This window comes from Homo sapiens, chromosome 22 (genome assembly GCF_000001405.40).
Source record: "Homo sapiens chromosome 22, GRCh38.p14 Primary Assembly".
Lineage (NCBI taxonomy): Eukaryota > Metazoa > Chordata > Mammalia > Primates > Hominidae > Homo > Homo sapiens.
In genome coordinates, this window is record NC_000022.11 from 23,723,621 (window position 1) to 24,800,064 (window position 1,076,444).

At 48.9% G+C, this 1,076,444-nt stretch overlaps 24 protein-coding genes, 11 long non-coding RNA genes and 14 pseudogenes across 186 annotated transcripts, besides 137 other annotated features; 26 read left to right on the plus strand and 23 right to left on the minus strand.

Annotated features, from left to right (window-relative positions):
- Positions 1-6,109: 6,109 nt before the first annotated feature.
- On the minus strand, positions 6,110-9,982 carry LOC124905088 (uncharacterized). The gene is made up of 2 exons (XR_007068020.1): positions 9,514-9,982; positions 6,110-8,257 (listed from the first exon to the last, which is right to left on the minus strand). It is a non-coding gene; the product is annotated as an uncharacterized LOC124905088 (long non-coding RNA).
- A 5,079-nt stretch (positions 9,983-15,061) lies between these two features.
- ZNF70 (zinc finger protein 70) lies at positions 15,062-27,492 on the minus strand. 5 transcript variants are annotated; one of them, XM_047441490.1, is made up of 2 exons: positions 27,428-27,492; positions 15,062-21,599 (listed from the first exon to the last, which is right to left on the minus strand). In XM_047441490.1, the coding sequence occupies exon 2, from the start codon at positions 21,518-21,520 to the stop codon at positions 20,180-20,182; it is 1,341 nt and encodes a 446-aa protein (XP_047297446.1). In that variant the 5' UTR covers positions 21,521-21,599; positions 27,428-27,492; the 3' UTR covers positions 15,062-20,179. The 5 variants fall into 5 exon arrangements, with proteins under 5 accessions (XP_047297446.1, XP_024308039.1, XP_024308038.1 ...); XM_024452271.2 differs by having other exon boundaries at positions 27,385-27,492; XM_024452270.2 differs by having other exon boundaries at positions 27,361-27,492.
- Positions 21,709-22,209: an enhancer, noted in NCBI's record as "H3K27ac hESC enhancer chr22:24087516-24088016 (GRCh37/hg19 assembly coordinates)". NCBI's record gives its function as "activates a minimal SCP1, AML or CMV promoter by ChIP-STARR-seq in primed H9 embryonic stem cells {active_cell/tissue: H9 hESC(primed)}" and the evidence as "EXISTENCE:reporter gene assay evidence [ECO:0000049][PMID:30033119]".
- Positions 22,210-22,710: an enhancer, noted in NCBI's record as "H3K27ac hESC enhancer chr22:24088017-24088517 (GRCh37/hg19 assembly coordinates)". NCBI's record gives its function as "activates a minimal SCP1, AML or CMV promoter by ChIP-STARR-seq in primed H9 embryonic stem cells {active_cell/tissue: H9 hESC(primed)}" and the evidence as "EXISTENCE:reporter gene assay evidence [ECO:0000049][PMID:30033119]".
- Positions 27,208-27,657: a silencer, noted in NCBI's record as "silent region_13541". NCBI's record gives its function as "represses an Ori minimal core promoter by ATAC-STARR-seq in GM12878 lymphoblastoid cells {active_cell/tissue: GM12878}" and the evidence as "EXISTENCE:reporter gene assay evidence [ECO:0000049][PMID:35858748]".
- Positions 27,208-27,925: a biological region, named in NCBI's record as "H3K27ac hESC enhancer GRCh37_chr22:24093057-24093732".
- Positions 27,250-27,925: an enhancer, noted in NCBI's record as "H3K27ac hESC enhancer chr22:24093057-24093732 (GRCh37/hg19 assembly coordinates)". NCBI's record gives its function as "activates a minimal SCP1, AML or CMV promoter by ChIP-STARR-seq in naive H9 embryonic stem cells {active_cell/tissue: H9 hESC(naive)}" and the evidence as "EXISTENCE:reporter gene assay evidence [ECO:0000049][PMID:30033119]".
- Positions 27,808-27,867: an enhancer, noted in NCBI's record as "active region_18758". NCBI's record gives its function as "activates an Ori minimal core promoter by ATAC-STARR-seq in GM12878 lymphoblastoid cells {active_cell/tissue: GM12878}" and the evidence as "EXISTENCE:reporter gene assay evidence [ECO:0000049][PMID:35858748]".
- Positions 28,708-28,767: an enhancer, noted in NCBI's record as "active region_18759". NCBI's record gives its function as "activates an Ori minimal core promoter by ATAC-STARR-seq in GM12878 lymphoblastoid cells {active_cell/tissue: GM12878}" and the evidence as "EXISTENCE:reporter gene assay evidence [ECO:0000049][PMID:35858748]".
- Positions 29,123-30,805, minus strand: VPREB3 (V-set pre-B cell surrogate light chain 3). Its single transcript, NM_013378.3, has 2 exons — positions 30,695-30,805; positions 29,123-29,578 (listed from the first exon to the last, which is right to left on the minus strand). The coding sequence occupies exons 1-2, from the start codon at positions 30,741-30,743 to the stop codon at positions 29,256-29,258; spliced, it is 372 nt and encodes a 123-aa protein (NP_037510.1). The 5' UTR covers positions 30,744-30,805; the 3' UTR covers positions 29,123-29,255.
- Positions 29,278-29,951: an enhancer, noted in NCBI's record as "H3K4me1 hESC enhancer chr22:24095085-24095758 (GRCh37/hg19 assembly coordinates)". NCBI's record gives its function as "activates a minimal SCP1, AML or CMV promoter by ChIP-STARR-seq in primed H9 embryonic stem cells {active_cell/tissue: H9 hESC(primed)}" and the evidence as "EXISTENCE:reporter gene assay evidence [ECO:0000049][PMID:30033119]".
- Positions 30,728-31,228: an enhancer, noted in NCBI's record as "H3K4me1 hESC enhancer chr22:24096535-24097035 (GRCh37/hg19 assembly coordinates)". NCBI's record gives its function as "activates a minimal SCP1, AML or CMV promoter by ChIP-STARR-seq in naive H9 embryonic stem cells {active_cell/tissue: H9 hESC(naive)}" and the evidence as "EXISTENCE:reporter gene assay evidence [ECO:0000049][PMID:30033119]".
- Positions 30,848-30,897: a silencer, noted in NCBI's record as "silent region_13542". NCBI's record gives its function as "represses an Ori minimal core promoter by ATAC-STARR-seq in GM12878 lymphoblastoid cells {active_cell/tissue: GM12878}" and the evidence as "EXISTENCE:reporter gene assay evidence [ECO:0000049][PMID:35858748]".
- Positions 39,370-42,243, plus strand: C22orf15 (chromosome 22 open reading frame 15). Of its 12 annotated transcripts, none has more exons than XM_024452160.2 (6): positions 39,370-39,711; positions 40,467-40,553; positions 40,619-40,782; positions 41,019-41,093; positions 41,173-41,282; positions 41,669-42,243. In XM_024452160.2, the coding sequence occupies exons 1-6, from the start codon at positions 39,687-39,689 to the stop codon at positions 41,937-41,939; spliced, it is 732 nt and encodes a 243-aa protein (XP_024307928.1). In that variant the 5' UTR covers positions 39,370-39,686; the 3' UTR covers positions 41,940-42,243. The 12 variants fall into 12 exon arrangements, with proteins under 12 accessions (XP_024307928.1, XP_011528210.2, NP_001363832.1 ...); XM_011529908.3 differs by having other exon boundaries at positions 40,640-40,792; positions 41,757-42,243; NM_001376903.1 differs by lacking the exon at positions 41,173-41,282 and having other exon boundaries at positions 40,640-40,792; positions 41,757-41,837; positions 42,101-42,243.
- Positions 41,890-42,689: an enhancer, noted in NCBI's record as "H3K4me1 hESC enhancer chr22:24107697-24108496 (GRCh37/hg19 assembly coordinates)". NCBI's record gives its function as "activates a minimal SCP1, AML or CMV promoter by ChIP-STARR-seq in naive H9 embryonic stem cells {active_cell/tissue: H9 hESC(naive)}" and the evidence as "EXISTENCE:reporter gene assay evidence [ECO:0000049][PMID:30033119]".
- CHCHD10 (coiled-coil-helix-coiled-coil-helix domain containing 10) lies at positions 42,214-44,352 on the minus strand. Of its 4 annotated transcripts, none has more exons than NR_125755.2 (4): positions 44,214-44,352; positions 43,754-43,920; positions 42,508-42,655; positions 42,214-42,406 (listed from the first exon to the last, which is right to left on the minus strand). NR_125755.2 is itself a non-coding variant. In NM_213720.3 (4 exons), the coding sequence occupies exons 1-4, from the start codon at positions 44,252-44,254 to the stop codon at positions 42,387-42,389; spliced, it is 429 nt and encodes a 142-aa protein (NP_998885.1). In that variant the 5' UTR covers positions 44,255-44,352; the 3' UTR covers positions 42,214-42,386. The 4 variants fall into 4 exon arrangements, 2 of the variants coding, with proteins under 2 accessions (NP_998885.1, NP_001288268.1); NM_213720.3 differs by having other exon boundaries at positions 43,754-43,973; NM_001301339.2 differs by having other exon boundaries at positions 42,508-42,676; positions 43,754-43,973.
- Positions 42,690-43,489: an enhancer, noted in NCBI's record as "H3K27ac-H3K4me1 hESC enhancer chr22:24108497-24109296 (GRCh37/hg19 assembly coordinates)". NCBI's record gives its function as "activates a minimal SCP1, AML or CMV promoter by ChIP-STARR-seq in naive H9 embryonic stem cells {active_cell/tissue: H9 hESC(naive)}" and the evidence as "EXISTENCE:reporter gene assay evidence [ECO:0000049][PMID:30033119]".
- Positions 44,606-48,757, plus strand: LOC107985577 (uncharacterized). 3 transcript variants are annotated; one of them, XR_001755453.2, is made up of 3 exons: positions 44,606-45,173; positions 47,498-47,687; positions 48,249-48,757. It is a non-coding gene; the product is annotated as an uncharacterized LOC107985577 (long non-coding RNA). The 3 variants fall into 3 exon arrangements; XR_001755454.2 differs by having other exon boundaries at positions 47,498-47,679; XR_007068022.1 differs by having other exon boundaries at positions 47,567-47,687.
- MMP11 (matrix metallopeptidase 11) lies at positions 49,229-60,696 on the plus strand. 2 transcript variants are annotated; one of them, NR_133013.2, is made up of 8 exons: positions 49,229-49,358; positions 55,567-55,748; positions 56,739-56,882; positions 56,962-57,095; positions 57,239-57,480; positions 57,573-57,789; positions 58,748-58,863; positions 59,791-60,696. NR_133013.2 is itself a non-coding variant. In NM_005940.5 (8 exons), the coding sequence occupies exons 1-8, from the start codon at positions 49,251-49,253 to the stop codon at positions 59,922-59,924; spliced, it is 1,467 nt and encodes a 488-aa protein (NP_005931.2). In that variant the 5' UTR covers positions 49,229-49,250; the 3' UTR covers positions 59,925-60,696. The 2 variants fall into 2 exon arrangements, 1 of the variants encoding a protein (NP_005931.2); NM_005940.5 differs by having other exon boundaries at positions 55,567-55,796; positions 58,606-58,863.
- Positions 57,027-58,025: an enhancer, noted in NCBI's record as "H3K4me1 hESC enhancer chr22:24122834-24123832 (GRCh37/hg19 assembly coordinates)". NCBI's record gives its function as "activates a minimal SCP1, AML or CMV promoter by ChIP-STARR-seq in naive H9 embryonic stem cells {active_cell/tissue: H9 hESC(naive)}" and the evidence as "EXISTENCE:reporter gene assay evidence [ECO:0000049][PMID:30033119]".
- SMARCB1 (SWI/SNF related BAF chromatin remodeling complex subunit B1) lies at positions 63,346-114,389 on the plus strand. 4 transcript variants are annotated; one of them, NM_001362877.2, is made up of 9 exons: positions 63,346-63,642; positions 68,136-68,274; positions 69,939-70,068; positions 77,324-77,515; positions 79,675-79,802; positions 93,150-93,316; positions 101,605-101,795; positions 109,952-110,083; positions 110,521-114,389. In NM_001362877.2, the coding sequence occupies exons 1-9, from the start codon at positions 63,550-63,552 to the stop codon at positions 110,558-110,560; spliced, it is 1,212 nt and encodes a 403-aa protein (NP_001349806.1). In that variant the 5' UTR covers positions 63,346-63,549; the 3' UTR covers positions 110,561-114,389. The 4 variants fall into 4 exon arrangements, with proteins under 4 accessions (NP_001349806.1, NP_003064.2, NP_001304875.1 ...); NM_003073.5 differs by having other exon boundaries at positions 77,324-77,461; NM_001317946.2 differs by having other exon boundaries at positions 68,136-68,247.
- Positions 68,698-69,198: an enhancer, noted in NCBI's record as "H3K4me1 hESC enhancer chr22:24134505-24135005 (GRCh37/hg19 assembly coordinates)". NCBI's record gives its function as "activates a minimal SCP1, AML or CMV promoter by ChIP-STARR-seq in naive H9 embryonic stem cells {active_cell/tissue: H9 hESC(naive)}" and the evidence as "EXISTENCE:reporter gene assay evidence [ECO:0000049][PMID:30033119]".
- Positions 79,798-80,298: an enhancer, noted in NCBI's record as "H3K4me1 hESC enhancer chr22:24145605-24146105 (GRCh37/hg19 assembly coordinates)". NCBI's record gives its function as "activates a minimal SCP1, AML or CMV promoter by ChIP-STARR-seq in naive H9 embryonic stem cells {active_cell/tissue: H9 hESC(naive)}" and the evidence as "EXISTENCE:reporter gene assay evidence [ECO:0000049][PMID:30033119]".
- Positions 92,310-92,811: an enhancer, noted in NCBI's record as "H3K4me1 hESC enhancer chr22:24158117-24158618 (GRCh37/hg19 assembly coordinates)". NCBI's record gives its function as "activates a minimal SCP1, AML or CMV promoter by ChIP-STARR-seq in primed H9 embryonic stem cells {active_cell/tissue: H9 hESC(primed)}" and the evidence as "EXISTENCE:reporter gene assay evidence [ECO:0000049][PMID:30033119]".
- Positions 92,812-93,313: an enhancer, noted in NCBI's record as "H3K4me1 hESC enhancer chr22:24158619-24159120 (GRCh37/hg19 assembly coordinates)". NCBI's record gives its function as "activates a minimal SCP1, AML or CMV promoter by ChIP-STARR-seq in primed H9 embryonic stem cells {active_cell/tissue: H9 hESC(primed)}" and the evidence as "EXISTENCE:reporter gene assay evidence [ECO:0000049][PMID:30033119]".
- Positions 101,063-101,596: an enhancer, noted in NCBI's record as "H3K4me1 hESC enhancer chr22:24166870-24167403 (GRCh37/hg19 assembly coordinates)". NCBI's record gives its function as "activates a minimal SCP1, AML or CMV promoter by ChIP-STARR-seq in naive H9 embryonic stem cells {active_cell/tissue: H9 hESC(naive)}" and the evidence as "EXISTENCE:reporter gene assay evidence [ECO:0000049][PMID:30033119]".
- Positions 101,597-102,131: an enhancer, noted in NCBI's record as "H3K27ac-H3K4me1 hESC enhancer chr22:24167404-24167938 (GRCh37/hg19 assembly coordinates)". NCBI's record gives its function as "activates a minimal SCP1, AML or CMV promoter by ChIP-STARR-seq in naive H9 embryonic stem cells {active_cell/tissue: H9 hESC(naive)}" and the evidence as "EXISTENCE:reporter gene assay evidence [ECO:0000049][PMID:30033119]".
- Positions 102,900-103,620: an enhancer, noted in NCBI's record as "H3K27ac-H3K4me1 hESC enhancer chr22:24168707-24169427 (GRCh37/hg19 assembly coordinates)". NCBI's record gives its function as "activates a minimal SCP1, AML or CMV promoter by ChIP-STARR-seq in primed H9 embryonic stem cells {active_cell/tissue: H9 hESC(primed)}" and the evidence as "EXISTENCE:reporter gene assay evidence [ECO:0000049][PMID:30033119]".
- On the minus strand, positions 110,883-115,386 carry DERL3 (derlin 3). 10 transcript variants are annotated; one of them, XM_047441596.1, is made up of 7 exons: positions 115,275-115,386; positions 115,091-115,153; positions 114,944-115,017; positions 114,732-114,825; positions 114,039-114,234; positions 113,444-113,534; positions 110,883-111,312 (listed from the first exon to the last, which is right to left on the minus strand). In XM_047441596.1, exons 1-7 carry the CDS (start codon positions 115,365-115,367, stop codon positions 111,207-111,209), a joined length of 717 nt encoding a protein of 238 aa, XP_047297552.1. In that variant the 5' UTR covers positions 115,368-115,386; the 3' UTR covers positions 110,883-111,206. The 10 variants fall into 10 exon arrangements, with proteins under 10 accessions (XP_047297552.1, XP_047297553.1, XP_011528807.1 ...); XM_047441597.1 differs by having other exon boundaries at positions 110,883-111,359; XM_011530505.4 differs by having other exon boundaries at positions 110,883-113,342.
- Positions 115,309-115,611: a silencer, noted in NCBI's record as "fragment chr22:24181116-24181418 (GRCh37/hg19 assembly coordinates)". NCBI's record gives its function as "represses an EF-1alpha promoter that drives an FKBP-Casp9 reporter gene in an ReSE screen in HepG2 liver carcinoma cells {active_cell/tissue: HepG2}" and the evidence as "EXISTENCE:reporter gene assay evidence [ECO:0000049][PMID:32094911]".
- Positions 118,590-119,147: an enhancer, noted in NCBI's record as "H3K27ac-H3K4me1 hESC enhancer chr22:24184397-24184954 (GRCh37/hg19 assembly coordinates)". NCBI's record gives its function as "activates a minimal SCP1, AML or CMV promoter by ChIP-STARR-seq in naive H9 embryonic stem cells {active_cell/tissue: H9 hESC(naive)}" and the evidence as "EXISTENCE:reporter gene assay evidence [ECO:0000049][PMID:30033119]".
- Positions 120,762-121,255: an enhancer, noted in NCBI's record as "ENSG00000099964_22:22516569-22517062 (NCBI36/hg18 genome assembly) insert fragment". NCBI's record gives its function as "drives selective reporter gene expression in differentiated C2C12 myotubes {active_cell/tissue: C2C12}" and the evidence as "EXISTENCE:reporter gene assay evidence [ECO:0000049][PMID:22144875]".
- Positions 124,158-124,915: an enhancer, noted in NCBI's record as "NANOG-H3K4me1 hESC enhancer chr22:24189965-24190722 (GRCh37/hg19 assembly coordinates)". NCBI's record gives its function as "activates a minimal SCP1, AML or CMV promoter by ChIP-STARR-seq in primed H9 embryonic stem cells {active_cell/tissue: H9 hESC(primed)}" and the evidence as "EXISTENCE:reporter gene assay evidence [ECO:0000049][PMID:30033119]".
- Positions 124,916-125,671: an enhancer, noted in NCBI's record as "NANOG-H3K27ac-H3K4me1 hESC enhancer chr22:24190723-24191478 (GRCh37/hg19 assembly coordinates)". NCBI's record gives its function as "activates a minimal SCP1, AML or CMV promoter by ChIP-STARR-seq in primed H9 embryonic stem cells {active_cell/tissue: H9 hESC(primed)}" and the evidence as "EXISTENCE:reporter gene assay evidence [ECO:0000049][PMID:30033119]".
- Positions 125,672-126,427: an enhancer, noted in NCBI's record as "H3K27ac-H3K4me1 hESC enhancer chr22:24191479-24192234 (GRCh37/hg19 assembly coordinates)". NCBI's record gives its function as "activates a minimal SCP1, AML or CMV promoter by ChIP-STARR-seq in primed H9 embryonic stem cells {active_cell/tissue: H9 hESC(primed)}" and the evidence as "EXISTENCE:reporter gene assay evidence [ECO:0000049][PMID:30033119]".
- SLC2A11 (solute carrier family 2 member 11) lies at positions 133,314-162,692 on the plus strand. Of its 6 annotated transcripts, NM_030807.5 has the most exons (13): positions 133,314-133,371; positions 133,801-133,911; positions 138,484-138,582; positions 144,861-145,021; positions 151,497-151,621; positions 153,422-153,551; positions 154,101-154,249; positions 158,839-159,026; positions 159,139-159,249; positions 160,152-160,253; positions 160,329-160,404; positions 160,682-160,809; positions 161,029-162,692. In NM_030807.5, the coding sequence occupies exons 2-13, from the start codon at positions 133,870-133,872 to the stop codon at positions 161,227-161,229; spliced, it is 1,512 nt and encodes a 503-aa protein (NP_110434.3). In that variant the 5' UTR covers positions 133,314-133,371; positions 133,801-133,869; the 3' UTR covers positions 161,230-162,692. The 6 variants fall into 6 exon arrangements, 4 of the variants coding, with proteins under 4 accessions (NP_110434.3, NP_001020109.1, NP_001269793.1 ...); NM_001024938.4 differs by lacking the exon at positions 133,801-133,911; NM_001024939.4 differs by lacking the exons at positions 133,314-133,371; positions 133,801-133,911 and adding an exon at positions 134,255-134,409.
- RN7SL268P (RNA, 7SL, cytoplasmic 268, pseudogene) lies at positions 155,873-156,170 on the minus strand (annotated as a pseudogene).
- Positions 164,742-165,036: an enhancer, noted in NCBI's record as "tiled region #10281; HepG2 Activating DNase matched - State 5:Enh, and K562 Activating DNase unmatched - State 5:Enh". NCBI's record gives its function as "activates a minimal TATA promoter and a strong SV40 promoter by Sharpr-MPRA in HepG2 cells, with weaker activation in K562 cells {active_cell/tissue: HepG2 | K562}" and the evidence as "EXISTENCE:reporter gene assay evidence [ECO:0000049][PMID:27701403]".
- Positions 170,090-175,310, minus strand: MIF-AS1 (MIF antisense RNA 1). The gene is made up of 3 exons (NR_038911.1): positions 175,224-175,310; positions 172,209-172,490; positions 170,090-171,912 (listed from the first exon to the last, which is right to left on the minus strand). It is a non-coding gene; the product is annotated as an MIF antisense RNA 1 (long non-coding RNA).
- Positions 170,438-171,245: an enhancer, noted in NCBI's record as "H3K27ac hESC enhancer chr22:24236245-24237052 (GRCh37/hg19 assembly coordinates)". NCBI's record gives its function as "activates a minimal SCP1, AML or CMV promoter by ChIP-STARR-seq in naive H9 embryonic stem cells {active_cell/tissue: H9 hESC(naive)}" and the evidence as "EXISTENCE:reporter gene assay evidence [ECO:0000049][PMID:30033119]".
- On the plus strand, positions 170,763-171,603 carry MIF (macrophage migration inhibitory factor). The gene is made up of 3 exons (NM_002415.2): positions 170,763-170,962; positions 171,152-171,324; positions 171,420-171,603. Exons 1-3 carry the CDS (start codon positions 170,855-170,857, stop codon positions 171,484-171,486), a joined length of 348 nt encoding a protein of 115 aa, NP_002406.1. The 5' UTR covers positions 170,763-170,854; the 3' UTR covers positions 171,487-171,603.
- Positions 171,246-172,053: an enhancer, noted in NCBI's record as "H3K27ac-H3K4me1 hESC enhancer chr22:24237053-24237860 (GRCh37/hg19 assembly coordinates)". NCBI's record gives its function as "activates a minimal SCP1, AML or CMV promoter by ChIP-STARR-seq in naive and primed H9 embryonic stem cells {active_cell/tissue: H9 hESC(naive and primed)}" and the evidence as "EXISTENCE:reporter gene assay evidence [ECO:0000049][PMID:30033119]".
- Positions 183,224-184,069: an enhancer, noted in NCBI's record as "NANOG-H3K27ac-H3K4me1 hESC enhancer chr22:24249031-24249876 (GRCh37/hg19 assembly coordinates)". NCBI's record gives its function as "activates a minimal SCP1, AML or CMV promoter by ChIP-STARR-seq in naive H9 embryonic stem cells {active_cell/tissue: H9 hESC(naive)}" and the evidence as "EXISTENCE:reporter gene assay evidence [ECO:0000049][PMID:30033119]".
- Positions 184,916-185,760: an enhancer, noted in NCBI's record as "H3K27ac-H3K4me1 hESC enhancer chr22:24250723-24251567 (GRCh37/hg19 assembly coordinates)". NCBI's record gives its function as "activates a minimal SCP1, AML or CMV promoter by ChIP-STARR-seq in naive H9 embryonic stem cells {active_cell/tissue: H9 hESC(naive)}" and the evidence as "EXISTENCE:reporter gene assay evidence [ECO:0000049][PMID:30033119]".
- Positions 203,103-208,461, plus strand: KLHL5P1 (KLHL5 pseudogene 1; annotated as a pseudogene).
- LOC100652871 (glutathione S-transferase theta-4-like) lies at positions 216,380-219,178 on the plus strand (annotated as a pseudogene). Its single transcript, NR_171772.1, has 3 exons — positions 216,380-216,530; positions 217,455-217,631; positions 218,981-219,178. The product of NR_171772.1 is annotated as a glutathione S-transferase theta-4-like (transcript).
- Positions 228,038-228,729: an enhancer, noted in NCBI's record as "NANOG-H3K4me1 hESC enhancer chr22:24293845-24294536 (GRCh37/hg19 assembly coordinates)". NCBI's record gives its function as "activates a minimal SCP1, AML or CMV promoter by ChIP-STARR-seq in naive H9 embryonic stem cells {active_cell/tissue: H9 hESC(naive)}" and the evidence as "EXISTENCE:reporter gene assay evidence [ECO:0000049][PMID:30033119]".
- Positions 228,730-229,421: an enhancer, noted in NCBI's record as "H3K4me1 hESC enhancer chr22:24294537-24295228 (GRCh37/hg19 assembly coordinates)". NCBI's record gives its function as "activates a minimal SCP1, AML or CMV promoter by ChIP-STARR-seq in naive H9 embryonic stem cells {active_cell/tissue: H9 hESC(naive)}" and the evidence as "EXISTENCE:reporter gene assay evidence [ECO:0000049][PMID:30033119]".
- Positions 231,656-232,263: an enhancer, noted in NCBI's record as "OCT4-NANOG-H3K27ac-H3K4me1 hESC enhancer chr22:24297463-24298070 (GRCh37/hg19 assembly coordinates)". NCBI's record gives its function as "activates a minimal SCP1, AML or CMV promoter by ChIP-STARR-seq in primed H9 embryonic stem cells {active_cell/tissue: H9 hESC(primed)}" and the evidence as "EXISTENCE:reporter gene assay evidence [ECO:0000049][PMID:30033119]".
- Positions 232,264-232,871: an enhancer, noted in NCBI's record as "OCT4-NANOG-H3K27ac hESC enhancer chr22:24298071-24298678 (GRCh37/hg19 assembly coordinates)". NCBI's record gives its function as "activates a minimal SCP1, AML or CMV promoter by ChIP-STARR-seq in naive and primed H9 embryonic stem cells {active_cell/tissue: H9 hESC(naive and primed)}" and the evidence as "EXISTENCE:reporter gene assay evidence [ECO:0000049][PMID:30033119]".
- Positions 232,872-233,479: an enhancer, noted in NCBI's record as "OCT4-NANOG-H3K27ac hESC enhancer chr22:24298679-24299286 (GRCh37/hg19 assembly coordinates)". NCBI's record gives its function as "activates a minimal SCP1, AML or CMV promoter by ChIP-STARR-seq in primed H9 embryonic stem cells {active_cell/tissue: H9 hESC(primed)}" and the evidence as "EXISTENCE:reporter gene assay evidence [ECO:0000049][PMID:30033119]".
- Positions 233,794-237,586, minus strand: GSTT2B (glutathione S-transferase theta 2B). Of its 2 annotated transcripts, none has more exons than NM_001363804.1 (5): positions 237,400-237,586; positions 236,674-236,761; positions 234,931-235,081; positions 234,707-234,838; positions 233,794-234,312 (listed from the first exon to the last, which is right to left on the minus strand). In NM_001363804.1, exons 1-5 carry the CDS (start codon positions 237,509-237,511, stop codon positions 234,103-234,105), a joined length of 693 nt encoding a protein of 230 aa, NP_001350733.1. In that variant the 5' UTR covers positions 237,512-237,586; the 3' UTR covers positions 233,794-234,102. The 2 variants fall into 2 exon arrangements, with proteins under 2 accessions (NP_001350733.1, NP_001074312.1); NM_001080843.4 differs by having other exon boundaries at positions 234,665-234,838; positions 237,400-237,575.
- Positions 235,796-236,461: an enhancer, noted in NCBI's record as "H3K27ac-H3K4me1 hESC enhancer chr22:24301603-24302268 (GRCh37/hg19 assembly coordinates)". NCBI's record gives its function as "activates a minimal SCP1, AML or CMV promoter by ChIP-STARR-seq in naive H9 embryonic stem cells {active_cell/tissue: H9 hESC(naive)}" and the evidence as "EXISTENCE:reporter gene assay evidence [ECO:0000049][PMID:30033119]".
- Positions 237,587-243,267: 5,681 nt separating the features above from the next.
- Positions 243,268-248,936, plus strand: DDTL (D-dopachrome tautomerase like). Of its 2 annotated transcripts, none has more exons than NM_001084393.2 (3): positions 243,268-243,402; positions 243,766-243,941; positions 247,666-248,936. In NM_001084393.2, exons 1-3 carry the CDS (start codon positions 243,295-243,297, stop codon positions 247,784-247,786), a joined length of 405 nt encoding a protein of 134 aa, NP_001077862.1. In that variant the 5' UTR covers positions 243,268-243,294; the 3' UTR covers positions 247,787-248,936. The 2 variants fall into 2 exon arrangements, with proteins under 2 accessions (NP_001077862.1, XP_011528118.1); XM_011529816.4 differs by lacking the exon at positions 247,666-248,936 and adding an exon at positions 244,366-246,275.
- DDT (D-dopachrome tautomerase) lies at positions 247,750-256,884 on the minus strand. 4 transcript variants are annotated; one of them, NM_001397485.1, is made up of 4 exons: positions 256,792-256,884; positions 250,687-250,819; positions 250,148-250,323; positions 247,750-248,003 (listed from the first exon to the last, which is right to left on the minus strand). In NM_001397485.1, the coding sequence occupies exons 2-4, from the start codon at positions 250,792-250,794 to the stop codon at positions 247,931-247,933; spliced, it is 357 nt and encodes a 118-aa protein (NP_001384414.1). In that variant the 5' UTR covers positions 250,795-250,819; positions 256,792-256,884; the 3' UTR covers positions 247,750-247,930. The 4 variants fall into 4 exon arrangements, with proteins under 4 accessions (NP_001384414.1, NP_001346.1, NP_001077861.1 ...); NM_001355.4 differs by lacking the exon at positions 256,792-256,884 and adding an exon at positions 256,106-256,208; NM_001084392.3 differs by lacking the exon at positions 256,792-256,884 and having other exon boundaries at positions 250,687-250,821.
- GSTT2 (glutathione S-transferase theta 2 (gene/pseudogene)) lies at positions 256,514-260,295 on the plus strand (annotated as a pseudogene). The gene is made up of 5 exons (NR_126445.2): positions 256,514-256,689; positions 257,328-257,415; positions 259,008-259,158; positions 259,251-259,424; positions 259,777-260,295. The product of NR_126445.2 is annotated as a glutathione S-transferase theta 2 (gene/pseudogene), transcript variant 1, non-coding (transcript).
- Positions 260,296-265,494: 5,199 nt separating this feature from the next.
- GSTT4 (glutathione S-transferase theta 4) lies at positions 265,495-281,833 on the minus strand. 5 transcript variants are annotated; one of them, NM_001358664.2, is made up of 5 exons: positions 281,625-281,833; positions 280,140-280,227; positions 277,555-277,705; positions 276,455-276,631; positions 274,781-275,119 (listed from the first exon to the last, which is right to left on the minus strand). In NM_001358664.2, the coding sequence occupies exons 1-5, from the start codon at positions 281,734-281,736 to the stop codon at positions 274,922-274,924; spliced, it is 726 nt and encodes a 241-aa protein (NP_001345593.1). In that variant the 5' UTR covers positions 281,737-281,833; the 3' UTR covers positions 274,781-274,921. The 5 variants fall into 5 exon arrangements, 4 of the variants coding, with proteins under 4 accessions (XP_024307970.1, NP_001345593.1, XP_024307968.1 ...); XM_024452200.2 differs by lacking the exon at positions 277,555-277,705 and adding an exon at positions 280,561-280,702 and having other exon boundaries at positions 276,455-276,713; XM_024452202.2 differs by lacking the exons at positions 274,781-275,119; positions 277,555-277,705 and adding an exon at positions 265,495-265,595 and having other exon boundaries at positions 276,455-276,713.
- Positions 281,834-281,930: 97 nt separating this feature from the next.
- LOC105372959 (uncharacterized) lies at positions 281,931-285,247 on the plus strand. The gene is made up of 2 exons (XR_001755457.1): positions 281,931-281,972; positions 282,098-285,247. It is a non-coding gene; the product is annotated as an uncharacterized LOC105372959 (long non-coding RNA).
- Positions 287,684-455,008, plus strand: CABIN1 (calcineurin binding protein 1). Of its 50 annotated transcripts, none has more exons than XM_047441218.1 (38): positions 287,684-287,747; positions 288,138-288,293; positions 311,824-311,900; positions 312,469-312,561; positions 314,728-314,841; positions 317,519-317,653; positions 319,284-319,464; positions 325,471-325,600; positions 327,205-327,354; positions 331,253-331,539; positions 332,572-332,740; positions 335,607-335,743; positions 336,304-336,521; positions 338,327-338,405; positions 339,339-339,526; positions 340,415-340,567; positions 343,367-343,561; positions 347,180-347,422; positions 348,734-348,890; positions 352,549-352,664; positions 359,608-359,769; positions 360,959-361,165; positions 361,386-361,531; positions 363,832-364,093; positions 367,963-368,223; positions 372,311-372,462; positions 374,394-374,572; positions 389,946-390,128; positions 395,747-396,078; positions 410,682-410,795; positions 440,780-440,943; positions 441,910-442,006; positions 443,019-443,693; positions 444,812-444,901; positions 448,093-448,375; positions 452,491-452,655; positions 453,884-454,197; positions 454,433-455,008. In XM_047441218.1, exons 3-38 carry the CDS (start codon positions 311,898-311,900, stop codon positions 454,574-454,576), a joined length of 6,678 nt encoding a protein of 2,225 aa, XP_047297174.1. In that variant the 5' UTR covers positions 287,684-287,747; positions 288,138-288,293; positions 311,824-311,897; the 3' UTR covers positions 454,577-455,008. The 50 variants fall into 50 exon arrangements, with proteins under 50 accessions (XP_047297174.1, XP_047297175.1, XP_047297182.1 ...); XM_047441219.1 differs by having other exon boundaries at positions 444,827-444,901; XM_047441226.1 differs by having other exon boundaries at positions 444,827-444,901; positions 453,971-454,197.
- Positions 367,655-368,156: an enhancer, noted in NCBI's record as "H3K4me1 hESC enhancer chr22:24487229-24487730 (GRCh37/hg19 assembly coordinates)". NCBI's record gives its function as "activates a minimal SCP1, AML or CMV promoter by ChIP-STARR-seq in naive H9 embryonic stem cells {active_cell/tissue: H9 hESC(naive)}" and the evidence as "EXISTENCE:reporter gene assay evidence [ECO:0000049][PMID:30033119]".
- Positions 368,157-368,656: an enhancer, noted in NCBI's record as "H3K4me1 hESC enhancer chr22:24487731-24488230 (GRCh37/hg19 assembly coordinates)". NCBI's record gives its function as "activates a minimal SCP1, AML or CMV promoter by ChIP-STARR-seq in naive H9 embryonic stem cells {active_cell/tissue: H9 hESC(naive)}" and the evidence as "EXISTENCE:reporter gene assay evidence [ECO:0000049][PMID:30033119]".
- Positions 407,430-407,931: an enhancer, noted in NCBI's record as "H3K27ac hESC enhancer chr22:24527017-24527518 (GRCh37/hg19 assembly coordinates)". NCBI's record gives its function as "activates a minimal SCP1, AML or CMV promoter by ChIP-STARR-seq in naive H9 embryonic stem cells {active_cell/tissue: H9 hESC(naive)}" and the evidence as "EXISTENCE:reporter gene assay evidence [ECO:0000049][PMID:30033119]".
- Positions 420,531-421,265: an enhancer, noted in NCBI's record as "H3K27ac-H3K4me1 hESC enhancer chr22:24540118-24540852 (GRCh37/hg19 assembly coordinates)". NCBI's record gives its function as "activates a minimal SCP1, AML or CMV promoter by ChIP-STARR-seq in primed H9 embryonic stem cells {active_cell/tissue: H9 hESC(primed)}" and the evidence as "EXISTENCE:reporter gene assay evidence [ECO:0000049][PMID:30033119]".
- Positions 421,266-422,001: an enhancer, noted in NCBI's record as "H3K27ac-H3K4me1 hESC enhancer chr22:24540853-24541588 (GRCh37/hg19 assembly coordinates)". NCBI's record gives its function as "activates a minimal SCP1, AML or CMV promoter by ChIP-STARR-seq in primed H9 embryonic stem cells {active_cell/tissue: H9 hESC(primed)}" and the evidence as "EXISTENCE:reporter gene assay evidence [ECO:0000049][PMID:30033119]".
- Positions 422,618-422,837: an enhancer, noted in NCBI's record as "active region_18760". NCBI's record gives its function as "activates an Ori minimal core promoter by ATAC-STARR-seq in GM12878 lymphoblastoid cells {active_cell/tissue: GM12878}" and the evidence as "EXISTENCE:reporter gene assay evidence [ECO:0000049][PMID:35858748]".
- Positions 422,618-422,996: a biological region, named in NCBI's record as "Sharpr-MPRA regulatory region 1007".
- Positions 422,702-422,996: an enhancer, noted in NCBI's record as "tiled region #1007; HepG2 Activating DNase unmatched - State 8:EnhW". NCBI's record gives its function as "activates a minimal TATA promoter and a strong SV40 promoter by Sharpr-MPRA in HepG2 cells {active_cell/tissue: HepG2}" and the evidence as "EXISTENCE:reporter gene assay evidence [ECO:0000049][PMID:27701403]".
- Positions 432,228-432,817: a silencer, noted in NCBI's record as "silent region_13543". NCBI's record gives its function as "represses an Ori minimal core promoter by ATAC-STARR-seq in GM12878 lymphoblastoid cells {active_cell/tissue: GM12878}" and the evidence as "EXISTENCE:reporter gene assay evidence [ECO:0000049][PMID:35858748]".
- Positions 432,998-433,067: an enhancer, noted in NCBI's record as "active region_18761". NCBI's record gives its function as "activates an Ori minimal core promoter by ATAC-STARR-seq in GM12878 lymphoblastoid cells {active_cell/tissue: GM12878}" and the evidence as "EXISTENCE:reporter gene assay evidence [ECO:0000049][PMID:35858748]".
- Positions 433,996-434,429: an enhancer, noted in NCBI's record as "ENSG00000099991_22:22883584-22884017 (NCBI36/hg18 genome assembly) insert fragment". NCBI's record gives its function as "drives selective reporter gene expression in differentiated C2C12 myotubes {active_cell/tissue: C2C12}" and the evidence as "EXISTENCE:reporter gene assay evidence [ECO:0000049][PMID:22144875]".
- Positions 451,487-452,346: an enhancer, noted in NCBI's record as "H3K27ac-H3K4me1 hESC enhancer chr22:24571075-24571934 (GRCh37/hg19 assembly coordinates)". NCBI's record gives its function as "activates a minimal SCP1, AML or CMV promoter by ChIP-STARR-seq in naive H9 embryonic stem cells {active_cell/tissue: H9 hESC(naive)}" and the evidence as "EXISTENCE:reporter gene assay evidence [ECO:0000049][PMID:30033119]".
- Positions 451,714-451,773: a silencer, noted in NCBI's record as "silent region_13544". NCBI's record gives its function as "represses an Ori minimal core promoter by ATAC-STARR-seq in GM12878 lymphoblastoid cells {active_cell/tissue: GM12878}" and the evidence as "EXISTENCE:reporter gene assay evidence [ECO:0000049][PMID:35858748]".
- Positions 457,867-465,486, plus strand: SUSD2 (sushi domain containing 2). Its single transcript, NM_019601.4, has 15 exons — positions 457,867-457,975; positions 459,437-459,647; positions 459,875-460,026; positions 460,516-460,683; positions 461,146-461,320; positions 461,474-461,675; positions 461,866-461,951; positions 462,041-462,309; positions 462,396-462,539; positions 462,637-462,795; positions 463,582-463,830; positions 463,951-464,223; positions 464,339-464,515; positions 464,605-464,707; positions 464,792-465,486. The coding sequence occupies exons 1-15, from the start codon at positions 457,900-457,902 to the stop codon at positions 464,814-464,816; spliced, it is 2,469 nt and encodes an 822-aa protein (NP_062547.1). The 5' UTR covers positions 457,867-457,899; the 3' UTR covers positions 464,817-465,486.
- Positions 459,837-459,916: an enhancer, noted in NCBI's record as "active region_18762". NCBI's record gives its function as "activates an Ori minimal core promoter by ATAC-STARR-seq in GM12878 lymphoblastoid cells {active_cell/tissue: GM12878}" and the evidence as "EXISTENCE:reporter gene assay evidence [ECO:0000049][PMID:35858748]".
- Positions 459,987-460,096: an enhancer, noted in NCBI's record as "active region_18763". NCBI's record gives its function as "activates an Ori minimal core promoter by ATAC-STARR-seq in GM12878 lymphoblastoid cells {active_cell/tissue: GM12878}" and the evidence as "EXISTENCE:reporter gene assay evidence [ECO:0000049][PMID:35858748]".
- Positions 465,953-466,594: an enhancer, noted in NCBI's record as "H3K4me1 hESC enhancer chr22:24585541-24586182 (GRCh37/hg19 assembly coordinates)". NCBI's record gives its function as "activates a minimal SCP1, AML or CMV promoter by ChIP-STARR-seq in naive H9 embryonic stem cells {active_cell/tissue: H9 hESC(naive)}" and the evidence as "EXISTENCE:reporter gene assay evidence [ECO:0000049][PMID:30033119]".
- Positions 472,168-472,368: a silencer, noted in NCBI's record as "peak4472 fragment used in MPRA reporter construct". NCBI's record gives its function as "represses an SCP1 promoter by STARR-seq MPRAs in K562 erythroleukemia cells {active_cell/tissue: K562}" and the evidence as "EXISTENCE:reporter gene assay evidence [ECO:0000049][PMID:32103011]".
- Positions 474,440-474,489: an enhancer, noted in NCBI's record as "active region_18764". NCBI's record gives its function as "activates an Ori minimal core promoter by ATAC-STARR-seq in GM12878 lymphoblastoid cells {active_cell/tissue: GM12878}" and the evidence as "EXISTENCE:reporter gene assay evidence [ECO:0000049][PMID:35858748]".
- Positions 474,620-474,739: an enhancer, noted in NCBI's record as "active region_18765". NCBI's record gives its function as "activates an Ori minimal core promoter by ATAC-STARR-seq in GM12878 lymphoblastoid cells {active_cell/tissue: GM12878}" and the evidence as "EXISTENCE:reporter gene assay evidence [ECO:0000049][PMID:35858748]".
- Positions 481,670-482,638: an enhancer, noted in NCBI's record as "H3K27ac-H3K4me1 hESC enhancer chr22:24601258-24602226 (GRCh37/hg19 assembly coordinates)". NCBI's record gives its function as "activates a minimal SCP1, AML or CMV promoter by ChIP-STARR-seq in naive and primed H9 embryonic stem cells {active_cell/tissue: H9 hESC(naive and primed)}" and the evidence as "EXISTENCE:reporter gene assay evidence [ECO:0000049][PMID:30033119]".
- LOC124905090 (uncharacterized) lies at positions 489,968-492,810 on the plus strand. Its single transcript, XR_007068023.1, has 2 exons — positions 489,968-490,109; positions 491,606-492,810. It is a non-coding gene; the product is annotated as an uncharacterized LOC124905090 (long non-coding RNA).
- Positions 490,009-490,535: an enhancer, noted in NCBI's record as "H3K27ac hESC enhancer chr22:24609597-24610123 (GRCh37/hg19 assembly coordinates)". NCBI's record gives its function as "activates a minimal SCP1, AML or CMV promoter by ChIP-STARR-seq in primed H9 embryonic stem cells {active_cell/tissue: H9 hESC(primed)}" and the evidence as "EXISTENCE:reporter gene assay evidence [ECO:0000049][PMID:30033119]".
- Positions 492,811-496,033: 3,223 nt separating the features above from the next.
- GGT5 (gamma-glutamyltransferase 5) lies at positions 496,034-521,522 on the minus strand. 18 transcript variants are annotated; one of them, XM_005261558.4, is made up of 13 exons: positions 520,933-521,522; positions 510,254-510,384; positions 509,878-509,973; positions 509,203-509,398; positions 508,431-508,588; positions 507,764-507,910; positions 503,011-503,147; positions 502,456-502,646; positions 501,926-502,032; positions 501,625-501,791; positions 501,376-501,486; positions 496,872-496,964; positions 496,034-496,496 (listed from the first exon to the last, which is right to left on the minus strand). In XM_005261558.4, the coding sequence occupies exons 1-13, from the start codon at positions 521,103-521,105 to the stop codon at positions 496,350-496,352; spliced, it is 1,854 nt and encodes a 617-aa protein (XP_005261615.1). In that variant the 5' UTR covers positions 521,106-521,522; the 3' UTR covers positions 496,034-496,349. The 18 variants fall into 18 exon arrangements, with proteins under 18 accessions (XP_005261615.1, XP_005261614.1, XP_011528435.1 ...); XM_005261557.4 differs by having other exon boundaries at positions 501,625-501,794; XM_011530133.3 differs by having other exon boundaries at positions 501,625-501,809.
- Positions 519,759-519,808: an enhancer, noted in NCBI's record as "active region_18766". NCBI's record gives its function as "activates an Ori minimal core promoter by ATAC-STARR-seq in GM12878 lymphoblastoid cells {active_cell/tissue: GM12878}" and the evidence as "EXISTENCE:reporter gene assay evidence [ECO:0000049][PMID:35858748]".
- Positions 520,243-520,798: an enhancer, noted in NCBI's record as "H3K4me1 hESC enhancer chr22:24639831-24640386 (GRCh37/hg19 assembly coordinates)". NCBI's record gives its function as "activates a minimal SCP1, AML or CMV promoter by ChIP-STARR-seq in naive H9 embryonic stem cells {active_cell/tissue: H9 hESC(naive)}" and the evidence as "EXISTENCE:reporter gene assay evidence [ECO:0000049][PMID:30033119]".
- Positions 520,799-521,354: an enhancer, noted in NCBI's record as "H3K4me1 hESC enhancer chr22:24640387-24640942 (GRCh37/hg19 assembly coordinates)". NCBI's record gives its function as "activates a minimal SCP1, AML or CMV promoter by ChIP-STARR-seq in naive H9 embryonic stem cells {active_cell/tissue: H9 hESC(naive)}" and the evidence as "EXISTENCE:reporter gene assay evidence [ECO:0000049][PMID:30033119]".
- Positions 522,467-523,022: an enhancer, noted in NCBI's record as "H3K4me1 hESC enhancer chr22:24642055-24642610 (GRCh37/hg19 assembly coordinates)". NCBI's record gives its function as "activates a minimal SCP1, AML or CMV promoter by ChIP-STARR-seq in primed H9 embryonic stem cells {active_cell/tissue: H9 hESC(primed)}" and the evidence as "EXISTENCE:reporter gene assay evidence [ECO:0000049][PMID:30033119]".
- Positions 523,961-524,255: a silencer, noted in NCBI's record as "tiled region #1554; HepG2 Repressive DNase unmatched - State 4:PromP, and K562 Repressive non-DNase unmatched - State 12:CtcfO". NCBI's record gives its function as "represses a minimal TATA promoter and a strong SV40 promoter by Sharpr-MPRA in HepG2 and K562 cells {active_cell/tissue: HepG2 | K562}" and the evidence as "EXISTENCE:reporter gene assay evidence [ECO:0000049][PMID:27701403]".
- Positions 523,961-525,153: a biological region, named in NCBI's record as "Sharpr-MPRA regulatory region 1554".
- Positions 523,996-524,065: a silencer, noted in NCBI's record as "silent region_13545". NCBI's record gives its function as "represses an Ori minimal core promoter by ATAC-STARR-seq in GM12878 lymphoblastoid cells {active_cell/tissue: GM12878}" and the evidence as "EXISTENCE:reporter gene assay evidence [ECO:0000049][PMID:35858748]".
- Positions 524,165-525,153: an enhancer, noted in NCBI's record as "H3K27ac-H3K4me1 hESC enhancer chr22:24643753-24644741 (GRCh37/hg19 assembly coordinates)". NCBI's record gives its function as "activates a minimal SCP1, AML or CMV promoter by ChIP-STARR-seq in naive and primed H9 embryonic stem cells {active_cell/tissue: H9 hESC(naive and primed)}" and the evidence as "EXISTENCE:reporter gene assay evidence [ECO:0000049][PMID:30033119]".
- GGTLC4P (gamma-glutamyltransferase light chain 4 pseudogene) lies at positions 524,328-525,880 on the minus strand (annotated as a pseudogene).
- Positions 527,961-528,461: an enhancer, noted in NCBI's record as "H3K4me1 hESC enhancer chr22:24647549-24648049 (GRCh37/hg19 assembly coordinates)". NCBI's record gives its function as "activates a minimal SCP1, AML or CMV promoter by ChIP-STARR-seq in naive H9 embryonic stem cells {active_cell/tissue: H9 hESC(naive)}" and the evidence as "EXISTENCE:reporter gene assay evidence [ECO:0000049][PMID:30033119]".
- On the plus strand, positions 528,001-541,904 carry POM121L9P (POM121 transmembrane nucleoporin like 9, pseudogene; annotated as a pseudogene). Its single transcript, NR_003714.1, has 7 exons — positions 528,001-529,778; positions 533,133-533,339; positions 534,377-534,439; positions 535,147-535,253; positions 537,288-537,416; positions 538,073-538,987; positions 539,880-541,904. The product of NR_003714.1 is annotated as a POM121 transmembrane nucleoporin like 9, pseudogene (transcript).
- Positions 532,316-533,220: an enhancer, noted in NCBI's record as "H3K4me1 hESC enhancer chr22:24651904-24652808 (GRCh37/hg19 assembly coordinates)". NCBI's record gives its function as "activates a minimal SCP1, AML or CMV promoter by ChIP-STARR-seq in naive H9 embryonic stem cells {active_cell/tissue: H9 hESC(naive)}" and the evidence as "EXISTENCE:reporter gene assay evidence [ECO:0000049][PMID:30033119]".
- On the minus strand, positions 533,780-540,145 carry BCRP1 (BCR pseudogene 1; annotated as a pseudogene).
- Positions 536,043-536,660: an enhancer, noted in NCBI's record as "H3K4me1 hESC enhancer chr22:24655631-24656248 (GRCh37/hg19 assembly coordinates)". NCBI's record gives its function as "activates a minimal SCP1, AML or CMV promoter by ChIP-STARR-seq in naive H9 embryonic stem cells {active_cell/tissue: H9 hESC(naive)}" and the evidence as "EXISTENCE:reporter gene assay evidence [ECO:0000049][PMID:30033119]".
- Positions 536,080-536,149: a silencer, noted in NCBI's record as "silent region_13546". NCBI's record gives its function as "represses an Ori minimal core promoter by ATAC-STARR-seq in GM12878 lymphoblastoid cells {active_cell/tissue: GM12878}" and the evidence as "EXISTENCE:reporter gene assay evidence [ECO:0000049][PMID:35858748]".
- Positions 540,647-541,377: an enhancer, noted in NCBI's record as "H3K4me1 hESC enhancer chr22:24660235-24660965 (GRCh37/hg19 assembly coordinates)". NCBI's record gives its function as "activates a minimal SCP1, AML or CMV promoter by ChIP-STARR-seq in naive H9 embryonic stem cells {active_cell/tissue: H9 hESC(naive)}" and the evidence as "EXISTENCE:reporter gene assay evidence [ECO:0000049][PMID:30033119]".
- On the minus strand, positions 545,674-546,568 carry RPS10P29 (ribosomal protein S10 pseudogene 29; annotated as a pseudogene).
- Positions 547,000-547,529: a silencer, noted in NCBI's record as "silent region_13547". NCBI's record gives its function as "represses an Ori minimal core promoter by ATAC-STARR-seq in GM12878 lymphoblastoid cells {active_cell/tissue: GM12878}" and the evidence as "EXISTENCE:reporter gene assay evidence [ECO:0000049][PMID:35858748]".
- Positions 547,197-718,740, plus strand: SPECC1L-ADORA2A (SPECC1L-ADORA2A readthrough (NMD candidate)). The gene is given in 20 exon segments (NR_103546.1): positions 547,197-547,363; positions 553,080-553,183; positions 578,575-578,764; positions 589,693-589,846; positions 597,668-599,298; positions 600,600-600,807; positions 605,226-605,299; positions 606,636-606,811; positions 610,790-610,953; positions 614,766-614,857; positions 619,862-619,983; positions 623,466-623,556; positions 639,641-639,724; positions 641,856-642,012; positions 645,598-645,700; positions 687,968-688,084; positions 689,028-689,087; positions 690,914-691,124; positions 709,511-710,116; positions 716,963-718,740. It is a non-coding gene; the product is annotated as an SPECC1L-ADORA2A readthrough (NMD candidate) (long non-coding RNA).
- On the plus strand, positions 547,211-694,118 carry SPECC1L (sperm antigen with calponin homology and coiled-coil domains 1 like). Of its 4 annotated transcripts, NM_015330.6 has the most exons (17): positions 547,211-547,363; positions 553,080-553,183; positions 578,575-578,764; positions 589,693-589,846; positions 597,668-599,298; positions 600,600-600,807; positions 605,226-605,299; positions 606,636-606,811; positions 610,790-610,953; positions 614,766-614,857; positions 623,466-623,556; positions 639,641-639,724; positions 641,856-642,012; positions 645,598-645,700; positions 687,968-688,084; positions 689,028-689,087; positions 690,914-694,118. In NM_015330.6, exons 3-17 carry the CDS (start codon positions 578,612-578,614, stop codon positions 691,001-691,003), a joined length of 3,354 nt encoding a protein of 1,117 aa, NP_056145.5. In that variant the 5' UTR covers positions 547,211-547,363; positions 553,080-553,183; positions 578,575-578,611; the 3' UTR covers positions 691,004-694,118. The 4 variants fall into 4 exon arrangements, with proteins under 4 accessions (NP_056145.5, NP_001138940.4, NP_001241661.3 ...); NM_001145468.4 differs by lacking the exon at positions 553,080-553,183; NM_001254732.3 differs by lacking the exons at positions 553,080-553,183; positions 687,968-688,084.
- Positions 547,590-547,669: an enhancer, noted in NCBI's record as "active region_18767". NCBI's record gives its function as "activates an Ori minimal core promoter by ATAC-STARR-seq in GM12878 lymphoblastoid cells {active_cell/tissue: GM12878}" and the evidence as "EXISTENCE:reporter gene assay evidence [ECO:0000049][PMID:35858748]".
- Positions 551,504-551,553: an enhancer, noted in NCBI's record as "active region_18768". NCBI's record gives its function as "activates an Ori minimal core promoter by ATAC-STARR-seq in GM12878 lymphoblastoid cells {active_cell/tissue: GM12878}" and the evidence as "EXISTENCE:reporter gene assay evidence [ECO:0000049][PMID:35858748]".
- Positions 560,537-561,042: an enhancer, noted in NCBI's record as "H3K27ac hESC enhancer chr22:24680125-24680630 (GRCh37/hg19 assembly coordinates)". NCBI's record gives its function as "activates a minimal SCP1, AML or CMV promoter by ChIP-STARR-seq in naive H9 embryonic stem cells {active_cell/tissue: H9 hESC(naive)}" and the evidence as "EXISTENCE:reporter gene assay evidence [ECO:0000049][PMID:30033119]".
- Positions 568,501-568,795: a silencer, noted in NCBI's record as "tiled region #3008; K562 Repressive non-DNase unmatched - State 7:EnhWF". NCBI's record gives its function as "represses a minimal TATA promoter and a strong SV40 promoter by Sharpr-MPRA in K562 cells {active_cell/tissue: K562}" and the evidence as "EXISTENCE:reporter gene assay evidence [ECO:0000049][PMID:27701403]".
- Positions 580,001-580,295: a silencer, noted in NCBI's record as "tiled region #3699; K562 Repressive non-DNase unmatched - State 15:Elon". NCBI's record gives its function as "represses a minimal TATA promoter and a strong SV40 promoter by Sharpr-MPRA in K562 cells {active_cell/tissue: K562}" and the evidence as "EXISTENCE:reporter gene assay evidence [ECO:0000049][PMID:27701403]".
- Positions 592,671-593,408: an enhancer, noted in NCBI's record as "OCT4-NANOG-H3K27ac hESC enhancer chr22:24712259-24712996 (GRCh37/hg19 assembly coordinates)". NCBI's record gives its function as "activates a minimal SCP1, AML or CMV promoter by ChIP-STARR-seq in naive H9 embryonic stem cells {active_cell/tissue: H9 hESC(naive)}" and the evidence as "EXISTENCE:reporter gene assay evidence [ECO:0000049][PMID:30033119]".
- Positions 615,353-616,048: an enhancer, noted in NCBI's record as "H3K27ac-H3K4me1 hESC enhancer chr22:24734941-24735636 (GRCh37/hg19 assembly coordinates)". NCBI's record gives its function as "activates a minimal SCP1, AML or CMV promoter by ChIP-STARR-seq in primed H9 embryonic stem cells {active_cell/tissue: H9 hESC(primed)}" and the evidence as "EXISTENCE:reporter gene assay evidence [ECO:0000049][PMID:30033119]".
- Positions 670,594-679,039, minus strand: LOC105372960 (uncharacterized). The gene is made up of 2 exons (XR_938082.3): positions 678,905-679,039; positions 670,594-670,716 (listed from the first exon to the last, which is right to left on the minus strand). It is a non-coding gene; the product is annotated as an uncharacterized LOC105372960 (long non-coding RNA).
- Positions 677,817-677,876: an enhancer, noted in NCBI's record as "active region_18769". NCBI's record gives its function as "activates an Ori minimal core promoter by ATAC-STARR-seq in GM12878 lymphoblastoid cells {active_cell/tissue: GM12878}" and the evidence as "EXISTENCE:reporter gene assay evidence [ECO:0000049][PMID:35858748]".
- Positions 684,769-685,270: an enhancer, noted in NCBI's record as "H3K4me1 hESC enhancer chr22:24804357-24804858 (GRCh37/hg19 assembly coordinates)". NCBI's record gives its function as "activates a minimal SCP1, AML or CMV promoter by ChIP-STARR-seq in naive H9 embryonic stem cells {active_cell/tissue: H9 hESC(naive)}" and the evidence as "EXISTENCE:reporter gene assay evidence [ECO:0000049][PMID:30033119]".
- Positions 685,271-685,770: an enhancer, noted in NCBI's record as "H3K4me1 hESC enhancer chr22:24804859-24805358 (GRCh37/hg19 assembly coordinates)". NCBI's record gives its function as "activates a minimal SCP1, AML or CMV promoter by ChIP-STARR-seq in naive H9 embryonic stem cells {active_cell/tissue: H9 hESC(naive)}" and the evidence as "EXISTENCE:reporter gene assay evidence [ECO:0000049][PMID:30033119]".
- Positions 694,048-694,224: a silencer, noted in NCBI's record as "fragment chr22:24813636-24813812 (GRCh37/hg19 assembly coordinates)". NCBI's record gives its function as "represses an EF-1alpha promoter that drives an FKBP-Casp9 reporter gene in an ReSE screen in phorbol 12-myristate 13-acetate-treated (for megakaryocytic differentiation) K562 erythroleukemia cells {active_cell/tissue: K562(+PMA)}" and the evidence as "EXISTENCE:reporter gene assay evidence [ECO:0000049][PMID:32094911]".
- Positions 694,735-695,344: an enhancer, noted in NCBI's record as "H3K27ac-H3K4me1 hESC enhancer chr22:24814323-24814932 (GRCh37/hg19 assembly coordinates)". NCBI's record gives its function as "activates a minimal SCP1, AML or CMV promoter by ChIP-STARR-seq in naive H9 embryonic stem cells {active_cell/tissue: H9 hESC(naive)}" and the evidence as "EXISTENCE:reporter gene assay evidence [ECO:0000049][PMID:30033119]".
- Positions 696,563-697,172: an enhancer, noted in NCBI's record as "H3K27ac-H3K4me1 hESC enhancer chr22:24816151-24816760 (GRCh37/hg19 assembly coordinates)". NCBI's record gives its function as "activates a minimal SCP1, AML or CMV promoter by ChIP-STARR-seq in naive H9 embryonic stem cells {active_cell/tissue: H9 hESC(naive)}" and the evidence as "EXISTENCE:reporter gene assay evidence [ECO:0000049][PMID:30033119]".
- Positions 697,783-698,392: an enhancer, noted in NCBI's record as "H3K4me1 hESC enhancer chr22:24817371-24817980 (GRCh37/hg19 assembly coordinates)". NCBI's record gives its function as "activates a minimal SCP1, AML or CMV promoter by ChIP-STARR-seq in primed H9 embryonic stem cells {active_cell/tissue: H9 hESC(primed)}" and the evidence as "EXISTENCE:reporter gene assay evidence [ECO:0000049][PMID:30033119]".
- Positions 699,967-700,286: a silencer, noted in NCBI's record as "silent region_13548". NCBI's record gives its function as "represses an Ori minimal core promoter by ATAC-STARR-seq in GM12878 lymphoblastoid cells {active_cell/tissue: GM12878}" and the evidence as "EXISTENCE:reporter gene assay evidence [ECO:0000049][PMID:35858748]".
- Positions 699,977-718,737, plus strand: ADORA2A (adenosine A2a receptor). 7 transcript variants are annotated; one of them, NM_001278497.2, is made up of 4 exons: positions 708,628-708,748; positions 709,001-709,106; positions 709,511-710,116; positions 716,963-718,737. In NM_001278497.2, exons 3-4 carry the CDS (start codon positions 709,785-709,787, stop codon positions 717,867-717,869), a joined length of 1,239 nt encoding a protein of 412 aa, NP_001265426.1. In that variant the 5' UTR covers positions 708,628-708,748; positions 709,001-709,106; positions 709,511-709,784; the 3' UTR covers positions 717,870-718,737. The 7 variants fall into 7 exon arrangements, 5 of the variants coding, with proteins under 5 accessions (NP_001265429.1, NP_000666.2, NP_001265428.1 ...); NM_001278500.2 differs by lacking the exons at positions 708,628-708,748; positions 709,001-709,106 and adding an exon at positions 699,977-700,008; NM_000675.6 differs by lacking the exons at positions 708,628-708,748; positions 709,001-709,106 and adding an exon at positions 703,979-704,126.
- Positions 700,297-700,736: a silencer, noted in NCBI's record as "silent region_13549". NCBI's record gives its function as "represses an Ori minimal core promoter by ATAC-STARR-seq in GM12878 lymphoblastoid cells {active_cell/tissue: GM12878}" and the evidence as "EXISTENCE:reporter gene assay evidence [ECO:0000049][PMID:35858748]".
- Positions 700,696-701,347: an enhancer, noted in NCBI's record as "H3K27ac-H3K4me1 hESC enhancer chr22:24820284-24820935 (GRCh37/hg19 assembly coordinates)". NCBI's record gives its function as "activates a minimal SCP1, AML or CMV promoter by ChIP-STARR-seq in naive H9 embryonic stem cells {active_cell/tissue: H9 hESC(naive)}" and the evidence as "EXISTENCE:reporter gene assay evidence [ECO:0000049][PMID:30033119]".
- Positions 701,348-701,998: an enhancer, noted in NCBI's record as "H3K27ac-H3K4me1 hESC enhancer chr22:24820936-24821586 (GRCh37/hg19 assembly coordinates)". NCBI's record gives its function as "activates a minimal SCP1, AML or CMV promoter by ChIP-STARR-seq in naive H9 embryonic stem cells {active_cell/tissue: H9 hESC(naive)}" and the evidence as "EXISTENCE:reporter gene assay evidence [ECO:0000049][PMID:30033119]".
- Positions 704,060-704,169: a silencer, noted in NCBI's record as "silent region_13550". NCBI's record gives its function as "represses an Ori minimal core promoter by ATAC-STARR-seq in GM12878 lymphoblastoid cells {active_cell/tissue: GM12878}" and the evidence as "EXISTENCE:reporter gene assay evidence [ECO:0000049][PMID:35858748]".
- Positions 705,586-771,454, minus strand: ADORA2A-AS1 (ADORA2A antisense RNA 1). Of its 2 annotated transcripts, NR_028483.2 has the most exons (8): positions 771,070-771,454; positions 751,363-751,533; positions 748,148-748,275; positions 736,833-737,151; positions 728,591-728,708; positions 718,372-718,520; positions 715,674-715,947; positions 714,657-715,138 (listed from the first exon to the last, which is right to left on the minus strand). It is a non-coding gene; the product is annotated as an ADORA2A antisense RNA 1 (long non-coding RNA). The 2 variants fall into 2 exon arrangements; NR_028484.3 differs by lacking the exons at positions 714,657-715,138; positions 715,674-715,947; positions 728,591-728,708; positions 736,833-737,151 and adding exons at positions 705,586-706,744; positions 707,277-707,942; positions 708,642-708,814.
- Positions 705,606-705,765: an enhancer, noted in NCBI's record as "active region_18770". NCBI's record gives its function as "activates an Ori minimal core promoter by ATAC-STARR-seq in GM12878 lymphoblastoid cells {active_cell/tissue: GM12878}" and the evidence as "EXISTENCE:reporter gene assay evidence [ECO:0000049][PMID:35858748]".
- Positions 705,840-706,801: an enhancer, noted in NCBI's record as "H3K4me1 hESC enhancer chr22:24825428-24826389 (GRCh37/hg19 assembly coordinates)". NCBI's record gives its function as "activates a minimal SCP1, AML or CMV promoter by ChIP-STARR-seq in naive H9 embryonic stem cells {active_cell/tissue: H9 hESC(naive)}" and the evidence as "EXISTENCE:reporter gene assay evidence [ECO:0000049][PMID:30033119]".
- Positions 709,777-710,326: an enhancer, noted in NCBI's record as "H3K4me1 hESC enhancer chr22:24829365-24829914 (GRCh37/hg19 assembly coordinates)". NCBI's record gives its function as "activates a minimal SCP1, AML or CMV promoter by ChIP-STARR-seq in primed H9 embryonic stem cells {active_cell/tissue: H9 hESC(primed)}" and the evidence as "EXISTENCE:reporter gene assay evidence [ECO:0000049][PMID:30033119]".
- Positions 710,747-710,876: an enhancer, noted in NCBI's record as "active region_18771". NCBI's record gives its function as "activates an Ori minimal core promoter by ATAC-STARR-seq in GM12878 lymphoblastoid cells {active_cell/tissue: GM12878}" and the evidence as "EXISTENCE:reporter gene assay evidence [ECO:0000049][PMID:35858748]".
- Positions 711,455-711,955: an enhancer, noted in NCBI's record as "H3K4me1 hESC enhancer chr22:24831043-24831543 (GRCh37/hg19 assembly coordinates)". NCBI's record gives its function as "activates a minimal SCP1, AML or CMV promoter by ChIP-STARR-seq in primed H9 embryonic stem cells {active_cell/tissue: H9 hESC(primed)}" and the evidence as "EXISTENCE:reporter gene assay evidence [ECO:0000049][PMID:30033119]".
- Positions 714,050-714,129: a silencer, noted in NCBI's record as "silent region_13551". NCBI's record gives its function as "represses an Ori minimal core promoter by ATAC-STARR-seq in GM12878 lymphoblastoid cells {active_cell/tissue: GM12878}" and the evidence as "EXISTENCE:reporter gene assay evidence [ECO:0000049][PMID:35858748]".
- Positions 721,097-721,288: a silencer, noted in NCBI's record as "fragment chr22:24840685-24840876 (GRCh37/hg19 assembly coordinates)". NCBI's record gives its function as "represses an EF-1alpha promoter that drives an FKBP-Casp9 reporter gene in an ReSE screen in phorbol 12-myristate 13-acetate-treated (for megakaryocytic differentiation) K562 erythroleukemia cells {active_cell/tissue: K562(+PMA)}" and the evidence as "EXISTENCE:reporter gene assay evidence [ECO:0000049][PMID:32094911]".
- Positions 721,933-722,052: a silencer, noted in NCBI's record as "silent region_13552". NCBI's record gives its function as "represses an Ori minimal core promoter by ATAC-STARR-seq in GM12878 lymphoblastoid cells {active_cell/tissue: GM12878}" and the evidence as "EXISTENCE:reporter gene assay evidence [ECO:0000049][PMID:35858748]".
- Positions 737,058-737,207: an enhancer, noted in NCBI's record as "active region_18772". NCBI's record gives its function as "activates an Ori minimal core promoter by ATAC-STARR-seq in GM12878 lymphoblastoid cells {active_cell/tissue: GM12878}" and the evidence as "EXISTENCE:reporter gene assay evidence [ECO:0000049][PMID:35858748]".
- Positions 737,488-737,557: an enhancer, noted in NCBI's record as "active region_18773". NCBI's record gives its function as "activates an Ori minimal core promoter by ATAC-STARR-seq in GM12878 lymphoblastoid cells {active_cell/tissue: GM12878}" and the evidence as "EXISTENCE:reporter gene assay evidence [ECO:0000049][PMID:35858748]".
- Positions 755,914-756,101: a silencer, noted in NCBI's record as "fragment chr22:24875502-24875689 (GRCh37/hg19 assembly coordinates)". NCBI's record gives its function as "represses an EF-1alpha promoter that drives an FKBP-Casp9 reporter gene in an ReSE screen in K562 erythroleukemia cells {active_cell/tissue: K562}" and the evidence as "EXISTENCE:reporter gene assay evidence [ECO:0000049][PMID:32094911]".
- UPB1 (beta-ureidopropionase 1) lies at positions 771,712-804,770 on the plus strand. 5 transcript variants are annotated; one of them, XR_001755249.2, is made up of 11 exons: positions 771,712-771,887; positions 776,487-776,658; positions 778,506-778,593; positions 779,899-779,974; positions 780,204-780,208; positions 787,129-787,223; positions 789,704-789,865; positions 796,767-796,848; positions 798,105-798,215; positions 798,366-798,408; positions 799,999-800,020. XR_001755249.2 is itself a non-coding variant. In XM_011530223.3 (11 exons), exons 1-10 carry the CDS (start codon positions 771,784-771,786, stop codon positions 798,195-798,197), a joined length of 1,047 nt encoding a protein of 348 aa, XP_011528525.1. In that variant the 5' UTR covers positions 771,712-771,783; the 3' UTR covers positions 798,198-798,215; positions 798,366-798,408. The 5 variants fall into 5 exon arrangements, 4 of the variants coding, with proteins under 4 accessions (XP_011528525.1, NP_057411.1, XP_047297360.1 ...); XM_011530223.3 differs by lacking the exon at positions 799,999-800,020 and adding an exon at positions 791,581-791,750; NM_016327.3 differs by lacking the exons at positions 779,899-779,974; positions 780,204-780,208; positions 798,105-798,215 and adding exons at positions 791,581-791,750; positions 802,091-804,770 and having other exon boundaries at positions 799,999-800,153.
- Positions 779,767-780,036: an enhancer, noted in NCBI's record as "active region_18774". NCBI's record gives its function as "activates an Ori minimal core promoter by ATAC-STARR-seq in GM12878 lymphoblastoid cells {active_cell/tissue: GM12878}" and the evidence as "EXISTENCE:reporter gene assay evidence [ECO:0000049][PMID:35858748]".
- Positions 781,906-782,444: an enhancer, noted in NCBI's record as "H3K4me1 hESC enhancer chr22:24901494-24902032 (GRCh37/hg19 assembly coordinates)". NCBI's record gives its function as "activates a minimal SCP1, AML or CMV promoter by ChIP-STARR-seq in primed H9 embryonic stem cells {active_cell/tissue: H9 hESC(primed)}" and the evidence as "EXISTENCE:reporter gene assay evidence [ECO:0000049][PMID:30033119]".
- Positions 782,445-782,981: an enhancer, noted in NCBI's record as "H3K4me1 hESC enhancer chr22:24902033-24902569 (GRCh37/hg19 assembly coordinates)". NCBI's record gives its function as "activates a minimal SCP1, AML or CMV promoter by ChIP-STARR-seq in primed H9 embryonic stem cells {active_cell/tissue: H9 hESC(primed)}" and the evidence as "EXISTENCE:reporter gene assay evidence [ECO:0000049][PMID:30033119]".
- Positions 783,196-783,285: an enhancer, noted in NCBI's record as "active region_18775". NCBI's record gives its function as "activates an Ori minimal core promoter by ATAC-STARR-seq in GM12878 lymphoblastoid cells {active_cell/tissue: GM12878}" and the evidence as "EXISTENCE:reporter gene assay evidence [ECO:0000049][PMID:35858748]".
- Positions 783,706-783,755: an enhancer, noted in NCBI's record as "active region_18776". NCBI's record gives its function as "activates an Ori minimal core promoter by ATAC-STARR-seq in GM12878 lymphoblastoid cells {active_cell/tissue: GM12878}" and the evidence as "EXISTENCE:reporter gene assay evidence [ECO:0000049][PMID:35858748]".
- Positions 785,826-786,099: a silencer, noted in NCBI's record as "fragment chr22:24905414-24905687 (GRCh37/hg19 assembly coordinates)". NCBI's record gives its function as "represses an EF-1alpha promoter that drives an FKBP-Casp9 reporter gene in an ReSE screen in phorbol 12-myristate 13-acetate-treated (for megakaryocytic differentiation) K562 erythroleukemia cells {active_cell/tissue: K562(+PMA)}" and the evidence as "EXISTENCE:reporter gene assay evidence [ECO:0000049][PMID:32094911]".
- Positions 791,073-791,122: an enhancer, noted in NCBI's record as "active region_18777". NCBI's record gives its function as "activates an Ori minimal core promoter by ATAC-STARR-seq in GM12878 lymphoblastoid cells {active_cell/tissue: GM12878}" and the evidence as "EXISTENCE:reporter gene assay evidence [ECO:0000049][PMID:35858748]".
- Positions 798,259-798,318: a silencer, noted in NCBI's record as "silent region_13553". NCBI's record gives its function as "represses an Ori minimal core promoter by ATAC-STARR-seq in GM12878 lymphoblastoid cells {active_cell/tissue: GM12878}" and the evidence as "EXISTENCE:reporter gene assay evidence [ECO:0000049][PMID:35858748]".
- Positions 802,119-802,298: an enhancer, noted in NCBI's record as "active region_18778". NCBI's record gives its function as "activates an Ori minimal core promoter by ATAC-STARR-seq in GM12878 lymphoblastoid cells {active_cell/tissue: GM12878}" and the evidence as "EXISTENCE:reporter gene assay evidence [ECO:0000049][PMID:35858748]".
- GUCD1 (guanylyl cyclase domain containing 1) lies at positions 816,818-832,274 on the minus strand. 10 transcript variants are annotated; one of them, NM_001284253.2, is made up of 6 exons: positions 831,995-832,274; positions 825,297-825,381; positions 824,288-824,453; positions 823,294-823,385; positions 820,222-820,334; positions 816,818-819,477 (listed from the first exon to the last, which is right to left on the minus strand). In NM_001284253.2, the coding sequence occupies exons 1-6, from the start codon at positions 832,203-832,205 to the stop codon at positions 819,386-819,388; spliced, it is 759 nt and encodes a 252-aa protein (NP_001271182.1). In that variant the 5' UTR covers positions 832,206-832,274; the 3' UTR covers positions 816,818-819,385. The 10 variants fall into 10 exon arrangements, 9 of the variants coding, with proteins under 9 accessions (NP_001271182.1, NP_001271181.1, NP_001271180.1 ...); NM_001284252.2 differs by having other exon boundaries at positions 820,222-820,463; NM_001284251.2 differs by having other exon boundaries at positions 816,818-819,480; positions 820,222-820,463.
- Positions 831,267-831,626: a silencer, noted in NCBI's record as "silent region_13554". NCBI's record gives its function as "represses an Ori minimal core promoter by ATAC-STARR-seq in GM12878 lymphoblastoid cells {active_cell/tissue: GM12878}" and the evidence as "EXISTENCE:reporter gene assay evidence [ECO:0000049][PMID:35858748]".
- Positions 832,030-851,351, plus strand: SNRPD3 (small nuclear ribonucleoprotein D3 polypeptide). 3 transcript variants are annotated; one of them, NM_004175.5, is made up of 4 exons: positions 832,379-832,451; positions 834,037-834,180; positions 844,364-844,556; positions 848,296-851,351. In NM_004175.5, exons 2-4 carry the CDS (start codon positions 834,055-834,057, stop codon positions 848,355-848,357), a joined length of 381 nt encoding a protein of 126 aa, NP_004166.1. In that variant the 5' UTR covers positions 832,379-832,451; positions 834,037-834,054; the 3' UTR covers positions 848,358-851,351. The 3 variants fall into 3 exon arrangements, 2 of the variants coding, with proteins under 2 accessions (NP_004166.1, NP_001265585.1); NM_001278656.2 differs by having other exon boundaries at positions 832,379-832,437; NR_103819.1 differs by lacking the exon at positions 844,364-844,556 and having other exon boundaries at positions 832,030-832,451; positions 848,296-851,344.
- Positions 832,087-832,186: an enhancer, noted in NCBI's record as "active region_18779". NCBI's record gives its function as "activates an Ori minimal core promoter by ATAC-STARR-seq in GM12878 lymphoblastoid cells {active_cell/tissue: GM12878}" and the evidence as "EXISTENCE:reporter gene assay evidence [ECO:0000049][PMID:35858748]".
- Positions 835,909-835,958: an enhancer, noted in NCBI's record as "active region_18780". NCBI's record gives its function as "activates an Ori minimal core promoter by ATAC-STARR-seq in GM12878 lymphoblastoid cells {active_cell/tissue: GM12878}" and the evidence as "EXISTENCE:reporter gene assay evidence [ECO:0000049][PMID:35858748]".
- Positions 838,293-838,794: an enhancer, noted in NCBI's record as "H3K4me1 hESC enhancer chr22:24957881-24958382 (GRCh37/hg19 assembly coordinates)". NCBI's record gives its function as "activates a minimal SCP1, AML or CMV promoter by ChIP-STARR-seq in primed H9 embryonic stem cells {active_cell/tissue: H9 hESC(primed)}" and the evidence as "EXISTENCE:reporter gene assay evidence [ECO:0000049][PMID:30033119]".
- Positions 851,352-853,058: 1,707 nt separating the features above from the next.
- On the minus strand, positions 853,059-857,586 carry LOC124905091 (uncharacterized). Its single transcript, XR_007068024.1, has 2 exons — positions 856,584-857,586; positions 853,059-853,440 (listed from the first exon to the last, which is right to left on the minus strand). It is a non-coding gene; the product is annotated as an uncharacterized LOC124905091 (long non-coding RNA).
- GGT1 (gamma-glutamyltransferase 1) lies at positions 860,130-905,376 on the plus strand. 3 transcript variants are annotated; one of them, NM_013421.3, is made up of 17 exons: positions 879,573-879,701; positions 884,334-884,403; positions 885,370-885,611; positions 886,345-886,413; positions 886,738-886,911; positions 887,455-887,625; positions 891,156-891,286; positions 891,421-891,507; positions 896,708-896,900; positions 897,293-897,450; positions 899,487-899,636; positions 900,160-900,296; positions 903,812-903,999; positions 904,232-904,359; positions 904,461-904,573; positions 904,655-904,768; positions 905,073-905,376. In NM_013421.3, the coding sequence occupies exons 6-17, from the start codon at positions 887,462-887,464 to the stop codon at positions 905,217-905,219; spliced, it is 1,710 nt and encodes a 569-aa protein (NP_038265.2). In that variant the 5' UTR covers positions 879,573-879,701; positions 884,334-884,403; positions 885,370-885,611; positions 886,345-886,413; positions 886,738-886,911; positions 887,455-887,461; the 3' UTR covers positions 905,220-905,376. The 3 variants fall into 3 exon arrangements, with proteins under 3 accessions (NP_038347.2, NP_038265.2, NP_001275762.1); NM_013430.3 differs by lacking the exons at positions 879,573-879,701; positions 885,370-885,611 and adding an exon at positions 860,130-860,188 and having other exon boundaries at positions 886,630-886,911; NM_001288833.2 differs by lacking the exon at positions 885,370-885,611 and having other exon boundaries at positions 879,573-879,907; positions 886,630-886,911.
- Positions 860,844-861,344: an enhancer, noted in NCBI's record as "H3K4me1 hESC enhancer chr22:24980432-24980932 (GRCh37/hg19 assembly coordinates)". NCBI's record gives its function as "activates a minimal SCP1, AML or CMV promoter by ChIP-STARR-seq in naive H9 embryonic stem cells {active_cell/tissue: H9 hESC(naive)}" and the evidence as "EXISTENCE:reporter gene assay evidence [ECO:0000049][PMID:30033119]".
- Positions 861,345-861,845: an enhancer, noted in NCBI's record as "H3K4me1 hESC enhancer chr22:24980933-24981433 (GRCh37/hg19 assembly coordinates)". NCBI's record gives its function as "activates a minimal SCP1, AML or CMV promoter by ChIP-STARR-seq in naive H9 embryonic stem cells {active_cell/tissue: H9 hESC(naive)}" and the evidence as "EXISTENCE:reporter gene assay evidence [ECO:0000049][PMID:30033119]".
- LRRC75B (leucine rich repeat containing 75B) lies at positions 862,015-869,453 on the minus strand. Of its 3 annotated transcripts, none has more exons than NM_207644.3 (4): positions 869,243-869,453; positions 866,201-866,329; positions 864,594-864,709; positions 862,015-862,791 (listed from the first exon to the last, which is right to left on the minus strand). In NM_207644.3, exons 1-4 carry the CDS (start codon positions 869,417-869,419, stop codon positions 862,266-862,268), a joined length of 948 nt encoding a protein of 315 aa, NP_997527.2. In that variant the 5' UTR covers positions 869,420-869,453; the 3' UTR covers positions 862,015-862,265. The 3 variants fall into 3 exon arrangements, with proteins under 3 accessions (NP_997527.2, XP_005261657.1, XP_047297316.1); XM_005261600.4 differs by lacking the exon at positions 862,015-862,791 and adding an exon at positions 865,536-865,773 and having other exon boundaries at positions 864,625-864,709; XM_047441360.1 differs by lacking the exons at positions 862,015-862,791; positions 864,594-864,709 and adding an exon at positions 865,137-865,773.
- Positions 867,880-868,873: an enhancer, noted in NCBI's record as "H3K27ac-H3K4me1 hESC enhancer chr22:24987467-24988460 (GRCh37/hg19 assembly coordinates)". NCBI's record gives its function as "activates a minimal SCP1, AML or CMV promoter by ChIP-STARR-seq in primed H9 embryonic stem cells {active_cell/tissue: H9 hESC(primed)}" and the evidence as "EXISTENCE:reporter gene assay evidence [ECO:0000049][PMID:30033119]".
- Positions 868,874-869,866: an enhancer, noted in NCBI's record as "H3K27ac-H3K4me1 hESC enhancer chr22:24988461-24989453 (GRCh37/hg19 assembly coordinates)". NCBI's record gives its function as "activates a minimal SCP1, AML or CMV promoter by ChIP-STARR-seq in primed H9 embryonic stem cells {active_cell/tissue: H9 hESC(primed)}" and the evidence as "EXISTENCE:reporter gene assay evidence [ECO:0000049][PMID:30033119]".
- Positions 869,351-869,580: a silencer, noted in NCBI's record as "silent region_13555". NCBI's record gives its function as "represses an Ori minimal core promoter by ATAC-STARR-seq in GM12878 lymphoblastoid cells {active_cell/tissue: GM12878}" and the evidence as "EXISTENCE:reporter gene assay evidence [ECO:0000049][PMID:35858748]".
- Positions 870,916-871,886: an enhancer, noted in NCBI's record as "H3K4me1 hESC enhancer chr22:24990503-24991473 (GRCh37/hg19 assembly coordinates)". NCBI's record gives its function as "activates a minimal SCP1, AML or CMV promoter by ChIP-STARR-seq in naive H9 embryonic stem cells {active_cell/tissue: H9 hESC(naive)}" and the evidence as "EXISTENCE:reporter gene assay evidence [ECO:0000049][PMID:30033119]".
- Positions 879,456-880,421: an enhancer, noted in NCBI's record as "H3K27ac-H3K4me1 hESC enhancer chr22:24999043-25000008 (GRCh37/hg19 assembly coordinates)". NCBI's record gives its function as "activates a minimal SCP1, AML or CMV promoter by ChIP-STARR-seq in primed H9 embryonic stem cells {active_cell/tissue: H9 hESC(primed)}" and the evidence as "EXISTENCE:reporter gene assay evidence [ECO:0000049][PMID:30033119]".
- Positions 880,422-881,386: an enhancer, noted in NCBI's record as "H3K27ac hESC enhancer chr22:25000009-25000973 (GRCh37/hg19 assembly coordinates)". NCBI's record gives its function as "activates a minimal SCP1, AML or CMV promoter by ChIP-STARR-seq in primed H9 embryonic stem cells {active_cell/tissue: H9 hESC(primed)}" and the evidence as "EXISTENCE:reporter gene assay evidence [ECO:0000049][PMID:30033119]".
- Positions 880,794-880,883: an enhancer, noted in NCBI's record as "active region_18781". NCBI's record gives its function as "activates an Ori minimal core promoter by ATAC-STARR-seq in GM12878 lymphoblastoid cells {active_cell/tissue: GM12878}" and the evidence as "EXISTENCE:reporter gene assay evidence [ECO:0000049][PMID:35858748]".
- Positions 884,077-884,607: an enhancer, noted in NCBI's record as "H3K27ac-H3K4me1 hESC enhancer chr22:25003664-25004194 (GRCh37/hg19 assembly coordinates)". NCBI's record gives its function as "activates a minimal SCP1, AML or CMV promoter by ChIP-STARR-seq in primed H9 embryonic stem cells {active_cell/tissue: H9 hESC(primed)}" and the evidence as "EXISTENCE:reporter gene assay evidence [ECO:0000049][PMID:30033119]".
- Positions 888,928-889,296: a silencer, noted in NCBI's record as "fragment chr22:25008515-25008883 (GRCh37/hg19 assembly coordinates)". NCBI's record gives its function as "represses an EF-1alpha promoter that drives an FKBP-Casp9 reporter gene in an ReSE screen in HepG2 liver carcinoma cells {active_cell/tissue: HepG2}" and the evidence as "EXISTENCE:reporter gene assay evidence [ECO:0000049][PMID:32094911]".
- Positions 897,176-897,676: an enhancer, noted in NCBI's record as "H3K4me1 hESC enhancer chr22:25016763-25017263 (GRCh37/hg19 assembly coordinates)". NCBI's record gives its function as "activates a minimal SCP1, AML or CMV promoter by ChIP-STARR-seq in primed H9 embryonic stem cells {active_cell/tissue: H9 hESC(primed)}" and the evidence as "EXISTENCE:reporter gene assay evidence [ECO:0000049][PMID:30033119]".
- Positions 906,229-906,777: an enhancer, noted in NCBI's record as "H3K27ac-H3K4me1 hESC enhancer chr22:25025816-25026364 (GRCh37/hg19 assembly coordinates)". NCBI's record gives its function as "activates a minimal SCP1, AML or CMV promoter by ChIP-STARR-seq in primed H9 embryonic stem cells {active_cell/tissue: H9 hESC(primed)}" and the evidence as "EXISTENCE:reporter gene assay evidence [ECO:0000049][PMID:30033119]".
- Positions 906,778-907,327: an enhancer, noted in NCBI's record as "NANOG-H3K27ac-H3K4me1 hESC enhancer chr22:25026365-25026914 (GRCh37/hg19 assembly coordinates)". NCBI's record gives its function as "activates a minimal SCP1, AML or CMV promoter by ChIP-STARR-seq in naive and primed H9 embryonic stem cells {active_cell/tissue: H9 hESC(naive and primed)}" and the evidence as "EXISTENCE:reporter gene assay evidence [ECO:0000049][PMID:30033119]".
- Positions 907,328-907,875: an enhancer, noted in NCBI's record as "NANOG-H3K27ac-H3K4me1 hESC enhancer chr22:25026915-25027462 (GRCh37/hg19 assembly coordinates)". NCBI's record gives its function as "activates a minimal SCP1, AML or CMV promoter by ChIP-STARR-seq in naive H9 embryonic stem cells {active_cell/tissue: H9 hESC(naive)}" and the evidence as "EXISTENCE:reporter gene assay evidence [ECO:0000049][PMID:30033119]".
- Positions 907,876-908,425: an enhancer, noted in NCBI's record as "H3K27ac-H3K4me1 hESC enhancer chr22:25027463-25028012 (GRCh37/hg19 assembly coordinates)". NCBI's record gives its function as "activates a minimal SCP1, AML or CMV promoter by ChIP-STARR-seq in naive H9 embryonic stem cells {active_cell/tissue: H9 hESC(naive)}" and the evidence as "EXISTENCE:reporter gene assay evidence [ECO:0000049][PMID:30033119]".
- BCRP3 (BCR pseudogene 3) lies at positions 909,295-929,740 on the plus strand (annotated as a pseudogene). The gene is made up of 7 exons (NR_024494.1): positions 909,295-909,823; positions 921,120-921,179; positions 922,016-922,125; positions 923,383-923,455; positions 924,578-924,712; positions 926,240-926,402; positions 929,386-929,740. The product of NR_024494.1 is annotated as a BCR pseudogene 3 (transcript).
- On the minus strand, positions 921,546-935,527 carry POM121L10P (POM121 transmembrane nucleoporin like 10, pseudogene; annotated as a pseudogene). Its single transcript, NR_024593.1, has 6 exons — positions 929,431-935,527; positions 928,268-928,374; positions 926,539-926,741; positions 926,105-926,233; positions 924,534-925,448; positions 921,546-923,641 (listed from the first exon to the last, which is right to left on the minus strand). The product of NR_024593.1 is annotated as a POM121 transmembrane nucleoporin like 10, pseudogene (transcript).
- Positions 927,236-928,003: an enhancer, noted in NCBI's record as "H3K4me1 hESC enhancer chr22:25046823-25047590 (GRCh37/hg19 assembly coordinates)". NCBI's record gives its function as "activates a minimal SCP1, AML or CMV promoter by ChIP-STARR-seq in primed H9 embryonic stem cells {active_cell/tissue: H9 hESC(primed)}" and the evidence as "EXISTENCE:reporter gene assay evidence [ECO:0000049][PMID:30033119]".
- Positions 933,283-933,792: an enhancer, noted in NCBI's record as "H3K4me1 hESC enhancer chr22:25052870-25053379 (GRCh37/hg19 assembly coordinates)". NCBI's record gives its function as "activates a minimal SCP1, AML or CMV promoter by ChIP-STARR-seq in primed H9 embryonic stem cells {active_cell/tissue: H9 hESC(primed)}" and the evidence as "EXISTENCE:reporter gene assay evidence [ECO:0000049][PMID:30033119]".
- On the plus strand, positions 962,285-969,567 carry ARL5AP4 (ARL5A pseudogene 4; annotated as a pseudogene).
- On the plus strand, positions 963,227-964,768 carry ACTR2P1 (ACTR2 pseudogene 1; annotated as a pseudogene).
- Positions 967,079-967,765: an enhancer, noted in NCBI's record as "OCT4-NANOG-H3K27ac hESC enhancer chr22:25086666-25087352 (GRCh37/hg19 assembly coordinates)". NCBI's record gives its function as "activates a minimal SCP1, AML or CMV promoter by ChIP-STARR-seq in naive and primed H9 embryonic stem cells {active_cell/tissue: H9 hESC(naive and primed)}" and the evidence as "EXISTENCE:reporter gene assay evidence [ECO:0000049][PMID:30033119]".
- Positions 967,502-972,413, minus strand: LOC124905092 (uncharacterized). The gene is made up of 2 exons (XR_007068025.1): positions 972,227-972,413; positions 967,502-967,941 (listed from the first exon to the last, which is right to left on the minus strand). It is a non-coding gene; the product is annotated as an uncharacterized LOC124905092 (long non-coding RNA).
- Positions 967,766-968,451: an enhancer, noted in NCBI's record as "OCT4-NANOG-H3K27ac hESC enhancer chr22:25087353-25088038 (GRCh37/hg19 assembly coordinates)". NCBI's record gives its function as "activates a minimal SCP1, AML or CMV promoter by ChIP-STARR-seq in naive and primed H9 embryonic stem cells {active_cell/tissue: H9 hESC(naive and primed)}" and the evidence as "EXISTENCE:reporter gene assay evidence [ECO:0000049][PMID:30033119]".
- Positions 972,925-973,823: an enhancer, noted in NCBI's record as "H3K27ac-H3K4me1 hESC enhancer chr22:25092512-25093410 (GRCh37/hg19 assembly coordinates)". NCBI's record gives its function as "activates a minimal SCP1, AML or CMV promoter by ChIP-STARR-seq in naive H9 embryonic stem cells {active_cell/tissue: H9 hESC(naive)}" and the evidence as "EXISTENCE:reporter gene assay evidence [ECO:0000049][PMID:30033119]".
- Positions 977,305-984,126, minus strand: LOC105372962 (uncharacterized). Its single transcript, XR_938084.3, has 3 exons — positions 983,974-984,126; positions 983,672-983,834; positions 977,305-977,677 (listed from the first exon to the last, which is right to left on the minus strand). It is a non-coding gene; the product is annotated as an uncharacterized LOC105372962 (long non-coding RNA).
- Positions 988,611-989,038, plus strand: CRIP1P4 (cysteine rich protein 1 pseudogene 4; annotated as a pseudogene).
- PIWIL3 (piwi like RNA-mediated gene silencing 3) lies at positions 995,414-1,051,100 on the minus strand. 4 transcript variants are annotated; one of them, NR_045649.2, is made up of 22 exons: positions 1,050,702-1,051,100; positions 1,038,778-1,038,901; positions 1,038,259-1,038,341; positions 1,036,249-1,036,369; positions 1,034,288-1,034,419; positions 1,032,871-1,033,085; positions 1,032,164-1,032,285; positions 1,031,164-1,031,244; positions 1,030,394-1,030,597; positions 1,027,767-1,027,878; positions 1,026,073-1,026,199; positions 1,025,784-1,025,901; positions 1,025,287-1,025,401; positions 1,012,088-1,012,272; positions 1,010,464-1,010,536; positions 1,004,557-1,004,754; positions 1,004,330-1,004,433; positions 1,001,825-1,001,895; positions 1,001,267-1,001,417; positions 999,510-999,635; positions 996,128-996,275; positions 995,414-995,968 (listed from the first exon to the last, which is right to left on the minus strand). NR_045649.2 is itself a non-coding variant. In NM_001255975.1 (21 exons), exons 2-21 carry the CDS (start codon positions 1,038,877-1,038,879, stop codon positions 995,852-995,854), a joined length of 2,622 nt encoding a protein of 873 aa, NP_001242904.1. In that variant the 5' UTR covers positions 1,038,880-1,038,901; positions 1,050,702-1,051,100; the 3' UTR covers positions 995,414-995,851. The 4 variants fall into 4 exon arrangements, 2 of the variants coding, with proteins under 2 accessions (NP_001242904.1, NP_001008496.2); NR_045648.1 differs by lacking the exon at positions 1,038,259-1,038,341 and adding an exon at positions 1,046,051-1,046,169 and having other exon boundaries at positions 1,038,687-1,038,901; NM_001255975.1 differs by lacking the exon at positions 1,038,259-1,038,341.
- Positions 1,007,145-1,007,719: an enhancer, noted in NCBI's record as "NANOG-H3K27ac hESC enhancer chr22:25126732-25127306 (GRCh37/hg19 assembly coordinates)". NCBI's record gives its function as "activates a minimal SCP1, AML or CMV promoter by ChIP-STARR-seq in primed H9 embryonic stem cells {active_cell/tissue: H9 hESC(primed)}" and the evidence as "EXISTENCE:reporter gene assay evidence [ECO:0000049][PMID:30033119]".
- Positions 1,040,881-1,042,401, plus strand: TOP1P2 (DNA topoisomerase I pseudogene 2; annotated as a pseudogene). The gene has a single exon (NR_001283.1). The product of NR_001283.1 is annotated as a DNA topoisomerase I pseudogene 2 (transcript).
- Positions 1,051,101-1,076,444: the final 25,344 nt, after the last annotated feature.

Below are 1,076,444 nucleotides of genomic sequence, written 5' to 3' on the forward strand. Positions count from 1 at the left end.
ATGGAGTTTCGCTCTGTCCCCAGGCTGGAGTGCAGTGGCACAATCTCGGCTCACTGCAAGCTCCGCCTCCCGGGTTCATGCCATTCTCCTGCCTCACCCTCCTGAGTAGCTGGGACTACAGCCGCCTGCCACCATGCCCGGCTAATTTTTTTTTTTGTATTTTTAGTAGAGACGGGGTTTCACCGTGTTAGCCAGGATGGTCTCGATGTCCTGACCCCGTGATCCACCCGCCTCGGCCTCCCAAAGTGTTGGAATTACAGGTGTGAGCCACCGCGCCTGGCCTAAAATATTTTAAATATATAAGCAAACAAACTAACTTCCACTCCTGCTCTGAAACTTACCTTGGTCTCTTTTTCTGCCTTACACACCTCAGTTGAATTCTTTCCTGAGGAGGCAAAAATTGAGGTCACTGCAAACCCACACAGATTCACTGCCTGGAACACTGATACCTTCCACCGATATCAAAGCTGCCTCATATTTTATTCCTAAATAAGATAGCAACAAAGATTTTTTTAAAAAGCTACATATGCCAGGTGCAGTGGCTCACGCCTGTGATCCCAGCACTTTGAGAGGCTAAGGTGCGCGGATCACTTGAAGTCAGAAGTTCGAGACCAGGCTGGCCAACCTGGTAAGACCCCGTCTCTACCACAAAAACAAAAATTAGCCAGACATGGTGGTGTGTGCCTGTAATCCCAGCTACTAGGGAGGCTGAGAAAGGAGAATCGCTTGAACCTGGGAGGTGGAGGTTGCAGTGAGCCAAAATCGTGCCAGGTTTTGTAATGTGTTTCCCGTCTTTATAACATTAGGGTCTGATGGACTTAGACGTCCCAGTTCCCAGGATTGGGGTAAGCAGAATACTTTCTTTTCTTTTTTTAATTATCTTTTTTTTGGCTGGGTGTAGTGGCTCATGCCTGAAATCTTACTTTGGGAGGCTGAGGTGGGCGGACTGCTTGACCTAAGGAGTTTGAAACCAGTCTAGGCAACATAGCAAAACCCCATCTCTACAAAAAATACAAAAATTAGCCAGGCATGATGGCACATACCTGTAGTCCCAGCTGCTCAGTGGGCTGACGTGGGAGGATCGCTTGAGCATGAGAGGTTGAGGCTGCAGTGAGCTGTCATCGCACCATTGCACTCCAGCCTGGGGGACAGAGCAAGACCCTGTCTCAAAAAAAAAAAAAAAAATGTGGGTAGTAGAGGAGAAATAATGTTTGAAGGCTGGGTGTGGTGGCTCATGCCTGTAATCCCAGCATTTTGGGAGGCTGAGGTGGGAGGATCACCTGAGGTCAGGAGTTCAAGACCAGCCTGGCCAACATGGCGAAACCCCAGCTCTACTAAAAACACAGAAAATTAGCCAGGCATGGTGGCACGCACCTGTAATCCCAGCTACTTGGGAGGCTGAGGCAGGGAAATCGCTTGAACCCCAGAGGCCGAGGTGGCAGTGAACTGAGATTGCACCACTGCACTCTAGCCTGGATGACCGAGCAAGACTCTGTCTCAAAAAAAAAAAAAAAAAAAAGGAAGAAAAGAAAAGAAAAAGAGAAAAAAGAAATAATGTTGGATATGTATGGACCCAGAAGCTAATGTGTGTAAAGTATTTCCAGTCATCAGAGAAGTACAATTGTAAGCGTATAATTCCATTCTTGTTGATACCTAGTCATAATATCTCATCAATCCTAACAGAATGGCCTCAATCATTTGGTATATGCAATCTCACACGTAGAGTTTTGTTTTGTTTTGTTTTGTTTGCTTGTTTTAGAGACAGGGATGTGCTCTGGCACCCAGGCTGGAGTGCAGTGGCACAATCATAGCTCACCGCAGCTGCCAACTCCTGGGCTCAAGCAACCCTCCTGCCACAGCCTCCTGAGAAGCTGGACACAGGCATGGGCTACCACACCCGGGTAACTTTTTTAACATAGAGTTTGCATTTTTATGAGAATTTTGTGCAGTAGAAGTTATTACAATTTTTGTGTTTGTAGGGTACAAACCTGTACCAGTACTATAAACAATAATAATATCTTTTCATGAAGTCACAGCCCAATGTGTCAGTTCACATTTTTTTTTTTTTTTTTGAGACGGAGTCCCACTTTATCTCCCAGGCTGGAGTGCAATGGTGCAATCTCGGCTTACTGCAACCTCCGCCTCCTGGATTCAAGCGATTCTCCTGTCTCAGCCTCCCAAGTAGCTGGGATTACAGGCACACGACACCACACATGGCTGATTTTTGTATTTTTAGTAGAGACTGTGTTTCACCATGTTGGCCAGGCTGGTCTCGAACTCCTGACCTCCAGTGATCTGCCTGCCTCAGCCTCCCAAAGTGCTGGGATTACAGGCATAAGCCACTGTGCCCAGCCTTCAGTTCACATCTTAGCACACCAGGAAGGCTATGTGGTTCTACAGCAAATAGACTAAAGAAATGCTTCAGTAATAAAACTCCCACATATATTCATCAATATATCAATGTGTGTTGAGAAAGAATAATTTGACTACATAATTATGTAGTTTAGTACCAAGTAGCGGCTTTTTGAGACAGGGTCTCACTCTGCTGCCCAGGCTGGAGTGCAATGGTACCATCATAGCTCACTGCAGCCTTGACCTCCCGGGCTCAAGTGACTCTCCTGCAGCAGCCACCTGAGCAGCTGGGACCACAAGTGCACACCATCATGCCTAGCTAATTTTTCTATTTTAAGTAGAGACGGGGTTTCACCATGTTGGCCAGGCTGGTCTTGAACTCCTGACCTCAAGTGATCCACCCGCTTCAGCCTCCCAAAGTGCTGGGATTTCAGGCGTGGGCCACTGCACCCGACCTATTTTTGTTATTATTATTATTATTATTATTTTTTGGAGACAGGGTCTCATTCTGTTTCCCAGGCTGGAGTACAGTGGCACCATCACGTCTCCCTGCAGCCTCGACCTTCTAGGCTCAAGTGATCCTCCCATCTCAGCCTCCCAGGTAGCTGGGACCACAAGCGTGTACCACCATGCTCTGCTCATTTTTAAAATTTTTGGTGACATTTTGGAGTCTCACTATGTTGTTCAGGCTGGTCTCAAACTCTTTGGCTCAAATGATACTCCCACCTCGGCCCCCCAAAGTGCTGGGATTAAAGGCTTGAACCACCATGCCCGGTCTCCTGGTGCACTTGAAATATAATTTAGACTCCTCACAATGGCCAACAAGGCTTTGTATGACCCAGCCCCTGCTGTATGACCCAGCCCTTACTCTCATTCACTGTTTTCCAAACATTCAAGCCACTTTCTGTTCCTCAAAAGCCCATTCCTGCCTTAGAGACTTCACACCCGTAGCTCTTACAATTTCTGCTTCTTTATCATTGAAGCCTCAGCTCAAATGTCACATCCTCAGTAAGCTCCCATCTGCCCACTTTTTAAATTATGGTAACTAACCATGGAAGTTCAGCAAATATTTCTTTCTCCCTCTTTTTAGACACGAAGTGGAATTGCATGTCTTTGACTTTGTCATGTGAGGGGTGACCATGTGACTTTTTTGGTCCATAAAATGTAAAGAGCAATTTTTTCTTTTTTTGAGAGACAGGGAGTGTCTCACTCTGTCACCCAGGCTGGAGTGCAGTGGCACGGTCTCAGCTCACTGCAACCTCTGCCTCCCAGGCTCAAGTAATCCTCCCAACTCAGCCTCCCAAATAGCTAAGATTACAGGCGAATGACACTGCGCTGGGGTAATTTTTTGTATTTTTTGTAGATACGGGTTTTTGCCATGTTGGCCAGGCTGCTCTCGAGCTCCTGAGCTCAAGTGATCTGCCCGCCTTGGCCTCCCAATGTGCCTGGATTACAGATGTGAGCCACCACACCCAGCCTTAAACAGCAAAAAAAAAAAAAAAAAAAAAAAAAAAAAAAAAAATTTGAGGCGGAATCTCACTCTGTCACCCAGGCTGGAGTGCAATAGCGTGATCTTGGCTCACTGCAACCTCTGCCTCCCAGGTTCAAGCAATTCTCCTGCCTCAGTCTCCTGAGTAGCTGGGACTACAGGCATGTGCCACCACATCCAGCTAATTTTTTTATTTTTAGCAGAGATGGGGTTTCACCACATTGGCCAAGCTGATCTTGAATTCCTGACCTCAGGTGATCCACCCACCTCGGCCTCTCAAAGTGCTGAGACTACAGAAGTGAGCCACCACGTCCAGCAGGCAGCAACATTTTTAAGAGCCAATGCCTGATTTTCTGCATCATCCCTTTTTCCTGTCTTGGTGATCACAGAAGCACGTGTCGAAATTGAGCACCTCTCAGTCAGGATCCCTGAGCAACTTATGGAAATCAAAGCCCCCTTTCCAACCAGTGATGGATGTGTAGGATGAATGAGAAATAAACCTTTATTGAGTCAAAAGACTGAGGTTTTGGAGTTGTTACTGCAGCTTAATTAGCCTGTCCTGACTGATACACTATGTGCCAGACCCTCATCTGGGGTCTCTACCCACATTATCTCATCTACTTCTCACAACATCCGAATAAAGTAGCTTGTCCGCTTATAAAGGAATAGCTGAGGCTGAGGCTGGGTCATTTGTCTTTTTTGTCCAAAAGAGACTTGTTTGGCTCATGGTTCTGCAGGCTGTACTAGAAGCATGGCCCCAGCATCTGTTTCTGCTGCAGGATTGGAAGCTTCCACTCATGGCAGAGGCAAAGGAGAGCTGTGTGCAGATCACATGGCAAAGGAGGAAGCGAGAGAGCAGAGGTGCCAAGCTCTTCCAACAACCAGTTCTTACAGTAACTAAGAGTGACAATTGGCCAAGTGTGGTGGCTCACATCTGTAATCCCAGCACTTTGGGAGGCCGAGGCTGGGGGATCACTTGAGGTCAGGAGTTCGAGATCAGCCTGGCCAACATGGCAAAACTCCATCTCTACTAAAAATACAAAAATCAGCCAGGCATGGTGGCAGGTGCCTGTAATCCCAGCTACTTGGGAGACTGAGGCAGAATTGCTTGAACCCAGGAGGTGGAGGTTGCAGTGAGCTGAGATCGCACCACTGCACTCCAGCCTGGGCCACAGAGCCAGACTCTGTCTCAAAAAATTTTGAAAAAGCTGGGCGCAGTGGCTCGTGCCTGTAATTTCAGCACTTTGGAAGGCTGAGGCAAATGGATCGCCTGAGGTCAGGAGTTCAAGACCAGGCTGATCAACATGGTGAAACCCTGTCTCTACTAAAAATACAAAAATTAGCTGGGCCTGGTGGCGGGTGCCTGTAATTCCAGCTACTCGGGCGGCTGAGGCAGGAGAATCGCTTGAACCCCAGAGGTGGAGGTTGTGGTGAGCTGAGATCACACCATTGCAGTCCAGCCTGTGCAACAAGAGCGAAACTTCGTCTCAAAAAAAAAAAAAAAAAAAAGAAAAGAAAAAGAAAGAAAGAAAGCATTTTGTAGTCAGGCTCTCACTATGTTGCCTAGGCTGGCCTTGAACTGTTGGCCTCAAGCAATCCTCCCAGCTCACCCTCCCAAAGTGTTGAGATTATAGGCATGAGCCACCATGCCCGGCCTCAAAGACTTTCAAATTTATGTTTGAAGAAGGAACTGACGGAGTCATGGGTTTTATTATATACTCATATATTGCAAGAAAAGAGAACTGCCAATTTTCATACTCTGGGTATATATGAATGAAATGTATAGTTTTTATTTTTTTTTACTTCATTTTATTTTATTTTATTTTTGAGATGGAGACTCGCTCTGTCACCAAGGCTGAAGTGCAATGGTGCCATCTCGGCTCACTGCAACCTCTGCCTCCTGGGTTGAAGCGATTCTCCTGCCTCAGACTCCTGAGTAGCTGGGACTACAGGCGCCCGCCATCACACCTGGCTAATTTTTTGTATTTTTGGTGGAGACAGGGTTTCACTGTGTTAGCCTGGGTGGTCTCGATCTCCAGACCTCATGATCCGCCCTCCTCGGCCTCCCAAAGTTCTGGGATTACAGGTGTGAGCCACTGTGCCCAGTCAGATTTTTTTAATAGAAATGGGGTGTTGCTACATTGACCAGGCTTGTCTCAAACTCCTGGCCTCAAGTGATCCTCCCGTCTCTGCCTCTCAAAGTGCTAGGATGACAGGTGTGAGCCACCGTGCTCGGCCCATATGTAAATAAATACAAGTGTTTATATCTTTATGTGTACAGAGATGTCATTTGATATTTTAATTGTTACTTTAATATTCTAATAGCAATATCATGACAACAATTATCAAACACAACATCCAATTAGAATAACAGGCATTTCTGATCTCCCACCTCAGCTACCTTTTGTGCGGTTTTTGAGGTTAAAGGTTTTTGGTTTCGGGGTTTTTTTTTTTGCAAGACCTAAAAATAATGTCTGAATTCTGAGTGTCTTCAAAGACCCCTTCCCTTTGTACAAATACTGCCAGGGACAGTTGTTTTATTACTTAAAATAAATGTTATTGAAGTATAGTTTACATACAATACAATGCACTTATTTTAAATGTATAGGTTTTTTTTGAGACAGGGTCTCACTTTAACTGTACAGTTTGATGAGGCTTAGCAAATAGATATATCTGAATACCCACTGCCACTATCAAGATATAGAACTTTCTGCTGGGTGCAGTGGCTCATGCCTGTAATCCCAACTTTGGGAGGCTGAATCGGGAGGATTGCTTGAGGCCAGGACTTTCAGGACAGCCTGGGCAACGTAGGAGCTACCTGGCTACAGTTTTTTTAAAAAATTAGCCAGGCATGGTGGCATGCACCTGTGGTCCCAGCTTCTCAGGAGGCTGAGGCAGGAGGATCACTTGAGCCAGGAGTTGGAGGCAGCAGTGAGCTATGACCACAATACTGCACTTCAGCCTGGGTGACAGGGCAAGATGCTGTCACAAAAAAAAAAAAAAAAAAAAAAATTAAAGCCGGGTGTGATGGCTCACACTTGTATTCCCAACACTTTGAGAAGCCAAGGTGGAAGCATTGTTTGACCCCAGGAGTTCCAGACCAGCCTGGGCAATATAGTGCTATATCATCTCTACAAAGAATATTTAAACATTTAGCCAAGCGTGTTGGCAAAGGCCTGTGGTCCCAGCTACTTGGGAGGCTGAGGTGGAAGGATCACCTAGGCCCAGGTCAGGAAGGCTGTTGTGAATTGAGGCAGCGCCACTGCACTCCAGCCTGAGCAACACAATGAGACCCTGTCTCAAAATAAAAACAAAAACAAATCAACAAAAAAGAACTTTCCCTAGGCCAGTGTGGTGGCTCATACCTGTAATCCCAGCACTTTGGGAGGCCAAGGCAGGCTGATCACCTGAGGTCAGGAGCTCAAGACCAGCCTGGACTACATGGTGAAACCCTGTCTCTACTAAAAATATAAAAATCAGTTGGGTGTCGTGGTGCATGCCTGCAATCCCAGCTACTCAGAGGCTGAGGCAGGAGAATTGCTTGAACCTGGGAGGCAGAGGTTGCAGTGAGCCGAGATCGAGCCACTGCACCCCAGCCTGGGTGATAAAGTGAGATCCTGTCTCAAAAAAAAAAAAAAAAAAAAAAAAAGAACTTTCTCATTACTCCAGGGAGTTCCCTCTGACCCCTCCCAGTCAATCCACCTTCCAGCCCTGACCCAGGCAACCACTGATCTGCTCTGTGTCACTATGGATTAGATTTGGTGTTTCCAGAATTTTATATCAATAGAAGTATACGGGGCGCTCTTTTAGATCTGGCTTCTTCCACACAGCATGTTTTTGAGATTCATCCATTTTCTGCATGTTTTAGTATCTTGTTCCCAAGTATCACTTTTAGCAACAGAAAACAGAACAAATTTCATGAGTATATCAATTACACACCTTATTCAGGCAAGATTCTTTGAATCAATTTTATGACATGAAATGGTGTCTACCACTTTGCAGCTGCTGAAAAGAGACACATCCTCTTTCTTTCTTTCTTTCTTTCTTTTTTTTTGGAGACGGAGTTTCACTCTTGTTGCCCAGGCTAGAGTGCAATGGGACGATCTCGGCTCACCACAACCTCCACCTCCTGGATTCCCGGATTCAAGCGATTCTCCTGCCACAGCCTCCTGAGTAGCTGGGATTACAGGCGTGTGCCACCACGCCCAGATAATTTTTGCATTTTTAGTAGAGACAGGGTTTCACCATGTTGACAGGCTGGTCTCGAACTCCTGACCTCAGATGATCCACACGCCTCAGCCTCCCAAAGTGCTGGGATTACAGGTGAGAGCCACTGCGCCTTGGCTCTCTTTCTTGTCTCCCTGAAATTGCTTTTCTCTCACAACATTCTCAAGCTCGATATCAGTTTTCCATAAGCTGCAAAAAAAAAAAAAAAAAAAATTAAGGCCAAGGAGCTCAAAACCTAACATATGAAAAGGGAAAAGGCAAGATGGGAATTTTAAACAGGAGGAATGAGGGGCACATAATGTGTTTCTCGGTTCCACCTGATATAAATTCTTATCTGTAGCCTGAGAGCAGCATAGCAAGATCCCATCTCTACAAAAAAATACAAAAACTAGCCAGGAGTGCTGGTGCACACCTGTGGTCCCAGCTACTTAAGAGGTTGAGGCACAAGGATCTTGAGCCCAGATTGAGGCTGCGTAAGCTGAGATCACACCACTGCACTCCAGCCTGGGTGACAGAGTGAGACCCTGTCTCTAAATAAATAAATTAGCATGTGTTCCACTCACCTTCTCACATCTCCCTGATTAATCTTTGAAATTTGGCATAATCTGAAATTACCACTGAGCAGATATGGTGGCTCACGCCTGTAATCCCAGCACTTTGGGAGGCCAAGTCTGGAGGATCACTTGAGCCTAGGAGTTTGAGAGAAGCCTGGGCAACAGAGTGGGGCCCCATCTATAATAAAAATGTCGTTAAAGGTCAGGCGCAGTGGCTTATGCCTGTAATCCCAACATTTTGGGAGGCCAAGGCGGGCGGATCACGAGGTCAGGAGATCGAGACCATCCTGGGCAACATGGTGAAACCCTGTCCCTACAGGCGTGGTGCACGCCTGTAATCCCAGCTACTGGGGAGGCTGAGGCGGGGAATTTCTTGAACCCAGGAGGCAGAGGTTGCAGTAAGCTGAGATCGCACCACTGCACTCCAGCCTGGCAACAGAGTGAGACTGTGTCTCAAAAAAAAAAAAAAAAAAGTTGTTAAAATCAGCCGGGTGGCATGTGCACATAGTCCCAGCCACCTTGGAGGCTGAGGTAGGAGGATCGTTTGACCCCAGGTGTTTGAGGCTGCAGAGAGCTATGATCGCACCGCTTCACTCCAGCCTGGGCACCAGAGTGAGACTCTCTCTCAAAATAAAAAGAAAAAAGAAACAAATTACTTTGTTTATTTCTCTGAATGCCTGTGGTCTGCAATTCTGCAGCCTTTGCCTCCCAAGTAGCTGGGACTATAGGCGTGCACCACCATGCCCAGCTAATTTTTGTATTTTCAGTAGAGACAAGGTTTCGCCATGTTGGCCAGTCTGGTCCCGAACTCCTGGGCTCAAGCAATCCTCCCACCTCAGCCTCCCAAAGTGCTGGGATTACAGGTGTGAGCAACTGGCGCCCAGCCAATACCTGAAGTTCCAGCTCATCCATATTAACTGCTGGAGTATGTTCCATGGTGTGGATTCACCACTATCCTTTTCCTGTTGAGCATTTAGGCTGTTTTCATTTTTCACTTGTTCAATCAATGCTGCCATGTACACTCCAGCAGTACACTGCAGTAGTGGCTTGTGTGAGATTTCTCCAGGTGTGTCCTAGGGTTGGAGCTGCTGGGTTGCAGGGTCTGTTCATCTCCAAGGAGGTTGTCCACACCAGGGCTTTTACCGCCAGCTGCCTCACAATAGAGAAGCATCCAGTCACCAGGGCCTCCCTTGGCCCCATGCAGGTCCGGGTGTCCACCCCAATCAACAGTTTTGCTTATTTCTGGTCCACAAAAAGGTTTCAGTTATTTTGATCTTGGCTAGACCTTTTGGGGGTCTTTTTTTTTTCCTTGAGATGTAGTTTTGCTCTTGTTGCCCAGGCTGGAGTGCAATGGTGCAACCTTGGCTCACTGCAACCTCCACATCCCGGGTTCAAGTGATTCCCTTGCCTCAGCCTCCCAAGTAGCTGGTATTACAGAGGCCCGCCACCACACTTGGCTAATTTTTTTGTATTTTTAGTAGAGACGGGGTCTCACAACGTTGGTCAGGCTGGTCTCAAACTCCTGACCTCAGGTGATCCACCCACCTTGGCCTCCCAAAGTGCTGGGATTACAGGCATGAGTCAGCGTGCTCAGCCTATTATTACTGTAATAATATTTGTCATGCTGATCTATGACCGGTGATCCTTGATGTTACTATTGTATCAGTGCAAAAGTAATTGTGGGTTTTGTCATTAAAAGTAATGGCACTAGGCTGGGCCCTGCTCAGTAGCTTATTTGGTAAGCCGGTGGGTCCTGAAAGTTTGCTTTTTTTTTTTTTTTTTTTTTGGATATGAAGTCTCATTGTCACTAGGCTGGAGTGCAGTGGTGCGATCTCGGCTCACTGCAACCTCCGTCTCCCGGGTTCAAGCAATTCTTCTGCCTCAGCCTCCTGAGTAGCTGGGACTACAGGTGTGTGCCACCACGCCCAGCTAATTTTTTTGTATTTTTATTAGAGATGGGGTTTCTCCATGTTGGTCAGGCTGGTCTCGAACTCCCGACCTCAGGTGATCCGCCTGCCTCGGCGTCGCAAAGTGCTAGGATTACAGGTGTCAGCCACCACGACCAGCCGAAAGTTTGCATTTCTAGCAAGTTCCTGGGCAATAATTATGATGGCCAAGAATGACAGTCTGAGAACGACTGCTCTGGAAGATTTTATCTGTGACCCAGAGCTTTGACCCTTTTGGGGATTTGGTGTGTCATGTCCTTACTGCTGGAGTTTGCTTTAGTTAACAAAATCTGTCATTGCTCCCAAATCACTTGGTAGGGGTTATTCATTCTTCCTTGAGTTGAGCTTCTTTATCTTTGCTGTTAATAAAATGTAAGTTTCAAACATTTCTTTTTTCTTTTAGGGACAGGGTCTTGCTCTGTTACCCAGGCTGGAGTGCAGTGGTGCCATCACAGCTCACTGCAGCCTCCCACTGCTGGGTGTGGTGGTGGGCGCCTGTAGTCGTAGCTACACAGGAGGCTGAGGCAGGAGAATCGCTTGAACCTGGGAGGCGGAGGTTGCAGTGAGCCGAGATCGTGCCACTGCACTCCAGCCTGGGCGACAGAGTGAGACTCTGTCTCAAAAAAAAAAAAAAAAGAAAGAAAGGAAGGAAGCAAGGAAGGAAACAGAAAAGAAATGAAGCCTGACTTCAAGAAGTTCCAACATAGCATGGAGGAGGAGTGCAGGGAGCACGAGGGCGTGTGGGGGGGCGTCTCTGTTGGGAACTCAGGGAAGATGTTCTTGATCTGATTAATTATTCAACCAAAATGACAGGCTGGATTCTAGGCACTGGGAGTACCCTGAAGGGGCTTCTAGTAAACCTGTCCTCTGCATTGGGTCTTGGAAGATAGGGGGAATTTGCCCAAGGAAGAAGGGGAAAAGAACATTGCAGGCAGAGGGAGAAGTCTGGACAAAAAGGGTGACTGGCCTGCTTGAAGAACAGGAAGTCATCCAAGTGGCTATAACTATAACAAAAGGTAGGGAGGAGACGTGGAAAGAGTTTGGGGGAAGGCTGTGAAGAGCTTTGAATGTCAAGAGAGGGAGTTTGATCTTGGTCCTTTAGGTCATAGGGAGCCCCAGTCAATTTTAAAATCAGAAGAGCCAAATTTATTTTATTTTATTTTTATTTATTTATTTATTTTTAGACGGAGTTTCGCTCTTGTTGCCCAGGCTGGAGTGCAATGGCATGGTCCGGGCTCACTGCAACCTCTGCCTCCCAGGTTCAAGCGATTCTCCTGCCTCAGTCTCCCAAGTAGCTGGGATTACAGGCATGCGCCACCACGCCCAGCTAATTTTGTATTTTTAGTAAAGATGGGGTTTCTCAATGTTGGTCAGGCTGGTCTCAAACTCCTGACCTCAGGTGATCCACCCCCCTCGGCCTCCTAAAGTGCTGGGATTACAGGTGTGAGCCACTGCTCCCGGCCAAAACCCCATCTTAAAAAAGAAAGAAAGGAAGGAAGGAAGATAAATCTAGCTATAGTATTGAGCTATATGGGATGGAACAGAGGGAGAAAAAGAGACCAATGGCTGGAATGTGTTGTGGTTTGACGATTTCTAGCCCTGGCTCAACTTAAGAATGGAATTACTTGGAGTTCCCAGAATGGATCCAACTGTTTCAAGCCTTCCTAAATGCTCTTCCCTGTGCCTGGGATGCCCTTCCCTCAGTGTCGGTCTTGCTACCTCCCATTCATTCATCAGTATTCTAGCCAAACATCATCAATGTCAGGTAGGCTCCCAGTTGATCCAGGTGTCCAACTCTGGGCTCCCATGTGATCCTGAGTAGTACGGGCATTTAGCGATCTTTTCCTGATTTGGGAGCACTGTAGTAGTGCCTTCTGGGCCTTCTCCACCACCCAAGTGGTAAGCTCCTTGCAAGCAAAGCTTCGTCTGACACATTTTAGTGTCCTGACTCCAAGCCCTCTCCTGTCTTCCCCCACAGAAGCCCTAGAACTGGGCTGCAGCTGACCACTGGGAAGACAGGAAAGACTGTGAGACCAACTGTATGCCATGTGGTCCTGAAAAATGCGAAAATGGAGTGGCAAGTCCTGAGAGCCACCAGCTAGTGTCTGAGGCCTGGCATCCCTTTCTGGGAGGCCTCGTGTGAAAGCCAGTGGCATTCTGCAGATGTGAGGTCGTACTTCTGAATACGCAGCAAAATCCTGGGGCCAAATGCTTTGACAGATGAATTGAGGCTAGAAAGAGAGTTGGAGAAGTGGTTTGACAGCAGGGCTGTAACCACAATACCTAACATGGGTAAGTCACCAGGTGGCAGGCTCTGAGCTAAAATTCATCTCATTGCATCTTCATGACAGTACTGTTTATACATAAAGAAACAGAAGCTGGCCGGGCATGGTGGCTCACGCCTGTAATCCCAGCACTTTGGGAGGCCGAGGCGGGTGGATCACCTGAGGTAGGGAGTTTGAGACCAGCCTGACCAACACGGAGAAACCCCGTCTCTAATAAAAATACAAAATAAGCTGGGCATGGTGGCGCATGCCTATAACCCCAGCTACTTGGGAGGCTGAGGCAAGAGAATCGCTTGAACCCGGGAGGCAGAGGTTGTGGTGAGCCGAGATCTTGCCATTGTACTCCAGCCTGGGCAACAAGAGCAAAACTCTGTCTCCAAAAAAACAAAAGAAAAAAAGAAAAAAAAAAAAAACAGAAGCTGCAAAGGGTTAGGGGTTAGAGGACATGCACACAGGCACCCAGGTAGAAGGGGACACTCAGTCTGGCTGCCCAGATGACAGAAGAGAGATTGTCAGTCCAGGTTTCTTTGCAGCAAACAGCAAGCTTGCAAGCTTGGTATGTGCGGAGGCCACGCTGTAGGTATGGGGAAGAGAACTCAGGAAGAGGAGAAAGACAGGAAAGCAGCATAAAGGCTTGCAAAAAAATTAAAAACAAATAAAAAGCAGATGAGTCAAAAGAGTCTGCAGCTGAGTCCCTGACAGTCGACACTGAAATGGACATAAGCCTTTATCCTGAGGAAGCATCCTTGGCATTAAAGACTCATAGGAGGCCCAGGCGCAGTGGCTCATGTCTGTAATCCCAGCACTTTGGGAGGCTGAGGCTGGTGGATCACCTGAGGTCAGGAGATAGAGACCGGCCTGGCGAACATGGGGAAACCATGCCTCTACTAAAAATACAAAATTAGCAGGGCATGGTGGCGCATGCCTGTTATCCCAGCTGTTATCCCAGCTACTTGGGAGGCCGAGGCAAGAGAATCGCTTGAACCTGGGAGGTGGAGGTTGCAGTGAGCTGAGATCACGCCACTGCACTCTAGCCTGGCAACAGAGTGAGACTCCGTCCCCCAAAAAAAAAAAAAAAAAATTAGCCAGGTGCAATGGCGCGTGCCTGTAATCTCAGCTACTTTGGAGGCTGAGGCAGGAGAATCGCTTGATCCTGGTTGCAGTGAGCCGAGATCGCACCACTGCACTCCAGCCTGGGCTACAGAGCAAGACTTCATCTCAAAAAAAAAAAAAAAGAAAGAAAGAAATACTTCAAAACACTAATAGTGTAATAATCAACTGCACCTGATAGTTTGCTAAGCATGTTTGCATTCCTTATACCACTGAGGCCCCCAAGGCTGTGAGTGTCATCATTCCCCCATGTTATAGCTTAGGACCCTGAAGTCAGAGGCTGTAACTTGAGGAATGGGCTCAGGGCAGATCTTGGCACTGAACCCAAATGTGACAAGAAGAGAGACAGGTGGGCCCAATGGCAGACCTCTAGTCTATCCAGAAATGACACTCCACATATGGTTAATAACTCCTAGAGATGGGAGTGAGGGGTGAGCATGGCTTTTTGAGGTTAAATTAGTTAATATATATTAAAATATTAAAATGAAAATAAATTATGCCTTGCTCAATAGTATTAATGATAGAACTTCTCGTACAAAAATAAATTACAGAAAGAACCAGAAAACAAACTCTAACAATTTGTTGTTTATGTAGATGTATAGCAAAATATATACACAAATTTAAAAAACAAAATGCTGAGCTAAACTCTACCAGGCAAATTCAAGAAAAGCAGGGGGCTTCAATTATAATATTTGGAAAAGACAAGTTTAAGCTAGAAATATTAAAAGAGGCAAAGAGGGTACTTAGCATAGTTTTTCTTTTTCTTTTTTTTTTTTTTTTTTTGAGATGGAGTCTTGCTCTGTCACCCAGGCTGGAGTGCAGTGGCACAATCTCTGCTCATTGCAACCTCCACCTCCCGGGTTCAAGTGATTCTTCTGCCCCAGCCTCCCAAGTAGCTGGGATTACAGGCACAAACCACCATGCCCAGCTAATTTTTTGTATTTTTAGTAGAGATGGGGTTTCACTATTATGGCCAAGCTCGTTTCAAACTCCTGACCTCAAGTGATCCGCCCACCTTGGCCTCCCAAAGTGCTAGGATTACAGGCATGAGCCACTGTGCCTGGCCGAGTTTTTCAATATATCACTATTAAATATATATGCCCCAAACATGATACTTATTTATTGATAATTCATACCCTGCCTATTTCTCAAAAATGACTTGAGAAAAACTGCACAACATAGCGACAATACACATACAGAAATTAAAAGTGAAACAGGAATACATAGAGATATAACACACAAACATCAAACTATGATTAGATCAGGTAAATGAGTGTTCTGAACTGCTTTGGTGTCACAGAGGCATTTAAAAATATAGTAAATACTACAGATCCTTGTCCCAGCAAAATTCCTTCAAGCACATACCCAGCTTTGTTCGATCCCTAGGGGTCTGCAACTCCTAAACCCCTACATGCTAAAGACTCCTAGGCAGGCCATGGACCCCCAGATTAAGAACTCTAAAGTAAATGAAAGTCAGAGAAAATATGGATTTGAATAAAATAATGAAAAAATTGAGTTAACAAATAGAACTGGTAGAATAAAAACACATTTTGAGATTACACAAATGCTTTTATAAAAACTGATAATATATTCAGGCCCAAAGAAGTCCTATGGACACTTAGAAATGTTGACACCACAGTACAGTAAGAAATAAGCAGCAATACCCTAAGCATTCATCACTTAGAAATTTTTTTTATATATATTTTTTTTGAGACAGAGTCTAGCTCTTTTGCCCAGGCTGGAGTGCAGTGGCACCACCTCGGCTCACTGCAAGCTCTGCCTCCCGGGTTCACACCATTCTCCTGCCTCAGCCTCCCAAGTAGCTGGGACTACAGGCGCACAGCTGCCTGTAGCCACCACGCACGGCTAATTTTTTGTATTTTTAATAGAGACAGGGTTTCATCGTGTTAGCCAGGATGGTTTCGATCTCCTGACCTCATGATCTGCCCGTCTTGGCCTCCCAAAGTGCTGGGATTACAGGCTTGAGCCACCGCTCCCGGCTATTTTTTGTTTTTGTTGTTGTTGTTTTCCCCGAGATGGAGTCTTGCCCTGTCACCCAGGCTGAAGGGTAGTGGCACAATCTTGGCTCACTGCAACCTCCGCCTCCCGGGTTCAAGCGATTCTCCTGCCTCAGCCTCCCGTGTAGCTGGGATTACAGGCACCCGCCACCATGCCCAGTTAATTTTTGTATTTTTAGTAGAGACGGGTTTTCACCATGTTGGCCAGGCTGGTCTTAAACTCCTGACCTCGTGATCCACCCACCTCGGCCTTCCAAAGTGCTGGGATTACAGGTGTGAGTCACCATGCCCGGCCCACTTAGAAATATTTTTAAATAATAACATTTGGGCAAAAGGAAATTCTTAATACTATAACAAAAAACACCACGTCAAAACTTACGGAGTGCAGACAAAGCTGTCACTCTAAGGAGAAGAAGAAATAAAAAAATGCCGAGCGCGGTGGCTCACACCTGTAATCCCAGCACTTTGGGAGGCCGAGGCGGGCGGATCACGAGCTCAGGAGATAGATACCATCTTGGCTAACACGGTGAAACCCCGTCTCTATTAAAAATACAAAAAATTAGCCGGGCGTGGTGGCGGGTGCCTGTAGTCCCAGCTACTTGGGAGGCTGAGGCAGGAGAATGGTCTGAACCTGGGAGGTAGAGCTTGCAGTAAGCCGAGATCGCCCCACTGCACTACAGCCTGGGTGACAAAGCAAGACTCCATCTCAAAAAAAGAAAAAAGAAAAAAGAAAAAAAAAGGTAGGACAACAAAAACAAAGAACAACTAAATTAAAAGATAATTGATTAAAATATTGCCAGGGATGATCTTTTATAACTTTACACTGTTTGAGAATCTAAATAGAATGAGAGAGTTTAAAAAAAAAAATCTAATAAGCTGGCTGGGCACATGGCTCACGCCTGTAATCCCAACACTTCAGGAGGCCAAGGCAGGCAGATCAGGAGGTCAGGAGTTCGAGACCAGCCTGGCCAACATGGTGAAACCCCATCTCTACTAAAAATACAAAAGTTAGCCAGGCGTGGTGGCACATGCCTGTAATCCCAGCTACTCAGGAGGCTGAGGCAGGAGAATCACTTGAACCCGGGAGGCAGAGGTTGCAGCAAGCCAAGATCGCACCACTGCACTCCAGCCTGGGTGACAGTGAGACTCTGTCTCAAAAAAAAAAAAAAAAAAAAAAAAACTAATAAAACAAGGAAAGAATTTGAACAGAGGGAATGAGGCTCTGGTCATACTTCCAAAAAAGAACCTGGTCTTACCATGTTTATCTGTTAACCCTTGGGAGAGAGGGGGGATCTTCATCTCCACGTTACACAAAAATTAGAAAGAGAGAGGGAGGGAGAGGAGGAGAAAGTGCACATTTCAAAATGCAAGAACAGCACAGAATTATGAGCTGGGAGTGATGCTGGAGTGGGCAGGGGCGGCCTGATCTCCATGCGGCTTGCTCAGAGTGGGTAAACCAGGTTGGCTGAAACGAGGGTTTACGTGCAGGAAAGCTCCTGAAAGTTGGTTTTAAGGAGAGTGGTGACTTGTGCAAAATGATGCTTTAAAAATCAATTTGGCTGGGGTGTGCAGGAAGGATGGGGAGGGAGAAACCAAAGATAGGTAACAGACATTTGCCAGATGATAACGGTGGGGAAGAGGGGCAGGTGTAAAGAGGAGGTAGATCTTTCAGGGACCCCTGCTTGATGCCGCCTGCTGTCCCCACTGCATCCTAGCATTCTCTCTTCACTCTTGATAGAGACAGGCCTGAAATGACAGGCCACTTGCAGGCAATGCCCAGGGCACCATCCAGTCAGTCCAACTGGTTACACAGAGGGTTCTGGTGGACAATGGAGTGCTGGTTAAATGTTAAATGTTTCACATACGTAGCAAAGACAGGGGCTGGACAGAGGCATGGCTGGAACTCCCACCATGACCTCTCCAGCCCATCATATCTGTCATTTGGAAATCTCTGGCCTATCAAGACCCACTTAGTAACAGTTATGGCTTTCCCATGTTTATTCATCAAAACTAGGCATAATGGCCATGCTGAGCTTCTGATCAGCTGAAATACCCAGTGTTACCATGATGAGTTCATGTTAGCCCAGCCATAAATGTTTAGGAAACTTCAAAACAGCCTAGACTGCCTCCTTCCCCACTAGCTCTGAGGAGCCCAAGGGAAGCCAGGACTAAAGAGATCCCCAAGGCCCCAGCCAAACACTTTCCAAGCGCCCAGCTGACCATCAGCCTGAGCCCATCCCTGAGGCTCCGGGTGCGGGGAGCAGGGAGTGAGGGCACTGAGACAGAATGGCCTTCAAGCTCTGCTCAGCCAAAGCCAGCAGGCTGACATTGGAAGCTGTCGAGGGATGCACAAAAACCCAGCATGGGCCAGGTGTGGAGGCTCATGCCTGTAATCCCGGCACTTTGGGAGGTCAAGGCGGGCAGATCACGAGGTCAAGAGATCGAGACCATCCTGGCCAACATGGTGAAACCCCGTCTGTACTAAAAATACAAAAAATTAGCCAGGCATGGTGGCACGCACCTGTAGTCCCAGCTACTCAGGAGGCTGAAGCAGGGGAATCGCTTGAACCCAGGAGGCAGAGCTTGCAGTAAGCCAAGATCACGCCACTGCATTCCAGCCTGGCAACAGGGCAACACTCCATCTCAAAAAAAAAAGCCCAGCACAGGGCCCACAGCCTGGCTGCACACTAGGAAGTTATAATCACCTGGGGAGCTTTAAAACATGCCACCACTGGGGCTGACTGAACTGGTCCAGGTGGGACACAAGCAATGGTACTGTTTAAACAAGCCCCACGTGAACTCCTAGTTGGCAGGCGGGGAAGACAGACAGAATGTGGAAGTGCAGAATGACACTGCTGCTACAGGAGGCTCAGGATGGCATCCTAGAGGAAGTGTCCTTGTGTGGGACACTGCATCCGCAGGCATACACAGCCCAGGCTGCAAGGGGTGGAGGGAGAGAAAGCCCTGTTCAATGAGAGGTCCCACTGCTCAGAAACCAGACGGGAACATCTCTCCAGTCCGTGGAAATGCACAGGGGTGGGGCAGGGGTCACTCTGGGTCTCTGTCCTCAGTCACCATGACTGCTCACAGTTGCCAAAGCACTTTCACAGTGGCTGTGTTCTGAATGACAGCCTGGCACCAACCCTTAGAGGCACGTGGCCAGTTCCCATTACCCCAACTCTTGGATGGGGGAATGGAGCCTGGGGAAGTTACAGGACTTGTTCAAGCTCACCCAGGTAGGAGGGGGTGGAACTAGGACTTGAACCCAGACCTTCTGATTAGAACACAGCCTCCTCCAACAAGCCACCCAGCTTCCCAGGTCCCCTGACACTGGGGCAGGAGGGCTGCATCATTGCCAGAACAGACCAGACCCAGGCCCTGCTGATGTCCAAGGCACACTGTGGTCTTGGGGACACTATGTCTCAGGGAGGGGTTATTCCTGGAGGGCAGTCATGTCCGGTGTCCAGGCTGAGTCACGGCTGGGTGTCAAACATCCTCTGGCCAACAGGATCAAATCTCTATCCTCCTGTAACAGAGCTGTCTGAGGGAAACTGCCCTAGGGCTAAGGAGAGGGTTAAGAGGCCACGCCCAGGGGCTCACCACCCTCATCCCCAATCTCAAGACCCACCCTCCAGACCTGCCTTTGCTCTGCAGACCTGTTTTGGTTGTCCCCACCAATGCCCAACGCAGTGAGAAAATTCTACTTTGCTGCTGACACATCTACTTTTGAATTCATTTTTCTTCTACTGCTTTGGACTGTGAGTGTGGTTTCTGTCTTCTAAAAGTGCCAGACTGCAGCCTGTTTTAAAGAGTTCTTCTGATATTTTCCTGGGTTTAATTCAACTTTCTCCCTCTTGGCATTTATTCTTCTAGATTCTGGGAAATGTGAAGACAGGGCAAAATGAAATCCTGTAGGCTTGGGAGTCAAATGCAAGAAGGAGAAACTGAAGGCCAGCTGTCTTTTCTGGCTGCCCTCCCTATCACCCCACCTTCCCTTCCATGCAGAAAACCTGCTGAGAGCTGGCGTGCTTGGCCCAGGGCCACACAGGGCCTTCCTGCTAGTGGGATGTTCAAGAGCGCTTAGGTGGGAAGGTTTCCATTCAGCATCAGGGAGGTAGGTGGGGTCTTGGAGACCACGCGACGTGGAATAAAGGCTCCATCTGGCACAGGCTTTCAAGCTTTGTGTGGGCTCCTCTTTCTATAGCTTCTCCCCAGAATGAATCTTCTGATGGCGAATCAGGTGCGAGCTCCCCCGGAAGGACTTGCCGCACAGATTGCACACGTAGGGCTTCTCTCTGGTGTGGGTTTTATAGTGCTCAATGAGGGCTGACCGGTGCCGGAAGGCTTTGCCACACTCGCAGGTGTAGGGCTTCTTGCCGGTGTGGATTCTCTGGTGCTGGATCAGCGCAGAGCTGTGGCAAAAGGCCTTGCCACACTGACAGCACTCGTAGGGCTTCTCACCGGTGTGGATGCGCTGGTGCTCAATGAGGGAGGAGCTCTGGCTGAAGGCTTTCCCACACTTCTGGCATTTGTAGGGCTTCTCGCCAGTGTGGGTCTTGCGGTGCTCAATGAGGTTGGAGCTCTGGCTGAAGGCCTTCCCGCACTCATCGCATTTGTATGGTTTCTTCCCAGTGTGGATCCGCTGGTGTCGGATGAGGTGTGACCTGTGACAAAAGGCTTTCCCACAGAGATCGCACTCGTGAGGTTTCTTTAGGGTGTGGATCTTCCGATGCTGGCTCAGGCCTGAGCTCTGGTTGAAGGATTTCCCACATTCCTTACACTGATAAGGTCTCTCTCCTGTATGAATTCTCTCGTGTTTTCTGAGGCTGGAGCTCCGGCTGAAATCTTTCCCGCATTCCCTGCACTCGTAGGGCCTCTTTCCGGTGTGGATCTTTTGGTGTTGCGTGAGGGCTGAGCTCTGGCGGAAGGCCTTCCCACACTCCCGGCACTCGTAGGGCTTCTCCCCGGTGTGGATGATCTGGTGCCTGAGCAGGTGGGAGCTCTGGCTGAAGGCCTTCCCGCACTCACAGCACTCATAGGGCTTCTCCCCAGTGTGGATCACCAGGTGTCGGAGCAGGTGCGAGCTCTGGCTGAAGGCCTTCCCACACTCTCGACACGCATAGGGCTTGGCTGGTTGTGGGGTTCTGTGAGGTGCGTTAGGTCCTGAGTCCCCTCTGTCTGTTTCTGCACAATCGCATGGACTGGGCTCTTCACTGTGGATTATCTGACACATGCTGAGGTCGGATTTCTGGAGGAAGGTTTGTCCGAAGAGCTCATCATCCTGGGGTCTGGTTCCTGGGGGGATACTTTGATGCTGAACAGGGCTTGAGCACAAACTGAAATTCCCCTCGTAATCATCATTTTCTTCGTCCTGCTCACCAAGAGGGATCTCCTTGTAGATCACAGCCATTTGCTCCAAACCTCTTTCCTGAAGAAAAGGGTCCCCCAGGTCCTCCCCTGGGAAAAGCCCTTGTTGTGACTCTAACCTGTTCTCAAATGCAAAGGTCTCACCAAACTTTGTTGCTGGGGGAACCTCCATTGTGAATCTGCTATCATCCCCAATGGTTGTATTTCTTTAAAAATGTTCTTCTTTGGGCCACACTTACTGTTCTCACAATCTGAAAAGAAAACAGGGAACTCTGTCAAGTCAGCAAGTCAAGCAGCTCATATGTGCCTGCTTCATATCCTAGAATCTATGGTAGAAACAAGAAAATACGCATAAGACACAATCTTGCCCTTAAGATGATCCCAAATGAGTTAGAGGCAAGTTTTGCTTACCAGAGACAATTGAAGGCAGACAGACAGACACAATCAAGTGCCACATCATGGTGTCTAGACTCAACGGGCTGAAGGTGTTCAGAAAGGTGAGCTAAAACAGGAAGTGGGGGCTGGGTGCGGTGGCTCACACCTATAATCCTAGCACTTTGGGAGGCCGAGGCAGGCAGATCACTTGAGGTCAGGAGTTCAAAACCAGCCTGGTCACATGGTGAAACCCGGTCTCCACTAAAAATACAAAACAATTAGCTGGGTGTGGTGGTGGGTGCCTGTAATCCCAGCTACTAGGGAGGCTGAGGCAGGAGACTCGCTTGAACCTGGGAGGCAGAGATTGCAGTGAGCGGAGATCAGCCCACTGCACTCCAACGTGGGCAACAAAGCGAGACTCTATCTCAAACAACAACAACAACAACAGCAACAACAACCAGGAAGTGGGGCCATTGCAGAAAAGGAGCAAGACTCCAGCTACTGGGTGACATTGGGGGCAGGTTTTGCTGGGAAAGAGAAAGAGAGCTCTTCCCTCTACCCTCCAGTCGCACTCCCTCCAGCCAGGTGCCCCAACCTGGGAGTCAGCATAACCGCTCTTATTCTCACCCGACCGGTCCCCTCTTATCTACTTCCTGAGGCTGCATGGGCAGCGTCTCTGTCTCTCAGTCCTCACTGCCACTCTGCAGCTCAGGCTTCAGAGCTACCTCCTGGGATCTTTTCAGGGCTGGCCTCCAAACTAGCTGCTGACCTCCGGCTTCCTCCTCTCCCTCTGGTGCATGCCCTACACTAACAATGGAGTCAAATATCCAAAACATAAGCCTGATTATGGTGGTTCCCTTTTTTTTTTTTTTTTTTTTTTTGAGATGGAGTTTCACTCTTTCACCCAGGCTGGAGTGCAGTGGCACGATCTTGGATCACTGCAACCTCTGCCTTCCAACTTCAAGTGATTCTCCTGCCTTGGCCTCCCGAGTAGCTGGGATTACAAGCGCCCACCACCATTCTTGGCTAATTTTTGTATTTTTAGTAGAGACCGGGATTCACCATGTTGGCCAGGCTGGTCTCAAACTTCTGATCTCAAGTGATCTGCCTGCCTTGGCCTCCCAAAGTGCTGGGATTACAGGCGTGAGCCACCATGCCTGGCCTGGTGGTTCCCTTCTTAGGATCTTGTGACAGCCCAACTCCTTCACACCTGGCCCTTCCAATCCATCTCCTGTCTGTCTGCCCCATACACCTCTTCTTTTTTATTTGAGATAGGCTCTTGCCCGTTGCCCAGGCTGGAGTATAGTGGTGTGATCTTGGCTCACTGCAACCTCTGCCTCCCAGGCTCAAGTGATCCTCCCACCTCAGCCTCCTGGGACTGCAAGTGTATGCCACCACACTCTGCTAATTTTTTTAATTCTTTCTTTTTGTAGAGATGAGGTCACACTGTATTGCCCAGGCTGGTCCCCCCAACACTTCTAATTTTCCAGCTCAATGACTAATTTGCACTGCTGTTGTCTGGTCCTAACAGGTAAGGACCATTCTCAGACTGCCACTTGCTCATCCTTCAGGACTCGTCCAAATGTCCCTTTTTCTCTGCACCCTCAGGTTCTTGACCATCTCAGGCCCCCATCGTTAGCTTGAAAATTCCCTAAGGGCAAATACTGTGCTCCTTCATTTCAGAATCCCCAGCCCCCAGCACAAAAGCACAATCCCAATGTACACAGTTGTTGAATAAATTATCAAATGGAGGAAAAGCCATTTGTTTTTCTAGAACTGTCACTTTTTTTGGTCAAAGAACACTTTAGTCAAATAAGTCAACTGTCTAGGACAGGGGTCCCCAACCCCCAGAGTGGGGGACAGGCACCAGTCTGTGGCCTGTTAGGAACCAGGCCGCATAGCAGGAGGTGAGCGGAAGGTGAGCGAGCATTACAGCCTGAACTCTGCCTCCTGTCAGATGAGCAGTGGCATTAGATTCTCATAGGAACTGGAACCCTATCGTAAACTGTGCATACGAGGGATTTGGTTGTGCACTCTTTATGAGAATCTAACACCTGATGATCTGAGGTGGAACAGTTTCATCTCAAAACCATCCCCCATGTCCCCCACCCATTCATGGAAAAATTGTCTTCTGCAAAACTGGTCCCTGATGCCAAAAAGGTTGGGGATCACTGGTCTAGGAGACATAAATAAATAAAACAGACAAGTCCGGGCGCGGTGGCTCACACCTGTAATCCCAGCACTTTGGGAAGCCGAGGTGGGCAGATCACGAGGTCACGAGATCGAGACCATCCTGGCTAACACGGTGAAACCCCATCTCTACTAGAAATACAAAAAAATTAGCCAGGCGTGGTGGCAGGTGCCTGTAGTCCCAGCTACTCGGGAGGCTGAGGCAGGAGAATGGCGTGAACTCAGGAGGCAGAGCTTGCGAGATCATGCCACTGCACACCAGCCTGGGCAACAGAGTGAGACTCCGTCTCAAAAAATAAATAAATAAATAAAAATAAAAATAAAATAAAACAGACAAAAGCAGAGCTGCTCCAGTTGAAGGAGGGCGCGTTAGCAGGGACAAGGAAGGAAGCTAGAACAGCCCACTCAGCACTCCCCCTCCCAGATGTGGCCCCTGAGGAAGCCCCAAAGAGCCCTATTCAGAAACTTCTGTGCTAGATAAAGGCAAAGTCTTCAGGTGACACAATAATGATAGCAACAGCTCATATTCACTGAGCACCTACTCTGTGCTAGGCACTAATAGGTCCTTCAAGGCACCTCATTTAATCTTCACAACTCTATACAAAGGCACAATTATCCTTATACTGCATCTAGAGAGTAACTGCCTCAGAAAAAAAAAAAAAACTAAATTAATCAGAACAGTCATAACAGAACTCATTTCTACTTGGAAAAAAAAATTTTTTTTGAGACAGGGTCTCACTCTGTCACCCAGGCTGGAGTGCAGGAGTAGAATCACAGCTCACTGCAGCCTTGACCTCCCCGGCTCAACTGATCCTCCAACCTCAGCCTCTCAAGTAGCTGGGACTACAGGGGCATATCAACACATCCAGCTAATTTTTTAATTTTTCTGTAGAGATGAGATAATATTATGTTGCCCAGGCTGGTCTTGAACTCCTGGGCTCAAGCAGTCCTCCCACCTCTGCCTCCCAAAGTGCTGGATTACAGGCATGAGCCACCATGCCCAGCAGAAATGATTTTTTTTTTTTTTTGAGGTGGAGTCTCACTCTTGTTGCCCAGCCAGGAGTGCAATGGCCCAATCTCGGCTCACTGCAACCTCTGCCTCCTGGGTTCAAGCAATTCTCCTGCCTCACCCTCCTGAATAGCTGGGATTACAGGCACCCGCCACCAGGCCCGGATAATTTTTGTATTTTTAGTAGAGATGGGGTTTCACTATGTTGGCCAGGCTGGTCTCGAACTCCTGACCTCAGGTGATCCGCCCACCTTGGCATCCCAAAGTGCTGGGATTACAGGTGTGAGCCACCACGCCCAGCCCAGAAATGATTTTTTTAAATGATTTTTCAGCCAATAGACCGACTGGATATAAAAAAAAAAGAGCACTGAACTAAAGTATTTTCTTTTTCCAGAATGGAGTGCAGTAGTGTGATTACAGCTCACTGGAACCTCTGGCTCCTGGGTTCAAGTGATTCTCCTATCTCAGCCTCTTAAGTAGCTAGGACACCATCCTGGCTAACACGGTGAAACCCTGTCTCTATTAAAAATACAAAAAAGGCCGGACGCGGTGGCTCACGCCTCTAATCCCAGCACTTTGGGAGGCCGAGGTGGGTGGATCATGAGGTCAGGAGTTCAAGACCAGCCTGGCCAAGATGGTGAAACCCCGTCTCTACTAAAATTACAAAAATTACAGCGCGTCTGTAATCCCAGCTACTCCGGGAGGCTGAGGCAGGAGAATCGCTTGAACCTGGGGGGCGGAGGTTGCAGTGAGCCGAGATCGCGCCACTGCACTCTAGCCTGGGTAACAGAGCGAGACTCCATCTCAAAAAAAAAAAAAAAAAAAAAAAAAAAAAAAAAGCCGGCCGTGGTGGCAGGTGCCTGTAGTCCCAGCTACTTGGGAGGCTGAGGCAGGAGAATGGCGTGAACCCAGGAGGCGGAGCTTGCAGTGAGCCGAGATCGCGCCACTGCACTCCAGGCTGGGCGACAGGACGAGACTCCGTCTCAAAAAAAAAAAAAAAAAAAAAAAAAAAGTAGCTGGGAATACAGGCTCTACAGGCACGTGCCACACCTGGCTAATTTTTGTATTTTTTGTAGAGATGGGTTTTCGCCATGTTGTGCAGACTGGTCTCGAATTTCTGAGCTCATGCGATCCACCCATTTTGGCCTCCGAAAGTGCTGGTATTATAGGCGTGAGCCCCCTCGCCCAGCCCTAAAGTATTTTCAAAAATTCTTTGATCACTTCAACTCCTCTCACCCTCCCCCTCCTCTTCAGCAACCCATAATCTCCAACTCTTCCAGCTCTCTCACTCAATTTGTGCTTTTCGACCTCATGAAATCCAAGCCATTTTTACTGTAGTTCTCCTTTTCTAGCTCCACCCCTTCTCCATCCAGCTTAGACTCTCCATACTATGCGCATCACTTCAACTCTCACGCTCTAGCACCATGCTCCTCACCTCCTCGTCCGGCTGCAACTAGCCGCTAAGTCCCAGTCTTCTCGGCCAGTTCCTCCTAAGTTGTTAAATGTTGCCAAGAAAAATCATACAACTATGTATGGCACCACGACAAATTTCGAGTTTCCGATTTCAGCTGGGACCTCAGCTCTGGCATTCTATGACCTCCTTATTGCCAATCCCTCTCTTCTCGGTCTTCACCTTCCCACCCCATCTGGCACTGCTCTCCAATACCTCCTTCTCAAAACCCTTCATTTCAGAGGTTGCAAATTGGCAGCCTGAAGATCCTGCTATGTTATGTTTGGCTCTCGAAGAGTTTGGCTTTTCCTGTTCATTTTCCTTAGTTACCAATATTTAAAACTCAGTAGGTTTCTGGCTTTCTCTTGAAAAACGAAGATGTGACAATATCCCTTCACCCGCCCACATTGCCTACCTAGGTGCATGAAAGCTTTGAGCTACCCCCCAACCCCATCCCCACCCTCGCTTTCTTCCCAATTTTCATGGCTTCCAAGTTCTCTTTCTTGATATCTTTAGATTGCAACTCTTCCTCCGCCCACCCATTAAGTCCTGGTGTTCTCAAACTTCCCTCCGTAGAGGTTTTCCATTCCCACTATATAGCCCCTACACCCTGAAGTCTCCACTCAGAAAAAAGTTGGCAACCCTTTATCTGTCTCCCACAACATGATAAGTGTTTTTGGACCGAAAATGCAAAGATCTGGAACTCCATGCTTCCCACCTCTGTCGGGGCCTTCTCCGGGTCCTCCTGCATCTGTCATCCCATCCTCCAGAGAGTCCCTAGGGCCTGGGCACCCTGCAAACTCTTAGTGCAGTCAAGGTTTCCTGGCTGGGGGCCCAAGAGTTGCCACGGACCCGCACACGCTGCCCAGGCGGCGACGTGGCGCCCCTACAGGCTTCCCCGCGATTGGGGACACGCACACCCAGGGCCACCGGAGGGACAGGTGGTCAGGCGGACTCAGGTCACACCGGCGGACGCGGGGCCACTCACCTGGGCCGGGGCGGGGCAGCTCACCTGGGCCGGGGCGGGGCCGCAGGCGGGCGGGGCGGGGCCGCACCTGAGCTGCTCCAACCCGCGGCCGACGCGGCCGACGCTGCCTGGCTCCACAGCAGCTGCTGACGCGGAGCCCGCGGCCGCCCGAGCACCCAGAGCCCCGCCCCCGGCCCGCGGGCACTTCCGGGACCACTCTAGGCCGCGCGGAGGTCCCGGCGTCTCGGTGGTCCCACCGCGCCGGTTGTCGCCGCGCGAAGCCGCCCGGGCCCCGGGACACAAGGACCCGAATCAGGAGAGTCTCTCCAGTCGGCATGGTGGCTCTGGCCGTCCCCGAAGCGCGTGCTGGACGTGGGGGAAACAGAGATGGGCAGGCGTTGGCAGGAGAGCAGAGGAGGAAACAGGTCCGGACGGGCGGGCCGACCTCGAGCCGCCGGCACTCGGGGCATCTGCGCTGGTGCTGGGTGCAAGCCAGAAGCCACTGAGGCAGCTGGGGTCTTCAGGGAAAGGAGAGTGGAGCCCCAGAGCTGTCGACCCTGTCACTGTCCACAGGCACCGGGGTCCTGTTAGGATCCCCCTCCCCCAACCTGCTTCAAGGGTAGCCCTGTTCCTGTCTGCCCTCCCCGCCCCCACAGAAATAGAGATGAGAAGGGGCAGGCGAAGAACTAGGAGTGTCTGCGAGACCATCCCAGGACCCTGAGCCCCCCAACTCTCTGCATCCCAGGGCTGACTTCGACATGAAGCGCCTCCTCTCAGGCGCACCGGGAGGGAAGAGGAATGTGTTCTTGAAATGGCCGCCCCCTTGGCCGGGCGCGGTGGCTCACGCCTTTAATCCCAGCATTTTGGGAGGCGGAGGCGGGTGGATCACGAGGTCAGGAGTTCGAGACTCAGCCAGACCAACATGGTGAAACCCTGTTTCTACTAAAAATTATCCGGGAGTGGTGACAAGCGCCTGTAATCCCAGCTACTGAGACAGGAGAATCGTTTGACCCTGAGAGGCGGAGGTTGCAGTGAGCCAAGATAGTGCCATTGCACTCCAGCCTGGGCGACAGAGCGAGACTCCATCTCAAAAAACAAAAAAAAAAAAAAGAAAAGGAATCTCCGCCCCCTCCTTGCTGCTGATGGCAAGACTGGCCCCTCCACCCAGTGTTCTGCCCATGACACCCCCCCCTCAGGTGCAGCTGCCCAGCTTGTGGGAGAGCTTCCCTCCGCAGACCTTGGCCCAATCACAGGACATCAGGAGAACACACTGTCCCTGGGAAAAAGGATTCTGCCCCAGCCGCCCACCTGCCTTCAGCACCCTCAGCCTTGGCGCTCGAGTGCCTCCAATGCTACCCACACACACCTGCCTTCCTGCCCCATTAATGCTCTGTCGGGCCTTGGGCACAGACTCCAAGGGGTAGGCAGTGGCTGCCCCTCCCCAAGCCAACAGCCTGAGCTCCATGGGGACCAGCCACCCTAGAGCCATAACCCTTGGACCATAACCAGCCATGCAGAGTTGGGGGCGGCAAGGGCTGGTTCCTTTTTCTCCCTCCGGCTCCTCAGGTCACAGGAAGGTCAGGCTACCAGTTTGAGCCCCCAGGGGGCCATGGTGGGGGAGTCTGGGCCATGCCCCAATAGTCTCAGGTGCTTCCTCTTTGACAACAGTCCCCAGAATCCCCATTCCCCCGCACACTGCTCCCCACCCCAGGAGTGGGTCTTCGACTCCCAGACCCACCACAGTCATTTTTCTCAGCCAGGATCTTATGACCCTCACAATAGCTGTTGTTGACATGTTGAATATTATTAACCCATTTTACAGAGGGGAAGCAAGGCTCAGAGAAAGTTTAAAAGGGACCCAAGGTCAGGGGCAGAAATGGGAGGCAGAGGGGAGGCACCCATCTCACACCCCACCCCTAGGGACTAAAGCCGTAGCCAACAGAGCAGTAGTAATCCGCGTCGTCTTCAGGCTGCACGGGACTAATGGTGAGGACACAGGCATTGTGGGCCTCATCCTTGGCTGCCGAGAATCGATCGGGGATGTCAGCAGGCCGGTGGTGATCCTCCTCCGAGCGGTAGTAGAGGAGATATCGAGGGGCACTGCCTGCCCGCTGCTGGTACCAGGACACACCGTAGTCCCTGATGGTGACGTGCTGGGGGCTGAGCGTGCAGGAGAGTTGAGCCACTTGGCCTGGGAAGACCAGCAGTGCATCCAGCTGGGCCAGGACTGTCTGGGAAACTGCGAGACACAAACCCACTCAGCCTGAGCCCCTTCCCTCCCACCCCTGCCCTGTGAAGGCTTGGTTGGACTCCATGGAGACTCCCAGTCCCAAAGGGCTCATAGCCCAGTGCTATGGGATTAGCAATGAACGGGGTGCAGGAGGCCTGGTTCTGTGTGACTTAGGGTGCCCTATCTGGACCTCCATCTCCCTTTGTGAGTGAGGGGTTTGGAGTTAGCCCCCAAATCTCCATTAGTGCCATATCCTCAAGGATCTGTGTTCAGTTAAAGGCCCAGAGCTCAGAAGGTTGGACTAGCAGCCTCTAGGTCCCTCTGCTACCCACCCACGTTTCTCTGCAGAACTGCACCCCTCTCCCCCACTTCCCCGCCCACTTCACTTCAGCTCTTCCAAACCCTGAATACAGACTAACCACCCCCAGGAACCTCCTGGGCTGTCCCACACATCAACTCAGCCTCAGGCAACTGGCTGCAGGGACCCTCTCAGGGAGGTTAGATTGCCTCAGGCCCTGTGGGGTAGGGACCAACCCACAATAGCTTCCCCTGTGAAAAACTAAGAAGGAGACCCAAAGTCAGAGTCCAGGGCTCTAGTGATCTGGTCATTCACGAATGAGAAAACCAAGGCCCACACAGGGAAGTGATTTGCCCCAGGTCAAGGGCAGAGCTGTCTGAAGCCAGGTCACCCCTCTACCTGAATACGCCTCCCAGCCAGGTGCAGTGGCTCAAGCCTGTAATCCTAGCACTTTGGGAAGCTGAGGTGGGCGGATCACCTGAGGTCAGGAGTTTGAGACCAGCCTGACCAACATGAAGAAACCTTGTCTCTACTAAAAATACAAAATTAGCCAGGCGTGGTGGCGCATGCCTGTAATCCCAGCTACTCAGGACGCTGAGGCAGAAGAATCGCTTGAACCTGGGAGGCAGAGGTGCAGTGAGCCGAGATTGCACCGTTGCACTCCAGCCTGGGCAACAAGAGCAAAACTCCGTCTCAAAAAAAAAAAAAATACCCCTCCCAGGACCTGCCCTACTGTCCCCATCGATTTGCCTCCTTGCAGGGGCCTTCTGGGGCCAGTACTGTTCCCCACCCCACACCCAGGTGACTGAGGCCCAGGAAAGATTCACCTGACAGGAAGGTCCCCATCAGAAGGAAGCTGAGGCACCGGCAGGCCATGGCCAGAGGCAGGGAGGCAGGCAAGTAGAAGTTCTGCAAGGCTATATGCTCCAGGTGCTTTGGGGCACAGGGCTGGGAAGGCCACTGGACCACAACAGAGCATGCAAATCAGCCTATTGACTGAGGAAGGAGGGGCGGTGACTGGGGCCCAATGGCCAAGCCTTTTCTTCCCAAATGTCAGGGTCCTGGCACCACAAGGCCTTCCAAGAATAGGAGCCCAGAAGTCCTCATGTGCAGTTATAGCAGGTGGAAATCTACTTTTTTATTGAGGTACAACTAGCATACAGTAAAGTGCATAAATCTTAAGTGCATAGCTTGATGATTTTATGTATATGTATGTATGCCCACAAGCATGCATGCATGCATGTGCGCGCACACGCACACGCGCGCACACACACACACACACATACACACGCACACACAGACCCCTGCAACCTCCACCCAGATCAGGATTTAGAAAATCTCGGCTGAGGGCGGTGGCTTACGCCTATAATCCCAGCACTTTGGGAGACGGAGGCAGGTGGATCACTTGAGGTCAGGAGTTTGAGACCAGCTTGGCCAACATGGTGAAACTCCATATTTTTTGTACTAAAAATACAAAAATTAGCTGGGCGTGGTGGTGCACACCTGTAGTCCCAACTACTGGAGAGGCTGAGGCAGGAAAATCGCTTGAACCCGGGAGGTGGAGGTTGCAGTAAGCCAAGATTGCTTCACTGCACTTCAGCTTGGGCGACAGAGCGAGACTATGTCTCAAAAAAAAGAAAAGAAAAAAGAACACCTCCATCTCCCCTGAAGGCCCCTCAGTTAATGACATGCACCCTCAAGGGAATCATCATTCTGACTTCTATCACCTTAGATTAGTTTGTGCCTGCTCTAGAACTTTAACTATAAGTGGAATGATAGTGTGCCCTCTTTTGTGCCTGCTTCTTTTGTTGAACATGATGGGAGTGATCCATGTGTGTGCAGCAATATTTCATTCATGCCCATAGCTGTGTGTAATCCATTGTGTGAATGCACTGTAATCAGGTTTTCCATTCTCCTATTGTTAGATATTTGGATGCTCTCCAGTCTTTGGCCATTACAAATACAACTTCTGTGAATGTCTCTGTCGATGTCTTTTGGTGTACTGGTGCACTCATTTGTGCTGGAGAGACACCCAGGAATGGAGCTGCCAGACGGCAAGGAAAGAATACATTTAGCTTTACTAGGTCTGCCAGGGTTCCTGATGTGTTTGTAACAATCTGGTCTTCCACCAGCAGAGTAAGAGAGTTTACTGTGACTTCGCATCCTCGCCAGCCCTTGACATTATCACAACCTTTAATTTGCCAGGATTCCAAGTAGCTGAGGTGGTTTTGAACTTGGGTTTGAATCCCAGCTCCTGCTTTTCTTAACTGCATGACTTCAGCCAAGTTACTTCCCCCCACTGTGCCTCGGTTTTCTCATCTGGAACATAAAGTTAAGCATAATGCCAGCCTGAGGATTGTGAAAATGCAAAGATGGGACCTATTTGCTCAGGGCTGGCCACAGTGGGTGGATTAACCATGTCATTTATTTTCTGTATTCCAGTGCTGTGTAATCTGGGCCCTTGCTGACCATTGAGGGACTAACCCTCCCAGGGTTACCCAGTCCCTATAGATAGTAAATAACTTTTTTTTTTTTTTCTGAGACGGAGTCTCACTCTGTCGCCCAGGCTGGTGTGCAGTGGCGCGATCTTGGCTCGATGCAAGCTCCGCCTCCTGGGTTCACGCCATTCTCCTGCCTCAGCCTCCCGAGTAGCTGGGACTACAGGTGCCCGCCACTGCGCCTGGCAAATTTTTTATATTTTTAGTAGAGATGGGGTTTCACCATGTTAGCCAAGATGGTCTCGATCTCCTGACCTTGTGATCTGCCCGCCTTGGCCTCCCAAAGTGCTGGGATTACAGGTGTTAGCCACCGCGCCCAGCCGATAGTAAATAACTCTTTTTCTTTTTTTTTTTTTTGAGACAGAGTCTCACTCTGTCACCCAGGCTGGAGTGCAGTGGTGCGATCTTGGCTCACTGCAAGCTCTGCCTCCGGGTTGACGCCATTCTCCTGCCTTAGCCTCCCGAGTAGCTGGGACGACAGGCGCCCACCACCATGCCCGGCTAATTTTTTGTATTTTTTAGTAGAGACGGGATTTCACCGTGTTAGCCAGGATGGTCTCAATCTCCTGACCTTGTCATCTGCCCACCTTGGCCTCCCAAAGTGCTGGGATTACAGGTGTGAGCCACTGCACCTGGCCAACTCTTTTTCTTTTTTATCAGACAGAGTCTCGTTCTGTCCCCCAGGCTGGAGTACAAAAGCACCATCTCCACTCACTGCAACCTCCGCCTCCCGGGTTCAAGCGATTTTCCTGCCTCAGCCTCCCAAGTACCTGGGATTACAGGCATGCGCCACCAGGCCCAGCTAATTCTTTTTGTATTTTTAGTAGAAATGGGATTTCACCATGTTGGCCAAGATAATTTCGGTCTCCTGACGTCAAATGGTCCACCTACTTCGGGCTCTCAAAGTGCTGGGATTACAAGCTTGAGCCACCTCACCCAGCCATGATAGTAAATAACTCTTCTGAAAGCACGCTTTTCAAATGCAAGTCAACTAATCCCAACCCCCTCAACTCCCTCCTTAATCTGCTCTTATACTCCACCTGCCCTAATCTCTCCAGGGCCACGCACCAGACAACTAGGGACAGCCCATGCCCCAGAATCCACTTTAATTATTCAGTCCTAAGCCTGCCCAGCGTTGGAAACCACAATAGAGGCCCTTGCCCACAGTTCCTCCCTCTCCCTCTGCCTGCCCATCAACTGTGGTGCTTCCTGTGTGGCCCACCTTGGTGTACTCCCTGTTTTAGGGGAACTTTGAGTAACAAGCTATCTTTTCTTTTTCTTTTTTTTTTTTTTTTTGAGACGGAGTTTCGCTGTTTGTTGCCCAGGCTGGAGTGCAATGGTGCAATCTCAGCTCACTGCAACCTCCGCCTCCCAGGTTCAAGTGATTCTCCTGCCTCAGCCTCCCAAGTAGCTGGGATTACAGGCATGAACTGCCACGCCCGGCTAATTTTTTTTGTTTTTTTTTTTAGTAGAGACGGGGTTCACCATGTTGGTCGGTTTCACCATGTTGGTCAGGCTGGTCTCGATCTCCTGACCTCATGATCTGTTCGCCTTTGCCTCACAAAGTGCTGGGATTAAAGGCGTGAGTCACTGCGCCTGGCTACAAACTATGTTTTCAATGGCACTTCCCCCCTGCCCCTCCCCTCCCCTCCCCTTCCCTTTCTTTTCTTTTCTTCTTTTCTCTTTTCTTTTCGTTTTTCTTGAGACAGAGTCTTGCTCTGTTGCCCAGGCTGGAGTGCAGTGGCGCGATGCTCAGCTCACAACCTCTGCCTCCTGGGTTCAAGCGATTCTCTTGCCTCAGCCTCCCGCGTACCTGGGACTACAGGTGCGCATCACCATGCCCAGCTAATTTTTGTATTTTTAGTATATTTTGTATTTTTGTATATTTAGGAGACGGAGTTTCACTGTTTACCTCGTGATCTGCCTGCCTCGGTCTCCCAAAGTGCTGGGATTACAGGCGTGAGCCACCGTGACCAGCCTTCTTTTTCTTTTTTCTTTTTTTTTGAGACGGAGTGTTGCTTTTTCTTTTTTCTTTGAGACAAGGTCTCATTCTGTCACCCAAGCTGAAGTACAGCGGCTTGATCATAGTTCACTGCAGCCGTGAACTCCTGGGCTCAAGCAGTCCTCCTACCTTAGCCTCCGGAATAGCTAGGATTACAGGTGCATGCCACCATGCCTGGCTAATTCTTTTATTTTTGTTTAATTGATGTACTTATTTTGAGACAAAGTCTTGCTCTGTTATCCAGGCTGGAGTAGAGTGGTGTGATCATAGCTCATTTGCAGCCTCGAACTTCTGTGCTCAAGTGATCCTCCCACCTCAGGCTCTCGAGAAGCTAGGACTACAGGTGTGAGCCACCATGCCCAGCTAATTCTTTAATTTTTTTTTTTTTTTTTTTTTTTTTGTAGAGACAGGGTCTTACTATGTTGCCCAGGCTGGTCTTGAATTCCCAGCCTCAAACGATCCTCCTGCTTCAGCCTCCCAAAGTGCTAGGATAACAGGTGTAAGCCACCGTGCCTCACAAGAGTGCACCATTTTAATCGGTTTTATTATTATTCAAGTAAGGTAAGGCTAACATCAGAAAATAACTGTGACACTGAGCACGGTGTCTCACGCCTGTTATCCTAGCACTTTGAGATGCCAAGGCAGGAAAATCGTTTGAGGCCAGCAGTTTGAGACCAGCCTGAACAACGGAGCAAGACCCTGTCTCTACAAAAAAATTTTTTTAATTGGCCAGGCGTGGTGGCTCACATCTGTAGTTTTAGCTACTTGGGAGCCTGAGGTGGGAGGATCACTTGAGCACAGGAGTTTGAGGCTGCAGTGAGCCATGTTTGTGCCACTGCACTCCAGCCTGGATGACAGAGTGAGACTCTGTCTCAAAAAATAATAATAAGGCTGGACGCAGTGGCTCATGCCTATAATCTCAGCACTTTGGGAGGCGGAGGCGGGGGGATCACTTGAGCTCAGGAATTTGAGACCAGCCTGGTCAACAGGGTAAAACCCTGTCTCTACGAAAAATACAAAAAATTAGCCAGGCGTGGTGGTGTGCACCTCTAATCACAGCTACTAGGGAGGCTGAAGCGGAAGAATCACTTGAACCTGGGAGGCTGCAGTGAGCTGAGATCGTGCCACTGCACTACAACCTGGGCGACAGAGTGAGACTCTGTCTCAAAACAAAACAAAACAAAAACAAACAAACAAAAAAAACATGGGCGGGGCTAGGTGGCCCATGCCTGTGATCCCAGCACTTTGGGAGGCTGAGGTGGGCGGATCACAAGGTCAGGAGTTCGAGACCACCCTGGCCAATGTGGTGAAACCCTGTCTCTACTAAAAATACAAACAAAATTAGCTGGGCATGGTAGTGGGCGCCTGTAATCCCAGCTACTCAGGAGGCTGAGGCAGGAGAATCACTTGAACCTGGGAGGTGGAGGTTGCAGTGAGCCAAGATCGTGCCATTGCACTCCAGCCTGGGCGACAAGAATGAAACTCTGTCTCAAAAAAGAAAAAAAAAAAAAAACATGGAGCACTTTTTCCCGGGACAGAACCATATCTGGGAATCCACGTCCCACAGAACACAGCTCAGGAGACTGTTAAGTGTGGAGCCTCCAGTGCCTGAAGCCAGAATCTGGAAGGAAAGGCCACTCCAGGCCTGGAGCCTCAGCTCTTGTAGTCACCATCTGCCATCCAAGGATCTCCTCTTCAGTGCCACCAAGGAGGGAATCAAGAGACTGTATCTTGACTGTCATGGAGATACCCTGAGGAGGTGTCAAGAATGGAGTGGTACCTGGGAAGGGGCTATGTAGCCTCCCCAAGGGAATTCTGGAGGCTGTGAGTTAAAAAAAGGGCACTGTTTTTTGTCTTTTTTTTTTAGTCAAGGTCTCACCGTGTCACCCAGGCTGAAGCGTAGTGGTGTGATTTTAATTAATTTCTGCCTTGAACTGGGCTCAAGTGATCTTCCCGCCTCAGCCTCCCGAGGAGCTGGGACTACAGGTGTGAGCCACCACGCCCAGCTAATGTTTTTATTTTTACAGAGATGAGGCCTTGCTGTGTTGCCCAGGCTGGGCAGATCCTCAGCCTCCCAAAGTGTTGGGATTACAGGCATGAGCCACTGCGCCTGGCCATCTCATGTTTAAGTAAGCTTGGGAAGTGCTACCTGTTTCTGCAATACTGATTGGAGTGCTTGCTCCATCACGGTGCTGAGCACAGAGACAGCTCTTTAAAATTTATCACACTTAATCGTCACCACAGCCCTGCTAAGTCACGGGTCATACCCCCCTTTTACAGATGGAAACACCAAGGCAGTCCAAAGGAAAGTGCTTATCCAGAGCCGGAGTCTGACAATGGCAGGCTTCATGGAAGACTCAGATTTCCTCCACCCTCACTGTCCAGAACTCTGCCTGTAAAAGGCAGGACACAGCCGAATCATGGGGGCTGGAAGCACTTCTAAAACCTTGGGGGTAAGGGAGCTGGGGAAAGGGAGGTGTTGCTCCAGGCATCCACCTGGTGCCCTGGCTGGAAAGGTCTGGTGGGGGTCATGGGGTGAGGGCAGGAGACAGAAGTGGAGAGACAGAGACAGAGGGGAGGCAGTAAGCAGGAAGGAAAGGGAAAGGATAATGAAAAGAGACATGAGAACAAAAGTCAAAGGAAGGATGAACACGGAGAGGCAAAAAAACCAATGTGAGGCTGGGACCAGTGGCTTGCACCTGTAATCCCAGCACTTTGGGAGGCCAAGGTAAGAGGATTGCTTGACCCCAAGAGTTCAAGACCAGTCTAGGCAACATAGTGAGACTCCATCTCTACAAAATTAAAAAGAAAAAAATTTCAACAGGCATGGTGGCATGCACCTGTAGACCCAGCTACTCAGGAGGCTGAAGTGGGAGGATTGCTTGAGCCCGGCAGGCCAAAGCTGCAGTGAGCTGTGATTGTGCCACTGCACTGCAGCCTGGGCAGCAGAGTAAGACCCTGTTTCAAAAAAAAAGAGAACAGAAAAGAAAGAAAAGAAGAAAGGAAGGAAGGAAAAGAAAAAGAAAGAGAGAAAAGGAAGGAAGGAAGGAAGGAGGGAAGGAAGGAAGGAAGGGCAAAAGAGCGAAAGAGCAAAAGAGCGAGAAAGCAAGCCAGCCAGCCGGGCGCAGTGGCTCACGCCTGTAATCCCAGCACTTTGGGAGGCCGAGGGGGGGCAGATCACCTGAGGTCAGGAGTTCGAGACCAGCCTGGCCAACATGGAGAAACCCTGTCTCTACTAAAAATACAAAATTAGCCAGGTGTGGTGGCACATGCCTGTAATCCCAGCTACTTGGGACGCTGGGGCAGGAGAATCGCTTGAACCCAGGAGGCGGAGGTTGCGGTGAGCTGAGATTGCACCATTGTACTCCAGCCTGGGCAACAAGAGCAAAACTCTGTCAAAAAAAGAAAGGAAGGAAGGAAGGGAGGGAGGGAGAGAGGGAGGGAGGAAGAGAAAGGAAAAAAGGGAAAGGAGGGAGGGGAGGGGAGGGGAGAGGAGGGGAGGGGAGAGAGAATGTGAAGCCTAGACAGAAAAGGAAGACGGAGAGGAGGGGAACAAGAAGGGGAGAGACTGGGAGAAGCAGACAAATACAAAAGACACGAAATGGCCGAAATGGCCGGGCACAGTGGCTCATTCCTATAATCACAGCACTTTGAGAAGCTCAGGCAGGTGGATCACCTGAGGTCAGGAGTTCGAGACCAGCCTGGCCTTCCTTATGTCTACTAAAAATACAAAAAATTAGCCAGGGGTGGTGGCTGGCGCCTGTAATACCAGCTACTCCGGAGGCTGAGGCAGGAGAATCGCTTGAACCCGAGAGGCGGAGGTTGCAGTGAGCCGAGATTGCGCCACTGCACTGCAGCATGGCTGACAGAGCGAGACTCATTCTCAAAAAAAAATAAATAGGTCAGGCTTGGTGGCTCAGCACTTTGGGAGGCCAAGATGGGCGGATCATTTGAGGTCAGGAGTTCGAGACCAATCTGACCAATATGGTGAAACTCCATCTCTATTAAAAATACAAAAAAAGGCCGGGCGCAGTGGCTCACGCCTGTAATCCTGTAATCCCAGCACTTTGGGAGGCCGAGGCGGGCAGATCACGAGGTCAGGAGATTGAGACCGTCCTGGCTAACATGGTGAAACCCCGTCTGTACTAAAAATACAAAAAAAATTAGCTGGGCGTGGTGGCGAGCGACTGTAGTCCCAGCTACTCAGGAGGCTGAGGCAGGAGAAAGGCGTGAACCCGGGAGGCGGAGCTTGCAGTGAGCCGAGGTCACACCACTGCACTCCAGCCTGGGCGAGGGAGCGAGACTCCGTCTCAAAAAAAAAAAAAAAAAAAAAAAAAACTAGCCAGGTGTAGTGGTGCACACCTGTAGTCCCAGTTACTTGGGAGGCTGAGGCAGGAGAATCGCTTGAACTCGGGAGGCGGAGGTTGCAGTGAGCCGAGATCGTACCACTGCATTCTAGCCTGGGTGACAGGGAGACTCCATCTCAAAAAATAAAAATTTAAAAAACACCAATAATAATAATAATTAATAAACTTAATAAATAAATAAATAAAAGACAGGAAATGACGGTGAGAACCGGTGTGAGGGACTAGCTAGTGGCCAGTGCTAACAAGGAGGTGCTTGTGACCTGCTATGGACCTGGAAGCGACTAGGGCTGAGTACAAAGGGGGCAAAGGAATTTGGGGGTGATGGAAATGTTCTGTATCTTGACTGTGGTGGTGGTTATATGAGAGTTGGCATAACTTTAAAACACCAGAAAGGGTGAACTTTACTGTACAAGTGGTTCACAACTGCAATCCCAGCACTTGTGGGAGGCTGGGGCTGGAGAATTGCTTGAGCCAAGTTCGAGACCAGCCTGGGCAACATAGGGAGACTGTCTCTAAAAAAAATCAATCCCAATGATGGCATTCCCCGCCTCAGGGAATGCCAGCCCCCACTTCTTCTGTCACCTCTCCCCCATGGGCCCCGTTAACGGATACAGGGAGGAAGGCATTTCCTGCCTAGATGTCTCCGCCCCCACTGCCATGGAGACCAGCTTGGAAGCTTAGGGGAGCTGCTGTGGCCCAGGGCTCAGTGGGGAGGAAGAGGAGGCCAGGAGTCTTGGACTAGCTGCAGGGTTTGAGCTAGGCTGAAGCAGCAGAACCACAGAGGTGGCTGAGCAGGGGCCTGGCCCTGGGACCCAGCCATCCACACTCACACATCCACTTCTCCCTCCAGAGCCCGGCCCTGAAGCAGGTCTCTGCTCCACGCTTTTCCTTAGTTGGGGAATCGAGAGTTGGGGGATCAAAGCCCCCCACATCTCCCTCACCCGCTGCAGCTATGTTTATCAAGGTGATGTTTGGGGGTAAGTGGGGTCCCCTGTCTTGGTAGGCGGATAGGGGGATGAGCACACTCAGAGGCGTGCTTCCTTCCGCCCTTGCGGTGGGTGGGGAGGCAATGGCGGGAAAGGGGGGTGGTGCACATGGCGGGGGTCGTCGGGGAAGCGGCTCTGTGAGGAGGCGAAGCCAGCACCTGGAGCGAGTCCCTTAAAGGGAAAACCCGAGCTGAGTCCTGCTCATTCACAAGGGTTCCTCTCGGCCAGAGACCGCCGCATTACCCTGGAGCAGGTTTTTAAGCCGCACAATCTCTTCGCCATTCAATCCGTGATCCTCAAGCTTCAGCGTGCATCAGACACCTGAAACTCTAGCCACAGTTGCAGGGTCCCCGTGCCTCTGGCTGGAGGCGGGTCGGCCCTGTGCGGTAGCGGAAGGGAAGAGAGGAGCCGGTGGGTGCGGAGGGCGGGGACTGGCTGGGTCCCGTGGGGGCGGGTCCCGGGAGGAGGCTGGGCTGGCGCCCACTTCGTGCTTTGCAGGACTCAAGAGACCAACACTTGGGAGTCACCACACATGGGAGAAAAGTCACCACACATGGGAGATGGATGGAGGGTTCTCCAAGGCAGTTTAAGCAACAGATGTTGGAGCTGTTATGCCCGGGGCACAGTCTTAGCCCATAGGCCCAGTCGCAGCTCTGGGAAAGGGAGAGATGGGAGGGAGAGACAGAGGACCCCGATTTGGAGGAAGGTAAGAGATCTCACAGGCTCACCTTTGCCCCTCTCCACAGCTGGCTGCTCGGTGCTGGTGAACACCTCTTGCAGGCTGGTGAACCTCACCGCCCACCTGAGGCAGAAAGCAGGGTTGCCCCCAGATGGTGAGGAGACAGGGAGGAGAAGGAGGGGCTGAGGGGTCCCAGGCAGGGGTGCCAGCCCTGCCCAGTCTCTCTCCATGTCCTCCCAGCGACCATTGCTCTCCTGGCTGAGGATGGCAACCTAGTGAGCCTGGAGGAGGACCTGAAGGAAGGGGCTTCCCGGGCCCAGACCATGGGCAACTCCCTACTGAAGGAGCGAGCCATATATGTCCTCGTTCGGATCATCAGTAAGGTGGCCCAAGGTTCTCTCCCCTGCAGCTATGGTAGAATGTAAGAGGGGGGCATAGCAGACCATAGACCACCCAAGGCCCTGTCCGGCCTCCCACCTCGGCTGGGGACCTAGCCCCAATCCATCCCTACCCAATGCTCTGCTCCCAGCCTGGACTAGCAAACAGTTCCAGAGTGAGAGGCAGAGTAGGGACCATTAGGCCAGTCAGGTGTCCTTCATCGTCTCTCCACATGTCACAGAGGGAGAGGACATGGCCTCCACCCGCTATGAGTCCCTATTGGAGAACCTGGATGACCATTACCCAGAGCTGGCAGGTGAGTGTCAGGGTACAGCCCAGGGGGAGGGCACACCTTCTCCCTAACCCCTACCAACAGGACTTCCTGGGCCTTCCAGAGGAACTGCGCAGGCTGTCAGGCCTCTCCTCTGTGGGCCACAACTGGAGGAAGCGTATGGGCACTCGGCGAGGCCGCCATGAGCAAAGCCCCACTTCAAGGCCCAGAAAGGTGAGCTCCCTGCCACCCAGGAGTTGCTAGCTGGGGCAGGGAGCCAGGTACAGAGCAGATTTGGACATCCACAGAGACACCCAGAGTGGGATCCCTTCCTGCAGGACAGACACATATGATGAGGGGCAGACCCTCAACACCAACTCCACGCACATATACCCCCAGATGGAACACACTGTACCCTGAGACAGGTCCCCACCACCCCACGGGAGTGCCAGCGCACTAAGGGCCGGAATGTCCTCAGGCTTCACAGATGTGGCATAGGGGCTGGCACACAGTAGGAGCTCAGTGCACAACTGCTGGATGAACTCAATGAAGGCGGCAGCATGGTGTGTGATGGCACGGCCCACACTGGGTTTGAAGGGCTTGTTCTTCCATTCTGGCAGGCTTGGGGACCTGGCACACTACTGCCAACTAGCCAAGTTGGACTCAGACCCAAGGGGGTTAGCCATGACCTCTGCCTTGTGTGATCAGGTGCAAACAGACAACAACCCAGCAGGACTCCTCTTGCAGAATCTGGAATTGCTGAGAAGTTGCATCAGCAAGAGGGGCAAGGTCAGACAGGATTTGAGGCCGCCAGGGGCACCTAAGCTGTGGGTGCAGAGAATGGGATGCAGAGGTAGAGACAAGAAGGGTAGAGGTGGCAGGTATCCCTGATAAGGGGGAGACCATGGGTTCATCCTGGGATTCCACCCTCAGAGTCAGATGCCCTTGGGATCACCGACTAATGCCTCTCCACCTCACTCTGGACTGCCCAAGGAATCTGTCCTGTGCTACCCACAGTGCAGATTGCAACAGGGCTCCTCCTCCCCACCCAGGGCCCTGATTAAGGGGATGGATTGCACACTGTAGTGAGACATCCATCCTGACCCCACCTCATCAGCCAGGGAGCTCCCTGAAGACAGGCCATCGAGAGAGGCACACAACAGGCTGTGGTCTAAAATAAACTTTTAATTGCACATTTGTGTCTTGGGTTATCTGTGGGGTGAGAAACCTCCTCACTTCCAATCCCAGCTATCTGGGTACAATCTGGTGTTGTGGTCTGGCTGTCGGCGAGGGGTAGAGGTGGGTGCAGGACTGGCCCCCGAGTCTGCACCGACCTCTTCAGGGCAGGGAGCTCAGACCTGGGAAGGGAGGGGCAGCACAGGCTGGTGGTCAGCCTGCAGGTGCAAGAGGAGGGTTGGCCTCTCCCCCTCCCCGCCTGAGTCGGGGTCCACTCACTCACCATGGTAGTACTTGCACTGCTTCAGGGCCTCGCTGAAGCCCTCACACAGGGACAGGTCACTCTGAGTGGTGGAACAGTCCAGGAACTGCCTGATCTCGTAGGCGCAGGGCCCCATCTGCAGGGGCTGGGGGGCAGCGGGGGTGGGGGCCTGGGGGTACAGTGCAAGAGGCTGCAGGATCAGCTTGGAGTTGGCACCTGGAGGTGCGTTTCAAACCTGGGGCCACCTGCCCCTCCCCACATCCCCAGCCTGGGTGTCCCAAGGGTCCTAGGCAGGCTGAGTGATCCAGCAGCAGAGGCGGCTACAGACAGCATGTTTCTGCTGCCTTTTTTTTTTTTTTTTTTTGAGACAGAGTCTCACTCTGTCACCTAGAGTGGAGTGCAGCGGCGCAGTCTCGGCTCACTGCAACCTCCGCCTCCCGGGTTCAAGTGGTTGTCCTGCCTTGGCCTCCCAAGTAGCTGGGGCTACAGGCGCCCGCCACCATGCCCAACAAATTTTTTGTATTTTTAGTAGAGAGGGGGTTTCACTATGTTGGCCAGGCTGGTATCGAACTCCTGAACTCATGATCCACCCGCCTTGGCCTCCCAAAGTGCTGGGATTACAGGCATGAGCCACTGCGCCTGGCCTCTGCTGCCTTCTAATGGGCACTTTGGGCGGGTGCAGGAGAGGGAGGAGAAGGCTCTAGGAAAGCCCAGTACTCTGCCTGTACTCTCAGAGTATGAGCCCCACCCCCACAAGTTCTAGCACCTTCCTGGCTCAGCTACACTAATCCTCATGACCCCTGACCTAGCCACAAAGCCACATTTGGCTTACGGCGGTGGGGTTCCTAGCAGGGGAAAGGTCATCAGGGAAGTGGCTCCCCTTCGCCCTTGCGCCCAGCGGCCACAGTGCCCAGACCTGGGTGTGGGGAGAACAGGGGCTCAGGAAATCCAACATCCCTCCCCTCTGCTAGGGTGAGGTGACCTTGGGCGAGTCTCTGAGCCCTCAGGGCCTGGGTTTCCCATCTTTAAAGGGCTGGTTGGTGTCTCTCCCTGGGAGCTTAGGGACCCTGGCCTCAAGGGAGAGGCCGGGAAGCCTGCCTCTAAGTGACAGTGAACTCAAGACCAGTGGACTAGGACCCTTCCCGGGCAGAGTCCTGGGCTGAAGCAATGGTGAATACACGCGGACACTCCTCACTGGACACTTGGGCAGCTCCCTGTGTGGCCTCGAGATAATCCTGCCTCAGTTTCTCTTGGACTCGCTGCTCACCTGCTGGACAGCAGGCTGGGAGGGCTCCGAGCTCCCCCCGCTGAAGGCTCCGGTCAGGGCGCTGCCCATGACGTGTCCCACAGCCGAGCCCACGGCTACCCCTGCGGCCGTGGTCGCCATCTGAGCCATGAGCCCCGGCTGGCCCGAAGGGGCGGGGGCTGGGGCGGCTGCCGAGGGCGGTGGGTGCGCGGGCGGGTGGGCAGAGGGCGCGGCTGGGCGGCTGCGGGGGTGGGAGGAAGCAGGGTTAATCCTGGCCAGACCCCAGGCTGGAGGGCTGCAGCTCCTGGAAACGACCCCCGGAGAGATGGACGACCCACGTCTCCACACGTGGGTGCTGCACCCCCACCCCTCCCCCCGCCAAGATGGCGCAGCAGCAGCCAAGGTCACTCTGCGGACGCCCTTAGGGGAGTGCCCACACTTCCCTAACCCCCTCCCCACAGGGCCCTTGTCCCCCTCACACCTGGCTGGCCGGGAGGCCGCGCTGCGGCTTCCCCGAGGCATGGTGGCGGCGGTGGGACCCGGGCGACCTTAGAGACGGCGGCAGCGGTGCTGTCGCGGGGACAAATGCCGCAGCGCTTGTCACAGCCGGCGCAAAAAAGGCGGGGCCCCGGGCGGGGCCTCAGGAACACGCCCCCAGCGGGAGGCGGCACTGCCCCCAACCCTATCCCCCTTCTCCCGTCCTCCGGACATCTCCCTTCCAGCAGCTCCGGGTCTCGGCTGGAAATGGGACCCTGCTCCCTCCCTGCGCCTGGCAGGCTGTGCGGGTTCTGGGGACAGGGGCCAGTGTCGCAAAGCGCCGAGGGCTTAAGGAGGGCGACAGTGCCTTCTGTTAGGACCACCGCAGAGGGCAGGGAGCGGAGTTGGGGGTTGTTGCGAGCCCTGGAGGGGAGAGGAGACGGGGAGGCGACGGGATGGGGCCAGCTGGGAAGGGGACGCGAGGCTCCAGGCTGGACTCCGCTCTCTGCCCCCTCCCGGACTCGGCTGTCTGTCCCCTCCCTCCAGACAGGGTCTGCTGACCACCGCGTGGCCTGGGAGTCTCCGGTGGCCTAGGGAAGTGAAGCGCGGCCCTGGGGAAGGCCTGGAGCAACCCATCCCCAGAACTCCCACGAGGGGGCGTCCCAACCCGTCTTCGACTGTTGGCCAAAATGCGCTGCCAATGCTGGCAGCCTTACGCAGTGCCCGCGGGGGATATGAGGCCCCCCGCGCGGCCCTGAACCCCACCGGATTCCCCGGGCCGGCCCGACCGCCCCCACCTAGTCCCTGGCCCCGCGAGTGCAACCCCCGACACTAACGGCCTTTACGCGACATCCGAGCAGCGTGTCTATCCCAAAGGCCTAGGAGCATTTGCCCGGCTCGGTCAAATCTAGCGCAAGTTTGAAGCCTGCGGCCTCGCAATTTTAGCAGCTTCGTTCCAGGCCAGGTGAGCTGGAGCGCGGATTTAGAATGCTTTCCTGCTCTTCGAGAACTTGAGGTTTTAATTTTACTTTTTACTTTTTTTTTTTTGACACGGAGCCTTGCTCTGTCGCCCAGGTTGGAGTGCAGTGGCGATCTCGGCTCACTGCAACCTCCACCTCCCGGATTCAAGCAATTCTCCTGCCTCAGCCTCCTGAGTAGCTGGGACTACAGGCTCGTGCCACCACACCTGGCTAATTTTTGTATTTTTAGTAGAGACGGGGTTTCACCATGTTGGCCAAACTGGTCTCCAACTCCTGAGCTCATGATCCTCCTACCTCAGCCTCCCAAAGTGCTGGGATTACAAGCATGAGCCATCGCGCCCGGCTGAGCTTGAGGTTTTTATGGTCTTTTCTGGGTGACTTTGCAGTGGTCATATTATTACTCCTAGGTGGGGGAAGGTAGGGACTGTCCCTCATCACTGCTGTGCCTGCAGAGGACTCCTGACACCGGGATTGTCGGCAGGGTGCAACCAAGAGCAAAAGCACCCAGAAGTGGGGGTGTGGGTCACCAAGTAAGAGAGGAGGCCCCTCCATAAGGAAGGAGCAGGTCAAGGGGCAAGGGGAGTGGTGGCTGGGGCGTTTGGCCCTGCCTGGCATGCTCAATTCTGTGTGTGCACAGCTGTCCCCAGCCATGCATGCTCTCCATGGAAGTCAGGTGCAGCCCTGTGTTCTCTCACACTGCAGTCCTTTCAGCCAGCCTGTGAACAGGGCCCTTCCCCGCCCTGTCTTCAGTTTCTCCTCTCTGAAGGGGGGTGACCACCCACCTTGAGGGTGGCCTCCCAGTGAGGTGAGCACACCAAGGGTGGGCCATTCTTTCCTGGCAGACTCACCAGGCCTGGTCCAGCCGCTACTCCCTTGTTCATGCAGTCCATGCCACCTGGTTCCTGTTTGCCACACCAAACAAACTGAACACTTCTCATGGTGGTCCCCGGGCCTAAACTGCAGAGAGTTGTTACTTCAGCTCCCATGGCTGATGGACTGCAGGTTCCACAAAGCATGGCCTTGCACCTCGGAGGCACCCAAGACCACTTAAGTGGGTTACACAAATGAAAATGAGGCTGAAAGGATGACACTGAAGCAGGCATTGAAATGCCAACTTTTTTTTTTTTTTTTTTTTGAAACGGAGTCTTGCTCTGTCGCTCAGGCTGGAGTGCAGTGGTATGATCTCCACTCACTGCAACTTCTGCCTCCTGGGTTCAAGCGATTCTCTTGCCTCAGCCTCCCGAGTATCTGGGACCACAGGCACATGCCACCATGCCCCGCTAATTGTTTGTTTTTTGTTGTTTTTTTGTTTTTGTTTTTGTTTTTTTAAACAGAGTCTCACTCTGTTGCCAGGCTGGAGTGCGGTGGTGTGATCTCAGCTTACTGCAACCTCCACCTCCCGGGTTCAAGTGATTCTCCTGCTTCAGCTTCCCAAGTAGCTGGGACTACAGGCACGTGCCACCATGCCCAGCTAATTTTTTTTTGTATTTTTAGTAGAGACAGGGTTTCACCATGTTGGCCAGGATGGTCTCTTGTGATCCGCCTGCCTCAGCCTCCCAAAGTGCTGGGATTACAGGCATGAGCCACCACGCCTGGCCTGAAATGCCTACTTTTTAAAAATGAGTCACTTTAGCGGGGAATAGTGGCTCATGTCTATATCCCAGAACTTTGTGAGTCCCAGGCAGGCAGATTGCTTGAGTCCAGGAGTTCGAGACCAGCCTGGCCAACATGGTGAAACCCTGTCTCTACAAAAAATACAAAAATTAGCAGGGCATAGTGATGCACACCGGTAGTCCCAGCTACTTGGGAGGCTGAGGCAGGAGGATCGTTTGAGCCTGGAAGGCGGAGGTTGCAGTGAGCCAAGATCACACCATTGAGCAAGACCCTGTCTCAAAATAATAAAAGTAAATAAAAGTGAGTGACTTTAAAGAAAAGATTGCCTTTCAGGCGCGGTGGCTCACGCCTGTAATCCCAGCACTTTGGGAGGCCGAGGCGGGTGGATCACCTGAGGTCAGGAGTTCAAGACCAGCCTGGCCAACACGGTGAAACCCCATCTCTACTAAAAATATAAAAAATTAGCTGGGCATGGTGGCGGGCGCCTGTAGTCCCAGCTACTCGGGAGACTGAGGCAGGAGAATGGCATGAACCTGGGAGGCGGAGCTTGCAGTGAGCCGAGATCGCGTCACTGCACTCCAGCCTGGGCGACAGAGAGAGACTCCGTCTCAAAAAAAAAAAAAAAAAAAAGAAAAGATTACGAACAGTGTAGGTTGTAAAAATTACTGCTGTCTTACTTCTCCTCGCCCTCTAGGAGTCTCTGTGGAGTCTTCTTGAATAAGCTGTGAAACATTTCCCCACCCGCTTCCCTTTCTTGGCCCAGGCTTCCTGACCACAGCCTCACCTTTGAGCAGCTCAGAGCCCTGCCTGCCAGGATGCGAGCCACTGCCTGGATCGTGGCTCTGCAGGGCCACCCATGATGGAACAGGTCGCCTGGTGAGGTGGTGAGGCCCTTCATCATTTCAGGGGGTGTACAGCAGTACTGGGTAACCCCGAAAATCAGGGATGAGACTGAAGGATCCCTTCCAGAATGTGGACACAACCCCTCCTTTGAGTCTCACCTCCTTTCCTTCTTTTTTTTGAGATGGAGTCTCGCTCTGTCACCCAGGCTGGAGTGCAATGGAACAATCTCGGCTCACTGCAACCTCCGCCTCCCGGGTTCAAGTGATTCTCCTGCTTCAGCCTCCTGAGTAGCTGGGCTTACAGGTGTGTGCCACCACACCTGGCTAATTTTTGTATTTTTAGTAGAGACAGGGTTTCACCATGTTGGTCAGGCTGCTCTCCAACTCCTGACCTCGTGATCCACCTGCCTCGGCCTCCCAAAGTGCTGGGATTACAGGCATGAGCCACTGCGCCCGGCCTCTCGCCTCCTTTCTTTCAAGTCTGAGGTGGCTAGCCTGGAGGGGTCCCCAGGGGCTTGTTGGGCACTGACGAGGGGACACCCTGGGGGCCCAGTACTCCACTCAGACACCTCCCACAGCCTTCTGACAGCATCCTTCCCACAGCTGACCAGCTAGAGGACCTCCTGACCCCTCCACTTGTCTGCTGGTGTGGAAAAGCCTGGACCCTCCCTCTTGGAGCCTCAGTTTCCCTATCTGTAAACTTCGGTCTATCCCAAGCTGAAGAACTGGCCAGTCCCTGCCATATGCCTCACTTTCCCCTGGGACACATTTTAATATCCCTTTCCTGGCCAGGTGCAATGGCTTCCCCATGTAATCCCAGCACTTTGGGAGGCCAAGGTGGGCAGATCACTTGAGGTCAGGAGTTCGAGACCAGCCTGGCCAACATGGTGAAACCCCATCTCTACTAAAAATACAAAAATTAGCCAGGCATGGTGGCGCACGTCTGTGGTCCCAGCTACTTGGGAGGCTGAGGTAGCAGAATCGTTTGAACCTGGGAGGCGGAGGTTGCAGTGAGTGGAGATCACACCACTGCACTCCTGCCTGGGAGACAGAGTGAGACTGTGTCTCAAAAAATAATAATAATAAAAAATAAAATAATATCCCTTTCCTCACAGGGGCTATTGTGTCATCTTCTAGAAGGATCCGTTGAGGCTCTGAGGGGTGGGGGAACTTGCTTGTGGGTAGGACCACCTGTCAGAGGTCAGAGGTCAGGCCACCAAGGAGACCCAGTGGGATGCGCCTTCCAAAGGTGGGGGTACGGATGGGACCCATGAAACCTGACTCCTCTCAGACTCTAGCCAAGTCTAAGACTTTGGACGGCCACCACCCAGAGGAGAAACTGAGACCCAGAGCGGCACGGGTTGGCCAGGGTCACCCAGCACCAGATAGGGACTTTGCCAGCCCCGGGGCAGGACCCTGTCTCCGGCCCTCGACCCCGCTGGGCCGTACCCTCCCCGTTCACCTCCCCCACCCGGGCCGCGGCTGCTAGGAGAGTTCAGAACAAAAGGCGGCGGGGGGCGGGGCCGAGGCGGGCCGGGGGTGGGGCGGAAGCTATAAGGGGCGGCGGCCCGGAGCGGCCCAGCAAGCCCAGCAGCCCCGGGGCGGATGGCTCCGGCCGCCTGGCTCCGCAGCGCGGCCGCGCGCGCCCTCCTGCCCCCGATGCTGCTGCTGCTGCTCCAGCCGCCGCCGCTGCTGGCCCGGGCTCTGCCGCCGGTGAGTGCCCGCCACTCGCCGGCCGCTCCTCGCTGAGGGGGCGCCGGGCACGCGGGCTGGGCCCAGCGGCGGATCCGGACCGAAGGGGGCGCCCCGGGTGGCCTCCAGCGCCCGGTACCCGAAACGCTTTCTGGTTCCCTCTAGGCGTGATAGACAGCGAGCTTGCAGTCCCTGGGGGTGTGAAGGGGAGCCGGCGCCGGCATCGTTCGGGCTGGTGGGACGGGACTCCACGCTGGACTCACGCTTGCTCCCAGCGTGGGGACCTGCCTCTCGCGCTCCAGCCGCGGGTGCTGGAGTGTGCGTTGAAGGAAGCAGCAGAGGGAGTGGTAACAGGGCCCCCTATTCATCGCAGGGACAAAGCCGAGCAGATCCCAGGCAGGTGTCAGCCTGCAGGTGTGTGGCCGCAGTTAGTACACCTCCAGGTGTGCGGTGGGATGAAGGATAAAGGGAGAAGGGAGGGCAGCGCTGTGCTGCGGGAAATGGGGTCTAAGCCTGGAGATGTCCCCCGCGGGCACCTGCCGGCAGCAGTTTTGGGAGGCTTGGAGCCAGGAGAACATGAGTATGAAATAGTATGAGTGCAGTGTGTGTGTGACTGAGAGGTGGCTGTCAGAAAGAAGCGGGGAGAGAAAGGAAAGGGAGAAAATGTGTGCTCAGGAGAGGAGAAGAAAGCCCAGGTAAGAGAGGACAGCAGAGTGAGGAGAGGAGGGACTGTCATGGAGTGTGTGTGACAGCTTGCATGTGTCCCAAAAGCTGCCCCTTCCCTGGGGCGCTTCCAGGCACCAGTCACAGGGCCTGGGGCCAGAGCCTGGGCCACTCCACTCCACAGCGGAGGCATCCAGACAGCTCGGGCAGGGAAGGGAGCAGGAGGGTGTGACAGGCAGGAGTCTCAGGACTGGCCTGGTGAGGAGGCAGGCCTGGCCAGGCTGGGACCCTCTGTCCAGCCACTCTGGCTCTGCTCAGGGCAGCCTTGTCCTGTGCTGGCTATGGGAGCAGAAAGGGATGGGATGGGTGGGGTAGAGTGAATGGGGGGCATCTCAGTCTGGAGTCTTGCCTCCTTCCCAGCCCCTCTTGGTTCCTAGGACTTGGGACAGAGTCAGGAATCACTGTGGGTAGACATTGAACCACAGGTCTGGAAATTGGAGAGATCTGGGTTTGAACCATGTGACCCTGGGTGAATCCTGCCATGCCTCAGAATCTCACCCACTCCATCTCTAATGGGAGTGCAGGTGGGAGGGGGCAATGGTGCCTACTGCTGTGTCCACTGTTGAGCAATGAGGTGATGCCAGGCTCACTAGAAACACTGTCACCTGTAGCTGCCACTTTGACGCTTGTGCATGGTCAGTGCTGGAGCTGGGGGCCAGCTTGGGGTGGGGTCTGAGCTGGACTGTGGTCTGTCACTCTGCAAACACGCAGGGAGCATGTGGGGTCACCTCTGATGTGTTTATCCCCCGGCTGCCTTCAGCAAGGCTGGGAGAGCTCTGTAAATATTTATCCAGCCCAGTTCCCAGCTTTCAGGGTTGATGGAAGCCCTGCAGTCCGATGGATGGGACGAAGCTACCGTCCCTCCTGGAGCCAGCAGCAGAGGGGTGAGAATAGGAAGATTAGGTGGAAGCTTGAGGGAGAAGATATCCCTGCTTGCCACCTGGCTGTGTGAGTTGGGCAGGTTGCTTGACCTCTCTGAGCCTGCATGGTGATGCTCCCGTCTTCCTCCATAGCCTAACAAGTGCCCTCCTCGAAGTCTTGCCTCCCACCGACATCAGAAGGCATAGCTATGATTAATTATACCCACTAGACCAACTGCAAACTGAGGCCCAGAAAGGGGCACAATGAGCCCAGCCTTTCGCAGTGTTTCCTGGCACCCTGGGGTCCTCCCTTATCTCCCCTCTATCTGGTGCCTCCCATTTTCTGGATTGCAAGTTGACCCCAGGGCGGGGTTGACTCCGAGTCTCTAAGCTCTGCCAGGACACTGGGTCAGCTGAGAAATTCCTTGAATGTGTCTGCAGCTGAGGTTTGGTGTCTGGCAGAAGAGGGTGGGGCTGAGTGAGCTAAGAACCCACCACAGGGCAGGCCAAGGGAGGCTACTGGCCAAGACAGAGGGAATGCACTGGAAGCAGAAATGCTTCTTGGGAAAGTGGGTTTTGGAGAAAAGCCAAGAGCTGGGGAGACAGGGGGAAGCCCTGGAGGTGGGAGGCATGAGCCCCAGGTCTAGGTCCAGCTCTTGCATGACTTGCTGTGTGACCCCGGGCAAAGTCCTTGAGCTCTCTGGGCTCTGTCTCATCCTCTGGGAAATGGGGGAGCTGCTTCTTCCTCAAGCTCCCCAGGGGTGTAGATGAGGCCAGTGGTGGCCTGTGTCTACCACCTCACCTCACTGAATCCTGAGAGTCCTGGGAAGGCCAAGCCCACCTGTCTCACAAGTAGCAAGCTGCTTCATGCCGTGCCTTGTAGTTAGGGCATCTGGCCCCAGGCCAGAAAGGACTTGGAAAGATGAAGTGTGGGAGGACAGTGAGGCAGAATGTGTGTCCTATCCCAGCCATGGGGAAACTGAGGCCAAGAGCTCATGGGCTCTAAAAAAATAATGGGCTCTAAAAACAACCTCACTAGCTAGAGGCCTCATTTCTAGCATCTCCTGCTCACTCAGTTTCTAAGAATTTAATGAACAAGACAGGGACAGGGAGAAGAGACCTTGATATGTGGGAGACCCTGCACAAGGCGCTTCTCTTTTCTAGGCCTGAAAGCTCCCTTCTAGCTGCAACTTCTGTTTTACCATTTAAAGCCTGAAGATTTTGTTGGGTAGCTAGAGGGGCGGTGGGTGATGGGAACTGTAGGGACTGGCAAGGGCAGATTCCCAAGCGTGGGAGGGGAGGGCCTACAGGGACAAGGAACAGGGCCAGGTAAGAGGTGCTTTTCTGTGCCAGAGGCTACAGCAGGCATTACAGAAGGATGTCATGTAGCCCTTTGCTGTGGCATCATTCCCATTTGACAGATAGGAAAGTTGAGGCTAAGAGAGGAAGGTGACTTGTCTAGAGTCTCCATGTCATAGAACTAGGCCTTCTGAACCTCAGTGGCTGGCTCTTTTTGTGACACTAAGACTGTCATGATCCAGGGGTTTGGGCATGGACTGGGTGCCTCATGAGGGAAGGACAGGAAGGGACAGTGGAAGGGGTGGGGGCATGCCCGTGGCTCTCCCTCCATGACTGTCTGCACCAGGACTCACTAGAGGGCAGAGGAGAGAAGAGATTTCTGACCATGGGCATAGCAGGGCTGGCAGGCTGGGCTCTGGGTTGTTTGGAGCTCCCAGGGGAGAGCACAGCTCTGCCCTTTCCAGGGAGGGTCTTCATACCCCTGCCAGGCTGGGGAAAGGAATCTGTTTCTCCTGTAAGTCAAGGGGGCAGTGTGGCGAGGAGGAGGAGGCAGGCCCCTCTGGCAGCCCACATCCTCCATGGGAGAACTTGGATATGTAGCATCTCCACCTGCCTGGTGGATATTGGAAGCCCAACGAACCTGCCTGCAAAATGCCCGGGAAATAGCAGGCGCTGAATAATTTGCACCTCACCAAGGTGAGGCCAGCCTGGGTCCCTCCTTCAGGGGAAGGGTAACTCAACCCCTGCAGAGCAGAGCAGAGGTAGCAGGGAGCTGGGTGGGCTGTGAGCACAGACAGTCCGCTGCCTGCCAGCTGTTGTCTGATCAAGCTGCTTAACTCCTCTGGGGCCCATTTCCTCATCCTGGAAATGAGGGTGATGATGGTGGAGTTGGTGAGAGGTTCCATCAGGGGCTAAGAGCAAGTCTGTGGAGCTGTTGCCAAGGTCCTAGCCTGCAACCAGTGCTAAGTACTTTTTTTTTTTTTTTTGAGATGGAGTCTCGCTCTGTCACCCAGGCTGGAGTGCTGTGGCACGATCTCGGCTCACTGCAAGCTCTGCCTCCCAGGTTCACGCCATTCTCCTGCCTCAGCCTCCCGAATAGCTGGGACTACAGGAGCCCGCCACCACGCCTGGCTAATTTTTTGTATTTTTAGTAGAGACGGGGTTTCACCGTGTTAGCCAGGATGGTCTCGATCTCCTGACCTCATGATCCGCCTGCCTCGGCCTCCCAAAGTGCTGGGATTACAGGCGTGAGCCACCAGGCCCGGCCAACCAGTGCTAAGTACTTATTAACAATAAGCCCAGGCCGGGCGCGGTGGCTCACGCCTGTAATCCCAGTACTTTGGGAGGCCGAGGCAGGTGGATCATGAGGTCAGGAGTTCAAGACCAGCCTGGCCAAGATGGATAAACCTCATCTCTACTAAAAATACAAAAATTAGCCAGGCGTGAGGCTGGGTGCGGTGGCGCATGCTTGTAATCCCAGCACTTTGGGAGGCCGAGGCAGGCGGATCACAAGGTCAGGAGATCGAGACCATCCTGGTAACATGGTGAAATCCCGTTTCTACTAAAAATACAAAAAAATTAGCCGGGCATGGCAGCAAGTGCCTGCAGTCCCAGCTACTCAGGAGGCTGAGTCAGGAGCATGGCATGAACCCGGAAGGCGGTGGTTGTAGTGAGCCCAGATCACACCACTGCACTCCAGCCTGGGCGATAGAGCGAGACTCTCTCTCAAAAAAAAAAAAAAAAAAATTAACCAGGCGTGGTGGCAGGCACCTGTAACCCCAGCTACTCGGGAGGCTGAGGCAGAGAATTGCTTGAACCCGGGAGGTGGAGGTTGTAGTGAGCCGAGATCGCGCCACTGCACTCCAGCCTGGGCAACAGAGTGAGACTCCATCTCAAAAAAACAAAACAAAAAACCAATAAGCCCAGAATCGGCCAGAACCCACAACCCAGTGAGACTGCGCTGTGCCAGGTAACCATGCAATAAGCAAGCTCGGAAATGGGGGGAAGCTGCTTCAGGGCCTCACGCCCTAAGTAGTTCCATAGCCTCCGTGTTCAGAAGGCCCCCCTTCATGGTGGGGTGTTCTTGATGCCTCAGCTCTGGGATCAGGAGCAGGGAGCGTTGGGACGCTGATCAGATCCCTGGGGTGTATGGAGCCTGGGAGAGCTGCCAAAGGCTGAGGGTGAGGTGGGGCCTGAGTGGCTGAGCTCCTACCCCAAATATGGCTGTGAGGAGGCTGCAGTTGCCCAGACCAGACAGGTGCTGAGTCTCTCAGCAAGCAGCACAGCTCCATCCCTCTCCTTCAGTGCAGGAAGGACACTTGGCTTCTGTGCGGTGTCCAGAGCCAGGCCTTAGCCTTAGGCCTGAGCCACCAGAGTCCTGGCCTGGCCTTGCCATGCCCTTGCTGGGTGACTTTGCAGGGTCTCCAACCTCTCTGAGCTTCTGCTTTTCTCATGCACAAGAACTGTAACTTCTGCCCTGGAGACTTATAGACAGGTAGCAGGATGTAGCTTAGGTCTGAATCGCCATCTGTGGTCCTGGGGCTTTGGCGAGTGGGGCTGGGCACCTGGTAATTAACTGTCCCCACCCTCCCCGCTTGAAGAAGGCAGGCAGATCACAGATCAGCTCCCACTGTACTCCTAGCCCTGGTGGGGTGTGACCAAAACCACCTCTGCTAGAAGCCAGGCCTCAGTGGCCAGGTGCCTTCCCGGGTGCTGGGCCTGTGCTAGGTGCTGTACATACCTCACCTTGTCCAGTCCACAAGTCAGTGTCACCCCCAGCAGTCAGGTTACACTGACTGAGGCCACACTGCAGGGCTACAGCCGCTCCACACTGGGGAGGAGGTGGGGGAAATCCTGGGCAGGAGAGAGGGCAGATCCTGCTCACATGACAGGGACAGGAGCATGACCCAGGTGTGTCTGAACTTAGCGGACACAGGAAGAAAGGGAGTTGGAAGCAAGTTTCTGTGGGGAGCAGGAGGAGGTTGCCTGGTGTTCCTTCGGAGGAAGCTTTTTGGGGTCCATTCCTGGAGTGTATGGCTCATAGCCAGTCCCAGTGTGCCCCCACCCCCAGACCTCATTGGCCTAAGTAGCTGGAGTAGGTGACAGGCAGCCCAGGGCCCTCCACGATGTGGGGGACAGCTTGATGCCTTGGAACAAGGTGCCAAGAAACCAGAGAGCCAGCCAGATGCCAAAGGGCCCTGCCATGTGCCGGTGCCCTTTCCCTCTCCATTTGCCCAGCCACACAGTGGGCTGGGGTTGCACGTGTGTTTGCTGACAGGCCACATCTCTAACTGTGGGCCATGTGGACCTTAGGCCTGACCAGACCCTCATGTCATCCTCCTGCCTAGGACGCCCACCACCTCCATGCCGAGAGGAGGGGGCCACAGCCCTGGCATGCAGCCCTGCCCAGTAGCCCGGCACCTGCCCCTGCCACGCAGGAAGCCCCCCGGCCTGCCAGCAGCCTCAGGCCTCCCCGCTGTGGCGTGCCCGACCCATCTGATGGGCTGAGTGCCCGCAACCGACAGAAGAGGTTCGTGCTTTCTGGCGGGCGCTGGGAGAAGACGGACCTCACCTACAGGTAGGGGCCTGGGAGCAGGACACTAGGATGCCACCTGTGTGTCCGTGGGTAAGCCAGCTGCCCTCACAGCTGCTGCTTGAGACACAGGCCAGGGTAGATCTTCGTGTCTAACAGACCTGTGTGTCCACTGAACCCCAGGGAGGTCATCTATGGGCAAACCCCCTGAAACCCCAACTTAGACACATACACATATGGAGACCCTCCCTCAGCAGAGGGGCAGAGCCTCCGTCATCATGCAAAGAGTCGCAGCACATGCCTGCGGACGGGTGTTCAGTCACTCAGGCAGCCTTTACAAGAGACCTGTGAGGACCAGGCTCTGGGACTCCACGGTGAATGAGGCAGACACAGCCCCATCCTCTGTGTCAGTCTGAGGTGGGTGTCAGCCATGTCATTGTCCAACTCTACCATCACAACTTGGGCTTCGAGCAGGTGGAGACAGTGGTAAGCGGGGAGAGGCAATAGTGGGCATCTCACTGGGTGACCTGGGAGGACCCTGGGCAGGTGATGGGGAAGCTGAGGCTCACACATCCTGCGGGTGGGGACCCAGCCTGAAGAATGGGCTGGTGTCACACAGCATTGGAGCTGAGACTGGGGTCTTTAGAATTTCCTAGGTGGGGGCCTGGGAACCAACAGGGGCTCAAGGAACCAAGGTGTCCCCACAGTAAGTGGCACTGTCAGGTCTAGGATGGGGGTCTCGGGACCCCTGGTCCTGGTTCTTTCCACTGAATTCAGACACTTGTATTTGCCTAAGTATGAGCAAACCACATACACATGTGCCCATGTGGCCAGGGAGACCAGTGCGCTGAAGCTGAGGCCCAGAGTACACCTGGCCTGTGTCCTGAGTGTTCACACACCCACCAAGCATCCAGGGGCAACTCCTGGTGCCTCAGCCATCGGGGGCTGTCCCTTCCCTGAGGCCCAGGCCCCTCCATCTCCCTCCAGGATCCTTCGGTTCCCATGGCAGTTGGTGCAGGAGCAGGTGCGGCAGACGATGGCAGAGGCCCTAAAGGTATGGAGCGATGTGACGCCACTCACCTTTACTGAGGTGCACGAGGGCCGTGCTGACATCATGATCGACTTCGCCAGGTGAATGGGCGGCCTGGGACCCCTCCGGGAACAGCCTCGCCTGCCAGCAGCCACTGACCCCGCCCCCACCCATCTGTAGGTACTGGCATGGGGACGACCTGCCGTTTGATGGGCCTGGGGGCATCCTGGCCCATGCCTTCTTCCCCAAGACTCACCGAGAAGGGGATGTCCACTTCGACTATGATGAGACCTGGACTATCGGGGATGACCAGGGTATGGGCTGGGGACCCATTTTCCAGATGGGGCAACCGAAGATCATAAAGAATGGGGACTCGCCAAGGTCACTGAGCTGGGGTCTGGAGCTGGATGTCCTGGGCAGGAGGTTCGGGGGTTGCTGAGCCACCTCCCTTTTTCAGGCACAGACCTGCTGCAGGTGGCAGCCCATGAATTTGGCCACGTGCTGGGGCTGCAGCACACAACAGCAGCCAAGGCCCTGATGTCCGCCTTCTACACCTTTCGCTACCCACTGAGTCTCAGCCCAGATGACTGCAGGGGCGTTCAACACCTATATGGCCAGCCCTGGCCCACTGTCACCTCCAGGACCCCAGCCCTGGGCCCCCAGGCTGGGATAGACACCAATGAGATTGCACCGCTGGAGGTGAGGCCCTGCCTGCCAGTCCCCCTACTCCTCTGCTGGCCACTGTGACTGCAGCATATGCCCTCAGCATGTGTCCCTCTCTCCCACCCCAGCCAGACGCCCCGCCAGATGCCTGTGAGGCCTCCTTTGACGCGGTCTCCACCATCCGAGGCGAGCTCTTTTTCTTCAAAGCGGGCTTTGTGTGGCGCCTCCGTGGGGGCCAGCTGCAGCCCGGCTACCCAGCATTGGCCTCTCGCCACTGGCAGGGACTGCCCAGCCCTGTGGACGCTGCCTTCGAGGATGCCCAGGGCCACATTTGGTTCTTCCAAGGTGAGTGGGGGTTGGGGATCTGCTCGAGAGACTTCCCAGAGCCAGGAATGTTATGGCCAAGGGCAGGAACAGACAGATGGATCCTTAGGGACACAGTGGATAGGGAGAGCTGCCCCAAAGCCTGGGGGCCGAGGGAGAGAGAGTGTGGTTTGTTCCTCAGGCACAGGTAGGAGGTTCTCGGAGGTGGCTCTTGAGATAGGAGCAGCGTGGAAGGGATTGCACGGTGGGGCCTCGTGTTGGTGCGTTCAACCCTCAGCCACCCCATGGGGCGGGGTTCTAGAGATGAGGCCTCTGGGGCCCCGAGGCAGTGAAGTGACTCACTGTGAGTGCAGCTGGGAAGAGGCAGGGCAGGGAATTGATCCAGGTCTATCATCCTAGAGCTGGGATTTCCATCCTCAACTGGCAGAGATGAGAGCCTGGAGCATTGCAGATGCCAGGGACTTCACAAATGAAGGCACAGCATGGGAAACCTGCGTGGGTTCCAGGGCAGTCCAGCCTGCAGGGGCCCAGGGAGTGGTCAGTAGGCATTTGTCACAGCCAAATGCCAGTGGAAGGAGCAGCCGCCCAGGCAGCCCTCTACTGATGAGAGTAACCTCACCCGTGCACTAGTTTACAGAGCATTCACTGCCCCAGCTTATCCCAGGCCTCCCGCTTCCCTCTGCGGGTGGGGTGCTGAGCAGGCATTATTGGCCTGCATGTTTTACTGATGAGGAAACTGAGGCTGGGAGAGTCTGTGGTAGGGGTCAAGCAGGTCCACAGTGGCGGGGCATGGCAGTGGTGGCTGGGCAGGTCCTTGCAGCCTTCCCTCTCCGGCAGGTGCTCAGTACTGGGTGTACGACGGTGAAAAGCCAGTCCTGGGCCCCGCACCCCTCACCGAGCTGGGCCTGGTGAGGTTCCCGGTCCATGCTGCCTTGGTCTGGGGTCCCGAGAAGAACAAGATCTACTTCTTCCGAGGCAGGGACTACTGGCGTTTCCACCCCAGCACCCGGCGTGTAGACAGTCCCGTGCCCCGCAGGGCCACTGACTGGAGAGGGGTGCCCTCTGAGATCGACGCTGCCTTCCAGGATGCTGATGGTGCGTTGGGGGTGAGGCAGCTGGTGGGAGGTGGGCACAGCAGCCGCTTCTCCCACCTGGTGGTGGCTGGGCTCCCACATGCCTGCCACAGGAAGTCTGGCTCTTCATCACAGGTCCTTTGTCCAGAGCCATCTGCCCTCCTCTCGGTGGCCGGCTAGTGCTACATTCCATATTGCAGATGAGGAAACTGAGGGTCAGAGAAGTGCAAGGTCTTACCCTGGTTTTTCAGCCACAGCCAGTAGAACAATAAACTGCTGTACACTGAGGGCCAACAATGCTCTAAGCTCCTTACTGGTCTCATCCAGTTCTCAGAACAGCCCTCTGATGTGACACCTGTTGTGAACCCAGTTTCCAGAGGAGCAAACAGAGGCTCAGGCAATGAGGCCCCTAACCTGGACTACCCTGGTGGTCCCTGCTCCTAACCACTGACCCACCCAGCCTCCCACAACCACAGGGGGCTAGAGCCAGTCCAGTGCTCCCTCCCCTGCTAGGCTCCTCTTCTGTGCTCTTTCTCCCACATCAGGACCCACTGGGAGAGCTATCCTAGGGTAGCCTCCAGCTCCAGGACTCCAGGGTGCCCGTCAATAGCCTGGCTAATTTAATAGATGCAGGAGAGAGTGATGTGGAGGGTGGTGGGGGCAACGGGACTTGCTTTCCTGAGAGGTGGGACTCAGGCCTCTGAGGCTCTGGGTACCTGTCAGGCTGGGTATTAGCCCAGCCCAGATTCCGGGGCAGGCAGAAGGGCTCCCTAGAGGGAAGAGAGGTTCTGAAAGGCCGGCCCTGGATCCTGCAGGACTCGAGGAACTCAGCAGTGGCCAAGGGCTTCCCACTCAGCCCTCCCTTAGTGCCCATCCCTGGGCACAGCCTGACAGGCAGGAGTAGGGCCCAGTGTCCGCTCGCCCAGGCTTGACCACCTTCTCTTCTCAGGCTATGCCTACTTCCTGCGCGGCCGCCTCTACTGGAAGTTTGACCCTGTGAAGGTGAAGGCTCTGGAAGGCTTCCCCCGTCTCGTGGGTCCTGACTTCTTTGGCTGTGCCGAGCCTGCCAACACTTTCCTCTGACCATGGCTTGGATGCCCTCAGGGGTGCTGACCCCTGCCAGGCCACGAATATCAGGCTAGAGACCCATGGCCATCTTTGTGGCTGTGGGCACCAGGCATGGGACTGAGCCCATGTCTCCTCAGGGGGATGGGGTGGGGTACAACCACCATGACAACTGCCGGGAGGGCCACGCAGGTCGTGGTCACCTGCCAGCGACTGTCTCAGACTGGGCAGGGAGGCTTTGGCATGACTTAAGAGGAAGGGCAGTCTTGGGCCCGCTATGCAGGTCCTGGCAAACCTGGCTGCCCTGTCTCCATCCCTGTCCCTCAGGGTAGCACCATGGCAGGACTGGGGGAACTGGAGTGTCCTTGCTGTATCCCTGTTGTGAGGTTCCTTCCAGGGGCTGGCACTGAAGCAAGGGTGCTGGGGCCCCATGGCCTTCAGCCCTGGCTGAGCAACTGGGCTGTAGGGCAGGGCCACTTCCTGAGGTCAGGTCTTGGTAGGTGCCTGCATCTGTCTGCCTTCTGGCTGACAATCCTGGAAATCTGTTCTCCAGAATCCAGGCCAAAAAGTTCACAGTCAAATGGGGAGGGGTATTCTTCATGCAGGAGACCCCAGGCCCTGGAGGCTGCAACATACCTCAATCCTGTCCCAGGCCGGATCCTCCTGAAGCCCTTTTCGCAGCACTGCTATCCTCCAAAGCCATTGTAAATGTGTGTACAGTGTGTATAAACCTTCTTCTTCTTTTTTTTTTTTTAAACTGAGGATTGTCATTAAACACAGTTGTTTTCTACCTGCCTGCTTGGTCTCCTTTTGTGAATGTTCAGCCAGGATGGGGAGGCCTGGCCACTGTCCAGCCCTATCCTGGGAGCCAGGGTCGAAGTCCACCACCCCCAAGCCTCTGGCCCTTGGGGCTGGGCACAGTGCTCAGGGCTCCTTCTGCTCCATTTCTACATCACATTTTGCTACAGTGGCTTCTTAACTGGCTCCCCACTTTCCTACTTGTCCCCTCTGTTCATCCTCCAGAGTGGTGGTTTATCTGCTCATGCCACAGCCCAGCCTGCCATACATAGCTGTGGTTTCTGCATCCGTAGGCTCAACTAACCTCGGGTAGAAAAAACAATGTTTAAAAAAAGGATGCGGACGGGCGCAGTGGCTCGTGCCTGTAATCCCAGTTCTTTGGGAGGCCGAGGTGTGTGGATCACCTGAGGTCAGAAGTTTGAGACCAGTCTGGCCAACATGGTGAAAACCCATCTCTACTAAATATACAAAAATTAGTTGGGTGTGGTGGCTCATGCCTGTAATCCCAGCTACTTGGGAGGCTGAGGCAGGAGAATCACTTGAACGTGGAGGCAGAGGTTACAGTGAGCTGAGATAGTGCCATTGCACTCCAGCCTGGGTGACAAGAGCAAAATTCCGTCTAAAAAAATAATAAAGTAAATAAATAGGCTGGGTGCAGTGGCTCATGCCTGTAATCCCAGCACTTTGGGAGGCTGAGGCCAGCAGATCACGAGGTCGGGAGATCGAGACCATCCTGGCTAACACCATGAAACCCCGTCTCTACTAAAAATACAAAAAATTAGCCAGGCGTGGTGGCGGGCGCCTGTAGTCCCAGCTACTCGGAAGGCTGAGGCAGGAGAATGGCGTGAACCCAGGAGGCGGTGCTTGCAGTGAGCCCAGATCATGCCACTGCACTCCAGCCTGGACGACAGAGCAAGACTCTGTCTCAATAAAATAAGTAAATAAATAAATAAATAAATAAATAAATAAGGGATGGTTACCTCTGTACTGAACATGTACGGACTTTTTTCCCTATCATTGTTCCCTAAACAATAGTATAACAACTATTTATATAACATTTGCATTGTATTAGGTAGTATAAGGAATCTAGAGATGATTTAAGGTATACAGGAAAGTGTGTGTAGGTTATATGCAAGTATGACACCATTTTATATAATGGACTTGAGCATCTGTGGACTTTATTATCTGCAGGGGGTCCTGGAACCAATTCCCATGGATACTGAGGGATGACTGTACTTTGGTTTCCCACCACTGTGAGGATACAGAACAAAGCAACTTCAGTCACTGCCCTTCCCAACTCTCCAGTGTCTCCTTGCCCTACCTTCCAGCCCCATGTGTGTCTTCGTAATAGCATAGTTGCATTTTTTTTTTTTTTAAGAGAGGCAGGGTCTCCCTTTGTTGCCCAGGCTGCAGTGCAGTGGTGCAATCAGCTCACTATAACCTTGAACTCCTGGGCTCAAGGGATCTTCCCCTCTCCACTTCCCAAGTAGCTGGGGCTACAGGTGCACACCGCCATGCCACACCCAGCTTATTTATTTTAGAATTTTTGTAGAGACAGGGTCTTGCTGTCTTGTCCAGTCTGGTCTCAAACTCCTGGCTTCAAGTGATCCTCCCTGCCTTGGCCTCCTAAAGAGTTGGGATTACAAGGCCGGGCGCAGTGGCTCACACCTGTAATCCCAGCACTTTGGGAGGCCGAGGGGGGCGGATCACGAGGTCAGGAGATCGAGACCATCCTGGCTAACATGGTGAAACCCTGTCTCTACTAAAAATACAAAAAATTAGCTGGGCGTGGTGGCGGGTGCCTGTAGTCCCAGCTACTTGGGAGGCTGAGGCAGGAGACTCCAGCCTCAAAAAAAAAAAAAAGAGTTGGGATTACAGGCATGAGCCGCTGAGCCCAGCCACAGCTGCAATTTCATTAGATTGAACGGTGTGAAATCATCAGTAGTGGGCCACTGTTTTACTCCCTGCATTATTCAATCATGATTGCTTTCAGACTTTCATTAGTTTCACTAGCTTCGCGCTGTAAGAGCCAAGAGGCAGAGCCACAGGGCTGGGCTGCCTGGTTTCACTCCCCACTGCAGGGCTCGGTTAAGCAGAGTGTAGGCTAAGAGAGGAATGGAGAAGGTGGAAGGTGTCTCTCCCTTCCAACGCTCATCTGATGCACCAGCCAAACCAAATACCACCTGGGCCTTTGAACATTGCCAAGCCTCATCCGCTGTTGTCATTTTGCCCACCTCCACAGCTGCAGGGACAGCCGTAGGCCCGGAACTGGGATATCTCTTCCTAGGGGCCTGCCTATCTGCTCAGCTGCACTGCGTTTTAGGGGTGGGGAAGCTAAGGCACGAGATTGGGGTCCCAAAGCATGCCCAGACCACCCAGGCTTCCAGATACTAGGTCCTCCTCCTTCAGGCCTCACTTCGTTGCTTTTCCCCTGGGCTCAGTTCCAGTCCTGGCTGTAAGACTGGGAAAGCCACTGCTTGAGTCAGGACCTCATTGGCTATTTTTGTCCGTGAGAAGTCCTCTACACCACGACTTGGGAGGCAGCCTGGGAGAAAGAGAAATTAGTCGTGGCTCCTTTAAGGGGTCCGCGGAGGCGCGCCCGGCCTTTTGTTTGAGCGGCGGCGCGCGCGTCAGCGTCAACGCCAGCGCCTGCGCACTGAGGGCGGCCTGGTCGTCGTCTGCGGCGGCGGCGGCGGCTGAGGAGCCCGGCTGAGGCGCCAGTACCCGGCCCGGTCCGCATTTCGCCTTCCGGCTTCGGTTTCCCTCGGCCCAGCACGCCCCGGCCCCGCCCCAGCCCTCCTGATCCCTCGCAGCCCGGCTCCGGCCGCCCGCCTCTGCCGCCGCAATGATGATGATGGCGCTGAGCAAGACCTTCGGGCAGAAGCCCGTGAAGTTCCAGCTGGAGGACGACGGCGAGTTCTACATGATCGGCTCCGAGGTAGCCCGGGGCGCGTTCTCGCCCTCCCCGGGCTCGGCCCCGCGGGAGCCCCGGGGCGGGCCCATGCGCCGAGAGCGCGCGTCTCCATTCATCGGGGCGGGCGGGCGCGCGCGCGCGCGCTCGGGGCTGTGGGGCGTGGCCTAGTGGGCGTGTCGGGTGTGGCCCCCGCCCCCTCATCGACCTGGGATTTCCTTACTTATTTCGCCGAGGTCCGCCGCCTTCAGTGCTGCCAAGATTTTGGCGCCGCGAGGGGCCCCAGTGGTTCCGCGCTGGGTTGGTTTCCAGTCAGACGCAAAGAAACGGGATATTGAGTTAGCCCCTGCGACGCTTGGGGGACTGCACTGCTGCCTTTGACCCTTTTTAGATGTCGTAAATTTCACGTGCACCCCTCCCCGTATTGCTACTTGTGGGAACCTCAAATGGCAGGCTGGAAACCCTGGACTTAGTGAGGGCTCATCCCCATTGTGTTTGTTGCCTCTTAGGTGAGCAGTGGAGGTCTTTTGACCTTTGTTTACCGGTGAAGAAACAGATTGGAGGAAGATGTTTGCTTTTGGGTGAATAAGGGCCCCATGCCTAAGCTAGATCTTTCAGCAGTTCTGAAGCGATTGACACTTTCCATATCTGTGAACTGATTCTGAATTATTACAGGGGAAAGAGCCTAAGGATGTTTAACCCTTAACTAGAGTGGCTGCATTTTGTTGCATCAACTGGATGACTGACTTCAGGAAAACTCTACTGGCCTTTGAATGGGTGTTTGTTCCAAGTCTATTAGGTTCTTGTTTTTTGTTTTTTATAGAGACAGGGTCTGGCTATGTTGCGCAGGCAGGTCTCCAACTCCTGGGCTCAAGCAGTCTGCCCGTCTGGGTCTCCCAAAGTGCTAGGATTACAGGCATGAGCCACCACACCCGGCCATATATTAGGTTTTTACAGATTGTCTCAAACTAGCCTTTTTTGCTCCAAAGGCAGTCCCCAGCTAGTATATGTTACCTTTTTAAAAAAATTATGGATATACAGTTCAGATGTACAAATGTCAAGCAGTAGAATCTCATGTAAGGAAGTAAGTGCCAATCCTGGAGAATTAAAGCTATCATGAAATGCCAAGAGTTTCTTCTCCTTATAGCAGTTTTTAGTATCATATTCCAGCATTTTATTCGTACTTTATTTTCTTTTATTTTTGAAAAAAGATCTCACTTTGTGCAGTGGTGTGATCTCGGCTCACTGCAGCCTTGACCTCCTGGGCTCAAGCGATCCTCCTGCCTCAGCCTCCCAAGTACCTGGGACTACAGGTGTGCACCACCGTGCCCGACTAATTTTTGTATTTTTTGTAGAGACAGGGTTTTGCCATGTTGCCCAGGCTGGTCTTGAACTCCTGGGCTCAAGTGATCCTTGCACCTCAGCCTCTCAAAGTGCTGGAATGACAGGTGTGAGCTACTGCACTCACACTCAGCGCATTCATACTTTTTAAACTTGTGGGTTTTATCCTTCACAATTGAGCATAGCATGAATGAATGAAGCCTCAAGATGGTCACACTGAGTCCCATGGATGAGACTAAGGTCAATAGCATCAGAACTTTAGTGTTAGCATTTTCCACCATTTTTTTTTTCTGGACGAGGTTTGACTCTATCACCCAGGCTGGAGTGTAGTGGTGTAATCTCGGCTCACTGCAACCTCCGCCTCCCAGGCTCAAGCCGTCCTCCCACCTCAGTCTCCCAAGTAGCTGGGACTACACGCACACACCACCACACCCGGCTAATTTTTATATTTTTAGTAAAGATGGGGTTTTACCATATTGTCCAGGCTGGTCTTAAACTTGTGAGCTCAAGTGATCTGCCCGCCTCGGCCTCCCAAAGTGCTCGATTATAGGCGTGAGCCACTGTGCCTGGCCTCCACTAATTTTTATAAAACAAAAAATATAGGATTCAATAAAATTTTCACGTTGTCACTTAAATTACAACTGTTCAAAGATGCCAGTGCTGGGGAGGTAGAGCCAGTGCCTGTCCATCTGCCACAGTTCAGAATGGTCCTCATTGGCCAGTAGGCACCTGCCTAACTGCAGAATGCAAAAGGTGTCAAATTTCAGCCTGTGATACTAGGCGAGTTGTTTACCTGATCTAATGGGTGTAAAAGTAATCAGTTTGGCTCTAAGTAGGTGACACTTCAAAAGAAAGCTTTCATTTATTAGTTGGAGCAAATTGAGAAGCTGTGCGTGGCCAAGTGGGAAGAACCTTGGGAGGCCTGGTTCCAGCCCTGCTCTGCCTTGCTGTCGTGTTTCTCATGTGTATAATGTGATGCTTAGACTAGATGGTCTCCAAGATCTTCCCCAAAACACATTTTAGTTTCTAGAAAGCTAATTACAGTCTTGTCTTTCAGCCCCTTGACTCCTGGGCCTCCCAGTAAGAATAATCTTCCTGAGACCCAGGCTGTAAGAGACTCAGTTGGAGAGGCAGTTTGTTCTTTTGGGCCTGACTTAATCATCAGACCTTCGGAGTTTAGGGAAGAGTTCAAGGTCAGAGCTCTATTGAAATTCAGTAGCTCCAGTGATAGTAGTGGATGGACGGTCTCAGCCCACTGCCCTGTGGAAAACAGGCACTGTATTCAGAGAGGTGGGCCAGCCATAGCAACATACCCAGTGCCTCCATGCGCCATCTGTGGAGCTGTCTTGGGAAGGCATCTGCATTTACTAAGAGTGTGTGTCACTGTTCTGCCATTAACAGACAGCTGTATTTACCAAGCCGGAGTCATGGAGCTTTGAGGACCCTAACAGATCCCCAAGTCCAGCACCTTGATTTTATATTCAGGAAACCTGGGTCCCAAGAGGGTGAAGGCTGGTTCAGAGGAAAGCCAGGAAGGCAAGCCCAGTTTCCTAAGTTCTGAAGGGGCTTTGGGGGGCATCTAGGAGACTCAGAGCCCTGCAGGGCCTGCAAGGTAGTCATAGGGGGGAGTATTGTCAATTTCTTTTAAAAAACCTAATGGAAACTCTACATTTACCATGATACTGGATGATACTGACACACAAGCCAAATAACATAGAGGGGTCTGTGCCCTCTATGTGGAAAGCGAGTGACTTGCTGTGTCTGCTCTTCTCTCAGCGTTCAGTAGCCCTGGTTGTTGATTACAGTCACTGCTGAAAATGGAGAAACATTTTATTTAATACTATGCCTGGGTCTCACACCTATAATCCTAGCACTTTGGGAGGCCCAGGCAGGAGAATCACTTGAACCCAGGAGTTTAAGACCAGCCTGGGCAACATAGTGAGACTCTTGTCTCTACAGATTTTTATTTTTATTTTTTTTAATTAGGCCGGGTATGTGGCTCACACCCGTAATCCCAGCACTTTGGGAGGCCGAGGTGGGCAGATCGCTTGAGCCCAGGAGTTTGAGACCAGCCTGGGCAACATGGTGAAACTCCGTCTCTACAAAAAATACAAAAATTAGCCGGTTGTGGTGGCAAGCAACTATAGTCCCAGCTACTCAGGAGGCTGAGGCAGGAGGATCGCTTGAGCCGAGGAGTTCGAGGCTGCAGTGAGCTATGATCGATCGCACCACTGCAATCGAGCCTGGGTGACAGAGCGAGACCCTGTCTCAAAAATAATAATAAAAATTAAAAATAAATTTAAAAATGCAAAATATATACTATGTTGCGTAGATAAAATGGGAAACATAATAGAAGTGGTCCTTCATGGGGGTGAAGTTCAGAGTTGCTGAGCATTTGGCAGATGAGTAAAGGGTACCCAGAAAATGGGAAGTGATCCCAGGTTACAGATGGAGCCAGCACCTGGCACCCAGTCTATTGGCCATCCCCTGCAATGTGACTCCGAAGTGATCATACTTGAAAAGTCAACGAGACAATAGGGTACCCTCATAAAAACTTTAGGTCTAGATTTATTTTCCTTAAGGAAGTCACACTTTCAGTATTTGCTACAAGCAAACTGAAGCCATTGTTTGAGTCAGTGATGATTTATATAGCAGTCTGGTGATTGCCTTGTAAACCTTTTGGAAAATTCCTTTGGTATCCCTGGTTTGGGTTTTGTTACTAAACAAAGCAACACAGGCCATGGGGGAAATTATCTGGCATCTGTCTAAAATTAAAAGACCTTTTTGGTGTTTATTACATTGTAAAGATATCAAAGTCTTGTCCTTAAGATAAAAGAAGGTCAAGGAGGCCTTGCATTTCTGGAAAGTGCCAGAGATCCTTAGTCCAAAATCAAAATCACCACGAACTTCTTGCTAAGCTCTGGGGGCCTCCCACTCAGGCATCTGCCCAGGCCTTTCGGAACTTGGTTCTGTTGTCAGGATGCACATATGCAGGCCAGATGTGCACTGCTGGTGAACCCTTCATATCAGCAGAATGTGTTTTAATGCTGCCGAAAGCGTGGCGCCTGGGGGCCACCTCAAGGCCTGTTTGTCTGTTGCTTGATGCAGTCTGCGCCAGGACCCTCCCCTTCCCTGTGGTGCTGCGACCCTTATAATGAGCCTTCTTGCTTTACTCATAGGTGGGAAACTACCTCCGTATGTTCCGAGGTTCTCTGTACAAGAGATACCCCTCACTCTGGAGGCGACTAGCCACTGTGGAAGAGAGGAAGAAAATAGTTGCATCGTCACATGGTAAAAAAACAAAACCTAACACTAAGGGTGCGTCTTCACGAGGGTTTGTAAACCTGTTTCAAAACCACTCGCTTATGTCATGAAGATAAAACGTTTTCACTCCAGAGTGTCTTCACTGCAGCCTTGGCCTTAGTCGGGCAGGGAGCATCCCGGGGTGGGCCGCCCTGTGAGCACTCCAGGCAAGGAAGTGGCTCCAGGGAGCCATTGGTGGTCCACTGTCAGTTATTTCCAGCAGGGCCATTGGGTATGTGAGCGGGCCGGGGCCAGGACACTAGCAGGTGCTGTGAAGACATGTTGGTCTCAAAACGTTTTAGGAATGCTGCGATGCTCTGCCATCTGTCGTGGGTGTGTCGCCATAATCATCTTCCATGCAGCCCAAGTGGCGGGTGGTGGTCCCAGCTCCCACTCCCCTCTGGGGCTTTCACTGCTTGCTTCCTGGAGCACATCCATCCCATAGCACTTCATCCTGGCAGCCAGTGTGCTAGAGCCCATGTGCATGTCCCTGCTCCTGGTGGCCTGCGTGTGCCTGGGGCTTGCTAGGTACACTAGTGAAACTAGTGGGCTTTGGGTCACGGCAGCTCTGTGCAGGGTGAAAGGGTGCTCTTCAGACACTCTGGGGGCTCTGTGGGAGACACTCCCATGGAGACATTTGGGTGTGGACACAGCATGTCCTTGGGCAGGTGGCAAAACTGCTTCCCACGTGGCAATGGCGCCTTGTAGAGAGCTGCCCTGGGCCTGGGTGTGTCTGTGAGCATGTGCGCGATGCTTCGTAGTCTGCCCTGTTTGTTTGTGTCTGTAGGTGCTGCTGTGGTTTTGTCCACTGCGGGAAAGTAGTGGTTCTTTTAATGCAGGAGCCGGAGCTTCTTTTTGATCTGCTGCTATGACATTTCCACTCACTTGCTTAAAACAGTTTCCTTTTTGTTCCCCCTCCTCCCCTAGCAGAGCATCAGTCGCTAACACAGTGAGTCCCCAGCTTTGCTTCCCCCTCCGCAAGTCCCTGGGCTAAGTCTTGGGAGATACCTTCCCCATAAGCGATTGATTTCTCCAGGAGAAGCCAGACTGGGCCCACAGACAGGTAGCTCTTGACGGAGATTCCCCGGAAGAGCTAGGGGTCGAGCTGCCTAGAATCTGTCCTGCTTCCCAGGCAGCACGTGTGGACCGGCTCGGGGATAGAAATTCGTGTTTGGTGTGAAGCAGCTCTTTCCAACTCTCTGGGCTCTTGTTTTAAAAGAAAAGTATTCTTCATCTTCCATTCCATCTCCCCACCTTGCATCGTGTTGTGGATTGTGGTGGTGTCAGACCTCTTCCCACTGGGGTGTTACTCTGGGAGCTTTCTTTTCCCCTGAGTGAGGACCAAGAGAATATGTTCTGGAGTCGAGTGTCCCCGCTGGTCGTGCTGTATTGTAGTTGCTGGTGCTGCCCTGAGCACTTCCCTCTGCCCCGAGCCAGTGCTCCTGGGGCAGATTAGTCCAAATCAGTCCCATTGGAGGCTCTACCCAGCAGGACTTGTAAGTAAAGCACTCAGTCCAGATTGCCCTTTTGGAAGAGGCCAGCATTCAGCAGTAGTAAGTTTGACACCTTGCTTTTCCCACCTCCCGCATGCGAGGACCTTGATGTGCTGCATCCACTTGGCTGGCTGCTGTGTGCCACCGCCACCAGCAGAGTGACCCAGTGATGTTTGTCTGTTACAGATCACGGATACACGACTCTAGCCACCAGTGTGACCCTGTTAAAAGCCTCGGAAGTGGAAGAGATTCTGGATGGCAACGATGAGAAGTACAAGGCTGTGTCCATCAGCACAGAGCCCCCCACCTACCTCAGGTAATGCGTTCCTGGCCAGGGCATCTCTGGGGACACCTGTGGGGTCTTTTCTGAGACTCAAGAACTGGTTGGGTTGAAGTTAAATTGAAACACTTTTTTTTTTTTTTTTTGAGATGGAATCTTGTTCTTGTCGCCCAGGCTGGAGTGCAGTGGCACGATCTTGGCTCACTGCAACCTCTGCCTCCCAGGTTCAAGCGATTCTCCTGCCTCAACCTCCCAAGTAGCTGGGATTACAGGTGCCTGCCACTATACCTGGCTAGTTTTTTTTTCTTTGAGACAGAGTTTCACTCTTGTTGCCCAGGATGGAGTGCAATGGCGTGATCTCAGCTCACTGCAACTTCTGCCTACTGGGTTCAAGTGATTCTCCTGCCTCAGCCTCCCAGATAGCTGGGATTACAGGCATGCGCCACCACGCCCAGCTAATTTTGTATTTTTGGTAGAGACGAGTCTCTCCATGTTGGTCAGGCTGGTCTCGAAACCCCACCTCAGGTGATCCGCCCGCCTTGGCATCCCAGAGTGCTGGGATTACAGGCGTGAGCCACCGCGCCCGGTCCTGATTTTTGTATTGAAACACTTTTTAACAGTTCCCTCTGTTTTTATACATTTTCTTAGCCAGGTTTCTAAGTTTCTTCTATATCATTGGAATTTCTAAGAAACGTAAGCCAAGTCCTGGATTCCGGAGAACAGTTACAAATGCTTGGAAAGTGGGACTCGTGGGGCACAGTGGCTTATGTTTGTAATCCCAGCGCTTTGGGAGGCCGAGGCATTGCTTGAGGCCAGGAGTTTAAGACCAGCCTGGGGCAACACAGCAAGACCTCATTTCTTAAAAAAACATGTAAGTGGGACCAATTTGTCAGAAAAATCAGTGGCTCACATAAACTCACAAAAGAAACAACAATAGATTTGAATGTATAAAAACTTAGAACCTGGCTGGGCACGGTGGCTCACACCTGTAATCCCAGCAGTTTGGGAGGCCGAGGTGGGCAGATCACCTGAGGTCAGGAGTTAGAGAGCAGCCTCATCCACATGGAGAAACCCCATCTCTACTAAAAATACAAAATTAGCCAGGTGTGGTGGCACATGCCTGTAATCCCAGCTACTCGGGAGCCTGAGGCAGGAGAATTGCTTGAACCCGGGAGGTGGAGATTGCAGTGAGCTGAGGTTGCACCTTTGCACTCCAGACTGGGCAACAAGAGTGAAACTCCACCTCAAAAAAAACAAAAACAAAACAAAACTTAGAACCTTTAGAAGAGTATTTATAGTAACAATTAAAAAACCAAGTAATTGGGAAGTTACGATGTTGTATCTAGAATCTATACATCTAGATTTATACAACAAACTTGGATACCCCAACAAATAGGTAAAAGATGGTCCATACCTTGAAGTACAAGGGAGTAAACAAACATGGAAAGAATTTGCCCTCATGTGTAATTTCAAAAATTCCAAGCATAAGACTGGGCATGGTAGCTTATGCCTGTAATCTCAGCACTTTGGGAAGTCAAGGCAGGAGGATCGCTTGAGCCCACGATTTGACTGTGTTGCCCAGGAGACCAGCCTGAGCAACATAGTGAGACGTTATCTCTACTGAAAGTTAAAAAAATTAGCTGAGTGTGGTGATCACACCACTGTCCTCTAGCCTAGGTAACAGAACGACACTCTTTGTCTCTTAAAAAAAATAAAAAACAGGCCGGGCACGGTGGCTCACGCCTGTAATCCCAGCACTTTGGGAGGCCGAGGCGGGCGGATCACCTGAGGTCAGGAGTTCGAGACCAGCCTGACCAACATGGTGAAGCCTCATCTCTGCTAAACGTACAAAGTTAGCCTCGCATGGTGGTGCATGCCTGTAATCCCAGCTACTCAGGAAGGCTGAGGCAGGAGAATCACTTGGACCCGGGAGGCGGAGGTTGCGGTGAGCCGAGGTTGCGCCATTGCTCTCCAGCCTGGGCAACGAGAGTGAAACTCCATCTCAAAATAATAAAATAAAATAAAAAATAAATAAATAAAAAATAAAAATAAAAATTCCAAGCATAAAACAAAAAACTGGCAACATAAGGAATTGGGGAAGGTGTGATAGAACTGCACTCATGTGTGCTGGAGGTGCTTTTTTTTTTTTTTTTTGAGATGGAGTTTTCACTCTTGTTGCCCAGGCTGGAGTACGGTGGCATGATGTCGGCTCACTGCAACCTCCGCCTCCTGGGTTCAAGCGATTCTCTTGCCTCAGCCTCTGGAGTAGCTGGGATTACTGGAATGCACCACTATGCCTGGCTAATTTTTTTGTATTTTTATTAGAGACGGGGTTTCACCATTGTGCCCAGGCTGGTCTCGAACTCCTGACCTCAGGTAATCCTCCCGCCTCGGCCTCCCAAAGTGGTGGGATTACAGGTGTGAGCCACTGTGCCCAGCCGGGAGTGCCCTTTCTGTAAAGCATCCTGACATCAAACTTTTTTGTTCTCTGGCCCATTAATACCGCCCCTGGGAATTTGTCCCAAAGAAACATTTTCAAAGAACAAAATGAATCAGTAAACCCACTATATGTACAGAGATTCTCTGTAGCATTGTGAATAATACTGGAGAATATGGAGTCGCTTAAGTATCCAGCCTTTAAGGAAAGGCTAGGTTAGTGACGGGTCAGCCACTTGAATGGACAAAGGTGTGACCCATACATGGTATAATTAAGTAGATTCTGCAGTGACCCGAGACGGGTCCTGTGGGTGAGACGTGCAGAATACAAGATTGTACCCATCTACCTTGTGCATTCAGCTCTCAACAAAGTATGCATTTCTCTGCACAAAGCCCAAGGAGCATTAAGAAAAAGGATTATTGTTCAGAGTGATGTGGTTATGGAAAATCTTTTTTATGATTCCCCTGAAAGGTGGCACGCCTCCAGGCTGGCCAGTGTTACAGACGTGTGCTTTGCAGATTCTTTTTCCCCCAAGGGATGTGGTAAGAACATAAGGATGGCTTGGCCTTCCCAGGGAAGTTGCAGAAGGAAATTGTGTACATATGGAGGGCACTTTAATTCTGCACATGTCAGCTGGGAATCTTTTATGGGGCGATAAAACAGTTTCTTGGTGATCATGTCGTGAGGAACAGCTGCAGGAGTGGAATCCCGTTGCCCTGGAGGTCAAGTCTTTAGGGGTGGGGGCTGGCAGAGGTTTGAGGGAAGTGGCTTTGGCTGGCTCCACACTACTCAGTCAGCCCAATAAGGGGACTTATGGCACCCTCCCCATCCTGTCATCGGACAATTTGAGCAGAGGCTGGGTGCCCTCTCTCAGGGATGCTGGGATTGCAATGGAAGGAAGGTTGTTTTTCTTTTTTTTTTTTTTTTTGAGACGGAGTCTCGCTGTCGCCCAGGCTGGAGTGCAGTGGCGCAATCTCGGCTCACTGCAGGCTCCGCCCCCTGGGGTTCACGCCATTCTCCTGCCTCAGCCTCCCGAGTAGCTGGGACTACAGGCGCCCGCCACCTCGCCCGGCTAATTTTTTGTGTTTTTAGTAGAGACGGGGTTTCACCGTGTTAGCCAGGATGGTCTTGATCTCCTGACCTCGTGATCCGCCCGCCTCGGCCTCCCAAAGTGCTGGGATTACAGGCGTGAGCCACCGGGCCTGGCCTGTTTTTTTTTATTATTATTATTTTTTTTGAGACGGAGTTTCGCTCTGTCGCCCAGGCTGGAGTGCAGTGGCGCCATCTTGGCTCACTGCAAGCTCCGCCTCCCAGGTTCACACCATTCTCCTGCCTCAGCCTCCCGAGTAGCTGGAACTACAGGTGTCTGTCACCACGCCCGTCTAATTTTTTTTGTATTTTTAGTAGAGATGGAGTTTTATTGTGTTAGCCAGGATGGTCTCGATTTCCTGACCTTGTGATCCGCCCACCTCGGCCTCCCAAAGTGCTGGGATTACAGACATGAGCCACTGCGCCTGGCCTTTTTTTTTTTTTTTTTTTTTTTTTTGAGATCGAGTTTCGCTCTGTCACCCAGGCTGGAGTGAAGTGGCGGGATCTCAGCTCACTGCAACCTCCCCTTCCCGGGTTCAAGTCATTCTCCTTCCTCAGCCTCCCAAGTAGCTGGGATTATAGGCACCAGGCACCACACCTAGCTAATTTTTCGTAGTTTTAGTAGAGACGGGGTTTCACCATGTTGGCCAGGCTGGTCTCGAACTCCTGACCTCAGGTGATCCGTCCGCCTCGGCCTCCCAAAGTGTCGGGGTTACAGGTGTGAACCACCACACCTGGCCAGAAGGTTGAATTTTATGGCTTAGATTTGCAGATTCTGTGTATGGCTGAGCATGTTACTCACATTCACTGTGTCTAGTGACACTTGCATTGTCCACTTGAGTTGATAGCTAGACCTGGAAATGAGAACTTGCTACTGAGATAGGGCAGGATGAGGGGGCAGGGGCTCAGCCCAGGCTCTAACGTATCCAGTCAGAAAAGAGGAGGTGGTCAAGATCTGTGGTTTGCAAATACAGGCTCAGCTACCTGGAAATCACCCGTGGAAGCTGCAAAGAACACATCTTCTTGGGCCCTTCCTCAGAGGTGGGAAGTCACTCCACCTGGGTGGGGCTCAGGAATGTGCTTCTTAAAATTTTGCATTCTGGGTTTGGGTGTTGTAGCTCACACCTGTACTCTCAGCACTTTGGGAGGCCAAGGTGGGAGGATTGCTTGAGCCCAGGAGTTTGAGACCAGCCTGGGCAACATAGTGAGACCCCACCATCTCTATAAAAATAAAAAAATTTAAAAATTGCACTCTGAGCGGCCAGGATTAGGAACTATGACCCAGATAGGTTGTAGAGGGGACCCCTGTCTTGCTGTCCCCTCTCATAGTCTCTGCCCAAGCTGATTCCATGTTCCCCAAATTGGGTACTACAAAATCCTCCCTACCCCTACCAGCGATCAAGGGGTAGTCCCAGCCTCAGCATCAGACGTGTAAGTGATTCCCACTTTAGAAGGGAAAAGAGTTAAAGGGCCCAGAGTCCAGGCAGGTCTTGGCCATTGCTTCTGCCCTCCCCCACCCTCTGGAAAGGAGAAGGACCTTTGTGCTGTCTTCCCGGGTCCCTCCTTAGAGGGAACTGTCAAACGTTTGTCGGCCGGGCGCGGTGACTGACGCTTGTAATCCCAGCACTTTGGGAGGCCGAGGCGGGCGGATCACAAGGTCAGGAGATCGAGACCATCCTGGCTAACAGGGTGAAACCCCGTCTCTACTAAAAATCAAAAAACTTAGCCGGGCGTGGTGGTGGGCGCCTGTAGTCCCAGCTACTCGGGAGGCTGAGGCAGGAGAATGGCGTGAACCCGGGAGGCAGACCTTGCATTGAGCCCAGATGGCGCCACTGTACTCCAGCCCAGGCGACAGAGCGAGACTCCATCTCAAAAAAAAAAAAAAAAAAAGTTTGTCATGACTTGCTCTGAATGGTTGAATAGTTATTGTGGAAGTGGTTGCGCAGGTGTTGGGGTTACACAGGGAAGTGACACACAGTCGCTGCCTGCTCCTGCTCACAGCCTTGCCAGGGAAAATGGAAAAGCACAGAGCACAACGGGCACCCAAATGCTCTCATCTGTTTCACCCAGCCCTGGAGCCTTAGTTTAAAACAGCTTTTGGTATTTTTTTTTTTTTTTCGAGATAGGATGTTGCTCTCTCGCCCAGGCTGGAGTGCAGTGGTTGATCCCGGCTCACTGCAACCTCCGCCTCCTGGGTTCAAGTGATTCTCATGCTTCAGCCTCCTGAGTAGCTGGATTATAGACGTGTGCCACCACGCCTGGCTAACTTTTGTATTTTTGGTAGGGTTGAGGTTTCACCATGTTGGCCAGGCTGGTTTCGAACTCACCTTTTGGTTTTTTTTTTTTTTTTTGAGATGGAGTTTCGCTCTTGTTGCCCAGGCTGGACTGCAATGGTGTAATCTCGGCTCACTGCAACTTCTGCCTCCTGGGTTCAAGTGATTCTCCTGCCTCTGCCTCCTGAGTAGCTGAGATTACAGGTTCCTGCCATCACACCTGGCTAATTTTTTTTTTTTTTTTTTTTTTTGAGACGGAGTCTTGCTCTGTCTCCCACTCTGGAGTGCAGTGGCGCAATGTTGGCTCACTGCAAGCTCTGCCTCCCGGGTTCACGCCATTCTCCTGCCTCAGCCTCCTGAGTAGCTGGGACTGCAGGCGCCTGCCACCACGCCCGGCTAATTTTTTGTATTTTTAGTAGAGACGGGCTTTCACCATGTTGGCCAGGCTGGTCTTGATCTCCTGACCTCGTGATCTGCCCGCGTCGGCCTCCCAAAGTGCTGGGATTACAGGCGTGAGCCACCGCGCCCGGCTACACCTGGCTAATTTTAGTATTTTTAGTAGAGACAGGGTTTCACCATGTTGGCCAGGCTGGTCTTGATCTCCTGACCTCAGGTGATCCATCCGCCTTGGCCTCCCAAAGTGCTGGGATTACAGGCGTGAGCCACCGCACCTGGCCTGGTTTCGAACTCTTGACCTCAGGTGGTCTGCCCATCTTGACCTTCCAAAGTGCTGGAGCTACAGGCATGAGCCACTGCACCTGGTGCTTTTGGTAAAAGCAACCTGGAATTTGGGAGAAAAGATCAAACGCTTCATGGGACATGGGTTATTTAAATTACCTTGGATGTCACCTCTGGAAGGTATTTATCAACCCATCTTCTCAACTTCTACTGCTGTGGAAGCTGAGAGGCCAGAGGCCTTGCCTAGTCCATCTCAGGATGGCTGGTATGTCTAAAATGACAGCCTGATCATGTCTCTTCCTTCAAAACCCTGGGGACTCCCAGCCACCTGCTGAGTAAAGTCATCTCACGGAGCATGTGAGACCTGTGATCGGTCCCCTCCCTGGGGACCTCCTCCCTGGACTGCCCCTCAGTCTCTCCTCCTTGCTGCTGCCCGTGCCCCTCCCCGCAGTGAACCCTGACTCAGTGTCTAAGGCTGTGCTCTATTATCCACTCCTCTGGGAAGTCTCCCCCTTGTACCACTTCCCCGCATCCAGGAAGTGCTTCCGTGGAGCCATGCCTGGCTCATAGTGCAGTACACCATGGCCGTGCTGTGTCTGGTGCCCCTACGTACCCTTGCCCTTGCCCAGGTGCCTCTAGCATCTGATGACAGCCTGGGGAGCAGGCTCCTGCAAAGTCAGGTGCACAGACAACTCCCATGGGAGCCTCGAGCCTGACAGAGGTACAGTGGGCATCCCTGGAGCATTAGTTGATTCCTGGTGGGCAGGATCAGGCTCCTATACTGACTGGGAGGACTTTTCTTGTATCTCCTCAGGGAACAGAAGGCCAAGAGGAACAGCCAGTGGGTACCCACCCTGCCCAACAGCTCCCACCACTTAGATGCCGTGCCATGCTCCACAACCATCAACAGGAACCGCATGGGCCGAGACAAGAAGAGAACCTTCCCCCTTTGGTGTGGATGCATCGCTGCACTCACCCTCCGTGCTGATTCCGCCTTAGTTCTCCAGCACGTTTCAGTTCCTTCCTCCCCAGAAAAACACTCTGCTTTGACCTTGTGCTCCCCACAACGCCACAGTACCTCCTCGCCTTTGAACTGTTGTGTTTCCCTGACTTCCAGGACATTGTCCATAGCCTCCTTGGCTCTGTCTGCTGTCACCTTGCCATGTCCTCCTCACCTCTCTGGCCCCTCAAGTGGAGTTACTCAGGGCGCGGTCCTTGGGCCCTTTCTCTGCCCTCAGTTTCACATGAGTGGGCCACAGCCAGTCTGATGGTGCAGATGCCATCCACGTGACTCCCACTGTGCCACCATTTCCCAGAGCCTGCTGGAGTAAACCACCACAAACTGGTGGCTTCGAGCAGAGCACATTTCTTCCCTCACAGTTCTGGGGCCCAGGAGCCTGGATTTAGTTTCACTAGACCAGACTCATGTGTGGACAGGGCCATGCTCCCTCCAGAGGCCATCGAGGCGATTCGGTCCTTGCTTCTTCCAGCTTTGGGGGCTGCCACGTTCCAGTCTCAGCCTCTGTGGTCACGTGGCCTTCTCTGCATGAAACTTCCCTGTCTCTCTCTTAGAAGGACACTTGGCGATGTAATTTAGGGCCCTTCTGGTTAATCTCTCAGGATCTTTCACTTAATCGTATCTTCAAAGTCTCCTTTTTTGGCCATATGAGCTGACAGTCACAGGTTTTGGGGATTAAGTTGTAGATGTCTTCGGGGTCTGTTTTTTACCTCTGTGGCCCAGACTTCCTCAGCTGCCCTCACCCCCTCAGCCTCATGCTGCCTGAAGACCTCTCCATCTCGGCGCGTGGAGATCCAGCCCTCTCCTTGCTCAGGCTGTAGGTTTCTTTCCCAAGGCCTGCCTTTTCCTCACACAGCAAGTCCAGTCTCTCCAGGTTCTCCCCTGGGACTGCCTCAGACAGCCCCCCACTGCTCTCCCTGGGGTCTCTAGCAGCCCCTACCTCCCCTCCCTGCTGCCTTCTCAGCTCTGCAGCTGGTGTGGCCTCTGCTCCAGGCAGATCATGTCACCTCTCCACGCAGAATCCTCCAGGCTCCCCATCACCCTCGGAGCAGAAGCAGGAGTTCTCACTGGGGTGCCAGGCCCAACCTGGCCTGGTGCTGCCACCGCTGCACTCTGCCCCACTCACCCTGCCTCAGGCCTGAGAACGTCCTCATTGCTGTCAGACCTCCCAGAGCTCCTGCCCTGCAGTTGCCTCTGCTGAGGTTTAGCCCCGTTCTCCCTCCTCCCCTCTTTCCTTTCCTCCTTCCTTCCTTCCATCATTCCTCCTTCCCTCCCTCCCATCCTACCCCCTCCTCCTTTTCCTTCTGTCTTCCTTCCCTCTATCTCCTCTTCCCATCCCTAGTTGACTGTCCCCTTCTCCCTTAGAGTGGCCACCCCTTTTCTGCAGCATCCCTGCCCCTTTCCCTGTCTGTTTCCCAGCGCATTCATGCCTGGCACTCAGCTCACTTTTCTCTGTCTTCCATCTACCTCCCAAGGTCACTGGGGGCCTTTCGCAGCCCTCTCCATGCTCCCAGACGCCCTTAGGTGTCCTGTGTCCTCCAGCTCCATTTCACCAACCTGCCTGCCGGACTCTTCCCTCTTTATCTTCCCAAAGTACTCCATTGCTTGGAATCCTCCTGGGACTCCCTCAGGGCAGTGGCCAGTTTGCATAGCCTGAGGGAAGAACTGTGGGTGCTTCGACACCCGCTAGCTTTGCAGCATCCCTGACCACTGCTCCTCACGGAATCTGTGCTCTGTGGTCTGTTTGTACGTCCTCAGCAGTTCCTCCATTCACCTGCCTTGGCCTTGCTAGAATATTTCCTCTTCTGGAAATGCCCTTCTCCTTTCCCATAGCCTTCCATGAAAGTCCTGCCAAATTTCAGGCTTAAATATCCCTTCACAGGATGTCTGGGTGTTGTTCCAACACTGCCCAGGTCGATTCTATTGCAGACAGACTGGTGCTTGTTATTTATGGCCCCAACTGTCCCCATTAGACCGTGGCCCCGGGACCCCTGCTAGCCTCGTCTGCTGCCTCAGCTGTTAGCTGACAAGCGGCCATCTTCCCCAGATGGGTTTGCAGAAGCCTGCTGTGCAGAGAGAGAGGCTGAAAATTTGCATACCTAGGGCTCCGGCCCCCTCGCTGACTGTTGCTTCCATTTCACTTTCAGCTTTGATGACCATGACCCAGCTGTGATCCATGAGAACGCATCTCAGCCCGAGGTGCTGGTCCCCATCCGGCTGGACATGGAGATCGATGGGCAGAAGCTGCGAGACGCCTTCACCTGGAACATGAATGGTACAAGGCAGTCGGGCTTGGCTGGGCCTGGCCCCAACCCCTGTGTGTTACGTGGGAACAGTCCCGTTTCCTGCCAGCTGCCTGTCAGGCAGATTCTGGACCTGACACGCAGGACATCGGGGCATAGTTTTGGAGGGTGTGGGCTCTGGGTTCAGTCCTGGTTCTGTTGCTGTTCACTGTGGATTGGGCCTGTGAACTTTGGACTCTTTCCCCATACTGAGGTTGGGTGGCCCAAGAGGCCTGGCATGGGAGGCGGCTGATCTGCATAGCATGGATGATGATGACAATGCCAGTCAGACCTAGTTCAGCCCCCGAGCCCTGCACACACCTGCCTTGGGTCCTGTCCACCACTCTGCTTCTGCTGTGTGAGGCTGCATGTGTGCCCCGTGCCTCTCTCCTCCTCTAACTGGTCATCTCTAGACATCCTCACTCTGTAAGTCCTGGGTCAGATGCCATCTCTTCTGGCTCTTCCTGGGCTTCCAAAGCCTGGACAGAACTCGGTCTTTGTGCAAATGTAGACAGAAAGGTTAGAAGGATATGCATCCCAGGTGTCTAGACTGCTTATCCCATCTGGGAGGGTGGATCATGCATGCATTTATTGTTTTCTCTATTTTTAAGTCTGTTAGAATGTATTTTTATTATTTTATTTTATGATTACTGTTTTTTTAGATCTTGTTGCATACCAGTTTTTTTTTTACTTAGTGTCTGTATCCTGCTGAATTTTTATAATGAACATACTATTTATATTCAGACAAAATGCAGTGAATATCATCTTTATTTTACTTATTTTTTTTTTTAAGAGACAGAGTCCCACTCTGTTGCCCAGGCTGGAGTACAGTGATACTCTCATAGCTCACTGTAATCTTGAACTGCCTGGGCTCAAGCAGTCCTCCTGCCACAGCCTCCCAAATAGCTAGGAATACAGGTGTGCACCACTGTGCCAAGCGTTACCATTTTTAAATGAGTAAATGTTTAAAATCATCAGAATCTCACCACCTGAATAATGTTTTCAGTTTTACCTTTTCTGTCAATTCCACATGCAAACATATTTAACATAGTTGTCACTATAGAGCAAGTATCGTTTTATTTTTCTTCACTTATCATAAGTATCTTTCTGGTTTCTCTTTTTTTTGGGAGGGGAGATGGAGTCTCACTCTGTCGCCCAGGCTGGAGTGCGGTGGCACGATCTCGGCTCACTGCAACCTCCGCCTCCTAAGTTCAAGCGATTCTCGTGCCTCAGCCTCCTGAGTAGCTGGAACTACAGGCGCGTGCCACCATGCCTGGCTAATTTTTGTATTTTTAGTAGAGATAGGGTTTCACCATGTTAGCCAGGCTGGTCTTGAACTGACCTCAGGTGATCCGCCTGCCGTGGCCTCTCACACTGCTGGGATTACAGGCGTGAGCCACTGCACCCAGCCTCTTTCTGATTTCTTTAATCTTCAAACAATGCAGCATTTTCTCCTGGGTCAAGGCGCCTTTGTTTGCTAAAACTCCCCCTGCTGTAGACGGCTCCACAGCAGATAACGTAGTTGCAGCATTTTTCTCTCAGAAGGGATTTCCTAAGGGAGGAGAGTATGAGTGGTTGTTGATATGTGGCTGCCTTGAGCTTTCTGAAGGATTAGGCTGCTTCCTTTGGTCATCCCCAGGCGCTCAGCATGGTAGGCCTGAGTGCTAGGCCTACCACTTGCTCACACCAGTGCCAGGCCTGAGTCCGAAGGCCTCTGCTCAGCCCTGAGAAGAAGGCCTGAGAGCCATGTGCCGGGTGCTTGTCCCGTAGGTCCCACAGGTCAGCTGGTGAGGGGGGACGCCAGTGGGAGGAGACATGGGTGAGGGAGGACACTGGCAAGAGACTCCGGGAGGTTGTATTGAGTGTAGATGGGGACAGGTACAGTTCACTGGTCATGCCCCAGAACAGGGACAGGACAGCCCATGGGGACCAGGCCACCAGTGCTGCACAATGCCTGTTATCTCTGCCAAGCTCCCCGTTTATCTCTGCTGGCCCACATCATAGTTATTTGTTAATTCTTTTCTCTCCCTCTCCATTTCAACCCTTTAAGGTCAGGGGCCTTGTTTTTCATTGCCGTTTTTCTTCTTTTTTTTGAGATGGAGTTTCACTCTTGTTGCCCAGGCTGGTGTGCAATGGCGTGATCTCAGCTCACCACAACTTCCGCCTCCCAGGTTCAAGTGATTCTCCTGCCTCAGCCTCCCGAGTAGCTGGGATTACAGGCATGCGCCACCATGCCTGGCTAATTTTGTATTTTTAGTGGAGACGGGATTTCACCATATTGGTCAAGCTGGTCTCAAACTCCTGACCTCAGGTGATCCGCCCGCCTTGGCCTCCCAAAGTGCTGGGATTACAGGCGTGAGCCACCGCGCCCGGCTGCTGTTTCTCTTAACATAGAATCTAGCCCAGCATAGGAACTTAGTGTTCCAATTGGATCAGTCCATGCTCTGTCTCGTTACCTTTCTTTGGGCAACACATAGAAAGTTCTGGTTTGTTTATACCCCCGCCCTGTTCCAGAAAGGATGCAAGGAAGCTTACCATAAGTACACTGGGCCCAAATGACTAAAGCAAATGAAAACGGAGTGGTTAGGAAAAACTGGATAAAGAGGAAATGTTCAAGTTGAAGAGGGAGCTCGTACTCAGCTTTTATTTGGTGAACATTGCTGGGAGTTGGGCGTGGCTCTGGGCCTTTTTAGAACCAGGCAGAATGAGACGTGAAAATCATTTGCATACTCAGTGTGGTCAAGGTTAGCAGCAGCCTGTGGCTCTGAAGAAGTAGAATCACACGTGGTCCTGGAATCTGAGATTTCCTACAGCCCTCAGGAAGAGGGCACAGTATAGTAAGGAAGACCAGGATCGTCCATGAACTCCACAGTGAGTTTCACTGGGCTGTTCCTCCTAGGAGTTCTAATGTAAAATATGATGCCCACTGAAAGTAATTTAGAACAAAGTCTTAACCAGTGGAGAACCAAAATAGTGTTGTTCTGCGAACTCTTCCTCAGCTCTGGGTGGTATTTGGCATTTGTAAGAGCTGTGATTCTTAATTGGTGGTTAGATGCCATGCCAAAATTGTTACTGATTTGCTTTGAAATTTCAGATCATCTTAAAGGTGGGCATGAGAGTCTTTATCACAGAGGGATTAAATATGTGAAGTAGCAGTACTTGAGTAGCACGAATGAAGTGTATGTTCAGCCCACCTTCAGAATCAGGATTGGCCAGGCGTGGTGGCTCACGCCTGTAATCCCAGCACTTTGGGAGGGTGAGGTGGGAAGATCACTTGAGGCCAGGAGTTTGAGACCAGCCTGGCCATCATGGTGAAACCCCCTCTCTACTAAAAATATAAAAATTAGTCGGATGTGGTGGCACACCTGTGGTCCCAGCAACCTGGGAGGCCGAGGCACAAGAATCGCTTGAACCTGGGAGGCAGAGGTTGCAGTTAGCTGAGATTGTGGCATTGCACTTCAACCTGGGCGACAGAGTGAGACTCTATCTCAAAAAAAAAAAAAAAAAAAAAGGAATCAGGATTTTTCTCAGGTTTCTGGTAGGTGTTGTGATGAGTTTGAGGTTATTTTCTCTGAAAAGGACTTGAAGTAGTGCTTCTCTGAATCACTGGTGATGTATGGTGTCACCTGGCTTAACAGCCTGCTGAGGGAGGGAAGTATTAAAATCCTCCAGAAAAGATGAGTTGCCTAACCAGAACACATGTGGACATAGATGCCATCTTCACCCAGAAGGGGAACAAGGGGATCCCCTCAGGAAGAGTTTTGGAATCTGTCTTGGCACACAGGCAAAGGAGTGATTAGGGCCCTGAGTGTCTACACTTGGCTACAGAAGGCAAGTTTTTAGAGATTTATATCCACATGCTTGTTTTGGGCTCTAAAAAAGTTAAATGAGGCTGAGCACAGTTGCTCACGCCTGAGGCTGAGGTGGGCAGATCACTTTACCCCGGGAGTTCAAGACCAGCCTGGGTGTCACGGTGAAACCCCATTTCTACAAAAATTCACCAGATGTGGTAGCACGTGCCTGTGATCTCAGCTACTTGGGAGGCTGAGGTGGGAGGATAGCTTGAGCCCGGGAGGTTGAGGCTTCAGTGAGCCGTGATTGAGCCACTGCACTCCAGCCTGGGCAACAGAGTGAGACCCTGTCTCAAAAACTTTTTTTTTAAAGTTAAAAAAAAAAATCAAATGATAGATTCAGGAAGCCAAGTGAAGCCCAACATGATTAACCCAAAGCAATCCATGCCAAGACACATCATAATTAAACTTCTGGAAACTCAACACAAAGAAAAAAATCTTGAGAGCAATCAGAGAAAAAGGACAACTTACCTGTAGGGAAAAGACAATAAGAATGGTGGTAGATTTCTTTTTTTTTCTTTTTTTTTTTTTTGAGATGGAGTCTTGCTCTGTCGCCCAGGCTGGAGTGCAGTGGCATGATCTCGGCTCACTGCAAGCTCCGCCTCCTGGGTTCACGCCATTCTCCTGCCTCAGTCTCCCGAGTAGCTGGGACTACAGGTGCCCACCACCACACCCGGCTAATTTTTTTTTTTTTTTTTTGAGACGGAGTCTGTCGCTCAGGCTGGAGTACAGTGGTGCGATCTCAGTTCACTGCAAGCTCCGCCTCCCGGGTTCATGCCATTCTCCTGCCTCAGCCTCCCGAGTAGCTGGGACTACAGGCGCCTACCACCAGGCCCGGCTAATTTTTTGTATTTTTTTTTTTGAAACGGAGTCTCTGTCGCCCACTCTGGAGTGCAGTGGCGCAATTTCGGCTCACTGCAAGCTCCGCCTCCCAGGTTCACGCCATTCTCCTGCCTCAGCCTCCCGAGCAGCTGGGACTACAGGTGCCCGCCGCCATGCCCGGCTAATTTTTTGTATTTTTTAGTAGAGACAGGGTTTCACCGTGTTAGCCAGGATGGTCTCGATCTCCCGACCTCGTGATCCGCCCACCTCGGCCTCCCAAAGTGTTGGGATTACAGGCGTGAGCCACGGCGCCTGGCCAATTTTTTGTATTTTTTAGTAGAGACGGGGTTTCACCGTGTTAGCCAGGATGGTCTCGATCTCCTGACCTCGTGATCTGCCCGCCTCGGCCTCCCAAAGTGCTGGGATTACAGGCGTGAGCCACTGCGCCCGGCCAAATGATGGTAGATTTCTCATGAGAAACTGGACGCTAGAGCAAGTGGCAGGATATTTTTCAAGTACTGAAAGAAAAGAACTGTTAATCTAGAATCCTGTACCCAGTGACAGTATTGTTCAGGAATGAACGATATTGGACATTCTTTTTTTTTTTTTTTTGAGACGGAGTTTCCGCTCTTGTTGCCCAGGCTGGAGTGCAGTTGCACAGTCTCAGCTCATCACAACCTCTACCTCCCGGGTTCAAGTGATTCTCCTGCCTCAGCCTCCTGAGTAGCTGGGATTACAGGCATGTGCCACCATACCCGGTTAATTTTTGTATTTTTAGTAGAGAGGGGTTTCTCCATGTTGGTCAGGCTGGCCTTGAACTCCCACCTCAGGTGATCCACCCACCCTCGGCCTCCTAAAGTGCTGGGATTACAGGCGTGAGCCACTGTGCTCGGCCAATTTTTTGTATTTTTTAGTAGAGATGGGGTTTCACCGTGTTAGCCAGGATGGTCTCGATCTCCTGACCTCATGATCTGCCCGCCTTGGCCTCCCAAAGTGCTGGGATTACAGACGTGAGCCACCGCGCCCAGCCAAATGATGGTAGATTTCTCGTGAGAAACTGGACGCTAGAGCAAGTGGCAGGATATTTTTCAAGTACTGAAAGAAAAGAACTGTTAATCTAGAATCCTGTACCCAGTGACAATATTGTTCAGGAATGAACGATATTGGACATTCTTTTTTTTTTTTTTTTTGAGACGGAGTTTCTGCTCTTGTTGCCCAGGCTGGAGTGCAATGGCACAGTCTCAGCTCACCACAACCTCTACCTCCCGGGTTCAAGTGATTCTCCTGCCTCAGTCTCCTGAGTAGCTGGGATTACAGGCATGTGCCACCATACCCGGTTAATTTTTGTATTTTTAGTAGAGAGGGGTTTCTCCATGTTGGTCAGGCTGGCCTTGAACTCCCCACCTCAGGTGATCCGCCCACCTCGGCCTCCCAAAGTGCTGGGATTACAGGCGTGAGCCACTGTGCTCGGCCAATTTTTTGTATTTTTTAGTAGAGACGGGGTTTCACTGTGTTAGCCAGGATGGTCTCGATCTCCTGACCTCGTGTTCCGCCCGCCTTGGCCTCCCAAAGTGCTGGGATTATAGGCATGAGCCACCGCGCCCAGCCGAATGATGGTAGATTTCTCATGAGAAACTGGAGGCTAGAAGAAGTGGCATGATATTTTTCAAGTACTGAAAGAAAAGAACTATTAATCTAGAATCCTGTACCCAGTGACAATATTGTTCAGGAATGAACGATATTGGACATTCTTAGTCAAGACATTCTTAGATGAAAGAAAACTAAGTGCTGGGCGGGGTGGCTCATGCCTGTAATCCCTGCACTTTGGGAGGCCGAGGCGGGCGGATCACGAGGTCAGGAATTGGAGGCCAGCCTGACCAACATGGTGAAACCCCATCTCTACTAAAAATACAAAAACAATTAGCCGGGCGTGGTGGCGCATGCCTATAATCCCAGCTACTTGGGAGGCTGAGGCAGGAGTATCACTTGAACCCGGGAGGCAGAGGTTGCAGTGAGCAGAGATTGCGCCATTGCACTCCAGCCTGGGTGACAGAGCGAGACTCCAACTCAAAAAAAAAAAAGAAAAAGTAAACTATCCCCTGCAGACCTTCCCTAAAAGAGTGGCTAAAAGAAAGGAAATGATTGCCGGCATGGTGGCTCCCACCTGTAATCCCAGCACTTTGGGAGGCCAAGGCAGGCGGATCACAAGGTCAGGAGTTTGAGACCAGCCTGACCAATATGGTGAAACCCCATCTCTACTAAAAATACAAAAACAATTAGCCAGGCATGGTGGCGCACGCCTGTAGTCCCAGCTACTCAGGAGGCTGAGGCAGAAGAGTCACTTGAACCTGGGAGGCGGAGGTTGCAGTGAGCCGAGATCACGCCACTGCACTCCAGCCTGGGCAACAGAGCAAGACTCTGTCTCAAAAAAAAAAAAAAAAAAAAGAAAGAAAGGAAAAGATTAAAGAAGAAACATTGAGACATCAGGAAGGAACAAAAGAAAGCATGATAAGAAAAAATGTAGATAAATAAAATAGACTTTCCTCTCCTCTTGGGTTTAACAAATTATGTTTGACAGTTGAAGCAAAAATTGTAACAGTATCTGATACGGTTCTAAAGGTATGTAGAAAGATTTAAGGCTTTAAGGCTGGGCATGGTGGCTTATGCCTGTAATCGCGGCATTTTGGGAGGCCGAGGCAGGCGGATCACCTGAGGTCAGGAGTTCAAGACCAGCCTGGCTAACATGGCAAAACCCTGTCTCTACTAAAAATACAAAAATTAGCTGGGTGTGGTGGCGGGCGCCTGTAATCCCAGCTACTCGGGAACGGGAAGCTGTGGCAGGGATAATTGCTTGAACCCGGGAGGTGGAGGTTGTGTTGAGCTGAGATGACACCATTGCACTCCAGCCTGGGCGACAGAGCAAGACTGTGTCTCAAAAAAAAAAAAAAAAAAGATGGATAAAGATAAAACGTTAATCAAAGGAAAGCAGGAGTGACAATGTTAGTATCAGTAAGGCAGACTTCAAAGAAAATGACCAGAGACAGAGAAGGACATTAAATAATGGTAAAAAGATAAGTTCATCAAGACATAGCAATCCTAAATATGTATGCAGCAAACGACAGAGCTGGAAAATATGTGAAACAGTATCAGATAGAAATCAGATAGAACCAAAAGGAGAAATAAACAAATTCACAATCATTGGAGACCTCAGCATTCCTCTCTCAACAACCGATGGAACTGGATGGAAAATCAGCAAAACGATGTAAGATCAAAAACACTATCGACCAACAGAATCTGATTAGCATTTATAGAACACTCCAGCACAGCCGAATGCACATTCTTTTCAAGTGCCTGAGCAACATATACCATATAATCCGTATAATGGATCATAAAACAAGTTTTAACAAATTTAAAGAATTGAAACCATACAGAGTGTGTTCTCCAACCACAATTGACTCAAATACTTGTAAGCTAAATAACAGACTTCTAAATAATCTGTGGTTCAAAGAGGAAGTCTGTAGGGAAATTTAAAAACATACACAGACCTAAATGAAAATGCAGCATATCAGAATTTGTGGGATAAAGCTAAACAGTGCAATACAGATTATCTGTAGCACCAGTGCGTACATTGGAAAACAGGAAAAGCTTTCCTCAAGTCGATAATCTAAGCTCTAATCTCAAGAACCAAGAGAAACAAAACCAAAGGAAGCAGAAGGAAGGACATTTGAAGAGCAGAAATCAATGACATTGAAAACAGAAATCAAACAATAGAGAAAATTAATGAAAACTAGCTGGTTTTTTGAAAAATTAATAAAACTGGCAATCTCTAGCAAGGCTGACAAAAAGAATGTAAATTATCAATATCAGGAATGAAATGGGATGTCACCACAGACCCTGCAGATATCAAAAGGAATACTGCAAACAATTCTATAAGTTTGACAGCTTACACAAAATGGATTAATTTCTTGCAAAACACAAAGTACCACAACTCATCCAATGTCAAATAGATAATTTGAGTTGCCCTATAACTATTAAGGAAACAGAATTTGTAATTTAAAAACCCCAAAAAATGGCCAGGCACGGTGGCTCTTACCTGTAATCCCAGCTCTTTGGGAGGCTGAGGTGGGAGGATTACTTGAGGCCAGGAGTTCAAGACCAGCCTGGGCTACATAGCAGGATCCAATCTCTAATTAAATTTTAATATAAAACATTATTTTAAAAAAGGAAAACAATTCTCCCCCCCAAAAAAATCTCTGGGCCCATATGATTTCACTGGAGAATTCTGTCTATCAAATGTTGACGAATGAGTTAACACCAATTCTACACAATCTCTTCCAGAAAATGGAAGAGGAGAACGCACTTCCTGATCAATTTTATAAAGCTCGTATTACCTAGATACCAAACCTAAAGACAGTACCAAAAAAAGAAAAATACAGACCAATATCCTTTATGACTAAAGATGCAAAATCCTTAGCAAAATATTGCGAAATAGAATTCAGCAATATATAGAAATAATTATATACTGTGACCAAGTGGGATTTATTGCAGGGATGGAAGGCTGGGTCAATATTTGAAGCTCAATCAATGTAATCCACCATATTAACACACTAATGAAGAAAAATCACAGGATCAGATCAGTTGATACAGAAAAAGCATTTTGTAGAACTCAACACCTGATGATAAAAATGCTCAGAAAAATAATAGCAGGAAACTTCCTCCATTTAGTAAAGAGCATCTATTTAGTACAAAAAGTCCTGTTGCTATTTTTTTTTTTTTTTTTTAGACGGAGTATTGCTCTGTTGTCTAGGCTGGAGTGCAGTGGCATGATCTCAGCTCACTGCAAACTCTGCCTCCTGGATTCACACCATTCTCCTGCCTCAGCCTCCCTGATAGCTGGGACTACAGGTGCCCTGCCACCACACCCAGCTAACTTTTTGTATTTTTAGTAGAGACGGGGTTTCACAGTGTTAGCCAGGAATGTCTCGAACTCCTGACCATGTGATCCACCCGCCTCGGCCTCCCAAAGTGCTGGGATTACAGGCGTGAGCCACAGAGCCTGGCCTTCTGTTGCTAGCATTTAATAGTGAAAGGTTGCATGCTTTCTGCCAGAGACCAGGAACAAGCCAAATATGTCTGCTGTCACTATTCTTATTCAACATAGTGTTGGAAGTTCTAGCTAATCCAGTAAGCTGAGAAAAGGAAATAAAAGACGTGTAGATTGGAAAGGAAGAAATAAAATCCTATTTGCAGATGACATGATTGTCCGTGTAGAAAATCCCAAGGGATCTACAGAAAACTTGGAGAACTAATAACTGAATTCCCCAGGGTCACAAGATACAAGGGATACAAGGTAAACATGCAGAAATCCATTTTATTTCTATATGCCATTAATGAGTACCTAGACACAAATTAAAAATACATTACCATTTATCATCACTCAATAAAAAAAGGAATACTTAGGTATAAATCCAACAAAACATTTACAGGACTTATATACCAAAAACTATAAAACACTGACGAAAGTAATGAAGGAAGACCTAAATAAGTAGACATATCATATTCATGGATTAAAAGACTCAAGATGATGTCAGTTTTCCCCAAATTGATATACAGATTTAATGCAATTTCTGTGAAAATCCCAGCAAGATTTTTTTTGTAGATAAGATGGTTCTAAGATTTATATGGAAAGGCAAAGAAACTAAAATAGCTAAAGCAATTTATTTATTATTATTATTATTTTTTTTTGAGATGGAGTTTTGCTCTTTTGCCCAGGCTGGAGTGCAGTGGCATGATCTCTGCTCACTGTAACCTCCACCTTCCGGTTTCAAGCGTTTCTCCTGCCTTAGTCTCCCGAGTAGGTGGGATTACAGGTGCCCGCCACCATGCCTGGCTAATTTTTGTATTTTTAGTAGAGACAGGGTATTACCATGTTGGCCAGGTTGGTCTCAAACTCCTGAGCTCAGGCAGTCCGCCTGTCTCAGCCTCCCAAAGTGCTGGGATTACAGGCATGAGCCACCACACCCGGCCAGCAATTTTGAAAAACAGTAAAGTGGGAGTAATCATTCTACCCAATCTCAAGGCTTACTATATAGCTACGATAATCAAGGCTGTGTGGTATTGGTGGAGTGACATACCGTGATGGAACAGAATTGAGAATCCAGAAACAGACCCACACAAACGTGCCCTCCTGATTTTTACAAAGATGCAAATGTGATTCAATGGAGGAAAGACAGCTCATTCAACAAAATGGCACTGGAGCAATTAGACAATCATAGGCAAGTAGGCTGGCACAGTGGCTTACGTCTGTAATCCTAGCACTTCGGGAGGCTGAGGTGGGCAGATCACCTGAGATCACGAGTTCGAGACCAGCCTGACCAAGATGGAGAAACCTCGTCTCTACTAAAAATACACAATTAGCTGGGCGTGGTGGCGCATGCCTGTAACCCCAGCTACTCGGGCGGGTGAGGCAGGAGAATCGCTTGAACCTGGAAGGCAGAGGTTGCTGTGAGCCGAGATCACGCTGTTGCAATCCATCCTGGGCAACAAGAGTGAAACTCTGTCCCAAAAAAGCAACAACAACAAAAAAGGCTGGGCACAGTGGCTCACGCCTGTAATCCCAGCACTTTGGGAGGCTGAGGTGGGCGGATCACCTGAGGTCAGGAGTTTGAGACCAGCTTGACCAACGTGGAGAAACCTCGTCTCTACTAAAAATACAAAATTAGCCGGGCATGGTGGCGCATGCCTGTAATTCCAGCTACTTGGGAGGCTGAGTCAGGAGAATTGCTTGAACCCAGGAGGCCGAGGTTGCTGTGAGCCAAGATCACGCCGTTGCGCTCCAGCCTGGGCAACAAGAGCAAAACTCCGTCTCAAAAAAAAAAAAAAAAGGCAAAAGACAGGAAGAGAAATTTCACTAAAGAAGTTATATAGGTGGCAAATAAACATTGAAAAGCTTTTCCACATTGTTAGCCTTAGGGAAATGCAGATTAAAATTACACTGTTATTCCACATCTTTAAAAAGTGGTGACAGCATCAGATGCTGGCGAGGATGTGGAGGAACTGGGTCACTCACAAGCTGCTGATGGGAATGTAAAGTGGCTGGAAAACTGCCCTAGAAAACAGTGTGGCAATTTCTGTTAAAAACTAAACATGCGGCCAGGCGTGGTGGCTCACACCTGTAATCCCAGCACTTTGGGAGGCCGAGGCGGGCGGATCACGAGGTCAGGAGATCGAGACCATCCTGGTTAACATGGTGAAACCCTGTCTCTTCTAAAAATACAAAAAATTAGCTGGGCGTGGTGGTGGCTGCTTGTAGTCCCAGCTACTCGGGAGGCTGAAGCAGGAGAATGGCGTGAACCCGGGAGGCGGAGCTTGCAGTGAGCCGATATAGCGCCACTGCACTCCATCCTGGGCGACAGAGCGAGACTCCGTCTCAAAACAAACAAAAAACTAAACATGCAACCAGTGTACCTTGAGCATTTATCCTGGAGAAATGAAGACATGTTTATACAATAGCCTACACGTGGATGTTCATAGCAGCTTTATTTATAATAGCGGGAAACTGGAAATGATCTAGATAGCCTTCAGTGAGTGAATAGTTAAAGTGAGGCCCCTTCGTACCACAGAATGTCACTTGGCAGTAAAAGGAAGTGACAATCTGGATGAATCACTGGATACAGATACAGTCCTCTATCTTGTCTTTTTTGGAGGAAACTGGGCGCAGTGTGCATGGAATTTCTCTGTGTTGTTTCTTGCATCTGTACATGAATCTACAATTACTTAAAAATTTTAAAATGCTCTGGGCAGTGTATTCACTGGGTGTTTACCCCGTGCACCTGAGGTTCCTGCTGTTGCTGCCCCGCAGGCTGTTAGGATGCTGGTCTCCAGCGTGTCTTTAGGGCAGGGAGGAGATAGTGGGGCTGTGGTCTGTTAGGCCGACCTGCTTCTTGATGATGGAATCCTACTGTCTGCTCTGAGGCAATTTTTCTTGGCTTTTTCAGCTTATTCCTGCAAGGCGTCTTGTCAGTACGGTCTGGGTGGAGCAGGGAGAGAATGTTGACTGAGAGGACCTTGCTGAGGTCTGGCTGGCCACAGATGGTCCCTGTGAGCTCCCATCTGGTACAATTCCTTTTCCAGGATCCGGGATCTGTAGGGACCTCCACGCTTGTGACCTTGTTGAGGCCCTGCTGCTGCTACTGCAGTCACAGGCCTGGAAATCGCTGTGGCTTGGCACAGTGTGTTTTGCTCACATGAGGCCTGGTATTGGGCCAGCCTCTGTGCCATCACGTCTGCCACCAGTTCAGCACAGAGGGGAGTAGAGAGATGGCACGCAAGCTTTGATGTGCCTTTGCTGGCCTCGCCTGGATCATCTCATTAGTTGGGATAATCTCATGCGCCCACCCAGCTATGAGTGGAATGAGGGAAGTGTTTATGGCCATGACCACCCCCAGGGCATGGAGCAGGAGGTCTGTGCAGGATGAGGGCTGGGGGCCTGCTAGTCATGTGCTTCCTCCTTCCACTCCCAGTTTCCAGGAAGGCCACCCCCAGTGCCCTGGTTGTCCTCTCCTGCATCCGGAGATGTTTGGCTTCAAAGAAGAAGGGGTGAGGGAGGCCGGTCCATGCCCAAGCATGGTGCAATCTCTTGGCATCCCTTCCCTCTCCTGATTTCAGAGAAGTTGATGACGCCTGAGATGTTTTCAGAAATCCTCTGTGACGATCTGGATTTGAACCCGCTGACGTTTGTGCCAGCCATCGCCTCTGCCATCAGACAGCAGATCGAGTCCTACCCCACGGACAGCATCCTGGAGGACCAGTCAGACCAGCGCGTCATCATCAAGGTAGGTGACTTCTCACCCAGCACTGGAGCCTTCCTGGCCCTCAGGGTGGGTGTCATCATGGAGCACTGAGGGTACACCAAGGCCTCAGCAGAAGCCCGTCTTTGGGTTCCATATCATCTGGAAAGTCATAACACCTGGCTTTGCTCCCTGCAATCCCCCAGGAAGGGCATAGGCTGAGTTCTCATAGTAAAGTGTTATATTCCGGACACATTCAGGGGGTGTCTCTGAGGCACTGCCAGGCTCTGAGCAAAGCCCGGAGGTCTAGAGGAGGTGAAGGCAGCTGATTGGCTGGGCCAGGCTGAGTGCTCCAGGGGGGCCTAGTAACCCAATAAGATGCTGCCTTAGTGGCCATATTACAGGTGAAGAGGTGGGCACGTGGAGAGCTGAGATCACCTGCGGAAGTTGCAAACTGGCCAGTTGAGAAATGGTGAGGCTGGCGATTGGGCGCAGGCCTGCACCCTGCAGAGCCTATAGCATAATCCTTGCTGTGCTGAGCCGCCACTGCCAGACTATGCCTTGAGGGTGAGGGGAGCTTTGAAAATAGGAAGATATGAGAAGTAGGTGAAATTGGCACATGTGATGACCCTAAAAAGGTCAGTGGTTTGGTTAGATCTGATGCTGTGCCTTTGGCTTCCATTTTAGGAAAACATTGATGTATAAAAATAAGAGCCATGTTACAAAGGGTTCCTGAAAATAGTCTTTGGGGTCGAGGAGCCTCGGGAGGGATGCCTCCTGTGACTGAGGGATGCCTCTGCCCCGTGCACCAGATGGAGCCTGGGCCGACTTCTTCCCACTGTGGTTCTCCGTGGCACTTTACTAAGATTTTGGAAAATAACGTGGGGGAATCACCAGCAACTTCCTCTGTGGTCCCCCAAGTAACAAACAACTAAATATCTTATTTAGTTAGTCAAGACAGTCTCACTGTGTCGCCCAGGCTGGAGTGCAGTGGCTCGATCTTGACTCATTGCAACCTCCACCTCCCGGGTTCAAGCAATTCTCCTGTCTCAGCCTCCTGAGTAGCTAGGATTACAGTTGCCCGCCACTAAGCCAGGCTAATTTTTGTATTTTTAGTAGAGACAGGGTTTCACCATATTTGTCAGTCTGGTCTCAAACTCCTTACCTCAGGTGATCCACCCACCTCAGCCTCCCAAAGTGCTGGGATTACAGGCATGAGCCACCGCACCTGGCCGAAATACTTTGGGTGTGTGTGTGTGTGTGTGTGTGTGTGTGTGTGTGTGTCGCAGTCTCACTCTGTCGCCCAGGCTGGCTTGCAGTGTGCGATCTCAGCTCACTGCAAGCTCCGCCTCCTGGGTTCACACCATTCTCCTACCTCAGCCTCCCAAGTAGCTGGGACTACAGGCGCTTGCCACCACGCCTGGCTAATTTTTTGTATTTTTTATAGCAGAGACTGGGTTTCACCGCGTTAGCCAGGATGGTCTCGATCTCTGGACCTCGTGATCTGCCCACCTCGACCTCCCAGAGTGCTGGGATTACAGGCATGAGCCACCACACCTGGCCAATACTTTGTTTTCTTGATTAATATTTTAAAATTGTGGTAACATTCATAACATAAAATTTACCATTTTAACCACTTAAGTGTAAATTCAGTGGCAGTATATTCACATCCATGGCTGTGTAATTATCACCACCATCCATCTCCAGAATTCTATCATCATGTAAAACTGAAACTGTCCATCAAACACTAACTCCCCATTCCCCCTCCCCCCACCCCTGGCAAGCACCATTCTGCTTTCTGTCTCTATGAATTTGACTACTCGAGGTGTCTCATTTACATTCCTAAGGGAATCATGCAGTATTTGTCCTTTTGTGACTGGCTTATTTCACTTAGCAGAATGTCTTCAAGGTTCATTTATGTTGCACCATGTCAGAATTTCCTTCCCTTTTTAAAATGTATTTATTTTTAGACAGGGTCTTACTCTGTTGCCCAGGCTGGAGTGCAGTGGCGCAGTTATGGCTCACTGCAACCTCTGCTTCCTGGGCTCAAGTGATCCACCCGGTGCAGCCTCCTGAGTAGCTGGGAAGCTAGGACTACCGGCACACTCCACCACACCCGACTGATTTTTTGTATTTTTTTTGTAGAGATGGGGTTTCGCCATGTTGCCCAGGCTGGTCTCAAACTCCTGGGCTCAAGCCATCTGCCCACCTGAGCCTCCCAAAGTGCTGGGATTACAGGCGTGAGCCACTGCGCCCAGCCTCCTTTCTTATTAAGGCTAAATAATATTCTGTTGTATGGATCTATCACATTTTTATTTATTCATCCCTAAATGGACAGACACTTGGGTTGCTTCCACATTTTGGCTATTGTGAATAATGCTGCTATGAACCTGGGTGTGCAGGTATCTGTTGGTGTCCCTGTTTTCATTTATTCATTCATTCATTCATTCATTCATTTAGATGGAGTCTCACTCTGTTGCTCAGGCTGGAGTGCAGTGGCGCGATCTTGGCTCATGGCACTCCTGCCTCCCAGGTTCAAGCAATCTCCTGCTTCAGCTTCCTGAGTAGCTGGGATTACTGGCACCCACCACCATGCCCAGCTAATTTTTTTGGATTTTTAATAGAGACCGGGTTTCACCATGTTGGCCAGCCTGGTCTCAAACTCCGCCTCAGCCTCCCAAACTCAAATGATCTGCCCACCTCGGCCTCCTAAAGTGCTGGGATTATAGGTGTGAGCCCCTGTGTCTGGCCCCTGCTTTCATTTCTTTTGGGTGTATACCTAGAAATGGAATTCCTGGATCGTACAGTAATTCCATGTTTAGTTTTTTGAGGATCCACTATACTGCCTTTCTCGGTGGCTGCACCTTTTATATTCCTACCAGCAAGGCGCAGGGGTTCCAGTTTCTCCACATCCTCACTCACACTTGTTAGTTTTTCTTTTCTTTTCTTTTTCTAGACAGAGTCTCGCTCTGTTACCCAGGCTGGAGTGCAGTGGCATGATCTTGGCTCACTGCAACTTCCACCTCCTGGATTCAAGCGATTTTCCTGCTTCAGCCTCTCGAGGAGGAGCTGGGACTACAGGCGCATGCCACCACGCCCGGCTAAATTTTGTACTTTTAGTAGAGACGGGGTCTCATCATATTGACCAGGCTGGTCTCGAACTCCCGACCACAGGTGATCCACCTGCCTTGGCCTCCCAAAGGATTATAGACGTGAGCCACTGTGCCCGGCCAGTTTGCCAGCATTTTTTTGAGGATTTTTGCATCAACATTCATAAGGGGTGTAGGTCTGTAGTTTTCCTTTCTTGTAGTATTTTTTGTCTGACTTAGGTATCAGGGCAATGAGTTAAAGAATAGTTTGAGAAGGATTGGTGTTAGCTCCTATTTAAATGTTTGGTAGATGGCCGGGTGCAGTGGCTCACGCCTGTAATCCCAGCACTTTGGGAGACCGAGGCGGGCGGATCACCTGAGGTCGGGAGTTAGAGACTACCTGACCAACATGGTGAAACCCCGTCTCTACTAAAAATACAAAAATTAGCCGGGTATGGTGGCACACACCTGTAATCCCAGCTACTCAGGAGGCTGAGGCAAGAGAATTGCTTGAGCCCGGGAGGCGGAGGTTGCAGTGAGCCGAGATGGTGCCACTGCAGTCCAGCCTGGCTGACAGCGAGACTCTGACTCAGTCAGTCAATCAGTGTTTGGTAGAATTCACCAATGAAGCCATCAGGTCTAAGGCTTTTCTTTGTCAGGAAGATTTTATTATTGATTCAGTCTCTTTACTTGTTAATACCTTTTTGAGAGGAATACAAATTTGTTTCAGTTTCACATTATGGCCAGCTAGGAGGAAAAGAAGGGACAATGGTAGGAGAGAAGTGGGGTGGGGATGGGAGTGGCAGCAAGCACCTGGCCTGTGTCCTGCATACGGTCTGCTGGCTCTGGAGGGCAGCCCTGAGGGCTCCACTCTGTGCTTCTCTTTGTCTTGTAAACATGTGGAGGATGAGGCTGTGTGGGCTAACCCACCCAGCCACGTGGTTCCAAATGACTGGGATTGGCCACACAAGGGGCCTCATGAAGCCTGACTGGTAGCTTCCCTTAACGTTTTTCTCAGAATTGAGCCCATTTTCATTGTTGTTGTCTTGACGGGGCCTGCAGAGGAGCCATACAGGAAGTTGCCCAGCAGCTGTAATCCTCCTGGGGCTGTTCCCTGCCCCACCAGAAGAGGCTTCCCCAGTGACCCTCTGACTTACCTGTGATTCCCACCTGGGGGATGGTGGCAGCTGGCAGGTTGAGAGACTGTCCCCAGCCAGGTGTCCTGCTCTGCCCTTTGGGTCAGACCAGATGTCACAGGGTGGACACAGCTGGCCCAGGGAAGCCTGTGTTATGTGGGACAGACTGCATTTTTCAGGCCAGAGGCCTCCTGGGCACCGTGACCCTGGGAACAGTGTCCTGTCTTGCCCATGAGGAATAGAAGGTCACACCCAGGGTTTCCCATCTATAATTGGGACTCAGAAGAGCTGGGTATTTCTTTCTTCCTTCCTTTTTTTTCATGGCTCACTGCAGCCTTGACCTCCTGGGTTCAAGTTATCCTGCCATCTTGGCCTCCTGAGTAGTTGGAACTATAAGCACGTACCACCATGCCTGGCTAATTTTTAAATTTTCTGTAGGAAATGGAGTCTCGGCTGGGCACCGTGGCTCATGCCTGTAATCCTAAGACTTTGGAGAGCTGAGGTGGGCAGATTGCCTGAGCTCAGGAGTTCGAGACAAGCCTGGGCAACATGGTGAAACCCTGTCTCTACTAAAAATATAAAAAATTAGCTGGGCGTGGTGGCACGTTCCTGTAATCCCAGCTACTCTGGAGGCTGAGGCATGAGAATTGCTTGAACCTGGGAGGCGGAGGTTGCAGTGAGCCAAGATTGCGCCACTACACTCCAGCCTGGGCAACAGGCTCTTCCCATCTCACTGACTCTGTCTCAAAAAAAAAAAAAAGAAAAAAGAGAAAATGGAGTCTCACTTTGTTGTCCAGGCTGGTCTCGAACTCCTGGGCTCAAGCAACTCTTCCACCTTGGCCTCCCAAACTGCTGGGATTACAGACATGAACCACTGTGCCTGGCCAGAGCTGGGTGTTTCTGTAAGGACGTCCTTTGTCTTGATCCTGGAACATGACTGAAGGAAAACAAGAATCTTTGGAGCCATGGCACATGAGGACCATCTCTCTCCTCAGAAAGAGTGCCTTAGGTTAGAGCAGCATCTTCCAGATATTCTTGGCAATGCTGGGACCAAAGCCCAGGCCTGGCTGCCCTTGCCAGGGCACCTGGCCCAAGTCGGCTTTGCCCAGTTCCAGCAGGGGTTGGGGGGCAGGGGAGGAAGCTGGGGACATGGTGCTGCTGCAGTTTGAGCCATCAGACCCTGTGGCACTGTCCAGGCCCCGTCCAGAGAGTGCATGGGGTGAGATGTGAGTCAGGGCTGGGGAGGTGGGCAGGGGCCTGGCCCTGCTGTGCACCTGCTTGGGAGTCCTGGCCCCGTCTTAGCTCTGTGAGTCCACCTGGAGTCCAGCACTCCTCACTACCCCACCAAGGCCACTGCCAGATGGCTCCCTTCCTCCCTCCCCGCCTTCCAGTAGAGGTCTCAGCATGGCAGCTCAGCCCATGTCTCTTGTCTGCCCAAAATACCGCAGAAGCTTCCCACATCCCTCTGTGGAAGCCAAGCCTGTCCAAAGGCCTCAGGGCCCTAACTGCTCTCTGCTACAGTCCCTCGCCACCCTCATCTCCTCCCTTTTCCCCTCACTGGGCAGATCCGGGTACCAGACCTTGGCTCCTCAGTCTTTTACATCTCTGTGTCCCCCACCTGGGACTGTTCTCCCCCAGGGAGCCACATTCCTGCTCCCTGGGCACATTCACTTCTTCCTAAAGGCCACCTTCCTAGAAGCCTTCCTGGCCTCCTGACTTCTGAGGCCAGCCTGGACTTTCTCCCCCTCCCTCCCTTTCCTCCCTGGCACTCCCGTGCTTTCTGGTACACCACATGCTCACTTAACCTACTTAGTGTCTGTCAGTGCCCCCACCAGCATAGCTTTTTTTTTTTTTTTTTTTTTTTTTTTTTTTTTTTTTTTTTGACACAGAGTCTCGCTGTGTTGCCCAGGCTGGACTCAAACACCTGAGCTCCAGTGATCTTCCCACCTCAGCCTCCCAAGTAACTGAGACTACAGACATGTACCACCTCACCTTTCTCAGAACAGCCTTTTGAATGTTTGTCTCTCTTGTGCCTCTCCTTGGTAGACACACAGTCTAGACTTTGGAATAAATGAATGTGTTAGTGACTGAATGGCAGGGGACAGGCAACTCCATCCATGAGCCCAGGGCAGGGAGGGCTTGCTGGGTGGGAGCCATGTGCCTATGGTCCTATGGGGTCCTGTTGGGTGGTTCCATGGGCTGTCTGCTGCTGCACGTTCTTTTTGGACCCAGCACCCACGTGGTTTGCTTGGCATTAGATTCCAGTTGGGAAGGGCCAGTGCCTCCGATTCCATTCATCATCAGGCGTGGGCGTATGTGGAGATAGCAAAGGACATGGGGGCCCGACTGCAGTCCCCATTGCCTGGCTGCATGCCGTGTACAGGACACTGCAGCTCTGCCCTCGGCTTCCTCCCTCTGCGTGAGGATTCCTTCATTCCCAGAACAAATACACCCTGCCTGTGCTAGAATTCCTGGAGGCAAATGATTCAGATTGTTTCAGACAGTCCTAAGTGCTGTGAAGAAAATAGGAGAGGTGCCAGCATGGTGGCCCGCACGTATAGTCGCAGCTACTCAGGAGACTCTCGGGGGAGGATCTTTTGAGGCCAGCCTGGGCCAACACAGAGAGGCAGCAGGGAAGCCTGCGGGGAACAGAAGGCTCAACCACAGGGTCTCTTCTCTGCCCAAAACACTTGATACATTGCCTGGGCCTTGTAGAAACCTTGTCTCTACAAAATATTAGCCAGACATGGTAGTGCATGTCCGTAGTTCCAGCTACTCAGGAGGCTGAGGCAGAAGGGTCTCTTGAGCCCAGGAGTTCAAGGCTGTAGTGAGTCATGATCATGCCATTGCACTCCAGCCTGAGTGACAGAGTGACATCCTGTCTCCAAAGGGGGAGAAAATGGAGAGAAGGGTGTGGAAAGGGGCTGATGGGAAGGGGAGCTCTCAGGAGCTGGCACTTTAGCTTAGACCAGGATGCTGAGAAGAGGCTGGTCCTGCCAGGTGAGGGGAAGAGCATTCTAGCAAGTGGGTGGTGATGTGCAGGGCTCAGAGGCACAGGGCTTTATGAACATGATCGGGGATTGGGGTACCCTAATCTCTAAAAGGAGGCAGAAGTCCCCGGAAGGGCTGGACTCCGAGGCAGTGGTGAGTTTTCCCTGCAGCTGCCCACCCTGATCCTTGACTTAAAAGCTAAGGGCCAACAATGAATGGGCAGGTGCACTGTGACCTGGTTGCCCTGTGGAGCACTGGATAGCAGTGAGGGATGACCCCAGCCCCACACTCTAATGGGAGGAGTCTTGCAAGCATGATGCAGAGTGAATGAACCTGGACCCCGAAGTGTCCATCCTATTCAGAACAGCCACACCTACTCAAGGGGTGAGAAGTCAAAATGGTGCCTCCCCAGGGGGGCAGGTGTAGGTGGGAGCCCCTGGGGTACAGTCTGTGTTCTCTCAGCTGGGTGCTGGCTTCCCAGGTGTCCACTAGTGGAAAACCCCTGACAGCACACCCGGGGCCTGGGCCCTCTGGCTGTGAGTCACGTGCTGCAGGGAGTCCTCTGGGGAATGTGGAGGAGCTGGCCCAGCACTGTGATCCCTGCAGGCTTCCCTGTCCCCTCACCGTGTTGACCCAGAGTGGGGTGCATCTGTGAACACGCTAGGCAGGGTTTTCCGAGAGGGGCAAGCTCTGTAAAGGGCATAGACATTGGCTCAAGACAGGGCTTAGGGATGCCTTAGCTGAGCCCTGCCTTTCTGGTGTAGTCACGTAAGACCGATGGCAGCAGGAGCGAAGGGCAGAAAGGAAGGTCCCCACCAGCACAGGGCACAGGGGAGATGGGATGAAGGTAAGGTGGGACTCAGGTGCCCCCGGGGTCACTTCAGGGCCTCCCGAGGGTGACTGTGCTGGGCCCTGAGCCAGAGCCCCTCATGGCAGACAGGGTTGTGGGGTCAGCCTTGTTTTGGGGATGGGGAACTGGAAGGACAAGGACCACCTGCAGTTCTCAGCTGGTGGACCCTGGTGGGCAGGGCCCACCCCAGGCCTGGCAGGGCCCCGCTCCTCGCGGCCTCCCTGGGCTGCAAAAGCTCTAACTTGTGTCCTTTGGTTGTTGCCTCAGCTGAACATCCATGTGGGAAACATTTCCCTGGTGGACCAGTTTGAGTGGGACATGTCAGAGAAGGAGAACTCACCAGAGAAGTTTGCCCTGAAGCTGTGCTCGGAGCTGGGGTTGGGCGGGGAGTTTGTCACCACCATCGCATACAGCATCCGGGGACAGCTGAGCTGGCATCAGAAGACCTACGCCTTCAGGTAGGATCATGCATGAGTCTCTCCCTCCCTCATCTCCCTGCAAAACTGTTTTGAGAAAGACTTCTCTGTGTGAGCGGTGATACCTTTGAGGCTTTCTCACGCTTCGCAGCACAATCTGGCTGGGGTCTGTGTGTTTGCTCCGTCCTCCTCCTGCCCTATGTATCTCTCCAGGGCTCCGCTGTGCCAGGTAGGGTTAGAAGCACCTAACACAATAGCTGGCAAAGACTTGGAGTTCTGTCAGGGTGAACCTCAAGTCCTTGCCTCCACGGAGCCCTGGCCTGCCCCCACCATCCACCATTCAGTTGTCCTGCCCCACACCCTCTCTCTCTGCTCTTGCCCAGACTGTTATTTTGGTCAGGGTGACCCCTGCCCAGGGTTCTTCATCTGTTGAACTTGAATTATGTCTTAAACACAAAGGCCCGCCCAGCTTTTGAGAGTCAGGGGTCCCTAGCAGCTCCTTCTTACTCTAGTATCTCTGCCTTTGGTCAGTCAGAGAGCATTTGATGAGTACCATGCTGGGCTGGACCCCATCCTGGCTGCCCTGGAAGATAGAGACAGGTCACCTTGATCCCTGCCTGTAGCATTTGGGCTGGCTGAGATGGTGGAAGTGTGAACAGAATATTCCAGTCCAGTGTCCTCTGTGGTAGGGATGGGGATGGACCCGGGAGAGGCCCTCCTGTTCCTGGCAGGAGGTGGGACTCAGAGTTAAAAGTGAGGTCAAGGCCCAGTGCGATGGCTCACACCTGCAGTCCTAGCACTTCGCGGAGCTGAGGTGGATCACCAGAACCCAGTAGTTCAAGACCAGCCTGGGAAAAACATGGTGAGACCCCACCTCTACAAAAAAAAAAAAATAGAAAAAATGAGCCGGGCATGTTGGTACATGCCTGTAGTTTCAGCTACTCAGGAAGCTGAGGTGGGAGGATCGCCTGAGCTCAAGAGGTGGAGGCTGCAGTGAGCCAAGATCACACCACTGCACTCCAGCCTGGGTGACAGAGCGAGACCCTGTCTCCAAAAAAAAAAAAAAAAATAGCGAGGTTGAACTCTCCCGGCTCAGCAGGACTCTAGGACTGGGAAGCCCCGTGGTTCCTCACCCTGTCCTCTGTGTTGGGATGGGGTGGGGGTGCAGCAAGCATCCCTACATCAAAACAGGATGTTCAGATTTAGTCTGCTCATCAGACTATCATCATCCACATCTGCAGTCATCACTCAGGGATGACAGCTTAAAATGCTACATGAGGAGCAAATAGGAAGGTCTGTTTTGCAAAGCCATGACAATTAATGGAGCTCGTTAGGTTTGTGTCTAACTTGTTTTCCCAGACATCCCAAGAGACAGCTTTCTATGACTTCCCATAAATCTGAGCAAGGAAGAAGGAATGAGAGCCACCCACGGGGCTCAAGGGCCCGGGCCTGGGAAACAGCTGAGTCCCTGCCTGAGCGCCATGGTGCTGAGATCCTGTGACCTGCCCCCCAGCAGCCCTGCCAGTCACATGGTTCTGCTTCACAGACAGGGCAGCCCAGAGAGGAGGCTGGGGGGCTGGTGTCTGATGCCTCCCTGTTCCCTCGGGGTGTTGCCTGGGAGTGCAGCTGTAGCGTGCATTCACCCTGCACAGAGCCAAGCCCTATGGCCGGAGAGCCAGTCAAGGGTGGCCTCCCTCCACCAGAGTTGACTCTGAGGCCCCGGGAGGCAGTCATGTTGCGCGCATCAACACTGAGCACCTCCTCCCGCAGAGGCTGATCCAGTCAGAACCCTCGTCTTGGGCTCACAGGTGCAGGTGGTAGGCTGGCTGCCCCCAGCATCCAGCCCCTACGGTGTTGACCTTCACCTAGTCCTGCAGCCGCTGCCAGTGCCCACAGTCCAGGGTCAGGAACTGAAGTCCCCGGGGCCTCTTGACAGGTCCTTGCAACATCCCTTCTTTCAGCCACCATGGCACCATCCCTCCTGCTCTGACCCGAAGGTGACCTGAGCCTAAATTCCTTTCCAAGTTCCGGGCCCTCTGCAGTTTGCAGAGTGGCTCCAGAGCAGACCCCCTGGGGAGTCCCTGGTGGTGGCAGGTCAGGATTTAGAGGCAGAGGCGGGCCCCTTCTTTATCTCATCGACCACTTAGTGCATTCCAGTTGCAGGGCCTGGGGGCATCACAGACCCCCTGCCCCCTGCTCTCTCTTATGCTGAGAATGCAGGTTTCAAATCTTTGGGGTTAAAGGCAAAGGCCATCCCGCTGGGACCAAGGTGAGCACACGTCCCTATCACAGCAGCCAGATGGAGAGGCGGCCTGCCTGGGGAACTGGGAAGTGTCCTGAGTGGGCTTTTAGCATCAGGAGGGCTGCGTGTGTCTTCCCAGTCCCCACACTGGAAGACAGCTGCAAGGATAGGACAGGGCCTTAGGGTTGGGCTGTCATCCCTGACTCCAACTCGCGTTCCCCCCACTGTACCACCCCACCCCATGGGATCTTAGGAGGGACTTCGTTTAACTCTGTCCCCAGGGAGACCAGTGTCAGTCCTGCCTGGCCCTGCCTGGGGAAAGGAGGCTGGGCCACTGAGTCCCCAGGTCCAGGGGCCAGTCAGCCCACAGAGAGCTAGACCAGGAGTCCTGGCCTGGTCTCTGCCACACAGAAAGCTTGGCAACTGCTGTGTCACATGACTTTTTGTTTTGTTTTGAGATGGGGTCTCGCTCTGTCGCCCAGGCTGGAGTGCAGTGGCGTGATCTCGGCTCACTGCAAGCTCTGCCTCCTGGGTTCACGCCATTCTCCTGCCTCAGGCTCCTGAGTAGATGGGACTACAGGTGCCCGCCACCACGCCCAGCTAATTTTTGTGTTTTTAGTAGAGACGGGGTTTCACCGTATTAGCTAGGATGGTCTGGATCTCCTGACCTTGTGATCCACCCATCTCGGCCTCCCAAAGTGCTGGGATTACAGGCGTGAGCCACCGCGCTCGGCCACATGACTTCTTAAGAAGGGTTTTCAGGCTAGGCATGGTGGCTCACGCCTGTAATCCCAGCACTTTGGGAGGCCGAGGTGGGCGGATCACCTGAGGTCAGGAGTTAGAGACAGGCCAACATGGCAAAACCCCGTCTCTACTAGAAGTAGAAAAATTAGCCAGGTGTGGTGGTGGGCACCCGTAATCCCAGCTACTCGGGAGGCTGAGGCAGGAGAATTGCTTGAACCCGTGAGGCGGAGATTGCAGTGAGCTGAGATTGCACCATTGTGCTCCAGCCCGACAGAGCTAGACTCCATCTCAAAAAAAAGGGTTTTCAGCTCTGGACCTAGGTCACTCCATAATGGAAGCACTCGCTGATTCCCCAAGAGCCAGTCCCTCCATCTCTCCCAGCCAGAGCTCAGTGCCTGACTTCCATACCCTCCTCGGCAGTGGGGACATTGATTGGATCCATGGTACAGTGGGGCAAGCTGCTGGCCACAGGACATGTGTGTGCAAGGCCACTATGCCCACACCTCAGGGGAACCAGGGCAGAGAACAGCCTGTTCCCTTTGGCAGTGGGACAGACAGGAGACAAGCATGAAGGGGAAACAGGGGCATGTGACAAACTGGTCAGAAGCCCTAGGCTCCTAGAGGACAGACTGGGACCAGAGTGACACAGGCGTCCCAGAGCCAGTGGAGTGGGATGAAGGGCCAGCGAAAGGAGGGAGACAGGGCTCAAGGGGAAGGAGGCTGGGCTAGGCAGAGCCTCTGAGGAGAGCTGATCCTGCAAAGTTACTGGCACCTCCCCTGGGCCAGCCCTGTGTTCCTGGCCAGGGACGGGAGGAGACAGTGCCCTGTCTGGCAGAGGAAACAGATTCATGTGCATGACTATCAGTGTGCCATGGCCACAGAAAGCACCGGAGGCTGTGGGCATGAGGAAGGGCAGTTGGGGGCATAGAACCTGGGGTGAGGATGGCCAGGGCAGGTGCTGATGGGGGACTGCAGCAGGAAGGACCGAGAGGAGACCAGGGACAGGCAGGTGCTTGAGAAGGAAGGTGGGCCCTGTGGATCAGGCAGGGTATCTGCCCCAGGGGGCTCTGCACACCAGCAGTCCTACACGTACAGGGTGGGGATGAAAAGAGACTAAGGGTCAGGGAGCTTGGTAGCTGGGCCTGCATGAGGGACAGAGAGGCAGTGTCCCTCTGATGGCACAGCATCAGGAATTAGGCTGGGGTATGTCAGGTACACGTTGGGCTGGTTGAGCGTAAGCCTCAGGTTCCTTCCGAAGCTCTGCCCGCCAGCCCTGGCCTGATGTCAGGTTTTGTTTGTTTTTTTAACAGCTTTATTGTGATATAATTCATAAACCATACAATTCACACATTTAGAGTATATAGTGCAGCGGTTTTTGATATATGCAGAGAGCTGTGTAACTATCACCACTGTCAATTTTAGGACTTTTTCATCACCCCACTGCAGGCAGTCCCGTTCCTCCCCGCTGTCTCTCAGCCCTAGGTGTCCACTCATCCACTTTCTATCTGTAGATTTGCCTATTCCGGGTACTTCATAGAAATGGAACCATCTAATATGTGGTCTTTTATGACTGGCTTGTTAGCATAATGTTTTCAAGGATTATCCATGTTGTAGCATCTTTTATCAGGACTTCATTCTTTTTTATGATTGAATATTATCTCATTGCATGGATATACCACATTTTATTCATTCATCAGCAGATTGACTTTTGGGTTGTTTCCATTTTTCAGCTATTGTGAGTACTGCTGCTGAGAACATTTGTGTATGAGTTTTTGTGTGAACATCTGTTTTCAATTTTCTTGGATATATACCCAGGAGTAGAATTGCTGGGTCACGTGACAACTCAGTGGTTAGCATTTTGAAGAATTTCTAGACTGTTTTCCAAAGTGGCTGCACCATTTTGCATTCCCACCAGAAGCGTGCGATTCCCGTTTCTCTGGATCCTGCTGGCATTTGCTGTTCTCTTTTTGATCGTAGCCGTCTGAGGAGGTGTGAAGTAATTGTGGTTTTGATTTGCATTTTTCTAATGACTGATGATATTGAGCATCTTTGCATGTATTTCTGGCTGTTTGTGTATCTTCTTTGGAGAAAGTGCTTTGCTAGTTTCTTAATTGGGTTTTATTTTATTGTTGAGTTGTAATTGTTCTTTATATATTCTACATAGAAGTCCCTCATCAGATAGATACATGATTTGAAGATATTTTCTCTCATTTGGAGGATTGCCTTTTCACTTTCTTGATAGTGTTCTTTGAAGCACAAAAGTTTTCATTTTGATGTAGTCCAATTTATCTTTTTTTTTTTTTTTTTTTTTTTTTTTTTTTTTGAGACAGTCTCGCTGTGTCACCAGGCTGGAGTGTAGTGCTGTGATCTTGGCTCACTGCATCCTCCGCCTCCTGAGTTCAAGTGATTCTCCTACCTCAGCCTCCCAAGTAGCTGGGACTACAGGCACCTGCCACCACACCCAGCTAATTTTTTGTTTTTAGTAGAGACGGGGTTTCACCATGTTGGCCAGGATGGTCTCCATCTCTTGACCTCATAATCCGCCCGCCTCGGCCTCCCAAAGTGCTGGGATTACAGGTGTGAGCCACTGCACCAGGCCTGTAATTTATATATTGTTTTAGTTTGTTGCTAGTGCTTTTGGTTTCATATCTAAGAATCCATTGTCAATCCAGAGTCATGTTGCCCCAGCACCATGTTGAAAACTGCTCTTCCTCCATTGAGTGGACTTGGCACCCTTCTAAAAATCATTTGAGGCTCCTGGCGGCCTCGGAGGTGTGAATTGCAAACATAAGGGTGACACCAAGTTTTGGCATCTCCCCTTCCTGGTCGAGTGGCTGTGGACAGGTCATTTTCCCTTGAAGTCTGTATTTTGTCATTTGTAACTTGGGGATAATACTTGTGTGTTGCATCACATGAGGTCATGAAAGTGAGATCACATTGAAAGTAAACCTCAAGATACTCGACCGGCATCAGTCCTGGCTCCCTCTGTCCCTCAGACGTGAGCATCCCCTGCCTGGGTATCTTTGTCCCCACCTGGACACTTTGGGTGGTAGGAAGGTCTGGGGTCCCTGGCGGCTTCGAAGCCCGTGAACCAGAATTCCCTGGAAGGAATGGGGAGCAGGGTGGCTCCCAGGGTCCCCAGCACTCTTTGGAACTCAGGACAGCATCTCCATGCCCACATGCCCCCAAAACCCAAGGCAGGCTAGTGCTGGCTCTAGGCCCGTTCTTACATGGTTGGTGCGAGCATTTCTTACTTTAGAACAAACCCACTGGAGTGGAATATTCCCAGCATCAAGGGGAGGTAAACAAAGGACCCTCTGGGACCCACTCGCCAGCTCTTGTTTAAGAGGAAAACATGTTTTGCTCCCCTCGTTGTGGGCTTGGTACCTTTCACGTCTGCCCTCCAAGGAAGGCTGCTGGGAGCCCTCACGGTGAGGAATGATGTTTGGGGTCTGAGGCTAGGGTGGTCCCTAGACTGCTAAACCACCCGGTGCTGGCCAGGGACCAGCTGTCAGGAGCTGCTGAGGATGGGTCAGCCCCAGAGGGTGGGGGTGCCGACATTGCCTCTGGCCCTGCCTCTGCGTCACCAGTACGAGCTTGAGCTTCTGCGACTCATGAGCATGGACCTGGTGGGCTGAGCTTCAGCTGTGAGGGGTCAGGCCTGCTGCAGGGAGAGCCAGCTGCAGCCAGTGCCCTGCGCTGTGCCCACAGTCCCTGAGACCCCAGGCTGAGGAGAGCAGCACTGAGCCCAACCTGGAACGGGCTCACGGCTACTGGAGCTGGGTGTGTGCTCACTGGTGTGGATGTGCAGAGCCGGGACTCGCTCTGCAAGCAGGCTGGTCCCACAACCTTGAGCCACCCACTACAGGGAGGCTGTGAGAAGGTCCCTGGCCCCTAGGAAGCTCCCTCAGTGGAGATGTTTTGGCTGCTTTAATAACAGTCATCCTTCCAAAGCCCTTCACAGCAATAAATGTTTCCATATTCCAGATGAGGTTTGCAGGGACCTGTCCTCTCTATCAGTGTCCACCTGGCGCCTCCCCCGAGTCCGGCCTGCCCTTGCTTCTCCCAGAGCTCATGGTGTTTTTCAGGGCCGCAGGCTGGCAGGGTGTCCTTCTCCCAGGGGACTGAGCCTAGGGAGAGCCAAGTGGAGGTGCCCAAGTGGAGGAGAAAGGAAAGGACCACAGAGAGGGGAGGGGAAGTGGGAGAGTCATGGTTAGGACCTCAGGCTGAGGCCTTCTGCCAAGCCAGGGGTCTGGTGTCACTCAACTGGGAAACACTGTCAGCACCCAAAGCTGCTCTCAGAGGTGGGGGTGACGGGACCACTGCATGTGGGAGGCACACGGGCCCTGTGGCATCCACAGCTGTGGTCTCCTTAGTGTCCTGTCACAGACTTGCAAATCAAAGCCCAGAGAGGCGGCAGCCAGCCACCCTCCCACCTCCCCAGCACTCCTGTGCCCACCCCATGCCTGTTTAGCCTCTGCCCTTGCTGCCCCCTTCCTCTGCTGTGTCCTTTTGGCAAGAGGAAGGTACCTCGGGGCAGATTTGGGTGGTCCTTGTGAGACCCAGGGCAGAGTGTGGTCCGGGGATACGGCTTCTGTCCAGCTCCCTGCCAGACAGCTGTCTGATCCTAAGCACAGACCAGCCTCTCGGGGGTTTTGTTCGGCCAGGAGGTGGGCTGAGGGGCAAGTGTGTGGAACATGCAGGAACAGGCTGTGCAGTGGCCCTCAGTAGTGGGGGGCTGGGGACTTCTGGGAGACTCCTTTGCTCCCATTCGCCATCCATCCCCTTTCCCTGATCAGTGGGCCCTGGCTCTGGACACTGAGTGGAGCAGACAGTCCTCCTGCCCCTATAGGTTCCACCTCCTGACTGGCACTGTGGCATCAGCATGGTCCAGCCCGTGCTGTCCTGTCAAGGACCACCTCCACAGCCAGTGGCCCCTTCCTCCATCTCAGAGACAGAGAGACGCTGGGCACAAAAGCCCTGTTGAAAGTTCACTTTGAAGGGAAGCCCATGGGGTCATGGCGACAACACTTGTTATGGAAAGGCCCTGGCGCCTCCAGCAGCTCCCTTGAGGTTCAGGTGACTGGAGCATCCACTGGGTGCCAGCAGTGCTGCTGGGAGGAGCAGGGCACAGACAGGGGCCAAAGCTTTCTGAGGATTCTCCATCTATAGCTGGAAAAGTCATTCCTCTCACTGCCTCCCCTCCTCGTAGCGAGAACCCTCTGCCCACAGTGGAGATTGCCATCCGGAACACGGGCGATGCGGACCAGTGGTGCCCACTGCTGGAGACTCTGACAGACGCTGAGATGGAGAAGAAGATCCGCGACCAGGACAGGAACACGAGGTACCCCTGGCCCTGTGGTCCTGGGCTCTGCCCACAGGCACCTGGCTTTCCAGGCAGAGGCAGGGCCATTGCCTTTCCCAGTCTCCCATGGTCTCTGAGACAGAGTACCTCTAGTGCTGCTAGAGGCAGGCAGGCTTCTGGGTGATAAGGCCCCATCCAAACGCCAGGGTATGTTTCCCTGCATGGAACAAACATAATTCCTCAGGCTGAGGGTCTGACCACAGCCCAGATCCAGGTTTTGGGGTCCCTGGAGTGATGAGCAGGGCCTGAGTGGCAGACAGGCGAGGCTGAGAGAAGGCTGGGTCTGACCCTGCTGGGGGCCCACATCCTGCCTCTGTTCCCACCCCTACACTTGGCTGCCCTGTAGAGCCTTGGGAAGGGCAGCGCCCAGGCTGGGAGCTGGCCCCGACTCATTGCCCTCCCCACTCCTCTTCCAGGCGGATGAGGCGTCTTGCCAACACGGCCCCGGCCTGGTAACCAGCCCATCAGCACACGGCTCCCACGGAGCATCTCAGAAGATTGGGCCGCCTCTCCTCCATCTTCTGGCAAGGACAGAGGCGAGGGGACAGCCCAGCGCCATCCTGAGGATCGGGTGGGGGTGGAGTGGGGGCTTCCAGGTGGCCCTTCCCGGCACACATTCCATTTGTTGAGCCCCAGTCCTGCCCCCCACCCCACCCTCCCTACCCCTCCCCAGTCTCTGGGGTCAGGAAGAAACCTTATTTTAGGTTGTGTTTTGTTTTTGTATAGGAGCCCCAGGCAGGGCTAGTAACAGTTTTTAAATAAAAGGCAACAGGTCATGTTCAATTTCTTCAACAGGTCATGTTCAATTTCTTCAAAGTTTTAACATAAAAATAATGAGAGCCAGGAGTGGGGCCGGGGCCTGGGGGGACGAAGGTGGTATGTGAACAAGGTTGGCACACAGGCCTCACCCTCCTCTGCCTCAGATTCCCAAGTGGGCAGGTGGGGGTGAATGGGGCTCCGGGTAGCACCTCAGCTCCTCTCAGCTCCCCTCAGCCTGTTCTCCTTCCAGACCCAGAGAGCTGAGAAGAGTAGCTGTGAGGCTCAGGGCAAGAGGCTCTCTGCCTTTCAGGAACAGCCCTAACCCTGCTCCCCTTGCTTGGCCTCAGGAAGGTGCCGCGAGCTCTCCTGCCGTCCCTGGGCCGCCCTGGCTCTGCTGTGTCCAGATGGTCAGGCTACTGCCAGCTGGGGCCTTGCTGCTCTGAAGTCCCCTGCGGAGGGCCCAGTCCTGTGTGGGCACTGCTGGGCTGTCGCCAGCCTGGGTGCAGGAGGGCTGTTCTAGCTCCAGTGGCACCCATAGCCAGGTCAGCTGGGGCCCTTTCCCACCCCAGCAGGTGCTGTGGCCTGGGCCAGCTCCTGCCTTACAAGCCAGCTGTGAGGAATATGGGAATAGCCCTCCCGGCCTGGTGCCAGCTCTTGGAGTTGACACGGTACAGGGAGGAGACACAGCCCAGGGTCCCTTCCCAGCCCTGCCTCCAAGGAGTTCATGTCCCCTCTGTTCTCATCTGTAATAGGGAGGTGTCCCCATTCTTCAGAATGGACACAGGATCTGGGAGGGCAGCAAACTGGCTCGCAGCTCCAGCCTTACTGAAGAGAATGGGCACAGATCCGGGCACAGATCCCAGCACAGACTGCTGCCACCCTCAGCTGTTGGCAGGTCCCATGCTGCCAGGGCAGGGCTAGGGTCAGAGGCTGCTGTGCTCCCTGGAAGTGGGGTAGGGCCCCATGTGGGGCAGAGGCAGAGCTCTGATTAGGGATTGGGGTTCTTGGTCGCTGAGATGTGAGAGGAGGGCTCCTTTGAGCACATGTTAGCATGGGACTCTTCCCAGGGAGTTTGCACTCAGGGCCTCTGCCCTCCATCAAAGAGTGGAACTCCCCAGAGCCCCATGCACAGCAAGGGGACAGCTGGGCCTTACTGGAAGGCCTTGAACAAAGGGGAAGATTCCCAGCCCAGCTGCTCTTAGACATGAACAGGTTTCATTGCTGAGGTGTTTGTTCTGTCCATGAGGTAGGAACCTCGGCAATGAAAGGGTGAGGCAGCCCTGTGTCTCCACAACTGGGGGGATGGAAGGAACCTTGGCTGCCTCACCCCACAGGTCGGGCAGGGCCACCTGGCTGGGAGGTGCCGGGAAGGCTGGGCCCTCACTCCTGACCGCCAGCTCACACCGCCGCAAAGCCATCTCCACAAGGTCTGGCTACAACACGGAGGGCAGACTCAACAGAGAACAGTGTTGTTACCATGAAAATGACAACCTGTCTTTGGAGGAGGCCCCGTGCCACTGAGCATCCAGAAATAAACCACAACATGGACAGGCTTAGAACAACAAGGAAAGCTGCCAGGTCAGAAGAGAAAAATGAGCCACAGGGGTCGGATAAGGCTCACACACGTCCTCAGCTAAAAAGGGCAGGAACAGAACCTTCCAGAAGTCCCTGCCTCACCCAGTCTCAGAACTCTGCTAAGGTGAAAACTTAGGCTCTGAGGTCATAGAAAGGGCAGAAGACCTAGTCCTGGCCCTCTTCTGCACCTGAATCCATGGGGCTTTGGCATCACCAGATGAAAAATGAGGCATACGCCCACCTGTCAGGGTGGCTGATGAGAGACAGGAGAGGCTAGATTGGCATCAGCCTGAAGGCACCACTGGCAGGAACATCTGTAGGCTGGTTTGGCACAACCTAGGAGACGCCTGTCCTGGCCCCAGCAGCCGAAATCTGGTGAACTTCCCCGCTGACTGGCAGGTAGCAGAGGCCTATGGTGGGCAGGACTTGCCCAAGGCCCTGGTGGGGCCAGGATGAGAACCCTGAGCCTGTCACCTGTGAGCTCAAAAGCTCTGCCTGGCAACCTGTGAGCTCAAAGCTCTGCCAGGCAACCATGGGCAGTTTCTTTGCCCTCTGTGGGCACCCCTATCCTACCACCTGCAGTTGGGCTGAGAGGCCACACTGAGTGAGGACGGGGCAGGCATAGAAGGATGTGGCCAGGTGAGATGGGGAAGCCAGTGCTGTGGGCCAAGAGACTGCAGCTCATTCTGTTTATTCAGGTGGGCCCTTGCATGGGCCCAGCCTTTAGGATGGGTTTTTTCTGCCCCAAGTAGGGGTCATGGGTAGGATGGAAGCTGCCAGAAGCCTCTTAGGCCTGGCCCTGGGTGGGGGTCACTGCTGCGGGGGTGGCAGATGGGGTCCTGGCTGTTCCTCAGGGAGGGGCAGGTAATTGGGGTCTTCTGCAGGGGCATCCAGGAGCAGCTTTCTGTGGGGAGGGGCCCGTGTTGAGCACAGGCCAGCACAGGTCCCCATCGGTGGGGATCCTTCTGAGGGTGGGGAGAGGGAGGGAGGGCTCTCAACACTCACAGGAAGCCAGGGGTCTGCAGGAGCCTCTTGCCTCCAGGCTGGTTGGGGAAGACGTCCTCCAGGAAGTAGTAGATATGGCCCACCGCAATCCCTGTGAGACAGCCACGGACTGTGGGGTCACCCTCCACAGCCCAGAGTCCTAGACCAGCAGAGCCTGCCCCAGGCCCCCATCCACAGCCTGGTGGCCCTGCAGGCCCCACAGCATGAGTGCCCCAAAGCCTTGCACAGAGTGCCAGCCCCGGGTTGGCCGTGAAGGACAAGCTTAAAAGGCCCAGAAGCAGGCAGGACCCAGGGAGGGGAGGGCCTGAGAATAGTGGAGGAGTGGGAGCCATGGGGCAGGAACCCTGACCCTCCCATCCTCACTCCCATCAGGACCGTGCAAGCATCAGTAGATCCGTCCTGACGATGCAAATTATGTGGGCCGGCTGGCTTGAGGGGCTGTAAGAGCACAGCAGCTGGGAGGGCAGGAAGATGGGGATGGAGCCAGGTGTGAGGAGAACTCCAGCAAGGATGGGAGAGGGGCCCCAGGGCATAAGCAGCGTGTCCTGAGGGGAGTGGCCAGCCTGGGGCGGACTAGATGTACCGGGAGGCTCACCCAGCAGGTCCACGAGGATGGAGTTGCCCAGCAGCAGCGAGAAGCCCATGAGCGCCCAAGGCAGGAACGGTGCCTGGAAAGTGAGCAGGCCGAAGAAGTTGACCCTCACCCGAGGGCTGCGGCGGCTCCACACGTACACCAGCATGGCCATGAGGGCCTGGCCCAGGAAGAACAGGCTGCCCAGGAGTCCCAGCAGCTGGGCCAGAGTCAAGGTGCTCCGGTGCAGGCCTCAGCCCAAGCCCAGGGCCCCTCTGACTTCCCAAGACCCTGGAATTCTTCCCCTCATCTCCCCTATGTGCTATTCCCTCATCAAGATGAGCCAGTCCAATAAAGGCGACACACTCCACGGGCTTCAGGTCCCACGAAATCTGCCCTGCACACCTACAGCCTCATCCCAGGGCCCAACCACTGCCTGTCCCTGCCCCAGTTTCTCCCGGCTACTCGCATTCAGGGCTCAGCTAGTGGCCCTGACAACCCACCTGGCTCTTTTGTGCATGGCTTTGTATTTTGCATACAGCACTGAAGATCTAGCCCTGACCCCTGCAGCTGAGCACAGAGTGGGCCCTCAACACATACTAAGCTGGAGACAGCGACTGTGTCCCTCTCTGGCATGGCTGTGTTGGCCCCAGGACCAACACAGGCTGGACGCCGAGGCGCCCTAGCCCGAGGTTCCAGAGCCTGCGGGAAGGATACGGTCATAAGGACGCCCCCGAAGAGAAACATGAAGACGAAGTCGGCCGTGCGGCCGCGGAAGGAGCCCTCTTCCAGCATGCGGCAGTAGCGGAACCTACGGCGTCGGTATAGGAAGTGCCACCAGGCGGGGCCTCAGTTTCCCCGTCCCGGCCTCTCTCCCAGCCCGGCCGGCCTGCCCTCCACCCAGCCCGTGTCCGCAGGGCGCAGGATACACGAAGAGCATGTTGAAGAAGAAGCTGAATCCCAGGGGCCCGAAGAAGAGGAAGTTGGTGACGAGCCTCCAGACCTACGGGGGACGGGCGGTCAGGTGCGGGGTGGGTGGGTCGGGCCCACAGGTGCGCGGCGCGGGGCGGCCTCACCTGGAACTTCCGGAACACAAGGTGCGGGTTGAAGTAGAGTTGAAAGGGGCTGAGGAGCTCCAGCTGCTGTGGAACCAGGGGCCAGTCAAGAGCTGCCCGGGAGCCACGCCGTAACCATGGCGACCCTCACCCCTCCCGCCAGAGGCTGTAACCAAGGCGACGTCCGGTCCGCCCGGCCGCTTACCACCGCGGCGGTGGTGAGGACACAGGCTGCGGTGTAAGCCCGCGTCACCGCCGGCACCTGCAGGAACTCGGCCGCTAGTCCCTGCCACGCCATTGAACCTTCTCAAGCACGCGTGGCCCAGCCAGCAACGCGCTCTTTAACCCGCCTCCCAGCCCCGCCTTCGGCCAATCCGCATCCGAGGCGCTGCGCGCCCCAGGCTGAAAAGAGAGCCCCTGAGCCCGACAGCCAATGGAAGGAAGAAGAGGGAAATTAGGGGCGGAAAGGGAGAGTGGGCGGGTAGAGGCTGGTGGCCAATGGGCAGGCGCCAAGGTTGAGCACGTGGCGGTTGTTGTGGCTGCGGTGGTGGCGCGGGAGAACGTGTGGCCAATGAGGAACTGGTCATTTCGCGGCTTTCTAGGAGAGGACCAGTAGCGTGGACCCACGACACCACGGGGGCGGGGCTAAGATCGTATGGGTTACAGGAGCGAAGACCCGAGCAGGCGAGGCAAAACTGGAAAGGGCGGGGCGCGTGGGCGGGGCGCGGAGTGTGGCGGCTCAGACCGTGCTGGCTCACTAACTGACGACCTAGCCACAACGTTGTCCTCGCTGCCAGCCCAAGACAGGCCCACCTAACCCACAGCAGGGAGGCATTCGGGAATGTGTCCAAACCTCCCCAAACGTCCAGGGCCCCACTCAAATGTGCCGGCCGCTGTCGGGGTTCTTCCCCGGGGGCCCAAGGAAGGAGAGGCAGGACTGCGGGATTGAGTCCAGGTGGGGCGCGAGGGTTGAGAGGCGCACCAGAGCAAGTGGACAGGCAGGAGAGGTCCTCAATATTTTGGTGGAAAATAGAAACCAACCTACCCACCTTCCTTCCCTCCTTCCCTCCCTCCCTCCCTCCCTTCCTTCCTTCCACCGTTTATTAAACAACTGTTTGCCTGACACTGTTCTAGATGTTGGGGATGTAGCATGCAATAAAAGACACTGTCTCTTAGAGTCCAGCCAGGAGGCAGTCAATACAATAAGCTAGTGCTGACACTTGATGAGAATATTGCCAAGTGAGGGGTGGGGCCACGTGGGCGTCCGCAGTGCCAGGTGGGGTGACCTGGGATACCTCTAAAGTTTGTCACTTTGCAAGCATCCCTGTGTCCATCAGGATGGTAACTGTGAAAAGCAAAACAATAAAACAAAATAAGTGTTGGCGAGGATATGGGGAAATTGGAACCCTTGGGCACCGTTGGTGGGAATATAAAATGGTGCATCCGCTGTGAAAAACAATATGATCATGACTCAAAAAATTAAAAATAGAATTACCGTATGATCCAGCAATGCTGCTTGTGGGTACACATTCAAAAGAATCAAAAGCAGGGACTTGAACAGATGTTCATACACCCATGTTCATGGCCCCATTATTCACAATGGTTCACATCAGTTCACCCACCGATGAGACAGACGAAATGTGCTGTCTACATGCAATGCAATACCATTCAACCTTAAAGGAATGAAATTCGGATACATGATGCAGCATGGATGACCCTTGAAGACATTACACCCAGTAACATAAACCAGTCACAAGGCTGGGCGCAGTGGCTCACACCTGTAATCCCAGCACTTTGGGAGGCCGAGGCGGGTGGATCACCTGAGGTCAGGAGTTCGAGACCAGCCTGGCCAACATGGTGAAACCTCGTCTCTACTAAAAATACAAAAATTAGCTGGGCGTGGTGGCGGGCACCTGTAATCCTGGCTATTCGGGAGGCTGAGGCAGGAGAATTGCTTGAATCCGGGAGATGGAGGTTGTGGTGAGCCGAGATTGCACCACTGCACTCCAGCCTGGGCAACAGAGTGAGACTCCGTCTCAAAAAAAAAAAAACCAGTCACAAAAAGACAAATACTGTATGGTTCCACTTATATGAGAGGGGATCAGGGAGTTATTGTTTAATGAGTGCAGTTCCAGTTTGGGAAAATGAAAAAGTTCTGGAGATGGATGGTGGGGAGGGTTGCATAAGAATGTTTAATACCACTGAACTGAACACTTGAAAATAGTTTGGACAAATTTTATGTTGTGTATATGTTACTAAAATTTAAAAAAAAACAACAAACCTCTGTGTTTGCTGTCAGGGTAGTGGACTGCCAGAGGAATCCTTGAGCAGGGGGAATCCTTAAGGGACAGTGATTACTTTCGGGGCTGGGAGGTGGAACCTGGAGGACAAGGAGGGGTGGGATATGGGTTTGCCTACAGACGGGACAGGGCTGAGAGGGGAGTCCAAGTGGATTCAGAGGCCTGAGCCGCAGAGTGGTTGGATGGTGGTGGTCTTTGTTGAGATGGAGGGCTCGTGGGGAGAAGGTGAGGGGCATAGAGGGTCCTGTTCTGGACTCATCGAATTTGAGGCATCTGTGTGACATCACTTGGAAAAATCTGAGTGTGGTGTTGGGGTAGGGGTTGGAGCAGACAGTCTAAATGTGGGTGCCGTCATCCAGTAGTAGATCAATGGTATTTGTAGCTTTGGGCGTGTGTGAGATGCTCAAGGGGCAAGGGTTGATGGAGAAAAGAGGCCAGGCCTGGGTAGCCTGACCTGCAGTAGCCAGGGAGGGAAGGCAGCCCCAGCTGGGGAGGCCAAGGGAGGCTGAGCCAGGAAAGGGCTTCAGGAGCCAGGCAGTGAGAATCCAGGGAGACGTGGCCCGGGAAGGGACTGTGAATTGCAGCCATGCCAAGGTTCCTGGTAACCAGGATAATGGCAGGCAGGAGGGAGAGGAAGGCACACAAATGGATGTGCCTTAACAAACAAGGGGAGTGCAGCCTTGGAGGGAAGTGTGGAAAACGAGGGATGCTCTGGACAGGGCCCTGAGGTCCCCCGAGGAGACTGGAACTGGCCAAGAGGGAGAACTGGCTGAGAAGGCTCTCAGGTGGATCCCAAGAGCGTGAGGGTCCCACAAGGGCCCTGAGAGGGGTTCCCTGGGGAGTGGGGTGAGACCAGTGCCTAATGACAGTGGGTTCAGGAGCCTTCCTCCCTGCTCTGGAGGGGACGGGGAGAGCCTGGAGTGCTGGAGGGAAGTGCATTTGCTGGAGGGATGTGAGGAGAAGGTCTGGCCTCATACAGCAGGGGTTGGACCAAGACACTGAGGGGTTGGGGGCTGGGAGCAGGGTGAGCGGACCCCCGCAGACAACCTTGGTTTTCCAGCAAAGCAGGCTAAGGTCATGTTGGAAGCATGCCAGGCAGAGCAAATCCCACCCTGGCAGCCACAGTGTGCAGCAGGGCGGGGACCCAGGGCCTCTGACGCCTGGGCGGGCGCCCGGTGGGCACAAAGGAGCCGGTGCAGGAGGTCGGGTTTCATGTCAGCGTGGGGAAGGGGAGATATTCCTCCTCCAGGCACTTAGCAGGCGCTGGCCGGCCCTCAACTCAGGGTCAGGCTGGGGCTAACAGGAGGGGATGTCATTGTCGACAGGGGCGTCTGTCTCCCCTTCGACTGGGGGCCGATAAGGCAGGCGCCCAGATTGGGGGCTGAGAAGCACATTCCTGGGAGGCCAGGAGCCTGGGGCGGGTGGGGGAGGCCAGCCAGGGCTGGGAGGGAGGACATCCAGGGAACAGCAGCTGGGTCCACTGCAGAGGCTCCCTTTCCGGAGCCCCGGGATATCCTCAGATGGGGGAACTGAGGCACGTAAGGATGCAGAACAGGGCCTGGGGCAGACCTCCATTCTTTCTTGTCCAGTCTGAGGCCCAGAACAGGCCACTCTGGAAATACTAGGTCCACTTCTCCTTGGACCCTTGAGCCCCTCCAGATAATTCTTTATAGAGGGAAGCCCTGGGCATCCCAAGTTCCCAGGGTCCTAGAGATGCAGGGTGTGCCTTACCCTAACATCAGGGTGGCAGACCTGTCGGCTGGGCCAGCCTTCTTTCTCCTGTGCTGAGGATGGTGGGTGGGTGGAGACCTGTGGTTCCTCGGCAAGGTGACAATGGGCTCTGCTCCCCATGCCACCTCCCTGGCATTGTGACGCTTCCTGCTGACTCCCAGAGGACACCTAGATCTCCTGTCCAGGCCCTCTCAGTGTCTGTAGGCAGGATAGCGCCCTCTGCATACTCTCCCCACCCAGCTTTCCCCCTCACTGGCCTCACACACTAGGAGGGGCCATCCTCAGCCCCCAAGCCTGGAGTCAGCTCTATACCCTCAGCCCCATGTTGCACTTTTTTTTTTTTTTCCTAGAGACAGGGTCTTGCTCTGTTGCCCAGACTGGAGAGTAGTGGCGTGATCACAGCTCACTGCAGCCTCAACCTCTTGGGCTCAAGTGATCCTCCCACCTCAACCTCCCAAGTAGCTGGGACAACAGGCATATGCCACCATGCCCCGCTAATTTTTTAATTTTTTTGTAGAGATGGCGTCTCACTGTGTTGCTTAGACTGGTCGCAAACCCCTGTCCTCAAGCAATCCTCCCTTGGACTCCCAAAGTGCTGGGATTACAGGCGTGAGCCACCACGCCCGGCCCCCTATGTCACACTTGATGCTCCCATGGAACTCTCTAGTCCTTTCCCTTCTCTCCTATGCCTTACCACCACCACTAACTCTTATTCAGGCCTCAGGTTCTCTCCTCTAATATTGTCCCAGCTCTCTGAACTATTCATTCTGTTAAAAAAAAAAAAAAAAAAAAGAGTAAGGCTGGGTGTGGCGGCTCACGCCTGTAGTCCTAGCACTTTGGGAGGCTGAGGAAGGCGGATTGCCTGAGCTCAGGAGTTCAACACCAGCCTGGGCAACATACAGAAACCCCATCTCTACAAAAAATACAGAAATTAGCCAGACGTGCTGGTGCATGCCTGTAGCCCCAAGTGGGAAGGGGGAGAGAGCCAGGGGGCTGAGGCTGGAGGATCGCTTGAGCCTGGGAGGTCAAGGCTGCAGTGAGCAGAGATTGCACCACTGCACTCCAGCCTGGGTGACAGAGTGAGACCCCGACTCTTAAAAATATTTTTTAAAAAATGTTTCCTGGCTGGGCACATTGGCTCATGCCTGTAATCTCAGAACCCTGGGAGGCCAAGGCCGGTGGATCACCTGAGGTCAGGAGTTGGAGACCAGCCTGGCCAACATGGTGAAACCCTGTCTCTATTAAAGATACAAAAATTAGCCAAGCAAGGTGGTATGCACCTGTAATCCCAGCTACTCAGGAGGCTGAGGCACGAGAATCACCTGAACCCCGGGGGCGGATGTTGCGGTGAGCCAAGATCGTGCCACTGCACTCCAGCCTGGGCGACAGAACAAGACTCTGTCTCAAAAATAATAAAATAATAAAATAAATATGTTTCTTAAAAGCAAAATAAATAAAATTAAAAAAATAAGAGAGGAAGAGCAGAGGGTGAAAGTGCCTCCTACTCCAGGAAGCCCTCCCTGGTCACCTTCAAAGGGACCAGAGCTCACCTACTTCTGTTAGAGTCCTGAGCACTTAATTTTTAAATATATTTTATTCTAAAGGCAGTCCATGCCTGTTGTAACTAACCACAAGAATCAAACAAACTGAACGTTTGTGTACCTGCTGGTGCAGCTGTATTTTCTTCTTGATGACACATAGTGCCTTTTGGGCCCTGAGCACTTGTCCATTGGGGGACCTCTCCCCTCTTTGAGCACGGGGCCCACCCCCTTTGAGCACAGGGACCCCTGCAATTGCTGTGAGTAGGCTTCCAGCTAGCCCCTCCCAGAAACAGCTGTGTCCCCCTTGGCCCTTCCTGTCTGGGCCACAGGCTATTTTTAGCACTGAATCCGGAACCCACATAGCAGCAGCTGCTTGTGGCCGGAGCGCAAGAACAACAAACCATCCAGGTGGGTTGTGTCAGGCTGCAGAGGGAGCGGCCTGGGCCTGGCCCTCTGAACCTGGTAGCAGAATCTGGACTTTCCAGGAATAAGCTGGTCTCTGGGTGGGATGGGGAGGGAGGAAGCAGAATGGGGCAGAGGATGGGTTGCACTAGCTAGGCCAGGATAGGGGAAGGGCCTGTGCAAAGGCCCTGAGGTAACTGGGGGAGAGGAAGGGAGCAGAGGAGAGAAGGTGAAGGAGGCAAGGAAGAAGAGTTGCTTGTGACGGGAGGGAGAAGCGGGGCCAGGCCAGGCAGAGGTGTGTCGGCCGTGGTCTCTGTCCTAATCAGATGAGCCGGGGAGGAGAGCGGTGGCCTGCAGTGGCTTGCATTAACAGCGAGGGAGTGGAAGGGTTAGGATGGCTGAAGCCACAGGCCTTAGTGAATGCTTGGTAGTGGGGGTGAAGGTAGGAGGGGTCCTGGCCTACCCAGCTTGGGGGACAGTGAGCCCCCACTGGGTGGAGACATGGGTGAATGGCCAGTAAGGGAGGGAGACCACTCGTTGAGTCAGGCAGGTGAGCTTGGGGTGCTGTGGGGTGGAAGCCCTCCCTGGCCTCTAGCCCAGTCCTCCCAGCTCCTTCCCTTCCGTGGCCCTGGTCATTCCTGCTTCATGCAGAAGGGCTGCAGTTGTCCACACAATGGCCCCTCTAGGCCTGGTTTCTGCTGCGGAGCTGGCACAGGCAGGGGCTTGGTAAACAGGGAAAAACAGGGAAACTTGTGAAGACAGAGACCTGGACTCCAGGGCTGGAAATGCAGCCTCGGGGCTGGCATTGTGACCTGAGCACTCCCTTCCCTCTCTGGCTCTGTGTCCCTCTCTGTGAGATGCGGGTCAGAAGGGTCCATGTGTAGAGTCTCTTTCAGCTCCAAGGTTGTACTCTGATCTATAATGGGGGTATCAGAGATTTCTGGGTGGAAGCCCCTTCCTGTAACAAACACAGCTGGCCTCCCCATCCAAGGCCCATCTCTGCTATGAATAAGTGAATGCTTATGAGCAAGAATGCACCAACAGAGGAAGCTGGAGGGCCCCTGCCAGTCCTCTCTGCCGGATCTGTTCCTCGCTGTCTCCTCTCAGCCAGGAGCCTTCATGGGCCTATGGTCAGGAACAGCCAGAGAGGCCTGCAGGGCTGGGGAGGGAGTCGCTGTGGGTGCCTTTTTCCTGCAGGAGCTCAGCTTCTGGCCAGGGGAGGAGACACTGAATCCCATACCAAGCAGGGAGTGGAAATGCACTGGTGAGTGGTCCAGGGCAGCCGTGGGGCAGGAGAGCTCCTGATGAGGACAGGAGGAGGAGGGGATGTGCTAGGCAGGGACAAAGGCTTAAGCAAAAGTGGGGAGGCAGGAATGGGCCCGTGTGCTGCTCATGGACTAGGCAAGGACCTGTGAAGTGCGGGAGATAATAGCTGCTCAGTGATCTATAGCCAGACTGCACCATGGCTTTTATTAAACTCACCGAACCCTCATCACCACCTGATGAAGTAGGTTACTATTACGGATGAGAAAATAGGCTCAGAGAGGTTCAGTAAACTGCCTGAGGACACACAGCTAAAGAGGCACAAAATCAGCAGTCCTGGCTTTGCCACCATAACGGGTGATGGAAGGGACCCATGCGGAGGAAGTGAGCTATCCCTGACCCCATCACTGGGGCACAGGGGAGTGAGGGACATCACCAACCAGCTAATGCTGTGCAGCCCCAGACCCTTTTCCAGCTCCGGTTTGGAGGTGAGAACTTTTTGCAGCCTCTGGGCTCCCAGGGAGCGTCTCCAACATGAGACTCCACTCCTGAGCTGCCTCCCTGCTGTCTGGGCCTCGTTTTACTGTCTCTGACCCTTCATGGCTGATGAAACTGTCTCCATTCAGCCCTCAGCTGCGGGACCTGCCTGAGCCTGTGTCCTGACTGTCATGACCCAGAGCAATTGCCAGGAATTCCCACTTCCTGCTGTGGCCGCTGCCAGAATGTCAAAGCCACCTCCGGCCAAGCACCCCAGAGCTCCAGAGCATCTGGTGGGGGCTTCCCCCTCCCCTGCCTCAGCTATTTTCAAGCTCAGCACTGTGGGCGGTGTAGGGGGAGAAGCAGATTATCTGTTTGGCAGAGTCAGCCATATGGCAGGGCCAGGGATATGAGTTCACAGAGACAAAACCTGAGACAGCTCTGTCTTTGACTTCGAAAAAGCCTGGCGGAGTGGCGTGTGGCTGTAGTCCCAGCGGAGGCAGGAGGATTGCTTGAGCCCGGGAGTTCGAGGCCAGCCTGGGCAACAGCGTGACACTCCATCTCTACGAAAACAAAACTAATCTTTAGGGACTGGGGCCACCACTCTGGAAGGCCTTGCCCAGGACTAGTGACTCAGAGCCATGGGTCTGGTGGAAGGAGAGGTTCAGAAAGGCCTGGGTTCAGCCAGGTGCGGTGGCTCACGCCTGTAATCCCAGCACTTTGGGAGGCTGAGGCTGACAGATCACCTGAGGTCGGGAGTTCTAGAGCAACCTGACTAACATGGAGAAACCCGTCTCTACTAAAAATACAAAATTAGCTGGGCATGGTGGTGCATGCCTGTAGTTCCAACTCTTTGGGGGGCTGAGGCAGGAGAATCGCTTGAACACGGGAGGCGGAGGTTGCGGTGAGCTGAGATCGTGCCACTGGACTCCAGCCTGGACAACAAGAGCGAAACTCCGTCTCAAAAAAAAAAAAAGAAAGAAAGGCCTTGGTTCACCCCACCTCCACTGGCTTGCATCCACTGATAGCCCCACCAAGCAGCCAGGCCCTGCTCCCATGAGTGAGGGGCATGCTCCCCGTGCCAGGTGATTGTCCAGCCGCTGGGATGGGAGGCTCCTAACGGTGGGCTGAGATGACAACCCAGGTGACCCATCCTTTCACAGTGACACCACCAGGGCCCCTGCCTCCACGTCCTCCTCCAAACACTCACCCAGCCCTCCAATGCCCTTCACTTTCATGAGACTGGGGGGCCTCTTTAAGAAAATGAATGCAAAACAGCCGGGCGCGGTGGCTCATGCCTGTAATCCCAACACTTTGGGAGGCCGAGGTGGGCGGATCACCTGAGGTCAGTAGTTCAAGACCAGCCTGGCCAACACGGCGAAACCCTATCTGTACTAAAAATACAAAAATTACGAAAATTAGTGGGGTGTGGTGGCAGGCTCCTGTAATAATCCCAGCTACTCGGGAGGCTGAGGCGGGAGAATTGCTTGAACACAGGTGGCGGAGGTTGCAGTGAGCTGAGATCGTGCCATTGCACTCCAGCCTGGGCAACAAGAGTGAAACTCTGTCTCAAAAAAAAAAAAAAATGCAAAACAAATGCAAGATTAGGTCGCAAAGTGAGTATTTGAAATGCAAACAAATGACCAATTTGGTTGCCCCGTTGGAGAGAAGAGAAAACCGAGGCTGCGGCACGGGGAGGGCTTCCTTGGTGAGGGCAGACGCAGGAAGGCACACCTGTCCCACTGCTTGCGCATCCCAAACCTGCAGAAGGTGGTCCAGCCACAGCGGACTGGCTGCTGTGGCATCTCCCCACCCCCTTCCAAGAGGCCCTGCTTAGAGGCCCCCTCCGCCCCAAGGAATGCAGGCATCAGTGCTTCAGACTCTGGCCTAACCACCGTCCCCACCTCCCAGGCCCCCACCCTTTCCCTCCAGATGTGGGCACAGCTGTATTTTTAGAACAGCCGACCACGAGGACATTCTTTCCTTCTAATTAAGATGGCTTCAAATCTCTCATCTGCAATCAGCCCCATTGTTCAGTCCTCAAACATCAAAGGGTGGCCAGGAGGGGCCGCCTCAGCTGGTTGTGGGGTTGGGGCTTGTTTTCTTTCTTTCTTTGTCTTTGAGCCATTACGCTGGAAATGAGACCCAGAACCGGAGTGGATGCCAGCTCTGAGGAGGAAGAAGCAGGCCTTTGGGTAGTTTGCAGGACCTGCCTGTCTGCACCCCTGCACCCTGTCGCCAACCTTGAGTGAGGTTGTCCAGCTAGGCTGCAGCCCCCCAGTGCACCCATCTGAGGTTAGGGTCTGTCTGGGACAACTGCGGGATCAAAAAAGGCCCTGTGTTGGCTGGGCGCGGTGGCTCTCGCGTGTAATCGCAGTGCTTTGGGAGGCCAAGGTGGGCAGATAACCTGAGGTCAGGAGTTCGAGACTAGCCTGGCCAACATGGTGAAACCTCGTCTCTACTAAAAATACAAAAATTAGCCGGGCATGTTGGCTCACGCCTGTAATCCCAGCAAGTCGGGAGGCTGAGGCAGGAGAATCGCTTGAACCCCGGGGGCAGAGGCTTCAGTGATCATCAGGCCTCCTGACCTCCTCCCTCTCCCCCGCAGGAGGCCCCTGGTGTAGGACAGAGATGCCCACCCACGTGGGGGCAATAGGAAAGGCTGCAGGGAGGAATGGCCTCTGGGTAGCCTTGAACCGTGTTACAGTCCTCCGTGCTACAGCGCTCTCAAGCCCACTGACAGATGAGGAAACCGAGGCTCAGAGAGGCCAACAGGCTGGCCTAGAGCTGCTCAGCCCACTAGCAGTGAGGTGCTCAGGAACGCTAGGTCCCCGCAGTCAGCCGTGCCCTGCACCCCTCACTCATCCCCAGGGATGGACCGGGCCTGCTGCTGCCTGAGCCTTGGCTCCAGGTAGGAGGCACCTGTCCCACCCCGCATGGAGCAGAGAGGAGAGCCACGCAGGCGGGCCGAGGCCGGATGGGACTGGCGTCAGGCTTCTCAGCTCCCCAGGGTCCTGGCCCACCCGGCCCCGCGCGGCTGGATGTGAGGACAGGGCAAGTGAAATCGCACCGGGGCGGGTGGCGCAGGGCAGGAGGCTGCAACTCGGTACAACGGCCAGGACTGGAGCGCCCAAGAGCTGAGGGGCAGGGAGGGCAAGGCAGAAAGGGGAGCCTCCCCAGATGAAGTGCCCCCTACCCAGCGGCGCCTGGGCGCAGGCCTCCTTTGTGTCACCGCCACCACTGAACCTTCGCGAGTCGGCGGCAATCGCTGGTGCTGGGTTCCGCAGAGCCCGGGCTCTGTCGCCCCCTCGCGGCCGGAGCCGGTCTGGGCGGCGTCGGGGAAATCCCGAAAAGCCTGCGGGGAAGAAGCTGAACGGGGGCGGGACCCGGGCGCGGTGAGCCCATTCATTCCCCGAGGGCTGGGAAAGTCTCCACCAGGAGACGGAATCCCTGGGATGTCCCCAACGCTGGGCCCTGCCTCCCTAGGCCCAGGTAACAGGCATTTTCTAAGACAGTTCAGGGACACGGAGGCACCCCGCTGGAAGAGCCGGTGGGCTCCCGGGTGGGGTACGGGCCGGGTGGGAGTCAGTATCACCAGCGGGCTTCGCTGGATTGATTGTTTTTATTTATTTATTTTTAAATATTTATTTATTTATTTTTGAGACGGAGTTTCGCTCTGTCGCTCACGCTGGAGTTCAGTGGCACGATCTTGGCTCACTGCAACCTCTGCCTCCCCGGCTCAAGCAAGCCTCCTGCCTCAGCCTCCCCAGTAGCTAAGATTACAGGCGCCCACCACACACCCGGCTAATCTTTGTATTTTTGGTAGAGATGAGGTTTCACCAGGCAGACCTCAGTTGATCCGCCTGCCTCAGCCTTCCGCAGTGCTGCGATAACAGGCAGGAGCCACCGCGCCCGGCCTGTATTGATTGTTTTTAGTTTGAGCTGCGCTCCTCCCTTGGCAATGTGAGGAAGACCAGCTCTGCCAGCCGGGCTGTAGGGCTGGTGCGGGCACCGGCTTGGCCTCACAGAGCCTCAGGGACTCCCCTCGTAAATGAGGCTGACATCCACATATGGGTGGTTGCACCTAGCACTGCACAGGACGGATGTGAGCACCAGGCTGCTACAAATACAGATATGACTTTCACATGCCCAAGGTTAAACTCCCAGTCAATGTTTGCTGAGGCGAAACCTAGAGCTTCCTGGCCAAAGGATAATAATTAATGTCTGGGGAGCCCACACATGGGGACCTGTCTCCAACGAGATGGGGGTGGCTTTAGGGCATCCAAGAGGCATTTCAAGGAGAATCAAGGGGCAGCCAGGTATTGTTAATGGTGGCCAGGTCAGGATCCAGTCTGGCAGGGTCTTGGATTCAAGGTTAAACCCAGTTCTAAATTTGGGACTTATCCCCAGGCTCGCCCCCAGGCTTTTACTATGTAGACATATATATTCCTACACACATTAGGTACGGTTTTGTATATTTCCAAACAATATACAGGCATAATAGTGTAGGCATCTTTCTGCAACTTTGTTCATGCAGCGTTGTGATTCACACATGTTGATACCGTTCCTCTAGTCTAGTCCACTGATTTTCACTGATGCATGGTATTCTATGGTATTCTACAGCTTATATCTCCTTTTTTTGCATGATTGACATTTGGATAGTTTCCAATTTTCCTATGGTACAAAAGATGCTGCATTTGTGAACAGTTCCTGAGCATGGGATTAAGAGTTTCTCCAAGGTAAACCCAGGAGTGGAATTGCTGGGTGGGAGAGGTATGTGAACTTCAACTTCCTTCATCTGCCCAAATTGCTCTCCAGAGTCATTGCACTGATTTACATTTTTCCTTCCTTCCTTCCTTCATTCCTTCCTTCCTTTTTTTGAGATAGGGTCTTAGTCTGTCACTCAGGCTGGAGTGCAGTGGTGTGAACATGGCTCACTGCAGCCTTGACCTCCTGGGCTCAAGCTTTTTTTCCCACCTCAACCTCCTAAGTAACTGGGACCACAGCTGTGTGGTGTGCCACTGTGCCCAGCTAATTAAAAAAAATAAATTATAGAGACAGGGTCTCACCACATTGCCTAGGCTGGTTTGAAACTTCAGCCTCAAATGATCCTCCTATTTTGGCCTCCTAAAGTGGTGGGATTACAGGCATGAGCCACCACACCTAGTTCCAACTGATATTTTCATCAATAGTACGTGGGTGTTCCAGCTGATCAACACCACCACTTGGTATTGCCAGAATTAAGCTGTTAGTCTGTTGAGTGGGAACCAATATGCTGATGTGGATTTAATTTGCATTTCCTGATTACTAATGTAGCTATCTTTTAATTAGGTTTTTTGGTCATTTCAGTTTCCTCTTCTGTAAATTCCTTGTTCATATCTTTTTTTTTTTTGAGACGGAGTTTCACTCTGTCGCCCAGGTTGGAGTGTAGTGGCACGATCTCGGCTCACTGCAAGTTCTGCCTCCTGGGCTCAAGTGATCCTCATGCCTCAGCCTCCTGAGTAGCTGGGACTACAGGCCAAACCACCATGCCAAGCTAATTTTTTGTATTTTTTGGTAGAGATGGGGTTTAATTTTTTGTATTTTTGGTAGAGACGGGGTTTTACCATGTTTCCCAGGCTGGTCTCGAACTCCTGAGATCAAGCGATCTGCCCCGCCTTGGCCTCCCAAGTGCTGAGATTATAGGCATGAGCCACCGTGTCAAGCCTGTTTGCCCATTTTCTTTTCCTTATTGGTATGTGGGTATTCTATATACATTCTGAATACTAATACTGTGTTGGTCATATGTTGTAGTTACCTTCTTCTACTTGGTAGCTTTAGGTTTCAACTTTTTAAAAAATGCGTATTTTTTTATTTAAAAAATCGAGATGTGGTCTCACTATGTTGTCAGGGCTGGTCTCGAACTCTTGAACTCAAGTGATCCTCCCACTTCGGCCTCCCAAAGTGCTAGGATCGCAGGCTGGAGCCACCACACCTGGCCAGGTTTCACCTTTTCATGGCGTCTTTTGTTTGTTTATTTGAGACAGGGTCTTACTCTGTTGCCCCAGTTGGAGTGCAGTGCTGTGATCACCGATTACTGCAGCCTCAACTTCCCTGGCTCAGGTAATCCTCCCTGAGCCTCAGTCTCCTGGGTAGCTGGGACCACAGGCTCAAGCCATCATGCCCGGCTAATTTTTTGTAATTTTTGTAGAGACGGGGTTTTGCCATGCTGCCCGGGCTGTTCTCAAACTCCTGGGCTCAAGCAATCCACCCACCGTGGCCTCCCAAGGTACTTGGATTACAGGCGTAAACCACTGTGCCTGGCCCATTAATGGTGTCTTTTAACACACAGATTTTTAATTTTAATAAGGTTAAATCCTCATAAGAAATCTGCGTGGTTTATCCTTGTTTAACCCGGGGTTATAAAAGTATTATATATTTCCTTTTTATTTTTATTTTTTGAGATGGAGTTTCACTCTGTCATCTAGGCTGGAGTACAGTGGCGCAATCTTGGCTCACTGCAACCTCTGTCTCCTGGGTTCAGGTGACTCTCCTGCCTCAGCCTCCTGAGTAGCTGGGATTACAGGTGCCCGCCACCACACCCAGCTAATTTTTGTATTTTTAGTAGAGACGGGGTTTCGCCATGTTGGCCAGGCTGGTCTGGAACTCCTGACCTCAGGTGATCCACCTGCCTTGGCCTCCCAAAGTGCTCGGATTACAGGCATTAGCCACCTCGCCCGGCCTTTACATTTTTTTTTATAGAGATGGGGGTCTGCCCATGTTGCCCAGGCTGGTCTTGAACTTATGCGCTCAAGTGATCCTCCTGCCTCAGTCTCCCAAAGTGCTGGGATTACAGGTGGGAGCTACTGCGTCCAGCCTAAAATGTTTGAAGTTAGGTTTTTGCATTAGGTTTGTGTGTACCTGGAATGACTTTTGTATATGAAGTGAGACAGAGGTCCACACTTTTTCCCCATATCATCAACTGTCCTAGCGCCATTTATTAGCCCGTCACTTCCCACTTATTTATTATTATTATTTTTTGAGACGGAGTCTCTCTGTCGCCCAGACGGGAGTGCAGTGGCACGACCTTGGCTCACTGCAAGCTCCGCCTCCCGGGTTCACGCCATTCTCTCGCCTCAGCCTCCCGAGTAGCTGGGACTACAGGAGCGTGCCGCCACGCCCGGCTAATTTTTTGTATTTTTAATAGAGACAGGGTTTCACCGTGTTAGCCAGGATGGTCTCGATCTCCTGACCTCGTGATCTGCCTGCCTCGGCCTCCCAAAGTGCTGGGATTACAGGCGTGAGCCACCGCACCCGGCCACTTCCCACTTATTTCTTAAGGGGGAAAAGGCAATGGTTGTTTTGAAAAAAAATTAACCTGCTCTCCCTCTCCCTCTCCCTCTCCCTCTCCCTCTCCCTCCCCCTCCCCCTCCCTCTCCCTCTCCCTCTCCCTCTCCCTCCACGGTCTCCCTCTGATGCCGAGCCAAGGCTGGACGGTACTGCTGCCATCTCGGCTCACTGCAACCTCCCTGCCTGATTCTCCTGCCTCAGCCTGCCGAGTGCCTGCGATTGCAGGCGCGCACCGCCACGCCTGACTGGTTTTCGTTTTTTTTTTGGTGGAGACGGGGTTTCGCTGTGTTGGCCGGGCTGGTCTCCAGCTCCTAGCCGCGAGTGATCCGCCAGCCTCGGCCTCCCGAGGTGCCGGGATTGCAGATGGAGTCTCGTTCACTCAGTGCTCAATGGTGCCCAGGCTGGAGTGCAGTGGCGTGATCTCGGCTCGCTGCAACCACCTCCCAGCCGCCTGCCTTGGCCTCCCGGAGAGCCGAGATTGCAGCCTCTGCCCGGCCGCCACCCCGTATGGGAAGTGAGGAGCGTCTCTGCTTGGCCACCCATCGTCTGGGATGTGAGGAGCCCCTCTGCCTGGCTGCCCAGTCTGGAAAGTGAGGAGCGTCTCTGCCCGGCCGCCATCCCATCTGGGAAGCGAGGAGCGCCTCTTCCCCGCCGCCATCCCATCTAGGAAGTGAGGAGCGTCTCTGCCCGGCCGCCCATCGTCTGAGATGTGGGGAGCACCTCTGCCCCGCCGCCCTGTCTGGGATGTGAGGAGCGCCTCTGCTGGGCCGCAGCCCTGTCTGGGAGGTGGGGAGCGTCTCTGCCCGGCTGCTCCGTCTGAGAAGTGAGGAAACCCTCTGCCTGGCAACCGCCCCGTCTGAGAAGTGAGGAGCCCCTCCGTCCGGCAACCACCCCGTCTGGGAAGTGAGGAGCGTCTCCGCCCAGCAGCCACCCCGTCCGGGAGGGAGGTGGGGGGGGTCAGCCCCCCGCCCGGCCAGCCGCCCCGTCCTGGAGGTGAGGGGCTCCTCTGCCCGGCCGCCCCTACTGGGAAGTGAGGAGCCCCTCTGCCCGGCCAGACGCCCCGTCCAGGAGGGAGGTGGGGGGGTCAGCCCCCCGCCCGGCCAGCCGCCCAGTCCGGGAGGGAGGTGGGGGGTCAGCCCCCCGCCCGGCCAGCCGCCCCGTCTGGGAGGGAGGTGGGGGGATCAGCCCCCCGCCTGGCCAGCCGCCCCATCCGGGAGGTGAGGGGCGCCTCTGCCCGGCCGCCCCTACTGGGAAGTGAGGAGCCCCTCTGCCCGGCCAGCCGCCCCGCCCGGGAGGGAGGTGGGGGGGTCATCCCCCCACCTGGCCAGCCGCCCCATCCGGGAGGGAGGTGGGGGGGTCAGCCCCCTGCCCGGCCAGCCGCCCCGTCCGGGAGGGGGGAGGGGGGGTCAGCCCCCTGCCCGGCCAGCCGCCCCGTCCGGGAGGGAGGTGGGGGGGGTCAGCCCCCCGCCTGGCCAGCCGCCCCGTCCGGGAGGGAGGTGGGGGGATCAGCCCCCCGCCTGGCCAGTCGCCCCGTCCGGGAGGTGAGGGGCGCCTCTGCCCGGCCGCCCCTACTGGAAAGTGAGGAGCCCCTCTGCCCGGCCAGCCGCCCCGTCCGGGAGGGAGGCGGGGTGGGGGGGGGGGGGTCGGCCAGCCGCCCCGTCCGGGAGGGAGGTGGGGGGGGTCAGCCCCCCTTCCGGCCGGCCGCCCCGTCCGGGAGGTGAGGGGCGCCTCTGCCCGGCCGCCCCTACTGGGAAGTGAGGACCCCTCTGCCCGGCCAGCCGCCCCGTCCGGGAGGGAGGTGGGGGGGACAGCCCCCCGCCCAGCCAGCCGCCCTATCCAGGAGGTGAGGGGCGCCTCTGCCCGGCCGTCCCTACTGGGAAGTGAGGAGCCCCTCTGCCTGGCCAGCCGCCCCGTCCGGGAGGGTGGTGGGGGGGTCAGCCCCCCGCCCGGCCAGCCGCCCCATCCGGGAGGTGAGGGGCGCTTCTGCCCGGCCGCCCCTACTGGGAAGTGAGGAGCCCCTCTGCCCGGCCACGACCCCGTCTGGGAGGTGTGCCCAGCGGCTCATTGGGGATGGGCCATGATGACAATGGCGGTTTTGTGGAATAGAAAGGCGGGAAGGGTGGGGAAAAAATTGAGAAATCGGATGGTTGCCGGGTCTCTGTGGATAGAAGTAGACATGGGAGACTTTTCATTTTGTTCTGTACTAAGAAAAATTCTTCTGCCTTGGGATCCTGTTGATCTGTGACCTTATCCCCAACCCTGTGCTCTCTGAAACATGTGCTGTGTCCACTCAGGGTTAAATGGATTAAGGGCGGTGCAAGATGTGCTTTGTTAAACAGATGCTTGAAGGCAGCATGCTCGTTAAGAGTCATCACCACTCCCTAATCTTAAGTACCCAGGGACACAAACACTGCGGAAGGCCAAGGCCGCAGGGTCCTCTGCCTAGGAAAACCAGAGACCTTTGTTCACTTGTTTATCTGCTGACCTTCCCTCCACTATTGTCCTATGACCCTGCCAAATCCCCCTCTGCGAGAAACACCCAAGAATGATCAATAAAAAAAAAATAAATAAATTAAAAAAAAAAAAGAAAAAAATTAACCTATCAAAATAAAATATCAGCAGTTGAAACTAACAATGTATTAATAACAATAATATTATGACCAAGTTGCGTCTACCCCAAGAATTCAAGAATGGTTTACCATTAGAAAGTTTATTGATGTAACTGATCTCATTAACAGATTAAAGGAGAATACCCATATGATCATCTTAATAGATGCACGAAAAGCATGCAATAAAATACCTATTTATTATAACTGCTAATATTTTGTGTTTTTCCTTAAAAATGCAGTGTTTTTAGGAATTAAAGTTCAGAGCAGCAAAAGTCAAACAAAAACCAAGTCTGAGCAATAGAGCTACTACAGTGCCCATCACAGTGTCTGCTCAGGTGACTTCTTAAGGTCATGTCCAGCTCTATGTTTCTGTGACCACAAATAGCATCTTTGGCAAGTCTAGTTTCAGTTGGTCTTTGTCCAGCTCCTGGATTCCTCCATGCAGGGCCTGAGAAGCCCTGAGGGATAAAAGATTAATCCGGTTCAGTGGACTCTGTGGTTCCTCAACTCCAAGTGCCCCCAGCATAAGTCGGACCTGCCTCTCACGCAATGGATCCCCTGGCGGCAACCCGAGACCGGTTCTCCTACCCGCATTCCGCCAAGTCTCTCGCTCTGCCCAGGACGCACAGATGAGAGCGCTCCGAAGACTGGTGGGTCTATCTTTCGGTCTTTCCTAATTTTCCCGTCCTCTGGGGAAAGGTCGGGGATACCTGAACCAAAGTGTGTGTGTGTGGGGGGGGGGGGGTGTAGGTGGGGCGTGCATAGATGTGCACAACCAAGGGCTTGGCCCTCCGGAGAACGCCCAGGGGCAGTGGCCTCCGAGGTTCTGGCGGCCGGCAGTGGCGACCGGCGCAGGGAATCGCGCAGGGTTGCGGCTGAGGTCAGACCAGCGAGAGACAGAGACCCGCAGACATTTAGTCCAGAGACTGTAGCAAAGGAGGGGGACGAGGGGCCAGAGCCGGAATTTCGGGGGAGGACTTGGGAGCGCGGCGACCAGAGTCGCTTGCTGGCACTTGCGAGGGCGAATGCAGGGGCTTGGCCGAGATGACCTTGGACCAGAGCTCCCTTCCGGCCTGCAGAGATGAGCTTGGGGCTTAGCCGAGTAAGGAGTGAGCGGCTTTTCAGCCTCAGTGCTGCGGCAGAGGCGGATGGAGGATGAACTGGAGCCGTCCTTACGGCCTCGGACGCAGGTGAGCTCCCAGCGGCGGCGACAAACCCCGCGGCGGTGACCCCAAACCCCCCCCCCGCGGCGGCGACTCCCCCCCAACACGCTGGGGCGAACTCCCCAGCACCCCCAGCCCTTCTTAAAAACGCTGAGTCCGCGCATGCGCCTCAGGCGCCCTCCGCGACACTCTAGCGGCTCTGCGCTTCACTGCGCCTGAGCTTGAGTCTCAGGCCTTAGTCCCGGCCATCGTTTAGCGTTGCGCGAACCCTCAGCTGGTGCGGCCGCTCTCAATACCCACTGCGCTTGCGCTACAGCTTCGTCTCGACGGGTTTGCTCCTCTCAAACGCTCACTGCGCGTGCGCTAGCGCCTCTTTCACCACTGGGCGCTGCGCGCTGCCCTTCCCTCCGCGCACAGGCTGCCGGCTCACCGCTTGCTAATGGCAGCCGGGGTCTCCCTGGGACAGCAAGACCTCCGCTCAGGCCCCTCTTTCGAATGCTCCACGCCCTCCTGCGATCTAGAATGGTATGAATTCTCATACTTGCCCAGACCAGGCGTTTCAGATGAGGGATTGCGGACCTGAGTGAACTGCGCAGGTGCAGCCACCTGGGAGGCTTAACTAAGTCGTCAAATGTTCAAAAATATCGTGCTTGTATGTACAGTGGCGTTAGGTGCTAGGCTCAGATGTGCATAGGCAGGTGTTTACGCCCAGGGTCGGCCTGTGGGCCAGAGCAAGGTTGCTGGACCCTGGCATCCCAGCCCCCAGAGATGCTAAATCCTCTGCCGATCAGCCCTGACCTCAGAGGCAGTAAGCCCTCCGAGCGCTGCAATCCTGACTGCTCGCCCCCTCCCGAGACTGTTTCCCACCCCCGCCTCTTTCCTCCTCATGCTCCCTCAGCTCTGACCTGACGTCCTGCCTCACAGAGGGAAAGGGCGCAGCCAGAGGAGAGCGCCCGCACTGCACTGCCCACCGCTTCTAGGGGTTCCTTCCCAATCTGGACTGATTTCTTTAGGTATTTGCATGGCACATTCCCTCACCTCCTTTGTCTTGATTTGCACTTGTATTCCTTGACAGCCTTATTTAAAATAGCACCAACTAAGGTGGGAGGATCGCCCAGGAGTTCGAAGCTGCAGGGATCTAATAGGATCTCACCACTGCACTCCAGCGTGGGCGACGTAGCGAGACCTTGTCTCTAAAAAATAAAAATAAAATAAAATAAAATAAAATAGCACCACCTGGTCCAAACACTTCCTACGCCCCTTCACTGCTTTAAGTCTCTGTAGCACCAGCTGATGTACTATATATTTTGCTTGTTCATTTTGCGATTGCTTGTCTTTCTCTGCTGGAAGGAAAGCTCTGACAGCTCATGGATTTTGTCTGTTGTTCACTGCTGTATCCCAACACCTAGAACAGTAGGATTATTGACCATAATAGGGAGGCAATAAATCTTTGTTTGCTGAATTAATGGTCCCTATCGTAGCTAATGTCTGAATGCTTACCATGACCAGGCACGGTATAGGCAATCTCCATGCATGATCTCATTGAATTCAACGATTTCCTGTAGTCTTAGAGACCTGTCAATATCTCCTGCTACATGAGCTCAGCTGCCATCAAGCACTGTGTTCGCTGCTTCCTTCACATCTGCTGTCTTAAGGGAGCTCTCACTTCCATGCGGCCCCCGTGGAGCTGTAATTTGGCCTCAATGGGACCAGATGCCAGGTTTCTCACCTGGCTTCTTCCTAAGGCTTCCAGCCTTAGAGAAAGTTACTTAGGCCTTATTGGAACTATGGGCAGCCAGGGCCCCTGTCACCAACCTGTCTCCAGACCTATGGCAAGGCCTTCAGCAGGATTCTGCCCTCCAGAGCCACTTCCTCTGCTCCCCCAGCCTCCAGTGCAGTATCTCACTGAATGGTGAAAGCACAGCTGTCTCTTTCCCAGCTGTATCTTGCCCCCCAGCACACTTCCTGGCTGAGATAAACATTCAGCATTTTTTTTTTTTTGAGATGGAGTCTCACTCTGTTGCCCAGGCAGGAGGGCAGTGGCGCGATCTGGGCTTACTGCAACCTCCGCCTCCCTCCCGGATTCAAGCAATTCTGCCTCAGCCTTCTGAGTAGCTGGGATTACAGGTGCCCACCACCAAGCCCGGCTAATTTTTGTATTTTTAGTAGAGACAGGGTTTTACCATGTTGGCCAGGCTGGTCTCGAACTCCTGACCTCAAGTGGTCTGCCCACCTCGGCCTCCCAAAGTGCAGGGATTGCAGGTGTGGGCCACGACATCCGGCCAACACTCAGTATTTGACTAATAAATGAATAAATAGTCCGTAGGTTCTGGAAACTTCAGAAAACCTTAGCCAAACATCCTTCTGTCATGAAAATTGTATCAAAGTTTTCAAAAATAATACATTTAATTCTACAGAACAATTTGCCAGAACAAGAAAGGCAGTATTTTTTGGGGGAAGATATCAACGATTCAATTTTTGTAAAGTCAACTACTTTGCAAATATCTAGGAAAATACCTGAGGGAAGGAGTTAATTGTTGTGCCTTTGGAGGAGTGGAGAACTTTCAGTATATACTGAATTTTCAAAAATCTTAACAAACGTGTCATTTTGTAATTAAAAATCACAAAAGAGTGGGCTGGGTATGGTGGCTCACGCCTGTAATCCTACCACTTTGGGAGGCCAAGGCGAGTGTATCGCTTGAGCTCAGGAGTTTGAAACCAGCCTGGGCAATATGGTGAAATCCCATCTCTACAAAAAAATTAGCCCAGCATGATGGTGTGTGCCTGTAGTCCCAGCTACTTGGGGGGCTGAGGTGGGAGGATCGCTTGAGCCCAGGAGGTTGAGGCTGCAGTGAATCAAGATTGCGACACTGCACTCCAGCCTGGGTGACAAAATGAGACCTTGTCTCAAAAAACAAAACAGAAAATCACCAAAGGAGAAAGATAAATACTTCTGTGAATCCCTAAGACGACCTCAACTACAGGTCGGGTGCGGTGGCTCACGTCTGTAATCTCAGCAATTTGGAGGCTGAGGTGGGCAGATCACTTGAGGTCAGGAGTCTCTACTAAAAATACAAAAATTAGCTGGGTGTGGTGGTGCATGCCTGCAATCCCAGCTACTCGGGAGGCTGAGGCAGGAGAATCGCTTGAACTGGGAGGCGGAGATTGCAGTGAGCCAAGATTGCGCCATTGCACTCCAGCCTGGGCGGCAGAGCAAAACTCCGTCTCTTTTTTTTTTTTGAGACGGAGTCTCACTCAACCTCCACCTCCTGGGTTCAAGCAGTTCTCTGCCTCAGCCTCCCGAGTAGCTGGGATTACAGACGCCTGCCAACACGCCCAGCTAATTTTTTTTTTTTTTTGAGACGGAGTCTCGCTCTGTCGCCCAGGCTGGAGTGCAGTGGCGCTATCTCGGCTCACTGCTAGCTCCGCCTCCCGGGTTCACACCATTCTCCTGCCTCAGCCTCCCCAGTAGCTGGGTCTACAGGTGCCCGCCACCACGCCTGGCTAATTTTTTGTATTTTTAGTAGAGGCGGGATTTCACCGTGTTAGCCAGGATGGTCTCAATCTCCTGACCTCGTGATCCGCCCGCCTCGGCCTCCCAAAGTGCTGGGATTACAGGCATGAGCCACTGCGCCCGGCCAATTTTTGTGTTTTTAGTAGAGATGGGGTTTCACCATCTTGGCCAGGTTGGTCTTAAACTTCTGACATTGTGATCCACCCGCCTCGGCCTCCCAAAGTGCTGGGATTACAGGTGTGAGCCACTGCGCCAGGCCAAGACTCAGTCTCAAAAAAAAAAAAAAAAAAAAAAAAAGAAAATCCCAACTATCCCAACTACAAAGGATGAGGCATCAGGGATGCCTTGGGGAATTCTCCCTCCATCTCTAAGGGTGTTTCACTGTCCTTTTGTGTACCAAGTGTGCATGACTCATGGGTACCCAGCCTAGAAGTAGGCTTCATTATCTGCAGGTCCAGGTAAGGAAGTCACTTAGGATGAGAAAGGAAGGGGAGAGCTGGGATAGGGACCAGGCACCTGGGCCATTTATGCTGCCTCTCTACTACTCATATGTCCCCAAGTCCTTGCACCTGCAGGTCCATGTGGCATCTTCTCTTAGCCTCATTGCAGAACATGCTGGTGGGAGGTAAGAGAGGTGGCTCAGCCCAGATTCCTGGAGCCTGGCCACTCTGTTGGAGAAGGTTTTCCTGGGGCAAGTCAGAGGCTCCTGTCCTGCTGGAGGCAGAGCCTTACTCTACTGGGGCCCCAGCTCAGGGGACTGTCTTCCCCAAACACAGCAGACGTGCTCAGGGGCAGCCCAACAAGGAGGGATGGGAACCGCTCTCCAGCTCAGGGAAATGTTGGGGCTATGGGTGGGGTGAGGGTAAAGTGGGGTCCTGGACTCAGAACAGGAGGCTTGGGTTCCTCTGCTACCTGCCAGCCATGTGACCCAGGTAACTCCTCTCTGTGCCTCACTTTCCTCATCTGCAAAGTGGAGACATCACTGCCTGATTCAAATAAATTGCAATGCTGTGATTGGCAGCTCTGGTCCAGGGAGGGGGTGGAGGCTGTTGTTGGTCACTCTGTGTTCTCTCCTCTCTCCTCAGATTCAGGGCAGGATCCTGCTCCTGACCATCTGCGCTGCCGGCATTGGTGGGACTTTTCAGTTTGGCTATAACCTCTCTATCATCAATGCCCCGACCTTGGTATGTATCCTCTCTGGGTGGAGACTGTCCCTGTCTGAGTGGGTACTGGCTAACAGCTGCCCACTGAGGGGCTTCAGCCAGGCATCCACTAGGTGGCACTTTCTGCCACAAGTTTGTCTCCATTGGGTTGGCCCACAGGTTCCTGCAGGTTCAAACTGAGCATACATCTTCCCCAAACCTGCATGTCCTCCTGAGTCCCTAATCTCAGCAGATGACTCCATCTTCCACCTAGTGATGGGGGGTCAGCCTTGACTCTTCTCTTCATCTCTTGGACACTAAGTCCTTCCTAACTACCTCTGGAATCCAGCCACTTCTCCCCATGTTTCCACCACATTCCCAGTTCTGGCCCAGCCTCCTCACTGGCCTCCTTGCCTTCAGCCTCTCCCCACCTTGATCTCTTCAAGTCACTCCCCTGCTCAGAAATTTTTTTTTTTTTTCGAGATGGAGTTTCGCTCTTGTTGCCCAGGCTGGAGTGCAATGGCATGATCTTGGCTCACCACAACCTCCGCCTACCAGGTTCAAGCGATTCTCCTGCCTCAGCCTCCCGAGTAGCTGGGATTGCAGGCATGTGCCACCATGCCCAGCTAATTTTGTATTTTTAGTAGAGACGGGGTTTCTCCCTGTTGGTCAGGCTGGTCTCAAACTCCCAACCTCATGTGATCCGCCTGCCTCAGCCTCCCAAAGTACTGGGATTATAGGCATGAGACACCGTGCCCGGTCTCATCAATGTTATTTATAAAGTAGCCAGTGGAGATTAAGTTTCCGTGTTCAGCGGTGAAGCCTTGAGCTATCACGGCCTCAGCTTCATGGAAAAAGGAAGAAGAAATTTTAAAAAGCAAGCAGGGCAGGCAGACCTGACCAAATGAACCCCTCGGTTTCACTGTCTCACACCTTCGCTCCCCCAACCCTGATACCAAAGCAAGTTAAGTATAGTTCCTCAAATACCTATGACACAGCCCTTCCTCTAAGCCTCCTTCCACGGAGGGGCCCTCTCTCTTCCACCTGTAGAAGCCCACCCCAGATACCACCACCTTCTTGAAACCTTTTTGCCTCTCCAGCCCTTGGTGCAGGCTGTCCTCTCTTAGGCTGTGTGAGGGCTGTTTTGTGTCCATCTCCTCTCTCCTGCTGGTTTGCTCTCAGCATCTGAGTCATCTTTGAATCTCTGGCCCTTGATGGTAGCCTGGCCCGAGCCAATGTTCTGTGAGTGTCTGTGGAAAGGATAGGTCTTTCAGCCCCAGTGATAGAAGCCCACCTCTAACTTGCTTAAGTAAGAAGGGCAAGTACCTAATCATGTAACTGGGAATGATGGGATGTGGGGCTTCACACAGCACTGAGGGAGAGCTGCAGGAACCAGGCCCCAGGACAGAACTGTGGCTGTCCTGCCCCTGTTTTTTCTCTCTCTCTGGTTTTTTTTTTTTTTTTTTTTTTTTTTGGGACAGAGTCTTGCTCTCTCACCCAGGCTGGAGTGCAGTGGTGCAATTTCGGTTCACTGCAACCTCCGCCCCGTCCCGAGCTCAGGCGCTCAAGCGATCCTCCTACCTCAGCCTCCCAAATAATTGGGACCACAGGCATGTACAACAAAGCCCAGCTATTTTATTTGTATTTTTTAGTAGAGATGGGGTCTCATCATGTTGCCCAGGCTGGTCTCAAACTCCTGAGCTGAAGTGGTCCGCCCACCTCGGCCTCTTGAAGTTCTAGGATTACAGGCATGAGCCACCGTGCCCAGCTTGGCCTTGTTTTCATACCCAGATGGGGAGCTGCTGTCACCAGATTCACTTCCTGCCAGCTGAGAACTCACCCCACCAACAAAAGTCTTCCAGGTTAGCTCATGTAGAAAGGCAGGGAAGAGCCTGAGGGGCTGGTTTGGATTACATGTCCACTCCCAGACCAGTAATGTGGTCAGGAGGCTGGGATGCTCAGATTGGCCAGATCTGGGCCAGGTGATCACCTTTATGGGGAACCAAGGGCTGTAGTTGACCATCGAGAGAACTTCCTCCAAAGTAATATTTGCTAGCAGAAGATAGAGGTGGGGATAGAAAGAATGATAGCAGCCCAGCCTCTTAAAGAAAGGATGAGAGTTTAGAAAGGGAGATCTGAGCTGGCTGCGTTGGTTTATTTTTTATTTATTTATTTTCTGAGACAGAGTTTTGCTCTTGTTGCCCAAGCTGGAGTGCGATGGCGTGATCTTGGCTCACTGCAACCTCCACCTCCTGGGTTCAAGCGATTCTGCCTCAGCCTCCCGAGTAGCTGGGATTACAGGCGCCCACCACCACGCCTGGCTAATTTTTTGTATTTGTAGTAGAAATGGGGTTTCACCATGTTAGCCAGGCTGGTCTCAAACTCCTGACCTCAGGCGATCCGCCTGCCTTGGACTCCCAAAGTGCTGGGATTACAGGGGTGATGCATTGGTTTATTTATTCATTAATTCATCAAGCATTTGAGCACCCACTTCAGTGCACACTCAGACTAGAGAGGGGTCCATCCCAGGCCGGGCAGGGCACTCTCAGACCTTACCTCCCACAGCCATCACCAGCCCCTACGAAGGAGACTTTCCTAGGCTCAGAGGCTTCCCCTACCCTGCTGAATGGTGTTAAGTTCTAATTGTTAAAGAAAAAGTTATTCAGGCTGGGCGTGGTGGCTCATGCCTGTAATCCCAGCACTTTGAGAGGCTGAGGCAGGCGGATCATTTGAGGTCAGGAGTTTGAGACCAGCCTGGCCAACATGATTAAACCCTGTCTCCACTAAAAATAGAAATATTAGCTGGGCATGGTGGCATGTGCCGTGATCCCAGCTCCTCCAGAGGCTGAGGCAGGAAAATTGCTTGAACCCAGGAAGCGGAAGTTGCAGTGAGCTGAGATCTCGCCACTGTGCTCCAGCCTGGGCGACAGGGAGACTCCCTCTCAAAAAAAAAAAAAAAAAAACCAGAAAACAAAACTGGGCGCAGTGGCTCACGCCTGTAATCCCAGCACTTTGGGAGTCTGAGGCAGGTGGATCCCCTGAGGTCGGGAGTTCAAGACCAGCGTGACCAACATGGAGAAACCCCGTCTCTACTAAAAATACAAAATTAACCAAGCATGGTGGCGCATGCCTATAATCGCAGCTACTTGGGAGGCTGAGGCAGGAGAATTGCTTGAACCTGGGAAGCAGAGGTTGCAGTGAGCCAAGATTGCATCATTGCACTCCAGCCTGGGCAACAAGAGCAAAACTCCATCTCAAAAACAAAAACAAAAAACTATTCAATGACACTTGTCAAAGCACAGTAATGAAGACTTTATTCAAGAGGTGGCAAGCACTAGTTGTAGGGACCGTGGCAATGGGGTCCTGCCCTGAGGCAGAAAGGTTGGACTCAACTTCAAATACAGCAATGGGCAAGTGAGAACTGATAGCCAAGGAGCAGAGTGGGGTCAGCGGGTGCACAATGACTAAGAGGATCATCAGGCATTTGTGGGGGATTCTGGTTAAATTGTCCTAACAGGATTCTTGTTGAGGGCAGGCCAGGGTAACTAGACATCATGGAGGATGGCAGAGGATAAGGAGGCCGATTAGATTTTGAGAGTGATCAGATGTGGAGGATGAGGATTCTAGCTAAACCAACTTAGCACGATACTTGCTAAAATTGAACAAGGCAGAGATGAACACAGAAGTCCAAAAGTTGAGACCTAGTTGAAAAAGAGCTCAGAAGGCCGGGTGCAGTGGTCCATGCTTCTAATCCGAACACTTTGAGAGGCCGAGGTGGGAGGATTGCTTGAGCCCCGGAGTTTGAGACCAGCCTAAGCAACACAGTGAGACCCAGTATCTACAAAAAAGTAAAAAAAATGCAACAGGGCACAATGGCATGGGCCTGTAGTTGTAGGGATCTGTGAGGCTGAGGTTGGAGGATGGCTCGAGCCCAGGAGTTCGAGGCTACAGTGAGCTATGATCATGCCACTGCACTCTAGCCTGGACAACAGAGGGAGACACTATCTTTAAAAAAAAAAAAAGAAAGAAAAAAGGAAAAAAGAGCTTAGAAAACTCTGAGGAGAATCTTTGTCAATGGTCACTCTTGAGGAGTTCCACCCAATGTCAGGGGAGGCTGGCCCTGGTCCCAGCTCCTGTGGACAGTTCCTCCCCCGAGAGGCAGCTGGTGGGCACTAGGCTGACAGTCATTGCCCTGAGCTGGGCAGGGGAGAGCTGGCCCAGCACCTGAACCCGCTGCTCTCCCTTGTGTTCTGTTCTGTCAGGAGACCTGCAAATGACATTTCATCTCTAACCAAGAGAAGGGTGTCCATGTCTTCCTCATGTCTTTCCTAACCATGTGGCTTCCCTTCACTCACCTGAGGTTTGGAGTCTGGGGAGTCCAAACTACCTGGTACAACTCTGACCTGTGGCTAACGCTGTGAGCAAGTCATTTCACCTCTCCCTGAGCCTAATCCCCAGTCTTGACAGTGACCAAGGCTGGGCATGGTTGCTCATGTCTGTAATCCCGGTGCTTTGGGAGGCTGAAGCAGGAGGATTGCTTGAGGCCAGGAATTGGAGAACAGCCTGGGCAACATAGTGAGACCCTGTCTCTACAAAAAAATTTAAAAATTAGCCTGGCATGCTGGTATGTGCCTGTTAGTTTCAGCTACTCAGGAGGCTGAGGCAGGAGGGTCGCTTGAGCCCAGGAGCTGGAGGCTGCTCTGAGCTATGACCAGTGGATGGAGAGATTACTGAAATTGGAAGGAAAGAGACATAGGTCCCCTTGAGAGGATCGCAGCCAGGCTGAGGCAACCTCCCAGGGAGGGAGCCAGGGAACAGACACTCCTACTTCTCTCTCCTGCCTCCTGATGTCCTGCTGGTGCTCACCATTGGCCAAGTTGGTCAGTAAGGGAGCCTACTGATGTGGGCTGCACAGGTGGCTCCCTGGGGCAAAAGCAGGGTGGGAGGGGACTGCAGTGGATTCCTCGGGTATGGTATAATAAGAAATATAATAGATCTTTGTCCTTGGTTCCAGGCACAGAGCTCCTAAAACTCTTGGAATTTTTTTTTTTTCAGACGTAGTTTTGCTCTTGTCACTGGAGTGCAATGGTGCAATCTTGGCTCACTGCAACCTCCACCTCCCGGGTTCAAGCAATTCTTCTGCCTCAGCCTCCCAAGTAGCTGGGATTACAGGTGCCTGCCATCACACCTGGCTAATTTTTTTTTTTTTGTATTTTTAGTAGAGATGAGGTTTCACCATGTTGGCCAGGCTGGTCTTGAATTCCTGACCTGAGGTGATACGCCCATCTCGGCCTCCCAAAGTGCTGTGATTACAGGTGTGAGCCACCGTGCCTGGCCACGGAATTTCTTGAGTGATAGGAGCATCTTTTGTTATTTGCAATGAGCCCCATTTCATCATACCTGCGCTTATGGTAATGAGATGACAGGGTAGGGCCACTAGATTGCCTCAGGATGGAGCTGGTCACCAAAAAGACCAAGAGATTAGAGGGTCCGAATGTTCAGCCCCACTCACGGAGCTCTAGGAAAGGGAGAGGAGCTGAAGATTAAGGTCTATAAAAACTCTTGAATGACAAGATTTGATGAGCTTCCAGGTTCATGAACACATTGAGGTGCTGGGAAGGTGGTGCTCCTGGAGGGGACATGGAAGCCTCTAGCAACCTACTCTCCCAGGATCAGGCCCAGTGCATCTTTCCCATCTGGCTATTCATGAGTTGTATCCTTCATAACAAACCAGTAAATGTAAGTAAAGGGCCTTCCTGAGTTTCGTGAGCCATTGTTGCAAATTATCAAACCCACAGAAAGGATCCTAGGAATCCCCAATTGATGGCCAGTTGGTCAGAAGTGCAGGAGTTGCACTTGGCATCTGAAGAGGGGACAGTCTTGTGGAATGGAGCCCTTTGACTTGTGGGATTTGATGCTAACTCCAGGTGGATAGTGTCAGAATGGGATTACATTGTAGTACACCCAGCTTGTGTCCGGAGAGTTAGAGAATTGCTTGATGTGGGAAAATATCCACACATTTGCTGTCAGGAGTATTGTGTGAGTAGAGAGAAATAGTGTTTTCGCAGAGAGGGGCAAATGGAGCGAGTCCAGTGCTAGGCTCTGAGAGATATTGCCCATGAAAGAACCAGCATGGTGCCCTGCACAAGGGAGGTGCTCAGGCGAGTTGGTTCCTGCTCCAGGGGGAGCTCAGAAGACACGGTGCCTGTTGTCATTGCCTGTTCTGCAGAGGCATGGAGCCCTGTTGGGGAGAAGGCTTGTTTCATCTAGCACCCCCACGCCACCATCCCCAGAAGGCTGACTGGCATTTCTGTCCACAGCACATTCAGGAATTCACCAATGAGACATGGCAGGCGCGTACTGGAGAGCCACTGCCCGATCACCTAGTCCTGCTTATGTGGTCCCTCATCGTGTCTCTGTATCCCCTGGGAGGCCTCTTTGGAGCACTGCTTGCAGGTCCCTTGGCCATCACGCTGGGAAGGTAAGTGCTTCCTGCATACCCCCTGAATGCCCTTTAATGAGGAGCGCTGCAGCCTGCAGGCTGAGGAATGTGGAAGAAGGAAGAGGCCCGGCAAGCTCCAGGCCCAGATCAGCTCCTCATCCAGCCTCTTACTCTGCCTGGAGTTTCACCTTGCAAGACACGTCTTCAAGGGTTTGGTAGAGCAAACAGTCCTGTGCTACAAGAGAGGGAGGACTCCTGGTTTCTAATTTCATGTCTGCCAACAAGTGCTAACTGACCTTAAACAAGTTATTTTCTTCCTGGGCCTCACTCTCCTCCTGCATATCTAATGCAGTTCTTGGATTTCAAAGAATACAAACTGACTCTGATAACAGAATCAAAAATGTAATAGCTGGAAGGATAGTGGGGCAGCTCATAGCATGAAAGAAGTTCTTAGAAGCCAGGCCTGGTGAGGCATGGTGGCTCACCCACATAATCCCAGCATTTTGGGAGGCTGAGCGGGGCAGATTGCATGGGTCCAGGAGTTTGAGAACAGTCTGGGCAATATGGTGAGACCCCATCTCTACAAAAAATTAGCTAGGAATGGGCTGGGTGCAGTGGCTCATGCCCGTAATCCCAGCACTTTGAGAGGCTGAGGCGGGTGGATCACCTAAGGTCAGGAGCTTGAGACCAGCCTGACCAACATGGTGAAAACCTATCTCTACTAAACATACAAAAATTAGCAGGGCGTGGTGGCACACGCCTGTAGTCCTGGCTACTCGGGAGGCTGAGGCAGGAGAATCGCTTGACCCCGCAAGGCAGAGGTTGCAGTGAGCCAAGATCATACCACTGCACTCCAGCCTGGGCAACAGAACAAGACTCCATCTCAAAAAAAAAAAAATTAACCAGTTATGGTGGTGCATGCCTGTAGACTCAGCTACTCGGGAGGTTGCGGCAGGAAGATCACCTGAGCCCAGGAGATCGAGGCTGCAGTGAGCCTTGATTGTGCCACTGTACTCCAGCCTGGATGACACAGTGAGCCCCTGTCTCAAAACAGCTCGCTTACTAGCAATCTTAGTCTATTTTTGTTGCCATAACAAAATAACTGAGACTGGATAATGTATAAAGAACAGAAATTTACTTTCTCACAGTTCTGGAGGCTGTGAAGTCCAAGATCAAGGCACCCAGCAGATGCAGTGTACCGTGAGGGCTACTCTTTCTGCTTCCAAGATGGTGCCTTGTCCCTGTGTCCTCACATGGCAGAAAGGGCGAATGCTGTGTCCTCATATGGTGAAAGACAAAAGGGCAAAAGGCAAAAAGAGCCTGCCTAGTTCCCTCCAGCCCTTTTATAAAGCACTAGTCCCATCAATGAAGGTGGAGTTCTCATGGCCTAATCAATCTCCCAAAGGCCCACCTCTAAATACCGTTGCATTGGAAATTAAATTTCAACCTGAATTTTGGAAGAGACACAAACCTTCAAACCATAGCACCAGCACTGGATCAGCAAGACTGGATTAGACCACTGGGCTCATATCTGCACCGTGGGGAGTAGGGGAACAGTCGCAAACAAAAGTGGGGCTCTTCCCACGAAGAAGACGGAGGTAATAACTATTGCGCGGCTATCTCATGATACCTGGTACAGTTGGCATAAGCATGAAAGGAAGAAATTAAAAATTCAAGTTTAGCATGTATGCCTATTGTAATTAAAGCAAATGTCTGTTCCCCTCCCCAGGACAGGGGGATGTAGTTCTTCCATTCAGCAGCTGACTGGAGCTCTGAAATGTGTTGCCATTGTTGGGTGCTCAGGGTTGGTTGTGTAGGGGAACACAACCATCTTGGTGACAGGAAGCCCCTATTGTTCAGCCCATGTGCATTTTCTGTCCTTGCTACCCTATTTGCTTTGTTTATCACCCAACTGAGTAAGCACCGGGATGGTCAAGGAAGGCAGTTGAATGCCATCTACAGATAGAGGGTCATATTGTCCATCTGCTTATGAAGAGCCTCTTTGTAGTGGGAGGGGGCTTCTGATAAGCAGAAATATATTTATGTATATTTTCACGTTCTGGGCTAATTTTATTTTATTTTTTATTTTTTATTTTTTATTTTTTTTGAGACGGAGTTTCGCTCTTGTTGCCCAGGCTGGAGTGCAATGGCGTGATCTCGGCTCACCGCAACCTCCGCCTCCCGGGTTCCAGTGATTTTCCTGCCTCAGCCTCCCGAGTAGTTGGAATTACAGGCGCCCACCAGCACGCCTGGCTAATTTTGTATTTTTAGTAGAGATGGGGTTTCTCCATGTTGGTCAGGCTGGTCTCGAACTCCTGACCTCAGGTGATTCACCCACCTCAGCCTCCCAAAGTGCCGGGATTACAGGCGTGAGCCACCGCGCCCAGCTATATTTTCAGGTTCTGGGCTAATTTTAAAAGATTCACCCACTTAGTGTTTCCCCGTACCTCCTTGAAACCAGTCTTCAAATTCTGCTTCATCTAAGACTTTTTGTCCAACCAAATCTTTTGAAAAAGGGACAGGCCGGGTGCAGTGGCTCCTGCCTGTAATCCCAGCACTTTGGTAGACTGAGGCGGGGGGATCACCTGAGGTCAGGAGTTCAAGACCAGCCTGGCCAACATGGTGAAACCCCATCTCTACTAAAACTACAAAAATTAGACGGGCATGGTGGTGGAGACGCCTGTAATCCCAGCTACTCGGCAGGCTGAGGCAGGAGAATCACCTGAACCCAGGAGGCAGAGGTTGCAGTGAGCCAAGATTGTGCCACTGCACTCCAGCCTGGTAGACAAGAGTGAGACTCCATCTCAAAAAAAAAAAAAAAAGGAAAGGAAAAGAGGCAAAAGAAGTCCATGCTAGACCAGGAACGGTGGCTCACGCCTGTAATCCCAGCACTTTGGGAGACCGAGGCGGGCGGATCAGGAGGTCAGGAGATCGAGACCATCCTGGCTAACATGGTGAAACCCCATCTCTACTAAAAAAATACAAAATAATTAGCCGGGCATGGTGGCGGGTGCCTGTAGTCCCAGCTACTCGGCAGACTGAGGCAGGAGAATGGCGTGAACCTGGGAGGCGGAGCTTGCGGTGAGCCGAGATCATGCCACCGCACTCCAGCCTGGGTGACAGAGCAAGACTCTGTCTCAAAAAAAAAAAAGCCCATGCTAAAAAATCTGTCTATAGGATAAGTTTAAGTCCTTCATTACCTTTTGGGTCCAAGCTGATGTGAGTGACCTATTCATGGGAAACTTTGGGGTCCACATTGGGCAAGTTTGGTTTATACCACTTCTATTCAGTGATGGAGTGCTGCAGGGGACACTCAACCTTAGTAGGAGGGTGTCATACAGCACCCAGTTATGATGAGTACATGGCCCTGTGGCATCCCGCAGCCTGGTGTTTATTCCCCACTAGGGCCTAGTGACAAGGCCAGGAGCTCTTTCTCCTTAAGAGGTTAGCAGGCTGGGCATGGTGGCTCATGCTTATAATTCCAGCACTTTAGGAGGCCAAGGCAAGAGGATCTCTTGAGCCCAGGAGTTTGAGACTAGCCTGGGCAACATAGCAGAACCCCATCTCTACAAAAAAACAAAAAATAGAAAAAATTAGCTGGGCATCGTGGCACACACCTATGGTCCCAGCTACTAAAGAGTCTGAGGTGGGAGGATCACTTGAGCCTGGGAGGTCGAGGCTGCAGTGAGCTGTTATAGCACCACTGCACTCAAGCCTAGGTGACATAGTGAGACCCTATCTCTGAATATATATATATATATGTATATGGATAGTAATTTGCTGAAGGAGAGTAGCTCAACTTAAAAAGCTTTGGTTTTGCATTGTGATCCCCTTTTAGGGTATTTTAACTGCCACTTTGAGCACCACAGGCTCTCCTAAAGCTAAAGGGTTGAGTGGCAGAGCTCTTTGAACTTGGCTTGGGGCCACGATCATGTATAGTTGCTAGTACTCTGCGATGTGAATTTGGCTTCGACCCACTAGAGAATATACTTCTCTTGCTTAGCACCACTCAAAGCTACCAGGTTTTCAAGTCACCTGATAAATGTGCCAGGTCACGACACCTGATGTGGTATTCTGCTGCCTCCAAAATGGAAAGAAGCTCTCAGAGGTTTGTCCCTCCTTCTTAGAGGAAGGGGACCAAGGTGCAGCAATTTGTCATGCACTTTGGAGAAAATACGCTGCCACCTCTTAGTCCTCTAGACCTCAGGAACTTCGTTGGAGTGGCAGCCCCCTATCTCGTTATTAATCTTCTACTCTTTGTCACACTGTGCCTTACCAAGACTTCTAGTGCACTTGCTGCTTCCTCTTCTCCAGGTCCTTTCTGTGTGAACTCATCAAAATAGTGGGACAGCAGCATGTCCTGTGGGATGCACAGCTCCCTGTGGAATGGACTGTGGCCTGCAGCTGGGCAGCTGCTATATCCTTTTTATTTTTTTTGCGACGGAGTCTCGCTCTATCACCCAGGCTAGAGTGCAATGGCATGATCTCGGCTCACTGCAACCTCCGCCTCCCGGGTTCAAGAGATTCTCCTGCCTCAGCCTCCTGAGTAGCTGGGATTACAGGCACGTGCCACCACGCCCTGCTAAATTTTGTATTTTTAGTAGAGACGGGGTTTCACTATGTTGGTCAGGCTGGTCCCGAACCCCTGACCTCAGGTGATCCACCCGCCTCGGCCCCCTCAAGCTACTGATTACAGACACGTGTGTGTGTGTGTGTGTGTGTGTGTGCACGCGTGTGTGTAGCATGGTGGGGGGAGCACAGTGCAAGACCTTGAATTTATTTATTATTTATTTATTAGACGGGTTCAAGCGATTCTCCTGCCTCAGCCTCCCCACTACCTGGGATTACAGGTGCCTGCCACCATGCCTGGCTAATTTTTGTATTTTTAGTAGAGATGGGGTTTCACCATGTTGGCCAGGCTGGTCTCGAACTTCTGACCTCGTGATCCCCCCACCTCAGCCTCCAAAAATGCTGGGATTATAGGCGTGAGCTGCTGCACCCAGCTGCTGCTATATACTTAAGGCAGATCGGAGGAGGTATATGACTGTTCCAGCAAGGTGAATGCTAAGTGTTTTTGGCAATGTCTGTGTATTGAAATGGAGCAAAATGCACTCACTAGATTGAAGTACTTAATTATTATTAATGGATTTATTAATTCCAGTGAGGAAAATGTATATTATTGTAATTATAATTATTAGTTACAATTGGAGTTACCACTGGATCGAGTTTGTTATAATCTACTGTCATTTTTCATTCTCTAGACACAAGAGACCTAAGCTTTGGCTCATATTTTATCACCAATGTGCTGGTGACTTTGAGCAGAACACTGGCCACTTCTGGTCTTCAGTTTCCCTCTCAGTACAGTGAGCTATATGATCACAGTGAGCTCTCCTGGGTGATCTGTATGGCAGCACTTCTGAGCTCAATATGAGGAGCCAAAGCTAATGCTTCATCATGATGGAGCAGGTGACATTTCCAATGTCCCCTCCTTGGGTTGGTGTCTGTCCCATTGACCAAGGCATTGAGATATACAGCCATTCTGAGTTGTGAGAAGTGACTCTGTAATACATGGAGGAAAATATAAGGAAACTCTACTTGACTATCTATACGTCTCTTCCTTCACTCTTAAAGTCCCTGTTCTTCCTCCCTGGAGTTTTATTGAATCTGAGAAATTACATATTAGTACCTTCATTGTTGCTGTTGAGACAGGGTCTCACTCTGTCACCGAGGCTGGAGTGCAGTGGCGTGATCATGGCTCACTGCAGCCTCGTACTCTTGGGCTCTAGCAATCCTCCCACCTCAGCCTCCTGAGTAGCTGAAATTACAGGCGTGCGCCATCATGCATGGCTAATTTTTTTTTTTTTTTGAGATGGAATTTTGCTCTTGTTGCCCAGGCTGGAGTGCAATGGCGCAATCTTGGCTCACCACAACCTCTACCTCTCGGGTTCAAGCGACTCTCCTGCCTCAGTCTCGAGTAGCTGGGATTACAGGCATGTGCCACCATGCCTGGCTAATTTTGTATTTTTTTTAGTAGAGACAGGGTTTCTCCATGTTGGTCAAGCTGGTCTCAAACTCCTGACCTTAGGTGATCCACCCACCTCAGCATCCCAAAGTGCTGGGATTACAGGCGTGAGCCACCGCGCCCAGCCTAATTTTTTTTGTATTTTTTGTAGAGATAGGGTTTCATCATGTTGACCTGCCTGGTCTCCTGGGATCAGGTGATCTGCCCGCTTCAACCTCCCAAAGTGTTGGGATTAAAGGCATGAGCCACCATGCCCAGCCCAATTTTTACAGATATTTTAAAAATTATGTGTTACAACAGACGTGTAAGTGTAGGAGCTCTCATCTCATTTGACAGCAAGGATACCAGGACTCAAAGTAGTTAATGGCATACTACATACATTTGTGTGTGTGTCTAATTAAGGCTTGTTACAGTTGCAAAGAGTGGTCCCCAGGGATGGTCCCGCTGGACTGAATCACAGCCTCTCTTTCTGTGTGTTTCACTTCCCCCAAGGAAGAAGTCCCTCCTGGTGAATAACATCTTTGTGGTGTCAGCAGCAATCCTGTTTGGATTCAGCCGCAAAGCAGGCTCCTTTGAGATGATCATGCTGGGAAGACTGCTCGTGGGAGTCAATGCAGGTATGGGGTGGGGGCTTCTCATCCTGCCTCTCTATGCCTATTAATTAATAAATTCATTAATTCCTTTTATTTCATTTCTTCCTTCATTTCCTCCCTTTATTCATTCATTTATTTTTTATTTATGCCTACCTTTGTCACAAAAGGATGTAGTATAGTTTATCTTAAAGGGCTCATATAACTAGATATTTAAAGTAGGTACAGAACAATGGAAAAGTTGTGTAGGGGTGGGGGAATAAGCATCTCCAAACTTAACACTAATACAGGTCCCATGTTTGAGTAACACTCTAAGCCATGAGCTTCCTGGTAGCCAACGTGTAAAGGGATATAGGATGAGTTTTCTGATCTTCTCTCAGAAGCAGAATGGCCTGTTAGGTACTCCTCGATTTCTGGGGCTTTTCATGTGAGAGAGCAGAATTTTGAGCACATCCACCTGGGTTTTTAGGGGCTCCAACCAACAAGTCATCTCTTGACGCCCTACTGTTTATACAGCCCAGTGGTGATGTTATCTATATGATGCTATCTATATTAGTTATCTATTTGTGTGAAACAAATAACCCCAAAATTAAGTGACTTAAAATAATCAACATTTATAATCTCACAGTTTCTGTGGGCCAGGAACCCAGGAATGTCTTAGGTAGGTGGCTCTGGCTTGGGGTCTCTGACGGGGCTGTGCTCAAGCTGTCAGGGCTGCAGACATCAGAAGGGTTGGCTGGGGCTGGAGGATCCACTTCCAAGATGCTCCCTCACGTGCCATTGGCAGGAGGTCTCAGCTGCCCACTTTGGGGGGCTCTCCACAGAGCTGCTTGAGGATCTTCACAACATGGCAGCTGGCTTCTTCCAGAGTGATCTGAGGGGGTGAGGAGGGGAGGGAGAGAGAGGGAGACAGGGAGACAGAGAGAGGGCATGCACAAGGAGAAGTCCAGGTGCTTTTTATGTCCTAATTCCAGAGGTCATACACCATTATTCTGCTCATTAGAAGTGAGTTACTAAGAGTAGCCCACGATCCAGGGGAAAGGAACCAGGTCAGACTTTGTCTTCATGTCCCAAGTACCCATCAGAGAAGGAATCCCCAGCTAAATGTTTGTAGGAAGAGCAGGGGCACCTCCGAGACTCCTTGGCAATCAGCATAGCTGCCTTCCTTCCAGTTATCTTTGCCCAACTCGTAGATAGAGGGGCAGGACCTTGATGGGAGAACCCCTAGGTCAGGGAGGGCATACTGCATTCCCAGGGGCGTGACACCACAACACAGTGGCCTCTTAGCTTTTGCCATTTGTCACCCTCTGGGAGGGCGCTGGGGTGCTCTCCAGCTCTCTGTTTTCCTGAGGGCAGTGTAGGTGCCAGGGTCTTCCCTGGGGGAGCCAGGGTGAGGTGAGAGCAGCTGTAGTGATCAATGAAGGAATTGACATGAGTGCTGGGACAGCTGGTAGGCATCCAGGATGTGGTCCTACCTTCCTCCTCCCACCCCCCCGCACAGCCCCGTCAGAGTCCTTCACACTCGGGTCCCAGTGATGGGACCTAGGAAGAGCCCATGAACATGTGGTACTGTGGCCAGGGACCAGGATGGGAGCGGATCTGAGAAAGCCCTCCCTCAGAAGTTCTGAAGAGTAGAGTTGGGATCCTGTTGGCCCTTCATCAGGTGAAGCAGAACCCCTGAGTGTGGGGGGTGAGGGATCAGCCCTCAGTGCCAGGATCCAGTTGAGTGGCTGGACAGTGCTGAGTGGGGCAGGGGAGACAGGCTGGGTGTCGTGGAGTGGGGGTCCCAGCTGGTGGCTGACGTGCCTCTGCTGTGCACACGTCCAGGTGTGAGCATGAACATCCAGCCCATGTACCTGGGGGAGAGCGCCCCTAAGGAGCTCCGAGGAGCTGTGGCCATGAGCTCAGCCATCTTTACGGCTCTGGGGATCGTGATGGGACAGGTGGTCGGACTCAGGTAAGCACCCCTCCCCCACATGCATTGAGTATTTCGGAGATACCAGTAAAAGCGTTTCTTCACCTAAATGTCTCCCCTACCCACTAGTAGATTAAAGCATTATTGCTTTGCATGAAGGCATCGAATCCTCTATCCACATCTCTGCTGCCAATTCACGAAATGGGTATCAGTCAACACACTGCAATGTGAATCACCTTTTCCCATCCTCTCCAGGTCAGGGAGCAAAGAACAGGTCTTCACAGAGGAGAGGGTGAAGATTTGGGCTTTCAAAGACAAACGTGTTCCAGTCATTCCAGAAAAAAGAGGAGAAGGCAGAGCCTGGACCCTTGGGAAGAGGAGTTGCTAGGGATGAGGTGGGGCAGTGGCCCTGTCCTCTCTTGGTCCCAACCTGGGTGGGAGGGATCTTGATGTTCAGACCCAGACTTGGATAGGAAGAGGCACGGGGCAATTGCAGACTCCCTGCAGGGAGGTGTGTAGGTGGGCAGGAGAGCAGGGTGGTAGGACTCTGGCAAAGAGGCATCTGGCCTGGCCTCTCCTCTGCCTCCTTAGGGAGCTCCTAGGTGGCCCTCAGGCCTGGCCCCTGCTGCTGGCCAGCTGCCTGGTGCCCGGGGCGCTCCAGCTCGCCTCCCTGCCTCTGCTCCCTGAAAGCCCGCGCTACCTCCTCATTGACTGTGGAGACACCGAGGCCTGCCTGGCAGGTGAGTCTCTGTCCTTGGGCTCCCAGACTGCCCTTGACCAAGGGATGCATCTCCCCAGAGTATACGGGTCCCCATTTCATAGGTTTCATTTATCAAGGAAAAGCTATCCCTCTCTTTGTGCCTCAATTTCATGATCTGCCTATACCTGCCTTCAATCAGAACTCTATCAAGTGGTTGTCCTAACTGCCAGGCAGCAGAATGGATCAGACCTAGCCACTGTTACTCAAGAACTCCAGAGCGGTGCGGAGAAACACACGCGCACACACACGGTGAAACACCTGTGCAAGACCTCACCTACCCAGTGCCAACTGGGTGATGGTCATCTTATATCAGTTAACTTTGGCTACAGTAAGAATGCCTAAGGAACAATCGCAACATTTCTGCTTTAAAGCAACAATTATTTACTGCTTCTTTTATTCATGTACTTGCCTGGCTGGCTGCACAGCTCTGCTGATCTCAGCTGGGCTAGTTCACAGTGTGGGGCGGGGGAGGGGGGCAGTGGTGAGGTTCAGCTGCTGGTTGGCCGGTCTAGGCTGGTCTGGACTGGAGCCATTCAGCTTTGCTGCACTTTCTGTCCTCTCACTTTTGGTACCAACGAGTTAGCCTAGGAATAGCATGGTGATGGCAGAGAAACAAGAAAGCAAATCCAGTTGCATAAGCGCTTTCCAAACCTTTGGTTCCCTCGTGCCATTAACATTCCATTGGCCAAAGCGAGTCAGTCATACTGCCAAATCCCAAGTCAAGGGATGGGAAAATTGATGGCATATCCTCTCCCATCGCAAGGGCTGTGGATTTAAGGAGGGGTGAAGACCGGGGCCCATTAGTGTACTCTTCTCTGTCACCATGGCCGCAATTATTACTTATGTCTCTCCTCTGTGCAAAATGTGTTCAGTCCCATCCCAGGATCCCCCAAAGTCTCATCCAATCATGGCATCGGGCTTGAAGTCCCAGATCTTACGCCACATTAAGTCTATATGGGCCTTTTCTTGATCCAGAAACCTAGGATCTAGAAAGATGAGTCTTCTTCCCTTCCCACACTCAGCATGCAATGGTAAAAAGTAAGATGAGGTAACCAAAATTAATGCTCTCATTTCAAAAACGAGGAAGCAAGGCAGGCACAGTGCAGTCACTAATCTATAACAATTCTGAAGCGCCCCTAGGAAAATATGGCCATGTCCCCTGCCTTGGGGGTAGGGAGTATTCTTTGTTCAAGTTCCAGCTCTGTCCCCTACCCCCTATGAAGGGCACCCCAGGCCATGGTTCTTTTATTTTTTTTATTTTTTTTATCTTTTAGAGACAGGTTCTCGCTTGTCCAGGCTGGAGTGCTGTGGCTGTTCATAGGCATGACGCCATTGTTGATCAGCACGGAAGTTTTCTTCTTTTTTGTTCTTGTTTTTTTGGTTTTGTTTGGGACAGGGTCTCACTCTGTCGCCCAGGCTGGAGTGGTGTGATCTCAGCTCACTGCAACCTCCACCTCCCAGGCCCAATCAATTCTCCCACCTCAGCCTCCTGAGTAGCTGGGACTACTGGCCCGTGCCACCACGCTTGGCTAATTTTTTTTTATTATTGTATTTTTTGTAAAGATGGAGTTTCACCTCTTTGCCTGGGCAGGTCTCAAACTCCTGAGATCAAATGATCCTCCCCCCTTGGCCTCCCAAAGTGCGTGGATTATAGGCATGAGCCATTGTATCTGGCTAGCATGGGAGTTTTGAACTGTCCCATTTCCAACCTGGGCCAGTGCATTCCTCCTTAGGCAGCCTGGTGGTCCCTGCTCCTGGGATGTCACTATATTGATGCTGAACTTAGTGCAGACACCTGATCTGCCTAGCGTACTACAACCCAGAGCTCCTGGGCCCAGGCGATCCTCCTGTCTCAGCCTCCTGAGTAGCTGGGACTCTAGGCACACACCACTATGCGTGGCTCTCCATGCTTCTTGGGTCTACCCTCTGAGATGTTTTTCCTTTTCTTTCACCTTCCTTGATTCCTTCTGAAGAGGGCGTTGCACAATGTGCTGCTTTTGATGGTTGAGCAAATTTCTCAGCCTCCTTCCTGCCTATAGAGAGTTGGGGCAGGCTGGGCGCCAGCTCACGCCTGTAATCCCAGGGAGGCTGAGGCGGGCAGATCACGAGGTCAAGACATCAAGACCAGCCTGGCCAACATGGTGAAACCCCATCTCTACTAACAATACAAAAATTAGCTGGGTATGGTGGCACGTACCTGTAGTCCCAGCTACTAGGGAGGCTGAGGCAGGAGAATTGCTTGAACCCGAGAGGCGGAGGTTGCAGTGGCAGGAGAATTGCTTGAACCCGAGAGGCGGAGGTTGCAGTGAGCCAAGATTGTGCCAGTGCACACTGCACTCCAGCCTGGTGACAGAGTGAGACTCCATCTCAAAAAAAAAAAAAAAAAAAAGAAAAGAAAAGAAAACAAAGTTGGGGCACAGAAGTCTTTATATTTCAAATTGTCCTGGTCTTTTTTTTGTCCAAACTGGCAGAGCTTTTGCCAATACAACTTTCTCAAAAATGATGTGAATTTTCTATGTATTCGAGGTTTTTTCATGTGTCAACAAACCACGCTCACAATTATTTTTGAGACAGGCTTCTCTCCCAAGGCCTAATTGCTGGTATTTAGGGTATGTCAGGCTACCGTGAATCAACGCCCTCAAGCCTCCTAAATGCCCCCTTTTCTAGTTGTGAGGGTCTGTGAGGCACTGCTTTAAGCTATACCCTTGATTTGATCTTTACTATGAGTCCATGGCTTCCTGGCAGTGCTCTGGATTTGATCTTTGCTCACAGGCTGTTACTTAATTTGGGATTCTTTTGCTAGCTGGAGAGGATAGAGGCGAGAAAACATTTTTTGTTGTTGTTTTCAACTAACCCAGTGTTTCTGAAATATGCTACGTTTAATTAAATTTTGTTGCCTCTGAATTCTGCTTGCAAACTGGCCAGTTATTTTCTGAGCTAATTCTTCATGTCTTACAGCAAGCTTAGAATATGCATCTAACAGCAACCAGTTCATGCTTTCAACATTTGGAGTTTTCTTTGCTCAAGTCCATAAGTTCACTGAGCCCATTTTCTTTCTTCCGTGTTACTGCACTATATAACATAGCTTTTCATTTCTCCAGCCTCATCGCCGTCCTCTGCCTCGTCTTGGAACTGATACCATATTTCACAGGTCTTTGTTACGGTAGCACCAACTCCTGGTGCCAATTTATTGATCAGCTTTCTATTGCTGACTAATAGATGATCATAACATCTCGGTGGTAAAGAAACAAAAAAAGCAATTATTTAGCCTAAGCCTCTAAGTCCTCTGGGCTGGGCTGATCTAGGATGGTTCTGGCTGATGGCTCTGCTGATCTTGGTCATTCCTGCAACTGCAGCTCAGCTGGGCATTGGCTGGCTGATCTAGAATAGTCCCAGTGAGGGTGGCTTAGCTGGGCCCCTTTGGCTGTCCATGTCTTGTCATCCTCCTGGCTAGCCTGGAATGTTCTCATGAAGGCAGAAGAGCAAGTAGAAGTGAGCAAGGCCTCTTAAGGCTTAGGCTGGAACATGGTACGCCCTCACTGCAGCCTCATCCTATTGGCCGAGCCCAGAGCCAGGAGCAGGGATGTAGGCAGTACTTGCCCCTTTAGTGGGAGGAACTGCAAAATCACACAGCAAGCAGTGTGGGTGCAGGGAGGGGTGAAGAATTGGGTTTGATAATGTGCTGCAATAGTCATGTCCTGTCTGATATGTCCGCAGAACCCTGCGTTTCTTTCTAAAGCCTTTTTTCATCCATGGTGGCAACACCGCAACAGCCCTGAGAAATGTCAGGGCAAGGAAGATCATCTCCATCTGACCAGGGAGGCAAACAGAGACAGAGAGATTGAGAGAGACAGAGGCAGAGAGAGAGAAACACACACACACACAGACAGACACAGAGACAGAGAGATTGAGAGAGACAGAGGCAGAGAGAGAGAGAAACACACACACACACAGACACAGAGACAGAGAGATTGAGAGAGACAGAGGCAGAGAGAGAGAAACACACACACACACAGACACAGAGACAGAGAGATTGAGAGAGACAGAGGCAGAGAGAGAGAGAAACACACACACACACACACACACAGAGACAGAGAGATTGAGAGAGACAGAGGCAGAGAGAGAGAGAAACACACACACAGACACAGAGACAGAGAGATTGAGAGGCAGAGAGAGAAACACACACACACACAGAGACACACACAGAGACAGAGAGATTGAGAAAGACAGGCAGAGAGAGAGAGAAACACACACACACAGACACAGAGACAGAGAGATTGAGAGAGACAGAGGCAGAGAGAGAGAGAAACACACACACACACACAGACACAGAGACAGAGAGATTGAGAGGCAGAGAGAGAAACACACACACACACAGAGACACACACAGAGACAGAGAGATTGAGAGAGACAGAGGCAGAGAGAGAGACACACACACACACAGACAGACTCAGAGACAGAGAGTGAGCCAAGAAGGAAAGGAATGGTGGGATGGAGGGGGGCGTCCCTGTAGGGGGACCAAAGAGGGGCTTGGGGACGGGGAGCTCAGTACCCTCCTCCCTGGCTCAGCACTACGGCGGCTCCGGGGCTCCGGGGACTTGGCAGGGGAGCTGGAGGAGCTGGAGGAGGAGCGCGCTGCCTGCCAGGGCTGCCGTGCCCGGCGCCCATGGGAGCTGTTCCAGCATCGGGCCCTGAGGAGACAGGTGACAAGCCTCGTGGTTCTGGGCAGTGCCATGGAGCTCTGCGGGAATGACTCGGTGAGACCCCTGCCCCGCCGCACACCCTGGGCCCCGGGGGCTTGGTGTTGCAGGCCGCTGGGAGCCATGGGAGGTGGAAGGGAGCCCAGGCCTGAAAGCCACCCTCTCCCAGGTGTACGCCTACGCCTCCTCCGTGTTCCGGAAGGCAGGAGTGCCGGAAGCGAAGATCCAGTACGCGATCATCGGGACTGGGAGCTGCGAGCTGCTCACGGCGGTTGTTAGTGTGAGTCTGGAGGGTGCCCTTCCTCCACCAGCCCTGTGGGGAGGGACCCCCAGGTCCTCTGCATTAAACCAGTTTACACTCCAGCTTATGGTGTTAAAATGCAGTGAGGGGCCAGGTGCGGTGGCTCATGCCTGTAAGCCCAGCACTTTGGGAGGCCGAGGTGGGTGGATCACAAGGTCAGGAGTTCGAGACCAGCCTGGCCAACACAGTGAAACCCCCGTCTCTACTAAAAAATACAAAAAATTATCCCGGCGTGGTGGCGGGCGCCTGTAATCCCAGGTACTTGGGAGGCTGAGGCAGGAGAATCGCATGAACCCAGTAGGTGGAGGTTGCAGTGAGCCGAGATGGTGCCATTGCACTCCAGCCCAGGCAATAGTGCTGAGGTGGGATCAGGAGTTGGAGACCAGCCTGGGCAACATGGTGAAACCCCGTCTCTACAAAAAATACAAAAATTAGCCAGGCGTGGTGGTCTTCGCCTGTAGTGCTAGCTACTGGCGAGGCTGAGGTGGGAGGATCACTTGAGCCTAGGAGGTTGAGACTGCAGTAAACCGAGATTGTGCCACTGCACTCCAGCGTGGGCTGGACCAGTGAGACCCTGTCTCAGCTCAGTGAGACCAGTAAGACCCTGTCTCAATCAATCAATCAATGCAGTGAGTTAGAGAGCATCTATTGAGCATCTACGGTTTGCGGGTCACTTCCAGCACCATTTTGAGATGCGGAAACTGGCTGAAGTTGGGTGATTGATTGACCAAGTTCCTTTGGGAAATTAATAAAGTCACACTGAAGCAATAAACTACCCTCACCTCCACCACCAGCTTTCTCAGGAGACCCCTTCCCATTGCCTGCCCCAGACCTCAGGGACCATGGCTGGGTGTGTGGGTCTGTGCTTTCTGCCTTTGCAGTGTGTGGTAATCGAGAGGGTGGGTCGGCGCGTGCTGCTCATCGGTGGGTACAGCCTGATGACCTGCTGGGGGAGCATCTTCACTGTGGCCCTGTGCCTGCAGGTAGCTGGGGTGGATGAGGGCTGGGGGGTCCAGGCCGGGCTGACTTCCACCTCACCCCCGCCCCGTCCACGGCAGAGCTCCTTCCCCTGGACACTCTACCTGGCCATGGCCTGCATCTTTGCCTTCATCCTCAGCTTTGGCATTGGCCCTGGTGAGTGGGCCCAAGGGGCTCTGGGCATCCATCATCACATAGAAGGAGTGATGGGTGCCTGGGTGCACAGTGGGTGGGTGTGAATGCAATGTCCCCTGCAGGCCCTCAGAGACCACCTCATGCCGGGGCTTCTGGGAGGGAATGGCAGGAGGAGAGCACTGAGGGGCCCCCCATACAGACTGGGCCTGGGCTCCCACTCCCATGTCTGGGCTGGGGTCGGGGAGAGGCAGGCAGGGAACCCTGGCCAGCAGCCCCCTGTCCCTGCCCCTCCTTCTAGCCGGAGTGACGGGGATCCTGGCCACAGAGCTGTTTGACCAGATGGCCAGGCCTGCTGCCTGCATGGTCTGCGGGGCGCTCATGTGGATCATGCTCATCCTGGTCGGCCTGGGATTTCCCTTTATCATGGTAGGCCCGCCCCTCCCGCTGGGGGCCCTGCCTTAGGCTGTGTCCCTGTCATCCTGAGAACCCCAGGGGGAGGCTTCCATCCAGGGAGACTGAGACTGAAAGGGAGGGGTCTTAGGGGAGCAAAGAGGGGGGCAAATGCCTCCTCACGACCTGTCATGGGCCTTCTGTTTAGGGGTTGATGGAGACACACCAGGTCTTGGGGTCTTTTTTAATCCGCAGGAGGCCTTGTCCCACTTCCTCTATGTCCCTTTCCTTGGTGTCTGTGTCTGTGGGGCCATCTACACTGGCCTGTTCCTTCCTGAGACCAAAGGCAAGACCTTCCAAGAGATCTCCAAGGAATTACACAGACTCAACTTCCCCAGGCGGGCCCAGGGCCCCACGTGGAGGAGCCTGGAGGTTATCCAGTCAACAGAACTCTAGTCCCAAAGGGGTGGCCAGAGCCAAAGCCAGCTACTGTCCTGTCCTCTGCTTCCTGCCAGGGCCCTGGTCCTCACTCCCTCCTGCATTCCTCATTTAAGGAGTGTTTATTGAGCACCCTTTGTGTGCAGACATGGCTCCAGGTGCTTAGCAATCAATGGTGAGCGTGGTATTCCAGGCTAAAGGTAATTAACTGACAGAAAATCAGTAACAACATAATTACAGGCTGGTTGTGGCAGCTCATGACTGTAATCCCAGCACTTTGGGAGGCCAAGGTGGGAGGATCAATTGAGGCCAGAGTTTGAAACCAGCCTAGGTAACATAGTGAGACCCCCTATCTCTACAAAAAATTTTAAACATTAGCTGGGCATGGTGGTATGTGCTAACAGCTCTAGCTACTCAGGAGGCTGAGGCAGCAGGATCACTTGAGTCCAAGAGTTCAAGGTAGCAGTAAGCTACAATCACACCACTGCATGCCAGACTGGGTGACAGAGGGAGACTTCATCTCTTTAAAACATAATAATAATAATTACAGACTCAGGAAATGCAGTGAAAGAAAAATACAGGTTGGCCAGGTGAGGTGGCTGATGCCTGTAATCCCAGCACTTTGGGAGGCCAAGATGGGAAGATTGCTTTGAGACCAGAAGTTTGAGACCAGCCTGGGCCACATAGTAAGATCCTGTTTCTACCAAAAAAAAAAAAAAAAAAAATTAGCTGGGTGTGGTGGTACATGCCTGTGGTCCCAGCTACTCAGGAGGCTGAAATGGGAGGATCACTTGAGCCTGGGAGGTCGAGGCTGCAGTGAGTCCTAATTGAGCCACTGCACTCCAGCCTGGACAACAGAAAGAGACCATGTTTCAAAAAAAATAAATACAGGTTGTAGTGGGTATGGGTATGCATACCAGGAGGCCCGACCTCGTCTGAGAGGGGAGTGGTCAGAAAAGAATTTTCTGAGGAATTGATGTTTTTAATCAACTTTATTGAGGTATAATTTATACATAACCAACTGCATCCATTTTAAGTATATATTTGGCGAGTTTTGAGTTCTAAGTATAGTTTTGGTGAGTGTATACACTTGGGAAACACCACCGTGATCAAGATGGAACCTTTACCCTACCCCAAGGCACCCACATGCCCATTTGCTATCAGTAACCCACCCCAGTCCCAGACCTGGGGAACCACTGACCTGCTTTCTGCCTCAATTGGTCAGATTTGCCTTTTTTCAGAATCTGAAGTCATTCCGTACTGTATGTACACATTTGTGTCTGGCTTGGCTCCAGATAAAGTTTTTGGGATTCATGAATGTTGTTGCACGTATTAGGAGAGACTCCTTTGTATTGCTGAGTAGTATTCCCCTCTGTGGTTAGACCATGATTTATTTATCCATCTACCTGTTGGTGAACATTTTGGCTGTTTCTAATTCTTGGCCATCATGAATAAAACTGCTGTGAATGTTCCTACAATAATAATTGTCTAAACATATGTTTTTATTTCTTTTGTGTCTTAGTCCGTCGGGCTGCTATAACTAAGAACCACAGCCTGGGTGGCTTATAAACAACAGAAATTTATTTTTCATGGTTCTGGAGGCTGGGAAGTCCAAGATCAAGGTGCCAGTGGATTCAGTGTCTGTTGAGGGCCCATGTCTTGATTCATAGATGGCGGTCTTCTTGCTGTGTTCTCCTAGACATGGCAGAAGGGGCAAGGGAGCTCTCTGGGGTCTCTTTTATAAGGGCACCAATCCCATTCATGCAGGCTCTGCCCTCATGACCTAATCACCTCCGAGGAGGCCCAAAGGCCCTACCTCCAAGTACCATCATATGAGGGATTAGGTTTCAAGGTATGAACCTGGGGAGGACATAAACAGTCAGTCTAGCTTTTTGGGTAAATGAATTGCTGGGCTTAATAATAAATGTATATTTAACTGTATAAAAATTGTTTTCCAAAGTGGTTGATTATATTGTTTCACATTCTCATTAATAATGTATGAGTTCTGGATACTCCAGATCCTCATCAGCACTTGGTATTGTCAGTCTCTTCAATTTAGCCATTCTAGTGAGTGTGTAGTGGTATCTTGTCATTTAATTGTGGTATTTCCCTAATGACTAATAATGTTTGACATCTTTTCATGTGCTCAGTATGGCCATTTGTGGGTTTTCTTTTATGAATAATTTGTTCAAATATTTTGTCTACTTTTTTTTGTTGTTGTTGTTGAGACAGGGTTCTCTGTCGCCCAGGCTGGAGGGCAGTGGAATGAACTCAGCTCATTGCAACCTCTGCCTCCTGGACTCAAGCGATCCTCCCACCTCAGCCCCCCAAGTAGGTGGGACCACAGGCGTGAGCCACCATGCCCTGCTAATTTTTGTATTTTTGGTAGAGATGGGATTTTGCCATGTTGGCCAGGCAAGTTTCAAACTCCTGACATCAAGTGATCCACCCACCTTGGCTTCCCAAAGTGCTGGGATTACAGGCATGAGCCACCGCACCCAGCCCTTATCTGCTATTTTTATCAGGTTGGTTGTCATTATTTTTTAAATGTGGGCATTTTTTATACATTCTGGAAGCTAGTACTTTGTTAAATATATAGTATTGTAAATATTTTCCTGCAGTCCGTAGCTTGCCTTTTTTATTTTCTTAATGCTACCTAAGAGCAGAATTTTTTTTTTTTTTTTTTTTTTGGAGATGGAATCTCGCTCTGTCACCCAGGCTGGAGTGCAGTGGCGCGATCTCGGCTCACTGCAGCCCTGCCTCCTGGGTTTAAGCAATTCTCCTGCCTCAACCTCCTGAGTAGCTGGGACTACAGGCACGTGCTGCCATGCTCTGCTCATTTTTTTGTATTTTTAGTAGAGACGGGGTTTCACCATGTTGGCCAGGATGGTCTTGATCTCCTGACCTCGTGACCTGCTCGCCTCGGCCTCCCAAAGTGCTGGGATTACAGGCGTGAGCCACCTGGCCCGGCCGAACAGAAATTTTTATTTTGGTAAAGTTTGATTTATCAGTTTTTGGTTTTTGTGATTCATGCTTTTTGTGCCATAAGATATCTTTGCCTATCCCAATGTTGCAAAGATTTTCTTCCAAATGTTGGATAGTTTTAGCTTTTACACTTATGTTGCTGATGATGAATTTCAAGTTAATTTTTGGGTATGGTGTGAGGGGCTGAGGTTCCTTTTTTTTGGGTGGGTGGGGGGAACAGGGTCTCACTGTGTGTTGCCTAGACTGGAGTGCAAGTGACGTGATCTCAGCTCACTGCAACCTCTACCTTCCAGACTCAAGCAATCCTCCCACCTCAGCCTCCTAAGTAGCTGGGACTACAGATGCGTGCCACCATGCCTGGCTAATTTTTTTTTTTTTTTTTTTGAGATGGAGTCTTGCTCTTTCGCCCAGGCAGGACTGCAGTGGCACTATCTCGGCTCACTGCAACCTCTGCCTCCCGGGTTCACGCCATTCTCTTGCCTCAGCCTCCCGAGTAGCTGGGACTGCAGGCGCCCGCCACCGCGCCCGGCTAGCCTGGCTAATTTTTGTTTTGTTTTGTTTTATTGTTTTTCTTTGTTTTTTTGTAGAGACAGGCTTTTGCCATGTTGTTCAGACTGTTCCTGAACTCATGGACTCAAGCCGTTCGTTTGCCAAAGTGCTGGGATTACAGGAATGAGTCACCATGACTGGCCCTTTTTTCTTTTCTTTCTTTTTTTTTGAAATGGCTATCTGGTCGTACCAGTACCATTTGCTTTAAAAAAAGCCATTTTTTCTTCATTATTTTACTTTGGTGCCTAAATAAAGAAAATCAGTGGACTATTGTTGTATAAGAAAGAATTTGGCTTTTGTCAGGAAACAGTGACTGTTAAAGAGAAGTGGTGGGGCTGTGGGTTCTCTGGGGAGAGAGAAATCTCTGGGTCAGGGTGTCAGTAGAGGTCTCAGGGAGAAGGTGACTCTGAGCTGGCTTCCTAAGGATAGGCTCAGCTGGGGGCCTTTTAAAAGCTAGAGCCTTGGTGGCATGTGCCTGTAGTCCCAGCTACTTGGGAGGCTGAGGTGGGAGGATCTCTGGAGCCCAAGAGTTGGAGATTACAGTGAGCTATGATTGCACCAGTGCACTCCAGCCTGGGCCACAGAGCGAGGCCTTGTTTCTACCAAAAAAAGAAAAAAAAAAAAAAAAAAGCTGGAGCCACTGGGAGGCAGCAGCGTTGCAGGATGGGAATGAAGCTACCGTGTCCAGTCACTGTGGAGTCTTCAGGAGGCAGGGGCAGCCCTCCCAGGAGCCCTGTGTGTGGTCACTCTGCCCCTCTGTGTCCATCCACCCTGATCCTGCCTCTGTTGACCTGCTCCCCAGCTTACCTTTGTGCTCCAAATGGCTTCCCTGGCCGCCCTGGCTGCAGACCTCCAACGTGGAGTCATGAGTAAGAATCCATTGACAAGCACCCCTGAGATCCTGGGGTACGTGCCACGAGCAGAGCAGGCATCAGGTGACACCCAGGTCCCGGCCTGCCTCGGACACACATGGTGCCCCGGTCCCCAGCCTGAGCCCTGCCCTCTCACTCACCACCCACCCAGCCGGAATTGGCTCTGGCCACTCTGGGAGGGCGGGGTGGGGGTTGCAAGTCCCTTGTTACGCAGGGAGCCCCTCAGTTAGGGAGAGGAGACAGGGTCTCAGGACAGGACCTTGAAGACAAGGAAGGGCAGTGCAGAGAGGGGTGAGAGAGCCAGACTGGGTTTCTAGGGGGTGGTCCAGGGTGGGAGCTGACCTGCCTCTGCTGAGACTGCGTTCCAGGTGTGAGCATTGATGTCTAGCCCATGTAGCTGGAGAGGAGTCACAGCCATGCTCCCCAGCTCCAGCCCACCTCCCCAGACCCCAGACCCAGTGTGGCCTCTCCCCACCTCCCAGAGCATGTGGTCAAGCCCCTCTCCTAGCCCGAATCCCTCCCTCATTTGCTAATTACCAGGACCTACATGTCCCAGCTTCCCAGGGCCAGGGGACAGGGCCCCGCCCATCTGGCAGGCTCAAGTTGGCTGCCTGGCTGCCGGGATCCAGGCGGCGCTCACAAGGATCTGGGCTTGCACAGCCTCCAAAGGGCTGTTGTCCATTCTCTTGTATTTGTTCTCATCCTCTCCTTTCTTGGACCCTCTGAGTCTCTGGTTCCCTCTTGTTGGGACCCAGATCACTCTGTGCCTCAGCTGAATCATTTTTCCCTTCAGTTTACACATATCCACCTAGGGTCCACTACATCCAGAGGCTTCCGCCTCAGTCCTTGTCCTCAGGCTGTGCCCAGGGTTGTGAGGATGGCGGTGGTCCTTACCTTGCAAAACAGTCTCCCAGTGACAACAATGTTCAGGGATAACATCTATGGAGGGCTTTCTATGTATCAGGACCATTCTGAGTATCTTCCAAGTGTTAGCTCCTTTAATCCTGGAAAGGACCCCATGAAATTAGTACTTTTATTACCCCTGTTGTACATATGAGAGACTGAGTAAAAGCCGGTGGCTTGTCCAGGGTCACACAGCTAACTGGAATGGCCAGGAGTAGACCTGGTGACCATGGACCCCAGACCTTGATCACTGCACACGCTGCGTCTGGGACCTCGCCTGGTACCTGAGGTCCGTGGCGCGCTGGTGCTGATCATTCAGAGTGCTCATGGGAAGTGTAGTCTAGAGTCTGTGTGCTTCCTGATCTCCTTGATCTCCATTTTATTGAGGAGGCCTTTAGGCCACCCGAGGGGTCCAGAGTGACCCTGTGGATTAGCAGTGGAGCTCAGCTTGAGCCAGCGCTCTTCAGGGGTCGTGTTCTGCCCCCATTCTCTGGTTCATTCTGCAGGTAGCAGGGAATCATTGAAGATTAGAGAGAATCAAACACCTGGAGAGAGATGACTCTGCCCGGGGAGCCCAGGCTCCTGTCTGGGTGCACACTCCAGGGCTAGATGGTGACTTCTCAGCTACTCTAGCTTCATAGGCTCATAGTGCATGTGAGCACTCATGTGGACACACGTGCACGCGCACACACATGGACACACACACACACACACACACCGCTGTCTTTGGAATCAGACCATGAAAATGCTTCCTCAGAGGCCTAGGGGTGAGGAAGCTGAGGTGAGTTGTGCCTCCAGCTGGATGTGCTGGGATGGGGTGGGAGATGAGGTGGCCACACCTGGGTGGCAGGAACTCTGGGGCAGTGAACCTTCTAACGAACAGATCTGGGATGCTGCCATGAGGAGGAAGAGGGAGTCAGCAGCCATGCCTGCCAATGCCTCCTAGCGCATTTGTCCATGGTTAGCGGATAATTATTGTGTCCCTATGGGTCCCAAGGTGTATTATTTTTTTTTTGCTCTTATAATAAATCAACACAAATTTTTAGCAGCTTCAAACAACACGCATTTATTATCTCACAGTTTCTGTGGGTCAGTAGTCCGGCGTGACATGACTAGGTCTTCTGTGTAAGGACTCGCATGGCCAAAGTCAAGGTATCTGAAGGGACAAGGGAAAAATCCACTTCCAAGTTCAATCTGGTTGTGAGCAGAATTCAGTTCCTTGTGGTTGTACCATGAGGTCTCTGGTCCCCTTCATCTTCAAAGCCGGTAATGGACATCGAGTGTTTCTCTTGCTTGGAATCTGGCACTCTAGCTGGAGAAAATTATCTGCTTTTAAGAGTTCATGTGATTAGATTGGGTGTACCCAGATGCTCCATGCTAATCTCCCTATTATGCACAGATGCATAATCCTAATTGCATCTGTGAAGTGCTTTTTGCCAGGTAACATGGCATACTTGTAGGTTCCAGGGATTAGTGCTTGTCCTCCCCCTGCTATTCTTTAGTGGGCAGGGGGTCATCTGCCTACCACGGAGGTAAGGGGTCAGGAGGTATGCATACAGCAATGCCCAAAAAGAGACTGTCCCCACTGGGATGGAGTTTACCGCCTAGACATGCAGTCTTAACTCAGAAATATGGAGATAGCCTCGAAGGACAGGACAGGTACTGGGCACGTGTGGGAATGGACCAAGCCAGGTGCTCCGGGGGCTTTCCCAAGGAACTAAGGCTGAGCCAAGAACTGAAGGATGAGTTGGAGTCAGATGAGGGAAAATGTGGGCAAACTGGATTTCAGAACCAACCCCCAACCCTGGAGCCAGGAGCCATGGTACTGAAGGACAGTGCGCCATAACTCAGAGAACCAGGGAGGGTTGGCGGAGGCTCACAGGGACCGGGTTACCCCAGGGCCTTGTGACAGTACTACCCCTAGTATCAGAGGAGACTGTCATTGGCATTTAGGCCACTTGGTGCTCATAACACCTCTATGTCAGGTGAACACTATTGTCATCCCCAAATTACAGATGGGGAAAGTGAGCCAAATGTCCATGCTAGTAAGAGGCAAATCATATCACTTCTTTGGGTACCCTTCTAGAAGGATGAGGCTGACTGCCACTGGAAACAGCTGGGGAGGGTACAAGGAGATGACAAGTGGCTCAGAGGCTGTCCTGGCTATAAGAATTAAAGAGGAAAGAAACACCAAGGGTGGCTCGACAGTCAACAAGGACAGGTTTATTTTGGAAAACAAACTTGAGAGGGGCTTCTGGCCAAGTTAGGTCAGAGCCACACTCTCTTACAAACTAAGGATATTTAAGGGTTTTGGAGGGGGTTCTTATCATAGGTTCTGAATGTTTCTGTGTGAGGGAAAGTTTATTGCGGGGATGGAATGTCTCTGGTCAGAAGGGAGGCTGTCTCCGGGTTGGCATGTTTCTGGTCAGAGAAGGGTTTATCTTAGGGTTGGAATGTTTCTGGTTATGCTGACATTAGCTATTAGGCTGATATTTTCGGGCTGGATTTAGGCGGCTTTTAATTAAGGGGGAACTTAGAATGGTGGTGTTTGTTCAAGATGGCAATGCTCCTGCTCCGTCACTGGCCAGGTAAGGCAACCCTTTGTTATGGTAACAACCTGAGATTGGCAGGGGCTCACCTCCAGGGGCAGCTCATGTGCTTGCTGGCGAGGCTGCACCTTGTCATTCAGGTTCACAGGGCACAGGTCAACCAGGCCCTGGCTCTTCAGTCTTCTGCCTGGAGTGACTTATGTAATTCTGCTCAGCTTTCATAGGGCACAGGGAGTCGGGGCTAACTCTGCTGCCTGGGGCTGGAAACAGACTCCTCCCTTGAGGAGCAGCAGTCCACCATAGGGAAGTCACAGTGGTCCAGGCCAAAGGGGATGCAGGTAGTGTAGACTAGGCGGTAGTTCAGGGAATGGAGAGAAGTGGGAATAAAGGGATAGTGAAAGGAAGCATATTTTACTGGCAGGTGATGAGGTGTAGGAGGACAAGTCATACATTTGGACTTTACAGAGCAGTGGACACTCAGTCAGCTGCTGTCAGCGCCTGGGACTTAGGGGAGTGCCCCTGGCTGGAGACATGGTATGGAGTGCCATCAGTTAGGGAGCCCTGGGCACAGGTAAGAGAAGGTGTGACACCAGGAGGGAAAGAGTCTGGGGCCCAGCTGCAGGAACCAATACCCATAGGCTATTTGTATAAATGGGCCATGGGGCCTCCCAGCTGGAGGCTGGCTGGTGCCACGAGGGTCCCACAGGCATGGGTGTCCTTCCTATATCACATGGCCTTCACTGAGACTGGTATATGGATTGCACCTATCAGAGACCAAGGACAGGACCTCCCTGGAAATCTCTGAGGACCTGGCCTGTGATCCAGTTGCTGCCTTGTCCTCTTCCTGCTATGTCATGGCTTATCTTCTTTCACCCATTCATTCATTCATTCATTCAGCAGTATTAGTCAATGTCTCTTGTATGCCTGGCACCTGCTAGATGGTCCCCGAGTTTACCATTAGTGGAAAAGACATTTAAGAAATTCACCAAGGGCTCTATGAGAGGCCATACACGGTGGACCTGACTAGGGTGTGGCTTCCCTGAGGAGCTGAAGTTGCCCAGAGGCCCAGAGAAGGGGAGCTGAGCACGTTTGAACCACTGAACCTGCTCTGGACCTCGCCTCCTTCCCTTCGGTGCCTCCCAGCATCCTATCCTCTTTAAAGAGCAGGGGTTCAGGGAAGTTCCCTGGATGGTGATTCGCAGGGGCAGCTCCCCTCTCACCTGCCGCGATGACTACCCCGCCCCATCTCAAACACACAAGCTCACGCATGCGGGACTGGAGCCCTTGAGGACATGTGGCCCAAAGACAGGAGGTACAGGGGCTCAGTGCGTGCAGTGGAATGAACTGGGCTTCATCTCTGGAAGGGTAAGGGGCCATCTTCCGGGTTCACCGCCGCATCCCCACCCCCGGCACAGCGCCTCCTGGCGACTAACATCGGTGACTTAGTGAAAGGACTAAGAAAGACCCGAGGCGAGGCCGGAACAGGCCGATTTCTAGCCGCCAAGTGGAGAACAGGTTGGAGCGGTGCGCCGGGCTTAGCGGCGGTTGCTGGAGGAACGGGCGGAGTCGCCCAGGGTCCTGCCCTGCGGGGGTCGAGCCGAGGCAGGCGGTGACTTCCCCACTCGGGGCGGAGCCGCAGCCTCGCGGGGGCGGGGCCTGGCGCCGGCGGTGGCGTCACAAAAGGCGGGACCACAGTGGTGTCCGAGAAGTCAGGCACGTAGCTCAGCGGCGGCCGCGGCGCGTGCGTCTGTGCCTCTGCGCGGGTCTCCTGGTCCTTCTGCCATCATGCCGATGTTCATCGTAAACACCAACGTGCCCCGCGCCTCCGTGCCGGACGGGTTCCTCTCCGAGCTCACCCAGCAGCTGGCGCAGGCCACCGGCAAGCCCCCCCAGGTTTGCCGGGAGGGGACAGGAAGAGGGGGGTGCCCACCGGACGAGGGGTTCCGCGCTGGGAGCTGGGGAGGCGACTCCTGAACGGAGCTGGGGGGCGGGGCGGGGGGAGGACGGTGGCTCGGGCCCGAAGTGGACGTTCGGGGCCCGACGAGGTCGCTGGGGCGGGCTGACCGCGCCCTTTCCTCGCAGTACATCGCGGTGCACGTGGTCCCGGACCAGCTCATGGCCTTCGGCGGCTCCAGCGAGCCGTGCGCGCTCTGCAGCCTGCACAGCATCGGCAAGATCGGCGGCGCGCAGAACCGCTCCTACAGCAAGCTGCTGTGCGGCCTGCTGGCCGAGCGCCTGCGCATCAGCCCGGACAGGTACGCGGAGTCGCGGAGGGGCGGGGGAGGGGCGGCGGCGCGCGGCCAGGCCCGGGACTGAGCCACCCGCTGAGTCCGGCCTCCTCCCCCCGCAGGGTCTACATCAACTATTACGACATGAACGCGGCCAATGTGGGCTGGAACAACTCCACCTTCGCCTAAGAGCCGCAGGGACCCACGCTGTCTGCGCTGGCTCCACCCGGGAACCCGCCGCACGCTGTGTTCTAGGCCCGCCCACCCCAACCTTCTGGTGGGGAGAAATAAACGGTTTAGAGACTAGGAGTGCCTCGGGGTTCCTTGGCTTGCGGGAGGAATTGGTGCAGAGCCGGGATATTGGGGAGCGAGGTCGGGAACGGTGTTGGGGGCGGGGGTCAGGGCCGGGTTGCTCTCCTCCGAACCTGCTGTTCGGGAGCCCTTTTGTCCAGCCTGTCCCTCCTACGCTCCTAACAGAGGAGCCCCAGTGTCTTTCCATTCTATGGCGTACGAAGGGATGAGGAGAAGTTGGCACTCTGCCCTGGGCTGCAGACTCGGGATCTAAGGCGCTCTGCCCGCCGGAATCCGTTGTACCTAGGGCCACCACGTGGGGTGCTGGAGGTGAGCCGACCACGGAAGAGGGGGAGGAGGAGTTGGAGTTGGGAGGAGTCCGAGGTCTTCTAGGCCTAGACCTTTCTCTCAGCCCCACCTTCCCCAGCCTTCTTGTTGGGCAGAGGGTAGCCAGAGGACAGAAAGATCCCACCCAGAGCCACTCACTGCCATCCACTTTGTTAGGTGACTTCAGGAGAGTTTTCAGGCGGGTGGGTGGGGGAGGTGCAGAGTTCTTGGTCATACCGCCCCGTCCACCCCCGAACCCCACGCCTTGGGTTCTGCTCCCCTCAGACACCCACCAAGCCTCCGCCACAGCAGTTCCCTGAGGAAATTGGGCGTGGGGTTTCCATTGGGACCGTTCGTGTTCTGTGGTGCCACAGACATGTCTGTAAAACCTTCAGTTATGTTTGGGCGCAGTGGCACAAGCCTGTGATCCCGGCACTTTGGGAGGTGGAGGTGAGTGGAGTGTGACTCCTCTGCTTCTCTCAGTCTCCAGCCACATCTCGTCTCCAGTCCCCTGTTCACTCGGTCATCCCGCGCAGTACTGGACAGCGAGCTCTCCTTCCAGAAGAGCAATGGGGCTGGGTGGGGTGAAGATTAGGAAGAGGAAGGAGAATAGAAGCTCCAGGGAGTCTGGAAGGGTGGCACCCATCTTGGGATGGGGCACCCCTTCCATGAAGGTCTCTAAAGCAAGGCCCTCCTCAGCTTACTCCCTGCCAGCCGAGGGCCTCAGTCTCATTGTTAACTCAGTGAGAGGGCGGTGGAGCCCCTCGTCTACCTCCCAGCTGGGGGAGACATGGGGGGCATGGGATGGCTCCAGCTGTAGCGGGAAGGTCCCACTCCTCTCAGCCTGGCTTTCAGGCTTGAGGTTTCCTTCTTGGATCTGAGTACCTGTGGTGTAACAGGCACCCTCCTCGGCCCTGGCCTTTATCACATCCCCTCAGCTCCTGGGTGCCCCCAGCCCCAGCCTCCCAAGGCCTGAGGCTGAGCTTTGCCCAGGACCCCCAGTTCCCCCCACAACAAACTCTTTCTGCCTCGGGCCCCACACCCCACCAAGCCCTGGCTGGCCCCCTGGCTCCCACCCCGCCTCAGCGGTCTTTGCTCTCGGCTGTGTCACAGATAGGGAGAGCAGGGGCGCAGTGCCCCATGAGCATCTAATGCAACTCCCTCATTTCACAGATGAGGACACTGACCCCAGGATCCAGGGCATGGTCATACACTCAATGCCATGCCCCCTGCAAGGGCCCTGTGGCCTCACATGAGCAAGTTAGACTCTGAGGGCCGAGGAGATGGGCAGGGCAGGCTGGGCACCTGCTGTGTGAGGGCAGGAGGGTTGGTGAGAGCTGTCCTCCAAAAGCAGGTGAGTGTCTGAGGTTCTGTGGCCCCCTGGGGGCATCCACAAGGTCATGGGTCCTTGGACTCCAGGAACAAAGGGGGTGTCTGTGGGTCAGGGACCTATCCGCTTGCCCTGCCCAAAGTGTTCCTAAGTCCCCTGGGACTAATAACCGGCCTGCCTGCTGGGGAGGTCAGCTGCTACATCCCACCTTCAAGCCACACCTGCCCCCATTGACCCCCATCCCATGGCCAGCTCCATTTCCTCCAAAGCACAGGCTCCACTGCCCACCAGGTGGTGGGTCTCTTCCTCAAACCCCTGTTTGACTGCCCCAGGACCTGCAGGGTCAGCCTTGGAAATGCATTTCCAAGTAACGCCACAAACTCTGAGGTACAGGACAGACAGGTGTGGGGTCCATCTGCCTGTTCTCCATCACTCTGGTGGTACTATGTCATCTGCTGAGAAAGACCCCCGGCCTACAGGGTGACCCTCACTCTCCTCAGGGCCACTGTTTGCAACAGACAGACAGCCTGGCAGGCCTTGAACCTCATTTTGTAGGTTCAAGGCCTGTCCCCCATCTGTCCACTATAAGCCTCACACACACCATTCTTCTGGGATACCTTCCCTGAGGCCACCTGGTCAACACCCACAGGCCCCTTTGCTTCAGCCCAGGTCCTGTTAGCTGAGGTTTCCATTTCTGGACATAGCTCCACCCAGTTCTGTGATCCGTTGGGCTGGTGGCACCAGGGGCCCCTCGGTACTTGTCCATTCTGGACAGCCCAGCAATGTAGGCTTTTCCCAAGACTTCCCACCCTGCATGTGTCCCACCTCATCCCCTCCAGGAATTTTGCTTTGTTGCAGAGACTCCCTCCCCACCACCCCCCACCGCCAGCCTCCAGACCCCACTCCCTTCTGGGAGCCCGATTCCAGCAAGATCAGGATCAGGCTCCCACTCTGCTCCTTCTACTGGCCTCAGTTTTTCCCATCTGTGAAATGAAGGGATTCATCAGAAGTCCTTCCCACATACTCAATCACGGAGGCATGACAGGGACATCTCACATCCTCAGAGGCACGGTTAATCCAAGGAATGCCATGGGAAGGGAGGAGACAGCAGGTGGCCTGTGCCTGCACTCAGGTCTTGATAAATTGTGAAATCTCTCCCTCACCCCTTCCTCGGAGGGCACTATTGTTCCTGATGTGCCAGCCTTGATGGCAGTGGATAGGGAGGCAGGGACAGAGACAATGAGGAAGTGTGGTTAGGTATCTACTTAGAAGTCTCCAGATGGAGCCGGGAAGTGCTAGGAGGCCAGTGAGGCCAGTCTGTGCAGCAGGGCAAACGAGTGGTATCCTGCTGGGATGCAACTCAAATGCCTTCACTGGGAACTGCTCCCCCACCAGCCCCACACTGAAGGGCTGGCTCTACCACTCACAGGAGCTGGCAGGGCAGGCAATGAGACAACCCTACTGCCTCTAATGCAGTAGATAAAATTAATGCAGGGCCAACCCTCATATCAGAGTGGTTTTTCAGTTACCTGGACAAGTGCCAAGGGAGGGGCCCCTGGGGCCACCAGCCCAAAGACCACAGAACTGAGTGGAGCTCTCTATGTGCAGGAGACACACACAGAGATCAACTGATCCTTGGAGCTTGGGAGATTTCCAGGATTTCTGGGCCACTGACACTGTTTCTATAAAGCCCTCTTTGGCCATCTCAGTTCCTTTCCAGGCTAAGCAGTGAAAGCCAAGTCTTAGTTCTCCAGGCCTGGGCCTTCCTGAGTAATTTACAGGACTGGTGTGAGGGACAATGTCAACCCACCAGCCAACTGCCCAGATTTCCCCTCCTGGCGAGTGAGGCCAAGCCACTTCATTTCTATGTTTGAAGCCCATGTAAAAGAAACAGAGATTGTCAGTTTCAGAAACCGACTCTGTCCCTTCAGTCCTGGAACCTCAGGCCTCATCTGGTGACTATGGGGTCTCAACTTACAGTTTAGCTCTCAAAACAGCCAGACAGAGCACCAAATTGAAAGGCTACAAATGAGAAGTATCGTCCCCACCGCCCCAGTGACTTGGCTTCTTGCGTACCTAGTTCTCTTCTCAGTTTAATAGGTAATAGATTTATATGGCTCAAATTCAAAGCATGCCCAGGGGCTCCAGAGAGAAGGCTCCCTCCTGTTGCCTCCCTCCACAGGGTAATCCTTTCTCAAATTCACTAGATCACTGCATCCAGACAGGGAGACACTGGATCCCTCGTTCATCATGGCTGCGTTCTTACCCCTCCCTAACTCCTTCCCAAACATAGCTACATCCCTTCCACTGTTATATAACCCTCCAATTTTGGCCGGTCAGGGAGATGGATTCAAGACTTATCTCCCATTCTCCTTGGCTGCAGCACCTGAATAAAGCCCTTCCTCCCGGCAGTGATTGGCTGTGCAGCATGCAATGGGACCCAGACAAAACCCCTGGTGTTTCAGTAACACATTCAGACTATGGAACAGATTAACCCCGGCTCCCTAGAATTTGTTTTCTGAAGAACAAACAAACAAGGCAATAATGTCTTATGAAAAGACATCAGTAACCTTAAGCCTGTAAACCCCATCCATCTGTAGGGCACCCCATCTCACAGCAAAGCATGGGTGACAGCTGTGTGCTGAGAAGAGTCGGAAAAGGAGCCATGCTTCCAAGAATGTCTCCCTCATAACATGATGAGATGAGTCCTTAGTGAATTGCCAACCAAAACAAAAAACACAGCTGCTAAAAAAGAAGGTTCCTCCTTTGGAATCCTTGTACTACCATATCAAAATATTGAGAAGGAGCATCTCTTGTATTGACAGTAAGGATGCTGATGACTATTAGTGAATAAAAAGCCAGAATGAAGGACATGAACTTACACACATTTAACATTTCGGCACAGGTCAAGTAACTACAATAACCTATATACAAGACAAACAAGACAAAGTATATTTAGAATACATGCGATGAGTATTGATGCAGAAATGGACATTTCTCAGAATAAGATATGACTTTACAGATACCATACAGAGAATATGATTTCATGCAGATGGAGAAGATGTGGTGGGAGTTGTGGGAGAGCAATAGAAAATACATTTCCTGGCTGGGTGCAGTAGCTCACATCTGTAATCCCAGCACTTTGGGATGCCAAGGCCAGGAGTTCAAGACCAGCCTGAGCAACGTGGTGAGACCCTGGTCTATATAAAATATATTTTTAAAAAGTTTCCTGTACCTAGAAACAAATCCAAGATGTACTCTACAGAGAACCTCTACAGAGAAAACTAACACCCTGAACGTTATTGGAGAACTAAATAAATGAAGAGACTGACCATGTCTCTGTGTTGGGAACAGGCCCCCCAAAATCTGGCCATAAACTGGCCCCAAAACCGGCCATAAACAATATCTCTGCAGCACTGTGACATGTTCATGATGGCCATAACACCCATGCTGGAAGGTTGTCGGTTTACCAGAATGAGGGCAAGGAACACCTGGCCCACCCAGGGCGGAAAACTGCTTAAAGGCATTCTTAAACTACAAACAATAGCATGAGTGATCTGTGCCTTAAGGACATGTTCCTGCTGCAGATAACTAGCCCAACCCATCCCTTTATTTTAGCCCATCCCTTTGTTTCCCATAAGGTATACTTTTAGTTAATCTAATATCTATCAATGCTAATGACTGGCTTGCTGTTAATAAATACGTGGGTAAATCTCTGTTTGGGGCTCTCAGCTCTGAAGGCTGTGAGACCCCTGATTTCCCACTTCACACCTCTATATTTCTGTGTGTGTGTCTTTAATTCCTCTAGCGCCGCTGGGTTAGGGTCTCCCCGATCGAGTTGGTCTCAGCATCTCTGTACTGGAGGCAATATTGTGCTCGTAACAGTTCTGTCTGGTTGATGATTCAGCACAGTCCCAATCAAAATTCTAACAGATTTTTCTATGGGAATTGACAACCTAATTCTAACATTTATATGAGACTCTAAATGACCAAGAAGAGTCAAAACATTTTCTTGTAGAAGGCAAGGTGTGAGGATTTGCTTTTTCAATGTTAAGACACATGATCAAGCTACACAATTAAGGCAAAGTGGAATCAGAACATGGCAGACAACAGACCAATGGAAAAAAGAGCAATCCAGAAACAGACCTCTCCACACACATGGACACAATATCAGACTGGGGGAGCATTGAAATCCACATGAAAAGAAGAACTCATTCAACTAGGGGTGCTGGGCAGCTGGCTACCATGTAAGGAGAAACATCAAACTGGGCTCCTATTTAACTCCCACACAAAAGTCAGTTCTACATAGATTACAGCCATAAAGAAAAGGCCACAAAGATCTTAAAAGATGGTGTAGAAGAATATCATCTTTATGATTTAAGTAAGATAAAATGAGTACATACAATAAGGAAAGATTGACACACTATTAGTGAGACACCGTAAGAATGAAAGACATGCTACAATTTCTGCAACTTATCTTAATGCAAGTGAGCCCCAAAACTGGGGCTCAGCCTGAGAGCGTTCTTGGCTTTGCACAGGAAATAATTTGAGAGTGACCCAACAGAAAAGAGTGAAAGCAAAGCAAGTTTATTAGAGCAACAGAGTACAGAAAAGTGGGTTTCATAGAGCATCCATACAGGTGGATGGGGTTTACAGGGCTACCCCATAGGCAGAGCAGCACTCCTGGACTACCAGCTATCTATATGTATAGCTACTTCTTATTATATGCTAAATAAGGGGCAGGTTATTCATGAATTTTCTAGCAAAGGGATCCGGAGTTCCTGGAACTGAGGGTTCCTCCCCCTTTTAAATCACATAAGATAACTTTTGGGTATTGCCGTGGCATGTGTAAACTGTCATGGTGCTGGTGGGAATGTCTTTTAGCATGCATTATCACTAGCATATAATGAGCAGTGAGGGACAAAAGTGAGGTCACTTTTGTTGCCATCTTGGTTCCAGCTGGTTTCAGCTGATTTCTTCACTGCATCCTGTTCCGACCAGATTCTGTTTTGATCAGCGGGATCATGACCAAGGTCTTGACCAGTGCTTGGAAAACAAGTTCTGCTGATCTCCTATCTCAACATTACATTATTAGGAAACCCTATTTAAAAAAATGAGCAAAGGACTTTAGAAGCCACTTCACAAAACAGAATATCCAATGGAAAAGTTGTTCATCGTCAGTAGAAATCAGGGAAATAAGAACCACCATGACACACCACTACTAACCTCCTCAGCTGTAACGTGCCCACAATCCCACTCCTCGATATATTTATCCCGGAGAAACTTGTATCTCGAAGCAACCCAATGTCCATCAATAATTGGATAAATTATGCTTGTTCATTCATGGAATATTCAACAGCAGTGAAATGAACAAGCTATAGGTACAAATATCACCACGGTCAAATCTCATAAACATATTGAGCAAAAGCCACAAGATATATATATATAATGCAGTTCCATTTATATAAAGTTTGAAAACAAGGACCCCCAAACTGTACTGTTCAGAGGACCACGTGTAGGTGGGAAAATTGTGATGAAAGCCAAGAAATGATTTCTATCACTGTCAGGACAGCGGTCCCACTGGCCAGGGGCATTTGGGAGGTGGCAGGGTGCTGCAGTATTTTTCTCTCTGTTCTTACAAGTGCCTATATATATTTATTAAACCTTATGCATTTATGCATTTTTCCATATCTCATACTCCCTGATACAAAAGTTAACATGCACAGTAGAAGGGAGTGAAGAGGAAGTGAAGAGCACCACCACCAGGCCGACCGTTGGGTACCGTGCCATGCAGAAGCACTGCCCAACTGCCCCATCCCACTAAGACCTTGCCAGACACTGGCCCATACGGAGGGCTGTTCCCACTTTGTTGGCCTCTTCCCCAGCCCACCCCCAGCCTCCCTGAGCTTCCCACCACAGTGTTTCTGCTGGGAGTGGGGGCCGTTCTTCCTCACCTCCTTGTTTCCCCATGAGGTGCTTATGTCCCTAAACAAGCACCTCCTTAGCGCCCCCCGTCTAGCTCAGTCTTTCTGGGCCCTGCTTTGCTGTGTGCTCCCTGCCTTCTGGCATGTGCTATGACCCTCACAACTGTGGTGGAGGCCCCAGGATTGGAATGGGAAGAAAGGCGTGTTCTATTTAAGCCCCCTTAAATCCAGCAGAGGCTTTGAGCTTTGAGTCCTCAAGTAACCACATAAAGTCTGAGGCTTTGGGGATGCCTGGTGTGTGCGCGGGGGCTTCACAGGGACCACACTGGCTTCTGGCCTTGGCAGTTCCCCACAGAGCTTTGGAGCCACGAGCTGATCCTTACAGTCTTAGGGTTGGCTTTTAACTAGTGGCCCAGGCCGGAGGTTCCATCTTGCTGGTATAAAGTAAGGTCCATGTGGGGATATGACCTTTGGCAACTCAGGGCAGTGCTTTGGGGATGGTCACAGCTCAGAGCCGTGTTCTCTGACTCCTGCACGGGCCTCCTATTAATCCAAAGAGAGACAGTGCAGAGGAGGCTACAGAAGGGTCCCAACCTCTGAGGCATGAATGGAGGAGGGCAGGCCCAGGCTTGCTGCCTTTACTGTGTTCTCAGCCAGGTCTGAGATCACCACTTCCAACTGCGAAGGCAGCAAGGGGCCGGTGCAACCTGGTATGAGTCTTGTACCACCCACAGTGGAGTTGTGCCAGATGAGCTGTCCTCAAAGCCTCCTGCCAGAACAGGGACTGGGGAGGGTCCCTCCTGAGCCCACGAAACACATCCCTAGGTCTGCTGAGTTAGTCCCCTTGTGCGGCTCAGCTTGGCTCTCGATTTGTGCCTTACATACATTTTGTTTTAATTTGTTGTTTCTTTTTAGAGACAGGGTCTCTCCCTGTTGCCCATGCTGCAATGCAGTGGTGCAATCAAGCTCACAGTAACCTTGAACTCCTGGGATTAAGCCATCTTCCCGCCACAGCTTCTTGAGTGGCTGAGACTACAGTTTTGTGCCACCATGCCCAGCTAATTATATTTTTATTTTTGTAGAGACAGGATTTCACTAGGTTCCCCAGGCTGGCCCTAAGTGATCTTCCCGCCTTGGCATCCCAGAATATTACAGGGATCACAGGTATGAGCCACCGTGCCTGGCTATTACGTACATTTTGACCCAGGAATTGGGAGACTAAAGTCGTGGCTTTGCCCACAGAAAGGTAAGAGTTTGTTAATGGACAACAGCATTAAAAGGAATCAGGGCCCTTCAGAGAATATGCTATTTTCTTGGGTTGAGATAGAGAAACAATGAAATCAATACGCATCCAAAGCTAGCAAGGGCCATACAAATGGCTTGTGCTGAGAACCGTCTGTCCCAGGGAATTGGGTTTACTTGGGAGATCCAGAAGGAACTGGAATGGTTTGAAAAACACACCACAGTCTTACCCTTAGAATGGGAGCAGTGGTGTCAGGAGGCAGGCTGTGCAGAGATGAGGGATCATGGGACCCTGGAGTGGGCCAGACCAACTTAGGGGACAGGAAAGCTCCCTGATGTGAGGGGAGGGCAGACGTTGGGAACAGACAAGGTCACCACCAGGGAACCAGGTGACCCAGAACACTCTTGAGGGGGGGCCATTCAATGCTGCAGACAGCAACTCCGTAAGAATCAGAAGCCATTCCATGAGCCAGGGCAGCCCTCAGAGGCTGTAGGGAATTTGGGCAAATTAAAGGACAGAAGATCAGCATCAAACATTGAAAATATTTTAGGTATACCTGGGGACAGCATAGTTACTGTGGGTGGGTGTCTGGGGTTGCTCAGGACCTAAGGGAATGCATTTTTTAAATGTAGGGATTAGGTGTCAAGGAGGGCTCAGTGGAGTCCTCCCTGAGGAGAGCACAGCCAGTCAGGAGAGAGGGGCTGACGGCAGGGAGGCTGATGGCCATGGCCGCCATCTCTTGGGCGCAGCTGTGGGACTGTTTCAACAGCAATTCTTGTGGCAAACCTGGGATTGCCTGGTTTTGTTTTCTGTTGCCAGGGGAGACCCCCAAGTGACAAAATCTAGAGGAACAGATCAGAAAAAGTAAATATATGGGCCGGAAAGCAAAGAGAAAGTAAAAGGAGGGAAGGCACTGGGGTTGAACACAAATGACCAGCCCTGTGTGTGAAGACTGCCAGCAGCCAGCACAACTGCCAGGGCCCCAGCTGAGCCATGCTGGGGATGCAAGCCAGCAGTCGCATGAGGAAGCACAGCTGTGGACATCTGTCCCCAACTGCTGACAACTGTGCTGCAGAAACAGTGCTGCTCAAGACTGGGAACATCCCCAGTGGAGGACAGCTAGTGTCCTGAGAGCCAGTGGGACACAGCCACTGCTCCCTGGTGCTCAGCTCAGCAACCTGCTGGGCTGTGCTGCACTGACTGGGGCAGGATCTCTTAGGACTGAAGACATCCATGCAATGGGCATACAGAGGGAAATGGAAATGATGAGATTTCACACATATGAAAAGGAGAAGGTATTATAAATAAGACCCAGGCAGGTGATGACTGCTTGTACAGATACGCTCAGGGAGGAGGACAGCAGAAATTGCTTCCTGCTCCACCCCAGCGGGGTCGCCAGGGCTAATGCTAACCCTCCACCTGGTTAGATATGCTGTGGGGTCTAGGGTTTGTCTTCCCTGTCTACTCTCTTTCCATCAGCTGCCAGGGCATTCCTGCTGGAGTACTGAGGTAGCAGGAAGAGAGGGCTACATGGGGCTGGGTCCGGGATCCTGGAGACATCTCATGGCCTGCATGCTGCTCTAAGGACTTCCCTGTGGTTGGCGAGCAGGAGGCTGAGGCTATCACCATCTGCTCATTCCTAGTAACTCTGGGTCTTTTAAAACTGGAGCACATGGCAGGCTAGTGAAAATGCTGAGATGTGGAGAGAAGGATCTCACTTTCCAGGACACCCAGCCCTCCCGTGCCTACTGGGCCACTTTGCTCACTGGGTGAGCACAGAGCCTCGGGGAGGAGGTTAACACCACTGGGCTCTGACGGATCCCTGGGCTCTCTTTGATTGCTTTGGGCTTGAATCCTTTGACCTTAAGACTTTTTTTTCCCTTTGGACTTTAACCTAAAAGGACAAGGGAACTTAATTTTTTGACTTGAATTTGACCCTAGGAAATTTATGAAAGACATTTCTAGGTTGACTTTTTATCTGGGTATCTGGCATCTTATATATCTGCAGAACCTCTGACTCAAATTTGAACTTTGAGGTTGGACCTAATTTAGGATGGGAAAGTAGGAAGAGTAGTAAAAGAATGTGTCGTCTGGAGTCCAGGCTACCCTTGGAATTAAATAGCATTGAATGATGACCCATTCCAAGTCCTGGGTGGGGGGAATCTATGCTGCCCCGAGGTCTCCAAGGGGGAGTGGATAACACAGGGGCAACTGGGCTTAGCAAGTAGCAGCAATATCGCTGACCCCTGAGTTCAGGAGCAGGGGGCAGTTTCAACTCGGCTCCTTGGGTCTTCCCTTGGGATTTGGCCACTTTGCCATGTGGGTGTCCAGCAGTGCCCTCTAATCTGGGGTGAAGCAGAGCAGCCTGCCCAACTTGTGAAGGTCTCTCTCCACCACCCCAGACCCCTAGGAACTCCCAACTGACTGCTGATATCAGACCTCCTGCCTCTGTCTGGGCCCTAAGGAAGTGGTGTCCTATGTGGTCCCCACCCTACTCTGGGACTCCTCCCTCCTTTTTATCCCCAATGCTACAGTCAGCCTTGGTATCACTCCCGATTTCCACAGGCCTGTCCCAGAACCCCTTACACCTGTTTTCTCTTCTGGAAGTGAACCCTGAGCTAACATTTTAGGTAATTTTTTTTAAGGACCCACTCTGTCCATATTGCAAGAGGCAGAATATGTTCTGATAGCGGAGGCCATGGGGAGCGGGAGAGGGAAGAGGAGAGCTTACAACAGATATCACCCACTGTCCATGCTGTGAGCCTGCGGTCCCCTGCTGCTGGGGCCTCTGCAGGGAGTTGGTGAGCCTGATCCCTGGACCTAGAGACTGAAGTGAGGCTTTGCAGTCCCTCGCTGAGTGAGACCCCTTGCTGATCCCTGCCTGGTGGGCTCCCAAGGCCCCCCTGTTGCAGCCCCTGCTGAGCATCCTCCTGCATGCACTTTCCAACCTTGGGGGACCCTTCTCCTGGTCCCCCCAGCCTTAGCTGGTTCTCTTCCCTGAAGGCCCCCGGAGGCGTAGGCTGGGCTACCCCAGCAGCGGGGGCCTGGCTATGTGGGGAAAAGAAAAAGAGATCAGATTGTCACTGTGTCTGTGTAGAAAGAAGTAGACATAGGAGGCTCCATTTTGTTCTGTACTAAGAAAAATTCTTCTGCCTTGAGATGCTGTTAATCTATGATCTTACCCCCAGCCCCGTGCTCTCTGAAACATGTGCTGTGTCCACTCAGGGTTAAATGGATTAAGGGCTGTGCAGGATGTGCTTTGTTAAACAGATGCTTGAAGGCAGCATGCTCGTTAAGCGTCATCACCACTCCCTAATCTCAAGTACCCAGGGACACAAACACTGCGGAAGGCCGCAGGGACCTCTTCCTAAGAAAGCCAGGTATTGTCCAAGGTTTATCCCCATGTGATAGTCTGAAATATGGCCTCATGGGAAGGGAAAGACCTGACCGTACCCCAGCCCGACACCCGTAAAGGGTCCGTGCTGAGGAGGATTAGTATAAGAGGAAGGCATGCCTCTTCGCAGTTGAGACAAGAGGAAGGCATCTGTCTCCTGCCCGTCCCTGGGCAATGGAATGTCTCAGTATAAAACCCGATTGTATATTCCATTTACTGAGATGGGGAAAACCGCCTTAGGGCTGGAGGTGGGACATGCGGGCAACAATACTGCTCTGTAAGGCATTGAGATGTTTATGTATATGCACATCAAAGCACAGCACTTAATTCTTTACCTTGTCTATGATGCAGAGACCTTTGTTCACGTGTTTATCTGCTGACCTTCTCTCCACTATTATCCTATGACCCTGCCACATCCCCCTCTCTGAGAAACACCCAAAAATGATCAATAAATACTAAGGGAACTCAGAGGCTGGCGGGATCCTCCATATGCTGAACGCTGGTCCCCTGGGTCCCCTTATTTCTTTCTCTATACTTTGTCTCTGTGTCTTTTTCTTTTCCAAGTCTCTCGTTCCACCTAACGAGAAACACCCACAGGTGTGGAGGGGCAACCCACCCCTTCAGGCTGCATCAGCAACTCAGTTATCCAGGCGCAGGTTCTAGGGTACCCACGTGTTGAGCTCAGTCCCTCTGACTCCCAAGCCAGGACTCTGTCTGACGGCACCTGCTTCGGTCAGGGCGTGGGAGATTGGCCTGGGCAGGCTCTTCCTCCCAAGGCAGGGTCAGTGTTGAGTAAAGGCCAGGACCATTTCCCCAGACAGGCAAGGCAGGGCCCAGGCCTGGGTCCAGGGCCTCTAAGTCCACGTCCCCACTTTGGCCACATGGGTCATGAGGGGTTTCTGTGTGAGTGGCCTTTTACACTTTCCCAAGCAATTTCCCCAGACATTATCTCATGTTATCCTCATGAGGACCACCCTGTGAGGTAGGAATTAGCAACCCTGTTTTAAAGGGGAAACTGAGGTAAGGTATGACGCTTTCCTGGCAGGGCCAGCCTCTGGCACAGCAACAGGGGGACAGTGAGGATGGCCAGATCTGGGTGCCCCTCCCCACTGCCTTCTCTTCCAAGCTACAGTCTTTTATTCAAATTCTTCTCCTCTTTTTCTCTCTCATTTCCCCTCCCCCGCTGCCATGTTTTTTATGCTTGTGGATGTCTCATGCAAGAGTGTTCAATAGCTCCTCCCAGCAGTCTTAGAAGGGAGTGTAAAGATGACCAGACACGGAACCCCGAGAGTTCACTGGGGGTTCCCAAAGGCATGTATAGGATCCAACGTGTTTTTTCTGCCTCCCACTCTGCCCCCTTTCAAGAAGTGCACCTGTGGTTCAAAGTTCAGCTTTTACTGCCGGTGCATGTGTAGGAGAGGACAGGGCAGGCTAGAGCCCTGCTAAGGGCCAGAGAATCTCATCCCACCCAGAGGAGGGTTCTTTTAGGCGGTGGGTACAAATCTCAGAACATCCCCACTGTATTGTTGAGAGGGTGAGGTGGGACATGTTGGGGGAAGAGCGAGCTGCAACCGGTGCAGCTGCGATTATTCAGAGCAGAGGTGGCTTCAGAGACAACATTAAGCTTAACCCTCAGGGGCCCTCTTTGCCTTGGGAGGAGCCCTATCAATGCTTTTGTCATGTGCTTTTGGAAAATATGTAGAAGACATTTTTACAAGTTGGTTGAGGCCTAGTGTCTCTTTTCAGTTCATATTCTCCCTCTGTCACGCGTCTGTCCTGTTGGAATGGCTGTGGCTATTTTGGATATGGCTAAGGGAGAAGGTAAAATTGGGGATCATTTTGTATGAGTTTAGTGGGACACATTTCTGGGCTTTGAAGTCACTTCTGTATCTACTAAAAATTGCTATAGTTATCTTTGTGCATAAATTACTTCTGGCTGATGTAAGCAAATCCCCGTATCGGGACTCAGCCGGGGAGGGTTTTTGGCTTTGCTCAGGAAGGAATTCAAGAGTGAGCTAACAGACAAAACTGAAAGCAAAGCAAGTTTATTAAAGCAACATTGTACAGCAAAATGGCTGCTCCACAGACAGAGCAGGGCTACCCCACAGGTAGAATAGCACTCCAGGATTGCTGGCTAGCTATATTTATACCCCCTGCTAATTATATGCTAAATAAGAGGCAGGTTATTCATAAACTAGGAACAGGAAGTTCCTGGAACCATATAAGATAATTCCTGGGTTATTGCCGTGGGATCATTTGTAAACTGTCATGGCCCTGGTGGGAGTATCTTATGCAAATGCATTTTAATTCCTATTCCGAGCTGGTTTTGGCCATTCTTTGTTATTGTTATGTTCTGTTTTGATCAGCAGGGTTTTGACAGGTGCTTGGAAAAATCCTGCTGATCTCCTCCCTCACAGGGACATGCCTACTGCCAAAGGAGAGACGGAATTATCTTTCTATTCTCCCCATAGAAAATATTACAAAATCACTGTCACACGAAAATGTGATCAAAGAGTCTGCAGCCAAGAAATATGGGGGGGACAGAGTGTTTTAAAGGCGAAGGTGTGTCTGTCACTTAGTAAAAATGTCAGGATTCTTTTTTTTCTGGAGTTTGTGGTGTTTGTCGGCTTTTCAAAATTTGTCATTCCTTTTCTTAATCTAAATAATCATTTTATAGAGAAAAAAAATTACTCATCAGTGTTGATGATGCCCTGGTTTTCTGTTCAGCTTTGTTTTCCAATCAACTCTTCACCCAAGACTCAATCCTCCACCCTCCAACTCTTCATCCAAGACTCAATTCACCCAACACTCAATCCTCCACCCTCCAACTCTTCACCCAAGACTCAATCCTCCACCCTCCAACTCTTCACCCAAGACTCAATCCTCCACCCTCCTCCAACTCTTCACCCAAGAGTCAATCCTCCCCTCCCAGTGTTTACTGATCAGCCTCCTATCAGCTATTAATGGGACCTCAAACATTCTCTATGGCTCTGTTCTCACGCAATGCAATCTGCTAATCTCTAGGAACTGCAGACCCCACTTAATGCATTTAAAGTATGTATAATGTGACCCAATAGCTTCTTTATCCCAAGCTTATTGATTCCTATAAGAATCATCATCCTCAAGTCACACATGAGGAAACTGAGGCCAAGGCCAATGCTAAGGCTGATGGAAGTGACAGATGTTGAAGATGACACAGCATGACACGAGGGATGAGGTCAAGGCTATTGATGAGGTCAAGACAGCTGTTGTGCTTTGTCCCAAGGCCATTCCAGTTGGTGACAAAATAACTATAACAGATTCCTGGCCAGGGCTTCTCCCTCACAGCAGCTGCCTCCTACTGGAGTCAGAAATGCCTTGGTTTATATAGTTTCATTCATAGGCTGTCTTAACTCTATTTAAGCAGAAAAGGGCTGAAATGTCTTGCCCAAGATCCCTCAGCTAGTAAGTGACAGATGCAGGTTTCAAATCCAGGTCGCTGGACTCAGGGCAGGGCCAGGGGGAATGAGGGCAAACAGACTGGCAGCTGATCAAACTGACACTGCCTTCCTGGTAAAGGGGACAGTGAGGAGAAATTGACAATAGCAGGAGGCTCTGACCACAACAGGCTGCCTCCAGTCTCTTCTCTCACCAGTGGCCCCCAAAGCCACGTGAGTTGGGCTTTCTGACCACACTTTATTGCATTTGCAGACCCTACATGCTTTAAACACACTTTTAGTATCTCACTGGGTCTCTAACAACCCCAGGAGTGGGCAGGGCAATAATTATTTCACAGTTGACAAAGCAGCTTCACGAAAACATTGGGAGCTCAATAACTTCCCTATTGGGATGCACCCCCAGGAGCTGTTCAGTTAATGTCATAGCAGGTTCAGGGAATGGGCTTAAACCCCAAGATATCCTACACCATTTTGTACACAGCAGGTTCTGTAGGGAGAAAACCAACAAGGTCTTCCCGGAGGGAATGGGCTTAAACCACAAGATATCCTATACCATTTTGTAAGCCTCCCTGTGATCATTTCCCATCCAAGTACTAACCAGGCCAGACCCTGCTTAGCTTCTGAGATCAGACGAGATTGGGCGTGTTCAGGGTGGTATGTGAAAGATTCTCCCCGGGGCCTGAAAGTTTGGGGGGATGAATAACTCCTCCCTTCTCAGGCCCAGTCCCAAGGCACAAGACCACTTGTGCTAGCAGCGTGTGTCAGCAAGATAGCAGAAGCAGGAAGAGAGCTGGCCAGGAGACACGTACCCCTGAAGATCAAGAGAGAGGCCATCTGGGTACCATGTAGCAGTTACATCAGACTGGGACACTTCCTGTTTACAGGAGACTATAAAACCCCTGCCCCGTCCTCACCTGGGGCTGACGCCATTTTAGGCCTCAGCCCATCTGCACCCAGGTGCTCATTAAAACAGCGTGTTGCTCCACACTGCCTTGTGTTCTTTGCTGGCAAGCTCTCGGGGTTCGAACCAACACAAGAGCCTTACAGTATGGCCGCAGATGTCTCCCAACATTTCACAGAACCTGGTCAGAATAAAACATTCCATGGGGGTTCAGGTCATAAAAAAATACTGCCTAACCACCTAACCACAGGAACATCTCTATTACATCCTGCTGGATGAAGGGCCCAAGGAACATCTTCAACATCCTGCAGGGGAGCAAGCTATACTGCCCCTTCTCCCCCGGTCCAGACCCATAACTGACAGAGCAGGAGCACTGCCATCTTGAACAAATACCACCATTCTAAGTTCCCCCTTCATTAAAAGCCGCCTAAATCCAGCCCCAAAACATCAGCCTAATGGCTAATGTCAGCATAACCAGAAATATTCCAACCCTAAGATAAACCCCTCTGACCAGAAACATGCCAACCCCGAGACAGCCTCCCTTCCGACCAGAGACATTCCAACCCCGCAATAAACTTTCCCTCACACAGAAACATTCGGAACCTACGATAAGACCCCTTCCAAAACCCTTAAATATCCTTAGTCTGTAACAGAAGTTAGTCTGAGCTAACTCGGCCAGAAGCCCCTCTCAAGTTTATTTTCTAAAATAAACCTGTCCTTGTTGACTGCCCAGCCACCCTTCGTGTTGCTTTCCTCTTCCTTATAGTAAATGTCCCAGTCTGTAAGTGGGACTCGTGCTCTGAGACTAAGCTGGTCCCCCCTCCACAGGTTTGTGCTGGCAATAAACCTGTGTTGCTGTTAAGCTGCCAACTCTTTAACCCTCACCTTCCCTTCAAAACCTAACAAAGATGAATGAGGCATGAACATGAAGACAGAGGGTCAAACCCAAAGAGCAGATTCCGTGAGAAGTCTCCCTATTGACAAGGGTTACTAAGGATGGGGTCTTCTCTGGACCCCCTAGTCTTAGACTTAGTCCACCACATCCAGAAGCCCTTGAAATAAGATTGCAGTGCTTCTGGCATAGCCAAAGACATAGACTTCTCTAAAAATCAGTGCCTAGCTCTCCCCAGGCTGGGCCCTAATTTTTAGTCCAAGCTGTATTATTTTGTAAATCTTCCTGCCATTTCATAGACCCTGGTCACAGTGAAACATTCTGCAGGGGTTTGGGCTGTAAGTAACATCCTCCCCAACTGTCTGACTTCTTTATCACATCTTGTTGGGACAAAGGTTTAAGAAATATTTTTATTAACATCCTCTTGGGCAGTAAGTCCTACCATTCCAGACCCCTCATCCAGGCCTATAATGATTCCAGCCTGTAAGTGCTAGTGGGGCTTTGGCATTAAGTTGGTCCCCACCTCTGTAGGTTGTGTTAATAAACCTGTGTTGTAGAGTGGTCAACTCTCTTGTCTTTAACCCTCGTCTTTTTTCAAAAACCTAACACTCATGTGTCCTCTCCCTCACCTTCTCCTGGCATCCCTTGCCACTGTCCCTCTGTCCCTCTTTCCCCTCCTTAACCCAAAGGGAAATCTCTCCCAAAGGTAAAAGTCTCCCAGGGGTTAAGAGGGAGCTTGAGGCACCAGAAAGAGCTATAGTCACAGCCACCTGTGAAAGCCATCTCTGAGGTCCCTTCCTGTCACAACAGCTGGGCTCCTGACTCAGACCAAGACAGCTTTTGTTTCTTTTCCTTTCTAGCCCCCCACTTCCCACCCACCTTTCTGCTTTCTCATATGGGCTCATTATGGTTTATAGGGCTGGGGAACGTTGCCTCTTCTGCCCTCCATTTCTCCCATCTCCCTTCTTTCCCCTCCACTTTTTCTGAGTCCACTTCTCTTCCCTTCTTCTTCCTTCCCTCTGGGACGCTGCACAGTTCCTTCCACCCGGCACGGCCTGGGACTCTAGACTCCCTCTGAAGGCACGGAAGTATTTCCTTCCCTCCCTCCGACCCGATCTTTCTGCCCTTGATTCAAAACAATCTGAGGTCCCTAGGCCCTTCCCTTTCCGCCTCTGCGCTCCCCATGGGGTCCGGTGTAGTTTTCCCGCCCCTTCCCTGCAGCTCCCGAGACCACCCGGACACAACGGAGCCATCCAGCGCCCTCAGAGGCCCTGGGCACACGGGCAGATGGTCACCGCCTCCTAAGGGAGCAGCGCGCGCCCGTTGCTCGCTGCCCGTTGGTTGTTGCTGGTAGCTCCGGAGGGCGGGGTTGGCGAGGAAAGTGAGTCCGTATGTCCCCAGCATGCTCCGCGCGGGGGCGGGGCTCTAAGGGGGCAGGCGAAGGCGGAACTGGCGTGGTCAAACCAACCTATCAGCCTCCAGCATGCTCCGTGTGGGAGCGGGGTTCCCGGGGGCGGGGCTTGGTTTGTGTGCCCTTCCGGCGTTTCGCCCCTGCGTTCTCTGAGATGCTCCCACGCAGATGTATGGGCCTAATTCGCTAATATCCACTCTATATCCTGTTCCATCCTCTTGTAATGGGCGTTTGGAGTGTTGCCAATTTTTTGCTGTTATAATGATTGTAATAGCATATTAAAAAACTTGAACATAGTTTGATTGTAATAACATTAAATATAGCATCTTAAACATACAGTTTGAGCGTGCCAACCTGATGGGTGTGGAATGTAATATTCATTATAACTTTGATTTTCATTTCCCTACTTTGAGTAAGTTTGAACTTCTCTTTATGTAATTATTGACTACTCTGTTTTCATGTTCTGAGAATTGCCTGTTTGTATTTTATGCCCATTTTTCTATTGGGTTGTGGTTTTTATTGATTGGTAGTTCTTTATAATTTTATGGATACCAGTCTTTTACTAGTTCAGCGCATTAATTGCAAATATTTGCTCCCACTCTGTGGCTTGCTTCCTTTCCACCCCTAATTCCTAGGGTGTCTTTTTGAAGCACAAATCTAAAATTGTAACACAGGCGACTATCAATCTTTTCCTCTATGATTTGAGCATTTTGTGTTTTGCTTAAAAACTCAGCCCTTGTCCCAAGGTCATAGAGATATTCTCCCGTATTTTCTACTGATCCATCCCCCATATTTAGGTCTTTGGTCCATCTGTATTAATGTTTATGTGTAATATGAGATAGGGATCCTACTTTATCTGTATTGTGTTAACCAAAAAATGACTGAGACAGGTGTCTCAATCAATAAAGGTTAATTTAGCCAAAGTTTGAGGACATGCCTGGGAAAAACACAAGTCTCAGTTCCTAATATTAACCGCTTGCATTTAGTAGAAATGACCTTCAAGGTTCTCTGTAGCAGAGATGTGGTTGAAAAAGGAAAGGAAGACATAGGGTTTGTAGATGGCCATAGCTTCACGGAAGAGCGAAAGAAGGGCAGGATATGTGGTTCTCTCCCTATGGAAAACCATAGAGGCCAAAAGCTTCCCTGCCCAAACTTCAGCCCCAAAGACTCAGATAATAGCCTTAACCAGAGCCCTGGCATGAAGAAAGGACAAGGCCTTGACTGTTTATACAGACTTGAGATATGTGCTCACTGTGATCCATGCCCATGGTGCAATCGGGTACGAAAGGGGACTTCTGAATGCCAATAACAAATAAATCAAATATGAAACATAAATATTGGCACTACTGCACAGTGGAAATGACTAGACAGATTGTGGGGGTCATCTAATGGGGGACTTTGAACTAATGAAGGGGAGCAACCTGGCACACACAGGGAGGGAAAGTCCCTGCTTCCTTCAGTACCTCTTTATGAATATAAACCAATAAACCAAGACACTCCCCTGGGGAATTACAGGAAGCCATGCGAGAGGGAGAGCATCAGAGTTCCCTCTCAGAGGGATGGGCCCTAAATAAGAGAGGCAGGATTTGGGTGCCCAGAAATCTGAGTTGGGCTATTATAAAGCCTGCCCATGATCTCTCAATCTATGGCAAGAAGACTATGCACACCTAGCTCCTCAGGATAATAAGGACCCCAAAAGCAAAGAAAATGATGGATAAAGTGGCTGACCAATGTGTCTATTGTCAGAGAAACAATGCTCAAAACAGACCTCCCATATCTCCCTTGGCCAAGGTGGTACAATTCAGGGGAACCATGTGAGGGGAGGACTAGCAAATTGACTCCAGTGTTATGCCTATGTCTTCTAGAGGATTTAAATATCTCCTGGTGCTTTTCTGATGCCTTTGCTGGTTGGATAGAGGCTTTTCCATGCTGGACTGAAAAGGCAGAAGCCATGAAGTCTTTACTAAAGGAATTTATCCCTCCATTCAGTCTCCCTAAGTCAGTCCAGAGTGCTAATGGACCCGCATTCATTTCTAACATAGTAGTAAAAACTTCCCAGGCCTTGGTCATACAGTGGAAGTGGCATGTAGCCTGGAGACCAAACTCCTTGGGAAAGACTGAAAGGTCCCATAGAACTCTCAAAGGTATCCTAGCCAAGTTATGCCAGGAGGCCCAAGATAATTGGTTAAAGCTGTTACCCATAGCCTTGGTCCAAGTATGGGTAGCACTCAGAGAAAGAATGAGACTTAGCTCCTTTGAAATGCTATATGGGGCTGGGCACAGTGGCTCATGCCTGTAATCCCAGCACTTTGGGTGGCTGAGGCAGGTGGATCACTTGAGGTCAGGAGTTTGAGACCAGCCTGGCCACATGGTGAAACACCATGTCTACTAAAAATACAAAAAATTAGCCGGGTGTGGCAGCATGTGCCTGTAATCCCAGCTACTCAGCAGGCTAAAGCATGAGAATCGCTTGAACCTGGGAGGCAGGGGTTGCAGTGAGCCGAGATCACGCCACTGCACTCCAGCCTGGGCGACAGAGCAAGACTCTGTCTCAAAAAAAAAAAAGAGAAAGAAATATTATATGGGGCCGGGTATGGTGACTCACACCTGTATTCCCAGCACTTTGAGAGGCCCACTGGTGAAGAGGATCACTTAAGCCCAGGAGATCGAGACCAGCCTGGGCAACAGAACAAGACTCTGTCTCAAAAAAGGAAAAAAGAAAGAAAGGAAAGGGAAGGGAAGGGGAGGGGAGGGAAGGCGAGGGGAGGGAAGGTAAGATTATATGGGGCCGGGCGTGGTGACTCACACCTGTATTCCCAGCACTTTGAGAGGCCCACCCGTGAAGAGGATCACTTAAGCCCAGGAGTTCGAGACCAGCCTGAGCAACATAGTGAGACTTCCTCCCTATTTAAAAAATAATAATAAAAACCAGGCGTGGTGGTGCGCACCTGTAATCTCAGCTACTTGAGAGGCTGAAGGAGGAACACTGCTTGAATTCAGGGAGGTCAAGGCTGCAGTGAGCTGTGATGACGCCACTGCACTCCAGCCTGGACAACAGACCCAGTCTCCAAAAAAAAAAAGAAATGTTAATATGTAAGGCCTTATCCAGGCGTGGCCAGCCCCTTCTCTTGCCCAGATGAGGAGATAGAAAGGGTGATGAAGCATATTATGTTATTCATCTGGAGTCATTTGTTGCTATTCTCAACCACCTCAGCAACCCCAGCCTCCTGGTCCCCTCTGGGGTAAAACTTCATCTGTACAACCCAGGAGACTGGGTATACCTCAGGACCCAGAAGGCTGAGTACTCCCAGGACCAGCTCAGCCCGCTATGGATGGGGCCCAACCTAACACTTTTAACCACTCATTCTTCTCTTAAACTCCAAGAAGTAACCCCTTGGATCCATCACTCAAGAGTGAAGAGGCCAGGCATGGTGGCTCACGCCTGTAATCCCAGCACTTTGGGAGGCAGATGGGGGAGGATCACTTGAGGCCAGGAATTTAAGACCAGCCTGGGCAACATGGTGAGACCTTGTCTCTACAAAAAGTAAAAGAATTAGCCAGGCACCGCTAATTGGTGGTGCACGGAGGCTGGGGCGGGAAGATCCCATGAGCTTAGGCGTTTGAGGCTGCAGTGAGCTATGATTGAACCCCTGCACTCCAGCCTGAGTGACATAGAGAGACTCTGTCTCAAAAAAAAAAAAAAAAAGAGTGAAAGCCCAGGAGCCCCCAGAAGATGCCTCCCCAGCATACATTTGTGAACCCATCTCAGACCTCAAATTGGTTTTTAGAAGAAAAGGCTCAGATAAGTCAAGTGTGCCCCTTGCCATTCTCTTGCCATAGTAGGCATCTTCTTTATCCCTGCAGGAACCCTCATGCTGTTGCCCTTTTACACTGTGGAGATGCTTAGGTGGTGGCAAATCCCTTCATAAAACACCTAAAAATGGCCCCTATGCTTTTTGGCCTTTTTTTTTTTTTTTTTTTTTTTGAGATTGAGTCTCACTCTTGTCGCCCAGGCTGGAGTGCAGTGGCGCAATCTCGGCTCACTACAACCTCTGCCTCCCAGGTTCAAGTGATTCTCCTGCCTCAGTCTCCCAAGTAGCTGGGTCTACAGATGTGCGCCACCATGCCCAGCTAATTTTTTTATTTTTAGTAGAGACGGGGTTTCACCGTGCTGGCCAGGCTGGTCTCGAACTCCTGACCTTTTGATCCGCCCACCTCAGCCTCCCAAAGTGCTAGGATTACAGGCGTGAGCCATCGCACCCAGCCTGCTTTTTGGCCCTTTTAGTTGCCTTGGCCAGTGATCTCTGGGAGGCCAATATAATAATCAAGGTCTCCTGTATCACAGCTGGTGGGAACAATCTGTTCAAATGTTGGATGTGCCATAGGCTTCCCCACACTTGGATGGGGTGACCTGTTGCTAATCCTTTGAGAGGAGTCATTAACATCACAGGGTTGTGTGGACCTCACCTGCTAAGGGCAATGTCACTAAGAGAATAGGCCAAGTTTATTTAAATTGCTCAGGAAAAGGAGAAAAGAGGCAAACATGCTACAAAAGAGTATTTGCAGTGGCTCACCCTTGTTTCGGCAATGTAATATGCCTAGGACAGTGTACTGTGGGCTTCTGGGGCCTATCAGGGTAACAGCCCATAGTGCAACCAGCCATCATAAGAGACCAAAAAAAAAAAAAAAAAAGGACGGGGGCTATTGGACAAACCATGGAAGCTGCCGGACTTGCTGTGGGGTTGGCTGCCCTTTCTTGCGGGGGGGTTGCCTGTTATGAAGTCACCCTAAGAAATTTAATCTGAATACCCAAGGCTCTGGCAGCTAAAACTGGAGAGGCTCTCTAAAATATATGTATTTCTCTAAATTCACTAGCCAATGTAGTGTCAGAAAAGCGATTGGCCTTAGACTATTTACTAGCAGAACGGGAGGGCTGTGTGTGGCACCAATACCTCCTGTTGCACTTGGGTAAATGCCTCCAGAGGAAATAGAGGCTAATGTAAAAGAAATATTCAACACTTTGGGAGGCCAAGGTGGGTGGATCACTTGAGGTCAGGAGTTCAAGACCAGCCTGGCCAACATAGTGAAACCTGGTCTCTACTAAAAATACAAAAAAATTAGCTGGGCATGGTGGTGCACGCCTGTAGTCCCAGCTACTCAGGAGGCTGAGACAGGAGATCGCTTGAACCCAAGAGACAGAGGTTGCAGTGAGCCAAGATCGTGCCACTATACTCTAGCCTGGGTGACAGAGCGAGACTCTGTCTCAAAAAAAAAAAAAAAAAAAAGAGAGAAAGGGGCCGGGTGCGGTGGCTCAAGCCTGTAAGCCCAGCACTTTGGGAGGCTGAGGCGGGTGGATCACGAGGTCAGGAGATCGAGACCATCCTGGCTAACACAGTGAAACTCCGTCTCTACTAAAAACACAAAAAGTTAGCCGGGCGTGGTGGCGGGCGCCTGTGGTCCCAGCTACTAGGGAGGCTGAGGCAGGAGAATGGTGTGAACCCGGGAGGCGGAGCTTGCAGTGAGCCGAGATCCCGCCACTGCACTCCAGCCTGGGCGACAGAGCGTGACTCATCTCAAAAAAAAGAAAGAAAGAAAAAAAAGAAAGGAAATATTTAAACAAGTAGAACAGCTGCATTCCTTCAACCAGAAGGGTAGCTCAACCAACGAGCTATCTTGGAATGCAGTGAAGTCTGCTGTACCTCACTTCACCTCGTTTCTTCCTCTGCTGTGGCCTCTAGTGGCCTCTGTTCTGTTACTTTTCGGTCCCTGTATTTTAAATTGATAGTACAGTTTGTGTCCTCATTTTGTGTAACAGCAGCAATACCAGCTCCTTTGAGCAACTTCAGATGACTAAAAAACTTATTTGAACTCAGGAGCCTGAGAATTTCACTCCTCTAACTTTAGTAGCCTCACTGTTCCCTGTCAGCATGAAGTAGACAGAGAAGAATGACCTTCATCCCTAACCGCTCAAGAATGAGGGGTGGGGTGTTTCAAGGGGGATTTGTAACTGTGTCCAACCGAATCTGGCTCAGCTTTTCTGTGTGTGTGTGTGTGTGTGTGTGCGCGTGTGTGTGATGGGGTCTTGCTCTGTCAACCAGGCTGGAGTACAATGGTGTGATCACAGCTCACTGCAGCCTTGACCTTCCAGGCTGAAGTGATCCTCCCACCTTAACCTCCCAAGTAGCTGGGACTACATGTGTGTGTCACCATGACTAGCTAATTTTTAAAATTTTTTTGTAGAAATAGGCTTTTGCCATGTTGCCCAGGCTGGTCTTGAACTCCTGGGCTCAAGCAATCCTCCCATCTCAGCCTCCCAAAGTGCTGGGATTATAGGTGTGAGCCACGGTGCCCACTGTGGCTCAACTTTTATGTAACAAAGTCAAAGTTGTGAGTTTTTTTTCAGTTGCTGTGGATCCTCAGGTTGAAGGTCACTTACCCTGACTGTGCCCAGATGAACCAGGTATGCAGCTCACAACTTTGTTACATAAAAGTTGAACCAGATTGATCTGGTATGGTTATACAACTACACTGAGAGGGAGACAGTTAACATGGACTCACACATCTCAGAGACATTGTGAGTCTCCCTCAATATTTTCCTAAGTTCTTAAAGCTGACTTAGATTCTGTAGCCTTGACCCAAGGTTCCACTCTTGCCAATATGTTGATCTTTTACTTTGAAAATATACTAAGCAGGCTAGGTGTGGTGGCTCACGCCTGTAATCCCAGCACTTTGGGAGGCCGAGGCGGGTGGATCACCTGAGGTCAGGAGATCGAGACCATCCTGGCTAACACGGTGAAACCCCATCTCTACTAAAAATACAAAAAATTAGCTGGGTGTGGTGGCGGGCGCTTATAGTCCCAGCTACTCGGGAGGCTGAGGCAGGAGAATGGCGTGAACCCGGGAAGCGGAGCTTGCAGTGAGCTGAGATCGCACCACTGCATTCCAGCCTGGATAGAGCGAGACTCTGTCTCAAAAAAAAAAAAAAAAAAAAGAAAGAAAAAGAAAAAGAAAATATACTAAGCAGGCCAGGCGTAGTGGCTCATGCCTGTAATCCCAGCACTTTGGGAGGCCGAGGCGGGCAGATCACCTGAGGTCAGGAGTTCGAGACCAGCCTGACCAACATGGCAAAACCCCATCTCTACTAAAAATACAAAAAGTAGCTGGGTATGGTGGCACATCCCTGTAGTCCCAGCTACTCAGGAGGCTGAGGCAGGAGAATCGCTTGAACCTGAAAGGCAGAGGTTGCACTGAGCCAAGATCATGCCACTGCACTCCAGCCTGGGTGATAGAGTGTGACTCTGTCTCAAAAAAAAAAAAAAGAAAGAAAGAAAAATAAAAGAAAATATACTAAGCAGGATGCTCTTACAGACTTCCTCCTTCTCCTAAAGGTGCTGGCTGAAGAAGGCCATGAAGCCTTCTAATCTAAACTCAGTGGGTACAAACAACTATTACCTACTTGGGACATGAGCTATCTCAGGGCATTCAGAAGCTCACCCCCAAATGTCTTAAGTCAATTTTGTTTATCTCTCTCCCCAAAACAAAAAAAAAAACAACTTTATACGGCTGGGCGCAGTGGTTTCATGCCTGTAGTTCCAGCACTTTGGAAGGCCAAGGTGGGAGGATTGCTTGAGCCCTGGAGGTTGAGGCTGCAATGAGCCATGATTGCACCACTGCATTCCAGCCTGGTGACAAAGCAAGACCTTGTCTCAAAAACAAACAAATAAGCCAGATGCAGTGGCTCATGCCTGTAATCCCAACACTTTGGGAGGCCGAGGCAGCGGATCACAAGGTCAAGAGATCCAGACCATCCTGGCCAACATGGTGAAACCCTCTCTCTACTAAAAATACAAAAAATTAGCTGGGCGTGGTGGCGGGCACCTGTAGTCTCAGCTACTCGGGCGGCTGAGGAAGGAGGATCGTTTGAACCCAGGAAGCGGAGTTTGCAGTGAGCTGAGATTGCACCACTGCACTCCAGCCTGGCGACAGAACGAGACTCCGTCTCAAAAAACAAACAAACAAAAACTACAAAAATTTCCAGTGACAGCTGGCTATTGTCACCAATGGATTTCTAATTTTGCTGCCCTTGCCAAACCTCTGTATGCCCTCCTTGAAGACACCATCCCAGCACCCATTTTCTGGCCCTGAGAGGCACTAACCTCCTTTGTAGCCTTAAAATTAGCATTTCCCATACCTCTGATGTTGGCTTACTGAATTTTGACTAATCTTTTCACTTCTATTACCATGAAAATAATGGAATTGCTGGAGGTATTCTATGCAACCTTTTGCCTCTCAGATATATCCTATATTTCTCATGCCAATTGAATCCTGTGGCAGCAGGCCTGCCCTCATGCCTGCATGTGATGGCTGCAGCTGACTCTGTAACTGACAAAGCCAGCACTCATGTTAGGCTTATCCATTTTCTGTTATGTTCCCCATGCTGTCCATCTTCCAAGTTCATAAGACATAGTACCTCTCCACATGGCAATAGACCTATGAACAGGTCCTATTAACCAAACCCTCCATTATCTTACATCATTGTGCCACTGTAAATCTGGCTACTCGGCTAGGCATGGTGGCTCATACCTGTAATCTCAGCACTTTGGGAGGCTGAGGCGGGTGGATCACTTGAGCCCAGGAGTTCGAGACCAGCCTGGGCAACATGGCAAAACCCTGTCTCTACACAAAATACAAAAATTAGCTGGGCATGGCGACACATGCCTGTGGTCCCAGCTACTTAGGAGGCAGAGGTGGGAGGATTGCTTGAGCCCAGAGGCAGAGGTTGCAGTGAGCTGAGATTGCATCATTGTACTCCAGTCTGGGCAACAGAGTGAGACTGTCTCAAAACAAAAACAAAAACAAAAACAATCTGGCTACTCTATTAGCCCTCCCTGATGATGGAGAACCCTACTCCATTCCACATGATTGCCTTCCAATGATAGAAATGGTCTCAAGGTCATGAGACCTGTTGTGCACCCTTTAGACAACACAGACTCACTCCTATTTTGTGATGGCTCCCATAAACGAGGTTTCTGGGGGAACACAATAACTGCTATGTCATAGTTTCCCCACAGGAAACACTTGAGGTCCTGTTTGCCCACAGTAGAGTAAACCCCAGGCTGGGGAATTTATAGCTCTTATTAGAGCTTGCGCATTGGCAGAAGGGAAAACTGCCACTATTTATACCAACTCCAGTTGGAGTCTGCTGACCATTGGTGCAATCTGGAAATCCTGAGAATTCTTTTTTTGGAGAGATGGGGGTCTCAGTATGTTGCCCAGGCTGGTCTTGAACTTCTGGCCTAGAGCAATCCTCCTGCCTCAGCCTCCCAATGTACTGGGATTACAGGCATGAGCCACCATTCATGACCAATCCTGAGAATTCTTAAACGCTACTGGTACTCCTGTTACCAATGGGCATATAATTCTTGCCCTACTACAGGCTATTCACCTCCCAAGAAAAATTGCTGTTGCTCATTGTTTAGCCCATACTAAGGAGACTGATGCTATATCTTTTTTTTCTTTTTTTTTGAGATGGAGTCTCGCTCTGTTGCCCAGGCTGGAGTGCAGTGGCACGATCTTGGCTCACTGCAACCTCCACCTCCTGGGTTCAAGCGATTCTCCTGCCTCAGCCTCCCGAGTAGCTGGGATTACAGGCACATGCCACCACACTCGGCTAATTTTTGTATTTTTAGTAGAGACGGGTTTCACCATGTTTGCCAGGATGATCTTGATTTCCTGATCCTGTGATCTGCCCACCTCAGCCTCCCAAAATGCTGAGATTACAGGCGTGAGCCACCACACCTGGCCCTGATGCTGTATCTCTAGAGAATGATAGGGCCAACAAGGCAGCGAAATACACAGCCAGAAATGGATCCCCCCACCATCCTTTTTCCATGCAATTTATCTGTGTCTTTATCCCTGACTGATATTATTGATTATTGTTAGTATTACCAGGCAAATGCCCCACAATCTGAAAAAGACAAATGAATTCAAAAGGACAGCAAATAATTACCAGACAGATGATACATTGGACCAAATAGACTTCCCGTGGCTTCCTTTCTTTTGACCTTTTGGCTTGCACTTATCAAATGGGACATATGGAGATGGAGGATAGCAAAGGAACTAAAATATAATTAGTTCTACCCTGGCATCCACAAAACTTCTGGCCACACTGTTTCCCAGTGCACAACTTATAAATCTCATGGAATCTCTGGAGGAAACCAACATTCCTCGGGGAGTCCTCCAAGGCCCACACTGCCCCTTGCAGGACTCCAGATGGATTTTGTTGATTTACTTCTGGCTTTAGGGCATTCCCACTGTTTGGTTACTGTCTGAATGTTTAGTGGATGGATTGAATGCCACCGGACTGGATGTGCTGATACCACAACACTGGTGAAGAAATTAATAACTCGGCTGGCCAGGGAGGCTCACACCTGTAATCCCAGCACTTTGGAAGGCAGAGGTGGGCAGATCATGAGGTCAGGATTTTGAAACTAGCCTGGCCAACATAGTGAAACTGTGTCTCTACTAAAAATACAAAAAAATTAGCTGGGCGTGGTGGTGGGCTCCTGTAATCCCAGCTACTTGAGGCTGAGGCAAGGAGAATTGCTTGAACGTGGGAGGTGGAGGTTGCAAAGAGCCGAGATCGCACCACTGCACTCCAGCCTGGGCAACAGTGAGAGACCATGTTGGAAAAAAAAAAAGAAATTAATAACTGAGATTATTTCTCATTTTGGCTTTCTGTTACAGATTAAGTCAGACCAAGGAACTCATTTTACAGCAGAAATAAACAATTCGATTGCAAAAAAAAAAAACTCCTTTGGGGTACTCGTTAAAATTTCACACCCCATACCACCCCCAATCCTCAGCTCAAGTGAAATGTAAAAATTTAGACATAAAAAGGACATTAGGCTGTGTAAGATACAATGAATTTCTCTGAGTTTCTCTTCAAAGATTTAGCCTGCTAACTTCCTTGTCCTTTGTTCTCAAACTTAACTTTCCTGTTCCTCCTTGCCCCTAGTTACTGTAAAACAGCTTACCCCCTTCCCACCAGCTCTAATCAATAACTCACATCCTTTCCCTTGGTTATCTGTACGCGTTGTTCCCCCAAAACTGCATGTCTTACATGCTTCACCACTGTACCTCACGTACACTTTCCCTTCCATATTTAGAACAATATTTGCAAGTAGCTAATTGGATCAGCTCAGATTGTGCAGTCCAACCCCAGCCCATGGGGGAGTGACACAGAGGTAAGGACTATGCATCAGAGATAAAAACCCCCTGCTCCCCTTTGTTTGGTGTGCTCTTGCGATCTTGATTGACGGGAGTGGCACCCTTCTGCAGAAGTAAATTGCCTTGCTGTGAAAACTTTTGCCTGAGTGCTGGTTTCACTTTGTGGCACCAAGCATTTATTCCTGGAGCATTTTTATATTCAACAGGCTGGGTGCGGGGCTCACACCTGTAATCCCAGCACTGTGGGAGGCCCAGGTGGGCAGATCACTTGAGGTCAGGAATTCAAGACCAGCCTGGCCAACATGGTGAAACCCTGTCTCTACTAAAAATACAAAAATTAGTTGGGGGTGGTGGCACACCCCTGTAATCCCAGCTACTTGGGAGGCTGAGGCAGGAGAATCACTTGAACCTGGGAGGCAGAGGTTGCAGTGAGCCAGGATTGTGCCACTGCACTCCAGCCTGGGCGACAGTGTGAGACTCTATCTCAAAAAAAAGAAAAAGAAAAAAAGACGTTAGGAAAAATCTGTCAGGAAACTGAATTGAAGGGAGGAAAAACATTACCTCTTGTTGCCTTTTACCCCTTATGAAGTTTAGAATGCTCCAAATGGGAGGCGTGGATTAACTTCTTTTGAAATAGTGCTTGGTTTCCCTTTGCCTATTGGCATCTCTAAACCTTTCATTCCTGCATTGAGTGATCCCTGGATTATGGGGACTTCTTAAGTGAACAATGTGATGCTATGACAGCTACATAAAGGAACTAACTAGTAATCTTGGAGCATATAAATCATCAACAGGTAAAAAGGGCATAGCTTCTGCCAACTAACAAGCCTTGCCATCCTTTTTGACCAGGAGATTAGGTGTAAATCAAGGCTTTTAGAAGAAAGCATGCACTGTCACCAATGTTTTGGTCAACGATGGACCGAATATACAATGGTGTCCCCATCAGATTATAATGCCGGTGAGCCACCGCACCTGTCATCCTAGCACTTTGGTAGGCAGAGGCGGGTAGATCATTGAGCCCAGGAGTTTGAGACCAGTCTGGGCAACATGGTGAAATCCTGTCTCTACAAAAAATACAAAATAAACCAGTCATGGTGATGCGCACCTGTAGTCCCAGCTACTTAGAAGGCTGAGGTGGGAGACTCACCTGAGCCCAGGAAAGTCGAGACTGCGGTGAGCCATGATCATGCTACTGCACTCCAGCCAGGGCAACAGAGTGAGATCCTGTCTCAAAAAAAAAAAAAAAAAAAAGAAAGAAAGAAAAAAAAGATTATAATACCATATTTTTACTGTAGCTTTTCTATGTTTAGATATGTTTACATACAAAAATACTTATCATTGTGTGGGCTGGGTGGGCAGCCGATTGCGCAGTGCGGGGACTGATAGGCGAGCCAGTCTGGACCCCCATCCACTCACCCACCCCTCTGGGGCTACCTGAGGACTCTGACCACCCACCCCCCACCGCCTGGTGCCACCTGATGGAGCAAGATTGTCTAGCTTGGGGCCACCAACGCCGTAGATGAGGCTGCCAGGAAGGGGTTGGGGGCACACGAGCATCCCTCTCTGCCCTCGCCTCCCCCACTCCTCCACCCTGGCCTGCTGTGACTCCCTCCGGAGCCCGACGCGGACTTCCAGTAGTAGTCAGACGTTATCATCCTGTCATATTATGGAGCCATGTTCATCATGAATTTTTCCAAGCCCTGAATTATGCCGAACAAACATTTAAAAAAATGGAAAACTGTTTGAGACATAAACAGTTGTGCGATGTAATTTTAGTTGCTGGTGATGGCAGAATTCCAGCTCACAGATTGGTGCTCTCCTCTGGCTCAGACTATTTTGCTGCCATGTTTACTAATGATGTCAGAGAAGCAAGACAAGAAGACATAAAAATGGAAGGTGTAGAACCAAATTCATCGTGGTCCTTGATCCAATATGCTTATACAACCCGCCTTGAATTAAAAGAAGATAATACTGAGTGCCTGCTATCTACAGCTTGCCTTCTTCAGCTTTCACAGGCTGTAGAAGCATGTTGTAAATTTTTGTTTGTTTGTTTGTTTTGAGACAGAGTTTCGCTCTGCCGCCCAGTGTAGATCTCAGCTCACTGCAACCTCCGCCTCCCAGGTTCAAGCAATTCTCCTACTTCAGCCTCACGAGTAGCTGGGATTATAGGCGCCTGCCACCACGACCAGGTACTTTTTTGTATTTTTAGTAGAGACGGGGTTTCACCATGTTAGCCAGGCTGGTCTTGAACTCCTGACCTCAGGTGATCCGCCTGCCCTGGCCTCCCAAAGTGCTGGGATTACAGACGTGAGCCAGGGCACCAGGCCACATGTCATAAGTTTTTAATGAAACAGCTTCACCCATCCAGCTGTCTTGGAATTTGTTCTTTTGCTGATGCCTAAGGTTGTACAGATTTGCATAAAGTGGCTCACAATTATACTATTGAGCATTTCATGAAAGTAATCAGAAACCAGGAATTTGTATTATTACCAGCCAGCAAAATTGCAAAGTTCTTGACTAGTGATGACATGAACATTCCTGATGAGACAATATTGACTCCACTTCTTACTTGGGTCTGTCATGATTTGGAACAGAGATGGAAAGATCTAAGTAAACTTTTGGCTAATATTAGGCTACCTCTTCTTTCACCACAGTTCCTGGCAGACATGGAAAATAATGTACTTTTTTGGGATAATATAGAATGTCAGAAACTCATTATGGAAGCAATGAAGTACCATGTATTACCAGAGAGATGACCCACGTTACAAAGTCCTCAGGCAAAATCTAGGAAATCAACTGTTGGTACATTATTTGCAGTTGGGAGAATGGATTCAACAAAAGGAGCAACAAGCATTGAAAAGTATGACCTCTGTACAAATACATGAACTCCAGTAGCAAATATGAATGAGAGGAGGCTACAGTTTGGTGTCGCAGTGCTAGATGACAAACCGTATGTGGTTGGAGGAAGAGATGGACTGAAGACTTTGAATACTGTAGAGTGCTACAACCCCAAAACAAAAACAGGGAGTGTGGTGCCACCTATGTCCACACATAGACATGGCCTTGGTGTGGCTGTACTGGAAGGTCCCATGTATGCCGTAGGAGGGCATGAGGGCTGGGGCCATCTGAACACAGCGGAAATTTGGGACCCTCAGGCTCGCCAGTGGAATTTTGTTGCCACTGTGTCTACTCCTAGGAGCACAGTTGGTGTGGCAGTGCTAAGTGGAAAACTTAATGCAGTTGGTGGTGGTGATGCAAGTTCTTGTCTCAAATCAGTAGAATGTTTTGATCCTCATACTAGTGAGTGGACTGTTGGTAGAAGAGCTGAGGCAGGACTGGCTTGTCTGTCATAATGTAAAAGAGTCTTGAAAGATGTCCGGGGTCCACGGCCTAAAACCCCTCATGGCCTTTGGTACACCAAGCTCTGTGCCATAGGGTGGAAGGCTGCCCTGCCGCAACACAAATCTAAGCCCAGGGCATAAAACCCCGTGTGGCTTGGATGGAACCCAGGGCTCAGGGCATAAAACTCCTCATAGCCTCTGGAATGTGCACAGACTTGTTGGTTCCTTGCTTCTTACTCGTAAACATGTCCTCCATTATCTCAAGTAGCAGAGCATATTCTACATGCATCAAAGGAAGTGCTAAGCTGTCACAGCTACGCTTAATGCACCACTAGCTTTCTATCCCCACGTTCTCATGCCCTCACCTGTTTACCCTCACATCCTCACCACCTGCTTCTTTGTTTGATCACCAATAAATAGTGTGGGCTCCCAGAGCTCGGGGCCTTTGCAGCCTTCAATCTAGTGCCGGCCCCCCGGACCCACTTTATGCACTTTTAACTTATCTTTTCACATTCCTCTGACCCCGCCAGACTTTGTAGCCCCCACGGCCTGGTGTTAGGCCTGATCACCCCAACATGGACACTGTGTGCACGGATGTCAAAAAGGAGAGGTGGCATAGGAGTAACGACCCGGAGCGGACTGCTGTATGCTATAGGGGAACATGATGCTCTCACATCCAACTTGACTTCCAGACTCTCAGATTGTGTGGAGACATCTGATCCCAAAACAGACATGTGGACTACAGTAGAATCAATGAGCATCAGCAGAGATGCAGTGGAGGTCTGTTTACTTGTTGATAAGTTTTATGCTGTTGGGAGGTATGATGGACAGGCATACCTGAATACAGTGGAGGCTCATGATCCCAGACAAAGAGTGGACCCGGGTTGCTCCACTGTGCCTAGGAAGAGCTGGAGCTTGTGCTGTGACTGTAAAATTATAATTTAGTGCTCTGTTTTCTACATGAAGACACTCTCTTCCTTTATTAATTTAGTACAATTATTCTACCATCAATGGATGCATTTTTAGTAAACATGCATTGCCACAATCCTGGGCACAAAGTACCTGATCTCAAAGCAAAGATAGTAAAACAACGGAGGAAGGAGTGGATGGACCAGGATTAATTGCTTTCAATTCTTAGTAAATGAAAACCTGCAGCTGGTGGATTGTGAACAAACATTCCTGATGTAACATATTAGGACAGATGCACTGCTCTGGAACATAGCCCAGTGCTAGCTGGGGATCTCATTTATTCAGTCAAGCACATCTTACTCATGCGGGTGGCAAGCCACCCAGGTGCCGAGGCAAGAAACCGAGGGCACGAGCTGTTCCAGTATAATAAAATATATAAAATAAGAATAGTTATACTAGATATAGATCTTAGATATGATTATATATATATCATTAATCATTAGTTTGCAGCAATTATTCTTTATTCCAATATTATAATAATTCTTGCTCTACAATCATAACCTAGGAAAAACCAGGCCATACAGAGATAGGAGCTGAGGGAACATAGTGAGAAGTGACCAGAAGACGAGTGCGAGCTTTCTGTTATGCCCGGACAGGGCCACCAGAGGGCTCCTTTGTCCAGCAGTAGCGCCAGCATCTGGGAAGATGCCCGTTGCCAAGCAGACCCTGGTCTAGCGGTAGCGTCAGTGTCAAGGAAAAACACCTGCTACTTAGCAGACCGGGAAAGGGAGTCTCCCTTTCCCCAGGGGATTTTAGAGAAGACTCTACTCCTCCACCTCTTGTGGAGGGCCTGACATCAGTCAGGCCCGCCTGCAGTTATCCGGAGGCCTAACTGTCTCCCTGTGATGCTGTGCTTCAGTGGTCATGCTCCTAGTCCACCTTCATGTTCCATCCTGTACACCTGGCTCTGCCTTTTGGATAGCAGTAGCAAATTAGTGAAAGTACTAAAAGTCTCTGATAGCAGAAATAATGGTGTAAGCTCTCTCTCTCTTTCTCCTCTCTCTCTCTCTGCCTCGGCTGCCAGGGAGGGAAGGACCCCCTGTCCAGTGGACACATGACCCACGTGACCTTACCTATTATTGGAGATGGCTCACACTCCTTACCCTACCCCTTTGTCTTGTATCCAATAAATATCAACACAGCCTGGCATTTGGGGCCACTACCGGTTTCTGCATCTTGGTGGTAGTGGTCCCCTGGGCCCAGCTGTCTTTTCTCTTATCTCTTTGTCTTGTGTCTTTATTTCTACACTCTCTCATCTCCACACATGAGGAGAAAACTCACTGACCCTGTAGGGCTGGACCCTACATACTCATATCCAGATTTATTTTCTTACAGTGCAAACACACCAGATGGAACTTCTAAAATGTTGCTTTCTATAAGTTTATCATCTATGAGTTGCAGTAATTTGTTTGTTTGCTTGTTTGTTTAACCACAATCACTATTTTAATGATATACTAAACATAATACTATTTAGTTTTTTCAGAAACATCGGCATTGTATGTGTGTTGGTTGTGGATTTTGTTTCTAAAATTGGCTTAGTCCAATAAAGAAAGAAAAGCATTAAAGACTTAAAGCAATGATAACCAAATACAACCTTGATAAAATCTTTGAAGTCTATTTAAATATTCATTCCATTACATCTAGACTCACCAAAAACTGTATGTCATGATATTCTTAAGTCGAAGTTGAAACATGATGTTTCACATTAAATTTAAGATATGCAGCTTGGCGAGGTGGCTCATGCCTGTAATCCCAGCACTTTGGGAGGCCAAGGCAGATGGATCATGAGGTCAGGAGTTGGAGACCAGCCTGGCCAACATGATGAAACCCCATCTCTACTAAAAATGTAAAAATTAGCTGGGCATGGTAGTGCACGCCTGTAATCCCAGCTATTCAGGAGGCTGAGGCAGGAGAATTTCTTGAACCCAGGAGGCAGAGGTTGCAGTGAGCTGAGATTGTGCCACTACACTCTAGCCTGGGTGACAGAGTGAGACTCCATCTCAGGAAAAAATAAAATAAAAACAAATAAATTTAAGATATGCAAATTTAAATAGAGAAAATAAACGTTATATACCCTATAATGTTATTTCACCTAATTAGTACTTAATTATATGGATTTATTTTATATTATAAAAGATGTTTTGATTTTTTCTTTTGATATTGACAACATTGTTTGGATATTCTTATGTTGTCAAGGCTGCACCTGCCTCCCCTGCCTTATTTCTTATGTTTTGCCACAGTTAACCCATTGTGCTTCTTTGTAATCAAACGGTTTGGGGAGGGGGGAGAAAGGGCTTACTGAATGTCTAAAAAAACAAGTTTAAAGTGTTTGTTACCCAAAGTTTGGTGCATTTGTAAACTCTAATTACATATGTGAATGTTAATACCCTCAGTGAATTGTTATTGTTTGCAAAAATGCACTGGGCAGTAACATTTTGTGATAAATCCTACAATGCAAGATATAAGTAAAAGAAAATACTTATCATTGTGTTACACCATGTACATTATTCAGTATACTAACATGCTGTATGGGTTTGTAGCCTAGGAGCAGGTGGGCTACACAATATAGCCTAGGTGTGTAGTAGGCTATATCATCTAGGTCTGTGTAAGTACACTCTGTGATGTCTACACAACGACAAAAGTACCTAAAGATGCATTTCTCAGAATGCATCCCTGTCATTAAGCAATGCCTGACTGCACTGCTAACCACCTACACTGCCATCAAGTTGGGGAAAAGTCCTCCTGGATTCATGTGAATTACACCAAGATAGACCCAGATCAGCACTCTGAGGACAACTGGAAGACCCTCCCTACAGGTGACCTTAAAGTAACGATTTCCCAGACTGGTTCCCAGGCCTCAGAAGCAGATGACATTTTAAAGTAGACAGCTTTCCTCAAGATCATGGATCAAGAAACTTCACTTCCACCTGTTTTCTCACATTGGGCCTCCTTGTCCAAAAAGCAAAAACCAAAAGAACCTCTTCCTTTTAATGAAGCCTCCTTTTTCTCTGGCCATTTATTAAAAAGCTGACTGGAAATTGCTTGTCTCAATCCTGTCCTCTGATTCTCCCTCTGATCCTACACTATGGGTTCTCTTTGAGGTGGTGTCTCATTCTTAGTAACCCTTACTGTTTTCTCAACAGGTCAAAAACAGAGCTGACACCCCGTTACACCAACTCTCCAAATCTTGTCCACTTTAATTAATCTGATTACTGGTTATGTCAACATCTAGATCATGCAGAAGAACTTGAACCGATTTTCATTCCTGCCAATGCCAGGACTCGGTGGGCCAACTATGAAAACTGGGTATGTGACAGGGTGTGGCATCCACAACTGAGAAAACAACATCACTTTACTTCTTCTTTTGATGGATTAATTGGACATGGACAAACCTCTATGGAAGCTCAAGGTCTGTCCTGTGCTCAGGTAGTCATTAAATGAAGGAAATTTGCTGGGTATGGTGGCTCAAGCCTGTAATCTCAACACTTTGGCAGGCAGAGGTGGGCAGATTGCTTAAGCTCAGGAGTTGAGACCAGCTTGACCAACATGGTGAAACCCTATCTCTACACAAAACACACAAAAAATTAGTAGAGTGTGGTGGTGGGCACCTGTGGTCCCAGCTACTCAGGAGGCTGAGGTGGAAGAATCGCTTGAGCCCGGGAGGTGGAGAATGCAGTGAGCTGTGATCACACCACTGCACTTCAGCCTGGGCAACAGAGCAAGACCCTATCTTAAAAAAAAAGAAAATGTTCCCTTTGTTTTAAAAACAAGTATAGTGCTGAATGATTTATAGGTGACATAGCAAGATGATATTACAGTTGAATCCTGTGATTTGGTTCCACAGGTGGCATCCTCAAGCCTCCCATGAAGGTTATAGAAGGTTCTGGCACTGACTCTTATGGTACAAACACTTGTCATATCACTGGATGTTACAGTAAGCTCACAAGCCACCCTTGTATAATATGGGGTAGCTCATCTGCTCTCTTCATTAGGCTGCCAAACACTAGACATTAAATACGGGTAGACCAAAAATCTGGACAAACTTGGTCACATAACAAAACCAAGCCACAGACATGTCAAGGCCAAACTGCAGGCCTCCTATATTAGATATTTTGCAACCCATTCTCCTACAGACTGACAAAGACACATGGAAGATGGATGTGTGCAGATGCCTACATGATAGGTGACAAGACACCAGCCCCCAACCTGGTGGGTCATGAGTTCCACTCTGAACTTATCTGTGAACAACATTGGTCTTTTTATCTTATGTGGCAACAGATTATATAAAGGTTCTCACCTAAATGGTCAGGTCAATGTAGAATTGGATACCCAACACCTTCTATCACCAGGTGTCACTTTAAATGTCAGCCAAATTACAAACTTGGGCTCTTTTATACACAAAGTAATACCACATGAACATACTAGATATGACATCAGGGAAAACCCACTTGTATGTTACAATTCTAAGTTATTTTCAGTATTGAGATCCTTTTTTCCAGGCGTTGGAAATTATGTGACAGAAAGGGCAGTTCTAAATCTTTCCATAATAATAGAACAAGAGTTCAATATTACTCTGCAAAAATTGGTAGCACTCGGCCGGGCGCGGTGGCTCACTCCTGTAATCCCAGCACTTTGGGAGGCCGAGGCAGGTGGATCATGAGGTCAGGAGATCGAGACCATCCTGGCTAACATGGTGAAACCCCGTCTCTCCTAAAAATACAAAAAATTAGCCAGGCGTGGTTGCAGGCACCTGTAGTCCCAGCTACTCGGGAGGCTGAGGTCAGAGAATGGCCTGAATCCGGGAGGTGGAGCTTGCATTGAGCTGAGATCACGCCACTGCACTCCAGACTGGGTGACAGAGTGAAACTCCATCTCAAAAAACAAACGAAAAAAAAATTGGTAGCACTCCAATTAGAAGTTAATAGTTTAGGAATTTATGGCCCAGGTAGGGGCAGTCTCTCTTGGATCAGCAAGTCCTCAGGATGTCAAAGCAGTCCGGGCGCGGTGATCCACACCTGAAATCCTAGCACCTTGGGAGACTGAGATGGGAGACTCACTTAAGGCCAGCACTGGGCAACATGGCAAGACACCAGCTCTACAACAACAACAACAAAAAATTAAAAATTAGATGGGTGTGGTGGTACATGCCTGTAGTTCCAGCTGCTCAGGAGGCTGAGGCAGGAGGATCACTAGAGCCCAGAAGGTCAAGGCTGCAGTGAGCTATAACTGCACCACTGACTCCAGCCTTGGTGACAGAGCGAGACCCTGTCTCAAAAAACAAAACAAAATGTATGAATGAACCTAGGAAATCAATCAACCATAATAAAAAGTTTAATTAAAAGTAATGGCAAATCAGGCGTTGTGGCTCACGCCTGTAATCTCAGCACTTTGGGAGGCCAAGGCAAGTGGATCACTTGAGGCCAGGAGTTCAAGACCAGCCTGGCCAACATGGTGAAATCCTGTCTTTACTAAAAATACAAAAATTAGCTGGGCATGGTGGCCTGCACCTGTACTCCCAGCTACTTGGGAGGTTAAAGCAGGAGAATCGCTTGAAGCCAGGAGGTGGAGGTTGCAGTGAGGTGAGATTGCGCCACTGCACTCCAGCCTGGGTGACAGAGTGAGACCCTGTCTCAAATAAATAAATAAATAAATAAATAAAATAAAAGTAATGGCAAAAACCATGATTACTTTTAGACCAACCTAATATAATTGCACCACTGCACTCCAGCCTGGCAGAGTGAGACCCTGTCTCTACAAAAATGTAAAATAAACTTAAAAAATGTCAAAGCGTGATAAAGTACAGGACATAAAGACCATGATTAATCTAACACCCATCACTCCAATCTTTGCCTCTGTTCTGGCATTCCCCTATGTGTCTTCGCATCACCCTCCTTCTGGGTGACTCCTTTATGTTGTATTTTTTTGTTTTGTTTGGGTTTTTTTGTTAGTTTGTTTTGAGACAGAGTCTTGCTCTGTTGCCCAGGCTGGAGTGTAGTGGTGTGATCTTGGCTCACTGTTACCTCTGCCTCCCAAGTTCGTACCTCAGCCTCCCGAGTAGTTGGGATTACAGGCATGCGCCACCATGCCCTGCTAATTTTTGTATTTTTAGTAGAGACGGGGTTTTGCCATGTTGGCCAGGCTGGTCTCAGACTCCTGGCTCAAGTGACCTGCCCACCTCAGCCTCCTAAAGTGTTGGGAATACAGGCATAAGCCACCCCGCCCGGCCACCCCACTCATTTTGAATGTAAGTAGATTACCAATTCTGAAATGGGTTTTGAGCAGTAGCAACATTGACACAAATTTATAATATTTTCAAGAAGATACTTCCTTCAATATGTAAAATGCAACAGATATCATTTGCAATCATACATATGTACATATATACATACACACATATAATATATATATCTCACCATGGAATAAGTCTGAGCTGAAACATGCATTACTTAAAAAAGAAAAAACTTACAGACAGGATCTTGCTCTGTCATCCAGGCTGAAGTACAGTGGCACGATTGTGGCTCACTGCAGCCTTGACCTCCTGGGCTCAAGTGATCCTCCCACCTCAGCCTCCCAAGTAGCTGGGACTACAGGCATCAGCTACCTCGCCTGGCCTGCATGATCTTTATGAAGAATGTCATAGAAAGTTTTTGAAAGCGATTAAAGTTGACCTAAACAAGCGGGGATCTATGCTGTATGCCATGCTATTATTGGGGAGGAAAAAAATTCTCCTCTACATTCCTAGGGTCTCTGGAGATCTGGGCCTAAGAATAAAACTAAGACAGATTAGCTCTCTCCCTCTCCCTCTCCCTCTCCCTCTCCCCATGGTCTCCCTCTCCCCATGGTCTCCCTCTCCCTCTCTTTCCACCGTCTCCCTCTCATGCCGAGCCGAAGCTGGACTATACTGCTGCCATCTCGGCTCACTGCAACCTCCCTGCCTGATTCTCCTGCCTCAGCCTGCCGAGTGCCTGCAATTGCAGGCACGCACCGCCACGCCTGACTGGTTTTCGTATTTTTTTGGTGGAGACGGGGTTTCGCTGTGTTGGCCGGGCTGGTCTCCAGCTCCTAACCACGAGTGATCCGCCAGCCTCGGCCTCCTGAGGTGCCGGGATTGCAGACGGAGTCTCGTTCACTCAGTGCTCAATGGTGCCCAGGCTGGAGTGCAATGGCGTGATCTCGGCTTGCTACAACCTCCACCTCCCAGCCGCCTGCCTTGGCCTCCCAAAGTGCCGAGATTGCAGCCTCTGCCCGGCCGCCACCCCGTCTGGGAAGTGAGGAGCGTCTCTGCCTGGCCGCCCATCGTCTGGGATGTGAGGAGCCCCTCTGCCTGGCTGCCCAGTCTGGAAAGTGAGGAGCGTCTCTGCCCTGCCGCCATCCCATCTGGGAAGTGAGGAGCGCCTCTTCCCGGCCGCCATCACATCTAGGAAGTGAGGAGCGTCTCTGCCCGGCTGCCCATCGTCTGGGATGTGGGGAGTGGCTCTGCCCCGCCGCCCCGTCTGGGATGTGAGGAGCGCCTCTGCCCGGCCGCCACCCCGTCTGGGAGGTGAGGAGAGTCTCTGCCCGGCCGCCCCATCTGAGAAGTGAGGAGACCCTCTGCCTGGCAACCGCCCCGTCTGTGAAGTGAGGAGCCCCTCTGCCCGGCAGCCGCCCCGTCCGGGAGGGAGGTGGGGGGGTCAGCCCCCCGCCCGGCCAGCCGCCCCGTCCGGGAGGTGAGGGGCACCTCTGCCCGGCCGCCCCTACTGGGAAGTGAGGAGCCCCTCTGCCCGGCCACCACCCCCTCTGGGAGGTGTGCCCAACAGCTCATTGAGAGCGGGCCAGGATGACAATGGCGGCTTTGTGGAATAGAAAGGGGGGAAAGGTGGGGAAAAGATTGAGAAGTCGGATGGTTGCCGTGTCTGTGTAGAGAGAGGTAGACATGGGAGACTTTTCATTTTGTTCTGTACTAAGAAAGGTTCTTCTGCCTTGGGATCCTGTTGATCTGTGACCTTACCCCCAACCCTGTGCTCTCTGAAACATGTGCTGTGTCCACTCAGGGTTAAATGGATTAAGGGCGGTGCAAGATGTGCTTTGTTAAACAGACGCTTGAAGGCAGCATGCTCCTTAAGAGTCATCACCACTCCCTAATCTCAAGTACCCAGGGACACAAACGCTGCGGAAGGCCGCAGGGTCCTCTGCCTAGGAAAACCAGAGACCTTTGTTCACTTGTTTATCTGCTGACCTTCCCTCCACTATTGTCCTATGACCCTGCCAAATCCCCCTCTGTGAGAAACACCCAAGAATGATCAATAATAATAAAAAAAAAAAGACAGATTAACAGAAGAAAATCATTCAAGTTTTGCTAAATTTTCAGTGTACATGGGTACTTTCACAAGAGAATGAAGGCCTAAAGAAGTCACTAAAGTAGAAAAAGTTTCTATCCTTTAAATAGAAAAACAATTTTTTTTAAGACAAGGTCGGGCACGGTGGCTCACGCCTGTAATCCCAGCACTTTGGGAGGCCAAGGCGGGCAGATCACGAGGTCAGGAGATCGAGACCACCCTGGCTAACTCGGTGAAACCCCGTCTCTACTAAAAACACAAAAAAATTAGCTGGGCGCAGTGGCGGGCACCTGTAGTCCCAGCTACTCGGGAGGCTGAGGCAGAAGAATGGCATGAACCCGGGAGGTGGAGCCTGCAGTGAGCAGAGATCGTGCCACTACACTCCAGCCTGGGTGACAGAGCAAGACTCTGCCTCAAAAAAAAAAAAAAAAAAAAAAGACAAGACAAAGCGGTTTGGATTATAGGCAGTAAATTGTGGAGAAGGGACTAGGACATACATGCGGAGCAAAATTGGAAGATAAGGATTATTTTTAGTCGTGTGTTTATACAGATCCATTGGAACCTTGATTCACAGTCACCTGTGATGACAATGTTCTTCTCTTCCTGGTAAAGGGAGGGTGCTTTCTTATGGGAAATTGTGTGGCCTATTCTTAGATAGAAAAGGGCAGGTCAGAGAGTCTTTCCTGCATGTGCTATTTCTCAAGTGCCTTCAACTCAAAATAATTAATACTCCAAAGCAGCATATTTGGGGTGACGTGTCTTTAATTCCTTCATTTCCCCTGCTGCAGACTTTCCTAGAAGTTTCAGATATTAAAAGCTGAGTTGGTGGCTATGGAGATAAGAGCCAGATTCATAACGAGGGATCTACAAATGGGGAGAAGAACATAGATAAGAATAGGAATGAATAAGCTGAAAGGAACAGGTCTGAGCACATTTCCCCTTATCCTGTTAAACACACATCCCATTGCTGGGACAAGGTCAGTACAGCAGAAGGAATGCACCTCTTTTGTTTGATGGAGAGTGTTTAGCTTGTTCTTTAACAGGTGCAGCTTAGGCACTATTTGTCCCAGTGGATTTACACAGACCAGCCTTATCCACCAATGATCACACAAACTCCTCCTTTTGAGGCTGTCAGTGTGTCCAGGGTGCAACAATTTTGGAATACAGCAGAAGCTAAGCTATTAACTTCTTTTGTTGTGGTTGCTGTTGTTGTTTTGAGACAGAATCTCACTTTGTTGAGTGCAGGCTGGAGTGCAGTGGTGCGATCATGGCTCGCTGCATCCCTGGCCTCCTGGGCTCAAGTGATCCTCCCACCTCAGCCCCCAGAGTAGCTGGAACTACTAGTACACCCTGCTAATTTTTAAACTTTTTGTAGAGACAGTCTCACTATGTTGTCCAGGCTGGCCTCGAACTTCTGGGCTCAAGTGATCCTCCCTCCTCAGCCTTCCAAAGTGCTGGGATTAGAGGCCTCAGCCACCATGCCCAGATTGCTTTGACATCTTGAGGCCTTAGTGATCCAAGAGAGACTGCCCCTCCCTGGGCCAGCTAATTCCTACAGAGAATAAATGATTTGCTTATGGTGTGCCTTCGATGGGCCAATCAACCGATTCGTATCTCCAAGATAACTTTACCAGCCACCTTCCAGCAGGTTCCTGCCCCAAATCACTCCAGGGACAGGTACCAGGTAACAAAGGACCACTCCTATAACCTAGAGCCCATCACAGTTATTGAAACTAGCCAGGCCTAAGTCTGTTTACCCTGTCTTGCCTTCTTGCAAAAAACACAGAAAACCCTTTGTCCACCTTTCGCCCTCACTCATTCTGCCACCTGACTGGCCCTGGTGCTTCCCCATGGCCCTGCATGGTGTGGCGTGTCCCCCCTATCATCTTGGGAACTGTGAGTAACAAACTGTCTTTTAAATGGCTATCACCTCTGATCTGTGGCCTCGCCATACCTGAATAAAGCCAAAATCCCGGGTACATTTTAAAACAAGTCTACAAGTCAAGGAATGCCGGGGTGGTTGACGTAGTGGCACTCAGGAAGGCAAGGGCAGTGCCCCTGACCGGCCCCTTCTGCAGCGCGGCCATCCTTTACTACCTGTGCCGCAAGTACAGCGCACCATCGCACTGGTGCCCGCCAGACCCGCACGCACGTGCCCGTGTGGATGAGTTCGTGGCTTGGCAACACACGGCCTTTCAGCTGCCCATGAAGAAGATAGTCTGGCTCAAGGTGAGCAGGGCCACTTCTGGGGCTTGGGGACACGGGCACAGGGAAGTCAGGAAGGCTGGAGGCCAGTTCTGGCCCTGCTGACTGCCGGCGACCTCAAGCAAGTCTCCCTCCCTCTCTGGGCCTCATTTCCTCAGCTCCTTCTCCTGCCCGCCTTACAGAGCCGTCAGGAGTGTGGACTGAAACAATGGGCATGAAAGAGTCTTATTAGGGCGAGGGGAAGGGCATACGGGAGGGGCTGATGTGACTCACCCAGGACAGCATTCGAGGCATTTCATTCTGAACTAGAGAATCTCAGCGTCAAAAGGCCCACAGAAGGCCGGGTACGGTGGCTCACAACTGTAATCCCAGTACTTTGGGAGGCCGAGGCGGGCGGATCACTTGAGGTCAGGAGTTCAAGACCTACCTTGCCAACATTGTGAAACACCATCTCTACTAAAAATACAAAACTATTAGCTGGGTGTGGTGATGGGCACCTGTAATCCCAGCTACTCAGGACGCTGAGGCAGGACAATTGCTTGAACCCAGGAGGTGGAGTTGGCAGTGAGCCAAGATTGTGCCACTGCACTCCAGCCTGGGCGACAGAGTGAGACTCCATCTCAAAAAACAAAAACAAAAAAGAGTAAAGGCCTATAGAAAATTGGAAGATGACAAATAACCAGTACATGTGTCTCTACTTTGAATTCTATGCCTGTGACAGACATCACTAATCAATCACAGGACTTATGCCTGCTGAGCTCCCCAAATCCTTGTGAACACATGGTTCCCGGCAACTTCCACCAATCAGAACTGCTAAAAGAGGTGAAACTGCTTTATATCCTGGGAAGTGTTCAATATCTATCCAGCAGACAAGAGTACAGAGACCTGGCAGGGCAGGTGGCCCTGGAGTGCAGCCTCCTCTTCCCTCCTCTTCCCAACCCTGGCCAGTTGCTGATCCCAAAGATAACAGGGGAGGAAGTTTCAGCTGAGAAGATGGAGCATGCAGTGGAAGAGGTGAAGAACAGCCTGCAGCTCTTCGAGGAGAAGTTTCTGCAGGATAAGATGTTCATCACCGGGAACCAAATCTCACTGGCTGACTTGGTGGCCGTGGTGGAGATGATGCAGGTGTGGAGTGGGTTGGAGGAGGGGTAGACCCTGGGCAGAGGTAGGACTCCTCTGTGACCAATGGGGCCATCACTTGAGGATAGGCTGGTGAGGTGGGAAAGGCAAGCAGAGCTGTCATGGGGGCTGCGGGAGCGAGGTCTGGGGCCCTGGACTCAATCTGGGGGCAACAGGAAGCACAGAATGTTATGAATCAGGAAGGATCACAGTTCTCCACACTTGACAAAGATTCTTCGGTGTGGGAGGACCTGGAGGGTGAGCCTGGGATAGAGAAGAACACTGCATTTCCTGCTCAATCCACCAGCATCCCAGATACCTCCTCCTCTTGCTGGACTCTCCAGGAAATGTTCACTGGCTTCCTGGGTGTCCTTCTGGCCCTGCCTGTTTCCCAGAGCTCCAGACAGACAGCTCTGGAGGACAGCTCTCGTGGCTGGGTCTGAGGGGCATCCACTGTGCATTTGGAGGCACACCTGAGTGTGGGGCATTTATGTGGCCTCTACATGCAGGGGAGGGTGACCAGTTCTGCTTGTCAAGACACTGGCCAGGGTCTCAACTGGCCATCCTGCACACCAGCTAGGGCACTGCACACTGACCAAAGAGACTAATTTGCATATCAGCCAGAGATATGCCCGAGAGGAGGGACCTGGGGTCCTGGTGGATTGACCAGAAAATGCAGTATTCTTTTCCTTATCCCAGAGATCTCTGGCTGATATGAAAATTAGTCTCCTTGGTCTGTTTGCAGGGCAGACCAGCACCAGGAAAAATCATTCTGGCCTGCCCCAAGGGTTCAGCCATATGCTTCGTCCCCACCCCTTACATTTCACCCACACACACCCATTCTTGGCCTTCCCAAAGATCTTGGGTGCAAACCAAACTACAGGGTACACTCTTAGTGAGCCAGCCAAACTGCAGGGTAGACTGCCCGCCAGGTCTCCCATCTTAGCCCCTGAGCTTGATCACAGTGGGAGGCTAAACATGGAGGAAAAAACCTGAGTTCTCTCCCTCATCCACATATACACACCTGGGATAAGGGGTTTCCCTGGAAGAAGGCAGGATTCATGCGAGATCGCAGGCTGGAGAAGTGGGAGGTGCCTGGGCCAGGAGCCCTCTCAGCATGGTTCAGAAGGCTTGGAGCAAGAAGACCGGTGACTAAGGACTCTGAGGGATTCTGGATCCTCCATCCCCACCTACATCTATTACATAGTCTGTGACCCCTTGCTCAGGCCTTGGGGGTCAGCAGCCTAATTCTTTGCATAGGTACATGTTGGGCGCATGGGCCTGAGGCTGTGGGAGAGGACACGGGTGAGGCTGGTCCCCAGACTGACCACGTCTTTGTCTTCGTCTATCCACAGCCCATGGCAGCCAACTATAATGTCTTCCTCAACAGCTCCAAGCTAGCTGAGTGGCGTATGCGGGTGGAGCTCAATATCAGCTCTGGCCTCTTTAGGGAGGCCCATGATCGACTAATGCAGTTGGCCGACTGGGACTTTTCAACACTGGATTCAATGGTCAAGGAGAATATTTCTGAGTTGCTGAAGAAGAGCAGGTGACCCTAGGCGCAGCCTGTCCCGCAGGGCCTGGCTGGCTTAGCAATCTGAGCCACCTTCCTTAAAGGAAATACTAAAACAAAAACAAAAACAAAAACAAAAAACTGTTCTTTGCCTAATAAAGAACTGGAACAACCATCACAGCTGCTGAGCAGCAGACAGTTGGCATATGCATAGGGTCTGATGTGGGAGTGGGTGGTGGTTACAGATCCTTCCAGTTTCCAAAAAGAATTTTAAAAGTAAAGGGTTAAATATGGTTACATTGTGAGTAATAATAGTTGGTGACTTCAATACTCCACTTTCAGTAATAGAAAAACTACAGAAGACCATCAAGGAAATAGGGAATTTGAAAAGCACGATTAACCAATCGCATACACTAGACATGAACAGAACGTTCCACCCGACAGGAGCAGAATAAGCATTCTTCTAAAGAGCACATGGAATATTCTCCAGTATAGAGCATATATTTGGTCCTAAGTCTCAAATTTAAGATGATTGAAATCACACAAAGTATGTTCTCTGGACACAGTGGAATAAAGTGAAAAATCAAGAACAGAAGGAAAACTAGAAAATTCACAAGCACATAGAAATTAAACAGCACACTCTTAAACAAACAATGGGTTAAAGAAGAAATCACAAGGGACATCAAAAAGTATCTTGAGCGAATAAAAATGAAAACACAACATGCCCAGATTTATAGGATGCAGCAGAAGCAGTGCTAAGAGCAAAATTTATAGCTGTAAACACATAAGTTAAAGAACAACGATCTTGAATCAATAACCTAACTTTACACCTTAAGGAACTAGAAAAATAAGAGCAAACCTAACCCAACACCAGTAGAAAACAGGAAATAATAAAGATTAGAATGGAGATAAATGAAATAGAAAATAGAAAAGCAATAAAATCAATAAAACCAAAAATTGGATCTTTGCAAAGATCAACAAAATTGGCAAACCTTTACTTAGAATAGCCAAGTGAAAAAAATAAGGGTCAAATTATTCACCAAGAAAGAAAGTGGAGGCTGGGTGCAATGGCTCACACCTGTAATCCCAGCACTTTGGAAAGCAGAGGCAGAAGGATCACTTGAGGCCAGGAGATTGAGACCAGCCTGGGTAACACAATGAGACTTTTTTCTAAAAAATATATATTTTTAAAAAATTAGCTGGGTGTGGTGGTGCATGCCTGTAGTCTTAGCTAACTGGGTGGATGAGGTGGGAGGATCACTCGCGTCCAAGAGTTCAAGGTTACACCGAGCTATGATTGCACCACTGCACTCCAGCCTGAGCAACATAGAAGAACCTTATCTCAAAAAACAAACAAAAACAAAAATGAAGAAACTAAAAGGAAACCAGAAAGAAAGAAAATGGAGACATCACATTGGTCATAGAGAAATACAAAAGTTTAGAAAGAAATACTATGAATAATTATATGTGGACAATTTAGACAACCTAGATGAAATGGGAAAATTTTAGAAACACACAATCTACCAAAACTGACTTAAGAAGGAAGATAAAATTGTAATAGACCTGTAACAAATAAAGAGATTAAAATATTAATTATTTTTAAAAATTCCACAAAGAAAAGCCCAGGACCAGATGGTTTTACTGGTGAATTCAACCAAAAGCTTGAAGAACTAACACAAAGCCTTCACAAACTCTTCCAAAAAATAGAACAGGAAGAAATATTTTTCAACTCATACTATGAGGCCAGAATTACTCTGATACCAAAGACAGAAAAAGACATTACAAGAAAATAAAGTTACAAAGCAATATCCTTATAAATATAGATGTAAAAATCCTCACAAAATATTAGCAAATCAAATCCAGCCGCATATTAAAAGGATCATACACCTTGACCAGGTAGGATTTATCCCAGGAGTACAAATGCAGTTCAACATACAAAAATCAATCAATGTAGCATACCATGTTAATAAAAAGTCACATGATCATCCTAATGCAGAGAAGGCATTTGACAAAATCTAACATCCTTTTACGATAAAATTACTCAGCAGATGAAGATGAGAAAGGAACTTCCTCAACTTGGCAAAAAGCATCTATGAAAAACCTATAACTAACACCACACTTCACTCATTGTGAAAGATGGAGCATTTCCCCCCTAAGATCAGGAACAGGACAAGAATGTTCATTCACACTACTTCTACTTATTAGGGCAATTAGGCAAGAAAAAGGAACAAGGTGGAATCTAGATCAGAAAGAAAGAAGTAAAACCATCTCTATTCACAGATGACATTATAGGAATTCTTAAGGAACTCACTTAACCATTAGAGCTAATAAACAAGTTCAAGGCTGGGCACAGTGGCTCACACCTGTAATCCCAGCACTTTGGGAGGCTGAGGCAGGCAGATCATGAGGTCAGGAGTTTGAGACCGGCCTGTCCAATATGGTGAAACCCCGTCTCTACTAAAAATACAAAAATTAGCTGGGCGTGGTGGCGCATGCCTGTAGTCCCAGCTACTCGGGAGGTGGAGACAGGAGAATCACTAGAGCCCAGGAGGTGGAGGTTGCAGTGTGCCAAGATTGTGCCACTGCTCTCCAGCCTGGGTGACCGACTGAGATTCCATCTCAATAAAATAAAATAAGTTCAGCAAGGTTGCAGGATACAAGATTAATACACAAAAATCAGTAGTATACATTTGCAATAAAGGATCAAAAACAAAATTAAAACCACACTTCCATTTATAATGGCATCAAAAAGAATAAAATAGTTAGAATAAATTTAACCAAAGAAAAGCAACACTTCAACACAGCAAACTACAATGTGCTGTTGAAAGAAATTAAAGAAGTGCCACCAAGCAATCTGACCTGAGAAAACATGCAGGTTCAACAGAATGAGTCCTGCTCTTCAGCAAGCACCCATCTTGTGTTCAAGCTGGGTCTATGAGGCAAGTTTGGCAACATAGACAAGGACATGCAACCAAATCTGTAATGTAGAAAAGGCCAAGGGAAGGTGGATCAATCATTGGAAACATTCAACAATCCATGGAAGAAATGTTAAAAATAGAATCTCAGGGTCTGATGAAGTTGGAATATCACTCTTCTATGTATTTCGGTTGGAATCTGTTGAATGATTGGATAAAGTAAAAGATAAGTATAGGGAATTATTAGGTAGCATTAAATGTGTAATAAATGTAAAGAGAGGGAGCAAGTGCATACAAGGAAGTGTGCGCTACTGGGTTTCTGTTGAATTGTTCATGGAAGACCATCAGCAGTTCAAATCCAAAAGCCTGTCTTAAAATTAGCTGAGTGTGGTGGCGTGTGCCTGTAATTCCAGCTACTTGGGAGGCTGAGGCAGGAGAATCACTTGAACCCAGGAAGCGGCGATTGCAGTGAGCCAAGATCGCACCACTGTACTCCAGCCTGGTGATAGAGCGATACTCCGACTCAAAAAAAAAAAAAACTTGTCTTGAGGGACTATGCCAGGCTTTACAGCTACAAACATCATGGAGGAAGCTGTCTGCCCATTAGAAGCCCAGAGCCCGGAGGGACAGACTAGAGCAAATCCTCTCCCTCGTTGGAGCTAGATGGGAACACAAATCTATCTGATAACTAACATGCAATTTTACATCTCTTACCTTGTTTAATCCTCACAACCACCCTGATGAGTAGTAGTATTATCCCCATTTTGTAGATGAAGAAACAAGTTCTTCAAGGGGAAGGGATCCTCAGAGTAGCATATGAATGAGAGGCAGAACCAGAGTCAGGACCTATATCTTGTCTTCTCCTTCCTAAAACTAGAAAAGTACCCACAACCAGGCAATGCTTTTGGTGCAGAAAAAGCAGTAGTGAACAAAATAGGCAAAAATGTCTGCCTTTAGTGCTCACATTGTTGTGGAGAAAGACAAACAATAAGCACAGTAGAGAAGTAAAAATTAGAATGTTTTGCTAAAAAGTCCATAAAATTGAATATTATTCAGCCATAAGAAGGGATGAAGTACCGTTATATGCTACAACATGGATGAACCTTGACACCATTATGCTAAATGAAAGAAGCCAGTCATAAAAGGTCACATATTTCATTATTCCATTTGAATGAAATCTCCAGAATAGGCAGCTACTTCCTATCCACAGAGGTAGAAAGTAGATGAATGGTAACCAGGGGCTAGGGGAAGAGGGGAATGGGGAGTGACTCTTTATTGGGTACAGAGTTTCTTTTTTGGGTGATGAAAATGATCTAGAATTAGATAACTGTGATGGTGACAAAACTTTGTTAATATACTAAAAACCACTGAATTGGCTTTAAACCAATTGAATTTTAAAGTATACTTTGAAAGGGTGGATATTATGGTATGGGAATTATATCTGATAATGAAAATATGATTACATTGTTCAAAAGCATAGGGAAGCAGCTACAAAAAATATGAATCATAAATTGTGGCTCTTTTTATTCTGAAGTGTAGAAATTGAATATTATAGCTCAAAATATAAAACAAAAACAAAGAAAGCTAAAAGCCCTTCCATTTGGCCATCTTGGAGTAAGACCTACCACAGTCCAGTGCCTTTTACTCAGCCCCACAGCCTAGCCTATTGTTTACATGAAACCCTGTAGCTTCCACTCCTGTTTGGTGGGTGTAAAGTTATGAGTGACCATATTGGGGGAAGGGAGGAAAACTCCCCATAAACGTGTATCCTGGGGGCCTAAGGAGAGACGATGGCCCAGGTATCAGAACATGATATGCCTACTTGTCCCTATCTCCTTGTCCACACATAAGGCTTGGAAGGCAGCCATGTTGTATATCACGTGATCTCCAACCAATGAGCTGATTGGCTTCTTCAACAAGAGCCCAGGTAGAGATTGGTGTCTAGAGGAGCCCATCAGATTCTAGAGAATCAGGCCTTTGGCAGTGGAAACTCCCCTGGGAGGATGTCATAGGGTCCTCAGGGTCAGACACAGAGAGAAGGAGACATTGGGACAGAGAGAAGAGGCAAGAAAAAAACATATCTTGCAGTCTGTGAGGAACAGAGTGGCCCCCAGGGGCCTCCACCTCAGGTTCTGGATCAAAGCTCCTCAAAGTTTAAGGTGCATTTGGATCACCTGAGGATCTTATGAAAATAAACTCTGTCTGATTCAGTAGGTCTGGGTTTGGGGGTGGGAGCCTGTTAGTATATTTCTAACAAGCTCCCAGGCAAGGCTGCTACTGCTGCTGATCTAATGACCACAGTTTGAGGCTGGACAGAGTGGCTCACACCTGTAATCCCAACACTTTGGGAGGACAAGGCAGGAGGGTCTCTTGAGGGTAGAACTTTGAGACCAGCCTGGGCAACACAGCAGGACCTCGTCTCTAAAAAACAAGAGAGAAGAAGAAAAAGGAAACAACAAGAAGACTCAACTAGAGTAGGAAGCAGTTAGGCCACATATCTCTTCAATGGAGAAAAGAGCTTTTTCTTGAGTAAATTGGAGTGTACCCATGTTCCTTGTCAATGATGGTAACTTTAAATGTCAAGAATGTGAGAGAGGCCAGGGGTGGTGGATCACACCTATAATCCCAGCACTGTGGGGGGCTGAGGTGGGAGGATCACTTGAGCCAAGGAATTCGGGAGCACCCTGGGAAACAAAGTGCGACCCCGTCTCTACAAAGTCAAAAAATTAGCCCAGACTGGTGGCATGCGCATGTGGTCTGAGCTACATGGGAGGGTGAGGCAGAAGGATTGTTTGAGCCCAGGTTGAGGCTGCAGTAAGCTAAGTTTGTACCACTGCACTCATTCCAGCCTGGGCAACAGCAAGACCCTGTCTCGAAAAAAAAAAAAAAAAAAGAATAGTAGAGCCCAGGGGAAGGTGTGGCCCTGGGGTAGGCGCTGGGAGACTGGAGAACAACTGTTAGTGGTCCCATCACTGCCCAGAGCAGACAGTGCCCTGTCCACCCTCATGAGATCTTTGAACTCCTTGGACAGGACTGGCTATAAATGAAAATGTGGGGACCCTTATTTTTAACTTGTTAAGAATGTTAAGATGGCAACAGCAAAGCTTTAAACCAAGTGCATGGCCCTTCTGCGTTGTAGGCCCACAAGGCCGACACTGCTATTCACATCCTTGTATGGTCCCCTACCCTGGAGCGTGGCTGGGGCCTGTGCTCTACTGCTTGGAAGCAAGGCTTATCCCTAAGCCTTATTTTCGGGAAGGTGGATTTGAGAGCTACTATCCCACATCCTTGCTTGGTGCCCTGTGAATAAATCTTTTCTCTTTTGCAAAACTCGTGTCATGGTGATTAATTTACTGTGCAATGCCAGGCACTGTTGGAAACCTCTGGATAGGCCTCACAGGGCCTCAGCCATCTCGGGGAGGCGTTAGCTAGAGTGTAACAAATATGACCCCAGCAACTGGGGAGGGACAGCTCATTCCTTCATGAGGTGTGGGGCTGGCAGCCCCGCAGGCAGTCAGCCACCCTTCCTCTCTGGCCTCCGTCCTGGGCACTGGGCCCAGGCACTGGGCAAGGAGGCTGCTGCACCTCCTTTCTCCTCTTCCTTTTTTTTTATTTTTTGAGACGGAGTATGGCTCTGCCGCCCAGGCTGGAGTGCAGTGGCGTGAGCTCGGCTCACTGCAAGCTCCGCCTCCCGGGTTCACGCCATTCTCCTGCCCCAGCCTCCCGAGTAGCTGGGACTACAGGCGCCCGCCACCCCGCCCGGCTAATTTTTTGTATTTTTAGTAGAGACGGGTTTCACCGTTTTAGCCAGTATGGTCTCGATCTCCTGACCTCGTGATCCGCCCCCCTCGGTATCCCAAAGTGCTGGGATTACAGGCGTGAGCCACCGCGCCCAGCCTCTCCTCTTCCCTTTTAGTGGGAAATATACCTGCAGCCTAGATTCCCAGAAAGGGGTGGTGAGAGAGCAGACACGCCACTGATTGACCCGAAGTTCTAGGAGCCAAGGGATGAGTGAAGAGGGCGTGGCCGGACTCGGGGCTCCTGGTGAGGTGCACCGCTGCAGGCTCGGTGACCCAGCAGTTCCTGCCCAACCCTCACCTACCCCCAGCCGTTCCTGTCCGCCGCCCCCAACCAGCCATTCCTGCCCGCAGTTCCTGTTCCCGGGCCTGTCCCCGGGTTTGTCCCCAGGGCCCGTCCCCTGGGTTTAGGTCTGCCCTCCCACGCCCCACCCCATTGCCCCCGCCATGGGTCTGCTGTCCCAGCCCTGCCGTTCAGTCTACATCTTCGCCAAGAATGGCATCCCCTTCGAGCTTCGCACAGTGGAGCTGACCAAAGCTGGGCTGGGCAGGCAGGCCCAGGGGATATTGGCCGCGGATCCCTGCCTGTCCCCGCTGCTTTGCAGTTGGGCCAAGAATGCAGACTAACACGAAGAATCAGACTCTCCGGTGTGGAAACTATTACATAATTATCTATGTTATTATTTTTACTTTTTGGAGACAGCATCTAACTCTGTCACTCAGGCTGGAGTGCAGTGGCACAATCATGGCTCACTGCAGCCTCGACCTTCCAGGCTTAAGCGATCCTCCCGCCTCAGCCCCTCAAGTAGCTGGGACTACAGGTGCCCACCGACATGCCTGGCCAATTTATTATTATTATTATTATTGAGAGGAGGTCTTGCTGTGTTTCCGAGGCTGGCCTAGAACTCCTGGGCTCAAGTGATCCTCTTGCCTTGGCCTCCCAAAGTGTTGGGATTACAAGCATGAGCCGCCATGCCCCACTGGTTGTCTATTTTAATAGAGGCTTGATCTTTGCTTGTGAATACAAAACATTCTTCAAAATACAGGTTTAGAGAGGGCACAGCAGGCACAGAACGAGGGTAGGGAAATGGAGTGGGGCAAGAATATCTTCACCCCATGTGCTTGGAAAAAACAATGAAACTGCCTCGTTGTTTCCTAAGTAAAATAGTCCCTGTCTACCCCTGCCTGTGTCTCTTCCACTTTTGTATTATTTGTTTGTTTATTTATTTATTTATTTATTTATTTATTTATTTATTTATTTATTACAGTGTCTCAATCTGCAGCCCAGGCTAGAGGGCAGTGGCATGATCCCGGCTCACTGCAGCCTTGACCTCTCAGGATCAAGTGATCCTCCCAACTTACTCCTCCTAAGTAGAATAGTTGGGACTACAGGCACGTCCCCGTGCCCAGCTACTTTTTTCTTTGGTGTGTGTAGACGCATGATTTTGCCATGTAGACCAGGCTGACCTTGAACTCCTGAGCTCAAGTGATCCTCCTGCCTCCTCCTTCTAAAGTGTTGAGATCACAGACATGCACCACCATGTCTGGCCCTGGGTCTCTTCCACTTTTATGTATTTCTTGGCATTCTTCTGCCTTTTCCTTTTCCTGCATCTGACTTGCTCTATCCCATGGGGCTTCTCACCCAGCTGAAGGGGCTACTCCTAGAGGCTAGAGGCTGGAGGGCCCTGTGGCAGGGCAGTGGGGGAGGCCAGCACCCTCACCCTGAGCTCCAGCGTTTGCTGGTCTGGCTGGCATACAGAGATGCAGCTGGAGCACAATTCAGTGGAGGAGGCAGGGCTATAACTAAGCAGTAGGGCAGAGAGCAGAGCCAGAGCCCCCTGGGCAGGCCAGAGGGAGGACCCTGCTCAGCTGACTCTTCCCAACTGCTGCCCTTGGTACAACCAGCTTGAGTCACCTGCTACAGAACAGGGGCTGGACACAGAAGCAGTCTGTGGAGGGAGAATGGGCAGGGGTGTGTATGTCCATTCAGTAGAAGGGCAAAGAGGCCCACATGTAGGCCTATGATCAGACTGGAGCCTGGCTTGACTGAGGTCCTCTGATCCAAACACCAGGCACCTAATGCGGCCTCTAGCACTGGCCTAGAGTGCTAAAGTGAGTCAGACCTGGGAACCCCCACTGGGGAGGGAGCCTTGAGAGTTTGGCATAAGAAAGCAAGAAGAGCTGAGCCACCGGAGGCTAAGTAGCTGAATGGGGCAGGGATTCCCAGCAAGAATGAGGTTGGTCTGAGGGTTGGGAACATGTTTGGCTGGGACTCTGGGGTATTGACAGGTCACCCAGCCTGGCCAGTAGGGCCTAAGTCCCCAGCTGGGATAGGAAGCTGAATCAGAGGGGGCAAGCCTAGAGCCCAGGGAGGAGGCTGGAGGGGTCTGACCTATGGATGGAACTGGCTGGGGGTGGGGTGTGAATTACAGCTCCAGGGAATTGTCCTTGAGCCATGCTTCAAGGAGCTGGACACAGGAAAGATGGCCCTCTGATGGGGTCAAGGTCTGTGACCCAGTGACTAGCAGAGAGGCTTCCTCTTCCCTGATGCCTCCCAGATAGGGGCCTCAGAAAGCTGCTGCTGGGATTTTGGGGTGGGGGTGGGCAGAGACCTCAGAGAACTCTGGGTTATCCCCACTCACCTCTCTGATCTTTCCTGCAGGCCAGCAGCACAGCGATGCCTTTGCCCAGGTGAACCCCCTGAGGAAGGTGCCGGGCCTTGAAGGATGGGGACTTCACCTTGGCTGAGAGGTAACCGGTCCGTGGGCTGCTGCCGGGCCTTGTGGGGCCAGTCGGCTGTCTGTTCACTGTTGATGGCTTGGATCATGGACTGTGGGCCCTGCACCAGCCCCAGGGTGAAGAATGGGTGGAGGCAGGCAGAGGTGCCCAGTGTTGACAAGGGTTATAGAAGTCCCCTCCTGCATTGTACAAGTGAGGAAACTGAGGCTGGAGGAGGGGAGGGACTTGCACAAGGCCACAGGGCCCAGTCTGCTTCCGGGCCTCCTCACCGCCAGCCTTCCCCTCCGAAAAAAGGAGAGTGCTAAGTTTCGAGGAGCGGCTGTACCAGGCATCTTAGTGCTACCATTTTGCCCACAAATCCTGTGGGGCAAGTGCTGTTTCCCTGGAGAGTCGAGGGACCACTCAGCGAGCTTCAGTGGCTATTTGCTAAACATCCACCAGGGCCAGACCCCATTTAAGCCCTGGGGCTTGAGCAGTGAACGTGTCTGCGTCCTTCTCCTCATGGATCTCACATTCCATTAATAGAAGGGGGAGCTGACAGTAACCCATGTAAACATGGAACATATCGGATGTTGATGGATGCCATGGAAAAAATAAACAGGGTAAGAGTGGGGGTGTGTGTCATTATGAGTAGGATGCTGAGGGAAGACTCCCTGGAGGAGGTGGCATCTGAGCAGGGAGCTGTAGGAATGTGCAAGGCATGAGGAGAAGGGTGTTCTCACTGGAGGGAAGAGTGAGGGCGAAGGCTCCAGGTGGGACAATGCATGGGGTTCAGACTGGAGAGCAACGGGCCAGGGTGGGTGCAGTGAGCAGGAAGAGCAGGAGGTCACGACAGAGGGGAGCATGGGACACTGGGAAGGCTTTGGCTCTTACCGCAGGTGGATTGAGTTGTTGGAGAGTTTTGAGCAGAGGAGAACTGTGATCTGACTTACGTCGTAAAGGATCCCCCTGGCAGGGGTGAGAAAGCCACTGCAGTCATCTGGCATGCAGCGCTGGAGCCCCAGACCAAGGTGGTGGTGGTGCAGGGTTGCGGGGGATTGTGGTCAGTTCTGACTTTTATTGAAATCTAACTGCAGGGTTTGCTGAAGGGTTGGAGGTGGGTGGGAAAAATGAAAGCCAAAACCAGCCTCCAGGTTGGTGGCCGCATGGTGGCGTCCTTTACCGAGGCCACATAGTGCCTCCTTGGTGGAGCTGGATTCACATTCAGAGCCTGGGATCACTGGATGGTCCAACACCCATAAAGGCATGATGAGCTCTGAGGGTCAGACTGCACAACCCTTCACCATAGGTGAACGGGAGTTGGGACAGGGTGGGAAGCAATGCTGCCATGTCACCTGGAAGGCTCTGTCCCTGCTGGCCTTGCTCCTGGCCCTGTCCACACTTTGGATATGTTGGGGAGATATCCAACATGCTCTCGTTCTTCAGACTCACACTGGGTGCCCCTTCCTCCTGGAAGCCTTCCCTGAGCCCCTGCTGAAGTTCATGACATTTTGTTTCTTCCTTGCTGCCCTTAGTTGAGATGACAGTCTGGCCCCGTGTAGGGCTGTGTGACCCTGGGTAGTTACCTAACCTCTCTGAGCCTCACATCCCTCCTCTGCATCATGGGGATAGTGAAAATGCCCCAGAAAACGGTTGAAGAGTGTTCAGGGCATGTCTTCTGCCCCTGCCATGTCCCCCCAGTGTGGCTAGCTTGCTCTATATGAGCTGCATGTACAAAGCACCTGACCACTGGTACCTCCAGGACCTGCAGGCCCGCGCCCATGGGGATCAGTACCTGTCATGGCAGCACATGGCCCTGCAGAGTAGCTGCTGCTGGGCCATGTGGCAGACGGTGAGCCATGGAGGGCAGGGACACCTCCCGGGATGCCCAAGGGATGCTGCTTTCACTTTACAAAATTCTGTTTAGACCTGAGACCAAATCCTGGAATGCCAGAGACTGCCTAATTCACCCAACTTGTTTCATAGGAGGGAAACCAAGGACCAGAGCCAAGGAAGGATTCCCCTAATGTGCCTTAATTCCACAGCTACCACCTGCACACTTACACTCACACACTGTTCGACACACAGCCACACTCACACACACATCCACCCACGTCCACCCACAGTCACACGATGTATCACATTCACACGTATACACCCACACACACAATCATAACATTTACACACAGTCACACAGTTAACTCCTATACACACATATACACCCACACAATCACACAACTCACTCATATTCAACAAAGTCACACAACTCACTCACATTGACACACATACACACCAACCCCACACACAATTCACATACATACACACACATATACACCCACATACACAACCACACCATTCACTGACATTAATACAAAGTCATCACACAGTTCACTCCCACACACACACATACACCTCACACACACAGGCACACAATTCACACCAACAAAATCACACAGTTCACTCATTCACACACATACACCCACATACACAAATTCACACTGCTCAGTCACATTTACACACCATTCAAATTCACACACATATACACCTACATACACACAGTTCACTCACATCACACACATATACACCCACATACACACAGTTCACTCACATCACACACATATACACCCACACATAAACACAGTCACACAATTCACTCACGTTCACACACACAGTTCACTGACATTCGCACACATACACACACACCACACACAGGCAATTCAGTCACATGGCCGAAAGCCAGTCCTTACCTTCCTATAGTTCCTTTCCCAGTGTCACCTCAGCCTTTGGCCCTCAGCGTCCCCTTCCCATGCCTGGACTGCGGAAGAGCCCTGAACACACCCCATCTTCATGCCTCCAGCGCTAGCCCGAGCCCTTCCCTCTGCCAAGAGCACTAAGTGCAACTCAAGATCACTTCTAGGGACCCTTCCCTGCCCCTGCTGCCAGGTGACCTGAGGATCCTGCTGGTCCCGCTTGACAATGATGCACAGCATGGTTAGTTCAGCTGAGGTCGCTCTCCCAGACTTACTGCCACCTACACAGCACTAGGACTGACTGTTTAACTTTATTCTTTATTTCGTGTACTTTATTGGAGTGTCTGTTGAAAGCAAAACCATCCAATAAGGAACAATCCCAAGGCAGCCAGCATGGATCAAGAAGGCACAGGCTGTGGCCGCCATCCCCAGTGCCTGATGGGGAGAGGGGGTGGTAATGGAAAAGGCCCAGGAAAGCAGGCCAGAGTGTCCCTCAAAATATGAGAAATCACTGGAAGAGAGAGCCAGAATGGGACCTAAGACAGAAGCCACCACCAGGCACCCTTAAGGCAGGACAGTTGCAATGGTTACTTGGAATACTTCCGGCTAGGAGTGGTGTTGCGGGAAGTCAGGGACCCCAAACAGAGGGACCGGCTGAAGCCATGACAGAAAAACGTGGATTGTGAAGATTTTATGGACATTTATTAGTTCCCCAAATTAATACTTTTATAATTTCTTATACCTGTCTTTACTGCAATCTCTAAACATAAATTGTAAAGATTTCATGGACACTTATCACTTCCCCAATCAATACCGTTGTGATTTCCTATGCCTGTCTTTACTTTAATCTCTTAATCCTGTCAACCAAGGAGGATGTATATGGCCTCAGGACCCTGTAATAATTGCATTAACTGCACACATTGTACAGGATGTGTGTTTGAGCAATATGAAATGTGGGCACCTTGAAAAAAGAACAGGATAACAGCAATTGTTCAGGGAATAAGAGAGATAACCTTAAACTCTGACTGCTGGTGAGCCAGGCGGAACAGAGCCACATTTCTCTTCTTTCAAAAGCAAATAGGAGAAATATCGCTGAATTCTTTTTCTCAGCATGGAACGTCCCTGAGAAAGAGAATACGCACCAGGAGGTATCAGCTTATAAACAGCACCCCTGGGCGTGGCCTGTCTCTTATGGTCGAGACTGCAGAGATGAAATATACTCCAGTCTCCCATAGCACTCCCAGGCTTATTAGGAAGAGGAAATTCCCACCTAATAAATTTTGGTGAGACCGGTTGGTCTCAAAACCCTGTCTCCTGATAAGATGTTATCAATGACAATGGTGCCCGAAACTTCATTAGCAATTTTAATTTTGCCTCGGTCCTGTGGTCCTGTGATCTTGCCCTGCCTCCACTTGCCTTGTGATATTCTATTACCCTCTTAAGTACTTGATGTCTGTCACTCACACCTGTTCGCACACTCCCTCCCCTTTTGAAAATCCCTAATAAAAACTTGCTGGTTTTTGTGGCTTGTGGGGCATCACGGATCCTACCAACGTGTGACGTCTCCCCCGGATGCCCAGCTTTACAATTTCTCTCTTTTGTACTCTCTCCCTTTATTTCTCAAGCCGGCTGACGGTTAGGAAAAATAGGAAAGAACCTACGTGATTATTGGGGCAGGTCCCCCGATAGAGTGGCACATGATGGGCACAGGGCAGGCTTGGGAAATGGGGGGCCGTAAGGCCACAAGACATGTGGGCAGGTAGCCCAGAGTGTGTCTGGAACATCCTGTTTATTGGTCGGCAGTGACATCTACTGTCACATTTGAGAACTGCATCCACAGCCACATGACCTCCTGTGAAGACCTCAGGGCAAACTGGGGAAACCTGCCCTTCTTGGAAGGTGATACTAGGGGGGATGAGCAACACCTTTCTTGGAGGTTTGAATTCTTCAGGGCCCCTCCAGCATCTTGGTCTTCCTAATTCCTCCCTTGATCCCCCAGCCCTAGGGGTGGTAGCTTCTTGCAGTGTTTACCTCCGTGTTAATCTGGATTCTCTCTGTCTTCGGAGTTCTCTAATGCCTGGTTACCAATTCTTTATATCAAGTTCTCTCCGTTAAAATCATTGTGGTGGGGTCCATCCCATGGATATACATGGAGGTCTGTGTGACAATGTATAATCTTACTATTTGCAGTTATTACAAAACTGTCCTAGAAGACATGAATGCTTGTTAAAAGAAATCTTTTAAGTTTCCTAGACTTCAAAGACCGTTGCTATGCCCTGTGAAACATCGCCTATATCCTTTAACAGTTTGCAATTCGAATTGGTTACTTACTTAACATTTTGTTGCCCTGGTGATACAATTATGTTGACTCGTTATTGTGAGGTTACTTTGTTATTAACCATGATGAGGATTACTAGCACATACTTTTACTCCATATGTATAACACAACAATGTAGTAAAACCAATAACTCTTGGTTCTCTATTCAAAGTGTTTGGAATCTTTATTCTGTTTAAAACACTGATGACATTTGCCAATTTTTGAGTGTTCTTCATGTTACTGATTTGTAGGAGCTCTTTATATATTGCAGATTTAGTCTCTTACTGGTTATGTATGCTGCACCTGAGGAGTAGCAGCACTGCCAAGGACACTGAGTGTCTTGTCTGTGCAGAGCTTCACATGAAGCTGGAGAGAAGGGACTGGGGCAAGAGGGAAAGATAAAAAGGGGCAAGTAAGTAACAGAATGAATCCTTGTTGCTAATCTCCTGGCCCCCATCCCAGACCCTTCAGGGGATCCTGGCGATTCGAAGCAGCATAGCCTGATAGGCCTCTGGTGAGGGTGTTGGGAGGGTTTTCTTGGCCGCCTGTTCCAGGATGCTCAAGATGATGCTGTGGGCCTCCTGGCATAGCTCAGCACCCAGGAAAGCCTCCACTCGTCCACGCCATGCTGCCAGTCGTGGCCGTCCCTCAAACAGTTCATAGCCGAGAGCCACCGGCTGTAGGGACAAGGATGAAAAAGTTGTGGGCATACAACTTTCCCAGTTGTCACTGCCGACCCGAATGCTGGAACCATGGGCAGAAGTATCAGAGACATGGTCCATTCCCCAGCCCCTAAGTGAATGGACCACAGGGGCCCAGGCAGTATGTTCAGCCTTAGAGCCCAAGAGCAGCCAGGGTGAGACCCCACACCCAGGCAGGAGGCAGAAGTTCAGGGTTCTGGCCCCAGATCATCCAGAGACTTGCTCTATGATTCTGGGCAAAGTTCTGGCTTTCTCCAGGCCTCAGTGTTTCTGTCTGCCTCATGGGTGTGACACGAAGAGGGACACTGCCCACAGGCTGAGCTCACACCTGCATCAGCTCCTCCAGGGCCATGAGATCAGCCAGTGTCACCTGCTGGCCAGCGAGGAAGGGCCTGTCCCCCAGGAACTTGTCCTCCAGCCATTGCAGGGCCTGGTCCATGGCAGTCCTGTTGCGTTCCACCTTCTCCTCGGGCACCTGGACCCCAATGAGTGGCCCCAACACCTGATGGGGGCAGAGAGTGGGTCAGTCTATGGCCCCGGCCTACTGCCAACTACTCCCTGATGGCCAATCACTCTCCAGATGGCTCTCCTCACCTGGACCCACAGGGGTATACCAAAGGTGCCACGGATGCAGTCGGCATGCCAGCCCAGGTACTCATGAACACGGGCACGAGCCTGCAGGTCAGATGGATACCAGTGGTCCGGCGTCTGGTACTTACAGCTCAGGTAAATCAGGATGGCCGAGCTGGGAACAAATGGGCAGTGGCTATAAGGACACTGGCACCAGGCATTTACCCCTAACTGCTCCCATCTGCCAGTGGGGCCCGGGGGCTTCTCTGCATTTGAAGGACTGCCCTCCAGCCTCGCCCTCCATCTCCAGCTCCCCAACACCACCCCCTCCTCCTACGAGTCTCCTCCTGTCTTTGTTGCCTTGGGCACCGACTCTTGGCTGGACCTTCTGCTTTGCATTTTGAGAACCTCATCTCTGTGATATGCCAGCAGCCGCCCTGTGAGGTAGACACTCCTGTTAGCCTTTTAGCACAAGAGAAAACTCAAGGTCAGAATGGTCAAGTGACTTGTCCGAGGCGGTGCAGCTCAGAATAGGCTCCCTGGACCCCTGGAACCCTGCATGGGGCTGGCACACAGTGGATGCTCCGTGGAGTCCCTTGCATGTCCACGCGCTTGGGTCAGGGATCACGAGGGGAGGAATGTCTTTGGCCCCCGTCTGACAGGCCCCCAGCCATCACTTCTGCAGCCACCTGACCTCTTGTCCTTTTCCTGCCCAGCAGCTGGACCTCACCATGAGCTGTGCCCTTGGGCCATGGCATTGGCCTCTAGGCCCGGCCTGGGTAGATTGGGTAGTCTGCAACAAGTCACTAGAGGCTCTTTTCAGCTAGCATTTGTTGAACAAATGCGCAACAGTGGAAAAATGTTCCCTTGTCTTCTCTTCTAATACCCTTCAGTCTGGGAGTGGAGAGGCCCTGCGGCTCAGAAAAGGCTGGAAGATGAGAGGTGGGGGGACATGTTCTGTCAGCCCCTGCTCATCCCGGTCACACCCCAAGCTGTACCTTCTCCCCAGATACCTCTCCTTTCTTTCTTTCCTTTTTTTTTGAGACGGAGTCTCCCTCTGTCGCCCAGGCTGGAGTGGGCTCCCTCTGTCACCCAGGCTGGAGTGCAGTGGTGCTATCTCTGCTCATTGCAAGCTCCGCCTCCTGGGTTCACGCCATTCTCCTGCCTCAGCCTCCCCAGTAGCTGGGACTACAGGCGGCCGCCACCACGCCCTGCTAATGTTTTGTATTTTTAGTAGAGACAGGGTTTCACCGTGTTACCCAGGATGGTCTCGATCTCCTGACCTCGTGATCCGCCCACCTCGGCCTCCCAAAGTGCTGGGATTACAGGCGTAAACCACCGCGCCCGGCCTTTTTGAGACGGAGTCTAGCTCTGTCGCCCAGGCTGGAGTGCAGTGGCGCGATCTCAGCACACTGCAAGCTCCGCTTCCTGGGTTCACACCATTCTCCTGCCTCAGCCTCCAGAGTAGCTGGGACTACAGACGCCCGCCACCACGCCCGGTTAATTTTTTTTCCATTTTTAGTAGAGACGGTGTTTCACGGTGTTAGCCAGGATGGTCTCGGTCTCCTGACCTCGTGATCCGCCCGCCTTGGCCTCCCGAAGTGCCGGGATGACAGGCGTGAGCCACCGCGCCCGGCCAGATCCCTCGCCTTTCCCCTCCCTCGCTGCCCCATGGGGTATGGGAGGGCCACTGGGGCCCGGGGCCAGTGGGGAGAGCCAAGGTCACATGGGCTCCGGATGCGGTGAGGGGTGAGGGAAGGAGGGCACCTTTCGGTCAAGATGAAATCACCATCCTTGAGCGTCGGCAGTTTCCCCAGGCTGTTGATCTGCAAGAACTCCTTGCTCTTGTGCTGCCCTGAAGAGGAAGAAGTCAGAAAAGGTCTTCAGAATAAAAACGCTGCACCTCTACACCCTCCCTCCTCCTCCCCAAGCGGAGCCCCACAGCCCTGAGAAACAGCAAGGTCTGGGACTAGAGGCCTGGATCAGCCTCACTCCCTGGCTGGGCCTCCCTGCCCTGCCACATTCCGGGGCAGCTGGGGGGCTTTGGTGGGTGGGGCCAGGTGCAGCAGGTGGATAAAGAGAAGTTTTCTAGCCGGACTCTGGTGGGCCAGGGGAGGGGAGGCAAACTGGGGTGGCTCATCTCTTCCCATCTCTTAATTCTCACAACAGCATGTCCTTCTTCCCAAGGTCTTCTGGGCTTTGTGAATTTATATGCGTGCATTCCACGCAAGAACTCTGTCAACTCCATTCAGTATTTTCTTTCCATCCCTACAGAGCAGAAGGTAACATTATCCTCCTTTTCAGAAGGCAAGCTAAGGTTCAGAGAGGCTGTGATCCCTCCAAGGCCACTCAGTCCACAGCATTCTCTGGTGGCAGACGCTGCAGGAGGAGGTGAGGGGGCTGTGCGGGCGGCGAGACGCTCAGGGCAGAGCAGGGCGGGGGCCTGGGGGTGCACTGGGTTTGTGGACACGCGGGGAAACGGGCTGGGCCCACCTTTGACCAAATCCACGGTGCGCAGCTCTAAGGGGATGCCATTCTTCTTGGCGAAGATGTAGACGGCGCGGCTGGGCTGGGACACCAGGTCAAGAAACAGCTCTAGGCCCATGGCGGGGGCGGCAAGGACAGCGGGGATGGCAGTGAAGGCGCTGAGCGCGGTGTGGGCAGCAGCTGTGGCAGGATCCCGGCGCGCCGGGAAATAGGGGATCAGGCCCCACCCCCTGGGGACAGCACCCAATTGGAGCGCACCACCCCCGGACCCGCCTCGCCCCTTCGGTTCCTGTCCAGTCCTGCCGGCCAAGACTCCACCACCAGATCCGTGCGTCCCTACAGGGAGGGCGGTCGCTATGAACGCACAGCTGGGAGGGTGGAGTTGGAGCTGGGGACCCTCGACTGGCAGGGAGGACGCGGATGCAGGGGGCCGACTGCAAGGGGAAGGGGAACCGGCTGGACAGGGAGAAGCAGGTCTGCTTTTCGGGATCCCGGTGCCAGGGACCCTGCCCAGTTCCAGGCGTCGCCCTGACCCAGAAACGACTGGGCGCCGCCGTCCTGGAAAGGCCCCAGCGCACGGACATCTGAGGGTTCGTTCAGAGCTCTGTTTCTCGGCGCTGCATGGTGGCGGAAGGGAGGGAGCGAATGGGATCCCCTAAAAGGGATCTTAGAGTTTCACCCAGTGGGATGTGACACTTGCAGGTGTCCCAAACTGGTGGGAACCTTGACTGGAAGGCTGGGGTTAAGGATGAACTTTCTGCCGTCCAGACTGTCCCCTGCAGAGCAGCTGCTGCCAGACAGCGGGAGCTGCCAGACAGCGGGAGCTCCCACTTCGTGCACAGGATGGGGGCAGGGAGCCCGCAGCCGCGGGAGGCAGGAATGACTGTCCGGGAACCTCCTTTCTTCTCCCTGAATCCCAGCCCTGGCATCTCACCAGGGGGCACAGTGATGGTCCAGGGCTGGGCCCGGGACTCTAGCTGAATCTTTCAGAGTATCCCATCCCTCTGGCCAGTGGCCCAAGCGAGTGAACCAGAATGCTTCCTTGGGAGTTTTGAAACTGGAACTGGAGAGAGGAGCTCCCTATGGGGAGGTAAACGGGAGCTGGGGCCACCTGTAGTGACATTTCCTGAGTTCGAGGAGTAGACGAGACTGAGAGAGAAAAGCTGACTCAGAGAAAGGGAGTGATAACAGGGCATGCTGGCCCACACCTGCAATCCCAGTTACTCTCACGGGATCTGTTTCTCTGATGTCTGGGTATGAAAGGACTTTCTAAGCCTCAGAACAGTGGGAGAACTCAACAAAGAAAAAACCAATACATATACAAGGTTACTTTGTGGAGGAAAAAATGGATTAACCTTAAGCAAAAAACTGGGAAGGATCTCGGTAAAAGATACGTCAGAAGGAAGTAATGTCCTTTAAGATGTTCTTAGAAACCCATCAGACAGGTAGGGTGTGGTGGTTCACGCCTGTAATCCCTGTACTTTGGGAGGCAGAGATGGGCGGATCAGTTGAGGTCAGGAGTTTGAGACCAGCCTGGGCAACACGGTGAAGCCCCGTCTCTACTAAAAATACAAAAATTAGCTGGGTGCGGTGGCACACTCGGGAGGCTGAGACAGGAGAATCACTTGAACCTTGGAGGCAGAGGTTTCAGTGAGCTGAGATCATACCACTGCACTCCAGCCGGGCCACTGAGCGAGACTGTCTCAAAACAAACAAACGAACAAACAAAAAGAAGAGAAACTCATCAGACGAAGACACAGGAAAAAAATGAGCGAAGGAAATCAGCAGAGGTTTCATTGAAGGACAAAGAGAAATGGTCAATACATGGATGAAAACATGTTTAACTTCAGTAATAATCAAGGAAGCACACACCAACACAACATGCACATACTGTTTTTATTTATCAAAGGCACACATATTTTTGAAATGAGTACTCCTAATTAATATGTACAGAGCACTTACCCAGTGCCCAGCACAGGGGTGGCACCCTGTGTGTGAGACAGCATGAAACAGGTAGACACGCGCCCTGCTGAAAGTAAGGGACCGCCTCTCTGGAGGATCCATCGGGCAATAAGGAGGTTTCCACACCTTAACTGTGTCTGCCTTGACCTCTGGGGCCTGGGAGCAGAGCCCCCTCCAGCTGGTGGGGAAGGAAGCGTGGTGTGTTTGAGGACAGAATGGAGAGAAGTTGAGTAGAGCAAGTGTAGACTCTTCCTATCCAAAGTGTGGTCAATGGACTGGGAGTATCAGCATCACCAGGGAGCTTGTTGGAAATGCAGAGGCTCAGGCCCCACTCTGACCTTACTGATTGGGAGCATAAACTGTAACCAGATTCCAGGGAGGATTCATACACACATTCCCGTTTGATAAGTGGGGGGTAGTAGGAGGTGAGGTGAAAAGTGGGGAGGGGATGGCTACCGCACTGGAGAAGGCTGGCTTTGTGTTGAGGCCTTTCTCATGAGGGCAGTGGGGAGCCATGGAAGGCTTTATGCAAGAGAGGGTACGGGCAGATTGAGATTACAGAAGGATCCCACTGGTTGCCTTGTGTGAGGACCCAGGGAGAAGGGGGAGGCTGTCCCTGTTTGAGTAGGAGATGAGAGCTACTGGTGGCTATGAGTGGAAAGAAGTGAGCAGAGGTGAGCAGAAATCCCAAGGACTGGTGATGATAGGATGATGGTGGGAACCAGGATGGGCTTTGGGCAGACCCTGACCCCTCTCTCTGCCTGTCGGCCCACCAGATAATAATCCCTGTGTTCCTGGGCGAGTCAGTGCCACCCGAGATGTTGGCGGCCACTTTGGCTGAGCTGGACGGATGCTTGCAGCTGCTCGAGGACAAGTTCCTGCGGGACCAGGCCTTCCTTACTGGGCCCCGTATCTCTGTGGCTGGCTTGGTGGCAATCACGGAGCTGAGGCATGAGAGTGCCATGGGGTGCGGTGGCCCGCTGGGCAGTGGTGTATCCGGGAAGGGAGCTGACATCCCAGCTCATGTTGTCTTTTCTGGCTGTGGGACCCTGTGTGAGTCACTTCTCCTTCTGAGCCTCAGTGTCCTCATCTATAAAATGGGGCTTTACAAACCCCTCACCGCAGCTATATTAAGAGGCTTCCAAGTGTCCCCAGGGAGGGGGACATCCTAGCCCATCACACACATGGTGGAGGAGGGAAAATCCAATCAGAGAACCCCTAAAGCAGGTCATGCTGCCTTACACTTGGCTATGCCCAGCCCCTCCGCTGACTCTGTCTTCCCCTAGCCCATCAGTGCTGGCTGCTGAGTCTTTGAAAGCGGACCCACGGTGGCAGCATGGTGCCCAACACGTGGAGGCTGCAGTGCGGGAGGACTTCTTCCAGGAGGCCCTCCCAGCTGTCCTGAAGGCCAAGGACCTGCCTCCAGTAGAACCTGCTGTTAAAGAGAATCTGAAGACCTTAATGCAGCTTTTCTTGCTGTGAGTGCGTGTCCCACACTTGCTGAGCCACTGAGGGGATGCTGTGTTGGTAGAATAAAGACATGGAGCTGTCCGTCTCCTTGGTTGAAGAGAAGACATATCTGCAAAGGCTCTGGTCCACAGTTCCTCCAGATATCATGCCTGCATTCCTTTTGTCTCCTACCCCATTCCATTCTAGCTTCCATGTGACCTCTGAAAAGAGCTTGGGCAAACGCTTACTTGACCCTGACCTTCTGTGTGGAACTTTGTATGGTTCCTCACTGCCCAGAAGCTAAAGTACAAGTCATTGAACTTTGCATTCAAGGCCTTGCTCCCACTCCTCCAGGTGGCCCCTTCTGCCTGCACACTCCTAACCCCTCTCTGGGCTCCCACCTTGGCCTCTTGGCCTCCGCTCATGCTGTTCCCTCCTCATCTTCGCCTGGTGCCCTTCCTGGTCTTTTGGCATTTGGCACCCTGTCTCTTCTCCAGGGAGACTTCCCTGACCTCCCCAGCCCCAGTCCAGGTCAGGCGACCTCTCTGGGCTCCTCAGCCCCAGTGTTTCCTTGCGGGGGATACCCCCGGACTGAGCATGTATCATCGATGAGGGGTGACCTGGTGGAAAGATGTCTGAATCAGGATCAGCCTTGGTCTCCTCGGTCTCTCTCCTCACTGTGGGGCGATGTTGTGTTCCACAAGTGGGGTGCAGGGCTGGTTCATGAACCTCCTTGCAGGAAGGGAAGTCCCTGGTTATTTCCTGGCCCTCTCCCATGCCTCCTCATAACCTTGACCACAGTCTTCTCTACACCCCACTCCCGGACCACTGGCTTGTCCATGCCCCACACCTGGTCCCAGACTTGCCACCTGTCCCTGCCCTCTCCCCTTAGGACTGTCATATTTACCTGTCGTGTGTCTCAGACCTTCTGATATCTGAGTCATCTAATAAACAAACTGCTAATAGGACAAGATCATGACAGACAGAGACTCTGTCGGCCTTTCAGTGGAGGCTCCTTTAAGTATGCACACTTATAGAGAATTTTATACACGTAGTTGAAATTGTACATATAAACTTGCAAATTTTTTCTTTCTTTTTTGTGGGGGAGGGGGGAGCCTGGGTCTCACTCTGTCATCTAGGGTGGAGTGCAGTGGCACAGTCATAGCTCCCTGCAGCCTAGATCTCCTGCGCTCAAGCAATCCTCCTGCCTCAGCCGCCCAGGTAGCTAGGACTACAGGCACACACCACAGCACCCAGATTTCTTTCTTTTTTTTTTTTTTTTGTAGAAAATAAAGAAGAGAATCTTGCTATGTTGCCTAGCCTGATCTTTAACTCCTGGGCTCAAGCAATCCTCCCTTCTTAGCCTCCCAAAGTGCTGAGATTACAGGTGTGAGCCACATTGCTCGACCACAACTTCAATCATATTTGTAATGTACAATTCAAGTGATTTTGCCACACTGACCACACTCATGTTTAAGCCACGCCAACAGAGTTCCATGTTTTCTGATGTTTTTTCGAGATGGAGTCTCGCTCTGTCACCCAGGCTGGAGTGCAATGGCGCGATCTCGGCTCACTGCAACCTCCACCTCCCCGGTTCAAGCGATTCTCCTGCCTCAGCCTCCCGAGCAGCTGGGATTACAACGTCTGCCACCACGCCCGGCTAATTTTTGTATCTTTAGTAGAGACGGGGTTTCGTCATGTTGGCCAGGCTGGTCTCAAACTCCTGACCTCAGGTGATCCGCCCGTCTGGACCTCGCAAAGTGCTGGGATTACAGGCGTGAGCTACCGTGCCCGGCCTTTCCATGTTTTAAAGAACATATTTTGCCACCCCCTGGTGGACAGTGGCTCACCACCGGCACAAGAGGCTACACAGGCAGATGTCAATGGGGACCAGGCAGGGACAGGTATTGTCGTGAGCCTAGCCCTACCCGCGCCCCCGCGAGTAACCACATCTCCTGACTGCCCAAGCGCAGATTTCCATACTGAACATGAAATTGCCTGACTTCGAAATGGTGGCAAATCATTCAAAAAAACTTTAAGCTCCCGTTGTATTGGTTATTAGGGTCGAGCCTGGGGAAGACCCCTATAGGTGTGTGTGTGTCCTTGTGTGTCGGGGGTGTGGTGTTCAGACCTCTAATAGGGCTAGGAACCGGGCGACCACAGCGCGGAAGCTTGAGAGGGAAACCCACCTGGCGCCAGGCAGGAGGGTCGGGGGAGACAGGGTGGGTCCACTACCGGGTTAAAGACCTGTAGTGGGTGGGGCTACACGTAGGGCGGAGACGATGGGACTTCCGGAAATCAGCCGGCACACGTGACTTTTGTTTGCAGAAGCGGGAGGTACCCTAGGCAGCCAATCGGGGAGCGCCGAGTCTCTGTCCAGCCAATGAGAAGCCAGGTTGCTGTGGCGCCTCGCCCCTCCTCCCTGGTCCGCGAGCCTTGGGTACCCCCAGCTTTTCTTCCGCCAGAGCTGTTTCCGTTCCTCTGCCCGCCATGCCGTTCCTGGAGCTGGACACGAATTTGCCCGCCAACCGAGTGCCCGCGGGGCTGGAGAAACGACTCTGCGCCGCCGCTGCCTCCATCCTGGGCAAACCTGCGGACGTAAGCGTGGGCCGGGCAGCACGGGGCGAGGGGAGGTTGGTGGGCCAGGGGTCCGGCCCTGTCCCTGCTCCGCCTCCCCGACAGTGACCCCGAATCTTTTCCCCAGGGACCACTCCCCACTCCTTTCCTCACGCCAAGCTCTGACTTTCCGTGCTCCACGATCCCGCGGCTCCCCCTCCGCACGTCTTTCCCTTGTCGCCCTCCCCAGTCATGACCCGGGCGTGACCTTCAGGGACCGCGGCCCGTATCGGGATCCCTGCCCCGCGAACACTGCGCGTTTCGGCTTTCGCGCGCTCGGGTCCCGTCCCCAGAGGTAGCCCGGCCGGCTCCAACTTCGGGCAAAACTTTTCATGTCCCCCTCAGCGCGTGAACGTGACGGTACGGCCGGGCCTGGCCATGGCGCTGAGCGGGTCCACCGAGCCCTGCGCGCAGCTGTCCATCTCCTCCATCGGCGTAGTGGGCACCGCCGAGGACAACCGCAGCCACAGCGCCCACTTCTTTGAGTTTCTCACCAAGGAGCTAGCCCTGGGCCAGGACCGGTGCGTAGGGGTAGTAGGGGATCCATGTGGGACTGCCGCAGACTGGAGCCACTGATCCTGCCTCAGGGGGAAAAACCCATTTCTTGCCCTGCCCAGTAAGGACACATCAGGGTCTGGAGCTTTGGGGCCCCCTGACCCCTTAGGTTCCTGCTGTTAGGACCATCTTCAAAGTGCGAGCAGGATTGAATGAATTTCTGGCTCTGCTCCTCAGTGTGTAAGTCTGTGAACCGGGAAGGCTCTCTTTTAACACCCCCGGGGCAGTGCAAGGGTCATGTGGGATTGTCTGTGTGCTGTACCTGCCTTGGCACCTGACAGGGTAGGTACACGTGGCTGAAGTGTGATTTTCTAGAACTTTTCCAGGCTGGTCAGAAGGAATTCTGGGTATGTTCTGAAGTTACGTATTTTGGACCTGTGTCCCAGCCAGGTTCCAGGTGAAGTTCACGGGAGACTCACAGAGTAGTGAAAGACCATTGGCCTGGATGTCTAGACATCTGCTTTCTGGGTCCTGCATAGCTGGGGGACCCCAGACAAACTTGGAAATGAACCATCTCCAGTTGGCAACCTCCTCTTCTGTGAATACAGGGGAAAAGACCTCCCTCCCCCACAAGAAGCGTCTGCAACCCAAACCTGGCGTTCTGTGACCGAGTTAAAGTTTCCTCTTGGGTAAAAGATATTCTTGAGCCACATCCATGTCTAGGAGGAAGTAAGGGCATGAGAAGCTTGAAAGGACACTGTCCAGGCACGGTGGCTCATGCCTGTAATCCCAGCACTTTGGGAGACCAAGGCGGGAGGTTCATTTGACCCAGGAGTTGTAGACCAGTCTGGGTAACATAGTGAGATGCCATCCCCCAAAACAGTTTTAAAAATTAACCGGACATGGTGGTGTGCACATGTAGTCTCACTTAGTTGGCAGGCTGAAGTGGGAGGATGGTTTCAGCCCAGGAGGTTGAGGCTGCAGTGAGCTATGATTGCGCATTGCACTCCATCCTGTGTGACAGTGAGACCTTGGCTCACAAAAAAAGACCTTCTGAAATGGAGCCTTTGTTAGTCCATGAAGGTCGATGAGGAATGGCTGATCCTGCTGGGTCCTCCCTCAAGCTACAGAGGAATAATACAGTCAGCCCCCTGTATCACTGGGTTACGCATCTGTTGATTCAAACAACCATGGATTGAAATATTAGAGGAAAAAAATTGATAATTGCATCTATACTGAAAATACGTATAGACTTTATTCCTTGTCATTATTCCCTAAACAATACAACTATTTACATAGTACGTACATTATATTAGGTATTATAAGTAACCCAGAGATTATTTAAAGTATATGAGAGGATGTGTGTAGGTTACATGCAAATATTACACCATTTTATGTAAGGGACTTGAGCAAATGTAGATTCTGGTTTCCTCTGGGGATTCTAGAACAAATCTCCCACGGATACTCAGGGAAAACTGTTACTCTAACAACAAGTGTTATACACTTACCATGTGCTAGGTCCTCTACAGGTACTTTACACTCATGATCCCATTTGATCCTTACAATCCCTATCCACTCTCCCTTTGCTCAGACAAGACATGCTATCCCCATGAGGTAGATAATCTCCATTATGCCAATTTTATGATGAGAAGACTAAGGCTCTTCATACTCCCCCGCCCTCAGCCAGGCTGTCCCAAGCTGTGGCGCTCCTCACTGAAAACTGCTGTCACCTCTGAGAGGGGCATGTTGGCTTATGGCACAGACATTAGTGGTGGGGGGGCCACCCTGTGCCCAACCTTTGAGAAAACAGGTGTCTGAGGTACTGTGTCCTTAGGGAGTCTGCAATTAGGAGGAGGCAGATTGCCCCTCAGCCCACAGACTGACAGAGATGATGGAGTGTGCAGCACACACGATGAGGCTACTGTGTTGAGTGTCTGTCCTAGGTGGGTCATGCTGATGTGCAGCCACCATTCCACACCTGAGTGTCCCACTGCCCTGCTGGGGGTTGGGGAATGCTCATTACCGGGATGAGCACTTTTGCAAAATGGGCTGAGGTGGGAGGATCACTTAAGCCCAGGAATTCAAGACCACCCTGGGAAACAAAGTGCGACCCCATCTCTACAAAGTCATACAATTAGCCCAGCATGGTGGCATGAGCCTGTGATCCAAACTACATGGGAGGCTGAGGCAGAAGGTTTGTTTAGGCCCAGGAGGTCGAGGCTGCAATAATCTGAGTTTCCACCACTGCACTCACTCCATGCTGGCTGCCTTTGGATTGTTCCTAATTGGATGGTTTTGCTTTCAACAGACACTCCAATAAAGTACACGAAATAAAGAATAAAGTTAAACAGTCAGTCCCAGTGCTGTGTAGGTGGCAGTAAGTCTGGGAGAGCGACCTCGGCTGAACTAACTGTGGTGTGCATCATTGTTAAGCAGGGCCAGCAGGATCCTCATGTCACCTGGCAGGAGGAGGGACAGGGAAGGGTCCCTAGAAGTGACCTTGAGTTGCACTTAGTGCTCTTGGCAGAGGGAAGGGCTTGGGCTAGTGCTGGAGGCATGAAGATGGGGTGTGTTCAGGGCTCTCCAGCAGTCCAGGCATGGGAAGGGGACGCTGAGGGCCAAAGGCGGAGGTGACACTGGGAAGGGAACTAGCAAGGTGAGGACTGGCTTTTGGCCATGTGACTGAATTGCCTGTGTGGTGCGTGTGTATGTGTGCGAATGTCAGTGAACTGTGTGTGAGTGAATTGTGTGTTTATGTGTGGGTGTATATGTGTGTGATGTGAGTGAACTGTGTACATGGGTGTATACGTGAATTTTAGTGAATTGTGTGTAAATGTGAGCAGTGTGAATTTGAGTATGTGGGTGGATAAGTGAATTGTGATTTTGTTGGTGTGAATTGTGTGCCTGTGTGTGACGGGGAGTATGTGTGTGTGTGAGTGAACTGTGTGATGACTATGAATGTCAGTGAATGCTGTGATTGTGTGTGTGTGTGTACGTGTGTGGGGATTTGGTCTATATGTGTGAATTTGAGTTGTGTGACTTTGTTGGATGTGAGTGAATTATGTGACTGGGTGTATATGTGTGTGTACATGAGTTAACTGTGTGTAAATGGTATGATTGTATATGTGTGTGAATGTGATGAATCGTGACTAGATGCGGGTGGATGTGTGTATGTGCATGGTGTGTCCATGAGTGTGTAAGTGTGCAGGTGGCACAGTTGCAACAGGAGAGAAGACACAGGAAGCCTTACCTGCCATTCATCCCCCCAGCTGTCCTCCCAGCCTGGGGACCCCTGGGCTGGAAAGGTTATGAAAAGTGGTGCTACTGCCAGGAAGGGGTGATGGGGCAGCTGGGAGGACGGTTTGAGTCTTGCCAAAGGGAGGGAGTCGAAGCTTGCAACCCTGGGGAGGAGGAGGGGCAGACTGGGGACCCTGCTTCTGGAAAACCAGCGACCAACCCCCAAAGGGACACAGGCAACCCCTGCCTCCACTCTACAGTGGGGAAAAGGGGAGAGTGGCGTGGCAGGCTGCCCAGCCAGTCATGGAGGGAGTAGACTTCAGGAGGAGTACAGAGGTCTGGTCCCATTTTGGGGCTGAGGACAGGAGCCTCAGGTCAGCAGTCTGCAGGAAGGCCCCAGCTGGACCAGCTGCTCACACCTTCCCACAGGCCTGCAGATGGGTGTGGAGAGCAGAGCCTCCAGGCTGAGTCTCCCAGCCCCAGATCTGAGCAGTCTAAATCATCCCCCTCCAGGTTCCCTACGGTCTTATCCACCAGCCCTGCTGCCCATGGTGGCCCCAGATGCCCAGGAGAGATAATAGAAGGTAAGAAGTCATGTTTGAATGAGGAAGCTCTCTTCATTTATTTCATATGAGGATGAAGAAGAGGATTATGTGATCACAGGAATGTTGCATGCGGGATAATCCAAAGCTGGTTATCTCCAGGCCCTCACTCTGCCAAGAGATCTCTCTGGAAGAAGCAGCCAGTTCACAGATGCCCTGGATCCCTCCGTGCCCAATCATAAAAAAGTCATGACCGTCCCTATCTTGCCAATCTGCCAGGACTCCAAGGGGAAAAAGCGGATAAGTATCCTTCAGGAGACAGAGAAAAAGATATCATCAGCTCCTTGGCTAATACCACATCTTGCAAGACCCCTGCCAGGTACTCCCACTGTGGGTACTCAGGACAGCCTGCCTCAGTCCACCAGGCATTTTGCAAACCTGCTCATCCCAATAATGATTTTCCCCAACCCCCAGCAGGGCAGTGGGACACTCAGGTGTGGGAGGTAGCCGCACATCATGACCCAGCTAGGACAGACACACAATACAGTAGCCTCGGTGTGTGTGCCGTACACTCTATCATCTCCATCAGTTTGTGTACTGAGGGGTACCCTGCCTCCTAATTGCAGGCTCCCTAAGGGCACAGTACCTCAGCCACCTGTTTTCTCAAAGGCTGAGCACAGGGTGACCCCCCACCCCACCAACCCCGCCACTAATGTCTGGGCCATAAGTGAACATGCCCCTCTCAGAGGTAACAGCAAGTTTCCAGTGAGGAAAACCAGAACTTGGGACAGCCTGGTTGGGGCGGGCGGGAGTATGAACAGCCTGTCTTCTCATCATAAAATTGGCATAATGGAGATTATCTACCTCATGGGGATAGCATGTCTTGTCTGAGCAAAGGGAGAGTGGATAGGGATTGTAAGGATCAAATGGGATCATGAGTGTAAAGTACCTGTAGAGGACCTAGCACATGGTAAGTGTATAACACTTGTTGTTAGAGTAACAGTTTTCCCTGAGTATCCGTGGGAGATTTGTTCTAGAATCCCCAGAGGAAACCAGAATCTACATTTGCTCAAGTCCCTTACATAAAATGGTGTAATATTTGCATGTAACCTACACACATCCTCTCATATACTTTAAATAATCTCTGGGTTACTTATAATACCTAATATAATGTACGTACTATGTAAATAGTTGTATTGTTTAGGGAATAATGACAAGGAATAAAGTCTATACGTATTTTCAGTATAGATGCAATTATCAATTTTTTTTCCTCTAATATTTCAATCCATGGTTGTTTGAATCAACAGATGCGTAACCCAGTGATACAGGGGGCTGACTGTATTATTCCTCTGTAGCTTGAGGGAGGACCCAGCAGGATCAGCCATTCCTCATCGACCTTCATGGACTAACAAAGGCTCCATTTCAGAAGGTCTTTTTTTGTGAGCCAAGGTCTCACTGTCACACAGGATGGAGTGCAATGCGCAATCATAGCTCACTGCAGCCTCAACCTCCTGGGCTGAAACCATCCTCCCACTTCAGCCTGCCAACTAAGTGAGACTACATGTGCACACCACCATGTCCGGTTAATTTTTAAAACTGTTTTGGGGGATGGCATCTCACTATGTTACCCAGACTGGTCTACAACTCCTGGGTCAAATGAACCTCCCGCCTTGGTCTCCCAAAGTGCTGGGATTACAGGCATGAGCCACCGTGCCTGGACAGTGTCCTTTCAAGCTTCTCATGCCCTTACTTCCTCCTAGACATGGATGTGGCTCAAGAATATCTTTTACCCAAGAGGAAACTTTAACTCGGTCACAGAACGCCAGGTTTGGGTTGCAGACGCTTCTTGTGGGGGAGGGAGGTCTTTTCCCCTGTATTCACAGAAGAGGAGGTTGCCAACTGGAGATGGTTCATTTCCAAGTTTGTCTGGGGTCCCCCAGCTATGCAGGACCCAGAAAGCAGATGTCTAGACATCCAGGCCAATGGTCTTTCACTACTCTGTGAGTCTCCCGTGAACTTCACCTGGAACCTGGCTGGGACACAGGTCCAAAATACGTAACTTCAGAACATACCCAGAATTCCTTCTGACCAGCCTGGAAAAGTTCTAGAAAATCACACTTCAGCCACGTGTACCTACCCTGTCAGGTGCCAAGGCAGGTACAGCACACAGACAATCCCACATGACCCTTGCACTGCCCCGGGGGTGTTAAAAGAGAGCCTTCCCGGTTCACAGACTTACACACTGAGGAGCAGAGCCAGAAATTCATTCAATCCTGCTCGCACTTTGAAGATGGTCCTAACAGCAGGAACCTAAGGGGTCAGGGGGCCCCAAAGCTCCAGACCCTGATGTGTCCTTACTGGGCAGGGCAAGAAATGGGTTTTTCCCCCTGAGGCAGGATCAGTGGCTCCAGTCTGCGGCAGTCCCACATGGATCCCCTACTACCCCTACGCACCGGTCCTGGCCCAGGGCTAGCTCCTTGGTGAGAAACTCAAAGAAGTGGGCGCTGTGGCTGCGGTTGTCCTCGGCGGTGCCCACTACGCCGATGGAGGAGATGGACAGCTGCGCGCAGGGCTCGGTGGACCCGCTCAGCGCCATGGCCAGGCCCGGCCGTACCGTCACGTTCACGCGCTGAGGGGGACATGAAAAGTTTTGCCCGAAGTTGGAGCCGGCCGGGCTACCTCTGGGGACGGGACCCGAGCGCGCGAAAGCCGAAACGCGCAGTGTTCGCGGGGCAGGGATCCCGATACGGGCCGCGGTCCCTGAAGGTCACGCCCGGGTCATGACTGGGGAGGGCGACAAGGGAAAGACGTGCGGAGGGGGAGCCGCGGGATCGTGGAGCACGGAAAGTCAGAGCTTGGCGTGAGGAAAGGAGTGGGGAGTGGTCCCTGGGGAAAAGATTCGGGGTCACTGTCGGGGAGGCGGAGCAGGGACAGGGCCGGACCCCTGGCCCACCAACCTCCCCTCGCCCCGTGCTGCCCGGCCCACGCTTACGTCCGCAGGTTTGCCCAGGATGGAGGCAGCGGCGGCGCAGAGTCGTTTCTCCAGCCCCGCGGGCACTCGGTTGGCGGGCAAATTCGTGTCCAGCTCCAGGAACGGCATGGCGGGCAGAGGAACGGAAACAGCTCTGGCGGAAGAAAAGCTGGGGGTACCCAAGGCTCGCGGACCAGGGAGGAGGGGCGAGGCGCCACAGCAACCTGGCTTCTCATTGGCTGGACAGAGACTCGGCGCTCCCCGATTGGCTGCCTAGGGTACCTCCCGCTTCTGCAAACAAAAGTCACGTGTGCCGGCTGATTTCCGGAAGTCCCATCGTCTCCGCCCTACGTGTAGCCCCACCCACTACAGGTCTTTAACCCGGTAGTGGACCCACCCTGTCTCCCCCGACCCTCCTGCCTGGCGCCAGGTGGGTTTCCCTCTCAAGCTTCCGCGCTGTGGTCGCCCGGTTCCTAGCCCTATTAGAGGTCTGAACACCACACCCCCGACACACAAGGACACACACACACCTATAGGGGTCTTCCCCAGGCTCGACCCTAATAACCAATACAACGGGAGCTTAAAGTTTTTTTGAATGATTTGCCACCATTTCGAAGTCAGGCAATTTCATGTTCAGTATGGAAATCTGCGCTTGGGCAGTCAGGAGATGTGGTTACTCGCGGGGGCGCGGGTAGGGCTAGGCTCACGACAATACCTGTCCCTGCCTGGTCCCCATTGACATCTGCCTGTGTAGCCTCTTGTGCCGGTGGTGAGCCACTGTCCACCAGGGGGTGGCAAAATATGTTCTTTAAAACATGGAAAGGCCGGGCACGGTAGCTCACGCCTGTAATCCCAGCACTTTGCGAGGTCCAGGCGGGCGGATCACCTGAGGTCAGGAGTTTGAGACCAGCCTGGCCAACATGACGAAACCCCGTCTCTACTAAAGATACAAAAATTAGCCGGGCGTGGTGGCAGACGTTGTAATCCCAGCTGCTCGGGAGGCTGAGGCAGGAGAATCGCTTGAACCGGGGAGGTGGAGGTTGCAGTGAGCCGAGATCGCGCCATTGCACTCCAGCCTGGGTGACAGAGCGAGACTCCATCTCGAAAAAACATCAGAAAACATGGAACTCTGTTGGCGTGGCTTAAACATGAGTGTGGTCAGTGTGGCAAAATCACTTGAATTGTACATTACAAATATGACTGAAGTTGTGGTCGAGCAATGTGGCTCACACCTGTAATCTCAGCACTTTGGGAGGCTAAGAAGGGAGGATTGCTTGAGCCCAGGAGTTAAAGATCAGGCTAGGCAACATAGCAAGATTCTCTTCTTTATTTTCTACAAAAAAAAAAAAAAAAAGAAGAAATCTGGGTGCTGTGGTGTGTGCCTGTAGTCCTAGCTACCTGGGCGGCTGAGGCAGGAGGATTGCTTGAGCGCAGGAGATCTAGGCTGCAGGGAGCTATGACTGTGCCACTGCACTCCACCCTAGATGACAGAGTGAGACCCAGGCTCCCCCCTCCCCCACAAAAAAGAAAGAAAAAATTTGCAAGTTTATATGTACAATTTCAACTACGTGTATAAAATTCTCTATAAGTGTGCATACTTAAAGGAGCCTCCACTGAAAGGCCGACAGAGTCTCTGTCTGTCATGATCTTGTCCTATTAGCAGTTTGTTTATTAGATGACTCAGATATCAGAAGGTCTGAGACACACGACAGGTAAATATGACAGTCCTAAGGGGAGAGGGCAGGGACAGGTGGCAAGTCTGGGACCAGGTGTGGGGCATGGACAAGCCAGTGGTCCGGGAGTGGGGTGTAGAGAAGACTGTGGTCAAGGTTATGAGGAGGCATGGGAGAGGGCCAGGAAATAACCAGGGACTTCCCTTCCTGCAAGGAGGTTCATGAACCAGCCCTGCACCCCACTTGTGGAACACAACATCGCCCCACAGTGAGGAGAGAGACCGAGGAGACCAAGGCTGATCCTGATTCAGACATCTTTCCACCAGGTCACCCCTCATCGATGATACATGCTCAGTCCGGGGGTATCCCCCGCAAGGAAACACTGGGGCTGAGGAGCCCAGAGAGGTCGCCTGACCTGGACTGGGGCTGGGGAGGTCAGGGAAGTCTCCCTGGAGAAGAGACAGGGTGCCAAATGCCAAAAGACCAGGAAGGGCACCAGGCGAAGATGAGGAGGGAACAGCATGAGCGGAGGCCAAGAGGCCAAGGTGGGAGCCCAGAGAGGGGTTAGGAGTGTGCAGGCAGAAGGGGCCACCTGGAGGAGTGGGAGCAAGGCCTTGAATGCAAAGTTCAATGACTTGTACTTTAGCTTCTGGGCAGTGAGGAACCATACAAAGTTCCACACAGAAGGTCAGGGTCAAGTAAGCGTTTGCCCAAGCTCTTTTCAGAGGTCACATGGAAGCTAGAATGGAATGGGGTAGGAGACAAAAGGAATGCAGGCATGATATCTGGAGGAACTGTGGACCAGAGCCTTTGCAGATATGTCTTCTCTTCAACCAAGGAGACGGACAGCTCCATGTCTTTATTCTACCAACACAGCATCCCCTCAGTGGCTCAGCAAGTGTGGGACACGCACTCACAGCAAGAAAAGCTGCATTAAGGTCTTCAGATTCTCTTTAACAGCAGGTTCTACTGGAGGCAGGTCCTTGGCCTTCAGGACAGCTGGGAGGGCCTCCTGGAAGAAGTCCTCCCGCACTGCAGCCTCCACGTGTTGGGCACCATGCTGCCACCGTGGGTCTGCTTTCAAAGACTCAGCAGCCAGCACTGATGGGCTAGGGGAAGACAGAGTCAGCGGAGGGGCTGGGCATAGCCAAGTGTAAGGCAGCATGACCTGCTTTAGGGGTTCTCTGATTGGATTTTCCCTCCTCCACCATGTGTGTGATGGGCTAGGATGTCCCCCTCCCTGGGGACACTTGGAAGCCTCTTAATATAGCTGCGGTGAGGGGTTTGTAAAGCCCCATTTTATAGATGAGGACACTGAGGCTCAGAAGGAGAAGTGACTCACACAGGGTCCCACAGCCAGAAAAGACAACATGAGCTGGGATGTCAGCTCCCTTCCCGGATACACCACTGCCCAGCGGGCCACCGCACCCCATGGCACTCTCATGCCTCAGCTCCGTGATTGCCACCAAGCCAGCCACAGAGATACGGGGCCCAGTAAGGAAGGCCTGGTCCCGCAGGAACTTGTCCTCGAGCAGCTGCAGGCATCCGTCCAGCTCAGCCAAAGTGGCCGCCAACATCTCGGGTGGCACTGACTCGCCCAGGAACACAGGGATTATTATCTGGTGGGCCGACAGGCAGAGAGAGGGGTCAGGGTCTGCCCAAAGCCCATCCTGGTTCCCACCATCATCCTATCATCACCAGTCCTTGGGATTTCTGCTCACCTCTGCTCACTTCTTTCCACTCATAGCCACCAGTAGCTCTCATCTCCTACTCAAACAGGGACAGCCTCCCCCTTCTCCCTGGGTCCTCACACAAGGCAACCAGTGGGATCCTTCTGTAATCTCAATCTGCCCGTACCCTCTCTTGCATAAAGCCTTCCATGGCTCCCCACTGCCCTCATGAGAAAGGCCTCAACACAAAGCCAGCCTTCTCCAGTGCGGTAGCCATCCCCTCCCCACTTTTCACCTCACCTCCTACTACCCCCCACTTATCAAACGGGAATGTGTGTATGAATCCTCCCTGGAATCTGGTTACAGTTTATGCTCCCAATCAGTAAGGTCAGAGTGGGGCCTGAGCCTCTGCATTTCCAACAAGCTCCCTGGTGATGCTGATACTCCCAGTCCATTGACCACACTTTGGATAGGAAGAGTCTACACTTGCTCTACTCAACTTCTCTCCATTCTGTCCTCAAACACACCACGCTTCCTTCCCCACCAGCTGGAGGGGGCTCTGCTCCCAGGCCCCAGAGGTCAAGGCAGACACAGTTAAGGTGTGGAAACCTCCTTATTGCCCGATGGATCCTCCAGAGAGGCGGTCCCTTACTTTCAGCAGGGCGCGTGTCTACCTGTTTCATGCTGTCTCACACACAGGGTGCCACCCCTGTGCTGGGCACTGGGTAAGTGCTCTGTACATATTAATTAGGAGTACTCATTTCAAAAATATGTGTGCCTTTGATAAATAAAAACAGTATGTGCATGTTGTGTTGGTGTGTGCTTCCTTGATTATTACTGAAGTTAAACATGTTTTCATCCATGTATTGACCATTTCTCTTTGTCCTTCAATGAAACCTCTGCTGATTTCCTTCGCTCATTTTTTTCCTGTGTCTTCGTCTGATGAGTTTCTCTTCTTTTTGTTTGTTCGTTTGTTTGTTTTGAGACAGTCTCGCTCAGTGGCCCGGCTGGAGTGCAGTGGTATGATCTCAGCTCACTGAAACCTCTGCCTCCAAGGTTCAAGTGATTCTCCTGTCTCAGCCTCCCGAGTGTGCCACCGCACCCAGCTAATTTTTGTATTTTTAGTAGAGACGGGGCTTCACCGTGTTGCCCAGGCTGGTCTCAAACTCCTGACCTCAACTGATCCGCCCATCTCTGCCTCCCAAAGTACAGGGATTACAGGCGTGAACCACCACACCCTACCTGTCTGATGGGTTTCTAAGAACATCTTAAAGGACATTACTTCCTTCTGACGTATCTTTTACCGAGATCCTTCCCAGTTTTTTGCTTAAGGTTAATCCATTTTTTCCTCCACAAAGTAACCTTGTATATGTATTGGTTTTTTCTTTGTTGAGTTCTCCCACTGTTCTGAGGCTTAGAAAGTCCTTTCATACCCAGACATCAGAGAAACAGATCCCGTGAGAGTAACTGGGATTGCAGGTGTGGGCCAGCATGCCCTGTTATCACTCCCTTTCTCTGAGTCAGCTTTTCTCTCTCAGTCTCGTCTACTCCTCGAACTCAGGAAATGTCACTACAGGTGGCCCCAGCTCCCGTTTACCTCCCCATAGGGAGCTCCTCTCTCCAGTTCCAGTTTCAAAACTCCCAAGGAAGCATTCTGGTTCACTCGCTTGGGCCACTGGCCAGAGGGATGGGATACTCTGAAAGATTCAGCTAGAGTCCCGGGCCCAGCCCTGGACCATCACTGTGCCCCCTGGTGAGATGCCAGGGCTGGGATTCAGGGAGAAGAAAGGAGGTTCCCGGACAGTCATTCCTGCCTCCCGCGGCTGCGGGCTCCCTGCCCCCATCCTGTGCACGAAGTGGGAGCTCCCGCTGTCTGGCAGCTCCCGCTGTCTGGCAGCAGCTGCTCTGCAGGGGACAGTCTGGACGGCAGAAAGTTCATCCTTAACCCCAGCCTTCCAGTCAAGGTTCCCACCAGTTTGGGACACCTGCAAGTGTCACATCCCACTGGGTGAAACTCTAAGATCCCTTTTAGGGGATCCCATTCGCTCCCTCCCTTCCGCCACCATGCAGCGCCGAGAAACAGAGCTCTGAACGAACCCTCAGATGTCCGTGCGCTGGGGCCTTTCCAGGACGGCGGCGCCCAGTCGTTTCTGGGTCAGGGCGACGCCTGGAACTGGGCAGGGTCCCTGGCACCGGGATCCCGAAAAGCAGACCTGCTTCTCCCTGTCCAGCCGGTTCCCCTTCCCCTTGCAGTCGGCCCCCTGCATCCGCGTCCTCCCTGCCAGTCGAGGGTCCCCAGCTCCAACTCCACCCTCCCAGCTGTGCGTTCATAGCGACCGCCCTCCCTGTAGGGACGCACGGATCTGGTGGTGGAGTCTTGGCCGGCAGGACTGGACAGGAACCGAAGGGGCGAGGCGGGTCCGGGGGTGGTGCGCTCCAATTGGGTGCTGTCCCCAGGGGGTGGGGCCTGATCCCCTATTTCCCGGCGCGCCGGGATCCTGCCACAGCTGCTGCCCACACCGCGCTCAGCGCCTTCACTGCCATCCCCGCTGTCCTTGCCGCCCCCGCCATGGGCCTAGAGCTGTTTCTTGACCTGGTGTCCCAGCCCAGCCGCGCCGTCTACATCTTCGCCAAGAAGAATGGCATCCCCTTAGAGCTGCGCACCGTGGATTTGGTCAAAGGTGGGCCCAGCCCGTTTCCCCGCGTGTCCACAAACCCAGTGCACCCCCAGGCCCCCGCCCTGCTCTGCCCTGAGCGTCTCGCCGCCCGCACAGCCCCCTCACCTCCTCCTGCAGCGTCTGCCACCAGAGAATGCTGTGGACTGAGTGGCCTTGAAGGGATCACAGCCTCTCTGAACCTTAGCTTGCCTTCTGAAAAGGAGGATAATGTTACCTTCTGCTCTGTAGGGATGGAAAGAAAATACTGAATGGAGTTGACAGAGTTCTTGCGTGGAATGCACGCATATAAATTCACAAAGCCCAGAAGACCTCGGGAAGAAGGACATACTGTTGTGAGAATTAAGAGATGGGAAGAGATGAGCCACCCCAGTTTGCCTCCCCTCCCCTGGCCCACCAGAGTCCGGCTAGAAAACTTCTCTTTATCCACCTGCTGCACCTGGCCCCACCCACCAAAACCCCCCAGCTGCCCCGGAATGTGGCAGGGCAGGGAGGCCCAGCCAGGGAGTGAGGCTGATCCAGGCCTCTAGTCCCAGACCTTGCTGTTTCTCAGGGCTGTGGGGCTCCGCTTGGGGAGGAGGAGGGAGGGTGTAGAGGTGCAGCGTTTTTACTCTGAAGACCTTTTCTGACTTCTTCTTCTTCAGGGCAGCACAAGAGCAAGGAGTTCTTGCAGATCAACAGCCTGGGGAAACTGCCGACGCTCAAGGATGGTGATTTCATCTTGACCGAAAGATGCCCTCCTTCCCTCACCCCTCACCGCATCCGGAGCCCATGTGACCTTGGCTCTCCCCACTGGCCCCGGGCCCCAATGGCCCTCCCATACCCCATGGGGCAGCGAGGGAGGGGAAAGGCGAGGGATCTGGCCGGGCGCGGTGGCTCACGCCTGTCATCCCGGCACTTCGGGAGGCCAAGGCGGGCGGATCACGAGGTCAGGAGACCGAGACCATCCTGGCTAACACCGTGAAACACCGTCTCTACTAAAAATGGAAAAAAAAATTAACCGGGCGTGGTGGCGGGCGTCTGTAGTCCCAGCTACTCTGGAGGCTGAGGCAGGAGAATGGTGTGAACCCAGGAGGCGGAGCTTGCAGTGTGCTGAGATCGCGCCACTGCACTCCAGCCTGGGCGACAGAGCTAGACTCCGTCTCAAAAAGGCCGGGCGCGGTGGTTTACGCCTGTAATCCCAGCACTTTGGGAGGCCGAGGTGGGCGGATCACGAGGTCAGGAGATCGAGACCATCCTGGCTAACACGGTGAAACCCTGTCTCTACTAAAAATACAAAACATTAGCAGGGCGTGGTGGCGGCCGCCTGTAGTCCCAGCTACTGGGGAGGCTGAGGCAGGAGAATGGCGTGAACTCAGGAGGCGGAGCTTGCAATGAGCAGAGGTCGCGCCACTGCACTCCAGCCTGGGTGACAGAGGGAGCCCACTCCAGCCTGGGCGACAGAGGGAGACTCCGTCTCAAAAAAAAAGGAAAGAAAGAAAGGAGAGGTATCTGGGGAGAAGGTACAGCTTGGGGTGTGTCCGGGATGAGCAGGGGCTGACAGAACATGTCCCCCCACCTCTCATCTTCAGCCTTTTCTGAGCCGCAGGGCCTCTCCACTCCCAGACTGAAGGGTATTAGAAGAGAAGACAAGGGAACATTTTTCCACTGTTGCGCATTTGTTCAACAAATGCTAGCTGAAAAGAGCCTCTAGTGACTTGTCGCAGACTACCCAATCTACCCAGGCCGGGCCTAGAGGCCAATGCCATGGCCCAAGGGCACAGCTCATGGTGAGGTCCAGCTGCTGGGCAGGAAAAGGACAAGAGGTCAGGTGGCTGCAGAGGTGATGGCTGGGGGCCTGTCAGACGGGGGCCAAAGACATTCCTCCCCTCGTGATCCCTGACCCAAGCGCGTGGACATGCAAGGGACTCCACGGAGCATCCACTGTGTGCCAGCCCCATGCAGGGTTCCAGGGGTCCAGGGAGCCTATTCTGAGCTGCACCGCCTCGGACAAGTCACTTGACCATTCTGACCTTGAGTTTTCTCTTGTGCTAAAAGGCTAACAGGAGTGTCTACCTCACAGGGCGGCTGCTGGCATATCACAGAGATGAGGTTCTCAAAATGCAAAGCAGAAGGTCCAGCCAAGAGTCGGTGCCCAAGGCAACAAAGACAGGAGGAGACTCGTAGGAGGAGGGGGTGGTGTTGGGGAGCTGGAGATGGAGGGCGAGGCTGGAGGGCAGTCCTTCAAATGCAGAGAAGCCCCCGGGCCCCACTGGCAGATGGGAGCAGTTAGGGGTAAATGCCTGGTGCCAGTGTCCTTATAGCCACTGCCCATTTGTTCCCAGCTCGGCCATCCTGATTTACCTGAGCTGTAAGTACCAGACGCCGGACCACTGGTATCCATCTGACCTGCAGGCTCGTGCCCGTGTTCATGAGTACCTGGGCTGGCATGCCGACTGCATCCGTGGCACCTTTGGTATACCCCTGTGGGTCCAGGTGAGGAGAGCCATCTGGAGAGTGATTGGCCATCAGGGAGTAGTTGGCAGTAGGCCGGGGCCATAGACTGACCCACTCTCTGCCCCCATCAGATGTTGGGGCCACTCATTGGGGTCCAGGTGCCCGAGGAGAAGGTGGAACGCAACAGGACTGCCATGGACCAGGCCCTGCAATGGCTGGAGGACAAGTTCCTGGGGGACAGGCCCTTCCTCGCTGGCCAGCAGGTGACACTGGCTGATCTCATGGCCCTGGAGGAGCTGATGCAGGTGTGAGCTCAGCCTGTGGGCAGTGTCCCTCTTCGTGTCACACCCATGAGGCAGACAGAAACACTGAGGCCTGGAGAAAGCCAGAACTTTGCCCAGAATCATAGAGCAAGTCTCTGGATGATCTGGGGCCAGAACCCTGAACTTCTGCCTCCTGCCTGGGTGTGGGGTCTCACCCTGGCTGCTCTTGGGCTCTAAGGCTGAACATACTGCCTGGGCCCCTGTGGTCCATTCACTTAGGGGCTGGGGAATGGACCATGTCTCTGATACTTCTGCCCATGGTTCCAGCATTCGGGTCGGCAGTGACAACTGGGAAAGTTGTATGCCCACAACTTTTTCATCCTTGTCCCTACAGCCGGTGGCTCTCGGCTATGAACTGTTTGAGGGACGGCCACGACTGGCAGCATGGCGTGGATGAGTGGAGGCTTTCCTGGGTGCTGAGCTATGCCAGGAGGCCCACAGCATCATCTTGAGCATCCTGGAACAGGCGGCCAAGAAAACCCTCCCAACACCCTCACCAGAGGCCTATCAGGCTATGCTGCTTCGAATCGCCAGGATCCCCTGAAGGGTCTGGGATGGGGGCCAGGAGATTAGCAACAAGGATTCATTCTGTTACTTACTTGCCCCTTTTTATCTTTCCCTCTTGCCCCAGTCCCTTCTCTCCAGCTTCATGTGAAGCTCTGCACAGACAAGACACTCAGTGTCCTTGGCAGTGCTGCTACTCCTCAGGTGCAGCATACATAACCAGTAAGAGACTAAATCTGCAATATATAAAGAGCTCCTACAAATCAGTAACATGAAGAACACTCAAAAATTGGCAAATGTCATCAGTGTTTTAAACAGAATAAAGATTCCAAACACTTTGAATAGAGAACCAAGAGTTATTGGTTTTACTACATTGTTGTGTTATACATATGGAGTAAAAGTATGTGCTAGTAATCCTCATCATGGTTAATAACAAAGTAACCTCACAATAACGAGTCAACATAATTGTATCACCAGGGCAACAAAATGTTAAGTAAGTAACCAATTCGAATTGCAAACTGTTAAAGGATATAGGCGATGTTTCACAGGGCATAGCAACGGTCTTTGAAGTCTAGGAAACTTAAAAGATTTCTTTTAACAAGCATTCATGTCTTCTAGGACAGTTTTGTAATAACTGCAAATAGTAAGATTATACATTGTCACACAGACCTCCATGTATATCCATGGGATGGACCCCACCACAATGATTTTAACGGAGAGAACTTGATATAAAGAATTGGTAACCAGGCATTAGAGAACTCCGAAGACAGAGAGAATCCAGATTAACACGGAGGTAAACACTGCAAGAAGCTACCACCCCTAGGGCTGGGGGATCAAGGGAGGAATTAGGAAGACCAAGATGCTGGAGGGGCCCTGAAGAATTCAAACCTCCAAGAAAGGTGTTGCTCATCCCCCCTAGCATCACCTTCCAAGAAGGGCAGGTTTCCCCAGTTTGCCCTGAGGTCTTCACAGGAGGCCATGTGGCTGTGGATGCAGTTCTCAAATGTGACAGTAGATGTCACTGCTGACCAATAAACAGGATGTTCCAGACACACACTGCGCTACCTGCCCACATGTCTTGTGGCTTTGGGGCCTATTTCCCATGCCTGACCTGTGCCCACCATGTGCCACTCTATTGGGGGACCTGCCCCAATAATCACGTAGATTGTTTCCTATTTTTCCTAAGTGTCGGCCGGCTTGAGAAATAAAGGGACAGAGTACAAAAGAGAGAAATTGTAAAGCTGTGCATCCGGGGGAGACGTCACACGTTGGTAGGATCTGTGATGCCCCACAAGCCACAAAAACCAGCAAGTTTTTATTAGGGATTTTCAAAAGGGGAGGGAGTGTGCAAATAGGTGTGAGTGACAGACATCAAGTACTTAACAGGGTAATAGAATATCACAAGGCAAGTGGAGGCAGGGCGAGATCACAGGATCACAGGACCGAGGCAAAATTAAAATTGCTAATGAAGTTTCGGGCACCATTGTCATTGATAACATCTTATCAGGAGACAGGGTTTTGAGACCAACCGGTCTCACCAAAATTTATTAGGCGGGAATTTCCTCTTCCTAATAAGCCTGGGAGCACTATGGGAGACTGGAGTCTATCTCACCTCTGCAGTCTCGACCATAAGAGAGAGGCCACGCCCGGGGGGCTGTTTATAAGCCGATACCTCCAGGTGCGTATTCTCTTTCTCAGGGACATTCCATGCTGAGAAAAAGAATTCAGCGATATTTCTCCCATTTGCTTTTGAAAGAAGAGAAATATGGCTGTGTTCTGCCCGGCTCACCGGTGGTCAGAGTTTAAGGTTATCTCTCTTATTCCCTGAACAATTGCTGTTATCCTCTTCTTTTTTCAAGGTGCTCAGATTTCATATTGCTCAAACACACATCCTGTACAATTTGTGCAGTTAATGCAATTATTAAAGGGTCCTGAGGCGACATACATCTTCCTCAGCTGACAGGATTAAGAGATTAAAGACAGGTATAGGAAATCATAAGGGTGTTGATTGGGGAAGTGATAAGTGTCCATGAAATCTTTACAATTTATGTTTAGAGATTGCAGTAAAGACAGGCATAAGAAACTATAATAGTATTAATTTGGGGAACTAATAAATGTCCATAAAATCTTCACACTCCACGTTCTTCTGTCATGGCTTCAGCCGGTCCCTCTGTTTGGGGTCACTGACTTCCTGTAACACCACTCCTAGCCGGAAGTATTCCAAGTAACCATTGCAACTGTCCTGCCTTAAGGGTGCCTGGTGATGGCTTCTGTCTTAGGTCCCATTCTGGCTCTCTCTTCCAGTGATTTCTCATACTTTGGGGGACACTCTGGCCTGCTTTCCTGGGCCTTTTCCATTACCACCCCCTCTCCCCATCAGGCACTGGGGATGGCGGCCACAGCCTATGCCTTCTTGATCCATGCTGGCTGCCTTGGGATTGTTCCTTATTGGATGGTTTTGCTTTCAACAGACACTCCAATAAAGTACACGAAATAAAGAATAAAGTTAAACAGTCAGTCCCCGTGCTGTGTAGGTGGCAGTAAGTCTGGGAGAGCGACCTCAGCTGAACTAACCATGCTGTGCATCATTGTCAAGCGGGACCAGCAGGATCCTTAGGTCACCTGGCAGGAGGAGGGGCAGGGAAGGGTCCCTAGAAGTGATCTTGAGTTGCACTTAGTGCTCTTGGCAGAGGGAAGGGCTTGGGCTAGTGCTGGAGGCATGAAGATGGGGTGTGTTCAGGGCTCTCCAGCAGTCCAGGCATGGGAAGGGGACGCTGAGGGCCAAAGGCTAAGGTGACACTGGGAAGGGAACCATAGCAAGGTGAGGAATGGCTTTCGGCCATGTGACTGAATTGCCTGTGTGTGGTGCGTGTGTACGTGTGTGAATGTCAGTGAACTGTGTGTGTGAACGTGAGTGAATTGTGTAACTTTGTTTATGTGTGGGTGTATATGTGTGTGATGTGTGTGAACTGTGTGTATGTGGGTGTATATGTGTGTGATGTGAGTGAACTGTGTGTATGTGGGTGTATATGTGTGTGGTGTGAGTGAACTGTGTGTAAGTAGGTGTATATGTGTGTGAATTTGAATGGTGTGTAAATGTGACTGAGCAGTGTGAATTTGTGTATGTGGGTGTATGTGTGTGAGTGAACTGTGTGATTTTGTTGGTGTGAATTGTGTGCCTGTGTGTGTGAGGTGTGTGTGTGTGTGTGACTGAACTGTGTGATGACTTTGTATTAATGTCAGTGAATGGTGTGGTTGTGTATGTGGGTGTATATGTGTGTGTATGTATGTGAATTGTGTGTGGGGTTGGTGTGTATGTGTGTCAATGTGAGTGAGTTGTGTGACTGTTGAATATGAGTGAATTATGTGATTGTGTGGGTGTATATGTGTGTACAGGAGTTAACTGTGTGACTGTGTGTAAATGTTATGATTGTGTGTGTGGGTGTATATGTGTGAATGTGATACATCGTGTGACTGTGGGTGGACGTGGGTGGATGTGTGTGTGAGTGTGCGTGGCTGTGTGTCGAACAGTGTGTGAGTGTAAGTGTGCAGGTGGTAGCTGTGGAATTAAGGCACATTAGGGGAATCCTTCCTTGGCTCTGGTCCTTGGTTTCCCTCCTATGAAACAAGTTGGGTGAATTAGGCAGTCTCTGGCATTCCAGGATTTGGTCTCAGGTCTAAACAGGATTTTGTAAAGTGAAAGCAGCATCCCTTGGGCATCCCGGGAGGTGTCCCTGCCCTCCATGGCTCACCTTCTGCCACATGGCCCAGCAGCAGCTACTCTGCAGGGCCATGTGCTGCCATGACAGGTACTGATCCCCATGGGCGCGGGCCTGCAGGTCCTGGAGGTACCAGTGGTCAGGTGCTTTGTACATGCAGCTCATATAGAGCAAGCTAGCCACACTGGGGGGACATGGCAGGGGCAGAAGACATGCCCTGAACACTCTTCAGCCATTTTCTGGGGCATTTTCACTATCCCCATGATGCAGAGGAGGGATGTGAGGCTCAGAGAGGTTAGGTAACTGCCCAGGGTCACACAGCCCTACACGGGGCCAGATTATCATCTCAACTAATGGCAGCAAGGAAGAAACAAAATGTCATGAACTTCAGCAGGGGCTCAGGGAAGGCTTCCAGGAGGAAGGGGCACCCAGTGTGAGTCTGAAGAATGAGAGCAAGTTGGGTATCTCCCCAACATATCCAAAGCATGGACAGGGCCAGGAGCAAGGCCAGCAGGGAGAGAGCCTTCCAGGTGACATGGCAGCATTGCTCCCCACCCCGTCCCATCTCCTGTTCACCTATGGTGAAGGGTTGTGCAGTCTGACCCCCAGAGCTCATCATGCCTCTATGGGTGTTGGACCATCCAGTGATCCCAGGCTCTGAATGTGAATCCAGCTCCACCAAGGAGGCACTATGTGGCCTCGGTAAAGGACGCCACCATGCGGCCACCAACCTGGAGGCTGGTTTTGGCTTTCATTTTTCCCACCCACCTCCAACCCTTCAGCACACCCTGCAGTTAGAGTTTCAAGAAAAGTCAGAACCGACCATCACCCCACCAACCCTGCACCACCACCACCTTGGTCTGGGGCTCCAGCGCTGCATGCCAGATGACTGCAGTGGCTTTCTCACCCCTGCCAGGGGGATCCTTTATGACGTAAGTCAGATCACAGTTCTCTGCTCAAAATACTCCAGCGACTCAATCCCCCTGCGGTAAGAGCCAAAGCCTTCCCAGTGTCCCATGCTCCCCTCTGTCGTGACCTCCTGCTCTTCCTGCTCACTACACCCACCCTGGCCCGTTGCTCTCCAGTCTGAACCCCATGCATTGTCCCACCTGGAGCCTTCGCCATCACTCTTCCCTCCAGCCAGAACACCCTTCTCCTCATGCCTTGCACATTCCTACAGCTCTCTGCTCAGATGCCACTTCCTCCAGGGAGTCTTCCCTCAACATCCTACTCACACACCCCCAATCTTACCCTGTTTATTTTTTCCATGGCATCCATCAACATCCGATATGTTCCATGTTTACATGGGTTACTGTCAGCTCCCCCTTCTATTAATGGAATGTGAGATCCATGAGGAGAAGGACGTAGACACGTTCACTGCTCAAGCCCCAGGGCTTAAATGGGGTCTGGCCCTGGTGGATGTTTAGCAAATAGCCACTGAAGCTCGCTGAGTGGTCCCTCGACTCTCCAGGGAAACAGCACTTGCCCCACAGGATTTGTGGGCAAAATGGTAGCACTAAGATGCCTGGTACAGCCGCTCCTCGAAACTTAGCACTCTCCTTTTTTCGGAGGGGAAGGCTGGCGGTGAGGAGGCCCGGAAGCAGACTGGGCCCTCTGGCCTTGTGCAAGTCCCTCCCCTCCTCCAGCCTCAGTTTCCTCACTTGTACAATGCAGGAGGGGACTTCTATAACCCTTGTCAACACTGGGTACCACTGCCTGCCTCCACCCATTCTTCACCCTGGGGCTGGTGCAGGGCCCACAGTCCATGATCCAAGCCATCAACAGTGAACAGACAGCCGACTGGCCCCACAAGGCCCGGCAGCAGCCCACGGACCGGTTACCTCTCAGCCAAGGTGAAGTCCCCATCCTTCAAGGCCCGGCACCTTCCTCAGGGGGTTCACCTGGGCAAAGGCATCGCTGTGCTGCTGGCCTGCAGGAGAGATCAGAGAGGTGAGTGGGGATAACCCAGAGTTCTCTGAGGTCTCTGCCCACCCCCACCCCAAAATCCCAGCAGCAGCTTTCTGAGGCCCCTATCTGGGAGGCATCAGGGAAGAGGAAGCCTCTCTGCTAGTCACTGGGTCACAGACCTTGACCCCATCAGAGGGCCATCTTTCCTGTGTCCAGCTCCTTGAAGCATGGCTCAAGGACAATTCCCTGGAGCTGTAATTCACACCCCACCCCCAGCCAGTTCCATCCATAGGTCAGACCCCTCCAGCCTCCTCCCTGGGCTCTAGGCTTGCCCCCTCTGATTCAGCTTCCTATCCCAGCTGGGGACTTAGGCCCTACTGGCCAGGCTGGGTGACCTGTCAATACCCCAGAGTCCCAGCCAAACATGTTCCCAACCCTCAGACCAACCTCATTCTTGCTGGGAATCCCTGCCCCATTCAGCCACTCAGCCCCCGGTGGCTCAGCTCTTCTTCCTTTCTTATGCCAAACTCTCAAGGCTCCCTCCCCACTGGGGGTTCCCAGGTCTGACTCACTTTAGCATTCTAGGCCAGTGCTAGAGGCCGCATTAGGTGCCTGGTGTTTGGATCAGAGGACCTCAGTCAAGCCAGGCTCCAGTCTGATCATAGGCCTACATGTGGGCCTCTTTGCCCTTCTACTGAATGGACATGCACACCCCTGCCCATTCTCCCTCCACAGACTGCTTCTGTGTCCAGCCCCTGTTCTGTAGCAGGTGACTCAAGCTGGTTGTACCAAGGGCAGCAGTTGGGAAGAGTCAGCTGAGCAGGGTCCTCCCTCTGGCCTGCCCAGGGGGCTCTGGCTCTGCTCTCTGCCCTACTGCTTAGTTATAGCCCTGCCTCCTCCACTGAATTGTGCTCCAGCTGCATCTCTGTATGCCAGCCAGACCAGCAAACGCTGGAGCTCAGGGTGAGGGTGCTGGCCTCCCCCACTGCCCTGCCACAGGGCCCTCCAGCCTCTAGCCTCTAGGAGTAGCCCCTTCAGCTGGGTGAGAAGCCCCATGGGATAGAGCAAGTCAGATGCAGGAAAAAGAAAAGGCAGAAGAATGCCAAGAAATACATAAAAGTGGAAGAGACCCAGGGCCAGACATGGTGGTGCATGTCTGTGATCTCAACACTTTAGAAGGAGGAGGCAGGAGGATCACTTGAGCTCAGGAGCTCAAGGTCAGCCTGGTCTACATGGCAAAATCACGCGTCTACACACACCAAAAAAAAAAAAAAAAAAAGTAGCTGGGCACGGGGACGTGCCTGTAGTCCCAACTATTCTACTTAGGAGGAGTAAGTTGGGAGGATCACTTGATCCTGAGAGGTCAAGGCTGCAGTGAGCCGGGATCATGCCACTGCCCTCTAGCCTGGGCTGCAGATTGAGACACTGTAATAAATAAATAAATAAATAAATAAATAAATAAACAAACAAACAATAAAAAAGTGGAAGAGACACAGGCAGGGGTAGACAGGGACTATTTTACTTAGGAAACAACGAGGCAGTTTGTTTTTTCCAAGCACATGGGGTGAAGATATTCTTGCCCCACTCCATTTCCCTACCCTCGTTCTGTGCCTGCTGTGCCCTCTCTAAACCTGTATTTTGAAGAATGTTTTGTATTCACAAGCAAAGATCAAGCCTCTATTAAAATAGACAACCAGTGGGGCATGGCGGCTCATGCCTGTAATCCCAACACTTTGGGAGGCCAAGGCAAGAGGATCACTTGAGCCCAGGAGTTCTAGGCCAGCCTCGGAAACACAGCAAGACCTCCTCTCAATAATAATAATAATAATAATAAATTGGCCAGGCATGTCGGTGGGCACCTGTAGTCCCAGCTACTTGAGGGGCTGAGGCGGGAGGATCGCTTAAGCCTGGAAGGTCAAGGCTGCAGTGAGCCATGATTGTGCCACTGCACTCCAGCCTGAGTGACAGAGTTAGATGCTGTCTCCAAAAAGTAAAAATAATAACATAGATAATTATGTAATAGTTTCCACACCGGAGAGTCTGATTCTTCGTGTTAGTCTGCATTCTTGGCCCGACTGCAAAGCAGCGGGGACAGGCAGGGATTCGTGGCCAATATCCCCTGGGCCTGCCTGCCCAGCCCAGCTTTGGTCAGCTCCACTGTGCGAAGCTCGAAGGGGATGCCATTCTTGGCGAAGATGTAGACTGAACGGCAGGGCTGGGACAGCAGACCCATGGCGGGGGCAATGGGGTGGGGCGTCGGAGGGCAGACCTAAACCCAGGGGACGGGCCCTGGGGACAAACCCGGGGACAGGCCCGGGAACAGGAACTGCGGGCAGGAATGGCTGGTTGGGGGCGGCGGACAGGAACGGCTGGGGGTAGGTGAGGGATGGGCAGGAACTGCTGGGTCACCGAGCCTGCAGCGGTGCACCTCACCAGGAGCCCCGAGTCCGGCCACGCCCTCTTCACTCATCCCTTGGCTCCTAGAACTTTGGGTCAATCAGTGGCGTGTCTGCTCTCTCACCACCCCTTTCTGGGAATCTAGGCTGCAGGTATATTTCCCACTAAAAGGGAAGAGGAGAGGCTGGGCGCGGTGGCTCACGCCTGTAATCCCAGCACTTTGGGAGACCGAGGGGGGTGGATCACGAGGTCAGGAGATCGAGACCATACTGGCTAAAACGGTGAAACCCGTCTCTACTAAAAATACAAAAAATTAGCCGGGCGGGGTGGCGGGCGCCTGTAGTCCCAGCTACTCGGGAGGCTGGGGCAGGAGAATGGCGTGAACCCGGGAGGCGGAGCTTGCAGTGAGCCGAGCTCACGCCACTGCACTCCAGCCTGGGCGACAGAGCCATACTCCGTCTCAAAAAAAAAAAAAAAAAAAAAGGAAGAGGAGAAAGGAGGTGCAGCAGCCTCCTTGCCCAGTGCCTGGGCCCAGTGCCCAGGACGGAGGCCAGAGAGGAAGGGTGGCTGACTGCCTGCGGGGCTGCCAGCCCCACACCTCATGAAGGAATGAGCTGTCCCTCCCCAGTTGCTGGGGTCATATTTGTTACACTCTAGCTAACGCCTCCCCGAGATGGCTGAGGCCCTGTGAGGCCTATCCAGAGGTTTCCAACAGTGCCTGGCATTGCACAGTAAATTAATCACCATGACACGAGTTTTGCAAAAGAGAAAAGATTTATTCACAGGGCACCAAGCAAGGATGTGGGATAGTAGCTCTCAAATCCACCTTCCCGAAAATAAGGCTTAGGGATAAGCCTTGCTTCCAAGCAGTAGAGCACAGGCCCCAGCCACACTCAAGGGGAGGGGACCATACAAGGATGTGAATAGCAGTGTCGGCCTTGTGGGCCTACAACGCAGAAGGGCCATGCACTTGGTTTAAAGCTTTGCTGTTGCCATCTTAACATTCTTAACAAGTTAAAAATAAGGGTCCCCACATTTTCATTTATAGCCAGTCCTGTCCAAGGAGTTCAAAGATCTCATGAGGGTGGACAGGGCACTGTCTGCTCTGGGCAGTGATGGGACCACTAACAGTTGTTCTCCAGTCTCCCAGCGCCTACCCCAGGGCCACACCTTCCCCTGGTCTCTACTATTCTTTTTTTTTTCGAGACAGGGTCTTGCTGTTGCCCAGGCTGGAATGAGTGCAGTGGTACAAACTTAGCTTACTGCAGCCTCGACCTGGGCTCAAACAATCCTTCTGCCTTACCCTCCCATGTAGCTCAGACCACATGCGCATGCCACCAATCTGGGCTAATTTTTTGACTTTGTAGAGACGGGGTCGCACTTTGTTTCCCAGGGTGCTCTTGAATTCCTTGGCTCAAGTGATCCTCCCACCTCAGCCTCCCACAGTGCTGGGATTATAGGTGTGATCCACCACCCCTGGCCTCTCTCACATTCTTGACATTTAAAGTTACCATCATTGACAAGGAACATGGGTACACTCCAATTTACTCAAGAAAAAGCTCTTTTCTCCATTGAAGACATATGTGGCCTAGCTGCTTCATATTCTAGTTGAGGTCTTCTTGTTGTTTCCTTTTTCTTCTTCTCTCTTGTTTTTTAGAGACGAGGTCCTGCTGCGTTGCCCAGGCTGGTCTCAAAGTTCTAGCCTCAAGAGACCCTCCTGCCTTGTCCTCCCAAAGTGTTGGGATTACAGGTGTGAGCCACTCTGTCCAGCCTCAAACTGTGGTCATTAGATCAGCAGCAGTAGCAGCCTTGCCTGGGAGCTTGTTAGAAATATACTAACAGGCTCCCACCCCCAAACCCAGACCTACTGAATCAGACAGAGTTTATTTTCATAAGATCCTCAGGTGATCCAAATGCACCTTAAACTTTGAGGAGCTTTGATTCAGAACCTGGGCTGGAGGCCCCTAGGGGCCACCTTGTTCCTCACAGACTGCAAGGTATGTTTTTTTCTTGCCTCTTCTCTCTGTCCCAATGTCTCCTTCTCTCTGTGTCTGACCCTGAGGACCCTGTGACATCCTCCCAGGGGAGTTTCCACTGCCAAAGGCCTGATTCTCTAGAAACTGATGGGCTCCTCTAGACACCAATCTCTACCTGGGCTCTTGTTGAAGAAGCCAATCAGCTCATTGGTTGGCGATCACGTGATATACAACATGGCTGCCTTCCAAGCCTTATGTGTGGACAAGGAGATAGGGACAAGTAGGCATATCATGTTCTGATACCTGGGCCATCGTCTCTCCTCAGGCCCCCAGGATACACGTTTATGGGGAGTTTTCCTCCCTTCCCCCAATATGGTCACTCATAACTTTACACCCAACAGTCAAACAGGGGTGGAAGCTACAGGGTTTCATGTAAACAATAGGCTAGGCTGTGGGGCTGAGTAAAAGGCACTGGACTGTGGTAGGTCTTACTCCAAGATGGCCAAATGGAAGGGCTTTTAGCTTTCTTTGTTTTTGTTTTATATTTTGAGATATAATGTTCAAATTTACACTTCAGAATAAAAAAGAGCCACAATTTATGCTTCATATTTTTTGTAGCTTCTTCCCTATGCTTTTGAACAATGTAATCATATTTTCATTATCAGATATAATTCCCATACCATAATATCCACCCTTTCAAAGTATACTTTAAAATTCAATTGGTTTAAAGCCAATTCAGTGGTTTTTAGTATATTAACAAAGTTTTGTCACCATCACAGTTATCTAATTCTAGATCATTTTCATCACCCAAAAAGAAACTCTGTACCCAATAAAGAGTCACTCCCCATTCCCCTCTTCCCCTAGCCCCTGGTTACCATTCATCTACTTTCTACCTCTGTGGATAGGAAGTAGCTGCCTATTCTGGAGATTTCATTCAAATGTAATAATGAAATATGTGGCCTTTTATGACTGGCTTCTTTCATTTAGCATAATGGTGTCAAGGTTCATCCATGTTGTAGCATATAACGGTACTTCATCCCTTCTTATGGCTGAATAATATTCAATTTTATGGACTTTTTAGCAAAACATTCTAATTTTTACTTCTCTACTGTGCTTATTGTTTGTCTTTCTCCACAACAATGTGAGCACTAAAGGCAGACATTTTTGCCTATTTTGTTCACTACTGCTTTTTCTGCACCAAACGCATTGCCTGGTTGTGGGTACTTTTCTAGTTTTAGGAAGGAGAAGACAAGATATAGGTCCTGACTCTGGTTCTGCCTCTCATTCATATGCTACCCTTCCCCTTGAAGAACTTGTTTCTTCATCTACAAAATGGGCATAATACTACTACTCATCAGGGTGGTTGTGAGGATTAAACAAGGTAAGAGATGTAAAATTGCATGTTAGTTATCAGATAGATTTGTGTTCCCATCTAGCTCCAATGAGGGAGAGGATTTGCTCTAGTCTGTCCCTCTGGGCTCTGGGCTTCTAATGGGCAGACAGCTTCCTCCATGATGTTTGTAGCTGTTAAGGCTGGCGTAGTCCCTCAAGACAAGTTTTTTTTTTGTTTGTTTGTTTTTTTTTTGAGTCAGAGTATCGCTCTGTCACCAGGCTGGAGTACAGTGGTGCGATCTTGGCTCACTGCAATCTCTGCTTCCCGGATTCAAGCGATTCTCCTGCCTCAGCCTCCTGAGTAGCTGGGATTACAGGCATACGCCACCACACCCAGCTAATTTTAAGACAAGCTTTTGGAATTGAACTGCTGATGGTCTTCCATGAACAATTCAACAGAAACCCAGTAGCGTACACTTCCTTGTATGCACTTGCACCCTCTCTTTACATTTATTACACATTTAATGCTACCTAATAATTCCCTATACTTTTACTTTATCCAATCGTTCAACAGATTCCAACCGAAATACATAGAAGAGTGATATTCCAACTTCATCAGACCCTGAGATTCTATTTTTAACATTTCTTCCATGGATTGTTGAATGTTTCCAATGATTGATCCACCTTCCCTTGGCCTTTTCTACATTACAGATTTGGTGGCATGTCCATGTCTATGTTGCCAAACTTGCCTCATAGACCCAGCTTGAACACAAGATGGGTGCTTGCTGAAGAGCAGGACTCATTCTGTTGAACCTGCATGTTTTCTCAGGTCAGATTGCTTGGTGGCGCTTCTTTAATTTCTTTCAACAGCACATTGTAGTTTGCTGTGTTGAAATGTTGCTTTTCTTTGGTTAAATTTATTCTATTTTATTCTTTTTGATGGTATTATAAATGGAAGTGTGGTTTTAATTTTGTTTTTCATCCTTTATTGCAAATGTATACTATTGATTTTTGTGTATTAATCTTGTACCCTGCAACCTTGCTGAACTTATTTTATTTTATTGAGATGGAGTCTCAGTCAGTCACCCAGGCTGGAGTGCAGTGGCTTGATCTTGGCACACTGCAACCTCCACCTCCTGGGCTCTGGTGATTCTCCTGCCTTTGCCTCCTGAGTAGCTGGGACTACAGGCATGCGCCACCACGCCCGGCTAATTTTTGTATTTTTAGTAGAGACGGGGTTTCACCATATTGGACAGGCTGGTCTCAAACTTCTGACCTCATGATCTGCCCGCCTTGGCCTCCCAAAGTGCTGGGATTACAGGTGTGAGCCACCGTGCCCAGCCTTGAACTTGTTTATTAGCTCTAATGGTTTTTAAGTGAGTTAAGAATTTCTGTAATGTCATCTGTGAATAGAGATGGTTTTACTTCTTTCTTTCTGATCTAGATTCCACCTTGTTCCTTTTTCTTGCCTAATTGCCCTAATAAGTAGAAGTAGTGTGAATGAACATTCTTGTCCTGTTCCTGATCTTAGGGGGGAAACGCTTGATCTTTCACAATGGATGAAGTATGGTGTTAGTTATAGGTTTTTCATAGATGCTTTTTGTCAAGTTGAGGAAGTTCCTTTCTCGTCTTCATCTGCTGAGTAATTTTATCGTAAAAGGATGTTAGGTTTTGTCAAATGCCTTCTGTGCATTAGGATGATCATGTGACTTTCTATTAACATGGTATGCTACACTGATTGATTTTTGTATGTTGAACTGCATTTGTACTCCTGGGATAAATCCTACCTGGTCAAGGTGTATGATCCTTTTAATATGCTGCTGGATTTGATTTGCTAATATTTTGCTGAGGATTTTTACATCTATATTTATAAGGATATTGCTTTGTAACTTTATTTTCTTGTAATGTCTTTTTCTGTCTTTGGTATCAGAGTAATTCTGGCCTCATAGTATGAGTTGAAAAATATTTCTTCCTGTTTTATTTTTTTGGAAGAGTTTGTGAAGGCTTTGTGTTAGTTCTTCAAGCTTTTGGTTGAATTCACCAGGGAAGCCATCTGGTCCTGGGCTTTTCTTTGTGGAATTTTTAAAAATAATTAATATTTTAATCTCTTTATTTGTTACAGGCCTATTAAAATTTTATCTTTCTTCTTAAGTCAGTTTTGGTAGATTGTGTGTTTCTAAAATTTTCCCATTTCATCTAGGTTGTCTAAATTGTCCACATATAGTTATTCATAGTATTTCTAAACTTTTGAATTTCTCTATGACCAATGTGATGTCTCCATTTTCTTTCTTTCTGGTTTCCATTTCATTTTTTCATTTTTGTTTTTGTTTGTTTTTTGAGATAAGGTTCTTCTATGTGCCCAGGCTGGAGTGCAGTGGTGCAATCATAGCTCGGTGTAACCTTGAACTCTTGGACTCGAGTGATCCTCCCACCTCGGCCACCCAGTTAGCTAAGACTACAGGCTTGCACCACCACACCAAGCTAATTTTTTTAAAAAATATATTTTTTAGAAAAAAGTCTCATTGTGTTACCCAGGCTGTTCTCAATCTCCTGGCCTCAAGTGATCCTTCTGCCTCTGCTTTCCAAAGTGCTGGGATTGCAGGTGTGAGCCATTGCACCCAGCCTCCACTTTCTTTCTTGGTGAATAATTTGACCCTTATTTTTTTCACTTGGCTATTCTAAGTAAAGGTTTGCCAATTTTGTTGATCTTTGCAAAGATCCAATTTTTGGTTTTATTGATTTTATTGCTTTTCTATTTTCTATTTCATTTATCTCCATTCTAATCTTTATTATTTCCTGTTTTCTAGTGGTGTTGGGTTGAGTTTGCTCTTATTTTTCTAGTTCCTTAAGGTGTAAAGTTAGGTTATTGATTCAAGATCATTCTTCTTTAACTTATGTGTTTACAGCTATAAATTTTGCTCTTAGAACTGCTTCTGCTGCATCCTATAAATCTGGGCATGTTGTGTTTTCATTTTTATTTGTTCAGGATACTTTTTGATGTCCCTTGTGATTTCTTCTTTAACCCATTTGTTGTTTAAGAGTGTGCTGTTTAATTTCTATGTGCTTGTGAGTTTTCTAGTTTTCCTTCTGTTCTTGATTTTTAACTTTATTCCACTGTGTCCAGAGAACATACTTTGTGTGATTTCAATCATCTTAAATTTGAGACTTAGGACCAAATATATGCTCTATACTGGAGAATATTCCATGTGCTCTTTAGAAGAATGCTTATTCTGCTCCTGTCGGGTGGAACGTTCTGTTCATGTCTAGTGTATGCGATTGGTTAATCGTGCTTTTCAAATTCCCTATTTCCTTGATGGTCTTCTGTAGTTTTTCTATTACTGAAAGTGGGGTATTGAAGTCACCAACTATTATTACTCACAATGTAACCATATTTAACCCTTTACTTTTAAAATTCTTTTTGGAAACTGGAAGGATCTGTAACCACCACCCACTCCCACATCAGACCCTATGCATATGCCAACTGTCTGCTGCTCAGCAGCTGTGATGGTTGTTCCAGTTCTTTATTAGGCAAAGAACAGTTGTTTTTTTGTTTTTTTGTTTTTTTTTTTTTAACATTTCCTTTAAGGAAGGTGGCTCAGATTGCTAAGCCAGCCAGGCCCTGCGGGACAGGCTGCGCCTAGGGTCACCTGCTCTTCTTCAGCAACTCAGAAATATTCTCCTTGACCATTGAATCCAATGTTGAAAAGTCCCAGTCGGCCAACTGCATTAGTCGATCATGGGCCTCCCTAAAGAGGCCAGAGCCAATATTCAGCTCCACCTGCATACGCCACTCAGCTAGCTTGGAGCTGTTGAGGAAGACATTATAGTTGGCTGCCATGGGCTGTAGATAGACGAAGACAAAGACGTGGTCAGCCTGGGGACCAGCCCCACCTGGGTCCTCTCCCACAGCCTCAGGCCCACGTCCCTAACATCTACCTATGCAAAGAATTAGGCTGCTGACCCCCAAGGCCTGAGCAAGGGGTCACAGACTATGTAATAGATGTAGGTGGGGATGGAGGATCCAGAATCCCTCAGAGTCCTCAGTCACTGGTCTTCTTGCTCCAAGCCTTCTGAACCATGCTGAGAGGGCTCCTGGCCCAGGCACTTCCCACTTCTCCAGCCTGCGACCTCGCATGAATCCTGCCTTCTTCCAGGGAGACCCCTTATCCCAGGTGTGTATATGTGGATGAGGGAGAGAACTCAGGTTTTTTCCTCCATGTTTAGCCTCCCACTGTGATCAAGCTCAGGGGCTAGGATGGGAGACCTGGCGGGCAGTCTACCCTGCAGTTTCGCTGGCTTACTAAGAGTTTGGTTTGCACCCAAGATCTTTGGGAAGCCCAAGAATGGGTGTGTGTGGGTGAAATGTAAGGGGTGGGGACGAAGCATATGGCTGAACCCTTGGGGCAGGCCAGAATGATTTTTCCTGGTGCTGGTCTGCCCTGCAAACAGACCAAGGAGACTAATTTTCATATCAGCCAGAGATCTCTGGGATAAGGAAAAGAATACTGCATTTTCTGGTCAATCCACCAGGACCCCAGGTCCCTCCTCTCGGGCATATCTCTGGCTGATATGCAAATTAGTCTCTTTGGTCAGTGTGCAGTGCCCTAGCTGGTGTGCAGGATGGCCAGTTGAGACCCTGGCCAGTGTCTTGACAAGCAGAACTGGTCACCCTCCCCTGCATGTAGAGGCCACATAAATGCCCCACACTCAGGTGTGCCTCCAAATGCACAGTGGATGCCCCTCAGACCCAGCCACGAGAGCTGTCCTCCAGAGCTGTCTGTCTGGAGCTCTGGGAAACAGGCAGGGCCAGAAGGACACCCAGGAAGCCAGTGAACATTTCCTGGAGAGTCCAGCAAGAGGAGGAGGTATCTGGGATGCCGGTGGATTGAGCAGGAAATGCAGTGTTCTTCTCTATCCCAGGCTCACCCTCCGGGTCCTCCCACACCGAAGAATCTTTGTCAAGTGTGGAGAACTGTGATCCTTCCTGATTCATAACATTCTGTGCTTCCTGTTGCCCCGATTGAGTCCAGGCCCCCAGGCCTGGTTCCCGCAGCCCCCATGGCAGCTCTGCCTGCCTTTCCCGCCTCACCAGCCTATCCTCAAGTGATGGCCCCATTGGTCACAGAGGAGTCCTACCTCTGCCCAGGGTCTAACCCTCCTCCAATCCACTCCACACCTGCATCATCTCCACCACGGCCACCAGGTCAGCCAGTGAGATTTGGTTCCCGGTGATGAACATCTTATCCTGCAGAAAATACTCCTCAAAGAGCTGCAGGCTGTTCTTCACCTCTTCCACTGCATGCTCCATCTTCTCAGCTGAAACTTCCTCCCCTGTTATCTTTGGGATCAGCAACTGGCCAGGGTTGGGAAGAGGAGGGAAGAGGAGGCTGCACTCCAGGGCCACCTGCCCTGCCAGGTCTCTGTACTCTTGTCTGCTGGATAGATATTGAACACTTCCCAGGATATAAAGCAGTTTCACCTCTTTTAGCAGTTCTGATTGGTGGAAGTTGCTGGGAACCATGTGTTCACAAGGATTTGGGGAGCTCAGCAGGCATAAGTCCTGTGATTGATTAGTGATGTCTGTCACAGGCATAGAATTCAAAGTAGAGACACATGTACTGGTTATTTGTCATCTTCTAATTTTCTATAGGCCATACTCTTTTTTGTTTTTGTTTTTTGAGATGGAGTCTCACTCTGTCGCCCAGGCTGGAGTGCAGTGGCACAATCTTGGCTCACTGCCAACTCCAACTCCTGGGTTCAAGCAATTGTCCTGCCTCAGCGTCCTGAGTAGCTGGGATTACAGGTGCCCATCACCACACCCAGCTAATAATTTTGTATTTTTAGTAGAGATGGTGTTTCACAATGTTGGCAAGGTAGGTCTTGAACTCCTGACCTCAAGTGATCTGCCCGCCTCGGCCTCCCAAAGTACTGGGATTACAGTTGTGAGCCACCGTACCCGGCCTTCTGTGGGCCTTTTGACGCTGAGATTCTCTAGTTCAGAATGAAATGCCTCGAATGCTGTCCTGGGTGAGTCACATCAGCCCCTCCCGTATGCCCTTCCCCTCGCCCTAATAAGACTCTTTCATGCCCATTGTTTCAGTCCACACTCCTGACGGCTCTGTAAGGCGGGCAGGAGAAGGAGCTGAGGAAATGAGGCCCAGAGAGGGAGGGAGACTTGCTTGAGGTCGCCGGCAGTCAGCAGGGCCAGAACTGGCCTCCAGCCTTCCTGACTTCCCTGTGCCCGTGTCCCCAAGCCCCAGAAGTGGCCCTGCTCACCTTGAGCCAGACTATCTTCTTCATGGGCAGCTGAAAGGCCGTGTGTTGCCAAGCCACGAACTCATCCACACGGGCACGTGCGTGCGGGTCTGGCGGGCACCAGTGCGATGGTGCGCTGTACTTGCGGCACAGGTAGTAAAGGATGGCCGCGCTGCAGAAGGGGCCGGTCAGGGGCACTGCCCTTGCCTTCCTGAGTGCCACTACATCAACCACCCCGGTGTGGCCTGGGCCCAACTGCTGGGGCTTCCAGAGCAAAGAGGAGCCCAAACGGCCCCGAGAAAGACCTTCACCAGAGCTGTCTGTCTGACAGTCAGTAAGGGCTGGGAAGGAGCCCTGCGGGGTGAGTAGGAGTTGGGGGCTGGTGGTATAACAAAGAGTAGGCCAGCAGGGGGAACAACACGTGTTGAATTGGGATGCTGAGGTGGGAGGATCACTTGATCCCAGGAATTTGGGGCTACTGTGAGCCAAGATCACACCACTGCACTCCAGCTTGGGTGAAAGATCAAGATCCTTTTTCAAAAACAAAAACGGGGGGGCACGATGGCTCACACCTGTAATCCCGGCACTTTGGGAGGCCAATGGGGGCAGATCCCTTGAGGCCAGGAGTTGGAGACCAGCCTGGCCAACATGGTGAAACCCTGTCTCTACTAAAATGAAAATACAAAAATTAGCTAGTTGTGGTGGCACACACCTGTAATCCCAGCTACTTGGGAAGCTGAGGCACGGGAGTCACTTGAACCTGGGAGGCAGAGGTTGTAGTGAGCCAAGATTGTGCCACTGTACTCCAGCCTGGGCCACAGAGCAAGACTCTGTCTCAAAAAACCAACAAAGAAAAACACATGCTGAAATACGAGGGTAAAGGGAGCAAGGTAAATCTGAAGAAAAGAGAGTAGGGGGTTGCAACTGGAAGAAGGGTGGGGGTGATTGGGGAGTGATGAGGCAGCCAGAGACACTGTGGAGTCCACGTAGGGTAGCCCCTGGAGGTGCAGGGAGGTTATGGACTTAATGCTTAAGATTAGGCATTATATAAGCCAGGGCATGAAAGGATCCATCTCTCTGGTGCTGGATGGAGGGTGAGCCCGAGGGGGCAGAATGGACAATGAGGGGGCCAGCAACTATCGGGAAGGTTGTGGTGTCTGGGAATGTTGGAGGCCATGGGGACAGAGGGAAGGGGATGGAGGGGAGACATGCTTCGGAGGGGATGTCCTAGGCCTTGCTGATTGATGGCTGGTGTGGGAACCTCCGCAGAACAAGGGCTCCTTTATCATCACCAGCAGCAACCATGCCAAGGTAAAAAGGTCAGGGCATGGAGAGAGCTATCGGTTAAAAAGTGGCAGGAGAGACAGCAACTGGCTGCAAGACTCAGAACTTCTTGGCTGGGCACGGTGGCTCACGCCTGTAATCCCAGCACTCTGGGAGGCCGAGGCGGGGGGATCATGGGGTCAGGAGATCGAGACCATCCTGGTTAACACAGTGAAACCCCGTCTCTACTAAAAATACAAAAAAATTAGCCAGGCATGGTGGCGGGCACCTGTAGTCCCAGCTACTCAGGAGGCTGAGGCAGGAGAATGGCGTGAACCCGGGAGGCGGAGCTTGCAGTGAGCCAAGATAGCGCCACTGCACTCCAGCCTGGGCAACAGAGCGAGACTCCGTCTCAAAAAAAAAAAAAAAAAAAACTTCTTTGGATCCTGATCCAAACAAACTGCCAAGAAAATGTTTAGGAGATAATCATAGAGTTTTGAACAGGAGCCACATATTAGATGAAATCCAGGAATTATTGTTAATTTTATGAGGTATCTTAATGGTATCGTAGTGATGCTACGCTCTATCCTAGCCCAGGCTGGAGTGCAGTGGCGCAATCAGAGTTCACTGCAGTTCTGAACTTCCTGGCCTCAAGCGATCCTCCCGTGTCAGCCTCTGGAAGTGCTGGGATTATAGGCATGAGCCACCACACCCAGCCTGTTGCTTTTTTTTTGTTTGTTTTAAGAACTCTTATCTCTGAAAAGTATGTTCCTAAACATTTATTGATTTATTTACTTATTTATTTTTATTTTTGAGATGGGATCTCACTCTGTTGCCCACGCTGAAGTGCAACGACGCAGTCTTGGCTCACTGCATCCTCTGCCTCCTGGCTCAAGCAGTCTTTCCGCCTCAGCCTCCCGAGTAGCTGGGACTACAGGTGCAGACCACCATGCTGGCTAATTTTTGTATTTTTTGTAGAGATGGGGTTTTGCCATGTTGTCTAGGCTAGGCTGGTCTTGAACACGTGAGCTCAGGCCATCCCCTCACTTCAGCCTCTCAAAGTGCTAGAATTACAGGCATGAGCTGGCTTCTAAACATTTATGAATGGAATGATGGGGTGTCTGGGAGGCAGGGGAATAGAAATGATGTAAACTGGACCCCAAGTTGGCAAGAGTCAGAGCTGGGCGATGGATTTGTGGGGTTCCTCGTGTCCCTCATTAGTTAGTATTCACTCTCCTTTAGTGCACGTGTGAGATTTTCCATGGTCAAACAGACAAATGCTTGCACTGAACCTCCCAGGAGAAGCAGAGACAGATGGTGCAAGGGCCCCAGGGAAGACTTACCTTTCACTTAAGATAAATTTCCCATCTTTGAGGCTGGGCAGCTTCCTGAGGGGGTTGATGTCAATGTATCCTTTGCTGTGGTGGTGACCTGGGAGGGGCAGGGAAGGTCTGAGGCTGTGGGACTCCAGGGGAGAGAGAACTGAGACTCCCAGAGACCCAAACGCCTCCCTCTCTATTTTCTCAAGAAGAGGGAACTGAGGCCCGGAGGGACATTGCGTCTCACCCCAGGTCACAGGGCAAGGCAGTTGCAGAACCGGACTGCGATCAGAACTGCTGGCTCCCAGCCTGCTCCACCCTAGGTTTGGTGACTCCCGTGCCTCCTACCTGTGTCCCAGGACCAGGACGACCCTTTTACCCAGAAGCTGGAGGCCTCCAGTGCCCACCCCCAAAGCTGGATCTGAAAACACAGCCTTTGAATCACCTGAAGCCCTGAGGGCCTGGGTCCCATCCGCAATCCCATCGCTCTCACTCTGTCTCCACTTTAAGGAAGCCAGGCCCAGCACACAGCTGGACATCCAAAGGGAAGCTTCTCGGACACAATCAGGGTCATCTTAACAGGGAACCTGAGGTGGGGGCAGGAACTGAAACTCTTCCTGGACCAGCCGCCTCCAGTTGGAAACATTTCTGGGGGCTCCACTCGCAGCCCGTTCATTTCCACAGCTTCCCTGTCTCTTCCTCTGTGTTCTAGAGGCTTCTGCTTTTGCAGGCTGAGCTTTTGGAGTCCCTCTGTGCTGGGGATGGAGTTGGAGCCCACCCCTCTGACCCTCACTCAGGGTTAGTGGAGCCCTGAGCCTTTCTCAACACTGGGGAGGATGGGTGTAGACGGACTGTGCACTTCTGCCCCCTTTGCCAACCTGGTGGGCAGGTGCTGAGTTCACAAGGTCCTAGAATCCCACAAGGAAGCCAGGGTGCCTGGTGGGAGCCCAGGGAGTCCCAGCTACTGTTCCTTCCCCCTTCTCCTCGAAAAGCCTGTTCATCTGTGGCGTGGGGACTGTCATTAGTGAGCACTGACTAAGGTAGGCTGGACAAGGATGCAGCCTACAAGCCGCGTGGCATCTTTTCCTTCCCTGTGGACCTCTGGGGTGATTCCCTTGTCTCTGTCTCTGCTCCTCAGAAACGCCCCTATCAGGCTGTGCGCGGTGGCTCACGCCTGTAATCCCAGCACTCTGGAGGCTGAGGTGGGCAGATCACTTGAGGTCAGGAGTTTGAGACCAGCCTGGCCAACATGGTGAAACCCCTGTTAAAAATACAAAAAATTAGCTGGGCGTGGTGGCATGCACCTCTAATCCCAGCTACTTGGGAGGCTGAGGCAGGAGACGCACTTGAACCCAGCAGAGGTTGCAGTGAGCCGAGATAGCACCACCGTACTCCATGCTGGGCAACAGAGCGAGACTCCATCAAAAAACAAGAAAAAAAGAAAAGCCGCAATCTGTGTGTCCTGCCTCCCCCCAGGACCAGGCCTGCCAGGCAGCAGTGGGAGTTGACCTTTCAGCAGATCCACAAACTGAAAGTTGAACTGGATGTCATGCTTCTTCGAGAAGATGTAGACGGCACGGCAGGGTGCTGACAGCAGGTCCATGTAGAGCTCCAGTGCCATGTTGAGACACATGCCAGGCCCCACAGCCGCAGTTGGCCAGCCACAGACCTGGGCCTATGTCTGGCCAGAGTCCCTGGCCCTGTGCCCTCTCCGATCTGGGCCCAGGATCCTGTGTTCCCCAGGGAAACCTCTTGTTTCCCTTTGTGTTGTCATAAGGCCAGGAAGCCTGCAATTCTCACAGCATCAAGGATTCTAAGGAGGCCCAGGAGTAGGCTGGGGAGAGGCCCGTGGCAAAGGTGTGGCAGCCGTGACCCTACTCTCCCCCTTCCACGTGTGCCTGTGCCCCGTGGTGCCACCTCACAGACACCAGTCTGAGAAGGGATTATGCCTGGGAATTCCCACGGCTGGATTTTCATTGCAGAACCTGACGAAAGGGGCTTTGCAGGGTCCAGAATGAAGAGGAGGCAATGAGAATTATCCCTGGAGGATTCTAGAAGTAGAGGCTGGGAGTATCCACAGGTAAATCGAGCCTGAACTATGACTAGAAAGGAATTGGGAGAAAGAGACACAGGTGAATCGAGCCTGAACTATGACTAGAAAGGAACTGGGAGAAAGAGACACAGGAAACTGTGAGCTTTGGGAGCAATGGGGACACCACCACCAGGAAGTCAGGGGGCACTCAGCCGGTGTGTGCCACACAGAGGAGCCTAGAAACTTCCTGGCCTTGGTTGGGGCTGCAGTGGCCAGACTGTGTACCTGGTGGCCAAGGAAGGTAACTAGAGCCCCACGTAGAGGACTGAGTGCCACTCACTCTATGCTGTGATCTAATAGGTCTAGGCTGAGAAATGGGACTGACCCCACTTCTGGTGACAGAGTAAGCCTGGAGACAAGCGAAGAGCATGCAGTGTGTTTATTGCAGACAGCAGGGTGCAGTGGAGTGGGCTGCACCCACTGCACCTGCTTCTGGGCCAGCTGGGGGTCCCGCCAAGCCTCACTGTGGTTCAGAGGCTGGAGTATGAGCTTGTGGGCCTCCAGCAAGAGCTCAGTACCAAGGGCAGCCGCCACACGGGCCTGCCACACTGCCAGCCGGGGCAGTCTTGGAAGAGGTCGCAGCCAACGGCAGTGGGCTGGGAAGACAGGGCAGCTGGGGTTGGGGCTCAGCCCCATGCCCAGAGTCCCCCCAGAGGGCAGGTGGGTAGGAAAGCTTCACCTGCATCACCTCCGTCAGCACCAAGTCTTCCAGGGAGATCTGCTCCATTGCCAGGAAGGGCCTGGCCACCAGCACCCCCCAATCCAGGTGCTGCAGGGCTGGCATCAGCCTCCCCAACAGCCGCTCCAGCTGTGCAGCATCTGCAGGCTGTCCGGAGAAGTGGGGCAGGAGAGACTGGGCTGGGAGGAGAGGAGCAACTTAACCCAGACTCTTGGAAGCCTCTTGGGCCTCCTCTCCATCCCTTCCCGGCTGCCACTCATTAGTGATGTCCTCTGGGGCTCTGTGTTCAGAAGGTTTCTAAGGATTCATTCAGGCTTAGGGGAAGGAGTACTGTGATAGATTAGTTATGTCTGCTGAGGACAGTGGAAGTGAAGCTAATATGTAATATGTACCAACTGGTGCCTTCCATCTCTGGGGGTCCAGGCCCCTGCCCCAGCCTGCATGACAGGGCCTAGGAAGCTCACCTTGCACAGGTAGACATTGGTGGCAGGCAGCTGGATGGTGACATGCTTCCACGCCAAGTACTCATCCACGCAGGTGCGGGCTTGCAGCTCAGGTGGGTACCAGTGTCCCCGTATCTGGTACTTTCGACTCAGGTATAAAACGATGACCATGCTGTGGGCAGGGGGTGTCAGAGATCTTTTCTCCAGCCTGTCAGGGCCAGGTGGCTTCATTGCTCATACTCAGGGTGATTTGACCAGGTTTTCTCCCCACCTTCACCTTCAGGGGAGGACCTCCCCTATACTGCAACTCCCTCCAGGCAGTATCTCCCCACGACCAAACCACTCTGTTTCTCCATTTCCAACTCTGATCCTCCCTGGGCCCATGTTTCCACCTCCCCTCCCAGTTACCATACCATCCTGCCCTCTGTGCCCAGGCCCCACTCCCTGGCATCAGGGTCCCCACTCAGAGTGCCTGCCGTGTGGGCCCTGCCCAAAAGGTCTCCAAGTTCCCTTCCTAGTGCCCCAGAACACTAGGTGCCCATTTTCTATCCTCAGGTAAGCCCTGGGAGGTGGATACATTATTCCTCCCACTCCGTTTTACAGAGGAGAAACCTGGCACACAAAGTTCTGTGATTTCCCCAAGGGCATGGATTGAGGAAGTGGTGAGCTGGGATTGAATGTGGAGTCTCCCCTGGGTCTGCCCAGCTCCTAGGACTCTGAAAGGATGAGCTGGGGACATTTGGGGAGGAGCCAGCCTCAAGCCTGGGCCTTGCCCGCTGGCTTCAGGTTGTCCAGGTTTATCCGGGTGACCTACGTCCTTTCCCCACCTGGGCAGCTCCAGCTGGCTCAGACTCTAGCCAGGTTCCAGCCTCCAGCTTTAGCCCAAAGGTGCCCCTGGGTCCAGCCTCTGCATCGGAGCTACACAGGCTGAAATGAGGAAGGGGCCTCAGTGATTTGGAAAGATCTCCAAGCCAAGGAAAGATCTCCCCTCTCGCCTCTGCCTCCCCCTACAACTCTGAGCCCCAGAACCCAGGCAGATCCTGGCTCTGACCCTGGGTGGGCACCAGGTCACCATTACCTCTTTGCTAGTAGGAAGTCGCCATCTCTGAGGGCAGGCACCTTCCCCAGGGGGTTCACCTTCAGGAACTCAGGCTTCAGGTGCTCCCTTGGTGGGCAGAAAGGAGAGAAGGCTCAGTGTAGGGCCTGGTCCTTGGCACCCACTCCATGGGGCCCAGCCCAGCCACCTGGCTCACCCCAAGCCAACTCCACCATCCACAGCTCAAAAGGGATGTCATTCTGTCTTGCAAAAGTGGATAGTGTGTCAGGTCCAGGAAGAGCTCAAGCCCCATTGCTGCTCCTCTCACCTGCCCTCCCCAGAATTCTGGACCTCCAGGAGTTGCTCAGCCCTTCTCCACTAGTTCTGAGCTGTTTCCTCTCCATAGTCTGCTGTAGTGGGCCAGAGCACAGGGCAGATTTGTCTTCAGGGACTTTCTCTGGGCATTCCTGGGCAGAGAACTTCATCTTCTCTGTTAACTCTTGCTGATAATTCTCTGTAGCTAGGCACCTTGTAAAACCCATGTCCCAGAATGCCAAACCTGGAAATGCAATGTCAGCGCCGAAACTGCATTGAAACTGAATGAATGAGGTCCCCACCCTCTTATCTAAATATCCTATCAGTCTGTTGAATGTCAAAGTATGTAGGGGTGGTGTGGGGGAGCCTATAGGGAGTCTCCATTTCTGTAGCTTTCCACATGTTCCATGCAGAATTTTCCTCTAATGACCCTTGGACACCGTGGTGGTCACTGTTTCCCTGCATAAACCTTTGATGATCCTTATCTTTAGCGTACCAGTGAAACACCAAATTCAGATTTTCAGTCTGTGCAGTCTATGTAGTTAATAAAATCAATTTCTAATGGAATATGCCTGTGCCTGGTGTGTTTGTACCTAACCACTGCTAAGGACTTTCATTGATAGCTAGACCTTGGAGTTCCTTCCCCTGGACCCCTGACCCAAGTATTTTGCACTCATTCCTCTGCCAGTGTGTTTCATGGTGTCCTGCTTCCCAGAGTGCCTCAGGGAATGCTTGCATTGGATATGAATGAATCGTTGCGGTCACCATGGATGGGATTCAGGCCTAACTCTCACCAAGACCATAAGGCCACAGTCTTTGATATAGATTCCCCATGTTAAATCTGCCATCCTCAGTGTAGTGAGAGTGATATTGAGAGAGAAAAGTTAGGTAATTAAGGTGGGTCCTTGGTAAAACTCCTTTAAACAGAGGAACAGCCTGAAAAATCAGGCTTCAGGCACAGATAAGGAAACTTGCACAAACCTCTGGCTCACTCAGATAAAGGAACAATGCCCAACACAGAAACACCTTTGATCTTTGTGCCTAAGGCATGCCCACAGCTACTTTGATAAGGGAACAAGACCCAGCATAGAAATGCCTTTGTCCTTTGTATAACCAGTGGGCTTCCAGGAAATAGTCTCTTCTCCTTTTGTGGACATGTACACGGTGGGCTACAGTGGGTTCCAGTGGGCACTTTCCTTTCTTGGACGTGCTTTAGAATGTGAGCCTCTGATTGGTCCTGGGCCAGGCTATCACTTCAGCTCCTGATTGGTCCCTCAAGGTCCAGGGGCCAAGCTGAGTAGTGCTTTCTCCAAGACCAGTCAGTACATTCCTTCCTTTCCCAGTCCATAAAACCCCCTGACCCAGCCTCATAATGGGCAACCTGCTTGGGCCCCCCGCCAGCTGCAATGAGCTTTCTTCATTTGCTTATTAAACTTTTGCTTCAACCTTACCCTTTGTGTCCACACTCCCTAATTTTCTTGGTCGTGAGACAAAGAATTCTGGGTGATACCCCACAATGAGAGACTGGTACATTGTGGTGCACGGGCAAGACTGCAACAATATGTTTTCTGCTTGCTTGTTTGGACTGGCCTCTTCCTAACTCTCCAGAGTGCTCTCTCCCCACTGTGGCCCTGAGCTTTGCCTCACGGTAACACTGTGCTGCATGACACTCCAGCATGATCTGCATGTTTCTCACCTCCGGACCTTCCCCACACAACTTTCTTGCTGCTTGGACCACCCTTCCCACCTATTTTCAACTGTTTCTCTCCAGCGCATCTTTCATGATAAGGCTTGAGTGGAAGCTGTATCCGAGGCTGAAGGTTATCCATGCAGCTTTGAAACCATCTGTTTATGCTTCTGTTTACCCCCCAAATACTGTTTACCCCAATACTCAAAGTCAAGGTTGGTGACTCAACAATTTTCAGAACTTCTAGCTTATCAGTATAGCTTTATTGTACTGAACTGAGTTTTTCACCATGCTGTTACTGTCTTTGAGGTTAAAAAGCCCCCAACATTCACTCCTATTTGAATCATCTGTGCAAGACTCAAGCAGCTATGAATTCAACCACAGTGTAAAGTTCTTCCCTACAATGCTTTATTGTTATTCTAGCTCCCAAGAGAGTACCATCTTTCAGCCCAAGACCCTTGACAGAACCCCTTCAACTCTGTCGCCTTTTTTCATCTCTGGAATTCTGACACCACCCATGACCCCTCTTCTTGTTCATTTACTAGGTTTTGTTCCTTTTTTTCCTTTTGTTTCAATATCCTATTGTATCTGTTCCTTTTGGGCTTCACATCCTTTTTGGAAAGAGAGGCACAGGTAATATAATGAATGAGGATGCTCCTCCTCCCTGGTTCCCTCTAAGTCAAGTTTCTCCAACGCGCTGGTCTGCTTGGCTTTGAATGCGGCTCAACACAAATTCATAAACTTTCTTACAACATTTTGAGATTTTTTGGTGATTTTTATTTTTATTATTTATTTATTTATTAACTTATCAGCTATCCTTAGTGTTAGTGTATTTTATGTGTGGCCCAAAACAATTCTTCCAACGTGGCCCAGGGAAACCAAAAGATTGGACACCCCGCTCTAAGTGTTCCCCAAGTTTCCACTGTTTTCAGAGCACATGTCCCAGGTAATAACACACAGCCCATCATTTAGTGACTGCTCAGGGTGCAAGCTGTGGAGAAGAGAGTCCGACTACGAGCTGGTGCTCTAAGCCTCCAGCACGCTAGGACTGACGACGGGGATCCGGAAACAACAAGCTCCACTCCCGCAACACACACACACACACACACACACACACACACACACACACACACACGCACACGCACACGCGCACGCGCGCACACACGCGCACACACGCGCGCACGCGCGCGCGCGCCGCCCAAGGGTAGCCGTCTGCAGGGCCCCAGCTAAGCAGCCCGCGGAGAGCGAGCGGCGCGTGCGCCCCCGCTGATTGGCTGGCACAACCGGCACCGGAGCCAATGGGAGCACGCCTTGTTGTCAGGCGCGCAGCCGGACGGCGCGGTGGTCGGGACAGACTGGCCGTTGCTGTGGAGACGCCTGGTGAGTTCCTGGAAGGCTGGTTTGAAGGCGGTGCCGGGGTGGGGGTGAGGCTCAGCAGAGCCCGGGGCACAGGCCGGAGGGGCTGCAGGCGCGAGGCTGGGTTACGTGAGGAAGCTGGGGGTTTCGCGGGCAGCTTTAGAGCCCCAGTCAGGGAAACCGAGGCCGGGCTTCCTGGCTGCCTCGCGAGCCTCTTCATGGCTCTCGCCGCCGCCCTGAGGTGCCTAGAATGGGTTCCGGCCTCCGGGGAGGTTCCCAGTAACCGCAGGAGCCACCATTGATTTGGCGTCTGCTGGGTGCAAAGCCCAGCGCGCTAACCCTTTACTCGCGACCTTTCGCTTCACCTTCACAGCAGCCCTGCGAGGTGAGTGTTGTTATTGGTGCCATTTACAGGGGTGGAAACTGAGGCCGCGGGTAGGTGAAATGATTTGCTCCAAGTCACCCAGTGGGTGAGCGCGACTCCAGACTGAAAATTTTGACCGTTCTGCTTCACTGCCTCCCCGCAAGAGGCGGGCCCTGGCCAGATGGAACTCACCTGGCATTCCCAAGGTATCTGCACAAGTGGCTTTGGGAGTCACTTAACTCTTCAGGACCTGGGTTATTACAGGTTATAAGTGTGGGACCGTCGGATTCCATGTGGCTAAGATTCTTTCTATGTGATTATTGTGGTTAGAAATAGAATATGCTTAGAACAGTCTCGTTCAGCGGTCGGCAAACTTTTGTTGTAAATATATCAGTGTTTACATTGTTATATTGTAAGTATAATGAGTATAATAGTATTCATAATAGTAGTTTAGGCTTGGGGGGTCCATACTCTGTCTACTTAACTGTAGCGATGTAGTGTGGATACAGCCAAAGACAATACATAACAGACTAGCTGCGTCGCAATAAAATTTTAATTATAGGGACCGAAGTTTTAATTTTATATATTGTTAATATAATTTTCACGTGTCATGATTTTTTTTCCCAAATATGAAAAAATGTAAAAACCATTCTTTGCTCGTGGGCTGTACAAAAAGGGTGGGCTGGTTAGCTTGCAGAACCCTCATCTAGTACAAAGCCTCATACATGAGGGGAAACAGACTGAGAGACTGACATCTATGTCAAGTCAGTCACACAGCCAGGGCACTGCCACCACTGAGCTTAAGACATAGGCTTCCCACCTTCCAGGCCAGGAAACATCCCCAGTTATCACTCTGGATCAGGGTGCTGAGGTCTGAAGGTGTGCTACTCTTTATCGTGTTCTGAGGCCATGGAAACTATATTCTAAGGGGTTTGGAAACTTATTAGCTTAGACTAATAAGCCTGGTGAATGTGCTGCTATCTGAGGAAATGCAGCTGCTGGGCTGGGAGTCAGAAATGAATAGATATTTTTCTTTTTCATGATTATTCAATAGCTTTTGTGTGTGTGTGTGTGACGGAGCCTTGGTCTGTCGCCCAGGCTGGAGTGCAGTGGCATGATCTCGGCTCACTGCAATCTCCGCCTCCCGGGTTCAAGCAGTTCTCCTGTCTCGGCCTCCCGAGTAGCTGGGACTACAGACACCCGCCACCATGCTTGGCTAATTTTTGTATTTTTAGTAGAGACGGGGTTTCACCGTATTGGTCAGGCTGCTCTCAAACTCCTGACCTCAGGTGATCCACCCGCCTCGGCCTCTGAAAGTGTTGGGATTACAGGCGTCAGACACCGCGCCCGGCCTCAATAGCTTTTTTTTTTTTAAAAGCTCCTTTTAGTGAGTTTCTTGGATTTATGGTGAACAATACATAAATGGTTACCATCCTCACATTGCTTACAGATGATAAATATATAATCAAAATGGTTATTTCTTTTTAAGCTTTTTTTTTTTTTTTTTTGAGATGGAGTCTCGCCTGTGGCCCAGGCTGGAGTGCAGTGGTGCGATCTCGCCTCACTGCAAGCTCCGCCGCCTGGGTTCACGCCATTCTCCTGCCTCAGCCTCCCTAGTAGCTGGGACTACAGGCGCCTCTCACCATACCCTGCTAGTTTTTTGTATTTTTTAGTAGAGACGGAGTTTCACCGTGTTAGCCAGGATGGTCTTGATCTCCTGACCTCATGATCCGCCCGCCTCGGCCTCCAAAAGTGCTGGGATTATAGGCGTGAGCCACCATGCCCGGCCTCTTTTTAAGCTTTTTAAACTAATTTTAGATTTAGAGAAAAATTGCAACAATACAAAACGCTCTGTTATGTCCTTCACCCTGCTTTCCCTAATGTTAACATCTTACATAATCATACAATTATCAAGAACAGAAATCTAGTGTTGGTACAGTATTATTAACTACATTACAGATGTGATATGAATGTTACCATTTTTTAAATTAAGGTTGTGTTTTCATTCCAGGACCCTATCCAAGATCCCATGTTGCATTTAGTTATTTCTCCTTGGTCCATAACACTTCCTTAGTCTTTTCTTGTTTTCCTTGGCTTTGATGCTTTTAAAGAGTAGTGATCAGTTATTTTGTCTAACGTCTCTCAATTTAAAGGTTTGTCCAGTGTTTTCTAATGATTGGGGTGAGATTATGCATTGTTGGCCAGAACACAAAGACACATTATCTTTGTGTCTTTCTCAGTGCATCACATGGAGTCCAAGATATTGGAATGTCTTATTACTGGTGATATTTACCTTGATCTATTGGTTTACTTGGTGTCTACCAGGTTTCTACACCATAAAATTACTATCCCTTTCTAATTAATAAGTCTCTTGGGAGAGATACATTGAGAGGACACAAATTCTCGTTCTCCACAAATTTGCTCCCTGACTTTAGCATCCATCTGCAGATCTTTGTGGTGTTTGCCTAAAGGTAATTATTTCTCTCTTTCCTTCTACATTATTAAGTCAAGTTCTACTGAAAGGAGAACTACCCTCTCTCTCTTTTATTTATTTATTTGATTATTTATGTGTCAGTGTAGGCCATGGATATGTATTATATTCTATGAGTTAAAATTCATTATCATCATTATTTTGTTGCTTACTGTTCCAGCATTGGCTATTTAGTTAGGATCTCCTTCAGGTTAGCTTCTGTGGCCTATCAACTGGCCCTCATTTTTTTTTTTTTCCTTCAAGCACTTACTTTATGGCACACCACAAGGTGTTCCAGGCTCATCTTGTGTTTTCTCTGACCCAACTCTGGAATCAGTTCTTTTTGTCTTTAGCCTATCCAGTCAAGATACCATTTTCTACAGTTACTTAGGTTAGTTCCTTTCTTCCTCATGCCTTTCAGAGTGGTTATGTTAGTTGTAATAGTTAGGTTCATTGTTAGTGTTTATATTTCATTTTGAGTTCCCCCTGCATCCTAGCTGATTTTAGTTGTTTTTGCGGTATGAATTATGACTGATTTCTGAGAGTCAGAGCTACACACAAAGGTATACTCAGAGAAGTGTCTTTCCCTTCTTATGCCTACTGCCCTGTTCCCATTCACCCCTTCTTTTCACCGCTTTCCCACCTACCCTGTATAGCTAACTTTGGTATCTGGATTATCTCGTGTTTCTTTCGCACAAGTGAACAGTTAGTTGTGTATTTTTTCACATCCTCTTCTTTCTTATACGAAGGTGACATGCTATATAGATAATTGTGTTTGCTTTTTTCACTTAATAGTATGTTTTAGGCCAGGCGTGGTGGCTCATGCCTGTAATCCCAGCACTTTAGGAGGCTGAGGTGGGCAGATTGCCTGAGGTCAGGATTTCAAGACTAGCCTGGCCAACATGGTGAAACCCCGTCTCTACTAAAAATACAAAAAAATTAGCCGGGTGTGGTGGTGGGCACCTGTAATCCCAGCCACTTGGAAGGCTGAGGCTGGAGAATCGCTTGAACCTGGGAGGCAGATGTTGCAGTGAGCCGAGATTGCACCACTGCACTCCAGCCTGGGTGACCGGCCGAGTGAGAATCCATCTCCAAAAAAAAAAAAAAAAAAAAAAAAGAATAGTGTGTCTTGAAAATCACCCCATATCTGTTCATAGAGATCTTCTTCATTCTTTTTTTTTTTTTGAGACGGAGTCTCGCTCTTTTGCCCAGGCCTGAGTGCATTGGCGCTATCTCGGCTCACTGCAAGCTCCGCCTCCCGGGTTCACGCCGTTCTGCTGCCTGAGCCTCCCGAGTAGCTGGGACTACAGGCGCCCACCACCGCGCCTGGCTAATTTTTTGTATTTTTAGTAGAGACGGGGTTTCACCGTGTTAGCCAGGATGGTCTCGATCTTCTGACCTTGTGATCCGCCCGCCTCAGCCTCCCAAAGTGCTAGGATTACAGGCATGAGCCACTGCGCCCGGCCCCTCATTAATTTTTAAAAACATCTTTATTGAGGCCAGGCATGGTGGCTCACGCCTGTAATCCCAGACTTTGGGAGGCTGAGGTGGGCAGATCATTTGAGGTCTGGAGTTTGAGGCCAGCCTGACCAACATGGTGAAACCCCTTTCTACTAAAAATACAAAAAAAATTAGCTGGGCATGGTGGTGCATGCATGTAGTCCCAGCTACCCGGGAAGCTGAGGCAGGAGTATCGCTTGAACCCGGGAGGCAGAGGTTGCAGAGAGCCGAGATCGCGCCACTGCACTCCAGCCAGGGCGACAGGGCGAGACCCGGTCTCAAGAAAACACAAACAAGCAAAAACATCTTTATTGAGATATAATTTACATACCTTACAATTGACCGATTTAAGTATACAATTGAGTGGTTTTTAGTACATACACAGTTATGCAAGCATCATCGCAATACATTTTAGAACATTTTTATCACCCTTAAAAGAAACCCTGATCCATTAGCAATTAGCAGTTACTTCCCATCCTGTCTTCCCCCAGCTCTAGGCAACCACAAATCCACTTTCTGACTTTATAAATTTGCCTGTTTTGGACATTTCATGTAAATGGGATCATACAATATGTGGTATTTTGTTACTGGCTTCTTCCACTTAGGATAATGTTTTCATGGTTCATCCATGTTGTCAGTGTTTCATTATTTTTATGGCTGAATAATATTCCATTTTATGGATATACCACCTTTTGTTTATCCATTTATCAGTTGATGGATTTTGGGTTTCTACTTATGCATTATTTTGAATTATGTTGCTATGAACATTGCCTCATTAATTTTTACAGCTGCATAGTACTTCATTACATGAATGTACCATAGTATGTACCATAGTACGTTATAATAGTTTATTCATCTACTCTCCTATCTATGGCCATTTAAGCTGCTTCCATTATCTTGCAGTTACAAACAGTGCTGCACGGTGAATAATTCTGTGCATATGTATTTTTGTATTGTTGGAGGTACATATTCAGGGTAGTTTCTAGAAGTGGAATTGCTGGGTTGAAAGGTAAATGCATATGTAGTTTTCTCAGATATAGTCAAATTTCCCTCCAGAAGGGTTGTACCAATTTCCAACAGTGTATGAGAATAGCGCCTGTTTCTCCACAACCTCGCCAACAGTGTGTGCTGTCATGCTTTAATTTTTGCAGTGAGAAATAGTGTCTAGTGTTGTTTTGTTTTAATATGCATATCTCTATGAATGATTTGAACATTTTTTCATATGTTTTAGAGCTAGTTGCGTCTTCTTTTGTGATTTATCTGTTCGTATTTTTTCTCCATTTGTCTACCAGGTTTTTGTTTTTCTGTTCTTTAGCTTTTTAAAAAAAATTGTGATAAAATATAAGCAACATACAATTTATCTTTTTTTTTTTTTTTTTTTTGAGATGGAGTCTCCCTCACCAGGCTGGAGTGCAATGGCGCGATCTCGGCTCACTGCAACCTCCACCTCTTGGGTTCAAGCAATTCTCCTGCCTCAGCCTCCCGAGTAGCTGGGACTACAGGCGCGTGCCACCATGCCCAGCCAATTTTTTTGTATTTTTAGCAGAGACAGGGTTTCACTGTGTTAGCCAGGATGGTCTCCATCTCCTGACCTCCTCATCCGCCTGCCTCAGCCTCCCAAAGTGCTGGGATTACAGGCGTGAGCCACTGCGCCTGACCCAATTTATCATTTTAACCATTTTTTAAGTGTGCCATTTTGTGCCATTAAATACATCCACATTGTTATGCAGCCATCACCACCATCCATCTCCGGAACTTTTTTCATCTTTTCAAACTGAAACTCTGTATCCATTAAACAGGAATTCCCATTCTTCCCTCCCCTAGCCCTGTGGCCACTATTCTACTTTCTGTTTCTATGAATTTGACTACTGTAGGTACGTTATATACATGGAATCGTACAATATTTGTCTTTTTATGACTGGCTTATTCGACTTACTGTAATGTCTTCAAGGTTCATCCACGTTGTAGCATATTTCGGAATTGCCTTCTTTTTTGTGACATGTGTCAGGATTACCTTCCTTTTTAAGGCTGAATAATAAATGTTTCATTGTATGTATATACTACATTTTGTTTAGCCATTCATCTGTCATGAACAGTTGGGTTGCTTTCACCATTTTTTTTTTTTTCTTAGCTTCAGCTTAAAGGAGGCCACCTTTCGACTATTGTAAGTAATGCTGTGTCCCTCAGTTGTAAAACGTTATTTATTTATTTAAAATAGTATGGTGCTCTTGTCACCCAGGCTGGAATGCAATGGCGTGATCACAGCTCACTGTAGCCTCAACCTTCTACCTCAACTGCCCTGAGTAGCTGGGACTACAGATGTGTACCACCATGCCCTGGCTAATTTTTAAATTTTTTGTAGAGATGGAGTCTCTCTGTGTTGCCCAGGCTGGTTTTGAACTCCTGGCCTCAAGCAATCCTTTCACCTCGGCTTCCCAAAGTGCTGGGACTAAAGGTGTGAGCCACCATGCCCATCCTGTTTCTCAGTTTTTAAGAGCTGTTTGTATATTAGGGGTATTAGTCCCTTGTCAGTGGTATATGTTGCAAATATTTTCTCCCAATTTGTTAGCTTTTAATTTTTTTTCTGAGTTTTTAAATTTTTTTTTGTCATGCAAAAATTTTTAAATTTTTATGTAGTTAAATGTATCACTCTTTTACTGTTTGTGAATTTTAAATCATATTTGGCCCTTCTCTACTACGTAATACTAAGTGTTAATACAAAGGTTAAAGAGGAATTCACCAGTATCTCCTTTAGTAGTTGTATGGTTTCATTTTTTATCATTTAGATTTCTAATTCATTTGCAAGTTTATTCTTGTGAGTTATCTTTTTCCAACAGTGAATACTGTTCCAGCAGTATTTAATACAAAGTTCATCTTGACTCTAGTGATTTGAGATGCCATCTTTGCCATATTTTTTATTTCCATATGTACTTGAGTCTAATTCTGGACCTCATCTTTTTGTGTACATATGCAGCAGTACCTCACTGTTTCATTATGAAGGCTTTGTACAGTAGGTTTTAATGTCTGTTATACCTATCCCCCCTTACAGTTTTTTTTTCATTGTTTTCCTAGTCTTAAATTTTTGTTTTTCCATATGAATTTTAGTATCAACTTGTCAATATTATCTTGTCAGTATTTGTATTGGGATTGCATTGAATGTATAAATTAACTTGGGAAGAACTGACATCTTTATATTTTTGAATCCTATCCAGGAACAGGGGATGTCATTTCATTTGTTCAAGTTAACTTTAGTGTCTTTTAATAGTGATTTAAACTTTTTCTTGCACAGTTTTAATTAACTTTATTCCTAAGTATTTAATGATCTTGTTGCTATTGCAAATGGGATTTTTCTCTACCATAATGTCTTCTTTTATGGTTTGTATATATGAAGGCTATTGATTTTTATGTATTAATCTTATATTGTGCAACTTCACTGAGTGTTGTTTTTTTTTTTTTTTTTTTTTTTTTTTTGAGAAGGAGTCTCACTCTGTCGCCCAGGCTGGAGTGCAGTGGGGCAATCTTGGCTCACTGCAACCTCCGCCTCCTGAGTTTAAGTGATTCTCCTGCCTCAGCCTCCTGAGTAGCTGGGATTACAGGCATGCGCCACCATGCCCGGCTGATTTTTTGTATTTTTGGTAGAGACAGGGTTTCACCATGTTGGTCAGGCTAGCCTCGAACTCCTGACTTCTTGATCCTCCTGCCTTGGCCTCCCAAAGTGCTGGGATTACAGGCGTGAGCCTGTAATTTTTGTATTTTTGGTAGAGACAGGGTTTCACCGTGTTGGCCAGGATGGTCTCGAACTGCTGACCTCAAGCAATCCACCCACCTCAGCCTCGCAGAGCACTGGGATTACAGGCATGAGCCACCATGCCCCGCCTGCTGAGTTATTATTGAATAAATTTTATCATTGATTTTGGGGTTTTCCAGGTAGTATATCATATTATCTACAATTAGTGATAGCTTTTCTTTACCCTTTTTTTTTTTTTTTTTTTTTTTTGAGACGGAGTTTCGCCCTTGTTGCCCAGGCTGGAGTGCAATGGTGCAATCTTAGCTCACCACAACCTCTGCTTCCTGGGTTCAAGCAATTCTCCTGCTTCACCCTCCCGAGTAGCTGGGATCACAGGCATGCGCCACCATGCCCAGCTAATTTTGTATTTTTAGTAGAGACGGGGTTTCTCCATGTTGGTCAGGCTGGTCTTGAACTCCCGACCTCAGATGATCCACTCACCTCAGCCTCCCAAAGTGCTGGGATTACAGGCGTGAGTCACTGTGCTTGGCCTTTACCCATTTTTATATCTCTAATTGATTTATCTCTTCTAATTTTATTGGCTAATATTGCACAGGTGGATAGTAGCAGAGATAGTGGACATTTTTGCTTTGTTCTTGATATTAATCTCTGAAATTAATGGACATGCCTCTGAAATAAGGTTTGCCCATGAAATAAGATTTTGGCTTTAGGACTAAGGTGTATTTATATATTAAAGTATCTCAATTTCTGTATTTTCCTGAGTATTTTTTATTATGAATAGATATTGAATTTTGTCAGACTTTCCCTTCTGTGGAGATAATCATGTAATTATTTTTCCCTTAGATGATTACATTGTGTTTTCACATGTGATGTGTGTTTTTTTGTTAGTATCTATTTTTTATTTTTTTATTTTTGATACGGGGTCTCACTTTGTCACCCAGGCCGGCATACAGTGGTGCAATTACTGCTTACTGCTGCCTCAACTTCTCAGGCTCAAATGATCCTCCTCCGTCAGCCTCCCAAGTAGCTGGGATTACAGGCATGTGCCACTATACCCAGCTAATTTTAAAATTTTTTTTGTAGAGATGAGGTCTCCCTATGTTGCCCAGACTGGTCTCAAACTCCTGCCTCAGCCTCCCAAAGTGCTGGGATTATAGGCAGATTACAGTCATGAGCCACCATGTCTGTCCGTTAGTATTTCTTTAAATTTCTCCAACATTTTCATTGCATTTCCTTTTATCTGGAAGTTGTTTATCAGGAGATTCTCAAATTTTTAGATAGACACACCTTTCTTCTGTTGGTGGTGATGGTCGTGTTAGTAAATTCTAGTTTTAAGCATTATGATTGGCAAGTGTTGTTTTTAGTATCTTTACTTGATGGAAGGTGTTTTCTTTGTGACATGAGCAGTTTTTGTGTGTGTGTGTGTGTGTGAATGTGCTGTGAGCACTGGAGAAGAATATATCATTTCTGTTATCAAGGTGTGGAGTTTGATATACATCTATATCATCTCCTCTGTTATGTTGTTTAGATCAATCATCTGTCTCCTCATTTTTTCTCCACTTGATTTGTCTTTAAAAAAATTTTTTTTTTTTGAGACAGGGTCTCACTGTGTATCCCAGGCTGGAATGCAGTGGTGTGATCATGGCTCACTGCAGCCTTGAACTCCTGGGTTCAAGTGATCCTCCCACTTCAGTCTGCTCAGTAGCTGGGACTACAGGTGCATATCACCATGCCTGGCTAATTTTTATTTTATTTATTTATTTATTTATTTATTTTAGAGATGGGGGTCTCACTATCTTGCCCAGGGTGGTCTCGGACTCCTGGAGTCAAAGGATCCTCCAACCCCAGCCTCCCAAAGTGCTGGGATTACAGGCATGAGCCACCAAGCCTGGCCATCATTTTAAAATATTTTTGTAGAGACAGGGTCTCACTATGTTGCCCAGGCTAGTCTCGAACTCTTGGGCTCAAGCCATCTTCCTGCCTTGGCCTGCCAAAGTGTTGGGATTACAGGTGTGAGCCACAGTGCCCGATCAATTTGTCTTTTTTAAAAAATTATTTATTTATTATTTTTTCAAGAGATGGGGTCTTGCTGTGTTGCCCAGGCTGGACTTGAACTTCTGGGCCTTAGCCTCCTGAGTAGGTGAAATTACAGGTGCACACTGCCATACTTGGTGCGTGATCTGTCTTGTTTTGAGATTGGTTTGAAGCCTCTAATTTTTAGGGTGTTACTGTTTATGTGTCCTTGCATCTCCTTTGGGTTATTCTTTGTTTTTTGTTTTTGTTTTTGTTTTTGTTTTGGAGACAGAGCCTCACTCTGTTGCCCCAGGCTGGAGTGCAGTGGCTCTGCCTCCCAGGTTCAAGCGATTCTCCTGCCTCAGCTTCCCAAGTAGCTGGGATTATAGGCACATGCCACCATGCCCAGCTATTTTTTGTATTTTTAGTAGAGATGGGGTTTCACCATGTTGGCCAGGCTGGTCTCGAATCCCCGACCTCAGGTGATCTACCCACCTTGGCCTCCCAAAGTGCTGGGATTACAGGTGTGAGCCACCGTGCCCGGCCAGCATATTCTTGACTGTCATATCATCAGTGTGAATTGTGCCTTTGTTACATTTAATACTTTTGGGCTTGAATTCTACTTTGATGTCTATCCCTGTGCTATTTTTTTTAACAAATTGTATTTCCTTTTATTAGAATTTTTTTATACTTATTATGTTTAATTAAATTATTTGACCTTTTTTGGAGTTATAGTTCTGTGACTTTTGACACATGTGTAGACTTGTTACCACCACCATCATTACCACTATCAGGATAAGGAACAGTCCATTGCTTATGGCACCCCTTTACAGACACCTTCCTTTACCCCGGGCTGCCCCTGATGTGTTCTCCATCACTATAGTTTTGTCATTTCAAGAATGTCATGTAAATAGAAATATAATAGTGTACAACCTTTTGAGACTGGCTTTTCTCACTTAGCATAATGCCTTTGAAATTCACCTCAGTTGTTTCATATATCAATTGTTTGTTCCTTCACATTAGTAGTAGTATTCCACTGTATGATATATCACAGTTTATCTACTCACCTAATGAAGGATATTTGAGTTGTTTCCAGTTTTTGGTGATTTGAGTGGAGCTGTAAACATTTTTATACAAGTTTTGTGTGAACATTTCTCTAGGATAAATAACTAGGAGTGAGATTGATGTATCATATGCTAGTGTATGTTGAGTTTTATAAGAAACTGTTTTCTAGCATGGTTGAACCATTTTCCATTCCTATCAGCAGTGTATGATTCTTCCAGTTGCTCTGTGTTGGCATTATCAGTTTTTAAAAAAATACAGCTATTTTAATAGGTGCATATGGTAGCTCATCATGGTTTTAATTCATATTTCTCTAATGATGAATGAGGTTGAGCATCTTTTAATTTATTTACTTGTCTTTGGTGAAGTATCTGTTCAAGTCTTTTGCCCATTTTTTAATTGGTCTTTTTTTATTGTGCCAAAATTTGTATAACATAAAATTTACCATTGTAACCATTTTAAGTGAACAATTCAGTGGCATAAAGAACATTCACAACATTGTATAACTGTGCCACTATCTATTTCCAAAAAATTTTTATCATACCAAACAGAAACTTTGTGTTTATTAGGCAGTAACTCTTGATTCCTCCCTTCTTGCAGGCTGTGGTACTTTCAGTCTCTAGGTACCTTGTATATCAAACAATATTTGTACTTTTGTATATGGCCTATTTTACTTAACATAGTGTTTTCAAGGTTCATTCATGTTATAGAGCATGTATCACAATTTCATTCCTTTTTGTGGCTGAATACTATTTCATTGTATTTGTATACCACATTTTGTTTATCCATCTATTGGTGGACACTTGGTTTGTTTCTACCTTTTGGCTATTGTGAATAATGCTGCAGTGAACATGGGTGAACAAGTATCTGTTCAAGTCCTGTTCTTTCAGGTAAAAACCTGAGTGGAATTGCTGGGTCATGTAGCAATTCCATGTCTGACTTTTTGAGGAACTACTAAACTGTTTTCCACAGGGGCTGGACCATTTTACATTCCTACCAGCAGTACATGAGTGTTTGAGTTTTTCTACATCCTTGCCAACACTTGTTATTTTCCATTTCCTTTCTGTTTTATTTTTTTGATAATAGCCATTCTAGTGGATGGAAATAGTATCTCACTGTAGTTTTGATTTACATTTCCTGGATGACTAATTTACAATTCCCTGATAAGCATCTTATGCACTTACAGGTGTTTTTATATCTTCTTTAGAGAAAATGTCTTTTGAAAGTCATTTACCTGTTTTTTTTTTTTTTGAGATGGAGACTTGCTCTGTCACCCAGGCTGGAGTGCAGTGGTGCGATTTTGGCTCACTGCAAACTCTGCCTCCCGGGCCCAAGCAGTTCTCATGCCTCAGCCTTCTGAGTAGCTGGATTACAGGTGCCTGCCACCATGCCCAGCTAATTTTTTTATTTTTAGTAGAGATGGGGTTTCACCATGTTGGCCAGGCTGGTCTCGAACTTCTGGCCTCAAGTGATCTGCCTGCCTCAGCCTCCCAAAGTGCTAGGATTACAGACGTGAACTACCATGCCCAGTCATTTACCCATTTTTAAATTGACTTGTTTGTCTTTTTGTTGTTGAATTGTAGGAGTTCTTTATATATTCTGGATATTAATCTCTTATTAGGTATATGATTTACAAATATTTTCTTCCATTGTGTGTGTTGTCTTTTCACTTTTTGATAGTGTCCTTTGCATAAAAGTTTTTTTTTTATTATACTTTAAGTTTTAGGGTACATGTGCACATTGTGCAGGTTAGTTACATATGTATACATGTGCTACCTTTGCATAAAAGTTTTACATTTTGATGAAGTCTAATTTATCTATTTTTCCTTTTGTTTCCTGTGCTTTTGGTGTCATGCTTAAGAGGCTATTGCCAGATCCAAGGACATGAAGATTTTTCCATATGTTTTTTCCTAAGAATTGCTTCTCTCTTGCTGCTTTCAAGATCTTCTCTTTGGTTTTGGTCTTAATAAGTTGACTATAATGTGTCTCAATGTGGATGTCTTTGAATGTGTACTTCTTAGAGTTCATTGAACTTCTTGGATATGTATGTTAATGTCTTTAATTGGATTTGAGGAGTTTTCAGCCATTATTTCTTCGAATAATTTTTCTACCCCTTTCTCTCTTCTCCCTCAGATACTCATATGATACATACGTTAGTTTTCTAGATGGTATCCCCCATATGTCCGTATGTCTCTATTCATTTTTCTTTATTCTTTTTATTTTTCTCACACTGGATAATTTCAATTGCCTTTCCTTCACATTCGCTGACCATTTATTTCGCCTGCTCACATTTGTTTTTGAATTTTCAGTTGTATTTTTAGTCTTCAGAATTTTTGTTTGATTTCTTTTTAGAATTTCTGTCTCTTTAGTGATAATCTCATCTTGTTCTTACATTATTTTCCTTATTTCCTTTATTATTTTGTTCATCTATCCTGATTTCCTTTAGTTGATTCAGTGTATTTAGGACAGTTAATATTTTTGACTAGTAATTTCAGTGTCTGGTCAGGAATATTTTCTATCAAATTCAGTTTCTCAGGGATGGTTTCTATCAAATTCCTTTTTCCTGTGAATGTGCCACATTTTCTTTTTTCTTTGTATTCTTTGTAATTTTTTTGTTTAGAATTGTACATTCTAAGTATTATAGTATGGATAATGTTGGAAGTCAGATTTCTGACTTTTTCTTGTTGAGGGCTGCAGCCATCAATTTTTGACTTTTTCAAACTATTTTTGCAAAATGTATTCCTTGTTGTTTGTGGGCACTGTAGATTCTGTTCCATTATTTCTTTGGTCAGCCAGTGACCTGACAACGATTTCCTTAAATGTCTGATTCAAAAGGGGGGAAAAGGTGTTCCATCTCTTTAAATCTTCTGATAGAAGCCACCTGTGAAAACATCGATAGCCTGAGAAGGCCAAAACCAAGGCAAGTATATACCAGTTCTACAGGGATCTGCCAGACCAACCAAAGTGCACAAACCCACATTTTTGTAGGTTTGGAACCAGCCAGCCACTTTAGGAACATGAGCTGCTATCCCTATAGCCGTGAGTGGTGGGGCCGAGGAATGGGGGATGGTAGCTGAGTCAAGTTATTCTTTTACCAAATATCAGCAGCCTCTGCTCATCAAACGCTCTGCTGGTTGTTTTAAGTGTTCAGTCAGGTTGCAAAGTTTTGTTTTGTTTTGTTTTGCTTTGTTTGAGACAGGCTCTCACTCTGTCACCCGGGCTGAAGTGCAGTGGTGCAATCTCAGCTTACTGTAGCCTCGACCTCCCAGGCTGAAGTTATCCTCCCACTCAGCCTCCCAAGTATCTGGGACTACAGGTATGTGCCACCACGCCCAGCTAATTTATTTTTTTGAGACAGGCTTTCACTCTGTTGCCCAGGCTGGAGTGCGGTGGCACAATCTCAGCTTACTGCAGCCTCAACCTCCTGGACTCAAGTGAGCCTCCCAACCTCAGCCCCCTAGTAGCTGGAACAACAGGCATGTGCCTCCACGCCCAGCTAATTTTTTTGTATTTTTTTGTAGAGACAGGTTTTCACTATGTTGCCCAGGCTGGTCTCGAACTCCTGAGCTCAAGTGATCCACCCATCTCTGTCTCCCAAAGTGCTAGGATTATAGACTTGATCCACTGGGCCTGGACTAATTTTTTTTATGTTTTGTAGAAACGAGGTCTCACTCTGTTGCCCAGGCTGGCCTCAAACTCCTGGGCTCAAGCAATCATCCTGTGTTGGCCTCCCAAAGTACTGGGATTATAGGTGTGAACCACCATGCCTGGCCAGGTTCCAGAGTTTGAAACAGTAGATTTTGATGATTATTTTCCTAGTTTACTGGTTGTTTTGGTGGAAGGACTGACCTTTTCATTCTTGTAGCAGTGTCTTTTGTAAAGCAAGAGTTTTTCAATTTGGAAGTTCAGTTTATTGAGTTTTTTGCTTATGGGTTGTGTTTTTTTGTGTTGTCTGAAGGCTTGTCTAACCCTAGGTTTCAAGGATTTTCTCCTGTGTTTTCTTTGTTTTGTATTTTATGTTTAGAAATGATCCATTTTGAGTTATTTTTTGTATTACATGTGAATTTTTGGTCAAGGTTCTTTTTCTTTTTTCTTTTTGAATATGGATGTTCAGTTGTTCCGGAACCATTTGTTGCAAAGAAGATTCTTTCTCCATTGAATTGCCTTTGCACCATAGTCAGTAATAAATTGGCCATTTTCATTTGGGTTCTTATGGACTCTGTATTTTGTTTCATTGATTTATGTGTCTGTTCATTTACTAACACTACGCTGCCTTGATTATTACAGCTTTATTGTAAGTTTTTAAATTGTGTAGTGTGATCCGTCCAATATTACTATTCTTTTCAAAACTGGGTCATTCTAGTACCTCTCTGGCCTTCCATTAAATCTTTCTGTCAGCTTATCTATAATTACAAACAGACCCTGCTGTGATGTTTATTGGGATTGCACTAAATCTGTAGGTCTGTTTGGGGGAAAATTGACATCTTTACTATGTTGAATCTTCCAGTTCTTCAACGTGGTATGTCTTTCCATTTGTTTAGGTCTACTTTGAGTTATTTCACCACTGTTTTCTTGGTTTCAGAATATAGACTTTGTACATATTTTGTTATATTTATACATAATTTTTGGAGCTATTGTAAATGATATTCTTTTTTTCAATTTTGATTTCTAGTGTTTATTGCTAGTATGCCGAAATACAGTTACTTTTATGTGTTGACCTGTACCCTATGACTTTGCTAAACACACTTAGAAGTTCTAGGGCTTTATTTTCTAGATTACTTGAGATTTTCTATGAAAGGCAATCATGCTATCTCTGAAAAGGGACAGTTTTATTTTTTTCTGTGTAATCTCTTTCCACTTAACTTATTTTTCTTGCCTTAACGTAGTAGCTAGGGCTTCCAGTATATTGTGGAATAGGACAGATGACAGTGGATATCCTTGCCTTGTTTCTTGATCTTGGAGGGAAATTAAGTATGCTGTTAGCTGTAAATACCTTTTATCAGATTGCTATGGTTTGAATGTATCCCCCACAGTTTATATGTTGGAAATGTAATCCCCGATGCAACAGTGTTGACAAGTGGAACCTTTAAGAGTTAATTAGGTCATGAGGGATCTGCCTTTATGAGTGGATTAATGTTGTTATTATGGGAATAGGTTCATTATTGCAAGGATGGGCTTGTTACAGAAGTGAGTTCATCCCCCTTTTGCTTTGTCATGCTCTCTCACCCTTCTGCCTTCCACCACGCAGTGATGCAGTAAGGCCTTTGCCAGGTACTGGCACTGGCGCCATGCTCTTTGACTCTCCAGTTTCCAGGACTGTGAGCCAATACATTACTGTTTTTTTATAAATTACCCAGGCTCAGATATTCTGTTATAGCAGCACCAAATTGACTAAGATACAGATTGAGGAGGTCTCTTCCACTTTGGGTCTACTGGCAGGTTTTTTTTTTTTTTAATCATTACAGTCATGCTTCAGAGATATTGTGGGTTTGGTTCCAGACCACTGCAATAAAGTGAATATCTATCACAATAAAGCAAGTCACACAAATTTTTTGGTTTCCCAGTACATATAAAAGTTAATGTTTATACTGTACTATAGTCTATTAAGTGTGCAGCAGCATTATATCTAAAAAAATGTACATACCTTAGTTAAGAAATACTTTATTGCTAAAAAATGCTGACACAGAAACCCAAAGTAAGCACATGCTCTTGGAAAAATGACACTTACCAACTTTCTTGACAAAGGGCTGCCACAGACTTTCAATTAATCAAAAACACAGTACCTGTGAAGCTCAATAAAGTAAAGCACAGAAAAATGAAGTGTGTCAAAAAAACGGGGACTGTTAAAGTCCTATTTCAGCTGAGATGAGAATGCTCCTCCTCGTATGGGAGTGCTACAGTCCATGGTGTTAACAGAACCATCAGTGAGCCATGTCTCTGCAGGCTGCCTCTGCATTGAGGTACTTCTGAAGCTTGCCCTGTCCTTCAAAGGTCATCCTGTGAATGATGGATGCTGGTCGTGGAGAAAGATTTGACTGAAAAGTTAAATGTGTCCTATCCTCCAGTCGTTTTTTTCCAGCCCTTGTTCTGTCTTTGTTATGGAGAGGTGCAGTTGTATGACTATTCCATCCTTAGGAATATGGTTACAGGGCTCAGCTTCCTTATGTCTAATATGAGGATGCACGTTTGTTCTGCACAGGAAGCACTTTGTTTTCTGCTTGACTTGTGGTACTTCTCCCTGTGTGGAGGGTATGACTGAATAACAGGTGAGCTGTCTAGAAACCACTCATGTACTCACTTGTCTCTTCCTTCATGGGATTTGGTACCAGATATAGTGGTACAAAGATAAATAGGACAGGATTGCTGCCTTTGGGAAGTTTACAAGGCTATTAAGAGGGACAGACCCAGAGGCAGGGTGATTTCCACTGAAGAGGTGAGGGCATGTAGAGGGGACATTTAGAAAGAACCATCTCTTGCTGTGCCAAATCAGTGTAAGATTTTTAGTTTTAAAAAGATGTTTTATTTGTATATCTTAGGAAAAATTCTTGCAGGTACTCGATATTTAAAAACTCAAGGCCAGGTACGGTGGCTCATACCTATAACAGCACTTTGGGAGGCCGAGACAGGTGGATCGCTTGAGGCCAGGAGTTTGAAACCAGCCTGGCTAACATGGTGAAACCCTGTTTCTACTAAAAATACAAAAATTAGCCAGACGTGGTGGAGCATGCCTGTAATGCCAGTTACTCAGGAGGCTGAGACATGAGAATCACTTGAACCCAGGAGTTGGAGGTTGCAGTGAGCCTCAAGCCAAGGCCTTAAGCCGAGGCGCTTGAGCTCAAGGGTTCAAGACCAACCTGGACAACATAGTGAAACCCCGTCTCTACAAAAAAACAATTAAAAATTTAGCCAGGCATGGTGCCATGCATTTGCAGTCCCAGCTACTGAGGAAGCTGAGATGGGAAGATTGCCTGAGCCCAGGAGGCTGAGGCTGCAGTGAGCTGAGGTGAGATTGTGCCACTGCACTCCAGCCTGGGCAACAGAGTGAGACCCTGTCTTAAAAAAAAAAAAATGGTAGTTGCTAGTAAAGGGGATTATACAGTACATGTTCAAAGCCCCCACAGTCTTCCCAATGTGTCCATTATTCTGGCTTCTTCTTAATTTTGCTACTGGAAATTTTGGAGTAGCTGAGGAAGAGTGGTAATGATGGAGTGGAAATAGAAGGCAGTGGGCAGAAGGGGTGCTGGTCTCATGGACCTAATGTATGTGATGAGTCTATATGAGAATCATTTTTTAGGTTTTCCTTGATGAAATGTTGTGTAGACAGTAAAACTGTATACCTACAAGTATGCCTCAGTTCAGTATGTGTCTGTGCCCAGGAGACACATTGAAAAGCAGTGCCCAGCTTAAAACTTGGGTTCTGCTGCCCACCAGCTGGGCAGCCTGAGGCAAATCACCTAACGTGGCAAGCCTGAGGTACCTCCCTATAAAATGGGAGCTGGTCTTTGTGAGTTTTTGATTAGCATGTAATACTTGGGCATTGAATAGCTTTTTGCTGGTACTTTTATTAGAGAATTGGAAATTTTGTTTTCTGCTTTATGGAGTGATGTTGATGATGCATAAGTGATGGCCCAACAGCCTGAGCAAATACAATTTATTCTATGGCCATCAGCAAACCTGTTCGGAGCTCTTGCAGGGCATCAGTTGTGGCTCTTAGCTGAAGCATAATAGCTCACAGCTGTGCATGTCCAGGGGCAGGCAGGAGACTCTTTGCTGTCACTTTTTGCTGTGCTAGAAAGAGTACTGGGCTTTGAGTCCTATTTTTGTCTCTTTTTAGCATTATGACTTTGGGCAGGTCAGCTAGTCTCCCTAAGCCTTGGTTTCCTAATCTGGAAAATGGGGATGATAATGCCTATTTTGTAAGGCTGCATTAAATTCAAGTGAGATAATGTGAATGTGCTTTGTAAATGTCTAGGATGGACTGGAGATTTGGAGAGGTGCCAAGTGCTGCTGTTTTTAGATTATGTTAAAGCCAGCACAGGTGCCCTTTTAGTGGGGAGAGTTGACTTGAGTTTTAACATAGAACAATTTTGAAAATAATTAGGAAGCCTGAAATTTGTATTTGTTCTCCTACACTGTGGACTGTTTTCAGGGTGTTTGGGTTCTGCTGATCATGGTACTCAGGGAGCTGTTGCTTCAGGGAATCCAGGTGCCTTCTTTATGGAGGAGGTGGGAGGGATTGGGCTGGGGCAGGGACTCAGACAGCATATGGGGCCAGACACCCCACTCTGGGGTTCCTCACTGTTTTTTTTCTCCAACTTGCCTAGTTATTTAGTCATTCATCTGTCCTGAGAGGCCATCTCCTGTCAGCTCTGCGATTGGACTTGCACCTACCATAGTCCTGGAGACAAAGAAGCATATGCCCCAGAGGAAGGCACAGGCACACCTGGCACCATTCTGGTAGTGGTTGGATGCGTTCCTTTGAGACATTACTTAGGAAGCAGATGAGCTTTCTTCCTTGTGGAATAGGTTGGCCTTGGCATGATGGCTGTATTGATGTTCTCCCACCCATGCACATGGACCCTGCCACCGCCACACAGAGACCTGATCCTTCAGCCATTAATGGGCCCCTCCCTTGTTTTTCCCTAGGAGGATCCAGTTGGCATCTAGGAAGACTTGCCATGACTTAGAGCTAGCACGTGTCCTGCAGAAAGTGGGTTGAGAGGCCTGTGTCTTGGCATAAGTGCCACTCTCTGATTTTTCTCCTGCCTCTGTGGGGTGGCAGGGGGCAGGAGAAAAGTCAGTGTGGGTGTGACATGGGGAATCCCAGCTAAGTCTGCTGGTCTCTGGTCAGAGGAGCTCCACGCTAGTCAAGCTATTGTCGCCATTTTATATACAAGGACACCAAGGGTTGTAAAGGATCAGGGAGTCAAGTATCTGAGACACAACTCAGCCACACTCTAAAATCTTCCTATTCCAAATCCAGTGTCCTTTCCATTTTTCCTTCTTACAACCCCAGGTCTAGGTAGGACAGCTGATTTTTACAGTAAGATAGTGGTGAAAAAAAATCGACCAATGGGTAGTTCCTGAGTGACTGCTCTGTAAGTGAAGGCAGCAGTTCAGACGGAGGCTATGTGATGCTCAGTGGGATTAGAGGTGTTTTCGGATTCAGTGCACAGAGCCCAGTGGGTGAGCAGCAGAGAGTGGCTGTGAAGTGGGGGTTTGAGAGGCTCTCCCACTTCTTCTAATCTCCAGTGGGCTCCATAGCTGGCCCCTGGGGCTATAAGTTCTGCTTACTGGGAGTCATCAGGGTGTGGCTTGAGCTGCAGGTCTGGCCATGGGCTGTCGGCCTGCCTTGAGGATGACCAGAGCCTATCTGAGACTTTATTTGGAGTAATGTCTTTGTATTTTGAAAACAAGTTCAACTTTGTTCCTAATTGGAAACTATTCTATTGATTGTTTACTTCTGGATATTTAAAGAAATGGTAAAATATGGAAACAAAATTTACCATTTTACCCACTTTTTAAGTGTACAGCTCAGTGGCATTATGTACATTCACATTGTTGTGTTACCATCACCACCATCCATCTCCAAAACTCTCTTCATCTTGAAAAGTTGAAATGCTATACCCATTAAACAGTAACTCTCTATTGCCCTCTCCCTCTCTGGCAACCACCATTCTACTTTCTGTCTGTATGAATTTTCCTATTCTATTTTCCACCTATAAGTGGAATCATATAATATTTGTTCTTTTGTGTCTGGCTTATTTTACTTAGTGTAGTTTTTAAAGTTTATTTCATGTTGTAGCATGTGCTAGAGTTTCCTGCCTTGTTAAGTTTGAATAGTATTCTGTTGTATGTATACACCACATTTTGTTCATTCATCTGTTGTTGGACACTTGGGTTGCTTCTTACCTTTTGGCTATTGTGATAATGCTGCTATGAACATGAGTGTACAAGTGTCTGTTCAAGTCCCTGCTTTCATTTATTTTGTGTATATAGCCAGATGTGGAATTTCTGGGTCATGTAGTAATTCTGTACTTAATTTTCTGAGGAACTGCCATACCTTTTTCCATAGTAGCTGCACCATTTTACATTCTCACCAGGAATGTACAAAGACTCCAGTTTCTCCAGGTCCTCATCAATACTTGTTATTTTCTGGCTTTATTTTGCTTTGATAACAGCCTAGATGGAGGGTTTTAATGCTATAGTTTCTACTTTTTTTCATATTGTATAGTGGTCCCAGTGTCCATTTTGGCATAGCTTATGATAAAGTTGCAGTTTCTGGCCAGGCATGGTGGCTCACTGTAATTCCATGCCTGTAATCCCAGCACTTTGGAAGGCCGAGGTGGGTGGATCACCTGAGGTCAGGAATTCGAGACCAGCCTGGCCAACATGGTGAAACCCTGTCTCTACTAAAAATACAAAAAATTAGCCAGGCGTGGTGGCAGATACCTGTAGTCCCAGCTACTCAGGAGGCTGAGGCAGGAGAATCACTTGAACCCGGGAGGTGGAGGTTGCAGTGAGCCGAGATCGCGCCACTGCACTCCAGCCTAGGCAACAGGGAGAGACTCCGTCTCAAAGAAACAAAAACAAACACAAAAACTGCAGTTTCCAAACTTTTGATTAGCAGTATTCTTTTTTTTCTAAATGTGGAACCCAGGAGATAAAACAGCTATCAGTCTAGGAAAGGTTTGAGTCTTCTTTGTCTGTGAGAAAGTACTTCCTTCCTTGCATGAACCCTTAAGAGAACTCAGAGCCTATTGTGAAAGCCTGTGCTAGAAGTCATTGCTGTAAGCACTGGTGACAGTGGCAGTCATTTTAAATTTATTTTATTATTATTTTTAATAGAGACAGGGTCTCACCTTATTGCCCAGGCTGGTCTCAAACTCCTGGGCTCAAGCAGTCCTTCCGCCTCAGCCTCCACAAGTGCTGGGATTACATGAGCCACTGTGTCCAGCCCCTAGCAGTTATTTTAATTGATAAAAGTGGAGCACATGTTCAATCTGTCTGTTTGAGGCTTATCCCACTGCCTGCTGGGCCCTTCCAGCCCCTTCTGCCAGCCTCTCAGCTAGGACTTTTAATGGGTCCTCCTCCTGCCCTCCCTGACGTATTTGGTAGTGTCCATATCCCCATCCCAGTTCCTCGGGCCAGCCTCCCAGGTGTCAGGTCCTGTGAGTCTACCTCCTAGTGGGATTCCCCTTCATCCCTGCTGTCACGGGTCCATCTGGGATCCTGGCATCTTTTTAAAAATAAGAGCTTTGTAATTTACATGCCATGTAGTTTCCCCTAAAGTGTACAAATTCAGTGGTTTTTAGTATATTAACAGAGTTGTGTAACCACCACCACAATCAGTTTTAGAACATTTTTGTCATCCCAGAAAGAAACCCTAAACCCCTTGGTAGTTGCTCCCCAGTTGTCCTTCTCTCCAAGCCCACTAAACCAGCGGTTCCCATCCATTTGGCACCAGGGACTGGTTTCTTGGAAGACAATTTTTCCACGGACCAGAGGCAGAGGGCAGGGATAATTTCTGGATGAAACTTTCACTTCACATCATCAGGCATTAGTTAGATTCTCATAAGGAATGCACAACCGAGATCCCTCGCATGCACAGTTCACAATAGGGTTTGTGCTCCTATGAGAATCTAATGCTGCTGCTAATCCGACAGGAGGCAGAGTTCAGGCAGTAATGCTTGCTCACCTGCCGCTCATCTCCTGTTCTGTGACCCAGTTCCTAACAGCCCATGGACCAGTACTGGTCTGTGGCCTGGGGGCTGGGGACCCCTGCACTAAACTATTTTCTATCTCTATAGATTTGCATATTCTGGACATTTCATATAATTGGAGCCAGAAGATACATGCTATTTTGTATATGACTTCTTTCATTTAGCATAATGTTTTCAAGGTTCTTCTGTGTTGTAGCATGTATCAGAAATTTATTCCTTTTTATGATTGAATAATAAATACCCCTTTATATGGACATACTTCATTTTATTTATCCATTCATCAGTTGGTGGACATTTAGGTTATTTCCACCTTTTAGCTTTTAGAAATAATGCCTCTGTGAACATTCATGAACAAGTTTTGGCGTGGACATGTTTTCATTTCTTTTGGGTAGATACACATAGGAGTGGAATTCCCTGGTCATATGCTAGCTCTGTTTAACATTTTGAGGAACTAGCAGACTGTTTTCCGCAAGGGTTGCACCAGTTTACATTCCCAGCAACAATGCATGAGATTCTAAATCTCCACATCTTTGCCAATCCTGTCATCTTTTGCAGCCTTCAGACTAGTCTGCCTATCTCTAATTATTTTTCTATTATCTTTCTAAAACATAGGCAAAACATTTTGTTCTCCCTAAAACACCCATTGATTCCCTGTTGCCTACAGGTAAAGTTCATGGCCTCTGTGTTGTCACTTGGCCCTCAACTACCTTTCCATCCTCCATTCACATCCCTGCTCTAAGGCCTTGTCTTCTAGTTTTCCCATCACACCTCGCTCTCCCTGCCTCTTTGCTTCACTGTCTTCCACTGCAGTGTATTCCATTCTTCAAGGCTTGATGCAGTAACTTACTCCTTTGCCTTCCTTAATCGCTTTGAATTGTTCTTTGCTGCCTTTAGATGTTGCCTGTGTTTCTTTTCGTATCATTCAGGTTTTGAAAAAAATAATAGGCTTGTTACCTCTGCTAGCAGTGATCCCTGGGGGCAAGGATTGTTCTCACTCTTTTGTGTGCCTGGCACCTGATGCATTGCCAGGAAATGATGAATGCTATCGTAAGGGACCAAGGAGCTCCTTGTGTGTTAGACCACACCGCTGTCCCAAGGCAGCTCTTCACTGGCCTGTCTGCATAGAGCTCAGGGAAGGACTGGTTCCTGGTGGACCTTGGCACTGTGACCTTCCTGGCTCTTCATAGGCCTTGTCTCAGTTTGTCCTATTTCCTTTCTAGGAGAGTTGTGGACTGGGGCAACCTTTGCCAGTGATGAGAAGTGATGCTCGTGGCAGTGCTGAATCTCTCTGAATATGGTAAGGACTGATGCCTGCCTATTTTGCGGACCTCAGTGTTCTTTTGTTACGTTACTCCTGGGGGCGAGGGGCATTTTCCTGTTAGATTCTGAAGGCTCTTATTATGGAGTAGCCTTCCTCCCAGGAAGGCTGTTGGCACCTTTGAGGGTGTGAGATTGCTTGCCTGGTGGTTGAAGCGGCTTGCAGGACCTTGTCACAGTTGCTGGAAAGACATAAAGTTAACATGTTTTGTTGAAATCTGTTGTTCCATTACCTGGGTCTTCTACTGTGTTGAGCTGTTGCTGGGGTGTCCCCAGTGTCTGTTGCTTTTGCAGTGGACAGTACCCAGGACATACTTTCTGCACAGATTGGCATAACCCTCCCCCCTCGGCCCCCCACCCCCCGCCCTTCTTTTTTTTTTTCTTTAGAGGATGATTTTTTTGTTCATTCCCCACATCTGAGAAGGTCATAGCTTTTCAAGGTAGAATAGATCATATGCTGGAGCAGAATTGTATTCATCTGTGGGTATTTGAAGAGATGAGTGACATCTCAAAGCAACTTGTCTCTTCCACCAAACCCCTGTTTCTAGATTCGAATTGCAGCCTTAAATGCCAGCTCCACCATTGAGGATGATCATGAAGGAAGCTTTAAAAGTCACAAAACCCAGACAAAGGAGGCTCAGGTACGTAATGCGAGGTCTTCTCTGTAGGTGGACCTTCTCATTTCTATAGAGGGAACCTCATTTTAAATACATTTAGGCATCTCCTCAGTGGGGCTTTAGGGGGAAATTCCATTTTGAAAGATGGCTAGCTCTCCATCTCCTGTTAAACCTGTTTTACTTAGCAGACGATCATATAGAGGAGAAATTATATTTATTCTATCAGTGTATGTGAAGGCCAGCTCAGCCCCCAGGCCTACTTCCATGCACCCCATTCTTTGTGCAGCCCTCAGGAGTTGGGATACCCAGGGAATGGTAGAATATTAATGGTAGATGGTGTTTCGAGGTTCCCTAGTGTATTGCCCTCACTTTACAGTGTGATGAGACTCTTGAGGGGAGCAGCCTAGACTGGGATCACCCTCCAGGTCAGTGAGGGAGCCAGGTCCAACCTCAACTCCCTAGATTGTTGGTCACTCCTCTTTCCCATGAGGCCTGGCATCTCTTCCATTTCAGCCTTCTTCTTTCCATCCATTCATCTCCATACCCTTCTCCTATCCTAGTGTAATAAGAGTTTGCTCCTGCCTTTGTTTTCCCTGAAATAAACATATGCCTTCCCTTCCACCCCGCTGCATTTTATGGTAGAAATCAGGACAGTTCCAGAGCTGTCTCAGAAGTCTACTAGTCACCTGTCCCTAGTCTGCAAGGCATGTCAGTGAGGCTCAACCTACCCAGTGCCCCCTCCCTCCCACAGGAGATTGTCATCCTCCCCAGGCAATGATCAGGCTATGGCAGAGTGGTGAGTAGAAAAACATGGAAACCAGGCCGGGTGCGGTGGCTCATGCCTGTAATCCCAGCACTTTGGGAGGCTGAGGTGAGTGGATCACTTGAGGTCAGGAGTTCGAGACCAGCCTGGCCAACATGGTGAAACCCCGTCTCTACTCAAAGTATAAAAATTAGCTGGGCGTGGTGGTGCATGTCTGTAGTCCCAGCTACTAGGGAGGCTAAGGCAGGACAATAGCTTGAGCCTGGAAGGCAGAGGTTGCAGCGAGCTGAGATCATGCCACTGCACTCCAGCCTGGGCGACAGAGTGAGACCCCGTCTCAAAAAAAAAAAAAAAAAAAGAAAAGAAAACAATGGAAACCAGCTTTTGTTTGTTTATTTAAGAGATAGGGTCTCACTCTGTTACCCAGGCTGGAGTGTAGTGGCATGGTCACAGCTCATTGTAACCTCTAACTCCTGGGCTCAAGCAGTCTTCCTGTCTCAGCCTCCTGAGTAGTTTAGGACTACAGACACCAGGCCACCATGCTCAGCTGATTTTTAAATTTTTTTGTAGAGACAGGGGTCTCTCTATGTGGCCCAGGTTGGCCATGAACTCCTCGGTTCACACCTTGGTTTCCTAAAGTGCTGGGATTACAGATGTGAGCCACTGTGCCTGGCCTGCAATGGAAACCATTCACACTGAACATTTTACTCACAACCCTTCTGATATCATATGTTTGGGGTATTTTCCCCCCATACCAATTCTCCAACTCTCCATATACCAACTGGGTGTCCTACAATTCAATTCTGACACTAGCTACACAGAGTTAGTGTCAGACTCCACAGCACTAACAGCTCATCCCACAAAACTGCCCTCACTTCAGATGCCAGTTGCAAGCGTTGAGTGCCAGGATACCTACACTTCTGTCCAGCCGGTCTGTAAAATCAGGGATTCTCACCCCCTACCCCTTTTAGATTTGATAATTTGCTAGAATGACTCACAGGACTTAGAAAAACACTTTACATTTACCAATTTATTATGAAGGATACAACTCAGGAACAGCCAAGTGGAGGAGATATTTATGGCAAGGTATGGGGTGGATTCACAGAGCTTCCGTGCCCTCTCCAGGTGCGGCACCCTCCCAGCACCTTGATGTTGTTCACCAACTTAGCAGCTTTCTGAACCCTGCCCTTTAGGGTTTTTAAACAGAGATTCCATCACATAGGCATGATTGATTAAATCATTGGTGATCAGCTCAATCTCCAGCCTCTCTTCCCTTCCTGGAAGTTGGGAGGTGGGGGAGCTGAAAGTTCCAGCTATCTAATCACATGGTTGGTTCCTCTGACTGTAGCCCCGCCTTACACACATTTTTGGCTTAAAAAAGACAGATCTTTATGCTGTATGAAAACATCTCTTGTCTTGATTTGCAGGAAGCAGAGGCTTTTGCATTGTACCACAAGGCCCTTGATCTGCAGAAACATGACCGGTTTGAGGAGTCTGCCAAAGCCTACCATGAGCTCTTGGAGGCGAGCCTGCTGCGGGAGGTGAGGCATCAGCAGGCCAGGCAGTGTGCCGTGGTGGTTAGTGCATGGGCTGTGGGGCTGGGTACTCTGGGCCTTACCTCTGCTCTCCCATTTCTTGGCTGGGGAACCTTGAAAACATTATTTCACCTCTCTGCCCCTATTTCCCCACCTCTAGGTATCTGCCTCATTGAGTTTTTATGAGGGTTGAGTAAATCCAGTGAAGCATGTAAAATGATTCCTGGTGTAAGTGCTTGTTAAAGGCCAGCTATCGTTATTACTTAATCTTCACAACCACTCTGCCCAGTAGCTGGGTTTTACAAATGTGGAAACTGAGGCTTAGTGAGGTCTTGATGGCTCAAAGCCATCCAAGTAAGTGAAGCATTCGAACCAGGTTTGGAGTCCATGGTTTGCTGATACCTAATGATCCTACTGGCAGCACATTTTAGCAAATGCCATTTGAGTAAAAGACCATGAGCTTGGGAAGTCTGTATAGACATGCCATGCAATTTTGAATATAGTCAGAAGGACTGGGGACACTGGTTACAGTAGAGAGGGGCAGGCAGAGCAAGACCTGGTCCCAGCATGGGGACTGTGGTAGTGGTGAGTGAGTTAATCCTCGAGTTGACTGGAGATGTCGACTGGAGGTTTGGGAATTGGTCCCAACCTGAAATTGATTTAGGAAGGTGTATATTTCATTAGGAGGAAAGGCGTTTGTTTTCAAGTTTTCATGTTTGTTTTCGCCCAAACATGCAGATGATGTGCATTAAGGAAGCAGATAAGCTCCATGGGTATTTACTGGACTGCACAGTCCTTGAGTTGAGCAGAGTCTCCTGTAGTGCTAGGCATGCAGACACTTATGACTCAAGCAAAAACCTTGATGGTTTTTGCTGCCGATGAGATAGAATACTGAGTTTTAATTGTGAGAAGAAAGCATCTGTTCCTTCTCTCACCCACGGTTTTTCTTTGTATTCCTAATTATATAGCTTGTCAAGATTCTTTGGTTACTGGTTACAGTGCTTTGGAATTAGTGGTATGGGACTTGTGACCTCCTCCTCTCCTGTTAGTAGGAAGTGGGTGAGGACCCAGAGAGGGAAAATTAGTTTATTCCATGTTTACTGAGCTTTGGTTATGGACCAGTTGGTGGGCATGTTGGTCTTCCCTCTCAGGACGTGGTGGAATGCCAGGTGGGCCCAGCATCCAACAGTTGCTAGGCAGAAACCTTTTACCTAAGGGCACGGTCATGTGTCAGCCTTTTAGTTGTAGGTGTGTGCATCTTTCTGTGCACAGTGTATCACTTTCAGCCTTAAAAGGTTGTTTCAGCCTTAAAAGGGACAACATGCTCATTGTAAACAATGGAGAAGTACAGAAAATACATAGAACAGTTTCTTTTTACACTCATATTGCATTGGCATACTTAATGTTAATTACATAATTACAGTTTTGCAGAAGATTGGCATAGATAGGCCCTGGACCCCAGCTGACTCCTAAGAAGCATTCACCCTGACTGGTGGGTGTCCTAGAGGGACTTGCTCGGGCAAGCCTTTCAGGGTGGATGGAGAGTGGTGCTGAATGTAGGTAGTCTGTTAGGTGGAGGTTAGTTAAAAGCATCCACTGTTATGTGCATGTCCATGTGTATTGCTGATTGTTTAGTTCGAAGTAGACTCACTTAGTCTCTGTAAATTTGTTCCCACTATTCTTTGAAGAGTTCTGTACCTGGAGGGACAGAGGTAGCTGGGATCCAGCCCTGGTCAGCTGGTTCTTGGGGGCCTTTTTGTATGATAAGTCAGATGACGGTAGAAGATAACTGAATGGGGCTTCATTTGAGCTTCTCAGTCTTAAAGAAGTTCCTTAAGACCTCCAAGGTAGGTAGATTCTTGGATTAGTCAAGGGATGCTTCCTGAGGGTGGCATGTCTTCAGATCTTACCTGTTCAGAACATGAAGAGCAATGTGTGGAAGCCACCTGCCCCAGGAAAGAGCTTCTTGGTGCCCGTGAGTTTTTCTGTTAGAAAATGTTTTAGTCTTTGTCCTGTGGTTGGAGCAATAGTTTTCTAATCAGCAGTTTCTTAGAATATAAGGTCATTAAAGCTGTAATGAAATAACTTTTCATATTAAGCATATTTGCAATTCTGATGGTCTTTCAGCTCACTTTAACTTTTGCTATTTAGGGTAGGAATTATTTTTCTTAATTACAGAGGTCAGACACTAACGTTTTAGTTAAATTAGCAATTGTCTATGCTCATGTGATGAGTTATAGAGTTGGGAGCTCAGTCTCTTGATTCCTAATCCTGGAGTGCCTGCAGTGAAGCTCTAGGCCTTCTGCCCCCAGGCAGCCTGCTGATACTTTGTCTTTTATCTTATACCTGGAGCTGCTGACTGGGTCTACCTATGCTGTAAATGTTATTCGCTAGGCTTGAACCCTCAGGCATGGCAGTAGTGGTGGGGCAGTTTCTCTCTGTTGGATGCCCAGACTCTCTGCAAACTATTAATACCTCAGGGTGGTCTGTTCTTCTCTGTGCGCTTGGAGTAGGAGTGGTCTTATAAGAACACATGGTGCAGTGCCTTCATTTTCCAGTGGTGGACAACACTAGACTGGCTCAAGGGCCTGCAGCAGAGGCCAGCCTGGAAGCCAAGTATCCTGCTGGCTGCTTGCTGAGGCTTCAAGGTCTAGTTGTCACTTCTGTTCTGTTTTGTTCACAGGCAGTTTCATCCGGTGATGAGAAAGAGGGGTTGAAACACCCTGGGCTGATACTGAAATATTCCACTTATAAGAACTTGGCCCAGCTGGCAGCCCAGCGGGAGGATCTGGAGACAGCCATGGAGTTCTACTTAGAGGTGTGGTTTTGGCAGTGCTTAGCTACCTTGGTGTTTTGAAAGCTCTTGGTGGAGGGGATGAGGTTGCGGTCTTGTGGGCCAAAAAGAAGAGTTTGTAGTGGTGGATCACCAAGCTATAGTACCCAAGGCTCTAGGGTAGGTCCATAGGTGATAACAATTAGTACTGACCAGGCCTGGAGAGCAGGGGCTGGGGCAGAGCACATGCTTGGATGCAGAGGCCTGCATGTGAATTCTTCCTTTGCTGCTCAGTGCACGTGTGGCTGTGAGTGAGTTATTCAGTCTCTTGGTATCTCTAGGTCTACACCAATATAGTGGTAATAATAAAGAAGAGCATAGTTGTGAAAGTTAAATGAGTTGGTATGCATAATAGTATCAAAAACAAAGTCTGAAACTGAGCATTCAATATATTAATACTTACAGTCATAATAGTATTGCTGTTATTTCATGTTACTATCAGTCTGTCTCTGGGCACCTCTAAAGCACCAGACACTGCGCTGTTTGCTTCCTACGCATACACTAATCCTCATGCCATCTTGCAAGGAAGGAGTCTTTATCCTCACTTTAGTGATGAGGAAATGGAGGCTCAGGATCATTCTGCTAATCAGTGTTGCAGCAGGGATGTGAACCAAGGTTTGTCTTCAAAGTACATGAGTTTTCTTGAATCCCATAAGACTCTCATTTTTTCAAATTGTTTTAAAGACAGGGTCTCAGTCTGTTGCCCATGCTGGAGTGCAGTGGCACAATCAGGGCTCACTGCAGCCTCGACTTCCCAGGCTCAAACGATCCTCCGACCTCATGCCCCCAAGTAGCTGGGACTATAGGCATGCACCACCACCACACCCAGCTAACTTTTTGTATTTTTAGTAGAGATGGAGTTTCGCCATGTTACCCAGGCTGCTCTCGAACTCTTGGACTCAAGCATTCTGCCCACCTCAGCCTCCCAAAGTGGGATTACAGGTGTGAACCACCAGGCCTGGGCATATTTTCTTTTCTTTCTTCTCCTTTTACTTATTAAATATGTAAGGAATACAGATATTCAGATTGACAAAATATATCAAGACAATGGGGAAACTGAGGCAGGAGGATCACTTGAGGCTAGGAGTTTGAGACAAGCCTGGATAACATACTAAGACCGTGTCTCTACAAAAAAATTGAAAATTAGCTAGGTGTGGTGATGTGCCTCTGTAGCCTCAGCTACTCATGGAGCTGAGGTGAGAGGATTGCTTGAGCCCAGAAGTTTGAGGATGCAGTGAGCTATGATCACACCACTGCACTCTTGCCTGGGCAGTAGAGTGAGACCCAGTCTCAAAAAAGAAAAATTTTTTTAAAAAATTCTAAGTTAAATAACTTGGTCCCTGTAACTTTTTATATGCCATTATCACTCTAGATCTTGGAAACGTGCGACTCCAGGAAAGATGAGCTGGCATTACTTGTCAGTTATAAGATAGTCATGGCACTTTTGCCATTTCCCTGGGAAGTTCAAGTGGCTGTGCCAGTGCCGTGCTCCTCCCGTCCCCGGGGTGCATATTCAAGGAGAGATCTGACTGTGTGTGTGTGTGTGTGTGTGTGTGTGTGTGTGTGTGTGTGTGTGTGTGTGTGTGTGTTTGCCCTCTGCTTGTGTCGCTTCCAGGCAGTGATGCTGGACTCCACAGATGTCAACCTCTGGTATAAGATTGGACATGTGGCCCTGAGGCTCATCCGGATCCCCCTGGCTCGCCATGCTTTTGAGGAAGGGCTGCGGTGCAATCCTGACCACTGGCCCTGTTTGGATAACCTAATCACTGTCCTGTACACCCTCAGTGATTACACAAGTGAGTCATGCTTTGATGCTTTCTTCCATGTGCCAGTGGTTTTTGGAACAGCAGAGGAAAGGCAGTTTGGGTAAACTGAAAGCCAAAGTTAACACTGAAGGGGTTTGCCAGACTGTCAGGGAGAATGGCAATGTTCTTAGATTTCTGCTTTATTCTGCATCTCTTTCTTGATTTGTTAAATGCCTTGTAGTAATAAAGTAGCATGTTTTCTGAATGATTTTACTTTTTTTTTTTTTTTTTTTTTTTGCTTTGCAAGGTTTTGTTTGCTTGACAGAAGTGGCTATCTTATTTCCTCCCTGCACTGTCCCATTTTGTGTGTCTTAGTCTGTTTGGGCTGCCATTAAAAAAAAATACCATAGATTGGGTGGCTAAAACAGCAGAAATTGTCTGGGTATGTTGGCTCACGCCTGTAATCCCAGCACTTTAGGGGGCCAAGGCAGGCAGATCACTTGAGCCCAGGAGTTTGAGACCAGCCTGGGCAACATGGTGAAACCCTGTCTCTTCAAAAAATACAAAAATTAACTGGACTTGATGGTGCGTGACTGTCATCCCAGCTACTTGGGAGGCTGAGGTGGGAGGATTGCTTCAGTCTGGGAGGTCGAGGCTGCAGTGAGTCGAGGTTGTGCAATCGCATTCCTGTCTGGGTGACACAGTGAGACCCTGTCTCAAAAACAAAACAAAACAAAAATCAATATTATCTAAATCAGATGTGGGTAAGACTTGAGGTACAATTTGTCCTGAGACAAAATTCCTCTCCAGTTGTAAACTTGTGAATACAGATAAATTAATGTGCTTCCAAAATATAATGGTGGGACAGATATAGGACAAACATTTCCATTCCAACAGGGAGAAATAGGAAAGCAGGAAAGTGTGATGGGTCCCAAAACTTAGCAAACTTAGCAAGGCAAATTTGAGGTCCTGAGGCTCAGGAATAATTCTCTTTGACCTGATGCTCCGCCCTTGATGCCCACTGAGGTGGCAACATCACCCTCATGGTACGTGGGTGGAGGGACAAGCCCCACCCTTTTGGCTGGGCAAGGGCTCTACCCCTAAGATGCTAGGTTGAGACATCCTGGCCTATGCAAACTGGAGAAGTAGCCCCACCCTTTAAGGAACTAGCCCTAGCCTCTTGGTCTGTGATGGGAGTGGCGGCTCAGATGATCTTTGAATCATCTTTGAGGGTTCTTCTTCCCTTTCCTTGAAAGATAACATATATTCTTGACTTTCTTTCATTCTTTCTCATTTTTTTTCTGTTCCCGTTAGTCCCCATTAGCAGTGTTTCTGCCAGTATAATCCCACCTTTCTGGCTTCTGAGATACCTGATTAAATCTGTGGTTCATGCCCACACTGATCTTATAAGAAAATTGTTGGTCAGTCACACTCATAGTGTTCTCAGAACAAACTTTCTCAATTTTTGCAATATGGATAGACAGAATTTTCTAAATCTTTTAAGTTCTGGTTCCTTTTTGCTTAACAATGCCCTCTTATTTTCTCTATTTTAGCATTTCACTATAAGCAGTCAGGAGGAACTGGGCTATGTCTTTAATACTTTGCTTAGAAGTCTCAGCAAAATAGCCAATTTTATTGCTCACAAGTTCTACCTTCTACCAAACACTAGAACATAGACGTAATTCAGCCAAGTGCTTTGCTACTTTATAACAAGGATCACCTTTTCTTCATTGTCCAATAGCATGTTCCTTATTTCCATTTGAGATCTCAGCAGAAATGCCCTTGATGTTTATATTTCTACCAACATTCTGTACATGATTATTTATTCTCTAGTAAGATGGAAGCCGTCTCTGTACCTCTTCTCTTCTTTCTGAGCCCTCATCAGAATCACCTTTTTTTTTTTTTTTTGAGATGGAGTCTCTGTCACCCAGGCTGGAGTGCAGTGGTGCGATCTCGGCTTATCGCAAGGTCCACCTCCCAGGTTCATGCCATTCTCCCGCCTCAGCCTCCAAAGTAGCTGGGACTACAGGCACCCACCACCAAGCCCGGCTAATTTTTTGTTTTTTATTTTTAGTAGAGACAGGGTTTCACCGTGTTAGCCAGGATGTTCTTGATCTCCTGACCTCGTGATCCGCCCGCCTTGGCCTCCCAAAGTGCTGGGCTTATAGGCGTGAGCCACTGCGCCCAGCCCAGTATCACCTTTAACAATCCTTACATACCAATATTCACTTTTTCCAGTGTACACCTCGAAACTCTTTAAGCTTATACCCAGTTCTAAAGCTCTTTCCAACACCAGGTGTGGTAGCTACAGGTAGCATGCCTGTAGTCCCAACACTCTAGGAGGCTGAGATGGGAGGATCGCTTGAGCCCAGAAGTTCAAGAACAGCCTGGGCAAGATAGTGAAACCCCATTTAAAAATACTTTTTTTTTTTTTTTCATTAACTGGGTGGGGTGGTGCACACCTGTAGTCCCAGCTACTTGGAAGGATCACCTGAACCTAGGAGCTAGAGGTTACAATGAGCCATGATTGTGCCACTGCACTCCAGCCTGGGTGACAGAGCGAGACTCTGCCTCAAAAAAAAAAAAAATTTGTTTCCACATATTTAGGTATTTGTTACAACAGCAGCCCACTTGTTGGTACCACTTTCTGTCTTAGTTAGTTCATGCTGCTATAATAAAATATGATAGATTGGGTAGCTTAAACAAGAATTTATTTCTCTCAGCTCTGGAGGCTGGAGAGTCTTTTTTTCTCTTCCTTTTAAAAAGACAAATAGGAACAGGATAGAATGTGTTGAGATAGATGAGGCCTTGCTCAACCTTCTCACCTCCAGTTCTTGTTCTCCATAACCACTTTTTAAATCTTTTTAATTGAGGCAAAACATACATACAATAAGGTACATAAATCTGAGACCTGTCAGTTTGTATATGTGAAAACATGTCAAGATACAGAACATGTGCAGCGCCCCAGAAGGCAGGTTACTTTGGGTCCCTTCCACTTTTTACAACCTCCTAAGGCAACCTTGATTTCTCCTTTTTGTCACCAAAGATGAACTTTGCCTGTTGTTGAACTTTCCCTAGGTAGAGTCAGGAAGCGTGTAGCGTGTGCTTTCCTCAGGCTGGCCCCTTCTGCTTGTCATCCTGTCGGTGAGCGCACCCATGTGGGGCACAGCAGTCTCTATGTCTTGTTATTTTGTGTGGTCTATTATGTGCATTTGCACAATGTAGCCATTCTGTACATGGGCATTTGGGTTATTTCCAGATTTGTGTTCTTAGTCATAACCTGCTATGAACATTCTTGTATATGTCTTTTAGTGAACATATGCACTCGTTCTGTAGGTTGCCCCTCATTTCACTCCCACCAGCAGAATATGATAGTTGTACAGGGCTGTGTTTTGACTCTAGCAGTTTCTTCTTCTGGAGGCTTTGAGTCTCTTCTTGGGTGCTCCTCCCACAGTTTGGGACCATCTTTGGGGTTCAGCCTTCCTTCCTCAACTGACTTCTTTAGTTCTTTGCACCCCTCTCTCATTGTAGAAGAAGTTATGCTTGGTAAACTCAAGTCTTTGTGGGAAGATTTAGGTTGGAGTATTGTATTAGGGTTCTCCAGAGAAACAGAACCAATAGGATGTATGTACATATATAGAAAGAGATTTATTGTAAGGAATTGGCTCATGTGGTATTGGTAGCTGACAAGTTCCAAGATTTACAGGGTGAGTCAGCAAGCTGCAGACCCAGGAGTGATGGTGTATAGTTCTAGTCCAAGTCCAAAGGCCTGAGGACCAGGAGAATTGATGGTATAGTTTCAGTCTGTAGGCTGGCAGGCCCAGGAAGAGCTGATGTCTTGGTTTTAGTGAGAAGGTAGAAAACCCCCCCCACCGCAATGTCCCAGTTCAAAGGTAGTCAGGCAGAAAAATTCTCTTATGCGGGGGAAGGTCAGCCTTTTTGTTCTGTTCAGGCCTTCAACTGATTGGATGAGGCCCCCCCACATTAGGGAGGGCGATCTGCTTTACTCAGTCTACTGATTTAAATGTTAATCTCATGCAAAGACACCCTCACAGACACACCCAAAATAATATTTGGCCAAAGTCTGGATATGCTGTAGCCCAGTCAAATAGACACATACAATTAATCATAACAGGGACTGAACTGATACATACACCTGTGAGAGCCCTGATAGATTTGACAGTCATTTAAAACAAAAAATTAAAGCAGCATGTTAAATTGACTCTCAGTGGCATTTTATGTATTTGATATGAGTAGGGAGGGATGCTGCTGGGTTAAGGCCTGCGGACTGCCTCTTGTTCTGAGATTTCCCAGGCCTTCCCTCTGCAGGACTGTAGGGTGGCTAGTGAGTTTAGCTTAATGCAGCTAATGTGCCTACTGAGAACCAGCATCATCCAAGTGCTCAGTGCCTTCTGGGTTTTCTCTCTGGAAGTCACTGATGGCTACCCTTCAGGTTTCATGTGGTCTCAGAGAAACCATGTCCCTTATTTGTCTGATGCAGGCACCTTTGGACCATCTATTGAGCAGCGTGGACTGTGCTGGGATTGTACAGACCTCTCCTTGCTCACAGGCTGCACAGCCTTTGTGCACCTTGGGGCGTGTGGCCCTGCTGAGCATTGTGGCCAGTCTCTGCTCTCTCCTCCCAAGCACACTAGGAGCGCATCACTTTCTCCTCTCCCAAGGCTTCCATGCGCAGATTTCTACTTCTGCTCTGGTTTTCCTCTGTGTGTTGCTTCTCACTCCTAGGTGCTTCATTTTCTAGTTATTCTTGATAGGAGTGACTTGCAGTCTACCTGCACCAAACTGAGAAGCTGGGCAGGGCATGATAGTGGTCCCAGTGCCCAGGCAGAGCTGGCACCCTGCTGCAGTGTTGTGTTTCTCTGTGTGTTCACTGGTGAGACCTGGACTGTTCCCAATTACAAGTGCTGAAAGCTTTTGTAATTTATATCATAGTTCTGCTTTGTGAATCCATGCCATCCCATTTTTTTCTGTGTGTTTACCTGTTACTGTCTCCATTCCTGGAGGAGCTGGAGTTGGCACAGGCTTTCCAGATCAATAACTTGAGGATGCTCATTATGACATTAACTTGAGTGATGTACATGTCTTAAATTGTAGGCAGTAGCTTTAATAATAGGTTTTTTTTTTAAAAAAAGGAGGAAAATTGGAAAATACAGGTAAACAAAATTCAATAAGTTTTATGTGTATAATGGAGTCACACTATGTGACCTCTTTTGTCTCCTGCTTCTTCCCAGTACTGTATCTTGGCCTTCTTTCTGGTCAGTAAGCACACTCCTTGACCATCTATGTAGTGGCTGCTTGGCAACCTATTGTGTGGAATTGGACATACTTTATTTAACCAGGTGCCATGGTGGGACAGAGTGGTTTTGAGATTTTTTTTTTTCCTTGAAACAGGGTCTCACTCTATTGCCCAGGCTAGAGTACGGTGGTATGATCACAGCTCACTGCAGCCTCTACCTCCTGGGCTCAAACGATTCTCCCACATCAGCCTCCTGAGTAGCTGAGACTGCAGGTGCACACCAACATGCCTGACTAATTTTTGTATTTTTTGTAGAGATGGGGTTTCATCATGGTGCCCAGGCTGGTCTCCAACTCCTGGGCTCAAGCAATCTGCCCAACTCGGCCTCTAGAGTGTTGGGATTATAGGCGTGAGCCCTGTGCCTGGCTATTTCCAGATTTTTTGAAGGCTGTTTTCCAATTAGCCAATAGATAATCACTGTGAGCCCTGTTGGATTTTTGCAGTAGTTTCTAGAGGTGGGATTCCCAGGTCATCGAGGATCTGTGTGTAATTGCCTATGGTCCTCCAAAAAGATCCTACGGTCTGTCCTCTGCCAGAATCTTTGGGTCTGCTCACCTTGCAGTGCCCAGTCTACTCTGGGTCTTATTACTAACCTGACTGAATTAGTTAAAGTGGTATCTCATTATTTTTTACCAGGCATTTCTTTGATTCTAGGAGCAGGATTTTCCTGATGTTAACTGGCAAGGCCAGAGCTTCTGAGTGCGGTCTCAGAAGTCATAAACTGTCTCTTTCCCCGCCAGCATGTCTGTACTTCATCTGCAAAGCTTTGGAGAAGGATTGCCGGTACAGCAAAGGGCTGGTCCTCAAGGAGAAGATTTTTGAGGAGCAGCCTTGTCTCCGGAAGGACTCTCTCAGAATGTTCCTCAAATGGTAAGTCCTGCCTCTTCCCATGCCATGTGTGCACGCTTACTGTGTGGCTGGTGAAGGTCAGGAGCACACCACATTCTCCCCTCAGGTCCCATGGATGGAGCCCCTGTGCTCTGGGGCTTCATGCCCTGCCGCAGCCCCTGATCTAGTGAACTGACCTTGGACTGCCTTGTTGATCACCCACCTCTACCTAATCTTGGCAAGGCCTCCTCAGGCTGCCTGCTGCCCGCCTCTCCTGCTGTCCTGCCAGCTTTCAGTGTTCGCTAGCTGTCCTCTGGATGCTTGGGGCAGCCTGCTGCCCAGCTTGCCTCCTGCCTTTCCCCTTCCCAGGGTTTTGTTCTCAGTGCTGCCCGAGTTCAGTGTCCCAAACATGCCTCTGATCATGTGCCACCCCTGCCTTGCCTCCAGGACATAGCCCATGCTCAGTTGCATTACCAAAGAGGTTCTTTGCAGCCTGACCCCATAGTTCTCCCACGTCACCTCCTGCTTTTCCCTCCCAGGCTCCTTTTGTTAAGACTGCCCCAAGTCCCTTGCAGTTTCCAGGCGTGGTACCATTGTGTGGCATCCTGTCTTCTCAACCTGGCTCCCACTATGCTCTAAACTCTCATGCCATCTTCCCACCTCTCCACCTGTCCCGCCATTGCCCCTCCTTTGCCAGGTGTCTTCCCACAGACACACTTCTGAGGTGACCCAAGAATACCTGCCCCTCCTGCCCAGACTGTCCTGATGCCTGCCAGCAGGGCCACACCTCAGAGCTGCTCACTTACAAACTTATCTGTTTCTCAGGTCACCTCTCTGTTGCTTTCTGAGCTCTAGCTGCCCTTCCCCACAGCCCTCCAGCCCAGCCAACTCCTTTTGCCCTCTGGTCTTCCTTGGCCCTGGAACACACCTGTAGGGGTTGATTAGTAGTGATTTATCTTGGCGTCTATCCCCTGTGAGCCTGTCCCTCTCCTGAAGGAACTACCTGTTGGCAGAGATAGGAACTGAGGGAACATCTGTCATGAGGGAGCTAACCTTGAGGGAGACAGATAAGAAGCACATGAAACAGATAAATTCATGAGTAGCTCTGAGGTGTAACCCTGCTGGGAAGCACCAGGACAGTCTGGGCAGGAGGGCAGGTGAGGTTAGGTCGCCTCAGAAGTGTGTCTGTGAGAGGACACGTAGGGCCTCCAAGCCCCTGCCCTTTCTGTATTTTTGGGTCGTGATACACTTTGGTGAGCTTCACTTTTCCGATGACTTTTTGTTGGCATGGGCAGTATAGGATAGTTACATTCTTTTAAGATTTTCTAATAATAATTGAGAGAAAGATTTTATTTTTCTGTGGCTTTTCAGATATTATTGTGATAGTGTTAATACATATGAAAACTCTTTCTCTGCCCAGTTTTGAATTGTCAAAGGAACAAAGAATATTAGTCATTTCTAGTGTATGTGGGTATTAAGAAGGCTATTTACTGCCCTACCCAGGCCAGACTGAAGTGGTTATTTTATTTATAGGAAGAAAAATACACATTAAAAGGTATTAACCTAAATGCATTTTTGTGTGTAAAATTTCAGCCTCAGTTTTAGTTTGTAACATGATAATTTCTCCCTGTCTCACATGCTTTTAGTGACATGTCGATTCACGATGTTTCGGTGAGTGCAGCTGAGACACAGGCGATTGTAGATGAGGCCTTGGGGCTGCGAAAAAAGAGGCAAGCGCTGATTGTGCGGGAGAAGGAGCCGGACCTGAAACTTGTGCAGCCCATTCCTTTCTTCACGTAGGTTGTCTAGCGTCTCTGGGAGTGCTGGGTCGGCCAGTAGGCCCTGTTGTGGGATGCTGCCCTGCACAGGAGGGAGAGACCTTGAGGCTTGATCCTGGGTTGGTGGTATGAATGGGGGCTGGGTGCACAGTGGCCAAATGGTTGGAGGTGCATGCTTACTTGATTACTAAGAAGCAGGTCAGCTCTCTCTCAAGTACCTCCAGTCTCAGTCCCTTTTTGCTGTTGCTGTTCTTGACCCCAGCCACCTGCCACATTCCTGTAAGGCCCTTCTCAGCCTGCCCTATCTAGAGGGCGAATGGAAACTAACATTTGCCAAGCACTTGCCAGGAGGAAACTGATGTTCAGAGTACTTAAATGGGGAGCCCAGAGACAGTCCCGGGTCTGGGCTTCTCCGCTCTCAAGTCCATGTTTTCTCTCTAGGGCCACGTGGGGAGCCCTGCGAGATGGGCCTCAATATAGTCCTTGCCAGCCCCATGATGTGAGAGTCTCTCTCTCTCCAGGAAGGGCAAATTGGTATCGGCGGTTCCCTGGAGTTGGGATAGTTTAGTCCCTTAGCGAGCTCTGGAATTCAATTTCTGTATTTAAAATTCTGACATTGAATCTTTAAGTTTAGCATGACTTAGCAGTAGCATTCCATTTCTACTCCCCACCCCCTACCTCCACCCCTGTCTGCCTACTCTGAGGGAGCTCTGGCCTGGATCAGACTGACCTGACCTGGGTCCAATCCTGGCACTCCTAATGCTGTGAATTGGATGACTCTGGGGACATTAGGAGCCACTCCCTAGCAACGGGGAGAGCAACATCTCTCTCATAGGGTTGTCATGATAATGACAAAACATGTAGGGCTAGCACAGAGGCAGCACATAGCACCCACTCAGGAAGGGCTGGCTCTGATCCGTATTATTATGACTGGCTGTGAGTTTCAGCATGTAGAATTTCCCAGAAATATTTCCATACCCGAGCACCGAGATGGCCAGGAAGAAAGGGCTGTTCTTCAGGCTGCTCTAGGACTCCTGTCTGGTGCCCTTTCTTGTATTTTGTCAGCTGGATTAGAGTCCTTCTCCCATCTGAGTGTGTGCTCCCCAACTACAGAGGGTTGGGGTTTTGGAAGGGCCCTGGGGTGCCTCCCTGTTACAGTGAAGGAGGAAAAGGCCTGAGAACACTAGAAGGGATTGTGGTGATGTGACTGGAGAACAGAGGGCTGGGAACTGGTGCCGTGGCCACCCTCCATGGTGTAGGGGGAGGGCTAAGTAGAAGCAGGAGGGAGAAGTAGAAGCAAGAGGGAGTTAGGCTCAGTAGTTAAATTTGGGATTTGGTCATTAAAGGAAGAGTGTAGATTCCCTCTCTGGTAGCAGAGGACATGATGCTTTTATAGTAATCTCCATCTATTCCGGGGGTCAGCAAAACTTTTCCTTTAAAGAGCCAGAGAGTAAACATACTAGCCTTTGTGGGCCATGTACAATTTATGTTGTATATTTTCTTCTTTTTCTTTCTTTTTTTTTTTAAACAATGCTTTAAAAATGTGTAAACTAGCTGGGCATGGTGGCTAACGCCTATAATCCCAGTACTTTGGGAGGCTGAGGCAGGAGGATCACTTGAGTCAAGAGTTCAAGACCAGCCTGGGCAGCATAGTGAGACCTCATATCTACAAAAAATAAACAAAATTAGCCAGATATGGTGGCACACACCTGTAGTTCCAGCTACTTGGGAGGCTGAGGGGGAGGATTGCTTGAGCCGGGGAAGTCAAGGCTACAGTGAGCTGTGATGGCACCACTGCATTCCAGCCTGGGTGACAGAGCAAGACCCCCATCTCAAAAAAAAAAAAAAAATTAAAAAATAAAATTTGCTGCAGGGCACAGTTTACCACCCCTGGTTTCCTCAGTGCCTAGTAGGCATGAGCAAGAGCAAGGCACGAGTAAGGGAAATGGTGTATTTAAGGCATTTGACACAACCCAGCCAGTAAGCAAATTCTTCCTGTCTAAATGTAACACTAACTGAAGGCAGGAAAAAGATAGAAGAAATTCCTTCTAGCCCTGGGAGCCTCCATCATTTAGATTCTGGAATTTGAAGCACTGTCCTTTTTTTTCTTTTTTCTTTTTTCTTTTTTTTTTTTTTTTTGAGACAGAGTCTCACTCTGTCGCCCAGGCTGAAGTGCAGTGGCACAATCTCGGCTCACTGCAAGCTCTGCCTCCTGGGTTCACGCCATTCTTCTGCCTCAGACTCCCAAGTAGCTGAGACTACAGGTGCCCACCACCACGCCCGGCTAATTTTTTTATTTTTAGTAGAGATGGGGTTTCACCGTGTTAGCCAGGATGGTCTCGATCTCCTGACCTTGTGATCTGCCCGCCTCGGCCTCCCAAAGTACTGGGATTACAGGCGTGAGCCACCGCACCCAGCCAGCACTGTCCTTTTTTTCTTGAGACAGGGTCTCACTCTGTTGCCCAGGCTGGAGTGCAGTGGTGCGATCTTGGCTCACTGCAACCTCCACCTCCCAGGTTCAAGCGATTCTCCTGCCTCAGCCTCCCAAGTAATTAGAATTACAGACATGCGCCACCACCCCTGGCTAATTTTTGGTATTTCTAGTAGAAACAGGGTTTCACCATGTTGGTCAGGCAGGTCTCGAACTCCTGACCTTAGGTGATCTACCCGCCTCGGCCTCTCAAAGCGTTGGGAGTACAAGCATGAGTCACCGTGCCCAGCCTGAAGCACTGTTCTTTTATTCCTTTCTCAACACTTCCTGGATGCTGGCTCTGTGCAGGGGACTGTGCTCTGTGCTAGGGGCGCAGTGTGGCAGGGCCTGGTCCCTTGCTACAAGTGATACCAGGGGTAATCAGTCACCCAGAGAAAGCAGCACATGCCTCAAGCTGATGGGGGCTGTGAGGAGAGAAGCGCAGTGCTGGAAGGCCTCTGAACAAGGTTCCTGCTGCTCTAGGGGTTGGGGAAGGCTGGGTGGTGGAGCTGGGGTCTGACTGAGGCACAGGCATTGGCTAGGCAGAGGGCTATGCTGTGGGAGGGGACGTTGCATCTGGGCAGAAGGAAGCCAGCCCAAAGGCCCAGTGGCATGTGAGAGTGTGATTTTGTTTAAGGAACTGAAAGAGAGCTAATGTAGCAGGATTGCAGGGGGTGGTGTGAGAGGAGGCTGTGCAGCACCATGAGGCCAGGCTGAGCAGTTGGTCTTTAGCCTGAGGCATTAGAAGCAATTAAGGGATGGATAAATGGATACATTGTAGCATACCACGCAGCATAGTAGACAACACACAACCTTGAACCCAACACAACACACAACACGGAATGTGAAATACAAAACAATAGACAGCACACAATATAACACACCACACCATACCACAACAAAACACACAACAGTCTCCTGTTGCCATCCAGCAGGCTCCAGCCCATTTGGTAATCCACTGAGGTGCTGCTCCCCATAGGCCCTGCCCATGGTCCAAGTTCTTATAGACCATGTCCCTGTTGGCAGTCCCCCACAGGCTCTCCGCATAAAACAGATTCGTGGCAGCAGGGGAGTTCCACAAGTGTTTTAAAGACTTGACCTTCCTGAGGAGGAGTTTTTGAAGTGAGTCAATGGATTTCATACATACCTACTTGAGTCTGAAAGTGCCTCAGGCCAAGATGCTTATGGGGCTTCTGCTGCAGTGAGGGGCAGGTGGATGCCAGGTCCCTGGTCCAGCTTTGGCTGCCGCATCTTCAGTTCAGCTGTGTTAGACAAGATTTCATCAGTTGTGCCAGTGATGAAACCTTGATCACCTCCCCCACCCCCATGGACATGGCAGCTCCAGGAGCAGCTCTGCCGCCTCTGTGCAGGCAGGCCATTTTCCACTATGCTTGGAGTATTCCTCTGACAGGGTGGTGATCAGGTGTTGTGGCCCTCTCCCTTTAGCTGGAAGTGCCTCGGAGAGAGCTTGCTGGCCATGTACAATCATCTCACCACCTGTGAGCCCCCACGTCCCAGCCTTGGCAAAAGGATTGATTTGTCGGACTACCAGGACCCCAGCCAGCCTCTTGAGTCCTCCATGGTGGTGACGCCAGTTAACGTGATCCAGCCAAGCACTGTCAGCACCAACCCAGCTGTGGCTGTCGCCGAGCCTGTGGTCTCCTACACCTCTGTGGCTACAACCAGCTTCCCACTGCACAGTCCTGGTCTGTTGGAGACAGGCGCTCCTGTGGGTAAGCAGGCCCCCTGAATTTGGCTTCCGGGGAGACCCCGTTCACTGAGCCCAGCAGGAATGAGACTGCTGGGGAGCCCTGCCTCCCTAGACAGAAGGGTCATGCTGATGCTCATGACTCAAGTGGAAGTGGGAGCCCCCAGCCCTAGAGGAGCCTCTCAGCCTGCTCACAGTGCCACTGCCCGTCAGGGCCATTTCAGCTCTGAAGCCCTGCAGCTAGGAGGACGGGGGATCAGGGATGCAGCTCCTGGTCCTTGACAGTTCCCCCAGGACCATTTAGTGCCTGGCAGCCACATTCTGGCACGAAGGTTGCTCTTAACCACTTGTAATGTGGAAGCTGGCAGAGGTCCCCTCTTCTGGTCCTGCTCTCTTGCTGACTGTGTACATCCTGAGTTCTTTGATCTTAGAAAACAGTCAGCAAAGTTACCAACCACCATATGTTTTATTGATTTTTATTATTGCTAGAGTTGTCAAAAATTTTTGACAAAAGCTCCCGAGCCTTTTCTTGATTTCTGTGTCACTGAAAAAAAGAATATCTGGCAGATATAGAAGTTTCTGAATAAACATGTACATGGTTGTCTCTTTTTTACTTAATCATACATGACATTCTTCTATTGTCCATATAGTTCACACTGTTCTTTTGCTCTTATCATATTGCTGAGTGCTCAGAGGGTACTGGGTAGGGTCATAGCCACTCACTCTGTCCGTTCTGGGTAACAGAGTGAGACTCCGAAGTTCAGCCGACCAGTGAGGGGATGGGAGGGTAAGGGTGTTGCTTGCTTTGTAGCTGTGGAAAGTAATCTTGAAATCTGGCTTGTGGGTCCTGTGAAGTCAAGAAAGGTGTGAGAGTTAAGGGGTTTCAAATTAATTTTACTCAGGATTCTTTGTTGTTGAAGAAGAGATGGAAGATTTTTTGAATGTCAAAGAGTTTAATGCTAGTAGATTTATAAAAGAGGGAGATTGATGTGTCTGTGTGGTGCATTTTTTTCATCCCTGCCACCGTGTAAGATTTTAATTTGCATTCTTTGTGAAGGTGATATTTCTGGGGGAGATAAATCCAAGAAAGGGGTAAAACGGAAGAAGATTTCAGAAGAGAGTGGAGAAACAGCAAAGCGGCGGTCTGCCCGTGTCCGAAACACCAAGTGCAAAAAAGAAGAGAAAGTAGACTTCCAGGAGCTTCTGATGAAGTTCTTGCCGTCCAGGTACTGTGTATTTTTTCTGATTGTCAGAAACAAACCCACAAAGCTCCAGCATACACCATCAGTAACATTTCTCATTCCATTGCCACCCTCTTCTCTGGTCTCCTCCTCTGTGTTCCCATAACATCTGTGCAGATGTCTGAAGCACAAATCTCACTGGAGTAGGATCTTGGATTTTTCTCGCCTCTTCCCACCTCTGAAATTCCTGAAGTCAGGAGCTGTGACTTGTTCATCTTTTGAGAGCTAGAAGCAACATACTCATGTCCCTGTGTATTTACAAGACATCTATTTGTTGCTGGGAGGCAGAGGGGTGCTGTGCCTTGGGTGCAGATGCCCTGAAAACCCCATGGAAGGGAGCTTCCCTCCTGCTTTCAGGGAGTCCGTGTCTACTTGATTTGCTCCAGGCTCAGCAGGATTCCCTTGCATTCTGAGAAGGTAGAGGAGGAGCTTGTGAAGTATTCCTGGGTTTCACTCATTCTTAGTGCTTCTCAGGAGCCTAGGGGACAAGCAGGAACCAGGCTCCCCAGAGCTGGGAGGGACTTGGTCCCCAGTGCTTCTTACTTAGGTTTTCACCAGTCCTTCTGCCTTTTTTTTTTTGAGACGGAGTCTTGATCTTTCGCCCAGGCCGGAGTGCAGTGGTGCTATCTGGGCTTACTGCAAGCTCCACCTCCCGGGTTCATGCCATTCTCCTGCCTCAGCCTCACGCATAGCTGGGACTACAGGTGCCTGCCACCGCGCCTGGCTAATTTTTTGTATTTTTGGTAGAGACGGGGTTTCACTGTGTTAGCCAGGATGGTCTTGATCTCCTGACCTCGTAATCTGCCCGCCTCAACCTCCCAAAGTGCTGGGATTATAGGCATGAGCCACGGCGCCCGGCCAGTCCTTCTGCTTTTTGTCCTTGCCTGCTCACCTCCTTCAGAGGCTTTAGGATCCTCAATTTCTGAGCCTTCCTGGAGTTTATGGTGCCAGTGGGTTGGTTTCTTAATACTCCCCTTTCTCCTCCCTTAGCTGAGTGGAGAGGCCTCTCTCGGCAGACACCATTCTTCATTTGCACTGGGCCATCTGCCTTCTAACAGTTGGCTGGTACATTTTTTGTCTGCTGGGGCATCCTCGCCTATCTTCTGTCTTTGTGAGTTTATACCTTTTTTACTCCTTCGTTGTTACTGGAATGGAGTTTGGGAGCTAACCATATGTGTTCGATATGCCATCTTTAAACAGGAGTTAAACTATCTAGTTCTTTCCCATGACAGTTTATTTCAGTGGTAACAACATCAAAGTGGTGAAGGAGAAGCCAGAAGCTTTAGGTGGTTTGTAAATTTATTTTACAGCAAGATTCCTAATTTTCTTAATTTGTTGTCTTTCTGAGGTGAAGGTGAAATGCTTAGAAATAATGATTGTTCTCAGTACTTGACGCAGAACCAAAGTGGGGCTGCAGTGCCTTCTGATGAATTTTTCTTAAGGGGTAATACCAGAAGAAAGTTTCTCTTTGGAAGAACTGCAGGATTGTTCTTTGGTTGATGGTGCCAAGAGATTTGAGTGACCCTATATTCCCCTTAGCCCTGCTTTTTACTCCAAGGTCTTGTTCCCTAGTCCCATTTACCTGGATGGTTTCGACTTTCTTTTTAATCTTCATTTTAGTTGTTGGTTTCGTTTGTGGTTTAGTGTCTGCTCCTTTGTTGTTTATTTTTGTTAGAGATGGGGTCTTGCCCTGTTGCCTAGGCTGGAGTACAGTGGCACAATCATAGCTCACTGTGGCCTTGAACTCCTGGACTCAAGGGATCCTCCTGAATACCCAGGACCACAGGTGCACACCACTATGCCCAGCTAATTTTATTTCTTGTTTTTTGTAGAGATGAGGTCTTGCTATATTGCCCAGGCTGATCTTGAACTCCTGGCCTCAAGCCGTCCTTCTGCCTCCACCTCCCAAAATGTTGAGATTACAATCTTGAGCAACCACACTTAACTTAGTTTCTGCTTCTTTGAATGGTCAAGGCAAGAGCAACATGGTAGCTCGCCTGATGGAGTCACCCTGGGAGTGTGTGCAATACGTGAATGAAGACATTCACAAGTGCCCTGAGTGTTTATGCTGCAGGGGTTCTGGGTTGAGGGAACACCACAAGGTTGGCTGAAATGGGTCCTTGGGAGGAGTGCCTGCCAGGAGAGGCATCCCCAGTCCCGAGACTGGGCCCACCCACAGCTTTGTGAGGAGCCACGGAAGGACCAAGTTCAGATGAGCTTGATGTATCCCCCAAACTCCCACCTATCTATCCGCTTTCCACCTTAGTTGTTGGGCTCCCATGAGGTCCTAGAACACACCAGGTGCTCTTCTGGCCTGTGCCTTTGTACCTGTTCTTGTCCTGCATCTTTGTATTGCAAGCCCTTCTCCTCCTCCAGTGTGTCAGCATGAACATTATCCCCTCTCAAAGGCTTTCTCTGACCCTGCTCTCTAAAGCAGGGCCCTTTTGACCCATAGTCTCAAGCACTCTGTTGTGAGGTGGTCCTTATTTGGGTTAGTTTGTGTACCTGCTTATTGGCTGTGTCTCTCTAGAGGGTAAGCTTACTGCAGGCAGGATCTGCCACATTTAGGGCTGCTGTATTTGGTGCCTAGCACAGTGCCTGGCACATAGCTGGTGCTCGGTAATCATCTGTTGATGAGATGAATGACCGAGACAGGATACAGACCAAATGCTGGCTCATGAGGCCCTGGAGAGAGGCAGAGCCTCCTGGAGGCCTGGGTTCTGGACCCCACCACCCACTTATTTTAGCTGCCTTCTTCCTGACTCAGATTTAGTTTCTCTAACAGGAAGAGTTCAGATGCTTGTGTCAGAACGTGTGTTGTGACTTTGTGATTTTGGCATGTTACATGCAGGTTAAGAAAGCTGGACCCTGAGGAGGAAGATGATTCCTTTAATAACTATGAAGTCCAGTCAGAAGCCAAACTGGAAAGCTTCCCAAGCATTGGGCCTCAAAGGCTGTCATTTGACTCAGCCACATTCATGGAATCTGGTAGGAATCGAGCAGTGTGACCATTCACTTTGGGAATTCTTCTTCCCACTATCCTATAACCTGCTTATGTTTTGTTCTGGGAGAATGGTTCTGGGGTGTTTTTTAGTGTGGCCAAGAGTCTGCCTGGATTAGTCTTGGACCTAAGCCCTGTGGTCAGCTTGGAGGTCTTCTGAAATGTCCAGGCTCATACTTGCTATGCTTTCTTATGGCCAAATTCAGAGACTTCGCTTTGCAAATTGAATCTATATAAGCACACCTGTTGAGTGTGTATCAGTGTATAACTGTTGAGTGAGATTAGTGCACATGGCAGCACTTGGAGGTCTGCCCTTTTGATGTCCACCTTAGATACGGAGATTCAGAGAGGCTCAATCATAGCTGCTGAGGGTTGGAGCCAGGCATTGAACCCAGTAGCCTGATCTCAGCACCACAACGTGGTATCATGTCCACCTGGATCAGATGGTAGAGGGAGGGAACAGTCTTTACTGTCCCAAAGTAAATAGGAGACCCTGGCATGGAAGGTACTCTTTATTCAAGTCAGGTTGTTCTTGCTCCCCGGGCAGAAAAGCAGGACGTGCATGAGTTCCTGCTGGAGAACCTAACCAACGGGGGCATCCTGGAGCTGATGATGCGCTACCTGAAAGCCATGGGCCACAAGTTCTTGGTAAGGTGGCCTCCAGGCTTGGCGGAGGTCGTGCTCAGCGTCTACCACAGCTGGAGGAGGCACAGCACCAGCCTGCCCAACCCGCTGCTGAGGGACTGCAGCAACAAGCACATCAAGGTTAGGGGGAGCCTCTCAAGGGCTGGTATTGAACTGGGACCAGGGCATGGGGACAGGGATCTTGCATGGGTGTGGGGCTGCTGTTGTGTTTGGCTGCATCTACTTGTGGGCCTGGAACCTGGTTTTTTTGTGGGTGTCGAAGCAGGAAGTCACTGAACCTAGTTTGTGCCTAGAAAGCTCCCTGATGGCTGAGTGGAGGATACACTTAGGGGTGAGAGTGGGCTCACGGGGCTATCAGGAGGCTGCTGCCATGCCAGGGGAGCAGTGGCTGAGATCCAGTGGTAATAGTGGGGTGCTGGTTTGTGGTTGCAGAGCTGATAGGTTGAACTAGACATGGGATGTGTGAGGGAATGAGAGTCATGGGGAGGGCTTCTCGGGTTGTTTACTGAGTCACAGGAAGCCTTGCCAGGAGAAGCTGGAGGAAAGGGAAACATTTGGTTTGTTTGAGTTGGCAAGGACTGTGACTGAGGCTTTTGTTGTTGTTGTTTGAGACAGGGTCTTGCTCTGTTGCCTAGGCTGGAGTGCAGTGGTGCAGTCACGGCTCACTGCAGCTTCAACCTCCTGGGCTCGGGTAGTCCTCCCACCTCAGCCTTCAAAGTAGCTGGAACCACAGCCGTACACCACCACACCCGGTTATAGTCCCAGCTACTCAGGAGGCTGAGGCAGGAGAATGGTGTGAACCCGGGAGGCGGAGCTTGCAGTGAGCCGAGATGGCGCCACCGCACTCCAGCCTAGGCGACAAGGCGAGACTCTTGTCTCAAAAAAAAAAAATTTGTTTTGTTTTGTAGAGATGGGGGTCTCCTTTTGTTACGATGTTAGGATGTGGTCTTGCCATGTTGCCATGTTGCCCAGACTGGTCTGGAACTCCTGGGCTCAAGTGATCCTGATGCCTTGGCATCCCAAAGCACTGGGATGACAGGCGGGAGCCACCATGCCTGGCCTATGACTATTTTTAACAGATGATAAAACAGCAGAAGCTAAATAGCGTGCTTAGAGAAGCTTTGGGGGCCACCAGCAGTAGGGGGCTGAGCCTCACTGAGCCTTGTCTTCCTGCTGCATTCCACACCCCAGCCTCCTCCACTTGGTGCCTCCTGGAGCTCAAGGGAACACAAGGTGCTCTGGCCCCTTACTCCTGTTGGAGGTGGGACACTGAATGCTGAAGCAGGAGCACCAGGAACATTCAGGGATGCCTGGTGGTCTTTCTGACTTGAGAGCACAGGAGGTAGAAGAGCTTGTAGGTCAGTCATCCCTTGGTGGGCACCCTCCACTGAGTTACCTCAGGGCAACCTCCTGGCAGCTTCTGCCCACCAGGCCATGCTCCCCTGGGGCAGTTGTGAAACAGCAGGAGGAACCAGGGCTTTGATCCCCAGGCAAAGCAGGCTGATGATCACCTTCCAGCTGTGCCCAATGGGCAAGTGCCTTCTCATCACTGAGCCTCAGCTTCCTCAAGTGCCCTGGGAATGGTATACCAGCTGCCCAGAACTTTTAAGGGTTGAGTTCTATAATTTGGATGCAGTGTCCGTCCCAGCACTTGGCAGGTGACAGGGCTGCCTCTTCAACAGGACAAGAACTCTGAAGACCGGTCTCCTGGCCTCTCCCAAGTCTTGTCCCAACATACATCCATGTGGCTCTTTTTATGTTCTGGCGAGTAGCCACTGATTATCACTTATGAAATGGCAAGTGGATAGAAAGAATTATATTTTTATCAAAAAGTATAGTTTTGTTTCCTTCCACAGCCCCCTACCCCCCACACTGTGAAGAGGCTTTGTGATACTGTTCTTGACCTTCCTGTGTCTGTCCTGCAGGACATGATGCTGATGTCTCTCTCCTGCATGGAACTCCAGCTGGACCAGTGGCTGCTGACCAAAGGCAGAAGCTCTGCAGGTAGGAGGCATTATGTGTTCTGTGGCCAGGCTAATATCTGAACCCCCAGCAGCTGGGAGAAAGCTGAGGCGGGAGACTGAGTCATGGAATTTAGCCTTATATCTACAGTAGGCACATTTTTTGGGTTGGCTTGTCAGGGTCCCAGGGAAATCTCCTGGATACTCAAGAAGTGGTTAGCAGTAGCTGAGCCCCCAGAGGGAGCCACCTCCCTGCTTTGCTGTTACACAAGATTGAAGGAAGTGGGATCTCAGTTTTGGTGTGACTGTTCAATGCAGTGCTTTATGTATTATGTAGCTTCAGTAATTTTTCTGGTGATACGGATTTTTTTTTTTTTTTTTTTTTTTTTTGGTAAGACAGCGTCTTGCTCTGTCACCCAGGCTGGAGTGCAGTGGCATGATCTTGGCTCACTGCAACCTCTGCCTCCCAGGCTCAAGTGATTCTCCCATATCAGCCTCCCGAGGAGCTGGGACTACAGGCGTGTGCCACCATGCCTGGCTAATTTTTGTATTTTTTGGCAGAGATGGGGTTTCACCATGTTAGCCAGGCTGGTCTTGAATTCCTGACCTCTAGTAATCCGCCCACCTCAGCCTCCCAAAGTGCTGGGATTACAGGCATGAGCCACTGGGCCCAGCTTCATTCTGACTTTTAAACTACCACCTGGTGGAATGTAGATATACTCAATGCTGTCTGTAAAATTGCTTCCCCTTGCCCTTGCCCCTGACTCTCGGCAGGGGGCAGGGTCTCTGCATATCTTTGTCTTAACTGGTCCAACCTCTCTGATGCCTGCCACTCAGGGAGCTGTAGGGCTCTGAGGGGCTTAGGGTGCCCCTGGAGATAGGGTGGGTGTGGTTAGGGCCAAGTGCAACTTCTGAGAAGCAGAAGGGCATTAGAATGCTACACATGAAGTTGACTCGTTGGCCTGATGGTTTTTAGTGTCTCCTCGGAACTGCCCTGCTGGTATGGTGAATGGCAGATTTGGACCTGACTTCCCAGGGACCCACTGCCTGGGTGACCTCCTACAGCTGTCATTTGCCTCGTCCCAGCGCGACCTGTTCGAGGATGGTTGGCTGGAGTTTGTGGTCCGTGTTTACTGGCTGAAGGCTCGCTTCCTGGCGCTGCAGGTTAGTTCCATGGTCAGCTGCTTGGGGAGCATGCCCTGACACCCAGCAGGGTGGGCAGAAAATTGACCATGTTGAGGGTGTGTGTGTGTATGTGTGTGTGTGTGTGTGTGTGCATGCATGTGTACATGCATAGCACCTGCCCGGGCACTGGGCTTGGCATGAGAAAGTGTGACACAGTGGGGAATTCTCAGCATCTCAGACTTCCAAGCATGATACCAATCTGTAAAGCTCTTTAGCATAACCACAGAGCTCTGGAAGGCATTTGCTCTGCCTCTACCTCCCCCACTCAAGATTGCCTTGGCATCTTGACTCTTTGCTTATGTTTTCCTGAGAGAGCCCGAGCAAGTGAATAAACAGATACAGAGCTTTCTAGGAGGGAATTATTCACCTGTTTTATGAGAGTTCTGGGAAAGCTTCCCTTCAGAGCCTGGTCTGGAAGGCCAGGATGGATTGGCTGTTACCTAGCACCTTGCACATGGTGGTACTGGTACACTGTGGTAGAATGAGTCAAGAGATTGCTAGGGCCCTGTCAGCAACCATTTAGTCTAAAGAAAGCAACACTGTTTGATGTGAAGAACATTAGTTCTGGAATTAGGACAGGCCTGGCTTCTAATTCTGGCTTTGCTCAAGTGTCCTCAGTGTTTTCATCTGCAACATGGGGTTTATGATATCTCCCCTCGCAGAGTTGACATGGACTGTTCATTTAGTCAACAAGTATTTATTGAGCCCAAGCTACATGCCAGGCCTTTCTTAGGGGGGTACAGTGTAATTGGTAAAAAACCCACCCTCATGGCCTCCACAGTCTAGTGAGATAAGTGGTGTAAAGCATCTGGCACATCATAGTCAGTCTTCTGCTTTGGTTCCCTGACCTGTTTTCCGTCTAACCAGGGAGACATGGAGCAGGCCCTGGAGAACTATGACATCTGCACAGAAATGCTCCAGAGTTCCACCGCCATCCAGGTGGAGGCAGGGGCTGAACGAAGAGACATTGTCATCCGGCTGCCCAACCTCCATAATGACTCTGTGGTTTCCCTGGAGGAGGTAAGTGAGAATTTTCGTTTGTTTGTTTGTTTCCTGAGATGGAGTTTCACTTTTGTCGCCTAGGCTGGAGTGTAATAGTGCAATCTCGGCTCACTGCAACCTACACCTCTGGGGTTCAAGGGATTCTCCTGCCTCAGCCTCCTGAGTAGCTGGGATTACGGGTGCCCGCCGCCATGCCTGGCTAATTTTTTGTATCTTTAGTAGAGACGGGGTTTCACCATGTTGGCCAGGCTGGTCTTGAACTCCTGACATCAGGTGATCCACCTGTCTTGGCCTCTCGCAGTGCTGGGATTACAGGTGTGAGCCACTGTGCCCAGCTGAAAGGTTTTTTTTTTTTTTTTTTTTTTTATTGATCATTCTTGGGTGTTTCTCGCAGAGGGGGATTTGGCAGGGTCATAGGACAATAGTGGAGGGAAGGTCAGCAGATAAACAAGTGAACAAAGGTCTCTGGTTTTCCTAGGCAGAGGACCCTGCGGCCTTCCGCAGTGTTTGTGTCCCTGGGTACTTGAGATTAGGGAGTGGTGATGACTCTTAACGAGCATGCTGCCTTCAAGCATCTGTTTGACAAAGCACATCTTTCACCGCCCTTAATCCATTTAACCCTGAGTGGACACAGCACATGTTTCAGAGAGCACAGGGTTGGGGGTAAGGTCATAGATCAACAGGATCCCAAGGCAGAAGAATTTTTCTTAGTACAGAACAAAATGAAAAGTCTCCCATGTCTACTTCTTTCTACACAGACACAGCAACCATCCGATTTCTCAATCTTTTCCCCACCTTTCCCCCTTTTCTATTCCACGAAACTGCCATTGTCATCATGGCCCGTTCTCAATGAGCTGTTGGGTACACCTCCCAGAGGGGGTGGTGGCCGGGCAGAGGGGCTCCTCACTTCCCAGTAGGGGCGGCCGGGCAGAGGCGCCCCTCACCTCCCAGACGGGGCGGCTGGCCGGGCGGGGGCTGACCCCCCACCTCCCTCCCGGACGGGGTGGCTGCCGGGCGGAGACGCTCCTCACTTCCCAGACGGGGCGGCTGCCGGTTGGAGGGGCTCCTCACTTCTCAGACGGGGCGGCTGCCAGGCGGAGGGTCTCCTCACTTCTCAGACGGGGCGGCCGGGCAGAGACGCTCCTCACCTCCCAGACGGGGTCGCGGCCGGGCAGAGGCGCTCCTCACATCTCAGATAATGGGCAGCCGGGCAGAGACACTCCTCACATCCCAGATGGGGCGGCGGGGCAGAGGCGCTCCCCACATCTCAGACGATGGGCGGCCGGGCAGAGACGCTCCTTACTTCCTAGATGGGATGGTGTCCGGGCAGAGACGCTCCTCACTTTCCAGACTGGGCAGCCAGGCAGAGGGGCTCCTCACATCCCAGACGATGGCGGCCAGGCAGAGACGCTCCTCACTTCCCAGACGGGGTGGCGGCCGGGCAGAGGCTGCAATCTCGGCACTTTGGGAGGCCAAGGCAGGCGGCTGGGAGGTGGAGGTTGTAGCAAGCCGAGATCACGCCATTGCACTCTAGCCTGGGCACCATTGAGCACTGAGTGAACGAGACTCCGTCTGCAATCCCGGCACCTCGGGAGGCCGAGGCTGGCGGATCACTCGCGATTAGGAGCTGGAGACCAGCCCGGCCAACACAGCGAAACCCCGTCTCCACCGAAAAAATATGAAAACCAGTCAGGCGTGGCGGCGCACGCCTGCAATCGCAGGCACTCGGCAGGCTGAGGCAGGAGAATCAGGCAGGGAGGTTGCAGTGAGCCGAGATGGCAGCAGTACAGTCCAGCTTCGGCTTGGCATCAGAGGGAGACCGTGGAAAGAGAGGGAGAGAGAGACCATGGAAAGAGATGGAGAGGGAGACCGTAGGGAGAGGGAGAGGGAGTGAAAGGTTTTAAATGGTATTTTTTAGTCAAAGGTTTCTTGTGATTTGGCATAGTTAGCCCAGGGTTGACCTGTTTCTGAGGAACAAGAGAGCTTCCCATATGCTGAGTGGGGCCTCTGTTGGGAAGACAGGAGAGGCCTGGGAAAGGCTGCTGTAGTACACTGGGACACTGCAGATCCTTGGTGGAAAGCAGGTGTGGGAGCTCTCACCAGCACTATTTAGAAGCAGTCATTGCTCTGCTCTCCTGGCTATGTGTGGCAGCCACCCCAGTGGAACTGGAAGGAAATATCAGCTGGAGCAGACCAGTATTGGGCTGGCCATGGGGTTGAGTCAGCAGTGTGTGGCCTATATGCCAAGTTCCACCCAGGTGCCACTTTATTCATTGTGCAGCTCCAGACCCTGCTGCAGTTCTGCATCTGTGACATGTCCACACTGGCTGAAAGTGGCCTTCAGACTCTCCTAGAGTTATTTCAGGGACAAGTACAAGTACAGAGCTGTCTACATGCCAGGGCTTCGTCAGGTCCTGCATGTAGCGTATGACAACCTCTGGTCCAGGCTTGCTGAGTCTCTGACAACCCGATGTTCCGCAGTTCTGCAAGACTGGTTCGCCGAACTGTGACCACAAGGCTGTCCAGCTATCTTGGTGGATGCTTTCCTGGAACTCCTCTGCTTCTGAGTAGTTTTTGGTTTTTGATGTGCTTGTTTTTTAAAGAATTGGATGCCTAGCCATTAATAGAAATACTTTTAACACATACGTTTAGTGTAAACACTGATGTATGAAGGAGGAATCTAATTTTTTTTGGGCTGGAACATAGTCTAATTTTTATTCTCCTCATCCAAGTCTGATAAAAACAAACACTGGCCAGATTTGGTGGGGCAGGGGCTGAGGGGTTTACCCTCATACAGCATTGCCGGGCCTTTTTCAGATTGATAAGAACCTGAAGTCGCTGGAGCGGTGCCAGTCCCTGGAGGAGATTCAGCGGCTGTATGAAGCAGGCGACTACAAGGCTGTTGTGCATCTGCTCCGCCCCACTTTGTGCACCAGTGGGTTTGACCGGGCCAAACACCTGGAGTTTATGACTTCCATTCCTGAGAGGCCAGCCCAGCTGCTTCTTCTGCAGGTGTGTGCTGCCAGTGTCCCTCACACCCACTTGCACCTTCTCTCCTTGCTTGTTTGTGTTTATTCTCTGGAGGTTCTGCGGTAGTTCTTAAGAATGTATAGCTAGAAGAGAGTGGATGTCAAAACCACTAAGCCCCCAGGAAGATGTTAGTCAGAAGATATGGTCAAGACTAATGGAAAGTTAGAACCAAGGAGTGCAGGTTCTAGGGTTCTGCGTGGCTCAGGGTGAACCCCACACTTGACTCAGAACTTCTGTGTGGCAGAGGAGGAAGGAAGAATGGTCAGGTCATCATCTGTCCATCCACTTGTTTATTCATCCATCTTGTTTTGTATTGCTTTTTAAGGTAAATATAAAAGTGGCTAAAATATCTGTACAGTGGAAAGAATCAAGATAAAATAAAGACCAATGTGTTGAAGAAAAATAACACTAGCCTTATGTTTGAAACCTCGTGTGCCCTCCTGAATCCTTCTGTGCTTCTGTTCCTCAGGAGGTAAACTCTTACCAAGAGCCTGCCAGGGAACTGGCAGCTGCTGGGTGCTGGGCAGTTATTCAACCTCTCTGAGCTCAGTTCCTCATTTCTAGGATAGGGATGACCAATGTCCTTAGCTCAGAGTCCTGTTGTAGGGATTACACAAGGTAATGTGTGTTGGCACCATGCCTGGCACTAGCAGGTGCTGTGGAGGTACTGCTGTCATCGTTGCCACCATCCTCAGGAGGGTTGAGTTGGCACCGAGATAAACATGGAAGATAATACGCAAAATATGCTTAGTGGCATTGAGTCCTGGTCCCTTATGCTTCATCCTACTAATCACATTGTGTTTTGTATCTATGGGGTACTTCCCTTTCAATTTGGAAAGAGAGTCCAGTCTTCTCCCAGGCTTTTTGCACAGATTGCACGAAGCATTTTAATCATTAACATTGTTGAACTGGGAAATAGTTAAGAGGTGCGACTATGGGAACAAATGGAAGCACCTCAGTCATGGGGAAAGGGTAAGAAAGAGTTGGTTTGGGGAAGCAGGAGGGAGAAGGGGGTGGAGGGAAGGAGGCTCCAGCTCCTGGCAGAGGAGGTCAGTCAGGCCCAAGCCAAGATCAGCGGATGAGATGTGTGTGACCTGTTACCTGGCAGGCTGCAAGGTGGCCCAGCATGGCTATGTGTGGGAGGGACAGCCAGCATACCAGGAAGGGTGCTGGGTGGGAGAAAGGGGAGAGAGGCCAGTGGTCTCTGCCTCCATAGGATGGCCTCAATGCTCAGATGTGGTCTTGCTCTTATTGTCTTCTAGAACAGCTGGATGTGGCAGGATACCCCATTGATGGGGGAGGAACTGCTGCTTGGGCAGGCGCTGAGCTGTGATAAGGGCTGTGCTTGAGGTCGGAGCCGAATGCTGTGGAAGCTCCTGCTTTTTGTGAATTAAGGTTTCCTGATTATTGCTCAGTTTTGTATTGAGAGTGTTTTCTTATTGATTTGGAGTGCTTTTTTTTGTATATTAAAGATAGTAATCTTTTTCTCAACAAATCTTGCAAATATTTTTTTCCCAATTGTTTGCTTTTAAATTGCAGAGAGGTTCTGAATTTTTATGCTGTCACATCTTTTGATGTTTTCATACATGTGTGATTTTGTTCATGGTTCACTGTGTTTTTTGTTCCTATGCTTAGACAGTCTTTCCAAGAGTGGAGAAATATTCATCCATTTGTTCTACACACATAGCTTGAGCTTTTATGGGGTGCCTGGCACTGGGCCAAGAGGAAGGCTGCTCTGAGGGACCCCATGTTCTCGAGGGGGGGCAGACAAGAGACCCATCAACAGAGAGATAAAAAGAGTATTTGCTTTTGTTTTATTCCCGCAGTGTTAATGTTTTATGTTTTGCATTTAACTTGTTTCATTTAGCTTTTCTCAAGTGGGGCATTGAACTTGCAGTCTTTTCCTGTGGGTGTATAGTGGCGCTTTCTTCCAGTGGGCAAGCTGCCTATTATGTTCTTCAGTCTAATTGGATAGTTTGTGTCTTGTTGAGTTGATTCTTAGTCCTTAATATTTTTGGTTGCTATATTGAGCAGAATCTTTTTGTTGTTCACTATCTTTTCCATGTATTCCTACGTTGCTGGCTTATAGAAACCCTATTGATTTTTTTGTGTTTGAGTCTGGGTGCTTCACTGAGTTCCCATTATTTCTTGTTTTCTGTCTGGCTTGTTTTATTGTGTTTGGGTAGATGATTGTGTTGCCCCCAGTCGATGGTAATTTGGTCTCCTCATTCATTGGTGTTTATTCTACTTTTTTGCTCTGTCTGGCCTTGAGCCCTGGAGATTATGTCATATTTTAGAGCACCGTTAGCAGGTCCTTGTCTTGTCCCTGACTTTCACAATGACTCTGGTTGCATTTAGTAGTCTTTATCATGCTGGAAAATAATCCTCTGGCTCTCACATGTTGGGTGTTTTGACCAGGAGGCATCAGCTCAGGCTTTGGACTCCCACATCAGCACCCTGTAGGCACCCTCGCACCCCAGTGGCCTCCTGGTAAAGGCTGCTGGCTTTCTCTAATGAAACACGGGCCCCATTTTCCTGGCAATTAGGATTTATAAATTGGGGGGGGTTTTGATCTGTGTTCAGATACCACACCACATTCCAAAGGCAGTTCCAGGTATTTCTGACCCCACACCTGTTGGTCTCACCTCAGAGAGTGGCAGCTGCACATGTCAAGGTTGGGAGGAGCCGCTGCCAGGCCTGGGCTGTGGCGAGGTTAGAGCCCAATGGGTCACCGGGCAGCAGGTGCTTCCTGTAGGTGTAACAAGCGTCCCACCAGATCTGTGAATTCACAGACAGGCTGTGTTTCCCCATGCACCAGCACAGTGATGAGAGATCCCAGGCATTTAAATGGGTTGTATTCTAGGCCAAAAAAAAAAAAAAAGGAGCTTTGCGAAAAGCAGTGGTTTCCAAAGAGAAGCTTTTAAAATAGAAGTAACAGTTCAGTGTGGTGTTCTGAGAGTTCTTCCATGTGCCAGGCACTGTGCTGAGTGTAATATGCACATCAGCTCATTTAATGCCCACAGTGCCGCTGAGGGGATGATGTGGTGGCTGAGGCTCAAATGGCTTACACATTGGCCCCATCAGGGCACCTGGGGAGGAGGAGGCTGATAGAGTGATGACTTTAGTGTTGCCTGGCCAGTTGCCCCTGTTGTGGCCTTGGCTCAGGCCCTCCTCCGCTGAGGTAGTCCCTCCCTGGCAGTCTGCCCCTTTGCTGCTGAACCCCCTCCAGAGCCCTGGCACTGGATGGGCACAGTGGCTCTGGGGAGAGCTGACAGGTGTTGGGGTGCCTGTCTCACCTTGGCTGGCTCTGCAGCCTCATTCCCAGCATCCCCACTTTATAAATGGGGAAGTTGAGGTACAGAGGTGAAGCCTTTCTGAAAGCTCCCTGGCTGGTGACATTCTCTGCTGCCATTGCACACAGGCCACTGGACTGCCCTTCTAGGCACCTCCGGGCTGCATGGGGCCTATGTTGTGCTGGGGCTCGTTCTTCCCTTTCTTTTGCTGCCCCTCATCTGTTTTCCTTCAGTTGTCTCTGCTCAGGCCTTGGGCCCAGATGTGCTGAGCTCACCGTGCACTTCACCTGGCTTCTTGCTGTACTAGGACTCCTTGCTCCGGCTGAAGGACTATCGGCAGTGTTTTGAGTGTTCCGATGTGGCTCTGAACGAGGCTGTCCAGCAGATGGTGAACTCAGGTGAGGCTGCCGCCAAGGAGGAGTGGGTGGCCACAGTGACCCAACTGCTGATGGGCATCGAGCAGGCCCTCTCTGCGGACAGCAGTGGTAGCATCCTGAAGGTATCATCCTCCACCACTGGCCTTGTGCGGCTCACCAACAACCTCATCCAGGTAACCCCTGGCTCCTTCTCACCCTGCCCTGCCCCAGCAGGTATGTCTCTGTGACATCCTGCTTCTTCAGTAGTTCATAGCTTTCATTGCTAATTAGGCACCCAAAGGGGACATGATGGCTTCTTTGGTTGGAACTTTCGGGATCTGAGGAGGGGTTTGTGCGCAGGCTGCAAACCTTCCTGGGGCTGGTCGGATCTGGGGATTAGAGACTGTGTAGCACTTGGTGCCATGGGGTTCTTCCAGACCATCCGTCCCAGAGGGGAAGAAATAACCTCACGGGGAGGCCCTGGTCTGCCTGCAGTGAGCCAGAGGCAGAATGGGGGCCAGAGCGCAGGCCGGGATGGCTCCAGCATCCCACGGTATCCTGGCACTTCCAACTGAGGGGTAGTCACAGCACCCTGCATCGTCCAGGAAGTCTTTAAGGCAGAGAATCTTCCTCTGAAGCACTCTGGGCTCTCTCCTCAATTCCCGCTCAGGCCATCAGCAAGTCCTGCCAAATCTATATCCTCACCCCTCCAGCCTTTGTTTCTCCCTCTGTCTTCATCTTTCTGCTGTAGTCCAGGCCACTGCTACTCTTGCTTGAGCTGTGGCAGCACACTTGCCACAGTCTCCTCTGCCCGCTCCAGCCGCTTTCCAGCCACAGAGGCACCTTTCCAAAACAGATATGAATGTGCTTCTCCCTCACTTAAAACCCTTCATGTTCCCTCCAGGTTGTGTGTCACTTAAGGTACACTGAGCTCCAGGCCTGTCTCTCCCCCTGGTCTTGTGCTTCCTTGGCTGCAGCCTTCCTGGGCTACCCCCTGGGGTCCCTGCCTGCATGCCTGTCCTCTGCCCCCACTCCTTGCCCTCCCTGGGTGTTGGACACACCACAGCCACTCACTTGGAAACTTTCTTAATAAGGCTCTCACCTGTCTGCCCCACCCCTCCTCTGTGAGCCATTGTGGCTGCATCTGTTCTCATTGCAGCAGCCATACTGACTCTTTGCACTTGTGTAGCTTGTCCATGGCTCTCTTCTCTCTGGGCTCTCAGCTCCCCCATGCCCTGTTCACAGGACACAGCACATAGTAGGTACTGAGGGTATCAGTAACTGCATGTGGCATGAAGGAGAGTAGTGTGACTATCATTGGACACTATGGGTCTCTGTCCGATGACATGCTGAGGATCTGCTAGGTTACAGTGCCCACATCTGAGCAGTGGGGGTGGGCAGGCAGCACATACCAGCTCCCCAAGAGGCCTCCTGCCTCCCTTCAGTCTGCCCTGAAGGCTTACCCTGCTGTGACACTTCTGCTGTCTCCCACCCCGCACTGTCAGGTCATTGACTGCAGCATGGCTGTGCAGGAGGAGGCCAAGGAGCCCCACGTCTCTTCAGTGCTACCCTGGATCATTCTACACCGGATCATCTGGCAGGAGGAAGACACCTTCCATTCTCTGTGCCACCAGCAGCAGCTCCAAAACCCAGCGGAGGAAGGTGCACAGGCAGTGGGTGCAGTGGGGATGAGCTCTGACTCCCATGTCCTTGCCCCTGTCCTCTGCCCTAGGGTCCTGGACCTTATCCAGACGTTGTGAGTGGGGCTCAGTCCTCTCAATCCCAGGATTTTGCATGCGCTTGGACAGAGGCAGAAGTGTCCTTGGTTTCTCCCTGAGGGAGCTTACTGTGCAGTGGGCACGGGAGGCCTGGATGTGTGAGCATTGTATGTTTGGTGCAGATGGCAGCATGGAGGGAGTGACAAGAGGTGACTACTTATGACAAATGCTGACACTGCTCCAGGAGGCCTTGTATCCACTAGCTCCTTTAATCCCCATGACACCCGAAGGGATGGTAAGCCGAGGGCAGCATGGAGTGAGCACAGGTTCCACATCCCAACTGTCACTTCTTAGATGTGTGACCTTGGGCAAGTCATATAACTTCAGCCTCTATTTCCCCATACCCATATTGGGAATAATAATATCTACCTCAGAAGGTTATTCTGAGGATGAAATGAAATAATAAAGCCATGAATCACCATGGTGGGTCAGTGCCTGGCTCATGGTGGGTGCTGAGTGATGAGAATCCAGGGAGGGCGAGCCCCAGACCCTTAATGGAGATGGCAATGGATCCATAGTCAGTGCAATGGTAGAAAGTGTGCTGGATTGAAGAAACGACAGTACTGCAGCTAAATGACACTTAAAGCAAAGATTGCCTGTAATCTTATCAGATAGATCTTTTTTTTTTTCCATTTTTTGTTTTCTTGCATTTGCTGTCCAGACTTGGCCTAATGCACATCTAGTTTGTGTGCAGTTGTTAGAATAATATGTGTCTATTGATGCTTGTATTCAACTAGCTTAAAATTAAGTTTATTGAAGATTTTTCCTCAATAATTTGTAAAACAAGAAAAGTGGAAAGGAAAGAGTCATCCCTATTCCAACTGCTCAGAGAAAACCAGAGTTAACATGTGGTTTTTCTCCTTCCCTTCACATTCTCTCTATAATTTTATTCACTGCTCAGAAAGTTACCAGCTGCTCACTACATGTCAGGGCTCTGTGGCTAGGATACCTCTGGCCTTGACAGGTTTGTGATAGTGGGAGACAGATCAACTATCTAACACCAGGATGGTGTGGTGGATGGAGAGGAGGGCACCTGATGCTGCCCATGGGTGTGGGTGTGGGTTGAGTTGAGCCCTGAAGGAAGAGCAGGGGCAGAGGAAGACATTGGGGAGGTGGAGTGGGGCCAGGGACTGAGCAAGCCTTAAGTCAGGCAGGAGACCTGGGGCATGGGGATTGGATATGGGAAGAGGGGCCAGATTGCAAAAGGCTTTTATTTTCTGTTTTGTAAAGCTGTTGCTCCATTTTGCTCCATTGTTTTCATCATGCTGATGAGAGGTGCATGCACTATTGAACCATCCCCGCTGCTGAACCCTTAGTTTGGCTGCACTATTTCATTCTTACGGGTCATGCCGTGATGAACACCTCATTCATGCCTTTTTGCTTGTACCCAATTTTTTTTTTAGGATAAATTTCTAGGAATGAATATCTTTAGAGCTCTTGATAATTATTACCTCTGGTACCACATTGTTCTCCAAAAGGATTTTAGTGGTGAAAAAAAACCTAAAGTTTATAACTATAAAAGTTTGTTATTTTTCTTAGAAAAATAACACGAAAAGACTTCTGGACTGAAATTCTCCTTTTCCTCAAAATTAATTATGCAAACAAAAATTAGTTTTCAAAAAACTGCCAGCAAGTAAATGCGGATAGAGGAATAGTCAAATACCTTAAACTTTGAAAAGTACATCAAAGAAAGAGAGAGAGATTGGAAAGGAAAAAGAAAGAAAAGAAAGAAAAAAGAAAGATTCTGGTGGAGTGGCAGTAGATGTGGCTCTGTCTCTGCATGTCCCTCAGCAGGAGAACTGATGGAAGATAGCAAGTTGACCAAATCCTGGGAAATATTATTAATATTCTCATTTGTGGAGAGTGGCATGAGGGGAAACCTCCTCCATCCCACCCTTGGCCTTGGCAGAGGCAGGAAGAGCCACAGGATCCTGCCATCTTCCAGTGTGCAGACTGAGCTGAGGGAAGGGGCCCTGGGATAAAACACACTATGGTTGGGTGGTGAGGGGCCTGGTGAGGATATTATCACCCAGGAAAAATAATAACAGTTATCACATACTGAATTCTCTGGAAGCAGATACTAAGACAGGGTTTATAAGGAAGGCGGAGGAAGCAGAATTGGGCTTTTGAGCTGACAAACAGAATGAAACAAAAAGGAAAATCGTAGAACTGAGGAAAACACTGCAAACTAAATCTCACCATTATAAAGTCATAAATGCAAACAGCATGGAGCAGAATGAATATGACAAATTGGAACAATTGGTTGCATTTAAGAGCCAAAAGTAACAGGGCATGGTGGCTCACTCCTGTAATTCCCACACTTCAGGAGTTTGAGGCAGAAAGATTACATGGGGCCAGGAGTTTGAAGCCAGCCCAGGCAACGTAGTAAGACCCTGTATCTACAAAAAGTAAAATAAAATTTAAAAAATTAGCCAGGTGTGGTGGTGGCACCTAGAGACCTAGCTACTTGGGAGGCTGAGAAAGGAGGATGACTTGAGCCCAGGAGTTGGAGGCTGCATTGAGCTATGACCATGCCATTGTACTCCAGCCTGGGCAAAAGTGAGACCTCATCTTAAAAAAAAGAAGAAAAAGTACAAAACAAATTTCATGAAAGAAAGTTATTACTAGTGGCTTCTGACATGTTCTGTCCTGATCCACTCTAAAAATGCTAGTTATAAGTCGTTAATGGGTTATGGCCCAGAGTTTCAAAAATACTAAGGGACCTTTATAAACAAATAATACTTCTAGTGGTAAACAAATGTGTAACTGGAATTCAGTAGTTCTTTTTCCTCCTGTTTTACTCTTTTTCTTCTGTATTATTCAGGTAGACCTAAATCTAAGAACTTTTAAGGCCAGGCGCCATGGCTCATGCCTGTAGTCTCAACACTTTGGGAGGCCGAGGCAGGCCAGGAGTTCGAGACTAGCTTGAGCAACATAGTGAAACCCTGTCTCTACAAAAAATTAAAAAATTAGCTGGGTGTGGTAGCTCGCGCCTGTAGTCCCAGCTACTCAGGAGACTGAGGCAGGAAGATTGTGTGAGTCCAGGAATTGGAGGCTGCAGTGAGCTATAATTGTGCCAACTGTACTCCAGCCTGGGCAACAGTTAGACCCTATCTCTTAAAAAAAAAAATTTTTTTTTTTAAGTTAAGAAATGGCATGTGTAGTATGGGTTCCATTGTAACAAATTACTTTTCTCTCATTCAAAATGCATCAGATATGCACAGATGGATGCTGTGACTGAGGTTCACCAGATGTCAGCATTGGTTCTCTCTGGGCTGGTATTTTGATGGATAAAGTGTGCTCCTTTATATTTTCCTATATGGCTTGAATTGTGTTTTGATAAGCGTGTATTGCTTTAGTAAAGCCAGTCAAGTCACTACTTATTTAAAAAGGCAAAAAAAAAAAAAAAAGGGAAAGGAAAAGTCTGTAGTCATGTTGATAAAGACAGAAAAGCCCGAAAAGAGGAGACTGAGCCTCGCAGCCCCTGCAGGCACGCAGGTTCCCACACTAACTCTGTGTCTGTCGGCCTGGGCTTTCCCTAGGGATGTCAGAGACGCCCATGCTCCCATCCTCCCTCATGCTGCTGAACACAGCCCACGAGTATTTGGGCAGAAGGTCCTGGTGCTGCAATTCAGATGGGGCTCTGCTGCGATTCTATGTAAGTGCTTCCCCTTGGGCTGCAGACTGCCAGTGCGGGGCAGGGCTGGGGTGGGAGGTGGAATGGGAAGGGGACAGATTCATGTTGGCACGCTGGGCTTGCTTGGCCTTCCCTCAGTGGGCCCACTGTGTGTCTTTGACTTACTGCATTTCTCACTGTAGTTACCGAAGCTTGTCAGAAAGTCTGATAAGACTTTCTTGCCAGAAAGTTCCCTTGTGTACCTGAGGCTCAGGAAGCTCCGGAGCTCTTGAACAGCAGGTGGATTTAGATCTACTAGTCCTTACTGAGTTTCTTCCTAGTCAGGCACGGGGCTAGGCCTTGTAGTTGTAATTTCAGGAGTAATAACCACATGCACCACCACCGCCTTCTATTGAGTCCTGTTTACTAAGCATTACTCACAATGCCAAGTAGTAGTTGCTCATTCAATAGCTATTATTACATCCATTCAGTCACTAAATGATTAGTGAGAGCACATACACTTCCTTGCACTTGTCAGTTGTGATTGACTGGAAGTAGCTCCCTGGGTTTACTAGGGATAAGCAGCACGAACCCTGTCTCCAATCTCACTGTTGAGTAGGAGGCCAAGCAGCATGCAGACCAGTTACAGAGCACCTGGTGTTCTTCATATACCAAGACAGGGACCTCAGACCCAGCCTATAATATTTATTCGTGAAGTTCTATTGGGATATAACCATGCCCATTCATTTACATATTAACTGTGGCTGCTTTTGCAGTAGAGTGGCAGAGTGCAGTAGCTGTGATGGAGGTGTATGGCCAGCAAAGTCTAAAATACTTAGTATCTGGCCCTTTAAGAAAACGTTTGCCATCACCTGCTCTATACCTTCTCTTCAGGGAACAATACCTGCTCTTTCACAACTGCACCCTCCCTCCCAGTACTCCCCATCTTCCTGTGCTTTCCCCTCAGCGCTTAACCTCTAGCATGCTGTGTGATACACTCATTGAGTGTATTGTGTGTCTCTGCTCCACTGAAATTAACTTTAGAGAGAGTAGGGGGTTTTGCTAGTTTTGTTCACTGCTGGATCCAAGTACCTAGTACACACCTGGCACATAGTAGGTGCTTAATAAATATGGGTTAAAGGAGAGTATGCATATGTATAGAGCTCATGTATGTATAGAGCTTGACAGTTTGCAAGACACTTAGGCTGAATATGTGATTTGTCCAGGAGACCCATCTGGCCCAGGTCCCTGTTGCTGGTTAGTGTCTGAGGCAAATTCCAGCCCCAGCTCCAGATGCCTGAATGTCTCCCCTACCCCGTGAGCTCTGAGGGCCTTTGGGATGCTCACCCTGGGTCAGCTCTACTCTCCAAGACTATTTTTGGAAGAGTTTTGCCAGGCTGAGTCTGTAATGCTGCCCAGGACTCAGCCACTCCCTTTTTCTGCCTTCCCTCTGCCAACCAACCCTCTGCAGGGACAGTCTCTGCTTCCATAAGGTCACCTCCACAAGGCCATCCTCCTTATGCTGATTGGGAAGAATGAGTTAATACCTTAGGCTAGCTTGGGTGGGAGTGGTGCTAAGAGTGAAGGGGTGGGCTGAAGGGGCAACAGGATGGTCCTATTTCATTTTTCTTAATCTGTGTCTTTTCTACTGGAGCATGAATTCTAGCTGCTGATATCTGCTAATGAATTTGAGGGAGTAGAAGTGAGTTGAGCACTGTTGTGTTTCATTTTGTAGTTCCTGATTTTCCTGCCCAAGGCCCAGCCTTTACATTTCTCCAACCTTTGCAGCAGCTCTCCTGACCACCCTGTGCCTTCTGCCTGCCATGCTATTCCTCAGCTTCTGCATGACTGGTTTGTTGTTTCCTTCCTGCATTTTCAAAGAGGCTTTTCTCTCTTGCCACATGCTGTCCTGTCTACTGCTGGGGACCCCCACCATTTGTTTCTGTCATGTGCCCCTCCCCCACCAGCTAGCATCCCTGGGACCAGGGACCTTTTCTGTCTTGCTGTTTGAAGCATCCCTGGGGCCTGAGCAATACCTGACAGACTGCTGCCCAGTTGTATTTCTTGAATGAATGAATGAACAAACATAAAGACATTCATTAATTTCCCCAGAAATGCTTGCTGAGCACTCATGATTCTGGGTGCCATGGAGGGTTATGAAGGTTGAATGCTTCATTACTACCTCTTCTTGCCCCAGGCTCATGGTCTGCAGGTAAAAGGATTCCATCTTGAGAGTGATTTGAGGCCAACATCAGGGAGACCTTTTGTGTGGATTATTTTCTTAGATAGAATGGAAATGTTCTCTGAGAGAAATCCTCTTGAGTCTCTTCTTTTCTTGAGTTATTTCTTTTCATATGTTTTACTTGGGTTGATGGATTCTTATCTGTTCATCTCCACACAGCTCAAATGGCCCCTGTGCTATAGAGCCTTTATTAATACCTGGATATTCCCTCTTACATTGTGTGCCCACCCCCCTTCTGTGTACCACACCCAGATTTTATATGTGTTGACAATCTGCTGTATTTGCCACAAATTTGTCTTCTGATAAAAATAAGAGTTAACAAGAAAGCATGCTCTTCACTACCCTACCTCCCTCACTCTCTTGAAGCTGGTTGTGTATCTTTTTGTCCACATTTTTTTATACCTAATTATGTATCTGTATGTCAGTAAATAGTATATAGTTACATGAGTTTTAAAATTTTACATACTAAATATATAGTATGTAACCTCTTGCAGCTTGCTTTTATTTTAGTATACTGAGATACAGTTACATTGATACAAGTACATCTAGTTTATTCATTTTAATTGCTTTACAGGGTTCTATTGTGTGAGTATATCATGCTCTTAAACTTTTTAGTATGGAAAATTCCCAACATTATTAAAATAGAAAGTATAGTGCACTTCCATATACTGAGCACTGGTTAGTCGTTATTATTCATAACGCATGTCCACTCCCCCACCTACCTTCCCAATCATCCCACATTATTCTGAAGCAAATCCTAGACATTTATATCAATTCATCTGTAAGTATTTGTTATTATTTTTTAAAACAATTTTCCTAATATGGCATTAAGGTTGTTTATCCATTTTGGGAGTTACAAATGATATTATGGTTAACGTCCACCAAGAGGTTGTTTTATGTATACATGTGAGAGTTTCTCTTGTGTAGATTCCTGTAAAAGGAACTACTGGATCACAGAGTGTGTACATTGTTAACTTTAAAAATTTTATTTTCAGATTATTCTCCAAAATTATTGAACAGTTTTATACTTTTGATAGCTGTGTGGGAATTCCTGCACATCTGTGTCAGCCCTAGGTACAGTAGACTTAAATGTTGATGCCCATCTGAAAGGCATGAAATGGTATTTCATTGTTCTTTAGATGTTCTTTCTAATAATTTATAATTATTAGTGAGATTGAATATCTTTTTATGCCTGTTTACCCCTTGGGTTTCCTCTTATGCAAATTGCCTGTTCACATGATTTGCCCATCTTTCTAGTGGTTTGTTTTTCTTTTTCCTATTGATTTGCAGTTTTTTTCTTAAGGTACTCTGAATTCCAGTCTTTTATCTGATACATAAGTTTCACCAGTTTTACGTGCACATATTGTGTCTGTGTGCTTAGTTCTATTTCTATTTCTGTGCACCTTTATGTGGGATATCTTTTAACTATGTGTATGGTATTTGTTTTACAGAATTTTAAAATTTGAATGTCAAATTTATTAGTCTTCTCCTTTGAGGTTTGTGATTTTTTGAGGGATGGGGGTACTTTTACTTCCCTCTCACAAAATTATGTAAAGATCTCCTTTACATTAGTCTACTAGTTTGCTCTTGTATTTCATGTGTCTGTATTCCATCTAAATTTTATTTTTGTTAAAAGATAAGGCAGGAATCCAATTTTACATTCCACATGCATGGCCAGTTGGTTTTTACCATTTTTTGAAGAGTCTGTTCTCTGTGCTGACTTGTAAGTCACCTTCTTACATGTTGGCTCTGTTCTTTTTATTGGCATAGGAGTCTTGTCCGTTCCTGACAATACTGAATTGTCTTTGAGAGATTTTGATACCTGGTAGGGTTAACCTACTCACGTACCTCTTAGTCTCTTGGCTATTCTTGGCCTTTTCCTCTTCTGTACCATTGTACGATCACTCTGTAATGTTTTATGATATCCAACCCCCTAACGCAAACCTGCCATTGGAATTTTGATTGGAATAACATTGACCTCACAGATTAATTTGCAAAATAATTGTCATTTTTGTATGATTGAGTCTTTCTAGTCGTAAATGTGGTATATCTCTCTGTTTATTTAGGTCTTATGCTTTCATGTCCCTTAATTCAGCTTAATAATTTTCTCCATAATACTTTTTTTCCTTTCACTCTCATTTTTTCAAAGTATAGCTGTAAAATTGTTGCGTATATTTTGTTAGATTGTTGCCTAGGTTTCATTTGTTTTTATTAGTGTTGTAAATAGATATTTAAATGTTAGTTTTTCTATTTGGTTTTTGTGAGCATGCAGGAGCACTAGTTTTTTGAATAATTTTTTCTTATGCACAGCTCCTTTGCTTATTGCTTCTATTAATTTTAGTGGGTGGTAGACTTGAATTTTCTATGTAGACAGTCATATCATCCACGAATAACTATTTTTTCCTTCCTTTTCAATCCTTATAGTTTTTTTCTTTTTTCCCCCTTGTCTTATACTCTTTGCCAGGGGTCACCAAAGCTTTTCCTGTAAAGGGACAAATAGTAAATCTTTGAGGCTTTGTAGGTTCTAGGGTCTCTGTTGGAACTACTCAGGGCTTCCATTGCCTCAGAAAAGCAGTCGTAGATATTATTTAAATCAGTGGCTGCAGCTTTGTTCCAACAAAACTTGTGGACGCTAAAATTTGAATTTCATATAATCTTCATGTGTTAAAAAATAGTTTTTTTCTGTTAATTTTTTTTCAATCATTTAAAAATGCAGACATCGTTCTTAACTCCCGGCCTACAAAACAGACAAGGGCAGGATTTGGCCCATGGGGTGGTTTGCCACCTGTGGTCTAGAGCTCTCTCTCTCTTTTTGGGGAGTGTTATAATAAATTCTAAACTACTATTTCTTTAGTGATTATAGGTCCAATTAGATTTTCTCTTCTCAAGTCAATTATATTGTTTTAACAGTTTCCACTTAGAGCATAAGGCTGTTCATGGTTTCTGCTTATGCTTTAAAAAGTTCTGTGGTACCTCGAGTTATGCCCCTTTTTCATTGCTAAAATAGTTTGTGCTTTCTCCCCCCACCTTTTAAAAACCAGTCTTTCATGAGGTTTGTATAAATTAGTCTTTTCAAATTACTGACTATTGGTTTATTGATCCATTTTTTCTTTGCTTTCTAGTTCATTACCGCTTTAATATTTCCTTTTACGTTCTTTGAATTTACTCTGTATTGTTTCTAACTTACTGAATTGAATGGTTATTTTAGTATTCACTCTTTTTTTTTCTTTTTTCTATTTTTATTATTTTTAAAAATTTTGGGCCAGGTGCAGTGGCTCACGCCTGTAATCCCAGCACTTTGGGAGGCTGAGGCGGGTGGATCACCTGAGATCAGGAGTTCGAGACCAGCCTGACCAACAAGGTGAAACCCCGTCTCTACTAAAAATAAAAAAATTAGCTGGGCATGGTGGCAGGTGCCTGTAGTCCTAGCTACTTGGGAGGCTGAGACAGGAGAATTGCTTGAACCCAGGAGGTGGAGGTTACAGTGAGCCGAGATTGTTCCACTGCACTCCAGCCTGGGCGACGGAGCGAGACTCCATCTCAAGAAAAAAGAAAGAAAATTTGTTTTCTTCTCAGGTCTTCCTTGATTTTATTCTCTCTCTTTTTTTTTTTTTTTTTTTTTGAGACAGGGTCTCACTCTGTTGCCCATGCTAAGAGTGCAGTGGTACGATCACAGCTCACTGCAGCCTGGACCTCCTGGGCTCGAGCAGTCTTCCTGCCTTAGCCTCCCACGTAGCTGGGACTACAGGTGTGCACCATCATGCCTGGCTAATTTTTAAATTTTTTGTAGAGACAGAGTCTCACTTTGTTGCCCAGGCTGGTTTCAGTCTCCTGGGCTCAAGCGATCCTCCCACCTCGGCCTCCCAAAGTGCTGGAATTACAGGCATGAACTGCTGCATCCAGCCAGTATTCACTTTTCTAATGCCTGTATTGAAGACTGTAAGTTTTCCCAGATACATCTTTGTCTGACTCCCATATATTCTGATATTTGGTGTTTGCTATTTTTATATAATTGATTTCTAATTTTATTGAATTGTGTTCAGCTGAGGATGTGGTATGTATTATATCTAGTTTTTGGTCTTTGTACTTGCTTTTCATCCAGTTTTGGCAAAAATCTCATGAATGCTTGAAAATAATGTGTATTTGCTAATAGTTGGGCATAACAATAGCCGTCGGCTCTCATATTCTTAGATGTAACTTGTTTACTATGTTGTTCACATCCTCTCTGATCCTCATTTATGTTTTGTCTGAGGGAGATTCTCTTAGCCCTAATGAGATTTATCATCTTATGTTATAATTATTTGTTTATAGTTTAACTTTATTCTCTCCACTGGAATCTGAACTTCTAAAAAGCAAGGACTATACCTATTTTAAGAAAGTATTCAGTAAATATTCGTTGAGGAAATCAATGACTAAATAAATGAGTGAAGTTCCCAGGAGGCAAATATCTTCTTCTGGTGGCTGGTAGAAATTGGCTAGGTGTGCTGAAAGAAAGGCAGCTTGGTAAACCCATCAGGAGGCTACTGTTGGGCCCAGAGGTGGGACCAGAATTACTCCTATTAGGATAACAAGACTTTTCCAGGAAACAGGTGTTTTTGGAATCAAGTCATGCAGGAGCCCAACAGACATAGCCACCTCAGGTTAAAAGAGTTGATAGAGTGGTGGTTTCTCTGGGGCCCTGCTGTGACAGGGAGGCAGTGGCTACAGGCCCTCACCTCAGGCCATCTCTTCTGCCCACCACAGGTGCGAGTACTCCAGAAGGAACTGGCTGCATCCACCTCTGAAGACACGCACCCTTACAAGGAGGAGCTGGAGACAGCCTTGGAGCAGTGCTTCTACTGCCTGTACAGCTTCCCCAGCAAGAAGAGTAAGGCCAGGTACCTGGAGGAACACTCGGCCCAGCAGGTGAGGGTGCTGCAATAGGCCCAACAAAGAGGGAAGCAGGAGCTGTAAGCTCTTTTGAAGGATGTCATATTTGTCAACAGTCATCTTGGCAGTCCTGCTTGGAGTTGCATCAGAAGGAGGAGAGAAGACGGTCTGATGAGTGTATCAAAGGACAAGGGTTTTTCTTGCAAAAACTTATTTTCATAAATGTTGACTGACATTCAACTAATGTTGACTAATATGTAGAACCAGATATGGTGGTGCATACCTTTAGTTCTAGCTGCTCTGGAGGGTGAGGGTAGGAGGGTTACTTGAGGCCAGAATTTTAAGGCTGGAGTGCACTGTGATTGCATCTGTGAATAGCCCTGGGTGGCAGAGCAAGGCCCCATCTCTAAAAACAAACAAACAACAAACAAAACTACCCTAAAACCAAAAAATGTAGCATGGCAGTTGTCGATAGTTTATTTCTATTTTGGATATGAATAATTCCTTAGAGGTTTTCCATTTTTGTGTTGTTTTGGTTTTTAGAGCGCTATTGAGTGTATTATCTAATGGCTCCTCAGTACTGTCAGTTATTCTCTGATCTTAGGGATTCCATCCACTAAAATGTAAGCTCCTTAGGACAGAGCCCCTGCTGTGGACCCCAAACCTAGGGCCACTCTCCCTGGAGTCAGCTCTCCTTCAATATTTTGTCTACCAAGTGGAGAGGGTCTGTGGCTGGCCCAAGGTCCCCACCCATGATGGAACCCACCCTCTGGCTCAGCCACGTGGGCTTATAGAGCGCAGCTTGTGGTTTCTAATGTCTGTCTTTCTACAGACTAGGCTTATGCTTTTCAGACACTTGGATTTGGGGATTATAGTGGGCATGCAGATTTTTTTTTTTTTTTTGAGATGGAGTCTCACTCTGTTGCCCAGGCTGGAGTGCAGTGGTGCCATCTCGGCTCACTGCAACCTCTGCCGCTCAGGTTCAAGAGATTCTCCTGCCGCAACCTCCTGAGTAGCTGGGATTACAGGCGCTTGCCACCGTGCCCAGCTAATTTTTGTAGTGCAGATTTTTTTTTTTTAAGTATAATGGGGATTTGTTTTAGGCTCTCCAATATGCCATAACCTCATTTACATTGGACAAAGTGCGTTTCTATGGAGGAATGCAATTTTCCTTCTTCATTTACCCTGAATGTGTTACTAATCTGCCTTCTGTCTTTTTTTCAAGGTGGATCTTATATGGGAGGATGCACTGTTCATGTTTGAGTATTTTAAGCCCAAGACCCTTCCTGAATTTGACAGCTATAAGACCAGCACCGTGTCTGCTGACTTGGCCAACCTACTGAAGAGAATTGCCACCATTGTGCCTCGCACAGAGAGGCCAGCCCTTAGCCTGGACAAAGTCTCTGCCTACATTGAGGGAACTTCAACTGAGGTGGGCCCACAACCTTGAGGACGTGGGGGACAGGGCTGGGTCACACTCTTCCGCTCTGCCACTGCTGTATATGCTCCTTTGCTTCTTTTTCTGCTCTGTACCAGACTGAGGGGCAGGAGAGGCTGGAGAGTCTGTCCTGTGACTAAACAGTCCTGGGTTTACTGGTCACATCTGAGTCCTTGACTCCACCTCCCCTCATACTTTTCCTCTCACCTGCCAGGTACCCTGCCTCCCAGAGGGGGCTGACCCCTCCCCTCCAGTGGTGAACGAGCTTTACTACCTCCTGGCTGATTATCATTTCAAAAACAAGGAGCAGTCCAAGGCCATCAAGTTCTACATGCATGACATCTGCATCTGCCCCAATAGGTCAGTGACCAGATCATGAGGCTAGGCTGGCTGCAGGGATGACTGGGGTGACTCCAGCTCAGCAAGCTCTTCAGTGGGCCACTTTGGGGTTTCCCTGTCCATTGCAAAGAGACCAGGGAAAACGGAATGAGAGGGTGGTTTAGCACTTTGCTGTTGTTAGGAAAGGCAGGTTTTCCATAAAAAGAAGAGCAGAGGAGAAGGCCTCTTTTCCAAAGTCCTCTGGGAGGGTTATTGGTAAAGGGTTATTAGAGAAGGTACGAAGTGTCCATCTGGACCCTGGTGTGCAGGGCAAGGAGGCGCAACCTGGCTCCATCCTGTTGGTTTTGTGCTGCCCCCTTTCACAGCCCCAGAGTGTGTACTCTTGCTGCTTCCACTGCAGGCTTCTTAACTATGGTTGCCTTCTTGGGGACAAGTAATAGAAAAACTCAAGCCAGAGTTCTCTTTTTTGCTCTGATGCAGTGCACTGTTAGCAGTAGCGATTGTCATGATAGTACATGTAGAAGAGCTCATTGCACATGAAGCTCATGCTCTCTTCCTGTGGAACCCTGTTTGGCTTTCTCTTAAAATGTAGTGATTGCCTGGAGCCTCTCAAGGGGCCTTCTACATTTGTAAAGTTTGATGCACTTGATTAAGAGGGAATATTTTTTCCTACCTAGGAGGTAAGCCTTGGGTGAAGGTCAAAAGGAGGCTACCCTCTGTGGCAGACCTGCATCTAAAGGGTTCAGAGTAGCATCTGTAGGCACACTTTCTGGAAGGACTCAGAGGCCAGGCTGTGATAGCTGCCCTTGAGCCATGGGTGAGCACAGAGCCACCCTAACTCAGGGAAAACCAGAGAATTCCACCTTGTCAGGATCCATCTGGCCAAGAAGAGAAGGGACTGGGTGTGAGTGGAAAAGCCAGTTTGCAAGACTTGTGTAGATTGTGTGAAAGGTTCTCACAGAACTTCTTTTGCTTAGCCTGTGGTTTCTTCCAGTCAGGGAGCCATGTGGCAGAGCCCTGGCCGTCCTCTTGGGGTGACTGGGAACCAGTGTGATAGAGCAGACCTATCTATGCTCAGTCTGGCTGAGTGCTTACTGCGCCACAGTTCAGGTTTCCTCGTCTGTTCCCCTACTTCCACATCTGAAAAGTGAGGGTGATAAAACCCACCTGTCTTTGCATGGCACCTCTCACCTGACAGCCCCTTATTCAACAGAATTAAGGCTCATGGCAGCTTAACTGGGCCTCCCTCCAACCTTCATACCTGCCTGTTTAGAGGGTATCAACCCATCAGCCTGGCCCATTAGGCAACCCTGCCACAGAGGCGTGGTCTCCCGTGGGATTGGCCCCAGTGCCAGGAAAGCACTTGATGGCTTGATCCTGGGCTCCAGGCCTTGGCCACTTTCGTTCTGGCCTTAACAGGCAGGTGCTAGGCGAGACTTGGTGCTTAGTCTGCTCTTCTGTGCTAGCAGTGCATTAAGGACGATTGGCATGTGTGAGGGTGGCGTCTGTCCATTTGATTGCTGCCTTTTCTGTTCTTTGTACTAGCATTCAGCAAGTCTCAGACTATCAAGTGCTCAGAGATCATCTTAGTCTTGGTGTCTCTGTGGCCATTCCTCCTCTCAGACAGGTTTCTGTGTTCTCACTATCAGTTTCTTTCGGGTGGTCTCAGAATGGTAGGGTCTCAGCCATCATGTGGTCCCTCACTTTTCATTTTACTGCTGAGAACTGAGCTGGAAGGGGCAGGATCTGCTCAGGGTCCCAGAGAGAGAATGGGGTAGAAGCTGGGTTGCTGGGGTCCAGGGGTCTCTGCTGCCCATGATTCTGGTTGGCAAATGTGCTAATGACAGGCTCTGCCAGCACAGAAGTAGGTAAGATCACACCTGGCTGAGGGTCTTCCTGGTGCTTTAGCTGGACTGCTGCTGCCTTGCCTTGTAGAGCACTCCTTTTCCTCTCCACCAGAGCTGTTCTGTGGGCAACCCCTCAAAGCAGGGGAACAGAGTCCAAGAGCTCATCCATTAGAGTACTTACTGCATGCCTATTAGGCGCTGGGTGATTAAAATACATTTTGTCTCATAATGCCCACAGCTCTTCTCTTGAGGTAGGTCTTCTTAGCCCTGTGTCACAGGTTAGGAATGAAGGCTCAGAGACATGACTGGTCTGGGTCATGGTCATGGCATTAGTGAGTGGCAGAGTTGGGCTCTGAGCCCTGGTGTGGGAAGGGAGTTTCCATGGGGTCCATCTGCCTGTCCACTAGGCTGTCATTATCTTCCATGCTTTTCATGTAGTGTTGTTTTTAGCTGGTGCTTTTGTTACCACCACAGGTTTGATTCCTGGGCAGGCATGGCTCTGGCCCGGGCCAGCCGCATTCAGGACAAGCTGAACTCCAATGAGCTGAAGAGTGATGGGCCCATTTGGAAGCATGCCACGCCCGTCTTGAACTGCTTCCGTCGGGCCCTGGAGATTGACAGCTCCAACTTGTCCCTATGGATTGAGTATGGCACCATGTCCTATGCCTTGCACTCATTCGCCTCACGTCAATTGAAGCAGTGGAGAGGCGAGCTGCCCCCTGAGCTCGTGCAGCAGGTGAGGAGGGGGTGCTGCAGATGGGCTTGCCATCCTTCTGTCCAGACAGAGTGCCCTCAGGTCAACGAAGCTCTGTCTCATTCGTACTTTATTCTTGTCCACACATCCATGCTGGGAGCTCACTGACGAATCTCCCCATGAGGCTTAAGCCATACCATGGTCAGTGACAACTTGGTCCCTGGTCTTTGGACACCCAGTCTAGTGTAGACAAATTAGGGACAGGCTGTTAGACCCAGCTGGTCAGCCATTAGTTATAGTGTAGTTGAGAGATAGGGAGGGGAGAGGTGTTGGCCACCAGAAGTAGCTATTTCTTCCCTGTTCCCTCAAAGGAGCTTGTTGGATCCTTGTAAAATTCTTGAGCTTAGGTTGGGATTTTTGAAGTCTCTCTTGGTAGGGGATTACACTAGTGCAGGATACTGAGTCTGGCCCTTAGGTCTCTGTTCAGTAGGGTACCCTTGGCTCCTTGAGATGGAAGTGAAGGAGCCATACTGACATGTTTAGGCTAGTGCAGCAGTAGCAGTAGTGCAGTAGCACTGCACCCTAGAGAGGATAGGGGAAAGAAGTGTCAGCACCGCCTCCTCTTTAACATTACCGTCTTTAAAAAAATTACTCTTGGCCGGGTGTGGTGGCTCACGCCTGTAATCCCAACACTTTCGGAGACTGAGGCGGGCGGATCACGAGGTCAGGAGTATGAGACCAGCCTGATCAACATAGTGAAACCCCATCTCTACTAAAAATACAAAAATTAGCCAGGCATGGTGGTGCATGCCTGTTATCCCAGCTCCTCGGGAGGCTGAGGCAGGAGAATTGCTTGAACCTGAGAGGCAGAGGTTGCAGGGAGCTGAGATCATGCCATTGCGCTCCAGCCTGGGCGACAGAGTGAGACTCTGTCTAAAAAAAAAAAATTACTCTTAAATCTTACAAGGGACACAGGCTTCTCTAAATCAGTTGCAGTATACAATATTAAGGGCAAAGCTCAAATCCCTCTGGCTGCCCCTACTACCTCAGAAACAGGCTTGTTTCTTTCCAGACTGTAAAAAAAAGTACTTTTTATACATAAATATGTACTCCTAGAAAAAAACACCAATCTAAATGCTATCACACTGTGTATGGTACTCAGCTTCCTTTTTCACTCAGCACCACACTGTTGAGTTCTATCCATGATAATTCCTGTGGATCTAGTACATTCCTTTTAACTGCTGTAACCCTATTTTATTGTAACTGTTCTGCACTAAAGTCCCTTGCGGGATTCTGTTTGTGTTGCAGTGGCCCCAGAGTTGGGCAGGCTGGGGACTGAAGCTGCTGCCCTAGGATGCAGAGCCTGACTCCCCAAGAGGCCTTCCTTGTAACAGCAGGAGCACCATTATCCTCTGCTGGGGCTCAGTGGGCTGAGCTGATCATGGTTCTTGGGATTTTCTCCCTAATCTCCCACCAATGATGGCAAATGAGATTTGGCAGAGTGGGAGTTTTCCAGGAAATAAATAGGGTGAGAAGTCAGAGTTCCCTTTCTGCCATTGGCACTTGTTTGTAGAGCTTTGTTTGTAGAGGTTCCCCCAGGAAGGGAGCAGGGAAGTCAGGGAGTGGGTAAGGAGACTGAGCTCAAGTTTCCACATACTTTTTCCCTTTGCTTTGTTCTTTCCTCTACTTAGGCTCATAACCTTTGGGACTGAACTCAGTGTTGATCTTATGGAAGCCATTGGCCCAGGAAGCTCAGGTCCTGAAACTGGGTTCCCAAGCCATCTTGTTGGAGTGTTAGGGTGGCAGGAGAGAGATGGAAATCCACCAGGAATGCAGATGTCCCGACAGGGAGGGAGGGAAGGTAGGGGGAGGTGTTTCATAGTTGCCGAGGGTGAAAACTACCTTGCAGAGCTGCCTTGTGCCTCCTGGGTTTTTTCCACCTCTGGAGAGACAGCTTCCAACCCTGAAATGTGTCACGAGGACACAGTCCCCTGATTGCTACTTTTCTGTCTGGATTTATTGTGTCTGGAGGATGGGCTGCAGGACACATGTTGGCAGCTGTTCGAGCTGCTGTGTGCTTCAGCTTTTGCCCAGAAACTCCTCAGAGGTGGTGGTGTAGGAGAACAAATGCTTTCCCCATGATGTCAGTTCTCAGGCAAGGGGAAAGGCTTTGGAGCCAGAGCGTTCTAGCTGTATGACCTGGAAGCAGTAACCTGACATTCCTGTTGTGGTTCCTTCTCCAAGGCAGTATTGTGAGAGTTCATTGGGAACACCTGCCATCAGCCATTTCCTGAGCCCCTCTCATGGGCACCCCATATGCAAGGTGAATGAGGTGCCTATTCTGCTCTGAGGATGGCAAGGTAGTGAGATGGTGTCTAGTAGAGCTTCTGAAACACAGCAGGCCCTCAGTGACTGTCCCTCCTTTTCCTGTCTGAGGTATTGTGACCTCCACACCACAAGGACAGGGACATTGGCATTGTGCCCTGTATGGGGAAGGGGTGGGGGCTTAGCCTCTTCCCAAGGGTCTGCATGGTACCAGATGCCAGCCCAGATGGGCCACTTCACAGCTACCCTTTCTTTCTTGGCAGGTGGCTGTTACAGGTGCCAGTGGCAGAACAGGGTGGGCAGGGGGGCTAGTGACTTGGTCCAGGTCACACAGCTACAAAGCAATTCAAGTAGAAGGACATCCTTTTAGCCATTGCCTTTTACTTCAGCACATTTGCCACAGAATCCCATCTTGAAGGGGATGTGATGGAGTCACTTGGTTGGTCCCGTGTTTGACCCTGCACTGTGATGCTTTCCACTGTATTTCACCCATTGATGATCTCCCACTTCCTGTGTGGTCATTTTTTTTTTTTTTTTTTTTTCCTGAGAAGTGTCTAACAGAGCACTGGGTAGCACATTGCTCCCTTATTTCAGTCCTGGGGCCATTGCTACAGGGTTTTCACATAAACAAGCACCCACTGGAGAGACATCCAAGGGCCGGCTCAACCTGGCTGGATGAGAACATGAGGCACTTCCTGCAGGCCACAGCAGCTGCCCTTGCCAGAGACTAGTGCCTGCAGACTCATCCCCTCTCACTGGCCCCTGAGGTCAGGCAAGAAGAGACTTTGGCTTCCCTGCTATCAATCCAGGACCACAGAGAGGAGGGATCAGAGACCTGGGCTGCTCAGAGCAGCTCTGTGGGCTTGCACATGCAGGCTTCTCTCTAGCTTCCAGCCCAGAGTTCTGGAATCAGGGGTCATGAATTTGGCTGGCAGCTGACCAGTATTGGAAAGTAGTGCCTCTTAAAAGGTGACCCTCTTTTCCTTCCTTCCTAGCTAGCTGTTTCCTTCCTTCAGGCTGTGAGAGGGTGGCTGGAGGTGCTTGCTGCAAATGCAGACTCCCAGTCAGTGGCTCTTAAGTGGGGCTCAGGAATTTGCCCTTCTACAAGTACTCCACATCTGTCTTAAAGAGCACAGAGGAGATGGTGGGAAGTCCTCTTGTACCCCAGGGGTACACACCCTCTCCTGTGCAGTGGAACTGGGTGCTAAATACATGCCCTCTTCAGTGCCGTAGGGCTGGGTGCTGAGTGTTAGTAAATGTCCTCTCCAGTGCTGTGGAGCAGGGTGCTAGGTGAATCTGCATTAGATGCTGCAGGGGGAAAGCAGAAAAAAGTACCCTGGTTGACATGGGGTGACCTGAGTTTAAGTCCTGCTCTATGCCTTGCTTGGTGGGCGCTTTTGAGAAACCCCTAGGCCTTTCTACACTTCGGTGTCACCAGCTGTGAAATGGTGAGGGCATTTCTGTGTCTTGGTTGTTAAGAGGAGTATAAACTTGCAAATAGGTCGGCAGAGCTTTGTACAGGAAAAAGTCTGATCCCTGGGCAGGTTCAGGCGTAAGGCCAGCCCAGTCTCATGATCTTCTTACAGATGGAGGGCCGGCGCGACAGCATGCTAGAGACAGCCAAGCACTGTTTCACATCAGCAGCCCGCTGCGAGGGTGATGGTGACGAGGAGGAGTGGCTCATCCACTACATGCTGGGCAAGGTGGCTGAGAAGCAGCAGCAGCCACCCACCGTTTACTTGCTGCACTACAGGCAGGCTGGCCACTACCTGCACGAGGAGGCTGCCCGCTACCCCAAGAAGATCCACTACCACAACCCACCTGAGCTGGCCATGGAGGCCCTGGAGGTGACACCATGCTGGCCCAGGGCGGGGAAGCAGGGCAGGGGCAGGCTGGTTTCTTTATCTCCCTGGGCATGTGGCTCAAGGTTCCAGTGACCGTCCTTCAACCTGCCGCAAACTTATCTGTGTTGAGCAGCTTCATGTGCAATTGAATTAAAACATCATTTCCTCTCTTTTCCCAAGGGGTGTTTATCATCCTTTCTGGGAGAGTGACCATTTTGTTCTTATCTCTCAGAAGAAAATTGTCTTTCCTCACTAACACAGGTTCTAAGAACCTGACCTTGGTGATGACAGTCAGTGCTACATAGCATCTCCCAGGCCCAGGACATTCACACCCTGTAGCCTGGCAGGAGGGAGGGCAGGCACCATTGCCTCCAGGGTGCAAATGAGACATCCAAAGCCCAGCCTGTGCCCAGGCTACCCAGGTTGGCAGGGGCTGAGCTAGGGTGAGCAGCCTGCTCTCTTGACCCCCAGTTTGGAGTCTTCTGATTGTTGTTCAAGAAAAGAGCAGTTCTTTACTCCCTGGATTTTCTCTCATGGTTTCCAGAGTGTTTCTGATGAATGCTGTCACTGTTGCTTATAGCAGTCTTGTGAGGCAGGCTGGGCAGCCACGATTGTCAATTTTGTAGGCAGGAAAACCAAGGACATTGGTAGAGATCCAGATGTCCACCATTTGGTTCAGCCCAGGACTTGAAGCTTCTGAAGGCCCTGTGCACGTTGGCTTTGCCCTTTCTGAGGCTATGTGCCCAGTCTCTACCAGTCTCACGTGCCCAGCAAGCCTCTTGGAGTGTGGACAGAATCTGCTGCTTGCTTTTTTCTGCCTTTGTGATTTTTTTTCCTGATTATAAAAGTGTGTGTGTGTGTGTGTGTGTGTGTGTGTGTGTGTGTTTTAAAGAGATTCAAACAACTCAGAAGTGTACAGTGTGAATGTGAAGGCCCCTAGTGATTCCAGTATGCCCCTCCATAATCCCTAAGAGTTTGCTATGTCCCTGTATGTCCGAATTTTTTCCTATTAACATATAAACATATAGTAACATTTTCTTATGATTTTGCAGCTTGTCTTTTCGCTGGACAAAATTTAATGGAAGGTGTGGTGAGCTTCCCTGCCTGCCCTAGTGCCCTGTAGTTTAGCAGGGCGTTTGTTTATCTGCACGGACCCTTGATAGGTTTGGTTTCCTCTCCACTTCTTGCTATGACAAGGCACAGGCAGTGCATGTCTTTGTACTTGAAGCAGGGAGCACATCATGAGTATTTCCAAGGACTAGAGTCCAAAGGTGGAATTGCCAGGTTGTTTAGCATTCTGATCAACAATGGCTACTTGCCCCAAGGTCGTACTGACTGATGAGAGTGTTTGCTTTCCCTCAGCCATATTGATGAGGTTCTCTTTTTAATATTTGCTAATTTTGTGAGCAAACAAAAATGTCTCATTTTGGCTAGGTATGGTGGCTCACGCCTGTAATCCCAGCACTTTGGGAGGCCGAGGTGGGTGGATCACCTGAGGTCAGGAGTTCGAGATCAGCCTGACCAATATGGTGAAACCTTATCTCTACTAAAAATTAGCCAGGTGTGGTGGTGGAGGCCAGTAGTCCCAACTACTTGGGAGGCTGAGATGGGAGGATCACTTGAGCCTGGGAGGTGGAGGTTGCAGTGAACTGAGATTGTGCCACTGCACTCCAGCCTGGGTGACAGAGTGAGACCCTGTCTCAAAAAAGAAAGGAAAAAAAAAACTCATTTAAAAAAAAATGTTTGGGCCAGGCATGGTGGCTCACACCTATAATCCCACTGCTTTGGGAGGATTGCTTGAGTCCAGGAGTTTGAGATATAGAGCTGGGGATCTCAGAGACTAGCGGGCAACATGATGAGACCCCCCCATCTCTACAAAAAATAAAAGATTAACAAGGCCTGGTGGCACGCACCTGTAGTCTCAGAAACTTGGGAGGCCGAGGTGGGAGGATTGCTTGAGCCCAGGAGGTCGAGGCTGTAGTGAGCTGTGATCACACCACTGCACTCACAGCCTGGGAGACAGAGTGAGACCTTGTCTAAAAAAAAAAAAATTAAATTTGCCTGTTTTGGGGCCATATTCACTGGGCTCATGGAGAAGTGTGGAAACACAGCTTCCTGTTGAACGCTATCTCAGGAGCAGCAGCTTGGCTGCGCTCATTCGCGGCGTTGGATCTCCGTCCTTCCCTGTCATAGTGCTCATACTGTCCACCTGGGGGCAGGTGCCTTGGAAGAACTCCACTTTGGGGGTGAGAAGGGTAAGGCCCAGAGGAGTGATGTGATGACTTGCCTTAAGTCACCTGCAGGAACAGAGAGGAGCTGGGCCAGATGCCCACTGAGCCCAGCATTCTCATATGGCACCTCTGGGAAGCCACTGAACCTACGTGTGGCCCTCAGGAAGATGATGTCAACTCTGTTTTTCCTCCATGTTTTTTTCTTCAAGATTTGGCCTCTACTACTGCCTGATAGAGCAGATGAGCAGGCAGGATGGTAGCCCCAGGGGTACCAGCAGCTTCCATATGAGGAACCAAGGCCTTAGATGTGTGGCCTACCCTCTCCCAGCACACAGTGCTGGCTCCAAGGAGAGCAAGCACACATAGTTAATTTGGGGGGCAACCCATTCCATGCAACCATTGTAGCTATGTAACTTTGAGTCAGCTGGTAAATATGTATATCTTGTGTTAAAAATGACATTTCTGGCCGGGCGCGGTGGCTCACGCCTGTAATTCCAGCACTTTGGGAGGCCGAGGCGGGTGGATCATGAGGTCAGGAGATCGAGACCATCCTGGCTAACAAGGTGAAACCCCGTCTCTACTAAAAATACAAAAAATTAGCCGGGCGCGGTGGCGGGCGCCTGTAGTCCCAGCTACTCGGGAGGCTGAGGCAGGAGAATGGCGTGAACCCGGGAAGCGGAGCTTGCAGTGAGCCGAGATTGCGCCACTGCAGTCCGCAGTCCGGCCTGGGCGACAGAGCGAGACTCCGTCTCAAAAAAAAAAAAAAAAAAAAAAGAAACAAAAATGACATTTCTCTGAAGATTTTTAACTCTGTCCTGACAAAAATTCTCCTCTGCTATTGTGCCTTCATTCAAGAATCTTTACTCGCCACTTGGATGAACTTTACCAGTTGAATGCTTTGCCCTCCCCCAAGTTTGGCCACCTGATTGTGCATGGGTGCCTCGAGTGGTTTCCTACATCTAAAAATGGAGTTGCTGGGCCAATTTCTCTGGGCTCCATAGGTGGGCTAGAGGTGGAGGGGCTCTGGATGTGAGACCCCTCTGTCTGGGATGCCTCCTTGAGAGTGCTGCCAGCAGGTTCTCACCTGGGTGAGGGGGGCCACTTAGCCAGGGCCTGCAATGGCAGTTCTCAGCCCTCATACCACCCACTGTGCCCTCCAAGTGGGAGCCTGCCTCACACCCACTCCTGCATGAGAAGATCAGGGCAGACCTGGTTTTAACCTGGCCCTGGGCATTCCCGGCTGTGGGGCCTTGGGCAGCTCTTCACCCATTTTAAATTGAGGAATGTGGTAAGGACTTGAGGAAATGGAGGAAAGCACAGGGCCCAATGGATGCAATGAGCTGCCTGCCCACCCACCCCCCCACCACACCCACGGGGAAGACGTTTTCGAGGCCTGTGGGTGCCTGGCTTTGCCTGGGGGCTGGGCTATAAACAGAAATCCAACCTAGTCCTTGTTTCAGGGAGTCCAGAGTTCAGTGGGGAGACAGATGTAGAAACTCACTTTCTATGGGTGCCCACTGAAGGGCACAAAGAGAACAGCAGCACTGTGGCGGGAGGCAGTGCCCAGTGAACGGAGCTGAAGGGTTATCATAATGAGTGGTTATTACTCTCATCTCACTACCATGTGCCTGAGTTACTGCGTGAACGTTTAAGCTGGAATGCTGACAGTATACATTTTAATTTTCACAGCTTGTTTTAAATTAGTTGTAGGATGGTTGGTTTAAAAGCTAACAAAAACAAGCAGTGTGTGGCAGCCTGTTGCCCTGGTCATGGGCCCATTTCCAGTGTGGCTGACTGGCCTGTGGAACAAATCTTAGCAACTGGGAAGGCTGCTCACACTAGAGGTGTCGTTCTCCTAGGTGTACTTTCGGCTCCATGCTTCCATCCTGAAGCTCCTGGGGAAGCCCGATTCTGGGGTTGGTGCAGAGGTCCTGGTCAACTTTATGAAGGAGGCTGCAGAAGGACCCTTTGCCAGGGGCGAGGAGAAGAACACACCCAAAGCTTCAGAAAAGTGAGTAGCACCCTTCAGGCGACCCCTAGCAGCTTACCCCATCTGCATCCCAGATGGCTCGTTTACTGCAATGTGTTGTTCAGAGGGTTGCTACACAGTAAACAGTAAACTAGAACTCATGGAGTCCCTAGGACCCATCTGGAAACTCCCATTTGCTGGGCCAAGGTATTTCTGTTGAGTCTGAGAAGGAGAGGGTGAGTGTGAGTCCCCTTACCCTGTGGTCATGTGTGGTGCTACCCCACCCTAAGGGGAAGTCCTGGGGAGAAGCTGATGCCCTCCTGCCCTCTCCACTGGGGCACAGCTCTGTTCTGTGCAGAACACTGTAGAAAGTCAGTTTTTGCTTTGCAGACTCTCACCCCTGGGTCCTTTGCCAAGGCCTTGTCTGCTGCCCATTCTCCTGAGAAGCAGTGGGAAGTGTGGGAAGTGTGGGCTTCTCATGTGGTGCCAGAGAGCTCGGAGAGACTGGGGCTCAGGTGTGGTCCTCTCAGTGGGCCTGGACTGACCCCAGTCTCCCTGTGGTTGTAAGTCATCTCCACAGCCCAGACTTCTTTCACTCCAGGCCCAGGTCCTGGTGCCGCCCCATCCTCAGGGGCAAGTCCTAGGGAGAAAGATGGGTTTGGGGTGACATGGGGAATGTTGCAGCTGCCCATTAACCTGATGGACTCATGCTGATTCTTGTGCTTCTGAGACATGCTCAGGGTCACCACCTGCCAGCTTGCCCACATGGGAGCCAGGGGAGGGCTCAGCTCACCCCATCTCTGAGTCCGCTGCCTAGCTGGGCACTGTGCGAAATTCAGCTGACCCCTGCCTGACTGGGCACTGTGCGGGGTTCAGCTGAGTGCCAGAGAGGCCTGCACCCAGGCCCTGTGCTTGAGGGCTGTCTGCTTCTGACCACAGATAGCCTGTGTGATGTTCACCACAGGTGAGCCAGCTCCACAGTCGGTGTGCCCCTCAGGTTATGGGGAGGTTCACGTCCATGCATGGCAGGCCACTCAGGTGGGCAGCCGCTGTGCTCAGAATTTATAGCTACCCATTTTTTTAGTCACAAAGGGCCCCCAACATACAATGATACTTTCTTTCATTGGTTATAATTCTGTTAAATTTTTTTTAATTATACAAATAATACATGAATACTTTCTTGTTATAGAACATTCAGGTAGTATATAAACATGTAGACTAAAATGTGACAGATCTCCTTCCAAGAGTTAGCTACTATTCACAGTTTAATTTCCTAAATCATTTTCTGTATATTTATAACACTTAAATGCACACATACAATTGTAAGGTTTCATTTATTTTATAAAAATGAACTACAGAAGGTATTGTTTTAGAGTTTGCTTTTTCCCCTGACAGTGGGTCTGGGCAACAGTCCATGGAGATAGTACCCCAGTCACTTCATTCTTTCTAGTGGCTACTTACTATACCATAGTATGGATGTACCATGTTTTATGTAACCACTCCAATGGACATTTAGAGTGTTTCTAATGTTTCTGCTCAACTATGTTGCAGCACATATCCTTGTACATGTGTGAGCATGCAGTAAATGCAGATGTGTTTCTGTCTGCCCATTTGTCAGGTCTTAAGTTTGTCAGGCTGTCACACAGAAGGCATAGACTTTGCATGGAGAGATGCAAGGGTGCTTCTGAAGAAAGACTCTTTGGCTCCTCTATAGAGCCTCTTGGGGCCTGAAATTCAGAGATGCAGGTCGCGCCCTGCCAGAAAGATTAGGCAGTGTCCAGTTAGGAGCCAGAGCCTGTGTGGGTGCTGTAGGGGCAACTATGGGCTCTGTGACACCAGGCAGATGGGGTGGGGGCCACCAGAGGTGCATGGGAGCAGTGGGCCCTGGGAAGGGCATTCACCCTTACCAGTACACATCTGTTTCAATGTGAGGTGGAGACTCTGACCTGTGCCCCAAACCTCTGTTCCCACAGGGAGAAGGCCTGCCTGGTGGACGAGGACTCCCACTCTTCAGCTGGGACACTGCCGGGCCCCGGAGCCTCCCTCCCCTCCTCCTCTGGCCCAGGTCTGACATCCCCACCTTACACAGCCACTCCGATTGACCACGATTACGTCAAATGTAAAAAACCCCACCAGCAGGCAACGCCGGACGGTACAGTCCCTGTTCTCCCTACTGCCAGCCCAGGGCGGCACATCAATCACGGGGGGGTGCTCGGACGACTCATTTTGTCGCTTCGTTTTGGTGAGGGGGGGTGCTGGGTCTGGGGTGACACGGGCAATGTTGCGGCTGCTCATTAACCTCATGGATTCACAGTGATTCTTGTGCTTCCGAGACATGCTCAGGGTCGCCACCTGCCAGCTTGCCCACCTGGGAGCCAGGGGAGGGGGCAGGCCAGGCTATGGCATCTCACATCTTTGAGCCTTCTTTTTCTCGCCTGCAAAATGGGGACATGACATCTACTTTGAAAGGAAGTTAGAAGAGTGTGGCCTCCTGGAGGGGCTCCTGGTGCAGTCAGCTTAGTGATGCCTGCATTGTTCAGCAGCACATTGTTACTGCTCTGTCCTTCTGAAGGTTGAGGGAAGGCCGTGACTAGTTCTAAGTCTGTCACCCCTGAGAATCCAGATAAGTTGTTAATGGGGGTCACCTGGGACCATATGTGTGGCCATGCCATGTGGGATGGGGCAGGTGGCGACTGTTCAACCACATTCCTTACTAACATTAGGAGGCTTGCATGCTGGCCTGTAGCTCGATTTCTTCATGTTCTCTCATTTTTATAGTGATAAGCTAGTGACAAAGTACTTGCTGGGATAAGCCAAATTGGTGATTTAAGAGGACCACTAAAGTGGAGTCCTGGGAGGTAGTGACAATGCTGAAAGACACCTGGGCCCTCACTCCTATGTCACTCATCTCATCTGGGCTTGGGGAAACAGGCCTTGCTCTGCATTCCCCAAGGCATGGGGATGCTAGTAGGTGGGTAGAATTGGTCCCAGGGCTCTGCTTCCTGCCAGATAGTCTTTATAGAGTGGCTCCTTGGAGTAAGAATGGGCACTCTAGGGCACCATGGTAGCCTTGAAGTTCAGTCCCAGTACAGGTCTGGGGGGGGCCACCACCTTCGCTCTAGTGCCCTGCTGAGGCCCTTGCCCAGTGCTCGGGTTCCTGGATATAGCATGGGCATCTGCCTCCAACTTTCTGAACTAAGTGGGTAGGGCTTGAGAGCAGGTTTAAAGAAGTGCTGGAGAAGGATGACAAGGGGGCCAATGCTCCATTTCTCTGGGGGCAGGATTTGCTATTCTCAAGAAAGGAAAGGAGACCTGCAGTGTCCCCTCCTGGGTTTGGTTTGGATCTACAGCATGCGTGTTGAGAGAGGCTGAGGATCTGAGTGTGTGCTGTGTCTCTTACCTCCTGGAAGGTTCATGTCATTACTCCCAGTCTCAGCACTGACACCTCGCTGCCCACCCCAGAGTGTTAAGCAGAGATGGGAAGAACTGACCCACCTGCTCCTCCAATCTTCAGTTCTGCAGACTTTCCCTGTTAAGATCCTCTCTCCCCTTCTTAGTTAAGTTAATCACCCTGTTCCCAAACTTTTACTCTTGAGAATATTGAGAAAACATACTAGCAGCAAACCCCTTCTCAGGGAATTAGTTTTTGCCAGCTGCTTCCTGGGAGGAAGCACTATGCCAAAGTTTTCAGGAGAGGAATGCCTTTCCTGGTTGTCCACATGCCATGTGGCCGTGCTCACATGCACCTGGGCTAGGGAACCCAAGCACTGTCCTCTGCAGCTCTGCAGGCTCCCACTGAGGTCACGCCACATGCGCCACTGTGCTTGGATGTCAGCCCATTAGGGTTGAGTATGCCTCTAGAAGCAGGAAAGGAGGGAGGCAGGAGCGCCTCAGAAAGGGGGCCATGATGCCAGCTGTCCCATGTTGGCACATATGTGTGCATGAAGCTGTTGGTGAGCCACTGCAGATCACTCAGGCATGACAACTGGGCATGACAGGTCCTGGGTGCCAACATGCTAGTTATTTGTTCTGGAAGTTTGCAGAGGGAGCCATACAAATAAGTTCAAATATGGTTTCAGTGGTTGCACAGTTTTGAACATTTGTTTAAAAAAAATGTCTTCAAAGTGATTCCTGTCAAAGACACAAAGCCATCAGGATCCCATGGCCCATCTTTGCCCAGTCCCAGCCCTGCACTGGCCACCTGTGTGCTCTGCCCAGGCCTGGCTGCATAATGCTTTCAGAACTCAGCTGCCTCACCTCTGAGAGAAAGCAGTGTCTGCAACATGAAAATGTTTGGGGTCCTAAAATAGCTGTGATCTTAGAATGTTAAAGTGGCCCTTTCAGCAGCTATACTAGTTCCTAGGGGAAGGCCCAGGTTCCAGGGAGAAGCAGCAGATTGCTGGTGTCAGGGGATGTGCTGGTGGCCTCAAGGGGCCACACTGCCCACCTCTGTTCCTGCTTCTCCTTCCTGGGAGGAGAACATGTAGTTCCTAGTTTCCACTCAGCTTCTTGGCCTGAGACCAGCCTTGGGTCTACTGTGAGAGGAGAGGGGCGTCAGCACTGATTGCAGGCCACCACTGAGCCCTTATACTACCAGGAGGGTGATGGGTGCTTCTAGCCCTGGTACAGCTGAGGAGAAGCAGTCACGGGGAGGTCAGATGGGGAGGTCAGACAGGGAGGCAAGTGCACAGCAGGCCCTGGTCAAAGGATCTGATTTCCAGTCCCAGCTCCATTGCATATGTGCTCTGCAACCTTGGACAAAGGACTTCACTTCTCAATTTCCTCACCTGTTGAATGGGGTAATGTCTTCGTTATGGGTATTAAACAAAAGTGCTTGTACATTGCAGCCACCTCCTGGATGGAGTTCTCCAAGTCATTGGTGGAACTAGGGTAAGACCTAGGTAGCACTGCATAGAGGGAAGAGCCTGGGCTCTGGGGCCAGTCCCCCTCAGTTTGCACCCCACCTCTCTCCAGCTAGTGGCATGGCCTCACAAGAGGTGGAGGTAGTGTCCTCTGAAGCAGCAGCTCCTGAGTGGGCTTGGGCATGGGGCTTTCTGGATCCTGGTTTCCTACCCCCACAGAACAATTAACTTTCCAGCAGTGGGAGAGGGAGCCAGGCGTCAGGACTTTCCTTGGGCATGGTTAGGAGACCTTGCATTGGAGCTGCCTTCCCACATTGGTATGCCTTTGCTTCAAAACCAGAAATCAGCTAGGATCAATTCTGATTTGGTTTAAGATTTAGAAAAGATTTAGAAAAATAGCTCCAGGTACATGTGGGTTGTTTGACATTTGATAATAGCTGCTTCATAGGACCCAAATTTGTTCTCTGAACCACCCTCACCTGCAACCTTGTGTCACCTGCATTAGGGTGGGGAGCATCCTGCAGCCTGTGCATAACTCTGGTTAAAAGCCTTTGGAATCAGCCCCTCAGGTCACTCTGACTCTACCGCAGCCTGGTGTCAAAGCCAGCCCTTCACGGAACAGCCAGGAGGGCATCACAGCTGACCTCTGGCCAAGCTGAGAAAGAGAGCAAGAGAGAGAACAACAGAGAGAGAAGCTTTGTCCTCTGCTGTGCTGCTGGCAGCTCTGGCTGGTTGTGCTCCCCATCTGCCTAACTTCTGCCTTCCGTCAATCTCTTGGAATTTGCCCACAGGGCTGAAATCCCTAATGTTGAAGCTTCCTGACCAGGAAAACGAGGTGACCCGAGGAGCACATTGTGACCTTCAGGGGGTTCCCAGTGATTACTCTTTATACATATTCAAGCAACATAAGGAGATCTTTGAACAAGACCTCTACCCCTACCCTGTGTACAGTATGCGTGTATGTATGTGTGTGTGTGTGTGTGCCCGTGTGTAATTACGCCCTACCACTCAATGCTGTGTGCTTGCTCTGTGCTGGGCTCTGGGCAGGTGCCTGCAGGGTAGTAGCATGTCTCCATCTTCATAACTGCCCTGCAGGCTCGGTCATGCCCTTGTTTCCCCAAGAGGAACCTGAGCTGAGGGCAGGTAGGCACTCATCCAAAACTGCCTGCTGTAGTCAGGGTATAGCCAAGAGATACTGGGTCTGAATCTCCCTCCACCCCTAGCCAGAGGTGAGACTGACACTAGGAAGGCCCTGTGGTTGGCCAGCCTGGCAGAGACTGAATCTGTGTGTGTTTCCCTTGTCCTTCAGCAGAGGGCCCAGAGAGCTTAGCCATTACAGAATGGCTTGGTTCGTCACTTGGCCTGGCTCAGCCCTGCTTTGGGATGTGTTGATAGTGCCTTTCTTGGACTAAAATCCTTGCTCTCTGCCTGTCGTGCTCCATGTCACTTCAGAATGCCAGAGCCAGAAAAGGCCTCAGAGCTCGGAGGCCTTGTGCTGTGGTAAGTCTGGGGCTGAGCCTCTCTATGGTCTTTGGCCAACCTGTAGCCATGCCCATCCAGGTGGTTCCATCAGTGCTGTGCCAGGTGCATAGAACAGCACTGGTCCCTGCTGTAGAGGAGGTTGGTGCAAATCAGTCAGTTACATAGCTGAGGGTTGGGGGTCAACTGATGCCAGCACCAGAGAGGTGGGGTTTGTTCATCCCAGAGAAACCTGGGCCTGTTGGTGGGGTAAGAGGCCTTTCCGAGGAGGCAAAGTTTAGCCAAGATCCGAGGGGTGTGTCGGTGTTTCTCTTGAGGGGTTGGGGAGAGGGAGCAGCCAGGGTCAGAAGAGTGGGAGCCTTGGAGGCTGGTATCCACCAAGGGTGGTGATGCCTACCTAGTCCCACTGACAGCATGCACAGAGCCGCTGAGGAGTCTCAGGCTACCTTGAGCCCCAGGTTGTAGGGTGTGGGCCTCACTGGAGAGCCCAGGGTGCCCTGTGCCAAACCCCCATTGTGGCCATCCATCCTCAACCTCCATGCTGTCACCGTCTGTGTCGTGTGCCGTCTGTGCTCATCTTCGCCTGTTCGCCCCATGCTGCCTCCACCAATATTGCCCGTGCTGCCCCTAACCCTGACCACACTCTGTTCTCCAGGCTTTGTCTTTCTGCTTGCACCTGTCACGGCTCGCTTCAGGGAACAGCGCAGACCCGCATGCTCAGCTCTCAGTCCGGCTCCCTGCTACCCCTGTGACCAGGAGCACCTTCATGTCTGCTCGCCCTGTGATTTGGAGAGTGTGTTTGATGCGCTTGGCTTCTGCTGATGGCCTATCCTCCCAGTTCTGGCCAGAGGCAGATGCGGTGGGGGCCTCTTCTCCACTGCCCCCCTGCCTGCACCTCCAGCAGGTGGCCCAGTCCTATATTTCCATTGCTTTGCTCTTTCTTGCTTTAAAATAAACAACAAAGGCAACAGACTCTAACATACCAAATTATCTTTACAAGGACAAAGGTGTAAAAATGCAAATTGTGCACAGTAGCCTTGATGCTCTGAGGTGGGTCCTGTGTCTTCAGCCCACCAGGGCCAGGCTATGTAGGACGGGGAGCTGTGAATGCCAGTCAGTCCTAAAGGGCAGGCCCACCCTGGCCTCTGCTCAGTGACCTCCCCTCCTAGGGCTAAGGGGAGGTCAGTTTCTGGTTGGAGTGCCATTCCTAAACAGACCTTCTCAAAGTGGGAGAGACTGTAAGTGGAGCTCAGTTTGTTCTGCTTGTTCCTGACGGGCAGGGGACAGGGGAGGCTGTCAGCGAAGAGCCACTCACCTCTTTTGTTCTCTTCTTTCATTCTTAGCTTTTTGAAAACCTTTAGGAGTTAGCTGGTCACGGCATTTATTGAACATCTGTTGTGTGCCAGGCATGGAAAAGGGTGCCATGGGGAAAGTCAAGATGATGGTGCCTTGATTCCTGCTCCCAGGTTGGATCTGATGTCCCATGGTATCATGGGACAGTAGTTGGTGCCAAGGAGGAGTGCCATGAGCTGGCAGACGGGAGCAAGTTCTGGGGTTTGGTGGGTTGGGAAGAATTCCTGGAGAAGGTGAGTCTCTAGAGAGGCCTGCAGGCCCATTTAGACATGGAGCTTGGAGAGTCCTACAGCTTTTGGATACTGAGGTGACTGGGGTGGATGAAAAAGAGACTTTGAGGGGAGAGAGCTTGGGAAAGCAGCTGGGCTCTGAGGGTTGGGCTCTTTCCTGTGGGCAGTAGGGAGAGTGATGTGGTCACAGGATCTCTCTCTCTCTGGGCTCTAAGGAAGGCACAATTTTCCCCCCATCATCCTTTGAAGAGCCTTCCTGGGAAGCTCACTAGATGGCTGGGGGATGCCAGCCTCACACCTTACAGAACTGCTTCGCTTCTTCTGGCATTTGTATCAAGAGGGGCTGTTCACCTGCCTTTGGTCAGGAAAATGTTTAAAGCCTCCCGAGGCCTCCCTGGTCAGTGCCTTTCCTGGCTCAGAGGGCAGGATGAGAGATGCATGATGAGGCCTCCGAGCATCAGGCCCCTTCAGGGCAGCACCATGGTGTCTACACATATCAGGCTTCTGATATGTCTGCCAGGCTTCGAGGTGCCTGGCAGTGCTCAGTTGGCCCTCACCTGTGAGCACTGGCAAAGAATGGACAAGTGGTGCAGCCTGGCCCTCACACAATGCCGTCATGCCCACCTGCTGCCTGCTGTGTATCTTCCTCTCTCTCAGGGGCCCCCAGGTTTCTGGTACCACTTTTCTTTGGCATCCATCCAGTCTTCTCAGCCTGACAATGGGCACCCCGATTTCCCGGGCCAGCCTTGCTTCTGGTGGACGTGTTCTTTTCCTGTGGTTGGCCAGGATTGACTGAGGCAGCTTTTATCTAGTCAGAAAATTTCTCAAAATACTAATTCCACCCAAGTTTACGGTTCTTAGAAACCTGTTGTTTCCTGGTCGGCAGGACATTTGTGGTCTTTTCTGGGGCACTAGTCAGAGCTGTTGCAGTAGCACAAGCATACATCTTCTTCCTCAGGCTTTCACTGCCCCAGGCTGATGGAACAAATGGCCGTGAGCTGTTTCTGGTCTTACTGCTGGAGCAAATGGAGGAAACACACTTAAAGAGACACTGGAAAGTTGCATCTTGTAACTAAAGAGCTCTTTTAGGCTGGCCTGAGAATCCTGGGATTGTCCAAGGGATCTGAGCTGAGTCAGACCTGAACAAGGAGGACTCAGAACACAGAGTCTTTTCTCACACTGAGTGGGGACAGGCAGCCTTTCTGTCACTGAGCCAGGTCTCTTTCCCTCTGCGTTGCCAGCTGTCATTCCTTTACAGTTGATCCTGCAAATCCCACCCTGGAAGTAGAAGGTTCTGGAGCTTAGAGGGAGGCAGTTTAATAAGCACTTGGCTGGCAGACGCACATCCCCCTAAGGATTCAGAGGGAAGGCTGGCGTGGCCCAGATGCATAGACACGAAACATTCCAGTAATTAACAGTAACAATAAAATATTTATAATCTTGCCACAAATATTAATTAGTATGAGCAGGTTTTGTGTGGGCAGATTTTTAAAAGAACATTCTGAAAAAAAGAGCAAGGCCAACCTATAGCCTGCTTGCTAGTGCCATTCTTCTTTCCTGTTGGCCTCCAAGTAGCTCCCTAAAGAAATCAGCTCTCAGCTCCTGAGTCTCAAGGCTAGATACCTGGACTGTGGACAGTCCCTGGAGGTTCCATCCAGGGTGCCTGTTTCCCTGGAAGGCTCTCTCCACCCAGCCCCATAGGAAGTTTAGGCTAAGTCTGGCTCTCCTACATCAAAGAGGCTTTCCATCTGTCTCTTGCTCTGCCTCAGAACCAGGGGGCCCAGAACCCCCTCCTCACCCAAAAGCCCCTCCACAGAAAAACAGCTTGACTCTGACTTCTTCCATCTGGCCTTGCTCTATTAGGCGAGGCAGGAGAACAAAATGCCTCTGCCACCAGGCTTGGCAGCTTTTGTCTATAGAGCACAGGCAGACCCAGCCGGTCCTCTGAGGGCTCAGCACAGGCCATTAGCACACAAAGTTGCATGTCAGCCCATTTGAACCTAGGGCCACAGGATCCCAAAGATCCTGTGGAGGAGGTAGGACTGGAGCCAGGCCTGTAGGCTGTTCCTGAGGCCAGAATTCCCTCTCCACACATACTCAAAGACTCCCCAGTTCACTTGGGCAGCATGAGAGTGGTGCATTATGGTGCTAGGCTGCGTTCAGCTGTCTGGGAAGCGGGTGGAGTATGGCTCAGGGAGTGGTCCTTGCCCAAAGGTACATGGCTGATGGATGGGGGTCCTACCCCAGAGAAGAAGCCTTTGACCTGTGACCTCTTCTCCCAGAAGCCTTCCCTGTGCACACTGGCCCTTCCTTGGCTGCAGGTCTGGTAACCTGAGAGATGACCTTGCAGAGGGGCCTGCTGGGAGTAGAGAGATGACAGTAGTCAGCGGCATCCTTCCTTTTCCTCCTGCCCCTCTTCAGGGGCCTCCCAGAGCAGGGGCTTCCTGCTTCAGGAATGGGGGTGGCTCTGGGTTACACACCACAGTCCAAACAACCCTCCCTGCTGCCTGCCCTGCCAGCTTATCCAACTGCAGGGGTCCTGTTCTCCAAGAGCTTTTTCCCAGCACTGTGGCACATTGTCCTCCCTACCTTGACTCACCCAGCCCCTGGGCTGTCCCATCCACAGCAGCCCAGCTGGTGGCAGGATGAGGGTCCTTTTCACATGCTCTGCGATGTTCCTGGCAAACTTACCCCACTGTTCATGTCTGTCTGTCTGTCTTTCTGTCTGTCTGTGGCCTCTCTGAGGTCTTCAGTCAGCTGTACCAGAGAAAGTTTGCTTCCCCAGAAGAGGAGGAATGGAGGCTGGGGCACTGTCTGCCCAGGTAGATAGAGCCATTCTTTAAGAGCTTTTTCATTCATCCCTTTTGCCCTATTGACGTGAAAGAATTGAAACTTGGTGTTCTTTCAGTCTGACTGGCTTGAAACTTGGTATGAAACCTTGGGTTGACTTTTAGTATTTGAAATCAGGGTCATTTTAAATAGGCTGTGCCAACCCTTTCAGACACACAAGATCTGAAAGGAGCAGAAAATGGGCCTTGGGCCTTGAGTCCCTTTTGGTGGCTCTCATTTGAAGAGATAACACATCCCTGGACTCCTTCCTGTGGTGCTGCCCCCTTGGTAGTGGGCGGGAACCTTGGCAAGCACCTCCCCCACCTGCTTGCTTCACAGGCCAGTTGGGCATCTCATCTCTGTGTACATAGCCCCTGCCTCTCCAGCTCTGCCACAGCAGCCCACCCCAGCATCATGACCTGCAGGTGGCACCCAAGACTGTGGTGAGCCCCATTAGCAGAGCCTTCCTCAGGGCCACTTAGGTACCTTGATTACCCCTTAAACAAGGGTTTGTCTAGAATCACCACAATGCCCCCCAGGGCCAGTACCAATCTCTGCTCTCTGGTTTTTTAGATGGTTGGCAGTTCCAGATTCTCACATCTGTGTCTGAGAGGCTCAGGAAGGGCCTGGCAAAGTGTAGTCAGCAGCCTTTTGTCCCTGCCAGGTCCCTTGGCTTGTGCTTGCCCTGTTCCACTGCTGTGGATGTTATTTTAAGAGTCTCAGCAGAGTCCCCACTCAATTGGTGGTCGTTCTTCAGGGAGCAGAAGCCCCTGCACAGCATGCCGTCCTTTCTTGCCCACACAGTTCCTGGTGAGGTCTGGCCACCTTCACTGCCTGCTGGATGGATCCTGGTTCCTTCACATTGCAGCATCAAGAGGGTGTTAGCACTTTGAGAGTAAATATCTACTTGCCTAAACCAATCCTTAGTTTTCATAATGATCACAGCTGGGATTCCACCAAATTGGCAATTCCTTTAGGCCCAGAGCCCAAAAGAGCCTGTGAGCCGGTGAGCTCGTGGGGCAGCTTGCCAGTCGGTGAAATCATCCTAGCAAGGCTTGCTTCCTGGAGCTTGCCGCAGGATGTGCTGCTGAGCTGTGCAGTGACTTCAGCTAGTCTCAGGCTGGCTGAGGAGACCCAGCCCTAGCTTGTCTTTCAGGGAGACTTCAACTGCGGGGCATGGCCTGCTGTCTTTCAGAGACTCTGAGGCCTCACGAGCATTGTCTAAGCCATCGGTGTTCTCACTGTCAGGGCCAGAGTGAATGCTGCAGGGCTGTCACTTGTGTGCAGGGCACTAGCCACGCCTTTGTGGGATCCCATGTATGTGTCAGGGACAGAGGTAGGAAGACAATGGCAATCGTGTTAAAAAACCTGAAGTGGGGGCCTAGAGCAGCAAAATCATTTGGCCAAGATCACCCAACCCCTAAGTGGCAGATCTGGGATGGGAATGTGGGTCTGGGAGCCCAACCCTTAAGCTCCTACAATGACCCTGCGTGGCCTCTAGAGGGTCCCCATTGCTAATCCTCCCTTTACACACAGCCAGCAAATGGGCTGCCCCACCTCTTCTTGATCCCCTCATGCTGGGGACTCAAGTTTGGGACATTTTGTGAGGGCTGCAGGCCTGCTCATAACTGCCATTCAGTGCTCATGGAGCCTTGTATTCTGGCTTTGTAAGTCAGGGAAGAGCCTTTCACAAGCGTGAGAGAGAGGTTCTGGTCAGGTCTGTGCTCCTCCACTCAGGGGTCTTATACACGTCCCAAGTCCTCATTTCTCATTGTTCTGTCAGCCCAGCTGATACTGATGATCCATCAGTTCCTGGGCAGTGGACATGGCAAAGGCAGCTATGAAGGAAGGGCTATGGCAGGGATGCCTACAAGGTCACTGTCCCCAAACCCTGGTATATGATGAGACATGGGTAAAGAGGCCAGAGCAGCAGGGCACCCTTTGGAGCACAGACCTGATCCTCAGTATCCTCTGTGCAGGCCATCCCACTTTGACAGGCCTGTTGTGTCAATGTTGCCCCCCCATCTACATGGTGCTGCTTAGGTATTGGCTCCAATATGGCATCAGCAAAACCCTCTGCTCATTCAGACCTAAAGCTGTAATGGCACATTTGAGACATAAGAGATAAAACATGCTCAGGTTCTCTGAAATAATAGTATTGATAAACTGACATTTTGTGAACCTTTACTGTTTGTTAGGCACTGATTCAAACACTTTATGTGTATTAACCTAGTTAATCATAACAGTTCTGTGAAGTGGGTGCTTATGTTATCACAGTTTTACATGCATGGAAACTGAAGTATAAATAATTATGGCATTTACAGAGGCTCTCAGAGATAGTAGGTGACAGAGCAGAATTTCAGTTCTATCAGCCTGGATCTTCCAGAGTCCAGGCTTTCAACTTTTTTGAAACAACTTTATATTTTGCTTTTTTTTTTTTTTTTAGACAGGGTCTCGCTCTGTTTTTCCAGGCTAGAGTGGAGTGCAGTGGCACTATCACTGCTCAGTGCAGCCTCAACCTCCTGGGCTCAAGTGATCCTCCCACCTCAGCCTCCCAAGTAACTGCCACGCCTGCCTAATTTTTTTTTTTTTTTAATTTTTTGTACAGACGGGCATCTCCGTATGTTGCCCAGGCTGGTCTTGAACTGCTGGGCTCAAGCAATCCTCCCTCCTTGGCCTCCCAAAGTGCTAGGACTACAGGCATGAGCCACCCAGCCAAAACAAGTTTATATGTTGTTTCAAGTTTGCTTACCAGGCAGCTCATGCCTACCCTACCAGTAGGACCCAGCTGATTAGCACTAAAACATGGACCAATACCAGGCTTTTAAGGTAGCTGAGCAAAGGGTTGGTGGACCCTAGGGGACTGTGTCTGCCTTTCTCCTTGTGTTCCCCAAGAGGCCAGTGTGGCATGGACCTCTGTGAGATGATATGTGGTTGCAGTTTTTAGGTGCGAAAGGGACTTAACTTGCTCATGGTCTCAGCTAGTAAATGGCACAAGAGGAACTTGAACTTAGCTCTCTTGGTTGCTAGTTTATTGAGCTTCACCTTGAGGTATGTAAAGTTCAAGACAAAGTTTTATTTTTTAATAGTTCTCAGCCGGGCGTGGTGGCTCACGCCTGTAATCCCAGCACTTCGGGAGGCTGAGGTGGGTGGATCACCTGAGGTCAGGAGTTTGAGACCAGCCTGTCTAACATGGTGAAATCCCATCTTTACTAAAAATAAAAAAGATTAGCTGGGTGTGGTGGGGCACGCCTGTAGTCCCAGCTACTCAGGAGGCTGAGGCAGGAGGATTGCTTGAACCTGGGAGGTAGAGGTTGCAGTGAGCCAAGATCGTGCAATTGCACTCCAGCCTGGGCAACACAAGACCCTGTCTCAAAAAAAATTTTTTTTAAGTTCTATTTTATCTCTACTATTGGTTTATTATAGTATCATTTTTTTAAAAAAATGTAGTTGTTGCCTTAGGGTTAACAAAATACACCTTTAATTCATTGCAGTCTGCCTTCAGGTGATACTGTACTACTTCGTAGGCAGTGGAAGAGCTGCTCATCTTTTGCACTCGTTTTCATTCATTTCACTTTTACATATGCTCTAAGCCCACAATACATTGCTACTATTTTTGCTTTAGAAAGTAAACAATAATGTTTTAGAAAAATCGAACATAAAAAGATCTTTTATATTTACCATAACTTTAACCATTTCTGGGAAACTCCATTTCTTTATGTAGATCCAAGTTTTATCTGGCTTCATATTCATTCTACCTGAAAAATTACCTTTAACATTTCTTGTAACTCAGATCTGCTGGTAATGAATTCTCTCAGTTTTTGTTTGCCTGGAAAAAAACAAACCTTTTTTTTTCCTGCAATTTTTAGATATTTTCACTGAGTATAGAATCTTGAGTTGATTATTTTATTCTTTCAGCACTTTAAAGATATTGTCAGATATGTGTAATTTCTAATGAGAAGTCTGCTGTAATTCTTAACTTTGTCCCTCTGTATCTGATGTATCTTTCTCTGACTGCCTTCAACATTTTGTATCTTTGGGTTTCAGCAGTTTCAAAATGGCCCACCTAGGTGTGATTTTTTTTTTTTAAATGTGTGTGGAGGGATCTTTCCCTTGCTTGGTGTTTTCTGAGAATCTTGGTGATTTGATGTCTTTTATTATTTTTGGGAAATTCTTAGTTATTATGTCTTTAAATATTTCTACTGTCCTGTTTCACCCTCATCTCCTTTTGTGACTCCGATTAGCATGTTGGATCATTTGGATGCTCTGTTCTGATTCCTCCTGTCCACTCTTTTTCTCTGGGTTTGGATTACAGATGCTCCTCAACTTACAATGGGGTTATTTCCTGATAAAACAAAAGTAGGTTGAAATTAAGTCAGAAATGCATTTAATATACCTGACCTACCAACATCATAGTTTAGCCCAGCCTCATCTAAACATGCTCAGAACACTTGCGTTAGCCTACAGTTGGGCAAAATCATCTAACACGGGGGTCCCCAACCCCCAGGTCACAGACTGGTACCAGTCCGTGGCCTGTTAGGAACTGGGCTGCACAGCAGGAGGTGAGCAGCAGGCAGGCGAGCACTACCACCTGAGCCCTGGCTCCTGTCCAATCAGTGGCAGGCATCCTTAGATTCTTATAGGAGCGTGAACCCTATTGTGAACTGCACATGTGAGGGATCTAGGTTGTGCGCTCCTCGTGAGAATCTAATGCCAGAGAATAGTTTCATCCTGAAACTATCCCCTCCAGCCCCCACAGTCTGTGGAAAATTGTCTTCCATGAAACTGGCCCCTGGTGCCAAAAAGGTTGGGGACTGCTGATTTAACACAAAGCCTATTTTATGATAAAGTGTTGAATATCTCATGCAAGAATATTGTACTGCATATCACTAGCTCAGGAAAAGATCAAAATTCAAAATTTGAAGTGTAGTTTCTACTGAATGCATATCACTTTTGCATCATTGTAAAGTCAAAAAAATTTTAAGTTGAACCATTGTAAGTTGGAGATTGTCGGTATGTCTAGTGACCTGTTTTCAAGTTTTGATTTCCTTTTGCTCCTCAGCTGTGTCAGGTTGGCTGCAATGTCTGGGAAAGGCATTCGTCATCTCTGTTACTGTGTTTTTTATTTCTAGCCTTTGCATTTGACTCTTGCTTTTTTTTATCTCACTGCTGAAATTTCCTGTCTCTTCATGCATATTGTTCAGCTTTTCCACTACAGCCTTTGACATACTAATCATATTTATGAATCATATTAATCTTAGTTATTTTAAATTCCCTGACATGTAGTACCAATATCTGGGTTATCTGTGAGTCTGGTTCTGCTGATTGATTTGTCTCTTGACGATGTACTTTTTTCTTTCTTTCTTTGTGTGTCTTACAATTTTTACATTGAATACCAGATATCACGTGTAGGACAGAAGAAACTGAAATAAGTAATATTTATGCCTGGAATAGGCTTCCCTCTTTTGTTTCTAGGCTTTTAGTAGGGAAAGTTGAGTTAGGCTAGTCAGAAATTGAGCTGGCTTGGGTTTTGTTGTTGCTATGGTTACCTTTAGTGCCCCAGTGGTGCAATCATAGCTCACTGCAGCCTTAACCTCCCAAGCTCAAATTCCTTTCATGTTACCTTGTGCTTAGTAGGGGAGCTGGTTTGCCACAAGGTTTTTCTCAACATTCCAGTTCCACCTTCAGCCTTAGGCCTTTGGGAGTACCTCAGGGAGGGTACTCCTCCATGTTCTTGCCTTCTCCCTGCAGTAGACTCCCTTGCTTGTTACTCAGTGCATGCCAGCCTAGGGTTGGGGACATGGGGTAGTTCTCTGTTGTCTTGGTCCCAGCCTCAGACTTAGGTGGGCTCTGTGTTCCTGCATCTCAGGGGTGGTGCTTTCTCAGTGATTCTGCCCGTCCTTCAGTGGTAGGAGACCTCTAATGTTTGGACCCTAGATGATTTCCTGCCCCTCCCTTAGAATAGAAGGTTTTTCCTTTTCCCTTCCCCAGCTGCAGTGGGTCTTCACCTGTACCCTGAAAGCAACAAGGTTTCCTCCCCCACCTCCATGCCTGAAGGCTTCTGTTCCTCCAGGTAGGCTTTGTACCTTTTCCATAGCATCAACTACTCCTCCCCTCCAGATCTGCACTACTCCCAGGAAGGTTTCCTCAACTTCCCTCTTTGCCCCGCCCCTTTTCTTTCTCATGAGCACCTGTGAAGGTCCGAAGAAGGCAGCCAGTGAGTGAGTACAAACTCCTTTTACATCTGTGGCTCCCAGAGATCTAGAGTTCTTCCAGATCACACCTGGCTTTTACTAACAGGTTAAAAATGTTTCCTGAATTCTTTCCCACTTCATTTGTTTCTGTTATATTTATATGGTAGAAAAACTACATAGTGGTGGCTACTGTGCATCTCTTCCTAACTCCACATTTGACAACAGCACGTTGGTAACTTGAAAATTGCCATGGTGGGAATATTTACACTCCAGAAATCAGTAAGTGCTATTAATCAGGGCTTTCTTTTTCCCTGAGAGCCAGTTGTTAAACATTTACCAGAATACCACTGTTTGGGGGAACCCCAGGAGGGTTGACCATGGAGATTGGTGCATTTGGTGAGTTGCTCCGTGGCCTCTGGGATGGGTTGGGCCCAGCAGTGTCGAATGGCTGTGTTCAGGCCATCTCCTGCAAAGCAGTCCCCAGGCCACCGGCAGGGAGACTCACCATAGGAAGGCCCCCTGTGTTGGAGGTGGTGTAGGTTAATGCTCTCGCCCTCTCTTCCTCCTTCTCCCCTCAGACCGAAGCCAGGACAGCACAGCCGTAGCACTCTCAGACTCTAGCTCAACGCAGGACTTCTTTAATGAGCCCACCAGCTTACTGGAAGGCTCCAGGAAATCCTACACAGAGAAGAGGCTGCCCATTCTCAGTTCCCAAGCAGGAGCGACGGGTAAAGATCTTCAGGGGGCCACAGAAGAAAGAGGTATGAAGCCCTAACTCGGTGAATTAGAACCACTTTGATGTCCTGTGGCAATCTGGGCAAAGCCGAAGGCTTCGTGGCCCAGGGACCTTGGCTGGGCAAGTCACTTACTCCCTGGGCCTCCATTTTTCTCCCTGTAGGATGAGAATGGTCCCAGTGCCCGCCCTGGGGTTGTGAGGGTTGAGTGAGGCAGCTCCTGAGGGTGCACACAGAGCCCAGCACCACATGTGCTCAGGGATGCTGCCTGTTGTTGTTATGACCCTCACAACCCAGCCCGGGAAAGCCATGTCTGTGATATCAGTGTGCTCTGTTTTTGTTGTTGTTGTTGTTGTTGTTGTTGTTGTTGGTAAATGGTTATTTTAAAAGTCTTTGGATCCTAAATGTCACAAATGTGTTTTCCTTTTAGTTTGAATCATATGAGGTCTTCAGGAAAAATCTCTCTTTTTTGGGGAGGGGGGCAGAGAGCCCTGATTTAAGCCTGGGGGTGTGCCCAACTCTCCTGGGGGGTCCAGGCCCCCTTTATAGAAATCAGTTGGCAGAGCCCCACATCTGGGCTTACTGGGAGATCACAGGCAGGCTGGGGCTTTCCTGGCCCCACTCTGAGGTGTGGCTGGTCAGCTATAGATTTGAGAGCTTTCCCACTCTGGCCAGGGCCAGGGCTTACACGTGTTCCTCAAACAGTAATAACAACAACCCAGCCCCGTACTCTTTTCTGTGCTGGGCACTGTGTTAATTCATTTGGTTCTCCCAAGCACCCTAGAAAAAAAGCACAATGACTATTCCCATTTTATAGCTGAAGAATATGAGATTCAGAGAAGGTCTGGAATTTGCCCTGTCAGTGTACACCCTTAACCATTACCCCACGCTACCTCTCCGGGTGGGATGGATGGATGGATGGGGAAAAACGCTGGTGATAAACTGCCTCCCTGAGGGACCCAGGCCTTGTCCCAGGAAGTCTCAGAGCAAGCCCTGGATGGGAGCTCACACATAGGTGTGGCAGTGGGGCCAGAGCCATTTACACTAAGAAGACCTCTCCTAGCTCTCTGCTCCCTGCCAGCCTCCCCTGGCTGGACTTAGAAGGGCATGAGACCACATCTCCAGTAGATTGGAAGTATCCCCATTAGGGGACACCTGATAGAGACACTAGAGAAGAGGGCACAGAATGGAGGACTTACTATGTGGATTTACTTGTATCTGGTCCTCATCAAGAGATGAGGCCACCACCCCACTCTCTAACCAGGCAGTCACTATGCAGTCGCCAGCCAGTGTTGACATTCTGTAACTGACATAAACACACTGTAGGAAGTTTGGAATGGGAAGGAAAAAGGTAACTTACACTCTTAACACTATAATACAGCATTTCTGTTTTTAAAAATAAGATTTTTAAAACTTATCAGACAAGTAAGACCTACCATGTGTGCTCTGTGGCCTGTCAAGCCGTGACTGCTGTAGGTGCCATTGTGTCATCATGAGCTTCTTTCCCACTTAAATGGGGAAGGGGACATGGGTGTTGGGGGAACGAAGCAGAGAGTGAGTTGGCTTTGGTCTGGCACAGCCTATACAGGCCCTTCTAGACTCATGAAGAGTGTCCTGCCTCTTCCCTCCTTCCATTAGAGCCAGTGGTTTAAGCAGACAGTTTGTGGGGCTGGCCATTGGTGAAGAAAGTTAGGGTAGGACCAAAGGTCACCACAATAGCTGATAAGCATGAAATGAAACCTCTTGCTTCCATGGCCATGTTGCTCCTCTCTAAGCCCAGCTTTTCTTGGTAACCATGGTGGTGAAGTTGATCAACTTCCTGTTGTAAGAGCAGGTATGGCAGGGAATGCTTCCCAAGCCCACAGCCAGCAGATAGTTCTGGGAGCAGAGCACTCATCCAGGCCTAGTCTTGGTCAGTGGTGGTCTCTAACACGCACTCCCCTGATCTCCCATTGGGTAGCAGCCTGGCCATCACAGTCTGCAGTACTTGAGCAGCCTTTGGCCTCCCTGCAGAAAGCTGGGACAGCAGTGCCTAGGCAGTGTTGAGTGCGGGCCCCAAGTGTGCTCCACACCACTTGCCTTCCCAGCACACCCTCATGGAGAGTCCTACCACCAGCCTGCTGCTTCCTCCATCATTAATGTTGTGGGGTACAGGCCCTCACTCACGCGTATTTGTTATCAAGCAGCAGGGCACAACAGGTCCAGATCTGCACCATGCACTGGGTACCGAGGGAAAGCAGAAACAGATCTGACTGCCACATCCTGCCTGGCATGAGATGCGCTCCCTCCCACCGTGTCTAGCAGGCACAAGCTGTCACACTGCCCGAGGACCAGCCTCCTTCCTTTAATTCTCCAGAAGCTGTCTTTCTCCACTCTGGCCTTGACCGAGGTGCCTTGAGGAAAGAGCCTTTCCCAGAAGTGACTGTTGCAGCTAGCGGAAGCTCACCTTTGCAGGGGGCAGAGCTTCAAAAAAAAAAGTCTAAAATATGAAGGTCGCAAGAGTAGAGATTTATTTATTTGATCTAGGGAGAAAGTTGTCCACAGTTTCATCACTTAAACACAAGCCCACTCTATCATATCGTTCTGAGGGCAAGAGGGTAAAACCCAAAGCAGAGTTGACAAGCACCTGTTGTGATCCAGGCAGTGGACACAAGGACATGCCAGAGTGGCCACATCTGCCCCTTCCTGGTCAACTAGAGGCCTAGTGACAATGCCCATGCACCACATGCAGGATAGGGTGATAAATGGTTGTCGGTGGGGGGAGGCCACCCTGGGGGCAGTTGACCTGCCAATGCCCAGCTTCCTTCCCATCTTGCCTGCCCACCCTTTGTGGAAAGCATCCTCACTGGGCTCTTTTCTCAGGCCAGTAGAGTTTGAGTAAGACGATCTCAGAAGTCAAAAGAGACAGACTTGAGGTCCTTGCTGGGGCATATTTTGGTCTGGGCCTCTCAGCTGTTGGTGTCTTGCCAAGATGTGTAGCCACCTGAGGGCCAGGCTTTTCCATAATGAGGCCCCCTGAGTTCACTAGGCCATCAGTACACATCAGTCCAGAGGCTCAGCTGGGGGCATGTCTGTGCCTTATTCTTCTTAGGACCTCCATGGGCTGATGTGGATCAGATGGCTCCTGTGCTCTGTTGGCCTTGGCATATGCACCACAGGCATTCCAAGCCAGTCTTCCCTGCCTGCGGCAGGCACCAGCCTAGGCTAGAGCAGCCAGAACACACATTTTACTTGCTTTTTCTTGGTAGAAGGAAGTTTTCTCATCTTCACGCAGCTAGGGTTAGAATTGGACATCCTGGCCGGGAAACGTGGTGTAGTCCTGTTGGCATTTCTGACCCTCTTTCTTCCAGTAAGGAAATGGAGGGCTCTAGTGACCTGTGAGGCCTGTTCAGCAGTGGGAGTGGATGCTGTGTGTAAGGCAGCTCGCCCCATCTCTCCGGGGCCCCTTAGGCCACCCAGACCCCTAGGCAACTGATTGTTGTTGTTGTTGTTGTTTCTGAGACAGGGTCTTGTCCTTGTTACCCATGCTGGAATGCAGTGATGCAATCATGGCTCACTATAGCCTCAACCTCCTGAGCTCAAGGATCCTCCTGCCTCAGCCTCCCGAGTAGCTGGAACTACAGGTGCCACCACACCTGCCTAATTTTTTAATTTTTTTGTAGAAATGAGATCTTGCTGTGTTGCCCCAGGCTAGTCTCAAACTCTTGGCCTCAAGCAATCCTCTCACCTTAGCCTCCCAAAGTGCTGGGATTACAGGCGTGAGCCACCACGCCCAGCCTAAAACTGGGTTCTTGTTTCTCAGGGGTTTTTTTGTTTGTTTTTTTGGGGGGGGGGTTAGGTTTAATAGGCAAAAGAAATAGAAAAGAGAATAGCTGTCTCTCTGAGAGAGGGGCGGCTGAGCGGGTCTTCCCTGAAGCTGGGTTTCTGACTCAGTCTAGGATTGCTGTTTTCTTCCTCTTTATGTGTTCTAAGGACTCTGGCTGAATTCTTGACCCTCTGCCTGCTTTCCATAAAAATTGTGCTCTGTGTGTCTTTGTGTCCAAGCTCTCAGTGCCTGATGTGAACCGCTGAGAGGCCTGCATCATCATCTGATTCCTCTGTCTCCCCCGTGCCTAGCACAGGGCTGATCCCAGCATTATGGCTTACCCTGTTTGGTGAGCCACATTTTGAACACATTAGAAACCTGGCACATTTTTTAATAAAGTGATGGTATCCCCTGTAAGATGGGTGCCAGCCCTAAGCTGTGGGACGCAGGCAACTTCTTGAGCTCACATGAGAAGACAGTGTAGTGTGGAAGGAGCTAGGACCTCCTGGCATTCAGTCATTAGGGCCACCTCAAAGGGTAGGGGGAGGGGGCAGCCCATGGTAGGCTCTGGGCCTGGGGGAGGGGAGATGCTCTTATGGCTTTTCTTTGCCAACACCACTGGGGGCAGCGATGCAGGGGAGGGAGAAGGGCAATGGCTCCAGGAGAAGGAGTGATGGTGGAGAGGCAAGGACACTGAGGGAGAGCAGTGGGGTGGGCTGCAGGGGAGCAGGGAGGGAAGGTCAGACTAATAGCAGGTGGCTGAGGGGAACATAGGGAGTGAATGCTCAGATTCTTTCCTCAACGAGAATAGTGATGGTGGGCAACCTGGCCACACACCTGATGTCTGCAGATAGGCTTCGACTTAGCATGCGGAGAACTGGGGGCCTTGGTTGTTGCTGACTCGGCCCTGCCCCAGCAGGCCCCAGCTATCTCCAGGCTGCTACTACAGTAGGGAGAGGGCTCAGCCATCGCATACCACCTCAGAGCTGGTGCTGCTGGCTGCTTCTCTGGCCTCCTCCAGGCAGGCTGTGCAGGGCGTGCCGTGCTCCTGAGTGCCTAAGGAGCCACAGACCACAGGACCCCTTGCCTTTATCCCTTGCTCCCCAGCCCTTTCCATCTGTCCCACCCTCCCGGGCCAGATAGCTTTCTTCTTCTGTAGCCAAGGAGCCTGCACCTCAGGGTCTAGCCCAAGGTCATCCAGGCCACTGTCATCATCCTGGGGCCAGCCGTGCAGCACCACCACCCAGCCTGGGCTATCCTGATGTGAACTGCTGCCCCATGGCCCCTGGTGGAGCAAGGCTGGGTGTTCAGGAGCTGGGCTCATGTCACATGAGGGCCCATGTGGGAGCACTTGGCTCACATATAGCAGCGGCAACCCTGGAGAGGGAGTTGGGGCAGGCAGTGGGCTGAGCACTGAGCAGGGGAGCAGGTATGATACTTCGTGAACCCTGGCTGTGTTTTATGCGATGCTGGTGGTGGCAACACCTGCCCTTTGTGGGCTGCTTCCCCATACCCCAGCCCCAGAGGTGGGACAGCCTGTGCCACCGTTCAGAGGGGAAGACCCAGAGCCCAGCCCATAACTTCCCCTCTCTGTAGCCTCTGGGTCCCTCACTGCATGCCAGCTGGGACAGCCTGTTTCATGGAGCGGGAGACCTCGGTTGGGGCAGAGCCAGCACTGGGCCCTGTGCCTCCTGCTGCTGGGTCCAGCATCCACTCAGCAAGGGCATTGATCCAGCCGTGCTGATCACTTCACCAAGGCGCCTCCGTTACTGGTGGTAGACCACTGCATGGACAGGGCCTAAAACCAGGGTGACTTTCTTTCCCTTCTTCTCAACTGTAGGAAAAAACGAGGAGTCATTGGAGAGTACAGAAGGCTTCCGGGCTGCAGAGCAAGGTGTCCAGAAGCCTGCTGCAGAAACCCCAGCCTCTGCTTGCATCCCTGGCAAGCCCTCAGCATCCACACCCACCCTGTGGGATGGGAAGAAGAGAGGGGACCTCCCAGGGGAGCCAGTGGCCTTCCCCCAGGGGCTGCCGGCTGGTGCTGAGGAGCAGCGGCAGTTTCTCACAGAGCAGTGCATCGCCTCCTTCCGCCTGTGCCTGAGCCGCTTCCCCCAGCACTATAAGAGTCTCTACCGTCTGGCCTTCCTCTACACCTACAGCAAGACCCACCGGGTGAGTGGCTGCCGGGCCAAGGGGGCTTGGATCTTCCCAGGGCAGCTGGGCATCTTTGAAGGTTGGTGGGCAGAGCTAAGACAGATTGGAGCTTCACGGTAGCAGCACATGGGAGGGATGGGCGAGGAGAGCTGCAGGAGGCAGGGCCAGCCCCAGGAGTGGGCCAGCTTGCCAGGGAACCTGGTGGTGAGGGCCCAGGGTCACAGCCAGGAATGGAGGGAGGAGTGTAGGGGGTCTCACAGTCTCAGGGATAGGCTATGGGGTGAGGGATAAGGGTCCATAGGCTCAACTACTCTTTCCTGTGAGGGCTGTGCAGCAACTCAAACTCTGATGTCGTGCTCCCTCACCCCTGCCATTCACCCATCGTCTCAGTGACAGCAAGCCCGTCTTCCAGGTGCCCTAGGGGCCCTGCTTACTCTCTGTTCTGGCCTTGCTTGCCCTAGGCCCCATCTCTCCAGCTGCATATTGCAGGGGCCTCCTCACCATACCCTGCCCCTGGGCTCTTGTCGCTGGTGCAGCTGCCAAAACCATCTTCACAGCCTCTGCTTCATGGGGGTTGGGTGCTGACAGCCTCCTCCAGCTCTTTTTGGAAAGCGGATGATGTAGCGATCCTTAACAGCTGTGCCCCAGGCTTAAGTGCTTCCAGGGGCTTCCCAGCCAGACCTCTTCTGCTGGCGTTTAGATTTGGGGAGGTAATGTGGCCTGGGCAGGACGTAAATAATAGGGGTGACTTTATTTTCCTTTAGTCTCTCACCCAGGAGGTGTTGGGGAGTGTCCTGGTCGTTGTCCTGCACCATGTAGCTACATTCTAAGGGGGAGGCAGACTTAAAAACATACAGATGGCCAGGCGTGGTGGCTCACGCCTGTAATCCCAGCACTTTGGGAGGCTGAGGCAGGGGGATCACCTGAGGTCAGGAGTTGAAGACCAACCTGGTGAATCCCCGTCTCTACTAAAAATACAAAAGTTAGCCAGGCATGCTGGCATATGCCTGTAGTCCCAGCTACTCGGGAGGCTGAGTCATGAGAATTGCTCGAACCCGGGAGGCAGAGGTTGCAGTGAGCCAAGATTGGGCCACTGCACTTCAGCCTGGGCAACAGAGCGAGACTCATCTGAAAAACAAAAATAATAAATAAAAAATAAAAACATGCAGATGAGTAAAGCAAGTCTCATTTGAACAATACCACAGAGAAAATAACGGGGGGCATAGAGGGGTGAGGGTGCTGTTGTGCCTCTGCAAAGACACCTTTTGTGCTGAGACCTGTATTGTAGGGGACAGCATTGGTCTGGAAGGAAGGGAGAGCACCCAGACAGAGCAAGCAGCCCAGGAAGGTGGCCATTCTGGGCTGGCATTGGTGTAGGCGAGGGCCAGAGAGGGCCAGGTATGCTGGGCAAGCAGGGGTGACCTTTAGGGCCTAGCTGTGAGGACTCAGTCAGGTCCTCCTCCTAGAGGTCTCCTGCTGGCTCCCCCCAGCATCCTCAGTGGAATGTTTGAAGAACCAGAATGGACAGTTGGCCAAGAGATGGGCCCTGGCTTGGCACTGGCTATGTGCAGGAAGTGGCACTTCACAGAATTCTGTTTGGGGGACTAGATACAGGGGTCCAAGAAGGTAAGTGCTGTGTCCCCACAGTGACCGGTATGCTCATGTGACTTGGTTGATTTCCTCAGGGCACAGCAGGTGACACAGGTCTGGGAGGGAGGGAGTCTCATCATCTGGGGCTTTGGTCTGTAGTTCAAGGTGCAGTGCATGCTAGCAAACGATGGCCAGCTCCGGCTTCCCTGGCTGTTGGTGCCACACTGGAGCCTGGCTTGCTCACTGCTCAGCCTCCACTTGGCAGTGGACCTTACCTCTGTATCCCAGGCCTTCTGCACCCAGGTGGACCTGGGTCTTAATAAACCCCAACCAGCATGTCCTCACTGCTGAAGCCGTCTTTGGGCCTGAGGGGCAATGGCTGATATGAACTCTGTTGGGCTCACCATTGCTTTGGGAACTTTCCCCTTTCCCTCTTTTGGGAGCAGCAGAGCCCACTGCAAGAGCCCACACACACATCAGTGGAACGGACACTAGTAACCATTGTCCTGTCCTCCCCCACCTCTGGTGTCCTTCTGTTCAAGTGCCTCCTCAGGCAGCCATGCAGCCCCCTCCAGCTGTGGTCAGCTCTGACCAGGATCTGGTGTTCCCTAGTAGTGAGCTCAGACCCTTCCTCATCCTGTTACAGGGTACCTTCTCAAGAGGCAGATGTCGAGATGGAATTTCGGGTACAAAATATGTATTAGGAATTGGCACCTGTGCAAGGGAAGTGGGGAAGGACAGCAGGTTTGGGTGGGAGGAGAGTTGAGTAGCGATACGGGCCCCACCCACCCACCCTCCACTTCCCTGCTAAATGGCTTTATGTTGAATTTGAAGGAGCCAGTGCATATAAAGTGCTTAGCTCAGCACTAGACACAAAATGCTGTTATTACAGCCTGCCCCTTCTCTTGATGATTTTTTTAGAAGTAGAAAACAGTATTTATGTCAAAATTAAAAGTTGGAGGGAGGTAACCACAATTCTGCCACCCTAAAACTAGCTCTCTTGGGTCTAGTACAGGTTGAATATCCTTTATACAAAATGCTTGGGACCAGAAGAGTTTTGGATTTTGGCTTTTTTCAGATCTTAGAATATTTGCATTATACTTCTGGCTGAGCCATCGCTAAGCCAAAAATCTGAAATCCAAAATGCTCCAATGAGGCTGGGCACGGTGGTTCACGCCTGTAATCCTAGCACTTTGGGAGGCTGAGGCGGGTGAATCACCTGAGGTCAGGAGTTCAAGACCACCTTGGCCAACATGGCGAAATCTTGTCTATACTAAAAATACAAAAATTATCCAGGCGTGATGGTGCACACCTGTAATCCCAGTTAATCAGGAGGTTGAGGCAGGAGAATCGCTTGAACTGGGGAGGCGGAGGTTGCAGTGAGCCGAGATCACGTCATTTCACTCCAGCCTGGGCGAAAGACCAAAACTCCCTCTAAAAAAAAACAAAAACAAAAAACCAAAATGCTCCAATGAGCATTTCGTTTAAGCACCAAAGTTTCAGATTTTGGAACAATTTGGATTTTAGATATTCAGACTTAGGATGCCCTACCTGTATTTCTTCTCAACTCCAATACACATGCCCTGTTGATTGTGTGCTTTCGAGACACCAGGTACACCAGGTCCCAGAGGTGGGATCATACCCCTTCTACTTTGCATCTGGGAACCTGTTCTGAGGGTCACACAGAGCTGAGTGACAGAGCCAGACATCAGCCCCAGGCAATCTCATGCTGGCCCAGTTGCTGCACCATTCCCCACACCCTGTCCACACTCATAGTTTGCCATTTTGCTCTTACCATGAATGCCCCCTCGCCAGGTCATTTTGGTCATCTGTGATGGTCCAGGGTAGGCGGGCCAGTTGACCCAGCCATCCCCACCCAGTAGCAGGGATGGAGGCTGCCTTGGGCTGTCTGCACCATTGATGTCAGTATCCCCAGACAACCCCCAGTAGCCATTAGCCTCAGTTTCTGCCAGCTTTTCTGTTCGTTGCATTCCCAGGCTGAGTTCCTTGGTTCTCAGAAATGGAATGCTATCTTGAATCTTAGACCCCTTAAGCAGCAGACACTCCCTACCCACAGCCACACTGCCTACCCACAGATCTGCTTCCAGGAGGCAGCTCTGCAGGTGCCAAGTGTGCCTCAGGTAGCCTCGGGCCACTGAGCTCATTCTAGACCTTGCATATGCTGGGTCTAGGGTGGTTCCCATTGGCTTCTGTGTTTGCTTCACCCAGAAACCTTTGCTGAGCACCAGTTACCACCACCAAATTGAATGCAGGTTGTTAACACCTAGCTCCCCTGAGAGCCTGAGTTAAGACCTTCCTGCTGCTCTGGGGCATGCCATCCTGGGGGCTGCATGTGGCTCTGCCCAGACCTGGGGTGTCAGCTCTGCTGGCAGCAGCTTGTTCACAGATCTGGGGGACACAACTCCATGTTGTCACTGACTAATGTGGAACCATTAACTGGGAAGTAGTTACCACTTTCCAAACACAGCTGTTTGTTAACAAACACTTCCCGCTGTGTATATTTGACAGCAGCACATTTCTTCATAAAATCCTGCCTGTGGGCTTGGCAGTGCCTTTTTCTTGTTGCCATCTCACAGCTCACTGGTGGACTGGAGCATCCGATGTCTGCCTCTTCAAAGGGGCCCACAAGCAGAGCCTGCCTGGAGCTGTGTGGTTGACTCCTGAACCCTCAGGTCTTTCACAGACACCTCCAGGTGAGGCTCTGCCTGCCCAGGCCTTGGAAAGAAACCGCCTTCAGGGCACAGTGTGCCACTTGCTTAGTTGCTGACAGCAGGGCTTTTGGGGGAGGAGGAGAGAATGTGGGCTCTGAAGCTGGCCTCACCTGGGTTCAGATCCTCGCTCCGCATGGGAACTCTTGGAGGTCCAGGGCTCTTCTTTCCTCGATGAGAATGATAGTGATATGAAAGCAGAATTATTGTGTTAATGAGGTGAGGGATGCAGTGCTGGGGCAATGTCCAACATACCCTGCACTGCCCTCAGCCAACAATCCTTCTCACCCATATAGTGAGACCCATTTCTTCAGTGTCAGCATCTCCCATGGCTCCTTACTCCTCTGCCAGGCCCTCTGAGGGCTCCCTGCCTGGGGCATAGTGGCCAAGGGCTAGGTCTGTCCTGAGAGACCTTTGTTGCCTGCCTGAGGCTGCCCTCCCTCCCAAGGTTGGCACTGCTGCACACAGGCTGCCCCTGGACCCCCCAAGGCAGTCCACCTGTTGCCCTGCACACTGTGCACACCTTAGATGGGGATGATCATTTATGCTGATAGCCATAAGGGCCCTAATTCTAGCTACCGTATCACTTACTCTCTGGATCACAATCTTCACCAAGATTTTGAGGCCTGAGTCTACACTCATAGAAACCTGGCTCTTTGAGCCCATATAGGCACCCCAGGAGAGAGAGCACATGGCATCAGACACCTCTTGTCATGAAGGTTCTGGCCTTTACTGATGGGTGTCCAGGAAAAAGGCCAAGGCATAGACACCCCTGCCCTGCTCTCCCAGTTGCCTCCTGCTCAGCTGGGAGCTGAGCCCCTTCACCTCCTGCTACTTCTGCTGCAAGGGGTTCAAGGCAGAGGGGGTTGGTTATAAGATGTTCCCTGGAGCCAATAATCTTGAATGAAAACAAAGCTGGAGGACTCATACTTCCCAGTTTCAAAACATACTACAAATCTATAATATACTAATCAAAACAGTATGGAATATTAGCCTTAAAAAGGGGGGAAATTCGGTCACATCAGACAGCATGGGAAACCTAGAGGACATAATGCTAAGTGAAATAGCCAGTCACAAAAGACAAATACTGGATGATTCCACTCAGATGAGGTATGAGGAGTAGCAGCCTGGCAGCGCTAGCCCAATCAGACCCCATTTCTTTGGCCCGGTACCTATATGGGATGAGCCCAGGCCCAGGGTTTGGTTAGAGACAGACTCCTGCCAGGGGGGCCCCACAGGGGTGCTGTGTGCTCAGCTGAAGGATCACCAGGGAATCTGCTGACTTTTGACTTCAGGGTCAGCTGGTGCTCTGGTGTGAGCCTGGGTAAAGGACAGGTCAGCTGGGTGTGAACCCCCACCCCTTGCCCCCCTGTTGTGAGTACAGTATCCCCACCTGCCTGTGCTGCTGGCTCATGTGGGGGACCCGTAGAAGCCAGGACTATCGTGCAGGTTAAACGAGAGGGCCTCTGAAGTGGGCCCTGCACCATTAGACTGGAGCAGGTGTGAGGGCCTGCTGTTGAGACCCTGCTTTTTGCTCACAGGCAAGTGTTCGGGGGGAGCTGGTGAGCTTTGAGTTGACACTGACTGAGCCAGGACCACACAGATAGTAGAACCAGGCATCAGGAGGGCATGCTGGCCACAAAGCAGGGTGTTCGCCTGCCTTTAACCTTTGCTCCCTTTCTGTGGACATAAAAGTGGCCCCTTCCACAAAATGGTGGTGTGCCCTGCATCCTCACATGGATGTCCTAGGCTGCTGCAGCTCCCAACCAGCCAGGTTCTTGTCAAGCTTTAGTTTGTATAGTTTGCAAAAGGAGAACTTGATATTTTTCTGAACTTAGGAATCTTGATTTTGTATTTCAGTCTGTCTGCCTCATGGTTTGAAGATTCTACTGGGCCCTTAGGTGCCAGAGGAGGTGGGACAGGTTGCCCCCATACTGGCTGCTGCTTTCCTGGTCCTCTCTCCTGCAAAGAAATGCAGATTCCAGCAGTTTGAATAGGTTTGAGCACTCTGCCAGCAGCTTTTATTACCAATAATATTGTTTAAGCTTGGAAAAGAGAATGAAACTACCCACAACTGTCCCACAAGCCATGACATGGCAGAAGTGTTTGTGTTTCGTGTGCTCCCCCCAGTGTGTTTTCTGTGCATCTCTGCAGGTTCACTCATTCAGCAGCTGTCTACTGAGTGGTTGTCACGCAGGAGGTTCCTGTTTGAGGTGCTGGGGATATAGCATTGTGTACTCACTGGGAGAATAGTGTGGGCAGCTAGTGATGAGTAGGAAGAAAAACAAAGCTTGGTAAGGGGTTCGAGGTGTGATTGTGACTATTTAGACAGGGAGATTGGGAAGACCTGTCTAAGCAAGGACCTGAATCAAGTGAGGGAGCCCTGATGGCCACGAGGATATTGGGGAAGAGGCTTCCAGATGGACACACACCCAAAACACATGCCTAGAGACAGAAACAGTCTTGGTGTGACTAGAATCTGCTGGAAGCTGGTGTGACTAGAATCTGCTGGAAGCTGGTGTGACTAGAATCTGCTGGAAGCTGGTGTGACTAGAATCTGCTGGAAGCTGGTGTGACTAGAATCTGCTGGAAGCTGGTGTGACTAGATGGGCAAGGAGGAGAGAGGAAGAAGATGAGGTCAGAGGCTTTCAGGGCAAGTTTTGGCAGGGGAGGATTTGAGGGGACATCATCCTGAATTAGGTTAAAGCTGTCGCAAGGGCTGGGCATGGTGGCTCCCGCCTGTAATCCCAGCTCTTTGGGAGGCCAAGGCGGGCAAATCACTTGAGGTCAGGAGTTTGAGACCAGCCTGGCCAACATGGCAAAACCCCGTCTCAACTAAAAGTACAAAACTTAGCCTGGTGTGGTGGTGTGTGCCTGAAATCCCAGCTACTCAGTAGGCTAAGGAAGGAGAATCGCTTGAACCTGGGAGGCAGAGGTTGCAGTGAGCCAAGGTCGTGCCACTGCCCTCCAGCCTGGGTAACACAGCAAGACTCTGTCTCAAAAAAAAAAAAAAAAGCTAAACTAAAAAAACAAAAAACTGTCGCAAGGTTGTGGAAGAAGACAGGCTCCATGTGGCCTGAGTGTGTCAGAGACACTACTGGGCTGATATGTAAAGAGTGAGTTGGGGGTGGCCTGTCAGAGGCCTAGCAGGACACAGATGGCCCCATCTAACAGGAAAGTCTGAAGAGCACTTAATGAAGGAGCAACTTACACAGGCCCAGGCAGAGAGTAGGAATTCACAAGGGAGGAGGAGTGTGGTACCCTGGACCAGCCGCGGTGCCTGTCGGGGCTGGCCATTGATGGCTGCCCCTCATCAACTCCACAGGGAGGGAATTCAAGGAGTGAGTGCTCTGATCAAATTCCCTCAGTCAAACCCACCCAGTAGTCAGAGGCCCAGGAGCTTGAGAATGTGTCCACACAGGTGGAGAAGAAGTCAGTGTGGCAGCAGAGATGGGAGGAGGCCACAGCAGGATATCAGGAAGTAGTCTGATTCTAGATGGATTCAGACAGAAGAGCTGAATCAATGGATCAGACAACATGGGAAACCTAGAGGACATAATACTAAGTGAAATAGCCAGTCACAAAAGGCAAATACTGAATGATTCCACTTAGATGAGGTATGACGAGTAGCAGCCTGGCAGCGCTAGCCCAATCAGACCCCATTTCTTTGGCCCAGGACCTGTGGGGTGTGAAGGAAAGAGAAAAGTCAAGGTCAATCCACAGATAGTCATTCATCCTGCTTCTGTTCTGATTCTCTAATGTTGTGAATCAGGTGAGAAAGTTTGCACATCTATCATCTTCAACAACTGTATTTAACTTTTCATATATATATATATATGAGTGATCTAGAACAGTTGTATATATATGAGTATATATGAATAACGTAGAACAGAGTTCCCTCCTGAGGCACTATTGACATTTGGGACCAAATAATTCTCTGTTGTGGGGATGTTGTGTGTGCACTGCAGGACTTTCAGCAATATCCCTGGTCTCTACCCACTAGATACCAGTAGCCTTCCTCTAGCTGTGATGACCAAAGATGTTTCCAGATATTGCCAGATGCCTCCTTGGGGACAGACCCCCACCCCCATTGAGAACTATTGCCATGAGTCTCCCTCCCCAGGCAACTCTCAGGAATGTTGGGTGCATTTCCTTTCCATCTTCTGCCTACTTTCTTTACACACAAACAGACACACACTCACAGAAATGTATGCAAATGTGGTTCTGCTTTTTTTTGCTTCTCGTGTACTCATAAACTCTTTGATTGCATGACTTCTAATGCCTACACAGGATTCTCGGGGCGGGGGGAGGGTGGGCACAGCTTTTACACTAACTCCTTAATATTTGGCTTTATCCAAACAGACATTCTAATTATAATTTTTCATGATTAGAAGTATCAGGAATGGTTGGCTTTAAGTCTACCAGGTCTAGCTATGGGGATATTCATGTCCTAGGTTGCTGGGGTGAGTTTGCAGTAGGTATGTGCCCGCAGCTTATGGGTGTCCCCAGCAGCCCACTGAGTCTCCCATCAGCAGGTAGCCACACACTCCTCTTCCTCTGGCCTATAGAACACTACTCCAAGGGCTCCCAGCCAATTCCCCTTCACACAGGGCAAGAGGTCCTGGGTGGCTCCAAAGGCTGCAGAAGGTCTTCCCTGGCCAAGCCCTCCACCACTCCTGTTTCCTCCATTTGTCATGGAACCCGTGAGCACCATCTGTGCCCCCGTGCCAATGCCTGAGGTATGGCTAGGTGAAGGGCTGAACACAGCTGAGGTCCATAGCCACCTTCCTGGCAGCCCTGTGGAGCCCTACTGGTCTTGCAGATAGGCTGGCACTGCTCCAGGATCCCCACCAGACAGTTTGCACACCTGGAGTCACCATGTAGGAGTTGTAGAGCCTGACCTCTCTGAGCCCCACCATCTGTCCCTTGTGGATTCGTGAGGCAGGAGGTAGTTAAGTGGTGAGTGGATCATCATCATTGGTTGTGGCAGGGAGACAGCCCCTGGGGGCAGAGACCCTGGGTGACACAGGCAGAGCACATCCTCCAGGCCACCATACAATAGTGACAGATGGCACCTGGGATCAGGTCTGCCTTACGGCTTTGCACATCTTGGGACAGCAGGTGTCCCCAGAGGGTAGTAGTTGTTTTCCCATCTCCAGCTGTCAACAGGCTTTGCCAAGCCCCCACTACATGCAGGGCCCATGGAAGGCTACAGGTAGGGATGCAAGCCACCTCACCCCAAGCTTTTGCTTCCTGTGTGAAGAGAAAGGGAGCGTGGGGAGTTCCAGGAGCTATGACAGTCAGCCCAATGTGTGCTGTAGTGAAACGATTGCTGGCAGAGTAGTGCGAGTTAGTGGGCGGGGGCTGGCATTGAAATTTAGCCTCAAGGGCATGGACTGTTGCTTAGCTGGCCCCAGGGAGCATAGTGCTGGCACCCTGGCCTTGGGAAGGACCCAAGCAGCCCCACTCACGCCCCATGGCTGTTGCCCTCCTCCCTCAACCTGACATACGCTTCCTTCCCATTTTATGAAAGGTCAGACTGCTCAGCTTCTTTTCATTCTTCCTGTGGGCAACTATTGCACCCTTTTCTGTGAGCTTCAAACTAGACTTGTCCTGGAGGAGCCATCAGTGAAGTCAGACTGTGTCCCTGCCCTTATAGGGCTGATAGAGAAGTAGGGGCAGACAGCAGACCCATCTGCGAGTCAGTGGAAAGGCTATTTAAGGTGGCCATGGGGCTGTGGGAATAGTATTCCAGGGGAGCATCAGGGGGAAAGGTGAGGTGGCACCAGGTAGAGAGACCTCCAGGGACCAAGGTGGGAACAAGTGTGGCTGGAGGGCTGTTCACAAAGAGGGGTTGGAGGGTATGGGGGAGATGAGCCAGCGGGTAGGCAGGTAGACTGAGGCATGGAGCTGACTCTTGCCCTGAGGCAGGTGCAGCCCAAAGGCCTTTAAGCAGAGGAGTTAGATGTCCCCTCTGCCTTCTGCTGTGAAGCAGGGATGGTCCAGATAGTAGGCAAGGGAGGACATAAGGTGCCTGTATGCTTCTACGATTCTTTGCCCTACTTCTCTTCAGGACCTTACAGCCCTCCATCTGCCCTCTGTCACAGGAGGGTCTATGTGCACAAGCCTCAGGGCCAATGCAGCCAAGGAAAATGTGCCGTTATCTGGCAAGTGGCTCCATGGGCCTCCTCCCATTCTCAGAGGTGCCTATGAGCCAGCAGTGTGACAGGTTGCATGAGGCCTGAGAGAGGGCTGGCCATGATGGCTGGCTCAGTGTTCAGCACACAGCACATGCCCAGGCGGATTTGTAAAGTAACTTGCCCACCTATAGTGGATAGGTCAGGGGGCAGGGGAAGAGCCCAGGCCTCAGAGTCCTTGCAGCCTGGACCAGAGTCCAGGGATGGTTCTGCCACTTCCTGGCTCTGGGACCTTGGGCAAGCTCTTGAATTTCTCTGAGCCTCTATTTCCTCATTGGTAATTCTGTGAGGTGAGGGGTTATGGCACTGTGCTCAACCCAGGAGGCATCATGTTGCCTTACCTCACTACACCACGAAGCTACAGGGCAGGTTCTATGCTGCAGGTGCACCGTGCAAGTCAGATCCCCTTCCCCCTTGCAGAGGTTCAGCAAGGGCCCAATACAGTCTCTGCCCCCTCCCCTACCCCACCAGCCTGGCACCCATGATTCCCCAGACAGGTCTCAGCCCTCCCTGTCAGCACCTATCTGGGGCCTCAGGCATGAATCAGCTAAGGGCCCCCATAAGCTGTCTGGACACTTTGTGCCTTAGCATTGATCAGCTCTCTTTCTCTGGTGGGCCTGGGAGACAGCTGGAGAAACACACTCTCCACCAGTACACAGTAGCCAGGTCTGCAGGAAGCTAATTTATAATCCAGGTTGGGTTTGACAGGCTAGTGCTTTCTGCACCCTTTGCCCCAGAAACCTCTCCCACTGCCTTCTCCCTTTCTGCTCCAATCTGGGGGACAAACTGGCTTGGTGCAGGTGGAGTGGTGGAAAACAAACCAGAGAGGAATGTCCATTCCCGTCCCATGGCCACAGGGCCTGCAACAAGGCAGCTGGGCAGGGAAGCAGAGTCTATGTGACTCCATCCTGGCCTCTGTGCTTTCTCTTGTGTCCCCAGCCAGAAGGAAGTCTTTGTCGAGGCTTTACTTTCTTGGTATTCTTAGGAAAATGATGGCTACTGGAGATGCTTCTTCAAGTCAGGGTCTCACATCTCCTCCTGCTGGCCTCAAGTGCTGCCACTTAAAGAGGTCTTCCGGACACTTTTCCAAGTTCCGGAGGAGCCCCAGAAGCAGCTCTGGGGTCATGACTCTTGGGTAACTTTTCTCAGGCCAGGCCTGTGCCCTGGGTCATGAAGTCACAGCTGGAGGAGTGGTCTGCCACAGCATTGAGGCCAGGGCCATAGAGGAGAGCAAGGGTATACACAGGCTCAGTCCCCTAGGCAGCCTGCCTCTGCTCTGGGCCCTGCAGCCCATGGTCTTAGCACTTACTCCCTGCCTCATAGCACCCTGGCTCCCCACTGGCCTTATGGGCAGCCACATCTGATCCCCTCCACCTCCTTGGCTAGGCCCTGACTGCCCCAGGTGTCTGGGCACTTGCTTCAGTGAGTCCCTTATCCCCATAACAGCTTTGTGCAAACCACAGCCCAGGTATCACCTTCTCCCAGAGCCTCCCTGACCTTCTCAGACTGGGTAAAAGGGAGGTCCCCTTTGCAGCCTACCTCCATGGTCAGATGTGCTCAACTGTGGTATTAGAAGTGCAGGTGATGGACCAGGCACGGTGGCTCGCGCCTGTAATTCCAACACTTTGGGAGGCCAAGGCGGGCAGATCACTTGACGTCAGGAGTTCGAGACCAGCCTGGGCAACGTGGTGAAACCCCATCTCTACTAAAAATACAAAAATTAGCCAGGCATGGTGGCAGGCACCTGTAGTCCCAGCTACTCAGGAGGCTGAAGCAGGAGAATCACTTGAATCACTTGGAGGTTTCAGTGAGCTGAGAGCACACCACTATACTCCACCCTGGGTTACGGAGTGACACTCTGTCTCCAAAAAAAAAAAAAAAAAATACAGTGTCCTACATCACCTTCTTGAGTCCACCTATGGCTGATTAGACCAGGATGGACACCTGCCTGGGCTGAGCCTCTCAGATCTCCTTTGGGAAATACTTTGAACCAAGTGTCGCAGTGGGTCATGGCTGAGCACTGATGCAGGTTGTGAGCCCCTTTCTTGGGCTTCCTGAGACCTGAGTCTTCCTCTTGGAGCCCTGCTCTACTCACTAATCTTTGAGCTAATCTTTGGTTTTATTCCTTTTAATGAAGCATACCTGAAGCCCCACCCCTTTCTCCCCACCCTGTACTCAGTTTCTCTGCAGCTGACCCTCCCTCCTTGGACCTGCTGTGGAGCAGGGGCATGTGGCCTGGGATAGGGTGGGGTGGAGTGCAGAGGTGGGAAGCATTATGTGAGAACTTGGAACCAGCCTCAAGAGGCTTCTGAATGAGTGGCCCGGGAAGCAGGCTTTCCAAAGCCTGGCTGCCAGGCATTGCTGGGGACGTTTTTCTGTTTGTTTTGCTTTGTTATTTTTTTGTTTTTTGAGACGGAGTCTCACTCTGTCACCCAGGCTGGAGTGCAGTGGCATAATCTCGGCTCACTGCAACCTCCACCTCCCAGGTTCAAGTGATTCTCCTGCCTCAGCCTGTTGAGTAGCTGGGATTAGAGGCGTGTGCCACCATGCCAGGCTAATTCTTGTATTTTTAGTAGAGATGGGGCTTCTCCATGTTGGTCAGGCTGGTCTCGAACTCCCGATCTCAGGTGATCCACCCACCTTGGCCTCCCAAAGTGCTGGGATTACAGGCGTGAGCCACCGCGCCCAGCTGCTGGGGACACTTGAAAGTAAACTACAGGTTGTTCCTCCTAGGGTGCTAGAGCTCAGAAGTTGAAGGTCAGGACTGGGTATTTTACTGTTTTCTGTGAGTTTGAGCAAAGTGGCCTCTGTTCTCAGTTGGGAGCCTGCCTCCAGGGTCTGAGGACCCTTTTGCTGCCCAGGTTGTTCCCTCCTCTGCCTGTCTCTCCTTCCCCTCAGGGTGGGGCAGGCAGGGGGTCCCTCAGCAGACGGGAAGCTCACAGTGAATGGAGCCTCCTACATACAGCCACAGGGCCCTCCCTGCCCAGTGTTCAGGAGCAGCCCTCAGTCCCTACAGCATCCCGGTGGGGGCAGAAGGGTAGCCCTCATAGGAGCAAAGGCTTAGAGGCAGGCTAGCATGGGCCCCACAGCCAGCGAGTCAGGGAGCTGGAGTTGCACTTTTGCCTCATGATGATTAGGGGAATGGTTCAGTATGCTCAGCCTGGCCAGCAGTGGGCAGAATGGGACCAGGTGGGACAAGCTTGCAGGCCAAGAAGTGAGAGGGCTTTCGGAGCAGCTGGAGTGCAAGGTGATGAAGGCCTGCGCCCAGCGCTGGGAAAGGCGAGCAAGGGACCTGAGCGGGAGGGGAGGACAGATTGGCTGGGACAGTGGGTGCCGTGGAAAGGGTAGAGGGTCTGGCATTGTGCAGTCCCAGGTGCCAAGCCCAGCTCTGCCCATTGCCAGCCCTTTTCCTTTAGGACAGCATGGTCCTGAGGTGGAGTGAGATGGCCAGTGCAAGGTGCTTGGCTGCTGTGGTGAAGACCAGAGAGGGAGGAGTGGCTGGCCAGGCAGCTGGTGGGAAGGCCTGCTCTATGGGCCAGTGAGAAGGCCCCAGAGAAGGCAGAGGCAGCCAGGCCCACACTCACCCTCTTACCCTACACCATTCTCCCCTGGGCCTGGATTCCACCAAGAGGCTCTTTGCCCAGAGATCACTGACCTAAGCACTGTGGCCAGAGTCCAGCCCTCCGAGCCTAAAGCAGCTGTACCACTGGCCGTGAATAAGGAACGCTACTGATTCCTGACAAATAAGTCAGGGCTGCTATTTGGGCTTGTGGGGGCCCCCTGACAGAAGGCGGGTACTGGGTACATGTGGCAGGTTTGTAGGGTTGGTCAGGCCAGGGGTCTGTCAGTCTCCACCTTGAGGAGTCAAAGACTACACTCCTAAACCAGTGGTGCTGGGCCAGAGATCAGTTCTGAAAATGCATCCCACAGCCTGATGATCAAAGCCCATGGCCAGAGCAGCCTGGAGCTGTGGAATCGATGTCTGCAGGAACTGCTGCTCATCGTGGTTTGCCATGCAGCCAGGAAGGAGGGGACCGCCTGCCTTCCCTGTGGGCGCCCTGAGCAGCCCACACACTCACTTTCAACCTACTTCTTGTTTCCCCAGAACCTCCAGTGGGCCCGCGACGTGTTGCTAGGCAGCAGTATCCCGTGGCAACAACTGCAGCACATGCCGGCACAGGGGCTCTTCTGCGAGAGGAACAAGACCAATTTCTTCAACGTGAGTACTTTGCCTTGTTGATTTCCAAGGCTGTTTGTTGCCACTGCTTTTCACTGAAGGCGCATGAATTGACCCCCTAGGTGGGTGTTCCCAGGGCCTCAAGTTTGCGGCATCCTCAGAGGGCAGGCAGGGTGGTACAGTCGAGAGTGAGCCAGACTCCGGTGTGGGGCTGTGATTGCTGAGCGACTTCTGGCAAGTCACTGCCCCCTCCTGTGGGGAGATGCATGGATGAGCTTGGTATGTTCTCCAAAGCCCCAGGTATTCTGGGGCCACACAGGCAGTGATGACAGGGGTACAGGCCCAGGTTTCCTCCTCCTGCTGGAGCAGCTCCTGTGGTCTCAAGCACGTAGGAGATTCTGACTGCTTAAAAAACAAGTGTGGGCCGGGCGCGGTGGCTCACGCCTGTAGTCCCAGCACTTTTGGAGGCCGAGGCGGGCAGATCATCTGAGGTCAGGAGTTCGAGACCAGCCTGGCCAACATGGCAAAACCCCATCTTTACTAAATATACAAAAATTAGCTGGGCGTGGTGGCGGGCGCCATAATCCCAGCTACTCAGGAAGCTGAGGCAGGAGAATTGCTTGAGCCCGGGAGGTGGAGGTTGCGGTGAGCCGAGATCATGCCATTGCACTCCAGCCTGGGGGACCAGAGCAAGACTCTGTCTCAAACAAACAAACAAACAAAAAAACAAATGTGGCTTAGGCACAGTGGCTCACGCCTGTAATCCCAGCACTTTGGGAGGCCAAGGCGGGCAGATCATCTGAGGTCAGGAGTTCAAGACCAGCCTGGCCAACATGGTGAAACCCTGTCTCTACTAAAATACAAAAATTAGCTGGGCATGGTGGCAGGCACCTGTAATCCCAGCTACTCAGGAAGCTGAGGCAGGAGAATTGCTTGAACCCAGGAGGTGGAGGTTGCAGTGAGCCGAGATGGTGCCATTGCACTCCAGCCGGGGAGACAGAGTGAGACTCCCTCTTAAAAAAAAAAAGAGTGTGACCAATATTGGGCTTTTAGTGAACTTCAGCCCTGATATTGCGTGTCAGGTGGAGACTTACTCCTTGAGCAGGGCAGGGCCAATCACCTAGGCCTGCCTGCCTCTCATCCCAAAGGCCTACATATGCTCCTCTTGATACCCCACCTGGATCTACCCTCCCCCATTTCCTCTGTCCTGCATGGAGACAGCTGGCCCCTCACTCCCCTCTACCTCCAAGTCCTTACCTATCCACCGCCCCTCCCAGCATGGCCAGCTCCCAGCTGGATGACTTTGGCAGGTCATACACCCCCTCTGAGCTTTGGTTTCTTCTGTATTTTCCTTGATTCCCTCTTACTCATGGAGAAACTGAAGGGCAGAGGTGGCCTGAACAGGAGCTGAGGAGAGCAGGTTTCAGGTCTGGAGGGGTGTAACAGGCCAATTCTCAGGGTACGTGGGCAGGCAGGTCCCCGCTGAGAGCCAGCCAGCTGGTGGGAGTGTCTGGATCCATGGCTCCTCCTCTCCCAGGGTGTGGTCTTCTGGGGTCAGAGTAGGAGCTTGAGATCCTGAAAGCCCTGCATCTGCCCACCCTCTCTGTTTTGGTATTTTATAGACAAGTAGGGGTGTTATTGGTAATCAATCTACATGATACCAAGGGATTTGCTGCAAAAGAGAGGTGCTCTCTTATCTGCATGCCCAGGCCACAGCCACCTCCCCACAGCAGAAACTGTTTCTTGTCTCATGTGTGTCCTTCTAGAGGGCATCTGCCCATTTACAAGCTAGTGCACATAGATGCGCATAAAAGGCAAAAGTGCACACACTTCTGCCCCTTGTATTTTTTCGCTAAACAATATCTCTAACAGTATCTCTTGGAGATACTGTTAGAACCCACCCATTCTTTTTGATAGCTACTGCATAGTAGTCCCAACATAGGGATGTCCCACAGTTTACCTAGCCATCCCTCCTTTTTTTTTTTTTTTTTTTTTTTGAGACAGAGTCTTGCTCTGTCACCCAGGCTTGAGTGCAGTGGCGTAATCTTGGGTCACTGCAACCTCCGCCTCCTGGGTTCAAGCAATTCTGCTTCAGCCTCACAAGTAGCTGGGACTACGGGTCCACACTGCCACGCCCAGCTAATTTTTGTATTTTTTTTTTTTTTTTTTTTTTTTAGAGACAAGGTTTCACCATGTTGGCCAGGATGGTCTCGAACTCCTGGCCTCAAGTGATCCGCCCTCCTTGGCCTCCCAAAGTGCTGGGATTACAGGCGTGAGTCACTGTGCCCGGCCTCCCATCCCTTATTGATGGACACTTAGATTAGTTTGTCTTTTTTACTACAAACAATACATCACACACACACACGCACACACACACACACACACACACACACAGAAAGGCTCAGTGCTTCACCTATGAAGCACTGCCTTGACTGTGACATTACGTTAATTTTAACTTCTATGCAAATTTCTTGTCCTTCATGTTCATTTTCTAGTGGATTATTGGTCCTTTTCCTATTGATTAATAAGAACTCTTTATATATCAATGAAGTGAGCCCTTTGTCAGTGTTTTGAAAATCTGTTTTTCTGCAGTTGATAGGCGAGTTGGAGCTAGACAAGTTGCTTAATTTCCCTGTCCTGGGTTCCTCACCTTGAAAGTGGGCTTCTATTACCTGGCTTGAAGAGTAACTGTAGGAATCAAGTTAGATACCGGGGTAATATTTCTAACACAGGATCTGGCACATGGCAGGTACTTAAGAAAATAGTTTCCCTCCCTCCCTCTCTTCCTCTCTCCTTTTGGTGCTTTGCCCTTAAAGCCTGTGCAGTGATATTGGAAGGAAGGAGCCAACCTCCATGTCTTCCTCACAGGGGAAGACCTCAGCCTTTCTAATGATAAAGCTGGGGAAGCCGGCCCCTCAGATGCCTGCCCCGCAGAGCACATCCAAGTTGGCAGCCACATGCTCCAGGCCCCTTTCCCACTGGGCTCACTCCCTGCACCTCCTCCTTAGTTTCTGGGACCTTCCAAAATGAGTCTTGCAGAAAAGCAGTCTGAGGTTGTGTGCCTGTGGGAGGGAAGGCTGGTACAGCCTCATGTAGGCCTGGCACATAGGCAATGCCATCCCTGCACCTGGAAGCCCCTGAAGATCAGGGCCACCCCAGCCCAGACTGGGTGTTTTGGTGGTTTTGCCACTTCCAGGACAGTTGTTTGTTCCTCCATGCTTCCCAGTGACCTGCTGCTTTTACCATCGTTTGGGGCCTCTGTCCTCCTCTGCTTTCTTACCTCTTCTCTTTAGAGATAGGTTTGGGCTACTTGTGCTCCTTGAGCTATGCCTAGTGTCCAGTATGTCAAGAAATGCTGGGCAGTTCCTGAATGCTTTCAGCAAATGAGTCTATCTGGCATATTCCCAAGTCTGGGGAAACTGCATACTAACGTGTTTATGAAGGAGCATTTAGGGCAGCCCTTGGCTGACTCTGCTGGGATGGGGCCATGTCTCTGGTAGATAGCCTTTAGGCTGGGATGAGCAGACTGGCTCACCTCTCTTCTAGCCTGCACTGGGGTTTACTGCTTAGTCTAGTGGGAAGCAAAGGCAGTAGGTGGGTGCTGGCCCTTGAGAGGAGATAAAGGGAGGTTGAGACTGGGGACATCAGCACCCTAATCCCTATCCCTCTCAACCCACTGTCCTGGGCCATCCACACTGCCCAGCCTTTGTGTTGCTCAGCCTGTCATCCTTAGAGCTTGGGTGGGGGGCACGTGCCTTCTGTTATTTTTTAATGATAATTTTTGAAAATTGTGAGAGTTGTAGTTTAGGAAAAATTCAAACCCCTTTTCCTTTGTTCTCACACCAACACAGCAGTCAACACAAACAGAAGACTTCTGTGACCAAATGGGGGGCAGATTTAAGAGACAGCATCGTGCTGTGTCACCTAGGCCCTTGGGGGCCCTACCTCAGCCTGCCAGATAGCTGGGACTACAGACATGCACCACCATGCCCAGCCAATTTTTAAGTTTTTTATAGAGACAGAGTCTTGCTATATTGCCCAGGCTCAATTTCAACACCTGGAGATGGTGTCAGATCCCACAGGTTGAGGGCTTAGTCCTCAAAACATCCCCCACATCAGTCACTAGTCACAAGTCTGGGCCTCCGAAATGTCTAACTGACTGGCTTCAAGTTGATGTTCCTACAACCCCCTTTGGGTTTAATTTGCCGAAGTGGCTCACAGAACTCAGAGAAACACATTTCCCAGTTTATTATAAGGGATGTTATAGGAGGGTACAGGGAAGGCTCTATCCTCCTGTAATTGTTTCTCTCCAGGCATACCACCCACCAGGAGCTTCCATGTATTTAGTTATCTGGAAGCTCAGGAACCTGTCCTCTTTGGCCTTTTATGGAGACTTCACAGGCATGATTGAAACATGGACAACTATGTCAAAATGTTATTGGACAAAAAGATTATGATCTAAACCCAACAAGGCCTGTCTGTTCAGATTCTTCTTGCCCTCTCTGCAGCATTCCTTCCTCCAGGATGTGGGGCAGGACTCTTATCTGGAATGAAGGTCTTATGGCCCACAATCAAATTAGAGTCCTGTCTTGGGCAAGTGGAAAGAAGGGCAGGAGAAGGTCAGAAAAAGAGAGATTCTCTTTACAGTAACAAGGGCTATGGGAGTTAGGAGCCAGCAACCATGGATGAACAAACATATATATATCTTGTCATATATATCATAATATCACAGTGATATAAGACCACATTTTCACTGCCAACAGTTCAGACACATAGAGTCCACATACCTTTGTTTGCCCATCGCCAGGCACTGTGCCCTTCTCAGAGGTGCTTCTGTGATCAGCCAAGCTGTTATCTTTTTCTGGGTCTGTGTGTACAAAAACAGATGTGTCGTGCGGCTTTTTAAAAAGTGCGTGTGTGGCTGGGTGCAGTGGCTCACGCCTGTAATCCCAGCACTTTGGTAGGCAGAGGTGGGTGGACCACCTGAGGTCAGAAGTTCGAGACCAGCCTGGCGAAACCCCATCTCTACTAAAAATACAAAAATTAGCCGGGCGTGGTGGTGCATGCCTGTAGTCCCAGCTAGTCAGGAGGCTGAGGCAGAAGAATCCCTTCAACTCAGGAGGCGGAGGTTGTAGTGAGCTGAGATTGCACCACTGCGCTCCAGCCTGGGCGACAGAGCAAGACTCCGTGTCAAAAAAAAAAAAAAAGTGTGCGTGTGTGCTTTTTAGCGACTTTGCTTTTTCCATGACACCAAGTCTTGGAGAAGTTTCCATGTGAGAAGGTCAGGTCATTTTGCTCTCTGCAGCTGCTGCCCAGTCTCCTTGGGTGGACACATGTATGGGCCCAGTGTCTGCTCTCACAGTCTCCTGGTTTGTGCGTCTTTGTGCTGTTGCTGTGTTCCTAAGTCCCCTGGCCTGGCCCAGAGGAGATGCCCACATGAATATTTGTGGATTAATTTCATTCATCCCTTTCCCCTCAGCAGTTGGTCTCCAAGCTCATTCTCCTGGATCAGCCAGTGCTGGATGTTGTAGGAGTCAGGCAAAGCCTTGGCCCTGGCCACAGGATGCTCAAGGCTGACAGTAGAGCACTGCCTGCATGTCTCCATGCGGGGCCTTCATAACGTGCTACAGGGCATGTAGGAGGGACAGGGAGCTGGGCTCTCCCATGCAGGGTGGGGTGCTGCTCAGCCAGAAAGGGGGCAGGAGAGGAAGGCTAGGATTAGAGGCACCCTCGGGGGAACTCCTTAGGCTGGGCTGCTGACAGAACCTTCCTGGGGAGTTTAAGGGACCAGAGAATGGGATGGGTGCTAAGGATCGAGTGAGTGGGACCTTGGGTTCCTATGTCAGCTTTGCTGACAGGAACTCCTTGCAAATGGGAACTGCCCCATGACTGGCTGGCCCCCACAGCAGCACAGATGGACGTGTAGCAGGGCTCAGCACTGTGGTTGAACATGAGGAGGAGTGAAGATGGCATGTCTTGGGTCCCACTGTTCCACACACCGTCCTCCCTGAGCAGAGGGGACCAGGAAAGCAGGCACCAAGCTAGGTGGTAGGTGCTGCTGGGGTGGCTACCCACACCATGGAGGCTGAGGGTTTGTGTCTGGGTGCCCAGAAGCTTCTGGGGCTCCCCCCGCAGGCATACACACCTCTGGCAGGCAAGCCTGCATGGGCCAGAGCCAGGCTGCTTTGTCCAGGGTGAACTTCTCTCCCTGTCTTGTAGTTGATTCAGAAACGTTCCCATAGTAACCAAACCAGACAGAGATGGTTCTCCTTCCTTCCCCAAAATGTTTGCTTATTTTAGCAGGCAGGGTTTTTTCTTGTTTCAACCCAGTTTCCAGCCTCTGAAAGAAGCAAAGGGAGCTCAGGGCCAGGCTGGTACTGCCTCCTGCTTCTGAGGCCGTGTGGGGCAGGCAGCAATGGTGGCCTGAGTGTGAGTGGAAGGGAGGTGCCGGCCTACTGTGGCCTCCCTGAGTGTGGTGTCTCCCCTAAAGCTGCTCCTGCCGCTGCTCAGGTGGGCAGCCCCCAGGTCCCAAGATCACTGAGAAGAGCACAGATTTTGGGCACAGGCAGGCACAGCTCCCAGCCACTCTACCCCTTACTCAGCTTGGGCTACCCGTAAGCAGAGTGGTCCCGACAGGTGGATGAAAGCTATCATCACACACTTGGCATGCCACACAAATCACCCTTAGGTCTGGAGATGGGCCTGCATGGAGGCCTTGGGGCTTATCTGTGGATCCTAGAGGCCAGTGCTAGGATGTGACTGAAGCACGGAGCAGGAGGAGCTCCAACTCACACCTGGCTGGGGCCTCCATAAGCTCAAGGCCCTGCCCTGGCTTGAATGGAGCAGCCTGAGATGTGGATGGTGGCCTTAGCCGTCACACCCACCACACAGGTCTCTTTCTGTGAGGCCTGGCCCAGTCTTTGGTGCCTGTGGATGGTGGTCAAACTTCCTGTTCTTGGTCACTGCTGCATAGCACTCCACTGTCTGGTTGTCCTGGTGGTCTACCTCCCCTCTTCCTAGCGGATAGGTGGCTTTTGGTTTTCCACTATTAGAAAAAGAATGCTGCTATCTCTGATCTCCTTTCTCACCTGTGCCGGGGTCTCCAGGACAAATGCCTGGAAGTTGGAGGCCAGGACACAGGTCCCCACAGCCAAGCGCTTCCACACCTTGCCAGGTGTTTTGGCAGAGCCAGGCCAGATGCCCTCCCACCAGCCCTTGCCCCACCCCCTCCCAGGACTCAGAACCACAGATGACTTTCATTTTGGCCTATCTGTGGAGTGTGCCAAAAAACCCCAGGTGGTTTCAGTGTGTGTCTCCCATGTGAGTGGGGAGGCTGAGCCTCTTCCCACACCGGTAGCCAGTCCCCTTTGTCTACCCAGGGTCTGCCATGTTCTCTCCTACTTGGCGGCTGCCACAGGTGGTTCTGTTTGTCCTGACTGTGTTGCTTAAACTGATGGGAGGTACAGTCATCATGAGCTGTCTTTGTTTCTTGAAAACATTTATGCCCTGTGCTGTCCCAGCCCTGGAGCCTGAGTGCTCACTGAAGGCCTTGATGTGGTCTGGTAGGGAGGAAGGGCCTCCCCACCCAATTTCTGGTACCCCATACCTGCCAGAGTTGGGGGGAAGGAGAGAAAGTCTCCAAAGCCCAGGGTACTGTCCTTCTCAGCAAGAATCAGTCATGCCCATTGTACTTTAATTCGCCACCAGTTGGTTGTGTAACCTTGGAGGAACCCCCTCCCTGCACCCAGTGAGCAGATGTGAGGTATATGTTAGGGGTGGGTACAGTGGACCCACCTTCCAGAGCAGGTCTCAGCCAGTGCCTCTCTCCTCAGAGAGAGCCAGTAGTCCAGAAGGAGGCTGTTGGAGCCCAGCAGACCTGGACACCCCAAGGCAGGGACCTCATCTAGGACAGCATTGCCATTGCCCTCCCAAAACCTCTCCTAGCTCAGCAGGCAGGGAGTGCCTAGTGACTGAATTCCTCTCATCCTCAAGAATTCCCTAGGACGAATGACTGGGAATTAGCAGCCCCAGAGCAAGGGGAACAGGTATATCCTGACTCAGTCACCCAGGAACCCAGCTGTGGCCAGGCCCCAAGGTCTGTGCCTGAGACATCTGTCTCCTGTTGCAGGGCCAGACCTGACATCACCTCCCTGACCAGCCCCAGCCTGACTTGCCCCTTCTCTCTCTCCATCCCTCTGGCTTGTAAGAGAGGTACCTTCCCTGGTGGGCCTGTGGTCAGCCCCTGCCCCCAGGCGCCAGCCCCAGGTTCAGAGCCTGTTGCAGGCAGACATCAGTGAAGACCAAAGCACAACCTAGGGAAGAAGTGTTGGTCTCCACTCAATTCCTGGTGCCCCACACCACTCCAGGCTGCAAGCAGATCTGAGTTGCCTCCCAGCAGGTAAACAAGCCCCAGGACTGTCCACACAGGGTGTTCCTGCCTACCTTCTCTCATCAGGGCCAGGGAACATGGGGATAGGAAGAGCTGGTTTGTAATAGCCTCACTCCTTCCCCCAAGTCAGTCCCATATCACCTTCTCCCCTCTCAGGACCAGTTGTGACCAATTTTCATGCCACCGCTGCTTGTCCCTTTGCTCACACTTCAAGGAGCATAATACCTGCTGTGTGCCAGGCCCTGGGCCAGCTGTGTGGTCCAAAAGGGCTCAGGTCCACAGGCCAGCCTGCAAGCCTGGATTAGTAGTCACCTTTCAAAGAGGTGCTAGGAAGTAAAGTGACTTGGCCATGGTCCTATCACTAGTCTGTGCTGGAGGAGGGGTGTGTACTTCACTATGTATAGTGTGGAAGCCCATGCGTTGTGACTGGTAGCCTCAAGTCAGGGGCCCCCTGGTTCCTACACCGGGATTGGCCCAGCTGTCCTAGACAGGAGTGTTATCTGAATGGCCCATTGGCTGGATGGGGAGGATGGAATTAGGTAGCAGTGGGCAGGGGGATGTGGGCATCTAGCCCTACCATAGGAGGTGAGGCTGGGATTCCAGACTGAGAGGGAACCAGTGCTAGGCTGTGGCATCAAGCAGGGATTCCCTTGGGTTGCGGGACTACACTGTCTGCTAGCCTGAGCCCCCACCCCCTTTTGGTGTGGCTCCAACTGGCTGGCTAGCTGGGTTGTACCATTTTTCCTTGGTAGCCTACAGGCGTGTCCTGGGCTGGGGCTCTTGAGGCTGAGAGCAGTGACAATGGAGGATGCTACCCTGCCTGCAGTGCCACAGCAGCTGGGCCTGGCTGTGCCTGGCCTTGTTGGGGGCCTGGCAGAGAGTAGCGGCCCATAGTAGCAGTGGCAGGACCAGCACTTATTGGGGGCTTGATCGGGGGGTGCCTCCTTAGGTGACATAGCATGTCCGTGAGGCTTAGGTACTATTATCATCCTCATTGTACAGACGGGGAAGTTGTTACCAATAGGCTCTGCAGGCTGGGAAAACCAAAGCCCTTTTCTACCCTCTGCCCCCTGGGCCATCAGAGGCCTCGCTCTTCCCCTTGGACAGCAGTGCTTATGGCTGTTTTCAGGCCCTGGGCCAGCTGTGTGGTCAAAAGGGGCTCAGGTCAGTGCCACTCCCCAACTGGTTGGCTGCTCTGGGTGCCGGGAGAGAATGCTGCCAAAGGGATGCTTGTCAAGTGCTTGTCTTCTGCAGCAGCAATTGCCAGTATTCCTGACACAGTGGGCCAGGGCCCCATGGGAGCCTGGTGCTATTGTGTCCCTTTGAACAAGGTGCAGAAGCCTAGGGAATAATGGCCCAAGATCACAAGCTAGCAAGTGGCCAGGCTACCATTCAAGGTCTGTCTGAATCCAAGGCCTGCACTCTCAGCCACTATGTCGTTGGAAATTCAGAGGTCACATCTAAGCTCTCTGTTCCAGCAGTGATGTCTGCTGTGGACATGTGATGGGGAGGGACAGCAAGAGTGTCAGACTGTGTCCTTGCTCCTCCTTGCCTCTCCAGGAGGTGGACTCTCTTGTCCCTCCCTTGCTTTCACCATCAGAGAGCAGGGCTGAGACCTCCTGGTGGTGAAGCATTCTGCCCAGCCCTTGGTCACCTGATGGTGCATGTCATCTTCCACTAAGCCATTAGAGAGGCCCACTCTCAAGGGGTGCCCAGGTCCCTAGGGGAGATGATCAGGTAAACAGAGCACATGATCCAGCAGCCATGGAACCCAGAGCTCACAGTGTCTTTTGAGAAGGCCTGTGGTAGATGGGAAGATCATGGGCACAGGGGCAGCTGGGCTGCACTGGCCCCAATTTGTAGAAACCACAAGTAAATCTCCTCCACATTTGACTTCCCTCTTTGGGGCCTCACCTGGCACTCTGTTGCCCCTCCTGCCCACCTCTCCCTCAAGGCCATCCTAGGCCTGTTCAGACTGTTGGTGGAGGCCATTTCCAGTCAGGGCTTTCCTGCCAGGTGTTGCTGTGCTCCGTGTTGCTGTGCTCAATGTGACTGCACAGCCCAGCCTTCCCCAAGCTTATCTCCAGCCCTGCCCAGGCTAGTGTTGGATCCTGCCTGAGCCCCTATGGGAGTCACTTTTGCACATGTGCTTTTGGAGACAGGCCTGCCCCTCCTGGAGCACAGGCCCCATCACCTAAGTGAGCAGACAGTGTGAGAATGACAGGAGAGTGACGTTAGAGGACATGCCTGTGAAGGACAGAACAGGGCCAGGCTTCTGAGCAGAAGATGCAGCATGAGGCACAGTGTGGGGCACAGACAGTGCCACATGCACATCAGGGAGGGCCTCGCAGAGTTGCATGCTATACGCAGTGGTGGGTGGCCAGCTGGCCACCACTGGACCCTGTTTTCCTGGGCCAGGTGCAGTTTGGTCTTTCTCACAAAGAAAGGGGGACTGAATTGAGGAGCGTCTTCCAGGTGTTGCACTAGCTGCCCTGAATGCACTGGAGGGGCTGGGCTGGGGCTGGGGCTGGGGCAGAGGCAGCAGGAGCACTGTCAACCCACCATTCCTCAGGGCTCCAAAGTGCTGTGTTTGGCACTTCTACATACAATGGCTTGTTGAATTCTCATAATTCATGAGATGTAGGTAGTGCCATTGTCCCTGCCTCGCAAATTAAGAAAACGAGACAGGCACACAGCAAGTTTGCACCTGAGCCAGGATTTAGGTGTTCTGAGCCAGGACCCAGACTGCCTGTGGACTGATGGGATGAGGGGAAGCGGAGTACAAGAGGGCCGAGGAGGTGGGCTTGGGGGACCTGGTGCTCAGCCCTGGCACTCTGATGCTCAGATCTGTCGTCCCGTGTGTCTCTGCCTGGTGTGCCAGGCATGTGGCCCTGGGTCTGCGTGCATGCATATGTCTGTCCTCCAATGGACAGGGCGCTAGGATGCCTCTGAGGGCAAGCAGTGTCCTCAGTGGAGGATGGACGCAACACAGTAGAGATGCCACTCAAGGCCGTGCTAGGATGGAAGGGTGCTGCTTATTATCCCACTCTTTCCCCAAGGGTAGTCTCAGCTCCTAATGCGCAATGTCATCTGGTTTTCAGAAGAAATTGGGATTGATTGTGGCTTTTCCTGGGGTATCCCCATGATAACAAGTCACCAGTGGCTGTAGACATCCCACCCTGGCTGGTGAGGAAATGGGCTGGGCTTCTGCCTCTGGCTCTGCCCTTGGCTGTGACCTAGGCAGGTCATCTGGCCTCTCTGAGTACCTCCTCTATCACTAAGATTAACTGAGGTATGCAGCAGCCCTTAGGACTGTCAGGGGATCAAAGGAAACCCAGTCACATAACAGTGGGAATCATAGGACAGAAAAGAAAGAAAAAAGTTTAAATTGAGGAAATAAGAGCTACTTGGCTGTAGTAGGAATTGCTGCACTAGCACTATTTTTAGCATTGCTGAGATGATCTATGGGCCAGTTGCACAAGCAGAGTAAACAAAAGAAACACTTCAAGTTCTCCAGGGAAAAAAGGTCCTGTTTTTAAGAGTCTTAAAAGAGTTAGCAAACTTGTGTGGATTCTAAATGTATCCCCGAGCTCTCCTTCCTTCCCACATCCTGGGCTCTGCAAGCTTTGTGGAACTTCACAGCTTCCGGCTTGCACAGCCCCCGTGTTCAGCCTGGAGCAGGTCTGAAGGCCGCCCTGTCTGGGGAGGGGCAAGCCTGAGAGGCAGCAGGTGGAGAGGGGGTGCTTCCTGCCTGAGAAGCTACAGTGTGTCCTCACCAGTAGGAGAGGTCAGTAGGAGGAAGTACACACAGAGGAGTGGCAGGGACAAGGCCACAGGTTACCCAGGCCCCTGCCCTGACAGGACCACAGCAAAAGCCAGGCCACCTGCATTCACAGTTAGAATTTTTAAAAAAATAATTAAATAAATAAAATGTAAGCAGCCTTTAGACCATCGTTCCTGGTATAAATTATTTTCTGGCTATCCGGAGACAGTTTTCATCTCCAGATGTGGATTCAAAATTCTGGCAAAGCCAGGATGCTTGGGCAGAGGAAGATGATCTTGTTAAGCCCTTAGCATTCATGATCCCATGGAATCCCCATGACCATCCTGCTAGGAGGTGCAGAATCTCTGCAGACAGCGCACTCATGACTTGCCTAAGGTCATATAGCCAGTAAGTGGCAGAGCCCAGACTGGGAACCCATGTCCCTTGGGCCAGCCTCCATGCCGGAGTTTCTGCCCAGCCTATCAGAAGCAGCTGCTATTTTTTCCCTAGTGGGATGCCAGTGTTTGTATATACATCCACCACCTCAGCCCACAGCCCCCTCTGCCCCCAGCTGCCCTGGGTATTCAGTCAGGAGCTCGCTGTTTAACATTCCTGAATAGAGGAGCATTTTTCAGCATGAACTTCATTTCCCACCACAAGTTATTTTTCAGAGGTTTGTTCTTGGAATGTATCCCAGCAGCACCTCCCTCCCTCCCTCTCTCCCTGCCTCCCTCCCTCCGTCCCTGCCTCCCTCCCTCCCTCCCTGCCTCCCTGCCTCTCTGCCTCCCTCCCTCCCTCCCTCCTCTCCTCCCTCCCTCCCTGCCTCCCTCCCTCCCTGCTTCCCTGCCTCCCTCCCTCCGTTCCTCCCTTCCTTCCTTCCCTCCACCTCTCCTTCCCTCCTCTTTCTTTTCTTTTCTTTCTTTCTTTCTTTTTTTTTTGAGACAGGGCTTCACTGTGTCATCCAGGCTGAAGTGCAGTGGCTTGCGTGATCACAGCTCACTAAATCTCGACCTCCCATGCTCAAGTGATCCTGCTGCCCTAGCCTCCCAAGTAGCTGGGGCTGCAGATGTGCCCCACCACACCCAGCGCACATCTTTTTTTGAGGGACAGGTCTCATTATGTTGCCCAGGATGGTGTCAAACTCCTGGGCTCAAGCAATACTTCTTCCTTAGCCTCCCAAAGTGCTGGGATTACAGGCATGAGCCAGTGTGCCTGGCCCTAGCTGCATCTTTCTCAGGCCTGTGTGTGGCGGTCTCAGCTTGGGCAGAGCTTCCTGTTCTACATGCTTTGTCCTCGTAGGACACTGCTCTGGGCCCAGGTGCACTGTCTGCAGGGGGAGGTACACTTGCAAGCGGAGGTGTGGGACCTTCAGCAAGGCTTTGGAAAGTAGACTGAGCAGGTGGCCCACTCACATTCAGGAAAGCCTGGGCAAAGGCAGAGTCTGGGTGTGAGCAGGCAGGAAGAGGCTGAGGGAGGGCTGTGGCCACAAGAAGCTGCAGGACCTGGCAGGGGCAGGGACTACAAGCACCCCATCTTGGGACCAAAAGGAGGAGGGGGTTGCTGTTAGAAGTTTCCCTCTTGAGAGAAGACTTGGCAGTGCCACCACTACACTGTCCTCTCAGCCCACAGAGCACTGGGTGCTCACTCCACATGGGTATTGCCCGTGGAAGTCCAAGCAAGGGGCCCAGGTGGTACCTCCCATGGCCCAGAGATGGACAATGTTTGAGCTGTTCCAATAGAAGAGTGTGTCTTTATGGCAGGGCCATATGGATTCATTCTCATGGCAGCCAAGAGCCTGGGGCTACCCCAGACTCTCTAAGGGCCCTGGCTGACTTTTGAGCCCCAGAGTTAAAGGGCACAAGCAGTCCTGAGGGCTCCCATCCTTTGCTGTGCATGTCATTAGGGTTGCCCTCTGTGGCAGGAGCCTCAGTAGGTGTGGCTGGGACTTGTAGACAGCAGGAGGGGCTCTGAAGACCATAGCACCTGGTCGAAGTCCAGCATAATCCTCTGATCTTCCCTGTTTGCCTGCTCCCAGTGTGGACACTGCCCTGTCCTCAGAATTTAGTCCTGCTGTGACTTCCTGGTCTTGGCCCCTTTTACCTTAGTTTCTCCATTTCCAAAGGTGGGCCAGTTGGATGATATCAGTGGTTTTCCAGTCCTTTTTCCAAAAGAAGCCTTTCTGTCATGCCCAAATGGAAAACAGATGAAAGGGCAGCTGTTCCAGCAGAGGCAGGAAGGGCCAGGCCCCACCCGCTCAGGCTGCACCCCCCTGCAGCCTAGGCTCCTGAGCAGGCCGGGTGTGAGCCCAGCGGAGGCTGTGGGCTCTCCTCTGCCCTGCCACCAGCGGCCATCCCAGAGAAGTCAACCCTTAGGTCAGTGGCCAGCCTCCTTTCTGGGGTGGCTTCAGTCTGGAAATTTGCCCTCTTTCCCTTTCTCTTCCCTTTTTCCTCCCTCTGCTTTCCCCCAACCCCACACACAACTTTTTTCCTATTTGGCAAGTTTGACCAAGTTGCATCTGAGAGAGCTGCATTGGGATTGAAATCCAAAAGCAGAGCTTGGTGCCTGATTACCATGATGACAGGCTGCAGCTGACAAGTGCTCCTGGGGACCAAGAGGAACAGACCAAGGACTCCCTCACACATGGGCCTCTGTGATGGGTGTCCTATACCCACCTGTGAGCCCGGTGAGGATCACCCCAGCCAGCCTCAGGCTCCAATCCTGACCTGAGTGGCTTTGAGCAAGCTGGTCAGTGTTTGTCAGCCTCAGTTTCTTTATCTGCAAAGTGGGGTTGACCAGACCCACCTCTTAGAGTTATGGGGAGGGTCACGTGAGAACACTCTGGGAAAGCATGTTACTACCATGGGCCCCCAGGGCCTGCCCGGCACACAACACTGCCATTGTGTCCAGGGGACTTGTGATAGGGAAAAGGACCATGGATAAAGGCAGACATGCTACAGATAGGCTCACTGAGGTCAGTGGGGGAGAAGGTGAGATGGATCAGGGCCAATTGAGAAGGCCACATGAAGGAATCGTAGGAATTTGATTTATTCAAAATACAAGTTTTGAAATGCTGATCTCTAAATATGAGTAAATAGTCTAGAATTAAGTTAGGTCAGAGCAGGTAGAGCCTCATGGCTCTTCCCCGTGGACTCCACCCCATCACTGGGCACATCACTGGAGAACTATAGAGTTCTCCAAACTCCCTTGCTGCATAGGGATATTGAGTCATTTGTTTAGACTGCTCAGAGCCTGCTATTGGGAACCCCAGGCTGGAGAAAGCACACAGCAAGAACTGGCCACCATAGGTCCAGCTCTGAGCTTTATTTCCAGGGAGGAGCCTACCTGGCTATATTCAGAGGAGGGGTGGAGGAGCCTTGGACTCCAGGCCATGCCTCGGCTTAGGCCCAGACTCCATACAGCCCAGCCAGGCAGGCACATGAGGCCTCGGCCTGATGGGGAAGGAACCTGGCCCTGCCTCACGGGTGTGGGGCACCAAAAGAGGCTGCGTTGTGGAGGCCTTTGACATGGAAGGCTGGCTCCCAAGGGCTACAGATGAGGAGCTCCTCTCCTGGGAGACAGGAGATAACTGTGCTTCGGGAAACAGTGGTAAGAGGGAGGGCTCCAACTGCTGGGAGCCCACCGCCCTTAGCTTTACTTTTTGTGAGGCTGGTTATGAGCACCACTTCCAGCTCTTAGCAGGTGCCCTGAGTGTACTACTGTGTGAGTCTCAGGGCGCTGCAGGTACAGGAAAGAGGTGGCTGCCAGTCCTCAGCAAGTGTGCTTGGGAGCTCTCCTGGAGGCCTGCGCTGACCTTGCAGTTGGCCAGATTGTCAGACAGACTCAGTAGAAGGCATTCCAGGAGGGAAAACCAAGAGAGGCAGTTTGCAGCGTGAGGGTCCCTCATGGGGTGGAGGGAGGCAGCAGTGGGGAGGGCAGACTAGGCCAGTCCTGAAGGGCTGCCTGCCACCACCATCAGCAGGCCGGCTCTGTTCTAGGCAGTGAAACCACCTCGGGGTGTGGAGGCCCGAGTGCTGTGGCTGCTGGAGGGAGCTCTGAGAGCAGCGGACTGCATAGCTTAGAGTGCAAGCCTAGGACAGGACAGGGGGCTAGAGAGACCAAGAGAGTGCTGAGGTGGGATTGAGAAGACCCCAAACCCTGGTGGCTGAGAGAGTACGTTTTGGCCACAGATAATCAGAGGCACTTCTGGCTCCGCTGGTGGAAGAGTGCTGGGTTTGGAGTTAGACCTAGGCTAAATTCTGCTATTCTCCAGTGGGAGCATCTTGTCAGTGTGGGAGCTGGTCCGAACCAGTGACCCTCTTCCTGGCAGATGGACCCTGTCCCATTCCCTCACATAAGGGGTGGGAGGCCTTGGTGCCGTAATGGAGGGTGCTATGCTTGGGTCAAGTCTTTCTGGTCACATCTCAAATTTGTCCCTCTAGTTTGGGGGTGACTCTGTAGGGCAAGCATGGGCAAGTTTGTTCCCTTTCTGAGGCAACACAGGGGATTGAAGGATTTCTCCCTAGAGCTGTCATGAGGCAGTAAGAGGTAGTGGGATGTGAGCCTACTTGGGAACCCGAACGCCCTTGGAGGTACCAGCTCTGCCTAGGACCTCACCTCTGGCTCGTGGTCAGGCTAACCCATGCTACCAGAGTGCCTGTTCCCGCTACCTGTTCAGCTTGGCCCCCTCCCTGCACAAAGGGGGTCTATCTGACAAAGATCCTGTGCAGGCCGTCCAGGGAGGACACCTGGCACAGACCATGGCAACTGCCACCATTCATGGCCTGAAACCACAGTTTGGTTCCAAGGAATTCTCCCTGCCCCCATTGCTTCCCCATGACCTTCCCTACCTTGCAGCCTAGCCAGAGGAGCCAGATCCCCACAAGCCCACAAAAGCCATTTTTTAGGGACCAGGGGTCAGAAGATGGATCGACTGCCCTACTTTTCTCCATGTGAATGTCAGATGTGGCTTTTCTAAGATCCGGGCTCCCCTCCTGAGATGAAACAGAAGCAGCTCAGCAGTCTTCCAAAGAGTGGGCTATTCTAGAAGCCTGGGCAGCAAGGTGGGGGTGGGGCTCAGAGGGGCCCAGTATAAGCATCCTATTGCCTCAGGGAGGCTCTTGATTCCATCAGATCACACTTCAGGCCTCAGCTCACACCAAGAGGCCTTGGAGCCTGCTGGCCAGTCTTCTCTGCCCAATCTGTTCCCCAGATTCCCTGCAACCCCTCTCTCTCCACAAAGGTCCTCACCCAGATATGGTACCCACTGCCACACGCACCCCCTTTGCATGCACTGCCTACCCACCTCTTGCCCTCCTCATTCTCCTGTCTGTCCTAGGCCCCTGCCATCCTCACCTTCCTCCAGTGGCCCATCCTTCCTCCACTCAGTCCTCCAGGCTGTGGCTGGGTCACTGCCCATCCACAAGAGCCCTGGTATTGGTGACTAAGATCCCAGTTCTGCCTCCTGGTGATGGAGAACTGTGGGGACAGCCATCTTGGGGCATCTTTTCCCCTTCAGTAGGGCACTGGTAGCAACAACAGCCCTGTGCACACCAGGTGCCGCATGTGCCGTCCCCGTGGATGTGCACGTGATCCAGGCACAGCTGTCCACTGAGATGGAGGCAGCCCCAGACTGAGGGACAGGGATCCTTGAGTCGATCCCTGCTGTGGCTGACCCAGGAAGGTCATTTCTGTCTTCCTCATCTCTGCGTCCTCACTCATGGCTCACACAGAGCATTTGGACTCAGTGACATCTAAAGTTCAGCACAGGCTGGACAATTTCTGAGTAGCAGAAGCTCTAGCCTGCAAGAATCAAGTGGAGCTGTGGGCATCTGGACAGGATGGTTTTTGGGGGTCTGTGGGTCTAGGGAGGAGAAACGCACTTCACTCTGTCTCGACCGTTGGGGAAAGGAGAGGAAACTGGCTGACTCGGAACTGTAAGGCTCAGCAGTCTCTGCTGTCACACTCTAGGTAGAAAAATTGCCAGACACAGGTCACACAGAGCCAGTGTCCCACAGCAGGGAGGCAGGTAAGCAGCAGCAAGGCCTTGTGCCTCCAAACCAACTGGAAGCTTCAAAGCTCCCAGGCTGAGAACGGGGACTGTTAACACTGAGGAACATTCTTGCCACGGCAAGAAAGGAGCCAGGGCCAGGCACGGTGGCTCACGCCTGTAATCCCAGCACTTTGGGAGGCTGAGGCAGGTGGATCATTTGAGATTAGGAGTTTGAGACCAGCCTGGCTAACATGGTGAGACCCCATCTCTACTAAAAATATAAAAATTAGCTGGGCGTGGTGGTGTGTGCCTGTAATCCCAGCAACTTGGGCGGCTGAGGCAGGAGAATTGCTTGAACCCACGAGACAGAGGTTGCAGTGAGCCAAGATTGCACCACTGCACTCCAGCTTGGGCGACAGAGCAGAGAAAAAAAAAGAAAGGAGCCAGGAGAAATCTACAGGTCTGCACCCACTCAGGCCTTGGAAGGGATGGCTATAGGGTGCCACTGGGGCTATGAGGTCCCCTGGGCAGCTCAGCCGACAGCACCTTTGGCAGCAGCCTAGCTCTGGGATCTGGGCCTTGGATTTGCAGGACCAGAAGCCCACCACCACTGGGGTGGGGGGTGTGAAGGTACTTACTTGGACCAGCCACGTGAGCCAAAGGCCAAGCATATATTTCCAAGGAGGGTGTGACCACTTAAGCAGGCTCCTGCTGGCCTGTGGGTGAGCATGGCTGGGGTGGCCTGGTCTCCTGGGCTCCTTAGGTTGGCAGAGAGCTGCAACTTCATAGGCCTTCAGGAGTGGCCCTGAGGTGGGTAAGCAGTTCTCTCTCTGGGGCAGTGGTCAGAGGCTTGTGTCCTGGACATCCAGGTGCTTTGTGGGTAATTAGGTCCCACAGGGTTTTCCTGCATAGGGTGCTGACAGTGCCAGTAAGCGCAGCTCTTTGAGCCCAGAGAATCCTCAAGGATCAGGGCAGGCAGTCTCACCAGCCTCTGATTGTCATAGCACTATCACATGACGCTCCAGGGACCTCTTGGTATGTACACAAGCACTTCCTGGGGGGTTGGGGGGTGACAGGGTAAGGCTCAGCTTAGTGAGGAACCTCCATGCTCAGGGCCTGAGTGTTTTTACCTGTCAGACATGGCAGTATCCATCTGATGGGGCTTTGGAGAGGGCTGGCACAGATACAGGCACAGAGTGCAGGACATCGTGTGGTGCTGGGAGGGGGACCAAGGAAGCTGGAACCCACAAGGCCTCGGAGCCCAGCTGGGAGCAACATTCTCCCAGGGAAGTCTCCCCAGAGGCTTTACTCAGCAGAGGCTTAGCACAGAAGCCCTGAGCTCCCCTCTTCCACCACAGGACTCCCTCCTGCTGTGATAGCCAGGCACTGGGACCCCAAGCTGCCCAGCCCATTCTGAGCCTCAGTGTGTTCATCTGTGCTGGTAGGTGGAGTGGTGCCTGCAGATCCCTTCTTTGGCAATGTGTCTGAGAGAGCACCTATCCACTCTACTCTTTCTGTGGGAAGGCATGCGCGCTGGGGAGAGCTAGGTGCTGCCCGTGATGGACCTGGAGGCCTCTGGGATGCAGGGGACTAGTTTCCAGAGAGCCACACACTCACCACAGACAACACACAGTTTCTTCCTGGCCTGGGTGTGATGAGCAGATGTTCTCAGCTTCCTTTGGTCCAACTTGATCTTACAGGAAGTAGATAAGGTATGAAGTAAGGTCATGAGCTGTGCAAGGTGTGAGTGTCGCTTTGGTCCTCGTGTCTGCTACAGCCCTGTGGACAGCCGGGAAGAGTGGCCCAACTAGCTCTGGAGCTAGTCGGGCCTTGGGGACAGGTCCCAGCCATAGTGGCCTTATTGCTGTGTGACTGCACCAGTGTCCAGTGTTTCTGAACCTGTCCCTATGTGTGTCTGTCAAATGACTATATGAATGTAGGTAGATGGCAAGGGGCTGTTGTGGCTTGAGCAACATGCAGATTTAGAACTCCTTGCTTAAGACCCTGACCATGGTGAGGAGCCCCTTGTCCTCACACAGCCTTGAGGTAGCTTGTGCTCATTGTGACTCCCCTGCAAGTGAATGATCTCTAGGTAACCCAGCCTCCTTCTTCTGTGTCCCCAGCAGCAAGTCCAGTGCCTGGCAGGGAGCAGTATCCCTCGAGGAGATCCTGAGGCACTGCCTCTTGAGTTCCTCCTGGAGGGAAGGAAGGAGGGCAGAGAGTGTGACATTACCCAGGCTGAAGGGGCAGGTTGGACCTGGGGCTGATTTGGACTAGGGGTACCTGGAAGGGGCACAGAGTAAGCCTTGGACCGCTGGCTCCAGGAACCAGCCCAGGGGTAGGCCAGGTGGAAACCAGCCAGCTCAGAGAGGAGATGTCACTAGGACAGGTGTCACCAGGATAGGGGCTAAATGGGTCTGAGGCCCCTGGGTGTCTGTGGAGGGAGGAACGGCGCTATGTGATAAGAGAGAAGCTCGCTATGTGATAAGAGAGAAGCTCATGGGGGCAAAGGGTTGGGGGTGGGTAAGCCAGGGCTTGGGGCAGCATCTCTCTCACCTAGCCCGTGCAGGTTGGCCCATCCCTGCCTTTCCTTGGCCTCCCCTCAGCTGGAGTGGGAGGAGCAGCCAGGAGTTGGTAGACTGTCCCAGTGCAGCCTACCTTCATGGGAAATCAGGAAGATGCTGTGTGCACACTGGAGCTGTGAGTACCAGGGGCATTGGCCAGACGCTGTGAGTGAGGCCCTCCCCTCCTGAGCCTGTTTCTCATCTGTAGCAGGGTACAGTACCCGCTTCCAGGCCGGAGAGCGACCCTCCCTGAGCTCTGCAAAGCTGCTCATGTCCTGGGGATGGGGTACTGTTGCTGTTCTTGGAATACTGAAACTGGGGGAAGGGGTGTCCTGAGAGCTGCCTACTACTCCCAACCCTACCCCTCAAACCCAGTGCTTTCTCTGTGGGCCTCACAGCCTAGCTGGAAGATGAGGCCCCTTCCAGCTGTAAAACCCACTTACCATGGCATCTCTTTTTTGCCCTCCGCCCTGAGGACATTACTCCAGCGGTCTTCACTGCAGCCCCCCTGCCCAACTGTAACAGCAAGGACAGCTCGGCTGTGGCCAGTCGTTTCCCCCACACACCTACACTTCTGCCTGCCACAGGGCACTACTGGCACAACTCCAGGGGGCGCCATTCACATAGGCACCGCCTGCAGAGGGGGGATATAACCCTCACACACAGTTGGCCAATGCCATCCCGGCCTGCCGCACTCCTGGCCACCCCTACACCATGCTCTCTGGGGCCCCACAGCTTCCTGCAGTGAGAGCTGCACCCACTTTGCCCGGCAGCGGTCCACAGCCCGCCACCAGCGGCCAGTCCAGGGAACCGGAGAGGATTGGCCGGCAAAAGTCAGTTGCGCTCCTGGGCCCGCTTCCAGTAGAGTGCCGGCGCCCCGTCCGGCCGCGCCTGCCCCGCCCCGGCCCGCCGCGAGCGAGAGAGCGAACGAGCCTCCGCGGCCATGGCCCGGCGCTCGCCCTAGCTCCACTGCACAGATGCCACGGCGGAGCCGGCGGGTAGGAACTTGGCGGGGGCGGGGGCCGGGACTGGGGCCGGGACTGGGGCCGGGGCTGGGGCTGCGCAACCGCTTCGCCTCCGCTGCCCGTCTGGGTCTCCACTTTGCTGGCGCTTTTGCTCAATCGTCCCCTGGTGGGCTCTGGCGGCCGCCCCCCGCCTCGGCGCACCAGGCGCAGCAGGAAGCCCGTGGGCTGTGGTTTCCCCGGCGCCCCCGCGGAGGAAATCGGCCGGCGGCGGGGTGCTGCGCCCCCATGCCCAGGGCGGGCTGGCACCCGGTTCAGCGTCAGGTGGGCGGCCAAGCCGGCTTGGGCGGCGGCGCGCGGGGGCGGCAGGCGCTGGTGAAGCCCGCACACGCGCCAGCGCATCCAGCCCTACCAAGCCCCGGGCTGGGAGCTGGCTCGTGGGGGCGTGCGCTGCGCGAAAGCGAAAGCCGCCCGCCAGAGCAACTTTGCGGCGGAAGGCGCCGACGAGGAGCTGTGCCGTGCCGCTCTTGGGGATGGTGAGCTGGCCGCCCGGCCGGGTGGGCAGCGCGTCCGGGCGCGGTGCTTCGCTAGCTATAAATAGGTGCTGTGCGGGGACAGGAAGATGGTTCCAGCCCTTTACAAGCACCGGCCCGTTATGTGCGCTGGGCTAGGACCTTGCCCCGCAGCGGAGTGGGAGGAGTGAGGTTAGGGGTAACGGTTGCATGGGATGGGGGGTGGGCACATAGAGCCTACAGCAGAGTTGGCGGCGGGGCTCTCCCATGCACTTGGTTGTTTGTCGTTTCTGCTTTTCCCGGGAGGGGGAAGGGAGGAACAGCCCGGCAGTTCTGGGGACCTTAGCGCTCCACGTCTTATTTGGCAGGAGAGGCTGGAAACGAGCGGGCGCCAGCTGCAGGCAAATTGCAGGCTTTCCCAGCCCTTGTCTGCAGAGAGAATCATTACCTGTGGATGGCGCGGGGAATCCCTTGCCCTCAGTAGCCCCGCCTGGAGAGACAGGACCGCGTTGTGGGGGGTGGGGTGTAGGAGTGGGCGGAGGCCAGGGCGCCCCTGGTGGCCTGTGTACAACCCTGCGGCCAGAGAGGCCCGCCCTGATAGGTTTGTGGTAGAAGCTGCAGGAACTTCCTGTCCCTAGGGGTGTTCAACCTGGCCTGCTTCTGGGGCCCCTTTCCTCCCAACCTTAGGGGAGGAACAGGACTGCGGGAGGGGCCAGACCCTCAGCTCCTCAGGGCATCAGGAAGATAGGGAGCTGCTGGTCTGGAAACTCAGTCCTGCCTCTAAAGGCTTCGGGACTCCTGAGTAGGGAGGCTCCAGAAGGGGCAATCTGGGCCAGGGCTCGGAGGGGTGCTGCCCAGCCGGCCTGGCTCTGTCTGTGATGCTCATCTTCCTTAGGGACAAGCCGGGTAGAGTGCAAAGAGCATGATAGGCTTAGTTCAGCTGTAGTCTTGGCTCCCTGCAGGCTGGCTGCCCTGGAACAAGTCTCTCCCCCAGCAAGGTGTAAGTGAAATCATGTGTTAAAGGAGCTGGGCAGGCAGCCTGTGAAGACGGTTGGCCCCAGGAGATGAAGTTTGCCCTACACGCCCCACGCCATCCCCTCCTTTTCCTCCAAGCTGTTTCGCCGCTTTGGTGACTTGTGTGGGTTTGTGGGTAACAGGGGTCTCCCCAGGACTGTAGAGGATTTTGGTATTTTCCCCACAGCTGCTCCTGACCTCAGGGCCAGATTCCATCCCCTTCCTGGCTCCGCTTGAGGTGCTTAAGAATAGGCTGGAACCAGGAGGAAGTTTTTATGCTTTTCTGGGGGGGCGGGGAGGCCCCTAATCTCCTCTCCCAGCAGCCCTCTCTGCTGAGAGGCTCCATCGCTCTCTAGCTGCAGCCACCCACTCAGCAGCTGGCCCTCAGCTCAATGCAGTCTGCTCCTACACCCTGTGCCCACTGCTCTTGGGAATGGGATGCCAACAGGCTCCCCGCCCTCGCCTGTTCCGAGCACTGAGTCACCACGACACCCGTGCCACGGGGGATGCTGGAGGAATCCCTCCACCAGGGGAACGGGCTCTCCCTTGGTTGCTCACAGTGTCGTGTTTTCTGTGAACAGAGCTGGCAGAGCTGAGCTCCTCCAGGAAGCCTTGCCCACCCATCTTACCACGGGCATACAGGGCTGGCTTGGGGCTAGGAGGGCCCAGGAAGACAGAACACTCACCCACTGTGTCAGCTCAGGCACCCAGGACCTGCTTCCTGGAGACCAGCCTGCTGCTGCGTGCCCACTCTCGTGGTCCCCTCTGGGTGATCTATCTTGAAGAGAGGGAGAAAAGCTTTGTGGAGAAGTATGTTCAGCCCAGCATTCTTCATCAGAATCCTTAAGTCCCAGAGCCAGATGCTCACCAGTAGCCCACTTCACTGTGCAGTGAAGGGCTCTGTGGTCATTTTGAATGATGTTTTTGGTGATGTGGGAAAATACATGTACTGTATTTGCTGAGTTAAAAGTCAGGATTAAAATTACCCACTTTCCGCTCAGGACGCTGCGGGTGATGGGGAAGACTCTGAGGGAGTCACTGCTATACCCCTGACTCGGCTGCCCATTTCCTCATCTGCTTGGCCGACGCTTCTTCTCTGGCACCAGCTGCATCCTGGTTTTTTTCTGGCTTTCTTCAAAAACCCCCCACATCCCTTGCTCTCCTAGCCCATTACTTCTTGTTCCAGCTTCTCTCCTGTCCCCTCACCCTGGATCACTGGGAAGTTGGGCTTCCCCAGCATCCTTGAAAGGGATTTATCTGTGGCATAAACTCTCCAATGCCTACTCAGGGGTAGCCTGGATGTGGCGCTAGGAACATGAGGGAGGACAAGACACTTTTCCAGCCCTCTTGGGAATCAGAGTCACCTTAGGGCTACACCAAGGGCAAAGGGATGTGGAGGCCAGGATTTGTGGGTTTTACCTGGAATACTACTTTTCTGGGCAGTCTGCAGGCAGGACCCAGGGGCCCCTGTCTGTCCTGACTCTCTCTGCCTGTGGGCTTCTCTTCCCCCCAGGGGCTTCAGGAGTTCTCTGAGATTTCATCTTGGCTCACAGATCTTGAGTCTCCCAGGAGGCCAGGCTCTGCTCAAAGGCCTTGAGGTATAGGTGTGAGCCAGAGAGATGCAGCCCTCCTGCCTGCACCACCCATCTGCTCCACCCTGGGGAGCCCAGAGTCCAGGGGACTGTGGCAGGGCAGCTATTCCCGTTCAAGACTCAGGCCCTTGAAACTGGCTGCTGACGTCAGAAGCTGGGGGCAACCCTGCAGGCAGTGCCTGACCAGGCCGGGCCAAGCCCAAGAAGGCCCCTAGCAGACTCAGGCTAGTTTGGATTGGACAACCTGGGTGAGCTGGAGAGGAAAGAGACTGCTGTGTGAAGTAGATGACCACCTGCCCAGCTGCCTGCTTGCTCCCTTGTCAGGCCAGGTGCCCTGGGTCTCCCAGGTGGCTCCTGGCACCTCATGGCCTGTTCCTTCCTCAGCACCCCTGTGCAGCGCCCAGGCAGCTCCTTCACAGCCATTCTGTCTACTCCCAAGTATGGTTCCTCCCTCTTCTGCCCTCTTGCTTGAGCCTCACGTGGCATCCCAGCTGGGCATGGCCCTGGGAATGACAGAATGGGGCAGGGGGTTGCATCTGAATCCTGTGGGTGTGGCAGCAGGGGACAGCTGGAAAAGGCCAGCAGAGAGCTTGCTTAGAGGCCATTTCCTGCAACATTGCCCAAGGGACTTAATTATGACACCCTGAGGCACCCATGGTGCTGGTGGAAGACACTGGCCACCTGCCAGCCACCCCGTCCACAGGCAGGCATTCCAGTGGCAGCCTGCCCCTGCAATGGGCCTTTGCAAGTCTTAAGAGGCACCTTTTCAAAACCGAGGTGAACTGGCATCACTGCATTCTCCATGCTTCCATTTCTACATCTGTAAAACAGGGAGGCTGCCAATTTCTTGTTCCTCTGAGTGTTAAGCAGGGGTGTAGGAAGAGACTTGAGGTGGGCGAGTCTGGCCCCTGGGTCCTGTCCCACTTTGCATCACTAGGCAGCCTTGGCAGGTCACCTGAACTCAGTTTCCCTCTCTGGAAAATGAGGGGTGAGTTGATTACATACTCAGGTTGTCCCTCCCAGTGTAGACATAGGATGAATCTCTATGTCCCTACTCAGCCCACACCTGACCCTCGTCCACTCTGTGACAAGCTCGTGCCTTGGGTCTGAGTACTGTTCTGACTGGCCTGCTCCTCTTGCTTACCCTTCTTTCTTGCCTTGGAATTTCCAGGGGCACTTGATTTCCTGAAGAGCCTTTGCCTGTGCCCTAGAAGTGGAGGAAGCTCTAGAAGGAGTCATGACTGAAAGGTGGGGTCCGCCAAGGTGACAGATAGAGCTGGGAACCCTCAGCTCAGGGAGCCTCAGAACAGCCTTGGGCTGTGCCACTAAAAATGGCCCAAGCAGTGACCCAGCAGCCAGCAGTGGGGTTTACAATGAGAATCAGAACAGTGTTTGAATTTGTGGCATCAGGCTGTCGAGCCCCGGGTTGGCCCTGGCTGAGTGAAAGGCTGTGTCTGGCAGAAAAGAGAGCCCCTGCCCCTCCAGGAGTAAGCTCCCCTGAGACCACAGTGTGCTGGAGACAGCATGAGCCATGAGCCATGGGCCTGGGCATGGCCTTGGCCTGTTGGCCGGGAATAGCAGTGTTCTATAACTTCAGGGACACTTGTCACCTCGAAGTGGTGCCACCTGCCAAGACTGCACAGCCCTCCTGCCCCCAGGCACTTCACCCTGCTTCCCAGCCCCCTCATAAATGGACAGGGCAAGAGCACAGGCTGGCCCGGCAGCATCCTACCACCTCCACTTAACCAGCTCTCAGTTCCCCCAGGAAAGTCTTCGTGGGTTCCCAAATCATAGCAGTCATGCCCTCCCTCTGTGGACCCCTAGGCTCACTCTACCATGGGACTCAGTGTTTGAGGCTCTGTTTCCTCAAGAGCAGAGGGAAGACCACCAAAGTCTTAAGGCTGTAGGCAGGGTTTGGTAACTTGTATCAGGCACTCAGCTTAGAGTCTGGGGCTTCATAAATTATTCAGATTGTTAAAATCTCTCTCTGTGACCTCATCTGCCAGTGAGGAGCCTAGAGCCGTTCTGAAGGGTTGGGGGATTGACTGAGATGCCTGGAAAGAGATGCTTGGCATGGAGGGGAAGCCTCAAGCACAATCTCAGTGTCTTTAAGTCCTCTGAGGCTATTGGTGTGCACCCCCAGCTGCCCTCAACTCTATAAGCAAGCATTATCCCAGCCACTGTGGCCATCAGGGAACCCAGCCCTGGTGACACCAGGGCCCAGGAATCAAGTGGGGCAAATCTGAAGACAGCAAGTGTGCCTGTGGAACTGGGAGAGGCGAGGCAAGGGGTACGGCCAGAGCAGCGGGACCCAGGGCTGAGGGAGAACTAGGAGAGGGCCAGAGGAGACCCTCCTCGCGGCGACCCTGCTTCTCTCAGCTGCTACTTATGGCCCCTGCCCATCTATGATCCTGCCTCTGCCTTTCCCTCAGATGCCGTGGGGGTGTTGGCCTGGTGCTGGCTCCCTCCACCTGCCCTCAGCCAGGCCTCTTGGTCACTGCTGCCTATGCCCTTCTTTTCTGGCCCTGACTTAGCTTTATCCAAGCTCACCCCTGGCACATTCTCCACACCCTCCCTGAGGCCCGAACGTGAGTCCCTGGGCTGAATGCAGTGGGGCTTCTGCTGTGGCAGTTGGAACCTGGCCATGCCCCTTCCTCCTGTGTGGGCCGTGGTGAGGAAAACCAGGTGAAGCAGGGGCTGTCCCTTGTACCTGTCCCACTCCAGGAGACCCTCCTCAGCACCTTGGTTCTCTAGGAGCTTCATAGCCCTCCACAGGCCCGGTGTTAGAGGGACAGTGGAGGGAGAGGGCTGCTGTGGCTACTGCCCCTCTGTGGGGAACCGCTGTGTCCAGGTCATCCTGGGGCTGCCAGTATCATCCTTCTCATGGGTCTCTTGCTGCAAACACAGAAGCCCAGCTCCACCTGGTGTAGGCAGAAAGCCAGTTGGCTTGCTACCACCCTGCTGGCTCGTGACTCTGCCTGGTGGCTTCACTCTTCAGACCAGCTTTCTCTGGAGGCCAGCCTCATGGCCATAGGAAGTCCCCTCACCGTTCGGGAGGTATGTCCATCTGCACACCGCCCCAGGCCACAGAGAAGAGGGGTTATTCCTAAAGGCTCTCATTAGGAGGGGAAGCCTGACTGGGATCCTGGGGCCCATCTGCTGGCTGAATTCCCATGGCTGGTGGTGGGTCTTAGGCCTGGCCGAGCAGGCAAGGGGGCCAATCCTGGGGGCAGGGAAAGGACAAGCCCACAACAGAAGGGGCTTCTGGGAATAGTGCCCAGTGCAAGGTAAATAAACATAGGAGCCCCCATACTGGGGCATGTGAATGAAGATACAGTAAAGAGATGAACAAGGGCACACTAGCTGGCCTGACCCTGCCCGGGAAACGTGCCCTTCAGCACACTGTTACCAGAAAAAGGCCAAGCAAGATGCCAGAATGAAACCAGAGCACATGCAAATGTAAAATGCTGCCTTTCAAGCCTCTCAGGGCTGGCTGGGGAAGTTTTGAGAGTCACAATAGCATGGGGGTGGCCAAGCGGGCGGCGGTGTCTATGGTTCCCTTCTGATTTTCCATGGACTCACTGCCTGATTTGTTTGGTCTTCCATCCTTTCTGAAATCAGCAGTGTTATGTTACAAAAGGAAACGGAAAGGAGATAGGGATCCAAACTGTGCTGGTGTGTGTGATGCAAACTAGACCCGTCCTCACGGGTGTGTCTGTTGGTGTCTATGTGCCCTGGGAGGTGCAGGGATGGGAGGGTCTTCAGCGGGACGTACTGCTGCAGCACAGCGGATGGAGACCCAGGAGACAGTGTCTGCCCATTCTGGTGCCTACTGTAGATAGACCCTGTCTGTTGGAAAGCAGGTGTCTTTTCATAAGCTGCTTCAGGATCCACATCTGCATGGTAGGAAGATGCAGCATTGATGTTTGCTGCCCTGGATGTGGATAGCCTCAGTACCCTGGTTTTGTCCTTTTCAGGCACTGCCAGGAAGTAGAAGGTGGCTGCTGGCCTCCACATAGTCCCCCAGCCTGCAGGTGGACCCTCCATGTCACAACAGGAGCCAGTGTAGAGGCCACAGGGTCTCAAGGCTGCGAGTTTTAAACTCCTCTCAGGCCTTAACAGCTCAGGGCTGGAGGTGCCCTGGCTTTCCTCCCAGGGCTGCTAGAGCAGGGTGGGCCCACACCTGTGTACAGATACTGTGGATAATCAGCAAGGACCCACAGGGACAGGGCCCTGAGAGGGGTACCACCTAGACATCCTGCAGTGGTCCCTGTAGCTGGGGGCCCAAGTCCCCAGAATCCTATACTGCAGCATGATGTGGGCCAGGCCCCATGCCAAGGAGAAAGCAATGTCACTCATAACCTTGGTCCATTCTGGGCAGCAGTTTCTTCAGCGTGTTGGCTGCAGGGACCCATCTAGGAGCCAGTTCACTTATTCCAGGCCCCTGAGGTCCCACCCCAGAGATGGGCCTCCTTAATGCCTGTTTCCTCATCACTCACTCCCTGCTTTCCCCACACCCTGCCTGGACCCCGAGTAGGTGTCAGATGCCATGCTGGTCACTAGGACACTGCAGGGAACCAGGCCCTGGAGCTAGTGATAGGTAGGGGGTGCCCAGTGCTGCAGCAGGTAAAGCAAGGACCAAGGGAGATAATGGGGGGTGCTCCCCAAAGTCAACTTTGCCCTGGTTAAGCCTTCAAAGAGGAGTGGGGTAGGATGGCAAGAAGTGGGAAGAGGGAGGGGGACCCCAGGCATCCCAGGAGCTGCAGATGATTCTCTGGGCACTGCTGGAGAGAGTGGGTGAGGGCAGAGCCTAGCCAGAGCTTCCCTGCAGCCTGCTTTGACTCAGCAGTTCCACCTCTAACAAATGGTCTGGTGGCTGGGTAAGCACCTGTGCAGGGAGGTGTACACACTGGGCCTCTCACTGTCTGTCCTCACGTTTGATCAGGCCCCACCTGAGTGCATCCCATAGGGGACAGGTCCAGCAAACATATGAGATGCAGCCATACAAAAGAGGAGGCTGCAGAGCAGTGGGTCTGTCTGTCATTTGCTGCCACTCATGAGAAGGAAGGGGGTGGGGATACACTTCTGTCTCCTTGGGACAGTGAGAGGGGTCCAAGAAGCCCCTGGCTGGGCAGTGTCCCCTTTGGCACTGTGGCAGTTTCCAGGGGATACCAGACAGGGTGTCCCCGAGGCTCCTGCCACAACCACCCCCCTCACACACCTGTGCCATCCATCCCACAGGGCATCTGGCGGATCCCCGTGGACGAGATTGACCGGCCGGGCAGCTTTGCCTGGCACATGAACCGCTCCATCGTGCTGCTGCTCAAGGTGCTGGCCCAGCTGCGGGACCACAGCACCCTGCTGAAGGTGTCCTCCATGCTTCAGCGGACCCCAGACCAGGGCAAGTGAGTGCAGCCACCCTGGACACAGCCTGGCATGCTGTGTGGGTCAGGGGCACACACACCCCAGGAAGCCTCTCCACTGCTCTGGCCCAGCTGTGAGGACCACTGGCTGGGAGCCTGGACCAGCTCTTCATTCTCCTTGGGGGCCTCTCTGTCCCAGTGTCTAGAACCTAAACAACACTTCCCACCCCCAGGCACCCTAGGGCAGACACAGCCTGTCCCCACTGATCCTGGTTCCACGTTGAGACTCTGGACTACCCAGCCTTTCCTTTCCTCCTGCTTCCCCCAACTCAGGGCTCTCGGGGTGCTGTCAGGTTGTAGGGAAAACAGATGTTCAGAAGATAGCTGTGGTTCCCCAGACAAAGGCCAGTAACAGTGGGGTGAGCGACAGGGGTGCCTGGGCCTCAGTGGTAAACAGGGAGCTCTCCGCCAGAAAGGGCAGGACAGATAACAGAGCCATCTGTTACAGCTGCCATTTACAGGGGGTGTTGGGGGGATCCTGGAAGAGACGCAGCTCAGATGTAGATGGGCCTGGCCTGGAGGCCTCACTCCGTCAGCTGGACTGGGCCTCCTCCCATGCCTGCACTGTCTCACCCTCTGGCTGTCTCACTCACCTACCACTTGCCAGGCGATGTGCCAGGAGTTCAGGGGCCTCCAGCTGGGGCCTGGGGCACCCTGGAGCCAGACCTGAGGGAGCAGCTATAGGCTGCTGAGCACAGCACACAGGGTGGGCCCACTGCAGAGGGCCTAAGGGCAACAGGCTGGTGCCGGGTCAGAGGCCTACTGGCTCTGGATAGAGGGAGCTCAGGGGAAGCTTCTAGGGGAGCAGCCCCAAACAGGTGGTTAGGTGGAACACTGAGGAACAAACAGGCATCCTCAAGGCAGGGATGGGCAGTGGCCACCATCCAGCAGTGCCATGTGGTGTCAGATGCCCTCCTGTCCTCTCTGACTACCCCTGTATGACCGCAGGAAGTATCTGCGAGATGCTGACCGCCAGGTCCTGGCGCAGCGGGCCTTCATCCTCACTGTGAAGGTGCTCGAAGACACGCTGAGCGAGCTCGCAGAGGTATGCCACCTGTGTCCTCCTCTCCTCCACGGCCCATGAACACGCTTCCAAGCCCTTCCCAGGTGGTGGGCCCGATCCCTCTATTTGCATACCCTTAGGCAGGATGTGCCTAAGGGTCCCCATCTGTGAGGTAGCACCCATCCTGTCTTCCTAGGCAGGGAAGGTCAGCCGTGGTAATGAATGCACATGAATTCAGTGAGTCATGGATGCACTTGGTGATTAGTAAGAGCCATAGTGACTCCATGAAACTGAGCTCCCCAAGGGCTGCACCACCCAGGGCGGGGTCCCAAGCCCTCTCCCTGGCAGGCTGACCAAGGCCTATGAGAACACCATGTGTGTGCATCGTCCCTTTTCAGCCTTGAGGCAGGTGCAGCAGTACCTCCTTCTCACAGCTGAGCACCTGGAGGAGGCCAGGGAGGTTAAGCAGCCAGCCTACGAGGTGGGGCTGTTGGGAGTTGAGCCAGGACTGCCTCCAAAGCTTATGCCTGGTAGGGCTGGCTGTGGCTTGGTAGAGGGCATCAACTTGAGGCTGTTGGGGAGGAGTCCTTGCCAGCCCCCAACCCCAGGCCTCGTGCATTAAGGGCCAGGAAGACTTGGCTCTGCAGCAAACATGCTTGGTGGCCCTGGGCAGGTCCCCTCCCATAAAATGCCCAGAGCTGCCCGGAGTTCACGTCATGGAGTCAAAGGGGAGCTGGGCAATGCTGCCCCAGCTCAGCCCAGGCCTGTTATTCAGGAGCAGTGCCACCTCCAGAGTCCCGTCAGCCCCTTGCTACCTGGAAGAGTGTGGTGGGGTAGCCAGAGGTGCAGAGGAGGGAAGGCCTTTCTCAGGCAGGTCTCTGGGCCCAGTGTCCTTCTCTGATAACTGAAACACAGCCCTGGCCAGCTGGCAGATGTCCGGAGCCACACAGATGTCAGGTGGGAGAGGCCCAGGTTGGGCTCACCAGCCCCCAGAGGTGACTCATTGCAGTGGAGACACCAGCGACACAGCTTCTTACCTTTGGTTTCTTTGTAGGGGTCAGAACGCCCAGGGCCCAAGGTCTGTGGCCTCCCCGGAGCCAGGATGACCACCGATGTCTCACACAAGGCCAGTCCTGAGGATGGCCAGGAGGGCCTCCCCCAGCCGAAGAAGCCCCCTCTGGCTGATGGCTCAGGGCCAGGGCCCGAGCCAGGAGGCAAAGTGGGCCTCCTCAACCACCGGCCTGTGGCCATGGATGCAGGAGACAGTGCAGACCAAAGCGGGGAGCGGAAGGATAAAGAGAGCCCACGGGCAGGGCCCACTGAGCCCATGGACACGAGTGAGGCCACTGTTTGCCACTCAGACTTGGAGCGGACACCACCCCTGCTGCCAGGTCGCCCCGCAAGGGACCGGGGCCCCGAGAGCCGGCCCACTGAGCTGTCCCTGGAGGAGCTGAGCATCAGTGCCCGGCAGCAGCCCACCCCGCTCACCCCAGCCCAGCCAGCCCCCGCCCCCGCCCCCGCCACCACCACAGGGACCAGGGCAGGGGGCCACCCGGAGGAGCCGCTCTCCCGGCTCAGCCGCAAGAGGAAGCTCCTGGAGGACACAGAGTCAGGCAAGACACTTCTGTTGGATGCCTACCGTGTGTGGCAGCAGGGCCAGAAGGGTGTGGCCTATGACCTGGGCCGTGTGGAGAGGATCATGTCGGAGACCTACATGCTCATCAAGCAGGTGGGTGGCAGGCAGAGGCCTGGGGGCACTAGTCTGCTGGCAGCATCCCCACTCTTGCCTTTCTATCCTCAAGGAGGGTCTCCCAGGCCTGCCCTTGGGGCGGGTTTTAGGTGTTGTTCCCACACCATCCCTGCTGTTCACTTTCTGCAATGAGCTTTAAAAAGTCAATATTCAACCTGGAAGGAAGTGAGAGCCCGTCACAGAAACCTTATCACAACCAGCGCGGGGAGTCTGGACCGCTGCTCCCACCGCTGCGCTGGGCCTCTGGGTACATCTTAGGGCATTTCCTTCAAGACTTCTGTGGCTGTCATCTAAAGATGGCTGCAGTGACCAGAGATCCCCTTGTCATTTTGCCTTCTTTTTTTAAACATTTTATTTTAATGTATCAAGCACTTTCCTTTTTCTCCATTTAAAATTATTCCCATAGGAAGAATCTCCAAAACTTTAGTGACTGGTTCAGATGGGATGACCATCCCTGACATACAGTATTCCCTCTAATCATGTCAGTTTGCAATGCATCCTACCCCCAACTGCCCCATATCATATGGACCTTGGGCACTGAATCCCTAGACACACTTGACACAGCATGGGGCTATCACCATCAGGCCTGGGATTCCGAAAGGCCTCTCCCACTCTAATCATGGCCCTCCATCCTGCCCACTTAAAGGGCAGGTTCTAGCTCAGAAGACTCCCCTCTTCCCCTAGCAACTGAGCCTCAGCTGAATTTGAAGGCTTGGTTGGAGCCCTTGAGTCTGCCTGCCAGCCTCAGCTTGTGAGGATGTAAGTAACTCAGCCATAGAAATGAACTTGGTATAGCCAGATGGGCTCAGAGGAACAGCTGGGTCCAATTCTGGCACCAGTACCTGGTGGTGTGGCACCTGAGCAGGCACCCCCACCTGGGAGATGGATGGGCATCTGCCCCTGCTACCCACGAAGAGCTGGGACGTAGGGGTCTAGATGCGGACAGCAGTGGGGACGGCTGGCTATTCAGCAGAGTCTGGGGTGTTGGGGGGCACCCGAGCCACAGGGCATGCCCCCTACCTAGGCTGGTCTGTGCTACATACACAGACAGGGCTGGGGGAGGCTAACCACAATGGCCTGCGCCCCCTGACTTCCAGCATCTCCCTGTTAAGGTGGATGAGGAGGCTGCGCTGGAGCAGGCTGTGAAGTTCTGCCAGGTCCATCTTGGGGCTGCCGCCCAGAGACAGGTAAGCCCAATTTAGCCTGTGCCAGCCTCATCTTGCGGAGCCTGCTCCATATCAAGGCCCTAGGATGCAGGCTGAGAAGCAGATCCACTCTTGGGACTGTTCTTGTGGTCAGCTTGGGCTGAGGGGAGATGAGCAGGGGGCAGCTGAGCCTCCAGCACGTGGCCATAGTGGGCAGGAACTTGACGGCCCAGACCCCAGTTCAGACATGCTGAGGGGTCCCCTCACCTCAGCCACCTTTTCTGTAACAAGGAGGATGGCCCCTAGCCAGCTGACCTCAACTGGGAAGGTCATTCCGTTTGGAACAGAAGTAGAAGCAGCAATGTTAGAGCCAGTCTGGTTAGGAGCCAGGTGGCAGGGGAAGGTGGAGATGCAGCCTATACAGGGACTGCCCCCCGCCCCACCGCCCCAGGGGAGGACTTGTAGGGAGCAAGGTGTCCTAAGACAGGGTAGGCAGGAGTCCTGGAGTTTATTAAGCAGGGAGGAAGCAAGGCAGCAACACTCCTGAGTAGGGAAGATGGGGTTAGTGCAAGGTCCAGGCCAGGGCTGGGGAGGGGGGGGCGGGGTCCAAGATATGGCAGGGAGTAGGGAGTTGGGGAGGCCCCTCCTGGGAGGACCCCAAGCTAGAGGTGGGAGGGCTGGGATCAGAATTCAACAAGAGGATGTGGCAGGGAGGGGCAGACATGGCAGGCAGAGAGAGCAGGTGTGCCCTGTCTAAAACATAAGCCTCCAAGCCAGAGGGTAGGTGGCATGCCATTTGAGTAGGTGCAGTCTTTTGTCCCCAGGGGTGTCCCGATGCCCCCGGTAGCCTCGTCCCAGGTCCCTTTGTTCCAGGTCCCCTAGCAGAGGGCTGGTAGCTGCCTTTGGGGTCCAGACGGGCTTCCTTCTCAGTGGAATGGAGCCTCAGGCCCCCACCACCTGCCTGGGCTATTACGTCTGCGGAAGCCCTCGAGGTTCAGCTTTGACCAAGCAGGCTGTGGGCCAGACGAGGCATGCTGTGGGGAGTAGGTGGGCCTGGTCCCCAGCTAAGGGCCAGAGTCCTTGACAGGGAGTGCCCCAACCCCCAGCAGTCCCCACCATTTCATTGTCCAGCTAGGCAGAGTGCATAGCACAGCTGTCTGGGCCCCAGTGCTGGGCGCAGGCCCAGGCCCAGGTCCACCAGGGTGCCCCTGCCTCCTCCACTGGCCCAGGTGGAGCAGGTGGACATGGGAGTGGTGATCACTCAGGAGATAGGAGGGCTGTTTCTGCTTTTGACGTCCTTAAAAGATAGACCCACACAGGAAACCCCCCCACAACCCCACACTGTAGCGTGAGAAGAAAGGGCTACTGAGTTGGCAGGAGCCAGGGCTGGGCCAGACCCCATTTTGCCGAGGCACATGCATATTGGGGCCCCTGAGGGCTGGGTGAGCAGAGATTTCCGTCAGAGACCTCGGAAGACACAGCCTGGGTTATGGGGGTGGCCAGAGCCAGGGGACCCAGGTCCTTACCTTTCAGGTTGCCTGCTGCTGGGCGACGCCAGGCCAGGCCCCAGCAGTCTCCTCCCAGTTTGTGGAGGGGAGTGGCAGGGAGGAGGCCCTAATGACCCTCAGACCTACCTGCCTGCTTCCCAGACCCTGGTGCGGTGGGGGCGCCTTGGTATCTGCCGTGGGCAGATTTGCGTTTCCTACCTAGGATTCTTACCCTGGGCCCAGAGAAGATGCCACTGTAGGGGCTAGCTGCCATCCTCTGGTTCTCTCCTCCCTTAAGCCCAATCTTGGAGGCCATTTCCTGCCATCAGAGCCCATAGCTCCCGCCCCTCAGGGAGTGTCCATTTTGCTCACGGCATGTCCTTGTTGCCATGGCAGCCCTGAACCCGCCTGGAGGGTGCTCTGGACATAATTAGAGGCTCAGTGCCCACGGCTGAGGCCCGCTCCTGAGCGAGCACAGGGACACTGCACTCACCTTCCTCCAGCGTGTCTGCTCACGCTGCCAGCTAGGCTGCTACAACACCACTGGTATTGCCGCAGGCCCGCAGGGCCCGAGAGACAGGTCTGTCCTCCTGCCCCGCACTCCCACAGGATGGGCTGCCCACAGGACAAGGCTAGGCCCCAGAGCACCGGCCTGGGGCACATCCCAGACACCCAGTATGTGGCAGAGTCCACAGGGGCCCGTCCTGAACCATGTGGAATTGAGGAACAGGGCATTTTAGCAAAACCAATGTCAGAAGAGACAGGGTCATCGGTGGTAGCAAACTGCCCCCCCCCCCGCCCCCATGCACTGAGGTACCTACCTGCAGGCGTGTGACTCTCCCACACTCGAGGGGGTGGGGATGGGGGTGCTGTCAGCCTCATGTGGGCCAGCTCCCACAGTACAGTCAGCCTGGTGCTGGGGAGGGTTGAAGGGTGGACCCACTCCTCTGCTCAGCTGTGAGAGGCTGCCTCAGGGCTGCCTCACATCACCTCAAGACATGCTGTCAGGGCACTGGAGCCTTCACACCTGTCCCAGGAGGGCTGGCTGGGGGTGGGAGCAAAAGTAGCCCTGTGAAAAGAACCCCAAAAGGGCCTCATGGCAGAGGGAATTGTGTGGATGAAGACTCGGAGGCCCCTAGGGCCCGGCTCACCTGGAAATCGAAGGCCCATGGTGGGAGCAGTTGCCAAGGCCAGGCTGCAGGGAGAGGCCAAGCTGGGGGCAGCACTGGGTGCCGTGGCAGTAGGTCACAGTGGGTTGTGGTATCAAGCCCAGGAAGCAAACTCTTGCAGCATCCCACTAGCTCCCTCAGGACTCTCCCATGAGTGGCCATTGGGAAGTCACCCTCCAAGACTGACCACCTGTTCCTGCATTCCCTGGGTTGGGAGCTGCACCCATGCCTAGGGTCCTGCAGGACATAATCCTCCCAGACTGGCACCCTGTGGTGTGAGGGCAAGGCCAGCTGGAGGTCCTTCCACTGAGTCCCCACCAGTACGGCCTGGACATTCTCCCAGGGAGGGGTTCTGGGTCTCCAGCTGTGTCCTAGCATCAGCAGGATCCTGATGGGGTGCCTCTCTGATGGACCTTGTTGGCAGCATTGTGGGGGCTCAGTGGTGCCATATGGGCAGTGTTGGCAGCCCCAGGCGCACAGGATGTCCTGTGGGACAGCACTGGTCGGCTGGCGGGCAGAGCAGCGTGGGCTCAGGGCTGCCTAGCCAGCCTTTCTCACCTCTTGTTTGTCCTCACAGGCCTCGGGGGACACCCCCACCACTCCAAAGCACCCCAAAGACAGCCGAGAGAACTTCTTTCCTGTGACAGTGGTGCCCACAGCCCCTGACCCTGTGCCAGCTGACTCTGTCCAGCGGCCCAGTGATGCTCACACCAAGCCTCGCCCTGCACTAGCTGCCGCCACAACTATTATCACCTGCCCTCCGTCAGCATCAGCTTCCACCCTGGACCAGTCCAAGGACCCTGGGCCTCCCCGGCCACACAGGCCTGAAGCTACCCCCAGCATGGCCTCTCTGGGCCCAGGTGAGTCCCATCCCAGTCCAGAGCTGGGCCCAGGCCCCTGCCACCATCAAGTCCTCCCTGCGGGGAGAGTGTGAGTATGGGTAAGGGAGGCAAGCAGTGCCCTCCCGCCCAGTCGATCCCACAGGGTGGCGGGGCAGGTGACCGCGGGTCCACTCACCAGTCACTGGCAGCCTCGGTGGCCCTGGTCAGCACATCCTACATCTACCACTCTTAACCTAACCCTGGGTGCCTCAGTCTGTGAAAGGGGGTGGTGAGGAGGGAGGGAGCAAACACCATCACGGACGTGTTTGCTACTGTTTCCTCCCCACAAAGCCTTATAGTAAGTAGGAAGGATGGCTTGGTCAGGTAGGAAAAGGATACTAGCCCACACCAGGCCTCCCTCAGGGCACTGGGAGGGGTCCTGACCTTCAGCATGCTGCAAGGCCACTGGTATCCGGCCTCAGTTACCTGTGAGCAGTTCCTGGGTACCAGGCCCTACTGGGTGTGGGGCCAGCAGATCTGCTCAAACCCCATCTTGCCTCATGGGCAAGACAGAAGCCAGCCAGGATGAGGGCAGGGGCAGGTCAGGGGGCTTGTGAAGGAAAACAGAGAGGACAAAGGTGCGGGCAGTAGAGGGCCCTGCTGGCCTCATCGGTGAAAGCTCCTGTTCCTTCTAAAACCCAGGATCCATTGGAATGGCAGCCTGCAGACAGCTAAGCCACAGATCCTTCCTTTGGGGAGGGGATGTAGAGGCAGCGCTGCTACAGCCAGTGAGTGAGAGGGGAGTAGACAAGGCACCATCCCCCTCGCTGGTCCTGACACCAGCAGCTCTGGCAGCTGCAATTCTGCCAGACTGGGTTCAGCTCAGGCCTGGGCCAGGTTCCACCTGCCACCCAGGGCAGGGAGCCCTTCCCTGTTGGTTCCCAGGACTCTAGGACCATGTGGCCAGGCTCTGAAGGCCCTATAATAGGACAGGGATATTCCCTAACTAATTTGTCTCCCCAGCTGGTGGGGCCCCAGGAGAGACCAGCGTGGTCAGAGGGTTCCCTGTGCCCCTGGGGACATCCAGCGATGGACCAGTTTCCCCAACCCTCCCTTTCAGGCCCTCCCCTGCTTCTCCCTCCCTGCCTCAAGGACCCAGCCTGTTTCCTTGCCGCAGACCCTGCACTGGCCCACAGCCTGTGTCACCCCTGGAGGCTCACCTGTCTTCCCAGTTGAATTTCCTACCCATCTGAAAAACGAGACAGCCACTCTGCAGAAGTGCCCAGCAGAAGGCAGGCCTAAGAGCCCCCACAGACTGTGCGCCTGAGTGGAGGTTGAGTTGAGAAGTCTTCCTCAGCTCTTTCCCACGGTGGCTCAAGCAGCAAGCAGGTGCTGATGTTTTCACCTGATGCCATCCACACTGCTTTGAGGATTGTGAACATGTAGGCATCCTCTAGCCCAGTCAGCCTCGGTTGCACTGGTCGTGGCCCTGTGAGACAAAGAATTACTTCCCTTTGGGTCAGAACCTGTGGCCATTTGTTCCCAGAGGAGCCTGTGAAGGCTTCAGGACAAAGAGCCGTAAAAGAAGTGTAGTGCTGGCCAGGCGCGGTGGCTCACGCCTGTAATCCCAGCACAGTGGGAGGCCGAGGTGGGCGGATCACGAGGTCAAGAGATGGAGACCATCCTGGCCAACATGGTGAAACCCCATCTCTACTAAAAATACAAAAATTAGCTGGGTGTGGTGGTGGGTACCTGTAATCCCACCTACTCGGGAGGCTGAAGCAGGAGAATCGCTTGAACCCAGGAGGCAGAGGTTGCAATGAGCTGACATCACGCCACTGCACTCCAGCCTGGGCGACAGAGCTAGACTCCATCTAAAAAAAACGAACTGCAGTGGTTCTACCAGCATGTGACCTTGGCCATCCCTTTTCTTCTTTCTGCCTCAGTTTCCTGCATAAAATGGATAAGATGAAGATAATAGCACTGCAGGATTTGGAATGCTGCTTGGCGTTAAGCAGAGACTTGGTATGGGTTTTTTTTTTTTTTTTAATTTTTATTTTTTATTTTTAGTGGAGACAGGGTTTCCCCATGTTGGCCAAGCTGGTCTTGAACTCCTGACCTCAGGTGATCCGCCTGCCTCAGCCTCCCAAAGTGCTGGGATTACAGGAATGAGCCACCAAGCCTGGCCTGTTTGTTTTCCTCACTCTGTTGCCCAGGCTGGAGTGCAGCAGTGCGATCATGGCTCACTGCAGCTTCAACCTCCCTGGGCTCAGGTGATCCTCCTACCTCAGCCTCCCAAGTAGCTGAGACTACAAGCATGGGCCACTACGCCTGGGTAATTTTTGTATTTTTTGTAGAGATGGGGTTTCACCATGTTGCCCAAGCTGGTCTTAAACTCCTGGGCTCAGGAGATCCACTCGCCTCAGCCTCCCAAAGTGCTGGGATTACAGGTGTGAACCACCATACCCCGCCTGAGGATGGTGACGTCAAGGTGTGGGGGTGATGGGAGCCCAGTGCCGTAATCAGTTGGTCAGTGTTGGTAGCTGACTTACTCCCACGAAGACCCAGCTCCTGTCCCTCTGCCTGGGGCTGTCTTGCCTTGTACCAGTCCCATGCTCTCGTCTTGTAGTTTTTGAGGGTCAGGAATTTACAGTGGCTTTGTGGGGTAAAGTTGGCTCAGGGTCTCCCACGTGGTTGCAGTCAAGCTATCATCAGTGCATCTGAGCTCCCTTGGGGTGTTGGCAGCCTCAGGTCCTCACTGGTTATTGGCCAGAGGCCTCAGCTCCTCCTGTGGGCCTTTCTATAAACAGCTGAGTGTCCCCGGATCATGGTGACTGGTTCTCCCCAGAGCCATTGACCCCACCGAGAGAACACAGAGGAAGCCATGGTGTCTTTTATAACCTAATCTCAGCAGCAACTGAGATCTCTGTAGGCCACACACACCTCCCTGGGGTGTGGGAAGGCCTGGTGGATGCCAGGGCCAGGGGTAGCGGAGTAGGGGGCTAGAGACTGCCTGCTTTCCCTCTGCCTGCCTGTCCCACCATCAAGCAGGCCAAAGCTGTAATTCATGTCCTTCTCTCCTCTGTTAGATCTAAGAAAGAGGATCTGTTTCCTAGCATACCTTCTTCAGCCTGGAGAGTTGATCCTTTTCTATTCCCATTCCCAAAACCAAATTAAATGGCCTTTTGCCAGGATGGAACTGTTGAATGACACTGGGGGCAGGGGGCGAGGGGGTGGAGGCTTGAGACAAGGCCTCAGCCAGCCTGGGGCAGGAGCCTCAGGCAGAGCAGCTGGATGGGGATGGCCATGGCCGCTGAGGCCTCTGCCTAGCCCAGCAGTCGCCTGCTGGCCCCAGCTTTGTACCGGGAGCTGTCACTCCTGCTGACCAAGGAGGGGAGCTGGCTCCCCCTGCTGGAGAGGATGGAGGGCCTCCTGGCAGAGGAGCGGGATGGGGAGGCGGTGGGGTGGCTGGAAAGGCAGTGGTTGATGACCAGTGTGGTGGGAGAGTCCAGACCTGAGTGAGAAGGTGGGGAGCAGCAAGGGAAGTGAGGGCCTGGAGGCCTGGGAACCGGGGACCGATGCTGAGTAGTCACCTGGCCAGCAGCCACAGGCACAGCATTTGCCCCTCAGGCCCATCCCGGCCTTGGCCCAACTGAGCCCAATTCCTGGCCCCTGCCTCAGGCCAGGGAAGGTGTGGCTGGCTGGGCAGGAGCCATAGTGCCAGCGTCTACTTTGGTCTTAGTTGGGTTGTTTGGATTTTGGTCCTGACCTCGTTTCTGAATGCTGCTTATGTGAGCTGGAGGGAGAGTGGACACTGCCCCCCCATCCCCTCTCACTGCCTTGTGATGGGATCTTAAGAGAGGCTGGGCCTCGAAGACTCAGGTGTGGCCCCACTGGGTCAGGTGTATAGCCCTCTCGGGAGGCGGAGGAGCCCTCTGGGGGTGGGGAGCCAGCCCCTACCAGTGTCCTCTTGGGTGGTGAGTGGTTTCTTGGCAGCACCAACCTGGACTGCCTCAGCCAGGACCCCAGCATTGGCCACACTCCCCTGCCCAGTGTCCCAGGGCACAACCTGGGCCCATAGGACCTGACACAGATGCGTTGGAGCCTGCGGGGTGGATGAGTCTATTACCTGCAGTGAGCCCATGTCCCCACAGAGGGAGAAGAGCTGGCGAGAGTGGCAGAGGGCACCAGCTTCCCGCCTCAGGAGCCACGGCACAGTCCGCAGGTGAAGATGGCCCCCACAAGTTCCCCGGCAGAGCCACACTGCTGGCCGGCAGAGGCTGCCCTGGGCACAGGCGCTGAGCCCACCTGCAGCCAGGGTAAGGCGAGTTGGGAGCAGCCCAGCACCAGCCCCCAGGAGGCTGCCTCACAGCTGGCAGCCAGGGTGGGTTTCCCGGCCTGGCCTTGAAGGGCAGGGCCTGGGGATGCCCCATGGAATGAGATGGGGAGGAAATGGGGGTAGTGCAGGCTGGACAGGGGAGCCAAGGGAGAGGCCCAGGCTGAAGAGTTTAATGCGTGGCCCATTGTGTCAGGGGCTGGGTAGAGAGGGACCCCAGAGGCTTATTCCACCCCTGGCATCACGGAGGGGTACTAGCGAGGGCAGGCGGCCTGCTTGGGCCCACTGCAGAACCCAGGCTGAGCCCAGAGTGGGGAAAGAGGAGTAGGCATGGACAGGGCGGAGCATGGGCCTGGTGACAGACACTTGAGGGACATCAGCAGCAGGCAGAAGGGTGGACAGGTTGGGCTGGGCCAAGCAGGCGTCCCCGTCGACAGCCACGTCAGATTCTAGCCCTGGCCTCAGTCCGGCCTGTTCCCACCAGCTGCCCCAACCAGCCAGACCCCTTGGGGACTCCTCCTGGCCTGGGCCTCCCACAGACCACTTGGGATGGCAGGACCTGGCGCCAGCCCCTGGGGGCCAGGCATGGGCTCTGTGTAAACCCCATTCCTTTTAAAGCCATGGGGCTGCAGAGGAATGTGGAGACGAGCCAGGCCAGCCGGGTCCTCCCAGCTCGTGCAGCTCCCTAGAGGCTGCCAGGCCTGCAACTGGCCCAGCCTTCAGGCTCTGGGCAAACTCAGCCCCTTGCTCCCACTGGAGGATGAGGCGAAAGTGGATGCCCTGGGGCCAGCTCAGTGACCATGCCTGGCTGAGCGACCAGCTCTGGGCTTCAGTGTCCTCCCTGGGGCATAGACACCAATAGGACATGCATCCTAGGATGGTTGTGGAAATACGACAGTTCATGCAAGCATGATGCCTGGAGGTCTTACAGAACCCAGCAAGGCTCAGGGAGTCTCAGGTCCTGGGCTTTGAGTTCATGGTGTTACTGGGTAAGGTTCACAGTCCCAGCACCCCACAGCTCAGAGCCAGAGTTGGGTCCCTGCAGGCCTGAGCCAAGTATTTGCCCAGGGTAGAAGCCTTGGAGCCTGCCAGCCAGCACAAACTACACAGCATAAAGGCCCAGGACCTGGGGGGAGCGGGTGGGGGCGAGATAAAGTGCTCACTGTGTGATGCGGCAGGCAGGAAGTGCTCTTGGTACCTTTGTCTTCCAGAGGGGAAACTGAGGCCTGAGCCGAGAAGGGATGGGGAGGCTCAGGAGGCTGCGAGTGAGACTCAGCCCCTGAGCTCTCCCCCAACAGCTGCCAGCTCCAAGGCCCCCAGCAGTGGGAGTGCCCAGCCACCAGAGGGTCACCCAGGCAAGCCTGAGCCCAGCCGGGCTAAGTCCCGCCCCCTGCCCAACATGCCAAAGCTGGTCATCCCCTCCGCCGCCACCAAGTTCCCCCCTGAGATCACCGTCACGCCACCCACCCCAACCCTGCTCTCCCCCAAAGGCAGCATCTCGGAGGAGACCAAGCAGAAGCTGAAGGTGACCTCAGGGGCTGGGCTGGAGCCATGTGTGGGTGGGAGGCATAGGTTACAAAGGGGGCCTAGGATGGGGGTGGGGGTGGCAGGAGGGCCTGGGGTGTGGGTGAGGATGGCATAGGGGCCTGGGGCAGGGGTGAGGGTGGGAGGGGGGCCTGGGGCAGGGGTGAAGGTGGCAGAGGGGCTTGGGGCAGAGCCCAGCCATCCTTGACCAGTGCCCCGCCCGGCCCTCTCCGCAGTCAGCCATCCTTTCTGCCCAGTCTGCTGCCAACGTGAGGAAGGAGAGCCTATGCCAGCCAGCCCTGGAGGTCCTGGAGACATCCAGCCAGGAGTCCTCGCTGGAGAGCGAGACAGACGAGGACGACGACTACATGGACATTTGAGGGGCCACTGCAGCCCCACCGCCACGCCCCAGGGGACCAGCCAGGCCTGGAATGCCCCCTGGGCAGGACCCTGGGCAGGACCAGAGGCCCACATGGATGCCACTCCCCACACAGCCCCCAGGCCTGCCCAGCCCACCTCCTCATGGCATCCTCCCTGTACCCAGGTCAGGCTGTCCACACCACATGGGAGCCCAGAGGAGGAGGGGCCCGCCTTAGCCATGTGAAGGTGGATTGGTCGCCATCTGCACGCCAGGCGGCATCCTTTTCTATGAAGTGTTGACTTTGTAAATCTGCCCACACCCAGCTGGCCATATCCACCCCTCGACGCCGGGATGAGCCGGCTCTGCCTGTGTCACAGTGGAGGGGTCCTTTAGGGCCAGGCTCACCCCTCACCCTTTTTTTGGTTGCTTTTCTAATAAAGATGGAACAGTTGTCTTTGCCTCTTTGCTCACCTCTAGGGGGCAATCTGGCAGAGTCTCTGGCGGAGAGTTGCTGTCCCCAGGGATTCTGGGCCTTTACTGCCATAGTCCATAGGGCAGGGCCTAGCCCCCCTCCTTCTCCAGCATCTCAGGGACCAGCCAGGCAACCAAAGCAGCGGCTGGGGGTGCCCAGTGGGGTAAGGAGAGAGCCGACTCGGGGCTGGGCCAGGCAGACGCCTCTAGTGCAGCTGGAGCCAGGCTTCAAAGGGGAGTTAGGTGCATCCCCAGAACGCACCTGGGTGCCAGTGGGTGGGAGGCTGTACGGTGGGAGGGCAGGCAGGGCTGGGGCAGCTGAGAGGCTGGGAGGAGGGGGCTGTCAGGGAGGGAAAGGGGGGATGGGGCCGGCAGGGAGGGTACTTAACTCCCATCACAGTCGCCCTAATGGGGCCAGTCACAGAATAGCTGGGCTCAGTGCAAGACATAAATATGAAGCTCCTTGATCAAAAAGGATTAAGGATTTTTTTTTTTTTTTTTTTTTTTTTTTGATATGGAGTCTCACTCTGTCTCCCAGGCTGGAATGCAGTGGCACGATCTGCAGTGGCACGATCTCAGCTCACTGCAACCCCCGCCTTCTGGATTCAAGCGATTCTCTTGCCTCAGCCTCCCGAGTAGCTGAGATCACAGGCACACGCCAACACGCCCAGCTAATTTTTGTATTTTTAGTATAGACGGAGTTTCACCATGTTGGCCAGGCTGGTTTCAAACTCCTGACCTCAAGTGATCCACCCACCTTGGCCTCCCAAAGTGCTGGGATTACAGGCCTGAGCCACCACCATGTCTGACCAAAAATGATTAAGGATTTTAAGGCAGGCCCCACAGAGCATTAAGCCCCTAGAGCTGGCACCCTTCACAACTCTCTTCCCCTCCCAGCACCGCAGGGGCCCTCCTGGCCCTGGGACCTCCCATGGAGCAGGCTCTCTGTCCAGGATGGAGATGGGGACCCTCCTCACTGCCCTGTGCCCCTCATGGGCTGGACATGCCCACCACCCAGGAGGAAAGGCGTAAAGGGCTGGGCACCGCCCTTTTGGAACCAGAGGCTTGGTGGCCCCAGATGGGTCTGGCTGAACCCGCCTTTCGGGGGGCTGAGATAAGCCAGCCCCAGTTACTCAGCTGACGCCCCCTCCCTGCAGGGCCTGGGGTATGGAGCTTCCCAGACTGCACACCTAGCCCCTACCGCACTTCCATTGTCTCCAGACACGCGCAGCAACGGTGCCCAGGCCAAAAACAGGAAGCAGCAGCTCTCCCTCCTCCAGTTCCCGGGAACTGTCTCAGCCGATCCCCCAGCACCCCTCCCTGGAGCCTCACCTATAGGAGGACGGACACCTCGGACCCTCCCCTGCACCCAGTGCTGTAGGGAGCAACTTCAGCCCTGGGCCTGGGATGAATGCCCTCGCCAGCCTGGGGCCAGGAGACAGGCTCTCCCTGGCTCAGCACCTGAGCGTCCACTTACAGGACACTCACCTGCAGAGGTGCCCTGAGCGCCATTGTGGGTTAAGGGACTTTCTCCCCTCTGGAGACAGTCCCTGAGAAGCTGAAGGTCTTGGGGGCCTCTCACCAAATGTCTTTGGGAGGTGGGAAAACATCAAATGCGGGTGTGGCTTCCCTGGAACAGCTCTGTGTGGGGACTCAGGAGCCAAGTCCCCCAGCACACGCCTCTAACACTTTCAGTAGGGGCCACCTCTCTGGAGCCACGGGTGGCTGCCAACACCCTGTGGTTCCCAGCAGGCACCACCCAGGCAAGAGAGAGAACAGGCCGGGGAACAATGGGCTGGCCTGGCCGCAAGCGCTGGGGCAGATCACAGACCGGATGGCCTAAGCTCATGCCCTGGGGCCACCTCTGACTCCCTGCAAGTGTGGCAAGGGTCCCTTTTGGACACCTTGAGAAGCTGCAGCTGGGAGAGGACCACCCGCCTGTCTGGATGTCCAGCCCAGGTGTCAGGGTCCAAATGACCAGTCCCAGGCCGCAGCCCTTACCACCCGCCCTGGCTGCAGGGGCTCCCAGAAGCCACCAAGGGCCTGGCTCGGCCTTGCCTATCCGCATCTGAGCTTCAGTTTCCTCATCTGCTCAAGAAGGGAGGTGAATACTGATTAAATTATGCAAACTCTTAGCGGCAGGATTAGGTGTGGCTGGGACAGCCAAGGCTCCCCAGGGTGGTGGCATCTCTGGAGCCCGGGGATGGGCCCTGTCTCCCTTCCGGGCCCCCCGCTGGGCTTGGGTACCTTCTCTCCCCTTCCTCCTTCCTCCCTCCAGAGGGGACCCCTGCAGAGCTGCCTCCGCCCCAGGGCTCAGCCTGTGTCTGACCCAAACAGCTCCTGCCTCCCCCTGAGGATGAGTTGGGTGCACCTCCTTCCTGCAGGAAGATGAGGGCTAGAGATGGAGGTCTATGTCAGGGCCACAGAGTCTGGAATCCTCCCTGGAGCTAAAACAGCCCTGCCTTATTCACCCTGCGCATCCCATCCTCTGCTTCAGCCCCGCCGGGCTCGCCCTGCATGCAAGGCGGGGCTGGGACCCAGGGTCTGAGCTTCGCCCTCTGGACATCCGGCTCATCGCCTGCCAAAGGTCCTGTGGCTGGAGGCTCCGGCCTCCTCACCCTCCCACAGGGTCCCAGGGCCGATCCAGGCCTGCGGGCCAGGAATGTGCTAACGGGGCAACTTGGGCCTTGCTGGTCCACGCAGGCACCTGTGGACTTTGAGAGGGGACTGGGTGGGGAGGGGCGGGGAGGGGCGGGGCGGGGCGGTGCCGCAGAGTGCAGGGCGGGCGGGGCCAGGCCAGCAGGGAGTGAGCTTGTCTGGCCGCCTCGCCTCGGAGCCACTGCACTGCTGGCTGCAGACACAGGCTGCACCATGAAGCCAGCCCTCCTGCCCTGGGCCCTGCTGCTGCTGGCGACAGCCCTCGGCCCGGGCCCCGGACCCACAGCAGGTATGCCTCCCTGCCCTTCTGTGTCCCCGTCTGTCTGTCCATCTGTCTGCAGCCAGGCCTGGGCTGACATCCCTCTGGGCTCAGCCTCTGTCCATCTGTCAGGCCATCTGTGGCTGTGCTAGGGGTGATGGGAAGAAATTCTGAGGGTCCATGTGGAGGGGCAGCCCATGGGGATGGGAGGTCTGAGCCGGGCCCACCCTAAACCTGCTGGTAGCTAGGAGGGAGGCGGGGGAGACCAGCAGAGGCCTCCGCCTGTGTCCCCAGCCCTGACAGGGCGGGATCACGGAGGGGGAGCCAGGATTGTGGGTCCTCATCAGGGTGGGGCTGAATCCAGGAAAGTCTAGGGAAAGCCCCGAACTCCAGAACCAGGACACTGGTCCCAGGCTGCCCCCCGTCCCCCACCCCATTTCCCATCGACCCTCTTGCCACTTATCTCACTTGCAAGCATCTCTCGGCCTCCTCCCCCGACCCCTGTGCGCCACCAAATCCTTGGCCAGTACATATTTATTGTTGCTTTTAAGTGCCAGGCACTGCACTTGGTGAAGTGGGGCCAGCGGGGTGGCTCAGGCCCAGGCCTGGCCCTCGACTGGCCTCTTTTGATGGGGGATGGGGAAGGGCCAGGGAAGTGCAATTCCAGCCTGGGTGCATGCACCTGCCCCAGTCCCTCCCTGCAACCCTTCCTTCATGCCAGCCCCTGGAAATATGGCCTTGCCCACCGGTCTTATGGCCCATAGGAGAAGTTTTGGGCCCGGCGCCCACAGCCCCTTGTGGTGTGCACCCCCACTTCCCTTTCCCCACTGCTGGGACCCCTGCTTGAAATGTCCCTCCTCTCCCCAGAAAGGAGGGGAGCGGCCCTGGCCTTCTGCCCTGAGCACGGAGCTCTCTTTGGGGTCTCAATTGCAGCCCCTGGGAGAGCGAGAAGTGTCACGTTCAGACCCTGCACCATTCCCTACCAGGCCTCAAATGAGACTCTTGGCAGCCATATCCCCCACCCCAGTCCAGGCAAGCAAGAGGGGTTCTTCTGCAGGCTTCAGGGCCCCCAGAAGGCGTGCTGACCACAGACACCCTGGGGAGCCAAGAGAGGTCGAGGGCTCCAGCTACCGTGGCCCACTGAGGACCCCTGCCTGTGGGATAGAGGACTTGGTGGCTGAAGGGCAGTCATGCCCAGGGGCTTCTCCTGACCCTGCAGGGCTGAGCGGATGCAGCTTTTTGCCTCTTCTCGCTGCATTCTAGCCCGTCAGTCAGGGCAACAGCCAGATGGTCTGTGCTAAGATTCATCCCATCCCCACGGGCCCTGTGGCTTTCTACTGTGTCCACCTGGTGGCCTGTGCAGTTCCTGGCCAGCGTTCTCCTGGGGATGCTGCTGTCTAATGGGCTGTGGGAGAAACAGAGACAGGCCCTGCACATGGGGCAGCCAGTCCAGTACCCGCCGGGCCAGGCCCTCAGCATCCTCTCCTCCAGATGCCCAAGAGAGCTGCTCCATGCGCTGTGGCGCCCTGGACGGGCCATGTTCCTGCCACCCGACGTGCTCTGGCCTTGGCACCTGCTGCTTGGATTTCCGGGACTTCTGCCTGGAGATATTGCCCTACTCAGGATCCATGATGGGCGGCAAGGACTTTGTGGTGCGGCACTTCAAGATGTCCAGCCCCACAGACGCCAGTGTGATCTGCAGGTTGGGAGGCCCAGGAGGCCGGGCACTGGGGCCCCACGCCCCCATCCCTGTGCATGCTGAGGGCTCAGACCCACTGACTGGCTGAGTGGAGCCCCTCGGACCCAGGACAGGCAGGAGGGCACAGGGACAGCTGGCTGGTTGGGTTCCCCAGGGAGGTTGGGGGCCCAGACCATCGAGAGGCTCAGCCTGCAATGACCCAGCCCCTCCCACCACCACCACGCCCACAGGTTTAAGGACAGCATCCAGACCCTCGGCCATGTGGACTCCTCCGGGCAAGTGCACTGTGTGTCACCTCTGCTCTATGAGAGCGGCCGCATCCCCTTCACTGTGTCACTGGACAACGGCCACTCCTTCCCTCGTGCGGGCACCTGGCTGGCTGGTGAGCCCTCCTCCCTGCCCACAGCCTGCCCCCACGGGGACTTTCCCCAGCGCTAATCTATGCACACCGAGACTTGGCCTGTCCGTGCCCTGCCTCTCTGGCTGAACCAGTCCCTTGGGAGGCCTGCCCGCCTGCGAGAGTTCCTTCAGCTCCTTTCCACTCCCTGGCATCCAGACCGCGGTCCCAGCCCAGAGTGAGTGGGAGCTGCAGGGGTCCCTAGAGAGGTGGGCCAGTGCCTATCCACTGAGCTCCGCCATGCCAGGGCAGGGGAGAAGCCAGGTCGAGGCTAGAGGCGTGGGCAGTGGAGGGAGGGCAGGCCCCTGCCTCTGCGGCCTCAGCGTCCTTTTCTGCTGTGCGGGCCAGAGAGACCATCACCCAGCTGCTGCCATGCATTGGCCCTGGAGGCTCCCACAGCCCTTGAAGCCTCAGGGCCTCCTCCCTGCTTCCCTGGGCCCAGGCCCTCACTCACCCCTCACCTCCCCTGCCCAGTGCACCCCAACAAAGTGTCAATGATGGAGAAGAGCGAGTTGGTGAACGAGACGCGTTGGCAATACTACGGCACCGCCAACACCTCAGGCAACCTCAGCCTGACCTGGCATGTCAAGTCGCTGCCCACGCAGACCATCACCATCGAACTGTGGGGCTACGAGGAGACAGGTGAGGCCAGCTGAGGGCTGGGGTGGCATCAGAGCTTTGGGCCCCCAGAGGGGGAGAAAGGGGGTCCCAGCTGTGTGGGAGGAGGAAGGGAGTTTCCAGGTGGGGTTGAGGAGGGAAGGGAATTCCAGGCAGAGATTGAGGATTCGGATGGAGGGAAGTGCAGGTCAGGGGGGTCAGGCAGGTGGGAGGGGGCAGCTCATGGGGCCTGGCTCCAGGGGAGGAGGCTCATGAGGAACCCCTGCACGGCTGGCATGGCCCTGGGCCCAGCTTCCAGCAGGGACAGGGATCCTGGAGTGTGGCAGGAGGTGATGGTCACCCAAGCCGGGGTCCCTGCTAGAACAGCCCCTCCTAAGGGGACCGCCTGGCGGTCCATCCACCCATCTGTCAGGCTGCTGTAGGTGGCAAGGCCTGGGGCCAGGCCTCGAAGGAACCCCAGGGCTAACCAGGCATCCTCTCCCTCAGGAATGCCCTACTCACAGGAGTGGACTGCAAAGTGGTCGTACCTGTACCCCCTGGCCACACACATCCCCAACTCCGGCTCTTTCACTTTCACCCCAAAACCTGCTCCTCCCAGCTACCAGAGATGGCGAGTGGGTGCACTTCGGATCATCGACAGCAAAAATTACGCAGGGCAGAAGTAAGAAGGCATGGATGTGCAGGTGATGGCTGGAGGGCCTCGCCGCCCGAGGCCCATCATGCTTGCCTGGGCAGCCCAGGCTGGGGGTGGGGAGAGTGGGGCGACCATGGGGTGGTGTGGGCTGGCCCAGCTCCAGCATCATCACCTCCACAGGGACGTGCAGGCGCTCTGGACCAACGACCACGCACTGGCCTGGCACCTGAGCGATGACTTCCGAGAGGACCCTGTGGCCTGGGCACGAACTCAGTGCCAGGCCTGGGAGGAGCTGGAGGATCAGCTGCCCAACTTCCTGGAGGAGCTGCCGGACTGCCCCTGCACCCTGACCCAGGCCCGGGCTGACTCCGGCCGCTTCTTCGTGAGCCTCCCATCAGGGCCCAGGAGAGGGGATGAGGGGTTAGCCTCCCCACTGAGGACAGCACCAGGGGAGGCAGACAGAGGTGTCCTGGAGGGTGGGGCTGGGGTCTCAGGACCCCTGCAGGGTTGGCCTCAGGGAGGGGATGACAGAACCCGAGGCCACTGGGTGACAGCCACCTGCTGCTCTGCAGACGGACTACGGCTGTGACATGGAGCAGGGCAGCGTGTGCACCTACCACCCCGGGGCCGTGCACTGTGTGCGTTCTGTGCAGGCCAGGTGAGCCCCCAGGCTGGGGCCGGTATGGGGATTGGGGTCAGGGGTGGGCTCCCAACAGTGGCCTGGCCCTGACTCACTGGCTCCTGCAGCCTCCGGTACGGCTCAGGTCAGCAGTGCTGCTACACAGCGGACGGGACGCAGCTCCTGACAGCTGACTCCAGCGGCGGCAGCACTCCCGACCGCGGCCATGACTGGGGCGCACCCCCGTTCCGCACGCCACCCCGAGTGCCCAGCATGTCCCACTGGCTCTACGATGTCCTCAGCTTCTATTACTGCTGCCTCTGGGCACCCGACTGCCCCCGCTACATGCAACGGCGGCCCTCCAATGACTGCCGCAACTACCGGCCCCCAAGACTGGGTGGGTGCCATCCCGTGCCCCAGACCCTGGGAAAGATCGGGCTGGGCTGGGGTGCACCCCCACGTGACCCTCCACTCTCACCCTAGCCTCCGCCTTCGGAGACCCACACTTTGTGACCTTCGACGGCACCAACTTCACATTCAATGGGCGCGGAGAGTACGTGCTGCTGGAGGCAGCGCTGACCGACCTGAGGGTGCAGGCGCGGGCCCAGCCCGGGACGATGTCCAACGGTGAGGCCAGGGCTAGGGGCTGCTCTGGTTGGCATGGGGTAGAACCAAGGTGGGAGGCTGGAGCCAAGTGGCTCCCGTTCTGCTCCCACCACCGCAGGCACGGAGACCCGTGGCACTGGGCTGACCGCAGTGGCCGTCCAGGAGGGCAACTCAGATGTGGTGGAAGTCAGGCTGGCCAACAGGACCGGAGGTCTGGAGGTGCTGCTGAACCAGGAGGTGCTGAGCTTCACCGAGCAGAGCTGGATGGACCTGAAAGGTGAGCAGTCCAGCCACGCGAGGCTGCGGGCTGCCCTCACCTCCTCCCCATTCCTGCAGGGAGACTGAGGGGAAGCCCTGGGCCTTCATGCCTCTCCCAGTCCTGGCTAGAGGCCTGGGTGGTCCGACCTCAGGCCTTCACACCCACCGAGGTGCCCCCGTCGTACCCACCTGGTCAAAAGCCGAGAGGCCGTGACGGTGGGACATGTCCTCCCTACGGAGGATCCCGGGAGCCTTCTGGAGGGGAACTCACCCTGGTAACGTTCACCGCTGGCCTGCACAGAGCCACTCCTGTGCTCCTGTCACTCCCTCAGTCCTCAAAAGCCACTGCAAGGTCTCCAGCCCTGCACGGTTAAGGATGCCCCTGGCAAGTGGTAGCTCCACATCTGAACCCCTTGCCTCAGGGAACTGAGTCAATGAAAGGATTCCTGGTTGGGATGGGTGAGGACCTGGGAGGGGCCTGTCAGCACTGAGGGTTCAGGGACCCTCGGGACGTGCCCAGGCAGGTGTGGCTGCTGCAGCCAAGGCCAGAGGGACCCACACGTGCATCTCAACATGGGGGATTCACTGCAGGGGCTGCACCTCAGGTGCCGCTGGGAGTTCCACCGCAAGCATGGCAGGGGTGGCGGAGGGTCATGGTCAGCAGAATTGGCCCCGGGAACGCCCTCCCTTCCCCTGCAGGTGCCCTCACCCACAGCCCCTGGGTGCCGACCACCCTGTCCTGGGGCTGCGGGAGGGGACAAGATGCTCACAGCGGGTGACCCTAATGCATCCCCCTTGAGCCCAGGAATGTTCCTGTCGGTGGCTGCCGGGGACAGGGTCTCCATCATGCTGGCATCAGGGGCCGGCCTGGAGGTCAGCGTGCAGGGCCCGTTCCTGAGTGTGTCCGTCCTGCTGCCTGAGAAGTTCCTCACCCACACCCACGGCCTCCTCGGGACACTCAACAACGACCCCACCGACGACTTCACCCTGCACAGCGGGCGCGTCCTGCCCCCAGGCACCAGTCCCCAGGAGCTGTTCCTGTTTGGGGCCAACTGTGAGTGACCGTGGAGTATATGGGGCAGACGGGGTGGGGGTTACTGGAAACATGGCACGGGCAGGGCTTGGGGACCAAAGGGAGCCATGCCCAGCCAGGCCCCGGTCATGTATCTTCCAGGGACCGTGCACAATGCGTCCTCCCTGCTCACCTACGATTCCTGGTTCCTGGTCCACAACTTCCTGTACCAACCCAAGCACGACCCCACCTTCGAGCCCCTCTTCCCCAGTGAGACCACCCTCAACCCCAGCCTGGCACAAGAGGCAGCCAAACTATGTGGGGACGATCATTTCTGCAACTTTGATGTGGCAGCCACTGGGAGCCTGAGCACGGGCACTGCCACTCGGGTGGCCCACCAGCTGCACCAGCGTCGCATGCAGAGCCTGCAGCCAGGTGAGGGCGGGCAGGTGGGGGTGGGCGGGGAGCTGGGACAGGACCCCCCGGGGTGGCCAGATGTGTGTATGCATGGCAGCTCAGGCCTGTTGTCTGCACTCTGTCCCCATCCCAGTGGTGTCCTGTGGCTGGCTGGCCCCACCTCCCAACGGACAAAAGGAGGGCAACAGGTACCTGGCGGGTTCCACCATCTACTTCCACTGTGACAACGGCTACAGCCTGGCCGGGGCAGAGACCAGCACCTGCCAGGCTGACGGCACCTGGTCCTCACCCACCCCGAAGTGCCAGCCAGGTGAGGACACTCTGCTCATACACCTGCCTGCACCTGTCCCCACTCACCACCCCAGAGAGCCCCCTCACTGACACTCGCTCCCTCACCAGGACGCAGCTACGCGGTGCTGTTGGGCATCATCTTTGGGGGCCTCGCGGTGGTGGCGGCGGTTGCGCTCGTCTATGTGCTGCTGCGCCGCAGGAAGGGCAACACGTGAGACCCCCCAGCCCCTCTCCCAAGACCCCGAGACAGCCGGTGGGACCACCGAGGCTACTTCTAACTGCGTTTCTGTTGCAGGCACGTCTGGGGTGCACAGCCCTGATGGGAGCAGCTTGGCTGTGAGCACCAGGCCAAGACTCCTGAGAACAGGCAGCCCAGTCCTGCGACTCCCGCATCCCCAGGACCAGACACCTGGGACCTGGATACTTGATACCTGGGCATTTAACCCCCTACTCTGTCATCTCAGACCCCAGGCAGGAGGCCCAGTGTTCCAACACCCAAGCCCCGTGCTAGCAGCGCTCCGTGCTCTTCCCCAAATACTCACGGCTCTAATTCCCCAAACCTGAAACTTCATACCCTGGGATTCTAATACCTATGTCCTGAGCCCTGACACTCCCACACCTGAGCCTCAGATTCCAATAGCTCACTCCCTAGAGCCTGACGCCGGGGCCCCTGACCCCTGAGCCTCAGATTCCAATACCTCACTCCCCAGAGCCTGATGCCGGGGCCCCTGACCCCTGATCTACGGAGGCCTGCTCCCGGACCGTGCGGGCACCAGTGCAGTGCTGCCTTGGTTCCTGGACCCCTGGGCCCATCCTGGGACCCCAGATGGGGTAAGGAGAGGCCCCAGAACCCCAAAGCAGACAGCGAGACCCCCAGCGGCAGAGGCCTCCCTCGGCACTCCAGGCTTATAATTTCGAACTCTTCTGGAAGGTCACTCAGGAACACCCTCCCTGCCTGTGCAAAGAGAAAACAAGCGCCTTGTTTCCTTCCCTGGTCTCCTGGTGTTCATGCTGCGCCCTGGTTCTGGAGAGTTCCATGACCGCCTCCCGGGGTCACCACCAACAGTATCCAGAGTGAGGCAGGTCTGAGCCCTGCCTGCTTCCTCCACGAGGTTGCCGGGGATGCTCCCTCCCCAGGCTCTCTCTCCATGTATGCAGTGGGATGGAGAACTGTGGCCGCCTCGTGGGGTGGGGAGGCCGCCAACACAGCACAGGGCTCACTTGGGTCACTCAGGAGATGGAGAAGGACAACCCCTCCCTCAACAGAGGTGCCACCCCCTCACCACGCCCTGGCGTGCTCTGGCAAGCACTGCCCTGCAGCCTCGGCTCCTTGGCTGGGTGCAGTCGCTGGCAGGATCAGTTCCAAGTCCTCAGGAGACCAGCGCCCAGGCTCCTTAGCCCAGGAATGTCCAGAATCTGGGCACAGAGCCCAGGCCTCAGGCCACGGTGGCCCACCTGAGCAGCTCTTTGTCGGCGCTTCCTGTGGGGCCTGGCATGGAGGCACAGACCTGGAAGCAGCTGGAGGATGACCAGGGTCCATCAACCTTTGTGGAGAGGGTCCCGAATGGGGACTCAGGCAGGGTAGCATTGGTCGGGTTTGCCCCTTAGGTCTCAGAGAAAGTGCTGGAGAGGGTGAGGCTGGAAGTTGGGGGCCAGGTAGAGAACACTGGGTGGGGAGTTGAGCCGCCTCAGTGTGACCTGCAGCGCTGGGAGTGGCCATATAGGGGCAGCAGAGGATAGGAACAGCGAGTCTGGGTGGCAGGAGGTTGGGAGGGCAGTCAGCCCTGCCCTGCAGCTGGGTCAGCCGACTTGGTCACAACCGCAGCCAAGGTCTGCGCACAGCCCACCCCTCCGCCTCCCCGCACCTGGGTCATCCCCGCATCTCAGGAGTGTTGAAGAGGTTGCACAGGTCTCCCCAGGTCATTCAGCGGGCACTGACCATGGGGTGGGAGTCCAGGCCTCTCACCTGCTCAGCCTTGCCCTTGGTGAATGGGAGAGCTGGGGAGGCAGAGACATGTCTCATCTGAGGCCTTCCTGGAGGAGGTGAATGTGCATGATGGGGCACGTGTGCGGGAACCGAGCTGAGGGTTGCAGGGCAGGGGTGGCGGGAGGCTAGCGGAGGGGAATGGGGTCTGGCCTTCTCTCTTTCTAGAGCTCACTCCGTTGCTTCCCCATTCCCCTGGGTTTGCACCTCCAGGCATGGTGGGGCTGAGGGTCAGCCCCTTGGCGGGCTGGGCAGGTACTTTCCTCCCTACAGATGAGGTAAGGCAGGGCTCCCCTCCCACTGTCTGAATCCCCAGCGCACCCCTGTGCCACGCCAGGCCTGGGCCGGCCACGTGTCAGTGGGTGAGAGGTCAGTTTCCGGGTCAAGGCCTGGACATGAGGGAGCGGGCACAGGTTTTCAGGGGGCCCAAGAGCGGCAGGGGCAGCTTGGCAGCTCATCAGGTCCACTAGAGGGTGTCCCAGACAAGAGCAGCCCCCGAACTGAGGTCAAGAAACAGGTTGGATTCTCAGAGCTCTGATTGGTTGGACAGGGGTTCCAGATGGACAGGGGTTCTGGGTAGAGGAGCAGTCTATGCAAAGGCTCAGAGAAAGAGAAGTGCAGTCATGTCTGCGGAATGACAGGGGTGGGGGCCAGCCAAGGCCTCCCCTGCCAGGCCAAGGCATTTAGATTTCATCCTAAGAGCAAAGTGTGGCCTGCCTCGGGCTCCCCCACCCCCACCAGTCTCCCTCCAGGATGGGCCCTTGGTCTGCCCCCCCACCTCCCCTTTCCAGCAGGAGAAAGGGTGCCCTGTCTGTGGCCCCAGTCCCAGACATCAGATGTTCCCAGTGCCAGGGGCAGGCCAGGCTGGGAAGCCCCACCACCTGCCAGGGGCTTTTCCTGGGGCCCGAAAGAGATAGAGACAGGGCCTGTGCAAAGGCAGAAGGCCTGGAGCCGGTGCAGACTCTCTAGAGACATCAAAGGCAGGGACCGCTGCCTCAGGGAGATGGTCTCCCAAATAGCAGCCCAGGGCTTGCAGGACGGGCAGCCATGGGAGCTTGCGGGTGGCTTACAGTAGGGTTGAAATGATGGAGTATCAGAGTCACCCAATGGCCGGTACCATCGTGGTGGTACCAGTCAGAGTGGGGCAGATGGTAATCCAGGGCTTTGGAGACACAGGTGATGAGAGAGCTGGGGGGGTCAAACAGGAGCCGATGAGGTACCAGCAGGATCCTAAGACCCACCTTGGGCAGAAGGGCAAAGGGAGGAAGGAATGTGCTATGGGAGCCAGGCCCAGATCCCATGGAAGCGGGCGTCACGCAGGCCTGTGGGCCAAGGGGAGTCACAGAGGTGACAGCCCAGCTGCAGGTCCCCTGCTGGCTAGAGTAGGGAAGCCCGGCTTCTCTGTGCCCCCTGCCCTCCAGCCTCCCACTAGGTCTCCTGTTGGCTGAGCACAGTGGGTGCGGCTGATCTGGGGGCCAGGGAGGGCTCTGACTCGGTACAGTACAGTACAGGCACAGCTGGGGAGCAAGGGACCCCTTCTTCTGCCAAGCTGCTTCCTTCTGCAAGCCCCAGGGTGGCCGAGTGCCTGCTGTGGGCCAGACCTCTGCTAGGCCCATCAGGACACCCCTGTCCTCAGGGTCCAATGCTGCCAAGGAGGAGGCGGGGGGGTCGGTGCAGCGCACTGTAGGAGTGGGAAGTCAAGGAGGCATCGTGGAGGAGTGCGGCTTCCCACAGGCACCCCTTCAGGCTTTCACCAGCTCCCTTTGTTGCAAGGATGTGAGGATGACTGACTTTGGAAGTCATGCCAACCAAGTCCCTGCTGACCTGATCACCCACCCACTACTCTTCCAGGACCAGGAAATAAACTTCTTTTGTGATTAAGCCTTAATATGTTTCAGGGACCATTTGTTGAAGCAGTTAGTTGGTGCTGAGATGGGAAAGAAACTTTTCTTCTGTGAGACAGGGTCTCACTCTGTCACCCAGGCTGGAGTGCAGTGGTGCGATCATAGCTCATTGCCGCCTCAACCTCCCAGGCTGAGGTGATCCTCCTGCCTCAGCCTCACAAGTAGCTGGGGCCACAGGCACGCTCAGGCTGGTCTTGAACTCCTGGGGTCAAGCAATCCTCCTGCCTCGGCCTCCCTAAGTGCTGGGATTACAGGCATGATCCACTGTGCCCGGCCAAAAAGAAATTTTTATCTGAGGAACGAGAGCCCCCTTTAATTATCAGGCCCAGAGAGGCACTGAAATGTGATGGGGTGTCACAGCAGTCACGCCTCACTCCCACCTTGACGCCACTTGCTAGGTGGGTTCTAGACTAACCGATGTCAAGTAGCCATAAAATGTCATATGCTGGACACCATAATGTAGGGGCCAAGGGAAAACTTCCCCTTTACCCTCTGAAAGTTCAAGGAAAAATCAACTCACAAAAGGCAGATTAATTGGAAAACAAGGTGTACCAAGTTATTAGCATGCGTTGGGGGAGAATCACAGAGTCATTGCCGAATATCCCAGTGGGATAAAGATGCTGATATACCCTGCTTCTTAGGGGAAAGGGCGATGGGAATCTCTCCTTTGATACTCAGCTGGAGCCAGACTCCTCCAGGAAGCCCCCCCTGACTTCCCACTCCTACAACGCACTACACTGGCCACTCCCTCCTCCTCGGCAGCACTGGACCCTGAGGAGAGGCGTCTCCCGATGGGCCACAGCAGGCACTTGATCACCCCAGGGCTAGCAGGAGATAGGGAGTGTGGATGATTTCAAGAGGACAGTGCATGATTTGGGGTGGGGAGGATTTTTTTTTTTTTTCTTTTTTTGAGACAGAGTCTCCGTCTGTCCCTAGGCTGAAGTGCAGTGGTGCAATCTCAGGTCACTGCAACCTCCGCCTCCCAGGTTCAAGCTATTTTCCTGCCTCAGCCTCCCTAGTAGCTGGGACCACAGGCGCCCACCACCACACCCAGCTAATTTTTGTATTTTTAGTAGAGATGGGGTTTCACCATGTTGGCCAGGCTGGTCTTGAACTCTTGACCTCAGATGATCCTTGTGCCTTGGCCTCCCAAAGTGCTGGGATTACAGACATGAGCCACTGCCCCTGGCCTGGGTGGGGAAGATTTAATGGGCTTAAAGAACATACAATGGCTCTGTTCTGTTCCATTGATCTATATCTCTGTTTTGGTACCAGTACCATGCTGTTTTGGTTACTGTAGCCTTGTAGTATAGTTTGAAGTCAGGTAGTGTGACGCCTCCAGCTTTGTTCTTTTGGCTTAGGATTGACTTGGCGATGCGGGCTCTTTTTTGGTTCCATATGAACTTTAAAGTAGTTTTTTCCAATTCTGTGAAGAAAGTCATTGGTAGCTTGATGGGGATGGCATTGAATCTGTAAATTACCTTGGGCAGTATGGCCATTTTCATGATATTGATTCTTCCTACCCATGAGCATGGAATGTTCTTCCATTTGTTTGTATCCTCTTTTATTTCCTTGAGCAGTGGTTTGTAGTTCTCCTTGAAGAGGTCCTTCACATCCCTTGTAAGTTGGATTCCTAGGTATTTTATTCTCTTTGAAGCAATTATGAATGGGAGTTCACTCATGATTTGGCTCTCTGTTTGTCTGTTGTTGGTGTATAAGAATGCTTGTGATTTTTGTACATTGATTTTGTATCCTGAGACTTTGCTGAAGTTGCTTATCAGCTTAAGGAGATTTTGGGCTGAGACAATGGGGTTTTCTAGATATACAATCATGTCATCTGCAAATAGGGACAATTTGACTTCCTCTTTTCCTAATTGAATACCCTTTATTTCCTTCTCCTGCCTAATTGCCCTGGCCAGAACTTCCAACTTTATGTTGAATAGGAGTGGTGAGAGAGGGCATCCCTGTCTTGTGCCAGTTTTCAAAGGGAATGCTTCCAGTTTTTGCCCATTCAGTATGATATTGGCTGTGGGTTTGTCATAGATAGCGAACAGAGCCCTCAGAATAACGCCACATGTCTACAACTATCTGATCTTTGACAAACCTGAGAAAAGCAATGGGGAAAGGATTCCCTATTTAATAAATGGTGCTGGGAAAACTGGCTAGCCATATGTAGAAAGCTGAAACTGGATGCCTTCCTTACACCTTATACAAAAATCAATTCAAGATGGATTAAAGACTTAAAACGTTCGACCTAAAACCATAAAAACCCTAGAAGAAAACCTAGGCAATACCATTCAGGACATAGGCACGGGCAAGGACTTCATGTCTAAAACACCAAAAGCAATGGCAACAAAAGCCAAAATTGACAAATGGGATCTAATTAAAGAGCTTCTGCACAGCAAAAGAAACTACCATCAGAGTGAACAGGCAACCTACAAAATGGGAGAAAATTTTCACAACCTACTCATCTGACAAAGGGCTAATATCCAGAATCTACAATGAACTCAAACAAATTTACAAGAAAAAAACAAACAACCCCATCAAAAAGTGGGCGAAGGACATGAACAGACACTTCTCAAAAGAAGACATTTATGCAGCCAAAAAACACATGAAAAAATGCTCATCATCACTGGCCATCAGAGAAATGCAAATCAAAACCACAATGAGATACCATCTCACACCAGTTAGAATGGCGATCATTAAAAAGTCAGGAAATAACAGGTGCTGGAGAGGATGTGGAGAAATAGGAACACTTTTACACTGTTGGTGGGACTGTGAACTAGTTCAACCACTGTGGAAGTCAGTGTGGCGATTCCTCAGGGATCTAGAACTAGAAATACCATTTGACCCAGCCATCCCATTACTGGGTATATACCCAAAGGACTATAAATCATGCTGCTATAAAGACACATGCACACGTATGTTTATTGCGGCATTATTCACAATAGCAAAGACTTGGAACCAACCCAAATGTCCAACAATGATAGACTGGATTAAGAAAATGTGGCACATATACACCATGGAATACTATGCAGCCATAAAAAATGATGAGTTCATGTCCTTTGTAGGGACATGGATGAAATTGGAAATCATCATTCTCAGTAAACTATCGCAAGAACAAAAAACCAAACACCGCATATTCTCACTCATAGGTGGGAATTGAACAATGAGAACACATGGACACAGGAAGGGGAACATCACACTCTGGTGACTGTTGTGGGGTGGCGGGAGGGGAGAGGGATAGCATTGGGAGATATACCTAATGCTAGGTGACAAGTTAGTGGGTGCAGCGCACCAGCATGGCACATGTATACATATGTAACTAACCTGCACATTGTGCACATGTACCCTAAAACTTAAAGTATAATTAAAAAAAAAAAAAAAAAACATACAATGGGCTGGGCCACGTGGCTCATGCCTATAATCCCAGCACTTCAGGAGGGCGAGGCAGGCAGATTATGAGATCCAGAGATCGAGACCATCCTGGCCAATATGGTGAAACCCCATCTCTACTAAAAATACAAAAATTATCTGGGCGTGGTGGCGAGCGCCTATAATCCCAGCTACTCGGGAGGCTGAGGCAGGATAATCACTTGAACCCGGGAGGCAGAGGTTGCAGTGAGTCGAGATTGCACAACTGCACTCCAGCCTGGGCGACAGAGTGAAACTCCATCTCAAAAAATAAAATTAAATACAATAAAACAAACAAGGAAACCATACAATGCCCTGGGACAAAGTCTGTTGGGCCTGAAGAGCAAACAGTAGATTGTGACAAGTCTGTCCAGGTGTGCTGACAGATTTCAGTCTTTCTTCCTGTGATAAGAGTTCAGTTAAGGAAGACTCACAGGAGGGACCAGAGCTCATTGTTTTCTTCTTTGGCAGGTCCAGACTTCAGGCAGATAGAGAACTTCAGAGAACAACTTCATCCTGAGCTCTGGCTGACAGATTGACACAGAGGCAGGGAGAGGTCATAGAGACCTTGTGGCTTCTTCTTCAGTTCAGTGCTATATTTTGGGGTATCAGTTTCTGATCCCCAGCAATAACTCATACTCTATAGTTCAACAGTAACCAGCCAGGCAAGGAGCAGTGGCTCACATCTGTAATCCTAGCACTTTGGGAGGCTGAGGCAAGAGGATCACTTGAGGCCAGGAGTTCGAGACCAGTCTGGGCAACATAGTGGAGCCTGTCTACACACACATACACACACACACACACACACACACATTTAGCCATGGCAGCATGCACCTGTAGTCCCAGCTACTCGGGAGACTGAGGCAAGAGGATCATTGGAGCCCTGGAGGTTGAGACTGCAGTGAGCCGTGATGGCACCACTGCACTCCAGCCCAGGCAACAGAGCAAGATCTCATCTCTAAAAAAAAAAAAAAAAAAAAGTATAGCCAATCACTAACACATGTTATTGAAACTGCATTTGCAAAAGTATAACCAAGGAAATTATGACAGTGAAAGAAATCAGAGGTAACCGACTCCATCTTGCTTCTAACCTTTAAGCTGTTCTTCTTCATTCCTGGGTGTAGGCTGAACTAACTTTGGGAAGGAACTCAGTTCATGGTTTGACTCTGAAACAAAATTGGTAACAGCCCTTTCCTGAAAAGACCCCCTTCTTGCCTAGGGACCAGTCCGCATTTGCAGGACTAACAAGATTAAAAATTACAGTTTAGGGGTCATGCTGCCTCTGGCTCCAAGAGTCTGAACCTCCCCAAATTGCTCCTGGGAATAACATCACTGTTGTAAAACTTAAGATCAGTGCTGGAGATATTTGGCAGTCCCTGCACTCCATGGATCAGCTGACACCACCCAGACTGCTAATCTGGTTCAACCAGTTGTGCCATCGCAGCCAGGAACAGAAGACAGCAAAAAAAAAAAAAAAAAAAAAAAAAAAAAACAACAACTAAAAACTCACTGCGGGCTGGGCACGGTGGCTCACGCCTGTAATCCCAGCACTTTGGGAGGCTGAGGCAGGCGGATCACCTGAGGTCAGGAGTTCGAGACCAGCCTGACCAACATGGAGAAACCTTGTCTCTACTAAAAATACAAAAATTAGCCAGATGTGGTGGTGCATGCCTGTAATCCCAGCTACTTAGGAGGCTGAGGCAGAAGAACGCTTGAACCCGGGATGTGGAGGTTGCAGTAAGCCGAGATTGCGCCATTGCACTCCAGCCTGGGCAACAAGAGTGAAACTCCATCTCGAAAAAAAAAAGAAAAAGAAAAACTCACTTCAACCCCCTGTGATTCCACCTCCAACCTGACCAATCAGCACTCCCCACTTCCCAAGCTCCTACCCGCCAAATTATCTTTAAAAATTCTGGGCCGGGCGCGGTGGCTCACACCTGTAATCCCAGCACTTTGGGAGGCCGAGGCGGGTGGATCACGAGGTCGGGAGATCGAGACCATCCTGGCTAACACGGTGAAACCCCGTCTCTACTAAAAATACAAAAAATTAGCCAGGCGTGGTGGTGGGTGCCTGTAGTCCCAGCTACTCGGGAGGCTGAGGCAGGAGAACAGCGTGAACCCAGGAGGCAGACCTTGAAATGAGCCGAGATCGCGCCACTGCACTCCAGCCTGGGCCTTCCAAGTAGCTGGGATTACAGGAGCGTGCCACCACGCCTGGCTAATTTTTGTATTTTTAGTAGAGATGGGATTTCATCATATTGGTCATGCTGGTCTTGAACTCCTGACCTCAGGTGATCCGCCCACCTCAGCCTCCCAAAGTGCTGGGATTACTGGCATGAGCCACTGCACCCAGCCAGTGTCTTTCTTTAGGTCGACAGTCCCTGTAACAATACACCAGAGGCATAGGTATAAAAATATGGTCTTACCTTTTTCATTAGTGTGGAAAATAAAGTGTGTGTGCAAGGTGAAAAAAAATCTAAACAATTCAGGGAACTAGCTGCTGGCTAGGGGACATTGAAGCTGTGCTCAGCCTTTTGCTTCTTTAAACACTTGTACTGTGTAAATAAGTTCAGATTAACCTGGAGGAGAAATTCACAGAAGTAGATTGGCTGGTTAAATGGCACAAGCATTTTCTATCTAGAGTTGTACCAGTTGACGCCGCCACCAACCTACAACAGAGCCTGGGTCCCCATGCAGTCACTGGCGTTTGGAGCCTTCACCTTTTTTGCTCTTTGCCAGATAGACAGAGCCTTCACCATGTTGCTGGGTGGTGTGACGTTTCCCAGAACTCCCTCCTGCGTGTTTCTGGTTAGGGTGAGCCACAAGAGATTCCCATGCAAGATTTGGCAGAAGTGAAACTTAAGTCATTTTCTTAGCTCGCTCTCCAGTCACGGCCACAGGCAGAGCCCAGGCCTGCAACTGTTCTGCCTTCCCTTGGATCTGCCTTCAACTGTGCCGACTCCTGGGCCAGATGTGTGACAAAAGGTCTCAGCTTTTCAGGAAACCCTTGTCACCCATGGCAACAAGATAGGACCACTCGTGGTGGCTCACACTCGTAGTCCCAGCTATTTGGGGGGCTGAGGTAGGAGGATCACTTGAGGCCAGGAGTTTCAGACCAGCCTGGCCAACATAGTAAGACCCCGTCTCTACTGAAAATACAAAATTAGCTCGGCGCAGTGGCACATGCCTGTAATCCCAGCACTTTGGGAGGCTGAGGCGGGTGGATCACCTGAGGTCAGGAGTTTGAGACCAGCATGACCAACATGGTGAAATCCCGACTCTACTAAAAATATTAGCTGGGCATGGTGGCGACGCCTGTAGTCCCAGCTACTCGGGAAGCTGAGGCAGGAGAATCGCTTGAACCCACTGGAGGTTTTGGTGAGCTGAGATTGCACCACTGTACTCCAGCCTGGGTAACAGAGCCAGACTCTGTCTCTAAATAAATAAATAGCCAGGCACACTGGTGCACGCCTGCAGTTCCAGCTACTCTAGGAGGCAGGGTGGGAGGATTGATTTAGCCTGGGATGTCAAAGCTGCAGTGAGCAGTGATCACAACACTGCATTCCACCCTGGGTGACAGAGTGGGACCCTGTCTTTAAAAAAAAAAAAAAGAAAGAAAAAGAAAATGCCAGTTTTTCTTTCTTTCTTTTTTTTTTTTTTTTTGAGACGGAGTTTCGCTCTTCTTGCCCAGGCTGGAGTGCAGTGGCACCATCTCAGCTCACTGCAACCTCCACCTCCTGGGTTCAAGCGATTCTCCTGCCTCAGCCTCCCGAGTAGCTGGGATTACAGGCATGTGCCACCATGCCCGGCTGATTTTTGTATTTTTAGTAGAGACGGGGTTTCACCATGTTGGTCAGGCTGGTCTTGAACTCCTGACTTCAAGTGATCCATCCACCTCAGCTTCCCAAAGTGCTGGGATTACAGGCAGGAGCCACCGTGCCCAGCTGAAAATGCCAGTTTTTCCTTTCTTTCTTTTTTTTTTTTTTGAGATGGAGTTTCGCTGGTCGGCCAGGCTGGAGTGCAATGGTGCAATCTCAGCTCACTGCAACCTCTGCCTCCTGGGTTCAAGCAATTCTCCCATCTCAGCCTCCTAAGTAGCTAGGATTACAGGTGCCCACCACCATGCCCAGCTATTTTTTGTATTTTTAGTAGAGATGGGGTTTCACCATGTTGGCCAGGCTGGTCTCGGAACTCCTGACCTCAGGTGATCCGCCCGTCTTGGCCTCCCAAAGTGCTGGGATTACAGGCGTAAGCCACTGTGCCCAACCCCAAATGCCAGTTTTTCAAAGTGGTTTTACAATTGACATTTGCACCAACAGCATGTGAGAGTTCTGTTGTGCCAGATTCTTTCCAACATTTGTTATTGTTGGTCTTTTTCTTTTTTTTTTTTTTTTTTTCTGAGACAGAGTTTTACTCTTGCTGCCCAGGCTGGAGTGCCATGGCATGATCTCGGCTCACTGCAACTTCCGCTTCCCAGGTTCAAATGATTCTCTTGCCTCGGCCTCCTGAGTAGCTAGGATTACAGGCGCGTGCCATCACGCCCGGCTAATTTTTGTATTTTTAGTAGAGATGAGGTTTCGCCATGTTGGTCAGGCTGGTCAGGAACTGCTGGCCTCAGGTGATCTGCTCGCCTCGGCCTCCCAAAGTGCTGGGATGACAGGTGTGAGCCACCACGCCTGGCTGGTCTCTTTCATTTTAGCCATTCTGATGGGTGTGCAATGATAGCACGTTATTGAATTAATTTGAGCTTTTCTTACAAGGCTGAGCCAGTGAAGTTGTGCACCCTTTCAGACGTTCATTGGCCACCTAGACCTCCTCTTTTGTGAGACATCTATTCAAGTCTTTTGCCCATTTTCTATTGGCTGGATTTTTCTAATTGATTTGTAGGAGTTTTTGGATAAGAGTTCGTTGTCAGCTGCAGATATTCACCCATTCTGAGAGTTGCCTTTTCACTGTTTCAGTGATGTCTTTTGTTGAACAGAATTTCTTAATTTTCATATAGTCTGATTTATTAATTTTTTCTTCTATAATTAGTACTTTTTGTGTCCTGTTTAAGAAAAATTTTTGGTATGCAACAAAATAAAAAAAAACAAAGAGAAGCATTTGCCTACTCTAAAGTCACAAAGATATTCTCTTTCTTTCTGTAAACACTGCTTAATATTTTATTTGATTATTTGTTTATTTATTTTTAGAGATGGGGTCTCACTATGTTGCCCAAGCTGGTTTCGAACTCCTTGGCTCAAGTGATCCACCCACCTCAGCCTCCCAAGCAGTTGGGATTATAGGCATGAACCACTGTGCCCGGCAAATTGCTTAATATTTTATAATTAGATTAGCAAACCAAATAGAATAGATTTTTGTGGGTGGTGTGAGGTTGGCTCAAGGTACGCTTTTTTCCTATGGATAGCCAAATGACTCAGCTCCACACACCGAAGCCGCATTCCTTCCCCACTGCACTGGTATGTCCCCTCTGTCAGAAGTCAGGTGACCCTCTGTCCCATTCCACTGGCCAGTTTGTTCATCTTTGCACCGATACCAAATTGTCTTCATTACCATAGTTTGTTCTTGAGTATGTTCTTGTAGTATGAGTTTGAGTATGTTTAGGAGTTTGAGTAGTATGAGTTGTAGTATGAGTTTGTAGTTTGAGTTTGTTCTTGTAGTATGAGTTCACCATTAGAATGCCCTCTTCCTCAGGATTTCCTGGGCTAGTTCTGGTCCTTGACATTTTCAGATGAAATTTACAATCAGCTTGCTGATTTAAAAAAACGAACTGTTAGGATTTTGATTAGATTTGCATTGAATCTGTAACCCAGCAGCATGGCTTCAAATTGCATTTTAAAGCTTTGTTTTCCAGTAGGGACAGTGGCTCACGCCTGTGATCCCGGCACTTTGGGAGGCCAAGGTGGGCGCATTACTTGAGGTCAGGAGTTTGAGACCAGCCTGGCCAACATGGTGAAACCCCATCTCTACAAAAAATACAAAAATTAGCCTAGTGTGGTGGTGGGCGCCTGTAATCCCAGTTACTTTGGAGGCTGAGGCAGGAGAATCACTTGAACCTGGGAGGCGGAGGTTGCAGTGACCTGAGATTGCGCCACTGCACTCCAGCCTGGGTGACAGAGCAAGACTCTGTCTCAAAAACAAAACAAAACAAAAAAAAAAACCCAAAAACAACTTTGTTTTCTTTCCTCCTTTTTTCCCAATCTTAAGGTGTAACTTTGAAACAAAGTGCAGATGTGTTTCTACCTTGGAATGTTCAGAATGTGAACCTCCTCTCCCTTTCTTTTCCCGGTTTTTTTTTTTTTTGGATAGAGAGTCTCACTTTGTCACCTAGTCTGGAGTGCGGTGGCATGATCTCTGTTCACTGCAACCTCCACCTCCCGGGCTCAAGCGATCCTCCTGCCTCAGCCTCTTGAGTAGCTGGGATTACAGGCTCACGTCACCACGCCCAACTAATTTTTTGTAGAGGCGGGGTTTCGCCATGTTGGCCAGGCTGGTCTCAAACTCCTGTTCTTAACTGTTCTAGCCGCCTTGGTGTGATGGTTACTACGGGAATGAACGAAGGGGGATGAACATAGAAATGAAAACAAATACAAAAGGATTTTTTAAAGAGGGAGTCGGGGGCTCCTTGCTTCTAGTAGGCAAAGGCAGCCCTGAGCTTCTAGAGTCCTTCACTTTTATTGGGTAGAAAGAGCTGGGAGGAGGAGGTAATGATTGGTCAGCTCCTTGATTGATCACAGTATTGTTAACAGGCTTCAGATGTGCAGCCTGCAACACCTTGGCCTTCCAAAGTGCTGGGATTACAGGCATGATCCACCGCACCTGGCCTCTTTTCCCATTCTATGCCCCCATGCCTTATGCACTATTTACTTACCTAGCCGCTTGCTAAGAACACACCACACTCACTTATCTGGTCATATATTTCCTTAGAAGCTTCAGAGGCCAGATCCTGATACGGACCAGACACCTCTAGCCATGACGGCACCGGCCCTTTCACCAGATGAAACAATAATTCAAGACAAGCCATTGGAGTGAGTCACGCCACCTGATACCTCCCAGCCCCTCTGCCTTTTCTGCATTCCAAATCCTCTCTTAAAATACCCCCGCATTCGGGGCCAGGCGCGGTGGCTCACGCCTGTAATCCTAGCATTTTGGGAGGCCGAGGTGGATCACGAGGCCAGGAGATCGAGACCATCCTGGCTAACACGGTGAAACCCCGTCTCTACTGAAAATACAGAAAAAAAAAAAAAAAAAATTAGCCAGGCTTGGTGGCGGGCACCTGTAGTCCCAGCTACTCAGGAGGCTGAGGCAGTGGAATGGCATGAACCCAGGAGGCAGAGCTTGCAATGAGCAGAAATCGTGCTACTGCACTCCGGCCTGGGTGACAGAGCGAGACTCCCTCTCAAAAAACAAACAGAAACACCTGCATTCTCTCCACAAACTGAAGAGTGTAAATTTTTGGAAAGAATTACACTCACTCCTCCCTTGCTAGCATGGATAATCACATCTCACTCTCTCTTCTTATCACACCTCACTCTTGTTACATGGGCTTCTTTTTACAAGTAAGCAGCGGACCCTTTTGCCGGTTGCAAATCAGGGTATGAATGTGGCGAGAAATGGAGTATACCCTCTGTTTATTTAGGTTTTCCTTAATTTCTCTCAATTATGCTTTGCAGTGGTCAGTGCAGAAGTCTTGCATATCTTTGTTAGTTTTACATCTAGGTTTTTAACTTTTTTATGCTATTGTGAAAGGAAAATAAAAACTCAGGACCCCAGTTCACTATACCAAAAAAAAATTAAGTTGAATGCTGAGCCATGCAAGCAGCTACCTTTCCCTTTGTTCCTAAGCAGATAGCTACAGATAAAAGGTTCCAGGCTCAGCTGGGCGCGCTGGCTCACGCCTGTAATCCCAGCACTTTGAGAGGCCAAGGTGGGTTGATTACCTGAGGTCAGGGGTTCGAGACCAGCCTGGCGAACATGGTGAAATCCCATCTCGACTAAAAATACAAAAAAAAGTAGCCAGGCGTGGTGGTAGGCGCCTGTAATCCCAGCTACTTGGGAGGCTGAGGCAGGAGAATCACTTGAACCCAGGAGGTGGAGGTTGCTGTGAGCCAAAATTGTGCCACTGCACTCCAGCCTGGGTGACAGAGTGTCTCAAAACACCACCACCACCAACAACAACAATGCCCAAATCTGACTGGGTGCATGGCACACGGCTGTGATCCCGGCACTTTGGGAGGCAGAGGTGGGCATATCTGAGTTCAGGGGTTCGAGACCAGCCTGGCCAATATGGTGAAACCCCATCTCTACTGAAAATACAAAAATTAGCCAGGAGTGGTGGCATGTTCCTGTAATCCCAGCTACTCGGGAGGCTAAGGTAGGAGAATCGCTTGAACCCAGGAGGCAGAGGATGCAGTGAGCCAAGATAGCACCACTGCTCTCCAGCCTGGGTGAAGGAGTGAGACTGTCTCAAAAAAAAAAAAAAAAAAAAGGTTCAATACCTCCAGTCTATGTTCACCTTATCTTGAGTTCAATATCTCCACTCGATGTTCACCTAATCTTGTGTAAAGTGCTGATTTACTGATTTACTGAGCACAAGTATCAGAGGCGTGTGAACCAGAGCAACTCCATCTTGAATAGGGGCTGGGTAAAATGAGGATGAGACCTACTGGGCTGCATTCCCAAGAGGTCAAGTCATTCTTAGTCACAGGATGAGATAGGAGGTCGGCACAAGATACACGTCATAAAGACCTTGCTGATAAAACAGGTTGCAGTAAAGAAGCCAGCTAAAACCCACCAAAACCAAGATGGCAACGAGAGTGACCTCAGGTCTTCCTCAGTACTACACTCTCACTGGCGCCATGACAGTTTACAAATGCTGTGGCAATGTCAGGAAGTTAACCTATGTGGTCTAAAAAGGGGAGGCATAAATAATCTATCCCTTGTTTCACATATAATAAAAAATAACCATAAAAATGGGCAACCAGCTGCCCTCCACACTGCTCTGTCTATGGAGTAGCCATTCTTTTATTCCTTTACTGTCTTAATCAACTTACTATGGACTTGCCCTGAATTCTTTCTTGCTGGAGATCCAAGAACCTTCTTTGGGGTCTGGATTGGGACCTCTTTCTGGTAATGCAAGAGGAATACGTAATTTACTCTTCCCCTACCTGCTCCTTTGTGCTTTCTTTCTCTCTCTCTCTCTCTCTCTCTCTCTCTCTCTATATATATATATATATATATATGGCTGTTTGTAAGAAAGAGCGCCCAACTGAAATCAGCCAGAAGCCCCTCTCAGGTTTATTCTCTAGAATAAACCTGTCTTTAACTGTTGAGCCACTTTTCATGTTTCCTTCCTCTTTCTTTAACTGTTATAGTCATTATCTGTAGATACTCGAGAAACTGTTAGAAATAGGTGAATTGAGCTATATATATAGAGAGAGAGAGAGAAAGAAGGAGAGAGAGAGAGGGAGAGAGAGAGAGAGACACTGGGTCTTGCTCTGTCACCCAGGGTGGAGTACAGTGGGGCAATCATGGCTCACAGTAGCCTGGACCTCCTGGGCTCAATCGATCCTTGTGCTTCAGCCTGCTGAGTAGCAGGGACTGCAGGCATGCACCACCATATCTGGCCAATTTTTGTATTTTTTTGTAGAGATGGGGTTTCACGATGTTCCTCAGGCTGGTCTTGAACTCCTGGGCTCAAGCAATCTTCTCACCTCACTCTTCTTTTTTAAATTTTGAAGCCCTCAAAGTCACCTTTGGGGAAAGGCACAGACCATAGGCTGCTTCTGTGATTCCATTTTTTTTCCCCTCCTGGGCATTGTCCTTAACCTTGGCAAAATAAACTCTTAAGTTGATTGAGACCTGTTTCAGATGCTTTTTGATTCACACTACTACAAGCGATTTTACTTCAAAAAAGGTTTTTTTGTTTATGGCTGGTACGTAGAAATAACATTGATTTTTGCATATATTCCTTGATTCCAATTGATGCGGCTTTGATGACTGGAGGAACACCAGGGTTTTGGTTTTGTACTGATAGGATTAATGACACCGACACATGTGGAATGGTTTTTTGTTTGTTTTTAGCTTTTTATTTTTTTGAGACGGAGTTTCACTCTTGTTGCCCAGGCTGGAGTGCGATGGCACCATCTCAGCTCACTGCAACCTCCGCCTCCCAGTTTCAAGCAGTTCTCTTGGCTCAGCCTCCTGAGTAGCTGGGATTACAGACATGTGCTGCCACACCTGGCTAATATGTGTATTTTTAGTACAGACGGGGTTTCACTATGTTGGTCAGGCTGGTGGAGTGGTTTTAAGGAGCAAAATGTTTAATAGGCAAGAAAGAAGGAAGAAGAAAACAGCTTCCCCTTACAGAGACAGAGCAGGGGGATTTGAATAAAGAGAAACCCCATGTGAGTCAGAAAAGTGGTTGCTTTTATTGGGATGCTGGAGGAGTTGGTGTTTGATCTGCATAAGGCCCAGGGGATTGGTTTGACCAGGTGTGTTATTTACCCAGCCAGTGAAAAACCTGGCCCTTTTACTTTAGTCCTTTAATATGCAAATGCAGATTGCAATGTTTTGAACACATGATGTTATCTGGAGGTGGCCATGACACTTGGGATACCTGGTGACAAGGAGATGATGGTGGGAATTGCCATATTGGGTGAACCCAGTTTTTAAAGGCCGACATTTGCATATTAAAGCTTGCTGGCCCCGCCCTTCGAGCTGCCTTTTTTGTTAGAAAAGAGATGGTTTGGGGGTTGTTTTTTATTACAGGAAAATTTTTACCGAGAACCTTTACCTTTATTATTTGTCTAAAAATTATTTTTAATAACTTCTGTATTACAATGACCTTGCTCAATTCACCTATTTCTTTATTTTATTTTATTTTTATTTATTTATTTATTTTTTTATTTTTTTTGAGACGGAGTCTGGCTGTGTCTCCCAGGCTGGAGTGCAGTGGCGCGATCTCGGCTCACTGCAAGCTCCGCCTCCTGGGTTAACACCATTCTCCTGCCTCAGCCTCCTGAGTAGCTGGGACTACAGGCGCCTGCCACCGCACCCGGCTAATTTTTTGTATTTTTAGTAGAGACGGAGTTTCACCGTGTTAGCCAGGATCGTCTCGATCTCCTGACCTTGTGATCCACCCGTCTCGGCCTCCCAAAGTGCTGGGATTACAGGCCTGAGCCACCGCGCCCGGCCCAATTCACCTATTTCTAACCGTTTCTTGAGTATCTACAGATAATGACTGTAAGAGTTAAAGAAAGAGGAAGGAAACATGAAAAGTGGCTCAACAGTCAAAGACAGGTTTATTCTCCAGAGGGGCTTCTGGCTGATTTCAGTCAGGGGCACTCTCTCTTACAAACAGTCATTTGTAGTTTTCTTTCTGTGAACAGTGAATCACATCCCTGTGCATATTTCTACTGGATACTTGGTCTTTAATACTAATAGTATTTATTGGTTTTTTAGGGTTAGAGGGCTTATCACAAGCTTGGAATGTTTCTGTGTGGGGGAGAAGTTTATGGGGGGGTTGGAATGTCTCTGGTCCCAGGGGAGGTTATCTTGGGGCTAATGTCTCTCTGGCCGGAGGGGAGGTTATCTCGGGGCTGGCATGTCTCTGGTCAGGGAGGGCTTTAGAATGTTTCTGGTTGGAGATGTTATTTGTGGTTTATGGTCATGCTGACCTTAGCCATTAGGCTGATGCCCTTTGGATTTAGGCAGTTTTTGATCAAGGTGAACTTTAAAATGATGGTGCTTGTCCAAGATGGCAATGCTCCTGCTCTGTCAATGACAGTCTTATGTCCTCCTTTCCAACCTTTATGGCTTTTGTTTTTCTCACCTTATTACATTGGCTAAAACTTCCCCTGTAATACTGGAAGGAAATAATGAAATAATTCTTAGCTTGGTTTCAATCTCAAAAGGGAGGCTTTTTATGTTGTACCTTTAAGCATGACATTTACTGTAGGTTTTTGTAGCCACGATTTATCAGATTAAGGAAGTTTCCTTTCATTCCTAGTTGCTGAGAGTTTTTATTGTAACTGAATGTTGGCAAATTTTATCAAATGCTTTTCTGCATCTACTGAGATGGTGAGTGACTTTTCTTCTTTATTCTGTGAGTGTGGTGAATTGTGTTGCTTGATTTTCTTTTTTCTTTTCTTTTTGTTTTGTGACAGGGTCAGGCCCTGTCATCCAGGCTCGGGGGCAGTGGTGTGATCATGGCTCACTATAGCTTTCCACCTCCCAGGCTCAAGTGATCCCCCAACCTCAGCCTCCCGAGTAGCTGGGACTACAGGCGCATGCCACCATGCCCAGCTAATTTTTGCATTTTCTGATAGAGACAGGGTTTTACCATGTTGGCTCGGCTGGTCTCGAACTTCTGGGCTCAAGCGATCCATAGGCTTCAGCCTCCTAAAGTGCTGGAATTACAGGTGTGAGGCTTCATTTTCTAATGTTCAGCCAATCTTGCATTCCTGGAACAAACCTAAATTGGTGGTGACGCATATTTTTTCCTTTCAAGCCCTGGTTTCTTCATGTTTTAAGGGCTATGCATCTCTGTTCATGAATCAAATAGCCCTAGACTTTTCCTTCTTGACATTTTTTTGGCCAGGTTTTGCTTTCAAGGTTATGCTAGCTTCTTCAAAGACGTTGAGCAACCTTTCCTCTTTTCTGTTCTCTGGAAGTTTGTGTAAGACTGGTATTTTTTCTTTCATCAGGGTTTCAAAGAATTCACTGAGGAAGTTCTGGGCTCGGAGTCACTTCCTCTGGCCCTGTGGGATCTCACTGTTGTTTGAATTGGCAATGTTTATTTATGAGTAGGCTTGAGAACTTTTTGTCTGTTGAAACAGCCATTTGTAGTTTTCTTTCTGCAAACAATGAGTCACATCCCTGTTCATATTTCTACTGGATACTTGGTCTCTAATATTAAATATTTAAGTATTTAAATATTTCAAAAACCAGCCCCACATCATGTATTGAAACTGTTTTTCTCCAGGTTTTTCACTGGTCTTTTGTTGTTGTTGTTGTTGTTGTTGATAATAGAGATGAGATCTTACTGTGTTGCTCAGGCTGGTCTCAAACTCCTGGGCTCAAGTGATCCACCTACCTGAGGCACCCAAAGTGCTGAGATCACAGGTGGGAACCATTGTGTTCAGCTTTATGTAAAAAAAAAAAAATTCTGAAAAGACCAGTGAAGGCTGGGCACAGTGGCTCACACCTGAGATCCCAGCACTTTGAAAGGCTTAGGTGGGTGGATTGCTTCAATCCAGGAGTTTGAGACCAGCCTGAGCAACATGGCAAAACCCCATCTCTATTTTTAAAATTATTTTTAAATCAAAAATTTTTGGCTGGGGGCGGTGGCTCACACCTGTAATCCCAACACTTTGTGGGGCTGAGGCAGGTGGATCACCTGAGGTCAGGAGTTCGAGACCAGCCTGACCAAGATGGTGAAACCCTGCCTCTACTAAAAATACAAAAATTAGCCGGATGTGGTGGTGGACGCCTGTAATCCCAACTACTTGGGAGGCTGAGGCAGGAGAATCGCTTGAACCCGGGAGGCGGAGATTCCAGTGAGCTGAGATTGTGCCACTGCACTCCAGCCTGAGCAACAGAGTGAGACTCCATCTCAAAAAAACTTTTAATATTTAAATAAAAATAAAAATTAAACTAAATTTAAATTTTTAATTTTTACATGTTCATATTTATTAGCTTTTTTCTTTTATGGCTTTTTGGTTTTATGACATGCCTAAAAAGGCCTGCCCCACTCTAAGAACATAAACAAAATTTGCCCATGTGTTCTTGTGATATTCATATGGTTTCATTTTGGTTTGTTTGTTTGTTTTGAGACAGAATCTTGCTCTGGAGTGCAGTGGCACAACCTCGACTCACTGCAACCTCCACCTCCCAGGTTCAAGTGATTCTCCCACCTCAGCCTCCCAAGCAGCTGGGATTACAGGCGCCCACCACCATGCCCAGCTAATTTTTACATTTGGAACGTTAGTACTTTAGTCTCCCCATCTATAAAACTGGTATAATCACAGCTCCCCTTCTGGAGAGAATTACATAAATTAACGCATGTAAAGGAATAGAATAGCACCCAGCCCAACTCATGCCGTTTCTGTTGTATTAAGATATATATTCGGGTTAAGGGAAGTTCTGTGAAAGGACCATATGTGCAAAGAGACCCCCACATGCTGAAGGAGCCAAGAAACCAAAGAAGGAGGCCGACAAATCAAGTTTGTTGGTGTGGCACAATTCATTACGGGAAACTTACAGACAGAAGCATGGTCTTGGGCAGCCACAAGACAAGTAATCGTGCACACGGCAAATCCCCAGACCCAGGACTTGTATCTTGGGGAAAATATATGTACCCTGTTAGGAATGTGTAAGTGGCCACAGTTGTCACAGCCTGTGATTTCTGCAACAGCATCGAGGGTGATTTTGGAGGAAATGTACAGTGATTAGGTGTTTCTGCATAATGAGTAAAATACATCAACTACACATTTTGGAGGCATTCCCAGACTCAGGGTTAGTTAGAAGTTATATGGTGAATTAGCATTTAAGATACAGTCACTTTTGTCCTCACAAAGGCGTATCCATCCATTCCCATTTTATTCAGTGTTTTTTTTTTTTTTAAATCTGTTTGTTTTTATCAAGAATGTGTGTTAATGGCTGGGTGCAGTGTCTCACGCCTGTAATCCCAGCACTTTGGGAGGCCAAGGCAGGTGGATCACCTGAGGTCAGAAGTTCGAGACCAGTCTGGCCAACATGGTGAAACTCCGTCTCTACTAAAAATATAATAATTAGCTGGACATGATGGAAGGCACCTGTAATCCCAGCTACTTGGGAGGCTGAGGCAGGAGAGTTACTTGAACCCGGGAGGCGGAGGCTGCAGGGAGTCAAGATTGCACCATTGCACGCCAGCTTAGGGGACAAGAGCGAAACTCAATCTCAAAAAAAAAAAAACACACACAACAACAAAAACAAATGTGTGTTAATGTGCTGGGCACGGTGGCTCACACCTATAATCCTAACGCTTTGAGAGGCCAAGGTGGGAGGATCATTTGAGCTCAGGATTGAAGATCAGCCTAGGCAACATGGTGAAACGCCATCTCTACAAAATATTAGCTGGGCATGGTGATGTGTGCCTGTAGTTTCAGCTACTCAAGAAGCTGAGGCAAAGGCTGGGCGTGGTGACTCATGCCTGTAATCCCAGCACTTTGGAAGGCCAGGGTGGGCGGATCACCTGAGGTCAGGAGTTCGAGACCAGCCTGACCAACATGGTAAAACCCTGTCTCTACTAAAAATACAAAATTAGCTGGGCATGGTGGCGCATGCCTGTAATCCCAGCTACTCGGGTGGCCGAGGTAGGAGAATCGCTTGAACCCGGGAGGTGGAGGTTGCAATGAGCCGAGATCGCACCACTGCACTCCAGCCTGGGCAACAAGAGCAGAACTCAGTCTCAAAAAAAGCAAAAACAAAACTGAAGGGGTGGGTTGCCCCTCCACACTTGTGGGTGTTTCTCGTAAGGTGGAACGAGAGACTTGGAAAAGAAAAAGACACAGAGACAAAGTATAGAGAAATAAGGGGACCCGGGGAACCAGCGTTCAGCATATGGAGGATCCCGCCAGCCTCTGAGTTCTCTTAGTATTTATTGATCATTCGTGGGTGTTTCTCCGAGAGGGGGATGTGTTAAGGTCACAAGACAATTGTGGGGAGAGGGTCAGCAGACAAACACGTGAACAAAGGTCTTTGCATCATAGACAAGGTAAAGGATTAAGTGCTGTGCTTTTAGATATGCATACACATAAACATCTTAATGCTTTACAAAGCGGTATTGCTGCCCGCAGGTCCCACCTCCAGCCCTAAGGCGGTTTTTCCCTATCTCAGTAGATGGAACGTACAATCGGGTTTTATACCGAGACATTCCATTGCCCAGGGACGGGCAGGAGACAGATGCCTTCCTCTTGTCTCAACTGCAAAGAGGCATGCCTTCCTCTTATACTAATCCTCCTCAGCACAGACCCTTTACGGGTGTCGGGCTGGGGGATGGTCAGGTCTTTCCCTTCCCACAAGGCCATATTTCAGACTGTCACATGGGGAGAAACCTTGGACAATACCTGGCTTTCCTAGGCAGAGGTCCCTGCGGCCTTCCGCAGTTTTTGTGTCCCTGGGTACTTGAGATTAGGGAGTGGTGATGACTCTTAAGGAGCGTGCTGCCTTCAAGCATCTGTTTAACAAAGCACATCTTGCACCGCCCTTAATCCATTTAACCCTGAGTTTGACACAGCACATGTTTCAGAGAGCACGGGGTTGGGGGTAAGGTCACAGAATCTCAAGGCAGAAGAATTTTTCTTAGTACATAACAAAATGGAGTCTCCCATGTCTACTTCTTTCTACACAGACACAGTGACAATCTGATCTCTCTTGCTTTTCCCCACACAAAACAAAACAAAAGCTGAGGCAGGAGGATCTCTTGAGCCTAGGAGGTCAAGGCTGCAGTGAGCTGTGATCGCACCACTCCACTCCAGCATGGGCAACAGAGTGAGACCTGTCTTTAAAAAAAAAAAAAAAAAAGAATGGGTGTTAAATATTGTCAAATGCGTCTTCAGTCTCGATGGAGTGATTTTTTTCTCCTCTGGTGAAAGGTAAGAGCTAAGAGTCACGGTCAGGGACATACTGAGAAGATCTTCCTTGCAATATTAGCGTTGGCTCCACTAGGGTAGGTAAGTCATGTTGTTCTTTTTAATGTACTACTGGATTCTCTTTTTTAATTATATATTCTCCAATTTTGTTAGGATTTTGCTTTGCATCATAAACACAATTAGTCTGCGGTTTTCTTTGCCAAGTTTGGGGTCAGTGCTACGCTGGCTTCATAAAGCAGATGTGCAAATTTTCCTCCTTATTCTATGGTGTGGGAGCTTAATTGGCAGAAGAGATCTCAGGTCCTGACAACACGACACACTTAACCTGTGGAACTTTCCAGAAGAGTGTTTAAGGCAGGACAGTGTTCTGACAATGTTCTCAATTCCTTTTTATGATCACTGATGTGTTTAGACCTTTGCCCATTATTTTTGGTTTCATTTGTCACTTATATTTAAGGTTGCCAGAGTTAGAATATAAAAATATAGGATGCCGGCCGGGCACGGTGGCTCACACCTGTAATCCCAGCACTTTGGGAAGCTGAGGCCGGCAGATCATTTGAGGTTAGGAGTTCGAGACCAGCCTGGCCAACGTGGTGAAACCTTGTCTCTACTAAAAATACAAAAATTAGCCAGATGCAGTGGCGGGTGCTTGTAATCCCATTTACTCGGGAGGCTGAGGCACAAGAATCCCTTGAACCTGGGAGGCGGAGGTTGCAGTGAGCCAAGATTGCACCACTGCACTCCAGCCTAGGTGACAGAGTGAGACTCCATCTCAGAAAAATAAATAAATAAATAAATAAAAATATAGGATGCCCAATTAAATCTGAATGTCAGATAAATGACAATTTGTTTTTAGCCTAAGTATGTCCTAAGTATTGCAACTCAACTCCATTTATATTGTCCTAGAAAGGCTTTTATTATGTCCAAGTTTTCAAATTTATTAAAATAAAGATGAGTAATCTTTTAAGTTCCCCTATAGATGTGATTATTTCTTCATTCTCATTTCTTATTTTGTGTATTCATTTGTACCAATTCACTAGCTAATAGCCTATCTTTTTTTTTTTCAAAGACCTATTATTCTGATTTCAAATTTATCAGTTTCTGCTTCAGTTGTTCCTGAGTTCTTTCGCTTTCTTTATTTTTCCTTTACTGACTTTTTTATTCTTTTTTTTTTTTTTTTTTTTGTGATGAAGTCTCGCTCTGTCGCCCAGGTTGTAGTGAAGTGGCATGATCTCGGCTCGCCGAAACCTCTGCCTGCTGGGTTCAGGTGATTCTCCTGCCTCAGCCTCTTGAATAAATGGGATTACAGGCGCCCGCCACCATGCCTGGCTAATGTTTGTATTTTTAGTAGAGATGGGATTTCACCATGTTGGTCAGGCTGATCTCAAACTCCTGACGTCAAATGATTGGCCTGCCTCAGCCTCCCAAAGTGTTGGGATTACAAGTGTGAGCCACCATGCCCAGCCTACTTTACTAACTTCTTAAATAATATACTTTATTTATTTTTGTTGGTTTGTTTGTTCGTTTGTTTTTCAGACCGAGTCTCGTTCTGTCACCCAGGCTGGAGTGCAGTGGCACGATCTCAGCTCATTGCAACCTCCACCTCCCGGGTTCAAGCGATTCTCCTGCCTCAACCTCCCGAGTACCTGGGACTACAGGCACACGCCACCATGCCTGGTAATTTTTTTTTTTTAGTAGAGATGGGGTTTCACCATGCTGGCCAGGCTGGTCTTGAACTCCTGACCTCGTGATCCGCCTGCCTTGGCCTCCCAAAGTGCTGGGGTTACAGGCATGAGCCACAGCGCCTGGCCTGTTTGTTTTTGAGACAGAGTCTCGCTCTGTCACCCAGGCTGCAGTGCAGTGGCACGATCTCAGCTCACTGCAACCTCTGCCTCCCAGGTTCAAGCAATTATCCTCCCTCAGCCTCCCAATCAGCTGCGATCACAGGTGCCCGCCACCACACCTGGCTAATTTTTTTGTATTTTTAGTAGAGACGGGGTTTCACCATGTTAGCCAGGCTGGTCTTGAACTTCTGACCTCAAGTAATCCACCTGCCTTGGCCTCCCAAAGTGCTGGGATTGCAGGCATGAGCCACCGCACCTGGCCTATTTATTTTGATTCTTATTTTTTATGTAATATTTAAGCAAATGAATTTTCCTCCGAGCCCTGCATTAGCTGTATCCTGAAGGGTCAGATCTGTATTGATTACAGTGTTAGTTGAAGATGTCGCCCTTTTGGTATTGATTTCCTCTGTGTAACAAGATGTTTCAAAAGCCAGCTGTAAGAGTCTCTGGCTGGGCTGGGAATGCACACTGGCTGGCACTGCTGGTGGTGCAGAATGGATGTAGGGGCAGGGCCTGGGCAAGTCTCCCAGGGTGGGATGAGCAGGGAGGGAGAGGAATGGGCTTCCTCCAGGGCCTCAGGAACCAAGGAAGTCTCTGCACTACCTCCAGGCAGGGTCAGATGTGCATTTTCCAAAGCTTATTGCATTAGGAGTGGGGAGTAGACTGTGGTGGTGCCAGCAGCAAAAAGATGGAAAAGAGAGAAGGAGGTGGAGTCAGGGCTGAACCACACAGCTGGAGGGAAGAGGGGGGTTCTACGAGTAGCGCAGGAGGGAGGCGAGGCAGGCACCGCAGAGCTTCCAGCTGCCTCAGGGCCGACTTCCATTTGGCACTTTGAGTCCAAGGTGCCTGTGCACCTTGTCCAGATGCTCTGGAGGTGGTTGCTCGGGTATGTGGGTCTGAGACTCCAAACAGCTCGGCCAAAGCCGACATGGAGATCCATCAGTTCACAAGTAGTGAATGAGCCTTCTCAGGTGGGTGGCAGTCCCAGGGTGGCCAAGGGTCCAGGGAGTGCACCCTCACTCTGCAGGTGAGTCAGAATCAGGCACCACAGAGCCAGGGTTGCACCCCTGCTGGGGGGAACAGGAGCCCCTTTTCCTCTCCCCGACACACAGGGACAAAGTTATCATGCTCTTTGGGTGCCACTGGGAGGCACTGATGGGAGAGACTGGCCAGGCCTTCCCAAGCAAGCTCCAGGCAGCCTCCCAGCACCCCGGCCCAGGCGCAGGTGTGGTCTGGGAGCACAGAGCCAGGTTCCCACCGTGGGGCACCTGAGGTTTGTGCCTAGCAGCCTTCTCCTCCTTTGGTTCCCTTTTCCTTTTTGGTCCACAGGGTTTGGGACAGGTGGCTGCTACCAACAGCTCTCAAGGTGGCCCCACAGACCTGAGCCAACCACTTCTCCTCAGCCCTCCCCTGCCCATGAAGACTGCTCAGAGGGGCCCCATTGAGAGCTGGATCTGGGACTTTGTTTAAACTGCAAGGAGAGAAGCTCTGTCACCCTGCAGGGCGTGAAGTTCAGCTGAAGCCATTGAGATCATGGCCTGGGAGCCTATCTAGCAGGAGGCTACCACACGGAGGGCCCTGACGGTGTGAGTTCGGCCTCTGGATCCCACCACACTGAAGCACTCCAGAGACTCCCTTCTCTCTAAACCCACCAGTTCTGCTCCCTGGACCCCTGACCCAGCCGTGCTGCTTTCAAAGATCTGTCTTCCACTGCCTCCCAAAGCCAGATCGCAGGAGAAGCTGGTGGTCTCGCATCTGCCTGAATTCTGACAGCGGCCCACGAGAGTCGGTGATGATGGCAGGTCTGCCCAAGTGGTGGGCCGGCTTGGCCCCCTCATCTCAAAGTGAGCCATGTTTTGCTCCCAGACCTTCCTCCTAGTCTGCCAGACCACCTCTTCTAGCCATGCAGTCAAGCCCAGATTAGGAATTAGCCCCATCCAGCCCCTCTCCCACATACAACCTCCAAATATATCCACATCCCAATCCCTAGAACCCAAGATTAGACCTTATATGGCAAAAGTGACTTTGAAGATGTGATTCAATTTTTTGAGATGGGGAGATTATCCTGGACCATCCAGGTGGACCCACTATGCCCCCAAAATTCACGTGTTGAAAGCTAATCACCAATGTGATAGCGTTAGCAGGTGGGGCCTTTGGGATGTGGTTAGGTCATGAGGGTAGAGCCCTCATGAATGGGATTAGTGCCCTATAAAAGAGACCCCAGAAGCCAGGCATAGTGGGCTGCACCTACAGTCCCAGCTACTGAGGAGGCTGAGGCAGGAAGATCTCTTGGGTACAGGAGTGAGCTATGATCACGCCATTGTACTCCAGCCTTGGTGACAGAGTGAGACCCTGTCTCTAAAGTAATTAAATAAAAGAGACCCCAGAGAGCTAGCTAGCTTCTTCCACTATGTCAGTTAGAAGGTGCCATGTATGAGGACATGGGCCCTCACAGGACATCAAATCTGCCAGTACCTTGATCTTGGACTTCCCAGCCTCCAGAGCTGTGAGCAATAAATTTCTGGAAAATGCTATAAGCCACCCACTTTCCAGTATTTTTGTTATGGCAGCCCAGGCAGACTAAAACAACCTCTGTGGCACATTTGGGGTGATGGAGGAACAGCCGATGTTCCTAGGAACCAGTGAGGCGCAGGAGTCCCAGATCCCTCTAGTGAGATCCCCAGAGAGCACCACGTACCCACCCTGCAGCTGGCAAAGCTATTTATGGAAGTTAGGGGCCTGTTGGTTTAGAGCGGCCATTCTCAACCAGGGGGATGTGGCACTGTCTTGAGACAGTTTTGGTTGTCATGAGTGGGTGTGTGCGGTGGGGAGTGCTACTGCATCACACAGGCTGAGGCACGGGATGCTGCTCAACATCCTACAGTGTGGGGACAGCCCCCCACAACAAAGAATCATTTCATTCGAAACATGGATGAGGACCAAGCGCAGTGACTCACACCTGTAATCCCAGCACTTTGGGAGGCCGAAGCAGGAAGATTGCTTGAAGCCAGGAGTTTGAGACCAGCCTGGGCAACATGGTGAAACCCCATCTTTACAAAAAAAGCAAAAAATCAGCCGGATGTGGTGACACACACCTGTACTCCCAGCTACTTGGGGGCCTGAGGTGGGAGGATTGCTTGAGCCCAGGAGGTCGAGGCTGCAGTGGGCTGAGACTGCACCACTCCACACCAGCCTGGGTGATAAAGTGAGACCCTGTCTCAAAAAAAAAAAAATTAGCTGAGCACGGCAGCGTGCATGGTGGTTTGTGCCTGTAGTCCCAGCTACCTGAGAGGCTGAGTTGAGAAGATGGCTTAAGCCAGGGAGGTGAAGGCTGCAGTGAGCCAAGATCATGCCACTGCATTCCAGCCTGGGTGACAGAGCCAGACCCTGTCTCAAAAAAAATGACAGAACAGACTCTGTGGCAACAAGATACCAAATTATAAAGAGGACCCAAGGCCAAGCCAGGCAGGGGTTAATTCATGGACCCTGCACTTAAAGAATAAACTATGTTCTAACAGCAATGAGGCTTTCCTTTTCCTCCAGCAGCAACAAGCACCGGCCTGAAGCAACATTAATACACTTTGCAGCTCATCCAGCTCACGGATGCCAACTTATTGACCCCCTGTTTTTCCAGGCATAACTACAGCTCCGACTGGACAAGAGACTGATTTCAGTAACTTTCTCCTGATAAGAGACCATTGACCATGAACTGGCTCTGGCTGGTTTTCAGAAGTTGCTCACTTGCAGGCCTTCAGGCCCTGAAAAGATGTTTTGACAGATGGGGCCTAATTGTAATACATTTTATTTTATTTTATTTATTTTATTGAGATGGAGTCTCACTCTGTTGCCCAGGCTGGAGTCCAGTGGCACCATCTTGGCTCACTGCAACCTCCGCCTCCTGAGTTCAAGCAATTCTTCTGCCTTGGCCTCCTGAGTAGCTGGGATTACAGGCGCCCGCCACTGTGCCCGGCTAATTTTTATATTTTTAGTAGAGTTGGGGTTTCACCATGTTGGCCAGGCTGCTCTTGAACTCCTGACCTCATGTGATCCACCCGCCTCGGCTCCACAAAGTGCTAGGATTATAGGCGTGAGCTACCGTGCCTGACCTTGTAATACATTTTAATGTTAAGTCTCCACCGTCTTCATCCTACAGCAAACATGAGTCCTATGTTACATGCATGTTCGTTCAATACACATGTGTCAAGACTGCCTTCATGAATATTCATAGCTCTCCCTGTAACATGTTGAATATGTATGTTTAGCCAACCCCTTCAGCATACAGCTCCTGCCCCAACCTCTCCTCCTTAGAAGTGCCTATCTCCGGATCACGAGATCAGGAGATCGAGACCATCCTGCCTAACACAGTGAAACCCCGTCTCTACTAAAAATACAAAAAAAATTAGCCGGGCGTGGTGGCGGGCGCCTGCAGTCCCAGCTACTCGGGAGGCTGAGGCAGGAGAATGGCGTGAACCTGGGAGGTGGAGCTTGCAGTGAGCCGAGATCGTGCCACTGCACTCCAGCCTGGGCAAGAGAGCGAGACTCCATCTCGAAAAAAAAAAGAAGTGCCTGTCTCTGGTCTCTGCCAGAGGCTATGCTTTTGAAAGTGGCGGATGGCCACCCTGCAGTCTGTAACCCTTTATGAAAAATAAAGTTGCCGCTGTGGCTCACACCTGTAATCCCAGCACTTTGGGAGGACAAGGCAGGCGGATCACTTGAAGTCAGGATTTCAAGATGAACCTGGCTACATGGTGAAACCCCATCTCCACAAAAAATACAAAATGAGCCGAGTGTGGTGGCACGCACCTGTAATCCCAGCTACTCAGGAGGCTGAGGCAGGAGAATCGCTTGAAGCTGGGAGGCAGAAGTTGCAGTGAGCTGAGATTTTGCCACTGCACTCCAGCTTGGGCAACAGAGTGAGACTTTGTTTCACAGAAAAAAAAAAAAAAAGAAAGTAAGTTGGGGGATGGGGGAGAGCTTCAGGAAGAATAGCTAATGGATGCTGAGCTTAATACCTAGGTGATGGGTTGATCTCTGCAACAAACCACCAAGGCACATGTTTATCTATGTAACAAACTTGCACATCCTACGTATGGGCCCCTGAACTCAAAACACAAGTTGAAGGAAAAAAAAAAAAGAAAGTCTTGTCGGGCATAGTGGCTCACACCTTAATCCCAGCACTTTGGAAGGCCGAGGAGGGAGGATGGCTTGAGACCAGGAGTTCAAGACCAGCCTGGGCAACATAGCGAGACCCTGTCTCTACAAAAAAAATTTTAAAAATTGGCCAGGTGTGGTGTTGCACACCCGTAGTCCCAGCTACTTGGGAGGCTGAGGCAGGAGGATGGCTTGAGCCCAGGAGGTTGAGGGTGCAGTGAGCCGTGATTGCACCACTGCACTCCAGCCTGAATGACAGAGCAAGACCCCATCTCAAAGAAAAAAGAAAGAAAGAAAAAATGAAAGGAAAGAAGAAAGAAAAAAGTCTCTTTTCCAAATTTGTGAATTGTGTGATTTTTCAGTTAACCAGCTCTCAGGTCTGGGGCCAGTCACGCTGCTGAGTCCTGGCCACCAGAGTGGTGAGGTGTTGGGAGGCAGAGGTGGTGCTTGTCTCTGTCCAGGGGTGGCCTGGCTGAGGTTCGGCTGGTCCACGAGCATCAGTTTCCCCACCTCCATGGTGGTGGAATGTGGAGAGCCATAGGAGCCTGGTGCATGCACCCCTCTGTGCACTGTCCGAGGGTCCCCTCCCCACTTAGAACCATGGAATCAGGCCACAGTCCGCCTCTTTAATCTTGGACTGGAGGATATACAGATCGAGAGGGTGGGAGAGTGGCCCCAGGCAAGAGGCCTGCGGAGGGATAGAGGGGCCGGTTCAGGACCACCAGGGGCTCTGGGAAAGGGGGTTAGGGATGAGGCTCAGCCTCTCATCTGCCCAGCTGGTCCCCGCCACCTCTTCCACTCTCAGCTGGACTCCCCTGCCAGGGGTCCAGATCCTGCCAGAGTAGTTGGTCCCCCAGCCATGTCCGGCCTGGACACAGGACTCATGGTGGGGCCAGACTTCAGCTCTGGGCAGAGCAGTGTCTTAGTAGCCTGCGGCCTCCCCACTCTTCCTCAGGTCCGAGACGGCGTACACACAGGCCCCCTCCTGGGACACAGCCTGGACCACGTTCAGGAAGAAGGGCCTCTGGGTCTGGTTCTGGCCACGGTCTTGGAGTCCCCTCTGCACCTCCTGGAGAGGAGAGAAAGCAGGTTCACAGGGGAGGGCAGCTCAGCCCATCTCCAGGAGGGAGAGGCCTCTGCAAGAAATGAGAAAAATGATCAAAAGGCAAGACGGAGAGGAAGAGGGCCTGAAGACACAGGAAGAGGGGAGGACCAGATGGGAGCATGGAAGAGATCCAAAGGCCCATAGAGGACAAGCTCAGCCTCCAGGGACTATGTACGAAGGACACCACCCAGGCCCGAAGACCTCCAAATGCAAGTTCATGTCTGTTCTGGATCCAAGGACACCAGGGCCTTGAGGTGCAAATCTGAGTTCAGGGGGCCTTCGATGGAGGATGTGGCTTCTCAAGATTTAGACACTGAGGCCAGACACAGTGGTTCACACCTGTAATGCCAGCAATTTGGGAGGCTGAGGAAGGAGGATCACTTGAGGCCAGGAGTTTGAGACCAGCCTGGGCAATGCAGCAAGATCCTGTTTCTAAAAAATAAAAAATAAGAAATAAAAAAAAGCCAGGCGTGGTGGCACATACCTACAGTCTTAGCCACTTGGGAGCCAAGGTGGCAGGATCACTTGAGGCCAGGAGTTTGAGAACAGCCAGGGCAACAAAGCAAGACACCGTCTCTAAAAGAAAATCAAAAATTGGGCTGGGCGTGGTGGCTCACACCTGTAATCCCAGCACTTTGGGAGGCCGGCGCAGGAGGATCTTTTGAGCTCAGGAGTTCAAGACCAGCCTGGGCAATGTAGCAAGATCACGTCTTTATTAAAAAATAAAAGAAAAGAAAAAAGAAAAAATTAGTCGGATGTGGTGGCCCTGTGCTTATAGTCCCAGCTACTCAGGAGGCTGAAGCAGGAGGATCCCTTGAGGCTAGGAGTTTGAGGCTGCAGTGAGCTTTGATCATGACACTGCACTCCAGCCTGGGCAAAACAGCAAGACTGAAACCGCCTTTGCAAAATTATGACTGAGACAGGGAAAGAGATCTAACTTAATCGACTCCATCTTGCTTCTAACCTCCCAGTTGTCCTTGCTCATTCCTGGGTGTAGGCTGAACTAACTTTGAGAGAAACTTAGTTTATAGTTTAAAACAAAGACGGTAACAGCCCTTTCCCAAAGCAGACTTCCTTCTTGCCTGGGCACCAGACTGCCTTCGTAGGACTCACATTAGCCACAAGATTAGAAATTATGGTTTAGGAGTCACGCAGCTGAAGGCTAAAGATTCTGACCCTCCCTAAACTGCTCTTAAGATCAGTGCTTGAGAAATTTTGCAGACCCTGCACTTGATGGATCAGCTGGCACCATCCAGATCGATTAACTGGCTCATCTGACCTTGTGGCCCCCACCCAGGAACGGACTCAGCTCAAGAAGAAAGCTTCAACTCCCTATGATTCTATGATTTCCAGGGGTTTTTTGTGTGTGTCTGTTTCTGAGATGGAGTCCCGCTCTGTCACCCATGCTGGCGTGCAATGGCACGACCTTGGCTCACTGCAACTTCCCCTCCCAGGTTCAAGTGATTCTCTTGCCTCAGCCTCCCCAGTAGCTGGGATTACAGATGCCTGCCACTTTGCCCAGCTAATTTTTGTAATTTTAGTAGAGACAGGTTTTCGCCATGTTGGCCAGGCTGGTCTCCTGACCTCAGGTGAACCACCCACCTCAGCCTCCCAAAGTGCTGGGATTGTAGGCGGGAGCCACCGCGCGCAGCCAACTCCCTATGATTTCATCCCTGACCTATCAGCACTCCTGGCTCATTGGCTTCCCCCAACCCGCCAAGTTGTCCTTAAAAACACTGCTCCCTAGCCAGGCGCGGTGGTCATGCCTGTAATCCCAGCACTTTGGGAGGCCAAGGTGGGCAGATCACCTGAGGTCAGGAGTTTGAGACCAGCCTGGCCAACATGGAGAAACGCTGTTTCTGCTAAAAATACAAAAATTAGCCAGGCTTGGTGGCACACACTTGTAATCCCAGCTACTTGGGAGGCTGAGACATGAGAATTGCTTGAACCCAGGAGGTGGAGGTTGCAATAAGCTGAGATCGCGCCACTGCACTCCAGCCTGGGTGACAGAGTGAAACTTTGTCTCAACAACAACAAGCCAAAAAAACAAAACAAAACAAAACAAAAAAAACTAATGGCCCGAGAACCTCACCCTGCAGGGCCTGAGATTCCGGAGACATCTAGATGCATCGGGTGATGCCACATGGCCTGAGCTGCTGACAGGGCAAATGAGGTCTTTGGAGCCCTGCACGTTTGGCTATGAGTTCCCCATGCCTGACCTACTAATTGCCCACTGTCCTTAGACTTGAAGGCCAAGATCCTTTACTGCTGAAGCCAAAGTTGGACCTTCAGTGCTCAGAGACTCCATTCCTCAGAGTCCACTGGCCAAACTCCAAGACTCTGAGGATCAAAGACTCTCCTCGCCCTAGTCCCTGGGCCTTAGCTGTGAAGGTCCTTGGAGGCTTAAAGTCTCCAACCCAGAGTTTAGGATTTACTCCATGGAAAGCCCTAGACCTGAATAGCTGACATTCCAACTCCCCAAGGGAGCTGAGAACCTTAGGTTTGTGGGTCACTGGATTCCATTAATCCCAGTCCCCAGACTGTCATCTCCCAAATTCTCAGCATTTCACGTCCCCAGGGTGAAAGGTCCTGAGAATTGATGTTCACAAAGACAAAGGTCCTTCAGTCAAGAGTCAAGGGAGGGGCCGGGCGCGGTGGCTCACGCCTATAATCCCAGCACTTTGGGAGGCCAAGGCGGGCGGATCACAAGGTCAGGAGATCGAGACCATCCTGGCTAACACGGTGAAACCCTGTCTCTACTAAAAATACAAAAAATTAGCCGAGCGTGGTGGTGGGTGCCTGTAGTCCCAGCTACTTGGGAGGATGAGGCGGGAGGATGAGGCAGGGGAATGGCGTGAACTCGGGAGGCAGAGCTTGCAGTGAGCCAAGATCGTGCCACTGCACGCCAGCCTGGGCAACAGAGCGAGACTCCGTCTCAAAAAAAAGAAAAAAAAAGAGTCAAGGGAGGGCCAGGCACAGTGGCTCATGCCTATAAGCCCAGCACTTTGGGAGGCCAAGGTGGACAGATCACTTGAGATTGGGAGCTCAAGACCAGCCTGGCCAACATGGGGAAACCCCATCTTTACTAAAAATACAAAAATTAGCCAGGTGTGGTGGCGCACATGTGTAGTCCCAGCTACTCAGAGGCTGAGGCAGGAGAATTGCTTGAACCTGGGAAGCGGAGGTTGTGGTGAGGCAAGATCATGCCACTGCACTCCAGCCTGAGTGACAGAGTGAGACTGTCTAAAAAAATAAAAATAAAAAAAGAGTCAAGGGAGGAGGGCTCCAAAGGATGTGCCCTGGATCTTGAAATCCTCCATATCTAAGATCCCTGGAACCCGAGAGCCCTGAGAGGGTCTTCCTGTCATGCGAAGGACCCTACATGCGGAGGGAGGCCTGCAAACTCCAAGAGTTTGAGCCTAACAGGCTGAGGTCCTTAGTCTCAAGGTCTGAAAACTAAGGCTCTTGGGACTACACTCTGTTCCTGGACTAAGGCCATGGTTCTCAGGTTCTAAGGGCTTTGGAAGGTGGACTTGAGACCGAAGAAGTCTCATAACAGGAGAGGCAGCTTTGACGATCTGGAACCTCAGCTGCTATCAATCTTTTTTTTTTTTTTTTTTTTTTTTTGAGATGGAGTTTTGTTCTTGTCACCCAGGCTGGAGTGCAATGTCACGATCTTGGCTCACTGCAACCTCTACCTCCTGGGTTCAAGTGTTTCTCCTGCTTCAGCCTCCCGAGTAGCTGGGATTACAGGTGTGTGCCACCACGCCTGGCTAATTTTTGTATTTTTAGTTGAGGCAGGGTTTTACCATGTTGGCCAGGCTGGCCTGGAAGTCCTGACCTCAGGTGATCCACCCGCCTCGGCCTCCCAAAGTGCTGGGATTACAGGCATGAGCCACCATGCCCGGCCACTATCAATCTTTTAAATAGGTCCTAACAAAGGGCATCCATCAACCCAAAGATGCTCCAAGGAAGCTGAGTCTCTGTCTAAGGATAGAGGGGGAGTCAGCCAGAAGAATTCAGCCCCTGGAGCTGCACCATGGGCTTCTGTGGGGAATCAAAAAAAATGTTTGTAGGCTGGGCATGGTGGCTCACGCCTATAATCCCAGCATTTTGGGAGGCCAAGGCGGGAAGATTGCTTGAGCTCAGGAGTTCAAGACCAGCCTAGGCAACATGGTGAGAGACCCTGTTTCTACGAAAAACAAAAAAATAAAAACTATCCAGGTGTGGTGGCACACACCTGTAGTCCTAGTTCCTTGGGAGCCTGAGGAGGAAGGATCACTTGAGCCCAGGATGTCAAGGCTGTAGTGAGCTGTGATCGCAACACTGCACTCCAGCCTGGGCAACAGAGTGAGATGCTGTCTCAAAAAAAAAAAAAATTATATATATAGTAAAAATTACCACCAATGCCCTAGTGCCCCAGAAGAAAATCACTTTACAGACTGTCACAGGAAAAACAACCTCTTTCACAAATAAAGTTGCAAATATTAGTTACAAATCACACAAGGAAAAAGTCACCATGAGGGAGAGTCTGAGAGGCCCCAGCCAGGAAAACTCACTTCTGAAAAATGGCATCAACCACAGACCAGAGACCAAGGTGCTGAGATCCTCAGCCTGGGAGCAGCATAGACAATACCCTGCTCTCTGTCTTGGAGGCCACAGAACTGGCCTGGAGGCCACTGACAGCCTCACCCATCAAGGTCCCCAACTCCTATGGCCCCCAAAGTTGAAGTGTACCTGGCCTAAGAATCTCAGTGACTGAGTTCCTCCCAGGTGGCTTTGAGCAGCACGGATTTGGGGAGTGGGCTCTGCCCTAGGCATCCAGCTCGGACCTCAGCCTCACCTGGCTGAAGTTGGGCTCGTACTCCACACAGCCCTTGCTGTTGACATGCAGGATGGGGGCTGCAATGGCCGCTCTCAGGTCAAAGCCAAGCCACAGCTTGCTCATGATGGCCTGGGGGAGAGATGAGGGTTTCAGGGAGAAAGGGGGCACCCTGCTACCCTACATCAGCCCTCACATCCCCACTCCAGAGACAGTCAGACAGTATGCTGCCCAGAGAGGAGACACTCGAGCCAGGAGCCCCAGACTCACCTGGGCCACAGCAGAGATGATGAGCTCCCCGCCAGCCCCGCCAATCACTAGCTTCGACCCCTGGGCTTTGTTGATCAAGATGGAGGGCACCATGGAGGATGGGGAACGCTCGCCTGGAACTGGGGGCCAGCACCTTCCGGGAGCTCCACCCACCCTGTCTCCACTCACTGCTGAGCAAACAGCGTCTTGGCAAGTGCAGTGACCCATCCAGGGGTTAGCATGCAACCCCAGCCCAGCCCCCTCCCTCCTCTCCCCTGGTGGGGGGCCCTTGTGGACCCCGGGTGGGAAGCTTTGTTCTCACCAGGTGAGGGGGTGGTGCCGGAACCCCGGGGGCATCGCTCGCATAAGTCCAGGAGCTCGTTGTTGAGGATGATGCCTGTCCGTGGTGAATACACCATCGCTCCAAAGCTGCAGCCGTGGAGGCAGAAGAGCCTGGGCTAGGACCCGGGGCTCCCACCAGACACCACTTACCCTGCACGCTTTGCAGGACCCCCTCGTTTTACAGCTGCCCCGAAGCATGCTGAAGCCGCTATTCTCTCCCTGGCACCACCCAGGAGGGGTCCCCAAAGACCCACCTGTGCCCCCACATCAGGGCACCCTTCTGAGTGAGGCTACCCATTCCCAGGTAAATCTTGGGTCGGGGCCACCCCAGCAGCAGCCTTTCCAGCCAGAGATGTCAGGGGTGGGGGCCTCTTTTGAAATAGAGGAGGAGAAAAAGGGCAAAAGCAAGGTGCTGCCCCGTGGGGACAAGTGAGGGGACATGGGGCTGGGGGTGTGCAGGTCTAGGAGAGGAGGAGTGAAGCCATCCGCCTTCCCCCAGGCCCTACGCACGGTGTGTTGATGGTGCTGGTGGCAGCCACGGCGCTGCCATCCTCCCCCAGCACAGACACATGGGACGTGCCTGTCCCGTGGCCCCAGGCCTCGGCCAAGCTGTAGTGGCTGAGCTGGTGGTCCCCCCGGCCATCGATCTGTTGGCGGATGAGCTGGGCCAGGGTCTCCCCCAGCAGGTCCCGGGAGGCATTCTGGGGTGGGTGGGCAGGTGGCAGGGTCAGTGAGGGGCCAGGCAGAATCCGCAGAACCAAGGGCAGGATGAGATCAGCCCCCATGGGGGCCACCTCCAGTCTGTCCTCTACCTTGTGGCCAGGTCTCCCTCAAGCCCAGCTAGGTCTAGACTCTGCTCACCCTCCAGGTCCTTTGAGATATGGTGCCACTCCTGCACCTGACCCCTGTACCTGCCACCCCGGGATCCCTTTCAGTCCTGCCCTGGCCTAGAACCACATACATATCCCTCCAACTTCCCCCTACCAGGCCTGACCCTCATTTCATGCCAAGTCCTGAGCCAGGGAGGAGGACGGCCCACCAGCCCAGCAACCTCAGCAACCTCACCTGGAGCTTCGGGTGGCTTCGAGGGTCCCCCAGCCTCCACCTCTGCCCCTTGGCAAACTTGAGCGTCTCTACAAGGTGGTGGTACACGTTCACCCTCCCTTCAGGCCTGGCCATAGACTCTGTTGAGAAGTTGAACCCTGGAGAGAGGTTGGGGCACAGGTTGGTTGGGGTCACCCTATGTAATGGGTTGAATGTTGCCCCCACCCCCCACCACAGAAAGATCCACCCACATCCTAATTCCCAAAACCTGTGGATATTACCTTATACAGCACAAGAGTGACTAATACCTTAAGTGGAAAAGTAAGTTAAGGATTTTTTTTTTTTTTTTTTTTTTTTTAGACAGAGTCTCACTCTATTGCCCAGGCTGGAGTGCAATGGCGCAGTCTCAGCTCACTGCAATCTCTGCCTCCTGGGTTCAAGTGATTCTTGGTCCTTAGTCTCCTGAGTAGCTGAGACTACATGTGTTCGCCACCACGTACAGCTAATTATTTTTGTATTTTTAGTAGACAGGATTTCGCCATGTTGTTCAGGCTGGTATTGAACTCCTGGCCTCAAGTGATCTGCCTGCCTTGGCCTCCCAAAGTGCTAGGATTACAGGCGTAAGCCATCATGCCCCGCCTTTTTTGTGTTTTTTGGAGAGGAAGTCTTGTTCTGTCACCCAGGCTGGAGTGTGTGGCACGATCTCAGCTTACTGCAATCTCCACCTCCTGGGTTGAAGTGATTCTCCCGCCTCAGCCTCCCAAGTAGCTAGGACTTCAGGCACAGGCCATCATGCCCGGCTAATTTTTGTATTTTTAGTAGAGATGGTGTTTTACTGTGTTGGCCAGGCTGGTCTCCAACTCCTGACCTCAAGTGATCCACCCTCCTTAGCCTCCCAAAGTGCTGGGATTACAGGCATGAGCCACCACACCCGGCCTAAAGTACGTTAAAGATTTTGAGAGGAGGAGATGATCCTGGATTATCTAGATGTGCCCTGAATGTGACCACAGTGTCCTTGTAAGACAGACACATAGAGGAGAGGACACACAGCAGAGGAGAAACCAGTATGATCATGGAGACAGAGACTGGAGTGAGGCAGCCACAAGCCAAGGAATGCTGGCAGCCACCGGAAGTGGGAAGAGGCTGTGAAAATTTTCAAAATAGAGCGGCAGCCAGCCACAGTGGCTCACACCTGTAGTCCCAGCACTTTGGGAGGCCGAGGCTGAGGTCAGGAGTTCAAGACCAGCCTGACTAACATGGTGAAACCCCATCTCTACAAAAATACAAAAATTATCCAGGCATGATGGTGGGTGCCTGTAACCCCAGCTACTAGGGAGGCTGAGGAGGGAGAATTGCTTGAACCCGGGAGGAGGAGGTTGCAGTGAGGCAGGATTGCACCACTGCACTCCAGCCTAGTAAACAGAGCAAGACTCTGTCTCAAAAAAAAAAAAAAAAAACAAAACAAAAAAAAAAAAACTCTGAAAAATAGAGCCAGGGAAAGGCCATGAAGACAGGACTCTCGTGCACAAGTGCCCCGTTCTCGGCTGGGTGCAGTGGCTCATGCCTGTAATCCCAAAACTTTGGGAGGCTGAGGTGAGAGGATTGCTTGAGTCCAGGAGGTTGAGGCTGCAGTGAGCCTTGACAGTGCCACTGCACTCCAGCCCAGGTGACAGAGCAAGACCCTGCCTCAAAAACACAACAGCTCACAACCTTACAAGAAGGCCATCACAATCTTACACAAAAAATACTTCTGCAAAGACATCTGCCCATGAGTGGCCTGTCCAGTGCCACCCTTATCACTTTTCCATGCATCCTACTAGCCAAGGATGATCATTTCAAAACAGTTTTTTTTTTTTTTTGAGACAGAGTCTCACTCTGTTGCCCAGGCTGGAGTGCAGTGGTGTGATCTCAGCTCACTGCAAGCTCTGTCTCCTGGGTTCACACCATTCTCCTGCCTCAGCCTCCCAAGCAACTGGGACTACAGGTGCCCGCCACCACGCCTGGCTAATTTTTTGTATTTTTAGTAGAGACAGGGTTTCACTGTGTTAGGCAGGATGGTCTCGATCTCCTGAACTCATGATCCGCCTGCCTTGGCCTCCCAAAGTGCTGGGATTACAGGCGTGAGCCACCATGCCAGGCCCGAAACAGTTATATACCAAAGCTAAGCTATGAGGACGCAAAGGAATAAAAATGATATAATGGGCCAGGCATGGTGGCTTATGCCTATAATCCCAACACTTTGGGAGGCCGAGGCAGGTGGATCACCTGAGGTCAGGAGTTCAAGAGCAGTCTGGCCAACATGATGAAACCCTGTCTCTAATAATACAAAAATTAGCCGGGCATGGTAGCACACATGGGTAGTCCTAGCTACTCGGGAGGCTGAGGCAGGAGAATCGCTTGAACCGGGAGGCAGAGGTTGCAGTGAGCTGAGATCGCGCAATTGCACTCCACTCCAGCCTGGGTGACAAGAGCAAAACTCCATCTCCAGAAAAAAGAAGGAATGATATAATGGGGCCCAGCATGGTGGCTCACACCTGTAATCCCAGCAATTTGGGAGGCCAAGGCAGGCAGATCACCTGAGGTCAGGAGTTCAAGAGCAGCCTGGTCAACACGGTGAAACCCCATCTTTACTAATAATACAAAAAAAAAAAATTAGTTGTGGTGGCAGGCGCCTGTAATCCCAGCTACGTGGGAGGCTGAGGCAGGAAAATCGCTTGAACCCAGGAGGCAGAGTTTGTAGTGAACCGAGACGCACCATTGCACTCCAGCCTTGGCGACAGAGCGAGACTCTGTCTCAGAGGAAAAGAAAAATGCTCTAATGGACTCTGGGAACTCAAGGGGAAGGGTGGGAGGGGAATGAGGGATAAAAGACTACACACTAGGAACAGTGTACACTGCTTGTGTGATGGGTGCATCAAGATCTCAGAAATCACCACTAAAGACCAGATGCGGTGGCTCATGCCTGTAATTCCAGCACTTTGGGAGGCTGAGGCAGGCAGATCACTTGAAGTCAGGAGTTTAAGACCAGCCTGGCCAACATGGTGAAACCCCATCTCTACTAAAAAAATAAAATAAATAAATAAATTAATTAATTAACCAGGCTTGGTAGCGTGCACCTGTAATCCCAGCTACTCAGGAGGCTGAGACTGGAGAATTGCTTGAACCTCAGAGGCAGAGGTTGCAGTGAGCTAAGATCATGCCACTGCTCTCCAGCCTGGGCCACAGAGTGAGATTCCATCTCAAAAAAAAAAAGAAAAAAAAAAGAAATCACCACTAAATAACTTTTCCATGCAACCGAACACCACTTGTTCCCCAAAAACTAATGAAATAAAAATAAAATAGCCAGGCAGAGGTGGCTCACGCCTGGAATCCCAGCACTTTGGGAGGCTGAGGCAAGTGGGTCAGTTAAGGTCAAGAGTTCAAGACCAGCCCGGCCAACATGGTAAAACCCCGTCTCTACTAAAAAGATAAAAATCATCTGGGCGCGGTGGCTCATGCCTGTAATCCCAGCACTTTGGGATGCCGAGGTGGGCGGATCACCTGACATCAGAAGTTCAAGACCAGCCTGACCAACGTGGCAAAACCCCATCTCTACCAAAAATACAAAAATTAACTCGGTGTCGTGGCAAGCGCCTGTAATCCCAGCTACTTGGGAGACTGAGGCAGGAGAATTGCTTGTACCTGGGAGGCAGAGGTTGCAGTGAGCTGAGATCGTGCCATTGCACTCTAGCCTGGGTGACAGATTGAGACTCTGTCTAAAAAGAAAAAAAAAAAAAAGGAAAAAAAGAAAAGATAAAAATCAGCGGCGTGTGGTGGCCCATGCCTGTAATCCCAGCTACTTGGGAGGCTGAGTCAGGAGAATCACTTGAACCCAGGAAGCAGAGTTTGCAATGAACCGAGATTGTGCCACTGTGCTCTACCCTAGGCGACAGAGCAAGACACCGTCTCAATAATTAATAATAATAATAATAATAATGCAATGAAAAAAATAAAATGTACAATAAATTATCATTGATTGTAAACAAAAAAGTTATATAATCTTCCTCATTTTCTCTTTGAAAACTTTTGTCTTCCTTCACCTCCCTGAATACACACATAGTTTACCCTAGCATGGGTATTCCTACCGCGATGCCTACTCTGGAACAAACATCATTTTCTTTGAGAGCCTTGTTCTGTTTTTTATTTAGGTCAACAAGGCAAAGAACAGATTCTCCCCTGGAGCCCCCAATGGAATGCAGCCCTGTGGACACCTAGATATCGGGCTTCTGGCTTCCAGAACTGTGAGAGGACACATTTCTGTTATTTTAAGCCACCAAGCTTGTGGTGATTTGTAATGGCAGACACAGGACACTAATATTAAGCCAGCGCAGGCAGCCCCAGGCCTCAGCACTGCCAGAACCCCCCTGCAGGCTGCCTTGGGCTAGGCTGGCTTCGCTCCCCCAGGTGCACGCCCCTGACAGGCAGCTCACCACCCACACAGCCCACCTGCTTCTGTGTCTGGGACTGGTCACCCAGTGGGAGGAGGACTCTGGACGAATGATATCACGCCCTTCAGCAAAGCCTCACGTATGGGTCGAGCTGGAGGCCAGCTCTAAAACCCACCATCCTGATTGGTTTCCACAGCTCTGTCTTCATATTGTGCATCTGTGAACCCGGTTTATGGAGGAGGAGGCTGAGCTGGGCCTTGGCTGGGCTTGGGCTTGGAGTCTGAGTTCCCGGGGGCCGGGGGTGCGGGGGAGGGGGTGGGCGCCAGGGCTCTGGGCAGGGGCTTTACCTCTTAGCACGTTGAGGATAAAGCTGAGAATGGCACCCCCTGCAGGCGGCGGTGGTGAGTACAGGGTATAGTCCCCCAGGGGCACCTCCAGGGCATCCACCACCTCGGGCTGGAACTTGGCCAGGTCCTGCAGCGTCAGCTGGCTCCCTGGGATGAGAAGGAGAGGGCTCCATGAACAGATGGGAAACTGAGGCGGGGAGGAATAGCCACTGCTGTCAGGTCACACAATGGGATTCCACTCATGCTTTTGCCTTGTGGACACAGGATGATGGTAGGTCTGTAGGCAGTGGCCTCAGGACTGGCCCCTTGGGGCCAGGCGTGGAGGGGTGGACAGAGACCAGAGGCAGGGAGGCTGGGGAAAAGAAAGGGAAGATGGGAGAGGGAGCTGGCTTATGAGAGCCTGTGAGAATGGTCAGCTCGGCTACCCAGACCTGCCGTGACCATCGGTAACGCCCCTCTGCTGGCCCTAACCCGCAGGCTCTGCTCTCTGAGGTCCTGGACCACAGGGGTCCTTGGGCCGGCAGAGCTAGGTGCATGGCCTCTCGGGGTCCCGGGCACTGCCTGCACTCCCTCAGGGCCTGGGAAGGAGCCTGCCCTCAACCCCCAGTGCCCAGAACTTGGCTCTTCCTCCAGCAGGGATGGGGTATGGAACCTCAGGGAGGCTGACCTTCCTTGGCAATGTCCTCCACCAGCATCTGGCCCAGCCTCCCCGTGTAGAAGACCTCCACGCCCTCTGTGGCCACGGTCTCCAGGGTGGTGGCCAGTGCAGGCCATGGGAGTGGGTCCTGAGGCCTCAGGGGTTCTGTCCCGTTGAAGAAGAGCTGGCTGGGGGGTGGGGGGAGCCTCAGGGTGGGGCCAGGTCCCAGAGGCAGCCACACTCTTCCGGGGCTCTCATGGGTGGAGTCCTCAGGACCCTACAGTGGGGGGCGCCCTGGCCCAGGGTCCCGAGGCACTGGGGTGGACACCGGGGAACTGATTCTCTAGGAGGTGGTGGGACTGACACCACTCACCCAGCTCATGGCCCTGGTCCAGGGAAGGCAAATTTCCCAGTGGGGCCTGGGTCCACCTAGGGCCTGTCATCTCACTCCTGGGAGGGCCTGTCAGTGGGCTGGGTGGGGCAGGTGAGAGTGGCAGTTGAAGCCCTCCTGCCATGCCAGAGAGAGGAAGAAGGAGGCCGGGGCCCCAGGGCGGGTGGCAGAGCCCAAATCCACACCTTGGAGTCCTATCACTTGGGCAATAAACTCCCCGCAGCCTAACCCCAAGTTAGGCTCTGCCACGGGGAGCTGGAAGGGCCATGAAAAGTACTCTTTGTCCTGGCCAGCACCCCGAGGGTCAATCCTCCAGTGTAAGAGGGACTGAGGCAGAGCTGGGGTGTGGACTGGGCCCAGACAGGATATGGCCTTGAACCCAGGAACCCAGGGCCACCATGTGGGGCTCACCGCAGGGTTGACGCCTGCAAGGAAGGCCGCAGGATGCTGTTGTGCAGGAAACGGCTGAGGACAGGGGCCACCACATGCCCCCCTCGGAGCAGCGCGATGGTGGGCTGGAACAGCTGCGCCCAGGGCAGGCGGCCATGGCGGCGGTGGGCCTCGGCATAGCCACGGAGCTCCCCGGGCACCCCGATCCACTGGGCCCCTGCATGGCACATCCCAGCTCTCAACCCTGTGGCTTCCAGGCCTTCCCAGGTTTGCCATCACCCCTACATGTGGCCCCCCAGTTACAGCAGCCAGAGTGAGCTTTCTGGAGCCCACACCCGACCACGTCCCTCCCTGCTCAAATCACCTGTGGCTCCCCACAAAGTCCATGGCCAAGCCCAAGGGGCCCTACACAAACTGGCCCCAGGAGCCCCACCCTGCCCCGCCAACCCATCTCCACTGAACCCTCCAGGCCTTTGTCCAGCCTGGTCCCTCTCCCTGGATCACCTCAGAGAGCCCGTTCCCAAGGGGGACCTTCTCAATCCCTGCAGGTTGGGGCTGGGGGTTCCCCACAGGCTCCGTGTCCCCCCGTGCCAGGGAGTCACAGCCTGTCCGTGAGGCGCTGCTCCTTTGCGGGGGTGTTCTGATTAGTCCTAGTGGCCTGGGGGGTGGGAGTGGGGGACCTCCATGGGGCGTCACCTGTGCCCAGTGGCAGAGCCTGTGCACACTGGTCCAGCAGGCTCGGGGCGTGGCTGGCCGGCACCGTCTCCCGGGCATTGATGACCTCCACCTTCCCTGGAGTAGGGCAGGGCAGGTGAGTGGTCATGGACCCTGCAGACAGCCCCTGGCCTGCTCTAGGCCTCAGTTTCCATCTCTGCATTATGAGATGGACTCTGGGCTAACACAGGGACAGGAGTTGACACAAGGGCTTTGCACAGCTGAGGCAAATGGGGCAGGGCAGGGGGCCCAAGAACACCCAGAAACGGGCTTGAGTTGATGGGACTGGCTGGAGAAGGGGTTACGCAGTGGTGTGGACAAGCCCATCTTCCCCATGGCAGTTCACATGTGGGCCCACCTGTTGTCACATTGTAGATGGTGAAGATGACCCCTCCGCCCAGGCCCATGCTCTGAGGGTTGACGACGCTGGTGCAGACCAGAGCCGCGATGGTGGCATCCACGGGTGAGCCCTGCTGCTGGAGGATGGCTCTAGGGGACATGGCACAGAGTCGCTGTGGGGCTCCCCTCCCCCTGCCTCCCCACCAGGCTTGCTCAGCTGGCACTCATTGGAGAATGGTGACGGAGGCGGCACGTCGGCTGCCACCAAACCGCAGATTAGGTTGCAGAACACAACCAGGCTTCCCCATCAAATCCAGCTGCTCACAGGTCCACAACACACTACGGTTGCAAAGTGTGATGCCATTTACACTGACCTTTGCCATATACAAGGTGCTTCTCAGTTTGCAAAGTACTTCTGTTGCCATTGTTCCCAGCAGCACCAGCTCATATGCTACAGGCAGAACGAGGCCTCGGCCACCTCTCAGTCCCTCACAGTGGCCTCAGGAGCCCACCCTGGGACTCCACTCCCCATCTCACTGGGGACACTCTGGCCACAACTACTTCAAGGCTGGCCTTTGGCAGGTGATCCCAGGATCCTTCCCTGCCAGCAGGGCATAGGGCTTGAGCTGATGGACCCCAAAACTTCTCTTGGGACTCTGAGCCTATGGAAATTCTCTGGCCTAGGCTGGGTGTGGTGGCTCATGCCTATAATCCCTGCACTTTGGGAGGCCGAGGCGGATAGATCACTTGAGGTCAGGAGTTCAAGACCAGCTTGGCCAACATGGTGAAACCCCGTCTCTACTAAAAATACAAAAATTAGCTGAATGTGATGGCGGGCACCTGTAATCCCAGCTACGCAGGAGGCTGAGGCAGGAGAATTGCTTGAACCCAGCAGGCAGAGGTTGCAGTGAGCTGAAATCATGCCACTGCACTCCAGCCTGGGCAACAAAGCAAGACTGCCTCAAAAAAGAAAAAAAAAGAAAAGAAAAGAAAGAAAGAAAATAAATGCTCTGGCCTACCCCTCCCCATCTGTCCATGGGCAGCAAGAGGTGGGCCCTTTAGCACTGAGGGCTGGTCAGCCTGGCCTACATTATGATGATCCCTGTCCCTGGGGCACAGGCCTGCACAGCTCACTGAGGTCAACCTCTTCCCTAACACCCAGGAATCCTTCCTCCCCAGCACCTCAAGAAGCCAGCTTTTTTTTTTTTTTTTTTTTTTTTTTGAGACAGAGTTTCAATCTTCTTGCCCAGGCTGGAGTGCAATGACACTATCTTGGCTCATTGCAACCTCGCCTCCCGGATTCAAGCGATTCTCCTGCTTCAGCCTGCCGAGTAGCTGGGATTACAGGCATGCACCACCACGCCTGACTAATTTTGTATTTTTAGTAGAGACGAGGTTTCTCCATGTTGGTCAGGCTGGTCTCAAACTCCCGACATCAGATGATCTGCTCACCTCGGCCTCCCAAAGTGCTGGGATTACAGGCGTGAGCCACTGTGCCCGGCCAGAAGCCAGCATTTAAGCCCCAGTTGCAGATGGGGAAACCAAGGCCCAAAGAGGGAATGGACCTGGGTCCCTGCACCCACCCCGTGGGACCTCTGGCCCTAGCACCCTCCTTTGGCTCAGGTGTCTGTCCTGACCTAGCATGTCCATCTGGACACAAACCCACCCCAGCTCCTGAGCCACATGTCCCTCTCTGGGCCCACACGTGGCACACATGGGCACCACAGGGACACATGTAATCTTGGAACAGGAAAGAGAGCACAAAGCCAGAAAATGAAATAAACAAGTCAGGCATAAACACTAATTTTTATAAGAATAAAACACCATAAACAAAGCCAAATGACAAACTGGGGGAAAAAACACTTTAAACTCCCATCCCAGACAAAGGCCTCACTTCCTAACTAAATGGAGTGCACCCTTGCTTCCCCAACCTGTCTGCTTCCAGCCTAGTCAGTTGTCTTGGCTTCCAGGGCAAAATGGGGTAAATGGTTACAGATGGGGAAACCAAAGCCCCAAGAGGGAATGGGCCAGGTCCCTGCACCCACCTCGCCCACCCTGCCAGGCTTTGGTTTTCGTCCCACCTCCCTGGTCTCCTGATGTTGGGGGCCCCAGGCTTGGTCCATGGTCCTTGTGCATCTATATCTTCTCCCTGGGTGAGTCCATCCAGGCTCATGGCATGAGATGCAACCTGTGTGATGGTAACTCCCCGACTTTAACTCCGCCAGTCCTCTCCCTACACTCGAGACACTTATACCCAGCTATGCACAAGGTACCCACTCTGGGTGTCTAAGAAACATTTCAAACATACCATGACCTAAACTGTACTTTTGATTTTCCTTCCAACCGTCCCTGCGAAATGGCTCCTCTCCTAGTCCTCGTTGTCTTAGAAATTGACACAACCACTCCCCCTTTTGCTCAGCGCCTACACCCTGGAGCCATCCTGGATTGGTCACTTTCTTCCTTCCCCACATCCAACCCACCAGTGACTCTGGATGCAGGTTCTACCTCCATCTCCACCACACTGGTCCAAGCCACCAACCTCTCTCAGCTGGGTTATTGCAATGGCCTCCTACCCAGGCCCCAGCGTTGGCCTTGCTCCCTTACATTTTAAAAAAATAATCTGTTAAGGCCGGGCGCGGTGGCTCATGCCTGTAATCCCAGCACTTTGGGAGGCCCAGGCAGGCAGATCATGAGGTCAGGAGATTGAGACCATCCTGGCTAACACGGTGAAACCCCATCTCTATTAAAAATACAAAAAATTAGCTGGGCATGGTGGCGGGTGCCTGTAGTCCCAGCTACTCAGGAGGCTGAGGCAGGAGAATGGTGTGAACCTGGAAGTCGGAGCTTGCAGTGAGCCAAGGTTGTACCACTGCACTCCAGCCTGGGCAACGGAGAGAGACTCCATCTCAAAAAAAAAAAAAAAATCTGTTAAACGTAAATCAGACTTCCTGGTAATGGGAGACTGTAATTCAGACCACACTTCCCTCAGAGAACTAGAAAAGCCCAGCAAATAGAAAACATGTGCTTAAAGGCATAGGAGGCAGAGAAGTACAGGGCTGGAGACAGGCAAGGCCAGCATTCCCCTCAAGGTGACGGCCAATCCTGAAGAGGAGGCTGAGAAATAGATCAGGGATTCTTTTTTTCTTTTCTCTCTTTTTTTTTTTTTTTTTGCTTTTTATTTTTCTGAGACAGGGTCACCATTACTTTTAATGGCAAAAACCGCAATTACTTTTGTACCAACCTAATATATTGCTCTGGCTGGTCTCAAATTCTTGGCCTGAAGCAATCCTCCTGCCTCAGTCTCCTGAGTAGCTGGGACTATAGGCGTGAGCCACCACACCTGGTCTAGAGCAGTGCTGTTGACCTACTCATGTGCTGAGGGAGGGGATGCCATAATGCCCCACACGTGGGGTGCAGGTTTCTTACTCTAGGAGTCAACTAGAAATAGAGCAGCCCTCAGGAGCACTGGATCCAGCTTCAAATCATCTCAGTCACTCAAATGCATAAAGGAGATCCCAGAATTTCAGATCCCTAGGCCTCAAATTATTTTATATTTATTTATTTATTTATTTGAGACAGCATCTCACTCTGTTGTCCAGGCTGGAGTGCAGTGCCTCGATCTCGGCTCACTGCAACCTTCACCTCCTGGGTTCAAGCAATTCTCCTGTCTCAGCCTCCCAAGTAGCTGGGATTACAGCCACCAGCCATCACGCAGAGCTAATTTTTGTATTTTCAGTAGAGACAGGGTTTCACTGTGTTGGCCAGGCTGGTCTTGTACTCCTGACCTCGTGATCTGCCTGCCTTGGCCTCCCAAAGTGCTGGGATTACAAGCGTGAGCCACCGCACCCGGCCTCTAACAATTTTTATACATACTCTCCAGTGCCAAATTAAAAACAACCAAGCAAACAAGGAAATAAGACAGCAGGAACAAAGCTCATGAGAAAGCACAGACAACTTTTAAAAAGGTCCATAGGATCTCCAGATTATGAAATTGGCAGACCATGTACTTTAAAATAAGTACTTTGTATCTATATTCAAGGATATAAAGAAATAAGAATTTTATCAAAGAACTGTCATCTATTAAAAATGGAGGCTGGGAGTGGTGGCTCACGCCTGTAATCCCATCACTTTGGAAGGCCAAGGTGGGTAGGTCACCTGAGGTCAGGAGTTCGAGACCAGCCTGGCCAACGTGGTTAAAACCCCATCTCTACCAAAAATACAAAAATTAGCCAGGTGTGGTTGTGGGCACCTGTAATCCCATCTACTTGGGAGGCTGAGGCACAAGAAACATTTGAACCCAGCAGGTGGAGGTTGCAGGAAGCCGAGATCTTCCCACCACACCCCAGCCTGGGGGACAGAGTGAGGCTCCGTCTCAAAAAAAAAAAAAAAAAAAGGCCAGGCGCGGTGACTCACGCCTGTAATCTCAGCACTTTGGGAGGCCAAGGCAGGCAAATTGCTTGAGGTCAGGAGTTTGAGACCAGTCTGGCGAATATGGTGAAACTCTGTCTCTACTACAAATACAAAAAAATTAGCAGGGCATGGTGTCATGCGCCTGTTGTAATCCCAGCTACTTGGGAGACTGAGGCAGGGGAACTGCTTGAACCAGGGAGGTGGAGGTTGCAGTGAGCAGATATCGTGCCATTGCACTTCAGCCTGGGCGACACAGTGAGACCCCATCTCAAAAAAAAAAAATACAAAAATTAGCCAGGCGTGGTGGCTCATGCCTGGAATCCCAGCTACTCAGGTGGCTGAGACAGGAGAATCACTTGAACCCGGGAGGCAGAAGTTGCAGTGAGCTGAGATCACGCCACTATACTCCAGCCTGGGCGACAGAGCAAGACACCGTCTCAAAAAAAAAAAAAAAGTGAAAGTGGAATATATATATATGTGTGTGTATATATATGGAATATATATATATATATATAATATATATTATATATTTATATATATATAATATATTATATATATATATATATATTTATATATATATATTATATATATTATATATATAATATATATAATATATATTATATATTTTATATATATATATATTATATATATTATATATATAATATATATTATATAATATATATATATATATATAATATATATATAGCCCATGACACAGTCCTCAGGAGATCCTTGACCATGTGCCCAAAGATATTTTTTCCCAAAGATATTTTTATAAATAAAAATAAAGGGTGGCCAGGCGTGGTGGCTCACGCCTGTAATCCCAGCACTTTGGGAGGCCGAGGCGGGTGTATCATGAGGTTAGGAGATCGAGACCATCCTGGCTAACACAGTGAAACCCGTCTCTACTAAAAAATACAAAAAATTAGCCAGGCGTGGTGGCGGGTGACTGTAGTCCCAGCTACTCGGGAGGCTGAAGCAGGAGAATGGCGTGAACCCAGGAGGCAGAGCTTGCAGTGAGCCGAGATTGTGCCACTGCACTCCAGCCTGGGCGACAGAGCGAGACTCTGTCTCAAAAAAAAAAGGGTAACAGAAGAGGTAAACGTGTGGGTAAATCTAAATGAACGTTATTGGTATAAAATTATAGTAGTATAGAAAATGATATCTTGTGGGGCTTAAAATAAAACATACTGAAATATGTATGGGTAAAGTTATATATCTGGGATTTGCACTGAAATAATGTAGGGTAGAGGGAAGCAGGAAAGAGTATACATGAAATGAGCTTGGCCATAAGATTGTTGTTGAAATTGAATGGATACTCGGGGCTTCATTACACAATTCTCTTTACTCTTACATAGCTCTACACTCTCAACATAAATAAGAATAAAAACACAAAAAACACACAGATACATCTATGCACACACATATATTTAAAATACACAAAAATATTAGCATATAAGTCACTGGGGGTAAATTTAGTTCCTGTTCCAAGGTTCTTCTACTGACTAGGAAGAGGATAGAAGTACTAACTCATAGGCTGGGCGTGGTGGCTCACGCCTGTAATCCCAACACTTTAGGACGCCGAGGTAAGCAGATCTCTTAAGGTGAGGAGTTCAAGACCAGCCTGGCCAACATGGTGAAACCCTGTCTCTACTAAAAAAGAATACAAAAATTAGCCGGGCATAGTGGTGCACACCAGTGGTCCCAGCTACTCAGGAGACTGAGACAGGAGAATTGCTTGAACCCAAGAGGTGGAGGTTGCAGTGAACCAAGATTGCTCCACTGCACTCCAGCCTGGGCAGCAGAGCAAGACTCCCTCTATCTCAAGAAAAAACAAATAAACAAAAAAAAGTACTAGCTCATGTTAGACTTTGATAAGTGAAGGATGCATGTTGTAAGCTCTAAAATAATCTACTGTCATCTTTTAAAATAACCCCAAGACTGCACAGTTAGGAAACTAATAGAGAAAAAGGAAATTGAATAATAAAAATAATAAATGCAAAACAAGATGTGAAAGGAGATAAGAAGAAACAGAATAGGCATGGAAAACAAGTTGGTGGTGGGTTTCAACCCAAATAAATCATCACCTACTTTTAAAAGGACAATCAATAAAAATTAAAGTAATTGGAAATAAAGTAAAACCCAATGCCTTTTATGTAAGGATACAGAAAGGTGGAAAATAATGAAAAATATATCATGCATGCACTAACCAAGAAAGCTGTATAACTTTTTTTTTTTTTTTGAGATAGAGCCTCACTCTGTCTCCCAGGCCGGAGTGCAGCGACGTGATCTTGGCTCACAGCAATCTCTCCCTTCTAGCATCATGCGATTCTCCCCGCTCAGCCTCCCAAGTAGCTGGGACTACAAGTGTGCCAACTTAGAATTATATTAGCCACACCCAGCTAATTTTTGTACTTTTTGTCTCACCATGTTGCCCAGGCTGGTCTTGAACTCCTGGGCTTCAGCGACCCACTCACCTTGACCTCCCAAAGTGCCAATTACAGGCATGAGCCACCATGCCCAGCATAACTATTTTTAATGAAGTAGACTTTAAGAAGAAAAGTATTATTAGAGATAAGAGACACATCATGGAAAAGAAGAAATTACTAGGAGACGGGTGCAGTAGTTCATGCCTGTAATCCCAGCACTTTGGGAGGCCAAAGCGGGCAGATCACCTGAGGTCGGGAGTTTGAGACCAGCCTGACCCACATGGAGAAACCCTGTCTCTACCAAAAATACAAAATTAGCCAGGTGTGGTGGCGCATGCCTGTAATCCCAGCTACTCAGGAGGCTGAGGCAGGAGAATCGCTTGAACCCAGGAGGTGGAGGTTGCGGTGAGCCAAGATCGTGCTATTGTACTCCAGCCTGTGCAACAAGAACAAAACTCCATCTCAAAAAAAAAAAAAAAAAAAAACACGAGGTTACTAGCTAGTTTCAGTATTACTTAACATCCAGGAAACTGGATATAGAAGTTTTTTTAGAGAAACTAAACCAATAGGTTATACATAGAGATTTATTTAGGAATTGGCTCACATGATTTTGGGGACTGGCAAGTTTAAAATCTGTAGGGCAAGCCAGCAGGCTATAAATTCAGGTAAGAGTTGATCTCGAAGTCTGGAACCTAACATCTGTAGAGCAGTCAGCAGGCCAGAAACTCAGGCAGGGTTTGTGTGTTATAGTGTTGAAGCAGAATTCCTGCTTCTCTGGGAAACCTCAGTTTTTGTTCTTACGGCCTTCAACTGATTGGAGGTGGCCCACCCATATTATGGTGGGTAATCTGTTTTACCTAAAGTCAACTGACTGTCAGTGTTAATCACATCTATGAAATAACCTCCCAGCAAGATATTGACAAGTATTTGACCAAACAACGGGGCACCAGAGCTTAGCCAAGTTGACACATAAATTAACCATCAGGAACGAGTAGAATATCCAAAAAACAACATACTAGGGGTATTATATCTTATATAGCTATTATAATTATATAAAACATATAATTATAGAATGAAGATATTAAGATAACCATTAGAACAAAAATATAAACTTTTCTTTCTTTCTTTTTTTTTTTTTCCTGAGACCAAGTCTTGCTCTGTCACCCAGGCTGGAGTGCAGTGGTGCAATCTTGGCTTACTGCAACCTTTGCCTCCTGGGTTCAAGTGATTCTCCTGTCTCAGCCTCCCAAGTAGCTGGGATTACAGGCACCCGCTACCATGCCCAGCTAATTTTTGTATTTTTAGTAGAGACGTGGTTTCACCATGTTGCCCAGGCTGGTCTCCAACTCCTGACCTTAAATGATCCACCCGCCTCAGCCTCCCAAAGTGCTGGGATCACAGGTGTGAGCCACCACACCCAGCCAAAAATCACCTTTTTTACAAGGATCAAAACAGTCATTATGCTGGAGATAACAGACCTCACTGTCACCATGCTCCTTTTGTATGTCTACTAGGCACGGTGCTGGGTCCACACTCACAGAAAGCTTAGGAGCTTGCACCCAGGGGCTCCGGCTGTAGCAGAATCCCAAGAATAAAACCTAGTGCTGAAAGAGTAGGAGATGGGGCTGGGTGCCGTGACTCACTCCTGTAATCCCAGCACTTTGGGAGGCGGAGGTGGGCAAAGCACGAGGTCTAGAGTTGGAGACCATCCTGGCTAACATGGTGAAACCCCATCTCTACTAAAAATACAAAAATTAGCTGGGCGTGGTGGCTAGCACCTGTAGTCCCAGCTACTCAGGAGGCTGAGGCAGGAGAATCATTTGAACCAAGGAGGCAGAGGTTGCAGCGAGCCGAGATCATGCCACTGCACTCCAGCCTGGTGACAGAGCGAAACAGCATCTCAAAAACAAAACAGAAAAAAGAGCAGGAGACTGGACTCTGGGAGGGCCTCCTGGTGAGAGGTGAGCACAGAGGGGAGAGATGATGGAGTCAGGAGCATGGGCTTCTGGTGGCCCCAGCAGACCCTGTGGCAGTGTGGCCAGGGGCCTCTGCAAGGAGGGATCTTGGCCAGGATGACGCTGCAGCAGGCCTCTTCCTGAGGCCCCCCAGCCAGTCCGGCCAGGGTCCCAGTGTCCAATGACCCCTGTTCCGCAGCAGCAGCTGGGGCCAGCCCCAGGCTCTCTTCCACTCCCAGCTTCTTAAGACAGGAAGTGGAGAGAGTTGTTTGACAAAACACTGGGGCAAACCACATCCTCTCTCTTCAAGGGACAGTTTGAGGGGATGCCAGCAGAGGGAGCTTTAGAGTAGAGACCCCTACCCAACCAGTGACCGTCACGCACACAGCAGGGCACGCTATGGAGACCCCCAGACAGTCACTCAGGGAGACCCAGCAGGTCCAGACTCCACCTAGAAATTTGTGGCAGCAGGTCCCCACTCCCAAAGGCCACATGCCCACGGGTGGTCTCTGGTGCCTGAGACTCCAGTCTCATTTGCATCTTTGCAACTTCGAGTTTAAGTGGGTGTCGCATCCTGAATGTCCTCCTGAGCAGAGGAGGGGCACAGCCTGGGGTGGCGGCTGGCGTCAATCCCTCAAATCCCCTGAGAGCCACTGGGGAGACTAAGCAGTCCCCAGCCCCGACTTGTCCCTGAGCTGCCATTCTCAGCCCTGTGGGAGGAGACAGAAAGACCTGAAGAGAAACCAAAGGACCAGGTCAGGAGGGGCGGGGGGTGGCATGAGAAATCAGGGCAGGGAAGGATGGACAGATGGGGGAATGGAGGGAAGAAGGAATGAATGAAAAGGTGAATGAATGAACAGAGAGAGAGAGCAGCCACTCCTCCCTTGCTTTAATTTACAAAGCACTGGGATCCTCCCAACAGCCTGCAAGACAGAACTTCTGGGAAGCAGACCAGGTGGCTGGCAGGGAGGGGAGGCTTGCCCTGGCTTTTGTGGGCCCAGTGGGAGGCAGGGAGCAGGAAGGGGCATCCTGTATGTGTCCTCTGCAGCAGCAGCAGCGGAGGCCTCCCTTGGGCTGGGCTTCCTGGAAGAGGGTCAGGAAACACCCGCTGTGGCCCCTCTCCACCACGCCCTCATCCAGGACACCAAGTATCAGTCACTCAGCTCACGAGACCCAGGCCCTGACTCAGGGAGAGAGGATGTGAGGGGTGGGGCACCGGGCTCCTCAGGACTGAGAGACCCGAGATGTGGCCCCAGGCTGGGTGTTGGGGCAGACTGGCTATGGCAGCATTGTGTGTACCCCAGCAGGCCAGTACCCACGCAGGGAGCCTCCAAACCCCTTCACCCATGACCCTGGGAGAAGACCGCAGCCTTGGAGAATTGGCCTCACTGAAGGGGCCTGCACCGGCCAGCAGGGTCAGGCGGGGCCAGACAGGTTCCCACCTGGGATATGCAAATGGGCCTCCTGAATCCTGGAGCCAGGCGTGGACTCACACACCACCATTGTCCCCAAGTCCCCATCTGCCCCACGAGCACACCCTGCCACCTGTTCTGTGCAAGGGCCCTGAGGCTGCCTCCTTGCGCCCAAGACCTGCAGGTGCTGAAGCCCACACACACACGGCTCCTGCTTCCTGGGCCAGTGCACGTGCACACACACACACACACACACCCACCCACACATACACATACCCACACACAATCACACACATTCACACACACCCACACTCCCCACACTCACACTCACATACACTCACACACACCCACACATGCATGCAATCACACATACCCAGACACTCACACACACACCCACACATACATTCACTCACACACACACACACACACACGCCTTCTCCAGGAGGGGCTGGCTGCCAAGGGCCACCCAGCTTCCTCCCACGTCTCACTCACCGTCCAATATCCGAGCAGACCTTGGAGTCGGCGGCAACAGCAGCGTGGGCAAAGGCCTGGGGGCCACATGGGGCCTGGTGTCGAGAGAGGACCACAGCCAGCACAATGACAGCCAGCGCCAGCCCCAGACCCAGCAGGACTAGGCTGACCGTGGCCCCGTAGCCCCGGGCCATGGCTCTGCAGCCCAGGAGGAGAGGGGCGGCTGGTGGGCAGACGGAGGGACGGATGGGTGGGCAGATGAATGGACAAGAAGATGCACAGAGTCACAGGTAATTGGACAGATGGACAAACAGGTGGGGGCTGAAGACAGACACGAAGATGGATCGACAGATAGGCCAGATAGCTAGACAAAGAGGACAGTAAGAGAAAGATGGTCAGATAGACAATGGGACAGAGATGGGCTTACAGATGGGCGGACAGACAGACAGGTCTGAACAGCGGGCTGCCAGATGGACAGATGGGTGAATGGACAGATGGCTGGCAGCTGTGGCGAGCTGCTGCCCTCACCAAGTGCACACTACGGAGTGGCCAAACTCACGCCTCAACTTCTGGTTTTCAGCTCCTGCTTGTTGCTGGCAGGAGGCCAGGCAGCAAAGCGTCTGAGGGGAGTTTTCCTTGCCTAGAGGAGTCAGCTGCTGTGTTAACTCCCTCACTGCTAGTAGGTCCAAAGGCCCCACCTACCGCCCGCCAGAGCCCAGGGTCACACTGTCGCAATGTGCAGGAGAACTTGGTGCCTGCTGCACTGCGGTTGCCAGGTAGGGGCAGGGCTCCCTGGAACCTCCACACCATTCCCCGGGTTCCCGGCAGCTCTGGGAAAGCAGAGCTGGGGCCGCTCAACTCTCTCCCCTGGATCCGGCAAGGCTGCCCCCCTCCCAGAGTGGAGCCCTGCTCCCCAGCTCCCATCTCTATCCCCTAACCCTCTCCTCATGGCCCAGCCTAGTCAGCATCAAGGTGGAGCTGAACAGAGGCAGAGGGAGGGGGACACAAGGTGGTGTCACTTAAAACTTGGGTTCAAGTCCTTATGCTTCTGCAGCCTGGCCTGGGTCCCACAACTCCCCAGGGTGGCCAAGGGCTTCCCAGTCTGCACAGAGGACAGGGGGACTTGACAGCATCAAATGCTGGTGACTACAAGACGCCCATGTGGGGAATGCAGACAGACCATGCCTCTAGCCCTTGGCATCCGGGACCATTTGTCCAGGACTTGCTGTCCTGGAAATGCAGCATGGACCTCCAGGGAGGGAGGCTGTGTGGAGGCCACGCCCTGCCTGTAGCTCTTTCCCACCCTAGCTGCGGGTCTGCTTCCCTGAATCCAAATCCGCTATTACTGTGCTGGCAGCGCAGCCTCTCTAGGGACACTGGCCTGGCTCTGTTCTCCCCAGGCCTCAGGGTGCCTAAATGGGAGGCAGCCAGGAGAGTGAGGACCCACTGAGGGGCTCTGTTGACCAGGCTCAGCAGGGGTGCAGGTGATGTGGGCTGGACTTCTTCCCACGTGGCCCCCACAGTCCTCCCCGCTTCCTCCCCAGCTGAACACTGCCTGCTCCAGATGTCTACACCTGGAAGCCGGGCCCCCCCATCTGGGCAGCAGAGAAACTGAGGCACAGAGACAGACTGTGTCCTTACAGGCCACACAGCCTGCCAGGCCCCTATGTCCAGCCAGAGCCCCTGGTCAGCCTGGACTGGAATGATTGTTTAGAGGCAGGCTGTTCCCACGGCTGCCTCTCGCGGTGGGGGGCCTGTGGATGCCTCCTCCCGCCCCCACCCGACTCCCAAGCCTCAGTGACATTGCTCAACCAGGAGCTGAAGTGCATTCCTGGGCTTAGGCCAGCCCACCCACCCACCCGCTGCAGTCCTGGAAGCTCAGAGGCCTGGGCAGCAGGAACAGTGGAGACAGCAGCGTGGGGGACGTCCCCCCTCCTCTCCCCACCATCCTGGTCAGGCAGAGGCCAGGGTGCAGGGACCGCCTGAGCAAAGGCCCAGGGAAAGGAATGGGTGTCATTCTGGTCCTGACCCGAGGCACAGCCAGGAAGGTCCCTGAATGTCCTTCCTCAGGAAATGATGGGGGAAGGGGCGATGAGAATGAAGGAGAGGATTTAAGTCCCTCACCCCCCGAGGTAGTCCTGGGCTGAGCCCCACGGGACCTGGAGAACCAGGGTGTACCCCACCAGCGTGTCGGGTCCAGGAAGCCTCGTGGCCAGCTCCCACTTCTCTTCCTGCTGTGCAACCCAGAGCAAGGCCTGCCCCTCCAGCTTCAGTCTTCTCCCCTGCAAATGGGGCCACGGCCTTTCCTCTCAGGCCGAAATAAGGATTGAGGCCGGGTGCAGTGGCTCACCCCTGTAATCCTAGCACTTTGGGAGACTGAGATGGGGGGACTGCTTGAAGTCAGGAGTTTAAGTCCAGCCTGGTCAACATAGTGAGACCCCATCTCTATTTGTTTAAATAATTTTTTAAATTAAATAAATAAAATAAGGATTGAGGAGTGACTCGTACATCACTCAACTGGGAGCCCCAGAGACACAGCCCTCCAGGGCTCAGAACCGGTGGTACTCTACTCTGCAGGCACAAAACCCTGTTTGTGGGCCCTTTGGTATCACCAGGTTTTCGGGGCTCCTGAAGGATAGCCCCGACCTGGCCTCACCTGGGCCCTGGCCAGAGTGCCCCTGGTGATATCCAGAGTGCCCCTGGTGCTGGGCTGTGACCACCACCCCTCACCAGCCTATCTCCACCAGCCTTTCCCAGAATCCTGCCCCAGGTGTTGGAACTGTGCCTGGAGGAGGGAGCAGGCCCCGAGGGAGGCCTGGAGGGGCTGCTGATGGTGAAGGCTGCTGTGTCTAGTTGTTCCCTTCCAAACCCACTCCCTCTGGGCTGCATCCCCGGCTGGTCCAAGCCCTGATCCCTGGGATCTGGGGACCTCTTCCAGTTTGCTGTTCCCTGAGAACCAGGCCTCCCTCTGGAGAGGATCACAAGCTTGGGTTTCACTCTGGGCTTAAACTTGGAAACCCCCCAGGGGCTTGGCTCTGACTGAGATGTTTTCCTCCAGCCTCTTGCCCAATCCCCACTCCTCAGACCTCAGCTTCACCTCCCATGTCCTCGGCAGGGTGAGCTGGACGCCTACGGGTCTGAGAAGGCACCCGGGTTCCCGGCATCAGCTGGCCACTCTCTGCCTAAGAAAGGGCCGGGGTCGCTGCACCCTCTGGTGGCTGGTCCTAGGTGGTGTTGCTGCCCAGCCCAGGGAAGGGAGGGCCTGGCCCCAAGTCTGAGGGATCAGGGTGGGAAGGGGCAGGGCTTGGCATGGACCTTCCCCTGGCCCCCAGCCACGTGCCTGGCTTTCCCCATGCTGAAGATGCTGAGGCTAGTTCCAGCGACCGCAGCGTGAAGATCTCCGAATCCCGCCTCTCCAGTGCCTCATTTATTGTGCTGCTCTGCTGCTCACAGGGGAAGCCGGTCCCCCAGAGTCCCCTTCCTGGTCCTAGTGAGTATCTTGTCCCTAGATTGCTTGTCAGCCTTGTCCGCCTGGAGCACTCAGTAGCCAGCAGGCTCCCCGCCTTTCCTGGAGTCCGAGGCAGCTGCCCAGCCACCAGCCGTGTGGACGATGGCTTGCACCACAGCGATGAAAGTGGATGCGATCTGGGTGTGATGGTGCCGGGTCTCCAGGGCTGCAGTCACTGCCTGGGGGTGGGAGGAGAGGGGAAGCCTGAGCAAGGCTCCAGATGCCACCTGAACCACATCTGTGTGGTCACAGGCCTCAGCCCAGGTGGTGCCATTTCGGGCCAGGTCATCAGGAAGAGCAGGTTGGGGCCTGCTGGGTCTCACTGGAGCAGGGGGTTTGGCCTTCATGTCACAGGGGCTCCAGATGGCCCAGGCACTAGAGAGAGGACACCAACCATTGTCCACTCTGTGATGATCCAGGCCTCCAGCCCAGGATGCCCTGGGGCCCCACACCGTGACTCAGTTTCTCCAACCCCCGGCCCACCTGGTCAATGTTTCTCTCCACTGTCGTGACGTTGGGCAGAAGCTGGTTGTGCAGCCGGGGCTCCTCCACGGCCCGCTTCACGTCATAGCCGAACCAGAGGTTGTAGATGATGGCCTGGGGCATGGGAGTGTGATCAGCGTGGCTTGGGGGCTGTGCAGGGTGGGCACGGCCAGGGAGAAAAGCTGTGACACATATCAGTGCAGTGGCTGTGGTGATCTGTGTGCCCCCAGCAGCTCCCACAACCATCCGGACCTGGCCGTCCTGGCCCACCATGATCGTCGGGCACATGGACGAGAGCGGCTGCTTCCCTATGGCCGATGGGAGAAGACAGGGATGCCCGTCAGCTGCCTGCCCAGGACACCCGCCCCTCTCCACCCCAGTCCCCCACCCCCGGACCTCCACCCCATACCTGGCTGGATGAAATTGGCAGGTGAGGGGGCACCCCAAACTCGTTGGTGATGTTGGGAGAGCTGAAGTCGTCCATTTCATCATTGAACAGGATCCCGCTGACCGGGGAGCGGACCTTGGAGCCAAAGCTACCGCCCAGCCAGGTCAGACAGTGCCCGACCTTGCCTGGCCCAGCCTGGTCCCTATCCACCCACTGAGGCTCAAACATACTCACTGAGAGGCCCAGGATAAGCTACCAAGGTTGGGCCTCAGTTTCCCACCAGGAAAAGAGGTGACGGAGCCACCTTACTGGATAAGTGGGCAGTCCCTGGGCCACCCGCCCCTGGCCCTTTCCCACCCAGGCGGCCCAGCAGCCCCTACTAGAGGTTGATGGTGCTGGTGGTGGACACAGCACTGCCGTCTTCTGCGACGACAGACAGGTGAGCAGTGCCCCCATCAACTGGCGTGTAGAACTCGGGCTTGTAGTAGGAGATCGGGTGAGTGGTGTCGTCAGAGATCTGGGCCCGGAGCTGGGCAGCGAAGAACTCAGAGGTCATGTTGCGGACCACCTGCCGAGACCCCAGAGCTGGCCTGAGGAGGTGGGGAGGGAGGGTGGGGAGGGGGCACAGGTCTCAAAAGGCCCCTGACTGTGGCTCTGATCACAACCCTCTGGCACCCACAACCTTCCGTGGCTCCCCAGGACCCAAGGGCAGGCCCAGGATCTTGCAAGACCAGTCTGACTCCCTGTCTCTGTCGCGTTCCAGCAACTCTGAATGTCTGTCTGCCTGGTCCTCAGCCTCCAGACCCTTGCTGCATTCAATCACTCATTCCTTCATGCAAAAAATATTTCTAGAGTTTGCACTGCATGCCTGGCACTGGGGAATCAACAGGGAACAGACACTTAGGTCCTGCCCTCATGCCAAGAAAAACAAACACACACAGGGAAAGTGCTGAAACCACAAGCCAGGTAAGGGGAATCAAGAGGCATGAGGTATGGGCAGAGTGGTCAGGGAGGGCTTCTCAGAGGAGGCAACGTGTGAAAAGAGCCTGGAATGTGGCCTAAATGGTCAGTGCAAAGGCCCTGAGGCAGGTGGTATAGGCTGGTGAGCGATAGGCAAAGAGTGAATGGAGTGGGGTGGGGAGAAGAGGATGAAGATGCAGGCTGGGGCCCATCCCACAAGACCTCCTAGGTCCCATAACAACTGGCTTTTGCTCTGTGCCATGCAGGCTTAGGGCAGAGGAATGAGCAGGCTGGGGAGTGTTTTCACAGGGTCCCTCTGGCAGCTATGACGGGGATAAGGATAAAGCCCAAAGGGGAGGCTGTGGGTATCAACCAGGCAAGAGATGATGGCCTGGGTGGGAGAAAGAGAAGAATCAAGGATGGTGCCGACTAGCGAGGTAAACCCTGCAGAAAGGGCAGGTTTGGGGATGGTCAGGAGCTTGATTCTGGATACTTCATCAGACCTGAAGAGCATGGGTGCACGTATAAAAAAATAAATAAATAAGCATGGGTTCACGGGCAAGGGCGGGCTGAGAGATGAACATGGAGGTATTGACATTGAGTGGCTGCTGGATGCCATGAGCCTGGCCAAGGTCCCCAAGGCAGTGGCGAGGAGGAGATGAGGAGGTCAAGGAGGAGACAGAGGATGGACCCGAAGGCCGAAGAAAATGCCTCAAGGGAGTTTCAACACCGGGCGCGGTGGCTCACGCCTGTAATCCCAGCACTTTGGGAGGGGGATCACGACGTCAGGAGATGGAGATCATCCTGGCTAACACGGTGAAACCCCGTCTCTACTAAAAATACAAAACATTAGCCGGGTGTGGTGGCGGGCGCCTGCAGTCCCAACTACTCCAGAGGCTGAGGCAGGAGAATGGCGTGAACCCGGTAGGCGGAGCTTGCGGTGAGCTGAGATCAGGCCACTGGAATCCAGCCTGGGCGATAGAGGGAGACTCCATCTCAAAAAAAAAAAAAAAAAAAGAGAGAGAGTCTGGCTCTGTTGCCCAGGCTGGAGTGCAGTGGCGCGATCTCGGCGCATCACAATCCCTTCCCCGCCCGCCCCCGGGTTCAAGTGATTCTCCTGTCTCAGCCGCCGGAGCAGCTGGGACTACAGGCGCGTGCCACCATGTCTGACTAAATTTGTATTTTTACTAGAGACGGGGTTTCACTATGTTGGCCAGGCTGGTCTCCAACTCCTGATCTCGTGATCCGTCTGCCCCGACCTCCCAAAGTGCTAGGATTATAGGCATAAGCCACCACGCCCGGCCTCTTTTTTTTCTTTTTCTTTTTTTTATCTGGAGACTGAGTTTTGCACTTGTTGCCCAGGCTGGAGTGCAATGGTGCGATCTCAGCTCACTGCAATCTCCACCTCAGCAGGAGAGCAGGAATCTTCAGTGATCCACGGGCAGATCTGCCACCATTGTGGGCACCTGTTCCTCCCGCAACCTTTGTGCCCGCCTCTCTCCTTCCAGTACCTATTGCATGACCCCCCACGTCCGCCTCCCGCCATTGCCAGCAAGTGCCTCGCGCGGGTACCTGGCTGCGCTTATTAATCCGTTAAGCTCGCTCTGTCACGGGCGCCGTGATGTGCTCACGCGCCCACTCCCTCAGGTTTAAAAGGCGCGTTGCCCGGCAACAGAAGAAACTGCTGGCTTAGCCTTTGGCGGAGTTGGCGGCTGGACGAGGACGCTCAGAGCCCAGCTCTCGAGAGTTCAAGCAACCGACGGTTCCCCACTGCTCCCAGGAGCGGTTACCTGGGCACTCTGTGCCCCTCCTTCCTGTTCGGGCCCAGGCCGAGGACCTGCCAGTAGGGCTCAGTTGCCTGGAGCCCGTTCAGCCCATCCCCCAGTTCACTTTGCCTGTGGGATCTCCCCGTTGCTCCTGCCCGTGGACTGAGTGGCAGGCCATCCTACAAGCACCCGGACACTTGACATCAGTGGTGTCAAGACAACTCTAAGAAGGTTTTCCGTGATCCTGCAAGCCCTGCGTTCCTTCCTGGGATCCTGCCTTCAATTTGATTGCACAGGTACCACAGCAAGCCAGTGCTGTGTGCTCCGAGTTCCAGGGCGTCCTCCAGCTCAGCCACTGCACTGAGAACATGGACTCTCTGTGGGGCCCAGGAGCCGGGAGTCACCCCTTTGGGGTCCACAACACCCGGCTGTCCCCAGACTTGTGTCCAGGGAAGATAGTGTTGAGGGCCCTCAAGGAGAGCGGGGCAGGGATGCCTGAGCAGGACAAGGACCCTAGAGTCCAAGAGAATCCTGGTGATCAGAGAAGGGTCCCCGAGGTCACCGGGGATGCACCGTCTGCATTTCGGCCCCTGCGGGACAATGGAGGCCTCTCTCCCTTTGTGCCCGGGCCCGGGCCTCTGCAGACAGACCTCCATGCCCAGAGGTCAGAAATCAGATATAACCCGACATCCCAGACCTCCTGGACGAGCTCCTGCACCAACCGAAATGCCATCTCCAGCTCCTACAGCTCCACGGGAGGCTTGCCGGGGCTAAAGCGGAGGAGGGGGCCAGCCTCATCCCACTGCCAGCTGACCCTCAGTTCCTCAAAGACAGTGAGTGAGGACAGGCCTCAGGCTGTCTCTTCAGGTCACACCCAGTGTGAAAAGGCAGCAGATATAGCACCAGGGCAGACACTCACCCTCAGGAATGACTCCTCCACATCCGAGGCCTCTAGGCCCAGTACACACAAGTTTCCCCTGCTGCCACGCAGGCGAGGGGAGCCTTTGATGCTGCCACCTCCCTTAGAGCTGGGGTACCGGGTCACTGTTGAAGACCTGGACCGGGAGAAGGAGGCGGCCTTCCAGCGCATCAACAGTGCACTGCAGGTTGAGGACAAGGCCATCTCGGACTGCAGACCCTCACGGCCTTCCCACACTTTGTCCTCACTTGCAACAGGGGCTTCTGGTCTGCCTGCCGTTTCTAAAGCACCCAGTATGGATGCACAGCAGGAGACACACAAGTCCCAAGACTGCCTGGGCCTACTGGACCCCTTAGCATCTGCTGCAGGGGTCCCCTCTACAGCTCCCATGTCTGGGAAGAAGCACAGACCACCAGGCCCCCTGTTCTCCTCCTCAGATCCCCTTCCTGCCACCTCTTCTGATTCCCAGGACTCAGCCCAGGTCACCTCGCTGATTCCTGCCCCCTTCCCAGCTGCAAGCATGGATGCGGGCATGAGAAGAACAAGGCATGGCACTTCTGCTCCTGCAGCTGCCGCAGCAGCCCCTCCCCGCTCCACATTGAACCCCACGTTGGGGTCACTACTGGAGTGGATGGAGGCCCTTCACATTTCTGGGCCTCAGCCACAGCTGCAGCAGGTGCCCAGAGGTCAGAACCAGAGATCCCAGACCTCCTGGACCAGCTCGTGCCCCAAATGAAATGCCATCTCGAGCCCCTACAGCTCTACGGGAGGCCTCCCGGAACAAAAGCGGAAGAGGGGCCAGCCTCATCCCACTGCCAGCTGACCCTCAGTTCCTCAAACACAGTGAGTGAGGACGGACCTCAGGCTGTCTCTTCGGGTCACACCCAGTGTGAAAAGACGGCAGATACAGCACCAGGGCAGACACTCGCCTCCAGGGGTGGCTCCCCCAGATCCCAGGCCTCTAGGCCCCGTATATGCAAGTTTCCCCTGCTGCCACGCAGGCGAGGGGAGCCTTTGATGCTGCCACCTCCCTTAGAGATGGGGTACCGGGTCACTGCTGAAGACCTGGACCGGGAGAAGGAGGAGGCATTCCAGCGCATCAACAGTGCACTGCAGGTTGAGGACCAGGCCATCTAGGACTGCAGACCCTCACGGCCTTCCCACACTTTGTCCTCACTTGCAACAGGGGCTTCTGGTCTGCCTGCCGTTTCTAAAGCACCCAGTATGGATGCACAGCAGGAGACACACAAGTCCCAAGACTGCCTGGGCCTAGTGGCCCCCCTGCATCTGCTGCACAGGCCTGTAGTCCCAGCTACTTGGGAGGCTGAGGCAGGAGAACGGCATAAACCCGGGAGGCAGAGCTTGCAGTGAGCTGAGATCGCGCCACTGCAATCCAGCCTGGGTGACAGAGCGAGACTCCGTCTCAAAAAAAAAGAAAAAGAAAAAAAGTTCTTGTGACATTTGTGTATGAAATCAGCCTTCACTACATGGATAGGACCAGCACGCTTCCGCGGCACGACTCTGCAATCTTACTACATTTTTTTTATTTTGTATTTTTTTTATTCCTTTTGAGACAGTCTCACTCTGTCACCCAGGCTGAAGTGCAGCCGAGATCTCGGCTCACTGCAACCTCCACCTCTTGGGTTCAAGCAATTCTCCTGTCTCAGCCTCCCAAGTAGCTGGGACTACAGGCACACGTCAAAACGCCTGGCTAATTTTTGTATTTTTAGTAGAGATGGAGTTTTGCCATATTGGTCAGGCTGGTCTCGAACTCCTGACCTCAGGTGATCGACCTGTCTTAGCCTCCCGAACTGCTAGGATTACAGGTGTATATTTATTTATTTAAGATGGAATCTTGCTCTGTATTTATTAATTTATTTATTTGAGATGGAGTCTTGCTCCATCGCCCAGGCTAGAGTGCAGTGGTGCAATCTCGGCTCCCTGAAACCTCTGACTTCCAGTTTCAAGTGATTCTCCTGCCTCAGTGTCCCAAGTAGCTGGGATTACAGGTGCCTGCCACCACAGCTGGCTAATTTTTGTATTTTTAGTAGAGACAGTGTTTCACCATCTTGGCCAGGCTGGTCTCGGGCTCCTGACCTCATGAACCACCTGCCTCAGCCTCCCAAAGTGTTGGGAATACAGGCCTAAGGCACCATGCTCGGCCATATTTATTTATTTAATTATTTAGAGACAAAGTCTTCCTCTGTCACCCAGGCTGGAGTGCAGTGGCGCCATCTCAGCTCACTGCAGCCTCCGCCTCCGAGGTTTAAGCGATTCTCATGCCTCAGCCTCCTGAGTAACTGGGACTACGGGTACTCACCACCATGCAGGGATATTTTTTTCTATTTTTTTTAGAGACACGGTTTCACCATGTTGGCCAGGCTGGTCTCGAACTCCTGACCTTAGGTGATCTGACAGCCTCGTCCCCTCAAAGTACTGGGATTACAGGCATGAGCCACTGTGCCCGGCCTCTCACTACATTTAAGTGACGCCATGGCTCATGCCTGTAATCCTGGCACTTTGGGAGGCCAAGGCAGGTGGATCACTTGAGGTCAGGAGTTCGACATGAGCCTGGCCAACATGGGGAAACCCTGTCTCTAGTAAAAATGCACAAATTAGTCAGGCATGGTGGTACAAGCCTGTAGGCCCAGCTACTTGGAAGGCTGAGGCAGGAGAATCACTTTAACCGGGAGGCAGAGGTTGCAGTGAGCCAATATCATGCCACTGCACTCCAGCTTGGGGGACAGAGTGAGACACCGTCTCAAAAAAAAAAAAAAGAAAATAGAAAAACATATGATGCCGGGGCGTCTCGGCCTCAATACCTGCATGAGCACAGTCATGTCCAGGCCAGGGCTGCTGGTCAAGGTCCGGCCCCATCTCTTTCAGCAGAAAGGGAGTAAGGTTGCAGGGAGGCTGAGGGACAAGATCCCAGGATCTCAGCCTCCGCTCATGGATCAGCTCTGAGACCCCAAGTGAGCTGGGGGTGCTCTGTGCGCATTGGTTTCCCCAGCTGTCAAGTAAAGGGATTGGATGAGGAAGTCTTGTCAAGGTGGAATGATCTCAGATTTGGGGCAGCAGTGAATGATCCCGTTCCCTGGGCCATGCCAGTGGCCCGGCCTCGGCTCAACACAGCCCCAACACTCTGGAATGGGGATGAGGGGGCAGTCAGCTCTTGCTCCTAGTAAGAGAGATGCAATAGGGCTCTGTGGCTGAGCTGGGTGCCTTGCCTCACACCTGTAATCCCAACCTTTGAGAGGCCGAGGCGGGAGGATTGCTTGAGGCCGGGAATTTTGAGAATAGCCTGGACAACATAGCCAGACCCCATGTCTACAAAATAATAATAAAACACACAGCTATAGTCCAAGCTACTTGGCAGGCTGAGGCAGGAAGGTCCATTGAGTCCGGGAATTGGAGGCTGCATTGAGCTATAATCGCACCATTGCACTCCAGCTTGGGTGACAAAGTGAGACCCTGTCTCTAAAAGAAAAAAAAATTGGCCTGTGAGCATGGGTTTGATTTTCAAACAGGACTCGGAGGGTAGGGACAAACAGTGCTGTCACCCTTAGGTGCTGAACACTCAGAAATGGGCCAGCGGCAGCCCTTCCCTCACCTGCAGACACCAGATTGGGCAGAACAGCACGTGGCACTTGCAGCTCTTGCAGTGAGGGCAGAACCCAGTGTCAACCCTTCTGCCTGTGGGAGGGGCTGCTGAGGCCTGCGGAGAGGCCAGGGTGGAGGCTCGTTCCCTTGTCCAGCCCTTGGCGTGGTCTCCACCAGGTCCCCAGCCCACCAGTGTAGGCCGCCCCTGAGCCTGCTGCTGCCACGGGCCCTGTCTCTACCCAGGACGCCCCCCGACCCTCGCAGTGTCAGGGAAATGATCATGGTGGTGGTGACACTCCGCAGGCAGGGCTGCTGAGAGAAGCTGAGAAGGGTCACACTGCAGGCAGGGGCCCGTGTGACAAGCCCCTCTCACCCCGAGAGAGCTGACCAGGCAGCTCACGAGCAGAGCCACATCCCGGGAGTCCGAGAAAGGTCCTGGCTGGGCTCAGCCACCTCATTGGCCACGGGCAGCCTTTGTCGTGTGAGCCTTGCTCTCCTGGGGAGGCTCAGGCTGACGGCTGATGTGGGCATTGCCGAGGGTAACCTGTGGCCCAGTGTATATGGCCGGGTCTCCTCAAGCTGCATTCATTCAAGTAGGACCCAGGGTGCATGCCCATCTCCAGCCCAGGGCAGCTCCCCTGTAAGCTGGGTGAGCTACTGAAGCCAAGGTGGGAGGCAGCTGACAACACCACCCACGGCCCATGCAGAGGTGGTAGAAAGGCTGGACTCAGCAGGAACACCAAATCCCGGACCAGGCAGAAACCACCCAAGACTGAGGGGCTCGTGCCAGAGCGGTGGCCACAGGTAAGAACCCCGGCCCAGGCTGTGTGGCAGGAAACCTCCATGTCCCAGGGCTTAGCATAGCAAAGGAAGACCAGCCGGGTCACCCTGGTGGCCATCTGTCCCTGTCCCACCTGCAGAGTCAGAACAGCCTCTCCCCAGTGGGGATCATCTCTCTCTGCCAAAGCAACAGCGGTCCCTGCCCCAACCAGACTACCCCACTCAGTGGGGTTACGGATGCTGCTCCAGCATCCTAACACTGCCCAGCTGGTGCCTGCCTGTGCTCACCCACAACCCCCAGGCCGGCCTTCCCTGCAGCCTGGGCTTGGCCACCTTGGCCTGATTGAGCACTGAGGCCTCCTGGGCACCCAGCCCCATCACTGCACCTGCTGCTTCCAGCCCCACCCCACCGGCTCAGGGGTTCTTCCCAGCGGCGCTGATCATGAAGTCAACATGCACGCAAGTCGTCTCAGGAAACTTTTTAATGAAAGTGTCGGCCACGGTGGTGTGTAGGTGGCTGAGCTCAGATTGCAGCTGCTAAGACACCAGCCACTTACCAAGAGAAAGCCAGGCTGCTTCAAACCCAGGGCCGGAGGCAAAAAAGCATCACTTCCAGCCGGGGAGTCTGGAAGCCACGCCTTGTGGGAGGTCACACTGGCATCTAGGCCTTCGCCTGCACTGCAGAAGGAGAGCCGGGTCCCCCTCCTGGAGAACGCTGCGTTCCCCAGCCCCACACCGGCTTTGCCACCACACAGGCTGTTGAGGCAGGAGGCGGGTAAGACGTAGCTGTAGACCCAAAGCAACCACCAGCCCTGGGACCCTGCGGGAGAGGAGCACTTTTAGAACATGGAAAAATGTGGTCATCCCATCATTAGACAGCACACATCCTACATAAATAAAAAGTCGTATGGGGAAGGAGGTTGGGGAGGGAATAAAAAATTGGCACAGACATTGATAGACTGGTTTCCAGTTTCAAGGTAACAGATGCACATCATGAGACCAGAGGAGGCAGAGACAAGGGCTGAATTTGGCTTTTCTAAGCAACATGTGTTCCTGCGCAGGGCTGAATGGTCGCTGAGACAGAGATGGAAGCCAGGACAAGGGAGCCCACCGGGCCCAGATAGGTACAGAGAGCAGAGGCTCCTGTTCTGTCCTCGCCACCCATGAGGGTGACACTGCTTGTAAATGGTGGCTGTGCTCTCCCAGCAAGAAAAAAGCACAACTAAATCCACACTGCACACAGACGCAGACAGAAAGCCTTCAAGTGGCTCTGTTTTCTGCTCCCTGCCTTGCCAGGTCCACAAGCAGAGAGGAGTGTCAGGCACATGGCCCCGCTGTCAGGCTCCCCAGTGAGCTGTAGGCTCAGCAGGAGCTGCCCACTGACACACAGGGGACACCCACTCCTGCCACCTTGGGAGCGGTTGCCAGACAGAGCCGCACTGGGTGCTGGTGTCATCCAGGGACCCCACACACTTCCTTAAATGTGATCCTGCTTCCCTCTGGGCAGCTGCATCCTCTCCTCCTGCAGGACCGTCTGGAAACTTGGCTCTCAGTTTGATCTCCCTTCTCTCCTCTGCCTGCCCCAAGCCCCTCTTTCTAAAAAAGTGATGCCATGTTCATGGGATTATTTCTTGAAAATACTTGGCGGCCTCCATGCTTCTGTTTTCTTTGAGCCAGGTGGTCAGGAGGGCTTACAAAGAATGCCTGGGCTCCCCCGCAGCTGCCGGCAGATGGGGTAGCGAATGGTCCTGTGCCTCCACCTGCTCCGGGAGGGAGTCTCCCGTCTCTAGGCCTGGCCCCTTCCTAACCCTCCACGTATCCTGTTCTCCAGAGACTTCAGAACCCACTCCTGAGAACAGCGGAGCCAGGCGCTTAGAGGAAGACCAAATGCTGCCAGGACACGGATTGTCCAGGGATTACATTCCAGCATCTTATTAGGTATCTGGATCTGTTGGGAAAAAAATTAGAAACTATGTATAAAACTTAAAAATATTCAAGTATCAAAAGGTTATTTAGGATGAAAGTTTTAAAACAAGTCATCAGCAAGCTGCTGCCACCAAGTGGAGACTTATACAAAAGTTGAGCGAGTCCACTGAGCTGAGAGGACAGAAATGAAGTCACCTGTGCTGGGGCAGGGGCAGGGACACTGGGGGCAGGGAGTGTGTGGGCAGAGAAGCCAGAGAAGTCCAGGCCTGTGGAAGCCAAACAGGAGAGCGTGGGCCGGAAGGGCGGTCAGGATCGGGGGACGAGGTCGCTCTCCCTGGAGAACGAACCCTAAAGTGCGTAGCCTGGGGTTCCCTCCCTGGGGGTCCTGTCCCCCGACGTTTCACGGGCCTTCTGAGCTGCCTTCCAAGGAGGACTAACACGGCAACAAAAGACCCATTTCTGCACAAAAATCCTTCTGGGAAGAAAAAGAAGAAAGCCAAGAATGGAGTCAAAACGCTACCCAGTGCTGACTAAGCCTCTCAAACCCTGTTCTAAGTGGAGTGTGGTTTCTAAGTCAGGGAAATGGAAGAGGCCCCACCCACACAGGGACAGGGCCACGGCCCCCACAGGATGAAGCAGCAGCGTTTATTCAAGATACAACAGTGAGGGAATCCGGTCACGTTCCCTTCTCCCCAGAGAGGGCACTTCTTGACAAGTGATTCAGTAGAAATCTTTTAGACTCTATAAGTTAAGTTCATAAAAACCATTGCTTTCACCCTGTCTCCGAGGGCCAGGCCTGGACTCAGAGATGAACTGGCTTGGGGCGCCCTCGGGTGGCCGCATAAAAAACCCACAGTCTGAGGCCAGCCTGGGGCTTTCAGACCTGGGCGGGATCTGCCCAGGCCACCTGTCCTTCTGCTTTGGGCCGCTGTCTCTTGGCAGATGGCCTGACACCTGGGGGTGGCCCAAGGATGCCTCAGAAAATCTTGATTCCCACTCTACAGATGGCCCGATTAGCCAGAGGTTTCCAGGCCATCTGTCCGCCTCCAGGAGATGGACTGGGACCTTTAGACATCGGTGGAGAACAGGATGCTCTGTCTCTTGCTGTCCAGGGCAGGGATGGCCTCCAGCCGCAAGAAGTACAGCAGCACCTCGACCTGCCCTCGCAGAGTGGGGAAGAGGAGAGTGGCTCAGAGCGGGGCTCACAGCTGCTGGTGGGGAGGTCTTTGGGGCCCAAGTCCCCAAGTCCACCTCAGGTGCTAGAAACCCCTGCTGGTGTCATGAACCCCTTACAGTGAGACGGGGGTGGGGTGGGGTCCTGACAAGGCATGACTTGTTGGGTGGGGGGTGGTTATTTATTTTAGAGATGCACAGGGCCTTGCTCTGTCCCCCAGGCTGGAGTACAGTGGCTCCATCATGGATCACTGCAGCCTCTAACTCCTGGGCTCAAGCAATCCTCCTGTGTCAGCCTCCCAGATACCTAGGATTACAGATGTGTGCCACAATGCCTGCCTAATTTTTCTTTGTATTTTTTCTGGAGATGGGGTTTGCTACATTGCCCAGACTGGTCTCAAACACCTGGGTTCAGTTGTCCTGCCTCGGCCTCCCAAAGTGCTGGGATTACAGGCATGAGCCACCACACCCGAACACTTGGGGTGGTTTTAAGCCCCCAGCAAGGTGCACCAGCAGGACCAGGAGGTGGCCTGGGCACCCCCTATCACTCCCATCCATGCAAACCTAGGCAAGTCCCTCTCTCTGAATCTCAGCCACCACCACATACAATGCAAGTCGGAAGATGGGCAGGACTGGGGGTGGGGCAGGCAGAGACCACCTCTGTCAGGCTGGGGTTGCATGGGCTGGAGACTGTCTTCCCATACCTGAGACATGACCTCCAAGGACCTGCTGTCAGTCATGGTGATGGGCTGGCTGGGGTTGGCAGGGAGCTTGCTCTCCTTCTCGGAGGGCCGGAGCAGCGTGGGGCCAAAGACAGTGGCGAGGTTGTGCAGGGACATCTTATTGACTGCTTCCTTCTCTGCCACCCTGTAGAGGACGGAAGCAGAGGGTGCTGTTTCAACGCCACCACCAGGAGAGAGGCAGAGGGGCTGTGCCGTGCTAGAGTCCTCAGGGAGGGAGTGACCTCGACCCTGGCTGTGCTGCAAGCTGACTCCAGCCTTGGTACTTCTGGGTCTCAGTGGCCCAGGACAAGGGGCCAGCTCTGGGCTGATGGGGAGGTCTTCATGATGTGCTTGGGAGGGAAGAGGCGGGTCCAAGTGCACTGCTGGCCACGGCCAAAGCTCTGAGCTCTTTGTTAAGGCCACAGTGCAGAGGGAGGCGGGTGGCAAAGAGGAGAGGCAGGGGCGGGGGTGGCAGTGGTGCTAGTCCTTAGAAGCAGTGAGTTACTGCAGACAGGGGTCGGGGGAAAAGGTCCTTGGTGCTGGGGGTCTGGTGGGAGCAGAGGGGCACCCCAACGGCCTGGAGACCTGGAGTCCTGGGCAGCCACAAGAGAGCTGGGCTACCTTTCCAGGCGGTCTAGAAGGAAAAGGAAGGTGAGCAGGTTGGCCTCCGGCAGGGACAACAACAGGTTGAGCATGCAGCTCTTCCTTGCAACTGGGTCTGAAAGAGCTGCAGGAGGCAGTGGGTGACTCCCCTGGGTTACGACAAGCCGGAGACCTCTCCCGAGGTGGTCACATGGAGCGCCCGGGACACGAGTCCTTGCGCAGTTTAGGCTTGTCATCATCGTCACACCCACAGCGCTGGCCGCCAGTGAGGACCCTGTGAGGGGCACCTGTGTGGGGTGTGAACCACCTGAACGCCTTTTCTCTACCTCGCAGGGCTCAGCAGCACCCGGTGAACAGCAGCAGGAGGAGCCGCTAGAGCAGCTGCTCATGGGCAGAGCAGCCCTTGGGCAACTCCTGCCACCACCCCCTCCCCAGGGAGCCCAAGGCAGGGGAGGCTCAGCATGGAATGAAACAGGGGAGTGAGGGACACAAGGAGGTGGGAAGTGGGAGGGTCCCAGCCCCACCAAGTACGCAGAGACCCCCTTGTCGTCCTGGACACCACAGGGGCACCTGCAGGCTGGGAGACCAGGTCCTCTGTGCATGGGCCCGGGAGGCAGACCTGCCCCAAGGGTGATGCAGAGGCCACAGGTGCTGCACGCTCCAGCGCCCACTCTAGACATCAGCCTCCAGGTTGACTAAGGGTCAGGTCATGTTTGAAACCATGCTTGGCTGGACCGGGACCCATGGCAAGAGCACCTGGGCACCAGTGTTTAGCCCTGGTCTGCAGGAAGGAGGACAGCAGACTTTAGGACCCCACAGCATGGCAGTGCTGACCATTTCACCCACTTGGCCTCCTTGAGGAATAGGGATGGGGAGCCCTCTGGGGATGAGCAAGGCCTTCCAGGACAGGCTCGGTTCTGGTCCCCTGCTTTTTGAGGTTGGGTTAAAATGCCGACCATGGCAGAGGGGTCACAGCTCAGGTTCCCACACCTCACTTTTCACAGCCTCCAAGGGCAGCAGTGCACATGGAGGAGACGTCTCCCACGAGGCCAAGGCCTCCAATGCTCACCGATGCCCTCTGCGAAGCTGGGGTAGAACTCGTCAGTGAAGAGGGGCTCAGGCAGCTCACGGAAGTACAGCTTCAGCGTGCCTGCGATGGCGTTCATGTCCGTCTCGCTCATCATCACCGACATGTCCTTCTTATCTGGAAAGAGCACGGAAATGCAGCGGCCTCCTTGAAGATCCTGAGTGAGTCACCTGCCATCCCTGCCTTGGCTAAAGCACCGTCCCTGCTATGCTGACCACTGTGTGGGTCCCTCCCGGGCTTTGAGCAGCTCATCTGACTCCTCCCAAGAGCTGTGCATGGTTCTGTGTCTGCAGAGTTGATAGGGGTGCATGGGCATTCCCATTCCTCTCCCCTGCTTGGCCTGATGTGATGGCCAGGAGGAGGCCAGCATGGCAGGACACAGCTCCTGCGTGGGGATTGGGTGGCTCTGCCCTGTACATAGCAACCACCCCTGCACCAGTGTCGTCTGATGGCAGGAAGGCCGTGGGAGAATCTGATTGGTTTCAGTGTTTGAACCGGTGTCTTCCTTTGGACCCAATTGGCCATTGGTGCTTACATCCTCACCACAGGCCAGGTTCATTCTGGGCCCCCAGAGGGAGCTGAAACTACCACAGGGCCCTCCCAGGGATGCTGGGCATTCTAGGGGTCCTGGTCAGGGTGGGTGGTGTGTGCTGCAAAGAAGGATCTGCAGGCACAAAATCCTGTTGCTTTGAAGATGCTGGGAGGGACCCTCTGGGGTCTCAGTGCCCTCCCCTGGCATTTGAGGCAGGTCCGGGTCCTTCAAAGCCTGTGAGGGTTGGTGAGATGGAGGCGGAGAGGCTGCAGCCCCGGCCTGCGCTGAATTTCATCAGTGCCCTCTGCCCACCACATCCTCATACAGGGCAGTGGACAGACCGCACTGAGTCCTGGGCTTCCACCTCCTGTCCACCCCCAAGGCAGGAAGGCCAAGTCCCCACAGAAGCCCCTGGTCCACTCCACCAAGTGGCATGAGTGGGTACGATGGTGTAAAAACTGGCTTCTATAGAAGCTGTTTGTACAACTCTTGTTTTCTCTTTTTTTAAAATAATAAAACAGTAAATGAAGAAAAGACACAGAGAAGGATGTGACATGCCTGGGCCATGGAGCACTCTGAGATCTCATCGCGGACACCACTGCCCACACCTCCATCCCGTCCTGCGCAGGCCAACACTCACTGACATCGAAGGCTGCCTTCAGTGCCTGGATGTCTGCGGCCACACCGGCCGGACACGTGGTAGATGCCCACCTCCTCCATGCCTCGGCGCTCGATCTCCTCCACGCACTGGCGCACGATGTAGGGCACCTTGGACCTCTCTCTCCTGTGGGAGGGGGGAATGTTCTCAGTGTCCTAACAGCCCTGCTTGGGCCATAACACAGGAGACCTGCTCCCTATCTGCGCACCCGGAGGTGGGGTGAGGACGGTGACGAAGGTACCCAGGTCTGGGGCTGCACACAGAGCCTTCTGCATGCCTGTCCTCCCTCTGCAAGCTCTGTCTTCACGGCATGTGCTTTCTCAGGAACCTTTCAAGCGGCCAGAACCCCTGCGAATCACACATGACCTTTGCGGGAAGGTCAGGAGGCCTGTCTAAGTCAAGTCAGCACGGGAAGGGCATCTGACAGATTCCAGGCCTGGGGTTAGCAGCCTGTGCCCCCGGCTGGGAGATCAGACCCGGTGTTGGTCCTGCCACCCACGTGCTGTGTGAGAGGAGAATCCCTGACCCCTGCCCTGGGCCTTAACACACATCCGACGAATGAATGAAGGGTTGCCTCAGTACCGGTGCTCCAAGTCCTGCGATGCTAAGTGCTTTTCTCCTCTGAGTCTTAGCAATGGACAATTCCAATACCTCCACACAGGACACTAGAGTAAGAAACCTTCACAGTTAGAACGCAGTGCTGTGCGGAGGCCTTAACTTGAGTTCTGTTTTGCACCTGGATTTACCAGCACATCAAAGCTGCTTCGCAAGCCCCCTCATTAGCAGGGCTTATCTGGGGGAGCTGCTGATGGAGTCCTCGCTGCTCATGCCCACAGCCCTCCCAGAGTGCTATGCGAGTGGCTGCCGTGCAGTTGGGGGTGGGGCGTGGTGTTTAGACACAGATAGGAGTCCAGGGTATGACTGATGGAGGCCCCGGCCCACGTGACCAGCAAGGTCAGAGGCCCAGCCAGATTCCATCCTGGGGAAGCAAATGAATTCTCAGAGGAAGTGGTCTGTGTCTGCATGAACTGCTCTCAAACCAACAAACAGGCTTCTCTTGGCAACAGACTCATGACAAAGGATTCAAGATTGTTTGAAAAAAAAAAAAGGGGAGCAGGGAGGCAGAAAGTCCTGGAAAAGTAAATTGTTTATTTTACAATAAGAAAGTGATTACATATTTTTTTTTTTACAATGGTGGAAAATTAGAAGTCATTGTGAAAATGATGTCTACCTGCCTTGCTGATGAGTAGGATGTGATTTGGCTCTTTAGGAAACTGAATTTGCAGAACTTAAGAATATTGATTTATAAAGGGCATGGCCATTGACCCAGTCCATCTTATGCAAATCTGGATGCCATAAATAATATTTAAAAATGAAAGTATTGGGGTGGAGGTTGCAGTGAGCAGAGATTGCCCCCGCTACACTCCAGCCTGGTCGACAGAGTGAACTCTGTCTCAAAAAAAAAAAAAAAAGAAAAGAAAGAAGAAGCCATTCCCAACGTTGCTCATCAAATTATGACCATAAATTTCCAGGATCAGACTAACGGCTAAAGAGACTGATGCATCAACACCAGGCAGAGAATAAAGCAGATTTTTTTGTTGTTGTTCTGGAGAGCTTCTAGGAACTTGAAAAATACATATGCCACACTCTTAAGACCCGGTGGTTCTTAATCAGGGATGTTCATTAAAATGCTGGAAAACTGTAAAGACTTCCAGGTCCCATCCAAGGAGATTTTGCTTCTGATTGACTGGCTAGTGGCCTGGCCATTGGTATTTTGAAAAATCCCTCCAAGTGATTCTTTTACATCCCAGATAGAAAACCCTAAATTAAAGGTGAAAAAACCAGACACCAAGTGGCATTTAAATAAATGTCAACTTTAACTCCACAAAGCATCTGGTTGCATGTGGACAGAAAGAGAAGGAAAGAGGGCCCTATATCTGGATAACTTAGAAATGTGCTCCCCCTAGCAAGATATCTACCAAAATTAAAACCATATTTGAGGATGCTGGCACTGCGAGTAATATATAAATGATGCATGTAACGTCATTTAATATGATCTTATTTTTAAAAATGAGTAGAGTGGTGTTTTCTAGCTGTTAGTTTTTCCAAATATCAATATAGAAATTTGCCTTCTGCAGCTGCAGAGGCAATTCAGTTTGCAGCTTGCTTGCATGTGGCCTAGAGCCATAACATGGCCCAGGGCATCTCTGATCCACCCCTCCCACAACCACCAAAGCCAGAGACAACCAAATGCCTTGGGCCATCTGGTGAGAGAGGTAGCTGCATGGCAGTAAGAGTCCTGCTCTGAAGTAACAAGAGCCTTAAGGCCTAGTTTTGACTTACTGCTAACTTGCTGACACTGCACACTTGCTGAGTGATCTTGGGTGAATCCTTTCACCTCTCTGAGGTTCACTATGAAATGAGAGGTCAATGGTCAAACTTAAACACCTTCAGAGGTTGGGTAATATCAGTGAGTAAAATGGACCAGGCAGAGCACAAAGCGGAATGGTGCAGACTGTGGCAAGTTGAGAACTTATGCCTCTGTAAAGGGGGCAGCCACCACTCATTTACTGCCGATTACTCTATCTTTGCTGAGGACAGTTGCACAGGTAGTGCACTGCAGAAGGGTAACACCTTAGAGGGGTGTCATTTGCATCATAGATGCAAAATTCACAGGCGAAGACTGATGTAGTTTGTCCCTAAAGTTTTGCTTTGATTTGCAGATATTTATCCATGGCAGTTTCCTGAAAGATGTCTATAGAAGGTTTTGAGGAATGGGCACCTTTTAATTTGCTACTAAACTAAACCCCAAGGGCCCATTATATGCCAGCACGGTCCTAGAGATTCCACACTCATTCAGTTCCTTTTCATCATAGGAAGTGGGCATTATAATATCAGGTCCACTGTAAGAGGTGGAGCCTGGGCATGGTGGCTCATGCCTATAATCCCAGCACTTTGGGAGGCCTACCTGTGCAGATCGCGGGAGCCCAGGAGTTTGAGACCAGCCTGGGCAACACGGTGAAACTCTGCCTTTACAACACATATAAAACGTTAGCTGGGCTTGGTGGCATGTCCCTGTAGTCCTAGCTATTCGGGAGGCTGAGATGGGAGGATCGCTTGAGCCTGGGAGGTCAAGGCTGCAGTGAGCCCAGATTGCACAACTATACTCCAGCTTAGGCCACAGAGCAAGACCTTGTCTCAAAAAATACAGTAAAATAATAAAAAGAAAGAAAGAGAAAGGAACAGATCAATAGGTACAATAAAGTAACGTTTGTATAAAAAAAGCAAAAGAACATATTTGTTTATTTGGATATTTGTTTATATTCATAAACTATCTCTAGAAAGATACCAAGAAACTGAATCTATTTGGTTGTATCTGAGAAACTACAGGAATAGGGATGGGGTTGAGATGGTGCCTTCTGAATTTTGAAATATACAAATGTATTGTCTATTTAGAAATAAATGGGCCAGGTGTGGTGGCTAGGCTGGGTGCGGTGGCTCTCGCTTGTAATCCTGGCACTTTGGGAGGTCGAGACTGACAGATCACTTGAGGTCAGGAGTTTGAGACCAGCCTGGCCAACATGGTGAAACTCCGTCTCTACTAAAAATATGAAAATGGCCAGGTGTGGTGGCTCACCCTGGTAATCCCAGCACTTTGGGAGGCTGAGGCGGGCGGATCACCTGAGGTCAGGAGTTCGAGAACAGCATGACCAACATGGAGAAACCCCATCTCTACTAAGAATATAAAATTAGCCTGGTGTAGTGGCGCATGCCTGTCATCCCAGCCACTCAGGAGGCTGAGGCAGGAGAATTGCTTGAACCCGGGAGATGGAGGTTGTGCCGAGCCGAGATTGCGCCATTATACTCCAGCCTGGGCAACAACAGCAAAACTTTGTCTCACAAAAAGAAACAACAACAACAGCAACAACAAAACACACACACAAAAATTAGCTGGGTGTGGTGGTGGGTGCCTATAATCCCAGTTACTCAGGAGGCTGAGGCACGAGAATTGCTTGAACCTGAGAGGCGGAGGTCGCAGTGAGCCAAGATCAGGCCACTGCACTCCAGCCTGGGCAATAGAGCAAGACTCAATCTCTAAATAAATATATAAAATAAATAAACAGTATTAAGACAAAAATCATAAGGACATTACATAAACCACGTTATGCCAGTGATTTTTTAAAATATCAAAACAGGCAGTTTTATAGAAAAATACAACTTCAGGCCAGGTGGGGTGCTTGTAATCCCAGCACTTTGGGAGGCCGAGGTTGGTGGATCACCTGATCTCAGGAGTTCGAGACCAGCCTGGCCAGCATAGCAAAACCCCAACTCTACCAAAAATACAAAAATTAGCTGGGCGTGGTGGCACATGCTTGTAACCCTAGCTACTTGGGAGGCTGAGGCGGGAGAATCACTTGAACCTGGGAGGAGGAGGTTGCAGTGAGCCAAGATCACGTGACTGCAACAGAGAAATTCTGTCTCAAAAGAAAAATATAACTTCATAAAAACGAAGTAGGGAGAAACAGAAAAGTTTGTCTAGATCTAGAACCATCAAAGGAATTGAATGTTTATTTTAAAATCTGTATCCCGGCCGGGCGCAGTGGCTCAAGCCTGTAATCCCAGCACTTTGGGAGGACGAGGTGGGCGGATCACAAGGTCAGAAGATCGAGACCATCCTGGCTAACATGGTGAAACCCCATCTCTACTAAAAATACAAAAAATTAGCCGGGCCTGGTGGTGGGTGCCTGTAGTCCCAGCTACTCGGGAGCCTGAGGCAGGAGAATGGCGTGAACCCGGGAGGCGGAGCTGGCAGTGAGCCGAGATGGTGCCACTGCACTCCAGCCTGGGCGACAGAGCGAGACTCCGTCTCAAAAAAAAAAAAAAAAAAAAAAAAATCTGTATCCCATCCCCTCAAAAATCTCACAAAAAAACAAAACCAAAGAAAAGTACCTGGCCCAGATGATTTTATGGACAGCAAACATTAAAAAGAACATAAAGTTTTTATCTTCTACATAATTTTTAAAAATTAATTATTTATTTTTGACAGAAAGTCTCGCTTTGTAGCCCAGACTGGAGTGCAGTGGCGTGATCTCTGCTCACTGCAACCTCTGCCTCCCAGGTTCAAGCAATTATCCTGCCTCAGCCTCCAGAGTAGCTGGGATTACAGGTGTGCCCGGCTAATTTTTTGTATTTTTAGTAGAGATGGGGTTTCACCATGTTGGCCAGGCTGTTCTTGAACTCCCGACCTCCGGTAATCCGCCCACCTCGGCCTCCCAAAATGCTAGTTTTACAAGCGTAGGCCACAGTGCCCAGCCTAGATAATCTTTCAGAAAAAGAAGCAAATGGAATTCTCCCCAACTCACTGTGAATTTAGTATAGGCTTAAAACCAAACCAGACATAAATAGTACAAGGAGGCAAAAGTATGGACTAACTTCTTATGGACATATATGCAAAAACGCTAAATAAAATATTAGCAAATAATCCAGCAATGGATTAAACATGTATCACGACCAAGTTGGGGTTTTCCTAGGAAACTAAGATTATGTAATAAAAGAAAAAACTATTAAAGTAGTACAAACTATCAAAGGAAAAAACCTGTATGATCATTGCAACAGGTTCATTTGCGACATAATACAATTTTTTTCTTTTTTTTTTTTTAAGTCTTTTTGGCTGTAAGTTTATTCAATGCAAAATAATCCTCTCCAATTCTACTGAGGTGGCTGACGGTGTCCACGACCAAATTTGCCTCTAAACTGGAATTCGGTTGCTGACCCAGCCCCAGCCTCGGCTTTCTTGTCGGCACCAGGGGGCACAGCACTCCTTCTGTAGGTATCTCTGTCGGCTTCTCCTCTTGTGAGTCTTGCAGGTCGCTCACCCTCCAGACCTTTAGACCGAGGCCTGCCAGTCCCTGGACGGCTGCGGCGTAGGGTGGCAGGCACAATCTCCAGGGGCAGATGAAGGTAATCACGGAGATACTGGATATCCTCATTGGTAAGGTACCAGTAGACATGTCTCCAGGCAAACTGTTCCTTCACGTAGTAGCCTCGGGACTACATGACAGGAAGGTTGGGCACACACATTCTTTTTTTTTTGAGAGGAGTCTCACTCTGTCGCCCAGGCTGGAGTGCAGGGGCGCGATCTCGGCTCACTGCAACCTCCGCCCCCTGGGTTCAAGCAATTCTCCTGCCTTGGCCTCCCGACTAGCTGGGATTACAGGTGTCTGCCACCGCGCCTGGCTAATATTTTTGTATTTTTAGTAGACACGGGTTTCACCATCTTGGCCAGGCTGGTCTTGAACTCCTGACCTCGTGATCCGCCCGCCTCGGCCTCCCAAAGTGCTGGGATTACAGGCCTAAGCCACCGCGCCCGGCCGGGCACATTCTTGTCTGCCAACTCCAGGTGCTTAGGCATGTGGACATCCTTCTTGACCACCGTGACTTCCTCTTTAAAAAGGAGTTCATAAATGGCAATCCGGTTTTTCTTAGGCATCAGCATTCTGGGGAGGAGCAGCCGCTAAGGTGGCAGGGTGGCCCGGATGGGGGCCGATGGAACTCGAACTCCCCCAGAATTTCTTTAATATTTTATATATATATATATATATATATACATATATATATGTATATATATACACATATATATACATATATATATACGTATATATATATGTATATATATACATATATATATACGTATATATATATACGTATATATATATGTATATACATATATATATACATATATGTTGCTCGCTTATTCTTTTTGTCTGTTCCCTTATGTACCGGGAGTGCCAGGAGGACAGGGCTTTGTGTTTTCCTCACTGCTGTCTGGCTCATGCATAGCACAGTCCTTGGCACACGGTAAACACGCTGAGGAGAACTTTTGGGACTAGCGGACTCTGAGCATCATTCCGCTGGGCCCAGTGGGGCCTCTGAAGGGACCCGCCTTGCCCGGCTCCAGCCCAAGACCTGAGGCATGCGCACCGGCTGGCCGGCTACTTTCTTGACCGGCCAAGTGGCAGAGCGGCTGCGCGACCCAGTGCCGAGACGGACGCGAGCCGGAGATGGGGGAAGGGGAGGGGGTGGTGGTGGGGGACGGCGGCGCCTGCGCAGTGAAGGAATGTAGGCGGGGCCTCCACGACGCCTGCGCAGACGGCCGCAGCCCTGCTGGGCGCGAAGGGGCTGGCCAAGGGCGGGGCCCGCGAGGGAGGCCGGGCGGCCCGGCAAGCGGCGCTGCGGGGTAGGCTGCTTTCCTGAGGCCGGACTCAACGGGTCTCGGCTGAGCCACCGGGTGAGCTCACCGCCCAGCCCAAACCAGGAGATTGCGAGGGAGCGATGCGGTGCAGCGCGGTAAGAGCAGCAGCCGGGTTCCCGCAGTGTTCGCTGGCGGGTTGGTTTATCGCCTCAGCGCCGCCCGCGCTGCCGCGCCCGGGCGTCCCCGCAGACCCCGGCAGGCCCAGCGCCTGCGCCGTCTCTGCTCCTGGGCCCCTCCAGTGTGTCCCGCGCCTGCGCCTTTCCCTTCCCGCGCCGTCCTCGTTCTGGGCTTCGGGGCTTCTGGAACAACCCGCAGGCTTCGCCGCCGAGACCCACTGGCCTTCGTCCGTTGGTGTTGGGGTTCAGCTGGTTCTGGGACCCCGCTTGCGGCTTGACTGTGTGCAGACAGGCCGGGTGCGACCCTCGTGCTTGCCTTTCCGCCGCTCCGGGAGAGGCTGGGGCTGCCGCCCCATCGCCCGGGTCCCTTGCCTGGGGCGGGGACAGCGTTGTTCAGTGGCCCCGAGGGCGCAGAGCGGAGGAGCAGGGGCCACAGGCGGCGGACCCCGGGCCTGCTGCCGGTGCTGCTTCTGCTGTGGCCGGCGCCCGAGGCGGACGGAACGTCCTTTTTTCTTGAGACGTGGTTAATTGCATCAGGTTGGATGTGAATAATCCGGTACCTGTCTGAGGAAATTTTGCGTTTCCAGGAATTTGGTAATTGTATTACCTTAAGTAGTTAAGTCTAAGACATCATAGTCGCGGCACGTTGGGCAAGCTGCCCTGGAGATGACGAAAAGAAATCAGTTTCCAGTAGTTTTAGCCCATTTACAGAACACGCAAAAATTCTGTGATCATTCAAATGCGGGGAACCTTGATTTGTTGATATCCTTGATCATTTGTCCAAGTACCAGAAGGGCGAGGAAAAGATTCCCGTGAACAGCCCAGGTGATTTCAGGGAACAGTGTTTTCTTTTGTCAAAAGAGCCTCTTAAGCCATGATAATATTTCCCAAGCTTATAACAGATACAAGCCTTTAAAAAATGGCATTTGCTGTCACCCAGTAGGACACATCTTGAGATGAAATCAGAGCTGTAGGCTTTGTAGACAACAGCAGTCATTTCTGGTGGCTTCAGGGAGTGGAGGGGGACTGCAATTTTGCCAATGTAGGTGATACCAAAGGGACTATAGTAATTTTTTCTTCGTAATTAAAAACCAGGCCAGGCGCGGTGCCTCATGCCTGTAATCCCAGCACTTTGGGAGGCCGGGGCGGGCGGATCACCTGAAGTCAGGAGTTCAAGACCAGCCTGACCAACATGGTGAAATCCTGTCTCTACTAAAAATACAAAAAGCGCGCGCCTGTAATCCCAGCTACTCAGGAGGGTGAGGCAGGAGAATCGCTTGAACCCGGGAGGCGGAGGTTGCAGTGAGCCGAGTTCGCGCCACTGTACCCCAGCCTGGGCTACAGAGCGAGGCTCCGTCTCAAAAAAACAAAAACCAGATATAACAAGGCCGAGCTCCCTGGCTCACGCCTGTAATCACAGTAGTTTGGGAGGCCGAGGCGGGTGGATCACCTGAGGTTAGGAGTTCGATACCAGCCTGGCCAACATGGTGAAACCCCGTCTCTACAAAAAATATAAAAATTAGTCGGGCGTGGTGGCACACGCTTGTGATCCCAGCGGCTCGGGAGGCCGAGACAGGAGAATTGCTTAGGAGGCAGAGGGTGCAGTGAACCGAGGTCTCGCCACTGCACTCCAGCCTGGGCGACAGAGTGAGACTCTGTCTCAAAAAAAAAAAAAAACAGCTATTACAATATACATGTATGTTGTAAAATAACCAAACCAACATAGAAGGGTATATAGTGAAAGGAGAAGTATTGTTGTGGGTAAAATTGTTTCAATAAATGGCTAATCCAGTATTTTTTTCCTCCAAAAAAACACCTTTTCCCCTTTGATTTAGTGTATACCACACAGAGTCGCTTAGCCGATTCAGTGACTTTTTTGATAGCTGGAGAATGCTTCCTAATGGTTGCAGGTGTGTAGGGGTTTTCTTGACATTTTCAGTAAGAAAGTGAATGTTGTGCCATAGGAAAGCTTTATCACAGGTGCACGTTGGTAGCCAACTAAATAACGTGAGTGTCAAGTACAGTATCTAGTGAGTGGAGAATAACTGTAATAATTACAATTACAGTTGTAGTTAAAGTGAAGTTTGTATCAAAATTTCTGTTTCAAAGGTGAACTTTTAGGAGGTGTATCTGCGGTGTTTCTTCCTCAGATGTGATTTCTCTGAAGCAGTGGTTCTCTATAACTGACTTGACACACAGTGCATCTGATATTTCGAATGACTTAAGTGATAGTATCAAAATTACTATCATATACATATTTAAATCACATGACTAACCTGTGTGTGGTATTATGCAAACTGCTCAGCTCAGTAAGGGAACAGAAATAAGAAAAAAAGGACAATATTGGGAGTCTTTTATACAATTCAATTTATTCAATTGAAGGACTATCTTTTCTTTAAAAAAGTTCTGCTTTCTTGGTGTTAAAATAAAGCATCTTTTATGAAATGATGGTGATAGTAAATGGTGATATATGGTAAACGTAAATAGTAAATGCAAGGGTAGTTATTGTGATTTTTAAAAATAAAGAGAGCCGAGAATCTCTTGTTTTCCTGCTGCTGTTAGGGAGTTCAGGAAAAAGTTCCTGGGGCTTTTGCTGTTAAGAAGATTCAAATATAGAGTATTTCTTAAGAGTAAATATGAGTTTATTTTGAGATCATTGGTCACAGTCTACTGAGAAATCCACTGAGAAAGCTGTTAAATTTGCATGGCATTAAAGATGTTCCTATTCTGATCATTGTTAAATAGATCTTTTTTATTAGATATAATTGTTTTTGAGACAGTTTCGCTCTTGTTGCCCAGGCTGGAGTCTAATGGCATGATCTCCGCTCACCGCAACCTACGCCTCCCAGGTTCAAGCGATTCTCCTGCCTCAGCCTCCCAAGTAGGTGGGATTACAGGCATGTGCCACCACCCCTGGCTGATTTTGTATTTTTAGTAGAGACAGGGTTTTTCCATGTTGGTCAGGCTGGTCTGGAACTCCCGACCTCAGGTGATCCGCCTGCCTTGGCCTCCCAAAGTGCTGAGATTACAGGCACTAGCCACCTCACCCAGCCCCAGGAGATTTTTTTGTGTTGTGCCAACAAATAAGCCTAGGCAGGGAAATTCTTTCTGGTGGTTGGAATTGTTAGTACTGAATAGACTAGATGCGAGGTAAAGAACCCCCATGGGGTTTTCTGTCAGCTCAGAAATCATTGTGACCTCAGTCTTTTACTGTGAAATAACATGACCATTAGGAAAGTAGCCTTAAACAACGTATTTTGGGTATGTTGAGAGGGAGGGACAATTATGATCTGTTCCAAAGTGAACATAACAGATGATCCCTGTGTCTGTGAAGCCTTTAAAATTTATAGTGCTCTTCTATTAATTTCAAGTAAGATTTAGAGTTATTGTGACATACTCTTAAAAAACCTGCAGTGTATCAAAAGGCACGTTTTTAAAGCATCTTGAAATGAAATTAATAATGTAATATCTACTTCTTCAGAATAGTAGTTTTTACATTCTGAAGACTGACTGACTGCTCTCAGCCACTTCTGAGTTCTCTATTTTCAAAGAATAATTTGGTATTCCATAAAGGAAATCTGTAAATAAGAGAAGAGAGTGAATATCTTTTAACAGTGTTTTTCCTGATCTTTTCCAAACATCTTCATTGTGGTTCTGTCCTTTATTTTTTGGTTAAATCCAGAGGTTTACTTCTGCCTGTATCTTTCCAAACTATTAATCTGTTCACAATCACTTTCCCATTTAAACCCTTCAGCAGCCCCAGTACCTTCGTAATAAGGTCTCCTTAGCTTGGTATCCAGAACACTTCAATACTGGGCTTTGACCCCTGTTCTCCTTCCCCTACCTCTGTTTAGGTGCTTCACTGAGCTGCACTGAACAGCTCTTGGCCCCTTGAAATCTCTGCAGTCTCCTTGTCTCCCTCTGCTGGAATATTCTTCTCTCACTTCATCTGATCATTGCCTTCAAAACTCAGCTCATTTTCTTATTTCCTTGCCCTTTTCATGTCCCTTGTTTTCCTCCGATTAAATTAATGTTCCAAACTCAAAAGAAAAACAACTCAGCTCAGGCATCACCTTGCCTGGAAGGCTTCCCTAGTCCTCCTGCCTCCTGCAGACTTGTCTGGCACCCTGTGCATTTGGGATTTGGCACACTATGTCTCGTCTGCGGCCTCCACTGGACAATGAGACCGTAAGTGTGTGGCTTGACAGAAAGTTGTTGACTCTGCTGGGGTGCTGGTACAGTGCTGGGCACGGCAGTGTTACAGAGGAAGTGAGCCACTTAGTTTCTGCCCTTAGGAGCTTTTATTCTAGTTGCACTTGACCCTGACAGCTGTGAGACACCTCCCAGTAGTGCGTACCAACTTTTCAAAGTCTGTTTAATTGTACCTTAGTGTCTGATTCCAATTTTATTTCTTGAAGGAGGGGAGTGTCTCTAATGTCTTATTTTGGCACCCAGAGACCAGGTAGGCATCATTTTTATCCCAAATTGTGGAAGGAATGTACATTTGACACAGATCACTTCCCTTTTTTCTCTTGTACACCTTTCACCTTTTTTTTTTTTTTTTGAGTTTGATGTGTTTGGACAGTAAGGGTTTAAGAGATTAAGATTAAATTTCAACTTTGTCTATTGTGCATATAGCCTAAGGAAAACAAAAAGTTAAAGAGGAAAAATACATTGCCTCTAAAAAGAAGACTCATTATTCAACTTTTTTTATTTTTAGTTGTTTTCAGAGACTGAGTCTCACCCTATCACCCAGGCTGGAGAGGTGATCACAGCTCACCGTAGCCTTGAACTCCTGGGTTCAAGGGTTCCTCTTGCCTTAGTCTTCTCACTAGCTGAGACTGCAGGCCCGCACCAGCACACCTGGCTAATTTTACAAAAATTGTTTTTGAGAGACGTGGTCTTGCCATCTTGCCTAGGCTGGTGTGGAACTCCTGGGTTCAAGCAAACCTCCCGCCTTGGCCACCCTAAGTGTTGGGATTACAGGTGTGACCCATTGTGCCCAGCCTAAACTTTTTTTTTTCAATGCTGAGCTGTACACAGAAGAAAGTAAAGGTCTTGGTCAAGCCTAGGAAAGAAGTATGCAAAGAAACTGGTGGCAGGCTGGATGTGGGCATATTTCAGGGCTTTGGAAGGTGAAGAGGAGAGGACTGCTTGAGGCCGAGAGTTCGAGACCAGCCTGGGCGACATAACGGGACCCTGTCTGTACAGATAAACATTTTATAATTAGCCAGGTGTATGTACCCTAGAACTTAAAGTATAATAAAAAAAAATAAAATTCGCCAGGTGTGGTGGTGCGCACCTGTGGTCTCAGGTACTTGAGAGGCTGAGGCAGGGGGATCTCCTGAGTCCAGGTGTTTGAGGCTGCAGTGAGCTAGGGATCACACCACTGTTCTCCAGCCTGGGCTACGAAGCGAGACTCTGTCTCTAAAGAAAAACATACTGGTGGCATTGTCAAGATTTGTCAAGAAATAGCCATTATGCTGGACCCAGTGGTGCGCACCTGTAGTGCCAGCTTTTCAGGAGGCTGAAGTGGGAGAATCTCTTGAGCCTAGGAGTTTGAGTTCAGCTTGGGCAGCATTGCAAGAGCCCAGTCTCAAAAATATTAGGTCAATAAGGTTTATTTTAATTAAACAAGAAAAAGAAATATCTGCTAAAATTTAAAGCTATTCTATTCTTCCTCTCTCTCTTCTAGTGTTCTTGGGGAAGATCCCGACTAAGCCATTTTCCAGTGGCACCTCTTCCATCATGAGTTCCTGAGGCAGTCCGATGGGGCTACTTTATTCCAGAACAATCACAGTGAGACCTTTTCTCCCAATAAATGCCCCTTTTCTCTCCTTAATATATTCTCTTGCTTACAAAACACTGGTGTCTCCTTATCATGGTTTGGTTCTACCCCACTGGGCCCAAGAATTCTTGCCCAGGAGCAACTGAATTTTCTTCTTGCTTGCTTTTTAAAACTTTGGTGGGGTAGAGCCAATTTTAAATCTTCTGATCCATTTTTTCATTGTTTTTCTCGCCCTTCTGCATTTTCTGCAAATTCTGTTGAATCATTGCAGTTACTTAGGTTTGCTTCGTCTCCCCCATTACAAACTACTTACTGGGTTTTTCAACCCTAGTTCCCTCATTTTTATGATTTATGCTCATTTCTTTGTACACTTCGTCTTGCTCCATCTCCCAACTCATGGCCCCTGGCTTTGGATTATTGTTTTGGTCTTTTATTTTTTGTCTTCTTCTACCTCAACACTTATCTTCCTCTCCCAGTCTCCGGTACCCTATCACCAAGGTTGTCATTAACCTTTCATATTATTCCTCATTATCCATGTATTCATTTGCAAATAAGCGTATATTAACAAAATCACAGGTTTATGGAGATATAATTCACATACCTTAAAATTCAGGCTTTTAAAGTGTACCTTTCATGTGGTTTTTGGTATATTCACAAAGTTATGCATTGATCACCACCATCTGATTCCATAACATGTTCAATACCTCAAAAAGAAGTCTGTACTCATTAGTAGTCATTTCACATTCACCACTCCCTCTGGCTCTGGGCAGTCACTGATCTTTGTGTCTCTATGGATTTGCCTAGTCTAGGTATTTTTATGTAAATGGCATCATACAACATGTGACCTTTTGTTTGGCTTTTTTCATTTAGCAAAATGTTATCAAGGTCTGTCCCTGTTGTAGCATGTATTAGCACTTCATTTCTTATATGCTGAATGATATACTTTATTTGTCCATCAGTTGTTCATGCTTTATTTGTCCATCAGTTGATGAACATTTGCGTTTTTGCCACTTTGGGCTATTAAGAATAATGCTACTGTGAACAAGTGTGTACAAGTTCCTCTACAAATTTTTGTGTGGACATATCCTTTCAGTTCTCTCAGGTGTATATCTGGGAATTGAATTGCTGGGTCGTGTAGTAGCTATGTTAAACACTTTGAGAAACTGCTATAATGTTCTCCAGAGCTGTACCATTTTAAATTCTGTGTATGAGGATTCCACGTTCTCCACTTCCTCACCAGTGTATGGATTTGGGGGTATACTTTTTAAAAAGTGGGATTAGGCTGGGCACAGTGGCTCACACCTGTAATCCCAACACTTCAGGAAGCTGAGGTGGGAGGATCACTTGAGCCTAGTAGTTTGAGACCAGCCTGGGCAACATAGGGAGACCCTGTCTCTACAAAAAATAATTTAAAATAAATTAGCTGGGCGTTGTGGCACACACCTGTAGTCCCAGCTACATGGGAGGCTGAGGTGGAAGGATTCCCTGAGCCCAGAAGTTTGAGGTTGCAGTGAGCCATGATGGCAGCACTATACTGTAGCCTGGGTGTCAGAGCAAGACTCCGTTTCAGGGAAGAAAAAAAAAAGTGGGATGATATTTTTGACACTTTTCTTCTTGTTTTCTTAATTTCATACTTCTGGAAATTCCATTAAATTAGCTGGTACCACTCTAACTCATTGTGTTTCATGGCTGCATAGTAATATTGCATAATATAAATATACCATTCATTCATCAAAGTTAGCAGATATTGACTGTTAGGTGCCAGGCACTGCTCTAAGCGTTAAAGAAAAACACACAAAAACTTTTGCATTCTTAGAGTTTATTTTCCAATGGAGGGGGTGGAGGGAGGTAAGAATTTAGGAAATAAATTAATTACATATATAGCATAGGGTTTCACCAGTGAGTGCAGCTTGAATCGTTGGCAGCTTTCTTAGTAGTATAAATACAGTACTAAAGATGAAATTACTCTAAATGGTGTTACTTAAATTACTGGAATAGGTATTACTATTAGTCACTTTGCAGGTGAAAGTGGAAACACCATCGTAAAATGTAAAATAGGAAACAGCTGGTTAATGTGGATCTGGAGTTTTTCTAGGACATAAACTGATGAGCCAGAAAAGTAAATGTGTCAGTCCTTGGTAGCACAGTTTGTACGTTTATAAATTTTATCCAAATCCTCTTAATCTAGTGATTAATAGACACTCTTCACAAAAGGATGAGGGAGGTATATGTATATGTGTTGAAAGGTTCCGAAGGATGCAACCGAGAGTACTTCGGGGGACGTGGCAAAACTTCCAGGCCCATTCAAGAGTCTTGTTTTCTCCCTGAGCTTTTATGTATTTATTATATTGCCCTATTAATTATTGAGATTGTGCCTTACAGTAAAAGCTGCTTTAAATTGTTGACGCTATAATTTAAAATAATCTGGGTCACCTAGAGTGGTTAAACCTGGAAGAAAAGGATATCCTTCCTGCCAGGGCAGATTGTATGTAGATATGCAACCTGGTTGCGCCTGTGCTGACCTCTACTCTGTTGGGCCTGGAAGTATGCAGTTCAACGTTTCTCTTCTGATTTTTAAAAAAAATTTGACTTTGTTTACTTTTTATTTTATTTTAATTTAGAGACAAGGTTTCACTATTTTGCACAGGCTGGTCTCAAATTCCTGGGCTCAAGTGATCCCCTTGCCTCGGCCTCCCAAATACTGGGATTACAGGCATGAGCCACTGCACCTGGCCTTAACTTTGAAATGAAGTTAGAAATGTACATTTTATTTTTTTAATTATTATTATTATTATTTATTATTTTAGAAACAGGTCTAGCTCTGTTGCCCAGGTTGTAGGGCAACAATGGTGCAATCACAGCTCACTGCAGCCTCCACCTCCTGGGCTCAAGTGATTTTCATGCCTCAGCCTTCCGAGTAGCTGGGATTACAGGCATGTGCCACCATGCCCGGCTAATTTTTTGTATTTTTAGTAGAGACCAGGTTTCACCATGTTGCTCAGGCTGGTCTTCTGACCTCAAGTGATCTGCCCGCCTCAGCCTCCCAAAGTGCTGGGATTATAGGCGTGAGACACCACGCCCAGGTGAACAGAATAGTTTTCCATTCACCACAGTTTGTGACAGTCTCTACATTGTGAAGTGACAAGTTCTCTTCTATTTTCCTTCTGCCCCTCATCACCTTTTTCTTCCTCATTTCTTTTTTGAATTTTGCTGTCTTGAATTGATGTCTAAAGGATGACATAGCAGACAAGGGGACTGACACATGAACTCTCATGAGTTACTGAGGAGTTTCTCAGTGCTCTGTCTGCATCATCTGCTCACTCTCTCCTTCCTAGGTGCTAGCCTGCCAACCTGCTTTGAGAAATTGGAAATGAATTGGGGGGTAATCAGCCTCCCCTTGTACATGTAGGGACCGCATCTCCAATGCCTTGCTTTACATAATGACGAATGGTGTTTTGCTTACCTACTTCCACACAAACTGCTGATATGGTTAGGATTTGGGAAAGGGGAAGAAGGGAATTTTGGGTTTTGAGGAGTAGCTGGGGCTTGAACAAAGAAGAGGTAGTAATGAACATTCCTGGGGTGAGGCAATTAGTTAGCTGAGGGAGAAGAAGGCATATAATAAATTAGGGATTGACAGACTGTCTGTAAAGGGCCAGACAGTAAATGTTTTAGTCATTGAAGACCTTAAGGTCTCTGTTGCATCTAATCAACTCCATCATTGTAGTGCAAAAGTAACCACAGCCACTACAGATGTGAATGAATGTGACTATGTTTCAATAACATTTTTTTTTTTTTTTTTTTTGAGACAGTGTCACTCTGTTGCTCAGGCTGGAGGGCAGCAGTATGACCACAGCTTATTACAGCCCTGACTTCCCAGGCTCAAGTGATCCTCCCACCTCAGCCTTCCAGGTAGCTGGGACTATAGGCATTTGCCACCGCCCCCCATTAGTTTTTGTATTTTTTTGTAGAGGCGGCGTTTCACCATGTTGGCCAGGCTGGTCTTGAACTCCTGAACTTCTGGGCTCACGCTCTCCACCCTACTCGGCCACCGAAAGTGTTGGGATTACAGGCATGAGCCAGTGTCCAGCCCAAAATAGTCTTTTGATTTTTTTTCCCCCAACCATTTAAAAATGCAAAACATTCTTAGTTTTTGGGCTGAAAAAAGACAAGTGATGGGTCAGATTTGGCCCCGGATTGTGGTTTGTTTACCCCTGTTACAGAGGAACAGGAAGCAGAGAGGACTGGTTATAGGGCCTGGGAAGCCAAGCCAGGGAGTTAGACTTAAGGTAGTATGTAAGAGGAAACCATTTTTGTAATGTAATGAAAATTTTAAAGGAAGGATGTTTTGTATTTATATGTGTTCCTGGAAGCATCTGAGTTTTTATTCAAAACATGTTTTCACTATGGAAAATTTCAAACATTTACAAAGTAGAGAGAAAAATGTAGTGAAATACCAAGTGATGTATTTATCACCTACCTTCAACAATTATCAGTCCTAGGTCCTTTGCATTTCTGTGTTTTAGAATCAACTTGTCACATTCTACAAAAAAGCTCCTGGAATTTCTGTTGGGATTGTTTTGATTCTGTAGATAATTTCAGGGGAAGAATTGACTTCTTAATAAAATTGAATCTCCTAACCCATGACCATGGTATACTTCTCAATTTATTTAGTTTTTCTTTAATTTTTCTCAACAATATTTTGTAGTTTTCAGTGTACAAATCTTTCCAGTTTTTTGAAGGGATGTGGTCAGATTTACTTCTATTTCATATATTTTGATACTGTGAATTTCAACTTCCCATTATTCATTGCTAATATATAAAAATAATACTTGGTTTTTGTGTATTAATCTTGTATCCTGAGACCTTAATGTAATTCGTTTTCAAAGCTTTTTGATGGATTCCATTGGCTATTCTGTCAATGTTGTCTGTGAATAAAGACAGTTGTACTTTTTTCTTCCCACTCTGAATGCCTTTTATTTGTTTTTCCTTCCTTTACTGCACTGGCTAGAACTTCTAAGTACATAATGAATAGAAGTGTAACTGCCCAATGGGTTCACCTTGCCCATTGCCTAGACAGAGCGGAATCATCAAGACGGGAATTGTAATAGAGAAAGAGTAATTCAGGCAGAGCCTGCTGGGTGGGAGACTGGAGTTTTATGATTACTCAAATCAGTCTCCCTGAGCATTTGAGGAGCAGAGTTTTTAAGGACAGCTTGGTAGGTGGGGGGAAGCCGATGGGCCAGGAGTGCTGATTGGTCAGGGGTGAAATCAAAAGGAGTTGAAACTTTCTTCTTGAGCTGAGTCCGTTCCTGGGTGGGGGCCACAAGATCAGATGAGCCAGTTAATCGATCTGGATGGTGCCAGCTGATCCATCAAGTGCAGGGTCTGCAAAATTTCTCAAGCACTGATCTCAAGAGCAGTTTAGGGAGGGTCAGAATCTTTAGCCTTCAGCTGCGTGACTCCTAAACCATAATTTCTAATCTTGTGTCTAATGTGAGTCCTACGAAGGCAGTCTGGTGCCCAGGCAAGAAGGAGGTCTGCTTTGGGAAAGGGCTGTTACCATCTTTGTTTTAAACTATAAACTATAAGTTTCTCCCGAAGTTAGTTCAGTCTACACCCAGGAATGAGCAAGGACAACTGGGAGGTTAGAAGCAAGATGGAGTCAGTTAAGTTAGATCTCTCACTGTCTCAGTCATAATTTTGTAAAGGCAGTTTCAATCGTGGTAAAAGTGGATTTCCTTGTCTCATTTTTGATCCTATGGGGAAAATATTCAGTCTTACGTCATTCAGTATGATATTAGCTACAGGTATTTCATATATGCTGTTTGTCAGGTTTAGTAGGTTATCCTCTGTGTGGAGTTTTGTATTTTTTTAATAAGGAATGAATGTTGGGTTTTGTTTAGTGTTTTTCTGTGTGTATTGAGAAGATCATACAGCTTTTCTGTTTTAGTTTACAATGTGGTGAGTTACATTGAGTTTTGAATTTTTTTTTTTTTTTTTAAGACGGGGTCGCACCCTGTCACCCAGGCTGGAGTGCAGTGGCATAATCCCAGCTTACTGCAACCTCTGCCTCCTGGGTGCAAGCAATTCTCCTGCCGTAGCCTCCCAAATAGCTGTGATTACAGGTGTGCACCACCATGCCTGGCTAATTTTTGTATTATTAGTAGAGGCGGGGTTTCACCATGTTGGCCAGGCTGGTCTCGAACTCTTGACCTCAGGTGATCCACCCACCTCATCCTCCCAAAGTGCTGGGATTACAGGCGTGAGTCACTGTGCCTGGCCGATAACTTTGTTTTTTTTTGAGATGGGGTCTTGTACTGCTGCCCAGGCTGGAGTGCAGTAGTTCTACCTCGGCTCACTGCAAGCTCCTCTTCCTGGGTTCACACCATTCTCCTGCGTCAGCCTCAGGAGTAGCTGGGACTACTGGCGCTGGCCACCATGCCCGGCTAATTTTTTGTCTTTTTAGTAGATATGGGGTTTCACCGTGTTAGCCAGGATGGTCTCGATCTCCTGACCTGGTGATCCGCCCACCTCGGCCTCCCAAAGTGCTGGGATTACAGGCGTGAGCCACCGCGCCCAGCCTGCCTTGCCGATTTTTGAATGTTAAACTAACCTTGCATTTGTGGGATAAACCCTACTTGGTTATGATATATTATCCTTTTTTTCTAGATTGTTAGACTCAATTTGCTAAAATTTTGTTTGTAATTTTTACATTTATTTTCACGAGAGATATGGGTCTGTAGGTTTCTTTTTTTGTAATGTCTTTGTCAGATTTTGGTATCAAAGTAATGCTGGCTTCATAGAATGAGTTGAGAAATATTCTTCTCAGTTTTCTGGAAGAGTTTGTAAAGAATTTGTTTTATTTCTTCTTTAGTGGAATTCCTGAGTGAATGCATCTACGCCTGGGGTTTTCTTTGTAGGAAAGTTTTTAACTACAAATCCAATTTCTTCAATAACTATAGAGCTATTCAAGTTATTTATCACTGTTTGAGCTTCGATAGTTTGTCTTTCAAGAAATTCATTTATTTTATGATAGTTTGTCTTTCAAGAAATTCATTTATTTTATCTAGGTTCTTGAATTTACTGGCATAAAGTGGTTTCTAACAGTCTCTTATTTTCCTCTGATAGCTGTAGAATCTGTAGTGTTGTTACCCTTTCCATTCTTAATGCTGGTAATTTGTGTCCTCTCTTTTTTATGAGTGTGGCTAGAGGTTTATCAGTTTTCTTGATCCTCTCAACCCATTTTTTGTTTCATTGATCTCTGTTTTACGTTTTCTATTTCATTGATTTTTGCTTAGATGTTTATTCTTTTCTTCTCCATACTTTGTGTTTCATTGCTCTTCTTTTTCATGTTTCTTAAAGTAGGAGCTGATTTGAGTCTTTTCTTCTTTTCCAACATAGGTGTTTAGTGTTATAAATTTCCCTTTACTGCTTTAAGTTTTTAAAGGTAATTTAAGGATAGCCCACAAATTTTGATATGTTATGTTTTCATTTTAAGTTCAAAACACATTCTGATTTCCCTTTTGGTTTCTTCTTTAGTTCATAGACGTAGAAGTATGTGAGTTCCCAAGTATTTCAGAATTTTCCAGAGATATTCCATTATTTTGTAATTTAATTAATAGAGAATCTTTTATTTTATTTTATTTTATTTTATTTTGAGACAGAGTCTTGCTCTGTCGCCCAGGCTGGAGTGCAGTGGCGTGATCTCGGCTCACTGCAAGCTCTGCCTCCCGGGTTCATGCCATTCTCCTGCCTCAGCCTCCCGAGTAGCTGGGACTACAGGCACCCACTACCACATCCGGCTAATTTTTTTGTATTTTTAGTAGAGACGGGATTTCACCGCGTTAGCCAGGATGGTCTCGATCTCCTGACCTCGTGTTCTGCCTGCCTTGGCCTCTGAAAGTGCTGGGATTACATGCGTGAACCACAACACCCAGCTGAGAATCTTTAAAATTAAAAACACCACCACAATACTATTATCCCATCTTTAAAAAGCAACAGTTCAGAAAGAAGGAGGACAATTTGAAAGAATACAGAAAGGATCAGAGAGATCGGTGTCAGTCAAGAAAGCCTGATAAAAGGCCAGTGGAGTGACTCATGCAGAGTAGAGGGAGTGGATGAGAAGAGAAAGGGAGAGACACATAGTCACCAGGGACAATCAAAGGAAAAGTAAGTGTAATTTTGTAGTTGATTGAAGAGGAAGATGGAGGAAGGTAAAAGAAAGCTGTGTTGAATTAAACTCTAGAGTGATCAAAGCTGTGGTGGTTAGGATTGGAAGAGGGTGGCACACACTTAGATTGGGTGACAAAGTTTGTAGTTGTCTAGAAGAACCTCTGAAGTTTCTCTGCTTAAGTCGGAGTGGAAGCAGCCCTGGGGATTGTAGTGGAAAGGGAGAGCTATATGTCTACTAGTACTGTGACAAGATAGAAGAAAGTAAGTTTAGGATAAAGGGAAATTTGTCCTTCTGGTTGTAGTGGGAAGGAAAGGAGATGGATGCTTACTGTAATTCTGTGGGCTGAGCATTTTCCTTGTTAGTTTCCACACATCGTTTGATGTGGTTCTTATAGCATCCTATGTGTTAGCTGTTTCTACTTAAAGATGAAAGACCGAAATTTGGAGATGAGTAATATGCCCAGAGCCAGATAACTAATAAGTAGTGGAGTTGTTAGCATTTGAACGCATATTCTACCCAACCAGTCTGAGTTCTTTCCACTTGGTATGTAAATTCATGAATACAAGCCAGCAAATGTCCCAGGCTGCTCCTATTCAAAGAGCTGCCTTCTGTGTATCACGTGGTCTATGTTAAGTGTTATGATCTAAAACAATACTGCTGTTTTTTTTTTTGTTGTTTTGTTTTGTTTTTTTTGAGACGGAGTCTTGCTCTGTCGCCCAGGCTGGAGTGCAGTGTCGCGGTCTCAGCTCACTGCGACCTCCGCTTCCTGGGTTCAAGTGATTCTCCTGCCTCAGCCTTGAGTAGCTGGGATTACAGGCACCCACCACCAAGCCCGGCTAATTTTTGTATTTTTGGTAGAGACGGGGTTTCACTATGTTGGCCAGGCTAATCTTGAACTCCTGACCTCATGATCCGCCCGCCTCAGCCTCCCAAAGTTCTGGGATTACAGGCGTGAGCTACCGCGCCTGGCGCGCTGTTCTTTTTTGAAAAGAAAATCTTGATTTTGTGTTTTGAAGTCCTTAAAAGCGATTGTTTATTTAAGCTAAAATAATCAAGTTACTCATTTATTCAGTAAATCAGATTCGACAGGCAACATTCTCAGAGGCATGTATATGTGTGTAGGGCTTTGGTGATTTTTTGGTGATGTTTGTAACCTAGAATATAGTTTCGAAGGCTTAGATTTAAGACTTCCATCTGATAAAGTGGGGGTAAGCTGCAGTGAAATCTGCATGGTAGTCTATTCTTGACACTTGCTGTTAGTAGTAACCTTTTACTGAAAGTCAAAGTTTGCTTATGTCTTACAGTACTGTTCTGAAAGTTTACTTTTTAAAAATGAGAATGAAATATTGGGAAGAAACATCATAGTTATTTTACATATTCTGTTTTTTTAGTACCTGATTGGTTATGTTATATTGACATTCTCGCATGTAATTACACTTTATTGCTTGAACTTGCAATACATTGCTCCTGAGATAAAGACATAGGTGAAGCTTATCCTAAGTTGGTAACAGCAAAATTATTGTATTAATAATTGAGTCATATGGTGTGTTTCGGCATTTTAACAAGGAAGTATGGACCATGACATTTTGAATTTGAAAGGAAGTACTTTTTACTGCTTTCCTCTTTTTCTGTCTTATATCTTTGTCCTACCACTAAGAAGTGAGTAAAGTTCTAGACTCAGTTATAGGATATCTTAATAACAGGCCGTGAACTGTGTCACTGATTAACTGACCTATCTAGTAAGAGTTAGGATTTACTTCTGACATTCATGTACTTTTTGCAGTAATTCAGGCTATTCACATCATAGCTTTGCTTTTGTCTGTTTTTCAAGTAAGAGGCTGAGGCAGAAGAATCATTTGAACCCTGCAGGCAGAGGTTACAGTGAGCTGAGATCGCGCCACTGCACTCCAGCCTGGGCTACAAAGCGAGACCCTGTCTCCAAAAAAATGAAAATTAAAAATAAGTAAATGTGAATTTCAGATAAATAGTGATGACTTTTTTGGTCTAAGTATACCCTAAATGTTGTCTGGATAAAAGACACTTAGGTGAGTGCTGTGGCCAGAAAGGTAAGAGGGATGGGGGGCCAACCAACTAGAGACAAGGGAAGGTATCACTAAGGACACGGCAGTGGAGCTGAGTCCTGAAGTGATGCACGAGCAGTTATTTCTCAGGGAGGAAAGTGGTAAGGGGTTTTCAGGGGTAGGAACAGTAGGAGCCAAAGTGTGGGTATGTGAGAGTGTGTGACTATGTGTGCACGTAAAATGGAAATGAGATGGAGGGATGGGTTGGAGCCTGGATTTGAAGAAGCAGGTATCGGCGCTGGGGTATTTGGCCTGGGACAGTGAGGCATTATTTTACAGGAGAGTGGCCTGGTGGGATGTGTGCTTTAGAGTGTGGACACACAGCTGTGGCACAGAAGGATTGCTGGCAGGGGAGGGCGACAGGAGGCTGCCAGAGTTGTCCAGCTGGACTTCTTCCCTGACACAGACAGGCTGGCATAGGATTGGTGTGGTAGTGGGGATGGGAAGGAGGGAATGCCGCGAGGTCAGGAACTTCTTCCAGTCGCCAAGAGGCGTCTTGACCGTTTAAAAATGTCTCTGAAGATTTAGCACACCAAGGCCCCCTATAGTCCCAGGGTATAGGCCACCCTTGAGATTAGAAAGAAACCCCTGGGAGCTGTGGTGGGGTGGATGTGGCTGTTGGAGGTGCCCCTATTCAGACTCCTGCTCTACCATTTGCTTCGGGATCACCTTTTACAGTGGATCTGATATTATAATACCCACTTCTTATGATGTAAAGGAACTGAATGAGTGTGGAATCCCTAGGACCCCGCTGGAATATAATGGGCCCTCGGGGTTTAGTTTCTTTCCTTCTTGCCGGTGAGGTTTGAGAGGGACTGGAGAACAGTGGATTTCGACCATCCATTTGGGGTTGTCAGTCTGTGCCAGGCCAGCTGGAAACTACAAAAAGGAGGTACAGGTAAGCAATAAGGCCCTGTGGTTCATCTCAGATTTCATTCCGGGAGATCAGAGAGAGCCCTTCCTGGAACTGTATCCTTTCCTGGGGAATATGGGTGGAAATCCAAGGGCCCTGTGCATAGATTTTCCCTTCTCTTTCAGCTCTGCCAGCTGCCAGAACTGTGGCTTTCTCAGCAGATTGTCTGTACACATGAGACCTTTTTTACGGAACGATTTACAGAAAGACAAACCCTTCCTTCCAAGTTTAACCAGTCCCCTTATACCAAGGTTTCCCAGCCTTGACTGTATTGATATTTTAGGCTGTATAATTCTTTGTCGTGGGGGGCTGTCCAGTGTGTTGTAGGGAGTTTACTAGGATTCCTGGCCTCTTACACACTCACTGTCTGTAGCACCTTGCCTCCCACCCAGTTGTGACAACGAAAAATGTGTACAGGAAGTGCCAAATATCCCCTAGGGTACAAAATTGTCCCCTACCCCTCATTAAGTACCACTGCTTTATACTCACTAGACACAGGGAAAAAGAACTTCTTAGCATTTTTTATTAATTTCTTTTTAACCTAACCAGTGAAATGCTTGTTGAAAAAAAGACTTAGTTTTTACTACACTGAATTTGAATTCTATTTTAACTTATTTAGTTTAGAAAGACTTCTCAAATCCAAAATTTTAAGCTTTTTTTTTTTTTTTTTTTTTTTTTTTTTGGACATATCCTTGCTCTGTTGCCCAGGCTGGAGTGCAATGGCGTGATCTTGGCTCACTGCAACTTCTGCCTCCTGGGTTCAAGCGATTCTCCTGCCTCAGCTTCCTCAGTAGCTGGAATTACAGGTGTCTGCCACCACACTTGGCTAATTTTTGTACTTTTAGTAGAGACGGGTTTTCACCATGTTGGTCAGGCTGGTCTTGAACTCCTGACCTTGTGATCCGCCTGCCTTGGCCTCCCAAAGTGCTGGGATTACAGGCGTGAGCCATTGCTCCCAGCCAATTATAAGCTTTTTAGAAAGGATTTTTTACATTGTTATATTTGAACCATTAATGAAGTGCAAAATGAAATGTTTCATTTAGTATTTCACATCAGAGGTTGTTATAAATGTACAAATAGATTGATGTTTTGAATTAAAACTATGGCTGACAGTTAATTTTATCGATACCAAATTGTGCAAGTTTAAACTGCCTGCCAAGAGTCTGAGCATAAAGCTGTGGTTTGAAAGGATCCTGAATAAACGTTTTCTTTTTGTAAATATTCAGAAACTTTGGCTAAGGAGGTAGTGGCCAGAGGAGACGCAAAATTTTTTGCATTCTGGCAGTTTGAACTTTGGGAACGAATGTGTTTTGGACTAAATCTGGAAAAATCACTTATGTACTGTTGCCAGACATTCTTTTAGGCTGTCCTTTTCCAGGCTTGTCACTTGTCTGGAATGTTAAGTGTTGTCAGTAGTTTAACGTCCTTTCCAGCAGCTTGCATTAAAGTGAGAGAAGATCTCCAGAAATGGATCTGAAGAGGTCTTGGCATAAGATTAGGACTTTTATTTCATTATTTTTTAAAAAGTAGAAAGAAGGAGAAGACTTACATGGTTCTAAGTTTAAAAAAATCCAGGAAGCTTCTAATCGTTTCTAATTATTTTCTTGGGTTAAGCCTCATAGAATAATAGAAATCATAAGTTAGTGTGAGTGAGCTTTTCGTTGGCCAAAACAAGTGGGAATACAGTTGTGCTGTTTAGTGGCCATTTGAGTTGGTATTACTGATAACTACCTCCTTTTTTTTTTTTTTTAGCATCCTATGTGTAGTTGTGGTTGGTCTAGCATCCTATATGTAGTTGTGCTTGCTTTCCTCTCTAACCAAAGTTTGTTTTTCCTTTCTGTCCACGTGGGGTTATTATGAGAATCAGTGCCCTAGTATTTGTGCAGTGTGGGCTTTCCACATTGTCTGGCTGGTGCTTTCCAGGCAGCTTACTTTCATAGTTAAACGACAATGGCAACATCAACAAAGTGTCTCTGCCTCCTCATTACCCCCGGCTCTCTCCCCTTCACACATTTTTGAGATGTTCTTTATCCTTTTCTTTCCTACTCAGCTTTTTATTCCACTCCACTGCAGCATGACTTGGCCTCCATCCCTCCACTGGGGATTCATTGGCCCTGCTCACCATCACCTCCTTATCTTGATTAAAGTGGCCACTCAGGCGTGACTGAGCAGTCTTTCTCCTGTGGATTCACCTTGAGACTTTCTTAACTGGTTGGACAGGCAGAAAGGAGGGAATTGTGAGAAGAACTGGGTTAAAGCAGAAAGGAGCTGCATTTTCCTTCCGTGGCCATGAGGCTGTTTAAGGGGGAGTGCCTACCTGGAGTGGGGAGAGGACATAGAGTACAGTTTCTTTCGTCCTGGAGTTGGAGGTAGAAACAGGGGAGGTAGATCTGGATGCCATCTTTCCTCATAAGTCATAACCGATATCGTTGATTCCTGGAAATGGGAAACTACCCTGTTAAATGTACTACATGTTACAATTTTAGGCATAGTATAAAATCTGTCTTTAAAAATTAAGAAAGTACTGTCTTATAAAAACAAGCATTTAAAAGTTGTGCCTCAGTCAGTAAGCATTGAAGTTTTTTGAGCAGTACTGGACTTCTGTCTGGATTCAGACTGAGCAGAGAATCACATATCTGAAGGCATCTTACCCCTGCTTCTCTCTCCCTCCTGTCTGTTTCATGCACCTTGAATATATGCCAACTTGCACATGTGCAGTTTTTTGACATGACAAGGCTCAGACTTTCCCTCTTAGTAGTCCTTGACTTTTTCAGTGGAGTCTCACTCCAAGTCTTTAAAATGTGTACATAAAATGCACCTTTCTGAATGTGTGTCATAATTCACCATAAGAAAGGTTATGTATATGTTGAAGAATATAGGATCAATCCATTACATTATGATTTATTTGATTTAAACACTTCTTACTGGGTTTCTTTTGAAAGTTTTGATTGGCTTTTGGTAAGACACATGTTTTATCAAATCGATTGTTGATTTTGCTTCATTTAGCAGCATTCACTTTCTGACTCTGAAGTGGCCCTTTCCCTGAGTTATAGTTTCCCTTGACTGTGTGATTCTTTCTTCTCAGTGTTTTAAGTCTGTTCTTAATTTACAATTTTAATATGATCTCTACATTTTGAAAATGAAGTTTGTGAAATAAGAGAGATAAATATATTTAGATTGCTTAGGTTAAAAACCCTTTTTGGATTTTCAGTGGGTATTGATAGGCATAAAAAGTCATAATTAATAAGCAGTTCCTCTTAAATTGTTTGATTCCGTGTTCTGAAAGTACAGATTATGAAATGAAATTTTCGAACTTCTGAAAGCTACTAATCCACTCTCCTTTATAAACAAGGCTCACAGAGTGTGGGTGACTTGCACAAGGTCACATAGATGGTGCCAGACCTGGGACTGCAATCCAGGTCTCTTGATTTTTGTTCCAGTGTACTCCATACTATGTATTTTCATAATATGTAATTTTCAGTGGGAAAAACCCATAAGCTAATGTTGTTTGTTGACATCTGTGGGCCATGGTATATAATCTAATATAAGTAGTAGGTAAAAACAATCTTTAGTCATTCCTTATAAAGGGTTTCTTTTACAAAGTGTCTTTTGAATTGCTGCTTTTATTTTAATAAGGCAGTAGTCATACATGGGGCATGCAATATATTCTTCTGTAAATTATGATAGCTCATGTTATCTGGTCTTTACTGTGGGCTGCCAGCCTGCTAACCACTTTAGGCTCATTATTTCATTGAATCCTCTCAACATCCTTATAAGGAAGGTACATAGTATTACCAGCCCCCTTTTAAAATGAAGAAACAGATTTCAGAGAGGTTAACTTACCCAGGGATATAGAAGGATACAGATTTGATCATACGTGGTTGGGCAGTCTCCTGGATAGTAGTGTTTTCTTTTTGTTGTTGTTGTTGTTTTTGAATAAGCACAGAGAATTATTAATTAAATAGGAAATTTAAATGGTTTTAAATAGCAGTACATTTTGGAAACATTTGAGGGGAAAAGATTCTAATGGAGGTGAATAGGAGGAACTGAAAGAAGAAAGTAGTGACAGCAATCAAGATCCTGGTGTAACTACAGAATGGAGAGATTGGGGACTGTCCCTGTAGTTGCCAAGAGGGGTTCCCGTCCCACCCTGTGCCAGGGCTGAAGGTGCTTCTCAGCCAGGGAACGGCCTTGGAGCTCTCTTGTGGTATCCAGGACAATTTGTGTTGTCCTCTAATCAGGGTGGATCCTTCTGGATGCAGTATGACAATAAGATAAATTTACAATGTCCTTTTGGTATATTTCTGAAACTTGATTGGTGTGTTTTTCATGGGTGGATGGTTGGTGAGGGTGGGGTTTCTGAACCACTGAAATAAGTTGCTGTCCCTAACCTTGGACTGTTACACCATTTTTCCTTTGACCTTTGATCTGTGATGAAGTAACTTCTGGAAGTGGGATATCAGGAGTTATGTTCTTGTTGGTTTACACATGTTATTTTTTACAAGAACTCTATAAACTAGATTTTATCAGTTCTTTTTTATAGGAGAAGAAACAGATTTGCAGATACATAAAGTGATTAAGTGATTTGTCCAGAGTCACACAACTTGGATGGCAGAACTGGAGCTTGAACTCAGGTCTCTTGACCTTTAAGTTCAGTTCTCTACTCACTGTATGGGAGACCCGGAAGGAGATTCTTTTGGTGTGTCACATAGCCTTACCATTGCTTTGTCCTATGTAACGTCATCAATTATGTGAATTATCTGACATTACAAGAGTCAGAAGGTGTCGTAGAGATGCCTTAGAGTCCAACTTCCTTTTTATTGTAGATGAGAATACTGGGTGGCCAAGTGACTTAGATTGAAGACAGCACTTGTTAGAAGGAAGACTAATGGGTTTCAAGTCAAAGTCAGAATTTAAAAGTATCCTAAAGGCTGGAACCTTGGGCTGATTTACCAAATAAAAATTTTAACAGATAAAGGTTTAGATTTTTTAGAATACAGATTACACAGCAATGAAGAGGATGAGCTGGGCATGGTGGTGTGCTCCTGTAATGCCAGCAACTTGGGAGGCTGAGGCGGAGCTCAGGCTGTAGTGTGCTATGATAGAGAAAAAAAATTAAGAAGAAAAGGAAAGAAGTGGGATGTTGCTTACTATACAGTTTTTTCAACATTTCTGCATGTTTGTAAAATTTCATAATAAAACATTAGGGGAGGCTGGGCACAGTGGCTCATGCCTGTAATCTCAGCACTTTGGGAGGCCGAGGCAGTCGAATCATGAGGTCAGGAGATCGAGACTATCCTGGCCAACATAGTTAAACCCGTCTCTACTACAAGTACAAAAATTAACGGGGCGTGGTGGTACGCACCTGTAGTCCCAGCTACTCGGGAGGCTGAGGCAGGAGAATTGCTTGAACCCGGGAGGCGGAGGTTGCAGTGAGCCGAGGTCGTGCCACTGTACTCCAGCCTGGCGACAGAGCGAGACTCCATCTCCAAAACAAAAAATAAAAGGGGGGAAAAAGAGAACAGTAGCTTAGCAGCAGTTTGTGTGGTAAAAGACTTGAAAATATTAGATAACCATGAACTTATTATGAGCCTCTGGAAGCTCCTAGAAAAGCAGATTTTTTTTTTCTTAGATTAAGGTAGGAGCAGCTCAGTTTCTAGATCGAGGGAAATAATAGTCTTGCTGAGCTCTGTGCTTGCCAGACCAGATCTGTCTTGTATCTGTGCCCACTTCCGAGGTGCCTGTCATACTTTGATGCCAGTGGACACAGGGTACTGAAATCTGGAGGAGTGGATGGGGAATGTGTGGTGCTGACTTGGAAGGAGGGCCAATTTAGGGAATCGCCATGGTGGTCTTCAGATACTGGGGGAGTTGTGGAGTGAGAGTGGTACTTTTATTTTGAACATAAAGCTTAGATTAAGGGAGAGCAAAGACATTACAGGGAATTAGATGCCCATTCTGTTTTCCTCATCCCTGACCCTCCCATTCTGTATCTTCAGTACAGCAGCGCAGGTTAGTCTTTGGGAACTGCAAGTCAGGTTATAGGACTGCACGGCTTTTATTCACCGTCCTGTGTCACATGAAGCCCAGGGCTTGACTGGTCTTCTGGCCCTTGCCGACAAGTCCTCATTTTGACATTTCTGTATTCTAGCCATACTGTATTCTAGCCAAGTCATTAGAGTTCTTCAGTTGAACCTGTGTTTACTCTCATACCTTCGAGGTGTACCTCCTACTTTGTTGCCCAAAGTAAGGCAGAATTGGGGATCTTTCTGCTTCCATTGTATCCTGTACATATACTTGCCCTGTTTTTTGTTTTTTAAAGTAGGTTCATAAAGGATGGGGACCTATTTTGTTCATTTACATGTCCTGTTTATTCCTGTAGACTGTGAACTCCTTGAAAGTAGGTATTTTTGTCCTAGTCCTTTTTTTTTTTTTTTGAGATGGAGTCTCACTTTGTTGCCCAGGCTGGAGTGCAGCGGCACGATATCGGCTCATTGCAACCTCTGCCTCCCGGGTTCAAGCGATTCTTCTGCCTCAGCCTCCCAATTAGCTGGGATTACAGGCACGCACCACCACACCCAGCTAATTTTTTATATTTTTGGTAGAGACAGGGTTTCACCATGTTGGCTAGGCTGGTCTCAAACTTCTGACCTCACTTGATCCACCTGCCTCGGCCTCCCAAAGTGCTGGGATTAGAGGCATGAGCCACTGGGGCCGGCCTGTCCTAGTCTTTATATGCCCATATATTTGAGTCCTCCTTGACTAGGTTCCCAGAGAATTGGTGCTTGGCTTGCCTGGACATGGAATAAACGTTTATTGATAAATAAATGTTGTGCCCACAATGACTTGCCTCATAACTTTTTAGTAGTCAGGATCCTCCCACAGTAGACTCTTGTAACTACAAGAATATTTTTTTGTCGATGTTGCACGTAGAGTTTCCTGTAAAATGGCTTCCAAGATATTTTTCATTTCTAGTAAAGAGTCTATGAGTTGATTTTTAAATAGTATTATGTCTACCTTATATGGTAGGTAAGAGATAGCCCTTTGTTTTCCTCAGGAGGTTTTAATTATATGATCTCCTTGTAGAAGTAAAGGAAACTCTGGAGCTTCCTGTGTGGCTGTGAATGTGTAATTAGCTTTGGGCAGGGCTCCCAGAGCTGTGAACCCTGTCCTGAGGAGCACTGGGACATTCTAGTGAGCGTTCAGGCCACCCAGATTGCAGCCTTGTAAATGAAGGGTTTATTTCTCTAATGAGAGTGGTTTGTGTCTTCACTCAATTAATATTTTAATATTAAATTATGGCAAATATTTTAAATTTAAAAGTAGATATATATAAATTAGTATGATTTTTAAAATAATTTCAATAATTGTTTTAAAAAGTAATTTTAATACATGTCAATAATTTATTTTAGACTCAAGGGGTACACGCACAGGTTTGTTGCATGGGTATGTTGCACGATGCTGAGGTTTGGGGTACGGATCCCGTCACCCAGGTAGTGAGCATAGTTTTTCAACTCATGCCCATCCCTCATTCCCTTCTTCCAATTAGTATGATTACAACTAAGAATTTTACTTTTACAGCTCTAATTTAATACATATTGATCTAGACCTGGCAATAAATATTCTGCTCTAAGAAAGGTTTTATGTTAAATAACATGGTAGTTAGTCCCTTCAAAATAAAAAATGTTGATTAAGAATACCAGCACGGGCCCGGCGCGGTGGCTCACACTTGTAATCTCAGCACTTTGGGAGGCCGAGGGTGGATCATCTGAGGTCAGGAGTTCAAGACCAGCCTGGCCAACATGGTGAAACCTGTCTCTAGTAAAAATACAAAAATTAGCCAAGCGTGGTGGCAGGCGCCCATAATCCCACCTACTCGGGAGGCTGAGGGAGGAGAATCACTTGAACCCGGGAGGCAGATGTTGCAGTGAGCCAAGGTCGTGCCGTCGCACTCCAGACTGGGGGAGAAGAGCAAGACTTCATCTCAAAAACAAAAAGTATACCAGCACTGATGACAACATTGGACAAGTAGACAAATCTAGAAGGGGCAGGTTGAGCTGTGTAGTTTTAGTGTTGTCACGGTTTGTTTATATGTTGTGAAATATTCATTGAGATCAAAAGCTGGCATTCCTAACTTGTGTTATATGTATATTGGAGGCCATATGGAGTGGCAGAAGTGAAGTGAGGTTTGAATTCAGACCGTTGTTCCTCAAGAATGAATTGACCTGGAGAGAATTACTTGCAATCTCTGATCCTTAGTTCCTTCATCTAGACATACCCACCTGGGATCATGTGAGGATCCAGTGAACTGTACAAGGTACCGCACAGGACATGGTGCTTGCTGTCGGGGAGAGGCTCAAGGCCTTCAGTGCCTTTCCCTGTTATTTTTGGGAGCAGTGCATCTATTTTGGTGTTTTTAAGAAACACTGTTTGACAAATACATGAGGCATACTTCATGGACTATTGTTTCAGATTATTCTTAGAACACAGAGGCAGGATCCACAATGTTTTTATGAGGAGAGCTACTTTTTATTCCCCCAAACCTTGACTTTCCTGGACTAGAGGTCTCAGTGATGTGTGCTGATGTGACACCCTTGAGCAAAGTTGGAGAAGAGAGAGTGGTAATTTCCACCACTTCCCCTTCTCCAAGACACTGGAAGTGCTGTGAACTGTGCTCCTTCGCTCCTCTGCTCTGTAATCTCTGCCTGGGGGGGCTCTAGAGGGGCTCTAGGGAGGAGTGTCAGCCAGTGATTTCTCCATCTCGACCAGGTAGGGACCCAGGACCTTCTGGTGAATTCTAATTTGTTTTTTTATGAGCCTGAGGGTCATTTAAGGAATTTGTGGAAGCATTTGTGATTGTCTCAGTGGTTGGTGGGTGCTATAGGCATTTATTTAATAGGTAGGGCCCATGGAATTCAAGGCTTAGTGTGGTGACAGTTCTGTAAAATAGAACTTTTCCTATGATCTGCACAGCTTTAGAATATCTTTTTTTTTTTTTTCTGAGACCAAATCTTACTCTGTCACCCAGGACAGAGTGTAGTGGTGTGATCCCAGCTCACTGCAACCCGGGTTCAAGCGATTGTCCTGCCTCAGCCTCCCAAGTAGCTGGAATTAAGAGATGTGCCACCACGCTCGGCTAATTTTTGTATTTTTAGTAGAGGCGGAGTTTTACCATGTTGACCAGGCTGTTCTCGAACTCCTGACCTCAGGGGATCCATCCACGGCCTCCCAAAGTGCTGGGATTACAAGCATGAGCCACTGCGCCTGGCCTAGAATATCTTGATGAATAATTTATGTAGATAGAAAAAAACTGTTTAAGGCCGAACCTATAACTGAATTCCATTTTACATAAAGGGTTTTTTTAAATGTAATTTTAGTAGAAATGGAAATTTCAGGAAATGGAATTAGTCTAGACTTTGAAGGGAAATTATCTCATTTTGTTCTTAGTTTTATTAAGTGTATTACTAGTCTTGGTTCTCTCAAGAAACAGAACCGATAGCATATATATATATCTCTCCAGTAGGACAGAGAGCGAGATGTTTATATATATAGTATATTTAACTATATTTAACCAATATATATGATTGTGTCATGCGCATCCTATTGGTTCTGTTTCTCTGGAGAAAATATAAGTATTCACCAGTTGCCCTTTATCTATGGTTTTGCTTTCCATGCTTTGAGTACCTCATGGTCAACCAAGGTCTGAAAATATTGAATGGAAAAATTCCTGAAACAAACAGTTGGTACGTTTTAAATTGTGGACTGTTCTGAATGACATGATGAAATCTTGTGCGGTCTCATTGTCACACCTGGAAGATGAGTCCTCACTTTGTCCGATGTATCCATGCTGTGTGTGCTGCCTGCCCATTAGTCCCTTAGTCTTGGTTATCAGATTAACTGTCTGGTATCACAGTGCTTGTAACCCTTAGTTCACTTAATAATGGACCCACAGTGCAGGAGTAGTGATGCTAGCATATTGTATTATTGCTTACTTTATTATTAGTTATTGTTGTTAATCTCCTACTGTGCCTAATTTATCAACTTAACTTTATCATAGGTGGTATGTATACATGGTCCCCAACTTACTGTGGTTCGACCTAAGATTTTTCAACTTTATGATGGCATGAAACTGTCACATTTTGAATGTAATGTATAATATTCAATAAATTACATGAGGTGTTCAATACTTTATTATAAAATAGGCTTCATGTTAGATGATTTTTGTCCACCTATAGGTTAATGTAAGTGGTCTGAGCATGTTTAAGATAGGCTAGGCTAAGCTATGACGTTCAGTAGGTAAAGTGTATTAAATGCATTTTTGATTCATGATATTTTCAACTTACGATATTTTTATTCCATCATAAGTTGAGCAGCGTCTTTATGTATAGGCAAAAACATAGTATATATGGAGTTGGGCAATATCTGCATTTTTAGGCATCCGTAGGGGTTCTTGAAACATATCCCCCTCGGATAAAGGGGAAGCATTCTATATATAACAAGATCCTTATTAAAGGAATTGGCTCATGCAATTATGGAGGCTGAGAAGTCCCAAGATCTGCAGTTGGCCAGCTAGAGATCCAGGAAAGCTGATGGTGTCATTCTGATCTGGCTCTGAAGGCCTGAAAACCAGGAGAGCCACCGATGTAAGTTTCTGTCTGAAATCCAGCAGGCTTTAGACCCAAGGAAAACCAATGTTTGTTTCAGTTTGAGTCAGACGGCAAGCAGAGATGTCCCAGCTCAGCAGTCAGGTGGGAGGGGCTCCCTCTTACTTAGCCTTTTTGTTTTATTCAGGTCTACAGTTGATGAGATGAGGCCCACCCACATTAGGGAAGTTAATCTGCTTTAGACAGTCCACTGAATAAAACGTTAATTTCATCCAGAAACACCCTCACAGAAACACGCAGAATAATATTTGACCAAATGTCTGGGCACCCCATGATGCAGTCAGATTGACACATAAATTAACCATCACACTGAGAGTGATTCACCTTTTTAGGTAAATGAAGAATCAATCACATTATTGATAGCATTCATGATAGGTAGGGTGATATCTGAGTTGCCAAAATGACATACCCAAATGAAGAGTATTTGTAGCTGTGAAATTCAGTGATTCAACTTAGAGATGTGGATTTCTGACCATTTTAGTCCTAATATAGTCCTGCCTGAAAATTTACATATTGAAATTTATATTTATTTTATTAAAAATTGTTTTTATATTATAGTTGCTGTGTTAAGTAGATATTTTTGGAATATATATGTAATAAGTTATTTCTGAATTTTATTTCAGGATAGTAAAGGTATATTTTCAATAGTTTTTAAAGAACGGGGGTGAGGCATGGTGGTTCACACTTGTAATCCCAGCTATTCGGGAGGCTGAGGTGGCAGGATCCATTGAGCTTGGAAGGTCAAGACTGCAGTGAGCCGTGACTGCACCACTGCACTCCAGCATGGGTGACAGAGTAAGACCCTGTCTCAAAAAAACGGTGAACAGGGGGTATTTGGGTCTGATATGGCTAAGAACCAGCCGGTCTAAGTGATCTCAAGCTGCCAGCCTCCTTGAACAGTCTGCATCTCAGCATCTTTAAAGGTTTGACTGTGTTTCTTTTCTCCTCTTGGACCTCTGCAAAACCATAATCTTTCTCTTTATCACATATTTTACAGCATTGGCATATATTTTCCAGAAGTCCTTGTTCGACTTACAATGTTTTTATTTCATCATAAGTTTAGGAAAAACTTATGGTTTTTTTTTTAATTTTAGCTCTATTGATATGTAATTTATATGTCATACAATGCACTTATTTAAAGTGTAAAACTTAGTGGTTTTCAATATATTCACAGTATTGTGCAACTATCACCGTGATCTAATGTTAGAACTTTGCATGTCTACAAAAAGAAACCCTGTATCCATTAGTAGCCAGCCTCTATACTCCCTACCCCAACCCCTGGCAATCACTTATATTCTTTTTATCTCTATAGATTTGTTTCTGCTAGATAATTTATATAAATGGAATCATATAATACATGGTCCTTTGTGGCCTTCCAGTTTTTTTGTTCTTTATTTAAAAAAGAAAACAAGATACATGTGCAGAACATGCAGGTTTGTTACATAGGTATACATGTGCCATGGTGGTTTGCTGCACCTATTGACCCATCCTCTAAGTTCTCTCCCCTCGTTCCCCACCCCACAACAGGCCCTGGTGTGTGTTGTTCCCTTCTCTGTGTCCTTGTATTCTCATTTTTCACCTCCACTTATGAGCAAGAACATGCAGTGTTTGGTTTTCTGTTCCTGTGTTTGCTGAGGATGATGGCTTCCAGCTTCATCCATGTCCCTCCAAAGGACATGATCTCATTCCTTCTTATGGCTGCATAGTATTCCATGGTGTATATGTACCACATTTTCTTCATCCAGTGTATCATTGATGGGCATTTGGGTTGGTTCCATGTCTTTGCTATTGTAAACAGTGCTGCAATAAACATACCGTGTGCTTGTATCTTTATAGTGGAACGATTTGTATTCCTTTGAGTATATACGCAATAATGGGATTGCTGGGGTATTTCTGGTTCTGGATCCTTGAGGAATCACCATACTGTCTTCCACAATGGTTGAAGTAATTTACATTTCCACCAACAGTGTAAAAGCATTCCTATTTCTCCACAACCTTGCCAGCATCTGCTGTTTCTTGACTTTTTAATCATTGCAATTCTGACTGGCATGAGATGTTATCTCATTGTGGTTTTGATTTGCATTTCTCAGATGATCAGTGATGTTGATATACAGACTAATAGAACAGAACAGTGATGTTGATATATAGACCAATGGAACAGAACAGAGACCTCAGAAATAACACCACACACCTACAACCAGCTGATCTTCGACAAACCTGACAAAAATAAGCAATAGGGAAAGGATGTTGTATTCATTAAATGGTACTGGGAAAACTGGGTAGCTGTATGCAGAAAACTGAAACTGGACCCCTTCCTTACACCTTATAAAAAATTAACTCAAGCTGGATTAAAGACTTAAATGTAAAACCCAAAACCATAAAAATCCTAGAAGAAAACCTAGGCAATACCATTCAGGACATAGGCATGGGCAAAGACTTCCATGACAGAAACACCAAAAGCAATTGCAACAAAAACCAAAATTGACAAATGGGATCTAAGTAAACTAAAGAGCTTCTGCACAGCAAAAGAAACTATCATCAGAGCAAAGAGGCAACCTACAGAATGGGAGAAACTTTTGCAATCTCCCCATCTAACAAAGGTCTAATATCCAGAATTTACAAGTAACTTAAACAAATTTACAAGAAGAAAACAACCCCATCAAAAATTGGGCAAAGGATATGAACAGACACTTCTCAAAAGAAGACATTTACGTGGTCTTCTTTTATTTGGTACAGATGCTCCTTTATTTAACGTGGGGTTACATCCTATAAACCCCTCGTAAGTTGACAATGTCATGAGTTGAAAATACGTTTATTATACCTAACATACTGAACATCGTAGCTTAGCCTAACCTACCTTAAACATGGTCGGAACACTTAAATTAGTCTACAGTTAGACAGAATCATCTAACACAAAGCCTATTTTGTAATAAAGTGTTGAATATCTTATGTAATTTATTGAGTACAGTACTGACAGTGAAAAACAGAATGGTTGTATGGGTACTCTAATGTATGGTTTCTAAAGGTTTATTGCTTTCACATCATTGTAAAGTTGAAACATTGTAAAGTTTAAAAATAGTAAGTCAGGGGTCATCTGTGTATTGTTTTCAAGGTTCACCCATATTATAATATATATCAGAGCCAGGCACGGTGCTCACGCCTGTAATCCCAGCACTTTGAGAGGCTGAGGCGAGTGGATCACGAGGTCAGGAGATCGAGACCATCCTGGCTAACACGGTGAAACCCTGTCTCTACTAAAAATACAAAAAATTAGCCGGGCGTGGTGGTGGGTGCCTGTAGTCCCAACTACTCGGAAGGCTGAGGCAGGAGAATGGTGTGAACCCGGGAGGCGGAGCTTGCAGTGAGCCGAGATAGTGCCACTGCACTCCAGCCTGGGTGACAGAGCGAGACTCCGTCTCAAAAAAAAAAAAAAATTTTTTTTCAACTTTTCTGTAGTGACATCTAGCTTTCAAACAGTTTTATCACATGGTAAAATTCTTCGAAAACAAATTTCTAAAGCGCTTCCTTCCAGTTATGTTCTCAGTGTAATGCCATTTTTTTCCCACAGATTTGCTTGTAAATGCATCACGAAGAGGCAGCCCAGAATGAAGAAAGCAAGCAGGAGTGTTGGCTCAGTGCCTAAAGTGTCTGCAATAAGTAAAACGCAAACAGCAGAAAAAATTAAACCTGAAAACAGCTCTTCAGCATCTACGGGAGGCAAACTTGTAAAACCTGGAACAGCAGCATCATTGTCAAAGGTATTCATGTGATGTTTGAATACATGATGGGTTTTTGGAGGACTGAATTTAAATATGATGTTTAATATATTAAATGAGCATTCTTAGGGGTGTGCCCTCTTCTGGTGCTGGGAACACTTGGCCTTTGAAGAGAGCTTACAGTGGGGTGGACCTAATTGCTGTTTTTGGTCTGTCTTTTTGAATGAAACCAGACAATAGGCTTGTTCATGAAACAATAATTGAGCACCTGCCTTGTGCAGGATGCTGTGATTGTGTGAGCTGGAGGTACAGTCTGCCTTCAGGGAGCTTGTGGAGGAAAGGGTGGAGGCAAGGCACAAACATGAATAATGAAAATACCCAGGGAGAATGTCAGATACCCTGGGAGAGCAGTAAAGCATTGTGAACAGTTTCAGGTAAGTAAATATTGTTTCAAGCCTGGGAAGGTTTTATGAAAAGGTCATGTGAGCCAAGTCTGGCAGTCCTGTGACCCCTAGACAGGTGTTTTTATCTGCCTGTCTCCCTCACTGTCACCACCACAAATTGCTGTTCTTCTGGCAGCTGGTCCACGATGATGATGATGATGATGATTATACCATTTTTTAAAAAAGAGATGAGATATTATTCTTATTATTACTATTACCATTTTTTTTTAAATAGATGAGATCTATGTTGCCCAGGCTGGTCTCCTGGGTTCAGTGGATCCTCCTGCCTCAGCCTCTCGAGTAGCTGGACTAGAGGTGTGCGTATGCATGCACAACTGGAAACATGATCTGTTCATTCCAGGCAGGGCCCTGATAGATCATGGCTTAATTATTTTAAGAAGGAACTCAGGAACAGCCGATGAGGAACTTCCTTATATGTGTAGAAAGATCTAACAGGAAATGCTGGTTTTTCTATTCTAAGGTTGTTGGAACTGAACCCAGGCTTATTCCCTTGGCTCGGAGATGCACACAGATTTTCTCCTAGCTGTGGCCCTGAGGAATTGTTAGGTATCATTCTGTGACCTGGAGGATGGTGCCAGGAATAGACCCTTGCCCAGCTTCCATTGTCTCAGTGAACACACTGAATCATTTTGTTGGTGGCAGTGCTGCTGCTTTTTGGTGTAAGACAGGTGGCATTTTCTGACCTAACTGGTTATTCAGTTGCTGGGGCTCTCTTTGGCGTGGAGTGCCTGTGTGACTAGGTGACCTGTTATTTATGTGACTGGAAGAACAGGTTGAAATGTTGGCATTAGATGTGCACTGCTGCCTTCCTTCTGTGGCCTCTTCGTCAGAGGCAGGCAGTGTCTTTGGAGGTTTACTATGGAATGTGCACTGAGCAGGCATGTTACACCTTCTGAGTCTTGGATCTGGAGTTGCTGGGAATTTGGTCTTGAACAGTGAGTACTTTTCCACTGTAAAGCAAAACTGTACACTTACTCTTGCCAGCACATGCCAGCTGTCCATAGCTTTGGCTCTGCTGCATTAACAAGTTTAAATAGGGTGTGTGTGTGTGTGTGTGTGTGTGTGTGTGTGTGTGTGTGTAGCAGGAAGGTCAGGACAGAGGTAAAACTATTTGGCAACACTTTTCCTGGAGTGGAGCAATTGCCTTCACTTAAGAGAGGGGAAGGAAAAAGTCATTAAATGGAGATTAAAGTAAAAACAGAGAAGGAAAGAAGAAAATAGTGGGAAAAAAATGGAAAACATTGAAGGGCTTTGAGACCCCACAGTGTTATTTTATTTTTCTAACTTTTTTTTTTCCTGTGCTTCTCTGGCACCTAGATACTTCCTACAATTTGAATTCCTTTAACTGTCATGGAGCATTGATGATTAACCAGATGAATGAAGTGTTTGGCTTAATTATTGAGACAGCATGTGCACACACCCATTCATTTATGGACACCCACACCTGTGTGTCTGTCACTGCACAATATTCTCATGACTCTCTTCTTGTAGTGACAGGATACAGGATATGCATTTCTTCACCTCTCATTTCAAGTATTGTTTGAGGCTAGATGTAGTTGAGGGTTAAGGGGAAGGACTCTTTTGATCCAGGACACTTCACTGCTGGTTGGAGCTTTTGTAAATACAAAACACTACTGCTGCTCACAGTGAGTTTTGGAGACATTATTCCCACTTCTGTCAGGAGCTGTGTCATTGGGCTTGCAGCCTTTGTATGCTTAATTCTCCTTGGTCACAGTCAGTGGAGAGGATTATTTTCCATGTAGAGAGGGTTTCCTGCATGCCTACGCTTTGCAGGGTTCACTTACTGTTCAGGTGTTCATGATTAGTTCTTTTGAAGTAATATACTTTTCCATTATACTGATGATAATTTTTTCTAAAAATTACAGACATGAATTAATAAGCTTCAGTTAGAATCTATAATTGATATTTCTCCATGATTATTTGTGGTCATACAGTGTAAACATTTGTTAATTGTATGAACAATCCTCCTCGGAAACTTGAAAGGTAAAATTTGATAACAAATCTTCAAATTTGAGAGAAAGATGCATGTGAAACTTGGGCTTGACTTAGAGAAGTATACGTACCTGGTTGTAGTATTTCATTATTTGTGTCCGGAATGCTTGTACCAAATTATTTGCATTTTGCATCAGTTACAAAGAGTAGGCTGAACATTTATTCCTTCATCCATTTCATGTTTTTAGACTTACTGATGGGGGGTGTTTATGTGTGAGAATGCACATGCCTTTACAGAATTTTGTAGCAAAAATTAAAAGAAATAGGGAAAAATAGCAGAGAGCCTGCTAGTAGCTTAGGGTAAAAGGTAAGTTGGAAAATGCAGAGTTGTGTTTTGTTTTGTTTTGACTTTTTTTGTTGAAGTAAAGCATACGTACAGCAAAGTCCACAAAACACAGGTGTTGAGTTTAGTGAATCATCACAAAATGAAACATGTCCTTCAGTCACCACCTAGTTCAAGAAACAGAACATATGTGCCCCTCAGAAGCTTCCACCGTGCCTCTGCTTAATCATTGCCCTTCCTGTCCTCCCCCAAAGTAACTACCATTCTAACTTCTAGCACCAGAGATGATTTTTGCCAGTTTTTGATCTTTACAGGAACGTAGTCACACACTATGTTCTTTTTATGTGTGTCTGGTTTCTTATCTGTACTGTTGCATCTAGCAGCGGTCACTTCCTTTTCATTGTTGGTTAGTAATCCATGGGATGAATATACCACAGTTTGTTCATCTCTTCTGCTATTGGCAGACTTTTACTACTATTGGCAGACTTTTGGAGTTTCTTCTCTGTGGTTATGAGTATTATTGTTATGAACATTCTTATATGTGTGTATTAATACACATGTGCACCCATTTGTGTTGGTTCTAGAATGAGGAGTGAAATTACTGGACCGTAGAGTATACCTATGTTCAGCTTTAATGTTATAGATAGAAGAAAATCATTTCTCAAGGTGGTTACCAGTTTACACTCCTGGTTACTTCACATTTTCTCCTGTACTTAAATTGTTACTCCTTTCATGTTAAGCACTCACGGATGTATAAAGGAATGGAGCAGTGGCATTAATTTGCATCGTTACCAGTAAGATTGAATACCTTTTCATACAATCTTTTTTTTTTTTTTGAGATGGAGTTTCACTCTTGTTGCCCAGGCTGGAGTGCAATGGCGCCATCTCCGCCTCCCGGGTTCAAGCGATTCTCCTGCCTCAGCCTCCCGAGTAGCTGGGATTACAGGCATGTGCCACCACGCCTGGCTAATTTTTTGTATTTTTAGTAGAGACGGGGTTTCTCCATGTTGGTCAGGCTGGTCTTGAACTCCCGACCTCAGGTCATCCACCCACCTCGGCCTCCCAAAGTGCTGGAATTACAGGCATGAGCCACTGCACCCGGCCTTATACATTCTTTTTATGTGCTCAGTGGACATTTAGACCCTCTTCTATGAAGTGCCTGTTCAAGTCACTTGCCCATTTTTCCGTTGTCTTTTTTTTTTCCAAACTTTTTTTTTTATTGTGGAAAAATACATACAACATTCATCACTTTGGCCTTTTAATTTTTAATTTTAATTTTTTAATTTTTTTAAGAGATGGAGTCTTACTCTGTTGCCTGCCCAGGCTGGAGTACAATGGCGTGATCCTAGCTCACTGCAGCCTTGAACTCCTGGGCTCAAGCGGTCTTCAGGCTTCAGCCTCCTGAGTAGCTGGAATTACAGATGTGTGTCACATACCCAGCTAATCAAAACAAAATTTTTTTTAGAGACAGGGTCTCACTTTTTTACCCTGGCTGGTCTCTAACTCCTTGGCTTCAAGTAATTCTCCTGTGACGGTGGGATTTTAGGTGTGAGCCACTGTGCCCAACCATCTTAACAATTTTTAAGTGTGCAGTTCAGTTCTGTTAAATACATTCACATTGTTGTGCAACCATCATCACCATCCATCTCCAGAACTTGTCATCTTGCTAAACTGAATCTCTGTACCCATTATATAATGACTCCACATTCCCTCTTCTCTCCAGCGCCTGACAACCACCATTCTACTTTCTGTCTCTATGAATTTCACTGCTCTAGCTACCTTATATAAGTGGAATCATATACCACTTGTTTTGTGTCTGGCTTATTTAACTTAGCATCATGTCCTCAAGGTTCATCCATGTTGCAGCATGTGTCAGAATTCCTTCCGTTTTTAAGGCTCAATAGTGTTCATTGTATGTATATGCTATATTTTGTTTATCCATTCATCTCTCAGTGAACACTTGGGTTGCTTCCACCTTTTGGCTACTGTGGATAGTGCTGCTATGAATATGGGTGTACAAAGATCTCTTCAAGGCCCTGCTTTCAATTTTGGGGGGGGTATATACCCGTAGGTGGAATTGCTACATCATATGGCAAGTCCATTTTTAATTCTTTAAGGAACTGCCTATTGTTTCTCGCTGCTAGCAGCTACACCATTTGCAGTACATAAGGGTTCCAATTTTTTCGCGTCCTCTGCAATAGTTGTTATTTTGTTTTTTGATAGTATCCATTCTATTGGGTGTGAGAGGGTACAGTGTCTTTTTGCACTGATTTGTGGTTCTTTACCTCTTCTAGATGTGAGCCCTTTATCATTTATACATGCTGCATGTATATTCCCCCACTCTGCCTTGCTTTCGCTCTCTTCTCTCCCCTCCCCTCCACTTCATAAAGGTATGATACCTTTAAAGGTATCTTCATGAACAGCAGTTATTTATTTTAATGTAGCTCAATTTATTAATCTTTTCTTTATGGGGTATGTGTGTCTGTGTGTGTATGTGAGTGTGTGTGTGTGTGTATGTATGTACGTACGTGTATGTGTATGTGTTTTTGTTTAAGAAATCTTAACCCATCCCTAGGTCAAATGAAATAGTTGCCTATATTTTTTTCTTTTTCTTTTTGTAGAAACAAGGTCTCACTATGTTGCCCAGGCTTGTCTCAATCTCCTGATTGCAGGAGATCCTTCTGCCTCACCCTCCCAAAGCCTTGGGATTACAGGTGTGAGCCACCATGCCTGGCCCCTATTTTTTTTTTTCTAAAAGTGTTTTTCTAAATTTCATATTTAGATCCTCAATCTGTCTGGAAATAATCATGTAAAATCTTTTTATTTTGAAATAATTTTAGACTTACAGAAAAGCTGAAGGACTAGTACTAAGAATTCCAGTATACTCTATCAAGATTCCTCATATGTTAACCTGTCATGATTATCACTTCCCTGTATATACCATGTATACACACATAGTTTTTTTGGGGGTGGGGGGGCTGTTTCAGCATGAACTATAGACATAATGCTCCTTTACTGCTGAATATTTCAGTGTGTATTTCCAGAAAAACAAGGACATTCTTTTTTATAACCATAGTAATAACATTGATAGGATGCTAGTATCTAATGTATAACCTTTCATTAAATTTTGCCAGTTGTGCTAATTTCAGATATAGCAAAAGAGAAAAAAAAATCTGTTTTCTGGCCCAGTATCCAATCCAGGATTATGTATTGCATTTAGTTGTTATGCTCCTCATCCTATTTAAATTCGGAATAGTTTCTCACTCTGTCTTTTATCACCTTGACATTTCTAAGGAGCGAAAGGCAGTTATTTGATAGGCTGCCCTCCAGATTTGGGTTTGGTAATATTTCCTTGTGATAAGATTTGGGTTATGCATTTTAGGCAGGAATACCACAGAAGTGTATGGAAACAGATGGCTTCCATGTTTTCCATTGTGGGGGATGTTAACTTCCTTTGGCTAGGTTTCTCCACTGTCAGGTTACTGTGTTCGCTCTTGTAATTAATAAGTAGCTTGTCAGAGATACTTTGAAACTTTGTACATATATCTATCCTTTTTTTTACTAGACTTTTCACCCTGGTTTTAGCATTTTTTTTGGATAGTTCTTTCCCAAATCAGTTAGTATTGTGATTTTTGCCACATGGTAATTTTCTAATTCTGTCATTCCTTCTACATGTGTTAGTTGGCATTCTGCTACAAGGAAGAGTTTTTACTTTCCCTTGGTTTATATATTCATTTATATTATTGTAAATTCATAGATTCTTAGTGGAGTATAAATTATTAGGATCATTTAGTTTTATGCCTAGATTATCCCTGATTTGTCCACTGGGAGCCCATCAGGCTGGTTCCTGTGTCCTTTTGACATGTTCCTATTACTCTTTGAGCACTTCCTTCATTTCTGACGTAGTAAGTTTTGTACCTTTTCGGTCCCAGCCCTAGAATCAGCCATTTCTTCAAGGAGGCCTTGTTCTTTTTAGTGGAGGATAGTACTTAAAAACCAAGACCTGGAGGTTAGATGTGTTCATTGCTTTTGGGACACACACACACACACGCACATATCTATGTCAATTTCTGTATCTGTATCTATTAAAATGTGTGAGTTCACACTGATATTTCCAATTCCATTGACTTAAAAGGTTCATAATAGCCTTTCCACATCCTATAATTGTAATCCATTTATCCAACACTGAAATACCTGGCTTCTACAGCCTATATTTACTTATTTTCTCTCCACCCTAGAATGTATAGAAAATAGTTTTAGAATTATCTGTACAACTGTGAAAAACAGTTTATCAACTGAAGTTCAATTTTTTTTTCTTTTTGAGAGTCTAGCTCTGTCGCCAGGCTGGAGTACAGTGGCGAGATCTCGGCTCACTGCAACGTCCGTCTCCCGGGTTCAAGTGATTCTCCTGCCTCAGGCTCCTGAGTAGCTGGGGTTACAGGCACATGCTGCCACACCCAGCTAATTTTTGTATTTTTAGTAGAGACGGGGTTTCACCATGTTGGCCAGGCTGGTCTTGAACTCCTGACCTCGTGATCTACCCACCTTGTCCTCCCAAAGTGCTGGAATTACAGGCGTGAGCCACTGCAACCGGCCTGAAGTTCAATATTTGCATACTTTTGTCTTTGGCTTGAGAGTTTGAGGATTTATGGTCAAAATACTACCGTGGTGAAAAAATACTTGGGTTGTGTTGTTCATTTGAAATACAGTTAGTCTGTTTGTTCCTATCCTATTCCATTTTAGGTTTTTCCTATCTTTATTTAAATTTTATTTATTTGTTTATTTTCAGCATATGAAACACTAACATGGCTCCACGAGTCAGAACTATATGAGAAGATATGTTCAGAAAAGTGCCCCTCTCCTCCCCTGTTCCCTCTTACGCAGTTCCCACCCATCCCAGAGGTTAACAGGCAATTTAGTTTTTGTTTATTCTTCTCATGTTTCTTTTTGCATAAATGAGCAAATACACATTTTTTATTTCCTTTTTTACACAAAAGGTGGCAAAATATATTCTTTTGCACTCTGTTAATCTTTTCACTTAATGTACTCTAGAAATCTCTCTCCATACCAATTGGTAGCAGTCTTTCTTATTTTTTGTTGCTGTTTAATACCTCATTGTATTCACTAAAGTGTACTTCATATGCTTTCCTGTGTATATATAGGCATTTAAGGCGTACCAGTATTTTGCAATAAAAAACAATGCTGCAGTGAATAATTAGCCATGTGCATATGTATTTTTGTATTATTGGAGGTGTATCTTCAGGTTAAATTCCTAGAAGTGAAGTTGCTGGAGAGAAGGTAAATACATGTGTAACTTTGTTAGATATTGCATGATTCCTTTCATAAGGCTTATGTCAAGGTGCATCCCATCAGCAACTAAGGAGAGTGCCTGTTTCCCCATATTCTTTCCAAAAGAGCATGTTTACCAATCTGTTAAGTGACAAGTGCTGCTTAATTTGCATTTCTCTCATTATGAGTTAGGTTGATCATCATTTTCTCTGTGTGTGTGTGTGTTTGTAAACTGATTGTGTGATTCATTCATTTTGTTCATTTTTCTGTCTTTTTTTTTGGTCTTTTTCCCCTCAATTTTAAAGCATTCTGTGTTAGGGACCTTAACCATTTGTTTGTGAGATATTGCAAATATACTTTCCCAGTTTTTTATGTTTTAAAATTCTATTTATGATGGTTTTTTGGTTGTACAAAACATTTTAACTTTTTTTAATTAAAAGGATTTTTTATTTTTAAGATTTTAATTTTTATGTAGTCACATCGATCAAGTCTTTGTTTTATAATTTTAGATTTAAAATCGTAGTTAGAAAACGTTGGACTTTATGTTTGATATGGTGTGAAATAGGTCTCAGCATTTATTTTTGCCCCCTTGGTGTATACACTTGACCTAGCACCATTTTCTGGAAAACTCTTGTTTTCTCCCTTGCTGCCTTGGTTATAAATCAAGTGTCTATAAATATGCAGTTTCTTTATGGACTCTGTTTCACTAGTTTATTCTTGTTCCAGTGCTGTACTGTCTTAATCATTATAAGTGCAAAGTTTATGATTTGGTGCCGTTATGTGTATTTAACTTTGTCATTAGCCAAAGGCAAATTGTAACCAGAGAAGTGTGATGAGTAGTCCACTTTGACATGACAATGTAGGGTGGTTTTCAATGTAATTATTATCAAATGGAAGAATTTAACTTACGGAGGAAGAAAGATTAGTTCAAAGATAATTTTACTTTTATTAGCAGGATACAAAAGAAGATTGAAAATATAAGAATGTGTTGAGTTTACTTACTGGCTATTTACTGGCTAAGAGAGGAGGGACAAATTGGCAGGAAAGTGGTATGACTTTCATTGTGTGACTTCGGCATCATAGTTGATGGCCAGTTTTTGTGAACAGAAACAAGTCTTAAAAGTATGAACAGACCAGGCATGGTAGCTCACACTTGTAATCCCAGCAGTTTGGGAGGCCAAGGTGGGCAGATCACTTGATGCCAGGAGTTCGAGACCAGCCTGGCCAACGTGGGAATACCCCATCTCTACTAAGAATATAAAAATTAGCTAAGCATGGTGGCGCATGCCTGTAGTCCTAGCTACTTAGGAGGCTGAGGTGGGAGAATCACTTGTACCCGGAAGGTGGAGATTGCAGTGAGCCGAGATCATGCCAGTGCACTCCAGCCTCGGTGACAGAGTGAGACTTTGTCTCAAAAAAAAAAAAAAAAAAAAAAAAGAATATGAACAGTCCTTGAAATTAATGCAGTGTTTCCCTCTCTTTTTATGTATTCTAGATTTCATAATGTAACAGCCCTTAATTACTAGAGTTGAATTCTGTTTAATTCATTGAAAATATTTATCCCTTTTTCTGCCTCTTTTTTTGGGGGGCGGGTGGGGACAGGGTCTCACTCTGTTGCCTAGGCTGGAGTACGGTGGCGTGATCACAGCTCAGTGCAGCTTTGACCTCCCGGGCTCAAGCGATCCTCTCACTTCAACCTTCCCAATAACTAGGACTACAGGCATGTGCCACTTTGCCCAGGTAATTAGTTTTCAAATTTTTTGTAGAAACGGAATCTCCCTATGTTGCCCAGGCTGGTGTTGAACTCCTGGGCTCAAGTGATCCACCTCGGCCTCCCAAAATGCTAAGATTACAGGCATGAGCCACTGTGCCCAGCCTTTTCTGCCTCTTTTTAACCTAATGGTACTGTATTAGAACTTTGATAATTGAATAACAGAAATATGCTTCATATGGACTCACTGACATTTAGAACTGGAAGAGACTTTAGAGATTAGTTACTTATGAACTATCTTACCTTGTAGAAATGAATTCAGTATGATTATCTGAGAGAGGGCATGGTTCCAGATAGAAGATAGTGTAAATCAGTTGGCTAACTCATGCCAAAGAGAGAAAACTTTTGGGTTCTTTTGTTAAAAAGTAGTTTTTCTCTTTTTTTCCCCCACATATCTTTAACTGCTCTGTGTTCCCTTCATTTCTAGGAGAAGTAAAAACGTTTCTTCACTACTTTTTAGAATAATAAATTTACAGCCAATTTATTATCCATAGTGTTTTTTAAGGCTCATGTTTTTTAAATTGCCTTTATAAAATATAAATATTGCAGATGGTCTTTCTCAAGTAATAACGATCATTTAGACAGCAGAACCCTTTCTCAAACTGTAAAGCCTCTAGTTTTTTATTAATATATTATGCATGTTTTAGAAAATACCTCCTTTCAATTGTGACTAAAATTTGATTACTACAGAATTATAAGGTAAAAAAGATAAATTTCAGAATAAATTCTTTTAGATACTGGCCTCATCATGGAATCACTTTAGAGCAGTGAAGATTATTTGACTCTCAAGGATATTTCTTTCTAGAAATTGCAAGATGACACTTCCTGTGGCATTATAGGACTTTCCCAAGATATCATGTGCTATCCCCCATCATCTGAATCTGGCATATGTGGACACATAGCAGGCTTCCATAAAGTCTTTGATTACATGTACGAGTTTATTATTTTAAAAAGAAGTACGTGATTGTTTATAAACCTATAAAGAAGTTCTGTTTCTGTAGGACAGTATGGTGTGCTGCTTACTACCTGTCAGATAGTTTTGGTAATAGGGCTCTTGAACTTAGTATAAAAGTCATGAGCTTTGTTGAGTCTCAAAATATCTAATCTTGCTTGATCTAGTAAATTTGTTTTTATTTTCTGTTGCTTCTAGACCAAGAGCAGTGATGACCTTTTAGCTGGAATGGCCGGAGGGGTAACGGTGACTAATGGTGTTAAAGGAAAGAAAAGCACCTGCCCATCTGCAGCACCTTCAGCATCTGCCCCTGCCATGACCACCGTGGAGAACAAATCCAAGATTAGCACAGGTAACGGTGACATTCAGTCTGAGACTTCAACTGCTTTTTTGTTTGAATGGGCATGATGCATTGGTGTTTACAGTGTTCCATCTAATTATAGGAAATTTTAGACATACAAAAGTAGATGGATTGATATTTCAGCCCAATACGCTCATCACCATTATCAACTCATAGCCAGTTGTAACTCCTGATACCCACCCTTCCCTCTTATTATTTTGAAGCAGATTCTGGACATCATATCATTTCATCCATAAATACTTTATTATCTTGGAAAGAGAAGGATTCTTTTTTTTTTTTTTTTTTGAGACAGAGTCTTAGTCACGCAGGCTGAAGTGCAATGGTGCCATCTTGGCTCACCACAACCTTCGCCTCCCAGGTTCAAGCGATTCTCCTGCCTCAGCCTCCTGAGTAGCTGGGATTACAGGCATGCGCCACCATGCCTGGCTAATTTTTGTATTTTTAGTAGAGATGGGGTTTCACCATGTTGGTCAGGCTGGTCTCGAACTCCTGACCTTGTGATCTGCCTGCCTTGGCCTCCCAAAGTGTTGGGATTACAGGCATGAGCCACTACACCTGGCCAAGGAGAAGGATTTTTCTTTTTTTTTGAGATGGAGTTTCGCTCTGTCACCCAGACTGGAGTGCAATGGCATGATCTCAGCTAACTGCAAGCTTCGCCTCCTGGGTTGATGCCATTCTCCTGCCTCAGCCTCCCGAGCAGCTAGGACTACAGGCGCCCACCACCAAGCCCAGCTAGTTTTGTTTTTTGTATTTTTAGTAGAGACAGAGTTTCACCGTGTTAGCCAGGATGGTCTTGATCTCCTGACCTCGTGATCTGCCCGCCTCGGCCTCCCAAAGTGCTGGTATTACAGGCGTGAGCCACCACGCCCGACCAGAGAAGGATTCTTTTAAAAATATAATCATAATACCATTATCAGTCCTTGAAATAACTGATAATCATTCCTTAAATCATAACTTATTCAATGAGTATTTAAATTTCCAACAGTCTTATAAATATTTTTGTTTTATTTACTGTCTATTTTTATATTTGGATCAGGACTCATGTAGGTCCATATATAATTGGCTGATGTGTCTCTTAAATCTTCTTTTTTAAAATCCATGGGTTTATCCTGATTCTTGCAGTTTAATTTTTGTGGAAGCTGGTCATATGACCTATAGAGTTTCTGAGCATGTGGATTTTTATATCGTAATACCCCCATGATGTTTTTGCCCATCACCCTTTATTGTCTGTATTTATTGTAAATGGCATTGGAGCCTTATGGGACAGATTCAGGTCCCCTGTCCCCCCATTTTGAAAACAAAACAACCAAAATACAAGACTCCTTCATAGGTGGTGGTGTGTCCACCCATCAGGAAACACATAGTTTTTGATTGTCCCTCTTTAAATGATGTTAGAAGCCTCTGATGATCAGTGCCTAGATCCATTCATTCTAATTCTGCCATCTTTCTTCATTCAGTAACAGGTATTTGTTTTTAGATTTGATGGAGTTGATAAATTATCCTACAGTCCAAGGAGTAATGCTCTCATATTTTACTTCTTACGTTTATAGAAAAAGAACTTTAAAACTTCTAGTAAACATAAGATCAAGTGTTTGTAATAAAGCTTATGAAGGCAAATTGTAAAAATTACATCAGATCCTTTTCTGTCATCGTAATTTAGGCTCTTAGCCCCTCTTGTGTGTATTAGACTCTCCTAGCCCAGGATTACCTACTGTCTTCATTTTTGCTTTGGCTTTATGCAGATTCTTCCTTCCATTTCAGATTGGGCCTCCCTGTTAATGATAATAGGTGCGATTAACAGGAAGGAATATTGAAGTCCTTGCTTTCTGATTTACAGGCATGATTTCATTTTATCCTCACCTGTAGTCCTGTGAGAACTAGTATCCTCATTTTAGAGATGAGAAAGCTTAAGTGTCTTGGCCAAGGCCATGCATTCATTTGCTCAGTAAATATTTATTGGGGATCTGTTTTGACAAGGCCACAAGGCTGGTGGTGAGGCAAGGTCTTTTACTCCCAAGCCTGGGGTCATCACCACATTTAACATTGTAGCTTATGTGGTAGGAAGGAAATTAAATACTCTTGCCATTTGCATGTCTTCCTGTTTCCTGCCTTTAGAATTGTACTGGGAGAGATTCCATGTGTTTGTATACTTAGTTTCTTACTGACTGATGCTACCTGACCTCAGGATTCAGTTATCACCTCTCTGGATTAGCTGCCCCAGTATGGCTTTGTACGTTTATTTTATTTTGCTGGGGATGTCATAACAAAATACCACAGACTGGATGGCTTAAGCCACAGAAATTTATTTTCTCAAATCTGGAAGCCAGAAGTCTGAAATGAGGGTGTTAGCAGATTTACTTTCTCCTGAGATCTCTTTTTTGTCTTGCAGATGGCTGCCTTCTCTGTGTCTTCCCTCTGTGTGTGTGTCCTCATCTCCTCCTCTTACAAGAACGCCAGTCATGTTGGATTAGGGCCCACCCTAATGACTTCATCTTACGTTAATTACCTCTTTAACTTCATTATCCTGTCTCCAGGTGCAGTCACATTTGAGGTTTTGGGGTTAGGGCTTCAACATATTAATTTTGTGTGTTTTGTGCGGGCACAGTTCAGCCTATAACAACATCCTTATTCTTCAGTTCATCTGCTCTACCTTTACCTCCTCCAGTGACTTTCCTAAGACTGTTTGATTTCCATGTATCAATTCACTTGTCTTTACCTCAGATTATTCTGTCTACTCATTACAGTAATCCAGAGAAGAATTTTTCTTCTTTTATCTTTCAAACATGAACAGATTTTCTTTTTATTTATTTATTTATTTATTTATTGATCATTCTTGGGTGTTTCTCGCAGAGGGGGATTTGGCAGGGTCACAGGACAATAGTGGAGGGAAGGTCAGCAGATAAACAAGTGAACAAAGGTCTCTGGTTTTCCTAGGCAGAGGACCCTGCGGCCTTCCGCAGTGTTTGTGTCCCTGGGTACTTGAGATTAGGGAGTGGTGATGACTCTGAACGAGCATGCTGCCTTCAAGCGTCTGTTTAACAAAGCACATCTTGCACCGCCCTTAATCCATTTAACCCTGAGTGGACACAGCACATGTTTCAGAGAGCACAGGGTTGGGGGTAAGGTCACAGATCAACAGGATCCCAAGGCAGAAGAATTTTTCTTAGTACAGAACAAAATTAAAAGTCTCCCATGTCTACCTCTTTCTACACAGACACGGCAACCATCCGATTTCTCAATCTTTTCCCCACCTTTCCCCCCTTTCTATTCCACAAAACCACCATTGTCATCATGGCCCATTCTCAATGAGCTGTTGGGTACACCTCCCAGACGGGGTGGTGGCCGGGCAGAGGGGCTCCTCACTTCCCAGTAGGGGCGGCCGGGCAGAGGCGCCCCTCACCTCCTGGATGGGGCGGCTGGCCGGGCGGGGGGCTGACCCCCCCAACCTCCCTCCCAGACGGGGCGGCTGGCCGGGCCGAGGAGCTCCTCACTTCCCAGTAGGGGCGGCCGGGCAGAGGCGCCCCTCACCTCCTGGACGGGGCGGCTGGCCGGGCGGGGGGCTGACCCCCCCACCTCCCTCCCGGAGGGGGTGGCTGGCCGGGCGGTGGGGCTGACCCCCCCACCTCCCTCCTGGACGGGGCGGCTGGCTGGGCGGGGGGCTGACCCCCCTACCTCCCTCCCGGACGGGGCGGCTGGCTGGGCAGAGGGGCTCCTCACTTCCCAGTAGGGGCGGCCGGGCAGAGGCGCCCCTCACCTCCCGGATGGGGCGGCTGGCCGGGCGGGGGGCTGACCCCCCCCACCTCCCTCCCGGACGGGGCGGCTGGCCAGGCGGGGGGCTGACCCCCCCCACCTCCCTCCCGGACGGGGCGGCTGGCCGGGCAGAGGGGCTCCTCACTTCCCAGTAGGGGCGGCCGGGCAGAGGCGCCCCTCACCTCCCAGATGGGGCGCTGGCCGGGCGGGGGGCTGACCCCCCAACCTCCCGGACGGGGCGGCTGGCTGGGCAGGGGGCTGACCCCCCCACCTCCCTCCCGGACGGGGCGGCTGGCCAGGCAGAGGGGCTCCTCACTTCCCAGTAGGGGCGGCCGGGCAGAGGCGCCCCTCGCCTCCCGGACGGGGCGGCTGGCCGGGCGGGGGGCTGATCCCCCCACCTCCCTCCCGGACGGGGCGGCTGGCCAGGCGGGGGGCTGACCCCCCCATCTCCCTCCTGGACGGGGTGGCTGCCCGGCAGAGATGCTCCTCACTTCCCAGACGGGGTGGCTGCCGGGCGGAGGGGCTCCTCACTTCTCAGACGGGGCGGCTGCTGGGCGGAGGGGCTCCTCACTTCTCAGACAGGGCGGTTGCCAGGCAGAGGGTCTCCTCACTTCTCAGATGGTGCGGCCGGGCAGAGACGCTCCTCACATCCCGGACGGGGCGACAGGGCAGAGGCGCTCCCCACATCTCAGATGATGGGCGGCCGGGCAGAGACGCTCCTCACTTCCTAGATGGGATGGCGGCCGGGAAGAGGCGCTCCTCACTTCCTAGATGGGATGGCGGCTGGGCAGAGACGCTCCTCACTTTCCAGACTGGGCAGCCAGGCAGAGGGGCTCCTCACATCCCAGACGATGGGCGGCCAGGCAGAGACGCTCCTCACTTCCCAGACGGGGTGGGGCCGGGCAGAGGCTGCAATCTCGGCACTTTGGGAGGCCAAGGCAGGCTGCTGGGAGGTGGATGTTGTAGCAAGTCGAGATCACGCCACTGCACTCCAGCCTGGGCACCATTGAGCAATGAGTGAAGGAGACTCCGTCTGCAATCCCGGCACCTCGGGAGGCCGAGGCTGGCAGATCACTCGCGGTTAGGAGCTGGAGACCAGCCCGGCCAACACAGCGAAACCCCGTCTCCACCCAAAAAATACGAAAACCAGTCAGGCGTGGCGGCGCGCGCCTGCAATCGCAGGCACTCGGCAGGCTGAGGCAGGAGAATCAGGCAGGGAGGTTGCAGTGAGCCGAGATGGCAGCAGTACAGTCCAGCTTCGGCTCGGCATCAGAGGGAGACCGTGGAAAGAGGGGAGAGGGGAGAGGGAGAGCCAGATTTTCTTTTTTATAAGGATTTTTGATTTAGATAAGGATGTGGTACCACTTGCAGAACTAGGGAAAGGAATTAATGTTGGGGAAAAAAGTTACCCCAGCCAGGTGCGATGGTGCACGCCTGTAATCCCAGCACTTTAGGAGGCCAAGGTGGGCAGATCACTTGAGCCTAGGAGTTCAAGACCAGCTTGGGCAACATGCCCAATGTGGTGAAACCCCGTCTCTACAAAAAATACAAAAATTAGCTGGGTATGGTGGCGTGTGCTTGTAGTCCTAGCTACTCGGGTGGCTGAGGTGGGAGGATCACCTGAGCCTGGGAGGTAGAGTTGCCGTGAGCTGTGATGGCACAACTGCACTCTAGCCTGGGTGACAGAGCCTCAAAAAAAAAAAAAAAGTTATGCCATCTTTTTCCATTTTTGGCCTCCGTATACAGTTGTTTATCCCAGTCTGGTTACTCTTGCCTTTGATATCTGTCACAGATTTCTTGCCTCTTCTCTGTTCTTACTGCCGCCCCTGAATGTGGGACCTCTTTTACCTCATTGATCTACCTGCCCACATTCCTCCTCTGCTGCTCTGCTTTCTTCCTTATGTATTCCACTTAGAATCTGTATTAGTCCATTCTCATGCTGCTGTAAAGAACTGCCCCAGACTGAGTAATTCATAAAGAAAAGAGGTTTAATTTACTCACAGGTCCACAGAGATGGGGAGGCCTCTGGAAACTTAGAATTATGGTGGAAGGGGTAGCAGGCACATTCTTCTCCACATAGTGGCAGGAAGGAGGAGAATGAGAGCCAAGCAAAGGGGAAGCCCCTTACCATCGGCTGTCATGAGAACTCACTATCACGAGAACAGCGTGAGGGTAACTGCTTCCATGATTAAATTACCTCCCAACAGGTCCCTCCCGAAACACATAGGGATTATGGGAACTACAGTTCAAGATGAGATTTGGGTGGGGACACAGCCAAACCATATCAGTATCCTCTAGATTAATTTTCATAAAATGTACTTTTCCTTACATTTCTTTCCTACTCAGGATCATTTATTGACTTAGTGTGACTCACTGAATTCTGCCTATCTTTTGGGACTCTATATGAACATTCCCCAGCAGCTTCCGTTAACTGTGTGACTGTACTTTTCCTTTCTGTGTGCCATGTTCACTTCTGCTTCCTTTCGTTGTCTGTCTTTTTGCCAGCCTGAATTCCGCATCCTCCTGTATACCTGTTCTGTTAGTGGCTATCTCCCTCTATCTGTGGAGATCATTTGCTCCCTGTTACCTCTACAGCCTGGATCCCACCACCTAATGAACCAGCAGGGTCTTTAAAAATACTTATTGATTAGATGTGGATCTTATTTTTTAACATAAAAATTTGTTATTTCTTAAGTATTTACAGGTATTTAAACATATTCCTGGCCAGGTGCGGTGGCTCACGCCTGTAAGTGCGGTGGCTCACGCCTGTAAATTCAGTGGCTCACGCCTGTAATCCCAGCACGCTGGGAGACCGACGCGGGCAGATCATTTGAGGTCAGGAGTTTGAGACCAGCCTGGCCAACATGGTGAAACCCTATCTCTACTAAAAATACAAAAAAATTAGCCAGGCATGGTGGCACGCTCCTGTAATCCCAGCTACTTGGGAGGCCTAGGAAGGAGAATCGCTTGAACCTGGGAGTCAGAGGTTGCAGTGAGCCGAAATCGCTCCACTGCACTATAGCCTGGGTGATGGTCAAGAGAGACTCCATCTCAAAAAAAACCAAAAAAACGAACAAAAAAAACTTCCTGTTCTTTTTGTATTAAACAAATGATTGTGTCAGTTTTCACAGGTTTAAAATTTTAGTAGTTAAGTAATCATGTGATTCACGTAGATTTGATTGACGCATCATCATTATTTAACATTAGTGCTTCGTTGTTTTTTACATTTAGAGAGACAGTATAACATACTGGTTAAGGTGCAAAATCTGGAACCAGACTGCCTGGGTTTCAATTTTGGCTCATCTATTTATTACCTGTGACATGTTGGCAAATTATTTAACATCTGTGTCTGAGTTTCTTCATCTGTAAAACAAGGTGATAATAGCACCTACCTCACGTCTTTAATGAGGCTTATATAAGTTAATGTATGTGAAGTGTTAATGTATTTGTATAACCAAGTGCTAGGTATGTGTTAGCTATTGTTATAATTGTTATTATTTATGTGGCATTTTATGGTGTTAAAACTATTTTGCATTTACTTTGGTCAGAGTAAAATTTTTGTGTTTCTAGTAGGTAGCTTAGATTTTTGGTTTTCCCAGAGACTGCTTTTCCCTTCTTGCCCACCTATGATCTCCCTTCACTATCTGTGTACAGTTAGTTTACCACCGACTGGCTAATCCTGGAGTCATCTTCACCTGTCTTGCCCTAGAATATTATGCCTCTGGCCAACTGGTTAAAACCCCACTTCTGGATTCAAGTTAATGTATATCATTTAAATAACAGCTTTGTAGAAATGTAATTCACATTCCATAAAATTTACTCTTTTAAAAACATGTAAAACAAAGTGTATAACTTATTTCTCCTTGATAATTAAAAGATGAATGATCTTCTGGTTTTGAAGAAATTGAACTTTAACAGACTCTAAGGCAAGATTATTGTAGATCTAAATCATTGTGTAGATCCTGGATTTCATCTCATTACACCTGGGGCAGGAACTGTGTATTCTATGTAGCCTTTTATTGCTGACATTTTTGCCTTACATTTTTTGTATTAAACACATAGGCACAGCTTCTTCAACCAAGCGGAGCACTTCTACAGGTAATAAAGAATCCAGTTCTACTAGAGAAAGATTACGTGAACGTACCCGATTAAACCAGAGCAAAAAACTACCTTCTGCAGGTCAGGGAGCTAATGACATGGCATTGGCCAAACGTTCCCGCAGTCGAACTGCTACAGAATGTGACGTTCGTATGAGCAAGTCTAAGTCAGACAATCAGATCAGTGACAGAGCTGCTTTGGAGGCCAAAGTGAAGGATCTTCTCACGCTGGCAAAAACCAAAGACGTAGAAATTTTACATTTGAGAAATGAACTGCGAGACATGCGTGCCCAGCTGGGCATTAATGAGGATCATTCTGAGGGTGATGAAAAATCTGAGAAGGAAACTATTATGGCTCACCAGCCGACTGATGTGGAGTCCACTTTATTGCAGTTGCAGGAACAGAATACTGCCATCCGTGAAGAACTCAACCAGCTGAAAAATGAAAACAGAATGTTAAAGGACAGGTTGAATGCATTGGGCTTTTCCCTAGAGCAGAGGTTAGACAATTCTGAAAAACTGTTTGGCTATCAGTCCCTGAGCCCAGAAATCACCCCTGGTAACCAGAGCGATGGAGGAGGAACTCTGACTTCTTCAGTGGAAGGCTCTGCCCCTGGCTCAGTGGAGGATCTCTTGAGTCAGGATGAAAATACACTAATGGACCATCAGCACAGTAACTCCATGGACAATTTAGACAGTGAGTGCAGTGAGGTCTACCAGCCCCTCACATCGAGCGATGATGCGCTGGATGCACCATCCTCCTCAGAGTCGGAAGGCATCCCCAGCATAGAGCGCTCCCGGAAGGGGAGCAGCGGGAATGCCAGTGAAGTGTCCGTGGCTTGCCTGACTGAACGGATACACCAGATGGAAGAGAACCAACACAGTACAAGTGAGGAACTCCAGGCAACCCTGCAAGAGCTAGCTGATTTACAGCAGATTACCCAGGAACTGAATAGTGAAAACGAAAGGCTTGGAGAAGAGAAGGTTATTCTGATGGAGTCTTTATGTCAGCAGAGCGATAAGTTGGAACACTTTAGTCGACAGATTGAATACTTCCGCTCTCTTCTAGATGAGCATCACATTTCTTATGTCATAGATGAAGATGTAAAAAGTGGGCGCTATATGGAATTAGAGCAACGTTACATGGACCTCGCTGAGAATGCCCGTTTTGAACGGGAGCAGCTTCTTGGTGTCCAGCAGCATTTAAGCAATACTTTGAAAATGGCAGAACAAGACAATAAGGAAGCTCAAGAAATGATAGGGGCACTCAAAGAACGCAGTCACCATATGGAGCGAATTATTGAGTCTGAGCAGAAAGGAAAAGCAGCCTTGGCAGCCACGTTAGAGGAATACAAAGCCACAGTGGCCAGTGACCAGATAGAGATGAATCGCCTGAAGGCTCAGCTGGAGAATGAAAAGCAGAAAGTGGCAGAGCTGTATTCTATCCATAACTCTGGAGACAAATCTGATATTCAGGACCTCCTGGAGAGTGTCAGGCTGGACAAAGAAAAAGCAGAGACTTTGGCTAGTAGCTTGCAGGAAGATCTGGCTCATACCCGAAATGATGCCAATCGATTACAGGATGCCATTGCTAAGGTATTGTTTAAATAGATTAAAATGTTCCGGACAGCATTAGGCAGCTGCCATGCACAGTGTTTACTGAGAACCTGGGTTACTGGTTTGGTTTGGTGTGTTATTAGCTTTTTTTTAAAACTGATATTTTTAAAACTTGGGAATGGTTTCCTTTTATTGGAATAGTGTGAAAAGTATTCTTAAGATAATGTCACTTTCTCTCACTTGTATTTTGTTTCTGTTTTCCTGCCTGTGAGAGGATATGGCTGGTATTACAGCTAAAACCAGAATTTGTCCCTAGTTCTGAGTATTCCTATGGAGCGGGTCATGAAATTTTACCTCCCCCCGCCTCATCTCGAATCTGTTTTGGTGTAATAGGTGGAGAGTCAGTATTCCAGTCTGTAGCATCAGCAGTGCATGTTTCCTCTTATCTTGCTATAGTAATAGTTTTTCAAATAGAGATCTGTTGATAGTTAAAAAATATTTTTGGCATATAGAGGCTCCTGTTTCTCAGAGGCCTGTGATTTATTGCTGGCAGGGACCTTAGCAATTATCAGTCCAGACCCTTGTTGTACATGCCTCCAGCATAATAGTGAGGACTCAGTTGGAACTGCTACCCAGGGCCACTGGCATTCTGGCCAGGGATCTATCTATACCCCATGTGGTTGCTGATGAACTGTTTATTTCCATGAGTTATTCTAGTTATACTAGTTATTCTAGCTTACATTTTATTTATTTGTTATTTTAGTGCAATGATTTTAAAATAAATTTTCATATATCTTTGGCTAAAATTTGAGTAATTTAGATTTTAGGGTGTTTTTAGTGATCACTTTTAAAGTTACAGTTTAGGAGATTTGTATTAGTTCTTGGCACATACATGTTGAGAGGCTACTGTGAACTAATACTTTTGTAAAAACACTATTTGAGAATTGTTTTCCCTTTTTCAGTTTGATACTGGAACCGTCACAAATATGACATCATTTTTGTTAGGACAACATGTTAATCATTAAACAAACGTACATGCTTTCAGTCCAAAGTTAGGAGAAACGAAAATTTCCAAAGTTTCCTTGTAAATAATCAGGTTAAGTTCAATGATACATCAATATAATTTCAGTCAGTGTTACAGCAACAGTTTAAGTGTATTAGATAAAATCTTACCATGGAGTGCTTTTTCATACTTTTTAACAGTTATTACACAGGTTGTTTTAGTTTATCCATAGTGCCTCATACTTAGCTCCCCTTGGAAACTGTGTGTACCTCAATTCTGGAACGTACCTTAGAACAACTCTTAACTTTTCTAAATCTGCATCGTCAATTTTACGTAGGTAGAGGATGAATACCGAGCCTTCCAAGAAGAAGCTAAGAAACAAATTGAAGATTTGAATATGACGTTAGAAAAATTAAGATCAGACCTGGATGAAAAAGAAACAGAAAGGAGTGACATGAAAGAAACCATCTTTGAACTTGAAGATGAAGTAGAACAACATCGTGCTGTGAAACTTCATGACAACCTCATTATTTCTGATCTAGAGAGTAAGTGATAAGAACTTTTCATTCTTTTTTGTCCTACTCTTTTAAACATGCGGGGATAATTTGCATTTAGTAATAAAATAGGGCTGGGCACGGTGGCTCATGCCTGTAATTCCAGCACTTTGGGAGTTCAAAACCGAACCAGGCTGGGCACAGTGGCTCACACCTGTAATCCCAGCACCTTGGGAGGCCAAGGCAGGCAGATCACTTGAGTTGAGGAGTTTGAGACCAGCCTGGCCAACATGGTAAAACCCCGTATCTACTAAAAATACAAAAATTAGCTGGGTGTGGTGCCAGGTGCCTGTAATCCCAGCTACTTGGAAGGCTGAGGTGGGAGGATCGCTTGAACCCAGGAGACGGAGGCTGCAGTGAGCTGAGATTGTGCCAGTGCAGTCAAGCCTGGGTGACAGAGTGAGACTTTATTTCAAAACAGAAAAGAAAAAGTCACAGATTGATCCTGTGTCCATGGTAACTGCCTGGCAATATCAGCATGATTGATGGAGATATAACCAGAGCGAGAATGGATTATTTTTTGTCAGAGAATAATGGGGTTCATAATCAATAATGGGACTCAAAAGTTATGAACCCATTATTAAATGAGTAGGGCAGTGCCCAGAGTTGTTCAGAACAAAGTTGGTCTAATAACATTGAGAACAGCAGTTTGCCTGATCTCTAGAATAAAAATAACATTGTAAAAATTGAGTTATAATTTGTAATTTAAAAATAGGAAGATCATAGTAGTAGTTCTTTTCCTTGGTCGACTTGAATGTTGCTTTTGAGTTGAAGACAGTAGATGGCAGTGTCCCTCACAGTAGGAACACTGAAGAGGAAGGAAACTGCTGTTAGAGGTTCGAGAGTTGAAGAGTAATGCTGCTTTCTTGTGTGACCACAAATCGTGCTAGATGGCAGTTTTGCAAACTAGTCTTCACAACAAGAACTTAAGCACAAATTCCTTTGTTTCCAGGAAAAAAAAATACATTCCATTTCAGAGTAAAAACGTAGTCATGACTGTAGAGATTGTAAAGTTTAAATCAAATCCCTACAGACACTTTTAGTGCATTTTATTCTGTCTGAGTATTTCCACTGGCTGCCACTTTCCCTTTTACTTAAATGGATTTATTTATTTATTTATTTATTTATTTATTTATTTATTTATAAGAGGTGACAGTAATAAAAATGTAGTGCCGGGGGCAGAAAAACACCTTTTAAAGAACAGTGATTATGTGAATTCTGTGGCCATGAATGAAAAAAGGTCAATAAAGAGAAAAAGAGCAAAGGAATGAATGCAACTTGAGAATTTATGATCAGTCTAAGATGACCAGGTAGCTTAAAATGTCACCTGAGAATCAAAATGCCAAATGTTAAAAGTGAGCTGTCCTGAGATTTGCTGTCATTTGTCATGTGTGTATTATGTTTAACAGTAAGTAGATGTGTCATGTCCTTTGTGACAAGAAAAAGAAAACAATTTTCAGCAAATTTCAAGAGAAATTACACTCCTAACATTTTTTGTTTGCTTGCCTGTTTTTTGCTGTTTGTTTGCTTTTTTGGGATGGAGTTTCATTCTTGGTGCCCAGGCTAGAGTGCAGTGGTACCATCTTGGCTCACTGCAACCTCTGCCCCCCGGGTTCAAGCGATTCTCCTGCTTCAGCCTCCTGTGTAGCTGGAATTACAGGCGCCCACTACCACACCCGGCTAATTTTTTATTTTTAGTAGAGACAGGGTTTCACCACGTTGGCCAGGCTGGTCTCGAACTCCTGACCTCAGGTGATCAGCAGATATTACAGGCCTGTGCCACCACGCCTGACCGCCTGTTTTGATTATGAAATATTTCTTGCATATAAATTGATACAATGTAAATGAAAGGTGTAACTCCCAGTGTTTTCAACATTAGAAATTTTTCAGCTTCTGTCCTTACTCCTCGTCTTATGTCCAAAACCCTGAATTTGTCTATGTGTGAGGTCGCAAGGAACCAAGTTCCCTTGCTGATTCCAGAGCCATCCTTGCCTCCAGAGATAAGGATCAGGGCATTAGACTCGTCTACTCAGCTTGGTGTCTGCTTTACCCAAACCAGATTAGATGGCCTGTTTGACTCTTCGTTTGCAGGTTGAGTCTGAAGTACCTTATGTGTGAGACAGGCTTTAAAGTTTAATCTTTTGCTTATGAAGTCATCTACCCTTGTTGTCTCAACACAAGACTAGCCTTTCTGTCTCTAAGAGGATGAAGATTATATCTTTCCTTTCCTTTACATCTTAAGCACTTAGAAAAAAGCCTGGTACAAAGTTGGTACATATGACACATTTATCAAATTAAAGAGTAAATTTTGAACCTTTTTATTTCACAGGACCTGACTTTGTTACACAGTTTTGGGGCAGTGAATGAGAGCAAGTTAACTACTGCCTACCAGAATTGCCCCTGCCGCCAACGTTTTATCCCATTTATTTCTGATCCAGCTTTAGAAAATACAGCATTATTATTTATTTGTAATAATTATTATTCCACATATAATTGTTGTAAATATTCTAGGCTCTATGTTGTTAAAGTGAATTCATGCCATTTAAAAATACCAGAACACTGGCTGGGTGCAGTGGCTCATGCTTGTAATCCTAGCACTTTGGGAGGCCGAGGCGGGTGGATCATGAGGTCAGGAGTTCAAGACCAGCCTGGCCAACATGGTGAAACCCCGTCTGTACTAAAAATACAAAAATTAGCTGGACGTGGTGGCAGGCGCCTATAATCCCATCTCCACAGGAGGCTGAGGCAGGAGAATCGCTTGAACCCAGGGGGCAGAGGTTGCAGTGAGCTGAAATCATGCCACTGCACTCCAGCCTGGGCAACAGATTGAGACTCCGTCTCAAAAAAAAAAAAAAAAAAAAAAAAACATCAGAACACACATATACCAACATCAAATGTAAAGCATAATGGCAAAAAAATTTTAGAAGAGAAGGTTCTAGTGGAACAGGGGTAAAGAAGATGATGAGCCATCTAAGAAAGAAAGAACATCAGCATACTCATACTTTAGGGTCCTAATTAAAAGCCAATAAAGTGTTAGCTAGAGGAAGAATTTTTTGATTACATGTGTCATTGCAAGCAGGTGTTCACTATGCCTGAATTCCTGCTACTAAGTATAAGGAATGGGAGAGAATGTTATTTACCCAGAAACACTAATGTCTATAGTTATGTTTTCCCTAATGATAAATCGTTAAGTTCTGTCAATAGGATACTTATTAAAAAAAAAACAAAAACCTAGGTAACGATTTCAGCATTACTTTTTATTACTGCTACCATTAGCTGGCACATTTATAAATTTATTCCATTTTAAAGATACCATATTCCAACTACTGAGTCTGTGAGGTCATCACATGGCTTCTTCTGCCTTTGAAGTGTTTTTAGTCTAGTGGTCGAGACAGATGTGTCGAGATGTGGTAATATTGGCGGCAACATGGTACAAGGCTGTGTAAGACACACTTGGAACACACACAACAGCCAGGGATCTACTGGGGTGGGGCTGTAGGTAAATCAGGGTAAAGGATTTGCCACCAGTTGTGTAAGTACCCTTTCTTGCCCTTAACCAAAAAGTGATTGGTTCCTGAGCTGTCAAAGTAACACAGCCGTAAGCGGTTTACTTAGTGGCAGCTATCAGCATAGCACCCTCCTAAGTCATTTATCTCTTATGCATGGATTTTAGAGTAGAACCTCCAAAGAGAAGGTGACTTCCCTTTACGTTTCTGGTTCCAGGGAGACTAGCCTGTGCTACACTTTCATCCTTGTATCCTCACTCTATCTAGAATGGTACTTTGCATCTTATTGGTGGTGCTCATTGAATGTTTTTAGAGTGAATGAAATTGTTCTAAGAAAATTCACATTATCGGATAAATAATTTGAGGAATTATTGATTTACTTTATAAATATATTCTTTATTTTTTAAAAAGATTTTTATAGAATTAATTGAAACAGCAGCTACCCTGAGTATTATATTTTTTACTAATTTTGATTTTACTAATTCACTTCTTTTCTGGAATTTATTCCAGTGTGTAAGGAAAGCTATGCTTATATAAATACTGCAGATTAATAATACTTGTGATTAAAAGTTCATATTGTAGTCACAGTCAATATTGTTTTGATTGGTTATGTACCAACAAAGTGAATTTCTAACGGTTTTACTTTTTGTTTCAAAATTAAGATACTGTGGAAGGAAGTGATTTAGAAATTGTGATTTTTAACTTGATATTTTCCAAAGAAAGTAATATTTGTTATTACTTGAATTTAACATTTTTTCTGTTAAAGTTTTGTATTAAAATTTTTTATAGTCTTTGGACAGGATAACTTTTTTCGAATGTCATATTTAAGTATCCCTTTTCTTTGTATTATTACTCTGAAGATTGTTGTGAGAATAGATATTTAAACTTTGGTGATCTTTTCAGATACAGTTAAAAAACTCCAGGACCAAAAGCACGACATGGAAAGAGAAATAAAGACACTCCACAGAAGACTTCGGGTAGGATAAATCTTCATGTATTGTCTTGTTAGAAAACGGTTTTCTGAAATCTGAGGTGTAGTCATTGACCATGTTATCATTCATCTTAAGTTTTGGATACAGTGATAATACTGGCCCCATTGGGCTTTGGGCAGAAAGCAAATGCTATCATTTCAAATTGGGATTGGTGCTAGATTTTGGGTAGAAGAATGTACTATAGGTTGAGTACCCCTAACCAGACATTCTGAAATCTAAAATATTCCAAAATTTGCAACTCTTGGAGTGATGGCATGATACTCAAAGGAAATGCTTATTGGAGCATTTTGGATTTCGGATTTTCAGATTTGGGATGCTTAGCTGTTAAGTATAGTGCAAATATTCCAAAATCCAAAGAATCTTAAATCTGAAATGCTTTTGGATAAGTGATACTCGACCTGTAGAAATTTATGGGTAGTAATTTTAGAAAGATAGATTTGGGGAAAAAGTGTAAGAAAGGTTATTAGCTTTTGGTTATAAGGTGCCCCAAACTAGTCTGTTTTCATACAAGTTTTCTTCATTTTGTGGCCATGATCCATCTTGCCAACAGCAATGCAGCCATGCTGCAGGGAGTAGGGAGAAAGCTACTCAGTCGTTTGGGTCATACCACAGTTGCTCAGGCTGCTTTCATGGTGTAAGAAAATTGCTTTAGGGGTGTAGGGGGCGTGGGGCTCAGGCATGCCCCAGCTATGGCTCTGATGGAGGTGAGTCCCAGGGAGACTTCCCCACCCGGCCACACCCGCATCCTCCATGACTGTGGGAAGCAACAGACCACGTAGTTCCTTACCGCCTCTTTGTATAATTTTGCCTGCCTATATTGAGTTTAGTGTTTTTCTTCTGGCTTCCTCTTCCTCTTCCTTTTCTTTTGATTTTTTTTTTTCCTGTTAGATTTTGATGTCAGGCTATTTATAGTTTTTCACTGTATGGTTCACATACCATTTATATACCTTTTTGTGCTTTTCAGAGGTAAACATCCATAAATTCTGGATGATGTTTATTTTCATAAGACTTGCTTTGAAACTTGCATGAAGAAGGGAAGCTTGACATTATTATCATTAATATCTGTTGAGCACTCTGAGTACTTGATGCCTCAGTAGGCAGATCAGCTGGAAAATCTTTTCCTTATTAAGAACAAGTTCACTAATAATAGTTGCATTGCCTGTTAGAAATAGATACTAGCAATTCTCTGGGATTAAAAAAATTAATCATCATTTGGAAGCATTAGTGCATTATAGCAATCCAATCATAAACAAATTTTATTGCTTTTAAATAAATCTTGATTGCTCTCTTTTGGAAATAAAAAGTTAGTTTTTTAATATAGGAAGAATCTGCGGAATGGCGGCAGTTTCAGGCTGATCTCCAGACTGCAGTAGTCATTGCAAATGACATTAAATCTGAAGCCCAAGAGGAGATTGGTGATCTAAAGCGCCGGTTACATGAGGCTCAAGAAAAAAATGAGAAACTCACAAAAGAATTGGAGGAAATAAAGTCACGCAAGTAAGTTCTGAGAAACCTGTTGTGTACTTATGTTTCAGTAGAGAACACTTAAATCCCAATTTTTGATGTGGTGCTATGGAAAAAATGTGGAGTTTGATACTTACTGAGTTTGGATCTGATGGAAGTTACTCAGCTTTTCTGGGCCTCATTTTATGGCACATGTAAACTAGTACCATCTATGTGGATCTTTCAGAGTTGTCAGTATCAGTGATCCCCAACTCTGGAGGGAGCCAGGATGGTCTCTCACATGATTCTCCTTTCCCCCAGACCCACAGTCCAGCCCTGTTAATTTTCTTTAGATTGTAGCCTCATGATTAATGATGTGGACTCTGGAGACAGATATTCTTGGCTCGTGTCCAGCTCTGCCTCTTACTAGCTGTAATCTTGGTCAGGAATCTTGACTTCCCTGAGCCTCAGTTTTCTCATCTTTAAAATGACACAATACTACCTGCCTTACAGTGTTGTCATAAGGATTAAATAAGATAATGCCTGCCAAGTGCTCAGGGCAATGATCAGTATACTTTAGCTGGTATTTTTGGAGACCCAAGTAAAGAATGCAAAGTGAGTTTCTCTCTATCACTTACTTGAGGAATTTTCACTTGTTTTATCTTATAATTGCATGAATCTCCACAGTAGGTTTTTTTTCCCCATGTAACATAGACATCATTGGAAACTGATGAAAATTATTAGATGAAATGACAGTTGTGACATGTGAGCTCCACACTGAGACTCCATCTAAGAGTAGGGGATAGTATTTTTGTGTTTGAGGTTATTACTAAGAATTTGATTATTCCTTAGTTTGAGTAATTATTAAGTGGGCATAGGAAGAAATTTAGAAAACTAACAGTATATCTTTAAAAAATGGTCTTATCATTGCCTTGCTCTAGTAAATGGCTCAGAGAAAAGTATTGCTAAGCATTTTTCATTGGATTCCTTAAGCAGAACATGGAATGAGACAGATTATTGTTTCTCTACTAGTATAAAACATGTATTACATTACTTTTTTCTCTTTATTATTAAACGAATAACATATCAGAAATGCTTCATTCTATAGTTATCCTGAGTGAATGAAATTCTACTGTTAAAGTTTCATTCCTTTGGATCTCAAAAATTCATAAGACTTTGAGACACATGTTTTTAAAATGCTTTCTGAAAGAGGTAGCATCTTGTAGGACAGTGGTTCTCAGAGTGAGGCCTGCAGATTCCTGGGTGTCCCTAAGGCCCTTTAAGGACTCTGTGAGGTCATACTGTCTTCATAATACCATCACATTGTTTGCCCTTTTCACTGTGTTGACTTCTAAACTGTTAGTGAAAAGCAAGTGTAAACTGTTGATGAACCAAGGTCTTGGCAATAAATTGCACTCATAGTCATTATACTCTTCACCACCACATACTTGATTTTTTTTTAATGTAGGTTTCACTTAAAGATGTCCTTGGTAAAACATTAAATTATTAATTTTACTAAATCCCAGTCCTTGAGTACACTCTTTAGCATTTTGTGTGACAAAATGGGAAGTACAGAAAAAGCACTTCTGCTTTATGTGCTATACTCAAGACTATACTGAAGAGTGAGGTCACGTTGAGGAAAGTGCTGTGATTAGTTTGAGCTGCTTTCTTTTTTCATGGAATGCCATTTTTTTACTTGAGAATGACAGACAAACTGTGCATCATTCAGACTTTGGTATTATTTGGTGGGTATTTTGTGAAAACAGTTAAGACAGCCTATCACTTAAAGGAAAACAACTGACAGTATTCGTTGCCAGTGATAAAATGTGGGCTTTGAAGTGAATGTTAGGATTTTGGAAAATTTGTTATTTACCATTGGTGAGTTTGGCAGCTTCCCATAAAGTGTCTTCTGATGAGATCATTGCGACTTAAAAAAAATGTATAATGACAGAATTTAGAAAATCTGTCTAATTCAGTGAACCAGTATTTTCCTTACAGCCAGTCTGTGATGTTAAACAAGATTGACCAGTGGATTTTAATGGGCAGAATAGGAAAAGTTCACTTATATGGTTTCAGATTCCACATTGGAGCTAACTTTTAAGTTACTACTTGTTGCATTTTAGTGCAGTTATCAAAGAAGAACAGCTACAGTTATCTAAAAGGCCTATTAAAATCTTCCCTTTTCCACCTGCCTTATCTATGTAAGACTTGCTTTTTTTATATCAAAATAGGTTGAATACAGAAGAAATGAGAGTTTAGCTGTTTACTCTTAAGCCAGACATTAAAGAGATGATTTAAAAATGCAAAGCCCTGTTACTCTTCTTACTAATTTTTTTTTTTGGTTTTGGAAAACTTAGTTATTTTTCATAAAAATATATTAGCCCTGTATTTATTTTTATTTTTAGATGATTAAATATTTGTATATATTCTTAGTTTTAATGTAATGGAAGACAGCTCTTATAAACAAAAGCTTTTTGGGGTCCTTACTCATTTTTAGGAGTAGAAAGGGGCTCTAAGACCAAAAAGTTTGATAGTCACTGTTATAGATTCTTTATTAAAAGTTCTAATCAGCCGGGCGCAGTGGCTCATGCCTGTGGTCCCAGCACTTTGGGAGGCCTAGGTGAGCGGATCACCTGCGGTCAGGAGTTTGAGACCAGCCTGACCAACGTGGAGAAACCCAATGTCTACTAAAAATACAAAATTAGCCGGGGGTGGTGGCACATGCCTGTAATCCCAGCTACTCGGGAGACTGAGGCAGGAGAATCACTTGAACCTGGGAGGTGGAGGTTGCGGTGAGCCGAGATGCGCCACTGCACTCCAGCCTGGACAACAAGAGCGAAACTCCATCTCAAAAAAAAGAAAAGAAAGTTGTAATCATGACAGCTAAATGACCTTAAGAGCCTGTGGTACATCTTGAGGCAAAATACTGTCAGAAGCCAAATGGCCACCAAAGACGGATTTTTCCTAAGGACTGGCTTAATTTTTATTCACATACTTGATAGTTATATGACATATACAAACTCTGCAATTGTAATCTCATTCCAGATGAAATAATTCTGTGTTAGTCAGCGTAGTGAATTTAGAATGGGCCAGAAATGAAATGGAATTGATTTTTTCAAATGACTCAGGATGCATCACACTGAGCTTCTAGGGGACTCATGTTACTAATATGGGTCTAGGCTTTTTTTTTTTTTTCTTTGTAGAATTCTATTTGAAGTCTACACCACTTGCCTTGTTTTTATTTTTATTTTTTTAAAGAGTGTGGGCTAAGCATGATGTATTAGCTGGAGCCAGTATAAATTAATATTATACCAGTATAAATTAATATTATATAGTTATCAGGTACTGGTGAACCTCCAGACTCCTGAGAAGGGCCTTCTCGGCAGCACAGGACCTGGAGAGTCTCAGCTCTGAGCCAGTCTACCTCCTTTTTTACTGCTAATTGATTACTGATGTCCTTACCTTACACTTACTCAGATGAAAATGGAATTTGATGGTTGCTTAACTTACTTAGGATAACCTGATATAAAAATTTCAGTATCATTTCCTGGTATTTACCAAGCAAATGAGAACATTAGACCAGGTAATTTACTAAGCTCAACTGATACAATTTTTTTAAACTGATAGTTTTTTGTTGTTTTTTTTTTTTTTTTGAGATGGAGTCTCGCTCTTTTGCCCAGGCCGGACTGCAGTGGCACTATCTCGGCTCACTGCAAGCTCTGCCTCATGGGTTCACACCATTCTCCTGCCTCAGCCTCCCAAGTAGCTGGGAGTACAGGCGCCCACCACCGTGCCTGGCTAATTTTTTGTATTTTTAGTAGAGATGGGGTTTCACCGTGTTAGCCAAGATGGTCTCGATCTCCTGACCTCGTGATCCTCCTGCCTCGGCCTCCCAAAGTGCTGGGATTACAGGTGTGAGCCACCGTGCCCGGCCATTAAACTGATAGTTTTTAATGCCTTTCAGCTGGGAGGGGAAAATGTGTATGTTCTAGTACCTATGTAAAAATGCTCTGATTTCAATATTATTTTCAGGCAAGAGGAGGAGCGAGGCCGGGTATACAATTACATGAATGCCGTTGAGAGAGATTTGGCAGCCTTAAGGCAGGGAATGGGACTGAGTAGAAGGTCCTCGACTTCCTCAGAGCCAACTCCTACAGTAAAAACCCTCATCAAGTCCTTTGACAGTGCATCTCAAGGTAATTAATTTCTCCTACATTGTGCCTACTGCATGCGGTTGTGTTCACTTACCTTATATTCTCTGGTCTGATTTGGTATTCTTTACTGTCTTACTCTTAGTCCCATTAACTTTCATATAGTATTAATGCACTAGACTTAACAGAAGGTGATATTTAATAGAAGGTTTGAGATCTCTTCAGCTTCAGAGGTGTTAGTCTTAGACAGAAGCCTGAATCCCATGCAGAGATGTGTCTTCTCACCCTCGGTGGATCACACACATTCCTGTTACTTTAAGTATGTTTTCTATGCCTGAGAACTTCCAGATGTATAACTTTAGCTCTTCCCTTCCTCTGAACACCTCAGTCATGTCTATCCAGATGCCTACCTGACATGGACCCTCAGGTGTCTCCTGGACATCTGAAGTCCAAAAACCAAACTCTTGTCTGCCATCTTCAGCCTTCTCCCCATGCATCAATGGCAGCATCACTCTACCCAGTTACTTAAGCCAAAAGTCTGGGGATCTTCCTTAATTTCTTGTTCTTTCTTACCACTACATCTAGTCCATTACTAGCAAATTCTGTTGATACAGCCTACATCATGGATATCTTTGCTTTGTCTTCTCTCCATCTCTAGCGGCACAAGCTTTAGTTCAAGCCACCATCAACCACTAATTTCAGTAACCTCCAAATTAATCTCCCTGTTTCATCCCATGATAAAAAGATCTTTTCTTGTTTAAAATCCTTCGGTTGCTTATTATAGTTGAAATGAAATTCAGATTCCCAAATGCCTCCATGGTCTGACCCCTGCCTACTCTTTGCCTCAGTTGAACCACTCTTCCCCCACTCACTATAGTCCTACACAGCACTTCAGGTTCTGAATCAAGCTGGGCTTTCTTTCATACAAGCTCTAGAAGGCTTACTCTTCCCACTTTCAAATGACTGACTTGTTTTCATCTAACTTCCTCAGCTCTGGGAAAGGAAAAGGGATGTGGTTTTTTCAAACAGTTAATTGTAATATGTCCAGAAGCTCAAATTTTTATCTAGAAATTCTTTAAACTTTATTAACAGGCTACTAGAATCTGTATTCTGTGATTATACACAAATGAGTTTTCATTGACTTTAAAAGCAGAGCAAAAGTCACATGTATACTCCTACACACTGTTGGTGTAGACATTCTGGAGGACTGTTAGGCAACACCTTCCAGTTTAAAATGCCGTATTCATAGACTCTGAAGTTGTTATACTTAGTACTGGCACAAGTATTATGCATAAAGATGGTATTATACATAGTACCATCTTTATATGTATTATGTATAATATAAGATAGTGTTATGTATAATACTATCTTTACAGACTCTGAAGTTGTTATACTTAGTACTGGCACAAGTATTATGTATAAAGATAGTATTATGTATGAAAAACTCTTATGTGTATGTATACATATGTATACATATACAGAGTTTTCAGTATAGCATTGTTTGGAAAAATGGAACACCTAGAAATTGTTTAAATACCTACTAAAAGAATTAAGACAGTTATGACCAATTAATACAGTAAAATAATATGCATATTTTAATAAGGATGACATAGATCTCAAAGTACTGATGTTAAAACATGTCTGTGATCCTTTATTCAAGTGTGCCACCTGAGCAGTCGCTCTGTGCGCTGCAATCCTTTATAGTAAATTGCAGGCCAGTACATATATATATATATGTATATATCTATATATACCTATATGTGTGTGTGTACATATATAGTGTGTGTGGTCTTGTTTTTTTAAGGTACTTAGATAACTAAATGTTTTTGCATTTAAAGTGCAAGAAAGATGTACCCAGAACTGTTGTTAGTGGCCACCTCTGGGTAATATGATGGGGTAAGATGAAAGGAGAACTTTAAAATATATATGCTTTGAGCTGACAAGTGCCTGTAGTTCCAACTACTTATGAGGCCGAGGTGGTAACATGCTATCACCACACCTGTTAATAGCCACTGTACTCTAGCCTGGACAACAGAGCAAGACTCTGTCTCTAAAGAATAAAATATATATATGCTTTGAAAATCAAATTGATAATGGAATGTCTACATTAAATTAAAATTATACACCTATTCAAAATGTTAATAAAGCATGCTTTAATGCACAAAACTGCTTCATACTAATGTTTTTTAAAAGCCTCATGTTATTTTATAATAAAATATATGTAAATGACCCAGCAATTCTACTCCTAATTATATATTCAAAAGAACTGAAAATAGATAATCAGACAAATACAGTCCCTGACTTAACGATGCTTTAACTTTTGATTTTTTGACTTTACAGTAGTGCCAGCGATACACATTCAGTACAGCATTCAGTAATTTAAATGAGTTATTCAACATAGCCATTTATTATAAAATAGGCTTCATGTTAGATGATTTTGCCTAACTGTAGGCTAATGTAATGTTTTGATCTTGTTTAAGGTAGGCAAGGTTAAGCTGGGATGTTCGGGAGGTTAGGTGTATTAAATGCATTTTTGACTTGCTTATGATGGGTTTATCAGGACATAACTCCATCATAAATCAAGAAGCATCTGTGCTTGTACATAAATGTTCGTAGCAGCTCTGCTCACAATAGCTAATAGATGGAAGTAACCCAAGTATCCATGCATTCGATGAATGGATAAACAAAATGTGGTATATTCATACAATGGAATATTATTCAGCCACAAGAAGGAATGAAGTAGTAACACATACTTTAACATGGATGAATCTTTACAACATTATGTTAATTGAAGGAAGCCAGATACAACAGGTCACATATTGTAAGATTCCGTTTATATTAAATATTCACACTAGGTCAGTCCATAGAGACAGAAAGCAGATTGCCATACGCTGGCGGGACAGTGGATGGGAAGTGACTATTGGGATACTAGGTTTTCTTTTGGAATTATGAAATGTTTTGTAACTAGGTAGAGGTGATGGTTGCATAATATTTTGAATGCACTAAATGCCACAGAACTGCACATTTTTAAACGGTTAACTTTATGTTTTGTGAATTTTGTCTCAGTACATAAGAATACATCTAAAGATATCAATTCTAAATATAAGTAAATATATTCGTGTTTATATTGGCTGCATTAAAAAAGTCCACAGTGGTCTGCTTCATCTTTCCACACTGTGTGTTTGTATCCCATTTTTAATTTAATTCAGCATCAAATGAATAATCATTTTTGCAGCCTTTACCAGAATCTGTGCTATGCTCAACTGTTTAGATATTAATAAATTCTAAAAACATAAACTACTTTTCAGCAGTTTATTATAGAGAGAGAGAGACTGATATGCCAACAAGTGATTCCACATCCCTGCATTAAATACAAATCAGAAAATATATGCGAAGTGATGGACTCTGCAGGAGGAATTGAGGAAAGACAAGCAGAAGCAGGAGTTCCTCATTCTTTTGTTTAATATGCAACTATTGAACATCCTTTACCTGCCAGGCTTCTTACCTGATATAGTTATGTAAATACTCCTCTTGGGTTTTACTACTTGAATTTCATTGCTTTATGGAGCACTTTAACTACATAACATAATTAAATAACAAAAACGAAATGACTGCCATAACAAGGGTTAGAAATAAGCATGACTACTCTACAGATGCAAATAATTCACCTGATGGGAGGAAAAGCACCTGTGTGCTAAGACATGGCTACAAGTGTTCAGCAGAGGCTAGACATCAGCCAAGACAGTGTCCAGCGGGGTTTGAGAGCATTGGGTAATCAGGCGAGTCCTTAAGTGGAGACCAGTTAAGCTTCCACTGTACAGTGACATTATTTCCCTTTTTGTTTGTTGTTTTTGTAGTACCAAACCCTGCTGCAGCTGCAATTCCTCGAACGCCCCTGAGCCCAAGTCCTATGAAAACCCCTCCTGCAGCAGCTGTGTCCCCTATGCAGGTGAGTGCCTGGAACCACAGGAGGCTCTTAGAGCCTCAGAATCTGAAAGTTGAGGCCTTTTCTTCACAGTCATTTACACCTGTATTAGTTGGGTAAATGACTACCTCAGCAGGGATGTATCTAGAATTTGTTTCCTAAAATACTATAAATATCTTTAATAGAGATAAATTATATAAGTGTAAATTGTGTTATTCTGATAGACTCTAATAATGATGGCTAACAACAGTTGAACACTTGCTATGTGTTCTACACTGTTCTGAATACTTTATAATGTTAACTCATTTAATCCTTACAACTCTTGGGTATTAGGTACTGTTCTTATCTGTATTTTTCACATGTGGTTACTGAGGCCCAGAAAGGTTAAGTAACTTGCCGAGGTTCATGCAATTAAGTGGTAGAGTAGGGGTTCAGAGTTAGGCTGTCTGGATTCAGTGACTTTAGTCACTACACTAAGACACAAAGGTGTCTCTTGAGTAGAATATGTGGTTGCCATGTCTCAGCCTTTACTGCATAGCAAATCACTTCAGAACTTAGTGGCTTGAAAGAACAGTTTTGTTAGTTTTCACATTTCTCTGAGTTGACTAGGCAATTCTTTGCTGGCTTTCCTGGGCTCATTCCTGCAGTTGAATTCACAGAGAAGGTGGGATGGGGCCTGGGCTCAGCAGGATTCCTGGGCTGCTTTCTTCATGTGATTTGTCTTCTCAGGCTCCTTCACAGCATGGTTATCTCCAGCTCCAAGAGACTGAAAATGAAAGTTAGCAAAGCCTCTGAAGACCTAAGCTTGGAACTTGGACAGTGACACTTCTGTCCTGCTATTTTAATCCAAGCAAGTCACAGGGCAGCTGCGATTCAGAGTGGAAGGGGTGCACAAGGCATGAATTCAGAGAAGCATGATTCATGAGGGCTGTTTTGTAACAGGTCCGGCACAGGTCATTATTGATACATTAGAAACAAGTTTTAAAAGTTGCTCCTCCGTGCCATTGTGGAATGCAGATGAGAAGCGGGGCAGAGGGCTATTCAGTAGTGCTCAAGAGGCCGCTCATTGTGCATTTTATTCAGCCGCTTTTGGACAGTATAGTTGAGGCGGAGTATTTCCACATAGGTGAGAGTAGCCAAAGGAAACATTGCCTAAACCCCATTATCCTGTGATAAAGGGTAGCCCTGGCTGCACCTCTTCCCTAAAATAATGGTGTTGGGGAGCATTTTCGAGTTGAGACATTTGTGCTGTGTTTACTAGTGTGCTCCCTCCGCATTTATATTGTGAGTTCGTGGCTTTGCATTTGCATGTATATACAAGATGTTATGTCCTTTTTTTTTTACCCCGAAACGGGGTCTCCCTCTGTCACCCAGATTGGAGTGTAGTTGCATGATCTCGGCTCACTGCACAACCTCTGCCTCCCAGGCCCAACCAGTCCTCCCACCTCAGCCTCCCAAGTAGCTGGGACCACAGGCGTGCACCACCATGCCTGGCTGTTTTCTGTGTTTTTGGTAAAGACAGGGTTCTGCCACGTTGCCCAGGCTGGTCTTGAGCTCCTGAGCTCAGGTAATCCACCTGCCTGGTCCTCCCAAAGTGCTGGGATTACAGACATGAGCTACCACGCCTGACATTATGTCGTAATTTAAAAAGAAGGGAAGGGAATACTGTTCCACCAATTTAATGACCTTTTTTTTTTTTTTTTTTTTTTTTTTGAGACGGAGTCTCACTCTGTTGCCCAGGCTGGAATGAAATGGCATGATTTCGGCTCACTGCAACCTCCACCTCCTGGGTTCAAGTGATTCTCATGCCTCAGCCTCCAAGTAGCCAGGATTACAGGTGTGCACCACCACACCCAGCTAATTTTTGTATTTTTAGTAGAGACGGTTTTAACCACGTTGGCCAAGCTGGTCTCAAATTCCTGACCTCAAGCAATCTGCCCTCTTCAGCCTTCCAAAGTGCTGGGATTACAGGCGTGAGCCACTGTGCGCAGCTGATTTAATGCTTTTTTTATGTGCTCTCTATTAATCAAACTTCATCTAAAATTCTGAAAATATAGATAAAAGCAAAATAAAGATGCCAAATGTAATAAACTTCAAATAAGATGAACTTTAAGTGGTGTTTATCAGTTGACGTTTAATGTATGAGGCATCACTTTGTAAATCTTTGTAAAGATAGGAGGTGAAAAATATTTCTACAAGTTGCAAAAAACTAATACTTATGAGCTACATTCAGTAGCTTTTTAGTACATGATTAGTTAGTACAGTGCGTCTCAAACCTAATCGTATATAAAAATCATGTGGAGAGTTTTTAAACAGGTAAAATTCCCAGACCTCATCCTGGTAAACCATAATCTCTGGGGACTGGGGCCTAAGCTTGGGATTGTTAGTTTTTCAAAACTCCCTGGGTAGGAATTCTACTTCTAGCTATGTGGGAGTAACAGGCTGGATTATTCTGCCATCACAAACAACGATTAATAGAAAGATGGACAAAATATAAGAAACAATTATTTTCAGACATTGTACGTAACTGTGATCCCTGAACAAAAATTTTAAAATGAGGTAAGTCCTACTGTGGCCCACAGTCTTTTCCTGGAGGCAATTTCCAGGTGGTGGTGCAGGGAAGATGAACCTACATGGAGCAGGGAAGAGAAAACCAATTGGATCTGAGTAGACACAAATCAACATTCAAGGAGAAGGCGACTGCTCGAATTTGCAGGGCAGATACTGGGAGGAGGGAGCTGCATAGAGAAAGGAGTATAGAAATCTGCGTAGGCATCCCTTTGAGTCTTTTCCTGAATACCAACCTGCACCTGCATTGGGTGAAACCCCACAAGGATAATTTTCCAGGAACAGCCCCGCAAGAATAATTTTCCAGGAACAATTTCCAGGAACAGGGAGCTATCACACAAACACTTCTGGTAGCTCACCTAGGGCAGGAAATCATTTGAGTTCCCACCAGCCGCTGTGGAGACACCTCTTTGAATAGATGGCATTCATTATAGACTCCTAAAGGACCACACCTGAAAGTATCATAGAACTAAATACCCTCAGAGTAAATAGTATTCTAGATCTGCCGTAAAAGATCTTTAAAAATAAGATGCAGAAGGACCAAGGAGATCCTTAAGTAGCTATAGTAGGCAGCCTCTAAAATGTTCCCCAGCGATCCCCCATTGGTGGTAGTTGCTCCTTGTGTAATTTGCTCCTGTTGAGTGTTGGCTGCAGCTCGTGATTTGCTTCCAGTGAATATGGCAAAGCAAAAGAAGTGGTGGGATAAGGTTATCACTGCTAAAATCGTTACAAAAAGCTTTGCTTCTGCCTTGAATGTTCCTCTTGCTATCACTTAGAGCCACCTACTCCAGGGAATCCCAGTTCCCATGTTGTGAGCCAGCCCTGCAGAGAGGCCCACATTAGGAAGTGTGGGAACAGATCTTCTGAAGCTTGCCAGCAGCCATGTAGATGAGCTTGGAAGCAGATCTTCGATCCTCGAGATAACTGCAGCCCTGCTGACAACCTGATTGCCTCCTCGTGCTAGACCTTGAACCAGAGGCACTCCGCTAAGCTTTCTGACCCACAGAAACTATGAGATCATAAATGGATTGTTTTAAGCCACTAAAGATTTGAAGTAATTTGTCATGCAGCATAGGTAACTAATACAGTAGTGTACTTATTTGCCAAAGTAATAATTTTTAAAGGAATACAGCAAAATATAAGACTCCATCATAATCTGGCATGCAATAAAAAATTACTAGACAATGAAGAAGCAGGAAAATGTCACCTATAACCAGGGGAAAAATCAGTCAATAGATGCAGACCTAGAACGGATAGAAATGATAGGATTAGCATGCAGCAATGTAAATATGATCTCTGCTTAAGTATGTGAAGGGAAGCATGCACAGATGAAGAGAGAAGTGAAAGATATGAAAAAGAATAGAGGAGGCCAGGTATGGTGACTCACGCCTGTAATCCCAGCACTTTGGGAGGCCAAGGCAGGTGGATCACCTGAGGTCAGGAGTTCAAGACCAGCCTGGCCAACATGGCGAAACCCCATCTCTACTAAAACTACAAAAAAATTAGCCAGGCACGGTGGTGTGTGCCTGTAATCCCAGCTACGCAGGAGGCTGAGGCAGAAGAATCGCTTGAACCCAGGAGGGGGAGGTTGCAATGAGCTGAGATTGTGCCATTGCACTCCAGCCTGGGCTACAGAGCAGGACTCCATCTCAAAAAAAAAAAAAAAAAAGAAATAGAGGAAAAGATCAGTATGTTTGAGGACATAGCAGTAGAATCTGTCCATAATGAGTAACAGAGAGGTAAAAAGACTGGGGAAAAAAATAAACTGAAGCCCTGACTTGTGGGATGAAATTAAGTGGTCCTACATACCTGAAATTGGAGCCCAAGAAAAAAAGGCGGGTCGGGGGGCAGAGTGGGAAGTGTGTCTGAAAAAAACATTTGAAGAAATAGGCTGGGCGCAGTGGCTCACGCCTATAATCCCAGCACTTTGGGAGGCTGATGTGGGCAGATCACCTGAGCTCAGGAGTTTGAAACCAGCCTGGACAACATGGCGAAACCCTGTCTCTACTAAAAATACAAAAAATTAGACAGGCATGGTGGTGTGTGCCTGTAGTCCCAGCTACTTGGGAGGCTGAGGCAGGAGAACCACTTTAACCCGGGAGGCAGAGGTTGCAGTGAGCTGAGATCGCACCACTGCACTCCAGCCTGGGCGACACAGGGAGACTCCATCTTAAAAAAAATTCTTTTTTTGAGGAAATAATAGCCAAAATCCATCCAAATTTGATGGAAATTATATACTCATAGATCCAAGAAAATCAGGAAGCTAAAGCAAGACAAGCGTATATAAACATACAAACACCCTCATCCCCATGCCCATTAAGGCATTGCTGAAAAACAGTGATAAGAAACTCTTAAGGACAGGCAGGTGAGAATGATCACAGACTTCTAGTTAGAAACTGTGCAAGTCAGAAGACAACAAAATGGTTGTGTTTTTTTTTTGTTTTGTTTTGTTTTTTTGAGATGGAGTCTAGTTCTGTCGCCCACGCTGGAATGCAGTGGCGTGACCTTGGCTCACTGCAACCTCTGCCTCCTGGGTTCAAGTGATTCTCCTGCCTCAGCCCCCTGAGTAGCTGGGACTACAGGTGCGTACCATGGTGCCTGGCTAATTTTTGTATTTTTAGTAGAGATGGGGTTTCTCCATGTTGCCCAGGCTTGTCTCAAATTCCTGGACTCAGGTGATTCACCTTCCTCGGCCTCCCAAAGTGAGCCACTGTGCCCAGCCCAAAATGGCATCCTCAAATGCTGAAAGAAAAACCCTGTCAACTTAGAATTCTGTGTATTTAAAAAAAAAAAGTAAAAGTAAAATTATTTAGGCAAACAAAAGCTGAGGGAATTCATTATCCACAGACAGTTGGGGGAAAGTGAATGAGGAGTATATGGGACTTTGCTGTACTATCTTTACAACTTCCTGGGAATCCATAATTATTTCAGAATAAAAGTTTAAAATAAAAAGGCTTCCCACATAGAAAACTCCAGGCCCAGGTGGTTTTACTAGTGAATTGAATCAATCCTTTGTGGAAGAAATAATTCCAATTGTATATAGTCTTTCAGAAAACAGAAGAGTAAAAGGACTTTCCAGTTCATTTTAGGAAGCTAGCATTACCTGATAGCAAAACCAGACAAAGACATTGCAAAAAAAGAAAATGGCTAGCCAGTATTCCTCATGATTATAGATGGTTATAGATGCAATATAAAAGCACACATTAACAAAACTGAATCCAGCAATATATAAAAACGACAATCCATCATTACCAAGTGTGATGTATCCCAGGGGTGCAAGGTTAAAATTTACCTCAACACAATAAAAGAGGGAAAAAAAATTAAAAAAAAAAACATTAATCTCAACGTATTTAGAAAACTATTTGACAAAATTTTACATCCATTCATAGTAAAACTCTTTAGCAAACTAGAAATAGAAGGAGACCTGTGGGAACTCCACAGCTAACGTCATACTTAATCTGGAGACTGAATGCTTTCCCACCAGGATCAGGAGCAAGGTAAGGATACCCACTGTCACCACTTTTGTTCAGCATTTTGCTGGAGCTCTTACCCTGTGCAATTGCATAAGACCAAAAAAAAAAAAAAAAAAGAAAGAAAAGCATACAAGTTTGGAAAGGGTAAAGTAAAACTGTCATTATTTGCAGATAACATGATCATTTATGTAGAAAATCCTAAGGAGTCCACACAAAAGCTTTTTGAGTTGAGCAGTGTCAAGGTTTACACGAGGTCCTATACAAAAGTTATTTGTTTTTCTGTATATTAGCATGAATAATTGGAGATTGAAATACTTAGCAATAAATATAATGAAATGTATGCACAACCTGTGCAATGAAAACAATAAAATATTGCCGAGAAAAATTGAATAAATAGAAAGTGATGTCATTTATAGATTGGAAGACTCAATATCATTAATATCTTGTAGTAGTCTTTTAAATTGGTCTGTAGATTCAACACAATACCAATTAAAAGAGCAGTGCTCTTTGGGTAGAAATTGACATGGTAGTATTAAGTTCATATGGAAATGCAAGATCCCTGAATATTCAAAACATTGTTGTGGTCGGGGGGGTGCGGGTGGAGGACAAATTTGGAGGACTTGTACTACCTGATTTCAACATTAGATCAGTAGAACAGAGAGTTCAGAAGTAGGCCAGTCGATTTTCTACAAAGATACCAAAGTAATTCAATCGGTAAGGAATAGTTTTTTGAAGAAAAGATTCTGAAATGACTAGATAACTGTATAGAAAAAAAAATAACCTCAGCCCGTACCTTATGAAATACACAAAATTTGAAATGGACTATCAACCTAAATGTGAAAGCTAAAACTATAATTTTTACATGAGAACATGAGAGAAAATCTTCATGACTTTTAAGACTGCAAACATTTATTAAGATATAAAAAAGCATGAACTATAAAAGCAAGTTGATAAATTAGGCAACTTAAAACTTAAAACTTCTCTGAAAGACGTTAAGAAAATACAAAAAGCAAGCTACAGACTGGGGAGAATGTATTCATAATACATTTACCTAACAAAGATTTACATTCAGTAAGAAGACAAACAACCCAATAAATAATGGGCTAAGATTTGAGAAGATCCTTCCAGGAGAAGAATACAAATGGCCAATGGCACATGAAAAGATGATCAACATCATTAGTCATCAGGAAAATGGAAATTAAATCCACAATGAGATCCTATTCTATATTCTTCCAAATGGCCAAAATCTAAAAGGCTGACGATCTGAAGTGTGGTAGGGATGTGGAGAAGCTGGACCTTGTCCACATTTCTGATGGGAATATGAAATAAATAGAAGTTAGCCAGATAAAAAGGGCTGGGCGAAATCTGTGGGAGTGAAGCACAAGAAAAACATAGACAAGCAACGTGGTCTGCATGATAGTAAATAAGTAGGTTGGTGGTGTTTGAGCATCATGTAGAGGTGGCAGGAGAGCTGAGGGGTTTTAAGTGTTCATGGTGGATTCTTTCTGTTTTTTTTGTTTTTTTTTTTTTGAGATGGAGTCTCACAATGTCACCCGGGCTGGAGTGCAGTGGCGCGATCTCGGCTCACTGCAACCTCCGCCTCTCGGCTTCAAGTGATTCTCCTGCCTCAGCCTCCCAAGTAGCTGAGATTACAGGCGCCTGCCACCACGCCCAGCTAATTTTTTGTATTTTTAGTTGAGACGGGGTTCCACTATATTGGCCAGGCTGGTCTCAAACTCCTGAGATCATGATCCGCCCACCTCAGCCTCCCGAAGTGCTGGGATTAAGGCATGAGCCACTGCGCCTGGCCGTGGTGGATTCTTCTGGCTGCCTGCATATGCAGAAGTCTGGCGATGATGCCAGTGACAAGCCATTGCTGTAGTGCTGCACTGAGATGACAGGCTGTACTGGGCAGTTGTTGTAGCATTAGCAAGCGGGTGGCAGAATTGAGATTTATTTGAACCAGGACTTGAATGGTCAGTACAATTACAAAAGGAGCACATCTGCATTTTATTTTGGAACATGTTTTTGTATTTACTGAATTGGTTTGTGATACTTTAAAGATTCTCTTCCAACAAAATAATGAAACCACATTCAGAATACCAGTGGTTGCCAGAGGTCAGTGATAGGGGGTTGGGGACGGGAAGAGGGGTGTGACTGTAAAAGGGCCCCAGGAAGGATCCTTATGGTGATGGAAATGTTCTTTATCTTGACTGTATCAGTAACATATAAATGACTATATAAGATAATGACTATATCAGTATTTGGCTAATGTCAAAATCCTGCTGGTGGTATTTTACTATAGGTTTGTAAGATATTACCGTTGGGGGAAACTGAGTAAAGAGTACGTAGGATCTCTTTATATTCTTAAAACTGCATATGAGTCTATAATTACCCCATAATAAAAAGTCTAATTTTTAAAAAAAGTATATTGATCACAGTCCATGCCTGTAAGGTGTGTTACAACCTTACTATAGCAGTATGGAAAGAATTAATACGGATTTATAACTAAATATCTACTCTGTGCGGCATTTACTTTGTGAGTCCAAACAGTCATTTTAACTTTGATGTTGTTTATCTTATGATTTCAGAGACATTCCATAAGTGGACCAATCTCAACATCCAAACCCCTGACAGCCCTGTCAGATAAGAGACCAAACTATGGGGAAATCCCTGTTCAAGGTACGTGTAATATGCCATAGCATTTCACCTTTTTTTCAATTTTTGAATTGTTCTGGCTTTTTTGGCAAACTAAATATTTTCTTTGCTCTTGATACTATTTCAATCAATCTGGTATACCTTTGTATCAGAAGTTCACTAGTAAGTATATCTAAATTACAAGTGGGGAAAGTAGTTGTTAATGAATGCATCTTTCCTGACAGCTGTCATAATGGGTAATAGAGAGTGTACACCATTGCTAGGCACTGTTTTCACAGTTCCTCATGGCATATGTATTATTGTCATCCTCATTTTATAGATACCAAAAATGAGGCTTAAAGAAGTTAACTAATTCAATTCAGGTTAACACAGTTAGTTACTAAGCAGTAGCCCAGGGCAGCCTGACTTCAAAGCCCATTCCTTAAATCTCTGGACTGAGTTTTGTTACCCTGAGAGAGCTGAGACTCTGGAAGATGAGGGTCAGCAACTCTTTGGAGCCCTTGGGAGGAACTTGCTGTTTTCACACAGCCATTTTTTTTTTAAGCTGGAGTATCACTCTGTCTCCCAGGCTGGAGTGTAGTGGCACAATCTTGGCTCACTGCAACCTCTGCCTCCCGGGTTCAAGCAATTCTCCCACCTCAGCCTCCCGAATAGCTGGGACTACAGGCGCACACCACCACGCTCAGATAATTTTTGTATTTTTAGTAGAGACAGGGTTTCACCATGTTAGCCATACTGGTCTCAAACTCCTGACCTCAGGTGATCTGCCCACCTCAACCTCCCTAAGTGATGTGATTATAGGCGCAAGCTACCGCACCTGGCCTTCCACGTAGTTTTTTTATGGTAGGGCTGGCACCAGAACCCAAGTATCCCACCTTTCGAGGTTGAGGCTCCTTCTCTTACCCCACGCTGCCTCTTCATGTGAGGTACTAAAGTGCATTGGAAAGATGAACTGCAGTGTTGGGGTGTGGTGCTGGGAAAAGCACTGCTTCATTTGGGGTGGGTGTGGGAATGTTCCCAAGTGTCCCCTCAGGGCCTGAGGGCTCCTCTTAGCTGATGCAGGCCAGTTACTTCCATGCGTCAGGAATTCTTGGTTGTGCATGTTAGGCTGTGTATGTTAGACTAGAAGGCTTCAACAGGTTTTGGGTCAGAAGTAAGCAGACTTGTGAAAAGTATTAAATTAAAGAACCCAAAGGACTGGCTCTGTGGGCTCCATGTAGTACCAGCGCCTGAAGAGTTCAATTTGGTGGTTGAACTGGCCCTATACCTGTCAGTCTTCAGTGTTCTGATAAGCTGGTTGTGTACACATTTAGGGGCAATGGAGTACAAGGTGGTGCTGCTACTACCTCCCTGGCACAAAGATTTGCCTTCTGCCCTGCTTCTTGGCTTCTGGTTCATTTGTCAGTCATCACCTAAGCTCTTTTCTCCCCTCAGAAGGTTTTGCTAAGGGAACAAATAGTGGAAGGTTTAAAGTTTTCTTAACCCAAATACTCTGCATCTCTCCTTCCTCTCTTTACATCCCGCCTCCCAGATGAACCCACAAAGGATTTACATAGGTGTGCAGCACAGAGATCTTGGCCTTGCCATGGCCTGGCTGTTAACTGCAACCTTTTTGGTGCTGTCTCCTCATCTGTAAATTGATAGTGAACACCTAGCTCACTGGGTTCCTGGGCTCTTAACACCTGCAGCTGCTGAAGTTGTCAACGACTGCTGTGTCCCCAGCCCAGCCAGTTCAGTCCTAATCTGATGTGACCCGTCAGCAGCATTTGGCACTGTTGAGCACTCTGTCTTCTAGGACATTCTTTTTGGTTTCCCTAATACCACACTCTTGTGCCTTCTCTCTGTCAGGCTGCTTCTTCTTCCTCTCCTGTGTGGCTTTTCTCCTTTTTTTTTTCTTTGTTTTTTTGAGACAGAGTCTCACTCTGTCGCCCAGGCTGTAGTGCAGTGGCACGATATCAACTTACTGCAACTTCCGCCTCCTGGGTTTAAGTGATTCTCCTGCCTCAGCCTCCCGAGTAGCTGGGATTACAGGCGTGGAGCACCCCACCCAGCTAATTTTTGTATTTTTAGTAGAGACGGGGTTTTGCCATGTTGGCCAGGCTGGTCTCGAACTCCTGACCTCAGGGTGATCTGCCAGCCTTGGCCTCCCAAAGTGCTGGGATTACAGGCATGAGCCACCGCACCCGGCCTGGCTTTTCTCTTCTTCCTGACCTGTACGTGGAGGTGTGGCCCAGAGCTCAACACAGGGCCTTTGTTCTTTGTCCTCACTTTCTTTGTTATTGTATCCTGTCTCATGACTTTAAATACTATTTTTGTGCTGAGGACTGTCAGATTTGCATCTCTCGCCTGTTCTTCTCTGGACTCTAGGTTCGTGTATACAGTTGCCTACTTGACATCTTCCCATTTTGATATTGAATATTCTCAGACAATGTCTCCAGGACAAGATTTCCCCCACTTTCCAAACTTGTTCTACATGTAATCTGCCTTCTCCATCTCCATTCATGGCAGTTTCATCCTTAGAAACCTTGGAGTCATCCTTAACTCCCGTCTTCATCTTAGACTTGTTCAGTTGTTTAGGAAATCCCATTGACTCTACTTTCAAAATATGTCCAGAATAAGAGCATTGCTCTTTTCTCTACTGTCACCTCCCTGGTATAAGCCACCATCATCTCTCAGCTGGGTTCTGGCAAAAGATTCCTAATCACCCTCAGTGTCTGTTCTTGACACTGTAGCTTGAAAAACAGAAATTGAAACCTGCTACTCTAGTCAAACCCTCTACATCTCCCCATTTCTTCTAGAAGAGGAGCCAGAGTTCTCTCAGGGGCCTCCAGACCCTCGCAGCCTGGCCTCAGTGTCCTCTCTAGCCTCTTCACTTTCTTGCTCACCCTGCCTCACCACATGGGCTTCCCTGCTGTCCCTGAGTACTTGGGCATGCTCCTGACTTAGACACCTTGCAACTGGCACTTTCTATGCTGGAACCCTCTGCCTGGAACACTGCTGGATCGAACCTCCTCAGCAAGGCCCTAAGTACCATATTTAAAGATGGAAACCACTCGTTCTCCCACACACCCCTTTCTCTGCTTGCTCTCCTTATCACTGGTCCCATTCTAACATCCCATATGGTTTGTCTATAATTTTTATTTCTTTCTCTTATTTCCCTAAATTGTAAGACCTATAAGGCAAGATTGGTGTCTGTTTTGTTCACTGAGGCATCCTCAGCACCTGTAGAAGTACTGGACTCTTGATAAAAAATTGTGAGGTGAGTGAAAGAAAGAAGAGTTAAAGCTTGTAAAGTGCTTAGCGCCAATTCTATCCCATAGTAAATCTTTGCTGTTCAATTTTATTACTATATGTGTGAACTTTTTCTGAGTAGCACAAGTGGCTGAGAATGATAGCTCTCATTGGCCCACAAGTCAAAGATTTTAGACGCCTGAGTTGCCTGCAGGATTTTGCTTAGCTGCCAGCAAATAACTAAAGCACCTACACAAGTTGTGTCCTAGGCATCTTTAAAAAGCTCTATGTGTTGAAGGCAGAGATGGTAACCAGGAATTCAGGAACGTTTCCACTCTGCTGCTTGGTAGGTGTGCCCTAGTTCTGTCAATAGTCAGCCTTTTGACCTTCTTCAGTCTGCGTTAAGTGTGGTCAGAGCCAGTGCAAGTCTGCAGCAGCCTCTGAGGGTAAGTATAACCCTGTGCCAGTACCCTAAAGCTGTGAGTCCAGCCTGGGCACGGTGGTGTGGCTGCAAGCCTGAGAAAGCCCAGGAGGAGAGACCCCTATCAGAGGGCACTGAGGTGATCCTGGGGCATCAGAGGACAGTGACGCTCCATGTTCCAGGTGGCCTCTGAGGAGAGTGGAGTGCTGCACTGAGAAATGGCTCAGGGTCTTCCCATACCTCCTGAGCTCAGCTGAAGCCAACCCTCGAGGCCTTCTCCACTCTCCACTGCTGCTTTCCAGGCTTATCTTGATGGGGTTAGAGCAGGGCGAGGTTTACCAGGGGAAACCAGCACCAGTGGTGTGTCTCAAGCTTACCTGAGTCACTTGTTAAAATATAGAATGTTGGGCCTCCCCTCAGATCTAATGATGTAGACTCAGTAGCTTGGATATGCCATTTTCACAAGCACCCCAAGTGACTCTTAGGAATAAGTGAATTTGGAATATTATTGGGCAAAGACTACCGTTTAATTATTTCTGTTACCTTGGCTTTTGTGGGTGGAGAATGGGTGTGGAAGGTCTGTAGGCCAAGGTTATTGAAAACACAGATTAAATGCATTAAGATTCTATTCCTGGCTCTTATTTTATCATCTGGTGATGCATCAAACGGTAGTGCCAGCGGCATGGGGGTACATGCCGTCAGTCTATGTAAAAGCTGGTCTCATTCTCCACTTCAGTCTGTTGTCATGCCTTAGTGGAGTGTGGTTGAGACATTGCAAATACAGGAGAAAGGAAACACACTTAGATGAATCTATATCACAGTAGTTGATACTGTGATCGTTTATCTTAAACAGTCATTCAAGAAAAGAACCACTCAGAAAACTAAGAACAACCAAATGATTCGTGGCCATAAAAAGCCACTGTGGTTTTCCAAATTGTGATGAGAGTAGGATTTCTGAGCTCTGTCTTGAACTGCTTTTCTTCCTTGGTTGTCTTATTTACTTAGGGATGAATTTAAAAATACAGTGTGTAATTTTCGTTTAAAAAATTTAAGTGTCTTCATTACTGAAGTTTAAAAAGATGCTGCCTCTTGGAGAATGGCGTGAACCCGGGAGGCGGAGCTTTCAGTGAGCCGAGATTGCGCCACTGCACTCCAGCCTGGGGAATAGAGCGAGACTCTGTCTCAAAAAAAAAAAGATGCTGCCTCTTGCTCTACAATAGTTTTTTTTTTTAAATCTATTATCCTTTAGCATCATGCACTTGCAGGAAAATGTTTCATACCAGAGAAATCTTACTATAAATGCACTTAATCAAATGCTCTTTTGTTGGTATTACCAGCAGTGGAATTAAATGGCTAGGGTCATGACTGGTGCCACCTTAGTGAATCTTTGTAGATAGTATATGAATTAGCTTTATGCCCTAAGCTGAAAAGCACAGATTCTGCTGCCAAGTACATGGATACAGGTAGTTGGAAAGTGCACAGTGACCAGATGAGCTCCAGAATGTTAAGCATAAACCTCAGCTGGCTGGTGTAAATGGTTGAGAAGCCTGGGATTGCCCAGTGTCAGTGTGACCCTATCACCGTGTCTCTCAGCTCAGGCATATAGATGTCTTAAGAAGTTCGTTAGTCCAAGTGTAGTTGTGTTCTGTAAGGAAATTTCATACCATTATTACCTGTCTAAATTGTGTTACTTGAGGCCAGAGATTTTTATAAACTGAGTATTTTGAAAAAAAAATGATTTATGTTAAGGGTACATACCATAAATTTGTATGAAGTTAGGAGGTTTTACTGGAAAGCCAAACCTTCTGTTTAAAAACTTTCACAGAATTTTCTTTTTTACTCTAAATCAGATTCTGCCTCAGCTTTAGATCTAGCCTTAGGCCATGAAAGTCCCAGGATAAAATGAGATAGAAATCCTACCCTCCTGCACTTTACAGTCTAATTGGATATTTAGTCACTCCCCCTTCTTCTTCCTCTTCCCTGTGGTTCTTGATAAAAATCAGAACTTATTTTTATCAATCTCAGCTCTTATTTTCTCCCCAACATATTATAATGAAAATTTTCAAACATACAGAAAAGTTGCAAGAAGTTGTGCCGTGAATTATCCACTTACTTACAGCCTAGATTCTGTGGCATTCTTTTATATTTGCTTTATCACAAAGTAAGTTATAATCACTACCCTTCAGCATGCATATCAGTATTTATGGTGTTCTGTCTCTCTGTGTGTTTCCTTTTGAAATAAGTTTAGACTTAACAAAAATATTAGAGTTCCCTTCCCCCAGCTTCCCTTATAGGAACATCCTACATAACTATAGAACAGTTACAAAAAGTAAGAAATTAATAGCAGTAAAATATTATTAACTAACCTACAGAATTTATTTGAATTTTACCAGTTTTTCCACTAATGTCCTTTTTTAATTCTAGAATCAAATTGAGGCTCCTACTTTCCATTTAGTTGTCTTATCTCTTTAGTCCCCACCAGTCTGCAGCTGCTTCTCACTCTTCCCCTGTCTCACATGACCTCAACACTTTTGAAGAATACTTGTCAGTTATTTTGCAGAATGTCTCTCAGATGGGCTTGTCTGATATTTTCTTCTGATTTAAGTTGAGTTTATGGAGTTTTTTTCGTTTTTTGTTTGTTTGTTTTGTTTTTTGAGTTTTTTGAGATAAGGTCTCACTCTGCAACCTCCGCCTCCTGGGTTCAACTCTCATGCTTTAGCCTCCCGAGTAGCTGGGATTACAGGCGCATACCACCACACTCAGCTAATTTTTTTGTATTTTTTGGTAGAGATGGAGTTTCACCATATTGGCCAGGCTGGTCTTGAACTCCTGACCTCAGGTGATCCGCCCACCTCGACCTCCCACAGTGCTAGCATAACAGGCATGAGCCACCATGCCCAGCCTGAGTTTATGTTTTAATGGAAGGGATACTGCAGAGGTGATGTGTCCTTTTCAAGTTATTTTATCAGGGGTACATGAGATTGATGTGTCTTGTTACTTCTGATGTTAAATTAACTTTGTTCACTTGGTTAGGTGATTGGCTGCTAGGAATTAGTAAATATCTTTGTGTTAGTCCATTCTTGGATTGCTATAAAGAAATACATTAGGCTGGGTAATTTATAAAGAAAAGAGGTTTAATTGGCTTACAGTTATGCAGGCTGTATAGGAGGCATGGTGCCAGCATCCGCTCAGCTTCTGGTGAGGCCTCAGGAAGCTTACAGTCATGGTGGAAGGCAAATCAATAGCAGGAATGTCACATGAAGAAAGGGGGAGCATGAGAGAGAGGAGAGAGGTGCCACACACTTTTAAACAACCAGATCTCACAAGGACAGCACCAAGCCATTCATGAGGGATCTGCTCCTATGACCCGGGTACCTCCTACCAGGCCCACCTCCAACACTGGGGCTTACATTTGAGCATGAGATTTGGAGGGGACAGACACCTAGACTATATCAGTTTTGTTCCTTCTTAAACTTTCTCTCACTGATTTCAGCATTTATTTATGCATTTTGCCCACAACAGTTATTACCGTGGTGTTTCAGTGGTGGTTTTCTATTTCCTTATTCCATCTGTAAGGAATTATTTATATGTATTATTCTATTGACATCATTCATTTATATTAGTATAGACTCATGGATATTTGTTCTTTGGATTATAATCTACTACCATTTTTATTTGTTTTGTTGTCAGGTTATTCCATCAGTGGCTGTTGAGAGATCTTTCACATTGACTCCTTGCTTTCTCAATGCACCTTCCCTCCACCCCTGAAGTACTTTCTGGCACTACAAGATGCTCCAGCCTATCTTGGTTTTTTTTCCTGCACCAGCCCTGGAGTCAACCATTTCTTTAAGGAGTTCTGGTTACTCTTTTTTTTTTTTTTTGAGACAGAGTCTCACCCTGTCGCTGGAGTGCAACGGTGTGATCTCGGCTCGCTGCAACCTGCGCCCCCTGGGTTCAAGTGATTCTCATGTCTCAGCCTCTTAAGTAGCTGGGATTACAGGTGCATGCCACCACACCTGGCTAATTTTTTTGTATCTTTAGTAGAGACAGGGTTTCACCATGTTGGCCATCTCATGACCTTGTGATTCACCCACGTCGGCCTCCCATAGTGCTGGGATTACAGGCATAAGCCACTGCACCCAGCCAAGTTCTGGTTACTTTTATTAGAGAATAGTATTTAGAAACCAAGATCCAGGCCAGGCGCAGTGGCTCATGCCTGTAATCCCAGCACTTTGGGAGGCCGAGGTGGGCGGATCAGGAGGTCAAGAGATCCAGACCATCCTGGCAAACATGGTGAAACCCTGTCTCTACTAAAAATACAAAAATTAATTAGCTGAGCGTGGTGGTGTGCACCTGTAGTCCCAGGTACTCAGGAGGCTGAGGCATGAGAATTACTTGAACCTGGGAGGCAGAGGTTGCAATGAGCCAGGATCGTGCCACTGCACTCCAGCTTGGCAACAGAGTGAGACTCCATCTCAAAAAAAAAAAAAAAAAAAAAAGGAAACCAAGATCCAGGTGCTAAATGTGCTCATTGCTACTGGGGTTTCACAGCCTTTAGTCCCTCTCTGGATAGAACTAGGGAAATTGTATGTATATGTACCAACTCATGTGTATACACTATCCTGTCTGTCTGTCTGTCTACCTACCTATCCACCCACCCACCTACCTACCTACCTACCTATCTAACTATCTTATTTGTCTGTCTGTCTGCCTGTCTATCAAAAACTGTAAGTTTATACTCATACCTGACTCCAAGCCATCACCAATGGGTTCATTCCAGAATTTTCCCTTCCCTTACTTATAACTTCTTTCTTTTGGGGGTGAGAAACTTGGCTCTCATTATCTACAATATATTTATGTATTTGTTCAACCTTACTATACATATACAAAGTTACTTAAGCCAGTTCCTTTTTCCCTACTCACTTCAGTTGGTCTGTCATGGTTTCGTAATGCAGTCAGATTAATTTGTCATAGTCTGCATTCTGTTCTCCTCCCCTTCTCTCCCTCCCTCCCCCCGTTCTGTTTTTTTTTTAATTTACATACAGTAAAATTTACACTATCTGGTATACAGTTTTGTGGGTTTTGACAAACACATAGCCATTTGTCTGTCATCATAGTTACACAGTTCTGTACACAAGAGTTCCATCACCCCCAAAATTCCTTCATGCTGCCCCTTTGTAGTCAACCCCTACCATACACCCCATTCCCTAGCAACCACTGATATGTTTTTCATCCCTACAGTTGTACCTTTTCTAGACTGTCATATAAATCAAATCATACAGCATACAGCTTTTTTTTTAAGTCTGGCTTCTCTCACTTGGCAGCATGTTTTTATTTTGCTGTTATTGGGCAGAGTGTTTTATAAATATCAGTTAGATCTAGTTGGTTGTATTGTTCAAGTCTGGGTCTTCTGTATTTACTCATTTCTGTCTGCTCGTTTCTAGGAATTACTGAGAGAATAGTCTTGAACTCTGAAAGTCTAGTTGTGGATTTCTATTTCTCCTTTTAGTTCTATCAGGTTTTACCTCATGTATCTTAAAGTTCTGTTGGTAGATGCATACCCATTTGGGAATGTGTTATGTCTTCTTAGAGAACTAGCCCCTTTATTATTATTATTATATTTTTTAAATCTCTGATAATGTCCCTTGTTCTGAAGTCTTTCTTTTCTGATATTGATGTACCTACTCCAACCTTCTGTTAGTGCTTGCATGGTATATTTTTTTCCATCCTTTTAATTTATCTATGTCTTTAGATTTAAAGTAAGTTTCTTGTAGACGGTATATAGTTCAGTCTTTTTTATTCATTCTGACATTTTGTCTTTTAATTGGTGGATTTAGACCATTCTCGTTTAATATGATTATTATTATGGTTAGATTAAAATCTACCACCTTGTCGTGTTTTGTATTTGACCCATCTATTCTGCTTCTTTTTCCTTTTTCTGCCTTCTCTTGGGTCCATTGACCATTTGTTATTACTTTGTTTTATCTCTCCTACTGACTTATTATTTGTATCCATTAAATTCTTTCAGTGGTTGCCTTAGGTTAGGGTTTGTCAGCCTTGCCTTTATTGGCGTCCACATAACTGTTGTGGGGGATTGTTTTATGCATTACAGGAAGTTTAGCAGTATCCCTGCTCTCTACCCACCAGAGTCCCAGTATCACCCCCATCTCCCCAGTTATGACAACCAAAAAATGCCTCTAATTTTTGGTTGTCACAACTGGGGGAATGGGGGTGATACTCTAATAATCCCCTGGGGGGGCAAATTTGCCCACAGTTGAAAATCAGAGATACAGTTTTCACAGTTTTATTTGTCTAATTTCAGCAGAGAGATGGAAGCTATAAGAGAAAATCAAGTAGGAAATCCTAGCCAATCTTGCATATTGTCTGCCTTTTCCCTTAGAGACCTTGTTTCACTTAATATCATGTTTTCAAGGTTCATCCATTTTGTGGCATGAAACAATTTCTTTTTAAGGCTGAGGCTGGAAACTGGCTCACACCTGTAATCCCAGCACTCAGGGAGGCCAAGGCAAGAAGATTGCTTGAGCCAAGAAGTTAAGACTAGCCTGAGCAACATAGTGAGACTTCATCTCTATAAAAATATAAAATGATATATTAATCATAGTTATTTTAAATGCTTTATAGATAGTTCCAACATCCGTACCATTTGGTTTTATTGATTACTTTGTGTTCTGGTGTAGTGAGCTGGGTATGTTGGCTTTTTCTTGGCTTTTTGTATATTTTACAATTCTTTATTGAAAGCTAGACATCTTACATGGATAGTAGTTGATTTTATGCCTTGAAATGGACACCTTTTTTCTTCTACTTAGGTCTTTAAATGTGGGAGTTTGAGTTAATCTGCTCAGGAGCTGGGCTGGGTTTGAGGTTTATTGTTGCTGTGATTACCCTCAGGGCAGAACAGGCTTCCAGTTTCTCCAGTAAATACTTTGTGTTTAGAGTGTGGAATAGTTTTCCAGAGGGCTTTTCTTAATGCCTGCTCCAATTTCAGTTTTAGGCTGTCCTTTGCATTTCATCTCAGACAGAGAGCCTGTCTTACCCTCTTACAATGCTTTCAGCTGAGCTTTCCTATTTATTCATTCACAGAGGGCATATTTTCCTTTATAATACTGGTCACATTTGTAATAGCTGCTTTTAAGTTCTTTTCTGCCATTTCTAGGACATAGGCCATGTTCAGGTAGGTTTCCATTTCTTTTGAGTATGGCTCACTTTCTTTTTTCTTTGTACATCTAGTAATTTTGAGTTGTGTCTTGGGTGTAAGGATCACATATTGTAGAGGTGTTTTGTTTTTTTTGGTTTTTTTTTTTTTTTTTGAGGCAGAGTCTCACTCTGTCACCCAGGTTGGAGTGCAGTGGTGTGATCCTCACTCACTGCAGTCTCGACTTCCTGGGCTCAAGCTGTCCTCCCACGTCAGTCCCCCAAGTAGCTAGGGCTACAGGTGTGCACCACCATGTCCGGCTAATGTTTTTGTAGAGGTGGGGTCTTGCTGTGTTGCCCAGGCTGGTCTTAAACTCCTGGGCTCATGCTCCTCCTCCTGCGTCAGCTTCCTAGACTATTGGGATTACAGGTGAGAACCATTGCGCCTGGCTGAGAGACTTGATTCTATTATATTCCTCTGCAGAATATTGGTTTTTGTTTTAGCAAGCAGTTAACTTGGCTCACCTCAGACTCCAAACCCTCCCTGCAACTGAAATACCTGTTCAATTATTTTGTCCATAATTCAGCTCTTTGGAGCATGAGTACTTGTGGACTTCAGAAGTCAATGAAGGATTTGGACAGAGTTTGTATACAAACTGTTGGCTCTGTTTTCGTGACTCTCCCTTTCTGGTATTTTCCCCACAGCCTCACTTTCCAACTGCTATGGTTGTCCCAGGATATGTCGTCTAGTTCTTCAAGACAGTAAGACTGGGTTTTCGACCAAATTTTAACTGCCCCACTTGGCCTCAATCACCAAAGCTTCTATTTTAAAATCTATTTACCTATAAGTTTGATTTGGGAAACAATAAAGGGAAAACTACCTGTAACTATTTATTTCTACAATTAGAATTAACTAGCAGACCTAGCATGCCCATGTTATGTATCTGTCTGAAGTAATCAGAATGTATCTCTGTTTACGTTTATCCACTTATCTGACCCCTGGATCTCCTCCTCTTGGACTTTGTCAGATGCTGTTAACCTTATGCTCTTGATGGTTTATTTCCTTCTCCTGTATCTTCAACTTTACCCTCTTTACCGGCGAGCTCCTTTCTGTCATTTAAAAATACATCTTTCCTTTGTTAAGAAAAAAAAACTATCCTCCCTCTGTTGCCCACCAGCTACTATACTTTCTTCCTTACTCTTGCTCAGTTTCTCTCCACATCTTTCCTATCTCCCACTCCCTTCTCAGCACATTCTAATCTTACTTTTGTCCCCACCAGTGTATTAATTGCTCTGACCAAGATTACCAGTAACCTCCATGTCACCGAGTGCACTCCCACGCCATCACCTGTGTGCTTACAGTTTCGAAACAAAATATTCACATCAGACTTTTCTTCTGCACTCTCTCTCTCATTGCCTGGTCCACATCTTTCCCTGGGTATCTCAAAGGGTTCTCAAATTAAATGTGTTCACGTCTCTTCCTTCCATAATCCTCCTCACCTTTCTTACCTCTGTATGTGGTACCTCCTTCCTTTTTACCTTCATATCCATCTGTCGGCAAGTCTGTTGATTCTGCTGCATCAAAGAGCCCTTGAATCTGTGTCCCTCACATTGGCTCCCCTTTGCCAACTAGATAAAGTCCAAACGCCTTACCCTGGAGTTTGCCTGCGTGACTCTCGCTTGCCTGAGCTGGCCCCTCTGGCCTACCTTTGAAGGCTTACCTCACTCTGCTCTTCCCCTCCCACTGAACATCACCACAGTGTCCTAGATTTCTTTGGGGGTATACTAAGCACTCAGTTGGGAACACTCTTTTTCTTCTAAGCTCTCCTTTGCCTGCATAAAGACTATTAATTATCCTTCTAATCTCAACTTTGCTGTCATTTCCTGAGGAGGCCTTTCCTGTTCTCCCCTCAAGACCAGGTCACATTGCCTGCTGTGTTCCCAGAACCCCTGGTACTTGTTTTTTCTTAGCATCCCTCACTCGTAATGACTTTTTGAATGCTTGCTTCTACTCTAGACCCCAAGTTCCATGAGAGCAAGTTTCCTGTCTGCTTTCTTTTTTTCTCTGACCTTTGCACCAAGCCAAGTGCCTGGCAAGTAGTGGACACCTAAATGATTTTTGTTTAATGAATGGATTAAGACAAGAATAGCTTTACATGGCAATAGAATAGAATCTGTTACTGTAAACATAATATCTCCTGCCTGCTACACTCAATTGTAATACACTAATCTTATTTCCTGAAGAGGGATAAACCAACAGTTTGACATGAACATTTAAGCCAGCCTACTTAGTAGAGTAGTAAATGGACCTGTGTTCTTACTGTGACAAGTGCCTCTGGGCAGATTTGATTCTCACAGTGGAAATACTTCATGAAATGGCAGCAGCCTGGATTGTGGCTGTTAAAATTTAACACAAATAATTTTTAAAACAATACCCTATTTGGGTTCTCAGTGCGTTTTTGTGTATTTTCAGAAAGTAAGTGTGAGGCTGTGACAGGGACAGTCTGTCAGATTGAGGCAGACTTGGATCCTTAACCATGCAGTAAGAAACAGACTCAGCCAGCGTTGGGCACATGTATCAGCAATACATTTCATGAACTTTTTTTTTTTGCAATTGTGCTTATAGTGTGTATTGTAAAAGAGAAAATTAAGATAACTTAGACAGTTTTCATGTAGGGAATGACCAGGGCTTATGCCTGTGTCCATAGCAAGCACCTTGTTTTGATTTATTTGTCTTTTCAACCTTCGTTTTCACTTTCTTAGCTTGCTGTGTTCTTCTTTGGGAGACTAAAATTTTTTAGGGAAATAACCATGGTGTCAAAATTATAGAATGGAAAATTTGATTAAATGTAAAACATTGATCTTTGTTTCCTACTATTTCCATGTTCTTTTGCCTTTGTTTTGTCTGTCAGATTTTGGGCATAATATACTCTTCCTTTACGGGTAAATGCCAACTGCCAACAGAGTTCAGAATTCTGTGATGCTTGCTTATGGGTTGTTTACACAGAGATGATGTTTGTTCAAGATAAGAACACTGTAGGGACTCTTTAAGCTATATACATCCCATCTTTATTAAGCTCATCCTTCCACTCCCCTAGGCCTCCAAAGTAGCAAATAATTATAACCAAATGTTCCTCATACCCTTAGAAAATAAATTTTAGCCAGACTTGGTGGCTCATGCCTGTAATCCCAGCACTTTGGGAGGCCAAGATGGGAGGATTGCTTTAGCTTAGGAGTTCAAGATTAGCCTGGGCAAGATAGTGAGACCTCATCTCTGCAAAAAACTAGCCAGAAGTGATGGTGCATACCTATAGTCCCAGCCCTTCAAGAGGCTGAGGTGGAGGATCACTTGAGCCTGAGAAGTCAAGGTGGCAGTGAGCCAAGATCACACCACTGCACTCTAGCCTGGGCAACAGAGCAAGGTCCTGTCTTAGAAATAAATAAATAAATAAAAAATAAAAAGAGGCTGGGTGAAATGGCTCACTCCTGTAATCCCAGCACTTTGGCCAACATGGCAAAACCCTGTCTCTACTGAAAATACAGAAACAAGCCTGGTGTGGTGGCAGGCACCTGTAATCCCAGCTACTCAGGAGGCTGAGACGGGAGAATCGCTTGAACCCAGGAGGCTCAAGAGTTTGAGACCAGCCTGGGCAACATGGTGAAACCTTGTCTCTACAAAAAATACAAAAATTAGTCAGGTGTGGTGGCTCACACCTGTAGTCCCAGGTACTTGGGAGGCTGAGGCAGGAGGATCACTTGAGCCTGGGAGGCAGAGGTTGCAGCGAGCCAAGATTGCACCACTGCACTTCAGCCTGGACAATAGAGAGAAATCCTGTTCCCCCCTCTCCTGCCCCCTCCAAAAAAACAAAAAACGAGAGAGAGAGAAAGAAGAAGAAGAGGAAGAGGAAGGAGGAGAAGGAGGAGGAAAAAGAAGAAAAAAGAAGAGAAAAGAAAAGAAATTTTGGAGTGCAGAATATATGTTATCCTTAAGAGATAGCATGATATGCCATTACTTTTGACATCATTATATTTTTAGGAGGGATCATGTTTAAATTGTCAGTTCTTAAAAAGGATTGGTGGACATTCTTGGCTGAGAGTCTTCATTACATACAAGGTTTGGTGTTTTTCTTAGCCCAGTCACACACCAGCCCGTGACCAGAAAGAACAATTCTGGTTGTCCTTGTGACTGCCTCTCTGTGTCCTGGTCTGAAGAGTCTTGTCGGGCTGTAGCCCTAGGTAAGAAGTGTGCAGGAAGAGAGTCAGCAGGACAACTCCGGTCTGTGTTTGGTGGGGGCTGGCAGGGAAGCAGGTCCTGGGGAAGTGATGTTCAACTGAGACCTGAAGGGTGATCAGGTTAGCCAGGATTAGGAGGGAATAGAGGAGGAGGTGAGGGGACAGCTGGTGCCAATGCCCAAGGAACTAAAGGAACTCCCAAGACAGCTTGTGTTTAGAGAACAAGGGAGGAGTAGAACAAGGTGAGGCTGAAAATGGAGATGGTCGAAGCAATATCTGATTGTGTCCTTCCCTGAAGGCTCAAAAATGTTTGATGCTTCCTTGTTGCCCTCAGACTAAAGTCCACATGCCAGGTAATGAAGGTTTTCCTTAATCAGCCTCATCCTCCTTTAAAGCCCCTTTCCCTGCTGTCCTATTTGTTTTCCACATACCCCATGTTTTAGCCATACTTAGCCTTTATTATTCTCTAACTTGAATGTGTTTGTACCTTTCTCTGACTGTTGTTGGCTAAAATCTAGTTCCCCACCTCTTTTCAGTAAGGCCCAGCTTAATGTCATTGGTTTTTTCGAAGCCTACCCTGCTGCCTGAAATCAAAGAGAATGTCTTCTCTGTGGTTTGATAATACTTTTGTCATTCTGTTACTCTAATTATCCCATCCTGACTTGTCTGTGGTTGTATATATTAATGTGTGTAGCTTCCACACTAACTGTAGGCACATGAAAGCAAAGCTTTCATTTAGTTTGTAGCGTAGACCTAGTTGCAGTAGAGGATCTTTGAATTTTGGTGGAATTGCATCAAACAGGTAAGTGGCAGCCCAGGATTCAGAAGTATTCGTCTGTGTGGGGCGTCTCATTCCTAGAGATAAAACATTGAATGGAATGTTCTACTGTGTTCTGTGTATACGTGAGTTGTTTTGGATAAACAGACTATGGGAAATTGTTGAAGTTCCCTGGATTGGGAAGAAGGATGAGCTTCAAGGCTGAAAGGAGTAAAACTCACCTTCTTTGTACCTTTATTACTTTAAAGTTCAGCATCAGATTTCTTTATTGGGATTCTTTCTACTTTGTACAGAGCATCTGTTAAGAACATCTTCAGCCAGCCGGCCTGCTTCCCTGCCAAGAGTGCCTGCGATGGAAAGTGCCAAGACCCTCTCAGGTGATGACTTTCATCTGAATTTTTGTTGTATTTGTTGTTTTTTAGAGACAGGATCTCACTATGTTGCCCAGGCTGATCTCAAACTCCTGGCCTCAAGCTATGCTCTCACTGGCCTCAAGCTGTCCTCTCACCTTGGCCTTCCAAAGTGCTGGGATTACAGGTGTGAGCCACTGTGCCCGGCCTAGCTGGGCTTTAAATCAATTGGAAGTCCTGTGCTCAGCTAAAATTACCATCCCAAAGCCTTTTTCTGTGTGTGTGTTCTTCAGATTCTTTCTCAGTCTGTTTCCTCTATTTTGTATAAAGTTCTGAGAGGTTTTCTCATCCAGTTTCCTAGCACACCACTTAAAAGAAACTACTGATTTAAGGACTATAAAGAATTGACATTGAACGAAAAAGACATAATTATAAAATTATGCTAGAAATATATAAGCATGTCATTTAAAGATCATATAACAGGAGAAAATATTTGTGCCCTCTGGATCTTTAAGGGCATTGCTTTACTAATGCAGAGTTACATTCTGCTTGTGGTTATCCTAAAATCATTGAGAAAATTTTAGCCAGTAAAGTGGGCGGTGGGGGTGGGGGTGGGGGTGGGAGTGGGGGCAGCAGTTTTTAGTAATCAGGGGAAAACAATTACTGACATGTAACATGGATTGCATTAAATCAGCCCAGGAATGATAGAGTTAATGGCGCCTGCAGATCCACCTTCTTCTGAGGTGAGAAAGAATCTGAGGTCAGGAACTTTGTCGACTATGTGACTTGTCACTGTGCTCAGCCCTGCGTTCTGATTACCTGGCAATACTCAGTGCTGCCTTTAGAAAGCTGCTGTTGTGGATCTGGTACCAGTGGCTAAAGTGCCTACTCCCACTGAACAGTTCTCAGAACATTTTGTAATTCTAATGAGGTAGTACAGTGGCTTACTATGCCAGACTTCAGAATAGGACTTTTGCAAAAGATTGTTGCTATTTCCCAACAGTTGACTTGATACGTTTTGGTTTTCTGTCTTATTGATTTAGTTTTTTAAAATGTGCCCTGAGGCCAGTTGCGGTGGCTCATGCCTGTAATCCCAGCACTTTGGGATGCCTAGGTGGGCGGATCACCTGAGGTCAGGAGTTCGAGACCAGCCTGGCCAACATGGCAAAACCGTGTGTCTACTGAAAATACAAAAATAAGCCTGGCATGGTGGCAGGCGCCTGTAATCCCAGCTAGTCAGGAGGCTGAGGCAGGAGAATCACTTGAACCCAGGAGGCAGAAGTTGCAGTAAGCCGAGATGCGCCACTGCACTCCAGCCTGGGTGACAGAATGAGACTCCCTCTCAAAAAAAAAAAAAAAAAAAGTGCCCTGAGCTAGCATTGCATGTAGCCCTGTAATAAAGCATGTCTTTCCTTTCTGTCCCTTTAACAGTGTTTTTGGCTGAATTTAGAAGGGTTGTATTGATTTGAATTGTGTGTGTTGGGCAGAGCTGAGTAGTTACAAGTCTGATTATAATTAGCCTTTGGTTTTTAGTTATATTTGTAATTAAACAGATGTTTATGTAGTACTCACTATGTGCTTGGTAGGTACTGTGAGGGTTATAGAGATGGATAAGGCACACTCCTTGTCTATAAGGAATATGGAGTTCAGTGCATATTTCAACTATGCCTTTTCACAGTTTTTTTGTTTGTTTGTTTTTTGTTTTTGAGATGGAGTCTCTCTCTGTCGCCCAGGCTGGAGTGCAGAGTGGCGCAGTCTTGGCTTACTGCAACCTCCACCACCCGGGTTTAAGCAATTCTCCTGCCCCAGCCTCCCATGTAGCTGGGATTACAGGCATGCACCACCATGCCTGGCTAATTTTTGTATTTTTAGTAGAGACAGGATTTCACCATGTTGGCCAGGCTGGTCTGGAACTCCTGACCTCAAGTGGTCTGCCTGCCTCGGCCTCCCAAAGTTCTGGGATTATAGGCGTGAGCCACTGCACCTGGCCTCACAGTTTTTTTAATGGAAAAATAAGAAATACTTTCCAGTTATCAATATTAGTTTTTCCTCCTGTATGGTAATATCTGTTGTTTTTGGAATCTTCAGAAAAAAAAAATCTCAAGAACTCAGTCTAAAATGTTTTTGCTATAGAGTGCATAATGACTATTTCTCACAGTGTCTCGACGAAGTAGTGAAGAAGTGAAACGGGACATTTCTGCACAGGAGGGAGCGTCGCCAGCCTCTCTGATGGCTATGGGAACCACGTCTCCACAGCTTTCCCTGTCCTCTTCTCCAACGGCATCTGTGACTCCCACCACCCGAAGCCGAATAAGGTAGAGAACAGTTAATATTCATGCATTTCGTGTGTACCTTTCCTGGCCTTTTGACAGTAAATGATCAAGTTGTAAAATGATGGCATTTGAGCACTGTGATTTTTCTTTTTCTGTGTGTTGTTTGCGAATCTTTCTTATATCCAGAATTGAGTAAATGGTATAGAAGACACTGACAAATTAAAAATGATAGTTCCTTTCCTCAAGCAGCTGTATCTTTTTTTTTTTTTTTTTAGAGAATGGTTGCATGCAAAACGAAGTATTATGAAATTTAAATACCGAGGAATGGGTGGAGTGTTAGGGAAGGCATCCCAGAAGGTTAGAATTTGAGTGGGGCCTCGAAGGTTGTAGACAGGGAGGGTGGGGGGCATGATTGGCAAGGTCAGTAACTTGAGGGGATGCACCAAAGGGATTAGTAAGTGAGGAGTATGGAGGGGGATGCTGTAGGTAGGTGGTTCTATAGATTCAGTAGACTGATACAGAAGGCCAGAAGAAGGTGTACCTACCATATCAAGGAACAGTAGAAGAAAAGATTGACTAGGCAGGGGATGGCAAAGTGATGGAACTTTTCTTTTTTTTTTTTGAGATGGAGCCTCGCTGTCGCCCAGGTTGGAGTGCAGTGGCGCGATCTCGGCTCACTGCAGGCTCCGCCCCCTGGGGTTCATGCCATTCTCTTGCCTCAGCCTCCCGAGTAGCTGGGACTACAGGCGCCTGCCACCTCGCCCGGCTAATTTTTTGTGTTTTTAGTAGAGATGGGGTTTCACCGTGTTAGCCAGGATGGTCTCGATCTCCTGACCTCGTGATCCACCCGCCTCGGCCTCCCAAAGTGCTGGGATTACAGGTGTGAGCCACCGTGCCTGGCCTGGAACTTCTTTAAAGTCAAATTGAGTCACTTTGATGTAGTAGAAGCTATAAAGTGATGTAAATAAATTATCATGTCTGGATCAGTGTGATAACAGTGGAAAAGAGGTGAAGAGAGGGTTGGACCCAGATTTTTCATAAAGAAAGGTGATTTCAGTAACAGATCTTTATAAAAGGAATGCAAGAATGGATGATATCAAAGATGGCTGTGTTTGTTTACACTGGGAGTCTGGGAACGTGGTGCTACATTAATAATTGATAAAAAGTACATGAAAATCTAAGTTTATATTTTATTCATAGTTCTCTTAGGACTAAGAGGTATTAAGAACTTGGGGGAAAAACAGATGTCAAAAATTTAGCATACGTTGTTTATAGGGATGAAGAAAATTGTTGGCAAGCATTAAGAATAATTAAAGGAAGCAGCCGGGTGTGGTGGCTCACGTCTGTAATCCCAGCACTCTGGGAGGCCGAGATGGGCAGATCACTTGAGGTCAGCAGTTCGAGATCAGCCTGGCCAACATGGTGAAACCCCATCTGTACTAAAAATACAAAAATTAGCCTGATCTGGTTTTGCGCACCTGCAGTCCCAGCTACGTGGGAGGCTGAGGCCCTAGAATCGCTTGAACCTGGGAGCCAGAGTATGCAGTGAGCGAGATCGTGCGACTGCACTCCAGCCTGGGCTTCAGAGTGAGACTCTGTCTTTAAAAAAGTGACTTTTATGTTGAGCCGTGACAAGTTTTTGTTTGTTTTTTGTTTTTGATGTGCCTTTTTGCATCCATTCACATAACTGTGTCTTTCTCTTTCCCTGTGGTTTAGTGATAGTATAACAAACTTCTTGGAATCCTTTAAAGCAAGCTTCTCCAACCCGCAGCCCAGGACAGCTTTGAATGCGGCCCAACACAAATTTGTAAACTTTCTTAAAATATTATGAGATTTTTTTTTTTGCAATTTTTTTTTAGCTCATCCGCTATTGTTCATGTCAGTGTACTTTATGTGTGGCCCAAGACAATTCTTCTATTTCCATTGTGGCCCAGGGAAGCCAAAAGATTGGACGTCCCTGCTTTATTTAAAGCAAAGCAGGAATGTTACAGGCTGGCACACAAAAATGTATATTTCCTTCAAGGAGGCAGTCTAACTGCACATAGAAAAGTAGTATTTTTCCTTTTGGTTCTTAGAGCAATAAAAATTGGTACTATTTCAAGGCTCCTCTCAATTAGAAAAGCTTCTGTTGTAAATGTGTCCTCTTTGATTTCCTAGCGCACTTTGGAGGGTCAATACTAACAGAATAAATATACTGAGGAATACTAAGCTGCTTGTAACATACGAACCTTTAGGATATTTATTGGGCTGCTAAGTTCACAGAACATGGGACTAGAGTCTCCACTTTGCTATAATCACTGAAAAATAGGCCAGTCTTTTAAGCACAGGCTACTAGTCAAGCTGCCGGTTACATTACACAGCACTCCCTTTCTCTGGGTATTCCTTGGTGTTCTGTTCCACTTCCAGAGTGTGACCAAAAGGGAAGATACGGTGCAGAATGAGTAGAATTGGAAGTCTTCCCTGCCCCTTCACCAGGGGTGATTGCAAAACCTTTTTTGATTAAAGGTCTGGCCTAAGGCAGGATATTTATTTTGACTACAAGGCAGTTGACAATGCCATAAAGTACCCTACATAGAATTTTTAAAAAATGAATCATATGTATAGCCACGGAATTTTAACCCCCCCAAACTTCTACAGTGGTTTTACTTACTATCATATAGTAAACTCTGAAGTTCCTTGGGATAGGGGCCCTGTGTTGTTCACCTTCAATTGCCTACTGCCTGCACATTGCCTGGCACGATGGTGCTCCATAAGGAGATGTTGAATAAGTGAGCTTACAGAGAAATTCCATTTTTGAGCAAGGCAAAATTCTAACTGCCTAAAGTCAAAAAACAGTGTACAACATAGAACTAAATACATCTGAGACATTTCATGGAAGTTACAAATATTGTTCATGTTTATTGCCATCTTTTGTCTGCTTCCCCCCATTGTAGACTTCTTAAAGGCGAGAACTATTATGCCTTAGAATCCTGCACCTTGCATAACCTTACCCTGTATATTTTACAATAAGTAATTTTTTTAAATGATGAGATGGTAAAGGACATAAACGGTTATTTTATTTTATTATTATTATTTGAGACAGTGCCACTCTTGTTGCCCAGGCTGGAGTGCAATGGCGTAATCTCAGCTCACTGCAACCTCCATCTCTAGGGTTCAAGTGATTCTCCTGCCTCAGCCTCCCAAGTAGCTGGGATTACAGACACCCGCCACCATGCCCAGCTAATTTTTATATTTTTATTAGCAATGAGGTGTCACCATGTTGGCCAGGCTGATCTCAAACTCCTGACTTCAGGTGATCTCTCTGCCTCAGGCTCCCAAAGTGTTGGGATTACAGGCGTGAGCCACAGCGCCCGGCACATTTTAATTTTAAATGCACTTTGTACTGTCTTTGCCACTTTCCATGTGGGTGATTTTTATAGAGTCCCTTTCTTCAGTTAGCAAAGAATTCTGACAACAGTGCATCTATGGAGCCATAAACTAAAAATCAAATGTATGAAAAACTATGTCTTGCCTTTGTATTGCCTTACCATGTATATTTCCCCTGTTTAAAAATGCAAACTTTAATACTTTTCTCTTATTCTGGTGCCCAAACAAAAAATATTTCAACTTTGGGTTACTTGTTTTCAGAGAAGAAAGGAAAGACCCTCTCTCAGCATTGGCCAGAGAATATGGAGGATCAAAGAGGAACGCCTTGCTGAAGTGGTGTCAGAAGAAAACAGAAGGCTATCAGGTAATCATATGATTCTTTTGTCCCATGTGAGTAATTGGCAAACCAACTGCTGGAGTGTCGTAGCTTACTACGTGTCACACATTAGAAATGATAAGTCCTGACCTGGCATGGTGGATCACACCTATAATCCTAACACATTGGGAGGCTGAGGCAGATGGATCACTTGTGCCCAGGAGTTCAAGCCTGGGCAACATGGCAAAACCCTGTCTCTACAAAAATAAAAATAATAATAAGCTGGCATGGTGGTGTGTGCCTGGAGTCCCAGCTACTTGAGAGGCTGAGGTGGGAGGATCACTTGAGCCTGGGAGGCAGAGGCTGCTGTGAGCTGATAAAAGAAGAAATGATGAGTCCTATACAAAATGTTAGGAACACATTCTCAAAGTCCAGCCATAACTTGACTATCACTTGGGTGAAATAAGTTTGTTACCTTTCCACAGTACCCAATATTTCCAATATTACTCATCTGTTGTAGCACTTTCTTACTTAAGTCCAGGTTAAATGCTTTTTTTAAGTTACGTTAAATATAACTTTGGAGAGCAGACTCTAATTCTCCATACAAAAGGGAAACCTGTAGAATTCATCCATTCTGCTAAAAAATACAATTTTGATTTCTAGTGTCCTCACATACAGTATTAGTTACAGAGATTCTCCCCAGCTTGCAGCTGGTACTCTTGATTGCATTTCATGCTTTGGCACAAATGCACAGAAGTACAACACAAAAAGGGAATGGAGTTCTATGTTCCTGATCTCTTCACATTAGACTTCATCTCACCAAAATGGCATAAAAGGTGTGGCTACAACATTTGCATACAAATTTCATGCAAAAGAGGTAATAACATTAGTAGAGGAAAAGAAGATCTGCCATTAACAGGTCACTTTTGGATGAATTTGTACATGACTTTAAGTGATGATCCTCAACTCATTTAAGATTAAAGAGCCAAGCATATTGCAGTGGACATACAGAAAAGTCATGATAATCATTGAGGATTTACTAAGACTCTCCATGTCTCAGCTTCAAGCCAGTGGCAAGTAAAAAAGAGAAGAGAAAATAATTTAAAAAAAGAATCTCCATGCCAGCTTCCACTGGCTAACAAAGGAGATAAGTAGTGTTGGCAAAGATGTGGAGAAATGGGCAGGCTTATGTTTTGTTGGAGGGGACCTATAAAATGTTGTAACTGCTGTGGAAAATAGTATGGCAGTTCCTCAAAAAAGTAAACAGAATTACCATATGATCTGGCAGTTCCACTTCTGGAAAATTCCACTTCTAGGAAAGCAGAGACTTGGAGAAATATTTTAGGCACACCCATTTTTGTGGCAGTGTTATTCACAGTAGCCAAAAAGTGGAAGCAACCCAAGTGTCTGTCGATAGAAGAATGGATAAACAACCTGTGGTATATAATACAATGGAATACCATTCTTCCTTAAAAAGGAAGGAAATTCTTACACATGCTACAACACGATGCACACTGAAGACATTGTGCTAAATGAAACAAGCCATATACAAAAGGGCTAATACTACATGATTCTAATTATATGGAATACCTAGAGTTAGTAATATTTATAGAGACAAAAAGTAGAATGATGGTTGCCAGGGGCTGGGGGAGGGAAAAAAGAAAGGGGGTGGGTACACAGTTTAGTTTTACAAAATGAAAAAAGTACTGGAGATGGATGGTGGTGATGGTAGCACAATCATATGAGTATACTTAATGCCACTGAACCGTATAATTAAAGATGGTTAAAATGATTTTTTATGTATATTTACCATGATAATAAAACTCCACTGCAAAAAGAAAAAAAAGAAAGATTGAGATAAGACCAGATAGAAAACCAGCAAGGGAATAGAAGACTTGAATAGTACTGTATACCAACCAGACCTAAAGACATTATACAACACTGCACCCAATAATAGCAGAATACACATTCTTCTCTCAGGTGCACATGGAAGATTGCAGGTTAGGCCATATGTTAGGTCATAAAACTAGTCTCATTAAATTTAAAAAGACTGAAATTGGCCAGATGTGGTGGCTCGTGCCTGTAGTCCCAGTATTTTGTGAGGCCAAGATGAGAGGATCACTTGAGCCCAGTAGTTTGAGACCAGCCTGGGCAGCATCGGGAGGCCCTATCTCTACAAAGATTAAAATGAAATAAATAAAAAGATGGAAAGCATTTAAATTTTCTTCATTTTTTTCTGATCACAATGAAAGATTAGAAATTAGTAGCTGAAGGAAAATTGGAAAATAAGTGAAAATTAAAGCACACACTCTAAATAACCAGTGGGTCAAAAAATTAATCACAAGGGAAATTAGAAAATGCTCTGAGAACAAAAATGAACGCAGCATACCAAAATTTATGGGAGGCAGCGAAAGCAGTTCTCAAGGGGATTGACATTGATTGATTGATTGATTGATTGATCGATTGAGAGACAGAGTCTCATTCTGTCACCCAGGCTGGACTGCAGTGGTGCGACCTTGGTTCACGGCAGGCTCCGGCTCCCGGGCTCAAGTGATTCTTCTGCCTCAGCCTCTCAAGTAGCTGGGATTACAAACGTGTGCTATCATGCCCAGCTAATTTTTGTATTTTAGTAGAGACGAGGTTTCGCCATGTTGGCCAGGCTGGTCTTGAATTCCTTACCTCAGGTAATCTGCCTGCCTCAGCCTCCGAAACTGCTGGGATTACAAGCATGAGCCACCGCGCCCGGTCTCAAAGGGAAATTTATAAACACCCACCTTTACAAAGAGGAAAGATCTCAAAGCAGTAATCTAAGTTTCTTCCTTAAGGAAGTAGACCAATAACAGGCTCTGAAATTGAGGCAATAATTAATAGCTTACCAACCAAAAAAAGTCCAAGACCAGATGGATTCACGGCCGAATTCTACCAGAGGTACAAGGAGGAGCTGGTACCATTCATTCCGAAATTATTCCAATCAATAGAAAAAGAGGGAATACTCCCTAACTCGTTTTATGAGGCCAGCATCATCCTGATACCAAAGCCTGGCAGAGACACAACAAAAAAAGAGAATTTTAGATCAATATCCCTGATGAACATTGATGCAAAAATCCTCAATAAAATACTGGCAAACGAAATCCAGCTGCTGCTGGATCCACCATGATCATGTGGGCTTCATCCCTGGGATGCAAGGCTGGTTCAACATACGCAAATCAATAAATGTAATCCAGCATATAAACAGAACCAGTGACAAAAACCATATGATTATCTCAATAGATGCAGAAAAGGCCTTTGACAAAATTCAACAACACTTCATGCTAAAAACTCTCAATAAATTAGGTATTGATGGGACGTATCTCAAAATAATAAGAGCTATCTATGGCAAACCCACAGCCAATATCATACTGAATGGGTAAAAACTGGAAGCGTTCCCTTTGAAAACTGGCACAAGACAGGGATGCCCTCTCTCACCACTCCTATTCAACATAGTGTTGGAAGTTCTGGCCAGGGCAGTCAGGCAGGAGAAAGAAATAAAGAGTATTCAGTTAGGAAAAGAGGAAGTCAAATTGTCCCTGTTTGCAGATGACATGATTATATATCTAGAAAACTCCATCATCTCAGCCCAGAATCTCCTTAAGCTGATAGGCAACTTCAGCAAAGTCTCAGGATACAAAATCAATGTGCAAAAATCACAAGCATTCTTATACACCAATATCAGACAAACTGAGAGCCAAATCATGAGTGAACTCCCATTCACAATTGCTTCAAAGAGAATAAAATACCTAGGAATGCAACTTATAAGGGACATGAAGGACCTCTTCAAGGAGAACTACAAACCACTGCTCAATGAAATAAAAGAGGATACAAACAAATGGAAGAACGTTCCATGCTCATGGGTAGGAAGAATCAATATCATGAAAATGGCCATACTGCCCAAGGTAATTTATAGATTCAGTGCCATCCCCATCAAGCTACCAATGACTTTCTTCACAGAATTGGAAAAAACTACTTTAAAGTTCATATGGAACCAAAAAAGGCCTGCATTGCCAAGTCAATCCTAAGCCAAAAGAACAAAGCTGGAGGCATCACACTACCTGACTTCAAACTATACTACAAGGCTACAGTAACCAAAACAGCATGGTACTGGTACCAAAATAGAGATATAGACCAATGGAACAGAACAGAGCCCTCAGAAATAATGCTGCATATCTACAACCATCTGATCTTTGACAGACCTGACAAAAACAAGAAATGGGGAAAGGATTCCCTATTTAATAAATGGTGCTGGGAAAACTGGCTAGCCATATGTAGAAAGCTGAAACTGCATCCCTTCCTTACACTTTATGCAAAAATTAATTCAAGATGGATTAAAGACTTAAATGTTAGACCTAAAACCATAAAAACCCTAGAAGAAAACCTAGGCAATACCATTCAGGACATAGGCATGGGCAAGGACTTCATGTTTAAAACACCAAAAGCAATGGCAACAAAAGCGAAAATTGACAAATGGGATCTAATTAAACTAAAGAGCTTCTGCACAGCAAAAGAAACTACCATCAGAGTGAACAGGCAACCTACAGAATGGGAGAAAATTTTCGCAATCTACTCATGTGACAAAGGGCTAATATCCAGAATCTACAATGAACTCAAACAAATATACAAGAAAAAAAAAATCCCATCAACAAGTGGGCGAAGGATATGAACAGACACTTCTCAAAAGAAGACATTTATGCAGCCAAAAGACACATGAAAAAATGCTCATTATCACTGGCCATCAGAGAAATGCAAATCAAAACCACAATGAGATACCATCTCACACCAGTTAGAATGGCGATCATTAAAAAGTCAGGAAACAACAGGTGCTGGAGAGGATGTGGAGAAATAGGAACACTTTTACACTGTTGGTGGGACTGTAAACTAGTTCAACCATTGTGAAAGTCAGTGTGGCGATTCCTCAGGGATCTAGAACTAGAAATACCATTTGACCCAGCCATCCCATTACTGGGTATATACCCAAAGGATTATAAATCATGCTGCTATAAAGACACATGCACACGTATGTTTATTGCAGCACTATTCACAATAGCAAAGACTTGGAACCAAGCCAAATGCCCAAGAATGATAGACTGGATTAAGAAAATGTGGCACATATACACCATGGAATACTATGCAGCCATAAAAAATGATGAGTTCATGTCCTTTGTAGGGACACGGATGAAGCTGGAAACCATCATTCTCAGCAAACTATCGCAAGGACAAAAAAAAACAAACACTGCATGTTCTCACTCATAGGTGGGAATTGAACAATGAGAACACATGGACACAGGAAGGGGAACATAACACACAGGGGCCTGTTGTGGGGTGGGGGGAGGGGGGAGGGATAGCATTAGGAGATATACCTAATGTTAAATGACGAGTTGATGGGTGCAGCACACCAACATGGCACATGTATACATATGTAACTAACCTGCACCTTGTGCACATGTACCCTAAAACTTAAAGTATAATTTAAAAAAAAAGGAAGTAGAAAAAAGATAAGCTAAACCCAAAATAAGCAGAAGGAAGGAAATAAAGATTAGAGCCAAAATAAATAAAATAGAAAATAGAAAAACAATAGAGAAGATCAATGAAAAAAAAATGGGTTCTTTGAAAAGATAAACAAATTGACAAACCTCTAAGTAGATAGATAAAAAGAAAACGAAGACTAAAGTTACCAAAATCAGGAATAAAGGGACGTTACTAATGACCTTAAGAAATAAAAAGGATTAAAATGGAATACTGTGAACAATGAATGCCAAAAATTGGATAACTTAGATGATATGGACAAATTCCTAGAAACATTAACTATCAAAATGGACTCAAGAAGCAAGAACATCTGGAGAGACAAATAACAACTAATGAGATTGAGTTAGTAATCAAAATACTTCCAGCAAAGAGAAGCCCAGGACCAGATTACTTTACTGGTTAATTCTTCCAAATTTTAAAAGAGGAATTAATAGCAATACTTCTCAAACTCTTCCAAAAATCAAAGAAAATATTACTTCCTAACTCATTCTGTGAGGCCATCATTACTCTCATACCAAAAACGGAAAAAGATATTACAAAAAAAGAAAACTGTAAAAGCCCTTGACAAAATAATGACAATATCCAGCAGTATATTAAAGAGGATTATACACCCTGACCAAGTGTTCTTTATCCCAGCAATGCAAGGTTGGTTCAACATATGAAAATGAATTAATACTGTAATACCATATTATTAGAATAAAGGGGAAAAAACCGCATGATCATCTCACTAGACACTGTAAAAGCATTTGGTAAAATCCAGCAGCCATTTATGATTTTAAAAACTAGGAATAAAAGGTAATTTTCTCAATCTAATAAAGGGTACCTATGAAAACCCACAGTTGGCTGGGCACAGTGGCTTATGCCTGTAATCCCAGTACTTTGGGAGGCCAAGGCGGGTGATCAGTTGAGGCCAGGAGTTCAAGACCAGCCTAGGCAACATGCAAAACTCCATCTTTACTAATACAAAAACTAGCCAGGTGTAGTGGCACACACCTGTAATGCCAGCTACTTGGGAGGCTGAGACATGAGAATGACTTGAACCTGCGAGGTGGAGGTTGCAGTGAGCTGATAACACACCACTGCACTCCAGCCTGGGTGACAGAGTGAGACTCTGTCTCAAAACAAACAAACAAACAAACAAAAAAAACAAAAAAAACCCACAGTTTTAACATTATACTTAATGGTGAAGACTGAAAGCTTTCCCCTTAAGATCAGGAACAAGAAAGAATGTCGTTTATCACCATTTCTATTCAACATTTTTCTGCAAGTTCTAGCTAAGACAGACAAGAAAAAAGGAAAGAAAAGGCATCCAGATAGGAAAAAAAGTAAAATGATCTCTATTTGCAGATGATGTGATTTATGTCTAGATTTTTTTAAGAGATAGGGTCTCACTATGTTGCCCAGTCTAGGTTCAGACTTCTGGGCTCAAGTGGTCCTCCCACTTCCAACATCGTGAGTAGCTGGGACTACAGGTGTAGGCCATCACATCCAGCTTATATCTAGAAAACCTTTAAGAATTCACATAAAAACTGTTGGAACTAGTAAATCCAGAAAAGTTGAAGATGCAAGATCAGTATACAAAACTCACTTGCATTTACATATAGTAACAGTAAATTAAAACATTCCATTTATAGCAGCATCAAAAAGAATAAACTATTTAGGAATAAATTTAACCAAGGAGGCACAAGTCTAATACACTGAAAAATACAAAACATTGCTGAAAGAAATTAAAATCTAAATAAATGGAAAGACATACCTTGTTCATGGATTAGAAGTTCTGATACATGCTGCAACTTGGATGAACTTTGAATATTTTATGCTAAGGGAAAGAAGCCGAACATAAAACTTCAACCTAAAAAGACTTCCACACTCAGGCCTGAAAAGTCTCAAGTTTTGTTGAACGGCAGGAACGTGAATACTGGCAGTTTCAAGTTGGTTGTAGAACTGAAACCTCAAGCATAAGTGAAAATTACACAATCACCTAGTTTTTTTTTTTTCTTAAGAAAGAACTTTTTTTATTGAGATATGCCACACAAGATACAATTCAGCCACTTAAAATGTACATTTCAGTGGGTTTTTGTTTTTTTTTTAAGTGTATTCAGAGTTGTATAACCATTACCACAACCAGTTTTAGGCTATTTTTACCACTCCATAAAGAAATCCTATACCCATTAGCATTCATTCTCTATTTACTATAGGCAACCACTAATCTACTTTCTGTCCTATAGATTTCTTTATTATGGACATTTCCTATAAATGGAATCACACAATATGTGGTCCTCTGTGACTGGCTTCTTTCACTTAGCATCATGTTTTTAAGGTTCATCCATGCTGTAGCATATACTAGTACCTCATTCCTTTTTATGGCCAAACAATATTCCATTGTATGGATATGCCACATATTTATCCATTCTTCTGTTCAAGATGGTGTTTGTGTTGCTTACACTTTTGGGGGGGTTATTATAAATGTCACTGTTAAGAACTTTTTTTTTTCGACATGAGGTCTCACTATGTTTCCCAGGCTGGTCTCAAGTGATCTTCCCACCTCAGCCTCCCAAGTAGCTGGATCTACAGGCACATCCCACCATGCCTGGTTTGTTGTAGACATTTGTGTACAACAAATTTTTACATGGACGTATGTAGTTTTCTCATCTTCTTGTCCATCTTCTAGCCTACTACCAAAGTGTTTTTGAAATTGATCTTGTTACTTCTCTTTAAGCTGCTTCATTTGTTTCCCCTTTGTCATTTGGTTAAAGTCCATGATCTTGGCTTGAAGAGGCAAGACCCCATAGTTTATTGAACATTTTAAGCCCACTCCTTGATCTATGAGCTGCAGAATGGATGTTGTATTAGCAGACAGGAAAACAACATTAATCTCCTCGTATCATCATTAGAGCTCCTGGCTGACTGGTTACATTGTCAATGAGCAGTAATATTTTGAAAGGAACAGTGGGCTTAAAATGTTCGATAACTATGCTGTCAACAGATGTGCTGTCATCCAGGCTTTGTTGTTCCATTTATAGAGCACAGGCAGAGTAGATGTAGCATAACTCTTAAGGGCCCTAGGATTGTGGGACTGGTAAATGAGCATTGGCTTCCACTTAAAGTCACCAGCTGCTTAGGCCCTAATGAGAGAGACAGCCTGTCCTTTGAAGCTTTGAAGCCAGGCATTGACTTCTCCTCTGTAGCTATGAAAGTCCTAGATGTCATCTTCTTTTAATAGAAGGCTGTTTTATCCACATTGAAAATTGTTGTTTAGTGTGGCCACCTTCATCAGTGATCTTAGCTAGATCTTCTGGGTAACTTGCTGCAGCTTCTGTATCAGCACTTGCTAGCTTCGCCTTGCACTTATATGTTATGGAGATGGCTTCTTTCCTTCAATATCATGAGCCAACCTCTGCTAGCTTCAAACTTTTCTTCTGCAGCTTCGTCACCAATCTCAGCATTTATAGAATTGAAGAGAGTTAGGGCCTTGCTGTGGATTCAGCTTTGGCTTAAGGGAATGTTGTAGCTGGTTTGATCTTTTATTCAAAGCACGGAAACTTTCTCCATATCAGCAATAAGGCTGTTTTGCTATCTTATCATTTGTATATTCAGTGGTATAGCACTTTTAATTTCCTTCAAGAACTTTTCCTCTGCATTCACAACTTGGCTAACTGGCACAAGTGGCCTAACTTTCAGCCTTTTGGCTTTTGCCGTGCTTTTCTCAATTAGCTTAAGCATTTCTAGATTTTGATTTAAAGTGAAAGATGTGCGAGTCTTCCTTTTACTTGAACACTTAGAGGCCATTGTAGGGTTATTAATTGGCCTAATTTTAATATTTTTATATCTCAAGGAATAGGGAAGCCCAAGGAGAGGGAGAGAGACAGAATGGCTAGTCAGTGGATCATTCAGAACACACAGAACTTTATAGATTAAGTTCACTGTCTTATATGGGCACAGTTCATGGCACCCCAAAACAATTACTATAGTAACATCAAAGACCACTGGTCATACATCACCATAACAGTTATAATAATAATGAGAAAGTTTAAAATATTGCAAGAATTACCAAACTTGACCCAGAGACATTGAAGTGAGCACATACTGTTGGCAAGATGATACCAACAGACTTGTTTGATACAGGATTGCCACAAACCCTCAATTTGTAAAAAACGCAGGATCCATGAAGCACAAGAAGATGAAGTACCATCTGAGGTGTGTCTGTATTTTCTTCCATGCTGTTAGGTGTCTTCATATAACCTAAGTTTTAAATTTTGCTAGACAATAACTTAAATTAAGTAATTTTAGAACATTATAAATTACTTCCCCCTTGAAGGATCGCTTGTGATTAGGAGTTTGAGACCAGCGTTGGCAACATAGTGAGATCTTCTCTCTATTAAAATTTAAAAAAAAAAATAGCCAGGCATGGTAGCAATCCTCCTACCTCAGCCCAGCTACTTGGAGGGCTGAGGCAGGAGGATTACTTGAGCCGGGAAGTTGAGGCTGCTGTGAGCCATTATTGTACCACTGCACTCCTGCCTGGACAACAGAGCAAGACCCTGTCTCCGAGAAAAAAGAAAAAAAAAAATTTACTTCCTCTTGATTATAGAACTTTCCCATGTATCAGGTTGATTAAATGGAGATAATTCAAACATTAAGTCAGTTATTCCATGCCTCTTGGATTCTTCTATGTTTACCTTAATATATAGAGAGAAATATATATACATACAAATAAACTAATAATTTGAAGTTTTTTCCATTTACTTGGTACTTAAAATGCAGGGGGAAATATGATATAGGATGGTTAATCATACATTAGGAAAATTCTTTTTGTACACTTGACAGTCTTGGCTACAAACCCAATTCTCTGCTTTCTCATTTCCTATCGACACTTCTTTGATGATACATATGTATGGCTTGTGGGAGGCAGTTGGCTTTTGTTTCCTGTGAGACAGATATCTATCTGTTCCTTCCCTTTAGAAGCAAAGAGGATACTGGTTCTTTCATTGCAAGATCTGTAAGTTAACATTGGACAGCCTGAAATGCATAATCTTTTGTTTTTGTTTTTGAGACAGAATCTCACTCTGTCACCCAGGCTGGAGTGCAATGGCACAATCTCGGCTCACTGCAGCCTCCATCTCCTGGGATGCATCTCCATCTCCTTCTCCTGCCTCAGCCTCCAGAGTAACTGGGATTACAGGCACCTGCCACCCCGCCCAGCTAATTTTTGTATTCTTAGTGGAGATGGGGTTTCACCATGTTTGCCAGGCTGGTCTTGAACTCCTGACCTCAAGTGACCCACCCTCCTCAGCCTCCCAAAGTGCTGGGATTAAAGGCGTGAGCCACTGCACCTGGTCTGAAATGCATAATCTTTTAAAACTGAAAGCCATATCTAATAGTGTTCTTAATTTGTCAAGAATCGTATGAGAAGTGCCAGTGCCCTTTGCCTGTCTAGCTATAAATGGATGATCATGCCCATCCTTTGGAGCCAGCAGTTTTGGTTCTGTCCTTTGGTCTCTGACTACTCACAGTCTGCAGAAAAGAGCAGGTTGTGACACTTGACTAGTTTATGAGAGCAGAAGCTGTTACGTGACACTTAGCACATACTGCTCCCAGAGGCCCCAGATGGATCATTAATGCTTGGAACGTGCGTGCTTTATGAAGAAGCCGTCTAATCAACGGAGATAGATTCCCTAATACCCATATCATCTTTCGTTAACTCTCTTAAGAGTCACCCTAAAATTACTGTGCTGATCACTGTAATTTCATTAAGCATCCATTACAAAACAAGCCCTTATGAGTTTAGCTTTTATTTAACAAATACATTTTTCTCTTTTAACTTGTGCCCTGCCATTTATCATACATTGAAGCTTTAGAATAGTAGAATATTTGTGTTGAAAACATCTTGGCATTCTGGTTTATTATCAGGTTTACAGATCTGGGACTGAAACCCCCACAAGGATAAATGGCTGCCTCAAGGCTGTTTTGTGAGTCCAGGGCATTATGTAACCAGCTTTCAGTACTATTGCTTTAAGGGTTGGGTCTTCCTTTTTTTCTCTTTTTTAAAAATTAGTGCCTCTGTTTATATACAATTATGTTTTTAATTTAAATATAGGGCTAACTCTAATAATTTTTAAGTGCTTATCATGAGAAGTGGTAATCCAGTTCCCTGCTTCCTTATCTCTAAAATTTCTGCTGTCCAGAGACAACCACTTTTAATTTTTTTAGCCGTTGTCTTTAGGGTTTGATGGTACAAGGTTGATAATACAAGAATAACCAACTGGAATAGGGAAAGTATTTATACTTTCAGTAAACTTTTCTTTGGTTTTAGATTTTATATCTAAGAGCTTGTGTTGCATCACTGTTTTCTTGCCCTGGAAAACCCTAACTGAATGTAATCAGGATGCCCCCAAAGGTTGATTTGAGAGCTTTATTTTGAATGAAAAATCTCAATGTTTTCTGATAAAATGCTAGACCTAGAAATGGATTGGTTAAATCTAAAGAATAATGAAATCACTTAATCTAGTACAAAATAGTTTAAATAAATGAACAAAATATTTTAGTGCTGCCTGAGGTAATTTAATCTCAGATTAACATTGAGAATACAGTTTTATTGGGGGATGTACTTCATTAATATGTGGGCCACTGAAGAAAAGATTGGATATTCCTTACTGGAGATAAGTGGAATTAAAAGAATTAATGGGTTGGACTGGTTTAGCAGGCGTATATTTATGTGTTATGCTTTACTTGAATTCTAAGGTTTTTTTCCTAATATAAAAGCTAATAATTGCCGGGGCGTGGTGGCTCATGCCTGTAATCCCAGCACTTTGGGAGGCCGAGGGAGGCGGATCACGAGATCAGGAGATCGAGACCATCCTGGCTAATATGGTGAAACGCCAGCTCTACTAAAAATACAAAAAATTAGCCAGGCGTGGTGGCAGGCGCCTGTAGTCCCAGCTACTCGGGAGGCTAAGGCAGGAGAATGGCGTGAAACCGGGAGGCAGAGGTTGCAGTGAGCCAAGATCGCACCACTGCACTCCAGTCTGGGCGACAGAGCGAGACTCTGTCTCAAAACAAAACAAAACAAAAAGCTAATAATTTATCAAATAGTAAGTTCTGTGTCAGGTAGTGTGCTGAGTGTTTAAATAGAAGTTAGGAAATAAAAATAGTTTCTATTCTCAGGAAGTTTATAGACTAGTCAGTAAAAAAAAATCAGTAATTAAAACTCAGTAAAGTAAAATTTTTGTTTATGGTTATAAAAGAATATCAGACCAAATCTCTGACGAGACTACTGTAAAAACTGTTTAAAATACAAAAATAAATATCTTTGAAGGCATTGGGGACTAACCAAGGCAGCCAAGTCAAATTTGGCAGGAGCCAAAATTATAGAGAAAAATTCAATTGAGTTGAGCCCATATTTACCCCTGCTTTTTTCCCTTAGGGCGGTGGCTAACTCTTCACATGGGGTAGAGGCCAGACAAAGCAGTGGTCCAGAGTTTGTTTCAGAATCACTGAGTAGCAGGACTAAAATTTGAATTGAGGGATTCTAAGGCAGCCAAGATGTTGAGGGTCCAAGATCCTAGGAAGAAGACAACCTCAAGAGTAATGAGGCCGGGCGCGGTGGCTCCCGCCTGTAATCCCAGCACTTTGAGAGGCCGAGGCAGGCGGATCATGAGGTCAGGAGATCGAGACCATCCTGGCTAACATGGTGAAACCCCGTCTCTACTAAAATACAAAAAATGAGCTGGGTACAGTGACGGGCGACTGTAGTTCCAGCTACTTGGGAGGCTGAGGCAAGAGAATGGCGTGAACCCAGAGGCAGAGGTTGCAGTGAGCCGAGATCATGCCGCCACTGCACTCCAGCCTGGGCAACAGAGCAAGACTCCATCTCAAAAAAAAAAAAAAAAAAAAAAGAGTAATGAACTCAGCCAGCATGGTGGCACCTGTCTGTAGTCCCAGCTACTCAGGAGGCTGAGGCAGGAGGATTGCTTGAGCCCAGCAGTTCGAGGTTACAGTGAGCATTGATCACACCACTGCACTCCAGCCTGGACAACAGAGTGAGACCCCATCTCTTTGGGAAAATAAAGAGAAAGAGGGTAGTAAACTCAACATTTGACTTAGCTTTTGCTGTTAAGGTATTTTTCAAATTCAGAAGGAGAAATTCAGTAGAGAGCTATTACCAAAGACTTAAAAACTTAAGCACAGTTTTTGTTCTTACAGGAGTAGGTAGACAAAAAAATTAGATTTCAAGGCCAGCCAAATGGGAATGACAAAGGGAAATATTCGAGGCCTTCGGTTGAGACCTCAAAAGAATTATGTCCTACAAATAAAGGTTGACCAGAAGTTATCAGCTTTAAATCTAACTTCAAAACTTTGATTGAATGAGGTGATCAGCCCTTATTCTAGTTACCTGCCAGAAGAAACTTAGCCTCTATACTATTTGAAACATAGTATCCTGCATTCCATCAAAATACCAGGCATGACCAGGCACAGTGGCTCATACCTGTAATCCTAGCACTTTGGGAAACCAAGGTGGGAGGATTACTGGAGGCCAAGAGTTCAAGACCAACCTGGCCAACATAGTGAGACCCTGTCTCTATAATTAATTAATTAATTAAAATAGGCATGCCAATAAGCAGGATCAAATGAATGAAAATCAAGAGAAAGAATGAGTAACAAGAAAAGAAGAGGTGATCCAGATATTGGAACCCTTAGATAGGCTTTTAAAATAACCAATTTATGAGTTTAAGGAAACAGATGAAGAGATAGAGAGTTTTACCGGAGAACTGGAATCTGTAAAATAGAATCAAATCAAAATTTTATTTTATTTTTTGATTTTATTTTTTGAGACAGAGTTTCATTCTTCTTGCCTGAGTACAATGGTGCGATCTCGGCTTACTGCAACCTCTGCCTCCCAGGTTCAAGTGATGCTCCTGCCTTAACCTGTTGAGTAGCTGGGATTACAGGCACCCACCACTATTTTTTTTTTTTTTTTTTTTTTTTTTTTTTTTTTTTTTTTAGTAGAGATGGGGTTTTGCCATGTTGTCCAGGCTGGTCTCGAACTCCAGACCTCAGGTGATCCGCCCACCTGGGCCCCCCAAAGTGCTGGGATTACAGGCGTGAGCCACCGTGCCTGGCCCAATGAAAATTTAAGGACTAAAAAATTCATTAGCTTGAGCTAGGAACTCCCATATATGTGTTTCACAACCACTGAACACAGAAAAGACTTGTGAATTAGAGGATTGATCAGTAAGAAATATCCACAGTGAAGCACCGAGAAATGAAAGGATGAAAAAAACATAGTGTAATGGAGACAAGGGACATAATAGAAGGGTTAAGACACATACAATTGGGTTATACCAAAAGAGAGGGCTAGGAGTGTCATAAGTGCTAAAAGTCAAGGACAGTGAAAAAAATATTTAATTGCTAGAGAAAAAAGATACTAGGTTAAGAAGAATAATGGGATCAACAGCCGATTTCTCAATAGGTAACAGAAAGAGGATTTGTCACCAGCAGGCCCATTCTGAAAGAAAAAGGAAGTTCTTGTAGCAGAAAGAAAATAATCCCATAGGGAAACAAAATTTCAGGAAGGAATAAAGAACAGTGGAAGAGTAAATGTGAAAGTAAATATATATGAATATTGACTGCAGTGTAATAAAAATATCTTGTTTAAAGATATATGTAGCTTGAAAATTTAAGATAAAATGGTTTAAAAGTTAGGAGGGGGACAGTAAATGTAATTAAGGTGTTGCAAGGTCTTTGAATTGTTCAGGAGGTTAGGAAATTAATTTGTCATAGACTCTGAATAAGTGAAGGGTTTCACATTGTAAATCTCTAGGGCTACACTCTGCTACAGTTGACGTTGGCTGCATGGAGTTACTGAGAACTTAAAATGTGGCTATTCTGAGTTGAGATGTGCTGTGATTATAAAACACCAGATTTTGAAGACTTTGAAGACTTAATATAGAAAAAGAGAATGTAGGCCGGGTGCGGTGGCTCACGCCTGTAATCCCAGCACTTTGGGAGGCCAAGGTGGGCGGATCATGAGGTCAGGAGATCAAGACCATCCTGGCTAACATAGTGAAACCCCGTCTCAACTAAAAATACAAAAAATTAGGTGGGCACCTGTAGTCCCAGCTACTTGGGAGGCTGAGGCAGGAGAATGGCTGAACCCGGGAGGCAGAGCTTGCAGTGAGCTGAGATCGCGCCACTGAACTCCACCCTGGGGCACAAAGCGAAACTCCGTCTCAAAAAAAAAAAAAAGAAAAAAGAATGTAAACTACCTCATTTAAAAAATTTAAAAAATACTGATTACATGTTGAAATGATCATATTTTTAATATATTTGATAAAATATATATTTTTTGACTTTTTCAGTGTGGCTATAATATTTAAAATCACATATTAGCAAAGTAATAAAAGAATGGAAAATAAGGGGCTAATAGAAGATAAGTAGAATATTAATACTTGATTCATCCAAAATAAGGCAGGAAAGGAGAGAAAAGGAACAAAGAACTAAAGGTATAGTAATAGATGTAAATCCATATATGTAAAAATCACATTATAGGTAAATAGGCTGAATATTCCAGTTAAAAGACAAAGATTTTCATGTTAAAAACAATAGACTCAACCATGATTTGTGTATAAGAGACCCACTTTAAATGGAAAGACTGAAAGTAAAAGAGTTGGAAAAGATGTCCTATGCGAGCACTAACCAAAGGACTGCTGGAAGAGCTATACTAATTTCAAAGCATCATTTCTCAGTAAGAAATATTACTAGAGATTGAGATTGTCCGTAATGATAAAGAATTAAAACAATAACAATAGCCAAGGCACTCTTAGAAAACAACATTGGAAGACTTCATGCTGCCCAGTAAGACTTTAGAGGCACTGAGAGCATATCATAAATTCATATGCATCAGGTAACATAGCCCCAGAGAATATAAAGGAAAACTGATAGAACTAAAAGGCGAAATAGGCATATTTGGAGATTTTAACACGCTTCTCTCATTAACGAATAGAAAAAGCAAATGAAATTTAGTAGAGCTATAGAAGATGTAAGTAATGCTATTAACTACTTTGTCCTGACTGAGCTATAAAACACTGCACCAGACAATAGTGGATTGCACATTCCTTCTAATTGGCCACAGTATATTCATCAGAATTGGCCACATGCACTGTCAAAAGATTTCAATGAATTAAAGTCCTTCAGAGTAAGTTATCAAAATGGAGGGGAAAATGTGATCTAATCAAAGTAGATGAACAAAAGCATTTGATAAAATTTAACTCCTGTTTATTAGTTTCAAAAAAAAAAAAGCCCCACAGAACAAATTTCTAACAAACTGGGAATAAAGGGACTTTTAAAAAGATGATAAAGGGCATCTACAAAAAATATTTATAGTGGACATTAAGCTTAATGGTGACTTATTGAAAGCTTTCTTCCAGAGATGAGGAAAGAGACAAGACCCTGCTCTCATCACTTCTATTCAGTTTTGTATGTAAAGCTCTATTGGGAGGCTGAGGCAGGAGGATCCCCTGAGGCCAAGAGTTTGAGACTTGGCCTGGGCAACATAGTGAGACCCCCGTCCCTACAAAAAATTAAAAAATAAAGTTCTAGTCAGTGCAGTAAGGCAGAAAGAGAGATAAGAGGTATAAAATTGGAAAGAAAGAAATAAAATTGTTTCCAGACATGAGTATGATGTAGGAAATACTAACAAAGATGCATGTAAAATATGAGAGTTAATAGCAAGTGAAAAAATTTTCAGGATCTAATTATTATTATTGTTATTATTATTATTATTATTATTTTGAGACGGAGTCTTGCTCTGTCATCCAGGCTGGAGTGCAGTGGCGCTATCTCAGCTCACTGCAAGCTCCACCTCCCAGGTTCACACCATTCTCCTGCCTCAGCCTCCCAAGTAGCTGGGACTACAGGCGCCCGCCACCACACCCGGCTAATTTTTTTTGTATTGTTAGTAGAGACTGGGTTTACTGTGTTAGCCAGGATGGTCTTAATCTCCTGACCTTGTGATCAGCCCACCTCGGCCTCCTAAAGTGCTGGGATTACAGGCGTGAGCCACTGCACCTGGCCCTCAGGATCTAATTTTTATTAGCATTTAAAAAATAAATTATAGCCAGGCTTTGCTATGTCTGCAGCAGATTAGACACAGAAAGCCTGATTTAAAAAGCTGATAACACCAAGTGTTGGCAAGGAAGCAGAGAAACAAGAACACTTGCACCCTGCTGACAGGGCTCTAAACTGTTCTAGCCAGTTTGGAAAATGTTGGCAGTATCTGCTGAAGTTGAATAGTCTCCATAAGAATCAAAAGCTGGAAACAACCCAAATAATCATTAAGACGTAAATGGATAAATGAATTGTGATATATAAGGTACTACAAAACAAGCAAAAAAAAGAATAAACTGTTGCAACATGCAGCAGCATGGATGAATCTCACACATGTAATATTGAGCAGAAGCAGCCAGATGCACAGGAGTCTAAACTATGATTCCATTTAAATGAAGCCAAAACAGTGGTGAGATTAATCTATTATGATGTCAGAATAGTGGTTATCTTTAGGGGAACTGAGGGATCCTTTCTGGGATTCTGATTCATTCTGTATCTTGATTTGGGGGAGGCGACTACATGGTATATTCACTTTGTGAAAATTCTTTTAGCTGTACTTATCATTTGGGTACTTCATGTATATTGAGCAAAAATTAAGGAAAAAATTTTTTTGGTATTTTCAGGAATGTTGTCGCCCCAATTATCTGTGGTTTTGAGGTTTTTATGTCACATGTTTCTGATATTTTACACTTCTTCATTTATTCCAGATGATTTATTAAGATTCATTAGATTCATTTTCTTTTCTATATAAAACAAATAATTTATAATACTGTATTTGTTTTCTATTACTATTGAAATTACTACAAATGTAGTAGCTAAAACAACACATATTTTTCATCTTAGAATTGTATTGGTTAGAAGTCCAACATGGCTCTTACTGGACTAAAATCAAGGTGTCAGCAGAGCTGTGTTCTTTTCTCAAGCTTTAGGGGAGAATCTATTTCCTTGCCTTTTCCAGCTTATAGAGACAGCCATGTTTCATGGCTTGTAGCCCCTTCCTCCATCTTCAAAGCCAACAACAACTGGTCAAGTTGTCACATTGCATCACTCTGACCATAGGTTATCTGCTTTTAAGGCCTTGTGTGATTTGATTGGGTCCACCTGGACAATTCAGGATCCTCTTCCTGTTCTTAAAATTCTTTTTTTATTATTATTATTATTATACTTTAAGTTTTAGGGTACATGTGCACAACGTGCAGGTTAGTTACATACGTATACATGTGCCATGTTGGTGTGCTGCACCCATCAACTCGTCATTTAACATTAGGTATATCTCCTAATGCTATCCCTCCCCCCTCCCCCCACCCCACAACAGGCCCCTGTGTGTTATGTTCCCCTTCCTGTGTCCATGTGTTCTCATTGTTCAATTCCCACCTATGAGTGAGAACATGCAGTGTTTGTTTTTTTTTTGTCCTTGCGATAGTTTGCTGAGAATGATGGTTTCCAGCTTCATCCGTGTCCCTACAAAGGACATGAACTCATCATTTTTTATGGCTGCATAGTATTCCATGGTGTATATGTGCCACATTTTCTTAATCCAGTCTATCATTGTTGGACATTTGGCTTGGTTCCAAGTCTTTGCTATTGTGAATAGTGCCGCAATAAACATACGTGTGCATGTGTCTTTATAGCAGCATGATTTATAATCCTTTGGGTATATATCCAGTAATGGGATGGCTGGGTCAAATGGTATTTCTAGTTCTAGATCCCTGAGGAATCGCCAAACTGACTTCCACAATGGTTGAACTAGTTTAATCACATCTGCAAACTCTCTTGCCATGTAAATAAACATGTTCATAAGTTCCAGAGATTAAGACATCAACAGCTTATGGGCCTACCACAGATATCTTATAAAAGTTAACTTCTGAGAGTTGAGTTTCTAAGATTTAGTTGTGTTATTTTTTTTACAACTCCCGTACCATACAACTCACCAAGTTGGACAGTTCAGTGGTTTTTAGTATATGCACAGAGTTGTATAATCATCATCACAATGAATTTTAGAATATTCTTACCACCTCACAGCCCTAGGCAGCCACCATGGGTTTGCCTGTCCCAGACATTTCATGTAACTGGAATCATTTGTGGTCTTTTGTCACTGGCATCTTTCATGTACCATATTTTTGAGGTTCTTCCACGTGGCATGTGTTAGTACTTCACTCCTTTCTATAACTGATTTTTTTTTTTTTTTTTTTTTTGGAGACAGAGTTTCACTCTTGTCACCCAGGCTGGAGAGCCAATGGTGCGATCTTGGCTTACTGCAACCTCTGCCTCCTGGGTTCAAGCGATTCTCCTGCTTCAGCCTCCCAAGTAGCTGGGATTACAGGTGCATGCCACCATGGCCGGCTAATGTTTGTATTTTTAGTAGGGACAGGGTTTCACCATGTTGGCCAGGCTGGTCTCAAACTTGACCTCAGGTGATCCACCCACCTCAACCCCCCAAAGTGCTGATTACAGATGTGAGCCACTGTGTCTGGCCAATAATACTTCTTAGTTTGTTGTTTGCCTTTGGTTGATTTGCCCTAAAATGGTAATTTGTGACACTTTTGTCCAGGTTTATATTTGTGTTTGTGGGGGCTTTCGGGTTTTTTTTTTTTTTAGGGAAAGGATCTATCTACCTCTTTGCTCTACTGCAGCCAGAAGTTTCCTAGCATGCGTCATTTTGGGATTCTTTTTTATTTTCCCTACCCTCTTTCCTAAGCAAGGAAAAGAAGTACTTACCTTTATTCTCCCAGAATTGTGTGTCCCCATAGATTGAAGAATCAATAGAGTGAGAACTAGTGAACAGATAAAAATAGCTCAGTCCTTCACAGCTTCCTTTGTAATAATAGAAATAGGAGACAAATAGGAGAAAAAGGAAGTGCTCTTTATAAATTGTATGAAGTATTAAGTATGGTACTTGCTACCTGCACAACCCAGGCATGAGATTAGCACTTGGTGTTAGTCACACCCCCTTAGGCCACTACTCATTGCCACCATTTCAAAGCCTGTGGGTTGAGTAGATTCTTATATAAAGGTGACTTTCCTAACCTAAAGAGATTGGGCCCAAAAGCACAAGTTTCTTCTGATTCTTCCTAGACACTACATACTGGAAAAGACAAGGGAATAGAGACGCTTCCTTTTCACATGTCATCCCTCTTTCCCTTATGTGTCCAGCCTTGAAGGGGAATGTTATTTCTACTCATCCCCTACCCCAACCCTTAAAAAAAAAAAAAAAAGAGGACTTTAGTTTCCTCTCTGGAAAACATTCCAGAATGCCGCTCTTCCCCTGATCCTTCCTTTTCTCACCCTTCCACCTTCCTAGCGTCCTCTCTCCATGATCAGAGTTAGGACTGGGCTAGGGGTGTGTGGCATGAGAAAGGTTAGAGAAAGCTGGGAGTTCTTCCAGTAGACAGAATGCTGTTAAAATAATGCATTAGGAATTCCTCATAGTCCAAGCAGAGCTTAGTTGGTTTAATTTCCTCTTCTATAACTGGAATCTTAGGTCACAGGAATTACTTCCCAGAGTTAAAAAATAAAAAAAGGTGCTGGCAGTAGATAAGAGTTTTGATCTGAATCAAATCTAGGTTGAAAGTCTAAATCTTTTCATTTTACATTGTCACTTGCATGGAAACTAAGTATACAGAAAGATCTTATTGTTTGTAAATATCAGTGTGTTCCAGGGGTTAAAAATACTTGAACAAAGGGGAACAAGAATGGCCAGCCTTGCGTCCCACCCATTCTTTATGTGGACTGTGTCTACTCATAAGTTCTCCACAGTGAAGCAATAAAAACTCCTGGAGTCTAATCATTTTCTGTCCTGATGACAAGGTATCTTCATCCCGAAGGCTCAGCGGTTGGCCAAGAGCTTCACATTTCTTGGAGCCACCGGGGAATAGAAACAGCTTGTATCTCAGGGCTCTTCTTGGGCCTGTGTTCCTTTTTTTTTTTTTTCTTTTCTTTTTTTTTTTTTTTTTTTTTTTTTTGAGTCAGAGTCTCACTCTGTCGCCCAGACTGAAGTGGAGCGATCTCGGCTCACTGCAACCTCTGCCTCCTGGGTTCAAGCGATTCTCCTGCCTCAGCCTCCTGAGTAGCTGGGATTACAGGCGCATGCCAGCAAACCCAGCTAATTTTTTGTATTTTTAGTAGAGACGGGGTTTCACCCTGTTAGCAAGGATGGTCTCAATCTCCTGATCTTGGGATCCGCCCGCCTTGGCCTCCCAAAGTGCTGGGATTACGGGTGTGAGCCACTGCGCCCGGCCGGGCCTGTGTTCTTTACTGCACACAGCAGAGGTTAATTGATGGCTTTTCTGTCCCAGTGAAGTGAAAGAACTCTTTCCTGTTTTCAGGGCATTCCTTTTAATGTCAAACATAGCAGCTGGGAAACAAAGTTTTCCCAGAATCACAGTGTACTTACTGCATTCTGTTTAAACATGATCTTGATAGCTACTATTAACATCTATTTCCAGAAATTTCAGGGCTGTAATTTTAAAAATCAGTTGCTTAGTGCCATTACCATAAATGAGTTTGATCAGTGTGTTTTGTGTGTGGTAGATGAGACTACTCAGTCAAGGCTTTTCTCCCCTGGATGACACAAATTAGATCCTCCCAAACAGGGGAAGGAGTGGAGGCCTTGTATACAGCACCAGTCCTTAAATGCTCATTTCACTCCCCTCACTGTGAGCATTTTTCAGAGCTGCATTCAGGACCGGTACATTTGGATTTGGAAAGAGAATTAGGAATGGTGCCCTGGCGGAGGCATGGTCTGTTGGCAGCAACAGCAGTAGCTTGGATGTACCTGTTGTTACTTCACCAACTAGATGGGCTACTGGCGGTGGGCAGACCTAAGCAGTTTGAATGGAACTCTACAGGGTTGTCTTCCCTTTAGCTCAAGGTTTTGTTCCTTTTTCTTGCATTCTTTTTCCATTTAACTTCCACTAATGACATGGAGAAAACCTGCCGAATGTAATAAAATGGTTTGTTTGCCAATGCTCTTGTTTAGCTTTAAGATAATTGTCTCAGGATGCATTTCCTTAGATAAAATGTGAAATACTTCATGTGAATCAGCACCCACATTCCATTCTCAGAAGTTAGAGGAAGTCAGACTTGAGACAGCCCCTAGAAATCACAAACCCAGGGCTTCCATTTCACATCTGCAAATCAGAAAGGTGCCATGCTTGCCTAAGACCATACAATTGGCTCTCCAAGCTCCCAGCCCCAGGCTCTTTCCACTGAGCTGTCCAGCCTCCACGGCAGTGTCCCAGACTCTTCAGTAAGTTTCCAGTAAGTAGGTATTTTTATTACGAGTAATGCTGAGAAACAGAAATCAGATAAGTAACATTTTCAAGAGCTGCCTAATTATTTTGCTAAAAGCAGAATCATTAAATTCTCTGGGTCAAATAATCTTTATGTATCATCTCAAATAACAGGCACAGTTCTTGACTTCCTTGCATCATGAGAAATCATTGTTTTCTTGTGCTTCATCCACTTTGGATGGGATGACAACATAAGGATGTGGCCTCCACAGACAAGTTGGAGTTCAACAGGTTGATTTCATTAGATACATGATTGCTCTGGATTTTCACAAATGAGTTTAGCCTGAGGTCATTCTGGCAATTTATGGTGACCTCTCCATTTGAGAAGCAGGTTATTTGTAAAGATGCCCTGTTGCTGCCTCATGATAAATGATTATGGGAAGGGTAATTAGCCATTAGACAACATAGGGCGGGAGAGAGAGAAACTAGTTTCCTTTCTGAATGCACTCTTTAGATTCAGTAGAAAAGAGGCTGGTTATCTATAAACACCACCCAAAACTTAATGGCTTAACATAATGACGTCTATTTATATCCTGAGTTTACAGTTTGGGTGGGGCTTAGTGGGGATATCTCATCTCATCTCATCTCCGCTCTACTCAGCTCAGTGCCACTGGAGAGGTGGAACTAGCTGATGGCTCCCTCCCTTACAGGTCTGGTGGCTGTTGGCGGAGACTTTCACTAGACCTGTGGCCAGAGCACTTCTATGTAGCCTCTCCAATATTTGGTCTGCGCTTCCTCAAAATGTGGTGGCCACATTCCAAGGACAGTTGTCGAGAGGGAGAGACAGGCATAAGCCACCCCACCTTTGATGACACAGTCTTGGAAGCCATGCAGCATCTCTTCTACCATACTGTTTGTCAAGGCAGTTACAAGGGGAAGGGAAATAGGCGCCACCTTTTGATGGGGCATAGGAGGCTTCTGAAGAAGATGTGGGGCCAGAAATACTGCTGTGGTCATTTTTGGAAAATTTAATCTGCCACAGAGACTGTTATCTCTTACTTAAGTAATTAGAGAAGCTAATAATGTGACAGTGACCTGACAGAACCTTATGATGCTTTTTTAATGTTGCCTCACAAATGAGAGGGAATCTGGGTAGATGAGGCAATATGAGGGTGAGATTAAGTGGTGGTGTAGGGAAGAATGCTACATGATGTAAGCCAGGTGTGTTTGCAGCTGCAGGACTTTCTAGTGATTCACCTAAGATTTAGCTTATACCCTGGAACACACAAGATGACTTTCTGCCAGTTAGCGTCCACCCAGGATATCTTCCATCAGACATCAGCTTTTGACCAGGGTCCCTTGGACTGTGCCTGGACTGTATCCAGTTCTGCCATGGTTTATACCTGTACTACATTCAGTTAAAAAGCTCTAAAACAGAGAGAGCCTGTGTGGTACCTAAATGTGTTTGTGGCCTTGGGCTTCCTTTTTTTTAATAGTTGCATTGAGGTATAGTTGACATAATAAATTGCGTATAAAGTTTACAACTTGATAACTTTTGACATACATATACATATATGTCACATATATACACCTGTGAAAGCTATCACCACATGATAGACAAACCATCACCATGAACATTTCCTCGTGCCCCTTTGTACTGCCGTCATCCTGCTTCTCCCCCACATTTCCCATCCCCACACAGCCACTGATCTGCTGTTGCTGTATATTGTTTGTATTTGTTATAGTTTTATATAAATAGAATCATAGTGTGTACAATTTTAGGGGAGTTCTGGCTCCTTTCACTTAGCACATTGAGATTCATTCATGTCATTGTGTGTAACCGTAGCTCATTTCCTTTTTTTCCCTGAGTGTTAGTCCATTTTTTGGGTTTACCACAATTATTAAGCCATTCAGCTGCTGATGGACATTTGGGTTGTTTCCAGTTATTGCTTATTGTAAGCAAAACTCCTATGAACGTTCACGTGCAGGTGTTCATATGGTGTCTTAGTCAGTTTGGACTACTGTAACAAAGTACCATAGCCTGGGTGGCTTATAAACAACAGAAATTTATTTCTCACAGGCCTAGAGGCTGGAAGTCTGAGATCAGGATGCCAGCATGGTGGGATTCTTGTGAGGGCATCTTCCAGGTTGCAGACTGCCATCTTGTGTCTTCACATGGTAGACATAAAGAGAATGAGAGAGCTGTCTGGGGTCCCTTTTAAAAGCACACTAATCCCGTTCATGGGGACTCCACCCTCATGACCGCATTACTTCCCAAAGAACCCCACCTCCCTATATTATCACATTGGGGATTAGGATTTCAACATAAGAATTTGGGGAAACAGGAATATTCAGTCCATTGCATATGCATAAGGACATCTGAAAAGTGGACTAGCTGCTGGATCATGTGGTAGGTATAGGTTGAACATTTTCAGAAGCTGCCCAACTGTCTTCCAGACTGGCTCTACCCTGTCACTTTACCACCAGCAGTGAAGGAGAATTCTAGTCCTTCATATCCTTGCCAAGACCATGTGGTCAGCCTCTAGACATTCGGAACGTGTAGTGCTGTTTCCTGGTTTTAATTTTGCAGTTGCCTGATAACTAATGGTGTTAAGCATCTTTCCACATGCTTATTTGCCACCGTATATCTTCTTTGTATTTTTTGTTTTGAGGGATTTTTTGAGACAGGGTCTCACTCTGTCACCCAGGCTGGAGTGCAGTGGTGCAATCATAGCTCACTGCAGCCTTGAACTCCTGGGCTCAATCGACCCTCCCACCTCAGCCTCCAAAGTAGCTGAGACTACAGGCATGCACAACCACACCTGGCTAACTTTTGTGTTTTTGTAGATAGGGTTTCATCATGTTGCCCAGGCTGGTATCAAACTCCTGGGCTCAAGTGATCTGCCTGCCTCAGCCTCCCAAAGTACTAAGATTACAGGCATGAGCCACAGCGCCTGGCCAGAAATTCTTAATTTTAATAACATGCAATTTATACATTTTTTCTTTTATGAAGCATACATGTGTTTGTGTTGTAAATAAAAAATGTTTGCATAACCCAAGATCACAACGATTTTCTCCTGAAAGTATAATTTTTTATACATTTTGGTCTGTACTTCATTTTGAGTTCATTTCCCAATACGATGTGAGGTATGGATTGAGGTGAACTTTTTGGCCTGTGGACTTAAGTTGGGAAGGTTGCATGTGATAGAGTGAAGGATTTAAGAGCACCTTGAAAACAGCCTGGTCACACTGACACATACAAGATGCCCCATAATACCAGAGAGGGACTGAGGGGAAAGGAAGAGGACATGTCTTCTCCAAGGAAGAGATATTTCATCAGGGTCAATGACAGCTGCTCCAGAAAAGACAGAGGAAGAAGAGCAGATTTGTTTAAGAGACATTTTCATGGATTGCAAAGGAAAGGATTTGGGGATCCACACTTTTTATCTCAATACTCTTCAGAGAAAATAATTTTTTTTTCTCTTTTTCAGACAGAATCTTGCTCTGTCTCCCAGGCTGGAGTGCAGTGGCGTGATATCAGCTCACTGGAACCTCTGCCTCCCAGTTTCAAGCAATTCTCGTGCCTCAGCCTCCCAAGAAGCTGGGATCAACAGGCATGCACCACCACGTCTGGCTAATTTTTTTGCATTTTTAATAGAGACAGGGTTTCACCATGTTGGCCAGGCTGGTCTCGAACTCTTGGCCTCAAGCAGTCTATAGTTTGAGAACCCCCTTGGCCTCTCAAAGTGCTGGGATTACAGGTGTGAGCCACCAAGCCTGGCCCAGAGAAAATACGGATTAAAAAAAGGCTTTGATCTTCTTTGGCTAGATGTTAGACCTCAAGTTATCAAGTAAGGCAAGATTCTGCTCTTGGCCTTGGGTGTCAAGTGACAGAGTGATTCTTTGGGTTTATAGCTCCTGCAGGGAACTGTCAGCGGATGCATCTTTGCAATGCTAGCTCTCTCCTTTAGGCATCTAAACTTGTGGAAATTTTTCTTTCAATGCTCTAAACCAGTCATGAAATACATATTTGACACTTGTTGTGCACAACCAGAGAGGTAGTTAAATACAAGGAGGAACAGAATGCAGTCTAGAGTATGACCTTTGCCCTCAAAGAACTTTCTGTGGTTTTTTTTTTTTGTTGTTGTTTTTTGTTTTTGAGACAGGGTCTCACTCTGTCACCCAGGCTGGAGTGCATTGGCTCACTGCAACCTCTGCTTCCCGGGTTCAAGCGATTCTCCTGCATCAGCCTCCTGAGTAGCTGGGATTACAGGCGTCTGCCACCACGCCCAGCTAATTTTTGTATTTTTAGTTGAGACAGAGTTTCACCATGTTGATCAGGCTGGTCTCGAACTCCTGACCTCAGGTAATTCACCCATCTCGGCCTCCCAAAGTGCTGGAATTACAGGTGTGCCACCACCCCCAGCCTCAAAGAACTTTCAAGATTATTTCTGAAACATATTATTATTTCCAGGCCTTTTAAAATTCTGCCATTTCCAGGGAATAATTTAACCTTTTCAACACTCCAGTTTGTGATTAAAAACACTCATTTACTGTACTGCATAGAAGTTGCGTTTCACGTGGCCTCTGTACTTCTGCTGCCATTGTGTCCCTCCATAGGGTCCTCAACACTCTTTATCTGGCTGTACCCTACCCTACTGTGTTTTAATACCAAGGAAACAGCAAGAAAAGCTGGTAACCAACTCGTATGTAAAACAAAACCCAAAAAAATAAGCATGGGGTCAGGAGTGAAGTGCCACGCAGGGCGCTCTGCTTGAACACCAGCTCTTCTCTGGGGTCCTGGTGACGGTCCTGTCGTCACTTTCTTCCAGTGGTGGTATCTTGTTATATTTGGTCCAAAGTAAAGTGTTTTATGGTTCCCTTCATCATTTATTGCACTAAAGGAAAAAGTAAGTAAACTATTGAGCACTGAGTTGAGGGCTCTGGAGAGAAGTACAGGAAGGTGGTGCCACAGGTGTGCACCTTTTTTAGTTGTTTTGCCATTTTCCCTCTGCCAAAACAGTATCTAGTAGGTGTAGAAACGAATACACCGACAGAGTGAAAAGAATGCTTCAGTTCCTTCTGTAAGCAATAAAATAAGTTCATCGTAAGGTGAGCACACTATATTGAGCATCTCTTTCCTGATATCATTTCCTTCCTAAGCTCCTGCAAGACCATGGTGCATTTCATATCCAGGCTGCTGTACTCAGATGGCCTGGATGTCCCAGGTCAGACTAAATGCACTGCCTGTGATTTCAGAAATAGGAAGTGTTGTGCCAGGGAAGACCAGTTGTCCTTTTAGGCTCCCGTTCTGTCTCAGCCGGTGTCAGGTGCTTGGAGGGTGAGGTTGGGTGGGTGATCTTCCTCTGAAATACCAGTACCAAGACAATAATGATGCATTCAGAAAGTGCATAAGGTTTCACCATTGATGCAGTGGTCTAAATCTTTTTGCTTTGTATTAAATTAATAAAATCCTATAGTCTCAGTTTGGTAGCTTATCCTTTTTTATATAAGTTATATTTTTCAAATATTAGTATTTGAATGAGTCCAGATATATACTTTGCCCATCCTGTCTGCTTCATATTTTTTTTAGCAGACCTCATTTTTAGAAGTGAAGCCTGTTTTTTTCTTTCTCTTTAAATTCTCTGGACTTTGTTTCTGGATGGAGTTTTCTTACACCAGTATGTTATTCAGCAAACCTTTGTTTGCCTGAAGAGTGTGCCAGGTTTACCATTCAGCACTTGGTCAAGATTAAGGTCACCCCTTTGGAGCTTGAGAGAGAAGCAGAGTCATGTAAGTGCAGTACATTGCAGTCCACATCCTGGAGACCCTGTGACAGAATTTTCTGTGGCTGCTCACAGAGCCATCAGATCTTCATCTTTGGCCACATGGCAGGATCTCCTGAAATTTGGGGGTACTGGCTAGAGAAAGGGACTCAGGAACCAGCATGGCTGTCTTCTGGTATTCAGAGGCCTCTCCTGGGGCCAAGGGAACACTCTTGTGTTTCACACTTTTGTGTTGTAGAAGGTGGAATCAACACCATCTCAGGGGCAAAGAGCAGGGATCGGGGGAGAAGAGGACAGGATGTGTTGAGCTTCAGCTGGAGGGCCTTACAGATGTCATTTTGTTAAATCTTCATCATTATTTTTTCCATTGTGCATATGAGAAGAGTGAGACTCATACAAGTTAAAAACGATGTGCCCACAGTCCTACAGGCAGTACAAAGTGCCACCAACAATCAAAGTGCAGATCCATGGGACTCTGAAACCTAGGATACTTTGGCCACACCACTCTGCTTTTCCAGTGATCTACAGAGACATGGCTTTCAAATCAGTATAAAGAATTTCCAAGGACTTATAATGGAGGAGGAGTCAGCCTTGAAGCTTCTTCCTGTAACCACAAGGTTCTAGCATAAACTAAAGAGGCCTTTCTCAGAGAAGGCTTCTGAACAGTGTTTCTGTGTAAGTCATGGCTGGTGACACCACTCAGATTCCACCACATTCATCTCTCTGAGCCTGAAGACACAATTGGTGACATTTGTCCTGAGGGTAAATTAAAGAAGGCCCCCCTGGATGTTTTGGAAGGCCTAATTAGTTTCTCCTCAAACAATCCAGTTCCCCTAAAGAGGCCAGGAAAGCTTTTGGGGGTTAGGATGAGGACACGATTCTGCACCGTTACCTCCCTTCCTCCCTCACCCAGTCCCTTCCTCAGAGCATGCACCAGGGCAGATCTTGCTTGAGGATTTCCACGAGGGTCTTTTTCAGTTGAGATTGCATTTTAGTGAGTAATATCCCCTGCCAAAGCTAAACTAAATCTGTGGGAAAAGACAGTAATCATTCCTAAGCTGCTAATAAAACTGCTCACAACATGCTCAGAGTTCATCAGTTAGCTGTGACCCAGCCAGTGGCTCTTGCCTGACACCCATCTCTGCCTGGTGGCAGTTTCCTGAGTTATCAGAAAGCAGACATCATGATTCCTGTGTGCTTCTCCATGAAACGTCTCCCTCTGGAGGGGTTTATGGGGACATTAATCCCTAGCTCTTAGGGTGACATTGGCTGACCAATTATTTTATTCTGAACTGTCCCCTCAAAATAGGTTCATTTGACTAAAAAAAGTTAAAGCGCCGGGCATGGTGGCTCACGCCTGTAATCCCAGCACTTTGGGAGGCCGAGGCGGGTGGATCACGAGGTCAGGAGATCGAGACCATCCTGGCTAACATGGTGAAACTCCATCTTTACTAAAAATACAAAAAATTAGCTGGGCGTGGTGGCGGGCGCTTGTAGTCCCAGCTGCTCAGGAGGCTGAGGCAGGAGAATGGTGTGAACCTGGGAGGCGGAGCTTGTGGTGAGCTGAGATCCGCGCCACTGCACTCCAGCCTGGGCGACAAAGCGAGACTCCATTTCAAAAAAAACAAAAAAAAAAGTTAAAGCATATTAAATCCAAAACATACTATAGATTTTGTTTTTGTGAAGCTTCAATATAGTTGAAGCTATATCTGAGAAGTATGCTTGCTACTTTGAGCATATGGGGCAACGTAGTTGTGGTTAAATATGGCTGCTTCTCCCACAGAATCAGGGATGGCTTCCCTTTCTTGGGAATAGCCATTTACAGAGGATGACATATATCAGGTTCCTTTTGCCATACCAGAGGTACTCAGTTTCAAGCTGACTGATACCCTGCCTCCTACCCTTAGCTGCCTGTTTATTTTTAAGAAATATATCTATTTTTACATTTTTAAAGCAGAGCTGTAATAAATTCTCATAGAATCCATGCTCATGCATCATCTGAGTTTTAATGTAACTTCTCAGTAAACACTCCAGGATAATTTAGTTGTTTATGAGATCCACCTAGTGTATAGAGTTACTGGGCATAAACTGTACTTCAGAACATCTGGCAGCCTCTTTTATTTGAGTAAAACATATGTAACAAAAATTTACCATTTGATCATTTTTAAACATACAATTCGGTAGCATTAAGTGCATTTGCAATGTGTATTCATCACCACTACCTAGTTCCAAAACTAGATCACCCCAAGTGGAAACCACCTACCCATTCATCAGTCAGCTCCTTCTCCTCCCTAGCACTTGGCAACCACTCGTCTACTTTCTGTCTCTGGATTTGACTATGGATATTTCATATAAATAGAATCATACAGTATGTAGCCTTTTGTGTCTAACTTTCACTTACCATAATGTTTCAATACTTACTCATATTGTGGCGTATATTCGTACTTTGTTCCTTTTCATGGCCAAAAAATAATCCATTGTATGGATAGACCATATTTTGTTTATTCATTTGTCAATTGGTGGGCATTTGGGTTGTTTCCACCTTTTGGCTTTTTTGAATAGTGCTGCTGGGAACGTTCCTGTACAGGTATTTGTTTGAACATCTGCTTTCAGTTCTTTGAAGTATAGACAAGGAGTGGGATTGCTGGGCCGTATATTAACTCTGTGTTTAACTTACTGAGGAACTGCCAAACTCTTCCTCAGCAGCGGCATCATTTGCCGTTCCCACCAGCAGTGTCCAAGGATTCCAGTATCTGCATCCTCACCATGTTTTTCTTTTCTTTTAAATAATAGCCATCCTAATGGCTGTGAAGTGTCATCTTCTTGTGGTTTTGATTTGCATTTCCTTAGTGACTAACCGTGTTGAGCCTTCTCATGTGCTTGTTGGCTATTTGTATATCTTTGGGGAAATGTTCTATTTACGTCCTTTGCTCATTTTTATGTTTGGGCAACTGGGTTGTCTTTCTGTTGTTGATCAAGTTCATGTTTGTTTGTTCTTAATGGAAATTTTCAAATATGCACTAAAGTCATGAGAATGGTAAAACAACCCTCCTGTACATAGCCCTAGCGACAAGATATCAGCATAGGGCACTGTCCCCACGCCCACCTGGAGGATTCGGAAGCAAACACCAGCCACTTAATGTCACCACACACTTAGAGCTCACTCCTCCCATTGTGTCATAATCAGTTTGCTTGAATTAAGATCCAAATAGGGTTCTCACATTGTGTTTGGAAGTATGTCTCTTTTAGGTCTCTTTCAGTTCATAAATCTTTTTTTCTTTCAGTTTCTTTTTGAAGGAACGGGATTGATTGTGCATCCTACAGAGTGACCCACAGTTCAGATTCTGTTGGTTCCTTCCCCATCCTGTTGTCCGTGGTGTAAACTGGTAGGCAGAGCTGGAGGGTGGATCTGATTCCAGTTCATGTTTTTGGCAGAAACATCTCAGCTGTGGAGTTCTGTCCATTCGCAGCAGGACTGGCTGCCTCTTTCTGTGATGTCACTGCCTCTGATAACGAGGTCAGTCATTCTGGGTAATTCTGTCACTCCTTCCTTCATTAGGCTTCCTCTTTACAGAGAAACCCCTTTGTCAGCTGTTCAGCTGCCTTGACTATGGTTTGGTCTGGAAAGTTCTATCAGGTGCTTGTTCCTCTCCCTTGATTTTCCAGCACTCAGGTTCACGAGTGGTTTCCAAGCCAGGCTGGGTGTGCCTTTGTAGATATCACCATAAACTCACCGATGTCACATTTTAGATGTACCACCCCATTGTACTTAACACCTAACTTCAGTTTTTCAAATGGTGAGCCTTCCTGTTGGCTGTGGATTCAGATCACCTGGGTACCTTTAAAGAACATTATGCCCTGACTCGTTCACACCACGTGAATGAATGTCTCTGGGGTGGGGCAAGCGTAGGAAAACCCGAAAAATCTTTGCAGTGATTCTAGCGCACAGTGAGGATTGAGGGTCCGTATTAGATCAAGAGCAAAGACATGCAGGGCTTATCTCCAGAGGCTGCCAGCTCCACCTCGGCCGCCTGCCCTACCTCGGCCGCCTGCCCTGCCTCCTTCTTGCTCCCTCTTTACCATGTAAGTACCAACACCTGGGCTCCATGATGAGCCAGGCAAGACTCTCCCTGAAAATGTACTGCTTCCCCTTCCTTCCCCTTCCTTCCCCTTCCTTCCCCTTCCTTCCCCTTCCCTCCCCTTCCCTTCTCTCCCCTCCCCTGACCTGGAGCAGAGATTGGCCCTGCTTCAGGGAGGAGATAAGCACTGTAGTCCCCAGGGCAGCACCCTTAGATCAGCAGCTAGAGGGCCTGGCCAGGTTACCCCACAGGCACCACCGGCCCCAGGCAGGTGCCCATTCATCACTCCCAGGGCATTCTGTGTTTAACAGCCACTACCCAGAGATATCAATCAACAGTCTCGATGGTTTTTTTACTCTCTTTCAGACATTATATCTTCTCCCACCATACTACACAGAAAAGGAACCTCACTCACCTCACTCAGGCTCCCAAACTCTGCCACAGTATAGGGGGGCATCGTGAGCCAGGGTTTTGTTAGTAACTCACTCTTACCTCATGAGGCTGGGCTGTGATCCCCAGCAGGTTTCATTCTGAGTGCACTGGGTTGCAGCTTAACAGTGTGGTGTCCTTGTGAAGCTGGAGGACCAGTGAGGACCACCTCTGCCTGAAGGTGGACCTGGGGACAGCGCTCTGCACGGCTCAGACAGGCATGAGGAAGTGGATGCTTGCATGTGTCAGCAGAGAGATGAATCAGAGCCCTTGGCTTCTTGCCCTGTGTCCATAAAAGTGGCATTTCCTTAAATAGACCAGAACCTTAATAGCTATTTAAAGAGCATGTGGTATTTGGGAGTATATTTTATGGCCCTTAATTAAACTTCAAACAAATTAAAACATTTAGAGATCTTTTATGACATATTTTTAATCTTTTTTGTGGAGATTTGTATAATCTCTTGGCTTTCACATCCCACCCTAAGGCCACAGACAGAAGGCAGGGTCACATCTACAGTTGGGGTTTCCATCCTTGGTCAAGAAGCAGTGAGTGGAAACCACCCAGCCAGTCCCTTGGAGGGGTGAGGCTGTCAGGAGTCTTTATGAGGGTAGAAAGGACAGCAAATGGCACTGTGAAACAGGCCCTGTCTGTCCCCTGTCACATCTCTTAGTTGACATTTCCTGGATGAAGGATGTGTGCCCTTAGGAGAAAATGGGGCAGAGCTTCTCATTCGAGTCTGTGCAGAGGCCGTTTTGAAAGTTTCTTCTGGCACATGTCATCTCTCTTGTTTTGTCGACCCTAATCCAAACATGGAATTATCTCGTAGAGTAGAAAAGCTCTAAATTGACCTGAAAAAAACTAAGTGCAAAATCTGAATTCATCGGTAAGAAACTTGCATTATAATTAGTAAGTAATATGTTTTCTATGTCTCTATTATTTTAAAAAAGTTAATTTTTTTCTTCTTAGATTGCCACCATTGCCTGTGAATAGTGAACAATAGAAATTCCTTCCGTTAATGTGCATTTTCCCCTCAAATAAGTGTGAGTTTTGGCTTTGAGAATAGCTTACTTTAAAGGGCTCTGCTGGCCTCCATCAGAAGCTGTCTCTGTAGGAATCAGGACATGAGTGCAGAGTGGAAGGCCCTTGGCCCTCCAGCCCCTCCGCTCTTCAGCAAAGTGTAAATGGCCTTCCCTCAGAGGGAAACCCCTGGAAGATAAGGACTTTCCTTATGCACTGAAAACGCCACTTTTACTAAATAGAAATGCTATTTCTAGGCAAGGTCTGTGAAATAAACTCGTAAGAAGGGATATCTGTGAAAGTTGTAACACTATTATGGCTCATCTAATTTCATGCTTTTCTGGCTTCTGAAAATTTCATTTGCGAGGCATACGGCCAGAGTCCCAGCTACTTGAGCAGCTGAGGCAGGAGGAACCCTTCAGCCCAGGAGTTCAAGCCCAGCTTGGGCAACATAGTGAGAGACTCCCTCCCTTTTTTAAAAGCACACAAACCTGATTTGTGGTTGCTCTTCCCTTTATTCGCCATTGCTCCTGTTGCTTCATGGCAACTCATATGTTTCTAACTGCAGGAGATTGGAAGTCCTTGTGGCCTCTCCACATCACTGCTGCATTGACCACTCTGTCCTGTTTTAAACACACTCTTCCTTTGCCTTCTGGTTTCTTTCCCCCAACCCCCAGCCCTTCCCTGTGTTCCATTAAAGGCTGTTCTCCTCAGCATGGCCATTACTTGTTGGAGTGCTGAGGGGCTGGATCCGAGGCCTCCTTCTTGCTTATGGCCCACTGTGACCATCCCTAGGGGATCCCATACAGGACTCCGATGATGCCGCACTTTCTGTCTCTCCGCACTGCTCTCCTGACTCACGTGTCAGCACCACCAAGCACCTTTGGGTATCTCCAAGGTATCTTGAACTTAAGGTGACAAAAACACACCCCTCATCTGCTCAGTGCCCACCTTCCTCCAGGGAGCTCTGCCTCTGTGAAGGCCACCACCAGCGTCTGGTTCTGCCCACAGAAGCCAAGGCCCATCCGGAGCACTGCATGCGCTCTCCCTCCTCATAGCCAGTCTGTTGCCAAGTCTAGTCTGCTTTAGCTGCCAAGTATCTCTGGAGCCCTACATCTCCCACCCACCACTCCAGCCCAACTTGATACGGACCTCTGCAGCCACTGACCAGCCGGCCTCTGACTGCCCTCCCCCTGCTCCTGGCTGTTCTGACCCCAGTCCAGCCACTCTTCCCTTTAAACCTCCTTGAGCCCTGGCCCATGTCAAGTCCGTGTGTCAGCCCTGTCCAGCAAGATGCCCGCCCACCCATGAAACCCCAGGTGAGGACTCGCTGAGTGTGCAAATGAATCCTCAAAAAGAGCAGCCCATCCCCAGGCCCTCTGCCCTTTCCCACAGGCTGTCCCTAGATGTGTGGCCATGGCCACGTCCACCTGTGGATTCCATGCTGGGGCCACAGATTTTAGGGTGTCACTGTGTCTCCTGCTCTCCAACATGGAGGTTCCCCATTACTGTTAGTGGAAGAACACAACTCCAGGCCCTTCATTTTTCTGTTTGTATGCCAATCCTGATAAGATCTTTGCAGGCCTGCAGAAAACAAATCCACACACTGGTGGCCCCGGCCCTCCTGCTGGGGTGGAAAGCTCTGCCTTGTGGCATCCAAATGGCTTTGAAACAAGTTATTGTAGAGCATGCTTCCTACCGTTGTGTTTTGAGTGAGAACTTCCAGCAGCTGGGATTTCGAGCTAGTTTGTTATCTGAGTTCCTCATCCAAACCCCCTTAGAGAGAAGGGGAGAAGGAGGGAAGGAAGGAACCACACACCAGGGCACGTGGTATTGCTCCATGTGCAGCAACACATGGAGCAGTGGAGGCAGGTGGAGGTTTACAGGTCACATGAATATGATGAGGGTCAGCAGAATTGCGGCCACGTCCCCAGGAGCAGGGCTCCAGGTAGGAGCAGCCTAGGGACTTTCTCGGTGATTCTGTTGCGTGTTGGTGTCCTGGTTTGGATTCATGCCATCTGCAACACAGCAGCCATCTCCTCTACAGTAAGCAAACTAAACCCTAAAAATACCTTACAGGCTGGGCACGGTAGCTCACACCTGTAATCCCAACATTTTGGGAGGCTGAGGTGGACAGATCACCTGAGGTCAGGAGTTCGAGACCAGCCTGACCAACATGGTGAAACCTCATCTCTACTAAAAACACAAAAATTAGCCGGGCATGGTGGCGGGTGCTTACAATCCCAGCTACTCAGGAGGCTGATGCAGAGAATTGCTTGAACCCAGGAGGCGGAGCTTGCAGTGATTCGAGATTGCGCCACAGCACTCCAGCCTGGGCAACAGAGCGAGACTCTGCCTCAAAAAAAAAAAAAAAGTACTTTACATATGTAAAGCACATTACAGTTTCAGTAGGGGTCGAAGACTCGTCATCTTGTGTGGGCTGGGATTTCACTGAAGTCCAAGACAGCCAGGGTAGTGTGCCCAGGAAGTGTCAAACCTGGCTCAGACCCCTGTCCGCAAGCTTCATACTGGTGGTGGTGAGTTGTTTTTATCCAAGACATAAAAGCTTTAGCTTTTTTCCTCAATTGCCAAGAACATCCAGGGTGATTTTAGCCCTCCTGGGAAGGTAGGGATCATAAGTTCCAGGGGCCACCAATCCGCAGGCAGATTCACCTGTTGCCACCTTAGAAAGCAACAGAAAGTTTAGTTCCAGACCTCATGCAGATGGGGACAGAGCACCAGGCTGCTCCCAGGCTCTTCTGTGGGGTCCAGGCATGGAGCAGAGGCATGAGGGGCAGATGGCAAAAGGCAGGTCTGGGGGCCGCCTGCAGACACTTGATGAGGGCCCCAGGATCAGGGGAGGAGTGCTCAGCAGGCAGTAGGGAAGACAGGGCATGAACCCTTGCCCCAGGCATCCTGCGAGCAGTACCTCACTGTCATTCTCACAGTCATCCAGAGCAGTCTGGAAGGAGGCTGAGGCTCCAAGAGGCCAAGCACAGAGCTGGTCTGTGGGATCATTCTCCTCTCCCTGTGCTCCCCTGGCAGCCTGGAGCCCACTGTGGTCTGGGTTTGGGGATAGCTGGCGGGTTGTGTGCATGGTGGCGGCTGGCAGGTAGGGGGTGGAGAAGGCCTCACTGGGTGCTGGTCACACCTGCAGAGCAAAGGTCTTGACTGAGTGAGGAAGGGAGAAGCCATTTCTCTGGTGATTCCATGCGATTTTGTGTCGTTTCATGTGTTTCCTCTCCAAGATACTGATCCCGTCATAATATTAACGGGCCGTGGTGGCCGTGTGGAGGGGAGCTCCCCGCCTTCCTGCCTGGTGTTCTTGCACCGTGCCTTCCGAGAACCCAGCTTCGTTGTTCTTATAATTTAGTCAATATGACTTCATTAGCAGTTAGAGTTTTCAGCCTGGAACATTTCAAACCATGCAACAGCCAGTGACGTTGGGAGCAGAGGGCTGCGGGCTTCTTCCTCACTTCCCTGGAGGAACCCCTTTTTCAGAGCCCGGCTCATTCTCCCAACATGATCTCTGTGGATGGGGGAGGAAGCAGAGCAGCCAGTGGGCGCTCAAGCTTCACTTGGGCTCCCTACTTTCTGCCTCCAGCTTATCACATAGGGTGCCTTGGAGCCACGTGCAGCAGTCTGGCCTGGCTGCTCTCCAAACCTCCAAGGGTTAAGGGAGGTAGGGCCCCCAGCTAGCCTTCTTTTGGGCTTTACTTGTATTGATAGGAAATTTCGTTGTCAGGTACTCAAATGTGAACTTCCTCAGCCTGGAACTGAAGAAGCCATTGTTTTCTTCCCGGTTCAGGTCACTGTGGCATGCTTTGTAAAAGAAGTCTCTCTTCCCGGAGGTTCCAGGTGGGGCGGGGGTGCTGGAGCAGCAGCTTCTTCCCTGGCGGGGTGTTGGGTTTATCTTGAGGAAGCGGAGGGGGAAGGCTGGGGTTCCCACAGCCAGGCGGATGGGACACAGGAGCCTCTGCCTCGAGGCGCTGTGCAGTGGTGAGGCCAGGCACGTCCACGACCCTGCCAGAGCTGCCTGCGTTTCAGGGAGCAGAAGGGGCGGCTGCGGCAGGAAGTGAAGGTTTGTTTTCCTCCAGAAGTGAATGTGACCTCTGAGGGCCAGGCGTTGCCATTGGCCTCACACAGAGCTCCACACGTTATTAAGAAGCTTCCTGGCCCCCTCTCCCTGCAAGGATGCCTCTTTCATCAAGCACTTAGTCCCTTAGACCTGGCTCTTTTTTTTAGTACCTTTAATAGACTTTTTCCTCTGCATTTTGGACAAGGGGACCTTGCATTTTCATTTTGTAGTGGGCCCTGCAAATTACGGAGCAAGTGAGTCCTGGCCCATTCTTCATTTGTCTTGCATACTTCATTCCTGCCTCTTCTCTGTACCCTAATCCTAGACTTACTTCACTGTGGAAAGGTGCACAGGGCATTAGGAAATCTTACCTAGACAACTAAAGGAAAGCAGGCCCATCCTCCTATGATACACCTCACTTTGAATGATCCCAGAGACCAGCTGTGTGGCCTGGGTGAGTGTCTTGGCCTCTCGGAGCCTCACCCTCCTTCCAGACTGCTGCGGGTGGCTGTGAGAGTGAAAGTGAGTACTGCTCACAGGATGCCTAGGGCAAGGGTTCCTGTCCTGTCCTGTCTTCTCTGCCACCTGCCTAGCACTCCTCCCTGGTCCTAGTTTCCTCCCTAAAGAGCTGCTTTCTGAGATTCCAATGAGATCAAAGAGATGAGATTGCATGCGTGTGCGTGTGTTCAGGGGTCTTCAGTCAGCAGTAACTGTCAAGCCCTGTTTGCCACAAGGCACCTTCTTCATTAGGTCATCAGAACCCTTTATGGAGTGGTAACTGTTAAATCATGGCCAGAGCAGAGAGCCGCATGGAGGGCGGGCCAGGCCTCTTGGGAATGTAGCAGGTCTTACCCTCAGGACTGCATCTTCGTGGCCAGAAAGTGTGAGGACTACAGACTGAGGCAGAGAGGATTCTCACCTGGCCTAGGTATTTGGGGAGGACTGACATCAGTGGATGCCTGGTGGCACACATTTAGGTAGCCAGGTCAGACTGTCGGCACACCAGCCACCAGAGGCTTGCTGCCACCTTCCCCTGCGACTCTTGGCAGGTTTGCGTTTCCTCGTTCCTTAATCTGGTCACTTTCCTCACAGCAGTTTATAACAATATCTCTGGGTCATATCAGAGAAGCTGGAAGCAGCAGATGTTCAGGTTAATGAGAGGAAATGGCCTGTGAAAGTAACTCTTGGGTCTGCTGTCCTTTGGAAGGCTCATGCTTTGCACAGACACTGGAACGTTCTGGGCACGTGCAGTCAGAAGCCAGACAATACATTCTGATGATGCAGGTGATGAGAAGTCAGCCTCGTGATCCTCCACGTGGTCTGCTGCTGTGTAAGGACACCTGCCTAGAGCTGTGAGGCTGGACTGACGGTCTCCCTCGCAGGGGCGGCCTGCCCAGCCTGCTTTACTTGGGTCCTTGCTGGTTGGACACATCCTTGCAGCTCTGAGCCTGGGTTCCCATGGCCCCCACCTGCCCTTGTCTCTGAGCCAGGTCCCTGACTTGGTGTTAGGTCCTAACAGTATATAAAGAGGGGTCAGGATTCGTAAAGTGCTTTGTAAACTTTGTAAGATTCTGTACAGATATAGTTAATAATATAATGATAATAATAGTGTTAACATCATTCTGTGAATCACTCATTCCTGGGAGGAGTATAAAGTGCTCCCCAGGAGCTGGACGGTTTGCATTGAATAATAAAATTTGGGCTTTCTCAGTCCTAAAATAATAAAATTTTAGGAAGCTGGCTCTTGGTGCAGTTGAAGGTGGCGTGAAATAATGAAAGTGGGACATGGTGGTGGGGAGGTGTTCTTGTTCAGCTTGTGGTGTCTGCATAAAGTGTGAATTAGGAAAATTGAAATGTGTAGATTCATCTTCATAAGGACTGTTGCAAATAAGGGTAACGGCTACATACCAGCTGAATTGCAGAATATTTTATATGATAAAATACTCTGGGCCAGGTAAGGTGGATCACACCTGTAATCCCAGCACTTTGGGAGGCTGAGGTGGGAGGATTGCTTCAGCCCAGGAGTTCAAGGCTGCAGTGAGCTATGATTGTGCCACTGCACTCCAGCCTGGAGACAAAGTGAGATCCTGTCTCTTTAAAAAGTAATAATAAAAAATGAATTATATATTCCTTTTATAGTTACAAATACTTTAAAATATGGAATAAGGTGCCCCTTAAAAGAAAGTCAAGGCTGGGTACAGTGGCTCTTGCATGTAATTTCACTGCTTTGGAGGCTGAGGTGACATCGCTTGAGCTCAGGAGTTTCAGACCAGCCTGGGCGACATAGCGAAACCTCATCTCTACAAAAAAACAAACAAAATTAGCTGGACGTGGTAGCACGTACCAGCCTGTAGTCCCAGCTACTCAGGAGGCTGAGGTAGGATTGCTTAACCCCAGGAGGCCGTCAAGGCCGCAGTGAGTCAACTCCACTCCAGCTTGGGTGACAGAGAGACCCTGTCTCAAAAAATTTTAAAAAGTTGAGGTGGTTCACCAAGAGGTGGCATGGAGAGCACATAGCCGGCCTTAATCGGCTCCTAATGCAAGATGGGGGCTGTCAGATGATGACACCTTCAAGTTACAGAGGTGTTTTGGTTTGTGGTTTGTGTGTTTTTTCGGAGATGGGGGGGATCTCACTGTGTTGGCAGGCTGGGGTGTAATGGCTGTTCACAGGCACAGTCATACCATGCTGCAGCCCTGAACTCCTGGGCTCAAGGGATCCTCCCGCCTCAGCCTCCTGAGTAGCTGGGACCACAGGCGCATGCCTGGCAGCAAATTGCAGAGGTTTTTGATGGACTGCAAGTCTTAGCTTAGAGTCCCTGATCTGGGAGGTCAGGCTGAGTCATAACTTTTCTTAACAGAACAGCCCTGCCCCACTCCTGTGCCCCATGCTTCTTTCTCCCTGGCAGAGTTGAGGCTACAGCCTGCAGGGCTGAGGAGCCCTGTACTCATCCCACCTCCCCACACCAGACACTAAAAAGACCAATGCACAGAGGATCGAGGCATTTAATCAGACCACTAAATTGCCTCATCAAAGACATCTTTAAGCGAAACCTGTATTTTCAGATTACTTTTTTTTAACCACAAGTTTGTGGTGGGGTACACTATAGCAATCTCCAGTACATGTGGTGCGTGGCCTGGACCAATGCTCAGGGGGCCACGTTGTTGCTCTCCTTGGCTTCTCACCATCCATCAGAGCAGGTGTCATTACAGTGAAAAGGGCAGAAGGTATCTTCATGTGTGGGCGCACTTTGAGATACACCCTGACTTGGAGGATCTTTGACATGCTTCAACAACCAATGGAGAATGAGTTGCATTTTAATACATGGTGCTTTAAAGGTCATTGATTACCGGCCAGGTGCGGTGGCTCACACCTATAATCCCAGCACTTCGGGAGGCCAAGGCGGGTGGATCACAAGGTCAAGAGATTGAGACCATCCTAGCTTACAGTGAAACCCTGTCTCTACTGAAAATACAAAAAAAAATAGCCGGGTGTGGTGGCACATGCCTGTAGTCCCAGCTACTCGGGAGGCTGAAGCAGGAGAAATCACTTGAACCCGGGAGGTAGAGGTTGTAGTGAGCCGAGATCATGCCACTGCACTCCAACCTGGTGACAGAGTGAGACTCCATCTCAAACAAACAAACCAAAAAAAACAAAAAACAAAAAAGGGGGGGTCATTGATTACCACCCACATCCTCTGGTCTGTACTGTCACCCCAACAGGTCATGGTAGAGGCCAGCTTCAGCAGCCTAGGGTCCTCTCTTTGTATGCAACAGCTAGTAAGTCAGCAAGACGCCACGTGTTATACCAGGCCCAGGCGTGACCACGTAGGGGCAGCCATCTACAGCTGGTGGGTGGGACGGGTTGGGGAGTCATAGATACCAGGTAGCCCTTGGACACAGCCGCCCTGCCCTGGTTTTGGTTTTGTGTTTTGGAGGCCATGCAGCATCTGAGGCCTCCTGCGTCCTCCTTGGCATCTCCTAAGAGGGTCCCAGCATGTGTTGGTTACATGTTTTTCTTCCTTTCCTTCAGAATATTGACATTACAAACTTCAGCAGCAGCTGGAATGATGGGCTGGCCTTCTGTGCCCTCCTGCATACATATCTCCCTGCCCACATTCCATATCAAGAACTGAACAGCCAGGATAAGGTAGGCCATGGAGGGCCAGCTCCTGGCACCCACCTCACAGGGTTGGAGGGCTGAGAACCAAGGGCAGCACCTGCCTCAGCAGGTCACATGCCACAGCGCTGGCTTGCGATTGCCTCGTGCCATCTGGGTCTTCTGGGATCAGGTCATTCATGCTGAGCCCACCAGTCCCTGTCCCACCTTGTGTGGAGTATTTGGTTGGTTCAGAATTCCCCAAGTGATATCATTCCTAGTGGGAGCAGCCAGTCCTTCCTGAGTGACTACATTTAGGATGAAGAGCTTCACCAGGAGGGGCCCAAGAAGCTCCGTGAAGGCAGGAGTAGTCAGGCAGTGCTGACCAGGCCAGGCCAGCCTCCTGCCACCTTGAGGAGGGCTGTCACTCCATAGCCCATTCTGCACTGTGGGCCTTAGAACTGGCAAGAAACACCAACCCTGTGCACTCCAGGGCATGGTTTAATGTTTCATCCAGATAGTTCCTTGGGGACAGGGTCAGGGAAGAAGCCCTACCCAGAGGGCCACTGGAGAGGATCCAGGCCCGCAGCCCCCACCCCAGTCCCCTGCTTCCCCCATGTCAGCCCCCAGCCCTGCAGACAACCCTCGAAGATCCCTGTGGGGGAAGCTCATTTGATGAGTGTTCCTAACTAGCTTTTGGGGGTGCGTGTTCAGGTGCCACAGCATTGGTGCGGCAGAAGTAGGATTCTTCAGGAGTGAGGAAAGAACGGGTGTTGGTGGGTCACTGCAGCAGGTCAGGAGGGGAGGGTGGCCGGGCCTAGTGCAGGGTACTTGGTGCAGATGCAGAAGCTCAGGCTCCCAGCATAGGTTTGTTGTGGCACCAGGTAGAGGTGAGTGTCGTCCTTCAGATGCATCTGTCCCAGGCAGTTGTGGAGGCCACGTGACTTTCTCTGTGCCTTGTTCATGCACTGCAGTGACACAGTTTCTTTTACAGAGAAGGAACTTCATGCTGGCTTTCCAGGCAGCTGAAAGTGTCGGCATCAAATCCACACTGGTGAGCCCTTGTCCCCCTGAGTCACTGGCAGGGCCCTCCTTCTGGTTAAGAAGAGTTCAGTCCTGTTTAAGCTGAATCCTCGTGGGCATGGGGTAGTGTGGCTGCCTGGTAAAAGGCAGCTATGGGGTGCTCTGGGGCCAAGGGAGGGTCCCGTCAAGGGTGGGTGCAGATGTGGGATCTTGTGTCCTGGCCCCCAGCACTTTTATCTCACGTGAAACACCCTAAGGATGCCCCCTGAAAGGGTGGGAGGCCTGAGACCATGGGCCCAGCCAACCTTCCCTGGGACGGCTCTTTGCAGTCATCTCTTCCATAAGGGAGTCCCTCAGGTTAAAAGAAAAATGTCATATGTTTATAAATCTCGCTGTCAAAAACACCACACCAGCAGGTCCATCTGCCTTGTTCATCTAGAGCGAGAGGGCAAGGCAGCTCTCAGCCAAGGCAGGCGGCTTTAGAGGCTGGACCGGGGAGGCTCCTGCACTTCCTCGTGATGGTGTGGGTAGCCGCCACTCACAGGACAGAAGTGTGGAAACCCGGCGTGTTCTCAGGTTCTTTAGGCCTCTCACGCTTCTACCTTGCCGAGCCCAACTTTCCGGGAGAAAACATAGCGTCCAAATCCAAAGCCAAAACTTCTACACCCAGAGACGCTTTTATTAAGTGAACTGAGTGCCGCAGCCTCACATGGGACACACAGACCATCGGGATTTTCAGAAAGGGCGGAGAGCCCACAGGCCAGTCCAAGCCCCAAACAGTCCTAGATCTGGGGCCCTCCAGGGTCACCTCCCCATCCCCGTGCCCCCAGCCTAACTTGTAGCAGCTGGAGGTGCTGTGAAGAAGTGTTTACGCCCATGTTCACTCATTAGAGTCTTCATGCCACAGGTGCATCTAAATCCCTAGAAATGTGCATTTTTTAGGGTGGCCTCTGTTCACCTGTACAGGGAAAAATAAGTTAAATATTCCCCCATTCCTGGATATTTTACAACACGTGTAAAGTTCCAATATATAAAAAAAGCAGGCCTTTTTCCCACCCTCAAAAGCTTCTATAGTCAAGATTCTTGCATTGAACAGGCAGGTTTTCGTTTTCTGCATCAAGTCACCAAGGGCGCCCTCCTGATCCTGCGTGCTCAGCCACACGTCCTGTGCTCGTCACCCATGGGAAGGGAAGGATCTCTCAGGCCGGCCCCTTGGGTCACTCCCCGAGCCTTCAGCAGCAGCAGTGTGTCACTTTTTGAGGCCTTCTGTCTCGTGTTAAAGGCTGTGAGACACTGGAGTGAGGTGGGGGTGGGTCCACGGTTTCCCAAGTTTATTTTCCTAGAACATCAGTTCACCGGTCACAGGTCACTGGCGTTCAGCAGAGCACAGTTACAGAGCAGAGTCTTGGATGATTTCAGACTGTTGCCCATGGTGAAGGCCGTCAGAGTGTTGGTTCTGGGAGCCCCCGACAGAGAGAAATTCTCCTAGGCCAGTGCCTGGGGCTGAGAAGGGCTCTCAGAAGGGTCCCCCAAGGAGTGGTTTAAGAAGAGAGGCAGGCGCGGGGAGGAGGGAGGAAGTTCCTCCGCCCAGACTGGATGAAACCCTTCCCATCCTGCAGAGCCGTGAGCAGGGAGGCACCTTGCCTGTGGCTCTGGGGCAGGGGTGGATGGCCTGGGGACGATGCTGATGCCCAGGGAGGAAGCATTCTTGGCCAGGCTTTAAAAATGTGTAATTAGGCCTAGAAAATATTTCAAGGCCCCATCCAACTCCAAGAGCCCATGTTGCTATGGCAGAGCCCATTGGCACAGCCTGGAGGTGACCTGCAGTTCTAACCAAGCGTCTTCCTTGTCTGTCAGGACATTAATGAAATGGTACGGACTGAACGACCCGACTGGCAGAACGTGATGCTGTATGTGACGGCGATCTACAAGTACTTTGAGACCTGAGCATGCCGGGAGGAGCCGCCCCAATAGCGGGGGTACCCCTCCACAGCGACCGAGCGACACCGACGCCATTAGCTACGCACCCCTGTAAAGCTTCCAGCAACTCTGGGCTGCCCCACAGCGTGTGAGCCTCCAGCTCGGGGCTTCCGTATTGGAAGAACTCAGCCGTGTGGCCCACAGCTCCCACCAGGGCCCCTCCCACATGACCCGTCCATTCAGGTCATGTGGGCTCAGCACACATCCTGCAGGCCGGTGGCTGCTGGAGTTTTCCTTCTGAAGAGAATATTGAACTACACTAGTGCTCCAGGGCACCAAACAAAAAGGGCTCATGCACAGCTGAATTTGGGAAAAGGGATTCAGTTCTGTGGGAAACTCACTAGGGTTGATGAAGGCTCGGCCGCGGCACTTCCTGACTATTGGCTGGGGTGGGTTCCGGTGCTGGTGAGAACCCAGAAGGAGAGTCAGCGCCTGGCAGTTCCCAGCGCCCTGGGCCCTTCACCGTCCTAGTTTGGAGGAGCATGTTCACCACAGACGTGGGTCAGCTGCCCCACACCTGACGGGGCTGTCCCGGCCGACACAATCCAGGCGTGTTCAGCCTGAGCTAGGAGAGTATCTAGAGGGCGTGGTGCGGGCACGCCAGGGCTGGGGTGCTGCTGCTGCACTCACGCGGCTGGGCTTTCTGGCGGGAAGCAGTTACGGGGGCCCCTTGCCTGGACTCAGCGACCTGTCTTCCAGCCTGGAAGGGGTTTGGAGTCCCAGCTCTGGCTTTAGATTTCTTCATCATAAGGAGTTTTTCTAGTTAACATTTTTGTTTTGTTACGAGCAATGCTGGAAAAGGTCGCTCCTGTTCTGTTAGTACCAAAGTTACATTGTTTCAATAAGCATAGAAATCTAAACAACATCTGTACATTAGCATGGTGAGAGCAAGGAATAAAGCAGGAAATAGGAGAAAAGTAAACAACTTTAGGGAGCCCAGGCAGTGTCATTTAAACTCACTGAGTCACTAAGACATAATTCTCCTAGGCCAGAGTTAAAGAAAGTGCCTTAACTCTTCTTGTGAGGGCAGCCACTGCCCTCCGTGGCCAAGGCAGGACCTCCAAGACTCAGTGGTTGAGTTGTCTCCTACCACCATGCCCGCCCTCCCCAGGTACTGGGTCCATGCCCCCTGTGCCCACCCTCCCCAGGTGCTGGGTCCATGCTGTTTGAACCAAAGCCTTATTTAAAGGTGGTCACTGGAGATGCTCTCAGGCCAGAACTCAACAGCTATTTTTGGGAATAGGGATCTCCCGTGTGCCTAACGCAGTAGCTATTGGTTTGAACAATGTCCAGACAAGACCTGTACCTTTGAGAATATAACTGTGTTTGGCACCTGCATAGCACCATGAGGAAGACCAGCCACCAGTGGAAGCGGGGTCACTGCCCCACAGACTGGATGCAATGAGGGGCTCACAGGAGGCCCAGCCAGCCCGATTGTGGGCTGAGGGGTCTGCATTCAAGCACGATGTTCTAGAATAGGAGTTTAACGTGTCTACGTAACCTAGAATGTGGTTATTAGGAAAGGGGCTGTGCATGTGGGTGCAGCTGGCGGCACACCTGGTCACCAGATGGCCAGAAGCTGCCCATCAGCCCTGCCCAGATGTCAGCCTGGGAGCTCAGGCTGCTGCCGCTGGCTGGATGCCCTTTGGTGAAATGCCTGTTTTCAGCTAAGAAAGGAGAGGCCAGGCAAGCAAAGTCATGCCACAAAGCATATCAGAGACCCCCGCAGACTCCTGGCCCCGTCCCGCCCCCTGTCTGAGTTGTGTTTTTGTTGCTGTTCCTCTGTTGATGGCCAGCTCTGCTGTTGGCATGAGCCACTGATGTTCATGTGAGAATTACTGTTTTTAAGTGTCTCTCCACTTAGGTGTCCTCAGTTCCCACTTTTGCTCTCATTTGCCTTCACAGAGGCCACTCCACCTGTCCGGATCCAGCTGTCTGGTCATGGTTTGGTTTATTTATTTTGTCCTTCAGGGGCTGTTTTGCCCTAAGAATGAGGGGGCTTCCCCTGGTCTGCAGTTCCCAACTTTATCCCTTGCTGGCCATGCGAGCCCAGCCCTGGTGCCTCATGGGATGGGGGGGTAGGGGTCCCCAGGATCTTCTGGAGGAAGGTGGCCATGGATGGATGGGCTGTATCTGTGTTTTCCCTCTGGGAGTCTCATGGGTCCAGCATCAGGCCTGAGGTCAGCAACAGGGAAAGAGGGTGGGCACGGGGAGGGCTTGGCCCCGCCTATCTAGAGGCTTGCCTCGGGCCCCTCCTTGGGGAAGGTTTGCGTGCAGAGCTGCAAGGGAGAGGGTTCCAGAAGCATTGCCTTTTGCCTCGTCTAATAGGATCCTTAGGACACTGTGGGCTTTAGGAATGACTATAGATGCTCACACGTGTTTAAAGTGACATTTGGAGATGCTCTCAGTCCTGTGGCATCTGGCACGAAGTCTCCAAGAAGCCACTTTGCCTCTTCTCCCTTCAAGCACAAGCTTTACTGCAAAAGGGCCAGTCGCGTTTCTATTTCTCTCGATCCCAGGCTTCTGCGGACCGACGATACGTTTAAATGTTGTTCTAGTAAATATTCTTGAATGTATTAAAATGGCTGAAACAACAAGCTTGGGCTTTTCTAGCTTGCCCTCCACTCCCTGCCGTCCCTCTGACGTCGCATAAACCAGAACCCAGCTCCCTCCTGGGACTGGCTGTGGAGAGAAGGGCACCTCTGAGCCAGCCTGTGGCCCTACCCCAAGGCGCACTTCCTCATGTGGGCAGATCCTGACCAGGAGTCCAGGGTGGCCTCCCCTGGGCCACAGCACATCACCGTGTGGCCTGGGGCTGTGGGACAGTGAGCCCTGTAACCACTAGGGTTCTGTGACAGATGCCAAGACCCCAGAGACCGTGGCAGAGCTACCCCCAGGAGAGCGGAAGCCCCTACACAGCCCAGACACATGCCTTCCCTGGGGGCTGGGGAGTGTGTCTCGAGGGGTTTTGTTTGTTTTGAGGCATGTATCATCTTGGAAATAATTGTCAGGATGTATAAAATAGAGAAAAAGAAAAAAGGTATCCTACCCAGAGGCAACCAGATAAACTTTTTTGCCTGTGCATTGTTTTTTGTTGGTTTTTTCGAGACGGGGTCGATCACGGCTCACCACAGCCTTAACCTCCAGGGCTCCAGCAATCCTCCCACCTCAGCCTCCTGAGTAGCTGGGACCACAGGTGTGTGCCACCATCTCCAGCAGTTTGTTTATTTATTTTTTCTTTTTTTTTTTTTGGTAGAAATGGGCTTTTCGCCATGTTGCCCAAGCTGGTCTTGCACTTCTGGGCTGAAGCAATCCTCTCGCCTTGGCCTCCCAGAGCCTTGGGATTACAGGTGTGAGTCACTACAGTGATTGTGAATGCACTGAGCTGGCCTGGAGAACACTTACCACCTTGTCCACGTCACATGCAAAAGGCCCATGGTGGTGGTGCTTCCTGCACACGAGGGCATGTAGTGAATGCCCTTCCCAGGTGGAGACTCCTCAGGGTTGGGAGCCCAGCAACTGCCTTGGCCCTGAGTAAGCCAGGAGTTGCACTGTGACCTGCAAGTGCTTGGGAGCTGCACCCCTGGGTGCCAACAGCTGCAGGTACCCTGGGGTGGGCAGTGGGCAACAGCTGTAGAGCTGGGAGCTGGGCGTGAAAGGACTGGGGCAGGACTGGGCTTGGACTCAGCTCCTCCCTGCTCAGCAGCCCCTTCGTTGTGTCCTCTGCTGTGCGGAAGGGGTTCTGCCCTAGTGGTCAGCAAGCATCCATGGAGCCTGCCGGGCGGGCCCTGTGTGCAGCGGCCTCCACACGTCAGCAGGGGACTGCCGTCCCTGCCAGCGCACCTGGGCCTTGTCCTGGGCAGCACAGACCCCTTAGCCACCACTCCCAGGTGGGGCGGTCACTCCCAGATCCTCCATCCGTCCCGCCTGCAGTGCAGCTGCCTTGGATGCTGATTAGGGTGGCCCTGAGGGGATCCTTCTGTCCCAAGTTACGGGCCTGCGGGGCCCGTCCACAGTGCTGTGCCCCTCAATTTGGAGCTGGCTCTGCTGCTTCCCAGGGCAGCACCTATGGGGAGGGCATCGTTTATACCTTGACTCAAAGTTCCAGGATCTCAGGGACAGCTTAATAGGTGGAAGGGGGAAGCTGTGAGATTCCAGGGAGAGTGGAGAGATTCCAGGGAGAGTGGAGAGATTCCAGAAGGATCCCTTACACCCCTCCAGCACCCTCAAGGGCCTGCGGTCCTGTGCCCAGACGCCACGCCCTGCCCCAGCAGCCCTGCCTGGCCAGCTCTATGGCCCCAGCCCCACGGGGCCGGCACTTCGTGCAACCTCGGGGTAGCCTGGGTTCTATTTTAGGTTGTCCCTTAGGTGAGGGACCGGGGCAGACAGAACCAGTCTCAACATGCTCGCAGCCACTTCCCCGTACATCAGGTGAGTGAGGACAGACTCCTGGGTTGCTGAGATTCGGGGATCTGGATTCTGGCAGGAGCTTTGACCCCAACAGGTCTGGACCTTACTGGGCATCTACAGGAGCTGGGCCGGGCACAAGAGAGGACTCCATCTCTCCTGCCTGACAGGAGAGGACTCCACCTGACCAGCCCTCTCAGGCTGGGAGTGCCTCGGGGAGCCTGCTGTGAGGCAGGGGGAGGGGTGCGGAGAGACCGGGCACAGCTTGCCAGTTGACTGCACCAGGCCCAGAGCAGGTGCTGAAAGGTCTGGTCTTTTGTCTGCACCCTCCCGTGTTTGTGAGGAAGGGGTGGCAGGGGGTCTGCAGTCTTAAGGGCCAAGCAGAAAAGAAGGGCCAAGGCAGGCACCCACCAGGCAGGAAGCAGGTGTGCCCTGAGGGGAAGGACAGGCCATCGCAGGGCTGGGTTGCACCCAAGACTTCTGCCAGGAAGAGCACTGAGGAGTCGGGACACACAGGTCCTCCCCAGGTCAGCCACCGACACTTGGGATGTGCTGGGCTTGTTTCCACCTCTGCAAAGCAGGGCCCCCTTCTGGGCCCTCATATCAGGCACTCTGACATGGGGTACAGTCCTGGCAGGTCATGGGGCTGGGGCCACAGGGAGAGCGGGCAGGTGGCTTAGAGCCATCGGGGTGATGAGTGGCAAGCCCCGGCATGAGGGCTGCAGAGGACTGTCACTGCCCACGCTGGAGCCAGGGCTCCACTCCCCTCAGGGCCTGCTTTCACATCTACGCCGATCATCCCCAAGGCCGGGTTGCTAGCGGGTTGCTGTTTGTCCTGACACCCAGAAGCAGATATGGGGTGAACATCTTGAGTGGGGTGGGGTGAGTTGGAGGATGATGACCAGTGACTCGGAGATCACTTCCTCCGTATGTTTCTTCTGCCTTTGCAGGACCTCTGTTAGGATAAACTGGAGCCTTGTGAGGTCCCTGCCCCATTGGAGAAGTTGGGGAGCACCCAGGGTGACCCAGTTGGTTTCCAGGGACCCTTCCCCTGCTCACTGGCTGCTTGTCCTGGGCCTGGCATGTCTTGCTCCTGATGCAGCTCAGCTGGCCTCAGAGCAAACAATGAGGGCCAGAGGCCACCAGGTGCATCCTGGGCAGGAACAAAGGGCCGGAATCCTGGAGCTGGGGAGGCCCAGCTGGCCCCGCCGCCGCCGGGCCTGAGGATCTGGAGCCTGGATGGAAGGAAGGGTGGGCGCCCACAGCCTTTTCAAAGCCTGCCTGGGGCTGGGCAGGGAAACCAACGCCTGGAGCCAGAAGCTGGGGCCTGCCAGGGGCCTCCCCGTGCCCACCAAAGGGCAGTGGTTGCAATTGGAGAGCTTCTGCCCCTCAGCCTTGTTGCTCCCTTGGGCCTGGGGGTGGGGGAGGCGGGCAGCCCAGGCACCTGCACAGGGACCTCCCCCAGCCCCACAGCCTTGGTATCTGAGGACAGCACTCAGCTGAGGTGGGTACGGGGCTGGCAAGGGGGCAGCAAGGCCAAGACTGAGGAGGTGGCCTTAAGGCACGTGGTGCCGAGAACACAGGCCCCTCCCTGGAGAAGACAAGCTGGCTTGTGGGGCAGGCAGTTTGGGGACAGCCCTGCCAGGTGCCGTTCCCCATCCCTGAACTGGACAGCTTGGCCTGTGCCGTCTCTGGGCAATGGCAGCGCTGGAGACCTGGGCCAAAGCACCTGACAGATGACACAGGACCGCGGGGCTCTCTGCCTCTGAAGGGCCAGGGAGGAGCCCAGTAGGGGAAGGGTGGGGGCCTGGCCTGAGCCGGCCCATCACAGCCTCCTTGGCACTGGCTCCTCATGGGTGGCTGTGGGGACTGTGGAGCTGGCTCTGGGGCTGGAGCCACTCCAGGCCCTGCCTGACCACCCCCTGGCCTCAGGACACAGTTCCACCGGCGCCACTGCTGAGGAATGGAGGAACTGCCCCTTGAGCCCTAGAGGTGAATGTTAAGGGCTTTGGCACTGTGACCCTGAGGACCAGCTTTGGAACAAAGCCATCACTCCCTGCGTGAGGACGTTGCGGCTGCAACCCTCCTGCTGTGGGACTGGGGTGCACATGGCTAGACCATGCATGGGAAGGTCCACGCAGGAAGGTTGCGGGCCCCAGGATGGGAATGGCAGAGGAGTCATTGGGGTCCACACTGGGGGACGAGACAGACCCTCAGAATCGGCTGAGGGCTGGTTTCTGCCTCGTGAGCCCCCTGAGCCCCTCAGGAAGACTCAGGACGCTCCGTGCATGTTTGCTGAGTAAGGGCTTGAATGAATCTGGGTCCAGCAGGTGTGGGCGGGAGGGGTTTGTCCCCACTAGAGGAGAGGTTTTACCTCGTGGAGAGCCCCAGAAGCAAGGATGGGGGGGCCAAGGATGGGGCCAAGGGAGGGCCCCATGGCCGTCAGCATCCCTCACCCCTACCTTGTGGTTTGACTTAACCTCCAGGAGGGGGCAGGGCAGACACAAGATACTCATTTTACAGGTGAGGATATGGGTCCTGGAAGGTCTGCAGGGAAGCCCCTGCCGCTGGTCCCAGGGCGGTGTCCCCACCTGGAGGGGGAGCTCCTCCACTGAGGAAAGCCAGGGCCATGGGAGAAGGCGAGCTCCTTTGAATAGAGGGTCAGCAAAGGCCAGGATGACAGAGAGGGGGGCACCAGGGCCAGGTCTCCTTGGAAAGACCTGGGGACAGCGCCCCAAGAGTCTCATGTGGGTCTCGCCCTTCGGAGTTTAACTCAAGCTGTCTAGGTCCCCACACATCCCAGGGTTTCCTCCTCCACCTTGGACATTAGGGAACACAAGGACCAGGAGAGCCGGGCTAGTTGAATGGGAACGGGGGCCCAGGCTTCGATCCCAGGAATAAGCCAGGGAGGCTGCCAGATGCTCAAGGCTGCATCTGGGTAAGCAATGGTCACTGCCATGGGCCCCATGCTTCTCCTAACACACTGGCCAGGTGCCTGTGTGCCCATTTCCCACCCACCCTCTCCTCCCTGCAGTGAGTGGTAGCTGCTGTGATAGAGGTCATGCCCCCATTCTGCCTTCAGCCTTAGGGTCCAGCCTGGCCCTGGGCAAGCCCCTCCACCCTGGGCCTCTAGCCAGGACCCCACTGGTCCCCAGAGGTTCTAGAATGCAAGGATTCCCAAAAGCCTTTGGCCACCAATGCCCCGGCTGTCTGACATAGCCTGTCCTGTCGTGAACAGTTGGGATTAGTCCACATCCCTCCAGATGCAAGGGTAGAAGGCGGGTCCCCTTGGACAGCTTGGAGGGCTGGACATGAAGTTGTTCCCAGTTGGAAGTCTCCAGAAAATAGGCGAGTGGGGCGGGGGGATGGGGGGGGAATTCCCAGCCTCAGGCTCTAAAATTCCCAGTTAGTCTGTGGTGCAGACAGGACTCCCTGCCTCCTTGTTCAGGGAAGTAGGGGAGGATCAAGGCCACACTGGGCACCAGGAGCTGGAAGAACAAGAGGGTCTCTGGCCCAGAGTCTGGGATGGGGAGAGGCAGAGGGGGCATTGGAAATTGGGGACACATCTTTGAACTGAGATAACAGCTGTTGCCAAGACCAGCACCTGGGCCAGGCTAAGGAAGGGCAGGGCTAAAGGTGGGGGAGCTAAGGGTCAGGCAGGGCCTTGAACGCCGTGTTCAGGAGGCTGGCCTTTATCCCTCAGGACCTGGGGAGCCATGGAAAGATCTGAGGAGCAGGCATTGGGCACAGCTGGACACTGGGGAACGGGTGACACAGGGGCATGGATCCAGCCCAACTCTGATAAGGAACAGCAGAGTTCCACAGGACCATAGTGGCAGAGGCAGCAGTGAGGACTTCTTTTTTATTTATTTGTTTGTTTGAGACAGAGTCTAGCTCTGTCCCCCAGGCTGCAGTGCAGTGGCGTGATCTCAGCTCACTGCAACCTCCGCCTCCCGGGTTCAAGCGATTCTCCTGCCTCAGCCTCCCGAGTAGCTGGGACTACAGGCGCATGCCACCACGCCCGGCTAAATTTTGTACTTTTTTAGTAGAGACAGGGTTTTACCTTGTTAGCCAGGATGGTCTCAATCTCCTGACCTCGTGGTCCGCCCACCTCCGCCTCCCAAAGTGCTGGGATTACAGGCGTGAGCCACCGCGCCCGGCCGGCAATGGGGGCTTCTTAAAAAAGAGGGAGGCTGGGCCCGGTGGTTCACGCCTGTAATCCCAGCACTTTGGGAGGCCGAGGCGGGCGGATCACGAGGTCAGGAGTTCGAGACCAGCCTGACCAACATGGTGAAACACCGTCTCTACTAAAAAATACAAAAGTTAGCCGGGCGTGGTGGCGGGCGCCTGTAATCCCAGCTACTCGGGAGGCTGAGGCAGGAGAATCGCTTGAACCCGGGAGGTGGAGGTTGCAGTGAGCCGAGATCGCGCCACTGCACTCCAGCCTGGGCGAAAGACCAAGAGTCCGTCTCAAAAAAAGAAAAGAGGGAGTGTGGGGGTGGGGCCCGGAGCGCTCCAAGGGGCGGGGAAGGGGACTCCCAGGCCCGAGGACTCCTGGAAGGGAGGTGAGTGTGGCGCTGAGGAAGCGGCGGGACGGATGCGAGCCCGGGAGGAGCGCGCTGGGGGGCCGCAGGCGGGGGATGTGGCGCGGTCCAGGCCCGTCGCGGCCTCGTCCTGACAGGGACACCTGCGGGATCGTCCTTCCAGGATCGCCTGCGGGCCTCGCGGGCCGATGCCTCGGGTCCCCCTCCGGCCTCGGTTTCTCCGCGCAGCGGGGCGGGGCGGGGGCAGCGCGGGTCTCAAAGCTGCCTGCAGGGGGCGCCCGTGAGCGGCGCGGCCGGAGCCGGAGACCCAGCGGCCGCCGAGACAGCGGGAGCCGGCGTGCGAGCGGCAGGTCAGCCGGGGTGCTAGGTCTGGCGTGCGGGGTCCTGGGTGCCGGGTCCGGGGTGCGGGGTGCCGGGGGTCCGGGGCTGGTGGCCGGGCGGCGTGGGGCCGTCGGGGGTGCGGGGCCGGGAGGACTGGGAGGCTGGGGTTCTGCTCCCCTCAGGGTTCCTTTCCCGCCGCCCCGAGACCAGTTCCCCGGCGCGGGGTCCGAGTCCTGCCCCGCGGCGGCTGCCGGCACTGCCTGTGAAGGGCCCAGGCACAGTCACGTCCCAGGCGCAGTTGCGGCGCCGCGTGCGGGACCCTCCGAGCTGTCCCAAACTGCACCGGAAGGCGCGCAGGGGTAGGCGGGGAGGGAAGGCAAGTGCGGCGGCCGGCGCGGCGCGGGGTGCGGAGCCGCAGGTAGCGGGCGGGGAGCGTCCGTCCGTCAGTCCGTCCGTCCGTCCATGCGCCGCAGACCGGCCCCGCGCGCTCGCATGAACCTTCGCGAGCTCCTCCAGCAGGGATGGACCGGGGGCGCAGAGGCGCTTCCTGAGGGGTGGCGGGCCGGGCCCCGGGGCGAGGGAGATTCCCCAGGTGGAGGAGCCGGGCGGAGACCGGTTCCCCGGGAAGGTGAGGCGCGGGCAGAGATACCCGAGCGCCCGGGACGCGCCGAGAAAGGGGGAATCAGGAACGCTGGGCCGAGCGCTGGCGTCTTCCGTGGACAGTGGTGGCGGGAACTGGGTTTGGGGGACCCAGGAGACGACGGGGGACGGATGGGGGTGGGTGCGCGCCTCGGACTGGCCCCGGCCGTCTGTCTGGCTGCCCGGAGCGGAGGTAGGAATGGCGGGAATGGTGGCGGCTCTCGAGGGATTTGGCGCAAGGCGGCCCAAGGGCTTGAGGAGGAGGCCGCGGGCCGGCAGAGCTGAGGTCCCTGTGTCCCGCACTCAGACTTTAGTTGCCCCGACTGTACCATGGGAGGAAGAGGGAGACCCAGGGCTGGGTCCTAGGCTGGGGGAGTCGGGGCCCTGCAAAGACGCGCAGGTGTTTGTGGCCCTTGTTGGAGGGTGAGCCGCAGGTCAAGCCAGCCCTCCGTCGCCATCCTGAAGCACCTCCTCTCTTGGGCTCTGCCACACACAGGGCCTTCTCCCCTATTGCCAGGTGCTCAGGCCGCCTCCACCCTGCCTCTGCTGCCGGCTCCCCCTGGGTTCCCCGGCGGGGCACCCTGCCGATACTCCATGACGCGCCAGGGCTGCCCCAGGGTGCCCCAGCCCTGGGGACCATGGTGGAGGGTTCTGTGGAGCACCGCGGGCCTGGGAAGCTGTTGCGGGGTCGGGGCTTCCTCACTGGCCCTGCTTTGGCCGTTCCTGGAGGCCTTGGGTGGGGCTGGGAAGGCCGGGCCCTGTGGGCAGCACCCCCCCCCCCCCCGCCCAACATCCCGGCAGATCCATGGCAGGGGCGCCTCACAGGCTGGTCCACGGCCACGGTGTCAGTCCCTCCTTGTTCTGCGCTTGCTTTTTGGGGTCTCCCAGCCTCTCCCTAGTCCTAGAGTTTCTCAGGCAAATCCCAGCCACTACCCCTCCATCCGTGTCCCCTGTTTCCCCAGTGCTGAGCTGGCTGAGCTGTGAGCTTTCCTGCTCCTTGCCTCAGGAAGCCAGGGGCAGCCCAGTCACCTCTGGCCAGAGGCGGGCCTTAGGCCAAGGCTGACCTGGCTGGTCTGAGAGCTGTGCTGGGCTTCTTCCCATATCAGTCTGTGAATTACAGATCCCCAAATATGCCCTGCGTCGCGATGGAGGAGGGCAATCAATGGCAATGACTGCCTCATGGGCAACGCGATGTGCTGGAGATTTCAGTGCTCTCGTCTGGGTTCTGGTCTTGCCTCCTCGACCCACTCGCTGAGCAGGTTGCTGTCCCGGGGAATCTGATATCTCATCTGTAGAACAAGGATGATGATCTTAGCAATGCCTAATGTGGAAAGGCCTTGGCTTGGGAGCAAGTGGGGGAAGGTTTAGGGCAGACCAGAGGGCCGGTGAGGGGTGTGTGCTGGAGCGGGGAACCCGGGAGGGAGGGTGTTAGGCTTGAGGGTCAGGGGACACCACAGGGATTGCTGTTGGCAGAGGGACATATGAATGGTAGTTGGCCTGGGAGCCAGCATGTGACTTGAGAGCATCACGTCCTGCAAAGTCCAGGTGAGGCCTGGGCAGTGCCTGCTGTGTGGGACCACAGCCCCTGGTGGCTCTCAGCTGTGTCCTGACACTCCAAAGAAGGTCTTAGTACCCTCTCACAGACCTAATACCCGAGCCACCTAACCCCAAATGAGCTAGAACTGCCTTCCCAACCGTGTTTGCGGGGTCTGTCTTGTCTATTGCAGCGCAAACAGAGCCCTGAGCACGCAGGAGAGCAGAGGAAGGACAGACAGAAGATGGATGGATGGATGAAGGCGGGAAGCACAGGCTGAGGGGATTTAGGGCATGTGTGGTGGGGGTGCTGTGGAGAGGAGACTGCACAGGCAGGAGCTGAGCTGGTGAATGGGAGGGTTCTAGCTCCCAGAAGGGTCTGGGCCATTGACAGGAGGGGCTTGGTCCTAGGAGGTGGGTGGTCCAGAGGTTGCAAGGAGCAGAGGAGCCCAGATGGGGAAGGGAATGGAGCTGGGGTGCAGAGAGGAGCCCCCACACAACTGCCCACATCCTGTGCAGAACCTGGGGCTCTGGGTGGTGGGAAGAGGCAGTTTCATGGCGGAGGAGGCCTGGGCCCCTGCAGCCTGGACTCCATGGATCTGGCCAGGGACTGGGGAGGATCAGGTGGAGAGAGGAGCAGCAGAGCAGCTGCCCCTCGTCCCAGCACAGGGGATGATGGGAGCCCAGGGAAGGCAGGACCCTGGCTTCGGGCATTTTCTCTGCTAGAATCTCTCGATACCTCTCTCCCTTCACCTTCTCCTCCAAGTCTCACCCAGATGATGTTTCTGTGAGTTGCCATGGGGATTCTCTCACCACCCCCCGCCAACACCCCGCAGGGGAAGCTTGTTCCAGGAGTCACTGGGCAGGGGCTGCTGCTGCTCTTCTGTGCCCACTCCTCGGATGTGCCGCTGCAGCCCTGGTCTCTGGCATCGGCCGTCACCTGGTGGAGAGGCTGCCGGAGCTGGCCAAGCAGAGGGAGGCCGATGGTGCCACTTGGTGTCTCCTCTGGCATCTGGGCAGGAGACTTCTCCCCAGAGGCCCCGGGCTGGTCTGCCCGTGTCACAGGAGGACTCGCCTCTGGTCCCTCAGTGGCCTCTGCAAACCCTGAGCCAGCCTGGGGGAGGCTGCTCAGTGGGGAAGAAGCAGTGGCCAGGCTCTGCTTGGTCACCCTGCCCTCCTGTCAGCCTCCGGGGCTGCCTCGTCGCACCTGCCCAGGGACCCAACAGCCGGTCCTCACCCCTCCCATCCTCATTGCAGCCACCCTGGGGCATTGTGAGGCCCTGCACCCAGCACTGCCCCTTCAAGCCTCCCACAGGGTCCCGCCCAGGACTCCTGGGCTCTGTGTCCGCGGGGCCATCTAGAAACACTCCCTTGTCCCCCCTTCAGCGGCATAGTACCTGTTGCCCGCCATCTGAGGGAGGTGCAGGTGCCAATCCTTCACGTGACGTGACGTGGCTCACCACAGCCTGTGTACATGTGAGCAGCCGCGTGCAGAGGGGAAGCTCTGCCTGGGCCTCAGGGACTGTGACATGGAGCAGGAGCCGCCCCCAGCCAAGCTGCTTTCAGCACAGCGTGGGCCCCCAGCACCTTGGTGCGGGGTGCGGCCCCTCGGAGGAGGGCTGTCAGGTGAAGCCTCGTGTGAGGGGGTGAGTGGCCCCCAGGCGGGGAGGAGGGGGTGCTGTGGCCTTCCTGGCCCCTAGCCTGGACACATGGGGGTGTGGGGAGCAGGAGCTGGGGCCCCCAGCACTGGCCCCGGGGCTGCGATGTGGGGGCTGCTCTGTGAGGCAGGCTCAGAGCCTTAGCCTCCAGCTGCAGGGAGCTGGGTCTTGGCCCCATCTTGCCCACATCCTGCCACCAGGAGCAGAGAGCTGCAGCTGCACCCGGGCTGTGGGGGAGGGATGCCAGGTGTATCTCTGGGTCCCGGGCCCAGCCTGCACCCAGCGCCTGAAGTAAGGGCCACCGGGCAGCCCCGGAGGTCAGGAGGGAAGTGGAGCCCGTGCTGGGTGGCTGCTTACCACTGGGCAGTGAGGAAGGCACCTGCGCTGATGAGTTTGGAAGGGGTATGGGGATCCTGGGGCCCTGGGTTCTGGGAGGTTCATGCCCAGGCCCCCCTGGGCCATCCCAAAAGCCAGTCATAGTGGGGCCCACAACCTGCCGTGCCCTGCCGAGCTCCCGCAAGCCACTTGTTGATGCTTCTCAGTCCACCCCATGCCTCTCAACCGTTTCCTCCTAGACTAGGTCTCTTCATGGCGTTTCTGGGAGAATTCCTCAGTACTAGCTTCAGATCCCCAGTCGTCTCTTCCACTGTACGTGTGCCTGAAGCTCACCACATCCCTTACTTCAGTCCTTCTATTTTTCAGTCCCTGGATTTTGTATTATTTCTTGTTCATATCCACCTGTCCTTGTTTCATTTCCGCCAGTCGGTTCAGAAGTTCTCATTCTTGTCTACGGATGCCATTCCTTTCTTTGCCTCTTTGGAGATTCTAAAGGTCTCTGAAATCATTATTAGATTACTGTATTACCTTCCTTCCTACTGGAATGAATTCACCTCCATGTTTTTTATTCTGTTGCTTACCTTTCTTAGCCTTCATATACCTCTTGCGCTTTGAAATTGATTTGCGACTCCTCTTAGCTGAGCCAATGTTGTGGAGACAGGGAGTGGCCTGCAGTGCCTGAAACTGCAGGGCAGCAGCCGCCTCCCAGGAATGTCCTGGGTCCTTTCCTCCTTTGAGGTCCCCTGCCATATGCTCAGATGGGGCCAGGCACAGCAACGGGGGCACACCTCCCTTTGGCCCAGCAGTTGGGGTGCTGCCAGGCCTGGTGGAGGTACTTGGTAAACATTTGTTATGGAAAAGCAGCAGGAGGGTTCTAAGGCTGGGATTCTGGAGCCCAGGAACAGGCCAGGCATGGCTGGAGCGGGTCCGAGTCCGTGCACTGTGTCCTGTATGTTGCTCTTAGCCGCACTCAGGAGCAGATGTGCAGGTCACTGCCTAGAAGCTGGTGGGCACCTCCGTGCAGCAGGCTCTGGGGGGTATAGCCACCATCTGGGCATGTGTACAGAGGGCCTTGCTAGTGCGACATATGAGGAACCAGAAGATGTGTGGGTTTTGATTAAATGGAGTTTTAATTAAAGTGGCCAGGTTGGGGGAGGTGAGGAGGAAGGCAGGAAGCAGCAGCAGTTTTGAGTCTGACCGCGTGGAATCCTATAAGGTGGTTCTTTCAAGAGGCATTATGCACATTCCGCAGCATGTGTCCCCTGTCTGTATGGGGCAGCATCTGCCCTCTGATCTGTCCCCAACAAGGGGTAATCACAGAGAAGTATTACATTATTAATATTTAATTTCCCCTCCTGGTTAGCAACAGATGACTCAAGGAGTAATTAGATGCACAGAGCCAACAGAGAGGGATAGGAAATTGCCAGATCCTGGCCCCGCCCCCTCCCCGGGGCCTCTGACCTTCCTGTCACTCTGGGAGGCTTCTGAGGGAGGGGAGCTGGAGGCCCAGGAGCCTTCCTGCTGCTGTGCTCTCTGTGCGCACGGCCGCAGCCCTACACCACCTTCCAGTGCTCTTGGTGAGGCTGAGAGAGGTCGCTTCGTGCCTTTGGGCCTCAGTTTCCTCATCTGTAAAATGGGCTTCCTGGGACCAGCAAGATCACAGATGACAGTCATTTCCCAAGCTCCTAAGCAGGCTGCACAAGCTGTGTCTGAGGGTCCAGTGCAGTGCCTGGCCTCTAGGCAGGTGCCCCCTGGGACGCGTAAGGTTTGGCAGCTCAGCAGTGACTGGCATCGTGGCCAGCTGACTCTGTGTTGCTCCCCAGTTACGGTCCACGACACATTAGTAGCTTGAAACTGGGCACAAGGGGAGAATTTACACCACAGAAATCAGGCAAAGCCTGTAAGTCAGGGTGCCCCCGGCCAGGAGCTGATTTGCCAGCCTACGGCTGGGTAGCTCCCAACCTTTCCCCAATGAATGCACTCCTCTTCCCCTGTCTGCCCCAAAGGTGCCTCTGACTCCACTGATCTGCTTTGCTCAGGGCCGAGAAAGGCACAGCTGAGAGTGGATTCTGGCTTGGCAGGGGCCCAGGTTGCCTGTGGGTCCGGGCAAGCCTCACCCGGGATGTGCTGGCAGCAGCTGGGAGAGCCTGCAGGAGTGCTTAAGGAGGGGCTGAGGGAGAGGACGGGCAGCGAGGTGGCCTGTGTGGACCCTGCTGGCAGGAGCCGTGGGTGTCTTTAGCCCCGTGTGAGGCCGGCCTGGGCAGAGGGGTCTGTTGCTGTCACTGAGGCTGGTGGGCAGCAGGAAGGTGGCTTCAGTATAGTCAAGAAGGTTATCGGTATCTAGTGCTGTTTAGCATGGGGACCCACAGCACAGAAGGTGGGGAGACCCTGAGAACGGGGGTACACAGGCAGGTACCCAGGGCTGCCAGGGAAGCCTTGCCAAACAGAGGCCCTGGTCAGGCTTCTCCCAAACTGGGCATCCCAGCTGGCATGGCACCAGTCCAGCCCGTGAGGCAGGCGCCGATGATTTGACCCCACCAGCAGGGCTCTGGGTGATGGGACTGGGGAGTCCTCCTTCACTTTGGCAGACGTGTTATGTTCCACCTTGTTTGCCCCCAGCAAGGCCCTTGAATCTGGAGCGTGGTCTGGGGCTGCATCAGCCTTCTAGCCTGGGATGGTCAGATTGGCAGAAGGCTGTGGCATCCTTCAATGCAGATGCCCTAGAGAGGGCCGTGGTGGGAGGCAGGATCCCTGGGTAGAGGCGGCTCCTCAGTGGCCCACTGGGCCTCACTGGACAGTCGCCTGTTGCTGCTGCTGGTGGTGCTGGGCCTGGGAGTCCACCTTGGAGCCACAGGCCAGGCACCTGGGTGGGAGGCAGCCCGGGGCCAGCACCAGCTCCACTTGTACCTGTTGGGCAGGGGCTATCGTGAGTCAGGTGGGCCCTGGTGAGTACTGCTCAGGGAGAGAGGCCAAGAGCATCAGGGATAACTGTGTTCCTTGAGTGTGGCCAGGGATGGTGCCAGGAGAGCTGGTCTGGTGCATCCCTGCCAACGACACACTTTGTGAATGGCTGCCTGGCAAGTGCTCCATGGAAAGCAGGGGCTTGGGAGGACTCGGCCCTCTCCAGCTGCTGCAGGCCCTCCGTTGCTGCAGGGTTTCTGGCTCTGCTCTCTCCTTCCTCCTCCTGCTTCTGTGTCAATGCTCCATTCCCAGGCTCCTAGTAGGGGCAAAAGGGCCTGCTGGGTGCAGGAGAACCTCCAGTCCCAGGTATGGCTGCAGCCCGTGCCAATCCTGTTCCAGCCACTTGAGGTGCCGACAGCATTGGAGTTGGAGGGAAAGTTGGGGTCTGTGTGTTTGAGCTCTGTCACATGGACAATGGGGTAGAGGGGAGCCTGGCCCTTTGAACAGGGCTCAGGACCAGGAGTGACTTCCTCTCCAGGTTGCCAGTCCTGCTCCATCCCTCATGTCCTGGAAGAGAGAGAGAGACGAGGTGGCTGCCCGAGTCCACGTGAAAGGCAGCCTCTGACCTCTTGTCCCCAGGCAGGTGGTGGCGGCTGGCAACACACTCATAGGGCCCCATGAGGGTTCAGGATTGGAGGGGGTAGATTTGGGGGCCTCTTAGCTCTCAAAGAGGGGCAATTTAACGGGCAGAGGTCCATTTGGATCCAGACCATTCACAGGCTCGAAGGGGACACTGGGAGTTGGGGCTGGGCTCAGGCCTGCTGGGGAACCAAAACTTCTGCTTCTGAGGGGTGTCAGTAATTCCATTTTGACTCTGGGGGAGCCATTTTAAATCTGTTTATTTCCTTCTCATAGAATCATGGGTGAGAGCTGGCATGGCCCCTAGAGGTCATTTGGGGTCCAGCTGCCTCACCGTATCAATGAGGAAACTGAGGCCCAGAAAAGAAAAGCATTTTTGCCCAGAGTCCCTCAGTGAGTCCTGGTTCCGTACCTGCTTTCTGCCAGGGACCAAACTCCCGTTAGTCATTCCTGGTGTCAGCCAGGCAGAGGAGCAGGTGGGGGAGAGGGCGTGGGAGGAGGGAGGTGAGGCAGCTCCCTCCGAGTGGAAGCTCACAGTCAGCTGCAGCGCCGCCCCTGCCCTGACTGCAGCTGACTGGCAGGGGCACCTGGAGGCAGCGGGTTCGGGCGCAGTATGAGAGGGCTTACCCTCTGCGGCAGTGGGAGACAGGACCAGGCAGCTCCCCACATCCTTCCACATCCGAGCTCCAGGGGTCTCTGGCTTGTCCTTTCACAGGGCGGCTGGTGTCCCTTAGGTGGGTGCTGGTAGTTCCTGGGAGAGTTGACGGGATGGAGCAGGCCAGGGGGGCTGAGAAGTTGGCCTGGCGAGAGAAGGTGGGTGGGACTGGGAGAGCCTGGGCAGGGAGGGGCCTTTCTGGGAGGGAGTGTCATGGGGCTGGCCGAGATCCAGGACCCAGGAGACTGGCCAAGCTGCCACAGGAGGCCTGAGAGGCTGAGCATGGGGGGGCCAACACTGACAGACTTTAACAAGTTTCTGGCTCCCCCAGGAAAAAAACAGACCACATCTGATCCTTGGCCCTGAGTCCAGAGTGGGAGGCACCGTGACAACAATGCGCAGAGCAGGGAATGCAGGGAGCCATGGATAGTGCTGGGGTGAGCTGGAGTCCTGGCAGGGGCCCAGCTAGGGCAGTACTCATTCTGCAGAGCCTGGGAGAAGGGGCTGCCTCCTTGGGAGGGGTTTGTGTGGGAGTCTCAGCGGGAATTCTATTGGACCAGGGGAACCAGCCTTGCTCAGTGACTTCTCTGGGTGTCCTCCTCTAAAGTGAGGGTCAAATTCCCACCTCTCTCGCCTCCTGGCTATGACCACAGCAGACCAGGCAGGGCATGGGGCTAGGCGGGGTCAGGGGCCATCCTCAGGCTGACACCTGGCCTGTGGGTAGGGTGGGATCTGAAACTATAGGGTCTTCAGGGGGCCAAGTGTGGGGTAAGGGGTGGCACTTTCCGCAGGGCTCGCCCTCTGCAGATGGTTCAGCTTCTCATCGGCTGTCCCTTTGCAGGTGCCTCAGGAACCCTGAAGCTGGGCTGAGCCATGATGCTGCTGCCAGAACCCCTGCAGAGGGCCTGGTTTCAGGAGACTCAGAGTCCTCTGTGAAAAAGCCCTTGGAGAGCGCCCCAGCAGGGCTGCACTTGGCTCCTGTGAGGAAGGGGCTCAGGGGTCTGGGCCCCTCCGCCTGGGCCGGGCTGGGAGCCAGGCGGGCGGCTGGGCTGCAGCAATGGACCGTGAGCTGGCCCAGCCCGCGTCCGTGCTGAGCCTGCCTGTCGTCTGTGGCCATGCCCATCATGGGCTCCTCGGTGTACATCACGGTGGAGCTGGCCATTGCTGTGCTGGCCATCCTGGGCAATGTGCTGGTGTGCTGGGCCGTGTGGCTCAACAGCAACCTGCAGAACGTCACCAACTACTTTGTGGTGTCACTGGCGGCGGCCGACATCGCAGTGGGTGTGCTCGCCATCCCCTTTGCCATCACCATCAGCACCGGGTTCTGCGCTGCCTGCCACGGCTGCCTCTTCATTGCCTGCTTCGTCCTGGTCCTCACGCAGAGCTCCATCTTCAGTCTCCTGGCCATCGCCATTGACCGCTACATTGCCATCCGCATCCCGCTCCGGTGAGCAGGGCCGGGGTTACATCTGTGCAAAGGCTGTTGGTGCCCAGGCTTTGGTCTGTGCCCGGAGCCAGGGTGAGCCTGGGATCAGGGCCTGGTCTGCAGTGTCAGCATGGTGAGCTGGCGACGGGGCCCCAGGCTCAGCAGGGGCTCCCCAGGGCCAGCACGTGGCCAGCAGTCATGCCGAACTGACTGACCCCTATGGGCGCAGGGCAGCCTGGCCCTCCCAGGCGGCCTGGGTTCCCCTAGGCTGCCTGAGGCCAACTGTGCTCTGCTTTTTGGCAGATGAGTGTGGCCAGGGTCTGGCATTGGGCTTAGCAGGGAGCTGTGGTCCCAGTGACCCACGTGCTGCCAGCGGGTGTGTCTGGGCCATTCCTCACACACAAGCAAAACTTCCCGGATGATGCTGGGGTGGAGTGGGGAGCCAGGGGAAACCATAGGACCTCAGAGTTAGGAGCCGCCCGCCACCTGCCTTCCCCCAGATCCTCTGGGCCAGCCTTGCAGTGTGCACATTAGGAAAATGACCCAGAGAGGGGAAGTGACTTGGTTGAATGCCACAGTGAGTCACTTGGACCTATATGCAAATTCTGTTGCTCCTCAAGTCACCAAGGACTCATCGTCTTAGAGGCAGCCAGTGTGCTCAGGGGCTGGCTGTTGGAGGGGATTTTTATGGTGAATCTTTTGTGAAGTGACTTCAGCCAAGTAATTGTGCAAATGAAGATTTTCCCAGAGGCTGAATTACTCGGCATGGATTCCACCTACCCAGGCCATAGATGAGGCTAGAAAGTGCATCCCTCCCTTGGGGACGTCAGAGGCCTTCTGCCCCACCTCCTGGCCCCTCTGCCACAGAGCTGGGTTCCACAGCCTGGGTGGTTGTGGGCCCTGAGGCCATGTATGAGGCTTGAGGTGGTGCCTCTTGAGAGTCAGGGAGCAGGGTGCACCATCTCTGCGGTGAATTATCTGAAACTGGTGGGTGCCTATCTAAAGAGGAAGCCACAGCAGGTTGAGGGTGCCCCAGCAGGAAGGAGGACCCAGCTAGATGAGCAAATGGAAATTTAGAGCGTCAAAGCCAAGGGGCCCTTAGAGGTCATTTCCTCTCATCTTCGGGATGGAAAATGAGCCTCAGAGAAGACAGCCAGCTGTTTCCGGGCCACACAACGAGTTGGTAGTGGAGCTGGGGCGAGTCCTGGAAAGAAATGTGGCCTGATCCCCACTGTGACTTCAGTCACTGGGGAGCGGTCATGAGCAGCCTGTCTCGCAGAGCCTGCACCAGGTGGCTGTCCCTGTCACCTGGGCTCTAAGTGGGAGCAGGAGCTGCACTGGGCTGCTCCAGGGAAGGGGAGGAATCTGGACCTCACACTGCCCTGTCAGATGCTCTCTATCCCAGGAGAGTCTAGAACCCTCGGCAAAGGAGAAGGGGACCCTGGCCAGCCCTGAGAGGGGTGGAATTAGGGATTGTCGGACTCCAAGTGCAGTCTCTGGTGAGCCTCCATCCATTGCTCTGCGACGGGCAGAGCAGAGTTTAGGTTCGTCCAGTGGCAGCTCAGAACACGGAGGCCCAGGAGGGGCCCTGTCTGCAGGTGCCCAGGTGGGCCAGAGAACAAAGCACTGGAGGGGACTTCAGGGAACCAAGCTGAGTCTGCACACTGATGGGATGCTCTATGGGGAAGCAGAGGCCAAGCTCTCACTTTTTTCTCTGATTCAAAGGGTATGATCAGGGCTGCCGTTCTCAATTTAAAGGAGCTCGACTTTTTTTCTCTTTTGTCTCTCCCTTTCCTTCTCTGTTTTCTGAGAGTTGAGAGAATGACTCCCTATGTAGTAGGACAGGATGTGCTGTGTGGCTATGGAAAGTTAGCTGCCTCTCTCTGGGCCCATTTCCTCATCCATAAAATAGGACAAGTCTCTCTGCCCCTCTGAGCTCACAAAGGTGTTCTGAAGGTCCAGTGAGTGGATGGGGTGACAGGGACCCTGAGGAGGGTTGGAGGCGTGGGGAGGGTGGGGATTCAGATCTTTGGGTTCAGAGCCATGGACCTGCCCCCTATCCTCTACCCATCTCATCCCAACTTCCTTGGAGCTGGACCTTAGTTCCACCCAGACCTTGAGCCATTTGACTCTGCTCCATGAGGCTCTGCAAGGCTTAGGCTGGTCTCTTCTGCAGGGGGCCCTGGAGAGGATGACGACGATGATGTTCATCCTCCCTTGAGGGCAGAGAGCTTTGCAGTTGCCAAAGGATGTCAGCTCAGCATCTCCTGTCATCCTCTTGGCCTGCATTGTGGCCAGGCGGATGTTCTGACCCTCCTGTTACTCACAAACTCATGGGGAGGCCAGAGCAGGGAAGGACATACGAGTGTCTCCTGATGTGGATGGACTCCAGGGCCCTTCAGGCTGTTCCTGGCCCGCAGGTCCCTTCGCTTTCCTGTTCCTCAGGGCCCCTGGGCCTCTGGGCATGTGGAGGTGTCCATGTGGGCTCCCGAGAGCAAGCGGGGTATGAAAGGAACTTGGTGACACTCCTGGCCGGCGCTGGAGTCACAGCCTGCCTCAGGATCCTCCCTCCTCCTTTCTCAGCTGGGAATCCAGCCTCCTCTACGTGCCGTTTCCTGCTCCACTCAGAAAGGTCCATTCGGCTAGCCCTGGGTCTAGCCTCAGGCCTGCCCCACTCTCCATTAACTTTTTTTTTAAAAAAAAGAACTCAGTTTTGGAAAAATCTGTTATTTTCCAAGTTCAGGGAACCTGTTGGGCTAGCACAGGGCCTAGTCGAGGAACTCTGTGAGAAAGACTTCAGGCCAGAGGCAGAGATGTAGCTCTCTGTGTTCCCAGAGGATAGGGAATTCAGGGTGAGAGACACAGGCTTCTTTTTCCAGTTCCCAGGGGATTTTTGCCTCACTGTCCCCTCCCTGGCTCTCACAGCAGCCCTTGGTGGATGTTCTCGCTGGTTTGAGGAACAGGCCAAGGTGCAGGTGGCAGCTGGTGGTGAGGCCCGAAGTCCTAACACTTCTAAGAGGGCAGGATTGGGAGAGAGGGCTCCCTGGAGGAGGTGTCACCCAGTGGGTCTTGCAGGACGGGCAGGCAGGGTCTCACTGGCATGAGTGTGGGGGCAGGTGTGTCAGGAGGGGGGCAAAGCCTGGGACAAGACCCTGAGGAAGGAATGAGCATGTGAGCACTGGGTAGGGAAGGGTGGCCTGGCTGCCTAGTGACAGAGAGAGATGAACAGAGTGGGCAGGAAAGGTGGAGGCCAAGTCAGGCCTGTTCGTACCAGGGGAAGGAATGGAGGTTTCCCTGTGGGTCCATGGCTCTTCAATTCTTGGATCAATGACTCCTTTGGACAACTTAGGAAGGCTCCACCTACTCCTCAGGTTGGGACATGTGCACATAAAGCCCCAGCTGGAATCATGGGGCATATTCTTGGACCATAGGGTGAGCCCCCAGTGTGGGTAATGGAGATCCCCAGAAAGGGGCAGCCTGCAAGCCGGGGGACACAGAGCTGCAGAGGGCACCTCCACAAAGGGTGGGCAGCAGCTCTGGGACCCACATTCTCTGACATGCCTGGGCACCCCAGAGTGGTGGTGTGTCACGCTAGACAGCCTTGGCATCCCTTCCAGCTGGATGGTCAATGTTTGGGGTCTAAGACGGCAAGATGTGAGTGTGTTGGTCACAGATGCAGCCCAGGATATGCTGCTGGGCCTGGCTGAGGCTCAGCTGTGATTCCATTTGGGCCCTGATGCTGTCCCCACCCCGTGGGCACCAGGGTCCAGGGCTCTCAGCCTATGGAGATTTCTTTTGAATAAACTTAGTCTATTTGCAATTTAAGAAAAAAAAAAGTCATGTTTTGCCCACTCTAAAACATTAAAAAGGAACAAAAGAGTATAGTATAGTAGAAAGTTGTCCTCCATACCCCCTGTCCCCCACCCTCAGTTCCCTGCCTGCAAGGCCATGTTAAGAATCCTTCCAGAGATATTCTTTGCATATATAAGCAAGTGCTATTAATGTATGTTTTGTTTCTGTCCCCACACGGGACTTTCTTTGCAGAGTACGGTGGAAGACTCCCCTTGTGGGTTCCCTTTTCTGTACAAGTCAACAATTGGACAGACCAGGGATTTCCATACTGTGTTCCCAGAAGCCTTCGGGTTGGCTCTGGTGTCCCCACCAATTCACTGATTCAATAAACATTTAATAAGCCCCTTCCCTTCCCCAGCAGCTTCACCTCTGTGACTGCCTGGGAATGTGGGCGACAAGGTTTGCTGCTGAGAACAGTTTGAAAACCAGCAAAGCAGGTGGCCCAGGGCCCAGGCAGCTCTGCAACACCCCTGTGGCTGCTTGGCTCTGCTCTGTTGCCTCAAATGACAGGAAACTCACTATTGCCTGAGGCAGGCCATCTCTCCTGTGAACAGCTCAGCTGAAAAACTCTTAACCTACCCTGAGTTACAATCTGCCTCCCTATAATTTCCACCCACTGATTCTCCATTCTGCCCTTAGAGGGCAGAGTGCTGACAGGTCCACGACTTGGTCCCATTTTACAAATGAAGAAACTGAGGCTCAGAGAGACAAAGTTTTAAAACATTCCTGTTAACAGGGCCAGAACCCAGGAAGGGATATGCTTTTCTCAGGAATAATGTCAAAATTAATATAGCTTCCCAGTCAATGAGGACTATATAAATTACTATTTGCAAAGCACTAAGAACAGTGTCCGGCACAGAGTCAGTGCTATGTAATGTAGATGTGAGAATGAGAGAGCCTGAGATTTTATGTTTGCGAGTCCCACAGGAGGCAGGGCAATGCCAACTCCCTGTTGCTTGGAAGCAATGGGCAAGTCTATGACCCTCCTGTTGAGGCCCTGTTACAGGTAACCAAGCCCCCACGGAATGGAGCTGAGGAGCTCCTGAGAATGGGCTTGTCCGGTTACTGTTTGGATTCAGAACTGACCTAAGAGATTCAGAACAGACAGACTCGCCTTGGCCTGAGTTGCCTCTGGGCTCTTGGAATGTCCACAGCAAGTCCATTCCTCTCCTTGGGCCTCAATTTACCCACCTGTAAAACAAGAGGATTGGACCACATAAGAGATCGGAAGCCACCAGGGTTTCTCTTTTTCTCTTTTATTTGAATTAGTTGACAAAACTTAAATCTTGGGAGATTTTACCCAGAAAATCATCTCCCCAGCCCCACCTGAGATCTGGTAATAGCAGGCGTACGTTTTGCATGGCGCTGAAGACCAGGTAAACGCCCCACCAGCTGCCTCCTGTGTGTGCTACCTATAGGCGCCTGTTTGCTACCCGTGAATGAGATGGTTTCTGTGGATGTTCCCAGCTCCGCAGTTAAGTAGAGCACATCCTTCCCCTTGCACCTTTTTTTTTTTTTTTTTTTTTTTTTTTTTGGAGACTGAGTCTTGCTCTGTCTCCCAGGCTGGAGTGCAGTGGCGCGATCTTGGCTCACTGCAAGCTCTGCCTCCTGGGTTCACACCATTCTCCTGCCTGTCTCCCAAGTAGCTGGGATTACAGGCCCCCGCCACCACGGCCGGCTAGTTTTTTTTATTTTTAGTAGAGACAAGGTTTCTCCATCTCCTGACCTCGTGATCCGCCTGCCTCGGCCTCCCAAAGTGCTGGGATTACAGGTGTGAGCCACTGCGCCCGGCCTCCTTGCACCTTCTGAGTGTCCCTGTCTCGGAGCTGGCAATGCAGAGATGGATGTAGGAAAGCCCTGCCCCCGAGGGGCCCAGATGTGGTGGGGATCTGCTGCACTTCGGTAGGAAACTTCTTTGAGATCTCTATCCTGGACTTGAAGGATGGGTAGGGTTTCTGCCAGGTAGAGGGGAGTGTAGTCTGGTCTTGCCAGAATCAAAACTGTTAAACAGAAGTCATCCCTCAGTGATCATCAAGGTTGCCTTCCTAAATTAGGGAGACTTTTTTTTTTTATTGTCCATTCTTTCATGAAATCTAGGCCACCTTTCCTACAGGGCTGAGGTCTGCTTACTGGCTGGCAGATCCAGCCATTTCCCGAGTATGAGACTGGGAGTCGGTAGGCTTGGATTTCTGTCTGGCTCTCACTCAGGAAGACTGAGTGATTTCGGGCAGATTACTGTCCCCCTGGACCTCAGTATTTCCTTGCAAATGTTAAGATGGCCATGTAAATGTTAACAAGTAATTCTCTCATTTCTCTCCAGAGGGCTGTGGGTGGGTTTGGAGGGGAGAAATGGCATCTCCTTTGGCCTGGGACCTCCTCCCCTCTTTTACCCTCCATGCTGCCTCTCCTCAAGGGCTTCTGGAGTCCCCAAGTCAAATGGCAAATGGGGAAGAGAAGACAGGGTATGGAGTACAAGAGGCCTAGATCCTCTATAGGTCTGATCTGGCTGGTGCTGCCCCTAGCCAGTAAAGCCACCCTCCAGACCCCTTCAAGCCTGTTGTAGCCTTAACCAAGATCAACCAACATGGAGGTGACTGATCTTGGTTAAGGCTGCGACCAACATGGAGGTAATTGATCTTGGTTAAGGCTACGACACGTTTCCCTTTAGAGAAAAATCATGTTTTCCCCCTCAAAAAATCATGCGTTAATTTCCTCCAACCAAACTAAGTCCCAGGACTACTCCGAAAACTACTCAATGACCATCTGGGCATTTGTACATGGGTTTCCATTTCTTGGATGCCTGCTCTCCTGTTACCTCCCAGAAGCCTGTGAAAAAGGCAAGGCATATTACTTCCACTTAACGGAAGAGGATGCTGGGGCGAGGTGGCAGGAAATGACTGGTCCAAGACCTTACAGTCAGGAAATGTGGAAACGGGTGCTGCTCTGGGGTTCTGAACTCTTGGCCCTGCTTAACCCTGGCTTCTCAGATCTCTGATGCTGGTCTCTTCTCCCCAGGTACAATGGCTTGGTGACCGGCACGAGGGCTAAGGGCATCATTGCCATCTGCTGGGTGCTGTCGTTTGCCATCGGCCTGACTCCCATGCTAGGTTGGAACAACTGCGGTCAGCCAAAGGAGGGCAAGAACCACTCCCAGGGCTGCGGGGAGGGCCAAGTGGCCTGTCTCTTTGAGGATGTGGTCCCCATGAACTACATGGTGTACTTCAACTTCTTTGCCTGTGTGCTGGTGCCCCTGCTGCTCATGCTGGGTGTCTATTTGCGGATCTTCCTGGCGGCGCGACGACAGCTGAAGCAGATGGAGAGCCAGCCTCTGCCGGGGGAGCGGGCACGGTCCACACTGCAGAAGGAGGTCCATGCTGCCAAGTCACTGGCCATCATTGTGGGGCTCTTTGCCCTCTGCTGGCTGCCCCTACACATCATCAACTGCTTCACTTTCTTCTGCCCCGACTGCAGCCACGCCCCTCTCTGGCTCATGTACCTGGCCATCGTCCTCTCCCACACCAATTCGGTTGTGAATCCCTTCATCTACGCCTACCGTATCCGCGAGTTCCGCCAGACCTTCCGCAAGATCATTCGCAGCCACGTCCTGAGGCAGCAAGAACCTTTCAAGGCAGCTGGCACCAGTGCCCGGGTCTTGGCAGCTCATGGCAGTGACGGAGAGCAGGTCAGCCTCCGTCTCAACGGCCACCCGCCAGGAGTGTGGGCCAACGGCAGTGCTCCCCACCCTGAGCGGAGGCCCAATGGCTATGCCCTGGGGCTGGTGAGTGGAGGGAGTGCCCAAGAGTCCCAGGGGAACACGGGCCTCCCAGACGTGGAGCTCCTTAGCCATGAGCTCAAGGGAGTGTGCCCAGAGCCCCCTGGCCTAGATGACCCCCTGGCCCAGGATGGAGCAGGAGTGTCCTGATGATTCATGGAGTTTGCCCCTTCCTAAGGGAAGGAGATCTTTATCTTTCTGGTTGGCTTGACCAGTCACGTTGGGAGAAGAGAGAGAGTGCCAGGAGACCCTGAGGGCAGCCGGTTCCTACTTTGGACTGAGAGAAGGGAGCCCCAGGCTGGAGCAGCATGAGGCCCAGCAAGAAGGGCTTGGGTTCTGAGGAAGCAGATGTTTCATGCTGTGAGGCCTTGCACCAGGTGGGGGCCACAGCACCAGCAGCATCTTTGCTGGGCAGGGCCCAGCCCTCCACTGCAGAAGCATCTGGAAGCACCACCTTGTCTCCACAGAGCAGCTTGGGCACAGCAGACTGGCCTGGCCCTGAGACTGGGGAGTGGCTCCAACAGCCTCCTGCCACCCACACACCACTCTCCCTAGACTCTCCTAGGGTTCAGGAGCTGCTGGGCCCAGAGGTGACATTTGACTTTTTTCCAGGAAAAATGTAAGTGTGAGGAAACCCTTTTTATTTTATTACCTTTCACTCTCTGGCTGCTGGGTCTGCCGTCGGTCCTGCTGCTAACCTGGCACCAGAGCCTCTGCCCGGGGAGCCTCAGGCAGTCCTCTCCTGCTGTCACAGCTGCCATCCACTTCTCAGTCCCAGGGCCATCTCTTGGAGTGACAAAGCTGGGATCAAGGACAGGGAGTTGTAACAGAGCAGTGCCAGAGCATGGGCCCAGGTCCCAGGGGAGAGGTTGGGGCTGGCAGGCCACTGGCATGTGCTGAGTAGCGCAGAGCTACCCAGTGAGAGGCCTTGTCTAACTGCCTTTCCTTCTAAAGGGAATGTTTTTTTCTGAGATAAAATAAAAACGAGCCACATCGTGTTTTAAGCTTGTCCAAATGAGAATGGCGTCTGAGTTCGTTTCCTACTCCATAGCTAGGCCTGTGCACACATACAGGCATGTGTTGTGTATGAGAGAGTGTGTGCGTATGTGCAGACACCCTGCCTGCCCCGGGGGCCCTCCCCAGGGTCCTGTCCTCGAGGGGACAGGCTGCCTGGCTGCACCACAATCCAACCTGCATTTCTATGAGGGCCCACAGGGGCTATGGGAGAAGGGGCTTTCCCCAGCAACTCCCCCCCTCCTTATCTTCCTACATCTTTAAGGGAAGATCTCTTTGTATGTTACCTTCTCAGAACTGTGACCCGCCACCTGCCCTGCTGCACCCTTTAGCAGAGGTCACAGAGGTATCCGCAAACAGATCTGGGCAGGGGCTACACGGCCTTCCCCTAGAATCCCCCTCCTTCTGTTCTTAACAAAAGAAACCCAGAAGGAAGGGGTGTTTTTGCTCTGACCCCGGCCTTAGGGGCCTCCTGCCTGAGGAGGTGGTGCCATCTTTCTGTGATGGCGAAGTTTGAGGCCTGGAAGGCAGTTAGCAACCTGCCCCTGCCTGAGGTTGGTGGAGAGCTGTGATTGTCCCGGTTTGGTCTCACTCACTCTGGGACTCCCGGAAGGAGTGTAAGAATGTCAAGGGTAATCCTCACACAGCCCTGTGAGCCCTGTTTTACAGATGATTAACAAGCCCAGAGAGGTTACATGATTGCTCCAGGTCACACAGCTAGTAAGTGGCAGAAGTGAACTTAAAACTCAGGTCTGTCTGACTGTAAAATCCATGTTCATTGTTTCCATTAACTTAATGATGAACTATTTGAACCGAACCAAAAAGTACAAAATAACATCATTTCCTCAGCACTCTGCTTAAGAACTGAAACATTACAATGTTGCATCTGACCCCTGCCCATCATTACCCTGCATCCTAGGCCTGGAAACAACCACTTTCCTGAATTTCATTTCTTTCCATTGCACTTCTTCTTCTTCTTTTTTTTTTTTTCTTTGAGACGGTTTTCTTTTCTCGCTCTGTTGCCCAGGCTGGAGTGCAGAGCAGTGGCACGATCTTGGCTCACTGCAACCTCCGCCTCCCAGGTTCAAGTGAATCTCCTGCCTCATCCTCCCGAGTAGCTGGGACTACAGGCACTTGCCACCATGCCTGGCTAATTTTTTCTGTGTTTTTAGTAGAGATGGGGTTCCACCATGTTAGCCAGGCTGGTCTCAAACTCCTGACTTCATGATCCGCCTGTCTCGGCCTCCCAAAGTGCTGGGATTACAGGCGTGAGCCACCGCGCCCAGCCCTTTCCATTGCACTTCTTTACACTTTTAGTATATGGATGCCTGCAAAACTATCCCAAAACCAACAAAGGATTGTTTTAGCTATCTCACTGTTATATCCTCAGAGGTCCTCTAGACTGGCTGCACAGGAGAAATACCTAGGAAGCTTCAATCAGCACCAAAGCCTCAGTCCCTTGCCCCAGAGACACTGGATTAATTGGCTAGGGTAGATCAAGTAATTCCCCAGGGGGTTCTTATGGACAGCCAGGACAACCTATAAGGAGCCACTGATACAAATGCACTGAGTCCACCCCCTGTCCACACCAGCTTCCTCCCTCCTAGGATCTGCACTGGCTGTGGGCTGAGGGTGGAACAGTGGCTGGGGTATGCCTGAGAAGACCAAGAGCACAGAAGCTGCCAGTCCTCATGAGCAATTGGTGGGAAGAGGCCAGAAAGAGAACTACAAAGGTAGGGAAGAATGAAATCCCGTCTCTCCAGCCTTTTCTGAGACCTTGGGAACCAGACTTTGAGTACTGAGCTAGATGGGTGTAGGCTTTGGGGCTGGGAGAACAGGGCCAGGGGCTCAGCAAAGGCTTCTAGGTACAAATGGGCCCTAGTCCTCCCAGGGCCAGCTCCTGCCTAGTGGTAGAGCACAGGCCTCCTCATGTCCTCAGGAGCTTAGGGTCCCATGTCCACACCCACCCCATGTTGGTTCCCACCGTCAGCAGGCCTGAGTGTAAGCACATGGGCAGAGACCTGAACATATGCAGGCATCATTCCTCTGACGATAAGAGAATACATTTGTGCACATATAAACATGCTAGGGGGCAGAGCCCACCTCAACAGGAATAAGTGCCCACAGCAGCAGCATGAGGGAGATGTGAAGACTGGTGAAGGGCATGAGCAACATCCCAGCGCCATGGGGTGCAGGCTATGCCCTGGTCTACACTGCTCTGGGCCAGGCTGCCAGGAGCTGTGGCCTGGGCTGCTCCAAGCCCTGCAGCTCTGTGGAAGGGCCCCTCTCCACCCTCTCCCTGCCCTTCCCAAAGGGCTACGGGTGGATAACATGCTTCATTCAGGCCTGTCCCACGCATAAGGGTCCCATCACAGATCCATGTTCTTGATAGCCCCAGCCCCCCTCTACAGCAGGTGTTGCCAGGCCACAGGGAGGTCTGAGAGCAGGGGTCTGGCTCAGGCTCAGCCTTGGCTCATCACTGGCCCTCACAAGAGACAAGCCCTCCGGAGGGCTCCCTTTCACCCTCCTCCTCTAACCACCCCTCCTGAAACCCTACCTTAATCTGGTTGGATTAAGGCCCTATCCTCTGGGAGGCATCACCCGGGGGCTCAGGGAGCTGAGTAGGGCCACAGTTCAGTGCGCTGACCAGGGGACAGCAAACCACAGCAGGGCAGGAAGAGGGGCCACCTGGGTGCTGTGAGGAAATGAGCTGCTGATGCTCCCTGCATCTTCTGGGACTTGGTATCCCAGAAATGGGAAACTGGTCTTTTCAACTGTGGTGGGGAAACAAGAACCCGGGGGAATCCAACTGCTCAGCATGTGGGAAGGGCTCTGCGCAGCCCGCCCCTGCTCCTGGGGCCGCAGGGAAAAGTGGGTGAGGCCAGCACTCTGTGCCTGGGATGCCACTGCTGTCCTGCGATGTTGTGCTGCTCCCCCGCATGGCTGCTGCTACGGGCTCTTGCCACAGCTGGACACCCTCCCCTGAGCTCCAGTGCCGGACAACTGTTTTCTGAGCATGCTAAGCAATGACCCTCTGCTGACGGGAGAAGTTACTTTAGAGGGGACAGAACTTAGGAAGACCCAGGTGTGCTGTGAGGCAAGTGGCTCCCTCCCTGACCCTTACTGCTCAGTGTGCAAGGTTACCACCTTCTCCTCCTCCCCACACCCATCCCCCCTCTCTCCCAAGGTGCCCCTCATTGCTGCTGTCACTCATCATTAGCAGTCACTGTCATTGTTAGGACAGCCCCTGTCAGGCTGCAGAGCCAAGGGAGGGGGCAGGAGAATGTCAGATGACTCACACAACCTCAAAAGAGGGGGATGGACACACAACACAGAACCTAGCTACAAGAAGCACCTCGTGAGACTCTGGTTCAACCCTTTCTTTTTCCAGAGAAGAAAGAGCAGCTTAGCAGAGTTTCCTGACAAGTCCCTCTGCTTCCCACTAGTCAGGCTTGGAGGGAGGCTGGCCTAGGAGAAAGGCCAGGCCAGGAAGTCAGCATGAGGCTGGGCAGGTGACAGGTGTAGCCAACCCAGGGTCCTCTGAGGGAGGTGGGGAAGGCTTTGCATGGACCCATCCACACTTCTTTGCCTTGTCCAAGGAAGTGTTTCCGTTTGGGGGAGGAGAGGAGTGACTCTTTGTCAAATCAGCCATCTGGACTGTCACCTAACGACCAGCTAAGCCCTCGGATCAAGCTGGTTAGGACCTGAGCCCTGTCTCCTGGCTCTCTGTCCCTCTCCCAACCACTTAATGAGCCCTTGCTGATGCACACTGAGCCGGGGGCAGGACGCAGGGAGCCAACAACTGACTGAGGGGAATAAGCCCGACGGGGAGAATAAGCCCGACGGAGGGAATAAGCCTGTGAGGGACACACAGGCTCTCAGAGGAGGTGAAAACCACACGCCAGCGGGCAGTCAGGATGGGCTTCACAGAGGGGGCCACACCAAGCTGGCCTGTCAGAGGCCGGCGGTCAGCTCCAGGGCCCCATCTCTTCAATGTGTTAGTCAGGAAATAAGAACAAGGAGGGGCTGAGTAAATCTGCGCCTGATTTTCATCTGCCTACACTGAATTATGCCATCCATTTGGAGGCAATTTTCAAGTTAAAATGTTGTCAGAAGGCTGTCACAGTTTTTATCTTTCTTTTCTGTTCTTTCTCAACCCACCCACATTTTCTAGTTAGGTTGGAAAGGGGAGTGAGGGGGATAGAGCCTGGTTTATATTCAGAGATTTCTGGAATTGTTAAAGATAGATGAGACTTTTAGAAATTATCAAGTTTTCTCTTAGGAAAATTGAGTCCCAGTCCAATATCACAATTAATTGTTCTTTCAGTTCCAGAACTTTTAGGGGAACTGGAGGGACCTGGCCAGGCATCCTGCAGGCTATCTCTTGGGGTTTCAGCTTGATTCTCTCTGCTGCCTGGTTCAGAGATGCCCAATAATCCCACCACTTGCTCCTTCCAGCCACCACCCTGTTCCACTGACTGCTGAACGGGGAGTCAAAGCACCAGTTTCAATCCCTGGTCTTGCCATTGACTTCTTTGACAGGACAAGTCACTGAGCTGCCACACCTACTTTTACATAAAATGAGTTAATAAATGTGGGCCGGGCGCGGTGGCTCACGCCTGTAATCCCAGCACTTTGGGAGGCCAAGGTGGGTGGATCACCTGAGGTCAGGAGTTCAAGACCAGCCTGGCCAACGTGGTGAAACCCTGTCTCTACTAAAAAAGACAAATAAAAATTAGCTGGGCATGGTGGCAAGTGCCTGTAATCCCAGCTACTTGGGAGGATGAGGAAGGAGAATCTCTTGAGCCTGGGAGGCAGAGGTTGCAGTGAGCCGAGATTGTACCATTGCACTCCTGCCTGGGCAACAAGAGTGAAACTCTGTCTCAAAAAAATAAATAAATGTGGCAGTGCTTTGGAAGGTATATTTAACACAAATGCCCAGGATGATGATGATCATTATTATTGCAGTAATAAATCCATTCTCAGCTCAGAAAAATAAGAGGGTAACCAATCAATAGCTCCAGTGTTCTTGGAATCAGAGAGTGGAAAGGAGGCTGGGAGGGAAGGAAGATGGGGTGGCAGGGAGGAGAGCTACTGACCACCTTCTATATTCTGATCACTGACATTGCCCAGCCATTGCCAGAGGGAGAAATGTGGTGGGTATGAGTTCAAGCCAGGCACCTGGAAGTCCCTGATCTCTGGGTGCCGGGAGGTGGGTGTGGAACTGGCAGACGACCTAGGCAAGGGTCACTGATTATGGATCATTTACTTTCTTCAACCCTATACTGTCCCATCTGTTTATGAAAGTCTAGACATTAGGGAAATTTAGACTTATCTAAGAGGTTAATGGAGAAGGGATACAGTAAATGTCTGGGCCAACAGAGTCAGGATTCAAAATGACCTCAAAGGGCTGGACAGATAAAACTGAGCAAGGACCAGTGTAAAGTCCTGCTCAGACCGGATGTGGTGGCTCACTCCTGTATCTGAGCACTTTGGGAGGCCAAGGCAGGTGGATCACTTGCAGTCAGGAGTTTGAGACCAGCCTGGCCAATATGGTGAAACCCCGTCTCTACTAAAAATACAAAAACTAGCCAGGCACGGTGGCTCATGCCTGTAATCCCAGCATTTTTGGAAGGCCGAGGTGGGCAGATTGCCTGAGGTCAGGAGTTTGAAACCAGTCTGGCCAACATGGTGACACCCCGTTTCTACTAAAAATACAACAAAATTAGCCAGGCGTGGTGACAGGCACCTGTAATCCCAGCTACCCGGTAGGCTGAGGCAGGGGAATTGCTTGAACCAGGGAGGTGGAGGTTGCAGTGAGCCGAGATCATGCCACTACACTCCAGCCTGGGCGAAAGAGCAAGACTCCGTCTAAAAAAAAAAAAAAACAAAACAAAAAAAACTAGCCATATGTGGTGGTGCATGCCTGTAGTCCCAGCTACTCGGGAGGCTCAGGCAAGGGAATCACTTGAACCTGGGAGGCAGAGGTTGCAGTGAGCTGAGATCACGCCACTGCACTCCAACCTGAGCAACAGCGAGACTCCATCTCAAAAAAAAAAAAAAAAAAAAAAAAAAAAACCCAAAAAAAAGCCTGCTCAATTTCAGAAAAAGCCAATGTGCAGGGAGGAGTGGGAGGATAGAGAGACCCAGCCTACTATCAGTTCAGGTCAAAACAACATGGACACTACAGTTACTCAGTTGAGCACTGGCTAACACCGTGGGACAGGCTGGGAAAGAAGCAACTGCAGCCTCAAGCTGCACTGACATCCTAGTTACTAGGAAGTGAGTCCCAGGCTACAGGGACTCACCAGGTACCCACTCAAGGCAGGAGACATGCTCATTTCTCAACACCACCTGCTCATGAACAAACTGAAATGAGTTTGTCATTTTGTGCCTGCAAACAAGACGGTAACCTCCCAATGACACTCAACGAATTAACAAGTGGCCAAAGGAAGGGGATCAAGACAGGGAGCATCTAGAAACTGAAAATGTCTGGAGGACATGAGGTTGGAGAAGACTTAGGGAGAGCTATGGTGAACAGATCAGATGAGAGAAACAGCTTGCATTGTGCTATTCCAAAAGGCACAACTGGGCTCACAGAAGCTTCAGCAGAATAACTAGTTCACGTTAAAGGCCACCAAGATGCAACAATTTGAGACTCATGGCTGGGTCTTCAGTGATCCAAGGACAGTCATGTCAGGATATTCAGGTGCTTGCTGGCCTGGAAGAGGCCTGGACCCCCTTATGGGCCTTGAGGAGACTTCTCTGTACTTCGAGGGCACAAGGCTAGTGAAGATGGCTCATCTTTTGTGGCCAGAATTGCCTTCAGTTCAGTTTTCAGTTCATGGAAGCCCAGAGCAGGTATGTGGGATAAGACAGAGGATTAGGAGGAGGGAATGACAACATATACATTAAAAAGTCACTACCTGCATCAAATGTATGAGTATAGCTGGGAGACAACTACCTGGTATGGATTGAAAGGCATCAAAGAGGCCCAGAGTCCTGTATTAACAGAATACACCCCAAGGCCAAAAATTCCTCCTTAGATGACAGCAGTATTACCCCAAGTGAAGGACATTTGCCATCTGGGGAGGGTACCATGATGATTTATTGGGTCAACATGTGGACATCCAGCAGAGAAGCCTGGAGGGGCTGAGACATAGGGTAGAGAAGGCATCCTGCAGCCCAGGGTTAAGCAAACTCTGCCAACTTTACAAAATGCTCTCACCCAAGGAGTGCCAGAGGGTGAAGCTGGGGAGGGTCCTCATCCACTTCCTCCATCCTACCCCATACTTCCTGTGGCCACTTCTTACTTCCCTAATCCTATTAGTAGGAGCTCTTCTCCTTATCTTCCCAAATCCAATCTATTGCATTCTGTTAATTCTTTCTGAACATCTTTGGAATCTGTTCCATCCACTCTACCCCTCAGTAACCCCTCAAAGTCATGGTCTTGGCGGAGGCACTATCATCTCTACCAACCTGAATACACTCCAAACAGACCTCTTTGTTGATCTCTTTTACCGCAATCTATTCAGCCCAAGCAGTCAGATTAATATCTCCAAAGCACAGCATCAGCCATGTCCCTCCCTTGCTCCAAAACATTTAGTGGACCCTAAATATGCAGCAGATCAAGTCCACCTTCTTTCTGTGGCCATTCAAGGACACAGCTTTGCCCTCCAGCCTGTCTCTGACCACCCACTTTCCTACCCACTACCCTGCTCCTCACTGTGCCAAACTGAACTGTCTACCATCCTCTTACCCCATTCCCTGCCTTTGTCTCTCAGGCAGGCCACTTTGCCTGGGATGCTGTCACTCCCCTACTTTAGACAATTCCCATGCTTCAGGGACCACCTGAAGAGCCGTCTCTTCCATGAAGATGGAGGGAGACTTTGCTGAAATCCTCTTTTCCCCTTCCTGAGCGCCTTTAGATGCATGCCTGTCCCACGCACCAGAAGTTTGTTACCTGCTTCTGATGACATCTCTTCTGCTGCTAAGTTATGACTTAACGCCTGAATAATGTGCTGGTTTTCACCAGTGTATGTTCTATTTTCCTACCAAGACTATAAATTTGAATCCCAGAGAGAGGAGTGGGGATGGTATCTCCTCCATCCTAGGGCGAAGCATAGCAACACTTGGTAAGGCACACTGACTGGGTCGAGAGACCTGGGTTTTAGTTCTCTGCTGCCATTAACTGGTCATGTGACTTTGGGTTTCCTTCCCTGCAAAATGATGAAGCAGTGGATACATATCGCTTCCAGCTCTGGTATTCTCTGAGTCTATTTGACTGTGGGCTGACCCACCCAGCTCTAGGCCTGGCTAGGGAAGGAGCAAGGGAGGCTATGGACAAGCCCAGGGAGAGAGAGAGGGAGAGGGAGATGGGGAGCTAATAGCTCTGGAGGAAGGAAGGACATGCTGGGCTAATGGGATAATTGGATAATCCTCAGAGCTAGGGGCTGCCAGGCTGGGGCCAGCTGTTAGAAGCAGACACAAATAGCACAAGCAAAACAAGGGCGCTGATGCAGGAAGCAGCTTGCTGAGAGATATGGAGGAAGGTGGGTGGTGGCCAGAGGGTGGGGGAGGGGACAAAGAGAAACTGGAGCCCCTTTCTGTTGAAATTTTGAGGACAGGATCTTAAGGTCTTGTACTCTGACCCCATTTAGAAAGACTGCATTTAAGGATCCTGGCCTTCTATATACCAAAGAACATTCTTAGAGACCAGTGGTTTATCTTGGCCTCCACAGTGTCCTGGCCACCAAGGACCTTTAAGGACCATAAAGCCCTCATCTTTGCCCATTGAGGGTTATCTGTAAATGGGGCATCCATTTGACATGCCTGTGAAAATATTGCTGGACTCTTACAAAATATTAATTTTAGATACATGACTCAGTGGGTCCCTTCATTTCAGGCAGATAAGTGGTTCTGTCAGTGGGGTTGGGCACAGAACAAAAGAAATTTTGGAGGGGTCTAGGACCCAACTCTGCTAGGTCACATAAGTCATGACCTCAGTGACTGGACCTCAGTTAGCCCATCTATAAAATGGGGACAATAAGCATTACCCTCCCTGCAAGGCTGTTGTGGAGATAAAATGAGATCATGAATGGGAAAGTAATTTGAAATGCAAGTGCTTTGCCAAGCACTTTAGTCCCAACTCTGTTTCTAATTTTGTATGATTTTAGAAAGGCTATTTCCTTTCTCTGAGTTCCAGTGTCTTCCACTATAAGATGATGAGATCAGACTAGATGCTCTTTAAATTCCCTTCTAATTCTAATGACTCTAATTCTTATTAAAAATAGTATATTTACATTTGTATACCCTATAAGGACAGTATGAGAAAAGAAAATTAGAGGCCAATTTTATTAATGAACATAGATATAAAATACTAAAGATTAGCAAGCCATATCTAGCAATGTACAAAAAAATATATAAATCATTATCCAGTAGGGTTTATCCCAGGAATGCAAGGATGGTTTCACATCAGATAATCATTCAATATCATTCATATTAATAAGTTAAAGAACACTAAAGGAGAATCTCAACAGATGCAGAAAATGCATTTGATTTAAAAAAGTCAACACCCAATCATAGAAAAAACTGTTAGCAAACTAGAAATATAAAAACATTTTCTTAACTCAATAAAGTATATTTTTCAACATCTCACTGAACACACCATAGTCAATGGTGAAATAGAAGCCTTCTCTTTCGGTCAGGCACGGTGGCTCATGTCTGTAATCCCAGCACATTGGGAGGCTGAGGTGGGCAGATCACGAGGTCAGGAGTTCAAGACCAGCCTGGCCAACATGGTGAAACCCCATCTCCACTAAAGAATACAAAAATTAGCTGGTTGTGGTGGCACATACCTGTAATCCCAGCTACACGGGAGCCTGAGGCAGGAGAATCGCTTGAAGCCAGAAGGCAGAGATTGCACTGAACTGAGATCACGCCACTACACTGCAGCCTGGACTACAGAGGGAGACTCTATCTCAAAAAAATAAATAAAAAAAATAAGAAGCCTTCTCTTTCTAGTCAAGACCAAACCCACTATTCTATCCAATATAGTACTAAAGTTCCTAGAGATCACAATAATACATGAAAAAGAAAAGAAACAAAATAACATTATCTGCAGCTGAATTAACTGTCTATATAGAAAAATTCAAAACATTTCTTTGGAATATTATTGGAACTAATGAGAGTTTATCAAGGCTGTCGGATATAAAATCAACATAAAAAACCAACAGCATTCCTATAGGGCAGCAAAAACTATTATAAGTCATTTAAAATATATCATTTATAATAGTAGCAAAAACCAGAAGGTACCTAGAATAAATCCAACAAATGCACAAAAAGAAGACTCAGATGAGGAGATGTGCCATGTTCATGGATGGGAAGAATCAATACTATAAAACTGGCAATTATCCCCAGTCCATCTGGAAATCAAGTGTAATCCTTTAAAATTTCCAATAGATTTTCTTTCATAAATTATACATTTTGGATCCTAAAAATCATTTGAAAAGAAAAAAGGCCAAGAAGAGCCACAATAATCTTCTTCCTTTTAAAGAAGGTGAAGAATTGTCCTAACATACAATAGTGTGGTACAGGAACAGGCAAACAGATGAAGTGAATGAGACACAAAGGTTAGAAGCAAACCTGTCTTTGTATGGGAATGTGGTATGTGGTAGAGGTCACATTACAAACCACAGAAAAAGCATGGAAGGTTCATTAAGTGGTTCTGAAACATGGAAAGGTAAAATTGAAGACAAAGGTGAAAGAAACAAAGATCTTTAACACTTTAAAAAGCAAATATATGAAAATGTCTTTATGACCTCTGGCCAAAGATTTCTTAAAACACAAAAGCAAAGCCATAAAAGAATATGCTGCTAAATTAACTAATGAAACTTTAAAAAAAATTTTTTTCATGAAGAAACAACGTAAAGTACAAAGACAAGCCACAGACTGGAAGAAGGTATCTGCAATGCATATAATCAATAAAGGATTAGTGTCTGTAATATATAACTCCTATGAAAATAAACAAAGATATTATCAGACACCTTAGAAGAAAAAACCTAAATGATCAACAAACACATGAAAATAAATTCGATCTCACTAGTAATTAGGAAAATGAAAATTAAAATATATTTTACCACCATTCACAGTCAGCCAACTAGCAACAATTTAAAAGTCTTGGTGGGGAACAGAAATACATAATACCTAGTAGAGTTGAAGATGTGAATAGCCTATAACCTAGCATTTTCCATTTCTAAGCCTCAATCTTCAATCAAGTCACACACATATTTTTAAAAACCATGCACTTGGATGTTCATTGTGTCACTGTAATACTAAAAATGTCAAAGCAACATTTTTAGTATTTCTTAGTATCTTTTAGAGTTAGAATGGATATATGAACTGTGGTTTACTACTTCAATGAACTATCATACAGCAGGCAAAATAAATGAACTCATTATATCAACACCTGTTCTATATTCCAAGTTAAATTTCTCTAGCTATTTCCAGACCAGACCTTGAATTTCCACCTTTGTGCCAGTGCTCATGGTTATTGTCTTTCCTCTCACTTTTAGCCCAAATTTTAATGATATAATTTAAATGCCCCTTCCTCCTAAAACATCCCAGGATCCTTTAAATTCTGATATTAGAAATTAGAAAACCAAGACCAAAAAAAGTTGAGTCATGCTAAGTTCACATGGCAGATGACTGGCAGAATTGGAACCAGAACCCTGGTCTTTATATCCGTCTTTATACCCATGCAAGGCCACAGATAATCTCAAAAGATGATAAAATACAGAACAAATCCCAATTCCTAGCCTAGGCCACTTTATCCCACAAACATCCCTGGAACAGCTGTGGTCCCAGCTTCTACAACCCCTTCTAGCCTGTGAAGTGTTAAGATCTGGCTTCACTACTATGTGACTATGAGTCTATGTGACGTTGAGTAAGTCAAACTCTCTTGTGCCTCAGTTTCCTTATCTGTTAGCTGCCAATAATTCCTGCCTGGCTACTGCATAAGCTCATTAATAGAATCAAACGAAATAAACGATAATAAACTAGAATTGTATTAAATACATAGAAATATTTACCTTTTTATTATTTTCAAGATATAGAAATGCCTGCCCTCTTGCTAAAAGAATCATGGGATGTCTGATTTGTAAATAAATTTAATTTTGAGAGTTTGCCATTGCTTGGTGATGGAGGGGAGATGTTGTCCTTATACAAGAAGCAGGACTCTGAAAGCTCTACTCCCTTTTCCTGCCCTCTTCTGCTTGGAGGTTTTGTGCCACTGAGTTCCTTGGCACAGGAGGACCAGCAGGCAGACTGGGGTCCCCGGAGGCGGGAGCAGCCAGCCCTGACAAAATACTGAAGTTGGTCAAGATTGTCTTTAAAATCTCTTCCCTGTGCTCTTTCCCCCGGTTTAGCCTTCGCTACATCTTTCCTGGGTTACTGAGGAAGGGGTTCTATACAACCTCCTCCCTCTCCACCAACCACTATTCAGTTTCCCACCATTCAAGATCTACAAGGGGCCAGGCGCGGTGGCTCACGCCTGTAATCCCAGCACTTTGGGAGGCCGAGCTGGGCGAATCACTTGAGGCCAGAAGTTTGAGACCAGCCTGGCCAACATGGAGAAACCCCATCTCTACTAAAAATACAAAAATTAGCCAGGTATGTGGCACACATCTGTAATCCTGGCTACTCGGGAGGCTGAAGCAGGAGAATTGCTTGAACCCGGGAGGCAAAGGCTGCAGTGAACTGAGATCACACCACTGCACTCCAGCCTGGGTGATAAGAGTGAGACTCCATCTCTAAAAAAAAAATAAAAATAAAAAAGACCCACAAGGACCAAAGACTACGAGGTTGGGAAATGTGCCTGGCCCCATTTTGGCAGAGTCAGTATTCAACAAATGCTGAACTGAGCCAAAAGGACTGCCTGTGTGTCTTCCCCATTAACCAGCAGCTTTGTCCTAAGCAGGTCCTCCTGTTCACAAGGAAAACGTCTGATGGTTCCCTTCCCACAGACTACTGGGGACCACTGCATTTGCCCTCCCCTCCTAGGCTCTATGCATTTTCAGACAGGCCCCTGGAGAGGAATGGTAAACCTGGGGGCGGTCACATAGGGCAGTTAGGGCAGTGGAGGGAGGAACAACGGTTGAGAGTGTAGGGGCTTGAGGACTCTACTCCCTTCCCTTTCTTGCCCTGACTCCTCTGCTGCAGCCCAGAGGTGTCACACCACCATGTTCCCTGACATCAGCAGGCAGGTGGCCTGAGGTGTCTACAGTCAGAGCTACGGCTGAGAAAGGCTTTGAAGTTACACAGGTTATGTTACCTCTCTTTTTTCATTTTTAAAATAAAGAAATATTTTCCATTCTCCTGCTTTACAAAGCTGTTAAGAAGATTAAATGTAAAAACGAGTAAAAAGAGAAGTAGGACAGTCAAGTCTGCCAGGCCCTCCTGCCTGTGACCCTTGGGTCGCTGCCAGCTTGGACCTCAGTCCAGCTTCCCAGGGCTCCCTCCGATGGTCCTCCTCTCACCCAGACCAAGGACACTAGGACTAAACATGGGAGGCCCCGCCCTCCTGAGTGACTCTTTATCTATACAGGATTGTATTCTCTGCCAAATAGACCAAAAGGAAGGAAGGCCGGCAAGACATTAGCTCTTTTCTTAGCTCTCAAATAGCTGACATTTCAGGAAACTGAAATTCTGAATGGGACCAGAGGTGATTTCAATTCATTGTGCCTGTCTGCAGAGTCAGTCTATATGAGGACTCCATTATATAGGACGTACTTCTAGAAGTTCAGCGAAACCCTTGTCAATAAATCTCTTTCAAACTTATCTACTCATGCTTGGAAATTCGTCATTAGAGCTTTACTTCTTTGGCACAAGCCAAATGTGGGTTTTTGTCTTTTATAAAAGACATATCAGTCATATCAGTCATCTCAGTGTGAATGGAGTATACTGGTCCTTTCCTGGGAGCAGGCTCATACGAAGAGAAGACTAGAACACTGAAGACTTGTAGCCTCTGAAACTAGAAGAGGGAAGATGGGCAGTGTGTGGAAGAGAAAGGATGTAGAGGGAGGTGGAGCTGGTGAAGGCTTTCCACCTGAACAGTCAGGTATGATCTCCAAAGTACCCAACAAAGCTACATGTAGGCCAGGTACAGTGGCTCATACCTATAATCCTAGCCCTTTAGGAGGCTGAGGCAGGAGGATCCTTTGAGACCAGGAGTTCAAGTCCAGCCTCAGCAACATAGCAAGACACGATCTCTACAAAGAATTTTTAAAAATTAGCCGGGCATGGTGGCCATGACTGTGGTCCTAGCTACTTGGGAGGCTGAGGCAGGAAGATTACTTGAGCCCAAGAGTTCAAGGTTACAGTAAGCCATAATCGTGCCACTGCACTCCAGCCTGGGTGCAGAGTGAGACCCTCTCTAAAAACAAACATAACAAAAAAACTACATGTAACAAAGCCAGACAGAAAGAGAGATTATTCTGCATGATTCCATTTATATCTAACAAATGAAAACTAATCTACAGTGACAGAAGGTAATCAGTGGTTGCCTGGGCCAGGTTGGGAGGAGGCAGGAGGGTGGAACTACAAAGGGGCATGAGGGAACTTTAGGGGCGATAGCTATCTTGATTATGATGATGGCTGCAGGACTGTATATATATGTCGAAACTTATCAAGTCATACACTGTAAATAAGTGCAGTTTATTGTATGTCAGTTATACCTCAATAACACTTTTTTTTTTTAAGACAGAGTCTCCTTCTGTTGCCCAGGCTGGAGTGCAATGACCAGATCTCAGCTCACTGCAACCTCTGCCTCCTGGGTTCAAGTGATTCTCCTTCCTCAGCCTCCCAAGCAGCTGGGACTACAGGTACATGCCACCATGCCTGGCTACTTTTTGTATCTTTAGTAGAGATGGGGTTTCACCATGTTGGCCAGATGGTCTCAAACTCCTGATCTCAAGTGATCCACCTGCCTCCACCTCCCGAAGTGTTATGGGAGCCACTATGCCTGGCCTATAACACTTTTTTTTTTTTTTAAGAGTCTCGCTTTGTCATCCAGGCTGGTGTGCAGTAGTGCAATCTCGGCTCACTGCAAGCTCTGCCTCCCAGGTTCACGCCATTCTCCTGCCTCAGCCTCCTGAGTAGCTGGGACTACAGGCGCCTGCCACCAGGCCCAGCTAATTTTGTTTGTTTGTTTTGAGACAGAGTCTTGCTCTATCACCCAGGCTGGAGTGCAGTGGTGCGATCTCCGCTCACTGCAAGCTCCACCTCCTGGGTTCACGCCATTCTCCTGCCTCAGCCTCCCGAGTAGCTGGGACTATAGGCACCTGCCACCACATCCGGCTAATTTTTTTTGTATTTTTTTTAGTAGAGACAGGGTTTCACCATGTTAGCCAGGATGGTCTCGATCTCCTGACCTCATGATACACCCGCCTCGGCCTCCCAAAGTGCTGGCATTACAGGCATTAGCCACTGTGCCCGGCCGCTAATTTTGTTTTTGTATTTTTAGTAGAGACGGGGTTTCACTGTGTCAGCCAGGATGGTCTCGATCTCCTGACCTTATGATCTGCCCACTTCAGCCTCCTAAAGTGCTAGGATTATAAGCATGAGCCACCACACCTGGCCAACACTTTTTTGTAAAAAAAAAAAAAAAAAAAAAAAAAAAAGGGTCTCGCTGTGTTGCCCAGGCTGAAGTACAGTGACCATTCACAGTGCACTACAGCCTTGAACTCCTAGGCTCCAGCAATCCTCCTGCCTCACTTTTCCAAGAAGCTGGGACTACAGGATCACGTAACCACATCTGGCAATAACAATTTTTTTAAAAGAGTGAAAACACAAACCTACAGTATTTTGTGCCTGCCAAATAATGTCTCACATGCCTCTGCTAAGTTCTGGCAGAAACAAGTGTTTTCCAGCATGATAATTCACCTTTCTGGGAATTGGATTTTCTCTCTGTGAGTTGATAGGGCTGAACTTGATGATCCCAAAGTCTGATCCATATATAATAGTCTAAGTAGTGAGGATCAAATATGTTAACTGATAGAAATCCACTATGAAAGCTTAAAGGGTTTAATACAAATATAAGATACGAATCATTAAATAACTAGTATATACAGAGATACTGAATAAAAATAGTGGATTAGGCCAGGCGCAGTGGCTCATGCCTGTAATCTCAGCATTTTGGGAGGCCAAGGTGGGCACATGACTTGAGGTCAGGAGTCTGAGACCAGCCTGACCAACATGGTGAAACCCCATCTCAACTACAAATACGAAAATTAGCCGGGCGTGGCAGTGGGCACCTGTAATTCCAGCTACTCCTGCTGAGGCAGGAGATTCGTTTGAACCTGGGAGGCGGAGGTTGCAGCAAGCCAAGATTCTGCCACTGCACTCCAGCCTGGGCGACAAGAGTGAGACTCTGTCTCAAAAAAAAAAAAAAAAACAGTGAATTAAACACATGCATCTAATTTTGCTATATCTAAAACTTCATCAAAAAAATGCTTTTTGGCCGGGTGCGGTGGCTCATGCCTGTAATCCCAGCACTTTGGGAGGCCGAGGCAAGTGGATCACTTGAGGTCAGGAGTTTGAGACCACCTGGCCAACATGGTGAAACCCCATCTCTACTAAAAATACAAAAAATAGCTGGACGTGGTGGTGCATGCCTGTAATCCCAGCCTCTTGGGAGGCTGAGGTAGGAGAATCGCTTGAATCCAGGAGGTAGGGATTGCAGTGAGCCAAGATTACGCCACTGCACTCCACCCTGGGCAATAGAGCAAGACTCCTCCGTCTCAAAAAAAAATTTTTTTTTTCAAGGGTAAAGCCTACAATAGGAGCTCTTGGAAAGAAAAAATACGACATCAGAAACAAAATGCTTAGTGGAAGGATTAGAAAACATTGAGGAAATTTTCCAGGAAGTAGAATAAAAAGACAAAATAGAAACTAGGAAGGAACAGATGAGAAATTCATCCCAATATGTGAATAATAAGTTTTAGAAATACAACAAAGGAAATGAAATAATTCAACAAAACACTCCAGAATCGAAAGGACATGACTTTTCAGATTGAAAGGGTCACGAATGGCCAGGACAATAGGTGTGTCATTGTAAAATTTCTTAATGCTAGGGACAAAGAAATCCCGCAAGGTCGCACACACAGAGTGAGGAATCAGAATGGCTTTGGCCTTCTCAACAGCAGCACTGGAAGCTAGAAGACGACAGGGCTGAGGAATCTAAGTTCTGAGGCAAAACGATTTCTTACCTAGAATTCCACACTCAATTAACCAAGTGTTAGACATTTTCAGACACACAAGATTTTGAAAAAAAATTATCTCTTGTGTACTCCCAGGAAACTCCTGGAGGACATATGTTATCAAAACGAGGGAAGAAAGCATAAAATGAGAAGACATGGGATCCAGAAAACAGGCAATCTAACACAAGAAAGAGGCAAGGGAATCCCCTGGACAGTGGTAAATAGAGGTTCCAGAATAGCAGTGTGTAGCAGGCCCCCAGTGCAGGAGAGAAGGCTCCAAGAGACTTTCCTGAGAAAAATGTATTGAGAGAAGATCTAGGTAATTGGCAGACTTTAAGTGGTAAGAGTGACTAGTGGTAAGGCCTTAGAAACCTAGGTGGATGAAAAAAGATAAGCAAAACAAAGTGATGTGTTAGGAAAAGCAATCATGGCTGACTACATGGCTTAGCTCCAAGTGGCATTTACACTGTCATAACAAACACTATTATCTACAAAACTTACACTATACTGGGAGCAAGGGGGCACAGAGAGGGATGCATATGTATAGAGGGGGCAAATGAAGAAGAAGGAGCTAAATCCTCGTCTTCCATAGTGGGAAGTCAACAGATAAGGCCTAAAGGAAAAAACAGGAAGTAGTATTATAAAACATGTTATTTGGAGATAAGTAAATTCCAAAAGAATTAAACAAGTTGAAATTGGTCCCTCTAAGGAAAAGGAAATGGGGTTGGGGTGGGTACAGGGAGGTTGAGGACTGCTCTTTGTCTTAACAAATCTTAAAGAACTAGTTCCCTTTTTAATCAATGTTCCTGTATAACTTTGATAAAATTTAAAATTAAAAAATTACCATGGTGAAGGGTGATGAAATGAACGCTTATTGAATGCAGTCAGTGCGGACAGGTGCTCCCCATATAGGTGCCACCCTGCTGGTGTCCAAGCTTTCTGAGCTGTTACAGATCACGCCCAAGGTATGCAGGAAGGTGCCTCCATTTGGGAAACAGCATGGGGGCTGGTCCCACACGGTGCTGACTGCTGCCTCAGTAAGTCACTTAGCCTAAGTCTCAGCTGTCCCACTTTGCAGAACCAGATTCAAGGAGTGGTGAAGGTTTCACGGGCAAGTGCCTGTAGAATACCTGGATGGGCAGCCACCTACTTCAGGTCCTGATCTGGAGAAAAGAAAGCAGTAGGAAAGCAGTGAGCAGAACAGAAAAATATGCAGTCTGATAGTGGAAATAGACTCCGGCCCCTGGTGGCATGAAAAAGAGGAGCCCCTGCAGAGCAGAGCTACTTGTGAGCTGGCTCACGCCCTGCATGTCAGACTCTGATCGTACTCCTGTGTGCTGGAGAGTTTCTGTTTCAGAATGTTGAAATGGTGGTTTCTGAGAGTGAGCTCTGTTGTCAGATACTCCAGCAGCAGCACAGTGTGAAGCATATCTCGGGATAAACACCTATCAGAGGCCACAGTCTAGTTAGCGAGCTGAGATAAACCATGTTCTAGGAGAACTCACAATACAAGGTATGGCGAGGAAGAAAAATGCCCCAAAGGAGGAATGAAAACATCCAGCTTCCTGGATGCCTTCTCTGACACTTCTTGCTTTGTGACTTTGAATAAGTCACTCGCCATCATCACTCACTTTTCTCTTCTGTAAAAGGACTGGACTAGATGCTTTCGAGGGTCCTTTCCTGGCATGTAAGAAAGTAAACTCACAGCTGGGCACGGCGGTTCACGCCTGTAATCCCAGCACTTTGGGAAGCCAAGGCAGGCGGATCACCTGAGGTCAGGAGTTTGAGACGAGTCTGGCCAACATGGTGAAACCCTGTTTCTACTAAAAAAATACAAAATTAGCTGGTTGTGGTGGTGCATGCCTGTAATCCCAGCTACTTGGGAGGCTGAGGCAGCAGAATGGCCTGAACCTGGGAGGCGGAGGTTGCAGTGAGCCGAGATTGTGCCACTGCACACCAGCCTGGGTGGCAAAGCAAGACTGTGTCTCAAAAAAAAAAGAAAAGTAAACTCCCTGAGGGCAGAGACCTTGTCTGACTTGTTCATTGCTCTGTCCTCAGTACCCAGCAGAGTGCTTGATACAACCAGGTGCTTGATGAATACTTGTTGAATGAATGAAATGGAAGATAAAAGCAATCAGTTTTTTAGAGTCTTAAAACTGAAAAATGACCCCAGTCAATGCTTTAATTTCACAGGTGAAAAAACAAAAGCCCAGTGAGGAGGGAAAAAATGTGCTTGTGATCACCACAGCTAAGCAGGAATGGAGCTGAGATTCAAGTCCCAGCACTGTGGGAACTCAATTGAGGGTAGGTTAGGGTAGACTAGACGGGCGAGGGAAGGCCACATCTTTAACTATTCAGAGGTGAACTTCAGGGTAACAGTCTTCTGAACTAACTAATAAAGTTTGGCTGTGGGGCAAGACGTAGTGAAAAGTATATGCAGTTATCTGGGTTCAAGTTCCACCTCTGCTACTTACCTGTGTGATCCTGGCCTAGCTACCTAATCTCTGAATCTGTTTTTTTGGAAAAAGAGATAATAATAATATCTACTTTACATAATTTCTGTCAGAATATAAGTAAGTTGGATATGGTATGTGAAAAAAATATTTTTCAAGATGTCAAATCTCATAGGTTGTTAATGTGTTTAGCCTAGCTCCCTTCTAGTAATATCTCATTCACTAACAAATCAACATAGTTTATTAATAATGGTTTATTCATCCAGTTAGTCATCACTTTGAAAATCAAATGGAAGAACTTTGAAAGGTAGGTAAGTTTTGATGGAGTAGAGCAGGAGGAAGAAAAACTGGGGAGTTAGAATCTAGGTGGGGAGGGCCAGGTTTGGTGGCTCATGCCTGTAATCCCAGTACTTTGGGAGGATCGCTCAAGCCCAGGAGTTTGAGCCAGCCTGGGCAACGTGGCAAGACCTCGTCGGTACTAAAAGTTAAAAAAAAAAAAAAATGTTAGCTAGGTGTGGTAGTGTGCACTACTTGGGATGCCAAGGTGGGAGAATTGCTTAAGCCCCGGAGGTCAAGGCTGCAGTGAACCAGGATTATGCCACTGCACTCCAGCCTGGGCAACAGAGTGAGATCCTACCTCAAAAACAGAAAAAAGAATCTGGGTGGGGGCATTGCAGGGGCCAGTCCTGAGGAGCCAAGGGCAAGCACAGAGAGGCCCAGGAGTCGGAAACCAGATTCCATACTCTGTGACTGGGAGAACCTGTTAACCCTCTTGGTCTGTTTCTTCATCTGAAGTGGAAGGATAATGACAGTACCTCTGCTAACTTGGAGGCTGCTGTAATATCACAAGACCATGGATGTGAAGAATTTTTAGGGATCATCAACTGCCATCTCCACAGATGGGAGATTATCATTCCTTTATAAGAGTATGGATGAGAGGGTAAGAGACATACTTGAAATAAACCTTGCCTATCAAATTGTCTCCCCTAAATTTATATTTTGAAGTCCTAATCCCCAGGGTGACTGTATTTGGAGATAAGGCCTTTAAAGAGGTAATTAAGGTTATATAAGGTCATAAGAGCAGGGCTCTAATCCAATAGGACTGGTGTCCTTCCAAGAAGAGGAAGAGACACCAGGGATGTATGTGCAGAGAGAAAAGGCCATGGGAGAACACAGCGTTAAGACAGCCATTGGCATGCCCAGGAGAGACACCTCACAAGAAACCAACCCTGCCAACATCTTGATCTTGGACTTCCAGCCTTCATAACTATGAAAAATAAATTTCCTGTTTAAGCCACCCAGTCTGTGGTATTTTGTTATGGCAGCCATAGCAGAACTAATACACCCACCTTACGGTTTTGCTTCCCTTACTCCTTCCCCCAGAACAAGTTCTCTCTTCATACGTAACGGCATTGCACAAAAATAGCTTCTGGTCAGCCAGTAAGGCAGGAGGCAGCGTGACTAATGGGCAGGACCAGGTGTTGGGACCTTGACCAGTCTACTGGCAGGTTGTACTCCTGAACTGCTAAGTGGGTGGAACCAGTTTTGTCTGTTCTTAGACACCAAGTTTGTCTTCCAAGATTCTGAGGCTCGACAGAATGATGAACTGTTTAAAGAGCTTTTAGTCACAGGGAAGGATTTAGGCCCATGATTAAAGCTCAACTTCCCCCTTTCTTATGTCCTGGGTAATTTGAATAATGTTGCCTTAAAAATAGGGGACAAGTAGGCCGGGTGCAGTGGCTCACACCTGTAATCCCAGCACTTTGGGAGGCCGAGGCAGGTGGATCACCTGAGGTCAGGAGTTCAAGACCAGCCTGGACAACATGGCAAAACCCCGCCTCTACTAAAAATACAAAAAAATAGCTGGGCGTGGTGGCACATGCCTGTAGTCCCAGCTACTGAGGGGGCTAAGGCAGGAGAATCGCTTGAACCTGGGAGGCAGAGGTTACAGTGAGCCGAGATCACGCCATTGCACTCCAGCCTGGGCAACAGGGCAAGACTCTGTCTCAAAAAAAAAAAGAAAAGAAAAGAAATAGGGGACAACATTTATATCCTGATTAGAAGCTCCTAAAGTAAATACATAAGCTTCCTTGGGATTAGATTGTCAGAAATTTCAAAAAACAAATCTGGTAACTGCATTATTCAGTCAACAAATTTTCATGGTCACCTACTATATGCCAACCTCTATTGTAAATTATACAGATACAATAGGAATAAAATAGACTTAGTTCCTTTTTTTTTTTTTTTGAGATGGAGTCTTGCTCCGTCACCCAGGCTGGAGTAGAGTGGCGCGATCTTGGCTGACTGCAACCTCCGCCTCTTGGGTTCAAGCGATTCTCCTGCCTCAGTCTCCTGAGTAGCTGGAACTATAGGTGCGTGCCACCATGCCCGGCTTATTTTTTATGTTTTTAGTAGAGACGGGGTTTCACCATGTTAGCCAGGATGGTCTCGATCTCCTGACCTCGTGATCCACCCGCCTTGGCCTCCCAAAGTGCGGGGATTACAGGCATGAGCCATCATGCCCGGCCAAAAATTTTTTAGACAGTACACCTGCAGAGGGCACATACCATGAATGGAACTTGCAGGACTGGAGGTTGCTCTGGGTGTGTCAGTGAGTGAGTGGTGAATGAATGTGAAGGCCCACGGCATTACTGTGCACTACTGTAGACTTTATAAACACTGTATACTTGGGCTACACTAAATGTATTTTTAAATTTTTCTTTCTTCAATAAATTAAGCTTAGCTTATAGTAACTTTTTGACATTATAAACCTTCTAATTTTTAACCTTTTGACTCTTTTGTAATAACCCTTAGCTTAAAATACCAAAACATTGTACAGCTGTACAAAAATAGCTTATTTATATCCTTATTCTATAAGTTTATTTCCATTTTTAAAATTTTATTTTTGTTTTACTTTTTAAACAGTTTTGTTTGAAACTAAGACAGACACATACACATTAACCTAGGTCAGGGCTATCCAGAGACCCTCCCTACCCAGGGTCAGGATCATCAATATCACTGTCTCCCATCTCCACATCCTGTCCCACTGGAAGCTCCATGCAATAATATGCATGGAGCTATCCTCTATGATAATACTACTTTCTTCTCAAATATTTCCTGAAGGATGTACCTGAGGCTGTTTTACAGTTAACTTTTTTTTCCTATAAGTAGAAAGAGTACACTCTAAAATAACGATTAATAGTATAGTAAATATATAAACTAGTAACATCATCATTTATTATGAAGTATTATGCACTGTATGTAATCGTATGTGCTATATTTTTATATGACTGGCAGTGCAATAGGTGTGTTTACACCAACATCATCAAAAGCACGTAAGTAATGCACTGCAATAGGATGGTATAATGGCCATGACATCACCAGGCAATGGGAATTTTTCAGCTCCATTATAATCTTACGGGCCCACCATTAGATGTGTTATGTGGCACATCACTGTAAAACTCTTTGGCCTGGCATTGAAAACCCAGTTCAATCTGGGCCTCCTACCCTCCTATTTAGATGTCTTTTTCCAACCAAGGGTCATCCCCAGTCAAACCTTTCAAAACTCCAATTCACTAACTAGAATGCTTACTATGCCTTACTTAAATCCTATCCATCTGGCAAGGTATGGCAGGCAGCCTCTAAGATGGCTCCCATGATCTCTGCCTCGTGGTATTCACATCCTTGTATGTGGGCTGAACTTGGTGACTCACTGCTGATAACAAGAATACAACAAAAGTGATGGGATATCGCTTCTGAGATTAGGTTGCAAAAGGAATGTGGCTTCCATCTTGGTCACGCTTCCTCTCTTAAACCTCTCACCCTGGTGAAGCCGGCACCAAGTCTTGAAGCAGCCCTATAGAGAGGCTTATGTCTGGAGGGACTGAGGCCTACCAACGACCACTTCAGTGAGCTTGAAACTGGATTCTTCTCTACCCTCTGATGAGCCTTTAGGCTGAGAGCTTAACTAAAACCTCATGAAAGACTGAGCCAGAGGCACCTGGCTGAGCTACACCTGGATTCTTGACCCATAGAAACTGTTGGATAATAAATGTTTATTGTTTTAGGCCACTAAGTTTTAAGGTAATTTGTCATGGAAGAATAGACACTAGGCTACGCGTGGCAGCTCACACCTGTAATCCTACCACTTTGGGAGGCTGACGCAGGAGGATCCTTTGAGCCCAGGAATTCAAGACCAGCCTGGGCAACACAGTAAGACCCTGTCTCTATAAAAAAAAAAAAAAAATAGACAACTAAAACACAAAGTGGAGCAATATGTTACACAGCAATAGATAACTGATAGACAAGACCAGTTCAAGTTGCTCCCCTGAATTTTCCTTGACCTAGCTTAGCCCAGAGCAACCTCTGCCTAATGTGAACTTGATGTAGAGCTGTTCTTCTCATTGGTCATTTTGCACAAGGGCAACATTAGTTATCTTCTATCCTCTGTGTCTCTTGTCTTTTCCAAGTAACCTGAGGTCAGTAGCTGCTTAAATTTCTTGTATGTCTCTGGAGAAAGTGTTTGTGCAAGTAGAGAAAGCGGTAGGCTTTGAGAGGCTAGAACTGCGTCTGAAGGGTCTTTTCATTCATGTTTGGTGACTGACTGAAAAATGACTTGTTGGTGGGAAATTGAAGTGTATGTTAGAAGAGGGACCACAGCTTAGGAAGAGCTGATTTTTGATCTTCATCAAAATGAGGCTTCAGTGGCAAATACTAACAGCCAATCCTCCTTGTAAATTCTGTTGATTTCCTTCTTATTGTGTAAGGAGTTTAGCCTTCTGTTGGCAGTTGTGTTGTGACAAGCAGCAGAGAGGGGGTGGCTCTGGGACACTGGGGTCACTTCAGAGGAAGGGAAGTTGATTGTCTTCTCAGGGCCCCTTCTCTCACATTTATTCTTTCCAGGGCCTCTGCAGCAGGACTGTGCTGAAGCCCATTTCCTACACGTAGCACCATTTATTTAAAACACACACTACATATACACAACAGACCAAATGCAAAGGAAAAAAGGGGAAAAAGGCTGCTGAAGACCAGAGTCACTAAAAGTTCAGGCTAAGAATAGACAAGGAACTCTGAGAGCTGCTCAGCTATGTGACCTCCTGCAGGGGCTTGGCAAGAAGCCCAATTCAGCTTTGTTTTTTCTGTGCTTTTACAAAGAAAGAGCACTAGCTTGGGAGTCAGGAGACCTAGGTACCAGACTTTGCTTTGCCAGTGCCTCTTTCTGTGGCCTTGGGTAAGTTTTTCCCCTCTCTGGGCCTCAGTTTCCCATTTGCAAAATAAAAGTGTTTAAGACTAGGTTCCAAGATTTTCCAATTCTAATGCTGAGAGGATACAGAGGAAAACAGAAAGAATGCTGGCTGAGGAACCAGGAGACTTGCCTTCTTGTCCCAGCTCTGCCACTGACCTGACCTCTTTGGGCCTCTGCTTCCTCATCTATAAAATAAGGTACTATATTCATTCATCCAGTCCTTCAACGAATATTTCTTGAGCACCTACTATGTGCCAGGCTTGGTGCTGGAGATACGATGATGAGTCAAGCCAGACAGTCTATGTTCTCATGGAATTTCTAGTCTATTGGGGGTGGAAGGGAGGAGGAGAAGATGAACTGTAATCAAACAATCACATAAATGAAGGTGTAATTAATGCCAGGGTAAGAAAAACAGGGAAGGGTCACACTTGGTTCTCAGCAACTGAGGGATAGCCACAATGTCCACCAATTCCAATGTTCTGTGACCTAGTATGTAGCTCTGCGGGGAGGTGCAGAGAAGCCTTTGGAATAACTCATATCTAAAATCATAGGGTTTTTTTGTTTGTTTGTTCGTTTGTTTTCAGAACGGCACAGCTCAATTAATCCAAGCAACCAACAACCATCTATTGGGGACCTTCTAGCAGGAATCAGTCACCTACCTCTGGCCTCTCTGGTGCTTTACACTAGTGGGCAGAATGGACTCATAAATGGACACAGCTATAAAATGCCTCACATCATTCTCTGATGGCTAATTATATGTTTCAAATACTAATGTGTCTAAGAATTAGGTGAGAATTGGATGTGGTAGGACAATCAGAGAAATTTTCTCACAAGTAGAAATTGAGATAGGCTCTGAAGGCTTGCTGCATAGTTTCAGATAAACAGAAACAATAATATCAGGGCACAGTGGGCCCATTCCCTCCTACTAGACAGTACAGGTGCATGGGACATACGAGAGATATCTGGCCGGGTGTGGTGGCTCACACCTGTAATCCCAGCACTTTGGGAGGCCGAGGCAGGTGGATCATGAGGTCAGGAGATCAAGACCATCCTGGCTAACACGGTGAAACCCTGTCTCTACTAAAAATACAAAAAATTAGCCAGGCGTGGTGGCAGGCACCTATAGTCCCAGCTACTTGGGAGGCTGAGGCAGGAGAATGGTGTGAACCCAGGAGGCAGAGCTTGCAGTGAGCCGAGATAGCGCCACTGCACTCCAGCCTGGGCTACAGAGCGAGACTCCGTCTCAAAAAAAAAAAAGAGATGTCTCAAGTAAGAGACTCCTAAATTTCATTTTGGGGCAGGAGAGATTCAAACCCTACTTGTTTTGTCAAAGAGCAAAAGACCTCTTCTGTGACCTACTCTAAATCCCGTCCCTTGGATTAGGAGGCCTGCTACTGATGGGATTCCTAACTTGGGGTAGCCATCTCACCTCAATGAATCTGTTATCCTGTAAAATGAAGGGGTTAGATGATACCCAAAATCCCTTATAACACCCAGAAAGATGGCTAAAACTTCATTCTTTGTAAGAATTTTTATTACTTTATAATAAAACTGATGGTTGCTACTATGGAGTATGAGCTGTGCGATCTTAGGCAAATTACTAAGTTTTCAAAACCTGTTATACTTTCTTTTTAAAATTTATTTTAATTTTTAAATATTTTATTTTCTTTTATATTTTTGAAACAGGGTCTTGCTCTATTGCCCAGGCTGGAGTGCAATGGCACAATCACAGCTCACTGCAGCCTTAAACTCCTGGGCTCAAGCAATCCCCTCACCTCGGCCTCCCGAGTAGCTGGGACTACAGGCATGTGCCACCAAGCCTGGATAATATAAAAATTTTTTTTTGCAGCAATGAGGTCTTGTTATGTTGCCTAGGCTTGCTATGTTGCTAGGGTTAAAATGGCCAATTTTACGTTATATATATATTTAAACCATAATCTTTAAAAGTAATATACCAAAAGTAATTCACTCATATAAAGTGAATTATACACTTTAAATGAGTGAATTATATGGTTTGTGAATTACACCTCAGTAAGAGGATATTCTCCATCCCAACCTAAACTTCTGTCCCCTCCTCAGAGGCAACTATTTGTTTCTTAGCTTTCTTTCTAGAAAGATTCTAGGCATAAACAAGTACATCTTAAAATCTATCATACTTTTTCTTTTCATACAAATGAAAGGAAGTGATATACCATTTTATACTCTGCTTTTTTTTTACTTAATATCTCTTAGGTTGTTGTGTATCAGCACATGCAGATTTACTGCATTCTCTTTTTTTTTTTTTTTTTTTGAGAAGGAGTTTCGCTCTGTCACCCAGGCTGGAGTGCAGTGGCACGATATTGACTCACTGCAAGCTCCGCCTCCCAGGTTCATGCCATTCTCCTGCCTCAGCCTCCCGAGTAGCTGGGACTACAGGCACCCACCACCACGCTCGGCTAATTTTTTTGTATTTTTAGTAGAGACCAGGCTTCACCATGTTGGCCAGGCTGGTCTCAATCTCCTGACCTCGTGATCCGCCCGCCTCAGCCTCCCAAAGTGCTGGGATTACAGGCATGAGCCACCGCGCCCAGCCTCGATTTACTGCATTCTTTTCCACTTCTACATAGAAGCCCACTGGAGGGACCTATCACACTTTATTTAATGAGTTATCTTATTGATGAATATCTTGTTTCTAGTCTTTTTTTTTTTTTTGAGAAAGGGTCTCGCTGTATCACCCAGGCTGGACTGCAGTGGCATGATAATGGTTCACTGCAGCCTCCAACTCCCGGGGCTCAAGCAATCCTTTTGCCTCAGCCCCTAAAGTAGCTTGAACCACAGACAGGTGCCACTATGTCTGGTTATTTATATATTTGGTAGAGATGGACTCTCACTATGTTGCCCAGGCTGGTCTTGAGCTCCTGAGCTCAAGTGATCCTCCTGCCTTGGCGTCCCAAAGTGCTGGGATTATAGGCACGAGCCACCATGCCTGGTACCCATGGTTTTAGGCAGACACATGAATACATCATCTATAGGATAAATTCCTAGTTCTGGTGTTGCAGGGTCCAAAGGTTAGCACATGTTAAGTATTACTATTGCCAAAATGACTTCCTTAGAATCTATACCAATTTACACTCCTAACAAGAATTCATTCACTCACTTTTTTCATTCAACCAATATTGAGTACCTATCATGAACCATGCACAATTCTAGGTCCTGGGGACACAGCAAATGAACAATAACAACAGGAATAAAAAGATAAAAATCCATTCCCTAATGGAGCTTACACTCTCACAGAAGGAGAGGGCAACCCAAAAAGTAAAATATGTAACATCTTAGATGGTAATAAACGCTATGGTTGGCCGGGCGCAGTGGCTCACGCCTGTAATCCCAGCACTTTGGGAGGCTGAAACGGGCGGATCACGAGGTCAGGAGATCGAGACCATCCTGGCTAACACGGTGAAGCCCCATCTCTACTAAAAATACAAAAAAATTAGCCAGCTGTGGTGGTGGGTGCCTGTAGTCCCAGCTACTCAGGAGGCTGAGGCAGGAGAATGGCATGAACCCAGGAGGCAGAGCTTGCAGTGAGCTTGCGCTGGGCGACAGAGCGAGACTCCATCTCAAAAAAAAAAAACTGCTATGGCTAAAATAAGGCAGAGAAAGGAGTGCTGGCCATGGGTAAGGGCTAGTAATTTAAACGGGATGGTTAGGGTATAAAAATTCTAAGCCTCAGCTTCCTTATCTGTGAAGCAGGACAACAATAGTACCTATGCTGGCCAGGGGCTGTGGCTCATGCCTGTAATCACCGCACTTTGGGAGGCTGAGGCAAGCGGATCGTTCGAGGCCAGGAGTTCAAGACCAGCCTGGCCAACATGGTGAAACCCCATCTCTACTAAAAATACAAAAATTAGCCGGGCATGGTGGTGCATGCTTGTAATCCCAGCTACTTGGGAGGCTGAGGCAGGGAAATTGCTTGAACCCAGAGGCAGAGGATGCAGTGAGCCAAGACAGCACTACTGCACTCCAGCCTGGGTGACAGAGCAAGATTCCATATAAAAAAAAGTACCCATGCCATAGGATTGTTGAAGGAATTCAATGATACTATATCTGGTATACAGTAAAAATTTCCTAAATGAAAGCTATTCTTATTATAAACAACTTTACAGCTAAGGAAAGTGTGGCCCAGGGATGAACAATTTGCCTATGGTCTCAGGGAAAATTAGTGGTTGGGTAAGAGCTAAAACCAGGCCTCCTGACCCTCCATGCAGTACACTTCCAAATATATCAAGGGACCAAAAGCATTAAGATGCCATCCTACTGGGGCTGCTAACGGGCAACGTGGTTTTAGCTTCAAGAGTGCTCTGAGAATGTGATTTTCAACATGCAAAAGAGGGGAAGGGAGATGAGAGAGTACACAAGGTTCATTAAGGAGAAGCAGGCCAACTTCACTCAGGCCTAAGGCTGAGCCTGCTGGGGTTTGCTCACAAGACATTCAGATCCAGGATAGTGTTCTCAGCCAAAGGCAACAAGCGTTCTGGCTGCTGCTCGCCCATCTGCTCTGATGAGACTCTCCCAAACCCTGGACTCCCATTGGTTTCATTCCAAGGAATCTCCTGGAGGAAAGATAAGCAGCAGTTAAGTCACAGCTGTAGAAATAATAAGATCTGGAGGGGCACTTATATCTGTTTGGCCGAGTTAGATTTTCAAGCAGGCCAAGTATGTGGTGATGGTGGTCTCTCAACTCTCTCTGTGCCTTTTCCTCACCCCATGGCACCTCCTCTCCCTGTCCACAGCCAGATACTATTTCCCTAGGCCTTCTGCCTACCCAGAGCCCTTTCCTTGTGTGGGTTCTATCCTTCCTTTAGCCCTATCCTTTCTTCAGTGAGCGTTTCATTCCCTCCATTCCTCCTAACCCCTACTTCGGAAATACATATTTTTAAAAAGGTGACACTTACTGGCTTAACAGTGTCACTATGGAACAGGATTCAGGGAAGTCAGTGTTCTGGGCTTGACCTCTGTTAATGTGTAGGTCCCTATATGACCTTGGGAAAACCAATTACCTTTTCTGGGCTTCAATTTCTTCATCTAAAAAATGTATTTCGGCTGGGCGCAGTGGCTCATGCCTGTAATCCCAGCACTTTGGGAGGCCAAGGTGGGTGGATCACCAGAGGTCAGGAGTTCAAGACCAGCCTGGCCAACATGGTGAAACCCCATCTCTACTAAAAATACAAAAACTAGCCAGGCGTGGTGGCTCACATCTGTAGTCCCAGCTACTCGGGAGGCTGAGGCAAGAGAATCGCTTGAACTTGGGAGGCGGAGGTTGCAGTGAGCCAAGATCACGCCATTGTACTCAAGCCTGGGCAACACAATGAGACTCGGTCTCAAAAAAAAAAAAAAAAAAAAAAAAAAAAAGTATATCATGGCTGGGCATGGTGGCTCACGGCTGTAATCCCAGCTGTTTCGGAAGCCAAGGTGGAAGGATCCCTTGAGGCCAAGAGTTCAAGACCACCCTGGTCAACATAGCAAGACCCTGTCTCTACAAAAAAGAAAAAAAATTAGGCATGGTGGTTGTGCGTTTGTAGTCCCACCTACTCAAGAGGCTGAGGTGAGAAACTTGCTTGAGCCTAGGAGTTTAAGGTTTCAATGAGCTATGATTGTGCCCACTGCACTCTAACCTGGGCAACAGAGGGAGGAGACCCTGTCCCAAAAAAAAATTTGTTTTAAGATGTATATCATGGCATTTCAAGTACCACAGTGTAGATTTTTCTGCCAAGGGCAGATCCCAATGATCCACCTGAAGACAAAAAGGTATACAGAGAAGTAGGAGGGCCAAAGGGAGAAACATTCAGAGTTGAGGTGCCAAGGCCACTAAAATGCTATTAAAAGGGGTGTAATAAAAACCAATATTTGTTGAATGGCATCCAGTATCCAGTCCTGGGGCAGCCATAAGGAAATTCATACCTGGGCGAGAGATTTAGGTTTAAAATCGATTCTTGTATTGGGTAGACCTCAATGCAGGGGAAATTCCAGACCAGCTTTGGACCATGGCAACTCTACTCTTAAGAAGGGGAACATAAGAAAGAAAAGGTACTTTGTCCCAGATCACTAGCCCCTCAGTTACTTGAACATCATGGTGTAGATCTGGCTGTGAGATTTCTCTGCAAGGCTAGAAAGAGGAAGATTGAGAAACATTCAAACAGATTGATAAAAAGGGTTCTTGAACTCAAATTTGAGGAAGTGACCTAAGATTTCAAAAGATGTTAGAATTATAAGCAAATTATGTGGATGTTTCCACTTCTGTTTAATCTGTGGACAATTACATTAACAGATGGAGCTTCTGCTGGGGCAATCTGAGAAAACTTAAAAAAAAAATCTCAGTGACTATCACTAATGTTATCTTTCAAGCTGACATCCATGATCTTATTTTTTATTTTATTTTTTGAGATGGAATTTCACTCTTGTTGCCCAGGCTGGAGTGCAATGGCGCAATCTCGGCTCACTGTAACATCCGCCTCCCAGGTTCAGTGATTCTCCTGCCTCAGCCTCCTGAGTAGCTGGGATTACAGGCATGCGCCACCATGCCCGGCTAATTTTGTATTCTTAATAGAGATGGGGTTTCTGCCATGTTGGCCAGGCTGGTCTTGAACTCCCAACCACAGGTGATCCACCCATCTCGGCCTCCCAAACTGCTGGGATTACAGGCATGAGCCAGCACGCCCGGCCATCATCCATAATCTTAATTTCATCCACAGAGAAAGGTAGAGAGCAGCAAGGGGAATTGAGACATGAGATTCTGAACTCTGAAATAATCTATGATAGTCACTACATCATTGTTCCTGCCTGGAAAAACAATCCAGACCCCAAACTTTTCTTCTTTGATGCCCTGCAGTGGGGTTGACAATAAACTCTCACAGGCTTGAGCCTTGTGGCATCATCAGTACAGCAGAAACAGTTGCAGACATTTTGGGTGAAAAATCAACCAAGCCTGCTTAAATCCCTCTGCCTGCTGGGACAAAAATATGGTCAGACTTCCAGAGTCAGCAGTGCATCCTAGCAGAGAAACACTGAAGGAGAGATGGCACTGTTTTCACGGAGTCTTCAGTGACTTTCCACTGAGCTGTGGGAAAATCTGACAGTTGACTGTAGCTGAGTCATAACCCAGAGGTCCTGACCACTCAGATATTTGAAGATTCCTTTCATTCCTTTCCCAAACGGGGAACCTGGCAAACTCCAATTGGTTAATTCCATTTACCTCCTGTTCCTTGCAACTATATGTAGGTATAGAGTAGTGTGCTCTCAGCGGTAGCAAAAGGGTATCAGAATAACAGCATATACACTTTGTAATTATAATAGCTTATATTTATCTTCTACTTACTGTGTGTCGGGCACTTTCTATAGATTTTTTTTTCATTGAATCTTTAAAACTGTTCAGCAGTATATTTACTATTATTATCCCCAGTCTACAGATGAAGAAACTGAGGCTCAGAGAGGCTAATAACTTGCCCACAGTCACATACCTTTGGTGTGAGTTGCTGAGGTTTAACCTAAACATTCTAACTCCAGAGTTTGTGCTCTAGCCACTATGCTATACTGTAGCCAAACACCAGCATGGATATCCCAAGCTCAAAGGCACTTCAAATACCACAAATCAATCAATTTTCCAGCTGAGAAAACAGGCCTAGGGAGATTATAGGAATTACCTAGTGATAGAGTCAGGGTTCCAGGCAGATCTCTTCACTCCAGAGTTCTACACTCTCTCCACTGCATCAGAATACTTCAGGTTCGTAGACAAGCATGTGGTGCACACTTGTAGTCCCCGCTATGATCGCACCACTGCACTCCCGCCTGGGTGACAGAGTGAAATCCTACCTCTAAAAAAAATAATAAAATAGAAAAAGAATGCTTTGGGTGCTCTCCATCATCTTGAGAATCTAGAGCTTTTCTATATCTTATCCCTTATTCTTTAGGGAATGGAACTTAATTTTATGTAAACATAAAATATTTTCACATAGTTTTTCTACAATATACTGATTTCCCAATCCTTCCCCCCTCAACTTTTTTACATAGACTTTTTTTGAAATGGCATCTTACTCTGTCATCCAGGCTGAAGTGCATGGCTCAATTTCAGCTCACTGCAACCTCCACCTCCAGGGCTCAGGTGATCCTCCACTACAGCCTTCTGAGTAGCTGGGGCTATAGGCACACACCACCATGCCCAGCTAATTTTGTGTTTTTCTGTAGGATGGAGTTTCACCATGTGGTCCAGGGTGGTCTCAAACTCCTAGGCTCAAGCATTCCACCTGCCTCGGCCTCCCAAAGTGCTGGAATTACAAGCATGAGCCACTGTGTCCGGCCTATGTAGACTTTTAAAGGGCATTTTAAGTTCACAGCAAAAGTGAGTGGAACACATAGAGCTATCCCACAGACCCCCTGCCTCCACACACAGCCTCCCCTGCTACCAACATCCAGCACCAGAGTGGTGCATTTGTTACAACCAGTGAACCAACACTGACACGTCATTATCACCCGAAGTCCATATGTTTGGATTAGGGTTCACTCTTGGTGTTGTATATTCTATGGATTTTAGCAAATGTATAATGACATGTATCTATCATTATGGTATCATATAGTATAGTTTCGCTGCCCTAAAAATCCCATCTGGTCTATTTATTCATCTCTTCCTCCTAAAGCCCCTGACACCCAGTGATCATTTTACTATCTCCATAGTTTTGTCTTTTCCAGAATTACATATAGTTGGGATCATATAATATACAGCCTTTCAAATTATTTCATTTAATAATAAGCATTTAAGGTTCTTCCATGTCTTTTCATGGATTGATAGCTTGTTTCTTTTTAGCACTGAATAATATTGCATTATATGGATGTACCATACAGTTTATTTACTCATTTATCTACAGAAGGACATATTGGTTGCTTCCAAGTTTTAGCAACTGTGAATAATGCTGCCATAAACACTCATGTGCAGGTTTCTGTGTAGACATAAGTTTTCAACTCCTCTGACTAAATACAAAAGGACAATTGCTAGACCATATGGCAAGAGTAGGTTTAATTTTATACAAAACTGTCAAACTCTCCCAAAGTAGCTGTACTGTTTTGACTCCCACCAGCAATGAATGGGAGTTCCTGTTGCTCCACATCCTCATCACCATTTGGTGTTGTCAATGTTTTAGATTCTAATAGGTGTACGGTAGGATCTCGTTGTTTTAATTTGCAATTCCCTAATGATGCATGATTTTAAGCATTTTTTCCTATGCTTATTTGCCATCTTCTTTGGTGGGTGTCCATTCAAATTTTTTGCCCATTTTTTTTTAAGAGATGGGGTCTCACTATGCTGCCCAGGCTAGTCTCAAACTCCCAGCCTCAAGTGATCCTCCCACCTCAGCTCCCCCAAGTGCTGGAATTACAGGTGTGAGCACAAGCCTGGTCACCCTTTTTTTTTTTTTTTTTTTTTTGAGACAGAGTCTTGCTCTGTCGCCCAGGCTGGAGTGCAGTGGCGTATCTCAGCTCACTGCAACCTCCACCTCTAGGGTTCAAGTGATTCTCCTGCCTCAGCCTCCCATGTAGCTGGGATTACAGGTGTGTGCCACCACACCCAGCTAATATTTTTGCATTTTTAGTATAGATGGGGTTTCACTATGTTGGCCAGCTGGTCTCAAACTCCTGGACTCAAGCAATCCACCTGCCTCAGCCTCCCAAAGTGCTGGGATTACAGGCGTGAGACACCATACCCAGCCTTCAGCTATGATTTCTTTTTCTTTCTTTTTTTTTTTTTTTTTTTTGAGACAGAGGCTCACTCTGTCGCCCAGGCTAGAGTGCAGTGGTGCGATCTCAGCTCACTGCAACCTCCGCCTCCCAGGTTCAAGCGATTCTTCTGCCCCAGCCTCCTGAGTAGCTGGGATTACAGACAAGTGCCACCATGCCCAGCTAATTTTTTGTATCTTTAGTAGAGACGGGGTTTCACCATGTTGGCCAGGCTGGTCTCGAACTCCTGACCTCGTGATCCACTTGCCTTGGCCTCGCAAAGTGCTGGGATTACAGGTGTGAGCCACTGTGCCTGTCCCCAGCTATGATTTCTAGTAGTCAATTATTGAGTGTTTCCTGATCTCTGCATAATGCCCTCCTCTACCCCTCCCTCTTAGGAAATGACCAGCTAAGGCTCCAGTATGCTCCCTCAGTTCTCACTTCTAGGGAGGCTTTCCATCTCTAGGTCTTACCTGTGTAGTTTATTCTTTATATCCTGCCTCCTGTCATGGGGACAGTGTCCCTATTCCTCTCATGCAGTTTGTCCACAGTGACCTTGGCCCCACTAACCTTTCCAGCCTCTTCTGTATCCAGACCAACTTCACTTTCTTTAGTGAAGGATTAGAGATGGATAACAGCCTGGAAATGGCCACGTGTAGTGGAAAGGGTTTAGTCTTAGTCAAACAATTCTTGACTCCTCTGGGCAAGTTAGTTAACCATGCTGAGTCTCATGCCCAGTGGATAGGACACCCCTGCTTATAAGGTGATAATGAAGATTAAACACAAAATCATGTAAAGGGGTTAGCCCATATCCTAGAACACTACAGATACTGATTTCTCTCTCTCTTCTGGCCTTTTTCCCACTTCTCACAAGAAATGTTCAAGAAAGCTTCATTTTTAAAAAGCCCAGGCCAGGCGCAGTGGCTCACACCTGTAATCCCAGCACTTTGCGAGGCCAAGGCAAGTGGATCACGAGGTCAGGAGTTCGAGACCAGCCTGGCCAACATGGTGAAACCCCGTCTCTACTAAAGATACAAAAAATTAGCTGGGCATGGTGGCACTTGTCTGTAATCCCAGCTACTCAGGAGGCTGGGGCAGAAGAATCGCTTGAACCTGGGAGGCGGAGGTTGCAGTGAGCTGAGATCGCACCACTGCACTCTAGCCTGTGTGACAGAGTGAGCCTCTGTCTCAAAAAAAAAAAAAAAAAGAAAGAAAGAAAAAGAAATCATAGCTGAAGGCTGGGTATGGTGTCTCACGCCTGTAATCCCAGCACTTTGGGAGGCTGAGGCAGGTGGATTGCTTGAGTCCAGGAGTTTGAGACCAGCTGGCCAACATAGTGAAACCCCATCTATACTAAAAATGCAAAAATATTAGCTGGGTGTGGTGGCACACACCTGTAATCCCAGCTACTTGGGAGGCTGAGGCAGGAGAATCACTTGAACCCTAGAGGTGGAGGTTGCAGTGAGCTGAGATGCGCCACTGCACTCCAGCCTGGGCGACAGAGCAAGACACTGTCTCAAAAAAAAAAAAAAAAAAAGGCCCTATTTCATCTTCAAAGACCCTTTCTTGCCCTCTATTCAATTCATTCTGATCGCTATTTATTGAGCCAGGGACCACCTTTTCAATACTCTCTCAAACGCTGAATTCAACACATAATGGCAAATTGGTCTCACTGCAGCATTAATATTGCTGGACACTGACACTGGGGGCCTGCTGATTCCTGCATCTCCTCTAACTTCTCTGAACATTTCTGTCTCAGGTACTTTATACTTCTCATCTTTCCACATCCTGATCTCTTCTATTCCCATGGCTTCAACAACCACTATTTGCTAAAATTTCCAGTTTTTTCTCTCTCTAGTCCAAATTCCAATCCTTAGGCCCCAGACCTGAATTTCCAGCCATTCACAGGGATCTCCTTCTGGAGGTCCCAGGGGCATCTTAATCTCCAAACTGGCTTTTTCTCCTCATGGCTCTTATTTCCTAAATGGCTTATATTATTAAACCAATACTCAGACAAGAGGCCAGAATCATCCTGAACATCCTTGTCTTCTACACCTCATATTCTATGTTGGAGCCATCACAATCCCTTTGATTTTCATTTCCACAGTGCTTCTTGAATCCATCCCCACTCTATTTCTAGGGCTTTAGTTCAGTCCTTTATCATGTCTCACCTCAGATATTGCTGCAGACTGGGAGCCCTTATTGCCAGGCACTCACCCTGCTCATACTCTGCTTAGAGCCCAGATTTATGTAATTAATAGATCTGAGAATATTAATCATCTGCTACAAAGTCTTCCATAGCACTAAGTGAAATACTAAATACTAGTATCTTTAGCTCGCATTAGGATGGAGGTGCCTCAACACTATTAAAGACCTTGTCTTATTAATTATTATATCCCATGACATAATATTGTACATTAAATATTCATTAAGAAATGCTTATTAAATTAATGAATAAAAGCCCAGAACTATGCCATGTATAGTAGGGCATATGAAAGAAATATAGGATGGTCCCTGTCCTCTAGGAGCTTACACTCTTACTGGAGAGACAAGATAAAAACAAGAAACTGGGCCAGGCACAGTGGCTCATGCCTGTAATCCCAGCACTTTGGGAGGCTGAGGCGGGCAGATCACTTGAGTCCAGGAGCTCGAGACTAGCCTGGGCAACATAGCGAAACCTGTCTCTACTAGAAATACAAAAATTAGCCAGGCGTGGTGGCACACGCCTGTAGTCCCAGCTACTTGGGAGGTTGAGGAGGAAAAATGGCTTGAGCCCAGGAGACAGAGGTTGCAGGGAGCCGAGACAGCATCACTGCACTCCAGCTTAGACGACAGAATGAGACCCTATCTCCAAAAAAAAAAATAAGGAAAAAAGGAGTTTGCCTAAAATAAGAAAGCAGTAATTTTTTTTTTTTTTTTTTTGAGACAGAGTCTAGCTCTGTCACCCAGGCTGGAGTGCAGTGGCATGATCTTGGCTCACTGCAAGCTCCGCCTCCCGGGTTCACGCTATTCTCCTGCCTCAGCCTCCTGAGTAGCTGGGACTACAGGCACCTGCCACCATGCCCTGCTAATTTTTTGTATTTTTAGTAGAGATGGGGTTTCACCATGTTAGCCAGGATGGTCTCGATCCATGATCCACCCACCTCGGCCTCCCAAAGTGCTGGGATTTCAGGCATGAGCCACTGCGCCCAGCCAGAAAGCAGTAACTTTTTTTGAGTGCTATAATAACACCAAAGTGGCCAGGTGTGGTGGCTCATGCTTGTAATCCCAGCATTTTGGGAGGCCTAGGCAGGCGATCACTTGAGGTCAGGAATTCAAGACCAGCCTGGCCAACATGGTGAAACACCATCTCTACTAAAAATACAAAAAATTAGCTGGGCCTGGTGGCACACGCCTGTAATCCCAGCTACTCAGGAGGCTGAGGTAGGAGAATTGCTTGAACCTGGGGGGCAGAGGTTGCAGTGAGCTGAGATGATGCCATTGCACTCCAGCCTGGGCAACAGAGCAAGACTTTGTCTCAAAAAAAAAAAAAAAGTGAACATATACAAAAGCTATAATAGAAAAACTACCTTTTGATACACATATATACATACTCTTTTAATGAAGCAATCCTTTGAGAAAGATATTATTATCCCCACTTCACAGACAAAGAAACTTTGGCACAGAGCCATTAAAGAACTTGTTTGAAGTGACACAGCTACATGCAAGACCCTGTACTAAGCACTACTGACACAGATTAATAAAATAGTTCATGCTTTCAAATATCTCAAAATCGAATCAAAAATTCTGAAACTAAATGATTCTCTCATAAACAATTACCTATACATCAATGTCGGGTATTGTAATAAATATACACATAAGATGGGAGTGTTATTTTAGGAATATTAAGCTTAAACTATTACGCTGAAAAGGCTCTACTAGAAGACAAACACACTGAAATAGGAGAAATTAGCTTCCTAGCTAATACAGCTTCTTTGCTAATACAATGACGCAGGCAAGATCCAGGCAGGCAGGTGATGATGGTGGATGCAGTAAGACTGGAGAAGGGGCAGGATGCAAGACAGTTCACAAACAGGAATGACAGTAAAAGTTTAATGTAAGAACAAAGAATCAGGCTTAAGTTTTTAAGTCTTGGAAACTCAAGGATATTAGCAAAGACAAAGATACATTTATTTTAAGGTATGGTATACTGAGCTGAAGACTGCTTTGCTCTGAGAGAATATAATATAATATAGATTCAGAAATGAGACTTTACAAATCATTAGCAACCAGGCTTGAGTTGTATCTAAAGAAAGAATTTAAAAATATTTCAATTAGGCTCTGTGTCAGTGGGATGGCCTCTACATGTTTTCTTTGGTTTTATTTTCTCCTCACTCTCCACTGGTCTCTATTATCAATTCTGTTTGCAGCACCTTTTCCACGGAAATGAAGTGTGATTATAAAGTAACAATGCTGAAGTTTAAGCATACAAGAATTTATCCAAAACTGATTCCAAAAATGTTGTTTTTGCTTTAACACTTTTCTGGAACTTCTGTGTTGGAGTTGCTTTCAGAGTCCATCTACAATCCCAACAAGGAAGCCAATTATTTCACAGTCATACTTTATTTGTGAACACCTCTAACCTGATCATCCATTAACTTAGCTCAGAGTTAATTTCTGTTTTTTCAAAAGTAAAATCTACCCTCGAAAAAAAAAAACACAGATTTCTTGAGTAACCAACACTAAGGTTATTCCAGGGGTTGTGCTCCTTAGGCAACTTCATGAGAGGCTTTCCTGTAGGGGAGACATGGAGAATTAACATGTCTGAGCCCTTACTGAGAGCTGGGCATTGGACTGCTAATTATTTCCCAGACCTGCTTTTCATGTAATCCTTGAAGCAACCATTCAAGCAAGTACTGTCATCTCATGATAAAGAATAAAAGAAAGTTCAAAAAAGTAACTTATATAACTAATACATAGCAGAGTTAGAACTTTAAAAACACAATTTTGCTACTGTACCATGCTGCTTCTAATAAAATAAGAACACCGCTTCCCAATGAACAGAAAAATGATCAGTTAAACAGTATCATTACTATATAATCCTATATTATATGCCTATAGCTTTAATACTCTTTTAACATCATTTGGTTCCCTGCCACTTTCTGTACTGATTAACTCAGGAAAATACTGAGAGAAATATGAGCAACCAGCCATGAGAGTCTGTCATAGATTTTGAGTTAAGTCTATCTGATAGAAACAGAATGTAAGAAACAGAAATGTCTTTGGAGCATCAGGCTTGACTCTCTCTAATTATACTAGAATAATATGGGTTAAGTACATTATAATCCAGGTCAACAAGCAAATAGTATTTCCTTTCCCTTATACACCTTCAAATGGAGGCTACTGTATATTTACCACCAGGGCTTTATTCATGCACTCTTAGTTGAACACAGATAATACGTTTTACTTATTCCTCCTTTGAATTCTACTCATTTATCACTGGAACACTATCCACATTTATATATAGCAGACTCAAACTATCTTAAACTGAATTGGAAGACTGCAGGCTTGAATTATTTAAAAGAAAAACATTTCCACTTGTCCTGCCAAGTACTTGATCAATGCTCACTTAAGTGATGTAATCATCTCCTCTCATTTTGTAAGCTCTATTCTCTCTCTTCAGGTGACTAAGCAGTCTGCAATCTTCCTTCCTTTAATTGAATAATTTTCAGGCTTGTGTCTTATCCTTCCGGTTTTTACAAATTCATGCAATCATTTTCTCCTGTGACTACAGTAAAGGGTTTTATGGCTATGGTCCTTTCGTTAGCACACATGTCTCTAGAACTCTCTAGATCTGCTACACATACACTGTCTCAACGCAGACTTTCATCTACTCTTATGTTCCAGATAGACTAGCTACTCTGCAATGGCTATCTTTTTCTGCTTGTGGTCTTGCTTTTCCTTCTTTTTGATTGACCTTCCTGTGCCTTCCACACATCCCTCTGGCTCAGGTATTTTTTTTCTCCTAACTCAGATATTTTTTTTCTCCATACCTCTCAGATATTTTTTTTCTCCTACCTCTCTGGACCTGCACGGTACTTTTGGTAATGTTATCACCTACTATTGTAAACACAGCTACTGTTTATCCCACCTCTGGACCTGCACGATACTTTTGGTAATGTTATCACTTACTATTGTAAACATAGCTACTGTTTATCCCACCTCTGGACTTGCATGGTACTTTTGGTAATGTTATCACCTAATATTGTAAACATAGCTACTGTTTATTAAGCACTAACCATGTGCTGTGTTTGGAGCCTTATGTATGTAACACAAACTATCCAGCTTTTCCTCCTACCCCTCACAATGCACTTTCCAGCCCCTATAAAATCTGTCACTTACAGGCCTGGCACAGTGCCCGGCACATAGCAGGTGCTCAAGAAATGGAAGGTATTATTATCATAATTATGAGAAGAAGCACCATATGACTTATTCATGTTTGACCCCAATGTCTGGTTCGTTTAATATTTGTTTACAAAACTAGGCAATGGGCTGGGCACAGTGGTTTACGCACTTTGGGAGACCAAGGCGGGCAAATCATTTGAGATCAGGAGCTCAAGACCAGCCTGGCAAACATAGTGAAACCCTGTCTCTACTAAAAAAATGGAAATTACTGGGTGTGGTGGCACATGCCTGTAATCCCAGCTACTTGGGAGGCTGAGGCAGGAGAATTGCTGGAACCCGGGAGGCGGAGGTTGCAGTGAGCCGAGATCGCGCCACTGCACTCCCGCCTAGGCGACAAGAGTGAGACTCCGTCTCAAAACAAAAACAAAAACAAAAACAAAACAAAACACATCTAAGCAATTAAGAGAATAAATGTTGAATGGTTGTAAGCCATCTGTAAGACAAACTGTGCAGCTTGCCATGGACTACTGAAACTAACTCTTTCCAGAGTCTGGACAGGACAAGTACATAGTGGGGCTGTGCTGCCCAGATGCATGGCCTGGAAGTCCGGCAAGAAGCTCTTTTTGGCTAGTGACTGCAGAGGCTGAGTATAGAAAAGGGTCGTCAGTGTGTTGCTCCAACACAGGCCAGTATCAGTTTGGCTCCCTAGGTGCAGAATGTGTGGTCAGACCAACTCACTGGGATCAGAGAGAAACATGAGACTGTAAGAGAGGATTCGGATGATGAAGGAATTCCTGATTCTTAGAACTGAAGGCTGTAACTGTTGCACTCACACAGGCACAAAGGTGGGGCTCTGGGGCTCTGGGATTTGGCAATGGCAGTCTAGGAAATAGTCTATGTTAGTCTGGCAAGATGTAGCAGGATATGCCAGTCACAGTGGTGTGCTCCTGTAGTCCCAGCTACTCGGGAGGCTGAGGTGGGAGAACAGCTAGAGTCCCAGCGTTTGAGACCAGCTTGGGTAACACAGCAAGAACCCATTTCAAAACAAACAAACCAAAAAACAACTCACAGAAAAGAGGTAGCAGGACACAAAATTCAGATTCCAGATTCAAGTCTTTGGCAATGCTAAGTTTAAAAGGGGGCTGTGCACTGAGATATCAGAAAGAGACTTGAGTTTAAGGAAACAAGAGATTCAAGATTAGAGCACAAAAGGGTTTTTTTTGTTTTGTTTTGTTTTTTTGAGACAGGTTCTCACTCTGTCACCCAGGCTGGAGTGCAGTGGCACAATCACGGCTCACTGCAGCCTCTACCTCCTGAGCTCAAGTTATCCTCCCACCTTAGCCCCCCAGGTAGCTGGGACTATAGGCACATGTCATGATGTCCAGCTGATTTTTTTTTTTAAAGATGGGGTCTCATTATGTTGCCCAGGCTGGTCTCAAACTCCTGGGCTCAAGAGATCCTCCCACTTTGGCCTCCCAAAGTGCTGGAATTACAGGTGTGAATCACCATGCCCAGCCACAAAAAGGTTTAATGCCCTAAACTAGTTATTAGATTTGGGACATTAATTCAGGCAGGGCTAGCAGCAAGCAAGGTTGAGATCTGAAGTAGGACTCAGATTCTAGGAGTGAGGGCAGAACTAGTCTAGTGTTTAAGGTGGGGCTGAACTTGCCAGTGGTTGAGTTTGTTGCTGGGGCAGAGAACCTGGTAAGTTATTACAATACTGTAAGCCCTCCACAATGAATCATTAGTATACCTTATAGCTTCTCAGAGTACACAATCTACTTAGCTTCAGTATAAAGTATTTTAAGATGCCAATTATCTGCAGATGGTGAAGTATAGAACATAAGTCTGTTTGGCCTAACTTAACAAATACATAATTCTTTCTACACACTTGTTTCGCCCCGGGCTGTGTACCTATTTGACCTCTTAACCCCCATCGATTTTTGTCCCCTTACGATTCTCCAGATACAACCACTTCCAATTTGAAATTGCTCTTTGCAACCATGAGGTAGTTGTTTCATCCCCAGATTCTGGGACCAGAACTCTTTTCACCATTAGGTTCCAGAAACTAGGGTCCAAATACTCTTGCAATAAAGTGTTTCCTTTAAACCAAATCCAACCAAACATACTTTTAAAAAAGTTAATAATAAAATCTTCCCATCATCTGGCTCTTCAGTAAACTCACAGTTACTGACTTTTACTTCATCAAATACCAGGCTGTCTTGTATCGTTCTTTGGCTTATTTATGGTTCTTTGGATTTGACATCCCTAAGGTTTTCTTGGTTCATATTACAGCAATATACAGAAATCACAGACTGTAATTCAACTACCCATCTGATGACTGACTATCTTCTACAACACTCCCACCAAGTGGTCATCTGGACCGTACCTGAACACCCTGAATGAGAACTCATCACTTGCAGAGACTGCCTATTTCATTTTTTTTTATATCACCCAATGAAAATAACTGTATTGGCCTGAAATATCCTCCCTAAGTTTCTTGAGACAGAGTCTTGCTCTGTAGCCCAGGCTGGAGTGCAGTGGCACGATCTCAGCCCACTGCTACTCACTGCTACCTCTGCCTCCCGGGTCCTGGCTCAAGCAATTCTCCCGCCTCAGCCTCCCAAGTAGCTGGGATTACAGGCACATGCCAACATGCCCAGCTAATTTTTGTATTTTTAGTAGTGACGGGGTTTCACCATGTTGGCCAGGTTGGTCTTGAACTCCTGACCTCATGATCTACCCGCCTCGGCCTCCCAAAGTGCTGGGATTACAGGCGTGAGCTAGCACGCCTGGCCTCCTCCCTTAGTTTCTATCCATTGACTCCAGCTCCTCTCCTTAGGGACATGTGGAACAAATAAAAACCTCTTATATGTGGCCCCTTCAGAAATCTGAATGAAGTGACAATATCCTTCCTGAGTTTGTTTGCCTTGTTTTGCTAAATATATGTTCCAAGTGCCTTTAACATTTTGTTGTTGTTGTTGCTGTTAGATCTCTCTTTTCTGCATATTCAAGATGATCTATATGTCGTGTAGCTATCCCAGAGCTAGATTAATTTCAGGTGTGCTCTGGTCAGCACAGAACAGAATGAGATAGTCATCTTCCTTGTGTTCTGCACACTATACTTCTCATAATGCAACCTAAGATTATATCAGCTTTTTTTGGCAGCCACACACACTGTTGACTCACATTGAGCTTCTAGTCAACTCAATACCCCTAATTCAGCCACACGTACTGCTGCTAGGCCCAATGCATACTTCTGCAATTGTTTTAGCGGGGAGGAAGTGGTAAAGAGAAAGATTTATCACATTGATACTTCATGAAATTTGGGGCCCAAAAATTCAACCTGGGATTTTGCATTCCTGTCATACATAAGCCTATGCTTAGTTTGCTATCCTAAATGATTAGACAAACTAGTGATGAGTCATGGACTGGAGTTCAGCTTAGGCTAGTCAGCTTTGCTTTGTTTCATGGTCTCATGCAGCCTTCTCAAAATTACCGATCTTTCAAATGTATGCTATTTATCCCGAGAAGAACTGGTGGAAAGACTATAAATGATTCAATGCAAAGCCATTATCACCACTGAAAAAAACAACGCAAAGATAAGTATCCAGTACATTAAAGATGGTATATTTATAATTTGCCATGGAAGAATTATATCTAAACACCTTCTCCTTGATTAAAAATAGCATCTATAGAGATAATGCTATATAGATTTTCAAAGATATTTCAACTTAGCTTATTCCATTCCTTCAAGAAAGTGGGGAAGGTATCATTATCCTCATTTCTAGTTCAGTTCAGTCCTTATTGTACCCATGGTATTCCAACACAAGTGAGACCCACCCCATGTGATTAAGGCACTCATATCCAGGGTGTTCTCATTTCTAGTCCAGTTCAGTCCTTATGGGACCCATGGTATTCCCACACAAGTGAGACCCAGTCCGTGTGATTAAGGCACTCTTATCCAGGGCGTTCTCCTGTAAGTGTCAGGCAACATCTGCTCTGCTTGCCCTTGCCATCTGGATTTTAAAAAGGATCTCATACTCCGTTAATCATAAAATCATAGAATCTATGAGAATTAGTCTAATATCTTTGAAGATTAGGAAGAGGTATCAAATAATGCACCTAAAGTTTCAGTTACCTAATAGTAAAACCAGGATTAGAACATATTTATATTCTAACCAGTATTCAGACCAATCTTCTTTCTCTTACACTACTATTTCTCAAGATACAAGTAGGTAACTGTCTGTTATCTACAGCAAGGACATTTCTGAAAATGGGATCTGAGATACACATTCTCTGCAACTCAAGAATGTTATGGCTAAGGATCCCACCAAACTCCTAATCCAAGGGAATATGGGCCAGGAAGCTAATCAGAGAGGGATGAACCATGAGATGCTGAACCAGCGACTTCCCAGTAAACAGATTTGTGCTATATGAAGCAGCTCCCCCAATATCTACCATTGTTAGAGCCACTTGAGGATTTAGACCACTTGTGTTCTAGATAACCAGGGTGCAGAGACAGCTAGAAGTCATGTTGAAAGGAAATAATTATAAATCTGCTACAGCCAAAGGTGGTCTTTTTCAAAAGCAGGCTAAATAAGCCGCTGAGTTAATATAGCTAAAGGAACCCGGTAAGTGACTATGATTGCATCAGTGCACTCCAGCCTGGGCAACAAATTGAGACCTTGTCTCTAAATATTTATCAATACTGATATGGTGTCCAATTTGATTCAACAATCATTTATTGAGTGCCAGTTATATGCAAATCACTGTAGACTCAAAGACATGCCATTCCTTTATCCTTAAGAAACAACAGATTCAGGTTGGACATGGTGGCTCATGCCTATAATGCCTATAATCCCAGCACTTTGGGAGGCCAAGGCAGGAGGACTGCTTGAGCCTTGGAGTTCAAGACCAGCCTGAGCAACATAATGAGACCCTGTCTCCAAAAAACAAAAAACAAAACAAAACAAAAAAAAGGGCATGGTGGCTCGTGCCTGTGGTCTACTTGGGAGGCTGAGCTGCAAGGACCGCATGAACCCAGGAGGTTGAGGCTACAGTGAGCCATGATTGTGCCAATGCATTCCAGCTTGGGCGACAGAGTGAGAGACCCCACCTCTAAAAATAATTAATAATAATGACAATAATGTTTATTTCAAAATAGCCACAAAGAAGTGATAAATATTTGAGGTGATGGATATGCTAATTGGCCTGATTTGATCATTCCGCAATGTATACATGTATCAAAACATCACATTGTGCCCCATAAATATATACAATTATTATTTGTCAATTAAAAATAAAATTTTAAAAACACTTTAGAGGTTTAATATGAATAAAGAAGGTTTACTATGAGTAAAGCAGAGCTGGTCATGAGAGGAGAAGAAACCCACAACAAAAACAAGGGACAAAAAGGAGGCTGCTAAAATGGGGGCCGTAAAACCTTATTTGTCACAATTTTGGCTGGGTTGGCCTTGCTCTGCTGCAAAATCCATTTTTGGTAAGTTTGGGTGGGCTACTCCAAGACTTTTTCATGTGAGACACTTAAGTCTACATAAGGATAAAAAACAATAAAAAATGCTAGTGAAAAAAGAATTGTGACTTCTGGGCTAAGGAATGCAATGTAGGGACAAATTAACCCAGAAATTGGGTTTTAGAATGTTGCTTAGAAATTGGGTCACCTCAGATCTTTTTTCCCTTGACTATAAGTAAAATATTGGCTCTTACAGTTTCTTTCCAGTAAATACCATGTTTAACTTGGAAATCTGACAAATACCAAAAACCCTATCCCCTTACCTCACAGTATTATTGGATGATCAAATGCGACAAGATGACGCAAAAGCCTTTTGTGTGTTGTAAAGTGCTAAATGAGGGCATAAACAGCCCCTCTGGGTCATAGGAGAAGACTGGTGGGATCTCCATGTCATGGCCCTTATTAGAATTGTTCACCATTGATCATCATAACATTTTAGTCCTTCAAATGTAAATGAGTAAAAATAGTACCTTACTATATGATCCAGCAATTCCACTGCTGGGTATATACACAAAAGAAAGGAAATCAGTGTATCTAAGGGATATCTGCACTCGCATCCCATGTTTGTTGCAGCACTGTTCACAATTGCCAAGATTTGGAAGCAACCTAAATGTCCATCAACAGATGAATGGATAAAGAAAATGTGGTACATATACACAATGGAGTACTATTCAGCCATAAAAAGGAATGAGATCCTGTCATTTGCAACAACATGGATGGAGCTGGAGGTCATTAAGTGAAATAAGCCAGGCACAGAAAGACAAACCACATGTTCTCACTTATTTGTGGGAGCTAAAAATTAAAACAACTGAACTCATGCAGATGGAGAGTAGAAGGATGGTTGCCAGAGGCTGGGAAGGGTAGTTGAGGATGGGGGAAAAGTGCAGATGGTTAATAGGTACAAAAAGTAGTTAGAAAGAATGAGTAAGATCTAGTGTTTGATAGCAGAACAGGGTGACTATAGTCAATAATTTAATTGTACATTTAAAAATAACTATGAGTATAATTGGATTGTTTGTAACACAAAGAATAAATGCTTGAGGGGATGGATACCCCACTTACTATGATGTGATTATTACACACTGCATGTCTGTATCAAAGCATCTCATGCACCCCACAAATATATATACCTACTATGTCCTCACAAAAATTAAAAATAAAAAAATTTAATTACCTATACACATTACTTTTTAAAAAGTACTTTAAATACCTTCCCTAAGGATTGAAATAAACACATATTGTGAATTTAAAAGTAATACCTAAAAACAGACACTAATACTTTTTTTTTGAGACGGAGTCTCGCCCAGGCTAGAGTGCAGTGGTGCAATCTCAGCTCACTGCAAGCTCCATCTCCTGGGTTCATGCCATTCTCCTGTCTCAGCCTCCTGAGTAGCTGGGACTACAGGCACCCGCCACCACGCCCAGCTAATTTTTTGTATTTTTTAGTAGAGACGAGGTTTCACCGTACTAGCGAGGATGGTCTCGATCTCCTGACCTCGTGATCCACCCGCCTCGGCCTCCCAAAGTGCTGGGATTACAGGCATGAGCCACCGCTCCCAGCCCCACTAATACATTTTTAAAAATAAGCTCCTTCTGCAGAACCAGCTTCTATAATGAAACTGTTTTCTCACAAATAAGCATATAGAGGAATTTATACATGGCTAGATTATTAGAATCATATTTTATTAGAATTAGGACAAGACTTACATCATCTCTATAGACTGTCTCACCAGTTCCCTCCCCTCCCTTTTTTTTGTTTTGTTTTGTTTGAGACGGAGTCTTGCTCTGTTGCCCAGGCTGGACTGCAGTGGCACGATCTCAGCTAACTGCAACGTCTACCTCCCAGGCTCAAGTGATCCTCCTGCCTGAGCCTCCCAGTAGCTGGAATTACAGGCACGCACCACCATCCCCAGCTAATTTTTGTATTTTTAGTAGAAAATGGGGTTTTGCCATGTTGGCCAGGCTGGTCTCCAACTCCTGACCTCAAGTGATCCACCCACCTCGGCCTCCCAAAGTGCTGGGATTACAGGCCTGAGCCACCGTGCCTGGCCCCTATCTTTTTTATAACAGGAAAACTGAGGTTAAAGTAGAACCCAGACTAAACTGCAGGTTTTCTGACTCCTGTTCTAAGTCTCTTTTCTTCTATAATTTTTTAAAAAAATATTTCAAACATAAAGAAAAGTATTGGTAATAATAAGCACCCAGATTTTTTAAATGTTAATATTGTCATATGTCTCAGATCTCTTAAAAAGAATTAAAACATTATCTATCAACAGATAATTCCCATTCTTCTATTTCATTCCCCTATCTCTCTCTCCAGAGGTATCCATCATGTTGAAGTTGTGTGTATTCTGTCCTTCCTGCCCATGTTTGTATACACTTACCAAATTATGGGTTATATATCCTTAAACCACACCATGTTGCCAGAGAAAGAGTTGTTCTTCCAAACAAGGAAGAATCCCTCACTCTAGTATGCTTCATGCAGTTATAACCTTTTGGGTTGGTGGGATATTTCAGAAAGAAACTAGGGCAAAGCCTTAAGTCTTTTTAAATGATTACCACAGAGCCGGGCGCAGTGGCTCACGCTTGTAATCCCCACACTTTGGGAGGCTGAGGTGGGCAGATCACCTAAGCTCAGGAGTTTCAGACCAGCCTGGCCAACGTGGTAAAACCCCATCTCTACTAAAAATACAAAAATTAGGCGGGCGTGGTGGCGTGTGCCTGTAATCCCAGCTACTCTGGAGGCTGAGGCACAAGAATCACTTGAACCCAGAAGGTGGAGGTTTCAGTGAGCTGAGATTGCTCCACTGCACTCCAGCCTGGGTGACAGAGGGAGACTCCAACTCAAAAAAAAAAGCAAAAAACAAAATGATTACCACAGAAAGAGCTAGTGAAGTGTCTTGCTATCATTCAGAGTAAAAAGTAAATTGGGCAAATATAAACATTTTTAATACAACTTTTTAAATCCTAAGTTTTATTTATGAAACACTGGTTTACAATGAACAAGTACGAATGACCTGTCACTGAACAATAGGGAAAGATGAACTAAACAATTTAACTAGTAATAATAGCTTCTACTACTGCTTCGAGGTCCAGCTCAGTGTTATCACCTTAATGAATTTGTCCATGATCCCAGAGTTGATTCCTTCAATAATCATTTATTGAGTGCTAAAGTCCTCTGGATACAAAAGTAGATCCGGTCCATTTTCTGAGGACAGCACAGAAATAACTACACAATACTGTTTAATAAATGTAACAAGAGAACTATCTATGAAGGCCTGGGGGAGCCTAACTTTTTCTGGGACAATTGGAGAAGTCTTTACAGAAGTGATGTTTCAACTGCATGGTGGAGGATGAGAAGGCGGTCACAAAATGAAGGATGAAAGGTGATTCCAGGTAGGGATACACTGAATGAGAGGGTACAAAGGATGGTAAGATACTAGTTTTAGAAAGACAACTAAGGATAGACATTGGAGGTGGAGAGACAAGTTACAAGACTGGCAACAATTCAAGCAAAAGATGACAGGAGGCAGACATGAGGAGGGAGGAGGAAGGATATGAACAAAATCCAGGAGATAAATTTAGCAGAACTTGATGCCTGATTGTATTGAGGAAAGAAAGAACATGGAGGAGTTGCAGATGACTCTCAAAAACTTGGCAAATCAGTGGGTGGTGAGGCCATTACTGAAATAGGGAATACAGTGCAGAAGATAAGAGGCTGGGCGCGGTGGCTCATGCCTGTAATCCCAGCACTTCAGGAGGCTGAGGCAGGCGGATCACCTGAGGTCAGGAGTTCAAGACCAGACTGACCAACATGGTGAAACCCCATCTCTACTAAAAATACAAAAAATTGGCTGGGTGTGATGACACACGCCTGTAATCCCAGCTACTCGGGAGGCTGAGGCAGGAGAATCGCTTGAACCTGGGAGGCGGAGGTTGCAGTGAGCCAAAATCGCACCATTGCACTGCAGCCTGGGCGACAAAAGCGAAACTCTGTAACAACAACAACAACAACAACAAAAGAAGATAAGAGCCTGCTTGAGAAAGGAGGTGAAAGTTCATTCAGTTTGAAGCATTTTGAGTTGGCTTTGAAGCCTCTTCCATGAGACCTCCAACAATTTCTCTAAGCCAGAAATCACCTCTTTGCACTCCATAGTATCTTTTTCATCTCAAATTATTTAAATCTGCTGTATTTACAAGTTTGTCTTTCCTTTTTTTTTTTTTTTTTTTTTTTTTGAGACGGAGTTTTGCTCTTGTTGCCCAGGCTGGAGTACAATGGCACGATCTCAGCTCGCTGCAACCTCCGCCTCCCCTCCTGGGTTCAAGCGATTCTCCTGCCTCAGCCTCCCGAGTAGCTGGGATTACAGGCATGCGCCACCATGCCCGGCAAATTTTTGTATTTTTAGTAGAGACGGGGTTTCACCATGTTGGTCAGGCTGGTCTCGAACTCCTGACCACAGGTGATCTGCCCGCCTCGGCCTCCCAAAGTGCTGGGATTACAGGTGTGAGCCAACGTGCCCAGCCGTCTTTACTTTAAATCACAAAGAAAAGGTACTAGGTCTTATCTGTCTTTATATGGCTCTCTTAGCAGTGCCTTACACATAGAAAGTCCTCAGAGTTTGCACTCTTGAGAAGGCAGCTCCATCAGATACTAGAAACCGTCAGCTAACATTTATCAAAACAAGGAACAAAACTTGTGAATTAGCAGCTGAAACAAAATACCTGAAGTATAATATTTTTAATGTTAGTAGCTGATTCTAGATATAAATTAGCTCCCTTTGTGCTCATTTTACTTGCCTCTTTTTTTTTTTTCTTTGAGATTGCGTCTCACTCTGTTGCCCAGGCTGAAGTGCAGTGTTAAGATCATAGCTAGGGAGCCTCGAACTCCTGGGCTCAAGCGATCCTCTCACCTCTGCCTCCCAAGAAGCAGGTGCGCACCACCATGATAGGCTAATTTGTAAAACATTATTTTGTAGATACAGGGTCTTGCTGTGTTACCCAGGCTGGTCTGGAGTTCCTGGCCTCAAACAATACCCCTTTCTAGGCCTCCCAAAGTGCTGGGTTTACAGGCATGAGCCACCGTGCTGGCCTTTTCTGACTTTTAAACAACCCCGCAGCGTAATCTTTGCATTCCTATTTTACAGATAAAGCAACAGAAGCCTCCAGCGACTAAGTTAAACTTTCCTGGGGTCACAAGGTTTACAAGTGGCTGAATAGGATTTCTACAGACTGGTTCCTTCACCCGGCTGCCCGCCGAAGTAAGCGGGCCTTACTGCCCTAATTCTCAATAGGACCCCAAAGAGGACGCTTCTTTGCTCCTGAAGGGATGGCACCCTCTGGATTCGCGGTAACAGCAAATGGGGCTCTCACTCCTACCATCTCAGTGACAGTTTAAAGCGCACCCTACCGCAGGAAAGTGCCCATATTTGCACACACGCGGCAGAGGGCAGGGCTGAAAAGGGGCCCTAGGGTGCAGGGGGCGCGCCCTCACCCGGGGACCCCGCATTTTACAATATTAGCTCCACCGAGGCGCACGGAACCGCAGGCGAGCAACTGACCTTCGGCTCCAGCGGCCCCAAAGCCGGGGGTGGGAACGCGCGACCCAGGTAGCGGCATGGACTCCGAGCCTGGCCCCTCGGGGGTTAAAACTCCCCAGACATAAAGGCTCCGGACGACAGAGGTGCAGCCGCCGCGTGCCCGTGGGACACTGAAACTCTTCCCTTACCTTCCTCGGTAGTCCTGTGAGGGAGGCTGGCCCGGCCGGCTGCCCTACGGTGCGGACAGGAGGTCGCGGTCGGGAGGGGCCCTGCCCGGCGGTTGCTGCTGGAACCAGCCCCCGCAAGGGCCCGCAGCGGCCGGGCCGTTTACCTCAGACCCGCGCCGCAGCCTCCCGGAGCCCGCGCCCAGGACTCCCTCACGACCTCTCCAGGGTCCCGGCCCGACACCAAGGGGCAGGTGAGGGGTGGAACCTGGAGGCACCCGCGCCAGGGCCCCTGAGGGAGGCGGGAGGGGGACAGCCTCAGTCCTGACTCGCAGCCGAGGCGCGACGACTCCGCGCAGTCCCGCCTGTGGAGGGGCGTGCCTCATCGCTTGCTAACCGAGAGGCGAAGGGCAAGGGGCGAAGGGCAAGCGCCGGATCCTTTCGCCCCCTCCCCACGTGAGGCCCTGGAGGCTGATTGGCCGTGTGCTGCGGAGGCGGCAAGAGGAACGTGTCCTGGCACGTGCCGAAGGAGCGCTAAAGGCCAGGGGCGGTCCCACCCGCGAAGCCCTGGAAGGCGGATTGGCTGCGCGAGGAAGTGGCGTGTCCTCACTTGAGCTGTCTGGGAGCGAGAGTAAGAGATAAAGGCAAGGGCGCCTGACCGGGCCTGGGCACCTCCTCCCACTGCGGGCAAAGGGCAGGCAGTTCGTGCGCGGACACAAGCACTGGCGGACCGTGGCCATGGCGGGCGCTGAGTGGAAGTCGCTGGAGGAATGCTTGGAGAAGCACCTGCCGCTCCCCGACTTGCAGGAAGTGAAGCGCGTTCTCTATGGCAAGGAACTCAGGTCCGCAGCCAAGAGGCTAAGCTAATGGGGTCTTGGGGCCACAGAGTGTGGGTCTGGGGGAGCAGGCAGGGAGGGCCTCAGGGTCTGAAGGGCTCAGGGGAGGCGGTGAGAAGTCCTGAGTTGGCGGGCAGAGACCATAGTAGGTCTTGATGGGACGGCCCCGGGGTCCTTGGGGGTTGCAGAATCCTGGCGTGACCTTTACAAATCTCTTCTCCCCCACGTTGCCCAGAACCGGAAGGAAAAGGACGGGATTTTACTCTCCAGGGCTTTCTCTGTGGCCATCCCAACCCTCCTCCCCGGAGCCGGGCTTGTCTTCTGGATGTCTGGCTGGATCACTGTCTCCAACCAGAGCACCCAGCAGGTGTACTGATTGTCCGGCCCCAGACCATCCTTCTTGCGGTGACCCGACCTCTGGCTGACCCTTGGAAATAGAGGCTGTCTGCATTTAGTTGGCGAGGGAACCTTTCCCACTGGCAAGCCATGGGCGCTGGTTTTTCCACTCCCTGCAAGCTTGTGCATCACCAGGACTTTCTGAGGGCTGTATACTGCTGGACACTGTGTCCACAAAGCTGAAAAAGACACTTCCTGGCCGGGCTCACACCTGTAATCTCAGCACTTTGGGAGGCCAGGGCTGGAAGATTGCTTGAACTCAGGAGTTCGAGACCGGCCTGGGCAACATAGTGAGACACCCATCTCTATAAAGCATTTAAAAAAATAGCCAAGCATGGTAGCATGCATCTGTAGTCCTAGCTACATGGCAGGCTGAGGCGGGAGGATCACTTGAGCTTGGGAGGTCGAGGCTGCAGTGAGCCAAAATCTCTCCTCTGCACTCCAGCCTGGGAGTCAGAGTGAGGCCCTGTCTCAAACACACACACACACACACACACACACACACATACACACACACACACACACACACGTCTTTGGATTTGGAGCTTACTTGGATAATCCCGGATGATCTTATCTTGAGATCCTGACCTTAATTACGTCTGTGAAGACCCTTTTTCCAAATAAAATCACAATGACAGGTTCCAGGTGTCAGGATGGAGACACAGCTCAACCTGCTACAGTAGCTTCAGGGTCTGCAGGTGGAAATAACTCAGGGGCTATTTGCTATGTGGAGGTGGGCCTCAGGTGGGCGAGGCTGGGCTTGTTGAGCTGCCCTGGAGATGGTCATTCCAGGTGAAGGAGGAGCAGGTACAAAAGAGGGCGCTGGAGAGAATGCTGGAAAACCTGGATATTCAAGGGGTCAGAGAAAGAGACTTTGTGGGAGATTCTGGAGGTGAGGACTCTGGGGCAGGACAGGAAAGAAGCATCAGATGGCTCAGAAATGTCTAGCGGGTGAGGACAGCAGGAAGTCTGCTGGATTTAGCCATGATAAGGCTGTTGGCAGTTCCTGAGATGGGGCCAGGAGGTAAGGCCTGAGCTGAGGGGAAGCATGTGTGGAAGCTCCCTAGGCAGCAGGGAGAGACAGCAAGTGAGTAAACACATGGACATATGTGGAACACTGTCCCTCTTTCTCTTTCTTCCTCACCTTCTCTCCCCCCTATCTCCCTTCTGTTTTTCAACGGGAGAGACTCTTTAACAGCTTCAGTGATGGATGTGGAGGTCTGTAGGTACTAGTGGAGAAAGATGTCCAAGCTATGTGTATTAAGTGAAAAAGGCAAGTTGAAGAACAGAAAATACAGAATGATACCATTGTATTTGTAATGCATACACGTAGGAAAATAGGAAAGAGACATAAAACATTGTTAAGAGGGGTTGCCTCTGAGTTTTGGGACTAGGGGTGGGGTAGAAAGGGGAATGTATGTTTCATTTTATACCCTTTCCCACTATTTGATTCACCCCCGCCATGAGCACATGTCTCTTTTGTAACAGAGCTCTAGTTTAATGATTTAAAGTGCTGGTGGTAAAGAGCCATCAGACATGGAAAGATGAAGTTCCAGAAGTGAGAGGTTGCTGAGGAGGCAGGAACTTGGTGTCCTCTGGCAAGGTCTGCCTGACCCTGGGTGGGAGAGGTGGGGGCCCTGAAGGGCATGGTGGGGCTAGGATGGGAAGTGAAGGGCTTTACTCCTTGAAGTTTGAAGGGAAGCCCTGAGTGGGGAGGCCTCAGTAGCAGGGTGAGGGGTAGAGGGTCTGAAAGCCAACTACAGGGACCAGGGCAGGCAGTGGCAGCAGGAGGCCGTCTGTGAGGTTATGGCTCATTTGCTGGTCTTGTCCTCCTGGGCAGTGGCTGATTGATGTTTTAGTACTTTTGGGCTACTATAACAGAATACCAGACTTCCCTGTACTTGTGGGCAATCACAGGGAGAAAAAGGAGAAGGGTCTGTGTGTCTGTTTCCCCAAAGGTCTGTGGGCCTGGTAGCTGGACAGCCCTTTGGGAACGTCCTAGTGAACACTGTCCTCAGCCTGTGGTCTCACACCAGGAAGAAGTCAGGTGGCAGAGCTCTTGTCTGAGTGTGCAACCCTGGCTGTAACCAACATCTGGCTGCGGTCTCTTTCCCCATCTTAAACCACATGAATTTATTCCTCACAGTTCTGAATGCTATGAAGTCCAAGATCAAGGTGCCACAGCAGATCTGGTGTCTGTTGAGGGCCCACTTTCTGGTTTTTGATGGTGCCTTCTCACTGTGTTCTTACATGGTGCAGGAAGCAAGCATGCCCTCTTGGTCTTTTAAAAGGACTCTACCCTCATGACCTAATCACCTCTGAAAGAGCCCTATCACATTGGAGATTAGGATTTCAACATATGAATTTGGGGCAGACATAAGCATTCAGTCTGTCTCAGTGTTCCACTGCATCTCCTGTACCAGGCCTTTCGGTGGGCACAGCACATGGTCATTGACTGCGTCTACACAGGGTATGGCTTGAGGATTGGTTAGGTTCTCCAAGATGAAGCTGTGTAGGATGTGGTAATGCACCGCCTTTGATAATGGGAGGGCAGAGAGGCCTTACAGGTACTGCCCAGATAGTAGACAGGAGTGGCTGGGAGGAGGTAGAGCCCCAAAGGTGGCTGTCCTGGAGGGTGGAGCGGCCTCTCCTGTATTACCTTGGCTTAGAATGAGCTCGCAGGGAGCTGGGGATAAGGAGGTGGGCAGCCTCAGGGCTGGCTAGGCGGAGGCATCACTTGGGGGAAGAAGGGTAGGTAATGGAGGTTGTGCATGGTGGGAAGATGAGGAGAGAGACTTCAGCCAGGTGGTGGTTACAGCCATGTTTCCACACCCAAGACGAGCTCTTCACCTGACATTTTCCTGGTGTGAGACCACAGGCTGAGAGGCCAGGCAGGGTTCACCAGGACACTCTGAAAGAGCTGTCTGGCTCCCAGGCCCACAGGCCTTCGAGGGAATAGACACATAAGCCTTGCTCCTTTTTCTCCTGGTGTCTGCCCACACCCATATCCTGGAAAGCTGCGTGATTTATGTCCACCAGAGGGGATTTGCTCTGAGGCTGTGGCCTGCAGGAGCGCCCTTCCGCTGGAGGGTGGGAGGACTGTCTAAGGCAGTCACAGCAAGGAGAGGCACGGTGTGGGCACTGCTGCTATTTCTAACCTGCTGGAGTGAAGGGAACCTTGACTACTTGAAAAGCAGGCTGATTGTCAGGGGCGGAACCGAACTCAGAGCTGTCAGGGCCGTCACATGGAAAGTGCCTGGCAGGGGGCGGCGACAGGGGGCTTGGGCTGACAGGGCTGTGATTTTGAAAGAAACGTCTCCAAGAAAGTGATTTAAAGTAGGAGAGAAATATTATTATTAGATAATGGCTGTCAGGTTATTTTTTGATGTGTTTTCTGAGTATTTCATAATCATCTTGCGCTTAGATGGTAAGCCCTTCCTGGCTAGGGGCCGTGTCCCATCCCATGCCTCTGTGGCTTTCACCTTCGGGTGTGCAACAGGTATCAGGAGGTATTTGCTGTTTGGCTAATGGTCACTTCAGTGGAAGGTTTTATAACTAATTCTCTAGCCTTGGTTAATAAACTACAAATGTGGATGAGCACTTAGGGCTTCCATCTGAACACCTGGGCCCCTCCAAGCCCACCCAACACCAGATGTAGAACTGGCCTCCCCCAGCAGGAGCAGCAGGACAGAGTGGCCAGGGTCTTTATTCACCATAAGGCCATCCATGTGATCCCAGGTCATGGCCTCTCCATCCAACCTGTCTCCTGAGCCCCATTTTCCAAGCCCCTCGGCTCCCACAGCCTGCCTCACACCCTAGGCTCAGCATAGCCCTGATTCTGGTTCAGAAACACTTTTGAGAATCTGTTCCCTCCTTTCTGTGCTGACTGCCAGGACTTTAATTCCTACCGTGATTTCAGCAACTCTAAAACACCAACCTCTTAACTGGCCTCCCCATTGCCAGGCCTAACCGTGCTGACTCTGCTGAGGTCTCCCTGCCAATTGCAGGTAAAGTCCAGGTTCAGTGTAGTGTTCTGTCATGGCTGGACCCCACTGCTCGCCAGCTCCCTTGGGCCCTGGCACTGAGCGCCTTCTAGCCAGGACATCCTCACCTCTTTGGCTGATAAATAGCTACAAGAAATGGGAGAGAGATTTTAAGTGGAGCAGACTGCATCAAAATCCCCTTCCCTCTTTTTTCCTGCCCATCTAGGAAGCTTGATCTGCCCAGGGAAGCTTTCGAAGCTGCCTCCAGAGAAGACTTTGAACTGCAGGGATATGCCTTTGAAGCAGCGGAGGAGCAGCTGAGACGACCCCGCATTGTGCACGTGGGGCTGGTTCAGAACAGAATCCCCCTCCCCGCAAATGCCCCTGTGGCAGAACAGGTGCAGACTCTTTTGACCATAATAAATACACAAACAGGGTTGTGGCCTGCCCTTGGAGCACACCTGCAGGCCCTGGCTGGCCGCATACTCCGGGTCTGCAGGCTTGGGCGCCTCAAGCAGTAGCAGAGGCGCTTCTGCCCTGGCCTCCCCACATCCCTCCAGCCTGCATCTCTGGCTCTTCTGTCTTCCTGTTCTTATTCTGTCTCTCCCTCCTCCTCACTGATCTTTCCACTTCTCTCCAGCTATTGATCTGAAGCTCCATTTACCAACCGGGAGGGTGCCCTTTTGGCCTGCTCGTGCTCTCCACGGGACGCTGCCTCTCAGCTGCCTGCCAGGAGGCGGCCAGCCAGCACACGCTGGTTGGGACCGTCTGTCCGTGTGTTCTTCTGCCTTAATCCTCAGGGCGGGGACTCGCTATACCCAGAAGTCTGTCAGTTGTGGTGCCTACAGGATTACGGGAATAGATAGGCATTCGCTTATGACCTCAGAGTTAGTAAATAAAGGTGACAGCATCTTGTATCTCCCTAAAGAAACATGTTGTCACAGGCGCAGGTGGTTTGCTTTATACACTTCTCCACAGCATTCCTCCAGCTGCTCAAACTTTCAGGGATTTTCCTGCACAGGTTTCCTCAGGATACGGCGTGTTTGAGGATTCTTAGGGATTCTGGAGAAACCTAAGGCCTCTTGGATTCCAGGTTTGGTTCTGCATCATCATTCACATTGGTCCTTCCTTTGCTTTTGTTGGATTCACAGATGTCTGGTTCTCAGTTCTCTCACTTTTTGTATCAGGATTTGTTTTTTGTGGATATGTCCCCTCTATCATCCCAGACTGTCAAGTCATAGGACCAGCTATGTTTTTTTCACGTGCACAGGGCCTAGAAGTATGCTTTGCGTTTTGCTAACACCAAGCAAATGTGTGTTTGCGGGGCTGATGCTGTCAGCAAATATCCACAAAGCCATGGGGTGCACAGCCTCTCAAAGGAGGAGACTATAGGCCTTGTGGAGAGTTTGTGCGCTCTGGGTTTTCAGCCTGGTTCCTTTGGTCTGTCTTTGAACAAACGCTTTTGAATGTCTCCTGGGAGCCAGGCATTGTGCCAAGGACAAGCAGACAATGAGGATGCTTTCTTCCTATCCCCAAGGAGCCTGTGGGGTCCTGGGAGTGACAGACAGCAGAGGAAGAGTGGCACACAAAGCAGTGGCACACAATGGCTCCCGAAGGCCAGGGGATGCTGAGTTACCTTGACACTTGGCCCATAGCTGTGAGAGCCTGCAGAGGCCCACAGAGGGGTGACATGTGACATAGATAACACCTCCAGGAAGATTAGGTGGGAGGAGGGAAGTACATTCCTGGCCCAGGGCACAGCACACACCAAAGCACGGGGATTTAAAAGAGCCAGAGAGGCGAGGCATTCCATGATAAGATGCACACAGGATAAGTAGGATAAGTGTGGAACCAGGCTTGCCTCTGAAGGCAGGAGAGTGGGGAGCGGAGTCCCGGGCCAAGGGGGTGGCTGACCTGGGAGATGGGTGTGAACGTGGGCCCTGGACCGGAAGCAGCACCATCCTCATCCCTGCCTCTCAGCAACCCCACAGGTCAGGTGGCAGCCTCCCCATTACCAGGTGAGGAAACTGAGGCAGTGTCCAAGTGTCTGACCCCAGAGCCTCTGCACCTCCAGCTTTTCATGCAGATTTTGGACATCAGGAGATAACCAAATATAGAACCTCCCCACCCTACTCCTCATACCTGCCCAGGTGGGCATTGATTTTTCCATATGCATTAGGATGAGATCCTAAAAATTGCCTTACCAATAGAACTAAATGGATTCTAATCCTTTTTAAATTCTCAGGTCTCTGCCCTTCATAGACGCATAAAGGCTATCGTAGAGGTGGCTGCAATGTGTGGAGTCAACATCATCTGTTTCCAGGAAGCATGGAGTGAGTCTTTTTTATGGTGCTTTCTCTGCTGCCTTCAAACAATTGTGTATTCTCTCCATGTTGCCAAGAGTGTCTGCTGCCTGACTTTTAAAGAATCTCCTTTGTTTCCTCATCCATGGAAAGTTCTCCGTCCACATCACCAGGAACCCCGGCCTCCCTGCTGTTACGCACCGAGCTGTTGTCTGATTCCTTCAGTTTTCCCACATCGTTCTGAATCCATTCGCTCCTCTCCATCTCTCTACCACCACCTGGTCCAAGCCCCTGGCAGCTCACCTCTGGCTTTTGTAATTCCCTCCAGCTGGTCTCCTGTGCCCTCCTGACCAGGACTTCTTTACCTTCAGATCTCAGCCCAGAGCCAGCCCCCCCATCTAAACATCCTGGTAGTATGTACCTTTGTGGTTTTTATTTTTATCAGAGTTTTACATGCTCATGGTTTAGAGTCAGATGGGTGTACAAGGTCTGTTACCAAAAAATAGCTATTATCCCCAGCATCAACACTGAGCTAGTTCCTTTGGAATTTACCTTTGTTAGTGTTGCTACTTCCTAATTTTTTAGTTTTGCATCACCTATTGACTTCCCCCTATGGAAGATGTCAGTGTTAGCCCTTTCTTGCCTCCTCCTGGCCCTTCGACATACATGTGTCCTTGTTCTATCCCCCCAGCCCATTTTGTCAACTTTGATTCCTTTTCTTTTTTTTTAAGACAAGGACTTACTCTGTCACCCAGGCTTAGAGTACAATCACAGCTCACTGCAGCCTTGATCCCAGGCCCAAGCAATCCTCCCACCTCAGCCTCCCAAGTAGCTGGGACCACAGGTGCACACCATCACGCCCAGCTAATTGAAAAAAAAAAGTTTGTAGAGATGGAGATCTCACTATATTGCTAGGCTGAACTTTGATTTCTTTTCCTGAATTATTTTCTGTTTTCCCTAGAGTTTGCTTTGTTTTCTACTTGCCACGCATTCAACCCCAAACTTTCTATCAATTCCTAAATCTCCCTTAATGTGTTTTAGACGCATCAAACAGTCTATCAGTTTCATCTCCTCCAAGGAATCTGCCCCAGAGCCTTGTGACTGCTGTGGTCTGAATCAGGTGCCCCCTCTGCTGGCCACACAGTTATTGTCCTGGGATCCCCCCTCATCATCACCCTGGGGAATCCCTTTGCCTTGCTCTTGTGTTTCTCTGTTCCCACAGCTTCCTCTTTCTTGGTTTATACCCTTATTTTAGTGGAGTGGTGTAGTGGATCCTTATAGATTTATGTTGCCTCGGCATCCATGTTGAATACAAGTTTAACTCTCTCATACCAGCGGCAGGGCTCGGTCACGCTGGACACAGTTTCCAGATCTACACCACACCGAGATGGCTCAAGCCAAGTGGCCAGAGGTAAGAACTTAAGAGGCCTCTCTCCCACCAGCAGACTGGGCTGCCCACTTTCCTGCTGCTTCCTTTAAATGGACCATCCAGGCATTTGGCCATTAACTTAAGGTGACCACATCTTAGTCATTATGTGTACTGCTAGTTGCCCCATACTCTCTCTGACTCTTCATTTCTCCCTCATCTGACCTGGGGACAGAGGACTGCCCTCCTGACTCATGGCACTCTCCTTGCCCAGGATCTGTAAGTAAAAAAATCTTTAAACTTGTTTCCTATTGCGATTGTGTGTTGAATTTGCACCTTCCATGAGAAGAACCAGGGGCTGCCCCAGGCTGGGTTTTCCTTGGGATACCGGTGGAAACACAAAGTTGGGCTCCTAGGGCCAGAGTGGTAGTCAGGCAGGGACAGGTCAGGCAAGAGCTGCCACACAGCATGTGCCAGTATAAACAAGTTTCACGTATGAGGGACCCCCTGGTCACGGGTTGGACAGACAGGCATTAGGCTGTCCACCATGTACAAGATGTATCCTGTGAAAGGCACACTGTAGAGACCACATCCAGCTCCCTTCATTTCCTGTTAGTGCTGGGTTGCCAACCGCTCTGGTACTGGAGCCCCCATTTAGCTAGGGACTCTCAGAACAAGTAGTTCCCTGAGGAAGAACACATCAGAGGTAAACTTTTTGAGGCCTTGCCCATCTGAAAATATGTTCCTTCTACAATTTTCTTGATAGTTTGGTTGAGCATCAAATTTTAGGTTAGAAATCATTTTCCTTCAGAAGTTTGAACACATTGTTCCATTGTCTTCTAGTTTTTTGGGCATTGTTGAGTAGTCCACAGCCATTTTAATTTGTGACCCATTGTCTATGACTTGTTTTTCTCTGGAAGACTGTAGGAGTTTCTCTTTTTCACCAGTACTCTACAATTTCATAATGATATTCCATTGTGTATATCTATTTTAATCCACTCTAGGCACTCAGTGGGTTCTTTTAGTCTAGAAACTTGGGTTCTGAAGCTCTAGGAAATGTTCTTGCATTATTTCATTCATTATTTTCCCCTCTTTTTTTCTCTTTCTAGACAGTCCTACTATTAGGATGTTGGAACCCTGGACTAGTTCCCTAATTTTGTTATGTATTTCCTCCTTTTTTTTTTTTTTTTTTTTTTGATACGTGGTCTTACTCTGTCACTGAGGCTGTAGTGCAGTGGCACAATCACAGCTCACTGCAGCCTTGACCTCCCAGGATCAAGCAATCCTCCCGCCCCAGCCTCCTGAGTAGCTGGGACCATAGATGCATACCACCACACCTGGCTAATTTTCTTGAATTTTTTTTTTTTTTTTTTTTTGTAAAGATGAGATCTGTGTTGCCCAGGCAGGTCTCAAATTCCTGGGCCCAAGCAATTCTCCCACCTTGGACTCCCAAAATGCTGCAACTATAGGCGTGAGCCACAGGGCCCAGTCACCACTTTGTCTTTTTGCTCAATTTTCTGGTGGATTTGATCTGATTTGTCAGTCAGCCCTCCTATTCAACCTTTCATTTCTGCTGTCAAATTTTGAATTTACTAGTGTTCTTTTGGTCTGAAAGTCCCTGTTGTATTACATCCTGTTCTTGCATCATGGTTGCGATATCTTCTCTTACCTCTAAGGATACTAATATTAAGTAAATTTTGTTTTCTCTCTTATTCCAAGAGTCCTTATTCCAAGTTGGACGCTTTGTTTGATTGCTCATATTTTAAGAATTGGGGATTAAAAATCTGTGAGCTCTGAGTTTGTAGTAGGGGCTCACCCACTGAGCTCCATTATAGGGTGATCTGATTTAGTGGTAATTCCCAGGTAATCCCAGTGTTAGTATCTCTGGGTCATTCTTTTCAGGCTGGTCAGAGTCCCCAGAGATTTTTCTGCCCTTGTGCCAAGAAGGGAAGGAGAACAAAGGTTCAGCATGCTGATGTTTACTCAATCCCTCTGTTTTGACACTTCACTTGCTTTCATCTGCCCTGCTCCAAAGCCAGAGAGCCTCTGCTGAACCATCTCTGGAGGATGAGCCTCTGGCCTTCTTCTGGGGTAGATGGGGCAGGTCCCAGCCTCTTGGTGTGGAGAAAGGACCTGGATTTCTAACTGCTTCTTTTTTTATTTTTATTTTTATTTTTTTTTGAGGTGGAGTCTTGGTCTGTCACCCAGGCTGGAGGGCAGTGGCGCGATCTCAGCTCACTGCAACCTCTGCCTCCTGGATTCAAGCGATTTTTCTGCCTCAGCCTCCTGAGTAGCTGGGACTACAGGCCCGTGCCACCATGCCTGCCTGATTTCTGTATTTTTAGTAGAGATGGGGTTTTGCCATGTTGGCCAGGCTGGTCTCGAACTCCTGACCTCAGGTGATCCACCCACCTCAGCCTCCCAAAGTTCTGGGATTACAGGCGTGAGCCACCGTGCCTGGCCCTAACTGCATTTTTTTTTTTTTTTTTCAGACGGAATCTTGTTCTGTCACCCAGGCTGGCATGCAGTGGCGCATTCTCAGCTCACTGCAACCTCTGCCTCCTGGGTTCAAAAAATTCTCCTGCCTCAGCCTCCTGAGTAGCTGGAATTACAGGCCTGTACCACCACACCCAGCTAATTTTTGTATTTTTAGTAGAGACCAGGCTTCACCATGTTGGCCAGGCTGGTCTCGAATTCCTGACCTCAGGTGATCCGCCCACCTCGGCCTCCCAAAGTGCTGGGATTACAGGCATGAGCCACTGCGCCCGGCCCCTAACTGCTTCTTAAATAGACCTTTGACCAGTCCTTGTTTATCATACTTCCCTGCTTCCCCACCTTCAGAGGTACCTGGTGCCCCTGGGTCCTGAGCTTTGGATAAGCAGGAGATCTTCTCTACTGCTAGCGGGACTCAGTTTTCTCTGATCTGCTGAGAGATTTGCCTGCATCTTTCCGCCTTCCAGCTTCCCGTGTTTCCGTGCCTCAGTGCACCATCCTTGTTGGGTATATGCCTTTGCATGAACATTGCTTTCCTGTCATGTTAATGGGGTTTCAGGAAAGAACACGTGTCTGTGTCCCAGAAGTTCATGTCGTTTTCCTATTTTTGTTACCTTTGTACTCTCACTCTTCATTAGACTATGAGCTCCATGAGGATAGTATCTGTGTTTGTTTTTCCCAACTCTCCACCCACCCCTGTTTCATCTTTAGTGGCAAGAATAATCCCTAGTGCATGACAGGCACTACAAATTAGTATTGGCTGGATAGTTGAACTAACATCTCCCCTTTCTTGGATCTGGAACTCCCCCTCATTTATCAAAGTCTAGCACAGGTACCCCTCCTTTGTGGGGCCCTGGGGACTCCCCCAGGACTCCCCCTGACCACTCTGTATTGCCAGGTTGTGTGGCCGCACCAGGTTCTAATTCATCTCCTTCCCTCTAGGCTGGCAGTTCCTGAGGGCCAGGTGTTAGGTCAGTGCATGTGGAACCTCGTCCCCTCTAGTTGAAGAACTGTAGTTGGGACTTTGCAGCCAGCCTCACCCAACCTCACTTCCACATCCTTCTTTTGAAAGTGTGTTTACATTAGAGTGGTTGTGTAAACAGGAAAAGAAGCTGCTTATTCTCTGGGGGCACTTGACTCACTCCTAATGCTCTGAAAGCTGAGAATTAATGGTCATTAAGGAGCATTTGTGTTTTCAACAGCTTTTCTGTTGGCTTCCTTAAAATAATTCATCTCTCTTCACAGAAGGCGAGCCTGGGGAGCCTTGAGCCTGCTACCAAGGCCCCCAGGACTGTTGCTGGCAGTGCCTGCCGCCTGCTTGGCAAGATGGTGGTGGTGCCATTGGCGGGATATTTACTGTGGTACTCTCTTAGGACCAGGCTTCCTGGGACCGGAAGGAATTGAGAGGCTGAGGCTTCTCTTCCTTCTCTGTGAAATAAAGGGGGTGACACCAGCTTAGGGATGTTGGAGACGATCTGCCTATTACGAAGATAGGAGTTATAAAGAAATACTTTTTAGGCAACTAGAAAGGAGTAAAAGGAATAAAGGAGTAAAGGTTCTCAGTGGAAATTTTCCTGTAATAAGAAGCAACTCCTGAACCATTTCTTTTCTAACCGAAAAGGCGGCTTAAAGAGCCAGGCCAGCAAGCTTTGATATGCAAATGTCGGCAATTAGAAACTAGGTCCACCCAACATGGCAATTCCTGCCCTCTTCTCCTTGTCACCACCTGTGCCAAGTGTCATGACCGCCTCCAGATAACTCATACATGTTCAGGACATCATGGCAGCTCACGTTTGCATATTAAAGGGCTAAGGTGGGAGGGCTAGATTTTTTGCGGGCTACTTGAATGTCACACCTGGTCAAACCAATCCCCTGGGCCCTATGCAAATCAGACCCCACCTCCTCCAGCCCCCCAATATAACCAACCACTTTTCCGCTGCACACCGGATTTCTCTTGGTTCAGACTCCCCTGGCCCCCTCCGCCGTATGGGGGAGCTGTTTTCTTCTTTCTACCAGGCACCATGCTTCACATATGCCTGGCATTTAGGAGATACTGTCTACAATTGTTAATTCTAAAGGGGTCTTAAGGCCCTCGCAGAGGCCAGTTAAACACTGCCCCATCACATCACACAGCTTCCTGCACACCCCCCTCAAGTTAGTTCAAAGTAGCTGGAACAATAGCAGACAACTGGAAACTTCTGTTAGGCTAATCCCTCTAAAAGTAATGGACTTGGGGCCAGATGTGGTGGCTCACGCCTGTAATCCCAGCACTTTCTGAGCCTGAGGTGGGCGAATCACCTGAGGTCAGGAGTTCGAAACCAGCCTGGCCAACATGGTGAAACCCTGTCTCTACTAAATATACAAAAATTAGCTGGATGTGGTGGCGGGCACCTGTAATCCCAGCTACTTGGGAGGCTGAGGCAGGAGAATCGCTTGAACCCAGGAGGTGGAGGTTGCAATGAGCCAAGATCGTGCCACTGCACTCCAGCCTGGGCAACGAGAGCGAGACTCCGTCTCAAAAAAGAAAAAAAAAGAAAGAAAGAAATGGACTTGGGCTGGGTGTGGTAGCTCATGTCTGTAATCCCAGCACTTTGGGAGGCCGAGGCAGCTGGATCACCTGAGGTCAGGAGTTTGAGACCAGCCTGGCCAACATGATGAAAACCCATCTCTACTAAAAATACAAAAAAAATTAGATGGGCATGGTGGTGGGCTCCTGTAATTTCAGCTACTTGGGAGGCTGAGGCAGAAGAATCGCTTGAACCCAGGAGGTGGAGGTTTCAGTGAGCCAAGATCGTGCCATTGCACTCCAGCCTGGGCAACAAGAACAAGACTCCATCTCAAAAGAAAAGAAAAAAAGAAAGAAATGCACTTGGGTTATTGTGAGGTGGGAGATCTACAAAGTATACTGAATTAGTCCAGACAAGGATTGAGTTCTCCACATTGAGAAAGAAAAAGACGAATAGCACAGTAGGAAATAGGCAAAGGGTATGAACAAAAAAATGTAGGGGAGGAATCCAGACTGGCCAGTGAATGTGTGGTGAGGGGTTCAGCCTCACCGGGGATATGGGAAACATTTACTCACAGTGAGGCACCGTTCACACCAGCAGACTGGCAGGTACTAAAGGTAACTCCATGCACTGCAGATATTCACGTGTGGCTGGGCTGTAGAGCAGCATTAGGCACATAGCCAAAGGTCCCAAGGGCCCACCCCAGCGGAGTCCCCTCCATCCCCTGCATAGGAGACTGCTCTGAACTTGGTGTGCATGGAGATGACCAGTATCTTTGAACTGTTAATCTGTGTGTATGTACCTACTGTTTGAAAAAAAAAAAAAAAAAAAAAAAAAAAAAAAAAAAGCAAAAACCAATGAGTCGAATGAAATTTCCTACTGAATTAGCTCCTAGGTGGGGCCTGGCCAGAGATCATGAGAATAAGAGCATTAATCCTTGCAGATGTTCATCCTGTCCAGTGGTTCCCAAACTTTTTGTGGGATCATTAATGAGTAGCTTTTCTTATTTCTGAAGAAGCCTCCTTGTCACTAGGAGGAGGGGGGGTCCCAGTGCCATCCCCAGCAGCCTTCTGATACTTTCCCCAAGGAGTCAATGGAGCTCCTGCCACCCTGCAGATTGGCCAACAGCATGAGATCTGCTGGTTGGGAACTTTGGCAATTTAAAACTTTTTGTGTGTGTGGCATATAGATATACATTAACAATATTTACCATTTTAACGTGTACAGTCTGTGGCATTAAATACATTCATGTTGTGCAACCATCATCACCATGATCTCCAGAACTTTTCTCATCATTCACAATTGGACACCTCTACCCATTAAACAGTAACTTCCCATTATCCCCTCTTCTGGCCTCTGACAGCTATTCTACTTTCTGTCATTAAGAATTTGACTACTCTAGGCTGGGCGTGGTGACTCACACCTGTAATCCCAGCACTTTGGGAGGCTGAGGTGGGCGGATCACCTGAGGTCGGGAGTTCAAGACCAGCCTGACCAACATGGAGAAACCCCATCTCTACTAAAAATACAAAATTAGCCAGGCATGGTGGCGCATACCTGTAATCCCATCTACTCGGGAAGGCTGAGGCAGGAGAATTGCTTGAACCTGGGAGGGGGAGGTTGAGGTGAGCCAAGATAGTGCCATTGTACTCTGGCCTGGGCAACAAGAGCAAAACTCCATCTCAAAAAAAAAAAAAAAAATTTGACTACTCTAAATACCTCCTATGAGTAGACGCCTACAGTATTTGTTTTGTGTCTTAGCATATTCTTAAAGGTTCATCCATGTAAGCATGCATCAGAATTTCTTCCCTTTTTAAAAGAGAGTTGACTGATATTCCATTGTGTATATATATATACCACATTTTACCTATCAGTTCATCTGTTGATAAGACACTTGGGTTGTTTCCATCTTTTGGCTATTGTGAATAATGTTCCTGTAAACATGAGTGTGCAAATATCTGTTCAAGTCCCTGCTGCAATTGTTTTTAAGACTTTGGGAAAGACATTTGGCCCAGCCCCTTGTTTTGCCATGAAGCCCAGAGGTAAGGGCTGCCCACAGCCAGGAACAGGACCCAGAAGCCAGGCCATGGCACTCCTGAGACTGTATTCTTTTGCAGTGACTTCCCGCTGCTGGGCTGAGGAGCCCCCCTCAGAGGCTGTGCATGTTGGATATAATTCTGCCCTTTCTCCTATTTATAGCTATGCCCTTTGCCTTCTGTACGAGAGAGAAGCTTCCTTGGACAGAATTTGCTGAGTCAGCAGAGGATGGGCCCACCACCAGATTCTGTCAGAAGGTAGGACATTAACGGTGCCTCTGGCAGCAGCTGCCAAATATGTGCAAGTCACAGAGCATGACCACAGCTGCCGGGTTTGGCCTTTCACCATGGAAAATGCACCCATTTGGTGCTTGTTTTGCCAGATAAGATTAGATAAGACTATCTGCCACTTTTTTTTTTAGCGTACTCTTAGAATTGGGGCGTGTAAGGCTCCAGAAGGGCCATTAGCTTTTTCAGGCAAGGGAGCTGCAGCCCAGGGAGGGTGGTCGGAGGTGACTTTTGTAGCAAGTCCCACAGCTGGCAAGTGGCAGAGCTGGCATTCAGGGACCAGAGAAGCCAGTTTCTCATCCAGAGCTCTGCATGCTCCACTGCAGTTTGCTTGAGTCACAGAAGCTTCGATGCATGGCCTGTGTCTCATCAGCATAGAAATTGGTTTTGATTTTTCTTCATTAAAACCTTATAATACATATTGTATGATCCCATTTATATAAACTGTCCAGAATAGGCAAATCCATAGAGACAGAAAGTAGATAAGTGGTGGCTAAGGGCTGGGGGTGAGGGAGGAAGGGAGTGACTGCTAATGGATACAAAGTTTCCGTTTAGGGTGATGAAAATGTTCTAAAATTAGATAGTGGTGAAGGTTGCACAACTCTGTGAATATCCTGAATACTACTGAATTGCACACTTCAAAAGAGTGACTCCTTGTTCTGCTGTTTCCCACCTCTCGCTACTGTACTTGACCAATCTTAAAGTGAATCTTATGCTCTGTGAATTATATATATATATATATATATTTTTTTTTTTTTGAGATGGAGTCTCACTCTGTTGCCCAGGTTGGAGTGCAGTGGCACGATCTCGGTTCACTGCAAGCTCTGCCTCCTGGGTTCACGCCATTCTCCTGCCTCAGCCTCCGGAGTAGCTGGGACTACAGGCGCCCGCCACCATGCCTGGCTAATTTTTTTTTGTATTTTTAGTAGAGACGGGGTTTCACCGTGTTAGCCAGGATGGTCTTGATCTCCTGACCTCGTGATCCGCCACCTCGGCCTCCCAAAGTGCTGGGATTATAGGCGTGAGCCACCGCACCTGGCCTGAATTATATCTTAATAAAACTGTTATCAGAAAACCCATGAGGTGACGAATGGTCATTTATCCTTATTTTCACCTCTAACACAATAACTCTTTTCATTTCTTTGTATTCTCTTTCAGGTTTTATACATATACTTAGGGGCTTTTGGGGCAGAGCTATAATCATGGTGACTTTATCAATACTCAGTTGTGATTCCAAACATCGATGTTCTCAGGCTGTAGGGGAAAAAAAAAAATCTCTCATTCACCAGGTTGTTGATTTCTTGCTATGGAAAAAAGAGGAAGGAGACTGGTTAGGGGACTTTTGCAGATGATAAGTCTGAGCCAGGGCTGGAGGAAGAGTGTGAAAGAGAGCTGGTGCCAGAGACACTCCGCCTCCACAGGGACCTGAGGCTGCCCTTAGCATGGCTCCTAGTGTTGCCTTCTGAGCATGCCTCTCCCCTATCCTGTTGTTAAGGCCAGAGATCATGACAGCTAATTAGAGTAGAGGACAAATGACCCGCTGGGCTGCTCATCCTGTGGTCACCAGGGACTGATGTTCTTACTTGAGACAAAAGGAATTTGATGCCAAAGAAATTTATTTTTGGCATAGATAAGTCGTTTGATTATTATTTTTATTCTTTTTTCAAGTGGTAAAATATACATATAAAATGTACTATTTTAACCACTTTTAAGTGCACAGTTCAGTAGTGTAAAGTATATTCACACTGTGCGGATCTCCAGAATTTTTGCATCTTGCAAATCTGACTCTGTCCCATTAAACAATAGCTCCCCATTCCCCCAGCCCCTGGCAACCACCGTTCTATTAATATTATAGTTTCCATTTCTGTGAGTTTGACTACTCTAGATACCTTACACAAGTGGAATCATACAGTATTTGTCTTTTTGGGACTGGCTTATTTCATTTAGCATAGTATCATCAAGGTTCATCCATGTGTAGCGTAGAACCGTGGCATCTAAGGCTGAATGATACTCCATTGTATGGATGTGCCATGTTTCATTTATCCATTCACCCATTGATGGGCACTTGGTTGGCTCCCACCTCTTTGCTATTGTGAATAATGCTGCAATGAATATGCGTTTGCAAATCTCTTCTGCTTTCAATACTTTTGGATATATACCCAGGATTAGGATTGCCAGATCAAATGGTAATTCTTGTTTAATTTTTTGAGGAACTCCCATATGGTTTTCCAGAGCAGCTGCACCATTTTACTCTACCACCAACTGTGTACAGGACAATGTGATTCTTATTTAGCAAAGCATGGACATCAGGGTATTTAGTGTTCCAAACAACAAATGCAAGTGGTTGCTCTGACCCAAGCCTATTGATTTAGTAGGATCATTCTTCTTTGATAAAAAACTACAACAATTGGTTTATAAGTGGGACTCTGCCATATTTATCATTTTTCCAGCTGGCGAAGAACCATGACATGGTGGTGGTGTCTCCCATCCTGGAACGAGACAGCGAGCATGGGGATGTTTTGTGGAATACAGCCGTGGTGATCTCCAATTCCGGAGCAGTCCTGGGAAAGACCAGGAAAAACCACATCCCCAGAGTGGGTGATTTCAACGAGGTGAGCCACCCATAAGATAGATAACCAGCCCTGCTCACTTGCCCCTCTGTATGTTGTAGATCTCTGTGGGACTTTCTGTGGGGAAGTTCTGTGCAGGATCATACTCCATGTCACGTACACTCCACGGGAGCACAGTGTGGCTGCAGTGCTCAGAGGGTTACCTGACATTGCCCTATATCACACAGGCAGACAGGATTCAGGCGGGACTCTCAGAGGAGTCCCAAACACCTTTAGCACAATGGGGCATATATTTTTTTAATACAACCTGATTTGGCCTCCTGAATTCTTTGAAGTAAGTGGTATATAAATTAAAACCAAAACTAAATATTGCACAAACATGAAATGATTCCTGTGGCCCCTTTCAGGCTCAGAGCCTAGCACGCCACAGCCCTGTCCTTGTTTGGAGCATGGCATTCCTTGTCTGTGGATCATGGGGGGGTCTGAGGTGGCCCATGTTTGTGTGTCAGGTGGCAGTAGGCAAACATGCATGTCTGTATACTGTGCATTATGTGAAGTTTCATGTGCCCATGATCAGGGCATAAGTTGGGGGGGCCATTTTGGTTGGTTAATGCCAACCCCTGGGTGGGTAAGATGGGAGCGGTGGATGTTTGAAGGAGGGAAATGACCTCTGCCTAATGCCTAAGATGTTAAATCTGAACTTGATTTGCCATTAATGCAGTTGTTCAGGATGTGATGTCCCCAGTTCTCTCTCCATGAATGTGGGGGTCCTGGCCGTTCTCAGGCTGGTCAGGCAGATAAGAAATGGCCTGCAGAGCTAGAGGAGGTTTCCCAGGGAGAAAGAAGAACCCAGCGTTTCTCAGTAACAGCTGGAGGTGGGGGTGGGAAGACGCGCCCCTCACCTGTTTACCCTGGGATTAATCTTTAGCTCCCTGCAGATAGCACAGGGCTTGTCTCAGCACAGCAGGATCTGCTCCGGTGTTCACCACGTGCACACATCCTGGTTGCTGCCTGACCCTGGCCAATTTTGATGGCCAGGATCAGGAGGAGGTGGAAGGCTCCTGGAGCAGATCTGTTTGGGACCCTGATTTGCCCTCTAGCTTCCCTCAGTGCTGTCCAGGACAGTGTCCCTGCCCTGGCACCCTTAGGAGCAGACAGAGAAGCAGGGATGGGAGGATGGGGTCTGGTCCGCCTGCCCCACAGGGACCTCCTTAACCCTAGGCAGGATGGAGAAGGTGCGCTTTCAGGGTGTGGGTTCCACTAGAAGCTTTGGCCTTAATCATTTGGGCGAGCTATGCCCCCTCAGGAAGCAGCTTTCTCCTCTGACCAGGGAGAGAGTTGCTTGGATGTGCTCCAGGTCTCCGGGCTCCACCGTTCTATATAATGACATGTGATTGCTGAGGGCATTGACCAACTCGTGTTAATGCCAACCAAACCCGAGCCTTGAGTTGGACCATAATTGAAACCTCACCAGAGTTTGAAATAGTGTGGAACGTCATTGTGGGGATTTTTGTGACATGTCAGAAAGGAGACTGGGCAAATGCTTAAGCCACTGTGATTTCCCCCGGGGGCTGGCTTATTTGGTGTCAGGGTTTTTTTGTGTGTGTTTTGTTTTTATCATATTGAAATTCTGGAACTTAGAGTCACACTCAGGAGTGTAACCACCTCTGGACTATTGGTGATATTTCAGTTTTTCTGCTGAGTCTAAGGAAATCTTGAAGGTCAGAGGCATCAGTATATGGCCCTTTGCTTTTCAGTCAACTTACTACATGGAGGGAAACCTGGGCCACCCCGTGTTCCAGACGCAGTTCGGAAGGATCGCGGTGAACATTTGCTACGGGCGGCACCACCCCCTCAACTGGCTTATGTACAGCATCAACGGGGCTGAGATCATCTTCAACCCCTCGGCCACGATAGGAGCACTCAGGTCACTCAGTTGGTGGGGTCTGGGGGGCTTCCTGGGGCCCAGCCAGCTAAAGCCCAAGGCTGGGCTGTGGAGCTCCAAGGTGGCAGCAGGCAGGCGCAGCCACCAGGATGTTAACAGAGCTGAGCCCCCAGGATTGCATGTTGTACATGTGACCAGCTTTTCAGTGAAAAGAATCCTCAAGATGGCAATGAGCAATCCCCCACCCGCAGCAAGAGCTGCTCTACAGTAAAACACCAACCTCTGCTGTGATTCTGAACACTGAGATGAAAATAATTCCCCCCTTTCCCTGTAGTCAGCAGGGGGCTTCAAAAAGCCCCACATTGGGCTGAGCTCGGTGGCTCACACCTGTAATCCCAGCACTTTGGGAGGCCGAAGCAGGTGGATCACTTGAGGTCAGGAGTTTGAGACCAGCCTAGCCAACGTGGTGAAACCCTGTCTCTACTAAAAATACAAAAATCAGCCAGGCGTGGTGGTGTGTGCCTGTAGTCCCAGCTACTCGGGAGGCTGAGGCAGGAGAATCACTTGAACTTGGGAGGCGGAGGTTGCAGTGAGCCAAGATGGCACCACTGCACTCCAGCCTGGTGATAGAGCGAGACTCCATCTCAAAAAATAAAACAAAACAAAACGAAAAAACAAAAAAGAACCCCCACATCTAAGTCCTTGGAGCATAGTAGGTGCCTAGCCAGCATTGGCTCTTGGATGGGGAACTGTGGATTCCTAGTCCTCACATCTGCAGCATCCTGCACAGGCAGGACAGACATCTGGACAAGAGAAGCTGCAAATGAGGGAGTTGGAGATCAGTCGAGGAAACTTGTCTTTAACCAGAGAAGGGTTTTATTTTTATAACACATAACAAGTGTTTCGGTGTTAGCCTCACCCCTAAACAGATAGAACTGCCCTTGTCAAGGCAGGGCTGGGGGATGAGGGGAGGGTGGCCCCGGAAGCCCGAGAACTGGGCAGTACCCCACCCCTGGGGCCCCTCATTTAGGAGGGGCATCCAGCGAGCTGATCTGACTGCATGACTCTGCTGCTGCTGCCTCTCTCTTCCACAAAGGCTGAGCATTTGGGTGGTTTCCAGTTTTGCATCACTACAAGTAACAGAACTCTAGGAATTTATGTGCAAATACTTTTCTCCCCAACTCACTTCTTTCCAAGCAGGATTCCTGCAGCAGGAGGTGCTGGCTTTCACTTTCTGTGGTCTTGGCTGCCAGTGTCCCCAGCAGGACAGGGGTGTGCCCTGTCCTGCCATGGGTGGGGAGCAGGGGGAGTTCTGGTGGGTGTGCAGCTTTAGTCTCTGTCAGCCTGCACTTGTCTCTCTTGTCCTCATTCTTGACTAAATTTCAGTTGAATTTCTTCTTTTTTTTTTTTCTTTGAGACGGAGTCTTGCTCTGTCACCCAGGCTGGAGCGCAGTGGCGCAATCTTGGCTCACTGCAAGCTCCGCCTCCTGGGTTCACGCCATTCTCCTGCCTCAGCCTCCCAAGTAGCTGGGACTGCAGGCGCCCGCCACCATACCTGGCTAATTTTTTGTATTTTTCGTAGAGATGGGGTTTCACCGTCTTAGCCAGGATGGTCTCGATCTCCTGACCTTGTGATCCACCCACCTTGGCCTCCCAAAGTGCTGGGATTACAAGCGTGAGCCACTGCCCCCGGCCAAATTTCAGTTGAATTTCTTCTAAACGTCAGGGTGTGACATTTACCTTTTCTTTTCATACAGTGCCCCTTTCTCAAGAGTAATATCCCCTCCCCATTCAACATTTATTTACATAGCAGGTTCCTTCTGGAGCCAGAATGCAACCCCTCCTCTGTTACCTCAGGTCTACCACCCTGCCCATGTACCTGGAGGTCTGGTCCATGTCCAGGAGGGGTACTGTTGGGTAGAAGGGGAATATCAGGCCTCCATCTCCCCTCAGAGAACATACTGGAGTCTCATGGTGGTCAGATCACCAGTGATAGCATTCATTGGTGGTTGTCAGTAGGGTTTTTACTGGTCATCCAGCTACCAGGCCTGGGCAGAACTTTGGGGCCACCCCCTAAAGCAGCCCCCTCTGCTGGCTCTGGGTAAGACACTTGGCAAGCTCCATCTTCCCACTGGGGTCCCTAGAGGAACCCGAAGCACTAGGGCATCTGGCTTCTGGGCCAGGGCAGACAAAGTTGTGGCTGTGGACTCAGATGGCTCCTCGCCTTGTGTGTGCAGAGGCCCTCCCTGACCCTCCTATCTCAGGCTTTTATTGGCTCCAGTTAGGCAAACAGAAGCACCCCAGTGTAATATGCATATAATTGCTATGTCCTCAGCAGCCTATTAGGCTTATTAAAAATGATTGATTTTTCTTTCCTCAGCCAAGAATCATCCAACCCTTGGCTTTCCAGGGTGTGGTGAGGCTGGCAGTAAAAACTAACAGGTCTTTTGGAAAGCAGTATGTTTCATGAGCTCCTAAAATGCTCATGCCCTTTGGCCTGATAATGATGCTCCTAGAACTGTAGCCTGAAGAAACAATCTAAAAGAGGAGGGAAGGCCAGGCACAGTAGCTCACATTTGTAATCCCAGCCCTTTGGGAGGCCAAGGCTGGCGGATCACTTGAGGTCAGGAGTTTGAGACCATCCTGGCCAACATGGTGAAACCTCATCTCTACTAAAAATACAAAAATTAGCCGGGCATGGTGGCAGGCACCTGTAGTCCCAGCTACTTGGGAGGCTGAGGCAGGAGAATCGCTTGAACCTAGCAGGTGGAGGTTGCAGTGAGCTGATATTGCACCACTGCGCTCCAGCCTGGGTGACAGAACAAGACAGAAAAAAAAAACAGGGAAAGGCAATGCATGTGAAGGTGCTCACAACAGCTTACTTACAATAAGGGAAAAGCTGACAGCGGGGGAAGTGTCTGAGCTAAGCACATTACAGCCCACCTCTTCCACAGGTTATTGTACAGCCACTATAAAGAGTCATGATGAAGGTAATGCAAAGTGATGAAAGCCTGTGAGCAAGAAAAAGACGTGTTCAGGCTGTGGTCAGAACTCTTGGAAAAAAAAGGAAAAAAAAGTTTGCCTATGGATGAGGATAGTCATGGAGTGTGGATAAAAGGCAACAGGTGGTTTATTAAGATGGTAGGATCCTGGCTTGTTTTCTTAAAATGATGAATGATGGAATTGATAGTGTTTTTCAGCATAATGCTGGGCAAATCCCCACCAGCATTGGATCACAGCATCCAGAACCATCCATCCCCTTTTCTGGCACCTTCTGCCGCCTGTATTAGAGACAGACATACACATGTGCATGCACACACATGGGTCAGCAGGGTGTCCTCATTCATTTTTGAGTCCCACAGTTCTAAGTACATAGTAGTGTCTGAATGCTTTTGATTAGGTTATCCTCATAATCCAAGGATGTGTCCCTTACAGCTTGGGTGACCAAAGATTTCTACCACCTGTGTACATTCATTGGCAAGTCACCATCCTATCCTCTTGCTGCATCTTGCCTTTCCACTGCGATTATTTTTAGGGGTGTGTGTGCACCGCGCTGGGAATATGGCAAACGTCCCCACTCCCCATCAGACGTCATGATTCCTGCACACACTGGGCTCTCACTAACCCCAGCTTCCTTTCCCCTGGTGGTTTTGAGAGCATAAATTTTATTTCCAGCTGTGGGTTTGGGTCCTATGCAGAACACCTCCCTGGAGAATTGCAACTAAGATGTTTATGGCAATCGCCCTGCAAGTGTCTATTTAATTCCTGAAAATGTCATTTACTGGTGTGTTTCTGTAAAAATCATTTCTGAAAAGTTTTGTCAGCTTGGCTTAGCAGCTGGGGGAAAAAAGCAGCAAAATGAGTCCCCTCAATCAAGCCTGTGATTTTTTATTTTTTCAGACTCATGAATCCTCCTGAGAATTAGGCTTATGACAAGCACCCACCCCCTCCACCTACTCCCTGGTTTAAACCAGGTGCCTGCTGACACGAAGGAAGATTCCGGGGCATTTTGATCCTAGTCACACAGTGTTTCTAAGTGGGCATTACTCCTGTCAATCCACAGTCTTAAAGATGTTCCTCAGACAAAAGATAATTAGTGACAAGAAGGCCCACTAGATTCCATGTCATATCTTAGTTGGCGGGCCAGAGAAGGACAGGGTCTCTGGTTGGGGCCGTGTCTCCCATCGCATTCTCCCTTTGCAGGTGCTGAAGTGAGGAAGGCCCACAGCTCAGCCAAGCACATGGGGTGCCTCCCTCCTGGGCCACTAGCCCACTGGCCAGTAAGAGAACCAGGGAGCCTTTACTTAGAGACTCAAGGTTCAGAAGAGGGAAATGGGAAGTCACTGGGAAATGGCCCAGCTTGGAGGAGGTGACCCTGCTGCCGAATCTGACCCCTTATCCTATTACCTAAGTTCCTTTCTTGTTTACTGGCCCTGAAATCACCCGCTTTGGAGATTGCCTTGCAAGGCAGCATAGCAGAGTAGGAGAGTTAGGGTAGGGCAGGTACAGCCTGTGCTCAGCCCTCACAGGCCCTGCACAAGCCCACCAGGCCCCCGGCTCCCTTCTGGCATTCACCAGGAGAGGTTCTGCCCAGCCCAGCAGGTGGGTTCCAGGAGAAGGGATGGAGGTGGGAAGTGGTGGTTATGGAACTCCTACCACTTGGATCTTCACCTGCATGGTCATTCAGTCTTCATAGTCTTCTTTTGAGGACATTTCAGAAAAGGAAACTGAGGCTCAGGATGAGGATTTGATCCAGGGCTGCTAATTCTTCTGACAGAGCACAGCCACGTGGCTTATGCCTGCAGCAGGCCCTTCCCAAAGGCTGTTCAGGCCAGGGCAAGGTGCTGAGGACAGGCTGGCCTGGTTGCAGGTTTGGGGTGTGACCGGTGAGTCTCCTGGTTGTCCCCACCACTGGCCCAGGAAAGCCTGCAGCCAGGCCAGGCTCTGTCCCCACCACTGGCCCAGGAAAGCCTGCAGCCAGGCCAGGCTCAGGGCTGAGCATCCACTGAGTCTGCCTGGAAAGTCGGCAACCTGGTTCCTCTTGGTCCTCTCTTACAGCGAGTCCCTGTGGCCCATCGAGGCCAGAAACGCAGCCATTGCCAATCACTGCTTCACCTGCGCCATCAATCGAGTGGGCACCGTAAGTCCCGAGGTCTGGCTGGGGAGAGGAGCCACCACCTGGTGGCTCTGGTGGGGACACCCCGTTCCCTCTGCACACATGCCACAAATCCTAGGGTCCGGAAAGGGGTAAAACTGGCTTGGTCCGTTACTTTTCAAGATATCTCTGTCCTCCTGTTTTTTCTGTTTTTGTATTTGGCTGAAGCCCTTTTGAAAAGATCTTTGACATGGCAGTTCTCACCCTATCACCTCCAAGTATCCAGTTTATTTTCCCCATTGACCCCATACACTTAACAGTTTTGACTGCCAAACAGAATGCACTTATTATATCTCTTCCTCATCCTTATTAATCAGATAGCAAACTCTAATCAGAAGATCTTTTCAGTCTGAGATAACCAAGGTTTCTACACTAAGTCTATCTGACTTCTAGCAGCATAAAGAAACCTGATGTTTTGGCTGGGTTTGGTGGCTCATGCTTGTAATCCTAACACTTTGGGAATCCGAGGCTGGCAGATCACCTGAGGTCAGAAGTTTGAAACCAGCCTGGCCAGTGTGGCAAAACCCTGTCTCTACTAAAAATATAAAAATTAGCAGGGCAGGCTGGCACGTGCCTGTGATTCCAGCTACTCAGGAGGCTGGGGCACGAGAATAGCTTGAACAAGGAGGCAGAGGTTGCAGTAAGCCAGGATCGCGCCACTGCACTCCAGCTTGGGTGACAGAGTGAGACTCTGTCAAAAAAAAAAAAAAAAAAAAGGCCAGGTGCGGACGCTCATGCCTGTAATCCCAGCACTTTGGGAGACCGAGTCGGGTAGATCACCTGAAGTCAGGAGTTCCAGACCAGCCTGGCCAACATGGAGAAATCCTGTCTCTACTGAAAATACAAAAAATTAGCCGGGCGCGGTGGTAGGCGCCTGTAATCCCAGCTACTAGGGAGGCTGAGGCAGGAGAATTGCTTGAACCCGGGAGGTGGAAGAGCCGCGGTCGCATCATTGCACTCCAGCCTGGGCAACAAAAATGAAACTCCGTCTCCAAAATAAATAAATAATTAAATAAATAAATAGAAAAGAAACCTGATGTTTTAGTTAGCCTATGTAACCCCATCACAGGTTGATGTACAGTTTCCATTAGGTTCTGGAGGAAATACTGAAAGCAGTGTGTGTACCTGCCCACTGCCTTCACACACCCCGGCCTGGGGTTTTAATTACTTCAAGCAGGCCAGCCTCAGGTGCCCACAGCCCTGAGAACCAGTCTGTGCCCAGTTTCTTTCTCTTCTCTCAGATTATGAACTCCCCAAAGGCACCATCCAGGTTTTTACCCCGCTTGTCAAATTCCCCTCTGGCCCAGGGCTGGCTGCTCAGCAGGAGTGTTTAATAAGCACTTAATTGCCCGGTGAGTACAGACCATTCCAGCTCACCTTAACTGTTTCCTGGCTGACTCGCCTCTCGGCCTGATTGCCCTGCTCATCTGGCTGAGTGAGCTGGAATGAGTGTAGTGGTAGTGCCACCTATAGGTTCCTCTTACCTTGGTCTTATTTCACAGGAGCACTTCCCGAACGAGTTTACCTCGGGAGATGGAAAGAAAGGTATGTCCCATGAACCATGGTGGCTGCAGTTGAGGAGTGGGCCTTCCTCTCCCCTTCTCTGTCTGCTTCCTCCAGTCAGGATCTGCCACACAGATCACATCTGCATGCCTGGCACCTAGGAGGAGGCGCCAATTCCTCTCTGCTTTATTGCCTGCAGTGTGGGAATCGGGCTGTGGCTGGGGTGTGGATAGGCAGTCCTGAGCTTGAGGAGTGGGTTGGACTCCATCCATTCCCCGGGACTGGTGTGAAGATGAACCAAGAGGATGTGGGGGATCCTCTGTGAGCTCTCTGAAAGGGAGAGGTGCTCTCATCCAGCCCATAGATCTCCCTTTCCACTTTCCTTTGTCCTTGTCCCCCCTCCCCTTGCCCAAACCAGCTGTACTGATGCCACAGGGCATTGGCATGGATGGCCCTGGGTTTCTAGAGTCCATGGCTTGTTTTGATCCAAGGGCATATACCACCTCACCTCTGCTAAGAACCCTAAAGACTCCTTTCCCATGTCTCTGGCCAAGAATGAGGGAGGTAGGGACTGCCCCCCTCACCAAGGAGGTATCTGAACCTTGGTGAGGTAGCTTGGACACTTGGAGGTAGCTCAGAGTGTCCTCTAGAAAGCCAGGAGGAGGCCAGGCATGGTGTCTCATGCCTGTAATCCCAGTACTTTGGGAGGCTGAGGCGGGCGGATCACCTGAGGTTGGGAGTTTGAGGCCAGCCTGACCAACATGGAGAAACCCAGTCTCTACTAAAAAAAAAAAAAAAATACAAAAAATTAGCCGGGCATGGTGGCCCATACCTATAATCCCAGCTACTCAGGAGGCTGAGGCAGGAGAATTGCTTGAACCCAGGAGGTGGAGGTTGTGGTGAGCTGACATCGCACCATTGCACTCCAGCCTGGGCAACAGGAGGGAAATGCCACCTAAAAAAAAAAAAAAAAAAAAAAAATGCCAGAAGGGGCTGAGCGAGTCTGTTTTCCAGGAAAACACTTCCTGAAAGGGTCCCAGATGCCGCCATTTCAGGTCCCCCGACTTCTAGAGTCCCTGATCCTAGTTAACTTACTGCAAATAGAGATGCAGAAAGGGCAGGGGAATGAGCGTCCACTGGGTGCCTGCTGCATCTGGGCCATGCTAGGCCCTGCCCAGCCCCACCTGCTCCTTACACATGTGTGGGGTGGCTGCTAGTCCTCCCTGACTGGTGAAGGGACCAAGGCCTGGAGGGAGGATAAGGGTGACGCAGCTGGCAAGGCAGATGAAGGCAGAGCCTCCAGCTCACTGTGAGGGCCCCCATAGGAAGCCCCCAGAGTGTGACTTTCTGTTTTCCTTAGGCTGTGGGTAGAAGTGACACCTCTCAGAAGGGTGACATTTAGACATTTCCCCAGGGGCAAAGGGAAGCAGCATAAGGGGGCCATTTGCAGCAATTTGCTGGGCCTTCAGGCCTGAGATGAGAGACAGGCCTTTTGGGCCTCAGCATTTGGCAGACACTGGGGAGGATGGCATGGACTCCGTGTCCTGGGCCTGCCTCAAGGTGCCTGACCCTCTGTGGAGCCCACAGTGCATCTACACAAGCTCACAGATGTGTTTCTTTGTTCCTTTAAAGCTCACCAGGACTTTGGCTACTTTTATGGCTCGAGCTATGTGGCAGCCCCTGACAGCAGCCGGACTCCTGGGCTGTCCCGTAGCCGGGATGGACTGCTAGTTGCTAAGCTCGACCTAAACCTCTGCCAGCAGGTGAATGATGTCTGGAACTTCAAGGTAGGTCCCCAGGACCCCTGTTGTTGCCTGCTCCTCTGCTTTGGCCCTCATCCTGCTCTCAGGAACTGCTGTTGCGGGGTTGCCCATGGCAGCATGAGGTACCAGCTCCCACCTGAGGGCTCTGTGTGAGCTGAGGGCTGAATCTCTGCCTCCTTGCTGGCTCCCGGGAGGAACAGTTGGGTCAAACAATGTACAAGCAGCAGGCTGCAATAAATTCTCCTCTCATCTGATTTAGATTCTGGGTGCCTTCAGACAAATTAATCTCAATTTCATTTGTCCAGAGAATAGAATGGATTGGCTCCTCTAATCCTTTTTCCTTTCCAGGCATTTGCACTTATCACAAGATAAATATGCATGTCTGGTTCTGCTTGTGGCCAGTCCCTGCAGTCTAGGCCTTGACGATAGCAGGAAATGGGTCATGCAGAGAAATGGAATCTAGGCCTGGCTCTGCCACAGCCTTCCTTCCTTGGTCACCTTAATTAAGCCCCTTGTGCTCCCAAGCCTTAGTACTCCCAGTTGTAAAATACGGGGCTTAACTCGAAGGTCCCATGCTGGCTTTGACACCTAATGCCCTGTGATGTCAGGAGTCAGAGGAATGGAGATGTCTGCCCTCCTGGGATGGGACTCCACCCTAGAAAGGCTCACAGCTTCAGAGTTTGCTGTATTAGTGTCCGAAAGTATTTCCACCAACTCAGCACCCCTTTTTCTTTTTTGGTGGAGTAGGGGGCATGGAGACAAGGTCTTGGCTCTGTCATCTAGGCTGGACCAATGGCACAGCCATAGATCATGGCAGCCTTGACCTCCTGGGCTCAAGCCATCCTCCCACCTCAGCCTCCCGAGTAACTGGGACTATAGGCGTGCACCACCACCACACCCAGCTAATTTTTAAAATTTTTTATAGAGACCGAGTCTCACTATGTTGCCCAGGCTGGTCTTGAACTCCTGGCTTCAAGCAATCCTCGCACCTCGGGCTCCCAAAATACCAGGATTATAGACATAAGCCACTGTGCCCTGCCTCAGCAACCTTTTATAAGCAAATTGTATATGCAAATGTCCATTGTTATAACTGACTTTGCCCGGTGTGACTAAAAGACCACCAGGGCCTCTAATCCACCCAGACATGGGCTTTTGGCCTTGATCCTGTTTTCTGAGCATGGGTTCCTCAGTCTCGGATCCTTGTCAGACAAACAAGGTATTGGGCATGAGAGAGTCTCCTGACCTCTCTCTCCTCTTCCTGGGCAACTAGGATGAATGTAGGATTCCACCCAAATCAGAAGGGAGCCAAGAATGCTGGCCAACTCTTTTTAATAAGTATCCCAGGAGCAGTAAACCAAATGTTTTCTCATTAGACACTTCTTAGAAGCAGAAGCCTTCCCAACTTTGGTAATGGGCCTGAGCTCCTGTCAAGGCTTTTGGGAGTAATCCACCTTGGGAAAGGAGGGAGGGAGGGAGGGTGTGCTGGGTGTGAGCACTGTGGGTGGGCTTTCCAACTCCACCAGCCTCTGTATCCACGATGAGATGCCACATGGAGTAGACAGAACTCCAGGCCCATCCAGGAGCCCCTGGTTCAAATCCCAGCCTTTTCTACAACTGGCTAGTGACCTGGAGCAGGTCACTCCTCTCTGGGCTGTAGGATGCTCTTCTGGGGAGCAACAGGACCACGGGACTCCCCTTCTCCATCCTGCCTCAGCAGACCACACTTTCTGGATAGACAGGTCGAAGGGGTCACAGCAGCCAATGCTGGGCTGTATGAGTCATTGTAGCATCTGTGAACTTTGCCACAGTACTAGAATCAGTGCCAAGAGGTCACTGTCAACGAGCCTTCCTGATGCGTTCCTGCCCCATGACTGCCCTCCAGTGGCAAGAGGTGGTGGCGTGTAAGTGATGGGGATTTATAAAACCAGAACCTCTAAAGTACATCTGTGTTTTGCTTTCAGATGACGGGCAGGTATGAGATGTACGCACGGGAGCTCGCCGAAGCTGTCAAGTCCAACTACAGCCCCACCATCGTGAAAGAGTAGCCGGCTTCAGTGCCTGCCTTGGGGTGAGGAAGACACCTCTGCCCCAGTGGATTAGCAAGTGTGGCAGGCTTAACATGTCCAGGTTCTCCCCAATAACATTGTCCAGGTTGGTTTTAAAATTCCCAGGCAGGGGGAGAGTGGCATGGGGAGTGACTTCTTAATGGGTAAGGGGCTGCTTACTTCTGGGGTATTGGAAATGTTTGGGGACTAGGTAGAGGTGAATGTACTAAATGCCACTGAATTTGTATACTTCAGAATGTTTGTTATGTAAATTTTACCTCAACTAAAAAAAAAAATGCCCAGGTACTGCTTGTGCAGGTGGATTTGAGGTTAGGCAGATGATGCTGTCCATCCCGTACACCAGTGGGAAGAGGGTGAGGGCTGATCCAGAGACCCTGAGCCTACAGCAAGGCTGTGGTGGGTCGGATGGTCTTTGGATGTGTCAGCTTAGCTAGGCCACAGTCACCAGTAATTCAATCAGACACTAATCTAGGTATTTCTGTGAAGGTATTTTGTAGATGTGACAGAAGTCCATTCCCAATTGACTAAGTAAGTGAGATTATCTCAGATAATCTGGGTCAGCCTGACCTGATTAGTCAGAAGGCCTAAAGAACAGAGCTAAGGGTTTCCCTGAGGAAGAAATTCTGCCTGAGGACAGCAGCCCAGTGCTTGGCGAGAGTTCCTGACAGTCTGCCCTTCTGATAGCCTGCCTCACAGAGTTTAGACATGACTAGCCAGCTCCTACAATCACTGAAGTCAATTCCTTGCAATAAATCTCAATATATCCCCTACTGGTTCTGCTTCTCTAGTTGAATCTGACTGATACAGATTTTGGTGCCAAAAGTGGTTCTAGAAAAATAGAATCTTAAAGATGAGTTTTCTGCATTGGTTCTGGATTTTTTTAGAATTCTTCCCTAGTTTGATTGAACTTAAAGGCATCAATGACTCTATTTCCATAGAGTCAGGGTAAAGAGGGTAGTTGGTAGTCCATGGCATGGTGCAGCAATAGTTATTTATGTGCGAGACTAGCCATCAGCCATCAGTTTGTGCCCAGAGTTCCAGCCTGCCCTTTCTGATGGCTTGTCCTGTGGATATCAGACTTGCCTGACCAGATTCCATCATCATAGAAGGTAATTTGTTGCACTAAATCCTTTTATATCTCTATCCATCACCTACTAATTCTGCTAGTTCTGCTAATGTGGTTGAGCTCCATTTTACACATCAGATTACTCACTTCTCTACACCTTGGTTTTTACATCTGTAAAATGGGACTGGGCCAGGTGTGGTGGGGTGGCTTATGCCTGTGATCCCAGCACTTTGGGAAGCCAAGGCAGGTGGATCACTTGAGGTCAGGAGTTCAAGACCAGCCTGGCCAACACGGCGAAACCCCGTCTCTACTAAAAATACAAAAATTAGCTGGGCATGGTGGCGCATGCCTATAATCCCAGCTACTCAGCAGGCTGAGGTATGAGAATTGCTTGAATCTGGGAGGCAAAGGCTGCAGTGAGCTGAGATCACGCCACTGTGCTCCAGCCTGGACAACAGAGTGAGAGCCTATCTCCAAAAAAAAAAAGGGGTGGGGACCATATTCCTGCTTTATGTCAAGACACTGGTAAGAGACAGACTAGATGGGCCAGGGAGCCCCTTGGCAGTTATCAGTGCAGCGCCTATTTAGCCCTGTCCCTGAACAACACGGCAAGAGCCCAACCTGCCAAGTCTCAAATAGCAGTTAACCAGAGTATCGGGTTGGAGGTGGGGTTGAGATTCTGTAATTCCCCGCTTATTGTTCCCAATCAGAGAAGGCAGCCAGAGAAGGCAGCTTCATCCCTTCACTGGCCCAGCAGCTGAACTATATGGAAACCTCCATGTCAGGGCTAGGGTACTCCTGGACAGCCACCAAGGATGAGAAACCCTGATGGAGCTGCCTGGCCACAGCTCTGCGGTAACTTCCTTGAACTCTCTGTGCTGCAGGTTTTCACTTTACCTAATGGCCCTTCTTGCACCTTTAAAAAAAAAAAAAAAAAATTCCAGTCCTACAGACACAGTGAGCTTTTTTGCCTGTTCCTTTAGCTTTCAAAATTTAGTGTCAGCCAAGGCGGGCAGATCACAAGGTCAAGAGATGGAAACCATCCTGGCCAACATGGTGAAACCCCATCTCTACTAAAAATACAAAAATTAGCTGGGTATGGTGGCGCACGCCTGTAGTCCCAGGTACTCAGCAGGCTGAGGGAGGAGAATCACTTGAACCCGGGAGGCGGAGGTTGCAGTGAGCCGAGATCACACCACTGCACTCCAGCTTGGCGACAGAGTGAGACTCCGTCTCAAAAAACAAAACAAAACAAAACACCTTAGTGTTTTTGGTTTCTAGAGGGTGTAATCAACCTAATACAGAAGCCAGCTTAGGTGACAAATTGGTACATTTGTGAAACAGGCATGAATAAATGGACCACAACTCTTTGATTATCTGCAACTCTCATTGCCTGGAAACAGAACAGTCAGGCCCATCTTAGAGTATGCAGGCCCTGTACAGCCAAGGTCATTTCAAGGTTTAACTCATCCCTGGAACATGCAGATGCTCAGTAAACATTTGAATGAATCTGTGGTGGAGGTTTTTGCTTCCTGGTGATCATTGCTGATGCTACAGGGCAGTCTCTCAGACAAGAAATTGCAGTGGTTCAGTGTACATGGCCTGCAGGCCTGTGGGCCCCTGTGCAATCTTGGATGAAGCCTTCTGACCCCTCAGTTTTCTCACCGGTAAGATAACAGGTGGCTGGGCTCAAGAATTTCTCCCTAGAAATTCTCAGTTCTGGAAGGCCACCTTCCTGCCAGGCTATAGCTTTATTGCCGGAATCTGGGGTGGAGTAGGTGAACTTCAGTGTGCCCAAAAGAAAAAAAGGAGGCTGTGCACAGTGGCTCACATCTGTAATCCCAGCACTTTGGGAGGCTGAGACAGGGGGATCACTTGAGCTCAGGAGTTGAAGACCAGCCTGGACAACATAGACCTTGTCTCTATAAAATTTAAAAAAAATTAATAGGAAAAAAAGGGCTAAGGCATTATTAAATATAAACCAGACCACGTATTAGACCACAAAAAATTCCCAGTAAACTTAAAGATTAAAATCATAAAAGTGTATTTTCCCATCACAATGGAACAAAACTAGAAATCAGTAGTTGAAAGTTTTAAAAATTAAACAATGGCCGGGTGCGGTGGCTCACGCCTGTAATCCCAGCACTTTGGGAGGCCGAGGCAGGTGGATCCCAAGGTCAGGAGATTGAGACCATCCTGGCTCACACAGTGAAACCCCATCTCTACTAAAAATACAAAAAATTAGCCAGGTGTGGTGGCAGGTGCCCGTAGTCCCAGCTACTCGGGAGGCTGAGGCAGGAGAATGTGAACCTGGGAGATGGAGCTTTCAGTGAGCCAAGATTGCCCCACTGCACTCCAGCCTGGGAGACAGAGCAAGACTCCATCTCAAAAAAAAAAAAAAAAAAATTAACACACTTTTTGTTTTCTGAGACAGAGTCTTGTTCTGACACAACTGTGGCTCACTGCAATCTCCGCCTCCCAGGTTCAAGTGATTCTCGTACCTCACCCTCCCAAATAGCTGGGACTACAGGCACATGCCACCATGCCTGGCTAATTTTTGTATTTTTAGTAGAGACAGGGTTTTGCCGTGTTGGCCAGGCTGGTTTTGAACTCCTGGTCTCAAGTGATCCGCCCGCCTCAACCTCCCAAAGTGCTGAGATTACAGGCATCAGCCACCCTTCCTGACCAACAACACACTTTTAAACAACCAATGGATCAAAAAAGAAATCATAAGGGAAGTTAGATATCTTGAGACACATGAAACAAAAACACACCGAAACCTGTGGGATACAGCAAAAGCAGTACTGAAAGAAATTTATAGCTATAAATGCTTACATTTAAAAAGAAGAGTCTAGGCATGGTGGTTCCCACCCATAATTCCAGCACTTTAGGAGGCTGAGGTGGGAGAATTGCCTGGCCCCTCTACAAAAAATTTAAAAATTAGCCAGGGATGGTGGTGCACACCTATAGTCCCAGCTATTCCAGAGGCTGAGGTGAGAGGATTGCTTGAGCCCAGGAGTTTGAGGCTGCAGTGAGCTAAGTGAGCTATGATGGCACCACTGCACTCTAGCTTGAGCAACAGAGCAAGATCCTGTCTCTAAAAAAAAAAAAACAAACAAACAAAACCAACTGAACTGTACACATTATTTACACATTAAGGCACAAAAAAAGAGCAAATGAAAGAGCTAACAGAAGGAAGCCAATAAGAACAGAGCTAGAAGGAAGATAACAGAGCTAGAGAATAGAAAAAGAAAAAAAGAGAAAGTCAACAAAATCAAAAGTTGCTTCGTCAAAAAGATCAACAAAATTGACAACCTTTAGCTAGATTGAGTAAGAAAAAGAGTCAAATTACTAAAAGGAGAAATGAAAATCGGGACACTACTACCAATTCTACAGAAGTAAAAAGGGTTATAAAGTACTACAGACAGTTGTATGGAAACAAACTGGATAGCCTAGATTAAATGGGCAAATTCCAGCTGGGCATGGTGGCTCAAATCTGTAATCCCAGCACTTTGGGAGGCCGAGACCGGTGGATCACTTGAGGTCAGGAGTTCAAGACCAACCTGGCCAACATGGTGAAACCCTGTCTCACTAAAAATACAAAAATTAGCTGGGTGTGGTGGCGTGCGCCTGTACTCCCAGCTACTTGGGAGGCTGAGGCACGAGAATCACTTGAACCCGAGAAACAGACGTTGCAGTGAGCCAAGATTGTGCCACTGCACTCCAGCTTGGGCGACACAGAGTGAGATTCTGTCTCGAAAATAAATAAATGAATGAATGAGTGAATGAATGAATAGGCAAAGTCCTAAAAACAAAACCTACCAAGATTGAGTCATGAAGAAATATTAAAAAGCACAAACATCAGATCAAAAACTGAATAGTCAGAGATTTTACTCTATTTGCAAGCTAGGTTAGCCTACTGCAGTAGTTTCACAGATGCTCATAGAAGATGTACTTTTTTTTTTTTGAGATGGAGCCTCGCTCTGTTGCCCAGGCTGAAGTGCAGTGGTGCAATCTCAGCTCACTGCAACCTCTGCCTCCTGGGTTCAAATGATTCTCCTGCTTCAGCCTCCTGAGTAGCTGGAATTACAGGCTCCTGCCACCACACCCGGCTAATTTTTGTATTTTTAGTAGAGACAGGATTTCACCATGTTGGCCAAGCTGGTCTCAAACTCCTGTCCTCAGGTGATCCACCCACCTTGGCCTCCCAAAGTGCTAGGATTACAGGCGTGAGTCACTGCACCCAACCAGACAAGACACTCTTGGGTCAGACACAAAGGACAGTTTATTACAGCAATAGCAGTAGCCAGAGTACCAGCATTTTCTTACAGCCATTTCCCAAGCCCAGTTCCCTTAGGGCAACACAAAGAGGACCAAGTGAATCCTGCACATGCAGTGGGTTTTATTGAGGAAAGGAGGAGGGAAGAGAGCTAACAGAATTTGCGTCTTTTATATTGGATGGTTGGTATGCCTTCCCTTTGCACTAACAGGAGGCATTATCTCCACCAAGGTCACAAGAACACCTGTCCTTTGCTCTGTAGATGCAAAGCACCTGTGTCTATCTTCCAAGGCTATGCCAGCTTCTTTGAAAAGATAGTCTAGAACAAAGGCCTTCATAGTTTTAGCTGACAAGACACATACAGAAATGTGAGAGACCTGTGGACAATTATCTCCCAATAATATCCACCCCTCATTTCCACATTGTCTTGGCTTCTGGCAATTTTCTTATGGGTATGCCATTTTATCAGTCACTGATTAATCTGACAATAGGCATAGAGCAAATCAGTTCAGCTTGTCTCACAGAATTTAATTTAATGAACAGCATTTCAACAGAATGAGTCCAACCTGCAATATTAACCCCAATCCTGACCCCAGGGTTTTCTTTTTTTCCTTTATTTCTTTTTTTGAGACGGAGTCTCACTCTGTCGCCCAGGCTGGAGTGCAGTGGTGCGATTTCGGCTCACTGCAAGCTCCGCCTCCCGGGTTCATACCATTCTCCTGCCTCAGCCTCCTGAGTAGCTGGGACTACAGACACCCACCACCACACCCGGCTAATTTTGTTTTTGTATTTTTAGTAGAGATGGGGTTTCACCATGTTAGCCAGGATGGTCTTGATCTCCTGACCTCGTGATCCACCCACCTCGGCCTCCCAAAGTGCTGGGATTACAGGCATGAGCCACTGCGCCCGGCTGACCCCAGGGTTTTCAACTCAACAGGTTGAACAAATCCTATAAACCATCAAGGTCTACCTAAGAAAGCCAGGTGACTTTCTCAAATATTGACCTTTCCACTCAGCCCAAGTCATTAATCCAGGTACAGCAGGATATATTAGATATTGCATAATCTCCACTGGTGGTTCACAGGGAGGAAGCCTAGGGCAACTCTGTCATCCATACAACCTCCACCCTGGCCAGTGAGTTGCCGCTGACCTGAATGCCTTCCAGGGGCAAGGTGGTACCACTGATCACCCAACTAAAGTTAGAGACAAATGTTGCATCACCTTTCCTAATCAGAGGACTCCCATCATAGGGATAATAAGTGCACATAAGGAATGAGTCAATTATCAGTCCAAGAAGTTCCCCTGAGTAAACAAGGGCAGCCTCACTTTAGAAAGATCTTCACAGTTGTCAGCTGGGTGCGATGGCTCACGCCTGCAATCCTAGCACTTTGGGAGGCCAAGGCAGGTGGATCACCTGAGGTCAGGAGTTCAAGACCAGCCTGGCCAACATGGTGAAACCCTGTCTCTACCAAAAGTACAAAAAAATTAGCTGGGCGTAGTGGCAGGCGCCTGTAATCCCAGCTCCTTGGGAGGCTGAGGCAGGAGAATCGCTTGAACCTGGGAAGCAGAGGTTGCAGTAAGCCGAGATCACGCCACTGCACTCCAGCCTGCATGACAGAGCAAGACTCCATCTCAAAAAAAAAAAAAAAAAAAATCTCCACAGTTGTCTGTGGGCTACATAATCTATTGGTGGTATTTGCTTAAACACTTGAAGGTCTCTTGACCACCCTGAAGGGGCAAGACACTATTTTGGGGAGGATGATGAGTTAATGTTTAGCCTCCACACAAGTACAGTCACAAGGGCACATATCGTTACCCCTAGAAAATATTTATAATTGTTGGAGGTCCCCCAAGTGGGACCTATATTTGTTGGAGCACAGGTCCTGGCCACCTGGTGGGGCTTCAGGTTCCCAGTTTACTTTCTTTTTTTTTTTTTTTTTTTTGAGCTGAAGTTTCGCTCTTGTCACCCAGGCTGGAATGCGGTGGCGCGATCTCAGCTCACTGCACTCTCCCTGCTAGGTTCAAGTGATTCTCCTGCCTCAGCCTCCCAAGTAGCTTCCCAGTTTGAATAATTCAGTCTAGTCCTTGTATTTGGAAGGACAGCCTGAGGGCAGTTAGTCCAATCTATCCCATTTGTCCATACCACTAGCAAGGTGGCACTCGTTCTCTCCACAGAATGGCTGAGTGGAGTCTATGGGAATAGGGATGGGAACGACAACTGATGGTATCACAGGTGATTTTCATGGAAGGTGCAGGAGCCAGGGACATCCCCTGCTCTTTCCAGTGGACTTCTGGTAAGGTTAATGGGAATGGTGAGCAAACCAAATGGTGGCCAAAGCCATCTGTTGTTGGGGCAAGGCAGAACCCACAGTCGTTAAATTTGTTTTATTTGAGACAGGTTCTCAGTCTTGCCCAGGCTGGAGTGCAGTGGTGCCATCACAGCTCCCTGCAGCCTTGAATTCCTTGCCTCAAGCGATCCTCCCCTGCAACTTCCCAAGTAGCTGGGATTACAGGCAGGAGCCGCTATGCCCAGCTTTGCAGTCAGTTAAATTTGAGGTGCTTGCAAAAGCTTGGGAGAGCTGCACAGATCTTTTTTATGTTCATAAGGAAGTCTTCAGGGGCAATTATGAAGGACAAAGATCATAAATGCCTCCCCCTCTTTATCTCCTGGAATCCAAAGTATTTTCTGTCTAGGTGCCAGAATTGCTGCTCCCCCTCCCAAATCGGTGTCTCATTTCAATACCTATAGTCACTTCTTTAAGGAAAAAGAGGTGACTGGACTGACCAGTACCAGCCACCTCCTTTTCCAGTTATCCCCTTTGTGCACCTAGACTTTTTGATTCGAAGAGTCAGGTCCAAGAGGAACAAGGGCATGTTTACAAAATGCGTGGGGACCCATTATGTTCCCCACTTTGTCCTGTATGTGCCACCCTAAGGGGTCTCAGCGAGCAGCGTACTTGCCCAAGTGGTCATTATTCTTATGCTCTAAGACCATGTCAGTCCAACAAGAGAATCCAGGTGGCTGAAACACAATCAGGTTTGAGCCCCTAGACCCCCTTACAGTTGGACTGCCATCTAGGAGGTGTGCCCACCAGGCTGGCCTGGGATTGCTGCCAGGGGAAAGCAAGCAAGCAACACGCCCAGGAAGAGTCTGATCAGAATCCCAAATTTTAAAAATATTTCTTTATAACCTTCCTACACCTCTTCATTCAGACACACCTTGCTAGGAAGTAGCCTTTTTAAAGACAGCTGCATTTGGTGACCAAAATGTTTTAATAGGGCCAGGCGCATTGGCTCATACCTGAAATCCCAGCACTTTGGGAGGCTGAGATGGGAGGACTGCTTGAGGCCAGGAGTTCGAGACCAACTTGGTCAACATGGCAAGACCCCATCTCTACTTAGAAAAAGAAAAAGTGGGGTGCAGTAGCTCACATCTTTAATCCCAGCACTTTGGGAGGCTGAGGCGGGTGGATCTCTTGAGGTCTGGAGTTCAAGACTAGCATGGCCAACATGGGGAAACCCTGTCTCTACTAAAAATACAAAAATTAGCTGGACATGGTGGCGTGTGCCTGTAATCCAAGCTACTTGGGAGGCTGAGGCAGGAGAATGGCTTGAACTCGAGAGGCAGAGCCAAGATCGCACCACTGCACTCCAGCCTGGGCGACAGAGCGAGACTCTGTCTTGAAAAACAAAAACAAAACAAAATGCTTTATGAAAGTGTGTGGACCAGGAAGGAGGGAGAAAAGTAGAGTCAGAGACCTTGAGTTGATTTTTTTTTTTTTTTTTTTTTGAGACGGACTCTTGCTCTGTCACCCAGGCTGGAGTGCAGTGGCGTGATCTCGGGTCACTGCAACCTCCGCCTCCCATGTTCAAGCGATTCTCCTGCCTCAGCCTTCAGAGTAGCTGGGATTACAGGCACCCGCCACCATGCCCAGCTAATGTTTGTATTTTTAGTAGAGATGGGGTTTCTCCACGTTGCTCAGGCTGGTCTCGAACTCCCAACCTCAGGTGATCTGCCTGCCTCGGCCTCCCAAAGTGCTGAGATTACAGGCATGAGCCACCGCACCCGGCCCAGTTTTTGAGGAAGCCATTCCAATACTCAACAATGCCAGAATCTCATGATGGCAGGAGTGTGGAAGATCTTTTGAATACCACTATTGTTGAGTGGCTTTTATGATAAAAGGTGCACCATTGTCACACTGCAGATGGTCCAGAGAGCCAAAACATGACACAGATTAGTTTCAGGGGTTGCAGTGGTATGCCCAGAGCTGGTTGATAGGACTGCAACAATCCAATAACCTGAAAAAGTGTCAACAGTGGTAAGGCACCACCAATAGCCCCAAGAGGTCAAAGGTCTAATGGAGTTGATCTGCCATGAGTAGGCTGAGGCCACGCCCTGTGCAAGATGACCTCCTCCTATGCAAGAGAAATGGGCCAACCTTTGGTAGGAATCACAGCCTGGTATGTGGTGGTAGCGTCTGCATCAGAAATAGTCCTTTCCAGCTGGGTGCGGTGGCTCATGCCTGTAATCCCAGCATTTTGGAAAGCCAAGGTGGGTGGATCACTTGAGGTCAGGAGTTCGAGACCAGCCTGGCCAACATGGTGAAACGCTGTCTCTACTAAAAATACAAAAATTAACTAGGCATGGTTGTGCGTGCCTGTAATCCCAGCTACTTGGGAGGCTGAGGCAGGAGAATCATTTGAACCTGGGAGGCGGAGGTTGTGGTGAGCCGAGATGGTGCCACTGCACTCCAGCCTGGGCGACAGAGTGAAACTCCATCTCAAAAAAACAAGCAAAACCCCCCCACACACATACACAAATAGTATTTTCCATTGTGCCCAGTCCATGGTGGTGGATGTGTTGCCATGTCCGGCATAATGATGGATCCCAGTAGCAATATGGCTAGTGCAGGCTCCCTCAACAGCCTTATTTCCGTTGGTCTAATCAGAGAACAGGCTTCAACCATGGACATCTACATGTGTGACCCAGACAGAGCAATCACAGCCAAAACTTATTTCCATAGTTCATGACCCCAAAGATGGGTGTCTTTAATCTGCCAGTTGAGGTTTTCTAAGTGTCAGACCGAACACCTAGGCCATTGGCAACACCCCAAGAGTCAGTAAAAATATAACAAGGGTTACCAAGAGGAGTATTGGCTCAGGGCCTACTGAGCAGAGTTACTCATCAATTTTCTGTTCTGCGCAGCTGTTTCTGAGGGTGAACAGCCACAGCAGCCCTGTGGACACCATGAGGCTTCCACTTCATCAGACCATCAGTGAACCAGGCCCTGGCATTTAGGAGAACCTCTGTGAACTTAGGTTCCTGTTGACCCAGTGACTTTGCTTTGGTGGAGTGGGGGATATAAGTGTCCCCCAAAGGGTTAGCTGCCAGTTTTTTCATGTAAAACTGAGATGTCAGCAGGGCTAGACTAGCTGTGTTCTTAAATATACCATTTCCATCTTAAGTACACGTACATTCCATAAAAGCCATCCTTTTGTGGGTCAGGTATTCTGTTGTAAGAAGCCAGATAGTAAGCTTTTCAAAAGAGAAGTACCTGGCCACTGTGTCAGGGAGACAGGCAGTAAGTCCAAAACAGGGGCACCTCTGGGTACAGTCTGCTTCCCTTTGCCAAATGTTCCAATTAGCAAAATTAGTCACAGAGACTTATATAGCTCAAAGGGATCATTGGGTTGTGAGGACCCACAGGTAGAGTGGGCTTGCTGGACAGCTTCCAATACAGCTTTCTGGCCTGGGCCCTGCTCTAAAGGGTGCTGGTTGGCAAGTTAGCAGATGTAAAGGACCAAGTAGGATGCCCAAAGTGAGGCATATGCTGTCTGCAATACCCAAGGAGTCTGAGAAGGTGCAGGGCCTTCTTTTTTTGGTGGTGGTGGAAGGACTACCAGCAGCTTTTCCTTGACTCCTGGAAGGATTAAACATTGCGAATTGGCCGAGTGCAGTGGCTCACACATGTAATCCCAGCACTTTGGGAGGCCAAGGCTGGCGGATCGCTTGAGGCCAGGAGTTCAAGACCTGCCTGGCCAACATGGTAAAACTCCGTCTCTACTCAAAATACAAAAGTTAGCTGGGTATGGTGGCGTGTGCCTGTAATCCCAACTACTTGGGAGGCTGAGGCAGAAGAATCACTTGAACCTGGGAGGCAGAGGTTGCAGTGAGCTGAGATTGCACCACTGCACTCCAGCCTAGGCGACAGAGTGAGACTGCATCTCAAAAACAAAAAAACAAAAACTTGTGAATCAGCAGTTGTATTCCAAGAAATGGAATTTTGTCAGGGATTGTCAGTCCCTGCTGCTGGTGGAGATGTGGTAACACTATGATCAGGATCTCCAACACTGGGACTGTTGACTTGCCATCCAAGAGGACATCATCTGTATGGTGAAAGTTTTGGACATCAGAGGGCAGAGGGACTGAGTTAAACCCTGACTCACCCATGGCGGGTAAATGGCAGGGGAGCTTATCCCACTGGCATTGACTGAGAGAACCCCCTTTGGCACTTCAGGGCTGGAAGGAGAAGCACCAGTTCCTAACACAAATTCAGGTATAGATGCAACAAAACCAAGACTTCGAATTGTCCCAAAGGGCCCTACAGCACTTGGCTTTTTCTCTCTGCACTATGAAACTTGTCCAAACCCTGTCAGTTGAATTTGGACACTCCCTTTCCCCCATGAGACCAGGTAGGATGGTGGCTTATGCACCCATATCCAAGAGACAAGTTTCAAGGCACTTTTGTCCCCAGTGTACCTTAGCATACTCGGGTGCTCACGGCCTTTGGTCCCCCTTGAGGACAGGGAGACCTCATCCCTGTCCCTCATCATTTCTCCTTAAAGCAGCTGAGGTTGAGGTAGAGAATAAGTGAGGGACCAGGGATTGTGGGCAAGAGCCTTGCAGGCAAGAGACTGGTTCTGTGCCATTAAATGAGGGCACTTCTTACTTCTAGGTTCAAAGAGTGTGGCAGCAATTTGTGGCTCAAACAAATGAGTTTCCAATATTTTCAGCCCACCCACAGCCCTGTATCAAGTGGCAAGGCCACCATTACTGACTCTGTTTATTTCAGCTTTGGGGATCCCTTGACTCCATAGCCACATTGCTTTCTGGTTGAGGCCCCAGGGATTTTGTTCTTCGCTGACTCAGACTAGACGTAAAGCCAGAGTGCCAGAATTTTCTTGCACTGATTCTCCATCCAGGGGGATTGGAGGCCAGGGGACACCTGCACTTGCAGAAACCTGTCATGAGGGGAATCCTAAGTTTAAATAACATGAAGCCTTTTTTTTAAAAAAGTGTTTTTCGTTTTTTTTTGTTTGTTTGTTTGTTTTAAGTGAAAAGGTCTCACTCTGTTACCTAGGCTGGAGTGCAGTCGTTTAATCATGGCTCACTGCAGCCTCGACCTCCCGGGCTCAAGCATCTTCACACCTCAGCTTCCCGAGTAGCTGGGACCACAGGTGTGCACCACCATGCCTGGCTAATTTTTTGTATTTTTGGTGGAGATGAGCTTTCACCATGTTGCCCAGACTAGGCTCAAACTTCTGAGCTCAAGTGATCTGCCTACCAAGGTTGGGATTACCTTCCAAGGTTGGGATTACAGGTGTTAGTCACCATGCCTGGCCATTTTTTGTTTGTTTGAGACAGGGTCTTGTCCTGTTGCCCAGGCTGGAGTACAGTGGCACAATCACAGCTCACTGCAGCCTTGACCTCCTGGGCTCAGGAGGTCCTGTCACCTCAGCTTCCTGAACAGCTGGGACCACAGGCACGTGCCACCATGCCCGGCTAATTTTTTGTAGAGGCAAGATTTTGCCATGCTGCCCAGGCTAGTCTCAAACTCCTGGGCTCAAATGATCCACCTACCTCAGCCTCTCAAAGTGCTAGGATTACAGGCATGAGCCACTGTGCCCGGCCCCACACAAGTCTTGAACTTCTAGCCTCAAGTGATCCTCCAGCCTTTGCTTCCCAAAGTGCTAGGATTACCGGCGTGAACCACTACACCTGGTCACTTGAAGCTTTTCTAATGGGCAGTACATCTTGCTCCTTCCACCATTCCTTGTAGGAGAGAGTGTCTCCTGAATCCTGGGTGACATCAAAGGATTCAAGTTCTGCCTCCCCTTTATTATTATTATTAATTTTTTGAGACAGAGTTTTGCTCTTGTTGCCCAGGCTGGAGTGCAATGATGTGATCTCAGCTCACCACAACCTCCACCTCCCGGGTTCAAGCAATTCTCCTGCCTCAGCCTCCTGAGTAGCTGGGATTACAGGCATGTGCCACCATGCCCAGCTAATTTTGTATTTTTAGTAGAGATAGGGTTTCTCCATGTTGGTCAGGCTGGTCACGAACTCCCAACCTCAGGTGATCTGCCCGCCTTGGCCTCCCAAAGTGCTGGGATTACAGGCATGAGCCACCGTGCCCGGCCTTCTGCCTCCCCTTTAATGATTACTTTTAGTTCTGAAAAGTACAGGAAAGCTGCTGAAACAGGTATTGTTTTAGCCTACTATCCGTTCACTCACATTTACTGAACATCTACTAGGTGTCAGATACTGGGGCTATAGCAGTGGAGACAGACAAGATGATGTGTTTGAGGGAGGATGGGAAGGAACAGAAGTGCTTCTTTAAAAGTGATGACATTGGCCAGGCACAGTGGCTCATGCCTGTAATCCCAGCACTTTGGGAGACTGAGGCAGGCAGATCACTTGAGGCTGGGAGTTCGAGAGCAGCCTGGCCAACATCATGGTAAAACCTGTGTCTACTAAGAATACAAAAATTAGCCGGGCGTGGTCGTGTGTGCCTGTAATCCCAGCTACTCAGGAGACTGAGGCAGGAGAATTGCTTCAACCCAGGAGGTGGAGGTTGGAGTGAGCCGAGATCGCACTACTGCACTCTTGGTCTGTCTACCTCAACCCCAACTCTGCATGCTCTGAGCAGCCAGCTCCACCCAGCACTCACCATCCCACCCACTTTCGTCTCTCCTGCTTCAACATCTCCCTCATTCTGTTGTGTCTCCTGTAGTTGCATTTGTTGCAGTTCACTTGAGCTGAGCCCCGAGGCCCTTCTACCTCTAGTACTGCCTGTCCAGGACAGGCACAAGCATCCAGGCCTGAACGGGATGGATATGGCCCTAGAAAACAGAAAACAGGATTCCAGTCCCAGCTAAACTGGGTATGGCAAGACAAGGACCTGGGTTCCCATGTGCTCATGCTGAGAACTTGAGAAGGGACAGGAATTCTGCAGATCAACACAGCTTCATAAAGGCCAGCCAGGGGCTACCACCATTTTGCAGTGAGAATAATGTTTATTGAGAATGGCTCATTACAAACAAAATATATATAAAATCTCTGCAATGCAAAAGATCCCTTTCATCCCCGTGGCTAGAATGAACAAAGCCCAACTGTCCCACATGGCTTCAGGTGCTGTGCTGGTCCCCAGCATGTGAACAGGCTGGGCAGCTGTCGGTGTCATGTGCTGTGGGCAAAAGTCCCTGATGTCCAGGCTCTCTGGCTCCATTTTCATGACTTGTGCAAGAATGCAACACAGTGTGTCTTACATCCTGCCTCTGTGACCCTCCCTAGGCAGATGAGTCTTGAGAATGGGCAGCTTTCTCATTCATCTTTCAGGAAGGTGACCTTTAACTTGTGGCATGCCCTGAGAAGCCATCCTCTGGGACCAGAGACTGAGTGTTTCTAAACATTTTGGCTGGACTGAGGTGCTGTTACCACCCTCCATGAAGGCCACTCCCTAGTGACAGCCCTAACAGCATGTGCACTGTCTAAATCACATCCCACCATCCTGAAAACTTCATTTCCTCCCACTGGTTTCCTTCATACAGCTATTCTAACAATTTTACCAGAACACCACCTGAAGATGCCCACACCCCACAGCTGCTGTGCATGGGTACTCCTGGGCCACCTGGCATTAAGGCAATGGAGATGAGACCAGTCTAGAGCCAACACCGGTCTCTGAAACCCAGAAGGGCTGCCCAACTAACAGCACCTCCCTCTTGGCCAAAGGCTTTGTCTAGGGTTGAGAAGCAATTTGGCTGGGTGGTCTCACTGCCCTCCTAAACAGAGCCCACCTCTGCCCCCAGAGTCATCTGTGCTCCAAAGCAATGGGCGGGGGCACAGCTGCCACCATGCCATGCCTTGGGCATTGGAAGAGCAGGACCCAGGAGTGCAGGGATGGTATCACTGTTGCCCCTTTGAAAATGACCCATTTCCCACTTTGGGAGGCCGAGGCAGGTGGATCACCTGAGCTCAGGGGTTCGAGACCAGCCTGGCCAACATGGCGAAGCCTGGTCTCTACTAAAAATACAAAAAAATTAGCCGGGCATGGTGGCATGTGCCTGTAGTCCCAGCTAGTGGGGGGCTGAGGCAGGAGGATCGCTTGAACCCAGGAGGCGGAGGTTGTAGTAAGCCAAGATCGTGCCACTGCACTCCAGTCTGGGCAACAGAGTGAGTCTCCGTCTCAAAAAAAAAAAAAAAAATCCATTTCCTTTAGTTTTTTAGGTGCAGACTGGGGTTCAAGACCCAGCTCCACCACTGTCCTGAGCAGACTCCCAAGACTGGGCCAGCTGCCTCGTCAGCTGCCTCGTCTGAGAGGTGAAGGGGCAGGTACTTAAACCACTGGCCAAGTCCCTTTCTCTGAAAAAGAACTTGAGCTGGCTAACTGCCCTGTGCAGAGGTGTTAGTGGTTCCAAAGTACCTTCACTCTTGCTATTACTGTTTTACTTGAAGGTGATTACCCCTCAAAAATGAAAACTTAAATCTCAAAGAAACAACCCCTGACCCCAACCTCCCCAAAAAAGAGGAAGGAAAGAGCTCTATGCTACTTGCTGTGTTGTAAGATCCTGGGCAGGAACCCCTCTTCTCCATCAAGATAGACAAGACCCAGTATCCTGTGCAATCTGGTGTGAAGACCAGGTTGGGTGGGCAGCTGCAGGCTGCCCCAGCCCGTTGCTTTGGAGCACAGGCCTTAGCAGCCAACCTTAAAGGACTAGGGGCTCCCCACACTCAAGAGGGCAGACCCTGCTGTCAGGATTTTGGCTGGTGTCAGGAGGCCTCCTGGGTGCAGGGATCCCTCTGGGGCTAGGGCAGCTGTTTATTCCCAGAGCACTGCTGCCAGCCACGAGGCCTACCAGTGGGATCTAGGCCCGAGAGCCCTCCATCTGACAGAGCTGGAGGACCTGGAGGGCTGTGGGGGCTTTAAGAGTCTCCAGCGGCCAGGGCTCTGCATGGCAGGGCAGCTGTGAGGTGTGTCTATGCTGGGTGGCAGGGGTCAGATGCCCTGTAATGAGCCACAGAAACTTGGGCCCATGGGTAGGCAGGTGGTGGTGGTATCATCAACCACTGGGCACAGGGGCATATGCAGCACTTCCAGGAGAGAGGGGCCTGGAGGGGTCCTCAGCCCTGGGGGATTGGGGTCAGCTATGCTGTCTCCAGACACTCACATACTGTCCTGACAAGTGGCATCCGTCAAGCAACTTCTCTCTCCAGGCTCAGTCCTGCGGTCTGTGGGGAGACCATTGCCATGGATCTGGCTCAAAGGCAACAAGGGCACTGTCGGGACTGGACTTCCTGTGGGCGCAGCTGGAGTCAAGGCTTGGGGTCTTGGGGTATGCTTCCAGCAGCCAGCAGGTGCTTGGGGTGAGTGACATGACAACACACGGCACTGGCAGACAAAGCAGCTGTGCCAGTCTCCGAGTTCCTGGGACTCTGCCAGATGGGCTGAGGCTGCAGTTCCACATTCCAACCCCAGCAGCCCCAAGCCTGGGCCAGGGCATCCTGAGCGGGCCCGGCTGGGGTGGGGATGGGGTCCGAGGGCCTAGGCGCACCAGGCTCCTGCTGTCAGCTGTCCAAGTAGACAAAGAGGATGTCCTCATCTGTGCCATAGCTGGTTCTGGCCTCCTCAAAGTTACTGATGCTGGTGCTGCACATTCCTGCTGGGGGTGGGGAAGGCAGAACGGGGTCAGTGGGTTGTGAGAGAGCACCTACACCACCGACACAGTGCCCAGGGGAGCTGAGTGAGGTCTGTTTCCCATCCACATGGCCATTCCTCTCAACTCAAGTCCTCCACCCCCAGGAAGCCCTCCTTGCCCATCCTGGTCTTCATGAGGTTTCTCTGACTCCTCCCCAGTAAAGCAGTTGGAGAAAGGCCCAGAGAGGGGCAGAAACGTGCTCCAGGCCACATAGACGGGGTAAGTCTATGTGGTCAGGGCGTCCAGGGGCTGTCTATGTGAATCCAGTCTATGAGAGTCAGGGCAGCCCTTCCCTGTGCCCGGAGGGCAGTAGGCAGGCCAGGATGGGTCTAGAGCAGGGGCTGGGTCTGGCCGGGCTTTTCTTTCTGAGGAATGTGCCGGCCATCCTGGTGGTTGGGGGAGGGGTGCAGCCTGGGCAGCATGAAAGGGTAAGGCAGGGACCTGGGCAGTGGCGTGGGGCCTGTGGTGTGAGAGGGAGGGGTGGCCAGGGTGTAGAGGAGGCTGGCACAGTTTGCGGCAGGTTTGCCTGCATGGCCTGAGGGGTGGCCACAGTGACAAGAGCCCAGGAGGAGCAGGGGCTTTGGGGAAAAGGTAGGGAGGGAGGCCCTGGCCACACTAGATTGAATGGGTGGGAACTGTGGGCACTGGGCATACAGAACAGTGAATGTGGACCACTCTGCCTCACCCACCCCACCCAGCACTCACGGTCGGCATAGGCTGGGTTGTTGTAGAAGATGCAGCCAGTGGCCCGGTTGTAGCCACGCAGCACGATGAAGTGGCCCTGGTAGTCAGGAGTGCGGCAGAAGCAGTGGTGGCCACTGGGGGTGAAGCAGCAGTACTTGACAGGGCTGGAGCACAGGTCACAGTGCAGCACCCCCGAGTTCACCAGCACGATGGCCACATGGCCCTGAGCCAGGTGCGCCTGGATGTCCTTCACACTCACTGTGCTGTGGGCGGGAGGGGGGTCAGCTGGTGCTGCTGGGCCCCCATTCCCCATCCCTCAAATGGATCCCTGCTTGTGCCTGTTTCTCTGTTACAAAGCTTGGGGATCGGCTCCTTTTCCCTTTGCCCTGAACTCCCTGCTCTGTCACTGTGGCCCAGGCTCAGCCTAGAGCCAAGCAGGAGACCGGTGGGGGGGGTGTGTGTGTGTGTCTGAATGTGCACAAAGATGAGCTGGCTCTGTCAGGCCCTTCACGGGGAGAGCATTCAGCTCCAGGTGGGTCCAGTCAAGGGCCACTAGAGCAGCACACAGAAACCATCCTCCTACTGCACCCCAGCCTGGTTAGTGAATTCTTTTTGCCCAGCCCTGTCTCTCCTCTACCCTAAATCATGTGTGGTTTACATTGAAAACTGCCAGCCAAGCATGGCTCAGACACTTTCAAAACCAAATGCTTCTCTGAAAGAGCTATTTTACTTTTTTTCTAAGGCTCCTGGTGGCAGAAGGGGCTGCCCAGGAAGGGCTGGGCCACATTGCTTCCAGGGGAGCTCCAGTTCAGCAATGACATCTACCTGGAGCCTCCCTCACTGGCAGAAGGCACTGCCCCATCCTGTGCCTTCCACTAGGCAGCAAATCCAAATGAAAACCTAGAGCAGGGCTGGGCACAGTGGCTCACACCTGTAATCCCAGTGCTTTGGGAGGCCAAAGCGGAAGGATCGCTTGAGACTAGGAATTAGAGACCAGCCTGGGCAACACAGCAGTACCCTGTCTTTACAAAAACATTTAAAAATTTACCAGGCGTGGGGCGTGGTGGTATGAGATTGTGGTTCCAGCTACTCGGGAGACTGAGGCAAGAAGATCACTTAAGCCTGGGGCTGTAGCAGTGAGCTGTATTGCAATATTGCGCCACAGCACTACAGCCTGTATGACAGATTAAGACCCTGTCTCTTAAAAAAAAAAAAAAGAAAAGAAAAGAAAACACCCAGAGGGACAGAGGGCAGATGGGGCTGTGGGCAGGGGGAGCTCTAGGCCAGGGGCTCCTGCATCTTTGCTGGAGGGGCTGCTCACCCACTTGGGGCCTTCCTTAGGAGTGGCAGCATCAGTACCATGTGGCCTGACCCAGCTTCAGCCACAGCTGAGTCACGTGGCAGTTTGGATTGCTGCCTTGGCCAAGGAAACATGCCATTTTTCCATTTGGTCTTTGAAACAAAATAGCTGGCTGAGTTCCCAGTGGCAGTGCACAGGAGTGGGATTTCAGCTATAGGGAAAAAGCAGGGGCTTGGCTGGAAGGAAAAACTACAGGCTTCAAGGAATAACAAGCATGGGTTCAGATCATGGCATGGCCAAGATGCTGGGGGTGACCTTGGGTGTCTCTCTCCTCCTCAGTTTCCTCCCCCGAGAAGCAGAGATAGCAACAGCTTTCCCACTCAAGGAGACAGCACCTGTTGAGGGCTGCTAAATAAACATTTGCTGCCTTTCCTTCCAACATGTGCCCATGTGGTCATAGTATGAATGGAGATCCCACCCCACTATATTCTTTTTTTTTTTGAGACAGAGTCTGTCTCTGTTGCCCAGGCTGGAGTGCAGTGGCGCGATCTCGGCTCACTGCAAGCTCCGCCTCCTGGGTTCATGCCATTCTCCTGCCTCAGCCTCCCGAGTAGCTGGGACTACAGGCACCCGCCACTGCGCCCAGCTAATTTTTTGTATTTTTAGTAGAGACGGGGTTTCACCATGATCTCGATCTCCTAACCTCGTGATCCGCCCGCCTCGGCCTCCCAAAGTGCTGGGATTACAAGCGTGAGCCACCGTGCCCGGCCTGTTTTGTTGATTTTTAAAGCCCGGGGCAGTACTCTTGGAAAATGTCCCACATCCTGGATTTGCCTTTCTGTTTCCTTGAGGGCAGATTCAGACAGAGTCTCGCTCTGTCCCCCAGGCCGGAGTGCAGTGGCACTATCTCGGCTCACTGCAAGCTCCGCCTCCTGGGTTCAGGCCATTCTCCTGCCTCAGCCTCCCGAGTAGCTGGGACTACAGGCGCCTGCCACCACGCCCGACTAATTTTTTGTATTTTTAGTAGAGACAAGGTTTCACCGTGTTAGCCAGGATGGTCTCGATCTCCTGACCTCGTGATCCGCCCACCTCAGCCTCCCAAAGTGCTGGGATTACAGGCGTGAGCCACCGCGCCCGGCCCCCAAACCCCCATTTTCTAAATCACCTATCATGTGATTATACTACGTCAATAATGAAAATATAAATCCGCAAAGAAAGGGAAAATCTGAGAAGAGCCTGTCCAGGACCTAGAGGCAGCAGGTCTGAGCCCCACTCCCACGTAGCCCAGAAAAGAATGTGACCCACATCTGGGCAAACTGCACCCAGAGTCTTCCTGAATCCAGCCCCAATGCATACAGATGAGAAGAGGAGGCCCTTGTAAGGTCACAGCAGCCCTTACACACTGGGTCCTCCCTGTTCCCCATCCCTTGTCAATCACTGCACCAGCACATTCCTCTTAGGCCATCGCCCTTTCATTAGGGGCCTTGTGTTCTGTCCCATGCTGTCTTTCTGCAAGTAGCCCAAGGGCTGGGTGCAATCTCTCTCACTCACCTATCCCTCCAGCACCTGCTCAGGATCCACCCCTGGTCAGAGCCTGGGTCATGTAGCCCCAGTGAGCTCCATAAACCAAGGCTCAAGGGGGCAAGTCAGTGCCCACAGCCACCCGGGTAGCCAGTTCTGCCTGGCTCCAGAGTCCTAGCCTTTCCTGAACACCATCCCGAGGCCTCCCCACTGCAGATCTGTGGGTGAGCAGGCATGAGAGGAAGGGCAGGTAGGAAAGTTGGGGGGCTCACCATTTCTCCACCAGCACCTTGCAGGCCTTTGCTTGTGCAAACAGCTGATTCACCCGGGTCTCTTCTGTGTCAAAGTGCTTCCTGTAGAAGGACTGAACAGAGAAGAGGGGGATGGAGTGGCCACCACCCAGGCTGCCTTCACTCCATTTAGATGAAGGAAATAAAGAGCGTGTTACAGAGGCAGAGACAGCAGGAGGGCAGAGGAGCCCCACCTGCCAGGGCAGACGGTACATGCAGCAAGCCAGATCAGAAAGCTGTCTGTCCTAAGCAGGAGCAGGGAAGCAGGACCACACAGAGGCATGAGGATGATGCTTGAGAGAGGGGTGGGCAGCTGGGCTCAGGTCAGCTCTCTGGGGAGGATCGATCACCCTTGGGCTTGTACACTCTGGCAGGCATGAGCAGGAGCCCGTAGCGAATAAGCAAGGGGGATGAGGCTGAACCACCTGGGACAGCTCAGCTACAGCTTGGCTTAGCTAGGTGTCGTCCACGGAACACACTTTGCTGGCATGGCTATGTTGGCATTATTTTTCAAAAGGCAAAAAAAAGAAAAGATGGTATTTTGGTTTTCTTCTAGACTACCAATTATATAGCTTAAAAGCTGGCTCTCCTGGTGAAAAGTAAAAAAATGTGCAAATGATGGCCGGATGAGGTCAGTGATGTTCTCAGAGGCCCTGGGCCTGCCTTGTGCTGAGGACAGTAGGAAAGAACGTAGGAAGTGGCCTCTGCACATTCTGAGGGCTGTAGAAGGCAGGTGGACAGGAGCCAGGACTCAGTACTCAGATCCTCTGGGCAGGCCCGACTGCAAGGGCACCTGCTCTGACTGGCTCCCAAATCCTGCCTATAGCCTCTCTGCTGCTGCTCCCTGGTCTCTGCACACCTGGGTATCTACCTGGGTGTCTAGCCCTTGACTGTTCCCTCTTCCAACTACTGGAACCAGGTGGCCTTATACCTCTGTGTGGCCCCACATGGGAAGGCCTGGTGGCTGGTCGCTCACCTGGTTCTTGTAGCCCTTGTCGACACCCAGGGTCTGGGTACAGAAGCGGTGCCTCACGCCAAAGTGGTGCATCAGGTAGGCCAGGTCGATGGTCCAGATGCTCCTGGTCAGCTGCAGCTTCTGCAGGGCTCTCTCAAACTCACTGTCGTCCAGCTGGCCCAGGTACCTGCAGGTAGACGAGCTGGGGAGCTCAGCTTGGTCTTGAGGGTCAACTGGTCTGAGTCACCCTCCACCCACTGGCCCAAGAGCCCCGTCACAGGTCCCATTCCCCAGAAGTCTCCCTCCTTCATCATGAGACCCTAGGTCCTGCCCACACACTGCCCAGGCTGCTTGGGGCACCGTCCTGGCTCCAGAGTTGCAGGCCTGGACTCTGCTTCTCAAATCTATTGTGTCTTGTGGGCTGTGACCTTGAGCAAGTCATTGTCTTCTCTGGCCTCTTTAGCTTCATCTCTAAAATAAGGTCCCTGATCACATCAGTGGTTTTCAAAGTTTTAGGCAAAGAACGCTTTTGTTGAATTTTCTCTTGCTGAGATTCCCAGGATGTAAAACAGATGAAGATGCAGCTGCCCTGTGGTTCCAGGAAGCCAAATGAAAAACTCTTGTACAAGGTGACGGCTACAGTCCCTCTTGGCTCTCACTGTCCAGGTTTCTGTGATATTCACACAGCCTCAGCTTAACGGTCAGCACCCCATTCTCCCAGGAGCCAGAAACTGGGGAGTGGAGGGCCTCCTATCCCAGTCACAGAACTGCCTTGTAGGACAGGCCTGGGCACCTGGGACTTCCTGGCCACCCCAAGCCCCCAGACATTACTATCATGGAGAGCTGGAAGGCCTGGTCCACCCCTTGCTCACTTTTGCAGATGGGACTAGGACCAGGTAGAAGCTTGGCCTCCTGCAAGCCCCAACCAAAGATAGCTACATGGACCATGGATCCCACCCAGGTCTCTCCCAAGCCAGAGCAGAAGATGTAGATGGGAAGCACCTGGGCCCCCAGCCCTGGCCCCACTCACCGCAGCACCATCCTGGAGCAGGCCAGGCCACAGTCCCAGTGGTAGAGCTGCTGGATGACGGGCACAGGCAGTTGCACAAAGTCCCCTGTGCAGAAACAGAGGGAGGTCACAGACCCTCAGCGCAGAGCCCACCACTCCCACCCTCATGGGAGCCAGTGTCACTGCCTCCTGCCTAGACCCTGCAGGGGCTGCTCAGGGACCTTCCCACAATCCTTCAGGAATCCCCTCAAATCCAGGCTCCTATAATAGCAGTGATCTCCCCAAAACACCGGCCAGAGCAGGTCAGCCCAACTGAAAATCCTCCAGTGAGCTGGGTCCCACATTCCTTAAGACAATACCTCCATGGCTGCTGCCCTAGCACCCTCTGCACCCTTGCCTTTGCTTGTCATAATCCCTCACACCCTGGAGGTCTTTGCACACCTGGTTCCTCTGCCTGGACATACCTGGCTTCCCAGGTGCCTGAGCTAACTCCTGCCCTTGGATGTCACTTCTCCAGTATTGCCCCTCTCAGGCCCAGTGACCCACATGTGCATTCACTTCCCACCATGCCTACTCAAAGCCCTTCTTTTGGTGGGAGCTCTGAGGAGGAGGGACAGAGTCTTTTTCTTTTTTTTCAACAGGGTCTTGCTCTGTCGCACAGGCTGGAGTGCAGTGGCATGATCTCGGCTCACTGCAACCTGCGATTCCCGGGTGGCAAGTAATTCTCCTGCCTCAGCCACCCAAGCAGCCTGTAGTCCACAGGCGTGCGCCACCATGCCCAGCTAATTATTGTAATTTTAGTAGAGATGGGGTTTCACCATGTTGTCCATGGTTCCATGGCTGGTCTCGAACTCCTGACCTCAGGTGATCCACCTCAGCCTCCCAAAGTGCTGGGATTACAGGCGTGAGCCATTCCGCCTGGCCAGCAGGGGCTGTTTTGTTTCCTGCTTTCATTCCAGGGCTGGCACATGGGAGGCACTCAGCAGATAATGTATCTGAGTTCATGAGGCCCCTGGAGGTTTGCTTGACTCCAAAGACCCCAGGACCACCAGGGTGTGAGACCATGGCCAGGAGAAGGGAACTGTCACGTAAGCTATGAAGCATATGTAATATTCTTGTGAGCTCCATCCCCCACCAACCCTGGGCGACCTCTCGGTCTGTCTTTGCCAGGCTGTGAGGTGGAGCAGAAAGGGCCTGACCTAGCGTTCCAGTCTCAACTGTGCCACTGCTGGCTGGCTGTGGGCTGGGCAGCTGACTTCCTCTTGCTGGAATGAGTCTGGCCATCCCTAAACAGGGGGACTTTGGTCTGATTCAGTCATTCAGTCAACAAATATTTCCCAAAAGCCTAGTAAGTGCCTGGTGTGTGTACTGGAGATACAGCAGTGAATGACACAAAGTCACTCTCCTGGTGGATAGCAAAAATAAGCAAACATAGCAAAATAGAGGCCTAGGCTGGGGAAAACAGTGGGGGTGTGCCTTAGAGGGGATGGGGGAACAGCATGTGCTAAGGCCCTGAGGTGGGGCAAATGGGCTTGTGGCATGCAGGACCCTCCTCCGTAGCCACCTCATGAACCTGGACAAAGTTCAGAGTCTAAAGAGGAAGAGACTTATCTCTGCTGTTACTCACTCATGACACTCATTCAGCACGTGAAAACCTTGCCCACATTGTTTCCCCATCTGGCAGGTCTCTCCTGGACTGTGTGACCAGCTCTGTGTAGAGCCACCCCAGGAGCCCTCCTGCTGTGCCAGCCCCAGTTCCCCTCACTTCCCTGTGTGCGCCAGCTAAGACGGCCACTCACTAGTCCTGGGATCTGTCCTGGCCTTTCCAACCTACCAGGCTTTGAATCCCAAGTTCCTCCCTTCCTATGTCTGACCTTCCCCAGCCTTCAAGGCCTGGCTCAGAGGCCATTTCCAGGGCCTTCCCTGATCACAGACTGGCTACACCCTTTCACTCATCTGTACTTCTCTGGGCTTGAGTTCACACTTTGCCTCCTAGGATGCGGCCCTTGCATTGAGCTTGTCTGTGCCCTCCTGTGTTGCTTATACGTTCCCAAGAGGCAGGGACCTATCACTGCTCCTGGTGTCTTTCTACTCCATGTGCAGCAGGGCCCATGGAAGGCACAATGGCATGAGCAAAGCAGGCCACCTGCTAGCTAAGTTGCCTGGCCTCTCTGTGCCTGCTTCTTCCTCTGTGAAATGGACTACCAGACGCCAGCCTGCAGGGTGATGTGAACCCTAAGGACAAGAACGTCTATAAAGCCCTTTGCAGGTGCTAATAATGTGAACCTGCCCCCAGCTGGGGCCTGGTATGCTAAGCCCAGGCTGGACTGAGGCCTCATTCTCTTCCTTCCTCTTAACCCAGATGCCTCCAAAAGATACCCAGGCCGTTCACTCAAGGCGCTCACATGTTCCCCTGCTATCACTGCCAAGGATTCAGTGGCACTGACCCCTGCCTGTCCCTGCCCCAAATTCCACTCCCAGCACCTCTCCCACCTCTACATACAGCAGCCGTAGGGATTCCCATTCAGTTTCCCACTGCTCTTGGAATAAGGTTCTCATCCCTTACCGGGGCCCTGCCTAACCTGGCCCGCCAGCCTCATCTTGGCTGCCCTCACCTGTGGTCTAGTTAACCTGTGAACTCATCAAGGCTTCATTCTACCCCAAGGCATCTGCACGTGAGGATCCCTCTGTCTGAAACTCTCTCCCGGCTGCTGTTCTCAAGGTTGTGTCCCTTCTAGTCATTCAGGTCCCAGCTCAAAATCTCTTCTTAGAGGTTTTTCTGACTAAGCCTTTGAGAAACGAGGGAACTCTCCTTCACAGCATCCTATTCGTTTCCTTCACAGTGCTTGGCAAAAGTAACAATAGCATCAAGCCACTCTCTTGAGACGGCAAGCTTCCTGAAGGCAGGTGCTATGGTATCCTCTCCAAAATTTATGTTGAAACTTAATCTCCATTGTGGTGGTATGAAGAAATGGGTGCAGAAGATATCCACAACCAAAAATATAAATAAATAAGAAGTGTGGCCTTTTGTGAAGTCAGGAGGGCTCTGCCCTCATCAGTGAACTAGTGCCTTATAAAAGGGCTGGAGGAAACTAGCATAGGCCATTTTTTTTGCCCTTCTGTTCTTCTGTCATGTAAAAGCAGTGTTCATGCCCTTTCTGTTCCTTCCACCATGTGAGGACACGTAGGTGGCACCATCTACAAGGAACAGGCCTTTACCAGACACAGAACCTGCCAGCGCCTTGATCTTGGACCTCAGAGTCTCCAGAACTGTGAAGAATTAAATTTCTAGAGCTGGGCACAGTGGCACACACCTGTAATCCCAACTACTCACGAGGCCAAGGCAAGAGGAGCCAAGGAGTTTCAGACCAGTTCGAGCAAAATAGTGAGACCTCCATCTCCAAAAAAGAAAAAAAGAAATTAAATTTCTATTGTTTCTAAATTACCCAGTCCCAGGTATTTTGTTATAGAAGCACAAATGAACTGAGACAGCAGGAAACTTGCTGATCTTGTTCACTGTTATTCTCAGTTGCTGGTGTTGAATGTTTAATAGTAACTCAATAAATATTTGCTGGAAGAAATAAACTTTTTTTAGGCCGTGCACAGTGGCTCACGCCTGTAATCCAAGCACTTTGGGAGGCCAAGGCAGGCGGATCACTTGAGGTCAGAAGTTTGAGACCAGCCTGGCCAACATGGTGAAACCCTGTCTCTACTAAAAATACAAACATTAGCCGGGCAGGGGCCAGAGCCTCTTATCCCAGCTACTCGGGAGGCTGAGGCAGGAGGATTGCTTGAACCTGGGAGGCGGAGGTTGCAGTGAGCCAAAATTACGCCACTGCACTACAGCCTGGGCGACAGAGTGAGACTCCATCTCAAAAAAAAAAAAAGGAAAAGGAAAAAAAAGAACTTTTTGTTTTCTTCTGAAACAGGGTCTCACTCTGTCGCCCAGGCTGGAGTGCAGTGGTGTGACCAGAGCTCACTGCAGCCCTGAACTCCCAGGCTCAAGGGATCCTCTGACCTTAGCCTCCTGAGCAGCTGGAACTATGGGCACACGCTACCACACCCAGATAATTAAAAATAAAATAAGCCCTCACTGTTTGCTAGGCTCTGGGGACACAAAGGTAACTAAAGACCCACCCAAGCCCTGACCCCTAGGGACTCATAAAGAGCTGAGCAGTGGGAGAGCTCTATGCAGGATGTTGTGCTGTCACGGTGAATGCCTGCCTGTTCAAGAACCCCTCACAGCAGCCACACACTGCCTTTTTGTTTTTCTCTACTCATACTGTTTCCTCCCCAGCTTTTGCTCTTGCACATCCCTTAGTCTAGGAGTGTCCAATCTTTTGGCTTCCCTGGGCCACACTGGAAGAATTGTCTTGGGCCACACATAAACTACACTATCACTAATGATAGCTGATGAGCCTTAGTCTGAAATGTTAATGTTGTCTCCATGCTCTAATCCCTCTCACTCTCAGGGCCCCTCAATATGGAGTCCTTAAAGAGGCAATGAGAATTCTTCAGTGGCAGATGGGGATGAGGTTGCATTTGCCTCCTTCCAACCCTCAGCCCAGAGTAGGCACTTAGATATGCTTGGGGAATGGAAGGCGTTTTCCAAAAAGACCTCATACCTTGAGATGCCCAGGCCTACTTGTCACTTCCCTGCTCTGCACCCCTCCTCCCCCAGGCTTCCAGACTACAGCCCTCTGTGTGAGGCTCCCTCCTTACTCTGTGGCTTGGGCTGTGACACTGACTAGCTGGGCTATCTTCTGCCAGGCTATGACTGTCCATGCCTTTCCATGTCCAGCTATAAAATGTGGCACAAGACAGCAGCTCTCTCTCAGAGACTCAGCTGCGCCTCCTCCTCTTGCCCTGCGCTCTAGAACTCCTTGATCCTGAGGCCTGGCAGGCCCCACAGGGCCATCTCCAGCCTCGGCAAGGGCGGATCGGACCTAGAGGTGCTCATGTTGGGGGTGATAAGGTTAGGCGAGGCCTTGGCATCTGTCCCCATAACAGCTTTAGCCTTCTAAACACAAAGCCACAGCCAGACGTTGCTGCCTGGAGCCAAAGGGCTGCCTGGAAGGCCCTGGCCTGAGCTCAGTTAGTGGCTGTCACTAAGGAAGGCAAGCAGTGCACTAGCCTTTAATACTTAACCCATCTCAGACTCAGTCTGCTCAGCTGCAAAAGTGCAAATCACAGTGGGCACCTACTTCACTGGTTCGTTATGAGGATTAATGAGGCACTGCATGTAAACAACTGCACGCAGCGCGCGCCTGCCTCATAGAACACTCCCTGTGAATGTAAGCCATTCCTCCTCTGAGGCTCAGGAAAGGCAAGTATCTTGTCTCAGACCACAGGGCTAGACAACTGGAGGAGGAGGGTTGTAAATCCCCCACCAACTCCACACAGCAGACACAAAAGGGAACACTCCCTGGGAGTGACACCTGAAGGTCAGGGTCCCACATGCTGTTGACCTCTTCCACAGTTGGCACTTCACTTCAGAGTTTACTAGCTAGAACTCCGTTTGTCATCAACCCCGCGCCTTCAGCAGGACAGGAATCACGTCTTCCCCCTCCCCTACGTCTTGGGCAAGCAAACTAACGGCCAAGACATTGAATACCAGTCCGGGTCTCCGCCCCAAAGGGGCTCAGGCTACCGCGTGGCAGAGAGAACGAAAGTGAAGAACAAGAGCAAGACAAAACGCCGAGTCTCGGAGGCCAGGGCACTGGCCCTTCCATTGCTCGGTGCTCTCGGCCAGTTTCCTGCCCTTCCCAGCCTCAGTCCTCCACGGTTTCCCAAGGCATGGGAGCTCCCAAGGCGGCTCCAGCAGGACTTTTCGCTTCTGGGGAAGGTGGTGCCCCTGCTACCCGGACCTTCCCACCATGCTGACAAGGGTCGCAATCCTGCGAGTGTCAGGAAACCCCCACTGACTGGAACCAGGCGGGTGTGGGGGCGAGGCGGGAGTCGGCCCAAGGTCGCGCGACTGGACCCTGCCCCGCGCTAGGGAGGGGTCCCTTTCGTTCCTAGGGTGAAGACTGGGCCCACAGAGAGGCACTGACCGGGCTCGAGCGGCGGCCCCGCTGCCTCCGCCTCCGTCCTCATGACCCGGGCGGCGCGGGGCGCCCATGGCCCCGGCCCAGAGCGGGCTACAGCTTCCGCTTCGGCTGGGGCGGGAGGGCGGTCGGTGCGTGTCGAGTTCCTTCTCCGCCACCGCCGCCGCTGCGGAGGAGAGAACGGGAGGCGGCGGCTGGGCCGCCCCAAGCGCCGCCCCAGCCCTTCCAGGTCTCGAATCTGGAGGCCCCGCCCCCTCCTTAGGCCCCGCCCCAAACTTTGATCTTAGAGGTCCCCAGCCTCTTGATTTAAGTCTGCTCCGGCCATTCGCCGCCTCAGCGTTGAGTGGCCCCACCCTCTCGCCCAATCCTCGCGCAGACGCGCAGCTCACCAGGACGCGGGCCCCGGAAGCCCCGCCCCTTTCTTTGAGCCCCGCCCCAAAGCTCGTGCATTTCCTGAATAGAGGCTCGTCCCTTCGGCAAGCCCCGCCTCTGCCGGGTCCCGCTCTTTTGCCAGTCCTAGGTGTAAGCCCTGATCCCGCCCAGTGCATCCCCGAGGCCCCAAGCAACTCTCCTCCAACTGTCTTTAGGGATAACCCTGAGCGGGCAGCCGCTCTACTCTATACCTAACTTTATCCGTACCAGATACCTAGCCTCACTCAGGGCCCCCCTTACCTGGCGGTGCCGGGATCAACAAATGAAATTGTGACGGGAAGTCCTGGCCCTTGGCCCAACCTCCTGCTGTCCCCGGTCTGAGGGCCCAAGCCCCGCGTCTCCGCCTTGCCGTCCAGCCTGTCCTTGGTGTGGGGTGCTTGGAAGTGTGAGCACCCTCTCTGGCTCTTTGCCGGCCCCAAGGGTCGTTGCGGCGGCCCCCGGGCCCAGTCATCAGCCCTCTTTTCCGGTGCCGGAACTATCGTACTGGTGCCCTAGTTTCCCAGCCGGCAGGCGGAGTGAGGAGGAAGCGGAGGCGAGACCGCGCTCAACACTGGGGAAAGGAAGGAGGCGGGCCCTGCGCGCAGCATTTTGGGAAAGAGTGGAATTCTGGGTGTTAGGCCCGCCATTCGCTTGACTCACGCCTTCGCCGTAGCATCTTTCGCAGCGGACCGAAGAGAAGAAAAGTAGGCCAGAGCCGGTGAGGCTGGGGACGGGCGAGGGGAGGTCGAGGCGCCTGTGAGGGGCCAGGGGCTGGAGAAAGACTTGCTGCATGGAACTCTGCGGGGCTCGGGGAGGGAAGAAAGCGGGAAGCTTGGGCCACCCAAACATCAGCGTCGCCTCACTAGCTCCTGGAAGTAAGTTCATTAGCTTTCCCCTCAACGTGCATGCTTCTCACATTCTGTATCTCTCCAGGTGAGTGTTTTTCAAAGCTTCCAGGCAGTAATCTCGAAGTCATTTCTGATTGACTATCTCCTTCCCCCAAATCCTATGAGTTTTTTTTTGTTTTTTTTTTTTTAAGTAGAGACGGGGTTTCACCATGTTGCCCTGGCTGGTCTCGAACTCCTGGGCTCAAGGGATCCACCGGCCTCGGCCTTCCAAAGTGCTGGGATTACAGGCGTGAGCCACCGCGCCCAGCCGGTCATTTTTTAAAAAGTTCTTTGTATCTCTGCCCCAGTCCCCTTTCAGGCAATGGTCCCCTCATGCTTTCCACACTGTTGCAGCAGTTTTAACTGTTGCAGAAGTTTTAACAAGTTTCTCTGCTTCTAAACCTTACGTTCTATCCATTTTGTAAATAAATGCTGCTATCTTTTCATTGCGTCATTCTTTACATATAATTCTGCAGTGGTTCTCCACTACCTTCAGCATAAAATCTAGACTCCTAAGGCTGAAAGCCAGGGATCCTCACCAAAGGAGCCTGTCCTTTCAACCTCATGTTCTCCTGTCTTAGGTACGCTTAAGTTGAAACTTAGAGTTGTTGCTCATCTCAATAAAAAGTTCACTGCTTGATGCTTTTGATTAGGTCAAGTCAGGTGCTTTCCCTGATTTTCCTCCATGACAAGCATTTCCTGCATATAGCACGTTGTCACTTTGATATTTTCTCAATATCCTTGATAGTAAAATAAGTGAAGGGTTAAAGGGCTGAATTAAAAGTACAGCCTGCTCTCCTAGATGTGCATGGTCCTTTGGTCTGTATCTGCACCTTCCATAGGGTAGCCACTAGCTACATGTGGCCGTTGAGGACTTGGAATATGGCCACTGGGATTGAGGGACTGGGTTTTTTTATTTTAATTCTATTGTGTTTTAGTTAAGTTTAATTTAAATAGCTACGTGTGTACATGAGCTGCTGTATTGGACAGCTCGGGCCTGTATTATTCTCAAAACGTAATCATCTACAATTAAGGGTTAACAAATAACAGTGCAACAAATTAACATTCCAGTCCCCCTCCCCTGACACACACAGTATTGGCTAATGGTCCTTTAGCTGAAGATTAAGGGACATAGGGTAGCGGGGACACATGACCCATGGGAGATGCTCTCTTTTCATTCCTAGTTTTACTTCTGTCCATCCCATCATTCCTCCTCACCCCACATCTTGCACATATTTGCCAGATAGTTTCCTCCAAACCAGGAGCTGAGCTTTTTTTTTTTTCCTTGGTAGAAAATGCAGCTTTGGTGTTTTTGCTAAGTTTTATGGAGTGCCAGGCCTTAAAGGAAGCATGATGTGTGCCACATGCCTTTTCAGACTCTGAAAGATGAACTGACTGTTGTCTCTCTCATTGTAGAACTCTCTTCCTGCCAAGATGTCTATTGGTGTGCCGATTAAAGTACTGCATGAGGCCGAGGGCCACATTGTGACATGTGAGACGAACACCGGTGAGGTATATCGGGGGAAGCTCATTGAAGCAGAGGACAACATGAACTGCCAGGTATTCTGCTTTGCATGTGAGGCTGTGTGGGAGGAATGGCCCTGTGTCTTGAAGGACAGAAAAGTGTGTGTTGAGGGTCTCTGGAAATTGTTCTCATTCAGCAGTGATTTCCTAAGTGCCTAATGCATACCAGTCAGGTGCTGTTATAGGCTCTGGGGGTGTGGGCATGAACGAGACACATAATCTTGAGGCAGAAAAGCCATTTGGAGGTTTGGAATATTTTACTTTGTCCTTTTTGTTTTTTCCATCCCCAAATATGGGGGTCTATTTGGGAGAAGTGCTACTTCCTTCAGTAGAATCCTTCAGATTCAGGGCCATTATCCATTTGCCTCCACTTGCTTTGCGATTAGCAGAATCTTCTCACCTACTGTATTTGTTTCCCTTTTCTCTTGGAGGAGGAGTCTCATTTGATTATTGCAACTACCTTGTGAGGTAAGCAGGTTTGGTGATAGTCTTGTCATCCATAAAATAGGGAGAATGAGATTAAAGGGCTCATCACTCTGATGATAAATAATGGAGTAGTTTCCTGATATGGTGTCCTTCTCATGGCACAACTTTGCCTTTTGCATAGTCATCTGAATTTTTATAGCATTGTTTTTCAGTTGTATCTTCACACTTTCTTTGTTCTTTAAACCACTGGTTAAGAACTTGGACTTGGGAGTCAGAGAGAGATGTGGGTTTGAATCCTAATTATATGACTTTAGATGTATTAACCACTCAGTTTTCTCATCTGTAAAATGGGGGTGGTATTATGTTGGGTTCTTTGATGTAGATGCCAAGACAGAATTTTGCAAGGTATTTATTGGGGGAAATGACAATAAAGGATAAAAGAGCAAGGAAGCAGTAGTAGGCAGGGAAATTTTCAGTCTATGGTGCTGGTCTGACTGGTGAAATGAGAGGGGAAAGGAAGGAGGATTGAGCAGGAAGAGCCTTAGACTACAGCGTAGTTTTGAGGAAATCTCAGCAAGGCAGCGATTGCTCGTTAGAAGAGTCTAGCATGGGGCAGAAATGGGCGGACTGGCACCCCCGGTGTGTTCAGGCTGGCAACATGGGGAGAGAGTAGCCTCAAGTTGAATGCCATGGTGGACTGCAAAGATGGAGATTGTCGGCTGCCTGCACTCCTCATAGCCTGTTCTCTTTTGAAGGGAGATGTGAGCAGCACACCCTTAAGACTGCCACAGGGGTAATATCCACACCCCCAGGACTTTTACAAAGATCAGATGAGCTGTATGTGTGCCATAGCTGCTCAGTGCCTCACATACTGTGAGTGTTCAACATATGATACCTATTGCTTTTTTCCAGATGAGAAGGTCAGAGAGGTAAAGCACCTTACACCGCGGTCAGGCATCCTGACCATCCATTGGTTTGCAGGGTTCATTTATTTGTGATTTTTCTGTAGCTTTGAGCGTCTGTCATCTTCCTGCGAGGTTGACAAGCTTGGTCAGTTCCCTGAATGCAGAGAAGTAGACCTCTGGTGACTCAGGTTTATTGCATTACTGTCAATAGATCAGTTTATCTATTGAGGGTAGATAAGTTTATCATCTCTCATATATCCAGTCCTCTGGCTTAAGGCATGCTCATCCACTTTAAGGTTCTTTAATTTGGTGAGGAGAATGCAAGACTTGGGTTAGTGAAGCTTAATGGGTTTGTTCAATTAGCTGTATGTATTTGGACAACTTGCTGGGTTTCCAGGGCCTTTGTCATCCCATCCGTAACGTGAAGGTGTCTAACCAGATAACCTTGGTAGCCATTCAGAGATGCAGTCAACATGACACAAAGTGCACAGACCTTGGTGTCCGACAGACCTGGAATCAGCTTGTAGCCTGCCCCCTAGGGTGACTTGGGGCGAGCTTAGCTTTGGACCTCCTTCATCCTCTGGTCCCTCCTCTAAATCAGGGATAAAAATAGCACCTTGGCCTCAGAAGGAACCATGCCTGACCAATGGTGGGGGACAGCCACCTGCCTCCCTGCTTGTATTTGTATGCTAGTGCTACCATAACAAAGTTTCACAGACTGGGCAGCTTAGACAACACAAATTTATTTTCTCATAGTTCTGAAGGCTGGAAGTCTGAGATCAAGGTGTTGGCAAGGCTGGTTTCTTCTGAGGAATGTGAAGGAAGGATCTGTTTCAGGCCTCTCTCCTTGCTTATATATGGCTCTCTTCCTGTGTCTTCACTTGGTCTTCCCTCTGTAGTGTTTCTGTCCAGATTCTTCTTATAAGGATACCATGCATGTAGGATTAGGGCCCACTCTAATGACTTCATCTTAACATAATTATGTTTATAAAGAATTTTTTTTTTTTTTTTTTTGAGATGGAGCCTTGCTCTGTCACCCAGGCTGCAGTCTTGCTCTGTCACCCAGGCTGGAGTGCAGTGGCGCGATCTTGGCTCACTGCAACCTCTGCCTTCCAGGTTCAAGCGATTCTCCTGCCTCAGCCTCCTGAGTAGCTGGGACTACAGGCATCTGCCACCATGCCCAGCTAATTTTTGTATTTTTATATTTTTAGTAGAGACAGGTTTCACCATATTGGCCAGGCTGGTCTCGAACTCCTGACCTTGTGATCTGCTCGCCTCGACCTCCCAAAGTGCTGGGATTACAGATGTGAGCCACCATGCCCAGCTTGCTTGCTTTTTTTTTTTTTTTTTTTTTTTTTTTTTTTTTTTTTTGAGAGTCTCACTCTGTCGCCCAGGCTGGAGTGCAGTGGCATGATCTCAGCTCACTGCAACCTCTGCCTCCTGGGTTCAAGCACTTCTCATGCCTCAGCCTCCTGAGTAGCTGGGACTATGCCCAGCTAGTTTTTCGTATTTTTAGTAGAGATAGGGTTTCCCCATGTTGCCCAGGCTGGTCTCAAACTCCTGAGTTTGCCTCAGCCTCCCAAGTGCTAGGATTACAGGCGTGAGCCACTGCACCTGGCCTTTTTTTTTTTTTTTTTTTTTTTTTTTTTTGAGACAGAATCTTGCTCTGTTGTCCAGGCTGGAGTACAGTGGCACAATCTCAGCTCACTGCAAACCTCCGTCTTCCCGGGTTTAAGCAACTCTCTTGCCTCAGCCTCCTGAGTAGCTGGGGTTATAGGCATGGGCCACCGTACCCCACTAATGTTAATATTTTTTGTATTTTTAATAGAGATGGAGGCTCATCATGTTGCCCAGGCTGGTCTCTAACTCCTGAGCTGAGGCAATCTGCCCACCTTGGCCTCCCAAAGTGCTAGGATTACAGGCATGAGCCACTGCACCCAGCCTTTTTTTTCTTTTCCTTTTTCTTTTCTTTTTTTTTTTTTTTTTTTTTTTTTGAGATTAAGCTTTGGTCTGTTGACCAGGCTGGGGTGCAGTGGTTTGATCATAGCTCATGGGCAGCCTTGGACTTCTGGGCTCAAGAGATCTTTTCACCTCAGTCTTCTAAGTATCCAGGACTACCAGTGTGCCCCACCATACCTGGCTAATTTTTAAATTTTTTTGTAGAGACGGAGTCTTGATATGTTTTTCAGGCCAGTTTCAAACTCCTGGCCACAAGTGATCCTGCTGCCTCAGTCTCTCAAACTCCTGGAATTACAGGCATGAGCCACCACATCTGGCCTGTAAAGATTTTTTGTCTCTAAATATGATCACATTCTGAGGTGCTGGGTATTAGGACTTCAACAATGAATTTTTTTGAGGGATACAATTTAGCCTGTAACAGGATGTAGAGGCCTCACTGGGTCTATCAAAACCTAGGCACATTGAATAAGAGCCAGCAGACTGTGGCGTAGCTAAAGCTGGTGGTGGGTGAACTCTGAGCACAGTTTAGTTTGTTCAGCACATCTCAGGCTGTGAGGCTTGCCTGTCCTTCCCAGATCCAGTCATTCTGCCTTTTGGGAATGAGAACATCCTCTTAGCACTTTTCCTTGCTTGTTCAATAACATTTTCTGTTATAAAAGTGGGGTGGGACAAAATGTGGTGGCTACTCCTATAATCCCAACACTTTGAGAGGCTGAGGCAGGAGGATCACTTGAGCCCAGGGGTTCAAGACCAACCTGGGCAACATGACAAGACTTTGTCTGTAAAAAAAATAAAATAGACGGATGTGGTGGCACATGCCTGTAGTCCCAGCCATTCAGGTGGAGGCTGAGTTGGGACGATTACTTGAGCCCAGGAAGTCAAGGCTGCAGTGAGCTATGGAGTGCCACTGCACTCCAGCCTGGGCGACGGAGTGAGACCTAGTCTCACACACACACAAAAGCACACCACAACGATTCGGAAAAGATAAATAGAGGATCTCACTCTGTTGCCCAGGCTAGTCTTGCACTCCTGGACTTAAGCGATCCTCCCACCTTGGCCTCCCAAAGTATTGGAATTACAGGCCTAAGCCACACCTGCCCTGTTTTGGGGTTTTAGTATTTACTTTTTATTCTATCCTCTTTCAGAAATAGTTAGACCCTGTCTCTTCTGAAAAGCAAAAAAGTTTAAAAATTATCTGGATGTGGGGCTGGGCACTGTGGCTCACGCCTGTAATCCCAGCACTTTGGGAGGCTGAGGCGGGCAGATCACGAGGTCAGGAGATTGAGACCAGCCTGGCTAACACGGTGAAACCCTGTCTCTACTAAAAAAAATACAAAAAATTAGCCAGGTGTGGTGGCGGGCGCCTGTAGTCCCAGCTACTCGGGAGGCTGAGGCAGGAGAATGGCGTGAACCCAGGAGGCAGAGCTTGCAATGAGCCAAGATCGCGCCACTGCACTCCAGCCTGGGCGACAGAGCAAGACTCCATCTCCAAAAATAAAAAATATATTATCTGGATGTGATGGCTTATGCCTGTAGTCCCAGCTACTCCATAGGCTGAGGCAAAAAGGATCACTTGAGCCCACCCAGCAGTTCAGGCTGCATTAAGCTCTGGTCGCACCACTGCACTCCAGCCTGGGTGACAGAGCAAGACCCTATCTCTAAAATTAAAAAAATTCTATGGCAGGATAAAAGTAGATGCATAGATCATGGTGCAGGTAAGCTGGGGTAGAATGTAAAATGAAGCCAAGCAGTCAGTATCCAGAAATGTAAACCTGAATCTCTCTGTACATTGAATAAAGGTATATTCCAGTGTAAGATTAAGCAGGGAAGATCATCAGTTCCAAAATGCATAGTGTTCTTAAGTTAAAATAGCAATTGTGTGGATTTCCCTGGCACTCAGATACAGGAGACACTATTAGATGATATCCTCGACAACATCCCCATACAAAATACCCTTTTATGGTCCCTCAAGTAGTTTTAAAGTATCCTGTTATCTTAGCACTGTTTTTGACATTTGAAAATGCAAAATATGGCCAGGCACATTGGCTCATGCCTGTAATCCCAGCACTTTGGGAGGCTGGGCCAGGGGGATCACTTGATCCCAAGAGTTTGGGACCACCCTGGGCAACACAGTGAGACCCTGTCTCATATATGTGTGTGTGTGTGTGTGTGTGTGTGTGTGTGTGTGTATGTGTGTATGTATGTATATATGTATGTATATATATGTGTGTGTGTGTGTATATATATATATATTTTTTTTTTTAAAGGAAGAAGAGGAAATATGTGTATGTGAAACTCAGGATGAGGTCCCTGAAATGGTGCTTATCGGGTCAGAGGGTGTGCATCTGAGGTTAAGCTGGGAAGGCAGGGAGCTTTTGTTCTCCTTCTCATTCCGACAGCTGCAAGCCAAGCACTGGTGGCCAGTGCTGCAGGATAGGGCATCAGCTGCAGGATATGGCATGTTGGTCAAAATGCTGTTGGCATAAGTGAGAAAAATAACAATACTCCAAAATATGTCCCCAGTTTTATAAAAATGGACCCAAATTATAAATGATACAAGCAAATACAGAGAGTAATGGTCAAACCCATTTCACTACATTCAAAATGACTTAATTCTTAGAAGTTTTGGTGGGAGAATGTGGTGTAGAGCTCTGCACAAGCAGACATTGTGCTTTTGGGGCTTCAACATGACCACCCAATCACTGATGGGACTGTTTGAAATCTGTTTTGTTGGCTTTGGCATATAATAGCCATCTTTGGAAAACTGGTCTCTGTATGGAATATGGTCTTGTGTCACTGTATAAAAATGAGAACCCAAAAGAAGCTCTCACATGATTGGGTCAGAAAATTGCCCATAACTATTGCTAGGAAAGTTTTTGAAATCTCTGAATTCAATGTAATTGAATTTCTTTAGACACCTAGCCCTCTAGGTTGAAGGAAAACCAGTTTTTTAAACTTATCGTATACTTTTTTTTTCCTGTACTGTTTGTGTGTGGATTGCATTCATCATGCTCCTCTACCCCATAATACTTTTGTATTTCCTAAGAACAAAGATAGGTAGATGGCCTTAGTTGGTATTCGTATTATAGCAGTGGCATCCAAGCACCTCTGCCTTTGTGTATGTGTGAAATTGTCCTAAAGAATGCATTTCTGGTGTATTGACAGGCCTGAGACACCCCAACACACCTTCACAGTCCTGGAGCTAGCTTTCTCCATCTTGGCCCCAGGTATCTAAGAAAGTCCCACCACTTTGTGCTACAAAGATTCTCTCTCTCCCCCTCAGGATGTCATTTCAGTTGGGTACCTGGCTTATACCATATGTGTTTCATTGTGGCTGTTGAGGAAAGTTGATTAAACTGGGTGTTCCTGCCTGGAGTTGATTAGGATCTGGTTCACTCAAAAGTTGCTGCCTTGGGCTTGTGATACAAACACAGGTCAGGCTTATTAGCAAGCTCTAGCAGGCATGTGTGCAGTGAGACTGTGGGGTTTTGTCCACAGCAAGCTGTTCTTAGCCAGTGCTACAGGGAAAGCGAGAGCAGTAGTGAGCCTGGTTGTTAGGGTTAAAATAGGAGTCAGAGGACACTGGACTCTCCTGCTTCAGCCAGGACATAGTTCATTTATGGAAATGCCTAGATTAAGTCTTGTCGGACTTATGCAACAGCTTCTGTCAGGAAAGGAGTGAGATGTGCCCCTGTGCTGGAGGGAGTGTGGCTTAGCAGTGGCACAGCTCCCAAAACACATTTTAGCTGTCAATCAGATTTAGCATGTACTGAGTCTCTATTATGTATTAGGCAATAGAGACAGCATTTAGACATACTTTGCCTTGTTCATTTTTTTTTTTTTTTTTTTGACAGGGTCTTACTCTGTTGCCCAGGCTGGAATGCAGTGTCATAATCATAGCTCACTGCAGCCTTGAACTCCTGGGCTCCAGCCATCCTCCCACCTCAGCCTCCCAAGTAGCTGGGACCACAGGCATGCACCACCACACCTGGCTAATTGTTAAAAATTTTTGTAGAGATAGGATCTTGTTACATTTCCCAGGCTGGTCTCAAACTCCTGACCTCAAGCAGTCCTCCCACCTTGGCCTCCCAAAGTGCTGGGATTACAGACATGAACCACTGTACCTGGCCTGATTTGCTTTTTAACAATTTCAGGAAATGTGCAGTGGTTAAGAGTGTGAGTTAGAAAGAACTGGGTTCAAACTCCAGCCAGGCCATGTAAGCGTGGTGTGACCTCAAGCAGGAGAATAGAGGGAAAGGGCATGGGTTTCTGGGGACAGATCTGCCTCTGAATGGCTATGTCACTTCATCTCTTTACCTTGTAGGATTTTGTGGGGTAACATGAGCTGCCGTGGGGAAATCACCTGGGCCAGCACTTGATGTCTAATAAGTGCTCAGTAACTGTTGGCTTTGTTGTCTTGTATTTTCAAAACTCAGCTTTGTAGTTGAGGGAACGGAGGCTCAGGGAAGCCTGGAGATATACCTAGGGTTACACTTCTGACAAATGGCAGAGCTGGATCTCACCTATAGGTCTTTAGGCCTATTTTGTGTCTTCTACAGAGTCATGAGTGTGGCACAGTCCCCAAAACACGTTTTTTGTTTGTTTGGTTTGTTTTTTGTTTTTTGAGACGGCGTCTTGCTCTGTTGCCCAGGCTGGAATACAGTGGCGTGATTTTGGCTCACTGCAACCTCTACCTCCCGGGTTCAAGTGATTCTCCTGCCTCAGCCTCCCGAGTAGGTGGGACTACAGGCACCTGCCACCACACCCGGCTAATTTTTGTATTTTTAGTAGAGCCAGGGTTTCACCGTGTTTGCCAGACTGGTCTCAGGTGATCCACCCACCTCGGCCTCCCAAAGTGCTGGGATTACAGGCATGAGCCACCGCGCCCAGCCCCAAAACACATTTTAATTGTCAGTCAGATTCAGGTGAGCCTGAGTTGTATCCAGTTTCTGTCTTGGGTAGTCTGACCATAAACCTGGCGTTCATTTGTGGCACTAGAGGTTATGGTATTCTTCAGGGGAAGAAAAGGATTGGTAAGGACTTGGGAACTGGATGAAAATTTAATAACAGGCTGGGAGTGAGGAGCCTGGAGCAGAAGGTTTATGAGAAACTGGAGCCCTGTTGCCCCTGAAGGTAGAACAGGGATAGTGGGTAGAAGCTCTAGAAACCATTCCTCTAGAAACTGCTCATATACAACAGGGGCGGCCCCAGAGCATAGTTTTGTTTGTTTTATTTTTGAGAGGATCTTGCTCTGTGGCCCAGGCTAGGGTGCAGTGGCTCCATCACAGCTCCCTGCAGCCTCGACCTCCCAGAACCAAGTGATCCTTTCACCTCAGCTTCCCGAGTAGCTGGACTACAGGCACATGCCACCACACCCAGCTAATTTTTGTAGAGATGAGGTCTCACTGTGTTGCCCAGGCTGGTCTCAAACTCCTGGGCTCAAGTGATCCTCCCACCTTGACCTCCCAAAGTGTTGATATTACAGACATGAGCCACCACACCTGGCCCATAGTTGTTCTTTTCTGAGTGTTCAAGCAGAGGCTGGGTGGCCAGTTAGCACTTGAGGAAAAGAATGAATGAGTATAAGATGGCAGCTAGCCAGACAGAAATCTGCAGAGACAGCACATCTTTCTACAATAAGGGCTGACCCATTCTAAATAAATTATAGTTCTCTCTCTTCAGAAGGTTCATACAATAAGCTGCTTTTTCTGTAAATGTGGTGCTTGTTGAGGTTGATGCTGGCAGATTGGTATCACCCTCCCATGCCAAGCTGGTCTCACCTTCAGGCTCCCCATTTGTCCATCCTGCAGTCTATCCTTGTTGCCACATTTATCTTTCCTGAGTGCTGCCTTAACCCTATTGATCTTTCCTCTATCGACAAACTTGACTGACTCCTTTATCTGAAGTAACGACCCCGTCCAGTGTCATTATTCGACTGCTCTGGTCCTCACATCCTGTAGGCTCCTGCCCAAGTGCCTGCTCTTTTCCTTGTGCAAGCTCTTGCCTCATAACCCTCCAGTAATTTCAGGCCCTTTTTACAGGCCTTGTGGTACCACCTCCATTTCTCAGTCCCTAGTCACTCAACCTAGAGGGTTCTGTCTCACCTTCTAGAGTATGCACTCTGGAGGGTCAGAACCACATCTGGTATATACTTGTGACCTTCATGGTGCCTTTGAAATCTGAGTGCCAGGCAGTGCAGGGGAAGACAGTTTGGACCAGCAGTTTGAAGCTGTTTTCGTTAGGGTTTAGCACCTTCAAGAGCTCTTCACATCTTTGCTCAGCAGGCAGTGCAGCACAGCCAGGGCTCTGAAGCTAGGCCAGCTGGTTCGAATCTGGAGTTCCCTGCATTCCAGCTGTTTGACCTGGGATAACTGCTTTGGTTTTTTTAACATGTAAAGATGGGAGCACTCGGCTGGGCGCAGTGGCTCACACCTGTAATCCCAACACTTTGGGAGGCTGAAGCGGGCAGATCACCTGAGGTCAGGAGTTCGAGACCAGCCTGTCCAACCTGGTGAAACCCCACCTCTACTAAAAATACAAAATTAGCCGGGCATGGTGGCGCATGCCTGTAATCCCAGCTACTCAGGAGGCTGAGGCAGGAGAATCGCTTGAACCCGGGAGGCAGAGGTCACGGTTAGCCGAGATTGCACCATTGCACTTCAGCCTGGGCAACAAGAGTGAAACTCCATCTCAAAAAAAAAAGGGGGGGAGCACTCATACCCACGCTGAAGGTGTTGTGAGGACTGTTTAGGTAAAGTGCTCAGTGCAGTCCCTGGTGTACACAGTTAGTACCGATGATTGCTGGGTAATTCACCAGCTTTGTCACAATGTCAGTCTGCTTTTCTGGACTTCCCCCTCCCACCAGTCAAGGCCCTCCCCACCGCTGGTGCTGTTGACCGTTAACTTATTAGCTGGTGATTTCCTTCCAGATGTCCAACATCACAGTCACATACAGAGATGGCCGAGTGGCACAGCTGGAGCAGGTATACATCCGTGGCAGCAAAATCCGCTTTCTGATTTTGCCTGACATGCTGAAGAACGCACCCATGTTAAAGAGCATGAAAAATAAAAACCAAGGCTCAGGGGCTGGCCGAGGAAAAGCTGCTATTCTCAAGGCCCAAGGTAGGTGCTTTTCATGCACAGGTTTTAAAATATAGGTTTGTCTTGTGTCTTGTAGAAAGGGGCCCTATTACTGCCTGGAGACAGAGAGGGTTTGACCTCTGCTCTCTCCACACCCACCACCCACTGCCACCCCTTCCCCTTGCAGCGTGGAGTGATCCTGTGAGGCCATTATTTTATTTTTTTGAGACAGAGTCTCGCTTTGTCACCCAGGCTGGAGTGCGATGGTGTGATCTCAGCTCACTGCAACCTCTGCCTCCCAGGTTCAAGCAATTCTCCTGCCTCAGCCTTTCAAGTAGCTGAGATTACAGTGCGCACTGCCCTGCCTAGCTAATTTTTTTATTTTTAATTTATTTTTATTTTTATTTTATTTTTAATTTTTTTTAATTTTTTTATTTTTTTGAGATGGAGTCTCGCTCTGTCGCCCAGGCTGGAGTGCAGTGGCGTGATCTCGGCTCACTGCAACCTCCGCCTCCCGGGTTCAAGCAGTTCTCTGCCTCAGACTCCTAAGTAGCTGGGATTACAGGCACCCGCCACTGCGCCGGGCTACTTTTTGTATTTTTAGTAGAAACGGGGTTTCACCACCTTGGCTAGGCTGGTCTTGAACTCATGACCTTGTGATCCACCTGCCTCAGCCTCCCAAAGTGCTGGGATTACAGGCGTGAGCCACTGCGCCCGGCTTATTTTTATTTTATTTATTTATTTTTGTATTTTTAGTAGAGATGGGATTTCACCATGTTGGTCAGGCTGGTCTTGAAGTCCTGACCTCACATGATCCACCTGCCTCGGCCCCCTGAAATGCTGGGATTACCAGTGTGAGCCACCGCACCTGGAGAGGCCCATCTTTTCTAGAAGTTCTGTGTGAGAGGTGTGGGATCGCTTGCCCTTGTCTAGTTTGCCGAGCAGACACAGCCCGGAGCAGATGAGCTGACTCGAGTGTGAGGGCAGCATTTCCTAGCGAGACTGGGTCTTATGGATGGACACCAGCATGTACTTAGGGAGGTCTGATAGTGGAGCTCCGTTTTCAGAAATAAAGCCACCTTTTAGTACATTCCAAAAGTGGGACTGTCCTTTTCGCAGTCCCCTAGTCTGGTCTTGCTTCTTGGTTAGCCTAATTTGGTTTTATATTTAGGTTCATGAAAGTTCTGTCATGTTGATTAGACAACAAAGTAATTGTGGCCCTTGGAAACTGTCTTAGTGTTGGTAAAAAAGGTTTGCAGCCAAGGAAGGCACTGGATTCTTCATTGGTATCTTTAGCTGCTGTACATGTTTTATATGTGTGTGAGGAAAAAAGTCAAACTGTGTTTTTCCTCTGCTCTCACAACACAACAATCAACAAAGACTTCTGTGACCAAGCAAGCAGTCAGTTCTGCAGTAGACACCAGCTGGGTGTCCTTCAGTTCTGACACTATCTACCTGGAGATAGCCTGAAAAACCACAGGTTGAGGGCTCGGTCCCACAAGACAGCCCCTGCACCCCCCACTATTATTCATAAGCACAGGCCTCCAGAACATCTGAATGGCTTCAAGCCAGGGTTCTCACGTCTCACTCCTTGGGTTCGATTAATTTGCTGGAGTAGCTCACACAACTCGGGAATCACATACTTAAATTTACTGGTTTATAACAGGATATTTTATAGGCTACAAATAAACAGCCACATGAAGAGATGCATAGGGTGAGATCTGGAAGGGTCGCAAGCACAAGAGCTTCTAGCCCCATGGAGTTTCCTCCCGGCACATGGATGAGTTCTTGTTCACCTTCCTGTCAGGCTGCGCATGATCAGCTGTCCCGAAGCTCCCCTAACCCTGCCCTCTTGGGCCTTTTATGGAGACTTTATTGGATAGTCATGATTAAAGGATGGACAACCATGTGGAAATGCCATTAGACAAAATGGGTGTGATCTAACACTAATAGACGGGGTTGGGAAACCCCGCGAGGCCTGTCCAGATTCTTTTTGGCCTCTCTCTGCAGCATTTGTTCCTCCAGGGTATAGGGCAGGACCTTTCTCTGGAGTGAGGTCTTATGACCCACAATCAGATTAGGGTCCTGCCTTGGGCAGGTGAAAGGAGGGCAGGAGAAGTTTCAAGAGAGAGATTCTGTCTCCTGAGTCCTGCTTCTGAGGCCTAAAGTGCCCCAATGTTATAACAAAAGACTATAACAAGGACTATAGGAGTTACGAGCTGGGAACCATAGATGAAAGCTCAAGTTTAAAGATGTAATAGTGTGAGGGGCCGGGCGCAGTGGCCCATGCCTGTAATCCTAGCACTTTGGGAGGCCGAGGTGGGCAGATCACGAGGTCAGGAGTTCGAGACCAGCCTGGCCAACACAGTGAAACCCCGTCTCTACTAAAAATACAAAAATTAGCTGGGCATGGTGGCAGGTCCCTGTAGTCCCAGCTACTCGGGAGGCTGAGGCAGGAGAATCGCTTGAACCCAGGAGGTGGAGGTTGCAGTGAGCCGAAATCGTGCCACTGCACTCCAGCCTAGGTGACAGAGCTAGACTCCATCTCAAAAAAAAAGAATATTTTATTTGTTCTTCAAAGCCTGTCTTCTCCTAGAACCCCTGGGTTACAGAGGAGAACAGCAGTCTTATCATGCTATTTATATGGAGTGTGTTTTCTTTTTGCTACTATGAAATAATTCTTTTTTTTTTTTTTTTTTTTTGGAGACTGAGTCTCCATCACCCAGGCTGCAGTGCGGTGGCTTGATCTCAGCTCACTGCCACCTCCTCCAACTCCCAGGTTCAAGTGATTCTCTTGCCTCAGCCTCCCAAGTAACTGGGATTACAGGCGCATACCACCACGTGCAGCTAATTTTTGTGTGTTCAGTAGAGAAGGGGTTTTGCCATGTTGGCCAGTCTGGTCTCAAACTTATGACCTCAAGTGATCTGCCTGCCTTGGACTCGCAAAGCCCTGGGGTTACAGACATGAGCCACTGCACCCAGCCTGAAATAATTATTTTCTCAGAAAAAAATACAAAAGATAATATAACCCTTCTCCCAGATCTAACACATGTTAACACTTAACTATATTTGTTTCAGAATTGAAAAAATTAATTCAGTGCATCTATAATGTTTTTCAGCTCACCCAAGGCCAGCCCCAAGGATTTGTCTTTTCTGTAGCTCTCAGACCACCTTCTTTGCCCTCAGCATGCTGCCTCCCAGCCTCTTGTAGAGAGCAGTGTGGGACTGGAAGGCAAGAGTGTGCTGCTAGCTCCTGCTTTGATGCCAGTCCCCAGCCCCTGCCCCTCCGTCTCCATCCCCCCTGTTAAATGCAGTGGCTGTCAGCTGGACGTGTTGGCTTATGCTTGTAATCCTGACACTTTGGGAGGCCGAGGTGGGTGGATCACCTGAGGTCAGGAGTTTAAGACCAGCCTGGCCAACATGGTGAAACCCTGTCTCTACTAAAAATACAGGAAATTAGCCGGGCGTTGTGGTTCACGGCTGTAGTCCCAGCTACTCAAGTAGGAGGCTGAGACATGAGAATCGCCTAATCCCAGGAGGTGGAGATTGCAGTGAGCCGAGATCATGCCACTGCACTCCAGCCTGGGTGACAGAGTGGGACTCCGTCTCAAAAAATAAAAAAAAAAAAAGGCGGGAGGTGGAAATGCAATGGCCAGGGTGGTGTTGGACCAGGTAACCCTTCAGAACCCTTCTAACTGGTGTCCTAGGGCCCTGGCTACTCTGTGCTATGAGCATTCACCGACCACACTGACCTGGCCTCATATTTTCTCTTCCCTTTCAGTGGCCGCAAGAGGAAGAGGACGTGGAATGGGACGTGGAAACATCTTTCAAAAGCGAAGATAATTTTCTAAGTTGAACAGAACTTTGTCCTTTTTTCTTTCAGGTTATCTGAGTTCATTGGAGTGGGTGCTTGTGCATATATGCTAGGTATCTTTTGCCATCTTTCTCTTTAGATCAGGGGAAATGTTTAAGCTAAATAAATCTGGGGGGTTTTTTGTTCTGTTTTGTTTTGTTTTCTTTGAGAAAATAAGGACTTTGTGTTCATTTGAAGTTTGCTTTGGCTAAATTTTGACACCCTGGGGGATGTCCTGGGAGAATGCCAGTACTTTGAAATAGCACAGCTATTGATGAGATTTTAAGCTGCTGTTCCTGGCCAGTTGCAGGTTAAGCCCCAGAAAAGTTCACCTTGGAGAAGCTCCGAGAACACACAGATTGTGTCTCATTCATCTTCAGACACAGGCACATAGTGTGGCACTTTGTTCAGTTAACATTTGTGGAGCTGTCATCAGCTCAGCTTTAACAACACAGGTGACTCTTTCCCTTGATAAAGTCATAGGTAATTCAGGGGCTGGGTGCGGCGGCTCACGCATGTAATCCCAGCACTTTGGGAGGCCAAGGCGGGCGGATCACGAGGTCAGGAGTTCGAGACCAGCCTGGCCAATATGGTGAAACCTCGTGTGTACTAAAAATAAAAAAATTAGCCGGGTGCGGTGGCATGTACCTGTAGTCCCAGCTACTCGGGAGGCTGAGGCAGAAGATTCGCTTGAACCCAGGAGGTGGACATTGCAGTGAGCAGAGATCATGCCACTGTACTCCAGCTTGGGTGACAGAGCGAGACTGCACCTCAAAAAAAAAAAAGTAATTCAGGGGATCCTAGTGGCCAGCTTCCTTGGCTCGTATACTGGCTACAACAAGTAGTTTTGTGGTGATTTGTGGAAACAGATTCTTGGGAGCATATCAGAGCATCTCAGCATTGATTGGCACATCCATAGTTGTTAATGTAGGAAGGGTGACCAGCAGCTCAGCACAGTGGCTTGCTTCCAGCACTCTGGGAGGCTGAGGTAGAGGATTGTTTGAGAGGAGTTCAAAACCAGCCCGCGAGACATAGTGAGACCCTGTCTCTACAAAAAATTCTAAAAATTAACTTGGCATGGTGGTGCACACCTGTAGTCCTCGCTACTAGGGAGGCTGAGGTGGGAGGATCACTTGAGCCTGGGAGTATGAGGCTGCAGTGAGCTATGACCTTGCCACTGTACTCCAGCCTGGGCAAAAGAGCAAGACTTTGTCTTTAAAGAAAAATAAGTAGTAGTAAAGAGTATAAGATACACAGGGTGAATAATTGTGACAAAAACACAGAAACTGGAAAAGCAGCCTGAAAAAATCAAATCACCAAAAAGAGGTCTTGCCAGGTATTCATTATGGTATGAGCTACAGCATAAGCCATCAAGAGGAAAACTGATCAATTATTGGCTTTTAGAATATTGCTCATTGAACAGATTATTCAAGTAATGAAAGAGGAGGGGAAAAAAATCCAGCACATTAGTTAACCTGGCATCAATTAATGAGGTTCTAATAAGCTTTGTCTTATGATACTACCTGGAGGTTACAGAGCTGGTATTCTGAGGAATAAGCATCAGTGAGTTGGTCAGATACAATAGACGTTTAAAATAGGGCTTCAGGCCAAACATGGTGCCCCACGCCTATAATGCCAGCACTTTGGGAGGTCGAGGCGGGAGGATCACTTGAACCTAGGAGTTTGAGACTAGCCTGGGCTGTTAAGCTTTGTTAACCAAGACCGCATCTCTACAAAAAATTGAAAAGTAGCTGGGCACAGCTGATGCCTGCAGTCCCAGCTATCCTGGAGGTTGAGGCAGGACGACCACATGAGCCCAGGAGATTAAGGCTGCAGTGAGCTATAATTGCACCACTGCACTCCAGCCTGGATGACAGTGAGACCCTGTCTCTTAAATAAAAAACAAATGAAAGCAGTGGTTTTCAACATCAACTAAGGATCTTATTAGAAATGAAGACTGCAAGCCGCACACCTGGAGTGGGGCCCAGGAATCTGCATTTTAAACAATTCCCTGGTCCCCAGATAAGTAATTCTTAAGTATTCTATCTTAAGTAGACCTAAAGCCGTATTTTGACCCTGTACTAGTATGTTATTTTAGTATAATCATTACTGAATTCATCATACTTTTACAGTAAACAGTACTTACTTTGAATAATAACACATTACACTTAATAGTAGTGAACTGCATCCTCGATATCAAAAGCGACTTTTGATGTAGTTCACTCTGGACCCGTACAGGAACACCAGCCTTGCAGATTCTCCACGCAATGGAAACTGGCTATAACCCTACCTAGATCTGAAAAGTGAAGGGGGATCAACCTAAAATATGTAGCTTTGTAAACAGTTTTATATCCTGCATCTTAGGGGGGAAAATCAGTTGACGCAGATTGAAAACAAGTTGTTCCATAAGGTTTATTATGAAAAACAGTAGCCCTCCTACCCTGCCTTTACCCCACTTTCCTTGCCTCACAGTAGTCTGTCCAACTCTTGGCTGATTTGTTTGTATTTACCTCCATGTCTCAATATGAACATGTTTTCATGACTATTCCTTGATGGTTTTTTGTTTGCTTGTTTTAAGACGGTCTCACTCTTCCCCAGGCGGGAGTGCAATGGCACAATCATGGCTCACTGCAGCCTCAACCTTCTCGGGCTCAGGTGATTCTCCCACCTCAGCCTCCTGAGTAGCTAGAAATACTGGTGCACACCACCATGCCTAGCTAATTTTTGTATTTTTTGTAGAGACAGGGTTTTGCCATGTTGCCCAAGCTGGTCTTGAACTCCGGGGCTCAAGTGATCTGCCCGCCTCGGCCTGCTGGGATTATAGGTGTGAGCCACTGCACCCGGCCACCATTATCTTTTGAATCCTCTCTTCCTCCTGCCCACCATGAATTTACTTCCTCTCACCCATCTCCCTGATATTGTAATTCTGGTTAGATCATATTCAGTGTCAAATTATTAAGATGTGATTAAACTTTTTAAAAATATGACAGTGTCATAGTGATCACAGCTGAGTCATACAATAGACTAGATTACTGTGGAACTTTTCCCTGAAAGTAATCCTCTTGCATTTTTATTTGCTTGGTTTTCTATTTGTCACTAATTCAACCCCAATCATATCTGAAGATCATGACATCATTTATCAGTTATTATTCTTGACCCACCCCAATCTGGACTGGTTTCTCCCCGTGCTTGGTGTGTCACTGTCACCCTGGGCACTCCCCACACTGCTCCTCTGTTGGATCTCTGTTTTCTGTGTAACCTCTTCTTTTATCACCTTATTTTGGGGGAGTATCTGCATGTCTAAAAATGTGCTCACACTTGATTTGATTGGGTATGAAATTCTATGTTGGAATTAGTGCCGGGCGCAGTGGCTCATTCCTGTAATCCCAGCACTTTGGGAGGCCGAGGTGGGTGGATCACACAGTCAGGAGATCGAGACCATCCTGGCTAACACGCTGAAACCCCGTCTCTACTAAAAATACAAAAAAATTAGCTGGGCGTGGTGGCGGGCACCTGTGGTCCCAGCTACTCGGGAGGCTGAGGCAGGAGAATGGCATGAACCCGGGAGGTGGAGCCTGCAGTGAGCCGAGATTGCACCACTGCACTCCAGCCTGGGTGACAGAGTGAGACTCCGTCTCAAAAAAAAAAAAAAAAAAAAAAAAAAGGAATTAGTATCCTTCAGAATTTTGAAGTTATGGCTACTTTGTCATCTAGCATTGCTGTAGAGAAGTCTGAAGTGATTTTGAGTCCAGATCTTTTTTTTTTTTTTTGAGACGGAGTCTCGCTCTGTCTCCCAGGCTGGAGTGCAGTGGTGCGATCTCGGCTTACTGCAAGCTCCGCCTCACAGGTTCATGCCATTCTCCTGCCTCAGCCTCCCGAGTAGCTGGGACCACAGGCGCCCGCCACCACGCCCAGCTAATTTTTTTGTATTTTTAGTAGAGACGGGGTTTCAGCGTGTTAGCCAGGATGGTCTCGATCTCCTGACTGTGTGATCCACCCACCTCGGCCTCCCAAAGTGCTGGGATTACAGGCGTGAGCCACCGCACCCGGCCAGAGTCCAGATCCTTTTTATATGACTTTTTTTTTTTTCCCTTCTGTTATCAGTGTTCCAAAATTTCAGAATGACGTATTAATACCTGCCTTGGCGAAGGTCTGTTTCCATGCCAGGCCCCTTTCCGAGTGAACTCTTGTCCTTAATTTCTGGGAAACTTTCTTGAATTCATTCTCAGTGATTTTCTTCCTTAGGTTGTCTGTGGTTTTTCTTTTTCTTTTTTTTTTTAAAGACTGAGTTTCACGCTTGTTGCCCAGGCTGGAGTGAAATGGTGCCATCTCGGCTCACTGCAACCTTTGCCTCCGGTGTTCAAGCAATTCTCCTGCCTCAGCCTCCCAAGTAACTGGGATTACAGGCACCTGCCCCAACACCCGGCTAATTTTTTGTATTTTTAGTAGAGGCAGATTTTCACCATGTTGGTCAGGCTGGTCTCAAACTCGTGACCTCGGGTGATCCACCTGCCTTGGCCTCCCAAAGTGCTGGGATTACAGGCGTGAGCCACCAGGCCCGGCTGTCTGTGGTTTTTCTTTCTGGAATTTCTGTTACTCAGATGGTGGACCCAGAATTACCTCTCCTCCCTGTGTGCCCCAACCCCAATTTTCTTTTCTTTTGATCATAATTTATGGAGGATTACTCCAAGTTGATTCTCTGATTGTTCCTTTATATACGTAGATATATAGGGACAGTACCTTGTTCCTTGTTGCAACATCTTTGAGGATATTAATATGCTCTGTAGAAGCTTTCATCTCCCTGCATATGTCTTTCTGCTTTCTGTTCTTCAATTTAATCTTTCATGTTACAGACTTTCTTTAGCTGCCTGGCAATCGTTGGTAATCTTGCTTATATTTAAGAGTGGAGTATTAAAAAGAATATGTGATTGTAAGGTGATCTCATTGAGCTTCTTTGGGGAAATCCCCAGTGTCCATACTTCTAGAACTTTGCTCCAGGCTGGACAGGTTCTCTTGGAGAAACTTTTGGTTTCACATCAGGAGGGTTTACTCTGAGCTGCTGGATTGAGAGCTCTGTTGGGGAAGAGGGTGAGAATTTCAGCATTCTAGTATGTCCACATTCAGTTCCTTCATCCAGGTCTCTGGGAGGGCTCCTAGTCCAGAAACCTTCTAACCCCCTCTGGAGAATAAGCTTCCAACTTTTTTGCCAAGATTGGGGAAGTCAGGTCATGTGGAAATATGAATGTTTCAGCATGCTTTTGCTTTTTTTCTTTGAAAATATATTACTTTAAAATGAAGAATAAGACTGGGGGTGGTGGCTTATGCCTGTAATCCCAGCACTTTGGGAGGCTGAGGTGGGCAGATCACCTGAAGTCAGGCATTCAAGACCAGCCTGGCCAACATGACAAAACCGTGTCTCTACTAAAAATACAAAAATTAGCTGGGTGTGGTGGCACATGCCTGTAATCTCAGTTACTGGGGAGGCTGAGGCAGGAGAATCGCTTGAACCCAGGAGGTGGAGGTTGCATTGAGCTGAGATCGCACCACTGCACACCAGCCTGGGCAACAGAGCGGGACTCTGTCTCAAAAAGAAAAAAAAAAGAATAACTCAGATTTAAAGAAGATATAGACTAAAGGATGATGTCATAAAGGTAATTAGACCAGTATTTAACATGAATTCTGAGCAGGACACGGTGGCTCACGCCTGTAATCCCAGCACTTTGGGAGGCCGAGGCAGGTGGATCACGAGGTCAGGAGTTCGAGACCAGCCTGGCCAAGATGGTGAAACCCCATCTCTACTAAAAATACAAAAATTAGCCAGGTGTTGGGGCGGGTGCCTGTAATCCCAGCTACTCAGGAGGCTGAGGCAGAGAATTGCTTTAACCCAGGAGGCGGAGCTTACAGTGAGCCGAGATTGTGCCACTGCACTCCAGCCTGGGTGACAGAGCAAGACTCCATCTCAAAAAGAAAAAGAAAAACCAAAAACATGAATTCTGGTTCTGAGTGCCACCGTGACCACCTCTCCCAGCCTCTGGTTGGTTATCTGTACAAGGGTGGATGTGGACTCACTTGATTCACTGATACTATCCCAGCTTCTACACTGGTAGAACCATAACCTTAAAAAACAATCAAAGCATACAGGAGTTTTTCTGCCACTAGCCAAGATGAAAGTAATTGATTTATCATTGTGTCTGAAAAAACACACACAAAATAATATGAAACAATGGTTTTCAAGACATCAGACATTGAAGGAGACTAATCCCTGAGAAACGAGAAATAAATAAGGGGAGTTGTACAATTGCCCCAGCTCACTGCTTACAAGAGTCTCCAAGCTGTGGCACAGGGAAGGGGACTGAAGCTGACCTACCAGCCTGCCTGCATTGAGAAACGAGAGCTAAGAGTTCAGAGAAGCCACCAAGGCAGCTAGGACTATAGGACAGAATGTCAAGAGAAGAAAGCCACACAGAGAACCCAAGAGATCTGCAGCGGGTTGCTTTTGAACATTCAGCAGAATACTGATGAGCACACCGATGTGAGGAAGTTAACAGGCTGGGGAAGACCCATAAAGAATTGGAACAGTGCTTGGCGTCATGCTAGGCTGAGACTAAACATTTTCCTATCAGTCAGACAAGAAATTCACAGGATATGGAGTACAGTGTTGTTTTAAGATGTACCATATCTGATTTTGTTTTAATCAGGTATGGTAAGACCCAGAGACAGCTGCCTTGAAAGAATGTATTACAGTTCTCAAAGAAGGGGGCAAACCACGTTACGTGGGCCATATGGGGAGACACCAGCCTGAGTCAGGAGGCAGAAGGAGCAATGGCAGAGCAAGACCCAGAGCCTTCATTGTAGTTTTCTCATGAAGGAATGAGTGAGGCAGAGTAGGCAAGTTTGAGCAAGTTTAGGATTGGATAGTCTGAATAATTTTCAACTGGGTTATAAGTGGTCTCTGTAAAGTACCTTGCCCTGAGGTGATTGAGGGTAAAGGAAATACTGGCTTAGTGTATGAGAGTTAGATAAAGGAGGCAGTTTTGGGTGTGGACTTTGGATTGTTTGGTTTGTACATGAAAGACACGCTGCCAGCAAGTTGTTTACTATCTCTAGGAATTAGCTAACCCTGGGAGGAGCATCCTTCAGGATTAGCAAGGCCCAAGATACCAAAGCATCATAAAACAGAAAACAAAAGGCATGATTAATACAAATATCCAGGAAGGCCTTGCCTGGTAAATGAGGAATAATTAGCCCAAGACTGAGCGCTGGACCTGAATAACAAGTCATAAAAACAACACATTAAAACATGAAACTGTTTTTCCGGACCAATTAAATATATCCAAGAATAAGACTCAAAAAGATTTATAGGAATATAAAAATGTCCAGTACCCCACACAGTAAAATTCACTGTCTGGCTCCAGTCAGAGATTGCTAGGCATGCAAAGATGCAGGAAAGCACAGCACATAATGAGATTAAGAGATCCAAAACTACACAGATGTTAGAATTAGCAAAGAAGGACATTAAAAGTTATAACTGTGTATTTCAAAAGCTGAGCAGATTTTAAAAGAAGACTCCCTGATTTCAAGAATTACTATAGAGCTGTACTCATCAAAACAGCATGGTATTTCATCAAGTTAAGCAAATAGATCAAAGGAACAGAGTCTGAAAACAAATCCACACATGTATACAAAATGAGTTTTTTCAAAGCCACAAAGGTAATGCACTGGAGAAAGGATAGCATTTTCAACAAATGGTGCCAGAACAATTGGATATCTGTATGGAAAAATCCCTCAAAACTTGGGTCTATACCTCATGCCATACAAAAAAATTAATTCCAAATGGATCATCCACTTAAAACTATAAAACTTCTAGAAGAAATGTAACCCTAAACCTTGGGTTAAGCAAAAATTCAGATATAATACCAAAAGTACTATCCATGAAAGACCAAACTAATATATTAGACCACCAAAATAAAAAACTGCTTTCCAATGACACTGTTAAAAGACTAACCACGAAATTTTGGCAAAGCTAAGTCTAATAAAAAATGTGTATCCAGAATATATAAAGAATTTGTGGCCAGGCACCGTGGCTCACGCCTGTAATCCCAGCACTTTGGGAGGCCGAGGCCAGATCACCTGAGGTCAGGAGCTCGAGACCAGCAACATGGAGAAACCCCGTTTCTAGTAAAAATACAAAATTAGCCCAGTGTGGTGGCACATACCTGTAACCCCAGCTACTCAGGAAGGCTGAGGCAGGAGAATCGCTTGAACCCAGGAGGCGGAGGTTGCGGTGAGCCGAGATCGTGCCATTGCACTCCAGCCTGGGCAACAAGAGCAAAACTCTGTCTCAAAAAATAAAGAATTTGCAAAGCTCAATAATAAGACATGGGGAAAAAATTTGAACAGACTTGAGAAGATACAGATGGCAAACATGCACATTAAAACATGTTCAACATCATTAGTCATTAGGGAAATGCCCAAGTTAAAGCCAGAGAGATATTGCTACACACCCAGAAGAATGGCTAATGTTTAAAAAACTCACCATGCTATGTGCTGTTGAATATGTAAAGCAACAAGAACTCCCAAACACTGCTGATGGGGATGTAAAACTGCACCACCACTTTGGAAAACAGTTTGACAGTTTCTTAAGACATTAAAAATACATCTACCTTATGATCCCCACATTCCATTCCTAGGTATTTACCCAAGAGAAAAGGAAATATATGTCCATGCAAAAACTTATACATGAATTTTCATAGCAGCTTTATTTGTAATAGCCAAAAACTGGAAACAACTCAAACATCCATCAACAGATGAATGGATAAATTGTGGCACACCGTCCAGTGCAATACTCGGCAATAAAAAGGAACTACTGGTACACGTGAGTGAGTCTCTAAATAATTGTGCTAAGTGAAAAGCCATATAGAAGAGAGTACATCCGGCTGGGTGTGGTGGCTCATGCCTGTAATCCCAGCACTTTGGGAGGCTGAGGCAGGCAGATCACTTGAGATCAGGAGTTCAAGACCAACCTGGCCAACATGGTGAAACCCCATCTCTACTAAAAATACAAAAATTAGCTGGGCATGGTGGCATGCTCCTGTAGTCCCAGATACCTGGGAGGCTGAGGCAGGATAACTGCTTGAATCTGGGAGGGGGAGGTTGCAGTGAGCTGAGACTGCACTCCAGTATGGGTGACAAAGTGAGACTTCACCTAAAAAAAAAAAAAAAAAAGTATATCCTATATGATTCCATATATCCCCAAATCTCACAAATGCAAACTGTAAAAAACAAAGCAAATCAATGGTTGCTTTTGGATGTCAGTGGGCATGGAGAGGCGGGAGGGAGGGATTACCAAGAGGCATGACAAAACTTTCGGGGTGACAGGTACATTTACTATCTTGATTGTGATAGTGGCTTCATAGATGTATACATGTGCAAAATGTATCATATTGCACATTTTAATCTTGTGTAGTGCTCGGAATGTCTACTTTTTGTGTTTCAATTATACCTCAATGAAGGGTTATTTTAAAAAATAAAATATTTTTAAAAAACAAGCCGAGCGCAATGGCTCATGCCTGTAATCCCAGCACTTTGGGAAGCCAAGGCGGGCAGATCACAAGGTCAGGAGTTCAAGACCGGCCTGGCTAATATGGTGAAACCCTGTCTCTACTAAAAATACAAAAATTAGCCAGGCATGATAGCAGTCTCCTGTAGTCCCAGCTACTCGGGATCCTGAGGCAGGAGAATGCCTTGAACCTGGTGGGGCAGAGGTTGCAGTGAGCCAAGATCATGCCACTGCACTCCAGCCTGGGTGACAGAGTGAGACTCTGTCTCAAAAAAAAAAAAAAAAAAAAAAAAAGTTGTGCATAGTTGGAAAAGAAAATACTAGATTTCATGGGTGATTGGCAACTAGCTCTAAGTGGAACAAGTGCATTTTCCTTTCCTTCCAGGTCCCAGAGAAAAACCTCCATGCTGGGTTGATAGCAGCAGCTAGGATCAGTTGCCCAAGACTCTGGATTCTCGAGATGAAGACCGTCAGCAGAGGCTGATCTCTCCTGTGGGCTCATGTCCTAAAGCACCTTATTTGGGCTCAAATATCCTCCCTTTTAGGACAGAAAAGAAGTTCCCGAGTCTTGGTCATGTTGGGCCTGTGGAGCACATCATCTTTTCTACGTGTTTCCTTTTGATGTTCTCAGCATCCCTGCAAGATGTTCTCAGCATCCCTGCAAGGCAGGCTAAGGCATGAGGAGCTATAGGCCCAGGGAGCTGAAGGCAGATTCTAAGAGCTGGGTGTGGATGCTGCACCCCTGAGCCTGGGCCGCCTGGGTTTTGCTCAGTCTGGGAAGTACTTCCAAACCCACTCTTTGCTAGTCTTTTACAATCCTGCGGGAGGGCAAAGCCCAGATCATCATGGCTGCTTCCACCATGTAGCTGCAGATCAGGAAACTGAGGTCCAGGGAGGTCCTTACTGGCTTTGCTCCAGGGACAACGAGGCTTGAGGTCTGTTCCCCACAGGAGGACCATGATGGTTCTCCTGCTTCAAATGGCCCCTTTGGAAGGGGCTTGCTCATTTAGGTGAATCCTGGGGCCGAGCAGCCCCAGTGATAGTCCCTGGGATGGCTGTAGGAGAGGGAGCAGCATGCAGGCGTTAACGTCACAGACTGGCACCAGGCCACCCGGGCTTACACTCTGGCTCCTCCAGTTCCTGGCTCTTTGAACTTGGACAAGTAATCCCCTTTCTTTATTTTTTGTTTTTTTGAGACAGTCTCGCTCCGTCACCCAGGCTGGAGTGCAATGGCACAATCTCGGCTCACTGCAACCTCTGCCCACCAGGTTCAAGCAATTCTCCTGCCTCAGCCTCCCAAGTAGCTGGGATTACAGGCACCCACCACCACGCCTGACTAATTTTTTTTTTTTTTTTTTAGTAGAGATGGGGTTTTGCCATGTTGGCCAGCCTGGTCTTGAACTTCTGACCTCCACCCGCCTCGGCCTCCCAAAGTGCTGGGACTACAGGCATGAGCCACGCCGCCTGGCCAACAAGTCCCCTTAACCTCTTTCTGCCTCAGTCGACTCACCTGGAAAACAGAGCACCTACCTCCTTCAAATGAGAAGAGAAGTAAAGGAGTATAAGGCCATCAGAACAGTACCTGGCCCAAGGGAGGCTATGGAAGTGCTTGTTGAATAAAAAAATGGCTTCATCTCTGGCCTAGCCCCAAAGGTTTGAGTTCCTGCCATTGCCACCCAGACAGCCCTGGGTGGAGGCCCTGCTGACATTGAAGAGTGCCTGCCCTCCTCCCCTCAATGCGGTAGACACTTTCCAAAACTTACGTCATCCTCACTCTCACTCCAGTGGGATAATGGGAGGCTTGGTGTACCTCATTCCCAAGATGAGGGAACAGGCTCTGAGAGGACCACATCGCCAGCAAGTGACAGGCTGGGACCAAGGCCAGGCCTGTCTGCCTCCTAGACTAGGCCTGAGTGAGGACCGGCCTGAGTACGGCCCACCTGCTTCCTCCTCCGTTTAGAGCTTGGGCTGGAGCTGTCCTGGCCAGTGCTCTCTGCCTCACCAGGCTGCATGAGCCACAAGCTGCCACTTGTGGAGCTCGGTGGCCCTGCCCTCGACAGCCTTGCTGGTGGTCGTGAAGGCTCTAAACACCTGCATGGCAATGAGGCCAACCTTCTCCGCTTGATCCGTTTCAGGCTCTGGCTCCGCTACTGCATCGTGTGCTTCTGTCCAAGAGGCAGAGAGACTGAAACTATCTGCTGCCGCCTGGATTCTCCCAGAGATTGCCTGGAACACCAGCTCGGGTCCTCGCACACCATCCTGGTAGGAATCTCTCAGTGACAATTGAGAGTTTGTGGGCTGGCTTAGGGCCAGTGGTGGGCAGGGAGTCAGCAGGGCGCAAGGGACTGGAGAGCTTGGCATTTCTCCAACAGGAGTTTCAGGGAGAGCTCAGAGGCCTGCTTATGTGACAGGTTTATCAGCTTGCCTGGCCCAGGGCCGGCTCTCATACCGTTTTGATTTAAATAATAGATTGCTCACAGAATAAATGTATGTTGGTTTAAGCTTTCACTTTCTCATAATCCTCTCTGCTGGCCCCTCCCACCATCTACCCCATTTTGCCTCACTCTGGGGAGCCTGAACACCCTGTTCCAGAGTAGGGGCATAGGGAAACACTTCTATGGCTTCTGAGCTGCTGGGCAGGGCCAGTCCCTAAAACAAGGAGAGCTGGGAGGGAGCTGGACCCCAGGATGGAGTGCTGAGAGCTGAAAGTCCTATTTAACAGAGGGGAGGGAGCAGAGATCCCAAAAAGGGAAAGGCCTGGCCAGGTCCCACAGCAAGTCAGGAGCAGAGCGGGCCTGAACTGTGAGATCTCCAATCTCTCCAAAGCCTTTGGGTAAGAAGTCCGCCTAAAGCAGTGAGATCAGTGGGGTCTGAGGAAAATCCTTTTCCTCACTGCCTCCATCCCAGTCCTGGGACCCAACACCATCCTGTCCTCACCCTCCTTGGCCATCTCCTTTTGCCCTGAGAAGCTGTTATGCATCCAGCCAGACTGGGAATGTGCTGGAATCCATGCACCACAGGGGATGGATGCGCCGCTTACAGTCCCTGTGGGCCATGGCTGTGAGGGAAAGTCAGAGCTGGTGGCTGGGGTGTGTAGGCCCAGGAGGACCCCTGCCTCCTCCTTAGCCTTGGAGCCCCCCTCTGCTGCTGAGTCTTTCCTCATCTAGCAGGGCCCCACTGCCCCCAGACCTTACCTCCTGGCTTAGCACATGACTTCCCCACTCTGGGCCTCAGTATCCCCCCGGACATCTCTAAATTCCTTTCCCGCCTGCCCTGCCTGTCTTCTGGTTGGGCTGAACTGTAACTCCCCACACAGGGCTGAGGGTGACTGTGGCATTAGGCTTCTGGCTGGGAGCCCACCCTGATGGTGCTTGGGGAGGAAGGGAGACACTTCCCCCTGCCAAGGGCAGCCCTAGGACTACTCTGCCCCCAAGGCCCCCTGCTGCTGGTGATGCGCACCTCCACCCGCTGCATGCTCTCCCACACGGGGACTCCCACACGGGGACCCCCAGGGCCTGGAGGGAACACACAAGCACTTTGTCTCTGGCTTGCTGTCTCCTAACCCCACAGAGCTGCCCCTCGCCAAGTACAAGAGGCCTGGGGCTGGGTCCTGAGGGTGGCAAGCAGCACTGTACCCTGTGGGAGGCAGGCACCAAGTCCTCTCACTTAGTCGGCTGTGGCCCCTGCCTCTGGTCTGTGCAGCCTTGTCCCCTGCCCAGAGGGCTGTGGTGGTGAGGCTGGCAGCCTGGGCTCAGACGTGAGCTTGCTGTGGGGCTCCATGTAGAGCTTTGCTCCTCCTGGGGCTCCCGACCCGCTCCTTCGCAGCTCCCCTTCTCAAGGAGCCCAAGCCCTGCCCAGATGTGAGGGCCCGCTCCCTGGAGGCCTCCTCTAACTCTCCAGCCCACAGGGATGGACCCAGGACCCCCACATCTTAGACTCCATGGGGGACTTGCCCAAAGAGCACCTGGGGGAAGGTCAGTGTGACCTTTGTCCCACCCTTTTGGATAGACACAGCCACCCTTTCTCCCCACCCCAGCAGCAGGGCTGTTGCTCAGTGACCCTGAGGTTGGTGATGCAGAAAAGCAGAGGCGGGTGTCACTCTTTATTGCGGGGTCCACACTGTGGGTGCTGGGGCCCCTCCCACTGAGGGAAGGCTGAGCCTCTAGCCAGGGCTGGCCACCTGGCCACCTATGAGTCCATTCTTCTGTCCCCTTAATCTCAGGCTGAGCATTTACACTGGATTTCTGGGGGCCTGTGAGTCCTCCTTGACCTTCATCGCCCACTATCATGTGCTTGAGAGCATCACAAGTCAGTAGCAATGAGCCAGGTGGGTGGTGGGTCACCTGGCACAGCAGGCCTGGGGCTCGGGTCCCAGCCCAGCAGCTGTGGAGTCCCAGGTGGAGGCAGGGGTGGTGGCCCCGGCCGCACTGCCCTCAGGCTCAAGGTCCAGGCCCTCGTAGATGGTGGGGAGTGAGGTGCGCTGGCTCAGCCGCCGGCGCAGGCCGACCAGCAGGGGCTGGGGCAGGGAAGCCACATCCACGTTGTTGCCCAGGTCCACCCAAGCCAAAGCAGGGAACTTGGTGGTGTCCTTGATGGCATCAGTGAGCTTGCGGGCAGTGGCCCGCGTCAGTCGGTTGCCGTTGAGCAGGAGCTGGGTGAGGCGGGGCAGCGCCCACAGGCTGGGCAGCAGGAGGTGCAGCAGCTCATCACTCAGCCCCGTGAAGCTCAGGTCCAGCACCGCCAGCACAGCACCATGGCTGCTCAGGTAGCGTGTGATGTGTTGCACGTCCTGTGTCGACAGCGGGATGCCTGAGAGGTCCACAGTCTCCCCTGCCAGCAGAGTCTTCTGGAGGCTGCTCTTGAGGCTATGGGAGAGTGGCAGGTGGGGATGGACTAGGCAACCAGGCAGTCCCCCCACTGACCACAGACAGTGACCTGTCGGGAACAGCCCAGGCCTACAGTCTGGCAAAGCCAGATTCAAACTGTGTCTTTCGTATTTTTTGAGACAAAGTTTCGCTCTTTTTGTCCAGGCTGGAGTGCAGTGGCACAATCTCGGCTTACGGCAACCTCTGCCTCCCGGATTCAAGCGATTCTCCTGCTTCAGCCTCCCAAGTAGCTGGGATTAAAGGCATGTGCCACCACGCCTGGCTAATTTTGTATTTTTAGTAGAGGCGGGGTTTCTCCATCTTTGTCAGGCTGGTCTCGAACTCCTGACCTCAGGTGATCTGACCGCCTCAGCCTCCCAAAGTGCTGGGATTACAGGCGTGAGCCACTGCGCCCGGGCCCAAACTGTCACTTTCTAAGTGGGTGGCCATGGGCAATGCTCAGAGGCTCAGTTTCCCCTTTGGTGAAAATGGGACGTGGTTGTTGTGAGGATTAAATGCACACACAGTAAGGCTCTTTCTTCATGAACTATTATTTGAAATCTCACTGTGTGCCCAGCATCCCACACCTGTTTTATTGACATCTCACTTATTTTTCAGATAGGTGAAGTAACTCTTCCATGGCCACACACCACTAAGCGGGGAACCAGGTCCTCAAACTGAGATGCTCTGACTCTTGAGCCCACATGTTTTTTTCCCTGTGCCCCTTCTGATGTCGATTCTTTTAGGGTAGGGAGAAATTCTCCTACAAAGGGACGGCTATTAGGCTGTACAGGGCACCGGGGATAGAGAGGGACAGGCCCACAGTAGTGAAAGGGGAGGTCCTGGGTGTGCAGGCTGGGGGCCGGCCATGAGGGAGGGCTCCCCGTGTTTTCTCAGTTAGAAGGGAAGTTCAGAGACTGAGAAGGACCCCCGCCCCCACCAACCCTCTAGGTCTCTCCCCAGTTATCTGAACAGAGCCCACTAGGCAGACAGGCCTTTTGGGGGACTGACAGCAGTGAGCACACCCTCAGGACCCCCACCAGCCATGGCAGGGAACAACCTTGTGGGGTCCAAGCTCAGCGTGGCCTATTAGGCCCAAGGTGGGACAGGGGTGGAGGGCAGACAGGGGAGGCCTGCTAGGGTAAGCTCCCGGCAGCAGTTCAGGCCTCTGGGCCTGGGTGCCTGTGGCCAGCTCTGGACTGAGCCTGTGTGTGAGGCTCCATGGATGGAGTCACTCCAGGATGGAGTGTCTGAGAGGGACCCATGGCAGAGGGAGCTATTGGGCAGCCACGGAAGCCTCAGTTTTAGGCAGCCTGGCAGTGGCAAAGAATTCCCAACAAGGTACAGGAAAATCAGGGTAGAGTGTGGCCTTAGGCAAGCCACTTCTCCGAACCTGTTTCCTTCCCTCTAAAATGAGAATCGCGATCCAGAATCTGCCTCCCCCGCAACCTGTTGGGAAGTCTCAGCTGAAGATGCCTACTGAGGTCACCTTGGCTGTTGGGTGGAGGGGTGGGGTGTCCAGGCCGTGTAACAGACCAGGGATTGAGGGATGTATGAATGGCAGGAGGCAGGACCGTCCTGTGGGAAATGCCAAACGGGTCACTCAGAGGGTGCAGCTTGGCTTGGGGAGCATCTGCTACCACGGGCCAGGCTGACTTCCAGGGTAGGGCCCTCATGCGGACCAGGTGAGGGCCTCACCAGGTGGGATTTCAGCACCAGCCTCTTGGTGAGAGTGCAGGTGTCAACCTGAGAAGGGACCTTGGAGCAGCAGTGAGGAGGGGCAGTGGCTGGGCTACCCTTACCAGCTCTGGGTCTTCCTCTGGCGCAGGCTGGACCCTTGCTGCTGCTTCGAGTGAGGGGTGAGGTGGTAGATGAGCTGTCGGCAGATCTTGTCCGAGGACTTCCAGAGCTCATAGTCCTGTGGGAGGGCAGTGTCACCATGGTGAATCTGAGCCCCTCCTGCCCACCTCAGGGCCTTGGGGAGAGGGACCCAGGCAGCCAAGTGTGTGTGTGAGCACAGTCATGCACCATGCATCACCGAGTTGCCCACCAGGGCCTCCCCCTCCTACCCCCCAACCCGGCTGTGGCCTGGCACAGAGCCAGGGGAGGCTGCCCTCTGGGAGCTGGACAGGCTGGTCCAGTCCCGCAGTGCCCGGCGGGAGGAAGCCCAGACAATGAGCCCTTGTTCCCTGTCCTCGGGCCCAGGGCCAGCGTCTCGGGCTATCAGCCGGCTGCCTGCCCACCCTCAGCACCCTTCGGGGACTTGCCACAGGGGGAGGAGGCCAGACCAGGCCCCTCGAGGGAGCCGTGCTCCACTGACGCCAATCCCAGGGAGTAGGAACAAGCCAGGTCAGCGTGTTCTTCTTCCTCTCACTCTCCAAGCGAGACTGCGCCTGCGGGGTCTGGGTCTGGGCTGACAGGGCTGGGGGATGTAATGTTTTACAGCACCACCACCTGGCTCTCTCTCAGTCCTAACTGGGCTCCGGCAGAGGCCCAGCTCAGGGTGGAATCCGAGGTGCGCGGCCCACAAAGCTGGCACTGAGCATGCTCCACTGCATCCTTTATCCAGTCCCTCTGTGAGCAGCCCCAGGAGCAGGCAGCACACACAGCAGCTGCAAGCCCTGGCTGTTCCTGTGATGGCCGTGGGCTAGGCGCAGAGTCCTAGGGGCCGACTGTGCAGAGACCTGGGCATTCAGAGCTGGCAGGGCCCAGAGCGGATACCCTGGTTTTGGTTGGGGACTCACTGTGACTAGGAGTCTGGGTCCGGTGGCTGGTCACAGCCACACATCCTGGGGCTGTGTCGATGCTCATGGCAGGACATCTGCAGGTGCTGTCAGCATGGGGTTCTGGGCAGCTGTGGGGTGGAGGCTGCAGGTGGCAAACTCCACCCCAGCAAGGAGGAGGGCCTTGCTTATGACCCCAGCTGTTGTAGGGGAAAGCAGTGAGCACCCGTCCGCAAGGGTGTCTGTACAGGATGGAGACCTGCGGACAGACGGGGGCTCTAGCCGAGAGCGGCTCTCTTCTGGCCCAGGAATTCAGAGGCTAGGAGTTTGTTTCCGTTGGTGGATTTCTCAGAACAGTCTGTGACCCGCAGGGTCCCCATATGACTTCTGCCCAGCTATAGTCTTCCTGGTCTGGGCCCCCAGGCCTGGTGCACAGTGCTGCCACACAGAAAATGGGTCTGCCCAGGACTCTGAGGGTCCTGCAAAGCACAGCTCACACTTGCTCTAGCTGGTGGCCAGCCTAATATACTGATGCTGGCAGCAGGTCTCAGACAGGGACAGTGACTTGCCTAAGGCCACACAGCAAGCCGCAGAAGGACCTAGCCTCCCAGTCCCCAGCCCTGGGCTCTGTTGGCCCCCCTGTCCACCACAGTGCCCAGCCCAGGGCCCGTGCCTGCCAGCCTCACCTTCTTGGGGCACTGCAGGTCCCGGGCCAGGTTCACAAGCAGGTCATGGGAGATGGGGTCGACCGGGTTGAGGAAGGCCACATCTCTGTAGAGGATATCAGGAAGGAGGGTCCTCTCAAGGCCCAGGTCCTGTGAGTGGTGAAGAGAGAGTTGAGTGAGCCCGTTGGGTCTCCCATCTCGAGGCACCACCCCAGCCAGCCAGATGCTGCTTATGCCCGTTCCTGTCTCTCCATCTCCTCCCTAAGGCTGGCTGGATTCTCCCCACAGGCGGCCATGGGCCAACAGTCCAGTGGCGGGTGGCCCCCTTCTTTTTTTGCTTATTTATTTTTTGAGACAGGGTCTCACCCTGTCACCCAGGCTGGAGTGCAGTGGCGTGATCTCAGTTCAGTGTAACATCTGCCTCCTCAAGGAATCCTCCCACTTCAGCCTCCTGAGGAGCTGGGGCTATAGACAGGCACCACTATGCTCAGCTAATTAAAAAAAAAATGTTTTGTAGAAATGGGGTCTCACTATGTTGCCCAGACTGGTCTCAAACTCCTGGGCTCAAGCGATCCTCCCAAAGTGCTGGGATTACAGGTGTGAGCCACTCAGCCTTGGAGGACCCTTTGGATAAGTAGAGGGGAGGGACATGGGAGCCCTCAGGGAAGTGGTAAGTGAATCCCAGAACCCTTAGACCAGTTCCCTTGAGGTAGTGTTGTGCTGTGACACTGCCTTCTCTGGGGTTAGGACTTGTCAGTGGGATTCTTTGGGGTCTTTCGTCTTATGGTGGGGGGGTTTGCTCTTCTTATGACCCCTCAAATTCCCCTGTCCCCCAGTGTTCCCTTCAGATCCTCTGCCTTCCCACCTATCCCTTGGTTTTCCTAAGCTGCGGCCAGCATCTGTTTGCGGACAGGTATGGATCCTTCCCTTGGGGGCGGACCTCTCTCTCAGATGTCTCAAAGGCATGCCACCCTGAAGCCAGCCTCACCACCCATGCCCCAGCTCAGTATAGGGCACCTCCATGACCATCTTCCCAGGCACTGGGGCCAGAAGCTCTGGAACCCCCCAGCACTCTTCCGTCCTCCTCTCTCCCCCAGCTCACCTAGTCATCCCTTCTCTCTCCCCACCACTCCTGCCAAGATTCAGGCCTCCAGCCTCCTCTCCTACCCATCCCTCACCCCACCGCCTGCATAGACCTGCCCTGGCCTTCCTGCCTCACTCCTCCACTTTCTCCTCCTGTCTACTCCCACAGGACTGGTGTGGGGCTGAATACTCTTTCAGAGGGTCTCTTTGTTTTGAGACGGAGTTTTGCTCTTGTTGCCCGGGCTGGGGCGCAGTGGTGCGAGGTCAGCTCACCGCAACCTCCGCCTCCCGGGTTCAAGCAATTCTCCTGCCTCAGCCTCCTGAGTAGCTGGGATTGCAGGCATGTGCCACCACGCCCAGCTAATTTTGTATTTTTAGCAGGGAAGGGGTTTCTCCATGTTGGTCAGGCTGGTCTCGAATTCCCGACTTCAGGTGATCTGCCTGCCTCAGCCTCCCAAAGTGCTGGGATTATAGGCGTGAGCCACTGCATCTGGCCCAGAGGGTCTCTTTAGAGGACATTTTGAGAGCTGATGGGGCAGCCACAGCCAGGAGGGGCCTCTAGACCCCATGTGGGCCTTCTCCAATCCATAGGTGATATGCTCTGTGCGTGGGTCCCAAGCACAGGAAGTTGGGCCAGGCAGGGGAGGCCGTGGGTCACAGCTGCAGGGTCCCTGCAGGTTATGGAGCAGGATAGGCCCCGGCTGGACCTCAAATCCCAACCTCTGAGACACAAAGAGGTGGTCTCTGAGGATCCTTCTTTCCCTCTAGTTTCCCAGCTAAAATGCCCAACTGGTGTCTTGGACTCCAGGCAGCATCCCAGACTGAGATCTGTGCCTCTGGTTGTCTGGCTGATTCAGTGCTGCTCTGCTGTTTGCCACAGATGCCAGCTAGGGAAGATCCAGGAGGAAGGCTGGCTGATGAGCCTGGCAGACCCAGACAGGGCCCCAGACCGCAACCTGCCAGCCTGCCTTCCATGGGTCTAGACAGCTCCTCTTAAACGGACAGCTCCATTTTTCCAGCCTGCTGAATCCAGAGTTGGAGGAGGTGGAGAAGGGAAGGGAGGAAGAAGGGCTCTGGCCCTGGCTTGCCCCACATTTTCTCTGTGGGCCCTGGGGTGACCACTTCGCTCCATGCCTCAGTTTCCCCATTTCTAATCTACCTTCTGCAGGCCGAACACCTGCATGGCTGACTTCCTGCTCACAGGATGGGGCAGGTAGTGGTGGTAGCTGCTGTAGGGGGTGGGGACGGGGTGGTGAGGGAAGTGGCATGCCCAGGTGATTGGGGGGACCAGCATCCTGGGACAACCCAGGGGTTGGGATCTGGGTTTAGTGTACCTGGTGTGTGTAGGAGCAGAGCCACCACCGGACCGAGTGTTGTGATGCACAGATGCTGGGGATGTGTACTCTAAGGGCATGAGCCGCCTGTTGGAGAACTGGTGATGCATGGATGGCTCTCTGTGGGCTGCCATGGTGTCTTGGGGTGAGGCTGCATCCCTAGACCAGCCCTGGGTCCTCTCTCCAGGGTCCACTGTCTCCCGGATCCTGGAGGAGGGGGAAGTTACCCTCTTCCATTGTCTCTCAATACAAGATGATTTGACCTCACTTGCCACTCCTCCCGGGCCCCTCCCATCTTGCCAGGGCCTGAATTTGGGCTCTTAGGTCCAGGCTACCGGGCCACCCTCAACACACACAACCCCTCTCAAACCCCAAAGACCCGGACACACTCAGCAGCCCCCTCCTCCACACGGTCCGCCGACCTCACCCAGCCCTCACTCCAGGCGGTCGCCCTCTCGCCCACGCAAGACCCCGCGTGCTGCAGCCTGTCGCGCCCTCGGAACCCGCCTGCGCGCGCCAGAGACCAGCTCCGCCTCGCCTCCCGGCGGATACAGGCCCACAACCCATAGCCCCGCGCCTCCCAGACCCCCAGACCCCCAGACCCTCCCTGGCCGCCAGCCCAGGGGCGGACGGCTCCTTCTCTCGCCTGGCGCAGGAGGCGCAGCAGCTGCCGGGCGCGCTCCGGCCGCCGCTCGCGGAGCGTGGACTGGATCTCGCGGAGCCACCGCACCCGGCGCTCGTAGGGCGCGGGCCCGCAGCCGGCCGCCGCCCCGGCCTCAGAGCCAGCCTCGGGCCCGGCCCGCCGGCCCAGCCGCGCCCCCATGGCCGCCGCGCGATGGTCGCCGAACCCACAGGAGGCCGGGCTGTCTGCGCCCCGCTCCCGGGGCCGCCCCTAGTCGCCCCGCCTCCAATCACCGCGGCCCTGCCCCGTCCGGGTCCGAAGGCTGAGCGCCCGCCCCACCCCGCGCCGGAGCGAGGCCAGTGGGTTCCTCGGTTTGGCCTGATCACACTGGAGGAGGCCCTGCTTGCGTCAGTCTTGGCGCTAGAACCCGAGGGCCTGGAGCCGCCAGGGGAGACGCGGAGCTCGGCCGAGACGAGGTGGCTTTTGGCACCTCTTTACCCTCTGGCCCCAGTGCTGACTGGGGAATAGTCGCTTTGACCGTGCAAAGAGCATTCTAGGCGGGGTGGGGGGGTTCTGCTGTGTGTGCCAGTGTTAGGTATTGCCCCCATTGCTTTTAGAAATATGCCCTGCATGGTGAATCTCCGTCTCTACTAAAATACAAAAATTAGGCCGGGCATGGTGGCTCACGCCTGTAATCCCAGCACTTTGGGGGGCCGAGGCAGGCGGAATCTAAGGTCAGGAGTTCAAGACTAGCCTGGCTAACATGGTGAAACCACATTTTTATTGAAAATACAAAAAATTAGCCGGGCGTGGTGGCGGGCGCCTGTAATCCCAGCTATTCGGGAGGTTGAGGTAGGAGAATCAATTGAACCTGGGAGGCGGAGGTTACAGTGAGCCGAGATGGCGCCACCGCACTCTACCCTGGGTGACAGAGCAAAACTCTGTCTCAAAAAAAAAAAAAAGAAAAGAAAAGAAATCTCTGCAGCTGGCAGTTGTGGTGTAGGACCTGCTCACGCTACATGGACACTCCTGCACTGGCAAATATTTACTGCCTCCTGCTTCTTGGTTTGGGGCAGGCCCCCACCTCTGACCCCAGCCTGGGAAATAAACCGGACGAAGAGTCAGGTTAACCGTTAAGCCCAGCTCTGGGCAAGCTGGCAGCAGGCGGGCTGTATCTGCCGCTGGCTTCAGTCTGCCTCCCTGACAAGGGGTGGGGGTGGCGGCAGGCAGAGTGAGATGGGGGCCCTGGCTCCTCTGAGGACCAGGGTGAGGTACGGACCCACCCAGCTCAAGGTGTATCCCACTTCCCAGGGCTCCCTCAGCAGAAGCCTAGGTCTCTGCTGCAGGCCTGCTGGGCCCCTGCAGCCCCAATCCCGGCTCTGGGACGCTCACATCTCCTGCGTGGGGAACGTTTGAGGCACTGATCTGCAGTTCCCACTTCTCTAAGCAAGGAGCACGTGTTTAGCCTGTGAGGACTGGTACCTGTTGTGCAGGAAGGGCTGAGCACTGTCCGAGGGCATATATGAGGGACGACAGCCAAGCACCCGTGTGTATGTGTGTGTGTGTGTGTGTGTGTGTGTGTGTGTGTCTGCTAATTACCCTATGAAGATTCAAGGTTCCTTCCTTTGGGTTAAGCACTGCCTGCCCAGAGATGGCAGTGGGGAGAGGGCAGGGTGCTAGGCTCTGTCATCCTGTGGGGCTGGGCCCCTGAGACAAGGCAGAGGACAGCAGGATGTCTTAGCCCCTTGACCATCCACGGACCCCCAACCCCTGCTGGAGCAGTGCTTGCACCCCCTTCTCCCCTGGCACCTGCCAGCTGGACCCAACAGCCTCTCCTCCCACTCCAGTGCAGCCAGCATTGTCCTGGGGCCACCTTGGCACCACAGGTTTCCTCCCTGGCAAACCTGCATGACGGCCTTGCGTGCCCTCCCCCAGGGCCAAGGCGCTGTTGCTGAACTGAAGTGGCAACCTACCCGGTCAGAGCTTTAAGCTGCAGCTCTGATGCCCCAGGGACCTCTCAGACCCCCCTGCCCAGAGCAGGCAGCCCGGTAAGCCCTCCTCCTCTTCCCCTGCAGCCTCAGGGCTGGAGCCACAGCTGGGAGGGCTCCCAGATCCTGACCATATCCTCCCAGAGGCTGAGCCAGGCCTGGGCACTGTCCCCTCAAATGTGAGAATACTGGGCAGGGGGAGGGGAGAAAGGAGGGAATGGAGGGCTGAGCCTGGAGGCATGAAAGGGGCAACCTAGGCAGCGGTATGGGGGAGTGCTCAGAGCTTAGAGTCCTGTGGAAGGCAGAGAACTGCCCCAGCCCCTGCCTCTCATCCCCCACCCTCTGTGTCCCTGGCCGAGAGGTTCCTGGAGGACATTTTTCCAGCAAAAGAGGGAGGGTGGTGTCTGGGCCTAGATCCTTGGATGGGCTTTTCTCTGCCTGCTTGTGGGGTGCCTAGGGCGAGTGGGCTTTTGGAGACAATTTCTGGCCTAACCTGACTTGGACAGCAGCCCCCAGAGGCACAGCTCTCCCCTCAGGCATGGGGGCATGATTCCACCTCGCTAGCCCACATGTGTTCTTCACGGAGGGCTGCTGGCCCGTCTCCCTGGGGTTACCCTGAGCAGCAGAGCTGTGTTTGTTGAGACTCCATGGGGTGGAGGGATTGCGATGTTGTCCTCTCAGTTCCCGGGGCTGATGTGGAAGCTCAAGGGCTTGCCCTGGATTCTTCAGGGTAGCCCTGCCATCCCTAGTGAGTCAGTGAGTTGGGAGGTTGGGGGCTGGAGAATCAGGTAGGGAGGACACAGCTAGACCTCAGGCCCTGATGGGAACGTACTAGGCTCCAAGTGGGACCTGCCAGGAGACAAGAATTGATGACAGCCACACCTTTGGAGTCTCAAGCCCTCTGCCACCCATGCGGTGGCCTAGTTCAAATGACAGGAACACAAGGTCCAGCTGGCCCAATGGGCAGGTAGAGGGCTGCAGCCAGGGCTGGAACTGGCCTTGCACTGCCTCTGGGCCCTTCTCTACCCACCCAGTAGTATTGTTCAAGCCCAGGAGGGAAAAAGGCCAGCTCAGGGTTAATGTTACCTCAGCAAGTAGCTGAGTGGCACTGAGCCTCCTGGTAGCCACTGTAAAGAAGGACACAGAATGGTTTGGGGGCATTCGCTAGGAGGAAGGAAGCAGATGGATACTCTATGGAGACAGAATGTCCTCTGTGTTTGCTCTACAGGAACGGGTTGTCAACCTTCTGCAGGGCCAGGAATTGTCATGAGGCTGTAGTAGGCAGCAGAGCTTGGCGGGGTGAGGCGAGATCACAGGTATAGGCTCAGGGCCTGGATTCAAATCCCCTGGGCTGCCACTTGTTGGATGTGTAACCATAGGCAGAGTAAGGACCTGCCATAGCAAATTACCACAAACTCAGTGGCTTAAAGCAACAGAATAGTTCTGGAGGCTAAAAGTCTGAAATCCAAGTATAGGCCAAGCCACACTCCCTTTGAGGACTCCAGGGGAAGATCCTTCCTTGTCTCTTCAGCTTCTGGTGGCTCCTGGCAATCCTTGGCCTTCCTTGGCTGCTGCTGCATCACTCCAGTCTCTGAAACCATCTACCCTATGTGTCTGTGTGGCCTTCACATGGCATTCCTTATTTTTGCAGTGGGGTCTCACTATGTTGCCCAGGCTGGTCTTGAACTCCTGGGTCCAAGCAGTCCTCCTGCTTCAGCCTCCCAAGTAGCTGGGATTATGAGTGAGTGCCACCATGCCCGGCTCACATGGCCTCCTTGTAATAACGCTAGTGCCTGGGTGCGGTGGCTCACGCCTGTAATCCCAGCACTTTTGGAGGCTGCGGTGGACGGACCATGAGGTCAGGAAATTGAGGCCATCCTGTCCAACATGGTGAAACCCTGTCTCTACTAAAATACAAAAAAAAAAAAAAAAAAAAATTAGCCTGGTGTGGTGACACATGCCTGTAGTCCCAGCTACTTGGGAGGCTGAGACAGGGGAATCGCTTGAACCCGGGACGCAGAAGTTGCAGTGAGCTGAGATTGCGTGGTGACTTCACTCCAGCCTGGTGACAGAGCGAGACTCTGTCTCAAAAAAAAAAAAAAAAAAAAAAGAACTGAAGCTACTGGATTTAGGGCTCATTCATTCTTTTTTTAATTTTAATTTTTTTTTTTTTTTGAGACAGTCTCACTCTGTTAGCCCAGGCTGGAGTGCAATGGCATGATCTTGGCTCACTGCAACCTCCACCTCCCAGGTTCAAGCGATTCTCCTGCCTCAGCCTTCCAAGTAGCTGGGATTACAGGTGCCCGCCACCACGCCCAGCTAATTTTTGTATTTTTAGTAGAGACAGCGTTTCACCATATTGGTCAGGCTGGTCTTGAACTCCTGACCTCAGGTGATCCACCCCTGTCAGCCTCCCAGTGTTGGGATTACAGGCGTGAGCCACTGTGCCCAACAGGGCTCATTCATTCTAATCCCGTATGATCTCATCTTAACTAATTACTTATGTAGAGACTCTATTTCCAAATAAGGTCGTGTGAGGAAAAACCAACTCAAACTGTGTTTTTTGGCCTGGCGTGGTGGCTCACACCTATAATTCCAGCACTTTGGGGAGGCTAAGGTGGGCGGATCACTTGAGGCTAGGAGTTTGAGACCAGCCTGGCCAACATAGCAAAACCCCATCTTCACTAAAAAATACAAAACAAAAATTAGCTGGGTATGGTGGCATGTGCCAGTAGTCCCAGCTACTCAGGAGGCTGAGGCAGGAGAATCGCTTGAACCTAGGAGGCGGAGGTTTCAGTGAGCCGAGATAGCACCACGGCATTCCAGCCTGGGTGACAGAGTGAGACTCCATCTCAAAAACACACACACACACACACACACAAAACAACTGTGTTTCGCCTCTGTTCTCACAAGACAATAATCATCACAGAAGACTTCTTGTAACCAAATTTGTGGATTCTCCCACACACCCAGCAAGAATCAATTCTGCAGCAGACTCCAGCTGGTGTCTTCCAATTCAACTCAATTCTGGTGCTGTCTACCTGGAGATGGCCTCAGAAACCACAGGTTGAGGGCTTGGTCCCACAAGACCAACCCCCATCCCACCAGTCACAAGTCTGGGCATTGGGAACATCTGACTAACTGGCTTCTAGTTGGGGTTCCAAGGCCCCCTCTTTGGGTTCAATTAATTTGCTAGAGTAGCTCACACAACTCAGGGAGACCTGTTTATCGGTTTATTTCAAAGGATGTTTTATTTTATTTTCTCCTCAGACATACTTTATCATCCCTTAAAGTCAGTAGCTCAAAGGAAACTTTAAAAGCTATAAATAGGCCGGGCACGGTGGCTCACGCCTGTAATCCCAGCACTTTGGGAGGTCGAGGCAGGTGGATCACTTGAGGTCAGGAGTTGGAGACCAGCCTGGCCAACATGGTGAAACTCCATCTCTACTAAAAGTACAAAATAAGCTGGGTGTGGTGGCAGGAGCCTGTAATCCCAGCTACTTGGGAGGCTGAGGCAGGAGAATCATCGGTTGAACCCGAGGGGTGCAAGTTGCAGTGAGCCAAGATCACACCTCTGCACTCTAGCATGGGCAACAGAGCGAGACTGAGACTCCGTCTCAAAAAAAAAAAAAAAAAAAAAGATAAAGGCTACAAATAAACAGTCAGATGAAGAGATACATAGGGTAAAGACTGGAAGACTCCTAAGTACAGAAGTTTCTGTCCTGGTAGAGCTGGACACATGGATGAGTTGGTTTTTTTTGTTGTTGCCCAGGCTGGAGTACAGTGGCACTATCTCAGCTCACTGCAGCCTCTGCCTCCCGTGCTCAAGTGATCCTCCCCCCTCAGCCTCCCAAGTAGCTGGGACCACAGGCATGTGCCACTATGCCCAGCTAACTTTTTTATTTTTGTAGAGATGGGGTCTCTCTATTTTGCCCAGGCTGGTCGTGAACTCCTGGGCTCAAGCCATCCACCCACCTCGCCCTCCCAAAGCGCTGGGATTATAGGCATGAGCCACTGCACCTGGCCATGGATGAGTTCTTGTTCCCCTTCCTGTCAGCCTCCACATGAAACTCCCCAAACCCTGTCCTCTTGGGCCTTTTTTAAAAAAATTAATTAAGAAATTAAAGACAGGGTCTCTCTATGTTTCCCAGGCTGCTCTTGAACTCCTAGTCTCAAGTGATCCACCCACCTCGTCCTCCCATAGTGCTGGGATTACAAGATTAGAGATGCCAGCTGTCAGGTGGCTAGGTGGATTCAGTGTAAAGTCCTAGAAGATGCATTTTAGTAAAAACAGCTAGCCACCTGACAGCTGGCATCCATCCATTCAGTGAAGATTGTTGGGCACTGTGGATACTGTGGAGGAGGCAGCAGTCGCAGCCGGCCTGCAGAGTGAGATGCAGTGCCAGAGGGCTTCAGGAGGAGGTGGCATTGTGATTGATGTCTGAAGAGTGTCTCCATGATAATGGAGTCAGTGCAAAGTCCCAAAGACTGGGAAGGAGCAAGAGGAAAGGATAGCTCATATCCAGCTGCCCCACTCCAAAAAAAAAAAAAAAAAGAGGAAAGGACGGGCACCAGCAAGGTAGGACAAGGGGGGCCTCTGGAGTGTTTTCTTCTCAGTTGGGGAGGGGTGTGCTCAGATTTGCATGCCAAGTGCCTGGGCTGCAGTAGGGAAACAGCAGAGGGGCTGGGACCTGTGATTGGGAGTCTCCAGGTGAGAGGGTTGGCCTATGGGGACTGGAGGTCAGGTGAGGCTGGTAGTGGGTTATAGAGGTGGGAGCAGCTGGACAGGCCCAGTGAGGATGCAGGGGTAGCTGCCCAGGGCTAGACTCTGGCTGCTCTGGTGGCAGTTGCTTAGCTCAGGCTTGGGCACGTCCACCTGGCGCATCTGAAACATTAGCCAGCAGGGCGCAGACTCGTCAGTGAGAGCATTCCTGAGCCCAGCATCCAAGAAGCGAGGGAGGTCGGGAAGGTGCTGCTATGAGGCAGGGGGAGGTCCCCAAAAGTCCAGGTGAGAGCATGGCATGCGTGGAAAGTGCTGCGCAGTTTTGGCATCAGTGAAGTCACAGGGGGCTGTGGGTGAACAGGTGTGCTTGGGCATGTCACCAGGGAGGCCTTGAGACAGGAGCGGGTTGGCTTTCCTGGAGATCAGGCTGTGGCATGGTGTCGGGACTGGGGCATGGACAGTCTTCCTCCACCCCCATCCCCTCCTTGGAGCTTTCAGACACTGCAGATAATTACCAGGTGATGTGATAAATACTACCTGTGGAGGGTGCCTTGGGCAGGGAGGACAGGGCGGCCAGGAGGGGGGCCCTTTGGGCCCCTGCTCTGAGCTGCTCATCAGGAAAGGGGAGAAGCTCCTACAGGCCTGGTGTTGGAGCCTAGCCAGACCCTGTGAGGCCTTGAAAGTAGGAGGTGCATTGTCTGTGCATTGTCATCTCAAGGAATCCACCCAGCAACTGTTCTAGTTATCCCTGCTCTCTAGGTAGGAGACTGAGGCTAGGAAGGGAAAGGCTGCTGTGATACCCACACTATCAGTGGCTGGGGTTGAGTTTAAACCCAGGGACTCTAGGGCCCATGCCTCTGCCATCCTGCCTCTGAGTTTTGGAGCTGGACTTGTTCCATCAAGTGCCAGGCCAGCCCTGCTGCTGGGTGCTCCCAGGCATTCACAAGCTGACAATTCTGAAGGGCCCACGCACTTGGCCATGCTTCAGTCTGTGTCCTGACATCACAGGTGGGTGCTGGAATAACAAATGCTACAAATGGCACTGGGGGTGTTGGCCAGGCTCTGGGGGCACAGGAGTTCTGCCCATGCCCACAGCTGGCCTGTGCTGACCTCCCTCCATCACAGCTGAGTAGCACCAGCACTTCCATTGAGCTGAAGTCTTCCTCCCATTCCTTCAGTGTGGTCTTTGTGGCTCAGAGAGGCTGTGGCCAGGTACAGGATCTGGAGTGGCCCCTGCTTCTCTGCTCTGTGACCTTAGACAGTGGGCAGGATCTGAGGCCAGGCCCACCTGCAGCAGGTGTTACAAAGAGGCAAATTGGCGCTTAATGTTGGTAAGAACTTGCCAGCCAACCAGAGTCCCACTATCTTTGGAGGTAGTGAGCTCCCCATTGGGGAAGGTATGTAAGCCAACCTTTCTGGGATGCTGGAAGATCAGAGAGCAAACACTTGAGATTCTGTGATCCTAATATTGAATCCAATGCTATGATGTTTGGATTTGAAGTCAGTTCTATTTAGCCAGTTTACCAAGTGTCTCCTTGGTGCAGGACACCAGGAGACACAAAATGTCCTGGATAATATTGGGTTTCTGGCTCCCAGGGGTCCCTGAGATGTTGTTCCAGCGGTTCTGGAGTATGGGCCAGGCACCGCTTGCATCTGGACCGATCCGCATTGTTCGATCATTGTGAGCCTCATGATGGCAGTTCGGGATGTCATGCCCCCATGCGCCCCCCAACCCCACCCCGCCATGGCCCTCACCATGGCCCACTCAGGGCATGAGGCTTTCTGGGTGATTGCTGGTATTCAGTGTTGTCAGCTTCTTGGACCTGTCAGTGGGGGTGGGGCTGCAATGAGATGCCAGTTGCAGGAAGTGGTTTGCACAGCCTTCCTGGTGTCATGGGTCACTCTCTTGCCGAGTGGCTTTGGGCAGGTCCCTTCCCCTCTCAGGCTGCAGGTTCCTATGCCAGGAGCTCCCTTCTTGCCCCACCAGGGCCTTGTTTTCCCAGATACAGAGGTGGGGCAGATCCCAGCCCGTTGAAACAGACTGGGCTTTGGAGGCCACAGTGGGCCCATTTCTCAGAGGGACTGTGTGGCTGGATGCTGAGCCAGGCACTGGACTGGCCCTTTGAGCCTCCTGTCTGGCCAAGGCCCCTGAGGCACTGTGGGCTGCTGGTGCCAGCACACAAGGGTGATAAGGAGATGAAAGTCACTAGGATGGTGGGGCGGCACCCGCCCCGGGCTGTGTTGGCAGCTGCCCCTGGCTGGAGGCCAGCTTGGCCCTGGAACCCTCCTCAAGGAACAAGGACACAAAAGAGCCAGCTCAGCCAGCCTCTACCTAGCACCCCAATCAGCACTCCCTTCTTCCCATGACCCCTACCCTCTGCCCAGCTCCTGTAACTGGCCAAGGAGCTAATGGACACCCACCAGGGTCTTAATGAGTGAGCCAGGGTTAATGGGTTACTGGGCCCGGTGACACATTCACCAGCCTCCCAGGGCTCTCAAAGTCCACACTGGCCTGGCCTTGAACGTCTTAGCTCGGCCACCTCCTTTTCCAGCTTTGACACCTCGGGGCTCAGGACGGGCCTAGGGTGGTCAAGAGGTCCCCTGCAGCCCTCACTTCCTGGAAAAGGCTCCATTTCCTGGCCTTCAGGCTCAGGTGGTTCCTTCCGCCTGGCAGGTCCTCCCCAAATCCAATCCCAGCTCGGGCTGGATTCCCAAGGCCCCTATTCTGGTGTCTGCCCCTTCCCTAGGGCTCTTCCCCCTGGGGTGACCATACTCTCATGCCCAGCCAGGTCAGGGCTCCTTGAGAGAAGAATCTGGAGGGGCCAGGATTTGATGGGAGAATGAATGATGGAATGAAAGAAGGAACGTAAGCGTGAGCCTTGCTAAGAGTGACAATACTGGCAGGCTGCAGACCATGTGTGGACCTCGATCTGAGGGCTTAGAGGCTTCGGCCTGCCAGCGCTGTGGGGGCACCCACCCCATCTCATTGAATGGGGCAGAGCAGGTGAGGGCATGAGATGGACAGATGGGCCTCATCCCCCTGCTTCCGTTGCCTGGGGTCCTCGGTCAGCCTGTTTGCTCAGACCCCTGAAATTGGGGGTCAAGGAAGGACCCTCCTGGATTATGTGACTCCCTTCAGTCCAGGTGACCAGGGTCCTTGGAGTGACAGCTCCTAGAGCCCCACCTGTAGTCCTGCAAGCTGGGGAGAGGGCCTGTTAGGAGAGGCATCCCCTGCCCTGGGGTTGTAGAGGTGAACTAGGCTCCTCAGACCTTGTGGGGCCTCAGATGCTTACATCTCCAGCCCCTCCTGGCGTGGGCATCTGGCTGCAGCCCAGCTCTGTGGCCCCATCTCCCAGGGAACCTTTGGTCTAATCTGCCTCCCGCTGAAACCCAGCCTCATTCAGCCCCACCGAGGCTTTCAGAGTTCAGGTCTCTCATTCAGGGTTTGAGACCCCACCGGGCTCAGAGACACCTGCAGCCTGCAGCGGTCCCAGATCACAGCCTCAGGGATGGGACCAGGAGCCAGCCCACATCCCACCTGCAGCAGTTCCTGTGCCTTTAAAGCCTCCCCTCCCCCCGCCCCGCCCCCAGGCCACTAGGGGAGGGAAGGAGGAGCTGGGTCACAGCAGGGAATCTTAGCTTGGTTTTGGTGTGCTGCTGGATGACCAGACCGGGCGTCGGGTGAGCCCAGAAGTGAGAGCAGTTGGCTGTGCCCCAGTGCTGTGTGACCCAGAGGCGCCGCTCACCCTCTCTGAGCTGGTGGACATCATAGGTGGGGAAGCTCAGGTCAGGGCACTCCCATGAGTGTCTGGAGGCCTGAGTCCCATTCTCAGCTCTGCCATATGCTTGCTGCGCTCTAGAGGAGTTCCTCTTCCTCTCCAAGCCTCGGTTTATGTACCCGTGCAGTGGGAGTGAGTTGCACTTCGGGGTGAAGGGGGCAAGACTTGTGTGGGCGCATCCTGCAGAAGGATCCCACAGGTGGGCAGAGCCCTGGGTTCTTTATCCGACTGGGTCTGGGCTGGGGGCCTCTGTTTCTTGGCTGATGAGTTTATGTGAGTTTGAGTGAGGTATGCGAGTGGGTGAAGGAGGGCTGGGGGGAGTCACCTGACTTGTGCGAAGAAGCTCTTGAGAGAGCCGTGGCTTCTTGGAATTAAGAGGAAAGAGTGCAGCATGAACAGACAGGCCCTGGAGGATCTGGCAGCCCTGAGTGGGGGCGGGGGGTCAGCTCTGGAGTAGAGCCAGAGCTGTGATGGGGTTGGGGGACCCTGTGTCCTTGGGCCATGCTTGCCTCGCTCCTGGGTTCTGTTTGTGGCTGTGGATTGGGGTGGGGCAGGGCCGGTTGTGCGAGGGGTCATTGCCCAACTCCAGGGGGCGCCTGCCACCTCTCAGCTATATATATAGGGATATATATAGTTCTTTCGACAGGTTTCCAGCAGGTAGTGGTTATTAAATCTTACTGAAGGGGTGTTTTTTCTGATTCTCGGCTCTGTGCCGCAAGGGTGGAAACTGTGAGAGACAGATTCCAACTCCACGTCTGGGTAGTAAGCATCCAGTCCAGGGCTGTAGGCAGTCCTGGGGAAGACGCCAGAGATCTGTGCATTCTCATATCGAGGGATAGCGACTCCAGGCTGGGGGCTGGCAGGGTAAGGGGTGGGTGGGTCCTGGGCTTACCCGCAGGTCTGCAGACTTCCTGGGGCCAGCTGACCTCGTAAAATCCCTTTTGTCTAAGCTTCAGTTTCCTGCCTGTGAATGGGGTTGGGGCTGTGCTCTGGTTTCACCCTTGTGGCTCTGGGGTTGTGGTGACAAAGCCATCAAGCTGGGTTGAAGGATTAACCAGGAAACTTCAGACTGGCTGCCGTGTCTACCTCTTCCTCATACTCCTCTCTCTGCTGCATCCTGGGAAGCTGCTCTGCTCAGCCTAAATGAGGCTCAGTTGTGTGTGTGCGCACGTGCTTGCACGTGTGTTGGAAGTGGGTGATACTGACACCAGAGTCTGTGTCTCTGGGTGAGTGAGGCTTGCACATTTCTCGGGACAGGGAACTCACTACCTTATGTGCCCAGGACAAGAGCTGTGGGGTCTGGAGAAGACTTCTAGGCCAGCCCCTGCAGTCCTTCCTCAGGTGACATGGCTTCCCCAGACCCACTTCCCCCTAGGTGCCCTCTCTGCATTCAGGGGGTAGAGGGCTGACTGGGACAGAATGTGACACACTCAGCATGTGAGGAAAAGCCTCCTTCATTCTGTAGGCCCTACCTCTATTAACATGTCCTTTGATAAAGTGCCTCCCCTCCTGTCTCCCCTCTCTGGAATCCTCAGCTGCTGCCAGGCTTCAGCTGTGCCCCATTGAAGGCAGCTCTGTCTCCCTACTTTCCCCAGCCCAGGGTTTTCCTTTTGGGGTCAGCTGCAGGGATCTGGGCCATCCTTTGCCCACTCAGACTTTCTTTCTGCCCACCTGCTGCTGTGAATCCTGTATGTCATATATATATATAAAATATGTAATATATTATATATTATATGTAATATATAATATATAAAGTATATTATATAATATGTATTATATTATATATTATATAATATGTAATATATTATATAATATATAATATGTATTATATTATATATTATATAATATGTAATATATTATATAATATATAATATGTATTATATTATATATTATATAATATGTATTATATTATATATTATATAATATGTATTATATATTATATAATATGTATTATATATTATATAATATGTATTATATATTATATAATATGTATTATATATTATATAATATGTATTATATATTATATAATATGTATTATATATTATATAATATTATAATATGTATTATATATTATATAATATTATATAATATGTATTATATATTATATAACAATATATAATGTGTATTATATATAATATAATATTATATAATGTGTATTATATATTATATAATATTATATAATGTGTATTATATATTATATAATATTATATAATGTGTATTATATATTATATAATATTATATAATGTGTATTATATATATAATATTATATAATGTGTATTATATATATAATATTATATAATGTGTATTATATATATAATATTATATAATGTGTATTATATATTTAATATTATATAATGTGTATTATATATTTAATATTATATAATGTGTATTATATATTATATAATATTATATAATGTGTATTATATATTATATAATATTATATAATGTGTATTATATATTATATAATATATGATGTGTATTATATATTATATATTATATGATGTGTATTATATATTATATAATATATGATGTGTATTATATATTATATAATATATGATGTGTATTATATATTATATAATATTATATGATGTGTATTATATATTATATATAATATATAATATTATATATAATATATTACATATAATATATCATATATTATATTTATATAATTTATATAATATATCATATATTATATTTATATAATTTATATAATATATCATATATTATATTTATATAATTTATATAATATATCATATATTATATTTATATAATTTATATAATATATCATATAAATATATTATATATAGTATTATATATATAAAATTATACTTTAAGTTCTAGGGTACATGTGCACAACGTACAGGTTTGTTACATATGTATACATGTGCCATGTTGGTGTGCTGCACCCATTAACTTGTCATTTACATTAGGTATATCTCCTAATGCTATCCCTCCCCGTTCCCCTCACCCCACAACAGGCCCCAGTGTGTGATGTTCCCCTTCCTGTGTCCAAGTGTTCTCATTGTTTAATTCCAACCTATGAGTGAGAACATGCATGTCTTATATGCTCTCAGGCAGAGAGGAAACTGCTGAGCAGGCCGGGGCAGGGGACAGAGCCCTGTGGCTCTCCACTTTAGACCCCTCCTGGCTGACTGCCATGGAATGCAGCCACTTAGCAGGGCCAAATCCCCTGATGTTCCTGTTGGCTGTCTAGCCTTCAGGGACAGGTCATGGGACCTTGGTTCCTGCCCTGTCATCTTCCCAGTCACCCTGATCTTCACGGGGAGGAATAGCCTGGGAAAGGACTTGGTCACAGCACCTCCACCCTAGGGCTATTGAGGATCTCACAGTTGTGTGTCTGGTGGGTTCTGTCCAGAGCCCATTTGAGAGCAGTGGATGACAGGACAGGCCTATGTGACCCAGGCAGGCAGCAATATTGGGTCAGCCTTCATGTCCCCTTCTGTCAGCTGGGGCAGCCTGGAAGCATGATTGTGGGGTAGGTGTTATGGGCACGGAATAGACCTCAGGTGGAGGCTGCAGGGGCTCTCCGGCACCGTAGACACAGCAGGCCCAGGAGCAGGGGAGGGAGCCATGACTCAGGGAGACTCTGGCCCATATCCTTGGCAGATGAGGGCCACAGGGGAATGGGCAGCACTGTCCAAAGTCCCCTGGGCTGGGTCCGCAGCTGTTCCTGGCTCAGACTTCTTGGTGGGCTGGTCAGAAACATGCAGTAACTTGGGGCAGTTACCAGGTGGCCAAGCCTGCACTGCTGGGCTCTGTGAGCTTGGGCCAGCTCAGGCCCTCTCTGGGCCCTGCCTTTCTGGGCTGTTCGGGTGGTTCCTTGGGCCTGGGGTGCTAATGTTTCTGGATGGGCAGCAGAACCAGTCTGCACTCAGGGCCCCAGGCCATGTTCCCGGAACACACCTTTAGCATTGACAGCAGCGTGTGGTGAGGCCCCTTAGGCTGGGTTCTGGTCTAGTGCCAGGGGCACCACTACTCCACCGCCTCCAGAGCCATCTCTGGGACACTGGCTGTGAGTTCAGATGTTCTGAACAGGGACAGGGAGAGCCAGAGGGAACCAGCCTGGGGCTCACTGGAGGGGCTCGTGGGCAGACAGCGCCCTTTGGAGGGAACTGAGTCTGAAAGGAAGGAAACCCTTTCCCCGGCTCATAGCACCTGCCATCCAGGGCCCTCCCAGGGCTGCGTGAACTTTAGTCACGTGGTGACAGGCCGAGTCACCATGCCAAGTCACTGTGCGCCTCCTTGCTGCTGTGACGTCAGCTTCCCCATCCTCCCAGCCAGGCTGGACCTCCGTGAGAGGCCTGCCTGTCCTGCACCCTGTGCAGATGCCTCCCACTGTCCGCCGGGGCTGCTGGGCACGCCCTGGCTGGTCTCTTGGACTAGGTAAGCTCATGAGTCCTCTGGCCGCTCCTGCTCCTTCCCTGCCTCTGCTCCTCCTCGGAGGTGGCCACCCCCAGATCCCAGTCCCAATTCGGAGGCCCCCTGAGGAGTGCTGCAGGGGGCCACAGGCGTGGCTCTGAGCCACTCTGGAGAGTGGCGGGGGGCCCAGCCAGTTCTGTGGCTGGGACTTTCCCAGGCAGACAAGTCTGTCTCTTCCTCCCCAGCGGGTGCAGCCCAGAACTGTCTTCTGAGGAAGAGGTGCTCTCCTGGGCCCCCACTGTCCCCAGGCCTCAGGTAAGCCCATCAGGGTCCCAAGGAAGGGGGTCTGGGTTTGAGGCCAACCATGGCAGCTGACCTACTTTCTAGCCTCAGTTTCCCCTAGTGTGTGCAGCTCTCACGCTGTTTGGGTGAGAACCAGGCCTCTGGGCTTGGACATTCTTTCAGTGAGTTTTTAGGGTGGAGGGATGGGAAATGGAAGCCCAGGACCTCAGCAGGGTGTCTTCCTCCGATCCGGGGACATCTGCCTGTGGGAGGCTGGGCCCACCCTCCCTTGCTGACCTGCCCTGGGAGGAAGGGACAGGGCCCAGCACTGCCTACTCCCCTCCCTGTTCTTCCCAGCAGTCTGAGCCTGGCTGGGTGTCCCCTGCTCCTCCAGCAGCCTACTTGGGCCTTTGGGTAGACAGATTAACAGACAGGCGAGGCTGGGTCATGGTTGGACCACCCCAGGACCCTGACCGGGGGCTCAGCTCATGACCCTGAGCCTGGGAGAGATGAGGCCATGCCCTCCAGGGCACTCAGCATGACCCGGCCCAGTGGACGGGACTGGGTAGCTTCCTTGGTGCAGGGGGCTGTCATGCTAGGACGGGGTCACTGACCAGGCCAGGCCCCTGCCCCATGACTTGTGGTGGAAATGTCCTTTTGTTTTTGTTTTTTTGCATTTTTTTTGAGACGGAGTTTCACTCTTGTTGCCCAGGCTGGAGTGCAGTGGTGCAATCTTGCCTCACTGCAACCTCCACCTCCTGGGTTCAAGCAATTCTCCTGCCTCAGCTCCTGAGTAGCTGGGATTACAGGCACCTGCCACCATGCCTGGCTAATTTTTTGTATTTTTAGTGGAGATGGGGGTTTCACCATGTTGGCCAGGCTGTTCTCAAACTCTTCACCTCAGGTGATCCACCTGCCTCTGCCTCCCAAAGTGCTGGGATTATAGGTGTGAGCCACTGCACCCGGCCATGTGATGGGAATGTTCTGTGTCCATAATAGATGCTGCATATTGCTGGCCCAGCTCCTGAGGCTCTTTGGACCTCCAGGAATCGGTGTCTCTATCAGGAACCCTTAACCCTGACCCGGACTCCCAGCTGGGACCCGGGGTGTCGGAGTGGCAAGAGCGCTGTCAGGCCTGGTGAAGGGTGTGAGCTGTCCAACGGGGCAGGGAGGAGGCAGGGCCTGTTCTGCAGTTGGACAGACAGAGCCCTCTAGCTGCTTTCTGGAAGACTGAAGGGCAGGTGATGTTGGAGGGAGGGAGTGCAGGCAGGGGCTGTGAGGGAGTTCAGGTCAGAAACAGGTGGCGCCTGGATTCAGGCTGTGGTGGTCACGGTGGGGATGAGGGGCTGCTTTGGATTGTGCTGGGGATGTGGGGTGGTGCGCTGCTGCATGACTACTGCCAGGTCTCTCTGCTCTTAGTGTCTGCATCCAGGGCTGGGAGGGGGTCAAATGAATCACACTATCGGCCCCAGGCCCACCAAGCCTGGGGAGGTGGCCACCCTTCCATGATGGCATTTGGATGTTCCCTGTGTGTGGGGAGGGCACAGGGACTCCATTCGTAGACCACCTCTGGGACAGTGTGTCTGCCTCTGAGGTCAGACGCTCTGCACTGGGACAGGGTGGAGTGGAGGGAAATCCAGCTTGGGGCTCATTGGAGGGGCTTGCTGGCAGACACCGCCCTTTGTGGGAAACTGACTGTGGGAGAGGGGAACCCCAACCTCTGTCACCACATCCCTCTTCCCTGTTGTCACACCTGTCACCTGCTGCCATAGCCATGAGACTTCCCAAGGGTCACTGCTGCCACTCACTGCACAGCCTGGAAGGGAGTCCACAGGGGACATACAGTGAGCAAGAGACCTGTGCCACTCAGGCCTCCTGGGGGTGTCCCCAGTGCAGCCATGATGATAATCACAGCTACCATTCACCAAGCCCTGCCCACAGTCTAACCTACTCTATTCACAACACTCCCAGCAGCAAGGCAAGTGAGGTGCTGCCGTCATCCAGGCTGGACAGTTCAGTGATTTGCCTGAGGCCCCACAGCAGGTGAGTGGCAAGTCCAGCATCAGAGCAGGGCAGGCTGGCGGTGCCCCCTGAGCCCCCTTTGCCATGCTGACCACATGCACATCCTGGGCTTCTGCAGGAATGCCCTGTCCCCTACCTGCCCTGCTCCGTGCAAAACCCTCTTTGAGCTGTGCCTGGGAGACATGCTGAGAGAATTCATGGAAACAAATGTGTTACTGACAGCCTCTTTGCCTCCAGAGTTCAACTGGAGACAGAGAAACCAGCTAGAGGCAGAGGGAGGTAACACGGAGTCCCCCAGAAAGGTCTGGGCTGCGCGTGCTTCAGGTAACCTCCCTTGACCTTCAGGAGAACGAGAAGGCTGCCTGATCAGAGAGTCCCTGAAGAAGATTCTGTGGCTACAGGCTTCAGCAGAGTGTGAGGGAGACCCCGGTTATTTCCTCAGCTATTTCCACCAAATCCTCCTGTCTTTCGTGGCCAACACCCCAGGCAAGGCTTGGGGCCCCCGTCTGCTGCTGGACGGTAAGTCCTGGCCCCGTGGCAGTGAATCTGTGGGGCGCTCTGATTGTGGGCACTATGGAAGCTAAACCCCATGCTCCAGGTGGGGTGGAGGGTCTTCAGAGGACTCCTGGACAGTGCCAGGCTCTAGGCTGGGGTGGGGGACACAGGAGAAACCAGGCCAGGCCCATCCCTACTGGAGCTTCTCCCTAAGCAGTGGAGGCTCAGCCACTGTAAGGAGGTAGGCAAGGCCCTGCAGAAAGAGGGGTGTGGAAATCTGGGGGCTCCCAGGAAGGGCCGCTGCTGGAGATGGGGTTCTTACCAGGATGGGCTCTGAAGATAAGCAGGGAGGATTTGGGAGGGCAGAGATGAGGCCCAGAGCTTCTGGCAGAGGGCATGGCCTGCGCAAAGGTCTGGGGGCCGGACAGCCTGCACGTATTCTGGGAAGCGGGAAGGAGACACAGGCCTTGTGTTTCTGAGGCCCGACTTTAGACTGTGCCCTGTTGGGGAGGGGCCAGGGAATGTCTGAGGCTAGGCCTGACCCTGCTTCTTACCCCGTGGGTGCAGCAGAGCCATGAAGAAGAAGTTAGTGGTGCTGGGCCTGCTGGCCGTGGTCCTGGTGCTGGTCATTGTCGGCCTCTGTCTCTGGCTGCCCTCAGCCTCCAAGGAACCTGACAACCATGTGTACACCAGGGCTGCCGTGGCCGCGGATGCCAAGCAGTGCTCGAAGATTGGGAGGTGAGCAGGGCAGGGCATGGGACATGGGCCCTGAAAACTGGGCAAGTGGACCTGAGCAATACCTTCACCCCCCTGAGACTCAGTTTCCCCATGTGTAAGCTTCGCTTGGACTCTCTCAGTAGCCTTTGGGAAGGGGACAGTGACTCCGAGAGCAGGGTGTGGGTCTCTAGAGCCAAACAGGGCCCCTTTTCTCAGTTCTAAGAGTCTCTGTCTCTTTGGAATAAACTGCACTGTTTTGTTGTTTGGTTGTTATTTTTACTTATTTCTTCCTATCTATCTATCTATCTATCTATCTATCATCTATCTATCTATCTATCTATCTATCTATCTATCTATCTATCTATCTATCTATCTACTATCTATCTATCTATTTATTTAGAGATGGAGTTTTGCTCTGTTGCCAGGCTGGAGTGCAGTGGTGCAATCTCAGTTAACTGCAACCTCCGCCTCCCAAGTTCAAGTGATTCTCATGCCTAAGTCTCCCAAGTAGCTGGGATTACAGGCGTGCGCCACCACGCCCAACAAATTTGTGTGTGTGTGTGTGTGTGTGTGTGTGTGTGTGTGTGTGTGTGTGTTTCCAAGACAGAGTATCGCTCTGTTACCCAGGCTGGAGGGCAGTGGTGCAATCTTGGCTTACTGCAACCTCCACCTCCCAGGTTCAAGTGATTCTCCTGCCTCAGCCTCCACAGTAGCTGAGACTACAGGCATGTGCCACCATGCCCAGCTAATTTTTGTATTTTTAGTAGAGACAGGGTTTTGCTATGTTGGCCAGGCTGGTCTTGAACTCCTGACCTTGTGATCCTCCCACCTCTGCCTCTCAAAGTGCTGGGATTAAGGTGTGAGCCACTGCTCCTGGCCTAATTATGGTGTTTTTAGTAGAGATGGGGTTTCACCATGTTGGTCAGGCTGGTCTTGAACTCCTGACCTCAGGTAATCCACCCACCTGGGCCTCCCAAAGTGTTGGGATTACAGGTGTGAGCCACCACGCCCGGCTTATTCTTTTTTTTTTTTTTTTTTTTTGGTTAGGAGACAATTTCTTTCTTTCTTTTTTTTTATTTTATTTTATTATTATTATACTTTAAGTTTTAGGGTACATGTGCACAATGTGCAGGTTTGTTACATATGTACATATGTACACATGTGCCATGTTGGTGTGCTGCACCCACCAACTCATCATTTAGCATTAGGTATATCTCCCAATGCCATCCCTCCCCCCTCCCCCCAAGGAACACTGTTGCCCAAACAGGGACATGAAGGGCTTATTCTTTTTTGTTGTTGTTTTGTTTTGTTTTGTTTTTTGAGACGGAGTCTCACGCTGTCTCCCAGGCTGGAGTGCAGTGGCGCAATCTCGGCTCGCTGCAACCTCCGTCTCCTGGATTCAGGTGATTCTCCTGCCTCAGCCTCCTGAGTAGCTGATATTACAGGCATCCGCCACCACGCCCGGCTAATTTTTGTATTTTTAGTAGAGACAGGGTTTCACCATAATGGTCTGGCTGGTCTCAAACTCCTGACCTCAGGTGATCCGCCTGCCTTGGCCTCCCAAAGTGCTGGGATTACAGGCATGAGCCACCATGCCCGGCCGGGCTTATTCTTTTTTTAAGGTGGAGTCTTACTCTGTTACCCAGGCTGGAGTATAGGGGAGCGATCATAGCCCACTGCAGCCTCAAACTCTTGGGTTTAAGTGATCTTCCCGCCTCAGCTTCCTAAAGTGCTGGGATTACAGGTGTGAGCCATGGTGCCTGGCTTCTACTGTTTTATTCTATTTTAGACTCTTATCTCATGTTATATACAAAGATCAGTTCCCTCCTAAAGACTTAAACAGAAAAAATATTATGTTTTTCATATTTTGAGACAGGGTCTTGTTCTGTCACCCAGGCTGGAGTGCAGTGGCATGATCATAGCTCACTGCAGCCTTGAACTCTTGGGCTTAAGCGATCCTCCCACCTCAGCCCCCTGAGTAGCTAGGACTACAGGCGTGCATCACACCTGACTAATTAAAAAAGACTGTTTTCTAGAGATGGTCTCACTCTATTGCCCAGGCTGGTCTTGAACTCCTGGCCTCAAGTGATCCTCCACCTTGGCCTCCCAAAGTGCTGAGATTACAGGTGTAAGCCACCATCTCTAGCCGGGAAAAAAAATGTTATTAATAAAGTATAGCAATTTCCCTTTTTGTCCCAGTTATAAAAGTCATGTACATTTGTTTGCTTGATAAAGAGGAAACTGTCTGGGCAAGGTGGTCCACACCTGTAATCCCAGCACTTTGGGAGGTTGAGGCGGGCAGACCACCCGAGGTCAGGAGTTCGAGACCAGCCTGGCCAACATGGTGCACTCTGTCCCTACTAAAAATATAAAAAGTTAGCCGGGCATGGTGGTGTGCGCCTGTAATCCCAGCTACTCAGGAGGCTGAGGCAGGGGAATCACTTGAACCCAGGAGGCAGAGGTTGCAGTGAGCTAAGATCATGCCACTGCACTCCAGCCTGGGCAACTGAGTGAAACTCCCTCTCAGAAAAAAAAAAAGAAAGAAAAGAAAAGAAAAAGAGGAAACTGTAATCCCAGCACTTTGGGAGGTTGAGGCGATAGGATTGCTTTAGACCATGAGTTCGAGACCAGCTTGGGCAACATAGAAAGACCCTATCTCTACAAAAAAGACAAAAAATTGCCAGGTGTGGTGGTTCTTACCTGTAGTCCCAGCTACTCAGCAGACTGAAGTGGGAGGATTGCTTGAGCCCAGGAGGTCAAAGCTGCATTGAGCCAAGACTGTGCCACTGCACTTCATCCTGGGTGACAAAGTGAGACCCTGTCTCATAAAACAAAGGCTGGGCACAGTGGCTCATGCCTGTAATACCAGCACTTTGGGAGGCCAAGGTGGGTGGATCACTTGAGCACAGGAGTTCTTGACCAGCCTGGGCAACATGATGAAACCCCATCTCTACAAAATACACAAACAAACAAAATTGGCTGGGCATGGTGGCATGTGCCCATAGTCCCAGCTACTTGGGAGGCTGAGATGGGAGGGTCAATTGAGCCCAGGAGACTGAGGCTGCAGTGATCTGAGATCACACCACTGCACTCCAGCCTGAGCAACAAAGAGAGACTTTGTCTCAAAAAAAAAAAAAAAAAAAAAAAAAAAAAGAGGCCAAGGCAGGCGGATCATGAGGTCAAGAGATAGAGACCAGCCTGGCCAACATGGTGAAACCCCGTCTCTACTAAAAATACAAAAATTAGCTGGGCGTGGTGGCATGCACCTGTAGTCCCAGCTACTCAGGAGGCTGAGGCAGGAGAATGGCTTGAACCCGGGAGGCAGAGGTTGCAGTGAGCTGAGATCGTGCCACTGCACTCCAGCCTGGCAATAGAGCAAGACTCCATCTCAAAAAAAAAAAAAAAAAGAAAGAAAGAAACTAAAAACAAAAACCCCAAAACTCGAATGGACTTCTCTTCCATCCTCCTTTGGGCAGGTGGGCAGCAGGGTGTGTATGCGGGGCCAGGGTGGAAGCCTGCAGGTTCTCATGCCTTTATGTGCCACATGGCAGGGATGCACTGCGGGACGGTGGCTCTGCGGTGGATGCAGCCATTGCAGCCCTGTTGTGTGTGGGGCTCATGAATGCCCACAGCATGGGCATCGGGGGTGGCCTCTTCCTCACCATCTACAACAGCACCACACGTGAGTGCCTCGGGAGAGGAGAGGGAGAGGGGCAGGGGGTGTGGGTTGGGCCGAGGCACAGCTGGGCGGTCCCCAGGCTCACGTGGCATAAAGGGTTTGGGTGGGCGGGCCTGCCTACCTGCTTCTCCTTCTAGGAAAAGCTGAGGTCATCAACGCCCGCGAGGTGGCCCCCAGGCTGGCCTTTGCCACCATGTTCAACAGCTCGGAGCAGTCCCAGAAGGGTAAGCCATGCGGCAGACTTGGGGCGTGGGTGCAGAGCTGGCTGAGCCACCGGGAAGGGGCCTTGCCCACAGGAGCCTGCTCCCGTCAGGGTTCAGGGGCAGTTCTGTCACCCCCCATCCCTTCCTGTCCCCATAGCACCCTCCCACAATGAGTGGTCAGGACCATCATCACCATGGTAAAGGGCCGGGAGCTTCTGTTATTTCTGCTAAGGCCTCCGGGGCCACTCTGTGCAGCACATGGAGAGAATAATTATTATGCTAGCAGACCTCATGGACCAGGGCTCACTGGGGCCCACACTCTGCTCTGTGCTTTTCACCCATGAGCCTCTCACAACCCTCCCTGCTCCTTTGGGCTAGGGGATGCTGTGTGGATTCCCATTTTACAGGGTGGGGATGCTGAGGCTCAGACAGGTCACGCAAATCAGTTGAGGTCACACAGCTGGGAGGTGGTGAAGCTAAAATTGAACCCAGGCTGTCTATACCGTGCCTTTTCAACAGGCATCCCATTCACTCATTTGTTCATTTGTGGGGATGGTGCTCTAGAATGTGAGGTGGAGTCTCTCTTTTCTAATCTGGTCTTAAGTGGAGAGGAGGCCCCCAAATTCCCCAGGTACCTGAAGGGAAGCCACTGTCCATCCAGGAAGCCACTGTCTGTCCTCAAAGGTGGTACAGTAGATTGTGAGATAAAAGTTGGAGGATGGGAGGGTCTCAACAACTCACGCCTCTAATCCTAGCACTTTAGGAGGCCAAGTCAGGAGGAGCGCATGAGCCCAGGAGTTTGAGACCTGCCTGGGCAACATAGCAAGACTCCATCTCTACAAAAAACGGAAAAAAAAATTAGCTAGGTGTGGCGGTGTGTGCTTATGTTCCCAGCTACTTGGGAGGCTAAGGTGGGAGGATCACTTGAGCCCAGGAGGTTGAGGCTGCAGTGAGCCATGATTGTACCACTACACTCTAGCTTGGGCAACAAAGTGAGACCCTGCCAAAAAAAAAAAAAAGGCTGGGCCTTTTTTTCACAGGCTCACGCCTGTAATCCCAGCACTTTGGGAGGCTGAGGCAGATGGATCACCTAGGTCAGGAGTTCAAGACCAGCCTGGCCAACATAGTGAAACCCTTTCTCTACTAAAAGTACAATAATTAGTCAGGCGTGGTGGCACAGGCCTGTAATCCCAGCTACTCAGGAGGCTAAGGCAGGAGAATCGCTTGAACCCAGGAGGAGGAGATTGCAGTGAGCCGAGATCATGCCACTGCACTCCAGTCTGGGCAACAAGAATGAAGCTCCGTCTCAAAAAAAAAAAAAGTTGGAGGATGGAGGGGCAGGACACACTCACCATAGCAGGTCTTAGACTTCAGGTGGGGGTCCTGGGTGGTGCCCTTTGGAGTCTTCTGCAACATACTCAATCTTTGACTTTTTTCTTTTTTTTTTCTTTTTTTTTTTTTTGTCACCCAGACTGTCGCCCAGGCTGGAGTGCAGTGGCACGATCTCGGCTCACTGCAAGCTCTGCCTCCTGAGTTCACGCCATTCTCCTGCCTCAGCCTCCCGAATAGCTGGGACTACAGGCGCCTGCCACCACGCCCAGCTAATTTTTTGTATTTTTTAGTAGAGACGGGTTTTCACTATGTTGCCCAGGCTGGTCTCGATCTCCTGACCTCGTGATCCCCCGGCCTCGGCCTCCCAAAGTGCTGGAATTACAGGCGTGAGCCACTGTGCCCGATCAATCTTTCATTTTTTTTTAATACTCATTGAGAAACTCAGCATTTGTAGACATGAAGTTGCTCAGGGTAAGAGAATGCGGGAATCATAGGCTTGGCACCTTGTGGACTCTTAGAATCATTTATTTAACTTGAATGTATTGAGTATTCTCTTAAAGAATCAGCTGTTGTTCCTGAAGCTGGGGTGAAAAACAAAGATGGCAGATGAAATCTGTGACACTCCAGGTGGGAGGAGAAACTAGGCAGGTGCAGGTGTGTTACGGGCTGTAGAAAAACAGGTCTGGAGGGCCTCAAAATCTGGGACTGTATAGAGGGTGACCTAGTCAGGGAAGGGGACATCTGAGCAAAGACCCAGAGGCAGAGATGGGGTCAGGGGAGTTATCTCCTGGTCTGCTATCCAGGTGTGATGGCAGGGACAGAGCCCTGTGGGGAGCTGGGGAGGCTGCAGCAAGTGATCCAAGGGAAATGGCCCAGGTTGTGTGGGATCTCTTAGGTTATGGTGAAGCCTCTGCTTCCTGTCTGAGGGAAGTGGGGGCTCGTGGAGTATGTGAGTGGAAGGGGATGGATCTGGCCTATGGACCCCGTGGGTTGCTGTGTAAGGGGCAGGGAGCATGTGGGGACCTGTCTGGAGGTCACTGCAGTAATTCGTGGAGAGGGTGCTGGGAAGTGGCTGACGCTGGACAGACACACTTGGAAGTGGAGTCTGTGGATTTGAGGATGGGTTGGGTGTGACGCTTGTGTAGGGAGTCCCCGGGGACCCCTGATCTTTTGTCTGTACCTGGAAGGATGGGGTGACCCTAATGGAGACAGGCAGGGTTCTCAGGAAGCAGGTTGAGCAGACACTCAGGAGCTCGGTTTTGGGCACGTTGAAGTTTGAGATGCTTTCTTCGAGCAGGCAGGTAGATCCTCAGGTCTGGTGATCGGAGGAGCAGCCCAGGCCAGCAGGTCAATTTGAGAGTTGTCAGTGCATAAATGGAGGCTGAAGCTCAGATGTCAAGCAGACCACCAGGAGAGAGAGCAAAGACAGAGGGGAGAGTAGGAGCTAGGATGGCAGGCGGGGGAGACTCGGGTGGAGCCAGGTGCTGGGATGCAGGGGCAGCTCTCAGGGAAAGTGATGAGCCCAGTAAAGCTGAGAGGGGGCACTGGGTCTGGCAGTGTGGGGGTCACCAGAGAACTTGGCAAGTGTGCTGGCATGAGAGTCTGATTGGCCTGAGGTCAGGAGAAGATTTTTTTTCTGATATTGATACATGATATTTTCTATATTTATGGGTACATGTGAGTGCTTGTTACATGCATAGAGTGTATAATGATCAAGGCAGGGTATTTGGAGTCTCCGTCACCTTGAATATTTTTCATTTCTGGGTGTTAGCACCATAGTCCTCTCTTCGTTACTTTGAAATATACAAAATACTGTTGCTAAGCATCGTCACCCTGGTCTGCTATCAAAGATTAGAACTTCTCCTGTCTTGGCTGGGCACGGTGGCTCACACCTGTCATCCCAGCACCTTGGAAGGCTGAGGTGGGTGGATGACCTGAGGTCAGGAGTTTGAAACCAGCCTGGCCAACATGGCAAAACCCCATCTGTACTAAAAATACAAAAATTAGCCTGGCGTGCTGGCCTGTGCCTGTAATACCAGCTACTCGGGAGGCTGAGGCAGGAGAATCGCTTGAACCTGGGAGGCGGAGGTTGTAGTGAGCTGAGATCATGCCACTGCACTGTAGTCTGGGAGACAGAGCAAGACTCCATCTCAAAAACAAACAAAGAAGAAAAACAAAACAAAACAAAAAATAACTTCTGTCTAACTACAAGGTGGAAGGAATCATGTGCTGGGTGTCAGACCTTCCGGGATGTATGTGCAGCTTCTAGGAATTGAAACCACCAGCTCTTGGAAACTTGTGCCAGGCTTCAGGGTGGGAGAGGCAGTTCTAGAGCCACAGCTGCCAAGCCAAGCCAAATGGCCCCATCATCTCTCGCAAGAGCAGGAGAGTCCCTGGGGGCAGAGGCCATAGTTGTACCTTTCTGGGCAAAGGGTCAGTGTCTGTAGTGTCCTTATGGGCAGCGGGGCTCAGGGGGGAAGCAGGCCCAGGGGTGTGTTTCCAATGACCTCCTCAAAAGTCAGAACTGGAAGGCAAAACCCCTTATAGGCTGAGTGCACCTGTAATCCCAGCATGTTGGGATGCTGAGGTGGGAGGATTGCTTGAGGCCAGAGTTTGAGACCAGTCTTGGCAACGTAGCAAGACCCCTGTCTCTACAAAAAATAAAAATAAAAAATTAGGCTGGGAATGGTGGCTCACGCCTGTAATCCCAGAACTCTGAGAGGCTGAGGAGGATGGATCACCTGATGTTAGGAGTTCAAGACCAGCCTGACCAACCTGGTGAAACCCCGTCTCTACTAAAAATACAAAAATTAGCAAGGCATGGTGGTGCATGCCTGTAATCCCAGCTACTTGGGAGGCTGAGGCAGGAGAATTGCTTGAACTCGGGAGGTGGAGGTTGGAGTGAGCCAAGATTGTGCCATTGCACTCCAGCCTGGGCAACAAGAGTGAAACTCCATCTCAGAAAAAAAAAAAAAAAAAAAAAAGCCCTGTGTAGTGGGGTATGTCTGTAGTCTTAGGTACTTCAGAGGCTGAGGTAGGAGGATCGCTTGAGCCTGGGAAGCCAAGGCTGCAGTGAGCCATGATTGCACCACTGCACTCCAGCTGGGACAACAGAATGAGACCCTGTCTCAAAACAGACAAACAAACAAAAACCCTTATAGTTGGATGGAGAAACTGAGGCTGGGAGAGGGGACAGGACGGAGGTTAAGGCTCAGTCTTGCCTCTCTGGGGCCGTAGAAAAGAGGCAGGGAGCCCTTTCTTGGGGCTGGCTGTGTCTTGAAGGTGGCCTGTGCTTGACCTCGGTCAAGGTGGGATCTGCTCTTGTTTTGGCACATTCTCGTGGAGCCCATGAGTCTTACAGGATAAGGCCTTGTGGTCAGTGAGATGGGAGGGGGTCTGGCCTGGCACAGGATTTTAGACATGCAGGCACCTGCACAGACAGACACCTCATCCTGGGACAGCAAAACCCAGCCGCATGCTACTGCTTCCCCTGCTGTGCCCTCCTCAGACATCCCTGGTCCATGTACACTCCTACCTGCTGAGCCCCTCCTAAAAAAAAAAATTAAACATCCCCTCCTAAAAAAAAACAATTAAAATTAAAAAATAAATTTAAAAATTAAAAATCCCCTTCTGCTAGGTGTGCTGTTCACGCCTGTAATCTCAGCGACTCAGGAGGCTGAGGTGGGAGGATCGCTTGAATCCAGGAGTTCGAGATCGGGCTGGGCAAGATGGCAAGACCCCAACTCAAAAAAGAAAAAAAAAAAATCTTTCCTCCTAAGCCTCATTGCCCCATCTGTAAAATGAGTCAGGGACTGTGCCTGGGATGCTGCCTGCGAGAGATCCCGATGTCCCCCACTCAGGGTCACTAACTATGGCTCTCTCTCCCCAGGGGGGCTGTCGGTGGCGGTGCCTGGGGAGATCCGAGGCTATGAGCTGGCACACCAGCGGCATGGGCGGCTGCCCTGGGCTCGCCTCTTCCAGCCCAGCATCCAGCTGGCCCGCCAGGGCTTCCCCGTGGGCAAGGGCTTGGCGGCAGCCCTGGAAAACAAGCGGACCGTCATCGAGCAGCAGCCTGTCTTGTGGTATGTCTGTGGGTGCGGCCCCCTGACACAGGCAGGGCAGGCACAGCCCAAGGACCTTGCAGGCCGTAGCAGCAGTGGAGCAGCCCTCTGCCTTCAGGACCCTGTGCTGATAATGGGATGAGGAGATACAGACCCTTCCCACCACGTGTGGGGACACATTCTGAGCGTGGGGTCCCAGTGGCCACTGTGGCTGGCCATGTGTCCTGAGTGGCAAGGGACACTAGGAAGCTCCCGGAAGGGACACTAGGAAGACGAGCGCTGAGTGACAGGGCCACCCACCTGTGACAGGCGCTGCCCCTGTTCTGCTCCGTTCTCCTGTGTGGACGGGTGTGAGGGGTGGTCTAGCTGAGTCCACCCCACCTGCTGCCTCACATGAGCCCCCTCTGCCCCAGTGAGGTGTTCTGCCGGGATAGAAAGGTGCTTCGGGAGGGGGAGAGACTGACCCTGCCGCAGCTGGCTGACACCTACGAGACGCTGGCCATCGAGGGTGCCCAGGCCTTCTACAACGGCAGCCTCACGGCCCAGATTGTGAAGGACATCCAGGCGGCCGGTGAGTGGGTAACCTCAGGGGCCTGGGTGAGGAACTCTGCAGTGGAAACCCTGAGCTGTAGCCCAGAGCTATGGGGTCCTCCTGTCTTGCCTGAGCCTGCAGGAAGTTCCTGGTGGAGGAGGGTCAGTGACTGGCCATGTGGGTCCACAGCTCCTGCTTATATCAAAACCAAGAGAGGCCACACAGTCCAGGAGAGCAAGTCCCTGTTGGGGTAAATGCAGGTGTAGGCAAGAGCCAGGGCTAGGGAAGCACTAGAATACAGCCTGAAGATCCAGGAGGACTTCTTGGAGGAGGTGGCGGCTGGGCTGCAGATAACTTTGTTAGGCAGAGAGAGGAAGGGATTCCTAGCAGAGGAACAGCTGGGCTAAGGCCCAGTAGAGGGCGCTTTGATTCACCAAGAGGGTTACAAGGGATGAGGGTCTCCTTGAGAGAGGCATGGGGAAGGGGATTTGTGGGGCAGGGGCCTGGAGCTTGGCTGTGGCTTTCTTCAGGTAATTTTTGTCACGTTTCATGGAGGAGGGTGATTAGCGTGTCGACCTTTACCACTGAGGCTGGAAATTGGCATGCCAATACCCTGTCTGTCTGGAGCTGACTCCAGGAGAATTAAGAGCCTCCCTCCTCTATTCATTCATCATGAGGAGAAGAGGCCAAGCGGCAGGGAGACTGGCAGGAATTCTCCAGTTAGAAAAGGCCCTCTGAGCCAGGCGCGGTGGCTCACGTCTGTAATCCCAGCACTTTGGGAGGCCGAGGCGGGTGGATCACCTGAGGTCAGGAGTTCAAGACCAGCCTGGCCAACATGGCGAAACCCTGTCTCTACTAAAAATGCAAAATTAGTCAGGCATGGTAGGTTGTGCCTGTAATCCCAGCTACTTGGGAGGCTGTGCCAGGAGAATCGCTAGAACCTGGGGGGCTGAGGTTGCAGTGAGCCGAGATTGCACCACTGCACTCCACAGAGTGAGATTCCATCTCAAAAAAAAAAAAAGAAAGAAAGAAAAGGCCCTCTGAGGCCAAGCTTGGTGTCTCATGCCTGTAATCCCAACACTTTGGGAGGCTGAGGTAGAAGTTGAGGCCAGGAGGTCCAAGACAAGCCTGGGCAACATAGTGAGTCTACAAAAAAAATATTGAGAAACTACATAAATATAGTGGGGGTGGGGGTGGGGAACAAGAAAACAAAAAATTCAAAGCATAGTGAAAAGAAATATAGCAAAACCCGGCCGGGCATGGTGGCTCACGCCTGTAATCCCAGCACTTTGAGAGGCCGAGGCGTGTGGATCACGGGGTCAGGAGATCGAGACCATCCTGGCTAACACAGTGAAACCTGTCTCTACTAAAAATACAAAAAAATTAGCCACGTGTGGTGGCGGGCGCCTGCAGTCCCAGCTACTTGGGAGGCTGAGGCAGGAGAATGGCGTGAACCTGGGAGGTGGAGCTTGCAGTGAGCCGATATCGCGCCACTGCACTCCAGCCTGGGCGATAGAGCGAGACTCCGTCTCAAAAAACAAAAAAAAAGTAGCAAAACACAACAAAAAAATTAAAATTTGCTGGGTGTAGTTGTGCCTTTAGTCTCAGCTACTGGGGAGGGTCTGCTGGAGGATCACTTGAGCCCAGGAGTTCAAGGCTGTGATTAAGCCACTGCACTCCAGCCTGGGTGACAGAGCAAGATCCTATCTCTAAAAAAAAAAAAGAAAAGAAAACACTCTGTGGCCACAGATGAGAGAAGGCAGACAGGAAGCCAGTAAGCCAAGCAGGCAAAGGGCAGGTGGCCCCAGCCCGGCTGTTGGGTGGTGAGCAGTGTCAGGGAGACAGGAGTGCCGGAGCTGATGAGGTTCCCAAGGAGGTGAGGTTGCCTGTGGCCCCCTCCCAGGGCACAGTCCCACCCCTCCAGTAGTGCACTCTGTCCTCCCTGGTAGGTACAGGCTTTTCCCCACCACCATGGTGCAGCCATGCCTGCCCCCAACACCACTGCTGCAGCTCCATCCTCCACGCAGTGGTGCAGCCCCATCCCAGCACCCATTTGAGCTGCTGTCCCATTGCAGGGGGCATTGTGACAGCTGAGGACCTGAACAACTACCGTGCTGAGCTGATCGAGCACCCGCTGAACATCAGCCTGGGAGACGTGGTGCTGTACATGCCCAGTGCGCCGCTCAGCGGGCCCGTGCTGGCCCTCATCCTCAACATCCTCAAAGGTGAGTGGTCGCACCACAGCCGTGTGGTAGGACCCATGACACTGCCTCTCTCTCCCCACGCCCCACCCCTCCTGCATCTCTGCTCGCCCCCCATGCCACGTCTTTCCATCACTGAGCTCCCGAGGTGTGTCCCTGCGTCACAGTTCACCATGTCCTGAAGGAGGCAGTGCAGAGCGACAGGGCTGAAGCGGGCAATGCTCAAGGGTTGGAGGAGGAACAGGAGTCATCAGGAGGGAGAGAGGTGCAGGAGCTCAGGGCTGCAGGGCCGGTCCAGAGGGTACCCCGGTCCAGTGGGTGACCCTGCCACTTGGTCATTGAATGGCCAGAGCTGATGCGTGACGTGAGGTCCAGGCTCGGGAGCCCTCACCTTACTTCACTCTCACCACAGCCTTCTGAAGCAGCTGCTGCTATTGGTTATTAAACGCTCCTTGAGGTGGGCAAAGTGGCTCAGGCAGGTGTTAACCCTCTGAGCCCCTCAGAGCCTCTGGGGCTCAGCAACATGCACCTGGCTCTGATCAACCAGGGTACAACTTCTCCCGGGAGAGCGTGGAGAGCCCCGAGCAGAAGGGCCTGACGTACCACCGCATCGTAGAGGCTTTCCGGTTTGCCTACGCCAAGAGGACCCTGCTTGGGGACCCCAAGTTTGTGGATGTGACTGAGGTAAGGGGCAGGGGCTGGCCCACTGTGGGTGTGGGGCCTGCCATAGAGGCATCAGGTGGGCTCCCCAGGGTGGCTACAGCCTCACATATGCTTTATGAATCCATTCCTGCCACAGACTTCGATTGCGGGCCTACTGTGTGCTCGGATGGACTCGTGGGTGACCCCCAGTCTTGGCTTCTGCCGCACAGAACTGACAGTGTGGGGAATTAGTGGCCACCCTCCTACCTCAGGTCCTTTGCACATGCTGTGGTTCTCGAGTGCTCAGTGCTGAGATGAGGAATGCATGGGGGCATTGCAGCCCTCGGGCATGGTGAGATGGATGGGTGAAAGGGAGAGGGCCAGGTGAACAGAGACCTTGGCCACCCACTCCCTGTCACTCCAAACTAACGCTTCCCAGATGCCACCCTCAGCCCTGCACCACCTGACCCACTCACTCAGTAGTTGCCCCAGCTCCACACTGGGTCCCTATAAGACCCTGTCATATCCCTTCCCGCTGAGGATCCTCACATCCCTCCTTACCTACTTGGGTCCTTGGCATTCCTGGGCGGATCTGCAGACCCCCCCACACTGACCAGTGACCTCCCAGGAGGGGCGTCAGCTGCCCAGGTGGTGTCTTCTCTTTCCCCGTGAGCATTCTGCACCTCTGACTCCCGCTGCAGCCAGTGACCTGGTGTCTTGTCTCTCTGAGGGGACAGAGCCACTGCAGTGTGTCCCTCTGCCCTCCTTTTTGGCTAAGGCCAGCTCCTTCATCTACTCGCTGGCTCGGGGTGCTGTTCCTACAATGCTCCTTTCTGCCTCTGATGATTTACTTCTTTATCACGGCTTATTCCCGAAAGAAAGGCAGCTGTTGTTGCTCTAGAAACTTCTATCTGCTGCCTCCTTCTGTCCTTTGCTCCTCTTAGAGCAAACATGGCTGGGCTATGTCCTCTCTCCCTTCAGGGTATCCCCTCCCCTGCTCTATCCCCATGCCACCAGATCGCCATGTCCAGCCTCAGTTTCCCCATCAGGCCCCACTCAGCAGCATCTCACACAGCTCACCACACTCTCCTCGAGTTTTCATTTTGCAAATTTTCGCACCTACAAAAATGTAAAAAAACCCCAAAACTGCCCAAGCATCAATGCTCCCTTTTCCTGGAGTCTGCAGTGTGGATGTTTCTGTCGGATTTCCTAACTCTCTCCGTCTCCACCCACATCTATTGGGATTCGTGTTTTTCTGAGGGATTCCACAGTAGGTTACTGATGTCGCACCTCAGGGTGTGTCTCAAAAGTGAGACTTGAACATAGCACAGCAGGATGTCGGGGTGACACAACCTGTTGTCCCTTCTCTTTACCTACAGTAGGCTCCCTTGGCTGTTTTGTTTTTGTTGTGTTTTTGTTTGTACACAGAGTCTCTGTCATCCAGGTTGGAGTGCAGTGGTGTGATCTTGGCTCACTGCAGCCTCAACCTCCAGGGCTCAAGCAATCCTCCCACTTCAGCCCCCTGAACAGCTGGGACCAGAGGCACGTGCCACCAAACCTGGATAATTTTTGTATTTTTTTTAGAGACAGGGTCTTGCCCAGACTGGTCTCAAACTCCCGGGATCAAACTATCTTCCCACCTCAGCCTCCCAAAGCGCTGGGATTACAGGTGTGTTTTTTTTTTTGAGACAGAGTCTCGCTCTGTTGCCCAGGCTGGAGTGCAGTGGCGCTATCTCGGCTCACTGTAAGCTCCGCCTCCTGGGTTCACGCCATTCTCCTGCCTCAGCCTCCCGAGTAGCTGGGATTACAGGCGCCCGCCACACCGCCCAGCTAATTTTTTGTATTTTTAGTAGAGAGGGGGTTTCACCGTGATCGCGATCTCCTGACCTCGTGATCCGCCTGCCTCGGCCTCCCAAAGTGCTGGGATTACAGGCATGAGCCACCGTGCCTGGCCTGTTTTGTTGATTTTTAAAGCCCAGGGCAGTAGTCTTGGAAAATGTCCCACATCGTGGATTTGCCTTTCTGTTTCCTTGAGGGCAGATTCAGACAGAACACCTTTCCCTGGGATTGGTCAACTAATCCGTGGGGTGTTGCTGAAACTTTATTTTATTTTATTTTATTTTTGAGACGGAGTCTCGCTCTGTCCCCCAGGCTGTCCCCCAGGCTGGAGTGCAGTGGCGGGATCTCCGCTCACTGCAAGCTCCGCCTCCCAGGTTCACGCCATTCTCCTGCCTCAGCCCCCCAAGTAGCTGGGACTACATGTGCCCACCACCGCGCCCAGCTAATTTTTTGTATTTTTAGTAGAGACGGGGTTTCACTGTGTTAGCCAGGATGGTCTCGATCTCCTGACGTCGTGATCCGCCCTCCCAAAGTGCTGGGATTACAGGCCTCGGCCTCCCAAAGTGCTGGGATTACAGGCGTGAGCCACCGCGCCCGGTGTTGAAACTCCCTTGAGGCATTTTCTTCGGCCTTCGGGTCCATCCTCTGTCTCCTCCTTGACCTCCTCATCTCCTCGCCACTGCCTTGGGGACCTTGGCCAGGCTCATGGCATCCAGCAGCCACTCAATGTCAATACCTCCATGTTCATCTCTCAGCCCGCCCTTGCCCGTGAACCCATGCTTATTTATTTATTTTTTTTAATACGTGCACCCATGCTCTTCAGGTCTGATGAAGTATCCAAAATCAAGCTCCTGACCATCCCCAAACCTGCCCCTTCTGCAGGGTTTACCTCGCTAGTCGGCGCCATCCTTGATTCTTCTCTTTCTCCCACCCAGGCCATCATCTCTTGCCTGGTTGATACCCACAGCCTCCCCTTTGGGCTTTATCCTTATCCCCATCATAGCTGCCAGAGGGATCCTGTGAAAACACTCCCCAGCCTGCTCATTCCTCTGCCCTAAGCCTGCATGGCACAGAGCAAAAGCCAGTTGTTATGGGACCTAGGAAGTCCTGTGGGATGGGCCCCAGCCTGCATCTTCATCCTCTTCTCCCCACCCCACTCCATTCACTCTCTGCCTATCACTCACCAGCCTATACCACCTGCCTCAGGGCCTTTGCACTGACCATTTAGGCCACATTCCAGGCTCTTTTCACACGTTGCCTCCTCTGAGAAGCCCTCCCTGACCACTCTGCCCATACCTCATGCCTCTTGATTCCCCTTACCTGGCTTGTGGTTTCAGCACTTTCCCTGTGTGTGTTTGTTTTTCTTGGCATGAGAGCAGGACCTAAGTGTCTGTTCCCTGTTGATTCCCCAGTGCCAGGCATGCAGTGCAAACTCTAGAAATATTTTTTGCATGAAGGAATGAGTGATTGAATGCAGCAAGGGTCTGGAGGCTGAGGACCAGGCAGACAGACATTCAGAGTTGCTGGAACGCGACAGAGACAGGGAGTCAGACTGGTCATGCAAGGTCCTGGGCCTGCCCTTGGGTCCTGGGGAGCCACGGAAGGTTGTGGGTGCCAGAGGGTTGCGGTCAGAGTCACAGTCAAGGGCCTTCTGAGACCTGTGCCCCCTCCCCACCCTCCCTCCCCACCTCCTCAGGCCAGCTCTGGGGTCTCGGCAGGTGGTCCGCAACATGACCTCCGAGTTCTTCGCTGCCCAGCTCCGGGCCCAGATCTCTGACGACACCACTCACCCGATCTCCTACTACAAGCCCGAGTTCTACACGCCGGATGACGGGGGCACTGCTCACCTGTCTGTCGTCGCAGAGGACGGCAGTGCTGTGTCCGCCACCAGCACCATCAACCTCTAGTAGGGGCTGCTGGGCCGCCTGGGTGGGAAAGGGCCAGGGGCGGGTGGCCCAGGGACTGCCCACTTATCCAGTAAGGTGGCTCCGTCACCTCTTTTCCTGGTGGGAAACTGAGGCCCAACCTTGGTAGCTTATCCTGGGCCTCTCAGTGAGTATGTTTGAGCCTCAGTGGGTGGATAGGGACCAGGCTGGGCCAGGCAAGGTCGGGCACTGTCTGACCTGGCTGGGCGGTAGCTTTGGCTCCAAGGTCCGCTCCCCGGTCAGCGGGATCCTGTTCAATAATGAAATGGACGACTTCAGCTCTCCCAGCATCACCAACGAGTTTGGGGTACCCCCCTCACCTGCCAATTTCATCCAGCCAGGTATGGGGTGGAGGTCCGGGGGTGGGGGACTGGGGTGGAGAGGGGCGGGTGTCCTGGGCAGGCAGCTGACGGGCATCCCTGTCTTCTCCCATCGGCCGCAGGGAAGCAGCCGCTCTCGTCCATGTGCCCGACGATCATGGTGGGCCAGGACGGCCAGGTCCGGATGGTGGTGGGAGCTGCTGGGGGCACACAGATCACCACGGCCACTGCACTGGTATGTGTCACACCTTTTCTCCCTGGCCGTGCCCACCCTGCACAGCCCCCAAGCCATGCTGATCACACTCCCATGCCCCAGGCCATCATCTACAACCTCTGGTTCGGCTATGACGTGAAGCGGGCCGTGGAGGAGCCCCGGCTGCACAACCAGCTTCTGCCCAACGTCACGACAGTGGAGAGAAACATTGACCAGGTGGGCCGGGGGTTGGAGAAACTGAGTCAAGGTGTGGGGCCCCAGGGCATCCTGGGCTGGAGGCCTGGATCATCACAGAGTGGACAATGGTTGGTGTCCTCTCTCTAGTGCCTGGGCCATCTGGAGCCCCTGTGCCATGAGGGCCAAGCCCCCTGCTCCAGTGAGACCCAGCAGGCCCCAACCTGCTCTTCCTGATGACCTGGCCCGAAATGGCACCACCTGGGCTGAGGCCTGTGACCACACAGATGTGGTTCAGGTGGCATCTGGAGCCCTGCTCAGGCTTCCCCTCTCCTCCCACCCCCAGGCAGTGACTGCAGCCCTGGAGACCCGGCACCATCACACCCAGATCGCGTCCACCTTCATCGCTGTGGTGCAAGCCATCGTCCGCACGGCTGGTGGCTGGGCAGCTGCCTCGGACTCCAGGAAAGGCGGGGAGCCTGCCGGCTACTGAGTGCTCCAGGAGGACAAGGCTGACAAGCAATCCAGGGACAAGATACTCACCAGGACCAGGAAGGGGACTCTGGGGGACCGGCTTCCCCTGTGAGCAGCAGAGCAGCACAATAAATGAGGCCACTGTGCCAGGCTCCAGGTGGCCTCCCTGGCCTGTCTCCCCACTCTCTGGGCCTCAGTGTATTGTGTGTGAAATGGAGCCATCTGGCTGGGGAGGAACAGAGAGGTGGGATTCGGAGATCTTCACAATGCGGGCACTGGAACTAGCCTCAGCATCTTCAGCATGGGGAGAGCCAGGCACATGGCTGGGGGCCAGGGGAAGGTTCACACCAAGCTCTGCCCCTTCCCACCCTGATCCCTCGGACTTTGGGGCCAGGCCCTCCCTTACTGGGGCTGGGCAGTGACACTACCTAGGATCAGCCACCAGGGGGTACCACGACCCTGGCACTTTCTTAGGCAGAGGGTGGCCAGCTGATGCTGGGAACCCGGGTGCCTTCTTAGACCCGTAGGCGTCCAGCTCACCCTGCCGATGACACTGGAGGTGAAGCTGAGGTCCGAGGAATGGGGACTGGGCAACAGGCTGGAGGAAAACATCTCGGTCAGAGCCACGCCCCTGGGGGGTTTCCAAGTTTAAGCCCAGAGTGAAACCCAAGCTTGTGATCCTCTCCAGAGGGAGGCCTGGTTCTCAGGGAACAGCAAACGGGAAGATGTCCCCAGATCCCAGGGATCAGGGCTTGGACCAGCCGGGGACGCAGCCCAGAGGGAGTGGGTCCAGAAGGAAACAGCTAGACACAGCAGCCTTCACCATCGGCAGCCCCTCCAGGCCTCCCTCAGGGCCTGCTCCCTCCTCTGTGCACAGTTCCAACACCTGGGGCAGGGTTCTGGGAAGGGCTGGTGGAGGTGGGCTGGTGGGAGGCGGTGATCACAGCCCAGCACCTGGATATCACCAGGGGCACTGGGGCCAGGGGCCAGGTGAGGCCAGGTCGGGGCTATCCTTCAGGATCCCCGAAGACCTGGTGATTCCAAAGGGCCCATAGACAAACAGGGTTTTCTGCCTGTGGAGTCAAGTCCCACTGGGTCTGAGCTCTGGAGGGCTGTGTCTCTGGGGCTCTGCAGGGGTGAGATGGAGGTGGGCTCAACTGGTGTACAAGTCACTCTTCAATCCTTATTTTATTTATTTAATTTTTTTAAAAAAAATTTAAACCAATAGAGATGGGGTCTCACTATGTTGATCAGGCTGGTCTTAACTCCTGACTTCAAGCAGTCCCCCCATCTCAGTCTCCCAAAGTGCTAGGATTACAGGGGTGAGACACTGCACCCGGCCTCAATCCTTATTTTGGCCTGAGAGGAAAGGCCGTGGCCCCATTTGCAGGGGAGAAGACTGAAGCTGGAGGGGCAGGCCTTGCTCTGGGTTGCACAGCAGCAACAGAAGTGGGAGCTGGCCACGAGGCTTCCTCGACTCGACACACTGGTGGGGTACACCCTGGTTCTCCAGGTCCCATGGGGCTCAGCCCAGGACTACCTCGGGGGGTGAGGGACTTAAATCCTCTCCTTCATTCTCATCGCCCCTTCCCCCATCATTTCCTGAGGAAGGACATTCAGGGACCTGAAGGAGCGGCCTGCCCCTCCACATCTGTGGGTGTTTCTCATCAGGTGGGACAAGAGACTGAGAAAAGAAAGAGACACAGAGACAAAGTATAGAGAAAGAAAAGTGGGCCCAGGGGACCTGCGCTCAGCATACAGAGGCCCCACGCTGGCATCAGTCTCTGAGTTCCCTAGTATTTATTGATCATTATCTCTACCATCTCAGAGAGGGGGATGTAGCAGGACAATATGGTAATAGTGGGGAGAGGGTCAGCAGGAAAACACGTGAACAAATGTCTCTGTGTCATAAACAAGGTTAAGAAAAAGGTGCTGTGCTTTGATGTGCATATACATAAACATCTCAATGCATTAAAGAGCAGTATTGCCACCAGCATGTCCCACCTCCAGCCCTAAGGCAGTTTTCTCCTATCTCAGTAGATGGAATATACAATTGGGTTTTACACATTCCTTTGCCCAGGGACGATCAGGAGACAGATGCCTTCCTCTTATCTCAACTGCAAAGAGGCCTTCCTTCCTCTTATACTAATCCTCCTCAGCACAGACCCTTTACGGGTGTCGGGCTGGGGAACGGTCAGGTCTTTTCCTTCCCACAAGGCCATATTTCAGACTGTCACATGGGGAGAAACCTTGGACAATACCTGGCTTTCCTAGGCAGAGGTCCCTGCGGCCTTCTGCAGTGTTTTGTGCCCCTGCTTACTTGAGATTAGGGAGTGGTGATGACTTTTAACAAGCATGCTGCCTTCAAGCATTTGTTTAACAAAGCACATCCTGCACAGCCCTGAATCCATTAAACCTTGAGTCGACACAGTACTTGTTTCTGTGAGCACAGGGTTGGGGATAGGGTTACAGATTAACAGCATCTCAAGGCAAAAGAATTTTTCTTACTACAGAACAAAATGGAGCCTCTTACGTCTACTTCTTTCTACATAGACACAGTAACAGTCTGATATCTCTTTCTTTTCCCCACAGGGACCTTCCTGGCTGTGCCTCGGATCAGGACCAGAATGACACCCATTCATTTCCCTGGGCCTTTGCTCCGGTGGTCCCTGCACCCTGGCCTCTGCCTGACGAGGATGGTGGGGAGAGGAGGGGGGACATCCCCCACGCTGCTGTCTCCACTGTGGCCTCTGAGCTTCCAGGACTGCAGCGGGTGGGTGGGTGGCCTGGCCTAAGCCCAGGAATGCACTTCAGCTCCTGGTTGAGCAATGTCACTGAGGCTTGGGAGTCGGGTGGGGACGGGAGGAGGCGTCCGCAGGCCCCCCCTACCGTGAGAGGCAGCCGTGGGAACAGCCTACCTCTAAACAATCGCTGCAGCCCAGGCTGACCAGGGGCTCTGGCCGGACATAGGGGCCTGGCAGGCTGTGTGGCCTGTAAGGACACAGTCTGTCTCTGTGCCTCAGTTTCTCTGCTGCCCAGATGGAGAGGCCCAGACTCCAGGTGTAGACATCTGGAGCAGGCAGTGTTCAGCTGGGGAGGGAGCGGGGAGGACTATGGGGGCCACGTGGGAAGAAGTCCAGCCCACATCACCTGCACCCCTGCTGAGCCTGGTCAACAGAGGCCCTCAGTGGGTCCTCACTCTCCTGGCTGCCTCCCATTTAGGCACCCTGAGGCCTGGGGAGAACAGAGCCAGGCCAGTGTCCCCAGAGAGGCTGCGCTGCCAGCACAGTAGTAGCAGATTTGGATTCAGGGAAGTAGACCTGCAGCCAGGGTGGGAAAGAGCTGCAGGCGGGGTGGAGCCCCCACATGGCACAGCCCCCCTCCTTGGAGGTCTATGCTGCATTTCCAGGACAGCAAGTCCCAGGGATGGATGGTGCCTGGTGCCAAGGGCTAGAGGCATGGTCTGTCTGCATTCCCTACAGGGGCATCTTGTAGTCACCAGCATTTGATGCTGTCAAGTCCCCCTGTCCTCTGTGCAGACTGGGAAGCCCTTGGTCACCCTGGGGGGGGTTGGGGGACCCAGGCCAGGCTGCAGAAACATAAGGACTTGAACCCGGGTCCTGAGTGACACCACCTTGGGTCCTCCTCCCTCTGCCTCTGTTCAGCTCCACCTTGATGGTGACTAGGCTGGGCCATGCGGAGAGGGTTAGGGGATAGAGATGGGAGCTGGGGAGCAGGGCTCCACTCTGGGAGGGGGGCAGCCTTGCCGGATCCAGGGCAGAGTTAAGCGGCCCCAGCTCTGCTTTCCTAGAGCTGCTGAGAACCCGGGAAATGGTGTGGAGGTTCCGGGGAGCCCTGCCCCTACCTGGCAACCGCAGTGCAGCAGGCACCAAGTTCTCCTGCACATTGCGACAGTGTGACCCTGGGCTCTGGCGGGCAGTAGGTGGGGCCTTTGGACCTACCAGCAGTGAGGGAGTTAACACAGCAGCTGACTCCTCTAGGCAAGGAAAACTCCCCTCAGACGCTTTGCTGCCTGGCCTCCTGCCAGCAACAAGCAGGAGCTGAAAACCAGAAGTTGAGGCGTGAGTTTGGTCACTCCGTAGTGTGCACTTGGTGAGGGCAGCAGCTCGCCACAGCTGCCAGCCGTCTGTCCATTCACCCATCTGTCCATCTGGCAGCCCGCTGTTCAGACCCGTCTGTCTGTCCGCCCATCTGTAAGCCCATCTCTGTCCCATTGTCTATCTGACCATCTTTCTCTTACTGTCCTCTTTGTCTAGCTATCTGGCCTATCTGTCGATCCATCTTCGTGTCTGTCTTCAGCCCCCACCTGTTTGTCCATCTGTCCAATTACCTGTGAGTCTATCTATGCACCTTCTTGTCCATTCATCTGCCCACCCATCTGTCCCTCCGTCTGCCCACCGGCCTCCCCTCTCCTTCTGGGCCGCAGAGCCATGGCCCAGGACTGCAGAGCCATGGTTGGCCTGGTCCTGCTGGGGCTGGGGCTTGTGCTGGCTGTCATTGTGCTGGCTGTGGTCCTCTCTCGACACCAGGCCCCATTTGACCCCCGGCCTTTGCCCACGCCGCTGTTGCTGCTGACTCCAAGGTCTGCTCGGATATTGGACGGTGAGTGAGACGTGGGAGGAAGCTGGGTGGCCCTTGGCAGCCAGCCCCTCCTGGAGAAGGCGTGTGTGTGAGAGTGTGTGTGTGTGAGCATGTGTGTGTGTGAGAGAGTATGTGTCAGTGTGTGTGGGTATATGAGTGTGAGTGTGGGGTGTGGGTGTGTGTGAATGTGTGTGATCGTGTTTGGGTGTGTGTATGTGTGAGTGTGGGTGTGTGTGAATGTGTGTGAGTGTGTTTGTGTGTATGTGTGAGTGTGGGTGGGGGTATATGAGTGTGAGTGTGTGGGTGGGTGTGAACGTGTGTGATTGTGTTTTGCTGTGTGAGGGTGTGTGTGACTATGAGTGTGTGAGTGTGGGTGTGTGTAAATGTGTGTGATTGTGTGAGTGTATGTGTGGGTGTGAGTGTGTGAGTGTGAGTATGGGGGTGTGGGTGTGTGTGAATGTGCGTGATTGTGTGTGGGTATGTGTGTGTGTGTGTGAGTGTGTGTGTGTGCGTGTGTGTGCACGTGCACTGGCCCAGGCAGCAGGAGCCATGTGTGTGGGCTTCAGCACCTGCAGGGCTTGAGCGCAAGGAGACAGCCTCAGGGCCCTTGCACAGAACAGGCGGCAGGGTGTGCCCGTGGGGCAGATGGGGACTTGGGGACAATGGTGGTGTGTGAGTCCATACCTGGCTCCAGGATTCAGGAGGCCCATTTGCACATCCCAGGTGGGAACCTGTCTGGCCCCGGCTGACCCTGCTGGCCGGTGCAGGCCCCTTCAGTGAGGCCAATTCTCCAAGGCTGCGGTCTTCTCCCAGGGTCATGGGTGAAGGGGTTTGGAGGCTCCCTGCGTGGGTACTGGCCTGCTGGGTTACACACAATGCTGCCATAGCCAGTCTGCCCCTACACCCAGCCTGGGGCCACATCTCAGGTCTCTCAGTCCTGAGGAGCCCGGTGCCCCACCCCTCACATCCTCTCTCCCTGAGTCAGGGCCTGGGTCTCGTGAGCTGAGTGACTGATACTTGGTGTCCTGGATGAGGGCGTGATGGAGAGGGGCCACAGCGGGTGTTTCCTGACCCTCTTCCAGGAAGGTGCTGCTGCCGCTGCAGGGAGGACACATACAGGATGCCCCTTCCTGCCCCCTGCCTCCCATTGGGCCCACAAAAGCCAGGGCAAGCCTCCCCTCCCTGCCAGCCACCTGGTCTGCTTCCCAGAAATTCTGTCTTGCAGGCTGTTGGGAGGATCCCAGTACTTTGTAAACTAAAGCAAGGGAGGAGTGGCCGTTCTCTCTGTTCATTCATTCACCTTTTCATTCATTCCTTCTTCCCTCCATTCCCCCATCTGTCCATCCTTCCCTGCCCTGATTGCTCATGCCACCGCCCCCCGCAGCCCCTCCTGACCTGGTCCTTTGGTTTCTCTTCAGGGATTTCTGTCTCCTCCCACAGGGCTGAGAATGGCAGCTCAGGGACAAGTAGGGGCTGGGGACTGCTTAGTCTCCCCAGTGGCTCTCAGGGGATTTGAGGGTTTGACGCCAGCTGCCACCCCAGGCTGTGCCCCTCCTCTGCTCAGGAGGACATACAGGATGCAACACCCACTTAAACTCGAAGTTGCAAAGATGCAAATGAGACTGGGGTCTCAGGCACCAGAGACCACCCGTGGGCACGTGGCTTTTGGGATTGGAGACCTGCTGCCACAGATCTCTGAAGAGTCTGGACCTGCTGGGTCTCCCCAAGTGACTCTCTGGGGGTCTCCATAGCATGCCCTGCTGTGTGCATGACGGTCACTGGTTGGGTAGGGGTCTCTACTCTAAAGCTCCCTCTGCCGGCATCCCCTCGAACTCTCCCTTGGTGAAGAGAGAGGATGTGGTTTGCCCCAGTGTTTTATCAAACAACTCTCTCCACTTCCTGTTTTAAGAAGCTGGGAGTGGAAGAGAGCCTGGGGCTGGCCCCAGCTGCTGCTGCGAAACAGGGGTCACTGGACGCTGGGACCCTGGCCGGGCTGGCTGGAGGCCTCAGGAAGAGGCCTGCTACAGTGTCATCCTGGCCAAGATTCCTCCCTGCAGAGGACCCTGGCCACGCTGCCACAGGGTCTGCTGGGGCCACCAGAAGCCCATGCTCCTGCCTCCATCTCTCCCCTCTGTGCTCACCTCTCACCAGGAGGCCCTCCCAGAGTTCAGTGTCCTGCTTTTTTTTTTTTTTTTTAGATGGTGTCTCGTTCTGTCACCAGGCTGGAGTGCAGTGGCGCGATCTCAGCTCACTGCAACCTCTGCTTCCTTGGTTCAAATGATTCTCCTGCCTCAGCCTCCTGAGTAGCTGGGACTACAGGTGCCAGCCACCACGCCCAGGTAATTTTTGTATTTTTAGTAGAGACGGGGTTTCACCATGTTGGCCAGGATGGTCTCTATCTCTTGATTCGCCCGCCTTGGCCTCCCAAAGTGCTGGAATTACAGGAGTGAGTCATGGCACCCGGCCTCATCTCCTACTCTTTCAGCACCAGGTTTTACTCTTGGGATTCTGCTACAGCCGCAGCCCCTGGGTGCGAGTTCCTAAGCTTTCTGTGAGTGTGGACCCAGCACCGTGCCTAGTAGACATACAAAAGGAGCATGGTGACAGTGAGGTCTGTCATCTCCAGCATAATGACTGTTTTGATCCTTGTAAAAAAGGTGATTTTTGGCTGGGTGTGGTGGCTCACACCTGTAATCCCAGCACTTTGGGAGGCCGATGGGGGTGGCTCACTTGAGGTCAGGAGTTGGAGCCCAGCCTGGGCAACATGGTGAAACCACGTCTCTACTAAAAATACAAAAATTAGCTGGGCATGGTAACGGATGCCTGTAATCCCAGCTACTTGGGAGGCTGAGACAGGAGAATCACTTGAACCCAGGAGGCAAAGGTTGCGGTAAGCCAAGATTGTACCACTGCACTCCAGCCTGGGTGACAGAGCAAGACTTGGTCTCAAAAAAAAAAAAAAAAGAAAGAAAGAAAAGTTTATATTTTTGTTCTAATGGTTATCTTAATATCGTCATTCTATAATTGTATGTTTTATATAATTATAATAGCTATATAAGATATAATACCCCTAGTATGTTGTTTTTTGGATATTCTACTTGCTCCTGATGGTTAATTTATATGTCAACTTGGCTAAGCTATGGTGCCCCGTTGTTTGGTCAAATACTTGTCAATATCTTGCTGGGAGGTTATTTCATAGATGTGATTAACACTGACAGTCAGTTGACTTTAAGTAAAACAGATTACCCACCATAATATGGGTGGGCCACCTCCAATCAGTTGAAGGCCGTAAGAACAAAAACTGAGGTTTCCCAGAGAAGCAGGAATTCTGCCTCAAGACTGTAACACACAAACCCTGCCTGAGTTTCTGGCCTGCTGACTGCTCTACAGAGTTTAGGTTCCAGACTTCGAGATCAACTCTTACCTGAATTTATAGCCTGCTGGCTTGCCCTACAGATTTTAAACTTGCTAGTCCCCACAATCATGTGAGCCAATTCCTCAATAAATCTCTCTCTATGTATAATCTATTGGTTTAGTTTCTCTGAAAAGCTTTCACATCCAGTTTCCTGGATGTTAAGAATTACTGAAACTAGCTAGTAACTTCTTTTTTTTTTTTTTTTTTTTTTTTTTGAGACAGAGTTTTGCTCTTGTTGCCCAGGCTGGAATGCAATGGCACAATCTCAGCTCACCGCAACCTCCACTTCCTGGGTCCAAGCAATTCTCCTCCCTCAGCCTCCTGAGTAGCTGGGATTACAGGCATGTGCCACCATGCTTGGCTAATTTTTGTATTTTTAGTAGAGACAGGGCTTCTCCATGTTGGTCAGGCTGGTCTTGAACTCCCAACCTCAGGTGATCAGCCGCCTTGGCCTCACAAAGTGCTGGAATTACAGGCATGAGCCACCGCACCTGGCTCCTAGTAAATTCTTCTTTTCCGTGATGTGTCTCTTACCTCTAATAATACTTTTCTTCTTTTTTTTTTTTTGAGACGGAGTCTCGTTCTGTCGCCCAGGCGGGAGTGCTGTGGCGCGATCTCCGCTCACTGCAAGCTCCGCCTTCCGGGTTCACGCCATTCTCCTGCCTCAACCTCCCGAGTAGCTGGGACTACAGGCGCCCGCCACTGCGCCCGGCTAATTTTTTGTATTTTTAGTAGAGACGGGGTTTCACCGTGGTCTCGATCTCCTGACCTCGTGATCCGCCCGCCTCGGCCTCCCAAAGTGCTGGGATTACAGGCGTGAGCCACCGCGTCCGGCCATACTTTTCTTCTTAAAGTCTACTTCATTAAAAATAGTTATGCTGGGCATGGTGGCTCATGGCTGTAATCTCGGCACTTTGTTGGAGGTCGAGGTGGGTGGATCACTGAAGCCCAGGAGTTCAAGACCAACCTGGGCAACGTGGCGAGACCCTGCCTCTACAAAAAATACAAAAATTAGCTGGGTGTGGCTAATATACACTTGTAGTCCCAGCTACTTGGGATGCTGAGGTGGGAGAATCGCTTGAGCCTAGAAGGGAGAGATTGCTGTAAGCCAAGATCACATCACTGCACTCCAGCCTGGGAGACAGAGTGAGGCTCTATCTCCAAAAAAAAAAAAAAAAAAAGTTATACAGCTTTCTTGGTTAGTGCATGCATGCCATATTTTTCATTATTTTCCACCTCTCTGTATCCTTATATAAAAGGCATTAGTTGGGTTTTACTTTATTTTCAATTATTTTAATTTTTATTGTCCTTTTAAATGTAACTAATGATTTATTTGGGTTGAAACCCACCACCAATTTGTTTTCCATGCCTATTCTATTTCTTCTTATCTCCTCTCACATCTTGTTTTGGATTTATTATTTTTATTATTTAATTTCCTCCTTCTCTATTAGTTTCATAGCTCTGCAGTCTTAGAGTTATTTTAAAAGATGACAGTGGATTATTTTAGAGCTTACAACATGCATCCTTCACTTATCAAAGTCTAACATGAGCTAGTACTTTTTGTTGTTGTTGAGATAGAGAGAGTCTTCCTCTGCTGCCCAGGCTGGAGTGCAGTGGAGCAATCTTGGTTCACTGCAACCTCCACTTCTTGGGTTCAAGCAGTTCTCCTGCCTCAGTCACCTGAGTAGCTGGGACCACAGGTGTGCACCACTATGCCCGGCCAATTTTTGTATTCTTTTTTAGTAGAGACAGGGTTTCACCATGTTGGCCAGGCTGGTCTTGAACTCCTGACCTTAAGAGATCTGCCTACCTCGGCGTCCTAAAGTGTTGGGATTACAGGCATGAGCCACCGCGCCCAGCCTATGAGTTAGTACTTCTATGCTCTTCCTAGTCAGTACAAGAACCTTGGAACAGGAACTAAATTTACCCCCAGTGACTTATATGCTAATATTTTTGTGTATTTTAAATATATATGTGTGCATAGATGTATCTGTGTGTTTTTTGTGTTTTTATTCTTATTTATGTTGAGAGTGTAGAGCTATGTAAGAGTAAAGAGAATTGTGTAATGAAGCCCCGAGTATCCATTCAATTTCAACAACAATCTCATGGCCAAGCTAATTTCATGTATACTCTTTCCTGCTTCCCTCTACCCCACATTATTTCAGTGCAAATCCCAGATATATAACTGTACCCATACATATTTCAGTATGTTTTATTTATTTTAAACCCCACAATATATCATTTTCTATACTACTGTAATTTCATACCAATAACATTCATTTAGATTTACCCACACGTTTACCTCTTCTGTTACCCTTTATTTTTATTTATAAAAATATCTTTGGGAAGAAATATCTTTCAGCACATGGTCAAGGATCTCCTGAGGGCTATGTCATGGGCAAAATATACATATATATTCCATATATATACACACATATACACACACACACATATATACACATATACACACACACATATATATATTCCACTTTCACTTTTTTGTTTGTTTGTTTTTTGAGACCGAGTCTCGCTCTGTGGCCCAGGCTGGAGTGCGGTGGTGGGATCTCAGCTCACTGCAACTTCTGCCTCCTGGGTTCAGGTGATTCTCCTGTCTCAGCCTCCTGAGTAGCTGGGATTACAGGTGTTAGCCATCACGTCTGGCTAATTTTTGTTGTTTTTTTTTTTTTGAGACGGAGTATCGCTCTGTCACCCAGGCTGGAGTGCAGTGGCAAGATCTTGTCTCACTGCAACCTCCACCTCTCAGGTTCAAGCAATTCTTGTGCCTCAGCCTCCTGAGTAGCTGGGATTACAGGCATCCACCACCACATCTGGCTAATTTGTGTATTTTTGGTAGAGATGGGGTTTCACCATGTTGGCCAGGCTGGTCTCGAACTTCTGACCTCAGGTGATCCACCTGCCTCGGCCTTCCAAAGTGCTGGGATTACAGGCATGAGCCACCATGCCCAGCCATTTTCACTTTTGAAGGATATTGTTAATGAGCATAGAATTCTAGGTTGGCAGATATTTTCTTTCCTCAGTTTGAAAACATGATTCCCTTGTATCTGATTTCTCCTGCTTTTATTGGGAAGCCAATTCTCAATCTAATTTTGCTCATTTGAAGGCAATGGCTTTTTCTGTTGTTGTGTTTTCTGAGGTGGAGTCTCACTCTGTCACCCAGGCTGGACTGCAGTGGTGCAATCTCAGCTCACTGCAACCTCTGCCTCCTGGGTTCAAGTGATTCTTCTGCCTCAGCCTCCCAAGTAGCTGGGATTACAGGTGTCCACCATCACACCTGGCTAATTGTTGTATTTTTAATAGAGATGAACTTTTGCCATGTTGGTCAGGCTGATCCCAAACTCCTCATTTCAGGTGATCCGCCCGCCTCAGCCTCCCAAATGCTGGGATTACAGGCATGAGACAGCCCACAACCCTGGCCTGCAGGCAGTATCTTTTTTCCTCTGGCTGCTTTGAAAAGTTTTGTCTTTGTTTTGAGCAGTTTACACTGATGCATTTAGGTGGCTCCTCATTCCATGACTTGATTCTTTTTTGTCCATTTTAGAAAACTGCCAGCTTTATCTCTTCAAGTATTATGTCTTCCCCATCCTCTCTCTACTCTCCTTATGAGACTCCAATTTCACATGACTTATGCCTTGTTAAAGTATCCCCCATGTCTCTTAATCCATTTCCTGTATGTTCTATCTGTTTTTCTCTTTGTACTTCAATTTGTATAGTTTGTATCAAACTATCTCCCAATTAGCCGGGCGTGGTGGTGGGTGCCTGTAATCCCAGCTACTTGGGAGCCTGAGGCAGGAGAATTGCTTGAACCCGAGAGGTGGAAGTTGTAGTGAGCCGAGATCATGCCACTGCACTCCAGCCTGGGCAACAGAGTGAGACCCTGTCTCAATAAATAAATAAATAAATAAATACCAGTTCACTATTTTTTTTTATGTTTGTGTCTAGTGTGCTGTTCAAATTGAGTTCCTAATTCCATTTTTTTTTTAGACTTTTTTTTTTGAGTCTCTATCTGTTGCCCAGGCTGGAGTTCAGTGGTGCAATCTCAACTCACTGTAGCCTCCACCTCCCAGGTTCAAGCGATTCTCATGCCTCAGCCTCTCGAGTAACTGGGATTACCACCACGCCTAACTCATTTTTGTATTTTTAGTAGAGATGGGGTTCTGCCATGTTGGCCAGGCTGGTCTTGAACTCTTGGCCTTATGTGATTGGCCTACCTCTGTCTCCCAAAGTGCTGGGATTATAGGCCTAAACCACCACTCCCAGCCTCCTTTTTTTTTTTTTTTTTTTTTTGAGACGGAGTCTCGCTCTGTCGCCCAGGCTGGAGTAGAGTGGTGCGATCTCGGCTCACTGCAACCTCCCCCTCCCAGTTCAAGTGATTCTCCTGCCTCAGCCTCCCGAGTAGCTAGGACTATAGGAGCATGCCACCATGCCTGGCTAATTTTTGTAATTTTAGTAGAGATGGGGATTCACCATATTGGTCAGGCTGGTCTTGAACTTCTGACCTCAGGTGATCTACCCACCTCAGCCTCCCAAAGTGCTGGGATTACAGGCGTGAGTCACCACGCCTAGTGCATCCATTTTTTGTAGTTGCCAGTTTTCTGATGAAATTCTTAATTGTTTCTTTATATCCTTGATATACATGTAAAGAACTTATTTTAAAGTACATGGTCTGATGATTTTATAATCTGGAGATCCTATGGGCCTTTTTAAAAGTTGTCTGTGCTTTCTCTTGAGCTTTTTTCCTGCTGTCTTATTTCCTTGTTTGCTTAGTTGTTTTTAATTTGGCAATGGAAGTTGTGTATAAAAATCGTTACAAATAATTTTTTTTTTTTTTTGAGATGGAGTCTCGCTTTGTTGCCCAAGCTGGAGTGCAATGACGTGATCTCGGCTCACTGCAACCTCTGCATCCCAGGGTTCAATTCTCCTACCTCAGCCTCCCAAGTAGCTGGGATTGCAGGCAGGTGCCAGCACGCCTGGCTAATTTTTGTATTTTTAGTAGAGATGGGTTTTTACCATGTTGGTCAGGCTGGTCTCAGACTCCTGACCTCGTGATCTGCCCACCTCAGCCTCCCAAAGTGCTGGGATTACAGGCGTGAGCCACTGCGCCCAGCCAGAAATAATTTTTAAAAATAATTTTGAGCCCCAGCATGATGGCTCATGCTTGTAATCCCATCACTTTGGGAGGCTGAGGCGGGCAGATTGCTTGAGCCTAGGAGTTCAAGATCAGCCTGTACAACATGGTGAAACCCCATCTCTACAAAAAATAAAAAATTAGCTGTGTGTGGTGGTGGTGTGTGCCTGTAGTCCCAGCTGTTTGGGACGCTGAGGTGGGAGGCTCACTTGAGCCTGGGTGATCGAGGCTGCAGTGAGCCATGATCCTGAGACTGCACTCCAGCCTGGGCAACAGAGTGAGATGCTGTCTCAAATAAATAAATAAATAAAAATAAAATACTTTGAGGCCTAGGGGTCTAAAATTCTGAGATCTCCTTTATGCATTTGAGTGACTGAGATGATCTGAAGCTGGATCCAGTGCTCCTGAGGGCTGCTTTATTTCTGGTTGACTGTGACTCCTAGAGTAAGAAACCTGCACCCCACATGTGGGGCATTATGGCATCCCCTCCCTCAGCCACATGAGTAAGTCAACAGCACTGCTCTAGACCAGGTGTGGTGGCTCACACCTATAGTCCCAGCTACTCGGGAGACTGAGGCAGGAGGATTGCTTCAGGCCAGGAATTTGAGACCAGCCAGAGCAATATATTATTAGGTTGGTACAAAAGTAATTGCAGTGTTTGCCTTTAAAAGTAATGGCAACCCTGTTTCAGCAAAATAAAAAGCAAAAAAAAAAAAAAAAAAAAAAAAGAAAGGAAGAATCAGCTGGGCGTGGTGGCTCACGCCTCTAATCCCAGCACTTTGGGAGGCCAAGGCGGGCAGATCATGAGATCAGGAGATCGAGACCATCCTGGCTAACACGGTGAAACCCCATTTCTACTAAAAATACAAAAAATTAGCCGGGCATGGTGGCAGGCGCCTGTAGTCCCAGCTACTCAGGAGGCGGAGGCAGGAGAATGGCATGAACCCAGGAGGTGGAGGTTGCAGTGAGCCGAGATCATGCCACTGCACTCCAGCCTGGGTGACAGAGTGAGACTCCGTCTCAAAAAAAAAAAAAAAAGAATCACTGCTCTGTCTCTCAGCCTCCTCTTCCAAGATTGGCCGTCGCCTTGAGGGGAATGCTGGCCTTGCCTGTCTCCAGCCCTGTACCTCTCTGCCTCCTATGCCTTTAAGCACATGTTTTCTATTTGCTGGGCTGTGAAATCTGCTCTTCATCTGATGGGGTTTGCTTTATAGGTGACTAGATCCTTTTCTCTTGGTGGTTTTAGAATTCGCATTTTCACATTGACCTTAAATAGTCTGATTATAGTTTGCCACGGCAAAGACCCTTTGCATTGCATTGTTTGGGGATATTTGAGCCTCCTCTATCTGGATGTCTAATCTCTTGTTAGATGTGAGTAGTTTTCATTATTATTTTATTAATGGGCTGGCATGTGGGCCGTGGTTCCAGGCAGGCTCAGAGGGGCAGCTGCCTGATGTCTGGACAGCTTCTCTTTCTGTCTTTTCTTACCTGGACTCTGGGTTGCTTGTTAGCTGCTTCTGCCAGTTCTGAGTTTTCAAGGGGAGAGGGGCCCAGTGATGGCTGTTCTTTGAAGGAAAGGGAAGAATGTCTCCTGTTTAACATGTTTCTATGTTTCCAGTTACTTGGTTAGTTAGTTAGAGCCAGGGTCTCTCGCTCTGTTGCGCAGGCTGGAGTGCAATGGCATGATCGTGGCTCACAGCAGCCTCCACCTTCCAGGCTCGAGCAATGCTCCCACCTCAGCCTCTCAAGCAGCTGGGACTGCAGGTATGTGCCACCATGCTTGGCTGCCTTTTTAAATTTTTTTTTTTTTAATACAGACAAGGTCTCACTATATTGCCCAGGCTGGTCTTAAACTCATGGGCTCAAGTGATACTCCTGCCTCGGCCTTTCAAAGTGCTGATATCACAGGCAGGGTTTCCATTTTTTAAAGCTCCCAGCAGTGGTATAAACTCCTCCTTTCCAGAGAAAGCGCACTCTGTCCGCATCCCTCATGTTGTCCTCTCCTGCCTCTGCTTAGGGTTCACTCCGGGGGAAAGTGCCACTTGAGAGTTTCCTTTTTGTGTGTGGTTCTGACTGACTGCTCCCTGCTCACAGATGCTGATTCTCAGGGTGGGGTCCCTGAGGCCTGGAGTGTGGCCTCTGACGACCTTCAGGGCCAGGTGTGGAATGAGAGCCTGTGGCCACATGGCCCCCGGTGGGAGACGTCCCGCCGCCCTTTGCTTCTCTGTGCCACTCTGGCTGCACAGTTCAGAGCCTTGGGAAATGTTAACCAGTAGGACCTAGACGGGGAGGTGAGAAGGGGTCACCCCCCAGGTGTGCCTGTGGTGAGCCTTCGTGCTGAGCAGGTGCAGGGAGGGAGGCCCAGGTGCACACACCTGTGAAGTAGGGGCAGCTGGCTGGGCTCCTTGACCTGCTCCAGAGCTTCTTATTTTCTGGCCACTTCACCTGCAGAAGGCCCAGGTGGCTGTGGCCTCTAGGGTCCCTTGCCTGTCCTCAGCTCCCAACTGGGAGGGGCAGAGGGAGGAGGGGGTGGAGACCCCAGGCAGCAGGGCTCTGGGAGCAGTGGGGCCCTGGGTCCCAGGGGTGTCTGGCAGGCCCCTCCTTACTCTACGTCTCGGCCTCTGGATGGAGGTGCTGGCTGCAGTCGGGCTCTGCCTCTGACTAAGGGTTGGGGAAGTGGCGGGTGTGGGCTGCTGCCCCGTGGGGCCTCTGAACAGACCCCAGGGCCTCTGCCAATCATGACTCCTTCCTTTCAGCTGGACCCGCAGGCCCTGCAGGACAGAGACTGGCAGCGCGCCGTCATCGCCATGAATGGGGTACGTGTCCGTGGGACTCTCCTGGCGCCCACTTCCCCCAGAAGGATAGGGTGGCCTCTGTTCATTTCAAATCAGTCAGAGGTGGCTGAGCCTGAGGCAGCATCTGAGAGGGAGCCTGGTTGGAGAAGGGAGGGCCCCCAAGAGCAGAATCACCATGCACGGGAATCGTCATTCATTGGCTGGAATGCAGTTGCCAGCCAGGCCCTGAGCATCCCTCCTCAAACAAAGGTCTCATGGCACCACCAGGACAGGTGGGGCCTCCACTCAGGGACCTGGGGGCTGCCCATAGAAATGGAGACCCCTGATTTGTCTTTAGGTACCCCAGAAAGGTTTAGACCTTAAAAGCAATGACACACCCAAAAAGGCCCGGGTATAAATGGTAAAATGTTAATATTTGAGATTCTTGGCTTTTTCTTACATTATTCTGTCTTTCCTTCTTAATTTTTAATTGTTACTAAGAGAAAGCTGGTCACAGTACACTATAATCTCAGCTACTCTGGAGGCTGAGCCAGGAGAATCACTGGAGCCCAAGAGTTTGATTACAGCCTGGGCAACATTGCAAGATCCCATATCTAAAAAAAAAGCAAGCAAGCAAGAGAAGCAGCGGGGATTTTAGGAGGTGCTTCTGCAGAAACCAGTCGTTTATATCATCTTCAACAATCCTGGCTCTTGCTGAAGTAGACTAGGGGCTTCCCCGAGGGGCGGCTCCACCTCATGCTGAGACCTCTGCATGCCTTGGGGGTGGAAATATTTGATGAGACTCCCAGGGGTCCTTGGGACCTTGGGCTGTGAGGACCAGAAGGATTAGAGGACTGTGCCCCTTCTCCCCACTGTAGATCGAAGTAAAGCTCTCGGTCAAGTTCAACAGCAGGGAGTTCAGCTTGAAGAGGATGCCGTCCCGAAAACAGACAGGGGTCTTCGGAGTCAAGATTGCTGTGGTCACCAAGTGAGTGGGGAGGGGCTTGGGCTCACGCACTGAGGGTGCCTGTCCCTTCAGCTGTTTCTGCAGAAAAGAGCATGTGTGGGTCTCTCCTCTCTGTGCATGGCCACTGCACGGTGAGGTCAGGCCCCAGGGAACACGGCGTCTTCAGCTACCTCCTGTGTTTCCTGCAAACCAGCTCAGGAATGTCCTTGCCACCTTGCTTGGAAGCAGTAGGCTGGCTCCAGGAACTGCCCAAGTGCAGGGTTTTCTGCCCTTGCTTGGAATTAGTCACGGTCCCAGATTCCTGTTGAATGGCCATAACCCCTGCCCCTTTGTCACGAGTCAGTTGCCAAGAGAAGCCTGTTTGGTTTGAGAGCAGTTCATGCAGACATAGACCACTTCCTCTGAGAATTCATTTGCTTCCCCAGGATGGAATCTGGCTGGGCCTCTGACCTTGCTGGTCACGTGGGCCGGGGCCTCCATCAGTCATACCCTGGACTCCTATCTGTGTCTAAACACCACGCCCCACCCCCAACTGCACGGCAGCCACTCGCATAGCACTCTGGGAGGGCTGTGGGCATGAGCAGCGAGGACTCCATGAGCAGCTCCCCCAGATAAGCCCTGCTAATGAGGGGGCTTGCGAAGCAGCTTTGATGTGCTGGTAAATCCAGGTGCAAAACAGAACTCAAGTTAGGGCCTCCGCACAGCACTGCGTTCTAACTGTGAAGGATTCTTACTCTAGTGTCCTGTGTGGAGGTATTGGAATTGTCCATTGCTAAGACTCAGAGGAGAAAAGCACTTAGCATCGCAGGACTTGGAGCACCGGTGCTGAGGCAACCCTTCATTCATTCGTCGGATGTGTGTTAAGGCCCAGGGCAGGGGTCAGGGATTCTCCTCTCACACAGCACGTGGGTGGCAGGACCAACACCGGGTCTGACCTCCCAGCCGGGGGCACAGGCTGCTAACCCCAGGCCTGGAATCTGTCAGATGCCCTTCCTGTGCTGACTTGACTTAGACAGGCCTCCTGACCTTCCCGCAAAGGTCATGTGTGATTCGCAGGGGTTCTGGCCGCTTGAAAGGTTCCTGAGAAAGCACATGCCATGAGGACAGAGCTTGCAGAGGGAGGACAGGCATGCAGAAGGCTCTGTGTGCAGCCCCAGACCTGGGTACCTTCGTCACCGTCCTCACCCCACCTCCGGGTGTGCAGATAGGGAGCAGGCCTCCTGTGTTATGGCCCAAGCGGGGCTGTTAGGACACTGAGAACATTCCCTCCTCCCGCAGGAGAGAGAGGTCCAAGGTGCCCTACATCATGCGCCAGTGCGTGGAGGAGATCGAGCGCCGAGGCATGGAGGAGGTGGGCATCTACCGCGTGTCCGGTGTGGCCACGGACATCCAGGCACTGAAGGCAGGCTTCAACGTCAGTGAGTGTCGGCCTGCGCAGGACGGGATGGAGGTGTGGGCAGTGGTGTCCGCGATGAGATCTCAGAGTGCTCCATGGCCCAGGCATGTCACATCCTTCTCTGTGTCTTTTCTTCATTTACTGTTTTATTATTTTAAAAAAAGAGAAAACAAGAGTTGTACAAACAGCTTCTATAGAAGCCAGTTTTTACACCATCGTACCCACTCATGCCACTTGGTGGAGTGGACCAGGGGCTTCTGTGGGGACTTGGCCTTCCTGCCTTGGGGGTGGACAGGAGGTGGAAGCCCAGGACTCAGTGCGGTCTGTCCACTGCCCTGTATGAGGATGTGGTGGGCAGAGGGCACTGATGAAATTCAGCGCAGGCCGGGGCTGCAGCATCTCCGCCTCCATCTCACCAACCCTCACAGGCCTTGAAGGACCCAGACTGGCCTCAAATGCCAGGGGAGGGCACTGAGACCCCAGAGGGTCCTTCCCAGCATCTTCAAAGCAACAGGATTTTGTGCCTGCAGACCCTTCTTTGCAGCACACACCACCCACCCTGACCAGGACCCCTAGAATGCCCAGCATCCCTGGGAGGGCCCTGTGGTAGTTTCAGCTCCCTCTGGGGGCCCAGAATGAACCTGGCCTGTGGTGAGGATGTAAGCACCAATGGCCAATTGGGTCCAAAGGAAGACACCGGTTCAAACACTGAAACCAATCAGATTCTCCCACGGCCTTCCTGCTATCAGACGACACTGGTGCAGGGGTGGTTGCTATGTACAGGGCAGAGCCACCCAATCCCCACGCAGGCGCTGTGTCCTGCCACGTTGGCCTCCTCCTGGCCATCACATCAGGCCAAGCAGGGGAGAGGAATGGGAATGCCCACGCACCCCTATCAACTCTGCAGACACAGAACCATGCACAGCTCTTGGGAGGAGTCAGATGAGCTGCTCAAAGCCCAGGAGGGACCCGCACAGTGGTCAGTGTGGCAGGGACGGTGCTTTAGCCAAGGCAGGGATGGTGGGTGACTCACTCAGGATCTTCAAGGAGGCCGCTGCATTTCCGTGCTCTTTCCAGATAACAAGGACGTGTCGGTGATGATGAGCGAGATGGACGTGAACGCCATCGCAGGCACGCTGAAGCTGTACTTCCGTGAGCTGCCCGAGCCCCTCTTCACTGACGAGTTCTACCCCAACTTCGCAGAGGGCATCGGTGAGCACTGGAGGCCTTGGCCTCATGGGAGACGTCTCCTCCACGTGCACTGCTGCCCTCGGAGGCTGTGAAAAGCGAGGTGTGGGAACCTGAGCTGTAACCCCTCTGCCGTGGTCGGCATTTTAACCCAACCTCAAAAAGCAGGGGACCAGAACCGAGCCTGTCCTGGAAGGCCTTGCCCATCCCCAGAGGGCTCCCCATCCCTACTCCTCAAGGAGACCAAGAGGCTGAAATAGTCAGCACTGCTGTGCTATGGGGTCCTAAAGTCTGCTGTCCTCCTTCCTGCAGACCAGGGCTGAAGGAGGGTGCCTGGGTGCTCTTGCCATGGGTCCTGGTCCAGCCAAGCATGGTTTCAAACATGACCTGACCCTTAGTCAACCTGGAGGCTGATGTCTAGAGCGGGTGCTGGTGCGTGCAGCACCTGTGGCCTCTGCATCACCCTTAGGGCAGGTCTGCCTCCCGGGCCCATGCACAGAGGACCTGGTCTCCCAGCCTGCAGGTGCCCCTGTGGTGTCCAGGACGACGAGGGGGTCTCTGTGTACTTGGTGGGGCTGGGACCCTCCCACTTCCCACCTCCTTGTGTCCCTCACTCCCCTGTTTCATTCCATGCTGAGCCTCCCCTGCCTTGGGCTCCCTGGGGAGGGGGTGGTGGCAGGAGTTGCCCGAGGGCAGCTCTGCCCATGAGCAGCTGCTCTAGCGGCTCCTCCTGCTGCTGTTCGCCGGGTGCTGCTGACCCCTGCGAGGTAGAGAAAAGGCGTTCAGGTGGTTCACACCCCACACAGGTGCCCCTCACAGGGTCCTCACTGGCGGCCAGCGCTGTGGGTGTGACGATGATGACAAGCCTAAACTGCGCAAGGACTCGTGTCCCGGGCGCTCCATGTGACCACCTCGGGAGAGGTCTCCGGCTTGTCGTAACCCAGGGGAGTGACCCACTGCCTCCTGCAGCTCTTTCAGACCCAGTTGCAAGGAAGAGCTGCATGCTCAACCTGTTGTTGTCCCTGCCGGAGGCCAACCTGCTCACCTTCCTTTTCCTTCTAGACCACCTGGAAAGGTAGCCCAGCTCTCTTGTGGCTGCCCAGGACTCCAGGTCTCCAGGCCGTTGGGGTGCCCCTCTGCTCCCACCAGACCCCCAGCACCAAGGACCTTTTCCCCCGACCCCTGTCTGCAGTAACTCACTGCTTCTAAGGACTAGCACCACTGCCACCCCCACCCCTGCCTCTCCTCTTTGCCACCCTCCTCCCTCTGCACTGTGGCCTTAACAAAGAGCTCAGAGCTTTGGCCGTGGCCAGCAGTGCACTTGGACCCCCCTCTTCCCTCCCAAGCACATCATGAAGACCTCCCCATCAGCCCAGAGCTGGCCCCTTGTCCTGGGCCACTGAGACCCAGAAGTACCAAGGCTGGAGTCAGCTTGCAGCACAGCCAGGGTCGAGGTCACTCCCTCCCTGAGGACTCTAGCACGGCACAGCCCCTCTGCCTCTCTCCTGGTGGTGGCGTTGAAACAGCACCCTCTGCTTCGGTCCTCTACAGGGTGGCAGAGAAGGAGGCGGTCAATAAGGTGTCCCTGCACAACCTCGCCACTGTCTTTGGCCCCACGCTGCTCCGGCCCTCCGAGAAGGAGAGCAAGCTCCCTGCCAACCCCAGCCAGCCTGTCACCATGACTGACAGCAGGTCCTTGGAGGTCATGTCTCAGGTATGGGAAGACAGTCTCCAGCCCATGCAACCCCAGCCTGACAGAGGTGGCCTCTGCCTGCCCCACCCCCAGTCCTGCCCATCTTCCGACTTGCATTGTATGTGGTGGTGGCTGAGATTCAGAGAGAGGGACTTGCCTAGGTTTGCATGGATGGGAGTGATAGGGGGTGCCCAGGCCACCTCCTGGTCCTGCTGGTGCACCTTGCTGGGGGCTTAAAACCACCCCAAGTGTTCGGGTGTGGTGGCTCATGCCTGTAATCCCAGCACTTTGGGAGGCCGAGGCAGGACAACTGAACCCAGGTGTTTGAGACCAGTCTGGGCAATGTAGCAAACCCCATCTCTAGAAAAAATACAAAGAAAAATTAGTCAGGCATTGTGGCACACATCTGTAATCCTAGGTATCTGGGAGGCTGACACAGGAGGATTGCTTGAGCCCAGGAGTTAGAGGCTGCAGTGATCCATGATGGAGCCACTGTACTCCAGCCTGGGGGACAGAGCAAGGCCCTGTGCATCTCTAAAATAAATAATCACCCCCCACCCAACAAGTCATGCCTTGTCAGGACCCCACCCCACCCCCGTCTCACTGTAAGGGGTTCATGACACCAGCAGGGGTTTCTAGCACCTGAGGTGGACTTGGGGGCTTGGGCCCCAAAGACCTCCCCACCAGCAGCTGTGAGCCCCCCTCTGAGCCACTCTCCTCTTCCCCACTCTGCGAGGGCAGGACGAGGTGCTGCTGTACTTCTTGCGGCTGGAGGCCATCCCTGCCCTGAACAGCAAGAGACAGAGCATCCTGTTCTCCACCGATGTCTAAAGGTCCCAGTCCATCTCCTGGAGGCGGACAGATGGCCTGGAAACCTCTGGCTAATCGGGCCATCTGTAGAGTGGGAATCAAGATTTTCTGAGGCATCCTTGGGCCACCCCCAGGTGTCAGGCCATCTGCCAAGAGACAGCGGCCCAAAGCAGAAGGACAGGTGGCCTGGGCAGATCCCGCCCAGGTCTGAAAGCCCCAGGCTGGCCTCAGACTGTGGGTTTTTTATGTGGCCACCCGAGGGCGCCCCAAGCCAGTTCATCTCGGAGTCCAGGCCTGGCCCTGGGAGACAGGGTGAAAGCAGTGGTTTTTATGAACTTAACTTATAGAGTCCAAAAGATTTCTACTGAATCACTTGTCAAGAAGCGCCCTCTCTGGGGAGAAGGGAACGTGACTGGATTCCCTCACTGTTGTATCTTGAATAAACGCTGCTGCTTCATCCTGTGGGGGCCGTGGCCCTGTCCCTGTGTGGGTGGGGCCTCTTCCATTTCCCTGACTTAGAAACCACACTCCACTTCTAACAGGGTTTGAGAGGCTTGGTCAGCACTGGGTAGCGTTTTGACTCCATTCTTGGCTTTCTTCTTTTTCTTTCCAGAAGGATTTTTGTGCAGAAATGGGTCTTTTGTTGCCGTGTTAGTCCTCCTTGGAAGGCAGCTCAGAAGGCCTGTGAAATGTCGGGGGACAGGACCCCCAGGGAGGGAATCCCAGGCTACGCACCTTAGGGTTCGTTCTCCAGGGAGAGCGACCTCGTCCCCCGATCCTGACCGCCCTTCCGGCCCACGCTCTCCTGTTTGGCTTCCACAGGCCTGGACTTCTCTGGCTTCTCTGCCCACACACTCCCTGCCCCCAGTGTCCCTGCCCCTGCCCCAGCACAGGTGACTTCATTTCTGTCCTCTCAGCTCAGTGGACTCGCTCATCTTTTGTATAAGTCTCCACTTGGTGGCAGCAGCTTGCTGATGACTTGTTTTAAAACTTTCATCCTAAATAACCTTTTGATACTTGAATATTTTTAAGTTTTATACATAGTTTCTAATTTTTTTCCGAACAGATCCAGATACCTAATAAGATGCTGGAATGTAATCCCTGGACAATCCGTGTCCTGGCAGCATTTGGTCTTCCTCTAAGCGCCTGGCTCCGCTGTTCTCAGGAGTGGGTTCTGAAGTCTCTGGAGAACAGGATACGTGGAGGGTTAGGAAGGGGCCAGGCCTAGAGACGGGAGACTCCCTCCCGGAGCAGGTGGAGGCACAGGACCATTCGCTACCCCATCTGCCGGCACCTGCGGGGGAGCCCAGGCATTCTTTGTAAGCCCTCCTGACCACCTGGCTCAAAGAAAACAGAAGCATGGAGGCCGCCAAGTATTTTCAAGAAATAATCCCATGAACATGGCATCACTTTTTTAGAAAGAGGGGCTTGGGGCAGGCAGAGGAGAGAAGGGAGATCAAACTGAGAGCCAAGTTTCCAGACGGTCCTGCAGGAGGAGAGGATGCAGCTGCCCAGAGGGAAGCAGGATCACATTTAAGGAAGTGTGTGGGGTCCCTGGATGACACCAGCACCCAGTGCGGCTCTGTCTGGCAACCGCTCCCAAGGTGGCAGGAGTGGGTGTCCCCTGTGTGTCAGTGGGCAGCTCCTGCTGAACCCACAGCTCACTGGGGAGCCTGACAGTGGGGCCATGTGCCTGACACTCCTCTCTGCTTGTGGACCTGGCAAGGCAGGGAGCAGAAAACAGAGCTACTTGAAGGCTTTCTGTCTGCGTCTGTGTGCAGTGTGGATTTAGTTGTGCTTTTTACTTGCTGGGAGAGCACAGCCACCATTTACAAGCAGTGTCACCCTCGTGGGTGGCGAGGACAGAACAGGAGCCTCTGCTCTCTGTACCTATCTGGGCCCGGTGGGCTCCCTTGTCCTGGCTTCCATCTCTGTCTCAGCGACCATTCAGCCCTGCACAGGAACACATGTTGCTTAGAAAAGCCAAATCCAGCCCTTGTCTCTGCCTCCTCTGGTCTCATGATGTGCATCTGTTACCTTGAAACTGGAAACCAGTCTATCAATGTCTGTGCCAATTTTTTATTCCCTCCCCAACCTCCTTCCCCATACGACTTTTTATTTATGTAGGATGTGTGCTGTCTAATGATGGGATGACCACACTTTTCCATGTTCTAAAAGTGCTCCTCTCCCACAGGGTCCCAGGGCTGGTGGTTGCTTTGGGTCTACAGCTACGTCTTACCCGCCTCCTGCCTCAACAGCCTGTGTGGTGGCAAAGCCGGTGTGGGGCTGGGGAACGCAGCGTTCTCCAGGAGGGGACCCGGCTCTCCTTCTGCAGTGCAGGCGAAGGCCTAGATGCCAGTGTGACCTCCCACAAGGCGTGGCTTCCAGACTCCCCGGCCGGAAGTGATGCTTTTTTGCCGCGGGCCCTGGGTTTGAAGCAGCCTGGCTTTCTCTTGGTAAGTGGCTGGTGTCTTAGCAGCTGCAATCTGAGCTCAGCCACCTACACACCACCGTGGCCGACACTTTCATTAAAAAGTTTCCTGAGACGACTTGCGTGCATGTTGACTTCATGATCAGCGCCGCTGGGAAGAACCCCAGAGCCGGTGGGGTGGGGCTGGAAGCAGCAGGTGCAGTGATAGGGCTGGGTGCCCAGGAGGCCTCAGTGCTCAATCAGGCCAAGGTGGCCAAGCCCAGGCTGCAGGGAAGGCCGGCCTGGGGGGTGTGGGTGAGCACAGGCAGGCACCAGCTGGGCAGTGTTAGGATGCTGGAGCAGCATCCGTAACTCCACTGAGTGGGGTAGTCTGGTTGGGGCAGGGACCGCTGTTGCTTTGGCAGAGAGAGAGGATCCCCACTGGGGAGAGGCTGTTCTGACTCTGCAGGTGGGACAGGGACAGATGGCCACCAGGGTGACCCGGCTGGTCTTCCTTTGCTATGCTAAGCCCTGGGACATGGAGGATTCCTGCCACACAGCCTGGGCCCGGGTTCTTACCTGTGGCCACCGCTCTGGCATGAGCCCCTCAGTCTTGGGTGGTTTCTGCCTGGTCCGGGATTTGGTGTTGCTGCTGAGTCCAGCCTTTCTGCCACCTCCGCATGGGCCGTGGGTGGTGATGTCAGCTGCCTCCCACCTTGGCTTCAGTAGCTCACCCAGCTTACAGGGGAGCTGCCCTGGGCTGGAGATGGGCATGCACCCTGGGTCCTACTTGAATGAATGCAGCTTGAGGAGACCCGGCCATATACACTGGGCCACAGGTTACCCTCGGCAATGCCCACATCAGCCGTCAGCCTGAGCCTCCCCAGGAGAGCAAGGCTCACACGACAAAGGCTGCCCGTGGCCAGTGAGGTGGCTGAGCCCAGCCAGGACCTTTCTCGGACTCCCGGGATGTGGCTCTGCTCGTGAGCTGCCTGGTCAGCTCTCTCGGGGTGAGAGGGGCTTGTCACACGGGCCCCTGCCTGCAGTGTGACCCTTCTCAGCTTCTCTCAGCAGCCCTGCCTGCAGAGTGTCACCACCACCATGATCATTTCCCTGACACTGCGAGGGTCGGGGGACGTCCTGGGTAGAGACAGGGCCCGTGGCAGCAGCAGGCTCAGGGGCGCCCTACACTGGTGGGCTGGGGACCTGGTGGAGACCACGCCAAGGGCTGGACAAGGGGACGAGCCTCCACCCTGGCCTCTCCGCAGGCCTCAGCAGCCCCTCCCACAGGCAGAAGGGTTGACACTGGGTTCTGCCCTCACTGCAAGAGCTGCAAGTGCCACGTGCTGTTCTGCCCAATCTGGTGTCTGCAGGTGAGGAAAGGACTGCCGCTGGCCCGTTTCTGAGTGTTCAGCACCTAAGGGTGACAGCACTGTCTGTCCCTACCCTCCGGGTCCTGTTTGAAGATCAAACCCATGCTCACAGGACAATTTTTTTTTCTTTTAGAGACAGGGTCTCACTTTGTCACCCAAGCTGGAGTGCAGTGGTGCGATTATAGCTCAATGCAGCCTCCAATTCCCGGACTCAAGGGACCTTCCTGCCTCAGCCTGCCAAGTAGCTTGGACTATAGCTGTGTGTTTTATTATTATTTTGTAGACATGGGGTCTGGCTATGTTGTCCAGGCTATTCTCAAAATTCCCGGCCTCAAGCAATCCTCCCGCCTCAGCCTCTCAAAGGTTGGGATTACAGGTGTGAGGCAAGGCACCCAGCTCAGCCACAGAGCCCTATTGCATCTCTCTTACTAGGAGCAAGAGCTGACTGCCCCCTCATCCCCATTCCAGAGTGTTGGGGCTGTGTTGAGCCGAGGCCGGGCCACTGGCATGGCTCAGGGAGCGGGATCATTCACTGCTGCCCCAAATCTGAGATCATTCCACCTTGACAAGACTTCCTCATCCAATCCCTTTACTTGACAGCTGGGGAAACCAATGCGCACAGAGCACCCCCAGCTCACTCGGGGTCTCGGAGCTGATCCATGAGCGGAGGCTGAGATCCTGGGATCTTGTCCCCCAGCCTCCCGGCAAGCTTACTCCCTTTCTGCTGAAAGAGATGGGGCCGGACCTCGACCAGCAGCCCTGGCCTGGACATGACTGTGCTCATGCAGGTATTGAGGCCGAGACGCCCTGGCATCATATGTTTTTCTGTTTTCTTTTTTTTTTTTTGAGACGGTGTCTCACTCTGTCACCCAAGCTGGAGTGCAGTGACATGATATTGGCTCACTGCAACCTCTGCCTCCCGGTTAAAGTGATTCTCCTGCCTCAGCCTTCCAAGTAGCTGGGCCTACAGGCTTGTACCACCATGCCTGACTAATTTGTGCATTTTTACTAGAGACGGGGTTTCCCCATGTTGGCCAGGCTCATGTCGAACTCCTGACCTCAAGTGATCCACCTGCCTTGGCCTCCCAAAGTGCCGGGATTACAGGCATGAGCCATGGCGTCACTTAAATGTAGTGAGAGGCCGGGCACAGTGGCTCATGCCTGTAATCCCAGTACTTTGAGAGGACGAGGCTGTCAGATCACCTAAGGTCAGGAGTTTGAGACCAGCCTGGCCAACATGGTGAAACCGTGTCTCTAAAAAAAATAGAAAAAAATATCCCTGCATGGTGGTGAGTACCCGTAGTCCCAGTTACTCAGGAGGCTGAGGCATGAGAATCGCTTAAACCTCGGAGGCGGAGGCTGCAGTGAGCTGAGATGGCGCCACTGCACTCCAGCCTGGGTGACAGAGCAAGACTTTGTCTCTAAATATTTAAATAAATAAATATGGCCGAGCATGGTGCCTTAGGCCTGTAGTCCCAACACTTTGGGAGGCTGAGGCAGGTGGTTCATGAGGTCAGGAGCCCGAGACCAGCCTGGCCAAGATGGTGAAACACTGTCTCTACTAAAAATACAAAAATTAGCCAGCTGTGGTGGCAGGCACCTGTAATCCCAGCTACTTGGGACACTGAGGCAGGAGAATCACTTGAAACTGGAAGTCAGAGGTTGCAGGGAGCCGAGATTGCACCACTGCACTCTAGCCTGGGCGATGGAGCAAGACTCCATCTCAAATAAATAAATTAATAAATACAGAGCAAGATTCCATCTTAAATAAATAAATAAATAAACATACACCTGTAATCCTAGCAGTTCGGGAGGCTAAGACAGGTCGATCACCTGAGGTCAGGAGTTCGAGACCAGCCTGACCAATATGGCAAAACTCCATCTCTACTAAAAATACAAAAATTAGCCAGGCGTTTTGACGTGTGCCTGTAGTCCCAGCTACTTGGGAGGCTGAGACAGGAGAATTGCTTGAACCCAAGAGGTGGAGGTTGCAGTGAGCCAAGATCTCGGCTGCACTTCAGCCTGGGTGACAGAGTGAGACTGTCTCAAAAGGAATAAAAAAAATACAAAATAAAAAAAATGTAGTAAGATTGCAGAGTCGTGCCGCGGAAGCGTGCTGGTCCTATCCATGTAGTGAAGGCTGATTTCATACACAAATGTCACAAGAACTTTTTTTCTTTTTCTTTTTTTTTTGAGACGGAGTATGGCTCTGTCACCCAGGCTGGATTGCAGTGGCGCGATCTCAGCTCACTACAAGCTCTGCCTCCCGTGTTTATGCCGTTCTCCTGCCTCAGCCTCCCAAGTAGCTGGGACTACAGGCCTGTGCAGCAGATGCAGGGGGGCCACTAGGCCCAGGCAGTCTTGGGACTTGTGTGTCTCCTGCTGTGCATCCATACTGGGTGCTTTAGAAACGGCAGGCAGACCAGAAGCCCCTGTTGCAAGTGAGGACAAAGTGTGGGAAGGCCGTGAGGGTCTGCAGTCCGAGATGGCCTGGTCCTCAACCTGCAGTGCACTGTTGATGCGCTGGAAGGCCGCCTCCTTCTCCCGGTCCAGGTCTTCAGCAGTGACCCGGTACCCCATCTCTAAGGGAGGTGGCAGCATCAAAGGCTCCCCTCGCCTGCGTGGCAGCAGGGGAAACTTGCATCTACGGGGCCTAGAGGCCTGGGATCTGGGGGAGCCACCCCTGGGGGCGAGTGTCTGCCCTGGTGCTGTATCTGCCGTCTTTTCACACTGGATGTGACCCGAAGAGACAGCCTGAGGTCCGTCCTCACTCAGTGTGTTTCAGGAACTGAGGGTCAGCTGGCAGTGGGATGAGGCTGGCCCCTCTTCCGCTTTCGTTCCGGGAGGCCTCCCGTAGAGCTGTAGGGGCTCGAGATGGCATTTCATTTGGGGCACGAGCTGGTCCGGGAGGTCTGGGATCTCTGGTTCTGACCTCTGGGCACCTGCTGCAGCTGTGGCTGAGGCCCAGAAATGTGAAGGGCCTCCATCCACTCCAGTAGTGACCCCAACGTGGGGTTCAGTGTGGAGGGGGGAGGGGCTGCTGTGGCAGCTGCAGGAGCAGAAGTGCCACGCCTTGTTCTTCTCATGCCTGCATCCATGCTTGCAGCTGGGAAGGGGGCAGGAATCAGCGAGGTGACCTGGGCTGAGTCCTGGGAATCAGAAGAGGTGGCAGGAAGGGGATCTGAGGAGGAGAACAGGGGGCCTGGTGGTCTGTGCTTCTTCCCAGACACGGGAGCTGTAGAGGGGACCTCTGCAGCAGATGCTAAGGGGGCCAGTAGGCCCAGGCAGTCTTGGGACTTGTGTGTCTCCTGCTGTGCATCCATACTGGATGCTTTAGAAACAGCAGGCAGACCAGAAGCCCCTGTTGCAAGTGAGGACAAAGTGTGGGAAGGCCATGAGGGTCTGCAGTCCGAGATGGCCTTGTCCTCAACCTGCAGTGCACTGTTGATGCGCTGGAATGCCGCCTCCTTCTCCCGGTCCAGGTCTTCAACAGTGACCCGGTACCCCAGCTCTAAGGGAGGTGGCAGCATCAAAGGCTCCCCTCGCCTGCGTGGCAGCAGGGGAAACTTGTGTGTACTGGGCCTAGAGGCCTCGGATGTGGAGGAGTCATTCCTGAGGGTGAGTGTCTGCCCTGGTGCTATATCTGCTGCCTTTTCACACTGGGTGTGACCTGAAGAGACAGCCTGAGGCCTGTCCTCACTCACTGTCTTTGAGGAACTGAGGGTCAGCTGGCAGTGGGATGAGGCTGGCCCCCTCCTCCGCTTTAGCCCCGGCAAGCCTCCCGTGGAGCTGTAGGAGCTGGAGATGGCATTTCGGTTGGTGCAGGAGCTCGTCCAGGAGGTCTGGGATGTCTGGTTATATCTGATTTCTGACCTCTGGGCATGGAGGTCTGTCTGCAGAGGCCCGGGCCTGGGCACAAAGGGAGAGAGGCCTCCATTGTCCCGCAGGGGCCGAAATGCAGACGGTGCATCCCCGGTGACCTCGGGGACCCTTCTCTGATCACCAGGATTCTCTTGGACTCTAGGGTCCTTGTCCTGCTCAGGCATCCCTGCCCCGCTCTCCTTGAGGGCCCTCAACACTATCTTCCCTGGACACAAGTCTGGGGACAGCCGGGTGTTGTGGACCCCAAAGGGGTGACTCCCGGCTCCTGGGCCCCACAGAGAGTCCATGTTCTCAGTGCAGTGGCTGAGCTGGAGGACGCCCTGGAACTCGGAGCACACAGCACTGGCTTGCTGTGGTACCTGTGCAATCAAATTGAAGGCAGGATCCCAGGAAGGAACGCAGGGCTTGCAGGATCACCGAAAACCTTCTTAGAGTTGTCTTGACACCACTGATGTCAAGTGTCCGGGTGCTTGTAGGATGGCCTGCCACTCAGTCCACGGGCAGGAGCAACGGGGAGATCCCACAAGCAAAGTGAACTGGGGGATGGGCTGAACGGGCTCCAGGCAACTGAGCCCTACTGGCAGGTCCTCGGCCTGGGCCCGAACAGGAAGGAGGGGCACAGAGTGCCCAGGTAACCGCTCCTGGGAGCAGTGGGGAACCGTCGGTTGCTTGAACTCTCGAGAGCTGGGCTCTGAGCGTCCTCGTCCAGCCGCCAACTCCGCCAAAGGCTAAGCCAGCAGTTTCTTCTGTTGCCGGGCAACGCGCCTTTTAAACCTGAGGGAGCGGGCGCGTGAGCACATCACGGCGCCCGTGACAGAGCGAGCTTAACGGATTAATAAGCGCAGCCAGGTACCCGCGCGAGGCACTTGCTGGCAATGGCGGGAGGCGGACGTGGGGGGTCATGCAATAGGTACTGGAAGGAGAGAGGCGGGCACAAAGGTCGCGGGAGGAACAGGTGCCCACAATGGTGGCAGATCTGCCCGTGGATCACTGAAGATTCCTGCTCTCCTGCTGAGGTGGAGATTGCAGTGAGCTGAGATCGCACCATTGCACTCCAGCCTGGGCAACAAGTGCAAAACTCAGTCTCCAGATAAAGAAAAGAAAAAGAAAAAAAAGAGGCCGGGCGTGGTGGCTTATGCCTATAATCCTAGCACTTTGGGAGGTCGGGGCAGACGGATCACGAGATCAGGAGTTGGAGACCAGCCTGGCCAACATAGTGAAACCCCGTCTCTAGTAAAAATACAAATTTAGTCAGACATGGTGGCACGCGCCTGTAGTCCCAGCTGCTCCGGCGGCTGAGACAGGAGAATCACTTGAACCCGGGGGCGGGCGGGGAAGGGATTGTGATGCGCCGAGATCGCGCCACTGCACTCCAGCCCTGGGCAACAGAGCCAGACTCTTTTTTTTTTTTTTTTTTTTTTGAGACGGAGTCTCCCTCTGTCGCCCAGGCTGGATTCCAGTGGCCTGATCTCGGCTCACCGCAAGCTCCGCCTACCGGGTTCACGCCATTCTCCTGCCTCAGCCTCTGGAGTAGCTCGGACTACAGGCGCCCGCCATCACACCCGGCTAATTTTTTGCATTTTTAGTAGAGACAGGGTTTCACCGTGTTAGCCAGGATGGTCTCGATCTCCTGACCTCGTGATCAGCCCGCCTCGGCCTCCCAAAGTGCCGGGATTAAAGGCGTGAGCCACCGCGCCGGGCCGAGACTCTGTCTTAAAAAAAAAAGGCCGGGCGCGGTGGCACTTTGGGAGGCGGAGGCGGGTGGATCACGATGTCAGGAGTTGGAGACCAGCCTGGCCAACATAGCGAAACCCCGTCTCTACTAAAACTACAAAAAATTAGCCGGGCGTCGTGGCGGGCGCTTGTAGTCCCAGCTACTCTGGAGGCTGAGGCAGGAGGATGGCGTGAACTCGGGAGGTGGAGCTTGCAGTGACCCGAGATCTCACCACAGCACTCCAGCCTGGGTGACAGTGCGAACCTCCATCTCAAAAAAAAGAGAGAGAGAGAGAGACAGAGAGAAAAAGTTTATTGATTTAATGAACTTTTATGCCTGTGTTCTTCAATTTGCTTAGGAAACAACCACACTTGAGAGCTGGGAATGTGGCCCTGATTGTGGACATGAAATATGTGGTTTCTTGCAAAAACTAGACACTGAATAATTACGATTTAGTTGAGCTAGAAATCCATTTGATTTCTTCCATATGTTTCCAAAATTTTCATTCTTTTTTTTTTTTTTTTTTTTTGAGATGGAGTTTTGCTCTTGTCCCCCAGGCTGGAGTGCAATGGCGCCATCTCAGCACCTGCTGGCAATGGCGGGAGGCTGGGGACGCTGGCGGCATAGGTACTGGAAGGAGAGGCGCGCGCACAAAAGACTTGAGAAGACCTGGCGCGCACAATGGCTGCAGATCCGCCAGTGGATCACTGAAGATTCCTGCTCTCCTGCTGAGGCGGGGATTGCAGTGAGCTGAGATCACACCATTGCACTCCAACCTGGGCAACAAGAGCGAAACCTCGTCACACACACACACACACACACACACACACACACACACACACACACACAAAAGAAAAAGAAAAAATAGTGGCCAGGCGTGGAGGCTCACGCATCCCAGCACTTTGGGAGGTCGGGGCGGGCGGATCACGAGATCAGGAGTTGGAGACCAGCCTGGCCAACATAGTGAAACCCCGTCTCTAGTAAAAATACAAATTTAGTCAGACATGGTGGCACGCGCCTGTAGTCCCAGCTACTCCGGCGGCTGAGACAGGAGAATCACTTGAACCCGGGGGCGGGGAAGGGATTTGTGATGCGCCGAGATCGCGCCCCTGCACTCCAGCCTGGGCAACAGTCAGACTCTCTCTCTTTTTTTTTTTTTTTTTTTTTTTTGAGATGGAGTCTCCCTCTGTCGCCCAGGCTGGATTCCAGTGGCCCGATCTCGGCTCACCGCAAGCTCCGCCTACCGGGTTCACGCCATTCTCCTGCCTCAGCCTCTGGAGTAGTTGGGACTACAGGCTCCCGCCACCACACGCGGCTAATTTTTTGTATTTTTAGTAGAGACGGGGTTTCACCATCTTGGCCGGGCTGGTCTTGCACTCCTGACCTCATGATCCACCTGCCTCAGCCTCCCAAAGTGCTAGGATTATAGGCGTGAGCCACTGTGCCCGGCTTTTGTTCTGATTTTTTTTAAAAATTTGACTTTGTTTACTTTTTATTTTATTTTTATTTAGAGACAGGGTCTCACTATTTTGCACAGGCTGGTCTCGAATTCCCCGGCTCAAGTGATCCTCTTGCCTCGGCCTCCCAAATGCTGGGATTACAGGCATGAGCCACTGCACCTGGCCTTAACTTTGAAATGAAGTTAGAAATGTACATTTTATTATTATTATTATTATTATTATTATTATTATTATTATTTTAGAAACAGGTCTTGCTCTGTTGCCCAGGCTGGAGGGCAACAATGGTGCAATCACAGCTCACTGCAGCCTCCACCTCCTGGGCTCAAGTGATTTTCCTGCCTCAGCATCCTGAGTAGTTGGGACTACAGGTACTCATCACCACAGCTAATTTTTATTTTTGTAGAGACAGCGTCTCACTATGTTGCCCAAGCTGATCTCACACTCCTGGGCTTGAGTGATTCTCCTGCCTCGGTCTCCTAAAGTGCTAGGATTATATGTGTAAGCCACTGTGCCCAGCCTAGAAATGCACATTTTAGACACACATTTACTCAACTTTCCTATTGCCTGCCCAGGACTATCCAACTGTATTTTTGTGCCTCAGAGTCCTTTCACACGTTCTGCTTTTACTGGGAACTCATAGGCAGTAAGATCAAATGCTGACCTTTGAGGCATCTACGCATTTCCAAAACCTGCTTCCTCTCTCATTTGCCACTTTATTTATTTATTTTTTGAGATGGAGTCTCACTCTGTTGCCCAGGCTGGAGTTCAGTGGCACGATCTCGGCTCACTGCAGCTCTGCCTCCTAGGTTCAAGTGATTCACCTGTCTCAGCCTCCTGAGTAGCTGGGATCACAGGCAAGTGCCACCACACCCAGCTAATTTTTATATTTTTGGTAGAGATGGGGGTTTCACCATGTTGACCAGGCTGGTTTCGAACTCCTGACCTTGGCCTCCCAAAGTGCTGGGATTACAGGTGAGAGCCACCATGCCCATCCTCATTTGCCACTTTAAATTGGAGAAGATGAAAAAATTATGCATCCTCAAAAGCTCAGGGTTTCCTATTTGGGACTTCAATTACATAGATTCATTTTTTTGTTTCCAAGCTGGGTGCAGTGGCTCACACCTGTAATCCCAGCACTTTGGGAGGCCAAGGAGGGAGGATTGCTTGAGCCCAGGAGTTCAAGACCATCCCGGGCAACACAGTGAGACCTCATCTCTACTAAAAATAATAAAAAAAAAATTAGTCAGGCATGGTGGCACTCGCCTGTGATCCCAGCTACTCAGGAGACTGAGGTGGGAGGATCCCTTGAGTCTAGGAGATTGAGGCTGCAATGAGTTGTGACTGCACCACTGCACTCCAACTTGGGTGACAGAGTGAGACCCCATTTCAAAACAAACAAACAAACAAACAAACAAACAAACAAACAAAAATATTTGTTTCCAAATGGCACGCAAGGAAGGTAGTAATCCCTGAGTGTTAAGCCAGCAGATTTTGCCACTTCATTTTGTGTGCTAACTCAAGAAATCAGGACACCTGATGAGTTGAGGTGTTCAAGGTAAAGCTCTGCTATGCCCCCTCCTTCATAGGCTGTTCTGCTTGGGCCTCCCAGTGATGGAGGACTACCTCTTTGCTTGCTAGAGTCTCTATAGTTTTCTTTTCTTTTTTTTTTTTATTAATTTTTTTTTTTTTTTTTTTTTTTTTTGGAGACAGAGTCTCACCCTGTCGCCCAGGCTGTGGCACAATCTCGGCTCAGTGCAACCTCCGCCTCCTGGGTTCAAGTGATTTTCATGCCTCAGCCTTCCAAGTAGCTGAGATTACAGGCATGTGCCACCACGCCCGGCTAATTTTTTATATTTTTAGTAGAGATAGGGTTTCACCATGTTGGTCAGGCTGGTTTTGAACTTCTGACCTCAAGTTATCTCCCTGCCTCAGCTTCCCAAAGTGCTGGGATTATAGGCATGAGCCACCATGCACAGGTGAATGGAATAGTTTTTCATTCACCACAGTTTGTGATTGTCTCTACATTGTGAAGTGACAAGTTCTCTTCTCTTTTCCTTCTGCCCCTCATCACCTTTTTCTTCCTCATTTCTTTTTTGAATTTTGCTGTCTTGAATTGGTGTCTAAAGGATGACATAGCAGACAAGGGGACTGACACATGAACTCTCATGAGTTACTGAGGAGTTTCTCAGTGCTCTGTCTGCATCATCTGCTCGCTCTCTCCTTCCTAGGTGCTAGCCTGCCAACCTGCTTTGAGAAATTGGAAATGAATTGGGGGGTAATCAGCCTCCCCTTGTACATGTAGGGACCGCATCTCCAATGCCTTGCTTTACATAATGACGAATGGTGTTTTGCTTACCTACTTCCACACAAACTGCTGATATAGTTAGGATTTGGGAAAGGGGAAGAAGGGAATTTTGGGTTTTGAGGAGTAGCTGGGGCTTGAACAAAGAAGAGGTAGTAATGAACATTCCTGGGGTGAGGCAATTAGTTAGCTGAGGGAGAAGAAGGCATATAATAAATTAGGGATTGACAGACTGTCTGTAAAGGGCCAGATAGTAAATGTTTTAGTCATTGAAGACCTTAAGGTCTCTGTTGCAACTAATCAACTCCATCATTGTAGTGCAAAAGTAACCACAGCCACTACAGATGTGAATGAATGTGACTATGTTTCAATAACATTTTCTTTTTTTCTTTCTTTTTTTTTTGAGACAGTGTCACTCTGTTGCTCAGGCTGGAGGGCAGCAGCCTGATCACAGCTTATTGCAGCCCTGACTTCCCAGGCTCAAGTGATCCTCCCACCTCAGCCTTCCAAGTAGCTGGGACTACAGGCACAAGCCACCACGCCCCACTAATTTTTGTATTTTTTGTAGAGGCGGCGTTTCACCATGTTGGCCAGGCTGGTCTTGAACTCCTGAACTTCTGGGCTCACGCTATCCACCCTCCTTGGCCACCGAAAGTGTTGGGATTACAGGCATGAGCCAGTGTCCAGCCCAAAATAGTCTTTTGATTTTTTTTCCCCAACCATTTAAAAGTTCAAAACATTCTTAGTTTTTGGGACGAAAAAAAACAAGTGATGGGTCAGATTTGGCCCTGGATTGTGGTTTGTTGACCCCTGTCATAGAGGAACAGGAAGCAGAGAGGACTGGTTATAGGGCCTGGGAAACCAAGCCAGGGAGTTAGACTTAAGGTAGTGTGAAAGAGGAAACCATTTTTGTAATGTAATGAAAAATTTAAAGGAAGGATATTTTGTATTTATATGTGTTCCTGGAAAATCTCATTTTATTCAAAACATATTTTCACTATGGAAAATTTCAAACATTTACAAAGTAGAGAGAATAATTTAATGAAATACCAAGTGATGTATTTATCACCTACCTTCAACAATTACCAGTCCTAGGTCCTTTGCATTTCTATTTTAGAATCAGCTTGTCACATTCTACAAAAAAGCTGGCTGGAATTTCTGTCGGGATTGTTTTGAGTCTGCAGATAATTTCAGGGGAAGAATTGACTTCTTAATAAAATTGAATCTTCCAACCCATGACTATGGTATATTTCTCAATTTATTTAGTTTTTCTTTAATTTTTCTCAACAATATTTTGTAGTTTTCAGTGTACAAATCTTTCCAGTTTTTTGAAGGGATGTGGTCAGATTTACTCCTATTTCATATATTTTGATACTGTGAATTTCAGCTTCCAGTTATTCATTGCTAATATATAAAAATACACTTGGTTTTTGTATATTAATCTTGTATCCTGAGACCTTAATGTAATTTGTTTTCAAAGCTTTTTTGTGGATTCCATTGGCTATTCTGTCAATGTTGTCTGTGAATAAAGACAGTTGTACTTTTTTCTTCCCACTCTGAATGCCTTTTATTTATTTTTCCTTCCTTTACTGCACTGGCTAGAACTTCTAAGTACATAATGAATAGAAGTGTAACTGCCCAATGGGTTCACCTTGCCCATTGCCTAGACAGAGCTGATTCACGAAGACGGGAATTGCAATAGAGAAAGAGTAATTCAGGCAGAGCCTGCTGGGTGGGAGACCGGAGTTTTATTATTGCTCAAATCAGTCTCCCTGAGCATTTGAGGAGCAGAGTTTTTAAGGACAGCTTGGTGGGTGGGGGGAAGCCAATGGGCCAGGAGTGCTGATTGGTCAGGGGTGAAATCAAAAGGAGTTGAAGCTTTCTTCTTGAGCTGAGTCCGTTCCTGGGTGGGGGCCACAAGATCAGATGAGCCAGTTAATCGATCTGGGTGGGGCCAGCTGATCCATCAAGTGCAGGGTCTGCAAAATTTCTCAAGCACTGATCTCAAGAGCAGTTTAGGGAGGGTCAGAATCTTTAGCCTTCAGCTGCATGACTCCTAAACCATAATTTCTAATCTTGTGGCTAATGTGAGTCCTACGAAGGCAGTCTGGTGCCCAGGCAAGAAGGAAGTCTGCTTTGGGAAAGGGCTGTTACCGTCTTTGTTTTAAACTATAAACTAAGTTTCTCCCAAAGTTAGTTCAGTCTACACCCAGGAATGAGCAAGGACAACTTGGAGGTTAGAAGCAAGATGGAGTCAGTTAAGTTAGATCTCTCACTGTCTCAGTCATAATTTTGCAAAGGCAGTTTCAGTCGTGGTAGAAGTGGATTTCTTTGTCTCATTTTTGATCCTATGGGGAAAATGTTCAGTCTTATGTCATTAAGTATGATATTAGCTACAGATATTTCATATATGCCATTTATCAAGTTTAGTAGGTTCTCCTCTATGTGGAGTTTTGTATTTTTTTAATAAGGAATGAATGTTGGGTTTTGTTTAGTGTTTTTCTGTGTGTATTGAGATGATCATATGGCTTTCCTGTTTTAGTTTACAATGTTGGTGAGTTACATTGACTTTTGCATTTTTTTTTTTTTTAAGACGGAGTCTCACTCTGTCACCCAGGCTGGAGTGCAGTGGCGCAATCCTGGCTCACTGCAACATTTGCCTCCTGGGTTCAAGCAATTGTGCTGCCTCAGCCTCCCAAGTAGCCAGGATTACAAGTGTGCACCACCACACCTGGCTAAATTTTGTATTTTTAGTAGAGGTGGGGTTTCGCCATTTTGGCCAGGCTGGTCTTGAACTCCTGACCTCAAGTGATGCACCCATCTCAGCCTCCCAAAGTGCTGGGATTACAGGCATGAGTCACTGTGCTCGGCTGATTTTTGAATGTTAATCCAACCTTGTATTTGTGGGATAAACCCTACTTGGTTATGATGTATTATCCTTTTTTTCTAGATTGTTAGACTCAATTTGCTAAAATTTTGTTTGTAATTTTTACATTTATTTTCACAAGAGATATGGGTCTGTACTTATCGTAGTGTCTTTGTCAGATTTTGGCATCAAAGTAAATGCTGGCTTCATAGAATGAGTTGGGAAATCTCTGTTTTCTGGAAGAGTTTGTAAAGAATTTGTTTTATTTCTTCTTTAGTGGAATTCCTGAGTGAATCCATCTACACCTGGAGTTTTCTTTGTAGGAAGGTTTTTAACAACAAATCCAATTTCTTCAATAAATATAGAGCTATTCAAATTACCACTTTTTGATGAGCTTCGGTAGTTTGTCCTTCAAGAAATTAATTTATTTTATCTAAGTTCTTGAATTTACTGGCATAAAGTGGTTCCTAATAGTCCCTTATTATCCTCTCATAGCTGTAGAATCTGTAGTGTTGTCACCCCTTCCATTCCAGGCCAGTGGGGTGACTCATGCAGAGTAGAGGGAGTTGATGAGAAGAGAAAGGGAGAGACACATAGTTGCCAGTATTTTTCAGCAGTAATTCATGCTGTTCACATCATACCTTTGATTTTTGTCTGTTTTTCAAGTAACAGGCTGAGGCAGAAGAATCACTTGAACCCTGCAGGTGGAGGTTGCAATGAATTGAGATCACGCTATTGCACTCCAGCCTGGGCTACAGAGCAAGACTCCATCTCCAAAAAAATGAAAATTAAACATAAGTAAATGTGAATTTCAGATAAATAGCGATGACTCTTTTGGTCTAAGTATACCCTAAATGTTGTCTGGATAAAAGACACTTAGGTGAGTGCTGTGGCCAGGAAGGCAAGAGGGATGGGGGACCAACCAGCTAGAGACAAGGGAAGGTATCACTAAGGACACGGCAGTGGAGCTGAGTCCTGAAGTGACACACGAGCAGTTATTTCTCAGGGAAGAAAGTGGTAAGGGGTTTTCAGGGGTAGGAACAGTAGGAGCCAAAGTGTGGGTATGTGAGAGTGTGTGACTATGTGTGCACGTAAAATGGAAATGAGACGGAGGGATGGGTTGGAGCCTGGATTTGAAGAAGCAGGTATCGGCGCTGGGGTATTTGGCCTGGGACAGTGAGGCATTATTTTACAGAAGAGTGGCCTGGTGGGATGTGTGCTTTAGAGTGTGGACACACAGCTGTGGCACAGAAGGATTGCTGGCAGGGGAGGGCGACAGGAGGCTGCCAGAGTTGTCCAGCTGGACTTCTTCCCTGACACAGACAGGCTGGCATAGGATTGGTGTGGTAGTGGGGATGGGAAGGAGGGAATGCCGCGAGGTCAGGAACTTCCTCCAGTCGCCAAGAGGCGTCTTGACCGTTTAAAAATGTCTCTGAAGACTTAGCACACCAAGGCCCCCTATAGTCCCAGGGTATAGGCCACCCTTGGGATTAGAAGAAACCCCTGGGAGCTGTGGTGGGGTGGGTGTGGCTGTTGGAGGTGCCCCTATTCAGACTCTTGCTCTACCATTTGCTTTGGGATCACCTTTTACAGTGGATCGGATATTATAATACCCACTTCTTATGATGAAAAGGAACTGAATGAGTGTGGAATCCCTAGGACCCCGCTGGAATATAATGGGCCCTCGGGGTTTAGTTTCTTTCCCTCTTGCCGGTGAGGTTTGAGAGGGACTGGAGAACAGTGGATTTTGACCATCCATTTGGGGTTGTCAGTCTGTGCCAGGCCAGCTGGAGACTACAAAACGGAGGTACAGGTAAGCAATGAGGCCCTGTGGTTCATTCTCAGATTTCATTCCGGGAGATCAGAGAGAGCCCTTTCTGGAACTGTATCCTTTCTTGGGAAATATGGGTGGAAATCCGAGGGCCCTGTGCATAGATTTTCCCTTCTCTTTCAGCTCTGCCAGCTGCCAGAACTGTGGCTTTCTCAGCAGATTGTCTGTACACATGAGACCTTATTTACGGAACGATTTACAGAAAGACAAACCCTTCCTTCCAAGTTTAACCAGTCCCCTTATACCAAGGTTTCCCAGCCTTGACTGTATTGATATTTTAGGCTGTATAATTCTTTGTCGTGGGGGGCTGTCCAGTGTGTTGTAGGGAGTTTACTAGGATTCCTGGCCTCTTACACACTCACTGTCTGTAGCACCTTGCCTCCCACCCAGTTGTGACAACCAAAAATGTCTACAGACAGTGCCAAATATCCCCTAGGGTACAAAATTATCCCCTACTCCTCATTAAGTACCACTGCTTTATACTCACTAGACACAAGGAAAAAGACCTTCTTTTATTTATCTTTTTTTTTTTTTTGAGACGGAGTCTTGCTCTGTCATCCAGGCTATTGCGCAGTGGCGTGATCTCGGCTCACTGCAAGCCCCGCCTCCCAGGTTCATGGCATTCTCCTGCCTCAGCCTCTCGAGTAGCTGGGACTACAGGCACCTGCCACCACGCCCGGCTAATTTTTTGTATTTTTAGTAGAGACAGGATTTCACCGTGTTAGCCAAGATGGTCTCGATCTCCTGACCTCGTGATCCGCCTGCCTCAGCCTCCCAAGGAAAAATAACTTCTTAGCATTTTTATTAATTTCTTTTTAACCTAACCAGTGAAATGCTTGTTGAAAAAAAGACTTCATTTTTACTAAACTGAATTTGAATTCCAATCTATTTTAACTTATTTAGTTTAGAAAGGCTTCCTTTGCACCATTGTCAAACTTTCAAATATAAAATTTTAAGTTGTTTTTTTTTTTTTGGACATAGTCTTGCTCTGTCGCCCAGGCTGGAGTGCAGTGGTGTAATCTTGGCTCACTGCAACTTCTGCCTCCTGGATTCAAGCGATTCTCCTGCCTCAGCTTCCTCAGTAGCTGGAATTACAGGTGTCTGCCACCACACCCAGCTAATTTTTGTATTTTTAGTAGAAACGGGTTTTCACTATATTGGTCAGGCTGGTCTCTAACTCCTGACCTTGTGATCCGCCCTCCTCAGCCTCCCAAAGTGCTGGGATTACAGGTGTGAGCCACCGCTCCTGGCCAATTATAAGCTTTTTAGAAAGGATTTTTTCTAAGGGTGGGGTTTCTGAGTCACTGAAATAACTTGCCATCCCTGACCTTGGACTGTTACACCATTTTTCCTTTGACCTTTGATCTGTGATGAAGTAACTTCTGGAAGTGGGATATCAGGAGTTATGTTCTTGTTGGTTTACACATGTTATTTTTTACAAGAACTCTATAAACTAGATTTTATCAGTTCTTTTTTATAGGAGAAGAAACAGATTTGTAGATACATAAAGTGATTAAGTGATTTGTCCAGAGTCACACAACTTGGATGGCAGAACTGGAGCTTGAACTCAGGTCTCTTGACCTTTAAGTTCAGTTCTCTACTCACTGTATGGGAGACCCGGAAGGAGATTCTTTTGGTGTGTCACATAGCCTTACCATTGCTCTGTCCTATGTAACGTCATCAATTATGTGAATTATCTGACATTACAAGAGTCAGAAGGTGTCGTAGAGATGCCTTAGAGTCCAACTTCCTTTTTATTGTAGATGAGAATACTGGGTGGCCAAGTGACTTAGATTGAAGACAGCACTTGTTAGAAGGAAGACTAATGGGTTTCAAGTCAAAGTCAGAATTTAAAAGTATCCTAAATGCTGGAAACTTGAGCTGATTTACCAAATGAAAATTTTAACAGATAAAGGTTTAGATTTTTTAGAATATAGATTACACAGCAATGAAGAGGAAACGCTGGGCATGGTGATGTGCTCCTGTAATCCCAGCAACTTGGGAGGCTGAGGCAGAGCTCGGGCTGTAGTGTGCTATGATAGAGAAAAAAAATTAAGAAGAAAAGGAAAGAAGTGGGATGTTGCTTACTGTACAGTTTTTTCAACATTTCTGCATGTTTGTAAAATTTCATAATAAAACATTAGGGGAGGCTGGGCTGCAGTGGCTCATGCCTGTAATCTCAGCATTTTGGGAGGCTGAGGCAGTGGGATCACAAGATCAGGAGATCGAGACTATCCTGGCCAACATAGTTAAACCCGTCTCTACTACAAGTGCAAAAATTAACGGGGCGTGGTGGTACGCACCTGTAGTCCCAGCTACTCGGGAGGCTGAGGCAGGAGAATTGCTTGAACCTGAGAGGCGGAGGTTGCAGTGAGCCGAGGTCGTGCCACTGTACTCCAGCCTGGCGACAGAGCGAGACTCCATCTCCAAAACAAAAATAAAAGGGGGAAAAAAGAGAACAGTAGCTTAGCAGCAGTTTGTGTGGTAAAAGACTTGAAAATATTAGATAACCATGAACTTATCATGAGCCTCTGGAAGCTCCTAGAAAAGCAGATTTTTTTTTCTTAGATTAAGGTAGGAGCAGCTCAGTTTCTAGATCGAGGGAAATAATAGTCTTGCTGAGCTCTGTGCTTGCCAGACCAGATCTGTCTTGTATCTGTGCCCACTTCCGAGGTGCCTGTCATACTTTGATGCCAGTGGACACAGGGTACTGAAATCTGGAGGAGTGGATGGGGAATGTGTGGTGCTGACTTGGAAGGAGGGCCAATTTAGGGAATCGCCATGGTGGTCTTCAGATACTGGGGGAGTTGTGGAGTGAGAGTGGTACTTTTATTTTGAACATAAAGCTTAGATTAAGGGAGAGCAAAGACATTACAGGGAATTAGATGCCCATTCTGTTTTCCTCATCCCTGACCCTCCCATTCTGTATCTTCAGTACAGCAGCGCAGGTTAGTCTTTGGGAACTGCAAGTCAGGTTATAGGACTGCACGGCTTTTATTCACCGTCCTGTGTCACATGAAGCCCAGGGCTTGACTGGTCTTCTGGCCCTTGCCGACAAGTCCTCATTTTGACATTTCTGTATTCTAGCCATACTGTATTCTAGCCAAGTCATTAGAGTTCTTCAGTTGAACCTGTGTTTACTCTCATACCTTCGAGGTGTACCTCCTACTTTGTTGCCCAAAGTAAGGCAGAATTGGGGATCTTTCTGCTTCCATTGTATCCTGTACATATACTTGCCCTGTTTTTTGTTTTTTAAAGTAGGTTCATAAAGGATGGGGACCTATTTTGTTCATTTACATGTCCTGTTTATTCCTGTAGACTGTGAACTCCTTGAAAGTAGGTATTTTTGTCCTAGTCCTTTTTTTTTTTAGATGGAGTCTCACTTTGTCGCCCAGGCTGGAGTGCAGCGGCATGATATCGGCTCATTGCAACCTCTGCCTCCCGGGCTCAAGTGATTCTCCTGCCTCAGCCTCCCGATTAGCTGGGATTACAGGCACGCACCACCATACCCAGCTAATTTTTTATATTTTTGGTAGAGACAGGGTTTCACCATGTTGGCTAGGCTGGTCTCAAACTTCTGACCTCAAGTGATCCACCTGCCTCGGCCTCCCAAAGTGCTGGGATTAGAGGCATGAGCCACTGGGGCCGGCCTGTCCTAGTCTTTATATGCCCATATATTTGAGTCCTCCTTGACTAGGTTCCCAGAGAATTGGTGCTTGGCTTGCCTGGACACGGAATAAACGTTTATTGATAAATAAATGTTGTGCCCACAATGACTTGTCTCATAACTTTTTAGTAGTCAGGATCCTCCCACAGTAGACTCTTGTAACTACAAGAATATTTTTTTTGTCGATGTTGCACGTAGAGTTTCCTGTAAAATGGCTTCCAAGATATTTTTCATTTCTAGTAAAGAGTCTGTGAGCCGAGTTTTAAATAGTATTATTTCTACCTTATGTGGTAGGTAAGAGACAGCCCTTTGTTTTCCTCAGGAGGTTTTAATTATATGATCTCCTTGTAGAAGTAAAGGAAACTCTGGAGCTTCCTGTGTGGCTGTGAATGTGTAATTAGCTTTGGGCAGGGCTCCCAGAGCTGTGAACCCTGTCCTGAGGAGCACTGGGACATTCTAGTGAGCGTTCAGGCCACCCAGATTGCAGCCTTGTAAATGAAGGGTTTATTTCTCTAATGAGAGTGGTTTGTGTCTTCACCCAAATAATATTTTAATATTAAATTATGGCAAATATTTTAAATTTAAAAGTAGATATATATAAATTAGTATGATTTTTAAAATAATTTCAATAATTGTTTTAAAAAGTAATTTTAATACATGTCAATAATTTATTTTAGACTCAAGGGGTACACGCACAGGTTTGTTGCATGGGTATGTTGCACGATGCTGAGGTTTGGGGTACGGATCCCGTCACCCAGGTAGTGAGCATAGTTTTTCAACTCATGCCCATCCCTCATTCCCTTCTTCCAATTAGTATGATTACAACTAAGAATTTTACTTTTACAGCTCTAATTTAATACATATGGATCTAGACCTGGCAATAAATATTCTGCTCTAAGAAAGGTTTTATGTTAAATAACATGGTAGTTAGTCCCTTCAAAATAAAAAATGTTGATTAAGAATACCAGCACGGTCCCGGCGCGGTAGCTCACACTTGTAATCTCAGCACTTTGGGAGGCCGAGGGCGGATCATCTGAGGTCAGGAGTTCGAGACTAGCCTGGCCAACATGGTGAAACCTGTCTGTAGTAAAAATACAAAAATTAGCCAGGCGTGGTGGCAGGCGCCCGTAATCCCACCTACTCGGGAGGCTGAGGGAGGAGAATCACTTGAACCCGGGAGGCAGAGGTTGCAGTGAGCTGAGATCGTGCCATCGCACTCCAGACTGGGGGAGAAGAGCAAGACTTCATCTCAAAAACAAAAAGTATACCAGCACTGATGACAACATTGGACAAGTAGACAGATCCAGAAGGGGCAGGTTGAGCTGTGTAGTTTTAGTGTTGTCACGGTTTGTTAATATGTTGTGAAATATTCATTGAGATCAAAATCTGGCATTCCTAACTTGTGTTATGTGTATATTGGAGGCCATATGGAGTGGCAGAAGTGAAGTGAGGTTTGAATTCAGACCGTTGTTCCTCAAGAATGAATTGACCTGGAGAGAATTACTTGCAATCTCTGATCCTTAGTTCCTTCATCTAGACATACCCACCTGGGACCATGTGAGGATCCAGTGAACTGTACAAGGTACCACACAGGACATGGTGCTTGCTGCCTGGGGGAGGCTCAAGGCCTTCAGTGCCTTTCCCTGTTATTTTGGGAGTAGTGCATCTATTTTGGTGTTTTTAAGAAACACTGTTTGACAAATACATGAGGCATACTTCATGGACTATTGTTTCAGATTATTCTTAGAACACAGAGGCAGGATCCACAATGTTTTTATGAGGAAAGCTACTTTTTATTCCCCCAAACCTTGACTTTCCTGGACTAGAGGTCTCAGTGATGTGTGCTGATGTGACACCCTTGAGCAAAGTTGGAGAAGAGAGAGTGGTAATTTCCACCACTTCCCCTTCTCCAAGACACTGGAAGTGCTGTGAACTGTGCTCCTTCGCTCCTCTGCTCTGTAATCTCTACCTGGAGGGCTCTAGAGGGGCTCTAGGGAGGAGTGTCAGCCAGTGATTTCTCCATCTCGACCAGGTAGGGACCCAGGATCTTCTGGTGAATTCTAATTTGTTTTTTTATGAGCCTGAGGGTCATTTTAGGAATTTGTGGAAGCATTTGTGATTGTCTCAATGGTTGGTGGGTGCTATAGGCATTTATTTAATAGGTAGGGCCCATGGAATTCAAGGCTTAGTGTGGTGACAGTTCTGTAAAATAGAACTTTTCCTATGATCTGCACAGCTTTAGAATATCTTTTTTTTTTTTTTCTGAGACCAAATCTTACTCTGTCACCCAGGACAGAGTGTAGTGGTGTGATCCCAGCTCACTGCAACCCGGGTTCAAGCGATTGTCCTGCCTCAGCCTCCCAAGTAGCTGGAATTAAGAGATGTGCCACCACGCTCGGCTAATTTTTGTATTTTTAGTAGAGGCGGAGTTTCACCATGTTGACCAGGCTGTTCTCGAACTCCTGACCTCAGGTGATCCATCCACCTCGGCCTCCCAAAGTGCTGGGATTACAAGCATGAGCCACTGCGCCTGGCCTAGAATATCTTGCTGAATAACTTATGTAGATAGAAAAAAACTGTTTAAGGCTGAACCTATAACTGAATTCCATTTTACATAAAGGATTTTTTAAAATGTAATTTTAGTAGAAATGGAAATTTCAGGAAATGGAATTAGTCTAGACTTTGAAGGGAAATTATCTCATTTTGTTCTTAGTTTTACTAAGTGTATTACTAGTCTTGGTTCTCTCACATATATATATATATATATATATATATATATATATATATATATATATATGTATCCAGTGGGAAAGAGAGAGTGAGATATGTTTATATATATAGTATATTTAACTATATTTAACCAATATATATGATTGTATCACACGCATCCTATTGGTTCTGTTTCTCTGGAGAAAATATAAGTATTCACCAGTTGCCCTTTATCTATGGTTTTGCTTTCCATGCTTTGAGTACCTCATGGTCAACCAAGGTCTGAAAATATTGAATGGAAAAATTCCTGAAACAAACAGTTGGTAAGTTTTAAATTGTGGACTGTTCTGAATGACATGATGAAATCTTGTGCGGTCTCATTGTCACACCTGGAAATGAGTCCTCACTTTGTCCGATGTATCCATGCTGTGTGTGCTGCCTGCCCATTAGTCCCTTAGTCTTGGTTATCAGATTAACTGTCTGGTATCACAGTGCTTGTAACCTTTATTTCACTTAATAATGGACCCACAGTGCAGGAGTAGTGATGCTAGCATATTGTATTATTGCTTACTTTATTATTAGTTATTGTTGTTAATCTCCTACTATGCCTAATTTATCAACTTAACTTTATCATAGGTGGTATGTATACATGGTCCCCAACTTGCTGTGGTTCGACCTAAGATTTTTCAACTTTATGATGGCGTGAAACTGTCACATTTTTAATGTCATGTATAATATTCAATAAATTACATGAGGTGTTCAATACTTTATTATAAAATAGGCTTCATGTTAGATGATTTTTGTCCACCTATAGGTTAATGTAAGTGGTCTGATCATGTTTAAGATAGGCTAGGTTAAGCTATGACGTTCAATAGGTAAAGTGCATTAAATGAATTTTTGACTCTTGATATTTTCAACTTACGATATTTTTATTTCATCATAAGTTGAGGAGCATCTTTATGTATAGGCAAAAACATAGTATATATGGAGTTGGGCAATATCTGCATTTTTAGGCATCCGTAGGGGTTCTTGAAACATATCCCCCTCGGATAAAGGGGAAGCATTCTATTTATAACAAGATCCTTATTAAAGGAATTGGCTCATGCAATTATGGAGGCTGAGAAGTCCCAAGATCTGCAGTTGGCCAGCTAGAGATCCAGGAGAGCTGATGGTGTCATTCTGATCTGGCTCTGAAGGCCTGAAAACCAGGAGAGCCACCGATGTAAGTTTCTGTCTGAAATCCAGCAGGCTTTAGACCCAAGGAAAACCAATGTTTGTTTCAGTTTGAGTCGGACGGCAAGCAGAGATGTCCCAGCTCAGCAGTCAGGTGGGAGGGGCTCCCTCTTACTTAGCCTTTTTGTTCTATTCAGGTCTTACAGTTGATGAGATGAGGCCCACCCACATTAGGGAAGTTAATCTGCTTTAGACAGTCCACTGAATAAAACGTTAATTTCATCCAGAAACACCCTCACAGAGACACCCAGAGAAATATTTGACCAAAAGTCTGGGCACCCCATGATGCAGTCAGAAGACACATAAATTAACCATCACACTAAGAGTGATTCATCTTTTTAGGTAAATGAAGAATCAATCACATTATTGATAGCATTCATGATAGGTAGTGTGGTACCTGAGTTGCCAAAATGACATACTCAAATGAAGAGTATTTGTAGCTGTGAAATTCAGTGATTCAACTTAGAGATGTGGATTTCTGACCATTCTGCCTGAAAATTTACATATTGAAATTTATATTTATTTATTAAAAATGGTTTTTATATCATAGTTGCTGTGTTAAGTAGATATTTTTGGAAGATATATCTAATAAATAAGTTATTTCTGAATTTCATTTCAGGATAGTAAAGGTATATTTTCAATTGTTTTTAAAGAAAGGGGATGAGGCATGATGGTTCACACCTGTAATCCCAGCTACTCGGGAGGCTCATTGGGAGGATCCAATGAGCTTGGAAGGTCAAGGCTACAGTGAGCCATGATTGCACCACTGGACTTCAGCATGGGTAACAGAGTAAGATCCTGTTTCAAAAAAAAGGTGCGCAGGGGGTATTTGGGTCTGATATGGCCAAGAACCAGCGGTCTAAGTGATCTCAAGCTGCCAGCCTCCTTGAGCAGTCTGCATCTCAGCATCTTTAAAGCTTTGACTGTGTTTCTTTTCTCCGCTTGGACCTCTGCAAAACCGTAGTCTTTCTTCTTATCAGGTCTTTCACAGTGTTGGGATATATTTTCCAGAAATGTTTGTTCGATGTTGTTCATTAGGTTGTTTTTTTTTTTGAATTTTAGCTTTATTGATATGTAATTTATATGTCATACAATGCACTTATTTAAAGTGTAAAACTTAGTGGTTTTCAATATATTCATAGGATTGTGCAACTATCACCGTGATCTAATGTTAGAACTTTGCATCACTCCAAAAAGAAATCCTGTATCCATTAGTAGCCAGCCTCTATACTCCCTACCCCAACCCCTGGCAATCACTCATATTCTTTTTATCTCTATGGATTTGTTTCTGCTAGATAATTTGTATAAATGGAATCATATAATACATGGTCCTTTGTGGCCTTCCTGGTTTTTTGTTCTTTATTTAAAAAAAAAAACAAAACAGGATACATGTGCAGAACATGCAGGTTTGTTACATAGGTATACATGTGCCATGGTGGTTTGCTGCACCTATTGACCCATCCTCTAACTAACGAGGGGAGACTGTTCTCTCCCCTTGTTCCCCACCCCACAACAGGCCCTGGTGTGTGTTGTTCCTTTCTCTGTGTCCTTGTATTCTCATTTTTCAACTCCACTTATGAGTAAGAACATGCAGTGTTTCGTTTTCTGTTCCTGTGTTTGCTGAGGATGATGGCTTCCAGCTTCATCCATGTCCCTCCAGAGGACATGATCTCATTCCTTTGTATGGCTGCATAGTATTCCATGGTGTATATGTACCACATTTTCTTCATCCAGTCTATCATTGACAGGCATTTGGGTTGGTTCCATGTCTTTGCTATTGTAAACAGTGCTGCAATAAACATACCGTGTGCGTATACATATGTAACAAACCTGCATGTTGTGCACGTGTACCCTAGAACTTAAAGTATAATAAAAATATATATGTATATAAAATAAACATACCATATGCATGTGTCTTTACAGTAGAACGATTTGTATTCCTTTGAGTATATACCCACTAATGGGATTGCTGGGGTATTTCCGGTTCTAGATCCTTGAGGAATCACCATACTGTCTTCCACAATGGTTGAAGTAATCTACATTTCCACCAACAGTGTAAAAACATTCCTATTTCTCCACAGCCTTGGCAGCATCTATTGTTTCTTGACTTTTTAATCATCGCAATTGTGAATGGCATGAGATGGTATCTCATTGTGGTTTTGATTTGCATTTCTGTGATGATCAGTGATGTTGATATATAGACCAATGGAACAGAACAGTGATGTTGATATATAGACCAATGGAACAGAACACAGACCTCAGAAATGACACCACACATCTACAACCATCTAATCTTTGACAAACCTGACAAAAACAAGCAATGGGGAAAGGATCTTCTATTCATTAAATGGTACTGGGAAAACTGGCTAGCCGTATGCAGAAAACTGAAACTAGACCTCTTCTTTACACCTTATAAAAAATTAACTCAAGCTGGATTAAAGACTTAAACGTAAAACCCAAAACCATAAAAACCCTAGAAGAAAACCTAGGCAATACCATTCAGGACATAGGCACAGGCAAAGACTTCCATGACAAAAACACCAAAAGCAATTGCAACAAAAACCAGAATTGACAAATGGAGTGGAGCCTGGAGTGGCCTGACTGCCCACCTCAGCATGCTTTATATACTGAGGTTGGGCAATGGGGTTCCTGGACTGTGTGTTCTGATTGGATGAGAGAAAAGCCTCTAGGCCTACTCTGATTGGACTTTATTATCATGTTCTGACTGGATGAGAGCAAGTATTAGGACAACCAAACAGAGCATGAAAATAAAGTCCAATCAGAGTAGGCATAGAGGTTTTTCTCTCATTCAATCAGAACACGCAATCCAGGAACCCCATTGCCTAACATCAGCATAGTGGGCCGTCAGGCCATTCCAGGATTTTCTGCTTAGCAGTGACCTGCTGTTCCGTGCTAGCTTAGGAAGCCACCTACTGCACGCTGGAGGCTGGAGGCTGGAGGCTGGAGCCTACGGGCACTGTGGCTCTCCTCATGCCTTGCCTCGCTGTGGTAGGTGGTGGCTACTGAGACTGCAGTGCCCCAGGAGCGGTAAGAGGGCCACCAGCAGGGAAGGCTGCTCCTGTCGGGCTAGAGGACGAGGACATGGGAGAGCTACTTGCCCCACGTTGGGGGCTGGGGCCTGTGACATGGCACCTCGCCTTGCTGCAGTTGGTGGCAGCCACAGAGACGGCAGCGCAGCTGAAGTGGTAGGAGGGGAGAAAATAGTTTTGGGGTAGATGGAGGGGTAAAGAGGGTGGTGAGTGCCAAAGGGAAAAAAGGATGGCGAGCAGGAGAAGGCGTTGCAGACAGAGGGTGGGGAAAAAGATGGTGGGAAAATAAGTTTTGGGGTAGATGGAGGGGGAGAAGAGGGTGGTGAGTGGCAGGAGTGGAGAGAAGGCTTTGAGAAAAGATGGGGGAAAATGTTTTTGGGTAAATGGAGGAGCAAAAGAGGGTGATGAGAGCGTGAGGGGGGAAAGAGGGTGGCCAGGGAGAGGAGGAAAAGATGGTGGGGAGAAGGGTGGTGAGCGGGAGAGTAGAGGGGGCTTTGCGAAAAGAAGGTGGGGAAAAATGGTGGGGAAGAAGTTTTGGGGTAGGTGGAGAAAGACAAAAGGGTGGCGAGAGGGAGGGGGCTGAAGGCAGTTGGGAAAAGAAGGTGGGAAGGTAATGGTGGGGGGACAAAGGTTTTGGGTAGATCTTTTTCTGATTTTTAAATAAGATTATTTGTATTTTTGCTTTTGAGGAGTCTTTCTGTATTTTGTGTATGAACCACTTGCCTGATGCATAATTTGCTAATACTTTCTTCCGTTCTCTGGATTGTTTCTTCATTCTATTGATTGCTTCCTCTGCTTTGCAGAAGCTTTTAAGTTTAATGTAATTCCATTTGTCTATTTTTGCTTTTGTTGCTTGTACTTTTGATGTCTGTTTGAAAATTCCTTGTCCTAACCAATTTCATTAAGCATTTATCCTATGTTTTCTTCTCTAGTAGTTTCATAATTTCAGGTCCTCCATTTAAATCTTTGAGTTGAATTTTGTGTATGATAAGATAACGGTCTAGATTTAGTCTTCTACATGTGGGTGTCGGGTTTTCCTAGCACAGTTTGTTGAAGATATTGTTATTCCAGAGGGTGTGTTCTTGGTACCTAGGTTGAAAATGAGTTGACTGTAAATGCGTGAATTTATTTCTAAGTTCTCTATTCTGTTTCATTTGTTTATGTCTGTCTGTCTCTCCCCTGCCCCTTTTTTGATAGTACCATGCTGTTTTGATATTATACTATGGATTTCCAGTTACTATGGATTTATAGTATATTTTGTAGTATATTTTGAAATTAGGTAGTGTGATGCTTCCAGCTTTTCTTTTTATTCAAGATTCTTTGGTCTCTCTGAGGTGTTTTGCATTTCCACATGAATTTTAGAATAGTTTTCTATTTCTATGAAGAATGTCTTCGTAATTTAACATGGATTGCATTGATTCTGTAGATCACATTGAGTGATAGAGATATTTTAACAATATTCTTCTAGTGCATGGACGTGGGATATCTTTCCATTTTCTTGTGTCTGCTTTAATATCTTTGATCTATGTTTTCTAGTTTTCATTGTAGGATCTTTCAGCTTTTTGGTTAAGTTTATCCCTAGGTATCATTATTTTGGAGGGTGGGGGTGGGTAGCTACTGTCCTGATTTCTTTCTTACGTGTTTCACTATTGGTGCATGTGTATGCTACTCATTTTTGTATGTTGATATTGTATCTTGCAACTTTACTAAATTTATTATTTCTAGTAGGTTTTTTTGTGGAATCTTTAGGGTGCTCTCTCTATGTATATATGATCATGTCACCCTGCAAACAGAAACAATTTGACTTTTTTTTCCCCCAATTTGGATGGGTTTTATTGCATTCTCCTGTCTAATTGCTCTAGCTAGGACTTCCAGTACCACGATGAATAAAAGTGGTAAAAGTAGCCACTTGTTCCTTACAGGAAGAGCTTTTAACTTTTCCCCATTGATTACGATGTTAGTTGTTGGTTTGTCATATATGGCCTTTCTTGTGCTGTGTTCCTTCTGTACTCCTTTTGAGTTGTTATCATGAAGGAATGTTGAATTTTATTTTTTTCAGCATCTGCTGAAATGATTATATGGTTTTTATTCTTGATTCGCTGAATGTGATGTATGACATTTATTTATTTGTGTTGAATCATTCTCATATTCCTCTGGTGAATCCCCAAGTATTTTGTTAGGATTTTTTGCATCTGTGTTCATCAGCGATATTTGCCTGTGGTTTTCTTTCTGTGTTGTGTCCTAGTCTAGTTTTTGTAGCAGGCTAATGCTGACCTCATAGAACAAGTTTGGAAGTACTCCTTCCTCTTCATTTTTTGGGGAATATTTTGAATTAAATTAGTATTACCTTTTTAAAAAATGTTTGGTAGAATTCAGCAATAAAACCATAATTTTTCTGTTTTTCTTTGATGGGAGATTTTTATTACTGCTTTAATTACATTGCTCATTATTAGTCTGTTCAGGTTTTTTATTATTCTAGCTTGTGAAATTGCTGCGTTCCCAGAAATTTATTCATTTCTCCTAGATTTTTCAATTTGTTTGTATATAGGTGTTTTTAGTAATCTCTTACGATCCTTTGTGTTTCTGTGTTATCAATTGTAATGTCTCCTTTTTCATCTATGATTTTACTGCAGTTTTCTTTCTTTTTTTCCTAGTCTCGTTATAGCTTGTCAATTTTTTTTTTCAAAAACCGCAGCTTTGTTCCTTTGTTTTTTTGTATTTTTTTGTTTCTATTTTTAAAATTTCTTCTCTAATCTTCATGATTTATTTCTTTCTACTAATTTTAGCATTTGATTTTTCTTGGTTTTCTCATGACTTGAAGTGTACTGTCAGCTTGGCTATTTGAGATCTTTCTACTTTTCTGATTAGGCATTTATAGCTATGCACTTCACCTCTTACAACTGCTTTTGCCGCATCCCACAGATTTTATGTTGTGTTTCTAATCTTATTTGTTTCAATGAATTTTTAATTTCCCTTATTCATTTCAATGAATTTTTTTTTTTTTTTTTTTTTTGAAACAGAGTCTCGCTCTGTGGCCCAGGCTGGAGTGCAGTGGCGCGACCTCCGCTCACTGCAAGCTCCGCCTCCCGGGTTCAAGCCATTCTCCTGCCTCAGCCTCCTGAGTAGCTGGGACTGCAGGTGCCAGCCACCACTCCCGGCTAATTTTTTGTATTTTTAGTAGAGACGGGGTTTCACCATGTTAGCCAGGATGGTCTCAATCTCCTGACCGTGTGATCCGCCCGCCTCGGCCTCATTTCAATGAATTTTTAATTTTTTCATTTATTGGTGGTTTGTGAGCATGTTTTAATTTTCATATATTTGTACAGTTTTTAAAGTTCCTGCTGTTACTGATTGCTAGTAGTATTCCACTGTGATCAGAAAAGATACTTGATATGATTTCAGTTTTTAAAAATGTGCCGTTACTTGCTTTTCGGCCTAACACATAGCCTATCCTGGAGGATAATCCATGTGCTACTGAGTAGAATGTGCATTGTGCAGTCGTGGAGTCGTGCAAAGCTGTGTACATTTCTGTTCGGTCCATTTGGTATAGAGTACAGCTTAACTGATGATTTTTTGTTGTCTGGATGATCTGCCCATTGACGATAGTGGAGTGTTGATTATAGTGGAGTGTGGAGGTACTCTACTATTATTACTAATTTTTTTTTAAGATGGAATTTTTCTCTTGTTGCCCAGGCTGGAGTGCAATGGCGCAATCTCAGCTCACTGTAACCTCCGCCTCCCAGGTTCAAGGGATTCTCGTGCCTCAGCCTCCCGAGTAACTGGGATTACAGGCATGTGCCACCTCACCCTGCTAATTTTTTGTATTTTTAGTAGACACTGGGTTTCTCCATGTTGGTCAGGCTGGTCTGGAACTCCCGACCTCAGGTGATCCACCGGCCTCGACCTCCCAAAATGCTGGGATTACAGGCGTGAGCTACCGCGCCCGGCGGGAATCTTAAAAAGTTTAATAAATGGAAGCAGGGTAGAATTGTGCTTACCAGGGACAGGGAGGTGGGAGAAAAGGGGACCTGTTGGCCCAAGAGTACAAAGTTGCAGTTATGTGATTATAGTTAATAATACTGTATACTGGAAATTTGTGAAGAGAGTGTATTTCAGGTGCTGTCATCTAACTATGTGAGAAGATGAGTTCATTAGTTTGACTGTAGTAATTATTTAACTGTGTATATGTATGTATATATACAAATACATATAGATTTTCATATATATGAATCAAAACAGGCTGTCCACTTAAATATATTCAATTTTATTTTAAACATTAAAATATGAAACAAAGAAAAAAAAGCATGCATAGTCTCACACTCAATTACCGACATATATAAGTGCACTGCTAATCAGAACAGTGAATTAAATGTCAGTTATATTTGTTTGTTTATATTGTAACCTTTCCTTTTATTTTCATTTATTTTCTATTTATAATTATGCAAATATTTAAAGAGTTCACAATGAAACTATGTATTAAATACCCTCCACATATTTTAGAAGTGATGAATGTTGCTAGTTTTACGTCATAGTCACTGTAAGAATGTTCCCTTGGGAAGTGTTATCTTCTGTTGGTTTGTATTTTAATAACATTCACCACTACCAAGAGAGAGCCTGGGTTTTTCTAATCTTTACCCACCATAAATAATGTTATGATGAATGCCTCTGAGCATATATCACTATGGGCAATTAAGCATACTTCTGACAGCTTCTCAGATTTGGAATTGCCGATCCAAAAATCAATGAACATGTTAAAATATGACAATTACTTTTCACCCTCAAATATGCTGGTAAAAATCGCGTTTTCATTAATTTTATGTAATAGTACCAGTATCAATTTTCCCACACGTCACACTACAATTAAATACTATAAATTTTATTAATTCCTATCTATATTACAGGCAATAAAATCATCTCATTGCTCTTTCAACTTGAAGTTTCTGATTACTGTAATTCCAAATGTACCGTGACATATTTATTATACGGTTTATATTATATTTTGTGAACTCTATTTTCAGTCTCCTTTACTACAAAAGGGAGTATGTGTGGAAACAAAATTGGTGTTATACAAGAGTATCTTTTCCTTGTCTAAGATCTGTTTGAAATAGGCAAGAAAAAAAATGACATATTCATTCAAACAGTACAATATCTGTGTCCGTTTCACAGTAGCAATACAATGTAAATAGAATCACACTCATATCTCCCATGACAAAACTAATGCCTTATTTACAACATTCATTTTGCATTGAAAAATCATTTTTTATTTTTTCAGCTACGTATGGTCAATTTCTCTTTGTATGTTGCATAGCTTCCAATTGCATGTAGAAGTCTTTTATTTTTCAGTCGTTTTGGGATACAGGTGTTTTTTGCTTACACGAGTAAGTTCTGTAGTGGTGATTTCTGAAATTTTGGTGCACCCGTACCTGAGTGGTGTACATTGCACCCAATATGTACTCTTTTATTCCTCACCCCCTCCTACCTTTCTCTCCGAGTCCCCAAAGTCCATTATATCATTCTTAAATGCATTTGCATCCTCATAGCTTAGCTTCCACTTACAAGTGAGAACATATGATACTTGGTTTTCCACTCCTGAGTTACTTAGAATAATGGCCTCTGGCTGCCTCCAGGTTGCTGCAAAGGCCATTATTTCATCCCATTTTATGGCTGAGTAGTATACCACTGTGTATATATACCATATTTTCTTCATCCATTCGTTGGCTGATGGGCATTTAGTTGATGGGTATGGTTGATGGGCTTCCTATTTTTGCAATTGCGAATTGTGCTACTATGAAAACATGCATATGCATCTGTCTTCCATGTAATGACCTCTTTTCCTCTGGGTAGATACCCAGTAGTGTGATTGTTGGATCGAATGGTAGTTCTACTTTGAGTTCTTTGAGAAATCTAGGAGTCATTTTAATATAGATAATTGAATTGCAGTTAATTCTCCATCCAGTTTTCCACACTGGTTACTTACTACCACCGATTTGAGGCCATTTTTCATTTATATTACTCGATCATTTTATTCAGTCACATTTCTAACAGTATATGCTGTTTCCAAAGCATATCATGTGAACAGTTTAAAATTCTCAAAGTATAATTCTTTGTTGAAGCATTTGTAAGTTTTACACAAGCCCTTATATGATCTGTTTTGATTTTTAAATCATCATCTCTTCTATTTTACTTATATTTACTTTTCTTCTTGTGAGATGTAATCTCATACAAACTTTATAGATAGGAAGATGTTGGGAAACTATCACATGGTCTGTTATGTTGTGTTATTTTAATAGGCCAAATTATTTGATGAAAAGAGAAATCTTGATAGTTTTTTAATTATGTGGGACACGGCATTATTTTATCAGAAAACTGTATGTTGAAAATATTGCATTGTTGTGTATAGATAGAGTGGCATGGATTCAATTTTGTATGCATAAATTAAATTTGTAATGTTTAAGCAGTGGATTAGAATTTTAACATGCTTTCACTTCATTTGGTCCTGTTAGGTAAGCAAGGGATCTTGTGTGTTGGAAAAAGAATTACTTTGGTGCAGCCGCCCAAGAGGAGCTTGGGGAGGACGCTGGCCCGCGAGGCTCGTCGCAGACAAGGTGGCGGCGATGTCCGGGAGCCAGGCCAGTGCCGCGGCGGCAGCGTCGGGGCCTTTCGCGCGGCAGGGCGGCCTGGGCTTCGGCCTCCCGCCGGTTCCCTGGAAGCGGGCCCGCGGCTAGCGCGGGAGCAGCAGCAGAGATGGAGGCTCCAGCGCCTCTCTCTCTTCCCCGTCCGCCTGAGCCAGGGGAGGCCAGGCGGCCCGGGTGTCTGGAGCCGGGGGTCTGCTGTCCGAGAATGAGAATTTTCTTCCCCCAGAACGTGGAGACTGTTCGATCACCAGGAGCACAAAGTTATCATTGTTGGGCTGGATAATGCAGGGAAAACTACCATTCTTTACCAGTTTTCTATGAATGAGGTTGTACATACATCTCCTATAATAGGAAGTAATGTAGAAGAGATAGTGATTAATAATACGCGTTTCCTAATGTGGGATATTGGTGGCCAAGAATCTTTTCGTTCTTCCTGGAACACTTACTATACTAACACAGAGTTGATAATAGTTGTGGACAGTACAGACACATGATTTCTGTAACTAGAGAAGAACTCTATAAAACGTTAGCGCATGAGGACCTAAGGAAAGCTGGATTGCTGAGTTTTGTTAATAAACGAGACGTTAAAGAATGCCTGACTGTAGCGGAAATCTCCCAGTTTTTGAAGCTACCTTCTATTAAAGATAACAGTTAGTGGCATATCCAGGCATGCTGTGCTCTAACTGGCAAGGGATTGTGCCAAAGACTTGAATGGACGATGTCACGACTTTAGATTACATGATCTCTTCTAACCTCATAGACTTTGTATAAATGAAGTGCTGGACTTTACCTGAAAGCTGCAAAAATTAATGGTTTAGATATATTTATAATAAACTGATTTAAACTTTTTCTATAAGAAGAAAAATTAAGACCACTTATTTGAAAAGAAAGATGGAGAGGGAGGAGGAAGAAGAGAAAACGGCCGGGCGGCGGCGGCTGTAGGTTGTGCAGCGGTAGCGGCTCTCCCCCGCGGCGGACGATGGACAGCCAGGACAGGAAGGTGGTGGTGTACAACAACAGCACCGGGCTTGTGAAGTGTGGTTATATGCAGGCTCTAACTTTCCAGAAGACATCTTCCCAGCTTTGGTTGGAAGACCTATTATCAGATCAACCACCAAAGTGGGAAACATTGAACAAGGATCTTATGGTTGGTGATGAGGCAGGTGAATTACGATCAATGTTGGAAGTTAATTACCCTATGGAAAATGGCATAGTAAGAAATTAGGATGACGTGAAAAACCTGTGGGACTACACGTTTGGACCAGAGAAACTTAATATAGATACCAGAAATTGTAAAATCTTACTCACAGAACCTCCTATGAACCCAACCAAAAACACAGAGAAGACTGTAGAGGTAATGTTTGAAACTTAGCAGTTTTCCGGTGTATATGTAGCCATCCAGACGGTTCTGACTTTGTACGCTCAAGGTTTATTGACTGGTGTAGCGGTAGACTCTGGAGATAGTGTGAGTCATATTTGCCCAGTATATGAAGGCTTTTCTCTCCCTCATCTTACCAGGAGACTGGATATTGCTGAGAGGGATGTAACTAGATACCAGGTTGCTTCTATTGCGAGGATATGCCTTCAACCACCCTGCTGATTTTGAAACGGTTTGCATGATTAAAGAAAAACTGTTACGTGGGATATAATATTGAGCAAGAGCAGAAACTGGCCTTAGAAACCAAAGTATTAGTTGAATCTTATACATTCCCAGATGGACATATCATCAAAGTTGGAGGGGAGAGATTTGAAGCACCAGAAATTTTATTTCAGCCTCACTTGATCAGTGTTGAAGGAGTTGGTGTTGCTGAATTGCTTTTGAACACAATTCAGGCAGCTGACATTGATACCTGATCTGAATCCTACAAACACATTGTGCTTTCTGGAGGGTCTACTATGTATCCTGGCCTGTCATCAAGGTTGGAACGAGAACTTAAACAGCTTTACTTAGAACGAGTTTTAAAGGGTGATGTGGAAAAACTTTTTAAATTTAAGATCCGCATCGAAGACCTACCCCTCAGAAAGCACATGGGTGGTGCAGTTCTAGCAGATACCATGAAAGACAAAGACAACTTTTGGATGACCCGACAAGAGTACCAAGAAAGGGGTGTCCGTGTGCTAGAGAAACTTGGTGTGACTGTTCGATAAACTCCAAAGCTTGTTCCCATCACACCCGTAATGCTTTCTTTTTTCCTTTATTGCCAATCTTTTGAACTCATTCAACGCCTGGACATGGAAGAGGCCTCTGTGTGCCTTTTGACTGGAAAGGTCAAGTTTTATTCTGGTGTCTTGAGGAAGCTTTGTTAAATTTTTGTTAATGTGGGTAAATCTGAATTTAGTTCAACTGCTTCCCTACATAGACAAGCGGGCTAAGGGTCCTGTCTGCTGCTTTGTTTCTTCTAAGTAGGCATTTAGATCATTCCTGTAGGCTTCCTATTTTCACTTTGCTGCTCTAATGCCGCTAGTTGTAGTCTTTAGCACGCTAGGTGGTATGCCTTTATTAGCATAATGAAAAGACTTTAACAGGAGCTTTTACGTATTACTGGGATGGGGGGTGGTTCGGGATGGGTGGGCAGCTGCTGAACCCTTCAGGGCATTTCCTCTGTAGTATGGCACTTTCATCTGTAGCTTTAAGTACCTTAAAGCGTCTCCTGTGAACATCTTAGGGAAATGTTAGGTTCAGAACTAAAGTGTTTTGGGTGGTTTTTGTTGGGGTGGTGGTGGGGGTAACAGTGGGCGGTCTTCTGATTTTTATTTTTGAGGTTTTCTCACTGGAGTACGTAGAGGAACTTTATTTACAGTGCTTTGATTTGGCAGGTTTTCTTCTACTTGTGCTCTGCCTGGAGCTGTTTTCATATGATATAAAAAGCACAAGTGTAGTATTCCATTACTATGGGGCTTAGGGATTTATTTGTTTTTTAAAATCAACTATGTTAGCTGGGACTAGACTCCCTACAATCTATCAATGGAAAAGTAACATTTAAAAACCCTTTTGGTAATTCAAATTACAGATTTAAAAGTGCTTAAGATCTGGTGTTTTGTTAATGCTTCTGTTTATTCCAGAAGCATTAAGGTAACCCATTGCCAAGTATCATTCTTGCAAATTATTCTTTTATATAACTGACCAGTGCTTAATAAAACAAGCAGGTACTTACAAATAATTACTAGCAGTAGGTTATAATTGGTTTAAAAATAACATTGGAATACCATACTTGTTGCTAATTGGGTAATTTTCATTAGTTTTTTTGTTTGTTTGTTTTGATTTGAAAACTGGAAGTAGAGTAACATTTGACTGTATTAAAATGTTGACCAAAAAATCAAGATTTAAAATTTTTATTTGTACTAAAAAACTAATCATAACTGTTAATTCTCAGCCATCTTTGAAGTTTGAAAGAAGAGTCTTTGGTATTTTCTAAATGTTAGCGGACTTTCCTGCCAGTGTCAGAAAATCCTATTTATGAACCCTGTCGGTATTCCTTGGTATCTGAAAAAAATATCAAATAGTACCCATAGATGATTTATTTCTAAGTTTGAAAAATAAAAAGAAATTGTATCACACTAATTACAAAATACAGGTTCTGGAAAAAATATTTTTCTTCATTTTAAAACTTTTGTTAACTAATAATGGCTTTGAAAGAAGAGGCTTAATTTGGGGGTGACTAAAATCAAAGAAATTATTGACTTGAGGGTCTCTGTTTTGTAGGAATACATAATTAGCTTAAATAAACAGCAAAAGGTTAGTTTTAATTATGTAGCTTCTGTTAATATTGTGTTTTTTGTCTGTCTTACCTCAATTTGAACAGATAAGTTTGCCTGCATGTTGGACATGCCTCAGAACACATGAATAGCCTGTACTAGATCTTGGGAATGTGGATTTTAGAGTCACTTTGCAATAAGTTCTTACATAAATACCTCCAACCTTTTGAAAATGGAGCTTGTTAAAGGACGCCTATGTAAGGCCAGTGCCTACTGGCAGTTGGGTTCGGGGAAATGGGATTGACTTGGCCTTTGGTCCTTTGATCATAATTTTAAAATATGGGAGTAGAAAACAACAAAGAATGGAATGGACTCTTAAAACAATGAAAGAGCATTTATCATTTGTCTCTTGAATGTAGAATTTGTTGTTTTAATAATTCTGCTGGTAAATGTGACGGTTAAAATGGTGTATTATGTATACATATTGTAATTTAGAAATTCCATTTTATAATGTTACTATTCCAAGGTGAAATAATGCATTTAAATTTGATATTTGGGTGGAGTATTACATTTAACTGGAGTTGTTGTCAAGTATGAATCCCTCAGGAAAAAAAAAATCTGTTTTAAAAAGCAATCTGATTCTTAGCTCTTGAAACTATTGTTACTTAAATTTCCAGTAATTAAAAATTATAAATTTTTAAATTAGACTTGCCAATACTTTGATCTTTGAGAAGGGTTTCTTAGAAATACATTTAGTAATGTCCCCAAGAATTAGTCTTACATTGAAACTTTTTTCTTTAAAACATGGTATTGGTTGTTCACTTTTACACAGTTCTGAGTACTGTTAATATCTGGAAAGTATCTTGAGATAGTGGAAAGCTAAACAGTCTAAATTTAACATGAAATACTTCTTTTTGATTCAGAAAATAAAATCAGATTTTTTCAAAGTCAAAGAAAAAGAAAACAAAGATGAAGTCTCACCTTCCAATTTGCTTTCTCATTAGTTTTATCCAAAGTAAGTTATTAAAGCTGTGATTGACATTTTTCTCTTAATGAATCCTCTCAGGACATTGTGTAGCCTGTGGTAAGTACAAAGGGAGAGGAAGACATTTTGAATTTTAAGAATTTTATTATCAGCATAACTCTCCCGAGTTGAATGTTGTTTTCTTCTTGTTCCATTAAGTCAAAATACAAATCAGCAGAGATACTCAGTTTTCAATATTTTAAAATGTGATGTTACTTATGAAAAGTATATTAGTTAAGGTTGTGCGTGTATTTTGTATGTACCTCAAGTTCAAGTTAATGGCATTGATTTATGTTCTAAAGAAAAACAAATAACAAATATTAATAATATCCTTCATTATAACCATAATGAGATAAGAATTGGCATTGGTGTTCAGTGCCATTTTATATTTTCTCCCTATGTTCTCTGTATTGTACTAACTTTCATGCGCGTCCGTGTGAAGAGACCACCAAACAGGCTTTGTGTGAGCAACATGGCTGTTTATTTCACCTGGGTGCAGACGGGCTGAGTCCGAAAAGAGAGTCAGCCAAGGGAGATAAGTTTGGGGCCGTTTTATAGGATTTGGGTAGGTAAAGGAAAATTACAGTCAAAGGGGGTTTGTTCTCTGGCGGGCAGGAGTGGGGGTTGCAAGGTGCTCGGTGGGGGTGCTTTTTGAGCCAGGATGAGCCAGGAAAAGGACTTTCACAAGGTAATGTCATCAGTTAAGGCAAGGGCCGGCCATTTGCACTTCTTTTGTGGTGGAATGTCATCAGTTAAGGTGGGGCAGGGCATAGTCACTTCTTTTGTGATTCTTCAGTTACTTCAGGCCTTCTGGGCGTATACGTGCAAGTCACAGGGGATGCGATGGCTTGGCTTGGGCTCAGAGGCCTGACACTAACCAACCTCCCAAATCATTGAGCTGTTTGTTAAAAAGAAAAAAAAGGAAAAGGAAAAAGCATGACATTGTGTATCGATTTTTTTGTTGTTGACCAAAATCACACACATGGAAACATGTAATTCAACAGAGTGGGATAGCGATCAGATTCTTGGCTTAGTATTACTAATGGGCAGGATTTTACAACGAGCAACTATCAGATTATTCCTTTCAGTGATTCTTATGGCATCTAAATTACTGAATAAATTATTAATCAGTGAATCAAATTGATTAAAATTATTAAATGAATGCTCAGCATTAGTTGAAAACTGTTGTGTGAAACATGTCTACCCAGAAAAGTAACATTCTATAAATACTATTAAACAACTTAGCTATATTATTTTTAGGTATTAAGTTATATGTCAAGCAGTTAAAGTGAATTTCAGAGTAAAAGTAAGGCATGTTTCTGAGCAACATTGATAATTCCTTAATTTGCAAATTTCTTCTTTCTTACTTGGATGCTTGGAATATAGTGTGAGATTTTTTATTTCTAAATTTTGTTGTATCTTCTATTACATAACTGCATTGTTTGACAATTATAAAATGCAAGTGTTTTTTGAATGATTTTAAGAATTTGGCTTAAAAACTGATTGATACAATGTATTATTTGTACTAAGAAGTAACTTGACCCAAAACACCCTTTATGTTTGCTTAGGGTATTTTTCTTCAATGCCTGAAAGTTAAAGGTATTCCTGTCACAACTGTAAACAAACTTACCCTAAATGTGTTAAAACATATTCTTGGGTACTCTATTTGTGTATCTTTCGTGCCTTGAAAATCTGAAGGTTAATCCAAACTCACATGTTTTAGCGTATTTGAGAAAAAAAAACTACTTTTAATATCAGCCTTTTAAATTTCATGAAGATTTTGGTGAGGAATAATAGTATATACTTTATTGACAAAACTTGGAAAGTTTCTTTCTATAAAATGGGAAATACTCAATATCTAAACCCAGGTCAGTCATGGGAGATCAGTATTTATTTAACGTTGGATGTTTTGTGTTTTATATTTATAATGTTCAAAAATGCAAGCATAACATTTAATCTTTGTCCACATGGTTTTACAAAAGTAAATCTTAAATTACCTCGCTTTTCTCATATGTTCTCATACTTTCTCAAATCACTATAAAGAATTACTTGTTATCTATTAAAAATCCCCTTCACTCAAGTCTGTATTATGGTTTCACCAAATATTCTGTGATGTAGCCCAGAAAATCCACACCTTTTGTACTTTTTAATTTGAATAATCATGTGCTTAGTCCCTTGGATTGCTGCCACATCAGTTTAACATGAAGCACATTCCCATGTCATCAAGGTGTTGGCTCAGATTTATTCTTAATTGGATGGTTAAAGCATACACTACCTTGTTACAGTTGGTTTAGTGTAGTGGATTATTGACATGACACCATGAGAACATGTGGAATTTTATACCACATTTATAAAACATGATTTTGTTTTCTACCCTTCAAGGTAAACATGAAAAGTAAGGTGGTATCTGTGTACTTGTACATAAATCCAAAATTATAGTTGGGAAAAAAATTTATATATGAAAATGTCAAAAAAATTACTTTGTTGCAAGAAAGAAGGTTAATTGATTATTAGGACTTTTGATAAGTTAGCAAATCGGATACTGTTTTCAAATCTTAGATTCAGTATTGGGCTAACAATAGTTCTGTTTTAAGGTTTCTATGAGGACTAAATGAGAGAACTTACTAAAAAATGCATTCAATATGTGTTTATTATGTCATTATCTCGTTACTCCCTTTTTAGGGTTTATGATTCAAGTCTCATAGAAGTTTAAATCACTTGTCAAATGTAACCTATTTCAGAATCACCAAGGACTTAACGCTTTTTATTCTAAAAACTGTTTTGTAAAATGTGGAATAAATGACCAGTGCCATTATTCAGTCCAATTTGTTTATTTTACATCAAAGAAATCTGAGTCACAGAAGGCTTACTGTATCAGCCCATGGCCAGGCCATTAGGTTTTGAGTAGGACGGAAATTGTGATGATACATACTTTCATATTTTGAGATGTATTGATATTGTGAGTACAAAAATGATGATTTGATAACAGCATAGAGTGTGGTAATCCAGCAAAATACATTATATTTTGAAATGTGAAGAATATTACTGATTTTGAGTTTGTGTTTTGTTTTAATCTATGAGAAATATTGCATCTCACATTTGACATGTTTAAAAATGTACGCATATCTCGCTGGGTGCAGTGACTCAGGCCTGTAATCCCAGCACTTTGGGAGGCTGAGGCGGGCAGATCACGAGGTCAGGAGATCGAGACCATCCTGACTAACATGGTGAAACCCCGTCTCTACTAAAAATACAAAAAAAACAAATTAGCTTGGTGTCCTCCATGCAAAGCCTGTGGTGGGTCTTGCTCTGGGACTAGTTGAGCAGCATTGCACTCGTGTTGGATGCGGGAGTTTCATGGTTTGTTCTTTCGGTATGTCTTTGGCCTTCTATTAAGAGTTCCTTGACTTGAGAATGATTGAGAAGTGTACTTTTCAGTTTCCCAAGTACATATTTTTGGGGGAGAGGACTGTGTTGCATTTGGCCAGAGAATATGTGACCTTTCGGTTGTTGAGGGACTGGTGTGTACCCCTGGGGGCTCGGTATCCACTTGGAGGTTGGGTGTCCGTGTGGAACCTGATGTACCTGTGGACCTGGTTGCCCACATGGGTCCTGGTGTCCACCTGGAGCCTGATGTTTCCCAGGGGCCTGGGTATCCACTGGGGTCCCGATGTTCATCTAGGAGCTGGTGTTCACCTAGGCCCTGATAGTCACCTGGGGGCTGGGTATGTACCTGAGGCCTCATGTCCACCTGTGCTGTAGGTATCTATGCATGGGCTGTGTGCCAACCTGGTGCCTCATGTCCTCCTATGGATTAGATACCCAACTAGGGTTTGGTGTTTACCTGGAACCTGATATCCAATGGGGCCCAAATTCTCCACCTGGGGACTGGTGTCTGGATGGAGTCTTACAGCTACCCTGGGGTGTGGTGTCCTCTTGAGGTGTGGCTGTGAACATGGGGCCTAAAGTCTACTTAGAGTTCAGTGTCTACCTGGAGCCTAATGTGACCTGGGGCCCTATGTCAACCTGGGGCTTGGTATTTAGGTCGGGTTCGGGCGACCACCCAGGGATTGATCTCAGCTGGGGCCTGATGTTTTCTTAGCGCCTGGTGTTCACCTGAGGCCTGGGTGTCAACTTGGGACTGGATAGCCAACTGAGGCCTGAGTGTTTCTTGGTGACTGAGGACTTCCTGGGACCCATATTTCCTGGACCCGGATTTTCACATGGAGCCTGATGTCTGGAGTTCTGAGTTCTAGGTGTTTACTTGGGACCCAGATGTGCACCTTGGCAGAGCCTCCGTAACAAAGGCCTAGGGCCACCAGGAGGCTGTGAAAAAGAAGCAGGGCGTCTCTTTCCCCGGACACTTGAGAGTTTGTCAGAGCCTTCAGCGACAGAGCAGGTGCCCTGGACATAGGAACCCAGGCACCTGGGCACTGACATCACCTCAAGGGCCACTTGTGCCCCAGGCTATAGAGTCTCCTGAGCCACCAGGGGGTGCGCGGAGTGGGGAGGGCATTTGTTCACGTGCAGCGGCCTCTTGCCACTGCCATCTGTCTCCACAGCTAAGTTGCGGGACCTGTGGGAAGGAGGGGGAGGGCAAAGGTCATTGTCACACCACCTGGGCCGCAGGTGACAGGCAAGCTCCCACTGAGGCTGCATGGAAGTCCCCACAACCCTGGTGGAGGGTAGGTTCCAAGGTGCAGCCCCAGCCCTACCCCTAGCCTGGGGTGAACACCTGGGCCTGGGAGGGGCAGCAGTTTATGGCGCTGCTGTGTCCCAAGGTCTCAGGAAGCCTGGGGCTCCTTGTAGGTGGAGAAATCAAAACGATATGCTTGAGTTTTCAGAATAGCCCAGGGCTTGCCCCAAGTTCTCGAATAAAGGTAGTTACCCCGTTCCAAGACAGAGCTAATCAGGGCTGAGAGGAATGGAGGCGGGAAGGCACCAGCACGCAGAGGCCCCCAAATCCCCAGCAAGGCCCCCTTACTCAGGCCTCTGCCCCAGAGCCAGGGTCTCCCAGCCACCTCCGATGTAAGCGCAGGCTCCTGACCCAGCGCAGGCTCCTGCCCTCGCCCTGCAGTCCCACCCCGTCCTCCAGGCCGGCCCTCCTGCACCATTCTTGCCCCTGACATTTCTTTTCCAAGCAACAACCAGAAATATTCCTTTAAAGTGAAAGCAGATCTTACCATCTCATCTTGTTTCACGCCACCTCACCCTGGGTTCCCATCATTTCCCAGTAATGCCCAAAGTCCTGGGCCCCTGGCTTGGGCACCTCGAGACCAGTGAGTGTAGGATGCTGGCTGCCCTCGGCTAGGCTGGCCATGCTCTGCTCAGCCAAGCCCCTGTCCTTCCTGCAGGTGCCAGTCCGTCCCTGCCTGGCCAGCACCCCCGTGCCCACGGGCCCCTCCCTCCCTCTGGGGTGCCTGACTCCCCTCCCCAACCAGCTTTGCAGCCCTGCCAGAGCCACTACTAACACCCTCCTCCTCCTCTTCCTCCTCCTTCCCATTCCTCCTCCTCCTCCCCCACCCCTTTCTCCTCCTCCACCCCCTTCTCTCCCTCCTCCCCCTCTTCCCCCTCCCCCCGGCTTCCTGGCATTTGGTTTCAGTGCCGTGTCATTTAGAGTAGCAAGAGTTGCTGCAGCTGTTAAGTCTACTGTGATAAAGTCACCATGGTCTCCCTGGTCCTGGGAGCAGCTCTGTGGGTCATTCCTGACTTCATATTCAAAGCCTGATTAAGTCAGTGACCATGGAGAGAGCTCGGCTTCATGGCCAACAACATCCAGAGCCTCCTTGGGGCTTCCCAGAGGTGCTCAGACCCTCAGGGGCAGCTCTTTGAAGCCTGACTCACAGGAAAGGGCAGGGTCCCCTCAGGTCCCGGGAAGGGGAAAGGCAGAGCAGTGGTCAGTGAGCCGCATCCCAGAGGCCTCCGCATCAAGGGGCCTCAGCTGCCCTCTTTCCACCTGGCGGCTCAAGGAGCAAGCCCTGGGCCAGGAGCCCCTGCCAGGAGGCCTTCCCTCCCACCCACTCCTGGGCAGCCCCACATGGGCCAGGGACTCCACACGTGCTGCCAGGGCCCCTGAGGCCCAGGGATAGGAGCTGGCAGGCAGATATGCTCTGGCCACCTTGTGCTGACACAGAGATGTGACGGAGGAGGTTGGGATGTCATTGTGTGACTAGGGAACAGGCGGGCAGCACGTGACCCCCTGCCTGGGACAGGGAGCTCCTGGGCCTCTGGCTTGGGCATATGAAGAGCAGTCATGAAGTCAGCCCCAGGACCTTCATGCCGAGGCTCGGCTACAGCCAGGCAAAAGCCATCCCCAAGGGGGACCCACTCTCTATGCTAAGGCAGGGGCAGCAGCCAGGGCCCTGCCCAGGGCAGAAACCCTCATGGCAAGGAACAGCAGGCAGTGGGGACCGGGCCTCCTCCAGGCTCCCACCTCCTCCATTCTCGGGAGCACTGCTGGGACTGGCTTCGCCATGCACTCAGACGCCTCCGTCCTCCCTGGGCCTCTCACGGTTAGGCCAGCACCACTCCCCATGGCCTTCATTTGGGGTGGTGGCCTCAGCGTCTCTCCCCAGAGTAGAGCCCATGGCCCTTGTGACAGGAAGGTAAGTTAGGAAGGCAGATCTCTAAGCAGTTCCCTGCACTAGAGTCTGCGTGACTGGTCACTCCCAGCCAGGCAGGCCATTCTGCAGCATGGACATCAGACCGGGGCTTGCAAGCCCAGCTCTATCCTCCTGGCTCAGGCCCCTCTGAAGGCACAGAGCAGCAGAGCTGGGTGGGTGTCTTCATTACACAACCCTGTGAGGACAGGAGGGAACCCTGCTTACTTCCCAGAGCTGGAGCAGGGCCCCTGCAGACAGCAGCCGCCAGCAGTTAAGAGAGGTGCAGCCTTTGCAGGGCAAGGGACTCAGGCTCCTAAGGACACAGGTGCCCAAGACCACTTTGGGAAAGGAATTTTTTTCATACCAGAGGCACCTGAGAGGAAAGCCCCATTGTGAAACCAAGTCCCCACCCAAACCCCTTCTGAGGACACACAGGCCATTGGTTATTCAACTGGCAGCTCAGGAAAGGCTGCAGCCAAGGGCCCAGGTGGCTGTGAGGCCCACAGGGCCCGCTGGGAACACGGGGGTGCTGGGGCTGGAGCACCCCACCTTCAAAACAGCCAATCGCAAGGCAGGGGCTGGGCTCCCCTGGCCATTCCTCCCCGGGCAGCTGGCATGCTGAGACAAGGCATGAACATTTCTTTCCTGGAGCTGGAGGCCTCATGTGACTGCCTTTCCTTCCCCTTCCTCATGTGACTGCCTTTTCCTTCCCCCAGCCACCTGGGGAGGGGCAGAGCAAACACCAAGGCCTGGCAAGCTCCACAGAAGGACTGTCCCAAGCATCACGTGGGTCAGGCCCAGCTGCTGTCAGGGTGCAGGGGACCCAAATACATAGGGAGACATAGGGAGATCCCATCTTTACAAAAAAACTTGAAAATTAGCCAGATATAGTGGTGCATGCCTGTAGTCCCAGCTACTTAGGAGGCTGAGATGGGAGGATCACTTGAGCCCGGAAGGTTGAGGCTGCAGTGAACCATGGCACCACTGCACTCCAGCCTGGGCAACAGAGCAAAACCCTACTTAAAAAAAATGTTTGAAGGAAATCAAGCACTGAGCACAGAGGGGTTAGTCACTTTGTCACTTTCCCAGGGTCACACAGCTTCTAGGTAGGATCTGAGCCCAGGCCATCAAGCACCTGTCCCTTCTCTCAGTCACTGAGCTCAGCTGTCCTCCTGAATTGTCTTCTCTCATTGGAGTAACGTCCTGACACAATCAGCCTGTTGTGTATTTTAAGTGCTCACCACACTGCAGACCCCTCCATCCTAAGCCCAACTTTGACTCAGTTGCTCCCCTAGGCAGCTGGTGAATCGAAGTGTGGCCTGGGAAGATTGTTAACACTTGTTCATGGTCTCCTGCCATCAACATGTCAAGAGTGGTCTCTATTTTGACCTTTCCTTTCCTTTCCTTTCCTTTTTCCGTTCCTTTTTCCTTTCCTTTCCTCTCTCCCTCCTTCCCTGCCTCCCTCCCTCCTTCCTTCCCTCCCTCCCTTTTTCCCCTCCCTCCCTCTTTCCCTCCTTTCTCTCTCTCAATCTTTCTTTTTCTCTTTTCTCTCTCTCTCTCTTTTTTTTTTTTTGAGTTTCACTTTTTTTACCCAGGCTGGAATGCAATGGCATGATTTCAGCTCACTGCAACCTCTGCCTCCTGGGTTCCAGCAATTCTCCTGCCTCAGCCTCCTGAGTAGCTGGGATTACAGGTGCCCCGCCACCACACCTGGCTAATTTTTGTATTTTTAGTAGAGATGAGGTTTCACCATATTTGCCAGGCTGGTCTTGAACTCCTGACCTCAGGTGATCCACCTGCCTGAGCCTCCTAAAGTGCTGGGATTACAGGCATGAGCCACCATGCCAGTCCTTGAATATATTTTCTTAAGATTATGGTTCAAAGATACAACAAGATCATGAAGGTTTAAATACGGGATATGCCAGAAAAGTGATCTAGGGTCAAGGAAATCTCCTGCCCATTCCCAGAGGCATCCCAGTCGGCACCTGGACAGACAGCAGGTTTAGCCCCGACGTCACCCCCTGACATTGGAGATGTCAGTGGGGCCTGCCTATTAGCATTATGTTCTGAAGCTTACTCTAAGCAGATCCATATTAAGCCTGAAGAAAAATGACTGGCACTTCATAAGTGCTATAAAAGTGTTCAAATGTGAAGCATCTGCAGGATTAAGGCAGACACATAGCAGTGGTTGCCTCCAGAGAGGAAACCTGGTTGGCTACCAGACGCGGAAGGTGGAAGGTCTCTTTGCAGCCTTTATATGAGCAGGATGCCTTATAGTTCCTCAAGGGGATCTGCTGTCATCTCCTGTGACCTTCACATGAGCCCTGTGGGGTGGGTGGAGCAGAGCTGTGACCCACATTTTACAATTGAAAACTGAAATTTAGAGGGGCTGAGTGACTTTCCCAAAGCCACAACACTGAGGAGGGATGGGCTGGAGCTAGCAATGTAGTTGGTTCCCTGGAGCTGGAGATCCCTGAAGCAGAGGCCCTCTAGGTCTCACCCTGGGCCCCTGAACCAGGGCTTCCCTCACTCCATTTCCCAAATCCTCTTGTTCCAGGATTGCTTTGGGAAGAGCTGATGTCCTGTGGGAGGTGCCTGACCCAGCCTTCCGCCACTGCATTTTAATCCCTGACCCAAAATATGATGCAGCTGATCCCAAACAAAGGCCCCTTGAAGGATCAGGGTGTCCAGTCTGTGTCACTCCTCCCCCAGCACCGTCACACAGTGAGCTGCCTCAAGGTGAGGTGTCCAGTGCTCCAGCGACCACCCTGAATAATTAGTGACTGCTTGACTCCCAACTGCCTCAGAGCTCACGACAAGTGGAGGAACTGGTTTCTTTCTTAAAGACAGATGTGGCTGCAAGCCAGCCACAACCTTAAGACAGCATCACAAAACATTAGTTTCACCAAAACTCACAAACTGTTATGAGCAGGGCAGGTGAATTAACTAGGGAGGATGCCTGCTGGGCTGATGCTCGGGGGGTTTGGTGAGTGAAGCCCACAAGCTCCCAGGGTCTCATGGACTGAAGAGCTAAGCAGCTGTCCGAGCAGCCTGGGCTCAGGCCTGGCTGAGAAGGGGCAGTGACTGCTCCAGCACAGAGCCTGCACCTTCCTGCTCACATCCTTCCTTACCAAGAATCAGTCTCTACAAACTCCTCCTCCCTCCCCTAGACTTCTGAAAAGACAGGGGCAGAGTCCATCTCCTCTTACACGGTATGTCGATAGCTGCAGCCTGGAGACCCCCAGCCCAGGATCCTTCCTGAGGACCACCCAGGGCCTCCTTCCCTCTGTCACCAAATGTGCATTCCACTAACCCAATGGCACTGTTCTTTCTACTCAGAATCAGGTGCTCACATTAGACAATATAAACAGGCCATATCTACAGAATGTTAGAGGTGAAACCCTCATGGCCTCCTCTACGTATGGTGGCATCCTCCCAGATTCTGACTAGAATGACGCAGCCCAGCAACAATTATAAACCAGACGGATTTAGGGTTCTGAAAGGCCTTTTCACCCAAAAAACATGGGGGAAAATATGTGGACTCTGGCTGGGGAGAGATTAAAGGAGCCCTGGGGCTCATGCTTCTTATAATTCCCACCAGAAGGCTGACATCCAGGGACTTCCGCTGCAAGAGGCAAATAGTCAGTAAGTTCTGTAAATGGAGATTTAGGTCCCTTGCAAAGGGGACAGTTTATTTCAAGAGAGGAGACATGGGTTGAATGCTGGTATGTTTTAACTCTGCAGTACAAACAGTTGCAACAAGTGTGGTGAACTAATCACCCAACAGCCCTTTGCTGCCTTGTCATTGTGCCTTAAGTGTAAGTGAATATATTCAATGCCACTGCGTGCACACTTTGGTTAAAAGGTTCAAATTACAAATATTGTGTTATGTATATTTTCCCACAATGGAAAACACGCACAGCCAAGCCCAGATGCCAGTCTTGCTAGCAGCCTTCCTTTAGCTTCAAGAGTAGGCCGAGGCTCATCTGATCGCTCCAGGTATCTTGGTAGTTTATGATCGAAGTCGTCTGCCTTGGAAGAGAAATTAATGGAAAGAGGAGAAAACTTGAGAATCCACACTACTCACTCCACAGGGCCAAGAACTCTCCCTCCCGTGCGTTGCTGATCCATCTCAGTATTTCCTGTGACCACCTTCTTTTTCAGCTGAAGACTTTGCACCTTAAGGGGTTCCCAGGCTTTTCACCTTGGCTCTTGTCAGGACTGATCCTCTCAGCTACTGTCCATTTCACCTCCATTCATGTCCGTGCCACATCAGGCTGTGTTGTCCAGATGGAATGAATCCACCCCAAATGTCCCTTTCTGGAGGAAGCCACCATTATGCTCTACCTCCAACACATCCACACACACCGAGGCACCTCGCTCACACAAGGTGTGTGTCCTCCAACAAAGTTTCACACTGTAAACCCAGATAACTTTTGAAACCCAAGTTCTGTTGATCCCCTACTTCAGGTGCTCCACAGATGCTCATTTGTCTACAAAACACTGCCCCAGACAACTAAATAGTCCAACGTGACCAGCAGAATTTTTATGCTAATTCTGATATTGTGTTGAGAGTACAAGTGTTTTTCCCCTTAAAATTTCTGACTTTGTTACTGACAAAAGTATGTAACTAATGCTTTTTTTAGCTATGCTGCCAAGCACATTTACATAAAAATATACTTTTAGATTGTTTTGACAATTTGACAAAGATGATAGGAACAATGATAATCTTATTTGTTTTATGGTAATCTTTACATGTTACTTTCATCATTTCTTACATGTTGGGGCCTACCATACGTTGTACAGTGAAATTAGTGCTATGCATCATGGTTGGAATATAAATTGGCAAAGGAAATTTAGAAAATAGTTCTCTTATTTCTTAAAAAAAATTAGACCAGGTGGCTGGGCGCGGTGGCTCACACCTGTAATCCCAGCACTTTGGGAGGCTGAGGCGGGCGGATCACGAGGTCAGGAGATCGAGACCATCCTGGCTAACACGGTGAAACCCCCATCTCTACTAAAAATACAAAAAATTAGCCAGGCACAGTGGCGGGCGCCTGTAGTCCCAGCTACTCGGGAGGCTGAGGCAGGAGAATGGCGTGAACCCAGGAGGCGGAGCTTGCAGTGAGCCAAGATCGCGCCACTGCACTCCGGCCTGGGCAATGAGCAAGACTCCGTCTCAAAAAAAAAAAAAAAAAAATTAGACTTGGAACAGTGGCTCACACCTATAATCCCAGCACTTTGGGAGGCAGAGGTGGGTGAATCACCCGAACCTAGGAATTTGAGATTAGCCTGGCCAACACAGCAAAACCCTGTCTCTACTGAAAATACAAAAATTATCCGGGTGTGGTGGTGTGTGCCTGTTGTCCCAGCTACTCGGAAGGTTGAGGCACGAGAATTGCTTAAACCTAGGAGGCGGAGGTTCCAGTGAGCCGAGATTGTGCCACTGCACTCCAGACTGGGTCTCAAAAATAAAAATAATAATAATGACCAAATGTCATTATGCATTACATGACTGTGTATGAATGCTCAAAGCTACATTACTCATCACAGAAAAAAATAATTAACTGTCCATTAACTGATAAATGAATAAACACTCTCTGTATGAATAAACACAGCAGACTATGAAGGAAAACACATGACCGGCATGTGCTAAAGTGTTGATTAACTTCAAACATAGTATGCTAAATGAAGGAAGTCAGATTCCAAATATATATATGTGTTCATTTCTATTAAAGAAGGAGGAAATTTATGGAGATGGAATATCATAGCAGTGTTGCTTAGGGCTAGAGATGGGAGGGGGGATTAACTGCCAGTGGGCAAGAGAGAACTTGCACACAGTATCAATCTAATAAAGCATCAAATTGTATACTTTTCCAGTGGGTGAACTTTATGATGAGTTCACACCCAATAAAGGGCATATCTCTTGCACCCTGCCCTCTGCGGGTGGACGCCAGTTCCCAGAGGCTATCAGTGACTGAAGGTCCTTGTGATTTCCACGTGGTAGCTTCTGTGAAGAGCCCGGTGGGCAGAGGCCCTGGCTGAGTCAACAAGGCTGACAAGGCTCATGGCTGTGTTCTGGATGCAGGCCCAGCAGATGTTTGAGGGGGAGGTGGCGAGCCTGGAGGCCCTCCAGAGCACGGGCCTGGTGCAGGCGCCGAGGCCCATGAAGGTCATCGATTTGCCGAGAGGTGTGGCCGCCTTTGTGATGGAGCATTTGAAGATGAGGAGCTTGAGCAGGTGAGCATGTGTGAGAGACCCATAGGCACACATGTGTACAGGCAGAGAGAGACTCAGAGGAGACAGAGTGACACAGAGAGAGACAGAGATAGGGATGGGCAGAGGGAGACAGAGAAATGGAGTAGGCTCTGGCTGAGCCATCCACACAACTGCCCAGTTATCAGAGGCAGGACCAAGAGTTCCACCCTGCCATTCTTAATGGAGATTAAAAGTTACTGCTTTCTGATATATGACTTTTTTTTAAGATTAGTTTGCTATAATGAGGCTGCATAAAGTAACTATATATTATATATATATATTTTTAAAACACAGTCTTACTCTGTTGCCCAGGCTAGAGTGCAGTGGTGCAATCTCGGCTCACTGCAACCTCTGTCTCCAGGGTTCAAGTGATTCTCCCACCTCAGCCCCCTGGGTAGCTGGGACTACGGGTGCCCGCCACCACAACTGGCTAATTTTTGTATTTTTAGTAGAGATGGGGTTTCATCATGTTGGCCAGGCTAGTCTCAAACTCCTGACTTCAGGTGATCCACCCACCTCAGCCTCTCAAAGTGCTGGGATTACAGGCATGAGCCACCGTGCCCGGCCTGCTTTGTACTTTATAGTACATTAATGCCAGTGCACTTTGGGCAGAATGAAGCTGATCTATGAATTATCTGGAGTCCTTATATTTTTTTATTTTTTCTTTTCTTTTCTTTTTTTTTGAGATAGAGTATCACGCTGTTGCCCAGGCTGGAGTGCAGTGGCATGATCTCAGCTCACTGCAACCTCCACCTCCTGGGTTCAAGCAACTCTCCTGCGTCAGCCTCCCAAGTAGCTGGGACTACAGGCACCCACCACCACGCCCAGCTAATTTTTGTATTTTTGGTAGAGACGGGGGTTTCACCATGTTAGCCAGGCTGTTCTCGAACTCCTGACCTCGTGATCCACCTGCATCGGCCTCCCAAAGTGTTGGGATTACGGGCATGAGCCACTGCACCCAGCCTCTACATTTTTCTCTAGTTATTAAAGTCATACATAGTCATTGTATGAAATGTGGAAAATACAAACTCGTGTGAATACATAAAGCCACCTTAATTCCATCAGCAAAGAATAATCACTGTGAACATTCTGACACATGATTGCCATCCCAGTGTTTTGTTTTGTTTTGTTTGTTTGTTTTTGAGATGGAGTCTCACTCTCTTGCCCACGCTGGAGTGCAATGGCGTGATCTTGGCTCACTGCAAGCTCCGCCTCCTGGGTTCACGCCATTCTCCTGCCTCAGCCTCCCGAGTAGCTGGGACTACAGGCACCTGCCACCACGCCTGGCTAATTTTTTGTATTTTTAGTAGAGACAGGGTTTCACCGTGTTAGCCAGGATGGTCTGGATCTTCTGACCTCATGATCCGCCCACCTCGGCCTCCCAAAGTGCTGGGATTGCAGGCATGAGCCACCAAGCCCAGCTGGCAATTGAAAAATTCTTAGCCCCAGGAGAAAGAAGTACAGGTGCTGAGGACAGGCCCTCTCCCAGACAGTTTGTTTATAAGCTGAGGCTGCCATTCATGTTTGACACTGTCTTGTCCGGAAACGGTATGTATCACATTACGTATATTGCCAGATTTTCATACATGAACCAATTTGAAATGAAATAAAACAACAAAGCATCATGTCTATTTTGGACAAAAACAGGCAATCTTTCCTTACTGTGACTCTTCCTCCAGCAGCCTCTCAGGGAGGCCAGGAGGACAGAGTGTCTGGCTGGCAGTGTATTGGCAGTGTTGCTTATGGATGACTCGGGGCCCTAGCTTGAGATGGACGCAGCACTGGCGTGCACAGGTGTGGTAGGTTTGCCGCATGGGCTCAGCTGCTGCTGGGCCATCCTCCTGGGTGGGAGAGGCTTGGAAAAGAGGAGCAGGACTGGGATGAGGTTCAGAGTCCTCAGCTGTGGAGCTAGAGGCCACCTAAACCAACAGGAAATGGGCCAGGCATGGTGGCTCAAGCCTGTAATCCCAGCACTTTGGGAGACCGAGGCGGGCAGATCACGAGGTCAGGAGATCGAGACCATCCTGGCTAACACGGTGAAACCCCGTCTCTACTAAAAATACAAAAAATTAGCCGGGCGTGGTGGCGGGTGCCTGTAGTCCCAGGTACTAGGGAGGCTGAGGCAGGAGAATGGTGTGAACCCGGGAGGCGAAGCTTGCAGTGAGCTGAGATCGCGCCACTGCACTCCAGCCTGGGCGACAGAGCGAGACTCCACCTCAAAAAAAAAAAAATCGACAGGAAATGCTCAGTCTCCCCTGTGCCCAACTCTACACTGTGATGCAACAAGAGCGTCCCTCACCTCTCCCGCCACGTTGAACTTGCCGCTGAATTGCCACTATCTCCCTGACCTCTCCCTAGACCACCTCAGCCTCCAGGGACCTACATATGCCGCCGGTGCATTTCTCCTTTGTCACATAAGGTTTTGTGATTGACGAAAAGCAATCTTACTTTGGGAGCCTGGGTCTATACAAAATATTGTATTATATTTATTCACTAAGCCTATTTCTTAAAGATAATCAGTTACAGATATTTTGAAAATACAACGTCAGGTCACTTAAAAATACCCGCTGTTTCCCATGTGGTAGGTCTGCTCGCAGGCTTGCATTTCTATCCCACGTCTGTGCTCCTTGGTCAGAGGCGCTCCTGCTCACACAGGCAGGAAGGGCGGCTCCTCATAGAGGGAGGTGTGGGCCGGGAGCTGATGCTCTAACTCTGCTGCACCAGGGAGCTTCAACGAGGCTGACAGGCCTCACTGACCACCAGGGGTCCTGCTGGTTCTAATTCATCAGTGTCCATGGGTAGCTCACAGAATTTGAGTATTTCTGAGGATTTTTTCCTGGCTTTATTGAGGCATAATTGAAAAATTTTAAAATGTGTATATATAAAGTGTACAATGTGAAGTTTTGATATATGCAAACTATGAAATGACCACCATCAAGCTAATGAACGTATCCATCGCTTCACATTGTTGCCATTTGTGTGTGTGGTGAGGATATTCGAGGTGCACTTTCTCATAGATCTCGAGCGTGCAATTAATCACTATGAACTACGGTCACCATGCTGCGTGTCAGGTCTCCAGAACGTACTCATCGCATCACTGAAACTTTGTGCCCTTTCACCGTCTTCCCCATCTTTTTCATTCTCCGACACCACCCTTCTACTCTGTTTCCATGACTTGGACATTTTAGGCTAATGGCTGGGCAAAAATCTGTGGTATGTACACAGAGAGATGACATCAGCTATGTGAGCACGGGGGCCGCCTTTTAACCATGAGTGGTGTCTTGGAACTCCGTATGCCCAGGTACTTCCAGGCATATACATGGGGGTGGGTCACCCCTGCACTGCGACCAGTGAGCCTGCCGCTGAGTGATGAATGCCACCCAGTAGTCTTGAGCTTCCACATGCCCCGCCCCCCACCACTCACCCTGCAGCTCTCTCACAGAGAAGCTCAGGAGCCTGGGTCATTCTCTGTACCTCATTTTCCGAGGCGTGGGGCTGGAAAGCCCGTGGGCAAGGCTGTGGTGAGCCATGAATGCGTCAATGTGTGGAAAGCCCACAGCGGCGGTGGGGTTCCCTTGGAGAATGTAGATGAGGCACCTGTGCTGTGTAGGTGGGACACATCCCCTGAGGAGACACACTCCCACACACATTCACAGTCACACCACACGACACCCACGCAGACCCCCCAGAGCCCCATGCACAAAAACCCACCCACCTAGAGGGACATGGCTGCTCCAGGGACTGTACGATGAGGCCACGGTTCTTTACCTGCAAAAACCGCTCCTTCCACCACCCCTGCCTGGTGGCCAGCAGGAAGCTGGAGTCAGATCTCCAGACTGAAGCCAGCAGGAAAGCCCCGCCTTTCTTTTCATCTGGATTTTTCAGCAGCAAGTCAGTGATTGCAGAATACAGACTCCTTTCCTGAGGCCACCTACAATTACAGGAGAGAAGAGACCATGAAGACCAAGTCACGTACGTGGTGTTTCTCAGGCCTTTTGTTCCCCCTGTGAACACAGAATCCCAGATGGAAAGCAGTGGTCAAAGGCTCCAGAAGCCAGCACAGACGACACCTTGTGGGAGGTGCAGGCTCTCCCTGGCAGACGCGTCTCTCTAGTTCACTGTGGCTGCCAATCACAAAACTCTTAATCCAGAGAGAACTTGCTGCTGAGCAAAACTTCCCCTTTCACACAGCTTGAAGCCTGATGTTGCCCCTCCTGACTGTCCTCTCTAACCAGTGTCTTCTGCAAGAGTCGGCCAGAGTCAGTGCAGGCTGCTAGAACAATACTGGCTGGGCGTGGTGGCTCCTGGCTCTTATCCCAGCACTTCGGGAGGCTGAGGCAGGTGGATCACCTGAGGTCAGGTGTTTGAGACCAGCCTGGTGAACATGGTGAAACCCCGACCCTTCTAAAAATACAAAAATTAAGCCAGGCATGGTGGCTGGCGCCTGTAATCCCAGCATTTTGGGAGGCTGAGGCGGGCAGATCGCTTGAGCCCAGGAGTTGGAGACCAGCCTGGGCAACACGGCAAAACCCATCTCTAGTTTTTTTTAAAAAAGGAAAAAAAATCAAAGAGGAGAAAACACTTCCTAACTCATTATATAAGGCCCTCCTTACCCTGATGCCAAAAGAGACAAAGACTCTACAAGAACATAAAACTACAGTATCCTTTATCAATATTAATGCAAAAATCAACGAAATACTAGCAAACCTTATACCATAATGAATGGATTATATACCAGGAGCACATGGAATTTTTTCTCAGAGTGGAAGGATCGTTCAACATAGGAAAATCAGTCAAAGTAATACACCACATTAATAGAATGAAGGAGAGAAAAGCACATGGTAGAGAAAAAGCTTTGACAAAATTCAACTCATTTTTGATAAAAACAAGGAATGGCCGAAAACTCCCTTAACATAAGACATAGATGAGAAACCCACAGCTAACACCATACTCAATGCTGAAAAACTCAAAGCTTTTCCCCTAAGGCTATGAACTAGACAATGATATCGGCTTTCATGACCTTAATAAATTATTGTGGTAAGAAAACCCATGAGACATACCCTCTTAACTACTTTTTGTTTTCGTGGGGGTATTTTTTGTTTTTTGTTTTTTGTTTTGTTTTTTGTTTTGAGACAGAATCTCACTTTGTTGCCCAGACTGGAGTGCAGTGGTGCGATATCAGTTCACCACAACCTCTGCCTTCGGGTTCAAGCAATTCTCCTGCCTCAGCCTCCCGAGTAGCTGGGATTGCAAGCGCCAGCCACCATGCCTGGCTAATTGTTGTATTTTTAGTAGAGACAGGGTTTCACCATGTTGGCCAGGCTGGTCTGAAACTCCTGACCTCAGGTAATCCGCCCACCTCGGCCTCCCAAAGTGTTGGGATTACAGGAGTGAGCCACCGTGCCCAGCCTACTTTTTTTTTTTAAGTGTAGAGAATAGTACTGTTAATTACAGGTACGTTGGTATACAGCAGATCTCTGGCACTTAATTCATCTTGCTTAACTGAAACTTCATGCCTGCTTATTAGATATTTTCCCTTTCCCCCAGTCCCTCGCAACCACCAATCCACTCATTGATTCTATGTATTTGATCATCTCAGATACCTAATATAATTGGAATTATGCAGTATTTGTCCTTCTGTAACTGGCTTACTTCACCTAGGGTAATGTCCTCAAGGTTCATCCACATTGTCGCATATTGCAGAATTTCTTGATTTTAAAAGGCTGAGTAGTATTCTGTTGGATGTGTATACCATGTTGTCTTTATCTATGCATCCACTGAGAACATTAGGTTTTTTCTGTATCTTAACTATTGTGAATAGAACTTATGAACATGGAAGTGCAGGTATCTGAGATGCTGATTTCAATTTTGGATAAATACCCAGAAATAGAATTGCTAGATCATTTTGTAGTTCTATTTTTAACTTTTTAAAGAAGCTCCATACTGTTTTACATAGCAGCTGCACCATTTTGCATCCTCACCAGCAGCATAAAAGGGTTCCAATTTCTCCATATATTTGCCAGCTCTTGTTATCTTTTGTTTTTTTTTAAAAAAGGCAATCCTGACAGGTGTGGGGTGATATTTCATTGTGGGGTTTTGTTTGCATTTTCCTGATAATTAGTGAAAGTTGAGCATTTTTCATATACCTGTTGGCTATTTGTATGCCGTTTTGGAAGAAGGCTTTTGCTCATTTTTAATTGGTTTGTTGGTTTATTTTTGCTATTGATTTGTAGGAGTTTCTTATATATGTTGGAAATTAACCCCACTTTTTCTATTTAGTATAGTATTGGAAGCCCCAGCCAGAGTAATTAGGTAAGAAATAGAAATAATTCGGCCGGGCGGGGTGGCTCACGCCTGTAATCCCAGCACTTTGGGAGGCCGAGGCGGGCGGATCACGAGGTCAGGAGATCGGGACCACGGTGAAACCCTGTCTGTACTAAAAATACAAAAAATTAGCCAGGCGCGGCCGGGCGCAGTGGCTCACGCCTGTAATCTCAGCACTTTGGGAGGCCAAGGTGGGTGGATCACTTAAGATCAGGAGTTCGAGACTAGCCTGATCAACATGGTGAAACCCCGTCTCTAGTAAAAAAAAAAAAAAAAAAAAATTAGCTAGGCTTGGTGGCGCAAGCCTGTAATCCCAGCTACTTGGGAGGCTGAGGCAGGAGAATCACTTGAACCCAGGAGGCAGAGGTTGCAGTGAGCTTAGATCACACCATTGCACTTCAGCCTGGGCCACAAGAGCGAAACTCTATCTCAAAAAAAAAAAAAAAAATCTGTATTCAAGATAACATAATCTTATACGTTGAAATTTTTAATTTCCACCAAAAAAACACAGCACTAATAAAGGAATTCATCAAAATTGTTGTGTACAAATTCAATACACAAAAATCAGTTGGAATTCTATAAACAAGCAGTGAACATTTCAAAAGGAAATTAAGAAAAATTATGTTTACATTAACATCAAAGAGAAGAAAATACTTAGGAATTAGCTTAACCAAGGAGATGAAACGTGTATAAACTGAAAACTACAAACATTGCTGAAGGAAATGAAAGAGGACGTAAATAAATGGAAAGGCAACACGTTTATGGTTTGGAAGACTGACTATTGTTAAAACGACAGTGCTGTACTACCTAAAGTGATCTCTAGATTCAATGCAATGCCCATCCAAATCCCAACAGTGCTTTCTGCAGAAATAGAAAAACCATCCAAAAACTAATATACAGTCACCAGGGACCCCGAATAGACAAAACAATCTTTAAAAAGACCACCAAAGATTTATACTTCCTAATTTCTTCAAAACTACAGTAATCAAGACAATATGGGACTTTTGTAAGGAAAGAAATATAGACCAATGTAATAGAATAGAGAACCTAGAGATAAACCCTAACATACATGGTCAAATGATTTTCCACAGGATGCCAAGGCCATTCAAGACAGAAAGAATAGTCTTTTTCAGCAAACGGTGCTGGGTAAACAGGATATCCGCATGGAAAAGAATGAAGATGGTACGTTGCCTAACACCATATAACCATAACTCAAAATGGATCAGAGATCTAAGTGTAAGAGCTAAAAACTCTACAACTCTTAGAAGAAAAGATGGGGGACAAGTTTCATGACATTGGATTTGGCAATAATTTCTTGACTGTGGCACTAAAAGCACAGGCAACAAAAGAAAAAATAAATTGGACTTCATCAAAATTTAAACCTTTTGTGTATAAAAGGACTTTACTAAGTGAGTTAAAAGACAATACACAGAATGGGATAAAATACTTTATCAGAGACAAACTACATCTGGAAACTGCAAATCATGAAAGGACTGAGAATGTTTGAGGGTCAGGTAAAATTATGGTTAAAATATGGTTAAAGGCTGGGTGCGGTGGCTCACTCCTGTAATCCCAGCACTTTGGGAGGGCGAGGTGGGTGGATCACGAGGTCAGGAGATCGAGACCATCCTGGCTAACACAGTGAAACCCAGTCTCTACTAAAAATACAAAAATTAGCCGGGCATGGTGGTGGGCGCCTGTAATCCTAACTACCCGGGAGGCTGACACAGGAGAATCGCTTGAACCCGGGAGTTGGAGGTTGCAGTGAGCCAAGATCACGCCACTGCACTCCAGCCTGGGCAACAGAGCAAGGCTCCGTCTCAAAAAAAAAAAAAAAAAAAAGGTTAAAATGGGGGAAGAGCAGTGGGAGATGGAGGTGGGTGTTTGGGTGTAAGTAGGATTTGATTGTGAAGGCTTTGTGTGTGTCCTGGACTAAATAAAGTATGTGCCCTTTATCCTCCTGGACATGAGCAGTCGACTTTTTTTTTTTTTTTTTTTTTTTTTGAGATGGTGTCTCTCTCTGTCGCCCAGGCTGGAGTTCAATGGTGCTATCTTGGCTCACTGCAAGCTCCGCCTCCCGGGTTCACACCATTCTCCTGCTTCATACTCCCGAGTAGCTGGGACTACAGGCGCCCACCACCACACCCGGCTAATTTTTTCGTTTTTTGGGTTTTTTTTTTTAGTAGAGACTGGGTTTCACTGTGTTAGCCAGGATGGTCTCGATCTCCTGACCTCGTGATCTGCCCGCCTCAGCCTCCCAAAGTGCTGGGATTACAGGCGTGAGCCACCGCGCCCGGCCGAGCAGTCAACTTCTTAACCCATTAGTAAATTGCAGGCAGTGGTGAATCGTGATTGGACTCCTGCTTTAGAAACCTCCACACAGTCTCGCGCCTGCAGCCCGTCCCGCCCCAGCCGCTGCGGCCTGCACCGGACCCAGAGCCGCCATGCCCAAGTGCCCCGCGTGCGACAAGGTGTACTTCGCCGAGAGGGTGACCTCTCTAGGCAAGGACTGGCATCGGCCCTGCCTGAAGTGTGAGAAATGTGGGAAGACGCTGACTTCCGGGGGCCACGCTGAGCATGAAGGCAAACCCTACGGCAACCACCCCTGCTACGCCGCCATGTTTGGGCCTAAAGGCTTTGGGCGGGGTGGACCCGAGAGCCACACTTTCAAGTAAACTTGGGTGGGGGAGACTCCATTCTTGGCCGCTTCCTGGGCCACTGTCCAGGCAAATGCCAGGCCTCGCCCCCAGATGCCCAGGGCTCCCTTGTAGCCCCTAATGCTGTCAATAAACCTGAACACTTGGGAGAAAAAAAAAAAAAGCTCCACACAAACAGCTGAGTGGAGAATGGACTTGAGTGGGAGATCTAGTGAAAGATAAAGAAAATTCACAGGAGACCTTGTGGGGCTCTAGGAAGGAGATTGAGAGACAGAGGTGGTGTTTCTGGGTGGAGATGAAAGGTTTGAGGGAAGATTAGAGGTGAAGCCTGCGGAGAGGCAAGCATTAAGAGCAACCCTAAGACTTCAAGCCCCAGAGCCTGAGTGCATGAGGCCACGACTGATGGAAGGAAATTTAGAGCAGGACCAGATGATGTGGGCAACAGGGAGAACCAGGAGTTCACTTTGGAATGGGATGTCTTTGGTGCATTCAGGACTCTGTGTCGAGATGTCTAACAGGCAGTGGGAGAGTGGGATGTGCAGACTGGTCAGGAGTGAAATCTGGGCCAGGCAATCCTAGCACTTTGGGAGGCCGCGGTGGGCGGATCACTTGAGGTCAGGAGTTCAAAACCAGCCAGGCCAACGTGGTGAAACCCCGTCTTTACTAAAAATACAAAATTTAGTGAGGTGTGGTGACGGGTGCCTGTAATCCCAGCTACTCAGGAGGCTGAGCCAGGAGAATCACTTGTACCTGGGAGGTGGAGGTTGCAGTGAGCCGAGATTGTGCCACTGCACTCCTGCCTGGGTGACAGAGCAAGACTGTCTCCAAAAAAAAAAAAAAAAAAAAGATCTGGGCTGGAGTTATCCATGTGGGAATCCTTCTCTTCAGGAACACGGTTTGAGCACCTGCCCTGCACCGGTCACTGGGTGTGGTGTCAGGGATGCCTCTGTGAATGAGATGCCATGGGCTCATCACCAGGAAGGGGGCACACAAGCACTGGGCATCTCCTGTGAAAGTACTGTGCTAAATGACCCCAGGCAGTGGTCAAAGAACCCGACATCCAGTCTGGGCACTTCGGGAAGCATCCCTGAGGAAGAGCCACCTGAGTGGAGACTTGGGGAATTGGCAGGGGTCAGCCAGGCACAGACAGATGAGAAAGATGCCTGAGGAGAAAAAACATGTGCAGAGGCCAGACTGAGAGAGCGCAGGCCCTGCAGGCACATAGAGACATTCAGTGTGGCTGAAGCACAGGGACCGGGACCTGGAGTGGAGGTTGGCCACAGAGATGGGACTGGAGGAATGGACGAGAACTTGACGAGCCAGGCAAGTGGAGGGTTGGGACTTCACCCAGTGGACCCTTGCATCCAAAGTCTTATATGTTTTTCTTTTTTTTTTTTTGAGATGGAATCTTGCTCTGTTGCCCAGGCTGGAGTGCAGTGGTGCAATCTCGGCTCACTACAACTTCCGCCTCCCAGGTTCAAGCAATTCTCCTGCCTCAGCCTCCCAAGTAGCTGGGACTACAGGTGTCTGCCACAACGCCTGGCTAGTTTTTGTATTTTTAGTAGAGGTGGGGTTTCACCATATCAGCCAGGGTGGTCTCAAACTCCTGACCTTGTGATTCACCCGCCTTGGCCTTCCAAAGTGCTGGGGTTACAGGCGTAAGCCACTGCACCCGGCCTTATATTTTTCTTAATTCTGGAAGTTTCTCAGTTGCTTTTCTTTCTCTCTCAAAGACTTCGGTTCCATGAAGCGGAGTTAATCACACTCCTTAGTTCATGGTGTTCTGCCATCTGCAGACTGCCCAAGACTGTCTCTTATGTTCTTTATCTACTTTTCCCATCCCATTCCTCCTTCCTTCCCCAACACATCATTAAATACATATGGCTCCTGGGGAATATATGGTGATGTTTTATGCATATACATTTGTATAAAATTTACATAAATGCAATGGCACTTAGTCTTTAATCTTCCCCCTCACCCATTTTGGCTCTGTTTTTTTTTTTTTTTTTTGGAGACAGAGTCTCGCTCGGTCGCCTAGGCTGGAGTGCAGTGGCACGATCTCAGCTCACTGCAAACTCCGTTTGGCTCTATTTTTTAAAGCTCTTCATTTCTTTTTGAGATGGAGTCTCACTCTTATTGTCCAGGCTGGAGTGCAATGGTTGGTCTCAGCTCACTGCAGCCTCCTCCTCCTTGGTTCAAGCGATTCTCCTGCCTCAACCTCCCGAGTAGCTGGGATTACAGGTGCCCACCACCACGCCTGGCTAATTTTTGTATTTTTAGTAGAGATGGGGTTTCACCATGTTGGCCAGGCTGGTCTGGAACTCCTGACCTCAGGTGATCCACCCACCTCGGCCTCCCAAAGTGCTCGGATTACAGGCATAAGCCACCGCTCCTGTCCAAAGCTTTTCGTTTCTATGTGCACACCCAATTCATGACATCTGGCTGCTGCTCACATACTCCTGTAATCATGGACACCTAGGTTGCTTCCAACTCCCAAGCACTACAAAGGAGCAGCACGAGGGAACTCAAGAGTTGACAGAACTGTCCTGCACCTTAACTGTGGTGGTAGATACATGACTGTATGCATTTGTCAGAACTCACAGATCTGTACATCTAAAATATTGAATTTCACTGTATGTAACTTTAAAAATTGAATGAAAATACGGTGGTGGTGAACATCCCTTCAACTTCCTTCTTATAGATGAGAATTTCTCTAATTTAGGGTTTCCTGGCACTACTGACATTTAGAGCTGTAGAATTCTTTGAGGTGGGAGGGCTGTTCTATGCATGGCAGGATGGTGAGCTGCATCCCTGGCCTCTACCCACTAGACACCACTAGCATCTCCCCACCCAAGTTGTGAACCAAAAATATGTCCATACATTGTCAAATGCACTCTGAGATCAAAACAATCTTTTGGAAGCCACTACCCCACCCTCTTGTGTACCAGGATATCTAGGTACATATTTACATAAAAATGAGTTTACATCATAAATTGGTGTCAAAGCAGGCACAGAGCTCAGTTTTCCTGTTTATAGTTATTGTGAAGCATGCTACACTACAACAGAAGAACGTACCAATACGTGAATGCATCAGTTAATCACCAAATAACCACCCATATAATCACAGCCCAGGCCAAGAAGCCTCTCCCGTGACCTACCTTCTGTTTCATTCTCTCCTTAAGCGGTGTCAAACATGCTGCTATACCCATCCTGAGTTATTTGTTATGTTTTTCAGTTTTGGAATCTCCAAACTGGTTCTTTTCTACAGTTTGCTCAACATTTAAATTTTACCTCTTGGAATACTGTTGATAACTCACATGACTTGAGCACCTATGGTTCTATTTCTGTTGTCTTGTTTCCTCGGCTTTGTCTTATTGTCCTCTTATATTGGTTGCTGTTGAACAAGTACCATATATTGCATGGAAATATTAGATTGATGACAAAGATGTTAGTATCCTGCAGAGAGACTGTTTGCTTCTGGCTGATGACTGTGGGGTATTAACAATCCAGGTGGTTTAAAGGTGGGTTCTCTACTGGGAAGTCTTATCTTTGTCAAGCTCCTTACTACACTGTATCCCTGAGGGTCTCAAACCAGAGTGTGCAAGTTACCTACAACCCTCCATGCTGCTACTGGACTTCAGTATTTTTTTCAAACAGACTCACAAATATGTCAAAACAAACCTGACTTCTCACTCAATGGCTCCTTCCAGAATCTGTGGCATGAGAAGCAGTCCCAAATACCAGGGTCATATTCCTGATTTCCTTCTGCCAGATATTGGCACTGTTTTCTCTGCTTTCCCATCCCTTTTGTTAAATATAGTGAACCCCAAGTTTCTCTTCAAAGAATCAGTACGTCACTGTGTTCAGCCCTCTTAGATTCTCCATTTTAAAGTGTAACTTCCTGGTTCCCTTCGCCCACTTGCTTCTAGTTTTGGTAAACAACTTTCACACCAGTCTTAATCAGTAGTTCGCGTCTGTTCCCCTGGTCACCTGCTCCATCCTGACTCACCCCTGGTCACTTGCTCTGACCTCAGTCGCCTTTAGTTACCTGTTCCTAACCTTCCTTTCTGCCAAACTACTCACCCCACCACTCCAGCTTGTACTCCTGCTCTTTTTAAAAAACAGCCAATCGGAATTAGCTTAGACTGTGTGGTCCAACCGTAACCAATAAGGGAATGGCACAGCAGTAGGGGCCACATGCATGAGGAATAAGAACTCCTTCTCTTCCCCTGTCCAGGTGTGCTCTCACCATTGTTCCATCTGCAATGAGCACTGTTTCTGCAGAAAATAAAAACTGCCTTGCCGAGAAAATTAATGTTTGAGTGCTATTCCTTTGCAGCACAGGGAACAAGCATTTTGTTTCTAACACTTTGATGCTGTTCAGCTTTCTAATATTTTCTTCAGCTTTGAGCTGTACTCAGTGCAAAGATCAATATGTTGTTTATTTGTTATTGCCAGAGTCAAGTTCATTTTTTGAATTATTGTATTGCTACATCATAGACCAAATGGATTTCTTATGGATTTTTTTTTTTTTTTTTTGAGACGGGAGTCTTACTCTGTCACCCAGGCTGGAGTGCAGCGGTGCAATTTTGCCTCATTTCAACCTCTGCCTCCCAGGTTCAAGGGATTCTCCTGCCTCAGCCTACCAAGTAGCTGGGATTACAGGTATGTGCCAGCATGCCCAGCTAATTTTTGTATTTTTAGTAGAGACAGGGTTTCACCATGTTGGCCAGGCTGGTCTTGAGCTCCTGATCTCAAGTGATCCACTCACTTCAGCCTCCCAGAGTGTTGGGATTACAGGCGTGAGCCACCACACCCAGCCCTGACAGACCTTTAATTAGCACTCCCAACCCTGGCTCAACAATGTGAAACTTAGGTGTTGTGATACATTACAGACATTTTTATCTGTAAGCCTCTGAAATGAGACTCGTCTTGGAAATATTGAATACCCAGCTTCCTTCACCCAATTTATAAAGAACTAATAGGCTAATTGGATATTTCCCTGGTCACAGCAGTATTTCTAGTTATCTTAGAAAAGCAACAAATTAGTATATTAGGAAGGCTAAAAACATTTTTAAAATAAAAAGAGCAAATCATGTTTAATTCATGTTAAAATCATTGATTTTAACACAAATAACTTTATTGAATCACATCATCTTAAATTTAACAGTGTTAGGAATAAATGATATATTGTATTTATGAACACTCAGAAAGTTTTAATGCCTACTTTCAGTTCTAAGAGATCTTTTTTAGACTTCTAGAAATTGATCATTATAAATCATATTCTAACTTAAGAACATGTTATCTTAGCATTTCTTAAATTACAGACCCAACTCAATGTTTACTGCTGTTGGCAGTAACTGCTCAGGAGGACATTACCTAGGTTACAATGTGTTTTCTAAAGTCTTTCCATTTTATTTCTTGTAAGACCAGTTCAAATTGTAAACCTAATATATAATCAAGCGATTATGTTTCCAAATATACCTTTTCTTGTATATTTGAAGTTAATCCCCACCCCTACACCCACCCCCACAATAACACTCTATTTATGAGTATAAGAAAACAAAACAAGGCCAGGCGCGGTGGCTCACACTTGTAATCCCAGCACTTTGGGATGCTGAGGCGGGTGGATCATTTGAGGTCAGGAGTTTGAGACCAGCCCGGCCAACAATACAAAAGTTAGCCAGGCTTGGTGGCACATGCCTGTAGTTCAGATACTTGGGAGGCTAAGGCAGGAGAATCGCTTGAACCTGGGAGGCGGAGGTTGCAGTGAATCGAGATGACACCATTGCACCCCAGCCTGGGTGACAGAGCAAGACTGCATATAAAAAAACAACATCAACAACAACAACGACAACAAAAACCCATTGTTTCCTGAGTCTAATTAAGGATACTTTTAGGTGGAAAGAAAAAAGTCCGCTTTCAAAAAAAAGTCATAGCTTCACTTAAATAACTTACTGAAGACTTCTGATTATGATACAGCTAACATAATACACTGGGACTGTGCAATAGAATGAATTAAACAAATTCATTAAGAAAGCTTAGTTTTCCTTCTTTGTGGAAAGACTAATCAAATGTTTGTGTTCCTAAGCTGCCAATCTTTTGTTTTGTTTTGTTTTGTTTTGTTTTTGAGACAGAGTCTCACTCTGTTGCCCAGGCTGGAGTGCTGTGGCATGATCTCAGCTTGCTGCAACCTCTGCCTCCTGGGTTCAAGCGATTCTTCTGCCTCAGCCTCCCGAGTAGCTGGGATTACAGGCACCCGCCACCACACCTGGCTAATTTTTGTATTTTTAGTAGAGACGGGGTTTCCCCATATTGGCCAGGCTAGTCTGAAGCTCATGACCTCAGGTGATCCGCTCACCTCAGGCTTCTAAAAGTGCTGGGATTACAGGCGTAATCCAGCTTTCCTTATGACCTTTCCACCAAAAATCCATCCAAATTCCCACCCCAGCACAAGGAATAACACAATGCTTCCTATATAGCTCATCAGTAATAGGTTAATTCTAAATACAAATATTAAACAGAAATTCAGTGTTGTTACTTTTATGTCTTCCTTTCCTGTCCTTTAACAAAAAAAAGTTTCAAAAATAAAGTAAACGTAGTTTTCCAAGTAGAGTTTACTTGTTCACAGATGTACTCTCTCTGTGACGAATGCCCCATCTTTTCAATTCTTAGAGTGGCCCTGCTTGGGGTGGAAAATGTTCAGTCACGTTCAGCTGTGAGATCTCTGTCACATATTTGAAAGGGAAACTGCAAGCCAAACCCTGTCAGTTCTCCTCTCTGGAAAAATCAGTCTGTGGTAGTATTGAGAGTAGAACATATCACTCTGAATCTCTCCTGTGTCCAATCAAAAACGATGAGAATTTAATGCTATGGACCTAGGAAAATATTTCAGACATCCTGCTTCAAAAGGAAGACAGGCTTACACGTTGTGGTTTCATTAGCACATCAGGTCTTCTTCTGCAGGTCAAAGGTAAAAGAGACGAGTTGACAAGGAACGATTCGGTTCCTGGTGAATGGACTGCCCCACGAGGTAAGCCAGCTTGTGGGCATAGTGGCAAGGCGCTGGAACTCGGATGATGCCCTTTAGTAGGAAAAGAAAATACACAACTAAATTTTTTTCACTTTACATCTACTTTCCCTAAATTTAAATTCATAGAAGCCAGTTCAGAGGTCCAACATTGTTCAATGTTGAATAGTACATTTAAAAAATCTGAAGAAAAAAGTAACAAAAAGTACTTACTGGCAAATTATAATACATGTGGCATAGACAATATGTTAAACGCTGTACTGTATCTGGGCTCAAGCCAATCGTGTCATAGATGACGTTATAATGAGTGGGGGTAACAGTCCCATCTTGCACAGACTGACTCACAATAAAAAAGTCATACCTGGAAATATAGGACATGTGGGTATCAGCTCATTTTAGAAAGAGGGTATATAGTAAACTTAATGTCTGAAATGAAAACATTTAGTATAATTGCTTACAAAAATCTATTCTATAGATTAAGTTTCCTTTACATTTAGAAACCTAACTGATAAACAACGATTTGAGAAATCAAGTCTATAGAAGGCAATTAAATCACTGACACAGTAACTCTCGTGGGATTTTGCCTTCAAGTACATGCACTGAAACCTAGAGGAAGAAACAAGATTGGCACATTTGATCTGATATGGCCATAGATAATTCTATTCGGAGATTCTTGGATGAAGGCCTGCTGCCTCGCTGAGAATCACTGGACTATATTTAAACTGTTTTTTTTTTTTTTTTTTTTTTTTTTTTTTTAGACGGAGTCTGGCTCTGTCGCCCAGGCTGGAGTGCAGTGGCGCAATCTCAGCTCACTGCAAGCTCTGCCTCCTGGGTTCACGCCGTTCTCCTGCCTCAGCCTCCCGAGTAGCTGGGACTACAGGCGCCCACCACCACACCCGGCTAATTTTTTATATTTTTAGTAGAGATGGGGTTTCACCGTGTTAGCCAGGATGGTCTCAATCTCCTGACCTCATGATCTGCCTGCCTCGGCCTCCCAAAGTGCTGGGATTACAGGCATGAGCCACTGCGCCTGGCCTTAAACTTCTTAAACAATACAACCGGTAAGATTGATCTATGTGTTATAAATATTGAATTTATTTTTATGTGTACAATCTTATGTTGTACTTTATGTTTATGATACTTTTTATTTGCTCCATCCTTTAATCCTTTCCTGCCTTATGTTAGATTGATCAAATGTTTCTGCCTTTCCTTCATTTTACTTCATTTCTCCTCAACTCTTGGTATGAATATCATTAATTCCACTGTGGTTTCAAGTAAGTCTTTCATTTGTATAATTGACAAGTATAGAGCAGCAGCAGCTTTATCATTTTCCCTGGTAACTAAAGAATCTTAGTGTATACTTTGACCTCATAATTCTTTTTCTATGTAAGTGCTATATCCAGTATTTTAGGTCTTGTTTTAATATACCCTATAAATTGTCATGTATGAAATCAAGGCTTTTTTATACTCCATCGTAACTGATCAGCATTGCTTCTTGCATTTCATTCTCTCTTAACTGTTTGATTTCCTTCTTCCTGAAATACAGTCTTTTTGGGTAGCTCTCTCAGTGAGTATCTGGTGGATCTGTTAATGTATATACTGTATAGGCACTAACTGAGCATGTTTGTATTTCACTGTCACCCTTGATAAGTTAGCCGGGTATCAAATTCTAGCTTGATGGTTATTTTTAAGCATTTTAAAGATATTTCATAGTATTCTGATTTCTACTCTTGCTGAATGTGATTTTTATTGTTTGTAAATATATTATTCCTGTGGTTGCTTTTAAATTTTCTTATGCCTGCTGAAGTTTCACTATAACATTTCTAAGTGTGAACTTTTATTGATTTTTGCTCAAATCTTGTTATTCTTCAGTCTTAGGATTCAGAATCTCAGACTTTCTCTTTGAATATTGCTCCACCCCACCACACCCCCATCATATCTTATCTACTACTGAAACTTCTATTTGGTATAGAGCAAATCTTATTTTGCCTTACATTTTTCTAAACATTTTTTCATATCTTCCATATCTTTATGGCTCCCCACTGCATTATGGGAATTTTGTGAACATATGTTCCAGTTAACAATTTGTTTTCTTTTATGTCTAACCTTCTCTTTAACCCTTCCACTGATTTTTCTTCGTTTTGACTATATTCATGTTTGTTAGATATTCAAATACAAATTGACCTTTTCATTAGATATTCTTACGGCCTTTATTCCTTTTTATATCTTTTCTTATTTCAATACATTTTTATATAGAATGTCTCTAACCATTTCATCTTCTGGAAGTTGTATCTAATCTTAATGTCTTAAAGGCTGGCTCTAATTCATAATGACTTGCATCCTCATAACAAGAAAAAGACTTCTAAATTACTGTTTGGAATTACTTCCTTGTGTCCATGAACAACAGAGCTGACTATACGAAACTATTTTGTAGCATATTCAGTATTACTTTCTGAACACATCATTTCCTTGTTCAGGTTCTTAGGATAAGTGTCATACAAAATGTTTCACATAAAAGAAACTGGTCTCTTTTTTCACACTGCTGTTTTATTTTTGTTTTTGTTTTGAGAAGGAGTCTCACTCTGTCACCCAGGCTGGAGTGCAGTGGCACGATCTCCGCTCACTGCAAGCTCCGCCTCCCTGGTTCACACCGTTCCCCTGCCTCAGCCTCCTGCCTAGCTGGGACTACAGGTGCCCGCCACCATGCCCGGCTAATTTTTTGTATTTTTAGTGGAGACGAGGTTTCACTGTGTTAGCCAGGATGGTCTCTATCTCTGGACCTCGTGATCTGCCCGCCTTGGCCTCCCAAAGTGCTGGGATTACAGGTGTGAGCCACCGTGCCCAGCCCCACACTGCTGTTTTAAAGCAGAAAGACATTTTAAAAATTGAAACCTCTGGCTGGACATGGTGGCTCACACCTGTAATCCCAGCACTTTGGGCCACCAAGGTGGGTGGACCACTTGAGGTCAGGAGTTCGAGACCAGCCTGGCCAACACGGTGAAACCCCGTCTCTACTAAAAATACAAAAAATTAGCTGACATGGTGGTAGGCACCTGTAAGCCCAGCTACTTGGCAGGCTGAGGCAGGAGAATTGCTTGAACCTGGGAGGAAGAGGTGGCAGTGTGCCTGTGCCAAGATTGCGCCACTGCACTCCAGCCTGGGCAACAGAGCAAGACTCCATCAAATAGATAGATAGATACCTACCTACCTCTCAGGCTACTGCATAAACATTTTGATGGTCGTGATATAGTCAATATAATTTGATTTGTGATGACTCCAAATTGTCAATATAAACATCATTTGCTATCTTTTGTATTCGTAATTAGAAGGGTTTTAGGGCCACACTGAAGTTAAATCTTACGTGGTCACAGACATTTACAAAAGTTTGATGAAGAAACTTCGACAACCAGAAGACTCATCGCGATTTCTAGATTTAAATGAGGAATCTCTGCCCAATAGTAAAAAAAACAGACCAAATTAGTTCTAAAGAATCAGCAGTGCTTTAAGGTAAAGTTATTGGAATTAAGTGATTGTGCTGAACTGAAGGAAATTGAGAAAATCATAGAACCATGTGCAAAAAATACAGGTGGCTTACCATTCATTCCTAGTCAACTCTACATCAATAACTGTTCCTGGAGGTGGATTTTGAAAATTGCTTCCATGTTTAAGAAAAAATCTAGTGTTTATTCGTTTCTTCACCACAATGAAAGCTAGAGTGAAACTTAAAAAAATTAGGGTAAGTGTCACTATGTTTACTCAGTCTTACCTCAGAAGTACACAGTGTATTGAAACATCTGCTTTACATTTAGGACCCATTAAGAAGAACAGACAGCAGCCCTCCTTACACCCTAATTTTACTGTCTAAGCTCCATGTGCCCGGTTGAAGCAGTAAATGGGGAGGTATTTATTCATAGCCACCCACATCCCAGGGGAAGGGTCCCTTCCTCACAACTTTAGGATCATTCCTACAATCCCTGCTGAGCAGCGGGCTCTCAACAGGAGTTTTACAAAAGTGGAGTTTTATAGGTTTTGTAAGTCTTAGGGCTGGAGATCCCCACCAGCTGGCTCCTCCAGCCTGGAAACACACAAAAGTCTAGGATAAAAGAAGGATAAGTGTGAACTATTGGCAGACTATGTTCATGGATTTCTTCTTTTTTTGAGATGGAGTCTCACTCTGTCCCCCAGGCTGGAGTGCAGTGGTGTGATCTCGGCTCACTGCAACCTCCCTCTCCCAAGTTCAAGTGATTCTCATGGCTCAGCCTCCCAAGTAGCTGGTATTACAGGTGTGCACCACCACGCCTGGCTAATTCTTGTGTTTTTATTAGTAGAGATGGGGTTTCGCTATGTTGGCCAGGCTGGTCTCAAACTCCTGACCTCAAGTGATCTGCCTGCCTCGGCCTCCCAAAGTGCTGAGATTACAGGCGTGAGCCACCACGCCAGGCCATTCATGGATTTCTATGAGTATCTGAATTTAACAAGCCTTCCCACAGCAAGACTTGAAACAAAGTAGGAAGATTCCCTGGAACTTTGTGGTGGAAGCGGTCTGCTACTGCCAGGTCCAATTCTGCTTTGCATTCTGACTTGCGTGTGGAACGTAAAATCAAAGCAGAAGGGTCTTCCCGGCGCTCCCCCACCCATCCACAAAAGCCACTATTTATATCAAGCTCCTACTCTCATCACACATTGTATTGGTGTTTTCCCCTAAAAAACATCAGATTTTTTTTTTTCAAAGACTAAAATGTAGAGCTAAAATCTGCACAGTACGATTTTTTTTGAGACAAGGTCTCACTGTGTCACCCAGGTATGAGTGCAGTGCTCCTAGGCTCAAGTGACCTCCCCACCTCAGCTTTCTGAGTAGCTGGGACTATAGGCACACACCACCATGCTCAGCTAATTTTTTCATTTTTTTTTTTTTTTGAGACGGCGTTTCACTCTTGTTGCCCAGGCTGGAATGCAATGGCGCGATCTCGGCTCACTGCAACCTCTGCCTCCCGGGTTCAAGTGATTCTCCTGCCTCAGCCTCCCGAGTAGCTGGGATTACAGGCATGCACCACCACGCCCGGCTAATTTTTGTGTATTTTTAGTAGAGACGGGGTTTCTCCATGTTGGTCAGCCTGGTCTTGAACTCCTAACCTCAGGTGATCCACCCTCCTCGGCCTCCCAAAGTGCTGGGATTACAAGCATGAGCCACCGCACCCGGCCAATTTTTTCATTTTTTGTAGAGATTGGATCTCACTATGTTGCCCAAGCTGGTCTTGAACTCCTGGGCTCAAGGGATCTGCCCACCTTAACCTTCCAAAGTGCTGGGATTACAGGCATGAGTCACTACACATTACAATTAATACAACCTACTTGTTAGGAGAGATGGTTTTTAAGTAGGTCGACATCTTTTTCGCTTCATGGTCAAGCAATGCTTGAAGCTGACCATCTCCCACTCCATCCCGATACACAATAACAGAATGTGGCATCGATGATTCGTTTTTACACCAGACATCCAGGGCAGCTAAGAGGAAATCAGAAAAAGTAAATAAACCGTTACTTGGAACAAACTAGCCTTTGCTGCTTTTGACAAATTCTAGGTCCATCTTTCAACACTGCAGCTTTCAGGGCAATTTTACTGCTTAAGTCCTGTCTATTCTGGGGTTCCTCAACAACAGCACTATGGAAGTTTTGATCCAGAGAATCTGTGGTGGAGGTGGTGGAGGTGGGGTCAACCTATGCATGGTAGGATGTTTAGCAGCATCTTTGTCCTCTACCCACTAGACTCAATGCCAGTAGCACCTCCACCCCAGTTGTGACACCAAAAACTAAAGGTTCAGTCATTACCAAGTGTCCCCTGGAGGCAGTAAGTCCATTGGTGGAGAACTACTTGTATAGTGTCGGGTTCCCCGACCGCTACAAGACACTGACCTTTCAAGCAGATCTCCAGCTCTTTCACAAGCTCTTCTCCTGTTTTCTGGATGACACATTGAGAGTACCACCTGTTCACAGAAAAACCACCAGTTTGGAAAACAAGATTCTTAAAATCTCATTTGAGTCTGCATTAATCTATGGGCAAAAAATATTACTATCAGTAGTTAAGGACATTTTAGCATCAATTCATATCTCTACGGAGATCAAAGTATTGGTCTCTTTTGATATCTTAGGCATTTTAGAAAATTTTGAGTGCATACAAATAGTCAAGTAGAATGGAAGCATTTATTCACATTACTACAAATTAATCATGCTTTATTGTACAAGACGACTGCAGTTTCGCCTATGGGGGAATGCAATAAAAGGAAATCCCTGTGCTCCCCCTGGTTCCTGCTTTGGGACCAATGCCCTCAACAATGGCTCCTCCATGTTCCCCCTCACTGAGGAAGGGGTTTGCTTTGGAATGGTGGCAGCTGTTGACACAACTTCAACATATCTAGTAAAATGGTATGCTGTCTCAAGTTTCTATCCCCTTACCGCATTCTTATTTACTTCACAGTAACCCCATCTGACCACCTGACATTGTGATGTATCTGTCTGGCTGCCTCTTCTCACTAGGATTTAATCCATAGAGCATGACCAGGCGTCTCGGCTCCACATTTTCACTGCTAGTGTCAGCATCTGAACATGGTAGCCACTCAGAAAAATCTGTTGACAGCTCCAAGAATGATTTGGCTCATGATGGTCTCTGCTTTCTTGGGTTTGGAGTATGTAATTGTAATATTTACTTAGCTATGTGTGTTTCTCTTTGTTCAAGGTATTGGCTATTTTCTTTCTTTCTTTTTTTTTTTTTGAAACGGAGTCTCGCTCTGTCACCCAGGCTGGAGTGCAGTGGCGTGATCTTGGCTCACTGCAAGCTCCACCTCCCGGGTTCACGCCATTCTCCTACCTCAGCCTCCTAAGTAGCTGGGACTACAGGCGCCCACCACCATGCCTGGCTAATTTTTGTATTTTGTTTTAGTAGAGACGGGGTTTCACCATGTTAGCCAGTATGGTCTCGATCTCCTGACCTTGTGATCTGCCCGCCTCAGCCTCCCAAAGTGCTGGGATTACAGGCGTGAGCCGCCGCACCCGGCGGTATTGGCTATTTTCATAATTTTTTGGAAGTTTTTATTTGATTGGAAAGCAGATTTTACACTATTAAAATAAGTATTACTTGAGAAAAGCATCTGTTGAATAATTGAAAGTATAATTTTTCCCTATGATTGCAACGCTATTTTCAAACAAAAAGTAGAGCAAAACAATATTATCATATTGAAGCAGAATATGACTGGAAAAAAGTCATCATCTATGGAAATAAAGATGGATCTTCCTTTAAAGATATTCCTGAATTACACCTAGTGGGCCACAATCATTATTAAACAGAGGTAATTTGCAGGACATACATCAAGTAATGTGCAAAGAGGACTGCAAACTTAAGACTGCAAACGTATTTCAAGGTGCAGTGTGGTTTCTACTCTGAGAACAGAAAATAAAAGGGCCCTGGGAGAAAAGGAGAGCATAGGATATAGACACACATCTCCTTTTGGAAGTACATCACTTGCAGGTATAGGAAGACAAGATCCTATACTTACAGATCTCTGGCCACTAATTATGTTTCCATGTCTCTTTACCCATGCACATCTGAACTATTTCACTATGTGTTAATGATCTCCATTTAAGACATTTACTGATCAGAGCCTGTGGTAGGCAGAATTCTACCTGTTCTAATCCCTAGAGCCTGTGATTATGGCAGAATACCACCCCTGTGATTGTTATGCTATATGGCTCTGTTGACTTTATGATAAAAGTTTTCCAAATGAGTCATTTGTAATTACATGAGCTCCTTTAAAAGCAGGGATGTTTTTTCTGGCTGATGGCCAAAGAGGAGGTCAGATTCAAAACAGAACAAGGGCTCAATGTGCTATGGCTGGTTGGAAGATGGAGAGGGGTTTGCTACATGAGAGTGATCAAGACTGGCCTGCAGCTGACGGTCAACAACAACAACAACAAACAACAACAACAAAAACCAGGGACCTCTGTCATCTAACTACAAAGAAATGGATTCAGCCACAATGACATGAGCTTGGAAGGGGAGTGCTATCAAGCCTCCAGATGATAATGTGGCTTAGCTGACACCTTAATTTATGCCTTGTAAGGTCCTGAGAGCGTGAACTACCAGGTGTCTGATCAGAAGAACCGTGCAGATAAAGACAGGCATTGTCATAAACTGCCACGTCTGTGGTATTTTAGGCAGCAATGGAAAATGATGTAGAGCCAGCCAACCATGCAAAATGTTCTGGGAACATAACTTTGCCAGAAAAATCAGGAGACTACATGATTAAGAATAACTCATCTGTCAAATTCCCAACCTCTTGAGTTAACACATATTAATTAGGTTCATCTTTTCTATTTGGTCCACAGTCAGCTACTAACTAAACATGTCTACCAGAGCTTACTTACTTTGTTAATTCAGCATTGGTACTTGCAACAAATCCTGCTATTGATTTCTGTCGATTTACGATATCGTGGAAACAATCAATGCCAACGAACATTGTTCTTTGTACCTTAAGTTTGTTTTTGAAAAGGTAATGGAGTTAGAACGTGAGCAAAATTTAAGCATTAACAATTAAGAGAATCTCAAGTTTTATTAGAAGTAAGTTAAACGAAGTCAGTGAAATACAACATACGTCTGTCTCCACCTTCCAGAGGGCTCCTCCCATCTTGCAATTCATCTGCTGGGCAATCTTGGTGACGATGGTCCTTGCCTGGACTTTTTCTAAGGTCTTTTTCACCACACACTGGCTTGGAATTGGGCATTTGGTACATAGGTATCTTTTTATGCTGTCATATCTACGTTTGTCATCATTGGGCAGGATACAAATCACCTTGAAAACCAGCAAACATGACATTCCCTAAGATACAACAACAGTGATACAGGAAAGAAAAACCATCTGGAGCAGGCAACTTAGGTGGAAGACTAACAAGCTAGAGTCAATTTATTAAGAAAATATATGAGCCCAAGAGGGCGAAGGGTCTAGAGCCATGTTATTAATTATAACATAATTATATCAACTTATATGTATTTATTAGAAAATTATTACATTAGTTATTACTTAATTGGAAGGGTGAATGTGTAGAAGAAACAAATTATAATTAACATTATAAACTATAATTAACATTAAATTGTTATAAGTGTTTAAATTATAGTGTTGTAAATTATAGTTAACATTGTTATAAATTACAATTATAAATTACATCAATTGCTTAAGCCTGCAATATCATTTCCATCCTAGTTATTCAGGTTCCAGGAACTTATCACCATGTTGACAAGGATGGGTTAAAATCAGGCTGAAGGATACAATGATCAGGACAGTCACCATTTACAGGACTATCACTGAGAGAGGAGAAAGGAAAAAAACAAAAAACAAAAAACAGTTAAGGCAGGTCCACACTAAAATTCTTTTAAACAGCCTGAAAAATCAAGCTGCAGCTGCACAGATAAGGGAGCAAGGCCTAACGCAGAAATGCTTTTGTTCTTTGTGTAATCAGCAGGCTCCCAGGAAAGTTTCCTCTGCTTCTACAGACAAGTACACAGTGCGGACTCCATGGGAAGTTGCATAAGGGGGAGGCTTGGCTGAGACAGGCCTGCAGCTGCACAGATGAGGACAGTTACACAGACAGCTACACAGATAAGGGAAATTTCTTAGAAAAGCTTTTGTGTTTAACTGTAAAATGGCAACCCTCTCGGGCCCCCTCTCTGCTGCAGAGAGCTTTCCTCTTTTGCTCCAACCTTACTCTTGGTGTCCACACTCCTAAATTTTCTTGGCCATGAAACAGAGAGCTCGGATAACACCGCAGACGACGAGACGGTTTCATTGACCCTAGACAGCTTCCTCATGATGTATGTATAGGGCACTTGCCGAGTGGTTCACTTGGCAAAGTTAATACTTTCAGCAACCCACTGAAATAAGTAGTAGTATCCCCATTTTACTGCTGAGTAAGCAAACTTAGGAGTTACTGAAACTGCCTGATTTTCCAAATTTTCAAATATTGGGTTGGATTTCCAGTGGGAAACTAAGCAGTTAGGCAGACTGGTTACTAATTGGCCTGTTCCTGACTTGCTTGGGAAAATAATTATTAAGTTATTTTTAACACGATGATGTTTATAGGAAGTTTTTGGTGGACATCTTTTATCAGATTAAGGAAATTCTCTTCTTATTCTATACTGTTTTTCTTCCTTTCACATGAAAGGGTGTAGAATTTCAAATGCATTGTCTGCATTGACAAGTATTTGTCCCATAGTTCAGACTAAACAGTTAATCATTTGCATTTTTTTCTGAAGGTGACTTATTTCAAATTTTCAAATGACTGGCATATAGTAGCTTTTGGTGTTTCATATTTTATTAATCTCTGGTGAATCTATACTGATGGATTCTACTTTTTCTTTTTTTTTTTTTTTAGCTTTAGTCTTCTTCAGTCTTGACAGTATTAAATTTTGATATTTTGAAAAGGACCAGCTTTAAGTTTTTTGGTTTTTGTGCAGAGATGAGTGGTGAAATTAGAATTATGTGTACAGATTAGAAAACAGCATCACCGGCTGGGCGCAGAGGCTTACGCCTGTAATCCCAGTACTTTGGGATGCCAAAGTGGGCAGATCACAAGGTCAGGAGTTCGAGACCAGCGTGGCCAATACGGTGAAACCCCGTCTCTACTAAAAATACAAAAATTATCCAGGCATGGTGGCGGGCACGTGTAGTCCCAGGTACTTGGGAGGCTGAGGCAGGAGAATAGCTTGAACTGGGAGGCGGAGGTTGCAGTGAGCCGAGATTGCATCACTACACTCCAGCCTGGGTGACAGAGTGAGACTCAGTCTCAAAAAAAAAAAAAAAAAAAAGCATTACTTCAATATTAATTTTCTTAATTGGGTAACGTGTTTAAGTAAGAGTATGTTCCTTTGTTTTCAAAATACCCACTGATGTGTTTAGAGATTAATGAAGCAGCATATCATGCACACACACACAGTAGCTGCCATGAATTACAATCATATGCATATGGTGAAGGAGAAAAAGAATAATTATACAACTGTGGTCAAATGTTTGGGTTATCTGGATGATGGGTATACAGGGGGTATTTGTATTATTTTTCCAATTCTTCCTGTAAGTCTGAAATTACACTAAAATATAAGATTAAAAGGAATAAAGTTTCCAAATATCTAAAAAAAATGAAAGGTTTAGATCGGATTAATGCATAATTTTAAATAGAATATTTGTAAAATTTTGTGTTTAAAATGAGGACTATGTTCCCTACTGGCATTTTTACTACAAATGTCTGATTTTCAGGAATGAGTTATTAATATTAAATGCAAAGTGACTTTTTTTATTCTTGTAGCCTTAATACTAGATTTGCTTCACTTCCTGTAAAGAAAGCTGTAACCTGAATATACGTTTGTGGCAGGCCAGTTTTTACTAATGTAGGCCTCCATCACAACTCTTTCAGTACTGAGTGGTTAAGTTAAATATTAACAGCTAAAAAAGTCAGTGCCCTTATACAAAGGCTGGAATGTAACAAAAGCCCACCAAGAGTTTTGCCTAGGCCTTTCCTGGGCCTCACAGCATGACAAAATAACGAAGGAATTCTTAGCAGGACCCATTTAGGATTAAACAGGTTTTACTGGCGGTCTGAAGAAAATCCCCAGGCCTCCACAAACAAGTTTATTGGAGGTCTGAAGGAATGCCCCAAACCTCCATGATTTAGCAGCAGACAAGCTAAGGGTAATCACCGTAGCACCTAGACCCATTTAGATTAAGTAAATTTACTGAGTCTCCAGAAGAAGGTCTTCAGGACTCAGACCTTAGTTATAGATGAAAAGTTAATCACTTATGGCCGGGCATGGTGGCTCACGCCTGTTATCCCAGCACTTTGGGAGGCTGAGGCGGGCAGATCACAAGGTCAGGAGATTGAGACCATCCCGGCTAACACAGTGAAACCCTTTGTCTACTAAAATATAAAAAATTAGCCGGGCATGGTGGCGGACGCCTGTAGTCCCAGCTACTTGGGAGGCTGAGGCAGGAGAATGGCATGAACCCGGGAGGCGGAGGTTGCAGTGAGCTGAGATCACACCACTGCACTCCAGCCTGGGCGACAGAGTGAGACTCCGTCCAAAAAAAAAAAAAAGAAAAGTTAATCACTTATGTCTTTAGATAAATGCACACTTAGACATAGACATATAGCTTAGAAGGTATATAAGCTCTGAAAACTTTGTAATTTTGAGTTGGTCTGGAGATAATTTCCAGGCCTTCTCCCTGTAACTCGTTACAGAAATAAAAACTCTCTTCCACCCCAGTCTGCATCTCATTATTGGACAGTGAGAAACAGCAGCCCGGCCCCTCAGTTTGCTCCGGGAACACTTTCATTTCCTCTATTTCTGCCTTATGTATCCCAACTCGCATTTATAGGATTTTAATTCTTTATTATTCACATACAGGTGTTTCCTCATCATGACTCATTTAAAATAGTGATCTGCAAGCTGTCTGTACCTACCATAAAGAAAACCGACACATCCCCAAACATCAAGTACTTGTGAATGCCTGGTCATGTCATTACCAGTCACATTTATGAAGTTCACATTTTATTTTAGGTACAACATAAATATGTGGCCTGCTATCTTTTTATTACATCAACGTATTTTCTTACACAGCCTTGTTCTGCCTTTACCTCATGCCACATGGCTTGATTCCTAGTTACATACATGAATCCCCTTCTATTGCTGGTCTATGGAGATTTCCATCTGTACTGGAACAGTTTTATAAGTGATTTTTAGTCCCTATTATATGGATCATTTCCATCCATTTGGGGTACATAAGATTGTGGACACGCTTCCCCCATGCCATCTGACATAATGCCTTAAAATATTTAAGGCGATACCTTAAGAAATTGTTCCAAAAGGCAAATCTAGGATGAATAAATGAGTAAATGAGTAAAAGTAGGACAAGTTCTTCTTCAAGAGGCAGAAGTTCTTTAAAGAAAGCCCCACATTAAAAAGGTAATCTTGAGGCCGGGTGCGGTGGCTCACGCCTGTAATCCCAGCACTTTGGGAGGCCGAGGCAGGTGGATCACGAGGTCAGGAGATCGAGACCATCCTGGCTAACACAGTGAAACCCCGTCTCTACTAAAAATACAAAAAATTAGCCGGGTGTGGCGGCAGGCGCCTGTAGTCCCAGCTACTCGGGAGGCTGAGGCAGGAGAATGGCATGAACCTGGGAGGCGGAGCTTGAGCCGAGATCACGCCACTGCAGTCCAGCCTGGGTGACGAGTGAGACTCTGTCTCAAAAAAAAAGAAAAGGTAATCTTGAGCTTTTCAGGCAGATACCAAATGAGCAAAGAGATTCCTGTTATGAGAATAAGCTGGAATTCAAACAGCTGCCAAAGCCCCTTTTACTCTGATTCTAATCCTAGAACAGGAAGCTTTGCTGGTTCCCAATGGGGGCTTCTCTTACCAAGAGGGGGCCAGGAAAGAATAAAACAATACTCAAGTAACAGGAAGCAACACATAAAACTTAAGTCCAACAGGATTTCAAAATGCAGACATTACATTTCAGAATGCGTACGGCTCACATAAGGTATTCTTCAGGGTATCCTACAAGGGTTCCCTAGGGGCAATTAAAAGAAGAAAGTCTAGGCTTCATGTAAAACACAATAGGAAAACATTCTGGTTTCATGGTCAAGAAACAAAGACATCTTCCCACCTCTACCCCTCAAGATCATCCTGGGGGAAGAAAGAAGATGAACTAGTGTAAAGAGCCCAAGAAAGAAAAAGAATTTGCTGTAGTAATTCAGATACAACATAATGACAACTTGGTCTAAGACACCAAATGGAAGAAAGGAAAGAACAGACTCCTAGAAAAATACCAGGCAACTATTGCCTGGCACAGTGGCTCATGCCTGTAGTCCCAGCACTTTGGGAGGCCGAGGTAGGCAGATCACTGGAGGTCAGGAGTTCGAGACCAGTCTGGCCAACCTCATCTCTATTAAAAATATAAAAATTAGCTGGGCATGGTGGTAGGCGCCTGTAATCCCAGCTACTTGGGAGGCTGAGGCAGGAGAATTGCTTGAACCGGGAGGCAGAGGTTACAGTGGGCCGAGATCATGCCACTTCACTCCAGCCTGGGCCATGGAGCAAGACTCCATCTCAAAAACAAACAAACAAACAAAAAACAACAACAACAAAAAAAAACAGGCAAGAAGAATAATAGGCTAGAAGATCGTGATCACAGACTTGGCAGGTTACACCTGCGGGTAAAAGTAATGAATGTGATTATTAATACCCACACTACTTTACATTTGTATGGTGTATTTTTTCAAGTTAGGAGATTTTAAAAGTAATTACGAGTCTCCAAGTCTGAGAAAATTAGCATACGATTGTGATACTCAGGAATAGCTAAACCATGAAAGTTTGTATTCAGCTAATAGCAGGTTAATCTGCTTTCGTTGGCAAGTTCAGGAAACCAACAACAACATTTTGAATTCTAAAATACTTATCAAGATGGTTTGGAACAATAACTAAAAGATTGTACATGTATCAACTAGACACTTACCATCTGCAGTGTTGGTCTAGTATATTTCCGTAATGTGTCTATATAGGAGTTAGCATCACCATCTACTTCAATCCTAAAAAATAAATATAGCATCCACATCCAAAAGATACCAACCAGTGAAACAAACGTTTCACCCAGCAAATTAAATACAAAGTAAGACATGATAAAATACCAAGATATGCATTTCAGTAGAAAGTATGTTTAAAAGAAAAAAGACAGTAGACTTTCAGTTTCCGATTCTACTTGTAAGGAGCTTTGACATCACTACTCTGCCCTAACAGCAAGTCAAAAGCTAAACAGACTGAAAACAATGAACAGCTCTCCTAGGATTTTCAAGAGAGGTGAGGACACAGGGCAAATCACTGCCTCCAATATTGAAGAGACAAATAAGCAAAAACAAGGAGTCCTGGCTAGCTGGAGCAAAGACTCTGGAAACTTCCCAGGGAAACAGTTCCTGGGTCAGACCACCTGAACTGTAACTGATGAATTACTGCAGGCTCAGCATGGACAACTGTGAGGGTTAAAAATTCCAGGTATACCCAGTCACAGGAGGGTCCCCACAGTTTTGAGAGTTTTACCTCTAGGAGCTTGACCAGGTTCTCACAGTAAAAACCAGAGGAAAATTGTCTAGTGCTTCCAGCAGGGGGAGGGGAAAAGAATTTATTTTGAAATACACCAGGGTCCTGTGTTCCTAACAAACCCTGCCCTCAGGAGAAGCTAGTTAACCAGAACATAACTTTTTTTTTTTTTTTTAGAAAAAAAAACCAAAAAAAACAACGTTTAGGTTCAGGGGTACACATGCAGGTTTGTTATATAGGTAAACTTGTGCCCTGAGGGTTTGTTGTACAGATTTTATCATCCAAGTACTAAGCAAAAGAAGCCGAGGCTGAGAAGACTACATACTGTATGAGTCTAACTAGATGACATTCTAAAAAGGCAAAACCATGGAGACGGTAAAAAAATAAAAAAATAAAAAAATAAATAAATTAGTGGTCCTCAGAGGTTGTGGTGCAAGGGGCAGGTGGTGGTAGGAAGGGATAATTAGGTGAAGCACAGAAGACTTTTAGGGCAGTGAAAAATACTGTGCATGAAACCAATGGTGGATACATGTCATATACATTTGTCCAAACCAGTAGAATGTACAACTCCAAGAGTGAACCCTACTGTAAACTATGGACTTTGGGTGATTATGATATTTCAATGTAGGCTCATCAGCTGCAACAAATGTACCACACTGGTAGGGGATGTTGATGGGGGAGGCTATGCATTATTGGGGGCAGGATATATATGAGAAGTCTCTAATCTCCTCTTACTTTTGCTGTAAACCTAAAACTTCTCTAGAAAGTTTTTTAAGTTCAGTTTTTGGAAACATGCGTGAGAATTCTTAATATTCTCCCATCCATTCACATCAAGTTCTTAATTCTCATACCTTCTACAACATGTATCTTAATAGCCGTAAACCATATATCACAAAGTCTGTTTTAATATTTTTTGACTAGAGATTAGACTTTACAAACTCTAAGGTTTTGATACAGTGACCAATTCCTACAATTTAATATTTTAGTTATTATACTTTAAGATTGCTAACAATCGATTTTCAAATGGGAATTTCTGCTCTACTTACATTTCTGCTGGTTTCATAGTTATGCCCATGGGGGCTGTGACACTCTGTAGATGACCCTTTAAGGACATGGCTTCTCTGTGACTGCTCCTGCTATAGAGTATGAGCCAACTATGTAGTGGCATTGCATTAAGTAAGGGTAATTCTCTTATTTCTCTTGACCAGTCTCCTTGTGAATTGGCTTTAACCTGGAAAAGAATTATAAGACATGGCATAAAACTTTATTTTAAAGATCAACTTATCTGAGATCCTGTACGCTGTAAATCCGTGCTATCTCCTATAGAAATGTTACAATTATAAACTTGAATGGCCAATGTAGGTATTTTTTTCATTAAGATATAGGTTAATAGGACTGAAATTCTATCCTAGGTGTTAAAAATTTTAATTGAGAGGCCATTGCAGGGGAGATGGCTCCAGAGCTTTAGGTTCCTATGTAGGCAAAGCAAACTCCAGTATAAACAGTAAAGCAAAGCCAGAGACTTTACCAATCAGAAACTTCCAACTACCAACTAGGGTCCTTCCACTCTAATAGATCAAATGTATTTTGTCCTATTTTGCATCGGCCTATAATAGCTCACTGTTCACACTGCTGCAGCAGAACTCTCTGAACCCCTTCTGATTGAATGCTGCACAATTGGTGAATCAGTCTTAGTGCAAATAAACTTAATTTTATTTGAAGTTTCTTTTGGAGCTTTTCAGTGCTGTTAGACTCAGACTGCCTCCTCATACTGTTCTATCACAGCATGTGCTCCCTAAATATTTAGTCTTTTAGTGGGAACTTTATTCCAAGGAATGACACTTGAGACATTTAACCAAGGATGGAGTAAGATGGCCAAATAGAGGGCTCCACTGATCATCCCTACAAGAGGAACACTAAGTTTGACAACTATTTGTACAAAGGGAGCACCTTCATAGGAACCAAACATCAGGTGAGCACTCAGTGTCTGGTTTTTACTTTATATTGCTGAAAGAGGCACTGAAGGTAGGAAAAACAGTCTTGAATTGCTGACGTCACCCTTCTCCCACCCCTGCATGGTGCCAAGAATCTGTGCAGTTGGGAGAGGGAGAGCACAGCAACTGTGAGGCTTTGCATTAAAATCAGCACTGCCCTGTCACAGCAGAAAGCAGAACTGAGCTGTCCTCAGCTGATGGCCACCCATAGGGGGAACATTTGATTCTGGCCCTAGCCAAAGGGGAATTTCCCAGCCCAGTGGTCAGAGCTCGAGTTCTGGAAAGCCTCAGCACCATGGGCTGGGGTGCTCTGTGGCCCTAAGTGAACCTGAGAAACAGTTTAGGCCACAAAGACTGCAATCCCTAGGCAAGTCCTAATGCTGATCTGAGCTCAGAGCTCATAAACTAGGGGTGGAGGGGTAGGGGACAGGATCTACTGAGGCACCAGCCAGGGTAGCTAAGAGAGTGCTTGCATCATCCCTCCCCCAACTCAATGGCAGCACAGCTCAAAGCTCCAAAAGAGAGCCCTTCTTTCTGCTTCAGGAGAAAAGAAGGAAGAGTGAAGACTTTGTCTTGTATCTTGGATACCAGCGCAGCTACAGTAGGACAGGACAACAGTCACGGTTGTGAGGCTCCCATTCTGGACCCTAGCTCTTAGATGACATTTCTAGACATACCCTGGGCCAGAAGGGAAACCTGTTGCTTTGAAGGGAAGGACCCAGCCCAGGCAGGTTTCATCACCTACTGACTAAAGAGCCCTTGGACCCTGAAGAACCAGCAATAATACCCAGGTAGAATGTGAGGGCCTTGGGTGGACTCAGACATGCTGGCTTCAGGTGAGAACCAGCATATTCCCAGCTGTTGTGGCTATGGGGAGAGACTCCTGCTTGAGAAAAGTAGAGGGAAAAGTGGAAGAGTAAAGGGGACTTTGTCTTGCACCTTAGGTGCCATCTCAGCCACAGTGGGGTAGAGCATCAAGCAGGCTTTTGGGGTCCCCAATCCCAGGCCTTGGCTCGTGGATGGCATTTCTGGACCTGCCTGGGGCCAAAGTGGAGCACGCTGCCCTGAAGGGTAAGTCCTAGGCCTGGCAGCATTCACCGCAAGCTGACTGAAGAGCCCATGGACCTTAAGGGAACAGTGGTAGTAGCCTAGCAGTACTCCCTATGGGCCTGTGGTGGTGGTGGCCATGGGGTGAGGCTCCTCTATGTGTAGAAAGAGAAGGGGGCCGGGCGCGGTGGCTCACGCCTGGAATCCCAGGACTTTGGGAGGCCAAGGCAGGTGGATCACTTGAGGTCAGGAGGTCTGGCCAACCTGATGAAACCCCGTCTTCTACTAAAAATATAAAAATTAGCTGGCTGTGGTGGTGGGCGCTGTAATCCCAGCTACTTGGGAGGCTGAGGCATGAGAATCGCTTGAACCCAGTAAGTGGAGGTTGCAGTGAGCCAAGATTGCACCACTGCACTCCAGCCTAGGCGACAGAGCAAGACTGTCTCAAAAAAAGAAAGAAAAAGAAAAAGAAGGAAGGGAAGAGTGAGAAGGTCTGCATCATGTGATTTGAGTGCCAGCTCAGCCACAGTACAAAAGAATACCAGGTGGGTTTCTATGATTTTTGACTCCAGTCCCTGACTCCTGACTGGCATTTCTGTACCTGCCCAGGGCCTGGGGGAACTTACTGCCCCTGAAGGGAAGGACATAAGTCTGGCTGCTTTACCACTTGATTGCAGAGCCCTAGGGCCTTGAGCCAACATAGCTGGTAGCCTGGTGGTGGTCACAGTGGGCCTTGGGCAAGACCCAGTGCTGTGCTGGCTTCAGGTTGACCCCGTGCAGTCCCATTGGTGGTCACCGCAGGGATGCCTGTGTCACCCCAAACCCAGCTCCAGGCGGTTCAGCACAGAGACACAGAAAGTAAGCAAACAAGACTCTCTGCCTGGTAATCCAGAAGTCTTCTGGATCATATCAAGATCATCAAGGTGATATCACCATGAATCTGTGAGAACCATAGCATTACTGTGCTTGGAATGTCCCCTGATGCAGATATGACTTAGATCACAATACCCAAGTACTTCTGAATACCTGGACAGCCTTCCCAAGGAAGATGAATACAAACAAGCCCAGATGGCGAAGAGAACAATGAAAACCTAACTTTCAATGCCCAAACACTCATCAACTTCCCCAAGCATCAAGACCATCCAGGAAAACACGGACCTCAGAAAATGAACCAAATAAGGCACCAGGCACCAGTTCTGGAGAAACAGATATGTGACCTTTCGGACAACTCAAAATAGCTATTTAAGAGGAAACTCAAAGAAATTCAAGATAACAGAAAGAATTGGGAATTCTAGTAGATAAATTCTACAAAGAGGTTGAAATAATTAAAAAGATTCAAGTAGAAATTCTGGAGTTAAAACATGCAATTGACATATTGAATACATCAGAGTCTCTTAAGAGCAGAATTAAATCAAGCAGAAGAAAGAATTACTGAGTTCAAAGGCAGGCTGTTTGAAAACACATAGAGGAGACAAAAGAAAACACAGAAGCATGCCTACAAAATCTAGAAAATAGCCTCAAAAGGGAAAATCAAAGAGTTACTGTCCTTATAGACAAGGTAAAGAAAGAGATAATGGTACAAAGTTCACTCAAAGAGATAGCAGAACTTCCCAAACCTAAAGAAATATATCAATATCTAAGTATAAAGTGGTTACAGTAGATTTCACCCATAGACAACTACTTCAAGGCATTTGATAATCAAACTTTAAAAGGTCAAGGATAAAGAAAGGATCCTAATAGCAGCAAGAGAAAAATAACATAGAATGGAGCTCCAATACATCTGGCAGCAGACTTTTCAGTGGAAGCCATACAGATCAGAAGAGAGTAGCATAACATCTTTAAAGTGCTGTAGGAAAAAAAAAATTACCCCAGAATAATATACCCAGTAAAAATATCCTTCAAACATGAAGGACAAAGACTTTTCCAGACAAACAAAAGCCGAGGGATTTCATCAACACCAGATCTGCCCTACAAAGAAATGCTAAAAGGGGTACTTCAATCAGAAAAAGAGGAATGTTGAGGAGCAATAGGAATTCATCTGAAGGTACAAAACTTACTGGTAATAGGGCCGGGGGCGGTGGCTCATGCCTGTAATCCCAGCATTTTGAGAGGCCGAGGCGGGAGGATCATGAGGTCAGGAGATCGAGACCATCCTGGCTAACACAGTGAAACCCCATCTCTACTAAAAATACAAAAAAATTAGCCGGGCATGGTGACAGGCACCTGTAGTCCCAGCTACTCAGGAGGCTGAGGCAGGAGAATGGTGTGAACCCGGTAGGTGGAGCTTGCACTGAGCCAAGATGGTGCCCACTGCACCCCAGCCTGGGGGACAAAGTGAGACTCGGTCTCAAAAAAAAAAAAAAAAAATTAGCCGGGCATGGTGACAGGCACCTGTAGTCCCAGCTACTCAGGAGGCTGAGGCAGAGAATTGCTTGAACCCAGGAGGTGGAGTTTGCAGCAAGCCAAGATCGTGCCACCACTGCACTCCAACCTGGGCAACGGAGGGAGACTGTCTCAAAAAAAAAAAAAAAATTTCTAAAAGCTCAATTAGAAATGAAACGGGAGGCTGGGCACAATGGCCCACTCCTGTAATCCCAGCACTTTGGGAGCCCGAGGCGGGTGGATCACAAGGTCAGGAGATCGAGACCATCCTGGCTAACATGGTGAAACCCCGTCTCTACTAAAAACACAAAAAATTAGCCAGACATGGTGGCAGGTGCCTGTAGTCCCCGTTGCTTGGGAGGCTGAGGCAGGAGAATGGCATGAACCCGGGAGGCAGAGTTTGCAGTGAGCTGAGATCATGCCACTGCACTCCATCCTGGGCAACAGAGCAAGACTCCATCTCAAAAAAAAAAAAAAGAAAGAAACTGGAGATATTACAACTGATACCACAGAAATACAATAGATCATTCAAGGCCACTATGAACACCTTTACACACACAAACTAGAAAACCTAGAGGAGATGGATAAATTCCTGGAACCGGAAATATACAACCCTCCTAGATCAAACCAGGAAGAAACAAACTCTGAACAGGCCAATAACAAGCAGTGAGATTGAAATGGTAATATAAGATGCCACCAAAAAAAGTCCAGGACCAGATGGATTCACAGCTGAATTCTGTCAGACACTCAAAGAAGAATTGGTGCCAATCCTACTGAAACTATTCCAAAAGACAAAGAAAGAAGGAATCCTCCTAAATCATTCTATGAAGCCAGTATCACCCTAATACCAAAACCAAGAAAGAAGAAAACAAAAGAAAACTATATAGATCAATCTTCCTGGTGAACATAGATGTAAAAATTCTCAACAAAATACTAGCTAAATGAATCCATCACCATATCAAAAAGATAATCCACCATGATCAAGTGGGCTTTGTACCAGGGATACAGGGATGGTTTAAAATATGCAAGTCAATAAACGTGCTACACCACACAAACAGGATTAAAAACAAAAATCACATGGTTATCTCAATAGATGCAGAAAAAGCATTTGATAAAATCCAGCATCGCTTTATGATTAAAAACCTCATGGCCAGGCGCGGTGGCTCACACCTGTAATCCCAGCACTTTGGGAGGCAGAGGTGGGCCAATCACGAAGTCAGGAGATCAAGACCATCCTGGCTAACATGGTGAAACCCTGTCTCTACTAAAAATTAGCCGGGCCTGGTGGCATGCACCATAGTCCCAGCTATTTGGGAGGCTGAGGTAGGAGAATCACTTGAACCCAACAGGCAGAGGTTGTAGTGAACCAAGGTTGTGCCACTGCACTCCAGCCTAGCTGACAGAGTGAGAATTTGTTTCAAAAAAACAAAAACAAACAAACAAAAAAACCAACCACCCACAAAAAACAAACCACCTCAGCAAAATCGGCATAGAAGGGACATACCTTAAGGTAATAAAAGCCATAGGATATAAATAGAAACATAAGTTAAAAAGCAAAGGACACAAGTCTCAAATTGAAGAAAATCAAAATTATATCAAGTACTCTCTCAGACCACAGTGGAGTAAAACTGGAAATCAGCTCCAAAAGGAACACCCAAAATCATGCAAATACATGGAAATTAGATAACCCAATGATCATTCAGGAGCAGGTTAACGGTGAAAAGTTGAAAGCATTCCCCCCCAAGAACTGCAACAAGACAGATGCCCCCCGTTTCACCACTTCTATGAAACATAGTACTATAAGTCCTAGCCAGAGCAATCAGACAGGAGAAAGAAATAAAGGACATCCAAATCGGCAAAGAGGAAGTCACACTGTCACTGTTTGCTGATGATATGATTGCATACCTAGAAAACCCTAAAGACTCATCCAACAAAGCTCCTAGATCTGAGAATTCAATGAAATTTCAGGATATGAAATTAATGTAACAAATCAGTAGCACTGCTATACATCAACAGCAACCAAGCTAAGAATCAAATCAAGAACTCAACCACTTTTACAATAGCTGCAAAAAAAAAAAAAAAAAAAGGAATATACCTAACCTAACCAAGGAGGTAAAAGACCTCTATAAGGAAAACTACAACAGACTACTGAAAGAAATCACAGGTGACACAAATGAAAACACATCCCATGCTCATGGATGGGTAGAATCAATATTGTGAAAATGACTATACTGCCAAAAGCAATCTACAAATTCAGTGCAATTCCCATCAAAATACCATCATCATTCTTCATAGAACTAGAAAAAAAAATCAAAAAAATCCTAGATTCATATGGAACCAAAAAAGAGCCTGCACAGCCAAAGGAAGACTAAGCAATAACAAATCTGGAGGCATCATATTATTTGATTTCAAACTATGCTACAAGGCTATAGTCATCCAAACAACATGGTACTGGTATAAAAAATAGGCACATAGACCAATGGAACAGAATAGAGAACCCAGAAATAAAGCCAAATACTTGTAGCTAACTGGTCTTTGACAAAGCAAACAAAAACAAAGTGGGGAAAGGATAACCTATTCAACAAATGATGCTGGTATAATTGGCAAGCCACATGTAGCAGAAAGAAACTGGATCTCATCTCTCACCTTATACAAACATCAACTCAAGATGGATCAAAGACTTAAATCTAAGACCTGAAGCCATAAGAATTCTAGAAGATAACATCAGAAAAACCCTTCTAGACATTGGCTTGGGCAAAGACTTCATGACCAAGAACCCAAAAGCAAATGCAACACAAAGATAAATCAATGGGACTTAATTAAACTAAAAAACTTATGCACAGCAAAAGAAATAATCAGCAAACAGACAACTCACAGAATGGGAGAAAATATTCCCAAACTATGCATATGATGAAGGACTGATATCCAGAATCTACAAGGAACTCAAATCAGCAAGAAAGAAAACAATCCCATCAAAAAGTGGGCAAAGGACATGAATAGACAATTCTCAAAGGATATACAAATGGCCAACATGAAAACATGTTCTAATGACCAGGAAAATGCAATACCGCCTTACTCCTGCAACAATGGCAATTAAAAAAAAAATCAAAAGACAGATGTTGACATGGATGTGGCAAGAAGGGAACACTTTTATACAGCTGGTGGGAATGTAAACTAGTACAACCACTCTGGAAAACAGTGTAGAGATTTCTTAAAGGACTACAAGATCTACCATTTGAACTAGCAATCCCACTACTAGGTATCTGCCCAGAGGAAAAGTCATTATATGAAAAAGATACTTGCACATGCAAGTTTATAGCAGCACAGTTTGCGATCACAAAAATATAGAACCATCCCAAATGTTCAGTCAATGAGTAGATAAAGAAAATGTGTATATTCATACCATGGAATACTACTCAGCCATAAAAAGGGTTTGCAGCAACCTGGAGTTGGAGACCATTATTCTAAATGAAGTAACTCAGGAATGGAAAACCAAACATTGTTATCTTCTCACTCATAAGTGGGAGCTGAACTATGAGGATGCAAAGGCGTAAGAATGATGCAATGGACTTTGGGGACTGCGGGGAAGGATGGGAGGGGGTGATGGATCAAATACTACATGTTCAGTACAGTGTACACTGCTCAGGTGATGGATGCACCAAAAGTACAAATATCACCACTAGAACTTATCCACGTAACTACCTGTTCCACAAAAACCTATTGAAATAAAATTTAAAAAAACAGAAGAAAAATGTTTTAAAAAGCAAACGACAAATTTAAAATAGAGTTTATTCATTTTCTTTTTGCTTGTTTGTTTGCAAGCAGTGTTGTCGGCACCTTAAAAGAAGGGGTTATAAGACAGTATTTGCAAACCTTATGGTAACTTCAAAAATATGCAATGGATACACAAAACAAACAAGTTATAGCATACTAGAGAAAATCACCTTCACTAAAAGGAAGGCAGGAAAGAAAGGAGGAAGAAGAGACTATAAAACCGGAAAACACATAACAAAATGGCAGGAGTAAATCCTTACTTCTCAATAATAACACTGAATGTAAATGGACTAAACTCTAATTGAAAGAGTGACCGAATTAAAAAAAAAAAAAAAAAAAAAAAAAAAAACAATGATCTGCTGCCTGCAAAAAACACTTGACCTATAAAGACTCACATAGACTGAAAATAAAGGCATGAAAAAACACAAAAAAGGCCAGGTGCGGTGGCTCATGCCTGTAATCCCAGCACTTTGGGAAGCCGAGGCAGGTGAATCACAAGGTCAGGAGTTCGAGACCAGCCTGACCAACATGGTGAAACCTGTCTCTACTAAAAATACAAAAAAAATTAGCTGGGCGTGGTGGCACACACCTGTAATCCCAGCTACTCAGGAGGCTGAGGCAGGAGAATCGCTTGAACCCGGGAGGAGGACATTGCAGTGAGCCGAGATCATGCCACTGCACTCCAGCCTGGGCGACAGAGCAAGACTCTGTCTCAAAAACAAAAACAAAAAAAACAGGAATAGCTATACTTAGACAAAATAGATTTCAAGACAAAAACTATGAGACAAAGAAGGTCACTATGCAACAATAAAGTGGTCAATTCAGCAAGAGGATATGACAATTGTAAATATATATACACTCAACACTGGAGTAACCCAGATATATAAAACAAGTATTATTAGAGCTAAGGAGAGATAGTCCCCAATACGATAATAGCTGGAGACTTTAACATCCCACTTTCAGCACTGGACAGATCTTTCAGACAAAAAAGGGAAATGTTGGCCTTAACCTGCACTATACACCAGAGGGACATCGTAGTTACAGAAGATTTCAGCCAATAGCTGCACGATGAACATTCTTTTCCTCAGTACATGGATCATTCAAGGATAGACCATATATTAGGTTACAAAAGAAGTCTTAAAACATTCAAAAGACAAACAAAGCATCTTCTCTGATCACATGAAACAAAACTAGAAATCAAAAACGAGGAATTTTGGAAACTATACAAACACATGGAAACTAAACAATATGCTCCTGAATGACCACTGTTCATGGGTCAAATTAAGGAAATTGAGACTTTTCTTGAAACAAATGATAATGAAACCATGACATACCAAAACCTATGGGATACAGCGAAAGCAGTAATAAGAGGGAATTTTATAGCTATAAGTGCCTACATCAAAAGAGCAAAACTTCAAACCACCTAATGACGCATCTTAAAGAATTAGAAATACAAAGCCAGATGTGGTGTCTCACACCTGTAATCCCAGCACTTTGGGAGGCCGAGATGGGCAGATCACTTGAGGTCAGGAGTTCAAGACCAACCTGGCCAAGATGGCAAAATCCCAGGTGCTGGGACTCGGGAGACTGAGGCACAAGAATTGCTTGAACCAGGGAGGTGGAGGTTGCAGTGAGCCAGAATCACCCCACTACACTCCAGCCTGGGCAACAGAGTGAGACTCTGTCTCTAAATAAATAAACAAACAAACAAACAAAAGCAAGAGCAAACCAAGCCTAAAAGAATGAAGATCATAGAGCCAAGAAAAATGAAATTAAAATGAAGAAAATATAAAAGATCAATGAAACAAAAGGTTTTTTGAAAAGATAAACAAAACGGACAAATCTTTAGTCAGACTAAGAAAAAAAAAAAAAAAAAAAAAGAAGATCCAAATAAGTAAAACCAGAGATGAAAATGGAGAGGACAACCAATATTGCAGAAATGTAAAGGTTCATTCCTGGCTACTATGAGCAACTATATGCCAGTAAATTGGAAAATCTAGAAGAAATGGAAAAATTACTAAACATATACAACCTACCAAGATCAAACCATGAAGAAATCCAAAACCAGAACAGACCAATAACAAGTAATAAGATCAGAGATGTAATAAAAAGTTTCCCAAAGAAAAGCCCAGGACCTGATCGCTTCACTGCTGAATTCTGCCAAACATTTAAAGAAGAACTAATACCAATCCTACTCCTATTCCGAAAAATAGAGGAGGAGGGAATACTTCCAAGTCATTTCATGAAGTATTACTAAAACCAAAGACACATCAAGAAAAGAAAACTACAGGCCAATATCTCCAATGAACACTGATATAAAAAATCCTCAACAAAATACCAGCAAACAATTTACTAACACAGTAAAAAAAGTTCATCACCAAGTGGGATTTGTCCCAGGGATTCAAGGATGGTTCTATGTAGGCAAATCAACATGATATATCCACAGAATGAAGGACAAACTCATATGATCATTTCAACTGATGCTGAGCAGCATTTATTAAAATTCAATATCCCTTCATAATTGAAAACCCTCAAAACCTGGGTATAGAATGAACATATTTCAACATAATAAAAGCCATACACTTCAGACCCACAGCTAGTATGGGAAAAAACTGAAAGCCTTTTCTCCAAGATCTAGAATACAACAAGGATGCTCCCTGTCACCATTGTTATTCAACATAGTACTAGAAGTCCTAGCTAGAGTCATCATACAAAAGATTAAGATAATCCAAATTGCAAAGATAGGATCTGATATTTGGAAAAATCTAACGACTCCAAAAAAAAAAAACATAGAACTGATAAATTTAATAAAGTTGCAGGATACAAAAAAACAAAAAATCAGTAGCATTTCTATATGCTAACAGTGAACAATCTGAAAAAGAATCCCATTTACAATAGATAAAAATAAAATACCTAGGAATTAACCTAACCAAATTAGTGAAAGATCCCTACAATGAAAACTATAAAACACTGATGCAAGAAATTTAAGAGGCCACACACAAAAATGAAGATATTCCATGTTCATGAATTAGAAGAATCGATACATTAAAATGTCCATATTATCCAAAGCAATCCCTATCATAATACCAAGGGTATTCTTTATAGAAACAGAAAAAACTATCCTAAAACTTATTTTAAAACCAAAAGACCCAGAATTCCATAAGCTATCCTAAGCAAAAAGAACAAAACTGGAAGAATCATATTACCTGACTTCAAATTATACTACAGAGCTATAGTAACCAAAATGGCATGGTACTGGCATAAAAACAGACATATAGACCAGTGGATCAGAAATAGAGAACCCAAAAATAAATCCATATCTACTGTGAACTCATTTTTGACAAAGGAACCAAGAACATACATTGGGGAAAGGACAGTCTCTTCTGTATATCCATATGCGGAAGAATGAAACTAGATCCCTATCTCTCACCATATATTAAAAAAAATTAAGATGGCTTGAAGACATAAATCCAAGACCTCAAACTATGAAACCACTACAAGAAAACATTGGGGAAACTCTCCAGGACATTAGAGTGAGCAAAGATTTCTTGAGCAATACCCCACAAGCACAGGCAACTAAAGCAAAAATGGATATGTAGGATCACATCAAGTTAAAAAGCTTCTATGTAGCAAAGGAAACAAAGTAGAGCAACAACTCACAGAATGGGAGAAAATATTTGCAAACTACCTGTCTGACAAGGGATTAATAACCAAAATCTAAGGAAAGCAAACAACTTTATAGGGGAAAAATAATCCAATTAAGAATGGACAAAACACTTGAACAGACATTTCTGAAGACATACAAATAGCAAACAGGCATATGAAAAAGTGCTGATATCAATGATCAGAGAAATGCAAATCAAAACTACAATGAGATATCATCTCACCCCAGTTAAATGGCTTTTATGCAAGACAAGCAATAACAAATGTTGGTAAGGATGTGGAGAAAAGGGAGCCCTCATACGCAGTTGGTGGGAATGTCAATTACTATAACCACTATGGAGAACAGTTTGGAGGTTCCTCAAAACACTAAAAATAGAGCTAACATATGTTGCAGCAATCCCACTCCTAGGCATATAGCCAAAATAAAGGAAATTAGGATATTGAAGAGATATCTGTACTTCCATGTTTATTGCAGCACTGTTCACAATAACCCAGATTTGGAAGCAATGTAAATGTCCAACAGATAAATGGATGAAGAAAATGTGATACATATACACAATGGAGTACTATTCAGCCGTAAAAAAAACAATGAGACCCTGTCATTTGCAACAAGGCTGGAACTGAAGGTCACTGTGTTAAATGAAATTAGCCAGGCACAGAAAAATGAGCTTTACATGTTCTCACTTATTTGTGGGATCTACAAGATGAAAACAATTGAACTCATGGAGATAGAGTAGGATGGTTACAGAGTCTGGGAAGGGTAGTGGGAGGTTGGAGGAGAATGTGGGGATGATGGTTAATGGGTACAAAAAATAGAAGAAATGAGTAAGACCTAGCATCTGCTAGTACAAAAGGGTGACTAAAGTAAAAAATAATTTGTGTATTTTAAAATAACTAAAAGAATATAATTGGTTTGTAACATGAAGGACAAATGCTTGAGGGGATAGATACCCCACTTAACCTGATGTGATTATGCACTGCATGCCTGTATCAAAATACCACATGTAACCCATAAATATACATACCTACTATGTACCCACAAAAACTAAAGATAACAAAATTTAAATAAAGTTTTTTTGACATAGGTTAGTGAATTACTTTGATTCTAGGTACTTGACTCTTAAGGATATATTTGAAAAAATGGATCTTCCAAATGCCATGAGCAATTGTCCAGAATATTAATTAGATAGACATAATACAGAGCTTACTATGTGCCAAGCACCTTACATTCATTCTTAGTGTTTCTTATTGGCTCAATATAGAAAGAATGAGCAGTCTGAAAAAAGAACAGCAGTCGTAGTCATTACTGAGACTCAAGTTAGTTCCTTTTTGCTTTACTCTTCATTTGACCCCACCATGACATGATGATTTTGAAACTGTCTTACCATTCTTCTGCCTTGCACGATGTTTGCGTTTTTCAAAACTCTTCCCGGGACGGACAAAAAATTGGTATCAAATTTCAAATCCCAGAGTTGAAGTAACTCTCGTACTTTTTTATTACTGAAAATTAAAATATTGCCAACATGATCAAACCAAATAAGTAAAAGCAGCTAGCCATTTGTGCAAGGCAATTTCCTTCTATTCCAAGGTTCACCATCACTTGTCCGCAGCATTGAGATGCGGCAGTACCTTCCCTGAAACTCAGAAATCTTGTTTTTGCTTTCATGTTCATATAGGTACTTATAGCCTTTTGATTTCATTCTTCCCCCCCGGCCTCCTAATCTTGCAATGACAGAAAAACTAGAGTTGTCCCCCAACATCAAAATTCTTCCCATTGTCACTTGCTTGTAGAAGAATCTGACATGCCAGGGCTGAGATGCCATCAGCTTCACTGGGACACCATGCACATGTACACACACTCAGCCAGAAAAGCAGCACTTACTCTTGTAGAGTATTGATGAATTCTTTTAATGTATGATGCCTTCTTCTTGGACTCAATCTTGTATGTTTAGCCAATTCTTTCACAATGCTATAATCTTTACATATTTCATCTGTTAGACCTTTAAAAAAATCCAAAAGATACAGCTGAACAAGCATGAATTTGAGTGAGGACTAAATTATAACAGCTGGAGGAACCTACTACCAAGGAGACACCCTTCGAATTCCCTGAAAAGCCTGCGTTAAGTCGTAATTATACCTGACTTTAAAGAGGGGCTGTAATCCATCAGTACCTGTCATGTGGCACAGCTGAGGAATCAGCAGGATAGGTTCACGTTGTGTACCCGTTAGGCCCTTTTTCCATCTGCCCTGGCTGACCAAAAGTGGCTGTTTCTTCACTGTGACAATTTCTTTATGTTGCTGCTCAACAAACAAGAGACCAGCATGACCATCAGTGAAACCTTAGAAACATCACACACAGAGGTTCAAAAGTGCATGTGTGGGACTACAAATGAAGGGCCACAGGCGTGCTGGTGATATAGGTTCCCCAAGTTTAATAGTGTACTATGAATACTCTCAAAATTCTCTTACCTTTGATATGCCACGGATCTTTTCTTGTGAGCATACTTGGCCAAATACAGGACTCCCACCAAACATGACGCTGGAGTCGTCAAGCTACTCTAACATTGTATATGAGAATGGGTGAGACAGTATCTGAGGTTCTCACCACAGTCTTGCCTTTAAAACTCCCAAAGCATACTGAAAACCGTCAAGAGGACAGTTTAAAGAGGGGCTGTAAGCCACCAGTACCTGTCATGTAGCACAACTGAGGAATCAGCAGGATAGTTTCACATTCAGGATAGGTTCACCCGTTAGGCCCTTTTTCCATCTGCCCTGGCTGGCCAAAAGTGGCTGCTTCTTCACAGTGAACACTCAGATTGAGGAATCCATGTCTTACAAGATTAGCACATAACTGACATCATTTTACATGTTAATCATTTTTATTCTTTTTGGACTGAGTTCTACAGGGCTGAGATTTCTAGATAAGTAATATTTTCTTATCTGAAGTCTTACCACATTTGATTTTTTTTCTTTTTTTTTTTTTTGAGATGGAGTTTCACTCCTGTTGCCCAGGCTGGAGTGCAACGGCGCGATCTTGGCTCACTGCAACCCCCGCCACCCGGGTCCAAGCAATTCTCCTGCTTCAGCCTCCTGAGTAGCTGGGATTACAGGCACGTGCCACCATGCCCGGCTAATTTTGTATTTTTAGTAGAGACGGGGTTTCTCCGTTTTGGTCAGGCTGGTCTCGATCTCCTGACCTCAGGTGATCCGCCCTCCTTGGCCTCCCAAAGTGCTGGGATTACAGGTGTGAGCCACTGCGCCCGGCCCATATTTGATTATCTACCAAACAACCCAACCACATTTAAAAAACTATGGTAGTAGGCTGGATGCAGTGGCTCATGCCTGTAATCCCAGCACTTCGGGAGGCCAAGGCAGGCGGATCACCTGAGGTCGGAAGCTCGAGGCCAGCCTGACCAATATGGTGAAACCCCGTCTCTACTAAAAATACAAAAATTAGCCAGGCGTGGTGGCAGGTGCCTGTAGTCCCAGCTACTTGGGAGGCTGAGGCAGGAAAATTGCTTGAACCTGAAAGGTAGAGGTTGCAATGAGTAGAGATCATGCCACTGCATTCCAGCCTGGGAGACGGAACGAGACTCCAACTCAAAAAAAAAAAAGTATGATAGTAGCCACTTTTAAGACTGAAAGAAGGGAAAGAAGGGATCACACTGGCACCATTCTAGTTATGTGACATTACCCTATATACAAGGCACGTGGATGCATGGATAATAGATAAGTCAAGCTATAATCCCCTAAAAGGAAAATATGTATGTTTATATGACAAATATGTTCAAGTAGCTAAATAACACAAACTGAAATACATGAAGGTTTACAATTTAAATATATTTAAAGAAATACAGTTTCATACCTGCCTGTAGTAGTCTATATAGGTGATTTTGCTGCCATCTGATTTGTTAAATGTGTCTTCAGGATTCTGCTTCCAATCAATATCATCTACTCTGTAGGTTTTGTTGTTGTATCTGTGGAATAATTACAATATGGTATTATTTGACTTATTCATCACATGGAACCATCCACACAGAAAATAGACATTTTTAATCCTGCAAGGAATTGCAGAATATATTAGATTTACTTAAGATGTAATTCACATACTGTACAACTCACCCATCTGAGCATACGATCACCTGGTTTTTACTACAGCCACAGAGTTGTGCAATCATCAAGACAAAGCAGCAGCATAACCATAGGCAGTCACTTCCCATTTTAGCCTAATCCACCAGCCTTCAGGCAGCCACTAGCCTACTTCGTGTCTCAACACATTTGCTCATTCATTTCACGTAAACTGAGTCATGCAACGTGTGCTCTTTCCCGACTGGCTTCTTTCACTTAGCATCATGTTTAAGGTTCATCCATGCTGTAGTAAGTCTTGGCACTTAATTCTTTTCATTTCCAAATAATATTCTATTGTATGATATCCCACCTTTTGTTTATCCATTCACCAGCTGGACATTATGGTTGTATATACTTTTGGTTACCATGAATAAGGTTATGAACATTTATGTGCCGATTTTAATAAATATGTTCTCATTTCTCTTGTGTATTTAAGTAGGAGTAAAATTTCTGGTTCATATGGTGATGATATAGGAGTTAAAATGGAATTTAGGTGGTTAGTAAGGGTAAAAGTTCTCGGTGGAATTTTCTCTTAATAAAAAAGCAGCCTCCAAATCATTTTTCTAACAAAAAGCAGCCTGAAAAAATCAAGCTGCAAACATAGATAAGCAAGCTGGAAGCTTACATAGTTGGATGCTGGCAGTTATGCCAGAAGCCAGTATATCCAACATGGAGGTTCTCTTCCCTTCTCCTTGTCCCTGCCATGTGTGCAGGTGTTATGGTGCCCGCCCACCAGATGGAGATCACATCTGCATAATGAAAGATTAGGGTGGGATGGCCAGCCTCTTCGCAGGCTATGTAAATGGCACACCTGGTCCAACCAATCCTCTGGGCCCTACGTAAATCAGACACCACCTCCTCAAGCCCCTCTATAAAACCAACTGCATCCCTCTGCAAAGCAGGAGATTCATTCGGAATGCCCCTCCCCCTGCAAGGGGGCACTTTTCTCTTCTTTCACCTATTCAGCTTTCCGCTCCTAAACCCACACTTTGTGGGTCTATGTCTTTGTTTTCCTTAGTGTGAGACAAACCTCATATATTTCCTCAAACGAGGCCACTTCAGTAATGCATATCGTTAGCATTTTAAGAAAGTGCCAGACTGTTTTACAAAGAAGCCATACCATTTAATATTCCTACAAGCAGCATACGAGAGAGTTGCTTCTGATCTTTCCACATCCTTGCCAACACTTGTCAATATCTAATTTTAACCATCCTAGTGGGTGTGAAATGATATCTCATTGTGGTTTTCACTTGCATTTCCATGATGGCTACTGATGTTAAACGTTTTCACGCATCTATTGATCATTTGTACATTTTAAGAAATATATCTGGAGAAGTATCTAATCAGATCTTTTGTCCATTTTAAAAATTATGTTGTCTCTCAAGTATTGTTTGTATATTCTAGATACAGGTTACTTATGTGATTTGCAAACATTTTCCCCAGTTTTTCCAGTTGTGTTTTCACAATTTTGATAGTATAGTTTGAATAAGTTTTTAATTTGGTGAAGCCCAATGTATCTATGTTTCTTTTGTTATCACTTCTGCTTTGAGTGGCTTATCTAAGGTTTCCCTAGCTCAAAGTCAAAAAGATTCAGTCCTATATTTTCTAAGAATGTTATGCTTTTAGTTCTTACATCTAGGTCTATTGAGTTGGTTTTTGAGTTAAACTGGAATTGTGTGAATTGCATGAGGAAGAAGCAGGTGGATGTTCAGTTGTCCCAGCAACATTATTGAAAAGACTATTCTTTCCCCTATTGAATTGCCTTGACACACTTGTCAGAAGTCAGCTGACGAAGTGGAGGGTTAACCTTCTGTACTCTATTTCATTGGTCTCTGTCTGTCTTTAGACCAACATCACACTGTCTTGATTACCAGAACTTTCTGGTAAGTTTTAAAATTGAGAAGTGTGAGTCCTCAAATTGTGTCCCTGTAAGGTTGTGTTGGCTAAGTAACTGGTTCTTTAAATCCATTCTCTTACCAATTTAAGGTTTCTGCTGTAGAAAGATTTTAAAACTTCCTTCAAATGGGAAATTGCTGATGGGTTATAACTAAGCACTGATTTTTAAACCAGCTAAATGCCCACAAAAGAGCAAAAGGAAAGAAATTCAGAAACAGCTTAGTGTTATGTGCAAGGTAGGGTTCAGAACAAATGGACTGGCATTAGGGATTTCAAGAAGAGTGAAGTCTACAATTGACACATTCTTCTCCCAAGTTGTATAACCAGAGGAGAGACGTGTTCAGTTGTTCTTGCAATTTCTACTCCTCAACTTCAACATTTAGTGATTAGAAAACTATAGGACCATCTCTTGGGGTGGGGGAAGGGGGAGTTAAAGTGATTGGATAGGTTTTTAAAAGACAGACTTACTTTGTCAGAACAATTGATCCAATTAATTTATTAGTTACTTCCTCTCGGATGTTTCCTGTCTGGGCCTGGGCAGATGTTCTCTTTATGAAATCATAAGCAGTTTCTATTCGGAGCAGTTTGTGGCTCACATCGGCACAGAGGGTAATGCTGTTTTCGTATTGAAGAACAGAAGTAACATAACCAAGCCAGATTTCCAAACTGGTACTAGAATAAATTACATGAGAGTATTAGTCCGATCTCTTCACATAAAGCCAAGGGTTTCCAAGCCTAAGCTCTGGGTCTAAAAATTGGTACTTAGGAGTCAGTTTTAAGTATTTATTCTTAGTCTTTTGAAGGACCTTCAGATAAACATTTATCAGATGTGCTATTTTTGTTCAACTATGTTTTGTCACCCACAGGCTTAAAGTGTCATATCCATATTTATCTGTAACATAACTTATGTTTAATATACACATATACCAGTGAGTAATATATATAGTTGCTATGATTGAAGATATTTTCAAAGACAAATTATACATTTTGGATGATTGTTTAGGCTTCTTAATGTGTGTGCAACAACTGAATATCTCAAACGTTTATATTTGTCATGCTAAGATTTTTAAAGTAACTCTTACTGAGTTGACATTACACTAAATTGTTCATGGTCAGTGGATACCATTTAAAAGGCCATCACTTTTAAGGCATACCACTTCAAATATGAAATGAATAACTTTCTCAAAAAATCCTACGTTTAAGTCTGCAGAGTGTGAAATTTTCTACTTTATACAAACCCATGACGGTATAACTGAATGGCCTTCTTTTTGGTATAATAGTTGCGACCAACTTGTTCAAAATCCAGCAGCTTGAAAGTTCTGGAAATGGAAAGAATAGATTTTGTTGAAAGTACAGGGTACATTATTAAGCATTTGGTAAGACACATAAGGGAAAAAAAATCTGTCAATGACTGTTTATATTATCAATGAACACAAAGTACTTGTTAACTAAGTTACATGATGAGGTGGATATTAAGGTTCATTTAACCTCATTTGTTCCATCTCCTTATAAACATAATATTGTAGAAAGGTTACCAAAATGTTCTTCATTCTCAAAACTGAACTAAGGTCTCTTTTTCAAACTGTCTTTTTTTGGAGACAGAGTCTCGCTCTGTTGCCCAGGCTGGAGTGTGGTGGCACAATCTCTGCTCACTGAAACCTCCACCTCCTGGGACCAAGTGATTCTCCCGCCTCAGCCTTTCAAGTAGCTGAAACCACAGGCACCTGCCACCATGCCTGGCTAATTTTTGTATTTTTAGTAGAGGAGGGGTTTCACCATGTTGGCCAAGCTGGTCTGGAACTCCTAACCTCAAATGATCCACCCGCCTCAGCCTCCCAAAGTGCTGGGATTACAGGCGTGAGCCACCACGCCCGGCCTCAAACTCTGCCTTTCAAATTTTAACTTTCAATATTTTGTCATTGTAGTGACCACAGAATAAAAAATGCATTTGCTACAGAGACATACACAGATGTGCACAGCTGATGTCTATTACTCTTTCTAGGCAGGTATGAGACAAAGAACGGGCATCGGCCAGGAGAAGAACATTGAGGATAAGCCACTGAACTTGCATATTCCAGTTGAGCCTCAAGTATCATTTCATCTCCAAGACCCTTCACTCTCTTAATACATGAGGACTAGGAAGAACACTAAGTGCTAGAAGCAAATGGCTGTATTCCACACCACTACACAGTAAAACAACCGAATGAGTATCAAAGAAACTCAACCCCGGTAACATACCTTCTAAAGAGAATGTTGTAATAGCGTAGGCAATCTGGCGACGTGGGCGTGAGTTCTTTGGAAAACTCAACTGTAATCTTCACGATGTTTTTGTCTTTGGTTGTGCTCAACCATTCCACTCTCTGAGATTAAAAAAAAACAAAAAAAAAAGTCCAGATATTCTTCCAAAAAACTAAACTTCATTGCACGGCAAATCACCATGTCACCTGGCTATCCAACACACCATCGTGATGGAGCAGTCTTTCCCACAAAAGTACGTGCGTGTGGAAAACATGATTCACAAGAGTGAAGAGTTGGAATTAAATATTTAAGTCGAAATATTTTACTTAAGCTCCTGAAAGCAATTTAATTGTTCAGTTAATATAAAAATTTAAAGAAGAAAATAAGTTCTCTAACTTGTTTTCTGCTAGGAGTGGGGGGCTGAAGTTTCAAAGGAAACAAATAGAATAAAAAAAAAAGTATCCAAACTTTGTCAGCATTTTTGAGCCACATTGTATTATTAAATTTCATTTAAGCATTAAAATCAGAGGCATTATTGAATATCAGTGATAACCGAACATGGCACATAGGTTTCACAACAAGTCATATGGGCAAGAGAGCCTTGGGATGTCTCAACAAACAACTGCACAAAAACAATAGGTGTTTTATTATAATAAAGTGAAAACAAGAGAAAGAACACAGGAAAATGTGAAACAACATTACTTAACCCGCTCTTTTAGTGGCCGAGATAATAATAAAGAGTTTCCATCAAATATATGGCGCTCTCCAAATTTCCTTCTATGTTGATCAAGTAAAATTGTACGGAGATTTCCATCTTCTATGTCTGGTTTGTAGTCAACGTTGTATTTATATGCAACCCACTGAGGACGAGATATCACTCGGAAGTGGTTGGCGAGTAGCTGTACCACTGTACCCTCTGAACCTGAAAAATGGAGCCACATGACAATAAAGAAACAGACTGATTGGGCCCAAAACAAACAGTTTGGACACTACAATATTAAAAGCCAAAGTTAGGGCTGGGCACGGTGGCTCACGCCTCTAATCCCAGCACTCTGGGAGGCCAAGGCGGGTGGATCACCTGACATCAGGAGTTCCAGACCTGCCTGGCCAACATGGTGACCCCATATCTACTAAAAATACAAAAAGTTAGCTGGGCACAGTGGCAGGTGCCTATAATCCCAGCTACTCGGAAGGCTGAGACAGGAGAATCACTTGAACCCAGGAGGCAGAGGTTGCAGTGAGCTGAGATCATACTATTGCCCTCCAGCCTGGACAACAAGAGCTAAACTCCGTCTCAAAAAAAAAAAAAAAAAAAAAAAGAAAAGAAAAGAAAAGCCAAAGTTAGGTCAGACAAGGAGATAAATGACATTTGTAATGCACCTGATGTCCAGAATGCCTATCAATTCAATGAGCCCTTATGCAAGCATACATTTAGGAAGTTTAAGATACTGAATAGATTGAAAATTAGAACATTTGTGGTTTCCAAAAGGAGAGAAAGCGCCACCCTATGTAATAATATTTAATTTTAAAAAAAGTCTCACTGCAGGCCAGGGCACAGTGGCTCACACCTATAATCCCAGCCCTTTGGGAGGCCCAGGTGGGAGGATGGTTTGGGCCAGGAGTTCCAGACCAGCTTGGGCAAGGTGGGAGGCACCTCTACTTACAGTGATGACAGAAGCTTTCCAGAATCTATTAAAGTTTTTATCGAAAGTTTAAAATGGGCCAGGTGTGGTAGCTCATTCCTGTAATCTCAGCAGTTTGGAAGGCCCAGGTGTAAGGATGGCTTGGGCCAGTTCTAGACCAGCAAGACCGTGTCTCTACAAAATTTACATACACACACACACACACACACACATATATAAAATATGTATATATTACACACACACACACACACACACACACACACACACACACACATTCGGGCATGGTGGTGCCCACCTGTAGTCCCAGCTACTTGAGCTGGGATCAGCTCAGGATCAGCTGAGCCCAGGAGTTTGAGGCTAAAGTGAGCATCACTGTACTCCAGCCTGGGCGACAGAGCAGGACCTTGTCTCTCAATGAAAAAAAAAAAAAAAAAGTTAAAAACGAACAGCTCCATAAACATTGAGTTCTAGACCAACATACCTGTTTTTGAGTCTTTAACATGCTTCATATCTTGCCTGGTGTTCACCACCAGGTCTTGAAAAACTCCACCAATCCTTCTCTCCTGCAAGGGCGCTGTATGCAACCCAGCCTCAGGTCCAGGTTCCTTCACCCCTGCATAAATGTAAACGCCAGAAGTTTAAACAATAAAAAGGGAAGAATAGAAAAGACAGCATTAACACCCAGCATAAGTTTGTTAGAGGTAGAAAAGATGCCACCCAAGGTTCCAAAACACATTTCCGTGATATGTTGCCGCAAAAGCGTAACCTTACCCAGAAACCTTTCCCAAGGAGTCCCCAGTTCACATCCGTGGTTGCCTTGGCACTTTATTCATTCCTGCTACATATGTGCCCCATTTCTTTGGGTATTTGTTCATGGTACAAGATTCTAGAAACTTTGGTTCTGTCTTTAAGCCTATCTCCTGGCGCTATGCTGCCCCCTAGTGGGCATCATAAAATGCCAAATAAGCCAATCATTTAAAAAATCTATAAAACTGGCTTTTAATACAAAACTGATCTATCCTTTCTATTAAGAGCAACTAGGAAAGGATCACACTCACTATTTCAACTTACATTCTAAGGTTCATATCGATGTAGCTATTCTACAAAGTTAACATTTAAATGACAGCACAATGCGGTCTTTCAGTGACGAGAGGCATCCTGAAGGAATACGCACACGTTATTGTAAATCCCGTACACCTAAATGGCCAAGACGTCTGTGCCTTGGGTTACAATAATGGTTTGCCTCAAAATTTTACTTCTGGAGTCTAGTTTTTAGTTTATGATGATCTTACAAAGTAAGTGTCTCCATTTCTGTGACAGACTAACTACATTTTACACATAAAATTTGAAACAATTTTATCAAACTCCCAACTAGTTCCTGACACATCCAGCAATCAAATTCATCATATTAAAATGTCAGCAAAAGAAAACAGGTATCCTAGCTTGGCACCTTGGCACTCGCTACAAACCACATACTTTTATCTTTTCAGACGGAGTCTAACTGTCACCCAGGCTGCAGTGCAGTGGCACTGTCTCAGCTCACTGGAACCTCTGCCTCCTGGGTTCAAGTGATTCTCCTGCCTCAGCCTCCCTAGTAGCTGGGACTACAGGCGCATACCACCATGCCCAGCTAATTTGTATATTTTTGGTAAAGATGGGATTTTGCCATGTTGGCCAATCTGGTCTTGAACTTCTGGCCTCAAGTGATCCACCCACCCGGGCCTCCCAAAGTGCTGATGTGAGCCACTGCACCCAGTCCATGTAATTTACACATACTATTTAATAACAACCCTTCAGATAGGATCTGATTATTAAAAATGTGTTTTAATTTATTCAAATGTATAAGCTCATTTTATAGGTTCTGGATTTTGTAACCATTTGTTAATATTTATCTATAATACAATTCTTTTTTAGTGTTTCAAGTTTTGACTCATCACAAGCTATTTTGCTATAGAAAGCAAAGAGGAGAATCCAGACTGAAGTTGGATCACATTAGCCGAAACCTTAGCAAATGACAATATCTGAGCCTGTGTGCATGAGTGCTGTATAAACGAGGATAACCTGTCAGCCTGCAATGTAGGTAACAGGTTCAACCTGTTAATGCCACAATTTAAAGAGGAAAGAAAATGGTGTTCTTAGAATTCCATTAAGTTAACTTAGAGTTATCATCTGCAGATGTGTCATCTAAATTTGAAAAGCAATTATGTTGAACTGGCCAATAAACAGTGACCTCCATCTCCCTTCCACAAGTTAAGACACAAGGTGAAGAAAACACCATCAGATAATTCACTGCACAAAGAGAGACAGTTGCAAGCTGCACACACTTCCCATCCCACCAAACCTCACGGGAGTCCTGAGGCTATCTAGAACCTTCTACCGCTGTGGTAGCCCTTCACACATGAAGCATCCCCTGCCCCTCATGTCCTTCTTGCTTCCTTTCACCTTGAGACTGTGCTCCTCCTCCTGCTCCTCCTCTTGCTGCTCTTGGCTGCAGAGGTCTAACCACTGGGACTTCCTCCTGCAGCGGCCGGGGTGTCGACTGCAACTGAGGGGGCTCCTGGGTCTGCATGTTTTTGGAAATAGAAATAATGAGCAGTGCCCTACTGTGTTCATTCTCCCTCCAAATGGCACTCGCAGGGCACAAGGCAAAGGAACTTCCTCTGAAAAGCTCACATTCCAGTGACATAAACTAAGTTGTAATAAGCAACATACATAGCACCTTGTGTGGTAATTGCTAAGGAAAAAAACAAAAAAAGGACAAAACAAACCGAGGAGAATCAGGAATTACTGGGAAGGTAGGGTGTGAAGGGGCAGGTTTCACTAGCTGATGGGGGCAAAAGCGGGCCTCAGTGAGAAAGTGACACAGAACCCAAGACTTGGAGGTACTGAGTGAATTAGCAAAGTTACCCAAGCCAGCAGTGGAAGAAAAAGAGCAGAGTTCTGCAGTTGGGAACGTTCAAGGAAGAATGAGGCAGCCAGTGTGGCTGGAAGAAGAGGGTGAGAGATGTCAGTGAGATGAAGGGAAGGAGGTCATTTTAAGGAAATTGCTTCTGACTGATAAAATGAGAGCTGTGACAGAGGCCAGGTGCAGTGGCTCACGCCTGTAATCCCAGCACTTTGGGAGGCCGAGGCAGCCAGATCACCTGAGATCGGGAGTTCAAGACCAACATGGAGAAACCCCCGTCTCTACTAAAAATACAAAACTTAGCTGGGCATGGTGGCACATGCCTGTAATCCCAGCTACTCAGGAGGCTAAGGCAGGAGAATCGCTTGAACCCAGGAGGCAGAGGTTGCAGTGAGCCAAGATCACGCCATTGCACTCCAGCCTGGGCAACAAGAGCGAAACTCTGTCTCAAAAAAAAAAAAAAAAAAAAAAAGCTGTGACAGGATACCAGGCAGAGGAACGACATGAACTAATTTGTCAGGTTCCATGTTGGGAACAGGCTGAGAGACAAGGAAATAGCAAGGGATGTGAGCTGTTTGGGCCAGAGGCCAGGATAGGGGTGGTGAGAAATTGTCTGATACTGGATAGTTTTTGAGAAAACAATCCCGTGGTTGTTTTTGAGAAGGGCTTGAGGTCATGGAGATAGGATGAAAGCACAGACTTTTGGCCTGAGCAAATGGAAGAATGGAAGTCCTTCTGATGAGGTGGGTATGGCATGCTGGGGAGGGCAGGTTGGGAGTGTGAGTTGTCCACGGACACCCGTGGGGGTGTTAGGTGGTGCAGGAGAGGTTCTGGCCAACGAGATAAATATGGGGACCTGTCCACACACCAGAAAGCATTTTGACACTGGATAACTTCACCAAGGGAGTGAGAATATGGAGAAAAAAGATGAGGCTCAAGGGCTGGGTCTTGGCAATATCAAGAGGCCATAGAGGAGAACTCCACAAAGGAGAGCAAGTGGGGGTGGTCAGTGATGAAGGAGGTAACCTAAACGCCAAGCGGAGGGAGTTGACAGGAGAAAAGAGGTCTCAACTGTGCCAACTAAAAGTGAAGAGGCAAGTCTGAGGAGAGCTGCCCTGTGAATCTGGCAGAGTGGAAGGGCCCAGGGAAGGTTTCTTGATGAATGGGAGTGAACTCAGTGAGTCTGTAGACAGACGGGAATGATTTAGGAGAACACACACCTGCTGACTTGGGAGACAGAAAGGCAAGCTGCAGGAGACATGCCCTAGACAGAGGACTGGCTAAGGGGCTAAGTAGAGATATTTGCTTTAGGTAGGAACAAAGATGGTGCCCTAGGATCTCCAGTGAGGGGCTGGACTATGGGTTCAGATGCTCATGAGTGAGGGGACAAGAGAGGGAGCCACTGACACTCTCATTGGATGCTTTGTCTGTCTCGGTGGCACAGAAGTCTATGTTGAAAACCGAGAATTAGGACCAGGAGGAGGAATTGAGGTTGGAGGGCTTAGGAGAAGGAGAGGAGCAACAGTCAAACAGCAGAATAAGTGGACCTGGAAGGCATCGTGCTACTTCCATGCAGTATATGGTCCCCCTGGAGGTTGTCAGATGGGGCCCCGCAGCGCCACTATGGATCCTGCTGTGTGAATGTAAAGTGGATATGCAGTAAGAGAAGACAAAACAGGGCAGGCATAACAAGTTTTCAACAAGGCTGGAAACTCTTATCTAACTCAGGCTATGCCAGTACCTTCAGGAAGTTGCTCATTTTGGGTCACTTCCAAAGAGGAGTCATTGGCTGAAGCCAAGAAATCTAGAAACCTTTGCATCCACTTTGGGCTGAAAGTCAGTCTGCTTGCACATGTGAAAATGTGAGAAGGAAGCAGTGGAGAGTACATCTGAGTAGATAAAGCCTCCCCATGCTGCCATCTATACAGCCTGACTTTTCTTATGAACTTTTATTAGTCCTCACTTAGCACTATACCTGAACTAGCTTCGCTCAACAACCAACTCTATGTTCTTTTCAGTACAGGCACATATCTCTTGCAGAAAGGAAACAACGTTACAGGGCTCACTGTAGCTGATCCAGGTGCTCTGGGTCCCCCAGGTGCCTCTTGTTGGTAGCTCTCCCTGCGGCGGGCTCTGCCTCGGGCGCGAGTCCTTGCCCTACCAGGCATTGTGGTCCTGAAGGTGATGACCCTGAAGAATACAGTTATATTAGACATCTCTGTGGAGTTGCCTGGTGTCTTACTCTCTTTAGGGTTGCTACAACAGAATATCTGAGGCTGGGTAATTTATAAAGGAAGAGGTGTGTTTGGCTCATCATTCTGATGGCTGGAAAGTCCAAGACTGGGCAGCCCATCTGGTGAGGGTCTCATGCTGCTTCAACTCCTGGTAGAAAAAGCAAAAGTGGGGGAGAGATGTGGACAAAGACCACATGGCAAGAAGGGAAACGAGAAACTGAGGAGGCCGGACTCTAACAACCAGCTCAGGCAGGTGCTAATCCAAACTCACTCACCTCCAAGGCAGGGAATTAACCTATTCATAAGGATTCCACCCCCAGGGCCCAAACACCTCCCAGTAGGCCCCACTTCCCAATGCTGCCACATTGGGGATCAAATTTCAGCCTCAGTTTTGGTGGGGACAAGCCATATCCAAACCATAGCACCTGGTAATGTTTTTTTTCCGTTACTATTACTTCCAATAAAGCATCTGGTTACTAACGACACACATTCTCCTATCACATCAAAAAGACTGACTGCCCCCCGAGTCAGCAGAGAAGCATCCTATAATAAAAGACAGGAGACCTGGTAAAACTTTTTTTTCTTTTTTTTTTTTTTGAGAGGGAGTCTTGCTCTGTCACCCAGGCTGGAGTGCAGTGGCGCAATCTCAGCTCACTGCAACCTCTGCCTCCCGGGCTCAAGCAATTCTCCTGCCTCAGCCTCCTGAGGCACACACCACCGCACCCAGCTAGTTTTGTTTGTTTGTTTTTTATTTTGAGAGAGTCTCACTCTGTTGCCCAGGTTGGAGTGCAGCGGGGAAATCTCGGCTCACTGCAACCTCCGCCTCCCGGGCTCCAGCGATTCTCCTGCCTCAGCCTCCTGAGTAGCTGGGATTACAGGCTCGTGCCACCACGCCTGGCTAATTTTTGTATTTTTAGTAGAGACGGGTTTCACCATGTTGGCCAGGCTGGTCGCGAACTTCTGACCTCAGGTGATCCACCCGCCTCAGCCTCCCAAAGTGCTGCGATTACGGGCGTGAACCACCGTGCTCGGCCAAACTTCTCTAGAAATTTAAGGAAACTATGGTTATCTTCCACACAGAGACTCACAAGACACTAGGGGTTACTACGCTTGTCTGTATGAGTCAGTTGAGTACTGGGTTCTTCTCACCTCCCAGGCATCCCCACAAGCACAGCAAGGAGCCCAGGTGCCCCCAGACCCTCCCACCCCACACTTAAACCTCAGCTCCCGCATCCTGAGTGGGACCTCCGCCCACCATCTCCTGCCTCGGCCCTTTGGACTCCGCTCCCACAGCTCACCTGCCCTCCGTCCACAAGAATTAGGCTGATCTGTGCGCTATGCACCGGCGCTCTGTGGCCTCGGGTTCTTGGTCCCAACACCGCAGCGTCCCGGCGCTGATCTCCGCGGGGTCAGAGGCGCAAAGCCCCTTTTCCAAGAGGGAGATCCTCTTGCCTTTCTGGGCACACAGCCCCACGCCCCGCACCGGTCACCAAAATGGCCCGGGGAAATACACGGACCAGCCCAGCCTCCCGCAAGACGTGCCGCACACTCAGGAAAGCAGGCGTCGCCCCCGCCCCAATTCAATTTCAACCCTGGGGTCCCGGCCTCTTCTGGCGCCGCCTCCGTCCGGCCGAAAGAGGCCACGATGAGCTGCACGTGGCGGACTCAAGAGATGCCGCGAAGTCTCCCAGGGATGGGAGTGGGGCTGGCTCGCCCTGCCTTCTTGCCTCACCATTAACCATTCCTGGATTTACCTGCCAGGTGCTCTTACAAAACGATGTGCACTTGGAGCCCCAGGATGCAGCCATTACCACTTAGTAGCTTTAACCAACTCCCTGCTGGGGCCGGTGTAACTAAATGCAGCTGCTATGACCGTCCTTGGATTCAAACCTAGAAGCACCCTTACTCATCTGGTAAGCACTGATCTCTAGAGGTGGATCCGCTGTCATGGGTAAACTTTCCAGTAGTTCTTAAATAAAAATAAAATAAAAAACCTTGTCTCTTGTATCTGCTTTTTCATCTATTTATTCCAGGTTTCTGTCATTCTTTTTGACCTTGCCGTGTGTGTGTGTGTGTGTGTGTGTGTGTGTGTGTGTGTGTGTGTTGAGACAGGATCTCTCTCTTTTGCCCAGGCTGGAGTGCAACAATGCAATCTCCACTCACTGCAACCTCAACCTCCCGGGCTCAAGAAATCCTCCCACTTCCGGGCGTCCTAATTGAGAAGATTCACAACAAAACCCAGCGGGAAAAGTTTGCCTGCCATTGGCATGGCTGATGAAGACTAGAAGTTTTAGCCAGTCTCAAGGGGCAGGGTTCTGTGAAAAGGAACAGTGTGGTTTGGGAGAAATGGATAAACTGAGCCTCGCTTGCCCTCGTGCCTGGGGGAGAGAGGCAACAAGTCTTAACAAACCAACATCTTTGAGAAAAGATAAACCTGGAGATAATAACATAAGGGAGAGCTGAGCCAGTTGTCCTGTGGACAACTTATTTAAAAATATTTCAGATATCAAAATTCTAGCTGTATGATTTGTTTTGAATTTTGTTTTTATTTTCAAGAGGGCAAATGGATGGGAATTTGTCAGCGTTCTACCAGGCAAATTCACTGTTTCACTGAAATGTTTGGATTCTCTTAGCTACTGTATGAAAAGTCCGATTATATTGGTGTGTTCTTACAGTTGGGGTTTTGCAATAACTTCTGTATTTTAATATAAATAAATTCCTAAACTCCCTCCCCTCTCCCCCATTTCAGGAATTTAAAATTAAGTAGAACAAAAAAACCAGCGCATCTGCTACAGTCGTCACTCTATTGTCATGGGGATCAATCTTCACTAAACTTGAAGCAGTCGTAGCTTTGGCAGTGTTTTGGTTCAGACACCTGTTCACAGAAAAGCATGATGGGAAAATATTTCCTGACTTGAGTCTTCCTTTTTAAATGTGAATTTGTATTTCTTTTTAATTATTTTAAAATATTTAAACCTTTTTCTTGATCTTACAGATCGTGTAGATTGGGGTTGGGGAAGGATGAAGGGCGAGTGAGTCTATGGATAATGAAATAATCAGTGACTGAAACCATTTTCCCATCATCCTTTGTTCTGAGCATTCGCTGTACTTTAAGATACCCATCTTTTTCTTTTTAACCCTAATCTTTCACTTGAAAGATTTTATTGTATAAAAAGTTCCACAGGTCAATAAATTTAGAGGAAAATGAGTATTTGGTCCAAAAAAAAAAAGGAAAAATAATCAAGATTTTAGGGCTTTTATTTTTTCTTTTGTAGTTGTGTAAAAAATGGGGAAAAAAAGCAGAATTTTAATGTGAAGACATTTTTTGCTATAATTATTAGTTTTAGAGGCATTGTTAGTTTAGTGTGTGTGCAGAGTCCATTTCCCACATCTTTCCTCAAGTATCCTCTATTTTTATCATGAATTCCCTTTTAGTCAACTGTAGGTTATTTAAAATAAATTCCTTCAACTTAATGGAAAAAAAAAAAAGAAACCCTCCCACCTCAGCCTCCTGGGTTCAAGAAATCCTCCCACTTCGGCCTCCAGAGTAGCTGGAACTGCAGGTGCTGCCACTACTCCTGGCTAATTTTTTAGTATTTTTTGTGGAGACGGGGTTTCACCATGTTGCCTGGGCTGGTCTTGAGCTCCTGAGCTCAAGCGATCATCCCATCTCAGCCTCCCGAATTTCTGGGATTACAGGTGTGAGCCACCATGCCTAGCCTAGGTTTTTTGTTTTTTTGTTTTGTTTTGTTTTGTTTTTGTTTTTGTTTTGAGACAGAGTCTGGCTCTGTTGCCCAGGCTGGAGTACAGTGGCGTGATCTCAGCTCACTACAAGCTCTGTCTGCTGGGTTCACGCCATTCTCCTGCCTCAGCCTCCCGAGTAGCTGGAAGTACAGGCGCCCGCCACCAGGCCTGGCTAATTTTTTTGTATTTTTTTTAGTAGAGACGGGGTTTCGCCATGTTAGCCAGGATGGTCTTGATCTCCTGACCTTGTGATCCGCCTGCCTCAGCCTTCCAAAGTGCTGGGATTACAGGCGTGAGCCACCGCGCCTGGCCTAGCCTAGATATTTTTTAAAAATCACCAATTCTTTAATATTTTATCACAGTTACATCCAGATCCTTGATGTACACATTGAATGCCTGTCAATTATGAGAGAAATAGTTAGTTATCTGGCACGGTTTCTTAACTAATCTTTGTCTTACTGCTTTGAAATTGCACCATTATCCTATAGAAATCTGCATGCGTTCTCAGCTTGAATTCCAGACTCAGTTGTGCACTGTTGGCCAGGCACAGAGTTTCATGCCTGTAATCCCAGCACTTTGGGAGGCTGAGGCAGGAGGATTGCTTGAGCCCAGTAGTTCAAGACTAGCCGGGGCAACATCAAGACACCGTCTCTAAAAAAAAAAAAAATTAAAAAATTAACTAGGATGGTGGTGCACACCTGTAGTCCCTGGTGCTTGGGAGGTTGAGGCAGGAGGACAGGAGGATCGCTTGAGCCTGGGAGTTCAAGGCTGCAGTGGACTATGATCATACCACTGCACTCCAGCCCGGGTGACAGAGTGAGACTCTGTCTCAAAAAATTCTGCACTGTCTATGGTGCAGCAGTAACTATTTGTTTACTACATCTTGAAAATATCCTAAAGATTTGAAAAGCCTGAACCTGCTAAGCACTTGAAAATTCCTGGCCAGCTGGGCGGGGTGACTCAGGCCTGCAATCCCAGCACTTTGGGAGGCTGAGGTGGGCGGATAACCTGAGGTCAGGAGTTCGAGACCAGCCTGGACAACATGGTGAAACCCCGTCTCTACTAAAAAAAATAAATAAATAAATAAATAAATTAGCCAGGTGTGGTGATGTGTGCCTGTAATCCCAGCTACTTGGGAGACTGAGGCAGGAGAATTGCTTGAACCTGGCAGGTGGAGGTTGCAGTGAGCTGAGATCGAGCCATTGCACTCCAGCCTGGGCAACAAAGGCGAAACTCTGTCTCAAAAAAAAAAAAGGGCAAAGAGAAAAAGGAATAAAAAGACAAAGCAGAATACGTCCCAAGAACTGGGATAACTATAAAAGGTGTAACATGCATAATGGGAATATCATAAGGAAAGAAAGAGAGAAAGGAACAGGAGAAGTATTTGAAATAATAATGACCGAAAATTTTCCAAAATTAAAAACAGAATTAAATCACAGATCCAGGAAGTTCATAGAACACTAAGCAAGATAAATACCAAAAATTATACTCTAGGCATAATATTCAAACTGAAAGGACAGTGACTTGCCCAAGGTCACACAGTCAGCAAGTGACAGAAGTGGGATTAGAAGGCAAGCCTACCTATCCCCAGAGCCAACCTCCTTTGCCCCTCACCTGGGTTCATCCCCAAGCTCACAGGCCAAAAGCCTGCAAACTGAGTCAGGAAAGAAAAATTCCTGTCCATCATTTCTCACTCTGGGGAAGGAAGGTAAAAAGAGTGCTCACATTCACTGTCAGGTCTGATAGACTCTCCTGCAACTACTTTTCTGAGGACAAATTGCTGTTTCCAATGGCTGATGGCTTCATCAGTGCAAAACTCTTATTGGGGACTGCACAGAGCTGACATTTGCCACTGTTTTGTGACCATCACAAAAAGAATCCTATATTTTGTTTTCCCTTTTTCTTTTTTTGTTGTTGTTTTTTGTTGTTGTTGTTTGTTTTTTGTGTTTTTTTTTTCTTGAGATGGAGTCTTGCTCTGTTGCCCAGGCTGGAGTGAGTGCAGTGACACAATCTCGGCTCACTGCAACCTCCACCTCCCAAGTTCAAGTGATTCTCCTGCCTCAGCCTCCCAAGTAGCTGGGATTACAGAGGACACCACCATGCCCGGCTAATTTTTGTATTTTTAGTAGGGACAGGGTTTCACCATCTTGGCCAGGATGGTCTTGAACTCCTGACCTCGTGATCCACCCGCCTCAGCATCCCAAAATGCTGGGATTACAGGCGTGAGCCCCCACGCCTGGCCTGTTTTCCCTTTTTCATTCTGCAGACATCAAAGGAAAACAAGAAGCAGGAAGGTCTGTGGCTGACAGCAATGTCTCCCTCAGCCCTTACCTCTATGGGTGACAGGGCCAAAGCCTCACTGTCCTGCCAGCCACTGTGAACAGACAGCATTCTCTGCCCCAAGAACGCAACTCTGCAGGTGGAGGAGGCCCAAGGAGAGAGATTTCATTTTCTGTTCCTCTTCTAGGGGCTGACAGCTTGGACAATAGTTTCTCAGAAACAAACTTTATTCTCAAGGAGATGAGCATGTCTGAGCCTGGAATGTTTATGTGAACAAATATGGTTTTTCTCCCTGCTCCAGCCTCAGCCTTGGCCATGAGACAAGGTTTCCTCTTCACCATCTGTGGAAGGCTCATTTTTGTTCCATGGGCTCAGCTTGTCTGTGCCTGGGACAAAGAGCCGCAAGGTGGTGCTATTGTCTTAGGTTAATAAAAACGAGGCCAACTATACAGTCCTCCTTGGGTATCCACAGGGATTGGTTCCACAGTCTACCGCTGATACCAAAATCTGTGGATGCTCAAGTCCCTGATACAAAATGGTGTTGTATTTGTATACATCCTATGCACATCCTCCTGTATACCTTTAAATCATCACTAGATTATTTATGATACCTAATACCATGTAAATACTTTGTAAGTAGTTGTTATGTTGTGTTGTTTAAAGCAGGAATGTCCAATCTTTTGACTTCCCCGGGCCACATTGGAAGAATTGTTTTGGGCTACACATAAAATACACTAACACGGCCAGGCGCCATAGTTCATGCCTATAATCCCAGCAGCTTGGGAGGCCGAGGCGGGTGGATCACAAGGTCAGGAGATCGAGACCATACTAGCTAACATGGTGAAACCCCCTCTCTACTAAAAATATAAAAAATTAGCCAGGTGTGGTGGCGGGCACCTGTAGTCCCAGCTACTTGGGAGGCTGAGGCAGGAGAATGGCGTGGACCTGGGAGGCAGAGCTTGCAGTGAGCCGAGATCGTGCCATTGCACTCCAGCCTGGGAGACGGAGCGAGACTCCGTCTGAAAAACAAAAACAAACAAACAAACAAAAAACAAAATTAGCTGGGCATGTTAGCACACACCTGTAATCCCAGCTACTTGGGAGGCTGAGGCAGAAGAATCGCTTGAATCCTGGAGAGAGAGGTTGCAGTGAGTCGAGATTGTGCCACCGCACTCTGGCCTGGGCAACAACGGCAAAACTCTGTCTCAAAAATAATAATAATAATAATAATAAATACACCAATACTAATGATAGCTGATGAGCTAAAAGAAAAAAAAATCCCCAAAATATCTCATAATGTTTTAAGAAAGTTTACGAAATTCAAAGCCACATTCTAAGCTGTCCTGGGCCACATGAGACCTGTGGGGCTGTGGGTTGGACAAGCTTGGTTTAAAGGATAATGACAAAAAAAAGTGTTTGTATATGTTCAGTTGGTTGTTTGAATCCACAGATGCAGAACCCATGGATACAGAGAACCAACTGTATACTAACTGCTGCAGCTTGTTGAGCCACCCTGCTAAGCGCTTTATGTAGATCAAAGCATTTCATCGTAACAGCTTTGTGAAGGGGGCAGTGAAGCACAGAGGGATGAACCCGCTTACCCAAGGTCACACAGCTAGCAAGTATTGAAGGCAAGACTCAAACCCGTCAGTTTTCCATAGTAAAAGTGTCAGTATGACGACATCAACTGTCCCTGCCTGGACAGAGCCATAGGTTTTTCTGAAGTATGTCCTTCTTACTCTTTAGGCGTTAATATGACTGAGCAGCTCAGCTTCAAAATACATTTTTAACTATTTTTATTTTAATTTTTGTAGCCTTAGCCTTGAAATGTATTTGAAACCCTTTTTTTCACTCTCTTCCCCCCAGACACTCCTTGTACCATGGTAGCTTATCTAATTATGTGCCTTTTTAGAAATTCCAGGGGAGGCTAATTTGAAAATAAACCAAGCATGGCCAGGCACAGTGGCTCATGCCTGTAATCTCAGCACTTTGGGAAGCTGAGGCGGGTGGATCACCTGAGGTCAGGAGTTCGAGACCAGCCTGGCCGACATGGTGAAACCCCGTCTCTACTAAAAAAAAAAAAAAAAAAACAAAAATTAGCCGGGCATGGTGGCAGGCACCTGTAATACCAGCTACTAGGGAGGCTGAGGCAGGAGAATTGCTTGAACCCAAGGGGTGGAGGTTGCAGTGAGCCAAGATCGCACCACTGCATTCCAGCTTGGGTGATGGAGAGAGACTCCATCTCAAAAAAATAATAATAATAAATAAATAAAAAGAAAGAAAGAAAAATAAACCAAGCATGAAGACCCAGCTACAGAATTCTCCCCTACCTAGGGGGATGGTCTCGAGGAGGATAAGCTACACCTCAGCCAGACATGATGGCACCCACCTGTGCTCCAGGGGGACAATAACTCAAAATAGCCACCGGGAGAAGACACATAGACCCTGTACCCTTCACCACCCCTGCGTGCTCCCCATGCCAAGTTTCCCTTTTTAAACCCTTTCACTCAGCCCTAAAACTTAAAATGGTCTCTTGGAGGCATGAGCCTGGTCATTTCCTAGCTGCTAACATTTAAAGAAAGTTACTTTCCGGCCGGGCGCGGTGGCTGATGCCTGTAATCCCAACACTTTGGGAGGCTGAGGCGAGCGAATCATGAGGTCAGGAGATCGAGACCATCCTGGCTACCACGATGAAACCCCGTCTCTACTAAAAACACAAAAATAGAAAAAGAAAAAAAGTTAGCCAGGCATGGTGGCGGGCGCCTGTAGTCCCAGCTACTTGGGAGGCTGAGGCAGGAGAATGGCGTGAACCTGGGAGGAGGAGCTTTTGTGAGCCAAGATCACACCACTGCACTCCAGCCTGGGCGACAGTGCAAGACTCCATCTCAAAAAAAAAAAAAAAAAAGAAAGTTACTTTCCTTTCAGCACACTTCACTTCTTGCATTTTGGATCCTGACTGGTGAGCAGCCAGACTTGTGTTCAGTTACATTAAGATGGCCTTTCTTTTAGAAAATAATGGAGACAGTGGATGTGTGAGGTTTTCTTGTCCTTCATAACCAACATTTCAAAAGTTGCTATTCTATAATTTTTTATTTCCAATTTTCAGGCCCAAAAGATTCAGGATTGAAGACTATTTCTCTCTCTTGCCCTCTTTTTTTTTTGGAGACAGAGTCTTGCCCTGTCGCCCAGGCTGGAGTGCAATGGCATGATTTTGGCTCACTGCAACCTCCACCTCCCCGGTTCAAGCAATTCTCCTTCCTCATGCCCGGCTAATTTTTGTATCGTTAGTAGAGACGGGGTTTCACCATGTTGGCCAGGCTGGTCTCTTACTCCTGACCTCGTGATCCACCTGCATTGGCCTCCCAAAGTGCTGGGATTACAGGCGTTGAGTCACTGTGCCCGGCCTATTTCTCTTAATGAACAAGCTATAGTGCTCAGTTGGCCAACAGAACTGTGTTGGTAGCCTACTCTTACTGGAATACATTCGATAACACAGTGTATATCATAAATGCACCAAACAGTAAGAATTATTATCATATCAAAAGCAGCAATTACAAAAGAAGCAGTGTTAAATTTTAAACAGAATGAAAGATTAAACCCTTAGATTTGATAATCATATTAATAAAGAGAAGTAAATCTTATCAATATAAGTATTAAGTACTAAGTAGTTGTATATTTCACAATGTAAGTAAATCTTATATTGAAGGAATAAAGTCTGCATAATAGGAGCTCATTAAATAGCAACTTCTATGAGCAACAGGACAATATTATGTCCCTGGCATTTGGACTTAGACAAAAACCTTTGTGGAATCATAGCCTGTCCAGGTATGTGCTGTGTGACCCTGAGCAGGTGATATCATCTCTCTGAGACCCTGTTTCCTAGTATGTTGGGTATTGAAAACTTATGTCACAGGGGCCTGTGGGGGTTACAGGAGCCAATCTGTGCAAAGAGCTCAGCAGGTGCTGAGTGCTCAGCAAGTTACAGCTACTGGAGTTAAAATCACTACCACAGTGGAGAAGAGCCCTGGCAAAGGCTGCAGTCTCCATTCTACCCACTGGGAAATCCGAACGGCTGACCAGCTCCCCTGTCTTTCCCAAACTAGGATCCCAGGAATTAGAAATGGTGGTGCTTAGGTGGGTGCACAGCAGCATCTAGTGGACTAGAAGGAGAACTGAAGAAGTGTCACAATGACATCGGGAAGAGAAAGTTTTAAGGCTGGGGAAAAGGTTGGCAGAGAAGTCAGGAAGGAGGCCTGCATGTGCCGGGTGTCCCCTGTGGGGAGATCAGATGAGGTACCTTAACAGTTATCTGGACCTCAAGCCCCCATGTGCTAGCTGAGGGCGTCCTTCTCCCTCCCCAGGCCTCCCTGGGTGCTGGGTCTCTGGGTCCTATGGGCTCAGGGGCCCATCTTTTTCAAGTTCTGCTCCACGTGTCTGTGTCCAGCTGAGGGCACTGACCCCACTGCCCCAGTCCCCAGGGCTTAGATGCCAGGACAGTAGAAAGCTGTGTGCCAGGGCATAACCAAGGTGTCCTCCACTGCTCTGGGCCACACATTGGCAGCTGGGCCCTGTGTCCCTCTGACACCGGATCCTAGGGTTTCTGGCTCTGCCATCTCTGCTGTGATGCTCCATTCCAACCATGTGGCTCAGCAGGGAGGGCATTACACACTGTCCCTTCCCCCTTTTCCATACTCCTGCCTTCCTGCATGCCCTGCACAGGAACCCTCTTCCCTTCTCCTTTTGCCAAAAGAATTCAGAAGATACCAACTTTCTCCTCTTTTCCTGTCTGCAGTGGAGGTCCCGGCAGGACCCCCTCCTGAGCTGTGAGGGTTAAATGGGAGAAGGTGTATTGAGCTTGAAGCACTGGCAGGTCCCACAACGAATGCTCAAAAAATGGAAGCCTCTGCCACCATCTGCATCATCCCCATCAACCACAGGAGCAAAGAGCCCGCCTTTTCTGAGAAGAGCATTTACATATTGATAGAAATTCCGCGGTTTTATTTATCATCACGTCAGTTTTAAGGATGTAAGTAGGTACACATATACATATGTATCTAAAATATATTAAGTTTTTAAAAGTAGGTTATTAAAGGATATGTACAAGACACTCTAGATTTTTTTTTTTTTTTTTTTTTTTTGAGATGGGAGTCTCACTCACTCTGTTGCCCAGGCTGGAGTACAGTGGTGCGATCTTGGCTCACTGCAACCTCCGCCTCCCAGGTTCAAGCAATCCTCCTGCCTCAGCCTCCCAAGTAGCTGGGACTACAGGCACCCGCCACTGCGCCCAGTTAATTTTGGTATTTTTCGTAGAGACGGGGTTTCACCATCTTGGCCAGGCTGGTCTTGAACTCCTGACCTCATGGTCCAGCCGCCTCAGCCTCCCAAAGTGCTGGGATTACAGGCATGAGCCACTGTGGCTGACCAAGATGCTCTAGATTTTTAAAATAAATATACATACTCCACATGCTCAAATATAAGCTGAATCTGTAACCCAGCAGCTTAGCAGCCTAACCTCAAACCGCATTTTAAAACTTTTTTTCCTTTCCCCTTTCCTCTCTTCTGCTAATCTGAAGATGTAACTTAGACAAAGTATAGACGTGTTTCCTCTCCTCTTGAAATCCAGCCTTGGAATGTGCTGTGAACCTCCACCCCCTTTCTTTTCCTGTTCTATGCCCCCATGCCTTATGCACATTTATTTACCTAGTTGTTTGGTAAGCACACACCATACTCACTTATCTGGTCACATATTTCCTTAGAAGCTTCAGTAGTCAGATCCTGATACGAACCATGCACCTCCTCCAGCCATGATGACGCCGGCCACTTCCACAGATGGAAAAATAATTCAGGACAAGCCACTGGAGGGGGTCACACCACCTGACACCTCCCAGTCCCCCTGCCTCTTTTGCCTTCCAAATCCTCCCTTTAAAAACCGCTTTGGCCGGGCGCGGTGGCTCACGCCTGTAATCCCAGCACTTTGGCAGGCTGAGGCGGGTAGATCATGAGGTCAGGAGATGGAGACCATCCTGGCTAACACAGTGAAACCCTATCTCTACTAAAAATACAAAAAATTAGCCGGGCGTGGTGGCGGGCACCTGTAGTCCCAGCTACTCGGGAGGCTGAGGCAGCAAAATGGCGTGAACCCGGGAGGCGGAGCTTGCAGTGAGCCGAGATCACGCCACTGCACTCCAGCCCGGGTGAAAGAGTGAGACTCTGTCTCAAAAAATAAACAAATAAATAAATATCTTAAAAAATAAAATAAAATAAATAAAAACCCCTGCGTTCATCCGAGCGCAGTGGCTCACGTCTGTAATCGCAGCACTTTGGGAGGTCAAGGCCGGAGGATCACGAGGTCAGGAGATGGAGACCATCCTGACTAACGCGGGGAAACCCCGTCTCTACTAAAAATACAAAAAATCAGCTGGGCATGGTGGCATGTGCCTGTAGTCCCAGCAACTCGGGAGGCTGAGGCAGGAGAATCGCTTGAACTCAGAAGGCGGAGGTTGCAGTGAGCTGAGATTGCGCCACTGCACTCCAGCCAGATTGGGCGACAGAGCAAGACACCGTCGCAAAAAACAAACAAAAAAAACCCCTGCGTTCTTTCCTCACGTGGAAGAGTGGAATTGCTCTCTGCTCTTGCCCTTGCTAGCATAGATTATAAAATTCTTTCTTTTTAAATCACATGTCATTATCATTTTGACTTCTTTCTACAAGCAGTGAGCAGCTGGGCCCTTTTGCTGGTTACAACATGAGTGACTGGGGCAAATACATCAATCAAGGTTTATCAAGCCAGATTTAGGTTGTTTCTGGGAAAAACACGAGCCAAACATGCACCTGTGGCTATTTTTCTGAAAAGGTTTTTCAGGAGATTTCCTATTTTTTTTAAGAAACTTTATTTTATTTTATTTTATTTATATCTCTATGTATTTATTGAGATGGAGTCTCGTTCTGTCGTCCAGGCTAGAGTGCAGTGATGTGATCTCTGCTCACTGCAGCCTTCGCCTCCCGGGTTCAGGCGATTCTCCTGACTCAGCCTCCTGAGTAGCTGGGATTACAGGTGCATGCCACCACACCAGGCTAATTTTTGTATTTTCAGTAGAGACGGGGTTTCATGATATTGGCCAGGCTGATCTCAAACTTCTGACCTCAAGTGATCCACCCACCTTGGGATTACAGGCGTGAGCCACCATGCCCAGTCGGGGATCAGAGTTTTTAAAAATGATTTGGTGGGTATGGGCTCAGGAAGTAGGGAGTGCTTATTGGTCGGGTTGGAGATGGAATCATGGGGGTGGAAGTGAGTTCTTGCTGATTTCTCTTCCTGGATGAGATCGCAGGACTGGTTGAGCCAGATTATCAGTCTGGGTGGTGTCATCTGCTGCATCGGAATTCAGGGTATGCAAAATATCTCAAGCACTGATCTTAAGTTTTGCAACGGAGATTTTATTCCCAGAAGCAACTTGGGGAGGTTCAGACTCTTGCGGCCAGAAGCTGCATGGCCCCTAAGCCGTAATCTCTCATCTTGTAGCTAATTTGTTAGTCCTACAAAGGCAGGACAGTTCCCCACGCAAGAAGCGTCTTTTTTTCAGGAAAGGACTATTATCAGTTTTGTTTCAGAATTTAAACTATAAACAATTCTTCCCCAAGACTAGTTTGGCCTATGCCCAGGAATGAACAAAGACAGCTTAGGCGTTAGAAGCAAGGTGTGGTCGGTTAGGTCTGATCTGTTTCACTGTCATAATTTTCTCAGTTATGAGTTTTGCAAAGGCCCTTTCAATGGGGTGACTATAGTAAGTTAATTTTCCTCCTCTTTCTTCTGGTTTACCCAAGGGCATGTGGAGTCATAGAACTGTCCAGCAGGCACTGAAAGTAAAAAGTCTGTGATAAACCACCTAAATTTCTAGCTAGGCTAGTGGGAAAGGGGTCTCCTGCACATCAAGGAGTAAGGGGATCATCCTTGGTTTGTTTTGTTTTTATCTCCCCAGTTGCAAAGCTGTCCTGCAGCCTCAGCAATGGCAGAGGGACCTAAAGCCCTGAGAAATCACTTGGCTCACTGGGCAGAGGAAAAGGAAAGAGACTTCTGCATCTGAAAAGTATAGGGGAAATCTCTTTTTGTTTCTTCCTGTACTTCACTTGAAAGGCTGACCTAGACGCGTGTAACTGCACAGCAGCACGGGTGCTGCAACACTGATAGGAGCATGAAAACGGAACCCTGCAGAATCCTGCAGAGGAGAAAGCTAAAGGGGATCACTTAAATGGATGTATGAATTAACATAAGTCCTAGGATCACCCTGAACTATGCATGCACAGAAGCAGAGCAAGGGTTTTGAGAAACGAACTATAATATAAACCACCACTCAACTCCCAGATTTACCCAAGTGGATACACCAGCATAGCAAAGGCTTGAAAACTGCACTGAGACTGGAACAACTGTCAAAGAAAACAGGACAGGGCTGGGCACGGTGGCTCACACCTGTAATCCCAGCACTTTGGGAGGCCAAGGTGGGCAGATCACGAGGTCAGGAGTTCAAGACCAGCCTGGCCAACATAGTGAAACCCCGTCTCTACTAAAAATACAAAAAATTAGCCAGGCGTGGTGGCGGGCGCCTGTAATCCCAGCTACTTGGGAGGCTGAGGCAAGTGAATCGCTTGAACCCAGGAGGTGGAGGTTGCAGTGAGCTGAGATTGAGCCATTGCACTCCAGCCCAGGTGACAGTGTGAGACTCCGTCTCAAAAAAAAAAAAAAAAAAAAAAGAAAAGAAAACAAGACAGAATATGTGGTTTAACCTAAACTATGTTGAATGCTCAATACGACAACAATAACAACAACAAAATGAACATTTCTCTGGCAGATTTTAGTAAGAACCAGAATCTCACAATATAATAAGCAAACTGTCCAGGATACTCTCCAAAATTATGCGGTAGAACATAAGACAAATCTGACCAACTCTCAAGGGAAAAGATAATCAAAAATCCGGCCTTGAAAGACCCACATGAAGGGACAATTTATGCTTTAATCAGAAGTTTGGTTAAAATTTAATTCTAGTTAAAGTTATAATTAGATTTAAAATTTAGAGGGAAAACATCTATTATAACCATTCTCAAAAAAATAAAATAAAGGTAGTACTCTTTTTTTTTTTAAGACAGAGTCTTGCTCTGTCACCCAGGCTGGAGTGCAGTGGTGTGATCTCAGCTCACTGCAAGCTCCACCTCCCGGGTTCAAGCAATTCTCCTGTCTCAGCCTCCTGAGTAGCTGGAGCTACAGGCGCCCGCCACCACGCCCAGCTAATTTTTTGTGTTTTTAGTAGAGACGGGTTTTCACCGTGTTAGCCAGGATGGTCTCGATCTCCTTACATTATGATCCGCCCGCCTCGGCCTCCCAAAGTGCTGGGATTACAGGGGTGAGCCACCGCGCCCGGCCTAAGTACTCTTAAAATTAATGGAAAGCTACAAGTCTTCATCAGAAGAGAAGAAATTATAAAAAAGAAGCAAATGGAAATCTTAAATGCATATGCAACATCTAAAATGAAAAATGTACTGATTCAACTCAATTATAGACTGGAGAAAAAAATCAGTGAAATTGAAGATATGTAAATAGAAATGATACAATATGACGAACAAAGAAATAAAGATTGAGGAGTAATTCTCTGAACCTCAGAGATGTGTGGGACACTATCAAAATTTCTTTTTTTTTTTTTTTGAGACGGAGTCTCGCTCTGTCACCCAATCTGGAATGCAGTGGCGCCATCTTGGCTCACTGGAAACTCCGCCTCCCAGGTTCACCCCATTCTCCTGCCTCAGCCTACCGAGTAGCTGGGACTGCAGGCGCCCGCCACCACGCCCGGCTAATTTTTTTTGTATTTTTAGTAGAGACGGGGTTTCACCATGTTAGCCAGAATGGTCTCGATCTCCTGACATCATGATCCGCCCGCCTCGGCCTCCCAAAGTGCTGGGATTACAGGCGTGACCCACCGCGCCTGGCCTACTATCAAAATTTCTAACATTCTGCCCATTGGAGTGCCTGAAAGAAGAACTTGATGCAGAATAAATTGAGGGGAAATTGACTGAAAACCTCCCAAACTTGTGAAACATAGATCCAAGAAGCTCAGAAAACCCTCACCCTGCTAGATTATAACAACCTAAACTAAAGAAAAAAGTCTAGAAAACAGAGGGGGGAAATGACACGTTATACACGAGGAAATTACAATATGAATGCTTGTGATTTCTCAGAAAGATGCCAGAAGAAAGCAGAACCACATTTTTAAATGTTGAAAAAGAGCATTGGCCGGGTACGGTGGCTCATGCCTGTAATCTCAGCACTTTGCGAGGCTGAGGCAGGTGGATCATGAGGTCAGGAGTTTGAGACCAGCCTGACCAACATGGTGAAACCCTGTCTCTACTAAAAATACAAAAATTAGCTGGGCATGGTGATGGGTGCCTGTAATCCCAGCTACTCAGGAAACTGAGGCAGGAGAATCACTTGAACCCGGGAGGCAGAAGTTGCAGTGAGCTGAGATCGCGCCACTGCACTCCAGCCTGGGCAACAGAGCAAGACTCTGTCTCAAAAAAAAAAAAAAGAAAGAAAGAAAAAAGAAAAAGAGAACTATCAACCCAAGATACCATATGCAGCAAAAATATCCTTAAAGATTGAAAGAGGAAAAGGAAAAAGAAAAAGAATGAATGACATGGAGATGGGAATAAAACTAAGAGACTTCATCACTGGACAACTTACTCTAACATTATGTGAAAGAAGTACAAACGGACTGAAATGAAATTAGATAGGCAGGAAGCTTGGAACTACAGGAATAAAGTAAGAGCAAGAGAAATGGTACATATATGTGTAAATGTGATACCCTATTTTTCTCCTCTTAATTTTTTTTTTTTTTTTTTTTGAGACAGAGTCTCACTCTTGTCACCCAGACTGGAGTGCAGTAGTGTGATCTGGGCTCACTGCAACCTCTGCCTCCTGGGTTCAAGCAATTCTCCTGCCTCAGCCTCCTGAGTAGCTGGGATTACAGGTGCCTGCCACCACACCTAGCTAATCTTTGTAGCTTTTTTTTTTTTTTTTGGTAGAGACAGGGTTTCACTATGTTGGCCAGGCTAGTCTCGAACTCCTGACCTCAAGTGATCCGCCCGCCTCAGCCTCCCAAAGTGTTGAGATTACAGACATGAGCCTCCATGCCCGGCCTTAAATTCTTGACTATAAGTAAGACTTGTGACAACAAAAATTATAGTACCATCTCAGAGGGCAGCGTTCAAATATGCAGATGTGGCACATAGGACAACTGTAACAAAGAGTGAAGGGTGTCAGCATCCATGTGGCCATTAGGTGACTACATTTTACTTGAATTGGTAAATTATTAACTCTAATTAGAAGGTGAAAGGTTTGGTAAATATACTGTTATTCCCATAACAACTAAATACAATTACAAACTCACCCCCCAAAATTATGGAACCTCAATAGCTCTATATCCAGGAGATATGAATAAAGCAGCTAAAATATTCACATACAGGTTTTTGTGTGAAAATAAGTTTGATTTCTCTTGCTTAAGTACCTTGAAGTGAAATTGCTGGGTCATACAGTAAATACATCTCTCCCAACCTGCCTCCACAGGATTGGGTTAGCACCTGCACTTCTGTTCTTAGAGGCTCTTCCCTCTGGTATTCTTGGGGGAAAAACCAGATGGATACACAGATGGCTCACTTCAAAGTTGCCATATTTTGGCCAGGCGTGGTGGCTCACGCCTGTAATCCCAGCACTTTGGGAGGCCGAGGCGGGTGGATGACGAGGTCAGGAGATCGAGACCACGGTGAAACCCCGTCTCTGCTAAAAATACAAAAAAAATTGGCCGGGCGTGGTGGCAGGCACCTGTAGTCCCAGCTACTCGGGAGGCTGAGGCAGGAGAATGGTGTGAACCTGGGAGGTGGAGCTTGCAGTGAGCCAAGATTGCGCCACTGCACTCCAGCCTGGGCAACAGAGCAAGACTCCGTCTTAAAAAAAAAAAAAAAAAAAGTTGCCATATTTTTCAGGGGCTGCAGAGCCTGAAGCCCAGCTCCTGAGCAACTGCCCCTCTGCTGACTTGGGGGAATCCCCATCCTGCATGGTACCCTGACACCTCAGGGGTATGTCCAGTGCAGAAAAGGGCTACTGTGCCTGACAATAACCTCTCAACCCTCATGGCAAACACCTTCAACTCTCAGCAGGAGATTCAGAGGTACCAAATAATGCACAGAGCTGAGCTATGGCCTTTGATCATGCCATTCCTTTTCCTTTTTTTTTTTTTTTCCAGATGGAGTCTTGCTCTGTCACTCAGACTGGAGTGAAGTGGCGTGATCTTGGCTCACTGCAACCTCTGCCTCCCAGTTTCAAGTGATTCTCCTGCCTCAGCCTCCTGAGTAGCTGGGATTACAGGCACACGCCACCATGCCTGGCTAGTTTTTGTATTCTTAGTAGAGATGGGGTTTCACCATGTTGGCCAGGCTGGTCTCAAACTCTTGACCTTGTGATCCACCCACCTTGGCCTCCCCAAGTGCTGGGATTACAGGCGTGAGCCACTACACCCGGCCCTGCTCATGCCATTTGTTTGCATGTCCTTTGTGCATGTCACAGTTATTGGTGCTTTTGTTACATGTATGTACCTATTCCTCATGAATTCTGTGCATACACACCCAGTCCTTGCTCGCATGTTCCAAAGATGCATCACAGAAACATCCCAAATAGTATGTGTTTTTAATTTTTCCAGGTTGGCAGCAAAAAGAAAACACTCAGAGCTCAGTTCTGCAAACCAAGGATCAGACTCTACTTGGCATAAATTTAAACTAAATTGTTATACATTTAAAATTTTAATTGTAATCCCCAGGGTAGCCACTAAAAAATAAAAATACACAAAAAAAGAAATGAGAAGGGAGCTAAAATTGCACACGACAAAAAATCAATTAAATGCAAAGGGAGGCGGCCGGGCGCGGTGGCTCATGCCTGTAATCCCAGCACTTTGGGAGGCCAAGACTGGTGAATCACGAGGTCAGGAGATCGAGACCATCCTGGCTAACATGGTGAAACCCTATCTCTATTAAAAATATACAAAAAAAATTAGCCAGGTGTGGTGGCAGGCGCCTGTAGTCCCAGCTACTCAGGAGGCTGAGGCAGGAGAATGGCACGAACCCGGGAGGCGGAGCTTGCAGTGAGCCGAGATCACGCCCCTGCACTCCAGCCTGGGAGACAGAATGAGACTCCGTCTCAAAAAAAAAAAAAAAAAAAAAAGCAAAGAGAGGCAATAATGGAGACAATGATAAATAAAAAGACATACGATATATCAGAAACAAATAGAGAAAGGTAGAAGTATGAGTAATTACTCTAAATGTAAATAGAATAAAATTTCCAATTAAAAGGCAGAGATTGAGAGAGTGGATAACAAAACATTATCTACCTACATGCTGTCTCCAAGGGATTCAGTTTATATACAAAAACGCAAATAGACTGAAAGGGAAAAGATGGAAAAGATACTCCACACAAAAGAGATTATCAACATTGCATCACAAGTTCTAGTCTGCAATTATGCAACAAAAATAAATAAAAACCATCTGGGCCAGACATGGTAGCCCTAACCTGTAATCCCAGCACTTTGGGAGGCCAAGGCGGGTGGATCACCTGAGGTCAGGAGTTTGAGACCAGCCTGGCCAACATGGTGAAACCCTGTCTCTACTAAAAATACAAAAAATTAGCCTAGCGTGGTGGCAGATGCTATAATCCCAGCTACTCAAGAGGCTGAGGCAGGAGAATTGTTTGAACCTGGGAGGCGGAGGTTGCAGTGAGCTGAGATCGCACCACTGCACTCTAGCCTGGGCAATAAGATCGAAAGTCTGTTTCAAAAAGAAAAATCTAGACTGGGCACGGTGACTCACGCCGGTAATCCCAGCACTTTGGGAGGCCGAGGCAGGCGGATCACCTGAGGTAGGGAGTTCGAGCAGCCTGACCAACATGGAGAAACACTGGATTTACTAAAAATACAAAATTAGCCAGGTACGGTGGCACATGCCTGTAATCCCAGCTACTAGGGAGGCTGAGGCAGGAGAATTGCTTGAACCTGGGAGGCGGAGGTTGCGGTGAGCTGAGATCATGCCATTACACTCCAGCCTGGGCAACAAGAGCAAAACTCCATCTCAAAAAAAAAAAAAAGGAAAAAAGAAAAAAAGAAAAATCTAAATTGGAAAAGAATAAGTAAAACTATCTTTATTCTTTTTTTATTTTTATTTTTGTCGCCCAGGCTGGAGTGCAATGGCACAATCTCGGCTCACTGCAACCTCCGCCTCCTAGGTTCAAGCAATTCTCCCACCTCAGCCTCCCGAGTAGCTGGGACTGCAGATGTCTGCCACCATGCACGGCTAATTTTTATATTTTTAGTAGAGACAGGGTTTTGTCATGTTGGCCAGGTTGGTCTCGAATTCCTGACCTCAGATGATCCACCCGCCTCGGCCTCCCGAAGTGCTGGGATTACAGGTGTGAGCCACCGCACCCAGCCAAACTATCTTTATCCTTGGATGATATGATCTTACATATGGAAAATCCTAAAGAATCCACAAAAATTATTAGAGATAATAAATCATCAAAGTTGTTGGGTACATGATTAATATTCAAAATAAGTTATTTCTGTCCACTAATAGTGAACAATCCAAAAAGATAATCCACACAAAAGATATTAGGTGTGGAGTTGGAGTATTTCTTCCATCTTTTCACTTTCAGTCTATTTGTGTCTTTGTATCTAAACTGAATCCCTTGGAGACAACATGTAGTTGGATCATGTTTTGTTATCCATCCACTCTCCCTTGAACAACTGAACAATTTTTCTTTTTTTTTTTTTGAGACAGAGTCTCGCTCTGTCGCCCAGGCTGGAGTGCAGTGGCACAATCTCGGCTCACTGCAACCTCCACCTCCCGGGTTCACGCCATTCTCCTGCCTCAGCCTCCCAAGTAGCTGGGACTACAGGCGCCCGCCACCACGCCTGGCTAATTTTTTGTATTTTTAGTAGAGACGGGGTTTCACCGTGTTAGCTAGGATGGTCTCGATCTCCTGACCTTGTGGTCCGCCCACCTCGGCCTCCCAAATGCTGGGATTACGGGCGTGAGCCACCGCACCCAGCCACAATTGAACAATTTTTCAAGTCAAAAATTATTACAAGACAAAGAAGGACATTACATATTGTTACAAGAGTCAATTTATTGAGAATATATAACAATCGTAAACAAATATGTACCCAACAGCAGAGCTTCAAATACGTGAAGAAAATGACACAATTGCAGAGAGGAACACACCATTAAACAATTAGAGTTGAAAAATTCAATGCCACATTTTCCATAATACATATAATAACCAGAAAAATAAACATCAATTTTAAAAAAAAGGGAATGTGAACAACAGTATAAGCCAACTAGACCTAAGGGACATCCAAAGAAGATACCACACAAGAGCAACAAAACATACATTGTTGTCAATTGCACATGAAATATTCTCCAGGATGGACCATATGTTAGGCAACATAACAAGTCTTGGTACATTTAAAAGACTGAAATCATACAAACTATCTTCTATGCCCAGAATGGAATGAAATTAGAAATTAAGGACAGAAGGAAAACTGAAAATTTAAAAAATATGTTGAAATTAAACACCATACCTTAAACCACCAATAGATCAAAGAATAAATCACAGGAAAAACCAGAAAATACTTTGTGATAAATAACAGCAAAAACATAACTTCCCTAAACTTAAGGGATTCATGAAAGTTGTGCTTAGAGTGAAAGTTATAGTTGTAAATGTCCCCCTTGAAAAAGAAGAAAAATCTTTTTAAAAAATCTAAAATCAATAATTTTACATTAGACCTTAAGGAACTAGGAAAGGTAGAGCAAACTAAGCCTAATCCTAGCAGAAGGAAGGAATTAGTAACAATTAGAGTGAAGACAAAGAAAATTTCAAAATAGAAAAACAATAAAGAAAACAAAACCAAAAGCTGATACTTTGAAAACATCAACAATGGTAAAAGACTGAAAGCTTTCCCCTAAAATCAAGACTAAGACATGGGTGCTCACTTTCTATTTTTTCCTTTTTTTTTTTTTTTTTTTGAGACAGCATTTCTCTCTTGTTGCCCAGGCTGGAGTGCAATGGCGCGATCTCAGCTCACTGCAACCTCCGCCTCCCAGGTTCAAGCAATTCTCCTGCCTCAGCCTCCTGAGTAGATGGGATTACAGGCATGCGCCACCATGCCCGGCTAATTTTTGTATTTTTAGTAGAGACGGGGTTTCTCCATGTTGGTCAGGCTGGTCTTGAACTCCTAACCTCAGGTGATCCACCCATCTCAGCCTCCCAAAGTGCTAGTATTACAGGCATGAGCCACCGCACCTGGCTTTTTTTTTTTTTTTTTTTTTTTTTTTTTTTTTTTTTCTGAGACGGTCTTGCCCTGTCGCCCAGACTGGAGTGCAATGGCGCGATCTCGGCTCACTGCAAGCTCTGCCTCCCGGGGTCACACCATTCTCCTGCCTCAGCCTCCCAAGTAGCTGGGACTACAGGCAACTGCCACCGCACCCGGCTAATTTTTCGTATTTTTAGTAGAGACAGGGTTTCACCATGTTAGCCAGGATGGTCTTAATCTCCTGACCTTGCGATCTGCTGGCCTTGGCCTCCCAAAGTGCTGGATTACAGGCGTGAGCCACCGCGCCTGGCCCAGCTAATTTTTTTGTATTTTTAGTAGAGACAGGGTTTCTCCATGTTGGTCAGGGTGGTCTCGAACTCCCAACCTCAGGTGATCCGCCCGCCTTGGCCTCCCAAAGTGCTGGGATTACAGGAGTGATCTACCATGCCCAGCCAATTTTTGTATAGTAGAGACAGAGTTTCACCATGTTGGCCAGGCCGGTCTCGATCTCTTGACCTTGTGATCTGCCCGCCTCAGCCTCCCAAAGTGCTGGATTACAGGATTGAGCCACCTCACCCAGCCTAGGGACCCTACTTTCAGCCAAAGCCCCAGGAGCTTTGACAGCATCCCCTTATTGCAAGTGGGAGGCCCAACACCACTAAAAGCAAAGCAACGCTTAGATGCATGCACATTCTTCCCTTTACTTCTAGCAACCCTGCCTCTAGTGTGGACAGAGCAAGGAGCAGCTTTGCCTTCAGGCCTCCCTCATTGCCTGCCCAGGGCTTTGTTGGGCACAGAAGTGTTGGGCCACCAACCAGCTCATTCTTCTCTTGTTCAGGATGCACAATCATGGGGTCTAGGAAGCAAAAGTTGACCAGAAAGAACAGCTTGCTTGGGGTGTAGCCAGTGTTAGTTCCCCTCATCCTGGACCTTGTTTCTGCTCTGTCTGGGTTTCTAACACAAATTCATCTCTGATCTCTGCATTCCTCTAGTAAACCAGAGAGCCAAGACCTCTAAGGAGCTCTGAGGGGAAGGAAGCAGAATGAGACCAGAAAAAGTCTCCCTTTTGTAGTGAGAGTTCCACTGTGGAGCCAGGAGACCGATGTGTTTGTATTGTCAACCTGGTCTGTCCTGCTCCTGCTCCTGCTCCTATATCCTGGGGGATCCCAGTGAGAGCATCCCTTCCTGGTTTTCACTGGAAGTTGACCTGGCTGGAGAGTAGAGGGCATAGTATTCTCTTCCTTACATCATTGAAAGGGGCCATGAGTCTCCCTAAACTTCTACCTTGCTTGTCCTAGCTGTAAGAAGAGGTTCCTCACTTTGGGAGGCTGAGGCGGGTGGATCACGAGGTCAGGAGATCGAGACCATCCTGACTAACAAGGTGAAACCCCGTCTCTACTAAAAATATAAAAATTAGCTGGGTGTGGTGGCGGGTGCCTGTAGTCCCAGCTACTCGGGAGGCTGAGGCAGGATAATGGCGTGAACTCGGGAGGTGGAGGTTGCAGTGAGCCGAGATTGTGCCACTGCACTCCAGCCTGGGCGACAGAGCGAGACTCTGTCTCAAAAAAAAAAAAAAAAAAAGAGGTTCCCTTCAACTGGCCCCCAGGGCCTGTTTCCCCAGGCTTTGGCTTTGGTGCATATTCCTCATGGATGAGCACTAGGTTGGATGCCCATGGATCCAGCCTAGCCCTAGGGAACAGCTCCTGAGGGAGACCAGGGCACTGGTCCTATGGACCCTGCCCCACCAAGTATGTCAACTCTCTCCAGAGATACCCATTCCATTCCCACTACCTTCCCTGCAACCTGCAAACTTTTTCTCCTACAACCCTTTCTTCTTCAATGTATTTTCTAAATAAAGCCTTGTGATTGTTTATTTATATAATTGCAATGCATCTTTGCTCTGTAAATCAAGTATGGAGAAATATTGACTTATGTTAAGTAAATGTATGGCAGATGGGCGGAGACAGGTTTCTCGGTGTTGGAGTAACGGGAGCATGGAATGATCCATCTGGTAATGGATTAGAGTCGGGGACATCAGTGTAAACTCCTGGTTAGCTTCATAAAGATACAGGTGGTTACATATACCAATATTTATAGATATATATACAGTATATATGCAGGTTCACATACACGATTTTTACATTTTTAATTAATGTATTTATTTATGTAAAACCTGATCTCACTGTCATCCAGACTGGAGTGCAGTGGTGTGATCATAGCTCACTGCAGCCTCCAACTCCTGGGCTCAAGCGATCCTCCTGCTCTAACCTCCTGAGTGGCTAGGATTACAGTCGTACACCCCATACCCATGCAGCTATTTCTTTTTTTAAATGTTTTTGTAGAGACAGGGACTCACTTTGCTGCTCAGGCTGGTCTCAAACTTCTGGCTTCAAATGATCCTCCCACTTCAGCCTCCCAAAGAGCTGGGGTTTTGTGCATGAGCCACTGCATGCAGCCATAGTTATTTCCTGGCTCTATCAGCTGACACAACCTGGAAGCAACAACATCCCAGTAGCAACAACCACACCCAGCACCCAGATCTTGGTTTCTTTCCCTTCCCTCCCCTCCCCTTCCCTCCCCTCCCATCCCCTTCCATCCCCTCCCCTCCCTTCTCTCTTCTCTTCTCCTCTCTCTTTCTTTCTTTCTTCCTGAGACGGAGTCTTGCTCTGTAGCCCAGGCTGGAGTGCAGTGTCACAATCTTGGCTCACTGCAATGTCCACCTCCTGAGTTCAAGCGATTCTCCTGCCTCAGCCTTCCCAATAGCTGGAATTACAGGTGCCTGGCACCAAACCCAGCTATTTTTTTTGGTTTTGTATTTTTAGTAGAGATGGGGTTTCACTGTGTTGACCAGGCTGGTCTTGAACTCCTGACCTCATGATCTACCTGCCTCGGCCTCCCAAAGTGCTGGGATTACAGACATGAGCCACCCCACCTGGCCAGATTTTGGTTTCTAACACCAGTCTCCAAATTAAGAAACCAAGGCACCATGGAGAACTAGTTGATCCTATGACAAGTGCAGCAAATACACAAGATAAACCTGGAGCATTATATATAGTACCAGAAAGTCAGGAAGTACAAAGAGAGAGTACCCACAATGACAGGGTATCAAAGGGACCCTGCAGCCAACTAAGAGAGCCCAATAGTCAAAGCTAAAACAATTTGAGCCACAAAATAAAGTAGTATTTGATTATAACCCAAAGTATAAAACAAATATCCATGAGTGCAGGCTGATGTAAAAAATATATTGAGGCCGGGCACAGTGGCTCACGCCTGTAATCCCAGCACTTTGGGAGGCTGAGGCGGGTGGATCACCTGAGCAAGGAGTTTGAGAGCTGCCTAGCCAACATGGTGAAATCCCGTCTCTACTAAAAATACAAAAAATTAGCCAGGCATGGTGGCGGGCACCTGTAATCCCAGCTACTCAGGAGGTGGAGGCAGAAGAATTGCTTGAACCCAGGAAGTGGAGGTTGCAGTGAGTTGCGATCGTGCCATTGCGTTCCAGCCTGGGCAACAAGAGTGAAACTCCATCTCAAAAAATATATATATTGAATAAATTAACAAACAATAGAGAAGAGACAAATCTACCATGCAGAATAATTTTGAGTAACTTAAGTAGATACTTCACCCTTAATTACGTGGAGACCCCACTCAGTAAGTGCAGGCTGCATGTAGTGACTTCCTTCATTAGACTACAGTATGGAGGGGTGAAGGAAAAGAGAAACTTTACAGTGGAGAAACCTGACAAACACTGCCTCAAGACAGGTGATCAAAGTCAATATCCACAGTGATAAACCATGCGTGGCCGGGCGCGGTGGCTCACGCTTGTAATCCCAGCACTTTGGGAGGCCGAGGTGGGCGGATCACGAGGTCAGGAGATCCAGACCATCCTGGCTAACACGATGAAACCCCGTCTCTACTAAAAATACAAAAAATTAGCCAGGTGTGGTGGCAGGCGCCTGTAGTCCCAGCTACTTGGGAGGCTGAGGCAGGAAAATGGCGTGAACCCAGGAGGTAGAGCTTGCAGTGAGCTGAGATCACGCCACTGCACTCCAGCCTGGGTGACAGAGCGAGACTCCGTCTCAAAAAAAAAAAAAAAAAAAAAAAAAAAAAAAAAAAAACCATGCGTGTACCCTTGACATGATATGAACAAATGGCACTTACTCTGTGATCTTCCTCCTACTGTGATCTAGTCAACAACTATTCACATATATATTCTGTTAGGATAACTTTTCACCCCACAAGATGTATTGGGTTGTGTGGATTGTCAAAAGCTCAACTTCTTGCTATTTACAGAATTTGGAAGTTCCCAAGACCACCCTCAGGTTTCACATTTCAGTGTAAGGACCCACTAAACTCACTGAAAGCTGTTATATACCCAATTACCTTTACAGCAGTGAAAGGATACAAATGACAACCAACCCCCACAGGAGGTGCATGGGGCAGAATTCAGGATGGTTCCAAGGATGGAGCTTCCAGTTGTCCACTCCCTGGAGTCGTAGACAGAGCCGATCTTCCCAGCAATAGTGTGTGACAGTACACACAGAGTATTGCCAATCAGAGAAGCTCACCTGAGCTGTGGTGTCGAGACTTTATCTAATGCTCATTCACATAGATGTCGTTGACCATCTACATGGCTGACCTTGGTGCCTGGAGAGGGTGAATGATACCATGTGGCTCAAAGCCCCTACCATACATCCACTGTTAGCATGAACTCTCTGCTGTGACCCAAGGCCCCCAGGTAAACAAAGACACTCTTATCAGGCAGAACATTCTAAGAGCTTAGAGATCACACCCCATGAGCCAAGGGCAAAGGTCAGACTTCCCTTTGAGTAAGGTTGATCCTTTATCGCACACTATTGAAATAAAAATTCTGTAGGTATAGACAAAAATGATATGGAAGATACAAAAATGATATACAAGGAGAATTAGTCTCCGCAGAAGACAACAACCCCAGCAGTTCCTTGTCTGATAATGTCTGGCTGATCAGGGGGCAACTGGGAGGAAGATTCACAAAACAGGCCAGCACTTCTGACACCTGCTGAGACTCTGCCCTATAGTTTTTCTTACTATTTATTATTTCATATTTTGTGAAAAGGTAACACGTTTTTAATAATAAAAACAAAAGGCCAGGTGTGGTGGCTCACGTCTGTAATCCCAGCACTTTGGGAGGCTGAGGCAGATGGATCACGAGGTCAGGAGTTTCAGAATAGCCTGGCCAACAGTGAAACCCCGTCTCTACTAAATATACAAAAAATTAGCCGGGCATGGTGGTGGGCACCTGTAATCCCAGCTATTTGGGAGGCTGAGGCAGGAGAATGGCTTGAATCCGGGAGGCAGAGATTGCAGTGAGCCAAGATCATGCCATTGCACTCCAGCCTGGGCGACAGAGAGAGACTCTGTCTAAAAAAAAAAGAAAGCAAGCAACTGTTGAAGAGGGTGCCCAGTTGAAGGCAATTCTTCCTCCCATACGTTAGTAAAAGAAATTGATACCCGTTACACAGCCCAGAGAGAGAAGCTGCAGGATGCTGTCTGGCCTGCCTCTTTTTTTTCTATCAAATTTCCCCTATATCTCTTCTTTTTTTTGAGACAAGAGTCTTTAAGCGATTCTCCTCCCTCAGCCTCCCGAGTAGCTCCCAAGTAGCTGGGATTACAGGTTCCCGCCACCATGCCTGGCTAATTATTGTATTTTTAACAGAGACAGTGTTTCACCATGTTAGCCAGGCTGGTCTCGAACTCCTGATCTCAGGCAATCCGCCCTCCTCAGCCTCCCAAAGTGCTGGGATTACAGGCATGAGCCACCGTGCCTGGCCCAAATTTCCCCTGTCTTTTTATCAACTTAAATTGAGCAAGTAGATACTCATTAAGTGACTCAGAGCAGGTGTCTTTTCTATTCCAAGAGCTTTCACTAAGATCTGCTTCAGCAGCTTGTTCAAATTGTTTTATCATGGCCAGGTGCAGTGGCTCACGCCTGTAATCCCAGCACTTTGAGAGGCCGAGGCGGGCGGATCACAAGGTCAGGAGATCGAGACCATCTTGGCTAACACGGTGAAACCTCGTCTCTACTAAAAATACAAAAAATTAGCCGGGCGTGGTGGTGGGCACCTGTAGTCCCAGCTACTCAGGAGGCTGAGGCAGGAGAATGGCGTGAACCTGGGAGGCGGAGCTTGCAGTGAGCCGAGATCGCGCCACTGCACTCCAGCCTGGGCGACAGAGCGAGACTCCATTAAAAAAAAAAAATAGCTGGGCATGGTGGCACGTGCCTGTAATCCCAGCTACTCAGGAGGTTGAGGCAGGGGAATTGCTTGAACCAGGACCCAGGAGATGGAGGTTGCAATGAGCCGAGATCGTGCCACTGCACTCTAGCCTGGGCTACAGAGCAAGACTCCGTCTCGAAAAAAATAAAAATTGTTTTATCACATCTTCAGTAAATTAACAATCCTATGTACTTATATGGGATTTACACCATGAGTCTCCGTAAACACGATATCATTTCATTCTTATCCTCATGACTGCACTGGAAGATAGATAGGCAGGCAGAATTAGCACCCATCCCATTTTACAGATGGGAAAACTGAGGCTTAGAGGACAAAGAATGCTATTCAGAGTACAATGGCTATGCAACAGGAACCAAGATAACTTTAGCAGGGACATCCTGGAGCTTTCACGGATCATCTGGAAGGAACACTTTCCTCTTCTACTTTCTCTTGGACTCACCCACAGGCACATGCCCTGAGGTCTATACTCTTCATTCTGATCGCCTTCTCCCATCTCTTCAATAATAATGTTCACATTGAATAACTTCAGCCCTCTAGCTGCAATGATTGTAGCAGAGAGGGCCACCTGACCCGGGATAAAAGCTACCCACTGGCTGGGCTAATCCAATCAGATTTTGAATTTTGGAGATAAGGAACACTGGGCATTCACTTTATTATGTAAAATGCCTTTTATTTTACCTTTAATTTTATAATTTAAGATGCTAAATCAATAAATTAAATTATCAAATGTAATCTAATACATTAATTTAAAATAAAATTTAAAATTTTGTGAATTTGTTTTAATAAAATGTTTTTAAATTTTTATTATGTTGTTTTATTCCCATAGCAAACTTAGATTTAATGGGTGCCCTTGTTTTACTGATAAGAAAATTGCAATTCTATAAAGTTAAGGGTCATGGTCAAGGTTGCACAGCTAGTAAGTACAAAAGATGAAACTGAATCTCTTGTATGTCTGACCAGAGGCACCAGTATTTGATTCTGCCTCCCTTAGTGGGACCAGCTCTCCCTCACCCACCCCAATATTCTGCACTCCAATAATTAATTCTTTACTAAACAATGTGCAATTCCCCAAATGTATTGCACTGGTTGTCACCTCCGAGCCCTTCATGCCATCCTGGATCTGCCACTTACTACCAGTCTTTGTGCAAGTTACTAGTCTCATTGACTCCAACTGCTCTGTGTGCAGCATGGAAAACATCCGTTGTAACTGGTTGTGACATTTACCTCACAAGGTCAATGTGAGGGTCAAGTGATGGCTGTGAAAACACTTTATACACTTTAAAGTTCTGTGCCAACATCAAGTAACACAGTACAAAACAATGACTGCCTGGGGGTGCCAACACAGGAAGAGACCCTAAGAGACAGAAACAGTTGCTCTATTGAACTGCTAGATGCAGAATTGTTTTACATTCTACTGATAGAAATGAGCTTTATACAAAATACAAATTTAAAACCTAGAATAAAATGGCTGGGCGCGGTGGCTCACGCCTGTAATCCCAGCACTTTGGGAGGCCAAGCCGGGCGGATCACAAGGTCAAGAGATCAAGACCATCCTGGCTAACATGGTGAAACCCTGTCTCTACTAAAAATAAAAACAAATTAGCTGGACGTGGTGGTGAGCGCCTGTAGTCCCAGCTACTCGGGAGGCTGAGGCAGGAGAGTGGCGTGAACCTGTGAGGCGGAGCTTGCAGTCAGCCAAGATCGTGCCACTGCACTCCAGCCTGGGCGACAGAGCAAGACTCCGTCTCAAAAAAAAAAAAAAAATTGAATAAAATCATGATAAACGCTATGAAAGAAGCAAAATGCGAAGGGGAAGCCTGCAGGGACCTGGATCCTCTGAACCCCAGAAGGAAGAGATTGACGTGTGTAAGAACTGACAGGAGGGGTTCAGAACAGGGGGAAGAGTGGCGATCCACTTTACAAGGCTGTGGCAGTCGCCCAGCTAAGAGGCAGTGATATGGGCTGGCAAATGGGAGTGGGAATAGAGGAAAGTAGACAGATTCAAGGCCCAAAGCCTGGCTGAATCAATCATACTCAACGGTGGAAAATTCAACGCTCTGCCCTAAGAGCAGGAACCAAACAAGAATGCTCTCTTTCACCACTTCCATTCAACGTTGTCCTGGAAGTTTTAGGCATGCCAATCAGGCAACATTGTATCATATTAAAAAGAAGCAAAAGGCATCCAAGTTGGAAAGAAAGAAGTAAAACTATATACATTCGCATATATAGAAATACAACCTTATTTTTGTTGTTGTTGTTTTGTTTTGTTTTGAGATGGAGTCTCGCTCTGTTGCCCAGGCTGGAGTGCAGTGGTGTAATCTCAGCTCACTGCAACCTCAGCCTCCTGGGTTCAAGCAATTCTCCAGCGTCAGCCTCCAGACTAGCTGGGATTACAGGCACCCACCACCACGCCCGGCTAATTTTTGTATTTTTAGTAGAGACTATGTTGGCCAGGCTGGTCTTGAACTCCTGACCTCAGGTGATCCACCCACCTCAGCCTCCCGAAGTGCTGGGATTACAGGCATGAGCCACAGCACCCGGCCTGAAATACAACCTTAAATATAAAAAATCTTAAGGAATCCACAGCACAGGCCAGGTGCGGTGGCTCACGCCTGTAATCCCAGCACTTTGGGAGGCTGAGGCAGGCAGATCACGAGGTCAGGAGATGGAGAACATCCTGGCTCACATGGTGAAACCCGTCTCTACTAAAAATACAAAAAAATTAGCCAGGTGTGGTGGCGGGCGCCTGTAGTCCCAGCTACTTGGGAGGCTGAGGCAGGAGAATGGCGTGAACCCGGGTGGCAGAGCTTGCAGTGAGCCAAGATGGCGCCACTGCACTCCAGCCTGGGCTACAGAGCGAGACTCTGTCTCAAAAATAATAATAATAATAATAATGAAAGAAAATAATATTCATGAATTACATACGTAATAAGGGTCTAGTATCCAGAACACATAGGGAATTTGTACAACTCAATGACAAAAAGACAAACAACCCAATTAAAAAATGGGCAAAGCACTTACGTAGATGTTTCTCCAAAGAAGATACAAAAATGGCTCACAGCATATGAAAAGATGTTCAACACATTACTCATAGGGAAATGCAAACCAAAATGACAATGAGGTATCACTTCACACCCACTAGGATGACTATAATAATAATACATTTTAAAAGTTTTGGCAAAGATGTGGAAAAATTGAAATCCCCATACATTGCTGCTAGGAGTACAAAATGGTGTAGTCACTATGGGAGTGCAAAGGTTCCTAAAATGTTAAACATAAAATTATAGGCTGGGGCCAGGCGCAGTGGCTCACACCTGTAATCCCAGCACTTTGGGAGGCTGAGGTGGGCGGATCACGAGGTCAGGAGATCGAGACCATTCTGGCTAACACGATGAAACCCCATCTCTACTAAAAAATACAAAAAATTAGCCAGGTGTGGTGGCAGGCACCTGTAGTCCCAGCTACTTGGGAGGCTGAGGCAGGAGAATGGCGTGAACTGGCGAGGTGGAGCTTGCAGTGAGCCGAGATCGCGCCACTGTACTCCAGTCTGGGTGACAGAGCGAGACTCTGTCTCAAACAAACAAACAAAAAAATTACAGGCCGGGCGCGGTGGCCCACACCTGTAATCCCAGCACTTTGGGAGGCCAAGGTGGGTGGATCACCTGAGGTCAGGAGTTCGAGACCAGCCTGGTCAACATGGTGAAACCCTATCTCCACTAAAAATACAAAAATTAGCTGGGTGTGGTGGCGGGCACCTGTAATCCCGGCTACTCGGGAGGCTGAGGCATGAGAATCACTTGAAGCCAGGAAGTGAAAGTTGCAGTGAGCCGAGATCACGCCACTACACTGCAGCCTGGGCAAGAGCGAGACTCCGTCTCAATAAATAAATAAATAAATAAATAAATAAATAAATAAATAAATTTACCATATTACCCAGCAATTCTACTTCTAGTTATATACCCATGAGAATGAAAATGAAAATATTTGTAGACACAAAAACCGGTACACAAATATTCATGGCTGCACCATTCACATTAGGCAAAAGGTGGAAACTCTCCAAACGTCCATGAGCTGAGGAATGGATAAAGAAAATGTTGTCTAGGCCAGGCGCGGTGGCTCACGCCTGTAATCCCAGAACTTTAGAAGGCTGAGGCGGGCGGATCACAAGGTCAGGAGACAAGACCATCCTGGCTAATACGGTGAAACCCCGTCTCTACTAAAAATACAAAAAATTAGCCGGGCATGGTGGCAGGCACCTGCAGTCCCAGCTACTTGGGAGGCTGAGGCAGGAGAATGGCATGAACCAGAGAGATGGAGCTTTCAGTGAGCTGAGATCACACTACTGCACTCCAGCCTGGGCGACAAAGCGAGACTCTGTCTCAAAAAAAAAAAAAAAAAAAAAGAAAATGTGGTCTAGCCATACAATGGAATATTATTCAGCCATAAAAAGGAGTGAAGTACTGCCGGGCGCGGTGGCTCACGCCTGTAATCCCAGCACTTTGGGAGGCCGAGGTGGGCAGATCACGCGGTCAGGAGATTGAGACCATCCTGGCTAACACGGTGAAATGCCATCTCTACTAAAAATACAAAAAATTAGCCTGGTGTGGTGGCTGGCGGCTGTAGTCCCAGCTACTCGGGAGGCTGAGGCAGGAGAATGGTGTGAACCCGGGAGGCAGAGCTTGCAGTGAGCTGTGATTGCACCATTGCACTCCAGTCTGGGCAACAGTGCAAGACTCCGTCTCAAAAAAAAGGAGTGAAGTACTGATAAATGGTACAACATGTATGAACTTCAAAAGACATTATGCTAAGTGAAAGAAGCCAGATCCAAAAGGTTGTTTTGTATGGTTCCCCTTATATGGAAAGCCCAGACTAGGTAAACTCATAGAGACAGAAAGCAGATTAATGGCAGTCGGGGGCAACAAGAGTGACTGTTTAGTGGGTATGAGGTTTCCTTCTGGAGTAACGAAAGTATTGTGGATCTATGTAGTGGTGATAGTTGCACAATACTTGAATGTACTGAATGTCACTGATTTGTCCACTTTAAAATGCTTAAAATGGTGAATTTTATATGAATATTGCTATAATAAATTAAAAAGGGTTGCTGATGGATAGATTTGGGCTAAGAGTGTAGGAAGGAAATCAAGACTCTTCTGGTTACCTTTACGGAGTTAAGGGCTGAAGGGGCCTTAAGTGCTCACTGCACTCCGGTCATAACTGCACACTTGCCGGGCACTGTGGCTCACACCTGTAATCCCAGCACTTTGGGAAGCCGTGGCGGGTGGATCACCTGAGGTCAGGAGTTCGAGACCAGCCTGGCCAACATGGTGAAGCCCCGTCTCTACTAAAAATACAAAAATTAACCAGGCGTGGTGGTGCATGCCTGTAATCCCAGCTACTTGGGGGGCTGAGGCAGAAAAATCGCTTGAACCCTGGAGACGGAGGTTGCAGTGAGCCGAGATCGTGCCACTGCACTCCAGCCTGGCGACAGAGCGAGACTCCATCTCAAAAAAAAAAAAAAATATATATATATATATATATATATATATATATATATATATTTATATATATATATAACTGCACCCTTTCTCTTCTTTGTCTAGGCATGCTCATCCCCACCTTGGGGACTTTGTACCTGTTCTCCCTTGCATGCACCTAAAATGATCTTCCTCCAACTCTCAGCCTCGCTGCTGCCCTCTCCATTCATAACTCAGTCATGCTCTCACCTCCCCAAATAGTACCACAAGCCTGACTGGCTTCTTCCCATCTGTCACGTCTCAGGCCACGTCACCCCGTGGACACTCACTATCACACCACCCAGCTCACATGCTTTATTGATCACATTGACCACAATCTGGTATTTTGCTGATGTGATCACTTTATTATTGCCTCTCTCTTCCCCCTGGCTCAAATGTGAGCTCCATGCAGGAAACAACATCATGTGACTTATTCATACTCTGTCCCTCATGCTGGGCACATTGTGGGCTCTCAAACAAAACACTGAAAAAATGAATGAATGAATGAATGAATGAAACTCATCTGGGAGAAAGTAGAAAAAAAAATCCAGCCTTAAGTGAAAATCAAGAAGAGAAAAGTTGAGATTGTCTATTTATGGGGAGAAGCAGGGTTCCTTTACATCCTCGATTTTAGACTTGGAAATCTGTTACAGTGAAATCACTTCATTCATCAACCTGCTGCTCACCAGGGCTGCTCATCAAAAGGAGCCACCAGGCTTTCTCTAAAAATTCCCCTGGAGCCTCCCGCCTTCATTCCCTGGGTCCAGGGTTCCCATACTCTGTGAAATCACATTCACATCATTCACCTACCAGTGAGTTCTTTCCTTCACATGCTCACACAGCATCATCATCCCATCCTGTAAAATGCTCCTTGCTCCATACCTAGGAGGCCCTGAAAAAGAAATTCATAAACCTACTGTGGTGTCACTCACCACTCACCATCTACAATGTTGACTTTTTTCTGTGCTGGCTCCCACCAGGGACCCAAGCGAAGTCTGATGCTCATACATCACCAGCAAGAGCCCCATGAGAGCCAGTGCTAATGGACGAAGTTCTGGCCTGGAATACTCCCTAAACTTCCATTTCTGTGCTTTATATAGAGGTGGCCCACCCCACCTGCTCAACCACGACTGGTTAAATCTAATCAGGGTCATCTTGTTTCTTTAGCAGATGCTCAATTATCCAGCATCCCTTGCAATAAAAGTGATCAAGGCCGGTTGGGCGGGGTGGCTCATGCCTGTAATCCCAGCACTTTGGGAGGCCGAGGTGGGCGGATCACAAGGTCAGGAGATCGAGACCATCCTGGCTAACACGGTGAAACCTCGTCTCTACTAAAAATACAAAAAATTAGCCGGGCGTGGTGGTGGGCACCTGTAGTCCCAGCTACTCAGGAGGCTGAGGCAGGAGAATGGCGTGAACCCGAGAGATGGAGCTTTCCGTGAGCTGAGATCGCACTACTGCACTCCAGCCTGGGTGACAAAGCGAGACTCTGTCTCAAAAAAAAAAAAAAAAAAAAAAAAAGAAAAAGAAACAGATGCAAGTAATACCATCCTTTTCTTTCTGCACTGATATTGGGTATGAGATCTGAACTTGCGGTAGCCATTTTGAGGCCATGAGGTATGAAGCCACAAACCAAGAATGATGGAGTTAAAATACAAAGAGCCTGGGTCAGTGATGCTCTCAATCAGCCAGCGAATCAATTCACGGGGTGACTTATTCATTAGACACAGTATGCCTGGGGCCCACAATAATTTCAAGGGCCCATGAAAATGTTTTAGTATCTTTGGAAATCAGAAGGATAAACAGCCTGAGGGCACAGCCAATACAGGGAGGTGGGTACACCTGCCCTCCTTCAGGCCCTCACCATCAACACCCCTCCATTCTTTCCCAGCCATGTCCATGGATGTTAGTAGATAGCGGCGTGCAATTTCAAAACGAGGCATCTCTATTCACATTTGCAGTGATGTCTGAGCCCCAAACGAACAAATAACATACTTCACTGCATCACCATTTACTCTACCTGTTACAGTTTTAAACAGTTTCAACTTTTGAAATTATATCCTATGGAAGTAATTAAGGGTTCTCTTCAATTACAAAAGTGTTCATGATAGCAAAAGTGTATTCAATCAAAATGCTCAATAATGGAAGACAATATAATTTATGAAGCATCCATACTTATGACATCCTTTTTCAGATATGAAAATGAATGATTTAGATCTATATTTATTGACATAAATGTTCTTTTCTTCTTTTTTTTTTTTTTTTTTAGACAAAGCCTCACTCTGCCGCCCAGGCTGGAATGCAGTGGCGCGATCTCAGCTCACTGCAACCTCCGCCTCCCAGGTTCAAGTGATTCTCGTGCCTCAGCCTCCCGAGTAGCTGGGATACAGGTGCCTGCCACCACGCCCGGCTAATTTTTGTATTTTCAGTAGAGACGAGGTTTCACCATGTTGGCCAGGTTGGTCTCAAATTCCTGACCTCAGGTGATCCACCTGCCTCAGCCTCCCAAAGTGTTGGGATTACAGGCGTAAGCCACCGCCCCCGGCCGACCGGCTGACATAAATGCTCATTTTTTTTTTTTTTTTTTGAGACGGAGTCTCGCTCTGTGCACCTCCCGGGTTCACGCCATTCTCCTGCCTCAGCCTCCCGAGTAGCTGGGACTACAGGCGCCCGCCACCACGCCAGGCTAATTTTTTTGTATTTTTAGCACTGTGTTAGCCAGGATGGTCTTGATCTCCTGACCTTGTGATCTGCCCGCCTCGACCTCCCAAAGTGCTGGAATTACAGGTGTGAGCCACCGCGCCCGGCCAAATGTTCATTTTTAAGTGAAAAAATAGGTCAATATTTTTCTTTCTTTTTTTTTCTTTTTTTTTGTGAGATGAAATCTTGTTCTGTCGCCCAGGCCCTTATGCAGTGGTGCGATCTTGGCTCACTGCAACCTCTGCCTCCCTGGTTCAAGTGATTCTCCTGCCTCAACCTCCCAAATAGCTAGGACTACAGGCGCACACCACCATGCCTAGCTAATTTTTTATATTTTTAGTAGAGACAAGGTTTCACCATGTTGGCCAGGCTGGTCTCGATCTCGACCTCGTGATCTGACCACCTTGGCCTCCCAAAGTGCTGGGATTACAGGAGTGAGCCACCACACCTGGCCTATTTTTCTTATTCACGTTCATGAACATAGATGAGTACATAACACTGAATAATTTTATCAGTAAGGTGATTTCAACTGCAAGTAAGAGGAAACCCTAACTCAATGACTTCACAATGAGGAAATGTATTTTCCAAAATAA

What these genes read in the sequence shown, in the direction of transcription:
- GSTT2B (NM_001080843.4), bottom strand. Translation starts at nt 237,511, where the DNA reads ATGGGCCTAGAGCTGTTTCTTGACCTGGTGTCCCAGCCCAGCCGCGCC. An exon ending in CACCGTGGATTTGGTCAAAG is followed by an intron (nt 236,762 to 237,399) that starts GTGGGCCCAGCC and finishes CTTCCTCTTCAG; the next exon opens with GGCAGCACAAGAGCAAGGAG. An exon ending in GATTTCATCTTGACCGAAAG is followed by an intron (nt 235,082 to 236,673) that starts GTGCCCTCCTTC and finishes ATTTGTTCCCAG; the next exon opens with CTCGGCCATCCTGATTTACC.
- DDT (NM_001381852.2), bottom strand. Translation starts at nt 250,794, where the DNA reads ATGCCGTTCCTGGAGCTGGACACGAATTTGCCCGCCAACCGAGTGCCC. An exon ending in TCCTGGGCAAACCTGCGGAC is followed by an intron (nt 250,324 to 250,686) that starts GTAAGCGTGGGC and finishes TGTCCCCCTCAG; the next exon opens with CGCGTGAACGTGACGGTACG. An exon ending in CTAGCCCTGGGCCAGGACCG is followed by an intron (nt 249,724 to 250,147) that starts GTGCGTAGGGGT and finishes TGTCCCAGCCAG; the next exon opens with GTTCCAGGTGAAGTTCACGG.
- PIWIL3 (NM_001008496.3), bottom strand. Translation starts at nt 1,038,879, where the DNA reads ATGCCTGGTAGGGCAAGGACTCGCGCCCGAGGCAGAGCCCGCCGCAGG. An exon ending in GGATCAATTGTTCTGACAAA is followed by an intron (nt 1,027,879 to 1,030,393) that starts GTAAGTCTGTCT and finishes ATTATTCCACAG; the next exon opens with ATACAACAACAAAACCTACA. An exon ending in ACCAATGCTGAATTAACAAA is followed by an intron (nt 1,001,896 to 1,004,329) that starts GTAAGTAAGCTC and finishes TTCTGTGAACAG; the next exon opens with GTGGTACTCTCAATGTGTCA.
- GGT5 (XM_011530133.3), bottom strand. Translation starts at nt 521,105, where the DNA reads ATGGCCCGGGGCTACGGGGCCACGGTCAGCCTAGTCCTGCTGGGTCTG. An exon ending in GGCTCTGCCACTGGGCACAG is followed by an intron (nt 509,399 to 509,877) that starts GTGACGCCCCAT and finishes TGTGCCATGCAG; the next exon opens with GGGCCCAGTGGATCGGGGTG. An exon ending in GGAGGACATTGCCAAGGAAG is followed by an intron (nt 507,911 to 508,430) that starts GTCAGCCTCCCT and finishes TTCTCATCCCAG; the next exon opens with GGAGCCAGCTGACGCTGCAG.
- UPB1 (NM_016327.3), top strand. Translation starts at nt 771,784, where the DNA reads ATGGCGGGCGCTGAGTGGAAGTCGCTGGAGGAATGCTTGGAGAAGCAC. An exon ending in GCCACGATAGGAGCACTCAG is followed by an intron (nt 791,751 to 796,766) that starts GTCACTCAGTTG and finishes CCTCTCTTACAG; the next exon opens with CGAGTCCCTGTGGCCCATCG. An exon ending in CCATCAATCGAGTGGGCACC is followed by an intron (nt 796,849 to 798,365) that starts GTAAGTCCCGAG and finishes CTTATTTCACAG; the next exon opens with GAGCACTTCCCGAACGAGTT.
- SNRPD3 (NM_004175.5), top strand. Translation starts at nt 834,055, where the DNA reads ATGTCTATTGGTGTGCCGATTAAAGTACTGCATGAGGCCGAGGGCCAC. An exon ending in AGGACAACATGAACTGCCAG is followed by an intron (nt 834,181 to 844,363) that starts GTATTCTGCTTT and finishes ATTTCCTTCCAG; the next exon opens with ATGTCCAACATCACAGTCAC. An exon ending in TGCTATTCTCAAGGCCCAAG is followed by an intron (nt 844,557 to 848,295) that starts GTAGGTGCTTTT and finishes CTTCCCTTTCAG; the next exon opens with TGGCCGCAAGAGGAAGAGGA.
- CABIN1 (XM_024452184.2), top strand. An exon ending in CCATGGAGTTCTACTTAGAG is followed by an intron (nt 317,654 to 319,283) that starts GTGTGGTTTTGG and finishes TGTCGCTTCCAG; the next exon opens with GCAGTGATGCTGGACTCCAC. An exon ending in GGGCTCTGCTGCGATTCTAT is followed by an intron (nt 352,665 to 359,607) that starts GTAAGTGCTTCC and finishes TGCCCACCACAG; the next exon opens with GTGCGAGTACTCCAGAAGGA.
- MMP11 (NM_005940.5), top strand. Translation starts at nt 49,251, where the DNA reads ATGGCTCCGGCCGCCTGGCTCCGCAGCGCGGCCGCGCGCGCCCTCCTG. An exon ending in TGGCCCGGGCTCTGCCGCCG is followed by an intron (nt 49,359 to 55,566) that starts GTGAGTGCCCGC and finishes CCTCCTGCCTAG; the next exon opens with GACGCCCACCACCTCCATGC. An exon ending in GACTATCGGGGATGACCAGG is followed by an intron (nt 57,096 to 57,238) that starts GTATGGGCTGGG and finishes TCCCTTTTTCAG; the next exon opens with GCACAGACCTGCTGCAGGTG.
- DDTL (XM_011529816.4), top strand. Translation starts at nt 243,295, where the DNA reads ATGCCGTTCCTGGAGCTGGACACGAATTTGCCCGCCAACCGAGTGCCC. An exon ending in TCCTGGGCAAACCTGCGGAC is followed by an intron (nt 243,403 to 243,765) that starts GTAAGCGTGGGC and finishes TGTCCCCCTCAG; the next exon opens with CGCGTGAACGTGACGGTACG. An exon ending in CTAGCCCTGGGCCAGGACCG is followed by an intron (nt 243,942 to 244,365) that starts GTGCGTAGGGGT and finishes TGTCCCAGCCAG; the next exon opens with GTTCCAGGTGAAGTTCACGG.
- DERL3 (XM_017029078.3), bottom strand. Translation starts at nt 115,367, where the DNA reads ATGGCGTGGCAGGGACTAGCGGCCGAGTTCCTGCAGGTGCCGGCGGTG. An exon ending in TCCTCACCACCGCCGCGGTG is followed by an intron (nt 115,157 to 115,274) that starts GTAAGCGGCCGG and finishes CTGGTTCCACAG; the next exon opens with CAGCTGGAGCTCCTCAGCCC. An exon ending in TTCTTCAACATGCTCTTCGT is followed by an intron (nt 114,826 to 114,943) that starts GTATCCTGCGCC and finishes CCGACGCCGTAG; the next exon opens with GTTCCGCTACTGCCGCATGC.
- MIF (NM_002415.2), top strand. Translation starts at nt 170,855, where the DNA reads ATGCCGATGTTCATCGTAAACACCAACGTGCCCCGCGCCTCCGTGCCG. An exon ending in CCACCGGCAAGCCCCCCCAG is followed by an intron (nt 170,963 to 171,151) that starts GTTTGCCGGGAG and finishes CTTTCCTCGCAG; the next exon opens with TACATCGCGGTGCACGTGGT. An exon ending in CTGCGCATCAGCCCGGACAG is followed by an intron (nt 171,325 to 171,419) that starts GTACGCGGAGTC and finishes CTCCCCCCGCAG; the next exon opens with GGTCTACATCAACTATTACG.
- LRRC75B (NM_207644.3), bottom strand. Translation starts at nt 869,419, where the DNA reads ATGGGGGCGCGGCTGGGCCGGCGGGCCGGGCCCGAGGCTGGCTCTGAG. An exon ending in TGCTGCGCCTCCTGCGCCAG is followed by an intron (nt 866,330 to 869,242) that starts GCGAGAGAAGGA and finishes CACCACTCACAG; the next exon opens with GACCTGGGCCTTGAGAGGAC. An exon ending in CAGAGGAAGACCCAGAGCTG is followed by an intron (nt 862,792 to 864,593) that starts GTAAGGGTAGCC and finishes ACTCTCCCATAG; the next exon opens with CCTCAAGAGCAGCCTCCAGA.
- SMARCB1 (NM_001362877.2), top strand. Translation starts at nt 63,550, where the DNA reads ATGATGATGATGGCGCTGAGCAAGACCTTCGGGCAGAAGCCCGTGAAG. An exon ending in CAGAAGACCTACGCCTTCAG is followed by an intron (nt 101,796 to 109,951) that starts GTAGGATCATGC and finishes CCCTCCTCGTAG; the next exon opens with CGAGAACCCTCTGCCCACAG. An exon ending in GACCAGGACAGGAACACGAG is followed by an intron (nt 110,084 to 110,520) that starts GTACCCCTGGCC and finishes CTCCTCTTCCAG; the next exon opens with GCGGATGAGGCGTCTTGCCA.
- GGT1 (NM_013430.3), top strand. Translation starts at nt 887,462, where the DNA reads ATGAAGAAGAAGTTAGTGGTGCTGGGCCTGCTGGCCGTGGTCCTGGTG. An exon ending in CAGTGCTCGAAGATTGGGAG is followed by an intron (nt 887,626 to 891,155) that starts GTGAGCAGGGCA and finishes GCCACATGGCAG; the next exon opens with GGATGCACTGCGGGACGGTG. An exon ending in TGGAGAGAAACATTGACCAG is followed by an intron (nt 904,769 to 905,072) that starts GTGGGCCGGGGG and finishes TCCCACCCCCAG; the next exon opens with GCAGTGACTGCAGCCCTGGA.
- ZNF70 (XM_047441490.1), bottom strand. Translation starts at nt 21,520, where the DNA reads ATGGAGGTTCCCCCAGCAACAAAGTTTGGTGAGACCTTTGCATTTGAG.
- CHCHD10 (NM_001301339.2), bottom strand. Translation starts at nt 44,254, where the DNA reads ATGCCTCGGGGAAGCCGCAGCGCGGCCTCCCGGCCAGCCAG. An exon ending in GCGGCCTCCCGGCCAGCCAG is followed by an intron (nt 43,974 to 44,213) that starts GTGTGAGGGGGA and finishes CCACCCCCGCAG; the next exon opens with CCGCCCAGCCGCGCCCTCTG. An exon ending in GCAGTGCAAGTACTACCATG is followed by an intron (nt 42,407 to 42,507) that starts GTGAGTGAGTGG and finishes CTCCCTTCCCAG; the next exon opens with GTCTGAGCTCCCTGCCCTGA.
- SPECC1L (NM_015330.6), top strand. Translation starts at nt 578,612, where the DNA reads ATGAAGAAAGCAAGCAGGAGTGTTGGCTCAGTGCCTAAAGTGTCTGCA. An exon ending in CAAATCCAAGATTAGCACAG is followed by an intron (nt 589,847 to 597,667) that starts GTAACGGTGACA and finishes TTAAACACATAG; the next exon opens with GCACAGCTTCTTCAACCAAG. An exon ending in AGAAAACAGAAGGCTATCAG is followed by an intron (nt 645,701 to 687,967) that starts GTAATCATATGA and finishes CCTTTCCTTCAG; the next exon opens with AATATTGACATTACAAACTT.
- GUCD1 (NM_001284251.2), bottom strand. Translation starts at nt 832,205, where the DNA reads ATGACTGGGCCCGGGGGCCGCCGCAACGACCCTTGGGGCCGGCAAAGA. An exon ending in GTTGATCCCGGCACCGCCAG is followed by an intron (nt 825,382 to 831,994) that starts GTAAGGGGGGCC and finishes GTTTCTGCACAG; the next exon opens with GGGACTTTGTGCAACTGCCT. An exon ending in TGCTCCAGGATGGTGCTGCG is followed by an intron (nt 824,454 to 825,296) that starts GTGAGTGGGGCC and finishes GTCTACCTGCAG; the next exon opens with GTACCTGGGCCAGCTGGACG.
- SLC2A11 (NM_001282864.2), top strand. Translation starts at nt 133,870, where the DNA reads ATGGAGGATGAACTGGAGCCGTCCTTACGGCCTCGGACGCAG. An exon ending in TCATCAATGCCCCGACCTTG is followed by an intron (nt 138,583 to 144,860) that starts GTATGTATCCTC and finishes TTCTGTCCACAG; the next exon opens with CACATTCAGGAATTCACCAA. An exon ending in CAGCTTTGGCATTGGCCCTG is followed by an intron (nt 160,405 to 160,681) that starts GTGAGTGGGCCC and finishes CCCTCCTTCTAG; the next exon opens with CCGGAGTGACGGGGATCCTG.
- GSTT4 (NM_001358664.2), bottom strand. Translation starts at nt 281,736, where the DNA reads ATGGCACTGGAGCTCTACATGGACCTGCTGTCAGCACCCTGCCGTGCC. An exon ending in AGAAGATAGTCTGGCTCAAG is followed by an intron (nt 276,632 to 277,554) that starts GTGAGCAGGGCC and finishes AACCCTGGCCAG; the next exon opens with TTGCTGATCCCAAAGATAAC. An exon ending in CCGTGGTGGAGATGATGCAG is followed by an intron (nt 275,120 to 276,454) that starts GTGTGGAGTGGA and finishes GTCTATCTACAG; the next exon opens with CCCATGGCAGCCAACTATAA.
- C22orf15 (XM_024452160.2), top strand. Translation starts at nt 39,687, where the DNA reads ATGTTTATCAAGGTGATGTTTGGGG. An exon ending in AGCAGGGTTGCCCCCAGATG is followed by an intron (nt 40,554 to 40,618) that starts GTGAGGAGACAG and finishes AGCCCTGCCCAG; the next exon opens with TCTCTCTCCATGTCCTCCCA. An exon ending in CCACTTCAAGGCCCAGAAAG is followed by an intron (nt 41,283 to 41,668) that starts GTGAGCTCCCTG and finishes CCATTCTGGCAG; the next exon opens with GCTTGGGGACCTGGCACACT.
- ADORA2A (NM_001278500.2), top strand. Translation starts at nt 709,785, where the DNA reads ATGCCCATCATGGGCTCCTCGGTGTACATCACGGTGGAGCTGGCCATT. An exon ending in GCCATCCGCATCCCGCTCCG is followed by an intron (nt 710,117 to 716,962) that starts GTGAGCAGGGCC and finishes TCTTCTCCCCAG; the next exon opens with GTACAATGGCTTGGTGACCG.
- SUSD2 (NM_019601.4), top strand. Translation starts at nt 457,900, where the DNA reads ATGAAGCCAGCCCTCCTGCCCTGGGCCCTGCTGCTGCTGGCGACAGCC. An exon ending in AAAAATTACGCAGGGCAGAA is followed by an intron (nt 461,321 to 461,473) that starts GTAAGAAGGCAT and finishes TCACCTCCACAG; the next exon opens with GGACGTGCAGGCGCTCTGGA. An exon ending in CTGACTCCGGCCGCTTCTTC is followed by an intron (nt 461,676 to 461,865) that starts GTGAGCCTCCCA and finishes GCTGCTCTGCAG; the next exon opens with ACGGACTACGGCTGTGACAT.
- VPREB3 (NM_013378.3), bottom strand. Translation starts at nt 30,743, where the DNA reads ATGGCCTGCCGGTGCCTCAGCTTCCTTCTGATGGGGACCTTCCTGTCA. An exon ending in GATGGGGACCTTCCTGTCAG is followed by an intron (nt 29,579 to 30,694) that starts GTGAATCTTTCC and finishes TGTGTCTCGCAG; the next exon opens with TTTCCCAGACAGTCCTGGCC.